Genomic DNA, 1,153,433 nt, shown 5'->3' with positions numbered 1-1,153,433 from the left:
AGCAATTGCCCACTCCCGTCTCTTCCTACGCTTCACTTCCATCTCAAGGACATAGAACAAAGCTTCAGCTTCCAATTTAGTTCCCAGTGTGCAAATAAAGCCCAGCCACAGAGAGGGAGTTATTACTATCCTGGATTTATTGCTTCCTTGCCCAGCAGACTTAACACACCACACAGAGAGCCAGGTAGCCCTGGCCACATGCTACCTCTCCTCATGATTCATTGCTCCCTGTCTGCCCTCAGGACAGACCAGGCCTTCAGGTTAATCAACCTCAAGTGTGATTACCCTGCACATCTGCTCAATGTTGTATTGTCCCTGTGGTTGGAAATAAGTGACTTTAGGAGTCTGTTGTGGAACAGTTCTGTGCATGAGCCAGTAAGATCAAAGTATACAATTTCCACAATCATTTTTCTAAAACCCTTGTGGCTTAGTCTTTTGGAATTCAGAATGTTTCTGATTTGATAAAGAAAATATGGTGCATGGGTCATATACTACTTAATATCCCCTGCAAGTCTGAGACAACACCCTATTATCCAGCACATTATTATCTTACCAGCAAAACATGTGACTACTCACATGAAATAAGGCAAATGAAGACTATGAAGACTTTTAAGTAATATCAGACCAGATATTGTTCCCAAATGATTACCAAAAAAACTTTCAGTTTTCCAAGCTTTCTAGATTTTAGACATGTATTGTAGACAATAGCTAATATGTAATGCATTGGGTACCAACTGCAGAACCTGGCTATTTATCTAAGATTGGCCAGTCACCTGCTGAGGTTGTTGCATTGGGAACACTGTGAATTGGGGATTTTGATCAGAGGTCTCCACTCATTACTGCTTTTCTCTTAAGTCTGGGAAGTGCAGGCACCCATTCTTATGTGGTCTGTTGCCTAATCAAGGTGCTGAGCCTGGCTGAGATTACACAAGGTTTCTTTGACTTTTAATGTGAAAGGATAATTTGTTGAGATATTAATTTGTATTTTTCTCTCAGCATTTTCCCCAATCCCCCAGATCCTCTATGTTTCTTTGCCTCTGGATAGGCAACCTCCTTTACTGACATTTGTTTCCCAAAAGGCTGAAATCCTTGAGGAGATGACATTAGGAAGAAATGGAGAGAAGTGGATGATTTTGAGGAGTGAGAGACAGAAAGAGAGAAAGTGGATTTTCTAAAGACTTGGAAGTATTTGGAGGTCAGCAGGCTCCACAGGGAGTGGGGACCTAAGGCTGAATGGGAAAGGTGGCAGAACTTGGGTGGGAGGTTGACTGCATGGTCACTGTTGTGGACTGAAAGTTTGTACCCGCCCCCCAAACCCACATGTTCAAGCCCTAGCCCCCAGTGTGATGGTATTTGGAGGTAGAGCCTTTGGGAGCTGATCAGGTTTAGATGAGGTCATGAGAGTGAGGCCCCAAGATGAGACTGGTGTCCTTAGAAGAAGAAAGACCAGAGCCTGCCCTCTCTCTCTCTCTCTCTCTCTCTCTTTCATGTGAGGACACAGCAAGAAGGCAGCTATCTGTAAGCCAAGAGGAGGGTCCAAATCTTCCAAGCTTGATCTTGGAATTTTCATCCTCCAGAACTCTGAGAAATAAATTTTTGTTCTTTACCTACCCGGTCTATGGTATTTTGTTATAGCAGCCCAAGATAAGACGGTCACCACCTAGCATTCTGATTTTGATCAGAGGTCAAAAATATTCACATGCCCAAGAAGTAGAAGAGCTTTTCAAAGGTCTAGCAAGGATAATATGAATATTAATAGTAACCAAGGTGGACTGAAGATGGGAAGTGCCACTCATAATATTTTGTAAGTTCCCTGGAGTACTTCATAAGATTAGGGTGGGGTTAGGGGGGTTCCAGTATGATTGAGATTGAGCTTTCTGTCAACCTGGTCATGGACCAAACTCATACTAAATTAGATTTTTTAAAATAAAGTAAGGTAAATATTTTGTATATATGAGGGTGTAGATTCATATTTGCCATCATTAATTTTCCAATAACTCTCTCTCTCTCTCTCTCTCTTTATTTCTTGGCTGCTGTTTTAGATATATTGCTATCTCACTCCTGATACCTACGGTTTGATTTATATTTTTTATGCCTTATATTTTACATTTTTCACTTCTCCATATTTCTTCCTTTCCCAACCATTTTATTCTCCTCTTTTCTTGATGAGGAAGAATCTCCTCTCAGAAAATTCTAGGATGACCCAGTAGGACAAAAAGAGAGGTAGGACATGGGGTAAAGGTGAGAGCCTGAGTGTGGCTCCATATAACTCAAAACAAACCATTCAATTACATTTGTTTCTACCTGAGACCCTTGACCCGTCTGTGTCCCCTTGGCTTGGGCTGGAATGTTGGAGCAGGAACTAGATGCGGGAGTGGGAATGCTTTGAACACTTAGTAGATCTATGTTCTCTGCTGCTGGGCTGACAGCAAATAGCAGTATAAATACGTACAAAGTGCCTTGAACAAAGTCTTCCATAACTGCGATTATACTCCATGACTGGGACCATTCAATAGTGTTATGTCTTTGAGAAAAAAACAGGTGAAAGATGAACCTCAGTAATCATATGAGAGTGTTTAGGATTTAGGAAGGGCTTCCCAAGATGTCGTAGTATGTCCCATATAAAGAAGCCACCAGTAGATGCTTCAGATATCATTCCATCGTTGTCTGGCTGGAAGGTGTTGTGAAAGAGGAGCAACACCTGGTTGAGGGCTTCCCTGATTGGACATACATCCAGCTTCATATCAGGCCTTTTCGCATCCTGCTTCCCCAACCCCTAGGTCGTCCTGCAAGCGGCCCTGAGGATTTCCCTGGTGTTGCTCCCAAGCGACTGCAGGTGGGACCAAATAGTTAAAAGTTTTCATACATGTACTATATGTTTTTAGAGTGATAAGCTCACAGTTCCTTAAAAGCCTTGCTTATTTTTTAAGATTTATTGCTAGGAACTTATTGTTGTTTTGGCAAATAATTTTTTAAATTACATTTTATACTGTTTATTACTAGTGTGTAAAAATGTTATTGACTTTCATCCTTTGTGCTATCGATGTTGTGAAATATTCCTGAGCATTTCTTTAAGGTGAAGATCTTTGCCAATGTCACTTTCTCTGGGACATCTTTTTTTTTTTTTTTTTCATTACAACCACTTTCCTTATTTATGTCAATGCCTTCACCTTCACAAAGTTCCTCTGTTGTATGTCAAGAGTTTCTTGAATGGTGGCATTGTCAACATACCCACAGCTATTTCTTATATAACTCCATTCATAGTGATTCAAATTTCCCTCCCAATGCTATCACTTTTCATTTCCTTGCTGCACTTTCATCTTTGGTGACCAATTCCCTCTTCTGAGTATTCATTTTTGTAAAATGTCATGTCATGTGGGTTGGGTTATCACTGAGAGACAAGAAGGCAGCACAACTACATACTTTGCTGTCTGTATATGAACTTAGTAACAAATGCACAGTGACAAATTACAGACAGACTTTGAAAGTAGTGATGTGACTGGTCACTGATCATGATGCTCATCTGTTCTTTATACACTGATTTGATATATACCCTCTCCTGGAGAGAAAATGAAAACACTGATTTGAAAAGATACATGCACCCCATTGTTCATAGCATTATTATTTACAACAGCCAAGAAATGGAAGCAAACCGTGTCCATCAACAGATGAATGGATAAGAACATGTGTATACACACACACACACACACACACACACACACACACACACACAATGGAATATTACTCAGCCATAAAAATGAATGAAATTTTGCCATTTGCAAAAATATGGATAGACCTGTAGGATATTATGCTTAGGGAAACAAGTCAGATAAAGACAAATACTGTATGTTATCACTTATATGTGGGAACCTAAAAAAATGAAACTAGTGAATATAACAAAAAAGAAAGAGACTTACAGATATAGAGAACAAACTAGTGATTACTGTGGGTAGAGGGAAGCAGGAAGAGACAAGATGGGATAGGGGATTAAGAGGTATAAACTATTATGTATACAATATATAAGCTACAAGGTTATATTTTATAGCACAGGGAATATAGCCAATATTTTATAATAACTATTAATGGAGTATAATCTATAAAAATTTTGAATCACTATGCTGTTCACCTGAAACTAATATAATATTGTAAGTTAACTATACCTCAATAAAAAATAAAATAAAAAATTGATTATGCTTGTGTGCATGTGTGTGTGCATGTGTAATCAAAAAATTCCACGTGGAGAGCATAAATGACAGAATTAAGGAGACATTTTCACTTTATACACTTCCTAAGCTTTCAGATGTACATTTTTTTTTTTATTATATAATACACATTTGTGGATTTTCTGCTGTTTTGAACTCTTCTTTTTGTTCTTCTCTCTGCCTGCATTCTGAAAACTATCAAGGTGTGGCTATAGAAGCTGAGTTAATTTTGTTTGTTTGTTTGTTGTTGGTACGCGGGCCTCTCACTGTTGTGGACAGGCTCCAGACGCGCAGGCTCAGCGGCCATGGCTCACTGGCCCAGCCGCTCCGCGGCATGTGGGACCTTCCCTGACCGGGGCACGAACCCGTGTCCCCTGCATCGGCAGGCAGACTCCCAACCACTGCGCCACCAGGGAAGCCCTCAGATGTACATGTTATTTTTCCTTTTGGAAAGAAGTTAAGATGTGATTTATAGAAAGCAATATATTTAAAGAACAACATATGTTGAAGTCTAAAGTTAATAAGTTAACTTTACTCCCCTCTGAAAAAGGTCTTTGGAACACTTAGATTCCTGTCAACTCCATGCCACCTTGCATGCCATTCTTGTCCCATGTTTTAGTTGTCTTTTTCTAATACCCTTAAATTAGACATTATTACTATTACTATTATCATCATTATTTTTTTGCAGACAATGTTTTAGATTCAGCTATGTTTACCATTTTCTTTCCTCACCATTGCTCCTTGCATTTTCAGACCTTTCTTCTGATATAATTTTCCTTCTTTTTGAAGTACAGCTTTTATGTGTAATTTAAATATAGATCCATTGGTGACAAACTCTCTAAGTGTCTACTTATCAAGAGAAATTTATTATTTTCTCATTCGTGAAAGAAGGTTTTCTTGGCACACAATTTGAGATAGATATTTTCTCTCAGCTCTCAGAAATATTCTTCCTCTCCTAGTATTCATTGTTGAGTAGGAAGTCTGCTGTCAGTCTATTTGTGATTTCTTGTTAGACTTTTCTCTCTGGCTGTTTTTATGATCTTTTGTTTGTTTTTGCTTTTCCACAGCGTGGTAAAGTAGATAATGGTGAATTTTGCAGTATCACGTGGTAAGAAATAGCCTTTACTGGGGGGACACTCACAAGCCAAGGATACCAAGCAAGGACCTGAGTGTCTCAATTCTTCTTCCACCCCATAGAGATCTACATCTCTGTGGGCTCTGTGGGGGTGAAGAGACACCCCCTTCATCCCCTCTCCTTTTTTTATTGAGCAAGCATGAGAATAATCTCAGTGGGACAAACACAGATGACTTAGTTTCCAGGAAGTGATGATGCAGGTATCAGCTATTTAGAGAGAGTTTTCTGGGAAACTCAGCTATCCAGCACCTTGGAGGTCTTGGGGTCAATAAGAAGGTGCAGCACCTTCTTTGGGGATTGGAGGTAGCTCCTGACCCAAACTAGTTTATTGTCCAGGCAACAAAGAGACTTCTGGAGTCTCAGAAGTCTCAGTCTCTGATGATTCAGTTGCTGTAGCATAATTCCAGTTGCTAACCTCTGGTCTCCTACATATCTGACACAGGAAGAAAGAGAGAGCAGTCATTTGCCACTCACTCCCACCTTACAGCCCTTCAGTTTCGGGGTGGGATGTGTCTCTAAGTTCAATCAGTCAGGGTTTCTCATCCCTCCTGAGGAGCAAGGTACAATAGATTCCATGTCCTATTGTTGGAGTCCGACATTCTCAGGGAATCCAGGAGTTATTATGCTGACTCCAAGGGCGACATCTAGAGGCAGAGGCGAGTAGCTGCAGAGCTAGCTGAAGCCATTGGTATCTGAATCGTCCTTCCAGCCATCCTCTGTGGCCCTCTTTCCCTGGTAACCAGGGTTTCTGCCAGGGCAGAGTGGCCAAGGGCAGAGACTGCTCGCTTAATGTCCGACCCACTCTTGCCCATTTCGGACTGCATTCTGGTTAGACTTGGCCCTCCACTGTAAAAGCCGTCAGCACGGCAATGTGTTGAACTCTCATGGTTTAGCAAAAAATCCACAAACTAAGTGTGGTAAGTGGAGTGCTACCTGCCCCCTTACCCTCAGCATCAGCAACCCCAGGGGTCGGGGTGGGAGGGCATAGATGACCAAGCCCCACCCTCATCCTCCTCTAGTCCTAACAGTCCGAACCAGCAAGGTGATCCTCTGGCTCTGGACTGGCCTGGATTTGCAGGGCGGCCCTAGAGCCGGGTGGGTGGTTGGGTAGAGGCGTGGGTTGGTCACCCTCACCTTCTTTGACTGGGAGGCTGTGCATTTGGATGGCAAGTTCAAAGGTCCTGATCCCTAGAGGGAATCAAATTTCCCATCCCCAGGGCCTTCTACCTCATTGTCTTCTTCAAGGCTTTCTTCCTTCTTTGCTGACCTTCTAGGAGGGCTTCTTTCCCTAAAAACTGCTCTATTTTTTTCTCTTTCCCATTTACCCAGCCCCAGGGCAACTTGTTTTTCTATCAGTCTTCTAGCTTTCTTCCCTACCCTACAGCTGCAGCTGCCTGCAAATACCTGCCCAGAGCCAGAAACACACCCTTCCTTGACAATCCAGCCGCTCAAATGAGGGATTTTCCTAAATTGGCATGCTGACTCCAGATGGTGCAGCCTCAGGCTCGGAGAATGTGCCTTGGCTTCCCGCATACTGTTCAAGAATGGGGAGGGCATGCCTGCTGCCTCCTATTCGGTCAGTGCAGCAATTTATCCTGCAGCAGCAGGCCCTAGGATTGGTAGATCTTCACCCTTGGAGACTCTGTCCGTAGGTGCTTTTCTCTAGAGAGGATGTTCATTTCCTTTTGCCCAGAATCAGGTGGCATTACTAGCTTGTGACCACCCACCCCTTTCCAGTCTCCCTGGTTTAATTCAGAAATCCTAAGTTTAGCTAATTGGAGCAAATTACTGGAAGGCAATTTGGTAAATAATCTGTAGATATTTTGACTGTGTTACTGATCCCCAAGGGGTCGGTGACCCCTCAATGGATTCTTTGCCTGGAGTCACAAATGCCAATCAAATGAAACCAGGTTCGGTATAGCACAGCAGTAACTTTATTCATTGATTAAGTAATGGTGAAGGGAGAACTTGTGCTCTAAAAACACCTTCTCCTGGGACGGAAGGGAGTAAGGGAATTTTAAGGGAGGAAGATGTCATAAGGACTCTAGGAAAGGGGTAGACATTTCCAGGAGCAGCTGGGGCATTTGCAGTCCTACATGCTTCTTTGCACACACTTCTTAAGGCCTAGCAGAGTACAGATCCCCCCGTTGAGCAGATATGTTAGCATAGTAATGAAGCATAGGTAACCTTTAGCCACACCTAGGTCTCCTTCGTGCAAGCACTTTCCTGTGGTCAAGTCAGAGCCAGTTCAGGGTGGTTGACCATGCCTAGCTCTTAAAGCACAGCTGCAAAACGTCTCTGTCAAATACCAGGTGCTTTTGTAACAAACACAGAAAAATCAAGGCAAGGATCAGCTCTCAGGGGCTGGTATGGGTGACAACCTAATAATTCCAACTCTAGGATTTTAACATAGGGAAATATGTGAATGCATGTCAAGATGTATATACAAAGGTATTCATAAAAATTTTTATAAAAGCAAAAATTGGGAAAATTTTAAGGTTCATTTGGTGATTGGCTAAATTATGGTGCACCCATACAATTGAATTCTGTGTAGCAGCTACATGTAGCTATTTAAATTTACAGTGCAGATCTTCAGTTATTGAAATGAAAAAAAAAATCTTTGCAGTATTTTGTAAGGAAAAACGTAGTCTACAGAGCAGCATATATGATATGATACATGCTGTGTGTTTTTCATTTGACCTCCGGAGCATTTGCCACTGCTGATTATTCTCTTTTGTGAACCCTTCTTAGTTTCATGACATCTCTTTCCTCACTCCTAATTTTCCTGTGCTCTCTCTGGCTGCCTTCTCAATCTGTTAATCTGTTCTGTTTGCTCACTTCTGAATGTAGATATTTTTTAGACATACATGTTCCCCTTCTTTAGTCTTATTTTATCCATGCTCCTTGAATGACTTCACTTAATACGTGAATTTAACTGCCATTTAGATGTTAATGACTCTCAAATCTGAGTGTTTAGCTCAAGTGGTTTTCTAAACTCCAGAACCATTTAGCTAACTGCGCGTGACCATTTGGTTGTCTTTCAGGCTCCTCAAACTCTGCCTGCCCAGAACAGAACTCATCTTCTCTCTCCTCCCCAAACCCCTTCCCCCAGTATTTCTCACCTCAGTGATGGCCACGACCTGCATCCTGACAGGCATTGTTGTCTTTTCCCTCTCTTTAACCAAACAAACCTGTCAATTCTACCATCTGAATAGCTCTCTAATCTGTATTTCTCTTCATATCCTTTTCCTGATGTTGGATTATCTAACTTCATCACAGGATCACGACACTAGCAGAGTATGGGGTCCCAGGGAGCCCTCAGAAACTCCCACCTTGCCAGCCAAGACTCTTGGGTATTTGTCATTTAAGAATTCTACCCTCATCTGAGAAAAAGATGAACTTGATGAATGGACACCAAAAGACAAAGATCTGCCCTGTCCTGTTCCCAAGAAACAATTGATATGTTACTGCAAGGGTAAGATATTAAAATATTAGATGCTCTTCAAAATCTTATCTTTCTCAGCCATGGGAATTTTTACATACTTGTTACTTTGTAATATTTTTAGTAAATTTTTAGTAAACAATAGAGGAAGCCCACCTTTCAGTGCTCCAAATTAAGAAAGGAAAAGTTGTACTCAGACATTCTCACTGTCAATCATCTCAGACATAAAAGAGAGAGGCACTTCATTTGAATACACCTGCCTCAACCCAGGGAATCAGTGACCAGATCAGGTCCAGAGTTTAACTGTAAACGGGCATCATTTTATCAGCTATTTCTGTGACAGGAGAGGCATTCATTAATAAAACTATGAGACAGTTCCAAGAGAGAAATCTCACGAGTAGAGAACTGAGAAACCAGTGTGTAGATAATACATGGTTATTATTTAAAGAAAATGTTAAAGAGAAATGAAAAAAGCCTTTTTTAAATAAAGAACTCTTTGATTTCTGTCACAATGTCCTGAGTCTTTCAAACTAGGTAATTAATTTACATCCTGACAAGTAGGAGGAAGTCTCCCTTGATATTTGACCAATAATTTCTCTAAAACACCTGAATTTTATTATTTTTTTTTTTTGTGGTATGCGGGCCTCTCACTGTTGTGGCCTCTCCCGTTGCGGAGCACAGGCTCTGGACACGCAGGCTCAGCGGCCATGGCTCACGGGCCCAGCCGCTCCGCGGCACGTGGGATCTTCCCGGACCGGGGCACAAACCCGTGTCCCCTGCATCGGCAGGCGGACTCTCAACCACTGTGCCACCAGGGAAGCCCTGGAATATTTTTTAAAAGGAAAAAAATTAGAAAAAATATTTGATATATCAAAAAAAGATTATATTCAACATAAGACAATATCAGAACATAACTGAATTTCCTTGCAAATATTTTTATGGTTTAATATAGCTTTTCTTTGAAGTACACAGGGGGAAACTTGAAAACATCACAACTTTTGCAAGATTTGAATCTTTATCTGACCCTGCTTCTGCCATTCCCTATTTAAATTTCACAAAAACTCTAAGCCAGTTTATTAAATCAGAGATTTAAAAGGTCTCTGTGTTTCCAATCTTGCCTGTTTAAGGTTCTCAATACTGCTGCCACTGTGATCTTTCCAAGATGCAAAGATCCATGCTCAAAATCCTTCAATAGTTCCCTATGATCGTCAAGATTATGTCTAAACTCCATGTTATGGCATACATGACCTTTTATACCCAGGACACTCTTACCTCTTCAAATTATTTTTATGTGCTCCCCTAGCCTTCCTCCTCCATTTCCTTCTCTCTACCTTGTACACAACACTCTGGCTCTGCTGAAACATCTGTGGCTTTTCTAATGTTTTCATGCTCTTTCTAGCACTGGACCTTTACACGTTCTTCTAATCCACCTGGCTAACTCCTACTTATATTTCAGCATTTATATCATGTCATTTTCTCTAGGAAGACTTCCATGATGTGCATTTTTGATGCTATGTCCTAATCACAGCATTTTTGTGTGAGTGGCCCAAGCCCCAATATCCACAGACCCATGCAGTGGGTTTTGTTACATGAAAGGGAACCCTGAGCTTGGGGAACCTGGATCTTTTATAATGAGTAGTAAACATGCCTGCACTTTACTCCTGAGAGAGATATTATCTTTATCATACTGGACAGAAAGCTTGGCTGCCCCTTTGCGCCAGAGAGAGACACTATATCTTCCAAAGCTGTTTACTGGCTAAACATCCTGGAGGAGATAGTCCTGAAAAAAGGGCAGTCAGTGTCTTGCTCATAAGACATGCAGAAATTTGAGAGACACATGGAGGAGTGACTCCCAACAATATTTTGAAGATACAGCCAAGATTTATGATGGATTTGTGAGGTATTAAGAAAAAAGAAAAATAAATATGACTTCAAAATTGTTGGCCTAAGCAACCAAAAAAATGTAATGCCGATTTACTGAGATGGAACAACTGTGGGAGCAGCAGGGAAAGATAAATGTGGTTTTGGTCAGGCTAATTAATCAACAAGATAATTACAGTCATAATGATATTTATTGGGTATGTTCCATGTGCTTGGCACTGTGTTAAACACATCACATGCATTTAATTGATAAATACTAGCTGAGCACCTTATACATGCTAGTCATTATTCTAGGAGCTGGAGATATCACCGTATTGAACAAAGACAGCAATATCTCTGCCTTACATTGTGGTGCTTGCATTGTAATGAAGGACAGTCAGGCTGTTGGGGAAATTCAGTATGAGTGGGGAATCAACTCATCCTGGAGATACAGAGATGTCAACCTTGTAAGGTAGGTTTTATTTCCCCCCACTTTACAGATGAGAGAAAAAAAGGCTTAGAAAAATAATATGCCTAAGGTCACAGTTAACAAGTGTTGGAGCCAAGATGCTAACTCAAGTCTGTTTAACTCTAGAGCCTATGCTTCATTATTTGCCTTGTGAATAAGAATATAATCATGAATATTCACTAGTAAAAGTGAATATAATGTCTTTTCAGAAGTGTTAAATTAACCTATCCAATAAATTTTCCTCAGAAATGCAATATTGAAAGTTTTAAAAAAAGTAATGTAAAAATAACGGATCTGGCTATTGCAGTGGAAAAGTAACTGAATTGCTTTTTCAATTTAATATTGATTTAATTTCACACTGATATTGGATTTTCTTATATTTCATGACATCAATTACTTTTGAATATAGTTTCATTACATATCCTTATTACTTTCTTTCTCCTTTGTGGCATAATTTTTCAAATTATGTCATTGAAATGAATTTGAGTAAATGTGAATTTCAAAATATTGGTCCTGTTCAGTGGAACATTAAAAAAGACTTCTAATATATGTTAGTAGCTCTCAGAGAGTATGAAGCACTGAAAACTGTGGTCCTGTAATGAAAGCCCAACACTTAAAAAGAGGTACTTTTTGACCATTTATCAAAGAAAAAGTTTTGCGAAATATATTCCCTGGGGCTATATACAGTGAAATTCTCAATAATGTGACAGGAACCATAAGAAACATTATATTTTAGGCTAAATGTAATATAAAGAAGAGGGAAAAAATTGTGGAGAAGGGGTTATTACTAACACATTTATTCAACTACTCATTTATTCATTTTGTAAGTATTTATATTAATATTGTTATTTAATAAGATGGCATTTGTAGCACGCAGTAACCTAATTATTGTGTTGGCCAAAAAGATCGTCCGGTTTTTCCATAAGATGGCTCTACTTGAGCTTAGTTGTCTTTAACTTCATTCAAAACAATTTTCTTAGATTGTATTGTGACAGCTGTCATGTGACAGTGTGCATTTTAAAAAAACTTATCAAAATTGGTGAATTTTCGTGTAGCCATTTTTATTTATTTTTTTGTGTGTAGCCATTTTAATATTGAAGATGGAAGAAAAAAGCAACATTTTTGGCATATTATGATTATTTTAAGAAAGGTAAAAACGCAACTGAAACGCAAAAAAAAGAGTTGTGCAGTGTACGGAGAAGGAAAAGAGTTGTACAGTGTACGGAGAAGGTGCTATGACTGATCGAATGTGTCAGAAGTGGTTTGCGAAGTTTCTTGCTGGAGATTTCTTGCTGGACGATGCTCCATGGTCTGGTAGACCACTTGAAGTTGATAGCCATCAAACTGAGACATTAATTGAGAACAATCAACGTTGTACCACGTGGGAGATAACTGACGTACTCAAAGTATCCAAATGAAGTACTGAAAATCATTTGCACCAGCTTGGTTATTATGTTAATTGCTTTGATGTTTGGGTTCCACATAAGTTAAGAGAAAAAAACCTTCTTGACGGTATTTCTGCATGCGATTCTCTACTTAAAAGTGATGAAAACGTTTTTTTTTTTTTTTTTTAAATTGTGATGGGCCATGAAAAGTAGATACTGTACAGTAATGTGGAACGGGAGAGAATGTGGGGCAAGTTAAATGAACCACCACCAACCACACCAAAGGCCAGTCTTCCAAAGAAGGTGGTGTTGTATATATGGCGAGATTGGAAGGGAGTTCTCTATTAAGAGGTCCTTCCGGAAAACCAAACAATTGAGCAAAGTACTGCTCCCAGTGTGACGAACTGAAAGCAGCACTTGAAAAAAAGCGTCCGGAGTTAGTCAACAGAAAAAGCATAATCTTCCATCAGTATAACGCAAGACCACATGTTTCTTTGATGACCAGGCAAAAACTCTTATAGCTTTGCTGGGAAGTTCTGATTCATCCTCCATATTCACCAGACAATGGATTCGGATTTCCATTTATTTTGGTCTTTACAAAATTCTCTTAATTGAAAAACTTTCAATTCCCTGGAAGACTGTAAAAGGCACCTGGAACAGTTCTTTGCTCAAAAAGATAAAAAGTTTTGGGAAGGGACTTCCCTGGTGGCACAGTGGTTAGGAATCCACCTGCCAGTGCAGTGGACACAGGTTCGAGCCCTTGTCCAGGAAGATCCCACATGCTGCGGAGCAGCTAAGCCCGTGTGCCACAACTACTGAGCCTGCATGCCACGACTACTGAAGCCCGTGTACCTAGAGCCCGTGCTCCGCAACAAAGAGAAGCCACTGCAATGAGAAGCCTGTGAACCGCAATGAAGAGTAGCCCCTGCTCGCTGCAACTAGAAAGCCCATGCGCAGCAATGAAGACCCAATGCAGCTAAAAATTAATTAATTAATTAATTTAAAGAAAAACGTTTTGGGAAGATGGAATTATGAAGTTGCCTGAAAACTGGCAGAAGGTAGTGGAACAAAACCATGAATACGTTGTTCAATAAAGTTCTTGGTGAAAATGAAAAATGTGTCTTTTTACTTAAAACCCAAAGGAACTTTTTGGCCAAATCAATACATCTTCACTGCCTGTCTTCCCTGCTAGATTCCAATTTTCACAAGGATGGGTACACTGTCTCTTTTGGTCACACTTCATTCCCCCAGAACTCTGGCATGATAGGTCCTCAATAAATGCTAGACTAATGAATGAAGGAATTAATAAATGAATCTGGGTATTTTCATCCAATTGGTGCCTGAAAAACCATAGGCACAAATATTCATAATACAAGATTGAGAGTTTTAGGGGCTATAACAAGTGTAAATGATAAATCCTGTGAGACTTGAGAGATTAGAAAATTTTGTTGAGAAAATTGGGGGAGTTTCATAGCATTGGGGCTTGCACTTAAGATAGGCAGATGTGTTAGATTTGGTTTCCTAGAAAACGCAGCCTAAGTCAATGATGAAAGTGCTTTCAGATGGAAGGTTCAAACCAAGGGCAGAAAGAGTGAGTTAAAAGGAAAATGAGATGAGAGAACATACATGAGCTTGGATTTTAAAAATAACTAGTTGAGTTCCACTATACTATCTAGACTGTAAAATTATGGAAAGAGCATAATATATGGAAAGACCCTAACAACAAAAAAAGCAGGATAAACCAAAAAAATAATTTTTCTGTAACCCATCGGAGAGCTAAGATCATAGGGAAACCAAGTAGCCTGGCAACAGGAAAGACAGGCTCCTCTAAGGAGAGATGGGATGGGAGCCCTGACTCACCTGTGGCAAAATAGGAGGTGAGGGTAAGATACGTGTCATACAAGCAGGCAAAAACATTCAGCTAAAATTTTAAATAATTTGTTAAAGGCTGACTGTGACTAACGTAGAGCCACAGACACAAGGGGAGTTCACACTCACTCACAGGCTCATCTCCACAGACCCCTACTGGATGCCCACCAGGAAGATGGGGGGCAGAGCAGAGAAAGCCTCCCTTGGAGGTGCAAGTCTAGAGGAAAGGAAGTGGCCACCTCTCCTTTGGGAAATGAACTTTGAGAAATGGTGGGCATTAGGAACTGAAAAAAAGCACTGCCTGGACCCTTGTTCTGTATAAAACAAAAGTTTTAAGCCTTTGGAAGAAAGGCAGCAAACGCTGTCACCTTCACGGTGCATGTGAAAAGCTAAAACTACAGCTGGAGAAGAATGAAAGGAAAACCCCTCTACTCCTAGAAATGGAGCAGGAAATACTCTCCCACACAAGATTCCCCAAAGACACACCACAGAGTTTAGCTGCTATGGGGAGGAGGACAGTTTTATTGAGAAAAAAACCACTCCTGAGGTTCATGGCCCACCTAAGCCTGAAGCAGAAACGGACAACAGAGGATACTCCACCATCCTCCAGGCAGACAAGCAAGTACCAAGTCACAAAAAGCAGCATTCTGTCTCTGGGGGAGAGGCAAGAATGTGTAGAGAGACCATCTCGGAATTGCAGGTGCACAGGAAGGAGCTGCAGATCTCTGTGGAGCCTCTTTTATTAGAGCACTAAGCCCAAAAGGAGGGCTCCACCCTCATGCCCTAAGCATCTCCCAAAGGCCCCACCTCCTAACACCATCACATTGAGCATTCGGATTTCAACACATGAATTTGGTGATGGGGTGTGGGCAGGGGGACACAAACATTCAGACCATAGAACTAAATTTATTAGCATAAAGTTTGTCGATAGTATTCTCTTTGTAATTTTAGCTGTATATTTATTTATGAAAACTTTCCCACTTATTATTAATTTGTACCTCTGGTATGTTAACTTTTTTCAAAACCAAACTTTTGGCTTTATTGATTCTCCCTATTTGATATTTGTTGCCTATTTTATAAGTTTTGTTTTTATCCTTATTTCTCCTTCTTCCTACACTTTTTGTTTATTCTTAAGTCTTACTAGTTAAGTTGAATTCAGCATTAATTTCCAGCTTTTAAGCCTCCATTTCCCTCTTAGTACAGCTTTCACTGCATTCTACAAGTTTTGACATGTGCTATTTTTGTTATCACTCAGTATTAAATATTTTTAAAAATATATTTCTTTAACTTTATTTAAAAGCATGTTTTTGAATTCTCAAACCTATGAATTTTTTATCTTTTAAGTACTGACATCTATTTTGATTGCATTATAATGAGAAATATGATTTTTATGATACCAATCCTTTAAAATTTGTTTAGACTTGTTTTATACCCGTGTACATGGTGGTCAACTTAAGTAAATGTTCTGCATGTGCTTAGAAAGGTGTCTGTGTGGTAAATCAAGCCTGTTAATTATGTTTTTTTTCAAATCTCCTATATCCTTATAATTTTTGTCTTCTTAACCTGACAGTAATTTACAGAGACTCTGTTGAAATCTCCTGCTGTAGTAGTGGATTTGTCAACTCTTCCTTGAATTTCCACCATTTTTTGCATTTTATATTTTGGTGTAATTTTAATAGCGTTGTTCCATAATTTTGATGCAATAAAAAAGTTATTATACTTCAGAGTATATTGTATTATGGCCCTCACTCTTGATGAAAGAGAGAAGTATCCATTTTAGTCACGTAATATCCCTGGGTTGTTTCCAAACATGATTACTATGGAAACTAATCAATACGAGTACAGTAGTCCGTCAGAATTCATGGGATTAGTTCCACAGATGCTCAAGTCTCTTATATAAAATGGCATGGTATTTGCATATAACCGATGCACGTCCCATATATTTTGAATTACCTCTAGATTACTTATAATATCTAATACAATGTAAACGCTGTGTAAATAGCTGCCAGAGACTGGAAAAGTCAAGTTTTGCTTTTTGGAGATTTCTGAAATTTTTTTTTTTGTTGAATATTTTCAATCTGAGCTTGGTTGAATACACGGATGTGGAACCTGCAGATCCAGAGGGCCAAATCTACTAATCACTGGAGTACATATAAATTTTTATCCTAGCAAAAAGATCAGAATGAACGCTCATGTAATAGGTAGGGTTAGTTTTCTTTTGCTGCTGTAACAAATCACCACACACTTAGTCGCTTAAAACAACACAAACTTATTTTCTTAGAGTTCTGAAGGTCAGAAGTCTGAAATGAGTCTCACTCATTTCGAGGTTTCAGCAGGGCTGCATTCCTTTCTGCAAGCTCTGGGGAAGAATCCATTTCTTTCCCTTTTCCAGCTTCTAGAGGCTGCCTGCATTCCTTGGTTCCCGTCCCCATTCCTCTCACTTCTAAGCCAGCAAGGTCAGACCAAGTCTCACACTGCCATCTCTCTGGTTCTTCTTCTGCCTCTCTCTTTCACTAGAAATGATGCCTGTAATTGCACTGGGCCCACCTAGATAAGTACTGTCTAATCTCCCCATCTCACAGTCAGCTGATAACCTCCTCCCATCTGCAACCTAATTCCCCTTTGCCATGTAATCTAACATATTCACACGTCCTGGAATTAGGGCATGGCTATCTTCGGGAAGCCATTATTCTGCCTATCACAGGTGGTAAATGGAGGGAGCAGGAAAGGTGGACATCATGCTTAGATTGAATTAGAGTTAAGGTTAGAGAAGGTACATACAATAACACAGCAATCTGCCCAAGTATGACATTGCTTTCAGATCTACTTCATGTTTTCTCCTAATATGAATATGTGAACATAGGTAATTATTATTTAATCAGTAGTTATATGTTATTAAAATATGTTTACTTTAGAAAAAAGTCAATATTTGGTTTATTTTCAGATAGTACCCTAAACAATGTCCTCATCCACCTGGGGGGACTTTCACAAATGTCTAACATGGTACTGAGGATATACTATCCAATTTCTAAAGACCACGCTGGTCCTTCACATTCAAACTTCCTTAAGAGTAAATGTCCAAAAGACCTAAAGTTAACTTCATTTCAGAGTAAACTGCCTGGATTTTAACCCAATTTATTTATATGCCTATTTATTTTTTGCACAACAACCATTTCATTCTTTCTTTTGGGTTTAGGGTAGTCTTCAATGTGGCTAAAACTACAATAATCAGACCGCTGAATAAGGGTGGGATGCCATATTTAAAGACACAGAAAACAATCATCATTGCAACTAAAACTAGAACTTTTGGGGGTTTTTTTGGTGTTTTAATTTTTCAGTAGTTTTTCCTTAGTAATTCATTTCATTAACCAAATGTGGTTAAACATGTACTCTGTATCAGAGCTCGTGCTAGTCATTTGGGATAAATGAAGTCATTAATTAATTCAATAAATATTTATTGAGCGCCTACTACGCACCAGGAACTTTTTTTGATAGAGCTCCTGACAGGCCTTACATTTTAGTGTGAGAGACTGACAATAACAAGTAAAATATGTAGATGATAAGTACTGTGAATAAGTATTGTGAATCAAAATAAAGAAAAAAAGGGGAATGGGGGACAGCACAGACTTAAGTGGTCAAAGAAGGCTCCTTTAGTAAGGTGACATTTGAGCAGAGATTAAAGGAGATCAGGAGTGAGCCATGCGAATTAAGATTGAGAAAAGGATTTCAGGAGGAATAGCAAGAGCAGAGTCACAAGAAGCTGGAGCATGCCCAGCACAGTCCAGAGAATGCAAGGAGGCCAGTGTGGCTGAAAGAGAGCAAGCTTAAGGAGGAGAAGCAAAACATGAGGTGAGCAAAGTAAAGGGTGAGGTGGGGAGCAGGTTTTATGGGGTCTTGTACATTGTGAGGATCTGGCTGGCAGGGGAAATGAGAAGGATTTGAGCAGGGGGATGAACCGGAATTACTTTCATAGAATTAGATTAATTGGCTATAATAAAATTTTCTTGAAAATTTCCATCTATATTTGGGTTTACCGCTAGTTTATCTGATGCCATGACTAAGTTCCACAACCATTATTAAAGATTTTCTTTCTGTTTGATTACTTTTTAAACAATTTATATTTTATTAGTCCTGGAATGCCAGTACATCACAATGTAAACCAGACTTTCAAAATGGCATTGAAAAACAATTAACTTGAAAGCCCATTTTATCACCGAGTATTTTAGGATTAAAGCTTCTATGTTTGTTTAGTAAACAAATCATTAAGTTAAAAACTACAGAATAAGTAACCAAAGATTAAAAGAGCACAGAGGTATTGTTAAAAAAATTAAAAATAAAGATAGTAAAGTTAGCTTCATTAGGTTACTTTTTTTGGCTCATAAACACTTATAAACAAGTTATTTGAGCTTTGTTATAAAAAATAAATTTTCCTGTTGTTTCATGTTATTTGCTTAATGTTTTAACTTTAAAAGATTAAAATTATGGTTAAAGACCCTTTTAACATACAAAAACTATACTTTTTGCTCCTTATGTTTCATATTGATAGACTTGGCAATTTTCAGGACTCTTTAAAACATCCCTCGTGCATAACTATTGGTGATGCATGGCTTGTGATGTGTTCACTTTTTCTTTTCTGTAGGAAACTGTTCCCACATTATTTTCTCATACTCCTTAAACTAGCGCTATATGTATTACCCAAATTTTTGTTTTATAAAACTAATTCCGATAAGTGGAAAACCTAGTGAAACAATCTACTTGTGATTGTAGGTTCTCCTGATTTTTTCCATCAACTAAAACTTGAGTTCTAATACAACTGGTCCCAAACTACAGCTATTAAATATGCTGTAAAGGATTTCAGTGAGCTTTTTACTATTGGAATATTTTTTGAAGACACATTCTTTCTGTGGAAAAAATAATTTACAGTACTTGAGCACCAACTTTCATCTACTACTATTACATTTTTTAAAGGATTATTTGCAGGTTTAATGTGTAACAAACATGTATTCTCTGTGTGTAATCTTATCCAGAGGACTGGCTCAACTACCTATGTGGTGATAACTTCTGTATCTCCTTCTCTAGGCCACTCTCTTTGGGAGCTTAAGATTCTATTTCCACTGGACCTATCTGGTTATCCTGTAGACACTTCAAATTTAATGTGAGAAACTCACCTTGGTCCTAAAGATAAAACTAAATCCTGTATAGATATCACCAAATCTATAAGCCTGCTCCTATTTTTGATTTTATTACTGGCAAAGCCGAAAATCAGCTAAATCAGAAACCTAAACGTTACTCTCAGAGACTTCCCCCTCCATCTCATTTAAGCAGCCACTGATTTCTATTAAATGTACTTCTAAATCTCTCTCAGATTCAGCTTCTTCCCAGTATGATGTAGTAGAAAGATTTAGGACTTTGGAGTGAAGCAAACCTAGGTTCAAGTATACACTACTTGTAAGATAAATTTCAGCTACTTTTTCTATTTGCAAATCTATTATACTGCAAAGTTTAAATGGGATAATGTATCTATCACAGTGCCTGCCACATTATGTTTAATAAACCTTAATTGCCATTCCCTGTCACCTTGTTTCCCATTGATTTAGTTTAGGACATTATCATTTATTGTTTAGAACTTTGCAATAGTTTTTTTAACGAGTCAAATTGATTCTATTTTCCATGCTGTAGCCAAAAGGAACTTCCTAAAAGTCAAGTCTTGTCATTTGCTTGCCTAAAATTCTTCATTGGCTCCCTGTGGCCTATACAAGGTCCAATCCTCTTAACATAACATACACTTGCCTCAGCCTGACCTCCTGCCACTCTAGGTTTATTCTTAAAAATTACTTGCCAGTCCCTGGCATATGATTGCCTACTTGTCCTTTTTATGTCTTTAGCTTGTCTTTTTGTTCTCCCCCGTTGCGAAGCACAGGCAGGGGGACTCTCAACCACTGCGCCAGCAGGGAAGCCCTGAACCCTTATTCTTAAGTCTCAGCATCCCAGTTCCCTCCTCTGAGAAACTTCCCTACACCTGTCCAGGCAGTAAGGCACTTCCTCTCAGGTCAATAATTACTTACTGACTGCTTATTAGGTATGTACCAGCCAGTATAGTATACACTGAAAATGGAGCTGTGAAGAAGACAAGGTTTCCCGCCCTCACAAAGCAGCTAGAGACAGAGACTAACATTTAGATAATTTACTTATAATTTTGTTGAATGCTATAAAAATACAGTGTTATGGGAATGTATAACCCCGTCTTGAGAGGGTGGTCAAGGGCTAGCTTCCCTTAGGAAGAAACACTAAAAGATTTGATGGATGGTGCCATTGTACCCTTTATAATTCTTTCTTACTTAGGCAATTGCAGTTGAATTGCTTTCAATATATAATTTTGACTAGCGGATAAGTTATAGGAGACCACGATTACCAAAAGATCCTTTTGGCTATCACAAATACAAGATTCTGATATCCATGACTTAAATCTATGTACATCAGGCACTAAGTATATAATCTTTTATCCCTAGCAATAACCCAGCTATTACTATCTCTCTTTTATAGATAAAGAAGTTAAAGTTCAAAATGAATGTTTCAATGATTCTTCCAAGGTCTCTCTGTTGAGTCAATGGCCCCAACCCAGCAGCTTCAGGATCCCAAACCCTATTTTCACCATACATTTCTGTCTAGTCCTATATCTGTTTATTTCCAGAATCTTCTAGCGTCTGGTTTCTAGCACGCGTTCCGCGAAAAAATGAACGGAAAGCCTTATGCTAAAGGTAGCATTATTTTTCACTCTTGTTGCCCTCAGAAACTGACACTAGAACTTCCTCCCATGAGGAGGGAGAGGCATTTCCAGATCTGTTTTCAGGCTTGGAGTAAGACTAGTAATTCCAAGTTGTTTGCTCGACTCCATCAGTCTTTTCTTTGCACCGGACGCCAATTTTCCACATCCTCCTCAGGAAAAAAACCCGCAGCTTTTGAGAATATTGGTTATCTGAGCCCGCTTTCCTCAGGTCCCTGTAAAGAGGCGGGCCTCGGCTCCACGACCGCCTCCCCCTCCTGGGTGGGGCTACACGACAAAGCTCCCCAGCACTCACGGTTTCTAAATTTGGGGCCTTTAGGCGGGAAAGCCGAACCCACAGGTTCTCGACTTAGTGGAGCCCACAGGGCCCCCTTAGCCCCTTCAAGCGCTTTCTCTGTTCGCCCATCCCTGCATCCCCCTCTCGACCTTTGGGTGGCAAAGGCCGCAGCCCGAGACGCCCAACCCCCACAAAGCGGGCTCCAGAAAGCCCTCTACGCCGCTCAGAGCCCTACCGCTTCAGGCTGTGGAAGACTAGGGCGGGTCCGACGCTCCTCTTGCGCACTGACGTCACGCGGACGCACGGCCACGCTGGCTCCTCCCACAAGCCCGAGAGTCCGGTTTCCGGCGGGAGCGCGGAGACCCGAGCGTGGGTGGGGCTGTGTCTGGGAACGCGGAGCGGGCCGCTGGCTGCTCTGTGCTTTGGTACCCGCCAGCATGCCTCACCTGGAAAACACGGTGCTTTGTCGCGAGTCCCAAGTGTCCACCTTGCAGTCCCTGTTTGGAGAGGTATTGTAGTCCAGATATCTTTTCTCTTCCAAATCCCGGAGGCAAACAATTCCGTGGTCTTGCGACATGTTCCAATTTTTAAATTTTCGTTCTGATTGAGGGGCCGTAGACCGTCTTTTGCGTTGAAGTAGGGGGTGTTATAGGTCTCTCCCACTCCTCACCCAAAGTAATTTGTGAGCGGTCTCTTAAACTGCACGGGAAGGACCGGCCTGCACTAGGGCTCGTTGGCCCAGGACGTGATATTTTACGCACGCCACGGTTTTGAGAGGGTGTTAGTCCAGAGCAACTCGAAGTTGCTTCTTACCCCAGCTGAACAGGATTTTATACAACAGATGTGTTTGCCCAGTGTTACTTACTCCAAAGTGAGTCCCCACGTTTCACTGAGGTAGTGTAAGTCTTGTGTGGGTGGGTAGTTGTCAAGACCTGTGAGGGCCAACGCGGTGCTTCAGGTTTAAAACTTCAGCGGCTTTTCCAGCGTTGTTAAAGCACAGAAGAGGTCTAGTCTAGGCTTCTTGACTATCAGGTGATGCCTAAGAGAAGAGGTTAAATGTTTCCTCTGGATGAACACTGCTGCGGAGTCCTTTCCATAGGAGGTAGCATTCATCAATTCCATACTTAATCTGTTTTTTTTTTTTTTAAACATCTTTATTGGGGTATAATTGCCTTAATCTGTTTTTGATTGTATTCTGGTGGCCTTTAGTGAGCCTTTTGCTTCAGACTCATTAATTAGACTTGGAATTGATCACACTTGGATTTCATCTGTAAGGAGAGTAAATGAGAGTTTAGGGTCACACTCACGTTCTTCCCTCACACCTCTGGTTTGCTTTCATAAGTACTGCTTTCATCCAACTACCTGGGTGGCAGTCTGGGGTGGCCTGTGAAGTATTAGTGGAAAAGTACCACCCTCCTTCTAAAAGGGCACATTAGTTAGGGAACTAAGGTCAGGGACTGCACCCTCAGTCAGTATTCTAGTTATAACGCTTTTTTTTTAATATCAGATTTTTTTTTTTTTAAAGGCATTGGGTCTTTTTTTTTTTTTAACTTTATTTATTTTTGGCTGCGTTGGGTCTTCGTTGCTGTGCGCGGGCTTTCTCTAGTTGCGGCGAGCGGGGGCTACTCTTCGTTACCGTGAGGGGCTTCTCATTGCGGTGGCTTCTCTTGTTGCAGAGCAGGGGCTCTAGGTGCGTGGGCTTCAGTAGCTGTGGCACGAGGGCTCTAGAGCGCAGGCTCAGTAGTTGTGGCACACGGGCCACTTAGTTGCTCCGCAGCATGTGGGATCTTCCTGGACCAGGGCTTGAACCCGTGTCCCCTGCATTGGCAGGCGGATTCTAAACCACTGCACCACCAGGGAAGCCCAGTTATAATGCTTTTAATTGTAGTTATCAATATTATCACTGAAACATTTTCTTAGTTGTACCTTATGCATTCCTTCCCTGGAGTAGACAAACCCAGATCACTACAAACAGAAGTGGTCCTCCTGAAAATGAATGTTGGCAAATAGAGATGAGTGATATCAATTTGGTGTAAATCACAGGAAGAAGTCATATTTAACAATTTTAATAGCACTTTTCTGTAAGGTGCTGTGCATGTAGGAGATACAAAGATCTATAAAAAACTGGTTCATATTTCTTAGCAGATTCGTTTATGTATTCAGCAAATAAATATTTAGTAAGCACCTTCTCTGTTCCAGGCACTGTGCCCGATCCTGGCTTATTACAGTTTATGTTAGGTTTATGAAGGTGAAAGGTTAAATAACAGTGCAAGAGTTCAATACAGTTCTAGTTAACAGTAGAAAAGATGATGTAAGGTGGAATATTATTAAGCACCAAATAATGGATGCAGATAAGTGTGGTGGGATTCCAGGAAAGGAGAGTTTTAGTGTAGCTTGGAAAAGTGTCCTGAAGGGTATCTTGTGCTTCTCTTTCAAGGTGAAATATAGTATTGTATTAGCAGAGATGCTCAGCAAGCATGCGTTTAATTCTTGTTACAGAATTTTTGAGCTAGTTAATTTACAAGAGTGTTATGTATAAACTTAAGAAAAGAATCCCTGTATGAAACATCCATTTTTAATCTGTTGGGCTGCTCTTGCTATAGGCATTTGCCATTAGAAAGTATTTTCCTGTATAAATTTGAGTTCCTGATTTGTCTTGCTAAAAGGAAATTTGTAACTTGGTGGCTAGAATGTAATAAATGTTTATGACTACAGTTGGCCTTTGAACAATGTGGGAATTGGGGGTGCTGACGCCCTGTGGAGTTGAAAATCAGTGTGTAACTTTTGACTCACCCCAAACTTAACTGCTAATAGCCTTACCGATAAACAGTCAATTAACACATATTTTGTATATGTATTATATTCTGTATTCTTATAATAAAGTAAGCTAGAGGAAACGAAATGTTATTAAGAAAATCATAAGGAAGAGAACTAATTTATAGTACTATACTGTATTTATCAATACTGTTAGTTTACATTGTTTATAAGATGAATCGTCTGTCAATATCTACATCAGTATTGTCTTAATAATACAAAACACTGGGCTTGTTATACGTATTACTAACTAGACGTTAAAAATGAAAAGAATGTGAAAAAAATTCATATCTATTTACAAGTATAATGATTCATACATTGATAACAAAGAAGCAGTGATATGATTGCTTTATGGTAGCCTTCTGTTATGGATAGAATTCCTTCATGGTAGCCTACCTATATACTAATGAATGAACCCTTATAAAGTTTCATGGTGTGCAGTATTCCAGTCATATTCATAATACAGTATTGTAAACACATGGTTACATTTTTTGAAAAATCACTTACCTGTGATGATAGGCTAATACACAGTTTCTCCAATTATAGGAAGGAAGAAGGGGTAGGAAGAAGGGAGGAAGGGAGAGGGAGAGAAAGAGGGGAGAGGCTGGGAGGCCCAGACATACCATATGGTATGTATGGTAATGTAATCCTTTGGGAGCAAAGTTATAAAACAGAAAACTAACACATTATTAATTTTATATTAAATATCATTCACCTTATGCCTTTGTAAGGGTATACTATTATCTACATATATTTTACGCTTCATGGCATACTTAATTTTTCCTATGTGTTTAGGCAAAGTGGTTCATCTGTGAGTTTTTTCAAATTGTTGCAGATCTCCAGAATTGTTTCGAATATGTTTATTGAAAAAAATCCATGTATAGATGAACTCAAGCAGTTCAAAACCTGTGCTGTTCAAGCGTCAACTGTACTATTGTAGTGGTAGATGATGATCATAGAGACTCTACTTTTTCATGGAAATTGCATCATCCAATTTTCTTATAATTATTTTTTAAGTGTATGTGAATTCCTCCAAAGCAGGTTTTATCTCTAACTGATTTTTGTACTCTTTAGTGCATTATGGTTTTCAGCATTTAGCAGCTGTCTAATTAATGTTCATTGAATGAATGAAACATATTTGTAGTATTGACCAGACCAATATAGGGGTGTTTGACAATTTTTACTTTTCTCTAGGCTGCTGACTCATAATGTACTTCAGGAGAATCTTGGGAATATGTATTTTGAAATATATGCTGTGTAGATTTGATCATTGAAAACAATGATGAAATGTACACATTTAGGCCAAGGTAAATGTAGTAAGCATAATTCAGAAGTATCCTGTAAGTTTTCCTTAGAACAGAGGACTCTTGAAATTCTTTCTAGTCCTGTGTTTACATATGCTTAGTTTAAAAGCTTTAGAATGTAGACTGAAGTTGCAGCCTGTGGGCTTAGATTCTATAAAAAAGGGTTAAGAAAAAAATGAAGTATGGTCAAAATCATTCTTGAAAAATCTGTTAAATCTCTCAAATTTGAAAATACAAACATTTGTATATATAAACCTGTATAATAATAAAAAGGGTTGAATATATATATGTATAGTAATATATATAATAGATAGGCCAAATGTGATTTTCCAGAAATTTTGAGAAAGAGTAGAGTTGAATTCAAGTAGGTTTGAGGTATAATGATGAATCCACTAAATGCTCACTGTTGAAATCATTTGGATTGAATAATTTACTTTATCATGGAAAAGTTTGTCACAAATTGATGAATGTTTATTTTCTGTTTTGTATGTGCAGACTGATATTTGTCTTTTCTCTGGTAGAGACATCATTTCAGCTTTCCATCCATTTTTATTTATGGACATACTGCCAGTGGAAAGACCTATGTAACACAAACTTTGTTGAAAACTTTAGAGGTAAGAATATCCCAAACTCAGTGTTAATTGATTTTTATTCATAGACTCCTAGAAATAGAAGGGATCTGGGAGATATTTAGTTTACCTTTCTCTGAAGGAATATCTTCTACATAAAACATTTCTGACCAACTTTTTGTTGAAGACCTTCAAAGACTAAGCTTCAGAAGGCATTGTTAAATAACTTGAGCCTTGATGTTAGAATGTACTTTTTAAGTTGAGCCAAATTACTCTCTCTGACTTTCATTGGATGATAATATTTGGGGGAAAACACACATAATAATACATTCTTTAAAAATACTAAAATCTGTTTCTTCTCCATTATTGTACATATTTGAAATATTGGTAGTGGTAAGTCTGAATCTCCACAAGTACAAAACTAAATATGTCACCTTTACCCTGCCCTTTTTCCCATATTGCCTCTAACAGTGAATTTCACCATTCACACAGTTGTCTAAACTTGTTCTTTACTCTTTCTTTATCCTCACTCTTAGTAAATTGAACAGTAAACACATCCTGTTGATTCTGTATCATTAATGTCTTGACTCCATGTAGCTTGAATCATAGCCATTGCTGCTACTTGAGTTTCATTTACCATTATTTCTTTCATTTATTTCCACAACAGTTTCCTAAGTGCAGCCTGTTCTCCACCCTGCAGGTAGTCCATGAAAATCTTAAATCAGATCTTTAGGAAAAGGTTCGGGTGTTTTGCCTGATATATAAGACCCTTCATGAGCTGAGTTCAGTTTATCTTTCTTAACGTAATGCCTAAGAATTTGAGATAGAGTCTGGCAGACTCATGTTCTTCTTCTGGGTTCACCCCGTAGTGCTTTTGCATCTGAAAAGTAGGGCTAATAGTGACAACATTTGACATTGTGAGAATCCAATGAGTTAATACATGAAAAGTGCTTACCACAATACTTAGTATATAGTAAGCACTCAATAAAGTTTAGCTGCTATTGTTCGTGATTATTGCCACACCCTCTTTCATATCCTAAGCCAGGGATGGGCAAACTTTTTCTTATGGGCCAGATAGTAAATATTTTAGGCTTGCGGGCCAGGTACTTTATATTACAACCACTCAACTCCTCCTTAGTGTGGAAGCAGCCATGGACAGTATCTGTCTAAATGGGCATGGCTGTATATATCAAAACAGATTGCTAACCCAAAGGCTGTAGTTTGCTACCCCCGGTCCTAACTCTAGCTCAGAGTATGTGTGTCATACTGAACTATTTTACAGTTCTTGCTGTCTCTTACCTTCAACCCTTGGCACATACTGCTTGGAATGGCTTTCTTGTACTCATTCACTCCAACTCTTCTACCCTATTATTTGGCAAATGCTTATTTATTTTGCTATGTTTTCTTGTGTTTACACTTTGGGTAGCCTTTTTTGACTCTCTAGGCGGTGTTAGATGTCCCTCTGTTGTACAGCCTCAGCACTCTGTGCTTAATCCTGTCATAATATTTATCCCTTTCAGCTGTGATAAATGTTTGTGTTTCCCTGGCTTGAAACTGTTTCTTGAGATTATTCCCAGCACAGTTCTTGGCATATATCAACTTAGGGATTTTAGCCTTTGATCCTGAAGTTTGCCTGTGCATTTTAAAATACAGATGCCTGAGGTTCATACCAGGCTTCAGAACCTGAGTGTACAAGGTCCTTGCTCAGGCATTTGCGTTTGGAACTCCCTGCATGAAGTGTCCAAAAATATCTATATTGAATAAAAGCATGAAAACTGAATATGGAAGTTCCATATTTAAGGGCTGTATTTCATTTTTTAATGTATCTTGATTTTTGTTGCTGCTTAAACATTGTAATGATGATTATCACCACTTTTGGTATAGGTACACAAAGAGACATTTAGAGTATGCTGCCATTAAAGGTCATGGATAGCACACAGGTAGCAGTAAACAAGACAGTCTTAACAGAGCTATTGTGGACTGTAGTTCATAAAGGAGTGGGGGGAAAGGAGGTCAGAAAATGCTGGTGAAATTGTGCCTAAGTAACTATAATGTAGCCTTAGTTACACTGCTACTCTGAGAAAGAAAAGCCTCTTTATTGGGTGAGATTTATAGAATGTCGCTAAAAATAGTTATAGGTTCCATTATTTGTGCCAGATGCCACACGCTCTCTTCCTCTGAGTGATGAGTACTGCTTTTGTGATTTCATTTTGAGAACAGACTATATTTATAAATCTTTTTTTTCCTTGTTACTTCTGGAATTACCTCCATTTTGTTCTCTAAATGAAGAGCTAGTTCTAAGTCCTTATAGGGGGATTACTCTGTTTTTAACTCTTAAAAATGTTTTTTTGGTTTAGGTGTGTCCATGATTAAAAATATTATTTTAAAATTATAAGTAAGAAATTCCCACTAAGAATTTTAACATTCACATGTTCTTGGGTTTCTTTGTAAGAATTCTTTAGTGGGAAATACAGGTTTGCTTTCAATCCCTGTAGGAAACATGAAAACTCAAATAATTAAAGTGTGTTTAATGGAGGGACTATAATATTTTACAAAGGTTGAAGAAATGTTAAGGGAACCAATAAGGGATGGTGATGTGCTGAGAGTCTTTACCTCTCTCAGACCTGAATGGAACAGGAAGGAGCTGTAATCAGGCCCCAGCAAGAGGTGTAGCCTTTGATGAGAGGCTGCCCAACTCGAGCTGTTGCCTTTGGTAGAAGATGCAGCCACTGTCAAGCTGTGGGATGGGGGTGGGAGTCAAGGGAATGAATATTCACCTTCTTTCTCTTACCACTTTGCTTCTGTCTCCTGGTTCTTCCCTTTGGCTGAATCCAGCAAGAGCTAGAAAATGAGTCTGGGCGATGCAGTCTGTAGTGGTCAGCCTCCTGGGGCACAGAGCAGTTTGGAGAATGGTGGGGTATAGATTTAGAAGGGCAAATGGTGGATATCCAGCAGAGCCCTTGTTGTGGATATGTGTTTTCTATTTACACTTTTTTGGTTTTTGTTTTCAGCTTCCACATGTCTTTGTGAATTGTGTTGAATGCTTTACCTTGAGGCTGCTTTTGGAACAAATTTTAAACAAACTGAATCATCTTAGTTCTTCAGAGGGTGAATGTTCTACTCAAATAACCTGTGAAACATTTAATGACTTCGTTCGCTTATTTAAACAAATAACCAAAGCTGAAAGTCTCAAGGATCAGACTGTGTATATTGTAAGTGTCATCTCTTATTTGAAAACTGATTTATTAGATCAATTTCCATATTTTTCTTTTGAGACTTATGTACAGTGCCTTGTACAAGGTGCTTATGCAACATAAAAATGTTTTAGATATATTTCTTTTTTTAATTGAGGTATAGTTTTTTAATTGAGGTATGTATAGTTGATGTACAACATTAGATAAATTTCAGGTGTACAGCATAGTGATTCACAATTTTTAAAGGTTATACTCCGTTTATAGCTTTTATAAAATATTGGCTATATTCTCTGTGCTGTACAATGTATCCTTGTAGCTCATTTATTTTATAGGTAGTAGTTTGTACCTCTTAGTCCCCTACCCTTATGTTGCCCCTCCTTCCTTCCCTCTCCCCACTGCTGACCACTAGTTCTCTTATCTATGAGTCTGTAGATGTAGTTCTTATCTAAAGGGAGCTTCAGTTTAGTAGAAAAGCTATGACGTACTCACATATGACTACATATAGAATGTGATTAGTAATAACCATGATATGCAAAGCACTTATTCAGGCATATCTGGTACGGCTTCATAAGGTGGTAACATTTGAGATAGATCCAAAGGAATGATTCGGGTATCATTAGGAAGAAACTGAAAAAGAGGAATTTCCTGTGGAGGGAATTAGGCAAAGGCATACAGATGGGAATGGAGGCCAGGGAATGCCAAATAGTCTGGTCTTAGTGGGTTTAAAGTATGAAGGAAGAGAAAGAAGAGTAGAAAGGTGGGTGGGGGTAGATCAGGGAGTGTCTTGAAAACCATACTAACGAGCTTTATTTCATTTCTTAGGCAGCGAGAGGCAAGGACGTAGTGAAGACTAGAGCAACAAACATGCTTTAGGAAGACTGCTATGAAGGCATGTGAATTTGAGGGGATTGAAAGACATAGGCTAGATGGCTCTTGTAACTGTTTCCATTAGAGGAAATTTGGGCCTGGACTAGAGTTGGGGCAGAAGATGCAGAAAAGAACAAATGGAAGAGAGAGCAAAGGTCAAACTTGTCAATTATATATGGGGCAGGTCTGGGAAAGATGAATTGTTTGATTTTAGGTTGGCTAAGTTTAAGTTTTAGTTGTTACATCAATGTGAAAATAACTAGCAGACAACTGAAAATATATAACGTGTTTTACATTAGTGAGATTTTATAACACCTTAACCTTATTTTAAAAAATGATTATCTCTGGAATTGAAATTAAAATTTAATATAATACCTTCTCATAATGGCTAAGTTTATACTCACTGAAGGGACCACATCTTATGCATTCTTGCGTCTCCTTAAATGTATAAAACAGTTCCTTCCACATTTTAATTTTGTTCATTTATTTATGCAAATATTTACTGAGTACTTCTTATGTGCCAGGCACTATTTTAGATACTGGAGATGGAACAGAGACAAAATAGTGTCTGTCCACTTGTGGCTAATTCCTCTAATTGAGGAAGATAGGTAGTAAGCAAGTTAATATGTAGTATGTCAGATGTGGTACATTAGAGTAAGGGAGAATCCCCTGGGCGGGGGAGGCTAGTTATTTCTAAGTGGGGAAGGCAGAGAAGATCTCACTGAGATGATGATAACCGAGCTGAAACCTGAAGGAAGCGAGGGGCAAGTCATGAAAATATCTGAAAAAAGAGTATTCCAAGCAAAGAGATTTACATGAGCATACAGAGGAGACTGGAGCATGCCTGTGTATTCAAAGAATATGAAGGAGGCCATTTTGGCTGGAATATAGTTTAAGTAAGGGGGAGAGGGGTAATGTTGAGAATCAAATGAAGGGTACAGGTACATTTGATTCTTCATTTGAGAATCAGACGAAGAGTACAAGAGTACACTAGTGCAGGCTAGTGTTATGGGTTGATTTGTTTCCTCCAAAAATTCGTATGTTGAAATTCTAACCCCTACTACCTCAGAATATGACCTTATTTGTAAATGGGGTTGTTGCAGTTCTAATTAGTTAAGTTGAGGTCATACTAGAGTAGATTGGGCCCCTCATCCAATATGACTGATGTCCTAATAAAAAGAAGAAATTTAGAGACAGACACGCACATAGAGAAAATGCCACATGAAGATTGGAGTTATGCTGCCACAAGGCAGGGGATTACCAGGAGCTAGGAGAGGGACCTGATACAGGTCCTTCTCTGGAACCTTCATGGGAAGCATGGCCCTGCCAATAACTTGATCTTGGACTTTTAGCTTCCAGAACTGTGAGATAATAAATTTCTGTTGGTTAAGCCACCCTGTTTGTGGTACTTTGTTATGGTAGCCCTAGGAAACTAATACAACTAGTTATGAAGCATTTGTATTAATCTAGGCAAACAACATGTTGGCTTAGACCGGGGTAGTAGCAATGGATATGGTAAGATATGGACTGGATATATTTTGAAGGTAGGGTTGACAGAATTTTCTGATAGAGTGAGTGTGGAGGAGGAGAGAAAGAAAGAAGTCAAGCATGACTCAAAAAAAGTTTTTGTGCGCTTGAGGGGATAAGGTTGTCATTATCTGAGTGGAGAAAACTGCAGCAGGTGGGGTCTTGCTGGGGGAGAAGGAGTGATGAGGAATTTGGTTTGGGGCATGTTAAGTCCAAGTAGAGATGTTGAGTTGGCACTTGGATGCTTGAGTCTGAGATCAAGTGAGGTCCAACGTGGAGATACCATTTTGGACTTCTGAGCATACAGTAGTAGTACTTAAAGCTGTGAGACAGGATTAAGTCACCGAGAGAGTAAGTGAGTTAGAAAAGAGGTGAGGCCAGTGACCGAGTATTCTGGTGCTCCAGTGTTTAGGGGATGAAGAAATGAGGAGACAAGGGCTTCCCTGGTGGCGCAGTGGTTGAGAGTCCGCCTGCCGATACAGGGGACACGGGTTCGTACCCCGGTCTGGGAGGATCCCAACATGCCGCGGAGAGGCTGGGCCCGTGAGCCATGGCCGCTGAGCCTGCGCGTCCGGAGCCTGTGCTCCGCGGCGGGAGAGGCCACAGCAGTGAGAGGTCCGCGTACCGCGAAACAAAAACAAAAACAAAAAAAGAAATGAGGAGACAAGAAATCAGTGATGTACTGATGTCCTCTATAAAGAAAACTTGGAGAGTGCATAGTCCTGGAAGTTTCTCTAAGCTGCCCCTTTCCTGGTCCTTTGGCTAGAGAAAGTAAGGTTTTGGTTGGGGCTCTTGTGGTCTGTGCTGCTTGGCCTTCCTGTGTTGCCGGCTTCTTCAGCTCGACAAATGGGATATGTGAGGCAAAAAGACAACTTAGACAATTCCCCCTCTGAAGTGAGTTGTCATTCTTCTGGTCCTGAGGTCCCTAGCTGGTCTGCCTCCTTCTTTCCACCTTTCAGAGCCCCATTTGTTTTATATGTAATACTCAAGATTCTTAGTTTTACTTAGGAGGAAGAGGAAAAAGTGCATCTACTCCATCTTAGAAGCAAAAGTCTAATTTTTTTTTCTTAAGAGCAAGTACATAATGAAGAATTAATAACTACTAGTATAGTTTGGCACTGTTACCTTGATTTATGCTAAGATGACTCTAGTTTAACCCACCATTGCTTTTGCACCATTAGTGCAAATGTCACCATGATGAGAAAGGCATATAAATTTTTAGTATTATTATGAAAATAGTTTTGACCTCACCAACTTCCTAAAGAGTATCAGAAACAGCACACCCCCCTGCCCTCACCTCACAGGGGGCCACAGACTACACTTGAGAAACCAGTGATGTAGGAAATAAGTTGATCTTTCACTGGGTAGCATAGGCAACAAGATCACTGGTGGAGAGGGATTTAAGGAAATGAGTCTACCATATCAGAAGGAGGTCATTTATGTGGATTTTGAAATATCCAAAACTACAGGAGTTATATTAGAGATGTGATAGTCAGAAGCTATAATATTTAAAGACCAAGGAGGAAAGACCCCAGAGTGTTGGATGATTCCAACAAGTAGAGTTTCAAAGTTGTGTCTTTAGGGAAGAGGGAGAATCAATATTCTGCAAAGAGCCATGAGGAATAAGTAGGACCCAACTCACTTTTCAGGCCCAATGGATCAAAGTAGGCATTCAGTAAGTTATTTGTTAGATGACTAAACATTAGGGTGGAAAAGTTTGCAGGTGTTTAGCATAGAACATTATTTAGAGTAAATTGTAGAACGTTCAGCTAGCTAATATATGAATTGGTAAGTTTCAGCACTTGGGAAATAATGCAGAAAGATATCTGAGAATGTTTTCTAGTCAGTAAACAAGCTTACAAATCAAGTCTATTAGAATATCTTCAGGTAAATTATTTTTAAAATGTTTGAACTGAATTAAAATTTTAACTTCTTTGAATATTAGTTATTTGATAATTGCTCTTTTTTTAACATGTTTATTGGGGTATAATTGCTTTACAATGGTGTGTTAGTTTCTGCTGTATAACAAAGTGAATTAGCAAAAATATGGAACGCTTCACGAATTTGCGTGTCACCCTTGCACAGGGGCCATGCTTATCTTCTCTGTATCGTTCCAGTTTTAGCATATGTGCTGCTGAAGCGGGCACTGATAATTGCTTTTGAAGAAGGATCATTTATTAAAATACCATAAAACCATTAATTACAGTTGGTTAATTGTATCCAGTCAGAAGAATGAACTATTAACTTATTGCTTCAACTTTGTGTTTTGCATTAAAATGGGCATACAAATGGGCCAGTTTATTTGAATTAATCTGTGTCATGTATTAGAGAGTTTTAAAATGGAAATTGATGGGAAAATTGCAATTGAGAATACATAGTGGAGAAACTAATTTGTATCTTTTTAGTGGTAAATAATTTTAGCTTTATTTTGTCTAAATGAATTAGGAATGAAATATCTTAAGTTGATTACTCTCATACATTGTTTCAAGCTATCTATTAATCAATAAAACATAAAAAACAATTTGGACTATTCAGGGAAATAATATGTTCCCTGCATTTTAATTTTATTCCTAATTTAAATGATTATAATTTGCAACATAATCCCAGTAGCATTATCATAACACTGAACAAAAATTTAATCTTTCTTGGGGCTTCCCTGGTGGCGCAGTGGTTGAGAGTCCACCTGCTGATGCAGGGGACGCGGGTTCCTGCCCCAGTCCGGGAAGACCCCACATGCCACGGAGCGGCTGGGCCCATGAGCCATGGCCGCTGAGCCTGCGCGTCCGGAGCCTGTACTTTGCAACGGGAGAGGCCACAACAGTGAGAGGCCCGCGTACCGCAAAAAAAAAAAAAAATTTAATCTTAACATGATCGGTTTTCTAGTTAAACAGGGTTTAGTATCGAGTTACAAAGTTCAAGCAAGAAAAGTTTTATATGATGAAATTCAGAATTTTCTTCTATCTCTCAGGTCAGAAAGCTTTGTAATTATTGGTACGTGGTAGACATTTATCTTTTACTAAATATAATTAAAAATGCACATAGTTTTATTTCTTGTATACCTATAAGAAAAGGTCCTTAGAGCATCTTCATTCATTATCTTTTTGATGGTATATCTTTAAAACAAACCTATTTTAGTATAACTGTGACCCATTCTCTAAAATCTGGGTTGAAACATGTTGTTAGTAGTTCATTTTTTAACTTATTTGACCTATTTGAAATGTCTTCCACAAATGTAAATACTGTTTAAAAAATTAATTCATAAGTTCCATTTTTTTTAACATGGGAAGTTCAGATAATTTTGCATTATATTATGTAAATGTTTTGCTAAAGGGCTTTTAAAATCAATTTTGACACTGCTTTTTTTTTTTCATAAGGTTCTTGATAAAGCAGAGTATCTAAGAGATATGGAAGCATATCTTTTACCTGGATTTCTTAGGTTACAAGAATTGGTAAGTGATGAATGAATTCTTTTCCCCTATGGCCTAATCAGTAGAACTGTGTTGTCACATTTTTTCATTTTGCCAATTTGATAGGTGAGAAATAATCTCTTAATATAAAGTTGATATGCATTTCTCTATTACATGTGAAGTTGAGGATTTTTTCAAAGTTAAAACAATTTGTGATTTAATAAGACTTATTCTTCAACTATTTTAGCTTTTATTTTTGATTGTGAAGTGGCTAACACTGCTTTCTATTAAAAGATTTTAGGTGTTTGCTAGAGTAAATTGTGGGGATGGGCTAGACTTTGAACTGTCTGCATGAATTTTAAAATTTTCATTTCAGTAATCTAAAAAAAGAATGATAGGTCTGTTCTGGATCATCTGATGTTCTGTCTCATAGCTGCTCAGTTTTTGGAACGAGCTTTGTGTTTCAACTTAAAATTGTGTTGGCACTGAATAACACTAATTCTACTGTGATTGTCATGGCCTAATGAGAAAAGAACAGGGAGAGACTTACTATGTATATGTCAGGTGAAAGCCAAATAGTAATATGATGGCAACAACAGGCAGTAGTTTGTAGTGGTTTGAATAAAGGAAATTGGTGAGAGAATTCAATTTTTACCAATACTAGTTGCTATAGGAATGCTAAACTCAAAAGGACTGTGGCTGTTTCCTGTTAGTACCATATTCATGAAGTGAGCAAAGATTTAGTTTAGGCAAAACAGTAATGTTCATCATATTCAAATAATGTCAATTTAAATTTTACTGGTTTTATAGTTTTATATTTAACTTATAAATAAAAATATTTGGTTTTATGACTTTATAAGTACCTTGAGCATAAATAGTTTATACTTACTTAGTTTTATGTCTGTATTATTTAAGTATTAAGGAACATTATAATAAAAATTAAGTGAATATTTGGGGAGACAGTGCCTAGAGCATTTCCACCTTTGAAAAGTTAAGTATATTACTCAAATTGGAGAAACTGCTAGAAGTTCTCAACTGATTGCCACTGAAATCATTGTGTGCCTAAGGCTGACTCCTAAAATCCTTTTAGTAATAGTCTTGAGGGGCAGATGTGGAGAGGACAAGAGAAGAGTAAGTGTAGCTGTTGGTGACTTATCGTGGAAGTTTCCTCATGCAGTCTAGCCTTTCCCAGATGGATTAACTCTTGGCATTTTACTACTGACATCAGGGACCCATCCTCATTGAGTAAAGGTCTCTTTCTCTCTTTTAATTTATTTTTTGTTGTGTTTGTTTGCATAAATCCGTCCACTGTTTCCCATTGTTTTGCTCAAGGACTCCCTCTCTGGTAGCCAGAGTGCATTCTTGCTGTCCTCTCGCCCTTCCAGTAAAACTTACCCCACTGTTTTTATCTTGTCACAGTACTTAGACCTTTGATCATGCATCCTGTCACAGTACGTAGGCCTTTCACTTTTTTTTAGTTTTAATTATGGAAGTTATTTGAAGAAAATGAAAAGATTCATAGTAAGCTCAACTCCATCAGAAAAGAAAATTGTTGTTTTGATGTTTCTGAAAGCATACTTGATTTTTAAATGTGTATTTCATTTAAGAGAAATATAGCAAAAGCTTTTCACATTTTTTTATATTAAATACTTAGACTAAAATGAAGTTTAAATTATGATAGGTATCACTGTGCACTGAAAGTACTTCCAGATGAGAACATTACCCAACTTAAAATAGTTTTATTTATTTATTTTGTAATATATATATGTTAATTTATTATTAATATACTTTTTTTTGTTTTTTTGCTGTGTTGGGTCTTTGTGGCTGCGTGTGGGCTTTCTCTAATTGTGGCGAGCGGGGGCTACTCTTCGTTGCGGTGTGCGTGCTTCTCACTGTGGTGGCTTCTCTTGTTGCGGAGCATGGGCTCTAGCTGCGTGGGCTTCAGTAGTTGCAGCACACGGGCTCATTAGTTGTGTGTGGGCTCAGTAGTTATGGCTCACAGGCTCTAGAGTGCAGGCTCAGTATTTGTGGCACACAGGCTTAGTTTGCTCAGTGGCATGTGGGATCTTCATGGACCAGGGATCGAACCGTATCCTCTGCAGGTGGATTCTTAACCACTCAGCCACCAGGGAAGTCCTTAAAATCCTTTTAGACTGATAAATGCCTCTATTTTTTTTAACCTCTCAATATTTTTTTTTTAACAGACTTTATAAAATTCTTTTGGGTAATCATATTTTAAAGCAAAATCAACTCAATGCTTTGTAATCAAGATTGTGTTTAGAGCATATTTTTTTATCCTATGGAAATGAATTGAAGGATTCTTAAAATTAATAAGACAAAAGCATTTGAAAGTAAAAATCTTTTCCTTTCTTTCGTAAAGATGCTACATTTTCTGTGGAGTTATTAATTTATTGAACTCAGCTATCTTTGTTAGCCAGAAGTATATTTCTCTAAATAATGAAAGTTGGAATATAAGGTTACACATAAATTAGAAATCAATAAATAGTAAATCACCATCAAAGTATAGTGTAATTTATATATGAGACTGGGTCCTAAGAATAGTTATAGAACAAAACAAATATGTCTTGTTTTGTCAACTTGGGAGAGGTCCAAAAGAACATGGGAATATTAAAATTTGTGTTGAAAATGCCAGGTGTCTATAGATAAATTCTAGCATTAGAATTAGCATTTGTGGCCACTCTGTAGAAGGATAACATACACATTGAGCTTGTTCTCTTAATGTTATTTTTGGAATACTAATTATAATTTCTACATATATTTCAAAAGTTTTCTGTTTACTTAACATTGGTATTTTGGATACTCACACTTGTTTGTGTTTTTAATGTATACTCAACATCTTGAATATACATTAAAATATGCAACTGATATTTTCTTTTCTCTGGGTACTATAGCCATTTTAATAATGAGAGATGTTAAGTTTTGTCTTTTTTGGTTTATTGATGTAAAGCATGTGATTTCTTTGAAAATTCCCATAAAAAGTTCTTGTCTTAATCGTTCAAGCAGATGTGTTTCTTAATTTCTATAAAATTAGTCGTTGTGTGACTGTCCTAGTATTCATGGGTAACTGAATTGTTGATTAACCTAAAAGTTTTATGGAAATTCTAAGTAATTATGTTTGAAAATTTGCATACAAGGATGAACTCCTTGATTGGGTTTTCTAAATATGGCTTATTAGTATGCAAATAATTTGTTATATGTTGGAACTTTGCTGGATTTCTTTTGAAAGAAAAATTCAAATGGAATTACTGTTCTGATTAAGATTTTTTAATGCAAAGTTACTTTTATTTATCTCTCTTTTACAGACTGACAGAAATGTGACTGTTATCTTTCTCAGCGAGATTGTTTGGGAAAAGTTTCGTCCAAATACTGGATGCTTTGAGCCATTTGTCTTGTATTTTCCTGATTATAGCATAGGTAAATTTGAAAACATTGTTTTGATAAATGATATTCAGTAAAATAGTTTTTTTTGTTTGAAAGATTAAGCTAGCATGTTCAAATGGGAATACTTGGATGTTTTAATCTATTATGGTTTGCTGCCAATCTTAAATAAAATATTTATATTTCTGCACTTATAGAGGTTCTTGTATAATTAATGTTTTTTTGAAAGAGCAGTTCTCACATATTTGTAAATAAAGGTGTATTTTCACATTTTTTTAGTCACTACAGTAAGATGTATATATAAGTGGGATTGTTACATCCATACAAGTGAGATGTTTAGATTGGCAAAGCACATTAAAATTGTACTGAAATCTTTATATACCATGTACTTGAGTTAAGTACTATGTGGAATGTATCTTTTGATTTTATAAATCTCATTTTTCATTACTGTAACTCTTACAGTAGCAACTGTGCTAGCCCTTGTGTTTCTTATTTTTGGTTTGTGTTTAATCTTAAATTTCATAGATCCTAATAATTTTTATCTTTGGACGAATACAATAGTTTTTTTGTTGCTGAGTAGCTTTGTAGATTAATACTGTGCTGTTACTGTGCAAATATGATAGTTCAGATTCAAAGATCATAACTGAAGCATAAGATGGTTAGAGGCTATGAAAATATAACATTCCTTGACCTTGGCCTTGAAACACTATCCCTGTGAACTGATCAGCTACAAACATTCATTATTAAGATTAACACTTTTTTGCCTGTTTTCACAAGAACAGCGATCAGGTAACACCTCCTGCCTTTGATAATTGAGATAACAAAAAGGAAACCAAAATAGATGAAGGGAACCCTTAAATTTTTAATAGCTCCTCTTATACGAAAAATCACAAGGAGAAGAGAAAAGGGTAGGAAGAAAATGAATAAATCAAAGGATTTCATAAAAAGAATTTCTTTGTACTTCTGTTGTGACCATTAGATGTTAAAGTTTTTCATGACCCATTTTAGTGAAAAATTATTAAAAAATGCTGGTATTCAGGTGAAGTTGAAATTAAAGTATGCTATAATGAATTGTAGAATTTGATTAAATTTTATAAAAAATAAGGATACAAAGCTGCAGAGATGGAGAGAATTTGAGGACATAATTAAATAAAGTGACCTTGCTAATTTTAGAAAGTGTAAGCTAATAGATTTTTTTAAAAATAAATTTATTTATTTATTTTTGGCTGTGTTTTCTTTGTTGCTGGGCGCGGGCTTTCTCTAGTTGCGGCGAGTGGGGGCTACTCTTTGTTGTAGTGCGCAGGCTTCAGTAGTTGTGGCATGCAGGCTTAGTAGTTGTGCCTCATGGCTTTAGAGCGCAGGCTCAGAAGACGTGGTGCACTGGCTTTGTTGCTCCGTAGCATGTGGGATGTTCCCCGACCAGGGCTTGAACCCATGTCCCCTGCATTGGCAGGCAGATTCTTAACCACTGAGCCACCAGGGAAGCCCTAAGCTAATAGATTTTTGAAAAGTGTATAATGTGGAGCCAAGTTCATCTGATTATTAAATTTTAGAGCCTTTAACATATTAGGTTTTTTAAAAAATAATTCAGAAGCATCATAATCATACAAAAAAACGTTCAAAAAGGAAGCATTAATTGATAAGCCAAATTATAGTCAGAATAAGTAAGCATGGAACCAGGGCAAAAGGATAATCTTAGTGTCTAAGTCATCCAATCATAACTTGGTACATATGTCATCTGTAGAAATATGGTATCTGATGTTCAGGACACCCTTTCCTCTTAGCAGTATCACTAGGGCCCTAATTTGGATTTCTTGTTTTCTCTCTCCCACACGTAGACTGCTCATCTTTTGGTAATGCTTTGTTTTTTTTTGTTTTTTTTTCTTCAGGTGGATTATAGTGCAGTTGATCAGGTTTTTGGTTTAGTTATTGAATCAATCAGAATAAGTTAAGTTATTCGCTAGTTAACAATCTGAAAATCTCAATGACTTATAATTTCCCACCTCACAACCTTTGTGCTATTTTTGTCCTACATTTAACATATACATTTATTATAAACCTTATAATATATTACTATTTGGGCTTTACAGAAATAAAAAGGCAAGGTGGAAGATATCTTTTATTGTTTATCCTGCTGGAGATTTGTTGAGCCTTTTGGATATGTGAGTGTATAGTTTTAACTTTGGAAAAGTTTCAGCCATTATTTCTAAAAATATTTTATCTGTGTCCTGTTGTTCTCCCCGACTCTGCTCCCCACACCTTTTTCTGGGACCACGTTACATGAATGTTAGACCTCGTGATATTGTCCTGCTGAATCTCTTATTTATTTATTTAAATTTTACATCATTTTTTGTCCTCAGTGTTTTACTTGGGATAGCTTTTGTTTCTGTGTCTTCAAGTTCAGTGACCTTTTTATCTACAAGTGTCTAATTTGCAGTTAATCCAACCCAGTGGAATTTTCATTACCAATCTCATGATGCTTTTGTTTTCCGTTATATTCTTGAGCATGTGAGCATGTTTATATTAGTTGTTTTAATGTTCTTGTCTACTAATTCTACTACCTCTTTCATTGTGGGGATGTTTCTATTGACTGATTTTTCTCTATTATGGGTATCCATTATACTTTCACATGTGTTTAGTAATTTTTGATTGAATGAGAGGTATTAAATTTTTTATTGCATGTTGGACTTCTTTTCTAGTTAAGCATTTAAATCACTTGAAGATACATGTGACCCTTTTGAGATTATTTTTAAGCTCTTTTGGAGAGAGGGTCTAGAGTAGCCTTTATTCCAGGGCTAATTTTAGCCCTACTTCTAAGATATAGTCCTTTTGGGTTCTCTGCTGAATGCCCCATGTATTTAGTATAGTTTCTCCATTCTTACTGGTGGCAAAATGAACAGTTTATAGCCCTGTCTGCACTCTGGAAATTGTTTGACTTAACAGCTCTCCAGTAATTGTTTTTTCCCCGGAAGTTGTTCTTGCTTGTCCTTTTGAGGTTTTACTCTATGCATATGAGTACTGGTATTCAGCTAAGAACCAAGGGCAACATCTAGGCAGATTTCTGGGGCTCTTTCTCTGCATAGCTTCCTTTTCTCATGTATTCTACCCTGCCCATTCTAGCTACCTTAGCTCTCTCTTCTCTGATCTCTGTCTTATCAACTCACTGAGATTAATGGGCTCCTTTTGGAATTCTCCTGTACCACAGTTCTAAAATTACCTCTAGTTAGAAAGCCTGGCTGATGGTAAGACTCACCTCATTTCACTTTTCTCATGTATCACAGTCCTTTGTTGCCTGTTGTTTGATGTCTGAAAATAATTGTTTTCTATATTTTGTCCAGTTTTTAGTTATTTATAGGAGAGTATTTCTGGACCCTCTTACTCCCTCATGACTGGCAACAGAAGTCCCTCTCCATGTTAGAAATGGTTCTTGGTGTGTTAGACCGTATTTTGATAGTGAAATTTTAATACAGCAGGGGACCCATCAAGTGCTTTCTCCTTCCCTTTATTTATGACCTGCTAGTACACTGCTTTCAGCTTTCTGTTAGAGATGGGATTTTTAGTAAATTTGACTGTTAGAGCTGGTATGGCTTCCTTAATGTTGAGTTGTACTCTGAGAATTTGTCTGTAGCCTGTATAACTAAGCAGCTGTTCTACTTTTGTTGCAACCCAGTGAGAGTTCTAATTCTTAGAAGACTGTAGTCAGAACTGAAGTGGGCCAGTGGTCATATATAATCAACTCTCTTAGGAGGTACTGAGTGTCACCTGGAAGGGATATCCAGAAGAGAGTCAGGAGGAGCTTAGGAGTGCAGTCTAAGCTGGAGACTTAACTGGTTTCCAGGTTTCCTCATCCGTGCATTTAGAGACCACCTTTTTGCCTATGTATGTTTGTCTGTCTGACCATTGATCCCTTTCTTCCTTGCCTCCCTCCCTTCTTTCTTTCATCTATCCAGTTATTTGTCAGCTTTTATTGGATTGGCCAAAAAGTTCTTTTGGGGTTTTCTGGGTTTTTCTGTAACATGTTATGGAAAAACGTAAACAAACTTTTTGGCCAATACAATATATAAATATCTTTATCTCTAAGTTTTAAGGCACCTTTAGAAATTTTTAGTGTATCAAATATTTGTTTTAAAAAGCTTAGTAACATTAAATTTAAAACTCCTGTTACATGTAAAAATACATAGACTCCAAAGTCAAGTTTTGGACTTTGTGTATTTTTTTTCAGTGGTTGTGATATTAAAATACAGATCTAGTAACAGTCTCTATCTGAAATTCCTTCAGGATAGCATTCTAGGCATGAGAATAGGCTTTGAAATGTTTTTTGGGCCTTTGTTTGTTTATTTGTTTTTTTGGTTTTGGCCAACTGCCCTGTTTAAAAGATCCCATTAATATAGCTATTTCTAAATTTCTGTATATTAGTATCTGTTGATAGGCCATATATATTGTTATGTACCTATATCTAACTGACTGTGAGGAATAAGACAGTAGTTAAAATGAAGGCTGATGGTAAATGGGAGAGCTGTCCATGGTAAAAATACTCACTTAAAGGGATTCTTAGACAAAGGAAATTGACATGATCAGAATATCCCATGAGAATTTTCACTTGTAAGTATTGTGAAAGTCTTGAATCCTATGGAACTGGGCTTAAAGTACTAGTCATGTTCAAAGAGCTCTTAACTGAGAAGTCTAAAAGAGACCATTGCATCAAGAAGTCAGAGGGAATTGCAATAAGGAATGAGTGAATGACTGATTTATGTGCTATAACCGGGAAATTTTGAATAATAGGTGGTTTCTTTTTAGTTTTAGCTGTGCTTCTACATATATTTCTAGCAGGATAAAATATAAGTTAGGACTCTAAACATGTGATACTGTATAAGGAGTTTAAGGTAGAAGAGAAATAAAGATACCAAAGTTGTAGGAAGAAAACACATTTTATAAAAAAGGGAATGACATAGTAAAGATGAAGATTTTCATTAAAAAAATCATGAGTTCTTTCCATTTTACAAAAAATGAGCATTTTCCACTTTGGTGGTAGTTTATGTAGTACCGCTTATTTTTATCTAGTTGATTTACTTAATTGTTAGAAAAATAAGTGGAATCCATACTATTTTTTTGCCCTTGATATTGATGTTGCCTGTTATAAGGTTCTTGTGATTTTCTTTAGATGTCATTGCTTCGTATTTGTCTTAAGTAAAATTTAGTAATTTTTCTTAGAATGTTAGGTTCATAATTCTTTTACCTCAGTTTCAAAACTTGTGTTACTTTTGCATTCTAATCTTGTAACTGTTTCATTGTTCCTGATAATTGCTGAGCCTGTGTATTTATTGTTTAAACCTTTGTTATAAAATGCTAGAAGATATAACTAGGGTGATGGGTCAGTCATTTCTGTTCATTTGTGTCCTGTGAACAGGTAACCTTCAAAAGATTCTGTCCCATGATCATCCTCCAGAGTATTCGGCTGATTTCTACGCTGCCTACATTAACATTCTTCTTGGAGTTTTCTATACCGTCTGTCGAGATTTGAAGGAGCTCCGGCATCTGGTCCGTGCTCATTTTGCTTAAAAAAAATGTTCATCTTTTAATATTTTTCCATGAAGAAAGGGTGTGAGATAGGCTAGAAGCTGAAAATTTATTCTGGAAATTTGGATATGGCCTTTGGGAGCAAATACACCCTAAGAATATAGAAGTCAGTGGGTTAGTACAAACTTTGACCTGATCAGAGACCTTTGTCTTTTTAGTTGTTTCTTTTCATACATCGTTAGGAGTGTTTTTTTAATTTCCTCCTCTCTCTTTTCTCTAATTGCAGAAAATGTTGAACTTTATTAAAATTAAAATGAAGATTAACAGAAAGGTGGTGTGAAAACTTAAGCAATTTTATATCTTTTTGTTAATTTTTTGTTAACAGATTGTTTCAGGTTAATGTATGTATTGATAGTGGTCTGGAATCTAGATGAATTTGAATATGGTCAGAAGCTTTATATAGGTGTTTCATTAGCCACTGACCTTGAGTTAGGAATCTATATAAAGGATTACTTTGAATATTTATATAAAAGATTACTTTAAAAAGTTTTTAAGGGCTTCGCTGGTGGCGCAGTGGCTGAGAGTCCGCCTGCCGATGCAGGGTACACGGGTTCGTGCCCCGGTCCGGGAAGATCCCACATGCCGCGGAGCGGCTGGGCCCACGAGCCATGGCCGCTGAGCCTGCACTTCCGGAGCCTGTGCTCCGCAACGGGAGAGGCTACAGCAGTGAGAGGCCCGCATACCGCAAAAAAAAAAAAAAAAAAAAAAGTTAAAAACATTAGAATAGCTGTTTATACTTCATAGGCAGTTTGGAAAATAATTGTATTTACTTTAATTTTCATATTTAATTTAATTTTTACCTTTCTACTTTAGTTGTGGTGATCTGAAAAGGAGGAGGCAAGAATATCTGGTTTCACTTTTAGAACCTTTTATTAATACTTAAGGTCTTATCTCCATGTAAGAGAAAATGGTAATATATCTAAGGCTAGAAAACAGTTGCTTTCAAAGGAACAGATTCTATATCTCTTGGTACATTTTCTTTGCTTTGCTCTTTTCTTTGCTCTGAAAAGTATTACTTAGAGGGATTCAGTGTGTATTTGAGATAGAATGTAGGAGAAAATGACCATTTAAAATTGTGTTCTGGGGCTTTCCTGGTGGCGCAGTGGTTGAGAGTCCGCCTGCCGATGCAGGGGACACGGGTTTGTGCCCCGGTCCGGGATGATCCCACATGCCGTGGAGTGGCTGGGCCCATGAGCCATGGCCACTGAGCCTGCGCGTCCGGAGCCTGTGCTCCGCAGCGGGAGAGGCCACGGCAGTGAGAGGCCTGCATACTGCAAAAAAAAAATTGTGTTCACATTTAGTATGTTGTGGAACTTTTAAACTTTAGGCCTCTTCTGATTTAGTTGTACGTTTCAAGCATCTTCTGAGTAGGGAAAAAAACAGAAGACAAGCTGTTCTAGTTCAAGCTCATCACTAACATCTCTCTGGAAGTTGTATGTCTGAGACTCCTGGTGCCCAAGGGAAATGACAACAGGGGGGCTTACAGAGAGGAGCGAGGATCAGTGCATGGTCTCAGTGTGAGATGGAGTCAGGAGCAAATACTCATCCTTTGTCCTTCCTGGGAAATAACTTGTAGCTTCTACTCCTTAGCACTGATGTCCTTGAAACCTGGTGGGAATCTGTGCTGGCAGCCATTTCAAAGTAGATTATAAAGTACAAGAAGGAGGAATTATTTAGAGAAACTATTAGTAGGAAAAGAAAATGTGAAATTTAAACATGGTTTTTATAAAGTCCTTTGGGTTTCACTGAGGAATGATTTTATTTAGGGACGAGGTTACAGCTTTTTATGTTGTTACATCATATTCATAAACTTGAAGCTTGAAGTATGGTTTAAGTCTTTACTACTACTAGTAATACTAATAAATATAAGAAGTGATCTTTAAGCATTGGAGAAAAAATAGTATAGTGTTCTATTTTTCTGAGTATGTAGAACACAGGATAATAAATATATGTTGTCCTTTTTCCTTCAGATGGATATTATTATTTGTTTTAAAGTTTGTAAGTGGCATATTTCTTAAGAGTTTAATAAATCATCTGCAGAATATTCTTTTTAGGCATCTTTTCTATGTATGTGCTTTTTTTAATATAATAAATTTATTTATTTATTTTTGGCTGCGTTGGGTCTTCGTTGCTGCACGCAGGCTTTCTCTAGTTGTGGCGAGCAGGGGCTACTCTTTATTGCGGTGCACGGGCTTCTCATTGCGGTGGCTTCTCTTGTTGCAGAGCGCAGGCTCTAGGCGCGTGGGCTCAGTAGTGGCTCGCAGGGTCTAGAGTGCAGGCTCAGTAGTTGTGGCACACAGGCTTAGTTGCTCCGTGGCACGTGGGATCTTCCCAGACCAGGGCTCGAAGCTGTGTCCCCTGCATTGGCAGGCAGATTCTTAATCACTGTGCCACCAGGGAAGCCCCTATGTATGTGCTTTTAAATTTGCTTTGGGAATTGTTATATTTCTTTATATTTAGAAGCTGATACATTAGGCAGGATTTAGCCAGTTAAGGAATATTTTACATATTGTTTTACTGTTGTTATTGATAATTGTGGTTTTATTGTTGTAGTAATAAACTATAATAACATTTTACTTGAGCCAATTATATTGAAATAAAATTGCCTGAATTCTAATAAAATTTTTACTTGAAAAATAATTAATTGTGGTAGATAAGTGCTTTTTTCTTTTTTTTCCTTGTTTATAGGCAGTACTTAATTTTCCTAAATATTGTGAACCTGTTGTTAAAGGAGAAGGTAACTATAATTTTACTATAATAATATTTCTTTTGAAAAAAGTTTCTGTAATTTTAAATTATTGAAATTTTCTCTCTTTGGAGTAGCAAGTGAACGTGATACTCGCAAACTCTGGAGAAATATTGAACCTCATTTGAAAAAAGCCATGCAAACTGTTTATCTCAGGGAAATATCAAGGTAATTTTCTATTTAGTATATGTGTTTTTTCTATATTTGGGATATTCACTAAAATGTACATGTTTTCCTTTACCTTCTTCACATTGGGCAAAAACTCTTGTGCTTTGAATCATTTCTTATTATTTTGGGAAGGACAATTTTTAGCCAGTATGTTACACAAGGCATATTTCTAATAATTGCTAATTTTTTAAAATCTGGAAAGCTACAGGAAAATCAGTTTCAGCTTTGTTTTTTATATTTATGTTAGATATTTGAATGGTATAATAAAAAATTGATTATTAAAGAAACGTATAAGTCAAGTCATAAATCTACATTTGTCTGTTATTAGACTTTCATAGTAATGAAGCTGCTTAGGAGACATGGTTGCACAGACATAGAGTAGTGAGAACATAGTTCTGATTTCCAGCTTAGCCGTTTTCTGCCTATGAGGTCTTAGCAATTCACCTAAAACCTCTAGACCTCGGATCCCTCTTCTAACAGTCCTTAAAAGATTTCAGTAATATATGTGAAGATGATTTGTGAATAATAAAGTGCCTTATAGGTGTTAGGTTTAGCCTACATTACAAAGCAACATAGGAAGTTTAAAAACATCAACGCTTTTGTCTTTTTTCACTTTCTAACCAATTTTGTTATTTTTCTTTCATGAATACCTTATTCTATACTTTGTGCTTGATTTAATTAGCTGATTATAAGAATATAATAGTTTCTAAATAAGTAGAAACATTACAAAGATATTATTATTCCTCTTTTTAATAATTAATGACAATGTTTGGAAGTCACAGAATAGAAAAGCTTGTGATCTGATCTTTTAAAGGTAGAAAAATTTGGATGCTTGTTAAAGTGACTCTTACATAGTAATAGAAGGACTTCCAGTTTCCCATAGGATAGTGTTGGCCACCTAAATCAAGTTCTCTCCACAAGGTCAGTATTTGCTTTCCTTACTGACCCTCCACAAGGTCAGTAAGGAAAGCAAATAAAATCACTCATAACCCTTGCCTGCAATATGACTAGGAGTCTACAGAGCTGACTGTAAACTTCAGTTTATATGTAAATAGTGAAATAAATAACTGAAGCCAGCAAAGCCAACGCTGGGGCTTATGCTGAAGTGAAAAGTTAAGCAAAGACTATAAGGAAAAGAGGAGAGGACAGTGGCGACAGGGGATGGGGTCGACTTGTAGTGATGAAATACAAATGAATCACCTCCAGAAAGAGAGTCCAACCCTGAGTGGGATAATACTGAGAACAAGTGAGACCCGAAGGATTAGAGCACTGGCTACTGAAGAATCAAAAGGAAGTGTTTCAAGAGTATGTAGACAAGAATTAACAAGGCAGATTTGGGAAAGTACTGTTTTTGAGGGGAGATGGAGAGGTGATTTGGAAGGACATGGCATCTGGAGGCTTGGTGGTGAAGAATGAAGCAAGGGATGGAAATTAAGGCAAAAATATGTCACTTACAAAGGAAAGTGAATCTAATAAAGCAAGACAACAAGTGAGCAACATTTTCAAGAAACTTGAGAGAGGATGTGTAAGCCAAGGAATTTTATATCTAGCCAACCTATCATGCAGGTATCGTGGCTATAGAAAAACAGTTTTAAACATGTGAGAACTCAGGGAACACTATACTCATAAACACTTCCTGAAGAGTCTGCTAGTGACAGTGCTGGTGCAATGGAGATGACTGGGGAGACTTGAGCAAAAGGAATGATGAGCACCAAATTTGATTAATTTTAGCTCAAAACGAAAAGATGGGAATGAGGGTAGAAGAATACTATGTATATGTTACATACTTTGACAGGATTGGGAATAACACAGTTACAAAGTTAAAAAATGGGAAAAGAAGAGAAAGAGAAAGGGCAAAGTAGAATAAACTCATTGTTTGCTGTACAGGTAAAAGAGGGTGTCAGAATAATTTAGAACCTAAAACTATTAAAAAAAAGTACTCAAAGAAGTCTCACACCCCATTATTCCTTTCATTCCTTTCTTAAGCACATATATAATTTCTGATTTGTACTCATTTTCTTTTACAAGGATGCATATATAATGTAACATCTTTATATATGCAATTAATATATAATCTTTAGTATGTTTCTTTCACAAAAAGGTATAGAACACAGAAATAAGCATTGCTAATTTGACCTCCTGCCTTACCGAGGCATTCTGAAAACTTTTTCTTTAATGGGGTACACCCATTTATATTTATTGATAGGAAATATATATGTTTTATTAACTGTTGTATTAATTTGCAGAATTTCCTATGTGGTTATTTTCTTTGTCTTTTTGAAAAAAAATTTTGGTATTTAGGGCAGTTTGCATTTTTGTTCCTTTATAATAATAGCATATATAATGCCCTTAGTTACCTTTTTGTCACACTGTGACATAAAGGACCAGTGAGACTCTCCAATAGTGTAGCAGAGAAATGGCATTCTAAGCCTGGTGATACCTCCTGGTCCATTTGAAGTTTCTTCACAGTAAATGACTCAGCTGTTTTCCCTGCTACCCCTAACCTCCATTCACCTGTATATAATAAAATTTTTACTAAATTAAAGAACAATAATCATCACATATTTCATATTTTCTAATTGAGATTAAATAATTGGGGTAAGCAGGGCTTCCCTGGTGGTGCAGTGGTTGAGAGTCCGCCTGCCAATGCAGGGGATGCGGGTTCCTGCCGCGGTCCGGCAAGATCCCACATGCCACAGAGCGGCTGGGCCCGTGAGCCATGGCCGCTGAGCCTGTGCTTCTGGAGCTTGTGCTCCGCAACGGGAGAGGCCACAACAGTGAGAGGCCTGCGTACCAAAAAAATAAATAAATAAATAAAATTGGGATAAGCAGAATGAAGAAAAGGAGAATAAAGCTATAGAAGGTTAGATGCTCACTCAGTAAACTGTTTTTGGGAATATATGTTGGTTTTACAGCTTTTATAAGCAATTTGGACAGATTATGAAAAAGTCTCCAACCTTGTTCCCTGGTAGTGGAACTAAGAGCTGAATCCTTGTAGAATGCCTGCAGAGTTTGTGTTATTGACTGGCTGGGTGTCCTTGGGCAACTTAACCTGTGGGCCTCAGTTTTCTGATGCAATGATACTTTAAGAAATTGTTACGGAGTTTAGAAATGGTGTATAACAATTGTATTTAATATGATAACTGGAATATTGGGAGTTTTATTGTATGGTAGGTGATGTTATTTATTTGTTGGTGCTTTTTGATAGCTTTATAATTATCAGAGGAAGAGAGATTTTAAAAAATTCAACATTTGGGCATTGATATATAAGTTTATATTGTTCTAATATACACTAAATGATTTTGTAGAGGTACCAACATGTATATGTTATTTGTCTTATTTATGAAGAAATTAAATGTATTTTGTTAAATAAAAAAGTTTTAGTTTTTCTACGGCTTTGTTTTAAGTACAGTACATTGATTTTATATGTTTTCAATCCATCATTCCTCTTTCATTTTTTTTTCAGTTCCCAGTGGGAAAAGCTACAGAAAGATGACACAGATCCAGGACAACTGAAAGGTATCAAAGGAAGTGTTGAGACAATTACCAGAGACACTTCTTTAATTGGTTACTAATAATCAGGATATTAAGTTAACACTAAAGATAACATCAGTCAGTAGTGTTATAAAAGATAATTTGCAAGCTACCATGATTTTTTTTTTTCCTGCACCACGCAGCTTGCAGGATCTTAGTTCCCCGACCAGGGATTGAACCTGGGCCCCAGTAGTGAAAGCATCAAGTTCTAACCACTGGACCACCAGGGAATTCCCTACCATGATATTTTAATTAATGATTTTCTTTTAAGCAACACACCAATGTAATAGGAAGAAATGAAGTTTGAATACCAGTTTCTACATGTTGGGTTATATCATGTGAAAACCAAGCAGTTTATATTTCTTTAAATGCTTGTGTTAAAACAATCAATTGTATACCTAATGTTATCTCAGTATATATGTATTTCATGAGTTATGTAATAAAATTCAATTTTATGTTAATGTAGTTTGGGGGATGCATTTCATTTGGTTATATTTTGGAAGTTTTGTGCTTTTGTTTTCTTTAAAGAAACTTACTTTGGGTTTATCCCAACAGAACTACAGTTGACCCTTGAACAACACAGATTTGAATTGCATGGGTCCACTTATACACGGATTTTTTTTCAATAAATGTATTGGAAAATGTTTTGGAGATACACAACAATTTGAAAAAACTGGCAGACGAACTGCATAGCCTAGAAATATCAGAAAAATTAAGAAAAAGTTAGGTATGCCATGAATGCATAATATATATGTAGGTATACGTATAACATACAAAATATGTGTTAATTGACTGTTATCAGTAGGCTTCCAGTCAACAGTAGGCTATTACTAGTTACGTTTTTTGGGAGTCAAAAGTTATATGCAGATTTTCTACTGTGGAGGAGAGGGGTGTCTGTGCCCCTAACATTCCCCCACCCCGTATGGGTCAACTTTACTTTTACTTTAAAAAAAAGTAAAGCAACTATCTAAAATACTCTTATATAAAAGTTGGGTCACTAGCCAGTTAGTTGGGTCAGTGGGGGAAGTGGTATGAAATGAAGTGGTATTGAGATTCCATTTCGGTTTTTATTTTTATTTATTTATTTTTAAAGATTTATTGATTGTTTATTTTATTTATTTTTGGCAGTGCCAGGAATTAGTTGTGGAATGCGGGATCTTCATTGAGGCATGTGGGATCTTTCAGCGTGCGGGCTCCTCTCTAGTTGTGGCACTTGGGTTTTCTCTCTCTAGTTGTGGCGCTTGGGTTCCAGAGTGCATGGGCTCTGTAGTTTGTGGCACACTCTCTAGTTGAGGCGCGCAAGCTCAGTAGTTGTGGTGCGCAGGCTAGTTGCCCTGCGGTATGTGGGATCTTAGTTCCCTGACCAGGGATCGAACCTGTTTCCCCTGCATTGTAAGGTGGATTCTTCACCACTGGACCACTAGGGAAGTCCCTGTTTTGGTTTTTAAATGCTTGAAGTACCATACAAGTGATTTTCAGTTGTGTGTTGTAATGGAAAGAAATAGATACTAGAGTTTAAAAAAAATCTGCAGTAATTTGCTCTGCTGCCTGTGTGGCCTTGAGCCCAACTCAGTGTCTTTATCTAAAATGGAAAGAATATCTACTTTTAAGTTACTGCAGAGATTCAGAGATGCTTAAGGAAAGCACCTAGCACATTGTGTAATCATTATGTAAGCACCTTACACATACTAGATATTTCAGTAAATATCAGATTCCTTTTTCCCTTCCCATAAAAATCATTGCTGCTTGACTGACTCTGTTGTTTTATTTATCCATTCATTCAGTTATTTGTACAAGGTACTGTAGGGATACAAAAAAACATTAGACTTGGCTCCTTCAGTGAACACTGTAGCTTAGTAAGAAATATCACTTATGTTTAATTAATTCTTTATATAAGGTATAAATTTATATGGATCGTAAGTAAGATACACGAAGTAGGAATTCACAGTAGAGACAAATTTTCTCTTTTGGTGTGGTAGGGGAGCATCAGGGAAGGTTTAATGGAGAGTGTGGCTTTGAAGGGCAGGACTTTAGAAGAGGCGGAGCCAAACAAAAATAACAGAATGAGCAGAGCATATCATTAACGATAATGTTTTCCCCACCACCGTCATTATCATGGCACTTTAAGCTCAGGGCACTTTAAAATCTTTTGACTAGAGGGTACCATATGGAAGTCAAAAGATAAGTGAAAAAAGGTAAGAGATACTTAAAATCTAATGGTAGCCCGTTAAATACCTTCATAAAAGTATTTTGTTGTCTAGGTCTCTCGGCATATACTCACGTGGAACTTCCATATTACTCTAAGTTTATTCTCATTGCTGCATACCTCGCTTCTTATAATCCAGCAAGAACTGACAAAAGGTTTTTTCTTAAGGTAATCATTATTTCTTTTTCACTTTATTTTTGCAGATCTAGGGAATATTTTGAAATTCCTCAACACCTGTAAATTTGTAAGGGATAGAGATTAGAATAAGAGATTGCTGAATATGTATTTAGGACTCATTCTTTAAAGATTTTGTTTGTTTATTTTCCTTTAATCATTTATTCTTTATTTCTCACTTTACCTTTGCCAGTCAACAGTGTTATTTGAGAACTTTCTTTAGGATATTGGGGGTAAGTGAGTGCCACTTTTGGGGTGGGGACAGTCTTGGAGCAGACAGGCTAAAAAAGAGGGGTGGTATTAGTGTCTAGTAAGCATGATATGATAAACAACTTGCAGGGAAGTGTTGAGGAAAGAAGGCTTCATGGAGGGGGTAGCATTGCTTGCTGAATTTTGAAAGACAAGTTAGTCTGAAAATGACAGCAAAAAACAATATTCCTGAAATGAATGTTGATAAGAAAATTTAGAGGCCCTCAGAACTTCATCCATCAATGGAGCATTCCTCACACTTAAACTTCCCAAAAGGGTTTCTTTAGGATGCGTGAGCCATTACCTCAATCACCTTCCACCTAAGCAAAGACCAACTCTCCTCCAGAGTGAACTCGGGTGCTCTGTGTGGTGTTCTCCCTATAACACTCACTCTCTTACCAAGGCATTATGTCAAGTGGGTGAAAATTATCCTTGCAACCAGATATATTTTGCTACACATCCTGAGCAAGTCCAATTACAAGCTGATTAATAAAAAAAATTCAAACTTAACTTTTCTGTTTCCAGAACTTAGCTGTTTTTCCTAACTCCCCAAGCTTTTGTTTACATTGGTTTCTCCATCTAGAATTCCTTCCTCTCCAATCTCTACATGCTTAAATTCCACCTGTTCTTTTTTTTTCCCCCTTTAATCATTTATTTTTGACTTCTCACTTTAAGATCACAGCCTGAATGGGTGAAGTAGGTAGTTTCACAGAAGAAGAGTTCAGATATACCTTACTTAGGTAATAATTCTACATTTAAAAAAATTTAACTAAGGTTTTGTTAAAAATATGAGAGATGGGAATGATTTTAAGGGTAGTAACTCCTTTATTGTTCTGAAGCTCCTACTATAGTATCATGTACTCCATACATCATTATCCAGAACATTCAGGAGGCTCTCTGCATGTATATTAGTTGGAGAAATCTCATTTTAGAATTTTCTTCTTGAAAGCAAATAATATGCTGTTTGATTTATTATTAAATATAATACATTTTTGTCTGTTTATTTTTTGCCTATCTCTACCACTAGTCTTTGGTTTCAAGAGGGCAAGGACTGCATCTATATTTTTTCCCTACTATTGAATCCCAAGTGCTTAACTAAATGCTCTCAATTTTATGTGAATTGACAGCCTGCCTTACAGAATGAATTGAAAACCCGTTTATCTTTGGAAGTTTTGTTTTTATAGAAATAAATGTGCTGTAATAAATCAATATAAGTTCTTTTAGGAAATATCACTTTTATTTTGAGACCTCTTTCTTTACATGCACAAGTAATCCTGTATACGATCAAAATTGATTTAAAAAGCCTAAAATATGTTGGTATTTTAAGGTGATGTTTTAGGTGATAAATAGAATAAAATAAAAAAGCCTAAGATACATAAGTTACTCTTACGTGTGTCATGTTTTAAACAAATTATGCTTTCTGGTTTTGTGGAATACTATCTTTCATCTTAAAAATTATTTTGCTTGATTGCAGCATCATGGGAAAATCAAGAAAACCAACTTTCTAAAGAAACACGAAAAGGTATTTATGTTGTAATTTCTTTAATGGGAAAAACTTACAAATTTAGAATATTATAGGAAGTTGATAAATGCATAATTGTATGCATTTACATAGTCATTTGGATGTAAGAAGTTACTTGTATTGATATAGTACCATCATAATGCTGTAGTAGTGTTTTGTTATGTTGGATACAGTGATTGGGGAGGCACAATTCAGGTGAGCTGGTTCTAGAGATAAAAGGGAGTTCACAAAATTTTTCTAGTGAATTAATAGATGAAAAAGGTCACCCTGGAATTTTTAATTAAATATAGCTTAATTTCCTCCTTTCCCCTTTGAAACACCACAAAGATGGCATTGAAGAAATTAAAAAGGTTAAACTAATAAGGACTAAGCAGATGAGAGATCTATAAAATTGGAATTGACTAGTAGATAGATATGTCGGTGACTAAGCACATCAGAGAAGGCGAAAACGTAACCCCCAAAAGAAGCTGATTTGACCCAAGGAATCTGGAAAAGCTTAGGAATTAGAAACACTAAGCAACTTTGAAGGTAGGGGTGTGGGGCAAGTTGAAATTTCCAAAAGGAGCATTTAGACTGTTCAGCTCTCTTGTACATCTTAACCACTGCGGTTTCTCCTGGCAGAAGATAGAGAAGTTAGAACTGTAAACTTTGCACTATAGAAGCTGTGAGTTTTGTTTCTCACTCTCATTGTTAAAAGCAGTTTTGCTCAGTATATGCTTCTGAATTGAGGACATTGTTTTACTGTCTTCTGGCTTTATTACTGCTAAAAAAAAAACTGCTGTGAGTCTTATTCCTGTGTTATTCCTCTGTTTTCTCTGGCTGCTTTCAAGTTCTCTTCTCCTTTTACTTTAGTCTTCTTACAGTTTCTCTGTAGTGTATCTGGGATTGAATTTCTTTTTACTTGGCATTAGTTTTGCTTCCTAAATTTGAATAATGATGCCTTTATTTAATTCTGGTAAATTCTCAGTCATTAACTTTTCAAATATTGCCTCTCCTCCATTCTCTCTGACATGTTTTCCTGAGACGCTGGTTAGGCTTATGATAGACCTTTTCACTCTACCATCTGTGTTTTTTAAGTCTTTATATTCTCCATTCCCTTTCATCTCTGTGTGATGTATTCTGGGTAATTTCTTCAGTTCTCTGTTCTTATTTTCTCTTCACCTTTGTCTGATCTGCTATTTACATCAATTTTGTAATTTCAGTAATGTTATGTGTAATCTTCAGAAATTTTACTGGTTCATTTCAAGTCTATCTGATCACTTTAATATTTTTCCCTAGTCATATTTTTCTTTAACATAAAAAAACCTATTTAATATTCTGTGTCTTATATTTCAGTGTTAGAAGTCCTTGTTAGTCTAATTCCATGTTTTCTATTTTTGCTGATTTGGGCACATAATGTCCTGTTTCCTGAACATTTTATTATTTTTAATTGTTGGCTGAACTTAATCTTTGAATTTTTGAGGCCTGAGATGTGTTCCTTTGAAAGGTTTTACGCGTACTTCTCTGCAAGCACTTGTGAACACTGGTAACCTGGGATCATTTGAAATTCAGTTCTCAGCCTGGGAACTTGCAGACCACAAAGCTATTGTGAATTCTGCCCCCACATCAGTATTAGCTCTGGCTTCTAGTTAAAAGTCTCAGGGAAGCCTTTTTTTCTCCCATTCACACAGAGCTAGAGTTTGGCAGGCAGATTTCCTCACCAAATCCATTTGCTTGGCATGGAAAGACTTTTCTAGTATGCCCTTTCACTGAGACATCTCTGATTAGGCTCTCCACTATAGGCAGATCATTGATTTTGTACCCTCTTTCGTATGTATGTAGCTGCTTTGGGTCATAAAGGATGGGTAGGAGGAGAGAGTACTTCTGGCTGAGGTAGGGAGGGAAGGATGTATAGTAGGGCTTGCATTTTGAGTGGGCACTCAGGAATGGTGAGGATTAGATATGCAAAGATGGGAGGAGAAGACATTTTAGTTGAGGAAATGATTTGAGCCAAGAAACAGAGGTAAGATAGTATAGGGTATATACAAGAAATAATGAAATTGGCTGGAGTGTATGGTGAGTTTCAGAGAAAAATCAATTGAGGCCAAACTGTCAGGGAATTTCCTTACTCACCAGTTAAGGTAAGAAAGCCCATCTCTTCACCTCTGTTATCTTGGCACTTGGTGGTAATTGGTGGGTGTTTATTGCACAGATGAATAAATTGAATGAATGAAAGAAGGAAACCAAAGAATGAACATAAAGCTAAAAATTTTAGGCCTTATTCTTTAGACAGAGAAAACTAAGAATGTTGTAGAGGGAGATATATTAGTGCTGATCAGTGAGGACTGTGAAAGAGCTGGCACGTTAGACCATCCTTGTGGAATGAGTGGATTTGTACAAGTCTAGGAAGACAGTCTTGACAGAGGGAACCATATGAACAAAGACACTGTGAAGTTGTCTTTAGTCCTAGGTGAGCTCTAGTTCTTCTGATGTTATTCTTATAGATTTGACTTTTATGTTAGCCTCTTTTGTTTTTGGTTCATGTCATTTTAAAATCTGAGCTTAGTTACTAAAATCTGTGTACGCTTAGGTAGTTTCTTTGTATTTTTGTTCCCTCTCTTTTTGAAATCTTATTGAATGCTTACTCTATGCCATGCACTCTGCTAGATGCTATGGACGTAGTGGAGAACAAAATAACCATTGTCTCTGCTCTCATGAAGCTCTCAATTAGGGCATCAACCATTAAAAGCAAACCACAAGAATAATAATCATAACAGTTGTTTTAAATCTGTTATGTATCTTCAGTTGATAATTCTTTTTCTCTGTATATCCTCAGTTGACACTCATTTTTTAAGATTTTGCTTTTCAGTTCACCTAATGCATGTATGTGATACCAGATTATCTGCCACTTAGTTTATGTGAAAAAGCGCATTTTTCCTCTCCTCACTCATAGTCCCATTCCCCACAATTAAACTTCTTTTAATTGTTCCTAGTTTTAGTTTTTCTGGTATAAATATCTATAACTCTAAGTTTATTTTCCCATCTCTGTTTTTCTTGGTTTGGCTTGATACCAGTTTTCATTCCATTTTATCTCATTTATTTGGTTTCTTTTTTCGCTTATTTCTTCCATTCGTACAGACTTTCATTCTGTCTAATAAGCTATAGCGAATCTAGTGAGGTATTTCTCACACTTTGGCTTTCTCTCTAGGTGGGAAGCCAGTTTGCATTTATAGCATACAGAATCAGTTCTGTGAAGAAGATAAATGTCATATGCCCTCCATGGCACTAGAACACTTTAATTTTAAATTGGAGATGTGTTTTCTAATCACAAAATAAAAAGTGAAAATCAGAAAAGTGTCAGCAGCATTTCACAGTGTGATTCTCAGCCTGAATTGCCCCCCACTTTATTCCCAACACTTCAGGAATTTGGTAATTTTTACTAACCTCAATTCACTTCTAAGTGTTAATGAGGACAGGGACACCAGTTCCATTTAGATAGCTCAACATTTACCTTTATTTTTTTCTTTCTTCCCTCTAATACAATTTCCTTCATTATCCTTTCATACATTCATTTATTTAACTAACAATCCCAAGTGCTAGGGATGAAAAAGGTAAATAAAACGTCTCCTGTTTTCAAGGCATTTGTGTAGAAAAGAAAATACATATAAACAAGTATATCATGATGATGATAATAAAAGCTGTTGAGCAGTATAAGCCAAACATTGTTAAGCTCCACATATGATCTTACTTAATTCTCACAATGACCTAATAAATGTAGTTGCTGTCATTGTCCTTATTTTCTAGATGAGGAAACTGAATATTAAAGAGAAATTTAGTAACTTGCCCAAGAATACATAGTTAATGTGGTAGAACCAGCATCCAATTCCAGGACTTCTGAATCCAAAGCCTACCATGATGTTTAACCACTGTTCTTAAACTCATACACCTGATAATGATTAGTATCTAGGATTTTTTTTTTTTTTGCGGTACGCGGGCCTCTCACTGCTGTGGCCTCTCCCATTGCGGAGCACAGACTCCGGACGCGCAGGCTCAACGGCCATGGCTCACGGACCCAGCCGCTCCGCGGCACACGGGATCCTCCCGGACCGGGGCACGAACCCGTGTCCCCCGCACCGGCAGGCAGACTCTCAACCACTGCGCCACCAGGGAAGCCCCTATCTAGGATTTTTAAAGCTCATACAAACTAATAAGAAGAAGGCAAAAATTCAGTAGATAAATGGATAAACGATACAAAAAGGATCTGGAAATGTCTAACAAATGTAACATGATTATCACCCTCATTCACTAATGAGAGAAATGCAACTTTAAACAGCACTGAGGTATTATTTTACACTCTAAGGTTGGCAAAACTAAAAAAATGTCTGATGATTCCAAGTGTTGGTGATAATGTGGAAGAATAAGAGGCTGCGTGTTCTGCAGGTTGGTCATACCTAATAAAGTTAATATGTGAACGTACTTTACATTGATCAGGATAGGCTGGACAGTGGTGTAGTGAAAAACCAACTCCCTAACCCTCAGTGGCTTAACATAAAAGTTGTATTGCTCATATGTATATATATATATTGCTCACGACACAGTTGGATATGAGTTATGTGGGCCTTTTTTATGGTGGTATAGTGATGTCAAGTGAAACATGGTGGCCTCTTAAGTTGTCACCAAAGGTAAAGAAGACTAAAGGATCCAGTGGTTTGAAAGGCCAGGTTTGGTAGTAGCTCACATCGCTGCCACCCATATTCCGTTGGCCAGAACTCAATCGGATGGCGTCCATCTAACTGCAGGAGAGACTGAGACATGTAGTCTTCCTATGTGCCCAAGAAGAAGCAGTGTTGATGAACACATAGCATTCTCTGCCCCCTCCTTTAATCGAGCATTCCCACAGAGAAGTTTGCATTCCCACAGAGAAGTTCACACGTGTGCAAGGAGAAATGTACACAATTGGCCATCACAGTATTCTTTGTGATGAATTATGGGGATTAATTTTTTAGGGTAGACTGATTTGTCATGAAATGGAATTCTGTAGGGTAATTTAAAAATGGACTAGAGCTACATGTATCAAAATGAATAAATCTCAAAAACAATGTTGAAGGAAAAAAGCAGTTTGGTAGAGTGCTATGTCCAAAATGATATCATTTATTTGAGATATTAGATTATGCAGACAACGCTGTATATTGTTTATGGACACATATATAGCAGTAGTAGTTCAAAAATTGTCATGAAAATGATAAAAACACCAGATTCTGGATGGTGGTTCCTTCTAGGGAGGGAAGGGGAGAGTGGTATGTGGGAAGGATGCAAGGGGGCTTCAGTTTGTAATGTGATCTAATGCTTTTTTTGTACAAATTGCATAATGTTTGGATGTGATAAAATTGGGTGGTTGCATTGGTATTTATGAATCTCTTTTCTAAATGTTTGAAGTATTTAATAAGAAAAGCATATAAACTTTGAGACTTGGAAAATGATTTCTAAACTGTGTTTTAGATATAAATAGCTGAGGTAAATACTTCATTTTGTAATTCTGAGTAGGTTTTTTTTTTACTTACAGTCATTCTTTTAAAGAAATAGTTATTCCCATGCTTGTAAATAAAGCTTCTCATTTTATTTGCCCTTGCTCATATAGAGTACTTAAATTATTACATTGCTACTAAAATTATCTAATAGAATTATCTAATTATCTATAGACCCTTGAGCACTGCAGTTTTCTAATGACAAGTAATTGTACCATTGACTTTGTAGACAAGTATGAACATTTTACAATCTTAAAAATTTTTAATAAATTTTACATTGTTTCTGACTGACAGCTTATTCACATACTATGAAACACTGCATTCATTTTCTAAGCTAGTATTTACTGTAACTGATCTTTTTAGAACTATTAATGTTGAACAAATACATTTTTCAGGCAGTGGCACAAAGAGGAATGGTGAGGAGTTAGTAGTAAGTTCTAGTCTAGGGGTTAGGGCCTAGACCCTTGTTTTGGTTGTACACTGTCTTGACAAATGACTTGGCTAAGTCACTTAACATCCGGTTACAACAGCAAAATAGGGGTGATGTTCGGGCCTAGACTGGGTAACTTGTGAGTCCTTTAATATTTGTTGATGTAAATCAGAACATCTTGAAGAAAATGTTGAAAGATAAATCATGATCATATCAGGTAAACTTTTAGAGATTGCAAGTTAGATTTATTAGCCTATTTGGGGAACTATATACAATGTAAGTATGTTGTTATTGGAATTTATAGTACAGAAAGTGAGTGTTCTGCTGTAAGAAGAAAATCCATGATCTTTTTTTCTTATAGACAAGCAATCATCTCCTCGGACCAAAACCGTTTCCACTAGACAGATTATTAGCAATATTATATAGTATTGTGGATAGCAGAGTTGCTCCAACAGCAAATATCTTCTCCCAGGTAATGTTAATGATCTGTTATTATGTATCATCTTTACCTTTATGGAATTCTTCAGGTAATCTGATCAGTAGAGTTCCAGGCATTTAGATTTTTGGTCAGCATATGTTACTAATTTAACTACATAATGAACAACGTCCTTGGTAAGTAATTGAAATTGCAAATATACAATTTTCAAGGGTGTTACTGAATTGCATATATTTAAAGGTATAATTTGATGACAGAAACAACTTGTTGTTTCTGGTCTTTTTCTTTTCTCAATACAGGAATTTTTAAATGATTATAATTATCTTGCTGATTAAATAAAAAAGTGGCTTCATGATTAAATTGATGAATTATAATATAGAAATATGAAAAAATTTAGAAATGTATTTATAAGAAAATAATCCATAATATTCTTATTCCTCATATATATACTTTGCAGGTTGACAGTATGCATTTTTTTTTTTTTTTTTTTTTGCGGTACACGGGCCTCTCACTGTTGTGGCCTCTGCTGTTGCGGGGCACAGGCTCCGGATGCGCAGGCTCAGCGGCCATGGCCCACAGGCCCAGCCGCTCTGCGGCATCTTCCCAGACCGGGGCACGAACCCGTGTCCCCTGCATCGGCAGGCAGACTCTCAACCACTGTGCCACCAGGGAAGCCCGACAGTATGCATTTTTTAAAACATGATGTATTTTCCAAATTGATTAAGTTCTTAAAATTTTCACTAGATGGCAGCAGTAGCATAAAAATAGGAAATAAGACATTTATAAAGTAGCTAAGGTTCTTTTTTTAGGTGACATTTAAGAAAAACCTATTTGTTAAAAATGCAGTTACAGTAGATTTCTTAAATGGTCCAGAAAAACAGCACTTAGCACATGGTATGAATGGATAGAAGAAAAACCAAATGATGTAACTAGTATTTATTGAAAAACAGTCACCTCAGATGTTTCAGTGAGCATTTTATTTTATGTATATGTTTTTAGGTTGAAAAACATGTAAATAATAGCATTTACATTTTAATTCACTTCAAATAAATTTGGTTCCTGAATGGATATTAGACTTTGTAATCTAATGCGTGATAGTAACTTTTGATTCTTCATTTAAAGAAGTCTTTGGGGACCAAAAATAGCTATGTTCTCAGTGTGCTCGACATTAAAGTTAGATAATTTTTATATAAGTCAACTTTATAGAAAATTGTGTCTACGTTTATTACATTTTTGAAGAAGGGTAGTCTAGTGAGTTATTAGGTTATGTAAATAACTAGCTAGATGAGTAGGTGGATGGTAGCCCTAATGCTGATAGTTTTAAAAATCTAATTCAGTTTTAATCTATTACAGGGATTTTTTTTGCCGTGTGTGTGTGTGTATGCATGTGTATATACATATTCAGATGCTTTTGTCTGAAATTAATTTTTAGTCAAACTACATTTTGTTAGTAGCTTTCTACATATAACATGTGAGGTTTTTGTTTTGTTTTTGCTGTTGCAATAACTGAAATAGACATCAGGTATTATGATCTTTATTGTAAGGAATTGAGCCTCAGAGAGATTGATTTTCCCACTATGACAAAATGAGTAAATCTTTGAGAATTAAAGCCTAGGGAAGTGAAGGAGACAGTGCTTCTAAACAGAGCAGAAAGGTGTTTGTATCACATGTGATTAATATTTCTTGGGTGCCCAAAAATTATGTTTGTGGGAGACACAAAGAAGGATAATAAATGTGCATTTCTTTCTTCCAGAGAGCTTATAATTTATTCTGGGAGGGGGATAAAAAAACATGTACATAGAAGTAATATTGTAAGGCTGTAAGTGAATGCTAGATAGTGCTGCTGAGAAGTTTAGAGTAGAAAGATCACTTTTGGATTGGACAAGAGGAGAGAACTTGAAGGTATCACCGGAAAGGTGAAAAATGGGGCCAGGCTATAGAGAATCAGGAGGATTTTTTTCTTTAAATGTTTCTAATTTATATACGACATGTTTGTTGTACAAAAATGAGTAAATAAAAAAGGAAAAATAATAGTAAAATTAGCTGACATCTTGTTTCCAATGGATAGAATTTATAGAGCTCTAAGAGGGAGGATAATATGACCAAAGGTGTGGGACTAGGAAAAAAAGCAAGACACAGTTGTGAAGTGTCACACCAGATTAGTTGAAAGTAACCGGGGTTATACTGTAGCAGTAGTAGCAGTCATTGTAGTTCTGATGTAGTACTAATACTGCCACCACCACACGTCACACCTTACATATGGTACCTAACATTGGTAGAGCATTTCCTAGCAGCAGGTCTAGGTTTATAGGGATGGACAATCAAAAATAATGATAGGCTGCTGATTTAGAGATCTACTAGCTACTCTGAGGCTTTGATTATAGATGAACAATGTCACCAGTCTTTGTTTTCAATAATGCCTATAATGTAATTAAACAATTTAGCCCCAAATGTATCTTAATTTTTAATGAAGCTAAATTCTTTTCAGCGTTAACAACCTCAGTCTTTTTATTCTTTATCTGTTCTAACTAGCAGTAATCAAAATAAATTTTGTGTATTTAAAACACTGCTTTAAATGAACTTACGTTTATTTGATGAGAAATCATGTAGGACTTGATCTCAGTGATTTCATTTGGGACACAGAGGTGGGGCCGGGGGGCGGTACAAAGGGATAGTTACAGTCATCCCTCCATATTCGTAGGTTCTGCATCCACAGATTCAACCAACCACAGATTGAAAATATTCAGGAAAAAAAAAAATCCAGAAAGTTCAAAAAAGCAAAACTTGAATTTGCCTCACTGGCAACTATTTACATAGAATTTACAACTATTTACATTGTAGTAGGTAGTATAGGTAATGTAGAGAAGGTTTAAGTGTATGGGAGGATGTGCATAGGTTATGTGCAAATACTATGCTGTTTTATATAAGGGACTTGAGCATCCTCAGGTTTTGGTATGGAGGCGTGGTGGGTGGTATCCTGGAACCAATCTCCAGCAGTTACTGAGGGGTGACTGTATAACTAGCCCTAGGAAGTTTACCTTTACTTTTGTTTGGTCAGTAGAGTACCAAAGAAAATCAGATAACATATACCATGTTTAAAAACAAAATGTGGCAGAAATTGCATCCAAAAGAAAGGTATTTATCCCACGTGCCTTATATTTTTTCTTCCCATTATCTCTTAGAGACGTTTTCTATTTTTCTCCTTTTATTTATCCATCAAAACTGTACTCTTGCCCATAGGAATGACAATTTGTATTTAACCTGTACACACTTAATTTTTTAAGTGCAAAACAAGAATATGACCACATTTGTATTGGAAGTACTTGATATGAACACTAGATGGCAATATTGTTGCATTCTAGCTTTAAAACGAGCAGGAAAACCTAGCTTTACTTGTTAATATTGTCTTTGATATTTAGAGAGAGCTGTTTGTTAATTTAACACATTAGTTTATTTGCAAAACAAATTTGCCTGAAGATATTTAATGTTATGTGCGCACGCTCACACTTTTACACTTTCATGAAAATGTAAATAAAATTGGTAAGGAATTGTTTTGCATGAATATCTTCCACCTGGAACCAAATTGCTTTTTATTGGTTATAATATGTCTATATAAGATGGTAAAGTATTATTTTTCTATTCATTTTGTCTAACTGCAACTGTTTTAAGGATTTGCTTTACAGTAATGTGTTATTTTATAGCTTCATTTACCAGTTACATAATTATGTATAATTTTTCACATATAGTAAATTGATTAAATGTGGTATATACATTCAAAATCCTTTTGAAGTTCCAAAAAAAAATTATAAAAAAAAAAATCCTTTTGAAGCAAAAGTTTATTTCCATCACATTCATTTAAATCTGTTTAAATCTATTCTGTCATGAAGTTATAAAAATAGTAGCTTAAGGAATCTCTAATATTATTAAAAGTCCAATTGAGAATAATAGTCAAATTCATAATAGTTGAGTAATAGTAGTGTATTGTAGTTGGCATTCTTCTCAATTTCTTTATTCTTTACTAAATTTTAGATAAAATTCTACTCATTAACTTTTTAGTCTCATAAAAAAGTAAAGGAATAATAGCACATTTAACATTTTACAATAGGTTAATGCTCAAATTTATTGAACTGAAATATAGTTTTTAAATTCTTCTTAGACCTTTAAGATAATTTCATCTTATCCAAATCCTTATACAATTTTACATTCATGATCATGGGTCATTTAAAAAAATTTATTCAAATAAAAAAATGTAGCCTTTCTATATATACCTAAACTTCATGAATGATGAATCATTAATTCTGGTGTTTTCATTCTTTCTTCTGTCAGCATGAATAGAATGTAAATAGAATACCATTTATTTATAAGTGGTAGAATATAAATAGAATACCATTTATTTATAAGCAAGAAATGGTAATTTGTGTAGGTATTACCTTCAAAAGTTAGTTATGAGATACATTTCTGAAGACCATTTATTATCTTTAAAAGATATTGAATTGCCTTTTTTCAAAAGTATATTAAAACCAGGTTATGCTTTTCATTTATCTTTTTTTGTCTTGAAGAAAAATGATAAATTGTTTGGAAACTTTTGAATTGTTTATTTCATTGTTTTGATATTTCTGTATCTTCTCTTACTCAACCTGGCCTACCCCCTCCATACTCTTGTAGTTAGGTGAAGGCAGTAGGAGAACAGTTCTTTAAGATTGTCAGATATATCATTTATTTTAAAATAGTGGGACTTCCCTGGTAGCGCAGTGGTTAAGAATCCGCCTGCCAATGCAGGGGACATGGGTTCAAGCCCCGGTCCGGGAGGATCCCACATGCCGCGGAGCAACTAAGCCCATGCACCTAGAGACCGTGCTCCGCAATGAGAAACCACCGCAATGAGAAGCCCACATACCGCAACGAAGAGTAGCCCCCACTCGCTGCAACTAGAGAAAGCCCGCGCATAGTAACGAAGACCCAACGCAGCCATAAATAAATAAAAATAAAATAAAATGAAATATTAAGCCATATTGCTGTATATTTTCCCAGAGGATAAAATTGCTGAAGAGTTTATTTCTGAAATTATTGGTACAGGTTTCTAAAGTGACTTTTAAAAGGAAAATTATCTTTAAAAAGTTAAGGACATTCAATTACACATATACTTATATCACATATTATTGATTTTATTTGATCAGTTAGCATTTTGAGAAATTACTTTTGAAGGTAATTCACTGTAATTCTACAGTTTGGGAGGTTTAAAATAAGAAGTTCTTTTTTATTAATTGTAAGAAACAGTGCACTCTGAATTAATTTCAAGAAACAAGTGAAAAATGAGAAAAGGAGCATAGTTCTTTAGTTCTGTGTACCAAATCGACAAGTTGTATTTTTCAGTAATTTTTAATTTCTGAATCGTTTCCTATTTAGTTGTGCATAATTTAATAAGAAAAAAATTTAAGTTAAAATATCCTTTTAAATTTATTTTCAAGAGTATAAATAAGCATTATGGAGCTAAGTGTAGTAATATATATATATTTTCAAAAATACACATTTCCATTTTCTTTTGAACTCACAGCATGATACTATATATTAGAATATATTTGGACTTACGTTTGTTATATCAGTTTAATTTTTTAGTCATAAATCAACTTGATCTTTTCCCACAAGTGTTGCATTAATTGTAATAGCATTTAATTAACCTTATGCTTTTTGCTCTTTTAAGTGTTGGTTTATGGTAAGGATATATTTAATTATTTTGGGTTTTTAAAATAATTTTGTTTGTTTGGCTGGTTGTGTTGGGTCTTTGTTACTGCACGCAGGCTTTCTCTAGTTGCAGCGAGCAGAGGCTACTCTTCATTGTGGTGCGCGGGCTTCTCATTGCGGTGGCTTCTCGTTGCGGAGCATGGGCCCTAGAGTGTGCGGGCTTTAGTAGTTGTGGCTCGCGGGCTCTAGAGTACAGGCTCAGTAGTTGTGGCACATGGGCTTAGCTTCTCCGCAGCATGTGGGATCTTCCCAGACCAGGGCTTGAACCTGTGTCCCCTGCATTGGCAGGTAGATTCTTAACCACTGCGCCACCAGGGAAGCCCTACTTTGGTATTTTTGAAATGAATTTATCATTAATCAGAAAGCAAAATGATTTAGTTATTTTACGTGTGGAAGTTTTTGAAGTAGACGCTTAATCTCTAGTTTACTATAGCTGTAGGAAGATGTTTTTGCTATAAATTTTAGGGCAGGTTACATTTATATATTCAACCAAAAACAGATTTGGCATTTTTCTTCAGCTATAGGTAGATGTATAGAAAGAACATTTATATAATTTTCAGTTTTTTTTTTAAGGTGAAGGGATTTTGTCTGTATTTATATAATTAAAAGTGTTTAAATGTAATTTAATTCAAGCTTCAAATTCACAGTCAGTATTGATCTTTTTTCCCATAGCTGGAATTAAAGTTTTCTTTGCTTAAAATTTCATTTAACAGATGTTTATTAAGGGCCTATTATGTTCCATGCTCTGTGTTATGTAAAGAGAATACAAAAGTCAAGAAAATGCAGTTCTTGCCCTCAAGGACCTTATGGTCAGTCTGTGGCTTCCTCTGCCCTTCATTAGTATTGTGTGCAACTTCCAGATTATACAAGAGTTAAAAAAAAAAAAAAAAATTCGTGCTAAAGGAACTAATACCTAAATACTTGAAGTGAAAACTAATACTTAAATTTGTAAAGTGAATATATAAAAATAGGATTTTTCACTTCAGTAGTCCATGATATTTGATAATATAGATATTTAAATGTCTTCTTCCAAGTAAAATAACAAACCTACTTGTTGAAATTTTCATTCTGACATTCCTTGAACTTAGTGTTATGGAGCACAATTGTTTGATGCCTATGTCATAACTAAATTTGGTTAATAATTAAATTATGACATTGGTATCAAACAATCAGTTAAAACTTGAAACTTAAGTTACGGACAATAAGTAGTGTATTATGCATAGGATATTATATAAACTAAGTGGCTTTTCTTAAAGTTACATGGCTACATTTCAGATACCTTATGATTAAAAGTTATTATGTCACTCTTTTATATGCAGTATTTCAAACTACTTTTGTAGATTTTTAACCAAAAGCACTTTAACCAAATAAACTCATTTTATAGACTTATAAAACATCTTTATCTTAAAAAATTTGTTTGTGTATTATATAAACTATAGTTGTTTGATTTATATTTTTTAAAAGGTAATTATATTTATCAAATGATAATCACGGAACTTCAGAAATCATAGTTGATGAAATACTATCCTTTGCATATATCACTTAGATAAGAATTTGAACCTTGTAAACATGAAACGTAATATCCTAAAATCTAGCTATATAAGATATTCATACGAAGTGATTTAAGTATGAGAATTAGTTTATAGATAATGAAGTTGGTGAACAAAAGGGGCAGTTTTCCTGAAAACAAATTCCCTGGTTACCAGAGTATTAGAAAATGTGAAAAGTTCTTCTTTTGCAATTTTTCTGTGTTTCATTTGACTTGTAGCAGCATTCCAATGTCTCTATAATATACAACTGAAATGCTTGATGCCTTTAAGGTAAATTATGTAAATCACAGGAAATATCCGAAATGCTAACATTTTCTAATAATCTTACTATGTTTTTTTCTTAACGACAACTGAAATTGTGAGGCATTCCATTCCATAGATAGTGCAAGAGCCTTACTTAATGCCTACTTTGCTGATGAATAGGTCAGCAGGGGTGCTGTTTGATAGAGGCGGGCTCTTCTCTAGCAGGGAAGAACCTTACCATCGTGATGCTCTGTCTCCACTGGTGCAGTAAATTAGATTCTGAAATCTCCTACTACCCTTGGTGTGGATGTATTACCATTCTGCCTCTCAGACCACTCTGTAGTAGGTGTCTATTTCAGGAGACTTTTTAAAAACCGTTTTGTCGTGCTTCATATTTGGAAAGAGTAAAGTTGAACTAAGATTTTCACCAGCTGCACTATTGTTGTAAGGAATACTAAGTATAACCAAGGGTAATAAAAAGCACAACTATATTTTACTCTGTTGCCCAGGGATAAAATCTTTCTCATTTTCATTTGTAAAAGGACAGTGTTTACCCCTACCTTTCTCCTGTCTTCCCTAAATCTGGTGTTAAATTTCTTCAGTGTAACCACTTTGCCTTTGTGAATGTATTAGCCCAGCAGTAGACATGTTTACTGAACTCTAGAGAAATGGAACCATTGCTTAAGGGTGACATGTAAAATACTGCCTAAGGGGTAGATATACTGCATAAATTATGCTTTCAACTGTTGAATAAAATAATATCTTGGAACCTTTTGTAGGCAATATTTTATGACTACCTTTCTAATAAATATACCAAATGTATACCCTTTTCACAATTTTGGGGGAAAAATACTGAACACCAATAAATTTTATTTGACTTTGCAAATATTTTGCTGAAAGCACACACAAAAAAGTTTATATGGGTATGTGCTTATACATGACTATCCAAGTAAATCTGTTAGTACAGAGACTATATAGGCAAATGCATACCTTAGAGCTTTATGACTGGATTGTTTTAATGAGGATAGGAGTTTTGATAAGAACAATTTAGGAGTTAAATGATTTGGAAAAAATCTACATTATGGAAATGTGTGCTACATTTTAAAATACTCTGTAAAAAGTTGATTAAAAGACATGTTGATGCTTAAGGGGGTTTCCAATGAGAAATTGTCCTGATTCCTTGTCAGCTCACAACTAATCTGAGTCTTTTGGAGGATATTGGCCTCATCTGCCCATAGTAGACATTTTTCATGAGCTGGTGCTACACCAAGTCCTTGTCCTTTCCCCTAGATGAGAAATTATGGTCCTTGTTCCCAAGTCACCTCTGGAACCTAAGGTGTTCTCTCACCTTGGCCACTGAATAGTGGTGGAGAGCTGAATTTCCAATAATTAGGAATAAGAAGGGGAACTAGGTTTATCTGGGAGTGTCTTGTGTATTCCCTTGGCTTCAAATGCTATGTGTATGCTGATAACTTTTTAATATTTATTTACTGATTTATTTTTTTGGTCGTGTTGGGTCTTAGTTGTGGCACACAGAATCTTTCGTTGCGGTACCCGGGCTCTTTGTTGCGGTGTGTGGGCTTCTCTCTAGTTGTGGCACACTGGCTCCAGAGCGTGCGGGCTCAGTAGTTGCGGTGCGCGGGCATGTGGGATCTTAGTTCCTCGACCAGGGATCGAACCGGCTTTCCCTGCATTTCAAGACCAATTCTTAACCACTGCACCACCAGGGAAATCCTTTGCTGATAACTTTTGAATTCTGAATTTCTAGTCCTTTTTCTCTATCTCTGGACCCAGACTGCCAACAGAACAATCAGACCTGAATGTGCCATGTTTATCAACACCTGATATATCCAAAACCAAAGTATTCCCTAAACCTTTTCCTGTGATTTTTTGCATCCTTACCTAAGTTTCAAAATTTGTCATTTACTTGTTCATCCTTTACTAAGCACATACTTCGTGGCGTGCACAATGTTAGGTACTAGAAAAACAAAGATAATACAGTTTCTAGTTTTCAGTTTAGTTAAATGGGAAAATTGTCTCTGAACTCTCTTTTGTTTTCCCTTCACTTAGTTGTTCAACAAGCCCAGTCTGTTTTTCTTCCTAAACACAAATGTCTCAAACTTATTCCTATCTTCCCACCTCCACTGCCATTGCCTTAAATCCACAGCTTCATTACTTCTTAGTTAGACCATTGCAACACTGTCCTAACTGGTCTCCCTGACACTGACATCTTCAAATTCATTTTGCATACAGTCATCAGCAAAAATCTTAAAAAATAAATATGATTTTATTTTTCTGCTTACGCTTTTTTAGTGAGTTGCGTTATCTACAGAACCAAGTCTACATTTCATAGCATTTCTTGTGAGGCCCTTCAGAGACTAGCACTGTTTTCTGCCACTGTCTTTATTCATCTTGTACACCATTCACAGTAAGGTGCTTTCCTCACTGAAAGCACACCCGTTTTCCTTGTTGTGTTGTTACATGTGCCGTCCTCCCCACTGTTGAACTGTCTTTTACGTTTCGTGGTCCACCCCCCAAATGCCATTTCTCAGTGAATTCACATTTTGCCTCCCTTCCTATTAGTCATTACCTTTTCTAAAGTCAGGTAATTGGATTTATCCATATCACTAGTATAGCACTTATATTGTGTTATTGCCATTGTATTATATGTTTGTCTCACCTGATACCCTGAATTCTTTGAGGGCACAGACTTTGTCTTCATTTTTGTGTCTCTTGCACTGTGCCTTGAACATGGGATTCACTCATTGAATGAATGACTTCCCATTCTTCTAAGCATGAAGTTAAGGTCTTCCTGGATACTAAAGATCTGCAGTCATCTGTATGCTAAAAAGTTCCAGAGGTTAGAGGTACTATCTTTAGTTCCTCTAGGTATAAAAATTCATATCACTTTTTGTTTATCTGAGTGTTTTGAAGAGTAACAGTCCGTTCGTTCCCTGCCCTTTTTTTTTTAATACAAATTCACGGTGATGCTTTTTTAAAATAAATTTATTTACTTATTTATTTTTGGCTGCATTAGGTCTTCGTTGCTGCACGCAGGCTTTCTCTAGTTGTGGCGAGCGGGGTCTGCTCTTCGTTGCGGTGTGCGTGTTTCACATTGTGGTGGCTTTTCGTTGCAGAGCATGGCTCTAGGTGCATGGGCTTCAGTAGTTGTGGCATGCGGGCTCAGTAGTTGTGGCTTACGGGCTTAGTTGCTCCACGGCATGTGGGATCTTCTCAGACCAGGGCTTGAACTGTGTCCCCTGCATTGGCAGGTGGTTTCTTAACCAATGCACCACTGGGGAAGCCCCACTGTGATGATTTTTAAGTTGAATTACTTTAAAATAAGTTAAAATAAAAGAGAGTATTTCCCTCCCTTCTGTTGCTGCACTCACCACCTCTCCTTTGTATGCATAAAAATGTCGGTTGAACTCTTCTTGATATATGCTATATGTTCATGAATTATCACATTGCCTGAAATCAGATCAAATGTGTTGCTTGTTGGGTTGGGTGGACCTCATACACTGACATGTTTTTTTATTTAAATAATTTAATGTTTCAGATTGTAAAGCTCTTCCAAAACAAGCAGGATAGGATATTTCACAAATCAGTTGACATATATACTAACCTATGAAAGTATAAAAATAATGAGCATGTTAAAATTTAATTACAGTTGTAAATTGATTTCCTTTTGTTGGCAGAAAGAACATAGTTTATTAGCCCAGGAACAGGTTCACACTGTTTTAACATCAAGCACTTCCAGCTGAAGCTTGTTAGTGACTGCCTCTCGGATTAAGAAAAAAAATCCTCCCTGTGGTACATGAACTCCTATTGTTAAGACATAAATAATCAGCTCATCCCCTAGATGGATGAGAACAAAGAACATAATAGTACACAGAGCAAAGATTAACTAAGCAAGTATTGTAGAACCCCATTAAAGATGTAAATTTTAAAACATTTTACGTTTAAGGAGGTTTTTAGCTTTTATTTTTCTTTGTGAATGCCTCAGTCATGACATAGGTGCTAGAAAAAAATAAATATTTTGGCTTTTGAATTAGGTAGACTGATTATTTTAAGCTAAAGTAAAATAAAATCCTTTAATTAGTGTCAATATGTTACATTTATATGTTTATGTATGTATATGTGTGTGTGTGTGTGTGTGTGTGTGTGTGTATAAAGACTACGGAAATACTATTCTCTTTGATAGTAAGATGCTTCAGATTTTTAGTTTTGTTTGTTGATTTTAAACCAAGGAGTAAAAACCAGAATTTATATTTTGAGGAGAAACATCAATGGAAACATGGCTAAAACTTAGAGGTAAAGAGACTGACTTTTTGTACAACTTTCGTTTTAAACTTTATTCTGTATTTCCTAGCACAAAATCTAAACCCTCACTTTGAAAAAAAAAACCCATTTTCTAGGCTAATTTTTTGTCAGTTGAATTTCATTCATTTGAATTTGAGCTTGATACAATAGACAACAAAAACAGCTGTGGAAAACAGTGTATACTTCCCTAAAGTCTGAAAATTATTGGCGAAGGAATATGTCTTCACAGGTAATAGAAACCAAGAAGAGGAGTAATAATTTCCCCACAGAAATTTAAATTTACTTAGGTAATTAAAATGGTATTTCTTGACAATTATTCCAGTGTTTCAGGAAAGACCTTTTCATATCTTTGCTTTAACATTTTTAATGTGTATGCTAACTTTTAATTTATTCAACTATTATATATTTTGTATGATTTATAGTCATGAATTTTTTTGGTAAATTATCTTTAATCCACAAATGTATAGGAAGTTTTGCTTTGGGATACCATTTTCAGTGTTGTCTAATAATTTCAGATTTTAAGAAATTGTGCTTTTTCCTCCACCTTAATTTATCTTTTAAAAATTAAACCTTAAAAACAGTAATTTTATGTCTAATATAATATGCAGTTTGACTTATGAAAAGTTTAAATGTCATAAGGTTAATAAATTCCACATTAATATTACTTTGGTAATATCAAACCTCTCATATCTGATAATTTTGTTCACAGGATTGTTGATTGTTAATTCTTAAGGCTATTACCTGTATCCCTGGGGCAGGACATTTGCCTTTGTTGAGATACTTCTTTATCCTTTTTGCTACAATTTCATTTAAGTTTTTTCCTCTGTTTTATCTGCAGTGCCTTTGCTGCTGGGTTTCTAACCTCCAGCAGACTCACAGTATCCCCTTTCATTGTGAAATGCTTTCAGAGTTTCTTTTTACTCACTTTTCCTTATTGGTGCCTTCTTCTGTAATGCTTTCCTTAGTCTGTCTCAATAAGATGATCTCTTCCCTATATTCTGCATCTCCCTTTGGGGTAGTGTAAGGAGTATAAGCTTTGAATTCAGATGGTATTCAAATCCAGTGTAACTCTTACCACTATTAGCTCAGTGATCTTGAATATTTACTAACCTCTCTGAAGATGTTTCCTTTTCTCGAAAAAGAGCCTAACTCATGGCTGTGCTGTTGTGAGGACTGAAGGAATCAAAGTGCCTAGTACACATTGTAAAGCAATTATACTCCAATAAAGATGTTAAAAAAATAAAATAAAGTGCCTAGTACAACACCTGTATCTATAGCCTGTAGATACAGATCTGTCGATGTCTATATCTAATCTGTAGAACCTGGACTCAATAACAGGTTCCACTCCCTATACTACTAATTACCCATGGTCACTGATATTCAGTAGAACTGACCATTCAGGAGTGAATGCCAGTTACATATGCGTCATTCTCAGGAACTTTGAAGAGCAGTAGAAGAAAAGATAAAAGCACTGACTGGGATCTTTACTACAGTAGTCATAGTCTTGGCAGACCACCTTCTAATATTCATGAGCACCCAAAATGAAGCATTATTTTGGCTAAGCATTTTTAATATGTTAAATATTCTTAGGATTAAGTACTTAATTTAAAGTGTGTCACGACTCTAAAATGTTTTCTAGTAAACCTCTTGCATGGTATATATGTTATATTCTTTTTCATTGGGACTTTTGGATTAATAATTTGAAACATCTGCTAACATGTCCAACATATTAATTTGTTAGGGGTGACTGACTAGGGGCTGATAATGCCAGTCATCCTTTTATGATGTCTGTTTTCTCATCTGTGAAATGAGGCATTGATCTCCAAGGATTCCAGTCCTGATGGGCTAGCTCATAATTTTATTTCATAATAATTTTTATAGTGGAACACTTTAGTATTTAATAAGTTTTGAAGTGCATTTGGTTGCTGTAGCCTCCAAACAAACAAAAACAAAACTTTCACCATTGAAAAAAATAGAAATAAAAGGTAGAATTTGGGGAAATGTAGAACACTGAGGTTGGGATTTATATAATAGCAGTTTTGCTGTAATCCTTCTATGCTTTAGAGGAGGTGATAAGTTGTACTAGCCACAGGTTTGGAGCAACATTGTGGTATTTTTATGGACTCACAGCATGAAACCAGCAGCTACAAATCCTCCTTGTGGCTGAACCACAAGTCACAACTAATTATCTGGCTTTCAGTGGGAAAATCTGTAATCTATGAACTTTAAAAAACCCATATAGCCTCACCCCAGTGACCTATCAATATTGAAATAATATTCTCAAACTTGCCCACTTTGAGCAATATTTTATCAAATAGTTTCTTTAAAATCCCTGTAAATAAAGGTCAAAAAATGTTTTTATTTCTATGAGTAGGTTTAAGTATCTACTTCACAGGTCCTTAAATATTTTGAGATAAAATGCCTTCTGGCAGTTGATAAGGTCTTTCTCAAAGCCCTCTATATTTTGTGTATTTTAACAGTGTTATTTTTTAATTAAGAAAGTTTTTTGAGTTGCTGTAGATGCATGTGCAGTTGAAAGAAATAATAAGAGCTCTTTCTTGCTGCATGCCCTTCACCCAGTTTCACAGCCAGGAAATGGCCATTGATGCGATCTACTGATCTTAATCAAATTTTCCACTTCTACACGTATTCATTTTTGTGTATGTCTGCATGTTTGGTTATTTGAAATTTTATTCTGTGTGTAGGTCTGTGTATCTCTCTCCACAGTCGATATATCAGTTCTACCATCACAAGGACCCCTCCTTTTATAATGACACCCACCTCTCTCTTGCCTGTTCCCCTAATCCCTGGCAACCACTAATCACCTCTAAAAATTTTGTCATTTCAAGAGTTTGTATAAATGGAATCATACAGTATGTAACATTTGAGATTGGCTTTTTTTTCACTCACCGTAATTAATTCCTTTGAGAGTCATCCAAATTGTTGCATGTACCAATAGTTCATTCTTTTTTTACTGCTGAGTTGTATTCCATGATATGGAATATACAGTTTGTTTAACCATTCACCCATTGAAGGGTATCTGGGTTCTTTGCAGTTTTTGGCTATCACAAATAAAACTACTATGAATGTCCATATACAGGTTTTTGTGTGAACATGCCCAAAGGGTGCAATTTCTGGGTAATACGGTAATTGCAATGTTTAGTTCTGTAAGTGGTATCAGTGTTTTACTACTTCCAATGAAATACGATAACCTTACTTACGTTTAGGTTATTTTAACTTTCCCACTTTTTAAATATCATTGTCTTGATTATCAGATGGTGTCAGTTTTTAATCAAAGATGATTTAGAAAACTCATGAGGCGATAGTCTCCTTTATCCATACTTCTGCTCTTTCCGTTGTTCTTTATTCTGTCTTGATGTTTAAGGTGCCTTCTTTTATTATTTCCCTTTTGTTTAAAGAACTCCATTTAGCCATGCTTCAAAGGTAGGTCTCCTAGTGACAGATTCTTTAGTTTTCCCTTATTTGAGAATGTCTTTATTTCCACTTCATTCACGAGGGATAGTTTTGCCAGATACACAACGTACAACTGCCAGCCTTTGGGCAGGACTCCTGTTCAGTCCAAGAGAGAAATAAGCCTACCTGGGTAGCTTTCTATTCTGGATTGGGTGTCAGGAGATGCTGAGCCTGGGTCACCTTGTGCTGTTGGGTGGGGATTCTTCAGACTTCCTGCCTCTACATTATTCCTCCATTCCTGGGTCCTTAAGCAGTCTGCCTTCCTCTTTCCACCTTTCAGAGTCCTTTGGTTGCTATTTAGGTTATTTCCAGGGTTTATAGTTGCACTTAGCAGGGAAGAACCGTAAATATGAATCTGTGCCATGTTATCTGGACCAGAAGTCCTCCTGTATTTTTTTTTTGATATATTTTCTTCTGGCTAGGCTTGTTGTTAGTATTTGTTTATGAAATATGTTTTAGAGTTATTTTAGCTCAGTTGGATGAAAAGCTTTCTGTAAATTGGTCAGTGCTAAAAAAGATTTCAAATATATTTTGCCATTATTTAGAGAGCTTTGCCCCAACAAAGATTAAATCTTTCTCTAAGACATCAATTTTATAGCCTGCAAAATATTCCAGTTAATTCTTATTTGCTGGAACTAAATCGCTTCCTTCATTTGGGGTCTTAACAACAGTAGTGACTCTTGTGTGTCGTTTTTGTTACTAAATCCTCGGCTGCTGCAGCAGATGAGAAAGACTCTGATTCCACCTCTATCTTATGTTTGCACACACTCACATACAAAACTGAGTCTGGTCCTGAGTACCCTTACTGTCTACAGACTTTGCCATAATCCTACTGACCATATCAAAATATTTAGACATTAATGCCAGCCTGCAGATGTGACCTCGTCATTTTGTCGTGAACATTTAATGTTGGGCAAGGAAGTAAATCAGTATTTTCCATGATGCTATTCATCTTTGAATGCACAGTACCTAGACCAAGTCCTCAAGAGTTTCATGGCTCTGCAGTGGGAAATAAAAATTAGATAATTTTAAGGATTCAATAATGGAGAGGAAGGTGGGTATTCTGGTACTTACACATGTATAGAAATAATTTTCCAAAAGTTTCATATATTTTTTCCAGAATTTTTCATCTAGGCATAAATTAATATGTTTGAGATTCAAAATGTTGAACCCATAAGTTAATCTTTGTATTTGATTTTTTCAGTTTTACTCCACATTATTTTCATAAACTGGCAAAGTACTTTTAAGTTGTTGGTATTTGTACACTGCTTTATGTAACATTCTCCTAAATTATGTATTTGTATGTTAGTTTTGTTCATATGGTAAGTTCAAGGAGTAAAAGATCTCTGAGGGCTTCCTTGGTGGCGCAGTGGTTGGGAGTCCGCCTGCCGATTTGGGGGACTCGGGTTCGTGCCCCGGTCCGGGAGGATCCCGCGTGCCGCGGAGCAGCTGGGCCCGTGAGCCATGGCCGTTGGGCCTGCGCGTCCGGAGCCTGTGCTGCGCAACGGGAGAGGCCACAACAGTGAGAGGCCCACATACCGCAAAAAAAAAAAAAATCTCTGAAATTAGTGTTTTTTAATGTGAAAAATAACATTACAGTTTGTTTTCACTTTGGTTTAGATTTTTTGTGTATAAGCTTCTCCTAAATCAGACCCTACCCTCCCACCCCCCAACAAATTGAGCAGTCATCTTACTAATATTTTGGTAATGCTTTTTGACTGCTACATCTTAAAGTGGTACTATATCCTTTGTGTAATTTATGTGATTCATTTATCATGGAATCTTGGTAGAACTGAAAGTGATTCAAGGGACTGTCTGTTTCAACTTAATTGCCTTTGGTAATTTGCTGTAACTAATATGGTAAAAGTAATAAGACAGATATCTGAAAATATTCTTTAAATTCTAACTTAACTAGATTAATGGTTTTGTGTTTATGAAGAAAATGGAAGAAGAGTAAATATAGCATACAGTTTGGATTAAAGAATTGAATTAAATATGTGAGAGTATTTGAATCACAGGAAAGTAGAAGTTATAAGAAATAGTATAAGGAAATGCCAGTGGGAAAGTAAAATGTAAGTAATGTCTTCTATATTAAAAGAAAAAGAACTACTAAAGAAATCTATTTTTAATAATAAAGGGAGATTAATCTGTGAGTTTCAAATGTCTATTACTAACCTACTTTAGCAAATGAATTCCTGGTAGAAAGATAGAAAGGAATGAAGTTAATGAGTATATTTTGTCATAGGAGACGATGTCACCTCTTTTCTATGTAGCCTCCCATTCATTAAACTTTCAGACCTACTTTCTCATCATGATCCCTACCTGTTTCTAAACTGGGAAGGAAAATGAGTTTGTCCTGACTTGCAGCAGTACTCAGTTTCCCCCAAAGATTCCATTATTCCTTGGCTGTTCATCCTGTTCTGTGTCTCATCCCTTCATAGTAAAGGTCTCAAGCCACTCAGCTTGTGAGAGATAGGAGCTCAGGGCCTCCATTCTGTCATTACTCAGTGAGCCCTTCTTTAAATCTCTTTTTAATTCTCTTTTGTCTGCATGAAGACACCTTCATCATTTTTCTTTCTCTTTAGTTTGCTTCATGTATCTCATTTTGTCCTTTGACTTTTAACCTTCCCATATTCTTCTGTTTTAGATGTATCTATCCTAAACAGTATATAGTTGGATTTATTTTTTCAGTCGCTTAATCTTTGCCTTTTATTTGCAAAAGTTAGTTAACTTTTAATATAATTACTAATGTAATTTTGTTTATATCTATTATCTTGTTATATACTTTATATTTGTCTTACCTATTTTTGTTTCTTCTTTCTTTTGGATTTTTCTAGTTCAGGTTTCCCCTTCTAATTTAGAAGTACATACACTTGTTTCTATTCTCTTAGTTGTTACTATACTATTATAACATTCATACTTATCAAAGTCAAAATTTAGTGAGTACTTTTATTCTCTCAGATACCATAGGACCTTGGACATTCTAACTTCATTTTGTCCACTCCCAATTTATGTATTACTGGTATTGTGCACTTTAATCCTATTTTTAAACCCATAATATAGTATTGTTATCACCTAAACAGGCAAATTAATCTAGATTTACCATCACATTTACCAGTTTCTTTGTTCTTCATTCCTTCTTGCACTTCAGACCTTCCAACTTGGATTCCTTTACTTTTCACCTGGAGGCAATTTTAGGAATTTGAGTGAATAGGGATCTTTTGATAGCAAACCTTTGGTTGTTCTTAGTTTGGAAATGTGCCTTTTATTTCATTCTCAGTCTTAAACGATTGTTTTTTCTGGCCATACGGTTCTGAGTTAACAGTTACTTTCTTCAGTATGTTGAAAATACACCGCTATTTTATGTCTGTCGTCGTCGTTCTTTTTTTGTTTGTTTTTTTTAGAGAATACTTTATTAGTTTCTGTAATCAAACCGATGTAGGTAAGACCTTACATATTTAATACAGTGCATTACCCCTGTACAAATGGAAAATCATGTTTAACATTTCTAGACCAGTATGGCTGTTGATTTCTGTACCATGCCAACCCAACACGGTACAACTGGGATACTTCTCCAAAGTTGACAGCACAGCTAAAGTTTCCAGAAATTCAAATTATATATATATGTAGACAGATTTATTTATTTATATAAAAAGACCAATAGCAGTATGTTATGCATCAATAGCAGCAACAGCTTTTCCAGGTTCTGCAGGCATCTGAACAAAATTAGAGACATCCAGCACACTTCATTAAAAAAAAAAAAAAACCTGAGAAAACAGCAAATTCTGTTACTGTTTTGGTACCTGGCACCATTTTTTTTTTTTAAATTAGCTTCTCAATTATCTGTCATCGTTGTTCTTAAAACAGCTGTCAGTCCAGTTGCCATTCCTGTGAAGATAATCTGTTTTTCCTTTTCTAGCTACTTTTAAGAACTTTTTATCTTTGGTGTTCTGTACTTTCACTATGATGTGTCTAGGTATGGATTTCTTTTGATTTCTCCTTGTTTATATTTATTTGGTCCTTTAATTCTGTGATTTGGTGTTTTTTATCTTTTTGAATGAATTTTCATCCATTGTCTTTTCAGATATTACTTCTGCCCTTTTCTTTCCATCTCTGTTTTCCTTCTTGATCTTTGATTAGGAATATGTTAGATCTTCTCACTTTGTCTTTTCTATTTTTTAACCTCTTTCATATTTTCTCTTTTAACCTCTTTAGTTTGCATTCTGTATCATTTCTTCAGAACTATCCTCATATTCCTTAATTTTCTCTACATCTGGGTCTAATCTGCCATTATAACTTTTAATTTGTTATATTTTTCATACAGGTTTTATTGGTCAACTCATTTTTTTAATCTACATCATTTCCTGGTGAAATTGACACATTGAGTGTTTCTCCAAAGTAATTTATATATGTGCACATTACTTTTCTTGACCTGTTCAGAAGTATTTTTTTAATTAAAATATAGTTGGTTTATAATATTATGTTAGTTTCAGGTGTAGAACATGGTGATTTAATATTTTGGGGTGTTATACTCCATTTAAAGTTATTATAAAATATTGGCTATATTCCTTGTGCTGTACAATATATCCTGTAGTTTATTTTTTATTTATTTTATACATAGTAGTTTTTACCTTTTAATTCCCTACTCTTGTCCCTCCCCTCTTCTCTCTCCCCCCACAGGTAACCAATAGTTTGTTGTCAATATTTATAAATCTCATAAAGATATTTTAAATCTGCAGATAGTTTTATTTTTTATTTTCTAAACAAGCATGGCTCATTATTCAGAAAGCTATAGGATATATATATGTGTGAAACTGTTCTCAGATAAAATATAGTGAGTTTTCAGTAAATTAATGGGCTGTTAGAAAAGAAACCTATTCATTAAATTTGAAATTAAAAAATAGTGCTAATACATGGTAATAATATAAATAGTAGCTCATATTATTGAATACTAACTGTGTTACAGGCACTGTGTTAAGTTGCTTTACAGATGACCTCATTTAATGAGCACAATACTATTTCAGACATTTTTCTTTTTTTTTTTTTGCGGTACGCGGGCCTGCCACCACTGCGGCCCCTCCTGCCGCAGAGCACAGGCTCCGGACGCGCAGGCCCAGTGCCCACGGCCCACGGGGCCAGCCGCTCCGCGGCACGTGGGATCCTCCCTGACCGAGACACAAGCCCGCGTTCCCGCATCGGCAGGCGGACTCTCAACCACTGCACCACCAGGGAAGCCTTATTTCACAAATTTTTAACAGCCAACTTAATTTTCTGTTTCATTTAACTGAACTCCTAAACTAGGTAAATGGGAGCACATTTATAAAAATGCTGAGTAACTTGACATGTTTTTACCTTTTCATCAACTTTACTCATATGTGCATATAAAACATTACTAAGAAAATCATTAACAGAATGACAGCTGGACAACTACACCTCCACAGTACTTACAGCACATACCAGATTTCCAAGTTAATGGGTAAGGATCCCTTGGTCCTGTTGGCTGGAGGCACACTGACAGGTCTGTTCTCTTGAACACTCCCTTTTTTACAGATCATCCTCATTCTTTTAACACATTCTTTATTCAGGCAAGATTATAATACAACTTATTAGAAGTTAGCTCTCAGCTATGATCGCATTTTAGTCATGCTTTTCATAAGTTTTGGAATTGTAGTTAGGAGACCTAAATCCTAGTCAAGTAAGTTTCTATCATTATCTAGTCATTATCACTTTGGACAAGTCACTGAACATCTCAGTTTCTACATTGGTTAAATTAATTATCTGAATCTAGCAATTTTTTTAATGCTGAGGTTGGCAAACTTTTTCAGTAAAAGGCCCACATAGTCAATATTTTAGGCTTTGCAGTCCAAGAGACAAAATGGAGGATAGGATATAAGTGTGTGTATAAATAAGAGAAAACTCTTGTCTCACTCCACCTTGTTTGCCTATGATGGGTCGTCCCATTTTGTGGGCATGTTTTTCACTCATTTGCCATCAGCTGAAGACATTCTTGGGACAAAGAGGGAAGGGGCTTGGCAGGCAGGACAGGCAGAGTGACCACTGTGGTCAGTTTCACTCTTTGCCACAGTGGCATTCGTGTCCCTGTGCCCTCTTCTTTCCCCCTGAAGAATCCAGCTTTCTCATCAAATTTCAAAGGATTGGTAGTATACAGACCATATTCTGTGATATCCCCCCCTTAAAAAAAAATCAAAAAAATACTAGAGGAACTTTATGAGTTGAAAATTAAAGAAGAATTCTAAAATAGCTTGGGGGCTGAAGAAAAAATTAAAATGGAAATTAGAGTATAAAACTATTTCCAAGGTAATAGAGTAAAACAATAGAATGAAAAAATATTATAATTCATACCTTTTTTCTATCTTTTTCAAGTGTTTTCTCGAATGTCTACATCTCAGTGGGGATTAATTTTTTTTTTTTGGCTGCACCCCACGGCATGTGTGACATTAGTTCCCCCACCCGGGATCAAACCCACACCCCCTGCGTTGGAAGTACAGAGTCTTAACCACTGGACCACCAGGGAAGTCCTCAAAATATTATAATTCAGTTCAATAAAAGGCAAAGGAGGGCTTCCCTGTTGGCGCAGTGGTTGAGAGTCCGCCTGCCGATGCAGGGGACACGGGTTTGTGCCCCGGTCTGGGAAGATCCCACATGCCGCGGAGCGGCTGGGTCCGTGAGCCATGGCCGCTGAGCCTGCGCGTCTGGAGCCTGTGCTCCGCAACGGGAGAGGCCACAGCAGTGAGAGGCCCGCATACCGCAAAAAAAAAAAAAGTCAAGAAAGGAATAAGACACATAGAAGGAGAAACAGAAAGCTTGACATAATGGTAGAAATAAAATTTTAGAATATCTTTACAGTGAAAGCAAATGGAGTATATAGTCCAGCCAAAAGGACTGTTGTTAGACTGACTATAAAAAGAAAATCACACTACATGTTTATGTGAGCACTATCTAAAGTTAAGAAAATACAAAACCTGAAAGTAAAATGATGAAAAGTACATAGGAAAAAAGATAAGCACCTAAAAGAATGCTGATATAGGTATATTAACACTAGAAAAAAACACACTTTAAGGCAAATCCATTACTTTTGAAAAAGACCATTAGATAATAATGAAAAGATTTAATTTGTCAGCAAAACATAATTTTAAATTTATGCATCAAATAACAGATTCAAAAATATAAAGCAAAAACTAACAATTATAAAGAGAAAAAGACAAACTTCTTATAAGGGGAGAATTTTAGTACCTCTCTCAAGTAGATAAAAAATGTTTATAAGATTTCAACAACACAAACAAGCTTGATCTAATATATATATGTAGAATGGAGAGTGTAACATTAAGCTTCAAAATACATGTTCTTTTCAACACATAGAACATCTATAAAAAGTGTTTCGGGACTTCCCTGGTGGCGCAGTTGTTAAGAATCCGCCTGCCAGTGCAGGGGACGTTGGTTCAAGCCCTGGTCCGAGAAGATCCCACATGCCGCGGAGCAACCGCACCACAACTACTGAGCCTTGGCTCTAGAGCACACGAACCATGACTACGGAAGCCCGCATGCCTAGAGCCCGTGCTCCGAGAAGCCACTGCAATGAGAAGCCTGCTCATCGCAATGAAGAGTAGCCCCCGCTCGCAGCAACTAGAGAAAGCCTGTGCACAGCAACAAAGACCCAGTGCAGCAAAAAATAAATAAATTTACTTAAAAAAAAGTTTCAAGACATTTTTGTCTTAAAAGACAAAAATGTAATTTGTAATTTGTAATATTAGAAATTAAAGTCTTAGCCTTTTGAATGCAGAGCTTCATATTTCGACCTATTGATACAAAATGTTTTTCTAATTGAAAAAATATTTTATATTTGCTAAATGTATTTTATATACATAAAATACTGTGGTAATCTATCCATGTGTTCATTTAAAAAAATTGTTTATAAAGTAATGACAGCTGACTGAACACTGCATAACAGTTTTCCCTGTGAAATTGTAATGGGAGGGAGTTCCCTGGTGGTCTAGTGGTTAGGATTTGGTGCTTTCACTAACGTGCCTGGGTTCGATCCCTGGTCAGGGAACAGATCTTGCAAGCTGTGTGGCGCAGCCAAAATAATAAAAATAATAAAATTTAAAAATTGTAATGGGAAACATAGTGGAGTCTTTGCAGCATAATATGGTGAGCAAGGACTCTAGGTTTGAATTCTTGTTAAGCCACCTCCAGTTCTGGGATCTGAGGAAAGTTACTTAACGTCTCTAAGGCTCGTTTATAAAATGAGTATGATAGTGTCCACCTTGTAGGGTCAAGAGGAATAAATGAGATGCTGTGTATAGGTACTTGGTACGAAGCAAATCACTACTACTATTACTGTTTTTATTACTCAGAATGTTTACTGCATCTCAAGGTATTGATCTCAAGTTAAGTGAGCATTTTTTTATTCCTAAGACACATGATTAGGTATTACGGATACTGTAACTCTTATCCCTTATATTGCCACAGGCAGTTACAGGTCACCAAGTCTCCAGATCTTCTTGCCATTGCTGGCTTCTTTTTTTGGTTGGCCTGCAGGAGATGAGAATAAAAAATTGGGAGAAGAGAATGGGCTACTTAAAGAATTTCAGCTCTTGGGTCAGCTTTCTTTCTTGGATTTCAGAGCATTTAACACTTTTGTTGGCCTTATGCATGTGAAGTTATTTTGATTTTGACCTATCAAGATACACTTTTGCTTTTGCCAATATTAATCCACCCGGTGTTTTCCTGACTACCTAGTTGGTGATCAGTTTTAAAAGAAGACTAAGTCCAGGTCTGAAGGATGTATTTCTTACCTAACCAGATACCCAACTCTGAAAAAGGCCCACTTTCACATTTTAACTGCTCAGTTCTCAAGGGAGTACAGATTTGCTATTCTGAGCTATTTAGATAGAAACTTCATAAATTTTTTATGGAGAGAAGGAATGTCCTTTGTTTATAGTTTTTAAAGGTTAGCAGTCATGTGTGTGTCATTAAATGAAATAAATTTGTCTCTAGTGGAGTCCTTAAAGGTTGATCATTGGTTTAACTAAGACTTTAAGCATATGTACAAATTTGTATATATAGATTTCAAAGTAGTCATATTCTTTGCAGATGTCCTTGTGAATTCAGTTATATATCTTTATCAAAGTATAAAATGTTTCAGAAACAAGGGCATCATGTAATCTGATTAAACCATTTTCTCATAAAAATGCTTTCTTTTTTTTAGATTACCTCTTTAGTGACTCTTCAGCTATTAACCCTGGTTGGCCATGATGATCAGCTTGATGGACCAAAATACAAATGCACAGTATCTCTGGACTTCATCAGAGCTATTGCTAGGTAAGTGTAGAATAATTGTTAACTTAAATGTCTTGAATTATGTAAATGATATACTAAATATAAAAATTAATCTTCTTTCTAATGTAATGTCATTAGTCATTTAAGCAAGAAAAGGTCATTTTAGTGCCAAGAATGCATAAGTTTCACTGTAGAATGAACCCTCTCATTAAATTTACAAATGACATAAAATTGGGAGAATTAGCTAACATGTTATATGGCAAAAAATCAAGATTCTGAGAGACCTTAACAGACTGGAATAATGGTCACATAGTAGGTAGGATTTAATGGGCAGTTGACTACAAAAACCTAGTATGTACTGTAGTGTATACAGAAGTCAAAATACAATTACACGTGAAACTTATATAATGTTAAAAACCATTGTTACCTCAATTAAAAAAACAAAAAAAACAAAAAAACCTCATAGGTACTAAAACAAGATGGAAGAGACCTGGCTTAAGTTCTAAGTATTTTAGATGACTGCAGGGTTTTAACAGTCTTGGTGTCTTGTTCAAGGGATATAATAGGTCTACTATGTGTTGCCATAGGCAGATCAAATGTGGTATGCTGTGCTGTGCTTGGAGTTTTAAAAGGGGGCATTAATGAATGGGTACATGCTGAGGGGGCAGGAGGAGAGTAGTAGAATGAGGAACCATGTCACATCTGTGAGTGAGGGGCAAGGTGTGAGAGAAAAGGCTTAGGAAGGATATGGTAACCACCTCAGAGGCTGTCATGTGCAAAATGGATGAAACTAATTCTCGATAATTCTAGAGCATTAGAAATTCAAGGGAGGAAAGTATGTCTGTCAAAATGAAAGCTATCTAAAAATGCAACGAGTTTCCTCATGAAGAGGTGTACTTGCTGTTAGGCAAAATGTTCCAGCCATTATGGTTGCAACTGGATAACAGTTTGTCAAGACTTGTAGTAGAAGAGGTAGTGTGTGGGTAGCCTGGTAGGTGGAATAAGACAGGCCATAATGCAGTGTCTTCCCAACCTTTTTGAATATGATGATTCCATTTTAAAATCCTTTTAAAATTAATCATGGAAGTATTTTTGTATATTTCAAAATTAATAATATATAGGCATGGAACATTATTCAGCCTAAAACCAGTGCTTGACATAGGTATGGATTTGCAGATCTCCTCTAATGAATTTTACAGTTTCTTAAAGTTTCTGAAGTCCACAGCTTGGCAGCCTCTGCCCCGAAGTCTCTTCTGAATTAAAAGTTCTGTGATACTGTGAAGCAGGTATTGAGACATTTTGATGACATGTAGACTCTGAAACTTGAAATGAGGGTTTTGAAATGTGTTGTTATGATAAAACTGGGCAAACTTTTACACTGAGGAAATTGAGCAGAAACTTTTTTGGAATGCATTCCACATGACCATAAAGCAGGAACTTTCTGTTTCTAAATAATGGTATTTAAAACTCTGTATCTTAAGAGCCTCTGTCAAAGGCATAACTTTTGAATGCTGAATGTTTACTTCAGGGATTTTGTCATGACTGTGTATGTGTTGAGTTCTGCCCCATCATAATCACGTACAGGACAGGTTTGTGAGTGCCCCATATGATGAATATGCAGTGAACCGAACTGAACTGTGTGTTGCTTAATCCACAGCATCATTGATATTAAACACTTCCAGAGAAGTGCACTTCCATTTACAACCTCAGAAGGGAGCAGGAATTGTAGACCTGGAATTTTGCCGTAGAACTTGGGAACTCTAACTTGCTTTGTTACATGTGTTTACTCTTTCTTACTTTCCATGGGCAGTGTCCAAAGAACAGTCACCTCCCTCTTTCCACATCTGCCCTCATCCACCTTCTCATCCCAGTGATGTTTTTGTACTTCTTTTCTGATGATTTAACCTGCCATTTTTTCCCTCCCTCCCCCATCCTTCTATCTTTCCCTAATATTCTTTGTCACTGCCTTAATGAAAACCTGATTCTTACCTGGAGATACTTTCCCTAGAGTTATCTCTACTGGTAGCTTCTTACTTTCTCAAACCCCAGTCCCTCAGGGTTGGATGCTCTTTAAGTGCTATCCTTTTTTCTTGTTGCCATTTCTAGATTGTTACTTTCCCCCAATTTCTTGTGAAAATGTGGGTTTCTTTGAGACTCTTGCAATCTGGCTCTATTTTCCTCTTCTCCTTATGACTGATTATCTTCTACCAGCCTCCCAGCCGTTCCACCTCATGTACTGAACAGTAGAGCATGTAGTTCATAGGTTTCTTTTCAACCTAGATTCTTGACTCTATTCAAACCACAAGTCCTAATGTCTGTATTCACTCTGTTCAGTATTCACTGTTTCACAGAGCTAAATCGAGACTATCAGTTGAGAACTTCTTCAGCTACCTACATTGGTGCCCATCTTCTGTCTTTCCTTTATCAGTAGGTTAGGATCCTCTTACTGTCTAAGGTGGATTCTTCCACTTCTGCTCTGAATTCCATCTCCTCCCTTTCACCAGAACCTTTTGCAGTCCTCAGACTATCTGTTCTGTTCTTTCAGGCACCCAACACGGTTGACCTCTCTCTCTCTCTGTCTCTCAGAACTCTCTTCCCCTAGAGCCCATGATTCCAGTCTTCTGGTTTTCATATTTATTCTTTGGCTGTTTCTTCTAAAGCTCATTTGCCAGTGTATTCCTATCCACCTGACCTTTAAATGTAGCTGGTCCTTGAGGCTTGGCTCTTTTTTCTTTTCATATTATATTTTTTCCTAGGTAATTTTAGCTTTACCCCTGCTTCAACAACTATCTATGCACTAATCTTACTCCCCAGTTTTTAAAGGCCAGACCTTTTTTCTAATATTCTTGACCTTTATTGGATGTTTCCCACGTATATCAATGTATTTACAAAACTGAACTCAGCAATTCCTACCTCTGCTTCTGCCTGCCAACAAAAAAGGAGTGATGCAGCTTTCCTCCAGTGTTCCCTGGTTCAGTGACTAGCACTTCAGTCTGCCATGTTGCACAGGCCTGAAACCTGGGAGTTATTTTTGACATTTCTCACTCCCACACTCGCAATATCCAAGCATTAGTCCTTTTGAGCCTGTTGGGTCCCTCCTATTGTATCTCAAATTCATTCACTTTTGTCATTTGTTCTATTAGCCCTCTAGACCAGGCCACCATCATCTCTTCTCTGGTAGCTTCCTAATTGGTCTTCTGTCTACTCTTATTCCCTTATAATTTGTTGTCCACACTATTGCCAGAATGATCTTATAAAAATTTAATATCACCTTCCTACTTAAAAGTCTTTAATATCAATAGTTTCCCATAACTCTTAGGATAAAAGACAGAATGTTTAAAAGAGCCGGCGAGGCCCCAGTGACCTGGCCCTGGCCTTTATGCCCAGCCATACCTGCCATGCACATCTTCTCCCCTAGGTATTTGCACTTTAACCGCTCTGGCTGTTTTCAGTTCTTCATATAACACTATTCATTGCATATGCAGCACTTCCCAACTCCTCCTCTCCTTTATCTAGCTAACTGCTGCGTAACCTTTAGATTTCAGTTTAAATGTCTCTTCCTTGAAGAAGCCATCTCAAACATACAATGACCTCCCATCGCTCACGCCTGCACACACACACTATAAACAGTTATACAGGTCCCCATATCTTCTGAGACTTATCATTATTTTACGTAAGTAATTAATGCAGTAATTAGAACTTCCTCCCTACAGTATAAGTCCATGAAACTCAGAGCAGAGACTGTCAGTCATTGCCTTACTCAAACCCAGCACAAGACTTTAAACTCAATATATACCAAATGTCCAAAGTATTGCATGTTTTTTAAAAATCATGATTAGTAGTAAAACTTCAGATGAAAGGAAACAATTGTGGACTTGACTCTGGGGCCGGCAAGAAGAAGGGAGCTACTAAGGAGACAGAGTTTCATTCCAAATTGAGGTTTGGTGGAGATCAGAGATCCCGAGGATAGTTAGCAAAGATGAAGTAGGTAGCCCTAGTTCCAGACACCCGTGGCAGAGAATGAACAATTAGATCACAGGATACAACCTAAATATCCAAAGTAAGGGAATGGATCAGTAATTTATTATATATTCTTACAAAAAAAACATTGTGCGGTTATTTAAAATCATAATTTTGAAGGATAAAAACACAGGAAAACACTCAGGATACAAGCTTAAGTGGATAAAACAGTTATATAAAAAGTTGTGTATTATACAAGAAAGGTAGAAAAACCTAAGGCAAGGGAGTAATGGTCAAAATTGTCAGTTGCTGCCAAGAAATCAGGCCGAGTGTATCTGATTTAATGGTAAAGCAGTCACATGTAACTTTATCAAGAACACTTTCAGGGATAAAGTGAGGTAGAAGTCAGGTTATAGGGCATTGAAGTAGTATTTATAAGAAAGTTGATGCAGTAAATAGGATGCTTTTTATTCACTTAAGATTTATTGTGTTGTCCATTATAATCCCTATGCTAGGCTTTGGGGATATAGCAAGAAGTATAACAGATTTGTATCCTATCCTCATGTGCCTACATTATAGAATATTTTTGCTATAAAGAGGAAGAGAGGATTGTTACCTACTAACCAGATTGTGGGGTTGTGAGCATAAAGATTTGAGCATATTTAAATGCTGATAGGAAAGAACTCGTAGAGAAGGAGAGTTAATGATACAAAAGAGAGCTATTAATTTAAAGCACAAAGTCCTTGAAAAGGTGTAGAACATGGGATTTAGAAATATTGGTTAAAGAAATAGGCTTAGATGAGAGAGGGGAATCCCTTTGCATTATAACAAGAGGAAAAGGTGGATTCAGATGGAGCTGAATTGGGAGATTTGGTGGCAAGAAGTTGAAGAAGGTCTGATCTGATGTTTTCTATTTTGCCTGTAAAGGAGGAGGCAATATTGAGACTAAGGACAGAAGTACTAGCAGTTTGAGAGGAATATGGATATTTGAAATAGCTGCTGTGGGGAATGGGAGAAAGTGCTGACAAGGAAAGCAACTTGATGCTAGTGTTGAGGGCCCGGTTGAGGTTCCTGACCTTGAATTTACAGTGGCAGCAATCTGTGAAACTTGTGATCTTCTCCAACAGCATTCCATATGCCAGGTACTGGGACAGCAAAGGGCTGTAATTGAAATCACATAGGATTGGGGTTTTGCCAGGTGAATTCAGTGGATGCTAGCAGATGAATGCTTGAAGTGACAAACCATGGAGTCTAAGCTAGGAAGGGAAGGAAGGAAGTAAAGCTAGTAGAGGGCTAATAGTTCAGTGCCTGGCACGTAATACTCTAATTATTTGTAGATCAGGAGAAAGCGAAGAGAGGTTTGTAAACTAGTTGTCTCCACTGGAGGTAAGAGAGAGGGATAGTGTGCAGTGAAGTCACTAAAGCTGAGGTAGATCTTGGAATAGAGAGGAAGACTGAACGGGGTGCTGCATTATTAGCTGACTAAGAGGTGGTGACGGGGATAAAGGGTGGTTAGTGGAATGGTCTGAGACTCAGAGGAGCAGAGCTTTTTGCACAGGGACACCGAGCCCACCTGCCAGGACTGCCTGGGCTGCAGTAGAGTCTAACCTCACTGGAAAGATCTGAAGAAGAGGCTTGGTCCTTCAGGGGGAGCCAACTTTCAGTTAAGCCTGGAAGAGGAAGAAAACCATTCATTCATGGAAGAGGTAGAGGACATAGAGAATGTTCTTGACCAAGGAACAGTGGAAAGATTTGGACAGAGAAGCATTAGGAGGCTGGTTCCAGAAAGGAGCACAGAATATGGAGGTAGAGTATGGGAGAGGACAGATGACAAGAAGTGTATTAAATATTGTCCCTGGGTGGTTCTTAATGTTGACGGTAGTTAAAGTTTCTAATTTTTTCCCTCCACAGTCAGTGGGTAGACGCTACAAAATAACTTAAGATTGCAGCTTAAAGTTGTATGATTGCAAATTGTCTGAAGAACCAAGCTAAAAATGAAAAACTCAAACTGCCTACAAAAGTAAAAGGAAATAAAATAGTATCCCATGAGAAAAAAGTACTTCAATGTAGTAAAAGCATCAACAAAGTGAAATAAAAGGATAAAGGCAAAATTAAATCCTTAGATATATGCCATGTAATTAACTTGTATTAAAGTATTCTAAATTCTGGTTTAAGAATTACTCCTAGGCAGAGTGCCACCAACATTATTTTTGTTTATCCTATTTCTTTTTAGATGCTTACTTTAGAAAATAATTATTTGTGTTCTATGAGAGAGAGAATCTCCTGTAGTATTTAAAAACTATCTTTGGAATGTGTGATTTAAGTTTTGATGTTGCCCTGTGGTTATTCTATCAAATTCTGCTGTGTCTTAAAATAATATATGTGGGGATCAGTTGGGTAAGTCACCTGTTTATACTGGGGGATGGAAGGATGATAGAGAAAGGTAGTCATACATCTTGGGCAGTAAATGTTTCTTAGAGGAGTGATCTTACATATTCTTTTCACAATTAATTTAGTTTTTTTAAAAGTCCAAAAATCTTAACTATGATTCAGTTTACTTGAGTACTTCCCAGTGGCAAAGCAGAGAAATGGAATGTAGTGAACCTTTAAATGCTTAGTGTTTTTAAGTGTTTTTAGTGTAAATTGCTTAGTATTTTTAAGTCAGTCCATTCATTCTAAAAAGAAAAATTTATTGCATAAATTATGCTGCAGTGTTAAATAGATTATTAGATAAGATGGAGGAGTCCTACCACTAACAAATCACAGAGTTTTCATTTGTTTATGTTCTAGTACTAGTCCATTATACAAACATTTCTCTGTAGCTATCACAACATAGTTGCAATTCTCTTTTCTCCTTACCTCTCTTAATATTGTAGTTATGGCTTCATATTGATCATTTTATATGGCTTTGTAATAGTCTATCACATAATGCCTTCTGGTCCCATAGTGTTGGAATTTTAATTGTTTTCATCTTAGCTTCTTCTAAACTTTTTCTTTTCCACTCAATGCAAAAAAAAAGAAAAAAAGAAAATCCAAAAGACAATAAAACTTACTTAACACTAAGTTCACTTTACCTTGTCACTTTAGGTTTATAACCTTAAGACCCAAAATCATTGTGGGGAAATGTGCCTGGAGAGAGATACAAATTCAACCTTCCTTTTTACCTCTGATTAAAAATAGCCTACTATGTCTGTTTCCTTCTAAAATCCTCTAAAAAAGATCTTTTCAACCAATCATGAAAAATCTTTTCATGATTTTTAAAAAAATGATTTGTTAGTGGTACCTTGTTACTAGTAAATTTGGTGGGGCTCTAGAGTTGAATGAAAGAAAAGGACATAAAAATAAACAGCTTTATGATATAATAACCATACCTTTTGTGTCTTTATGCCTGAGATAAGTTTTTATTTTAGTAACTATATTTAGTTGTTTTATTACTGCTAATGATAACAGAATTGTTTTGACAGTGTTTTTATACAATTTGGAAAGTTTTAGTGTTCTTTAAAGAGACACTATTGTAATGAAACAATTAAAGTACTCTTCATTCCATCATTAGGTACCACAATAGCCATAGCATCTCATTTGAGCTATTTTAAAATGTGTTTTCATAAGCAGTATCTATAGTTCCCCATTCCAGATTTTTAAAAATATTTGATATGTCAGTCATTTGCTTAGAAACTTTTTTAGAAAGTGTATTACAAAATGATAGACAAAAACACTAATTGATGATGGTTTAATAAATAAGAGCATGCAATTAGTGCATCTTTAAAGGCTGTTCTCACATGGATGATTATTTTTGTAGAACTGAATACTTTAATGCTTTAATTTTATACTTATTGCTAGATCATTATATCTAATTATTTTGACCATTTATTCAAATAATAAACCTCCAAGTCTGAATATTTATAGTGAAGAATGAGTTTAGAGAAAGGAAAATAATTATATGTCTCTGTCTCCTGCTATTTTATTCTGCCTGCCATCAGAGTACAAAAATATACATTCACATCGTCTGTTTGTTGTATCGTATTCTTGTATCATACAGATTTAGTTACAATACACACACAGGTCAGCCAGTGTTAAAAGACTGAAAAGAATGAAAACTACAAATGAGGACAGATGAGCTATGCATTATGTAATGATAAAACAGGTGTTTTGGAAGATAAACAATGTTCAAAAGCAAAGAAGATTTAAATACTTCTGCATCTCTAATTACTTTATTCTGGTTATTAGACAAAAAGCAAATAGCTTTCAGATGAAATCCAAACTTTCTGTAGTATAACTGAAATACAGAATGTTGGATAATTCTAACTTCGTTTCCTTTTTTTAGAAAAGCAAACTTTATGCGTTGGGGAAAAAAAACTTTTTAAAGAAACTCTGTTCCTAGTGACATTTAAAAAAAATAATGTCAATTCTATCATGATGCTTTTGACAGTATCTTAGGATTGGTTAGCAATAGTTGTGAGCTATTTTGCGTGTGATTCTCTGAATCATACATACAAAGCTGAGCAGTCTGGGCGGTGAGGATGCTAACATACTGTCTGTTTTTGTTTATAGGACGGTGAACTTTGACATAATAAAATACTTGTATGATTTCTTGTGAAAACAAGCTTCAAAGCCATATGGACACTGTGACAATGACTAAGCCAAGCTGTGTTCATCCAACTACTCAGTTGGCCAGGGAGAGGAGTTCTTTGGCTCTATTGGATTTGTCCAGACAGGTGCTGGCCCAGCATGGAATCTGATGAAAATACTCTGATTGGTCTGGGTGAATGTGAGCAGAAGACTATTTACCAGGGACCCTGGAGTATTTGGAAGGAACGTGTTAATTATAAACAGCAGGGTTTGAGCACAATCTGTTCTTCTCTTAATGATGTTATCTTAACACTGAAATTGCCCGAAACCCATTTACTTAGGACTACATTTTACTCTGTGAACTATCCCCTGCACTTTGAATGTGCCAGCAGCCCTTGTATATAAGCCCAGTCTTTTCACTTCCTCTCCACAGGAGCCTCTGCAGTTGCTTGCCAAAGCAGATTTTCCTAAGGCCACCACTTTAAAAAATCATAGTTGCAAAATAGAATAAGTAGAAGTTTTTTGTTTTTTTTTAAGATCCAAGTTTGCATATGCTTATCTTTCACCCTGATTTTCTCAAAAGGCAAGGTAGTTTGATCAGATATAGGGCAGCTTTCCACCTCTAAGCCTACTTGAGAACTGCAGTATGCTTAGGTGAGGTTTATCTGGTCACTTTTGCAATTAACTACCCAACATAGCTTTTTAATCTGCATGATGGTTTTCTTTCCTTCTTTTAATCATTGGCCTTTAATAGTTCCACAATAAAATTTTTTCCTGTTATATCAGTTATGAACCTTGGGTCTGATTTTCTTGTCTATTCATATTTTTTAAGACATTTTCTGTTAGCATGTAAATGCTTGAAAATTATTTTGAGCAGCTTTAAAGTGCTTAATTATGGAGCCTAGTTTAAATTTCAGTTGCATTTTATTCTTTCATTCTCTTTTTGAAGAAAAATTCTCACAATAGGCACCCCCAAATAGGAAGCCTTTTAATGTAGTGACTGACACTTTCTGGATCAAAGAAAACGAGTAGTTGTCTACTTGCATTTATTTAGAGGTACTGAGTAGGGGGAGAAGGAATGAAATTCCTTTTTGTCTGCCTACACAAGATAGCATGGAGCACCCTCACCCTGTGTCTCTTGTCCCATGGAAGATGGTGAAATTTTGTGTACCACAGATGTTTGTAGAAGCCAGGACCAGGGAAAGCCATGTGCATTGCAAATTCAGGCTTAGGCTTACTGCACGTAGAAATCTGTGTATCATTCAAGTAGAAGGCAGTTTGAGTAGCTGATTCAAGGAAGAGCAATGCACTTCGGGGATTTTCAGCCCCTCGTAGTTTGCTATAAAGTGGCAGGTCTGCTGTGCAGCTTTCTTGGATAGCCTGGGACCAGTCTGCCTTTTGAGGGAAGAACTCTGGAATATGAAGGGGGACAGAGATTGTCAAATAGGGAACTGGGGAAGACAGAAAGGAGGCAACGTTTCCTGTATGTGACTCTCGCTGCCTTCTCACTGCTGGCCACCTGTCCCCGGCCCAGCACCTTGCTTATCTTGTACTGCCCCACACTGTGCCACCAGCCCTACGTATGGCTTCCCTGCAAAACACCTTGTAACCAGATTTTCCCTGCCTCTGACTGGGCCATGAGAACTTTATGTTTTGTAATTTACTTACTAATGGCTTGCTAAATGACTCACTAACTAACTTGATTAATTTATTTAAACGAAGACTAACAGAGCTTAATGTGGATATTAGCATTTTAACAAGGGTTATCTGCAAATGAAATTTCTAATTGGAAGATATAAGTCACCAATTAGAGGAGGGAATCTAATGATGAGAATGATGCTGGCTGGTGGGCCAGATATTTCTGTTAAAAGAGGAGGTGTCTAAATTATATTAAGCATCTATTCTACCTAGATCTAAAAATGATTTAGGTGGTAGAAGAACAAAGTTACCAGGCTGTGGGATTTTAGATTTTTTTATACATGGTTGATCCTGCATTTTAAAAATGTCTTCTTTCCATTACCATGACTCAGATATACATAGTAAGGAGGAGACCTTATTCCCCCTCTTATTTTCAAGTCAGTTTCAATCCCTGAATCAGTCTTCATTGCTGAAACAGTTCCTTTTCAGTAACTCTGGAAGGGATTCTGATCCAACAAGTCTCTTTTCATTAAGCCCTAAAAAGTCAAAAAGGGGTCAAGTCTCTAGGGCAGCAGTTAAGAGCTGAGGCTCTTGAGTCAGACTACCTTTGTCAAATACCAGCTGTATCTCTAGGAGCTGTGTGATGTTAGATAAATTATTGAATCTCTCTGTGCCTCTTTTGTTTTCTCACCTATACAATGGAAAGTAAAACTTCCCTCATGCAGCTGTTTAGAGAATTAATAAATAAGTTGATATATTTAAGGTGGTAGATCTCAACTGTAGGGAGTTTTGCCCACCAGAGAATGTTTAGCAATTTCTGGAGACATTTTTGGTTATCACAACTGGTTGTGAGGTACGGGAGGGTAGAGACCTAGGATGCTCCTAACCATCCTAAATGCATGTCCCACAACAGAATTATCTGGTTCAAAGTATCAGTAGTGCCACGTTTCAGAAACTCCGATCTAAGTAAGGTACTTGACACTTCGTAAGTGCTCAATAAATGTTAGCTATTATTATTATCATGAAATATTTGTGACCTCGAAAGGAGTTAAGTGACAGAATGTGACAACATTCCAACTAAATAGAGAAGAGGTACTCTTATCTATTCCTATCTAGGAAACTTCTTGTTAAAATTTTTTGAATTATTCAAATGGATGCAATACCTTGGATTCTTACTTTTAGAACTGAAGGATTTTCTCCTGGGTTCTAATTCACATGTAGGTTTCATTGCTTATTTTTCAGGATCTTGTTGAATAGTCAAAAGCATGAACTGAGAATGATCAATCAGAGAGCAGGTGACTGAGGAGTTACAGTGTTTGCCCTCAAGGTGTGATGGCTGTACAATTAGTGGTATACCTCCGACGGATTTAGTTAACCAACAACTGTTTAATGTAATTAAGGTGGTCTGGAGCAAGGAAAGCTCAGCATAAGAAGAAGCCTCCTTTGTTACTCCAAGGTATGCCCTACTCTGCTTGTACTATGCAAAGAAAAGAAAAGTAATGGACCAAGTCCAGGAATAATGCATCCCTTATCGCATTAAGTACTCAGTCTCTAAAATAGTAGATGAAATGCCACAGCTGCCCATGTATGTGACCAGGGCTGTAGTAGCATCCTCTGCTTTTGCCTGAAGTCTCACACTATTGAGTACCATAGTTGCATCTTACGCCTTTTTCCATGAGCAGAGACTTAGATTGGAGGTAATTAACCAGAGGTTGATATTATTCAGCTTCATCCCCTACATTTTGAAAGCTTCATCTCCTACAAAGTGTGACTGTATCATATGTAAAATAGTTTAGATAATTTTGTATGTAATTTCAGTCTGCTGACACAATTTGCTTTCAGAAATGCTTGGTAGAGCTCAAAGAAATCTTTCCTATCAAGATACCAACGTTTCACTCAAATTTGCTGTTAAATGCCCTCAGTGCATAGTTAGTGTTCATTTTCCAGCAGTGACACATTCATGAAGCACAGTTTGAGAAGTAGAAATTTGGTAGAGCAGAGAAAATTATAATCAATTCATTCATTTAACTGCATGTTGATGCACAATAATGATGGGATTTTAGGAGGCATTCAGCTGTTTGAGTAAATAGTGGTAGCTCTGGCATGAGAAAAGAGTGGACTTTAGAGGCAGTAGAGATTCGCTTGGGGTTTTGGATAAACCATAATCAGTTTCATTGGTCTTTGAGGAAGTTGAGAGTCCCATTTAATGGGAGTTCCCATAAAATTATTCGGTATTCATCAAAAAAAATACTAAGTACCATCTATGTGTCAGGCATTGTGTTGGGTGTAGGAGTAGGAGATACAGCAGTGGACAAAGGAGACAGATTTCTGTCCTGGACGACAGGTGCTATCAGCATTGGGAGAGCCGTTCCTCGAAATAGGAAATCCTGAGGGAACGACTAGGTCTGTGGGATGAAGAGGATCATGAGTTCAGTTTTGAACGTGTGCCATTGAGGTGCTTATCCAAGTGGAGTGTCAAGTGTGTAGCTGGATCTAGTTAGAGATCAGAGTTACTGCCAAGCATTAATGTAGGGGTCACCAGAATAGAGGTGAAAACTGTTCTTGACATAGTGAGGGAGAAACCATCTTGAAATGAATTGAGAAGGTGGTCATAACTATTGCTAATCAACTCACCACAGACCTGCAGGTTAATTTTATTTTTTCAAATAAGAGTTCTCCACTATTCATATAAACCCCATCCCTTTCAGTATAAGAAGTGGCAATAAGAGACCTGGGCCAAGTCCCATTTAGTATTTGGTCCCAAAAGGAAAAACCAGACCCACTTAGCATCTTAGTTCTGTGGAGAATGTTAGATCCAAACACATGATTTTATCACTTTGGACCAACTTTCATAATAATAGAGGCATTGCACTGGCTTATGTGTACCCTAGAATTTCTGAAACCACTTTAGGTTCACTTTCTCTGGGAAGGAACATTCAGCCATCCTAGTTCATGGGATTCATCCAGCTGGAAATGAAGAGATCCTTAGAGGAACAGAGATGAACTAACCCTGTAAGCATCCATGAGAAAGGATGCTGAAATAGAAACCCCTGCTGTTTTCTACATCAATCTTTCTTTTTTTAATTGAAAAATATTGATAACTAAAGCCTAGTCATCGAGAGGATGGGAAGACATGGGAAAGAGCCACATGGCTTGAGGAAGGATAAAACAGGCAGCTGCTACAAATGCCTGTGAGTGTAAAACCATAATAATTAAGCTGAAGTGATCTACAGAGAAAAATAAGTAGATCTAAAAAATCGATTTTTTAAAATTGTGATATTGTAAGTGAAGGTTATGTGGGAGAAATAAAACATTTACCAATAAAAAGAAATTTTCTTACATTACTAGACTAGGAGAGCTAACTCCCCAGCTTAGGTAAGAATAAAACTTTGGAAATGTTGAACAGAAGAGGACACTGCCCACAGCTCCCTGCAGCCTGGGCAGGTCGCCTGATTTCTTTATGATAAAAGTTCTGGGTTAAACTGTAAAAAAAAACCCAGGGGCTTCCCTGGTGGCGCAGTGGTTGAGAGTCCGCCTGCCGATGCAGGGGACACAGGTTCGTGCCCCGGTCCGGGAAGATCCCGCATGCCGCAGAGCGGCTGAGCCCGTGAGCCATGGCCGCTGAGCCTGCGTGTCCGGAGCCTGTGCTCCGCAACGGGAGAGGCCACAGCAGTGAGAGGCCCGCATACCGCAAAAAAAAAAAAAAAAAAAAAAAAAAAAAAAAAAAAAAAAAAAAAAACCCAGAATGTGAGAAGACCCCCACCCCTGTTTAAAGAGAAAACAATTTAGAATTTTTTTTTATAATGCTATTATACATAATTTAAAAGTCTGTTTTTAATTATTATAAAAGGAACACATGTTTACTGTGGAAATTTGGGGCAATCATGAAGAAGTAAAAATCACCAGTTAACAGCATTCAGAGATAGCCTCTGTAAGTAAAAGTTTTGGTATATTTACTTTAGTTACTATATTGTTCTGGTAGTTTAAAGAAAAGGGGTAATTGTGTCTTTTATATTGAGAAAGAAAGGACAGATCAGGTGAAGATTAATGATTCTCATAGCAGCCTTGTGCAACATGACTGGTAGGACTTAAGTTTGGTATTTCATCAAAAATGTTTAGAGTGACAACGGTTTTGTTTTTTTTTGTAAATTACTTACATCCAAGTATATAAAGATGTGAAACCACATCAACATAATGAAAAGCAGTATATTTCAAAGCTATAACATCAAAAACCGATTCTCAAATATGTGTGGCCAATATGTCTCTTTCAGTAGAATTGCTTATTTAAAATGCTTGTCATCATAATAAAATGGGAGAAAGAACAAAAGAAGCACCAAAGTGAGGGGAGAGAGACAAAAGTTGAAGTATGGAAGGAGGAGGGCAGTGAAGTAGATGCTAATTTGTGGAAATAGAAATCAGAAATGGTGTGGAAACAGGACGTTCCGTTATCTATATCTGGATGACAAAGCAAAAACAGCAATCATTTATTTTGATCATGAATCTGCAGTTTGAGCAGAGCTTGGCTCAAAGTGGTATCCCTTGGGGCAACTTGAGACTGGAGTTGAGTCACATGAAAGCTGGTTTCCTCACCCTTGTCTGGAGGCTGACACTGGCTAATGGCTCCTACCTGGAATACCTACACATGGTCTTTCATGTGTTCTCTGCACTTCACGGAATGGTGACGAGGTTCCGAAAGTCATCATGCCAAGAGAAACTAGCAGATGCTGCATGGCCTTTTCTAATCAAGCCTCAGAAGTTTCATAGCATCACTTTTGCAGTATTGTGATTAAGGCAGTGATTAAGTCCTCCTTTTATTTAAAGGAAAGGGAATTATTATACCCACCTCTTGATAAAAGGAGTGTCACAGAATTTGCAAGCATGCTTTAAATCACCACACAGAGCATAATAGGCTGAAAATAAAAACATGGAATGCAGATGGAATATATTTTATGCCCTTTAAAAATTTGAGTTAGTGTGACAGACTGTTTCTTATACACATACCCTCATCAAACATCTTTTCTCCATTCCTCCAAAGCACAGGAGTTCTGGCTGCAAGGGGGCCAATATGGTTGGAATACAGGACGCAAAGACAACCTTGGTAGGATATGGGATCAGAGAGGTGATGGGTGCCAGGTCATGTGTAGCCTTGCAGGGCATTGAAGGACTTTGGTTCTTTCTTAATAGGTTGTAAATATTTTATTGCATTTGCATATTTTAACTGTTTCTTTCTAAAAAAATTTTATTGGAGTATAGTTGATCTACAATGTTGTGTTAGTTTCTGCTGTACAACAATGTGTATCAGTTATACATACAAGCGACTGACAAAGGATTAATCTCCAAAATATACAAACAACTCATTCAGCTCAATATGAAAAAAAACAACCCAGTCAAAAAATGGGCAGAGGGGCTTCCCTGGTGGCGCAGTGGTTGAGAGTCCGCCTGCTGATGCAGGGGACATGGGTTCGTGTCCTGGTCCGGGAGAATCCCACATGCCGCGGAGCGGCTAGGCCAATGAGCCATGGCCGCTCAGCCTGCGCGTATGGAGCCTGTACTCTGCAATGGGAGAGGCCACAACAGTGAGAGGCCCGCCTACCACAAAAAAAAAAAAAAAAAAATGGGCAGAGGATCTAAATAAACATTTCTCCAAAGACATACAGATGGCCAAAAAGCACATGAAAAGTTGCTCAACATTACTAATTATTAGAGAAATCCAAATCAAAATTACAATGAGGTATCACCTCACACCAGTCAGAGTGTCCATCATCAAAAAGTCTCCAAACAATACATGCTGGAGAGGGTGTGGAGAAAAGGGAACCCTCCTATTACTGTTGGTGGAAATGTAAATTGATACAGCCACTATGGAGAATAGTATGGAGGTTCCTTAAAAAACTAAAAATAGGCCTACCATATGATCCTGCAATCCTCCTGGGCATATATTTGAGTACTTATATGTGAAATCTAAAAAAATGGTACAAATGAACTTATTTACAAAATAGAAATAGAGTCACAGATGTAGAAAACAGACTTATGGTTACCAGGGGGGAAAGTGGGGGTGGGAGGAGGGATAAACTGAGAGGCTGGGATTGACAGATACAGACTACTATATATAAAATAGATAACAAATAAGGACCTACTGTATAGCACAGTATTATCTACTGTAATACACAGCTCTTATCATTACTCTATAATGACCTATATGGGAAAAAGAATCTAAAATAGAGTGGATATAGGACCATGGTTCTTATTCTTTGTGAGATGGGGAGAGTTTTGAGCAGAGGAGTCACATGATCTGGTTTAGATTTTTTTGAAAAGGATTACTGGAACCTATATTGAGAATAGAGTGGAAGCAAGAAAAGTAGAAGGCTATTAAAAAATCTAAGTGAGAGATAATGGTGGCTCAGATCAGGGTGTTAACAGTGGAGGTGGTGACATGTTGCCAGATTTAGGATATAATTTAAAAGAAATGTCTGCATGATTTGCTGATTAATTGGGTGTCAGTTTTGAAAGAAAGAGTCAAGAATGATTCCAGGGTTTTTAACGTGAACATGTGGAAATGTGTAGGGGAGATAAGATCAGGAGTTCATGTGTGGACATGGTAAGTTGGAGATTTCTGTTAGGTATCAAATTGGAAATGTCAAGGAGGCAGTTAGGTAAATCTGGAGTTCAGGGTGGAAACACAGGTTGGAGATAAAAATTCAGGGGTTGTCAGTATCTAAATGGGAATGTGTAAAGGAAATGTGTACATGAAGGAATTATGGCCAGCTCTTCTGAGTCAGAAAACTACCTTCCCACTGAGCTCCTGCCTAGGAGCGTTCAGAGCCCCTCTAGAAGGTAAACCCCCCTCCCTGGGGAGTTGTTTCTAAACTGTAAGGAATCTTCAGTTACTTGTTTCCATAGGAAGAAGGGATTCATGATAAAAGTGAAATTTTCTTTTTTTATATACTGAAATTGCAAATACTAAATTACTAACTTTAATACTAAAATTTCAAAAAATCTTTGCAACATTAAAAAGAAAAATGACAGGAATGGAGTGAGTGGGTCATAGATTTAGATATAGCAATTTATGTGATGCCCAGCCATGACAAAATGACCTGTAAATACTGAGTTCACAGATTATGTTAATTAATTTCCAAAATCCATTCTTTTAGAGCTGTTCTTACTACTAGGAATTTGCATTCTTTCCATTTCAGAAGTAAAAATTAATTAAAAGATAATATGCTGGGCTTCCCTGGTGGCACAGTGGTTAAGAGTCCGCCTGCCAATGCAGGGGATGCGGGTTCGTGCCCTGGTCCGGGAAGATCCCACATGCTGCGCAGTGGCTGGGCCCGTGAGCCATGGCCGCTGAGCCTGCGCATCCGGAGCCTGTGCTCCACAACGGGAGAGGCCACAACAGTGAGAGGCCTGCGTACCGCAGAAAGAAAAAAAAAAAAAAAAAATGCTGAATTTCATCATTAAAATAAAGGTTCCTTCTAAGTATATCTAAGTGTGTGATATTTGGTAGCTTTTCTTTTATTTTCTTGGAAATATCCATCTATCTTGTGTTGTGGTTTTTTTACCCTAATCATGATAAGTCCACCACTGAATCATGCTCAGTAGAGGACATGTTTGGAGTTGTGGCTCCAGATGCTGGATTGGTTTGCACTGACTCTCTTTTAATCCCCATCATAAACAATTCATTAGTAAGAAAGTTGTAGGAGGCAGAACAGAGTAAAACTGACAGGCCTACCTAATGATTAAAACTATAAATATGGGTCCATCGTTACATTACAATAAATAAGAGCTACCTGAGTAAGGAAGATGAGGATAAAAGCTCAAGGGATTACTGGACACATATTGCCATTTGAGGTGGACATTTGTTTTTCTTTTCCTCTTTCACTTTTCACTGTTAAAACTATGTGATTGTAAAGGTGATAATTACCATGTGAACATTTATGTGCTTGACACTGTAATAGACAACTCATATATGTTATCTCTAATACTTATATAGTGTGTATGAAAAAATGTATTCACTCAACGGCTGACACTAGAATGCCTCTTAGGGGAGAAATTTGAGGAGTAGACGATGAGAAAGCTGTGAAGTGGCAGATGAGACCCTGATAGTCCTTGGAAGAAGTGGCTAAAGGAACAGAAGGAAATCTGTCTACTGCTCGGGAAAGATCAGCAAAATTGATACCTCTGTTCAAGCTAATCAAGAAAAAGAGAACACACACATTACCGTGTGATAGAATGTAATCACTGAAAGATAATATTCTGAATGCCCGTGAATTTGATTATTTAAACGAACTGGACAAATTCCTTGTAAAACACAGCCAACCAAAACTTATTCAAGAAGAAATAGATAACCTGAATAGCCATATTCTTCATTAAAGAATTCTAATAGTTATTTAAAGGATAAATAATACTTATTCTACACAAACTCAGAAAATAGAAGAGGAGTACTTTTTGACTTATTTTACAAGGCCAGAGTTACCCTGATACCAAAACCAGACAAAGATAGGACAAGAAAACTTGCAGACCAATATCCTTCATTAAGACAGACACAGAAATCCTCAGCAAATTATTACTGAATCAAAGCCAGCAACTGTATAAAAGTATCAATAATAATACATTATGACCAAGTGGAGTTTTCTCAGGATTGTGATTTAGCACTCAGAAATCAACCAATATAATTCACCATGTCAATAGACTAAAGAAGAAAACCACACGATTAATTTAATGCAGAAAATCATTTGACAAGATCCACTTATGATTTAAAAAAAGACCTCTATGCAAATGAGGAATTAAAGAGAACTCTCATTGATAGGGCAGTGATGGCCACTGAGCAGAGGAGAAGTTGTGGCTCACACCTGCCTCTGGCCTTAGCCCCTCTATCTCCAGTACTGCCTCCTACCAAGGTGATAGCTGCCTGCACATCCTGGGGAAAGATGCGACTTGTGTTCACATCAGATCCAGCTTCTCCCGCAGAGTAACTGGGCACACGCAGACTGCATAGGGTCACTCCCACACAAGGACACTCCTTCAAGACTGCAGTAGGTAACTGTTTCACCTAATTTCATGGAGACAGAGAAAGTTAAACAAAATGAGAAGGCAGAGGAATTTGTTTCAATTGACAGAGCAAGAGAAAACCCCTGAAAAAACAACTAGTGAAACAAATGAACAATTTACCAGATAAAGAGTTCATTAGTAATAATGCTAAAGAAATTAGGGAGAATAGATGAACACAGTGAGAATTTTAACAAGGAACTAGAAAATATAAAAAAGAAACAGCTGAAGAATACAATAACTAACATGAAAAACACATTAGAAGGAATTAATGGCACATTAGATGGTACAGAAGTGTGTGAGTCATCTGGAAAATAGAATAATGGAATTCAGAACAGAAAAAATGAAAAACAGGAAAAATGAGAACAGTTGAAGGGATCTCTGGGCAACATCAAGCATACTAACATTTGCATCATTGGGGTCCCAGAAGGGAAAGAGAGAGGAAGGGGTTGAATATATATTTGATGAATTTATGGCTGAAAGCTTCCCAAACCTAAAGAAGGGAACATATCTAGGTACAGGAAACACAGAGGGTCCCAAACAAAATGAACCCAGACTCAAACCAAGACATATAATTAAAATGGCGAAAGTTAAAAATAAAGGGAGAATTCTAAAGGCAGCAAGAGAAAAGTAAAGAGTCTCCATAAAGCTATCAGCTGATTTCTCTGCAGAACCCTTGAAGGTCAGAAGGGAGTGACATGATATATTCAAAGTCCTGAAAGGGAAAAACCTAAGATGCTCTACCCAGCAAGATCATCATTTAGAATTAAAAGAGAGATAAGGAACTTCATAGATAAGCAAGAACTAAAATAGTTCATCAATACAAAACCTACGCTAAAAGAAATGTTAAAGGGTCTTCTCTAAGTGGAAAAGAAGTAAGAATCTACAGGAAAGGGAAAATCCCACTTAGGCAAATATATGATAAGGACTGTGGATCAACCACCTCAATAAGGCAGTATGGAGATTAAAAGACAAAAAATTACAAAAGCAACTACAATTAAACAGTTAAGGACTAAAAATAAAGATGTATAATATGACATCAAAACCACAAGGTGTAAGGGAGGGAGTAAAAAATGTAGATCTTTTAGAATGTGTTTGAACTTAAATATTTGATTACCAGTTTAAAACAAGTAAATACAGAATAACGTATGAATCCCATGGTAACCACAATGGAAAACTAAAAAGAAGGGAACACAGGCATACTACTAAAGAAAATCATCAAACCACAAGGAAAGGAACAAAAAGAAGAAATGAAAAGAGAAGAACTACAAAAGCAACCAGAAAACAAGTAATAAAATGGCAGTAAGTACACACCTATCGATAATTACTTTAAATGTCAATGAACTAAATGCTCCAACCAAAAGACATAGGATGGCTGATTGGATTAAAAAAATAAATAAGACCCATCTATAATATATGTCACCTACAAGAGCCTGGTGTCAGAGCTAAAGACACAGAGTGAAAGGGGACGGAAAAAGATACTTCATGTAAACAGAAATGACAAGAAAGCAGGGGTAGCAAAGTCATATCAGATTAAAGTATACTTTAAAACAAACGTTATAATGAAAGAAAAAGAAGGGCATTATATAATGATAAAGGGATTAATACAAGAGAAGGATATTATACTCATTGACATATATGTTCCTAATACAGGAGCACCTAAATATATAAAGCAAATACTAACAGACATAAAGTGAGATACTGATAATAATACAGTAACAGTGGGGGACTTTAACACCCCACTGATATCAGTGGACGGATCACATACATAGGCAGAAAATTAATAAGGCAACAGTGCTCTTAAATGACACAATAGCCCAGTTAGACTTAATAGATATCTACAGGGCATTCCATCTAAAAACATCAGAATAGACATCTTTTTAAATGCACATGTATGTTCTCCAGGATAGATCACATGCTAAGCCACAAAACAAGTCTCAACAAATTTAAGAGGATAAAAATTATATCAAGCATTTTTATGACTACAGTGGTATGAAACTAGAAATCAATTACAGAAAGAAAAAAGGGAAAAGAACAAAAACCTGGAGACTAAACATGCTACTTTGAAATAAATGGGTCAATGCAGATATCAAAGAAGTCAGAATATACCTTGAGACAAATGAAAATGGAACTAAAACTCTCCAAAACCCATTGCATGTAGCAAAAGCAGTTCTAAGAGGGAAATTTATAGTGATACAAGCCTTCCTCAAGAAATAAGAAAAGTCTGAAATGAACAACCTAACCCATAACCTAAAGGAATTAGAAAAAGGACAGATAAAGCCCAAAGTCAGCAAAAGGAAGGAAGTAATAAAGATCAGAAAGGAAAGAAATACAATAGAGACGAAAAAAAAAAGAAAATGGAAAAGATCAGTGAAACCAAAGTCTGGCTTTTCTAAAAGGTAAAATTGATAAACGTTCAGCCAGGCTCACCAATAAGAAAAGAGAGAGGACCCAAATAAGAAATTAAAGTGGAGCAATAACAACCAATACTACAGAGATGAAAAAGAATCATAAGAGCATACTACAAGTAGTTGTATGCCAACAAGTTGGACAACCTAGAAGAAATGGACAAATTTCTAGAAACATAACAACCTACCAGGACTGAATCAATTAAAAACAGACGATTTGAACAGACCAAATTTGTAATTTAAAAACAAAAACTCACAGCAAACAAAAGTCCAAGATCAGCCACCTTCACAGGAGAATTCTACCAAACATAACGGAGAACTAATACCTTTCCTCCTCAAACTATGCTAAAAAATTGAAAAGGATTGGACAATCCTAAATTCATACTATGAGGTCACCATTACCCTGATACCAAAACCAGACTAAGACACTACAATTCCAGTCCTAGGCGATATGCTCAAAACTTCTGAGTGTATTTGCCCACCAAAAGATGTGTATAAGAATGTTCATAGTGGCTTTATTCATAATAGTCAAAACTGAAAATGACCAAATATTTATCAATGGAAAGAATTTAAAAATTGTATGTTCTTAGAACCCAGAACAGCATGGATAAATCTCATAGCCATTATGTTGAGTGAAATAAACCAGAAACAGAAAAAACTAATTCATGGTCATCTGAATAGTGGTTACCTCCAAATGTGGTGATTATTGTGTTGTTAACTGAAAGAGGATATGATAGAACTTTCTGGAGTGATGGAAATATTCTGTATCTTTTCTTTCTTTTTTTTTTTTTTGCGGTACGCGGGCCTCTCACTGTTGTGGCCTCTCCCGTTGCAGAGCACAGGCTCCGCAGGCTCAGCGGCCATGGCTCACAGGCCCAGAAGCTCCGCGGCATGTGGGATCCTCCCAGACCAGGGCACGAACCCGTGTCCCCTGCATCGGCAGGCAGACTCTCAACCACTGTGCCACCAGGGAAGTCCCAATATTCTGTATCTTGATCCAGGTGGTGGTGGTTACACTGGTGTATAGAAAAATTCAATTGAGCTGTACACTACAGAGTTATGCAGTTTATGCACTTCACTATTATGTTTTTATTTTTACCTCAAAAAGAAAAAAAAACCCCTCAAATCTACCAATGATTCTTTGTTCTAGACCATAAATAATCTCTGAGTCAAAGAGTATCACTGGCTCAGTGGTAAAAATAATAGAACAGAATAAAATAAAGTAGAAGTGAAAAAATTTAATATAAAAGCAAAAATTAAAAAGAGGGAAAAGAAAACGCTAGGTTTAAATTTGCCACTTCTAAAAACCCTGCTATATTTTCAGTAAATCTGCAGGGAGGTACGTGAGGAAACCAAAGCTTTGGAGGGATTAAGAGGGATTTCCAAGGCACGGCTAATCAAGATGCAGAGCCACATTTCAAACCCAAGCCATAGTGTACCATTATACCATGGCTACAATTTTAGTGAGGCTAGGTTGGTCAGTGTATCTTCAATACTGTGTTCTCTAGCAACTGCATATGTCACAGGTTGTATCCTTGAGATAAATCTTGAAATCCTAGTTAATGGGACTGCAGACACCACAGCCATCAATTTCAGGGTCTCTTAGTTTATCTTTGCCAAATGCAGAGTCAGCACATTTGCATTACATTGTATTCTAAGGGGCCTCAAAATGTTTGTGGTGAGGAGCTAGTCTGTTTCTCATTTGAAGCTTTGCTCTTGATTACTCTCCCAGAGGGGGAGTACCATCCAGAAAGTTCATGTACGGGGAGGGGGTGAGCTTGCTGACAGGTTTAAGCCAGGCATGTCTTCTTTCCCGTTGGAAATACTTAGGTCATGGTGAGCGGCCTCTGCTGAAGCTTGTGACCCCACAGTCAATCTCAGCTAGGTTTTCAATAAGTCATGAGCAGCCAGTGGGGACCCTGTGGGGTTCAGTTGTCATGAGAATCTGACTGTTTGAAATGCTGAGAGTGAAAGGAAGAAAATGTGTTGAGCATAATTTACTACTTTAAAAATCTATGACTTAGGACTTCCCTGGTGGCGCAGTGGTTAAGAATCCGTGGGCCAATGCAGGGGACATGGGTTCGAGCCCTGGTCCGGGAAGATCCCACATGCTGTGGAGCAACTAAGCCTGTGCGCCACACCTACTGAGCCTGCGCTCTAGAGCCCGCGTGCCATAACTACTGAAGCCCGCGCGCCTAGAGCCCATGTTTCACAACAAGAGAAGCCACCACAATGAAGAGTAGCCTCTGCTCGCCACAACTAGAGAAAGGCCCTGCACAGCAATGAAGACCCAACACAGCCAAAAAAAAAAAAAAAATCTATGACTTGTAATGTTGAGACGATGTAATGGATTTATTAAGAACACAGCAAGGGTTTGAAAATTATTTCTTAAACGTCCTAGCCTTGTAGCTGTAGATTCACAAACTTAATAAGAAAAATTGTTGTCTATTTAAAAAAAAAAAATCTGAAATAAAGCCTTTCCCAAACTAGTTATTATAAATTAATACATCAAAAGTATATTGATTAAAATATTAATCCCATAGAAGGGCAATTCAGTAGCAGCGTACTGAAGGTTGAGGAGTGCTCAGTGGAGTCTGGGGCTTAGGTTAGGACTCGTGTGTGAACTAGGTTTGTAAATGTTCTCTTGGGGTTAATGGTGCATTCATGACATTTGATAATTATTCTGGTTACAAATCAGTGTCAGCAGTAAAATTAAATTATAAATGGACAGAAAAATATTACAGGTGGAAAATAACTGATACAAACAAATAACAACCAAATTCACATTAATAAAAAAAAACAAAACAAAGATGGGAACATCCATCACAGAGTGTTTCTCCAACTGGCAGAGTCACTTAAAAGGATCATCCAGCCACATCCTTGATGAATTCAGACATGTCACTTATAGACAGTATCTTAATAACCAGGTCTACTGAATATGTATGTGTTGAATGCAAGAAGACCCGGGAAACTGTAATGCCAAAATATATGCTGGGTAATGGAGAGCAGGTAATTGACTTTATCATCACATAGGGGGACAGTAGCTGTCCAAGTAGGTTATGCTTGGGGCTGGAGTGTGGGGCTCTGTATGGAGGACATGTAATTATTCCTGCTGATCCCGTTCCTTCAGAATTTTCCTCTACCTGTTCCCACATTAGGAGAATCGGTGACTATCTTTCTGGCTTATTGTTTGATGAAGGATTTTTTAAATGAGGATGCTTACTTAACAGTTGTTTATGTCCACAGAAGCCTAAATGAGATATAGAATTAAGGTAACCAGTTTCGAGTGAGGAACTTGTTTGAAAAATCAGGATAATATATCCAGCCTTGTTAGGTGACAAGGCCAGAAAACCATTTGACTTTATTAAATGATTTAGGGCCTTGTCATCTATTACTTTGTATTGTTCAAGACTATTCTACCGCTGTCAGGCACTTGTAAGTTGCTGAGCATCTCTGGAGAAATTCCAAGCTAGAGGTAGATTTGGGAGTCATCAGTTTCTGGGTGGCAGCTGAAGTCCTGACCATGGATCAAACCCTGCGGAGAGGAATAGTGAAAAGAAAAGGAAGGCCCAAGTAAACACCAGAGAAATTTGGGTCATGGATGCCAATGAAGAGAATGTCCACTGGAAAGAATATAAGCTGTCAAATCACAAAGACTAGAAAGGGGTAAAAGGCAGATTACAGTGGCTTGAAGGGTGCATCCCAGAGAAGAGACCCCACTAGTGTGCCTTTCTGAGTTGCCCATGAGTGCTGGTTCTAGATAGTTCTTTTTTTTTGTTTTTTTTTTGCGGTATGCGGGCCTCTCACTGCTGTGGCCTCTCCCGTTGTGGAGCACAGGCTCCGGACGCGCAGGCTCAGCGGCCATGGCTCACAGGCCCAGCCACTCCGCGGCACGTGGGATCCTCCCGGACCGGTGCACGAACCCGTGTCCCCTGCATCGGCAGGCGGACTCTCAACCACTGCGCCACCAGGGAAGCCCCCAGATAGTTCTTTGATACTAGGCAATACACCTGGTAGTGGCTTCATCCACTCAACATAGGTGTACAGTGTCCACTACGAGCCAGGTAACATGCTTAGCCTGGAGATGCAGCAGCAAATAAGACAGACTCGGACCCTGCACGCACAGGCGTTTGCTCCAGCAGGAAGGAGGGCGACTGGACAGGCAATGCCAGTAGATTGTGATGGGGGTCAGGGAATTCTGGGAGCACGTCAAGTCAATGAGAGCCTCCTTAACCTGCACACAGCACTGTCAGGATACCAGCTCCTCTGCAGGAAGCTGCCTGCTCCCTGATACCCCAAAGGCCAGGTCCCACCTCTGCCCAGACTCAGGGCACACAGTTTGGAAACATTTCTGGGTTTATCAATGTATTAAGTGAAAACTATTCATTCTCAAGTGTAGGCTTTCCTTAAATAGGGCCTTCCTCTGTGAGCAAGCCTTGGTCTCGGTGGTGGTAGGGTGGGAGGTGTCTCTACCCCTTTGGAGACACTCAGAAGGACCTAGGAGGTTGGGCGAGCAGTGGGCATGCCTCGTTGCTGAGAGGACAATGGTGTAGTTCAAAGTAGTAGTCCTTGAAGTTGCCCTGGAGCTCACATGCCCTGGAGGGAGAGCCCTCTGATAGCTGAAGAGCAGATGGGATGTATTAGTTTCCTATCACTGCTGTTAACAACTACAACTTTAGCTGCTTAAAACAGCACAGTTCTATTGTCTTACAGTTTTGGAGGTAAGAAGTCCGTGGGTTTCACTGGGCTGAAATTCACCTGTTGGCAGACCTGAGTTCGTCTGGAGGCTCTAGGGGAGAATCTGCTTCTTTGACTTTTCCAGGCTTTAGAAGCTCTCTGCATTCCTTGCTTTGGTACCATCCTTCATCTTCAAAGCCAACAGCATAGCTTCTTCAAATCCCTCTCTGAATCTGACCTCCTCTTCTGTCATCACATTTCCTTCTCTGCCTCTCCTGCCTCCCCCTTTCCTTTCCCTGTGAACCCTTCTGAATACAGTGGGCCCACCCAGATAATCCAGGATAATCTCCCCATCTCCAGATCCTTAAATCAGTTATATCTGCAAAGTCCCTTTTGCCATGTAAGGCAGCATATTAACAGGTGTTGGTGAATAGGGTGTGGACACCTTTGAGGGGGCTGTTAATACACCTAGCACCTGAGGACTCTTTGCTAAGGGGAAAAGTAGCTAAATTCCCATTCACAGCTGTTCATCAAGCACCCACTTTGGCTAGGCACCCTACAGAGGGGGACGGGACCAGGATGCACACACCACGTTATGACCAAGGAAAGGGTCAAAGGGTTCAGGAGAGGGGAGGGTCACATCCACTTGGGGAGTGAGGGGAGGCCTTTTTCTACCTGGTTGGGGTAAATGCTGTGATAGAGGCACACAGAGTGAAGGAGTTGGAAGGTGATTCATCCAACTGGATGAACTAAAGACAGTCCATTGTGTGGTGACAGCATACAGGGGGAGGCGGTGGCATGTAGCCCGGACACTGCAGACCTGGTAAGATTTTAAGGCGAGGAAACAGCTGAGCAAAGTCTGGAAACAAGGAATGCTTTCTTCTTCAGGAAGAGTGAAGGAGGGTCCAGTCGGCAAGGAAGCTCACCTAACTGGAGTCGCACCACCCAGTTCACAGCAACTGTAGGGAGATAACTGCCCCCTGATTTGAGCATGCTGTATCATTACATTAAAGGCTGCCCACCCCCTTCCTCAGGTTAAGCTGTTCTCTTGCATCATTCTGCTTCCTGTCTTGGCCCCTTTCTCCCATTCTCAGTCCTCACTGTGCTATAGCTTTGTCTTCTAAACCTCAGGTTCGTAGAACACTTTAGTCCCTCAGGTGATTTCGCTTACAGGTCAGACATTCATTTGGGGGATGGGCTCAGCTCACTGCTAGCCCATGTTTGGTAAGAGGTGTTGGGTATCAGGCCCCATTATTTTTTACTTAATTAGCCCTTACGTAAGTGACAGTGCAGTGGTCCAAGTCCAACTCTTTCAAGGAGTTAGGTTTTCAAATGTGGTTATATCCACAGAATAAAAAATAAATGATCATGAAAGTAAGGTGGGGAGGGATGACTACAAAAGAAATAACTGGTTTTCAGGAATCTATATCATCTGTAACTGTTCTGTCCAACGTGGCAACCACTAACCACATGTGCCTATTTAAATTTAAGTAATTGATAAAAGTAAAAATTCAGTTGCACAGCCACATTTAAAACTCTCAGTAGCCACCTGTGGGTAGCAACCATGTTATTGGACAGGGCACATATAGGGCATTTTCATCATTATATAAAGTTCTGTGGGACAGCACTGGTCTGTATCCATGCTCAAAACCCCCAACACCTTCTCGCAAAACCCAAAGCCTCTGTCATGGACTATCACAGTGGTTTCCAAGGAGATGATACTGTCTACTGGGGGGCTTATGGGAAGTATGTGGAGGTGCTACTGGCATTTAGTGAGTGGGGCAGGAATGCCAGACATTGTACGATGCTCAGAATAGTTTCCCACAATGCAAAAGTGTCCTGCATCCAGGAAGACCTTTGAAAGTCCTGAAATCTATTAATTATGACTCAAGCCTAGATCCTAAGTCCCTTTTACACATAAACACAAACTAATTTTTACAGGCTTTTGCTACACTTCTAATTATCCAAGAATGCAACCTCAGGGAATGTTTGTACTTTGCTTTGTTCAGAACTCTTCAAGAGTACTTGCCATTTCAGAAAATCTCTATACGGCAACACGATGCTCTTGAGTCGCCAGCACACTGGTATCAGTCCATTGTCAGATGCACCGTGATTTGATATCCAGGTGCAAGGATCCTATTAACTCATTATAGTTTCTGGTATGGCTGGGAAAGAATTATTTTACTGTAGGCCTTCTACTTCTTCCTGGAGTTGGGGCATTATATTAATTTTAAAAAATTATTAGTGAAGGCTATATTATCTACAGGTTTTTATTACAAGAGAGTAAAAGGGCCATTTGAAGACATTTGTTATATGAAAGAGGCCTTTGTCTCGTAGACTTACAAACCCTCATGGGGCTCTGCACGTGATGGGCCTCTGGCTAACACTCTCACCTAACCTTCAGCCACTTTGGACTTGGCACCCTCTGCTCCCACCACACCGGCCTCTTGCTCTTTCTCAAGCCCAGCAAACAGGCTCCTGCCTCAGTCCTTTGCACTTGCTGCCCCGATGGCCTGGAACTTTTTCCTTAGTGGTCTCAGTCCCTCCCTTACTTAAGTCTCAGCTCCAACATCAGAGAGGCCTTCCCTGACCCTGTTGTGTGCAATGGCACCTCCACTTCATTCATCATCCACCCATCCTGTATCTGATGGTTCATTCACTGTCTGCCCCCGGCTCACTCATGGCAGCAGGGACTTTGTCGTGTTCACCACTATACCCAGCACCGTGTTGATGCTCAATATTCCCCTTGAAGGGAGGAAAGAAACTCGAATTCCTCAAGCAAAGTATTCAGGGCATTGAGAACTTATATAGCTTGAATGGATATTAGGATTTTTTGTAATTGAAGTGTAGTTGATTTGCAATATTATATTAGTTTCAGAATTTTGTTTTAAGGTGGGGAAACCATTTTCTAGAAATCTGAAATGTGTAAAAAATGACGACTTGTATCATTACTAACTTTCTTCTTTGTTAGACTAAACAACCCAATTTTTCAAGTTGCTTGTTCTCCTTGGAATTTATCTCCAGTGATGCTGCAAAAAAAGCTTCGAGTTTTGATATGCTGGATCTCAGGAACAGTTTGACGGTTTTCTTACTGCTTATAACCTGCAGTTCCCTACAGAGGCCTCCTCTGCACTGCCGTCTCTGCCAGGCAGTTGCCACGGCATTAATTAAACTAGCAGAATAAAGGCATTGCATGTCATGTTCTGTGTTGAATGCCTTCATGTTATGGATGTATCTCCATGGAGAAATCTGGTACATAAACTGAAAACAAATGCCTGGTAAGTTTACAGAAGCTCAGTCAGGGTATTGTTAAGGGAAGAAATTGCTGCACATTGTTGCATGTGTCAGATTTTTTAAATGTCTAGAAAAATATGAGTTTACTACCTTTTTTATTTTCCGAATTATATTTCAACTTCATCCCCCAAAACACTTTTTCAGCAGTTTTAAAATGGTCACATCTCTTTAATAGATACAATTCTTAGTGTTACTGTATCCAGGCAATAGACTATTAACTGCTGTAAAATAAGGATTATATTGCCCCACTACATTCATAAATATGGATAAAATTTTTGATTTATTTTTAGATGTTCTCAAGTACCATATATACAAACTGTATTAAACATATTGCATTTTAAGGAGTATGTTTTTAGTAAAAGTGAGCATAATCAACTATAAAATCAACTGAAAATGGTGGCCTTGCTGTTCCCCAACAGAAGAATAAAAGACTTCGGAAAGATAAGGCTTTATCAGTACGTTCCAAAGATCAGCTCACTAGGCTTCTGTTAAACTAGAATGTGCAAGGATTCTATAGGAGGCTTCTGGAGGCCTTCCTTGGAGGGAGATTGTGGACAAAGTTAGCAAAACACATAAGCCAACCTTGTTAACCTGAGGGTGCAAGGGGAAAGGCATGCTGAGAGCCTCAGGAGGGCAGGAGAGCAGAGTGAACTCTGAAGCAGAGTCTATCTAGTCCGGTGCTTCTCAAAGCATGTTTCTCCAACTGTCCTTACTTGCCAACCATGGTGTAAGAATAGAAATTAAGAATAGGTGGTCAGGGCTTCCCTGGTGGCGCAGTGGTTGAGAGTCCGCCTGCCGACGCAGGGGACGCGGGTTCGTGCCCCGGTCCGGGAAGATCCCACATGCCGCGGAGCGGCTGGGCCCGTGGGCCATGGCCATTGAGCCTGCGCGTCCGCAGCCTGTGCTCCGCAACGGGAGAGACCACAACAGTGAGAGGCCCGCGTACCGCAAAAAAAAAAAAAAAAAAAAAAAAGAATAGGTGGTCAGGGGACTTCCCTGGTGGTGCAGTGGTTAAGAATCCACCTGCCAATGCAGGGGACACGGGTTCGAGCCCTGATCCAGGAAGATCCCACATGCCGCGGAGCAACTAAGCCCATGAGCCACAACTACTGAGCCTGCACTCTAGAGCCCGTGTGCCACAACTACTGAAGCCCACATGCCACAACTGTTGAAGCCCACGTGCCACAACTACTGAAGCCCGTGCACCTAGAACCCATGCTCTGCAACAAGAGAAGCCATTGCAAGGAGAAGCCTGCCCACCGCAGCGAAGAGTAGCCCCTTCTCACCACAACTAGAGAAAGCCCGCATGCAGCAATGAAGACCCAAAGAAGACCCAACACAGCCAAAAATAAAAAAAATTTTTAAAAAAAGAATAGATGCTCAGGATTTTGATAATTATATTTCCATTGAACATAATAGTAGTACATTATATTTTATTATTAACTTAATTCTTAAATTTCTATTTTTACTTTTCTTGTAATACTTTTTACTGTAATGTTTAAAAGTATTGGTCTACTGCAGATTGTATTTTTTTCTCTTAAAAAAAATGGTCCCCAGAAGTAGACTCACAGACACAGAAAACAAACTTATGGTTACCAAAGGGGAAAGGCAGAGGAGGGATAAATTAGGAGTTTGGGATTAAAATATGCACACTACTATATATAAAATAGATAACCAACAAGGACCTACTGTATAGCACAGGGAACTCTACTCAATATCCTGTAATAATCTGTAATGGAAAAGAATCTAAAAAAGAACATATATAAAACTGAATCACCTTGCTGTATACCTGAAACTAGCACAACATGATAAATCAACTATATTTCAATAAAATTTTTTAATTAAAAAAATTAAAAGGGTCCCTCACTGCAGATAATTTTAGATCCAGCGGTTGAAATCAAATTGAACTGTGTAAATTAATCCATTGCCAAGAAGTGCACTCTTAGCAGAACTTCATTTAGAGCATAGAAATACAGATTGTTCTCAGTTTTTGTATTCGATGCATAATTCCTGAAAAGTTTGAGGTGTCAGATGGGAGAGGTCAGATTATTTCTAAGGTATGTGCCTACCCTGGTTATGTGATTAATTGTTCATTTAACAAACATGTATTGTTAAATGTTCCAGGTGCTTAGAATAGTGAATAAAATAACAAAAATAGAGTTTACATTCTGGTGGAAGGAGAAGGATAAACTATAAATATAATAAGCAAGCAAATTACACAAATGTAAAACAGTAAATCAGTGATAGAAATGCAAGTTAGGAGTGCCAGGGTTGGGGGTGTGTGTGTATGTGTGACCATTTAGAATACTGTGGTAAGGGTAAGCCTCATTGAGAAGGTGACGTTTGAGTAAAAGTTTGAAGATGATGAGGGGTTAGTCATGTCGCTTTATGGGGGAAGAATGGTCCAGGCTGAGGGAAGTGCTAGTGCAAAGACCCTGGGCTAGGGTAGCTGGGAGGATGGGTGAGGGAGCAGCAAGGAGGCCAGTGTACTAGAGCAGGGTGCTCCAGGGGAGGTGATTGGAGAGGAAGCTGGAGAGGGAATGGCAACCTGGATCTCTGGGGCAACTTTGGCTTTTACTCTGAGTGAAATAGGAAACTACAGAGCATAGGGCCAGGAGTGTAGGGGTGGCAGGCTTTAAAAGGGCCATTCAGTCCACTGTGTTTAGAATGGAGTGTGATGGGAGATCAGTTAGGAGGCTGTTCCCGGTGAGAGATGATAATGACTTGGTCTAGGGTGGTAGCAAGAGAGGTGGTGAGAAGTCGGTAGAGTCTAGTTATATACTTTTACGGTGGAGCTAACAAGATTTCCTGAGCTATGGGGATGTAGCATATAAGAGAAAAAAGGAATCAGTTGTCTTGGTCTCATATCTTTTTTTCTACCATTATAACTTCAGAAATGTGCTTCCTCAGAGAAACTTTTCTCTTTATTGTGTGTAAAAACTACACTGAAGAGCCATGAATTCAAACACTGGATTGTGGCCTCCTTCGGGATGGACCTGTATCTTTTCCCATCTCTGAGTCTATCATGAGACATGATTCCAGGTATAATACAGGCTCTTAATAAGTGTTTTATGGTATAAAAATATTATACTTTTATTTACACAGAAGATACATGTGTGTAATTCTCCCATACTTTCCTTGAGACAATAACAAATAATCCCAGCAAGCTATCATACCATATCATCTATTAAATATGTATATCAGTGTCTATATGCCATTGATTCTTATTTGGTGGATTTTACCTCCCAATGGCAGTTTAAGCGGTTTAAGCTGCTCTATGGGTTAAATGATTATTTCCAAGTTTTACTGGAATTCCCAGCTCAAAGAAGCACAAGAAGATAATTCTTCAGGAGTACCTCTTGTGATTCAGGATCTGGACTCTGGTGACAGCTCACCAAGGCCGGAAGATCCTCACGCACATACTCTCTGCTGTAGAGGTAAGGGAATGGTAGACATTTGGCATTTTGTAAGATTTGTTCAACGGAAATGCAAACCGAAGAGCTACATTTTTGGAGTTTCAGCCATGCCCCTTTTGAAATCTAACTTCAATCGGACCTGAAATCTAGCCCCTTCAAAAACTCTGGCTTTTAGCCTAGGGCCCTGACATCAGCATCCTCTGGTTTTAAAAACAGAATCCCATCCAGAAGAGGTAAAGACACAACTCTCTGGAGGAGCTGTGCCAGACCTCACACCAGGCCCTCCACATGCATAATCCAGCTGACTGCAGCCTTTCACCTTTGAGGCCTGCGTTACCATCCCAAACCACAGACTGGAGAACAGGCTTTGAGTTTAAGCAACTTGCCTAACGTCACCCAGCTAGTTGATGCAGCCAGGATTTAACTCAGATGGTTTGATCCAAAGCCCTTTTAATGTCCACCATCCCACTACTCTGCCTCAACACCATATAACACTTGCCAAATGATAGTCACATTCCTTCCTCTGACATTCCTTCCTCCAACATCCCCTTGTGGAAAACCCTGTGTAAAGAGAGACCAGGGTATCTCTTCCAATTTCTATAGTTTACCAACCCTGGACATTCATCTTGTCTGGATTGAACTTCAGCCAGTTCATTTTTAGCCAAGTTTCCAATTTAGGCTGCCAGTGGGCAAAATACAAAAACCAACCTGTCAGAATCAGTTGAAAAAGAAATACAGGCTGGGGATTCTTGGCATAATGATGAAGCAGGAGGTCCAGGTCCCTTGCTGGTGTTTTAAATGGTCTCCTACTGACACAGAACAGGCAACATCCCTCTGGCAGGAGACACAAGGGCAGCAACCCCTCAGTGGACGCGCGATCCCCACAAACCACCTTTTGGGTTTTCGGAGAGAAGGATGGATTTGCTGGAGCCAAAATGAAACAAGACTAACTGTGCCATCTCAGCACCTGAAATTGAATAGTGCTTGGTGATGGTACAAGGAGCACAATAAATATTAAATCAGCCAAACTGAATTTGATTGACCACGGGAGTCAAAGCGGGAAACCAAAAAGAATTGATTGAAATGGTTCTGCTCATCCCTCTGTTCACCCTCCACCTACATCCATCCTTCCCTCTATCTGTGCCTTCCACCTGCTCAGTCCTCAGCTGCCAGCAGTGCTGTGGACACACTAACCCTGAGGAAGCCTATGTGGGAAGGTGAGGGGGCAGGACCTGTGGGCCTCAAGAGTGCTGAGGCTCCAGTCTTTTGTCTCCGCTCAGCCTGGAAGCAAGGGTAAAGTCAGGAGAGAAAGATCCAGGGCAGATGTGGGTGAAGATCCTCCAGATTCTGATGGGAGGGAGACCAAGAAAGAGGGAAGGAGGAGAGTTGAGAGGAGGTGAAAGTTAAGGAGGCCAGGGAGTGGAAAAACTAGGAAAGGGAGGAGGGATGGAATGAACTAAAAAGGCAGGACCCTACCCAGAAACCACCAGGGAGGCCCTCAGATTAACTTGCCCAAATACCACTACTGTGCCGTCCTACTCTGTCTTCCAGTCCCTAGATAATTTTAAAATTTAAAATCGGTATCAAGATAGATGTCTGAGAAGTCTTTCTAATCTACCTACTGAGCCCCGGTGGGACTGAAGCCCACCTGCCTGGAGCCCCGCTGTCTTCCTTCAGAGACCCACTGGCAGTTACCCGCCTCCATCTGTGTGCAGGTCTGTCTTCCCCCATTCCCCAAAACGGAAAGGCTGTCAAGGGCAAGGACTGTCTCTAATAGGTCTTTTTAATTTTTTTAAATTAAATTTAATTTTTTTATACAGCAGCTTCTTATTATCTATTTTATACTTACTAGTGCATATATATGTCAATCCCAATCTCCCAATTCATCCCACCACCACAAATAGGTCTTTATAGTCCCTGCCCTTAATATGATTCCTGCCTCATGGCAGGGACTTAATAAATAAAAAACCTAAGTACCATAAAACCAGATCATTGGGCAGACACAGACTATATCCTGTGTGACTGCATGTATAGAAACATCCAAAACAGGCAAAACTAATCTGGGGACAGGAGTCAGGATTATTTTTGAGTAAGGGTAGTAATGGGAGGTGGTGTGAGGGGGCCTTTTAGGAGTGATGATATTCTATCACTTGAGCTGGGTAGTACTTTTTTTTAATATTATAAATCTGCTTTATTTAGCAATCATAGCGGCAAAGAGCAGAGGAAACATCACAGGGATGCAGACCCTGTACATCACAGAACTAGCCATTTGTGCTTTCATGATCACTGCAAGGGAGGACTCAGCGCCTGCATGATGGGGAATTCCTAGGCCAGTGGAAAGCAAGGGGTAGTTGCCCCGTTGTGGCGTAGGACCCAGGCAGTGACCTTCTGATAGTGAGCAATGGAAGCTCAGGTGGAATAGGTGTTGGCAGAGAGGAGATGAGGGCTCTCAGCAACTTCAGTTCTAACTCAAGGAGTAAAAGAAGTAGGAAGCAGGAGAGAAGAAGGAACTGGAGGAGAGGGCAATGCAGCTGAGAGGGGGCCTGAGACATTGTGGAACCAAGGCAAAGGCAGGGCTTCAGTGCTTATAGCTCTTCCTGCTGGAGGAGGAGTCGGGGGGTGTATTTGATGGTGGAACTGCTGCCCCCGGCGGAACTGAGGCCACTTCCCATGGCAAGCTGAGTAGTACTTTTTTTGTGTTTCCATTGTGAAACTTAATAAGCTGTTCATTTATGATTTGTGCACTTTTCTCTATGTATATGTATGCTTCGATAAAAAGTTTACTAAAATTAAAAAAGAAAAAAGAATTAGCTACTCCAGACAGAGAATCTATCAAAAGAAATTGAGGTGGGTGAGAGATTTCTAATTATACATGGAGCTGCTTCTCCTTTCTTCTGCTGAGTATGAATTAAAATAGCTTGCAAATTATGTGACAAGCCTCACTAGCACTTCCTAAACATAATTACTCAGTAGCGTGTCTTATTTCACTGCTGATCAATCACTGATCCTTAACAGGTCAACAAAAAGAAATGCATCCATATGTATGTGCAAAGCACAATCTAATTAAGGACCTCTGTAGTCCCATGTTCTATATTACTGATTCCCAAAAATGTTGTTTCACTGGAGGTGAACAAGAAGGCTTTTCTGCATCAGTAAGGTTTCAGACACTGAAAAGTGAATTGTGCCTCTGATTAATTGACTTTAATAATAATACTTTTATTTATATAGAGACTTTGCCAAGGCATTCGGGGAGCTGTAAAGCAACCCATAATCCATGATTAAAGCATTACACAAGCAATATATAACATGCCTCCCTCCTAGAGTAAAACAAAGGGAAGAGATGGATGGGGCTGAGATATGAAGGTGCAGGAGAGGGAACGGGCTGTAGATTCAGTGTGGAAAGGGTGATAGATGCTTCATTAGGGAAAGAGGGGAGTTTTCCTGGGATTGGCGAAGGAGTGTAATTTAATAGAGTTGCATTGCAATAGTGGCCTACGGGGAGTCAGTCCGGGCCTGCAGAGATGTGTGCACTTCCTCCACTCCAAGCCTGATGGAGAGAGCACAGATAATCATCACATCTTTCCTGTCAGCTACATCCTATCTATGAGCAAAGTTTTTCATAATGATCCAAACAGCAGAAGTTAAGGGAAAACATATAAATTATTCCTCAGTTCTTGACATTGGCAAAAGATCTAGGTAATTTTCTTTTTATCAGCTCTTAGTGAAGTCCTGGGAAATATAAACATATGTGCAAGTGACTGTGAAGGTGCCCAAGTGTGAAAGTTCTGAGAGAACAACAGCAGGAACTGAGAATTAGGTGTGATCAGCTGGGGCTTCCTTCCTCTGCACACCCGTCCCCAGTCCCACCTGCACGCCTTTCCCATGCCTGTGCCCTGCCTGCCCCAACCTCCATCTGGCCACATGACGTCTCTCCTCACTGTAGCCCCTTGCTTGATCTTTTCAGTTTTTTACTTTCTTTTATTGTGATTTGCAACCAATGCATGGACATTATTTTAAAATGTGCAAAGCATAGAAAGAGGTAAAGAAGTAGAAAAAAATTATGCCTCGTCCAACCACCCAAAAGGAACTGCTTTTGAGATTTTCTAAAATATTAAATATTGCATTAATGTGTATGTGACATATTTATGAGAATAACATCTCCATGGATATGTACCAAAGTGTTGTCGGTGGTTATTCTAGGTGGTGGAATGATGGTTGATTCTCACTTTTATCTTTATACCTTTATATAATATTGGGGAAAAAATATATATGTAGGTATCTGTTAGTTAAAATCAGGGAAAAACAATAATATAAAAAGAGTCAAGCAGGTTATTTCTCTGTTGAGCTTTGTCACCTGATATTAAATGTTATCTAGTCCATTTTTTTTAGATGGAATGATATAAAATATGACTTCCATAAAGATGAGATGGCAGATGCTGAAACAACATTTTTGGACAGAAAGTTGGTGGTCTAGTTCTACTCCACTCTAGGTTACAAGTTTAATTTGTATTTACTTTGGTCATATGAGTAATAAGAGAGTCACTGAAGGAAAAGTACAAATAATTAACAATAACCACAAGTGATGAGATGGAAGATTAACAGTGACACAGCCCCACTAGCAAGGAGATATGTGCAGTTAAACAGAAAGGCCAAGATCACTAAAGGGAATTTTTCGTTAGCCAGGGCTGGGGCAGGGAATTCCCTATGGCTAAATTAATTCCACCTAGTCCCTGGGTAAATCAAATCAAATCTTTATCTGATGCTGCGTAGATACAGTGGCTAATATCTACCCAATAGACAACGACGTTGTCTGTAATGAAGTAAAAAAGTTTTAAACCCCTCTTGTTTTGTGTTGTTCTTATCTAGGTTGGCTATGTAGTCATGTGCCTTTGTTTGATGAAAGCTGAAAAGATGTTCCGGCAGGGAGGAAGGGGAGCCAGAGTTTACTGGGAATCCTTGGGCAATGAGTGATTGATTAGTGGGTGAGGAGTCAAGTGAGAGCTAGTGCCCTGGATTGAATAAAAGAGCTTCCATTATTCAGAGAATGCTAGAGAAGGATGGAGAGAGACTGCATGGAAGGCTGCCATGTGTCGGAGAAAAAAGCAACTTTATGGAAAAGAAAGCAGACATTAGGGCAAAGGAGGCGACCGTATTCTACCTACTGAGCAAAAAATTTGACAGTAGGAAGGACAGAGGATAAAAAATTAGTCTAGAGGGAGGCAGATTGTAGAATATTATATGTGTTTTGCTTTCGTGGGACTATTTCTCCTTCAATGTTTGCCCTTCTCTTGATTGCTGATTACATAATCACCAATTTTATAGATTTTTATGTTCAAGATGATAGATTCTTTTTAAAGTCTGCGACTGATGCTACATGATTGCTTAGTCTTATCTCTTGGCATGTTTGTATTTGCCTGCAGTATGTGGCATCTGAGACTATTACAGAAGAAAGAAAACAGGGAAGAATAGAAGCCATCTCTGTTACTCAGAGTGGGGTAGCAGCTGAGTCAAAGCTGGGATTATCAGGTAACAAACTGAGGTTCGATTCTTGGATTACTTTGATGTGATAAGACTGTCTTTCTCTAAACAGTGTTTATCAAACTGAAGGTTGGGGTCCCTTACTGAATTGTGAAATCAGTTGGGTGGATTACTCAGCAATTTTACAAAATTAAAGAAATAGAACAGAAAATATCAGAATGCATTGCATGTAGTAAGGGCAAGTATTGTTTCATAAAACTTCTGTTGCACGCACACACATGTACACACATACACATACTCCTGTGTGTACTGATTTGCAATGTAAAATGTATTTTTTTATATGTGTCAGAGTAAAAAAATAATTTCAAAGCTACTTTCATAGAGTACATTCTTTAATAGTACCAAATTACAAGTTAAAAATATGGAAGCATTATAATCCCAATTCTTTGGAAAATTATACTTTATTGCAGTAATTTTCTACAAGGATTTTGAAGCAAGGAGAGCCCAGGCTTGAGTTGTTTCAAACCACACTAAGCAAAGACATTCTCAGAAACTGCACCCAACTGGCAGGTTAAACCTTTCAGTAAAACTAGTGAGGGTGAATGTATCTTTGTGTGAGTGGGTATTTGACTTAACACATCACCTTTTGAAGCCCAAACACATTGAATCTACATATGTTCAACTTTTGGTAATTTAGGATAATACATGGAGGCTAGTGGATCAGAGAATTAAAAATACTAGGTAAGGGGCTTCCTTGGTGGCCTAGTGGTTGAGAGTCCGCCTGCCGATGCAGGGGACACGGGTTCGATGCTCTGGTCCGGGAAGATCCCACATGCCGTGGAGCGGCTGGGCCTGTGAGCCATGGCCGCTGAGCCTGCGCGTCCGGAGCCTGTGCTCCGCAACGGGAGAGGCCGCAACAGTGAGAGGCCCGCGTACCGCAGAAAAAAAAAAATACTAGGTAAGAAAAATATCACTTGTATTTGCTTTGGAATATGCTACTTGAGTTTTCTTATTAGATTTACCTGACTATGTACATTTCCTGTTTAGTTGTATTAAGATGAATTTCCTTCTCTGAACAGACTTTCTGACAGAAGGTAGGTAACTCAGAAGCAAACTGAGTGATTGAAAATTGCCACTTTGACATTAAAATTTGCCTCATATAATCCATGAAGAAGCTATCTGATATGAAATTTTGCAGCTGGCAAAATTCACAGTTATGACATATATATTTGAGTATTATTTCTTCTATTACATAGTATTTGACATAGAAAAAAATTAATTTGTCTAATCAAGCTTAAGTCCTATTGAAGATGAATTTGTCTTAGAAGTATCAAAACATTTTTATTATTAGGAAATTTTACACCTAAGTCTGTCTTGTTGTATAGTCAGTGGAGGGTGAATAGCATCCTACCTTGATATTCATGTGCACACCCACCTGAATTGATCCATACACTCCCCAGCCAGGTCCTTGCTACTTTTCCAGGATGTAACTCAAGAGCTTGGTGTAGAATGGGTCATCAGTGACCTGGATGTAAGAAAATAAATTATTTAAGCAATAATGTATTTTAATTTTATTTTAACATACTTTAAAAAATCAATACCTGGGCTTCCCTGGTGGCGCAGTGGTTGAGAGTCCGCCTGCCGATGCAGGGGACACGGGTTTGTGCCTCGGTCTGGGGAGATCCCACATGCCGCGGAGCGGCTGGGCCCGTGAGCCATGGCCGCTGAGCCTGCGCATCCGGAGTCTGTGCTCCGCAACGGGAGAGGCCACAGCAGTGAGAGGCCCGCGTACTGCAAAAAAAAAAAAAAAAAAAATCAATACCTGAAATTCCCCCCAAAAGGAAGCACTCAGTGAAGAGAAGGTGGGGTAAGTGATGAGGAGGCATTGAGGAAGATAAAGAGCAGTGAAAAAATCAATTGCACGAGTTTGGCACCAAACTCGTAAGGGGAAGCATTTTTAAATCTTCTTCTTTGACAGTATTGCTAACTGAACTCCTAGGCAATCAGTCTTCTATGAAGTAGCATTTTAAGAGCTTATACCAACAGATTGAAATGTGGTGGTTGCTTTTTGAATTTTCATTCTCTGAAAATTCATCTTTCAATCTGTTCCTCACTTAGTTGTTTGGAGTTATGTAGTACTCTCTTTAATAATTAGCAATCAGATTTCTTCAAAAGAAAAAAAATCCCTTGCAAAATTATCTTTTTTTTAAAAAGAGTTGCTGATTAAAGAGCACTAGTTCTTGGTAAGAGTGCTGTAGATTACTCGGCAGCACACATCTTTATTCATGAACACTCTTTGAAATTCAGTTTTGCATGTATTTAATGTAATTTTTTTTCAAAATGAATGAAGTTATTTAAAAATGAGAATAAATACCCTGCATTTAGTCCTTTGAAACAATTAAAATAGTCAAAAGTGATTGTCCTTAAAAAGCCTCTTTGCTTAGAAAAGCGTATTGGCTATCACTTTCTTTGTAAGTTTTAAAAATACTAAACACAATCTGTATCAAAACCATAGCTGTCTTTTTTGCAGAAATTGACAAGCTGATATTAAAATTCATATGGAAATGCAGGGAACCCAGAATAGCCAAAACAATCTTGAGAAAGAAGAGCAAAGTTGGAGGACACACGCAACAATTTCAAAACTTACTACAAAGCTACAATAGTCAAGACTAGCATAAAATTAGCATATGTTTAGACATATAGAGCAATGGAACAGAATTGAGAGTCCAAAAACAACCCATACATTTATGGTCACCTAATTTTTGACAAGGGTGAAAGAGAATTCAATGGGGAAGAATAGTCTTTTCAACAACTAATGCTAGGACACCTGGATATCCATGTACAAAAAAATGAAGTCATATCCCTACTTCACACCATATACAAATTTTAATTCAAAATTAATCATAGACCTAAATGTAAGAGCAAAAACTATGAAACTCTTAGAAGAAAACTTAGAGGTAAATCATTGTGACCTTGGATTAGGCAATTGTTTCTTAGAAATGGCACCAAAAAACAAGTAACAAAAGACAAAATAGATTGAACATCATCAAGGATGAGAACTTTTGTGCTTGAAAGGATAGCATCAAGAAAGTGAAAGTTCAACCACAGAATGGGAGAAAATATTTGCCGATCATATATCTGATAAAAGTTTGATATCCAGAATAAACATTTATAACTCAACAACAAAAGACAACCTAATTTTAAAATGAGCAAAGAATTTGAATAGATAGTGTTCCTAGAATCTATTTAAGTGGTCAATAATTACGTGAAAAGGTTCTCAGCATCATTGTTATTAGGTAAATGTACATCAAAACCACAATGAGATACCATTTCACACATGTTAGGATGGCTATGATAAAAAAGATGGACAGTCATAAGTGTTGATGAAGATGTGGAGAAACTGGAACCCTCATGTATTACAAGTGGGTATGTGAAATGGTTCAGCTGCTTTGGAAACTGGAAGTTTCTGAAAATATTAAATTTAGAGTTACCATATGTCCCAACAATTACATTCCTAGATATAGACTCAAAGGAACTGAAAGCATATGTCCACAGAAAAAATTTGTACATTAATGTTCATAGCAACATTATTCATAAAAGCCGAAAAGTAGAACCAAATGTCCAGTCAACTGACGAATGGATAAACAAGATGTACATCCTCACAATGGAGTTTTATTTTTCAGCTATGAATTATTAAGCTATGAAAAGAAATGGAGTGCTGATACATTCTACAACATGGATGAACCTTAAAATCATTGTGCTAAGTGAAAGAAGCCAGACATATAGGCCACATATTGTATGGTTCTACTCGTATGAAATGTCCAGAATAGGCAAATCCATAGAAACAGAAAGATGAATAGTTGGCATGGCTGGAGGGAGGAGAGAAAGAAGAGTGACTGCTAATGGGTAAGGGATTTCCCTGAGGGGATGAAAATATTCTAGAATTGGATAGTGGTAATGGTATATAATAATACCACTAAAAAGTACACTTTGAAATGGTTAATTTTATGGTATGTGAATTATATCTTAATAAAAAAACAAAAAATACTTTTTATGGGACAACTGAGGAAATTTAGACATGGTCTAAATATTAGACAATATTAGGGAAGAATTTCTAATTTTCTTAGGGTGAAAATGATATGGCTATAAAAGAAGAATATCATTATTTTAAATTGACAAATTCTGAAATATTTAAGGATAAAATTTATGATGTTTGCAACTTATTTTCATATGGTTCAACAAGAGAGAAATATTTTTATATATGTATAAATAAAGCAAAGTTAGCAAAACAATGGTTCAGTCTAAGTGGGGGGCATCTGAATATATACTCTACTCTTTTTCAACTTTACTTGAAATTTTTCGTGAAATAAAGTTGGGAAAAGGAGAAAAAAGAGTTCCTTAAAGTTTTATCATTTGTCACGTAGTAAATACTTTGTGGGTTGGTTTTTAGAAGCAAGAGATAATTTATAAAATGCTATACAGAATTTAGTGATTTCTGTTTTAAAACTCTGCATCTTTAGAGATTGGAATGTCTGTCACCACTCAGTTATGACAAATGCAAAATCCATTATTTTATGATAAGTCAATTGTTAACCGTCATTATTTTATTTTATAAATTTAAGACATGCTTTACTTTCCTATTAAAATTCTTTTTAGAAAAGTTTCAGGGCTGCTCAGGATTAGATGATAATAGCAAGCAACAATTATTTTGATGGCAAACTTTATTTTCCAAGCTGCGGGGAAAAATTTTTATTAGGACAGTCTTCAGAGAGTAAAAACAGAAACGTTAGACTTAGCTAGAAATTCACAGCATGAGATTCTTGAGAGAAACAGCACATAAATGAGTAGTAGACATTTTGTAACTAGGATTGATGAGCTGACTGAACCTGGAACTAGGAAAAGTAGAGACAGCGTAGGCAAAATATTGTATAGACAAATCCCACTTAAGACTGATAAAGCAGGGACTTCCCTGGTGGTGCAGTGGTTAAGAATCTGCCTGCCAATGCCAGGGAACACGGGTTTGAGCCCTGGTCCGGGAAGATCCCACATGCCGCAGAGCAACTAAGCCCGTGCGCCACAACTACTGAGCCTGTGCTCTAGAGCACGCAAGCCACAACTACTGGCCCCAAGCACCACAACTATTGAAGCCCAAGTGCCTAGAGCCCGTGCTCCGCAACAAGAGAAGCCACTGCAATGAGAAGCCCATGCACTGCAACGAAGAGTAGCCCCCGCTGTCTGCAATTAGAGAAAGCCCACACACAGCAACAAAGACCCAACGCAGCCAAAAATAAATTAATTAATTTTAAAAAAGTTATTAAAAAAAAAAAGACTGATAAAGCAGCCCTCTTGGTGCTCAGGACCTGGGGGCCTTGTTATCCTGCACCCTCTCACCCTGCCAGGCCATCTACCCATGACAGCCTTCTTCTGACCTTCCAACAACAAAGCTTTCTGCTCTAGACGGTTGCCTTGGACCTCTGTGGACACACTTATTGGTAAGACAGAGACAAGTTTTCAACCAAAGAGTTCTATCTCTTTCAAGAAGTAAGAAAGGCCTTACAGAGCAACATCTACAGCACCTGAATATGGAAACCTTTACTCCTTCATCCATTTACCCTCTCACTGTCAGGCTTTGCATATATGTGCCATCAGAGCTAGAATGCCATTGATCCTGTTCACCTCTCTATGCCACCTGACATAAGGCAAGTGGGGTTAATACTGATTGAATAAATAAGTATTATCGAGTGCCAACTATGTACCATACTCTATATGTCAGGTACTGGGGTTACTAGGATGAAGAAGACATGATCCTAGCACTTGAGGAACTTTCAAACTCTTAAGAGAAACAGCCATAAACAGATTATTATAATATTGCAAGTACAATGGAAGGGATACATATGAGGTATTATGAGGTTACAGAGGTAGGTAGACTTAGGAAAACCTTGCATAGCTGCAATCCATAGTTACATTAGTAGTTTTAGTGACAGTGGGGGGCTTGTTTCATTGAAGAACTGCCTCTATTCGAACAGTGTAATTGAAACCCAGAGGCCCGTGTAACCAATGTCTACTCTCATTTGTACATATTGGGCAGTTATTAAGAAATAAAAACACCTGGGAATGACCTCTTCCCTGATGCCTCATGTCTGACGTTGCCTTTTGGTGAGGCTCGGAGCTTTTCTGCAGGAAGTGCTCTCTGATCAGTCTTGCTCAGATCCAACTTTCACTTACATACTCTTTGCCTTTGTTCTATCAATTTGAAGTAACAGACATGTTGCTTTGAATTGCTGTTCCTTGTTTTGTGTGTCTATATGATTTTTCTTACTGGATTTTCAAAGAACGAGGGCAACCAGTCCTTCTATTTCTATTTAATTCCATTCTTCTTCCTTCACCACCTTCAAGTAGAACTTTGCCCAGAGCAGTTACTTCATTATGGCTGCTCAAACGTGTTGGCTTATGATCTAACTGGTTGTTACCAAGTAAAACACAATGTCATCAGGGGCTCCCTTTCCCTCTTCACTTGACTTGAGGCCTACCGTGATTTCCTCTTTATGGAAGAATTCTTCCCAATTACTCCTGTGGGGTGGCCAGGCCCCTCCGATTCCCCTTTGGTTCAGTGACTGAGTGACTCAGTGAGACACTGACCAGTCAGACATGGCAGTGCAAGACAGGAGTTGGACAACACTGGGTGTGTTCTAAGCTCCTGTCCCTCATCGCTCCTTCCAGAGGTACATTCTTATTCTTTATTTCCATTTCTAAAACATACAGCATAGAATCTGCAACTCATTCCCAATAAGATAATAAAGAATTGAAAATATTTTAAATGTCTCCTCTCCTTAGATTAATTGCAATTCAATAACCTATCAAAATGTGAAACTAAGGAGTGAAACTCCAACCATGAAATTTCAGATATTATACTGCAAGAGAAACAAGTATTTTCTGGCCATCTTGGTTTCCTCACCCATCTCATAACCTTTCTTAAATCGAAAGCCATCACGCTCCTTAGGGGTCACTAGTTCACATCTAATGTTGGCACAGGTTGTTGCCTTCTTGGTGACAACTTGATGTTTATGTGAAATGACGTGGTAATTTCATTTCCTGTTCCTTGTACAGGATGCCCAATGCACAAACTCCATCTAACAGATTTCCACCAATATTTAGCACTCTGTAGGAAACCAGACACCAGGGAGTGAATAGCCTGAAGGAAAAAGCCTCTCTCCCTTGAGTACTTCCTTTAACAAAAAGTTGACTCGCCCTTCATTCTTCTGCAGGGAGGGCTAAGAGGAAGGGGTGGAAAACTTAATTTGCAACTTTCCAACCTCTGCTGGGAATAAATTCGATAAGCATTGGGATTCACCAGAATCTGATTTGCTAATCTTGAGAAAGTCGTTTATATGTTTAACATGAATTTAGAGATACTCTTGCAAGGAGAACCAGGCAGCACAAGTGTTGTCCCTTTGATTTACAGCTTCAATAGTGAGACTCAATGTATTTCAGATGATGCGATCGTATTCTATCAATATCGTGTGAACTCTGTGTAGATCATTTACTGACTTTCCTGATAATAAAACATCAGAATATGAACATTTCTTACTTCGGGAGCATAACAGAGAGACAGACACTGTATGTGGCTCTGTAGCTGTATAAGCCAAAATACTGATAGCAATCATCCCTAAAAACTGGGGCCACTGTAAAAGTTAATTTGGATTCAGGTAATAGAAGTATTTAAAGTCAGAGAACTGAAATCATAGGTTAGAAGTACCACATGTCATGAATAGTTTTTGAAAGGTTCTATATGAGATACTGATTTAAAAAAAAAAAACCCATATCTCAGAATAGTTATTTAATAACAGTAACATGGACACTAATTCTTATGTTAATTTCTTCCAAATGATAATAATGCTCTACATACCTATAGTGTTTTACTCTATATAAGGCAACATGTCACAATGGTTAAGAATATTGACGTTGCCAATTACTAGCTGTGTGACCTTGGATAAGTTTCTTAGCCTTTCTGTGTCTCAGTTTTTTCATAGGTAAAATGGGAATAAGGGAATAAGCCTACCTCCTAAGATTGTTGAGGGCTGTGTTAAGACACTTACAGCACTTAAAACGGTGCTGTACTTACAGAGTAAGCCCTCCATAAATGTTAGCTCTTAGTACTATTTTCTTTTTCATAATCTACGTTCATTTGTTAGTCACAATAAGCTTTGCAGTGTTAAAGTATGTTAGTGTGGTAGCCAGTGACAGAATTAGCTTAGGAAGAGAGGCAACTTACTTTGACTCAAGGGACCCAAGGAAGGGTTGGACACCCAAAATTGTGGGAAGGTCTTCCATCTCACTAATTTGTTCTTTGACTATAATCATTCTGCTGTTAAACCCATTTATTGTATTATTCTCCATCACAATATGTTCAATTACCTATTTTTCATAACTGCTTTCCTCTGCTTCATGTTTCTAATATTTCTCCTTATATCTCTGAATTTTTTTTTTTTTTTTTTTGCGGTATGTGGGCCTCTCACTGTTGTGGCCTCTCCCGTTGCTCTCCGGACGCGCAGGCTCAGCGGCCATGGCTCACAGGCACAGCCGCTCCGCGGCATGTGGGATCTTCCCAGACCGGGGCACAAACCCACGTCCCCCTGCATCGGCAGGCGGACTCTCAACCACTGCGCCACCAGGGAAACCCATATCTCTGAATTTTATTCATTTAAAATCTTTGTTACATTAATTCTGCTTTTTTGGTGCAAGTTTTTCAGTATTTGTTTTCATTGTATAGTGTTTGTCCTTGTAAGATATCTCATTATTTGTTCCTTGGGATCATCAGCTAATTTTGTGTTCTGGAGGTCTTCCATTCATCCCTCCAGATCCACTCACCATCTTTTCCCACCCTGCTCAGTATCCCTTAAGGCTGACCTACACAGACAACATCAACAGGTTCCCTTGCCCTCTGGCTTCCTATTGGGTTCAGCCACTGGGAAGAACCATCAGGAGAATGGTGGGAGGGGAGAATGTGAGGTCAAGTGTATTTATTCTCTCACTTTGCTCCCTATGGTGTTGGCTGTGTCCTTGACTGAAGATCAGAATCCCAACTTTCTCCTTGTGATTCTAATACCTCTTAACTCCTTTCAGGTCTGGTGCTAGCAGTATACGCTGCCTACATAACTATAAATAGTTTAATATTAAAGTTTTCTCAAATTATCAGGTTGAATATGCCACCATTTTCCGCTGGAACCCTGGCTTATATATTCAGCTAGTGGTGTCTACCTGGAGAGAAGGGCAAAAGCTTATTAGACCCTGGCTAGCATTTCCTCAAGTTAGAAGATGGTGAGTTCTATCCCAAATGGTTTTGGGGAAATGACCCGTGGTGAAGAGACCCTCGTGCTGAAATCCAGGATTAAGTCACCCTTGCATCATCCTTTCTACCCTGGGAGTTTAGTCCCTCTTCCCAGGAACTTCTTTTACCCAGGGATGCCATTGCTAAAGCTGTTGAGGGTGCTTTGAGGAAGAGCAGGTTGCTCAGGTGCTTGCCAGCTCATCTGCCCTGAGACCTGATATTCTTTATCTCTGCAGCTTCCAGAGCTTCTAAGATATTATCTTAAGGGCTCTAGGATTATGGCAGAGAAGGCAATGATCTCTGCTCAGGGAATGTTGGGAAGAGAAAAGACACAACTAGAAAATTCCCTGCCAGCCTATCCCCATTTGGGACTTTAGAGCATGCCTCATCATCTACCCCACCCTAGACCTAACCACCTTCTATTTCTCAAGCGTTTCTTATAGTTTTTATTTTGTTTTGTTTTGTTTTTTAGAGGTTTAGAGCCAGCTCTGAGCTCTTCTTCAGCTTCTCTTGAGTGTGGTTTGGGGAAGGGAATCATTGGTGGATTCCTTGGACCTGTAATTGAACAGGGGTGCTCAAACAGATACTTATGTTTTGTTAGCATTGACATTTTGATTCATTAGGGCAATAATTATTTGCCCAAGGAAGCCTCTCAACTGCTATTGATTCATACGTAGGCTGATAATAAATAAGGTCAACCTTCAGAGGTCACCCAATCCATCTCCCTAGGAAAATCTGCACCCAACACGCTCACAGAGGACAGATAGAAAATCTCTGCCCAAGTGCAGGAAGGTCTGGCCCTACCTTCTATGTTTATTGTACTAACACTGTCCTGAATATTATAGTGGATGTTCTGATGTATCACCCAGGCCCCCATCAGAAATGAAGGTTTGTTACCCCAGCTGCTGAGTGTGCTGTCTGCCCTTCGGGGGGATTGCCTTAGCTGAAGAGATAAGAGGAGATATTACGATGAGAAGGTGCTGCTGCTGCTAAGCATAAGAGAGGAATCAGAGAACTACTAAAGTTTCTACCTTTGAGTAGCTCACAGTCTTGTTAGGAAGACAACTCATAAATAAAAAGAAGTATAATTGAGAATACAAAACAGTAGGTGATAAACCACAACAGCGAGCCAGGCAACAACTACAGTAATTTTGGAATTTGGAGGAATATGCATGAGGTCCTTTTGGACAAGGACCTGGTTATGGAAGAGTCTGTATATAGGAGGGATTTGTAAAGAGTCTTGAGGCTGGATGAAATTAGCTAGGGTATATTGCAAATATGGTTGATCTAGAGATTTCTTAACTATCAGATAGTGTCTATCCTGTTTCAAATAAATTGATATGTATTGAGAGAATTCATCACCACAATAACCATGAAAACAGTCAAACAATGGCTGAATTTTTCCCAAAAAAATGCCTACTCATGAGACAGGTACTGTTATTGTTCCCAACTCCCCAATAAGAAAGTAAGGCGCAGGATGGGTAAGTGACTTGCTCAAGATTACACAGCTAGTAGGTGGTTGTGTTGGGATTCAAGTCCAAGTAGTTTGAGCCAAAGCATGCATTTTCCTACCATGTTTCCAAGGCTTTCCTCTGAGACACCAAAAGATGAGACTTGGATTGAAACTGTTTATGAAGTGATAGTTATGGATAAGCTACTATGGCTCTGGGAAGAGGAGCTTGTTTATCATTTTTCATCTTTTTTGCAAAAGCAATTTTTGCAGCAGCTCAAGTTATATCACGAGTAAATGAAACAGGTGCTCCTTAGACTTCCAGGCCGGTGTGTCTCTCACTTTTTTTGCAGTTGCTGTAAGAGGTGAAGAAGATGAACAATCCTAAACGTTCATTATAGAAACCTGCATACCATTTCTATTCATGTGGAGTCAATTAACCTAAGTTTCTTTAAACTGAGTTTTATGAAACAGGCAAATGTTTTAGGGTGTGGAAGGGCAAAGGAGAGGAAGGTGGTGTATCTTTAAAAAAACCACAAAGAACGGACACAGAAATAATAGAAAATTATCCCCTGCCCTTTCCTTTTATGGCAGTCTCTGATGCACATATGCACGGACTGCCTTATTGTTTTTAGTGAAAGTTAATAAAAGAGGCTTTGTTTTGGAGATGGGACAATACCTTACCTGATGGCTGAACTATTTTGAGTTCAGCCTTTATGGCTTTATTGAACAGAGAATGTGTGGTACTGTGGGATGTCTGCACAGAACGCAGCCAGTCTGCACGGGACAAATGGGCTTTTATAAACAAGGGGAGAGCTATGCATTGATTCAAGAGATTCCTGAAATTGCTGATTCCTTTTAATGACTCTTCTTTGATAAAGTGTCTGCTGCCGTTCACCTGCAGGTAAACATGGGATCAAAGTTCTGATTCCCCCAGGATTAATCATTTTCTTCTTTATCTGTATCAAAGTTCTTTGATATGGCAAAACTTCCTTTTTCAGTTGAACTTAACTGTATGTTTAGATTTCAATCAATAATAGTAAATATTGACTTGAGAGGTCATTGCTTACTTGAAGGAAAAGGGTTATCATTAGAAAAATTCCCATTTGCCAATTTTTTACTCTACTTCTTTCCATAAAAGAGGTCAACTTAAAAATCTTATTAATCTGAGAAAAGAAAGTTTGCTCAAAATTCCTTCACCGTTTCACTTTAATTCAAAATATTGGGGGAATTTTTCTGATTCTACATGGATTTTGTAGCACAGTATTTACAAGCGCAGTTTGAAATCTCAAACACTTGAGCTGACTTGTGGTTGTACTAACATTGGGCAAGATAGCAACCTCATAAAAGGAGATCATGACAAGACCTACGTTTTATGGTGGTTTTGAAATTCAAAGGATATAATCAATATAAGGGATTTAGTTCAGTACCTGGCACATAAGTGCTCAATAAATATTAGCTATTAATGCTATTGTAATATTTAAAAACATAAGTGTATTCAAGTTATGGTGTGTGTGTTTGCATAATCTAAAAACGGCTACACATTACAGAATCCCTATGTAAGTGAACTCAGCGATTTTCTTAAAAGACCAATACAGGGCTTCCCTGGTGGCGCAGTGGTTGAGAGTCAGCCTGCTGACGTAGGGGACACAGGTTCGTGCCCCGGTCCGGGAGGATCCCACATGCCGCGGAGCGCCTAGGCCTGTGAGCCATGGCCGCTGAGCTTGCGCGTCCGGAACCTGTGCTCCGCAACGGGAGAGGCCACAACAGTGAGAAGCCCACGTACCGCAAAAAAAAAAAAAAAGATCGATACATTTTATTTATTTATTTATTAACATCTTTATTGAAGTATAGTTGCTTTACAATGTGTTAGTTTCTGCTGTATAACAAAGTGAATCAGCTATATGTATACATATATCCCCATATCCCCACCCTCTTGCGTCTCCCTCTCACTCTCCCTATCCCACCCCTCTAGGTGGTCACAGAGAACCGAGTTGATCTCCCTGTGCTATGCGTCTGCTTCCCACTGGCTATCTATTTTACATTTGGTAGTGTACATATGTCAATGCTACTCTCTGACTTTGCTCCAGCTTACCCTTGCCCCTCCCCGTGTCCTCAAGTCCATTCTCTACGTCTGGGTCTTTATTCCTGTCCTGCCCCTAGGTTCATCAGAACCATTTTTTTTTTTAGATTCCATATATATGTTAGCATATGGTATTTGTTTTTCTCTTTCTGACTTACTTCACTCTGTATGACAGAGTCTAGATCCATCCACCGCACTACAAATAACTCAATTTTGTTTCTTTTTATGGCTGAGTAATATTCCAATGTATATATGTGCCACATCTTCTTTATCCATTCATCTGTCAATAGATACTAAGGTTGGTTCCATGTCCTGGCTATTGTAAATAGTGCTGCAATGAACATTGTGGTACATGACTCTTTCTGAATTATGGTTTTCTCAGGGTATATTTCCAGTTGTGGGATTGCTGGGTCATATATGATAGTTCTGTTTTTAGTTTTTTAAGGAACCTCCATACTGTACTCCATGGTGGTTGTATCAATTTACATTCCCACCAACAGTACAAGAGGGTTCCCTTTTCTCCACACCCTTTCCAGCATTTATTGTTTGTAGATTTTTTTTTTTTTTTTGCGGTACGCAGGCCTCTCACCGTGTGGCCTCTCCTGTTGTGGAGCACAGGCTCCAGATGCACAGGCTCAGCGGCCACGGCTCATGGGCCCAGCCGCTCCGCAGCATGCGGGATCTTCCCGGACCGGGGCACAAACCTGCGTCCCCTGCAGCGGCAGGCGGACTCTCAACCACTGCGCCACCAGGGAAGCCCTGTTTGTAGATTTTTTGACGATGGCCATTCTGACCAATGTGAGATGATACCTTATTGTAATTTTGATTTGCATTTCTCTAATGATTACAGGTGTTGAGCATCCTTTCATGTGTTTGTTGGTGATCTGTATATCTTCTTTGGAGGAATGTCTGTTTAGGTCTTCTGCCCATTTTTAGATTGTGTTGCTTGTTTTTTTTGCTATTGAGCTGCATCAGCTGCTTGTATATTTTTTGAAATTAGTCCTTTGTCAGTTGCTTCGTTTGCAAATATCTTCTCCCGTTCTGCGGGTTGTCTTTTCGTCTTGCTTATGGTTTCCTTTGCTGTGCAAAAGCTTTTAAGTTTCATTAGATTCCATTTGTTCATTTTTGTTTTTATTTCCATTTCTCTAGGAGGTGGGTCAAAAAGGATCTTGCTATGATTTATGTCATAGAGTGTTCTGCCTATGTTTTCCTCTAAGAGTTTTATAGTGTCTGGCCATACATTTAGGTCTTTAAACCATTTTGAGTTTATTTTTGTGTATGGTGTTAAGGAGTGTTCTAATTTCATTCTTTTACATGTAGCTGTCCAGTTTTCCCAGGACCACTTATTGAAGAGGCTATCTTTTCTCCACTGTATATTCTTGCCTCCTTTATCAAAAATAAGCTGACCATATGTGTGTGGGTTTATCTCTGGGCTTTCTATCCTTTGATCTATATTTCTGTTTTTGTGCCAGTACCATACTGTCTTGATTACTTGAGCTTTGTAATATAGTCTGAAGTCAGGGAGCCTGATTCTTCCAGCTCCGCTTTTCTTTCTCACGATTGCGCTGGCTGTTTGGGGTCTTTTGTGTTTCCATATAAATTGTGAAATTTTTTGTTCTAGTTCTGTGAAAAAAAATGCCATTGGTAGCTTGATAGGGATGACACTGAATCTGTAGATTGCTTTGGGTAGCAGAGTCATTTTCACAATGTTGATTCTTCCAATCCAAGGACATGGTATATCTCTCCATCTGGTTGTATCATCTTTAATTTCTTTCATCAGTGTCCTATAGTTTTCTGCATACAGGTCTTTTGTCTCCTAAGGTAGGTTTATTGCTAGGTATTTTATTCTTTTTGTTGCAATGGTAAATGGGAGTGTTTCCTTAATTTCTCTCAGATTTTTCATCATTAGTGTATAAGAATGCTACAGATTTCTGTGCATTAATTTTTTTATCCTGCTACTTTACCAAATTCATTGATTAGCTCTAGTAGTTTTCTGGTAGCATTTTTAGGATTCTCTATGTATAGTATCATGTCATCTGCAAACAGTGACAGCTTTACTTCTTCTTTTCTGATTTTGATTCCTTTTATTTCTTTTTCTTCTCTGATTGCTGTGGCTAAAACTTCCAAAACTATGTTGAATAACAGTGGTGAGAATGGGCAACCTTTTCTTGTTCCTGATCTTAGAGGAAATGCTTTCAGTTTTTCACCATTGAGAACGATGTTGGCTGTGGGCTTGTCATATATGGCCTTTATTATGTTGACGTAGGTTCCCTCTATGCCTACTTTCTGGAGAATTTTTATCAGAAATAAGTGTTGAATTTTATAGAAAGCTTTTTCTGCATGTATTGAGATTATCATATGATTTTTATCCTTCAGTTTATTAATATGGTGTATCACATTGATTGATTTGCATATGTTGAAGAATCCTTGCATTCATGAGATAAACCCCACTTGATCATGGTGTATGATAAAAGATCAATACATTTTAAAAATCCTTGAACAGAGATGTCATTTGTAAAGGGATATCCAACCTGATTTAAAAAAATTAAACATACACGCCAACCAAGCTTGATTCTATACTTTAAAATGGTGAATATATTTTCACTTCAGAATTCAAATTCATAGAATCAGAATGCCCAGTAGAGTTAAAATAACATACATATATAAATACCTACTAATTGAAATGATAATATATGCTAATTTTTAAATGCAACTAGTGTGTGTAAATGTGACCGTCAGTATTTCAAATAAGGAACCGTAGGCCTGTCAGTTAGTGACAATGGCCTTCTTCTCATCATAGACAGCTTGGGAACTACATTGTAGAATCACTTTTATATACTTTTTTCAAAATGCAGATACCAGGGTCTCACCTTGAATCAGAATTTCCAGGAGTGGAATCCAAATATTTGCACTTCTATTACTGTGGTCCTGCTGTAAATAACTAGAAAACTGGGGGAAATATATGAAACTGTGGTTTTTAGACATTAGATAACAGGCCGTTGCAAGACTCTTATCCATGGAAGGAGACAAACAAATGAGGTGAACCCTTCAATTGCCCCAGCTTCCCTGGAAGCTGTTTCCAGGGAGAACCCTAACTAACAGAGCCTGAAGGTTTCATTGTGGGTTCTGGCAGGCTAAAATGGCATGGGATTTGTGGAGCAGAGTATCACAGAGGAGGAAGTTGTAAAGAGAAATCTCCAGAGATTAGCAGAGGGTTCCCTGACATCTCTGGCTAGGTACCAACTTATACATGTGTAATATATATGTATATACACACACAGAATATATGTATATATATTTGGGGGGAGGGTGACATTTTGCTCTGACATTATGTTTGTGAAGTTCATCCATGATGTGTGGCAGTTGCACCTTAATTGTCATTGCTCCATGTTCTTTGTTATTATATGATTAAAATACATGGTATGTATCATATGATGGCTCATAGGACTTTGGTTTTTATGGTTCTTTCATTCTTAGCTCTTACAGATAATGGTGCTGTGAATATTCTCATATGTGTCTTTTGGCTCATATAAGCAAGCATTTTTCTTCAGTGTAAGCCTAGGAGAGGACTAGTTGGGTCATAAGATATGTATACATGTAATGTACATTTTCGCAGAATGATTGCACCAATTTCACTCCCCAGAGGGCATGAGAGTTCTAGTTGCTCCATAGTCTCACCAACACTGGATATTGTCTGTCTTTGTAATTTTAGCCATTCTGGTGGGTACGTAGTGTTATTTCATTGGGGTTTTGATTTGCATATTTCTCTGTTTAGTAATAAAATTGAGCACCTTTTCATATGCTTATTGGCCATCTGATTTTCTTTCTGTAGGATTATCTATGTTTTTCTTGTAGATTTATAGAAATTATTTTTACGTATTCTGGATTCAAGTCCCTTGTCTGTTATATGATTTTCAAACATCCTCTCCCACAAAGTAGAAGAGGTTTGCCTTTCACTCTCTTATTGGTTCCTTTTACTTTAGGAACAGGAGTTTCTAAATTTAATTTATTCTGATTTATTTATCTTTTCTTCTATGGCTAGTGCTTTTTGTGTTCCATTTAGGAAATCTTTACCAATCTCACTTCATGAAGAAATACTCCTGTGTTTTTGTTTAGAGGTTTTTCCTGTCATGATCATGGGAATAGTCAAATTTTATTTTCTGCATTTTATTTTCAGTTTTCTCTTTGATGTGGGTGTCCAATTGCCCCAGCACCATTTGCTGCAAGACCATCTTCTCCCTTCTTCTCTGCTGTGCCCCCTTTTACATAAGTCAAGTGTCATATGTGGGTGGGTCTTTTGCTGGATTTTTTTCCTCTTTTTTTCTCTTCCAGTTCTCTACTAGTCTATCCTTGTGCCAGTATCACCATCTCAATTGTAACAGCTTTAGAACAAGTCTTGATATTCAATAGTGTGCCTCCTCCCAACTCTGAAGAAAAAGTTCTTCAAAAGTATCTCAGCTATTATTAGCTCTCCCTGTTTTCATATAGATTTTAGAACCAGTTGGTCAATTTCTACCTTTTCTTTCTTCCAGTTTTGAGATTTAATTGACATACAGCACTGTTTGAGTTTAAGGTGTACAGCATAATGATTTGACTAGTATACATCATGAAATGATTACCACAATAAACTTAATGAACATCCATCATCTCATAGAGATACAATATAAAAGAAAAAGAAAACAATTTTTTTTCCTTGTGATGAGAACTTGTAGGATTTACTCTCTGAACAACTTTCATACATAACATACAGGAGTGTTAATTATATTTATTATGTTGTACATCACATCCCTAGTACTTATTTGTCTTATAACTGGGAGTTTGTACATTTTGATTGCTTTCATCCAATTCCCCCTCCTCCCTCTCCATTTCCATATAGATTTTAGAACCAGTTGGACAGTTTCTACCTTTTGGTGTCAGTTTTAATGTGTTCTTGGAATTTTTTCATTTTACCTAAAATTGCAAATCTCTCATCATAATCCTGATATCCTCATATTATCTTTTTATTGTCAGAAGGACCAGTAATAATATCCCTTTTTCATTTCTATTATTGGTTATTTTTGCCTTCTCTCTTTTTTCATGGATTAGTCATGCCAAGGTATTGTCAATGTCCATAGTCTTTCCAAAGAATAATGTTTTGGCTTTGTTAATTTCTTTTATATTTATTTTCTTTTAAAATAATTTCTGCTTTTATAATTTCCCTGCTTCTACTTACTTTAGGTTTCATTTAATTTTATTTTTGCAACTTCTTGAGATGAGTACTTAAATCACTGATTTTAAGACCCTTTGCTTGTCTAATATGTATGTTGACATTTATATATTTTACTGGAAGCACTGCTTTCATTTCATCACACAAACCTTACTATGTTCAATTTTCATTATCATTCAGGTCAAGTATTTTCTAATTTCCATTTTGATTACTTCTGGGTAACATGAACTATTTAGAAGTATATTGTTGAAGTTCCAAACATATGGGAATTTTCTAGTTTTCTTCATTGGTAGTGTTATTTATGGATATCTAACTTATTTCTAGTGTAGTCAGAGAATATACTCTCTAATTTTAATCTTCAGAAATTTGTTAGAGTAGCTGATGAACTAGCATATGTCCAATTTAGATAAGTGGTGCTGCAGTTGTTGGGCATACTCTTCTATGTATGACAGTTGTGCCAAGTGTATTAATCATCAAGTTCTTAATATCAGCTACTATTAATATGAGGATTTACCAGCTAAAGTGTCTCTTTCATTCTTTTTATTTCTCTGCTGAAATTCTCTGTTTTGTTCTTTTAGTTCTTTGAACATATTATTTTGAAGTTCATGTCTGATAACTCCATCAGGCAAAATAATAAATATCTACCATGTGTTTTATTATCTTGGCTTTTGGTTAAGTACTGTCTTCTCAAATGCCGAAATATTTTTGATTGGGTGCGAGACACTGTATAAAAAAAAAAAATGGAGAGGAAGATGAAGTTCTAGATAATGTTATCTTCCTTCAGTGAGAATTTTCTTTTACTTTTGGAATCTGGTCTTGAGCTTGGGCCTCCAGATCACCTTATAACCAGAAATTGAAATGTTTAGAAGTTGGATGTCAGTATCTGGCAGGGCTGTACTTCCAGTGTATATCCCTTTGGGGTCCCAACTCACCTCTATAAATAGATTCCTGCTCTATAGAAAGCCTTGAGCTTCAGTTTTTGCCGCCTAGACCTATGTCTGCTTAAAGTTCTGCTCAGCTTCTCATTTACTGCTTGTAAGAATGCCATGTCTCTTGAAAGGATAGTGGCACCAAATGCCAGACTCACCTCTTTTGACTTCCTCCCTCTCCCTAAGATGTTTCCCCACACATTTTTACTGCCTTGGTGTGTATGTGTGTGTATGTGTTCCAGCTTTCCTAGTTCTCAGTGGGAAGTTTGGTCCAAACAACTAATTTTTAATGGCTAAAAAGTAGAACCTCTAGCCCAGAGAATTTTAAGCTAACAGAGCAATCTCATCTCATCTTATGTGTTAATTGGTTTATAAACACAGACCTATGTCTAGAATTCTCCCGGCAGATTTGTGAGCTTAAAAAAAAAAAGATTGATTGTTGCTTTAACTAAGTTTTAGAGTGGCTTGCTATACAACTGTGGATAAATGATGCATATTTTGGTACTCGTAGTTGATTTTGGTACTGCTGCCATAGGAAAACCCCAAAACATATCATCAGCTTTGGCATCTCATGGTTCATGGTAGCTGGAGGGGATACAAGGAGCATGTTAGTAAAAACCTAAAGGAGCTTGAAAAAAGTGTTAGCGGAAGTCTAAAACCCTCCAAGGAAACTTTCAGTAAGAGCTAAAGGAAAGAGTAAACATAACTAGAAGCTGGAGAAGAGCTTCTTCATGCTTCACGAAGAGCATGGATGGTTCTGCTTGGGTTTTTAGCTTCCTATGGTGAAATGGGAGAGGAGAGGTGAACCAAAAATGACTGTGGCAGGGAGAATTCTAAGACAGACCCCCATGATCTCCACCTCCTGGTGTGGCAGCCGTGATTAGGTTATATTATATGGCAGAAGGAATTTCAGAGATGTGATTAGAGTTCCTAATCAGCTAACTCTGAGTTAATCAACGGAAGATTATCCTAGTGGGATTAACCTAACCAGGTGAGCCCCTAAAAGGGAGTGGTCCCTTTCTGTGAAGAGATTTGAAGTGTGAGAAGGCTCTGGAAGGGCCACAGAGTAAGGACATGACAGTGTCCTCTAGGAGCTGAAAGCAGGAAGAAATAGAGACCTCAGTTACACCGTTCAAGGAAATGATTCTGCCATCACCTCAAGGAGCTTGCCCGCAGATCTTTCTCTAGATAACAGCTGCCTGATTTTAGCCATGTGAGACCCTGAGCGGAGGACCCAGCTAAAATATGCTCTGAGATAATAAATCTGTGTTGTTTTAAGCTACTAAGTTTGTGATAATTTGTTGCACAGAAATAAAAAAACTAATACAGCAATTGTTCAATTTCAAGGAAAATTGGAATAAATATAAAGAAGCCAGGCCTTTTTATATTTGAACATAAAAGATGTCTTTTCTCGATCTGTTAATATGGCATACCACTCTCCAATTAGGAAACGGCTTCCAGGCAAAGACCAAATCTAGGATGGGCCATTAGGATCCTTTTATAAAACCTCAGAAGATGTAAGATGGCACCTCAGAGACTCTTTCAAATAGGCAAAAAAATTTTTCTAAAGATCTTAAAGCACGCCTTACAGACTCTTGTTATGCAATGGGGCTTTTTAGAATCTTAAGGGATTGTCACACAGCAGCTTCATAAGGACTCTAAGGTAGAAGAGAGCTTATCTTAAAGAGATTTGAGGTTGTGGCTTTCTTAAAAGGACTGAATTCATGGAGAGCTCACAGAATATTTAAGAGAACTGTTCTGATGGAAGCACCATAAGCTTAAACTAAGAACCAAAAACAACAGAAAATCATTCCCAAGGAGCGGAACTGGGCTTCCATAAGAAATTAACACGTGCCTGCCCGCTTTCCAGAATTACTGTGGACCAGTGACTATTGCATGCCTCTATTTCCCCACTTTTCCAGCTTTAGTCTTTGAATCAACTTCCTGCCTTCTGGTCCTGTCTCCATGATGGTGGCAGAACAAAGCCAGAGCAGCTTATATCTTGCCTTGAAGCCCATGGTCTCTGAAGGATCCATGCAGCTGTGAGGGTAAGCAACTTTTGACACAAGCTTAGATCCATTTTATGGCTCAGGTGCACTTGAGCGGCCACAGACCTCTCCAAAGAGCCAGGTTGTGGAGAAGGGGACTGACGAGCTGGCGCCTCATTTTTTTACCTTCAGAATTCCCCATCCTTCTCATCATTAAGCACATATGTGAGAGCAAGAGTACGTGTGCAAGTGTGTATGTATGCCTGTGTTCAAGTGTGTTTGGGTGTCTTTCCAAGATGACCTTCAAGCAACTCTCCTCTAACCTCTCCTCCCCAAACTGATACGTGCCCTTCTCTCTAATAGAAAAACGTCCTTTGCCCCTTTGTAACCAAATTCATACCCCTATTTTAAAAGAAAAAAAAAAGAAACAGATATCTCTAGCTATTTTGTCAAACAGGGGGCATATAAGAAAGGGAGGGGCTTCCCTGGTGGCGCAGTGGTTGAGAGTCCGCTTGCCGATGCAGGGGACACGGGTTCGTGTCCCGGTCAGGGAAGATCCCGCATGCCGTGGAGCAGCTGGGCCTGTGAGCCATGGCCGCTGAGCCTGTGCGTCCGGAGCCTCTGCTCCACCACGGGAGAGGCCACAACAGTGAGAGGCCGGCGTACCGCAAAAAAAAAAAAAAAAAAAAAAAAAAAAAAAAGAAAGGGAGATGCTCATATCAGCTGTTGCCCAGGATCTATTTTACTAATTATTCCCTCAGTATATCATCTCCATGGGCCAGTCACTTAGTGACAACCCCTGAACATCCCAAACGTGGCCGTTGAACTCCCAGGCTGTCCTCATTAGCGTAGGTCCAGCCTCTGCACAGACGCAGAGAAAAAGCAAGCAAGCAAAAAAAAAAAAAAAATCCGTCCCTCAGGCACATTTCTCTCAGAGACTCTTTGTGAAATAAAACATGGGCTGACTGAATTGCATAATTCTCCCTCCGACAACCCCACCAGACAGTGTGGACTTTCTTAAAGTGAAAAAGCTGAAGAAAAGAGTTGTCTAAAATGGGCCACATGTGTTTTTTCCTTTCCTGAGGGAAAACCTGTTCGACTTTGGGTTTCACCACTCATAAATTATCAAGTTATTTCTCACTTATGGCATAAATATCAGTCTGGTTGGAATATGCACCTGCATGTCAGCTGAGACTGAACAGGTCTAAATTTGCAAAACATTAAATCAATAAGCATGTGTGAATAGGTAAACAGCATGATATCCTTAACTTAATAATGCCACGGCATTGCTGTTAATCATCTGTTTTGCCACTTCTGAAGTTTTTTTTCCTTCTAATTTTATAGTGTTGCTAGAAGCCTAGATGAGTGAGGTCCTTCTATCAGAAGAAGAAAACAATGCACCTCAAAATAGGAAATGAGAAATATTCCCAAGGAGATGAAACCATGATAATATCCAAAGTGCTGCAGCCATTGCAAGATGCTGTATTCATAAGGAAGAAATAATAACTACAGTGCATTTTCCTTATTGTTTAAGGAGAAACCCCAGAACAAACAGGGTTACCGGATGTCTCTCGGGAAAACACCAGTCTTCCAGATGGCAAATGGAGGAAGATGTAGGAACAAATGAATAAAAATAGCATTTCTTCTCCCTCCTCTGTTCTAGGGCTCCCCCAAAACATGTCTCTAAACCCACAAGAACAGACTGACAATCTCCTTACATTAAAAAATATCCTTCTGTAGAGAAGTACCCATCCCCACCATGGGCTCTACTTTTATGTTACTAAACAAATGCCATTACAGGCTTGATTGGTGTATTGAACTACATTACTTACCAATGCCCAGAACTTTTCCAAGGATAATGTACTAGAGGGAACCACTAGCAGATGAGAGATTTCATCTGGTGGAAGATATTAATGACAACTACAAATTGGTGGGAACTATGGTCCTAAACAGTTCTGTGGAAACGCAAAGAAGGACAATAGTGTGGGAAGAACTGAGCTCCCAAGCAAAAGCCAGAGGGACTCTAAACTTGGAGTTGGCAGGGGCAGATGTGGGAGTGAGAAGGGAGCTGGAAAATATGGCATTAACTGGGATTCTATGTAAATACATAGAGCAGACTTGCCTCTCTTCATTCACCTGATCAGTATACAGACCACCTCTCAACCACTTATCCTAGTTGTATTGATGACTTCTACTCCCGCTCTACCACCATTAACACACATAAAGAGAGCTCCTAGGCAGCTTTTCTACTCAGGGGTGAAAATGAGCAAGAAAATATGCTAACATTTGCAACAGGAGAAAATCCGTATCTGCTACCTAAAAAAGAAGAATCTAGTCCATGTTTACATGTGGGTGGACAATGAATCACATGAAGAAATCCAGAATCATGAAATCAAAAGTTCAAGATAAAGAGGATATCTGATCCCCAATAAATGCGAGATAATTTAGGAAAGAGAATGGAAAAAGAAAAGTAAAACTGAAGTTATATTTTCAAAGAGATTCAAAATGTATTTTAAAGAGTACGTGTATTTTTTAAAGTCACGAAATACCTCTCAAGGGTTCATAAAAAATTAATAACAAGGTTGTCTCTAGGGCTGGGAACTGGATGAGAGAGATCTTGTCACCATGTGTTTTTTTTTTTTTTTTTTTTTTTTTTTTGCGGTACGCGGGCCTCTCACCGCTGCGGCCTCTCCCGTTGCGGAGCACAGGCTCCGGACGCGCAGGCTCAGCGGCCACGGCTCACGGGCCCAGCCGCTCCGCGGCATGTGGGATTTTCCCGGACCGGGGCGCGAACCCGCGTCCCCTGCATCGGCAGGCGGACTCTCAACCACTGCACCACCAGGGAAGCCCCACCATGCGTTTTTTAACATATTGAGTTTTGTCGCAGGAGCAAGTGTTACTATGTAAATTAATAAAATATAATAGATCCATAAATTAGAACAAAGTACTATAGAAAAGGAGCAATCAGAGTACATGAAGGCCCTCTTGGAAAGTAAAGACGTTATTGATGAAATAATAGAAGAGTTGGGATAAAAGAGTAAATATACAGAGAGATGGCAAATCCCACAAGTATGAGGTTCATGAAAGGAAAAAAAAGAGATATTATCAAAGAAATAATAGAAGACAATTTCTCAGAGCTAAAAGGACATGAATCTTTGGATTGAAATTATCTTTTTCCTAATTCTTCTCTTCTGTTTTAAAAGACATCTATAAAACTATAATTATAAAGCTATAATTATAAAACTATAATTATAAAACTATGTTTATGGGCTCACACATGTAAAGATGTAATTTGTATGATAATAATAGACCGAGGGAGGAAAAAAGGGGTATATGTATATATTGGGGAAAAGGTTTTATATAATATTGAAATTAAGTTAGTATTAATCTGAACTAAATTATTTTAAATTAAGAGTGAATTTACTCACGAAATTCTGAGAAGGATGAATGAAAAAAAGACCCATAAATAAACATACCATTGTGAAACTTCAGAACTTCAAGGATAGATAAAAGATCTTAAATACTTCCATGGAAGAAAAAGAAGTCATTATATAAAGGAATAAAAATCAAACTGGCATGAAGCAATGCCTTCAAAATTCTGAGAAAAATAATTTTCAAGCTAGAATTCTACAACCCAGTCAAATTATCAATTAACAGTGATAGTAACATAAAGACAATTTTAGATCTACAAAGCGTCAGAAATTTTACATATAAAATATTCCTTCTAAAGAATTTTCTTCTGACAAAATAAGATAAAAAGTAATTCAAAAGGAGTTGTAGGATGCAAGAAATGGTGGCACTAATTCGGGTGCACAATAAAAAGAAATCCCAGGAGAAGAATTCTGTAGCAGGCCAGGAAAGCAATTGACCCAAATTAGAAGAGCAAGTCAGGGGGCTCCTACTAGATTGTATTTAAGTGGTAGCCAAAAGGGAACAGTGGTAGCATTACCTATAGCAGAGAAAATACCATCAACATCTTCTTTTCCTCTGATTGACTCACCTGACAAAACGGTGCAGGTTAAACTCCACTCTCTGCCTAGGCTGTGTCTGCACATCAGCAGCTGTTCATGACTGGGGACACAACTGCAGCTGGGATGACTGGTCTCTAAGTACTGGACCCCAAATCTCACAGGTACCCTCAGCACCAACTACCAGTGCTGTTATAGTTAATTTCCAGTCCCTCTCTCCCATCTGACTATTTTACACTATATTCTTAGCCCCCAAACCTCATACAGCTGTTTCCCGTTTCTAACTCTTAGCTGATAACTACATTATTGATTTATTGATACAGTAGACATATTGGTCTATATGATTCTTTTCCTCATGACTGCAATTGATTAGATCAGTGTGGACACCTCCCTGACATGCACACACATATAAAACCCCATGCGGTCTGGAGAAGCAGAGAAAGAGAAAGGCAAGCAAGTTGAGGGTTGTCAAGATAAGAGGTGGAGTGAAGCCAGCTGGACTCACATTTCCTGTTTCCTGTTCCCTTTTAAGGTCCAATAGCTTTTCTGTCCTGAGTTCAATGGAATATTGTTGTATCTTCACGTAAAAACTCCATTCCCTCCCCACCCCTCTTTCTAGCTTGAGTTGGTGTCAGTTGACTAATACAGAGAATCTGAATACTTTATGGCCCATTTGGGACTTTGAAACTGTCTTCTAGACAAATCCCCTTAGTTCGGATGGTGAATTTTTGTCTTGGGTTGACATACAACTCCCCCCCATGCCAAGTCCTGAACTGTGAGATAAAGGAGTCAAGCAAATGAAGATAAAGGTATTGGGTTTATTGCTGATTAATGTTGAGTTGGAGGATGTAACTTAGGTGTGTAACCAGAGAGAATTTCCTAATGCTGAACCCCAGAATTTGACCAACTTATCCATCCATCGCAGGTAGCACAAGAAAACAGTGACCTCCCCTTGCAGGGGCAGAGCCTTTGCCACTAACTTACCTTGTGGCACATTTTCTCTGCAACCAGACAAACTCCAAGAGAAAAGAGGGGAAGGAGGGACTAAGCTGCAGAGCCACAGTCCCGGCTCCTAAAGTCAGATAAGCAGATAAAAAATCCCTCCTTTCCTGGGGATGAAGAAGGGGTCAGAGATTCCAGGTGTGCTTTGCAATGGATGTCTCTCCACAAAGACGGAAACCAATGGAGCGGGAAATACTTAGTCACATGTGTTCCCTCCCCCTCCAGCCTAGTTGTGTCCTCCACGCACACAGAGTCAGGAATCCCCTTTTGTCTACTCTAATGCAGCAGTAAGGCTGTCATCAAGGAAGAAAAGAAGACACACAAAAATTCAGCAAATAATGGGAAAACATTTTGAGACATTTTTTAAAATAGAGATTTCTCCATCTGGAGTAGGTTTAGGAAGTTGACATATATTTTTGACCAAGACATCTTAGTCATATTTCATGGAGTATGATTTCCTTTGATGAGTTACTGGCAGTATTCTTACTTACACGACAGTCTTTTACAACCCTTACATAAGCTACATTTGGGTCGCCAAATGTAGCTTATGGCCAAGGTCTTCTTCCAAAAAGTTGCTTCATTGTGCTTCACTCATTGTGGCTAAGGTAATGTGACAGATGCCTTCTGGAATAACAATGAGATTTCTCCATAAAAGTCATTCTTTATGGGCAGATAGCTCAGGATGGCAGCTTGTTAAAAGTTTGGGTGCCTCTGCCCTTCTTGTTTGGCCACCCCCTCCATACTGCTTTTGAAAGCAGACGGTTAATATGATGGTCCCAGCCCAAAAAGATGGATCAAGGAAGTATTTGACATTAAAGCTCTTGCAGGGGAGATGGCGTACCGTAGTTTGGAAGCCCCTGCGACATGTAGCCCAGGGTATTGGAATTAGATGTTGTTCTTCAAGCCTACTAATATTACTGGAATAACTGGGCAGAATCTTTATTTTACATATCTCACAATGTAATTAAGGTGTAGGTTGATCTTTAGGAAAAAGTACCCAAAGAACCTTGTGATCAGCATAATTTTTAAAGGCAATACCATAGAACTAGAATAGTTGCAAGGACTCTTTAACTCCTTTGATAAGAGAAAAACTTCTTTCTTGATTTATGCCCAATTTGGCAGTGAAAATAAGATTTGTTCTTAGTGGTGAGAATTCTCAATGCCATCTATTTGTGGCTGTATTATTCAGAGTAATTAACTGCAACAGACAGCTTTGAAATCTCAGGGGTTTAACACAATAAAAGTTTGTCACTCTCATCACAGCCTAGTGTTGGCCAGGGAGATCTCCATCTTCTGTGACACCTGTGCATGTTCTTCAAGGTTGCCCCCACTGGGGAAGAGAGTGATGGAGAAGGCATACCAGCTCCTACATGCCTCTGCCTGGAAGGGACACATACAGAGCCCACTGGTCAATTTAATCATATGGCCCTAACCTAATTGCAAAGGGGGTTGGGAAATACCTAATGAAAGTGTAGGCTGATCTTTATTTTTTTAGGTGTTTTCTTTTTTTTAATTTTTGAATTTTATACAGCAGGTCCTTATTAGTCATCAGTTTTGTACACATCAGTGTATACATCTCAATCCCAATCGCCCAATTCATCACACCACCACCCTCACTCCCCCGCCGCTTTCCCCCATTGGTGTCCATACGTTTGTTCTCTACATCTGTGTCTCAATTTCTGCCTTGCAAACCGGTTCATCTGTACCATTTTCCTAGGTTCCACATGTATGCATTAATATACGATATTTGTTTCCTCCTTCTGACTTACTTCACTCTGTATGACAATCTCTAGTTCCATCCACGTCTCAACAAATGACCCAATTTCGTTCCTTTTTATGGCTGAGTAATATTCCATTGTATATATGTACTACATCTTCTTTATCCTTTCGTCTGTCGATGGGCATTTAGGTTGCTTCCATGACCTGCCTATTGTAAATAGTGCTGCAATGAACATTGAGGTGCATGTGTCTTTTTGAATTATGGTTTTCTCTGGGTATATGCCCAGTAGTGGGATTGCTGGATCATATGGTAATTCTATTTTTAGTTTTTTAAGGAAACTCCATACTGCTCTCCATAGTGGCTGTATCAATTTACATTCCCACCAACAGTGCAAGAAGGTTCCCTTTTCTCCACACCCTCTCCAGCATTTGTTGTAGATTTTCTGATTATGCCCATTCTAACTGGTGTGAGGTGATACCTCATTGTAGTTTTGATTTGCATTTCTCTAATAATTAGTGATGTTGAGCGGCTTTTCATGTGCTTCTTGGCCATCTGTATGTCTTCTTTGGAGAAATGTCTATTTAGGTCTTCTGCCCATTTTTGGATTGGGTTGTTTGTTTTTTAATATTGAAATGCATGAGCTGTTTATATATTTTGGAGATTAATCCTTTGTCCATTGATTCGTTTGCAAATATTTTCTCCCATTCTGCGGGTTGTCTTTTCGTCTTGTTTATGGTTTCCTTTGCTGTGCAAAAGCTTTGAAGTTTCATTAGGTCCCATTTGTTTATTTTTGTTTTTATTTCCATTACTCTAGAAGGTGGATTAAAAAAGATCTTGCTGTGATTTATGTCAAAGGATGTTCTTCCTATGTTTTCCTCTAAGAGTTTTATAGTGTCTGGTCCTACGTTTAGGTCTCTAATCCATTTTGAGTTTATTTTTGTGTATGGTGTTAGGGAGTGTTCTAACTTCATTCTTTTACATGTAGCTGTCCAGTTTTCCCAGCACCACTTATTGAAGAGACTGTCTTTTCTCCATTGTATATCTTTGCCTCCTTTGTCATAGATTAGTTGACCATAGGTGCATGGGTTTATCTCTGGGCTTTCTATCTTGTTCCATTGATCTATGTTTCTCTTTTTGTGCCAGTTTTAATTAATTAATTTGTTTGTTTGTTTGTTTTGGCTGCGCCAGGTCTTAGTTGTGACATGCAGGATCTTTTAGTTGCAGCACGCAGACTTCTTAGTTGCGACATGCATGTGGCATCTAGTTCTCTGACCAGGGATCATACCCAGGGCCCCTGCATTCGGAGTGTGGAGTCTTACCCACTGGACCACCAGGGAAGTCCCTAGGCTGATCTTTAGAAAAGAGTATCCCAAGAACTCTATACCCAGCATAATTTTTAAAGGCACTACCATAGAGAGAGCACATGGGTATTTGGTAAGCATGGTCTCCGTCGCTGTAGTTAAGTGCAGCTCTCAGGCCATCTTTCAAATCAGTGGTGGTTGATTTTAGCAAGGCAGTCCTACCGCATTCAGAATTTACATTTTATATCCTTAAATCTATAAGCAGAGTAGGTATTGGCATGTCTAACTTAATCCTCAGATATTGTGGAGCATATATATATATATATATATATATATATATATATATATATATATATATATATATATTTCCCTTTGCTAAACCTGTTAGTAAAAGCTTATTTTCATGGATAGGATATTTATTTGTAATAAGTCCTTTAATTTCTGAGACTCACTGGATAGCTGTCTTATATCAGTTTTGCTTTAGTCAAAAGGGGTTGAGGGCTTCCCTGGTGGCACAGTGGTTAAGAATCTGCCTGATAATGTAGGGGACATGGGTTCAAGCCCTGGTCCAGAAAGATCCTACATGCTGCGGAGTGGCTAAGCCCGTGCACCACAACTACTGAGCCTGCGCTCTGGAACCATGTGTCACAGCTACTGAAGCCCGCGTGCCTAGAGTCCGTGCTCCGCAACAAGCCTGCGCACCGCAGCGAGGAGTAACCCCCACTCGATGCAACTAAAGAAAGCCTGCCTGTAGCAATGAGGACCCAGCGCACCCCAAAATAAATAAATAAATAAATATTTTTAAAAATTTAAGAAAAGGGGGGTTGGAGGCCATGGATAATGCCTCTTAAAAGATGATCCTGCAAGATTATCCAAGAAATCTTTAAGATTCCTGGGTGGAGATAGATGGTGCCGCTCAGCAGTAAAAGATCACCAGGCCGTTGATCTTATATGTGGACCATAAATCTCCAGACAATGACTGATGGTGCTTGTGAACATTCCCCCACAAATTCATCACATGTGTTTGTCATAATGCAGCCAGAGAAACGAGTGCCCCTATTATGGTAATTGTGAATTACACAGGCAATGGAAGCACAGTACACTTGACCGAGTCACAGGGTTTGATTTGCTTTAAAGTAGAAGTGAGACTGTCAACATAAGAGTCCCAAGAAGTGGCTTGACATCAGATTGTTCAATTTGTTTTAGTCCTTATGTTTGAAGTTGGATTCATTTGCTTACCAGTAGTATCTGAAGGTGGATGTATACTGAGGGTTGTTTTTCAATATTTTTAGGAAAGAATCTCCTCTCTGTTGCTATAAAAGACTTTGAGTTTGTTAAAAGTAAAGAGCAACAATAAATGAGCAGGCCTTCATTCAGCAAGACTGTTCATAATTGTTCTAGAAATACTCTAGTCACCCCATCTTTGTTTTCTAAGAAACTCCAAGGGACCAAAATACTAGCAGTGAGCCACTCTACTATATATATATATATATATATATATATATATATATATATATATAAACACATAGCTTGAGTGACTTTTATTGCATTTTATATATGTTGTAGATAATTAAGTACAGTATTTTGAATCTTTTTGTTAAATGTTTTAATGGAAAAAAGCTGATGATTTCATGCTGGGTTAGTTGAAGAGGGTTAGGGTACCATTAAATTCACATAGATTTTCTGCAGGTCTAGGAATTGCTAATGTTTGACTTTGCCCATTACCTTCAGGGTTATCCTAGTTCATCACAAGTTCTAGCATAATGTGTCTTCTCATGAAGTCTATGCAAATGCTGCCTCTGAGGATGCAAACAAGGATAAGGATGTGTAGATATTTAAGAAGTGGTTTAGATAGAAGATAGCCATTTTGACTTGTTCTCTCCATTATTCTTTGTTAATGAGTGTAACTTGAAGGAGGTGAGGTTAGCCACAAATAACTGACAAAGCAAGACGTTTTACATGTATAATTTGTTACTTGTAAGGGAGGATAATACAGTGGTAAAAACATGTTGGCTTGGAATCAAATTTCCTGTGTTCAAATTCCATCTCAGCCACCTACTAGCTATAAGATTTTGCATCTCAGAGCCTCAGTTTCTTCATCTGTAAAAAGATGAAAATAATATTATCTACCTTACAGTGTCATTATGGATAGTGATATTGTGTTCGTAAAGAATTTAGCATAATTTAGTAATTAAAATTAATGTTTTTGCACGTGCTAACATGAGAGAGCTTACCCACGTGCTGTCCAAGGTCCTGAGGTGAGCTCTGAATCATGATTGTTATGATACAAGTGTAGAGTACATACAGTCTATCAAGTAGATGGCCTCCCATTCAGCAAGGCTATATCTATGTAGGGCACCATTTTGACTAAATTGAAGGGGGACCACTGATAAACTACTTCACATAAACTGTATGATGGGATTCAGTGCCACCAAATCAACTAGCCATTTAAGAAAACAGCTGTTTTGACTTGATTTGTCCCTCCCTTCAATGAATTATCTTATTGACCAATTAATATCTCTGTGGACCACTTTAATTTCAAAAATAAAATACATATGCAAATTTATTCATTATATGGGTTTGGTATATGAAAGGAAATTCATTATGAGAATCTGTTTAACCTTGTAGGTATCCAACCAACATGTTATATTCATTTATTAACTTATTAACTTATGATTGGAATATAATGTCCAATGGGTTGGTAAGCTGTCATCTATTAAACTGTACTCTATAATCAAATGTCTTCCTGACCTCATATTTTATATTATAGAACTTATGTTTTACTTCTTGTCTCCCTCTCTTATGAGAGAATAGTTGCTGCATAAGGGCAAGGTAGAGTCTTGTTTGCTTACCCCTATTCCTAGAGCCTGAAACTGTGCATGGCATATAAAAAACATGCTAACAATTTAGATAACCTAAATGAAATGGACAATCTCCTAGAAAGATAAATTACTGAGATTGACTCAAGAATAAATAGAAAATCTGAGGGAATCTACGGCAAGTGAAGAGACTGAATTAGTAATTTTAAAACTTCCCACCAGGAAACTCCCAGGCCCAGATGGCTTCATTGGTCAGTTCTACCAAATGTTTGAAGAAGAATTAATACCGATCCTTCACACACTTCCTACAAATAGAAGAGGGGGCACACTTCCTAACTTATTCTGTGAGGTCAGTATTGTCCTGATAGATAAATTACATGAATATCACAAGAAAACTACAGACCAATATCTCTTATGAGTATATATATACATATATACATATATATATGAGGATTTTGCATGTATATATGTAAAACACTAGCAAACTAAATCCATATAAAAAGATAATACAACATGACCAAGTGATATCTATCCCAGGAATGCAAGCTGGTTCAACGTACAAAAATCAATTAATATAATATACCATATTATAAAATAAAGGACAAAAACCACATGATCATTTCAACAGATGCAGAAAAAATTTTTGACAAATTCCACCACCTTTTCACGATAAACACACACACACCCACACACAATAGAAAGGAACTTCCTCAACCTGATGAAAATCATCTACGAAAAACCCACAGCTAACATCATACTTAATGGTGAAAGGCTGAAAGCTTTCCACAGTCCGCAGAATGGGAGAAAATACTTGCAAATCATATATCTGATAAGAGACTTGTATCCAGATTATATAAAGACAAATAATCCAATTAAAAAATGGGCAAAGGATATAAATAGACATTTCACCTAAGAAAATAGGCAAATGGCCAACAAACACTTAAAATGATGCTCAACATCATTAGATGTAAGGGAAATGCACATCAAAATCACAATAAGATAGTACTATGAACCAATTAGGATGTCTGTAGTCTAAACGATGGACAGTAAAAAGGTAAAATTGGAATACTCACATATTGCTGTTAAGAATGTAAAATAGTGCAACAGTTTGGCAGTTTCTCAAAGTATAAAGTTAACATATGACCTAGCATTTCTGCTCCTGGCTATATACCCAAGAGAATTGAAAAGATATGTCTTGTACACAAATGTTCATAGCAGCAGTATTCATAACAGCCAAAAAGTGGAAACAAATGCCCATCAATGGATGGATGGATAAACAAAATGTGTTATATCCACACAATGAAATATTATTCAGTCATAAAAAAGAATGAAGTACTGATCCATGCTACCACATGGATGAACCTTGAAACTATTATGCTAAGGAAAGAAGCCAGTAACAAAAGGCACATGTTGTATGATTCCATTATATAAAATGTCCAGAATATCCATAGAAACAGAAAGTATATTATAGTTGCAAGGGCTGGGGGTGGGGATAATAGGGAGTTACTGTTAGTGGGTACAGGGTTTCTTTTTGGGTGATGAAAATATTCTGAAATTAAATAATGGTGATGTTGCAGAACTCTGTGAATATACTAAACAGCCCTGAATCGTGCATTTTAAAATGGTGAAATGCATGATATTTGAATTACATTTCAATAAAGCTGTTTTTAAACCTATGAATGAAAAAGCACAGTTAATAGCCAAAAATACTTTATAAGGAATTCCATTCCTTACCTGCCTCTTACAAGGAAAGCTGAAAGGAATACAAATATATAGTTCTCTATCCATTGCCCTTGCTCTTTACATCTGCTCTGCCACCTTTTCCTTTGAACTTTGCAAAAAAAAAAAAAAAGTGTTCTTACTTTCTCTTACCACCTCACTTCTCTCTAAGCCCTTCATTGTGTAAATAAAGTTAGCATCTCTGACAGTGAGAAATAACTCATCCTCTTCACAAGACTGAAGGGGATGAGGAATAACCTGGAAGTTACAGGATATTTTTGGTAGACTAGGGGAAGAAGGAAATCTGCACATACTCTCACACAGAAACTTCTATTCTGTCCCATATGTGTTTGTATATGTAGAAAAAGGACATAACATACATTTAATGTTGCAATAAAGCAAATTGTTTTGTAGTCAATGATGCACATTAAGGTAGGGATTCCTAAAGTGATATAATATTGTAGGAAGAATTATCTTTTCTCTTTATCCATCCCCCTATTTATGCCATCATGGCACCTGGTTCTTTCTAGTGCTTGGAGGGGGAATAGAAAGGAGCGATTTGTAATGTAACCGAAGGGAAGGAGACAGACACTAATGCATCATGCTGCATGCAGGAGATATCCTAAAGGGAATTATCCTTTGGGATGTGAGTTTTTTCGGGTTTTTTTTGAATGTTTGCTAGGTGTTTTCACTCTTAGACCAGTTCAATTTGATATCTCTTCCTTCTTTCTATTCACTCAAAGGATTTGAAGCTCACTTTCTCCCCTAGGGCGTTAGAGACTCTTGACGGTAGATAGAGTGACTACAACCATCAGCAGAAGCAGAACATAAGATGAGGTCTGTCGTTTGGGGGTGATACTTTTGAGGGAGACAAGAGAAGGCCCAGGGAGAGGGCCCCAGGGGAACACTTTCTGATAACTGAGGTCATCAGGAGAACCTGAGAGTCTAGTAAGGCCCTGTGTCTAAAAGTAGAAATCAGAGACAACACGAATAGGTGAAGAAAGTCAGTCATAAACCTTTGCCACCCAAGGGCCTTAGGTGGGTTGGAATACTATATTACTTAACTGTGGTTGAAGGAGTATGTAGGTCACTTTTACCATCACTCCCAGGTTACCTGCCAGCTCTTTGACTCCTCCAGTCTGAGGGGCAGGAGGTGAAGAGAGCCACGAGTAGGACCACCCAACAGTCTCTTCCCTGATAAAGGACCTACTTTCTTGGTTTCAATAATATAAATTCACATCAGGGGGAAATTTAAATTTTCCTCTTTTGATTTTGCGTTGTACAGATCATGGTTACACACATATAGTACCCACATATCAGGGGATCAGTTGTATGGGTTGCCTTGTCAGATGATTCTCGATTGCATTAGTAAACAAATACATCTGAGGTGACAATGAAGTGATTTAAAATTAGGGGAAGAGAAAGGAATTGAATTCATAATTAATACCTTAACCAATCGGAAAAAGAAAAATATTCAGTAATTTTATAAAAATGACTAAATGCCAACTCTACTTGATAAGCATCCCAGAGAAACCTGCAAAAGCTAGGAGTCCTTGAATCTGGCATGGTCCACTCCTCCTAATAGAATAAATCTCCAGAGATTTGTTGCAGCCATCTAGTGGAAATTGTGTGCTAATGAGACCCGCAATGAAAGAGATCTAAATTCCGGTCCAAATCAATAAATAAAACCGCTGCCCTCACACCTCAGAATTTGCAAAATTTTTCATTCTCGAATTATTAAAGTGTGTCTAATCACCAAACTCACACCTATTTTTATGAGGTGGGCAACATGACTCTTGTGCCAAATAATTTAGCATTATGGGCAGGGGCTGGGTTTCTTCCACTATTATTGTTTCAATGCCCAGGAAAATGCTTTGTTTGAAGCATGTTGCAAGACAAATACATCTTTTGAGTGTCAGATTTCATATGCCTGCATCTTCTCCTAGTCCCTTACCTGTCATTATATGAAACTTTTATGACTACTTGCAGACAATGGCCAGAAACACAAAGGGAAGAAAAAGAGCATAGTTCAGTAAATAACAAATCAGCAGTTTAAGCTCGGCTGAGGAATTCAGCTCCCAGGCCCCAGACTGCTGAAGAGGCTGGATTCAGGTGTAGTTGACACTGGTGAGTCATAGAGAGGAGCCTTAAGCACCCTTGTGTCCTATTGTTAGTGGAGTTAACCTTGCTTCAACTACTAACCAAATCAAAGAATGTCACATCCATTGCTTAATTTGCTTGCCTCTGTTTCTTGACCTGCAAAATGAATCTACCAACACTGCACTCTCCTTTGATACACAGTATTGCTGTAAAATATTGCTAATAAAAAGATTAGAAAAGCAGATGACACTTATAAATTAAATAAATATAGATTAAATAAAGATGACACACTGCAGGCATAAAGAGGAGAACTTTGATTTCTGCATAACGATAATAGCCTACATTTATGGAGGGTTTTACTATGTGCCAGGAATTATTCTAAATACTTTACTTATTTAACCACTTATTTAATCCTTTTAGAAACCCCATGAGTTCAGTATTTCATCTATAACATGCAGAGAATAATAATTCTACTTTGTAAAATTGTTGGAACAATTCCAGGCATATTTCTTCATAATAAATGTCAGCTGTTATTATTTGGCTCACAATCTACTCTTTTTCACTCCTTGAAAATTCAGGCATTTGCTTTTCTCCAGTTTTCAGGCACTTTTGCCCTTATCCGTGACATCACAGAAGTCACACAGATTCTTTTAAACTTTTAGAGCTTGAAAGAATGGATGCATTTAACACAACAGGGCAAGCTCACTTGGTGTCTCTTCTCCTCTTCCATCTTTCCATTCCCTTTTGCTGAGGGTTATGCCATATTTACCTTGATAATAGTCTTTTTTTTTTTCACTTTTGCCTGGTAATTATATTGTAATCTCTTTTAAATTGAAGTATGGTTATGTACAATATTATATAATTTACAGGTGTACAATTTAGTGATCCACAATTTTTAAGGGTTATACTCTATTTATAGTTATTAGCAAATATTGGCTATATTCCCTGTGTTGTACAATGCATCCTTGTAGCTTATTTTATACACAATAGTTTGTACCTCTTAATCTCCTCCCCCCCATCTTGCCTCTCTCCTCTTTCCTCTCGCCATTGGTAACCAGTAGTTTGTTCTCTATGTCTGTGAGTCTGCTTCTTTTTTGTTTTATTCACTAGCTTGTAGCATTTTTCAGATTCCACATATAAGTGATACCATGCAGCAGCGGTACCCAGCCCCTGTCTGTGGCCTGTTAGGAACCGGGCCACACAGCAGGAGGTGAGTGGCGGACGAGTGAGCAAAGCTTCATGTGCCGCTCCCCATCGCTTGCATTACCACCTGAACCATCGCCCACCTCCCCAGTCAGTGGAAAAATTGTCTTCCATGAAACCAGTCCCTGGTGCCAAAAAGGTTGGGGGCTTCTGTCATACAGTATTTGTCTTTCTCTCTCTGACTTATTTCACTTAGCATAATACCTGTCAAGTCCATCCATGTTGTTGCAAATGGCAAAATTTTATTCTTTTTTATGGCTGAGTAATATTCCATTGTACATATACACCACATCTTCTTTATCCATTCATCTGTTGATGGACACGTAGGTTGCTTCCGTACCATGGCAATTGTAAATAATGCTGCTATGAACATTAGGGTGCATGTATCTTTTCGAATTAGTTTTTTGGTTTTTTTGGATGCATACCAGGAATGGAATTGCTGGGTCATATGGTAGTTATATTTTTAGTTTTTTGAGAAAACTCCACACTGTTTTTCACAGTGGCTGCACCAATTCATATTCCCACCAACAGTGTATGAGGGTTGATGTTTGAATTGTACATTTAAATTTACAGAGTAATTTTAAATGTGTTCTCTCCATACTGCAGAGTGGTCCTTGGAGTTGAGCTTTGGGGTAGTCTTTAGGCTTGTGTCCTAGCTCAGCATCTACTGCATGTGTAATTTGAAGTGATTCACCAACCTCAGCCCAAATTTCCTCAGGTGTAACATGAAATTAATAAAAGTACATACCTTCTGGATTCATTTTTAACTGATATAATACATGCAAAGGGTTTAGCATAGTCCCTAGCACAATAGAAAGTACACATGGTAAATGTTAGTGGAGATTCTTATTTGTAGTGATAATAGTGGTTGACTTTCCAACATCTGTACCACCCCATAGGGTTAGTCTGAGCTAGTCATAGTTATACACTTACCCTTACTGTAACTGACTGTATCTTTATTAACAGAAAAAGGGACACTATTCAATAATTTTATAAAAATGCCTAAATGCCAACTCTACTTGACAAATGCCCCAGGGATACTTAGGATGCTAAGGTTCCATGAATCTGGCAAAGTCTACTCTTCTTAACAGAATAAATCTCCAGAGATCTGCTGAAGACATCTAGTGTGTATTGTGTCAATAAGACCCTCAATTGGCATGTCACCCAATTCTAGACGTAAGACAAGAGGGGAAGTCTGCTGGGGAGTTTCTGGGAGACTACCAAAAAAGAGCTGCAAGAAAGAGCTGGTGCCTCTTCTTCCTTTGGATATTGTCAAGCCTGGATGTGATAATGGGGACAGCTGGAGCCATCTTGCTGCCAGCCGGAAGATGAAGGTAGTGCGCAAAGGAGGGCACAGGGAGCTGGAACCCTAAGGTGCTGAGCTTGGAGATGCCCTACCTCTGAGCTCCTAATTAGGTTTTCTTACTGCTTAAACTGTTCTGCATGGGGGTTTTCTCTCCCTTGCAGCCAAAAGCACTTTCTGGTATAAAATGTTGATAATAATACTAATCAGCAGCTACATATGAGAAAGACGGATGAGGTTTTGTATTTCTCTATAACAAACTTTCAAAGAGGTTCTACAAGTGAATTATTTAATTGAAGTATTCACAAAAGAGATAATCCAGTCCTTATAACCCATTCAAAGCTACCATATTCTAAGTTTATGTGGGGCAAATTGGTTTTCAGAATTTCTTGTGCTTTATATTTCAGCTGGATGTGCTGGAGGATGAGGTAGGAAAATACTGTGCTCCATGAGGTGTGGCTTGTAACTACTCTTGCCATCTTATGATAAAACTGGGGTTTTATAGTCACAGAACTCTACACACTAATGATAAAGTAATGATTTTCAATCATCCCCTCGGTCTATTTTATTATCACTGATTTCTTATTTTCATTTAAACATTGGCTTTTAATGGTAGATTGTCAAATAACCGATATTTTTTTTTTTTTTTTTTTGCGTTACACGGGCCTCTCACTGTCGTGGCCTCTCCCGTTGCAGAGCACAGGCTCCGGACGCGCAGGCTCAGCGGCCATGGCTCACGGGCCCAGCTGCTCCGCGGCATGTGGGATCTTCCCGGACCGGGGCACGAACCCGTGTCCCCTGCATCGGCAGGCGGACTCTCAACCACTGAGCCACCAGGGAAGCCCCTAACCAACGTATTTTTATCAAGTAATCTGTCTCTGTTCTGAGAACATTTTATCGACATGACCTGTGTTTGATCTTATGCTTAAACTGATTTTTTTCTCATCATCTGACAGCCAACATTCCTTAGATCACACAGTCTTTCACTCTTTGTAGCCAGTACTGAGAGTTTCTCTGCCTATTATGATCATCCCTTGCCTAACAGTGTTGCTCCTCAAACTTTGGGGTGGTGCAAAATCTCCTTGAGGGCTTGTTAAAACAGGTTGCTGGCAAACTTTATGTCTGGAACGGGGCACAAGAACTTGGCTCCACTCTCTTGTCCACAGTCCGACACCCTCCCCTCTGGTTAATTTTCCCTCTTTCTTCTCAGCCTATTTTGTATTTTCCTCTCTGTTCTTTTTCTCTCTTTATCTTTTCTCTCACTCTTTTCCTGTATTTCTTTAGTTATCTGCACATAGGGTGGCAAGGTGAGAGTACAGGTGCTCACCGCCACAAGCAAGCTTCAGGTCTTTTTCAAGGTAAAGTGCTATATTTATTGTAGTAAAATCGTGTATTTCTTAACTAGTGCACAGCTATAAAACTGTGCTACCATTTTTATTAGCTTTCTCTCTTTTTAAAAATATGCCACTGAAAAGTTTTTGTGTATTATATCTCAATGCATAGATTGGTGATTTTTAGGAACACATGCATCATGTTATAGCAGGACTGACTATAATATCAATAACTGTCTCTTTCGTAAAGCTAATTATTAAGTGAGTGAATATGTACAAAACACTTAGGATAACACTTGGCTATAGTGAGTGGTAAATTAGCAGTGGCTGTTTTTGCTCTAACAAAGAGATTGAAGTAGACACTATTCTCCGAAGACCTTCCAGCTCCAGGATTTTGTGCATGCTAGAGTTTAGGCTCCCTCATTATACATATGAGATGGGAGACTTGAGACCTGCTCGGGATCAGACAACTAGTTAATGAGGAGATGAGAAAGCACTGTTATCCAGTACCTTCTCTCCAAACCAGTGACCCACAGACTGAAGGCAATAATAGCTGAAAACTAGTTGAAAAATCATTAAGCATCCTGAAATTTCTAAAATACATATGAAAGTTTCCCGGGTATGGTAAACTGTGTCAGATGGAAGGAACTGGAAGGCTCTTAGCAGTTCGGGCTATGTAGAAAGTTCTAGCTAGAAGGCAGTTGCGTAGCCTGTTCAAAATTTACTCTGAGTTGGAAGCTCCTTTCCATCTTGTGGACTGAAATGAGAAAGGCATCCAAGGGTAACATCCAGTCATTGGCAGATGAACACCTAAGGGACAAATGGAAATTTATTTTTCTCTCCCGCATCACATTATTATTATCTTTTCTATAACAATTCCCTTAACCCTCAATATTCAGAATACTTATGTCAATAGGTGAAGGTTTTCTCCTTACTGCTTATGGTATGCAGTGCATGCATAGCTAAGGAATATGTTTGCCTTTGTGATGACATAGCCTCAAGAGCCACTGTGACCTAAACTCACCCCAAACTCTTTTTAATCCCTCATTTTGTATTGGACCAAGAGTAAAACAATAGCATGTGGACCCTCCATACACTGTAACCATCATTTGACACTTGGGTTATCATCCACTCTGTAAATGGTGTTGAGTTTTCATCTCATTGCATACTTCCTAGCTTGCCAGCTCTAGAAGGACACATGATTTTTAAAGATGGCTTCATGGGAATGGTAATCATTTTATCTCCTCTTCAGGGGAAGATGAGCCAATAAAAATAAGAGCAGCCTGCTAAATTTGTGTTTTTATTTTCCAGGCTGGATTATATATAAAATAATAGCAAACTGTTTTTTAAAAATATATTTATTTATTTGGTTGTGCCAGGCCTCAACTGAGGCAGGCGGGCTCCTTAGTTGCGGCAGGTGGGCTCCTTAGTTGTGGCATAAGAACTCAGTTGCAGCATGCATGTGGGATCTAGTTCCCCAACCAGGGATCAAACCTGGGCCCCCTGCACTGGGAGCTCAGAGTCTTAACCACTGCGCCACCAGGGAAGTCCCACAAACTGTTTTTGTTTTTAATTAATTAATTAATTAATTTTTGGCTGCATTAGGTCTTTGCTGCTGCACGCAGGCTTTCTTTAGTTGCATCGAGCGGGGGCTACTCTTCCTTGTGGTGCGCGGGCTTCTCATTGTGGTGACTTCTCTTGTTGCAGAGCACAGGCTCTAGGCATGTGGGCTTCAGTAGTTGCAGCACGCTGGCTCAGTAGTTGTGGTGCACGGGCTTAGTTGCTCCGTGGCATGTGGGATCGTTTCGGACCAAGGCTTGAACCCGAGTCCCCTGCATTGGCAGGCGTATTCTTAACCAGTGCACCACCAGGGAAGCCCCCAAACTGTTTTTGTAGAGCAGTGGTTCTCAAAGTGTGATCCACAGACCTTGGAGTCCTCAAGACCTTTTCAGAGATCTGCAAGGTCAAAACTAGTTTTAAAAAAATACTAAGATGTTCTTTGCCTTTTTTTGCAATGTTGATATTTGCTTTGATAATGCAAAAGCAAGCTGCTAGTACCTGAGCCTAAACCAAGGCAATAGTACCAAATTGCACAAGTACTTATCCTTCACCATTAAGCACTTGCAGTTAAACAAATGAACAAACAGTCTCAGTTAAGAACATCCCTGATGAAGCAATAAAAATCATTAATTGTATGCTCTTTCAATCTTTGAGAACATGTCTTTTTAACTTGTGTGACAAAACAGAAAGAGCTCATAAAGCACTAAAGTCCAACGATTGTCTCAAGGTAAAGCAATAGTGCAATCGTTTGATTTGTGAGCTGAACTAGCCACTTTTTTCATGGAACACAAATTTAATGTGAAAGAACAACTGGCATGTAAAATATGGCTTTTTAGACTTTGCAAAAATGAACCGAGTAAACCTTGGTTCAAGGTTCTAACTTTAGATATTTATTGCCAATGATAAAATTCTAGTTTCCAAGTGATAATTAGGATTCTGGAACATTCATATCTGCCACTGTAAGCTTGACAGCTTCTCAATACTTAATGACTTTTCTGACAATATTGGTGGTGATATTAGTGAATATGAATTTTTTAAAATATGTGTAATAAAATATGTCAAAATGTGGAAGATCTGCATAACTCTGTGAAACAATTTTTTCCAAATGTTATTTTCCAAATAATATATAATGTTATAAAATCCAGAATACGTAAAAGGATTTTCAAAATACAAGTGAGAGCAGTGGATTTTAATGTGAGAGAGTATGAAAAGTTCACCGATGGGGTTTCAGATTCCACATTGCAACCAACCCTTAAGGAACTTCCACCTGTTGAGTTTTGCTATAGTATCAAAGAAGAATATGCACAATTATATATAAAGGTTACTAAACTAGTCTATCCTTTTCTATCTAAGTATCTGTATGAGGCCAGATTTTCTTCATATACTTCAACCCAAAGCAACATATGGCAGGAGAATGAATGGACAAGCTGATAGGAGAATCCAGCTGCTTTCTATCTAAGCCAGTCTTAAAGATTTGCAAAAATGTAAAACTCTGCCACTCTTCCCACTAATTTTTATTTTATTTTGGAAAATATAGTTATTTTTCATAACCAATGTGCTTGTTAACATGTAATGGAATTATTATTTTTAAATGAATTTATATGTAAATATTTTTTAAACATCTCCATTCAGATTTCTAGTACAATACATGTTGATAGATTTGACTTACAAAAACAAAAGCTTTGGGGGAGTCTCAGTATTTTTAAAAAGTTTAAGTCGTTCCTGACATCAGAGTTTGAGACTCACTGTCTTAGAGATTTGAACTGGATTTAAAGATACAGGTTTTGAAGTGTGGTCTGTGAACGACCAGCCTTAGGATTATTAAAAATAATATGTATGACAATGGATATTCCTTGAGCTCTTTCCCAGATTCCTGAAATGGACTCTTGCAGCATGGGAATGGGAAAATTTCCACGTCTGAAAAAATTTTCAGTCATTCTGTTGCACACACAGGACCCTGCACTGGTCAAAGGTTTTGGACTCCATGTCTGGATTGGCTACAACTTATTAAATGACCTTGGGTAATTCTGTTAGCTTCTTGGAACCTCTGTTTTTGACATAGTAAGTTGGACACATGGGCTCACCATAATAAAAGCTTATTTAGAGAGCCTCAGATAAAAGGATTTAAAAACAACCCACATGTTGACATTTCTTAAATTACATGTGTTAAAATAAATGACTAAAGTAGAGTATCCTTGACTTTGAAAAATAATTTTTAATGTAGTCTTTTAAAAGACTTTTAAATGTAGTCTGCTGATCTATTATCCATCAATTTAAAAAGCTTACAGTGGACATTCTTGTCATTAGTGTGTGTTAGCTGGCTCCTTAACCCAGAGTGCATTCCCAAAAACCAATACCTGAAATGAGAGAGGAAAACAAAAACATAAAAAAGATAAATGTAGACTACCAAAAAAAATAAATAACAGCTATAAAACTCAGATGTAAAATGAATCTGAGGTGCCAAGGGGCCCTGAAAAATGAAAGCTTTTTTAAAATGAGAGATGATCCTCCCTCCCTGGGGGCTGCATAAGAAAAGAGATGTACAGTCCCTTTAATGTTCTGCTAAGCCCCAAAGTCCAAAGCTCCATTCCCTCAAACCCCCTGAAGGCAAGGGCTGGCTCAGAGTTTGTAAAGCACACTTGGAAGCAGTCCTTCAAAAGCTTTAAAAGTTAAAAGCAAAAACTTTAAACAATCTGTTGCTCAGACAAATATCCTTTCAAGGAGGTGCAGATCTGGGCAGCCTATGTCCTCTCTGCCCTTCTCAGGAAATGGAGGGGCAGTCACTTCTGTTTCCTTCCCGTAACAGATCGAAGCCATCCAGTAACTCCTGATAGAGACTCACCAAACATCTTTCCTTTGTGCTCCACACGCTGGTGTATGATTTCAGGGCAAGGTATATTTTCTGAAATTTGTAGCCCCTTGATTTCCTACTCTGTTGACGTGGAATGTGTTTAATATTAATGGTTCACAGAGCTCAGCAACACTCCCAACAATTCTGTGAGGCAGGAACTATTATTATCTCTACTGATACATGAGGAAACTGAGGCATGGAGAGGTGAAGTAACTTCCTGAACACCACCAGCTAGTAAGTAGGTACATCAGATTCACTCCTATGATTGTATGACTCCCGACTTGAGCTCTGAACAGCTGGTCTATTGTATTTCCTTACCCAAAGAACTAAGAGCAGAATAACCACCCTCAGGGCGGGGGTGGAGAGTGGGAGGAGTCCCTCAGTCAAGCCTTTAAAGCCCAATAACAAATCTTCAGAGAACCATTTTAATATTTAATAAAATCCCCAGATTCTATTAAAAATTTCCCCCGAATTAAACTTGATTGTTTTAATGTCTAGTTGAATTTGTTGCCCAGTTCATTTGTGAATGGTAGAAAAGCTGCCAATCTCAGGACCATGGCAGCCAAAGGTTTCTGATATGCAATCCCCCCTTTATATTTTTCTGTTGTCCATTGGTCAGGATTCAGGGCAAGATAGGGATTTTGTAGTATGGCCTGGACCTGCATGCAAACAACGTGGACCTTTGACTAATTTTACATTTATTTTTGGTTCCCCAGCACCATAGTAAGTAGCTCTTGCAGACAATGTGGACAACATACTTTCTTGCACTGGATCTGAGAAGAATGGAGGATTGAAACAGGATGTGCATCTGAGGGGATCACATTTTTAGAATCCATCGTAGAAACTGTTGCTGGATGCTCTAGAATTATGGCCGTTCTGATTTTTTCTATTTCCTCCTACCTTCCCAACCTCCAAGCTGAGACTGAAGCAATAGTTTTTAGCTACCCCCATTATTCTTTTTCTTTGTGTCCGCCCGTTCTTCCCCCAATGGGATCTTTCTTTATATCTTATACTTTTAACACTGACATTGGTTTTTAGTCCAAAACTTACTCATTTGGGAGTTACACGATCATTGACTTGAGTTGTACAGAGTGGATATACTGCAAAAATCTAAAAAAATAGTCAGCTTCTTTGCTCAAGGGAATGTCAACAGATAAGGGAAAGGGGAAAAAAACAACTCTGATATTCTAGAAAGCATGTATTAGTTTCTCGGATCTTTTTTCACTTTTTATTATTATTACACTTCAGTACAGTGGAAAGAAGGAATCTTCTGAGGGTTGCCAGTCTGAATTTATAGCACAATTGGACTACAGAACATGTCTTTTACTTGCTCTCAGATCTTCAGAGTAAATTATCTAGGTTTAACTCATTGACATGGCTAAGGTGTAGAACAGCACGGTGTCTAAACTATTTGCACAGTTGTAACTTTATTTAATAAAATAAATAATATTTATAAGGTGTTTTTTCATTCATCACTATGTTTGTCTTCACAGCAGTGCTGTTCAGCAGGCATCACTGATAACGCTCAGAGTGTTAAAGTACTTGTTTGGAGTCATGTAGCAAAAAAGCAGAGGAGCCAGGAGCTCTTTCCTTTCCAATAGTACTAATTTAAAATGTTACATTTGCATTTAACAAACATGCTGTCATTCCACAAGCACTTACCATGCACATCTTAAATGACTAAAGAGGTTTTCTTAAAAGGCAAATAACAGAACCTCTGCCATGAAATTCCCTATTGAGAAAAACAAACCTGTAAACCAACCTTAGCTGTAACATATGCCATCAAAAGAGGATATGAGATTAAACTGTGAGTTGAATGTGCACTTAAAGTTGACAAGGAGAGCTTGCTAATTCATGGAGTGCTATACTGTAATGTAAATATTCACCCTCTAGTTTGTTTTCTTTGTCAGTTGACCTTAAACAATACTCGGTTTGTTTAAACTCTAAACGTTAGACTAAGATAATTTAGATTTTTAAATATCTTTCTTATACCATTAATGTATACAAGAAAAAGGGAGATTCGACTCAATTCTTTTCCAGATTAGAACAAATTTTAAGTGGGTTGGGTACTAAGTACATGTTAAGAAACTTTGAATTTAGCTGTGTCCCTAAGGGAGAGAGATCTGTGCGATATAACCCATGGGGCTACATAACAATATCCTTCAAATGTTACTTGGCCCAATCACTATCCTTGATAGCAGTGACAATCAACTCCTGACATTTTGTCTTCTATATTTTGGTTGGAAGCAGAATCATTTGACCAACTAAACAAGCATGGAACCTGGAGTTACTTTAGTTACTGTGCCTCACAGATTTGTGTGAGTAACCTGTACATTATTTCATCTAAATCTACATAATCAAGAATTTCATTCACGCCCTGTCCGCTAGCTGCCACGCTCCTCTTTTAGATTATTGGGGTACCGTCTCCCAGATCTTCCTCTGAGAGCCTGTGGTCAATTCTGAATGCTAAGATTCAGAGACAGCATTAGGCAGTGGGGAAGCGCGGGATTTGGAGTAAACAGATTTGACTAAAATTCTTCTGCCAATTACTAGCTGTGTGATCTTAATTTACTTAACATCTTTGATCCTCAGTTTTCTCACCCATAGAAAGAAGATGATAATGATAAAACTTTGCTGGGTTCTTGTGAGGATTAAATAAATAAATACATTAAGCACCCAACAGAGTGTCTGGCACATTTTAGGCAATGAACAAATACTAGTTTTATTTCTGTGTCCTCCATTAGGTTTCTCATTACCCAGTAATTCAGAATCTGATGTGAGTTATCAGTGAACTAGTCCCATGGTCCTTACTTTTTTCCTCCCATCCACTACTATCTTCCCAAATAGTCACTACCCTGCTCAGCATTCTTTCTTTGTCCGCTGTAGCTTGCTTATCGGGAAAACCTTCCCCCTCTATCTTGCCCTTCATTCATCTCCAGCTCAGAGTTCAACTCATCCAAGAGGTCTTCCTGATTAAATCAGAAGTTTACATGTTTGTTAGCTTATCTTTGTAACATTTTTAACATTTGAGTTTAATGTTAATCATGCTGCTTTGTATAGAATACCTACATAGAAGTATCTTTTGCCTGTTCACTCATTCTATAGCATATAGCAGGCAAACGGTTGGTAGCAAAAATATGTTAATCAAATGCATAAACTGTTCTTACTAACAGTTTTCTGCGAGTGAAGTCAGAGGTGCAGAGAGGCCGTATAATGCGATACTGATAAAAGGAACAAGTCATTATTCCTATGCATTCAACTCCAAGCAGCTGTGATTTTCACTGATGAAAATACCAGTTATGATTTACTGATAGCAAGTGATATTTGACTCTTAAAAACACCTCTCCAGGAGAAGTGTCCCTCACTACAGCATGGTAGAAATCCATTGAGAAGTGAGCCACTACTGCCCCCTATAGTCTATCCAAGGTATATCAGGGCACCATGCTAAATGTTTTGCCTTGACATTCTTAGGAAAAGGTTTTATTGCTAGCAGATCAGTTGTCTACCTAGCTTCGTATCCCCGCTTCCCCCTTCAAAGTGGAACTCTGATTTTATGCAGGCATCCACAAAATGCAACCCATGTGACTTAAGGGAATGTGACCCAGCCCGGCCCCTAGATGGGCTTTAACTAGTGTAAAGCAATTGTGGTGATCTAATGTCTCTTACCTGAATTGGTTAAGTAACCTGGCTTAAGCAATCAGCTCGTGGCATTCTTTTGGTAATGAGACCTATGTTGGGCCAAGTCGGACTGAAAGGAAGTACTCTTATTGCATAATTGAGGGAGAAACTCTCATTTGCTCTCTGCTGGATATGAATGAGGAATCATGTACCCTTATTACTACTGGCGCCCATGCTCTGATCCCTGGGGAAACCTGTTGTAAGAAGTCCACACTGTGGAAGGCAAAGCAGTAAGATGGAAAGAATATGGGGCCCAGACTTCTTTCAGCTTCTAAATCAGCTAACCCTCAAGCCCTACTACACTGGACTTCTTATTATGTGAGATAATACATTTTATAATTGTTTAAGTCTGTTTGAAAGTATCCTGTTAACAGTACTGAAAATGGAAACAAATGAAATAATAATCAATCTTTAAGGTTTTGTTGATCTCCAAGCTTAATGACATTGTATAAATATACATTCTTGGATGGCACACTTCCAAAGAATATTCTCTCAGCCCATCTGTGAATAGAGATAGATTGTGCCTTTTCAGGTTCAGTTTCTATTGGCCTTTTTAGCTTTCTATACAAGAGCTTCTTAAATACAGCCTATGGGTCTGTATTCAACCAGCAACATATGATTTACGCATTCAGGTATTTGACATCTCTGAGTTCATTGCCATAAACTTTTTTCCCCAAACCTGGCTTCCCTCTATTTAAAAATATATCCTCAAATCAAACCAGAACATCATGGTTATTTTTATTGAGTTTCCCATTAGTGTGATGTCATCACTCTAACTTCAAGATCCTTATCTTCTTTTTGTAGAAGTGCCAAAAGCATTATTATTTTAATTCCATACTGCCCTCTTTATATTGTCCCTCCCACGAGAAATAACTGTCTAGTATGAAAATTAGTAATACATGAGCAATTTGTTTATTTTTAAAATTAGGAACATGGTCAAATATGTTTCTACAAAAACGGTGTTTCCCAAAAGAGGGAACTTGAGAGTTATTTACAAGAATACTTAAATATCGTGTTTTTATTTAAATGACATTCTAGGAAAAAAATTAATATAAGCATATTTTGGATCATTTGTATCTTATAAGTGAAAACTGCCCCCAATAGAGTTGATGCCAAGTGGTAGTTCTTTTTTTTTTTTAATTAATTAATTTTTATTTTTGGCTGCGTTGGGTCTTTGTTGCTGCACGCAGGCTTTCTCTAGTTGTGGTGAACGGGGGCTACTCTTCGTTGTGGTGCGCGGGCTTCTCGTTACGGTGGCTTCTCTTGTTGCAGAGCACGGGCTCTAGGCGCGCGGGCTTCAGTAGTTGTGGCACGTGGGCTCTAGAGAGCTGGCTCCGTAGCTGTGGCGCACGGGCTTAGTTGCTCTGCGGCATGTGGGGTCCTCCCAGACCAGGGCTCGAACCCGTGTCTCCTGCGTTGGCAGGCGGATTCTTAACCCCTGCACCACCGGGGAAGCCCCAAGTGGTAGTTCTTGAATAGTTGCCAGGAATGTTAAAAGAACGCTGGTGTGCTTGACACATTGAGGATGTTTTCTCACCAAAGGAAGGCCAAACAGTATCGCAACAGACCATATGAACTAGGTTTCTCAGTAGTCTAATTAGAGAAAAATGGAGGGAGAATTGAGTCATCAACTTGTAGCATGCCAAACGTAAATGAACTTTCACCTTAGCACTCAGTTCCATATTACTGTTACAAGCAGGATTCAGTTTCAAAGAACATTTATCATATAAAATTAAAGTTGTCAGCTGGCTTATTTTTGTAGCTCTGTTTATATTTAATCAAATTTGTTTCATATGGATGAATATATAAAAACTATAAGCCCATAGCATTTTTAACTTGTTTAAGTACACATTTAGTAACATCTCACTTTATCCCTTACTAGGTATGGGATAGAATACCTATACCTAGGTATTTTTAATCTTGGGCAAGATTAAAAAACTTCTTTGTTCCTTGGTTTCCTGATCTATAAAAAAGGGGTAATAGTATTATTTACTTTACTAGATTTTATGAGAATTAAATGATTTAATATATATAATGAATTCAGAATTGTACCTGAAATTATAGTCAGCACTCTGAGTTAGATCTACTCTGTTACTGTATTTTTACTACTATTACAAATAAAATAATTTAAGCCAATGCTGAAGGTTCATTAGGACTTTTCCCTTTCATAAGAATATGCTAGAGTTTGATGTCTTCCTTTTCTCAGTCACTGCTAGAGAGTTTAGCACCAAATCTGTGGCCCATGAATAGCAAGAGTGATGTTATTATAACATGTTTTCTTTGGCCTTATTTCTGGTTCCATTAATGCTCCCATCCATATTTTCCTTTCTCCTTTGCTCAGACTTTTAATTTATGAGGTCTTGTTGCACTTTATGTGTCTTTTAAAGCTATCTTAAGTCTGTTTGGAACTGAAGGTGTGGTACATAAAAATCAATAAAAATGCATATTCACTTTTAGACTGTGTGAAAGTAGGGCATTTAATAGACAATAAGGCTCACTGGGACATATTACCACATACAGGAAGGATCTCAGAACTCATTTCCTGGAGTGTGAGATATTTTCTCAGGAGTAGGAGTATAATATAATTGACCACAATTATCTTCTGTCTGTTGTGTGAATGTTGCAGGTGTTTATTCCATTTCTGTAAAAAAAACTTATGTAGTGTATTTTTTTCATATTTTTAACTCTTTCACAATGATTACATGTAGGAGTGCAATGTTTGTCTATATTTTATTTAGATTTCTAAATTTTTGATGATTATTTCTCCTGAGAAGGAAATATAGGTATTCATGGTGAAAATGCTATGATTCAGTTCCAGAAGAACAGAGTATTATTTGTGATGACAGTTATATAATTTCCCTTTCCTGATCTTTCTGCTCCATTTTCTGGGCCAGATTTCAACCTCAAACATTTTAAAGTGAGATAAATGAATATCCTGTAAGAGATTTTTAGCTGCCTATTCGAATTTGTTAAGTGAGATGTGAAATAGCAATTCATCAGGTGTTGAAATTTGCTACTTATAGTCCTTGGGAAAAAAATACCTATCAGTGTATCAAGAAGTATTTTGCTTTTAAAGCAATTATCACTTTGTGTTGGGGACTGAGATGAGAGAGAGAAAGGAAATGATAACTTTACTTAAAAATGTCATCCATATCACAAGGACCATTATTCTCCAATTAAAATTCTCTACTCAACCCGACATTCAACTCTCATTTTACTTATTTTTTTTTTCTTCAGTGGTATTTATTTGATGTGTAATTTATTAAGACAATGTAAAGAGGAAAATTGAACTTGAGGACTTACAAGTAATAAATAACTTTTAAGTGTTTCTTTGTGCTTCCCCACATCCAACCAGTTCAGATATTATAGCATGACTTATAAAAGTAATTGATTTTTTTCTTTTATTAGTTATTGTAATTTCTGCCTGTTGGACTTACCCAGGAATAACAGCAGAATATTTATTCTCTCAGTATTGCCATCTATTCTTTGTATGATCAACATCTACCTCCTGCTGGTCACATAAAGTTAGCTACAGATGGCTTTTCACAGTGTTCTTGTAAAATGCAATCACCAACTTTAGGTTTCCTTGAGACATGTAAACAAAAAATAATTTTGATACATAAGGATTTCTGGTTCTTTCCAATCTGTTAACCGAGCTGGTACAAAAATGACGTGGTGGGGTGATATGAATAGTGTTAATGGTTGTATGTAATATGTTTACCAACCTCTTTTCTCCACATTTCATGGATTATTATTCTAATACTAAATGTTCCCCTCCCAGCCTCCTTGGAATCCTGACAGCAAAGCTTTTACGTTCAAGAATACTTGAAAGGAGTTGTGAGTAGGTAGACCAAGTTAATGGGTCTGTATGGTATGTTTTGATGAGTTCTTCTCCTATTGGTGCTGGTGATCTATTTGAAATAGACTTATCCTTCCTAGATAAAAAGTTCTGAGTCATCCATTAAAATTTAAATATTCCTTTAAGGGTTACATTAAGCTACTTTCAATCACTGGAATTAGTTTATCATATTTTTAAAAATGAATACATGCTCCTTGTTCAAAAAACAAATTCAAACAGTACAAAAGGGAACAAACAGAAAAGTTTCTTTCCCTTATTCATACTCAAATTTCACTTTTGGGTATCTTCCAGAAATTTTCTTTGCGTATGTATTTAGTTTCTAATTAAATTTTTTCAAGTGGGACAATCCATATATTTAAAAGATAATACTGTTTTCCTTTATACCCACCTCTTTTATTTTACTCCCAGGGGAAACATAATAACAGCCTTTCTCAATGCCCAGATAAAAGCAAATACCTTATAATGTCTGATTTTTTTTTTCTTTTTTTTTTGTCTGATTTTTAAAAATAAGAAGATACTCTTTACATTATTTGGCAGTTGTCTTCTCACATAACATTACTTGGACATTCCTAAAAAATAACAAATATAAATCTTACTTTTTTCTTTAAACAGCTACACAAAATTACTTAGAATGGATATACCATAACTAATTGCAACTATAATGTTATAATAAGTATTTTTATAGAGTAGTCTTACATTCTTATTTTTAAAAAATTTTTATTGCTTATAGTTGATTTACAATGTTGTGTTAGTTTCAGGTGTACAGCAAAGTGGTTCAGTTATACATACATGTATATCTTTTTTTTTTTTCAGATCCTTTTCCCTTATAGGTTATTACAAAATATTGAGTATAGTTTCCTGTGCTCTACAGTAGGTCCTTGTCGGTTAACTATTTTATATATAGTAGTGTATATATGTTAATCCCAAACTCCTAATTTATCCCTCACCGCCCCCCCCACCCTTTGCTAACCATAAGTTTGTTTTCTACGTCTGTGGTTCTATTTCTGTTTTGTATATAAGTTCATTTGTATCTCTTTTTTTTTAGATTCCACATATAAGTGATATCACATGATATTTGTCTCTCTCTGTCTGGCTTACTTCACTTAGTATGATCATCTCTAGGTCCATCCATGTTGCTGCAAATGGCATTATTTCATACATTTTTATGGCTGAGTAATACTCCATTATATAAATATACCACATTTTCTTTATCCATTTATCTGTTGATGTACATTTAGGTTGCCTCCATGTCTTGGCTATTGAAATAGGGCTGCAGTGAACATAGGGGTGCATGTATCTTTTCGAATTATGGTTTTCTTCAGATATCTGCCCCAAAGTGGGATTGCTGGATTGTATAGTAGCTGTATTTTTAGTTTTTTAAGGAACCTCCATACTCTTTTCCATAGTGGCTGCACCATATACATTCACATCAGCAATGTAGGAGGGTTCCTTTTCTCCACACCCTCCCCAGCATTTATTATTTGTAGACTTTTTGATCTTGGCCATTCTGACCAGTGTGAAGTGATACCTCATTGTAGTTTTGATTTGCATTTCTTTAATAATTAATGATAAATAAATAAATAATATTTTATTTCTGTATATAGAATGAGATAGGGAAATAAGTTTGAATTTTTTTCCTAGCTGACTAGCCTACTGTATTTGCACTATATATATTAAATAAGCTCTACTTTCTCTTATGAATGGAATGCTACTTTTGTCGTTTATCATTTATCTATACTTTGTGGTTTTTCTTTTACTCATTATTTTATTACAGAAGCATTATATTACATTTAATATCTGACAAGGCAAGTCCCATATCACAGTTCTCTTTTTCAGAGTCTTCTTAGCTATTCTTGGATGCTTTCAGTTGACCTTTAAAATGTTACTCAGCTCTAAAATATCTATATTTGAATTGAATTAAATTTACATATTAATTTTGGAAATATAAGATTTTATGATGTTAAAACTCATCATTCAGGATCAGGGTATATCATTCAGTTTGTTCAGGTCTTGATTTATGTTCTTTAGTACAGTTTTATATTTTTCTTCATGTATATTTTGTCATAATTAATGATCTCATAAATGAGGTCTGTGTCTGTTATTTTATGTTATGTTATTCTATTGGTTATTGCCAGTTTAAAGAGAAACTAAGTGCTTTTGTATATTACCTCAAATCCATTCATTTTTTTATACTATTAACTTACTAAATTGGTTTCTTGGAGTTTCTATGTCTATAACCACATCCTTCAAAAAATAATATTTAAATTTTCCAATATTTATATGAATTTTTTTTCTTATCTAATACATTAGCTCTAAAATTATGTTTAATTATGTTGATGTGGATATTATGCACTGTCCCTGATTTTAATAGAAATGGCTTTAGCATTAGAAATGGCTTTAGCATTTTACTGTTTAGTTTGATGTTGGCTTTTGGTTTGTGTCAGTCTCTATCATATTTCCTTCTACTTATTTTTTATTTGGAGGTTTTTAAAATTAGGAATGGATGGTAAATTTTGATAATTCTCATTTTAGTATACTATTGTTACATTCATAACAATATTCATTTTTATACTGAATAATCTTGAAAGAATATTGAGCTATCCTTGCATGCCTAGAATAAACTCAAATTGTTGCTCATTTCATTTAATGCTAGATTAGATTAATAATATTTTACTTAGATTTTTTTCATCTATGTTCCTAAGCAAAACTGATTTATAAGTTTCTGGTTTGTACTCTCCACTGGGTTTTGTGAATAAGACATTGCTATCTGCATAAAATGGAGATTCATGCATTTTTCTATGAGCTAAAGTACATTAAGTGACATGAATCATTAGTTTTTTAAGACTAAATATATCTGTATAACTACCTGGGTCTGTAGCTTTTCTTAAAGATATATTTTTAGTTATTTTTTATGATTGCTGCTCTGTTTAGTTTTTCATTCTTTTTTTAGGCTAACTTTGGTTATTTATATCTTGCTGGAAAATTACCACATCCCCCCCTCTATTTTCAATTTTATTTCCATAGGGTTACACAGATTTCCCCCACAGTTTCCATAATCCTTCCATATCAGTGCTTAAATCTCTATTTTTCAGTATTTTTTAAAAATTGGGTTTATTTATTTTTTTTTTCTTAAAGAACCTACGTTTTTTTCAGATTGCTTTTCAAAGAAGAGTTAATTGAAGTGGAAAAAGTAGGACACAGGCACACAGGCAGAGAGGAGAGTAAGTCCAGAGAAAGGCCTGTGGTGGGAAGGGGGTAGGTGGTTCTCATCTCAATCTCACAATTTTTGTCTATAATTAGTACTTTAGGCATTAGATAAAGCCAATGCTTTCTAGCTATCAGATTGTCAGTAGTAGATTGGCACGGTGCTGAGATGGCAACTCGAATAGTTTAGAAGCTGCTGCCTGCTTTTCTATGTTGAGGAAGATACTGAAACCATGTTTCCATCAGTAGATTTAGTTATTAGATTTAAGTCCAAGTTAATTTACTAGCTATGCTTGGCACGTTGTAGGCAGTCAACCAATAATTGTTGGAATGAGTGAATCTCTGTTGAGTACTCTTAAACTCACCGAGCCTCATCATCTGCATCTAGAGAATGGAATGGTAATACCAACCTCATAGGTTCAGTTTGAGGGCTAAATAAAATGAGTGCTTGTGTCTGCAAATGTTTTCTCAATCATAGAATGTTATGAAAATATTAAATTTATGGCCTGATACTATAGTACCAATGTTAGTAAAACTATGCTGTTGGATCGCTAAGTCATCTACTAAACACTTATTGTGTTTTTATTTCCCTGACCTTTGTTTAATAATTTAACATTCAGTAATAAGCAACTTAGAAATAATACTTTAACATTAAAGAATAAGCAACTTAGAAAATACAATTCAGCAGCAATGGACAGCTCGCTGGAATTTGGGTGATCATATAGCGTTTGCCTGGTACGTGGTAAGCTGTGACCTCAGGGCTTTCTCCATCTCTGAACTTCAGCTTATATATAAATATATATTTAAATTGAGTAATTAGGTCAAACAGTATATTTGACCATAAAAAACACATGTTGCTTTAACATATTCTGCTCTCACATGAGGTCTTAAAATTTCATCTGCCAGGATAATTAGGAAAATTATTCTGATTATTGAATCTTTGAAATGTGATTTTCTCCTTCCCTAACTTCAGATTTCCTTGTTTTGTATCTAATTTGGCTATGGAAAAAAATACCCAAAAAACACATCATTTTGGCTTCAAGCTCTCCAAAGAATACTGACCTTCAGATGCCTAAAGTGACTGTAACAAAATAAAAGCCTCCAAGAAAATAAAATCATGCCCAGTTTTATCAGTAGTAAATACTGGGAGGTACAGTCACTAAGCCAGAGCCTTCAAAGTCTTTGAGGATTTACATGTGATTTCCTCTCTTAGAGAATCTGTCTCACATGCTCACTTTAAATCTCAGTGAACCAGTTGCTTTATATAGAGATCAGGACAATAGTTGTCCCGATCGAGACCAGTCATATACATCAAATATTACCAAAACTCAAATGTGGTGGATAAAAGAAGCTCCATCCTACCTTTAGATGTTATAGCTTAGTCTAGGCTCCGTTTATCTAGGAGCAGGGAACACAGTTGTACTGAAGGTCATTTTGAGGTCAACATTATTTTTCAAACAATAACACTTGTCACAGACCTCTATTAAGTTGGCAGTTGTTGTCATTTTCCCCTCTTTTTTTCTTTTCCTTTGACCTGGAAATCCCAGGGCAGGCCATTGATGACCTTTATCAGGCCACCCTATAGTTAAAACCATGGCTCATTCTGAAATTCGGAAAAAGAGAGTTCAATGATTAACAGAGGCAGGAAGAAGAGCTGTGGGGAAGCCCATCACTGAGTTCCCAGAAAGTGCTGCTTGTTGACACGCAAAGTTTAGGGCTTTAGTGTCAGCACGCAAAGCTGCTTGATCCCAATAACTCACCAGCCTGTGTCACCCTGTACATGGATCACCTTGTCCATCCAGGTCAGAGAACATGGATCTCTTAAACAGAGGGGCATGTGGTGTCCTCCCTGTGGGGCATCTGCTCTCTGGACCTTCTGACCAGGAAGCTTTTCTGACCTCACCTCATGTGGAACCTCTGAACTGCTCATTCTTGGAGAAAATCCTCTCTCAGGCATTCTAAATGACTCTTGGAAGAACCAATTCTCACCCAGTGGAGGAGCTTCTGCAAAATAAGGCAGGGCAGCTAGACTATATTTTCACGAAAGTAAAGGAGAGTTAGGAAATCAACCCTTATATTGTATATAATACATTATGGTCGATCTAAAACATGGATAACTCTGGGAGTATTTCAGCATAATACCTGAGAACTATGCATTATAAGAGCATAAAATGTAGTCTTTTGCCAGCTTTCTCAGCCTGTGACACCCCAAAGATGTAAAATTAATCATACTGCACAGAAAAAGGTTATAAGTTGTTGAATACCTTTGACTTGAATGCTACCCTTACTGAAAAGAACGAGCAGCTAGTGGTTTACATTATTGTGATTATTGTGTGTACCTTAAGTTCTAAACTCTTATAAAGTGAAAGGAGATTTTTGTCATCATCGGTATTTCAAAAACAGTTCAGATAAAGACTATCTAGAATAAATATTTACAACTGAATTTTAAAACTTGTAAGCCCACCTTGCAGGCAGTAGTTTGGTGAACCAACGAGGAGTTCTTCCAGAAAGGAGGAACAATATCTTATTGAGAGTCTCTTATTAACAATGTCATTAAAATTCTTATTAAAGAATATAATATGAGCAAAGCCATTAACAAAATCTGTCTTAAAACTGAGAAATCTAACTTTAAGCGTTACAGAACCCATCACCATTAAGGCATGGTTGCACACATTTGCTGCTCATGCGTCCCATGCCAGTGCAAAATAATAATAATGCTAATGATTTTAGAGCCTTCAATTTGGCCAAACTGTCATATATATAATTCATGAAGTGCTAAAATAATATTTAAAAAGTAACCATAACTACCATTTCTTTTAAATGAGCATAGAACTTAGAGTTAGTAGGCTTATTAAATTGGGTAAGAAGTATATTATTGGATTTCTGTTTGTGGGTTCTCATAAAAACAAACAAACAAAGAAACAAAAAACCTCACAAGTCCTCTAGAATAATCAGAACCAAGAGGCTAGAAGTTCTTGCAAAAGGACTGGGGGTTTTGTTAGAGATAATTGGTTATGATCCCCAAATCTAATGCTATGGTCACACTATTTGGACAATTCAGTTAGTTACAAAATTAGCTGAACTTGAGCACCTTTAGTTTTGGGTCCAGGTTCATTTACTTATCTTAATACTGAAGCTACAGCATTGGTCTTGTTAAAAATACCTTGCCTCAAATTTAATGTAAAATGTGTGATATTTAACACTTCCTGTATGAAGTATATAAATGATAGAGAATTTGGCCAAGGTAAGGCTTTAAAAATTATTATTACTTTTCATGTTAGTGTCTGCAGCTTCAACAGCAACTTTGTCAAACCGTGTTTTAATAGTGACCGGTTTTATAACTCTTTATAACTCTTAAAATGTTAAGATTTTCAATTATAAGGCAAGTTTGTCAATGGCCTTTCTCTCATTAAATCCTCTAATATCAATGAACAATGAAACGTCCATTGAATTATTAGGAAATAAAATATATTAGACTGAATTGTATAATGCTGAGAAGTTTGTCTCCAACAAAATTGTTAGACCTTCTCTGGCTTTGAGCAATATCCACATTATAGTCATTAACTGAAAAATAAAGACAAAAATATGCCATTGTGTCCACTATGTGAAAAATAAAATCTCGTAATATCATAGGCATGGAAGTTGCTTATCATTTCACATTTAGTGCTTTGTTTGAAACTGACCCATGACCCATTTGAGATCAAAGTTCATGCACTTGGCAAGTAATGGTGGCATTATTGTGTGTGTTTCTCTGACATGTGAAGTGCACAAAAAATGAATTCATAGAGATAAATTGTTTGGCATGAACAAGTCCCCTTGAATCCTTTAAGATTTTCTCAAATTCAAATGAGGATAAAGCATTAGAGAAATAAATTATTAAAGGTAGCTAGTTTTATTCTTTTTTTTCCCCCTACCAAAAGGCTTGGGATTCCTAGTCCTTCAATATTTTTATTCTTTTCAGAGTGAGTTTCACGGTCCAAGACCATGAGACTTAACAGAACTTTAGCAGTGGAATAGTACTATATTTCAGCGATGTAATATGTCAAATAGGCTTTTAGGCTTAAACCCGAACTATGATTTAGTATATTTGGGGTAGGGTGCTAGGAGAGGGAGATAAATTCAGACTTGGAATGGAATGTTCACTGTAATCTGCACAAAGCCAAACTTACTTCTGTGCACATCTGTGTGCCATGCATAGGCCAGGCCGGCGGGGAGGACCTCTGATACTTTACAGTATAGACTTGAAAGGGAGGTGTACCCCTGGAACAAGAGAAGCCACTTAGTTGTATAGGATTCCTACCTCCTCCTCTCCAAGGGGGGGAATGAGTCAAGGAGGGATGGACGGCGTTTCCCGTCTCTCTTCAGCACCATCTTCCAAACCGAGATAGAATTTCTTAGACAGCTTCTGAGTGGTGGCTCTTTGAGAGAAAACTAAGAGAGGGGGAAGGGCTGTCTGTTCAGGCAGATATTCAGAGTTCAAAGTTTGTTGTTGGGGTCAGCATGGCTAGGAAGGGCACTGTTTTTGGAATCCTAAGCCCTTGGTTTAACTCACAGCTCTGTTACCACAAGTCGCTGGTCTTGGTTAATCAAGTTCTGTTGGAGCAAAGCCGTGTCCATTGGTCGCGTATTGCCTATGGCTGCTCTCACAATATGACTATATTGCTGAGTAGTTGCAAAAGAAACCGTATAGCTTGAAAAGCCAAAAATATTTACCATCTGGCCCTTTACACTAAAGTTTGCTGACCCCTGATAGAGACCAAGTGTTAGGGCAGCAAACTGATTAAACTAATTGACACTAAGATGCAGATGACTAATATCTCTTCCATAACCACCCCCAGGAATATTAACCTATTAAAAATGTTTTAAAGACATAATTAATGGCAATTACATGAATAAAATCTCGGTGGGTACTTGACAGATACATTTTAGTAGGTACACTTCTCAAGGCCTACCAGGAAGTGCCTACATCTTTACTTATTTGCTCATTTCTGTTTACTCTGCTTGTGTTGCCCTTTCCACTCCCACTGCTTGGACTTGGGTAATTTCTACTTGTCCTTAAGACTTAGCCCAAGTCTCCCCTAAGACATTTATTCCCCACTGAAGCATTCCCAACACCTGTGATCCTTTTCCATTATTTTTCTTGCTGAACCTCAATTCTAAAAACCACAATGAAAATTATTCATTTTATCAAACTATTTATCACACTATATTATAATTACTTGCCTGTATGTTTCCTCCATTAAACAACAAACTCCTTGAGAGCTTAGACTGTCTCTCTTCACTCTTATATCCCCAGGACTTAGCATGTTACTTGGCATACAGTACGTGAACAATACTTAATGAATCTGTATTTATTAATCTCCCTCAGTTTAACCCCTGAAAAGCAAAATTCTGGCTACCTGTCTCCTTGGGAGGAATATTTATACGTAGAGAATCTCCTTAGAAAATTTCCTTGAATACTGTGAAAAGAAATTGGGTAGATATTATCTATAATTGTATCCTCTCTGTTGAGAAAACTTACTTTATGAGCACCGCTAATAGCTGTTGAATTCTAAGATAATGTTTTTTTTGTGGTGAAAGTTTCCAGCAAGGTCATGTGCTCAGAAAATATGCCTTATAGATTACAAGCCTAGGTGTGTCAAGGTTTTCTATATTGATATATAGAAAACACTGTTATTATTATTAAATTTTATGGAACATGAGACTCCTGGTCTCTATTTTACAATGGTCCAGATTTTTCTTGATCAAGTTGAAATTTACCTTACCACGAATGCTGCTCCTGAAAACCGGGATTGATCAGCTCTTGTCATTAAGCAGAAGAATCCATTCAGACATATTGTCAGACATGCTGTAGTTACTAGAGAAATATGTGACACCAGAATGAACCTCCGCTGCCCAACAATGGAAGGCATTTCGGTTGATGCAGCGGACATATGTTGTTTGTTCTGCTTAGCTTTCACTTTCCCTTCTTTTGGTACATTTTCTTTTGGGGACACACCCCTTCCTCTCTCACAGTGTGTGTGGTTTGGCGGGCCTGACTCTACCCACTCTGCTGACAGGGACCATCGGCATTTCCATCACAGTGACTGTTCAGGGACTGGCACACAACCCTAAGCCAATCCATGAGACGCAATCCTGTAATGATAAAGTATGTCTGAACTTGCCACAGGCTACCATGTTGACAGGGTCTGCCTGAGAGTGATACCTCTGCAGGAAAGAACAGAGCCGAGAGACAAAGAGTGAACGGAGTCCTGGTAGCGTTACTTAAAATGTGCGCAGAGCCAGAACTTCCTTTGGATGTTTTCGTTTTCTCAACCAGTAATAGCTTTTTCTGGATTAAACTAATTTGAGTTGGGGTCTGCATTGCTTACAATCAAAAGGTTCTATCAGCTCTAATCAACAAATAATAGTGTAATGAAATTTAAATGTTATCTGGAAAAGATGTCTTGGGAAAGTCCTAGGAGCTCAAATAATAGAAAATATAAAGAGAAAGAATATTAAACATAACTAAAAGCATTTTGAAGCCAGTTTCAAAAATTAAACAAATTCTTAACTGGGAATGATAGGTGAGAAAAAAGTTATTGTATTTTCACTTTCCATTTTTGAATTTCACAATTTTGAATATAGCAAAGTATTTTAGTCATATGTGGGGCATTAATATTTTGAATATTATAATTGATATTTAAGTAAAGGCTTTAATTTTTCTTCAATTACATGTTTTTAAAAGTTAATTCATTCTTTTAAAAATTGATTACGAAATATCTCATACATATGGAAATACACTGGAAACATAAAATGTAAACATATAAAATAATATAACCAGCACCTATGTACCTGTCACCCTAAGAAATATATCATTGCAAGTTGAAGCCCCCTTTTTCCCTCCCTGGAGAAATCCCTCTCTTTCCGTCCTAGAGGTAATTACTATTCTGAATTTGTTGTCATTCCCATGCATTCCTTCATGCTTTACCATATATGTATGAATGCCCAAACAACAAATAGTGTTATTTAGCAGGTAACTAAGCTTTACTTAAGTGGTACAATATATATTTTCTACAGCTACTTTTTAAATTAGACACTATATTTATGAGATTCATTCATGTTGAAATAAGTATCTCTCCTTTATTCATTTTCACTACAGTATAATATTGTATTTCAAGTTTTTAATAGGTTAAGGACACAGTAGGGGGTGGAAGAAATCTATGAAATAGAATTTTCACCAACCTATAACTGAAGTTTAGCATTCCTTCAATTATAAAGCAGGCAACCAACCATAGTAATATGTGACTAGATCACCATTAGAAATCACAGATATTTCCATATCACATTTATGCTTAATATAGAGACCTTGAAATATAGAGTAAGGCCATTAATTATTTTTTTTAAATGCTTAACACTTTAAATTTGCATTGATATTTTCTTTACAAAGTGTTTTAATAACTAATACATATCCAGTAATCTCATGGGGAGGTATTTTCCCCACTTTACAGAGGAAGGTATTGGAGCTAAAGTGCTTGTGTGATTTATCGAGACACCCAAAGTGTGTATTTCATACACAAAGACATACACTGTATGTATACACACAGTGAGACAATCTATGTATTGCGTTTAGGCTAGGCATACCTGGTCTTACTTTCCATTCTATCTTTTTTTTTTTTCCAGTTCGTAGTCACCTGAGTTTCTTGCTTTTATTGTTTTTAGCGTCTAATATATAGTGTCAATTTTTTATTTTTTAAATTAAAGAAAATTTATTTTTTCAACATCTTCATTGGAGTATAATTGCCTCACAGTGTTGTGCTAGATTCCGCTGCACAGCAAAATGAATCACTGTATGCATACATATATCCCCATATCCCCTCCCTCTTGCATCTCCCTCCCACCCTCCCTATCCCACCCTTTTAGGTGGTCACAAAGCACCGAGCAGTTCACCCTGTGCTATGCATCTCCTTCCCACTAGCTATTTTATATTTGGTAGTGTGTATATGCCAATGCTACTCTCTCACTTCGTCCCAGCTTACCCTTCCCCCTCCCTTTGTCCTCAAGTCCATTCCCTACGACCATATCTTTATTCCTGTCCTGCCCCTATGTTCAGCATAACCTTTTTTTTTTTTTTTTAGATTCCATATATATGTGTTAGCATATGGTATTTGTTTTTCTCTTTCTGACTTACTTCACTGTATGACAGACTATAGGTCCATCCACCTCACTACAAAGACCTCAATTTTGTTTCTTTATATGGCTGAATACTTTTCCATTGTATATATGTGCCACATCTTCTTTATCCATTCATCTGTTGATGGACACTTAGGTTGGTTCCATGTCCTGGCTATTGTAAATAGTGCTGCAATGAACATTGTGGTACATGACTCTTTTTGAATTATGGTTTTCTCAGGGTATATGTGCAGTAGTGGGATTGCTGGGTTGTATGGTAGTTCTATTTTTAGTTTTTTAAGGAACCTCCATACTGTTCTCCATAGTGGCTGTATCAATTTATATTCCCACCAACAGTGCAAGAGGATTCCCTTTTCTCCACACCCTCTCCAGCATTTACTGTTTGCAGATTTTTTAATGATGGCCATTCTGACTGGTGTGAGGTGACACCTCATGGTAGTTTTGATTTGCATTTCTCTAATGATTACTGATGTTGAGCATCCTTTCATGTGTTGGCAATCTGTATATCTTCTTTAGAGAAATGTCTATTTAGGTCTTTTGTCCATTTTTGGATTGGGTTGTTTGTTTTTTTGATACTGAGCTGCATGAGCTGCTTGTAAATTTTGGAGATTAATCCTTTGTCAGTTGCTTCATTTGCAAATATTTTCTCCCATTCTGAGGGTTGTCTTTTCATCTTGTTTATGGTTTCCTTTGCTGTGCAAAAGCTTTTAAGTTTCATTAGGTCCAGTTTGTTTATTTTTGTTTTTATTTCCATTTCTCTAGGAGGTGGGTCGAAAAGGATCTTGCTGTGATTTATGTCATAGAGTGTTCTATGTTTTCCTCTAGGACTTTTACTGTCTGGCCTTACATTTAGGTCTTTAATCCATTTTGAGTTTATTTTTGTGTATGGTGTTAGGAAGTATTCTAATTTCATTTTACATGTAGCTGCCCAGTTTTCCCAGCACCACTTATTGAAGAGGCTGTCTTTTCTCCATTGTACATTTTTGCCTCCTTTATCAAAGATAAAGTGACCATATGTGCATGGGCTTATCTATGGGCTTTCTATCCTGTTCCATTGATCTATATTTCTGTTTTTGTGCCAGTACCGTAGTGTCTTAATTACTGTAGCTTTGTAGTATAGTCTGAAGTCAGGGAGCCTGATTCCTCCAGCTCTGTTTTTCTTTCTCAAGATTGCTTTGTCTATTTGGGGTCTTTTGTGTTTCCATAAAAATTGTGAAATTTTTTGTTCTAGTTCTGTGAAAAATGCCATTGGTAGCTTGATAGGGATGGCACTGAATCTGTAGATTGCTTTGGGTAGTATAGTCATTTTCACAATGTTGATTCTTCCAATCCAAGAACATGGTATATCTCTCCATCTGTTTGTATCATCTTTAATTTCTTTCAACAGTGTCTTATAGTTTTACACGTATAGGTTTTTTGTCACCTTAGGCAGGTTTATTCCTAGGTATTTTATTCTTTTTGTTGCAGTGGTAAATGGGGGTGTTTCCATAGTTTCTCTTTCAGATTTTTCATCATTAGTGTATAGGAATGCAAGAGATTTCTGTGCATTAATTTTGTATCCTGCTACTTTACCAAATTCATTGATTAGCTCTAGTAGTTTTCTGGTAGCATCTTTAGGATTCTCTATGTATAGTATCAGGTCATTTGCTAACAGTGACAGTTGTACTTCCTCTTTTCTGATTTGGATTCCTTTTATTTCTTTTTCTTCTCTGATTGCTGTGGCTAAACCTTCCAAAACTGTGTTGAATAATAGTGGTGAGTGTGGGCAACCTTGTCTTGTTCCTGTTCTTAGAGGAAATGGTTTCAGTTTTCACCATTGAGAATGATGTTGGCTGTGGGTTTGTCATATATGGCCTTTATTATACTGAGGTAGGTTCCCTCTATGCCTACTTTCTGGAGAGTTTTTATCATAAATGGGTGTTGGATTTTGTCAAAAGCTTTTTCTGCATCTATTGAGATGATCATATGGTTTTTATTCTTCAATTTGTTAATATGGTGTATCACGTTGATTGACTTGCGTATATTGAAGAATCCTTGCATTCCTGGGATAAACCCCACTTGCTCATGGTGTATGATCCTTTTAATGTGCTGCTGGATTCTGTTTGCTAGTATTTTGTTGAGGATTTTTGCATCTATGTTCATCAGTGATATTGGCCTGTAGTTTTCTTTTTCTTTTTTTGTGACATCTTTGTCTGCTTTTGGCATCAGCATGATGGTGACCTCATAGAATGAGTTTGGGAGTTTTCCTCCCGCTACTATGTTTTGGAAGAGTTGGAGAATGGTAAGTGTTAGCTCTTCTCTAAATGTTTGAAATAATTCACCTGTGAAAGCCATCTGCTCCTGGGCTTTTGTTTGTTGAAAGATTTGTTTTGTTTTGTGGTACACGGGCCTCTCACTGTTGTGGCCTCTCCTGTTGCGGAGCTCTGGCTCCGGACGCACAGGCTCAGTGGCCATGGCTCACGGGCCTAGCTGCTCCATGGCATGTGGGATCTTCCTGGACCAGAGCACAAACCCATGTCCCCTGCATCGGCAGGCGGACTCCCAACCACTGTGCCACCAGGGAAGCCCTGTTGAAAGAGTTTTAATCACAGTTTCATTTTAGTACTTGTGATTGGTTTGTTTATATTTTCTATTTCTTCCTGGTTTAGTCTCAGAAGGTTTTGCTTTTCTAAGAATTTGTCCATTTCTTCCAGGTTGTCCATTTTATTGGCATATAGTGGATTGTAGTAATCTCTCATGATCCACTGTATTTCTGCAGCGTCAATTGTTACTTCTCCTTTTTCATTTCTAATTGTTGTTTTGAGTCTTCTCCCTTTCTCTCTTAATGAGTCTTGCTAATGGTTTATTAATTTTGTTTATCTTCTCAAAGAAACAGCTTTTACTTTTATTGATCTTTGCTATTGTTTCCTTCATTTCTTTATCATTAAATTCTGATCTGATCTTTATGATTTCTTTTCTTCTGCTAACTTTGGGGTTTTTTGTTCTTCTTTCTCTAATTGCTTTAGGTGTAAGGTTAGGTTGTTTATTTGAGATGTTTCTTCTTTCTTGAGGTAGGATTGTATAGCTATAAACTTCCCTCTTAGAACTGCTTTTGCTGCATCCCATAGGTTTTGGATCATCATGTTTTCATTGTCATTTGTTTCTAGGTATTTTTTGGTTTCCTCTTAGATTTCTTCAGTGATCTCTTGATTATTTAGTAGCATATTGTTTAGCCTCCATGTGTTTGTATTTTTTACAATTGTTTTCCCTGTAATTGACATCTAGTCTCCTAGCGTTGTGGTCAGAAAAGATACTTGATACGATTTCAATTTTCTTAAATTTACTAAGGCTTGATTTGTGACCCAAGATATGATCTATCCTGGAGAATGTTCCATGAGCACTTGAGAAGAAAGTGTATTCTGTTGTTTTTGGATGGAATGTCCTATAAATATCAATTAAGTCCATATTATATAATGTGTCATTTAAAGCTTCTGCTTCCTTATTTATTTTCTTTTTGGATGATCTGACCATTGGTGTAAGTGGGGCGTTAAGGTCCCCTACTATTATTGTGTTACTGTCGATTTCCCCTTTTATGGCTGTTAGCATTTGCCTTATATATTGAGGTACTTGTATATTGGGTGCATAAATATTTACAATTGCTATATCTTCTTCTTGGATTGATGTCTTGATCACTATGTAGTATCCTTCTTTGTCTCTTGTAATAGTCTATTTTAAAGTCTATTTTGTCTGATAGGAGCATTGCTACTCCAGCTTTCTTTTGATTTTCATTTGTGTGTAATATCTTTTTCCATCCCCTCACTTTCAGTCTGTATGTGTCCCTAGGTCTGAAATGAGTCTCTTGTAGACAGCATATATATGGGTCTTGTTTTTATATCCATTCAGCCAGTCTGTGTCTTTTGGCTGGAGCATTTAATCCATTTACATTCAAGGTAATTATCGATATGTATCTTCCTATTACCACTTTCTAAATTGTTTTGGGTTTGTTTTTGTAGGTCTTTTCCCTCTTTTGTGTTTCCTGCCTAGAGAAGTTCCTTCATCATTTGTTGTAAAGCTGGTTTGGTGGTGTTGAATTCTCTTAGCTTTTGCTTGTCTGTAAAGCTTTTGATTTCTCTGTTGAATCTGAATGAGATTCTTGCCGGGTAGAGTAATCTTGGTTGTAGGTTCTTCCCTTTATCACTTTAAGTATATTATGCCACTCCCTTCTGGCCTGTAGAGTTTCTGCTGAGAAATCAGCTGTTAACCTTATGGGAGTTCCCTTCTATGTTTTTTGTCATTTTTCCCTTGCTGCTTTCAATAATTTTTCTTTGTCTTTAATTTTTGCCAATTTGATTACTATGTGTCTCGGCGTGTTTCTCCTTGGTTTTATCCTGTATGGGACTCTCTGTGCTTCCTGGACTTGACTGACTATTTCCTTTCCCATGTTTGGGAAGTTTTCCAGTGTAATCTCTTCAAATATTTCTCAGACCCTTTCTTTTTCTCTTCTTCTTCTGGGATCCCTATAATTCAAATGTTGGTGTGTTTAATGTTTTCCCAGAGGTCTCTGAGACTGTCCCCAATTCTTTTCATTGTTTTTTCTTTATTCTGCTCCCTGGCATTTATTCCAACTATTTTATCTTCCAGCTCACCTATCTGTTCTTCTGCCTCAGTTATTCTGCTATTGATTCCTTCTAGAGTATTTTTAATTTCAGTTATTGTGTTGTTCATCACTGTTTGTTTGCTCTTTAGTTCTTCTAGATCCTTGTTAAATGGTTCTTGTATTTTCTCCATTCTGTTTCTGAGATTTGGATCATCTTTACTCTCATTACTCTGAATTCTTTTTCAGGTAGGTTGCCTATTTCATCTTCATTTATTTGGTCTTGTAGGTTTTTACCTTGCTCCTATGTCTATAACATTTTTTTTTTGTCGTTTCTTTTTTTTTGATGTCTGGGGCTGTATTTCTGTCTTATTTGTTGTTTGGCCTGAGGCATCCAGCATTGGAGTTTGCAGGCAGTTAGATACAGCCAGGTCTTGGTGCTGAGATTAGGACTTCCTGGAGGCCTCACTTCAATTAATATTCCATGGGGTCTGAGGTTCTCTGTTAGTCCAGCACTTTGGACTCAGAACTCCCACCACAGGAGCTCGGGCCCTACCTCCGGCCTGGGAACCAAGATCCTGCAAGCTGTGTGGCATGGTAAAAAAGAAAGAAAGAAAGAAAAAAGGAGCAGTACATTATCAAAGAATAAAAAATAAATTAAATTATAAAGATATAAAAATATATTAGGAAAAATAAGAATATAATGGAAACAATTGCAACAAGGTAAAGTAAAACTACAACAGAAAAAGAAAAAAAAAAAAAAGGAGACATGTGGGCAGAACAAGCCAAAAGGAGCAGAACAGTAACAAAGTATAAAGAATAAAATAAAATTAGAAAAATAAAAGGTTTATCAGGAAAGATAAAAATATCAATGAATCAACAACAAAGAATCAACAAGGTAAAAGAGAACCCCAATCTAAAAGAGGAAAAAAGAGGGCTTCCCTCGTTGCGCAGTGGTTGGGAGTCCGCCTGCCGATGCAGGGGACACGGGTTCATGCCCCAGTCCAGGAAAATCCCACGTGCCGCGGAGCCGCTGGGTCCGTGAGCCATGGCCGCTGAGCCTGTGCGCCCGGAGCCTGTGCTCTGCAACGGGAGAGGCCACAGCAGTGAGAGGCCTGCGTACCGCAAAAAAAAAAAGAGGAAAAAAGAAAAAAAAAAAGCTTTGGCTATGGGGGGGCAGACTTTAGGCGGGGGTGGAACTTAGGTAGGGGTGGGGTCTAGGGTGGGGCGGGACCTAGGCGGGTGGGGGGCGATGTTCAGCTATGGGGTGGGGCCTCTTCTTAAGACCTGGTTGCTGGGGGTTCCTCCCATCCCCTTATGTGTCTGTGGTCCCCCACCGGTGCTTGGTAGGTGCCCTAGTTTGCAGAGACATGAATTCTGCATTCTCCTAGTCCGCCATCTTGACTCTACCCTCAGGCCATTATTTATTTATTTATTTATTTATTTATTTTGCGGTACGCGGGCCTCTCACTATTGTGGCCTCTCCCATTGCAGAGCACAGGCTCCAGACGCGCAGGCTCAGCGGCCATGGCTCACAGGCCTAGCCGCTTCGCGGCATGTGGGATTTTCCCAGACCAGGGCACGAACCCGTTTCCCCTGCATCAGCAGCTGGACTCTCAACCACTGCCCCACCAGGGAAGCCCAGGCCATTAATTTTTGACACTGGTAGTTGCTTATCTTGCTGCTATATGTAATTATTTAATGGGCTAATAAAAATACATATATTAGTATAACTTTTTTAGTATGCTGATAATAACCATATTTCAATATAATTTGTTTCTTTATAAACCTACATATTATGTTTAAAGGCATTAAATTTTTGAAAAGATTTTTCTAAGAAGAGGTCCGTAGGTTTCATCAAACTGCCAAAGACGTCCTTTGCACAAACAAGGTTAAGAACATTTGCTCCCAAGCAATTCTACTCCTAGGCATCTACTCAGGAGATAGGAAAATGTATGTCCATACAAAGACTTGTACATTAATGTTCAGAGCAGCATTGTTCATAATAGCCAAAGAGTGAATGGATCTATCCATACATTAGAGTAATACTTTAGAATAAAAAGAACTAAGTGCTGATACAGGCTACAACATGGATGACCTTCAAAATCAATGTGCTAAGTAAAGGAAGCCAGATCTAAAAGACTACAAATTTTATGATTTCATTTATACAAAATTTACAGAAAAGGCAAATCTATATATACAAAGTAAATTAGTGGTTTCTTGGAGCTGGGGGTGAAGAAGATGGGATTAACTGCAAATGGGCATGAGGGATCTTTCTTGACATAATGGAAATGTTTTAAAATTGGATCATGATGATGTTGTACAACTCTGTAGATTTACTAAAAATCATTGAACTGTACATTTAAAATGGATAGCATTTATGGTATTTAAATTAAACCTCAGTGAAGCTGTTAAAGAAAAGCAAAGACCTTTGCTCCATTGTATGATCAGATCATTTATTTATTATTCTATTAATGGATATTTAGGTGTTTTCCATTTTTTGGTTTTGCTATTAGTATCAATATTGCTATGAGCATTCTTATTTATTTATTTTTATTTTTGGCTGCGTTGGGTCTTTCTTTAGTTGCCTTGCGCGGGCTTTCTCTAGTTGCGGTGAGTGGGGGCTATTCCTTGTTGCGGTGCAGGGGCTTCTCATTGCGGTGGCTTCTCTCTTTGTGGAGCACTGGCTCTAGGCATGTGGGCTTCAGTAGTTGCAGCACGAGGGCTCAGTAGTTGAGGCACATGGGCCCTAGAGTGCATGCGCTTCAGTAGTTGCGGCACGTGGGTTTAGTTGCTCCGCAGCATGTGGGATCTTCCCAGACCAGGGATCAAAACCGTGTCTCCTGCACTGTCAGGCAGATTTTTAACCACTGTGCCACCAGGGAAGTCCCCTATGCATCTTTATCTGTTGTAATTCTTTGAAGCCTGACTTAAAGGAATGGGGTTTTTTCTTCCTAGAGGCAAATTCAAATTTATTTCTTCTAGGGCCTGGAAGCAGTTTCAACCCAGGACCACCTTAAAATTAATTTTGGCTTGAGGTTTTTGAAATAAAACCATGTATGAATTTGGGCCACAAACTCTTGAGAACCAGACTGTGTTTTCACATTTTGGTGAGAGAATTCCCCTGACATCACTACTCTCCACTAAGACTGAGACAAATGAGGAAATTTTTTTCTAGTTCACCTTACCGTTGAGGGTCTAGTTATTTGAGGATGGGTCATAGCTTTATGCATGAACTTCCTGTCACAGTGCTTCACAAACTATCTGTGAGCCATCACAGGCAGGTACTTTTTTTTTTTTTTAATAAAATATAATCAAAATTAGTTACAAGAAAAATGGAATATTGCTTGGATGTTACTGCACTATAAAATCCCTAGAAAAGTTTCCAAACACTCTCAATTTCTGTACACACATCTCAACATGGACTGGCAACAGAAAATTTGTAGACCGATCTGCAAACCCCACTTTGAGTAGCACTGTCTTATCATTCTTCCCACCTTGGGCAGGCCCTAAGCTTTATCTCCTGTTTCCACACCTCATTTGGCCATCAAAATGGAAGTTCAATGTTTGTTGAAATGGGAGATGTCACAGAGTCCTGGGTGGGTTGGATACTCATTAGCTTATCTCTGGATTCTTGCTTTCACTTCATTTTCACCTCTAAAGATTTCTCTATATATCTCACTAGTTTGGCAATGTGTCAAAAGAGGTTCCCCCATGATCCAACACTCCCTTTCCTAACTGAAATGTATGCATATGTTTACCAGTAGACAGGCACAAGAGTATTTTTAACCACATTTTTCATAGTTGCCAAAATCTGAAAATAGCCAACCGTTCCATTAACGATAAATACATTGTGATAGCCCTCCCCCCATATGCTATGTAGTAATAAGAACGAACAAACTATTGATACATGCAACAATGTGGATGATTCTTACAAACAGGATGCTGAGCCAAAGAAGCCAGATATAAAATCGTATGTATTGTATAATCCCATTTAGGTAAAGTTTTAAAACATGCAACACTAACCATCCTGAAGGCATATTACGTCCCTGCCTAAAATCCCTTCCATGCCTTGGGGAAGACTGATGGCTCAGACTCATAGGCCCTCCTGCTCTTGTTCTCTGAATGCAGCTCACTTGCCATGTTCCACTTGTGAAAATGCGTTGAGCTCTACATTTAAGATTTGTTCACTTTTTCCTGCATATGTTATACTTCATTAAAAATTTACTTAATAAAAATATTTAAAAATATATAAATATACTAATATATAATGTATATAAATTAATAAATAAAAATATTTTAAAAATAGTTTATTGCTCAGCAACAGTCACCAAGCTTCAAAAGACTGAAAGCTGGGCATCATTCATCTTCAGCCCTTCTCTCTCCCCCCAGCCCTATCCAGTCAGTAACCCAGTCTATCACCGAGTCCTGTAGTTGTCTTGTAAATACTTCCCAGTTCCATCCTCTTCTCTCCATCACCTCTCCAGAACACCATCTCTCACCTGAGCTCCTTGCACCACGTTTCTAATCCTCTCGCTGCATCTACTTTTACTGCTCTCCAGTCCATTCACCCCTCTGGAACCAAGATGACCTTAAAAACAAACAAACAAACCATGACCAGGGAATGTCCCTGCTCAAAATCCCTTGCATGCCTCACCATTGTTTTCAGGAAAAAGACCAAAATCCTCAGTATGGTTGACAAGGCCCTGCCCAGTCTGGCCACTGTCCATGCTAGGGCAAGACCAGTCTCCCTGGATAATCTTTACTCCATCTGCACTGACGTTCTTTCAGGACTTGAATCTGCCACCTTCCTTTTCACATAGGCGTCTTCTTCCATGTAGGTGCTCTGGCCCGAAATGTTTTTCCCTCCTTCTCCCCACTACTTTTTACCAAAGTATCTACTCGGAGATCTTAGCTTTGACCTCTTTTTCAGTTAAGCCTCCACTGTTCTCTTTTTTCTTGCCATCTTAATTTTTAATTTAGTTTAATTTCAATTTCAATAGCTACTTGTTGTTAGGGCCTATATAACGATCTAGTTATAGAGGAACTAATTTAGGTTGGGGGGAGAGGCAGGTCAGGAAAGGGCAAGGGCAAAAACATGTAAATTGAGACTTGGAGGATGAATTGATAGCATCCAAGTGAGGAGTGAGGTGGGTGAGGGGAAAGCTGCAGGAGTGTGGTCAGGGCACAAGGAATGCGAGGGACATTCCTGAGTGAGGAAACAGCATGTGCAAATCCCTGGAAGTGGAGAAGTTTTAAAAAAGGGATTTTTTAGTGTTGAATTGTTTTCTCTTTTAGAAATTTTATGGTATAATGCTTTTTTATTGACCCATGATTTAATTATTTAGTATTTTAATTTGGGGTACATTAAGTAACTTGTTCTGGCAAGACATGCATATCAGAGCCAATCCTCAAATAACCCACCTTTCCAAGTGGTTTCATTCCCTAAAAACTTAGTTAACTGTTTTTTGTTTTGATTTTGTTTTTGTTTTTTAACTTAAGAGCCTCAGTGTCTTCAGATTGTACATCTTATGGGTAGTAGGTTTTATAAGCTTACTAACTGCTATCTAAAGAAGTGTTTTCTTTCATCTGAACTTTTATTACCATTTTGGAGCCTATAGAGTTGACTGATCTCACCATCTCCATATGTATATACTTTTTTGATTTTATGTACTTTTTATTTGACTTTTACATAGTAAATAAGAGTAGAGATTCACTTTCTCATACACACCAAAACATTTGATACTTTGACTCAAAAAATCAGTGAAGGCAGACAGTGAATGAATGCTTACAACTTTAAAATGTAATTTAACAGCTTTTTTGTGTTTCATTTAGAGTCATCATCTTCCAATGATTTGAAAGTTGTGGATCTCATAGTATATAATTTAATTTCCATTGTGTTAAGATTATTCAAATGTTGGTCAGTAATTTCTACTTATCAGCAAGAAATGAATTTATAGTCTGGATGCTTAAATGTAATTTTTTTGTAGACTAATTGCTTCTCCAAAGCTCTTCTAATTAAAAAGGGATCTTACCCCATTTTAAACTCCCTTTCCCACAGATTCACTCATTTTCACCCTGACATCACCTTCTATTTTTTTGCAGATTTTTTGGGATGTAAACCAAATTTTCTTAAAGAGTATGTCTCTATTTTTCCATTAGTTCAAAGGTTTGTAGATTTTGTGGACCAGACAAACATTCCTCAAGGTGTTTATTATGGCTCACTAAACAGAAGTAAGATCTAAGGGTTAGCACACGAGCTAGGAACTGGAAGTTTTGAATTGTAACCCAGTTTGCCATGTTATTGTGGGACTTAAAGTGAACTTTTCACTAGGAAGATGCTGTTCCCCATGTTCAAGGTGATTCTATATCCATGTTGTGTAATTTTCGTTCATTTTATTTATTTATTTATTTATTTAAATTTATTATTATTTTTTTTTGCGATACTTGGGCCTCTCACTGTTGTGGCCTCTCCCGTTGCGGAGCAACAGGCTCCGGATGCGCAGGCTCAGCGGCCATGGTTCATGAGACCAGCCGCTCCGCGGCATGTGGGATCTTCCCGGACCGGGGCACGAACCTGTGTCCCCTGCATTGGCAGGTGGACTCTCAACCACTGCGCCACCGGGGAAGCCCTCCTTCATTTTAAAAAAGATTATTGGGCTTCCCCGGTGGCACAGTGGTTTAGAACCCGCCTGCCAACGCAGGGGACACAGGTTTGAGCCCTGGTCGAGGAAAATCCCACATGCCACAGAGCAACTAAGCCCATGCGCCACAACTACTGAGCCTGCGCTCTAGAGCCCACGAACCACAACTAATGAGCCCGTGTGCCTAGAGCCCGCGCTCTGCAACAAGAGAAGCTACTGCAATGAGATGCCTGCGCACCACAACGAAAAGCAGCCCCAGCTCGCTGCAACTAGAGAAAGCCCACGCACAGCAACAAAGACCCAATGCAACCAAAAATAAATAATAAATAAATAAATTAATTTTTTAAAATATAAAAGATTAAAAAGTATTAATAATAATTAGTTGAACTGGATTCCCTAAAGAAGGTATCAGAGATGTGTGAACTTGGGCTTCTATTACTGTAAGGGCACAGGTACACATGCTAGTCCAAAGGACTGCTAAGTGGAGTGTACAAGCATTTACCCTCTTCTTAAGCAGCTCAACACCACTCAGGGCATTATTTAAACAGTCTCTATGCCTGTTAATGAACAACCACAGGGCTGTAGTCACAGATTCGAGCCTGCGTAGTTCAGAGTATAAAAGTCACCCAAATGCACAGAGCGAAGTCATGCTGTAAAAGTTAAGAAAGCACAAAAAAGGGGAAGATTGGAAAATAAACTTGGTCACATAAATTGAATGTCAAGAAAGCCATGGTGAGAGATTCACAAGAGAATATTTCTTGCAGAGTGAAAAGAGGGGGACTTCCTGGGAACTCGGGACCTTCTGGGAATTAAGTGCAATTGTGACCTGGACCAAGTATCAGTGCTTTACTACTTTACTTTACGGTTTATTTAAAGCAGCGACCTTGGGATCAAGCATGGCCAGATTTGATCCCAGGCTCCTCTTCTTATGGAGTGCCCTTGACAAATTATTTAACTTGTATCCATCTCAACTTTATCTTCTAAAAAATGAGGATAATTATACCTACTTCACAGGCCAATGTAAGAATTAAATGAGGTAATCCAACATTGGTTAAAGAATCATTCTCATCCCATCCCTCTAACAGCAACAAGAGGCATTCATTCCTTACAGCGGTTTGCCATGGTTAAGTGCAGGGACTCTAAAATAAGACAAGGTCACAGCTCTCTCACAATTACAGCTGTGTGACCTTGGACATGTTACTTGACCTCTCTGTGCTTCAGTTTCTTCATATGTAAAATGTACTATTAACAGTAATTTCCCCATAGGGTTATGAGGATTAAAGGAGTTAATATATGTAAAGCACTTAGGACAGTACTTGGCATATAGTAAACATTTTTAAAGTGTTAGCTAAAAATGTTCAATAGTTTTGGATTCTTTCTAGAAGTGATTCATTTTGACTTAGGATTTAGTCACATAACGGGACAGGAAGAGGTGGTAACAGCCTTGCCAGCTGCGGGCGAGTGCTTTGTAATTGAGGCAGCATCGCCTGCCTGCGGGGGAAAAGGTGGTGGTGGCGGCTTTCCCTAGTCTAGCTTAGGGTTGCCCTGGATGGTTGCAAGGCAGGTCCCGGTGAGAGCCTTTGTAGCCAGCAGCCAGGCTGCCTCGCATCCAGCCTTTGTTACTGACTGTTTCCTCCTTTGTGAAATGGGGATCACATTTGCCTCTCCGGGTGTTGTGAGGATTAAATGAGGTGACTTACCTATGGCCCAAAGCCTGCACCAGCACAGAGCTGCAGCGGTAACGATTGTTACATCAAATATATACAACAGTTGAGCCCTGGCGGATTTTGAAGGAAGGGAAACCAGAAGGCAGCTAGAAGTGGCCCTTCTACCTGTCTGAACTCGGCCTGGGTAAGAGGAAAACAACCAGTCTCTTCCTTTTGCAACGAAGTGACTACAGAGGTCTCCCCTTGGAAAGACTCCCCTTGTCTTTTCGCACTCCCCCCGTCCCCCTCCCCCGCCCCATCCCCCCAATGTAGGCAAAGACACCATCCCTTCCAATTTTATAATCTACTCATTTCTGTACGTGCGGGTTTATCTGGACTTGGTGGCAAGCCAAGGGTGGGTGGGGAGAGGCATTAAAACCTGGCAACCCCGCTCCCCCATCTCCGGATGCCGCAGGGCTCCTGCCAGCCGTCCTCGGTTAGAAACGTGCTTTTTATTTCTCCCCGCAGCCTCCTGTGCAGCAGCTCATTACCACCCACTTCAATCACCGCTGCCAGCATCTCTCCAGACGTTTTCCCCTCCCCCCATTTCAGGGACATTGGTCGTAGCTGACATTTAAAGGAAATAAACACCGATTTAAAAAATTACAACCATCTCCGCCTGAAGAACCCAGCAGCAATGAATAATAGAACAGTCCAGCGAAGAGCGCCTGTCGGGGCTCAGCTCCGCCTGCCCTTCCCGCCACACAATTCCCCACACCCGAGCAGCACAAATCACCGTTTCCAGGCACCACTGGAGGCTGCCAGTTCTACTTTCGCTTAATCTCATTTTAAATCCGGCTACAGATGAGGCTCGGTCGCTGCGGCGAGGAGCCGGGCGGGGGCCAGCGGGAGAGGCTCGAGGCCTGGGTGGGAAAGAAGTTCAGGGGCCCCTCGCGTTTCGGGGCCGCGGGCGGATCCCCGGAACAAGTGCGGGCCGCCGGGGGCTCCGAGGCGGGCGAGCCCCAAGGGGCGCGGGGCGCAGCCGGCGCAGACAAAGAAGCCGGCGCCCGCTCCAGTCCCCACCGCCCCTCTACTTCCCCCTCGTCTCCTCTCAGGAAAAAGGAGGGAAATCTGAGGGGCAAAAGGGACTGTCCTCTCCTTTTGCTCCTCCGGACAGCTGGGCGGGAGGGTCTCCTTCTCTCTCTTTCTCTCTCTCTGAGGCGTTTAAGTCCCTCCCTGCAGATTCGCGTACCTCGTGGCCCCGAGCCCCCTCCCCCAACCCGACCGACTCGCATCCCTCATCTGCCCTTCAGTGTGAGAACTGGGCTCAGACGCCGGGCCTCGCGGAGGCGTGCGCCCTGCGCAGCGCGAGGTGCGGCGAGCGAGCCCGAGTGGGCGGGGGCCGGGCGGGCGCGCGCCGCGCGGCGCGGAGGGGCGGGGGAGCGGCCGGGGCACGTGTGGCGGCGGCGGGGGCGATTCCGCGCCCCGGGCTTTAAGAAGGTGTGGAGTGGGCCGGGCGCTTTCCCAGGCCTGGCGGAGGGGCGTCGCGCACAGGCGGCGGCGGCGGCGGCTGGGCGGCGCACCGCGGCGCCGGCCGACGCGCTCTCGGCGTCCGCAGCCCGGCCCCGCGCTCCCGCGGCCCAAAGAAACTTTGGGAGCTGCCGTCTCCCGCGGAACTTCTCGGCGGGGCTCCGCGCCCGAGCCCTCTCTGCTCCCTCTGCCGCCTTCTCGCCGTCTCTCCACGCGGCTCCTTCGTCCCGGCGCCTCCAAAACTGAATGAGAGAGCGGCGCTCGGGGTGCGCGGCGGCGGCAGCGGCGTTATGGAGCGCAGTGGCTGGGCGCCGCGGACTTTCCTCCTGGCGCTGATGCTGGGAGCGACGCTGAGGGTGCGCGCCGCGGTGGGCTATTACCCCCGCTTTTCTCCCTTCTTTTTCCTGTGCACCCACCACGGGGAGCTGGAAGGAGATGGGGAGCAGGGCGAGGTGCTCATTTCCCTGCACATTGCGGGCCACCCCACCTACTACGTACCGGGACAAGAATACCATGGTAGGTACCACAGCATCTCCGCGCTCGCCGCCCAGCGCAGCTTTGTGTCCCTTTCCTTCTTCCAAGGGGCCGTTTAACCAAGAACCGTGACAACCCTTACCTCAACATTACCTCTGAGGAGGGAGAGAAAACAAAGTTAGCGGGGGATAGAGTCGCGAGTTGGGATTTATTCCCCCCTCGCTCCCCGCCCCCGCACTCCACACACTCCCCTCACGCGTCTCCCCGTGAGGAGCCGGTTCTGGTGAGAAACGCCAGAGAATTCTTGAGGTCTTTCCTCCTCCCTCGTGGTTCTGGCAGCTGACACTTGAATGAAAACGCGCATCTTGTTTCCTTAACCCGAGTGCTTGGATTCCAGACCTTTGTCCTGCTCCGGGTTCCCCCTGAAGGGCATCCGGGGGTTGCTGGGCTTTGCGGACCAGCTGATGACAGATTGACGCGCCCCGGCCCGCGGCCGCCCCGCGCCGTCGCCCGCCGGCCCGCCGCAAAGTTCTCGCTGCTCCCCAGCCAGGGGTCCCTCTTGTTTCCTTCAGTGTCAGACAAGCCTCCTGACGGGAAGCGGCTGCTTCCAGCACTCAGTTCTTTTAAAAGTGGCTTTTAAAATGTCTGGAAATGGTGCTTTTTTCTGCGTCCTCTCTTACTTGTAACCTGCTAGTTGTTTTTAGAATGATCTCTGTGATGTTTCTTAATAACTATGTCTTTAATCTTAACAGCTTTAATTTCCAGGTAGGGACTGGAAGTTCCTTATAATTTAAAGGTACCTTTTAAAAAAGAATCATTCTGGAGTCCTTCATCAAAATGAAACATGAACGAAGAAGGACAGTTTAGCTGCAAGCAAGAGAATTTTCTGTAGTGCGTGCGTTTTTGATATTTGAAGCTAGTAAATCGAGTATGTGGGAAAATAAGATATTGTCTATTACTTCCGCTGGAACTCCTGAATATTTCACTTCTATGGAGCTTTTGAGTGGTGACAGGCACTGTTTAATTAGAATTTCAAGGCAAAAATACTGATACCCAACTATTGTCTAGTGATTTCCTATTATAGTTTCCATCTCTTGTAGGCTAACAGTTGTTGGTATAGCAGGAGATGATCCACGGAGCAGCTGGCATTTCAGATAAACATGGATATAAAAATGATAAGAATCCTTAAACTTTCTATTTAAAAAGCCCTTCATATCTGCTTTAAAATGTTTAGCCTAAATAAATGCTTTCTAGAGATTGAAAGTAGTGCTTTTACAACTTTCTTGTGGCATGGTGTCAGCCTTGTCTGTAGAGCAGGAGTCTAATTCGGTTGGAATTTTAGACTTTGGAATATTAAATTTCTGCAACTAGTCCCTTCTTTTAAAATGCTTATTGTATTCTCTTTCCAAGAATGGTCTGGTGTTTTTCTGAGTTCATGAGAATCTTTTGAGAAGGACCAGCCAATATGATGGCAACCCAGACCTCACCCAAAGACTGATTGATTGAGCTTGTCACTTAGTGTGACCTTTAGTAGAGGTGCTTGCCCGTTATTAGCTCTAAGTGAGAGTGGTAGGTGAGTCAAGGCTGGGCTAAAAGGTGTGATTGTCAGGTTGTGATGGAAGACCTGTGATAACACGTAGCCTTTTTTTTTTTTTTTTCCTGTTTTCCATATCCTTTGTAAGGAGCCAGCATAGATAACTTAAAAATACCAAAATATGACATAGCCTTTGCTTTTGCCATAAAGCTAGCAAGTATAAGTCAGCCTAAGACTGACCATAATCACATCCTAAGTCAGAAAAGGAAAGAATGATAGAGAGTAAGAATACAGTGTAATACTTCAAGTTGCGTATTGTGTGGCAAAGTCTCACTTTCTACCTCTTCTATCACCAGAAAAGGTAGAGAAATTTTATTATGTAAGTTTAAGAAGATCGAATTATTATTATAAACTTTGAGAATGGTTATTGTAAGATTTTAAATTCCTGTTACCTGTTTGGTCAAATATTTAAAATTTGAAACTGGCTGTAGCTATAGGCCTTCAGTAAGAGTTTTTCCTTGTAAAATTTTCTACAGGTAGAAGAAATGTTTAAAAATGAAATGGTGCTTACATGTGTCTCCTTTTCTTTTAGACTTTTGGAAATTAATGTTACAAATTAATTATGTAACATCTATTTAAGAATTGAACCGTTGATAGGAAAACTTAACCTAATATACTTTGGTAGTTAGCTCATTTTATAGGAGACCAAAGTAGGAGGTTATTCAGCCAAAATTTTTTAAAACCAAGAAATATGTAAAATATTAGGTTGAGACTTTATTTGTAATCATCCGAATCTCTAAAATGTAACACTTATGTTAGGAAAACTCAGTCTTATCTATGATTTACACTGAAGTCAGCATTTGAGGGAATGGTTTTTGTGTGCAGCTAATGGCTGTTAACTTTTTTACCTAAAGGAATGCATTGAGATGTACAGTGGTACCTAACACAGAACATGATTGTAGACCAGGCTGTGTCCGCTGCCCTCTGAGACTTGTGTTGTGAGACAGAATATGAAATGGAGAGGCAAATATCAGAGTTCAATATCATGGGTCTCTGTATGTGTCATATTTATTTAGAGATTTTTGTTGAAAATCTTTTGGAAAAAAAAAGCAACGAAAATATAATACAAAAGAATTTGAAATTTGTGTGTCTACAGAATTGTCAGATATTTCCAGTGTTAAGTAGTCTATCCATCTGTTTGCAGTTTTGGCAACTCAGTAAACAGTGCATGGTTACTTTTGCTAGTTCTCGTCACTCGTTCACTTGGTACCTCTGTTGTCATCTTCCTATAGCTTTTAAAATCTGTTGTCTGTGACTTTCTTGAGATGACATCGTTGGTCACAATGAACTATGGTGTCTTTGCATGATGAGTACAATGCAGTTTAGAAGCTCAGCAATAAGGTTATATATATATATATGTATATATATATCATGTTGAATTAGAAAAGTCTCAGGGTCAGAACATTTTTTTCCTAGAATTTCCCTCTTTTGCACAAATCCCAAAATATGGTCACTTTCCATAACATGATTTCCAGGCCCTGTTTTTTTTTTTTTTTTTGTGGGGGGGCAAGAAAGTTGCAAATGATGGGAAAATAGGAAATGGAAACCCAGATGGTCCAGTCAGGTAGCCCTTTCTCTTTCCCAGCCACACCTGGCTGTTCACTGCTCCTTCTCCTAAGGACTGGGGCAGTATTGTGAAACATGCAAAGGTCGAGTTGATGTCTGCACCGTTCCTTTCCCCTGATAATCGCTCTTCCTCACCCCAACTCCTCAGGCTTTTGTTTAAAACTCCTCCCCCAACCAATTTGTAGTGACTGTGACTTGTCAATGTTATATTCTCCCACAATCTTAATTACAACTATGGAAAGATGTTTTTCCCTTTTTGTTTAAAAGAATTTTGGCATCACTGAGCAGGCAGATAATATATTTTGAGATAGAAAGACTTTTAGGTAACCCTGAAATCCTGTAATGAGGACCTACCTACTCACAAGATGGGCTTTATTCAGTCACCATCAAAAAGGAGAGGTCAGACATAAGAGAAAACATGATCTGTGAAAGCCAAGCATAAGTAAATGAGTCTGTGGAAAGTGCTTGAGCTTTGGTGAGACAATTTATCTGAATTTCTAAAAAGACGAGAATCCCCATTATTAAGGTGGCAGAAGGTGGGGGAAATGTTCCATTACAGTGAAAAATATGCTCTAAAATATTGATTGAGAGAAAAAAAATTGTCTTAAGCGGAATTGAATTGTTAATAAAGCATGGTGCTTTAAAAAGGGGATTTGATTGTATTTTGTAAATCCAGTATCACTATTGGTAGTCCTTTTGTGCTACATTTTCATTCTATTATTTATTTAATCCTATTGTGGGGTGGGTGGGGAAATCAATTTCAACTGTTGAAACAGAATGTTTACCTAAAAAAGATATAATCAGGATAAAGTATTTATGGTATTTTGTTGTAAGAATTGCCACTATTCCTTATTATACATACACGTGTTCTGGAATCAACTGGTTGCTAATTAAAAATCACTGTTCAAAGGCAGTTGCAATATAATGACTTTTCAAGTACAAGACATTATTTTTGGTAATATACTCTAGATTAAATTCCTTTCAAAGGAATGATTTTTTAAAAAAATTTGAATTAAAGTTATCTGCTATTGCTAAGGTAACTAACTGGCCCTGTTGATCGGGTGAGTGGATATTTGTTTTTTATATGTCTCTGATTCTGGAATCAGCATATTTAAACTCAGAATCATTTGTCGAATGCAGTTTATAAGTGAACTGCACCTGTGTCCTGCTTGCATATGACTTTGAAAATTGAACATTTAAAGCATTTTTCTCTACTTGTCTTATATTTCATTTCACTCTCTACAATTTATTTCAAACATATTTTACTAATGTGGTTCAGATCATTTCTTAAATCATATAAATATTTCTTTAATATATATTCGCTGTGTGAATTTCAATTCCAGTCATACACTAAAAAAATCAGGTCCTTAGAATCATAATTGGAAACATCTAATTTAGGCAGGTATTCTTACTTCAGTCACAGCAGTACATTACTAGAAATTATTTAATTAGAATATTTTCCTCCAATTTTTATGAATCTTTATTTTAAACTATTATTTTTAATTTCATTAAAAATGTTAAAGAGTGGGCTTCCCTGGTGGTGCAGTGGGTGAGAGTCCGCCTGCCGATGCAGGGAACACGGGTTCGTGCCCCGGTCCGGGAAGATCCCACATGCTGCAGAGCGGCTGGGCCCGTGAGCCATGGCCGCTGAGCATGCGCGTCCAGAGCCTGTGCTCCGCAACGGGAGAGGCCACAACAGTGAGAGGCCCGGGTACAGCCAAAAGAAAAAAAAAAAATGTTAAAGAGTAAAATAAGAAAGTTGTATCATTTTAATCATACAAGTATGTTTTTTACAGAACCATCTTATTCTAATAAATTTGTCTTTTCATCTTTAAAAGTGAGTGATAGAATTTTCACAAGATTTTAAAGTCAATACTATTGACTTTCAAATTTTTTCATAAATTAGTTTCATTCAAAAGACAATATCTAAAACCTATCTTTGATTTATTTTTTTCCCTCTCTGGAATTGGTCAACTCTATAGATGATCTGGGAGCCTTACATTTTCAGTTATTTAGGGTATGTTGCATATTAAGCCATAATTGTTCCTCCGATGACTTCAAATGACACTTTGACAGTTATTATGTCTTTAAACTTCACAAAGTTGTTGATACATATATATATATATATATTTTTTTTTTTTTGCGGTACGCGGGCCTCTCACTGTTGTGGCCTCTCCCGTTGCAGAGCACAGGCTCCGGACGCGCAGGCTCAGCGGCCATGGCTCACGGGCCCAGCCGCTCTGCGGCATGCGGGATCTTCCCGGACCGGGGCACGAACCCGTGTCCCCTGCATCGGCAGGCGGACTCTCAACCACTGCGCCACCAGGGAAGCCCCAATACATATATATTTGAAATATATTTCAGATAGCCTTTACATTAGAGAAGCATAAATTGAGCTACTGGTGCTTTTTGAACATTGGCATTTTAAAAAAAATCTTGTATATATTCTCACACAAAAATATAAAGTTCTTCCTTTTTTTTTTTAAAGTTCTTCCTTTTTTAAAAAGTTCTTTATGCCGTATGGAAATAGAAAAAAATGGATAGCCCTGCACTCAGTGCATTTGGTTAGAATGGACATGTTCACGTAGGGCTTTAAACTATGTCTGGGTAATGACATAACATACATATGAAAAGGAAAATTCATTTATCTAAATATTTTGGCTTCAAGAATAATTTGGGTGATTAATCCACCTCACCCCTACCCCACCGATTTTAGAGTTACTTATATTGAATAAAATAACCAAACTGTATAATTTCAATCTTATCAGCCTTAAACAAAGAAGTATTAAAAACACATTTTCAGAACTTGGAATTGAATTTTCAGATATGAAGATTTCATAATGACTGTTCAAACACAAGAATGGTGTGTTTAAAAAAATATTCTTGGCTCTCAGGAAATTCCACATGAGGTAATCTCACTTAGGTGTCAGTTGTGTAGCTTAGAGAGTAATTTTCCCCACAGTCACCTGCCATGCCAATCTCATTGAAGGCAGAGCTTCTGAAGGGTTGAATGCTGTGCCTACAGGATAACCAATTATTTTAGAGAAACACGTGTGCTTCTCTAAAAGTACACACATTTTTTCCTTCTTTATTCGATTTCTGTAGGAGCTAAGTGTAGCAACTGGATTTGGGGGTGTGCAGAAGGGTCACTACACATGTACAGATGTTGATTTGTGGCTTAAGGCAGCTCTAATCATTCAAGGAAACAAAGCTAAGGTAATTTGAATGCCACAAAGAGATAGTTATAGGAACTCTGAGGTTCTGAAGTAAACATTGAAAACTCAGGTTATCTTTTAATGCTAATTTAGCTTTCCTTAGAAACATAAAACTTTGTTTGGAAAGCAAAATAAATTAAATTTTATTGATTAAAGGATTCCTTGAAACTATAGAAGAACTCATGAGTGTTTCGAATAGCCCTGGTTATTGATGTACGCTGGTGCCCACATACCAAGTTACGTGAAGAAGGAGTGATAATAGTTTACCATTAAGTGCTACCCTTACCTCAGAATCGTCTCTCTCTGCCTTTCCTGCTCTGCCCCTCTCTCCTTACACCTGTATCTCACCTTCTTTCTCCCATGACCCCTCTCTTCCTCCTAAATTTTCTCATTTTCCTTCTTCTTTTGCTCCTTTCCTCCATGTCACAGGGCCTTGTCTTCCCTCTCCTCTTCCTTCCTCTTTTCTGCTTAACAACTTGATTCCTTTGCTCCTTCAGTTCTTTCTCTTTTTCTTTCTTCTCTTCAGATTTCCTATCACCAGCTCTACCCCTTTTTTTCCCTTGAAAAATATTGGTGTATATATATGTATATATTATATAAACAGTATATATTGTACTGATTGGATGTTTACAATAATAAAAGTGGGTGAGTAGGCATTTGTATTTCTCTCAAAAAATTAATGTTATCTTTCTGTGACATGCATGTGCCCTTTTTAAAAATCATGGGTTAGTTATTCCTGGTGGGAAAGTAGGCTCTTCCTATACTGTAAAATCTCTTAGAAGAACTTTCAAGCCAGTAGCTGTTTAATTCTGAGTTAGCTACTTACTGCAAGCTATGGGGTCAAACTGCAGAATCAGAAGTCTGTGCATGGAAGCACATATATACACCATGAGGGAGAGTTGTAGAATTTAGAAAAATGCACACTGAATTAGCTTGAATCTAAAAGGCAGCTCAATTTTGAGATGTCTTGAATGCTTGAGTGCATAGAGACTCTTCTAGTAAATGCATGAGGGCTGTCTCTGTCATCACCACAGTCACCTCAAGTTATCTCCTTTACTTGCTGGTCTCTTTGCCAAGACTTGTAACAGTTGCATAGCTATGAAATAGTGATGCCACCTTTTTAGGTAGCTGGCACTTAACAGACAGGTCGAAAAGGGGGTGGGGGCACTTGGTATGAACACTAGATTGGGAGTCAAGAAGGGAGGTGTGTTGCTCTGGGTTATGTTCCACAGTCTTTCTTCAATAAGACCTATTTTACTGTTTTGTACCTGTGAACTCTAATGTCTATTCCAGCTCAAAAATTCAAAGATTCCTTGGCTGAGAGCTCAGACTTATACTAAAAAGAAAGTCTAGGGAGGCACAGTGATGTATTGCGAAGAGTTCAAGCTTTGGCTGCAGAGAGACCCATGCTTATATCCTTTCTCTGCCACTTATTAGTTGTGTGCTTTCAGCAAGTTACCTACCCTCTCCTAGCCTCAGTTTCCTCGTTTCTAATGTAGAAATAAGAGTATCCATATTTGGGGGTTGCAATTATTAAATAAGGTAATGCATATATTAGATAGTAGTTATTATCATCTGGTACAGTCACCCAGCATTAGATAAGGATATTTGAAGCATTGGATATACAGATAGGAGCTCTTTACCCGTGCCTGTTCATTTTGTGCCTTGTCAACATGTGGCCCATTTCAAGGGAAATTCCAAACTGAGTATATTAAGGAGGGTCACAAAAGTAAAAAAAAAAGTCACCTTGTCACCAAATATGTATGGTCAGAAAGTGTTTCCCAGACAAAATAGATATGACCTGCCTAGAATTAAACAGTTGAGGAGTGTAGTTCTAGTCTAACCAAAACTTTTATTAACTTAGCCAGTTCCGAAGTCAGACCTTCCTGTTCCTAAATTGAGTATGTTTCCTTAGTTGATGGCCATGATAACAACCAAACTTTGTGTATTTAGGTGGTAGTCTAGGAAAGATGCCAAGATAAGTAAATAACATCAGTTTAATGTATTTTGTTAAATCCTACAATATATGTGTCTACAACCCCATGTAAAATAATTTTAAAATACAAAACTGTTTCAACAATACTAGAAATGAGAGAAATTGATTTCGATAGTGAACCCATAGTTCACCCCTCAGGGGCTGACTGAGGAAACTTAAATCCACACATGGTTAGGTGGTGAAGTAGAAGGCTAGTTCATTTACAATAAAACATATCCTTGTCAGGATAAAGGCATTGGCTGATCAGTGTATTCTGTCCACTGTATCAAAGTTTATATGGGTGGGCAAATGACTATTCGTAGGCTGTTTGGCAGCCTGGAGTTAGATCATCTCAGTGGCAGATTCCAGCACCTAGGAAAGCTTCTCCATCCAATCCAAGTCAGCGGGGCTGGTTGGCATTTTCCCTAGATTGTACTGGAGGAACACTGTCCTCTTTCCAGATTCTATAATGCCTCATTATGTGGCATGCATTGCTTGTTGTCTACCCAGTGATTACTAAAACGCCCTTTCTTACTAACTGATTTTGAGAACAACTATGTGTCTAGTTAAAAATGCTTACCTCCAAGGCTCCCCTGCCATGTAATTTAGTGAGATGCAGTGGAAGTCTACCGGGTAGGGTCTTTAGAAAGATTTTTTTTGTTTTAATTAATAAAGATGATTTTTTTTTTTTTTTTTTTTTTTTTTTTTTTTTTTTTTTTTGGTGGTACGCGGGCCTCTCACCGCTGTGGCCCCTCCCGCTGCGGAGCACAGGCTCCGGACGCGCAGGCCCAGTGGCCATGGCTCACGGGGCCAGCAGCTCCGCGGCATGTGGGACCCTCCCGGACCGGGGCACGAACCCGCGTCCCCCGCATCAGCAGGCGGACTCCCAACCACTGCGCCACCAGGGAAGCCCAATAAAGATGATTTTTAAAAGGACTCAGCAAATACTTTTTGCTCTGCCCTTACCTATTTCTTCCAGGCAGGGTGTGGTACAACCATCTTGTGACCTTGAGGATAATGGTCCCATGCTAAGGATCATGGACCAGGAGTTCTGAAGGAGCCTGGGTCTTTATTTATACCTTTGAGCGGCTGTATCAGCCCTGGAATACCTCTTCTGGACTTCTCATATCATAAGAAAAATCAGTCAGGTTCTTGTTATTTGCAGCTGAGTGCAATCCTAATCATTTCTTCTGAACACACAAATGACTCAGTTTACATTCTCTTTTAGGTCAGTCACAATTCTTGTATCAAGCTCTGAACTGCTCTGGTTCTCCCATAGAATTGCTTTTGGTCACCTTGATGGAACTAGGATACTTTCTAAGACACTTTTGATAATATATTTTCAGAATATCCTTCAAGATGTGCTACTTATGCAGGTGGCAAAAATAGTGCATTTTATATTAACTTTAGTAATGTTTTGAGAAGGTAATCTGTGCCTGACCTCCAATTTCTGGAGTTTCTTATAACTGACAATTTATGCTAGTGAGTTTGTTTATAAGTTGTGTTTCCTGTCAGTCCTATCTCTCTAAAATGCAGTATCACCATATGTAAATCCTGTTGACACTTAAAATACTTAGATGTGTGACATGGTTGTGAATGTGAGCTCTGCCCCAACCTTAACCTTGTTTGTTATGTCTGGCTCAGCCTCTAGGACCAAATCCAATAATGTCATTTCTTTTGCTTGCTGCATATCGACAGAGGAAACAGGCATCTCAGCCTTACCTTCAGGAACATGTAATCTTTTTGTTTAGGCCACCTTTGTTATGAATGTTGAAATATCCTATGATCATGGTTCCAGATCTTTTCTTACTTCCTTTTCTCATGTAAACACTTCCTGCATCCTCATCCTGCAAAAAAATGTTATAGGTCCAATGATGGTGATGGAGGAATATAAGAAAATTAGTTGGTTTTAGGCATTTTTAGAAAAGTGGGTTTATATTCCCATTCCAAGCACTGATACTATCAACAATTTTTTTAAAAGGGTAACTCAAGAACTTAGGCATAAATTAATAACAACAACATTAACAATAGCAAACTCTAATAGCACTTATTATGTGTCAGGTACTGATCTATATGCTTTACATATATTGATTCATGTAATTCTCACAACAACCTCATGAGGTAGGTAGTATTATCCTCCTTTTGTTTGTGGATGTAGAAACTAAGTCACAGAAAGGTATTTTGCCCAAGATCATAAAGCTGTCATGCAGGAGTGCTCTCAGTCTGTATTGCTCCAGAATCCATACTTTTTTTTTTTTTTTGATATACGCGGGCCTCTCACTGTTGTGGCCTCTCCCGTTGCGGAGCACAGGCTCCAGATGCGCAGGCTCAGCGGCCATGGCTCATGGGCCCAGCCGCTCCGCGGCATGGGGGATCTTCCCGGACCGGGGCATGAACCCATGTCCCCTGCATCGGCAGGCGGACTCTCAACCACCACGCCACCAGGGAAGCCCCAGAATCCATACTTTTAACTGGTATGCATTTCTTTTTAGAAATGACAATTATTTCAAGAAAGGAATAGTAATAAGAAATAACAAAAGACATCTGAAGAAAGAGAAAATAAGGAAAAGTAAAAGCTAATTTCGTCATTTAAAATAAAGATTGCAAAATCAAACCAGAAGGATGATATCCATGCCAAACGAGGCCAGAATTGTACAGTCCTAAATATTTCTTGACTAGACATCACCTTCCAGATGAAGCACAAAGCAAAGATATCATTTAGTATACTGTTGACCTAAAGGAGTTAACATGCTCTCAAAGTATCACCGCAAATACAAATATAAGAAAGTGATTTGCAAATTTTGCTCAAATTTGTTTTTAACATTTTGATGAATGTAATTTTAATGACGATTTTCAAGTAAATAGGAAATTTCTTCTTCGACTCACTAATAGAGCTTGAGAAGGACATGAATACAAGGGGAGAACTATAATTTAAGCAGAGAGACATTTAAAAAGATTTTCATTGACGTTCATCTATTTGTAATGTATTTCTTTCTTTAGGAAATTCCTGTGAGTGTTATCTGTTGGCAGGTAGAGCCTGTGAAATTGAGTGATGGGGTACATGGTGAAACTCCTGGTGACAAGCCAGATCATCCTGCAGTGTCTGACCTCGCTCATCAGAGGTCTGTTCTCACAGTGATAGTGACACCAGTGGGATAACGTTTGTTTTGTACTCGCCTTTGTAGGGTTATTTTTCATACGTGGATCAGACTTATAAAAATCACTTTCTGTTGAGCTTATTTGAATGAGAAGAAAAGGGCTAAGCATCCTCTCCTGCCCTTGTTCCCAAATTAATTCACCTCCTGCCAAGGAGGGCGAAGGTCAGCCATAGGTTTTCTGGCAACCAGGTGAGGTGGCAACGTGAATTACATTAGTAATACCAGTGTTTCCTGATTTGTCACCGTTATAGTTTATCCCAGAGTTTGACATCAGATCTGAACTGAGAGCCACTGACCCCTGGTGGAAGCTAAAACAGACCCCTGGTGGAAGCTAAAACAGAGGGTGGAGGACAGATTCAGGATAGGAGCTTCCTGTATGGAACTCATGGAGATTCTCAGAGGGCCTGAAGGAGGCCCATGCTTTCACTAGGAGAGAAAAATTTGCTTCATTGGACATTAACAAAAGGACAGTAGCCTTTAAAAGCTATTATCAAAAACTGTAGAGAAGGTCCACGTAGAGATCATTTCTATCCTCAGGCGGGACACACCAGGTCATCTCTCCCTTTAGCATTTGCCTGTGAGCTGTGCCTAGCTGTAGCTCTAATGGCAAATCTGTGAGCCTCCAGGGTGGTGTAGGAAACCAAGAGGCTGCTTACGGGGTGATCTGAATTGATGCAGGTATTAAACTATTGAGACTGTTTCTCTCAAATGAGTGCTTTATTTCAGCCTTTTAACAGAAACTGTGAGGCAGACACTTCAATCCCAAATAAATTGTGAAATATTTTAAACATATAGAAAACTACAATAAATTAAAATACAAAATTGGTATCACTAATGAGTACCCAAGGGATACCTATCTGTATTCATTGAAGTAAAATGAAGATGCTCTGGAGATCAAGTGCTTCACAGTTGTTAAAATAATACTCATTGATTTGACCCGCATTGCTGAATGATTTTTGCACGGCTTAGAAGAGTTTGTCCTGTCCCAGCTATGCCAGTGGTTCCTATGTGTTTCTAAAACATAATGAAAAACACGGAGTCTCTGCAAACATAAAAGAGTAGGATATCTTGAGTGAGGTACATGCTTGATAGTCATTCTGTAGAAAAAACTGGTACCAAAAAGAGTCTATTACTTTGATTAGTTAAAGACAAATAAGTATTTCCAGTGAATAAAAAGAATGTTTCTCCTTAGAAAGATTTGTCAGGAAAAGAAAGATTTACAACCAGAATTTAGGATGGTTATTGGAATATTACCAAATAAAACAATTTCTTAAGCTTTTATTTTGCTTATGATAGCCTCTAAACCTTTATTTTTACTTACGTTGAGAAATGGACCCACTTAAAAATTTATGCGTTTTATTGTGAGCTACCACAGAGCTGTACAGTTTGGAGAGTGGCAGGTGTGCCAGGGTACCCTGGCTGCCAGCCACAGAAACCGGTTCTGGCTAACTTGGGCTAAAGGGATTCATTAATAGGAGGTGGGTTAACTTGCAGAATGGAAGGAAAATCCAAACATTAGATTTAGAAATGATGATAGTGTATCAAGGAGCAGGGAGTGGTCAACTGCTAAAGGAATCGTGGTGGTAAGAACCATGATTTTCTGACTTTTTTAAACTTTCTGGCTTTTTTTCTGATTTTCAGCTTTTCTGGCCCCAAAGTTTGGATGAATCCTTTCCAACTCCTTTCCTTTCTTGTGTCGCTGAATTCTAATTCCTGGGACCACAAGTCTCATTGGCCGACCTGGGGTATGGCCATCCCATGAGATGGATGTTGAGGTCAGAGGGTTATCTCTCTCTGAAGGAAAATTGAGGTGTTGTTACCCCAAAGAAGGGAGAGTAGGTGTAAGGCAGGCAGAAACAACAGATGAGTGCCACAATATTCACGATATACGTGTAAGGAAAAAAAGGTATGAAATGACCTCTGGGATAGCAAGGTATTGACAACACAGGCCATGTGGAGAAGCAGTGCTCTCTGGGGTACTATAGCGCCCTTCATCAGATGTGAAGATTTTAGTGATGTTTTGGGGAGCGAGGGGCAGAGGACAGAATTATCTTTTTGTTATGCGTGTAGATCCAACCTAACAGTGACTTATCATGCTCTTGTGTTTTTGTGAAAGTGTCTGATTCTCTTTTCAAAGCTGCACAGATTGCCTATCCTTGTACAAGACACCCATATTCACTGCGATGTGTATACTTTTCTCTTTACCTCAAACACCGAGGGATCTTAACGTTCAGTGACCTGCAAGGGAATATCAAAGGTAAATTAGTGAGTACATGTCTCTGCATTCACGCATCACTGTAGACAAACCATCCCGATATTCACTAGGAAGATGTCAAAATGCTTCTCTCAGTCCTCCTTTGCTCTTTCTTCTTCTCCTCCTTGACTCTGTGGTGTCAGGGCACCCAGGGCTCTGTCCTTTCTCCTTTTCTCTTTTACATCTGCCCTATCTCCCTAGGGATGCCATCCATTCTGATGCCTTAAGTGCCAGTCTACATGTTGGTGACTCTCTCACAACTCCTTGAACTCCTATGTCTTACTCTCCACTCGGCATCTCCACTTGGATGTCTATTGGCATCTCAAACTTAATATACCCACAAATGAGCTTCTTGTTTCCCTCACCCTGCCACCCCCAAAGTAGCTCCTACTCGAGTCTCCTCAACTCCATTATTGCCAACTGAGTCCTTACCGTTGTTCAGTCCCCAGACCTTCTTTCCCTAGCATCCCACATCCGATCCATCCCTAAGTCCGGCTGGCTTTACATTAAAACACACCCAGAATCTGCCATTGCCACCACCCTCTCTCACGTGGATTACAGCAGGCTCCTGATCACTTCTCCTTCTTCAGTGCTTGTCACCTTCATTCTAGTCCTAACACAGCAGCTGGAGTGATTTGGTTAAAACCAACCCTCTGCCTCATACCTAGGACAACCATCTAATCCACCAAGTTGCCCGGAGAAACTCTGGTCTGCCTCTGTTTTCCCAAAAATATTGCCTGAATTTGAACAATAAAATCTTCTGTAATTCTATCCGTCCTTTATGTTGCTCCCCTTCTCCTTAAGAAGAAGAGAAAGTACTTGGTGTGGCCTTTAAGGCCCCATAGCACCTGCCTCCTCTGTTACTTTTCTGACCTTATATCTTACTACTTTCCTCTTACTCTTCCACTGAAATCATGAGGGCCTCTTTTTTGTTCTTCAAACACATGTGGGGCTCAGTCCCATCTCAGAACCTTTGCACTTTCTGTTCCCCTTTTTAGCATGCTGTTCCCCAGATAGCCCCATGCTCCCTCCCTTCCTGATTCAGGTGTGTCTTCAGATGTCCCCTTTTCAATGAGTTCTTCCCTGTCCACACTCTTAAAGCTTTGTCCTCTCTTCTCCCCAGTATTCTGTATCCCCATGGACTGCTTTGTTTTCCTTCATAGGTGTTATCATCATCTATATATTTTACTCTTTACCTTGTTTGCTTTCTGTGACCATCAGCATAATGCCTTTAAGTTCCACAAGGCAGGGATTTTTGTCTGTTTTGTTTGCTGTTCTATTTCCAGTGCCTAGGATAGTGTGTGGCACATAGCAGGCACTTAATTAAACATTTTGACTTAATGAATCAATGAGCAAAAATAGCACTTGAGAATCCTGTCTCATCTCAGTTATATTTAAAATTGTTATGTGAAAGTGATATTCCAAAATCATTAAAGCAATCAGGAAGATAATTTATAAAGATATGTTTGTGAGTACAATTTGGCCTTTTGAATCCATGATAACAATTTTTAAAAAAATCTAAAAACTGTGTTTCTACTTTCCCACCCTCCAAACTTACAAAATTCTCATGACTTTTGTGAGACTGTGCAACTTTATTTATAGTCTGTTGGATTGGCTTTGCTTTAACTATATGTTAGCATATCCAGAAAAGTTCTCATAGCAATTAGTGACTCGAATTATTAATAGAAACTATAATAGACTTGAAGCTCTTATTCCCAGAAGCTCCTCTGTGCTGTACCATAAATAAATTTGAAGCAATTTTGATGAATGGGTATATAGTTTGCATTTAAATTTTCATCTGAATGGGAATAAATAATGGGAAGAACAGAGACCGAAATAGCTTGGCTCTGCACTCAACAGATATGTACCAACGTTAGAGAAAACACATAAAAAAAGGAAACAAAAGATTTCTCTTAAAAGATTTCATCTTTTAAGAGAAATGTATTTGGGCAGTGATGAATATATGAAGGGAGCAGCAGCTGAGAATTCTGGCTTTTCATTACATTTTATTTACTGATACCTTGTAAGTTGACAGCATCAGAGTTTCCGTACTTATGGATTTCAACATGAACGTTTCCAGGAGTTGTGAGAACTGCTCCTCTTATAGATAAGATTGAAAATTCTTTTCCCCACTCTGTTTCTAAGATACATGGATACTTTAATTTATAAGCCTTTGAAATCAGAGGAGACTTAGCTCTTAGGGATTTGTGGTGGCAGACAGCACACAAGCTGGGTTGGTTTCTGGACTTTGCATTTTCAAGCTATGTGGCCTTGAGCAAGTGACCTCACCTCTCTGTGTCTCGGTTTTCCCTTCTGAAAAATAGCAGTGATGATAGTACCTGGCTCATGGGTTTGTTATGAAACTTTAATGAGACAGTGCTTATAAAGAGCAACACAGTGCCTGGCACAGAAAATAATGTTAGGTATTATTATTGTCACACACTTGCTGATATTTTTTTCCTGTGAGTAAATAGATCTATATTTACAAAAAAAGGATTTATAATCTTTTTTCTCTTAACATTATGTGCTCATTTTATTGATATTTTTCAAAAAAATATAATTTTAAGAGCTGCATAATACTCTATTGAATGGCTATAGCATAATTTATAAATTTATAAATGTTTGACATTTTTGTCATTTACATTTTGTTTTCAGTGTTATAAACACTATAGTGAATATCTTTATACATCTTTCCAAATGTGGCAAAATTCTTTCCCTCAGGTTGTCATGAATTTTTATATGTGGATTATGTTAGTAAATTTATGAAAACAGGTGTATTTTTGTTTCTTTTGTTCTCTCATACTACTTTTGTGCTTGGGGAGTCTTTATCTACTTAAAGATGAGATAAATATTTACATAAATATTTTCCCTATCTTATTTAAAATTGTGGATTATCATAACTCCATGCATTGTTAGTACATTGATCTCATTTGTTTATGTTTCTTTTCTTGTGGAGCAAGTGGCTCCCCTAGAACCACAAAGGCACTCTGTTGATACAGTAACCTTCTGCCATTACCTGCTTTGTCTTAGCCACTATTCAAAATGCTCTTGAAAAAGCTGTCCCATGTACCATATGGATTGAATTATTGCTACTGACTGCAGTGGTTGAGTGCAAATGCCAGATGCCTTTACTTAAGCCTTCAGGGGACATTTGCTTTTTTCAGCAGAGTTTAGTTCACTCTCCTGCATAGAATTCTTTTTGGGATTCTAGTATTCTCAGTTGTGAGCCACCACTGGATCAGAGAAGTTGCTGACATCATGAATTTACTCTTTTGCTGATGGTACCTTTTTTGAGTGCCACTAATAAAGCACTTCTATCTAACCTTGTACCACATATATATTATCTTATGCCTACATACATTAGCAGTGTGTGAAGCAGCTACCTTTTTTATCCAAGAAAATATTAATAAACCAGAAAGTGAACACATATGAAATGCAAAGTGTGTAGGTTTCTTGTTCTTTCTAATTTAGTTCTCAAGCTACTCCTGTTACTCTCAAACTTCATTTTACCCCTTTTCTGTAAGCCTCTGTCTGACAGTGATGCTGCGTCTCATCATGGCCTTTTCTTTTCCTAAATCTAGTGGTGTCAAACATCAGGAGTCTTCAACGGCTGACTGCCCCCTCTATTCTAAACAGAAGTCAGGTGTCTGATGCCAGCAGTTGTGACATGGGATCTGCCCATACCTCACCTGCATTTCAATCCTGTCAGTGTGTTTCAGTGGGATAGTACTCTACCTCTTTGCCCTGTAATTCTAGGGATTACTCAGTGGGAAAATTTAGAAAGTTTAGTGTGTGAGGCAATGAAATCCTCTTTGATATGGTCCTGAGGACTGAGCCCTTCCAGTGTGAGAGAGGAAACTAACCTCTCAATCGAATCTCTTACTTGTAAGCAATCATGTGTTTTGTCTGGGTATGTACATCCAGACACAAATGGGATCAAATTATACCTAGCAGTCGGCTTTTTTTCACTCAGCTTGTGTTTTCAGTATTATGCAATAAATGCAGAGCTTCATCTTTGTTTGGTGGCTATATAGTGTTGTACGGATGTACACAAATACAAAGTTGACTATTCTACAACATGGGTTTGAACTGCCTGGGTCCACTTACGTGTGGAGTTTTTTCAGTAAATACGTACTGCAGTACCACATGTTCTGAGGCTGGTTGAATCTGTGGATGCAGAACCATGGATATAGCAGACCAACTATAAAGTTTTACGTGGATTTTCGACTGAGTGGAGAGTCTGTGCCCCTAACCCCTTGTGGTTCAAGGGTCAGCTGTACTTAATTCCGCCCCCCTTTTTTTGAATTTCTAAAAAAATCTTGTTTGTACCAGCCTTTAAAAAAGTCAAAATACAGTTAGCACTAGAATTGAGATTTTATGCCACTTTGATAAATTAAGGGGGAAAAAAGAACGATAAGTACGGATAAGATTATGGATTTCAATATGGTCATCAAACTCTAGGAAACTTACTAAGTTGTTAGTACCTAGAAATTCTATGAACACACATAGTTTCTAAGAAACACATATCATTCCTCAGGTAGAGGTGCCCTCATTTCATTCCCATATTATAGAGCTTCTTTTCTTCACTTGTATAAACATTTAGGTTAGATGAAATGATGACAGAAATCAGTAACAAGTAACAAACAGTGGGTAGCACTACATATATTGCATATAAAATGTTAGGAGACAACATGAGCAAAATTATGTCCTAAAACATATAGAAATTTAATGTAAAACCCCACTGGAAAATCCCATGGCTCTGTTGATAACACAAGGATCAATGCCCTACTATATATTAAATAAATAACCAATAAGGACCTATTGTATAGCACAGGGAACTCTACTGAGTACTCTGTAAGGGCCTATATGGGAAAAGAATCTTAAAAAGTGTGGATATATGTATATGTATAACTGATTCTCTTTGCTGTACACCTGAAACTAACACAACATTGTAAATCAGCTCTACTCCAATAAAAATTATATAATTAATTAGCTAAAAAAAGAATCAGTGCCCTCTGATGAGTGCACTGTGGACAAACGGGAGATAGGACTGACCTCCTTTCACCTAAAATTATACAAACCTGTCCTGTTTAACTTAGCATAGAGACTTATTTTTCATATTTTTATTCATGACTACTGTCCAAACGCAAATAATCTGCATTCTACTTTGTCCATACATCCTCAGTCCAGTGCCCACTCATTGCAAATCTAAGACTTTGCCTGCTCTAGTTCCCCAGGCAACAGCCTGAGAACTTACCAAAAAAAAAAAAAGAATTTCTCTCAAAATCTTTTCTTTTCACAACTGTATTATCCAAATTCTCCACTGTAAGATGGCAGACCTAGATTCTTTTTTTTTAAATTACTTTTTAAATTATGGTAAAATATACATAACATTTAACATTTTTAACAGTTTTAAGTGTACAGTTTAGTGGCTTTAAGTACGTTCACATGGTTGTGCAACCATCACTACCATCCAACTCCAGAATATTTTTTCATCTTTCAAAACTGAAACTCTGTACCCATTAAACAGTAATCCCCCATTCCACCCCACACCATCCCTAGTCTCTGGCAAATGCTATTCTACTTTCTGTCTCTAGGAATGTGACTACTCTAGGTACCTCATATAAATGGAATTACATGGTATTTGTCTTTCTGTGCCTGGCTTATTTCACTTAGCATGTCTTTAAGTTCCATCTGTTTTCTAGCATATGTCAGGATTTCCTTCCTTTTTTTTTTCATTTCTTTAGCTTTTTAATGACAATATAGAATGGAGAAGTTAGCATAGGTGTACAACTCTCTGCATATTCATAAAATGAACAGTGTATTTCACATCTAGATCAAGAAACAAAACATTGCCAGGAACACAGAAGTTCCTCTCATGTTTCTTTTCCAGGTGCAACTCCCTCAAAGGTAGCCACTGTTCCTGATTTCTTTTTTTTTGTTTTATTCAAATAGAAAGTCACAAAAATTATAATCATCCTCATCAATTCACTCACTCCCATGTAATTAATTTTTTTTTCATCTTTTGTTAGCACTTTTATGAATTCATCAGTTTTCCATTAGAGTTCTGAAAATGCTTATTCATTCAGTTCAGCAGTATAGTCAGTTACCAGAAACCTGTACTTGTCAGTCTTTTTCATGAATTCCTTGAAGATGAAACCCTTTCATAGGAACATTTTTACAAAAGCATCAGAGTACACCCAGAACTGTCTGTAAATGATGAAAGGCTTAAAAATGACCATGGTTAAAGATTGGATGAAAGTTCACAATAATGCAATTGACAAGGAAATTTAGTTATTTCTGAGATACACATTTTAAAGTAATAGCTAGAATTATAACATAACATTATACCAGAAAATATAAGATTTTTAGAAATTTCATATAATGGTCTGAAACATTTATAACATATTTCCATACAAATAACCCAAAGAAAGTTTAGTATTAGTTGTTTCCTTTGTTTGTTTTTTTATACTGCAGGTTCTTATTAGTCATCAGTTTTATACACATCAGTGTATACATGTCAATCCCAATTGCCCAATTCATCCCATCACCATCCCCACCCCACCGCAGTTTTCCCCCTTTGGTGTCCATACGTTTGTTCTCTACATCTGTGTCTCAACTTCTGCCCTGCAAACTGGTTCATCTGTACCATTTTTCTAGGTTCCACATACATGCGTTAATATACGATATTTGTTTTTCTCTTTCTTACTTACTTCATTCTGTATGATAGTCTCTAGATCCATCCACGTCTCAACAAATGACTCAATTTCGTTCCTTTTTATGGCTGAGTAATATTCCATTGTATATATGTACCACATCTTCTTTATCCATTCGTTTGTTGATGGGCATTTAGGTTGCTTCCATGTCCTGGCTATTGTAAATTGTGCTGCAATGAACATTGGGGTGCATGTGTCTTTCTGAATTATGGTTTTCTCAGGGTATATGCCCAGTAGTGGGATTGCCGGGTCATATGGTAATTCTATTTTTAGTTTTTTAAGGAACCTCCATACTGTTCTCCATAGTGGCTGTATCAATTTACATTCCCACCAACAGTGCAGGTGCGTTACCTTTCCTCCACACCCTCTCCAGCATTTGTTGTTTGTAGATTTTCTGATGATGCCCATTCTAACTGGTGTGAGGTGATACCTCATTGTAGTTTTGACTTGCATTTCTCTAATAATTAGTGATGTTGAGGAGCTTTTCATGTGCTTCTTGGCCACCTGTATGTCTTCTTTGGAGAAATGTCTGTTTAGGTCTTCTGCCCATTTTGGTTTGGGTTGTTTGTTTCTTTAATATTGAAATGCATGAGCTGTTTATATATTTTGGAGATTAATCCTTTGTCCATTGATACTGTTTGCAAATATTTTCTCCCATTCTGAGGGTTGCCTTTTCATCTTGTTTATGGTTTCCTTTGCTGTGCAAAAGCTTTGAAGTTTCATTAGGTCCCATTTGTTTATTTTTGTTTTTATTTCCATTACTCTAGGAGGTGGATCAAAAAAGATCTTGCTGTGATTTATGTCAGAGAGTGTTCTTCCTATGTTTTCCTCTAAGAGTTTTATAGTGTCCGGTCTTACGTTTAGGTCTCGAATCCATTTTGAGTTTATTTTTGTGTATGGTGTTAGGGAGTGTTCTAATTTCATTCTTTTACATGTAGCTGTCCAGTTTTCCCAGCGCCACTTATTGAAGAGACTGTCTTTTCTCCATTGTATATCTTTGCCTCCTTTGTCATAGATTAATTGACCATAGGTGCATAGGTTTATCTCTGGGCTTTCTATCTTGTTCCATTGATCTATGTTTCTGCTTTTGTGCCAGTACCATATTGTATTGATTTCTGTAGCTTTGTAGTATAGTCTGAAGTCAGGGAGTCTGGTTCCTCCAGCTCTGTTTTTTTCCCTCAAGACTGCTTTGGCTATTCGGGGTCTTTTGTGTCTCTACCTCCATACAAATGTTAAGGTGATTTGTCCTAGTTCCATAAAAAATGCCATTGGTAATTTGATAAGGATTGCATTGAATCTGTAGATTGCTTTGGGTAGTATAGTCATTTTCACAATATTGATTCTTGCAATCCAAGAACGTGGTATATCTCTCCATCTGTTGGTATCATCTTTAATTTCTTTCGTCAGTGTCTTGGAGTTTTCTGCATACAGGTCTTTTCTCTCCCTTGGTAGGTTTATTCCTAAGTATTTTATTCTTTTTGTTGCAATGGTAAATGGGAGTGTTTCCATAATTTCTCTTTCAGATTTTTCATCATTAGTGTATAGGAATACAAGAGATTTCTGTGCATTAATTTTGTATCCTGCAACTTTACCACATTCATTGATTAGATCTAGTAGTTTTCTGGTGGCAATTTTAGGATTCTCTGTGTATAATATCATGTCATCAGCAAACAGTGACAGTTTTACTTCTTCTTTTCCAATTTGTATTCCTTTTATTTCTTTTTCTTCTCTGATTGCCATGGCTAGGACTTCCAAAACTATGTTGAATAATAGTGGTGAGAGTGGACATCCTTGTCTTGTTCCTGATCTTAGAGGAAATGCTTTCAGTTTTTCACCATTGAGAATGATGTTTTCTTTGGGTTTGTCATATATGGCCTTTATTATGTTGAGGTAGGTTCCCTCTGTGCCCACTTAATGGAGAGTTTTTATCATAAATGGGTGTTGAATTTTGTCAAAAGCTTTTTCTGCATCTATTGAGATGATCATATGGTTTTTATTCTTCAGTTAGTTAATATGGTATATCACATTGATTGATTTGCATATATTGAAGAATCCTTGCATCCCTGGGATAAATCCCACTTGATCATGGTGTATGAACCTTTTAATGTGTTGTTGGATTCTGTTTGCTAGTATTTTGTTGAGGATTTTTGCATCTATATTCATCAGTGATATTGATCTGTAATTTTCTTTTCTTGTAGTATATTTGTCTGGTTTTGGTATCAGGGTGATGGTGGCCTCATAGAATGAGTTTGGGAGTGTTCCTTCCTCTGCAATTTTTTGGAAGAGTTTGAGAAGGATGGGTGTTAGCTCTTCTCTAAATGTTTGATAGAATTCACCTGTGAAGGCATTTGGTCCTGTACTTTTGTTTGTTGGAAGATTTTAAATCATAGTTTCAATTTTATTACTTGTGATTGGTCTATTCATATTTTCTGTTTCTTCATGGTTCAGTCTTGGAAGGTTATACCTTTCTAAGAATTTGTCCATTTCTTCCAGGTTGTCCATTTTATTGGCACAGCGTTGCTTGTAGTAGTCTCTTAGGATGCTTTGTATTTCTGCGATGTCTGTTGTAACTTCTCCTTTTTCATTTCTAATTTTATTGATTTGAGTCCTCTCCCTCTTTTTCTTGATGAGTCTGGCTAATGGTTTATCAAGTTTTTTTACCTTCTTAAAGAACCAGCTTTTAGTTTTATTGATCTTAGCTATTGTTTTCTTTGTTTCCATTTCATTTATTTCTGCTCTGATCTTTATCTTTATGATTTCTTTCCTTCTGCTAACTTTGGGTTTTCTTTGTTCTTCTTTCTCTAGTCCTTTAGGTGTAAGTTTAGATTGTTTACTTGAGATTTTTCTTGTGTCTTGAGGTAGGCTTGTATTGCTATAAACTTCCCTCTTAGAACTGCTTTTGCTGCATCCCATAGGTTTTGGATCATTGTGTTTTCATTGTCATTTGTTTCTAGGTATTTTTTGATTTCCTCTTTGATTTCTTCAGTGATCTCTTGGTTATTTAGTAACGTATTGTTTAGCCTCCATATGTTTGTGTTTTTTACATTGTTTTCCCTGTAATTCATTTCTAATCTCATAGCGTTATGGTCCCAAAAGATACTTGATATGATTTCAATTTTCTTAAATGTACTGAGGCTTGATTTGTGACCCAAGATGTGATCTATCTGGGAGAATGTTCTGTGCGCACTTGAGAAGAAAGTGTAATCCGCTGGTTTTGGATGCAATATCCTATAAATATCAATTAAATCTATCTGGTCTATTGGGTCATTTAAAGCTTCTTTTTCCTTATTTATTTTCATTTTGGATGATCTGTGCATTGGTGTAAGTGAGGTGTTAAAGTCCCCCGCTATTGTGTTACTGTCGATTTCTTCTTTTATAGCTGTTAGCAGTTGCCTTATGTATTGAGGTGCTCCTATGTTGGGTGCATATATATTTATAATTGTTATATCTTCTTCTTGGATTGATCCCTTGATCATTATGTAGTGTCCTTCCTTGTCTCTTGTAACATTCTTTATTTTAAAGTCTATTTCATCTGATATGAGTATTGCTACTCCAGCTTTCCTTTGATTTCCATTTGCATGGAATATCTTTTTCCATCCTCTCACTTTCAGTCTGTATATGTCCCTAGGTCTGAAGTGGGTCTCTTGTAGACAGCATATATATGGGTCTTGTATTTGTATCCATTCAGCAAGCCTGTGTCTTTTGGTTGAAGCATTTAATCTATTCACGTTTAAGGTAATTGTTGATATGTATGTTCCTATGATCATTTTCTTAATTGTTTTGGGTTTGTTTTTGTAGGTCCTTTTCTTCTCTTGTGTTTCCCACTTAGAGAAGTTCATTTAGCATTTGTTGTAGAGCTGGTTTGGTGGTGCTGAATTCTCTTAGCTTTTGCTTGTCTATAAAGCTTTTGATTTCTCCATCGAATCTGAATGAGGTCTCTGCTGGGTAGAGTAATCTTGGTTGTAAGTTCTTCCCTTTCATCACTGTAAGTATATCATGCCACTCCCTTCTGGCTTGTAGAGTTTCTGCTGAGAAATCAGCTGTTAACCTTATGGGAGTTCCCTTGTTTGTTATTTGTTGTTTTTCCCTTGCTGCTTTCAATAATTTTTCTTTGTCTTTAATTTTTGCCAATTTGATTACTATGTATCTCGGTGTGTTTCTCCTTGGGTTTCTCCTGTGTGGGACTCTGCACTTCCTGTACATGTGTGGCTATTTCCTTTCCCATGCTAGGGAAGTTTTCGACTATAATCTCTTCAAATATTTTCTCTGGTCCTTTCTCTCTCTCTTCTCCTTCTGGGACCCCTATAATGCGAATGTTGTTGCATTTAATGTTGTCCCAGAGGTCTCTTAGGCTGTCTTCATTTCTTTTCATTCTTTTGTCTTTATTCTCTTCCACAGCAGTGAATTCCACCATTCTGTCTTGCAGGTCACTTATCCGTTCTTCTGCCTCAGTTTTTCTGCTATTGACTCCTTCTAGTGTAGTTTTCATTTCAGTTGTCATATTGTTCATCTCTGTTTGTTCGTTCTTTAATTCTTCTAGGTCTTTGTTAAACATTTCTTGCATCTTCTCGATCTTTGCCGCCATTGTTTTTTCTGAGGTCCTGGATCATCTTCACTATCATTATTTTTTTTTGCGGTACGCGGACCTTCCACTGCTGCGGCCCCTCCTGCCGCGGAGCACAGGCTCCGGACGCACAGGCCCAGTGGTCATGGCTCACGGGCCCAGCCGCTCCGTGGCATGTGGGATCCTCCCGGACCAGGGCACGAACCCGTGTATCGGCAGGCGGACTCCAAACCACTGCACCACCAGGGAAGCGCCCCGCTATCATTATTTTGATTTTTTTTTCTGGAAGGTTGCATATCTCCTTTTCATTTAGTTGTTTTTCTGGGGTTTTATCTTGTTCCTTCATCTGGTATATAGCCCTCTCCCTTTTCATCTTGTCTATCTTTCTGTGAATGTGGTTTTTGTCCACAGGCTGCAGGATTGTAGTTCTTCTTGCTTCTGGTGGATGAGGCTATCTAAGAGGCTTGATGGGAGGGACTGGTGGTGGGCAGAGCTGACTGTTGCTCTGGTGGGCAAAGCTCAGGAAAACTTTAATCCACTTGACTGTTGATGGGTGGGGCTGGGTTCTGTCCCTGTTGGTTGTTTGGCCTGAGGCAACCCAACACTGGAGCCTACCTGGGCTCTTTGGTGGGGCTAATGACAGACTGTGGAAGGGCTCACGCCAAGGAGTACTTCCCAGAACTTCTGCTGCCAGTGTCCTTGTCCCCACAGTGAGCCACAGCCCCCTGCCCCGCCTCTGCAGGTGACCCTCCAACACTAGCAGGTAGGTCTGGTTCAGTCTCCCCTGGGGTCACTGCTCCTTCCCCTGGGTCCCGATGCACACACTACTTTGTGTGTGCCCGCCAAGAGTGGAGTCTCTGTTTCCCCCACTCCTGTTGAAGTCCTGCAATCAATTCCCACTAGGCTTCAAAGTCTGATTCTCTAGGAATTCCTCCTCCCGTTGCCAGACCCCCAGGTTTGGATACCTGATGTGGGGCCCAGAACCTTCACTCCAGTGCATGGACTTCTTTGGTATAAGTGTTCTCCAGTCTGTGAGTCACCCACCCACCAGTTATGGGATTTGATTTTACTGTGATTGCGCCCCTCCTACCGTCTCATTGTGGCTTCTCTTTTGTCTTTGGATGTGGGGTATCTTTTTTGGTGAATTCCAATGTCTTCTTGTCAATGATTGTCCAGCAGCTAGTTGTGATTCTGGTGTTTTTGCAAGAGGGAGTGAGAGCACGTCCTTCTACTCTGCCATCTTGGTTCCTCTTCCAGACCTAGATTCTTTGTCTTACTTCCTCATCTGATACTCTCCAAACTCTGGAACGCCACACTCCGGAGGCCCCCCTTTCCACGTGCTGCCTCTCCCCTTCTGCCCAGGTTCTAAGCAGAGGCCCACTCCATGCTTGAACTTCACCCCGCCTAGGCCCTGCCCCCTTAATTTCCTTTAATATTCAAGTTTGGGATAATAAATACAACATTCAAAGAGCGTTTTTTTCATTCATGTTTATCATTCACTGATGTCAACAAGTACTTTCACAGTATAAGTAACTAGAACTGAAATTTCCAGTTCAAAATTTATTAATAACACGAAAATACTGATACCTACTGTCAAATTGTCCTCCAAAAAGATGATATTAGTTTACACTTTGTACAGCAGTCTGTCCACATGCACAGACTAATGCTGGGTGCTATAATTCTTTTTAGTCTGACAAACCTATATGTTTGAAAAGTAGTATTTTAAAATTATTTTATCTTTACTTCTTTGATTATTAGAGAGGTCAAATACTTTTTTTTATGTCTCATTACTGATTTGTATGTGTGATCCTTTGTGTGTATCTGTTAGATCCTTTACTCATTTTTCTTTTTTTTTTTTTTTTTTTGCGGTATGCGGGCCTCTCACTGTTGTGGCCTCTCCTGTTGCAGAGCGCAGGCTCAGCGGCCATGGATCATGGGCCCAGCCGCTCTGTGGCATGTGGGATCTTCCCGGACCGGGGCACGAACCTGCGTCCCCTGCATCTGCAGGCGGACTCTCAACCACTGCGCCACCAGGGAAGCCCTCATTTTTTTTTTTAAAGTTCCCCCTTTTCATATTTATTTGAAGAAATTTTTATGGACGTTAGTAATCCTTTGTAATAAATGTTACACGTATTTTTTGCCCAGTTTGTCCTTTATCTGTTAATTTTTTTTTTTTTCGGTACGCGGGCCTCTCACTGTTGTGGCCTCCCCCGTTGCGGAGCACAGGCTCCGGACGCGCAGGCTCAGCAGCCATGGCTTATGGGCCCAGCCGCTCCGTGGCATGTGGGATCTTCCCGGACCGGAGCATGAACCCGTGTCCCCTGCATCGGCAGGCGGACTCTCAACAACTGCACCACCAGGGAAGCCCTATCTGTTAATTTTTGTGTAGTCAAGCCAATTCGTTGTTTTCTGTTTTCAGAGAGAGAATGACAGTATGTTAGTAGTGTGGTCTCTGGAATCAGACATGCCTGGATTCTAGTCCTGGCTCTGCTACCTTTTTTTTTTTTTTACAGTTGATTCTCGTTATATGTGATAGTTATATCTATCACATCTTTGGGAACAGTGAATTAAATACTAAACCGTGGTTCCTAGAGGAAATATAGAGCTGGGTTCCTGTGAGCCTGTGGTCACATTTTCATAACTGATCAATACATAGCCTTTTATGTGTTTTTTATGTGTGTTTCTGTTTAAAGATACCGTATTGAATATACATTATTGACTCATTAACATAGAACTCATGGCCAGCAGCACTATATAATCCATGCATAAACGTATTTTCTCTGTAAGGCACATCACAGCTTTCTTCCTCTTAAGAGCACTAGACAGAATTCCAGCACTATGTTTGGGGGCCATGTCAAGCAGCAAAATCACCAGAAAGAGCACAGGAATGTGAAAATGTGGCTAAATAGATCTTGAAAAGGATACTTGTTTACAGTATGAAAGCTGAAATAAGAAGACAGAGACTTGCCTTGTTTGACCTCAGCTTGGGCTGTCTGTGTTGGGTGACTCAAAGTTTTTGCCACTCTGCTTCTGAATGACTGTGAAAGTGCCTTGACTATTGTTTTCGGAGTTACAAATACATTTTAGAGAGTAGATGAATTAACAAATATGGAATCTGTGGATAATGAAGATCGGCTGTATACACTGTCGTGAAAGTTACTTAACGTCTCTAAGACCCCTTTCTTTATATCTAAAAGGAAGACTTACATAGAGACATAACAATATTGAGATGATGGATGTTTGGTATATAATAAGCTGGTGAACGTTACCTGCTATTGTTGTTGTATGATTTCTGCCTTCAGTGTCATGCATATAAAAAGCTTCCTGAACCCTCAGATTACAAAAACGTTCTTAAATTCTTTCTCCTAGTAGCTTAGTTTTTACATTAAACTCTCAAATCAGTTGGAATTCATTCATGTCTGGGAAGAATGATACTGATTTAATTTTTTCCTATGTGTTCTGCCATTTTCCCCACTACCATTTGTTGAATAGAACATTTTTCTCCCACTAAGTCTTAAGTATTTTATTCTATAGTACAAGTGATCTTTTACAGTACATCTTTTTTTTTGCCGTACGTGGGCCTCTCACTGTTGTGGCCTCTCCCATTGCGGAGCACAGGCTCCGGACACGCAGGCTCAGCGGCCATGGCTCATGGGCCTAGCCGCTTCACGGCATGTGGGATCTTCCCGGACCAGGGCACGAACCCGTGTCCCCTGCATCGGCAGGCGGACTCTCAACCACTGCACCACCAGGGAAGCCCTACAGTACATCTTTTAATCGACCATTTCTAGTATATAGGAATGTTATTGATTTTTATATATTTTGTATGTAGGCATCTTATTGAACTCTGTGAAAGTTTTTACAGATTTTTGGGGGGTCGATTTTCTTCCATTTTTAGGAAGCATTTTTAAAGATTTGAACATGAATAAGACAGGATGAAGGAAAAAGGCAGATTGCATGCAAACCAGAAAGGTGTCACAACAACTTAATTTTCCATCTTGCTGAAAAAAAATTTATTTCCAACAGGTCGTTGGGGCATAAATAGAACACTGAAATTTTAGAATACTTGAATTGGAGGGGTTTCAAAACCCCAGCTTATTCATCTTAGAAGCATCTCTTTTGTGAGTGCAAACGCCTCCATTTTATGGGTGGGAGAACAGGGATGGTAGGAATACTCACATATATGAGCAAAAACAACATCAGAGTTAATTGAACTCTTATTACCATGTGCTGGGCTTTTCTTTAACCCCTTTATGGAATTACCTCGTTTATTCATAGGAGAATCATATGGGGTAGGTACTGGTATTCTCAATTTAAGATTGGGATAATGGAGGTACAGAGAGGTATTGAAACCTATAAAATGTCAAACTAAATTGGTCATCTTATTTTCCATCGTTCTGAAATTTTAGTTGAATTTGGTATGACTGGCTTTTTATATTTCAATTAAACCATGACAATTCATGTCAAATTCTTTTAAATGTTATGAGGTTTTATCCTTAATTCTTCTTTTAAGCAGCATATAAAAGTTTGACATGTAGTATTTTTGGTTGATCATCTCCAACTCTTCTAACTGGCTCTTAATAGTCTAGTGCCTCTTTATCTGCAAATGAATTATATAAATAGTTTAGTGAAAAGAATTACTAGATGGTTAGATTATATGCGAACAAGGAAGCAATAATATCCTTTGCCTTGTTGTATCTTTGACTGACGAGATTTAGTTTCTTCTCCTTTACATTTACTTACCTTTCTAAATTTATTTCATACTCTTAATTTCCTTTTTTCTCTCTCCTCTCTTCTTTACATTATATATTTAATTTTTAAAACAATTCCCCACCTTTTCCTTGTTTTTTGGTTTTTTTTTGCTGTACGCGGGCCTCTCACTGTTGCGGCCTCTCCCATTACGGAGCACAGGCTCCAGATGTGCAGGCTCAGCGGCCATGGCTCATGGGCCCAGCCGCTCCACAGCATGTGGGATCTTCCCGGACCGGGGCACGAACCCGCGTCCCCTGCATCAGCAGGCGGACTCTCAACTACTGCGCCACCAGGGAAACCCTTCCTTGTTTTTCATCTTAATAAAGTGCACAGTTTGGAATTGGCTACATTAGGAGTGATGACACTGCAGCTGCAGAGACTTCATTCAAATCATTTTAGAGCAATGATCCCATCTAATCTTAGAGGGACTAAATAATTGTGCAGGGAAAGGGGTTTTGGTGGCTCTGTTGACACTAGTTTTCTGCTGGGACATCTGAGAGTGGGGCCAGCCACTCATTACTGTCGCATAGTGGATTCCTCTGCTTCTCCTCAGTTATTTCTCACAGAGTACCAACTAGTCCTTAGTAGTGAGTGCTGGTACCTGAGACCTAGATGTCAAACCAATGGACATATATACACTACAGAACGTAAAATAGATAGCTAGTGGGAAGCACCCGCATAGCACAAGGAGATCAGCTCGGTGCTTTGTGACCACCTAGAGGGGTGGGATAGGGAGGGCGGGAGGGAGGGAGATGCAAGAGGGAGGAGATATGAGGATATATGTATATGTATAACTGATTCACTTTGTTTTAAAGCAGAAACTAACACACCATTGTAAAGCAATTATATTCCAATAAAGATGTTTAAAAAAAAGGCAATCAGTGCACTGCCACCTAGATATAACACATGTTAATATTTGCCACATATGCTTAGATTTTTAAAAGAAATAAAACAACAGAGATGTAAAAAACTTCTTTTTTCCTCAACCAATGCTACTCTCACCCACAACCCACCTGACTGGCCTAGGGATAGCCAGTGTACTGAAGTGGGCTTGTATCCACAAGGTTATATTGATAATAAAAAAAGAGATAATGTCTATGAAAACCCCTAACCTAGAGAACCTGTGTCGTGAATTTCATTAAGCCTTTGTTTATTCATTGGGGATTAAAATATTGTCTTTACTTACCTGAGAGGGTGGCAGATCATTATGTGGAAATGTTTTGTAATTTGTAAAGTGGTACAGAAATGTAGGGCAATGTTGCTGTCGTTATTATTGTCATCATCATCATCATCTAGTTTTAGGGTCTGCCTTATGATTGCCACTGGTTATGGAGAAAGAGCTGGGTGGGAAGAGAGGGTAAAGCAAAGACAGAGGAAAGAGAAGGAGCAGAGAGAGACAGACATAACAGAAAAGAATGGGGAGGAAAAAAAAAAGGACTCAAGCAGAAGGCTTTGGAGAGAGGGAGAAAATATCCTACGTAAGACAGACGCAGTGTCACTCAGTCTCTTCATATCGTCTTATTGTTCCCACCACTGGCTGACTTCTGCCTCCTGTTCCCTGTTTCTGTCTCTAACCTACCTGAGAAAGCTGGACTCTTTTTTTTTTGCGGTACGCGGGCCTCTCACTGTTGTGGCCTCTCCCGTTGCGGAGCACGGGAACCCGCGTCCCCTGCATCGGCAGGCGGACTCTCAACCACTGCTCCACCAGGGAAGCCCAAAGCTGGACTCTTTTCTTAGCCTCACCCCACTGTCTTCACTGGTTTAGGGTATTATGTCCTTAGGAATTTTATATTATTGCTGGTTTTGCTTCATTTTCATGGCCACATTCAGAAGTTTTTCTATCAGCTGAAGTAATTATAATAGTTTTCCTTATTATAAAAATACAGTTATATGGGCTTCCCTGGTGGCGCAGTGGTTGAGAGTCCGCCTGCCGATGCAGGGGACACGGGTTTGTGCCCCGGTCCGGGAAGATCCCACATGCCGCAGAGCGGCTGGGCCCGTGAGCCATGGCCGCTGAGCCTGCGCATCTGGAGCCTGTGCTCCGTAACGGGAGAGGCCATAATAGTGAGAGGCCCGCATACCGCACACACACAAAAACAAACAAACAAAAAAATACAGTTATAAATTTTTACTCTAATTTACTTTTTTATCCTTTCTGGTTAGATTATCATTTCAAAGTGTATTCTGTGACATTCAGCCTAATTCTTAGTTGTACTGTTATGTTTTGGTAGTGGCAGACTCATGAATTCATTAGTCCATCTATCTAGTGCACACACACACACATACACACACACACACACACACTTATGATGACTTCTGAATGGAGTATCCGAAGACATCTGCCGTGAAATGTCTTTTGGGAGGTGTCCTCTCTTCTCTCTTGTGTTTCTGTGAACACTTTGTGTTCTCCAGAGCTAAAACCTCGTAGTGGTGGGGTGCCTCAGGGCAGTGACTTTGTGGCAGACCACCTGTCTGTGGCACAGAGCTGTGAGTAGAGGCACACCACACTTGGTGGTGGTTGGAAAGGCATAGGAATGAAGAGAGGGAGGCAGCAGGGAAAGATGGGAATGGTAATGGGACAGGAGAAAGTCGAGAGTCTGGTAAGTTGTAAAGGGGTGTTTGTGTGTGTGTTGAGAGGAATGTATGGGAGGGAGTTTAGGGGATAAGGGCCATTATGAGGAGTGGAGGGAGCCAGTATGTAGTTTGGGTTGGATGTTTAGCTGAAGGATAGTGGTGGGCACTGAGGAGGATAAGAATTCATAAAGGGGAGTAGGGAAGTAGCTTTTGTTACAGGTGTTTTGTTTATTACAGGATATTGCTTTCTATAACTAGCTGTAGATAAGTGAATGTATTAGAGATTAAATAAAAGAATCCAGAAATGAAAAATGAAAGAAAGGGAGGGAGAAGGAGAGGGAGGGAGGGAGGAAGGGAGGTTTTTCAGAAAGAAGAGAGAGAACTTAGGGAAGGTCTCCCCCCGCAACTCCCGATTAAATGTTTTCAAATAAGACTTACTTTTCTTTTTTTAATTGAGGTGTAGTTGATTTATAATATCTTATTAATTTCAGGTGTACAACATAGTGATTCAAAATTTTTATAGATTATACTCCATTTAAAGTTATTATAAAATATTGGCTATATTCTCTGTGTTGCACTATATTTCCTTGTAGCTTATTTATTTTATACACAGTAGTTTGTACTTCTATCTCCTATCCCTGTCTTGCCCCTCCCCCTTCCCTCTCCCAACTGTTAACCACTAATTTGTTCTCTGTATCTGTTTTTTTTTGTTATATTCACTAGTTTATTATACTTTTTAGAATCCATACGAGTGATATCGTACAGTATTTGTCTTTCTCTGTCTGACTCATTTCACTTAACATAATACCCTCCAGGTCCATGCATGCTGTTGCAAAATGGCAAAATTTCATTCTTTTTTATGGCTGAGTAACATTCCATTGTATATATGTATCACATCTTCTTTATCCATTCATCTGTTGATGGATAGTTAGGTTGCTTCCATATCTTGGCAATTGTAAATAATGCTGCTGTGAACATGGGGGTGTATGTGTCTTTTCAAATCAGTGTTTTTGTTTTCCTAGGAGTGGAATTGCTGGGTCACATGGTAGTTCTATTTTTACTTTTTTGAAAGATCTCCATATTGTTTCCCACAGTGGCTGCACCAATTTACATTCCTACCAGCAGTGTACAAGGGTTTCCTTTTCTTCATGTTCTCACCAACGTTTGTGGTCTTGTTGATGTTAGCCATTCTGACAGGTGTGAGGTGATAGCTCATTGTGGTTTTGATTTGCATTTCTCTGATGATTAGTGACATTGAGTATCGTGTCTTGTGCCTGTTGGCCATCTGCATGTCTTCTTTGGAAAAAATGTCTATTCAGATCTTCTGCCCATTTTTAAATTGGGTCGTTTGTTTTTTTCATAACGAGTTGTATGAGATGTTTACATATTTTGGGTATTAACCCCTTATCTATCATATCATATGCAAATATTTCCTCCCATTCAGTAGGTTGTCTTTTCATTTTGTCAATGGTTTTCTTTGCTGTGCATAAGCTTTTAAATTTACTTAGGTCCCATTTGTTTATTTTTGCTTTTGTTTCCTTTGCTTTAGGAGGTGGATCCAAAAGAATGTTGCTACGATTTATGTCAAAGAATTTAAAATAAGAACTTTACTTTTATTTTGTTGTGGTGAAAAGAGAGATGGAAAGACCCTTCCAGTTAGAAAGACATGTTTGGGGGGGACTCAGAATTTAAATGCTACCGTTATTAAAAAGTAGCTAATATTTACTTCATGCTTATTACTTATAGACACTTTGTTAAGTACTTTATATACATTGTCTCATTTAATTTTCACAACTCTTTGAAATGATACTCTTATGTCCATTTTACACATGGAGAGGCTGAGGCATGAAGAACATAGAGCTATTAAGTGGTAGAGCAGACCTCAAACCCAGGTGAATGATTTCTAGAGCTTGGACTCACAATCCTGAATTATTTTTGATGTGTATGTCTCAAAGCAAAGTTAAAAAAAAACAAACCCTGGAAACTAGTTCAGCAGCATCTTCTGTTTGTGTTTGCTTTGCTCTTGTGCTTACAAGACTACACCATTTTCCACTATGCATGAGTGAATTACCTGGCACCTGGTAAATGTATTACCCAATCAGCTAGATTTTCTTCTCTGTTTTGTTGGTCTCATCTTGCCCATTTTATTGTTTATTAGCTTCCACAAGCATATAAATGATAGAAAACATGGTGGGTAGGGACCTAAATTCATCAGTTTGTGATTTCTAGGCCTCAGTTTAGTTGCTCCACAGGTAAGGGAAAAATAGATCAAAATATTTTTTGAGATAGCTATTGCCAACTGTAAATTTTAAAGATGACTTTTCAGTTTCTCAACATTTAAAGTATATTGAAAAAATTCAGTTTGGGAAAAAAATGAGTTGGTTCTTCTTCAGGACCTGGAACAGTTGTAGAACATCTTTCTTATTAGTTCTGTATTCTCTCAAAATTATCATGCTTATCTTAGTTAGAGAACACAAGAGTCTATAATCAGACATATTTTCTATCTTGTACTTCCTGCACAAGCAGCATTTTAAATTCCACTGTTCATTTGCACTTTGCTGACCAAATATGTAGTCCACATTCACGCTTAAAGAAATTCATCTTCCCTAACAATTTACATATCCCTCTTGTGTTCACTTAGCTCCAAAATACCAGCTATCCATAAAAACTTGCCCAAGCTTGTTAGTGATTTCTGAAGAGTAAAGTGAGCCTGTATTTGAGGAAGGCACCTTAAAGCAGTGTTCTTTATTAGTTACATTGGCTCTACCATTTCTAATCTTCGGGAAACAACTTACAGTACTTTTTTCTATATATATACACAAGGATTTTGGGGGCCAGATCAGAGTGTTAACTTTGCTTATTCATAGGAATCTTCACAGTAAACACACACATGCACATATACTGGCATAGACATTCTCATGCACAAATATAAGTGAAGATATATAGGCACATTTAATATATGCTTTAGTTTTTTCTTAGCAGTTGGTCACTCTGGTCCTGCTTTGGGAACCAGTTTTATTTAGAGAAGATTTTACTGTTTCATTCATTGATTTATTCATTTATTCATCTAATACACCACAAACTTACTAACCTTATGGAGGTTATAGCCAAGATGGGAGAGTCAGAAAATAAGAAGATATGGAAAAATATAGATGAGGAAAATAAAGCTAAGGAGAAGAAAAGGCAGGGAAGGGGGCTAGGGAACCTTTGAAGGTAGGGGTGGGGAGGAAGGCTTTCCCTGAGAAGCTGACTTTTGAGTGAAGATTTGAAGGAGATGAGGGCATGAGCTCTGCAGCTGTCTAGAGGAAGAGCTTTTCAGGCAGAAACGACAGTAAGGACATAGCCTGCCTCTGTATTTGAGTCACAGCAAGGGTAGATAGTGTGTCTGGGGAGTGGATAGTAGAGGGAGGTTAGTAAAATGGGGAAAGGACAGAGCTGATACTATAGAGTTTCATGGGCTTTCGTAAGGACTTGAATGTATGGAGACCTTTTGGAGGGTTTTGAGCCAAGGAGCAATACCATCTAATTACTTTCTTTCAAAAGGATCATTCTGAGCTGCTGGGCTGCTGAATTGAAATTGAACTGCAGAGGGGCATGAATGGAAGCAGGGACCAGTTTGGAGGCTATTGTAACGATATAGTTGTTAAATGATGATGAGTTGGACCAGAGTAGTACTGTAGTTTAATTTGTTGAGGATAACTTGTGTGTGGGGGGAGAGAGATAGAGAGAGAGACTTCAGGATGGCCTGAAGAGTAGTGGCTTGAGCAACTCAGGGAATGGAGTTGTCGTTTATTGAGATGGGGAAGACTTCAGGAAGAGGAGGTTTGGGCATCGTATTCGGAGTTCAGTTTAGGATACGTTTCGTTTGGAACTACTGTCCACACGTGAGGATTTCTAGTAGGCAGTAGGATGCAAAAGTGGAATTCAGGGAAGGGATCTGGGCTGGGAATATAAATATTGGTGCCATCTGCAAGTAAATGGGATCATAAGGTGTGAGTGTGGTTAGAAGAAGTCCATAGGAGTTCTCTGTAAGTAATGCAGGAAGGAGAGGAGCAGCACGTGATTTAATGGAAAAATAACTGGGCTGATGTTTGGAGGTTTGTGAACTCTGAACACATCTTTGAATCAGACTCAACTTTCTTGTCTTTAGAATGGGGAAGTAAATAGGCTCGGATATCCCTTTCTTGGACTAGATATCTCTAGGGCTCTGGTTATTTCTAAAATACAAAGTCTACTGTTCCTGATTTTTTTCAGTTTTCAGTTTGGCAGTGGAGAAGCTCAGATACTTTAGCTTTGATTCGGTAGGATTATCTTGAGAGCCACTGCATAGTGAGTCCCTTGTGTATGTCTAATCACAGACACTATTTCTGACCCTAGTCTTTCATTTGTCCAAACATAATATCTGACCCAAAGTACACACACACTCACCCACACAGACACACATTCTGATAATCTCTATCAGTTTGATCTTTCATACCTCCCCACTTAGATGAACGCACACACACACACACACACACACACACACACACATATATACACACTCACACACACAGATATTCAATGAAATATCAAACTCACTGAGACGTTCACAACAGTGGAGATTTTCCCACTATGTGATCTTTGCTGGGAGGGGGGGATGGTTGGGTGGCTGAGAGAACAGGGAATGGTAGGAAACTACCCGTGAAGCTGCTCCATTCATGTTGGACAGAAGCATTCTGTGGTATGTGAACTTTCTTTAAACTTGCAGAAAATCAGTCACAAATCAGACTTTACCTTTTATTTTAGGAGTCTCAGCCCATGGATCTTACTATCTCTCCTCGAAATAGTGGAAGTCGTGTACCAAATCTACACAAGGTTTTGAAAGTTTCTGGAACAGTGACTGACACCGGGTCCCATTTGTGACAGGACTGATGCCCTCGATAAATTGCCAGTGAAAAGTGACTTATTCTTAGGGGAGGGGAATATTCATTGACTTCTTAATCGTGGACACTGCTGGGTGCTTCATGTGCATTATCTTGATTTAGTTAATCCTTATATGAACATAATGCAGTAGATACTATTCTATCCATTGTGTCGGTGAGGACCTGGGGCACAAATAGCTTAAATTGCTTGCCTTGGGCTACATCAGTAGGGCCAGTAAATTTAGGAGTTAGGCATCATACAGCCCTCTGGGGCCTCCCAGACACACATTGTATAATAACGGTGTGTAGGTCAGGAGAGCCAAACTTAGGAGTGGTGGGGTCTTCCTAGGAGAGTCTGAAGGGGTCCAAGTCTGTGTTGGTACTTGACCAGTGTGTGTGTCTAGTGTTTCCAATACTCGGGGGACAGCTGGGCTATATGTTGTTATCCTTCAGACTATTACTGATGATTGTCAAATCTACATTAAGGTACGTATTTTGCCTTCAGGTGGATTTTCTGCAGATTTAATGTATTTCCCCTCTGTCACGCAAACATTCAGGAATGACTGTGAAATCTAAAAAGACCCATCTGGAAATATTCAAAGACATATAAAACTAATACAGATGCATTCAGGAGAGGAAGGGACCCTGTAGGGGAGTACAAAGGGCCTGGGATAAAAGTGGGATGAACAGGCATCACACCAAGGCCCTGCTCTGTGTGTGTGTGTGTGTGTGTTTATGTGTGTTGTGTGTGCATATTTTCATACTTGTGTGCACTAGCACAGCGGTCCCCAAACTTTTTGGTATCAGGGACCGGTTTTGTGGAAGACGATATTTCCATGGACTGGTGGGGGGTGATTTCGGGATGATTCAAGCACATTACGTTTATTGTGCAGTTTATTTCTATTATTATTACATTGTAATATATAATGAAATAATTATACAACTCACCATAATGCTGACAGGAGGTGGAGCTCAGGCGGTAATGAGAGCGATGGGAAGTGGCTGTAAATACAGATGAAGCTTCGCTCGCTAGCCTGCCGCTCACCTCCTGCTGTGTGGTCCGGTTCCTGACAGGCCACGGACCGGTACCAGTCGGTGGCCTGGGGGTTGGGGACCCCTGCACTAGCATGCAACCAGGGTGAGTGATTTGACTTCCTTGGGTCTTGCTACACAAAAGGGCAAAAGAGTTCGGGTAATCTCTACTTTCCCTATATTGCAAGATTCCTAGGGAGGTTAAATTAGACGTGTGACAGTATTTTATGATGTGTTACACACATGTAAAGGACTGTTATTATGGTTGAATCAACCTTCTTAGAATTAGATAACTTTTTATTATGGTTAAAAACCAAGGACTCATTCTCTTAGTTTTAATCCCTGAGATAATTTTTGTAACTCCATTCACTTTTGTTCAGCAAACTGTATATAAAAAGAAGAATTTGTTTTCCTAAATGTATTAATTGTCTACTGGAGTGCTGAGAAAAGTTTGAAAAAATATTATTTCACTTGAGACAGATTCAGTGTAGAACGCTTTTTTTTTTTTTTTTTTAACTCAAGGGAACTGAATTCCAGAGATATTTCCAATGAGAATGGCTTGACGAAGCCAAGGCAAACAGCCCAGTGCCCCTCCAGTTATACCTCAGCAACATGAGTCATTTATCCTCTCCTGCACACTGCCAGTTATCTTTCCTGCTTTATGGCAAATTTCTCAGTCTCCTGTTACCTGTGTTCATGCTTCTGCTTCCAGCTCCAGATACGAAGTGTTAATTTTCTGTCTGGCTTAGAGAATCCCAAGACACCAAGAACATCCATTCATCTCCTCCCCTATGTTTTTCTTTCCATGTTCGTCTTTGTCATTTCTAAGCACAAGTTGTAAAGTTGCCAGGAGAGTTCTCTTTTAACATTCCAGTGATCCCATTCTTCTTTCTTTTGGTTCAGTCCAAACAGTTCTTGCCCTCTACAGTTTCATCCTTAGCATCTAGCTCCTTTTCAAGTCTACATTGAAATTTTAGCACCGCTAAGCCTTCTTAAATCTTTACTAATGACCCCTTTTGGGAGAAGATGTACACACGGTGTTTTAGTCTAACACACTTTCCTATCTTCTCCTTGTTAACCAAGCTTCTATCCAAAGATTATAATATATCAGTATGATTCCTAATTAAAAGTTTTGAAAACTAGCCCAAAGGAGAGATTTTTCTCATAAGATTGTTATTATACCCAAAAATCATTCTGTATGGATATACTTTTATGTCTTGCTGATTAAAACTCACAGTTTTTGTCAAACTTCTTAAATTGTGTTTGGCCTTATCCTGGCCTTTCCTTTCTTTTGCAGGAGGTTGATTCAGCAACACTGTGACCTTGTTTTTCTTACTGAACTCTTCTAACGTTAAAATCAGTTTTACCATGGTCTCCTGTCTTTCAGGAAATCTATTCATTTCAGGTAGTGGCTCTTCTAGATACAAGGTAGACTTATGACTAACAGCAATGTAGTAAGTAGAACTGACAGTGCAACTGGATGTTTTAATGTGCCTGAGGGACCACCAGGGATATAGAACCTTACTGTCTGTGTAGAATGTAGTTATAGCAATAGGTAGAGGGTGAATTAACCTGGCAAAACCCTGATGCTATTCCAAACATATTAAATGTTGGATAAAATATGACAGAAAAAAGTTTAAACTACATAGTTGAGCTCTAAAGCAAACTAGGGGATATCTTCAGGTGCCAGAAACAAGAAAGGACCCGTAGACACAGTAGTTAGAAAGAACAGAAGATACTGTAGGCCACAAGGTTATCTGGACCTAACACATGCCTTAGGTGCTGAGATTTTTAGCTCTGAGTCAACGTCTCTAACCACAAAAGAAAGATCGACCTGAGCTTTCAGTATAAGGCCCAAAGCTGGGATGTGGTTTTCCTGTTCCACATGAGTACCAGAAAATCTCTGCCCACCCTTTAGATTTGACATGTGACGTGGAAGTGAGCATGTTATCCTGGTTCTTGGGGGAGAAAAGAGGTTGCCTGAGCGGAAACAGAAGCGAAAGCCTGCCGTACATGTAGGTAGGGGCCTGAATCTCTACCAGTTGCAGGAACCTGAGCCAAGAATGTAGCAACAACACTATCCTACATCTAACAGGAGTTCCAGAAGGAGAGAGTGCAGCAAATGAGGCAGATGCAATATTCAGAGGGATAATGGCAGAGAGTTTTCTAAAATTGGAGAAAGTTTTGAGTCCTCAGGTTGAAAGTACACACTGAATATCACTGAGTAGGATTACTTTGGAAGGTATAGAATCATAAGGAATTACCAAGTCATATCTATTCCTCTGCTGGTGGAGAAAATAACCTTAAGTTCAAGCAGAAAGACATTTGATTATTTTTACTCAGTTTTAATTTCTAGAGAAAGGAATTCAGTAACTGTTCATGGTAATATATTAATATATTTCATAAGAATGCCAGAGAGTCATACGAGATTTTGAGCTGGAAAACATTTTGTATGTCATTGAATCTACTTCTGTTTTATGTTTATTAAATCATTCGAGGTCCAGAAAAATTGGTTGGATTACTCAAGGTATCATAGCTATGCAAAGATAGGACTGGAACCCAGTTAAGATTGAATCAAATAATATGCTATTCAAAAAATAAAACTGCTGATACCTTTAAGGTCTGAACACCAGGCCACAGCTGCTGGCTGGCATCCTTTCCTGTGTTTGATGAGCAGAATGATCTGCCATTAGCTAAAACCTCTTTTATAAAAGATAGCCTTTAGCTTTTTCTTCAGCTAAAAGAGCTTTTTTTTTTTTTCCTCCTCAATCTTGCTGATTTTGTTTTCTGAGGCTCTTGAAATTACTGTCCTTAAAAAAAAATCAGCTTAAATATACGTGACAACACTTTTGTCTGTGTGCTTTTGAAATAATGATGATTTAGCCTACACCCAGATTAATAACTCCTTGTCATTTCTGTTATAGTTTACCAGAAAATAAAAATTGGTTCTTGCCTATCCAGATTTTACCACTTTGATAATCTAATTATAAAATCTGTTTATGCAATATTGATTTTAAGTCTAATTGTTCATTTTATATAGTCCATGCCAGAACTTGGTCTCAAGAGTATGTAGGAATTCTAGTATCTCATGTGTGTTTTGTTCTGTATCAGTTCACACTTTAATTCAGATTGCCTATAGTTGGAAAATGATTGTTGGTAGATTGTCACAAAGGACATATGAAGAACTTCCTTTTTTCCCAATAAAGGAAAGTGGGAGTAAATAAATCACGCATGCTCACATGTACACACACCTACACACACACTTGTTCACAAACACACATACACACTCACATCATTCTCTTCCAAAGTGTTTGGTTAGTGCCTATCCTTGCCATAGTATCCTTGGCAACTGTATGTAACAATTAGAAGAGATAAGAGTAGGATATAAATTAAATAAAGCTAGTGGGTTTTGATCATTTATTTTTACCAAAACAAATTCACTGTAGCTGCTAGTTGAGACTACATTCCCATTAGATATTTAGATCGATATATTTAATATTTTTATATAAAATTCTCTGTGTGTGTATGTATGTTTCCCCCAAGCAATGCCTCAAAAATATCTGCACTGCCAAAACATGCAAGAGCACATTCAAACTGCTTTTAGTGAAATGGTGGAGAAAACTATCCGTTGCTAGTTATTGAATCTCATTGTCTAAGTTGCCCTGAGCCCTGTTGATGCTTTCTGGCAAAGTGCAATAAACTATGCATGTGGATTCAAAACCACACAAAAAATGATAACCCTCCAAATCATTATTGTGAGCTTTAGGTAGGGCAATATTTTAACTTTTTCAATAAACTGCTTGCAATAATGTGAGTTTAGGATACTTTCAAGTTTGTCTTTATTTGGGAGCTTTTTCTTGCACTGACTTTTTCCCCTATGGTGCTGATCTTGGAGCATCTCCCTTTGAAGTCAGCAGGAATCTTGGAACTTGGCTCATCACACAGAATGAGAAAGAGGAAGGGAGAAACCAGGCTTTGCTGATTGGTCTCCACCAGAAGGCCCACTGGGAAGTGGATGTAGTGAAGGCTGTGACATCATAGAGGGGTGTGACTTCATCTAACCAAGGGTTTGCAGGGAAGACACCTTAAACTAAGGCCAGAGCCCGTTTCCATGTTAAAATACCATTTTCCCAGTTACTGAGAGTGAAATTTTTTTAAAGGCAAAAAGGTATTTTATCAGACTGTTTCTTTCATTCTTCTGTGTAATTGTCAGAGACACTATGATATTGCTCATCATCTTTACTTTTCAATAATATGACTTTTAAAACATTTCCTGAACTTTTGAATGCAAACAGCTGTGTATGCTTTTTTAGTACATATCTCCCTAAGCTTTATATAGAAATGATACTAGTTCCTCATGTTTCCATTTATGCATTTGGAGTCATCTCTAGTGACATTATTTCAAGACCCCAGAGACTTTCTTATAGTGTTGAGTTTACATCAGAAGAGAGGGAGAAAGTGAGAGGTACAGAGACACAGAGAATGTGTTTAAAGAAAGATTTATAGAAATATATCAGGAGAAATATTCATTTTAGTTGGAAACTGGAAAAGGGCTGAGAACGAGTTGTTAACTCATGATAATTGTTTAAGTACCAAAGCAGTAAAATTTTAAATAAATATAAGTAATTTTAAAATTTAAGTAAATTTATTCTATTTTAAAATTTATTTAAAAATTTTAACTAAAGTAATTTTATTTTAAAATTTATTTTAAAATGAGTATTATACAGTGTGTTTGCAAAGTCAAGAATCATAGGGAAACTAGTGTACCAGTAGGTAGAGGGAATGGGGAAAGGGCAATATAGGGGAATGGATTAAGAGGTACAAACTATGTATAAAATAAATATGTTACAAGGATTAATGTACAGCACAGGGAATATAGCCAATATTTTATAATAATAATAACTATAAATGATGTATAACCTTTAAAAATTGTGAATTGGGCTCCCCCGATTGTGCAGTGGTTAAGAATCCACCTGCCAATGCAGGGGACATGGGTTCGAGCCCTGGTCCAGGAAGACCCCACATGCTGCAGAGCAACTAGACCCATGTGCCACAGCTACTGAGCCTGTGCTCTAGAGCCCGTGAGCCACAACTACTGAAGTCTGTGCTCCTAGAGGCTGTGCTCTGCAACAAGAGAAGCCACTGCAATGAGAAGCCCACGCAACCACAACAAAGCATAGCCCCTGCTCACCACAACTACAGAAAGCCCGCACGTAGCAGCGAAGACCCAATGCAGCCAAAGATAAATAAAATAAATAAGTTAAAAAAAATTGTGAATCACCATGTTGTACACCTGAAACTTATATAATATTGTTCATCAACTATACCTCAGTAAAAAATGAAAAGCAAAACAAACTAAAATTCAGACATTAAAAAAAGAATTGTAGGGAGTTGTATATAATTAACATACTTTAAAAAATCTGTTTCTTATATTTCCTGACTTTGCAAATAGACTGTAGGATGAAGTGAAGAATCAGACTTGAGGTTCTCACTACTTCTTGTACTCAACCCTTTAACTGCCTTAAAATTCATAAAATAATTAAAATCAAAGCAAAACAGAACAACAACAAAACCACTGTTTTAAACAAGCCCAGAAAAAACAATAAATAGTAATAATACCAAATCTAAATTATTTTCTTTCAGATTAACTTGACAATTGTTACAATGAAAGGATGTTTCACTAGCCAGATTGGAACTGGTGTCTGAACGTGTGCATGTAAGTGCATTAGATTTTGAAATTTAGGGGCTCAAAAGTCAAAAAGGGCCTAGAATACAGATGCTTATGAGAGCTAAATCACATAAACACACCCCAGAGGAGATAATGAGCATGTTTTCATGGTAAGGAGTGTTGGAGGATTTGATGAGGAAAGTTCAGGCTAAGTACTCAAGTGAAGGAAATGTCTCCTTAGAGCAGGCTGCTGTAGAAAAATTGAGATGAACCTAACTCCCACCCTGCCAAGTCTGTCTTATTAGGACTGTGGTTTGGCAATATGTGCAGTATTCAAAGTAGTGATTATATAATGATAAGGCAGTTACAAGATTTAAATTAAAGAACATAGTACTTTATTTCCCCTCAAAAATACCACGTTTACTCTAGGATATTATTCCTCCCCCTCAAAAATACCATGTTTACTCTCTGTGATATTATTCCTCCCTCTTTATTTCATTTATATATAATCCAAAGGCAGTGTATTGAAATAGATGTTATTTGCTTACAGTTAAAGGTACTTGACTTTTAATAGTTGGTAAGCTGACAAAGGTGCAGGTGGTGTTAGATTTTTAATAAATTTGATTGCTGGTTGACTTGGGATAGGACTGGGAAACCCACTGGTTAAAAAAAATCAGCTGCAATTATAGTGACAGAGCGTTGGAGATTCTTTGTTTGCAGAACATCAACATTTCAATATTATTTACCCAAATTGTATTTTCAATAATATTTAGCAGCCTCTTTAATACAGAAACAGGAATAGATCATCATGGCAGTATACAGTGCAGGAAACGAAATGTTTTCATGATAACTGTCCTTTAAGAGCCAAAAGCATTTATCAAGAGTTTTTAAGTAAAAAAAAAAAAAAAGATTAACAATTTTTTTTTGGTGGTAGAAGGCACTAGGAAATATCTTCAAATAGCTAGATGAAGCAGAGGTTAAAATCATTTAGTAATATTTGACTGAAATGTTTGACATTTACTTTAAAAGCTTATATGTTCGCATAAATATGGGGCAAACGCTCAAGAGCCTCTTTAAAAAAACATATCTAGATTCATTGTTCTACATGCCTTTTTTTGGATAACTAAATTCATATTGCTAAATTTTCTCATGTCTTAGTTTATCATGAATAATTTATCATGACTTAATTTATTAGTAGTTTTACTTTTCCATACATTTCTTGAAATTTTATTTTAGAATATGGTATGTATTATAGGATCTTAGTAAACTATACTGTTAATTGTAAATCTGACTATGTCTTGAAAACATTATTTTCTTTAAAACGTGTGAGCTGAAAGCTTGATATAACTCACTTTGCTTAGCATTTTGATACAGAAGTATAAATGTAGCCCACAGAATGTCTGCATCTGTGGCTAAATGTTAGATACAGAGTATGTGAGAGACGCAAAGAAAATATTCTTTTCAAATTTATATTTTAAAAATAACACTAATTTGTCCACTAATAATGGAAGGAATGGGTGTAATCTAGAATATCTCTGGCCTTCCTCACATATGAATAGGCTAGTCCCAGATTTGACCTTTGAAATACGATCTTGGGGAAATTACTTTTCACTCAGTGGAGATTTCTTAATTGTAAATAATGCTCCTGTTTTGGATTTTTCATACACAGGCATTTTGAGAATTAAAGCTTATTAAACTAACTAAAATGAATGTATTAATACATTCCAACTTATGCAAACTCGACATGAAATGCCCAAATTATTTTAAAAAAATCAGTTGATATAGAATGAAGTTAAATATATATGCACACACATTATATAAAGAAGTGTGTGTATATATATATGTATACCATATACATACCCATATATATATAAGTGTATATATATGGGTATGTATATTCCTCAAGTATTTCTTTACATAGAAGACTCCTTAGAATACTGAGAATGTGATTCCAGTCACAAAAATGTAGTTTTAGTGTAAGGCATCCAAACAAAATAATGCAGATATTATAAGTTTTAAAGTGTTTCAAATGTTTTAATGAATATTCTTTTTTCTTAAATTAATTTATTTTTGGCTGTGTTGGGTCTTCGTTGCGGTGCGCAGGCTTCTCATTGCGGTGGCTTCTCTTGTTGCAGAGCACGGGCTCTAGCCGTGTGGGCTTCAGTAGTTGTGGCTCTCGGGCTCTAGAGTGCAGGCTCAGTAGTTGTGGTGCACGGGCTTAGTTGCTCTGCAGCATGTGGGATCTTCCCAGACCAGGGCTCGAACCCGTGTCCCCAGCATTGTCAGGCGAATTCTTAACCACTGCACCACCAGGGAAGTCCATTATTGAATATGCTTATTGCATTAATGATTATAATGGTCATGGGCATCAACAGTGCTAGGCATTAGTGTACTTGTAGATATACTTATTAATGCATTTGAGTATCTGTTCTAAATTTGCTTTACTCAGTGAAAAGTAGTGTTATTCATCTGGTGAAAATGGCCGTATTTTATACTTTGTTCTTTGCTGTAGTTAGCTTTGCTATAGATATATAGACAGAAATTAAATAGTTTATTTTGGAAAAGAATGAAGACAATGCCATGGTAAAAATCTATATCAGTGTGGAAAACAGGATTTCAGAGGAACAAGTGCCATAGCAATTGTAACTCTCCCCACTAACATGACACTGTAAGAGTAATATTTAATATATAATATATGCTGAGATCTCATGTTAAGGTAGGCACTAGAGTCAAATTGCAGCTTCACTGGGAAATTGACTTTTTATATTTTATGAATGAAATATTTCTGTTGTAGTACACAATATTTTGCTTATGTCACTGTGTTTGTTTTCTAGATCTGCTGTAACAAAGTAACATAAACTAGGTGACTTAAAACAATAGGTATATATTGTCTCACAGTTCTGGAGGCTAAAAGTCTGAAATCCCCAGGGTGGGATTGGTTCCTTCTGAGGGCTGTGAGGGAAGAATCTGTTCCAGTCCTCTCTCCTTGCCTTGTTCACGGCTGTCTTCTACATGTGTTTCCTCACACTGTGCGCCCTCTCTGCATGTCTGGTTCTGTTTCCAAATTTCCTCTCTTTGTAAGGACACCAGTCATCGTGAATCAGGGTCCACACTCATGACCTCACTTCAGATTGATTACCTCTGTAAAGACTGTGTCTCTGAATAAGGATGCAGTATGAGGTTCTGGGAGTTAGGACTTCAATATATGAACTGGGCAGGGGCGGCAGGGAGGCAGGTACGCAGTTTCACCCGTAACAGTCACCATTGTTTTGTTTTTGATGCACAAAGAGGCTTGTCTGATAGGGTTAAAGGAACTGACTGTGTTGTAAGATATAGTGAGTTACAGTTACTGTCCTTGAAATTTCTGAGTGATAGAGTATATATAAGAATAAAAACTTCATGGCTGTTACCTTGAGTTTTTCAATGCCGACATTACTTTTAAGATGGCTGAGAGGACTTGGAATGAATGAATTCATTTTGGGGATTATTATTCTATTGCCACAGCTAGTGTTTAGAAGATTTGCTAGACTAACATGGCAAGCACGAATACTTCGTATTATCTAAAATGCTTTTAGCATACCACTTACATTTGTCTAGGGGAGTTCATGAAAGCCAGATTTTTAGTAAGCTTCTACAAATAATTCATCATGGATGAAAGGCAGTCACATCCCATAAGTACTTACCGTTGCTTACCACGAGTGTTTTTGTTGTCATTATTATCTCTTTGCATCTGAGGTACATGTGTTGAGAATTTCATCAAAAGCTTAATGCACTACAACCATGCTTTTCTTTAATGTACTATGGATTCCATAACCAGAATTCTCAGATATTATATATCAACTCTATTGTTATTCAGTTGTAAGACATAATAAAGTATAATAATTTCAAGAGACTGTAGAAGCACTAGCATTAAATATTAAATATTTAAATGAGGAAGCACTGATTAATTCATAATATTCTGAGCAGCTTATGAATGTTTAATACCCATATCTTGCCTTGATTGGATATTATTTAACTGAAACCATGGTCACTCTAGGACAGTTTAGTCACCATTTTTATTTGCAGGCCCAGTTTACAAAATAATTCATTTTATTTTAGGTAAATATTATTTTGAACTTCTCACCATTTTTTTTTTGTTTGCTGTTTCACAAGCTAGAGCAGAATGAAAAATTAAAGGTTAACAGTATCTTTTAAACATTTTAAGCCTAATTATCTTTAAAAGTAATAGTTGAGGGCTTCCCTGGTGGCACAGTGGTTGAGAGTCCGCCTGCCGATGCAGGGGACACGGGTTCGTGCACTGATCCGGGAAGATCCCGCATGCCGCGGAGCGGCTGGGCCCGTGAGCCATGGCTGCTGGGCCTGCGCATCCAGAACCTGTGCTCCGCAACGGGAGGGGCCATGGCGGTGAGAGGCCCGCGTACCACAAAAAAAAAAAAAAAAAGAAAGAAAGAAAAAAGTAATAGTTGAGGTTAAGTTTGCATAGTCTTAATAATGTGAAAGTATTGTAGTGATAACTTTACCTTGATTTTAATTTTTAGTTGCTCTTTTATGCATTTATCAGATACTATTCAGCAGCTATTATATGCTCAACACTGGGATAACAGTCAGCAATAAGATACTGTCATGGCTTCATGAAGCCCATGGTCTGTTGTGGAATAGAGATTAAACAAATAACTACTCAAACAATTTAATTACAGTGTGGTAAGTGCTAAGCTGGAGGAGTGTGAGTTTTTGTGGGAATATTTAATGGAGCTTGCAACCTTGTCAGAGACAATTAGGGAAACTTCCTTGAGGAAAAGCAGCTATGATATGACTTGCAGGCAGAGCAACCATTGGCTCAGGGAAAGGCTGCAAGAGAGAGCATTTTGGAGAGAAGGTATCAGGTTTGAAGTCCGAAGTGATATTATGTATGAGAACTTGTTTTCTCTATAGATTAGGACTAGCTGTTGGGAAATGTCTGAGAGGTCTGTAGTTGTGTAACCTCAATTTGTGATGATGGATTATGAGTATTTATGATCAAGACTGATCCTTGTAAAGTAATACAATTATAGGATCTCTTAGGCAGGGTTGGCGGTGGGGAAGAACTTTCTCACATCAGTCAGCTCTGCCCTGTGTACTTCCCCTGGTCAGCCATTTGAGAGCTCCCCAGCACCCTGGGAGCTCCTCATATTTGAGTGTAGTGCAGAGATCCTTGCTATTTGCAGCTCGTCTTCTCTTTCTGTGAGTGTGCTTAACTCCTAACAGAATTCTTGCGCTTCTATTTTAGGGGTGAACTGGAGGCACTGCCAGCCACCATAGGCACTACAGGGGGATCCATAGGTTTTTGAAAAAATATCTGGGGGCTGGGAATTTCGACTTCTCAGGAAGTAACCATGGAGGACTCTCCTTCCATTGCCTTTAATAAAAAGGTTATAGGGCCCTATTATTCCAAACTGAAACAAGCATGGGGCCATTTCCAGCACCCAAAGCTTGGCTAGTGTCAAGGTCTTTAGTGTTTGTTTGCTCATACCAGAGTCTGCAAACCCCAGGGGTGAGTGGCTAAAGGTCCTCACTTATGGCTACCTTGCCACATTGAAAGCCCACTCAGCGCATTACCTGCATGCGCATGAGAACCTGCAAATCTGCACCACTCAGGGATTCATTTTCAAGAGACTGAGCCCTAGGTGTATCACATCTGACTTCCTTAAGTCCTCACTCGAAAGATGGTCATTAAAGTGCCCTCCCTTTCCTTCTCAGCCCTGAGTAGCACCACCACAAGTGAGAATTCAGGGGACTCCTTGATGGTCACGATGTAATCCAAGTAGAGTGTTAATTCCTGACTTAAATCAACCCTTAATTGAATTGGACTTGGTTGTTTCTGGGCTCCGAGTCTTGGTGTGCCACCCCTTGGCAGATGACTCGCTGCAGTATTTATCCTTGAGCGAACCTGGGGTCAGAGCACGCCTCCCAGCCTATGCTCAGCGAAGTTATAGATGTGACCTAAGACTCCTAGTCACTGTCCACCTGCTGTCCACCACACTTTTGTAATTCTTAGCAGAAAAATCAGAGTTTTTACTAAGAATTATAAATTAATTTACTAATAAGAATTGCCATTAATTAGTACTAAAACCACAAGGTCACTGGCCTGCCTTAGCACAGTTTACCTCCAGTCTCTTGCAGTAAGAGTTCCTCTACAGATGAACTGGTTTGCAGGGCAGAAATAGAGACACAGAGGTAGAGAACAAACGTATGGACACCAAGGGGGGAAAGCGGCGGTGGGGGGGATGGTGGTGGTGTGATGAATTGGGAGAGTGGGATTGACATGTATACACTAATATGTATAAAATGGATAATAAGAACCTGCTGTATAAAAAAATAAATAAAATTCAAAAAAAGTTTATTTATGAAGATAAAAAAAAAGAGTTTCTCAAGTGTCTGGAGGCAGTTGGTCTGTCTCAGGAGTTCCAACGCCTGCTTGATCACAGAAGCATCCAATCCCCAGGGTCTGGACTTGGCTAGTATGTGGCACTGAAGACTTAAACTAGTCTGTCTGGGTCCAACAGTATCTTGCCATCTAGAAAAGATTCTGAATTTTAAGGAAACCATTGTTTATGGAAATAGGGGGGTTAGTAATTTCCAATTTATCACTTCTGAAAGGAACTTTTTAAGACTTCCTTAGTTTTTGGTACTCACACAGCACTTAATGCTACAGCTGGTATAATTAGTCTTAAGGACTAACTATATTCTCCCAAAATGTGCACTTGAGTACTGACTAGCCTCAGAAGATCTCATTGAATTTCCATTGTTGTGCCACTAAACATCATGGCTTCCCCTTCGTGAAATCTCATGCACAAAGCTTTGCATGGTTATGTGAGCAAGCTGGTGTTGAGGAAGGAAATGGGTTTCTGGCTCAGGGCACCTTTCACAGTTTTAATCCAAGTTGTGTTCAGTGTCCCATCTTATCTCCCATTTGGTACCCACCCTTCTAACATCCATCATGACCAAGGTTAAACCTGCCTTCTTTCTAGCAGAGAGAAGCCTTTCTCTTTTGAAAGGGGAAAATTAGGATTTCAGTGATAGGATTCTTTTGATCTCATCACATATTATTTATTGTATTCTATTTAGGAGAAAGTCATTGTCATAAATAAATCATATTAAGTGTTCAGTTATCACTAGCCAAATCTGTAAAGTGTGTTGACCTAAAACAAATAGACTGCAAGTTATTTCTCCAGCAAAAATGGGTTTATTTGGGATGAGCAGAGAATTGCAATTTGGGGTCTGCAACCGCGGCAAGCCTTGTGCAAGTCCCCAGCAAAAATGGAGAGGAAGGTTCCTTCGGAGAGGGGAAAAGGAGGTTGGGAGGGCTGTCCTAAGCAGAGTCCATGGCTTTTCTTTGGCAGAATTATTGCCAGGAAGAACAGGCGTCTTTCCTCTTCTTCTTGGGTTCTGCTGTGATCGCAGAACATGAGAGCTCCCCCTTCTGGTCTCCTGACTCTATTTAATTGGGGTTTCTGTTTATTAATATTTTATAAGTATACCAAAAAATGTAAATTTGTTTGATTCTCAAAACAACTGTAGTTGTCATTTCTATTAATTACGAGACAAAGCAATGGTTCTTCAACTTTATCACTTTTAGGAATCATTTGGAGTACCTATTAAACATGCAGATTCCCCAGGTCTTCCTCCCTGCCACCCACTTAGTGCTTAGAAATTCTGTTTTCTTGGCTCTTTGATAAGGGTTGAAAATCTGCATTACTTCCATAGCCCCTAGGTGATTTCCAGATAGGTTGTATTCTATAGAGAAAATTTTGAGAATCACTGGGTTAACAAATGTGTTCCTTAATAAGATACTAATTTAGTTTTTGCTTTTTAGAATAGACATATGCTTAGAATGTTTGTGTAAGTTACATGTAGTAAATCAAATTGTATTTTAAGCCTTAACTATGCTATTTAAGCCAGATACTCTCTCTCTATAGTTATATTTTTAAATTATGATGTGCACACATCACTTTACTTAAAGCGATACTCCGGCTTGGCAAGTTCTCTCTCTTTGTCCTATTGGCCTAGTGTTCTATGAATGCTTGAAACAATCGGTAGCATCATCAGTAAATTCACAGCTTGGTTTGTAATTTTTTAGTTTTAAGATGGTTATGAGCTCTTTGGTTATCAGAGAAATAGTGGACAAATGTCCTTTGGTTAAATGTTATAATTGTACATAAAGTCACCCTTCAGTATCTGATTGATTCCCCTCCCCACCCCCAGTGGATTCCAAAATCTGCAAATGCTGAAGTCCCTTTATAAAATGGCATAGTTTAGTGGGCCCTCTGTACATTCCTGGAACAAAATGTTGACAGTGTTGATTTCTGGGTAATGGTATTTCAGGTGACTTAATTAAAAATTTTATTTATTTATTTTGGCTACACCAGGTCTTATTTGTGGCATGCGGGATCTTTTAGTTGCAGGATACAGGCTTCTTAGTTGCGGCATGCATGCAGGATCTAGTTCCCCAACCAGGGATCGAACCCAGGCCCCCTGCATTGGGAGTGCAGTCTTACCCACTGGACCACGAGGGAAGTGCCTCAGGTGACTTAATATTTTTAAAAACATTTTTTTAAATTCCAAAAGTTTGAATGAGTAGGCATTACCTTATTAATTAGAAAAAAGTATAATTTAGTTTTAATAAGTGGAAAATAATTTTCATCTGGCTAGGTAAGGTTGGAGATAGAGACTAAAAATAATAAATGGAATTAAAAAAAATAAAATGGAAAGGCATTCCAGATAAGAGAAGAAATCATTTAACTCTAGATGGCGTTTTTACTTGTGAGTTTGCCTAAAGGAGGAAAAAGCCAATCAATCCCCTTTAAAAGGAAAGAAACAGCTTGAATTCTTCCATGCCCTTTGGACAATCTTGACAACATGTATTTGTCTTAATAAGTTCCAGAGTATCTAAAAGTGTTTTAGTTTACCATTTAGAGGAAACACAGGAGGGTCTGAGATTTATGGTCAGAGTAAATCCAGTAGAAATTTCAGTGTGTCTTTCTCTTTTTCAGCTGTATGAGAACTCTCCCAAGGTGACAGTTTCGAAGGCCGATCTCTTGTGAGGGGATAGTTTTGACCTGATGGTATGGGGGCAGGAGGGGAAGGAGAGGCGACCAAGGGAGTAGTGTTTCCCAGAGAGGAAGATTTGGGCCTTGAATGTTTATTGAGTAGAAGCTAACTTTAATTCATTCTTGACCTTTGGAAAAAGAGGTTACTATTAATTTAGCAATGAAGTTTCCTAGCTAGGATTGAATCCAAAGTGTCCATCAAAGTGTAGATAATAGATAAGAGCTTTACAAAGGAAGGAAACATTACCCACAGCTGATATCCTGTAAGATTACTTTATTAACAAAATCAGCTCTGGAAATTTTTGGTTTCAGATATCTCTTCTCTAAGCCCATTATCTAATCTATCCCCCAGACACCCATCACCAAGTGAATCTGGAGACAAATTAAAGCAATTTGGTTATCCTTAAGGTTTAAGATTTGGTTATCTCATCAGGGATCAGATGAGAGTTTATGCCTCAGGGTACTCCCAGTCTTAGCCCTAGAACTTTATGGGGTGCTGTAAGGAATGAGAGGTTGGGGGATCCACATCAGGAGATGAGTGTGGGAATGATAGCAGCTGCTGGTAAGCAGTGATAACTGTGGAGCAGGGGCTGGTAACGGTAGCATAGTATCCTCTCCAAATCTGAGTTTTTAGTGATTGCTTTCAATAACCTCCTTCTCAGTAAGAATTCAAGTCCTGTTCAATGGTAGTTCTAAAGGTTCGATAATGATTCTCACAGTTTTGAATGCACAACATATACCATATAGTTTTCTAAAAAAATCATATAAATTATTTAATTGCTATAGCTCCTTTTTGCTTTCTAGATAGGCCTTCTTCCAACCCCAGTAAATTACCAAGGCAAATACTGAGATTAAAAATTTTTTTTTAAATTTCCTTCCATTTTTTTGGCTGGCATTTGTATAAAACATAATAAATCAACACTTAATGAATATTTTAATGATGTATATCATGCCTCCCAAAAAATTAAGGAATAGCATAAATGTATAGCTTATTGAGTTTTCACAAACTGAACACACCTGTATAACTTTCGCCCAGATCAGCAAGCAGAGCCTTTATAAATATACTTTTAAACAGATTGGGATCCTGCTGTTATATCTAGAGATTGCCATCCTGCTTTTTCCACTTAACATTTTATTGCCAAGTATTTCCCATGTTACTACATATTCCTCAAAAACAAGCTTTTTAATGGCTGCATGACAGATCTTCAGGTGGGTGTACAATAATTTATATAACCATTCTTTGAATATTGGACATTTATGCTGTTTCAGTTTTTCATTATTATGAATAGCATTGTAGGTGATAGTATTGAACATAAATCTCTGACTGCATCTTTGATTATTTCCTTAGGATACATTTCTAGATGTGTAATTGCTAGATCAAAGAGCATGAATGTTTTAAAGCTCTTGATACACATTGACAAATAACTCCACAGAATGGTTATACCAGTCCACCAGAGTTTATTGAGTGCCCACATTCCAATATTGGGTGTTTTCTTCATCTGTGTGTGTGTGTGTATCTTTGCCTTCTTGGTAGACAGAAATTGATATCTGACCACTGTTTAGGTTTTCTTTGTTTATTAACAAGGTTAATGTTTTCATGTGTTTATTGGACGTGGTAATTTATTTTTTAATTTATTTTATATAGAAATTAAAATTACAAAATTACTCCTTATTTATTTTTTTCAAATTTCTTTGGGACATTAAAGCTTATAAAACTTAAGGATAATGTGTTTTTTAGCTCATAAAAATTTGGGAAAGTGATGATATAAGTTTTCTTTTTATTAGCACTTTTTCAAAGCATCCATATAACTCTTTTAGAGAAAAATCTGTGTCCATTCCTGAAATTTAAGGAGGATTGTAAGTAAATTGGAATCAAAATTATACATATCAAAGGCTTTATAGTTGGCTTTTTCAGCCTTTAAAGATACCTTTGATTTTGTTTGTTACCATATCTGGGAGACATAAAGTTTTTATAATTTCAGGAACTAGGGATTTTCTAAAGTAGCTTTTGCATGAATGCAGTGGAGTTTTAATAAAATAAGAAAGAATCCATTCACAAAAGTGAGAGTCAGTGGGGGTGAGGTGGAAGGTCTGTTTCTCATTGCCAAATGTTTCTTCATTTGCCTCTGGTTCTATTCTGAGCCTTGTTACTGAGCAGAGGCTATGGGGACCGACAGATTGTGCTGTGTTTTATGTAACATGGACAAATAACCTGCGGCTCCAAGCCTGTTAGGATGAGGTCATTTTAACATGTGCGTCTTAATCCCTGTGCTAGAATTCTGATCTCCAGGTGTTATAAGCCTTAAGCCATTCTTTCCTCTTTTGGAAATAATTTGGCATAATACTTTTTGTATCTCTGAGTACCTGGATATTAAATTTGAGCTTTACCTGTTGTTTATTCTTTGCTCTACATTTTGATGTAAACCAAATTCAATTTTTCTCATTATATCATAAAGATTTCCTGTATAATAAGGGCCTAAATGATTTTTTACAGTTGGAAGGGACTTGAGAGATCATATAATCTTTTGGGTTCTCAAACCCGTGTTCCAGGGCCAGCAGTACCTATGTGAAGTTATCAGGGTTAGGATGAAAGGCAGTGATGGTTACTGTGCAAACTAGAGGGTATAGGCCCCACCTAAAGGCACCAGGTTCAAAAGTTTATTCAAACACTGCTGTGCCAACAAAACATATCCATGGCCACATTTGGCCTGCAGGTGTCCAGTTTGTAGTCTCTCTAGAATCTTCTTATTTTAAAAATAGGGACTTCCCTGGTGGTCCAGTGGTTAAGACTTCGCCTTCCAGTGCAGGGGGTGCGGGTTCGATCCCTGGTCGGGAGCTAAGATCCCACGTGCCTCGCGGCCAAAAAAACAACATAAAACAGAAGCAGTATTGTAACAAATTCAATAAAGACTTTAAAAATGGTCCACATCAAAAAAATCTTAAAAAAAAAAAAAATGAATTGGTCTTCCTAGTGAAGTTAGTGTGAGCAGGGATTAGAGACCAGGTTTTCTGACTTCCAATTAATTGACTAATTAAATATCTCTTCAGTGCTCACTTCCACCAGACATTTTCATACGTTTATTTATTATGTACATGTCATTTCCTTACAAAACCAGATTTGAGGTTAAAGACAATGGATACACAATTAACATATCTGCAAGGAGGATAAAATAAAGATGAAAAAGATATTGAAAACCACAGGGGAGAAAGGGAATAATTAGAACAATTATCTTAAAAATATTAGAAAAAGCCTGAGATGGAACATGGTAGCTAATTTTTTTAAAGGGCAAAAATGGAACATAAGATTGTAAGTATCCTCTGCTGACCTTTGATGACTTTCATTGGTTGACAGATAACCATGGAAATAGTTCAGAGCAAGAATATAGTTGTAAACTGAATGAACATAGGGAAAATTCAGGAAGATTTATCTGCTAAGTTTGCAGAAGAAATAGAATTTTACCCTTTAGAGGCTATGTGTATGTGTGTGTAAGAAGTTTCCCAGTAAAGGGAGCAGCAGCAGGCACGCTGATACTGTGATGGGAGGAAGGGAAATTAAGTGTGGTTAGAACAGACAGGGAAGGGATATATTGTTCTCAAGATGAGGCTTAGCATTTAAAGCCAGGATTTGTAGACCATTGCTTATGGTATTTTTCCTGTATCCAATGAAAAAAAGAAGCTAAAGAGAAGTTTTAAACTGGGGGTATGAGTGGGTCCCATGATCACATCTACCTTTTGAAGAGACCCCTCTGGCTGCTGTGTAGGGAGGTGAGCTAGAGTGAATGCTGAAAGAGCAGTTAAGAAGTGGTTGAAGCAATAAATGTGAGCATGATAGAAACTTGGAATAGGGAGGTAATAGAGAGATGACCAGAGCTGAGATATGGACAGACTTCAGAGACATCGAAGAGAGAAAATTGGCAGTATTGGAACTGGGTGTGTGGGGAGCCAAGAGAGAGATAGAGATGTTAAAAATGATTCCAGTCCTTGTATTTTGCATCTGGTTGTACGGCTGTACCTTTCAGGAATGTGGGTAACACTGAGAAAGGATCAAATTGGAGATGGCAGAATGGAGAGATTTTTGTGCTTCCTGAGATCAGGGGCTCAGTCTCATTCAGTGAAGTCCCTCAGCTCCAGAACAGTGCCTGGCACATAGTAGGTCCTCACTAAATATTTGTTACATAAATCAATTATGCATTCGGTTTTGGACAGGTTGAGTTTGAATGTCTTTGAGACATTCAAGTGGTGATGCCAAGTAGCTGTCTGGACTTAGGGGGATCTCCTGGAGCTTAGACGAGGAAGGCTTGGATCCACTGATGTGTAGATGATAGAAGATGCTGATGTTGCCAGGGCATAGGAGATAGAATAAGAATTGGAGAGGGCTTAGGACAGAACCTTAAAGTATATTCCTTTAGAGGTTGGGAACAGTTGGCCAAAAAAGTATGAGAAGAAATTTCCAGTTAAGCAGGAGAAAAACAACAAATGAGGCTCAGAGAGACAGAAGGAAGAAAAGGTGGGGTGGTACAGCGGAGTCAAGTAAGATGGGAACTGGAAATGCCATTGGATTTAGCAACATGGAGGTCAGTAGCTACTTTAGTGAGAGCTGTTCTAGTGGAGTATATGAGGTGGAAGCTAGATTGCAGTTAATTGAAGAGTGAATAGGAAGTGAAGGAAGAGAGGCAGTAGTTTAGAGGCAAAAGATGAGGACATTTGATCACTTATAAAATATGGTTATAGGGCTTCCCTGGTGACGCAGTGGTTGAGAGTCCGCCTGCCGATGCAGGGGACACGGGTTCGTGCCCCGGTCCGGGAAGATCCCACATGCCGCAGAGCAGCTGGGCCCGTGAGCCATGGCCGCTGAGCCTGCGCGTCCGGAGCCTGTGCTCCACAGCGGGAGAGGCCTGCGTACCGCCAAAAAAAAAAAAAAAAAAAAAAAATGGTTATAGACCAACTAAAAACCCAGGAACTAGGGAAACTAGAATATACTTTAACATAAATACTTAGGAGAGAGAGAAATTTCATTCACTTATAACCAAACATTTACTGAGCACTCTTTTTTGTTAGGCTGGAGAAATAAACGAGTCATGCTGATGGCTTTTCTCTTCTTGTGTAGCCATTGTGATTGGAGATGCGTATAGCCCTGCATTTCAGCCACTGGTGGTTATGTGTTAAAAGCAAATAGGTGAAAATGCTGTTCTGTATGGGATCCCTCCCAGGATGGTTGCCTCTTCAGAGATTGTGCTTCTCCTTAGGTGCAGGTGTGGTGAACATTCTTCTCATTACCATCCTGAAATCCCTTTATGTCTGAGTTTAGCGGGAGTCCCAAGTTAGTGAAGTGCCTTCTGCTGCTGCCAGCTATTCTGACCCCAGAGCCAGTGAATAAGTGCTGCCACCGCCACCAGGTGGAATAGTAGGAGCACGCATGTGCTGCCAGTCAGCATGGTTGCCTAGCAACAGGAGGAGAGGCTGATGTCTGTCAGTGTGTGGGCACAATATTATATATTCCAGCTCCAGGTGCTTGATGGACGCACTGATTACACGTACCCTCCACATCACCTTTGGAAGTTGTGATTCTGAGCTGGGAAGCTGAATTTGGAAGAGAAAGAGGAATATAGGATATGATCATCTGGCTACATAGATAAGTATTGAAAAACAGGATTTGGGTTTCTGCCTATGGTTAAGCTACGAGAATAATGGGCTCCTGGCAAAGGATAAAGTATATCTAATGGAGACAAGAAATAATGTGTCTAGCAGGTGTGTGATTTTCATTGAATATGAGGAAGTGGGAGACAAATGCTTACATAAATCTGAAAAGCAAACAAAAAAACCCAAAGATAGATTTTACAATTTTAACCAGGTGTGAAGTAGAAAGAACCACAGTGGAAAAGATACACAGAGTGAACATGAAATTTTAATACTAGACAACAGTTTATTTCCTAGCTATATTGAGATTTGGAAGTGTCCTGCAAGGTGGATCCCTTTGTGATCACCAACTATCCTGAAGGGTTTGGGACAAATTCTACAATGTGATTGATGGTTTGGATTAATAAATAGGCATTACTGAGAAAGCCTAAAGGAAAAAGAGCCACAGGTAGAAAGTTTGTGCTGTCTCTCATCATCCCAAGAAGATGTAGGCAGGGACCAGGGTCTGTATTTCAGTGGAGGAATCCTCCCCTCCCTTGTGGTTTTCCCTTTTTATAGAACAAGAGAGTAAAAAAGCAATCTTGCCAATGGCGGAATAATCAGTCTGCTTGAGGCCAGGCAGTCAGAAACCAGAGTTGTCTGGAAGGTTACCTGTCCAGCCTCTGAAATCATTGGGGTTCATGGAGTATTGTAGCTTTCAATGGGGGAGGAAGTCCCCCATCCTATGGGAATCTGGGCTTGAGTGCAGCCTGTCCTGCTGAGGAGAGGAGGACCCATCTCCAGCTAGCTCCCAGGCCACCTGGAGTTTTAAACACTTCTGCTCATTGCCCTACAGGTAGAATAAAATGCATGGTTGGAATACAGTATAGAAAGGGTATATTTTGTTCAAAAAGAACAGACTGCAAGTGAGACTTTAGTGCCCTCGCAAACCATCCCCTCACAAATGCCGTGTGTTACATTCTCAGGAATTCTGTGAGCCAGGTGTTAAGCACAGTGATTATTAAAAATTAAATTTTGTAGAATTATCAATATGTAAATAATACGAAAAACAATAGTAATATATACTCAGATCTCATCACTTCCTAATTGCTTTACTACATTTTATTATTGTTTATGTCTCTTGCATCTCTATGGGGAAAATACCCAATGGTGGAGTAATGGTGTGCTGCTGTTTCCCTTCCCAATTCAGTGCTCAGTGAGGTAGCAGCTGGTACCTTGACATCAGCCGTGGTGGGAGTTTGTAATATTTATAATAAAACACCAGGGTCTTTTTGCCCCAGAGAAGCAGTTGTCACACATTTAGCAGCACACCACTGTCCATATCCTTAAACCTTGCTATTTCCTTGTGCTCCAGCATGCTTCTAACTGCAAAATCTGCATCTCTGAGCCAGAGGACTTTTTCTGGAAGGTCACTTCGCTCCTGCCCATGTGCACTGCAGGCAGGAACAGACTCCCCCAGGAGCAGCCCTTCCAGTGAATGACAGGAATTGGTGTATAAGTACCCCAGCTCCCTTCACCCTCAAGGGGGATAATGTTGAGGCAAGTATTGGATACAATTTCCCAAAGTTTTCCCACAGGATTAAGTTTCAGTTGTCCACAATGATAGCTTATTCCATATGTGCTTTCTGTTGGCTGCCCTCCCTTCCCTGTATCACTTCTTTTCACTTCTGTCCCTCTACCTTGCCTCAGGGACCACTTCTGAGAGAGTTGTGTATAAGGGAGGGGAGTAGTGCTGTGTGGAAGGTGGAAGCATATTGGAGAACTTTGGGGTAGGATCAGGGGAAGAAGCAGAGGTGTAGTATCCTGTGAGAATCAACAGTAAAGCATCCAGATGGCAGACATGGGTGGTGATGTTCTCATAGCTGGCAGAAAAGCAAGATAGAGTAGTCATGGGGGACTTCAACTGTATTCACCTAATTCTAGTTCAAATTTTTACTTAAAGCAGAGCATTTTTACTTAAAAAACACTTGCTCTTAATCTACTAGGGATTGTGCTCAGTAGTATGGGGATGTGATGAATCACTGCCACTAGTTCCAAGAAGCTTATAACCTATCAAGGGATATCAGATGTATACACATAAATATTTCAAGGTAGAAGGTGGCAAGCTTCACATAGCTGAGAGTGACTGCAGCTCTCAGGAGGGAGAATGAAGGCTTGAATGGATGCAGAATGTGGTATTGTGATTTTTAAAAATTTTGTTTTTTATTAAGGTAACATTGGTTTGCACATTATATGTTTCACGTGTATGACATTATATTTCTATTTCTGTATACACCACAGCGTGCTCACCACCAAAAATTTAGTTTCCATCTGTCACCATACAGTTGGTCCCCTTTATCCATTTGTACGCCCACACACTCCTTCCCCTCTGGTGGCTGCTACTCTGTTCTTTGTATCTATGTGTTTGTTTTTATTTGGTTTATTTTTGTTCATTTATTTTGTTTTTTTGTTTGTTTTTATCTTCTACACATGAATGAAATCATATTTGTCCTTCTCTATCTGATTTATTGCACTTAACATAATACCCTCAAGGTCCATCCATGATCTCATCTTTTTATGGTTTAATAGATATTCCGTATATATATCTTTATCCATTCATTTGTTCATAGGCAGTTAGATTGTTTCCATATCTTGGCTATTGTAAATAATGCCATGATGAATATAGGGCTGCATATATCTCTTTCGGTTAGTGTTTTTGTTTTCTTTGGATAAATACACAGAAGTGGGATAACTGGATCATATGGCAGTTCTATTCTTAATATTTGGGGAGTCTGCATACTGTTTTCCATAGTGACTGCACCAATTTATTTTCCCGGCAATGGTGCGTAGAGGTTGCCTTTTCTCTACATCCTGGCCAACACTTGTTATTTTTTGCCTTTATGATAATAGCCATTCTATTAGGCAGGAGATGTTATTGTGATTTATAATAAGAAATATATATTTGTTCATCATCCCCATTTCTGACACACAGCTACTAAAATTCTTGGAATTTCCTAAATGATGAGAGCCATAAGTGTGTCTTTTGTTATTACAGTGAGGTGACTTTGGAAGGCACCTAAGGATGCGGACAGGTTGCCAGTGGAGCCAACAACGTAATTAGGGGGTGAAACTTTCAGTCTCCCTTCCACCCCCCAGCACCTCCAGGGAGGGGAAAGGGGCTGAAAATTGAGTTCAATCACATATGGCCAATGATTTCATTAATCATACCTATATATGGAGCCTCCATAAAAAACCCAAAAGGATGGGGTTTGGAGAGCTTTCAGGTTGGTGAACATGTGGAGATTTGGGGAGAGTGGGACACTTGGAGAGCATGGGAGCTCCATGTCCCTTCCACAGACTTCATTCTCAGCATCTCTTCCATCGGGCTGTTGATTCGTATCCTTTAATATCTTTTGTAATATACCAGCAGTCTATCAATAGTTAGTAAAATGTTTCCTTGAGTTCTGTGAGCCTCTCTAGCAAATTAATCAAACCCAAGGAGGGGGGTTGTGGGCACCTTGGATGTATAATGCCTGGATAAGTGCTTTGGTCAGAAGCAGAGGTGACAGCCTGGACCCGTGATTGGCATCTGAAGTGGGAGGCAGTCTTGTGGGACTGAGCCCTTAACCTGTGGAATCTAATGCTGTCTTTGGGTATACAGGTCAGAATTGAGTTGAACTGTAGGGTACCCAGTTGGTGTGGTGTCGGAGAATTGCTTGGTGGCATGAGAAAATCCCCACACACATTGGAACTGGTGATCAGAATTGTAGGAGCATCCTTAAGCAGGGACATTTAGATGAGGCCTTGAGGAACTGGAGGGATTTCAGCAGGGAGAGATGGAGAGGACAGGAGTTGTGGGTGAAGAGAATGGTGAGAACAAAGGCCTGAAACTGGGAAAGCAATCCTTGTGTTCACATTCTTGGAAATACAGAGGTATCCAGGAGGCTGGAGTTGTAGGAAAGCCTGGAGACGCAGTTTATAGGCAGGTTGTGGTTGCCTGGATGGAATTCTGGTGAATTCTTGGTATACCTCCTAATACAATAAGTGTTCAAGATGCAGAGAAACTGTTTAAGGAGTCTGATCCTTTGGGCACAGACTCCAAAAGGGAATTTTATAAGACCCAAGAGGGACAGGGGTCTCTAAACTGTTGATTCTGATGATAAATTATAACTTGTTATAATGAGGAATAAAAGGGAGACAGCCTGATCAGCTCAGATTTCAAAAAGCATTGAAAAAAGTCAAAAGAGAGATACACACAAGGACGCATACCCTGAAGAGTGCTTTTGGGAAGTCCAAGGCTGCAGTGAACTGAAGCTTGGAGAAAAGTGATGTGTGTTAGAGAGGCGTTGATGGTATTATGGGCTGAATAGTGTCCCCCTCCAAATTAATATGTTGAAATCCTAATTCCCAGCACCTCAGAATGAGACTGTATTTGGAGAAAGGTCTTTAAAAAGGTTATTAACTTAAAATGAGGTCTTCTGTGTGGGACCTACTCCAATATGACTGATGTCATTATCAGAAGAGGAAGTTTGGACACAGACATATGTGTGCACAGGAGGACACAGTGAGAAGGTGGCCATCTGCAAGCCAAGGAGAGGGACCAGAAGAGACAAAACCTGCTGACAGCTTGATCTTGGACTTCCAGGCTTCCAGAACTGTGAGGAAATGCATGTCTGTTGTTTAACCCGCCCAGTCTGTGCTACTTTGTATGGCAGGAATAAGCATTGGGATGGCCCTTGGCATGGGGCAGATGATATAGTCAGTATTCATTTTTTGCAGGTTCCATATCTGCAACTTTGCCTAGTTGCCAAGATATATTTGTAATCCCCCAAATCCATGCTTGGAGCACTTTTGCAGTCATTTGCAGACATTCTCGGAGCTGCCAGGCTTGCATTTTCCCAGCTGAGAGTGAATGCTCTGTCATCTTGTTTCAGCCCTCATACTGTAAACGAGTGTCCTTTTTACAGTCTATTTAGTGCCATCTTTTGTATTTTTGTGCTTTTTCTTGGCAATTTTGCTGTTTAAAATGGTTCCCAAGTGGTAGTACCAAAGTGCTGGAAGTTGTGATGTAGGGAAAATACGTGTGTTAGGTAAGTTTCACTCAGGTATGAGTCCTAGTGTGTTGGCCCTAAGTTAAATGTTAACGAGTCAATAATACCTATTAAATAAGGTTGTCTTTAAACAGAAGCATACATAAAACAAGGTTATGTAATTTTGAGTTGATGAAAATGTTGTGACCTGAGGCTCAAAGAAACCTAACCCTGTCTGTCCCCTGGGAGCAGTGGCTCAGTATTTGCTAATTCAGTGTTTGTGGTGTCTTTCTAGAACATAAATTACAAGAATGAACTGTATGATGTTGGAAAATGGTGGGAAAGTCTAGCTATCCAAATTATGTTTTCACCTTTTCCACCGAGAAGTTTATTCCAAATGAAAAATGTAGAACCCACATACCTTTAGAGAAGAGTTGAAGCTCAAGGTAGATAAAGAGGCAGTGAGATCACCTAACACTGGACATGGGCTCAATTCTCCAGCTGTGGTACCGAAAAATGTACACATGTGGCTCCTGAGCCACTATTTCTCTGTCTCATGGATAACAGAAGTACTGTGACTCCTTCTGATGGTAGGGATTCCAGCAACCATAGACCTTTAACCTCATGTTACTCCATTAGTAAATTCTAGAAATTCTAATGACTTACTAGCAATCAGAAAACAGAGGGTGCACCATAGTACCCAGAAAGGGTTTCCTACAAGATACACTTACTTAACCTTCCCTACCTTCTCCCCCCTTATTTTTGTTGGTATTGAATTCATAACCTCTGTAGCATTGGGTAAATAAATGTTCTCTAAAGGTATACCTGCCAAATTCAGGAAATAGTTAGCTTCTTTTCTTTGTTACTAATTCAGTCAGGACATACAGTGGGGTCTCCATTTGCCACATAGGTCGCCACAGGCTCTGACATTGCTTTTTAGTCCTCACCACTAATCTACTGCCTTGGCCGCTAATCCTTATTCTGGATTTGTTTCTATCCTTATCAGTGAGAGAAACGTCACTGGCACCCATGAGATCTAAGAACAGGTGTCCCATTACATCCTCATTTTGTTAAACATCATTTGCACTAGGAGGAAACTGCAGTATAATAAAAGGCAAAGTAACTTTTTAGTGTAGTGGAATTCTTAATGTAGTTTCAGTTCAATTCAATTATAATTTTTAGTCCTATGGATAGCCTTCACTGGAGATTCTATTCTAATCTGGAACTTTTCATATCACTGTAATTGGTCTATTTTAGGACCACCTACACAGGATTTACCTGGGTTGGACACTTGTTAAACATGCTAATTCCTGGGCTTTATATCAATCCTACAGAATCAGAATCCCTGGGGGAGTCAAGAGGGGGAAGGAAGGAGACCCAGGAATCTGAATTTTAGCAAACTTCTCAGGTGATTGAAAGTTTTAGTTAATAAAGTAAAATAATCTTTGGGAGAATTTAGTTTGGCTCATGGTTCTACCAGATGCTCAATTATTTGACTAAAAAGTAGTAATTTTATTAGTTAGCACTTGTAGAATATGGGTCCATCCGTGTTGAATAGATATTGTAACTGATATTTTGAATTCTGTTTGGAATTCTATCTTAGATAAGCCTTTCTGTATACAAATACTTGCCAACAAGATGTACAAGTTTATAAAAATGTATCTATATGCAAGCTTGTCTTTCATCCAACTCTAGTTTTTTATGGCAAGTCTGTAACTTAAGAATTTAGATCAATTTTCTCAAGAAAAACACCCCAACAGATCAAAAACAAGTATGCGCTAAGGCTAGATTAAGATTTTCTTAGAAATCCTACATCAGAAAATAAGGAATACCACAGGTGCAAAACACATTTAGTCCTTTGCAGACTCCACTCATTTAAACAATTTTTACATAACTAATCACTTAACTTTTTCCTGTATTCCTAAGCCTTAAGGCGTTTCTTAATAATTATTCACACCTGAAATTTTTCTTTATCTTCATCTTTGGAAAAACTGTCTTATGGTTGTATTGAAAATGCAAATTTATACTAAAGTACAAGAGATTTTATTATTTTAAGAAGGATTTTAAAACTCACGATACTAAATGCCACGTTGTAAAATATAAAGTGTGACATTTTCCATTTTACACATAAGAGAAATATTATATGTAATTACAATTTGATGTTATATAAATTAGTTATGTATTTATTCCTTTTATAATTTATCAAAGAACTATCAGATACCATCTATCAATGTAAATGTCATTTAAATTATTTTCTTATTTAGTTATTATTCTTATCTAAAATTCTTAGAAAAGCATTTAGTTGTAGCTTATTAGAAGAGAAACTTGCTGTGCCTGTACATGAACATTTCTCTTTCACATCATTTACCTAACATTATTTTGTGAATTTCAATGCTAGCAGTTTTGGATTTTATGATTTGGATTTTGAAATATGGAATAAAGATTATTCTGCAGACAGACAAGAACAATTATTCAAATGTTTTTATAAACATATAAGATGGTTCATATTATATTAAGTAGTAGCACTTTATAAATATTTGTTTAATGAATGAATGAGTTGGGCAAGACACACACACACGCACATACACACATATACACACATACACACTAGGTCTGACTATAAATGAGAGTTTTCTATTTGTCCTAAGTTAATTGTAGAGTTTTAGAGTTTATTTTTTCCATATGTGTGTCATATGTGTAATAAACTCAGTATGTATTTAAATGGATGCTTTGATGTTAGCACAGTTGCTTGTAATTAGCTAAGTGAATTGAAATGAACGTACAGAAGTGCCAAACGAGAGTACTATGGAAATGCCCTTAAAAAATATGCAGTAATTTTACAGCTACGTTTAGTTTAACTATGCCTATTAGGAGTTCTATTAATTATTGGTTATTAATGTTGATTTTGTCAGTTTACAAGCATAAGAGATGTATGATACATCTCTGTCACATAACATATAAAGATACATTACACATGAGTACCATGTTGAAAATTTGTAATATATTATCAATATGTTGAGTTGCAAATAAAAATATATATTTATGTTTTGGACACCTTGGGGGCACTAATAGGAGTCACTCTGTAATTTGTTACATGAGTTCAAATTTTCTTTAGTTACGCTCAATCAAAACCACATTTTGGAGGAATTGGGGGGGACTTCATGATAAAAAGAAAAAAAAATCCAAGATAGAGTAATAAAAACAAAATAACTACAGGGCTTTTTAATTGTGTAAAGGCTTTAAACACCTGATTATATTGGAAAAAAAATTACACATGTGTTTATTCCCTAAGCATCTGTGCATTTTATTATAACATATTTACCTGTATATGTGCTTAGGAGAATTACTAGGCTTACTTTTTCCAGCCTGGAAAAACTAATTAACATCCATATGTCAAAGAAAAAATTTCTTAGAACTTCTTTGAGAAGGTTGGGGATAATAAGTCCCCCAAAATGCTTTCTTTTAAGGTTAATCTTTGCTTAAATTTTAAAAAGTTACGGTGAGTTATAGACAAGGTAGTCTTTCTTTTAAAAAACAAAGAACAAAAGGATAAAAATTGCTGAAAATCTGAACACCACTTTCCTATTCACATCACTTTAATAATTTATTGAGTGCAGGGCCAACAATATGAAATTTTCATGTATAAGTATCATCCAGCCTCATATAAAAGTAATACATGAAAAATAAGGGCAAAGATAAATCACAAATACCAGTAATTCTTGGCAACAGTTCTCTAAATTATAATAATAAAGTGCTAGTTATAAAGAAAAAAATAAGTATTTTTGGTTCTAGAAGCTGAAGATTTTTATCATTATTTGTAGGAATTTTTAAAACTTCAGAATTACATTATGAAAGGCAAAAATGGATGACAAAAAGAAATCATTACTGCTTTAACTTCAATTGGGACTAAAAGTAGGGTAAATCAATGTAAAATTATGTTTTTCTTCTTTATATTCAAGATCACTAATTAAGAATTTGTGTTTAGCATAGATTGAACAGTTTTAAAGAGGTTTCAAAAATACTGTTCAGGACCTCATCTCAGGTGTTTATTCTGACCTAGGTCTCCAAGTCTCGGGAAGGGTTTTCACCTAAATAAGATATGTGAGATTCTACCCCGATTGTTAGTGTTTTCAGAAATGCTCAGTGGGGGGCGGTCGTGGGGGTGGGGGGTGGTGAGAGAGAGAGAGAGAGGAGACAGAGACACAGAGACGGCGAGAGACAGAGGAAGAGAGAGAGAGAGAGAGAGGAGACAGAGAGACAGAAACGGGGAGAGACAGAGGAAGGGAGAGAGAGAGAGAGAGAGAGGAGACAGAGAGACAGAGATGGGGAGAGACAGAGGAGGAGAGAGAGAGAGAGAGGAGACAGAGAGACAGAGGAGAAGAGAGAGAGAGAGAGGAGACAGAGAGACAGAGATGGGGAGAGACAGAGGAAGAGAGAGAGAGAGGAGACAGAGAGACAGATACGGGGAGAGACAGAGGAAGAGAGAGAGAGAGAGAGAGAGAGAGAGAGAGAGGAGACAGAGACAGATATGGGGAGAGACAGAGGAAGAGAGAGACAGACAGCCCTGGGGCATAAAGGAGAGAGAAAGGCAATGTGGAGGGATGGAGAAACAAAAGATTTACATTCACCAAATGCTGTCATTTAAACTTACTTCCAAAGGGCTTAATTTTAAAATAATAAATTCACAAACACATTTGACTACATCCGTTTTATCTCCTAGGAAGAATTTAAAAGAGGGAAAAACCTCAGTGGCTCTCCTTTTATTACTGGTGGTGCGGGAAGATAAGACTTAGAGACTACATGTGGTTCAGCTGAATCTCTGAGTCTGTAATAAATATATCATAATAGTCTTCCACAGAGATGCTGGATCCCTCTTCCAGCTAGCAAAGAGCATTTTTACAGACCCTCGAAAGTGTTTTAGTACATCATTAAATTTTGCATATAATGGGTTCCCTGCACCTGTCACAATTCCCAGATCATACTCACTTTTTCGTCTCCTTTCAGATGGAGACAAAGGTGGGAGGGCATTTGCCAGGGCGTGCTCCCCCTGTTTTCAGAGGTGGGCTGATCCAGGGCTCTTTGACCTTTTTATTGTGATCTTTAGCTTAGTCCTCCATCACCCTGCATTTATTTAGTCCTCTGGGGAGGCCATTCTTTCTGCCTCCTTTGTCCCCCAAGGAACAGTACAAAGCCATATAAAATGAAAAAAAGGAGTAATAATAATTTTTTTTTTAAACGGCTGTGATGATTGGTACAGCAGATGTCAGGTTAAATGCATTCCATAGATCAGCCTGCTGAGCATACTCCCAGGACTATACCCATGCACCTGGGGCTTGGGAGTACCACCGTAGCAGTGCCTTCCAAGAGAAGGTCAAGCCCCTGCCACTGTGTCAGCTCTTCCAGGAGATGAATGCAGTGTGTCCAGGATAAAAGGAGCATGGCTTCCATTTCTTAGAGCCACCTTTTACATGCCATGTAAGGTGCGGTTCTTAACCCACCCCCACTTTGTTTAAGCTTTCTCATGGGTAAAAGGGTATATTAATAGTAATTATTTCTTAGGGATATTGAAATGATCAAATAAGTTAATTCTTATAAGACTTACAACAGTACCTGGCATACAGTGCTCAAATATTGTTTAGCTGTGATGATGAGGATGATGATGATGAGGATGGAGGTGACTTAAATCTGAGCGTAAAATGCTCTTAGAGATGCTCTAGGTCAGCCATCTAGTAGAGACTTAGGGAAGCAGGAAAGGGTGAGTGAGGTTCATTTAGCATTGCTTCTCTAGAGACTGACACTAGGTGGGCAGCCATATCCTTCCTCATCATACCTCTTTTGAGTAGCTGTTAGAGCACATAGGTAAGGCATGGGTGATCTCTCTCTACCCCTCACAAAGGGCTAACTGGAGTCTATTTGTTTGTGGTCTCATTATTTAAGATCTGTGTGTTTAGTTCACTGCTACTGGTTCATGCACTCCCTCAGTGAATCCTGACCTCCAGTCATTTCTTTTACATACTTACTGGGATTTTTTTCCTCAGCTATTGTTGGTTTGGGGATGTTATTGAAATGGCTGGCTTAACATTTGAAAACCACATAAAACCAAGTCATAATGGAATTAATATATGTAATGAGAAGTAGTTCGAGGATTGTGTTCTTATAGAGATTTTGAATGTAAATTATAATGTATTTTTAGATGGTCTCTATTTGGTACCAGGGCTAGTGGCACTTTAACTAAGGAAGAGTCAGTAGTTGAACACACCTTGTTGATGAAATTTTGTGGCAAATAAACTCAGTTGATTTCATTTTTAGAGTACTATGTTTGTTCCTCAGGCTCTTTAATCTGTTCTGTATTCAAAGGCAAATGAGTTTCTGTTCATAAGGCAAAATGTGGCAACATTTTTTTTTAATATTGACAGCATTAGTTCTGGTGCTTTTCATTTTCAAAATATATAAAAATAAGAAATGGAAACTCTTTGCAGTAGGTGCATCATCACTAATACTTAATTTCAACATTTTTGCAAGTTGCTGTCCTCCTATGTTTGTCGTCTTGAAAAAGATGGAAACATCATTTCAATTATTATAAAATATGTTTCTTTTCTGCGCATATTAAAGGTCTTTTGTATAAAGTAGTAATGGAATATGCTTGAAGTGATGAAAATTTAATTGCCCATAGAGTATTTGTAAGCCAGAAGCTTTAGGATGAAATGCAAACAGCATTAAATGTCTAAATTTATCTTCTTCCAGACTTTCATCTTACAGTGATTTTCTGGAAGAATGGTATTAGGGTCTTGTTGGGAACAGTTAATAGAAGCTGTAATAGATAATAACTGACTCTGTAATTAGTCATTTCAAGACAGAGGTACTCTTTGAGCCACTGATAAGAATTGAATTGTAAGGCTACATCATGTTTTCATTGAGCTGTCACAACCCAGCAATCCATATTCATAGACTCCCAGTGCTAAGCTCATTGCCAATTTAACACAGATGTGGGAGAGATATGTACAACCTCCTCAGCCTTTTGATCCCTTCTTATTTTTTATTTGAGGAAATAGCAGAGTAGCTTCACAGTGAGGATAAGGGTGTCTTAGTGACAAAATTATCAGATTAATTTGGTATGTACATAAAATATGTATATATATATACACATATATATATTCACACACAAAGTACATATATGCAAAAGAATCACTCTTACGGTTAAATGTAAAATTCAACAAAAATTTTCCTAGATATTTCTGATTTTTGAGCACTACAGTAAAAATACTGCATTAATTTTTATTTTTGTTTCCATTCAGGAGAAACCTCTATTTTCACTTTCCTTAATGAATAACACTGGTCCCTTTTTTCAGTAGAAGAGAGAGAGATTTTACACTTTTAGTTACATTGGCTATACTATATTCTCAGTGATATTTTATTTTTATGTTATTTTATGTTGTAACAAATATTTCTGTATGGTTGAATTTCTAAAAATTATTTATTTAAATTTTTATACAATTTTTAAAGGTTACTTTCCATTTACAGTTATTATAAAATATCGGCTATATTTTCCTGTTGTATAATACATCCTTGAGCCTAACTTACACCCAGTAGTTTGTACCTTCCACCCCCCCATCCCTATATTGCCCCTCCCCCTCCCCCACTGGTAACCACCAGTTTGTTCTGTATATCTGTGAGTCTGCTTCTTTTATGTTATATTTACTAGTTTGTTGTATTTTTTTAGATTCCACATATAAGTGATATCATACAGTATTTATCTTTCTCTGTCTGACTTATTTCACTTAGCATAATGCCCTCTAAGTCCATCTATGTTGCTGCAAATGGCAAAATTTCATTCTTTTTTATGGCTGAGTAGTATTCCATTGTATATATATACCACAGCTTCTTTATCCATTCATCTGTCAGTGGTCACTTAGGTTGTCTCCATGTCTTGACAATTATAAATAATGCTGCTAGGAGCATTAGGGTGCATGTATCTTTTCAAATAAGTATTTTTGTTTCTTTTGGATATTGTATGGTTGAATTTAACAAGCTTTGATTGAGTTCTTCCTGTGGGCCAGGCTCTGTGGAAGGTGGAATGTGTCAAGTATTCCATATTTTTGAGAGCTATGGGGTCATGGAGGGGAGAGAGGGAGCTTTCCCTAAGAGGTCAGAAGAGACTTCATGAGAGAGATGGCATTTGAGCCTGCACCTGAGGAATGGGTAGGATTTTTAACAAAAGAAAACAAGGGAAGTCATTCTAGGTGAAGGTACCCTTTAAAGAAAGGCAAGGAGGGCTTCCCTGGTGGTGCGGTGGTTAAGAATCCACCTGCCAATGCAGGGGACACGGGATCGAGCCCTGGTCCGGGAAGATCCCAAATGACACGGAGCAACTAAGCCCGTGCGCCACAACTACTTAGCCTGTGCTTTAGAGCCCGCGAGCCACAACTACTGAGCCTGCGTGCCACAACTGCTGAAGCCCGCGCGCCTAGAGCCTGTGCTCTGCAACAAGAGAAGCCACCGCAACGAGAAGCCCGTGCACCACAACAAAGAGTAGCCTCTACTTGCCGCAACTAGAGAAAGCCCGTGCGCAGCAACAAAGACCCAACACAGCCAGAAAGGAAGGAAGGAAGGGAGGAAGGGAGGGAGGGAGGGAGGGAGGAAGAGAGGGAGGGAGGGAGGAAGGGAGGGAGGGAGGGAGGAAGGAAGGAAGGAGATAGGGAAGTAAAGAACATGTTCTAGTTTAAATGGATCAAAGGGTGTTTTCAGCTGAAATGGGGAAAATTGACTGGAGAGACTGGTTATGGCCACAACCTGAAGGACTTTGAAATCACACTGAATATAAGATTGTAATCTGTGAATGATAGGAAGCTAGAGATGTTTGTTGAACAAGGGAATTATGTGATCTGATAAGACACATTTGCTTTCTGATAATAGGTAATAATATACTTGCTTTATTTCTTCCCTAAAATGTACTGATAGGTTCAAAATACTACTTGCAATCCATAATATATATATTGCTTTTTTTCTCTATAATTAAAGTAGCTAGTTCTCCATACAGCAGTTTAATGCGAAAATATAAAAGATAGAAAAATTGACTCTAAGGAAAAAAAAAGTCTTCTGGGGAAGAATTTTATAAATTTACCATGAAAATTTGTAAAACCATGAAAAGAAGTAGATCATAAGGCAGACTGAATTCTTTAAGTAAGTGTTTACCTATTTAAAGTCATTACATTATTATTTGATGATTTTTACATAAACCGTTGCTGTCTGAAATGGGTAACTGGTGGCTCCAATACCACGGTGGCAATAAATTTGCATAAAATAACTAGAGTTGTTAGGATATCAGATAGAGTTTATAAACATTTTGTCAATAGGGAACTAGTTCCAAATATCTCTTTTTGCTTTTCTATTTAATAAAACCCAAATTACAGTGTTAACACAGCTCTTGGCTCATAGAAGGTATACAGTTTTTAAAGTCTGAATGTATTAGATACTTTGCAGTGCATTTTTGTTTTTTTGTTTTGTTTTGTTTTGTTTTTTGTGGTATGTGGGCCTCTCACTGTTGTGGCCTCTCTTGGTGCGGAGCATAGGCTCCAGACGCTCAGGCTCAACGGCCATGGCTTACGGGCCCAGCCACTCTGCAGCATGTGGGATCTTCCCGGACCGGGGAATGAACCCGTGTCCCCTGCTTCGGCAGGCGGACTCTCAACCACTGCGCCACCAGGGAAGCCCTTGCAGTGCATTTTTATTGTTTGGGTTAGTTTGCTCATCCTAAGTGCATTTATAAGTGTATTTATACTAAGCTCCTTTCTTTCCCTCAACTTTTTAATATGAAATTTTCCTGAAACAAAGGGGACTAGCACAACAATCATCTGTATACCCCTTACCTAGGTTCAGCAATTATTCATATAATACATTTCTTTTTAAGTGAATTGCTAAAATATTATTTGTTCCCTACTTAGCGTATTAGTTAGAACATTTGGCTGATAATCTTGGAAAGAAAATGAAGGGTTTGCTTATCAACTGGGCTAGTTAAATATCAGTTAGATACAGGTATTCCTAACAGTTATTTATCTTAAAGGCAGTTCAAATATAAATATTTTGTGCAATTGTTCTCCATGCTAATGTACCCAAGTATACATATTTTAACTATAACTTGTATTTACAAAAAGGTAGTTTCATATACAAATATTTTTAAAGGGAACGTTTTTAAATGACATTAGCTTTGGAACATTTTAAATTATGCTGTTGAGACTATACCATTCTGAATCAGGGTATCAGAAACTTACAAAAATCGCTGTAATCTGAATTAGTACTATGTATTTTACATTCTGCAATTAGTATATCTATTTTGTCTACCACATATGCAATCCTATGATTCATGTATAGTTTATTTAAAATAGTAGACAACAGGTATCTATATTTAATCAACTCGAGCCACATATTATAACCATGAAAATTGTAAGTTTTCTTTCTAGTTCATATGCATATTAAAATAATTTTACTTTCAGAAATGTGAGCTTCAATTTTATTTTCTGTCAGTAGCCATATTAGTGCTGTGTATAGTAAACTTTTCCTTTAATTTGTCATACATCACTCTTCCACTTTCAAGAAGTTTATTCCAGTTGCTTGGATGGCAGCAGTTGGTGGATGCAAGTGATGAGCTAAGAGTAGAGAAGCTAAAATAGTGCTTGAAGGGTGAGTCCCAGTGGAGTTAGAAGGAGGGAAGTCAAGATTCAGCATGTAGGTAGAGTAAGAGTCAGTGCAGGTTGGAGATCCTATGACGCTTGGTAGAAAGGAATCAGGAAAATCTCGGAAGGTAAGATGAAGGAAGAGGCCCCAAAGGAAAATTGAATTCTGCAGAAGCTAATGATGCAGAATTACACAGGTAAGGACAGCTTCAGAGCACCACACTGAGCAGCCTCGATGTTGGAAACAATTATTTGTTTCTGTGGAGTTTTGTGTATGTGCGTGTTTTTAGGAAACCCTGACAGACTAACCGGGGCCACAGGTAGAGATAAGAGGAAACATTTGATGAAAGGGAGAGAATAGGGCAGAGAGAAGGAAGTCCCTCACATTGTTTCAAAGTCAAAGTGCCTTGGTGTAAAGTTTTTGTTGTCTTACTCAGATTGCTCAGGGATTTGCTCCAGTGCCCTCGTCGAAATAAACATGGGCTGCAGACATTCTGACGTTTCCTACAAGCTAGCAGGGAATCAAAACTATGTCAGGTGTTTCTTAAATACAGAAATTAGACCGATTATCTTCTTGAGGAAAAGGGACCTGGTGCCCAGAAGATATCTCTTTAATTCCGTAAGAGTCTGAGCAACATTTCCTCTTTCTTGAAAACAGAGGCCAATTACCAACCAGTTCACGTATGGATTATGCATTACATCTGTTTAGAGGAGGAAAGGGAATGCTTGCTCCACAGTGTCAAGAGTTGAGCCTTTTTCCAAAGGCAAATCTCATTTTTTCCCTAAAAAGTAAATTCCCAACTCCAGCAGGCAGAAAAATAGATGATAATCAATTCATTTTTAACGGGGAACTCTTTCTTTAGATGATGTCTATAAACATACAGTATCTGAGAACGTATGTATACTGAAGTTGGTTTGCCATTTTAACAAATGTCTTTGGCTGGTCTCTGAGTCAGTTTCTGTCTGCATTGATCTGTCTTGCACTCTGGAAAATGTTTTAAACATAGAAATAGCCAACTTTTCTCTGTTCTTTTTTTTTTCCCATGTGGCTTCTCCAAGTGGGATTCATCGACTGACAAAGTCTGGGTTTCACAACATACTTTTCCTCTAGAAACAAGTTGAAGATAAGACAACCTGGCTTCACTTTTCTATGAATGAGCTATTCATGAATAAATATTTCCATGCATATTTATCGAACACCCAAAAGTGTCAGGAATTGTTTCAGGTACTTGAGATATATTACTGAAAGAAACGCTCAGGATACCTGCTTTGATGGAGTTTACATTCTACAGAATGAGACTGACAATAAACATAATCAACAAAAAATACTTTAAGTAAATATATCAGTATAATATATCAGTGTTAGAAGGTGATAATTATAGAAAAAAAGTGGAGGTGGGGAAGTTAGAACAAAGTATGGGGCATTGGAAATGTGGATATTGCAGAGACCGGGGACTGGGGGGCTGTTTGTGATTTTAAATACTGTGGTTAAGGCAGGCCTCATTGAGAGGGTGACATCTGAGTTGACTTGAAAGAGGTGAGGGAATTGACCCTTCACATATCTGCAGAAAGAGAGTCCCAGGCAGAGAGGAAAGAGCTAGTGCAAAGGCTTGGCATATCTGAATAACAGCAAGGAGGCTAGTGTGCCTGGAGTGGGGTGAGTCAGGAGGAAAGCAGAAGGTCATGGGAACAGAGATGGCACGGAGGCAGATCACATAGGACCTTGTTGGCCACTGTAAAGACTTTGAGAGCATTGGAGAGTTGTAAGCAGGGGAGTGACATGATTGGATGTCTAAAAAGAATTCCTCTGACTCTTACACTGAGATTAGGCTGTAGAGAGAGGATAGAACCAGGAAGACCAGATTGATGTCTAATGCAACAACGGGAGAGATGATGGTAGCTCAGAGCAGTGTGGTAAGTGGTCAGATTCTGGATATGATCAGAAGGCAGAGCCGGCAGGATTTACTGATGGACTGCATTCAGGGTATGGGAGAAGGTGATTCCAAAATTGACTTAGAGGTTTTTGGCCTGAGTAACAGGAACAGCGGTGCTGCCATCAGCAGAGTTGCGGAAGGCTGCAGGAGACGCAGGTTTGCAGGGTGGGGTGGGTGTTCACTTTTGGTCGTGTTGAAGTTGAGACGTCTCGTGGACATCTAAGCGGGGGTGTGGAGCAGAAGCTTGATATATATCTGGAGTATATTTATAAAGAGGTCTGGACTGGAGATAGAAATTTGAGAGTAGTCAGCTTATGGAAGGTATTTAAAGCCAAGAGTCTCTAAGAGTAGTAAGTGTTTTTCTTACAAATTTCTTTTTTTTTCCCAAGTCATTTAATGTTTAGAAACGATTTCTCGCATATTTAAGCCCACCTACCCTTGAGGTTACCAAATAATAGGTACTTATATCACTACTAGGAATAGAACCAAGCAGAGAGAAAACCTTGCTCAATCTGACATAGTAAATTAATAATATTGGGAATGAAGTCCAGTTCTCTCATTCATGGGCTGTTTTCACTAGACCTTGCTGCTTCAGCACCCAAGAATCTAAGTAAAGAAGAGAACTGATCTGAAGCAGGCTCCTCTTACAGTGTGTGGAAGAGTTAAGATAGAATTTGCTTCATCCTCTGGGTCTGGAGAGGCACTGGGTGGTAGGTGAGAGGGGAGGTCTGGAAAGGATTAACAGTCTGGTTGGATATTTAAGGGGCATAGTAGACCTTGGCCATGCTCAGTTTCCAAATGAGTCACAGGCCACCCAGATAGCTTACTAGATGTACATCTCTAAGCTATTGAAACTTCCCTAGATATGTACAAGCCACCAATAAATTGAATTTATCAATTGTCACGGTAGACATGGCAGGGCTTATGTTTTGCTGAGAGGGACATAGCTGTCTGAGGCCAGAGCTGAATAGCTGAGTAGAAGAAAGATTGAGAGCTGCCATGCATGGTTCTTTTCTTTCTCAGCCACTTCTCCGAGAGTATTTAGCGTCTGTTTTAAATTAGCATTGAACAGATGCTTGAAGAGTATCTTTTGGAAAGACAGTTAAACTAATAACAAGCTGGGGATGCTCATTTATCTTGGGCCCATTTGAGATCACAGCTCAGACTTGAGTGTACTGTGGTTGGAAATGAAGTAGTGGGTGGGAAGAGTACGTGGAGAATCCTGGCAGGCAGTAGGACTCAGATGTGGGTAGTCCAATGATTGGACATACCCAGGCATCTGGCGAGGGACATGCCAGGAGGTCTGTACAGGACCCCAGTTCTCAGGAAGGGAGGAGCAAAGCAGGGCTTCCAGGTCTGAAGAAGGGCGGGGAAAGGTAACTGACTTTTATTGATTCATTACTATGTGCATGATAGTGTGTTAAGGATCTAGATACATTGATAGATAATATGTATTTGTCTTTGTTTCTTACAGTAGACCTGATAGTATTATGATTCCCTTTTGTATATGGGGAGTCCATGACTAACGCTAAGGTCACACCCTGGACAAAGGTAGAAAGAGGTGAGACTCAAATTCAGTTTTGCCTCAGTCCCAAACACATAAACACTTACATTTTTCAGAATCTTGGAAATAGGAACCAGAGTAGAAGCATAAAGGAATGCAGAGGAGTCCACAGGGGCTGCATTTGTGCATTAACGTGGGATTGGTGCGATCTTGCTGGAGTAGAGTGGAGTGGATTGAGAGGAAGTAGGTAAAAGCGAGGTCCCGTGGGTCCACTGTAAGACTGCAGGTTGGGTCTGATTTGCTGTGAAGGACAATCTGAGACACAGCACTTGAGTTCAGTGGTTAGTGTAGGCAACTTAACAGGAAGTAACCTAATTCTAAACCTCCTGGATGGGGCACAGAAGCAGTTTAAGCACTTTTTACCTCACTGAACCAAAGAATGAAGGCAGCAATACAACCAACTGTGGGAATCTGGGGTAAGCAAAACAGGGGGCCGACGATTAGGGTGTTATTCTACAGATGAGGAACTTTAGACTCTGAGAGGTGAAGTGGTTTTGCTGGAGAACAGGGAGCAGTAGATGAGGGCCCAGTACCACATCTTATCCCTTATCTGGCCTAGGGCTTCACCCACGGTGCCATAGGTGACACCTCCTGGCTGCCTTTGGCCCTCTTCCTCGCTAGTAACAGTGATATTGACTCCTGTAGCTTTCATTTTGCTTTTCAAATACTCATAATGCATGTGAATAATGTGGGAAGGAGGTTATTAAACAAAAATTTAGCCACGGCCACTTTGCCACTTTGGGATTTGGTGGCGGGTGGTAGGCATAGGGCAGGGAGAAAATGGGAGACAAGCCAGGTAAACAGCATCAAAAAGGTTTAGATGTTATCACACGGTCCTGGACAAAGTTCGTAATTGCTCTGTGTCACAGATTCCTCACTTGTATCCTGAGAATGATAACAGTACCCCCTTTATAGAGATGTTTTGTTAATGAAATGAGATAATACATGTAAACTACTTATCTCAGTGCCCTGCTGAATGGTTTTCATGTGGTTTATGTGCCAGCACTCAAAATACTAGCTATTATCTTATTAAAGGATACGGAGATGATTTATTCCAACATCCAATGCCATTTTGGGGGTAGCATGATGTCAGGCTGTTCTGTTGATATGTGTGTCTTATTTATGTTTTATAATATGGATGTTTCAAACCATTCCACTCTACTCACTGGATTTCCTGGGGTTTAATTTAAACATTCTCATCACAGTTAATGTCACTCTGGTCATTCTCCTTATTGCCAGCAAGCATTTATGACAGGCTTGTACTGTGTACTACCAAAATAATATTACCTTCTCCTGGCTGCTTCCTACAAATGCCTTCATCTTGATGTAATAAAGGCAATGGAGGAGAAAAAATTATTATGTCAAGGAGGAAATTATGATCAACTTTTAGGGTGGTGAGCAAGATACAATTTTTTAATAAGCCAAACCTGAGTAGTGTACAAGATACACTTAATTTGACCCTTTTTTCCCCAGGAACATCCTGATTTTCTGGTTGTAAAACCATTTGGACTCCACTTGTAGACTTTGTTCTAAAACTTAAAGCATGTAGTGGTCTTCTTTTCCTGTTCTCAAAGGGAGAAGGGCTGACTGTCTTCATGCAAATTAGTCCGCTTTTGTTGAAAGACTCCGGGGGACTCATCTATGAAACATAGAGTAACAATAAGAAATGCAGTGCAGCTTACTATTCTGCTTTCAGCTGATGTAAGATTGTTTCCCACAGTATCGAATATTAAAAAAAATAAGAGTGTTTCATCACAGTGCCAAAACTCCAGCAATGCCTTTGACTGCCTTCAGGGGTGGTGATGGAGGTGGAGAAACTGACTATTCAGTACTACATTATTTTCCAATGATTTTGCACATAGCTAGGGAAAATGTAAATGAATGCAGAAAGGTGGGACTGATGTACTAAATTTAGGACCAGCAATTACAGACATTGGAGTTCTGAGCTTTTGTTTTTTTCTTTTTCTTCCTCTGTAATTTCTAATATAAAGAAAATACTAAGTAGGGATAGTATAAAAATAATTTGTTAATTATGAGTAAAGATTGTTTTGACAATGTCTAACACTTCAGAAATGTATCTCATTATTCTGACTGTATTAATTAAGGTTTCTTTTTTCCCCCTGTATTTCAGTGACAATTTCAACAAGCACCTTCTTTGATGGCTTACTGGTGACAGGACTATACACATCTACAAGTGTTCAGGCTTCACAGAGCATCAGAGGGTCCAGTGCTTTTGGATTTGGTAAGCTATCCTGACATAAGAAACCCATGACTGTCTACATTTTATACAGTTACAGGTCTTATTTTTTGAAATATCTGTTTTAAAAGTATTTGACATTTATTATTTCAGAAAAAATAATCTGAAGTGATATTTGTGTGTTTGCTTGAAGTTAGGTGAATTGAAATAAATCATGTAAATATGCAACCAGCCATGAGCTTGGTGTTAACGTCTTTCTATCCCTCTCTCCGTGTACTACTGCTATTACACTTGGTCCTATGGGGTTTGAGTAGATTCCTGTGTTCTGTCATTTAGGTTGCTGATACTGGAATTCATTCTGATGCCCATGCATCTATTCAGTAGCCTGTTTTTATAAAGAGTTCTTAAAATCCTGAATAGATGAAAAGTGTCACATTGTTTGGCAAGTAAGCATCGCACACAGTGGAAGATAGCAATAATTGTTGAAATGATTACATTCTGTGAGTATTCATAAAATAACGTGATTTAATATTTGAAATACTTATATGGAGTCTTTGTCCTTAAACCAGAGACCTGGAGGGTTACTTAAGTGGAGAGGCAGAAGGCTACATGATGGTCACTGATCACAGAGGATTCTCGATTTGGAAATCTATAGTTTACCCATAATTCGATAAACATGCTGAGCTGAAATTAAGTAGACCCTTTACAGCATCAAAAATGCAAATTTAACATATCAATTTATATAAGACATGAAATCACTGATCCTACTCTAAGATTAGAAAACTGCACAAGACTTCCTCCATTGATGTGAGAAAGACAAAATTGCATTATCTAAAGCAGCCACATGTTCAACGTTTTATTTTTTTCTGGGATGCTTATTAAATAAATAAATTTTACCTACTTTTGATATATGAAAGAACATCTCGTCTATGTTGAGTCCCAGCAGAGCTCTGCCCAGATGACTCACTGCTTGATGTCAGAGCAATAATATTGAGGCTGCATTGTTACCCTGCTGGCCCAAGATGAGGTTCACAGCCTCAGGGCTTAAAGGAACCTAGAAGTCATTTAATAATCCTGTTAAAATTATTTGACATTGAGGATTTGCCCCATTTTAGATACCAAATAAGCTTTTATAATCTGTTGGTAAGTACTTGTAAGGTCTAATCCTTAAGAAAAAAAATTTAAGTCTAAAAATTCCACTCTTTTAGCCTCACCCTTTCTGTGCTCTGTAGAAGTGAAAGGTCAGCTTACAATCATATATATAATATGTGTACATAAATATATAACATACTACGTGTTACGTTACAATAGGATTTCCAAGTAGGGTTACCAGATTTAACAAATAAAAATGTACAAGACATTGGTTACATTTAAATTTTAGATAAAAACGTTTTTAGGATAAGTATGCAGTATTTGACATAAGATGTCCTGGGTTCTACCTTAACCCAATTAAATCAAAACCTCTGGGAGCCGGGCTTGGCATTGGCTCCCAGGTGATTCTAATGTTTACCCAGAGTTGAGAACCACTGTACTGGATCAGTCCAGGGTCCAGCATCTTCAGCATCCCTGGGAACTTGTAAATATAGAGTTCCTGGCCTTGCTCCAGACTCAGAGAATCAGATACTCTGGGGGGCTGAGATGCAGGGATCACTTTTTTAATAAGGACTCCAGGTGATTTTGATACACTAAATTTTAAGAACCATTCATCTACATTAGTTAAATGGGAGAGACATTATTTAAATAACCATGTAAATATGTAATAGTAAATCTTGCTAGGGGCTAGGCAGGAAATGTACTGAGTGCTGGGAAAGGGCGTGACAGAGAAAGGAGATCTAGTCTGGAGTAAAATGACATGTAGTTTGGAAAGGCTTTCCTGGGGCAGTGGTATTGAGCTGAGATGTGAAGGATGAGTAGGAATTAGTTCCCTAAAGGTCTGTGGAATGTGGGACACAGCATACCTGAAGAAGAGAACAGTAGATGCAAAGGCCTCAGGGTGGGAAGAGGCTGGCTGTGTTCTAGGAATGGAAAGAAAACCTTGGAGTGGCTGACCTGGAACCAAGAGGGCAAGAGATAAGGCTGGAGAGGACACCAGGGCCAGATCGTTCAAGATCTTAAGCAGAGAGTGCCATTGAGGGTTTCGGGCTGAGGAGATCACTCTGGTGTCAGTGTGGAGAACAAACTGTCGGGTCCAGCAGTGGATGCAGAAAGACTGTTCTGTGGTTAAAGGTCTGATGTGACAAGGCACGGAAGGAGTTCAGGTGCAGACTGGCATCAGCCAAGCCTGGACCGGAAGGAACATATTAGGGGGGGATAAGAGTGTGGGCCGTGCAGTCAGGCAGACCTGCTTTCAGATCCATACCCCGACCTTCGTTAGTCATGTGCCTCAGCCACGTTGCTTAACTTCTCTAAGCTTAAGTTCCTCATTTATGAAATGCTGATGACAATGGCAAAATACTCAGTAAAACTAGGTGTTCCGAAATTATAAATCTTGATACCTGAAGCAGCTGCTGCTGAAGTCTGAGCTGAAACCTGAAGTCTCATTCCAGGACTTGCATATACTTCCTTTGGTGGGGGTGAGGAGGAAGCACACATACACAAACAGGTCTCAGGTGGAATTTTTCTGAAGTTTTTAGACCCAGATGATTTGAGAGGACTTGGCTGCATGAAGTAACCATCGTTTACCAAGTTGGAGCCTTTAAATGAGAAAAATCATTAAATGTCATTTGTAGTATATTATAAACACATTTTGAAAGAACATATAAAAGGCATGTATCATATTGCCTCAGATTTTAGCTAGTAACCAAACAAAAAACTAACACTTGAAAATTGTTAGAAATGATTTAAAGACATTTTCTTTAAGGGTTTTAGGCTTTAAGACATTTTCTGTTGTGACTTTGAAAGCTGTAAAAAGGCAGTTTCACTTGAATTAGAATGTATTTTGATTAGCTTAAATTGCATGTAGTCTTCCCATGACCACCAGCCCTAGGATAGAGAGTCTGAAGAGGCTTCTGAACTTGAAGCTCATTGATGGTAGTTTGACCTCCATAATCAAATTCTCAGGTCTCCCACTGGTCACTTGGCATTTTTTTTTTAAACATCTTTATTGGAGTATAATTGCTTTACAATGTTGTGTTAGTTTCTGCTGTATAACAAAGTGAATCAGCTATATGTATACATATATATATCCCCATATCTCCTCCCCATATCTCTTCCCTCTTGCGTCTCCCTCCCACCCTCCCTACCCCACCCCTCTAGGTGGTCACAAGGCACCGAGCTGAGCTGATCTCCCTGTGCAGTGCAGCTGCTTCCCACTAGCTATCTATTTTACATTTGGTAATGTCAGTGGTACTCTCTCACTTCGTCCCAGCTTACCTTCCCATTCCCTGTGTCCTCAAGTCCATTCTCTACATCTACGTTTTTATTCCTGTCCTGCCCCTAGGTTCTTCAGAACCATTTTTTTTCTTTTAGATTCCATATATATGTGTTAACATACGGTATTTGTTTTTCTCTTTCTGACTTACTTCACTCTGTATGACAGTCTCTAGGTCCATCCACCTCACTGCAAATAACTCAATTTTGTTTCTTTTTATGGCTGAGTAATATTCCATTGTATATATGTGCCACATCTTCTTTATCCATTCATCTGTCGATGGACACTTAGGTTGCTTCCATGTCCTGGCTATTGTAAATAGAGCTGCAGTGAACATTGTGGTACATGACTCTTTTTTGAATTATGGTTTTCACAGGTTATATGCCCAGTAGTGGGATTGCTGGGTCGTATGGTAGTTCTATTTTTAGTTTTTTAAGGAACCTCCATACTCTTCTCCATAGTGGCTGTATCAGTTTACATTCCCACCAGCAGTGCAAGAGGGTTCCCTTTTCTCCACACCCTCTGCAGCATTTATTGTTTGTAGATTTTCTGATGATGGCCATTCTGACTGGTGTGAAGTGATACCTCATTGTAGTTATAATTTATATTTCTCTAATGATTAGTGATGTTGAGCATCCTTTCATGTGTTTGTTGGCAATCTGTATATCTTCTTTGGAGAAATGTCTATTTAGATTTTCTGCCCATTTTTGGATTGGGTTGTTTATTTTTTTGATATTGAGCTGCATGAGCTACTTGTATATTTTGGAGATTAATCCTTTGTCAGTTGCTTCGTTTGCAAATATTTTCTCCCATTCTGAGAGCTGTCTTTTCGTCTTGTTTATGGTTTCCTTTGCTGTGCAAAAGTTTTTAAATTTCACTAGGTCCCATTTATTTATTTTTGTTTTCATTTCCATTTCTCTAGGAGGTGGGTCAGAAAGGATCTTGCTGTGATGCATGTCATAGAGTATTCTGCCTATGTTTTTCTCTAAAAGTTTTATAGTGTCTGGCCTTACATTTAGGTGTTTAATCCATCTTGAGTTTATTAAACTCTGAAGAACCTAGGGACAGGACAGGAATAAAAACGCAGTTGAAGAGAATGGACTTGAGGACACAGGGAAGGGGAACGGTAAAATGGGACGAAGTGAGAGAGTGGCATGGACATATATACACTACCAAATGTAAAACAGATAGCTAGTGGGAAGCAGCCACATAGCACAGGGAGATCAGCTCGGTGTTTTGTGTCCACCTAGAGGGGTGGGATAGGGAGGGAGGGAGGGAGATGTAAGAGGGAGGAGATATGGGGCTATATGTTTATGTATAGCTGATTCACTTTGTTATACAGCAGAAACTAACATACCATTGTAAAGCAATTATACTCCAATAAAGATGTAAAAGAATATATATACCTGAATATTGTTAAACAGTTAATCTTCATAAATAATAGAATAGAAAGCAGAAGATTAAATGTCTTTGTAGGTAAATGGTCATATTTGGAAACAAAAGCACATTAAGTTTTTGGGTATTTAAGTTTAATATATTCTTTATAATTTAAATAAAATAGAAAAAATTCAATTTGAGTAGGGTATAGGTGAGAAAGTAGAGGAAAAGTCTGATAGAAGACATAGAAAATGTAACAGTTTGCATTTGACATATGACAAAGAATTCAGGGCTATTTCCCAGTTCCTAAATCTAAAAAGGATCACTAAAAAGAATCACTTACTAGAGTAATGGGCATGATGAATAAAACTGTTGGATTCATTAATCGACAGATTGCTAGAGAAAATGTTGAGGGACATGAGATTTGGGCCAAGTGGAGGAGTTAGTGGAGAAAGGCAGCTCAGTGCAGGGGCCATGACGTGACCTCTGGAGTGAGGCAGCTCCAGCTGTATGCCCGGCCCTGTTTCTTCCTACCTTGGACCACATACTTTCCTTCCCTGAGCTTCAGTGTCTGCATTTGTAAAATGAGGTTGATAAGAAAGGCCAGTTCACAAAGTTGTTAGGTGGGTTAAGTGAGATTATCTATTCAACTGCCTTGTATATATGCTCAAAATAGGTGTTTTTTTTTAAACACTCAGAAAGAAGTGAGAATTCTTTCTTTGAAATAGGAAACAGAATGACAAGATGCTTCAAGTGGCAGAAGATATGAAAGTGGGAGGTGACATTAATTTGGAGTGGAGGAAATACACCCAATTTTTAAAAATAATTAATTAATCGGCTGCATTGGGTCTTCGTTGCTGCGCGGGCTTTCTCTAGTTGCGGCGAGTGGGGGCTACTCTTCGTTGCGGTGCGTGGGCTTCTCATTGCGGTGGCTTCTCTTGTTGTGGAGCATGGGCTGTAGGCGCACAGGCTTAGTTGCAGCACAGGGGCTCAGTAGTTGCAGCATGCAGGTTCAGTAGTTGTGGCTCGTGGGCTCTAGAGCGCAGGCTCAGTAGTTGTGGCACAAGGGCTTAAGTTGCTCCGCGGCATGTGGGATCTTCCCAGACCAGAGATCAAACCCGTGTCCCCTGCATTGGCAGGCGGATTCTTAACCACTGTGCCACCAAGGAAGTCCTGCACCCAATTTCTGACCCATAGAACTTGGAGCTGAAATGTACGTTGGGTAGAGCCTGGCTCAGCCCCTGCCCCAATGTATAGGTAAGGAGACAAGGCTTAGGAAGGGCAAGTGGTGACTCTGCAAGAGAGAGAGTGTAGGTGTGAAGACTAAAACCAGGTGTTCTGACATCATATACAGTCTCAGATACTTTTTTAAAAAATATAATTCACATACTATAAATTTACCATTTGAAGTGTACTTTTCAATGATTTCTAGTATATTCACAAGGTTGTGCAATGAACACCACTATCCAATTCCAGAACATTTCATCACCTCCAAAGGAAACCCCATCCCTGTTAGCAGCCACTCCATATTCCTTCCTCCCCTTAGTCTCTGACAACTACTGATCTACTTTCTGTCTCTATGGACTTGCCTGTTTTAGACATTTCAAGTAGACAGAATCATATAATATGTGGCCCTTTGTGTCTGGCTTCTTTTACTTAGCATGATGTTTTCAGAGTTCATCCATGTTGTAGCATATATCAGTACTTCATTCCTTTTTATGGCTAGATCATATTCCATTGTATGGGTATACTACAGTTTTAAGTGATATACTATATTTGGTAGTGTCCAGATTCTTAAAAGGAGGTAGGCCTGTGCAAATTGGAAAAGTTCAAGGAGGATGCAAACTGAAGTACCACCAGAATCCTTAAATAACTCATCAGCAGCTCTAACAGCTCTGAAGATGCAAATAGCTTCACCTTTTCTATGGTTCAGACCAGAAAATAGTTAGAAATCAAAATAAATTACTCCTTTGCCCTCCTTTCTCCCATTAAGGGAGATAGGCCACTGTGGCATGTTTTTATCCTATCCCTTTGGCCTCAGTTTAAACCACGGGATACACAAGCTAAGCTGAGTCATTCAAATTTACTAGTACAGGAATTTGGAATTAAGACTCCTCAGTCACAGTTCAGCAGTTCATGAGCTGGATCAAGGCACATGTAAATATTTGGGAGCCCTGTGCAGCCCTCCTCCACAGTGGCTCAGAGGAAGGTCGTGCAGAGAGAGGAGAAGAGAGAGACAGAACACTGCCTGGGGTATCGGAGCTTTGCAGGCTCTTATTTTAGGCTTTCTTCCCACCAGGCTCAGATATTCTTGGGCTCTAAGAAACAATTAAAAATAGTTAACATTTATCAAGCACTTGCTATGTGCCAGGTGTGTTGCAAGTATTAACTCTTTTGATCCTAACAAAAATCCTACTATAATTATGCTCATCTTGTTGGTAAAGAACCTAAGGTACAGAGAGGGCAGGTAACTTGTCCAGGGTCACACACAGGGAGTTGCAAAGCCATAATCCAAACCCGGGTCTATAGCCTGTCATTAAACTCCACTTACAGACCAAGCCAGCTTGAGTTGGTTTCTATTACAACCAAAAAAACCTTGACTAAAAAAAGGCCCTCTCTGCTTTAGCCCTGAGTGTCCCTAACCCCCATCTCTTCCCAGCCTCCTTCTATTCCTTTCCAGTCACCTAATCTCACCATACACACACACACACACACCTGTGTAGCAATCATAGTAACCCACACAGTTTTAAAATCCCAGCTGCTTTAGACCTTGTTTATACTGCTTTGAATTCCTTCTGGCTCTGTCTGCTGGGCAAGCATCCTGCCATCTTTTAGGGCCTCTGTCCTGACTCACCTCCTCTCTGTTCCTCCCTGGTCCCCACCTCATGGAACTCTCTGCTCCTTCCTCCATGCTACACTCTGCGAGCTTTACCAGACATCTCTAACAATCTACTGAATTTACTTGTTTAAAAAACCTTTATACCTCTTTGAGGACAAGAGATGGTCTTGTTGTTACCTTCACTCTCATGGCATATAACAAGTGCTCAGTAAATATTTATTGAATGAATAAACCAAGAAAAATCTTTGAGGCTTCATCGGGTATTTTACTGTTTACTAGCATTGACATTAGTAAATGCATGTATGTGCACAAGTGGACAGGTATGGATAAGAGGGAGAGAATATTATTGTCTTTAAGTTTGAGTGTATTTCTGAATGTGTATATGTATATATAAGTCTATACATCTGGACAGACATTTAAGACTAAAGGAACAAATGTATATTGTATCATCAGAGATCGTGGAGAAATTTATTATCCTGCCTACTACTTTTTTCCTTTCTCTCCTGGAAGTGGCAGGCACCAGTGCCTTCAGATAGAAGAGTGATTGATTAAGTGCCTTCTATAGGATCAAGAGAGTAGAAAGAATGTCAAGAGATCATCCAGTTCATCTTCATATCATAGGGCAAGTCAATGTCTGAATGATATGTGACAGCTAAGTTCTAATTTTATCTCTTAGATCTTTACAAAAAATGGTGATTCTATAATTTCTTGGGAATATAGTCTAAGAGTACATCAAGTGAGATGATTAAGGAAGGTTTTCTGGTATATATGTGTAATCCTTTGCATAACTTTAACACTTTTTTTTACATAATTGAAAATGGTAGATGTTAGTTTAAAAGTTATTAAGTCACTTGTTTTCTTTCCTTTAGGCAAACGGCAAACAAATGACAACAAAAAACCAAACAAACAAAAAACCTAAAAGAAACCCAACACTTGACCTATGATTCAATCCATTTCATAGCTCCTGAATAATTTACTTGTCTATTTTCTCTGGACAGTCCACAGATTCTAGGTAGAGGAATTCAGCCCTGATAAGATATGTGCCCAGAAACCATTGCAGTTACTTTAAAAATGTATCCCTAAAGAAGAGGAGTTCTTGTAGCTCCATTCTCTTTCTTATTCTTACTCAAATCCATGTGCTCAGGAACAGAGTAAACTGGCTGCTCATAAACAAGAACATCAGTAAAGTCACATTTTTAGAGCAGATTCTAATAGAAGTTGCCACTATGCTGTATAAGTTATGAATTTCGAATTGTTCTGTTATAATTTTGCCTGTTAGTGTTAAAAAATTATTGGCAAAGAGACTCCTCCGCCTTGGCAAGTGTAACCTAATTTTTGTTACTAAAGAAGATATTTGCTTTGAAGACTGAGCACCTAACGAAAAGGATAGAGCACTGGTCATTAGTACTCTAGGTCATGGGGTACTTTCTCATATGCCCAAGTTTTTAAGAATAATTCTGGAAAATAAGTTTCTGTAAATGAGGTCTTACCCCTCACTAGATAAAAGCAGAATCGGAAATACTTTTCTCTCTTTTTCTTAAACAATAAGTTTTAAAACCACTTAGGAATCCTGCATCTTTGCTAATAAGAGATAACTATTTTCTGTAAGAGTGAGGCTTTTCACAGTATGCTGTCCACTTTAACTGGAGAGAAGATTGAGTATATGCTTAAGGGAATAAACTTTAAAACAACTGGTCTAGTGGTCATTTTGCTTGTAATGTAGTTTCCTCTTCAGGTTTTCCAGTCCTGTTTTGAGGTATCCAGGTAATGATAAATGAGTTTATGTTTCATGTTCACAGTAATTGGTTTATAAATACTCGTGAGTAAGGTTGGCCTCTTCTTTCCTGGCAGTTAAATTTGAGAACAACTTAAAATTTTACGGTGTTCTTACTTCCTAGAAATAATTCTGATAATTATCTTTGAAGTATTAAAAAACGTGAAAGTAAATTCTTGGCATTGCTTAGAAAATAGTTCTGGGTACAACATGTGAATCTGAAAACAGATGTAGGAGTCCAATAAAGGCACTTCACCAAATGCCAGTTCTGTTTTCACTCTTGTCTTCTGTTGTGGTTTGTATTCAACCCTCTGATGCTGAGTTTTGCATGTAGCCTCGTAGACATGTAGGCTGCTCTCTGAAGCAAGCACACAACAAATTACTGTTTTCAGGACTCTAAATGTCTGAATGGAAAGATACTTGATAGTGTGGGAGTTGCCATTTTGGAAAACAGAATAGCAAAAATTGTTAATATTTTGGTAAAAGTCCAGACTGAGCTCTCCTCCTGCTTTTCTTCCTATGTGTTTTCATACATCAGAACCATGTTGTTGTTATTATCTAGTTAATTATGTTATTTCTGGTTCTCTTTCAGAAAGTTCCGCTCCACATGAACTCTAGTAAATAGCAAGTTAAAAGTAAAATAAATGGAGCTATCAGACATCAGGCTCTGGAAGGATGTTTTATTTATCCTTAATTGTTTTCTTTTTAAAATAATTATTTGCATTATGAGATGATTCTTTTTTAACCTGACTTTTAACCTCAATGATCCAATAGCATTTCTAACAATAATAATAAAAATGGAGAGAAATCTGTTACTAATAAAAGAATTCAGTTGGGATTTGGCTTTCTGCTTCTGGAGAATGGGACAAATGACCAGCTCTAGAATAATGATGAGGTTGATGAAGTCTATCCCTTAAGCCCCTAGCCTTCCCCTCCGTTTTCTCTTTCTTGCTGTTTTTCTCTTTTTAACAAGGAGATGATAGCCACATCTTAGAATGAATTTTAAAATATTGTGTTAATAGCAGGTTTTCCCACACTGTTTCTTGAAAACATTAGTGTCTCATGGTATGTTAATAGGTCTTATGTGGATAAAGAGTAAAAAAGCTTGGAATATGGCTGGTTAAAGAAAGTTACAGTACTTCTTAAAATCTTTAATATGCTTTTGTTTGTTTTTTATTTTTGAGCTATAATTCACATAATATAAAACTTTCCATTTAAGAGTGTACACTTCAGTGATTCTTAGTATATTCACTGTGTTCTGCAGCCATCACCACTAACTTGAAAACATTTCCATCACCCCAGAAAGAACCCTATACCCATTAGCAGTCAGTCCCAAATCCCCCCTCCTCCTATCCCCTGGCAACCACTAATCTAATTCCTGTCTCTATAGCTTTGCCTGTTCTGGACATTTTATGTAAATGAAATAATGATATGTGTGACCTTTTGTTACTAGCTTCTTTTACTTAACATGTTTTCAAGTTCATCCATATTGAACCATATTAAAGGATGAAGTACTTCATTCTTATTTATGGCTAGATAATAGTTCATTGTATGGATATTCCATATTTTATTTATTCATTTATCTGTTGGACATTTGGATTGTTTCCATTTTTGGCACTTTTGGCTATTATGAATAACACTCCTATAAACATTCATATAAAGTTTCTTGTATGAACATATATTTTAAATTCTTTTAAAATTCCACTTAGGAGTGGAACTGTTGGGTCATATGGTAATTCTATGTTTAATTTTTTAAGGAGCTGCTAAACTGTTTTCCATAGCAACTGCACCATTTTACAGGCCCATTAGCAATATATGAGGTCTCAATTTCTCTATATCTTTGACAATGCTTATTTTCTTTTTTCTTTTTAGAGTCGATATGAAGTGGTATCTCATTGTGGTTTGATTTTTTATTTCCCTAATGACTAATGATGTTAAACATCTTTTCACGTGTTTATTGGTCATTTATATATTTTGGAAAAAATGTCTGTTCAAGGCCTTGACCCATTTTAAGAATTGGATTATCAATATTTTTATTATCACATCGTTAAGTCTAATGAACTTTTTCACACTGTGAATTTTCAAGAACAGCATATAATAAGTTTACTTTAAAAAAGTTATGTTAGCATGGAGTTCTTTTTTTCCCAAAGGATATCTGTTCACATCTTTCAGAGCTAGTTTTGCATGGGACAGTTTGGGAAGCACTGTTTTAAAGAATAGAGCGTCGTGACTAAGTGGGTTTTTTAAATCCCTGGACTGTAAGGATGGCATAATCTTAGAACATCTAATGTGTTTCCTTTCTGCTTTCTAATTGTCTGAAAGCTAAGAACTGCTTGTGTAATAAAAATGCTAATTTTTAAAGATTAAAAAATGAACAAACATTTTGCCCTAATGGTAAAGGCAACCAAAAGAAAACAAACAACAAACTCATACCATTTGCAAAAGAAGAAAGACAGGCGTCCAATAAATGTGAGCAAAATATTCAACTCATTTCTAATAAAAATGCATTATTAAGGGCTTCCCTGGTGGTCCAGTGGTTAAGACTCCATGCTTCCAATGCAGGGGGCATGGGTTCTATCCCTGGTTGGGGCACTAAGATCCCAAATGCCGCCCAGCACGGCTGAAAATAAATAGAGTATACAGTAAATAAATAAATAAAAATAGAGCATACCTTTAAAAATACATTATTAAAGCAATTCTGAGGTATATTTCTTAATTTGGCAAAGATGTTTAAACTCACATATATTTAATTTTGACACCAATGCTGGAAAGTAGCTATTTATTGTTGATGTTGGTGTATACTGGGTTAGTGGCAATATGTAAACAGAACCATTAAAATGCTCATATACTTTGACATAGTTCTTTTAGTTTGGGGAAATCTATTATAAATTTTAAAAAACCAGAAATGTAGACAAAGTTTGATGTATATGATTGTTCACTGAAACACTATTTGATAGAAAAAATTTGAAAGTAGTTTAAATGCCCAATAACATGGGAATGATGAAATATGTTAGTGTTAATGGGAATAATATGCTACCATTAAAATTCTATTTTTGTAAAATGTTTAATGGCATGAGAAAATGGTTACAGGATAACTGAAATGACTATATATATATCTGTATGTATACATATATATTTGTATGTGGATTATATATACACATACATACACACACACACAGTTTGAGTGTTCACCTTGCTTCCTCCGATACTTAACACATCTACACGTGCCTATGAAAGAAACTATAGAAACCCTATTGTTTGACATTATCAGTACAGGTATTAAGTCAGTTAAAAGAAATTGGTTAGATATGTTTATTGTTTATTTTCTATGAATGACAAAACAACATAGTTTGTTAAAAGGCAGTCAGTCCCATGCAGAGGGCATGGACTAGGGAGAGGATGAATTGCAGTACTTGTGTGGCTTTTGATAGTAAATACGACGGTCATGTAATAAATTTGCCAATTTTTTTTTTGCGGTACGCGGGCCTCTCACTGTTGTGGCCTCTCCCGTTGCAGAGCACAGGCTCCGGACACACAGGCTCAGCGGCCATGGCTCACGGTCCCAGCCGCTCTGCGGCATGTGGGATCTTCTCGGATCGGGGCACGAACCCATGTCCCCTGCATCGGCAGGCGGACTCTCAACCACTGCGCCTCCAGGGAAGCCCAAATTTGCCTATTTTAAGATGTCAACTAAGGGCTGTTCTTTAAATATGAGTCCACTGATTGGAGTTTCACTGATTTTTGTTTGTTAAGGCATTGTTTTTTTACATAAACCATATTTCCAGTTTTAGTTTCTTTAAAATGGAGCAAGAACATAAACAGAATTGTGAAGTCTGAGTGCAGAATTCTAAATATTCATGATTTTTGTTTTGCGATCTTTGTTTTGGTACCTTTTCCACCATAATTTGAAAGCAGCATTTCTTTAGTTTCTTTTTATCAAGTCTGTCCGAAGCATTCAAAAATTAGTTTGTATAGAAACAACAGAGTTCTCTCTTAAGGGTATTCATTTTTCATTAGTTTACGTAGCATTTAATGAAATTAGGATAATAACAGGTTCAAATGTAATAAACAGATTTGGGGGCACACACTAGATAAGTACAAATACAAGAACACACCATCCTACACTGTTGGTGGGAATGTTAGTTGGTGCAGCCACTAGGAAGAAGAGTATGGAGGTTCCTCAAAAAAATAAAGCTATCATATGATCCAGCAGTCCCAGTGCTGGGTATATATCTGGAGAAAACTCTAATTCAAAAAGATACATGTGGGCTTCCCTGGTGGCGCAGTGGTTGAGAGTCCGCCTGCCGATGCAGGGGACACGGGTTTGTGCCCCGGTCCGGGAAGATCCCACATGCTGTGGAATGGCTGGGCCCATGAGCCATGGTCACTGAGCCTGCGCGTCTGGAGCCTGTGCTCCGCAATGGGAGAGGCCACAACAGTGAGAGGCCCACGTACCACACACACACACAAAAAAAGATACATGCACCTTTATGTTCATAGCAGCACTATTTACGATAGCCAAGATATGGAAACAACCTAAATGTCCATCAACAGATGAATGGATAAAGAAGATGTGGCATGTATATACAATGGAATATTACTCAGCCATAAAAAAGAATGAAATAATGCAATTTGCAGCAACATGGATGGACCTAGAGATTATCATACTAAGTGAAGTTGGACAGAGAAAAACAAATATCTTATAACTTATATGTGGAATCTAAAAAGATGATACAAATGAACTTATTTACAAAACAAATAGACTCATAGACATAGAAAACAAACTTATGGTTACCAAAGGGGAAAGGGTTGCTGGGGGGATGGGGAGGGGGGAGAATACACCAGATAAGCACATTGGTGGAAGCACAAAAATCAAACAGAAAAGCGGAGGTACCTACTCCCCCATGTGCAAATCTGATGTGACCAAATCAATTGGTGAAAGACATGCTATCACAGTTATATTTACATGTTTTTATAATATGTGTAGGTACTCATCTAATGAAACGATATTGTTTCAAAAATTAATTTAATAGGGATTTGATTGAAGTGATCTCAATCTACTTTTAACATTTTATTATGAAAAATTTCACACATACATCAAAGTTGAAAGAATTTTACAGTGAGTATCCACTACCTGGGTAAAGTTTATATACAATGAAGTGCACAAATCTTAAGTATACATGAGAAGAGATTTGATAAACGTACACATCTGTGTAACCCAAACTCTTATCAAAATATAGACCTTAATCCCATAAAGTTCCCTCTCCTTCATTAACTTTTACTCCCATTTCCCAGAGGCAACCATCATTTCGATTTTATTCCACCACGATACATGCATTTTGCCTGGTCTAGAACTGTTATAAATGCTGTCATTCAGTATGTACTCTTTTGTATAAGGCTTCTTTCACTAGACATAATATTTGTGAGAATTATTCATGTTGTGTCTATCAGTAGCTTATTCTTTTTTATTGCTGAGTAGTATTCCTTTGTTTTTTGTTCTTTTATTATAAGACACCTGGTCGTTGTTTTTTAAAAAATTATTTATTTATTTACTTGGTTGCGTTGGGTCTTAGTTGTGGCACGCAGGATCTTTCGTTGCGGCGTGGAGGCTCTTCGTTGGTGCCCCAGGGCTCTTAGTTGCCCCGCAGCATGTGGGATCTTACTTCCCCGACCAGGGATTGAACCCACGTCCCCTGCATTGGAAGGCGGATTCTTAACCACTGGGCTGCCAGGGAAGTCCTGACACCTGGTTGTTACGCGTACAGCTTTTGGTTGTTGTGCATACAGCAGCATATGGATATACCTGTACAAGTCTTTTTGTGAATATATGGTTTCATTTTTATTGGGTAAATAGTTAGTAGTGTATGGCTCTTGTTTTATAAGAAGCTGCCAGACCTTCTCCAGAATGGCTCTACCTTTTTTACACTCTCACTAAATTAGTAGTAGAGTTGCAGTTGCTCTGCATCTTCACCTATATTAAGCGTTGTCAGTGCTTTTTTAGTTTTAGCCATTTTTTGTAGGTGTATGGTGGTTGTAGTTTTAATTTGCGTTTTCTAGCTGACTACTGATGTTGAGCACTTTCTCATGGGCTTGTTGGCCACGTTTGTCAAGTTCAAGTCTTATGCTCATTTAAAAAAATTGAGTTGTTTTTTATTATTGAGTTATAGGAGTTTTAATACATCCTGGGGTACCATTCCTTTATCAGAGGTATGTTTTGTGAATGTATTTTCCCATTTGTGGCTTGCCTGTTATCTTCTCAATGGTATCTTATGACGAGTAGAAATTTAAAATTTTGATGAACTCTGATTTGTTGATTTTTTCTTTTATGATTATTGCTTTCTGTGTCTTGTCTAGGGACCTATTGCCTGCCTTAATGCAAATCTAACCTTTTAAAATGTGTGTTCTAGATGATGGAGCCTAAAAGTAGATGTTTTATCATCATAACCTTTGGGTGAGTAGAGAGCAGATACCAGAATTCATGTAGAATCTGTCTAAAAGTTTCTCTTGTAACTGTTGCCTGCTTGTATTTTTTAAAAAAATCAGGACACTTTCCATTATGTGGCAGCATTTTTTTTTTTTTTTTTTTGCGGTGCGTGGGCCTCTCACTGTTGTGGCCTCTCTTGTTGCGGAGCACAGGCTCTGGATGCGCAGGCTCGGCGGCCATGGCTCACGGACCCAGCCGCTCCGTGGCATGTGGGATCTTCCCAGACCAGGGCACGAACCTGTGTCCCCTGCATCGGCAGGCAGACTCTCAACCACTGTGCCACCAGGGAAGCCCATGTGGCGGCATTTTTATACTTAAAAGTTTTCCATTCATGTGTGTAGCCTTCTGATTTTAATATGCCACTTTATAAACAATTGAAATTGCTTCAGACTACTGGATTACACTGTGATAAGCCAAATGGGCTTCAGGACACTCCCTTCACACCAGAGACACATGCCAGAAACCAAACAGATGGTAAACTAGGCAGAAATGACCCTTGGCATTCTCATTAGAGCAGTTGGGGGAATTTTAATGGGCCCCTGTTTGCCTGGTCCTGTATCTAATACCCTTTGAACTGCCACTTTTTTTTCTTGTTACAAGTCAACAACCACCATGTATATTTTAATAGGGATTATCAAACACAATTTGCCCAGAAGCTGTACAGCCCTCTAATGCTAATTAGCCAAGTTTAAATAATTACTGAGTTCTGGGATAATTGGAAAGAAACACTGTTTTTCTTGCCAGTGCATAATTACTAATTAACAGGAAGATAAAATATCTGTGTAGCAGTCATGTCTAGAAGAATCTGTTAACAGTTAATTAACTGATGAGTTGGTGCCAAGTCAAGGTTGGTCAAGAAAGTTTACAGATGAACTTCTCTTGTAAAATAAATAAATAAATATACACAGTATGTAAAGATTACATCGTTGAGACAGAGCAGAGCATGAGTGGAGTTAAAACTGTGAGTTTGGCTTAGCGTTACGGTGCTTAAAGTGGACTGTCATTACATTAAAGAATTAGTTTCTTTGGTTCTAAATATTAAAAACACCAACTGCTGGTTGCTATTCTGCTGCGAACACATAAGATTTGAAGCTTTATTAATGTGCTTTTCTCTTGACCCTAATAATTGCATGGGCTTTCTCAGCCTTTAAATATCCTCATGAAATTGGGCCACAGCTTCCTCTGTGTTTTTCGGCTTATTAGAGTTAGAATTTGAGTGCATGAAATGGTTAGCTGGAGATTCACCAAGAAGAAAATAAAAACTTGACTCCCAATTTTCTTTGTTTTTGTTAACGCAGAAGTTACCATTGTGTTACTCTTCAAAAGAATTAAAAAATGCATAGATTAAACCGTTTTTTAAAAGTTAATATTTTTATTAAATAGTATCATGCTTTTAAATATATTTTAAGTTTTTTCGTTTAGACTAGTGAATGAGTGGTTAGTGCCAAGTATATAATACACACTGCTTAAGATTTAAGTGTTCTTTTTTTTGCGGTACACGGGCCTCTCACTGTCGTGGCCTCTCCCGTTGCGGAGCACAGGCTCCGGACGCGCAGGCTCAGCGGCCATGGCTCACGGGCCCAGCCGCTCCGCGGCATGTGGGATCTTCCCGGGCCGGGGCACGAACCCGTGTCCCCTGCATCGGCAGGCAGACTCTCAACCACTGCGCCACCAGGGAAGCCCGAGATTTAAGTGTTAACAAACAAACTCCATTTGTTTAGGGAGTCTTTTAATCACTGGTCAAAAACTAAAAATTAATGATTTATGAATGCATATATTTTATTAAATTTTTTTCAAAATCTTTACTGCAGTGAAGAATGTAGTGTATATAAAAAATATTTTAGAACTTAGAAGTTCTATAAATAATAAAGTGTTGAATTGTTCAAAAGATGATAGAACACTTGGTAAAACTATGGTTTTATAGATTATGGTGGAAGTAAAGAATATTTTTGCTAATTTCTTCTGAAATAAATGAAAGTGAATAAAGAAAACTTGGTAGTAGGAACATTTTAATCCTTGTACACACACTTACATTTAACACTGAAAGTTCTGAAAGTGTTATTGAAATAGGAATTTTAATGTTATGGAGTATTCCCTTATATTTAGAACTCAGCCGTACTAAAAGTAGTCTGTCTTCAGAGAAGGAAGGAAGGAGAATCAGTGACTGTTTTACTTTTTTTGATTTGTCTTCTCTTCTGATGATGGGGAATCACTTAACCAATTTACTTATCAATTATACATATTCTCATAACTTAATGATCTTCAGCCTTGGGATATGTAATATTCTTTAGTTAATGTTTCAACACATCATGACAAAGGTACACATTGTTTCATGATTTTTGTTTGTTCGTTTATTTGTTTTTTGAGCGTATATTTGTGTGTCCTTGGCTGCAAAGTAAAAAGTATATTCTCTGCTGGGTTGTGGTATTTTAGAAGTTTGAAAAGCACTCACTGCTTTTCAAACACTGTGGTTTCCAACACTGTGGTTGCTTAAGTCTGTGTGCATTTGTGTTCAGATATTTATATACATTAGATCTTTGGCGTATAAGATTTAACATTTGTAGTTTCGATGACTAGTAAGCCTCCTCAGAGAAGAAGACCGTGTAATAACATGTTATTCATCTAAAGCACAAATTTGAATGATACACATTTCAAGACTTGGTGAGTAGCCACTCCGTATTCATATTTCAATGCAGTTTTGTGTTTCTCTGATTGTTCTCATTCAGTATGGCAGGAATAAGAACTTTTATTCCTTTGTGAAAATTGCCCTACAAAGGAGGTCAGCTGTTTGACCTAGAGATGAACATGAGGAGAAAGAGAAGAGTCTCAGCCTGGATGCTCATGTTCTTGGGGTCCTTTATGGGCCCCACTTGAGGCTCTGCATCCTATAGGGGTATGTATCTGCGGGGTCTGGCTCATCTCTAGCTGCATGCTGGCATCCTTATATTCCATCCTCAAATGGAGTCACCTGCGAACACAGCTTTTGGGAGCAGGAAGGGGAAATCTTCATTTCTTTCTTTACGCCCTGTGCATTGTCTTTCTCTCCTCTGCCCATGCACTTGGGCTGTGCAGAGGGATCCTTCTGGCCTCTCTTCAAGGCTCTTTCTACATTGTCAGACTAGGAAACCTTCCCCAGAGTCATTCTTCTCTTTGGAAACTCCAATATTGGACTCAGAACTAAAGACCCTTTTGGCTAAGACATCAGCTTTCCTGTTATACATGTAACATATAGATTAATGATTGATTGCAGGTATATTCTGAACTATATTATTTCCTGTAGACATAGAGGAATTTTCTAAATTGATCTTAGTTTCTGAATGGTAGTATGAGTCTGTATTAAAAAAGGCAGTATTATGCTGGCAAGACATAGTGATTTTCATTTTAAACTAGGCACTAATTTATATGCTAGGGCATGAAAAAAATAAGCAAAGTGAATTACAGTTTTGAAGGGATGCACTGGTCTTTTGAACTGCAGTCATTTTTTAAAAAACAGGGTATGTGATTGAACCTAAATTTTTAAAAAATGGTTTGGTCCAAGAAATTTAAATCTTAAATTACCTTGTGAATAATTGAAACAATAATACAGTTCTTATGTAGATAGGAAAAAAGGACTATCTCAGAGATGGATATGTTGACACTCCTCTTCCCCACCCTGAGTTTCTGCATGATACGAATCCCTGGGGATTCGACAGGATTCTGGGGCAGAGAGGAGGGACAGTGGAGGGAGAGCACGATATTTAACCACTGGTGGAAGGATTACACCAGGCTTATGAGAGGCATGATGACTTTTATTGGTACTCCTTACTTTTCCTTTTGTTTTCTTTTTTCTCCCATTTCAAATTTCTGCCCTGTCCCACATCTTTTTTTAACTCCTATTTTTAGTCCCTCTTGAGTGCTTTATTTTCTCTCCCTCTGCTTCTAGGTGGCTACTCATTTGTTTTTTATTTACTTTTTTATTGAGGTGTAATTGACATAACACTACTAGCTGCAGATGTACAACATGATGATTTGATATTTATATGTATTGTAAAATGATCACCACAGTAAGTTTAGTTAATATCTGTCACCATACATAGTTACACAATTATTTTTCTTGTGGTGAGGACTTCTAAGATCACTCTCTTAGCAACTTTCAAATACACAATACAGTATTATTAACTGTAGTCACCATGCTCTAACTTAAATCCCATGACTTATTTATTTTATAGCTCGAACTTTGTACCTTTTGACTCCCTTCACCCATTTTGCCCCATTTTTTTAATGAAATAGCCAATAGTCTTTATTTTGCACTTCCCCACCCCCCATCCCTCTCCAGAAAGCACTAATGGGTAGATTTGTGCATTTGAAAATATAGTATAAAGTCTTTAGGATGATCTCAAATTAATTGAACAAAAAACATGTATCTCAACATAGATGCTTTGTTTCTCTGTAGGGATGGAAAGGTTTTGGCTTCTAGAACAAGGAGGGCAATGAAATACTGCACTCTCGATAGGTTGACTATATTTCCCCAGACTTGCAATTTAACATTCATGGCAGAAATGCTCATTTCTCTGACTCCTGCCTCCCTGCCTCTGGTAACCACTGATCTATTCTCTGCATCTATGAGCTTGGTTTGTTTGTTAGATTTCATATGTAAATGAGATCATGCAGTATTTGTCTTTCTCTGTCTGACTCATTTCACTTAGTGTAATGCCCTCAAGGTCCTTCTATGTTGCTGCAAATGGCAAGATTTCGTTCTTTTTTTATGGATGAATAACATATATTTATATGTATATATATGTATTTATGGCTAAATAATAATAACTATATCTATATGATATGTATCACGTCTTCTGTATTCATTCATTCATCGATGGACACTTAGGTTGTTGCCATATCTTGGCTATTGTGAATGATGCTGTAATGAACATAGGGTTGTACATATCTTTTCAAGTTAGTGTTTTCATTTTCCATACCCAGAAGTGGAATTTCTAGATCATACAGTTGTTCTGTTCTTAATTTTTTGAGGAACGTCTTCACTGTTTTCCATCGTGGCTGCCCCAATTTACATCCCCACAGCAGTGTACAAGGGTTTCCTTTTCTCTACATCCTCGCCAATACTTTTTCTTTCTCGTCTTTTTGATGATAGCCATTCTGACAGGTGTGAGGTGACAGCTCATTGTGATTTTGATTTGCATTTCCCTGATGATTAGTCATGTTGAGCATCTTTTCATGTACCTGTTGGCCATCTATATGTCTTCTTTGTAAAAATGTCTATTCAGATCCTCTGCCCATTTTTAAATCAGATCGGGTTTTTTTCTTTGTTTTTGCTATTGAGTTGTATAAGTTCTTTATATATTTTTTGGTATTAACTCCTTACCACATTTGCAAATATTTTCTCCCATTCAGTGGGTTGCCTTTTCATTTTGTTGATGGTTTCCTTTTAGTCCCCCTTTTCAGTGCTTTTACTTATTTTCTCTGCTTCTGCTTCTGAGTGGTTGCTCATTTCTTTCAATTCTCTGTTCCTTTTTATCCTTCCTTTAGTCTTGTATTTCTCTTCTTTCCTCCCTGCCCCCACTTTTCTTCCTCTCTTCAGTATCTTTTATGTTGGCATGAGCTCACATTCCACTCTTGTCCCCTCATCCCTTCCCTCATTATGTAAGCAGCATTTACTCACTTGGATTGTCCAGAGTGGTAGTATTTAGGTTCCTGGCTTTTTTTTCATAATCAAGCAGAGCGTGGCCCATATTTACAGCATGTCAGGAGCAGAGCAGTTTATGAAGGCACATCAAGAAGAATGCAGAGAAATGGCAGCCCTAGGTGAAAGGCTGAAATTGTGAGACCTTGTCAGGTGATTGGTCATAATGTGGAAAAAAAAGTATACTTTAAATTACATTTTATTTTATTTATTTATTTTTGTGGTACGGGGGCCTCTCACTGTCGTGGCCGCTCCCATTGCGGAGCACAGGCTCTGGATGAGCAGGCTCAGCGACCATGGCTCACAGGCCCAGCCGTTCTGTGGCATGTGGGATCTTCCCGGACCGGGGCACGAACCCGTGTCCCCTGCATCGGCAGGCAGACTCTCAACCATTGCGCCACCAGGGAAGCCCAAATTACATTTTAAAATAACAAATATATTATAAAAGTATATTTTAAAGTATATTTAAAACTATTGAATAAGGTTTTATGCTCCTTGTTCATAATTTTTCTTTCAAATATTTGAGATACCTTATGAATTCCAAAGTACAAAATATCACAAATGTGTTAGTCCTTTATAATTTTTAAAGACTTCAAAACAAACCTGAGCAGAGTTGGTTGTGATCTTATAAAGAGTTACCCCAGTTCCCTAATACACATCTAGAAAATGAATCTTCACGTGGCTGTGGTGAAAACTGAGTGTAATTATAGAGAAAAACTACCTAGTATATAACATGTACTCTCAATGATTGTTTTCCCATCTCTGCTTTCACCCTTTAAATTTGCTAATGAATCACTAGGTTCTGTCATATATACCTGCAAAATATTAGTGGCTTAAAACTAGAGAATTGGGCTTCCCTGGTGGCGCAGTGGTTGAGAGTCCGCCTGCCGATGCAGGGGACGCGGGTTCGTGCCCCGGTGTGGGAGGATCCCACATGCCATGGCAGTGGCTGGGCCCGTGGGCCATGGCCGCTGAGCCTGCGCGTCCGGAGCCTGTGCTCCGCAGCGGGAGGGGCCACGGCAGTGAGAGGCCCACGTATCGCAAAAAAAAAAAAAAAAAAAAAAAAAAAAAAAAAAAAAAAAAAAAAAAAAAAACTAGAGAATTTATTTCCTAACTTGTGTATCAGTCCATGGTGGGTGTTTCTGGTCAATATGGAGGGTTTGCTCCACAGACTCATTCAGACCTGAATGACTGACAGAGGCTCTGTTATCTTCTTAAGGCTTCTAAGGTTACCTTGGGCATCAGTTGCCAGCTGATGGAAGAGAGAAAGCAGAGTAAAAAAGGTACAGTTACTTAACTGCCTTGACCCAGGGATGATACATCACTTCTACTCACATTCCCTGAGTGAAAGCTAGTCATATGGCTTCACCTGGATACGATGAGGTTGGGAGGAGGCATACTGGAAGACGTAGTTCTAGATGGGGCAGCTGCTTCTCAGCAACAATTCTGTCCTGTGTCGGGGGGGAGCATGACTCTTGGTGGACAGTGAGATGCTTCTTACCGTTTACTCCACTGCACTATATTCTTCCTTCCTCTCGTTCACTCTGTTCCCCTGGATTGAAGCAAGGGAAGCTAAGGTGCTGGTGAGAGAGTGTCCAGGGTTCAGATGATGTGATGCACAGTGGGTCTGAACTGGTTGAGAAAGCAGCTGAGACCTGGAGGGTCCTAAACATGGGCATTAGCAAGAGAAGTAAAGGAATCAGAGGGCTTGATGAGGTTGTAAAGGCTAGTAGGTATTTGTTGAATAAATGACTAATGAATAAACAACAGGGTAGGGGTAAAGTAGTAAGAACGGGAAGAAGAGGAGCATTTGGTCAGAGTTGGGATGTAAAGAGCTAATACTTCACAAGTAGAATAATTTCAGGTGAGGAAAAGGTCCACTGTATCCTTTGAAGTACTGCTGCCACGGAGTGACTGGCGTTGAGTTCGCTGTAGAGCTGGGAGGAAAGGCTGTAAGATGTAGTGCTAGAGGGAAGACTACTGAGCCTGATGCAAAGTCACTGGACACCCATTGCAGTTAAGTCTCCTGCCTCACCAGCACCATTACGTACTACATATAGCACAATGAGATGAGAATCACCATCCCAATCAGCACATTTGTAGGATATGCTACAATTTACAAACCAGTATCAGGTACGTAATCCCACTAACATAAGCTGGAAAGTGTTTCAACTGAACACAGTGTTGTTTTCAAGATGCAAGGGCACTTCTTATTCTAACTCAGGCAGAGTGGCTAAGGAAGACTTTTTAGAGCCACATGAAGGATGGCCCAGTTAGATCAGTGGTTAATTTCTTCTCAAGCAAATAAAGACTTTGATGGAATTTCACTTTCAGTTGCTACTATCCATTTCTTGATTCGGAGAGAGAATGGGACTCAAGGATCATACCATTTTCTGTAGTGTTTAGTTCTCTCTTTAGGGAGCTTGATTGCTTAAATACCAGAAGGGTCTTGGTTTCCCCATAATAGAGTCTCAAAGTGTGGATCCCAAGGACAGTCCTCTACAGGTTGATAGACATATTGTGCTAAAGCTACAATGAGATGAAATGACAGAGTCTCATTTAACTAGAAAGAAAAATGATTAAAAAACAGTTCTGAGTGCCATCCACTGTACCCAAGCAGATCCAAGACATGGGTACAGCTGCAGTGCACAAAAGACATGGGGAGAGGAAAACCAGAGGCACAGGGGCCAGCAGAGTGCCCAAACTATTGCCAGAAGTGCCATGGAAGGGACTGGTGTAAAATCAAGGAAACAGAAGAGAATTGAAGGGTACATCAACAAAAAGGTTATAGAATTGAAGATAGAATTGAATTGTGGTAACTTCTTGTCCAGAGCTTAGAGAAGCCCACCCTAAAAGTGCCAGCTAAGTCAGTGTTAGAAAGGTCACGTTTTTTGCTGGCACAAACTCTGTGCGGTCCTACCTACTTGGAGAAGGCTGGGAAAATGTTTCTTATGCCAGGCCGTTAGACAAGGATTTGGGGGTTAGTGCATCTAATAGTGCCTCATTCCTCTCCAACGAGGAAGCACTTGAGTCTTTGTAGATAGCTGCAGAAAACGTACCCATCTGAAAGAACCTTCACCAATTTTTAGAAAGTCATCCCCATTTGTTGTCTGTGTCTGCCTGCCTGCCTCTCTCTGTCTGTCTTCCTCTCTCTTTCTTTATCTCTTAATCTGTCTTCATGAGGTGGAGAGAATAAGATAACTCCTGGAAAGATGTACTGACTTTGGGGGGAGCCTCTGACTCCATTTAAGCCTGATCCTGTCAGTAAAGACTGAAGAATGAGAAAAGCAAAAAGGGCCTCCTTCACCAGGCCTTTCTTCACTAAACCCTCTTGATGTTCAGAAATATAAAATTTTATATGGCTTTTCATACTTTCTATGAGTTGTGCACTTTAGCTCTTAAGTTACATGTTCGATTCTTGGCAGCATTCTCAAAAGAGAAATAAGGGTGATGGCCCTCAGTCCTCTGTCATTAGTGCTCTCCTTGGGTGGAATCGGCTACCTTCTCGCTAGCAGCATTCCCATGTAGCTCAACAGCGGCCAGCAAAGCTAATCACCTCCTAAAGGTGTGAGGTCAGAAAGCAAGAGTGTTTTACTTACTTACATGACATGAAGTATAGATTGTTTTCACCTTCTAATGCAGACTGGGATCTTCATGCTTAGAATAGTTAAACGATGGTATAAACTGTCTTTCTACTCCAGACATTATCACCCTCGATAAATATAAGCTTGTGTAATTGGCTGTTTTGGCCTCTGCCTTTTGTCTCTTGTCATAATCAGGGCTGGGTGACAGGGGATCAGAAGAAGGAACTGCAACTCATGGGTCCTCGGCACGCGGTCACGGCTTGCGGGTCGGTGGCCAGCAGGCCAAATGAGAACATCAGGAGTCCCTGGGGGTCTGAGAACCAGAAAGCCAGAATGATAAGTGTGGGTCAGTAAGAGTCACTAGAGACATAAGACAAGTGGCTGGAAACTGGGGAACAGAGCTTCTGTGAACAGTGGCTGAGCAGTCTGTACTTTACCCAAAGCCTCTTGCTAAGTAGGGCTGAAATCTGGCTTCTGTTGTGCTTGCCAAGTTTTTGTGCTTTGGTGCAGGACCTAGTCTTCCAGGAAAAAGCACCTGTGGATTATCGTGCTGTGGGGCTATGGGGCTTCATACATCTGGAGGGGATATCGGTCTACTTTCTGCAGAGGCCAAGAGTAGGGTAGCAATGGCTTTGCTAGAGAATCTTCTTACTATACTTTCAGACCTTTTTTGTTTTCCTACAGTAAATCTCCAGAACTTATTTATTTTGTATAACTGAAACTTTGACCAACATCTCCCATTTACACCTTTCCCAGCCCCTGACAAGTATCATTCTACCCCCACTTCTATGTATTTGAGTTTTAGCTTTCATATACAAGTGAGATCATGCAGTATTTGTCTTTCTGTCTCTGGCTTATTTCACCTAGCACAATGTCCTCCCAGTCTATCCATGTTGTCAAAATGACAGGGTTTCCTTCTTCTTCTTTTTTTTTCCCCTCCAAATCTGGAACTTTTATTTTTTAATATTTTTATTGGAGTATAATTGCTTTACAATGTTGTGTTAGTTTCTGATGTATAACTCCTTCTTTTTTAAAAGCTGAATAATATTACATTGTATGAAGAAGTGTTCAACATTACTAATCATTAGGGAAATGCAATTCAAAACTGAGTTATCACCTCATGCTTGTTAGTATGGCTATCATTAAAAAGAAAAAAAAGGGTCTTCCCTGGTGGCACAGTGGTTGAGAGTCCGCCTGCCGATGCAGGGGACACGGGTTCATGCCCCGGCCCGGGAATATCCCACATGCCGCGGAGCAGCTAGGTCTGTGAGCCATGGCCGCTGAGCCTGCACATCCGGAGCCTGTGCTCTGCAACGGGAGAGGCCACATACCGCAAAAAAAAAAAGAAAAGAAAAAGAAAAAGGAGAACAAATTGTTGGTGAGGATGTAGAGAAAAGGGAACCGTTATACACTGTTGGTGGGAATATAAATTGGTGCAGCCACTATGGAAAATAGTATGGAGGATTCTCAAAAAATTGAAAATAGTGTTACCATTTGATACAGCAGTCTCACTTCTGGGTAGATATCCAAAGAAATCGAGATCTGGATCTCAAAGAGATATCTGCACTCCCATGTTCACTGTAGCATTATTCACAATAGTCAAGATATGAAAGCAACGTAAATTTCCATCAATGGATGGATGGATAAAGAAAATGAGGCCATCTCTTTAGCATGAGGTTAAATAAGTGGTCGCTAGAAAATTTAAGTGATTAAGTGGGATTGGGCAATGCCAAATATTATCAACGTAGTAATATCAAGGAAATGTAAACCCTAAAGCAGTTTCTGCTTCAACTTTTGGGATTCTCTATGGCTTTCAACGGCCAGCCGCGGAGATCCTGTTCTAAGGCCCCATCTGTGATAAGAGGCTATTGAAAATCCCCAGTGAGGTGGGAAGAGCCACAGCAGTTCCTTGTGATTCCTCTCTAGGTCTCTCTATACCCTCACTCCATAAATACTTGTTTGATTCCAGGTTCTCAGGTTATATATTTTTTTTCTTGGATGAGCTGGTATAGGAGAGCTCAGAAATCAGTTTCGGAGACCAGGGGATTTTATTTAAGGGAAAGAAGATTTGTTTGAGATTTCTTCGGGACAGACCAGAGGGTAAGCTTAGAACTCTCATCATGTCCTGGGATATCTGGAAGCAATAGAGAACCCCTCCAGGGTAGGATAAGGCAATGAAAATGCTGGAGGACTGAGAGTAGTTACTATTTTACTACTAGCTTCTGGAACAAAAGGAGCACAGTTGATCCATACCACTGAAAGTTTTCTCCAGAATTCTGTGGGCTAGTTCAACCCTAGTTATTGTGCCATATTATGTCTATGTATAAGGCGAGAAATGACTATATTCTTCCTAGAACTCTTCTGAGACTGTCAAAGGCAAGGGTAAGGAAATGGAAGATCTTTCCCAATTCTGGTGCTTCTTCATTATATCCAACCACTCATCTTCCTTTCCGCCAGTGACACCCATGTACACACCAAAACACTTTAATTAGAGCAAAGACACAGCACCTCTTCTGCATATGACATTCTGTGAATGTCTTCTTGTCTAGACTGTGTTGATCTCGTCTGACCACAGAAAGCTCTTAATCATACAACATCCAACTCTTAGTTCACCATCCCTTCCTCCCATCCTGACTGCCACAACAAGAGTAGACCACAAAGCATAATTATGCTACACCCTCCACTTATTTTTCTTTTGACTTTTTGTTGCATAGGAGATGTAGCTCTCTCTTAGCACTTTGGCTCTCCCTTAGGTAATTTCCCTTCTAGTTGTCAATATTTGAGTTAATATTCTCCCATCCATGCAAGCTTCCAGCTCTCTTGCAACTCAGCTTTTGGTTTGTTCTTGCACACTGTATCAGGATCAGACTCCTCCGTTCTCCATTTTAGGTGCAATGGCTAGGCAGTTTTCTTCTGTTCACCTAGATGCACCTAAGACCTGTCATAGGGGATTCAGCTAATCCTCACTTCTGTGTAACTATTCACCATTCAATACCAATATTCTTATAAACTGTGAGGTTGTCTGGGGTGCCAAATTTTGAAGTTAGAAGAGGAAGTGGATTCTGAGTTCCACCAACTCTTCAGCGGCTACCTTGTATCATGACTAATATGCTTTATCTTTGGCAATTAAATCATTGCCAGAACCCAGGGGTGGGAACAATCAGAGGTTGCAGAGTAACTATTCTGTTAATGAATAAAGATTCCTTAATAGAAATCTGTACATAAACAACATTTGCATGAAGCAGAAAATCACCTAGTACTGGTCCTCACATTGTCCTTTTTATTGTTTTGTCTTTATTTGTATATTGTTTTGCTACATAGTTTATTCCAATTCTTAATTTCTCCTTGCTCACTTTATATTGTCACTAGATTGCTAGTAATTTGTTCAAGGGTGGCAGCTGCCTAGTATAAACTCCATAGCACCTAATATGAAGACAGATATCTTGTGGGTATAGAATTGTCACTGGTGATGAGATACATCCTTACAATGACAGGGAAATGTGACATTTCATTAGGGAGTGGTAAGTTTAGGTGACCTGAATTGTTATCACAATTGTTAGTCCATAAACAGCTATCCTTATTTCATAGCTGTTTCCTAGATAAGGTTATAACATTTTAGGATTTGCTTAATTAGAATTACTTTTTTTGCTGTTCTGAATATCAAAATGACTTTTATGTTCCCACAAAACAAATAATTCACCATAGCTTAAAAATCAAGATGTGAATTAATTTGTACATGAAAGATAATCCCTTGATTGAGAAAGGCTAATTGGGGTTAGCGTCTGTTAGTACAGACTCAGGAAATAGCTTTGATAGATTTTAGCATATGGATAAATCCCTTCTCCAAACTTCCCATGATGAAGAATATCCTTCAGTTGGTATCTTTTAAAGAATTTAATGCATAAATAAAAAATCTTATCAGGCATAAAATGTTTGTCCATTTCCTCTTGATATGGATAATGAATTCCCTATCCTATTAACAGAGGCTGTGTATACCAAAGAGCTGGGCTTCCAACGTTTTGTTTTCTTTCCTTTTGTCTATTGATTTAATTTTGGTTTTTAAGACTAACAAAAACCAAGTTTAAATTGCTTCCTCACTGCAAACATCATCTATCACCTCACCTATTCTTATAGCACTGCTCATGAATAAAACTCATTAAATAATAGGCTTTAATATTGAGTCACTTCACGGAAATTATTTTTAAGATCTATTTACTTTCACCCTTGCAAATAATGTAATTTGTTTTTGCAAGAGCAGATGGCTATTGAAATAATCACCATTTCTTCCTAAAAACAAATGACCTAATTAGCTTTACATTAAATGTTTAGCTTATGAAAGACCTTTATGTTGGACACACCTGTGACTTGGAAATGCAACTATAAGGCTCTCCATGCATTTTACTATTTTATTGTATTTTTTGGTACATATTCAGCAATGTTCAATACTTTACAGGTTATATTAGAGAAGAATAAAATATTGTCCATATGATCTGGTTGGGGGGAGCACACATGTTACATTAGGTCACACTAATCAAGTGCCACCTTGTGAGGTAACCATTGTTTTTCAGTTTTATTGAGAAATAATTGACATACATCACTGTGTTAAGTTTGAGACATATAGCATGATGGTTTGACTTAACGTGTATTGTGAAATGATTACCATAATAGGTTCAGCTAACATCCATCTTCTCATATAGATACAATACAAAGAAATGAAAGAAGAAAAGAATAAAGGGAAAAAAAAATTTCGCCTTGTGATGTGCACTTTTAGGAGTTACTCCCTTAAAAGCTCTCCTGTATATCATAAACAGTGTGAGCTATAGTCATCATGTTGTACATTGCATACCTAATACTTATTTATCTTATAACTGGAAGTTTAACCATCTTCCTCCAATTTCTCCTCCTCCCAGTCCCCACCTCTGATAACCAGAAGTCTGTTCTCTTTTTCTACAAGGGTTTTTGGGGTTTTTTGTTTGTTTGTTTTAGTTGTCATTGTTGTTATGTTTAACATTCCACATATAAGTGAGAGAGGTGGGATGATGAGAGTCAGAACTAGGCTGGGACAGAAGGATTTTAAAGAAAGGGATGAATTTTTATTTATTATTTATTTATTTTATTTTATTTTATTTCATTTTTTTTGCGGTACGCGGGCCTCTCACTGTTGTGGCCTCTCCCGTTGCGGAGCACAGGCTCCGGACGTGCAAGCTCAGCGGCCATGGCTCACGGGCCCAGCCGCTCCGCGGCATGTGGGATCTTCCCGGACCGGGGCACAAACCCGTGTCCCCTGCTTTGGCAGGCAGACTCTCAACCACTGCACCACCAGGGAAGCCCTTGGGATGAATTTTTTAAAAGTAGCCAAACCAAACTGGTGGGAACTAGAGACTGGAGATACTGGTGAGGAGATGACGGTAGAAGTCAAAGGTAACTTTTATATTTAGAGAATGAACAATTATTTTAATACAGCCAGAATGATCAAATAGGTTTGGAGGGTTTGTAAAAGTTCAGTTTGAGGTAACACAGGAGGACATACCCGAGTGGACCTATGTAGTAAGGACTAGAAAAAGTGAGACTGTAGCTGTAGAAGCAGATCAGAGCTAGAGCTTTAGTTGGGAGGGTCCTCCATGGGTATGAATTTAAGTAGCATTAGTTTTTTTTTTCATTTATCTTTCCCTCTCCCCATTTTGTTGTGCTTCCGTTCAAAGAAACATTTAATTAAAACAAAGGAAAAATACTAAATTTAAGGACTTTTGATTGATGGACTGGCTGACTGGTTAGTTAGTTGGTTGATTGGTTCATTCATTCATTCATGGGACCTTCATGAATCAGGGAATGTATTGGTTTGAAGACAATCAACAAGATATGATTCTGCATTTGAGGAGCTTTTAATTTAGTGGGTTGGGAGTGTTTTGTTTATCTATTGCTGCCTAAGAAACCACCCAAAACTTAGTTGCTTAAATAATAACCATCATTTATTTGTTAATGATTCTGTAATTTGGGTAGGGCTTAATGGGGAAATTTGTCTCTATTCTATGACACATCTCTTTAGGATGGAACATCCAAACTGACTTTTTCACTCACAAATCTGGTGCCTTAGCTGGGATGGCTGGAGCACAAGGTGATGCTTGAACCAACAAGCAACCTTGAAGGACAAAGGACAAGGGAAGGGAAGAGAAAGAAACATTTTTAAAAAAGAAGAAATAATATATGGAAGACTGAGAAATAGTATATAATATGAGGCATTCAGGGAGCTTCTAGTAGATCAATAGCATGAAGAGGTCAGAAGAAGGGGGCCAGAAATAAGAGTATGTGGTTAATTGTAGGAACTGAGGCTACAGAAGTAAGGAGGGATAGATTACAGAGGATCATGTTTGTTGAATGAGAAAGAGTCCAAAGCAGAGAATGTTGATGGTGCCAATTGTTAAGGGTCTATTAAGGAGGAGAAATTTATAGGATATCAGAAGGAGCAAGTAAAGGAAGGAAACAAAACCAAGAGAGAGGGTTATCACAGAAATCAAAGGAGGGAGTTTTCAAAAGGACAGCATGACCAAAAAGATCGAGTGGTCTCAGGAGGTCGAAGAAGCTGAGGAATGAGAAGTGTCTGTTAGATTTAGCAATGAGAACTGGTAGTTGGTGACCTCAGACCACTTTTAGTAGAAGCAGAAGCCAAATTACAATAGATTGAGCACTTAATCGGAAGTAAGGAAATGAGAAGGAGGAGAAAAGAACAGTAGTAGAGGGAGTTGGGGATGGAGAGAATTGGAAGCTCAGAGAAATTAGGCAGTTTCTTCCAGGTCACACAGCTAGGAAGGGAAGGAGAAGGGATTTGAACCTAGATCTCACTTTCTAGAGCTCATACTCTTAACTGTTGTGCTCCTAACCACTATGTAAGATGATGGTGATGACAACGATTATAGTGATAATGATGGTAGGGGGAGGATTCTTCCTCTGAATTTTGACTACTGAAATGGACATTGTATATATGCAGCTTATAATTATTGGTGTCTTAATTTTCTTACATTTGAAATAGTAGCTTTATAGTGGTAATGATTCATGCTCTACATCACAACTGAGCTAAAAATAAAAGAATAGGTAAAAATAGCTTTAAAAAGATGTGAAGTATTTGCATGTATAAAATTCTAAATCTGTGTTTTAAATCGGTTTTCAGGTTCTAAATAAAAGTTACTTATAAATTGCACCTAGGATGTGTAAGCTTTTCTACCTAGATGTGCTATGCCACCTTTCTGCTTGTGATGGTGGATGTTAAAATTGCCTACTCGTTAAATCAGCCATCTGTTTATAGTCTGGAAGTAACAAAGATGAAGAACAGGTGGGCTACTGTTGGGAAGAAATATATTATTATAGTTTTTTATTTCCGAAAAGGGTGAATGTCTTACTTAAATACACTATTGTATTAAACTACAGCTTGTGGAAAATGCTTAGAAGCAGTTTTTATGATATTTTGATAAACATTTCAATGATATGTAGGTGGGAAAAATGGCTCAAGGGAAAGGAAATTAATGAAGTCTGGGAAGGAGCCAGCTGTGTGATAACATGTATGGAGGATCAGTTTTTAGAAAAGCATTTTTATTTTTCCTCTCAGTGTCTTCAGTTGTCAAATATTAAAATTAGAAATATGTCCAAGACAAAATTGGCCCATGGGAAAAACAGCAGTCAAGGTTATCAAAACATTAGAAAACACTGCATTACCCCACCCACCCCATCACACATGTGAGAAACTGCAAAAAGATGAAAATGCATATGCTGCCAGCTGGGCCATCTGTTCTAGCTAGTGTTGGCCTGGTCAGTATTGGGAAAGGAGACACCTGTCGGAGAAATTCACGTGTTACATGAAGTATAGTCGTTGGTGTTTTGGCAAGTCATTCTCTTCCCTTTGAATCAAAATGAAACATGTTTTAACATCAGAGGTCTGCATACGGTGCACCATCCTTCCAAAGGAATAGGGAGGTATGGTTTGGTTCCCTCACTGTGGTGGCCAGTCCCATAGCACTTAATGCAAATATCAGAACATGAAAAACCAAGAGATGTTCTCCCTTCCCCCTCCTTGTTAACTCCAGTTATCTCTGCTTGACCTGACCTGTAAAAGTGAAGAGGAAGGAATGGTAGCAAGCTTACTGAAGGTAGCTAAGTGCTTTGCATGTATGAGCTCAACTACTCATATTTAAAATGCTTTGGAAAAGATATAATCTGTGTGAAAATTAAAGCTAGGAGTATTTGAGTGACTTGCCCAAAATCAGACAGACAATGAGCTGAGCATAGACTCAGGGTGTCGCTAACTGCAGAGCTCAGTCTCTTAACCATAAAGTTATACTCCTTTGCATGTCTGAAGAGGATATGGTTGATGATATTTTGCAAATGGCTTGAAATTCAAGATAGCTTAGACATGTCTATTTTCTTTTGCCTTGCTGAGCATTGGGGTCTCAGCTTGAGGCTCGTTTTGTTAGTAAAAGCCTGAGTTATGGCTTGACTTCAAGTCCAGTGTTTGAAAATTGACCAATAATAGAGTCAAACCCTGACCATCTGCCCACTTGTAGGGAAAGAGGTAAATAATAGAAAATGAATCTGGGTTTAATCTGTAATCAGAAGCATATATCTGGTGGAGACAAACATTTGGAAAGATTTTTTTTTAATTAAAGTATGATTGATGTATAATATTATATAAGTTATAGGTGTACAATATAGTGATTAACAATTTTTAAAGGTTATACTTCATTTATAGTTATTAGAAAGTATTGGCTATATATATTTTTTATTATTTTTGGCTGCGTTGGGTCCTCGTTGCTGTGCATGGGCTTTCTCTAGTTGTGGTGAGCAGGGCCTACTCTTTGTTTTGGTGCGTGGGCTTCTCACTGCGGTGGCTTCTCTTGTTGCAGAGCACAGGCTCTAGGTGCGCGGGCTCAGTAGTTGCGACACGCAGGCCCTAGAGTGCGTGGGTTTCAGTAGTTGTGGTGCGTGGGCTCAGTAGTTGTGGCTCGCAGGCTCTAGAGCACAGGCTCAGTAGTGTGTGGCACATGGGCTTAGTTGCTCCACGGCATGTGGTATTTTCCCAGACCAGGGCTCGAACCTGTGTCCCCTGCATTGGCAGGCGGATTCTTAACCACTGCGCCACCAGGGAAGCCCCTGGCTATATTTTTGAAAGGGCTTTGTGAATCTACCTTACTTGAAGACAAGAAAATAAGTTCAGTATTATTTCTTTATTGAATTCTAGTATTTGAATATCCCACTCCCATACTGGGCACAAATGATTCTGCAGTTTTGATGATCTGTTAGAGCTAAAATTTTTTTTTTTTTTTTTTTTTTGCGGTACGCGGGTCTCTCACTGTTGTGGCCTCTCCCGTTGCGGAGCACAGGCTCCGGATGCGCAGGCTCAGCAGCCGTGGCTCACGGGCCCAGCCTCTCCGCGGCATGTGGGATCTTCCCGGACCGGGGCACGAGCCCATGTCCCCTGCATTGGCAGGTAGACTCACAACCACTGCGCCACCAGGGAAGCCCTAGAGCTAAAATTTTTGAAGCAGGAAATTTTGTCATGCGTTCCCATCAGTGTGCCAGACACTGCAGTTGGAGGAGCTCCATTCACCCACCTCTAGGATGCCCTCAGGTGGAAGTCTCTAGTGACCTCTACCTACTCTTGTCTTCAGAGTAGGCAGAGGCATCTCTGTCACGTTACTGCATGAGTCATTTCTCATGAATGGAGCAGCTTCAAGGTGTATGTACTTGAAAGTTGAGAGAAGAGGGAGGCAAACACCAACAATTGATAAACATTCAACAATTTGATAAATGTTTACCAAAGTTGACAGCAGAGAAACAGTGTTGAATAAGTCACAATCCTAATCTGAGGGTAAACTGGCTGTGCAGAGTTGCAAAGGTCAGAGAGCATGTAAATGTTAAGGGAGCATGTAAAAGGGGCAAAGCTTCTTCTTAGCTAGACAGGAAGGCTGCTTAACTGTGTGTGTGAAATTGAGGGATCAGGAAGGAGGGGGATATTCTAGGCTGTGGCATAGGCTGATTCTGGAGGCAGGAGAGAACATTATGGGCCATATCAGGGAGTCTGGATTTGAGGATGTTTTATCAAGGAAGTCACATGACCAATTTGCGTTTTAGAAAGATCACTCTGGACACAGGATATGGAGGTTATTTTGAGAAGGACAGGAATGGAGGAGAGACGTTCTTGGCAGTAACCCATGGGGGAAGTAATGGGGGCTAAGCCACAGTGATGACTGAGGGAACAGAGAGAAGAGCATCTATAGGAGATTTTAGAGAAATAGAATCCACAGGTTAGGAAGATGGAGCTGAGGGTAAGTGATGGGTCAAAGCTAATGCTCAGGTTTCTGACCTGGGTAGGAGGTGACGGTCTTTATTCAAACAATCAAGGACGATGAGTTGAGTCAAACAGTGTTGGGATATTCAAATGAAAGTGTCCAATATGCAGTAATAGTGAACTCAGGGAAGGTTTTTGGCTCAAGATATAAATTGGGAATGAGCTATTTTCCATAGGTGGCAATTGAAACCATAGGAGTGATTGAGATCGCCCTGGGAGGGGGAAGGGAAAAGAGAAGAGTGGATTAAATTCTGAGAAATACTGATACTTATGGGAGGGGCAGAGAGAAGTTTGCAAAATACCCAGGGAAGAGACAGGTGAGAGGTAGGAGAGACAGAGTGGTTGGGTATCCCACAAGCCAAAGGAAGAGAGCATTTCCAGAAGCAGAGAGGAAGTCAGCAGGTCAAACCTGTGGAGAAGTCAAATGAAATAAAGCCTGAGAAAGGGTTTAGCGGTACAGAGATGTCAATGACCTTGAGTTAGACTTTCTGTGTCTAGAAACTTCCCAAGTGCTAAAGCAGTAAGTAAAGGTAGCTAATTTTGTGGTTTCTATTTTATTTTATTTTTTTAAATTTTATTTTATTTTTTTAAATTTTATTTATTTTTTTGGCTACATTGGGTCTTTGTTGCTGCACGCGGGCTTTCTCTAGTTGTAGAGAGTGGGGGCTACTCTTTGTTGCGGTGTGCAGGCTTCTTATTGCGGTGGCTTCTCTTGTTGCAGAACACGGGCTCTAGAGCGCAGGCTCAGTAGTTGTGGCATGTGGGCTTAGTTGCTCCACGGCATGTGGGATCTTCCTGGACCAGGGATCGAACCCGTGTCCCCTGCATTGGCAGGTGGATTCTTAACCACTGCGCCACCAGAGAAACCTTGTAATTTCTATTTTGAAGCCTGAATCTTTTTTTTTTTTAACCAAGGAGTCTTTTTAAATAGCCAAAATTTTAGCATATGATTTGATTTTCTTTTCATATTTTGAATCAGAATTTTTTTTCAGATAACATTAAGTATCACATGGTATGCTTCTGAAGAGTGCACTTTGTTAAACTTTTTAAATAGAGATTAGTTCACACAGTGAAAGTAAAATCAACCAGGCATCAGGTTTTATCCTTTTAATGCTCAGCATAATTATAATATAAAGTATTACTAATGTCAAGAAAAGGTACAAAACCAATAAGAACTTAATAATAGTAATAACTTAAATACCATTTTGTACTTCTGTATACATTTAAGCATGAATAAAAGCTTATAATCAAATATTTTTGGAAGGATAGGAGGTAACTGGGAGTAGGGAAAATAGTCATTTAAAACCTTTGTGTTCAGAGCTTTCAGCGGTATAGTAAATCCCAAAGTTAATACTCCACATCTTTATCCTGTGTGGGCTTGCCCTTACATAGAACCTTTCATAGGTATATGTATATAGGAGGTGAAGCAAACATATATTTAGAGGAATAAAAAAAGATATATCCTAACATTTCATGTTAGATGAATCCCTAATGAAATGCCTTTTTTTCCCAGTCTTCGTATACAAGTTAACTCTAAAAAAGTATCAGTAATGGCCAATTGTTAAAGAAAGTGAGAGACAGAAACTAGAATCAGTAGTCCCTTAGGAGTACATAATCAAACAAAGGAATAGCTATACTGCAACAAGAACATCATGGTTACTGTGGGAATTCATGTTTTTGTGTTCTCTTTAGAATGCTTCTTCAAGTATGCTTGCTAGAAAGTGGCTTGTATGTGATGGTGCGTAGACTCTTGGGGGTTGCCTCTCACATGTACTTAAAATATGAATTATGCCCTAAGTCTCTTGGATCTCTTCAGAATCATCTTACTCCAAGGAAATTTCATTTAGAAGGACCTGAGGTGCTTTCCAACCATCAGTTATAAAAGAGAGATTCAGGGTTTTGAGTTTTAACTGGTTGCAATTTTTGACATTTCCAGACTATGCCTGGAAAAAATTTCTAAGTCTTGTGTGTATTTTTTTTTTGCTGTAGTCGTTTAAGAAGTTAAGTCACAGGTTTATATCCACTTTGTAGTTTTAACAAGGCATTGTAAGTTTGCTTAGATTGCAATTAATATCTACCACTTTTTTGGCATGGTAGCACATTAAAACTCTTTTAATTATAGAACCAACCTGTGTTTAATATTTGGACAATATTTCAAAATGTGGTCTTCTAAGACAGTTGAAATTTCTGTTAATATGTTCGGGCTTCCCTGGTGGCGCAGTGGTTGAGAGTCCGCCTGCCGATGCAGGGGACGCGGGTTCGTGCCCCGATCCAGGAAGACCCCACATGCCGCGGGGCGGCTAGGCCCATGAGCCATGGCCACTGAGCCTGCGCGTCTGGAGCCTGTACTCCGCAACGGGAGAGGCCACGACGGTGAGAGACCTGCATACTGCAAAAAAAAAAAAAAGTTCATATATTGTTGCAGTGTCAGTAATAAATGGTTGAGTTAGCATTATATCTCATTGTTTTAATTTCTAATACTGGTAAAAATGGATACATTATTTCTAGCATAGGCTCTATTACTTAAAGCCTCTTGTTACTGCCCTATCTTGGGATGTAGAAATATTGAAATATACAAATGAAGAAGCCAGACTATAAAGCTAGGGATCACCCTCCCTTCCAAAGAGGAACAGATATTATTATAGAGACATAGCGGTCACTAAAATGTTGTTTTGCTCTTCTGTCTTCCTCTTCTCAATTCTAGTCTTTTCTTACTTCATACCACAGTTAAGAAAAAAAGCAGTCAATAGAAATCAATCCTGAGATTGCCAAGCTGTTGGATTTAGCAAAGACTTTAAAGCAGCTATTATAAAAATGTACAAAGAAGTAGTGGAAAATATGTTTAAAGCATTAAATGAAAACATGGTCTTAGTGAATTTAACATAGAATCTTGACAGAGAAGTATAAATTGTAATAAAAGAGCCAAATGGAAATTCTAGAGCTGAAAAATACCACTGAAATGAAAAATTCATTGGTTCAGCTTAACAGCTTATTAGATAAACAGAAGAAGGTGTTAGTGAATCTGAAGACAAAAATAGAAATTAGTCAATTGGCACATCAAATAGGACAAAGTTTGAAGAAAAACTTCAGGGCCCTGTGGGCCAATGGTCTAAAATATGAATAATAGGATTTCCAGAGGAAGAGAGTGAGAGTTGGGCATAAAAATATTTGAAGATATAATTGCCAAACATTCCCCAAATTTGATGAAAAACATTAATTTACAGATTCAAAAAGCTCAACAAATTGCAAGTGATGTAAATACAAAGAAATTAATATGTAAGCACACTGGTCAAACAACTAAAAACCAAGGATGAAAAGAAAACCTTTAAAGCAGCCAGAGAAAAAAGATACCTGCCATAAGTAAGAGTGACTGCTTTCTTTTTTTTTTTTTTTTTTTTTTTTTTTTTTGGTACGCGGGCCTCTCACTGTTGTGGCCTCTCCCGTTGCGGAGCACAGGCTCAGCGGCCACGGCTCACGGGCCCAGCCGCTCCGCGGCATGTGGGATCTTCCCAGACCGGGGCACGAACCCGCGTCCCCTGCATCGGCAGGCGGACTCTCAACCACTGCGCCACCAGGGAAGCCCGACTGCTTTCTTTTTATCAGAAATAATGGAAGCCAGGAGACTTGAATCGCATCATTAAAGTGAGGAAAGGAAAAAAGAAACCTGTCAGCCCAGAATTCTATATACAATATAGATATCCTCAAAATAAATTCTAAAAAGATATTCTCAGATAAGTGTCAGCTAAACTAATTCATTGTCATCAGATCTGCACTGCAGGAGATTCTAAAAGACACTGTTCCAGTTAAGAGGAAATAATAGTAGGTGGAAACCTGGATCTGTATGAAATAAAGAAGGTGTAAAGAACAAAACTGAAAATGATGTAAAAGTGGGTGAATATAAAATACAGTAGATTTTTTCTCCTTGTAATATCCTAAAATAAAAGAAAGAAGAAAAACTAATTACATTAAAATGTGAGGTTTCAAATGCTTATTTATTATACCACTTCACACCTGACCCTTTACACATCCTTTTTCACATTTTTTGGCTTCTTCACATCTTTAAACTTCACATTCCACACCTCACAAAATTTGTAAGGTTATTACTTTCCCCTGAACAAAAGGGACAAATGAAAAAGTGATAGACTTAAACCTAACTGTATCAATAATTACATTAAATATAGATAGACTAAACACTCTAATTAAAAGGCAGAGATTGTTAGACTGGATATAAAAATTAAGATCCACATATATCCTGTTGCAAGAGGTACAGTTTAAGTAGAAAAATATGAGCAGATTGAAAGTAAAGGATGGAAAAAATATACTATGCAAACAGCACATATAAAACACTAGTGTGGGGCTTCCCTGGTGGCGCAGTGGTTGAGAGTCTGCCTGCCGATGCAGGGGACACGGGTTCGTGCCCCGGTCTGGGAAGATCCCACATGCCGCAGAGCGGCTGGGCCCATGAGCCATGGTTGCTGAGCCTGCGCATCCGGAGCCTGTGCTCCGCAACGGGAGAGGCCACAACAGTGAGAGGCCCGCATACTGCAAAAAAAAAAACAAAAAAACCACTAGTGTGGTTATGTTAATATGAGACAAAATATCAAGACAAAGATTATTACAAAAGATAAATAGGAACATTTAATGAGGATAAAAGGTGCAATTCAGTAATAAGTTGTAATTATCTTAAATATGTATATATACACCATTTAACAGAGTCTCAAAATTCATAAAACTGCAAAACCTAAGGGAGAAATAGTCAAATCCAAAATCATAGTGGGAGATTTTAAGTCTGAGTTCCATAACATACCAGGCAAAAAGGGAAACATAATTGTTAACTAGTTCTGTCTGGATACTGGAGGGTGATCTGGATGAACATACTTTCTCTGGTACTGACTTCTGGGAGGGATTTTATGATATAGATACTTAACTAAGGACACTTTCATATGGATTAAGGTTCTGAAATGATATAGAAATAATCTTCAAATGCATTTCCTTGTTTAACATTTTCTATAAAATAAAATTTAATAAAATACCTTTAATCAATTGCCTTGTGGAGGTAGGTTTAGAAAACATTATTTTGCTTTTTAAGTTTATTTTAACCCAGAAATAGGGTTTAGGATGCCTAAAGATATTAACATGGCCCTTATAAGCTTTCTTTAAATTCAGATGATTTAGCTTGGTCAGCCAGAGGCTGAATTTTCAAATTGGTTCCTGATATCCTATTTTCTGATTAAAAAGAGATCTGCGTGTTTTAGGTTACAGGGATGCAGGTGGCATAATGCAGATTTTCATTATGAAAATTCAGGCACTCTCTTTGTATCTGTATCCATATGGAACACCATCCCACTTATGTATGGAGGTGACCTTAGGGGTGCCTTTCGGTAGGGCCAAATTTTTTTCTTAAAATAGTGCTTTGAATCTTGTCAAGCACTTGGACAGAGCGGAAGAGCACTTGGCGCCAGGAGGAAAAAAGGCATTGAAGAGAGAGGTGGGAGGATGCAGTGGATGAATTTGGCTGACTTCACAGCGTTGCCTGGAGTCTGCTCTGGTTTGGATTATGAATTAGGCAGTTTGCGATTGGTACACATTGTTTTATCACACAAAGAAAATTGGTAGATTTTTTTCCCCTTGCTATTCTGTAAAATGAAATCAATAGTATATCTACTTGCATAGTTACTAAACATTATAGCCTCCCGCAGTCAAGAGGAAATTAAATTTCAAGATGACATAGAGGAAAATATGCCAAGTCAGGAACAGCGCCAAAGATTCTTTATTAAATAACATATTCAAATGTAAGAATTCTGAGCCAAGAATTAATTTAGATATTTCAGTGGAATAAATATTGATTTTCTCCTAGGAAATATTTTTAGATATTCTCTGTTAAATTGTATTTTTTTTTTTTTTGTTTAAGTGTGATAGCTGCATAGAAAGCTCAGCCACTTTGATATAGCACATTTTAAATGGTTTGTAATATATGTTCCAAAACAAAAAAGTAACATAGAATCTTCTGTGACTTTATATTTTCATGCCCGAAGGACAACAAACTTGTATGTGAGTTTTTGTTGTTTTTTTTTCAGTAAGGCAATATAATGAACTATTCTTTCTCTTAAGAATTGACCTTGTGGGGTACTGTTATCAAACTGGGAAATATGAATGGTCTGGTTTATCGAGTTTCTCTTTTAAATGAAGGTACTTCCTCATGCACACAGTGCAACAATAAGAGTACATAAATAATGTTTATTTTGTGACAAGATCCACACAGAAATGCTTAGTTAAATTGCTTCAAGTAAATATTAACTGTCACTTACCTACCTGTTGCAGAACTTATGTAATATTTAACATGTATTCAGGTACAGTTGTGTGGTTGAAGCAGTCTAATTTCAGTGTTAACTAGTTCTCATTTTTGGTTGGGGTTATTTAATTTTAAAATACAACTATATGTATCACCTTGTTTTGTTTAATAGGTGAAATTTGTTGACATATTAAGCTAGTAATTAGGGATAGATAATAATTCCTTCTCTAATTAATTAATGAACAAAAACAATCTAGTTCTATGTCCCTCATGTGTGTGTATGTCAGGGGATGGGGGAGGCTATGTGTATGTCATAGGGGGCAGAGAAGATGATCCACTGGATGATGTGAAGAAAATATTAGAACTTCTGTTTTTATACTGTTAGTTTTGTCATTGTCCTATCCTTTTACAATTTCTAATTTTGTGTATTTTATAATGTGTAAAATATAATAGTGCAGTAATAAGTGTATATATTTTATAAAATAAAGACCCAGTACTGTGGTACATGTTCCAAAAGTATTTTACTGGTAGGAATGCCTGATTAAATTCAATTACAGCACTTCTCTTTTTGACTTAAAATATGAAAGTAAGAGAAAAATAACTACTTTGTAATATCTACTTTGGTTATCTAATTGATTTACTGGGGTCTAAATGATTTCAGGGGTACAATCGCAAATATCTAGTTTTTAAAAATATAATAAATGGCACATTTAATAAATTGGGTTACCAAAGCTACATCCATTCCTAAAAAGAAGCAAGCCCAAACCTGCTATCAAACATGCCCTATAGTGGGTCTTTCAAATAAACCTTGATTCGATGGGAGAACGAGGAAGACAAAGCAAATCTGTTTTGATATGTTTTTGCCAACTTTAATCATGGTTTGTTTTTTTTTTTAAGTTGTTGTGCTCTTTCACGTAGGATGAAATAGTACTCACTGCTTGCTTCTAGTAATAGACTGAGAAGTTTATCACATTTCCAGGATCAATTCCAAGACAGCAGCTGATATTTTTAAATAACAATAATTCTTGCATTTGTTATGGCTGTTCTGTTTACAAAATATTCTACCTGGCATTTTTTTCCATTTGATCCATATAACATACTATAAGTAAAATATCGGTAATATTAACCCCTTTTCCAGGTAAAGAAACTAATATGGAGAGGTTGGGCAAATTGACTAATGTTCCATGGCTTTCAAACATCAGATGTGGGTACTAAATCAAGGTGTCTTGACTGCAAGTTCAGGGATTTCCACACTCTACCTTTGAAAATAAACATTTTTCATTAACTTTTTTCAGGATATCATACACCTAAGAGCCTGGAATAACACTAACTAGCCTTGTGACCTTGGGTTAGTCACTTAGAGTGGAGTAGTGTCATATATATGTTTGTTATGAGAATTCTACTATAGTTGAGAGAGACAGAAGGAAGAATAAAAATAAATGGTGCAAGTGATTCTACCTATCTTCCCATCCAAACAGCATATACCTCTGAGGGAAGGCAAAATATGAGATGTCAATCTGCTGTTGCTTCAGTTTGCCTGAGTTCTTCATGGCTTCAGTAGTGTGAACATACCCCGGGCTCAGTGTAACTTTATTGTTTAAGGATGCATGTATTTTGCAAAACATATCACATTCATGTAAGCCAACTACCACATTCAGTGCTCAGCCAACAAAACAGTGATATCTTCCAATGCTGAGCAACTTAGGGGACTTTTAAAGGGAAAATATTGATTATAAGTGATGTTACCTTATGTGAAATGTAAGATGTGACTCCACTGTACTGTCTTGGAGTGGAATGTCCTCATTGAAGAATGGAGCTTTTACCAGTCTCAAAGGAGATTCAGCTGAAGAAATGTACAGAAAAGCACCTTGAAAAAAATCACTCTATAGATATAGGATATATAAATATTGAATGTTTTATTTAGTCTAATCCCACTGAGCAGTCTGCCACCCTCTGTATTCCACCCTCTAGATGCCCCCACTTTAAGCCCCATTCTGTAGCTTTTTCAAAAAATCTTCAAAACTCTAAGAGTCAGTGTCCCATGAAAAGAGAACACTAATGTGAGGCCATTAAAAGGATTCCCCCTGTTACAGGGGTGTGTGATTTTCAGAATAACAGTCTGGGCCTCTGAGTCCTGGGTTCTAACCCCAGACTTCTCACTCATGATCTCTGTGTCCTTAGACATATCACTTTACCTGCCGGAGCCCAAGTTTCCTCATCTGTAAAAGGAGAGGATTAAATCAGATGCTTCCAGGGCCACTTCTGGCTCTAACATTCTGATTCTTTCACATGGTACATGGTGTCACAGTTGTCTTTTCAGTAGAGACTGTAATGATCATTATTATTCCTTTTGCTTTTATGCTTTGTGTCTTTTCTTCTTAGAGTCATAAGCATCTTAATACCTTCATTCAAAATGACACACCTTGGGACTTCCCTGGTGGTCCAGTGGTTAAGACTCCCACTTCCACTGCAGGGGGCACGGGTTCAATTGGGGAGCTAAGATTCTGCACGCCCTGCAGCGTGCCCCCCCACCCCCACCAAATGACACACTTCTTTTTCATAGTTGCCAAACTGTTCATTATAGGTGGCCCACATTACTGCTTATTCTTTTTAGTCTCTTTTGCTGGGCTTTATTATTTAAATAGCAGATGGCCGAGTTCTTAAATCTTTTCTTCCTTTTACCCTTTCTGTGTTTGGCCTGTTTCAGCTCTTCAGGTCCCTAGCCTGTTGGACATTCTCACTCACCAGTAAGTGTTGATGTGAACTTGAATAGATGTTCACTCAAATATGTGGCTCTCCCTAAGTAAATCTTTACATTCCTCAATTGGGGGAAAGGGACGTGCCCATTATCTGATTTGCTGCCTGTTTTGGATCAGATAAACATTTTTACCATCTTTTAGACCATCTGCTCCTTGCCTCCTATCTGCTGGAAGAGAGCATCCTGGATGCCTAAGGCTGCCCAAGGCTTAGATTTCTGTTCCTTCTCCACTTTATGTTTCACTACTGCTGACCTTTCTGCCTTTCAGTCATATACCCTTCATCCTTGGTCCCTTATCTAGGAATCATCACATGTTTCACTTTAGATGAAGAGTTCATAAAGCAAAACTTTAATCCTTTATTTCACTAGGAATATAGTGAGGACCTGTCATGTTCCATGCTCCAAACATGGGAACCATAAGTTAGGGCACCTGAAAGGTGGAAACATAAAAGAGGAATGGGAAAAAAAAGAGAAAGAGGCATGGGAGTGAAAGAGACAGAGAGACGGGCCAGCCTGGGGGAGGAAAGAGAGATTGAGAGATGAGGTAGGTAGATAGAAAGATAGATGGATGGATGATAGATAAAGGCATAAATGGAGACCAGTACCACAGTAGGATGACTGATACAATAACTAAAATTAATTTCCAGTTATCATTGCCTTTCATCTTCCTGAAGTCTATGTATCAGCCATAATCAAGTAGAAATACTCAGTGCTGCAATATTTCATATTTACTGACAGCCAAGCATTTTCACATTCATACACCAAAAGATCACCATTCTGGAGGGGACCTTCAAGATGACGGAGGAGTAAGACGTGGAGATAACCTTCCTCCCCACAGATACATCAAAAATATATCTACATGTGGAACAACTCCTACAGAAAACCTACTGAACGCTGGCAGAAGACCTCAGACCTCCCAAAAGGCAAGAAACTCCCCATGTACCTGGGTAGGGCAAAAGAAAAAAGAATAAACAGAGACAAAAGGATAGGGATGGGACCTGCACCTCTGGGAGGGAGCTGTGAAGGAGGAAAAGTTTCCACACACTAGGAAGCCCCTTCACTGGCAGAGATGGGGCATGGGCGGGGTGGGGGGGGGAGCTTCGGAGCCACGGAGGAGAGCACAGCCACAGGGGTGCAGAGGGCAAAGCGGAGAGATTCCCACACAGAGGATTGGTGCTGACCAGCACTCACCAGCCAGAGAGGCTTGTCTGCTCATCTGCTCACCTGCTGGGGCAGATGGGGGCTGGGAGCTGAGGCTCAGGCTTCCGAGGTCAGATCCCAGGGAGATGACTGGGGTTGGCTGCGTGAACACAGCCTGCGTGAACTAGCCTGTGGGGCTAGTGCACCACAGCTAGCCAGGAGGGAGTCCGGGAAAAATTCTGGACCTGCCTGAGAGGCAAGAGACCATTGTTTCAGGGTGTGTGAGGAGAGGGGATTCCTTCCCTGTCTGCCCACAGAAGGCAGAGCACTGCCTAAACAAGCTCAAGAGACGGGTGTGAGCCGTGGCTATCAGCTCAGACCCCAGAGATGGGCATGAAATGCTAATGGTGCTGCTGCAGCCACCAAGAATCCTGTGTGCAAGCACAGGTCACTATGCACACACGCCCGGGAGCCTGTGCAGCCCGCCACTGCCAGGGCCTCGTGATCCAGGGACAAGTTCTCCGGGAGAACACACGGTGCGCCTTAGGCTATTGCAATGTCATACTGGCCTCTGCTGCCACAGGCTTGCCCCAGATTCCAGCTATAACTACCATACCCCTTCCTCCCCGCTGTACGAGTGAGCCAGAGTCCCCTAATCAGCTGCTGCGTTAACCCAATCCTGTCTGGGAGGGAACAGATGCCTGAAGGCAACTAACATGCAGAGGCGGGGCCAAATCCAAAGCTGAACCTCAGGAGCTGTTCGAACAAAGAAGAGAAAGGGAAATCTCTCCCAGCAGCCTCAGGAGCAGCAGATTAAATCTCCCCAATCAACTTGATGTACTCTGCATCTGTGGAAAACCTGAATAGACAACGAATCATCCCAAAATTGAGGTGGTGGAAGTTGGGAGCAACTGTAGACTTGGGGTTTGCTATCTGCGACTGATTTGTTTATGATTTTTATGTTTATCTTAGTATACATTTTAGCGCTTGTTATCATTGGTGGATTTGTTATTGGTTTGGTTGCTCTCTTCTTTCTTTCCTTATTATTAAAAAAATATTTTTTTATTTTAATAATTTTTTAAAATTTACTTATTTATTTATTTATTTATTTATTTTCTTTCTTATTATCTCCCTTTTCTTCTGAGCCGTGTGGCTGACAGGGTCTTGGTGCTCTGGCCTGGTGTCAGGCCCGAGTCTCTGAGGTGGGAGGGCCGAGTTCAGGATATGGGACCACCAAAGACCTCCCAGCCCCACATAATATCAATCGGCAAGAGCTCTTCCAGAGATCTCCATCTCAATGCTAAGACCCAGCTCCACTCAACAGCCAGCAAGTTACAGTGCTGGAGGTCCCATGCCGAGCAACTGGCAAGACAGGAACACAACCCCACCCATTAGCAGGCTTATGATTTTAGGCTGCCTAAAATCATAAGAAGTTCACAGACACCCCAAAGCATACCACCAGACATGGCCCTACCTACCAGAAAGACAAGATCCAGCCCCACCCACCAGAACAAAGGCACCAGTCCCCTCCACCAGGAAGCCTACACAAGCCACTGGACCAACCTCACCCACCGGAGGCAGACACCAAAAACAACGGGAACTATGAACCTGCAGCCTGTGAAAAGGAGACCCCAAATACAGTAAGTTAAGTAAAATGAGAAGACACAGAAATATGCAGATGAAGCAGCAAAGTAAAAACCTGCCAGACCAAACAAATGAAGAGGAAATAGGCAGTCTACCTGAAAGAGAATTCAGCGTAATGATAGTAAGGATGATCCAAAATCTTGGAAATAGAATGGAGAAAATACAAGAAATGTTTAACAAGGACCTAGAAGAACTAAAGAGTAAACAAACAATGATGAACAACACAATAAATGAAATTTAAAATTCTCTAGAAGAAATCAGTAGCAGAATAACTGAGGCAGAAGAACGGATAAGTGACCTGGAAGATAAAATAGTGGACATAACTGCTGCAGAACATAATAAAGAAAAAGAATGCAAAGAATTGAGGACAGTCTCAGAGACCTCTGGGACAACATTAAATGCACCAACATTCAGATTATAGGGGTCCCAGAAGAAGAAGAGGAAAACAAAGGGTCTGCAGAAATGTTTGAAGAGGTTATAGTTGAAAACTTCCCTAACATGGGGAAGGAAGTAGTCAAGTCCAGGAAGCACAGAGAGTCCCATAGAGGATAAATCCAAGGAGAAACACGCCAAAGCACATATTAATCAAACTATCAAAAATTAAATACAAAGAAAAAATATTAAAAGCAACAAGGGAAAAGCAAGAAATACAAGGGAATCCCATAAGATTAGCAGCCAGTCTTTCAGCAGAAACTCTGCAAGCCAGAAGGGAGTGGCAGGACATATTTAAAGTGATGAAAGGGAAAAACCTACAACCAAGATTACTCTACCCAGTAAAGATCTCATTCAGATTTGACGGAGAAATTAAAACCTTTACAGACAAGCAAAAGCTAAGAGAATTCAACACCACCAACCAGGTTTACAGCAAATGCTAAAGGAACTTCTCTAGGCAGGAAACACAAGAGAAGGAAAAGACCTACAATAACAAACCCAAAATAATTAAGAAAATGGTAATACGAACATACATATTGATAACTACCTTAAATGTAAATGAATTAAGTGCTCCAATCAAAAGACATAGACTGGCTGAATGGATACAAAAAAGAGAGCCATACGTATATATGCTGTCTACAAGAGACCTTCAGACCTAGGGACACACACAGACTGAAAGTGAGGGGATGGAAAAAGATATTCCATGCAAATGGAAATCAAAAGAAAACCGGAGTAGCAATTCTCATATCAGCCAAAATAGACTTTAAATGAAGACTATTACAAGAGACAAAGAAGGACACTACATAATGATCAAGGGATCAATCCAAGAATATATAACAGTTGTAAATATTTATGCACCCAACATAGGAGCACCTCAATACATAAGCAAATGCTAACAGCCATAAAAGGGGAAATCGACAGTAACACAATAAGAGTAGGGACTCTAACACCCCACTTTCACCACTTTCAATGGACAGACCATTCAAAATGGTAATAAATAAGGAAACACAAGCTTTAAATGATACATTAAATAAGGTGGATTTAATTGATATTTATAGGATGTTCCATCCAAAAACAGCAGAATGCACTTTCTTCCCAAGTGCTCATGGAATATTCTCCAGGATAGATCATATCTTGGGTCACAAGTCAAGCCTTGGTAAATTTCAGAAAATTGAAGTCGTATCAAGTATCTTTTCCGACCACAATGCTATGAGACTAGATATCAATTACAGGGAAAAATACTGTAAATAATACAAACACAGGGTGGCTAAGCAGTACACTACTGAATAACCAAGAGATCACTGAAGAAATCAAAGAGGAAATTAAAAAATACCTAGAAACAAATGACAATGAAAACATGAAGACCCAAAATCTATGGGAGGCAGCAAAAGCAGTTCTAAGAGGGAAGTTTATAGCAATACAATCCTACCTCAAGAAACAAGAAATATCTCAACTAAACAACCTAATCTTACACCTAAAGCAATTAGAGTAAGAAGAACAAAAAAACCCAAAGTTAGCAGAAGGAAAGAAATCATGAAGATCAGATCAGAAATAAATGAAAAAGGAGTGAAGGAAACAATAGCAAACATCAATAAAACTAAAAGCTGGTTCTTTGAGAAGTTCAACAAAATTGATAAACCATTAGCCACACTCATCAAGAAAAAAAGGGAGAAGACTCAAATCAACAGAATTAGAAATGTAAAAGGAGAAGTAACAACTGCCACTGCAGAAATACAAATGATCATGAGAGATTACTACAAGCAACTCCATGCCAATGAAATGGACAATCTGGAAGACATGGACAAATTCTTAGAAAAGCACAACCTTCTGAGACTGAACCAGGAAGAAATAGAAATTATAAACAGACCAATCACAAGTACTGAAATGAAACTGTGATTAAAATCTTCCAACAAACAAAAGCCCAGGACTAGATGACTTCACAGGCCAATTCTAACAAACATTTAGAGAAGAGCTAACACCCATCCTTCTCAAATTCTTCCAAAATATAGCAGAGGGAGGAACACTCCCAAACTCATTCTATGAGACCACCATCACCCTGATACCAAAACCAGACAAACATGTCACAAAAAAAAAAAACTAGAGGCCAATATAACTGATGAACATAGATGCAAAAATCCTCAGCAAAATACTAGCAAATAGAATCCAACAGCACATACATACACCATGGATCATACACCATGATTAAGTGAGGTTTATCCCAGGAATGCAAGGAATGCAAGGATTCTTCAATATATGCAAATCAATCAATGTGATAAACCGTATTAATAAACTGAAGGATATAAACCATATATGGTCATCTCAATAGATGCAGAAAAAGCTTTCAACAAAATTCAGTACCCATTTATGATAAAAACTCTCCAGAAAGTAGGCATAGAGGGGACTTACCTCAACATAATACAGGCCATATATGAAAAACCCACAACCATCATCATTCTCAGTGGTGAAAAACTGAAACCATTTCCTGTAAGATTAGGAACAAGACAAGGTTGCTCACTCTCACCCGTATTATTCAACATAGGTTTGGAAGTTTTAGCCACATCAATCAGAGAAGAAAAATAAATAAAAGGAATCTAAATCAGAAAAGAAGATGTAAAACTGTCACCGTTTGCAGATGACATGATACTATACATAGAGAATCCTAAAGATGCTACCAGAAAACTACTAGAGCTAATCAATGAATTTGGTAAAGTAGCAGGATACAGAATTAATGCACAGATATCACTTGCATTTCTATGCACTAATGATAAAAAATCTGAAAGAGAAATTAAGGAAAACCCCCATTTACCATTGCAATAAAAAGAATAAAATACCTAGGAATAAACTTACCAAAGGAGAAAAAAGACCTGTATGCAGAAAACTATAAGACACTGATGAAAGAAATCAAAGACGATACAAACAGATGGAGAGACGCACCATGTTCTTGGATTGGAAGAGTCAACATTGTGAAAATTACTATACCCAAAGCAATCTACAGATTCAGTGCAATCCCTATCAAACTACCAATGACATTTTTCACAGAAAGAACAAAAAATTTCACAGTTTATGGAAACACAAAAGACCCCAAATAGCCAAAGCAATCTTGAGGAAGAAAAAGGGAACTGGAGGAATCAGGCTCCCTAACTTCAGACTATACTACAGAGCTACAGTAATCAAGACAGTATGGTACTGGCACAAAAATAGAAATATAGATCAATGGAACAGGATAGAAAGCCCAGAGATAAACCCACACACATATGGTCACCTTATCTTTGATAAAGGAGGCAAGAATATACAATGGAGAAAAGACAGCCTCTTCAATAAGTGGTGCTGGGAAACTGGACAACTAAATGTAAAAGAATGAAATTAGAACAATCCCTAACACTGTATACAAAAATAGTCTCAAAATGGATGAAAGACCTAAATGTAAGGCCAGACACTATCAAACTCTTAGAGAAAAACATAGAACACTCTATGACGTAAATCACAGCAAGATCCTTTTTGACTCACCTCCGAGAGAAATGGAAATAAAAACAAAAATAAATAAATGGGACCGAATTAAACTTAAAAGCTTTTGCACAGCAAAGGAAACCATATACAAGATGAAAAGACAACCCTCAGAATGGAAAAAAATATTTGCAAATGAAGCAACTGACAAAGGATTAATCTCCAAAATTTACAAGTACCTCATGCAGTTCAATATCAGAAAACCAAAAAACCGAATCCAAAAATGGGCAGAAGACCTAAATAGACATTTCTCCAAAGAAGATATACAGATTGCCAACGAACACATGAAAGGATGCTCAACATCACTAATCATTAGAGTAATGCAAATCAAAACTACAATGAGGTATCATGTCACACCAGTCAGAATGGCCATCATCAAAAAGTCTACAAACAGTAAATGCTGGAGAGGGTGTGGAAAAAGGGAACCCTCTTGCACTGTTGGTAGGAATGTAAATTGATACAGTCACTATGGATAACAGTATGGAAGTTCCTTGAAAATCTAAAAATAGAACTACCATATGACTCAGCAATCCCACTACTGATGAAAGTGTATACTGGTCATATATCCTGAGAAAACCATAATTCAAAAAGAGTCATGTACCACAATGTTCATTAGAGCACTATTTACAATATCCAGGATATGGAAGCAACCTAGGTGTCCATCGATAGATGAATGGATAAAGAATATGTGGCACATATATACAATGGAATATTACTCAGCCATAAAAAGAAATGAAACTGAGTTATTTGTAGTGAGGTGGATGGACCTAGAGTCTGTCATACAGAGTGAAGTACGTCAGAAAGAGGAAAACAAATGCACTGATGCATATATGTGGAATCTAAAAAAAAAAACAATTGTACTGATGAACCTAGTTGCAGGGCAGGAATAAAGAGGTAGCCATAGAAGATGGACTTGAGGACATGGGGTGGGAGGGCGAAGCTTGGGCGAAGTGGAAGAGTAGCATTGACATATATACACTACCAAACAAAATATAGCTAGTGGGAAGATCCTGCATTGCACAGGGAGATCGTTTGGTGCTTTGTGACCACTTAGAGGTGTGGGATAAGGAGGGTGGGAGAGAGACGCAAGAGGGAGGGGATATGGGGATATATGTATACATGTAGCTGATTCACTTTGTTGTACAGCAAAAACTAACACAACATCGTAAAGCAATTATACTCCAGTAAAGATGTTAAAAAAAAACCCAAAAAGATCACCTTTTTGTACTACCCGAAAAATCTTAGGTTTTCCTTTTTTAGTGAGAAAATTTGTACTTGTTATATTCCATTTTGCTTCTTGGACTTCCTGTGTCTTGGTCTTATCTAAGAGAGTTTAGAGTTATAATCAGAGGGAGCTAAACCTGAGGGGTAGCTACTGAGTTAATTTATGAGTCCCCTACTGGCAAAATCTGACTTTATTTTTGCATATGTGATATTGTGATTTATAATAAGAAATACATATTTGTTCTTGACTTAGTTGCTGGCACAGAGCTCCTAAAACCCTTGGAATTTCCTGTGATAAGAGCCATTTAAATGTCTTTTGTTATGTTAATAAGGTGATTTTTAGAAAGGCCTTTGGTAACCTAAGGATGGGGCTTGTTTGTCAGCAGAGGTGACCATGTGATTAGAAGGTTGGCACTTTCAGTAAACCTTCCCACCCCTCAACCTCCCAAGAGGGGAGAGGAGCTGGAGGTTGAATCATCACAAATGGCAAATGATTTAATCAGTCGTGACTGTGTAATGAATTCTTCATAAAAAACCCAAAAGGACAGGGCTCAGAGAGCTTCCAGGTGGAAATTTGGCACATCTGGAGAGGGCCTGGGAGCTCTGTGCCCCTTCCTTGTACCTTACCCAATGCGTCTCTTTCATCTGGTTGTTGCTGAGTTATATCCTTTCACAATAAACTGGTGATTTAGTAAGTAACATGTTTCTCTGAGTTTTGTGAACCGCCCTAGCAAATAACTCAAACCTTAGGAGGGGGTCTTGGTAACCTCTGATTTGTAGCCAGTTACTGAGAAGTACAGGTAACAACCTGGACTTGAGACCAGTGTCTGAAGTCCAAGGAGGGGTTCTTGGAACCTCCAATCTGTAGCTGATTTTGTTCCAGAAGCATAGGTGATAAGCATAGGCAATTGGCATGTGACCTAATGAGACTCTTATCACTTCAGAGACTCCTTCAACAGGTTTTTCCTCATTACATGTTTTCCAGCATCTAAACATTCAGTTCTCAGTACTATCACAGGACCCATAAAGCAGTGTGATCCCATTCACTGACTTACTCCATATAATAATTGGCTTGCTACACATTATAATTAAAATAAAAACTTAAATACCTTAATCCCTTAGGGAACATAGGAAAGAAGTGTTGAAGTATTTGCCTCACAGATTTCATAATCTGATGAATATTAAATGTTTTGAGGGGAGTGTAAAGTTATTTCAGTGTTTTTTTTGTTCTTATTATTTTTTAGTCTTGTCATAATTAATTACCTTCTGCTGTTGATAGAAACATCTGGGGAAATATAAATATTTCCATTTATAGTTATGATATAATGAACAGCATATGTCCAATTCAGTTTATCATGGCTTGGCTTGCATCTTTAAAGCCAATAAAGTAAGTAATTGCACTAATGCCTTTAGAGGATATAGTTTAATGGTTTACTTATATTGCTTTGACATTTTGTTCATGGGGATTTGAGGAATGTTAATTGTTGTCATTGTGCACATTTAAAAAAAATTGAAGTGGTCTCAGTGTCTTAACATTGGATATCTTATCTTCGCTCTGTAATCTTTTCTCAGTGAGCTGAAAGCAAGTCAGACAAATCCTAAAACCTCTGTCGCTATGTTTTGTGCTCCATTTATTCAATTTTGGGAAGCTTGCTATAGATCTGACACAGAAACAAAATCAAGATTAGGACTCTAGGTTTTGTGAAAAAAAGTTCAGTTGCCATAAAGTTATTTTACGAGGGGAAATCAAATAAAATTGTATACATTGTGCACCATGTTAAAAATTCAATTAACATTATACTTACATTATATATAATCCAGTATTTGTAAGACTAAATATGAAACCTTTAAAGGTACCAAAAGTGCAGAGCATCATCATGGTGAAATTGGAGTGGCCATTTTTTGAGTAGCATTAGTGTCAGGGTTTTTTGCACACACTCAGAAGGTACACAAAACATGCATTTTTTTCTCACTAAAACTAATCTGATAATTTCTATAGTCTTCTCTACTTTTTTCTATCCTTTCAACTGGCCAGTTTTTTTCCACCCTTCAGCTTTTTTTAAATTGAAGTATAGTTGCTGTACAATATTATATAACTTACAGGTGTGTAATATAGTGATTCACAATTTGTGAAGGTAATTCTCCATTTATAGTTATTATAAAATATTGGCTACATTGCCTGTGTTGTAAAATATATCCTTGTAGCTTATTTTATACCTAATAGTTTGTACCTCTTAATTCCCTACCCCTCTATTGCCCCTCCCCTCTATCCACTCCCCTCTTTTTACCCTTCAGTTTTAAAGCTAAAAGGATCAAATTTTTGCTACAATCTCTGACTGCACCACAAATTTTTGCTGCAATCTCAATGACTGCCCCACAGTTGTGAAGACTTGAAAATATAGAATTGAGGTCTTTTATCACCAGTCTTCTATTTTCTTTGGCAAGCCTGGGCTCAGGTCTTCATTATGTGTAATAAAACATACAAGGATTTTTTTTCCTAGGGGGCTAGTAATCATTTCTAAGGCCAGTTGGACATAATAGGATCAGTTAATTAGTAAATAAAATTTAAGTCACATCGTCAACATTTGCTATAATGAAGAATAAAAGCTTTGGGAGCACCATTGCTACATTGTTGGAGTGTCTCTGTGTTTGTGTAATAAAGCAATGGGTAATCAAGGTGATGCAATAAAGATATCCAGTAAGGGATACACTAATGACAGTGCTGGTTCAGGTCAGAAAGGAAAGGCTTTTGTGAATAGTCTAAGTTTAATCAAATACTTTATGTTTTCATGACGTTTAGGCTCTGTAACTATATAATTACAACTACAAAAAACCACAATGCTCCCATTACCTCTTATTTCTACATACTTCTAACTCCTAGACCCCACTATAAGCCATCAAAGTATTTGGCTTGAATACTCAAATTTTATAGTATTATACTTAAGAATGCAATTATCATGTCAAAGGTGAACAGTGTACTGAATTATAGTAGCTAACGTTTGTTGAGTACTGTGTGCCAGGTACCATTCCAAGAGCTATGCTTATAGTAACTCATTTAATTCTCTCAGTAATTCTAAAAATTAGTTATTATTCCATTACCATTTTATAGGTGAGGAAATGGAGGCCTAGAGATTTTAAGTTGACGAAGATCACACAGCTATTAAATGGCAGAGACAGGATTTGAACCTAGTTTGCCTAGTGCTGACCCTGTTGTACTTAACCGTTACACTATACTGCATCCCATAGAGAATATTTTAAAATGAAGTAGACATGTTATACGTATTTTAAGTGCCACAGTTGCTGTAGCTGCTGGTAGCTATGGTAGCTGCTGGTACCATAGAAGTGGATTTGAAGATTTCCAAAGAGACTGCTGAAGAGAGTAGTTGCATAAAACATTACTAGGTCGTAAATGAGGTAGAAATATTAGTGAAGTCATGGCTAGAGATAAATGTCGAAATTCAACCAAAAACTTCTGCAAATCCTTAAAGATGTGGCTTCCCTCCCACCCCTTCCCTGGTGACCTGTTTTCCTGGAGCAGAACAACTGATTAGCATATTTTATTTCTGCTGTTAATGCCAAGCCCATTTGCCACCACCGGCTTTGTCTGATTGGCGGCATTTCGTGCAGTGCTTGGAGGTTCTCTATGGAGCTCTTAGACGTCAGCTGTAAATCATCTGCTCAGCCTCCCTGACTGCAAGCTCCAAACCTCCCACCTGGTGCACTGGTCACAGGCATCCACGCACTCTCCATATGTGGACAGAATTATGCTTAGCCTTGGGCGGAGGTGGGGGTGGGACACTGCAAATTAGAAGCCCTCTGAGCAGGCCCTTACGTGGGCAAATCCTGTTCCTTGTAATTGGAATTGTGTTTGTAAATCCCTATACCCCCAGGTGAGACTATTACACCCCTGTAATTTGCATGGAAAGGAAAAAAACAGTCTGCTTAAAAGAGGCCAAATAAACTTCCTCTAAAAACTGGACTGTGTGGGTGGGCTTTTTGCAACCACACTCTTTCATGAAATGCAATCTCAGTCTTTCATAGAGAACTTCTCATTGCTTCAAAAAAAAATTCCTAAAGTCTACATTCAATGATAGCTTAGTTAGTCATATTTCCAGTCTTTAGAAAGAGATCTTGATGTCACCTCTTGTGACATCTTTATAAAGAATCATATTGTCATGTAAGCCGAAACTCTGCCTGGCTCTCATCAATAACATGTTGGGTGGGGTGGCAGTATTGGGGGGGGGGTAGTGTAATTAATTGTGTTGACAAGTAAACTTAGGATAGTTTTTACTAATAACTTTTGCTAGGTACAGATGACTTCTTCCTGTCTGAAGGTCTTTAATTAAATGTTTGATTATCATTATACTGTAACTGTTTATATGTTATTTTAGAGTTTATGTTAGCCAGTGATTTTCAATATTAAAAAAAAATTGTATGGATGACAATGGGTTACCTCTCTGTAAAGATACATATTAATTTCAAAAAGTCACGTGGACTCCTGCATGCAGTTTCCAATTGCAAATCTAGAACTTTTTTCTAGACTTTTTTGTCAATATATTTGTTTTTTGATGTAAATTATCTCTCCCCCTCCTGCTGCCCATGCTTCTAAGTAATACCCCTCATTATTTTATGTGATGTTACATTCTATTATACTTTGCATTTTAGGCAAGTCTGAATTGTAAAATCAATCAATATTTAGAAAATGAGTTATTCTTATATGGTAGCATCTTAATAAAGCATTGCCTCAATACCTAACCCTGAGTCACAGAACACTAATCGCAAACATATATCTCTGAGTGAGAGCACTGCAGTTCCTCATGACCCTCTACATTTATTTGAGTTGTGTTATGAAGTCCTAATTGTAAGAAGATACAGAGACACAGGGAGAATGCCATGTGACAGTGGAGGATTGGAATGATGTACCTATAGATCAAGGAACTCCTGGACCCACCAGAAGCTAAGAAAGAGGCATCAGCAAAATTTCCCTGACAGCCTTCAGAAAGAAACAACCTGCTGACACCTTGATTTTGGACTTCTTGCCTCCCAAACTGTGAGACAATAAATTCCTGTCGTTTTAAGCCACCCAGCTTATGATACTTTGTTACAGCAGCCCCAGTACACTAATACCAGGCATAAAGCAATGAATTCAAATAAAAACCTTTCTCTTAACACCAGAATTCCAACCCTTCTCATGCCTTGCTGGATCTCTTGCAGTAATTTTCCAGGCACTGTCCTTTATGCTGTTTGGTTTGTACCCATCCACTTTACACACCACTACCATTTTAATATTTCCTTCTGCATATACAAAATTCCAGTAATCACTCTTCATTGTGCCTGCAGCAGTGCAAATTTTTAAGTGAGGCATTCAAGGGCCTTCCTTTCTGACCTCCACTGCCTTTCCAGCCCTCCCCCTCCCCCGCCTTGTGCCTGCTATGCACGGCACTGTATTCCAGCCACTCCCACTTCTCCTTGTTCTCTCAGTGTGACCAGCACCTTTCCACTTCAAGCATGCTGTTCCTTTCGCAACAAGCCCCCCTCCAGAATTATACTTCCCTTTCAAAACCAAGCTGAAAGGCTGCTGTCATTGTTTATTGATTCTGTCCCCAAAGCATTTGCTATCCCTTTGGGCTCACAAAATAATGATCCTTAGAGTAATTTGCTTTGTATTACCAATATCTGTGCATGAGTCTTCCATTGTGTTAAGTCCTCAAGGAATCTTTAACTTTTGTTGGCAGAAATCTGGTATCTTCAGGGTAGATCATAATTCCATAACAGACCAATCAGAAACACATTCTGCTGATTTCAGGCTTCTGGTATGCTCCCCTGACGTGTTCGCCTTACATTCCCTTGAAAAATACAGCAATGGGCTCAAATCACAGCCTTTTCTGTCCTTATTCCCATCACTATTTGTATCTCCTTACCAACCAAAGGATAATAAGTTAAGAATCTGATGATTCCCTGATGTCAGAAAGTCACAAGAGAGACAGTTATTCACACTAAATCTCTTAATTTCCTCCCTGACCTAGTGAAGGCTCTAAACCAAGCATAGCAAAATTTTTCTTTTAATTGGACTCCTCTATTAGTAAAATTTTTGAACATGAATGTATAATTATTTTCCTATTTATTTACTTTTAATTTCTAAATTCTATACATATACTCCTGTACTTACCTACTTTGTATATTATAGAACATACACATTTGTTGTTAAAATATAAAAATTCTAATATTTCCTTCCCAACTATGAATAGAGGTATACAAATGGATTCTTTTAAAAAATGTTTAGGTGATTGCCTTTTCAGTTAGAAACTGTAGATAGATAATTCCTAACCTAAAATTAAATTTCTTTCTCTTGAAGAATACAAACTGGAAATGATGTAAACTTTACCAGCAATATAAGACTTATGGTTACAAGTTCACATTAAAGATTATATATTTTACATAAAGCCTAAAAGAAGCCATACAATGGAAACATAATCATTCAAACTGAAGCTTGGAATGCTATAATTTGTACGTAAGGAAGAAACTTCGAAGGCTTCAAGTAGGCATGATTTATTAAAAATAAATGAAAACTACAGGGGAGAAAAAATTTAAATTTACCTTTAGCCAATAACTTGCTTTGTTAAGAACCTTTTTGGTGAACCTTCAAGTGAGTGTATATTCAAGTAATCCCAGCATCATTTTTTTTAGTCAAACCAACATGCTTTGCTTAAATTTGAGTTAATAGATTATAATAAATTTTAAAATAGCTGTGTTTTGTCTCTTTTTCTTTTCCTAATATGTTTTATTTTTAAATACATCTTTACTGGAGTATAATTGCTTCACAATGCTGTTGTACAACAAAGGGAATCAGCCATATGCATACATATATCCCCATATCCCCTCCCGCTTAATCCTCCCTCCCACCCTCTCTATCCCACCCCTTTAGGTCATCACAAAGCACAGAGCTGATCTCCCTGTGCTGTGCTGCTGCTTCCCATAGCTATCTATTTTACATTTGGTAGTGTATATATGTTGATGCTTCTCTCACTTCGCCCCAGCTTCCCCCTCCCCCTTCCCGTGTCCTCAAGTCCATTCTCTATGTCTGCGTCTTTATTCCTGCTCTATTTTTCCACTATGTTCATGAGTACCATTTTTTATTAGATTCCATAAATATGTGTTAGCACACGGCATTTGCTTTTCTCTGACTTCACTCTGTATGACACACTCTAGGTCCATCCACCTCACTACAAATAACTCAGTTTCGTTTCTTTTTATGCCTGAGTAATATTCCATTGTATATATGTGCCACATCTTCTTTATCCATTTATCTGTCGATGGACACTTAGGTTGCTTCCATGTCCTGGCTATTGTAAATAGTGCTGTAATGAACATTGTGGTACATGACTTTTTTTGAATTATGGTTTTCTCAGGGTATATGCCCAGTAGTGGGATTGCTGAGTCATATGGTAGTTCTATTTTTAGTTTTTTAAGAACTCCATACTGTTCTGCATAGTGGTTGTATCAATTTACATTCCCACCAACAGTGCAGGAGGGTTCCCTTTTCACCACACCCTCTCCAGCATTTATTGTTTGTAGATTTTTTGATGATGGCCATTCTGACCAGTGTGAGGTGATACCTCACTGTAGTTGTGATTTGCATTTCTGTAATAATTAGTGATGTTGAGCAACTTTTCATGTGCCTCTTGGCGATCTGTATGTCTTCTTTGGTAAAATGTCTCTTTAGGTCTTTTGCCCATTTTTTAACTGGGTTGTTTGTTTTTTTGATGTTGAGCTCCATGAGCTGTTTGTATATTTTGGAGATTAATCCTTTTTCCGTTGTTTCATTTGCAAATATTTTCTCCCATTCTGAGGGTTGTCTTTTCATCTTGTTTATGGTTTCCTTTGCTGTGCAAAAGCTTTTATGTTTCATTAGGTCCCATTTGTTTATTTTTGTTTTTATTTTCATTACTCTAGGAGGTGGGTCAAAAAATACCTTGCTGTAGTTTATGTCAAAGAGTATTTTTCCTATGTTTTCCTCTAAGAGTTTTATAGTGTCTAATCTTACATTTAGGTCTTTAATCCATTTGGAGTTTATTTTTGTGTATGGTGTTAGAGAGTGTTCTAATTTCATTCTTTACATGTAGCTGTCCAGTTTTCCCAGCACCACTTATTGAAGAGGCTGTCTTTTCTCCATTCTGTGTTCTTGCCTCCTTTGTCATAAATTAGGTGACCATATTCCATTCTTTCTAACCTGTACCACTGATCTATATTTCTGTTTTTGTGTCAGTACCATACTGTCTTGATTACTGTAGCTTTGTAGTGTAGTTTGAAGTCAGGGAGTATGTTTCCTCCAGCTTGTAGTAGTCTGTTAAAACCCTTTGTATTTCTGCAGCATCAGTTGTAATCTCTCCTTTTTCATTTATAATTTTATTGATTTGTGTCCTCCCTTTTTTTCTTGATGAGTCTGGCTAAGGGTTTATCAATTTTGTTTATCTTCTCAAAGAACCAACTTTTAGTTTTATTGATCTTTGCTATTGTTTTCTTCGTTTCTATTTCATTTATTTGTGCTCTGAACTTTTGATTTCTTTCATTCCACTGACTTTGGGTTTTCTTTGTTCTTCTTTCTCTAATTGCTTTAGGTGTATAGTTACATTGTTTATTTGAGATTTTTCTTGTTTCTTGAGGTGAGATTGAATTGCCATAAGCTTCCCTCTTAGAACTGCTTTTGCTGCATCCCATAGGTTTTGAGTCCTCGTGTTTTCGTTGTCATTTGTTTCTATGTATGTTTTTGATTTCTTCTTTGATTTCTTCAGTGATCTCTTGGTTATTTAGTAGCACACTGTTTAGCCTCCATGTATTTGTGTTTTTTACAGTTTTTTTCCTGTAATTGATTTCCAGTCTCATAGCGTTGTGGTCAGAGAAGATGCTTGATATGATTTCAGTTTTCTTAAATTTTCCAAGGCTTGATTTGTGACCCAATTTGTGACCCAAGATGTGCTCCGTCCTGGAGAATGTTCCATGTGCCCTTGAGAAGAAAGTGTATTTTGCCACTTTTGGGTGGAATGTTCTATAAATGTCAATTAAATCTGTCTGTTCTGTTGTGTCATTTAAAGCCTGTGTTTCCTTATTTATTTTCTGTTTGGATGATCTGTCCACTGGTGTAAGTGGGGCATTAAAGTCCCCTACTATTATGTGTTACTGTTGATTTCCTCTTTCATGGTCGTTAGCATTTGCCTTATGTATTGAGGTGCTCCTGTGTTGAGTACATAAACATTTATAATTGTTATATCTTCTTCTTGGATTGATCTCTTGATCATTAGGTAGTGTCCTTCCTTATCTCTTGTAACATTCTTTATTTTAAAGTCTATTTTATCTGTACAAGTATTACTACTCCAGCTTTCTTTTGGTTTCCATTTGCATGGAATATCTTTTTCCATCACTCCACTTTCAGGCTGTATGTGTCCCTAGGTCTGAAGTGGGTCTCTTGTATACAGCATATAGATGGGTCTTGTTTATGTATCCATTCATCCCAGTCTGTGTCTTTTGGTTGGGGCATTTAATCCATTTACATTCAAGGTAATTATCGATATGTATGGCCCTATTACCATTTTCTTAATTGTTTTGGGTTTGTTTTTGTGGGTCTCTTTCTCCTCTTGTGTTTCCCGCCTAGAGAAGTTTCTGTAGCATTTGTTGTAAACCTGGTTTAGTGGTGCTGAATTCTCTTAGCTTTTGCTTGTCTGAACAGCTTTTGACTTCTCCATCAAATCTGAATGAGATTCTTACTGGGTAGAGTAATCTTGGTTGTAGGTTTTTCTCTTTCATCACTTTAAGTATATCCTGCCACTCACTTCTGGCCTGCAGAGTTTGTGCTGAAAAATCAGCTGATAACCTTATGGGGATTCCTTTGTATGTTATTTTTTTACTTTTGCCTTGCTGCTTTTAATATTTTTTCTTTGAATTTAATTTTTGTTAGTTTGATTAATATGTGTCTTGGTGTGTTTCTCCTAGGGTTTATCATGTATGGGGCTCTCTGTACTTCCTGGACTTGAGTGACTCTTTTCTTTCCCTTGTTAGGGAAGTTTTCCACTATAATCTCTTCAAATATTTTTTCAGACCCTTTCTTTTCCTCTTCTCCTTCTGGGACCCCTATAATTCGAATGTTGGTGTGTTTAGTGTTGTCCCAGAGATCTCTGAGATTGTCTTCAATTCTTTTTATTCTTTTTTCTTTATTCTGCTCCTCGGCAGTTATTTCCACCATTCTGTCTTCCAGCTCACTTATCCGTTCTTCTGCCTCAGTTATTCTGTTACTGATTCCTTCCAGTGTATTTTTCATTTCAGTTATTGTTCATCTCTGTTTGTTTGTTCTTTAGTTCTTCTAGATCTTTGTTAAACATTTCTTGTATTTTCTCAATCTGTGCCTGCATTCTATTTCCGAGATTTTGGATCATCTTTACTATCATTACTCTGAATTTTTTCAGGTAGATTGTCTATTTCCTCTTCATTTATTTTGTCTTCTAGGTTTTTGCCTTGCTCCTTCATTTGTGAGATTTTTTTTTGCCATCTCATTGTTTTTTGTTTTTCTTTTTGATGGGTGGGATTGTGTTCCTGTCTTACTGGTTGTTTGGCCTGAGGTTTCCAACACTGGAGTTTGTAGGCTGTTGGGTAGAGCTGGGTCTTGGTCCTGAGATGAGGTCCTCCAGGAGACCTCACTCCAATGAATATTCCCTGGGGTCTGAGGTTCTCTGTTAGTCCAGTGGTTCAGACTCAGAGCTCCCACTGCAGGAGCTTTGGCCTGACCCCTGGCTCGTGAACCAAGATCCCGCAAACGGTTCTCTTTGGGGTTCCTCCCATCTCCCTGGGCATCAAGGTCCCCCACCAGCATCCAGCAGGTGCCCTAGTTGTGAGGAGACCCTGAACTCTGTGTCTTCCCATGCTGCCATCTTGACTCTGCCCCCTCCTAATATGTTTTAAATATGAAAGGAATTTTTAAATTTCTAAGACTACTTTGCAGTCATTTAACCTTGAGGAATATGAAACACTCATTTTTCTGATAGAATATTCAAATTATTGCCTCAGTGGAGTATGAATTTTAACAAAATTTAAATGAAAGCAGTATACATCATATTTGAAAACAATTTCCTTGTGATCTGTCTTTAAAAATTTATTGATATTTATTTTATCTGATTTGGAATCAGTAGAATTGAAAACATGATGAAATATATATCATGAATTCATTCATTAAGTGACGGTGCTTTCTTACAGCACATAAACTGCCACTATGATGTATATAGATAAAGTGCTTACCATAATTATAATGTTTTACATGTGTAAGCTGTAATTTTTTTATATTGTACGATTTAATATTTTTTAACTTATTAGTTAATTCTGTAAGAAAACAAAGCCTGAAGTTACTGAATGAAATGTCTTTACCAGAAAAATATATCTTTGTTCTGTAAGTTTCTAGGGACATGGATAGAAATTTAGGGCCCCTAACAAGAAGTTTTAATGATGTAGAAGAAGCCAACATTTATGTAGTATTTATTATGGGCTAGGTATTGTTCTATACAGTTACATGCGTTAACTATGTAACCTGATGAGATGGGTAATATTGTTTGTTTTCCATATTTCACGTGTAAGGAAACTGAGGCACAGGGGGTTTACATAATTTAACAAGGACATAGCTAGTATACGGCAGAACTGGGACGTGAACCCAGGCAGTTTGGTTCTAGAGTCCTTTCTCTTGACTACTGCTATACAGCTTACATTCATCACAGTTTTCCTTTGACTGCTGTAAAGTAAACAGATTATTGTTCTTTTTGACAGTAGGAAATACTATGGAGAAGAGGAAAGCAGACTTAGAAGTCTGCTCATTTAGCAAACAATTATTGACTGATGCTGTGCAAAATCAATGTAAGACCAAACCACTTTTCTCAAGTAACTTAAAATTTAATAAAGGAAATAGAATTAAATGAAGTGTGATAAGAATTATATTAAAAGGATGAATTAATCAGGGAAATTCAGTTTTGCTTTGGTAACAAATTAACCCCCAAGTTGCAGCTTATCTCAATAGTCTGATAGGAGTTGAAGACTCTTCAGGGTAGTTGTCCTCCATGCAGGGACTCAGCAATCTAAGGTATTTCCATATTGTGGCTATACTATCACAGTGTGTGGCTTCCACTGCTATCAAGGCAAGGGAATAAAGGAAGCTAGAGGACTCACAGTCTCTGCTCTGTGCTTCAAGTAGGAAATAGTACACTTCACTTCTGTTCATATCCCATTGGTCAAAATTATTCACATGGGCCCTTGAACTGCAAAGAGGCTAGAAATTGTGTGTGAGTATATGGCTACCTGGTGCACACCAAATGCCCTGACCAAAAAGGTATGTACAGTTAACTGGAGCAGAAGAGAGTTGGACAAGAGTTAGTTAGGATTCTATGGAAAGTTGACTAGAAAGTAGCAGAAAAAGTCATGAAGTCATGATAGAGGCTGGTGAAGGTAACAGAAACATAAAGGTTCTGGGCATTGTATGGGAAGAAGCTGTAGGCAGAGTCTCTCCAGTACCACGGAGAGCTCCTACCATTTAAATTACTGTAATACCATATGATGTCAATTGCAATGCCTTTATGCAGCAACAGTTCATTCCATTAACATTTATTATGTGCGTATGATAAATTTTTATAGATAAAATAATTTATAATATAACTAACTTATCTAATTGGGAAGACATATAACTCTCTGTAATGCAATGAGTACTTCAATAACAGAACGGTTCTCTGGGTATTATGAGAACATGCAAATGTTCCTAACATTAACCTTGGATACAGGAGGAATTGTACAGGAAAATTTCGTGGAGGAGATGGTTTATGATCTTGTGTGTATTAAGTGAAAAGTAATGGTCTAGCCAAGCCAGAGGAAGAAAGGGCACTTTAGGTCAAGGGTCAGCAAACTTTTTCTATAAATGACCAGATAGTTAGCATTTTAGGCTTTTCAGGTTATAACGGTAGATCCTCCCTTTTGCATGTTTTTAATTTTTTTTTACAACTTTTCAAAATGTAAAACTATTCTTAGTTCAGTGGTTGTACAAAAACAGGCCATAGTCCAGATTTGACCAGTGGGTCATAGTTTGCTGACCCCTGGTCTAGGCAGAAAGAACAGGAGCAAAGCCAGAGATAAGTACATACAACTATATCAGTTTGGTTTTGTAGAGTATGAAGTTTGAGTAAGGGTCATGATAGATGAGCCCAGTTAGATAGAGGACAGAATTTCATGTTGAAGTACTTAGGACTAATTTTGTCAAGTTTGGATTGCACTGAAGGATTTAAATCAGTAGAATGATAAAATCAGATTTGCATTTTAGAAAGATACCTGTACTGAGAATTAACCTGAGGAGGCAAAACTGAATACAGAGACCAGTTTGGGAGCTATTGGCACTGGTCAAAAAAAGAGATAATGAAAGTCTGAAATAAAGCCATGGTGGGAAGGGTAGGCAAGAGGGGACACAGTTGAAAAAATTTTGAGGTAACATCAGAAAGAGTTGATGATTGATTGGAGTGACTCCAAGACTAGGTAGGTAGTGTACTTTAGCTGAGATAATAAATATTATGCTGGCTCATTGATGTTCCTCCTTTAGCAGGAACTCTGTCATTTATTCCAGATTTACACCTCTGGAGTCAGAAACCAGAGGCACATCTTCTCTCCTTGTGTGACTTTTGGGGAAATCTATTAGGCTGTGCAGGAAGGGTATGGGGAGCTTTTGCTCCTGTCCATCAAACAGATTGACTGCTATGAGCAGTACTTTTCCTGTGACAGAAAGCCCGTTCAAGGTCAAGGGTAAAGAACTCAATGTAGAGGTTCATGGAAATAGTCCTAAAAGCTGTGGTCTTTTAAGACTATCAGTTATTTTAGCTATTTTTGGATCAAGAAATCCAGAACTTTATAGACTTTGAAATTGCCCTCTGAAGTAGACATAAGCCATCTATGATTGGCCACCATTTCTATACAGTTTCCCATATTGTTAGTACCACCGTCCCCAAATAGAATTTTCATACTTCCTTTCTAGGGTGAAGGCATGCAACTTAGTTTCCACCTACTAGACCAACGCTCATGAGACTTGAATGCAATATGAAGTGAGGACCAAGTGTGGGGAAATCTAGATTCAGTCAAGTGCAGCAGTGAAAAGGAGGGGAGTATAGTTCTGGACACATAGCCAGCATGGTGCAGTTAGTTTGGAAAGGCTGGGGGCAGACAACGTGTAGAGATTATCTACCACCAAGCAACTTTTAAGAGGGGAGGCAGAGTATGCAGTGTTAGGAGGAAAGGCAGCAGAGATATGCTTTGAAACAGTGGATCAGAGAGCTTCAGTTAAATACAGTGTAGACTTTACATAGCTCTTTGGCAAGGATGCTGCTCTGTCAAACTCAGTGGCCACATAGACCTAAGTGTAACTGGATGGCTTTGCCCCTTAGGGGAGCACTTTTGACCTAAAGATGTCTCACTCACGTCTGTACCTAACTCAAGGATGTGTCTAGCAAGAGGACAAAGGTTATCCAAAAACTGATAAGAAATTGACATCTTTGGAGAGAGAGGGTTGGAATGTGGGGTGGGGGGAGGACAGCACCTGAGTTTGTTCCTAGAGCAGGGGCCCTCTTCATGCTCACTCTCAGATGGTTTGCATTTCATCACTGGATTTGGATTTAGGTTGGATCGACACAGGGGTCTGTCCCAGAATTGAGGTACTGCCTCTTATGGACACAAGGAGAGAGGAATCCAGTGGACAGTGTAAGATAGAAGATGGATCTGTGTTCCAGTGCTGTTCACTAGCTCTGTTATCAACACTTGTTTAAGTGTTGGAAAGTCACTTAAATCCACCGGTTCTTGATAATTCTCATTTATCTCTGAAGTGGGAATGATAGTAACAGCTAACACACATAGTGCTAACTATGTGCATATATTCATCTAATCTTCAGAGCCACCCCATTATTATCATCTCCATTTTCCTGGAGAGGAAAGTGAGGAACAGTGTTTCAGTAACCTGCCCCAAATTCCACAATTCCTTGGTAGTGGAGCAAAGATCTGAACCCAGGCAGACTGCCTCCAGGGTCTGTGCTCTCAACCTTTCCCCTCTATTCCCTCTATAATAGTAGTAAGGTAATAACATGGGGAAAACACCTGGCACAGAGAGGGCATTTGATAAACAGTAGTGCCAGAAGAGGGATGAAGAGGGAAGGCAAAAGCAAGAATTCTCACCTTTGTAACTGCATGAGTGAGGACAGAGTCAGGTTGACTTAGAATAAGTTCTTTGTGTGTAACCAACAAGACGTATGGGAATAGCATGGATCCTCATACATTTCTAATGTATACCCATAGACATACAATTCCAGAAAGATTTTTAAAAGGTTTTCGTACTTTTTTCCTTCTAGACCTAAATCTGAAACCAAATGCCTTCAAATCAATGTTTTAAAAGTTAAATATACCCAGTGCATATGTGTGAGTGTGGGTGCCCATACTTTTCATTAACTTGTATCACTACTTGAAAGCTATTATTTTCATATCCATTTTCATCAGGCTGGTACTTCACAGATAAGCTGCAATAAGTATGTTTTCAGGAAGTTCGGTGATTACTTTTCAGCATATAAAATCATGTTTAGCTTTGTTGAAATATTTGTGTACATTGACCTAGCAAAGAAGGCAAATAATAGACAAGTCAAATTCTGCAAGTAAACAGTTATTCATATTTGAATCAAATGAAAAGATTAAAGAATGACATAAAGGAACTCCATAATTCACTTTCTCTCTTCACTTAAAATATAAAACTAACTTTCCAGACTACATTTTCAGAACAGTCTACTTTTTATTAACTCATGTAAGCCTTTAGATATCCCTTTGAAACAAAGAGAAAATGATGAAAATAAAAGGAAACAGAAATCATCTTAAATATTTGTCTGTTCTTACACTTTTTATACAGACATGTTATAAATTTAATAAACTTCCTGACAAAATCTTCTGCCATACTTTCTGAAAGTGTTTGAAACAATAAAATATTTAAGATTTCATAATTTTTATATATGAAGGTTACATATATCACAAACCAAAAATCTATAATCTTAATGTACTTTCCCTTTATTTCGTGATATCCCATCCACAGATGTCTTAGTTCTTGAATCACATGAAAAAACCAGGACATGCTTCTACCCACTTTAACCCTAACTATGGCAAATTACAAACTGAACCGATTTGAGTGATCCACATCTTTAATCTATAAAATATAGAATAAACCCAACATGAATGTGTAATTTTCCTAGTACATTGGTTATTTTTGGTAATAACATCTTCAGGGTGTTCCTTGGAAGCAAATAGCCTACATTTTTATGAGGATGTGTACATTTTATTTTCAAAATGGGGGAATCATAGAAATTCTAGTTAAAGTTCTGAAGACTCAAGGTATGCACATTAAAAGCATAGAAGAGTATTCCTGAGGGAAAATGGAGTTCATACAAGGTTTAGTCACAAACTTAAAATAACTGAAGACTTGTCAAGGAAAATGACATCCCGGAAGGCACAGAAATGAGTATCACTGTCTTAAAAGGATCATGGAAGCAACTTTAGAACAATTAAAGACATCGTGAGCCTAATCTTGCAGAAGTATAATGTGGATAAAAGAAACTCTGGCATAGATTCCTATTCTTTAACCACAACTTTGATTAAGAAGGCAGGTGGTAGATAATTTTAAATTAGATATCCAATGGTTTGAAGAATTTAATGAATTTAAAACACTCATACTTTGTCAACGGAAGAGTTATATTAAAAAGTTACCTTGGTTATTTCTTGGTACAGAAATTATAGTTAGATTGTCAATATTCCTATTTTTCAAATGTGTGTACACAATATTCAAAAGGAAAATGTGTCTGTAACATAAATGCTTTAAAATCTATCAGGACAGTTATCAGTCTCATAGAACCTCACAGATTGAAGGATACCCTTTACTTCTTCATCCAAAGTTAGACAAAGAGAGCCATTCTTCTTGAAGTGCTTTCTTTCTCTCATAGTCCAGTTCTCTTGGAAAAGAATCGCTTCTTTTTCGGGGGAAGAAATTCCACAGAAAAAAATTTTTGTATGAAAGTTTACACATAGCCACAACAATGAAAATAAAATCTTTATTATAGCTACACTACACACATATATATTTTACATGTATATATCTCCCTGAGATACACAGTGTAATTAAATTCTTTTATCATAGATCTGATTTTCCCTTTTTCAAGTAATATTAAAACTCAATATATATATCCTATTATCCAGCATGCAGCAAGGGAAAGCACCATCGTAAATTTAAATTCATTATCAAATTCAAATTAAAGTTATCCAAGAATAGGTTTCCAAATCACATATATTAGATGGCATATGTCTTTCATGACACAGAAGCCATTAAGGAGATCACTGTGGCAGATGCAGTAAATTGTGTTTCACAGAACACTGGAAGCTGATGCTGACTGCTCTCCTCCTTGTTCTCATTTTATATGCGTACCTCTGCTTATTATGTCTGCCTTTGTGAGCTGTCCTCCCATTTTTCTTCTGTTCATTTAAATTGTACCCAGAGAGCTAAGGCACTGAAAGGAGTCTTAGAGATCATGGACCAGCAGTTTATAGATGTTGGAATTGAAGCTTGAGAGGGAGCAACCTGACCAAGGTCATGCAGCGGCGGGTGACAGAGCTGAGGGTACGACCTCGTGCTTATACTCTCCTGCCTCATGTACATAAAAACAAATATGGGAAATCTTAGTTTTTCCCTCAAAACTCAATTCCAGTCTCCCTCTTCAACAAAGTCATTTTTTTCTTTTTCTATTATAGTTTACTATAAGATATTGAATATAGTTCCCTATACAGTAGGGCCTTGTTGTCTACAGTGCCATTTCTGACTGTGCAGCAAGGATGCTTGTTTGAATCCAGGCTATACTGCCCTTGCTGTTTAACTGTAAGTGAGTATTTATCTTCATCATATTAGTTTCCTCATGGGTAAAATAGAGAAAATAACAGCTCCTACTGCATAGGATTGTTAAGAGCCTTAAACAAGTAAATATTCATGAAACGCTTAGAATAGTGTCAGGCCATAGTAAGTGCTCAATAAACATTAGTTGTCATTATTATAATTGTCCACAGTAATCACTCTTTCTCTCCTCTTTTGTATTTTTCGCAAATACCACCCAGTTAGCACTTACTTATTTTCTAGTTGTTCTCTTTATAATGTTAGTTTATTCCAGTTTTCTCATCCCAGCTGAAGTCATTTCAAGGTAGGGACAATGTTCTGTATTTCTTCTGTGTACCTCCATAGGGCCTAACCCAGTGTTTGATGCAACATAGGGATTCTGTAAATACTGTTTTTTTCTGGTGGTTCACTCAGAATGTCTGGGAACCAGTATTTATTCAGTCTCTTTAGGTGATGCTTCTGTGTAGCCGAGTTGGAGAACTCTGTGCTAGACGGTTGGATTGCAAGAATGTCATCCTGTAGGTTATTTACCCAGGGTAGGGCATGAGGCAATCGCAACTCTATAGCTACCTTATAAAATTCTGTCAAGTAATATGCAGTTTAGACATGACTCACTTTCTAAGAGGAGCTTTGAGGAGTGAGGAGATATTTGAACATGAATTCTGTTACCAAGACTCTGAGACCCTGAAACGTTATTTTGTTTGATTCATTTCCATTCCCACATGATTGTGGCTGGAACTTTTGCTTTCATTTTTGGCCGGGCTGACTCCTGCATATGTATCATTTTCCATACACTGGATCCCTGCTTTATGCCTGACCAGAGGGGAGTGGCAATTCCTGAGTCAAGGCTACTGAGTCTCCTTCAGCACTCTGTGATTTCCTTGGGAGTCTGGAGTCTGTCATCCTCTCTAACCTTGTGGTTTCTCTGGCTTGATGACTTTCATCCTTTTGTCTCAAGATACAGCTTTAAAAATACATACATACATATATATATATATATATATGTGTGTATATATACATACTTGAGAAAAGTAACATCATTAGGATATGTCAAAATATAGACTTGTTCTTCTATTTCTTTGGCCAGTATGACCTATTCTGAACAACTTGCTATTCTAGAAGATTCTATTTCATTAGTTGATGTAACGTGTATAATTTACATTGTCTTTTATTTTTATAGTTAAATTATTCTTGTATTTATTTAGAAAATATTTCTTGAGTATCTGTGATGTGCCAGACATTATGATAGTCGCTTGAAATATAAAGATTAAAGACCTAGTCCCTCATAGACTCCCTGGAGAGCTGGTCCAGGGTATGATGGAGCAATGTGTGAACTGCTGTGATGACATGTAGGCAGGGCACCTATCCAAATACAGGGGCACTGTACCAGATGCTGTCATATGTATTGAGTCATTTAATTCTCACAATAACTTTAGGATGGAGTGGACATGTGTCTTCATTTTAAAGACAGGGAAACTGGATCTCAGAGAGAGTAAGCCATTTGCCCAAGTTCACAAAGCCAACAAATTAATTTTTTATTTAACTGCCCACTCCTGGCAATGTTTCTTTTTATTAATAAACTTTATTTTTAGAGCAGTTTTAGGCCACAGCAAAATTGAGTAAAATGTTTTTCCGTATACCACCCACCCCATCCCCAACCTCCCAGGCATCCTGCACCATAGTGATATCTTTGTTACAGCAAATGAACCTACACTGACACATCATTGTCACTCAGAGTCCATACTTTACATTAGGTTTCATTCTTGGTGTTGTGTATTCACCACTGCAATATTATAAAGAATAGTTTCACTGACCTACAAATCCTCTGTGCTCTGCCTATTCATACCTCCCTCCTTCCCTCCTAACCCCGGCAACCACTGTCTCCATAATTTTACCTTTTCTAGAATGTCACATAGTTGGAATCATACAGCATGTAGTTCTTTCATATTGGTTTCTTTCATTTAGTACTATACACTTATTTATTCATGTCTTTTCATGGCTTGATAGCTCATTTCCTTTTAACTCTGAAAAATATTCTATTGTTTGGATGTACCAGTTTATCCATTCACTTAATAAAGGATATCTTGGTTGTTTCCAAGTTTTGACAGTTATGAATAAAACGGCTATATACATCCATATGCAGGGTTTTGAGTGGAGATAAATTTTCAGTTTATTTGAGTGAATACCAGGGAGTGTGATTTCTGGATTATGTGGTAAGAATATGTTTATTTTTGTAAAAAAACACCAAACTGTCTTCCAAAATGGCTATACCATTTTGCATTCTCACCAGCAATGAATAAGTTACTGTAGTTCCACATCCTTACCAGTGTTTGGAATTGTCAGTGTTTTGGACTTTGGTTGAATATTAGGTGTGTAGAGGCATTTCATTGTTTTAATTTGCAATTCTCTAATGACATATGATGTTGAACATCTTTTTGTATGCTTATTTGCCATCTATATATCTTTTTTGGTGAGATCTTTTGCCTATTTACAAAAATCAAGTTATTCATTTTCTTAGTGTTGAGTTATCTATTAATATTTTATATCTGAGGTAAACATAAGAGAATCACCTTATTAAAAAAGAGAAAAAGCATCTCCTGATAGCTCAGCTGCGAGCTGACTTGGTACTCAGCTAGGCCATGATGTTCTCGTGTTGAACATGAGCAGTTTCATAGGTCATCCACTCTGAGACAGTTGTGGTTTGAGACAAAAACAAGATCACCTTGTAATCATGCCTGAACACAGACAAAAGCAAGAACATGGTGCAAACCACAAAAATGACCAATATCCCCTCTCCATGCTAACGTGACTGCCGCTGCTTTTTTATCGATCTCAGCTTTAGCCCTACTCCATTCCTCATGTCTCATAGATAAAAATTAAGATACTCAGTGATAAATTTGCTCCCAGAAGCAAAACCACCTTTACCTGGAGCCTCCCCAACAAGACTGAGGGGGTCCCCAGGATGCAGGACTTTCAGTACTACAATCGGGAAATTCCTGGGCCAGCTTGATCACCCTGCTCTCTAAAATAACCTAACACAAGCCCAAATATTTTAACAAGCTCCTCCTAACGTCCTCATACTGAGATACCTCCAAGTTCCCAATAGTATTTGGTCTCCATTGCTGCAATCACTTCCAATAAATCCAACCTTGTTATACCGTGTTCCTGGTGGTATTTGTTGATGGGCAAAGACCAGTCAACAAAATCAAAATGAAGCAAATACTATAGCAATAAATTAGTGGATTGCTCCTTAACAATAATGTTTTAAACGATTCATTTCCTTCTGACAATAGGAAGTAAAAAATTGCATAACTTACGGGGAAGCCAAACAGCATGTTGAATCTTAACATAAAAGAAAAATGTCCAGAAAATATTATTATGCCATCATAAGGACTGTGTTTTATTGTTTTTATAACAACTTCCCTTCCTTTCTGTTTGTCAGGGATCATGTCTGACCACCAGTTTGGTAACCAGTTTATGTGCAGTGTGGTGGCCTCTCATGTGAGTCATCTGCCCACTACCAACCTCAGCTTCGTCTGGATTGCTCCACCTGCTGGCACAGGCTGTGTGAATTTCATGTAAGTACCCAAAATGTCTGTGACTGGTACAGAAGGCAAATGTGTTATCAAACCAAACTTGGGTCCACTCGCCTGCACGCAGTAAAGCCAATCTGTGGACACCAGCTTGTGGTGAAGGGAAGTACAGTGTTTATATCAGGGCACCAAACAAGGAGTCCAGGCAGCTAGTGCTCAAAAGACCTGAACTCCCCAGTGTCTTTCAGGGAGAGGTTTTTTAAAGACAGGGTGAGGGAGAGGGTTGTGGGGTATGTGATCAGCTCATGGACATTCTTCTGATTGGTTGATGGCGAGGTAATCAGGAGTCGATATTATCAACCTCTGGTTCCAGCTGGTGTGGGGTCAAGGTGTTTGTGGGCAGCATACTGTTAACCACCTGGTGGGGGTTTCAGTACTTACACAGCAGCTCAGAGGACATGGCTCAGAATATTATCTGTAGCCCTTGAGGAGGAACTAAAGGTCCTTGACTAAACTATTATAATTTTGTCTTGCTTGGCTGTTTGCCTTTGTTTCCATATTTTTTTACTTCTCTGATTAAATTTATGCTTTGGCACTCAGGGAAGGCCTAGGAGGCTAAAGTTTTTCTACAAGTAAGAGACAGGTGTAGCACATGGGGTAGTCTGTCCTGGGAAGGCCCCATAGGGTCCTGCTAGGTTACAAATATACCTCTCATGAGGTTACATATACAGTCACTATTTAAATGTATTATTTTAACAGATTTAATGTTAATTAAAACCTCTCATTTTGGTGTCAAAAGAGGCCAAAACTGTAAAAAAAAAAAGTAATTTTAGCAGTTTATTTTTGCGTATTTATTTATACCTCAGGAGATCTAAATTGGATTTTAGCTGATTAAAATACACAATAAGATAAAAGTATGTGAAGAAATCAAGGCAATAGGAAAATGATATTCAGAAAATAAGATGAAAACAGGTACAAAAAAATGCTATGAGGCTCCATACATGGTTTAGAAGAAGACCACAGATAAGAGATTTAGCTTTTAGCTTTCTAGCCACTAGTGCCAAGAGGAAAATGTGATCAGTTAGCTGATTCATGGTGGTAAGAAGTCAGAACTCTATAGAAACCTACTGAATCTCTCCTTTGCTTTCATTAAGAGGAAACAGGGAACTGTAGTGAGCAATGTCCCAACAGCATCCTTAGATAAACTCTGAACTACAGTTCAAAGTCTGTGACTTGTGACATCTCTCAATATAGATTGTTCCCCTACCCTTGCCTTACAATCACTGCTCCTCATCTTTCTTCGTCGTCTCTTTTTTCCCTCATAGCCCTTTGTTCACTTCTAACACATGATATACTTCATTTATTTAATTATGTATGTTATTTATTGTGTGATTGTTCCTGCTGAAATGCAAGTTCCTTGAAGGCAAGAATGCATTTCTATTTTGTTCACTGATTTGCCCCAGTTGTCTAGTACAGTCTCTGCACACACAGTAAGCATTTACTAAATATTTCTTGAATGGACGAGTAGGCCAATGGAACAAGGTCAAAGGCAGTCAGGTGAAACAGAGCTGGAATTCATCTTGAATAGTGTTCTATTCCAACCTTCTATTCAGACAACAAAATCCCATAAACCTGCATATTCCAAAATTTACCGCTACCTTTTCTTCTCCCTTAATAATACACAGTTGAATGTCAAGGGTTTATATCACGTCACTGATTATATACTCTCTCTGCCTATCCTCTGGGTCAGGGGTCCCCAACCCCCCCGCAGTCCGCAGACTGATAGCGGCCTGTTAGGAACCAGTCCGCACAGCAGGAAGTGAGCAGCGGGTGAGGAGCGAAGCTTTCTCTGCTGCTCCCCATCACTCCCCATCACTTGCATACTGCCTGAACCATCTCCCCCCACCCCCCCGTGTCTTCCATGAAACCGGTCCCTGGTGCTAAGACGGTTGGGGACCACTGCTCTGGGTTACTCAGGCTGGGTTACTCATCCCACCCAGGTGGTTGACATTTAATCCCATCATTTTCTCCCTCTGAAAGTTTTTCACACTTGAACACTTTCCTTCCAGTACCTCTTGCTAAGATGATTGCAGTAGCTTCCTAACTGGTCTGTTCACCTCCAGCCTATTTCCCATCCAGTCCATCTTGCACATTGTTGTCCAGTTAATCTTTCTAAGGCACAAGTGCTCAAAACTTGGATATCCTAAGACTTCCTTCTAAAGGCCAGCCCTTGGGCATTGGTTTCAAGGTTCTTCCAAATCTTGCTGTTGATCATCTTCTCTCGTCTCCCATAGCCTGCACCTCCTGATGGGCACAAATTGGCAGTACTTCCCACAATTCCCTATACATTCCATGACTTCCTCTCTTTCGCCATGCTTTTCCCTTAGCCTAGAACGTTTTATTCTCTCAAATTCAATTGTTAAATTCCTATTCTTTCTTCAAGCTGGCATTCTTTTTATTTATTTATTTTCATCTTTATTGGAGTATAATTGCTTTACAATGGTGTGTTAGTTTCTGCTTTATAACAAAGTGAATCAGTTATACATATACATATGTTCCCATATCTCTTCCCTCTTGCGTCTCCCTCCCTCCCACCCTCCCTATCCCACCCCTCCACGTGGTCACAAAGCACCGAGCTGATCTCCCTGTGCTATGTGGCTGCTTCCCAGTAGCTATCTACCTTATGTTTGGTAGTGTATATATGTCCATGCCTCTCTCTCCAAGCTGGCATTCTTAAAAAAATCTTCTGTAAAGCTTCTAAGACATCAGCAACAGAAGTGATGTGTATTGTCACATTTTGCTTGTAACTCTATTATAATGCTGGCTATATTTTACTCTATATTTATTTGAGTTAATTTCTTGCCTTTTCTATTAGATTAGATTGGATAAGGGCAAATTCTTATTTCTTCGTGATTCCTCCACAGTTGGTTCAAGGAATTATACATAGAATTCACAGAAAATGCCCTTTGAATTCTGTATCCTGGGAGGGTGGGGGTTATTGGTTCTAGGACCTCCCATGTATGCTCAAGTCCTGTATGTGAAATGGCATGGTACAGCAGACCCTCTGTATCTGTGGTTTCTTCATCCAGAGATTCAACCCACCATGTAAGCAAAATCCGGGGATATGGAGGGCCAGCTGTATCTGATGTACAATGTTGTCTTTTTCTTTAGTTTAATAGTAAGCTCTGACTCTCTCTTTTGGCATGCTTTATCTTACTCATGTTGGCACTTGTTAGGGTAATTTAAATTCTTGCCATGCATAACTTCTTCATTTAAAACAAGAATTACTTTTTTGAAAGAACACAAATTAAATCTATGCCAGCAATACAGAACTGCCTATGTCCAAATAGATATAGTTACTCATTTAACCTGTTTTAAAATGATATTTGATGGCTTATGGCCTCACTGTTGCTGGGATATCAAATTGTATTCTCTTCTGATAAATAATGTAGGTATTTTTTTGGGGGTGCCCTCAAAATACATGGTATGGGCCAAGTGAATCTGAGACTTAATTTTCCCACCCATTATATAAGGTTAGTAATAATTTCCTGAAAAGGGTTGTTATGAGCATGGAGAGTCCTGGATCTAGTCCTCAGCTTTGCAGGAAGTCCAGAGTCTGCAGAGGTGATCAGCCTCAAATCAGGGACTCCCCAAACCAAAAACAAAATTGGAAGGTGCTGATAAATAACCAAGGAAATGGACGTTGGTTCAAGATGGCGGAGTAGAAGGACATGCTCTCACTCCCTCTTTCAAAAACACTGGAATCACAACTAACTGCTGAATAGTCATTGACAGGAAGACACTGGAAATCACTGAAAAAGATACCCCACATGCAAAGACAAAGGAGAAGCCGCAATGAGACAGTAGGAGGGTTGCTATCACAATAAAATCAAATCCCATAACTGCTGGGTGGGTGACTAACAAACTGGAGAACACTTATACCACAGAAGTCCACCTGCTGGTGTGAAGGTTCTGAGTCACACATCAGGCTTCCCAACCTGGGGGTCCGGCAACGGGAGGAGGAATTCCTAGAGAATCAGATTTTGAAGGCTAACGGGATTTGATTGCAGGACTTCAACAAGACTGGAGGAAACAGAGACTCCACTCTTGGAGGGCACACATGAAGTAGTGTGCACATCAGGACCCAGGGGAAGGAGCAGTGACCCCATAGGAGGCTGAACCAGACCTACCTGCTAGTGTTGGAGGGTCTCCTGCAGAGGCGGAGGGCAGCTGTGGCTCACCAAGGGACAAGGACACTGGCAGCAAAAGTTCTGGGAAGTACTTCTTGGTGTGAGCCCCCCCCAGAGTCCACCACTAGCTCCACCAAAGAGCCTGGGTAGGTTCCAGTGTTGGGTCACCTCAGGCCAAACAACCAACGGAGGGGGGGGAACCCAGCCCCACCCATCATGAGACAAGCAGATTAAAGTTCTACTGAGCTCTGTCCAGCAGAGCAACAGCCAGCTCTACCCACCACCAGTCCCTCCCATCAGGAAACTTGCACAAGTCTCTTAGACAGCCTCATCCACCAGAGGGCAGAAAGTAGAAGCAAGAAGAACTACAATCCTGCAGCCTGTGGAACAAAAACTACATTCACAGAAAGATAGACAACATGAAAAGGCAGAGGGCTATGTACCAGATGAAGGAAGAAGATAAAACCCCAGAAAAACAACTAAATGAAGTGGAGATATGCAATCTTCCAGAAAAAGAATTCAGAATAATGATAGTGAAGATGATCCAGGACCTCGCGAAAAAAATGGAGGCAAAGATCGAGAAGATGCAAGAAATGTTTAACAAAGATCTAGAAGAATTAAAGAACAAACAGAGATGAACAAAACAATAACTGAAATGAAAACTACACTAGAAGGAATCAGTAGCAGAATAACTGAGGCAGAAGAACAGATAAGTGACCTGGAAGACAGAATGGTGGAATTCACTGCTGGGGAACAGAATAAAGAAAAAAGAATGAAAAGAAATGAAGACAGCCTAAGAAACCTCTGGGAAAACATTAAATGCAAAAACATTCACATTATAGGGGTCCCAGAAGGAGAAGAGAGAGTAAAAGGACCTGAGAAAATATTTGAAGAGATTATAGTCGAAAACTTCCCTAGCATGGGAAAGGAAATAGCCACCCACGTCCAGGAAGTGCAGAGAGTCCCACACAGGATAAACCCAAGGAGAAACACTCCGAGATACATAGTAATCAAGTTGGCAAAAATGAAAGATAAAGAAAAATTATTGGAAGCAGCAAGGGACAAACAACAAATAACAAGGGAACTCCCATAAGATTAAGAGCTGATTTCTCAGCAGAAACTCTACAAGCCAGAAGGGAGTGGCATGATATACTTACAGTGATGAAAGGGAAGAACCTACAACCAAGATTACTCTACCCAGCAGAGACCTCATTCAGATTCGATGGAGAAATCAAAAGCTAAGAGAATTCAGCACCACCAAACCAGCTCTACAATAAATGCTAAAGGAACTTCCCTAAGTGGGAAACACAAGAGAAGAAAAGGACCTACAAAAACAAACCCAAAACAATTAAGAAAATGGTCATAGGAACGTACATATAGATAATTACCTTAAACGTGAATGGATTAAATGCTACAACCAAAAGACACAGGCTTGCTGAATGGATACAAAAACAAGACCCATATATATGATGCCTACAAGAGACCCACTTCAGACCTAGGGACATATACAGACTGAAAGTGAGGGGATGGAAAAAGATATTCCGTGCAAATAGAAATCAAAAGAAAGCTGGAGTAGCAATACTCATGTCAGATAAAATAGACTTTAAAATAAAGAATGTTACAAGAGACAAGGAAGGACACTACATAATGATCAAGGGATCAATCCAAGAAGAAGATATAACAATTATAAATATATATGCACGCAACGTAGGAGCACTTCAATACATAAGGCAACTGCTAACAGCTATAAAAGAGGAAATAAGCAATAACACGATAATAGTAGGGGACTTTAACACCTCACTTACACCAATGGACTGATCATCCAAAATGAAAATAAATAAGGAAACACAAGCTTTAAATGACACAATAGACCAGATAGATTTAGTTGATATTTATATGACATTCCATTCAAAAACAGCAGATTACACTTTCTTCTCAAGTGCACACGGAACATTCTCCAAGATAGATCACATATTGGGTCACAAATCAAGCCTCAGTAAATTAAAGAATATTGAAATCATATCAAGCATCTTTTCTGACCAAAACACTATGAGATTAGAAATGAATTACAGGGAAAAAAATGTAAAAAAACACAAACACATGGAGGCTAAACAATACATTACTAAATAACCAAGAGATCACTGAAGAAATCAAAGAGGAAATCAAAAAATACCTAGAGACAAATGACAATGAAAACATGACGATCCAAAACCTATGGGATGCAGCAAAAGCAGTTATAAGAGGGAAGTTCATAGCTATACAAGCCTACGTGAAGAAAAAAGAAAAATCTAAAATAATCTAACGTTACACCTAAAGGAACTAGAGAAAGAAGAACAAACAAATCCCAAAGTTAGCAGAAGGAAAGAAATCATAAAGATCAGAGCAGAAATAAATGAAATAGAAACAGAGAAAACAATAGCAAAGATCAATAAAACTAAAAGCTGGTTCTTTGAGAAGATAAACAAAATTGATAAACCATTAGCCAGAGTCAAGAAGAAAGAGGGCCAGGACTCAAATCAATAAAATTAGAAACGAAAAAGGAGAAGTTACAACAGACATCGCAGAAATACAAAGCATCCTAAGAGACTACTACAAGCAACACTATGCCAATAAAATGGACAACCTGGAAGAAATGGACAAATTCTTAGAAAGGTATAACCTTCCAAGACTGAACCAGGAAGAAATAGAATATATGAACAGACCAATCACAAGTAATGAAATTGAAACTGTGATTAAAAATCTTCCAACAACGAAAGTCCAGGACCAGATGGCTTCACAGGTGAGTTCTATCAAACATTTAGAGAAGAGCTAACACCCATCCTTCTCAAACTCTTCCAAAAAATTGCAGAGGGAGGAACACTCCCAAACTCATTCTATGAGGCCACCATCACCCTGATACCAAAACCAGACAAAGATACTACAAAAAAAGAAAATTACAGACCACTATCACTGATGAATATAGATGCAGAAATCCTCAACAAAATACTAGCAAACAGAGTCCAGCAACACATTAAAAGGATCATACACCATGATCAAGTGGAATTTATCCCAGAGATGCAAGGATTCTTCAATATACACAAATCAATCAATGTGATACCTCATATTAACAAATTGAAGAATAAAAACCATATGATTATCTCAATAGATGCAGAAAAAGCTTTTGACAAAATTCGACACCCATTTATGATAAACACTCCAGGAAGTGGACTTAGAAGGAATCTACTTCAACATAATAAAGGCCATATATGACAAACCCACAGCAAACATCATTGTCAATGGTGAAAAACTGAAAGCATTTCCTCTAAGATCAGGAACAAGATGAGGATGTCCACTCTTACCACTGTTATTCAACATAGTCTTGGAAATCCTAGCCATGGCAATCAGAGAAAAAAAAGAAATAAAAGGAATACAAATTGGAAAAGAAGAAGTAAAGCTGTCACTGTTTGCAGGTGATATGATACTATACATAGAGAATCCTGAAGATGCCACCAGAAAACTACTAGAGCTAATCAATGAATTTGGTAAAGTTGCAGGATACAAAATTAATGCACAGAAATCTCTTGCATTCCTATACACTAATGATGAAAAATCTGAAAGAGAAATTATGGAAGCACTCCCATTTACCATTGCAACAAAAAGAATAAAATACCTAGGAATAAACCTACCTAGGGAGACAAAAGACCTGTATGCAGAAAACTCTAAGACACTGATGAAAGAAATTAAAGATGATACCAGCAGACAGAGAGATCTGCCATGTTCTTGGATTGGAAGAATCAATATTGTGAAAATGACTATACTACCCAAAGCAATCTACAGATTCAGTGCAATCCCTATCAAATTGCCAATGGCATTTTTCAGAGAACTAGAACAAAGAATCTTACAATTTGTATGGAGACACAAAAGACCCTGAATCTCCAAAGCAGTCTTGAGGGAAAAAAACAGTGCTGGAGGAATCAGACTCCCTGACTTCAGACTATACTACAAAACTACAGTAATCAAGACAATATGGTACTGGCACAAAAACAGAAATATATATGGAACAGTATAGAAAGCCCAGAGATAAATGCACGCACCTATGGTCAACTAATCTATGACAAAGGAGGCAAGTATATACAATGGAGAAAAGCCAGTCTTTCAATAATTGGTGCTGGGAAAACTGGACAGCTACTTGTAAAAGAATGAAATTAGAACACCCCTAACACCATACACAAAAATAAACTCCAAATGGATTAGAGACCTAAATGTAAGACCAGACAGTGTAAAACTCTTAGAGGAAAACATAGGAAGAACACACTGACATAAATCACAGCAAGGTATTTTTTGACCCACCTCCTAGAGTAATGGAAATAAAAACAAAAATAAATGGGACCTAATGAAGCTCAAAGCTTTTGCACAGCAAAGGAAACCATAAACAAGACGAAAAGACCACCCTCAGAATGGGAGAAAATATTTGCAAATTAATCAACGGATGAAGGATTAATCTCCAAAATATATAAACAGCTCATGCAGCTCAATATTAAAAAAACAAACAACCCCATCCAAAAATGGGCAGAAGACCTAAATAGACATTTCACCACAGAAGACATACAGGTGGCCAAGAAGCACATGAAAAGCTGCTCAACATCACTAATTATTAGAGAAATGCAAATCAAAACTACCATGAAGTATCACCTCATACCAGTTGGAATGGGCATCATCAGAGAATCTACAAACAACAAATGCTGGAGACAGTGTGGAGAAAAGGGAACCCTCTTGCACTGTTGGTGGGAATGTAAATTGATACAGCCACTATGGAGAACAGTATGGAGGTTCCTTAAAGAACTAAAAATAGAATGACCATATGACCCAGCAATCCCACTACTGGACATATACCCTGAGAAAACCATAATTCAAAAAGACACATGCACCCCAATGTTCATTGCAGCACTATTTACAATAGCCAGGTCATGGAAGCAACCTAAATGCCCATCGACAGATGAATGGATAAAGAAGAAGTGGTACATATATACAATGGAATATTACTCAGCCATGGAAAGGAATGAAGTTGAGTCATTTGTAGTGACGTGGATGGATCTAGAGAGTATCATACAGAGTGAAGTAAGTCAGAAAGAGAAAAACAAATATCGTGTATTAACGCATATATGTTGAACCTAGAAAATGGTACAGGTGAACGGGTTTGCAGAGCAGAAATTGAGGTACAGATGTAAAGAAAAAACGTATGGGCACCAAAGGGGGAAAGCGGCAGGGGTGGGGGTCGTGGTGTGATGAATTGGGAGATTGGGGTTGACATGTATACACTGATGTGTATAAAATGGATGACTAATAAGAAAATAAATAAACATAAAATAAAAGAGCAGAGAAGTACATTGCTAAATACTTAGAAAGGTTTGTCATATAGTTTCTTACCTATAAAAGATAAATGGATCTTGAAAATGACAAATATTGGTTTTTTTTCTTGATATGTCTGATTTGTGCTCCTCCAAATCAACTGGTTTTAAGTGCTCAAAATCCCAGTGCTTTTATATCTGTTAATGCTTCTTTTTTTTTAATACATTAATATATTAAAAAACATAACCAAGGTACTGGAAAGGTATTTCCTTAGTGTTTTTATCCACACATTCTCTGACAATAATTAGCCGGGGAATTTGCCAAAATACAAATTCCCTGTCCCAGAGAATCATATTCTCCAGAAGAGGGGGTCTGGGGATCTATATTTTAAACTCACACTGCAGGTGATTCTTACCAGAGAAGTCTGAGAAACATTGTAGTTTAATACATTGTCATTCTGATATTGATTTATGGTAGGAGGAGAAATATATATTTTTAGCTCCCAGGTTTTTTTTAAAAAAATATCTGTCATCTAGGGTATCCTCTTTTTGGTATCAGTAATATTGGAAACCAAATTATAATCAGAAGTGACTTGGCAAGCATAATGTAGGTATTTTAAGTCAGCCCCAGTGTTTTATTAGCAGTTGGTAAAAAAAATACAGTTTGGTTAGAAGTAATTTTTACTGATTACAAAGAAGTTTAGACACCCTCCCTTGTATTTCATAATAAAATTTTGATGATGCAATTTGCACTTTTTAGCATTCTTAATAAATGTTTGAGTCTCTGCTTATTGTAAACCATGACTATGTTGAATCTTACATAGAGTAGCTGCTTCCTATGTGGGCAAGATGTTTTTGTTGATCTCTTTTCCTAATTAGTTTGTGAGAGAGTACAGGAAAACTGATGATTGAACGTGGACCACTGAACAATTCATTTGAAATTTTCTGAACTAAAGTCTTGCAAATTCTTACCTTTGTTTCTTACTACAGTATTTATTATGTGTTCAGTAGAGGTATATGTAAGAATTAATATCTATAATTAGTATGTGCCCAGTAGTACTTGAAGAGGATTGCTAATGTTCAACATTAATGTAAACATTTCACAAAGATAAAATAAAACAACCACCTATGGCATTTGAATATAAATATACTCTGATTCTCTCTTTTCTGACTAACTTCCAAAACTAAAGCTTTTACTTTTTAAGGTAGGGAGAATTACTTTTTAGAAATTAAACTTCAACCAGAGTTATATGCTTTTGTAATGTATTTTGTATGAGGTTTTCATATCATTAGTTAATTCATATCATTATTTAATTTTTCACGTGTGTGTTTTCTTTTTTAACTGGGTTTGAAATCCCCCAAGGTCAGGGACTGTGTTAGGTATTTTTATATATCTAATAGTTCTTAATACTGAACTATAGATAATAGAAAGTCCTCAATAAATATTTTTTCTTGCTTTATTTTTATTTATTGAAGTATAGTTGATTTACAACATCGTGTTAGTTTCAGGTGTACAGCACAGTGATTCAGATATATATATACATACATACGTATATACATATTACATATATATTCCTTTTCAGATTCTTTTCCATTATAGGTTATTACAAAATATTGAGTATAGTCAATAAATATTTCTTAATAACTAATGACATATTCATTGATTCTAAAATACAGAAGTTTCTTTTACATTTTGGTATGTCTAAAGTTGCATCTTACATTTGATGGCATCTTACAATTATAATTTGCAGTATGTATTTTACTTTTTTATTTATATATTTATTTATTTTTGTCTGCATGCGGGCTTTCTCTAGTTGTGGAGAGCGGGGGCTACTCTTCGTTTGGTGCACGGGCTTCTCATTGCAGTGGTTTCTCTTGTTGTGGAGCATGGACTCTACAGGTGAGCAGACAAGCCTTCGGGCTGGTGAGTGCCGGTCGGCACCGATCCTCTGTGTGGGAATCTCTCCACTTTGCCCTCTGCACCTCTGTTGCTGCACTCTCCTCCATGGCTCCGAAGCTTCCCTCCCGCCCAGCCCCTGTCTCCAGCAGTGAAGGGACCTCCTAGTGTGTGGAAACCTTTCCTCCTTCACAGCTCCCTCCCAGAGGTGTAGGTCCCATCCCTATTCTTTTGTCTCTCTTTTTTCTTTTTTCTTTTGCCCTACCCAGGTTTGTGGGGAGTTTCTTGGCTTTTGAGAAGTCTGAGGTCTTCTGCCAGCGTTCAGTAGGGGTTCTGTAGGAGTTGTTCCACATGTAGATGTATTTCTGATGTATTTGTGGGGAGGAAGCTGATCTCCACATCTTACTCCTCTGCCATCTTGAAGGTCTTCCCTGGACTGTCTTTTTACTGCCTTTCTCATTAAAAATAAGTGAGAGACACAGAGAAGAGGATGGCCTGAGGATAAAGTTGCTGGTTGTACTGGTACAGATATATCAAATGGATCAAATAGTAACTGAAGTTATGTTGTCATTAGTTTTTTGACACCAGTTGATGACATTTACATTTTAAGTGATAAGTTCATCCAGAGATCTGCTTAGTATGCAGATCTTATGACAGTAAGTTTGTATTTACTTTTGTATTTGATTAGTCTTTAATGATTAGTAAGCTTAATTATCTGAAGTTTTTGGATGTAAGTTAAAAAAAAAATTCCCAAGGGTCAGGAGGTGGTACAGAGAGAAAAGAGGGAAGAGGAAGGAGAAGAAGAGGGTGGAGGGGATGAGGAGGAGGAGGAGAAAAGGTAGGGATGGAGGGAAGAAAGGATAGAAGGAAGTTTCCAGGGCCTCTAACCCAAAAAGTTAGTGAGAAACTAACAAGGAAAGAAGGCTAGGGCTTCCCTGGTGGTGCAGTGGTTGAGAGTCCGCCTGCCGATGCAGGGGACACGGGTTCGTGCCCCGGTCCGGGAAGATCCCACATGCCGCGGAGCAGCTAGGCCCGTGAACCATGGCCGCTGAGCCTGCGCGTCTGGAGCCTGTGCTCCACAACGGTAGAGGCCACAACAGTGAGAGGCCTGCGTACCGCAAAAAAAAAAGAAAAAAAAAAGGCTATAAAATAACAACTGCAAAATTCATTAATATTTTTGAAAATATACAACATACCAGTCACTGTTCTAAGTAGTTGACATCTTTTAACCCATTTTATTCTCACAGTAATTCTATGAAGTGCTATTATTTTCTCAGTTTACAGATGAGTAAATCAAAGTGCAGAGATGTTATATAACTTGCCTAACATAACTCACCTAGCGATTGACACAGCCTGGATTTAGAAGACAGTCCAGTTTCAAGCAGGTGATTTTTGCCACTTTACTACATTTGCCTCTAAAATCATCACCTATTTTATAGGATAAAATACCCATGATATTGGTATGATGAAAATTAGAGTTTTTAATGGGGTATCAGAATTTCTCAAACTTTTTAACGTGACAACATGTGTTTCCTATCCTCATTTTGAAATCTATCTCTGTATGAGATATTATAATATTATCTAACTCATTCAAATATCCTAAGGCACTGATTTAAACTTCTGAAATGTGGAGAACACAGTAGACTCATATGTCAAACATAGGCCTGATCTTGATATGTATGATGTAGGTTCATTCTTTGGGTCCTGATTATACCCATCCCTTGTCACAAGGGGATTGCATATAGGGAGAGAATGTGTGAATTAAAGGCAAAATTGAATACTGTTAGATTTAAGTTAAACTGATTGGACAGATGCTAGGATAATATTAGAATAAAAATGGAACAAAAAAGAAGATCAGATTTGTGCCTAAATTAATGCTGATTTAACCTTAAGTGAACTCCCTCACAACTGAGAACCGAATGAAGCAAGCAATGTTCTATTTAAGATACTGAAGCAACAACAAAGAATTGAACTCAGGGCAGCAAAGAGGTATACAGGTGGACCATATTTGAACATTTGATATTTTAAAGGAAGATCCTCCTAGAGAGGCTTTAAAAGTACACTAACAAGAAGACAAAAAATCATTTTAGAGGATTGAAGACACTGGTACTTTCTGAACACTGAACAGGCTCAAAGTAATACTGAGGCAGAGATTTGAAATGCTGCCTTGAGTATATCTCTGATGCCTTTAATTTTTTTTTTTTTTTTTTTTTTATGCTTTACGCGGGCCTCTCACTGTTGTGGCCTCTCCCGTTGCGGAGGACAGGCTCCGGACGCGCAGGCTCAGCGGCCATGGCTCACGGGCCCAGCCGCTCCGCGGCATGTGGGATCCTCCCAGACCGGGGCACGAACCCGTGTCCCCTGCATCGGCAGGCGGACTCTCAACCACTGCGCCACCAGGGAAGCCCGTGCCTTTAATTTTTGATGAGAGCCATTCTAGTCTTTCTGGATGATTCCCATGAAAGATAGCGTGGTTGCCCATTTATTCCCATCAATCAGAAGAAAACATTGGAGATACTTGCCTTGTTACTTAAACATTTAAAATAAGATCAGGAACCTCCCCATGGGTGCATTTATGGGGAGTGCATTCATGCCTATAGATAAGGATGCTAACAGTTGATACACAGAAATGTTATTTTACTTTGTAGGTTTTGCATAGCTTACTGCAAAGATAAATTACTTCTCATGGAAGGCTGAAATGATCGTATCCACACTGTTTGATAAAACCAGCTATGCTCTTTTACAAAGGAGGAATTTCATCTATCTCCTAAGTCACAAGTGTGTTGATTTTTTCTGATGGTCCAGTTTTGTTTTTTTAAACAGACATTCCCCAACTTGAGACAATGATTTCAGTGATGCTCAAAAACATACCTTTGAATGACAGGATAAAAAAAAAATTATCTACCCTTAAAAGTGAGTGGCTAGAAGCCTGATAGTTCTCATTTCCCCATAGGCCTGTTTTTCATCAAAGTTAAATAGCCAGTTAGGCTTGGACAAGGAGATAATCTAAGTTCAGGGACTAATGTGTGTTCTTATTTATCAGCATTTTGGTAAATGAGGTCAAGATGCTTCCTGGGGATTTAATCCTTAATTTTAGGGAGTATGGTAAAATGTTGAGATAAAATATATCCATTAATCACCAGGAAGGTGTGAAGAAATTATTTTTGTTATATTAATTATACAACATATTTTTTAAAAATTTAAAGATATTAAAAAAGTAGAACCATTTCCTTCATTTTTTCCTGTCTCCTCTCTCCCTTCCTGTGTCTCCTTCTTGTAAAAAGCCTCTGTGTAAATGGCACTGGGTATATTAGGGAAATCTGGAATCTCACTATGACGCTTTTCTTTGCATCAAAACCTTAAGACCAACAGAGAAGTAGAACTGCTTTATAGTGAGAAAAGTGTCTACTTCAGTAATGAAGTATTTTTAACTAGGGCCCAAAGATGGACCTGCATCTATGGAATTCTGTCCCACAGTAAATATTAGTAGTTGTTAGTGATTTTTTTTGTTTCTTTTCTTTTTATATAGAAATAGTAGTTTTTCCTAATGTTAAGTCTAGAAACAGAACGAAACAAAACTATGTGGCAAACCCATCCTTCCCTTCATCCCTTCCATTCCTGTAATGGAATCATACCTTGTGGAGGGTACTTAAGTAAATGGACTGAGGTTTGGAATCCATGAGATGCTTCCTATTACAAGGCCTTGTGGTTTAGATGGGATTACAACTCCACTTGGCACTTCTTACTTGAAAACACATGGAACACTTGTGAAAGCAGAAAGATTAAAATCAGTAAATCTAAAAGCTTTACATATTACAATTATTAGGAGTTCTCAATATCTGACAGAAATTTCCTAAATGAGATATGGGCAGAGATTTGAGTTATTTCTCTATTAGTAGAATTTGATGGAACCAGTTTTAGAAGCTCCAAATGTGAAATTATTTCCTTTTCTTTAAACTGCCTACACAGTCAAAAGTAGTGATGACAAAAATGTCTGGGAAACAGGTAAATAAGCTTTTCTCATGGCAACAACAACTCCACAGTTTGCCAATATAGTTCGTCACTTGGATAATACATACCAGCAAAAGCATTTTAATTCTGCTTTTAGTAAAATCTCTGAATATTAAGACATTATTACAAATATGAAATAAAATTTTGATTGCTTCTTCCAGATAAGAATTTTTTAAAGAACTTATCTTGTCCTCTGTGACTTATCTGAATATACATTATATGTATATTTATATACAGATGTATATTTGTGTATATATATACACGTGGCTATATGTGTATGTATATACATATGTATATACATACACATATGTGCATATACACACACACATATTCTAAAATTTGTTTAAAATTGTACTTTCTAACGTGGTAGCTATATGTGGCTACTTAAATTTAAATTAATTAAAGTCAAATAAAACTAAAAATACATTTCTTCACTTGCACTAGCCACATTTCAAGTTATTAGCCACATATGTTTAGTGACTATTGTATTGGACAGCACAGATCTAGCACATTTCCATCATTATAGAAAGTGCTAGCATCTCACACCAGTCAGAATGGCCATCATCAAAACATCTACAAACAGTAAATGTTGGGGAGGGTATGGAGAAAAGGGAACCCTCTTGCACTGTTGGTGGGAATGTAAATTGATACAGCCACTATGGAGGACAGTATGGAGGTTCCTTAAAAAACTAAAAACAGAACTACCATATGACCCAGCAATCCCACTACTGGGCATATACCCTGAGAAAACCATAATTCAAAAAGAGTCATGTACCAAAATGTTCATTGCAGCTCTATTTACAATAGCCAGGACATGGAAGCAACCTAAGTGTCCATCAACAGATGAATGGATAAAGAAGATGTGAAACATGTATACAATGGAATATTACTCAGCCATAAAAAGGAACGAAACTGAGTTCTTTGTAGTGAGGTGCATGGACCTAGAGACTGTCATACAGAGTGAAGTAAGTCAGAAAGAGAAAAACAAATACCATATGCTAACACATATATATGGAATCTAAAAAAAAAAAAAAAGAAAAAAAAATGGTCAGAAGAACCTAGGGGCAAGAAGGGAATAAAGATGCAGACCTACTAGAGAATGGACTTGATATGGGGCGTGGGAAGGGTAAGCTGGGACAAAGTGAGACAGTGGCATAGACATATATACACTACCAAACGTAAAATAGATGGCTGGTGGGAAGCAGCCGCATAGCACAGGGAGATCAGCTTGGTGCTTTGTGACCACCTAGAGGGGTGGGATAGGGAGGGTGGGAGGGAGGGAGATGCAAGAGGGAAGAGATATGGGGACATATGTATATGTATGACTGATTTACTTTGTTATAAAGCAGAAACTAACACACCATTGTAAAGCAATTATACTCCAATAAAGATGTTAAAAAAATAAAAAAAAATAAAAAAAATAAAAAAAAAATAAGGAAGTGCTAGTGCGCAGCACTGATTTAGAGGATCAAATGAATTATTTTTTCCTCTAATGTTATCTTAACATTTACAGAATGTAACCATGTACTTCAAAGGACATACAGAAGGAGTAAAGTAAAGCTAAGATTTTGCAGTTGTCCTATGAACTTGAATTATCATAACTGCTAACCTGGGCAAGTAGGGCAGTTATATGTAAAAAGCTAGTTACCAAACTGTTCATTTTAATTTTGTTTGTCAGTGCAGCAATTTCTATGGTCCTTAACTTTGTGGGCAATGGTAGGCGAAGTGTGACAGGTGAGGATTCCCTCTGGCTACCTTCCCATACAGAGCTCAGGCCTCAGAGCTACTCTTTGGCTGCCCTGGGCTCTCTCTGCCCCCACCCCTGGGCCTCAGCTCCTGCTCTGACCTTGCCAACCCACCACTCCCCCCATCCGCTGCCATAATGTTTTAAGTTCTGAGCCTTTTCCATTATGCCCTTATGCCATGAAAATCTACCACCATGTACCTAATATTTAAAATTAACTGGTCTGGAAGGCTAATCATCATTAATAGGAAAATGAGTGACAATGAAATTTGGAATACTGTTTGATGATGATGAAGATGATGATGATAGTGATAGTAGTAGTAAAAATAGCAACTTCCATTTAGTGAGTACCTGTGTACCAGGCAGGCTACTAAATTCCTCTCCTCTCCTAGAATCATTACTGAAGGAAGAACCTGAAGAGCTCAGAGACAGGTTTGTTTTGATCCAAAACATGTCCTTTTAACTACCATTCTGTATTACCACTCTATGTCACTTTTAAAGTAGTAATTATGGAAGACAGTATAGCAACCTGGGAGATGCTTAGAATATTAAATGACAAAAGCATAAAAAAGTTATTTTTACAACTTCAGGCACATTAAAATTATGTTTGCAGAGGACTTTTGGCATCATGGAACCCTGAGCTGGCATGGCAAAAACTCTTTCCGCTGAAATCACACAGAAATTTTGGATAAAATGAGTAAACATTTAAAATATATTTAAAAAACTGGTTTGAAAGAAAAAGAAAGCACACAATTCTGGGAAAAAAGGGAGCTATCAGAGTTGGATCAGGAAGTGGCAGCCCACATTGTGGTGGCCTATGGGTATTTTAAACCTGAATATAGGTCCCAAGTCTAGAGTTTTAACCTGAGTGGGGCCTGTAGCTATTGCCATGAGATGGGAGAGGAGAGGGAGCAGGAACTGGGCCTATTACATGAAGCCTAGAGTATCACAATATTATCCAACTCTATCTGGGAAAACAGCAAAGAAGCTTGTCATTTGACTGGAACCTTTGGTAAAAATAAGTCACTTATGGGAAACAAAAACTCTCAGCTTGGGAGGAGTCTAATTTTACATTTTTGTCCTGGTACAGACCACCAGGTTAATAAATTAGCATCTAATAGAAGTTTTAGGAAGGGAAAATAGAAAGAATGAAGACTAACATATTTCAAGAGATCATGGAGGAGAATTTTCTAGATTTAAGGAAGACATGAAACTTTTTAATCTAGTCAAGATAAATAAAATAAATTAGCAATGATATGGATCATAGTGAACCTTCAGGATGTCAAAGAGAAAATCTCAAAGACAACTGAAAAGAGAAAGCAGATAACCTGTAAATTTAGTCTGGCAGTGGTTTTCTCATCAGCAGCTAGAGACATCAGATGACAGTGGAACAGTATCTTCGAAGTGAGGATGGAAAATAATTATCTTCCCAGAATTCTGTACCTTCCCAGAATTCTGTACCTTGATAAATTATCAGTTATCAAGTGTGAAAACAAAATAAAGACATTTTCAAAGAAATAAGGTTTAATTGTTTTTACTACATAGACATCATTTTAAAGCAAGTTTTAAAAGAATGTGCTTTAGTAAAAAGAAAAACTCAGAAGGTGTAGGATGCATGAAATTATGTTGTAACCCAATAATAAATAATCATTGGTAAGCATGTTAGAAATTCTAAATGAACACTGAATATACAAATAAATATATATATATATAATATAAAGCAATAACTATTTTAGGATAGAATTTAAAGGCAAAGAATAAACAAAATACTAAGCAACATCAGTGTATAAGGGAAATCAGTATTAACATTTTCTAAGATCCTCCAGTTATTCTGGAAGACTGTAGCTTAGTTAAGGATGATTGTTAGAAACATAAATGTATAGAACAGAAATAAGTGTAACTTCCAAAATAGGGGATGGGATGGGGAAAGGATTAAATAAAACTTAATCCACCAGAAGAAAGGAGAAAAGGCAAATATAAAAAGCATCGGAATGTGAAATGTAATATAAGATAACATAAGCATGTAGGTTTATATATGTGTGTGTATGTGTGTATATACACACATACACATACATATATACTTACAATAAATGTAAACAGATTAAATTCACCAACTAAAATGCTGTGACTCTCAGAAGGCAATTTCAAAAATCCAACAATATACTTCTTCCAAGAGACAAACCTAAACATAATGGCACAGAAGCATTAAAAGGAAAGAGAAGGAAAAGGACATACCAGGAAAATATTAACCAAAAGAAAGTTGGTTTTTGAAGTATAGTTGATTTACAGGTGTTACTATATTAATATCAGACAAAGCAAGCAAAAGTTAATAATACTAGGGACAAAGTAATTACCTAAAAAACAAAATAACATGCATATACACAGAGCTGAAAGAAACATGTAAAATTGAAAATTGGCTTTGAGGTGGCAGAATACTGAGTACATATTTTCTAATATTTCACTTGCAAGTAGTATTATAGAATTATTTGAGCAAAAAAATTCTTTAAAAATTATTTGTTGGATGGTTGAATGAATGCATGAATACATGAATGAAAAAATGCCTTAATGCACAAAGGTACCAGAAGATCATGTTAGAAAATTAGGGTTTATACTATGTTATTTAAACTTGCAGGCACGCACTGGTGGCATCTGGCTTTATGTTATGACATTTTATTTATTTATTTATTTTCATAGTTTCTTTTTTTTTCTTTTTTTTTAACATCTTTAATGGAGTATAATTGCTTCATAATGTTGTGTTAGTTTCTGCTGTATAACAAAGTGAATCAGCTATACATATACATATATCCCCATATCCCTTCCCTCTTGCATCTCCCTCCCACCCTCCCTATCCCACCCCTCTAGGTGGTCACAAAGCACCAAGCTGATCTCCCTGTGCTGTGTGGCTGCCTCCCACTAGTTACTTTACATTTGGGAGTGTATATATGTTCATGCCACTCTCTCACTTCATCCCAGCTTACCCTTTCCCCTCCCCATGTCCTCAAGTCCATTCTCTACATCTGCATCTTTATTCCTGTCCTACCCCTAGGTTCTTCAGAACCATTTTTCTTTTTTTTTAGAATCCATATATATGTGTTAGCATACGGCATTTGTTTTTCTCTTTCTGACTTACTTCACTCTGTATGACAGACTCTAGGTCCATCCACCTCACTACAAATAACTCAATTTCATTTCTTTTTATGGCTGAGTAATATTCCATTGTATATATGTGCCACATCTTCTTTACCCATTCATCTGTCAATGGACACTTAGGTTGCTTCCATGTCCTGGCTATTGTAAATAGTGCTGCAATGAACATTGTGGTACATGACTAAAAATAGAACTACCATGCGACCTAGCAATCCCACTACTGGGCATATACCCTGGTATGACATTTTAATTTGAAAGGCCCAAGTCTACATGAAACTTTGCTGTTAAAATTTTTTTAAAAAAGAAAAAAGCAGTTTGAGGAAATAAAAATATTTAAACCACATATTTTCTGGAGTTCTAAGATCACCTTTTTAAAAATTGAATCAGTTCGTATTGAGAAGTTGTCATGTTTAACACTGAGAAATAAATATTAAACCAAATTATTTCCATCTCCGTTTAGCACCTCACAATATTGAGATCAGGTTTTGCTTACCCACATTGACAAGTCGTAAGCTGGAAACAAAAATGTGTTAGTCAAATCTCCACCATTTGTCTCCACTACCGGTATTTATAGAAGAGATTATGAATAATACGAACATATTAGTTATCTGGGCTGACATGTATTTCAAAGAGCAGTGCCCTAAAATATTATATGGAAGATAAACAGTAGAAATGCTTCTAATTAAAAATGTACATTGTAGTTGCAAAGGAGATAAGATGGTTGGTCCCTTAATCAACCCCTGGTTTTAACTTAAGCAAATATATTGAAAGTATGGCTGTAAAGCTAAGCTACATAAGCCTTTCTTCTAAATCTGCCTGCAGGCATTAATGCTCAGATATGAGATGGCATCCTTATTTGCTAAGTGCAAAGATGGTTACAAAAGAGCTTTCCTCACTTTGAGGATAAAAGCTAAAGTATTCTTTAATTTTGGTTACTGCCTGGCTCATCTCAGAACCATAATAGTTATTTGGCTTAAAACCAAAAAGTAGCAACACAGTGCTTACATGTCTGTGGATCAAAATTAGATGAAAAATTGCTGTTTCTCATCTCCAAAGCTATTTGCTGCACATTTTATAGCCCTCAAGATGGCTTTTGTAATATGTGATAACAGAGCCAACTGCAGCATCTGCCTGGAAAGAGATTACTTTAATTATGGACTCAATGTCCTATTTTCTGCAAGTGATCCCCAGAGACAGGCTTCCTGATGGAGGAGAGGTGCAAGGATGCACATTAAAGCTTACACCTCAACCATGAAGAGGTGGATAAAGTGAGACAAGGACACCCATAAACCACCTTCATTTTCCTAGTCTGTGATGTGATGGAAGAGTCTATAGTGATAGGTTTTTAATTATTCCAGCATCTGCTCTTATGGACGTCTGATGGTATGGGCAAGATGAGCTTATAAAAGAGCAAAACCTTTGAAAACTCTGTACAGGAAGCAGACTATATTAAAAAGGTTAGGTAAAACATCGTCCTCTTCAAAGTTTTTCTTCCAAATTGAAAAATATAGGTGCTTTATCAGTAACTTGCTATAATATTATTAGAAAGTGAGCTAAGTGGTTTTCTTGTCAATCGCAGTTCTCGGTAACACATCAAGTGCCTCATTACTAAGAATTCATTTGCCATTCAGTGTAATAGAGCTGCTTATAATGAATTTCATTTAGAATCAATGTATATGTCTTGTGTATTTCCATGGAAGTTCTTTATAATTTAACATTGATTTAACATTATGAATGGACACTTAAAGCAAATTGTTACCTCATTCCTTTAATTACAGAATTAGATTCCTTGATGAATAGTTTTTTAGAGAATGAGTGTGTGTTTTTTTCTTTTTAAAAGCATAATACATACTCATAGGATATTTGGGATTTCATCTGATTTCTCAAAAAGCATATTTTGTATTTTCAAAAAGATGGGAGATTATAGAAGAGTAACCATGGGAACTAATTTTAAACTTCAAAAGAGGAATTTAAGGGATTTGGCTTGGAATCATTTTGTGTGGGGGAGGGAAAAATGGAACAGAAAAATGTACCTAGAATCATGTTAGGTGAAAACATAAAGTCTTTTAAATATTATACCATCCATGACATTCATTAGTTTTTGGTGTTAAAGTTAAATGCTATTACTATTTTTATACTTTGATAAAGAATCTAAGTAAATATATCTCAGGGCATTTTAAATGGTAACATTTAACTCTAAAAATTAAAATAAAATATTTGATATTTTTCAGACTTTCTAGTTGGTAATAAATGCCACAGTAGAGAAATTTTTAAAAATATGTTGAAATGGATAGTTTTACAAGGATCTTTATATTGTATATCTTATAGATGAACAACTGAATCTATGTTATCTATATGTCATCAGAATTTATAAGTTGAATGGGTTTAGTGTCTGCTTCTGTTTAAAGATCTTGGATACAGGGAATTAAAGCAATATTTATGGACTTACAGGAAAATAGAAATCTATTAGAAGAAACTGAGAATATAAATAACTGTAGTAAATCATCAATGCAAGGGAAATAACTCCTGATTTTAAAATATTTTGCCATTGAAACATAGGTTTTAAAATTTTTGTACAATGGATCTTAGGTATGTTGTGCAATCAGGTATCCCATACAAATAAATAGCAAGGGGAGATTTCTCAACAGCTCACTTGGAGCATGAGATGACCTCTTTGAAGATCAAAGGGAATCAGAGTTTTCTCTCAAGGAGTATTTATTCTGTAATTTCAACTCCATATTGCCCTTTGGTAACTTCAAATCGGACTTTAAAAAATAGATATATTTTTTAATCCAAGCGTTATACTTGGAATATATGCTTTTTTCCTTCCAATTGTTTGTTTCAGACACTGTTTTTTGTAAAAATGTCAAGTTAATTTTTTTTGGCTTTCTGTATTTTATGTTTGAGTGAGAATGCAAAAATGCCTTGATTTGGACTTACAATTTAAAAGAATGACAGTAAATAAATATATGCTGCAGACAGGCTTTGTTTTTCTTAAACTTGACAATAAAAACGACTTCTTTTTAAATGTTTTTAAATAATTTTATTTTATAATTGTGAAAGCAATGCTCATGTAGTGAAGAAAGCATTTAAAACTACAGCTAGGTGAATACCTATGTTTGTATACACACATACCTGCACCTTGACACTTGTGCCCCTGCATGCGTGCGTGCGTGTGCACACACATGCACACACACACACACACACATATGCATGCTCCTACTACCTCACAAATAAGAATACTAAGTATATTGGGGTATATTTTTCTAGATTTATATATGTGTTCAATTTTATTTTTTATAAAATTGAGGTTCTGTCATACATTCTATTTTCTAATCTAGTTTCATTTTTAAGTGTGAAAGCGTCACAATAACAGTATTTGGCCAAGAAGTATGAATTACTGGTAAATCAAATGGTTCAGTTAATAAAACTGTAGTAAATACAGTAATGATACTCATACACTTAAATTTTCATAGATAACTTACTTTTCATTTGATGTATCAAGTCAAACTCATGACTTTACTTAAAATCTAAGGAAAATTACATTTTAAAGACATCCACCCAGCTGCGTGTCTTAGAAACTTCAACACGTATGCAAAGATTTATTTTGTTTACCTGGAAAGAGTAAAACTTTTGTATGTTATCATGAAATGTGTAAAAGTTTACAAGGTCGTATATTAACAAAAATATGATGATATGGCTGAGTTGAATTTCTCGAATAAATATTTGAAAATGGAAAATAATTCCATTGCAAAACCAAGTCAGAAATAGCTCTGTAATAATATTTGTCTGCATTACTGCAAATTCAGTCACTTTCATGAACAAATCTTTTCAGTATATAAAGTTGCTTGCACGACAGTTGGGCAGCTGAAAGTTGACAATGAAAAATCCTACAATTTCTTTCTCATTTTCCTCCATCCCTAATTGCCTTTTCAACTGGCCATTCCTCTGGATAATTAAAGATGTGTAAGTTATCTTGGATAAAGCTACCTTTTTAGAAACATTGCCAAGAAGTTGTATTATTGATAAGAGGAGAGTTTTCTTAGCATGGAAAAACTTCAAGTTCTAAGACTAGCTAGAAAGACCTAAACTCTCATTTTAAAGGTGAGGAAACTGAGGCCCAGAGAGGTTATTAATTCAGTGTCACCAAGCTAGATGATGGCAGTCTTCAGTAGAACCCAAGGCTTCTGCTTCCTTCCCTCTTCACCACACCATGCTGATCTTTCAGCTCATTGGTCCTCTGGTCCCTCAGAGGGCATTGCAGGCTGAACTCCACCCTTCTGCTCTCCATCTTTCCTTCCTTCACATATTAACAATGCAGCAAAGACAGTGAGGAGTTACACTTAAACCCAATACTGATCCCTGATTACTGATGAAAATGGGGATATTTTATTTGGATTTATTAATCTACATAGACTGTGATTTATATCCTGCATTTTCTGGGACAGGCTCAGTTTCATGTAACTGTATTATTTCCAATAAGGTCAGTTGTTAAATATATAGCACTAACTCATAAATGTATAGAATTTAATCTTCATTTGTTTAAATGTCAATCAGAATAAACTTCCAAATCAGAAGAAAATCTTTTGTCAGATTATGCAGCTTTATTTTTATTTAAGAATACATGATTCCCTAGGTGTCTCTCTGTGTGCCATTCTCTATGCTAGGCCCTTCACCTCATTCTTCTTATTTAATCTTCATAGCACTCTTATGAAATAAGCAGTATTATTATCCCCATTTTATGGATGAGGAATCAGAGACTTGGGGTACTTAAATAGCTTTCTCATTACACAGCTAGTTTATATAGCTAGTAAGAGGCAGGATTGCAACTCAGGTTTAGCTTGGGCTATTATGGGCCCTTAACTGATGCTTTTCCAATGACCACACAAAGTTGATCATTACTATATGTAAATGCAGAACAAACAAACAAGAAAAAAAACCCTCTTTAAAATATTACAGTTTGGAGTCCACTTATATGGTAATGGTTAATAAATTATTAAGAAGTATTATTTTGTGTGTTTAGGTAAACCACTATTTGGAGAAAAAAGAGAAAAGAAAAAATTTAAATACCAGAAAAGACATGGTCTTCTGATTCATTGAAGGAGTCAAAACTGGTAGAAAAATAGAGAAAAAAAGATGAGAAAAATACAGGGAAAGGAGATCTTCAATCTTCCTCCTTTCCTCAAAGACCTTCTTCCTGATACATTACTACTTTTCCAAGTGTCAGATTTTCTTGCTATGCTCATGGCATAAGCTTCATTTTTCTGGGCTTATCTGGAAATTTTGCTTATGTGGAAAATCCAATTTTCCAACTATGTCTAAATAATGGAGCATTTTGTATACATGTATATACTGGCTTTTAAAAATACTATGTATCCTCCCTTTAAAAAAAGTAAAGACAAAAGTAATCAGATTGACTTGTTAAAGTTCTGATGTCATTGGCGTCTCTGCTTCAGTTTCCTTATCTGGAGACAAAGTTACTTCTATTTAGCATTTTCCTAATTCATTTAGGGAAAATCATAAAGATTCAGTGTATGCCTCCTTGATATTCCTGGGTGTCAGTAACCGTAAAGACATGAAGTCTGTAGTCTACAGTCTGTTGTCTGTAGTCTGTTATCTTTTCTCAGTTCCCATGCAGTTTTACTTCAAACTGACAAGGATATGGATGTTACCACATAACAGTAAACAAAACAACTGGTCAGAGGATCATAGAGGATAATTGGCTGTGTGTGTAGCAAGAGAACAGGTTCCCAGTGACCTTCCGGGGAGACTAATGTCACATCTATATTAACATCCTCATTATTGACCTGAAACAAGAGAAAATGTTAAGTTAATTAAATTCTCAGATGATGCTAAATGGATAAGTGTTTGTAACTAAATACCAGTGAGAAGACAAAATTCAAATGGTCCCTAGAGAATGTTAAGAGATAGTCAGGAAATAACAACAATATTGAAACTGAAAAATGCAAGCAGATGTATCTAGGGAGGAAGTCATTTAAAAACTGATATTAGATAAGTTAGAATTAGAATACAATGGTGATAAAAGATCGCCTTAAGGTGATTTTACGCAGAAAATTAGATATCAGCTTGAAATGCAATATAGTTAAAATGCTACTGTATCTAGGACCCTTGTATTCAGATTCTGTATAAAGGATCAGATTAACAGTCTTTGCTGATGAGACCTCATTTAGAGTTCCTTGATTACGGATTACAAAGCAATAAGAAAAAGGAAAGATTAGTCTTTGTTATATGTATGCAAGCCCAAGAAAATCCAGCGCTAGGCAGCTACAAACTACAAAAAAAGGCTTCTTTTCCTTCAAAATATGTCCCTTACCTGTCTGCAGTAGTGCATGAGATTCTCATCTTTAGATCCACCACTTTCAGTTAGGCTTCTATTCTAACTGTTCCCATTAAATTGTACACTCATTACCTGGAAAGAATAAATCTGGAAATGAATTTGTTTGAAAGACTCTTTAGCAGTCAAGTGGCAGAGGCAGGAGTCTGAGTAGAGGAGGCAGGCAGACAATTGTGTGGCCCTGGGGTCTGCACAAAGGTCGGAAGGGCCGAGTGCGGCCAGATGGTGTCCCCTTGGGCAGCTTGAGAGCCTGTTTCTAGAGGGCTAGGGAGAAAGAGCAGCTGGAGAGCTCTCATGAGGTGGGAGCTGGTGGGTGAGGAAGAGGTTAGTGAAAGTCACTTGAACTCGAACATTTTCTGACTCACCTAAGAAAGCAAAGTGGTAAAGAGCTACCTATTTTCTGCTGGTCCTCTAGAGGCAACAAGGCAAACCATTTGAATAACTAGCCTCATTCTTACCAGTTTATTATTTACAGAAATGCTATTAGCTCATTCAGGGGCTTTATGGCAGAACCATTATATCACTCACGGGATAGATTCATAATTTGGGGCACTAAAAAAAGTTCCATTGGATTTTAATACCTGAAATGTGTTTCACTCTGGATGAAAGAAATTTTGGGGTTGATTTTTTTTTTTTTTTTAATTCTGTGTTATATCTGCTAAGGGAAATTCACAGTGAATTAATTCTGCTCAATGAATTTTTGCTCTTATAAAATTGTTTTAATGCCAAACATTGCCTGTTCCAAATATTGTACCAGAGACATTTATTTACAGCCTGGTACATATGTAGTTTGAGCTTCTTAGCATAACTTACAGTGAATTAATGACTTGTTATTTATTGCTCAGCCACTCTTCAGGAGTGATTTATAGGGCCGTGCTATGCACTGGCGGTTACTTTTCAGTCTCTGTGCTGGCTGTCTCATCAATATCATTAAATGAATTCACAGTGACAGAGCTCTGCTACTGTAGTTTTTGATATGAGGGATAACTGAACATAAATCAGGACTTATGTTTAATTCATAAGATGTACCAATCTCTCATGTAGGCATGAGTTAGGTTAGAGGGTGTCACAAATGTATTTTACAGTACTTCTTGTGATTAAATCCAGGCTTTTCCATATGACTCTATGCACCAGGTAAAAATAATAGGTTGCTCTACACTATGCCATTTTTCAGATAAATGCAATTTATTTTGATTTAGGTATGACTGGTTTCTATTGTTGCCCCACCAGTGGGATATGGTTTAGAAAGTAACACTAAGAGAAGTATAACGAAAAAACAGTTGCTCTGAGTTTGTAATTCATGTATATTCTTTATTTAAGTAGTTCAATGTGAATTAATAACTACAGTTTATTTTTTAATCTTTTTTTGCACAAGTTTTTAAAAAAATGGAACATTCATGCTGTGTCAAAATAGTTTTTATTTTAAGCCTTAAAATTTCTTTTCAGTAATAATTTTAAAAATAACTAACTATGGGAGGATAGGCCTGTTTATCTTTCCTTGTTAGTCCAGCCCAAGAAAAGGAAAATATTACAGTTTACTGCAAGGAAAGTCAGTCCCTTGCTTGTTTGGAAGCAAACTGTACAGAAAATAGAAATCAAGATATGTCAGTTTCCTAAAAAAAAAAGAAAAAGAGGGTGACAAAAGTGAACTCTCCTAGTGTCAGGAGAATTTTACTGGCATTGTTGTTATCCTTGCTACAGTGCCCGATATTTATTCTTTGAACCAAACACTGTGAGTGCACTGTAATCCATGCAGAAGACATGATTTTTTTCTCCCAAAGAGTAGGGTAATCTGACTCCAGCTGTGCTGCGACAGGGCGCTGGGATAATCGCGAGACTGCCAGGTTGTCGAGCCTCATCACTGGCCCGCTGTGGAGCCCTGTAATCAGCTCTGCTGACTGTCACAAAGAAAGAATGTGATATGTTCCTGCCAAAGAAAATAATTCCAACATATGCAAGAAACTGACACAAATGTCTTCCCCTCCTTCCTTTCATTCCAGTTGATTAGACCTAGCTTGAGGTCGTGATGATTTTAAGATCCACTTATTTGGGCCTTGCTCTGAAAAGAAGATGGATGAGCTATTGCTTTCAAGGCCCCACTGACAAAAGAATGAGAGGAAATGACTGTTACTTAGTAGTGTAATAAGTAATTGATTTCATAACGCTTGGGGCAAAGGGCAGAGTAAATGCACCCAGGAGAGCAGAGGAGGCCTCAGGCATGTCAGCAGAAGGGAAGGAAAGTAGGAGAAATCGGGAATAGGGTGCCTCAGAGGGGAAAATTACTAAAGAAGGGGGATTGGTAACAGCAGGATAATCGAGGTAGTTCCTTCTTGTATGAACAGTGAGATTAAGGATTTATTAAAAGTAGCGAATTTCTGTAAACAGTATCTGCCGGAATTTGTATCATTTAGAAGTAGGTTTTACTACACATAAGAGAAAACCTGACTTGTTTTGCAAGTCTGTTTTTGCTTACCGAGGAAGTCATTAATGTCACATATTTCCTGATGTTTGTGTTTCTGCTGTCTGAGGTCACAACAGGGATCCTCTTTTAGCTGATTCTTTAGAATTTTCCTCCATATCTCTACATAGCATGCTTATTTGGCCAATTCTTGGTTTTCCAGTTTTAAGCATTATCTCTTGACTCTCTACACTGGGAGACTGGATTGTGATTTTGGTTGGACCAATAGTAATGGTCTATAGTATTGATTATGTAAAGACCGTTCACAGCTGAGTCATATACTGTACTGTAATTTCTTTTCCTTTCCAGCTTAAGTTTTCCCCAGAATTAATATCCTTGCTTTTTTATTTGCTTTCTTTTCTGAGTATGTATTTCTTCCCTAGTTGTGAAACCTTCTCTCAACACAATCAAACCCATTAGGTTTTCCATTAGTTTAAACTTCTAAAAGAAATCTCCTGGAGCCTTCTGGCCTGTTCTAATCTGGACTGGCCACTCCCTAGGCTGGCTGCACAGCCAATACCCTGGAATCTCCTCTTTCTCTCTCTTGCTTTGCTTCTCTGGTTTCCTTTATTTTACATATTCCTCTTTCTTGATATACTCCCTGCAAGCCCTCCTCCACTTTTGTCACTGTGGTTTTGCTGTTTGGAAGAGAGCATCCTCTGGTAATTTCTTGAGTAGAAAAAACAAAGTTTTGAGACTTTGTTGGTCTGAAAATGTCTTAATCCTACCTCTTGATTGATAGGTTGATTGTGTATAGAATTGTGAATTGGAAATATTTCCCTCAGAATTGGAAGGCAATACTTCAGTACCTTCTAGCCCCCAGTATAGCTTGAGAAGACTAAGGCCATTCTGAATCTTGATGCTTTCTTGAAAAATTGTTTTTCTTTATAAAGTTGTGTGACTTCTAGGGTTTGTGGAATTTCATGATGATATAGATTGTTATGGTTCTGTTTTTATTCATTTGTACTAGAACCTCACTGGGCTCTTCTGTCTGCAAATTCTTGCTCTTCAGGTCTAGGAAATTCTGCTAAATTATGTCACTGAGGATTTGTCCCATTCCCATCCCCATCCCCATATTCTCTACTCTCTTTCTGGTATGCCTCTACCTGACATTTGACATTTTGGACAAATGGTCTAGTTTTCTTTACTTTTTGCTCTTATTTTCAATCTTTTTTTGTCTTTTTGCTCTACCTTCTGAGTGAGTTCCTCAGCTTTATCTTCCAAATCTTTTATTGGCCTTTCAGCTCTGCTATAATATTAAAAAAAAATTTTTTTTTTCTTTTGTGGTACACGGGCCTCTCACCGTTGTGGCCGCTCCTGTTGCGGAGCACAGGCTCCGGACGCGCAGGCTCAGCGGCCATGGCTCACGGGCCCAGCTGCTCCGCGGCATGTGGGATCTTCGCGGACCGGGGCATGAACCTGTGTCCCCTGCATCGGCAGGCGGACTCTCAACCACTGCGCCACCAGGGAAGCCCCAATATTTCAAATTTTTAATACATTTTTCCTTTTGAATCTTTCCATTTTTTATAGAAATATTTTAACTGCACCATTTTTTCCTCTGTGGGTATGTGTAATCTATTTTCTTTATTTTTTTTCTACCTGTTTGTTTGCTCTCTCTTTCATAATGGGGAATTTCCTCAAAAAGCCCTGTGATCTTTGGCTAAAGGACCCTATAAAATCACCCAGAATTTCTGTGGGGGAAGTGAGGAGGGGTAAGGGTGGTAGTGAGAGAGGTTGGTGGTAGTTGTTTTCACTGTAGGTTTATCTGGCTTAGCTAATTCCCTGAGAGTCTCAGACTTTAGTATCTTTAGATTTTTCTTTCAGGTAAGTCAGAGTTTCCAAAAAGGATGTTCCAGTCTCTTGAGGGAGGGTATACACCTGGTCTGCAGCATTATGGGAGCCAAGAAGGGAAAAAAAGCTGCGGGTCTCACTTAGTAGTAAACTTTTGTTTATTCCTATTTGCAGCATGGTGCTCTGGCCTCAAAGGTGCCTAGGGTTTCTGTAGAGTAAACCTCCAGTCTTCTGCTGGTATGATGAGGGCCTGTCACTGAGCTATGTAGAACTGAGGAGAGGTGCTCTTAAAAGAAGCTTCTTAAACAGGACTTCAACGAAGAGTTTCTAACTTCAGAAGGCATCTAGTGCTACTAATTTCTGAGTCTCTTTCAGCCTACTCCACTGCTGGCTTCGGATTCAGTGTTTTAGTGTGTGCCAGGTTAGTTGCAACTCATCCATCAGCTTTCCAGTTTCCCAAATTTTGATGCTGTTGTCACCTCTCCTGTCTTTTTGGCTCTCTGGGTTTATGCCTTTGTCTAAAATCTTGTACTGTGTTTTAGTGAGGTTTCAGTAAGGAGTGGAAGTTGATGTTTGCATTCAATCCACCATCTTTAAAACCTGACGACTTCTCAGTTACCAGTTAAAACTAAGCTCAGCTATCACCTCCCAGTGTCCCCATTCAGATTAAAAGTCCTTGTTTTGTGCTGCCCTTGCACTTACCTCATTCCGCTATAATTGTCATTTCATGTGTCTCTCTCCATTAGTCTGTGAGGTCTTTCACTTGAAAGCTGCCTACTGTTTGTCTATCTCTAGCACTTGCTGGAGCCTGTAACACAGATGCCAGGAAATACTTATTAACTGAATGGATGAGCATGGATCTTAGAATACTAAGGAAGAGATACTTTTCCTGACTTAAATCTATCCTGAAGAGATTATACTGACTCTTAAGGCTTTGGTTGCAGTGGTACTTGATTTTTAAGGCCAAGAAAAAGACAAACTGATTTTTGTGTTTTTTAAAAAAGAGATTATTTTTAGGAATCTCTTGATGGTTACTCAATTCACGGTTTGTTTTTCTTCTTTTTTTAGAATGTGAAAGAGGCAAATTATATTTTATGGCTGTCATTAAGAAAGTACTTACAGGGAGCTCTATTCTCTCTTGATACCAAGGATAATAACTTTAACCAGTGGGCTTAACTGAAGTCCCCTTTTCCTTCTCTCCAGTAACTATAGATACACTGGTTATCTAGCACTTACCTCAGATGTTAGCAAAATGTTTGGTTCTTTCTCTATTTTTAAAACATATTGTAGTATTATGACCTCATTCGAAAAACTAGCATGACTTTATTTAAATTTCTCGAAAAATACATACTATATTTTCTTTATCAATAAGTAGGGCATTTTTTTCAAGATGGGTAAAATTTCCCTGAAGATATATACTCTTGATTTTTCCTTATTCAGCAACTCAGAATCCATATGTTCTCTTCCACATATTTTTTCTTTTGAGCTGAAAAATAAAAAGTTTTATTAACTGTAGTGAGTCAGTGTTCATCCCCATGGAGTATCTGATAAGAAAAACACTTGGGAAAACATTCCATGTCCCTTCCAGCTCCTCCTTGCTTATCCAGCATTTTTCTAGACACCTCTGTGACCATATCCGCATGTCCCTTAAGTAAAAAAACCAACCATTTTGGCTTATTCTTCATTATAAAAGTCGCTGTGTGACCAATTAAAGCACATTTTGATAAAAGAGCCTGTGACCTAGGAAAATGCGAACAATCTTCACACCCCCAAGATTAAGCCGTCATCAGACCAATGGCTACTAGAAGAACCCTTAGATTAGACCTAGAGATTATCATATTAAATGAAGTAAGTCAGACAGGGAAAGACAACTATCATATGATCACTTATATATGGAATCTTAAAAAATGATACAAATGAACTTATTTACAGAGCAGAAATAGACTCACAGACATGGAAAACAAACTTTGGTTACCAAAGGGGATGGGAGGGGAGATAAATTAAGAGTTTGGGATTAACATATACACACTACTATATGTAAAATAGATAAACAACAAGGACCTACTGTATAGCACAGGGAACTATATTCTTTATCTTGTAATAACCTGTAGTGAAAAAGAATAAATAAATAAATAAATATGTATACACACACACACACACACACACACATACACACATATATATCTGAATCACTTTGCTGTATACCTGAAACTAACACAACATTGTAAATTAACTATACTTTAATTTTTTAAAAATTGTTAAAAAAAATCCAAATTGCTGGAAGTTAGCTGGCATATTCAGAAGTACTTGGGGGGTGGACCCACTCTTTCCTCTGACACACACCATGGTACATTGTTTTAAATACTTAGACCAGAGGAGTAGAACATTGAAAATGGAGGTAGCGTTCAAATATTGATGACTATTTTACAAATTTGAAAGTTGATAGCACATATGCCTTTTGTATGTTTTTATGCATGTGTGCCCACAGTTATGTATCCATGTGCCATGCACACTCATGTATCTAGAGTTGGAAAAAACATTGATTCTTGGGGATTTAGATTTTACTTTTCTACATGTATTGAGTCTTCTACTGCTTACAAAACACTTTCATATCGTTTGCCTTATTTGACATCCATCTCAACCTGTGAAATAGGCAGGCCAGCTATTGCTCCCATTTTACAGATGAAGGCTGGTGCTTGGACAAGTTATACTACTTGCCCAGATTCACTCGCCCAGACTATTAGCTACAAAACTAAGAGCAAAGTCTAGTTTTTTTTCCCTTAGACCTTGAATTACTCCTTGACTCTGAGGTATTATTTTACTCAACCTTAAATTCTTTCATGAAAGCCAAGTCCCTGCTAGACCACTGGATCAGCAACACTTGCTCTTTCATCCATGACCATTTGTTCACTCCCCCAAATTAAAACTATCTTGGCTGGATGTGACTTTCATAAAAGAATGGAGAGAAAATGCGTTATGCAAAGCCACTCGGCACTGAGTAACTTGGGATGCTGTTTTCTAACTTGTTTTGGCAACTAATATTTAAGATTTAGGAGTTTCATTTGTTAGCAAGAAATAACCTATCACTAGTTTCTGCATTATTTCTTAGTGATGTCATGTATTAGTTCATTAGATCTGTCTAAAAGATTTGCTTCTTATTTCTTGTAAATAATTCGTGGATGCCCAGACATCGCAGAATCAGGGTTGGTATTACTACGCATTATTTATGACCATATTCTTTAAATATATTCTAACCTGGAAATTGTGTGTAGATTTCACATTTGCATAGCTAATATATGCATTGTCGCTGCCACACAGTAAGAAATGCTTACCTGACAGGCTGTGACCTGCATAGTGTATCAGGCATTACTCCTAATTTGTCAGAGATTCAGAGCATAAATTATGGGATTCTTTTCAGACGACTATTTAGTGACATTCTATTTGAAATAGGAAAGCTGTGTAGCAACTTCTGATGAAATTTGAGATTTTGCCTCATTAATATTTTGCCTCCATTATCAATCATGATGGTTGAGTTAGACATAATTTAGAATTATTCTTATATGTCCTTGAAATAACCTTTCTCTTAACCCCCAAACGGAATCAAGTTTTGCAAACTGTCAGTAAACAGACACAAGTCTCAAAAATAAAGACATGAACATTTAAAAAATATTCCAACAGTAGGAAATTTTTTCCCATACAAGAAGGGGAAATAAATGGGTGTGATAGACTCTGTCTCCCTTGGCAGGAGTGAAGGTAAAGCTAATTACGTGATGGAGGGCTTTTTTCTGATTACACATCATTTGAAGATCTTAAACACAGAATTCAAAGATTCTCAATGGTTTTCATATAGTCTTGAGATATTTTTGGGTGAGGTTTCCCCCCGTATAAAAGTTTCCACCTTTTAAAATAGCTAATGAACCCCAATATCTAAAGCATTTCCCATAACTGCATCTGTTGCTAGGAGAGGAGCAGAAGAAAAAAATGACAGCATCCTAAGATCTATAATCTTGCCTGTTCCTATTGTCCTGGAAATGTAAGAGTCAAAGTTGTCGTCAAGTCTCATAATGATCTTCACCCATTATAATTTGCAGAAGTTCCTGTAAAATTGTACATGTCTCTAAGTTCCTTCTAGCCTTAGAAGCTAGATATCGAGCTGCAATCTCGAAGCAATTTAACAAGGTTTGTGTATCTATCCCCCATAGAATGTAGCATAAAGCCTTACATCTAGAAGGTGCCAAAGAATAAATATTTTTGGAATCAACTATTGGAGCACTAGGCAAAGTCATGGAGTTCTCATGATTTTTCAATTATCGTCACTCCTGTCAGGTGTCTTTTATTATCCCATAGTGTTAATCACCTCAACGTATAAGAGTTTATTATATGAGGAGAGAACACTAAGTATATTAAAGACACCTAGCATATGAAGAGGCATTAAGTGAAGGCAATGAATGGAATAAGTAAAGAGTTAGGATGTATTTAAAAGTGCTAGATATATTAATAGGTGTTTTAATCATTATCATTGGTATGAACAAAAGACAAATACCTTTAGTGAAATAGCAGGTGAAAAAGCAGCAACTGGGAATGTGTTTATAAAGTGTGAGTTTGAGTAGGAATAAAGATGGAGTATTTTAGTACTATAATCATAAATCTGGAAAGGGTTTTAGGAAAAAAGTGAGCTTTTTTGACCCACAAGAGAGACTCAAAACTTTGGTGTTCATATATCTGTGTGGATGATTCCATTTTGACCCAAATTTAAACTCACTTGGAAACTGGGCCTGGGAATGTTCTTCCTACATATTGATTGGAAATATGAAAATAACTCATTATAGGATATATTACCATGTGAAACAAATGCTGTTGGTTTACTTCATTTTAAAAAGTGCCAGCATTCCTAAAATAGCTTTATCGTGACCATGGTTACTTTGGAGGCTTTATTTTTGTTCAGTAAAACAAGCATTGCAGGAATTCTTGTATCTACACTTTATATGAAAGGTACACTTTTTCAAAATCCCTGCTTGGATATTTCAGATGTAGTTATATACCTATTCCTGAAGCTAATCCAAGCGTTTGAATGGAACTGGCACTCTGATTTCCTAAGAAGACTTGCAATTATGTCGGTACTTAGAAGCTTAGTTTATTTTCCTAGGGATTTAATGCACAGTGCTAATATTATCCTTTGCTACTAAACAAAATGCTTCTCAAATTTTTACATTTGGGCATCTTAAATTTATGTGACTTTTATAGCACTTGTATATTTAAATTAATTTAAATTCTGGTGAACCTTGGTCTAAGACTAAATCCAATATGTGAAAATCCAAGTTTATAGAAAAAGACCAATTAGAGGATTGTGATTTATTTTACAATAGTAATCCTTTAACTAGCAGTCTTCCTTTGTGCTCTTAATATTTGAACACCCTCATATACGTGTTAAGGAATGTATGCATAGCATCATGTAAGGCAAATATCAATGTTACTTCTGTTTATTTGATCATATCTCATTGTATTTTTTTACTGAAAATGATAATTTTTTACACATGATCATTTTTGTTTCTTTTTTCTCTCTAAAAAGTTTTTTCAAGAACCTGTGACTAAATTTTGAGTGGAATAAATTATTTCTTTTATTTTTTTCTCCCTGAATTTGTGAAAGTTATTGATCTCTCATGTTGCTCTTGCCTTTGTTTTCTTACTTAATTTCATGCATGAGCAACTTTTCCCTCTAAATAGTAAACCCTGACCAAGAAGAAACTTGATTTTTATTTATTTTGTTTCTCATCCATTCAGTAATTCATCAGATGTTTATTGACCATCTGCTATGTGCCATAGATTATGCCAAGCCCTAGAAGTATACGACTGAACAAACAAAATTGGTCCCTGCCATAGAATTTGCATTATTATTGTTGTCGTTGTTGTTGTTATATTAAATCATAATTAGTGTAGCTAACAATTAACCACAACTCTGTGAGGTAGGTACTGTTATTGGTGAGGCACAGAGAAATTGTCATTTATTCATGTGATTTACCCCAATAAGTACTGAAATCAGATTTAAATCAGGCATTCAGTTCTCTTGACCACTCTACTATACGTCCCACAGATAAAATAATTATAGTTGTGACAGATGCCACAAAGGAGGAGCGAAAGCTATAATGAGCAGCTATAACAAGGAATTTGATTTAGTCGGGGAGGTAATGAAGGCCTCTTCTGAAGAAGGTGTTAAAGGTGAGGCCTCCGGAATGACAAGGATTGAGCCTGTCGAAGAGAATTCCCCAAAGGTAATTGCATAGCACATGCCAACGTCCTGAGGTAGGAAATGGTTAGGTGGTTAGAGGAACTAAAAGCAGACCTTAGGCCATAAATGTGATAGGTAATAAAGGAATATTGATAGAGCAGCATGTACTCCAGAAACAGTGGTCTCTCCCCACAGAGGCACAATTTGTTCAACAATATAACTTTGCCATAGTTCTAATTATAGTTGCTTTATATATAATCAGATATATTCATTTAAAATGCATACTATTGATAGACAATGCGTGATTTAAAAGTAGAAATATCATCAGCTATGTCATTCCCCAAGTGTTTCCCGTTCAAGATTGAAGAAACCTGGAGGTACAAAGTATTTAAATCTATAAACCATTTACTTAAGATGGATAATTCTGACACTGTTTATTATTAATAGTAAGGTTGTAGCCCCGTGGATGTTTTTATTGCTCTTATAAATTGCAACTCTGTACTAGGTGTGGTGGTTACAGCAACCCATGAGATGTGGAAAGCAAGTAGAAAGGATGGGTCTGACACCAAAGCTCAAGACACTGACTCTATGGCAGAGACTAGCCAGAGGTTCTACGTCAGGCAGGGGACAGCACAGACCAAGGGACACTAACGTTGGAGTTTCCCTTAATTGGAGCCCAATGACAAATCTGGGCAGCCAACCCTGGGAACCTAGAGAAATGATGGTTTGCATCTGGAACTCTAGCTGTGGAGACTATGATGTAAACTTCTTGAGGGCACAAAACGTCTTTTGTTCATTGCTTTATCCCTGGTGCCTGGAGTAGTGCCTGACATTATAACCAGGAGGTCTTAGCATGTGCCTAGGTGGAAGTCTGAAGTCCACTGAGTCAGTGTGGAAGGGAGAGGAGGAGGGATGTTCCTGTGAGGAAAGGGTCCCAGATGTGCCTGACAGTGAAGGAGATATAGAGAACAACATGAGTTCCCAAGAATCAGGGCTGTTCCCTGAGACCCTACTTCTGAAACAATGTCCTTTGTCCTGCCTAACTCCAGGACTGGTTTTAAGAACAGGGATGAAATAGACCTTATGGGTGTCAGGGATGACTACATACTCATGGGGATCTTCTCATTTCGTCTCCACCAAAAGATAGCTAGGTTCTATTATTGCTCCTATTTTATAAATGAGTAAATTGAGGTATGGGGAGGTTATTTAATTTGCCCAAGATTAAGTCTATTGAGTGGTAGCTAAGATTTGAACCCAAATTTGAGTCCAAAGCTCAGGCACTTAATCACAACACTTTGCTGCTTCTTAAAGGACTTCTCTGCTTTCAAGTAGCTGTCAAAACAAAGACTGTAGCTACTAAGGGCATCACAGGGAGGATTTGCTATGCCCAGTAGCAGAGTTCCTTCTGAATTGGTTCTGCAGAGTCAGTGAGTGGTGCTGTCCAGGGCTGGGCAATCAGAGATGTCTTCACACAGGACTCCCAGGAGTGAGGAGCTGGAAAGGCTGAGGGAGCAAAATGGTGGCTGACCCAGGGCACAAATCACAGAGCATGTAGAATCCACACACAAAGATTTTAATCCATGACTTATTACCATAATTAATGATTTGTTGTTTTCTCTCAAATGAAAATTAGTTTGTCAGATGTAGTAATCGAGGACGCTAATTACACATAGCTGCACGGGGGCCTGCCCCAGGCAAAATTGAATGTCTTTGCAAAGCTTTGATTTGTTTCCTCCTTTCTTGGCAGCGTTTCCTTCCTTTCACAATTCCTTTATGTATCCTCACATGCCCAGGATTTTTATGCTGCCCTTATCTTTTCCTTCCAGAAGAAAATTTATATAATAAATGAGTTCATAATACAGTTGGTTTGTAATTTAATAAATTACACTGCCTGGAAATTTTTATATTTACAAGAGATCTTACCAAATATGATGTGGTATCCTGGATTGGATTCTTATGGGGCGGGAGGAGGACATTATCAGAAAAACTGGTTAAATCTGAATGCTAATTTCTAAGTATTGACAAATGTACCAGGATTATGTGAGGAGTTAGCATTTAGGGAAAGTTGAGTGAAGAGTGTATGGGAACTCTTTTGTACTATGTTGGCCACTTGTCCATAAGTCTAAAATAATCCCCATATAAAACATTTAAAGTAGAGGGACCTTATAGAGGGATCAATTACTATTCAAAGGAATAAATCTCTATTTAAGAATTTCAGGCATGCAGGTCATATCATATAGGTATGTAAGGATGCCCCTACAGCTGTGTACCCATTTGCTTTCTACAGACCCTTCGCTTATTGAACCATTGAATGTTTCTATTTTGTACATTTTGGATGCTATGACTTGTATCCAGTGTAAGAGGATTGATTCTGTTCTTCTCACTGCAATAAATGATGCTAAAAGACAAAAACCAAGCTGAGAATTAAAGTTGCAAAACAAGAAGCACACAGCCATTTTTTTCCTCTTCAGGGAAGGGTGATTGATTCCAGAAATCTGAATTAAGCAAACACTAATTGATGTGCTGGGAGATGAATAGTTTAGAAAAACCAAGGTCACTAAATTGCCACTGTTTTAAAATATCAGAAGGAAAACAAATTCACTTGGGCTTTCAAATACTCATATAGGGTTTGTTCTTTGTATAATGGCAACATGGAAATCAGTAGTCTTTATATGACCTAATTTAAAGGGGTAAGTGCTTGAGTACATAACGCTCAGTTCAGTCTTCCAAAAGAATTTACTGTGTATGACTCCAGGGACATTAAAATTAGATAAAGAGTTTAAAAACATGATTTCCCTCTTGGAAAAGGTAGCCTGACTAGTTGGCGCTGTGTCAGATGAGAGACAATGGAAGCTTGTTCTATTATTTGTACAAATTGACTGGTTTGGCAGTTGCTACAGCAATGAGCCATAATGAACTATAGAAAAATGAAAATGTGATTTCTTCAGCGTTATACAAAAATGGAATATTCACAGGAAGGCAGAGAATGACATTATAAGAACCCAAGCTGTGTCAAAATGGTCTTCCTTGTTGCTACTTTACCCAGAATGTAATTCAAATAGTGGGCAAAATTATGATGGGCCATCATTTTTGTGCTATTAGTCAGGGGGCAGTGCCTTGTAATTCCAGAGGAATTTTAATATATTCATTTTCCATGACTTACTTTTCACTTTTGACTATACTGGCTCTGCCTTTGTTTGCAGTGAAGGCTTTCTTTTAGCTTAAGTTCCTGAAATTGGATGATTTGTTCATGTCTTCCTAGCAAAGGGAGGAAAAATATGCTGACTCACGTAATTCCACTGTAAAATACCTGATTTTCTGATTAATTTACTCAATTTCCTTTGCTCTGTTAGGGAATCCCTGGCCTTTGTGGTATGTTCTTGACTTTGAACTTTAATGTTTATGCCTTATATTTTCATGAACTCTTTTATCCACACTGGGTTTTCTCTAACAACATTGTGTTCAATTCCAGGAAAGGGCTTTTAAACAAAAACACTACCCACTACAACTTCTCCAACCCCAAGGGCTGTGTTAATCAAAGAGTAAAGTCACAGAAAATGTGAGTCAGACAGAATAATTTTCCTAGAACTGAGACTTAGTTTGAGCCAGCAAGGACCATTTATACAGACGTCTACTGCAGAATGTGTGTCGGATCTTACTTTTCTCTTTTGCCCAGAGCAATGGAGGAAACCAGTTATGACTTCCGCAGAAATTGACTTCAATAGAAAATTCTATTTGGCATTAGGGGATATTATATATAATTAAACTTCTAGACGTAAGCCAAATCTGAAATATTTTTCTTTGTATAAATGTCAAAATGGATGATATTCAATGTGGTAAACAGAAGGTTCAGTGTGAATCTTATAATTTTGATATGGGCTGAGTTCTTACAAACCTATACACCAGTGATTCTCAACTGGGGCAATTTTGTCTATGCTCCCAGGGGACACTTGACAATGTCTGAAGACTTTTTTTTTGTCATACCTGGCATCTAGTAGTTAGAGACCAGGGATGCTACTAAATATTCTACCATGCACAGCCCGCTACAGCAAAGAATTGTCTAGCTCAAATGTCAGTAGTGCTGACATTGAGAAATCCTGCCTATACACCAGCTTGTGAATGACTATACTGGAGACAACTCTAAAAATACAGCATTTCATACAGTTTTAGGTTAATAGGGGAATCCCTCTTCACTGAAAAATTACTCTTTCTGGCTAATGTTGTGAGTGAAATATACATGTGATTCCCATAAACCAAAGACATTGAAAAATGGAGGGGAAATGAGGGGCAGTGTCCTGCCGGGATCAGCAGGATACATTTTAATCCTTACTAAAGGGTCTTTGGTTGGAGAAAGATGGAATAAAATAATTTGCTGTTAGTGATGGCTGTTACCACAGTGCAAGATGTTACTAAGAGGGAGAGCGAAACATTTCTGACTCATAAGGAAAAATGTACAGCAGTGTAACTGTTCAGACCAGTAGTTTTAAAGCCTGGCTACAAGTAGAATCACCTGTGCCTGAGCCCTCTGCCCAGAGGTTCTGAATAAATTTTTTTGAAAATTTTTATTTTATATTGTGGTATAGTTGATTTACAATGTTGTGTTAGTTTCAGGTATATAGCAGAGTGATTCAGTTATACATATATTACATGAATCTATTCTTTCTCAAATTCTTTTCTCATTTAGGTTATTACAGAATATTGAGTAGAGTTTCTTGTGCTATACAGTAGGTCCTTGTTGGTTATCTATCTTATTTTTAAATTTTTGGATGGGACCTGGTAATCTGTATATTTTTAAATTTATTTATTTATTTGGCTGTGTTGGGTCTTCATTTCTGTGCGAGGGCTTTCTCTAGTTGCGGCGAGCGGGGCCACTGTTCATCGCGATGCGCGGGCCTCTCACTGTCGTGGCCTCTCTTGTTGCGGAGCACAGGCTCCAGATGCGCAGGCTCAGTAGTTGTGGCTCACGGGCCCAGTTGCTCCGCGGCATGTGGGATCTTCCCAGACCAGGGCTCGAACCCGTGTCCCCTGCATTGGCAGGCAGATTCTCAACCACTGCGCCACCAGGGGAGCCTTGTATATTGTTAAAGCTTCCGATTTCTGAAAGCACTAATCTAGATGGTTTAGAATCAGCCTTTTAAACACCCTTAAAATAAAAAAAAAATGATCTGTCTAGCAAGATTTCATTTGTCCTACCCATGATGACCACTACCATTCTTACTGTCCATTCCCATCTCCCTTTCCCCTTGCTTGCCCTAAAAATGCACCTGCCTGAGTCTTACACTTGGCAGTGATTTTATATTTCTCACTGGGGCCACTGACTGTTTCTGATTAGGCTAGTGAATGGTTATTGTTAGATTTGTGCTGAAATTTGTGCTATTCCAAAATCAGACTCACTAGTAACAGAACTGTTGACATCACCAGGAATCCCACTTGCACACTCCACCCAGCAACCCAGCAGTACTGGAATTTACTTGAAACACTTAGGAGATTCAGTCCAAATATGGTTCTTTATTGACCTAAAGGAGTGTATTTCTAGGTGAGAAGGGCACAGAAAAAAATCAGTCTTCATCCAGACAACATCCTAAGCATTCATTGTGCTTACTTCAATAGTATAGTTCTTTTTTTTTTTAATGGTACACATGACTGCTTTTGAATGTACTTGTAAGAGTTGTAGTTGTAGTTGCCTGAATCGGGCCAAAGGGCTTTGCTGTAAGTATGCTAGACAATTAAGGGGACTTTCAGTTAATCATGACATCAATAATTTAATGTGTTTTTCTTTCATCTAAATGTGTACTGAGGCAGGTAAGAGAAGCACTACTTATACATTGGAAGAGAAAAATTATTCTCTCCCTGGGCTCAAAGTTGCATATAATATGCAGAAATTAAACTTTGGTTTAATTGAAATTTGGTTGCAGTTTGAGGCTTTATAGTTTCCTTGGGCCACCTATTGTATTCTTTTTAATGAAGCATTGAAGGATGGCAGCATTAAAAAAAATACTAATTTACCTCTGTTCTCTGGTTGTTTCAAGCAACAAAACACTTCGTTTTGTCCATTAAAACATCATTCTCAAGAAAACAGAAGTAACCCCAAACCGCTCATGATTGTCCTTAATAATGATTATATGCCTATCTATTATTAGCTTGTCTACCTTCTAGAATATATTTCAATTTTATTTTTTAATAAGAGCTTCATTGAGATATAATTTACATACCATAAAATTCATCCCTTTAAAGTATACAATTAAGTGGCTTTAGTATATTCTCAGAGTTGTGCAATCATCATCAAAAATTTCAGAACATTTTCATCACCCCAGAAAGACACCATGCATCCACAGCAGTCATTCCCCATCTCCCCATCCCCTGGAAACCACTAATCTACTTCCTGTCTCTATGGATATGCCTGCCTATCCTGGATATTTCATATAAATAGAATCATACAACATCTAGCTTTTTGTGGCTGGCTTTTTAAACTTACCACATTTTCAGGGTTCACCCTTGAAAGTTTCATGTTATAGCAACAGTACTTCATCCCTATTTATGGCTCAATGATATTCTGTCGTATGTATATACCATGTTTTATTTAGCCATCCACCTGTTGGTGGTCATTTAGGTTGTTTCCCCTTTGACATATTGTGAATAATGTTCCTAGGAACATTTGTGTACATATTTTTGTGTGAACACATGTTTTCGATTCTCTTGGGTATACATTTACAAATGGAATTGCTGTGTCATCCAGTAAATCAATATTTAACATTTTGAGGAAATGACAAACTGTTTTCCAAAATGGCTACAGCACTTTATATTCTCACCAGCATACATGAGGTTTCAATTTCTCCACATCTTCATTAACACGTATTGTTGTCTGTCTTTCTTATTTTAACCATCCTACTGTAGGTCTAGGGTAACCCAATTTGGGTTTTTTTTTTCCCTAATGGAGAATGGTATTGAGCATCTTTTCATGTGCTTATTGGCTATTTGGATGTCTTCTTTGGATAAATGTTTATTCAAATCCTTTGCCCATTTTAAAATTGGTTTATTTCTCTTTTACTATTTTAAGAGTTCTGTATATATACTGGATACAAGTCTCTGATCAGAAACAGGATTCGTGAATATTTTCTCCCATTCTGTAGGTTGTCTTTTTACTTTCTTGTTGGTATCTTTTGTTGCACAAAATTTTTAATTTTGATGAAGTCCAATTTATTTATTTTCTTTTTTGCTTGCACTTTCCATGTTGTATTTTAAAAAGCATTGCCAAATACAAGGTCATGAAAGATTTACCTCTATGCTCTCTTTTAAGAGTTTTATAGTTTTAGCTATTACATTTAAGTCTGTATTCCATTTTGAGTTAATTTCTTTAATATGGTGTGAGGTAGGGGTCCAACTTCATTCTCTTACAAGTCGATATCCAGTTGACTGAACACCATTTGTTGAGAAGACCTCTTTCCTCATTGAATTGTCCTGGCTCCTTTGTCAAAAATCAATTAACCATAATGTGAAAGTTTATTTCTGGACTCTCAGTTCTACTCCACTGATCAGCTTGCAAAATTTTTAGAAAACACCAAGTTGGAATTTTGATAGATATTGTGTTGAATCTGTAGATTCTTTTGGTTATTTTTGCCATCTTAACAATATTAAGTCTTCTGATCAATGACCATGGGATTTCTTTGCATTTATTTAGATCTTCTTTGGTTTTTTCCAACAATGTTTTGTATCTTGTCATGTGTAAGACTTGCACTTACTTTGCTAAATTTCTTCCTAAGTATTCTGGGTTTTTTGATGCTCCTGTACATGGAATTGTTTTTTTAATTTTACTTTCAGGTTACTCATTAAGCATGCATAGAAAAACAACTTATTTTTGTATATTGGCCTTTTATTCTGCAACCTTGCTGGACTTATTTATTAATTCTAATAATTTTCTTGTGGATTCCTTAGGATTTTCTGTACACAAGATTATGTCATTCACAATGACATTACTTCTTCTTTTTCAATCTGGATCCCTTGTATTTCGTTTTCTTGCCTGATTATCCAGGCTAGAACCTCCATTACAGTGTTGAATAAAAGTGGTAAGAACAGAATTCTTGTCTTGTTCATAATTTTAGAGGGTAGACTTTCATTTTTTCCAATAAGTATGACATTACCTCTTAGTTTTCACAGATGACATTTATCAGGTTGAAGATGTTCCCTTGTATTCCTAGTTTGTTGGATGATTTTTTTTTTTTAAAGAAGATGTTGGGGGTAGGAGTTTATTAATTAATATATTTATTTTTGCTGTGTTGGGTCTTCATTTCTGTGTGAGGGCTTTCTCTAATTGTGGCAGGTGGGGTCCATTCTTCATCGTGGTGCATGGGCCTCTCACTATCATGGCCTCTCTTGTTGCAGAGCACAGGCTCCAGACGTGCAGGCTCAGTAGTTGTGGCTCACTGGCCTAGTTACTCCACGACATGTGGGATCCTCCCAGACCAGGGTTCGAACCCATGTCCCCTGCATTAGCAGGCAGATTCTCAACTACTGTGCCACCAGGGAAGCCCTGTTGGATGATTTTTATCATCAAAAGATGTTAGAAGTTGTCAGGTTATCTTACTGCATCTATTGAGATGATCATTCATTTTTTGGTCCTTTTTCTATTAATGTGGTGTATTATACTGAATGATTTTTGTATATTGAACCAACCTTGCATTCCTGGGTTAAATCTGGCTTGGTCTTAGTGTATAATCCTTTTAATATGTTGCTGGATTCCAATCTGCTAGTATTTTGTTGACAGTTTTTGTGTCCATATTCATAAGTAATATTTGTGTAGTTTGTACTTATTGTGATGTATTTGTCTAGTTTTGGTACACTGGCCTTGAAGAATGTTTTGAAAAGTATTCCTTCCTAATCTATTTTTTGGAAGAGTTTGTAAAGGATTGGTGTTAATTATTCTTTAAACATTTTATAGAATTCACCAGTGAAGCCATCTGGACCTGGGATTTTCTTTGTGGGAATTTTTGATTACCAATTCAGTTGTTTACTTGTTATAGGTCTATTCAGATTTTCAATTAATCTTGAGTCAGTTTCAGTACTTTATGTCTTTCTAGGAGTTTGCCATTTCATCTTGGTTATCTAGTTTGTTGATATTAATTATTCATAGTGTTTTCTTATAATTCTTTTATTTCTGTAGTCAATAGTAGTGTCCCCTCTTTCATTATTGATTTTAGTAAATTGTTTTCTGTCTCTCTCTTTTTCGTGATTAGTATAGCTAAAGGTTTGTCAATTTTGTTGTTCTTTTCAATGAACCAACTTTTGGTTTCATTGATTTTTTCTATTGTTTTTCTATTCTATTTTTCATTCATTTTTTGCTCTAATCTTCATTATTTTCTTCCTTCTGCTTGCTTTGATACTAATTTCTTTCTTTCTTTTTTTTTTTATTACATTGGGTCTTGGTTGCTGCGTGTGGGCTTCTCATCGCAGGGGCTTCTCTTGTTGCGGAGCGCAGGCTCTAGGCACGTGGGCTTCAGTAGTTATGGTTCACAGGCTCAGTAGTTGTGGCTCACAGGCTCTAGAGAGCAGGCTCAGTAGTTGTGGTGCATGGGCTTAGTTGCTCCATGGCATGTGGGATCTTCCCAGACCACGGTTTGAACCTGTGTCCCCTGCATTGGCAGGCGGATTCTTAATCACTGTGCTGCCAGGGAAGCCCCTAATTTCTTTTTAAATGAAATGTTATTTTGACAAAAAAAGTTTTAAGTATTATATAATAGGAAAAGGCTCATAATAAAAAGGAAGAATTTCCTTCTCTACTCCTCCTGGTAGTGCTCCCAGAGTAAGTCACTGTAATCATTTTTTGCTGCTCCTTCTGGTATTTGTATCTATATTTTTAAATATTATACTTAAATCAAGTTACTTCACATTGTGGTAGATGAAGATATACATCTTTTACATCATTACCCCCCAAACACACAACTTTTATCCCCCACATCCTCTCAGTATAAATGTATCACATAGTTCATAAAATCAATCATCAGTGTTTCAATCAATAATTATATAAATATTATTCTCTGCAGAACCAAGTGGTATATTATAATTTTTTTTCTTTCTTGAACAACTTTTCATTTTTCCTAGATCAATGATTTTTTCTCTTTCTTAATTTACTCTGTCATTTTTTCTGGATCACTTTCTCAATTTCTTCCTGAGAAGGTATACATGGGAGGTACAATGTTTGATTCCTTATTTTTGATGACAGATTGGCTAGAAATAGAATTGCAGATTAAAAGTAATATTCTCTGAAAATTTTGAAAGCTTCTAGTGCTGTAATTGAGTGCATGAAAATGATGCAATTCTTCTCTTATTTTGAAAGTTCTTTTATTTCCTTTTTCTGGAAGCTTTCAGGATCCTCTTTTTAGCCTTGTTGGTTTTCAGTTTCTTGATAATGTGTATAAAGTAAAAGAAATAGGTGGCAGTCCAATTCTTCATGCCAGACGTTTCTCTCCATCTTCCTCTTTTCAGCCCCCTATATTGTACCTTATGTCTAAATTCCAGACACTCTCTGATACAATATTTCTAGAGAAGAAGACTCAGATTTATTAAATTTTCCTCAAAGTAATTCCTTTTCACCCACATAAATACTCAACCGACAAGTCTGTATTCTCAGACTGCCATAGGAATTATTCCCTATAATTATCTGAATCAACTGATATTTAACAACTAGAAATAAGCATAATCTGTGGATTTGAAATTTTCACTGTGCATTTCCTCTTCATGATTATAATTATGGCTAATAGAAGAATTATCTATTTCTGATCAAGTCAGAAATCATGAGAAAACATTATTCCCAAGTCCCTGATTAGTCTATCCATGTAATTGAGTTTAGTGTGGAAATTATTTAGTGTGGAAAATTGTCAAAGGCTTTCACATCAATGGAACTGTATAGATATTTCAGAAAATAACTCTGATATATGCTGAAAACACAATATAGAAAAGGTTCCATAATAAATAGGTTGATCAAAGATTATTCAATAAAATATGCAAAGACATTTTAAAATAAATAGAAAAAAAATTAAATCCCCACTGAATGGCTGAATACTAAAATAAATTCCAGATGAGTAGAAAGAATTCCCAAAAGAAGATGGATGCAAGCATCTGTTTAACTGAGTTTAGAATGGTAAAGAGCTTCTAAGCATGAAAACGCTAGAAAAAATTAGATGGCAATAGATTGAAAGATTTGATTACACAAAATTTTTAAACTTTTAAAAATTAAAAAAATCATAAAGACAGTAAAAGACTAACTATAAACTGCATAAAAATATTGGCAACAAATATAGCATGGAATTAATAGCCTTAACATTTAAAGAGCTCTTGTAAATCAATTAGAAAAACATTAAAACCCAGAGAAGGGACTTCCCTGGCAGTCCAGTGGGTAAGAATCCACGCTTCCATTGCAGGTGGTGCAGGTTCAATCCCTGGTCAGGGAACTAGGATTCCACATGCCATGTGGTGTGGCCAGAAAATTAAACAAAACAATACAAAAACAAAACCCATAGCAAAATTAGCAAGGACGTGAATATATAATTACCAAAGCTGAAAAATGTAACCAACAAACATGCAAAGTATCCTCACTAATAATCAGTGGGATGGAAATTAAAAGTAGCATGACAGCTTTGAAATGAAAACTGATAGACTGATAATGCTCATTGCCATCAGAGGTACTGTGGGATGGGTGCTCTCTAGGACACTGATGGGGACATGTACCTTTCCTTAAATGCTATTTGGAATTATGGCTTTCATGTTTATGCCCTTAATTTAGTTTCCCAGTCTTGGAAATCCATCTTAAAATGCAAGGTATGCTAAAAATGTCATACTCAGAGAAACAGTAGAATGGTGGTTACGAGGGGTTTGGGGAGTAGGGGAAATGGGGAAATATTTGTCAAGGTATACAAACTTCCAGTTACAAAATTAACAAGTTCTGGGGGTCTTTGTATAGCATGGCAACTATAGCTAACAATACCGTATCATATACTTGAATGTTGCCAAGAGAGTAGATCTTAAATGTCCTCACCATAAAAAAGAAATGATAATTATGGACAGGATGCATGTGTTAGCTAATGCACTAATGGTAATCATTTTGCGATATATAAATGTATCAAATTAATACCTTTCACATTCTTAAACTTATACAATGTTACATGTCAATTATATCTCAGTAAAATGAGAGGTAAAAATAAAAGATATGATCAAAGCTTATTTTATTATTTAAAATATTAAAAAACAGAAACAAAATTCCAACAATAGTATAATAAATAAATTATGATATAGCCATACAGTGGAATATTATTTAGCCTATCAACATCTTGTTCTAAAAATATTTAATGATATAGGAACTATTTATAATAAATATTAAGTATAAAGGAATAGAAATCTACTTTTTAGGCAATTAATTTTCTAAAAATCTTTGTATTCATAAACTAATTTTTAAAACTAGAAGACTGTATATAGTTTACTGAAATGTTAATAGTGATTATCTCTCCTAGGCATGAATATGAGTAATTTTATTTTCACATTAATACTTTCCTGTATTTTAAAATTTTCATAATACACAGAAATTATTTTTAGAACAGAAAAAAATACTGTTGCCTATGATAGAGGCTTGCCTTATAACTTGTTTCCTCCAAAGTAACCATTGTATGTAATTTGGCAGGATTTTACAAGAATATTAGTATTATATCAATACACCAATATTGTTCTAATTCATTATGATTAATTAACTAGGTTAGAAATCCTGTGCTTCATTAGAGCTTTCATCAGCTTTCTCACAGCCATAAAACATTTTAGAGTTTACAGCCCTTTTATTTTTTTTGGAGGATAAGGAGGTGACTTTTCCTATGGGCTATATGTTTCATAATTCTTTTTCAATTTTGTGCCAGTATTTTCCAAAATGACAGAATGTCATCATCATAATTCCTCACATTTTTTACAGTCTTTCCATGGAGTTGATTTCTTCTGATTTTCACCACAGCCCTGAACAAGAAGTAGTGCAAGTTTTTAAATCCTCTCTCAAAAAATAAACATTCGTTTAGGGTCAACATAAACCATTGAGTTGTGGTGCTGACCCACATCTTCTGATTCCAGATCTACTGTTTGAACTTTAGAAATTATCCAGTCCAGTCAGTTTATTTCATAGGTTAAAGAAATGAGACACACAGAAGCTAAGTGATACAGCCTAATTCATGTAGATAATGAGCGCCAGACCTAGGACAATCTCCTCTTCTGTATCTGCAACTAGTACTTTTTCTATCTGTCCCTTCGGAGATGATACCTAAATACTTAGCATGAATGTTTCAACAAATATACAGACTCCTTAATTCACTATCCAATGAATTTAAAAATTCCAATTTTTACTAAGGTTTTCTTAGAATTGGTTTACTATTTTACCAGTTTAGTCCTTGCATTGCCTAAGGATGCCTCTGAAGCAAGTTGACACAGGCTTACTTAGGTAAAAGGTGTTTAAAGCAGCAAAACCACTCAAACTCTTTTCTTTGATGAGTTTTAGTGATTTTAAAAGGTGGTATGAAAAGCATTTTTATTTTGAAGTTTTAGAAGGCATTTCTGGATTACAGGTGATTTAAGAATACTCTGGGAGATGTTACATCATGAAAACATGTTGCAATAGTAAAACAAATACATTAGCCTATTTACTTTTATTGCTCTTGCTGTTAACTAATTTCTGGGATAAATCTTGCTTATAATAATGTTTATCTTGATGATCTATTATTATCACCTAACCATCTTTCTCTAAGTGTTTCTTATGCATAATTTATGGTTACTTATTAAAGCATTTTAACATTGTATAGTAATCATAATGCAAACTAATAATTCATGTATTCCATGAACATTTACTGCGTGGCTACCATATGTCAAGCACTGAACACAATATAAAGAAAATAAATAGACAAAAATTCCTGTGGCTAGTGTACACGTAGCCTACTATAGAAGACACAATTCAAATTAACTCAAAAGATTTTTGCTGAGCACCTATCATATGTCAACAGGGCCAGACTAAGAAATGTGAGCACCTAAAGCAGGCTGTTACCTTAGCACCTCATCAAATTCATAATCCTTAAGGGTTTGTGAATAATTATTTAGTGGAGGCAGACAGAACATGATCTTTTTATTAACAAAAGTTGTATGTCTTTTCTTGTTGTACTTGTGGTTTTCTGAGCCAGAACAATTCTTGATTAAACTTGATTAAACTTGATTAAGCTATTTAGAATTTAGACAATAAAAAGTCATTCATTTTGGTGTACAGCACTCCTCCATTCAGTTTTTAAAAAGTGGCATGTGAGTTGGGAGCTTTGGAAGATGTTTGGCACCTGGGTATAATCCTTTTTGCTACATGAATCAGTCCTATCAGCCTTCCCTTACTTTAAAATTCTGTGATCAATCCTGAGAAGTTTGGCATCTCTGCTTCTTTTAATAGTTGTTGAGAGCAATCCTTTTGCACACTGACAAGACAAAACATAGTTTTGCCTGCTCAGAGGTTATCTTCCCTCCCTAAATCCACTTTGCTGTTGATTTACAAAGCAAACAAAGGATAAAACTCTGCCAGTGATAAATGTTTGCTTCTCTTTAGTGTTATATATCCTGCAACTATCAGTGCTTTTTCACCAAAATGATTATTCTTTATTTCAATGCAGTATCACATAGCAGTGTTATTGAAAATAATTTAAGTGAAAATAAGGGTTTCAATTACATTTGGTTGAGTGCATACAACACCATAGATGAACATAACTGCCAGATGAACATAGACCATTTATATTTTGCCAAATTCCCACATAGGCAGGCAGTGGTGGTCATGTCACAACCCACATCTCTTCTGGGAAGCTGATGAATTTCTTCTGATGTGTATAGTAAGATGCTCCCAGATATCAGAAACATAAAATTGTTGTGGAAAAGTTATCAAAAGAAGGAAAGGAGTTAGGATTTTAGGCCTGGTCTCATGCCGGACTATCTCAATTCAAACTCCTAAGTTTATCAGTTGGGTTTTCATTCCTGAAATCTCTTTTCACACACTAAAAATATCAAAATTGTGTATAGAAATAACATACAAACACATACCTTTAAAATTACTATGTATAAAAGCAAAGCATCTAAAATCTATATTGTAAATATCCTTTAGGAGAATTTTTTGTCATGGGCTAAATCTAATGTTAGTTGTAGAGAAAATGGCTTTTTTCTTGTAAGCCCAGACTTTTCTTCCCTTTTTCTTTTTCCCTTTTCTTGTTTTTCCTTTTCCTTTCTCTTTCTCTTCTTTCCCCCCTCCTTCCTTCCTTCCTTTCTTTTTTTTTTTTTTTCCCAAGGAACTTCAAACTACATTTAAAGTGGGAGAATTCCCATTATTGATTCAATATGCAGAACGCTTCTGAAAGTCTTTGAATGATAAATGTTGGATAAGGAAGATCCTTCATGGAATCTTTTTTAGTTATGCCTTGCTCACTTTTTTTTGCGGTACGCGGGCCTCTCACTGTTGTGGCCTCTCCCGTTGTGGAGCACAGGCTCCAGACGCGCAGGCTCAGTGGCCATGGCTCACGGGCCCAGCCGCTCTGCGGCATATGGGATCTTCCCAGACCAGGGCACAAACCCGTGTCCCCTGCATCGGCAGGCGGACTCTCAACCACTGCGCCACCAGGAAAGCCTTGCCTTGCTCACTTTCTAATGGAAGTTAAACTCCTATTATATATAACAATCTTTCTTTTCTATGGTTTCCTGTTAAATTTTCTGGAAAAATATTTCATTTTTATATATCAGTGCTAGTACTCCATCCCAGAAATCTGACTATAGACCAACTACTTCTCTCCTTGAATAGATAAAAGCATCCTTTGTAGCACTGAAAGTTCCTTATTTAATGTTTTAATTAAGCATGTTGTTAAAATTTCAAAGACAGACAATGCCTTTGACCAAATTCTTGCCAGGTTCAGAGATATGTGGATTCATAGCACCTTATCATGTACTCAGGCAATCAATTCCTTTTTAATCTGATTAATTTTCCATAGTATTAACCTTTTACTGTGGATTGTAGAGGCTTACTCTTGGTGGATCTGGAAGGCATCAACGTTGATTTTGTGTTAGTTGAGGTTGTTAGGTAGTCATGAATACGAATTTGCTACTTACCATGTTGTTTCAATTTATGATAAGAATGACTGTGATAAAAGAGGGCTGGGCTGCAAGTCAGATCCCCTTAAATTAGGAAGCTTCTATGTCAGAGCTGAGAAAATAGGCTGTGCTATCCTTGGAGAAGGTGTCTAATGCTACCTGAGAGATCTAAGAAGGTTTTGTAAGGGGAAGAGATTCCTGGATAAATTTTAGAGTATGAATAAAAGATTTTTGGCAAGAGACTTTGACGCACAGGGGACAGGACATAAAAAATTTGGCGGGCATGAAATAAATCGTGCATTCTAGAACCCATGAAGACTACTCTGTGGCTCAATTGCAGGGTGCAGTGGGAGGTGAGGCTGGATACACAGGCAGGGACCAGAACCTGAAGAACCTTTTAGGCCATTCTAAGGAATTTGACAGACTCCTTTAAGTGTTGGAGAGCTGCAGAAGGATTTCTAGCCATCTTAGAAAGAAAACTGGCACTATGTGAAAGCTGCATTGGCATGGGGGTGAATCTGGAGGGAGATTCCAATCGAGAGAGTGTTGCAGCTTATCAGATGACAAATTATCAAGTCCTGAATTAAAACATGGCTGTGGAGATGGAGAAAAAGGGTACACTGGAGAGTAAGTAAATAAAATGGACAGAATTTACTGATGAATGAGGAGGTTAAGTCTGTGACTCACTTTTTTGACTTGAATGACTAGGATAAAGTTTATATTTTTACATGAGTTAGGGGATATAGCTGCAGTAGTTATAGTATATACATGCAAAACCCATTTATACACACACACATATATTAAATTTCACATTAAAATAAAAATATAACTGTTTAAAAAACAAGCTCTCATGAGGTGATGCAAGCTTGCTGTAGCACACCATTACCTGTGCCACGTGATTTTGGGAAGCACTTCTCTCAATAGAGGCTGCAGCTAGCATGTGTGTGTGTGTGTGTGTGTGTGTGTGTGTACATGCTCATATGTGCTCATTTAATCTTGAATCATGGAATCATAGAGGTTTAGAATTTATAGGAATTTTGAAGATCATCTGTTACTATTTTTTTAAACAAATCAGGAAATTAATCAGGAGAGGTTAAGTTACCTCCCAAAGTAATAGAACTAGCTGGTTTTATTTTGATTAACACGCTACATCTTGTGGTACACGGGCGTCTCACTGTTGTGGCCTCTCCCATTGCGGAGCACCGGCTCCAGACGCGCAGGCTCAGCAGCCATGGCTCACGGGCCCAGCCGCTCCACAGCATGTGGGATTTTCCCGGACTGGGGCATGAACCTACCTCCCCTGCATCGGCAGACGGACTCCCAACCACTGCGCCACCAGGGAAGCCCAACACGCTACCTCTTAATTTGAGTAGTTAGCTCTGCTGAGTCTCTTGAAAGGGATTAACCATTATGGTTGCCATTAACCATTAACTTACTAGCCCTATTTGAATTATTTTATTTATATGTTCTTTGTTTTACTGATGAAAATTATACCTTGATCAGAAAATATCATAAATTCATATATTTGGTGATTTTTAAGAACATGGAGACTGTGATTATTGGATAAGCACATAAAAACATTAAGGCTGAAATTTGTGTTTGGAGGGAGAGAAAGTATTTATACATTTAACAGAAGGAAAATGCTATGACTTAGGAATAAAAGATGTAATTATAAAAACAAAGAGCCCAGTAAAAGCTTTGAAAAGCAAAAGCGTTATGAAAACATCCACTTTTTTTTATCATTTTGCAATGGCCTTGACGTGGTTTGAGAGTTTAATATAAAAATAATTTCTCCCTGAAGTTATTCATTACTCCTTTTTACATGTTTTAAATAATTTGGTATTTTTTTCTTGTTTTAATAATGGTCAAGCTAAATCCTCAACCTAATTAGAAGGTACAGTAATTTGCTTATGAAAAGGGGTCAAGAATCTTTGTAAGTGAATTGATTCCTTTGAAGATCAAATTGACCAAACTTGGACCTGCTCTCTCTTTTCCCATGTTTCACATATTTATTGACGTTTCCTGGAGGGTAGTTGGCACAGGCACGCTGATATTACACTAGATTAACGTCATGTTGCTGACAGATGAATGCCTTTACAATTGTCAATGGACGAGACACAGGAACATATCAGACCACATTAGTAAATCAGGGAGAAAAGTGGGAAAGTCACCCACCACTGGAGATGTAAAGCACATCGTCCTAGGTTTAAAAATGATTCTTTAGATTAATCTGTGAGCAAATTGATTGATGAAGTAACGAAACAGTACACTTGGGTAGGCATTGTAGCAACTACATTTAAACCCCTTTTTAGTCCTGTTTTGGAAACTGGATGGCAATATTGCACAATTGTGAGCTGAAAAAATATAGTTTTGATTCCCTTATATGTTCAAATCATTATAACAGGTGCCTTGGTGGGAGATAATTTTAATTATTCCTTCTGGAATTTTACTATTCCAGAAGCTTGAAATCCGTTTAGGTAGAGAGACTTTAAGTATCAGAAGAGTGAATATTATTGTCTTTAAATAACTGTTATTATTAACCCTATCCTCATATAGAGAATCTGAAGCCTCAGGTGAATAAAGAGGTACGAAGACAGCTTGTTAGCGGCAGCTCACTGTGGTCATGTACTGGTCTTTCTGATTCCAGGAACTGTGAGCTTCAGCTTTGTGCCTCATTACAATACATACTTATTGTTAAATGGCTTGGGCAAACAGTTGCTCTAGGAGTTCAGTAAAAACTAGAATATGGCGTGTTCTTTTAAATTCAGGCTATTTCAAGCTCTGAATATGGTGATCATAATGAACTTTCTTCATTTGGCAGAATCTGTGGAGCTTTTCAAATGATAGATCATAACAGCCCCCCTAACTTTTAAAATTATTTATTTAATAGGGATTCTTGTTGGCAAACTTGCTCTAGAAACCTATGCATCTCCCAAGAAGATAAGTACTTATTAGAAGCTTATTTAAGAAATTTGGTCTACTCCCCAGGATAGTGAACAATGAGGATAGCTTCTGAACTCTTCTAAAAAATTACTGGTAATTATGGAAAATTAAGTACAAGGTAGTACCAACATAGTTACTAGCACCACAAATTTGATAGACGTCCTCCTAAAAGAGAGCTATAAATTAATTGCATAATATAATTCTGAAAACAAATAAGGCCTGTCACCATATATCATAGCTGTATCTTATTATAACAAAAGAAAAATATATTATGGGTTAAAAATTGGAGGACATGACCTCTAGGGACTTTTGACTCTGAGTTACTGAGACTTTAGCAATTTTTGAATACATAAATATATTTTTATATTTATATTTAAATGTATATATTTATGTTTATATTTAAACTATATATTTACATATTATATTTAAATATATATTTATATTTCTGTAGAATATTTGAAGTAAGTACTGTGCTTCTGTAAGTAAACCACCATGAATTATTTCATAGCTCTAAATGTGTTCAAAGTAGACTTGCCATTATTGACATGTCACACCCTGGGGCATGTACAGCAGACACATTCATGGGTAAAAGCAATGGTACTTATGTTCTTGGTGGTCACCTGGGCTTCTGCTCTTTCTTCCCCCAAAGATAAGATGCTAATAAGCAGACCCTTAAAATCACTAACCATGCACCTACTGTAGGGTTGGGCATTTTTATATTAAACTGTGATCTGAGGGATTTAAAGGTTTGTAAAGAAGGTGATGTACATGATGATTATCTGTCAACACGTGTGTGTGTGTGTGTGTCCTGTGTATCCTTCCAGGGTTTTCGCAGCAATGTTGATGAGGTTAGCATCCAGCGCTCTTATATTTGGTGGAGAAAAGGAGCGATGCAAGGGATGTGGGGGCTGATAGAGGAAATGTGATAGAGTTGAAAGGGAACTGCAATGAGCTGACTAGAAGCCCAAGGACTCAGAACACTGTAGGAGAAGCAATCAAGAGAAATGTACTGAAAAGTTGGAGTCGAGAGCACAGTCTCAAGGAGGCATGAATTTAAAGATCAGGCCTGGAAAGCAGGCTCTCCCTCTGAAAAGACATCACAAGCTACCATCCCACCTTTGAACCAGATCAATGACAATTTAATGTTAACAGTTAAAAGTGAGGACTCTGCACTCAGACTGCCTGGGTTTGAATCCTGGCCTAGCACCAGTTACATGACATTAGTCAAATCAAACAATAGATCTGTGTCCCAGGAAAATGAAGGTAATAGTATCTACCTAGTAGGGTTGTTGTCAAGATTAATTGAGTTAATTTATGTAGAGCCCTTACAACAGTGCCTAGCAGGGGGTCAATTTCAATTCATAATATGTGTTATAATAGTAATAACCATATATGCATGGTTTATATATATACATGACACATATGTGTGTGTGTGTGTGTGTGTGTGTATATATATGCCTTATATATACCTCTACCAGTCACATTATTATTATTATTACTACTTTTATTTTTCCCAAGCAAAAGACTTCAGAGAATGGCATTGAGCACATAGTATGCTTCTTTTTTTTTTTTTTAACATCTTTATTGGGGTATAGTTGCTTTACAATGGTGTGTGTGTTTCTGCTTTATAACAAAGTGAATCAGTTATACATATACATATGTTCCCATATCTCTTCCCTCTTGCGTCTCCCTCCCTCCCACCCTCCCTATCCCACCCCTCCTGGCAGTCACAAAGCACCGAGCTGATCTCCCTGTGCTATGCGGCTGCTTCCCACTAGCTATCTACCTTACGTTTGGTAGTGTATATATGTCCATGCCTCTCTCTTGCTTTGTCACAGCTCACCCTTCCCCCTCCCCATATCCTCAAGTCCGTTCTCTAGTAGGTCTGTGTCTTTATTCCTGTCTTACTCCTAGGTTCTTCATGACATTTTTTTTTCTTAAATTCCATATATATGTGTTAGCATACGGTGTTTGTCTTTCTCTTTCTGAGAGCACATAGTATGCTTCTCAATCCAGTTCTGAACTGCTGAGCCCTTTCTTCAAACAACATTAAATACTTAGAACAAGTATTAGAACCAGGTGCTCTGGTTGAATTAATGGTGCCTGAAGCATTCCCTGCTGCCCATCCCTCTGACTCCCATGGAGACCCCTGGGTACCACTATGGAGCACATTTTGAAAACTGCTGATGTGGTGGGAAGAATCCAAGGCTTGGCATCAAGACCTGGAATCAGGTTCCATCTGCCATTAACAGGCTGTGTGACCTTCAGCAGGTGTTCCCTGGTCCTCTGTTTCCTGACCCATACACTGTAAAGAGTTAGACTAGTTCAACGGTTTTCAAACTTTTCCACTTCAAACTCCCAAGTGTTCCAGAGAAGTGCACCAGGACCTTTTGGAGAGTGGGTGGTAGGGAGCATGCTGGGTGAGGAGAGGGAATCCAGCAACTTCCAACAGGGCTCCCCTGTTCATATATCGGAGTTCTGTAATATTTGTTTGAAGAATGAGTACCACTGCTAAAGAAATTTTGACTAGATGATAAAAGTTTCTTCAGTTTCAGTTGTTCTCTAGTTCTCAGAAATTCACTCATTGAACCACAGTAGAAGAAGTAAAAGCATGAATGAAATTCTAAATCTGAAGAAACTGAGTAATAGGGGAAGTAGTATGGACGATTCACAAGGTGCTATGCAGTGACCCATATATATCAGTATCTCTGATAGCCAGGGAAAAAGCAAAACCTCTGTGACATGAATTTTATTTGGATACTTTGGTTTTTTTGTGTTCATGGGAGCATACACTGGCACAATGATAATAAGTTTGTGGACCACCGAGAAATATTACTGTAGGAATAGTATATACTTAAAATCTGAAGACAACTAAAATGAACAATTATTTAAACATTGTATGTTGCAGGGCTTTTCTTGGTGGTTAGTGATTTCAGAAAATATATCCCTTGCAAAGTAAATGTCAAATTAAAATTATACATCTATGATTGCCGTGTTGCTATCAGAAGTATATGTGAGCTCGGAAGCTCTTGACTTAGGCTTCCCTGGTGGTGCAGTGGTTGAGAGTCCGCCTGCCGATGCAGGGGACGCGGGTTCGTGCTCCGGTCCAGGAAGATCCCACATGCCGCGGAGCGGCTGGGCCCGTGCATGAGCCATGGCCACTGAGCCTGGGCCCGTGAGCACAGGCCGCTGAGCCTGTGCTCCGCAACGGGAGACGCCACAACAGTGAGAGGCCCGCGTACCGTAAAAAAAAAAAAAAGAAAAAGCTCTTGACTTGATTGAGATTTGAATAATGAAACATATTTAGGTAAATCAAGTTTCCATGTTCTCTTTGGAAATAAATCTTGTAACTGATGAGTCTGTGGGTCATGTTTATGGCTTAGATTGGCCCTAAATTTAGTCCCTCTCATGTTCACCTTGCTAAAAGCAATGGAAAACCTATAAACATATGTGAATATATAGGGAGAGTGGTAGCATCTGTTTATCTGTAATTTCAATAATGATTAATATGCAACAACAAGGGCTGATTACCCTTATAAACTTCACATATAGTGTGAGTTGACGGCTGCCCAGTGATTTTTCTCTTCAATTATATTTCCGTTCCACCATTCAAAACTCTCACTACTGTGTCATTGTGTGTGTGTGTGTGTGTGTGTGTGTGTGTGTGTATGTGTGTTAATGTATAATATTTTCAGTTTCACAGCTGAAATATGTTAGCTTGGAGCAACGTCACCCATTAACACTTCATCATGGCTTAGTCTATCAGACTACTTCCAGAGACTCAAGTCCTGGGAGACTGACACTTGTAACAATTCAGTGGGGGATAGAAATCAGAAAGGTATGCAGCATGGAGGAGGAGCGTGCATCCACCTGGAGACCAGAGTGGGGATGTGGGCAACCATGAGGTCCTGTTGGGCTGGACAAAGGGCAAGATGTTGACTGAGGGGTGCACATATGGAGGGGAATTGCAGAGGCCAAAAGTTGCCTTTTGTGACTTAGCCCAGTGCTTTGTACATAATCCATCTTCAGTAAGTGATGGCTGAATCAAATTATTTTTGTCCTAGGCTGGTTTTGGCTAGAACTAAACTTGAGATTTAATGTTAATATATTTTAGTTATTAAAAAGATTTTGTATGGCTTATTTTCTGAAATCAAATTTTTTAAAGAGGCATGATTTCCTGTTTTAAATTCATTTAAATAATACCTTTTGTGCCGGAAAAGAATCTTTTTTAAGGAAAAACACTTCAAATATAAAGCATAAATAATTCTTCCTTTAATAAGACAGTTCCTATTATAACCATTGAATAACACATCTGCTGCAAGGATGTTATTTTTTTCACCAGTCCATGTGCACAGCTCTGATTAGAGGAAGTAAAAGATACACATCTCCTTCAAGTGGTGAATTAGACCCAGTGGGGAAAAGGTATATTTTATTATGACAGACTTTGTAATTATGAAAGCTCCAAATAGGCCTCTTTAAAAAAAAAAACTTTAAAAATATAATTCTCCGTCTCAAATCTGTTATGGTGTTATGGTGACTGTTGATTTCAGAAAAATATACATTAAGAGCATCTTCCTCCAGTGTTAATATCATTATTGCACCACAAAACATTTTATATCAAGGTCTCCTGAAGAATAAATTTTAATAAACATCCTTTCCATACTTTTTCTTCTACCCAAGATTTGCTCACATCTGCAGTTTTCAGAATAAGCCCACAAATGTTACAGTATCTTTACAAAATAAAACCAATCAGAAGATAATTCTCAACCCAGGTGACTTGTTTAAGCCTTGACTCTATTGCTCATTTTTATCTCTGTTCAGAGGCACTTTTTAAAAAAAAAAAAAAATCATATCCACATAACATTTAAAAATGAGGTTTTAGGGCTTCCCTGGTGGCGCAGTGGTTGAGAGTCCGCCTGCCGATGCAGGGGACACGGGTTTGTGACCCGGTCCAGGAAGATCCCACATGCCGCGGAGCGGCTGGGCCCGTGACCCATGGCCGCTGAGCCTGCGCGTCCGGAGCCTGTGCTCCGCAATGGGAGAGGCCACAAACAGTGAGAGGCCCGCGTACCGCAAAAAAAAAAAAAAAAAAGAGGTTTTAAAAAAGTTTTAAAAATACATTGTTATCACCAAACATATTACAAGATTTGTATTTACCTTTTTCTGTTCATTTTCAGGGCTACAGCAACACACAAAGGCCAGATTATCTTCAAAGATGCTTTAGCCCAGCAATTGTGTGAACAAGGAGGTAAGAATCGTCTTTGACTTCTTCGTATTGGTTGTGTCAAAATTATTCATGGTAGGTCCTATGTACTGAGTAAGCATTTCATGACTATTACTTGGTCATGACACTTTAGAAATGGAATTATTGACCCCTTAATATCTCTAATAATTATTTAGTTACTACTTATTGATAAAGATCTGTAGAGTTCTGAAGATACTAAGTGTGAGTGAAATAAACCAGAGAAAATTTATATTCTTTTCATAGTTTGTTTTTCTAATGATTTATATTTAGTTGTCCTGGAAATATAAATCTTACTAATTTTAGAATTTTACAGAAACACATCTGCGTAATTTACCACTTAAATTTCTTGTTAACTTTGTCGAAAATATTTGTTTATAGCTTTTAATATTTGAGTGTGTTATAGGTGATTGTGTGTGTAGTATCTATATGCTTGTTTCAACTGTGTGCGCTATTAATTTCAGATGCAACATCATTTTAGATGTGTTAAGTGTACATTAAGTAGTCACATTAAGCTTTGTGACTGCCTCATACACATCCAGACTCTCACCCATGCCAAAGTCTCATAGATGCACATATGGGAATGTATGCACAGGCACACAATGAAAAAAATGTCATCCCATTTTCACCATTATCATAGGCATATTATCAATTTTTGTTTACAGAGTTCTATTTTGGAGGAAACTTGTTAACTTAAGAATTACATTATTGAATGTAAAGGAAATTTCTACTAATTATCTCTCTGCTAAGGAGACTCTAATGGGTTTAAGACAGAAATTAGGAAAATTATGTGGATTTTTGAAAGGCTTCAGAAAGTACCATTTATTATTTATAGTCATATATATCATCAATATGGCTTTATCTAAGTAATGAGACACTTGATGACCATTACTGGCAAACTTCTGATTGTTTACCTAATAACTCTTGAATCAGAAAACCCCATTCTAATTCTAGTTTCACATATATTATCAGTGTTCTTAGTTTATTTGAACAGATTTGTATTCTGTGACTTTTGAGAATGCAAAAGTGTGATAGCCTTTGTGTAGGCTCAAGAAATCTACCACAATGTAAATCTTTTTCCAGACTATAAAAATGTTCACGTTACTGAAGATATAGAACACCATATAGCAGTGAACATTAATATCCTGAAAACTGCATAGTGTCAGGAAAAGACATGTCTAATTTTACTGACATTTATCATTGCCTAAAAGCTGATTTCTTTTAAGCTTTGAATTTTTGAGTCTCTTCTGTTGTAAATGAATTGTTGGGATTGGGTTCATTTGAAATGAAAAGAAAAAACCAAGAAAAATCAGTGGGAAAAAATTCTCAACCAGTGAGGGAAAAAAGTACCTTACATAATAGTAATGTTACACATGACCATGATTTACATGATGGTAGACTGGGATGTTATTAAAAATTCTATTCAGCCCAGGACCAGAGGAAAACATTGAGCTTTTTCAGCAGCACCTAATCAATTGAAATCATATCAATCCATCCAAGATAGGGTGGAAAGGATGCTAACAAGATTGATTGCTTCCTGCTGTCGGGAATAGTAAGGGAAATAATTGGTGCTATAAAACATATATTTATTTTGGCCCTCTCCACTTTTAATTAAAACATCAATTATCTCCTCAAATAAAATAACATAAATTTAACATGTAATAATATCCTATGCATTGGATGAGGAATATCTAATATAAGTATTAAAGAGAGTAAAATGACAGTCTCTATATATCTACCACAGGACAATGCCTTTCAGTCACAACGTACTTGGTAGGTTTGTTGATTTTAATTAAATTAAGGAATTTAAACAAAAATTTTGCTTGTGGAACTTGAGGATAGCTATTATTACAAGATGATTGCTGGCTAAGCATATTATCTATTTTTTTAATTGAAGTATAGTTGATTTACTATGTTGTGTTAATTTCTGCTGTACAGCAAAGTGATTCAGTTATACATATATATACATACTTTTTTATATTCTTTTCCATTATGGTTTATCCCAGGATATTGAATACAGTTCCCTGTGCTATACAATAGGACTTTGTTGTTTATTCATCCTATATATAATAGTTTGCATCTAAGCATATTAAAAAAGTAAAAGAATCAGAAAACATACTAATGATGTCTTAGATGGCATGTAATCTTGATCCCCTTCCTTAAAAGGCATTCAGTGAAGGATTTTATTCTGCAAACATGTATCCAGCACCTGCAAGCCCCTGTCCTAGTGCACAGTGCTAAATATGGATATAAAAGTAAAAACAGCCATTTCCTGTTCTTGAAGGCTGGGATCACAGAGGTGGCTAGATTCGCCTGGGGTGGTTAGGAAAGACATCCTGAGGATCAAGTCCTGAAGGGTCAGCCGCAGTTTAAGAAAAAATAGGAGAGAAGGTTCCATCTCTCTTATCCTTCCCATTGCTACTGACCCACTTTAGATGAGGACCCATCCCCTCCTTGGGGAATTGCTTACTAGCCTCTTCCCTAGTTTCCCTGCTCCCACTTTCTCTGTGCTCTATACAGAGCTACTAATGTGGAAATAGGATTCTATCATTTCCCTGCTTCAAACCCTTCAATATCTCAATTAGAGGCAACAGTTTATCTTCAGAGTAGAATCCCTACTGCTATACGAGGAAAATCCTTTACAATCTGGCCTCAGTTTTCCTCCCCTGCCTCATTTCTTGTCATCCTTTCTTTTCTCCTTAAAATTCCTGGCATGCATGTCACTTGATCACCAGTGTTATTGGTACTCTATACTCTCCCTGTCTTCTTTGCCTGATCGACCCTTTTTCATCTTCTTGTCTTCTTCGTCTAGCTCAGGCTTTCAGACCCTGCTTTGGTATTACCTCCTCCTGAAAAAAAAAGTCTCTGATCCCCCTTACAGTCCTCCTCTATCTGGTCTTGGCGACTCTCGTGCATGGTGACATAACTCTGAAGGCGCAGGAATAATGCAAATGGAAACACTGTTAGCACTACTATGTGCCAGACTGCACCCTCAGCACTCCACAAACATGGACTCGTTTAAGCTTTACTGCAGCCCCCTGAACTATTATTATCTGCACTTGACAGATGAGGAAACAAAGGCACAGTGAGAATAACTTAAGGTCACACAGCTAGAAATTGACCAAGCTGGGATTTTATCCCAGGCAGTTTGGCCAGTAGCCCACGGTATTAGCATTCATATTACATTGCCTTTCAAAGAAATCTCTTCCTTAAGCATGCATTCGTTCATTTGATAACTATTCATTGTGTGTTGTAATAAGAGCATTAACGCACATGCCTTGTCTGCTGTTCACTATAAGCTCCTTGAGGGTAGGGACTGTGCTCTTTATTGCTGAATCTCTAAAGCCTTCCACGATGTGCAGTGCATAGTGTGCACCCAATAAATGTTATTGAATGAATGAATAGTTGGAGTTCAGTGGTTGGATTTCAACATGTTGGCCTGAGGAAGCTGCTTTCCATCCCACAGGGCTCTCCAGCAGCCTGCTGAGTAGAGGCAGTTTGGAGACACATCAGGATGTAGATGCTGAGGAGGCAATGTACTCATCCAGGGAGTTCCCTGGAGAAGGGAGGAAGGGGCCCAGTGTGGAATGCTAGCCATTGCAGGGACGGAAGAGGGAACTCTGGGGGAAGGGGCAAGCTTCAGAAATAGGGGTACTAAGGAAGAATTTTCAACATGGGAGAGGCGTTCAAAAGGGACAGAGGCTTCCAAAAGAATGGTGAGGAGAACAAGAAAAATGCTATAGGAGTTTTCAATTAACAGGTCATTGGCAATTTATAAGTGAGGATGGTTTCAGGAGAGGCCAGACTACATGAGCATCTAAGCATATTAAAGCCTTACAGGTTGGAAAGCTCTTGCCCAGGGTTTGGAGTCAGACAGTCAAGGGAAGACAAATTGTTGTGAGTTGAGAAGTATTTAAAGTTGAGGCTTTGAAAAAATCTAAGATTAAAAGGAAGGAGAGGAAGTGCACCCCGAGTGGAAAGCAGGTTCAAGGGAAAGATGGGTTCGTTCTCTCTCTCGCTCTCTCTCTCTCTCTCTCACACACACACACACACACACACACACACACAAAGTATTTATAGACTTTCACTGCCTTGTAGACAAAGACCATCAGGCGCACACCTAGAGTTGAACAGATGGGGTTTAGTGCTCATTCCAGAATAGGAAAAGGTACATCGTTGGGAACTATGGTGTGGGTCAGTAAGTGGAAATTATAAAAGGAATCATTATGATATTTGGGCCTATATTTTGTAATTTGGGCTCAGGTTTAAGGAGGTGGGGCTTTGCTCTGGATTGGATGCTATTAGCAAGTGTGGGTATTCTATGGTTGGGGATCTCAATAAATCTTACCCATAGGGAGGGCAGAGCAGAGCCAGGCTAAGGCTGTAATTGATAAAGAAGCAGTAGTTACTCCTATCAGCCAGGAGAGAGGGATGCATGGTATATTGTGAGTTGGACAATGTTCTGGTTGTGCTTGCATTCAGATGTGATTATAAAGTGGTCCTTTGTCTGTCTTGACCCATCATGATAACAGAGTGGCTTTGTGTGAAGCTGATGTTCTGTGAAATTGTTTCTGTTCACTGGAAGAGCACCAAGGCCCAGCTGTGAGTGCCAGGCCAGCTCCTGGATGTCAGGAGCTGCTTTTCCTTTCTTGAGGCCTGAGGGGAGAATGATGCTAAGAGGCAGTCATTTCCTTTTGGATTTAGCCTTTACGAGGACTTTTGAATCATAGAGAGTTAGGTCTGGATCCAGGCTTTGTGTGACCATACTCTCCAGAATCCCTAGCACAAAGTACAAGCTCAGTAAATGATAAAGGGAAGGCATCTTGCTGGAGCAAAATTTTATTCAAGGTCAGCCAGGAGGAAATAAAAAGACTAAGTAGATCAGTGTGGTGAGATTATGGACATTTAATTTTTTTCTTTGAACTTATCTGTATTTTCTAATATTTTTTTTACAGTGAGCTTGTATTATTTGGGTTATAATATATGTTTCCCCAAAACACAACAAATATAAGGTTATACTTATGATGAAGGAGGGACAACTCTGCTGAAGCAGGTGGAATAAATCACTTCTAAGAACTGAAGGAAAATTCTGAATTACAACTCCCATGTCTCCTCCTGTGTGAGGTCTTGCCTGTCTCCCTTAACGTAATTGGTCTATGTTGTTATAATTATTTGTTTAAATACTCATGCCCACCCCATCACCCCGACTTGAAGCTTCTTGAGCCCAGCAACCATGACTTAATTTTTTGTTTTTCTTAACATCTAACAATGCTTGGCATAAAACAGACACTCTAAATGTTTGCTGAATATCTCCTTAAACATTATACATCTGAAAAATCTCTGTCTTTCTTGAAAAAATCTTCTTTAACCCTGAACTTTTGCTGCGGAACACCATGAGGCAGTGTGGCTGTCACCAAAGCAGTGTTCTCTACACTGACCTCGGGTTGAAAAATGATGAATCATTGCGTTAAGAAATCTGAAAACTATTCACAGATTTCCATCTAAACACTAATGAGGCCCCTGAATGCTCTTGGGACATAAATCAGGTTTGGGGATTTTATGTCTTCACCTTGAATCCTGAGCTCCTAAGTAATTATAAACACATATACAGCTGAATTCTGCTGACGAGGTAGTACAGACGAGGAAACAGAGTTTTCTCATGTGCAGTCTGGTGTGGGGTAGGCGGGTGCCAGGTTGTATACTCCCAATTGTTTTGAAAGCGGAAGATGCTTAGGTTCATTCACCAGCAGTAGAGAATAAAGAAGTGAATTCATTTAACATTCAGTACTCAACAAAGGATTTTTGAATGCCTGCCCTGGGCCAGGCTAAGCTAGATCTTGGGATATGGTAGTGAACAGAGCAAAGATCCCTGCTTTACTAGAGCCTACATTGTAGTGGAGAAGATAGACAATTAATATGAGATATAATAAATGAGTAAATGTGATACCATGTTAGAAGGTGGCAAGTGCTGTAGGGAAAAAAAAGACCTCAGAATAGGGCAGGGTAAAATTACACAGTTGGGTAGAAGGGGGAAAGGCAGTTTGCAATTTTAAATAGGGTGGCAGGTAAGTCAGGCAGGCCTCAGTGGGAAGTAACATAGCAAAGACCAAGAAGGTATCTGTGGGATTGCCCAAAATGTCATTAGGTGACTTTAAAGACAGATGTGGTAGTGGGTTTTTTTGTTTTTGTTTTTATTTTTTTTAACATCTTTATTGGAGTATAATTGCTTTACAATGGTGTGTTAGTTTCTGCTTTATAACAAAGTGAATCAGTTATACATATACATATGTCCCCATATCTCTTCCCTCTTGCATCTCCCTCCCACCTTCCCTATCCCACCCCTCCAGGCAGTCACAAAGCACCGAGCTGATCTCCCTGTGCTATGCGGCTGCTTCCCACTAGCTATCTATTTCACGTCTGCTAGTGTATATATGTCCATGCCACTCTCTCACTTTGTCCCAGCTTACCCTTCCCCCTCCCAGTATCCTCAAGTCCATTCTCTAGTAGGTCTGCATCTTTATTCCCATCTTGCCCCTAGGTTCTTCGTGACCATTTTTTTTTTTTGTGGTAGTGTTTTGTGAACTACTCTTAGAGGTGATCAAAGCAAAGGATTGAGGCAATTTCAGAATTGACTGAAAACCTGAAAGGAACTAGAAGAAGTCAGTCTTTTGCAAGAAGTATTATTGTCAAACAGTCTAGAAAGAGCTGCAGACCTAATCCATATTCCTCAGAATCATGTAAACAGAGTTTCTGCTGAAAATGTTAATGTATGTGGTATGTATAGACAGAGGATGAGGAATAATATTTGAACGTATGCTCTTGATCCTAGCTCTGTAGCTTCCTTATGTGTAGATTAGCAACAAAGCCAGGAAGGTTAACTTGACAAAACTGTACACCACTTACGAGTGGCGGGATTAGAATCCAAATCTCTGGCTGGACTCACAGCCCAAGGTGGGTTCCATTTTACCAAATAGATTCTTAAATTTAAAAAATCCAACATTAAAAAGCCTTAGGAATTACAACTTCAATAAACAAGATCACCACTGCTGCCTTAATTCCCTGAACACCCAGGAGAGAACACACACTTTTGAGCCCTTGTAAGACAAAGGTGGCAAGTGTCAAGCAGATGTGAGTGTATCGAGCGTGGCTGCTGGTGCCACAGTGTGCACAGATCACGGTAGAGGCACAGGCAGGAGTGGACGTATACTCATTGGCCTGTGAACTGCTTGGCATAACCTCTTCAAACACACACATCTAGTAGGTCTGCGTCTTTATTCCTGTCCTGCCCCTAGGTTCTTCAGAACCAGTTTTTTTTTTTTTTTTAGATTCCATATATATGTGTTAGCATATGGTATTTGTTTTCCTCTTTCTGACTTACTTCACTCTGTATGACAGTCTCTAGGTCCATCCACCTCACTACAAATAACTCAATTTCGTTTCTTTTTATGGCTGAGTAATATTCCATTGTATATATGTGCCACATCTTCTTTATCCATTCATCTGTCAGTGGACACTTAGGTTGCTTCCATGTCCTGGCTATTGTAAATAGAGCTGCAGTGAACATTGTGGTACATGACTCTTTCTGAATTATGGTTTTCTCAGGGTATATGCCCAGTAGTGGGATTGCTGGGCCGTATGGTAGTTCTATTTTTAGTTTTTTAAGGAACCTCCATACTGTTCTCCATAGTGGCTGTATCAATTTACATTCCCACCAACAGTGCAAGAGGGTTCCCTTTTCACCACACCCTCTCCAGCATTTACTGTTTGTAGATTTTTTTTTTTTTTTTTTGTTCTGTACGTGGGCCTCTCACTGCTGTGCCTCTCCCGTTGCGGAGCACGGGCTCCGGACGCGCAGGCCCAGCGGCCATGGCTCACAGGCCCAGCCGCTCCACGGCACGGGGGATCCTCCCGGACCGGGGCACGAACCCGCGTCCCCTGCATCGGCAGGTGAACTCTCAGCCACTGCGCCACCAGGGAAGCCCTGTTTGTAGATTTTTTTGATAATGGCCATTCTGACTGGTGTGAGGTGATACCTCACTGTAGTTTTGATTTGCATTTCTCTAATGATTAATGATGTTGAGCATCCTTTCATGTGTTTGTTGGCAATCTGTATATCTTCTTTGGAGAAATGTCTGTTTAGGTCTTCTGGCCATTTTTGGATTGGGTTGTTTGTTTTTTTTGATATTGAGCTGAATGAGCTGCTTGTAAAGTTTGGAGATTAATCCTTTTTCAGTTTCTTCATTTGCAAATATTTTCTCCCATTCTGAGGGTTGTCTTTTCATCTTGTTTATGGTTCCCTGTGCTGTGCAAAAGCTTTTAAGTTTCATTAGGTCCCATTTGTTTATTTTTGTTTTTATTTCTATTTCTCTAGGAGGTGGGTCAAAAAGGATCTTGCTGTGATTTATGTCCTAGAGTGTTCTGCCTTTGTTTTCCACTAAGAATTTTATAGTATCTGGCCTTACCTTTAGGTCTTTAATCCATTTGGAGTTTATTTTTGTGTATGGTGTTAGGGAGTGTTCTAATTTCATTCTTTTACATTCTTAGCTGTCCAGTAAGAATGCCTTTTAATGTGACGAGATGGATATGTTAATTAGCTTGATAGTGGTAATTATTTCACAATGTATATGTATACACATCAAAGCATCCAGTTGAATACCTTAAATGTATACAATTTTTATTTTTCAGTTATATCTCAGTAAATCTGATGAAAAATAAAGAATACCTTTTATACCCAAATATTGTATAAATTGTAGGTCACATCTACCAGAAACTTCCCTTGGCTATCCTTGAATGCTTAGTAACTTGTATTACTAAATGTCTTTCCAGTATCCTGAAATGTAAATTTTTTATTAATTCAGACTAAAGAAGTCAAAATTGACTAAGCATCAGAGTTGGGTTTTACCATATCCACTTTAACTGATGAAGTGAAAAATAATGAATGATGTGTTTCACTTGAATGTTCCCATTCATAAAACTTTTACTAGCTAAAGACATCTGTTTTGGGACTTCCCTGGTGACACGGTGGTTAAGAATCCACCTGCCAATGCAGGGGACATGGGTTTGATCCCTGGTCCGAGAAGATTCCACATGCCGTGGAGCAGCTAAGCCCGTGTGCCACAACTACTGAACCTGCACCCTAGAGCCCGTGAGCCACAACTGCTGAGCCCACGTGCCACAGCTACTGAAGCCTGCACGCCTAGAGTCCGTGCTCCACAACAGGAGAAGCCACCGCAATGAGAAGCCCGTGTACCACAACGAAGAGTAGCCCCGGCTCACCACAACTGGAGAAAGCCCACGCACAGCAACGGAGACCCAATGCAGCCAAAAATTAAAAAAAAAAAAAAAAAAAAAAAAAGACATCTGTTTCCCTGTGGCTATTTTGTCAGTGTAGCAGTTGCAACTGCTATTCCTGACATCCTATTTTTTGTAATTTACAAACAGAGAGCTGAATTAGGATGCTCTGGTAAAATCATTCAGGAATCCCTAGTCTTGCTTCAGGGTCTCACAAACTACCCAACAGGGGAAGGAACTGAAGCCCTCCTGGGGCAGTGGTGGGCAAAAAGTGTCCCTAAGTGATCTTGACAACAGACAAGATTAAGGGGAAGAGCTGACTCATAGGGCCACAGTAAAATTCCTTGCTAATGGCTCTAGGTGGGTCTGACTGCTTTTTTAATTTCCTAAAGAATAGTATTTTGGGCTGGTGCTGTTTACTCTAAGATGATTGAACACAGATTTAAACAGGCTTCTTTTCAGCTCTCAGGGCTCTATACATTCCCCCTTGACAGCTTTATCTAGTCCAGAGTCAAAACACCAAGATTTATGCCTGACAAGAATTTGACATTGACTTCTTTTGGATGCCCATAGAAGTACACTTTCTACTCAAGCTGGTGTGTAATCTGCTGGATTCCCCCCCATTCTGGAGGAAAAGCCTAGGTTTGCATCTGTATAATTACTTGGGGGAGAGCAAAGCTGTTGTAAACACACATAAATTACAACTTTACTTTGGCTCTTGTGCAGTATTATTTCATGCAACCAATTAATCCAACCGTAGTTTTACATTGAAAGTTCAGTTGTTTAATGTAATAATTAATACAGATTTTCATAATCATGTTTGTAAGAGTTGGGATTCATTACTATTAACACATATTATGCTGTGTCCCCTATGGGTATATGTGGAACATTATACCAGATGCATGGGAATGTGTGGCAATATAAGGCAGTTTCACATCCTGTTCATAAATAGTTTATATATTGGTCCAAACCTAAAAGAGAAAGTCCAAAATACATTCACAGGAAAAACATAAACTCAGTGGAATGGCATTCCCCCCATCTCCTCTGAGGTCTTGGTCAACAGTTTCGCCCTCTCTTTCCCATATCGTCAGCTTCTTCCTCTTCACCATCCCCTCCTCCTCAGGGTTTAAACATGCCAAAGCCACTGCAACTTTGAGCAGGAACGCTGTCTTTGACTGTGAGTACTCCTCTGGCCATCATTCTCCCTCACACTCCAGCTTCTTGAGAGAGTCATGTGTGTTCTCAGGCTTCACTCCTAACCCCACCATCTGACCTCTACTGCCAGTAATCTATGGAAACAGTCATCCTCCAGGTCATCAGTAACCCAGCAGGTGCCAACCAATCCAAAGGACTCTGGTCCTCACCCTACCTGACTTCCCTACTCCTTCTCAGTTTCCTTAATGAGTTCCTGAGCTTCATATGGATACAGTCTGGGATTGGCAGTGATTCTGTCCTGCAGCTTCTTTTCGACTTTTTATATTGTCCCTGGTGATCTCACTCACACCTGTGATTTTCATCTCCTGAGCTCTGTCCATTTGCTTCATGCTTACTGAGTCAGTAATGCAAAGTGGTTGAGAGAGTAGAGTTTGGAGCTATATGCCCCTGGGTTCCAATTTCTTTTATTTTTTAAATTAATTTATTTATTTTTGGCTGCATTGGGCCTTAGTTGCTGCACGCGGGCTTTCTTTAGTTGAGGTGCGCAGGCTTCTTATTGCGGTGTCTTGTCTTTGTTGCAGAGCATGGGCTCCAGGCATATGGGCTTCAGTAGTTGTGGCTCGCAGGCTCTAGAGCACAGGCTCAGTAGTTGTGGCGCACAGGCCCAGTTGCTCCGCAGCATGTGGGATCTTCCCGGACCAGGGCTTGAGCCCATGTCCCCTGCCTTGGCAGGTGGATTCTTAACCACTGCGCCACCAGGGAATTCTCCAATTTCTAATTTGATACTTTATAGCTATGTAATCTTTCAAAGTCTCAATTACCTAACTGTAAAATAGGGAAAAAAATAGTACCTACTTTTCTGGTCATCCCATCCCATTCCCAAGAGCCTGGCACAATATTCTATGCCCAGAAGAAACCTAGTGAACTTGTGAGGATTAAGTGCAATAATGATGTGCATAGCACTGTGGCTAGCACATAAATATTCTATAAATGTTAGCTATCATTATTATTACTGGGCACTGACATTTGGATTCCTTAGATTCCTTGAACTCAATATATTCTAAAATGAACTTGACATTTCCCCCAAACTGGTCCCCTTCATTGCAGTTATAGTCAGTGACATATTCGACCCAGTCAGTAAACAGAGATCTAGGTAATATTTCTTTCCTCATTCCTTTCTTTCTTCCCTGTCTACTCAGTATCTCTAAGACCAGTTTATTTTATCTTCTCAATATCTCCTAAACAAATGCTTTTATTTCTGCATCTACAGCCATATCTTTGGTTCAAGCTTTCCACACATCTATCAAAATGTTCTTCAACACAAACCTCATGTTTTTCCTCCCAGCCTCAAACCCTATAACTGCCTCCATTTGCCCAGTTTAACCTGCTTTCAAGGCCCTCCATGATCTGACCCTGCCTCTCTCTCCAACCTCATCGCATGTAGGCTCTCTCCATATTCCCCACCCTCACCTAATACCAAACTCTCTACTTCAGCCGTAAAAAGCACTGACTTCATCAAACATGCTGTCCTGTCCCCTATCTCTGTAGCTTGTATATATGCCAGTTTCTTTCCCTGGAATACACGCCACATTACCTCCGTCTCCATATTACTGATGAAGTTACACTCATCCTTAAAGATCCAGTTCAAATCTCTCCTCCTCCATCATATGTATTTTTAACCCTAATCCACCTTATACTTACAAATTGAAGTTAGTTTATCTTATTGCGTTGTCATGTGTTAACTTCTACATGTATTTCCTCCTGCCCTTTGAAACCCTTGATCAAGCAGATATTGGATCACTTTTACATTCCCAGAATCTGGCAGTGTCTGGCACTTAGTAGGTACTCAACTATTAGTTGAAGGAATGGATGAACCATATAGAGCAGGTATACCTATCACAAATTGTCTAATTACTATTGGGTTGGCCAAAAGCTTCGTTCTTTTTTTTCTGTAAGATGGCTCTGGTAGCACTTAGTTGTCTTTAACTTCATTCGAAACAATTCTGTTAGATTGTATGTGACAGCTGTCATATCAGCCTGCATTTTAAAAAAGACATCAAAATTGATGAATTTTTGTGTAGCCATTTTAATATTGAAGATGGAAGAAAACAACATTTTCAGCATATGATGCTTTATTATTTCAAGAAAGGTAAAAATGCAACTGAAACGCAAAAAAGGATTTGTGCAGTGTATGGAGAAGGTGCTGTGACTGATTGAACGTGTCAGAAGTGGTTTGCGAAGTTTCGTGCTGTAAATTTCTTTGTGGACAATGCTCCATGGTCGGGTAGACAAGTTGAAGTTGAGAGTGATCAAACTAAGACATTAATTGAGAACAGTCAACCTTATACCACGTGGGAGATAGCCTACATACTCAAAATATCCAAATCAAGCATTGAAAATCATTTGCACCAGCTTGGTTATGTTCATCACTTTGATGTTTGGGTTCCACATAAGTTAAGCGAAAAACACCTTCTTGACCATATTTCTGCTTGCGATTCTCTACTTACACGAACGAAAATGTTCCATTTTTAAAACAAATCGCGATGGGCGATGAAAAGTGGATACTGTACAATAATGTGGAACGGGAGAGATCGTGGGCCAAGTGAAATGAATTGCAACCAGCCACATCAAAGGCTGGTCGTCATCCAAAGAAGGTGATGTGGTGTGTATGGTGGGATTGGAAGGGAGTCCTCTATTATGAGCTCCTTCTGGAAAACCAGACGATTAATTCCAACAAGTACTGTTCTCAATTAGACCAAATGAAAGCAACACTCGACAAAAAGCATCCAGAATTAGTCAACAGAAAAGGCATCATCTTCCATCAGGATAACACAAGACTGCATGTTTCTTTGATGACAAGGCAAAAACTGTTACAGCTTGGCTGGGAAGTTCTGACTCATCCCCTGTAGTCACTAGACATTGCACCTTCTGATTTCCATTTATTTCAGTCTTTACAAAATTCTCTTAATGGAAAAAAATTTCAATTCCCTGGAAGACTGTAAAAGGCACCTGGAACAGTTCTTTGCTCAAAAAGATAAAAAGTTTTGGGACGATGGAATTATGAAGTTGCCTGAAAAATGACAGAAGGTAGTGGAACAAAATGGTGAATACGTTGTTCAATAAAGTTCTTGGGGAAAATGAAAAATGTGTCTTTTATTTTTACTTAAAAACTGAAGGTACTTTTTGGCCAACCCAATATTGTTTCTTTAATTGCCAGCCAACCTTCACCTCCTATATCCGCATAACTGTTTTTACAATCATACTTAAACATTATGCGCTCCTTTTGCTTTGATGGACTTTATTAGGAATAGCCCTATAAAATTCACAGTTGGATGGATGTTATTTTAAATGATGTTCATTGCACTGCTCAGTGTCCCCTTTGTAAGCAACCGCAGGAGAAGCTTCTCTTAAGTCTCTGCATCTGAAATAGCCACGCTTCTCCTAAGCAATATGTGTGCTTTTCATGTTTTCAACTCTTCAGTTTCTGTAACTTTAGAGCTTCAGAGCCAAAGTTAAAATGTCAGAGCATGCATCTTGCATATTTATCTCCACTGGATATATTTTTCCAACCCTGATTTGTTATCCTGTTTTCCCACGTTATTGTCTTGCTCGATTGCCTTTCTTTGTTAGCTGCCTTACATCTATTTTAGAATAAGGCGAATTGTACAGTTTATCCTTAAGTATATAAAGGAAAGTGAAAAGGTAAAATGAAGACGATAACATATGTACAAGTAACTAAGAGGGGAGGGAACAGAGGAGAGCATTAGAACATTAGAATTTTCTAGCAGCAATGGTTTTAGCAATAATATCTTATTGATGTTATCAGTAACTAACATTTTTGGAGCAGCTGTGTGCCAAACATTGTGCTAGGCATGGGGGTGCAGAGATATACAAATTGAAATCTCTACTCACAGGAACTCACAGTCTTATCAGCTCTAAATTACACTCTGGCCTTTAGGATTATGACTGAGAGAGAGAGGATACCCTTCCCCAATAGGGACCCATTCCCCAGCCCACAAGAAATAACTCTTTATAGATGAAGTTTCTTTGGCATGTGCCTCAAACTGCAGGTGGCTTAAATGGCTAGAAGTGTGTTTATTTCTCAGTCATAAACCAGTCTGGGGGTAGATGGTCCAGGGCTGGTGGAGTGGCTCTACTGTGTACAGAACATAGCTTCCATATCCAGGGGCCATGTCCTAGTAGCAGGAAGGTTAGAGGGCCAAGAATCATGCCCGTTCCTTTAAAGGGCATGACCCAGCTCTGAAAGTGACCCAGGTCACTTCTGCTCACCTCCCTGTGGGCAGAACTTGATTCCTTTGTCTCAGGAGCTGCAGGGGATACTGAGAAATATACCTCTAACTGGGGGCCACAGTCCAGTGAGAAAAAAGAAGGGGAGAATAGATATTGGTAGACCTCTAACAAATTTCTGCTAACATTAGTAACAAGGTTTCTTCTTAGTAGTAGTATTAATATTGCTGTTGTTGTTATTATTATTATTATTTGGTGATGATGATGATCCTAATGATTTTTCTTCCCACCTCTGAAAGCTATTTAAAGGCCAAATATGCTCAGGCTACAGGTCAATTTATAGCTGCACTTCCTCTCCTCTGCCCCATCTATGAACTTCATCTCTTCAAGTTCATCTTGAATATATCATCTCCATCTCTTCACAAACAATTCAGATGATATATTGTTTTACATTCTGATCTTTCACTTAAGATTTCATTCATAACTTAGGCAAAGTTTTGAAAAAATATATGAATATCTCCCCTAGAAAAGGTGAAGGCACGAGCATGGCAAGACAATGAGTCACAAGTTTCAGTGTTTAATATCTCATTATTGACAGCTCCTAGTAGAATAAGTCTTACCTGAAAGAGTGCTCTGTTCCCCCAGTTGTAGGTTATAAAGATATATTTTCATTTTGCACTTATTCCATATATTTTAGAATATGAGTGATGATAAGTTGTTATGAGACACAATTCAAATTGAGATGGGATATAGGAGAGGAAGGGAAGAGAAAAATGCTTTCTAATATTGCTGGTTCTGTGTATAATTTAGCTGTCTTTAAATATTAAGTAATCTTTTATACTGATCATAAGTATATTCCTGAACACAGGGAGAAGTATTCTCACTCTAAATTTATAACATTTTTGGAAGCTTAATTATCATACTTGAAGGTCAAATGGTACTTTATTGCAATAAAATACAAAGAGTAATAAAGAAATTATTCCTGGGGAGATGAAAGTCTAGGTTCATAGCTCATTAAATGGTAACTTCACAGACTGTGTCTAATTTGTCATATTTAGCTTTGGAAGTTTCATACATTTGAATTTCAAATTAGGTGAAGAGATACCTGAGGCAAAACTACCTAGGGCCTTTGAATTCTAAAATGATTCAGGAGCTATAGCTCCCATAACATAATACCTATATTTGTAAGAAATGCCTATCATCCGCCATATAGTGTTTGCCTGACTCAAAGGCTTTTTAAAAAAAATAATAATATTAACACAAAGCTCATTAACCATTCCCTCAATTTGTTTCCAGACATTCCTTTCTTTTTCTGCCCAGCATATTGAAATCTCCATCCTTTGCAGTGAATAATTTATTGAACAAATTGGCCAAAATATGTTTTGAAGTCACATTATTACTCAAAAGTTTCCTCCAAAATAAGGCATTTGAAAGAAAACCACTTTTGTCAAAAGAACAGCCTTTGGAGGAGTTAAACGCGACCCCATTCTTTTGCTTATTTTAGCTTGCTGTGACCTCAGGAGATGCTGGTGACCTCAACCTTTGAAAGAGCATGAACACAGAAATGCTTTATAAGAAATGAAGCTTTTCTTTACTTTCAACATGTAATTTGTCTCTTGGACAAATTGACTTGATGATAGGAAGAATTTCTGCTTCGATTTAATATTGAGAAACCATATAATGATCCATGTTTGTGATATTTTCTAAAAACATCCAAAGATTTAACCTGTTAGAATGTAATTAAGAAAAGGATGGCTGTGAGCTCTAAGGTCCAAATGAAATCAATTGCTTCCTGTTGAAGTTTATAGAAATTTTCTGATCTTTCACTGAATTTGACTATCTGCAAAGTTCAGCAAGTGCTCTGTTGCTAGTGTCATAAGGACAAATTATTAATTATAATCTGTGAGATTCTCCAAATAATTGGAGATAATAGAGAAAATATATTTAGTAAATGAAAGGCAGTATTGATGGAGTAACTCTATCTAGTGCCAAACAATAGATATTTAACATTAGTTGTGTTTAAAAGTTTGGAAAGGGATTGAATACTGGTTATTTTCATATTGTAGTGAAGGTCAGATTAATTTACAGTGAGTGGAAAATAATGAGCTTTTAAAAATATATCTCACCTTCCAAAAAAGTAAGCATGTTCCTTAGTAACTTCAACTCTTGCCAACTCTAGAACCAGCACCAGCACAAAGGTGTGTTAACATATGTGGGCTGAGTGCTTTTTTACAGTTACTCAACAAAGTGTCAGTACATGCTTTTTGTACTTGTACTCTAAACAGATAAATAATAGTCTTGTTTAAAGAGATCAGGAAGCATATTTTTCTTTGAAAACTTTGCTACCGAATTTACTTTTTTTCAGGTTAGACCTCCTCAATCTCTATGATGTGAATTGACTGTCTTGTTTGTAAGTGGGGTCTCTTTACAGTTGTTTCACATAATAATCATTCACATTCACTATTCCTGGCATAATTATCTTTATCAAATTTGCATTAGTATGAGTTCTTGTATTCATTCAAGGCAATTCCAGTCTTTTTCTTATAACTCATGGAGATTAATAAACCATTTCAAGAATAGCACAGCTAAGTAAAAGGGAAGCTCTCCAAGGAATATATTTTTCCAGAGAAATTTTACAGTATCTTCTGAAAATAATGATTCAGGTTTCTTTTATTTTCAATTGTATTAACTTATCAATTAAAAAGATCCATTCTTGTCTTCTTTACATAGCCCATGAAACGTTAGTGAAATTATATACCTAATATTCAGGTCATTTAATAATACCCTAGCATCTAGGAAAATGTTTGACTAAGCAAAGACCTAGAATATTCATTATTGATGTAAACCTTTGTATTTTACCAAAACAAATAACCTGGATACGTCCTACTACAGAATTTGGAGGACAAATAACTTTTTAAAAATTAATTAATTAATTAATTAAAATTTTTTTTGCCTGCGTTGGGTCTTCGTCACAGTGTGTGGGCTTTCTCTAGTTGCAGCAAGTGGGGGCTACTCTTTGTTGCGGAACACGGGCTCTAGGCACGCGGGCTTCAATAGTTGCAGCACGTGGGCTCAGTAGTTGTGGCTCACAGGCTCTAGGGTGCGCGGGCTTCAGTAGTTGTGGCGCGCAGGCTGAGTAGTTGTGGCACATGGGCTTAGTTGCTCCTCAGCATGTGTGATCTTCCCAGACCAGGGATCAAACCCGTGTCCCCTGCATTGGCAGGCGGATTCATAACCACTGCGCCACCAGGGAAGTCCCCAAATAACTTTTAAGTGGCTCCATCACAAACACTGAAAGGAATCTGGAAAAATAAATTGTTAGTGCACAGTTATGAGTGATTTTGACTCTTAAGAACATTTGTTACGTATCTAGTATGAAAGGACTGTATTATGTTTAAAACACTAAAAGTGGGCTTCCCTGGTGGCGCAGTGGTTGAGAGTCCGCCTGCCGATGCAGGGGACACGGGTTCATGCCCCAGTCCGGGAAGATCCCACATGCCGCAGAGCGGCTGGGCCCGTGAGCCATGGCCGCTGAGGCTGCACATCCGGAGCCTGTGCTCCGCAACGGGAGAGGCCACAACAGTAAGAGGCCCGCATACCTCAAAAAAAAAAACAAAAACATTAAAAGTTTCCCCATTTTTTTTCTTGTTTACCTGCTTTCAGGAGATACTTGACTAATGATATTACATAGATCCTCATTTTTTAATACTTTCCTGGGAAAATTGCTACCAATTTGTGTTGATAATTTTAAAGTTTTAAAGGTGTTTGGCTTTTTCAACTAAAACCAAGTCAGAGTATGCCATGCTTTCATTGCTAATGCTTTGCTGGAAACATGCTTTTAAAAAGCATGGAGGCTTTAGTGAGATTGCCATCATGATTCTTACATTCTGTTGGCTTGCTTTTACTTTATTTTTTTAAGCAAAATATAATCTTCATTTTAACTTGCCTGTTTAGCATTTCATATTATATCTGTGGTTTTGACTAAGTTGATTCATTTTGATGACATTGGCATACTCCTTAAGTTATCAAGATACAACTTAAGTTCAATTTCCAATTTAGTCCGGTTACTTGAAGTTGTCAAGCTTTACAAAGGACATAGTTTTTACATTTCTGTGGATTTCAGTGACATTAACTTTGTAGGTAAAGATTACAAAGATGTGCTAATATTTTGAATGAGATCTAGAGTTCTTTGAAACATGAATCTATTTACTCTTTATGTTATGTCGTCTGTTAACATAGATGTTGTCATCTTGCCTAGGATTAGTAAAAATAAATAGATATTCAGAATTATGAGTTGGATTTATTTATCCATTGCCAATACTCATGGAGCTCCTTGGAGTGATCAATGAAATCCAACTGCAAGATATGGTATCCCATGATCATTGTACTTTAATTCTAAAACACCACTGAAAGTTTCGCCTCTAACTGTTGCATTGTTTATGAGAGTTTACAAGTTATTGGTAGAAACTTCATATTAATCTGAATTGCCCCAACATTTATGGGAAGGTAAATGATTTCATAACTAATCAATGGTTTGTGTAAACCAAAATGAAATCCTGGTATTTTTCTCAGAAGTGAATTTTTTCTATAGTGTAGGATGTACAACTGATCGTTTTTGTGAATCTAGAAATACCCAGATTTGTTAACAGCTCGGTGTTAAAATAAAAAGTGAGTGCCTCACAGTGTAAAGTTCCGTCCAGCCTTTATATATAGTCTTATGGGTCTCACCAGTGAAGCTAAATCAGGACCATATTATGAAACTTCCCCTCAGTCACCTCTCTGGGTACAGAACCACTCCAAACTATCTTCCCCTCTCTCCAGTTCGATTCCCTCTGACAACTGCCAGGGCCCTCACTGCCAGTGCATCCTCCCTTGTGTCTATCTGTGGTCATCATCTGACCTGGTCTTCTTATCACAATGCAGAGACACCGGGAAGAAACCTTTACTTTTGTTAAAGGTGTGTTGTATCCTATTTTCTCCAAAGCCAAAGCCTACTTCTTTAGGAATATTTTTGTTGTCTCTCAGTCTTAGAAACTATGCAGCAACTTCCCACTAGCCATCCATTTTACATTTGGTAGTGTATATACGTCAGTGCTATGCTCTCAGTTCATCCCAGCTTCCCCTTCCCCATCCCTGTGCCCTCAAGTCTGTTCTCTACGTCTACGTCTTTATTCCTGCCCTGCCATTAGGTTCATCCGTACTGCTTTTTTTTTTTTTGGTGGTACGCGGGCCTCTCACTGTTGTGGCCTCTCCCGTTGCAGAGCACAGGCTCCGGACGTGCAGGCTCAGTGGCCATGGCTCACGGGCCCAGCCGCTCCGCGGCATGTGAGATCCTCCCGGACCAGGGCACAAGCCGTGTCCCCTGCATCGGCAGGCAGACTTTCAACCACTGCGCCACCAGGGAAGCCTTGGTCACCTTATCTTTGATAAAGGAGGCAAAAATATACAATGAAGAAAAGACAGCCTCTCCAATAAGTGGTGCTGGAAAAAATGGGCAGCTACATGTAAAAGAATGAAATTAGAACACACCCTAATACCATACACAAAAATAAACTAAAAATGGATTAAAGACCTAAATGTAAGGCCAGGCACTATAAAACTCTTAGAGGAAAACATAGGCAGAACACTCTCTGACATAAATCACAGCAAGGGATTTGACCCACCTCCTAGAGTAAGGGAAATAAAAACAAAAATAAACAAATGGGACCTAATGAAACTTAAAGGTTTTACACAGCAAGGGAAACCATAAAGAAGATGAAAAAACAACCCTCAGAATGGGAGAGAATCTTTGCAAATGAAGCAACTGACAAAGGATTAATCTCCAAAATATACAAGCAGCACATGCAGCTCAATATCACAACAACAGACAATCCAGTCCAAATATGGGCAGAAGACCTAAATAGACATTGCACCAAAGAAGACATACAGATGGCCAAGAGGCACATGAAAAGATGCTCCACATCACTAATTATTAGAGAAACACAAAACAAAACTACAATGAGGTGTCACCTCACACCAGTCAGAATGGCCATCATCAAAAAATCTACAAACAATATATGCTGGAGAGGGTGTGGAGGAAAGGGAACCCTCCTGTCGTGTTGGTGGGAATGTAAATTGATACAGTCACTATGGAGAACAGTATGGAGGTTCCTTAAAAAACTAAAAATACAACTACCATATGACCCAGCAAACCCACTACTGGGCATATGCCCTGAAAAAACCATAATTCAAAAGGAAACATGTACCACAATGTTCATTGCAGCACTATTTACAATAGCCAGGACATGGAAGCAACCTAAATGTCCATCAACAGATGACTGGATAAAGAAGATGTGGCACATATATATAATGGAATATTACTCAGCCATAAAAAGGAACAAAATTGAGTTATTTGTAGTGAGGTGGTGGATGGACCTATAGTTTATCATACAGAGTGAAGTAAGTCAGAAAGAGAGAAAAACAAATACCATATGCTAACGTATATATATGGAATTTTAAAAAGCAGTACAGGGCTTCCCTGGTGGCACAGTGGTTGAGAGTCTGCCTGCAGATGCGGACTTTCTCCATTTTCTTTATGATTTCTTCCCTTCTACTAATTTTAGGTTTTCTTTGTTCTTTTTTTCTAGTTGCTTTAGGCGTAACCTTAGGTTGTTTATTTGAGGTTTTTCTTGTTTCTTGAGGTGAGCTTGAATTGCTATGAAGTTCCCTCTTAGAACTGCTTTTGCTGCATCACATAGGTTTCAGTTTGTCATTTTATCATTGTCATTTGTTTCTAGGTATTTTTTGATTTCCTCTTTGATTTCTTCAGTGATCTCTTGGTTATTTTGCAGCACACTGTTTAGCCTCCATGTATTTGTGTTTTTTACTGTTTTTTCCCTGTAATTGATTTCTAATCTCATAGCGTTGTGGTCATAAAAGATGCTTGATACGATTTCAGTTTTCTTAAATTTTCCAAGGTTTGATTTTTGACCCAAAATGTGATCTATTCTGGAGAACGTTCCATGTGCACTTGAGAAGAAAGTGTATTCTTCGCTTTCAGGTGGAATGGCCTAAAAATATCAATTAAGTCTATCTGGTCTATTGTGTCATTTAAAGCTTGTGTTTCCTTATTTATTTTCTGTCTGGATGATCTGAATATTGGTGTAAGTGGGGTGTTAAAGTCCCCCACTATTATTGTGTTACTGTCGATTTCTCCTTTTATGGCTGTTAGCATTTGCTTTATGTATTGAGGTGCTTCTGTGTTGGCTACATAAATATTTACAATTGTTATGTTTTCTCTTGGATCAGTCCCTTGATCATTATGTAGTGTCCTTCCTTATCTCTTGTAACAGTCTTTATTTTAAAGTCTATTTTGTCTGATATTAGTATTGCTACTCCAGCTTTCTTGTTATTTCCATTTGCATGGAATATCTTTTTCCATCCCCTCACCTTCAGTCTGTATGTGTCCCTAGGTCTGAAATGGGTCTCTTGTAGACAGCATATATAAGGGTCTTATTTTTGTATCCATTCAGCCAGTCTGTGTCTTTTGGTTGGTGCATTTAATCCCTTTGCATTCAAGGTGATTATCAATATGTATGTTCCTATTATCATTTTCTTAATTGACTTAGGTTTGTTTTTGTGGGTCTTTTTCTTCTCTTTTGTTCCCTGCTTAGAGAAGTTCCTTTAGCATTTGTTGTAGAGCTGGTTTGGTGGTGCTGAATTCTCATAGTTTTTGCTTGTCTCATAGTTATAGCTTTTGATTTCTCCATCGAATCTGAATGAGATCCTTGCTGGGTAGAATAATCTTGGTTGTAGGTTTTTCCCTTTCATCACTTTAAATATGTCTTGCCACTCCCTTCTGGCTTGCAGAGTTTCTGCTGAAAAATCAGCTGTTAACTTTATGAGGATTAAGACAATGGTTTTTGAAGCTGGCTTTTTATCAGAATCAGCTGAGGAGGTTTTTAAAAATACAAATTCTGAGTTTCTGTTCTCAAAGATTCTGATTTAGAGGGTCATTTCTAAATGGCCCCTCCCTGATGATTAGATTGGAGGTGGTTCAGTGAAAAATGCCATGTGCCAAAATTTTGGAAAGGGAGATATCAATTTGGGTAGACTCCTTAAAGTACACTAAAACATAACATTCTCTTTATTGCATCCAGGCCTTAGTCACCAGAGTCATTTAAAGTCAAGTAGGTAATTTAATTGATGCCTCTGCAGACATTTTGTTACACTTATCTACCCGTTGTACTGACTAGAAAATATTTCTGATAATTGCCATAAATTTTATACTTAATTTAACTAACTTATTTCCCAGTTTTTTTCAAGTTACACATTTTACAAATATCAGTATTATTTCCTGCCCATCTTAACAATTTATCCCATGAATACAGAGACCCCCTTTGGTAAGGTAGTTAATATTGAACATGGTAAAATACTATGATATCCTAAGAAACACAGCAAACAAAAAGCATCCCTTTGGTCCAAGTCCCTTGTTAGGTGCTACAAAATCTCATTTCTTGTCTTTGCAGTGAACCTTCTTGGAAAAGTAGTTTGTACAGTAGTTGACAGAGTTATCACTGAGGCCAAATTCCCTGGGTTCATCTACACACCCTGCTTAACACTGTGCCTTGGTAACAGGATGTTCTCAGTAGATACCAGTGTTATTAGGATTATTTTGGCCTCTCCTTTAACCCTCTTCTCTCTTAAAACTCTCTCTTTTCCTTATATCCATAATGAAATGCAGTCCTTCCTGGTCTCCTTTGCTAGCTCCTGTTCTTCCAGTCCCTGAAATGCACATTTACCTCTTCATTTCACTCTTTTTTTTTTTTTTGCTCTCTCTGAGTAACATGCTGGTCTGCTTCCATGACTTCACCACCTCCTGCGTGATAATGCTTCCTTAACTGATGAACAGTACAGATCTCCCTCCTAGCTATTGCTTGGAACTGTCCAATAGAAGTATAATGTGAGCCACAGGTGTAATTTTAAATATTCTAGAAGCCACATTTAAAAAATGAAACCAAAAAAAAAGGTAAATTTAATAATGCAGTTTAATTCACACAGATTATATAAATACTAAGTATTTCAATATAATATAATCAATATAAAATTGAGATATTTTACAGTTTTGTACTAATTATCTGAAATCTGGTCTGTATTTTACACTTAAAGCACATTTTTAAATTGAAGTATAGTTGATTTACAATGTTGTATTAGTTTCTGGTGTACAACAGTGATTCGGTTCCATATATATATATACACACATATACAAATATATATACACACACATATATATATACACACACACATATATACACATACACACTCTTTTTCAGATTATTTTCCATTATAGGTTATTACAGGATACTGACTATAGTTCTCTGTGCTATACAGTAGGACCTTGTTGTTTATCTATTTTATATATGGTAGTGTTACAGCACATCTTAAGTATTGGAATACTTGGTCTGTATTAAGATCTTTTTAAAAATAAATAAATAAATTTATTTATTGATGGTTGTATTGGGTCCTAATTGCTGCGCGAGGGCTTTCTCTAGTTGCGGCGAGCAGGGGCTACTCTTGGTTGTCGTGTGCGGGCTTCTTATTGTGGTGGCTTCTCTTGTTGCAGAGCACGGCCTCTAGGCATGCGGGCTTCAGTAGTTGTGGCAAGTGGGCTCCGTAGTGTGGCTCACGGGCTCTAGAGCACGGGCTCAGTAGTTGTGGTGCACGGGCTTAGTTGCTCCACAGCATGTGGGATCTTCCTGGACCAGAGCTCGAACCCATGTCCCCTGCATTGGCAGGTGGATTCTTAACCACTGCACCACCAGGGGAGCCCTGTATTAAGATTTTGTAAATTTTACCTTTGAAAACTGGATTGACCTATCAAAGTATTCCATATCTACTTAAAGGTCTTCCAATAACTGAGTCGAATATAAAAAAATATTTTCCTTTAATATCCACACCCACCTTGACAAGATTTGTCCATCTTTTTTCAGAAGAGCTGATTTAACTTTGGTACAAAAACATGTCAGTTTGAAAACTATGTCTGTTCAAGTAAATTCATTTACTCTTGTGTCAGCCTAGTATTATTAACATGGGATTCACAGGGATATTACATAAGTTGAAAAGCAACTCCAAAATTATCAATATCAACGAGAAATTCTTCAAATATTTTTGGAGTTTTTTTGCAGACAATTTAGAAAATTGTCAATTGCAATTAAAATCTGCATATTGATCATATTAGGAAAATATGTAAAATCATTATTTATTTGTGTGTTGGAGGTTTCAATTTCAACATGAATTCTCTTAAGTTTTCAACTACCTTGCAAGTAAACTCTTGCTTTCCTTGAGGCTTCAAGTTCAGTTCACACATATGTAGTGTGATATTAGTGAGGGAACGTGCATCCGTGTGCCTTGTTTTTGTCATTGGTTATTGGATAATTGGCAATTATTCCTTTTGTTTCAAAAAAATCTTAGAGTTAACAGTTCAGTGAATCCTTGTAAAACTCCTCATAGCCAATAACCTTTGGCGTAAAGCACAAAATCATTAAATTTTTCTTCTGGGTTTTTCTTGATTTCTGTAAACTAGTGATGATTCAGAGCATTTGCATGTGTATTCTAACAACTGTATCTATGACACTTTCCACAGAATCTATTTCATACAGCTGAGCACAAGTATTTTCAATATATATAATATGTTGGTATGCAGCAGTAAGACAAACATCAGTCTCTAGTTTTTTTTTTTTTTTTTTTTTTTTTTTTTTTGCGGTATGCGGGCCTCTCACTGTTGTGGCCTCTCCCATTGCGGAGCACAGGCTCCGGATGCGCAGGCCCAGCGGCCATGGTTCACGGGCCCAGCCACTCCGTGGCATGCGGGATCCTCCCGGACCGGGGCACGAACCGGTATCCCCTGAGTCGGCAGGCGGACTCTCAACCACTGCGCCACCAGGGAAGCCCAGTCTCTAGTTTTAAAATGCTCTTAAGTCTGGATTTTTCATCTAACATAACTGAAGCACTGATCATCGTGATAGAAACTAATTTTTTAAATATCCAGCTGAAGTTCTTCTTTAATGAATGTAAAAGATTTTAAAATATCTGTCATGATTTCTAATTTTTAGATAGTGAATTGGCAATATTTCTTCATAGATATGGAAGTCCTTTGAGGAAAAAACATAACCAAAGTATTAATTGGCCAGTGTCCCTTATTTCCTAACTCTTATCAGAGCGCCCCTTTGTAAAATGCATATTTGAACATGCACTCCTTTGCTGATAAATGTTCAGGAGATCATCATGCTTCCATGGTAAAATCCAAATTCCTTAACATTCAATTCCATGATCTTGGCCTCCCAATCTTACCAACTTCACTTTTCCATCCCCTCCTCTTAAACTTCCTTCTAGTCTTGCTGAAATTGTTGTAGTTCTTGTGAAAGGCCATTCTCTTTTACCTCTCAATGCCATTTCACTTTCACTCCAGAAAGAAGCATATCTCCCCTCCTTTACCCCCACCTATCTTCCTCCTGCTAGTCTTTCAAAACTCAGCAGCCCCTCCTGACAACCCTCTTCTCCTGGGCAGCCTGGAATTAGTATCCCTTCCTTGTCCCCCTTTTCACCCCAGGACCTCTGAACACTCTCCCATAGCACTTATTACACTATATTGTAGTTGTCTCCACCAGATGGTAAGCTCTTTGAAGGCAAGGATGGTGCTTTTTGTCTCTATACCTCACACCCACAACAGCCCATGTCATGTAATGGGTGCTCACATCACATTTATATTGTGTGTTTCAAGGGATACCTGACTAACTTACATAATAAATAACTGCCCTGTATGTAAGGGGTTCTACTTTTCACTTTGACTTTTAAATATAATGAATAGTGAGTTGGCCGTCTTACTTTAGGATGTTAATTGGCATTTTCTTCTTACTCCTCTAAAAAGGTTCTATCTAGCCATTTAATTTGTTTAGTATGACTAAGTTTTGTAACTGTATTTGTGATTATTTATTAATGGATTTTGCTCTTGTTGCTAATCAATCATCTTTCCCTTTTTCTCTCTCGGTCCAGCTCCAACAGAGGCCAGTATGCACCCGCATCTAGGTAAGTGTTTGAGACCCCGATGTCACTGACCTTAGTACTAGATCTACTTGTTTCAGTCCTCTGCCATGTGAGCAGGTGAAACAGAGGTGAGGAAACTCTCTGCCCTCTCTGATTCGCTGATCATCACTGAAATCAGACTCAGGTCCAGATTATGCTTGAACCCGGGACCTCACCTTATGAGGTGATCCAGCTGCCCAGCTGGGGCTAATGGAGGGACTTTTGAACGTGTTAGTACATTTATCCTTGGGATCCTGTTGAGTGTGATCTTTTGACACAGTGTTCTAATGCTGAAATTTCCCCAGAGCCCCTACCCATCATAAATAGTAGAGCATGGAGGCAATGGGCAAGGAGCTATGAGTATGGAGGAGTTGAGATCTTTCAGGTCTGAGATATCTGCTCAAAGTAGTATTGGGTTGTAAAAAGAGAAATAATTTGGCCATTTCTTCAAAAATTAAAATGAGGTTGTTTAAATAACTAAATGCTTTTTTTAATGTCACCATGTAAAGTTGCCACCTCTCGTTTTTCTCATGATCTTTTCATTCTGCCGTGTACTTAGTGGGCCACAGTTCTTGAGGCAGGGTTGTATAGTGCTTAATAGCACAGATTTGAAGCCAAACCAACTGGATTTATCTCACTTTCACCACTTGCTAGCAACGTGATATTGGGCAGGTTATTTAACCTCTCTGTGCCTCAGTTTCCTCATCTATAAAATGGAAGTCATAATAGTACCTACCTCCTATTGTTGTTATGAGGATTAAATGAATTCATATTTGTAAAGTATATAGTCAATGATATAATAATGTTTGTAAAGAAATAAACACATGAACAAATAACCATAGATGCTTACCCATGCCTTTTAAAAAATATCTCTAGAAAGTAAATAATCTTTAAGAGTTAAATTTCTCATAGGTGACAGTGAAGACTTATTTTAAAAGCAGTTTCCTACACACACTATTTAATAAAAATGAAAAGAAGTCATCCTAGCTGGCTCCAGCTTTTTCAGATGTCTCTCACTGTGGGACTTGCAGATGGGTCAGTATTTGTCTCTTGGGCTTTCTCTTTCAACCTATAAACCCAATTAATTTATTTTTCTCTTTGGAAAATCTGCCTTGAGAAGCTCTACTTTTATGTAATACTACAGCTTAGGGCTCCTCTTCTTTGGCAGATGAACACAAGCACTTAGAAGCATGCCTTCTAGCAGCCAAGGCAGGCTGGTGACCCGCAGTGGCCCAGCTGAGCCTCGACCAGGTTGGGTATTTGAGAGAGCGGTACCCTGTAGGCATTTCAGGCACTGCATCTAATTGCTCAGAGGAGTCATTAAATCACTCCCACGCACAGAAGACATCACAGTGTTCTCTCCAGTGTAAATCCATATCCTCCCTGTTGTCAGGCCTAAGGCTTCGAGTCTGAACAGCCATTTCTCTCAATACATGCTGATTCACTGGCTTCCCGGACTTTGTTATTTGCTTACCTGCTGGCATACCCGGTATAAAGAGGGCGAGGATGGCTGCAGGTGGCAAAGAGAATTTGGAAGTGTGCTTCCTGATATTTGGAGGTGATTTTAATTACCCAGTGATTTCAGTGAATTATATTCAAGTGAGCCCCCAGAAAGGGTAAAATGTCACTTTTGAAAAAAATAAAAAATTTTGGTTATGTTTTATTAATCAGATCATATGATTTTAATTTTCCTGAAAAGCATGTGTAAACTAGTCCAAACAAATTTATACAGACCCAGAGAATTTATATTAGCTGAAACAAATTTCCCCAGCAAACCATGGGAATCAGATGAGGAGGTGTTTGAGCACTAAATTCATTTTTTACAACTCTAGTAGAAATAATTATCATTCCTCATACAACCTTAAAAATGAGCCTACTTACGTTGTAGTTGGTCATGAAATTGTTTTTACTTGTGAACCCTCTGTTCAGTGGAAATATCACATACTCTACAGTTTATGAAAACATTCTTTGCTTTTGGCATGACTCGAGTTCTTCTGTAGCTTAAAAATAAGTATTTAATACAATCTCAAGTGTAATGAGAATATATTTAAGACTATGGATGGTTCCCTGGCATTCTTCCTGACTTCTAACATGACTTTATTTGGGAGTTTTACTTATTCATGTAGATAATTTCTCCTGTGCAGCTCTAAGGGGGAAAAATGTTAACAATTTGAAACACATTAAGTAAAAAAATGAGTGAATATAGGGAATGAGAGAAAGCAAGCCAGGGCAAGAGGGATAGTAGGAAAGAGAAGAGGAAATGGGTTAGTAAATACCAGCAATGTTAGTTGACAATAAATAGTCACAATGTTCTGTTCCCTTCAATGCTCTAAAATGAGTTAGACACTGACCTTGTTCTGGGTGTGTCGAGCTATGAGGGGCAAGTCTTGGGTGACATCTCCTTGTAGGTTAGTGCTGACCTTGGTCTTCCCACCTCTGCAGCCTGGTGACACCTTGGTAGGGTTCTTTTTGGGGGCTCTGGTTTCCAGACTTCTAAACAACAGAGTTACTCTTTCACTTAGTAGTTTAGGGACAAAGCAAATACAATCATCTGCTCATTTAAAATCCAGTTTTAATTTAAAATACTGTTATTCCTCATAAATGCAGCATGTTGACTCTTTTGTGTAGCTAAATCTATTGTTTAGTATAATCCTTCTCTAAATTTTTGTTCTTCTTTTAGCTGAAATTCATAGCGACAGTATTATCCTACGAGATGACTTTGACTCTTACCACCAAAAGGAATTGAATCCAAACATATGGTAAGTTATACGAACATGCCTCACTTTGGTTTGTATAATGCAAAAAAATTTTTTTTAATTTAAAAAATGATTCTGACTGCTCCTTTGGAGTAGTTACGTAAAATGAAATTGCTCTTTAGCTCTAAGTTATCAGTGAGAATTGTTCAACTAGGGAACTGGGCTTACTGTCGCCTGTAGAATGTCTATTTCTTTTTTTTTTTTTTCCAGTTCAGCATGGTGATTTTATTTTATTTTTTTAACATGTTTATTGGAACATAATTGCTTTACAATGGTGTATTAGTTTCTGCTTTATAACAAAGTGTATCAGCTATACATATACATGTATCCCCATATCTCCTCCCTCTTGCGTCTCCCTCCCACCCTCCCTATCCCACCCCTCTAGGTGGTCACAAAGCACCTAGCTGAAGAATGTCTATTTCTTAACTTCTTTAAGAACTGAATCTAGGTGTCCTTCAAAGCCATGGGTGTGATCAGGTTTTTTTTTCAGTTGTACAAGTTCTTTACATAGAAAACATCATGCTTTACTATGTCTATTAATTGCATTTTGCCAAATGAAAGAAGGGAAATGATTTATCTGAAAATGACAGATGATTTGAGTCATACTTCCAAATAGCTTCTATGTTATTGCGTTACCTCATTTATACTCCAGTCTTTCCTTCCAAGACTGTTTAGGGGCAACTCCATGGGATTTTGGAGGGCAAAGAAATAATGAACCAAAATGCATTCATTAGAAACTTGTTGAACACATAAATGGATGCATGAATTTGTTGGCAGTTTGTTGTATTTTTGCTGATTTTGAAGAAATGCATCTATCCACCCAGACCTATAGTCTGCGTAATTTGAGGGAATATATGAATGTGGATTTTCTGTGGTGCTAACTGTTTTTGTGTACATGATTAAGAGTTCAAGATAAATTAGAAACTCTAATGTAATCAAGTTGCAACCAAAATCCAAGCAATACTCAAGACTAGAAAGAGAATAAAACCATTTCATCCTCAAATGTCAGAGTATGATATTCATTTGCTTTTCCTGATTTTCATTGTTTAACAAATATCAAGCAGTAATTATTTTATTTATATAGTACATTAAAAAGGGATGTGATTCCTTCTCTCAAATAGCTTATAGTTCTGTAGAGGAGACACTAAAAACATATTTTTAAAAAGCTTATAATCCAGGATAGAAATCCTTAAGTGTAATAGAGGATTACAAATAGCATACTGCAGTTCTGAAAAAGGAGGGATGACTCTGGTGAGAGTTTCTTGGAGAAAGTGGTCCTTGACCTGACAGTTGAAGATGAAATACAGATTTAGAGAGTGTTGGTGCTTAAATATAGACAGATATCGGGCTTCCCTGGTGGCACAGTGGTTGAGAGTCCGCCTGCCAATGCAGGGGACACGGGTTCGTGCCCCGGTCCGGGAAGATCCCACATGCTGCGGAGCGGCTGGGCCCGTGAGCCATGGCCGCTGAGCCTGCACGTCCGGAGCCTGTGCTCCGCAGCGGTGAGAGGCCCGCGTACTGCAAAAAAAAAAAAAAAAAAAAAAAAAATATAGACAGATAAACTTTTTATGTCTTTTCTAGAAAGAAATATAGATCTAGAGAATGTAAATACACAAAAAAATCAGACTAGACAGAGATATAAAGTCTTAAAATTGATATGCCATTTAAAGAAATAATTTATCAACAAAATTTCACTTCCCTCTGAACATATCCTAAATATAAATTTCCTAAAATAAATTGAAAATCTTTTTTAAGAAAAAGCCCAAAAAAAAAAAAAAAAGAACTTTCTAAGCACTAGTTTTACCCCAGAAAAATTCTCTAGTTCTCCTCACATTTGGCTTTTTTATATCCCATTAGTATAAATGTTATCAGATGATTTGTTTCTTTCAAGGCAAGTTCATTTCTGTCAAGCTAATTCATTTTCTTCAGTGAGTTTTCTTGACAAATACAAAATGTGACTTTTATGTGGTCCAAATTCTGCTGTTTTTAAAATCAATAAAACATGATTGATTTTGCTTCACCCATTTTCATGACTGATCTGATAGATGCTTTCTTGACTGAAGTTATGGATTTTATGTCCCTTTTACTTAAGCTATGGTTTTTCCTAATGTTTTAAAAAAACTTTTATTTACTTTAAAAAGCTACATACTTCTGTCTTCTATCAAATGTGCTTCAGAGTAATTTTACTTTATCTCTTATTGCCCACAATCTCCTTCATCTAGCCTCTTTAAGATTAAAAAAACAAAACAAACACAAACAAAAACCGTGAAGCTCTCATCGTTTGAGAGATGGCTTTGTTGAACAAAGGTGGCAGGGGTTTTGAGATCAGGCTGGTCTGGTTTGACTCGAGCTAACCACTTGCCAGCTGGGTATCTGAGAAAAGCAAAAAGCTTGCTTTACCACTCTGAGCTCCGTTTCCTTGTCAGTAAAAGTGAGCCAAATACTGTCGTAACAGCATTGTTTTAAAGTCTGATGAGCCTGAAAAGGTCTGGCACCTCACCTGGTGTATTGACGCTTCTCAGTACAAATCAGTTCCCTCCCCGCCTCTCTTACTCTCTCTCTCTCCTTCCCTGCCTTTCTGTCTTCTTCCCTCCCTCCCTCCCTCCCTTTTTCCCTTTCTTTCTTCCTCCTGTGGAATATCTGCACATTGGTCTACATGCCTCCCCTAAGCCCAGATATGACCCCAAATCATTATTATTAAAATACTCTTCAGCCAATTTATGTAAATGAGCCCCCAAGTCTTCCCTCATTGTATTTGGATGAAAAACAGACTTCAAATTAAATATATCTGTATTATATAATATATGGAATATATATTAATGACAATATAGCAGAGAGAAGGGGAAAATGAGGGTATTAGATGCTTAAGCCCCCTTAAAATAGACATAAGCTCCCTAAAGTTAGAAACAAATACAATCAAATATTCCAGCAAAATGTTTCCAATAAAGTAACAAAGTCCTATGTTGTTTCGGAATCTCATAAGCAGTTTTCACTCTCTTGACATCTCTGTTCTCTTGGTATACATATTGACATGTGACTTTTGTCCCCTATGATATTGTCTTTGATTTTTTTACCCCATGGAATTAGAAACCACTGGGCAGCTTTGTGGCAACTGAAAAGGAGAATCCTTGTTGACAACTTATAACTCTTTGCCACTACCACTCACCACCAGATAGAAAGAAGCATGAGGCCTGGTTTGCTGCTTTTGGACAAATTCCTGAGACTCAATAATCACTCAATAATTTGCTACAAGAGAAAAACATGCTTTTATGAGCATATTTCTTCCATGGAATTTGAAAAGCATCATATGCATTATTTAACTTGTAATTTTTAAGGATAAGCAAAGGGAGAAATCATGAAACTAAAGTTCCGTCTGTGCAGTGATGGGGAGAGAGATCAGTTTAAAAGTTAATCACTCACAGCTTATTTGCTTCCATTGACTTCATCTAATGAAATCAACTTTTTTTCCACTTCATTTCATGTACTTTTTTTTTTTTTTCTTTTGCGGTACGCGGGCTTCTCCCTGCTGTGGCCTCTCCGTGCTGTGGCCTCTCCTGTTGAGGAGCACAGGCTCCGGACGCGCAGGCTCAGCGGCTATGGCTCGCGGGCCCAGCCGCTTGGCGGCATGTGGGATCTTCCCGGACCGGGGCACGAACCTGTGTCCCCTGCGTCGGCAGGCGGACTCTCAACCACTGTGCCACCAGGGAAGCCCTCATGTAATTTTTGATATCCAAATTTCTTATCTTCTGTACAAATGACTGTACACAAAAAACAAGGAACATAAAATTATATTACTATTATTATGAATGAACGTAACAACCAAGTTATTATTCCAAGTGTATGACGGCAGTTGGAATAGAGCCAAGAAACTTTTTTACACCAACTCAGTATTGAATGTATTGTCTCTCTGCTTAGTTTAAATATTAGATTTGATTTAAAAATTAAATGTACTTGGTGAAAAGTTCAATAATATTAAAAAATAATAAAAATAAACCTTCCTACACTAGGTCTATATTCCCTCCCTCCAGAGGCATCAACTGTTACCAGTTTCTGCCAGTCCTTCCAGAAATTGTTTAGGCTTACGCAGGTGTCCCAGTTATGAATTCTGTCTACAAACTTGGGTATCAGAGAAATAAAACTTTATTTTTTTTATAATCCAACTTAATTTCTTTTCATTGTCCCCCTTTTACCAGTGGTGAAAACTTTAATTTCAGTCAACTTTGGCTTTCCCTCTCCCATTTTTCTGGTGTTGTAGCTAAGTTTCAGAGAGCTTATTAGTTCAAAAGCAAGGGGTAGGGTGGGGATGCACCTCTGGTCCCCCAGTCCTCTGTTCCTGCAGGTGCTCACTGAGTCTTCCCTATCTCATCCAGTTTTTGGTTACTGGTCCGCACAGGTAGCCTTTGCACCTGTCCTAACCACTCTTTCATGGCAATTGCTCTGTTTTGAGCCCGCTTGAGGGCATGAAAGCTTCTGCTGCTTCTGGGCCTGGACTGTAGGTGTCTTTGTGATGCTCTGATGTGCTCTCATGCCACTATGGTCCTTCTGCCTCTCTGAGATGTAGAGTATAGGATCCTTCAGCTCTTTGCCCCCAGATCCCTTTGGAGCTCTGCCAGAGAAGTGACCTTTATCTCCCATTCTCTCAGCCACTTCTGATTGCTTTGCTTGAATGAAAGATGAGAAGTAAAGTTACAAATGAAGACAACAGCAAAACCCCTTCATGGGAATATAGTGGCACCTTAGGCTTGATGAGAGTGAGGCTTCTCCACTTTAACTTTGCCCTGATGCTGGGCTGCACTCAGGTAGACCTCTGAACCACAATAGTAACTTCTTCTGTTCAAATGTGCCATTGAACCCAAGGGGGTGAGAGAGAGTGTGGATGAAGCAACACCGACTTATCAGCACTACTGACAATTCTCCATTATCAAGTGTGCTCAGTGTGACTACACTCCTGAAGGTGGAGGGGGATCAGTAGGGTCTTGTTCCTATAGAGACAGCCCTACAACCAAAAAGAAAAAAAGGTAGGAAGAAAAACCTCATATAACTAAATTTAGAAGGAAAGTAAGAACCTACATATACGCTCTATCTCAACATTTCACTTAAGCATTTACTACTTGTGTCTCAACTACATTTTTATAGTTTTTTGGGGGGTTTTTTTTGCGGTACGCGGGCCTCTCACTGTTGTGGGCTCTCCCGTTGCAGAGCACAGGCTCCAGACGCACAGGCTCAGCAGCCATGGCTCACGGGCCCAGCTGCTCCGCAGCATGTGGGACCCTCCCGGACCGGGGCACGAACCTGTGTCCCGTGCATTGGCAGGCGGACTCCCAACCACTGTGTCACCAGGGAAGCCCCCCATTTTTATAGTTTTTTAAAAATCTTTATTGAATTTGTTATAATATTGCCTTTGTTTTTTTCATGTTTTGGCTTTTTGGCCCCAAAGCATGTGGGATCTTAGCTCCCCGACCAGGGATTGAACCTGCACCCCTTGCATTGGAAGGCGAAATCCCAACCACTGGACTGTCAGGGAAGTCCCCATAGTTTCTTTTTATGTATTAACTATTTTAGTATGATATAAACACTGCCAGTATTCCACATGTATGGAGAGAAATCTTGATTTTTTTAATTAAAAAGAAATACACCTCTTAGCCCAAAACTGGGAACATCCCAGGTACCCAGAAACAGGAGAATGGATAAACAATGATACATCCATTCAGTGGCCTACTACTCAGCAATAAAAAGGAATGAATTATTGATAGTTGAAACAACATGGTTGGATTTTAAAAATATTATGTTGAATGAAAGAAGGCAGACCGAAAATAGTTCTTACTGTATGATTTCACTTATACGAAATCTATAATAGACAAAATTATCTAAAGTGCTAGAAATTAGATTAGTGATTGTTTCAGGGATGGGGAATTGACTGGGAAGGGGCATGAGGAAATTTCTGGGGTGATTAATACATTATATATAATCTTGAGGGAGCATGGGTTACATAGATGTACACCTTTGTCAAAACTTGAGATCCATATATTACACTGTGTGCAAATTTACCTCAATAAAAAATTTCAGGGCCTTCCCTGGTGACGCAGTGGTTAAGAATCCGCCTGCCAATGCAGGGGACACAGATTTGAACCCTGGTCCGGGAAGATCCCACATGCCTCGGAGCAACTAAGCCCGTGCGCCACAACTACAAAGCCTCACCCTAGAGCCCGTGAGCCACAACCACTGAGCCCATGCACCACAACTGCTGAAGCCCATGCCTAGAGCCCATGCTCCGCAACAAGAGAAGCCACTGCAATGAGAAGCCCACGCACCGCAACAAAGAGTAGCCCCCTCTTGCCCTGCAAGAAAGCCCACACACAGCAACGAAGACCCAGCACAGACAAAAAAATAAATTCTAAAAAATTTCAACAGTAATAAAAAAAACAGTGAGAAAAGTTAAGAAATAGGAGACATTTCTGATTCATAACTTGGGTTAAAAAGAGTTCAAAGAGAGGGAGAGAGAGAGTTAAAGGAACTAAAAAAGTGAATGAATTTTTAAAAACATTTAAAGTTTTCTTAAGAGGTGTCTTTACTCTCTAAGCACTTACAAAGTCTGGAAGGAATCTTCATTTTGCTTAACAGATTATCCCTTTAATGCTTGTTTCCTGAAGATCACAGAAGGCATCCAGAGCTATAATATCACTAGGCTCTGATGTTCTAGTGGGAAATGTTGGGACTGTTAGAAAACATGATGACAAATAGCAACTAGAAGACAACAGATGTTTCCCCTCCAGCACAATAATAATAGCAGAGATGTTCTATTCAGCAGAGATCAGGGAAGAACAAGAGTCACTCGTCAGAAGAAGCATCTTGGATGAATAAGTTGTGATGCCGACAGGGATATGAGAAATCAAGAAGAAAGACACAGATGAAGTTGTCTCAGATCCTATGGCAAATGAAGATGTCTGTCAATTGGCTTATCATACAGAAAGCCCCACAATTTACAGCTAAGGAAGCTAAAGCTGTGGCTGGCATTGCATAGGGTTGCTTGAATCAAGAAAAGACTAGGACATCTCCATTTTTATATGTAAAAGATCATACTACAGGACTAGAGAAATTGAGATCACAGACTCTGCTGCATGTAATATTTTCTTGAAAATACAAATTTATTGGAGAAATTATTCAGAAATGGAGCAAAAAGTTTGGTGACTTGGCTTATTAAAGTTTATTTGCTTTGACAAAAATAATTATCTGAATAAAGACTCTAAAAAGACTGAAATTTTAGTTCAGGGGTGAGTTATTCTGGCTGGAGCTTTATTTATTCAGTGATTAGTAGATTAGTTCATAAGAGAAAAGAAGTCAAGTGAAGAGTAAAACTACTTCAAAGTTCCTTAGTATCTTGGAGCCCCCATTGAGAACTACAGCAGAGGGGACTCCATTTAGTAGCCAAGTATGAGAACCACAATGTAAATGGAGTTTCCAGGTAATCAGAACAAAGTATTAATAAGTCTGATGAACAATGTCACTGGGGAAAAAACTGGATAAAAGTGCATCCACGGGCTTCCCTCATGGCGCAGTGGTTGAGAGTCTGCCTGCCGATGCAGAGGAAACTGGTTCGTGCCCCGGTCCGGGAAGATCCCACATGCCACGGAGCGGCTGTGCCCGTAAGCCATGGCCACTGAGCCTGCACGTCCGGAGCCTGTGCTCCGCAACGGGAGAGGCCACAACAGTGAGAGGCCCGCGTACTGCAAAAAAAAAAGTGCATCCACTTTGCTCAATGTCCACCAGGCCAATGGGCAGTAAGACTTGGAAGACAGTGTTGGGTGAAGGGGAACACGAACCACGGGCATCAAAGACTCCACATCACTGCTGAAGGACGTCCAAGGGACTTTTTTGTAATACTGATCACTTGGAAGACATATCACCGAATAGGCTTACCCATGTAACATGGAACATACACCTTACAAGTTTTCAAGACCAGGTGACTACGGGAGATCGTGAGTAGGTGAGAAAAGTCTGGCAAAATAAATATTTTATCGGATGACACACCTTTGCCAGAACTTCTGATATATCACTGTATTTTGGGGTTGTGGAATTATAATTTGATTTTTAGGGTTTAATGGTCCAATATTCTGATCTTACGTGCATCTTTTTCTACTTTTTCTCTCATCTTTTCCCTCTTGACCTCACCTTTTTCTGCTCTCTCTCACTCTCTCTTCTCTTTTTTTAATAACTTTTTTCTCTTATTATTAAACTCTCCTCTAACCTTGTCTCTTGCTTCCTCCCCCTCCTTCCTCTTACCATGATGTAATTGCTCTGGGGAAAACTTCATCTACAATAGAAAGGTTAACCAGGAGGTGTCCTACTAATAAAATAAGGTGTGAATCTGGAGGCTTATTATTTCCTTCTTTAATATCTGTTTTACATGACAGAAATAAGAACTCACTCAATGGAATTAAATGTCAAGTACATTTGAAACAAGTGAGAAAATATTTCCTCAAGCAGTATGTAGTGGAATTCAGCATAGTAGGAGGTCAGAATATTGCATGCAGTAGTAGGGTATAGAACAGTTATTTTTAATCCAAATAATATTTGCCATTATATTTGCTAGCAAAGGAAAGATCAAATGTTTAAACTCCCTGGTGAAATAAGAAGAGTTCTCTTACCTTCCTCAGTGAGAAGTAATGAGAAAGAATGAGCTATAAATGGAGTTTGTCATTTTCACATTTAGAGCATATGTTAGCTCCTTAGAAAAAAGGCATGACATTGTTGAAGGTGATATTATTCTCAGTCTTATAGAGTGAACTTTCCTTGCTGTTTTTCTAAAAATATTCCACATTTACAAAAAGAAGAGGATTTTACGAGGGGTTTTTTTTGTTTTGTTTTGTTTTGTTTGTTTTGCGGTACGTGGGCCTCTCACTGTTGTGGCCTCTCCCATTGTGGAGCACAGGCTCCGGACACGCAGGCTCAGCAGCCATGGCTCACGGGCCCAGCCGCTCCACGGCATGTGGGATCCTCCCGGACCGGGGCACGAACCCATGTCCTGTGCATCGGCAGGCGGACTCTCAACCACTGCGCCACCAGGGAAGCCCACGAGGGTTTTTTTTAAGCTTGATCTTTCACAATAGTCATGCCTTTCTACTATAAAACATTGTCTCTTGCTATAAAATATGGTCAAAAGTTGAGTGTTCTGCTTGTTGAGGTTTTTTTTTTTTTTTTAATTTTTATTGGAGTATATAGTTGATTCCTTGTTGAGGTTTGAGTGGAAATTACAAGGAGCTCCGACGTCTCCAGAAGTCAGCTGACTGCCCAGCTCCCACAGGGCTGGCAGGGTCCTATTTACTTTGGTGGATTCACCAGTCCCTGATCTGGCCTTGTTGTGCAGACCCACACATCAGATGGTGTCAGCACATGCAGTGTGAGCTGTAACTGGGGGAAGAGACTTGTTATCTTTGGGTCAGGAAATTATAAGAGATTTCTCTTTCCATTTTTTAATGTACTTTTTATAATCAGATCAAATATTAAAATTATTTTAATATCTCTGTTCAGAAATGCTAGTGAATAGACAGTTCCGACTCATAGAATACCAGACACTGAATCCTTCAGAGGCAATAAATTGTGGATAGATAATACGATGTCCTCAGTCTTGAGGACAAACGGCATGTATCTCAAATGAGAATTTGATGATAACTGATTGTCACTGAGTTTCCAGATGATTAACTTGTTTCAGCAGAGTAACTGACTAAAGGCTAAGTGATTTCACTCTGATCTAAAAAGAAGAATGAGTTGCGTAATGAGACTGCTCTTGAGAAAATAATATTTTAGTTATTTATTTATTGTTATCAGGATGATGTCACCACCAACCATTCATAAATCTGTGGTTGTGCGAAGGAGCCCAATTTTCTCATTAATCCTCCTCCTCTTTCCAGTGTCCTGAAAGTCCTGTGTGAGTCACTGCAGGACATGGGGACTGTGGGGCACTCCAGGGACATTTCACTCCAGCTTCCTCTGTGCCTCCTGAACAGGGGCTTTGGTGTGTTTTCCAGCCTATTAATTTTAAAGTCATGATTAAAAACAGAATTATACCTTCAGAAGTGTGCTCTCTATAACACAAATGCACATTGCATATAATTCCTAAACAGAAACAGCCACCTAAATGATAAAAAACAAAGACGGAGAATTGACACCAAGATAACAAGTTTCAAACTGCCAAGGAGCTTGTTAGAGTGAAAAACAAATCTTGGTTCAAAGCATTTCTTTTTCTTTTATGTTTCCAGTTGGACCCTAGATGTGCTGGTCAACAAGTACCTGCCTTCACCCTTACTGATTCCTTTATGGTTTTGTTTGTTTGTTTGTTTCCTTTATGTTTTTGTTAGTGAAAAAATGGTAGTGTGATAGTGTGTATATAAAATAGGGATGAATTATGTAAGGATGTACATAACCAAAGGAATATTGAATTTGATTATGTACTTTAGTCCAGTGAACTCATTCTGAACATTTTCTGTGAAGTCCATGACATTTCTCTTATTTTTGTACATTTTCATTAGCAAGGCAAAATCCCTTATCCTATAAATGAAAAAAGAACTTTTAAGAAAAGACATTGTAGCTCTTCCAGATAAACTCTGACAGTAAAAATGATGACAAACGTTTTTGAAATGCACGTGCGTTTTGTAGAATTAAAGTTCTTTTCTCTTCTTGGCTGCATTAGAGTGGAGTAGGAAGAATATTGGACAAGGAGTCAGGGAATCTAGCCTCTAGTCCTGTTCTGTCATTTGTGAAATGACAGGGGGTGATGAGACTCGGTGATACTTCAGATGCCCTCTAACTCGAATGACCAATGATCTGTGAACTGTAGTAATAGGTGAGATTCATGTGGTACCTAAGCATGTGATAAATAGGTTCAGAGAGGACTCAATGTATTCAGGCTTTGCCTGGTCTTCGGGGATAGCAAGCATTTCCCTTAAATTGTCTTTTAATCATACTGTTCATGGCAGATTATATTTTGAGGTGGGCGATTCGTATGATAGGCTGTGGTATTTGTCAGATTCTTATGTTCTGTTTTTCATATTGAGAAAAAGAAAAAGAGGGGGCAAGTTTTCTTAGATTAGAGAAATATTCGATATTACTTTTAAGCAGAGAAGCAATTCATTTCTAATCCTTAGCCTGGGAGGTCACATTCCTTTTAAGTTGAAAAATAAAAGTCTGTTTAACTGGGATTATTTAAAACTTCTTCTTCCCACCAATCTCTGAAGAATATATTACCTAACTTTACAGAGCCCATCATTTTCTTGAGAAAATTTGGTTGGGAGACCACAGTTTAAATGTTAGAAATAAATAGCACTTTTTTTTTGCTCCGAGCCTAAAGAAAATTGGACTGCTCATTATCCAGCAAATTGAACCCTTATTCTTAGGAACGACTCATAAGGGAAGAGTAGAATTTTAGACTACTAGTATTATTCGCAGAGAGCACCCGTTGGGGTTAGGTACCTAACCCTACTCAACCAAGTTAACTTGTTAGATGCAGGGGCATTCTGAGAAAGACATGAGGGAAGAACTCAGAGCACTTAGGCATTGCTGTAGATTCTGGGATGAGCCAAGAATTCCTGTTCTTGAAATTTGGATGCTTATTAACATGTGTAGGTTTTTAAAACTTACCTTGTTTTTCTGAAATGGATCACTATTTCCTTCTGGGAAGCCATGACTCCTAGTTGCCCTTTGTATTATTTGGCCTCCATCAGAGTCATTGTGTTCATCATGAATTTGTGATTTTTCGTTTCCTTTATGATGATGGCATTCATGTAAGTGGTTGTACAATGCTTAACTTTAACGGTAGAAAAAATATTAGGAAGGTCGTATTATAGACTCACTGTTAGAAGAGTCACCTTGATGGGCAGCACAAAAATATTAGGATTGTTAGGAACATGAACAGAAATGAACCCACTGCCAATAATCGTGGAAAAGTATGCAGGGATAGCCTCAGATTGATACACACTGAAGGGTCACGATGATAGTTGGAGCTTTCCAGAAACCAGACTAAGGATATAGTTGTTCCCCAGGGATCCATTCTTGGACCTCTACTTTTCTCACTTAGTATATCCTCCCCTCTTCCCCTGGCCCCCAATAATATGCACTCCTATGATTTCAGCCATATCTTAAATTGTCCTGTCAGTGCTGATCTCCTTTCCCTGAAGTTCAAATACATATAATCATTGTCAGCTGGTCATCTCCAGTTGTCAGCATAACCAGAAGAGCAGTCAGTTTCCAAGCCCTGTAATTCCCTAGAGTTGAGCTGTCCAGTATGGTAGCCACTAGTCACATGCAGCTATTAATCACCTGAACTGTGGTTAGTCTGAATTGAGATGTGCTGTAAGTGTAAATACACCCCATAATTTGAAGACTTTTTATAAAAAAAAAGAATGTAAGCTATATCATTAATAATTTTGTATAATTACATGTTAAAATATATACTGGGTTAAATAAAACATATTATTAAACTTAATTTCACCTATCCTTTTTTATTTTTACTGTACCATTAGAAAGTTGAAAATTACATATGTGGATCATATTATGTTTCTATTAAAAAGTGATACTCTTTTCTTCATCTCCACCTTATTTCAAGGCACTACTGTGTCCTACTTGTGTTATATCAACAGTCCAGTCTTTTCTACCGCTAATCCATTGTTTGTTAATTTTCCTAAAAGTTGGATCGTATCATGACTTTGGAAGCAGAATAGTGGGAGTTTGAACCCCAGTTCTATAATTTTCAATCTGTGTAACCTTGGACAATCATTTAATGTCTCTAAATCTCAGTTTTAGCATCCTCTAAATGTGGATAAAAATAAAGGCGGGATATATGAATTAATTGAGGCATTGTTTGTAGAGTTCCTAGTGCAGTATCTATCACTTGGTAAATGGCTCATGACACCTTCCATGAACTGGCTGCCACTTTCCAGCCCTATCCTTTGCCATCCTCTTCATGTACCAGTGTGGTACCAGGCACACTAACACACTGAAGTAGCAGTTTTACTTGTATCATAATCTCTGCATTCCTTGTGCCCTATGACACCATCACCTTTCTTCTTTGACTAACTCCTATTTCTCATTCAGGACCAGTTCTGCGACCACCTCCTTTGGAAGCTCTCCCTTACTTCCTTAGTCCAAGTTAGGTACCATCACAGCCAGCGCGTACTCCTGTTATAAGGAGTGAAGAGCTATGGAAAACGTGATGGGTGTTGGAATTAGCAAGTCCTGGGTCCAGATTGCCAGTCTGTCAACTTTACAGCTGTAGGATTCGAGCAAATGCTTAACTTCTTTGGAGCTCAGTTTTCTTATTAGTAAAACAAGGACACTGAAAACTATCTTATAGAGAAGTTGAAAGATTCAAATAGGCTTTAGAATATCTGGCACATAATAGGATGCAGTAAATAGCTATCATTGCGTTGGCACCCTATATTTTAATTGTGTGCTTGTTTCCCTGCCTTTCCTTCTGGAGTATAAACTCCTGGAAGAAAATAATACTGTTTTTATTTTGGTCTTTGTACCACTAAAGCTCATCATATTGCCTATAGGTTCTCAACATATGGTTGTTAACTGTAAGAATGAATTAATGAATGATAAATGAATAAATAACACCATTGGCATCTAAGAGTGGGTTGGATTTGACCACCCAGAGGGATGTGCTTTCAAAATAAATTATGTTGACAAACCCAGACATACTGTGAGAAATTCAAGCAAAGGACATTTAAAAGACCTTGACAAGAAGCTAACGGATTTGTTTCATCAATCCTTGATGAAGCCATTGTACCTCCAGGTAGCAACAACTTAGTAAATAATAGCTGGTAATTCTGAATCTTTAAGTTTCAACAGGGTACCAGTGCCTTTGTACTTTTATTTTAAGTTTCTGGAGCTATACAGCACAACAAAGAAAGGTCCAGAGGGGTCTTTGAGCCAAGTGGGGACAAAGCTTTATCTGATTGCCTTTTTCTTGTGTTTATTGTTTTTTTAACTCCTGTTATTCCACAAAATAGAAGTGGTTCTCCTAACACATCAAACATCTGTGGTCCATTCACTGGTTCCTGAGTGCCAGGCTGTAGGCTACCTATGCTAGAATAACCTTTAAACAATATACAGATACCTAGGCTGCACATGAATCCTATTTAATCAAAACTGTAGGTGATGGAGACTTGTAATACATGTATTTATACAGATACAGTTTTTCTGATATACAGTTGAGTTGGGGAGTGCTGATCAATATTTATGGATCGAATGATTGCTATGAGGATTCAAATATCAGACCTCGGACTTCACATCAACAATGATGCTTTTAGTTTAGAATCACTGGAGGAAAATGGCAGATAGTCATTGTGAGGGTTGAACAATCTTTTAATTTCTCTCTGTCAAAGCTTGTATTTCTTTTGAGCCCTTTCACAATGCCTTGGAGGCCAAATAATCCTCATCTATCAATAAGTAAGAAGCACACTATAAGTTGAGTGCTACTTCTCTGTACTTTTATCATAATCACACTCCTTGGGAAAAATTAATCAGTAGTTTTTTTGTTTTTGTTTTTGTTTTGTTTGGTACGCGGGCCTCTCACTGTTGTGGCCTCTCCCGTTGCGGAGCACAGGCTCCGGATGCACAGCCTCAGCGGCCATGGCTCATGGGCCCAGCCGCTCCGCGGCATGTGGGATCTTCCCGGACCGGGGCACGAACCCATGTCTCCTGCATCGGCAGGTGGACTCTCAACCACTGCGCCACCAGGGAAGCCCAATGTGTAGTTTTAAGAATAGAAAAACAGTAGTAAGAAGTTCATGTAGTAGGTTCCCTGTGGGGGAAAAAAACTAATATACCTGTTCTGGATGACAATGGTAGAAATCCATAATAATAATAATAGCTAACACTTATGCTAACGCTTACATCATGCTTGCTTTATTTGACGTATGCCAGGTTCTATTTGAAGTGCTTTAGATCTCAGGCCCTAATAATAGTTCTACTTATGAAGTTGCATTATATTTATTCACTCATCCAACAAATATTTATGGAATACAACATGCCAGGCATAAAATGGTGAACACGAGACATATTTGTTGCCTTTATGAAGCTACTACTGTGCCTCTTCTAATGTCAAGGACATGTTATTAGAATCTTGCTTCACAGTAATCAAGAGAAAATTTAAATCTCCTACTAAGATTTGAGGTACTACCTTTAAAAATTCCATATCAGAAGTTGTTCTCTGTTTATTCTTAAAAAAGCGAAGCTTCTTGACATTGTTGATCTCCTTTGTATAGGAACACAGCTCAAAATATTAGAATAATTTATTCCATGCAATACACATATAGGAAATACTTCGATTTTTTTGCCATGTTTTTACTTCCTTATTGTGCTTCTGCCTCTTGGCTTTATGGGCTACCTGGTATCTTTTCACACTTTTGTCTTCTTCCTATTTGAAAAGGGCTTCCTGCTCCCTTTTTTCTCTGAGATTAGCAAACAGCTAAAAGGGCCTGGTACAGTGATCTTCAAAAACAAAGGGCATGGTGCCCTTTCCATAATGTTTGGCACCTAGAATGTGAAAGTCTTTGAAAATGTCCTTTCTGCATGAAATACAGCTCTCATGTGCTTTGAGGTTCAGACTGAGGAAACATAATTCTTTCTTTGTACATGTCATGATTCTAGGTTGAAGTATCATGATGCAAATCATTGTCAATGTTATTGTAAATATGCAAAGTCAAATCCAGAATATTCATATTGTCAATTTATACTGAAGACATGAATATATTTAGTTTTGAGATTCTGTTCTAAGGTTTTATTAGCCACTTCACTTTATAATAATAAAGCAACTAATTGAATTATTTACAAGGTTAATATTAACTCAGTCTCCAAAATATGCTTGACTTAGAATTTGTGTTTATTTCATATTACTATGTGGATTAAGTACAATCTGATTGCATTATTTTTTACATAGTATATTTCATAGACATGCGGATCTATTTGAGGACAGTTATTTTAAACATTGACATTAATCATAACTCAAAAGAAAAAGGTTTAAAATTTGTAAAACACCTTTTGATTTCAGAGATATATGGTTTTAGTTCATTATATAAGTGTATATTACTTTGCTTATCTTTCATATTAGCAAAATACTTGTATTGGGCATAGTATATTATGTAACGATTGATAATAATACCAGTGGCCATTAAGTGCCTACTGTGAGATTGGTTCTGTACTCTGTGTTTTATATACACTCTCTCATTTAATCCTCATGATAATTATGTGATATTTAGGTCCATATTATTTTCCTCATTTTACAGATGAGAAAACTGAAACTTTGGGAGGTTAAGTAACTTGCCCACCATTACGAGTAACTGAAAGAATTGGGATTGAAGTTCAAATCTTTCTGTTTTTATGTTTCTTTAACATGTCACAGTACAAAATACCATTATCTTCCTTGAAATGTTGATTTCAACTGAATAACAACAACTATTACATCTTTCTTTACCTGAGTGATAAACCACATTGTGCTACTTAGTTCACAGCCTGAGGTTGTGTTCTGTGTTCCCACAGGGTTGAATGTAACAACTGTGAGACTGGAGAACAGTGTGGTGCAATTATGCATGGCAATGCTGTCACCTTCTGTGAGCCATATGGTCCAAGAGAATTGGTAAGTATGTGCTATTTATGTACATTATTCCAAATACATTGTCTTTACTGAACTTTTTGCCAACAAAAGGTTTTCCTACCCAATTCCAGTTCAGATGAAAATTTGCAGTATTATTTATGAGTCCTGTTGCAAATATCTCAAAATTAAGAGCAGTGATTTTATAATTTATTTTCAAATGTAAAAAATAAAGAATGCAGTAATAAAATTGGCAGCATCAATGGATCTCATTAAACATGGTGCATCATTGTGATTTTATGCCTTTTTAAAAATATGGGTATGACAGGCATGACATATATATATGACACACACACACATATATATATCATAGCTAAATAATTTGTGACTTTATAAGTTCTTGTATAAAGCTTTACTTTTATACTTCTTATTTTCTCCTTGCAAGCCAAAAATACTAGATGAGCAATTTTATCACATTATTTTTAAACTTTGTTTCCTAACCACCTAGGAACTTTAATGAATTTTTTTTAAATGACAGAGCACACTGAATAAACCAGTTTTTTAAAATTTTGGTTTATGCCAAATTGTTCAGTAGTAGGTTACTTTAATTTAGATGATTAGATTTTGCTTGCCAAAGGTAAGTCCTTGGATCATATGTAAAATGAAACATGAGCATTCTAAATTGAAAGCAATAAAACCACTAGCCATCAGCATGTGGCTAGTGAGCCTTTTGTTGTCACTTGGTACTTCTTTCTGGCACCAAGACTACCTTCATTTCACATTCTTGAAAAAGAATATAAAAGCAATTGTGTTATACTTCTAGCTCAATATCTTTGCATCTAATTTTCTTTTCGCAACATCTCTTTTGCTTTGCTTTTCTGCTTTTTGACTTGAGTTTCAATTCCTCTCCTTTTATGTCCCACATCTTCCTTATGATGGAGCTTTTAGTAACAAAGTTGTGTTTTTCACCCCTCCATCACACGTTATGTTTCCAATTCATTAATTTAAAAAGTGGCCAAAAGACTGGCTTCCACAGTAAAAAGGAGGAAAAAACCTTGCTAGGTAATTAAAATAAGATTTAGTTATCAAATTGTGAAAGTCAATTAGTTTTTATAACATGGTTCTTATTTTATGCTACTTGAATACTCCTTTCATGGCAATAGATAAATTTAATTTATTAAACATACAAGCTTCAGAACATTGATAAATTGAAGAGTTTTTAGTTGAAATTAGAACACAAACAGAATTAATTGGATGCAAATTAAAATAATAGGTGCTCATAATTCAACTCTTAACAAGATATTATAACATTCCTGCAGGCAAATGTGACTCTGTAGTGAAATTCTCCTTAAAAAAATAGATTTGTTAGTACATCTTAAATAATGTACCATGGCTGAATTAATTATCTATAAACCTTAAAACAAAATTAAATTTTTGTCATAGTTAATCAAGCTTAGAATAAATGCCTATTTTAGAATGTTCACCCATTCAGTAATATTTCTGGAAATGCTTAGTAAATTCTTTTTTGTTTCTGATTAATAAGAAATAAACATATCTAAGAATATAATACCAGAATTCATATTTCTGTAGCATAGAAACTGAAGTATCTAGTTTATTTGATCCCATGTAATATATTTAATCCTGAAGGTTTCACTGTATCCCAGTTTATTTAGCATTAGAGTTTATACACCCAGTGGGCTAGTTTTGAATTGTGTTATATAATTAATGTGAGATCAGCCTTTCAACTAAAAAGGAAAATATTCAAAATAATTTTCTTTATCCAAGAAAGGAAAAAACATATACAGATTTATATTTCGTCATAAGTATTTTCCTAGGATGAATTGTGTTGTAGACTCAAAGGGAATAGAATGAAGATACATTAACAAAGATAAGGATGACATCTACATTTTACACACTGGCAACTTCTAATTTCCAATAATTTTTATACCATATTGGCATCCCAGGAGCAGAAATATATATTGTACCCAAGTTGTGTTTACAAGAGAAAGATCAATCGAAAGAAAAGTGATGAATTCAGTGGTCAGTAAACATGCTGTTGCCCACTAAAATTCAAATATTTGCACGGCACTTCAAAACTGAATCCAGGGCTTCCCTGGTGGCGCAGTGGTTGAGAGTCCGCCTGCCGATGCAGGGGACACGGGTTCGTGCCCCGGTCTGGGAAGATCCCACATGCCGCGGCGCGGCTGGGCCTGTGAGCCATGGCCGCTGAGCCTGCGCGTCCGGAGCCTGTGCTCTGCAACGGGAGAGACCACAACAGTGAGAGGCCCACGTACCACAAAAAAAAAAAAAAAAAAAAACAAAACAAAAACTGAATCCAGTTAAAACAGTTGTGTGTGAGAACTGATGAAAGTTATCAGCCCCAAACATCACTTTTAAAAAAAATAATCTATAAAATTTTTCATAAATCCAATTCTTACTGAAGTTGTGAAACAAAGAACCACCGACCACAGGTAAAGAACCTTAGTAGGTTAATGCTTTATTTTTTAAAATGCCTAAAAGAGCATTTCCATTTTGTGAATTTAGTCAAATGGCTATTTCATTTCAATAAAACCCAGAGCCAGTGAGAGGTGGTACCCGCTTACACATGGGCACACCACGCATTTCAGTTTCCACTGCTGCTCTGCTCTGCAGCCCTCACACGTTTCACTACTTCAGGGAAGTCTCCATATTTCAGGGGGTGGCACCTAACTTGATTCATTTTGCTAGTCTGAAATGAAGGTAATGAGGAATTCATTTACCCACTCCTTTAAGAGAAAATGTGCTCTCTCAGAGCTTAAAACAAAAGTAGTCATGTTACTCTTCATTTTTTAAAAATAAAATATTTGCTCAATTATTCTCTCATATTTGGAAATGCATTTTAGTTACAAGGAGGAGTTTGGGCTAAAACAGGATTAAACTCAGTAAAAATTTGCAGCGAAGAAGCGTAGAATGAACAGCCTCAGCCTGCAGTGAATTATTCAGATTCATTTAGTCAGCATATTAATTTTCTATAATTTTCTATAATTTGGAGTTTATTTGATAATTTAAGAGCAGTGAGATTTGGTAGGGAAAAAGTTCTCTCTCAGACATTCATAGTCGCTGTAATATTTATCAAAATCTCTTTCAGAGGTCCTTTAGTTTTCAGAATGTCCCATGTAAAGACTTAATAACTTTGCAGACTAAAATCATATATTTGAACTCAAGAATAATAAATAATTTATAATACTCAAATGTGAATATAGGTGAATAGGTTTTATAGGCAATGCTCCATTGTTTTTTTTCTCTTCATCTTTCCTGTTCTTTCTTGTAGCTGACAATGTTACTAATAAACTAAATGGGTAAAGGTAAAAGAATGGGAGTCAACAGTCCTTAGCTTCCCCAGTGAGGAAAAAAGTGTGGAATCAATGACTAATCGAAGTCTAGGGTCACCCTCAGTTAGCACATGTAATTGAAATTTGGCACTATTTCAAGTGATTTACTGTTTGCTAGCAGAGGTCACGGCTGTGAAACTTGATCACCCAGGTGACACAAGCATCATTTATTACACCCCCAGCATAAGTATCAAAGACTCTCTGGTCTGTTTAATGCACTAGCAATAACAATAGCCGTGGTGCTTTTAACTTATATAATACCATACCATTGTTTCAAAGAACTCATATTCAGGAGTGTTTCATAACTCATCTGGGAATCTACTCAGTTACATAAAATGAGAGGGGAAAAGAGCATTCATTCAATTTTATGAAAAATTTTTAAAATTTCCATGTGCCTCTTTGGACTTTAAGATCAAAATTTCCAAGTGGAACACCCATGAGGATAAGAAGTTGAACTTACTTTAAAAGTTATGAGGGAAAAAAAAAACAGATTTCTTTTAACCTCGCAGGACATTTGGTTCTGTCTAAAACATCCGTGAGACATTTGGTTCATAAGACATTTGGTCCACACCAAAGGGTCCTTGAAGTTTGATCTATCCAAAACATCCATGAGCTTGTTTGGTCCACATCAAATTGCTTTGGACAGGACCAAATATCAAGGACTTTTTGTAGTGGACCAAATGTCTTTTGGGCATTTTGGACAGCACCAAATGTCTGCTAACCTTTTCTAAAGGAATCTTGAAAAGGAGCTAGTATTTTTGTTAGAGAAAATACTATTAGTGCATTTTTCCCTAATGACTCTGGTGAGAGGAAGGAAGTAGGAAACAGTTCCGAGCATGGTGGGCCAGCTTTCTCTTAAATATTCTGTGATAATGAGAGATTTAAATAAAGAATTTTACCTGACATCCTGACACCAGTGATTTTTGCTATGGTTAAAATCAATTAGGAGCTGATACCTATACTGATATCTAGACAACTTACAAAATGGGCTGTCTTGCCCTCCCCTCTACTACCTTTTCTGCTTCTTCATGAACTTTAAAGCCACATATTTAAAACACATGCTCAGTCATGTTTCCAAATTGTGCTGTAGAAATGGGAAGTGCAATTCAACTTTTTGATACTCACATCTCAGCTGAATTCTAGCACTTCAAGAGGCTGGCTCACTGTTTGTCCACGAATTCCCATGGTGATTCATGAAGTGGGTATCTCTTGACTCTTCTGCATTGTGGGCTCCATCACATGGGGGCTAACACAGTGCAGGGACAAGTCTAAGGATGTTATTTTGACATTTAAGAAGTCTACTTCTTCTGCCATGTTGAAAACACAGTTATACACTTTTTGTTTTATGAGGTGCAGTCATGGGAGGCATCCCATACCTTACTTTATGGGGTCAGAAACCCAACAAACGAGTCATTGAAAATGAGAACCTTACTTCCCATCTTACTTAAGCTGGTATGGGTCAAAGTCACTACTCCATAGAATGAATGAATGAATGAACAAAAGAATTAATTAATTAATTAATATATTTTAAAATTTTAATTTATTTAAAATTAAATAAGGTACCATTCCTTTTTTTAAAAGGGGGAAAACTATTTAGGCATTCTTCTTCATGAAACTAAGGGAAAATAATAAAAATGTGTTGCAAGAGTATTTCTAGGCCCATAATTTGATTACTTTTTGGGGAAGTAACAGTTTTATTGAGAAATAATCCTCATATTCTACAATTCATTCATTTAAAGTATACAGTTCAAGGTTTTTACTTTATTCACAAAATTATGCAGCCATTACCACAATCAATTTTACAACATTTTCATCTTCCCCCAAAGATATCCTGCACCTTCTACCTGTTGTAATTCTATTTATTTTTCAAAACGTTCTTACTCTTTTCATTTGCTCTTAATTTTGGTCCCAATTTTTGTTCGGTCACTTTTTATGGTATTCTCTTGGGCCCCAGGTCTGTTGATGAGGACAGAGGGGAGGTGGTGGGGTGAGTGGAGGGGACTGTGTTATGTGCCTGGTAAATTATACTAAAAAAGAGTTTTCGATAGGACCCTGAGAAATGTACCAGCAGTGCCTAAGTGAGGATCTCACAGAGAAATACATCTGTGTTCTGACATGTCGATAGAAGTAAGCTAACCGCTGGATAAACGTAACCTCTGTTTATGGTTCCTTTCTATCTTTTACACTCTCCCTCCTCCTGAATCTTCTGCTCTTTCTCCTCCTCTCTTTCTATCTTGTCTTATTTTGTTATATTCCTTTTTCTAGATTACCACAGGCCTTAATACAACAACAGCTTCTGTCCTCCAGTTTTCCATTGGTAAGTTTTTTAGCAGTTAAGCAATTTAACTTGGAAGTGTTTGTTTAATCATAGTGTATAAGCAGGATTATGGTGCCAAATACTTTTAGATTTAGAGGAGAGTAAGTCTTAACACTGCAGTAAATAATTTAAAACATTTTTGAAGTGAAATAAAAAAATTGTAAATGCTACATCCTGTTCTCACTTCTCTCTGGCAGCAAGTGGTATTTAAAAATAATCCAAATAATCTGAACCATCTTAAAGGTATTTACATGTGGATTTTGAATGTATTGGGTTTTTATATTATACAGAATTACCTTACTAGTAATGTTTTCCTCAGATTAAGATTGAAATCTGTTAAATTTCCTGCATTCTTACTGAATGGCAGTGAAAAAGATAATCATTGGTGGTTCAGAGAAACCAATTAAGGCTTCATGCTTGACAAAAATAATCTATGTTTAATTCAGACACAGATAATTTTTAAATGACTGTATCTGGCAGTATTTCTTTTAAGTGCCTTTGTATTAGAGCTAAAAATTTCTACCCAAAGCATTCAGTAAAATCAGGTATCTTTTGATCAAGTGTTTATAGTTTTGCTGTCTATTATATTATTTTCCATTTGAATTTTCAAAAGTGTATATTAATAAATAACACAAGTTTCCAAAGGGAATGTTCTAGGTAAAGAAAGATGTTGCCATCTAGATGGGGGCTAGTTTATTGGTCTTGGTCTCATAACATGGAAACTTCCTGGCCTCTCCCCATGACATGAGGACTGCTAGCAGCCATGCCTCTGAGACAGCATCCTCCACTTTCCACTGTCTTCACCCTCATATCTTTGGGCATCCCCCGTTAGCGAAAGGACTGTTTCTCTCACTAGCCTTCTAGTCCTAACTGCAAATCAGTGCTCTCACAGCCCACTGTGGTTGATTGTGCCTAAGAACAATTTTCTTCAAGTCATGTATTGTAGTTGTCACTTTTTCCTCAGGTTGCCTCCTTTCAGCTTCTGTAAGTAAAAATGTGAACCTGCCTGACTACGGTTTGGACTCTTCTTCTAACATTGATAGCATTACCTATAACAAATTACAAACTATTCAGAAGTCCATATGTGGTCATAAGAAAAGCATTGGCAAAAACAAAATAATGCGTTTTTTGGTAAAGACGATTTTCTTTGATCTCTTAACAAGTGTATCCTAAATTTTGATCTATTAACAAGTGTATCCTAAATTTTCTATAATGAGCGTGTAACACTTCTATAATCAGAAAAAAAGCTCATTTTTAAAAAATTGTGGTGCTACAAAAACATTTTTAAAACTCTAACGTGACGGGCTAGTGTAACTTAGAGGTTCTTAACCAGAACAAATGTGTTTAAATTCATTATGCTATTAATATAAAATATAAGCTAGATTTTTTATTTATCTGTATTCTGAGTATTTATTTGAATATTAACTTCAGATAATATCTTTGTGCAATTAAAGAACACAAGAGAATCCTCTTTAAAATATATGCCTCACAATTCTACTATATTTAAATTTTAGTCATGGTAGCAGAGATCCAGCACCAATTAAATTATCCTTCCTTAAAGGAAAAAAAAAATCTATTTTTGTAAATAGTAAAGAGTATACTGTGGAGCTGGCATAGATTCATTTCCTCACCTTTCAATAGCACCCTACCATCAACAATAGAGCTGATGAAAGAGGACCAAGAAGGTGTGTTTATCAGAGAATGTAAGGTTTGGTGCCTGAGACCCAAAACCCAGAGCAAGCACCATGCCCAAAGGCTTGAGACTAGACCCAAAAATGTGACTTAGCAAGAATCCTTGATTTCCCCACAAGCCAGAGGGCTGCAGCTCAGTGAGCCAGAGAGTTGCTTGTATTAATACAAAGCATGGATTTGAATACCAGGTTAGAAGACTGGAAGAGTAACTGAATCAGGGAGTTGCAAAAAGATGGATGGATGGATAGATAGATAGCTATGTCAAGTTTATAACTAAAAAATACACTTAGAAATCTTTTTTGAGTGGGAGGTTTAGAATAAAAAGTGAAATTTTAACATGTCATTGTTTGGGAATAAAACAAAATATTTAGTTAAATTATAATTTACTGCCTAGCGACTTCATTGGGGAATTTGCTTACTGCATTTTGAGAATAAAAATTCTTAGGAACTAAGAAGTATTAAAGTGGCTGAGAAACAATGTAGTGGCAAACCATTAGCTGTATGGTGTTGTATGGTAAATAGGCATAGCGGGCAGAACTTTCCAGAAATGGTTTTGTGTATCTCATGATGAATGCTTGGAGTAGTATTCTTCTATTTGTGTGTATGGTGTGAGGACTAGACTGGGGCACATACACAAATTCCAGAAACGTCATAATTGTGTATATTCATCCTGAGCTTTACAAGCCCCATAATAACCAAAGTAGCGATCGCAGCCAAGTAGCCAATGAACTTATATTCTCTTCAAAAATTATATTAAGTGTGTTATAAAAAAAAACACTGTGTATAGACAGTTCAACATTTATATTTATTTGTGCCTTGTGGAACTTTCCAAATCTATTCAAATAGTGTGGTTAAATATGGTCAGTCAGATTTAGAGTCACTCCTTAAGGAGTCCTCTGGGATGTGAAATGGTCATTGTATATCATGATGATTCAGATGTAATACAGACCATTTTCTAGGGGATTCTGTCATTATTTATGGCCTCAATGATAAGTATGTTCATAATTATGGCTATATAACCACAATTGAATAAATTATTGCCTTGATATTTTTATATTGCTCTTATAAACATTTTAATTTCATCACAAGCGTTATCCGAGATAGTCCATATAGAAATGTCTTGAATTACTAAGGAGTGTCTCAAATAAACTCCATCATGCCAATGTTTAGCACCAATGCTATCCCAACTCTTTCTAAATACACACACACACACATATAAATATACAGACTATCTTAACCCAATGAATTTTAAAGTTAAAGCATCCTGAAAACACAGTTCTGCAAGTTGAAATGTACCAGGTTATCAACAGCTAAATCATCTTGAAAGATGTCCTAAAATATTCTTAGAACAACTTTTCATTTTTCCATTCCAGTGAAAGATCTCATATCCATTTCTGTGCTGAGGCATCGATCTGCTACAATCCTCACTTGATTCATTAAATTCAAGTTGTGGAATTTATGGTTGTAAGCTTAGGGGCATTTACCCATTTCCTTTAGATTTCCTCTGAGACAGGAAGAAAAGTTTGAGAAGATGCCCTTGTAAACCACTATTTTACAGATGCCTCCAAACTCTGTTTTCCCAGGCAGGGATCTCGGTCCAAGGGAAGTGCTGGTAGTGCTTTGGATCCATTATTCACCTAACAAAATTTCACTATTTGTTGTCTTCTTAGGCTTTTCTGAGCCAATGTTAACTATGGAAAGACAAAAAAGTGAGAAAACAACATTTTTACAGTGTTTAGTGGTATGGTAGAAGGCTCTGGATGCATATGGAGCATGAAACGTCTAGAGAATTGCCAGACTGTTATAAACATAGATGGACGTGTGTACACATCCCTGTGGTGTTAGGTCCTGCAGAGTAGAGCAATTCAAGAAGGCTTCTTAGAGAGGAGAATCCCTGAAAGTCAACAGCATGAGTCAGTGGAAAGGACAAAGTTTTTCCAGTTGAGGAGGTAGAGTGACATAAGCAAGGCTGGGAACGTGAGTGCTCTCCTAGAGCAGGAGGACTGCCTGGGGTGGCTGTGAGAAATGTCACAACATTTGTGTCCATCTGAAGAGCTAATCTGCATCAGCTGGGAGTTTTAAGAAGGAAATAGAGGTCGGAAAAGGACCTCTTTCTCTCTTAAGCAATAAAGAAATATAATGAAATTAATTCTCAATGTGTGTGTGATCTTCCTTAAGAAAGATCAGTTGTGTTAAGAATGGTTTTGTCCCTTCCTTAATGTAAATCTGCATTGATTCACTCAACAAGAAATTGCCAAGTAATATGCTTGTTCAGTTTAGCCCAGCTCTTTTTTTCAGATTAATAGAATCCATTGGCTAAATGGGGATTGAAAGTAAAGCGTTTAAAAACATACATTATGAAGAACAGTTTGCTATGGGAAGTAAATCTGTCTTGTCCATCATGCTATTCTCAGCCCCTAGCCTAGGGACTCAAAATTAGTAGATGCTCATAAATATTTCTTGCCTGAATGACAAGTAACTATTACAGAGACATCTGTAATATTATGTAGCCAAGTGCTAAATTGGTATGATGCAGACATTTCACGCCAAGAAATTTGGGGGAGGTGATCTGAGGACCTCAGTCAATGGAAAAGATGACCCAGAAGGAAACAGAGAATCACCAGTAAACTATGCTTTTAGTGAAGTCAGTAGATGAAAATACATATCCATGTGTTTATCAGTTTGCTATTATTGAACTACCTAGAATCTTTTATTTGTTCATAATTTATAGAGTTAGTATCTTTTTTCTTTGGTTTTACTTATAAATATCCTAAAGATTTTGGGTTTTGTGGGTATGTGTGCGTGTGTTTTTTATTTATTTATTTTGGCTGCGCTGGGTCTTCGTTGAGGTACGTGGGCTTCTCTAGTCGTGGCGCACGGGCTCTAGAGTGCGCAGGCTCAGTAGTTGTGGTGCACACCCTTAGTTGCAGTATGTGGGATCTTAGTTCCCTGATCAGTAATCGAACCCGGGCCCCCTGCATTGGAAGCATGGAGTCTTAACCACTGGACCGCTAGGGAAGTCCTGTGTGGTTTTGTTTGTTTGTTTTCACTGCTTTTTTGTTTGTTTTTTATCACCTCAAGCAGCGGAAAGGCATTATATCATAAATGTTTTATATTTACAGATTAAGATATGAAAATGTTCTTAGGCCTGAATTATTCTCCTTTGTGCTGTACATGCTACCGAGTCTCTGAGATAAATGAGAGCTACTCATTTTGTATTTTGAAAAATAAAAACTAGAAAATTACAAAGTTAGAGGTATTCATTGCTGAATTGGAAGATTGCTTTGTAAAAGAAAAGAGATCTTTCTCAAATAGATGTAATGAATAAAATGCCACTTATAAGAGGTATTATATTGCATTTAGCATGAGGGAAGTTTTTCCCTCAAGCCTGATTCACAAACATCTTAATTACTTAGAACTTGATTCAGTAGAGAAACTGTCCCTCAACTCCTGGAACAGCTAATTCAGAAGGAGGAGAAATTGAGCCCTCATATCTTGGTAGGAATTGTTGTGAATATCCTGAGATATATTTCTAAATCAGACTCTCTTTTTTTTTAAGAGTCACTTTCCTTGGTAAGTAAGTAAGACCTTGGGGAATTTATTATGAAGTCATGAAAAACTCTTTTGAAAACACGGGAATCTCTGAGTATGAGGCTAAAAAAATCTCTGGTGACTTGAGCTCAAAACATACATAAATAAAAACAGAAGTTTAGAAAATTTTAATGGTAAAATTAGCTTAACACATGTGCTTTTAAGGTTAAATACATGTTTTATTTGAGTTTAAGATTCTTGGATATAAAAGATATTAAAATAAGATTTGTTTATTACTTGATTTTTAGATCTTCAGGAATCTATATTAACACAAAAATTGAAATATTTATATATGGAACACTTCTGGGTTATCTATTTAATAATTAAAGTTTGGAACTGATTTTAATTCAGGTTATCCTTCTTCTTCATCCTGGAGTTGACCTTTTTAGGGAATGTATATTTAAAAGACCAGTTTATATGAACTTTATATATTTTTCAAATCCACCTCACCCCAAGTTCTTAAGTCCTATCTTACGTAATAAAGGGGAATATTCTGAAATAGTGTAAGAAGCTACTAAGTATAAGGTTCTGGCAAAGATTGTTGAGATTAATTATGTCTTTGCATTATTGAAACTGATAACTAAAGAGTTGTCTTTACATGAATTAAAATACAGTTTGAAAGATACTGTACCCTTTCTCTTTTGAAATATTTATTTCATTGTCACTCATCTTGATGAGGCTTAAAAATAAATGTTAGTAATTCATTCATAAATATGTTTCACTAATATTTATTGAAGGCTGTTCTAGTAGAAGGGATAAAAGGGTGAACAATAGGATGAGAAGAAATTGATCATTGATATAGATTAAATGGTCTTTCCTCCATGAAAACTCATCTCATTGCCACATCCTCCTATCTCTGAATCCCTACTTCCTCTGTATTTATTTTGTGATGCCTACTTCACTCTGCATTGATTTATATACTCTGGCCATTCATGCACATCCACTTTCACCCTTTATAGCTTAAATGTTCCGTGAGGACTAAGGAGGGTACAAGGATCCCTCTTTGTATTTAGGGCAGAATTTTACTCACGACTAGAACTAAATAAATATGAACTGAATTGAATTCTATTCTTAGGTTAGGAAAGAGATTTAGTGAGGTTCCACGTTGGTGCTCAATACTAGACCCTTCTTGACTGCTGAGGCAAGGGGGCCTGCTGAATGAAATCCATGGGCAATATTAAAACCTGGTCTGAGCCAGCAGTTTTCCCTTTCTTATCAATCAAGGACTGTTGATCAAGGATTCTTTTATCACAGATCTTTAGGATGTGAATACATCCACTGTAGGGAAAGCAGAAACTGCCCAGCCTTCCAGGAGTTTATTATCAAATAGGTGGAGGTGGGGGAGGGGAAGTCCATGTGGGAGAAGAAACGGAGGGGTGCAGGCCACAGAGGAGGGTGAGAGGGAAGCCTGTTGGAAAGTCCAGGAAAGAGGGAGATCCAAAGGCAGGACTTTATCATTTGGGAGGGAGACTGACAAGAGCAGGTGTGGTACTGCCGCAGAGACTCAGCATCACAAGCAAGGTTAGAGCAATGGCTCCCTTCAGGGAGATAAGGCAGTGGCCATTCTAAGACCTTGAGACCAAGGTCAAAGCCCGAACTGCAACAAGGGTGGTAATGCTGAGTCTCCAGATTGCTGGGGGTGGAGAGGGACGTTATTTAGCACCTGCTGCCAAAGGTGGGGATCAGTCCTCCTAGAAAATGAGCCAAGCCTGAGCACCAGGGCTTGGTTTATGGCCTCCACCCCAGGGAAGGAGGGCTGCTCAGCAGGGAACCTGGCAAAGCCTGACACATTTTGCATTTGTCTTCCTTGTGTTTTTCTCAACATAAGATCTGATGAAACCTCTATGTTGTGGACTTGGGAGGGAACTTGCAAAGGGCTGGCCACCTGAAATTGGTTGGAAATGGCATGGCATTCCATAAACCAGGAGGGAATTGGTCTCTTTCTCTCTTATAGGAGTGGCAGGAAAAAGGAAAAAATACAAATATTTTGGAAGTGAGGGAATGGGGAATAGGAATGAAAGGGAGAAAGGTACAAAGGGGAGGAGGACAGCTGTTCATTTTATATCCTGTGGTCATTGTCCGTCTGCCGTAAACCGAAAGAAGTCACCTAATGAGGTTTGGGAATTTCAGCCAAGGAAGTGACTAAGGAGCAAAATATTAAGTACAATAAATCACATACTGTCACATTTATTCAGAAGGAAAGGCTTGCAGATCTAATAGCCTGTTTACTAATAAAGTCAGTCAAAACAAAAATTATTACTAGTAGCCTCATTTTAAAAATAAATATAAAGCATAAGGGGAAGAAGAGTTGCTTTTCAAACCTGGCTCTTTTTCTATATTTTATGAGAGAGGTTTTTTGAGTTTCATTCAAGGTAGCGTGTTTTTAGCCTATGTATAGCATAAATATAGAATATTTGTGAGGATTTTTTTACTGTTACTTTATCTGACCTCTCTTAATCCTTAATATCAATTTTTAGTAGATGCTTAAAATGGAAATTTTACTTTCATATAATGGTCCTTTTTGCAACACTATCCTTGAAATATATTTCTTCATTTAAAAATATGCTTAATTCCCCCCAAAGGTATTTTTTTGGTGGGCAAAACAGATTTATAGACATAAATTCTGGATTTTCATATTCAAATAATTGCTTAATTGATCTTTGGGGGCAGCTGAAGATTTTGGACATGTTGATTTCTCATGACATGACATGAGAAATCATGTCATGTCATCAAACCTCATTAGGTGACTTCTTTCGGTTTACGGCAGACGGACAATGACCACAGGATATAAAATGAACAGCTGTCCTCCTCCCCTTTGTACCTTTCTCCCTTTCATTCCTATTCCCCATTCCCTCACTTCCAAAATATTTGTATTTTTTCCTTTTTCCTGCCACTCCTATAAGAGAGAAAGAGACCAATTCCCTCCTGGTTTATGGAATGCCATGCCATTTCCAACCAATTTCAGGTGGCCAGCCCTTTGCAAGTTCCCTCCCAAGTCCACAACATAGAGGTTTCATCAGATCTTATGTTGAGAAAAACACAAGGAAGACAAATGCAAAATGTGTCAGGCTTTGCCAGGTTTGGACATGACAATTTCTATTAATAAAATAATGATTTATCTCAACTTCGGTCATCATATTTTACCAAAATTGAATTCACTTGCTCTTGACAGATCCAAGAGTAATTTGAGAATTTCCTCTTGTGTGGAATGGAACTATTCTTAATTAAAGTAATATCTGTGGGCTCCTTTCAGTCACAATTCCCATCCCTGTCATTTGGGACTGAGAAGCCCCAGGATGTGTCCCGCCTGGGCTGCCACAAAGCATTATCCGATACAGTAACCATTTTTTCCTTCCCTGCCTCTTACCCACAAATCAGACTGCTTCCCCTTTGGCTACAGTCTCTGAACTTCATCAAGGCATGGGCTGCTGTCTCTGTGAAGGCACAGGCCAGGCGAATTGAGCCTGTATTTTATGAGAGCCTGAAGCAGTGCTGCATGGCAGGATGTGTGGGCAGGGTTAGATGTGGGGACAGCAGCTACTAGAATGCCTCAGAGGAGCCGGGGAGACTGGTGCTCAGCCAAGAACAGTATCCAAGTACTCTGTGGATACCTGAGGTACATGAAGGTAATAAGTAACCAAAACAACTGGCTTCAAAGGGTAAACCAGGCAAGAAGCTAACTCACTGCTAAAGGACAAACTTGCTTACAGTTTTTACAAAATTTATAAACTAATGAAACAGATTTATACAGATGTGCCACATTACAAAATAGTATGAACAGGTACATAAAATCTTATCAAGTTTAGGTTCTTCTACTAGGAGAGGAATAAAACAAACATGAAAACTAAAAAATATATAAAACTGGTTATCCTGGAAATTACAGCATTATCTGCTTAAAACCGGCAGTCACAATTTAGGTCCCGTGCATTAGGTAGTACTTCTAGACTGGCCGTATTACAAAGATTTTGCTCTACTTATGGTAGGTTGTTTTGATGCCATGGGCTGAGAGAGCTAACGCCCTTAGGATTTTTCTGGAAGATTTAGTAATGAAGGAAATAAAAACCTAAGTATAGTATAATCATTGTTCTACATCATTGTTGTTACTGGAAAATAAACATGCACAGCTGCCTCCAGTGAAATATTTGAGAAGAAGTTTGTGCAACTATCAAAATATTGGTCATCTGTATAATAATGGTCCATGACTTGGCTTGTGGCAGAATTACTTAGAAGAAGAATTGCCCGGTGGCAAATAAGCTTTTACTGTGTTTCTCAGTGCTTGTGGATACAATGAGCCTTTTCTCCGTAGTGAGTAGTACTGTCCTTAAAAATCTCTCTGGGGGAAAAAAATATAGATAATTGCCAGAACTGCTTATTATACCAATATCTTCATGTTGCTCATCACATTTTTCACTATATAGAATGAGGCAAGTCCCTTTGTTGAATGCCTTAGCCTACAGTAACATGTAACATCCCTTGGGAGTGACAGTGTCTGGCTTTTAAAAGCTTCTCTAAAAGTTCCCCATTCATCTCTTTCTCTCTTTCCATTCACTACAACCTCTAGTTAATGGCCCTGTCCTCCATTTATCTACCTTGAAAAGATGAAAGGATGGGTTGAATCGGCTAAGATTTGCTCCAGTCCTAGCAGGGAGTTCTAAGTAGCCTGATTACATCGATTTCATCACTTTATGATCTTTCTATATCAAATGCTGTTGTTTCCATGCAGCTCTGGGCACCCTGCTTGTCTCTGAGGTCTGAGTTTTGAGGAATGGCAGCAGCAGCGCTTGGTTGCAAGAATCCTCAGCAGGGCTCTGTCCAGACACTCCTCGAGCCTTCAGTATTTATGGGTCCCGCTCCACTATCTAGAGGCATGATTTCTGGCAGTGCTTTTCCCCATCTATAAATTCTGCGAGATCACTTCTCTCCTTCTGTGGCCCTGTGCCACATTTAAAAAGGCAGCTTGTTTTTCAGGCAGAGCTTTGAGGAAAGAGCCTGCTCCCGGCAACCACTACCGAACCCCCAAGAGGCAGTAGCTCCTTCTATTGTTTCTGTTCTGATTTACTTTGAAAAGTCTGGGGCTTTGTGAAGAAGGGCATAACCAAATAAGAATAAAACTACCCTGGGCTTGGGAGACTAAAACCAATTGATTTATCCTTTTACTATAAAAGTAAAAAGAAATAAAGAAATAGAGAGGGCTACTGGAGACACAGGCTCACAATTCCTAATCTGTAATTCCATATTACAATACAAAAACTCTCAGAAAAACCACAAACCTTTTTTTTTAATAGTTATGCGATGGCAAAGCCTCCCATGACCTGAATTCATTTGGCAACCAGACCTGACTTGAAATGATTTAAGGCTATTTATAATCTTTATTTATACTACTTATGTGAATCTTCATGTATTTCACTGTAGAAATATTAATATGTTTCATTATAGGGTATTGCCTCAGACCTTGCTGGGGATGTTGCATAACATATGGTATATTTACCATGTTACCTTTCTGAAATCTGTAAATTAAGTAAATAAGTAAGTAATTTGGATCCTGAAGTTTATCTTACCTTAAGGGATTATGGACTTATATGACTGTTATTTTGAGAAAGGGAGTAACTCTTGAATTCTTAATAGAATAAATGATTAATATATCTATTTTTTAAGTAGTCTTGATTTTATACTAAATCAAGCTATTTTTTAAGTTGTTTATTTTTATGGTAACCACCCAAGAGAGATGAGAAGAAAGGAAGAAGTTTATTTGTGAATTTTGGGAATTTGCTGTCTCTGGGAAGTTCCCTAGCGTCTCCTCCAGACATGTACATTATGGTTAATGGGCTACTGCACAATGAACAGGTTTTCAGTGTGCTTAATATGGGCTTCATTGATTAGCACATAATTGGTACTTGTTCACGTGCTTGTGTATTCTTGGCATTATAAACCCTAACAGCCCTTTAAGAGCCTCTCGGCCAGCACTGCACGGAAACACTCCACTTAGTAAATCCTGGAAGGTACAGGTTCTCACTGGCTTTTGTTGAGCTCCTGAGGTTCACTCAGGTGGTCTCCAACACAGTCCAAAAATGAATGGCATGTTTCTTATGTAAGCAAACAATTACTTACAAGTCATTTCATCCATCCTAATCTAGTTGTAATGTGATAGTTTCCTTTTAAGAATATTTTAATTGAGCCAGATCTGCCTGAAGTAATAGAGAAGGAAAATAGTTTCAAGAATCATATCTTCTCATTCTCTTTTTATTGTTGTCCTGCATTACAATACATTTGTCACTGGAATGTGCCATGTTAAGCAAAGTGGAAAGTGAACCATGTAATCTAGACCTTGGTGCTCCCGTGTGAGTTAAGACATTGGTGAAATGTGCAGGAACACGCTTCAGGGCATGCTCTGTACAGGGGTGGGTCTAGGTTTTGTGGGTCCATGTTTGAACCTTACACAATTTGGGTGAGGGCTAGGTTGTCTTTAAGGAAAAGAATACAAAATTACACATTCAAAATTAGGTACAAATGTGAATATTTATTTAGAATGAGAAAAGAAATCACAACAAATTACAAATCTTTAGAAGTTGACAATACCACAAGCATCACAAAATCCAAAAATATAACATAACGTCTTTGTTAACTACCTGAAATACTCTTTTCTTACAACTTTTGGGTGCATATTCTTAAACTGCCTCTGCATATGACAATTCTATAATATTTTTATTTAGCGACTAGAAAAATAATTCTGCCTCTAGCTTGGTGGATCAGAGGTTTTTTTTTTCATTTATTTAACATCTTACCTTCACAATTCCTTACTGATATATCATGTATGTCTTTAGGATCATTAGCAAATTGTAAAAATCTCTGTCTTAATTTCTTTCATGCATGAACTACAAGACTGCAGGGCATTTTGACTTCTCTTGCACAGTGACCAATCTTAGCAACTCTGAATTGATGTCACTCACTGAACAGTTTATTACCACTGTTCTTGAGTCATGATGACATAGGTACTTCATCACAGTGGGTGGTAGGCATGTTCCTAGAAGCTCTTTCTACGCTGAGCATGACTGCACTATGGAATAGAAGTGACCTGCATAACTATGTAACTGTATCACACACACATAACATATCTCCAACTCAACTTCCCCTTAAATGGATCCCAAAAGCTGCCATAGCCACTCCAACACCACCTGGCATGAGGGTAACATGGTAAGGCAGTAGTCAAGAAAGGAGGCAGCAGTCTCAATTGGTTGCAAATGTTATAAAACATGGTCATGTGAACACATTGCTAGAGTTCCTCCCAGGGCCCTGGAAGGTGCTCATCCAAGTGCAGAGCCCTGAAGCTTAAGCTCCATGAGCTTCATGGTAAATCCACTTCTGTCTACCCTGTCCACTGTCTACACTAACATGTTAGAATTGAGCATTGTATTTATAGATGTTATACTGATAAAGATGTGTTTGCATTCTTATAATAAACTTATTGTCATTTTCACACTTCTTTCATGGCAAAGCCTCAACTTCCCTTCCAAATACAATCACATCCTATCACCTTCCCTTTATTTAATATTCTATTACTTTTGCCTATCTCAGTAGTCATATTTAGGAATCATGGAGATTTCCATACACTGCTCCACCTAGTATTCTGATTCCCTGTAAATAATAGTCATTAATGCAAAATAAGAAAAAAATTTTTTCAATGTAGATATTTTAAGCCATGTATTTTTTCATTGAGAATATTTCCATGTCTCTGTGACTCATTTTTGTTGATAAACAACTTTTGTTGTTGATATACACGGGGAAGGGAAAAGAACACTGGATTGAGAGTCGGGCCATATCGTCCTTTCTCTGCCAACTGGCCTTGTCGTGTAACTTTGGGGAAGTGGTGGAGCCTGTGTGAACACCTGACAACTTGTTTGTAAAGTGAGAGTGTACATCTTCATGATCTCTTAAATGTCTTCCCACTGTAGTCCTAAATCCTAGAACTGGGTGACAAGAGTGAACTATGAGTTAACCAGGAATACATGTTGTCTGAAAATATGGTTATGATGTTGTCTGTTTTAGTTCAGGGGGGCCCCCACAAGAAATATCACAGTAGTTGCCTTTGATACATTTATTCATCCAATTGTAGCTAATTTATACTTGTAGCCTGTTTTGCCATCAGAGAAAGATATTAAGTAGAGGAACAGAAAAGCAGCATCAGCCAAACCATGCAGTGTTGTTACCCTAACAATTCTCAGCATCAGAGAACAAATGTGCTGCCCCTCTAGCTTTCCCAGAAGAGTGACAGTCTCTGTGCTGGTGGACAGAGGCTATAAATCACCTCCATCTCCTTATCCTGCTGAAAAGAAATGCTACAAAAGAGCCAGTAACAACAGCAATAATAATAATGGTATCATTGCAGTTCCAAAAGACTTTCTTCCTAGAGTTTAAAGTGCTTCCTAAATTGCATTCATTCATTCATTCGTTCGTTCATTCAACAACTATTCACTGAGCTCCTATTCTGTGTGAAGTAGCTCTCAAGGCACTGGGGAGACAGGATTCACAAAACAAAATCTTTGCCCTGATAGGGCTGACATGCTGATGAATATCAAACAAATGAATGTCAGGGAATAATGAATGCAATGAAGAAAATTAATCAGGGGTCCTCAAATGAGGAGAAGCATTTTGTTGAAGGCAGCCAGGGGGCAGCCACTGAGGATGTAACCATTGATCAAAGGCTTGAGTTGTGTCGGAGAGGTAGCCCAGCAGAGGGAACGGCCAACGTAAGAGGCATGTGGACTGCTAACGGATCACCACACAGCTTATGTAAATGTCAGTTCTAAATGATATTTTACTTCTTAAGTGGGAAAGGCTATTCAAAGTGTATACATTTCCTAGTTTTTCCTGAATGACAGCCAAAGTCAAGGGAAGTGGGACTGAATCACGAGAAAATAACTAGGCTTCTGAGTACCTCAGAAATAAGAAATATTTTTAATAATTGGTTGACTCATTGATTGATTGATTGACTGTTAGATTGATCATCTGGGCCTGTCTCCCTATAAAAAAAGTGGAAAGTTACTTATCTATTGTTTTCTAAATTATACTAGGGATGATACTATTTAAATAGAACCCGGGGAGGGGGGTAAAAGTTGATACCAATTTTAGTTGCAATTTTAAATTGAATAAGTGGTTCAAAGATCAAACCGAGATTACAAAAAAATATTTCTTAGAATCATAGTGATGAGTCTCTCTAACAGTGAAAGGAAGCAACCTTTTAGAAATAAGCTTTACCATTCTTCTTATTTCTTTATTTTTAAATAAGAAGTACTAGGCACTGTTTTACATTTGTAAATATTCATTGTTCCCTTATAGTAAAATGATTATTTCAGAAACAGATTTACAAGATATTATGGAATGCATTATTTAGGATACAAATGTGGATTATAGTGTTATCTTAAATTTAATCCTGATTGTAATATTATATCAGGTTAATGCTTTCCACATAATTAAAATTTTCTGAGTTGGGAGGTGTTAGGATTTACTTCTTTGGAATACAACTATTCTTTAAAATCTCTTTTAAATGCCTTTCTATAGATTTTTAAAGCAAATGACAAAAAAATGTTCTTTACAATACCTTTTGTGTTTGTTCTGAGTGCCCAGATAGGAGGTTATCACACTGATCTGGGTGAGAGATGGCCTCAGGAGGTGGTGGTGAAGGTAAAATAAAGGCGTAGATTCAATAAATTTGCAGGAGGAGGGTGTGCAGATTTGGGTGACTGGCTACAGGAGCAGGGAAAGGAGGGGAATGGGCAGAGAACCTGCAGAGAAAGTGATGCCAGAGTAAACCTGATATTGAGGCTACAGGTGGTTCAGTCCTTTAGGTTTTACCAAAAAAGGACCATCTGGCTCAAGTCAGGAGCCTGAGTAGAAGCAGAAGCACAAAAGCCTGTCCCAACATGTTCTGACCATGTAAAAATGAAGCACTGTTTGTCGGGTTTTTTTAAAGTGTGCTTTATGCACCAGAAGGAGTATAGTGAAGTAGTTGAAGGCATGGGTTCTGGTCTACCCAATTCTGAATCCCATTTGGGTCTAGAGTAAATCGCTTAACCTCTCTTTGCCGCCGTGCCCTTACCTATAAAGTGGACATGCACAGAGTGTACCTCTCTGCTCATAGAAACCTTAATTGCTCTCTTGAGTTACTAGAATTTTTTTTTCTTTGTGGATACTACTAAAACTTAGATCAGATTTTCTGTTTTCTTTGGATGCTAGGAACTGCAAAATCAAACTTCCACTCTAGCAATTGTAAAGACCTTATAAAGTATATTTCATTATACTGATCCCAAAGGGCCTTCTTTTTCTTATCAAGTAGACAACTTTCTTCCCCTCTAACACATTTACAGTGATGCTAACAAACAGGTAGATTACTCACTTGGGTCTCAGTTTTCATCTCCAGGTTGAACTTACAGCGTTTCCATTAAAGAGCTGGAAAATAGCCCCAAACCAAAGAATCGATGGGGGGGAAAATGTGCCGTAAGTTCTTTGTTAAGCAGTAATTCAACTTAATATTTAGCCCATAAACAAATATTTGCTCCTTTTTCTGTGGTAAATGAATTTATGAAATGAAACAAAAATACTGAATCATACCTGAAACCTTTTTTTTTTTTTAAAGGAATTTTGCCTTTTTAAAAAAATATTTATTTATTTATTTATTTATGGCTGTGTTGGGTCTTCGTTTCTGTGCGAGGGCTTTCTCTAGTTGCGGCAACTGGGGGCCACTCCTCATTGCAGTGTGCGGGCCTCTCACTATCACGGCCTCTCATTGCAGAGCACAAGCTCCAGACACGCAGGCTCAGTAGTTGTGGCTCACGGGCCTAGTTGCTCCACTGTATGTGGGATCTTCCCAGACCAGGGCTCGAACCCGTGTCCCCTGCATTGGCGGGCAGACTCTGAACCACTGTGCCACCAGGGAAGCCCCTGAAATCTCTTAACGTGGACCAAGATTTGTTTTCTAGGCACTTTTAATGCGTTAACGCCTTAATCTTCACAACAGTTCTGTGAAGTGATTGCTATTATTATTCACATTTAACAAATGTAGAAACTCGACACAGGAAAGATAAGCGACTTGTCCAAGGTCATACAGCTAAAAAGTGTCAGAGCCCAGATTGCAAACCTGGCAGCCTGCCCCCACCATTCACTCTCCTAAGCCCTACACATACTTTCTCTCTGGAAGATAACTTATATCAGAGGGAATTTTACTCTAAAAACTGAAGTTTAAAAAATTATATAGAATTATCAGTAATACTAACAAGAATTGAATTTATTATCATATAGAATTCCTTCAGATGAGAAAGATTAAATAAGATCTATTTAAGGCTATGTGATGATAAGGTTATATGACGATAAGATGTACCTATCATCAAAGATTTTATAACATTACAATTTAGAGTAACATTTTTCTATAAGGTTACAATTTTATTAGGTTTCTTCCTAGACATAAAAGTGGGTTTTCTCCCTTAGAACAGTGTGTTAATCTAGTTAAATATTCAAACAGACACAAAATAAATCAACTTGAAAGGACTATATAATGTCTTACTATTAAGAAGACATTACATTTGGGCTTCCCTGGTGGCGCAGTGGTTGAGAGTCCACCTGCTGATGCAGAGGACACGGGTTCGTGTCCTGGTCCGGGAAGATCCCACACGCCGCGGAGCGGCTAGGCCCGTGAGCCATGGCCACTGAGCCTGCGCATCCGGAGCCTGTGCTCCGCAACGGGAGAGGCCACAACAGTGAAAGGCCCGCGTTCCGCAAAAAAAGAAGACATTACATTCGAGAAACTTTCTTTTTTTTTTTAATGCAGTAGAAAATGATTCCTGATGGAGAGGTCAGAACATGTGCCTTGGGGATGGTATTCTGTGTGGCTTTTGAGTACTTTGTATGACTTTGCAAATTGCTTATTTTTAATTATGCTGGGCCATTATGACTTTACTAATAAGTAAAATAATTCATCTGGCTATCATTATTCCTCACATTACTTTATCTGGCTGATGAAAATGTACCATAATTACTCATGTAATCTGTCTCTGATATTTTTTTTCTAAAAGCAGACTGGATTATGTAACCATCTAAGTCATCTAAGGGCAGTTTCTAATTAACATGGGGGAATTATTGCCCTGTTGACTATATAACAGTACCAAAGTTAATCTGTGGTAAGGATACATACAGCCCAGATATTCTACAGCACGGCTCTCAGATGCCTTTTCACTTTGACCCAACTCAGGCAAATCGAAAGTCCTTAAGTCCCATCGATCTACGGTTATAGTTCCCCTTTCTAGTATAAATATAATACAGTAAAAACAAAGAAATGGAGAAATTACAGCAAACTTATTTATGATCCAGCCAGAGTTTATTGAGCTTCTGTTGTGCACCACGCACTATTCTGGGTACCAAGGACACAGTAGTAAACAAGACAGACACGTTCCTCCTTCAGTGGAGCTTGCATTCTAACAGGAGATGAACAATGATCAAGTGAACAAGTAAATAAACAGGTAAATTTAGACAGTGGTAAGTACTATGAATAACTTAAAATGGAGTGATAAGATGGAGGATGATTGGACCCTGGGGGATGGAGGTGTTTACATTGAATGCGCAGGGAAGGCTTCTTTGAGGAGGTGATGTTTGCACAGAACCCCAAGAGAGAAGATGGACCCAGCCAAGGGGTGGTCTGTGGGGAAAGATATGAATGGAATGAGGAGAGAATAGAGTATGAGGAAATTGACATAATCAGTGTAGTTGTAGGCAGAGAGAAGGGGCATGGAAGCCCTGAGATGGAGTGTTCAGGGAGGAGAAAGAAAGTCCACAGTGTCTGGAACACAGTAAACGAGAAGAGTGGTACAAGGGAAGCTCTACGTCACGGAGGGAGCTCAACCTTTTATTCCTAGTGGGCTGAGAAGCCTTGAGAGGATGTTAAGCCAAGAATGAATGACATCATCACTAAAACAATTTAAAAGATTCCTCTGTTTTTGAAAGACCTCTTACTGCTGTGTGGAGAATGGATTATAGGAGGATAAAAAAGGGAGTAAGAAAACCACCAAGACATGACCCTGACTTGACTAAGGTGGTAGCAGTAGAGAGGAATAGAAGCTGAACAATATTTTGGAGTCAGAACTCCCAGGCTGATGGGTTGGAAGTGGGCAGTGAAGCAAAGGGAGGAACCGAAGATGACACCTAGTGCTTTGTTTGAGCATCTGGGGTGGTGTCATTTGAAATGAAAAGGGTATCCTAGATATTTGGGGGGTGGAAAACCAATAATTCTAATTTTGACTTAAAGAGTCTGAGTTGTCCATTAGAGATGGTGAGTAGCAGTTGGATCTATAAGTGTGGATCTCATGGAAAATATAATTCTGGGTATTATCTGTTATAGCTATTATTTAAAGCTTCATAGTAAAAGGAGGCAATGTAGATAAGAGAAGAGAAAGCTACCAAAACAATTTGAGATCAAGAAGGAAAAGGGCAACAAAAGAGACTGAGAGGCGGCAGTCAGTGAAGCAGGAGAAAAATCAAGAAGGTGGTAGAAGAAAGTATCCAAGAAAAAAGGAGGGATGCACTGTGACAAATCCTGCTGAGAAGTCAAGTAACCTGAATATGGGGAAATGATCTGTTGATTTGGCAACACGGACTCCCCAGACACCTAACCAAGAGCAGTTTCGGGGTGGAAGGGAAAGGGAATCGGAGGATGTGACAAAGTGGAGGCAATCACTGGACAGCCCTTCTGAGAAGTCTTGCTATAAAGGGAAACAAAAATAGGATTGGAAGGAACAGAAGTTAGGGGTGTGACATCAAAAAAAACTTTTTTAAGATGGGAGATGCTTTGTATGTTTCTATGATGTTTGTATGACAGTAGGAATGATCCAGGAAACTCATTGGCAGAAATTGGTGATACAAGAGAAAGAGGGGAAATCTTAAAGAACAAGAGAAGATGGGATCTAGACCACATGAGAAGGTTCACCATTGGTAAGAACAGAAACACTTCATCCAGTATAACAGGAGGAAGGCAGAAAACACTGGTGCAGTGGTTGAAAAGATGACGGCATTACTGTCTGGGTCTCTGTTTTTCTTAACTATACATGGTGCATTGTTAACCTAATAAAAAGGAACTTAGACATATGATTGTATGTTAAAATTCCAAAAATTTAAAAAATAACCCAGTATTTTTATACATAATTTGATAATGCAGAGCAAGTTATTAAAATAGCATAAATTCATAGGCACAAATTCAATAGCACAGATTCAGGACATCATCAATGAAAGGTAGTTTTGTTGCAAGATAGTTTCAAGGCATTATGTAGATATCTCCTTTCACAGAAGAGTAGAGATGGCTTGTAGTTATATTGCAGTGCATATATGTCTTAAGCCATAGGACAAACTGTAAGACAATAATAGGCCAGAAATGCTGCTGAAAAAAGTATCCATCATTATGTGCTGTGGGGTTGACTAAATAATCAATAATAATGTAAATGATGGTTACAGTAAATTCATGTAGGTTTATCTTTATCATTTATCAATTTATTTGTCAATTTAAAGTCAAGAATTGATAACCAAGACCAACTGGAAACAACATTCATGAGGTACCTTTAACACAAAATATCCTGTCCTCCCCCAAACTGGGGATATTGCAGTAATCCCGGTGTTTGTAACTCTACACTGGAGCCAGATATCCTAGACTGTTAGATGGGGGTCCTCAGTAAGTTCTAGAAGTTCATCAGTTTTATCTATGAGTATCAAACTTTAGGAACCCTTAATCACTTTGTAGGCTACTTGTATCCTTGATGTGGGTAAAAATGAAAATATATGGAATTTCCTCATTTGTCGCTAAGAACCAAAGAAAGAGTTTGAATTTTTAGACCTGTTTAAGTTCATCATGGTTCTCAGGCCATACTTTTATAACCATGGTTCTAAAGTATCTTCCCTCCTTCAGCAATTGTTTAAATCCTTGCAAAATTACTACTTTAGAGTGAAGGATTACAATTACATTGGAAGTGATCTGAAAGAGAGAAAATGGATCTGCAAGTGAGAGGATATTTTGCATTTTTCACTTGGGTTTGTCTTTCCTTTCTGGTGTTAAATATCAGCTTTGGCAATTAAACATCTTCGATTTAAGAGGGGAAAGAAAGAAGTACCTGTTGTAGGTGGCACCTGCTCATTATTGTCTCGTCACTGCATCAGAGGTGCTTTGAGGTATGTGATAGCTCTGCACCACCGGATCTGGGGGCAGGGAGTTGGGGGTGGCGTTAGGCATCTGGGCACGTGGACGTAAATTAACTCTTTCCCCCCTTTATCACAGACAGAGTCAAGCAACCGTTGTCAACCTGGGCAAGGGGAAATCTTATTCTGTTGACAGAAGTCTATGTGACAGTGGGGCTGCAATTCAGAAGGGCTTATGTGAAGAAGAAATTCACCCAGTCTATGTGGAACAGCTGTATTAGGAGTGGGCATGGAGAATCATTTATTCACTGGCTTGGTACCATTTGGGATGGTAGTTTGATGGGGAGTGCTCCCAGAGGGAGGCAGCTTTCCAAAGCCGACTGGTTCTCTTGGGTGGCGCTTCTTCCAGGAGGGGAAGTTCCCTTGGCATGGGCAGTACCTCTCCTCTGGCTGTCCATTTGTACCACACACTTCAGTCCTGGTCTTCTAATTGTCCACTCCTCTGTTGGGAGTCCCTGTGGCTTTTGAGCTATCTTTTCACATGGGAACCCTGGGCTAGTTCTGTTTTCCAGGGTACACATTTGATCTCTAGAAACTGTGCACCTTTATCTCACTGGGGTAGAAGTACTGCTTTCTCCTGAAGGGACTGAAAAATTGTTGAAGGATTATAAGCAGGGAGGTAACAATTCAGTTCACTTGTAGGAAGAGCACTGGCAAGAGTGGGGCTGGGTGAGGACATGTAAGGCTGAAGACAGGGAGACCAGCTAATCATTATTAAAAAGTTTTGGCAAGAGCTACTGAGAGTCCATTGACAATAGTGAGGCGGAGATGAGTTCAGAAGATATTAATAGTTGAGGTACAAAAGAGTTTAATGACTAAGGAAAAGTGAGTCACCGGCCAGGTACCTTTTTTGTTTTATGGGTGCATAGTAGACTTATTCTCGCAACACTGAGATGGTAACATAAGAAAATAGACAGGAAAGGGGTCATATTGGTCATCAGGGTCATATTTAGACACATTTTTATTTTCATGTTTATCAGCTTTCCTTCTCTTTTTTCAATTTGTAAATAATTTCCATTGAATTGCTTCTGTAAGGAACATTTTTTGGTTATCATTTGTTCTATCCTTTCCTTTTTTGGGATTCACCTTATACATTTGCTTTTAAGTACTTACGGTGTATAAAACACGAAGGAAGCACATAAATACCGTTTACATTCTTTAGGCTAGTTTGAACTGTCTTTTGAAAAGACAGATTGTCTGTCAGACCTCATATTTCTTGGTGTTGAAGTTTGTCTCACATAATCCTGGCTGTTTCCATTTCCGGCGCCACAGTTCAATATTTATTTTAAGCAGCTGCTTAAGAAAGGTGGAACTTAGCAATGATCAAAATGGCATAAAGTAGGTTTCTGTTTGAGCTCAGGGTTGCTGTGGAACTTTCCTTTCAGTAGCCTTCTCTCATGCGTTTTCATCTACATCTTAGCTGTGCAAATAAATCTAGGAAAACTGCTGTTTGGCCTTTTTAGCACACTGCCAGCTTTGACAATTGCACACTAACTGGTGTTGTACTAAACATCACTGAAATAAAATAAATGAGTTTGATTAAAGCTTGGAACTCCTGAGTACTACAAATGTAAAAACCAACAGATGCCATTTGCTGAAACCAGGACTCCTCTAGCAGATGGATGAGAGTTAAAAATAAATTGCGCTATTTCTTTTTATTTTGGTTCATTTGTTTTTAATATAGTATAAAAAACCCTGCTATTGAGTTACAATAAACTCCTGGCTTATGTTTCATGGCTGGTTTCGGAATCTATGAAGATCTTTGATATTACAGTCAAATTGTGCTTTCTTGTATGTATTCAATGAACATGTAAAAACAAATTCTTATCAGAGTTTTAAAACTTTCTTTGGTAATCATATCTCCAGTATTGAAAATAATAGTGAAAAACAATGACCGGATATCCACAATGGGACATAACGTCTCTCTTTTAAATCTTTAATGTTGGGCTGTAGTAGAATAATATCAATCATATCTCTAATAGCTCTCATTCATTTAGTACTTGAATTTACTTTACAGTATTTTAGTTTCTCACATACTGCCTCATCATTTAAATAACACACACACAGAAGAAGAATGCTATTTTTATTCTTCATACAGCTGAATGACTCACATGCCATTAAATGAAATCATTATTGATATTGACTTGTAAGATCCATATTAATCATTCTATAATATTTAGATATTTCTTGGCATAGAACTGAACGCTTGTATTGAAATTTAATTTAGAAGTTCATGTATTTCTAAAGAGACCTGAAATTCACCTTTTTTACCTTTTTTCAACTCTTAAAATTATTTATCAAATAATGTTTATCAGAACAGATTACAAGAAATTTTAGCATAGTTAGAAGAATGGGGAAATGATCAGATAACTATCTACGTGGTTAGAAAATTATCTAGCATATTTATCAGGAAGGATAATATGTAATTACACTGTATTAACTTTGAAATTTATTGTTATTGCTATTTACAGGTTCAGGTTCATGTCGCTTTAGTTATTCAGACCCTTGCATCATTGTGTCATACGCCAAGAATAATACTGTGGACTGGATTCAGCTTGAGAAAATTAGGTTTGTTATCATTTAAAGTATCTTCATAAATTTTGACATAGGTGGATTTCTGCTTCCCTGTTTACCTTCATTCTACCACTGGCTTTATTCCTCATGGTTAAAAGTACTCTGGTTGTTAATTATGTTGAATTACATTGATGCACATATTATTACCTGCTCTATTTGAACAAGGTATTGTTAAAAGTGTCATTTTCCATTCAATACTTACCACTGTCAGTAGTAGCTATAACAAACTATTTATTTTTGGTAAAAGTACATTTGAGGTAGTAACCTTTCTGATGGAATTCTCCCCAAAATAACATCACCACCCATCTCTTTAGGTGGCCTGGCTGTGGCCTGGTTTATAGGCCTAGGAATATATCAGATTACCACCTAAATTCCTTCCAGTCTGTGATGATAATGAGTTAATAGCCTTTTGGATCCAATCTCTAGTTCTGTCATTTTCCTTCTAACTTCCCTAAGGCCAGTTCTAAAATTCTATTATCATAATTGTGATGCGACTTGTAATCATTTATTACATCTTCTTTATTTTAAAAAAATCCCTTCGAAAAAAGAAAATTAGGTTGATGCTTAAAGAGGGAGAAGTTCATTCAGGTTGAAAATATTTGATTAAGTTTAGCAAAACTCAAACTATGGTAACTATTTCTGTGTAGTTTAAATCATAAAATAAAATTCAAAATGGGTGCTTAATTTCAGGTATGGTGAGGTATTTAAAGGAAAAAATACCTTGAAATTTTATTAAGTGGTTATTCTGATCAGTTTAGTTCTTAAATTAGCATGACTCACGTAGAACATTTTCCATCAGTTCTGTGACAGTTTTCTTTTTTCTCATGCTATTTTCCTTACCATTTTTCCATATTGAAAGAATTGTGATTTCTTTGGGAGAGAAGAATAAATATTAGGTTCTTAGTCTTTAATATTAAACCAATCTGTCCAAAGTTTCTAGTAGTATTTCAAATAAAAATAAAAGTCTCACACATTCAAGCTCTAGTCTAACCAAAAACTGAGAAAAATGCTTCTAACTCATGGATTTTAATAGATTGTCTCCCTCTGTGGCAGGATAAGATATTATTTATAGATACCTGGTACAAGCCAAGCTCTGACATGCTGTGCCACTTGCCAATTTTATAACAGAGCATTTTGCTCTTCCTTCTAATTTCTAGTAGTTACTATGAAAATGCATTCATATTAAATACTGATTTATATAAATGGCTTTAAGCAAAGCAGCATAAGTATTGGAAGTTTTACTCATGCCTCCATTTTTTCTCTAATAGTTATACACCATAGTTTAGATACATTGTAGTGCTGTTTCTTGCTGAAAAACAGCTACACGCTTTTGATATGGCAAATAGTGAGTGTACACATTTAATTACAAGATATAAAGATCACACTCAGTTGATTCCATTTGTTTTTCACTAAATGAGACTTTCAATTTTAGTCCAGGCACCAAACTATCATACTCATTTAATGCAAATTTACTATTAGTGATCAGAGTGGACATATTTTCAATCACTTCCTAAAACTAAAATGTAGCTTCTTCATTAAATTCTTTTTGAAGTTAAAAACATAGTCATCATTAAATATTTTAAAGGAAAGGGGAATTGATTACCCCCAAAGGTAAGGTACACCATTCATAACCTGCACAGACAATTCTGCGGATTTCTATGTGCTTCATTGGTGAGTGAAAATTATGGCTTTTCTCTAGTCCTTTCAAAACTGATTTATCGTAAGCCCTGGGTACTACTAGTTTGTATTTTAGTACTACTTTTAATCTTGGCTAAAGCCATCATTTTTACTGTAGCAGGTTTCTACTTTAGTAGAATAAAATGTCTGATAAAAATATTATATAGCAGGGCTTCCCTGGTGGCGCAGTGGTTGAGAGTCCGTCTGCCGATGCAGGGGACACGGGTTCGTGCCCCGGTCTGGGAAGATCCCACATGCCGCGGAGTGGCTGGGCCCGTGAGCCATGGCCGCTGAGCCTGCGCATCCGGAGCCTGTGCTCCGCAACGGGAGAGGCCACAACAGTGAGAGGACCACGTACCGCAAAAAAAAAAAATTAAAAAAAAAAAAATATATATATAGCAAAAGGACCTAGATGTAACAGATGTAATATAAAAATCATGTTAAATTATATCATGTTTTTAAAGACTGGTCTGCATGGAATTCTAAAGAATTCAAAATGAGAGCATTTAATTCTCATGGCAAATCTGACATTTTCAAAACAAAAATGTATCTGGTTACTATAAATAAAATAACTATTACATAAAGACTGATTATGAAACATATAGCATACAATGATCTCTAATAGATGCAAAATTTCAAAATAAGAATTAAAATTAAGATAATTTTATAGTTTTTCTCCTTTTCTTCTTCTCAGTATCATAAAAAATATATGGTTTTATTTATTATTTTTTTTAAAGAGCTTTTATTTATTTTATTTATTTATTTTGGCCTCACGGCATGCGGGATCTTAGTTCACCGACCAGGGATCGAACGTGTGCCCCCTGCAATGGAGGCACAGAGTCTTAACCAGTGGACCACCAGGGAAGTCCCAAGTATATGGTTTTAGATTGAGTGTCTACCATTCACAAAAAACTGTGCTGGATACACTTTGATTTTTTACAGGAGCCATGGCAGTTGTGTACCATTTTCTCTTTATCCCTTTACTGGCTTGCCTGAATATGCTTACTGCCTGCCTTGTGTTAAACGTAAAGCTCATTAAGACACTTAATATTTAAACTTTCATCACTCAATACGAACATCTTAATAATCAGCATGTATTAAAAGATTTAAGGGGTATGTGATTGTTAGTATTTAATCTGTAATGTGTACAATATTTTTAAGATAAGAAAACCACAGTCTTAATTAAGAAACAAAAAGGATCTCTAAGAAAAGTAAAGTGGACACTGTTGAACTTTATTGTGACACCAGTTCTCGTCTCTCCAGAGCCCCTTCCAATGTCAGCACAATAGTCCATATCCTCTACCTTCCTGAAGACGCCAAAGGGGAGACCGTCCAGTTTCAGTGGAAGCAGGAAAATCTCCGAGTAGGTGAAGTATATGAAGCCTGCTGGGCTTTAGATAACGTCTTGGTCATCAACTCAGCTCACAGACAAGTTGTTTTAGAAGATAATCTGGATCCAATAGACACGGGCAACTGGCTTTTCTTCCCAGGAGCTACAGTGAAGGTTTGATCTATCTTTTGTTCCTTCTCCTCTCCTCTAAAACCTAAAGCTCAGTAAACCAAATTGTACAAAGATAACAGTTTTACTAAAGCCACTATTAAAAGAACAGGTAATATTACTTTACCCTCCCTTGTAAGCATGGAAAATCATTCATTTATTTATCCCTTTAACAAGTATTTTTGAGAATCCATGGTGCCATGTACTGGACTGAACCTAGAGAATATAAACACAAAAAGGCAGATATGTCTCTTCCCTTCATTGGCTGTCAGTTTAGTGGGGGAGTTAGACATGTCAACATGCATGTGCAAAGTAGCATCATTGTTGATTTGCTGGGAAAGTTTAGAGTGCTGTGGAAATACAACATACAGTACCAAATCCAGACTTGAGGGATTAAGAAGACTATCCAAGATAATAGGGATACAAGCGGAGAATGAAGGGTAATTTCAAATTGGCCAGGAGGGAGGAATAGTGTTTCTAGAATCATAAATCACATACATAAAGGCTGGAAGGTGATAGCACAAAGCAGAGGCCTTGGACAATGTTCCAAATAGTTGTCTAACAGATTTTGAGTTGAGACTTGTGATAAAGTCTGAAGATATGGCCAGTGGTGAAACCTTAAAGCTCTTGAAAGCTGCTGTAGAGTTTGAACTTTATCCTGAAGTTGATAGGGAGTCGCTGAAGTACTCTGAATAAGAGTCAGATAATTAGATCTGAGTTTTGAAATATCCCTTCGAGGCTGGAGGACAGAATGGAAGGGAAAGAGTGCATACAGGAAAACGAAATAGAAGGCTGCAAACAGTAGTCCTATGGGTGATCACATTGACCAGAAGTAGGGGAGAGATGATGGGAAAATATGGATGGATTCAGAGATTTTTAGGAGGAAATGGAGAAGATTGGGGACTGACTGAGATGATGATGGAGTGGGAGGTGTCAAGGACAAGGTTTGGGCATCGTTGTTTCAACAACGATGCCATTTGTTGAAACAGGAAGAGGAACGGGATTACAGGAGCTGAATTCACCTTGGACATGTTGATTTTGATAATCCTGCAGGGGGCAGGCAAGAAGCAGCATCTGGTGGGAGGTTAGATGTATGGATCAGAAACTCAGAGGAAGATCCAAAATTGGCAATTATCAACCTTTTGAATGATAATTGAAATCATGAACTTGTCTGTCCAGAGAGTGTGTAGAGTAAGAAATTGTGCCTAGGCAATATTTAAAAATACCATTAGACCCTCAACTGGACTCTCTCAAGTTTCCAGTATATACAAATAAAGTACAGATGCAGATTGGAGAATTTTTTAAAATGTGACTCACTGGTACAAAAAAAATCTTGTGCTCCATGGAGGTGAGGTCACAGGAGGAGTCCCAAGCAGAATATAAAGATCTAAGATGCTCATCTCCTTTTAATAATTTATTTGAATTCTAGAAACATGGTTCAAAATGGTTCCAAATTATTTAGAAAACCTTCACCTTTTTAGGAAACTCCCCTGACACAATATCTTCTTGCTTAACAAATCAAACTGTAGACGTTTTGTTTTAAGCTGATGAAATTACACCAGTTGACTAGCATTAGGAACAGGCATCATCTTTGCTCAGCATGAGAAAACACCCAGGAAACCTTATGGAAATTTGTTTTGACAAAGACTCTAAAAATTTGGTTCCTTTAAAGAGAGTCCATGGTTGCCTTTCATATGGGTATGGAAAAGAACCTTTGTAAGGATATCCCATGTCATATCCCACTACTACTTGATTAAGAGAAGGATTTCTGTTGTCACTGTTCAACATTGGCAAGAAGAAACCCAGGAAACACATGGAGACCTCGGGGCCTGGGATTCACATCCTTTTCCCGTGATAATCATCAGTGATTATTTGGTCTCAGTTCCCATTACTATATAAATGTACTTTTTATGCCTTGTTTTGTAAGTCATCATTATACTAATCTAATTAGCTTTTTGGTGCCTTAATGCACTGTACTTTGGTACCATCCATGATAAAAATGCATGAAGTGTGGTTTTGCTTCATAGTAATGGTTACTTAAATTACAACTTTGTGTGGAGTATACTTTTGCTTTGTGGTCTCTCATCTTACTCATAAGCTTACTAATCACATGTTTGAGACATGCCTAGTTACCTAGGCCTACTAAGAAAAAAGTCATTGTAGTAATGATTTATACCAGGGTCTTTGGCTATCAAGTAGAAACTTTTCTCTGATGTTTCTTTTTTTCTTTTAATTAATTTATTTATTTGGCTGCATCGGGTCTTAGTTGCCCCATACAGGATCTTTCGTTGTGGCAGGAGGGCTCTTCATTGCAAAGTGCAGGTTTCTCTCTAGTTGTGGCGTGTGGGCTCAGTAGTTGTGGTACACGGGCTCTAGAGCGTGCAGGCTCAGTAGTTGTGGCGTGCAGGCTTAGTTGCCCCACGGCATGTGGGATCTTAGTTCCCCGACCAGGGATCGAACCCGCGTCCCCTGCATTGGAAGGTGGATTCTTAACCACTGGGCCACCAGGGAAGTCCCGCTGATATTTCTTTTTAAAATTTCAAATAAGTGCAATGATAAAATCTAAGAGTTTGTCATTTTAACTCATTTGCATGACCAACCTTTTGCTTTTTGGCTCAAACATTTAAGCATGAAAAATTGCTTTTGCCAAGTGATTTGGAGTTCTAGAAATAAAAATTGTTCATTTAAATTGTATGCAATTTCTCCACCAAATATTGTTCCTTTACTGGGTGGCCTCTGAGATGAAAACCGAATACAACCAATTAGAAGGCATATCTCGATGTTCCTATTGGTCATAGGACATGTTTTGAACATTGCTTTATTTTGGACTTTTTAGTTTTGAGGGTGTTTGTTTGTTCAACCTATATGTTATCTTTTCTATATTCATTAAAACTCTCCAAGATGTTTACATCTTAACTAAATCGAAGATCGAGTCTAACAGCAATCAAGAAAGTGTGCATCATTACAAAGTAGAGTTTATTCAAGGAAAATTGTCCAAGCACAGATAGGATATCCTTTGGTTAAATAATAATAGCTACTTTTTTTTTAATTGCTCTGAACGTGAACCATTTCCTCATTTACTTATTTATTTATTTGGCTGCTTTGGTCTTCATTGCTGCACGCGGGCTTTCTCTATTTGCGGCGAGCGGGGGCTACTCTTCGTTGCGGTGCGCGGGCTTCTCATTGCAGTGGCTTCTCTTGTTGCGAAGCATGGGCTCTAGGCATGCGGGCTTCAGTAGTTGAGGCTCGCGGGCTCTAGAGAGCAGGCTCAGTAGTTATGGCACAGGAGCTCAGTTGCTCCGCAGCATGTGGGATCTTCCCAGACCAGGGATCGAACCCGTGTCCCCTGCATTGGCAGGCAGATTCTTAACCACTGTGCCACCTGGGAAGTCTGAACAGCTACTTTTTATCGTTCACTTATTATTCTAGGGACTTGCTCTTCCAGATGTGTGTGTGAGATTATATATGTATAATCTCATATAGTTGATCTTTATAAACCTATAAAAATGTGCTCTATTAGCCCCATTTTACAGATGTGGAAAGTGGACATGGACGTGTTGAGTAACTTGTCCAGAATGCCCCTTTTCCAGTGGCAGAGCCAGGGTTCAAATACAGGAATCCGACTTCAGAACTCTTGCTCTCAGCTCCACATAACTTTGCTCTTACAAGTAGTAAATATAAACTGACATGCTCCCTATTGGTCCCGTGTTTCTTCCCATCATCTATTTGTTAATTTATTTGCCTATTTTCTTCACCATCATTCTCTGGCTATAGGCTGAAAGCTTCTTGTTTTTCTCGTGTTTCTTGATCTCGCTCCAGCTTTATTCCATTTGTACTATGTATTCCTTTCTCTGGGTGACAGATTTTGATACATCAGAATTTAGTAAGTTCAGGCCAGGCACTGGTTGCTTCCTTTTCTTCCACACTACAACAGCTGATATTATTTTCACAATCATAGTTACTGGTCCACCACTGCTGACCTAAAGTGAACTTAAGGAGAAAGGAGTATTAAAATATTTTCCATATGGAGGTAGGAGGCATTTGCAGTAACCTATAGGGAAGGTGAAATAGAGTGAGAACAGGGGGACACTAAAGAAAGAGAAATCAACAGTCTCATGGTAGCAGACTTCCTGTGACAAGGATGTTGGAGCCAAGGATCATACAAAGGGACGCCAGTGACAAAAAATGACATGGTCATTCCTTAAAAGAAATTACATCATGCATCCTCCATACTCAAGACCTTTGATGGCTTCCTGTGTAGGCCTAGAGGAGACAAGTCAAACTCCCTAGCATGTAATTCAAGGCGATTTCCAATCTCGGCCCAGCCTAACTTTTCATCCTCATCTCCTGCTTCCCTGTGTGCCAGCCTCACAAACACAACACAGAATTTCACACTCCCACCCCCTTAGACATGCTTTTCCACCTTTCTTTTTTCTATGCCTAGTCATTCCCCAGCATCCTTCAGGGCCCAGTTCAAATGTCATTGTCTGGGTGAAGTTTTGCATAGTTAACATCTGGCTCCTCTCTGTGCTGCTGTAACCATGAGGTTGAATAAGCAGGACTTGAGGTTGGAGACTGGCTACAAAAAAACATTTTTCTTCCTCGCTAGTGACCATTCACATTCACTCAGACAGCTTTTTTAATCTGTATCCTTTTTGCACAAACCTGAGGCAGGTCCCCAGACTACTGTTAGACCAAAAAAGCAATCAATCACTTTAGTCACCAGTCTCCATTCCATAATGAATACCACATAGTTCACCGTAATAATGCAAACTCCAAGCTTCGCCCATATCTTCTCCTCTCCTCCAGCTTAGGTCTGCTGAGTAGGGATAGAGATAGAGGTCAGCTCCTTCTCTCTCCTCGCTAACCGCCATGAGTTTTAGCCTCTGAACCATCCAGGGCTGGGTCAGGAGGCAGGAGAAGAATCAAGAGGCAGACACTGTAAGCTGGAATTATTGATCCCTTGGTCTGGCAAGTGATCAAAGCTGGCTCTCTCTTGGTTCTACCAAAAAGCTCTTTGGAAATGCCCCTACTTTTCACCAGAACTGGGAATTTCTCACCTGTAGCTCCCCAATGCATCTCTCAGGTCATGTCTACTTCCACTCCTAGCCACTGGGCCTCTGACTCATGACCTCAGCCTCTTTCTGCTAAGGGCTCCTTGCCCCTCCAGGAAGACCTTGGGGGCAGGATCTTAGACAAACCAGACTGCCTCTTGTGTGCATGGGCCCAATTCTAGTCTATGGTAAACATTCACCTTGAATCATCATTGGGAGAAGAGAAGTTAATTACTTTGAAGTGCAGCCCTCTTGTTACTTGCCGGGCAGCCCCAGGCACTAGTCTAAGCCTTTAGAGCATCCCTTCCAAGGGGTGTTCTTGAAGTCCTGAGCACCAGGCTTGAGGCAAGGGGAAGGTACCCTCCTCCCCTGACGAGGGCATGGGTGTGACCCACAGTTCACCAACACCCCTCTCTAAAGGAATCATGTCTCTGCTTTCCAGCTGCCTACATACTTCAGCTTCAGGCTTGTGTGCTTTCAATTTGAGTAAGTGGCTAAGCCATTTTACCGCCTCTTTTGCTAAGTCCTTATAGTTGGTCCATCACCTCTCTTTGGAATGTGGAGCAGTCGCTACCTATTTTCTTGGCACCTTAACCAAATCCAACACTAACCTAGTTCCATTTCAACATTCTGTTATGCCGTAAATATACATCTATGAGAGTGTTTACAACATTGCTTTGTGGTTATGTTTCTGTTTCCCTGTTTAGTGTGTTAGCTTCTTAAGCTCAGGAACTGTTTCTCCCATTCTTGAATCTCCAGTATTGGTACATGATACATTGTGCTAATTGAACGAATGAAAAGCTGAAAAAATATCAAGATCTAGTTTGTGGGGAAAGAAAATAAATTTTATATTCAGCGATGACATGCAGGCAGCTAAAAATATTGTGAATGGGACTGGATATAGCACAACTGTTAAGAAAATGGGCTTAACTGGGTTCAAATCTTGGTTTCACAGTTTATTAGCCATGTGGTTTTGGGCAAGTTATTTAACCTCTTGGTTCCTTGGCATCCTCACCTGTAACAGGGATAGTAATAGTATCCATCTCACGTTGTGATAATTAAATAAGAAGATACATGTAAAACCCTTAGAACAGTGCCTGGCATATATAAAGGACTAATAAGTATGTGTAAAACCCTTAGAACAGTGCCTGGCATATATAAAGGACTAATAAGTATGTGTCCTCTTCATTGAAAACTTTGAGAACAAATAAACTCTACAGGGAAGTGAATATGGAGGAAAATATGTAAAAGGCAGAGGATTGAGCTGATAGCTACAATGGGGGGAGACAACGATAGAAAAAATACAGAACTCACAAATTATGTCATCCTTATATGTCATTAAAGTAATATCAAAATCAAATGCAGTAAATTGATTAGGTTGGACACAAGTATTGCACGTAGGTGTAACTTTGGCAATCAAAATAAGAAATAGTTTCCACTGGAATTAAGTTGAAATGACATTTATGTAATTATAATATTAATAGTAGTTTTCTTGATTAACAACAAGTGATTTTTTAAGTGCTGCCATTCATAAAATAAGGTAATAGAGAGTAGTGAGTATGTAAAGTGTCCAGTTGATGTTGAAAATAATGTTTGAGGATGGCAGGTCAAATAGGAAATATAAAAATGAGTCACTGGCATTCATAGTACATATTTCTCCTTATCTTCTTGAGATTTTTTTTTCAATTTCTTTGGTACTATTTAATTCATTTCATCTGAGCCTGTCCTTGTTTATCTCAAGTAGGGAAGAAGGATAGAAGACCAAATGGAGTAATTAACTTAAGGAGTTATGTGATCTGGAGAACTGCAATTATAGGTCACCAGTTTAAATCTGCCCTGGGCTGGTAGAAGGCCATTACCATCTGTTGGCTCTTTAGTAATTAATAGGAAGTAGATGTCTAGCAGTATCGGCTTTTAATGTAGAACCCGACCTTATGTTTGTTGCACTTTTTTATTTGTATTGGTAAGCTGAAGAGGACTGTAAGAGGTTACAGAATTAATATGTTCTTCCTAGACAGCTGTCTGTGTTTCTCCTCCATTCTCTTTACAAGGTCATGGCCTTGCCTGACTCAGCTTCCAGTGTTTTTCCAGAGAACCTGCCCACTTGGAAGAAAAGGGGCACCACATTCTTACCGTGCTTCTAATTACCATCATAATTTTTTTATTTCCCATGAATCCCTAAGCAGGCCTCTGTTCACAACCAAATAGGTGGGGGTCTGAATGCCAATAAGTCTAGTACTGCAAGTCAGAAAGCTAGCCACAGCACCAGCCTCATTAGCAGTCTCCACAGCAGGTCCATTGTGGACTCAGCAAGGCAAGGAGCCTGAACCCACTTGACAGTGAAACACCTGCCTTCATTATTAGTTACGATGGTATTTCCTTCTTTTATAGAATATAGCATCCTTTTTTTAAATTACTTTTATATACAATTTCTAAACTAATCAAGAATTATTTGTGTCAGTTGTGTCTATTCTAAAGATACGGAGTATACTCTCTTAGTCCATTATTTGCAGTTGCTAGAATTGCTGTTGCTGCCACAGCTGTCATCCCCTGACAGCACTGCTCTCTATCAGATGGCTGTGGGTGTTTTGCCACATTTAATAGTGGAAGGCACGTTCTTCCTTCCTGAAATGGGGGAATGATTAATCTCAGGGCAACTTCTGGTGCTCCAACTCATTGCAGACGGTCTTGGTTTTGTCATCAAGGTTTAAGGGAAATGAATGTTTTGGCCCCTTCCATTTAAGACATATAGAATCAAGAATCAATGTTTCACCTTGGGTAGGCTTCTCATGTCCATCTCCATTGAGTAGTATGGATACTGGATAATAAATAATAATAACCATAATTATAAGTAGTAGTAGCAGCAGCAGCAGTAGTAATGGTGACATTTCATGAATCATCTGTAGGTGCCAGCACTATGAGGAAGGCCTTATCCTCCAAGTTTTATATCTGTGGTAGGGGAACATTGCATGTCTGTGAAGGCCCTGAGTACTTAGTGCTTAATTGTCCTTAGTCATTCTTGAAACATCTGGACAAATCCATCAAAGTCATCTCTTCCCAACTCCTCAAAAGCACATCCTGCAATCTGAAAATGTCCTTAATTTCAAGTTCAAAGAAAAACACTAAATGTAGGATTTTAAAGGGTCAGCCTGGAGCTGCTACAGCTACCTGCTTTCTGTAACTCACCCTTAGAGAGAAGAGCTGCAAAGGTCAGGAAAGTACTCAGAGGAGAACCCAGGAACAAATGATTTGGACAGAGCTATGAGCAGATTTTTTGGTTTTTGTTTTTTTCTGTTTTCTTCATCTTTTAATAGTACCCAATGAAGCAGAATTTCCAGATGGATCAGTATGCCATGGAGGTAAATATTGGTCAAGCAGCTGCTTCATTTTGTTTGTTTGTTCACTCCCATCTTTGGTGGCAGCCAAAATTTGTATTTTGAAAGCAGGAATCATCCACAACTCCTTGATATCTGCATGTGTGTGTGAGAGAGAGAGAAAGAGAGAGAGCATACTTTGCTCACTCACTGTTAATAAATGTTTATATCTGCTCAGCTAGCCTGGTTACCCTCAGCTTGCAAAGGCATAAATCACTGGCTTCTGTCAACTCTGGAATTGACTCACAGATTAAGTGCAGATCACTAGGAGATATGGGCTGTTCCTCGTATTTTTTTATTTTTAAGAAATCTTCCCACTCTGATTGCTGTGCCTGTATCTGCTAATCTTTTTCTATTTATTACCCTAGTTCATTGTATGGATAGAAAAGAATTCCAGATTACTCCTTTTACACTTTTATGTCAACTTGTGTTGAGAAGTAAATCAGTACTAAATGTCACAGATTCTGTTGTGAAGGTTTGTCCTTTAGAATAGGCTGTGCTCAGATGTATTTAAAAGAAATTTTCTTAAAAAGTAAATTATTAAATTTTGCAGGTGTGTGCCAAGGATTGGGAGTAACTAAGTATACAGAATTTAGAAGTATTTCTACTTGCAGTTAGACTGCTTCCTCTCTCCTCCATTTACTGTTGATAAATATCCAATGATAGTGTCAATTTTCCTAGTTGAACAAACACCAAAAGGCCCTAATGAAGACAACAGCCATCAGGTGAATCAACAACCCATTAAGGAGAAGAATTAAGTCAGAGCAAGAGAGTCTATTAATTTTCTTATAGCTCTTGTACATTATGCATTTGCCAAATTCCTTGTCCCAGTGGACACTAGGCAGATCTCCAGTCCTGAATAAAAATTGGAGCTTTCATTCTGGAATTCTGCTGTCACCTGTCTAATACTATTGTCACAAACTGTTGAATCATTAATGGAGAATAAAGATTATAATATCCAAATTATGAAAATATGTAAATTTATTTGCCTGAAAATGTAGTCTTAACACAAGTCAAGGCTAGTGAAAAAAGTCAAAGACAAATGGTGAAAGGGGTGATCACATTCAAAGCAGAATTTATTTTTAAATGTGCTTTTTGGGAATATAATCCCCTGGCAGAACAGTATCTGCCTACTATAATGCCTAACTTGTCTTCCATGAATTGGGCACCCCAGAAAAAGGTTTAAAAAATCCATTCAGTGATTTTCCTTTTTTAGAATGTAAGGACAAACAGGAGGAAATCAGATATGCTTTCCAGAAATGTGCTTTGCAAATCGCTGTACTGGAAACTATCTGGTCTGTAACATGAGGGATTTGAGTACTGGCTTTCTAATGAGGATAAACCTGAGCTCAGTAAGACTTGTGGCGAGACCATGTTCCCATGTCTTTTTCCATTAAGAATCGGAATGTTACCTATGATTTTCTGGCCAGATTCCAGCTTGGTTAATTGCATGCTGTCTCTGTAAATTCCCTTTGCTTGGGATGTTCTTCACTTTGGATTGCATTGCTCTTATTGTCATGTTTCCCCCAAGAGGTGGCTACGTGATATTGTAGAAAGAGCCAGAATATATTTTAAGCTAATAAGAGTACTTTGGGGATGAAGGGTTAAACGTAAGTAGTGTGCTTTTCACAATTTCCCCCCAATGCAGCCTATTTGTACAGTAATTAATGTGGAATAGCATTAGTGAAACATGGAATTGAGCCAAATCACCATGACAAGAGTGGCAGTAACACAGAAACAAATAATTTCGATAAATTCTACTAAAAATAACCAAACAAATCCCCAGAGCCTCCTTGACTATGCACCCTTTTCTTGTTTGTTTATGGTCTGAAGCTGACACGTTTAATCACTAATTAAGTTAATACGTTATTCAATGTGAAATTTATTTTATTCTGTCTGAACATCCAAAACATAGTAACATTACCCATCATCTTTGTACTTAGCACAGCACATAGCCCAATTATTTGCATAGCGGCACTCATTAAGGTAAGGTTTTTTAAATAAATGAATGAAGATAAGGGACGAAAGAAGGAAGGGAATTAGCATTTACTGATTTCCTAAGGTTCATCAGTCTTTAGAATAAGCATGTTACTTAACACTATCTCATCTAATCCTCACAATTGCCCCATTTCACAGATGAAAATATAGAGGCTCAGAGAGGTTAAGTGGCTTCTCCAAGATCAAACAGCTTTGATTTTCAAAGCCAACTACATTGTATTATAAAGCCCCAGCCCTTCTGTTCCTCAGTATCTTGCAGCCTCCCACATTGCGCCTGGCATTCTTGGCCTTAATTTGAGGAGGCCAGTCTGAAAACTTCAGATGCTCTGAAAGTTAAGTTGATCCCTACAGACAAGGTTAACAACTGCCCTATGGAATTTTACATTGTTATTCTTTCTCTAATTACTCCAATTCAAATCTGTCACTATTGCCATTTTAGAGTTGTCATAACTATTGCCAAATAATTACACACTTGTTACAAAATATACCATGAATTGAATCTTTATGAATCGTAGTACAAAGTGGTTCAAATGCTTAATGAATCCATAAAATAATGAGAAAGAAACACTTTTTAAGCTCCCTAAAATTTGCTCACTGTGGTTGAATCTATTGTGTTGACTAGAGAAAATGCACTTCAGCCCTCCTGCACCTGGACTGTGTTTATAGCCAAGTTTTCAGTTTTTTTAACTGGCATTAAATTACCTAGAAATTGAACGTGTGGAAAATGACAGAAATTCATTTTGCCTCATGAGAGAAATCATTCTCTTCCTATTTTTTTTATAAGCATGAAAGTCTGTACCATTAAATCCATTGAACCAGGATGTAGGAAATATATATATTTCTATATGATAATAGCTATAGCATGGTGAAAGGCTTAGGGAACACAATGATTTGTAGGGTGTAGATCAGTCCATTTCTAGTCACTCAGTCATACATACCAGTTTAATCCAGAAACTCCTATACCAATATATTTTATTTCCGACCAGTGGCTAATTTATGGCTCTGCCAACAATGCCATTTTAATTAATTTTATTCATCTTATTTCTCTTTCCTCTGCTCCTCATATCTCAACTGTTATGCGTTGCCTAGATTTTAATTTAAAAACCTCTCCTCTCTAAGGAGCAATCTGAAGTGGCAAAAATAATCACTTAAAATATTACAGTCATTAAAAAATTGGCTGTGGTGGAAGCTGTGCATTTTCAATTTTCCTACAAATGATGTTTTAGCTCCTTTTAAAGTGTGCTTTGTATCTGAATTGTCTGCCACCAGCCAGCTTGGCTATCAAAAATGGTCTTCCAGCTGGGTGGGCTGAGTGACAACTCCTTAATGGAGGAAATGGATGGCTCTCTGCTCATGTGGAGGGGAAGGCATACCAGGCAGATTTCATTCCATCTGCCACCAGCTCTCTGCAAGCTGGCATTGCCCAAATGCCCAATATACTCCTTCCAACTAAAAGGATATCGTCAAAACTAAATTGTAAGGCTACAGATGTCTGAAAGAATCATCAGGGCCATTAGACCCCAGGGAGATAATATTAAGAGGTGCCTCAGTGTTCATCTTTGATGAAAACCTAATTAAACTATGGTGAAGGCAATTGTAAGTACTTTTACAAGTACAGAGGTGAAATCATTAACATTTCCAGCAGCGTATAGGGAGCAGCCTTAGAAAAATGCTATCCTGAATTGTGGCCAAAGACTTGTTATATTGAGGAATTTTCACTGATGTTTCCTGTCAATGCTTTTCTGAATGGCAAATTCTTGTCAGTTACAGGGTGTTCTGCTTTTCAAGTAAAGGAAACCCATTTAACAGCAAAGTAGAAAAATATTTTTGATTGACAGATGGAAACAAATAAGGATGATATTTAAGTGATTTTAAAAACTGTCATTGGTCAATGCTAAAATAATGAAGTAAAAATAATAATTAACATCATCATTAATTTAATTAGGAAGGCTAGGGATAGAAAGAAATATATAGAGCCATCTGCAGAATTTATACCTTTATTTTACCAAAAATAAATTCTTAATTACCTGATATATACTCACCATAAGTCAGTCAAAAGCTAAGACTCACATGATAATATGTTCTGTTAATTGTGTTTTCCACTTAAGATAGCAGCTCATCCACATTCCAGATCAATTTTGTTCTTTTTCATGTTTGTGTAGTATTTCATCATGTGGCTCTACTGTAATTCATTTAAGTATCCTTATTTATGGAAATTTGTCCTCTTTTTTTTCTATAACAAGAAATGCTGTGGTAAACAGCCTTGTACATATATTTTCAAGCACTCATGCTATTTTTGTCTATAGCACAGATACCTAGAAGTGGAATTTCTGGGTACGGTTGCATTAAACACTAAAATTTTAAAATAGATACTGTGAAATTATTCAACCAAAATAATCCTGTCAATTTATATCCTAACCAATAGAGTCTTGTTTTCTTGTACCCTCACTTATGCTGGACGTTTCCGTTATTAAAACTGTCTCCAATTCAACAGTTAAAAAAAAAAAGCTAAGACTCAGGAAGTCACATGTTATTTGTAATCATTTACTCAAGAAAACCTGCTATATTTTTACCATACTCAAAATAAAGTAGCCCTGAATTCCAAAGTATTCTTCTTGTCATATTAAAGCTCACGTATCTCACAGTTAGACATTTAACTGTCTTACGAAGTTGTTTAGATTTTAATTGTCTCACAAATGACATGAGTTTGAATAGATGCTGAACAAAAACAGCTGGGTATTAAAATCACTGAGCAATTTTCTGAAATTCTTTCAGTTCACATTTTGTTTGGCTCTTTAACATAAATACATAGATATACAGTTCATCTGTAAGAAAAGTGGTGGCACACATCTTGCATTATTAAGTTTTCCTAAGGAAAATGTTTGGTAATCTGCCAAAGTTTGGAGAACTTTTAAAGTTCTAATTGATGGTTCGGTATGCCCTGAAAATGAATGAATGTTTGTAGTATTTTACCATATTGTATTGTGCAACATATTCTTTTACATTTTACTAAAGGTTTTAAGTTGATCTGAAGAATTTTAGTGACTAGTCTAATGAGAAACAATTTAAAATAGATTTAAATATTCTATTTCTCTATAACCTACTGCCAAGGGTATATATTGCAAAGGGAATATAATAGTGCATATTTAGAAATTCGTGGAAAAGTGCATATTTAGAAATAAAATAACAATTATTTTGTACCACTTAGAGATTTCAAAAAAATACTTCCACATAAGATATAATTTGTGCTTCTAACAGCGTCTCTAGGAAATAGATATTATTGGCCCCATTCCACAGCCTAAGAAACAGGCCTAGATGGGTTAAATGAGTTGTGCAAAACCATGTAGCCATTCAGTAGAGAAAATGCATCGGAACATGCCTTCTGATTCCAATCCCCAAACTCCTTGAGGATGGACAGTAACTGAGTTTTCATTCTTTGTCAAGAATGTTTTTGGTTTCCAGTATTTTGGGGTTTTTTCTAACCTTAATCACCTCAGCTCATGTAAGTGCTAAATTAATTGAATTGGGTTCTAGGGGAAAGTTCAAGCACCCCTACCCACACAGGTGGTGGATTTCCATTCAGAGGCAGAGATGTAATCTCAAACAAGCAGAGGCACAGGGGCTCTATCTCAATCTGAATGTAGTCAGGCATAAATTCTTAGTTTGGAGAGCATCTGGGAAACCAGTCCAATACTAAGACACTGAGCCCCCTGTGACCAATTCTAAAGTAGAATTAATGTAAAACTCTAACTAGCCTTGTAATTGACGCAGGAATCCTCAGAATGAGAACCCTGACTGGCCCCCTATCTTTCCCAGGATTCCTAAATATAAGGATTATACATAATCAACTTCTCGGTAGGCCCATTCCTGCTCAAATGGCTCAGTAATTCACCGGTTTTGCACAGACTATCCCCTATTTTATAGTCCCAATAGTACCCAGCTGGCTTATATTACCCTTACTCCAAACCTTGAAAACATCTGTTCTACTCATAATGGCTGAGGCAGAAATTATGTCCTGATCTCCTTAGCATGGTGGGGAGCAGAGCAAGCCATCCATTGTAGTGTGTGCACTCAGTGCATCTCCAGGCCCTGCTGCCCAGAAATTGGCAGCCCCATCCTGCTAAGAGACAGGGGGATTTGATTCACTTCACGCTGAGCTGTGGCTGTTCGCTTTGGGTCTGTCACAAACTTTCTTTAGCAATGTGTTGATGTACTAAGACTATGATGACGAAAACATTCAAAGAGCAATACTTTTCCCCCTCCACACCCAAAAGGGCATTGGGCCCATTTGGGAAGAGAGAATAGAGTGGAATATGAATCTTCCCCTAAACTCGACAGACAGGGTTAAGATGTTTCAGTGCAAGTCCAGCACTGACTGTTATAAACCACTGCCCTGTTTGTTTGAATTTAGACTTCGAGTATTGTCCTTTTACTGCCAATTGGTGAAGAACAGCTCCTTCCCTATAAAAATAAACTATGTAAAAAACTATACCATGCTGTCCTTCATGGAAACTTGGCAAAGACATCCTACTAGTTTTTAGATTTGCAATTATGAAAATTGGTTAACACTCAAAGTGAGTGTTCATTTTTCTCAGGTTTTCTTCATACTTGTTATGGTAAATATTACTTGTATTTCATACGCTGGCGCTAGCAGTTATAATGACAGAAAGGTATATTGATAGCTAATTTTTTTCTTCCAGTTTTATTGAAATATAATTGATATACAACACCATAGAAGTTTAAGGTGTACAGCATAATGATTTGACTAACATACATGAAATGATTAACAGTGTTTAGTGAACATCCATCATTTCATATAGATAAAATATTAAATATAAAAATATATTTTTGATAGCCAGTTTTTAATAGTTGTATAATTACAAATGATCTACTAAACTACCAAATGTATTTGGTAACAGCCAAATAACTAACAAAAAGATCCTTTAAAATATACTTAAGGAACTTCCTTGGTGGTCCAGTGGTGAAGAATCTGCCTTCCAATGCAGGGGACGCAGGTTCGATCCGTGGTTGGGGAACTAAGATCCCACATGCCGCGGGGCAACTAAGCCCATGCACCACACTACTGAGCCCGCATGCCTCAACTAGAGAGCCCAAGTGTCGCAAACTGCAGAGCCCACGTGCCCTAGAGCCTGGGCGCCACAACTGGAGAAGGGAAAAACTGCATGCCACAACTAGAGAGAAGCCCACGCACCGCAACGACGATCCTGTGTGCCGCAACTAAGACCCAACACAGCCAAACATAAATAATAAATAAATCTTAAAAAAAAATACTTCAATTTTTCTAAAACACGAACTCATTTTAATTTTGTAAAGTGAGTTTAACAGTATGGTATTCAGTTTCATAATGATGTGTTTCTTTACATAAATTTTCTATCTCAACTAAATTAAAATATGCATCAAATATGTTAATAATATAAATCTTGGAAGAGTAGCAAAGCATAGTTATGTATAACACAGTCTTAAAATATTAACAAACAATTCTGAGGTAAACAGAATCAAAATGGAAATAATTAAATTGATGTTTAGCCAGAAATGACCAAGATTTTATGTTAAGCAAGTCACTCTTTTCATTACACAAATATATCCTTTTAAATTGTAATATAGATTATTCTGTTTTCACATGTATAGATATTTCATATATGCCCTTTCCTTGGACAGTGACCTAATGTCATTTGCATCAGTGTCAGAGTCCTTATATTAATTCTAAATAAACATAGGCCATAGTTGTTCAGGATTCCAGAATGGGAAGATAACTGTGAAAACCACTATTTAGAGCTCGGTGGATTTATTATTAAGAAAGTAATCTTTGTTATTCTAGTTAGCATTCATTATCTTTACAGAGTGCATAGTAGTAGAGGATCCTTGGGTTTGTCATTGCTTGACAGTTTCTATTTACTGTTTTGTTTTTTGGGGGGTTTTGATAGATGTATTTAATGCAGAATAATTACCACAATAATGTTAGTTAACATATCCATCACTTCACGTAGTTACAACTTTTCGTTTTGTAGTGAAACTTCTAAAATCTATCGTCTAAATAAACTGGATCCTAGGGGGGTTTTTGGGGTTTTTTTTTTTTTTTTTTGCGGTACGCGGGCCTCTCACTGCTGCGGCCCCTACCATTGCGGAGCACAGGCTTCGGACGCGCAGGCCCAGCGGCCACGGCTCACGGGCCCAGCCACTCCGCGGCACGCGGGACCTTCCCGGACCGGGGCACGAACCCGCGCCCCCTGCATCGGCAGGCGGACCCCTAACCACTGCGCCACCAGGGAAGCCCTGAATCCTACTTTTGATCAATGTATCTGGGTTAAGGATCATATATAATGAGCTCAATTTAACATCCGTGAATAATCTGTACTCATTGTGGTGTGAAGAAGAGCCTCAGGCAGGTGAAGCCTGCCACACACTACGGTATTATCTAAGCTGATGGCAGGCCCAGTGGGTATGCCTTACGTCTTAGTGCTGTGAAATGACTCCCCCAAGATCATATGCTCCAATTCTCTTGAACTTCTGGAAGCTTCTGAAAGCTTTTTTACTCTTTCAGTATAGAAGTCTGATATCCCTCCCCATTGATTTTACCTGCCATAATTAGTTTAATAGTCATAAAACATTTCTTTGCACACATCACTGCTCTATTTTAGAACATCACTGCTGATGGCATATTGCAGAGATCTCTTAGATTACCATTTAAGATCCTTTACAGTCAGGCTCCAGTCTAATTCTCAAAATTATGCCTACTTATCACCTATGTAATTTATTCATATTTGTCATCTAACTTGGATTTTTCTCAGTCCTTTAAAGCCAATTGAAGACCTGCTCATACATGAAGCCTGCACATCTAGACCAGCCCTGGACACAGTGATTCCTACCTTCCTCCACTCATTAGCTTTCCATATGCTGCCTTTGATAAATATCAACTAGACTGTAATTTTTTAGAGCAAAGATTAGATATTATTATACTCTTATAAACCCCTTCCCTCCAGTACCTTCCTTAATGCTTACTACATCATGAGTTCTCCATAACAGATTAGTTAATTACCTGAAAGGCATAACCATATCATTCATTTATTCATGTATTGAATTACTCAACAAATATTTTTGAATTCCTACCATATGCCAAGCACTGTGCTAAAACCTGGAATACAGGGACATGACCCCTGCCCTGCAGAACTTACAGTCACTGGGCCCAACTGATACTCTCTGTCCAGTTATTTTTCTTCATTCCTATTTTAAGAGTATATAAAACATAAAAGAATGTTTGGTCTTTCATTTTTTAGCATTTCTCTATGTGTGACATTACCAAAAAATGATTAATGCAAAAACTTATCATATTTTTTAAAACTAAATACTCAGTTTACTCAGCTCCAGAGTTGGATCTTGCCTTTGACTATTCACTTTAAGCTGAAAAAATGTAGGTTAAAAAAAAAGCATCACGGGCTTCTCTGGTGGCACAGTGGTTGAGAGTCGGCCTGCCGATGCAGGGGACACGGGTTCGGGCCTTGGTCCGGGAGGATCCCACATGCCACGGAGCAGCTGGGCCCGTGAGCCATGGCCGCTGAGCCTGTGCGTCCGGAGCCTGTGCTCCACAACGGGAGAGGCCACAACAGTGAGAGGCCCATGTACGCAAAAAAAAAATAAATAAAAAAATAAAAGCATCACAAAAAATTATTTTTCTTTATTCTTTGTAAGCCTGGTGTTCTTTTGGAGAATAACAAAGTTTGTTGTTTATGAGCTCCTCCTTGGGGACATCATGCACTTCCTAGGTCTGGTCAGACACTTTTACTCAAAAGCTGGCTGAGAATATATGATCATATCAGGGATTACTTTGACCTTTTCTGTATTCCATGTTTTGATTAGCAAGCTATTCGGCTCATATCCCATTTATAGACAAATTGTGAAAGGCTTGAATGGCAAGCCAGAAATATATGGAATATTGAAAAGGTCAGTGTGATTTAGCCTGTATCCACAGTATTGAAAATATATGACACGTCATTATCACACTTAATTCCCACAACAAGGACTGTGGTAAAGATGGGAAATTATTCCAATTAAAATATTCTTGTTTCATACTGAAGGCTGAGGTGGCAAAGCTCAAATGGCCTCTTGACTCTTTTTTTGTGATAACTTAATAAGCTAGAGAGAAACTGTAATTGAATTAAACAAGACCAAAAAAAAAGAGGTAACAATTTCTTTTGATTTCGGAGTCCACCATAAAGGGAATAACATAATGAGTTTTCTAAAAACTCTAATTATACATGAGTAAGACAGATATAGCTACAAAACCAATTCAACAGACACCCCATGCTCTCTTTTTATCTACAGCATAGCTGTCAGTCAGATGGGAACTCCATTTATTTCCATGGAAATGAAGGCAGTGAGTTCAATTTTGCCACCACCCGGGATGTAGATCTTTCTACAGAGGATATTCAAGAGCAGTGGTCAGAAGAATTTGAGAGCCAGCCTACAGGGTAAGTAATTGTTATCTCCCATGCTGTGTATAGCACTTACATTTATTCCACTGGAAATATTTTAAATGCATCTTGTTAAATAGCAAAAGTATACTTAATACTGGTGATCCTTATCATAGACAAGCCAAAAGGGGTACACTTATGTTAAACATTCTTTATTAAGTAATCAACTGTTTTTATGCATACTAATTTTTGTGATTGCAAATACCTTTTAACTTCAGTTGAATCACTTATATCTCATCTTTGTTTCTTCAGCTTTTACTGGGAAAATGTGTTTTATTTTTCAATGCGTATAGAATATAAAATCTTTCCACTACTTTTATATTGAGACTTTCAGTTGTCTTCCTGGGGTCTGAGATTTATAGATGCTGTTACCTAATTTTCAGTGGAGTGTGGCTGTGATCTGTAAAAATTGATTTAGGGGGTAAAATTTAATCTTTGAGAAATTTTTTAAAATATTTTTAAATTTTTTAATTTTTGGCTGTGTTGGGTCTTAGTTGAGGTGTGTGGGCTTCTCTTAGTTGTGGTGTGCAGGCTCCAGAGCACGTGGGCTCTGTAGTTGTGGCACATGGGCTCTCTAGTTGTAGTGTGCAGGTTCTCTAGTTGTGGCATGTGGGCTTAGTTGCCCTGCAGCATGTGGGAATCTTAATTCCCTGACCAGGGATCAAACCTGCGTCCCCTGCATTGGAAGGGGGATTCTTAACCACTGGACCACCAGGGAAGTCCCTGAGAGATATTTAAAGAAAGAATATGGGGTTGAGGTTGAAACAATGAGGATGGTTTGGTGGTAGTATTTTCTGGCCATTCTGAACTATGTGACTTCTTCTGGGTCCAATGGCCCTAAGATATTTCCTATTAATTGAGTAGCACTTTCAGAAATTCAAGTTGAAAAAAATTAATAGGTTCAGAGAAACAAAATTCATAAGGTAGTATGAATTGGAAAGAAATTCTAGAAATTCTCTGGTTTGCACCTGGATTTTTTTTTTCAGTATACACTTGTAATCATAACACCAGGTCCTTACTGCTGTTTAGTGTATGTTTTCTAAGACTATGATGAAGATGAATGAAATTAACATAAAGTGTAATTTCATGATGGATATGAAATAGCAATAATTTACTGCTTAACTACGAGGAACTTTCCCAGAACACAACATTTGAGGTAGTCACATCCCTCTGATCTCAACAAATTCAATCAAAATTGGATGGGATTCTAAGTGTCAGAGGGGCGAGAAGGCCACTATTGATGACCTCTTGGGTTCCCCACTTCCTATGCATTGCCCAGAAGCTGCATTTGGACCCAATAAAAGGGAAATCTGACCAGCAGCCTAAGCCACTGCTACTGCTGCTTGACCTTCTGCTGCCACATCAGGGTCTCTCACTGTTGAAAGCTAGATTTCTACAGCAGCTGACCCAGCCCTGCTCTTCCCCACCTCAGGGAAGTCCAGCTGTGGGAAGCCTCTGAAGGAGACTGACACTTTGAGGGACCCCACCCCCTCAAGGGTGCACTATTGACCTTTCCAAGCCTAGCAGTGATGCTCAAGCCCTTCAGTCCACAGAACCTTCTCTTTCAAGGTTCCTGTCACTCTTGAAGTCCCATGTCCAGTGTGGCTGTGGTGTCTCCTTGAGGGACCAGCAACCATTGTTCCTCTTTCTTGTGTCCAGGATCTCCCCAGGAACCTGGCTGCTTTCATTTGTAGCTCTTGTACTACATAGGGCTCATTCCACTCCCCTCAGAGACCCATGGGCTTTGATGGGGTCTAGAACTTTGACAATGCATGCCAAGTCTTCTTTACCTACCTTCTAGAGATAAAAGATCCATCACCAGCTTTACATCACCATATCAGTTCTTTCTTTCTGACCCCTGATATAAAAGACCAATTCAAATCACTTTCCTGATGATGGAGCTTAACTGCCTATGAGAGGGTCCCAAATTTTGAAGCACCAGAGACTCGTGACCTCCAGTCCTTCACCTCTCCAAGCTAATACCACCTATGCAGCAGTTGTAGGTCATTTTCTTCAGTGAGACCTACATCCTCTAGGAACACAAATGATGCCACAGTGTTGTCCAGATACCCAGTCACCATCCCACTAAAGCAGAGAGAGAAACACAAGCCTCCAGTGGTACCATTCTGATACATGCGTAAACCCTTTCCTGTTATTTATGTAGCTAGCTGGCTAGCTAGTTACCAAGTTATCTCTTTCCTCGAAGTCCTAATGTCCTCTTATTCTTTTGGGAAGAGATACAATTTATTTTTACCTATGACCTTCATATCCACATATTCCCTCTCCTAGAATGCCCTCTTCTTTGTTTTAGCTTGCTGTATTATCAAAAATCATCTATAAAAGAACAAAAGAATGCTTACTGGATGGATTAATGGTCCATACAGCTCTCTGCTACTAACATTAGTGGAGACTTAGTACAAACACACACAAAAAACCTTTATGAATTAAGCCTAGAAAGGAATAGATTTGATATTAGAAGAAACCAAGCACATTTTAGAAAATTAATGTACTAATCCAGAAAAATAGCTGGCAAAAAATGTATTCCAATTAACAGATCAGACATTCTGCTATCTCAGAGCACTACTGATGTGAGAATTTGTGGCTAAACCAAAATATTCATCTCCCAAAACAAACAAAATAAACTAAAAGTATTTATGCTTAAAAAAAGAGCTAAATTCAACACAGATACAGAGGAACATCAGAGCAAATTCCATTCGCTCAGTGACTCAGGTGGTTTCTTTGGCCACTTCTCAGTACTGAGATATATCAGGTTTTGGTCACAGATAAGAGGCCGATACTTTCAGGCTGTGACATTGTCAGCAGATTTCTGTTCCAATAACGTAGAATAATGTGCTCAACAAAAGCACCTGTGCCACTCTAATTAGAACACAATTAATTCACCTTAATTCTAAAAGCAGCTTAATTATTCTAGCAACCACACCTTAGGTTTATTTGTAGCTTTTCCCCTAGGATATCAGACCACACCGCCCCTCTCAGAACTACCTCATTTGTGCTCTCATCTGGTGAACCATTTATCCACGTTGGCGTTATATTATTTAAAAAGGTATAAAAGGATAATGAGACTAGTGTTTTCTCTGTTTGGGGATGATGGTAAAATGCTGCTTTAATCCATAGCGTTGTATGTGAATGTGTGTGTGTGTGCCCCCTCTCCACATCCACGCATTCCCAAACGATGCTTTATTGATCTGAGAAAGAAAGCTGTTATAATAATTTATAATCAAAGCTCCAGGGAAAAAAATCCTGTCACAATCAAATTAACATGAAGCATTTTTACCTAGGGTACGAGCTGACAAAGAAACACAGATTAGGAACTTGGTAGTGAAATTCTTGTTGTGTTTTATCAGCCAGATTTACTGAATATTTGTCTCATTCCTCCCCTCAGCCATCACCACCCACAGAATTTATCATCAAAAGCTCACATGCTAAAATAGACATAAAACGTAGGTAAATCCCCACTCTATTCAAGAGTGACCAATTAAATTGATTGGATTGTAGCTTTGAGGTCACTTTCTTTTAAGACAGAAAAATTAAATTATTAATATGGATATAATATTTTCATCTCGTTTAACTATATTTTTCTCCCATAAGAATTATGAGAGAGGGCTTCTCTGGTGGCGCAGTGGTTGATAGTCCGCCTGACGATACAGGGGACAGGGGTTCGTGCCCCGGTCTGGGAAGATCCCACATGCCATGGAGCGGCTAGGCCCGTGAGCCACGGCTGCTAAGCCTGCGCGTTCAGAGCCTGTGCTCCGCCACGGGAGAGGCCACAGCAGTGAGAGGCCCGCGTACCAAAAAAAAAAAAAAAAAAAAAAAAAAAAAAGAATTATGAGAGAGAAAAAAGAATATGCAGTCCTCTCTAATAATAGCTTCAAAACATTTCATATGAATGGAAAAAAAAGCCAGTATCATTATGACTTTTTTGGAAACCACTTTCCAAATATTCCTGTTTTCTTTCCATTTGAGTCAAATTATTTGATCTCAGATCACAAGGATGCAAAAGCTGTTTGCCTTTTACATCATAAAGCTGTATGTTGATAGGCTTATTTTAAGTGGGATTTTAAAGTTTCTTTTCTTTTTCCTAAAGACACATCTGTTACTTCAGCAAGCGAGAAACTTAAATAGATACACTGTTAATTTATGTGAGCCTTTCTGAACTTTGGCTTAACCTCACAAACACATCATTTAGTTAGCAACTACCATATCTCACCCATCTGAGGCTGTCTTTGGGTGGGAGGGGGCTTTGAAGAAAAACACATTACTAGAATATGGAATTTGTATACTTGTCTTTCATCCCAAATGAAAACATTGTATGTTTTTAACTATTCAGATAACTTTTAAAAATATCTGTTTTTTTGCTGTCACCAAAGTATTCATGTTAGAGAAGCTCCACACATGTAATGAATATTAAACTATTTTTTTGAAGTGTAGTTGATTTACAATGTTGTATTAGGTTCAGGTGTACAGCAAAGTGATTCAGTTATACATATATATATATATATTCTTTTTTCAGATTCTTTTTTTTTTCTTTTTCTTTTTCCAGATTCTTTTCCATTATAGGTTATTACAAGATACTGAATATAGTTCCCTCTGCTACACAGTAGGACATTATTGTTTATCTATTCTATATATAGTATTTTTTTTAAGATTATTTTGATGTGGACCATTTTTAAAGTCTTTATTGAATTTGTTACAATATTGTTTCTGTTTTATGGTTTGGTTTTTTGGCCACAAGGCATGTGGGATCTTAGCTCCCCGACTAGGGATTGAACCCACACTCCCTGCACTGGCAGGCAAAGTCTCAACCACTGGACCACCAGGGAAGTCTCTATATATAGTATTTTGTAACTGCTAATCCCAAACTCCTAATTTATCCCTCCCCACCTTTCCCCTTTGGTAACGGTTTGTTTTCTATGTCTGTGAGTCTATTTCTGTTTTGTAAATAAGTTCATTTGTATCATTTTTTTAACTTTCACATATAAGTTATATCATATGACATTTGTCTATGACTTATTTCACATTATTATCATATGACATTTGTCTATGACTTATTTGTCTATTTGTCTATTATTTGTCTATTGTCTTATTTGTCTATTTGTCTATTATTTGTCTATTTGTCTATTATTTGTCTATTGTCTTATTTGTCTATTTGTTATCATTTGTCTATTATCACATTATCATATGACATTTGTCTATGACTTATTTCACATTATTAGTGTAATAATCTCTAGGTACATCCATGTTGCTGCAAATGGAATTATCTCATTTTTAATGGCTGTATAATTGAATATTAGACTATTGAATCAACACAGCATGCTCTAGTCTTCCCCACCTGCCCCAAATCCTTGGAAATTACAGAAAACAAGCAAATGAATCTATAATGACAACAGAGTGTGCCCTAATTGAGTCAGGAATTATGAAGTGTTGCACAAAAGAAGGAAAAAAAGTAGAGAGAGAAAGAGAGAGGAGAAAAGGATCTGATGGAAGGAGGAAACTATAACCCAAAACATATATTGAATGACACACTACAAAAGGGTCCTAGGTACTGGACACAGGAATCAGATGGGTCTCTGGAGTCCTGCTGTCGGGATTGCTAAGTAGGTGAGTCTTTGACTACACACTCTTCTGTGCAGGCATGTCTGACCCTAGGAACAGACAATGAATGTGGACACTTGGAATGGAGAAGCAGGGCAATGCCAGGAAACTGGAAACCTCCAGGACCCCTATGGTACCCCCCACCCAAGGGCACATCTGCTCCCATTGGTGGGCATTTTTACACCAAAACAAAGGAAGAATAGCAGATACAAATCTAAGCAAATGGTCTAGAATCATCAAATCTGAGGAAAATCCACTCCATTAAAAAAAATTCATCAAACTAGAGAACTAAGAGCTGAGAAAATAGAAGTAGCAGAATAAACAAATGGAGATTTTATAAGAAATATAATTGATACCCTCAGAGAGAGAAGAGAGCATACAGCAGTTGTGAAATTAAAACAGATTTTGTGAGGAAAAAATAGAGATGTGAGAAATGAAAATATATGATTGTTGAAACAAATTTAATGGATTTTTTCCCTCTGAATATGAGCATTAGCATAGCTGAAGAACAAATTAATGAGCTAGAAATTTGAGTCTTGAAATCTTTCCAAAACTTAGGGTTATTGGATGTAAGAAAAAGAAATGTAAAGTGTACAGGGGAGATTGGCACTTCTAACATTAGAAATAATAGGAATTCCAAAAGGAGGAAGGGTCAGAGGGAATATGTGGAATGAAATATTCAGAAATATAATTGAAGACAAGTTCCCAAGACTTAAAAAAGAAGAAGAAAGAAAAAGACATAGTTCCTATGAATGAAAATGTTTAGCAAGGTGGATGGAAAAATATCCAGTCCTAGACCATCAGGGAGAAACTTTAGAATGCAGAAAAAAGAGGAACTGCTAAAAGCTTCTAGATGAGATTCACTGTATGATACTTTCCTTAGTAACACTAAGCATAATTTTATAAAATGAGGCAGTTATCTTAATGTTATGAGAGAAAATTATTTGGAACATAACATTCCCCTCCAGTCAAATATCATTCAAGTATTGGGGAAAAATAAAAATTTTCAGACACACAGGGTTCAGAAAGTTTACTACTCCTGAATGCTCTCTGAAAGAATTACTAGAAGATGTATACCTGGAAATAAATCCAAGAGAAATATGATAGATTCAAGAAAGAGGAGTGAGCAAGGAAAAAAGTAAAGCTTGTAGTTCAGACTGAAAAAAGTATTGATTATTGAAAATTTTTAATAAAAAATTGGAATTAAAGCCCAGATGACCTCAATATGAGAGGTACAGAGGGAGACTGACAAGAAGAGAAGAAGAAGGGATTAAAATACTGCCAAAGTTCTTAACTTGCTTGGAGTGAGGATATAGATCTTGGATAACTCTTAATGTTAATAGAAACCTTTAAGGGTAAATATGTGTGCTAAAGAAAATAGATTAGACCAGAGGACAGACAGCAGAAGCAAGAAGAACTACAATCCTGCAGCCTGTGGAAAACAACCACATTCACAGAAAGATAGACAAGATGAAAAGGCAGAGGGCTATGTACCAGATGATAGAACAAGATAAAACCTCAGAAAAACAACTAAATGAAGTGGAGATAGGAAACCTTCCAGAAAAAGAATTCAGAGTAATGATAGTGAAGATAATCCAGGACCTTGGAAAAAGAATGGAGGCAAAGATGGAGAAGATGCAGGAATTAAAGAACAAACACCTAGAAGAATTAAAGAAGAAGCAAACACAGATGAACAATACAATAACTGAAATGAAAAATACACTGGAAGGAATCAATAGCAGAATAACTGAGGCAGAAGAACGGATAAGTGACCTGGAAGACAGAATGGTGCAATTCACTGCCATGGAACAGAATAAAGAAAAAAGAATGAAAAGAAATGAAGACAGCCTGAGAGACATCTGGGACATTAAATGCAACAGCATTCGCATTACAGGGGTCCCAGAGGAGAAGAGAGAGAGAAAGGACTGGAGAAAATATTTGAAGAGATAATAGTCAAAAACTTCCCTAACATGGGAAAGGAAATAGCCACCCAAGTCCAGGAAGCGCAGAGAGTCCCAGGCAGGATAAACCCAAGGGGAAACACACCGAGGCACATAGTAATCAAACTGACAAAATTAAAAACAAAGAAAAATTACTGAAAGCAACAAGGGAAAAATGACAAATAACATACAAGGAAACTCCCATAAGGTTAACAGCTGATTTCCCAGCAGAAACTCTACAAGCCAGAAGGGAGTGGCACGATATATTTAAAATGATGAAAGGGAAGAACCTACAAACAAGATTACTCTACCAGGCAAGGATCTCATTCAGATTTGACAGAGAAATCAAAAGCTTTACAGACAAGCAAAAGCTAACAAAATTCAGCACCACCAAACCAGCTCTACGACAAATGCTAAAGGAACTTCTCTAAGAGGGAGACAAGAGAAGAAAAGGACCTACAAAAACAAACCCATAACAATTAAGAAAATAGTAATAGGAACATACATATCGATAATTACCTTAAATGTGAATGGATTAAATGCTCCAACCCCAAAACACAGGCTTACTGAATAGATACAAAAACAAGACCATATATATATATATATATATATATATATATATATATATATATGCTGTCTACAAGAGACCCACTTCACACCTAGGGATGCATACAGACTGAAACCGAGGGGATGGAAAAAGATATTTCATGCAAATGGAACTCAAAAGAAAGCTGGAGTAGCAATACTCATATAAGATAAAAGAGACTTTAAAATAAAGAAGGTTACAAGAGACAAGGAAGGACACTACATAATGATCAAGGGATCAATCCAAGAAGAAGACATAACAATTATAAATATACATGCACCCATCATAGGAGCACCTCAATACATAAGGCAAATACGAACAGCTATAAAAGGAAATAGACAGTAACACAATAAAGGTGGGGGACTTTAACACCTCACTTACACCAAAGGACAAATCATCCAGACAGAAAACTAATAAGGAAACACAAGCTTTAAATGACACAATAGACCAGATAGATTTAACTGATGTTTATAGGACATTCCATCCGAAACCAGCAGATTACACTTTCTTCTCAAGTGCATATGGAACATTCTCCAGGATAGATCACATCTTGGGTCACAAATAAAGCTTCAGTAAATTTAAGAAAATTGGAATACCAAGCTTCTTTTCTGACCACAATGCTATGAGATTAGAAATCAGTTACAGGGGAAAAATGTAAAAAACACAAACACATGGAGGCTAAACAATACATTAGTAAATAACCAAGAGATCACTGAAGAAATCAAAGAGGAAATCAAAAAATACCTACAGACAGATTACAATGAAAACACGACAATGCAAAACCTATGGGATGCAGCAAAAGCAGTTCTAAGAGGGAAGTTGATAGCAATAGAAGCCTACGTTAAGAAACAAGAAACATCTCAAATAAACAATCTAACATCACACCTAAAGGAACTAGAGAAAGAAGAACAAACAAAACCCAAAGTTAGCAGAAGGAAAGAAATCATAAAGATCAGAGCAAAAATAAGTGAAATAGAAACAAAGAAAATAATAGCAGAGCTCAATAAAACTAAAAGCTGGTTCTTTGAGAAGATAAACAAAATTGATAAACCGTTAGCCAGGTCATCAAGAAAAAGATGGAGGGGACTCAAATCAATAAAATTAGAAATGAAAATGAGAAGTTACAACAGACACCGCAGAAATACAAAGCATTCTAAGAAACTACTATAAGGAACTCTAGCCAATAAAATGGACAACGTGGAAGAAACGGACAAATCTTTAGTAAGGTATACGCTTCCAAGACTGAAACAGGAAGAAATAGAAAATATGAACAGACCAGTCACAAGTAATGAAATTGAAACTGTGATTAAAATTCGTCCAACAAACAAAAGTCCAAGACCAGATGGCTTCACAGGTGAATTCTATCAAACATTTTAGAGAAGAGCTAACACTCACCCTTCTCAAACTCTTCCAAAAAAGTTGCAGAGGAAGGAACACTCCCAAACATTCTATGAAGCCACCATCACCCTGATACCAAAACCAGACAAAGATGCTATAAAAAAAGAAAATTACAGACCCCTATCACTGATGAATATAGATGCAGAAATCCTCAACAGAATACTAGCAAACAAAATCCAACAACACATTAAAAGGATCATACACTATGATCAAGTGGGATTTATCCCAGGGATGCAAGGATTCTTCAATATACACAAATCAATCAATGTGATACACCATATTAACAAATTGAAGAATAAAAACCATATGATCATCTCAATAGATGCAGAAAAAGCTTTTGACAAAATTCAACACCCATTTATGATAAAAATTCTCCAGAAAGTGGGCATAGGAGGAACCTACCTCAACATAATAAAGGCCATATGTGACAAACCCACAGCAAACATCATTCTCAATGGTGAAAAACTGAAAGCATTTCCTGTAAGGTCAGGAACAAGACAAGGATGTCCACTCTCACCACTATTATTCAACATAGTTTTGGAGGTCCTAGCCACGACAATCAGAGAAGACAAAGAAATAAAAGGAATACATACTGGAAAAGAAGAAGTAAAATTGTCACTGTTTGCAGATGACATGATACTATACATAGAGAATCGTAAAGATGCCACCAGAAAACTACTAGAGCTAATCAATGAATTTGGTAAAGTTTCAGGATACAAAATTAATGCACAGAAATCTCTTGCATTCCTATACACTAAAGATGAAAAACCTGAAAGAGAAATGAAGGAAACACTCCCATTTACCACTGCAACAAAAAGAATAAAATACCTAGGAATAAACCTACCAAGGGAGACAAAAGACCTCTACTCAGAAAAGTATAAGACACTGATGAAAGAAATCAAAGATGAAACAAACAGATGGAGAGATATACCATGTTCTTGGATTGGAATAATCAACATTGTGAAAATGACTATACTAGGCAGAGCAATGTCCCTATCAAATTACCAGTGGCATTTTTCACAGAACTAGAACAAAAAAATCTTAAAATTTGTATGGAGACACAAAAGACCCCGAATAGCCAAAGCAGTCTTGAGGGAAAAAAACGAAGGTGGAGGAATCAGACTCCCTGACATCAGGCTATACTGCAAAGCTACAGTAATCAAGACAATATGGTACTGGCACAGAAACAGAAATATGGATCAATGGAACAGGATAGAAAGCCCAGAGATAAACCCACGCATCTATGGTCAGCTAATCTGTGACAAAGGAGGCAAGGATATACAATGGAGAAAAGACAGTCTCTTCAATAAGTGGTGCTGGGAAAACTGGACAACTACATGTAAAAGAATGAAATTAAAACACTTCCTAACACCATACATAAAAATAAACTCAAAATGGATTAGAGACCTAAATGTAAGACCGGACACTATAAAACTCTTAGAGGAAAACATAGAAAGAACACTCTTTGACATAAATCACAGCAAATCTGTTTTGATCCACCTCCTAGAGTAATGGAAATAAAAACAAAAAAAAAAATAAATGGGACCTAATGAAACTTAAAACTTTTGCAAAACAAAGGAAACTATAAACAAGATGAAAAGATAACCCTCAGAATGGGAGAAAATATTTGCAAATGAATCAACGGAGAAAGGGTTAAACTCCAAATCATATAAACAGCTCTTGCAGCTCAATATTAAAAAAACAAGCAACCCAATCCAAAAATGGGCAGAAGACCTAAATAGACTTCTCTCCAAAGAAGACATACAGATGGCTATGAAGCACATGAAAAGCTGCTCAACATCACTAATTATTAGAGAAATGCAAATCAAAACTACAATGAGGTATGACCTCACACCAGTTAGAATGGGCATCATCAGAAAATCTACAAAGAACAAATGCTGGAGAGGGTGTGGAATAAAGGGAACCCTCTTACACTGTTGGTATGAATGTAAATTGGTACAGCCACTATGGAGAACAGTATGGAGGTTCCTTAAAAAAATAAAAATAGCATTACCATGTGACCCAGCAATCCCACTACTGTGCATATACCTAGAGACAACCATAATTCAAAAAGACACATGCACCCCAATGTTCTTTGCAGCACTATTTAGAATAGCCAGGTCATGGAAGCAACTAAATGCCCGTTGACAGATGCATGGATAAAGAAGATGTGGTACATGTATACAATGGAATATTACTCAGCCATAAAAAGGAATGAAATTGGGTCATTTGTAGAGACATGGATGGTATGACAGTAGAGACTGTCATACAGAGTGAAGTAAGTCAGAAAGAGAAAAACAAATATCATATTTTAACACATATATGTGGAACCTTGAAAAATGGTACAGATGAACTGGTTTGCAGGGCAGAAATAGAGACACAGATGTAGAGAACAAATGTATGGACACCAAGGGGGGAAAGTGTTTGTGTCATGAATTGGGAGATTGGGATTAACATATGTACACTAACATGTATAAAATGGATAACTAATAAGAACCTGCTGTATAAAAAAATAAGTTAAATAGAATATAAAAATTAAAAAAAAAAAGAAATTTGCAATTTATAGGCTACATAACTTCTAAAGCATTAGGTTAACATAAAACAAAGAGTACTTAGTCCAACAAATGCCAGGAAAGTGACAAAAAATAAACAATAAAAAACAGGGTAAATAGAAAACAGAAAACAATTTGGCAGGAACATATCAGTACACAATAAATTTGAGTGAGATACATTCATTTATTAAGTGAGGTTTTCACAGTAGGTTTTTTAAAAATCAGCTATATGTTTGCTATTTATGAGAGACTCAAACTAGAACAACACAAGAAGTTGAAAGTCAAAGACGAGAAACTAATATACCAGATAAATGCAGCAAAAGAAGCAAGGAGGCATATTAATTTCAGATATTCAAATCCGATAAAGTAGAATTCAGATTTAAGCATTTAAAGGGCTAAAAAGAAGTATTTTTGTGTGTGTGGCTTTTTTTTTTACATCTTTATTAGATTATTATTGCTTTACAATGTTGTGTTAGTTTCTGCTGTACAACACAGTGCATCAGCTGTCTGTATACCTATATCCCCTCCCTCTTGGGCCTCCCTTCCACCCTCCCCATCTCACCCCTCTAGGTCATCACAAAGCACCGAGGTGATTTCACTGTGCTATACAGCAGCTTCCCACTAACTATTTTACACATAGTAGTGTATATATGTCAGTGCTACTCTCTCAATTCGTCCCACCCTCCCCTTACCCCACTGTGTCCACAAGTCTGTTCTCTACATCTGTGTCAGTATTCCTGCCTTGCCACTAGGTTCATCAGTACCATTTTTCTAGATTCCATATACATGCATTAATATACGGTGTTTGTTTTTTTCTTTCTGACTTACTTCACTCTGTATGACAGACTCTATGTCCATCCACATCACCACAAATGACTCAATTTCCTATGCAACAGTATATGAAGAACACTTTGCACAATGCATGACATATAATAAGCAATCAGAAGACTTAAAAATTGGTTGTTATTCCAACTATGCTTACTATCGGTAACGGGATATGACCAAAGTGGTACTCAAAGAAAAATTATATTCATAGTAACTAATAAGATATGAAAGAAACACAAAGTTGAATAGTCCAGTGAAACCTACATTGGATTCTCTAAATAAACCAATGAAATGTCATTTTTAAAAAGACAGTATTAGTTAAAATGATAATTGGATATATTTTAAAACCACGGAAGTGCTAAAGTGGATCAGAGTAAACTTGTTGCAAGCTGTTAAAAGACTTCTTGGGCTTCCCTGGTGGCGCAGTGGTTGAGAGTCCGCCTGCCGCTGTGGGGGACACGGGTTCGTGCCCCAGTCCGGGAGGATCCCGCGTGCCGCGGAGCGGCTGGGCCCGTGGGCCGTGGCTGCTGGGCCTGCGCGTCCGGAGCCTGTTGCTCCGCAGCGGGGGAGGCCACAACAGTGGGAGGCCCGCGTACCGCAAAAAAAAAAAGACTTCTTACTTGTTCCGGTTTGCTTTTGATGTGGGTTCTAAAATTACTTTCTGTTTACACAGCTTGTTTTTCTGTTTTGAAACATAGTAAATTTTCAAATAATAAAAGAATAAGTTCATATGATTAGGTATGCTAAAATTGTTCTGGAATTCCTTCATAGAAATTTTAAACCCTTCTTTAATTTGCAGCATGTGTACATCTTTGTTTTGGCACTGCCATTCTTGAGTTCGTTAATAACCCCTTCCCCTCTCCAAACCAGCTGTCCATGTGAGCATCCAGAATACAGCAACTCACTCCCTCTTCAAGAGAGGACACTCTTTACTAAAGTCACAGAAAGAAGAGAGTGAAATCTGAATCCTCCCAAAGTGATTTAATTCCTCACAGCTTGGCATAACACTAGCCCGTGATAGGATTTTTCTGTAGAAGGCTTTAGAGGAGGCTGCTGGCACTGAAATGTTCAGATGCCCACTTCTTCAGCATGTTTCATTTTCTATAGTCTTTCCTCAGTAGTTCACCTGCTGCACACTGACCACAAGGCAGTCCTGAATATGTAGGAGTGTATACGAAGGAAAAGCAGAACTCTGACCCCTCACAAAACATAGCTCAGGGTTATCTAGAACATATTCAGGAGCATTAGGAAATTGAGAATTTATTCCTCAGCCCCATAAAGTATGCTAAGTAGTATAATTATTTAGCTTTGTATTTTGAAATATGACAATGACATAATGACTAGTTTGGCATATATGTAATAAAATATTATGTGACACATTTATAAAGAGTTAATAGTAACCTGGAAAATGTGTATATTACTAATGTAAATGAAAAAGGGCAAAATACAAAACCATCTGTATAATATTATCATGACCGCTTGGAAATATACATATAAAATATTAGAAATAAATATAGTAAAATATAAATTGTTCTTGTCTCTGGGGTAGTATGGTTATGGGTGATTTTTTTCTTCTACTCTTTCTATTTTCCAATAATGAGAATATTGCTATCATACTAGAAAACAAATAGATGGAATACCCAGAATTCTCCCACGTACCAGCAAGATGTACCAGAATTCTCCCACGTACCAGCAAAAGATGCCAGAGGACAAACAGGACTTATCAAATGGTCAGAGAGATTAGTCTCTGGACTGCTGACCTGACTATTTCCAGTTCTCTCCAACCTCCGGTCCTAACAATCCTGCTCTGCTACCGTCACACCCTATTAACTGCTTTATAAATTTGTTCTGAAGAAGCTCTTTCAAGAAATATATTTTAAAACAGCTCATGTAAGATTATAGAAAAAAATTTGAGCACAGATAATGTTTTCCTCAGGTCAGCCATGACTTAATCTCTGATAGGTGATTTATTATAAAGAGACCAAAATACAAGTATTAGTTATGTTTTTTAATGGCATTGCTTAGAAAAGAGGGTCAGTCCTGAAACTGACTCAAAATGCCTTTCTTAAATTTCAATGCTATCCACTGGAATAAAACCAAGGAAAAAGCAATATAAACTCAATAAAACAAATTTATATTGGCTTCCTTGTTCTGAGGAGATAGTTCCAAAGAATGTTACATATACCTTGAAAACCAAAACTGCATATAGACCAACAAAAACAATCTCCATTATAGCCCCTTCAATGTCAGTTGATGCTTTTATTAAAAATTGGCTTTAAAATTACATAGAACTCTTCAGAACAGTTTGAGCATCTTCTTGCTATTTTCTACAGTTCTTCCCTCTATCCTACCCAGAAGAATTATGTTACCTCTGGCATTTTATTTAAGCTTCTAATTCAGGGTAAGTGAATTTAAGATAGACTGACAGACTGAGTTAACACTGTATTAAGTGGGTCTTTTTTTTTTTTTACAGGCATGTTCATTACTATTAAAGTAAAACCCACTTGACCATTTAGATCACATAAGTAATAAATTTAAGCACCCCGATAGATTTGTAGCCAAAATCTTAAACTGTACAAAAAACCCACGGATAGAAAGTACAGTTTTTCTTTCAGCTAAGCATCCCCTTGCTTAAATTGTTTAAGCAATTACCCTTTGCATATTGTACTACAACATTGTCTAAGATTGCTGCTCTGCTAATTCTAGTGTGAAAAAAATAAAAATACTCATAATTTAGAAGTTCATTTGAATTGCCACTTTCGCTTATTTTAAAACAAAAATAGTACTACATTTTACAGGGGGAGAAAAGGAAACTAACACTTATTGAAACTGTAATACACCAGGCAGTACATCATTTTCTCTAAACATCCTCAGTCTAGGTCATATTTCTGTCTTATTGGTGAGAAAGCTGAGTGCTTTCTACCATTCTGAAGCCAATATTCTTTATTAATGTTATTCCAGCAAGAGTGTAAATAAATACAATGCATGTAATAAAAACCTAAAGCAAAATTGAATTTGAGTGAAATATAGGGGAACCGATTGAAGAAAAGAATTTTTGAAATGCACAGCATGCAGGAAAGCCTTCAAATAGAGCTTATCCTTTACCTTCACCTAAGCTGTCATGCTGGAGGAAAAACCTATAAATGCAGTGAAGGTGGAGAAGCCTTTAGTCAAAATGACCTCACAGGACTCATGCTAGAGATAAACCTCATGAATATAAAGGAATGTGGAGGGTCTTTTCCTATGGCACATCCCATATTAAATATCAGAGAATTCATCCCAAATAGAGAGAGACCTTATGGATATAATGAACTTATTCAACTTCAGAGAATATCTAGTAGATAAAAAAAACCTTATGAATTTGGTAAATGTAGGATCTTAATAGCCAGGCTCTATTCTATATCTTAGTTCAAACCTAAAGTCACCAACTTTAGGTGGTTTAATATGTTCTGGGAAATAAAATTTTAAAATTTTGGCTTCCCTGGTGGCGCAGTGGTTGAGAGTCCGCCTGTCAATGCATGGGACACGGGTTCGTGCCCTGGTCCGGGAGGATCCCACATGCTGCGGAGCGGCTGGGCCCGTGAGCCATGGCCGCTGAGCCTGCGCGTCCGGAGCCTGTGCTCCGCAGCGGAGAGGCCACAACAGTGAGAGGCCCGCGTACCGCAAAAAAATAAATAAATTTTCATAGATAATGTGAAATGTTCCACTACCCTTTAGAGCCTTTTATGCCAATATTTGTAGGGAAAAAAGTGATTAAAATGTAAGACCTCTATTGCCTATGTTCATATTCTTAGTAATTTCATCAACCTATGATGAGATCATTTAAGTTTTCATTCTGAATTATAAATTGAATACCTTTCTTTTTTCTGAAAATGATTTTCCTTTTGCAAAAAAAAAAATGTGTAAAGTAAAAACTAAAAGTCCTCCAATGCTAATCCCACTCCACACTGTTGAAATGTAGGCATATATTCTGGCATATATCATTCAGAAATTTTGCTGGCTATACAAAAAAAAAACACTAGAGTCACATTTCCCTTACTATACTCAACTTGATATTTTATTTTATTTTTTTATAAATTTATTTATTTTTGACTGCGTTGTATCTTCGTTGCTGCACACGGGCTTTCTCTAGTTGTGGCGAGCAGGGGCTACTCTTTGTTGCGGTGCACAGGCTTCTCATTGCGGTGGCTTCTCTTGCTGTGGAGCACAGGCTCTAGGCGCGCGGGCTTTGGTAGTTGTGGCTCGCGTGCTGTACTAAGCGTAGGCTCAGTAGTTGTGGTGCACGGGCTTAGTTGCTCCGCGGCATGTGGGATCTTCGCGGACCAGGGCTCGAACCTGTGTCCCCTGCATTGGCAGGTGGATTCTTAACCACTGCGCCACCAGGGAAGTCCCACAACTTGTTTTTTTAAAACTTAACAATATATTATGAATGTCTCTTCTGCCAGTAAATATATATCATTATTTCAGAAAGGCACCATACCAGTTTATCTAACTAAACCTCTATTGATAGACAAAGAATATTATAATAAAATTTTGTATACTTGTTAAAGTATTTCTGAAAGAGATATTTCTAAAAGAAAATTAGAGAATCAGGCATGTATGTGTACATATACTTATATATGTGTGTATGTAATTTCATTTTGATAGTTACTGCCAGATTGCCCTTCAAAGAATATGTGTCATTCTTTTTTTAAGCTTGTGAAGAAAATATTCTTAATTTCAGCTTTATTGAGATACAATTGACATATAAAGTTGTAAGATATTTAAAGTGTACATTGTGGTGATTTGATATACATACACATTGTAAAAGGAGTCCCTCCATCTAGTTAACATATCCATCACCTCACATATTTATCTGTTTTTGTTTGTTTGTTTGGGGGTTTTTTGGTGAGAACATTTAAGTTTTACTCTCTCATATCATTCTTTTTTAAAAATTTTTATTGGAGTATAGTTGACTTACAATGTTGTGTTAGTTTCAGGTGTACAGCAATGTGAATCGGTTATACGTATACTCTCATATCATTCTTAAAACTATTAAAGTATAAGCTAATGCAAACATAATTAATTTTATTCTCAAAGCATTCCAAAGCAGCTGATAGGGAGGATCATCAGCTTTCCAGCTAAGAAATGTCTTTAAATTATTTTTGCTTACAAAAAGAACTCTCTTTTTGACACAGAAAGTAGAAGGACATACTTTAAAATATAAATTAAATATTATTGTGACCTTTCTACCTCTAAGGAATGAAGTTGCCTGAAGGCATTTTATTGATTATTAAACTTTTTTTGTGTGTTCCAACTTCGCCCCACTCTATTATAAATAATAGATACCAATGTATTTATAATAAATAATGTAAGGGATCTTTTTTTAGAATTAGCCATCAAAGATAAATATAAATTGCTCTGTTGCAGAGAGTTCTCCCCTCTAGCAGACATTCCTTCAGATGCAGTTCACAAAGAACCACATTTCCTTGGAGGAAACATAATTTAAACCATAGAAAAGTAACATTCCTTTTCAGGGAAATTGTGGTGCCATCCAAGATATTGCCAAAACTATAGAGCTCTTTAAATACCACTGCTGGCCACAAAGATTTGGTCGTGCTATAATTTTACTTCATGTAATTATTATATTAAGAGAGAGTCAGAGACCATGACATTTTTGTAATTGGAAAAGACCATAACTTTGCAACCTTACAGAGAGGGATTCTGAAGTCCAGGCAGGTGAAAGGGCATCTCTGAGGTCCCTCAGTAGTTGATGCAGCTCTGGGATCCCCTCAAGGATACTTTGCCTCCAACTAAGCTCGAGCCAGTGTTTATACAAATTCACGAAGAATGAGCTTGTGCTACAAGAAGCTCCTACTGAATTTTTAATAAATGCAAGATAATTTATTTAAAGCAATGAGACTTCTACAAAATGATTTTCAGATTTCTCTCTGCTTTTTTCTCTTCAGAGCCAACTAAATCAAGCCTTTGATTTTAAATATTTGGGTTTCTAAAGAAAATAACCTCACTTTTATTATCTTCCAACCGTTACAGTGGGATAAATAAAGACTGGAGTAAAATTGAATATGTTGGACTTTAAAATAAAGATTAAAAAGAAATGTATAGCCCGGATCATATCTCATATAGCCCTCTCAGTGGTAGAAGTCAATGAAAATAATTTCTTTAGATTAATCTAAAAGAGTTAATCATTTACAACTAATGAGAGAAAAAGACTACTAATCTCATTTCTCACTTGAATAAAACGTTCTTTCAGTCCATGACAATCTGATCTTTTCCAATTTAATTTTTCATTTTAAAAATACCCTAAAGCAGATGGATGCCTAAAAGGAGTCATCATATGCATCATTTATAACCTTAACTTGCTTTATGGAGCAGTAGGCTGAGTGGCTTTATTGGGATAAATGGAGCAGGTGAAAGACCAATGAACCAGTGTGAAATTTTCTTGTATGAGTCGAGAGAGGTTCCTGATATTTACAGTGGTCCAGTACTATTAAGAGCTGCTTCTCCTTGAATAGCTGATTCACTTCATTGTACAGCAGAAACTAACACAACATTGTAAAGCAATTTTACTCCAATTAAAGAAAAAAGAAAAGAAATGATAAATCTGAAAGACTGTAACACAAGGAGAGTATCTGCAATAAAAAGTTTTTTGAAAGAAGAAAAGGAAAAAGAGCTGCTTCTCCTTGAATGATTGATAATAATTTTTTTTTTTTTTTGCGGTATGCGGGACTCTCACTCTTGTGGCCTCTCCCGTTGCAGAGCACAGGCTCCGGACACGCAGGCTGAGCGGCCATGGCTCATGGGCCCAGCCGCTCCACGGCATGTGGGATATTCCTGGACCGGGGCATGAACCCGTGTCCCCTGCATCGGCAGGCGGACTCTCAACCACTGCGCCACCAGGGAAGCCCGATAATAATCTTTTAAAAGACAAAAAATTAAGCATTTCCTAAACATCTTGGTCTCAACCAGTTCAACATAATTGTCCTGGCACAGTGTCCTCTTTAGAACTGTAACTACTAAAATAACAGTGAACTAAGAAACAGAAGATCTCAATTTAAAACCAAACAGGCAGTCAGCCTTAGGCAAGCCACTTACCTCTGTGTGTCCCAGTTTCCTCTGTCTGTAAGCAAGTTAGTTGTGTGAAAAGTGGTGGCCAAATTAGACATGAGCAGAGATAAATACTAAGGAGATATAAGAGTTTTTATATATTAGATATTTTTATTTTCCTACATATTCAAATACCTATTTGACAGTTTAAATCCCGTCCCCTTTTTGAAAACTTGCTAGATTCTTTCCAGCTTGTATGACTTTTCATCCTATGATTATTTTTTAATGTGAAAAACAGCATACAAGTATTTATGATACTATGGCACTATCTTTTATGATTTCCTTTTTCCTTAGTTCAAATTTGATTCCCCACCTCAACTGTAAGTGCTTTGAGAATAAAGGCTATCTTGTAGTAGACAAACTATACGTAGTATTGATTAAACTTATCCTCTACAGAAAAACTGTAATTGTGAATGGAATGTGTTTTAAACTTTGTTCATTACCCACGATCTGTAGTACCCCATCTTATTCTTTTTAATTTTTAAATTTTTTGCTGCATTGGGTCTTCACTAATGCTCAGGCTTTCTCTAGTTGTGGGAAGTGGGGGCAATTCTTCATTGCAGTGCGTGGGCCTCTCATTGCAGTGGCTTCTCTTGTTGCGAAGCATGGGCTCTAGGCATACGGACTTCAGTAGTTGTGGCACACAGGCTCAGTAGTTGAGGCTCGTGGGCTCTAGAGCACAGGCTCAGTAGTCGCGGTGCACAGGCTTAGTTGCTCTGCGGCATGTGGGATCTTCCTGGACCAGGGATCGAACCCATGTCCCCTGCATTGGCAGGCGGATTCTCAACCACAACACCACCAGGGAAGTGCCTGTAGTACCACATCTTTATTTCAGAATTATTCATTACTAAGTATATGTTCCTCATTAAAAATAAAATGTTATACGCTATAAAGTTGCGACTTACTATTTTAACTCTTAGTGATTGTCATTTTTTAAAGGTGGGACATCTTGGGAGCTGTCATTGGTACAGAATGTGGAACAATAGAATCAGGTTTATCAATGGTCTTCCTCAAAGATGGAGAGAGGAAAATATGCACTCCTTACCTGGACACAACTGGTTACGGGAACCTGAGGTTTTACTTTGTTATGGGTAGGTACATTTTGAACAAATTTTATTGACCTAGGGCAAATTCTAGATGAGCACCTATTCCTGAGGAAGTAAGATTGTTTGTTGTCTACAATATAAAATTAAAATTCATGAACTATGAGTTCTACTGGTTGAGCAAAAGTCTGTGGTGCTCACACCTGCCTCACACCAGCCTTGCTGGAACCATCCTGTGCAAGAGCTAGTCTTGTTCTTGCATGACTAGGCCTAAAGACAAAATGCCTTTAGACCTTCCTTCCACCTTTCCTGCAGTGGTTATAGCTGAAAAGACAACAAGAGAGAAGCTAAGAACAAAGTAACTCCTTTGTCTGAAGCCTCTAGCCTCCCCAAAATACAATTATCAAGGTGAATCATTTGTTTTCATGGATATCTCATCATTGCATAACTCTTTCTTTGTAGGAAGCTAAGAAAGAAACAGATTTATTATACTTTTTAATGCTTTAATACTATTCTGTACTTTCTAATATGTTGGTAAACACATAAAGGAAAAAAGTGCTTATAAGATGTTATTTTTCTTCAGATGACTGCAGAGCAAATAAATAGTTAAAAGTTTAGAAAAATACCCAAGGAGGAATTAGGGGGTTGAAATGGGTGTCCTCTGAAATTTATCATTTTCGTCAGCAAGAGCCACAGTTACATACTCTTTCACTGGATGTCATTCCAGAAATGTGAGTAGGTGTCACATGCCTTTTTGTTAAATGACTGGAAAAGCACAGGCAACACCTGGTAGTGAAACAGGAAATAAACACTGTCCACCTTTGACCTTACTAGCAAAGATGTCGATTCATCAGGACAAACAGACCTTCCAAGTCTAGGCTTCTGCAGTGCCTATTATTTTTCTCACATTCCTCACCTCCTACAGCTCAGAGTGGCAAAGCAAACTTCAGATTGTATCATGCTCTCAAATACATTGCCTGTGTGATGCTACCTCATTTCCAATAATGATCTGTTTGGTAACAGGGAAGTTGTGGATATAAAATATAATAATATAATCTTCCTGGCATAAGGATATCCTCACCTTAACTCTGAAATGAGTTGTATATTTAAAGACCCAGACCTCAATTCCTTTAAATAATTAGAACTCAAACTGGCTCTCATTTTATTAAGAGTGATTCCTGGGAAACTTTAAGAACTGCCGTCACCCCCTGGCAAATTGTAATAAACATTTAATATGGCTGTCTAATTTAAGTATTTTCCCTTTTTTTCATTTTTCACAAAATATATTTGAATTCTTCATTTTTTAGTAGTAAATTACGGTAAATCAAACCATTCGATGCCTTTATGTAAGAGATTGTCATCTCTATATGAGATTAAGTCATCTTTAATTCTTTCTAGAACAAAGCAGATTATTAATGAATCAATTAAAATTATATTGACTCTGAGGAAAACATTCACTTGAATAGACCCAAAGTACCTTATCCCAAATAAAAGCATCTCCATTCGATTAAAAAAATTAATGAGTTCCTATTGAATGTAGAGCACTGAGCTAGCATATATAGAGACTACAACTGGGGAAAATAATGATACCTAAATCACAGAGTTACTGATCAATGAGTTAATACATGCAAAGCCTTCAAAATGGTGTCTAATAAATACTTAAGACTCAATATATCTTTGGTTTTTTATGTATAAAAATTACTTAAGAGCCCTTGCCCACAAGTAACACTTAACTATAAAAGAGATTGCAGTTTGGCTGTAATGGAATGAAAATGTTATGGAAGTGCAGAGGAAACTCTGGGTATTGTAGTGGAGGGATTAGGGTAGAGTTTCACAAAGGAGATGGTATTTGAACTAGACTTGAAGGTTCAAACTAAGGCAGCATTTTGAGAAAAATCACAAGTAGAAAGGTATATGACATGTTTGGGGCTGGGTGATTTTCCCAGTATAGTTGAAAGGAAAGACATAAACTGGAACTAGAAAAGTGAACTGAAGCCAGAGTAGTGAGTGACTTTCTTTAACATCATACTGAGGAATTTGGATTCTCCTACTCTAGGCAACATGGAGCCCTCAGATGATTTCTGTCAGTTCTATAATATATTCTCATCTTTCTTTTAGAAAGATAATTCTGGCATAGTGTGAAGGAAAGACTGAAATAATCAGAAATTAGAGGATAGAAGACCAGGTAGGATAGGGTTGACGGATTTAGTGAGTGGTGGGGGAGACTTATTTAAATTTAAATTTCAGATAAACAGCGAATAATTTTTTGTATAAGTATTGGTCATGCAATGTATTTTAGCTGGCAACCCTAAATTAGGGAAGCTATTGCACTGGTCTAAGCAACAAAGGAAGTATGGCAATGATGGTGGCAATAATGTGCAGGAGGGGACAGAGATAGAATAACTGGAGAAGGAACCAACTGAAGTTCACACCCAACTGACTAGGGACTATGAGAATAGTCTTGAGAGGACACATTTCTCTCCTGGATGTTTGGAAGAATGGTGCCATTTCCCAAAATAGGAAATGTCAAAAATAAGTATGATCACAATAAAGATCAAGTGTGCAGTAGAGGATTTTGATACTAGATTTGTTGAGGTTGAGGGTTCTGAAAGGCCATATGAAGGCAGAAATTCTACTCAGGGGCTGAATCGGATTTGAAAGTTGTCAGCATACAGGTGATAACCGGAGCCACTAAAGTTGCTGTGTTCTCCCAAGCAGGGGACAGAGTAAGCAAAGGACATGAAAACACCTTAAGGAAAACCCTCACCTAAGTATAGGTAGAAGGAAAAGGAGTAGACAAAGGATGCTGAGAAAGGGCATAAGGAAATGCAGGAGGAGGGCGTGGTTCTATGCTAAAGAGGGAAAGGAAGAGAGTGGTTCAGGGATGGGATGACAGGGAGGTGATCAGCAGTGTAGGAAGGCCACAGAGACAGAGGTCAGAGGTCAACCAGGACAGGGCTGAGAGCCCACCTGTGACTCCCCATGGTGTGGTGCCTGGGAAGCCAAAGAGCATAGAGTTAAAAGAAATGGAGACGTGGCACTGACTGAGAACTGCTCTTTCAGGAAGTTCACCAGTAAACACAAGGAAAGAAATGGGGTCTGACCTTGAGGAGAAAGCAGAATCAGCAAAGGTGTTTTTAGAATAGGATATGGTAGGCTAGGCTAGGCTAGGCTAGGACAGGATGACAGTAGGATAAGGTAGGATAAGACTGGATTCTACAGAAGAGACTTCAAAACTTTGGTAGCTGATAGAAAAGAAAACAATATGGGAAGAGATTTAAGATATGATAGACAGTTTGTAAGTAACCCCTCACTAAGTATGGTGCCTTAGGAAAATCAGTGACTGATTGTTAATCTAGATCAGATCACACTCCTTTCTTCTTAGACACTGCCTACGTGTCTTTCCTGGTTTCATCCTTTGGTTCATATCAGTCTGCTGTGACTACCATTTTTGGAAAATTTGCTCAACTTTCAAAGTTTGGTTCAAGTTCTGTTTCCTTCATTCACACATTTTCATTTATACAACACAAATTATTTGAGGACTAGTATCCAGCACTGTTCTTAGAGCCAGAATGCAGTGAACATGACAAAAATAACGTAATATACATCATTCATTTGGGTTTTTTGGTTTGTTTTCTTTATTATTCCTTCAACAGATATTTACTTAGCATCTCCTATATACCCAGCCCTTTTAGCCTACACTTGTATCTCTTTTCTCTGAATTTTGACTGCAGTTATGGCAGCACAACACAGTTTACTGCTAATCATCATTCTTTCATGTATATTAGACATGTGTATTAGTTACTTGCTAAATTACAAACTTTTTGAGGTCAGGGCTTATCTCCCCTTTAGGCCCAATGTCCCGCACATAGTCAATAAAAAAAAAAATCACTTTCTTAATATAAATGAGTGTCTTAAATCTACTTAAAACAGGATTTAAAATACTTTAAAACTAACTGTCCATCTAGTTTCTATTGAAATTTTCTGTACCTTAATTGCTGTACAAAACGCCCTTTGAGTCATACCTTTCCACAATACATCAAAGTGAATGAAGCTGAAGAAGAATCCGTGTCTTTCTGTAGGAGCTGCTGTCACTGAAACTTCACAGAACTGATAAATTGCCCCAAGAGGGATCTTTCAGATAAAGTCTGTCATCATTTTAAAGTCTTGGCTCCTTTTGGACTTTCTTCTTCTGTCATTCTAGGCTGGATGAGCCTCCCATGTGGGTTTCTGTTCTCTCTGAAACTCAGGTGCAGTTCACGAACTGTTCTTGAGAGAGCAGAGAGGATTTACAGGGAACAAATTTTAATGAAATTAGAGAGAATTGTTGTTTCAGTTCCTATGTCTCTGGATGTGGTGCTTTAAACCCACACTGCCTGTGACCTTTCACCTTTTTTTGTTCTTTTTTGGTAAGTCTTTAATATGGGCTCAATAGTCAATTCTTAAAAGTTACATTTTAAAAAAGAGAATTTAATTTTCATGGAGGTCTTTCCCCCACCTCTCCCCCCCTTCCAGACTGTCATTTTGAATGGCTTTACTTGCTATATTTACTATAATCTTAAAGTATGTAATGAAATGCTAAAAATATGATATCAGTTGTCAAAATCGTGAGATTTTTCTCGACAGGTTGCTGCCATTGAACAATAAACATCTTTTAGGATGAGGTCTGCATTATCCCTATATCTGGCTTCTCTATTCTCAATTCAGATTACTTAACTCAGTAAATATTTATTATATGCCAAGTTACATATGTCTGACAGATGTAACATGCCAGATTTCACAAATACCACCATCCAAGTTACTTCTGTTATCATGGTCTTTCTTGTACTGGTCAGGTTCTAGCTTTCTTACCTAACATCACATTTCAGTAATTTCTCCCCAGGATCAGATCCCAGTTACCCAGATCGAGTTTAAGCCAGACACTTGCAATAATTGACACTTTATTTTTTTATACAGATGGTGAGTCTCAGGCTTTTTTTTTTTTTTTTGCGGTATGCGGCCCTCTCACTGTTGTGGCCTCTCCTGTTGCGGAGCACAGGCTCTGGATGCGCAGGCTCAGCGGCCATAGCTCACGGGCCTAGCTGCTCTGCAGCATGTGGGATCTTCCCAGTCCGGGGCACGTACCCGTGTCCGCTGCATCGGCAGGTGGAGCCTCGACCCCTGCGCCACCAGGGAAGCCCTCAGGCATTATTTATTGATTTTATTAGATAAACTCTTAAAGGGTAACTTTATTCTAGAGTTTTTGAGGTTGCTTTTTTGTCACCGTAGAGTATTAGCAACAAAAATTGCCTGTAGATAAAAATTAACATTAATGGTGGTTGATTTAAGAACTGGAAGAGGGTTTTTTTAAAAGATAATAATAAAAAGTTAATGTTATAAATTTTGGACCTTAGGGGTAGAATATTTGCCAGGAAATCCATGTACATATCACCACTCCTGCTATTATGTTTGGTGCTGTTATGAAGGATAATGGTGAGTGGGGAGAGGTTTCTGGTTAGACATGTAATCCTTTAAAATCCAGGTTAAGCTGACAATTGATAGAAGCCAGCAGTAATAAGGATTATTGGCCGAATGCGGTAGAATAGAGGGTCAAAGGCTGAGACATAACATCAACTCCTGGCTCTTCCACCAACTGGTTAAATTATCTTCAGTTTCAGGTACTTGCTCTGTTATTCAGTTGCATCATCAGGATGATCTTAACTACCTCTCAGTTCTAACTTTATATCATTTCATATGACTATAAAGTAGTGTGATAGGGAGTAAACTACTCTGTATAGCTTCCAAGAATCAAATGAAGTACCAAAAGTAAAAATGTAAAATGAGCGACATCTAAAATACAAATACCCCAATAAAGATGTTAAAAAAACATCTTTTTCCTAAGTACTAAAAAAAAAAAAATGCAAATACCTAATATGTGCTAAAATATTAAAGATACTACATACAACAGTTTAAGTAACACACTGCTTCAGAAATCCTTGATTCAGTGAGTCACCACAATTTTTTTAAAACCATAATCAATAGGTTCTGAACTTTGGCCATAAAGACCTCAAATATAAGGAAGTAATGGTTTATTAAAAAGCAGAGCACACTTCTTTAGTCAGAGTTAAGATATGGACAGGTAGTCACAGTTTGTTGCAGACTATTATTTGAGTAATCTCATTAAGTAAATAGTTTGGCCTTCACAAATGTCAAGTCTTTGATCTTTAGCATGGCCTATCTGAACTATCTTCATAAATTTTTCCTTTGGGTCTGGTTACCTTTGTTTAGGGTCATTCTTAAGTGACACCTGGGTTTCATAATTATTTTTTATCCTGAAATTTAACACTACGTTTTACATGTTAATGGATGCAAGTTGGTTCTAACACTTAAAATTTTTTGTGCAGGAGGGATTTGTGACCCTGGAGAGTCTCATGAAAATGATATCATCCTGTATGCAAAGACTGAAGGAAGAAAAGAGCACATTACACTGGATACCCTTTCCTATTCCTCATATAAGGTACCCATGCCAATCTGTGTCAGACGGCCCCACCCCAGTCCAGGTCAAAACCATGAAGACCATGCTAGATGCCGTGCTAGAGGATAAATCTCTCTTCTGGCAGCCAAGGAAGTTGCCACATTTCTTTAAAACAGTGACATGGACATTATTTTAGCGTTCACTTTTTTTTCCTGATATAAGCAAAAAGTGAGGTTTTATCAGGAAGAGTGAATTACAGCCCATTAGAGACAATAAGGAGGAGCCCAGTACTCTGACAATTATTCTCGTCCCTAAGAAAGCCCTAAAAGTGGCTCTAACTATGCAGCTTCACAGACTTAGCATCAGGCATAGTGACTATTAATTTAGCATTTGAGGTTCCTAGGCAGAAGACATTGTAAAAGTACAGATTGCTATTACCTTTGATTTTTTCTTTGATAATTTGAGCCAGAGATTGAGTCTTTTGAGCCAGAGATTTGCCCTTTGGATTTAGGACAGATGTTGGCTCTAGTTATTTGCAAACATCTTCAAAATTATGTGATGCTTATCACAAGGTATAAAATTATCCTTTTCTAATAGTAGATGTATTTGTGCTGAGAGTACACTCACACATTCATTACTAGTTAGCCTTCCCTCCACGTTGATGACACCTTCGGGACTTTAAAAAGCTTGAACACAGCCAGCCTCTAGCATCTCATAGCTTCAGTTAGGAAGACAGGAGATAAACATCAAGGCTAGAATAGGGAACAACCAAAGAAAGTATCCAATACACTCCACATGCTACGGTCACCCAAGTTATACCATTTGGGATTTCATAGTGGACCACTCTTCCAGCTGTGACTAGGTAGGGTTACACCCGCTCTGGTCAGCTGCATGCCTCAGACCAAATCAATACGTCAGTTATTGTGGATTAACTCTTTGCTCTGGCTGTTTCCACTTAGATTCCTATTTTCAGAATACCTAGTTTGGCAAAGAATTCATATTATACAATACACTTTAAAAGAAGACTGATGATGAAATGTCAAGTTGCTTTTATCTTGTGCTAAGGTACATAAAATGGATACATATGCTTTGATAACTTTTAAAGACCTTAAACCAGTTTATCTTCAGGTAGAGAGGGCCTGATCAGTCACACACAGGGAGTTCCGGGTGTCTGCAAAGGAGGAATTCTCAGTGACTAAAATGAGTGCCCCATGAGGACAGCATCTTCTACATGACATAACAAATGGAACATACAGAATATTGCTTGGTGCTTAATCAGTGGCAGTTATGTACATAGTAATTGCAAGATTGAATTTAGGAGAATTCACAGACTCCCGTAGGGAAGGTTATGAGTGATTTTGGTTTCCTTTGTTTTGAAGGTTCCATCTTTGGTTTCTGTAGTCATCAATCCTGAACTTCAGACTCCTGCTACCAGATTTTGTCTCAGACAAAAGAACCATCAAGGACATAATAGGAATGTCTGGGCCATAGATTTTTTCCACGTCTTACCTGTTCTCCCTTCTACAATGTCTCACATGATACAGTTTTCCATTAATCTGGGATGTGGAACACAGCAACCTGGGAACAGGTAGGAAGCCGCATTCTGTGCGCCTGTGGACAAATTAACGATGAACACGTGGACTTGGCTATTAAATCAGAGCAACTTCTCAGTAGCTTTTCAGCTGAATTTTTAATAAAATGTCCATTAACAAAATACACACTTTCCCTCAAAGGAAGAAAAAAGTTCTTCAATTAATATGTAGAGTATGATTAGATAGATTTTGATTAGAAATGGCTTTATGCTAAGAGCTTGGTCTTAGGTATCAGAGGTGTTTGGAGGAGCTGTGGCAGCCATCCATTCCGACAGATTGCTGAGAGAGCAGAAAAAACAACCAAAGAAAAGCTTGACCCCAGTTGGTTAGTGACCCCGTAATAACAGGCACAGAAATCAATTAGCACTTCAAGAGCTATGACTTCTCGGTTTCACTTGCTGAAGTGTTGCCCTTGTCCTTTCTAAGGATTTTGTCAGTCTGACATTCACAGGATGAAGCGGCAGTGTGAGACATGGTAATTGCCTTGCCATCTATCAGATTCAGGAGCACAAACTCAAGTTCCCATTCGCTGTCTTTAAAACATATTTTGTTTCTATAGCAGTAATTTAACTGCTTGCTTGCCTTTTGAAAGCTGGTCAGACTTCAGTAGAGCGGAAAACAATCACTTTGGAAACAGCATCTTAATTTGTACAGTAGTTCTACAGATGTTTAATGTACCTCGCCAGAGATGAGTCATTTCATTACATTTGTTATCTTTGCCCCTTTTTTGTTGTGCTTGGTCTGGTGTTATCAGTGTCAGCTTAGAGTTTTCTACCAACCATGGGCGTTCCTGGTCCCTGCTCCACACTGAATGTTTGCCTGAGATCTGTGCTGGGCCACACCTTCCCCACAGCACGATCTACTCCTCGGAAAACTACAGTGGGTGAGTGCATTCTAACATAGCAAGAGATCTGAATCCATGTTGCAGACTCAAAGTCGATGAGTAAGCCTGAGATTAGTGTTTTTGGCATAACAGGTAAGGAAGCTGCCTTCTCTTTTTCATCTGATTTAGTAGTGATCTCATTTTTAAAACAGTAACTTTGGTAAATCTGATGCAAGATCACAATTTGTAGAGTCATTCATTCTTTAGGTATTTGGCTTTTATATTTTGGATTACATAAACTTAAGTTCTATACGATGACCCTATAGTTACTGCCATAAGGCTTATTGCCAAAATACTTACTTAAGAAAAGATAGACAAGTGGAAGAAAGTCAAGCTTTGGAATTGAACCTGGGCTCAAATCCTGGTTCTGCCGGCTATTGATACTTGTGTAATGCTATTTACTCTAACTTTCCACGTAAATTAAGGACAATGATTGACCCCCTTAAGGACTGTTAAGAGAATTAAAGATGACTATGTAAAATACTTGCCACTTTACAGGATAAGCACTAGATAAATAGATCAACAAACTCCACAGGTGAATTTAAAGAGTTCATTACCAAACTTAAGTGCTATCTTAAGCATACAGAGACTAGAACTTCAAAAGCATGTAAAATAGATTCAAAAGATGTGAACATGGATGTGAAGCTGTTTTGTGCTAAGAAGCTCTTTTGTGCTAAATTTCTTGCAGGTGGAACCGAATAACGATTCCCCTTCCTAACGCAGCACTAACGCGGGATACCAGAATTTGCTGGAGACAAACGGGACCAATCCTTGGAAACATGTGGGCAATTGATAATGGTTAGTTTATGTCTGTCATAATCATATGTCATTGATGTAGCGTCTTCCTGTGCTTTTGTTCATCAGCACAGACTTAATCACCCTTCTTAGTCATGGTCTCACGATTCATTAAATGCCCTTTCTTCCCTTTCTCCTTTGCATTCCGTTAGAAGCCCAGGGATACACAATCAGAAAAAAAGACAGTGGAGTCAGCAATATTAGACTTATGTTTCAACATACATTATTTTAAAAGGCATAAAGTCGTGAAACTCAGACTTGCAGTTGATGACAAGGGATATCCTAACATTTTCCCTGAATGTTTTCTACAAAATTAACATACATACCATCCTGCATGGATTAAAATAAGACCCATTCTTCTCTTAGTAGCTACCACCACATCTGGAATGCTTCTCCTGTAGATGCAGACACCACACATCAGGAAACATCATCTCTAAAATGAGACTTCTGAAGTGAAACTGTTACCTCTTTTTCAGAAAATAGTATAAAAGGAAAATTCAGAAATACACAAAATATCCTATGTTATCTTTAATTTTTAAGTGAATTGTTGATAAACAATGTTGTTGCATTACATTAAAGCCAATATCACTTATGACAAGTGCACTGAGAAAAGATAATATTTAATCTATTGGAGTGCATGACCGTAAATTTCTTATATTTTTTATTAATAGCCAACTCTTTTAATAATTCTCATTACAGGCAGATTCATAGATTCCCTATTTTCAGAGAGTATATAAATCTGACTGAAGAGTTATACTACAGTGAAGTAGAGGGAAGGAAGGAAGGACAAAATATCAATACTTAGGCAAATTTAGTAGTATAGCCACTGACTTGTGTCCATTTTATAAAGCAGGAAAAGCCTACACTGTTGTTTCATGCTGATTTTCCATCTCTTAATAATATTTTTGTTATTTTTGAAAATATAAAAATTGATACATAATTCAAGAAGTTTTACATTCTTGAAACTCAGGAGTAACTTCAGGCAAGATAATTTGGTGATGAGCCAATGTAAATTTTTTAAACAATCTGTATTCGAAGAAGACCAATAAAAGACCCAGACTTCAAAGACCTTATGAGCTGTATGGATATAAACATATGGACACAAACATAGTGTATTTGCAAAAATGTCTAAGGATGAATTTGTTAAGATGGAATTTCTCCATTGGTAGACTACTTTGCATAGTATTTGAATTAATACACCTGTTAATTAGCTCTAGGGAATGAGTATGTGCCTCTGGTTTATGGGATATGGATGACATTTTCCTGCTGTCATACTTTTCAGTGGTCCTATAATGAACTTAGATTACTTTAAATAATCATAAAAGAAATTGGAAAGTCAGTAATGAAATAAAGCATATAAGGAAACTAAGAGCACAAATGAAGTCACATAAGCCTGTGAAAAGAATATCTAAATTTCCTAAAGAAGGCTAATAAAACATGATTCTAAGTCAGAAAGTCAGAAAGTCCTGAGTTCCCAACATCAAGCTTTGAGTAGAATGAGAAAAGATAAAAATACATGGAATAGGTATGGTTAGGAGTGTGGGTCGAATGCAGAACTAGAGGCAGAATCTCTTAAATTCTGACATTATTCTATACATGAGGCTTTCGCGGAAGCAGAACCTGCTCTCTGGTTTCTTTCAAAGGCAAGGGGAGGACACACTGTCACTCCCTCCCAAGGGAAATGTGTGTCAACTTGCCAAAGAACCCTTGAAGTCTCCTCCATTTCACTATGGAATTTCAGAATTATATCAAAGAAAAAAAACAGAAAAAAACAGATCAATATTGGAAATTATCCTGAAATTCTTAGCAAAATGGAAGATCCTAGAGCCCAATATGTTTATTACCACTTTTTAATTTTTAAAACTGGATTGCATCAATGATAATAGTGAAGAAAACTATCTTTTCCACACTCTTAGAAAAACAGAGCCTGTAAATTTACTCATACTGCAAATCCTAATGACTTCACCATTAGCAGGGGAAGATGACAACAAAATTCTTATTTCCAATTTTTTCATTGACTTGGAAAGTCTTATTCTACTGTTGAGTTTTTTTAATGATGGGGACTTTGTGATGTATGACATTGGTACACTATAGGGCAGCCCCGCAGAATGCAACGAACCGCTTACAGGACTTAGAGCAAATCCTACAACAGCCATAAAATCAAGAGGGCTGGGAAAACAATCCATACACTCTTCCATGTTAAAGAAGGATGAAGCCCCTTTCTGATTCCTCAGCACTCGGTGTCCAGTGGAGCCATCAAAGCAGGTGGGGCAGGAAGGTGGTGAAGGATACTTGACTCTAGTATGAGATGATGATCATAACCATATGGTGCCAGGTTCCAGGCATGAAACATTTAGTTTATTCTTTCCTCAAGGAATATTATCCCACTTTAAAGGATAGGGACACATAGGCTTAGACAGGATAAATCACTTATCCACAGTTTCCCATGTGAAGCCAAAATTTGAATCCAGGGTTTTTTGACACCTAAAACCAATACCTTTTGAACAACTGAGCCTGCTATCTAATCTCTTCCTAAACCAACAGTTTCCTTGAGAAAGAGTTTTTCCACTGGCCTGCTTTGCATCTCATTAGCTCTCATTTCCCTAACAGCTGCACCTGTTAACTGACTTCCAGGGATTAAATGCTTGTAGAAGCATAGACCACAGGAAAGTTTTTTTTAAAAATAAAATTGCTTAACTCTTTTGATGTGATTACAAGACAGAGGAGAAAATGATAATGAATAGTAAGTTTGTTTATGCCTGAAATTGAATACGGGAGGTCTCAGTAACCATTGCGTCTCTAATTCCTCATTGGTTTGTCCCACTTTCACACTATTTGGTATGTTACTGATTGTACTGATTATCAAAAGTTTAATATCTTTAAATGTATTTGAGTCTGAGTATCTCAGAACCTACCATTCGACAGTCAGGGGCCCTTTTCTCAGCATTCCCAAGGTTAGAATTTAGGTTTGTAAGATCATTATCAGTCAAGCCCACCATTTAAAAAAAGGTCTGCATTGTAGAGAAGACTTTATGCTCAATCATAGATTTTAACTCCCCACTTCAGGAAGGATGAATTAATGTTTAGAAATACATACAACAATCATCTGAAGTGGTATAGATTTTCCTCAGATGAAAATGAAATTATAGTTTTTTTAATTAAATTATAATCTATTTATTTTTTGATATATCAAATTGAGCCTTTCTAAATTCTTTATTTCCACCTGAAGAATATAAACTTTGTGGAGAGTTCAAAACAGAAGCACTAATATTCTGCCTGAAATCATGTTAGCTGAAGAGACTCCATTAAGGAACCCAAATCATGTGGCCCTACTTTCTCTGCTATGGAAGATTAAAATCTTGAAAGGATTATTTAAGTTAAAAGAGTTCTGTTAGATTTGTAACTAAGCACTTAGCTTGTCACGCAGCACTCTATATGTCATCTGGATTCCTGTGCACAACATACATACAAGGAATGAGATTTCATGGGTATTGCTTCACAAAATTGTTTCACATGCTGATGGTGTTCTTGGTCGTCTTTCCAGTGATTTTGCCATCTTTCACATGCTCTCTTTTGCCCTGCAGTTTATGTTGGTCCATCGTGTCTCAGATTCTGTTCTGGCAGAGGACAGTGCACTCGACATGGTTGCAAGTAAGCGGTTCTGAGTAATATCTATACTTCTCTTTTTTGATATGTGCTTTATATACGGAAACCATGGGTCATATTAGTTTGTTTTAATTTCCGTTTTAGGCTTTTAAGGTCTTTGCAAGACTAAAAGTAGCATACTCCAAATGGAATTTAAGTGTAATAGAATATTAAACGTATTTTGTAAGTGGAAGTTGCTTAATAAATAAATTTTCTGTTAGGCTAAATTGTGAACAGATGTAGCATACTTCATGTAAATTCGTGAACAAATTTGAATTCTTCATAGTTTGATGGCTGCCTTTTCCATCTGTAGTTTCTTCAATATGGTATTTCCCCATAAACTTGTTCTAGTGTTCATGAGTCATATTTTAATTCCTGGCATGCTTTGTAAATGAATTATAAAAATCAATAATGACCCATAGACCCAATGTTCAAGGAAACTGGAGTGGGCCAAATTAACAGATTTGATAAGAAAATTCATCATCTCTAAATGTAACTTCAAATCTTGCTTACTTTTGAAAATCTTTTGAGTCTTCAAAATGATATATAAAGAATTTTATATAATAATGATGTTGAATATGAAGTATGAAATTACACATAAACAGTTTAATATCCGGTCACCATCAGAGCATTGCATTATATTTATTTATAGCAAGAATAGATAGTCATTATGTCATTCACCTATAATATTTAATTATAAGATATCCTGAGAATTACTGAAACCACAGTCTTTTTTATACAGGTAAGTTTTCAACAATGGATCATCTAGTCTCTCTTCTTGTCCTCCAAACAAAAAAGAGTCATTAATTAGCCAGTTAAATAATTAATTAATGGAAAACTCATTTTAAAAAATCATAAAAGTGCTTTGAACCTGATCATTTAGAAATTATATATATGAGCCAAGACATTGGTCACCACTGAGATTAGAGTGTCGGGTTAACTTTGTTATTTAATTGAAGTATACTTGCTTTACAATATTGTGTTAGTTTCAGGTGTACATCATAGTGATTTAGTATTTTTGCAGGTTATATTTCTTTATAGGTTATATAGTTCCCTGTGCTATACAGTAAATCTTTGTTTTATCTATTTTATATATAGTAGTTTGTATCTGTTAATCCCCTACCCCTAATTTGTCTCTCTCCTCTCCCTCTCCCCTTCCATAACCACAAGTTTGTTTTCTGTGTCTGTGAATCTGTTTCTGTTTTGCTATATACATTAATTTGTATTATTTTTTAGATTCCACACATAAGTGATATCATATAGTATTTGTTTTTCTCTTTCTGACTTATTTCAAAAAGCATAATATTCTCTAGGTCCATCCACATTGCTGCAGATGGCAGCATTTCATTCTTCTTTATGGCTGAGTAATATTCCATTTTATATATTATATGTTCCACATCCTCTAATGTAAATCATCTGTAATGGGCACTTGGGTTGCTTCTGTATCTTGGCTATTATAAATAGTACTGCTATAAACATTGGGGTGCACGTATCTTTTCGAATTAGAGTTTTTGTTTTTTCCGGATATATACCCAGGAATGGAATTGTTGGATCATATGGTAGTTCTGTTTTTAGTTTTTTAAGGAACCTCCATACTCTTTTCCAAGTAGCTGCACCAATTTACATTCCCACCAAAAGTGTACAAGAATTCTCTTTTCTCCACATCCTCTCCAAAATTATTGATAAGTATGTACTTATTGCCATTTTATTTCTTGTTTTCCAGTTGTTTTTATAGTTCTTCTTTGTTCATTTCTTTTTCCTATTGTAGCTTGATGATTTTCTTTTGTAGTATGCTTGAATTTCTTTCTTTTTGATTTTTGTGTATCTCTTTTATATGTTTTATTTGTGGGTTCATATATGTTGACCCATAATTATATCTACTTGCTTTAAACTGATAAAACTGATAATTTAAGTTCAAATACATTCTAAAAAACCTACATTTTTTACTCTCCTCACCCACATTTTGTGTTTTGGCTGTCATTTTTTACATCTTCATGCTTATCCCTATACTGTTTATTGTAGTTATGGTTGCTTTTATAATTTTTCTGTTTTTTAATCTACATACTGGCTTATTTAAGTGATCTTCAGTCCTCACTATATATTTTCCTTTCCTATTGGGATTTTCCCTTTCCTATAGGTTCTTGCTTCTTTTTTCCATTTAGAGGAGACCCTTCAACATTTATTTTAGGGTAGGTTTAGTATTGCTGAATTCTTTTAGTTTTTGCTTCTCTGAGAAGTTCTTTGTCTCTCCTTCTGTTTAAAATGATAATCTGGCTGGGTAGAGTATCCTAGGTTGCAGATTCTCCCTTTCAGGACTTTGAATATACCATGCCATTCCCTTATGGCCTGAAAAGTTTCTGCAGAGAAATCAACCGATAGCCTTATAGGGTTTCCCTTGTGTATGACTGTTTTTCTCTTGCTGTCTTTAGAATTCTCTATCTTCAACTTTTGCCATTTTTATTATATGTCTTAGTGTGGGTCTCTTTGGGTTCATCTTGTTTGGGACCCTCTGTGCTTCCTGCACCTGAATGTGTTTCCTTCTTTAGGGTGGGGAAGTTTTCAGCCATAATTTCTTCAAGTACATTTTGATCCCCTTCTCTCTCTTCTCCTTCTGGAACCCATTATGCATATGTTGGCATGTTTTATATTATCCCATAGATCTCATATGTTGCTTTCATTTTTTTCATTTGTTTTTCTGTCTGCTGTTCTGATTAATTTCCATTATTCTGTCTTCCAGATCATTTATGCATTCTTCTGTATTATTTAGTTGGCTATTCATTGCTTCTAGAGTGTTTTTTATCTCAGAAATTGAATTATCTGTTTTTGATTGGGTCCTAGTTCCTTGTTAAGATGATCTGCGTTTATATTGATAGTCTTTCTTAATTCAGTTAGCATTTATATTACCAACTTTTTTTTTTAAATGCACAATGTGAGAGTTGTGATTTGACTTTTAAGAATTTTCTTGTCTTTTATAAATTTTTTTTGGCCATGCCACGTGGCACGTTGGGTCTTAGTTCCCTGACCAGGGATTGAATCCACGCCCTCTGCATTGGAAGGGCAGAGTCTTAACTACTGGGCAGCCAAGGAAGTTCCTATTACCAAATTTTTGAATCCATGTCTGGTAGACTAATTATCTCTGTTCCATTATTTTTTTCAGGGATTTTCTCTCTCTAGTTGCGGTGAGTGGGGTGGCCACTCTTCGTTGCAGTGCGCGGGCTTCTCATTGCGGTGGCTTCTCTTCTTGTGGAGCATAGGCTCTAGGTGTGCAGGTTTCAGTAGTTGTGGCACGCGGGCTCAGTAGTCGTGGCGCACGGGCTTAGTTGCTCCACAACATGTGGTATCATCCTGGACCAGGACTCGAACCTGTGTACCCTGCATTGGCAGGTGGATTCTTAACCACTGTGCCACCAGGGAAGCCTAAGGGGGTGTTTTTATGTGAGAGCATCCCCATGTAGACTGCATGTGCCCAGTGTCTTTGGTGTGAGGACTGGATTTGACGTGGATGCCAGCCACATCTTTCCTCAGGGTCTGCTGGCCACTATCACCTTGATAGGGGGTGTGGTTGATGCTGGAGGAGCTAGAGCCTGTGCAAGGTGTGAGGCAGGACTTCCTCTCTGCTTCATGAGTGTTAGAGCCATGTCAGGGGTGGGGTCTGCTCCACAGTTGCTGGAGGGGAAGACCTGAGGGTTGGGCTCCAGCTGGCTCTGTTCCCTTTAAGTGTACGTTATGCCTTCTCCTGGCACTGGGGCCTTTGCCCCAGTGGAGGAGAGTGCTGAAGTAAGTGAGGCTACTGCACTTACAGAAGTCTGATGTGCTGCTTGTGTAGGTATCTGCAGCTCTGCTCAGATGCAACCCAAGTTTGCATCCTTTGCCTGTTGTCATTTCCTAGGTCTAGTGCAAGGTTGTGGCATGGAGTGAGCAGAGCCAGAGAGTTTGCTCGGCTGGGACTGGGGGTCGGTGCTTGTGGTTGCAGGAATTGAAGCGGCTGAGCCGCCATCAGAGGTCTGGGTTGCTTCTGGGGTGTGTAAGCGCAACAATGGCCGCCGCCGCCCCACATGGACCACACCCCAAGCCCCCAAGCCTCCTCTTGGTCCCTAGATTGAGTTTTCTCCCAGGACCTGTCTTCCCCAGATGGAGCACCAAGCTGTGGCATGGAGTGGGCAGGGTTGGAGCATTTGCTTGTCTGGGAGCCAGTCGCAGGGGCTTCAGCAGCTGCACTGCCATCAGGGGTCTGTGCTGCTTTCATGGTGCTGCCAGAGTAAGCTGCACTGCCCCACCCAAACCCCAGGCACGCCAGGCTGCTCCTGTGCCCCATATCAAGTTTTCGCCCAGGACCTGGCAGCTCTAGATCCAATGCCAAGCTGTGATGTGGGCAGGGTTGGAGCATTTGTTCAGCCGGGAATGGGGGTCACAGTGTGTTGACCGTGGGGGCTGGAGGAGCTGTGTTGTCACCGGGGGTCTGGGCTGCCTCAGAAGCACTGTTTAGTAAGAAGCAGCAATGGCCGCTACCCTACCGAGACCACACCCCAGGCCATTTCTGCGTCCCTAGATGGAGTCTTTTCCCAGGTCCTGGTTGCCCTAGATCCCATGCCAAGCCATGTTGCAGAGTGAGCAGGACCGGACTGTTCACCTAGCCTGGATTGGGGAGCACGGCGAGGTAGCAGCCGCTGGTCCAGAGCTCGCTCTGCCCTGTCTGTTGGCAAGCCAGCACCCGTGAGTTCCTTGCGAGTGGAGTCTAGGCTTCTCCAGCCCTTCTGTCTGTCCCAGCTGTTCTCCCAGCAGCCAAGGGGGCTTGTCTCCTCCATGTAGGACCCCAGGACTGGGACGCCCAGTCTGTGGCTCACTTCCAAGGGTGAGGGTCCAACCATACAGTCCTTCCTTTCCTCTTAGACCCCTCCCAGAGGTACAGGTCCCAAACTGATGCCTTTTTTTCCCACCCTGCCTGGTTACATGGCCATCTTTCTTTGCAGCCTTGGCTGTATAGGAGTTCTTCTGCCGGTTTCCGGTTAGTTTTCCATGAGAATTGTTCCACATATAGGTGTATATATATCTTTTTTTCTTTGCGGTACGCGGGCCTCTCACTGTTGTGGCCTCTCTCGTTGCGGAGCACAGGCTCCGGACGCACAGCCTCAGCAGCCATGGCTCACGGGCCCAGCCGCTCCGCAGCATGTGGGATCTTCCCAGACCGGGGCACGAACCCGTGTCCCCTGCATCGGCAGGCGGACTCTCAACCACTGCGCCACCAGGGAAGCCCAAGGTGCAACCTTTTTGATAAAATGATGATAACTATAACCCCCCCCAAAGAATATCCAATACACATAAAATTTGGCGTTTGATTTCAGTACATTCACACTCTCCATGGACCCTCTGTGAGGCCAGCATAGATCCCAGTTTCTGCACTAGTGCTAAAGAAGTAGCCTTATGAGTTGTGCCATAATATCACTTCATTGGTACACTTGCTTTATAAAAGCTTATTTCACAGACTCACAGACATAGAAAACAAACTTATGGTTACCAAAGGGGAAAAGGGGTGGTAGAAGGATAAATTAGGAGTTTGGAATTAGCAGATGCACTCTACTATATATATAATAGATAAACAACAAGGACCTATTGTATAACACAGAGAAATATATTCAATATCTTGTAATAAACCATAATGAAAAAGAATATATGTATGTATAACTGAATCACTTTGCTGTACACCAGAAACTAACACAACATTATAAATCAACTGTACTTCAATAAAAAATTAAAAATAAATAAGTAAAAATAAAAGGCTTGCTTCAAATTTTAGAGTGTTTTGAATGCTTAGATGAGAACCCTGCCACCCACCCAAAAAGACACCAATTTAATTTTATAATGGGAAACATAGTAAATATAGTGAGAAAGAAATAGTGCAGTAAAAATAAAGAATTTGAAACTAATTCCTGATGAGCAAACTCCTTAAAATATAGAAAGTTTCTGATATTCAATTATTAAGTCATCTGTGATGAGTTTTCTCACTGACAGAAGACTCAGGGAGCTCCATATATATTCTAGTCAGCTAACATAAATACAGCACATCCTTACATGGCAGCAGGCAGGCTGGTGTGTGTGTGTGTGTGTGTGTGTGTGTGTGTGTGTGTGGTGTGTTTCTTGAAGCACCGCTAATGTGGAATTCCACTGAGAGACAACACAGTTCTGCTAAGGACATCTATCTAGGTCAAGGGTGTATACATTCCCTTTATAATGCCAATCTAGTTTCCAGTCTTTTCCAAATATTTCCAGTAATTACTGTCAAAAACAGAATGTGTATTTTTACATTTGTTCATAAAGGAAATTTATTCTAGATATCTTATAGAAGTATTTTATTTATGTTGTTTCTTTTACAAATTTAATGAACATCATTGTGAATAAAATTATATACATATAATATACCTTTTACAAAGATTTTAAGCTGGAAATGTGCACAAGCATAGATGCATTTGCAGATAAATTACTGGCATTGGTTGAAGGTGAGTGCTGAATTATTGTTTTAATCATAAGATTTTTTTTACAGCAGGACTGTGCAAAGGCTGTATTCTTTTGGGATATTTACAATTACTTCTCCCATGTCAAGTCTTCACATTCAGTATTCTCCAAAGACAAATGAGCTTTGATTACCATTCAATCCAGTCCTGGCCTCTGGACTTCCTCATCCTCAAAGTGGATAAAGGAATCCCTGAAAGGGCCAACAGTTTAAGATTTAATATCATGGTTTCTTTTTCAGGTGTGACCCTGGATTTTCTGGCCCAGCTTGTGAGATGGCATCCCAGACATTCCCAATGTTTATTTCTGAAAGCTTTGGCAGTTCCAGGCTCTCCTCTTACCATAATTTTTACTCTATCCGTGGTGCTGAAGTCAGCTTTGGCTGTGGTGTCTTGGCCAGTGGTAAGGCCCTGGTTTTCAACAAAGATGGGAGGCGTCAGCTAATTACGTCTTTCCTTGACAGCTCACAATCCAGGTGAGTTAAAGCAGGGTGGAATACATACAGAAACAAGATAACAATTGAATTCAGATCTATTAATTTTCACTTTTTTCTTTTTTACTAATATATATCTTCTGATTTTCAACCAGGATGAAGGAAGCTTATAGTTTATATAGAGTTGATTTGCCCTGGTTTTTAATAAATTAAAAGGCTCACTGATGACGTTAAGATACTAATGACTGACTAGATTCTTTAAAATATGAACTGTTAGCATCAAAACTGTTCTTAAGCCAAGGGCTAGTTAATTATTTATGTAGTTTTATTTACTTGACAGCTTGCAGAGGCTGATTAGATTTACTCTACATCTCTCCTTCCCCCAGTGCTTAATAAATAATGCAGCAAAAGAATGATTGGCGTTTTAACTGTATGTACACAAGTATGTAGTATACAAATATGTATAAACATACCGTTATATTTGTATAGTTATATCTGTCTACAAAACACATGCAGTGACCTCATCTTCTACATATATTCATACATCTCACAGTGAAATTACTTACATTTTATAGAAGAGGGATGAGTGGAAACCTACAGCTTTTGAGTAGTTTATTTAAATTTGTTCAAAATTCTTTAAAAGCCAAAATGAATGTTATGATTTAAAATGTTTATGCACACTAATTATAGACAATTCGTGTCTAGGTTTCTCCAGTTCACATTGAGGCTGGGGAGCAAGTCTGTTCTGAGCACATGCAAAGCCCCTGACCAGCCTGGTGAAGGTGTTTTATTGCATTATTCTTATGATAATGGGATAACTTGGAAACTCTTGAAGCATTATTCATATCTCAACTATCATGAGCCCAGGTATGTTGGAAAACACTTGGAAAAAATGGTAAGGGTGATATCTCCTTCCTGGGGAAATCATCATTCAAGTGGTGTAAGAGTCCAGATGCTTTTGCATTGAGAGATGGTGAGGACAAAGATTGATGCCTCTTGCAATGAAAAGCTAGAAAGCTGCATTCTTGTAATTCATTTGCCCTACTGACTTCTGGTAATTTGAAGAAATTTATTCTCATATTCTTAAATGTGCATCTAAGGGAAATATTTTGATACCTAGGAAAGAGAAAAATAACTAACACTACTTTCCTTGTTCAACTATAGTGCAAACTATTAGGTATGATTTTAATATGGTACTAAATTATAAATGCTGTTGATAAATCTTTTTAGCAATGTATGATAATATAATAAATTATATGAGATAATAACTCATAAAATCCGATAACCAATTTGCATGTAATATAATTAAGTAATGGGTATAAAGAAGTTTTTCTAGCATGTATAGAGTCCCTGGCAAAGATGGAGTTGAGAATGTATTTAAAGCCCTTTCTTCAGGCCACTTCTATTTTTCTTTGGCTTATATATTTCATAATATATAGTCACAATTGTGAGATTTAAGTTTTACTTGAAGTAGGGCCATCCTTTAGTTTGGGAGAGTGGTAATCAGCATTTGTGATACGATTTCGGAAGAGTCCAGAGAGTCCTCTCCTTTTCTAGAACACTTACTGACTTGCTCACTGAAATTCCTTCAAAATAGCAGGAGAAGAGGAGGATGGGAAAGTTAAAATAGGACTAGAGGAGGTATCACTGTGACTTACATTCACTTTCCGATATAAAGAGCTAATACAGTTTACCTTCCTGGGAGTACATACATGTTGATCATGGAAAGATATGAAAAAGAGTGAGGAGGGCTTCCCTGGTGGCTCAGTGGTTGAGAGTCCGCCTGCCGATGCAGGGCACACGGCTTCGTGCCCCGCCCGGGAAGATCCCATGTGCCGCTGAGCGGCTAGGCCTGTGAGCCATGGCCGCTTAGCCTGCGCGTCCGGAGCCTGTGCTCCGCAATGGGAGAGGCCACAACAGTGAGAGGCCCGCGTACCGCAAAAGAAAAAAAAAAAAGAGTGAGGACTTTGGGCATTGAAGTGTGCATTGGCACCATGGCAGAAGGACAGGGGCAATGATGATAGAGTTTATATACTTTAAAATTCTGCCTAGAGCTATCCCTTCATTTAAGTATTTGCAAATAGATGAGAACTTTTATTTTCATTAGAAGATGAAGTAGCATGTAACAGAGATAATAGTTAACAATTATTATGAGTGGTAAATACTATATGTTGTAAAATTTAAGAGAATGCACCAGATGTGTTGAGTCTTTTCCCTATAAGGGTAAATGTAAGACTAAACTCAACTTTCTCACTCAGTAGAGACATATGAATCCTAAAGAAACATTTCATAGGTTCTCCATAATAAGCATTAAAAGAAAATTAAGCAAAAATCAAGGTGATAATAAAAATGATGAAAGCATGAAGAAAATATCATTGTTCTAAGTTAAATTGGCCCAAAACACAGTTTTTTCTAACAAGGATGGACAGCTTCAAAATTCAGTAATCAATTTGTAGCATGAAATTTAATTAATCTTGGTTGATATGAAAAGAAATTATGCATTTAATGTACTATTGCAAAGGTACATTTAATCTTGTCTGCCATTTGACAGCAACATTTTTCTTCTAAGCAGAACCAAGGTGGCTTTTCAGCATTAGGTATGTGCACAGCTTGAAAGATTAAGATCAGAGGGGAGATTTTTTTAAAAGGAGAACGTGGTAGTGGAACCAAGAACACTTACATTTTATATATATTGCCTCTGTCCAAGAGACTCTTCCCTCCTCCCCCTCTCTCTTATAAATATTAATAAAAGGTGACATGGCAGAAGTAGAATTTGATATATTCTAGGCACTAAATTATGCTTTATATGAGAAATAGTACAAACCATGTAAACTCTCCATGAGACAGTTAATTATTGATGCCTTTAGCCATTTGCTGTGTTTTCTTCAGTATAAATTGCTGCCTGTAATTGCTGTGAATTCCATATTGTTCCTTTCTGCCATGGTTGTTCAAAAATGAAGTGTGATCCATAAATTAGATGTGATAGTTGGCTAACTACTGTTATTCCTAGCTGACTTCTAATAATTTCCTTACCTATAATTCACTCAGTAAGTGAAAGAACTCTATCTGCTTGATATTAATAAAAGTTGAAGTCTGTAAATATATCTAAGTTAATCTTTTAATTCTAACTGACTAGACTGCCTTGTGAACTAATTGGCATTCTTATTAATATAAAACTATATATTTTTGGTGAGGCAAATTATTCTAGATTTTTCTTAATTATAGGGCTTGGTTTCTTATTCTAAAATTATTGTGAAGTCTAATTATATTTTATTTTTGTCTTGATTATTATGTTTGATTACAGGAAATCCATGAGCTTAGTACCTATCCAAAAAAGGAAGCTTGAGACAGAAAGTTGACCTAAGTCCCTGGGTTCTCATCTAGGAATATTCTGGTCAAATGGCTCCATAGCCATTCTAACCAGCCACTGTAATATGCATAGAGTGGTAAAGCAGAGACTCCCACCCCACTCCAAGATATAACGTAGAGGTAAAGGATGCAGACTCTAGAGCCATGTTCCCTAGGTCCATAGCCTGGCATTGTCAGTTAAAAGCTGCTTAACCTAAAAGAAAATCTTTAACCTCTTTGTGCCTCTGTGTTTGAATCTCTGTCAGGGTATACTGATAATATGTACTTCATCTATGCAGCAAGAAGTTACTCTTTTTATATGCCAGACACTATTCTAGGTGCTAAGATACAATAGTGAAAAATAGAAAAAAGTCTCTGACTTTGCCATAAGGATATTATTATCCCAGTTTCACAGATGAAGATGCTAAGGCACATAGAAGTTAAATACCTTCACTGAAGCTTCAGAGTTATCAACCATGAGGTGACAAAGTGCATACTTTAACCCAAGAGTCTGACTACAGACTCACAGTCTTCACATCTCTGCTGGGGAAAATATTGGGCACTTCAGTTACTGTTCTCACACACATATGCACTTTATTTTCCTTTAAAGTTGCCCGAAAAATTCTACTTCTCAGTTGTTAATTTTTAATATTATATTTATTTTCATCAGAGAGAACAGTAACTGCTTTTAAAATTATTAATATTAAAAGAAAATTATAATTTTCTAATAACATAATGCTAATCAAATTAAATTATTAAATTAATGCATGATGTTTTCATTGTTGAGCCAGTTTGAATATAGTTTATTTTATTCTATATTTGATATGTAAACATAAATATTATTTAATTATTTAATAAATAAATATTTAGAAAATTAAAGTGAAAATTACTGAAATAATTAAGTATTTAATAAGTACTTTTCTTTTAATAAACTCACATTGGTTAAAAAAATTCAGCAGATCGTGGAAAGTACTTAAAAAAATCATAAACCTGTTATAGCTATGTCTTTTTAGTTTAAGAAATATTTTTTAATTTATATTTCTGTATTTGAACATTGATTTCTCATCATTTAAAAAGTATGTTTTCTCACATTACAAAAAGTCCTACCAATTTTTTACTGTTTATATAATCAATGGTGATAATCGTGTTATTCCACCCCATATTTTCATATGCAGATTATTTAAAGTAAAAATAGATATTACTTTTAATAACTTTCAGTATGCAAAAAATTACATTTTCAAGATGTGATTTAATGTTTCTTTGTGTAATAACTAAAGATGAACATAATACAAATATGAAAATCAATCTAATTTCTCAGTAAATCCAGCCTTAGACATTGAAGTTTTTAAATAATTTATTTCTAAGTTATCCAGCTAGTCACCTGTCTTAGGGAGTTTTTCTTTGCTCACTAGGAAGAAGATTCAGTCCCTTCAGTGTACGTTTACTGCAAACACCTCTACTGGTGTATAATTGTACACTGATGGAGATAAATGTTCCATTTGCTATTTGTTTCACATCGCACCTTGTGTACGGATTTGAGCAGCATGGTACTATGATTTATGGAGCTTTCAAGCAGATGTCATTGCAGTGGCAATTAATATATAGTTCCTGCTGCTGTGTACAATGATTGCTCCTGGAAATTAGATACTATTCTTAATTTTCTTCCCCATTTGTCAGATACAGGTTTACTGTCACAGCCACCATGACACAGCAAGTGACCTCGCACACTATGCTGAACTCATGGGAATGAGGAAGTGCCATGGTTCCAACCAGCCCAAAAGTATAATGTGTGTAACAAGCTGCCCAAGATCCTTTACCAGACTTAGGCAAATCCTGCCACATTGACAACTATGTTTTATTGAGTTAGCTTTTCTGAGAGCAGCTGAGTGCAAGCAAAGTCACAGTTTTAGATGTGTTGAGAAGACTTCGTTGGAGTCAGACAGGAAATTGGAAATCTCAAGAATGTTTGTCATAGTGGGAGAATTATTTTTTTCAAATATTATACTGTAGGAAGAAAAGATCCTGCTATAAATGTTTGTATTTTAAGATAATCAAAGTAATCTGAATTTTTACTTCTATTTTCTCCTTTAGAATAATCTCTGTAGAATTACCAGATGATGCAAGACAGTTTGGAATTCAGTTCAGATGGTGGCAACCATATCATTCTTCCCAGGGAGAGGATGTATGGGCTATTGATGAGATTATCATGACATCTGTACTTTTCAATAGCATTAGTCTTGACTTTACCAATCTTGTGGAGGTCACTCAATCTCTGGGATTCTACCTTGGAAATGTTCAGCCGTACTGTGGCCACGACTGGACCCTTTGGTAAGGATTTCATCTTTGTTCTTGTGGTTATTGTTACAATTTGCATTAAGGATTGAAACCCAAAGATGATCTTCCAGTCCATCCAGCACTTAGTCATTTGTTGACAAATATTAGCTGAACATGAACCATTTGAAAAGTCGCTGTTATGTCTATAAGTAAGTTACCTTGGGGAAGAAGACTAAAAACAAAACACTGATAGATTTAAATAAATATAAAATTTCACTATATTTATTCATCTCAAATTTTCATTTTCCCACCATTACATATAAAAACCCTCTTCAAGAAGTGTTAATAACTAAAGTGACTAACATATTCTCCCTTCATGGAGGTCCATCATGATCATAGTGAAAAGTGAAATCACTCTAATGACTATTTTAAAAAAATTTCTCATCACGTGTTTTATTTTCATGCTGTCTTACATAAAGTCCAAGAAGTTTCTCCAACCCAAAGATATTCTTTTTAGTCCATTTTATCAAGCAATATTGGACCAGTGACTTGTATGGTTAATGTCAGTGGGGTTTCAAGAGTGTGGGATTTCCTAGTCAAGATACCTTTCATTCTTAGATTTTTTTTCTCCCTATTGTCAGATGCAAACTTAATTATACATTAAGCAGTAAATAAATAACTTAAGACTATGATTAGTACTTCAAGAACATCAGTAGGATGACACAATAGTGATTACCTAGTTAGGAGGTGGCAACTTTAGATAGAGACGAGGAGGCTGTGTTTGGGTAGTTCAGAGAGTGGAAACAACACATTCCACTAACTGGAAAGTAAAAGAGCAGGAAGTTCCAGGCACATGAAGATCTGAAGGAAGAGCGTACAACTACAGGAAACTCTGTGGTGCAAAGACTCCCAAAGCATGAGTGACCATGACATGTTCAAAAACCAGGAAGAAGGCCAATGTTGCTGGAGCCCAGGTAATGAGGGAGTGAATGTCAGAAATGGAAACCAAGAGATATGCAGAAGCCAGATCAGATAGGACTTTCTAGGCATAGAGATCCTAGGTTAAGTCTCAGGTCTGTATAATTTCAAAACTCACAACCTTCACCACTGTGCAAACTGCCCCTCTTTGGGTTCCTTTAGAACTTTAAACATGATTGAGGAATAATTTTCTAAGAGTCTTTTACTTTCTATTGAGTCATGGTCAGACCAATTTAATTTCTCCAGATGAATCTTGCCAAAAGCTATTCACTGCAATTGTCTCCCTAGAACATATCATAAATGACCCATCAGTGACCTTATCATAATTAGAGGTAAATTTTGCACACCATTGCACATAAAATTACCTTTGATGGGAATTGTGCATGGACAGTCACATCTCACACACAGCAGGCTAAAATTCTAGCATCAAAATGACAGCTAATGGCATGGAAGTACAGCTGATCACTTTTGCTGCAAGCACTGTCAAACTAGATAGAATGAAATTTCTCTATGACAAAATATGAAAGGTTATATTGTGTGTTTTCTAGTTGATAGCCTCAGATGCTTATTTTTATGCATGCTGTTTCTTAGTCCTGGAGTCTTCAAAGAAAATAAAGGGGTGAAGCAAATAAGATACAAAGATGTAAAGCAAAATGAGATTTCTTGGAATTTTATGGTTCTGTAATTTTAAATTGACCTGAATTAACAATAATCCAAATTGGTCATATACCATAAACTATCCCCCAAGTTTGTGTAGCAGTTTTTCTTTCCAGCACTTTGAATACAACAAAGAATCATATCATGAATGCAAGTCCTGTAGAATGTTTATTTTTTTGTAAATAGTTAACATCTGCTCAGATAAACTCCAAAGTTGCTGAGCATTTTAATTTTAACACTTGGGTTGAATACATGATAACAGCAGTTTAATTTCTGTGCTTTGCAAAACCCTAAGAACAATATCCTTTCACACAAGTCTGATGAATATTCTTAACCCACCACTGCTTTAATTGGTGGAGATACATTTACTCTGTGAAAGTACAATCACAATAATTATAGAAAACCATAAGAAAATATAAATAATTGTACAATCCCCATGGGCACCTTGAGCAGCGCCACAGGAGTTTTATTAACAGCCACATGTGAGCAATCAAATTTGACTTCTCTGAAACGAAAAGGAGTTGTCTTGGTTATGAAACAACAGAGACTATACTCTGGTGGTGATAATGAGACTAGAGAAACACATTAACCGCTTTAATAAGGACATGAAAAATGCTCTCTGCTCATTAAAATGAAACAACATGGAAGATTTCAAACTGTTCCCATTTTCTTAGCCAATGAATCAGAATAAAACCCCATTTAATGACACCGTTTTCTCTCTGCTGCTGTTGAAGAATATATAGTCCAAGTTCCAAGTTCAGTGTGAACTCACTTTAGCGCTGTTTTTCAGAAACACTTATTACAATACTGAAATTCAAATGATGATATTGACCAACTATTTATCATATAACTACCTAGTCCTAAAAACAAAGGTTTTTTTAATGTAAAGCCTTTGGAGCATGTTATTAAGATAAAATTCTCTGAACATATTCAAATATGTGGCCTCTGCCGTTCAATGACCTGTTTTTCTCAAGGGAAATTGTGAAATGTCTACACGTTCTCTACAAATGACTGGTGTTAAATTAATTATTGTTGGCTTTTGCCAGCTGAGAGTTCATTTGGTTCTCATTTTCTAACTCATGGCTTTCCATGAGCATGGATTGTTGTTACTGAGAGTGTTCTCCAGGGAAAACTTGGACAATTGTTTTTTCATTAGAAGAACTACAGTCAATATGCTATAAATCACTTTACAGTATGTCATCTTAGAGCACATTTTTCCATGGGGAAATGAATTGCCTTTAATTATTTGTAGTACTTTCCTTTCTTCCATACATAGTATCTGAAATCAGAACCTGTCTGCTTTGTGTTCTAAAAATAGTCTTTAAAGCCTCTTCCATATATTTTAAGATCACTAAGGGAATTATTTTAATTGAGATTTATTAAAGATTATTTGACTAATACTATTAGTGATAATACCAAGGGACATTTACATTCCTCTGTCTTATCTAGTAGACTAGCTAAGTATACAGGTGGAAAGGACATTGCTGTCATATTATCTAGAGTTTTGGTTTCAAAATGTGTAAAACTATGAGGGTATGGTCATCATAGCATATTAGAATTGGCAGTTCGTTTTAGTAGAAGAGATAAAAGAGTTTTCCAGACAGGCAAAGGCTAAAGGAGTTCACCACTAGATGGGCTTTACAAGAAATATGATAAAGGACAGTCTTCAAGCTGAAACAGAAGGGCTCTAGTTAATAACAGGAACAGATATAAAAGTGTAAATCTCACTGCTAAAGGTAAATATGTAGTTAAATTCAAGATACTCTCATGTTGTAGTGGTAGTGAGTAAATCACTTATAAATCTAGTATGAAGGTTAAAAGACAAAAATAGTAAAAAAAAAAAGCTGTAACTATAATAATTTGTTAACAGATAGACAAGATAAAAAAGATGTAAATTATGACACGTAAAACATGAAACATTGTGGAGGGGGGTAAAAATGTAGAGCTTTAGTGTGCATTTGACTTAAGTTGTTATCAGTTTAAAATAGACTGTTACAAATGTAAGATGTTTTATATAAACCTCATGGTATCCACAAAGTAAAAACTCAGAGTAGATACACAAAAGATAAAGAGAGGCCTTCACTGGTGAATTTTACTAGACATTCTAAGAATTAATACCAGTTCTTCTCAAAGTCCTCCAAAAAGTATAGAAGAGAGAGGAATACTTCGAAACCCATTTTACAAGGCCAGCATTACTCTGACACCAAAACTAAGCAAGGGTGTCATGAGAAAAGAAAATTACAGACCAAGATTCCTGATGAACATAAATACAAAAATCCTCAGCAAAATACTAGCAAATCTAATTCAACAGCACATTAAAAGAATATATACCATGATAAAGTGGGATTTATTCCTGGGACACAAGGGTAATTCCACATGTGAAAATCAGTCAAGTGATACACCACATTAATAAAATGAAAGATAGAGAGAGATTGGTTCAAGATGGCTGAGTACAATGACGTGTGCTCACTCCCTCATGCGAGAGCACCGGAATCACAACTAACTGAACAGTAATCGACAGGAAGACACTGGAACTCACCAAAAAAGATACCCCACATCCAAAGACAAAGGAGAAGCCACAATGAGATGGTAGGAGGGGGTGCAATCACAATAATATCAAATCCCATAGCTGCTAGGTGGGTGACTCACAAACTGGAGAACACTTATACCACAGAAGACCACCCACTGGAGTGAAGGTTCTGAGTCACACATCAGGCTTCCCAACCTGGGGGTCCGGCAACAGGAGGAGGAATTCCTAGAGAATCAGACTTTGAAGGCTAACGGGATTTGATTGCAGGACTTTGACAAGACTGGGGGAAACAGAGACTCCACTCTTGGAGGGCACACACAAAGTAGTGTGTGCATCAGGATGCAGGGGAAGGAGCAGTGACCCCATAGGAGACTGAACCAGACCTACCTGCTAGTGTTGGAAAGTCTCCTGCCAAGGCAGGGGGTGGCTGTGTCTCACTGTGAGATCAAGGACACTGGCAGCAGAAGTTCTGGGAAGTACTCCTTGGCATGAGCCCTCCCAGAGTCCGCCATTAGCCCCACCAAATAGCCCAGGTAGGCTCCAGTGTTGGGTTGCCTCAGGCCAAGCAACCAACAGGGAAGCAACCCAGCCCCACCCATCAGCAGACAAGCGGATTAAAGTTTTACTGAGCTCTGCCCACCAGAGCAACAGCCAGCTCTACCCACCACCAGTCCCTCCCATCAGGAAACTTGCACAAGCCTCTTAGGTAGCCTCATCCACCAGAGAGCACACAGCAGAAGCAAGAAGAACTACAGTCCTGCAGCCTGTGGAACAAAACCCACATTCACAGAAAGATAGACAAGATGAAAAGGCAGAGGGCTATGTACCAGGTGAAGGAACAAAATAAAACCCCAGAATAACAACTAAATGAAGTGGAGATAGACAACCTTCCAGAAAAAGAATTCAGAATAATGATAGTGAAGATGATCCAGGACCTTGGAAAAAGAATGAAGGCAAAGATCGAGAAGATGCAAGAAATGTTTAACAAAGACCTAGAAGAATTAAAGAGCAAACAAACAGAGATGAACAATACAATAACTGAAATGAAAACTACACTAGAAGGAATCAATAGCAGAATAACTGAGGCAGAAGAACGGATAAGTGATCTGGAAGACAGAATGGTGGAATTCACTGCTGGGCAACAGAATAAAGAAAAAAGAATGCAAAGAAATGAAAACAGCCTAAGAGACCTCTTAAACACAACAACATTCGCATCATAGGGGTCCCAGAAGGAGAAGAGAGAGAGAAAGGACCAGAGAAAATATTTGAAGAGATTACTGTCAAAAACTTGCCTGACATGGGAAAGGAAATAGCCACCCAAGTCCAGGAAACACAGAGACTCCCATACAGGATAAATCCAAGGAGAAACACACCAAGACACATAGTAATCAATTTGGCAAAAACAAAAGAAAGAAAAATTTTAGAAACCAGAAAGGGAAAAATGATAAATAAAATACAAGGGAACTCCCATAGGGTTAACAGCTGATTTCTCAGCAGAAACTCTACAAGCCAGAAGGGAGGGCATGACATATTTAAAGTGCTGAAAGGGAAGAACCTACAACCAAGATTCCTCTACCCGGCAAGAATCTCATTCAGATTCAATGGAGAAATCAAAAGCTTTACAGACAAGCAAAAGCTAAGAGAATTCAACACCACTAAACCAGCTCTACAACAAATGCTATAGGAACTTCTCTAAGTGGGAAACACAAGAGAAGAAAAGGACCTACAAAAACAAACCCATAACAATTAAGAAAATGGTAATAGGAACATACATATCGATAATTACCTTAAACGTGAATGGATTAAACGCTCCAACCAAAGACACAGGCTTGCTGAATGGATACAAAAACAAGACCCATATATATGCTGTCTACAAGAGACCCACTTCAGACCTAGGGGCACATACAGACTGAAAGTGGATGGAAAAAGATATTCCATGCAAATGGAAATCAAAAGAAAGCTGGAGTAGCAATACTCATATCAGATGAAATAGACTTTAAAATAAAGAATGTTACAAGAGACAAGGAAGGAAACTGCATAATGATCAAAGGATCAATCCAAGAAGCAGATATAACAGTTATAAATATATATGCACCAACATAGGAGCAGCTCAGTACATAAAGCAACTGCTCACAGTTATAAAAGAGGAAATCAACAGTAACATAATAATAGTGGGAACTTTAACACCTCACTTAACCCAACAGACAGATCATCCAAACAGAAAATTAGTAAGGAAACACAGGCTTTAAGTGACACAATAGTCCAGATAGATTTAATTGATATTTATAGGATATTCCATCCAAAAACAGCAGATTACACTTTCTTCTCAAGTGCACATGGAACATTCTCCAGGATAGATCACCTCTTGGGTCACAAATCAAGCCTCAGTAAATTTAAGAAAATTGAAATCATATCAAGCATCTTTTCCAACCACAATGCTATGAGATTAGAAATCAATTACAGGGAAAAAAACTTTAAAAAAACACAAACACATGGAGGCTAAACAGTATGTTACTAAATAACCAAGAGGTCACTGAAGAAATCAAAGAGGAAATCAGAAAATACCTGGAGAGAAATGACAACGAAAACACGACGATCCAAAACCTACAGGATGCAACAAAAGCAGTTCTAAGAGGGAAGTTTATGGCAATACAAGCCTCCCTCAAGAAGCAAGAAACATCTCAAATAAACAATCTAACCTTACACCTAAAGGAACTAGAGAAAGAAGAACAAACAAAACCAAAGTTAGTAGAAGGAAAGAAATCATGAACATCAGAGCAGAAATAAATGAAATAGAAACAAAAACAATAGCAAAGATCAATAAAACTAGTAGCTGGTTCTTTGAGAAGATAAACAAAATTGATAAACCTTTAGTCAGACTCATCAAGAAAAAGATGGAGAGGAATCAATAAAATTAGAATTGAAAAAGAAGTTACAATGGACACCGCAGAAATGTGAAACATCCTAAGAGACTAATACAAGCAGCTCTATGCCAATAAAATAGAGAACCTAGAAGAAATGGACAAATTCTTAGAAAAGTATACCCTTCCAAGACTGAACCAGGAAGAACTAGAATATATGAACAGACGAATCACAAGTAATGAAATTGAAACTGTGATTAAAAATCTTACAACAAACAAAAGTCCAGGACCAGATAGCTTCACAGGTGTATTGTGTCAAACATTTAGAGAAGAGCTAACAGCCATCCTTCTCAAACTCTTCCAAAATATTGCAGAGGAAGGAACACTCCCAAACTCATTCTATGAGGCCACCATCACTCTGATACCAAAACCAGACAAAGATACTAGAAAAAAGAAAAATACAGACCAATATCTCTGATGGATACAGATGCAAAAATCCTCAACAAAATACTAACAAACAGAAACGAACAGCACATTAAAAGGATCATACACCATGATCAAGTGGAATTATTTGCAAGGATGAAAGGATTCTTCAATATATGCAAATCAATCAATGTGACACACCATATTAACAAATTGAAGAATAAAAACCATATGATCATCTCAATAGATGCAGAAAAATCTTTTGACAAAATTCAACACCCATTTATGATAAAAACTCTCCAGAAAGTGAGCATAGAGGGAACCTACCTCAACATAATAAAGGCCATATATGACATGGATTCACAGCAAACACCATTCTCAATGGTGAAAAACTGAAAGCATTTCCTCTAAGATCAGGAACAAGACAAGGATGTCCACTCTCGCCACTCTTATTCAACAGAGTTTTGGAAGTCCTAACCACGGCAATCAAGGAAGAAAAAGAAATTAAAGGAATACAAATTGGAAAAGAAGAAGTAAAACTATCACTGTTTGCAGATGACATGATACTATACATAGAGAATCATAAAGATGCCACCAGAAAACTACTAGAGCTAATCAATGAATTTGATAAAGTTGCAGGATACAAAATTAATGCATAGAAATCTCTTGTATTCCTATACACTAATGATGAAAAATCTGAAAGAGAAATGAAGGAAACACTCCCATTTACCATTGCAACAAAAAGAATAAAATACCTAGGAATAAACCTACCAAGGGAGACAAAAGACCTCTACTCAGAAAAGTATAAGACACTGATGAAAGAAATCAAAGATGACACAAACAGATGGAGAGATATACCCTGTTCTTGGATTGGAAGAATCAACATTGTGAAAATGACTATACTACCCAAACCAATCTACAGATTCAATGCAATCCCTATCAAATTACCAGTGGCATTTTTTACAGAACTAGAACATAAAATCTTAAAATTTGTGTTGAGACACAAAAGACCCCGAATAACCAAAGCAGTCTTGAGGGAAAAAAACGGAACTGGAGGAATAAGACTCCCTGGCTTCAGACTATACTACAAAGCTACAGTAATCAAGACAATATGGTACTGGCACAAAAACAGAAATATAGATCAATGGAACAAGATAGAAAGCCCAGAGATAAACCCACGCACCTATGGTCAACTAATCTATGACAAAGGAGGCAAGGATATACAATGGAGAAAAGACAGTCTCTTCAATAAGTGGTGCTGGGAAAACTGGACAGCTACATATGAAAGAATGAAATTAGAACACTCCCTAACACCATACACAAAAATAAACTAAAAATGGATTAGAGACCTAAATGTAGGACCAGACACAATAAAACTCTTAGAGGAAAACGTAGGAAGAACACTCTTTGACATAAATCACAGCAGATCTGTTTTGATCCACCTCCTAGAGTAATGGAAATAAAAACAAAAATAAACAAATGGGACCTAATGAAACTTAAAAGCTTTTGCAAAGCAAGGGAAACTATAAACAAAACGAAAAGGCAACCCTCAGAATGGGAGAAAATATTTGCAAATGAATCAACAAAGGATTAATTTCCAAAATATATAAACAGCTCATTCAGATCAATATTAGAAAAACAAACAACCCAATCAAAAAATGGGCAGAAGACCTAAATAGACATCTCTCCAAAGAAGACATACAGATGGCTACGAAGCACATGAAAAGCTGCTGAACATCACTAATTATTAGAGAAATGCAAATCAAAACTATGATGAGGTATCACCTCACACCAGTTAGAATGGGCATCATCGGAAAATCTACAAACAACAAATGCTGGAGAGGGTGTGGAGAAAAGGGAACCCTCTTGCACTGTTGGTGGGAATGTAAATTGATACAGCCACTGTGGAGAACAGTATGGAGGTTCCTTAAAAAACTAAATATAGAATTACCATATGATCCAGCAATCCCACTACTGGGTATATACCCAGAGAAAACCATAATTCAAAGAGACACATGCACCCCCAAAGTTCATTGCAGCACTATTTACAATAACCAGGTTATGGAAGCAACCTAAATGCCCATCGACAGATGAATGGATAAAGAAGATGTGGTACATATATACAATGGAATATTACTCAGCCATAAAAAGGAACAAAATTGGGTCATTTGTAGAGATGTGGATGGATCTAGAGAGTGTCATACAGAGTTAAGTAAGTCAGGAAGAGAAAAACAAATATTGTATATTAATGCATATATGTGGAACCTAGAAAAATGGTACAGATGAACCGGTTTGCAGGGCAGAAATAGAGACACAGATGTAGAGAATAAACGTATGTACACCAAGTGGGGAAAGTGGCAGGGGTAGTGGTGGTGGTTGGATGAAATGGGAAATGGGGAATGACATATATACACTAATATGTATAAAATAGATAACTAAAAAGAACCTGCTGTAGAAAAATAAATAAAATTAAAAAAATAAAAGATAAAAATTATATGATCATCTCAATAGATGCAGAAAAAGCATTTGACAAACTTCAAAATCTATTTATGATAAAAACTCTCAACATAGTACATATAAAGGGAACATACCTCAACATAATTAAGGCCATCTATGACAAGCCCACTCAATGATGAAAGGCTGAATGCATTTGCTCTAAGATCAGGAACAAGATAAGGATGCCCACTCTCACTACTTTTATTCAACATAGTCCTGAAAGTCCTAGCCAGAGCAATTAGGCAAGAAAGACAAAAGTCTCCAAACTAGAAAGGAAGAAGTAAAACAGTCTTTATTTGCAGATGATGTGATATTATATCATTATAGATAGGAAAACTAAAGACTCCACGGAAACTGCTAGAACTAGTAAACAGGTTCAGCAAAGTTGCAGGATACAAAATCAATACACAAAAAATCAATAGCATTTCTATATGTTTACAATGAACCACCAGAAAGAAAAAATAAGAAAACAATTCCATTTACAATTGCATCAGAAAGAATAAAATGCCTAGCAATAAGTTTGACCAAGGAAGTGAAAGATCTGTACACTGAAGACAGTAAGACGTTGATGAAAGAAATTGAAGAAGACACAGAAAAATGGAAATATAATCAGTGCTCCTGGATTGGAATGATTAATATTGTTATAATGTCCATACTACCCAAAGTAACCTACAGATTCAGTGCAATCCCTATCAAAATTCCAGTGGCATTTTTCACAAAAATAGAAGAAACAATCCGAATAGTTGTATAAAAACCACAAAAGACCCTCAAATAGGCAACACAATCTTGAGAAAGAAGAATAAAGCAGGAAGCATCATACTCCCTGGTTTCAAACTATATTACAAAGCTATAGTAATCAAAACAGTATGGTATTGGCATAAAAACAGACATGTAGATCAATAGAGAACAGAAAAGAGAGCCGAGAAATAAACAAATCCATATATGATCAATTAATTTTTGACAAAAGAGCCAAGAATATACAATAGGGAAAGGACTCCCTTCAATAAATGGTGTTTGGAAAACTGAACAGCCAAACACTAAAGAAAATAACTGGACTACACAAAACTACCCACAAAAATTTACTCAAAATGGATCAAAGACTTGAACATAAGACCTGAAGCCATAAAACTCCTAGAAGAAAACATAGGCAGTAAGCTCCTTTACATCAGTCTTGGCAATTATTTTTTTGCATTTGACACCAAAGCAAAGGCCATGAAAGCAAAAAATCACAAGTGGGACTATATTAAACTGAAAAGCTTATGCACAGCAAAGAAAACTGTCAACAAAATGGAAAGGGAACCTACAGTATGGGAGAAAATACTTACAAATCCTATATCTGATAAGGTGTTAATATCTAAAATATATAAAGAACTCAAACAACTCACTAGCCAAAAAAATCCGTAAACAATCTAATTTTAAAAATGGGCAGGGCTTCCCTGGTGGTCCAGTGGTTGAGAATCTGCCTGCCATTGCATGGCACACGGGTTCGAGCCCTGGTCTGGGAAGATCCCACATGCCACAGAGGAACTAGACCCGTGAGCCACAACTACTGAGCCTGTGCATCTGGAGCCTGTGCTCCACAACAAGAGAGGCTGCAATAGTGAGAGACCTGCACACCGCAATGAAGAGTGGCCCCCGCCTGCCGCAATTAGAGAAAGCCCTCACACAGGAACGAAGCCCCAACACAGCCAAAAATAAATTAATGAATTAATTATTTTAAAAAATGGGGGCTTCCCTGGTGGCGCAGTGGTTGAGAGTCCACCTGCCGATGCAGGGGACACGGGTTCATGCCCCGGCCCGGGAAGATCCCACGTGCCGCGGAGCAGCTAGGCCCGTGAGCCATGGCCGCTGAGCCTGCGTGTCCGGAGCCTGTGCTCCACAACGGGAGAGGCCACAACAGTGAGAGGCCTGCATACCACAAAAAAAAAAAAAAAAAAAAAAATGGGCAAAGGATCTAAATAGACATTTTACCAAAGAAGACGTACAGATGGCCAACAGGTACATGGAAAGATGCTCACCATCACTAATCATCAGGGAAATGCAAATCAAAACCACAATGAGATATCACCTCACACAAGTTAGAGTGGCTATTATCAAAAAAACAGGAAATAACAAGTATTGGCGAGGGTGTTGCGAAAGGGGATCCTTGTGCACTGTTGGTGGGAATGTAAATTGGTGCAGCCATTATGGAAAACTTTATGGAGGTTCCTCAAAAAATTAAAAATACAATCCAGCAATTCTGCTTCTGAGTATGTATCTGAAAGAAATGAAATCACTATCTTGAAAATATATTTGTTCCTCCCCCACCATGTTTGTGGCAGCATTATTTACAATAGCCAAGACACGGAGATAACAAGAGCATCCATCGATGTGTGAATGTATGATAAAGACAGTGTGATACATACAATGGAGTATTTTCATCCATAAAAAAGAAGGAAATTCTACCATTTGTGACAACATGGATGGACTTTGAAAAAATACAAACTCATAGATAGAGAGATTGGTGGTTGCCAGAGGTGGGGGGTGGAAGATGGGCAAAATGGGTGAAGTGAGTCAAAAGGCACAAACTTTTCACTTACAAGATTAATAAGTTCTGGGGATGTAATGTACAGCATTATGACTGTAAGTAACAGTACTGTATTTTATATTTGAAAGTTGCTAAGAGAGTAGATCTTAAAAGTTCTCATCACAAGAAAAAATTTTGTAACTGTGAGGTGATAGATGTTAGCTAAACTTATTACAGTGATCATTTTGCAGCATATACATATATCAGATCGTTGTGCTGTATGCCTAGTACAATGGCATATGGCAATTATATCTCAACAAAACTGGATTCAAAAAATATATGTTCATATCTCATGGGGCATCTATAAACATGCACAACAAAAAAGAATTTGTATATTTTATGAGAAGCAAGAGTTGCCTAGGGGAAAATCCCAGACTAAAAGGATCCTAAAAGCCTGTTTATCTCATAATACAAATTAAACACAATTCACTTGCAGTAAAAGGTAGGAAATAGTACTGTGGGTCTATGACCAATTGAAAAAAATCAATAATTTAGCATTATATAATAGTCATATAATAATATAGCAGAACTGAACAATGAGTGGAATGTGTTTTAAGCTGTACAAGAGGAGCTATAAAGTAGTTGTTAAGGTACTTCTAGATTATAAGAACCATCAAGAATCAACAGTAACGTGTAGTAATGGATAACACAAAAAGATTTCCTAACTGGCCTAGAAAAATCCCTTCAGAGCTCATGCTTGCACAAACCTGACATGCATTTGTGGGGACTGTCAAGCCCACAGGCAGATCTAACACACATTTAGCAAGCAGTGGGCGAAACACTTTTTAATGAGATCTACCTTTTCTTCTGCTACCTTTGGTTAATTTTTAAAAATAGGAATATGTATTTGCGGGGGTTAAGAGTCAAGAGTCTTTTCTACATGCAGATCTTTATTCCTTTGGACTGGTCTCATGAAAATAGTCAAGGAGGTTGCCTGATACTAATACAAGGAATGTGTCATTGGTAATCATTGACAAAGGAGAGGTTGGATTAGTGCCCTGCTGAAACTTTGGACAGCCTTGATCCCTTAGGTCACAAGAGAAACAAATTTATAACTATCTCTTTATAAAATGAATTTGCTTATAGAATAAAAATGATAGCCAAGTAAATATCTTTAGGATTTTTCTTTCATTGAACATCAGCCCATAATTTACATAGAAATTTTGTCAGCTTAAATTGTTTATTAGTAAGCCTAGAGTCTTCTTGGGATTATTTTTTACAAAAACTATTAGAATAATAAATCAACCCAAATTGTGCTGCTGAAGAAAGTCAGTTGGGGTGAACTGGCTCCCAAGAGCCACTTCAACTACCATTTCTCAGCAAGTGATTAGGAAGCTTAGCAAATAGATAAGGTAAATACATTGAGTGACAAACTGAAAAGTCACTATTATTTTCAACAACTATGAAGAAAGTATTTTCAGTACCCAGGGGAATCAATGCCTCTATAAAATTGGTAATATAATTGAATATACCCCCAAATAAATTTATAAATGACTTTCTAAAATAAATCCTATTTATTAGGCTTTTTCATCCTTTTACATGAAATTTTTCATTTGTTGATAGGCTAATTTATACATTCAACTGTTTATTGATTGCACTACAAGTGCTGTTTGTCCTGAAGGTATAGCACTTGGTACTAAAGATGAAGATAGAAAAGCCTTTTGTTTGTGGAGCTTATTTTCTAGAGGAGAAAATCAAAAGTGAGCAAGTAAACAAATTTGTAATAATATTCCAGATAGTGGTAATTGCTGTGAGGATAAAGGAATGGAATGTTAGATGACATAAGTGGAGAGTGAGACTATTTTAGGTAAAATGTTTAGGGAAACCTTCCTGGGAGTGTAGAGGCCAGAATATGAGAAAGAAACACTGATGTGAAAGTGTGCAAGGAAATCATTACAGGCAGAAACAGCAAGAGCAAAGGTCCTGAGGCAAGCAAGGAACTATTGATAGATTATGTTAGGGCCTTATAGAGCAACAGAGAGACTTTGGATTTTATTTTAAGTGTTATGGGAATCCAGTAAATAATTTGAAGCAAGGGAGTGATGTAATCATATTTTTAATATAATTGTAACTGCTGTGTGAGCATAGATGGTAATGGTAATAGGAGAAGCAGTAGAAGGAGCTAAGCTCAGAGGCCAGTAGTGTCATCCACATATGCTTGCGGTGTTGCAAGGAACAGGCTGATGGACCACTTGAAAATATATATTGGAGAACAGAGGCTTAGGACCTGCCAAAGGAATGAATAAAATGGCCATGTTCCCAGATTCATGTCCAAACGGTTGACTTTTGAGTCACTTATTTCTCCAAAGTTAGATTTTCCTAAAAATCTCCCTTTAGACTAAGTGGCTATGTGAGATTTCAGAAGTAGGAGAACGTACTACTAAACAAATTAATAACAGAAATCTGCCTTTCATGATCTAGATTCAAGGTATGTCTGGCTCGTTGAAAAAGAAATTTAATAGGCCGAGGTAGTTACTTTCTATGGACAGTGGTTCACAAAGCTTCGTGGTAGGCCTTGGGTGGCCTGACCTGGTCAGCCTCTCCTGCCTCCCTGCCTTTCACTCAATCCTGCCCAACCACATCGTTCTTCCTACTCTACCCCAATGAGCCAAGCTCTTTCCTCTCCCAGCACCTTTGCATTGCCTATGCCTCTTCCTAGGAAGTTCTTTCATTAGTCTCAGTGCCAGGCCTCCAAGTTTTCCAGATAACTGGAAGAAGTCCAGGGGCTTGGAAAATGAATATTGTTTCAAAAATATGATAAGAAAATTGCAAAACTAAAATTAATAAATTTAAATTAAATATCTACAAAACACAACATATGCCAACCCCATTAATTGCTAAATTTAAATATTCATGAAATTTGATGCTATTAGAAATAATTTTTTGGTCAGATTCCTGAGTATGTTGAGAAATCATAGGCAAATGTATATTCCATGCATTACCAGTAGCCAAGTAAAATTTAAAGGCAAAATTATAAAATCCACTTGAAGGTTTTTGCAACAAAAAATACATATGTAATGTGAGACACGGGTGCATTTTAATATGTTTGCCATGATGTGTGATGGAGTTCCCAAAATTAAAAGTGTCAAAGTCCTATGAAAGTCTTAAAATGGCCCTGCTTCAGTACTAACTAAGTTAGTACACGCTATACGGCTGCACATAGTTGGAAGGATAAAGAAAGAGAGAATTTCAAAGATTCCTCATGTATCTTTCTCTCTCACCTCACCTCTTCCCTCCAAGCTAAACATTTTCATTCAGGGCTCTCAGGCCTAACTACATGGGCCAGTGTGTTCCTTCCTGAAAGGAAGTGAGGTGCAAGAGGAAACAGGGAAGGGATGACAGAGACAACAGGATTGTGTTGAAAAGGCAAGCCCTAATTATAAGCAGTGTAAATATGGATTGGGTAAGTTCACTTCAACCAAAATTGGTTCTGGAGTTAGTATGGAAGAATAACAGGAGAAAGGAGGTTCTGGATAGCCAAAGATCTGAGATGAGGTGAAGTTATTAACAGAGGCTGGCAACAGCTAAACTTCTCTGATTCCTCTCCTCCTGCCAGAAGAGGAGGGAAGTCTTGTTGGGTCCCTGACAACTTCACTACTCACACACCCACAGGTTACTGGCAAGAGACTGGCAGGCATTATGAGAGTTGAGAGGAGCTATTTTCCCCTGGGTCCTTGACCTCCCCGCTCTCTGATAGTCTGTCCCCTTTCTGGCCCTCGGTCTCCCTCTCTCTCTCTGCTTCTCTTGGGGGCCGAAGCCCAGGCTGTGCTTCATGCTGACTCCCCCTCTGACTTTTAAGGGCAACGACTGTGGCAGACATTTCCCTTTTTCTGCCACAGTTTACTTCCAGCTGCTGAACAATTCCTAAAACTGCTGTGAGGTGGACAAAAAGAAGATTCAGCTGAGACTCGACAGAAATCTTTGAAAGCATTACCTCACCAAGAAATTTCTGTAAACTTTTTAAATTTCTATAAACGTTAAAACTAGATTTTTTTTTTTTAAGTTATTGGAATTAACTGCTGGCATGTAGGGTTTGGGAGAATTGAGCTAGTTTCACAGGAGACAAAGGTGGGTGACTGGGGTGCAGATGGACCTCCGGACTCCCAACAAAGGCGAGTCACCCACCAATCTCACGTAGCACCCATGTATGTGCGTGCAACCTGGTTATAAAGAGAGAACTGTGGTAACAGCCCCTGTGTACAACAGCCTGAATGTCTAACCTAGGTGACACATTTCCCCCCTATTCTATCACCCACACAGAAAGTGATCTGATCCTTGAGACAAAACTGCTACTAAGTGTCCAATATTTTGCTGAGTTTTGTTTGCCAAGAGGCTGCTTTCTGTAAAAGCTGAAGAAACAGCAGCCAAGCAGCTCAATTTAAGCGTCATATAGCTTAAAGTAAAATGTGAGTCCTGACTTGAAGAACCATGTGTAAATTTCCAAACTGAGAAAATGGAAATGACACTGAAGAAGCTAAAGAGTATAAACTATGTACTTTAAGTAGGAATGGTAACAATAAGCAAAATAAAGCAGATGCTAGGAACAAAAGTATAAAAGGAGCCTGAAATACATGCTGAAAAGCACATGTATTCCAAAATATCTTCTATTGCCAATTCAGCCTAACAAGATAAATATAGAGTGGTTTAGTCACTTAGAAATCCATAAGGATTTTTAAAACGAAGTATTGAGTAAATACATGACAAAATGCATTACATGTAGAAATTTCAAATTTGTTCAAAGCTATAGATTGAAGTAAGTGAAAAAGATTATCAGGGACTTCCCTGGTGGCACAGTGGTTAAGAATCTGCCTGCCAATGCAGGGGACACAAGTTTGAGCCCTGGTCTGGGAAGATCCCACATACAGTGGAGCAACTAAGCCTATGTGCCACAACTACTGAGCCTGTGTTCTAGAGCCCATGAGCCACAACTACTGAGCCCACAAGCCACAACTAGTGAAGCCCGCATGCCTAGAGCCCGTGCTCTGCAACAAAAGAAGCCACTGCAGTGAGAAGCCCACACACCGCAACGAAAGTAGACCCTGCTCAACTAGAGAAAGCCTGTGCATAGCAATGAAGACCCAACACAGCCAAACTTAAATAAATAAATTTATTTAAAAAAAAAAAGATAGTCATAAAATAAATTTGTATCTAGAAATTTCTTACATGGAGAATTACTCCAGTTGAGAAACTGGTGGAAAGAATGTAGTCAGGAAAACAAGGGGAAAGTTAATAAATCAGACTGTCATATGAATACAATATGTTAACCCCACATGTTTTACATACTCTTTCTCTAAATTCCTCATTGAAGTGATCGTGGCAATGTAACAGAGAAAATGCTGAACGATTTTTGGATTTTGAAACTTGAATGAGCTTCTGGAAGAAGTGGGATGTGGGAGGAAAGTTTGTTGATGAGAGTGGAGTGAGTGAAAGTTGCATGGGGGGCCCAGATGTAAATCTGGGTGGAATCCATAACCTGGGCCTCAGACGCCACTCGAGACCCCTGACACTGTGCTCCAGAGCAGAGAAGGGGAGCACCCAGCGCCCCACGTGACTCAGACCCAACGCCCAGCCCTCAGGTGACTCCGTGACAGGATGGCTGCCCAAGGATTCTAAGCGAGGGGGAGAAGGAAGGTAGCAGGAAGGAAAACAGACATCAAGAGCCCCGTGGCTGACAGGGTCTTGGTGCTCCAGCTGGGTGTGAGGCCTGAGCCTCTGAGGTGGGAGAGCCAAGTTCAGGACACTGGACGACCAGAGACCTCCAGGCCCCACGTAATATCAATCGGCAAAAGCTCTCCCAGAGACCCAGCTCCACCCAACAGCCAGCAAGCTCCAGTGCTAGACACCCCATGCCAAACAGCTAGCAAGACAGGAACACAACCCCACCCGTTAGGAGAGAGGCTGCCTAAAATCATAATAAGTCCACAGACACCCTAAAACACACCACCAGACGTGGTCCTGCCAACTAGAAAGACAAGATCCAGCCCCACCCACCACAGTACAGGCACCAGTCCCCTCCACCAGGAAGCCTACACAAGCCACTGAAACAGCCTTATCCACTGGGGGCAGACACCAAACACAACGGGAACTACGAACCTGCAACCTGGCAAAAGGAGACCCAAAACACAGTAAGTTAAACAAATGAGAAGACAGAGAAACACACAGCAGATGAAGAGGCAAGTTAAAACCCCACCAGACCAAACAAATGAAGAGGGAATAGGCGGTCTACCTGAAAAAGAATTCAGAGAAATGATAGTAAAGATGATCCAAAATCTTGGAAATAGAATGGAGAAAATACAAGAAACGTTTAACAAGGACCTAGAAGAAATAATGAGCAAACAAACTATGATGAACAACATGATAAATGAAATTAAAAATGAAATCAGTAGCAGAATAACTGAGGCAGAAGAACAGATAAATGAACTGGAAGATAAATAGTGGAAATAACTACCACAGAGCAGCATAAAGAAAAAAGAATGAAAAGAATTGAGGACAATCTCAGAGACCTCTATGACAACACTAAATGCACCAAGATACTCAAATTATAGGGGTCCAAGAAGAAGAGGAGAAAAAGAAAGGCTCTGAGAAAATATTTGACGAGATTATAGTTGAAAACTTCCCTAACATGGGGATAGAAATAAGCAAGTCCAGGAAGCGTAGAGAGTCCCATACAGGAAAATCCAAGGAGAAACACTCCAAGACACATGTTAATCAAACTATAAAAAATGGAATACAAACAAAAAATATTAAAAGCAGCAAGGGAAAAGCAACAAATAACATACAAGGGAATCCCCATAAGGTTAACAGCTGGTCTTTCAGCAGAAACTCTGCAGGCCAGAAAGGAGTGGCAGGACATATTTATAGTGATGAAAGGGAAAAACCTACAACCAAGATTACTCTACCTAGCAAGGATCTCATTCAGATTTGATGGAGAAATTAAAACCTTTACAGACAAGCAAAAGTTAAGAGAATTCAGCACCAGCAAACCAGCTTTACAATAAATGCTAAAGGAAGTTCTGTAGGCAGGAAAGACAAGAGAAAGAAAAGACCTACAATGACAAACGCAAAACAGTGAAAATGGTAATAGGAACATACATATCAATAATTACTTAAATGTAAATGGATTAAATGCTCCCACCAAAAGACATAGACTGGCTGAATGGATACAAAAACAAGACCCATATATATGCTGTCTACAGGAGACCAACTTCAGACCTAGGGACACATACAGACTGAAAGTGACAAGATGGAAAAAGATATTCCATGCAAATGGAAATCAAAAGAAAGCTGGAATAGCAACTTTCATATCAGACAAAATAGACTTTAAAATAAAGACTATTACAAGAGACAAAGAAGGACACTGCATAATGATCATGGGATCAATCCAAGAAGAAGATATAACAATTGTAAATATTTAGGCACCCAGTATAGGAGCACCTCAATACATAAGGCAAATGCTAACAGCCATAAAAGGGGAAATCAACAGTAACACGGTAATAGTAGGGGCCTTTAACACCCCACTTTCACCAATGAACAAATCATCCAAAATGAAAATAAATAAGGAAACACAAGCTTTAAAAGATACATTAAACAAGGTGGACTTAATATTTATAAGACATTCCATCCCCAAACAACAGAATACACTTTCTTCTTAAGTGCTCATGAAACATTCTCCAGGATAGATTGTATATTGGGTCACAAATCAAACCTTGGTAAATTTAAGAAAATTGAAATTGTATCAAGTATCTTTTCTGATGACAACACTATGAGACTAGATATCATTTACAGGAAAAAGTCTGTAAAAAATATAAACACATGGAGGCTAAACAATATGCTACTAAATAACCAAGAAATCACTGAAGATATCAAAGAGGAAATCAAAAAATACCTAGAAACAAATGACAAGAAAACACGACGGCCCAAGACCTATGGGATGCAGCAAAAGCAGTTCTAAGAGGAAAGTTGATAGCAATACAATCCTACCTCAAGAAACAAGAAAAATCTCAAATAAACAACCTAACCTTACACCTAAGCAGTTAGAGAAAGAAGAGCAAAAACCCCAAAGTTAGAAGTAGGAAAGAAATCATAAGCATCAGATCAGAAATAAATGAAAAAGAAATGAAGGAAATGATAGCAAAGATCAATAAAACTAAAAGCTGGTTCTTTGAGAAGATAAACAAAATGGATAAACCATTAGCCAGACTCATCAAGATTTTTCTTGAGTCTTTGAGAACCCTCAAATCAATAGAATTAGACATGAAAAAGAAGTAACAACTGACACTGCAGAAATACAAAGGATCATGAGAGATTACTACAAGCAACTATATGCCAATATATTGGGCAACCTGGAAGAAATGGACAAATTCTTAGAAAAGCACAACCTGCCAAGACTGAACCAGGAAGAAATAGAAAATATAAATAGACAAATCACAAGCACTGAAATTGAGACTGTAATTAAAAATCTTCCAACAAACAAAAGCCCAGGACCAGATGGCTTTACAAGTGAATTCTATCAAACATTAAGAGAAGAGCTAACACCTATCCTTCTCAAACTCTTCTAAAATATAGCAGAGGGAGGAACACTCCCAAACTCATTCTATGAGGCCACCATCACCCTGATACCAAAACCAGACAAGGATGTCACAAAGAAAGAAAACTACAGGGCAATATCACTGATGAACATTGATGCAAAAATCCTCAACAAAATACTAGCAAACAGAATCCAACAGCGCATTAAAAGGATCATACACTATGAACAAGTGGGGTTTATTCCAGGAATGCAAGGATTCTTCAATATCCACAAATCAATCAATGTCATAAACCATATACAAATTGAAGGAGAAAAAACATATTATCATCTCAATAGATGCAGAAAAAGCTTTCGACAAAATTCAACACCCATTTATGATAAAAACCCTCCAGAAAGTAAGTATAGAGGGAACTTACCTCAACATAATAAAGGCCAAATATGACAAACCCACAGCCAACATCGTTCTCAATGGTGAAAAACTGAAACCATTTCCTCTAAGATCAGGAACAGACAAGGTTGTCCACTCTCACCACGATTATTCAACATAGTTTTGGAAGTTTTAGCCACAGCAGTCAGAGAAGAAAAAGAAATAAATGGAATACAAATCGGGCAAGAAGTTAAGCTGTCATTGTTTGCAGATGACTTGATACTATACATAGAGAATCCTAAAGGTGCTACCAGAAAACTACTAGAGCTAATCAATGAGTCTTGTGAAGTAGCAGGATACAAAATTAATGCACAGAACTCTCTTGCATTCCTATACACTAATGATGAAAAATCTGAAAAAGAAATGAAGGAAACACTCCCATTTACCATTGCAGCAAAAAGAATAAAATACCTAGGAATAAACCTACCTAAGGAGACAAAAGACCTGTCTGCAGAAAACTATAAGACACTGATGAAAGAAATTAAAGATGATACAAACAGATGGAGATATATACCATGTTCTTGGATTGGAAGAGTCAACAATGTGAAAATGACTCTACTACCCAAAGTAATCTACAGATTCAGTGCAATCCCTATCAAACTACCAATGGCATTTTTCACAGAACTAGAACAAAAAATTTCACAATTTGTATGGAATCCCAAAATACTCCAAATAGCCACAGCAATCTTGAGAAAGAAAAACAGAGCTGGAGGAATCAGGCTCCCAGACTTCAGACTATACTGCAAAGCTACAGTAATCAAGGCAGTATGGTACTGGCACAAAAACAGAAATATAGATCAATGGAACAGGACAGAAAGCCCAGAGATAAACCCATGCACATATGGTCACCTTATTTTTGGTAAAGGAGGCAAGAATATACAACGGAGAAAAGACAGCCTCTTCAAAAAGTGGTGCTGGGAAAACTGGACAACTACATGTAAAGGAATGAAATTAGAACACTCCCTAGCATCATACAAAGAAATAAACTCAAAATGGATTAAAGACCTAAATGTAAGGCCAATCACTGTAAAACTCTTAGAGGAAAACATAGGCAGAACACTCTATGACATAAATCACAGCAAGATCCTTTTTGACCCACCTCCTAGAGGAATGGAATACAACCAAAAATAAACAAATGGGACCTAATGAATCTTAAAAGCTTTTGCACAGCAAAGGAACCCATAAACAAGATGAAAGGACAACCCTCAGAATGGGAGAAAATATTTGCAAATGAAGCAACTGAGAAAGGATTAATGTCCAAAATTTACAAGCAGCTCATGCAGCTCAGTATCAAAAAAACAACCCAATCCAAAAATGGGCAAAAGACCTAAATAGACATTTCTCCAAAGAAGATATACAGATTGCCAACAAACACATGAAGGGATGCTCTACATCACTAATTAGAGAAATGCAAATCAAGACTACCATGAGGTATCACCTCACACCAGTCAGAATGGCTATAACCAAAAAATCTACAAACAGCAAATGCTGGAGAGGGTGTGGATAAAGGGAACCCTCTTGCACTGTTGGTGGGAATGTAAATTGATACAGCCACTGTGGAAAATAGTATGGAGTTTCCTTAGAAAACTAAAACTAGAACTACCATAAGACCCAGCAGTCCCACTGCTGGGCATATACCCTGAGAAAACCATAATTCAAAAAGAGCCATGTACCAAAATGTTCATTGCAGCTCTATTTACAAAAGCCAGGACATGGAAGCAACCTAAGTGTCCATCGACAGATGAATGGATAAAGAAGATGTGGCACATATATGCAATGGAATGTTAGCCATAAAAAGAAACGAAATTGAGTTACTTGTAGTGAGGTGGATGGACCTAGTGACTGTCATACAGAGTGAAGTAAGTCAGAAAGAGAAAAGCAAATACCGTATGCTAACACGTATATATGGAATCTAAAAAAAAAAAAAGGTTCTGATGAACCTAGGGGCAGGACAGGAATAAAGATACAGACATAGAGAATGGACTTGAGGACATGGGGAGGGGGTAGGGTAAGCTGGGATGAAGTGAGAGAGTGGCATGGACATATATCCACTACCAAATGTAAAATAGATAGCTAGTGGGAAGTAGCCGCATAGCACAGGGAGATCAGCTCGGTGCTTTGTGCCCACCTAGAGGGGTGTGGTACGGAGGGTGGGAGGGAGACGCAAGAGGGAGGGGATATGGGGATATATGTTTACATACAGCTGATTTTCTTTGTTAAACAGCAGAAACTAACAATATTTTAAATAATTATACTCCAATAAATATGTTAATAAAAAATTGTTGGGTGGACCCTCACACCTGGCCCCACTAAACTCTTCAAGGCTGAAGCTGGGGCTAGAGACACAGGCAATGCCATGAGGGATAGATGTCCACAGGAATATGAAGAGTCAGGGGCCTCCACACCTTGAATACCACAGAATGGTGAGCATAATGTAAAACCCGTTAGAATCACAGAGGGAAAATTACAACAACCGTAATCCAGAATGTGATGTTAATATTTTGTTTGAGTCCTTGATGGATGAAGCAAACAAAAAATAGGTGAGGACCTAGAGAAATATATGAGAGGTAAATAACAAGGGTGGTTTAATCGATAAAGAAAAAAAATTGTACCCTACAAATAAAAAATACAAGTCCCTTTCATGTGTCCATTAGACATTTGCAAAAAATGATTATGAACTAGGCTCTGAGGCTAACTTAATAGATACCAATAAAGCATGACACCAAAAACCGGGCCTATTAAGGTCACATATTCCAGCACTTGAAATTTTTAAACTTGTTTTTGTGAACAGGGTGGGTGACCTCCCTGAAAACAAAACATGACAAGAAATTGGGAGCAAGGGGCTATTTGCAACATATATGACAGACTATTTCTCCCAAATATGTGAAGAACTTGTACACATAAGTAAGGAAAAGATAAATGCCAACTGTAAAAATGGGCAAAGTACATGAAAAGGCAACCCCAAGAAACTACAAATAGACAATGAATAGTTAACATAAATAGCATGTTAACTTCTCTAGTAATCAAATAAATGTAGATTAAAAGACTGCATAGAGTAGCTGAAATGAAAAATACTGTGCATGTTCAGTGTTGATATGTGGTGAGAATCAGCAGCTCCTTCCGTCATTGTTAATATTTTTTGGTAAGTGTAACTTTGTACAACCTTTTTGAAGGGCAACTTAGCAATAACTGCTAACTTTTAAATTTTGCTTTGACCAAGTAAGTCTGCTTCTAGGAATTTATCCTAAGAAAATAATTGGACAAGTACACAAAGATATACAAGGATACATATTATAGAAGCATTGTTTATAACCGTGAAAACTGGAAACAACCTCCAAAGATTTCCATAATTGGAGATTGGCTTTATTCATTAAAAATGACAGTGTCTTACCATATTTTTCGATCTGGAAAGACAGCAATGAAACAGTTTGTAGAAAGAAAAAAACAGGACTTTTACAATTTTATAATTTTTTTAAAAGAAAGAAAAGTTAGTATGTGTGTATATTTGTGTGTGTGTAAACATAAAGTCTGGAAGTACTTACACTAAAATGTTAGCAGTGGTCATCTCTAGGTAGAATTGTGAATTTTTAGTTTTTAAAAAAATGCTTCTATAATGTCAGATTTTTTTCCAATAAGTGTAAAACTTATATAATCCACTAAAATCATGGTTATTTCTGTTTTGAGACATAATATTATAGAAATAACAAATGAGTTTAAATGCCACCTTTAATTCCACAGTATCAGCAAGTTTTTCTGTCAACTCTAGTAAACATTTTTTGATGATTACAAGAACAACCCCTCCCCCCGAAAAAAGGATGATGGAGAGGCTTAAATTCATTCACATGTCCTTCTGCAAATTAATATAACTTCCGAATAGTATCGGACTAAAAACAGCTTTGTGTTGGTCTTCTGCTTCTCTGAAAATGAGTTCTGCAGAGCTGTTCTATTCCATGGGGTTCTTGAAAATGATAGAATACTGCTTAGATTTCTAAGAAATGTAAATATTGGTGCGTTGTCTTCTCTTGTGGCCCATGGGTAGTGACACTACAGCCACATTGTTTACTTACCAAACTATTCTGAAAGAGATGGATCAGTTGTCAAAAATGGCTCCGTCGCTAGGTGATTTGGCTGTTTTACATGAATTTGCTTTTAAAGAACTTGGTGGCCTGAGTATTCTCCTGTTTAGTTTAGTTAGATGTATCTGCCTTTCATATAAAAGAGCCTTTTTTCTGGAGATGGGAATGAGGCTCTAGGGAAACACAGAAAGCAATTTCTTTAAGTGAGGATAACCTCAAAACCTTGTCTGTGTTCATTACAGCATTTAAGTAACTGTGGTTTTGGAAAACTTGCCTTCTCTCCCATCAAGTCACCCCACTCATGTGCTCATTTTATTTAACATTCTTTACATGCCTTTGGTAGGCATGACATAGTGGAAAGGATATCAAAGTAGAAATCAGAAGACCTGGTTTTTAGCTTTTTAGTAACTGTGTGACCCTGGAGGCCAACAGCTCAACCTCCCAGTTTTCCTTCTCTGTAATACAATGTTGAGGATCCCTGATATCTCCCAAATGGTCTTGACTCAGAGGTCAAATGAAATAATCCAGCTGTTAGAAAACCACGATGTCGTGCGCTAACACCAGGTGCTTCTTGAGGTGCACAAGGCTCTGAGTGCTGTGAGGGATGTAGTGGTGAACAAGATGTGACCTCTCCCTGCAGAGAGGCTTCCAGCCTGGTCAGGACAATAGATCCTCAGCAGTAGCGGAGATTAAGCAAGGAAGGGGGAGGCGAAGGACCTATACTCTGGACTAAGATACGACTAAGGAGGCTTGAGTTACATTATGGTGTCGTCCACTTACCAGTGTCATAACAGAGAGCCTACTAGCCTTCTTAGGGGTGGAAATGAAAAGGCACAGGGAGGTAAGCTTGTCCTAATGGAAAGTGTTATCCCTATTCTCTCATTAAATCTTGTAATTAGATGCAGGACTTTTTTTTATTGTTCCTTTATTTTTGAGGCACTCTTGCAAATCAACATGAATAGAACTGAGCCTCCGATTCCCAAGGCATTCTGTCTCCGGAATATCTCCCCAAAATGCTGATGTGGACAATTTTTTTCTGTTTCTATGATTGCAACAGAGAAGTTCAGTTTCAGTTTTGCCTTTATAAATGTATCTTGACTTAGACAAGCAGCAAAGAGGAGCAGTTTTGTAAATTAAAGGATTGCAGTCTTTCAAGTTCTCTCCCCTAAAATTCCATCTGTGTATGAACATCAGAGTATTCAGGAGGAAAACGTAAGACCTAATATCACTTGGCTTTCAGCCAGTCTTGAATAAATCATAAACATTCGAGTGAACTTGTTCTATGAATGGTCAAGATTTAAGGCACAAAAAAAAGATTTTAAGGCACAGATGTCTGTAATCTTCTTGGGTTATTTTGCTTCAGATTAAGACATCAGGAGAGGTATCCTGCAATACCATGAAGTATGACAGGTGTATCAGAAATGCATTCAGGGCTTCCCTCGTGGCGCAGTGGCTGAGAGTCCTCCTGCCAATGCAGGGGACACGGGTTCGTGCCCCGGTCCGGGAAGATCCCACATGCCGCAGAGCGGCTGGGCCCGTGAGCCATGGCCGCTGGGCCTGCGCGTCCGGAGCCTGTGCTCCAGAACGGGAGAGGCCACAACAGTGAGAGGCCCACGTAGCGCAAAAAAAAAAAAAAAGAAAGAAAGAAATGCATTCAGCTCTGGGTTGTAACAAAAACAACCAGAAAAGACTGACCGTGGCATAAGCAAAAGTGAAGAGGCTTATTTGTCATTTGTGACAAGCAGTCCTAGGACTGGCAATCCAGGGCTGGTAAGCAGCTTAACAAGGGCATCAGGGACCCATGTTCTCTTCATCCTTCTACTCCACCATCTCAGCAAAGAGAGCTCCAACTGAATATTTTTGTTCATAGGCTGACTGCTGCCCCTTTAGGGAGGAAGGAAAACAGTAGGAGCAACAGGCAAAAGGACATGCCAGCCAACTCCATCTGTCTCTTTTTTAAAAGCTTATATTAAAGCTGAGTGAGTATACTCACCTAGCATCTTTCACTTACATCTCATTGGTGAGACTTATGATGGACTTGGGCAACCCCCAGACCAATCACTACAAGGTGACTGGGGAAGAGAGGGGCTGTGGATGGCAGCTGATCAGCCTACCCAACAATATCTGCCCACAATTACCAGTGGAACGAACATTCATGCTAAATAAGAATTTTATTGTCACTGTTTAACTGTCCTCATTTAGCCTCTTAACTTGTCCTTTTATACTTTTTGTCTTGTTTCTTTCTTGGTGTCTTGGCACCTTTAAAAGCCGTTATCATCAGGGTAGCTCACAGAGCACACACTTCTCAGGTTTGAATGCTTCCTCTTTCCAACCAAGTTCATGGTTAATTTGTTACTATGCAAAATTTGGGTGCAGGCACTATTTACAAAACGTAGCACTTCTTTCTGAATCTGTGTAGAATTGCCAGGACACTAAACCATCTCAGAAGGGAGGAATTTAAAAGGAGCTGATTGTGAAAATAATCTTAAATTATTTCAGAAATGCTGGGGTGGAGAGACAATGTACATGACACGAGTGAGAAAGTTTTAGTGCCTCTGTGTGGCCTGTAGACCGTTCAGCCCATGTGCTTCCATGCACTCTGTGGTTTTTTTACCAGATGCCCATGTACCTTTAAAGTAAAAAGTTAAATCAACCCTAGTTGGCTGCCTCTGATTGCCTTTCTCATAAAGCATATAACCCTTGAAGCAAAAAGCGGCATTCATTTCTCACAGGGAGAAGCATTTGGGATTTTTTTGCCTGTTTTAAAGACTGGAATTTATATAGGTGAGTTTGTGCCTATATAGCTTACTATTATTTTTGCTCTATGTTGATTTATTTTTTTAATATTGTTAAAAAATGCATCCTACAGCTTCATATTTTCTAGATCACATCCTGTGTGCCCTAACACATAGCAGCAATCATGGTTTTACATCTCTAACATCAGAGCATCATTGCATAGTAACAGAAAGTTAATGCTTTTTAAATTAAGTATAACTGAAAATTATTCAAAACTACAGTGTTAAAAAAAAAGAAAAGACAGTGTTTTCTTCTCCATCTTAGAGTAATAGAAGGACAAAGAGATAGTGTATTGGTTGAGAGGTTTTGGAGTCAGGCAAAGCTGATTTCTCATTGAGTCTGTACCATTTACTATCCCCATTTCCTTATTTGTTAACTAGAGGTAATTGTTCCTACTTCATAGAGTTATTGTAAGGATGTATTGTAATATGCGCATTGTGCTTAGCACTGTCTTAGGATATAGGCCTAACTCAGCAACTGGTGGGCATCTTTATAATAGCAACAAACAAGTTGTAGCACTGGATTTGTAAGCCTAGCAGTACTAAATAAGACTTTTCCCTTCGTTTATGAATGGTACACTAAAGCAGAGATTAGGGCTCTTACATTTTATTACTCTATTTGTTGTTCAAGTGTTTAAAACTTAGTTAAACAGTAATTAGTCATTGTGTGGAAAAAGCTTCTTAAATTTTATAGCCTTGAGCCCAAACCCATGATGATCTTCCATACAGGCAAAATTCCATCTTTAAATAACATCTTAGGGCTTCCCTGGTGACGCAGTGGTTGAGAGTCCGCCTGCCGACGCAGGGGACACGGGTTCGTGCCCCAGTCTGGGAGGATCCCACATGCCGTGGAGCGGCTGGGCCCGTGAGCCATGGCCGCTGAGCCTGCACGTCCGGAGCCTGTGCTCCGCAACGGGAGAGACCACAACAGTGAGAGGCCCGCATACCGCAAAAAAAAAAAAAATTAAAATAATAATAACATCTTAAACTCTGCAAGAAGCAAATCAGAGTAGTAGCTTCTTATTTTGCTGATTCAGCAAAGGGGAATTAAGAAAAAATATTAAGTGCCTCAAAGATTTCATGGAGTATTGCATTATCTCCTTTGTCAGCTAAGCCCCCTTACCATTGAACAGTGGTACTTGACCTGCTTCAGAATGGCAGTACCAAGTACTGTGACAGACAAGCCCCAGTGTGGTTGGCCCTGGGAATATTTACATTGACCCATATTAACTACAGTGAAGCATGTCCATATTTTAATCTCCTCTGGTAGGTTATAAATTCCTTGAGCACTTTTCTCTGAAAAAGTAATTGTGCGGGCCTTCAAGCAGTTTATAATCCCGTAGTACTCAATTGAGACAAGTAAAACATGGGAATTTTTGAGTTGAGGTACAACCATTAGAACTGCATTATCATGTTTTCAGTATTTAATGGCTGAGCATTAAAGACTATTTGGAAAATAAGAAAAATGAGAAGTTTTAAATTGTCCCATTTCCTACCATCAAACACAGCCCCTGCAAACATTCTGGTGAATTTCCTTCATTCATCATTTTGTGGATTTTTTTAAAACTTACTTTTTCACATACACGTTAATTTGATTACATAACCTTCATTAATATTTGAAATATGGACAATCTATCGTGACTATACCAATTTACTAAAGCATTCCATTTTCCCTACAGTTTGACATTTAAATGGTTGCCAATTACTACTATGAGTAAACCTACAATATTCATCGTATTTTATAAAATTATTTTTGAATTTAGGACTATTTCCTTAGGCTAGGTTCCAAGAAATGAGTCAAAGGGTTTATACTCATGAGCAGTATATGAGTGAGTACCCATTTTCAAATATATTTGACAACTGTAGGTATTAACTTAAAAGAAAATGTTGCTTCCTTGATAGGCAGATTGTTTCAAATTGCCTTTTTTAAGATTTTGTTTTTAAATAAATTTATTTATTTATTTTTGGCTTCATTGGGTCTTCGTTGCTGCACGCAGGCTTCCTCTAGTTGAGGTGAGCCGGGGCTACTCTTCGTCGTGGTGCGTGGGCTTCTCACTGCAGCGGCTTCTCTTGTTGCGGAGCACAGGCTCTAGGCGTGCGTGGGCTCAGTAGTTGTGGCTCGTGGGCTCTAGAGGGCAGGCTAAGTAGTTGTGGCGCACGGGCTTAGTTGCTCCGCAGCATGTGGGGTCCTCCCCAACCAGGGCTCGAACCATGTCTCCTACATTGGCAGGCGGATTCTTAACCACTGTGCTACCAGGAAAGCCTTCAAATTGCCTTTTTTAGATTAACTAAAATCCATTCTAGAGCTTGGCAAGGTTTAAATAAGTAAAATGAAACTATTTTGATGTATGATATGAAACAAAGAGCTTAATTTTTCCCTAATATATTGCTGTTTTTAATTTTCTGATTTCCACCTCTGTCTTTCAGTTTTACAGGAGATTCTAAACTTGCCTCAAGTATGCGCTATGTGGAAACACAATCAATGCAGATAGGAGCATCCTACATGATTCAGTTCAGCTTGGTGATGGGCTGTGGCCAGAAATACACTCCACACATGGACAACCAGGTGAAACTAGAGTATTCAACCAACCATGGCCTCACCTGGCACCTCGTACAAGAGGTAAGTCTATTTTTTCTAAAGTTTGTGATAGGTAGCCTTCACGTTTTAACACAGGAAGCAAAGAATTGCAGTTCTAAAAGTTTAGTTTTCGTTTAAAAGGAACAATGTTATTTGTAACAGAATTGACATCAAGTCAGCAATGGATTACAAGGATGCCACATTCTGCATTATCAGATACTAAAGAGCAATTGAAAATTTTTAAAAATGGGAATAACTTCAGGACTAGATATACTGGGATGGTGTTTTCAACATTATTTTCTCTAGCTCTCTTTTTCTATAAATGTCTCTTTCTTCTTTCTCTATAGCATGTCTTCATCTGTTCTTTTCTAAATCTCTTCACCTGCAGGTAGATCATATTAAGAATATGGTATCTCTTGTTTTAAAAAAGAAATACATAATTCCAGTTTCTTGGAATAAAATGTACTTCTTTATATATACATACTGGTGGTCTGATATTGCAACAAATGCATAAATACATAGTGAATAGGATAATTTTACCAAATGCCAATGTTATGCTAACAGGCCAAAAAATGGATCCTAATCCATTTTCTGTTTTTCCGTGTGAGAATTGGAAGACATTTAATTCCACTGTGGGATCTCATTTAAATTATTTCCCAAATATTTCAGCTTCACAGAAGGACAATTTATAGATTGCATTCATGTTGCAAATGGTTGAGGTTGTAACATTAGATTTCTCCAAGCTCTTTTTCACTTGAGTTGAGAGAGTAAACATATTGCCCTGGAGGAAACAGAAGCTGAATTGAATTTTTGCATGATTCTCTTTTAGGAATGCCTTCCAAGTATGCCGAGTTGTCAGGAATTTACATCAGCAAGTATTTACCATGCCAGTGAGTTCACACAGTGGAAAAGAGTCATAGTGCTTCTTCCCCAGAAAACTTGGTGAGAGATGACATCTTCAGATATGGCTGTCACTTTAACTTTTCTATCTCTTTTAGCATGACGAATATGAAGAAGAATTAAGCACAACGTGGCAAGATGCATTCTTTTTTTTCAGCATCAAAAGATCTTTCTTTTATTCCTAGGCTATTTGAAAAATAGAGCCAATGAAAGTTTGGTTTCCAAACTGTCCTGGCTTTTTCTCATCTCCCTTTTGCCTCAACTTTTCTTTTTTTGGGAAAATTCAATGAGCCAGTTCCTTTGGGTTTGACATATAAAAGAGAATGATAGAGGGCTTCCCTGGTGGCTCAGTGGTTGAGAGTCCGCCTGCGGATGCAGAGGACACGGGTTCGTGCCCCGGTCTGGGAAGATCCCACATGCCGTGGAGCGGCTGGGCCCGTGAGCCATAGCTGCTGAGCCTGTGCGTCTGGAGCCTGTGCTCCAGAACGGGAGAGGCCACAGCAGTGAGAGGCCCACGTAATGCAAAAAAAAAAAAAAAAAGAGAATGATGCAGGAATCTAAAAACTCTTATGTCAAGACAGTTTGGATTGCATGGCTGTTTTCTTGGTTCAAAGCCCTTCTTTTTCTTTTAAAAATTTAATATACACTCTTTTTCTCTATTCACATTCTTTCAGTAACAATGGAAATCATCCCCCAGGAAGCAGAAGCCTCAGTAACTAGGGAGAAAGTTAAACATTTGATAATATGAAAGAGAAAAGCACATTTTCCCCAAATGTTACATTGTTTCATGTTAGACTGAACACTCTGAGGCCTGTGTGAGGAATAGATTGTAGGATAAAGAGTGAAGACAGGGAGACCAGTTCCAGCGGGGAGGGGGGAGGTCCAGGCATTAGATGTTTAGGTGGCTTGGAGTATGATAGTAACAACATGGAAGGAGACATCTTTTATGAAATGCATTTTAATCAAATAGGGCTTGTTGATGGACCAGATTGGGGCTGAGGTAGAAATGGAAGAATCAAAAGCAGTTTCTAAAGTCTGGGTCTGGGAACATTGTTGGATGATAATACCATTGACTGAGATGGGAGGGATTGGAGGAGTGGATTTAGGGCAGAGAATTAAGAGACATAGTGCTTCTTAGGTTTTGTAATGTGAAGTTTGAGATACTTATCTACTCAAGCAGAAATGTCAAGAAGCCAATTGGACTTATGAACCTGGAGCTCAGAAAAGAGGTTTGGGTTGAAAAGTTAAATAGTATGAGTCCTGTTTAAACCCTGGGATAGGACGAGCTTGCCCAGGAAAGAACCTTTGACTAGAAATTAGAAGGGCTGAGTTCTCAGTATATCTCTACTGATTGACTACATGCTTTAGCCATTTAACCTCTTCAAACGTGACTCCTTATATGTATGATGAAGAGGTTGAACTAGACAATCTTAAAAGGTCCCTGGCAGTTCTGGAATTCTAAGATTCTGTGATTTGTGTAGCAGAAAAAGCATAAAAGAGACAAAAATTATATTTTTCTGTGGTATCTGCCTTCCAAGACCCCTTTTGTAAAAAAAATTACTAAATCAACCCTTCTCAGACTATTTTATGTAAGTTAGGCTGTACAAAAAAAAATTGGTTAGATAACTACCTAGAATTATTATTATACCTCCTTTAGTTGAAGATTGAATTACTACATTATAGAAGAATGTCTCCTTGATTATTTTTAAGGATTCATCATTATGTCGGTTGGAACAAAATGCTTGAAATTTGATTTCCACAGATTTTTTTATATCCAACTGTGAGCCATTTCCTGGATACTCTATTAATGCTTTGTATAACAAGTTGCTACTTTTTCTAACATCCTACTTTTTTATATCTACTGCTGGGAATATAATCAAGATTTTTATTTAATTTCAATGATATTCCAAGCATATCTATCAAGAGTATAAAAAGCGACACATCAAACATTGAAATACTGGTCATACTTGGTGCAAAGCTACTGAGCTTCTTTTATTTAATTTGCCCCCATTATTTTGCCATTATGTATATTACCCTCATTATGTAAAAAACACTGATTTTTATTCATTGACATGTGGGGTACAATTTCAAAATTATGATGACAAGATAATACTGATAGTGTATTTTAGAGATGTCCTTTTGTTCCCAGAAAAGTTTTAAATTATAATTCTTAATTAATATAGTTTAGGTAATATCCAAAAAGTATCGTCCTTTATCGCAAAAGCCTTTGCAGGTTATTTTACACTGAGATGGTATGTAGCATTATTATTTTCTTAGCTTAAAAGATAGGGCTTCCCTGGTAGCGCAGTGGTTGAGAGTCTGCCTGCCGATGCGGGGACACGGGTTCGTGCCCTGGTCCAGGAGGATCCCACATGCCGTGGAGCGGCTGGGCCCATGAGCCATGGTCGCTGGGCCTGCGCGTCTGGAGGCTGTGCTCCTCAACGGGAGAGGCCACAGCGGTGAGAGGCCCGCGTACCGCAAAAAAAGAAAAAGGAAAAAAAAAAAAAGTACCACGAGGTTGAAAGTTTTAGTATAGTAAGAAAAGGTCTGGTTCTTGTCAATGTTTATTCAGCACTTGAGAGGAAATATATTGATCCTTAAACTCTTTAGTTTTAACACAGAGCCTGTCATGTTGTAGGGGTGCTCATTAAATGTTGGGAAATTAAATAAATTTCAATTCAGTGTGCCTTGATGAACTAAAGAGATGTTTTATTACAAACCATCTCTTTTTACAAACTGAAAAAAAATCTACTAGATCATTCCTGACAATTTGCCTTTAAGTACATGTAGGTAAATAATTGAATTCTGTTTTTCGAGGTTTCCCTCAAAGCCCTGGGTAAAGAAAGTAAAAATATTTCTTAAAAACAAACCACCCGATAGGATATTTATTTTAACATTTCTACTGACTAATACGTAAACTAAACATTATTGCTATAGTATTTCAAAAAAATAGTGTTCAACTGGTTATTATCATTGTTTTCAGATCTGTAATGCTTTAAATCTCCGCTATAAAGATAAAGTACATTTATTCTCTTTGGCATTCTTGATAACTTTATTATATGCATTTCAAACTTTTGCAGATTGCATGTTTTTCCCAAGCATTGGGGCAAGGAAGTACAGTTTAGTGTGAAGCAATATTCCTTTTGGTGAATCTTTCTTCTGCTGTTTTGATTGTCCAGCGTATGCAACTATAAATTGAACGTAGACAAGCAAATTTGGTCTGCACTGTCAAAGATCTGTTAACTTTAGAAGATAATGCTAGATAGGACAACTTAGAGTGGAATACTGAACATGTATACACCTGCTCAAAGAAATTATTTTGTATGTGAACTGAACATTTGTTACCCAATGAAAATTAATTTTGTTTTTGTGAGAGACATTTACATAAGAACAGGGCCTAATGAGACCCAAACGGCTGTCAGTAGCTGACTTCATGAACAAATCAACACCTAATGACTGAATGAGTTTCAGGATATTTGGGTAAATGTAATTATAGTCACTCTGAAGGTAGAAAATACAATTTAGCCGGACTTCATTTACCTTGATTCCTCAGTTACCTAACTATCGAGAGATGACTCAGTGATATTTTATTTCAGTCTAGAAGTTTATAAGAGGAAAAAAATCAAATAAAGAAAAGACTGTCAAGTTTTGTTGCCTTTGAGAATCCATAGTTTGAATTTTAAATGTAGGTCAACTTCATTTCATGATCCACACAGCAGTAGTGCTATTTCCAGACTCAATCCAAAGTATACAAGATTTTCCTCCTAAGAATACTTAGTTTTGAGAGAGAGGCAGAGGCCGGGAGAAAGAGGAAGGGAGAGAGAGAAAGAGAAAATTGGCAAATTAAATATTTGTATTGAGGGCGATATTTAGCAGTGATGCAGCTGCAAATCAGTGAGATCACACCCTGTGTTCTCACATGTGACCAGCTGGAGATTGCTCACACAACTAATTTTTTTTTCTCACTAAAAACGAAGCCAATATTCAACCTCTTTTGCTTTCTCTTCTGTTAATTAACATCAGTACATGAAACTGTGGATTGTCACTTTAAATGGAATAATTCACTTTTTAAGCTTTTTATCTTAAGGAAATATCTTTTCAAGAGTTCATAGGTACATGTAAGGATTAATTTACTTATAAAAAGAATTTGGAGAGTGTTTACATGTGACTGTTTAGAAGCATAAATTGAGAAATCTAGGTCAGGTTCTGAAACCCTCCAACCCCATTTTAATGTCTGAAACATCAAAACTTCAAAATAATGTATGCCATGGGTTTCATGTAAGCATGTGACTCTAAAGAAAATAAACTATCACCTCGGTCAACAAACCACCAGAGCAATCATTACATTTTTGAGCTGGAAGGGATCTTAGAAATCAGATTGCCCAATCTATTTATTTGAGAGGTGAGGAACTAGAAGCCCCTGAAGTCTTAAATTTTCCAGTAAAGATCACACAGCTGATAAATTACAGAGCCAGGGTCCTGGGGGACGGGTCTCCTGATTCCTAGCACTTTCTTCACACTGTTACCTGCAGAAGTCAGAAACAGGCTGCCCTTTCCTGGCCTTGTCCCTCCACTCATCGGCTCATTTTTTAGCAGACTGTTTTTGTACACTTACTTTATTCTGTTCCTGTGCAAACTACTGAGACAAAAACATATCCCTGTCCCCAAAGGAGTTCACCGTCTAGATACGTGTGACCCTAGACTTGACTCAGATTGTAATCAATCTTAAAAGAAATATAGTCATCTCTCCTTTAAATGACAGTGGTGCATGCATCTTAATTTATTTGTATTCTGTGGGGCTCTAAGATAATGTACCTACTTTTATAGTAGGCTTTTCTAAAAAACATTTCTTAATGGGACTGTGAAAATTGTGATGGCTGTTAGATTACAAATATAAACTATTACCATAGAAGAGGTGCATCTGTCTCATCGTATGTATCATGAAGAACACTGATATCCCGCTAACCTGTGTCTAGTGGATGCATCTCAGTGATTCCTGGAATCATCCTACTAGGAATAAAAATGCAACCTATTAGCCACAGATCATTAGTAAAATAAACAGTAAAGTCTTAGTCTGGATTTTAACAGCCTGTTATGTACTTAGGGAGTATTCAATATGTGGGTAATTGATGCAGTAGACTTTAATGGATCATGCAGAGCCATTAAGATCAAGTGTATCTGTAGATAGTGTACTTGGGGAGGGTTTAATTAATGGAACTGAGCATGCACGTTAATTCTGCAAATTCTTTTTGTTTTCTTTTTTTTTTTTTTGCGCTTTGACCAGAAAGAACTAATCATGGATCCCTGAAAATTCTTAGAGGTGAAAAGTATGATGTGATTTTAAAAGAATTTTTTTATGGTAGTCAGTGAATGAAAACCTTCCTGCCATTGCTCTCAAAACATCCTCTTCTTCAGACTTTATATGTAGTGTAGATGAATCAGGGTCCCAAGTGTTTCTCTATGTGTAATGGACTGTTTTAAAGTTTTTATCTCCACTTAACATCAGTTTGTCCATGAAACCTAAGCAAGTTAATGTTTCAGAAATAAGAAGCAGGATTTAGCACCCAGATGTTCTTACTTGTAAAATAGTACATTGTAGCCCATCCCCTCAACCCCAAAACCATACCTCCAAACAAAACTTTTGTTTTATATTGAGAGTTAACTGGAAGTCTTCCAATAACTACTGATACGTTTATTTTAAGAAACTGCCTTACTCTGAGTTAAACACTGCACATTTTCATCTGTGAAAGAGACAGTTTCTTACAAATTTTTATTTTTAAAAAATATCGTTTTACTTCCTTTCTTTTCCGCGCGTCAAATCCCTGTGCAACAACAACAAAAATCTGATATTGTGTTTTTCTTTAAAATACAAATTTATTAATTAAATGTAGTCTCAAATAAATTAAGATTGAGGTATATACAAAATAGGCTTTCCTTCATGGTGGATGATTAGCAGCTAAATTCAAGTTCCAGAGAGTTCGTTCTCTGAAGGATTTTGAGCTCCACCGTTTCTTGTCTATACGGTCCCATGTCAGTTTAAATACTGTTTTCGTTACTGTGCCTTGTTTCTAGGTCCAGCGCCACCCGCTTCCGCTGGAGTCAGAGCTATTACACTGCCCAAGACGAGTGGGCGTTAGACAGCATTTACATTGGGCAGCAGTGCCCAAACATGTGCAGTGGGCACGGCTCTTGCGACCACGGCGTGTGCAGGTACGTGCGTCAGGAGGCCTGGTTGACTCTGCTTTTCCGGATGTGTGTTTATAGCCATACCACAGCAGCTGTCATCAGTTATAGGGATCACCTGATAAATAATGAGATCGCCAAAGGAAAACGATCCTCCTTTCTGTCTTTATTCTGATGTAAAAGATATTGTTGTATTTCAATAGGTATAAAGCCATAGATTGTAAACCTTAAAATGTAACCTCCTGGGTTTAAATTTCAGAGTTTATCAATTAGCCCCAAAGTCCTCTTTGTTAGTTAACAGAGCCTTGCTATTGCTTCCCCCTTCCTTCCCTTGATAGTCTTAAAGGTCTAGTCAAACAGCTGCTACACGCTTTCCTACAGCACTTCACCAGAAGCTCAAGGTTGTGTACCATGGGAGATGGTGATTATCGCTAATGAGGATGAGATAGGAACACACTTGAATACTTAAAGACTCTAAAAGAGACATAATCTAATCAGAAAGAGGAACTATAAAACCCGGCCACAATTAAATGTTGGGTGAGCAGAAAAACATTTATATGTGACCTTTTAAACCTACGGGAAGATCTCACAATCCTTCCCCTCCCCCCATCACACATGTGCACACACGCCTGTATCCTTCTTCGTTACTACTTGATGCCTCATCTCTCCTGTTACAGCACTATTTGTTTTAAGAATGGATTCTATCCCTTTTTCCGCCTTGTGCAAAACTGAAGGTTGCTACCACCATATTCAAAGATTGCACTGTAGAGAAAAGTCTAGTACAGATGCTAATACCTAACAAAAGTGAGATATAGGAAATGTTGCAGGTCAGATGGCTGTGGCATTCACACAGTAGTCCATCACTTGTTCACTCGGCCCTCCTCTCTCGTAGGTGTGACCAGGGATACCAAGGCACTGAGTGCCACCCAGAAGCTGCCCTTCCTTCCACGATCATGTCGGACTTTGAGAACCCAAATGCTTGGGAGTCTGACTGGCAAGAAGTTATTGGGGGAGAAATTGTAAAACCAGAAGAAGGGTGTGGAGTCATCTCTTCTGGATCATCTCTGTATTTCAGCAAGGTAGGACTAAGAGCCGGGAGTAAGTGATCAGGACAGTAGCTATTTCAATATTTGACTGATGTTGGAGCCGTCTGAACTCAGAAGGTACAAATAGGACACAGTTTTATTTTTCCCCACATTCCCTGCTTTTGACTGGACTTTGTCAAATTTCTATGCCTTAGCTCCATTTGGGAAATTCATAGTTTTATGCTTGTCTTTGCTTACTACAAATCCAGATAGGCCAGTTTAAAATTCCTGCCTTTCTTGGACCTGATTTAAAGCTCATTGCTTTCCTTTCCTCCAGTGCCAGCCAGGCTTGTGTCTTGGGGGGCTTTGAGTGGGGCAGGGTCTTGGCCCCTTCTCATACCAGGCTTTGGAGGGTGTATGAGCACGTGGGCCTGGGGGTGAGGACGTGAGTGGTGGTGGAGGTAGCGGAGCTTAGAAGTTAACAACAGCAACTCTGGAGCCAGACTGCCTGTTTCAGTCTGATTCTGCCACTTCCTAGCTGTGTGACTTGGAACAAATACCTTAACCTCTCTGTGACTTGGCTTCCTCATTTGTAAAAGAGTATCTGCCTCATTAGGGTTATTAATGAGTTAATAACTCAGGTTAAATGAGTTAGTACTTGTAAATCATGTAGAACGGTACCTAACATGTAGAAAACATTTCTAGAAATGTTTATTCAATTTGTCAATCCATTAATCCCAAGAATATGATTGGAGGAAGGAGGAATAAAGATGAGGGTAGGGGTGTGCAAAGCCATTCCTAGGGTACTGACCAGCTCTACATCAAGAGCAGACATCTCAGGTCCTATTTCAGCTCAGTTTGGTGGCTGCTGGTGGCATCGGCTGATGTGGGGCCGTCCTAGTCAACTTGGGCTACTATAACAAAATACCATAGAGTGGGTGGCTTCAACAGCAAATGTTTTTTTCTCACAGTTCTGCAAGCTGGAAAGTCCAAGATCGAGGCACTAGCAGATCCAATGTCTAGTGAGGGCCTGCTTCCACATTTGCAGGACGGCCATCTTTGCATTGTATCCTCACATGGTGGAGAGAGAGCAGAGGGAGAAAGCAGGCCTTCTCCTGTCTCTTCTTATAAGGGCACTCATCCCATCATGAGGACTCCACCTTCATCATTTAACTACCTGCCAAAGGCCTCACCTCCTAATACGATCCCTATAAGGGTTAGCCTTTCAACATATGAATTTGGGGGCACCTCATAACAGGGACTCTGAGTAGACGGTTTTCTTGCAGGGTTCAGCTTTCCCAGTGGAAGCAGACAGATCAGTACATACCAACTAGGGATTGAGGTGCCAGCCAGAATCCCTAAGTCTGATTCTCTTGGAATACTCCTAACCCGTGTTGCTTGGTGAGGGATGCGGCTGAGAGACCCACCTTCCTCTCTTCCCTTGCTACAGTCCAGACAGGATATTCTTTTCTTCCTGCCTCCTCCAGTTCATCTCTTCATATAGTTTTCGAAAGGACTGCAGAGGGGAGCAGGTCCAGCTCTCCAACCTGAGCAATGTGTTCAACCCTAATTATTGGCAGCTCTCTTTAGAATGTGGGGTGACCAGCACCACTTCTTTCCAGCAGGGACTATAGCCACCAATTCTAGGACAACTGAAAATGTCCCATTCCACGTCACATAGCAAGTACACAAAGGTGGGTGATATACCATAGGGCTGATGTGTTGCAGAACCTGTTTGGGCAGAAATCCAAAACAAGTTAATGTATGCAAATGCAGAAATAGGTACAGCTTTCGTTTTGAGGCAGGTGCAGAACAAAGAATCAGATAGAAAATGTAAACAAGATAGAAAATTTAAACAAGAAAATGTAAATAACAAAGTAAACAAGCTGGAAAATGACAGAAAATCAGGGACGGATTCCATTTAATGATATTTCTTATCCATTGACATCTAAGATCCCCATGTCATTATTCTTAGAGATAATAGTCAATAAGTGACCAATATTCATTGCATAGATCTGGGTACACTGTATAATCATGCAGAAATGAAAAGATTGTGTCTCCCATAACCATCAATTTTAAAACAAGATTATGAATCCTTAACCAATATTTACCCAAACACCCCAGTAAACATGTGTGCATACACACAGATATTTTAAACATATAAAGGTTACATATCAATATTTCTAACACTTAATTCAAGATTATGTCTGGAGTCAAGCTACCTGGCTTTATACCTGGGCTCCAAAACTAATTAATTGGTTCACCTTGCAGAGTTATAACATCTTTCTGTGTCACAGTTTTTTCGACTGTAAAGTAGGATGTTGAGAGTGAGTTGATGCAGGTAAAGAATAAAGGATAGTGTTGGGCATATAGAAATAGCCTATAAGTGTTAGCTATCATAATTACATTTTATGAAAATAAATTTCAAACTGGTATCATTGAATATTTCCATATGTATGCCCTGCCACTAACAAAATCAGCATTTCAAAAATAAAATCATTCTCTTCCTCTCCGAAACCAGCTTTCTCCCTAAATTTTTGTCAAAATATCTAAGGATCATATTTTTACTTTTTTCTCTTGTATCAGTCAGATCTGTTTTGAATTCTAAGTGAGAGAAACTAGCTTAAGCAAAAAAGAAGGAAAATTGGTTCTTGTAATCAAAACAGGGAGGGCTTAGATGAAACTTGATTCAGAGATACATGGAGCTGGAAACTCAAATGCCCACAGAGCTCTCTCCTTAAGAGGAGACTCTTTTCAGGTCAGCTGTCGTTGTGAGAGTGAAACCATGACCACAGAGCTCTATAAACAACTCCATAGGAAAATGTGGGAAAGGTTTCTGATTGGCCAGTCACATGTCTGGGGAATGTTGTAATATGATTGGCATGGCCAGAGTTATGTACTCACTCCTTTGGCAGAGAGGTGGGATACACAGTTTGGTACCTGCCACCAGCCAGCATAATTGAAGTAAAGAAGGGGTAATAACCCAAAGGAAGTGTTCCTTAGACCTTTGCAGACCACCCTAGATTAATTTCCCTAAAAACATGCTTCTGTCCTGTCACTCTTCCATCACCAGTGTTCAGGATAGTCTCCAATACTGCTGCCCTAACTACAGAACTTATTTTCTTTTTCCAAACATGAGTCCTCTGCTCCAAACAGGAAGCTCTCCTCATCATCCCAGATTTTGCCAATTTCCCTCTTTGCCTAGCCTCCACTGCTTTGCGTTATGCCTTCCACGGCCTCTCACATCCATATAAACCTTGCAGTGTTTTGCCCAAATCCTGCTGCTTCTGACTTCGAAAGCTTGGCCTCTGTATACTGGTGCCAAATCGAATCTCAGAGACAGAATTTTGGGTGAAGTAGAAAAGAATAGCTTTATTGCTTTGCCAGGCAAAGGGGGACACAGTGGGCTCCTGCCCTGAAAAACTGTTTCCCGCCCCAGGAGGATTTGGTGAGGAGTTTTATAGCAATAGTTCAAGGGTGGGGTTGCTGATAAGATTAGGGTGTGTGCAGGGCCTGCACTCTTTGTTGTTGTTGTTTTTTAGAAGATGTTGGGGGTAGGAGTTTATTAATTAATTTATTCATTTTTGCTCTGTTGGGTCTTCGTTTCTGTGCAAGGGCTTTCTCTAGTTGCGGCGAGCGGGGGCCACTCTTCATCGCAGTGCGTGGGCCTCTCACTATCACGGCCTCTCTTGTTGCAGAGCACAGGCTCCAGACGCGCAGGCTCAGTAGTTGTGCCTCACGGGCCTAGTTGCTCCGCGGCATGTGGGATCCTCCCAGACCAGGGCTCGAACCCGTGTCCCCCTGCATTAGCAGGCAGATTCTCAACCACTGCGCCACCAGGGAAGCCCCTTGCACTCTTTTAATCTCATCTCAGGTGATCTCTTGATAGGCTTCTCTGGCTCCTTTAATCTGGCCTCAGGTGGTCTTCTCTGGTATGAAGAATGCTGACATCTGCCACTTGTTGGGTTTTAGTTCTATAAAGAGCTCAAAAGATACTGTTAACGTGTATCCCTTGAGGCAGAACCACAGCCCTGCACCAAGGCTGCATTACTGTTTCTTGGCCATTCCTCCCTTGACTCTGCATACCCTCCCTTCCCTGATTGACAACTGTTTGAATCTGTCCTTTGGGACTCAAGGAAGGTCATAGAGGCTGGAGTCTATTCCCTACAAACAAGGAGTGGGGCACACGGAAAGGCTTTTGTGCCCAGAAGCCCCACAGGGTCCTGCTCGGTTTCACTTCCATGGGGCTTTCTGGGACTAGGGCAGAGTACACTGATCTTTCCTTTCTTTGACTGCACCTCTCACTGTGTTCCCTACATATATAGATCATATTTTTATTTTTATTCTCACAGTACCCAGCAAAATGCACAGTCTTACTGACTGAGCCATACTTCTAGATAAGATGTTCAACTCAGAAGGGCATGCCTTGCGTTAGGCATTTACATATCAATAAATACCCTTGAGACCGAATAGATTGGAGCATTCATCATTAATCATATGACCAAATGGGATTTAACAAGGAGTAGAACTTGCTCTGCAGCCCTAAGTTATTACTCTCCCTGCACGTACGTATCTGTGAACTCTCCTTTCAAGTTTGTTTTTATAACACGTGGTATTGAGCTTGGTATAACTGGCAACCGGTAATTATTTGCTGAAGAAAGAAATCAATGAATGGATGAAAGAAAATTGGAAAACAACAGAAAGTTATAAAGAAATGGTTATTTTCAAATAAATATAGTAGACTTTTATTCTACTGGCATTTTGATTAAAGAAGGTTTTAATGGAAGTCAAAAGGTAAAGTTTTTATAAAGCATTTTAGAGGTTTTGTTATAAAGGCTCTAGATTCTGTAGGCATTACCTTTAAATTCTGTATTATTTTATCTAAACACTGAAGACATTTTAACCTAGAATGCTGGGGGAAATTGGAGGGTATTTTCCACACTCTAGGAATGAGGAAGTCCTTAATCTATTACTCCCAACACATGTATACGCATATTACGTGTTTATATATATCTACACATATACATAAATACATTGATCATAGTATAGTAGAAAAACTGCAAACCGTGTGTTAACATCTGATTCTAAATTCTGACAAAATAGTTTGCCCTGAGCCATTTCCTTTTTCTCTCTTTTCCCCCTTTAAAACAATGTTCAGCATTTCAGGTCACCAAACAAAAGAAAATGACTTGTACTACTCTCTAGGAAAAAACATCTTCAGTGCCAAACCAAGCATTAGTATATTTTTCATTTTTAAAAAATCCCACAGGGCTTCCCTGGTGGTGCAGTGGTTGAGAGTCCACCTGCCGATGCAGGGGACACGGGTTCGTGCCCGGGTCCGGGAAGATCCCACATGCCGCGGAGCGGCTGGGCCCGTGAGCCATGGCCGCTGAGCCTGCGCATTGCTCCACAACGGGAGAGGCCACAGCAGGGAGAGGCCCGTGTACCGCAAAAAAAAAAAAAAAAAAAAAAAATCCCACAAAACACTCTCAAAATCTCTATAGAGCAACACCATAGTCTCCTGGAAGAACAATACTGTTCTGTGAATTTCACAATTGACCAATCATTCCAACCATTTAATTGTGATAGTTGGATATTTATCATTCTCCTCACCTTAGATCTTTATCGTTGAGAAGTTTGCTGGGTGGGAATTAACCAGCTAGGTTCTTCTCAGATTCATTCTTCCTGTACTGATCCTGAGGCACGAAAATTCTAGATCAGATTATAATAATCTCTGAGTTGTTTCCACTTAACACTATTTCAAATCAACAGCAAGAAAAATGAAAAGCACATCTAACACGTTGAAAATGCATATTTTAAGATTTCTTCTAATACATACATAAAATTGAGAGTTCCAAAAAATGAGTTTCTGTCTCAGGATTGACCTCAGTTCTCTTTTTGCTGGCACCCTTGTCTATTTTGGAATCTCTTAATTGGCTTTACATTTATCAGTAACAGTGTACTCCTATAATTATCCCCAAGTATTTCCCCTGTGACTTCTAATAACTGAAACCCTTTCTTAATTAACTTAGTGGATTAGAGTAGGGTTTAAATTATAAGTGTGAGGGGTGCTTTTCTCTATACTGTGTATTCTGTCTCAGGTTTTCTTCCCAAATATTAATTGAACTCCTCGGAAACTCTCTAAGACCACTCAGTGCAGTCCATGGATTAGCTTTGGCAGAATCAGTTTGGGTGAAAGAATCTTATCAGCAAACTTTTTTTCAATCCTGTTAGCAATGAAACGGTTTAGAGACAACAGAAATGTTGACAAACCTTGTCAATTTGTATCTCATACCTCACAACAGAACTGTGACAGGCAGGGGATGCACTAAGCAAAAGAAGCAAGTTGCTGGATTTGAGGAAGTTTTTAACATTTTTAAGACACAAAGAGACCATTTAATGGTTGCAAAAACTTATTTAATGATCCCTCCCACCCTCTCTATTTCCAAGAAATAGACTGACTGGGAGCCCGAGAGACTTCAGTACTCTCTTTTTGTCAAGAAGTTTGTGTCTTGCCTGTTTTACCTCAATTCCCAGGGAGGAGGAGAGCCGGGGCATATCTATTAAGAGATTGTCCCCTCAGGAAGAGATGCCGTGTGCTAGGCAAGTTATGTAACATATTATTTCATCTAATTGTCACAACATCTGTAAGGAAGGTATTATTACCCATGTTATAACTTTGAGGAAAATAAAAGCTCAGAAAGGTCACACAGCTAGTGAACAGCATGAATCATGGGCTGAGATTCAAACCCAGCTCCAGCTGATTTCAAAGTATGTATGTGGTCTTTCTTCTCCGTGACTCTGCCTGGAGGAGATTTCCAAAGCGAATGCTGGGAGTGTTTTCATTAAAATGAATTTTGCTTTATTATTAAAGACTTTTGAGTACCCTTTGGTGGAATTAGCAGTTCTCAAGGATCTCATAACCGAATCTGGGAGTCAGTGATGTAGAGACTAATAGAATGGATCCAGGAGCAGTTAAATGGCATAACCTGCTCCTCTCAACAATAAATGAGAATAAGATCATCTCCACATAGTGCTAGGATGCTCATATGAATTTGAAACGGAAACAACTAATTGCTCCCAGATAATTGAATCTGTGATTTTTCTGTTCTTCCGAAAGGCTGGAAAAAGACGGTTGGTGAGCTGGGATCTGGATACTTCCTGGGTGGACTTTGTCCAGTTCTACATACAGATCGGTGGAGAGAGTGCTGCATGCAACAAGCCCGACAGCAGAGAGGAGGGCATCCTTCTCCAGTACAGCAACAATGGGGGCATCCAGTGGCACCTGCTGGCAGAGATGTACTTCTCAGACTTCAGCAAACCCAGGTAACCAGCCCCAATCTCCTTCCAGTGCGATAATAATTATTATCTCCTTGATTATTATTAGGCCTTACCATACTAATATCTCTGTTTTGCATTTTACAACTGAACCTTATTTTATTGGAAAAAAATTATTGAAAAATATGTAGATCCAATTCTTACAAATTAAATATATTTTAGATATAATACTTACAATAGAGCTATTTTGTAGATTGAAGGTTCATATGTTCGTTGTTTTAAAACATTGAGCTATTTCAAGGTGACGTAACTCTCCATAATATAACACAATTAGATATGCAGACAGACCAACCCAAAGCATTTCTTCTAAGGCACACAGGGGGAGAGGTGGAAACCAGAGAAGAGGCAACTAGGTCTAACAAGAGTCATAACATCCAAGGAGAGAGTCAGGGATGGTGGGTGGGAGATGGAGCCTGGTGAGATTCCCCCCCATACAGTAGAAGGGGAATTGATAATGGGGCCAAACTGGTTTAAACAACAGTTTGAAACTATTCAAATTATTTTTTCCAAGTAATAACATTGTCCATCTGGAAATTACTGAGAATTCAGTAAAGCAACTAGAGTACTATATAGACAAACAAAAATTCACTAGCTTTTTCAAATTCCAGAGATATTCCATTTTTATTTAAGGGAGTTTTTCTTTAGGGGCTATTTCATCACGTTCTCAAAGAGTTCTATGACACTAAACTGGTTAAGAAATTCTGAATTGGAAGATATCAGAAGAAAGCCCCATGATGGCAAATACATAAATAAATATAAGTTTAAGAAACACTACTGAGAATCTCTGTAAAGGAAATGATAAAACTTCAAAACTTCCTTCAGAGATATAAAAGAAAACAAATAAATGGAAAATAATACAGCATCCCTGGATAGGAAAACTGAACATTGTGATATGAAGAAATCTCTTAATTTACATTTAATGCTATTCCAATCAAAATCTTAGTGGCATTTTTGGGGGGGGAGCTTTATATCTGGAAATATAAACTGGCAAAAATAGTTTAAACTTTTGACAAAATATAGAGGGATGCCCTGCACAATATTGAAACATATTGTATAAGCTACAGTATTAAAGTAGAATGATACCAGTGCACGGATAGAACAATCAAGCCAAATAGAGGACCCAGAAATTGACTCAGATATCTGTACAAACATATATAAACAAAGACACATCAACTATCCATGATAAAGAAATGGCTATTCAATCAAATGGTGTTAGAAAAAAATGGGTAGGCTCTTGGGGAAAAGTACCTATTTAGGTTATCACCTTACATCAGCAAAAACTGTTAAAGACTGGTTAAAGATTTAAACACTTAGGTTGCTATCTGATCTTGGAAAAAGACCTGAACTTTCTAAACATAAGTTCAACGCAAGAATTAACAAAGAAAAGGACTGCTTACACAGAAATATACTACATACAGATGTAAAGCTACATACACATGTAACACATATATTTCAAAGAAAAAAAAAGTGAAAAGAAGGAAAGCAAACTGAGAAAATATATGCAACAAATACGAGAAATAGAGGATCAGTCTTCCTATAAAGAGCTTATACAAATTATCAGGAAAAACACTAAGATCCCAACAGAAAAATGGGTAAAAGGAATGAGTAGATGTTACACAGCAGGGAAGACATATGTCTAATAAAATATGATTAATATCCAACCTCTGTGGCAATAAAAACGATACCATTTTTCAACAGTCAAATGGTCATTTTTTAATGACAACACCAAGTGCTCTCTCCACATGGAGCAGCAAGACAGGTCCTCTCATGTCATCCTGCAAACCATCATGACCCTCCCAGAAAGGAATTTGGAAAAATCCAGAGCCTTAAACGTGACCAGTTTATTTGACCTGGTAATTCCATTTCTAAGAATCTTCCCTAAATAAATAAACTGAGGTATACATAAAGCTTTATACATAAAGATTTTTCATCACAGAATTATTTATAATAAGGAAAAGTGAAATAAATACTAGCACATCTGTGTGATGAAAAATTATATAAATGGTAAAATGATCTTAAGAACTTATTTTATTGACATGAGAATGTGCTTATGATATAATGTTAAGTTTTAAACTGTAAGATACCGAATCATACATATATCTCACCTATGTAAAAGATTACATGCTTTAATGATATACATCAAATTGTTAACAGAGGCCAACCCCATGTGGTAGCTTATGGGTGATTTATGTTTCATTTTTAATGCTTATTTATGTTTTCCCCCAATAAGTAAGAACTGCCTTGAAAAAATTGTAATGCTATTTTAATGCAATAACATACAAAGGAACAGCTTTTTCTTAAGGGTTTCTTTAAAATATTATGGCCATTGTCATAGTAGTCAGAAGACACTGTTCAATGAATCAAACGCAGTTGAAATATTTGCCTCCGAAAGATACAATTACAAACGGAAAAACCAGGATCAGGACTAACCTTGCTTACAACTTTAAACCTCTTGTCTTATCTGTCTAAACTTAGAAACTTTACAAAAATACCAAGACATCAAACAAAACATAACTTTCTCTTGTTGCTACTCGTGTTATTTTAACAGCTGCTAAGAAAAACACAGCTTTTCCTTTCCCAACGCTAAATGATTTGCTTTTATGCAGATTTGTCTATCTGGAGCTGCCAGCTGCTGCCAAGACCCCTTGCACCCGTTTCCGCTGGTGGCAGCCTGTGTTCTCAGGGGAGGGCTATGACCAGTGGGCAGTCGATGACATCATCATTCTGTCCGAGAAGCAAAAACAAATCATCCCAGTTGTCAACCCAACTTTACCCCAGGTACTTCTCATTATGTCTGAACTCCAAGAAGACAGAGAATGGTAAAAGAGGATGGGATCAAATAACTACTCACTCCCCCAAAGATTTAGTGCTTGACACTTGAACATGTAGTTTAGTTTTCTGTGTTTGCACTTAACTTTTTTACCTCTCTATGCTACTAGTTCATAGATTATTTAGATGTTAAAAAAACAAAACAAGACTAGAAAGTTTTACCAAGTCATTAAATATGATTATTAGTGTGTTTATGAAATGATTAGATACACAGTGGCAAAATATATCCAGTTAAATAATCAGGAGAGAAAGTTCATGGCAGTTTAAAAAAAAAAAAAGTTAATTTAGAGAGTCTGCTGTATTTTCCTAGAAATACAAATAGTACATGGCCCTGCATGTCATGATCTGAAAACTCCTTTCTTGTTTTCAAAGCTACCAAATTGCCTTTCTGTGTTGTTTGTGTTGTTCCTATTAGAACTTTTATGAGAAGCCGGCTTTTGATTACCCTATGAATCAAATGAGTGTGTGGTTGATGTTGGCTAACGAAGGAATGGTTAAAAATGAAACTTTCTGCTCTGCCACCCCATCAGCCATGGTGTTTGGAAAATCAGATGGGGATCGATTTGCAGTAACTCGAGATTTGACGCTGAAGCCTGGATATGTGCTGCAGTTTAAGGTATTTATGCACAAACTTCTTGCAGGTTAAGGAGCAGCCATCTTCCAGATTTATAAATGAAATTCACAAAGAACACAAACTATTCATATTCTAGTAAAGTAGGGACTCATCTGAACAAAGTTGCCAACAATCTTAGAATGGCAAAGCTTTTTAGCTCTACCCATAAGGGAAACAGCTTGTCAGTTTTTAATGAGCCCCAGGAGCTGTGGCTATGTCATTGTATTTCTTTAAGGGCTCATGGAACTCTACCAGAATTAAAAAGAAAGATGACTTTGAGGATTTCAATCTGATTGTGACTTAATAAATCCCACACTTCTGAATGGTAATGGAAAAGTTATCCTTTTCAGCTTACTAGTGCTTTTTGGACTCATGAGTAATTTTATGTTTTTACTATGGGGTTTTCAAACAATTTCTCTTCCTTTGATTGAGTAAATTTTTACTTTAATTTTCATTGTTCTCTTAAAAGCTGCTTGTTTTCTGTGCTGTGATAACATGTCAATATGTATAACAAGTATTTACTTTGACAAGCTCCTTTTTTAGAACCCTAATCAAAATTTCATTGTGTTTATAATAAAATCCCATTGGTGAATTCTGGGGTCGAAAGTAATGCAGTTTCAATGAGCCAGCACAATTACATGGTCCTTACATAATGGCAGGATGCAGATGCTAAATAAGTTACAAATGGAATTATTAAAGAGATCAGATGTTTACAGGAAGCTCTTCAAATATAATTTCCAGAGGTCTGTAAACAAGTCAGTCATAAATAAGATGATTAGTGAAATGTTGTCCTTCTCTGTTTAGATTTTGATGCTAAATTGCCATGGAAAGAACACTAATAACAGTATATGACTCTATATTAATTTGTTGGTACTGCCTAAAATGGGAACAAAATTACAGCAATAGCAAATACATTGCCAGAATAATATGCTCTTTCTCATCTTGCACGTTTTCTATTTAATTAGTCACAAAATCATGATAGTGTGTAGGTGTTGAACTCTGCAAGGTGGTATTCTGAAGTTTAGAAATCTAAATAGAGAAAACATTATTAAATGTTTCAAGTACTTAAACAACCAGCAACAATGCATAATGCCTAAGAAAAGTCTCAATTCTCGAATCACACCAGCAGAAAACTGTTGATTTGTGGCTATCAGTTGATAATAGGTATGTAATATGAGTGATTTGGGGATTGATAATTAATGTATATTTGGGATCTGTAATAAGAACTTGGTGTTATTTTTACAAAAGGCACGGTGCTGGTAAAGTTTTTGTGACTGCCTGCCATGTGTCAACACTAAGCTCTAGGAACATAGAGATGAGAAATATAGCCCAAGCCCTTAAGGAGCTCAGAAACTAGCAAGTGAGCCAGAAAAGTGAACAGTTGCAATACAGTCGCTGGAGTACTGCAGTAGAGAGAGGCTCTGATACTATAGGAGTACCTGACATAGTTCCTGGCATATGGCAGGTGCTCCAAAATTATCTGTTAGTTGAATAAATGGATGGATGGATGGATAGATGGATGGATGAGTTGAAATTGGAAGTTTCTGGAAATACAGAGACTAAGCCAGCTGAAAAGTGGAGGGGGTGGGGGGATTCTAGCTAGAGGGAACAGAATGTGCAAATATGTGAAAATACATGAAAGTGCAAGTGAGAATGGAAATGTCAGAAATTTAAGGAGTTTGGAGTGTTTGCCACAGAAATAAGAGATAAGGTTTGTCCTAATGGGCTTTATATGATACTCTAAGTCTCTTGGATATTAACCCAAGAGCGATGAGTCATGGAAGATGTTTAATCCATTGAATGTAAAAATCAGACCTGTGTTTTAGAAAGATCATTCTGCTGACTTAACAGGAGGGGAAACTATCATCAACAAGTACATTCATTCATTTATTCAGCAAATATTTGTAAAGCATCTGCTATGTTCGGGCTCAGTTCTAGGCTATGAGAATAACTAGGAATAGAGAGTTTGACTAGGGTGGTGGAGGATAATTACTATTTTGTAAAAGGTTGTCAAGTTAGCCTCACTAATAAAAGTTTTAATCTGAGACCTGTGAAAAGTGAAGGAGGGAGTCATGCAGCGAGCACTCCAGGCACAGAGAACAAAAAGGACAAAAGCCTTGAAGTAGGAGTGTGCTTGGAAAAGTTCAAGAAACCAGAAGGATGCCACTGTGACTACAGCAAAGTGAGGAAGGGGAGACAGGTAGAAAAAAATAAGGTCAGACTTTGACTTCTGCTCTAAGTAAAATGGCTAGCAGAAAAGTGACATACTCTGACTTAGGCTTTTAAAGAATCACTCCGGTGACTGTGTTGCGAGTACACTGGCAGAGTCAAAGGCAGAGATAGAAAGACTGGCTGGGCAGCTATTGTGGTGATCCAAATAATAGATGATGGGAACTTGGACCTGTGGGATAGCAGAGGAGGCAGAGAGAAGGACTCAGATTGTCGGGCATATGTTGAGTAAAGTGAGGATGCTAGAGCAGTCATCAGTGTAAGAAATGAGGAGGCCAGATTAAGGCGTAGCCTGGGATTATAAGATAAATGGATGGGTCTGAAAGATGTTAAAGGTGTGTTGTCTACAGGTTTGGGTGACCTATTGGGTGATAGAATGGATTCTAGAATGACTCCCACACTTCTGCCTCCAGTCACTGAAATTGCAAATATAGGATTTAGGGATGCCTGTGGATTGCTGAAGGGCAGATGCACAGGAAGTAGTTATGTACATTGTGCAGAGAACCTGAGAGCGACCATATCTGGGAGAAATAGGGATTCAGAAGGAATCTGAAATTATGATTGTGAATGAGATTAGGAAGCATGTATGGAGTAAAAAGTTAAGAAAGCCAAGAACTGCATTCTAGAAGACATCAACGGTTAAGAGGCAGGTCAATTTAAAAAAAAAATCACGAAGATGTCACAGAACTGAAAGTTCCATCGACTTGCTTACTTTAGAAACAGTGGCAGTGATAGTAAGTCTAAGACAAAAAGCTAACTATGTGTGCCCAGTGTGAATGCTGTCACCACATGCCAACCGAAGACTGTGCTTACTAACCGGTAATATAATAAAAGGGTTTGTGTTACAAAAGGTAATCATGCATCTGAGAGGGTCAAGTCTTTATTTATTTTCTTGACATTTAACTATGTAAACTTGGAGAAATGAATCACAATAAAATTGCCATTAGCCACATTTTTAAATCCTTCTGAGAGACGCTTTCTAGCTCTGAGCATGGAATTAAGGAAAATATGGAGTCTTCCTGTTTTGAAAGACTGGCTCAAGCTACCTTATAGTCACAAAGATGAGCTGGTTGGCCCTCGAACTCTGACCCAATGTTATTTGCCTATGGGCCTACCTTTCCTGCGTCCTTTATTTTTTGGTCATGATTATGTTCTTTTGAGTTCTTCAGTTTTTTTTTATAAAATTTGACTATTCTTAGTTATAAAGTCTTATACAATAAAATTCTATGGTGGCACCAACCAACAAATGAAATAAGATATGAATAGATCATTTATATAAGATAGCATGTAATTAAATACCAGGAAAAGAGTTTGACATTTACAATTATCAAAAAATATAAACTAGGGGCTTCCCTGGTGGCACAGTGGTTGAGAGTCCTCCTGCCAATGCAGGGGACACGGGTTCGTGCCCTGGTCCGGGAAGATCCCACATGCCGCGGAGTGGCTAGGCCCATGAGCCATGGCCGCTGAGCCTGCGCGTCCAGAGCCTGTGCTCCACAACGGGAGAGGCCACAGCAGTGAGAGGCCCGTGTACCGCAAAAAAAGAAAAAAAAAAAAAAATATATATATATATATATATAAAGTAATACAATCATTTATATATTTATTAATTTAGAAAGAAACTGTCTAAACTTATAATAATATTGAGTGCTGTGTAAAACTGATTCATTTGAACCCAGGTGATTAAAAATGAACACATATAAATAGGAAATTCAAAGTGTTTCTGCATTTTGATTCAGTAATACTACTTCTAGGTATTGATATGCTTCTTTATAAAGTTAAGAAGAGAAAACAAGAATAAAAATGGTTGTGCTAGGGCATTGGGATTTAGGTTGCATGTTTTTACAATTTTTTTTGAATATTGTTAATCCTGTAATGACAGTCATCTACACAAGTACACAGAAGAGTAATAGTTTTATTTCTGGATTATGTTGCTTATTTGATGCTGTGACAAGAACTTAGCTCTTTCATCTAAGCTGAGAATGATTTCTTACTGAGCTTTTGTAAGAAACCAGAGTAAAATTGCTTGTTCCACTGAAAGCAGAGGACAGCTTCAGTAACCTTCATGTTCTGAAGAGGACAGCCCTTTATCGTCTGCTTCCCTCTGTTTATACCCTCTGTCTGGGAAAGCAAAAAAAAGCAGTTTCTTGGCTTCTTATCTTTTGTGCAAGACTCCAGTCCCATCTATGCTTCTCTCTTCCCTTCTATAATCTCAGGAAATCCACAAAATGGGCAACTGGTCCCGCTTTCTATTGAAAATCACCTATTGCTTGCCTATACAGAGATTTCCAGAACCTTTGAAAGGGTCTTGGTTGGAATTGAGCTGCCCGTGTTTTATCATCGTAAATTTAGTGCAAGCTCAGTAGAAAGAACCCTGATGGCTGTAGCACCTAATTTGTTAAATGATGACTTGAAACCAAAACCTTGTATAATTTTGTCTTTCCTTTTAACAGCTAAACATTGGGTGTGCCAATCAATTTAGCAGCGCTGCCCCAGTTCTTCTTCAGTACTCTCACGATGCTGGGATGTCCTGGTTTCTGGTGAAAGAAGGCTGTTACCCAGCTTCTGCAGGCAAAGGATGTGAAGGAAACTCCAGAGAACTGAGTGAGCCCACCCTGTATCACACAGGGGACTTTGAAGAATGGACGAGAATCACCATTGTTATTCCAAGGTCTCTTGCATCCAGGTAAAGTGACCATTCCTATTATGTGCCATAGTTGCCATTTCTGAGGAGCATATATTTATCTCAGTATCTTCATCTCATTTATCTCAATAACCTAAGAGAATTCATAAACTCTAGCTGTAAGGACTCTTGAGGAAATGATGCTCATACTTGTGAAAAAGTTCACTCACTCACTCATCCATTCATTCATTCAACAAATATTTATTGAGCCACCTTACCTGTGCCAAGTTCTGTTCTGGGCACTGGATTACAGCCCTGAACAAAAGATGTTTAAAAGCCAAGGGAGTTATAAGGCATTATCGTATCAGACTTTCACTATACAGAGATGTGTGATAATGTAATGCCTCTTTAAATAGACAATTTGAGATATCTTACAATATAAAAGATCCCTTTAAATGACCATTAAGATAAATAATTAAAACAATAGGGAAAAAGATTTAAAATCAATTGACAGAAGAATGAGATAAATGGATCAAGAACTTGAAGCAAATTAGTTTCAGTAATAGGGCAACAAATTTAACTCTTAGCTTCCTGGCAGCTAGGACATAGTGAGGGAGGTCAGGGGATAGGGTCATTTAGTTCTCATTGTTGGGTAAAAAGAAAGAAAATACATGTATTCTGATAATATATATCAGATATATATATCATATATTTCTACATTCAGTATTCTAGAATACCTTTATAGTACGTATATGTATCTTTGTGTCAGGTAGAGTAGGTAACATGAAAATCAGTGTTTTAAATCTATAATTTTTCAAAAGATGAAGCATTCTTCAAGTAGATACTTCTTAATTGAATCCTAGAACATAACATTCAGTTGTGACTCAGTCAAAGCATTTCTGTGCAGAGCTGAGATGGTATAAGAAGACTACTGGCACTGCTGGTGATGTAAATTAATATATGGTTGATATACTCATTAGTGCCATTCATCAATATTTCCAGCTTACTTCCTTCCTGAAATATGGTAGGATTATACTTTTTTCCCACACCCTTTAAAGTTTGGCATTGCCAGGACTTCCTTAGTGGCGCAGTAGTTAAGAATCCACCTGCCAATGCAGGGGACACGGGTTTGAGCCCTGGTCTGGGAAGATCCCACATGCCATGGAGCAACTAAGCCCACGAGCCACAACTGCTGAGCCTGTGTGCCGCAGCTACTGAAGCCTGTGCGCCTAGAGCCCATACTCCACAACAAGGGAAGCCACCGCGATGAGAAGCCCGCGCATCGCAACGCAGAGTAGCCGCTGCTCGCCGCAACTAGAGAAAAAGCTCGCGCACAGCAACGAAGACCCAGTGCAGCCAAAAATAAATAAATAAATAGATAAATAAATGAATACATTTATATAAAAAATAAAGTTTGGCATTGCCTAATGAAATGTGAGTGGAAATTAAACATATGACTTTCAGAGTTCATGTGCATTTTGCTATCTTCTCTGCTTCATGAAAGCCTCTTTTGAGATGAAGCTTACATCAGTCTGGGTCCTTGAGTGTCTACAATCAACAGACTTTCTTACAACCTATACTGGACATTATAGCATAAGCAAAAAATAAACTTTTGTTGGGGTAAGCCGCTGAGATTAGGGGCTGCGTGTTAGGCTGGCAACCTATCTCATCCTGACTGATAACAGTGATAAAAGCTAGAAAATCTGTAGGAGTGGCTTACTTCTAATGTTTGTAGAGACCATTCTGTCTATAATCTTTCACCTAATTGATGACCAAATTTGCATCTAGCTGGATATGCTGCTTGTGTTCATCTGCCTCCCTCAGTACTTAGATGTGCACACCTCCAAAAATTACACCTTAGACTTTGGTACACAGACTTCCCAAATGGGTAAGAAGTATGGTCAGGATGTATAAGTTTGTGTGGTAATCTACTAAACTTTGGAACACAATGTTTAAATGCCAGCTGTCCCAAGAAATGGTTTATCAGTCAGTGGATCCAAGTCAACTTATAAGTAATTTTTTTGTCTTTACATGCCAGTGTACTTTGTTATGTATCAGAGAGGGACTCTAATGATTTGATGTGTAGGTGGCAGAGTTGATGAGTTGACCTTCTTTAGTGAAATTTAATAATTTGACTTGCATTCTGCTTTAGTTAGGATACAGGCCCAGCTACTATAACAGAGAAACAAATACAAATGCTTAACAAGACTTAAACAAGTTAGAAATCCATTCTTTCTTGCATAATGGTCCACAGGTGAGGACTTCAGAGTTTACAGGGTGTCTCTGCCATTCTGAACACACAACTTCTATCTCTGGATCCAAGGCAGCTATTCCAGACCATGTCATCTCTTAACCCGTGGAAGGCAAAAAGATCAGGAATGCATAGATGCATTACTTTTTAAAAATCATCTTTATTCCTTTTTCATATTCCTCTGTACAGCCTAGGATAATATTTGTACAGTTACCTATTGCTATGCAACATCCGTCTCCAAAACTTAGTGGCTTAAGACAACAGTGGTTTATTATTTCTCATGGTTTTATGGAATTGGCTGGGTATTTCTTCTGCTGGTCTCTCCTAAGCTTTATAATGTAGCTGCATTCAATTGGTAGATTGATTAGTGTCTGGGATTAGTAGGACTTTTCTCTCTATAGTGGTCTTCTTCCCAGTATCCATCCCAGTATTCATAACAGTTTCCACAGTTAGGTGGTTCAAAGAGAACAAAAATAGAAGCTGCAGGACCCTGTCTTCTTTGCCACATCCTAGTGGTCAAAGCAAGTCACAAGGCCAGTCCAGATTCAGAGGGTGAGAAAGCAGACTCCCCGTTTTGATAAGAAGTGCAGGGAAGTCTTGTAGAAGAAGATTTAGTATGATCCACTGGGGGACATTATTGTAACAACCTACCATATTTTGTCCTAGCCCTAATGACTCACATGTCTCCCCCAAGCAGATGTACTCACTTTCCTCCCAAAACCCCCAAACGCTCATCTCATCACAGCATCAGGTACTAAGTCACTGATTTCATGATTTCTATCAAGTCAGAGTTCCCTGGATATGGCTTCTCTTGACCCATTGACCTATGACCTAAAGAAACAAGTTATCCACCCCACCCATTACCCAACATACAACAGTGAGACAATGACAAGATAAACACAATAGACACCCCAACTCAAAAAAAGAGAAAAGAATGGGAATCACATAGCAACCACTGGCTCATAGGGATTCTGAAAGCTAGCAAGATTGTTGTTACTAGGGTTCCCTCCTCCATGAGCAATGTCCAGCATAAGAAAGTTTTCTTGATTGAGATAATTCTGCTCCCTACGAGTGGCTCCCTAATCTGTTGTTCTTCTCAGCTGTTGGTTCTACCCTCTAGGCTTCATCCTCTGAGACATCTGTCCATAAGAACATATCTGTGTTTGCAGGTAAATAGCCCTTTCATCCTGCTTTCTGCCCATTTCAAGCTAGGTATGTAAAAGTACAGCCCTTGTAATTCTCTCCTCCACCACTGCCTGCCTCTTCCCCATGCTTTTCTGAAACTGTGGCCGAACCACATCTCTTCCAAATAGACAAGTGCAGCATGCCATGAAGCTGGAGTGCATCAAGGGCTGCATCTTTGCTGCAGTGACTAGGAGACCAGGATGCTGGAAGACATCACTGTGAAAGTAGCCAATAGAATCAGGAACCAAGGAACACACCTCTGGTGCAATACTCCAGAGCCAGATAATACAAAGTTGAATCTGAAACTGCAGTTTGTTTGACGCTGAGTGGAAACACCCGCTTGGTAAAGCCACATCTGAGAAATAAAAAAAGGTTGTCCTTAACATCACAGAGTGAGCCAAAATTTTGAGGCTCCCAATTTATCAATATTTTCTTGGACCTCAGCTTTTGGAAGAAGAAATCTTTTTCCTTAGCATCTGGCTTCGTGGTTCATTTGAATACCGTCCAGCTTGCTGGTAGATGGCATTTGTGATGGAGAGCTCTCTGCTACAGAATAGTAAATATGTTTCTACTTCAACCCAAGTAAACGAGCTGTTGTTGTTTCTTCTGCAATATGTTAAACTCAGATATCTCCAAATGCAGTGTTGGAAAGCTGAGAATTCTAAGTGTGAAAATTGTTAAAGTTTGGACCTATTTTGCCACAAGGCAACATACTTGTAATAGTTACTAAAACATTGCTCTTTGACGAATACTTCGAAGCTGATTTTCTCAAAGGAGCAGTTTGTGCTCATGTTAAGTCTCTTGGTTCTTGCCTACAGAGGAGAGACACTGGTGGTGGTAAATATGTGCTGGTACATCCCTCCTGACTGTCTCCCCAACCACACAGCATGCCCCTCAGCCTGCTCTAGGCTCCCTGTGCAGAATGCAAGCAGTCGATGTCTCTGGAAAGGGCTAGAAACACCGTTGCTTACTATGCTGCAGAATGTCTCCTCCACCACCACCTATCACAGGACAAGCAGGTGCACATGCACCTTCCTGGTTTGAGAGGCAGATGCAACACCCCTCTGAAGTGTGGTGGTGGGAGGGAGAGGGGTAGAAACTGGTTCTCCTGGTCACTCAGGCATCCTTTGAACAAAGGTGGCAGTTGGGGAAGAGAACAAAGAGAGAGAGAGTCTTACCTTTTATTTCTTCCTTATCTAGAACATGCAGGGCAAAGGGGAAGTTTTGTTCAACGATATGAATAGTCGAATTGCACTCTGGTTTATTTCTAGTTAAATTACATAAGATTAAATTCTGTCTTTTCCTCAATCATCACGTCCTATAACACCTTCCCAGAGCTTCCTGACTGTCAGGTCAAAGACCTCTAAGACCCATGCTCACCTGGCTCTATGTCCTTCTTAATGGTGATAGTTATCAGAGTTGCACGTGTACATTTCCTTGCGCAGGGGTTTGATTAAATGTGTCTTCTCATTCAACTGTGGGCATCATAAAGGTAGGAACCATGCAGGAATTCTGCTCCCCATCATGTGCCCAGCCCTGGCACCGCCTGGCATGTTATAGGCACTTGTAAATGCCGGTTGAATGAAGAATAAGGACCAGCAACAGGTGATTAGCTAATTGAAGACACCTCCCTTTCTAAAATATGTTTCCCAAAATAAATTCAGTGCTGCTCAGCAAGAAATCATTGTTCTGCATTCTGCTATGTCTCCTTGAAAAGATATGAATAGCACGTGTACACACACACATTAATAATATTAATCATTTTAAAGCTACATCTCGTCTATTTAAAAAAAAAAAAGATTAACTGTGTGGAATCTAGACATGCTATTAGCTAACTTTGGCCTACTTATTTCCTCCCTTCTTCCGATGGTCTATGATTATGTTTTTCTGTAAATTCCTTACTAGTTCTTCCTCTTCTTCAAGCAGCCCTAAGGTTGCTAAATTACTTCTGCTCATTTCCAAGGTTGTGCTCCTAAGAGAACAGAAAAGCAGTACGCATCAGGAACCAGGCATAACATGGAGAAATGGAGATAAAGGAAAGTTTGCTTATGTCATGATCAGTGAAATCTTTGTTGCTTTGATTTGTACCTTCCAACTAAAAGCCAGCTAACAAAGATTAAAAGAAGGAAAAGAGGTGCCATCTCTTGCCCTTTCACTCTGAAATATGGGCTTCCAGCTAGGACTCTCAGCTGTAATTCACCATGTCCTGGACACCCTATTAATCAAATGATTAGTCATTTTGGTTTTTTTTAATTTATTTATATATGGATGCCTTAATACTGAGCTCCTGAAGTCTTTTGCCTTCTCAAGTATCTAACAGCCTACTCTGTTTCTTGGGTCTATAGCAGCCTCAGAATCTACAAACAAGGGTGCCTCATCTCTCTGGCCAGACCAGACCTTGATTATTTTATTTTTATAATGAAAACTACAGGACCCCAAGAATCAGAGATGAGTCAAAGAGCTTTACTTACCCTTCACTCCCTATCGAATTACCAAAGCTTCTAGAATTCTACCTACCGTTGGGATTCTTCAACTTTCTGAATGCTTCTGGGGCTCAGTCTGAACTTGCTTCTTCCATGAAACAGAACAGTTGATAGAGAGATGCCCTCATCTTGCCCAGGTCAGAGAGCCTAGGTGAAGAAAAGAAACTATTCTTACCCCTTTTTTCACTTTCCATGTGGTGGAAATCATAGATCCATATTTCTCTGGGTTCTATTTATATTATAGAAACGTAAAAGAAAAGGCAAGTATGACTTCTAATTAAAGACGACTTCTATCAGGGAATTGGTATGTTTTCCTCTTTTATCATAGATATGCAGCTTATCTTTTGGAAGGGGCATAGAGGGCTTACCATTTTCTTACGAGCAATTGGCAAAAGATACTGTTCATCAATTCCATTTATTTCCTTTGAAAGGAAAAATATCTTCACAGGCTCAATAATGTCACAACTTTATTGGGAGCAATTTTCCCAATCATTCCCAAAAAGCCCATCATTTTTCTCTTTTCCTTTCTGTTTTTTGGTTTTGCTCTGTTTTTCTAATCTTCAATTCAATTGTCTTTTTGCCTTAAAAAATAAGACCAATATATTTTGAATTATTTCCAAAGTAAACAAAAGATGTGTTCACCTTCCTCTTGACACAATGAAGAATGTGTTAAGACTTGCATTAGTTAAAACCTAGAAAACAACATTGTGGTTACATTTGCAAATTTGCTAAAAGTAGGTAACTTAAAATAATGAAAAAAAGCCAGGGTTATGATTCAGTGTTGCCAAATTACCAAAGCTATTTGAAGAGCCAGAAAGAAATGCATTCTGATACTGCTGTATTATTTTCACAATAATAGAGGGGAAAAGGAACCTTTGTCTACAGTTATCTTTGACAATCTTCATTAATCTTTAAGCTTCTTTATTCTTGTTTACTAAGAGACTGAATTCATTCAAAAGTCTATAAATATTGGCAGCAAAATTAACTGGTATCCAGATAACCTAATCCATCTTCCCTCTTTAATGTTAGTAGAACTGAGAAGGAAGAGGTGTTTTCTTGGTATGAAATTATAGATGTGTGTGGATTTCCATATATTTGAAAAGAAAAGGGATGTGTTGAAGGGATTGGAAAGATTAGAAAGCAACTGGGACAAGTTTTGGTTTGGCAACCTCACAACTGTTGTGGGGAAAATAGGACTGGGCAATAGCCCAGGCCACTGGTGTTCCAGGGTTTTGAAGCACTGGGACCAGGTCCCTCTTTTGTTTGTTGGCAGTTACCAGTGTTCATTGGCAGCCCAGCTGGTTGCTAAGAGTTTATAGAATGAGCATCTTGGAGATTTGAAGGTAAGAAGAAGAGGCAACAGGTGGGAATAGAGCTGTCAGTACGAACTTGACTCTGTCCTCCTGGAATCATGAGAATGGCAAATAGCCAGAGTCCTCATTTGTCCTAACGAAGACCATTCTGTTTGATGGTTTCAAAGATTCCCAAAGAGCCTCTTAAAATGTACAAGCAAAAACCTATATAATATGTTTCTGGCCATCAGAATCTTCTTTATCTGATCTTCCTGATATTGAAACATTTGTGCTGAAGAAAAAAATCAAGAAGTTTTGAGAAAGATCTGAGAGAGACACCTTATGAAGGTTAAGTGACCAATCAAGTGAATGTGGCTTCCAAATAAATATTAAATCTCTCTTGAGTTTTTCTGAAACGTTCTGTATTTCAGTGCTTTGGTATGAGATACTGGTACAAGAAACACCTGTGCTGTTTTTCCCAACAGTAAGACCAGATTCCGATGGATCCAAGAGAGCAGCTCACAGAAGAATGTGCCTCCCTTTGGTTTGGATGGCGTGTACATATCAGAGCCTTGTCCCAGTTACTGCAGTGGCCATGGGGACTGCGTTTCAGGGGTGTGTTTCTGCGACCTGGGGTACACCGGTAAGGCTGCGGACATGTCTGATGATTTGTTTGTAAAATATTCGTCTCTAGTTACTATATTTCATGTTACTTCTTCCAAGGAAATAGATTCTGAGTTTATTCTTCTTTAAGTCCTAATTGTAGGAATTTGTAACCCAGGCAAATGAGGTGCTGATATATTTTGTAGTTTTGAACTGCCTAAGAAGGAAATGCATGACAACACAAATTTCATTCCTAAAGTATATTTATTTAATAGTAATAATAAAAATAATTAACGTCGCTTGAGTCCGTACTTTATGCCAGGCACTATAGTAGGTGTTTTTATTTCACCTCATTTAATTCTAGCAATAAATAACCCTATAGTGTAGTACGTTATTGTCCCTGTTTACACTTGAGGAAACTGAGACACAGAGAGGTATAGTAACTCTCCCAAGGTCACAAAGCTAGGAGCTGCTGGAGTTGGGCTTCAAACTCTGGCAGCCGAGCTCTTAACCACTTGGCTGCCTGTGCTCTTTACATTGCTTTTATACAAAATGTAATCGTGTACATTTAAAGTAAAAATCAACTTATGAAATGATAAACCCAAGACTGCCAAAAGAGAACTTTACAAGGGAAGTATTTTCTGACCACAGTCACCCTTGGATGTTGCTACAAGCAAAATAAAAAGGAAGCTGAGATTAAAGAGTAAAATTGGAGAAAATATTATAAGCTCCAAAATCTTTTTATAGAATTTTTCCTGGAGGGAACTTCAAAGGATCCTTCCCAGCTTTTCAGTGCTCTGCCCTTCATCTGGTGCGTGACCAAAGACAAACATATGTTGTTGCAGGCCTTCTGTAGAGAGTGCTGTCACTCGTGGTTTCAGGGTGTTTCTTTTAAATCTGGGATTAACTCCCCTTATTGATCCACTAATACAAAGAACAAATGAACCAATTTTGTTGTGGACAAAATCTATTTCTCAGTTTACACAAATCCTCTGAGTAACAAGAATCATGGAAACGTGTGGTTCCTGATGTCTCTCTGTTTAAAAATTTAAAATTATAGGAGCAGAATAGTGTTTTTGATGTTAGAAGTGATGGCTGTATTTCAGACAGTTGATTGGGAGATTCAAATTTTGATGTGGTTTCTTTCCCCTAACACCTGTGGCAATGCTTCTTTTGCCCATGCACTGAATGTACCTTCCAATGTCTCATGATTTTAACAAAACCTCTCTCCTGTGTATTTCTTTTCTCGGAAGCCACACAAGGAACCTGTGTGTCTGTTGTCCCTAACCACAGTGAGATGTTCGATAGGTTTGAGGGGAAGCTCAGCCCGTTGTGGTACAAGATAACCGGAGGCCAGATTGGAACGGGCTGTGGAACACTTAACGATGGCAAGTCTCTGTACTTCAGTGGCCCCGGAAAAAGGGAAGCAAGGACCATCCCTCTGGACACCAGGAATATCAGGTGAATAGTTAATTGGTATACTTCTCCATGAACATAGTACTTACCGTGCCAAGTGTTCTAACCTACAACACTCTGTTCTGTTATTGAGGGTTTACATAGTAATGTTTCTCTGTATAGATTCTGATATATAAAAATAAAGCATAACTTTATAATAAAATAGGCAGTTTCTGCAAAACTTATACTCCAATTCATTAATCAGCATACAGTCATCACCAAGGCTTGTGTGTCTAATATATGTCAGCTTGGTTTTTTAAAGTTCTGTGTTATTATGAAGACTATTTGGTATTAATTTTAATATATGCCAGGAGAAACAAAGAATTTTTTTCAACTTTAAATTCTGTATCCAAAAATGTCATGACCCCCATTTATCTAAGTTTATTTGTATTCACTTATTGAAAACTGTTCCAGAAATTTTAAATACCTACACTGACACCTACTGGTAAAATAAATAAATGCTTAGTTTTAAGGGCAAATGAAATAGTAGCGCACCTAAAATAAAACTGTGCGTTTTTATTTTTAGTCAAACTATTTTAGAATTGGAAGAAAGGAAACCAAAGAAATGTTTGAAACTTTTAGACCTTCTTCTCACTAAAATCTGGGGTTCTGTGTCATAGTTTTTCTGCCTTCAATCTCTTTCCCTTCCTTCTGAGTCCTTGTCACAGAGGTGTGCCTGCCATGTAGGTTGGTTTACTGTGGACTGAGGCATGGTTTACATCACACTGAGTGAGTGTCAGTTGTGAAAAATTAAACCATCTGAGTCTAAATCAGTAATACAGGTAACTGTCTGGCCCTAAACAAATACAGCATTCAACTTTTTTTTTTTTTTAACAATTTTTGTTGTTGTTGTTGGCTACATTGGGTCTTCGTTGCTGTGTGCAGGCTTTCTCTAGTTGTGGCGAGCAGGGGCTACTCTTCGTTGCGGTGCGCGGGCTTCTCACTGTGGTGGCTTCTCTTGTTGCGGAACACGGGCTGTATGCACACGGGCTTCAGTAGTAGCAGCACGCAGGCTCAGTAGTTGTGGCACGTGGGCCCTAGAGCACGCGGGCTTCAGTAGTTGCGGCGCGTGGGCTCAGTATTTGCGGCACCCGGGCTCTAGGGCGCGCGGGCTTCAGTAGTTGTGGCATGCGGGCTCAGTACTTGTGCCTCGCGGGCTGTAGAGCACAGGCTCGGTAGTTGTGGCTCACAGACTTAGTTGCTCCGCAGCATGTGGGATCTTCCTGGACCAGGGATTGAACCCGTGTCCCCTGCATTGGCAGGCAGATTCTTAACCACTGCACCACCAGGGAGGTCCCAGCATTCAACTTTTTAATGTTAGATTTTTCCTCTTGAGTTTGCAAGGATAGTATCTTCTCAATTTAAAGGAATTCCCATTTCAGTGATTTCATTAAATCATATGAGACTGTCACAATGAAGTGGAATTAAACTGTTTCCTTTTGTTTCAGTAATTATTCCAGAATAAAATTAATGGTCATATTAATTAACTTTTTCAAATGGTTACAGAATTAACTTACTATATAATCTTTGTAGTTTCTGTTTGTCATATGCCCTTCGAATTTAAAAGTAGTACCTAAGAATTATAGGAGTTTTACTTTTTAATGTGTCAAAATACAAAGGGCTAAATCTCTTCTGAGCTCATCTATTTGTAAGTAAACTGAAGTGTTTTGGGATTTTTTCCCCCAGACTCGTTCAGTTTTATATACAAATTGGAAGCAAAACTTCAGGGATTACCTGCATCAAACCACGAGCTAGAAATGAAGGTAAGCTGCTATATTTCCATAGAAATTACAGTTACTACTAGCAAATTAGTTCTTTCTCCTCCCAAAGTTTGGCCGGGATTTTGTAAACGGATACACTACCTTAAATCATTCCTTCTCTTCTCTTCTCCATCAGTGAGTGGGTAACTACATAGAGACTTGGTCTCTAAGATTCCTCATCCAGATCCTTAAGCCTGTAAACAGGGAAACCTGTTCCTTTATAACTTTACACGGGAGGAAACAAAATTGCAGAGACTTTTACATTCAGCACGGTTTAGGTCTAGGAATTTGTTTGCATAGGGTATTGCTGAAGGCGGATCATACTCTGCTTCCCGCCCGTAAGCATCCTGAGGGTACTAGAATCCTCTGGTGGAAGGAGAGTTCTTGTAGTAATAAACATGAACTTTTACTGAGTACCTACTATATGCAAGGCACTGTACCAAGTGTTTTATCTGTTAATGCATTTAATCCACCCCATACCTCTTTGCCATAGGTACTATTATTTGTCCTATTTTACACATGTAGAAGCTGAGGCACAGAGAGGTCAAGTAACTTACCCAAGATCATTCAGTCAGTAAGTAGATAAGCAGGGAGTCAAACCACTCATGCTGGCTCTAGAGCCTATGCCTTAACCACCATGCACACTGCCTCTCTCCTTGCCCAGAACTCTACTCTCTCTAGGCATCCATACCATCTTTTGCCTCCATGATTCAGTGCTGAAAGAAATTCATAAGGCTTGAAACATACATAGGTGGCCTTCAGTTGCTCTACAGATATGACGGGATTCCTTAAGGGACCCCGCATATGAGTTGGTTCCTGGTACAAAATCCATGAGCTTCTCAGATAGGTTTTCCTCCAAACATTGATCTCTTAAATAGTATATGAAGAATTTTGAAGCTTCTAAGTTTGTTATTCTCTCAGGCATGACTATGTAAAACATATTGGCTTAAACACTATAGTACCTGTTAGTCAATAGAGCTACCAATAGCTCTGTTCATCAATTCTAAATGTCCTTGGCCATATCATCAGTAACTGAAAGCTTCCATGACTTTTTCTAAGTATCTCAGTACTTTTAGTCTAGTAATTATCCAGATAATCTGTTGACTGAAGCAGCAGTCTAGAAACTTATATAGACTATTTTGCATTTCCTAATCTCTTGACAAACATTTATTAAGAATCTGCTCTAAGCTAGACACAGTTCTAGGTGGCACCGATACAGTGTCACTGAAAGACGGATGCATCAGTCATGATGAGCTAGGTTATGCTGCAGTAACAAACAACCCTCTAAATCTCTGTGGGTTAAAACAAAAAGGATTTGTCCTTTGTGCTGCATTTTCCTCATGGGTCATCTGAGGTCCTCATTCCAGCACCCAGGATAATGAAACAGCTGCTGGGGAGCTTCTGGATGTTGCCAGCCATGTGGCAGAAGGAAAGAGAGTGTGTGGTAAAGGGGACAAGACATGCAGACTACCACATGCCAGAATGGGAAGAACTAGTGGGGCAATGATGAGCATAGCAGACAGAAGCCCTGCCCTTAAGGGAACTTACATTCTAGTAAGAGTCAGAAAATCAACAGTAAAGAAAAGAAATAAGCAAGATGTTAGATTGATGGGCTAGACAGAAATAAATAAGCTGATGAGATGGAAGGTAAACTTATGCAGGGGGAGATGCAGATTTCGATAGAATGGTCTGGGAGGGGCCTCACTGAGGAAGTGACATTTAAATTGAAATCTAAAGGGTGAAAAGGAGCCAGCACAGGAGGAGCTCAGGGGAAGTTTTCCAGTCAGAAGAAACAGCAAAGGCCACGAGGTGGGAAAGAATTGTGGTATTGGAGGAACAGAAAGAGAGCCAGGTGGCCTGGGGCATGTGAAGGTCGAGGAGTGCTTGGGGGTGAGGGACAGGGGCCCAGTCAGGCGGGACCTTGCTGGTCGTGGTAGGGAGGTGGGGTCGGAATCCACTGTCGTCAGGGAAACCAGTTGGAGGCTTTTAGGTCAGGTAGTGATGTAACCTGATTTAAGTTTTTACAGGATCACCCTGCAGAAACAATATGTAGTTCAAAGCAAAGGAGTATTTCTAGAGCACATTCTCCGCCCACACAGAGACAGGAGCTTTGAGGCATGCAAAGGTAGCTGGGGTCCTGTCCCAAGACATTGCTTGCTGATTGGAGAGGTAGAGCACTTTAATGTTGTCCTTAACCCTTGTAATAAAATTATTATTTAAAAATAGTTTGTGGTTGGCACAGTGTAGCAACTGTGTGTATGTGCATATGTGCATGACTCTTCTGAAAATTACAAATCCGTACCCCTATTTGTATATGAGAAAAAAAGGCCAACTCTGGCCAGAGTACAGCGGGAAGCATCCACTTACTGACCTGAAGCTCTGCTCTATACTTAACCTCTGATGACACATGCTCTTGTCTGCCCTGTTGGGCTTATTCCCTTAGGATTCCTTTAAGAACACAACTTTTTCTCAACGACTCTGAGCCATTTTCTTGAACTCCCTGCTGCCTGTGTAATTTACATCCCCCAGGCATTTCTCAGTCTTTTATTGAAAACTGGTTGTTAAAATGTAAATCTGCCTAAATCCTTGAACAAATCTCTTCTAGTGATGAAAGTAACAATTTTTTACATACTCAAGCTGAAGCCTCAATTTACATATTTGGAATTAAAATCAAAATTAGGCTATTTTCAATAAGACTGGGAAGATTGTAGATGAAATTGTAATTGAAAAAGGGAAATGTTTTATGTTCCTTAAACACTCAGTAGATGAGCTAAGATGGCTTGGTTTATTCAGATGGACAGTGTTTAGATGACACAGCTAAAGAGGCTCAGCGATTGATATAAAATATGGATATTGCTGTTTCCCTGTCTTGCATTTCTCCATTCTTTCATACTTTTCTGCAAGGCACTTTATTGTCCTGCAAAATTGGGGCCCTCATCTCTGTAGATCTTGTGGCTGCCTGAAGGTATAAGTGACACTCCTGAAAAAGTTAATGAGGAGAAAAGCAGCAAGAAGAAACCAAACGGAGTATGGACCTCTTGAGCTGTGTTTCTCATATTCCTGTGTACATCTGAATCCTTTAGGAGGCTTTCAAATGCAGATTCTGATTCAGTAGGACTTGGGTGGTATGCTGCGTAACAAGTTATTCCAAAACTGAGTGGCCTAAAGCAACATCTGTTATCTTCTAGTTTCTGTGAGTCAGGAATTCAAGAGCAGCTTTGCTGGGTGGATCTGGCTCCAGACCTCTCATGAGGCTGTATGCAAGATAAAAGCCAAGACGGTGCAGTCATCTAAAGACTCAACCAGGGCTGGAGGATCTCTTTCCAAGATGCTCACTTACATGGCTATTGGCAAGAGGCCTGTTTCTTTCAGTGGACCTAGCCATAGGCTGCTTGAGTGTCCTTACTACCTGTCAGCTGACTTTCTTCAGAGAAAGACAACCATGAGAGAGCAGGGAAGAAAGTGCAAGCGCCTTTTATGGCCTACTCTCAGAAGTCACACATTGTCGCTTCTACGATATTCTATTAGAAGCAAGTTACTGAGTCCAGCCACACTCAAAAAGAGAATTAAGCTTCACTTTTGATGGCAGGAGTGTCAAAGAATTTGTGGACATGTAAAAACACCACAGGTAGAGCCAGTTCCCAGGTGATACAGGCACTGGTCCTTGGACCATACTTTGAGTAGAAGGTGCTAAAGGACCACCAGTGAGATTTTAGTCTGTGATGCTTCATTTCTTGGTACTATATCTGCTTTCTAAATAGGTCACCCAGATAACTATCTAAATTATTCATTTTCTCTCTCCCCTATGTTATTAAATATAAACCATATCAAACAAATTAATATCTACAAGAAAAACTATATTTTGAGAAAACATCGAGGGTTGGAGACTGGAGTTTTCTCAGATGCTCTTCACCTTGACTAGAATAAAAATGAGAAAGAGCCTAGCTTCAGTGTTCTTCATGATCTTTGGTGTGGTTCTCTCCCTTCTCCAGCACATGGGTCTCACCTCCACCCACTGAAGCTCCAACTGCGCATGTCTACACGCATACACAGCATACTGCCTCCCCAGAGAGTTCCTATTCTTTGAGCTGTTTTTATCCTCTCATCAAACACGATGATTTCTTCTATTTTAAATATGGTAGGATTAATTCTCCTGAGATTTCCAATTTTTTTGCATCTTAGTCATTATTATTTCTGGCATCACCCCTTGTCAGATGTGGTGACAGTAATTCCATGTAACATCAATTAACCTTAAAAGGCTTTCTTTTAGTTCTATATTTTATCATATTATTTCTTGAAACTTAATTTTGGTAAATTCTTTGCTGTGCAACATGACAGAGGGATTGAGATGTTCTGGTTAGTCAATAATGAGGAAACTAAAAAGTTATTGTTAAGAACCATGAATTATTGCAATTACAAAAAGATTAGAACATAATAAAATTAATATAACAAATGCAACTTTACTGAACGTAATTTCTGTGAATACTCAGAAAGCACTTCAATATCCCCAGTCATAATTATGAATATGCAGTGCCAGTCTTAGGAACAGTTATAGAATAGCAATCAGATAGATGCCAAGAAAGCCCTCTGCCCCCCCATCAAGTAAAATATATTTTTTTATTAATTGCTAATGATCATATATATATCCTGTTGATTCCTACCATTTCATCATTAGCAATTTTTTCCTTTGCATTCAACATTACCCTTTCCCTGTGTCCTCTTTTAAAATAAAAATTTTTCTGGGATAGGTAGCAGGAATAGCACACGAAGTATCTTAAACTTTAACATGCATTTCCCTAAATCACACCTGGTGACAGGCAGAGGGAGGTGGGGTAGAAGGGATAAGTGAAGGGGAAAGGTGACACAGAGAAAGAAAGGTAGAACTAGAAAGGTAGAAAGGTAGAACCATCGGATGGGAGTGAGTTCTTCTGCTTTACTGTTTAATAATTTGTCTTTATTCAGTCTTCAGTGACCAAGGTCTGACAAAGTGTGAAGTGCCAGTAAAAATTCTATTCTGCTTAATAGAATTTCAAATTGGGCTGTGCTTCCTATCTGGTACACTGTTGGCAAAGAGCACTTCTTGATTTTGTGCTGGGAGATTGAGATATTTTTTCTGAGTATATAATAATGATATGAGACTTTGTAAAGTTCAGGACAGAATCTAAAATTCAAATACGTAATCTGGAGTGGATTTTTATGTCTCCCTTACCAACCTACTCATCACTCATACAAAGCTGAGTGGTCTTTAAAAAGAGCTTATGTATTTTTTCCCCCCACTTCCTAGGAGTCAGTGCATTAGAAACTGTCAAGAAATTGATGAGCCTTCAGGTCTACTAATTCATTCCTTGGAAGTTAGATGAATGTGCCCTCATCCTATGAGATGCAATCTGAAGTTTCTCCTGCAGTCTTGCCATTTCAAATAATACTGTTCCTTGCCTTTTTTGCCTTCAGGAGAGCTGTCTAAGTAACTGGATTTATGTCTTTTAACTCAGGGCTTGTTGTTCAATATTCAAATGACAATGGGATACTCTGGCATTTGCTTCGAGAGTTGGACTTCATGTCATTTCTGGAACCACAGATCATTTCCATCGACCTTCCACGAGAGGCAAAGACACCTGCAACAGCTTTTCGATGGTGGCAACCGCAACATGGCAAGTTACTGCTCACCCCAAGTTTCCTGGTAGCATTTAGATCATCCAGTTAAAGCCGTGTTGTACTGTGTGTTTCTTAATTTGCTGTCAATTTCTAGATAATTTGATTTAAAGCCACAGTCATAAAGATATTCATATTGCTATATAATGAACCTTCTCTAACTGCCTTTATTCATCTGATTTCAGGGAAGCATTCAGCCCAGTGGGCCTTGGATGATGTCCTTATAGGAATGAATGACAGCTCTCAAACTGGGTTTCAAGACAAATTTGATGGCTCTTTAGATTTGCAAGCCAACTGGTATCGAATCCAAGGAGGTCAAGTCAATACTGACTGTCTCTCTATGGATACTGCTCTGATATTCACTGAAAACATAGGTATACATTTTCACCAGATAAAGGGAGAATATTTAATTAACTGGAGGATTAAATTAACTAAAACCCAAAAGCAGATTCTCTAATGCAAAACTGTGTGCATAACTGCCTGTACTGAGGGGGGCTCTTGGAAGTAAAGACCTGTGTTGTCCTTTAATGTAACTTGGTGAACCCAATAACAGTTTTTGCAGGAACTGTCTTTCATGGCATGCATAATATGACTAAGGTTTCTTAAAAGTGGGGCAAAAGTACCTATCTGAAAACATTCCCATGTTTCATAATTTGCAGAATTACAATTTTCAGACTCTCTATTAGCCTGTCTCAAGATGGTAAAGCTTTTCAAGTTAGCAGCCTTCCATATTTCTGAGTCTATGCTAACTAGATAAAAATAGTCAACGTGAGATGAAAAGCCAAAGCACATGTGAGACACTATAGATAAGCCATGATTTTTGTTTGCCGCTGAAAGCATGATGAGCAGAAACACCAAATAAGAAAAGAGCACAATTATGTGCTGCCATTAAACTTTTCCTTTTTTGTAGGAAAACCTCGTTATGCTGAGACCTGGGACTTTCATGTGTCAGCATCGACTTTCTTGCAGTTTGAAATGAGCATGGGCTGTAGTAAGCCCTTTAGCGACTCCCACGGTATACAGCTCCAGTATTCTCTGAACAATGGCAGGGACTGGCATCTTGTCACCGAAGAGTGTGTTCCTCCAACCATTGGCTGTCTGCACTACACAGAAAGTTCAGTTTACACCTCCGAGAGATTCCAGAATTGGAAGCGGATCACTGTCTACCTTCCACTCTCCACCATGTGAGAATTGTCATTTGGCTACATGTCAGAACTTCAGGTTTCTATCACCTAACTGGAAAATAATTATGATGCCACTTGGCAATTCTATTACTCTCTCATGATAATCATGCATGGAGTATACCGGGGGGGAAAGAAAAGTTCAAGGTGCTTGGGTAACAATTTTTAAATGTGGTTAAGAGTTCCGAGAGTTTCCCAAGGCTGAACTTTTCTGTTCTTCAGCAAGGTGAAGGCTGCCCACCAGATTCAGTTTTTAAACTGTTGTAAAAACAAATATCTACCCAATAACCAGACTGATACTTATCCACATGAAGCAGTTTGTGGAAGAGTATCCTTAGTTGTTTGGGTTTTTTTGTTTTTGTTTTTGTTTTTTTTGCGGTACGCGGGCCTCTCACCGTTGCGGCCTCTCCCGTTGCGGAGCACAGGCTCCGGACGCACGGGCTCAGCGGCCATGGCTCACGGGCCCAGCTGCTCCGCGGCATGTGGGATCTTCCCAGACCAGGGCACGAACCCGTGTCCCCTGCATCGGCAGGCGGACTCTCAACCACTGCGCCACCAGAGAAGCCCCTGTTTGGGTTTTTTTTAATCTCAGTACCAGAATAAGAGTAAAAGGTTCATTCTTTTGGGATGCTCATATCATTTTACATCTTTCTTTCCCTCCACAGTATTTCAGATCACATTCAGGTGTTATATTAGGGCTTACAGCAGGCTCCCACTTTTGTGGTTTAGGCATTTGCATGATTTGGGGATCTTTCTAGGAACCAATGTGTACTATGGTGGGTGGTAGAGATTGTACCCTCCTGGGGCTGCTCCCCGCACATCCCTGTATCTCCCTTCCACTGCTCTGCTCTGAATTGTAGGCAAATTGTCCTCTGTAAGCTGCATTGCCAGCTGCATGTGTTTGCTGGCTTCCTGATAGATTTAGAGAGTAGCAGATACTGGCAAGAAATTGGAGGGTGGAAATAAAGTTAAACCAGGGTGTTCCTTCCCCTCCCTTTCTATCTCAAGTGTATCTTGGCCAACTTCAGCAGCTCTAGCTCCCCCGAGATGTCCTTCCATGTGACACTGGCCCCTGGGCACTAACCTCATCTCCTCTTGTGTCCCTCCATCTTTGGACTTGTAGTGCTTCCTGACTTGTTAAACTCCGGTTTCCTCACTGCCCCCATGCTCTGCCATGAACTGTGCATCCAATTCCTTGTGTTAAATTCCCTCTGTGTTAAATATTTACAGTGGTTTCCATTTTCCTGGTTCAATTTGGATTCAGAGAGGCACAAACAAGTGGCAGGAAAAAAACAAACACAGGGCTTCCCTGGTGGCGCAGTGGTTGAGAGTCCGCCTGCCGATGCAGGGGACACTGGTTCGTGCCCCGGTCCAAGAAGATTCCACATGCCGTGGAGCTGCTGGGTCCGTGAGCCATGTCCGCTGAGCCTGCGCGTCAGGAGCCTGTGCTCCGCAACGGGAGAGGCCACAGCAGTGAGAGGCCCGCGAACCACAAAAAAAAAAAAAAAAAAAAAAAACACAGGAAATCAAAGCGTTTTAGTATATAACCCAAAATAGTTTCCTGTGGACCCCAGAGCTTTAAAGAGTGCTAACTTGTAGCTCATTTATTCACTTTATTTTTATTCAACAAACATTTATTGAATATCTATTACGTTTTAGGTCTCTGACACAAAATGAATAAGTTGATGCCAGGATCCAAATACATTATTTAGGGTAACAGGTATCTAAATAGTTATCTTATAAAATGATAGCAGAAGCAAAACCCAATGGTATTATTGAAACACAGGGAGATACTACCTAACTCAGTTTGGGGAGATCGGAGGGAGATTTCTGGAGGAACTGATGTCTGAGCTGAGTCTAAATAAGTGAGTAGAGCTTGTCTGAGTGAAAAGCGCTCGTTGGGGAGGAGGGGCATATGTGCTGTTGTAAACCGAAATAGAATCCCAGAGGCCAGAAGAAACAAGAGTTTATGGGGAAGTGCAAGGATTCCATGCTATCAGAGTATAATTGTGAGGCAATAGGGGAAGATGAGGCAAGGGCAGAGGGCAGACGATGAAGGGGCCGTGTATTTATTAGAGGTTTGGCCTTGACATTGCATGTGTTGGGGAACCATTTCAAGGGTGTTAAGCTGAGTGTTGATGTGACTAGATTTCTGTTTCAGAGCCACCATGCTGGCAGCTGTGTTGCATTGAAGGAGAACTTGTGTAGGGGAAACTATAGCACTTGAGATTTTACTGTTGAAATTCCACTTCAAGTCAGCTGTGTTCTACTTTCCAAATAACTAACACATTTCTACTGTGCAATCTGTTCCTAAATGAGAGACTGCTGTTTGGTAAGGCTGCACATATTTCTGGATAAAGTGGTCTTCTGACAGTATATTCCAAATAACAGATTGCAAATATAATAAAAAAACATGGGAGTACATCACATCATTCTAGTTTTCACCTTTAAGGGAGCCAGGCCCTCAGGAACCAAAATAGAGGCAGAGGTTGGATAGGGCTTCACATTTACTACCTCAGAAACCATTTAGGGAGCAGTAGAACAGAGACCTCATGGCAAGACCTTTGTAAGATTCCAACTTATACTCATGGTTATCATCCTCAGTCTCTTTCCCAGTACTGAAAAGTAGTAAAAGCCTGAAAGCAAAAACTAAGGTTCTGCATGTAGTTCAAACACAGAATAAATTGATAATTCAAAGTAACTCTCCCATCTCACATGTGTTCAGAGGCTCTTGTATGAAAGAAATATTTTTAAAGCATGTTTTCTACTCTCCTGTTTGTGGGTCAAGAGTAAACAACATCCATTACTTGGTATGAAAACGAAGTGTCTCAAATAAAGAGGGAACTGGAACCCAGAGAGGGCACTTTAAAGGGAAAAAATTAAAATAAATGTTTTTGTGCTTTGAAGGTTGCCATTCAAACCAAGTGTGGTTTGTTTTTTTTGGTCGTTTTCTTTTGTTTGTTTGTTTTTGTTTAGCTCTCCCAGGACCCGGTTCAGATGGATCCAAGCCAACTACACCATGGGGGCTGACTCCTGGGCTATTGATAACGTTGTGCTGGCCTCGGGGTGCCCTTGGATGTGCTCAGGACGAGGGATTTGTGATGCCGGACGCTGTGTGTAAGTTAATAAAACTGGCAGATTCTTTCTTTGTAATGCAGAGATAAAGATGGCTTCTTGATCTCACGACAGATAATTCCTTTTCTCCGCTCATTTTTTTCTTAGGTGTGACCGGGGCTTTGGTGGAACCTACTGTGTTCCTGTCGTTCCTCTGCCCTCGATTCTTAAAGATGATTTCAACGGGAACTTACATCCCGACCTTTGGCCTGAAGTATATGGTGCAGAGAGGGGGAATCTGAATGGTGAAACCATCAAATCTGGAACATCGCTCATTTTTAAAGGGGTCAGATAAGATTCTTCTTCACTACCACTGAATTCCCTACTTCACTCACTGCTCCACACACATGCATTTCTGTTCAGATGATGTATTATTTTATATATAGTTATTGTCTTCTAGGACATATGGTTTTAGAAGTCAGGATAGTGGTGGTTTGGGCAGAAGAAAATGAGGTATAAATTGGAAGAGAGAATTAGGGGCCATCTGGACTGCTGGTAATGTTCTGTTTCCTGAGTTGTATGGAAATTACATAGCTGTGTTACTTTGTGATAATTCCATCATAATTTGATACTTTCCTTTATGTAATTTATATTTCAGTAAAAAAGGTTCCTTAAGGAACATGAATATGCTCATGTCAACAACAACAAAAAATGTTTCCTCTTATATTCACTGCAGTCACTTTTTATGATCACTTAGGCATAAAATTTTTCCTTTGCTTTGGTAATCAGACCTTCTTTACTCTCTGCTGGAATTATATATGTAAAAATTATATGTATACTACTTCTAGAATGTAGCATTTTATGTGTAATTAAGTATCTAACTTAGAATATTTTTTAATTGATTTTACGGATGGTCTTTGCTTTTTCCTTTCACTTTCTTTCTTTTCCTCCTACCAATACAACCATTTGGTGACTTTAAGAAAACCAAACATTTAAGCCAAGTTAAATAACATTCTCAAACATCATTAGTGTATTTTTTGTATTTCAACCTAGATGTTGGTTAGAGGGTTGGTAAGCAACTGTGTGAAACAGTGCTGAGCTGGCACATCTTCATATGTGAATACATGCTACATCCTGTCTCACTCAGCTGGGGAAATCGGCTAATCTAGGTGTGCAAATGAAATCTTTAACAAAAATCTGCATGGGTTTCTGTACGTCCTTAATAATTAACACCTAACAGTTAGAAAATTAGACACCCTGGAACTTTTTCAATTATAGCTAATAGATGCTGACTATCGTCCTTGTTTGAATCCAGAATTCTTCTCAAGTTTTAGATGAGATAGAAAAAGCACTTTAAGGTTCAGAGAGATTTATAAGTCCCTGAGTGCTATAAGGGGCCAAAAAAAATTGAGGCAGGACATTTCGGGGTGGAATCTTCTGTTTTTTTGTGTGTATGTTTTTAAGTCTTGTCTGAGACTTTAGCTCTCATTACCACTATCTACTTGAAGCAGTTGACAAGACCAAAAAAGATAAAGTCCTGTGATTCAAATATCTTTACCTGATAAAATTTTAAGCAGTAGAATTAAACTGGTCTCTAGATCCTATAAACAAGGAAGACATATAGTCTTTTATATGTTCCCTGTAGCCATCCAAATGCAAGGGCAGCCAAGCATTATATGTGTTGGACATATTATCTATCAGCTCTGCAAGATGCAGAGAGGGCTCAGCGTGTGCCATTCAGTAGGTTGTAGTTTGACCTAGAAAGGCATTCTTTTGTGAAAAAGGAAATGATAGGCTCTTTTTAATGTTTATAGATTCAGGAGTGCTATCCACTATTAAAATAACTTCACTTTTAGCACAATGGATTACTGAATCTGGAAGAGGATGAGAAAAAAAACATCTGTATGAACTAGAATATATGCAGAAGCTGGGCATGACAGTTCCACTGGGCAATTATCAATATCAAGTGCTTAACTATAAACAAAATTTTAAATATGAAAGAAAGATACTTTCATAATTACAGATCATGCCAACTTTCAACAAAATTTCTCCTACAAGGGACTTCCCTTGGCCTTATAATGCAGGATCTGCCTTATAATGCAGGAGACACAGGTTCGATCCCTGGTCAGCGAACTAAGATCCCACATGCTGCAGGGCAACTAAGCCCGCGGGCCACAGCTACTGAGCTTGCGCACCTCAACTAGAACCCACGCACCACAACTACAGAGCCCACACACCCTGGAGCCTGCGCACCACAACTAGAGAAGAGAAAACCCGCACGCCACAGGTAGAGAGAAGCCCACACACCACAATGAAAGATCCCACCTGCCTCAACAAAGGTTGTGTGTGCCGCAACTAAGACCCGATGCAGCCAAAAATAAATAAAATAAATAAATTTTTAAAAAATTGCTCCTACAAGATACGCTATAAAATGGGTTCTTTTATGGCTGACTTATATTGACCTATGGCAACAATTTTATACTCACATTCCATAATCAAGGGGGAAGAATAATCATATTCCTTTATCTTGACGTTGTCAAGGGATATTTATGAACTGGATCTATTAACTACCCACCTCAAAGCTTTTTCACTGTATTGATAAGATGAAGAAGTGACCTTTCCCTGTAAGCTTAACCTCTACATGGCGCCAAGCTGTAAAAACATCCAAGGCCTTCTGTTTGTAAGTGTATGAGGCAGAGGGTAAGGACATAAAGACGTGCAGTGATCAAGCATCAGGGACTGAGCAGGGCAGTGAGTTATGATAAAAGAAAAATAAGACTGGAAATATAAGGCTTTTACACAGCAGCCTTTAATCCAGGAAGTTTGAATCTATGCTTTGTGAAGTTCAAGGATGGGTATAAATGCAGTTGCTTTTTCATTACCATATCAAATAATTCTCAAATTCTAAATTTAACATTAGCTGGATATCTTTCCCCAACCAAAAAATAATTTAATAAACAAAATAATGGTATCTTAAAGGGTGGAGGATAAGTTTCAGAATCTGACATATCTAAGTTCAAATCCTGCTATCCTCACGTTTGCAATCTTGGGTAAGTTACTGTCCCTCTCAGATTTTGTTTCCTTATCTGCAACAGGAAGATAATAATATATTTCCCTTAGGAGTGATAGGTGCTTCTTAAAGGAGTAAAGTGGTTCTTTTAGAACCCAGCATGTTGTAGGCACTCAATATATGGTTACTATTACAAAATCAGTCCTATTTTAAAATTTTCAGCTATTGAAGAATGTACTCTATAATGAATGTTAAGAAGAAGAGGAAGATTTGCTTTCTCTACCTAAGATTCCATTTGGTATTTGTTAGTTGATAATTAAGAAATCGATAGACAGTGTCCACTCAGTATCACACAGCCCCACACCACCAAAGAGCCACTTCATTCAGAGTCAGACCTGAGAAACCGGAAGGCCTGTTTGTACCTAGGACATCTGCATAGTGAAGTTCTGTTTTACTGGCTGTCACCGCAACCCTGTGTACACATGGAGAAAACAAGTTATGGAGCTGTCAATCCCAGGCAGCCAGAAATAATTAGCAGAAAAAATTACTAAAGCCAATATGATCACTTTCCGCCTTCCTTGGCTTCTCTGCATGAATGGTTCCAGCCCGGGCTTGGGGACTTGCTTAGTCATGCCTTATTTAACTTGACCAACTGGAGGGTGTTGTGTCAGCCTGAATGAGAGCTTCCCAGGGCCGTCACAGCACGCAAATGAGTAAGTTCCTAAGACTCTATGGAACCCTGAAAAAGTTACCTATTAGCTCCCAGCTTCCAGCAGGAGCACTTGGCACATTTTCCGTCTGTTTCCTCGTTATTCCTCTCACAACATGCTGTGATCAAAGGAGGCTGTTTTTTAAAAAGGCCTGTAGATATGTAATGCTGTCATTCTTGCACTGCTTTCTATAAGTCACAGCAAAGTGTGACTTGGAGTTGAGACAATGAAATATTGTTATTTAGGCATAGGGAATGAAAGCCATTGAAAGGGGAAATGATCAATTTTTCCTTCCAAACTGGACCAAATATTGCTTCTTGATCATTATGTATCATTTAGCTAATGTAAGTTAGATGTATAAAATCAAAGGAAAATAATTTTGCAAATGAAAGAAGATTGCCTAACATATGTGTTTTTGTTTACAGGAAGGACTAAGGATGCTCATTTCAAGAGATCTAGACTGTACCAATACAATGTATGTCCAGTTTTCACTTCGATTTATAGCAAAAGGTAAGCCATTTCTATGAGTATGAATTCACTATTTCCCTTCAAGCAAATTTCCCCATTTATAATTCCTCCTCCACAGAGAAGTAACAGATTTGAGGCCTATAAATTTTGTTATATGGGAGAGCTAACATAAATTTGAGTACATAGTGTTCACAAATGTTCTATAATATATATGCCTTTTAATATAAGGGTAAGATAACTACTTGTTTTATAATTTCATACAGATGTAGTAATCATACTAGTCCTGTGGTAGTTAAGTCTTTTTTCCACCACTTCTTTCTAGCCGTAAGAAATTTAAATTTAAAAAATTTAACTTATGGAAACTTGGGATTTTCTTTCACAGATGTGAACAGTGACCCAAAAGTCAACTCTGTCGTTCTGACCTTTCATATTAACTGACTAATTTTCTTGACAAATAATGCCATTTGGATATAATAAATTCTCAAGTAGATTTTCTGTGTATTCTGAGATTTAAATATTTGGCCCTTTGTAGAACTGTGATGCCTATAGAATCAAAAATTTTTGATGTAATATTTCCTAAATGAAATACAAAAAGATATGTGTTCATATTTAAGAAAAAGAGGGAGATACTATTCTGTGAAAATGCAAGATTTGGTATGTGTTTTGAGATCTATTTATACAGAAATCCCAACCCATCATCACTTTAAGTTGCCTCAGAAGCATTTGGACTCTAAGGTGTCTATGTGAATATAAGTCAGCTTATGCATCAATGCAAAAAAAAATAGTCTAAGATCATACCATCTCCCCATTTTTATAATGATGTGTTCATGCCTCTGTTACCTTCTTTCTAGGTACCCCAGAGAGGTCTCACTCTATTCTATTACAATTCTCCGCCAATGGGGGAATCACCTGGCACCTGATGGATGAATTTTACTTTCCTCAAATGACCAACATACTTTTCATTAATGTTCCCTTGCCATACACTGCCCAAACCAACGCTACAAGGTTCAGACTCTGGCAACCTTATAACAATGGTAAGGATGCACATGTTCTCCTATGATCACAACTGACTGCTGCACGTCAGCATGCTTGCTCCTAAGGTATGGAGGAAGTGTTTGTCAGCTGAGTGGCTTCGCTATCCACAGCACCTTTTACATGCTTCGTTTTTGAGGAGTCTCAAGGAATATTTAGCTTTATATATCTTTATCTTCATACTTGACTATGTATTATCTTCGGGCTTGACTCCTAAGTTCTCTTGATGTAAATACAGCTAAATCCTGTCACAGAGCAAAGGTTTTTAAAATTTAATCCAGCTTTACCATTAGGTATTCATCAGTTGTAACTACATTTTTTACTGAATTCATTTAGGAATACATAGTTCTTTTTTTTTTTAATGTTTTTGTTTTGGGGGGGTTTTTTTTTTGGCTGCCTCGGGTCTTAGTTGCGGCACGTGGGATCTTTCATTGTGGCGCGCTCTAATTGTGGCGTGCGGGTTTTCTCTCTCTAGTTGTGGCACGCGGGTTCCAGAGCACATGGGCTCTGTAGTTTGCGGCACATGGGATCTCTAGTTGAGGCACGCGAGCTCGGTAGTCGTGGCACATGGGCTTAGCTGCCCCGCGGCATGTGGGAACCTAGTTCCCCGACCAGGGATCGAACCCGTGTCCCCTGCATTGGAAGGTGGATTCTTTACCACTGGACCACCAGGGAAGTCCCCATAGTTCTTCTGAGTATGGCACTTCATTAGTGAGAGAGAACAGCATTACAGTAAAAGCCGTGACAAAGTGAGAGGAACTGACACAAAGCAGATAGTGCCTGAGATAAAATATTCTTATCACATACACTTGCCTCAGTGATAAGCTAACGTGAATGTATAATTTAACAGTATTTTCAAATGGTGGTTACAGAGAAGGATTTTACAAATTTATAATGTTTTGTTGCTTCCTGTAATTCTACTAACTACTGATTATAAAGGACCAGACTCTACCAAATTATGCATTTAATGGCCTAAGTAAGCACAGAGACATCATATTAAGCAGATTCTTTACAGAGGTAACACAGAAATGGATAAGAAAAATGTATTTCCATCTCTAAAATTTAACCTGAATATTTCCTTTATAACTAGTAAGTCAAAAAATAATTTTAATTTACCGTGAACAGAAAAAATAATCTTGTATAATCACTGAGGAAAAGTCCAAAAAAGAAATGCAACCTGGGCTTCCCTGGTGGCGCAGTGGTTGAGAGTCCGCCTGCTGATGCAGGGGACACGGGTTCGTGCCCCGGTCTGGGAAGATCCCACATGCCACAGAGCGGCTAGGCCCGTGAGCCATGGCGTCCAGAGCCTGTGCTCCGCAACGGGAGAGGCCACAACAGTGAGAGGCCCGCGTACCGCCAAAAAAAAAAAAAAGAAATGCAACCAGTTTCACAGTCCAGAGGACAGTTGTCTTCACGTTATGTTTGGAATGCTCACCAATTGTTCTTCATTGTTTTCACCAACTGCTTCCAAAATAAGAAAAGGGAAGAAAGCTACTAGGATTAGAACAGTGATAGGATTAGAGAGGGAGAGGCACATGTGACTTCATTTAAACCATCAGGTTGTTTCCACGGGCTCCTATTTACAGATCCTTTTTTATATTTTGTAAGAATTCTACTAAAAGTAGGAATCAGTGAAAAAGCATCCTTGAGGAATCTTGTTTCTGCTTGGTATGGTCTTATGACCTTGTTTCCAGTTAAATCCAAGCAATGCTTTACAAAAGCACTGAGCTCACCCTTCTTATCTGCTCAGTAATATCTTCCTTAAACACCCTGCCTAAGTCGCTGAGTCAAATTCTGACAGCCTAAGGAGTGATTTTCCTAGTTTTCTGTATGTTCCCACATATCTTCAACTAAACATACAAGTTTTGAAACGCTTTAAGGGGAAAATAAAGTATTATTTAACACAGAATATTTTCTTCTGTGTAGTTTTTAACACCTAAATAAAATTGTGCATCAAGCCAGTGTTATAATGGCCATGATCCTTCAGCCTGAAGGAAGCATGATTCTCAGTCATCGGTTGACTCTAAAAAGTCCTGAGTTACTCCATGAATAGACTAGTTAGTGTAACTCAGTACTAAATCCACAGGCTGACCACCCATCCTCACAGATTCCGGTATCTTACAGAGTCCCCTAAACCGTGAAAGCATAACTCAAAGCCCACTCTTGTGGTGGAGGGTCCGTAGCACCGCTGTGACGGGAAGGGCAGCAGACTCTTACCAGCCTTCTGAAATTAGTGAAGCTGCTCCATGCAATGTCAATTTAATAGCACTGAAAGCTTAATTTTTTCACACTTTAATCCGTGTAAACACACTTACATAGTTTGTGCTTAATCGGTTGTTACTGAGTACCTTCTGTCCTTTACTTTCTTCCAATGAGCAAAAATGTCCACCTGATTTTCACCATTGAAAAAACTTGCTTTATCCAAAAATGCCTTAGGTAAGAAAGAAGAAATCTGGATTGTTGATGACTTCATCATCGATGGAAATAATTTAAACAACCCTGTGATGCTTCTAGATACTTTTGACTTTGGGCCCAGAGAAGACAATTGGTTTTTCTACCCTGGTGGTAACATTGGTCTTTATTGCCCATATTCTTCCAAAGGAGCACCGTAAGTACTTAATTGAGAAGGTAAAAATAAAACCCCTGCTCTATACAGGTCACAATGATCTTTTGCCTAAATGGATTCCTTGTTGTTTTCTTGTATAACAGCGAGGAAGATTCAGCTATGGTGTTTGTTTCAAATGAAGTTGGTGAGCATTCCATTACTACTCGTGACCTGAATGTGAATGAGAACACCATCATACAATTTGAGGTACTTGATTTTGTTCTATTAGAAATGCTTTAAATTTTATCTTGAACAAAAGGTAGGAAAGAGGAGGAAAATCTCAGATGATTTCATGCATTATGACTTCCCATTTTTGTGCAAGGACAAAAAGAGATTTTACATCATAATTCACTTTTATTAGCAGAACCAATTGTTCTACTAAGGTTTATTTCTGAATTTTGGTCCTTTATTTATGACATAATCTCCTCACCTACTACAATGGGAAATTGTCAAAATAGATTATTTCAAACATTAAAAAAATGAAAAGGACCATACTATTCTAGTATTTTTTTTTTTTTTTTTTCTTTTTTTTTTTTTTGCGGTACGCGGGCCTCCCACTGCCGTGGCCCCTCCCGCTGCGGAGCACAGGCTCCGGACGCGCAGGCTCAGCGGCCATGGCTCACGGGCCCAGCCGCTCCGCAGCATGTGGGATCTTCCCGGACCGGGGCACGAACCCGTGTCCCCTGCATCGGCAGGCGGACTCTCAATCACTGCGCCACCAGGGAAGCCCTATTCTAGTATTATTATAGTCACAATTTTTATATATTATTTAGGATCCAGGTCAATGTAACTATACCATGCCAGCACGTTTATATAATATTTATCATGGTGTCATGAATTTTACAGATAAAATAATACTATACTGTTTCTTATAATTTCTGGGTATTTCATTAATATTCACAGACTCCTTATATTTTTCAAGACAGCAAACTAATAATGTATAAAAGAAAAACATTTATATATTTCAAAATCTTAGATAAAATCAGCAGAACCAAAGGTACATTGTGCTAGGGTTCAATAGTATTAACTTTTTTTTTTTTGGCCACGCCACATGGCATGAGGGATCTTAGTTCCCCAACCAGGGATAGAACCCATGCCCCCTGCAGTGGTAGCATGGAGTCCTAACCACTGGACTGCCAGGGAATTCCCATTAACTTTTTTTTTCTTTTTCTTGTTTAATTTAATTTTTATTTCTTATCGGAATAAATTTGATTACAATGTTGTGTTTGTTCTAGGTGTACAGAATCTGGTTCATTCATACGTATACATATATCTAATCAGGTTTAGACTCTTTCCCATGTTGGTCATTAACAGAGCGTTGAGTAGACCTCCCTTGGCATCCAGTAGGTCCTTCTTGATTATATATTTTATATGAATTATTAAATGCATGTTAACCCCAACATCCTAATTTTTCCATTCCTTTCACCTTTTTCTAAGTCTGTATGGGCGAAATATGTTCATGGGTATCACTTTTTAGATAACACTAATAAATGATATCATCGGATATTGTCTTTCTTTTTCTGACTGACTTTGTGTAGTATGATTACCTCTAGGCTCATCTGTGGTGCTGCAAATGGCATTGTTTCATCTTTTCCATGGCTAATATTCCATTGTGTACATGGACCACTTCTTCTTTGCCCATTCATCTGTAGATGGACATTTTGGTTGCATCCATGTCTGGCTATTGTAAATATCGCTGCAGTGCACGTTTGGGTGCCTGTGTCTTTCTGAATTCTGGTCTTCTCGGGTTATAGGCCCATTAGTGGTTCGGCAGGATCATATGGTAGCTCAATTGTTACCTTTTAAAGGCACCTTCATTCTGTTCTGATTAGTGGCTGTTACCAGTTTACATCCCAGCAACAGCATAGGAGGGTACCCATTCTCAGAAACCCATTCATCATTTATTGTTTGCAGACATTTTTTTCTGATGGCAATTTAGACTTGTGTGAGGTGATACCTTTTTGTAGTTTAAATTTGCATGTCTCTAATAATTCTTGATGTTGAACATTTTTTCATGTCTCACGCGGTTGTAGGTAGGAGGCCTCAGTTCCTTGCCACTTGGATCTCTCCTGAGGGCTGCTCGAGTGTCCTCATGACATGGCAGCTGGCTTTACCCAGGATGACTGATCCAGCCCGCGGTCCCCAGGACTGTCGCGGCTTCGGCTGCTGGGGCCCCTCCAGAGCCGGCAGCCTCAGTGAGGCCGCCCTCCCCTCAGGCTCCGGGGCAGTTCAGTGTCGGTGGAGGGAAGAGACCCCGAGCCAGGAGTTCCAGCTCTGTGGAAACGTGGGCTCCGTTCTGGGCACAAGGGGTGGGACCGCTGTGCCCCAAGGCCTTCTGGGAGGGCCCCATTAATTTTTTTTTTTTTTTTTTTTGTGGTACGCAGGCCTCTCACTGTTGTGGCCTCTCCCGTTGTGGAGCACAGGCTCCGGACGCACAGGCTCAGCGGCCATGGCTCACGGGCCCAGCCGCTCTGCAGCATGTGGGATCTTCCCGGACCGGGGCACGAACCCATGTCCCCTGCATCGGCAGGTGGACTCTCAACCACTGCGCCACCAGGGAAGCCCCCCATTAACATTTTTGTTGTTGTTGTTGTTGTTGTTGTTTTTGTTTTTGCGGTACGTGGGCCTGTCACTGCTGTGGCCTCTCCCGTCGCGGAGCACGGGCTCCGGACACGCAGGCTCAGCGGCCATGGCTTATGGGCCCAGCCGCTCCGCAGCATGTGGGATCCTCCTGGACCGGGGCATGAACCCGTGTCCCCTGCATCGGCAGGCAGACTCTCAGCCACTGTGCCACCAGGGAAGCCCCCACCCCCACCGCATTAACTTTTGAAGATACTTGTTTCATAGCTGAAACCTATACCAACCATTGGACAGTGCCTACTTTCATCAACAAAAATCTTGAATATTTGCTCTAGATTAACTGCATCCTCTAAATTAGAGTTGTTCCTTTCATCTTAAAGTCAGAGACCAAATGATGCCTTAGTGGAGAAATTATTCTCTATTTTAAGCTTTCTGTTATATTTTCTGATCTTATTTTAAGTTACTTATATAACCTTCTGTTATATTTTCTAACATTTATGCTTTAAATGTTAATAAAAAGTAATCCCTGTGGCCCTTTCAAGAGTTCTGTTATCAGAAGAATCTAGGTAGAGACAAATGCCTATAGCTGAAAAGTTTATCAAATGTCAATAGTTTACTCATCATAAGGTAAGAGGAGTAAGTTCAACAACAACAAATATTATATAAATATATCTGGTTGCTCTGACAGCAAGAAAATGTTGACCCCAATTGGAAGTGGGAAAATATTTTTCATAGAAAGAATCACATGCTTTATTTAAGTTTTAGTTTAATTCACTTGAAAGTATGAAAAAGGAATGGAGTAGTTATTTCCCTAATGGTTAAAAAGGTCTTTCTGAGAATATTCTCCCTGTGCCAGGGAAATAGTGACAATAATTATATTTTGTTCTGTTTTAAGACTGAAAACATACTGAAGATTCTCCATGTGCAGTACTTTGGGGATTATTTGAAGGTATCACAGGAAGGAAAGTAGAAGGTCTTCTTTCCATCCAGCAGTCTGAAAAAAAAAGCTAATGGTTAGAATTAGGGAAGCAGTCTTTTCATTACAATTTGCTTGGCTTGGCAGTGCAAGTGGGCTAAAGGTAAAATTTGGAATTCCATGCCAACCTCTGCCTTGTTCACTTCCTAGCTTTTTATGAAATGAGGGAAAGTAAATTTTTCATGAGGCCCTTTGAGGTTCTTTATGAAAAAGTGTTATTTAAAAGTAATATGCAGTATTACTCAGGCAAAACAGAATTTCATGGTGTTGAGTATTTCAGCAAGACAGTTCCCAGGAAAATGGACTCTCAAGAAAATAATGAAGTGGTGAATCATTTCAAGACTTGTTGCTCTGAGGTAATTTGTATCATTTTTTCTTCTTCACCAAGATCAATGTCGGATGCTCAACTGATAGCTCCTCTGCTGATCCGGTCAGACTGGAATTTTCCAGGGACTTTGGGGCGACCTGGCACCTGCTGCTCCCCCTCTGCTACCACAGCAGCAGCCATGTCAGCTCTTTGTGCTCCACGGAGCACCACCCGAGCAGCACCTACTACGCGGGGACCACCCAGGGCTGGAGGAGGGAGGTTGTGCACTTTGGGAAGCTGCACCTTTGCGGGTAAGGACCTGCTGCTTCGCACCATGTTCTTCTCATTTCACAGTTTTCTCTGTGATGTCATGGTTGCCTTGCCACTTTATCAGGGAAATTTTCACTTTACATTTCTTCCTCAGTTCTCCACTGAAAGTAGATCAGTGGATGTTTAAAACATAGGAAACTGACATACTACTAATTCATAGTTTGAAGATAGATTTAAAGGAGCACACCCTGGGCAGCACCCCATCCTGGGGTTCATATCCCCATGGGTCTTTATTAGATCAGTTAGGAAGCAACAGAAATATGGTTTCCCTAGTGTTATAATCCGTCTCCCTTCTGCCGCCTACCTCACAATATAAATGCAGTTAGAATTTTTACTTTTGAACATCTGCCTATGTCTTTCGTGCAAGGAGAGGGCACATATGGAGGATGGAAGCCCGTAGAATATTCCAGGTGTCTCATAAAAAAAAAATTTGTTAGCGCTCTTTCCCCAGGCATTTCTACTTTTTCAACCTTTCTCAGCATTCTTGTTACATATCTTTGACTCTTCTGTTGAAAAGCTATTTGGAGATAAAGGACTTCAATTCCAATAGAAATGAAAAGTATAGTTCAAAAAAATAAAACTAATAGTATAAGTGAACAAAGAGAGGAAGTCAGCAAAGCAGTCTGCCTCAGAATTTGTCTTTTCTCTCAGAATAAAAACTTAAGGGCATGCCAAAAAAAGAAGGAAGTACTAATATCATACTTTCAAGATGGAGATAGATTTACATTCCTGATGTGAAACTCAGCATAATTAGAAGTCTTGAGTCTTCAAGCAAAACTACTAACACCTAGTACGTTTCCAAAAGGGTGAAAGTGAATCTTCAAAAGTCTTCATTCTAGGGCTTCCCTGGTGGCACAGTGGTTGAGAGTCCGCCTGCCGATGCAGGGGACACGGGTTCGTGCCCCGGTCCGGGAAGATCCCACATTCCGTGGAGCGGCTAGGCCCGTGAGCCATGGCCACTGAGCCTGCGCGTCCGGGGCCTGTGCTCCGCAACGGGAGAGGCCACAGCAGTGAGAGGCCCGCATACCGCAAAAAAAAAAAAAAAAAAGTCTTCATTCTCTTTGAACATAAATCCATTCACTCCTCATCATATCATTAGCAAAACTTTTATAATTTGATTGCTAAATACTAATATTTTGTGTTATCAAGTAAGTAATTTATTAATTCTTACTATTATACCAGGATATTATTCTAATTATTCTATTAGAAAATCTAATTGTTTTTTAAAAACAAGCATTACTAAGCAAAACATCCTCAAGATTCTTTTCTTTTTTTTTTTTGCGGTATGCGGGCCTCTCACTGTTGTGGCCTCTTCCATTGCGGAGGACAGTCTCTAGAGCGCAGGCTCAGCAGCCATGGCTCACGGGCCCAGCCGCTCCGCGACATGTGGGATCTTCCCGGACTGGGGCACGAACCCGTGTCCCCTGCATCGGCAGGCGGACCCCCAACCACTGTGCCACCAGGGAAGCCCTTCTCCTCAAGATTCTTTAGAAGTGACAGCTGAGGAGGCAAGGAGAATCTCTGAAGACCAGGAATAAATAGAGCTGAAGACTCAGCCAGCACAACCGGAAAGCTGCTATTGGGGTGTTTGGGGGTGGGGTGTGAACTTGTCTATAGCAGAATTGAGCAGGGGGAAATAGCTTAGGAAAAATTTTTTATCCAAAATCAGTCGTGTTATTTAAGATCATATGTTGAGAGAAATATAAAGATGCTTACCGAAAAAGTGGAAGAACTTATTAGAAAAATACTGGGGAAGAGCATGGACTCCACTCAGGAAGTTTGGGGGCATCAGCAAAAGGAGTTCGTGATCCTCCTTTTTATCATGCTATGTTAACGTCAGTCAGCAAGCTCCAGCTCTCATTTTCTGGAACTCTTAATTCTACATTTCTAGAAAAGAAAATCTGAGCAAATCAGCTACAGCCAGAAGGCCAAGCGTTGCAACAGAAACATAAATGCCAAAAATCTGTGCTATGGGCAGTGCAGGCAGGGGAAAATGGCTGGATGAACAATCACTTCGGCTCCTTTGACCAATACCCATGATCATTATGGTACTGTGAAAAGCTCCAGGTTTCCTTTTTAGTGGACCGCTAATTTCTTCCAGTTGCTCAGCTGAGAATTAGATTAAATAGAAAACAACCCTAAAGATAGGGTGAAGGCCATGATTTTAGATTGTCTTAACAACTGAGACTTGCTTCCGCAAGTTCCCACATGAAAATAATCCGATTTAAAGGCATGTGATATACAGTCACTGCCAACCAGAGGTACTAAATGAAGCTACCCACCCCAGGACAATGCTCCAGGATCATGGAGCCTGCATCATTACCAGTTGGCTTTGTCCACCAGTCTGTGCTTACACATAAGGCATGGAGATGTAATCTGAACGAGAGAAATGCAGACAGCTGTACTTTCACCGACTGGTATATTGGGAGTCAGTTTAAAATATACCTCCTCTAATTATAAAGGTACAGAACTTAAACCATCATGTTATTTACATTTCCATGTGATTTTCATTTCTATGAAAGGAAAGTAAATCTGTTAAGGAGGCATGTCCACTCTCACAGTGGTGTAAACCTACCTTTCAAACTGCCTTCAACTGCTTCTGCAAAGAGAAGAATTTGCCTTAGAAGTGTTGTCTAGTCCTTGTTTCAGGAAAACAATTAGCACTCTTCTTAAGACCCACACAGGCATGAATTGCTGGAAGGCAAAAGTTAAATTTTCTCCAACTCAGTGAACCATTCCTTGGTTTGTATTCAGCATGGTACATAATAATGGCACAAGTGCTACATGCTAAAAAAAATATATTACCCATGTTTAAATTGCCTTTTTCTGTGCACTCACAGGACACTAGGTACCAAAAAACTATACTAAATGTTTCAGGTGCAGAAATGGCTGTTTCTTGCCTTTACATATAGTCAATTCACATTTGCAGCATAAGTATTGATCTTCCATCGAATTTTATTCACATCACCCTTGTGTCTTTTTCATTTAGAGTCTTTTTGTCTTTAAAACTTCCTAATTGCTTTTGCTTTATGCAGTTTCATAATGAGTCAACCAAAACCCCTATTTAATGAAGACACTGCTGTGTGCTTGAAATTTTAAGTTTACATTAAAAAAACAGATTCTTTTGGATACCACTGGCTTGGGAGAACAGATGCTGACATTCACCAGGGGGAGTGGCAGTGAGAAATTTTCAAAATAAGATTTCAGCAGACTGGGAACCACAGTGAAACCAGACCCTTCAGTCCATTCATCATAGTGCCTGCAGTTTCTGTGTCAAGACAGGTGAACAATAATAAATATCCAACCAAGGTGGTTCATTTTTATTCAGAACATTTGAATAAATAAGAAGTTCAAACAAAATCGAGGTAGGCTCTGTTCAAAGGAAAACTCCAGCCGTTTCCCTCAGCTCAGCAGGCTGAAAGTTCAACAGGTAGGAAGTGCTTCTTGCCAAGACTAAACTCTGACAAGTACTAGAAAATAAAAGTTAATTATGAACTGGCATTTTGGGGGCAGCTTAATATAGTTGGAGTCTTGATATAAACAATGAAATTAGGGTTAAAATTATATGTGGGAACTTGACTCCATCTACTGTACTATCTGCTAAACTTTAGAAGTGTAGTAAATGCTTCTAATACTGACTTCTAATTTGTTTCTCAAATAAAAAGAACTATTCTGAATTTGGTTTCTATATAATTGAAAATTGGACAGATTCACAGGGTACAAATATGAGCGCACATGCCATCTCTATATCTAGCTCCTCTGAAATAAAGTCTGTTTTCTTTGAACTGAGTTTTGTACATAATAAAATATACTCAACTATTTCTGGCCTGCTACCTAAATATGTAGGTTATTTCTAAGGAGCTAACTTATCGTCAGCAATGTGATAGGACAATCATCTTTCAAGTAAAAAGGAAAACTGTGTTTCATTTAAAAAGAAATTAAGAGGACTTCCCTGGTGGCGCGGTGGTTGAGAGTCCGCCTGCTGATGCAGGGGACACGGGTTCGTGCCCCGGTCCGGGAGGATCCCTCATGCCGCAGAGCGGCTGGGCCCGTGAGCTATGGCCACTGAGCCTGCGCGTCCAGAGCCTGTGCTCCACAACGGGAGAGGCCACAACAGTGAGAGGCCCGTGTACCGCAAAAAAAAAAAAAAAAGAAATTAAGAAATTAGAGACATTGAACTAAAAATAAATCTGACTCTGTCACTCCTCTCTTTAAAATAATCTTTTGGGACTTTCTGTTGCCAATAGGATAAAATCAAAAACACCCTAGTTTGGCTTTTAAGGCTTTCCATAACAAATGACATGCAAGAAACATTAATTGAGCATCTGCTATGTGTGAAACACTGTACTGGGCACCGTGAAAGAGTGCAAAAAAGAAAGAGGTATGAGCATTGGCCTCTAGGAGCTCATAGCCGATGAGGCAAATAGGTGTGCTTTTAAATACCTCCAGCTGTGATAACTATAATAATGGAAATTCCATCAGAATTATGGAAGAGAGAGAAATTAAAGGATGAGTTATTTACCATATGACCCAGCAAATCCACTATGATTCTACAAAAAAAAAATTGAAAACAGGTATTCAAACAAATACTTGTACACGAATATTCACAGAAGCACTATTCACAATAGCCAAAAGGTGGAAACAAAACAAATGTCCATCAATTGACGAATGGATAAATAAAGTTGATATCGCCATACAATTGAATATTATTCAGTCATAAAAAAGGATGAAATTCTGATACTTGCTACAACATGGATGAACCCTGAAAACATTATGATAAGTGACTAAAGCCAGACATTAAAACTCATATAGCATGTGATTCCATTTATATGGAATATCCCGAACAGGTAAATCCACAGAGACAGGAAGCAGATTAGTGGTTGCCAGGGGCTGGGTGTAGGGGAGAATACTTAATGGGCACAGGGTTTCCTTTGGGGTGATGAAAGTGTCTTGGAACTTGATAGAGGTGATAGCTGGCTAACACTGTGGAGGTACTAAACACCACCAAAATGTACACTTTAAATGGTTCATTATTACTTTTATACTTTGCGAATTTTACCTCCATTAAGAAAAGATTAGTTATGTAGCACATAGACAGTATTTAATGGAAAAATCCTTACCAAGAAAAGTCAATATTGAAAAAGGTGGAAGCTCAAGTGGAATTTTGACGTAGTGATAGGATTGGGAAAGGCTTATAGAAAGCAGGAACTTTACTGGCAAAATCCTGGAGTTTGAGGAATGGAGTTTATGGTCCTGAAATGTTGAACCATGTTTTGTACTTCTTGAGTGTGGTGCAGAGGTAGTAACTGCCCACTGCTCATTGATCAGATGTGCTTACTTACATTAATGTGTTGATTAGATTTTGAAGGGCTTGTATCTCTTTTCCAGATCTGTGCGTTTCAGATGGTACCAAGGATTTTATCCTGCTGGCTCTCAGCCAGTGACATGGGCCATTGATAATGTTTATATCGGTCCCCAATGTGAAGAGATGTGTAACGGACACGGGAGTTGTATCAATGGAACCAAGTGTATATGTGATCCTGGCTACTCAGGTCCAACCTGTAAAATAAGCACCAAAAATCCTGATTTTCTCAAGGATGATTTTGAAGGTAATTTCTTCATATAAAATCTATGTAGCTTAGTGAAAGAACGTATACATTAAGCACAATTTGTAATGTAGAAGTAATCATTAAGTTCTACTCTGATATTTCACTATTTATCATTACGTTTGGGACCACCCAAGCCTTCATTTAGTTCTGAATTTCACAGGGTTCCATTCTTGAAACAATGGTCAGTGAGAGTGGATAAGACTGTAATTGAGAAGAACTAAGGCTATTTTAGCCATTTTTTTCTATCACATGTAATTTCTGATCAATGATAATTTTGGAAATGCCTATAGAGGGTTAATCTTGGGTAGAAGGAGCAAGTTTCCAGAAATATAAATTCTTGTCATTGCTTTATCACCAACTCATTATGCAGCCTTTTGTCACTTTATGCACCTCAGTTATACCTAGAATCTAATGTCATTATGTATGAAGATATGTGACAAAGTAGAAAAATGTATGTGCTCTAATGATTGAAATTATTCACAGTTAATTGTATATCTATTGGGTATGCTTTCTGATAATACTGGAAAAACATTCTCACAAGAGAAAGTCTTAAATAAATGTAATAGCTATCTCTGTTAGGATAGTGAGATTAATAGATTTTTTCTGGGCTTCCCTGGTGGCACAGTGGTTGAGAGTCTGCCTGCCGATGCAGGGGACACGGGTTCATGCCCCAGTACGGGAGGATCCCATATGCCGCGGAGCAGCTAGGCCCGTGGGCCATGGCTGGTGAGCCTGCGCGTCCGGAGCCTGTGCTTCGTGACAGGAGAGGCCGCAACTGTGAGAGGCCCATGTAATGCAAAAAAAAAAAAAGATTTTTTCTTTTTCCCTAGTTGTCTGTAAATTTTTTATAATATATCTATGGTTTTAAGGTATATTTTAGAATTAGTTTTAGGTATATCAATACTATGGAATATTATTCAGCCATAAAAAGGAATGAAATACCAATACATACTATAATATAGATGAACCTTGAAAACATTATACTAAGAGAAAGAAGTCAGACACAAAAGGCCACATGTCATGATTCCATTTTTATGAAACACAAAATGGGCAAATCCATAGAGACAGAAAGATTAGTGGTTACCAGGGTCTGGGTGAGGGGGAAATGGGCAGTAACTGCTTAATGGGTACAAGGTTTTCTTTATGGTGATGAAAAAATTCTTGGAGCTAGTTAGCACAACACAACGTGGTTTTACAACATTGTGAATGTATTGAAAGCCATTGAATCATTAACTTTAAAATAGTAAAAAGGGCAAAATTTATGTCATATGCATTTTACCACAATCAAAAAAGTAAATTAGATCTAAGGTGAATATCTAAAGAGATTGGCAAGCTGGTTTTGAAAGACATTATTTAATAGGAAATATTAAATTATACTGAAATTTCTCCCATTAAATTTGTGTTTTTTTAAATATTATATAACACTGGCCTGATACTGTCCTCTCAGTAGCAAGGACACAGTAAAGAGGCTGGTGGAAAGGTCTCATTACTCTTTTTAAATTTTGGGCTGAACCACTCTGACTAGCCAGTGTCTTTTTTTGCAGTGCAGAGGAGCAGAAGGAGGGAACAATTTGGCTGGACCGTAGATACTCAGGAAAAGGCCTCCTCCTTCTGTCATGTGGACCCTTAAATCATACAGCCAAGGTTAAACAGTTCAGACAAGCTAAAATGTTGAAGAGACTTCTTATCCCCAAAATATATGACTTCAATATTCATGACTTCATATTTTAAAACTGCACAAAGCACTTACTAAATTCCTTTAAAAAAAATAATATGACTGTATTTGGGGTCATAGGTAAACCACATTTTCCACTTTTTTCAGGTCAGCTAGAATCTGATAGATTCTTATTAATGAGTGGTGGAAAGCCATCTCGGAAGTGTGGAATCCTTTCCAGTGGAAACAACCTCTTTTTCAATGAAGATGGCTTACGCATGTTGATGACACGAGATCTGGATTTATCGCATGCTAGGTAATCATTTTTAAATGCTGTTGAAGAGCCACCTGGTAATATAAAGTAGCAGAACATAATCAAATCAGAAAGAAACAGAGATCTCAAGGACAAGGCCTTCCATTGTAAATGCTGAGCTTCTCTCTTGTCAAAGACTCCATTAAGACACAATTTATATAATTTCCATTCTAAAACTGAGAGAGATTTGAACAATAACTGGATCAGAAATGAAACACAGCTAAACGGACAGAGGTTTATACCTGGTCTTCTACATGGTGGATGACCAGGAAATGACAACATTTAACTCACTTTAACTTCAAGAAAGTAATGTTACATCTTCTTTATCCACCTTCTACAGAATACATTTCATTAGCACTTGGACTATGTAGAATTTCTTTACCATTCTTAGGAGAAAGCTTAATTGAAATACAATACATGCACAAATTATTCACAGTTAATTTTATATCCATTAGCAATTTAAGAACATCTAAAGTGTAACCTTATTGTTTATAAGCGTTTCTTTCCAATGATTTGCTCATACATTCAAAGCACTCATTTTCTAAATTGAGCACAGTCACTCAGAAACAAACATTTTAAACTGGCTCAGAGGATTATGTCCTGTCAAGATGTGTATCCCTTGATCATTTGATGAGCCAAAAACTTAGCCAGTAAAATAGAAAATACAGTTTAACATGTATAAAATGGAACCCTGACCTATTTTTGCCAGTGAACAAAGAAATCGTGTTTCATCTTTTGAAACATTTCAGAGTATCTTAACATACACTGAAACATATTTATCCTCTTCTTCCTCCTAAATCTTTCATTTATTGAATTATAAATTTGATCATGCTTCATAGAGAATACAACTCTTATCTATGAGATAATAATTTTACAGTTATAGAAAGCAAGATTTTATTTATCTCCATCCTATTTTAATGCACGTAGTTTGTTTCTCGTTATTTAAGATTTATCATTGGCAGCTGAGTTCTCTAATTTAGAAATTATTAGATTTTTCCAAATAATTCTAACATGGTTTATCTACAAATTAATATAAACATTCTCCCAATACAAGTAGACAATGTGCTAAAAGTATTTCTCTGTAAGTGATTATTGTTTTTATAGATATAAACTTCACAAGGCACTAACCATGTATTTTTGTCATTAATCCAATGTTAAAAGCTCCATTATTTATCTCATCTCAGTCACATGCTGTATAAGATTTGCATATATTGACCTCCATATAAAATCCCAATTTTCTCAGGGTTATAAGGTAAATGAATGCCCAGTTAGTGGAGATGGGGGAGGGGAGGAACCCATGAAGAGTGCATGATTTTATATATGGAACTGCTAACTTTTATTGTAAGCCCCAATATATTTCATATGTTTGACATGCATCCATAATTGGGTATGTGTGTTGGGTTGCATGTGAAATTCATTCTGCATTACCAGCTAGCACAGCGGCCAGACCAGGCACCAGCAGCTTGCCTGCCAAAGATAACATGTGAGCTGGTTTTCATTGGCACCCCAGCTGGTTGCTGCCACTCTGTCCACCTCCCTGCCAGCTGGGAAGATTGCCACTGGCTGACTGCCACAGTTCTCGATGGCCAGTATCATCCATCCCAGACCCAGCAACAGTCAGAGCCTGGCACAGCCCACCACCACCACCACCACCCCACACTCATGCCCTCCTGCCCCTGGCGCAAAAGACAGAAAAGAGGCTCAGGTTCGACACACCCCTTGCAAAAGATGCCTGGCCTCTCACAGGGAGGTGCTACAACTGGTGAATTTAAATGTGTCTCACAAAACCAACAATATGAGATCTGGAAAACTACTGGTAGAACCAGGGAATGGATGATTTTGCCAATAAACAGCATAAACAACATTGATTACACTCTTCCAGTTTCAGGTACTAAGGACAAGGATACGAATTTATCTTGAATAGATAGCAATAGACACTCCCAAACTTGGACAGCCTTTGGACCCCTCCCATCTTCTTATAGAATAGCCAGAGGGTGCAGTGATTGCTCACTTCCCTCAGACTCTCCCCTCTGGAGGAGTGCCAAATATAAATATGGGTACAGAATACCCTTTTTCAGACTTCACATTTTATTAACTCCCTTTCACATTAAAAAGGGAAGTCAGGCTTTGAAACAATTGCTTCGGACTTCGTTAAATCATGATATTCGTTAAAGCTATGCATTCCCCCTATTATCCTGTGCACTTGTCTTTTGTTAATGGTGTGAATTTTCACTCAAGTAAAAGTCTACAGTAGATTTTACTCGCATCAGATTTGTGCAGTTCTTCATGAGACTGGGATGTGGTAAAGGTGTTCCAGACCCCAGGAGCCAACCTGTGCTTCTACAATATTCTCTCAATGGTGGCCTCTCGTGGAGTCTCCTTCAAGAGTTCCTTTTCAGCAACTCCAGCAATGTGGGCAGGTACATAGCCCTGGAGATACCTTTGAAAGCCCGTTCTGCTTCTACACGTCTCCGCTGGTGGCAACCATCTGAAAATGGGCACTTCTACAGTCCCTGGGTAATTGACCAGGTCAGTCCCTTCAGGATTAACTGTTACAATGTTGTCACTAGAGCTAAATATGGCTTTAGAAAGCAGTTAGTCCAACCCCTCGCTCAGTAGAGGAAGCCCAGTACCCACAGTTGGGTGACTTACCCAAGAGCACACGGCTAGATTAGATGTGGCATTTAGGTTCCTTTCATTCTCTATTCCTTCAACTGCCTGAGCCTATAAAAACAAACGACGCAACAGAAGGCCCAGGTTCTGCTCATAAGAGGATTCTGCCATATGGATAGAGGGACCTTATCAAGCGTGATACAAGGCTATAATTCTCTGAAAAAGAAAATGTGCAAATTAGCATTGGTGCCACATGCAGTAGTTGCCCAATCCTCTTTCCTAGCCTTTAAAGAAAAAATAAATAAATCTCCCTAACATCCTTATGGACAGTTCTAAAGGACCTTCATACATAATAATACGCATATCAAATAGAACTCAAAGAACCTGTTAACAGAAGGTAGAATCCATGCAAAGAATTGGAACTGAAATGCCTTAGGGTACAACTGTCCTTAAATAGAATTTTTTTTTTTTTTTTAAATAGAATTTTTACATGGAAAATAATGTAAGCCAAACATTGCGTTCCCAGCTTGGGTACGTGTAGTTTCCAAAGGCACAATTTGGCCCATGAAGGCTGTGAATGGTTTTGTCAGTCTTTCGATTTGTTTCTGTAGCTTTTTGCCAGGTGGGCAAACAGACCACAGAAACAGGAGCATGCTGAAAGGCCCTCTAACATTAAGCTTGCTGTATAACGCCAGTTCTGAGCGATCTGACAGATAAAAACAAACAAACAAAAAGAAATGAACTTTCTCCTATCTCGAAACCAAACTGAAAAGTTGTGTTTTAAAAAATATATTTCAGATTCTTATTGGAGGAAATATTTCTGGTAATACGGTCTTGGAGGATGATTTCACAACTCTGGACAGTAGGAAATGGCTGCTTCACCCCGGAGGCACCAAGATGCCTGTGTGTGGCTCTACTGGTGATGCCCTAGTCTTCATCGAAAAGGCCAGCACCCGTTATGTGGTCACCACAGACATTGCTGTGAATGAGGATTCATTCCTACAGATAGATTTTGCCGCCTCCTGCTCGGTCACAGACTCTTGTTATGGTAAGTATTCCCTTTCCAGGTAGAGGGACAGAGAAGTGTAAATGGGCATCCAAGGCTGCCTCTGTCAAAGGACTATACTACACCTCCAAGAAGTCTGTAAGTAAAACACAAGTGTGCTTTCGGTCAAAACCTAACTGCATTCTTGAAAATGCTGTATGTAAATTGAGTTTTAGACGTTTATTTTTTAAAACCTCAGAATGTGAGCTTATTTTTAAGCATATGTCCATGAAGACTTCTTTTATAAACAATAGCCCCCAATTTATCTCTGTTTATAAATCTAGATTTTTTAAGGATCATATTTACAGAATAAAGGGTTCTCGTCATATAGAGAATGTCAGAATAAGCGATAGGATTTACACATACATTTGTATTTACATGGGTTTTAATTCATAGGGCTTTAGATTAGTCCAGTTATTGTCTCCTTTCCATCTCCCAGGAATCATGAAATTTTGTTGTTCCTATTTTGTCTGATACTTTCTGCCACCGTGGGTCATAGCATATTCTAAATCACCGTGATTGTGACCAGTTTGCATCTTCTAGGTTATGCGTACCTTACACACGCGTGCGCGCGCACACACACACACACAGAGACACACACACACGAGCCTATCTTAGGAGCTATAAAAACTGACATCTCTGCATACTTGGACCCTTCACTGGAATTTGCAGATCTGTCAGGATTCTGGGGACCTTCGGGTCTTTCACCACCCAGTATCACTATTCTTCCAAGAGATCCAAACTAGAATGTTCACACTAGAATGTTTTAGATTCTTGCGGTCCAAAATCTGGAGAACTTGGTTACTTCCAAGGTCCTGCAAAATCCAGATTTTTCATATTTCCATTAGTCTGAATTTAATGGACAGATCTAAGAAGGAAGCCCAGAAGAACTCTTTCTACTTCAGACTCAATCAGTCAACACTGAACTAGTCAGTAAAGGTGGAACTTGGAAAGGTATAAGGTACACAGCCTGTCTTCACTAGGTACAGTCTAGTTGAGGGGATACTTCAGAAAGTGAGTCCAATAAATGACTAAATCCAGTGCTGTATGGAGTGGTACTAATGCAAAATGTAATGAGAGTTCAGCCGAGGAAGAGATAACCAATGGATGGCCAGTCCAAGAAGTTTGGGAAGATTTCACAAAGAAGCTAAGTCCCAAGTGGGCATTGATGGTTGGAGTGAATCTGAAGGGTGAATGGGGAAGAGAGGACACCCCAGGCTGGGCTGGCAGCATAAAGCGGGGATTCTCCTGGTCCATGGGTAAACCATGAGCAGACCAGCCTGAACAGATAATATCTGCATCCAACGGAGGAGAGTAGAGTGCTAATTTTGAAAATAGATAGGGACTTCAGGGTCCTAGACACCCACTCCTTCATTAGCATAGGAAGTCAGCTAGAGACCAGGGAGGTGAGTTATGACATGGTCAGCATGCAGCAGAACCAGGACTGAAACTCTGCCTTCATAAGCCCAGTCACATGTGCTTTCTTCTGTAGGCTGGGTAAACCTCTTGAAAAGATGGAACTGAATGAAAGAGGAAAGTGGCCAAGAAGAGTTGGCAGCAAATTAAGAAGGGCATTAAAAGGCAGGCACAGGAATTTGTGCTTGACAAGGTCATGAATAAGAGGGCACAGGGCTTCCCTGGTGGCGCAGTGGTTGAGAGTCTGCCTGCCGATGCAGGGAACACGGGTTCGTGCCCCGGTCCGGGAAGATCCCACATGCCGCGGAGCGTCTGGGCCCATGAGCCATGGCCGCTGAGCCTGCACGTCCGGAGCCTGTGCTCCGCAACAGGAGAGGCCACAACAGTGAGAGGCCCACGTACCACGAAAAAAAAAAAAAGAGGGCACAAGTGCAGGGGAGTGGCATGGTGGGTTTTAGGGAGATTAGCCCAGGAGCCAATGAAGGTGGGTAGAGAAGAATCCCAACAAAAAAGTGTCAGTGGTTGTCTCTGTAGGAAGTGATGAAAACCTGAATTACGTGGCATGAAGAGAAAGGGCATGGATAAAACTAGTATGAGACACTGCAAACCAAAAGGAAAGAAGCAGCAAACCTCAAAACCAGGTGACATGTTGAACATAGAGGGTAAAGAAGAAAGGAGTAAAATTTCTAAAATAATTTCTAAATTCTGAACCCAGAAAACTAGTGCAAAAGCATTGTCGCTGATAGCATTTGGTAGTTAAGAAGAGATGTTTATTTATGAGGGACAATGATGAATCTTTCTCTAGTTCGGTGAAAACAGTTTTAAGTGGTGGTATCCTTTAGTGCGGAGGGCTTGCAGTGTAGAAAGCAGGAACTTTGTCTGTACTGTGCATCACGGTATGCCAGCATCCAGGACAATGCCAGGCTGAATAAACATTTGCTGAATGAGTAAAATCAATTTTGAGATGTAAAATTGGGAGATTTGGGCACAGAGATAACAGTTGAAGCCCAAGGAAGATAGGTGTAGAATAGAAGGCCAGAAATGGAGTCTGGAAAGATGCCCATAGCTGGGCTAGTTAGCACAGAAGTCAGAGGGAGATAAGACAGGAGATTCAGAATAATGTCCTTTAAACGAAAGGAAAGTTTCAAGAACCAGGGAGTCATCAATAATGTCCAAGGCTGTAGGGAGGGCAAGAACAATGAAGACTGAGACAGGCCATTGTATTTAACTAGAAAAGACCACCAGGAAACTTAGGCCACCAGGACCAGTGAGTGGTCCCACGCTGGCTGCATGGGAGAATCCCCTGGGAAACTTAAAAGCTCCCAGCACCTTGGCCTGCCCCACAAGAGTGAAATCCCAATCTCTGCAGGTGGGACTTTGGCATCAGTAGTTTCTAAAGGTACCCAGGCGATTTCAGTGTGCAGCCAAGACTGAGAATCATGGTCTTAGGAAATTTCAGTCGGGAGGTATGGGCTGAAGTAGTTTACAAAGTCTTAAGAAGGGACCAGAGAGAGAAATATAAAACATAGCATATAGGTTGAATGTTTTGGAAGAAGAGAAAGGAAAGAAAGAAATCTCTTTCCATAAGACCCACAGCCTGACTTCCTGCTTTGGCACGAACTACATGGCCTTCAGCTCCCTCTTTATGCTTCTCTGATTTCCCAGTATATTCCATAACACAGCAAAGCAGGATATATAAGCAAAAGAGATTTGTCAATTTCTTTTTTTTTTTTTTTTTTTTTTTTGGCGGTACATAGGCCTCTCACTGTTGTGGCCTCTTCCATTGCGGAGCACAGGCTCCGGATGCACAGGCTCAGTGGCCATGGCTCACAGGCCCAGCCGCTCCACGGCATGTGGGATGTGGGATCTTTCCGGACCGGGGCACGAACCCATGTCCCCTGCATTGGCAGGCGGACTCTCAACCACTGCGCCACCAGGGAAGCCCGATTTGTCAATTTCTTAGGAGTTTCACTTATACCAGAGAAAGTTTGGCATAAGTTGGTCAGGATCCCTATAGAATGCTTAAATTTTGAGAAGGCTGCTCAATATTTTTAACTATTTAAAAAGTAGTCATTATAACATATGGTTATTATGTTCTGTATTTGTATGTTAACCTTTAAATAAACAGACAAAATATAGTTATTATAATACATAAATTATATCTAATTTATATAATGTATTTATACAATATATATCCTATAACTATTAGATTAAATAATAAATATATATAAATTATAACTATTATTATTATTGCTTTAACTGCATGTGAAGCAATAGATTTGTTAGAATTGTTCTGAAAATTTCACAATTAAAGAAGTGATTCAGGAAAATTTACTTTATGTTTCACTTGATCATATCCCCTTAACAGAAAAATTATTTTAATATGGAAAGTTAAAAATAATCACTAGTAATATACAGAGGAAAAAATAAAACCAGGAAATACATTTGGGGAAAATCAAATGATATTTGATTGAAATTAAAACATATGAAAACATAAGTAATTATGGTTCCTGGATCTGCAGATATGTATTTCTAACCAGAATAATGCTTCCTGTTTCAGCTATTGAGTTGGAATACTCAGTAGACCTTGGATTGTCATGGCACCCATTGGTAAGGGACTGTCTGCCTACCAATGTTGAATGCAATCGCTATCACCTGCAGCGGATCTTGGTGTCAGATACTTTCAACAAATGGACCAGAATTACTCTGCCTCTCCCACCTTACACCAGGTATGGATGTTTCTGCATGTAGTGAACCCGAATGTGATATAATTTGGCATGTCCAATTTCAGCACAGTAAGTTTAAATTAGTTACATGAGATTTTGTTACTTGTTGATGATATTGCTATACATGAATTATTAAAGCGACCTTAATACGTAAAAAAGAAACCAGTTTTTGTGGTGACATTGTCCTGTGTTTTCCCTAAATCCAGGCCTTTTCTGACTTTTAACTCTAAAATTTTTTTAAATGACATATGAAAGGAAACAGTGGCCAGCTCAGTGAGCTTCTCCAACTTAAGTCACTAGGCCAAGAACAAGTCTTAATGGATTTAAATGGAGTCTATTTTCTGTCAGTCAGACTATTGTAAATATAGCAGTGAGTGGTATCATATAAACGGATGTAGCATAAAAATGTGTATTAAAATTACTGTCTGCTTTTGAAATTTTATTTTGAACAGTATCTTGAGAATTATCACCTGGAATGTTCTTTTATGTGAGAAACAATTGTAAATGCTCCTTCATTGTGTCTTTAAGAAATGACAGTGTCTTAATAAAACTGCCTGGTAGATGCTGGTAGAGAAGTTAAGTCTAAACTATCTGTGTATTTGCGCTCCTGCTTGAGTAGAGCAGAGAACTCACCTTGCCTAGTGGGATAGTGTTACATGCCTCTCTCTCTTTTCACCATCTAAGTAGAAAATGGTAATCAGTTGCTGCCGTTAAGAAAGAAGCAAAGCCAGCAATGCCGTCTGTGGAACAGGAGTTATAGTTTGGGCTCATTATTTTTCTCTCACCTCCCCACAAATGAAGAATGAATAAATCTTCCTAGCAAATGATCGTAAAATTCAGCCATTCATCTAGGACTTAACTTCTCCTGGGATTATCATAAATGGGATGGGTTCACTTACTAACAGCCTAGGGCTCCTGTACAATTGCTGGCTCAGGGGTGCAAGACTATATCAACTGTCAGCAGAGTTGCCAAGTTTAAATGAGATACGTGAGATTTTGTTGCTCGTTAAAGGTATTGCCATGCATGAATTATTAAGGCGATCTTAATAAGTAAAATAGAAAAAAAAAACTCTATTAAGGTGGTAGTCTTTTAAGTCATTATGAATTCTGTGAATTATTACCCAGCCACATGGTAGCATTTTGCAAACAAACGACATTCTAAGATATACTCCTGCTCGTTATTATGCCCTTGAGTCTTTTACTCAAGAAAAATAATTAATCCTCATCTTTTAATCTATCTTTTGTCTCTTACACATACCCATAAAAATTTTGACCCTTTCAAATGATATTTTAAAAATTTGATGAGCATGCATTTCATCTTGTAATCATATTGAAAATATGCAGTTTGTTTATTATATTACCCTCAAAGTTCATGTTGTACAATGGTCTTAAAGGCAACACTGCTTTATAACAAGGCCCTTTGGGTAATTCAGAAAGAAACGAGCATGGCTGGAACCCAAGCCAGACCCCCTTCTAACTGTGCTTTGCCATGCGCCAAAGATCATTAGAACAATGTACCAGACTCAGAGCATTTTGCCTCAAACTCAAGATAGCTAATCTATACTATATCTGCTCTTTTATCCAGTTGCTTTTTAAATGCGGTGCTTCCTTATTCTGAGTTGAACTTACTGCCTCAACATCTGCAAAATACTGGGACATCAGTGTTGATGTCATCTGCCAGGACAGAATTGAGGGTTTTAGTTTGTAGTTCTTCACTATAAACAAACATGATGCTGACAACTTAAAGCTATGAGCTAAGTAGGAATTAGGAGTGACTGTGACAATGTGCCAATTGCAGTTTGTCCACCCACTTATCATGTGACCACAGAGCTAGGCTCCCAGTATTGTTGGCACAGTGGTGGAAACAGTCAACTGAGGTTGGGTGTCCACAAATTGACATCAAACCATTAACCAAACTGAAATGACTAGTAGTCATCAGTAGTGATTATTCATGCATTAAGCCGTTCATTAAACAAGTATTTTTTAAGTATTTCATTATTACCTAGGTCCGTGTGAGAGGCTGAACTTAGCCCCGCCTCAAGGAAATTTTTGTCTAGTGCGAGAAAGAGGTATTAACCAGAAATCACTAGTAATCAGAGAAGTAAATATGAAATTCAACTCTGATAAGTGATGGAGGATACTTGCATGGTGCTAAGAGATTATACATCATAGAGAGATTTGCCTTGGTCAAGAAGGTCAAGGAACACTTTCTTGAGAAAATAATTGTAGTGTGATGTGAAGGAAGGATACGAGTTAACTAGGAGAAGGGTAAGGGGAAGGGTGTTCCAGGTAAAGATAACACCCTGTAGTAGGAGGAAGCAGGCATATTTGAGATGCTGATAGAATGGGTCAGACACCAAGAGAGAAAGTGGAGTGAGGTGTAAGTGGTGTCAGACCATGGAGAGTCGGTCATACTAAAGATTTAGGGGTTTGTTGGACTTCCCTGGTGGTGCAGTGGTTAAGAATCCACCTGCCAATGCAGGGGGCATAGTTTCGACCCCAGGAAGATCCCACATGCCGTGGAGCAGCTAAGCCTGTGTGCCACAACTACTGAGCCTGCTCTCTAGAGCCCGTGAGGCACAAACAAAGGAAGCCTGCGCACCTAGAGCCCGTGCTCTGCAGCAAGAGAAGCCACTGCAATGAGAAGCCCGCGCACCACAACGAAGAGTAGACACCGCTCGCCACAACTAGAGAAAGCCCGTGTGCAGCAACGAAGATACAATACAGCCAAAAATCAATTAATTAATTTAAAAAAAAAATTTAGGGGTTTGTTATATGGATGCTGGAAGCCTGCTAAAATGCTTGGGGATGAGGAGACATGATCAGATTTGAATTCAGAAAAGCTTATTCTAACTGGAGAACAAATTGGGGAGGATAAGAGTAGATGTAAGGAGGCCCTTAAAGAGACAGTGACTGCTGGTAGCTTAGACTAAGATGTGGCAGACATGAAGAGAAGTGAAGAAGTTCAAGAGAAATGGAGGCAATAAAATTGAGCTTAATGATGAAATGCATGTGGGACAGTGAAGGAAGGGGCAATGTTGAAGATGACTCCCTGGTCTCTGAGTTGCAAAACTGAACGGATGCTGGTGCTTTTCATCAGGAAAGCACCAGTGAGACTAAATACAAGATACGTCACACTGTGCTCCAGACATTGCTCTGTTGAAACCTAAATAAATTGGGGTAGATAGAATCGTAGCCTCTAATCCTCCCCATTTACACTGGTGAAGTTAGATCTTCGTGAAAGAAAGAAAGAAAGAAAAGAAAAAGACCAGAAAGTATTGCAGTTTAGTGGAGGGCTCCCACTTTTCAGCCCTGTGAGCTTCTAAGCAAGTCATTTCACGTCCCTAAGCTTAAGTTTCCTTATCTGAAAAATGAAGATATTTTTTACCATATAAAAAGCTAATCAATGTGCCTGGAAGTGTTTGGGACATTGTAAACATTTACTGAAATGTAAGTCGTTTTTACTTTTATGAGTTAACTACATAATCACATTTGTTAACCATAGCTCAAGTGTATTACCAGACTTCAGTCAGACTAAGAAGTCGTCCTCAGTTAACTTAACAAGAGTGAGCCCATAGTAATGGTAGGACGCTATCTTAAGTTTCTGCCCTGGAGGAGGTTACAATCTGATTATGGGAAAATAAACAACTTAAAAATAATACATGCTGAGTAAAATTTAGAGCTTCACTGAGGAATGGGCTGGAAATGCTGTAGGTATTGAGAGATGGGAGACAGTGCTGAATGCCAGAGTTAGGGATTCGGGAAAAGATGGACCCTGGCCTCAAAGGATGGCTAGGACTTAGGTGGGTAAGGAAAAGAACATCCTAAATTAGGGGAACAACGTGAACAGGGCATGTGAGTCTGGGAGAAGCACAGAGGTTGCTGGTTAAAGAGGGAGCTCGTATCTGTAAGTTATGGGAAGTTGTTTGTTAGCAGAGTTGGGGTAATTTATAGTAAGCATTGAAGCAAGGCAAAGGGGTTTAGACTTGTAGGGAAAATGAACTATGGTGAGTTTTGAGCTGAGACTAATTCTTCCAAGAAAAAAAAATTGGGAGAAAAGAGAGACTCAAGTAGGAGAAAGACAAAGGCATTGTGATAATGACTGTACATAGTAACAAGGATCTGGGGTACAGCTAACATGAGGGGGATGAAGTAGATATTATAGGACATTTCAGAGAAAGAATTGATAAAACTGTCACTAACTTCTTCTCCCTTGCACACATCAGAAGATGACTTTAAAGTTTGAAGCCTGAGAAAGTGGTGAGAAGAAGAGAGGAGTGAGCTGAAGCTGATTCCAGGAGGGACAGTACAGCAGATTTAATCAAAAGATGCTGAATTAAATGTGATGGAAATATCCTTTTGACAGAGCTATGAAGACTGGAGCCCAGGGGAAGATAATAAACCTTGAAGGCGTGAACATAGAGGTCATAGGCAATGCTATAAAACTGCAGCAGCTCTCCAGAGGAGAGCATTTAAAAAGAAAGGATCCCTAAATTTAATAGCAGAATGAGTGGAAATAGCTATTAGAGGAACCAGGAGGATGCAGTCAAGGAGGAAGGAGAATCAGAATAAAGTGGTATCCAAAAGCCAAGTGAAAATAGAATATCAAGCAGGGATAGATCAAATCAGTGACAAATGCTACATAGAGTCAAGAAGAAGAAAGTTTCACAATAAATTTACTAGAGTTTTCAATAAGGAGATAGTCAATGACCTTCAAAAGAACAGTTTCAGTGAGATACTGGAAATAAATACAGCTTGTCTGGTGCCAGAGCCCATGGGCTTAACCACTGTATTAGTACTACATCTTTATTGCTTGCCTAAGAGATATGGTCCAAGAAGAAATAGAAAGGGAGGATGCCAGGCGTTCTTGAGAAAGGCTGAAAAAAATAGGAAGATGCCAAAATCAATTTCATAGCCCCTACTCTGAATATGCCTCCTTCTCCTCCTTTACTAACCCCAGACCTAAAAATAAAAGGTGACTCAAGTGGCATCGTTCTTGAAATGTCACCTGAGAACCAGAGTGAGTCAGTGGAAGGGCAGGTAACCCAAATCCACCAAGAAAGGTGGGGTGTGGGAGCTGCCACTGGAAGGCTCAGGTGTGACTTGGCTATTTAAAGTCACAGTTTGAAAATGATCCATTCTCTTCTACTGGCCCTAATGACCTGGCTGATACCACTGTCCTTAAAGATTAACTACTACACTTTGGAAGCCAGGTGGTTTTAGCCGCAGCACAGAAGCTATTCCATGTGTGCAGGAAGTTTAAAGGAATGGTGATAAGCTCAAGAAGGGGGAAAAAGATTGTGGAAGGACTGGAGTGATGGAATGGGGTTGGAGGAGTCTGTACCTTTTGGCAGGTAAACAAATTTAGAGTAGGAGGATATTTTTCAATGATATTCCCAACTACTGTAACTGCAAATAAAAGGTCTTATTCTAAGAAAACCAAATAATTAAACATAATATTTATTGGGTTAATCATGGAGAAATAGTCAAGGGAATTACAAGTTCTTTTATTTTTAGCCATTTATTTAATTAACAAAAGGAGAGAAAGAAAAACACATTCCAAAGTTAAAATGCTGGTGAATGACAGAAAATTCACACTGAATCACCAGCTTCTATGTTGTATAATGTTGTCTTTTTTTTTTAACATCTTTATTGGAGGATAATTGCTTTACAATGTTGTGTTAGCTTCTGCTGTATAACAAAGTGAATCAGCTATACATATACATATATCTCCATATACCCTCCCTCTTGCGTCTCCCTCCCACCCTCCCTATCCCACCCCTCTAGGTGGTCCCAAAGCACCGAGCTGATCTCCCTGTGCTATGCAGCTACATCCCACTAGCTATCTGTTTTACATTTGGTAGTGTATATATGTCCATGCCACTCTCTCACTTGGTCCCAGCTTACCCTTCCCCCTCCCTGTGTCCTCAAGTCCATTCTCTACATCTGTGTCTTTATTCCTGTCCTGCCCCTAGGTTTTTTTTTTTTTTATTCCGTATATATGTGTTAGCATACGGTATTTGTTTTCCTCTTTCTGACTTACTTCACTCTGTATGACAGATTCTAGGTCCATCCACCTCACTACAAATAACTCAATTTCGTTTCTTTTTATGGCTAACATTCCGTTGTATATATGTGCCACATCTTCTTTATCCATTCATCTGTCGATGGACACTTAGGTTGCTTCCATGTCCTGGCTATTGTAAATAGAGCTGCAATGAACATTGTGGTACATGACCCTTTTTTGAATTATGGTCTTCTCAGGGTATATGCCCAGTAGTGGGATTAATGGGTCATATGGTAGTTCTATTTTTAATTTTTTAAGGAACTTCCATACTGTTCTCCATAGTGGCTGTATCAATTTACATTCCCACCAACAGTGCAGGAGGGTTCCCTTTTCTCCACACGCTCTCCAGCATTTATTGTTTGTAGATTTTTTTGGTGATAGCCATTTTGACTGGTGTGAGATGATACCTCACTGTAGTTTTGAATTGCATTTCTCTAATGATTAATGATGTTGAGCATTCTTTCATGTGTTTGTTGGCAATCTGTATATCTTCTTTGGAGAAATGTCTATTTAGGTCTTCTGCCCATTTTTGGATTGGATTACTTCTTTTTTTGATATTGAGCTGCATGAGCTGCTTGTATATTTTGGAGATTAATCCTTTGTCAGTTGCTTCGTTTGCAAATATTCTCTCCCATTCTGAGGGTTGTCGTTTCATCTTGTTTATGGTTTCCTTTGCTGTGCAAAAGCTTTTAAGTTTCATTAGGTCCCATTAATTTATTTTTGTCTTTATTTCCATTTCTCAAGGAGGTGGGTCAAAAAGAATCTTGCTGTGATTTATGTCATTGAGTGTTCTTCCTATGTTTTCCTCTTATAGTTTTATAGTGTCTGGCCTTACATTTAAGTCTTTAATCCATTTTGAGTTTATTTTTGTGTATGGTGTTACGGAGTGTTCTAATTTCATTCTTTTACTTGTAGCTGTCCAGTTTTCCCAGCACCACTTATTGAAGAGGCTGTCTTTTCTCCATTGTATATTCTTGCCTCCTTTATCAAAAATAAGGTGACCATATGTGCATGGGTTTATCTCTGGGCTTTTTATCCTGTTTTTGTTTTATCCTATATTTCTGTTTTTGTGCCAGTACTATACTGTCTTGATTACTGTAGCTTTGTAGTATAGCCTGAACTCAGCCTGATTCCTCCAGCTCCACTTTTCTTTCTCAAGATCGCTTTGGCTATTTGGGGTCTTTTGTGTTTCCATACAAATTGTGAAATTTTTTTGTTCTAGTTCTGTGAAAAATGCCATTGCTAAAAAAAAAAAAAAAAAAAAAAAAAAATGCCATTGCTGTTTGATAGGGATTGCATTGAATCTGTAGATTGTTTTGGGTAGTATACTCATTTTCACAGTGTTGATTCTTCCCATCCAAGAACATGGTATATCTCTCCATCTGTTTGTATCGTCTTTAATTTCTTTCATCACTGTCTTACAGTTTTCTGCCTAGAGGTCTTTTGTCTCCTTTGGTAGGTTTATTCCTAGGTATTTTATTCTATTTGTTGCAGTGGTAAATGGGAGTGTTTCCTAAAGTTCTCTTTCAGATTTTTCATCATTAGTGTATAGGAATGCAAGAGATTTCTGTGCATTAATTTTGTATCCTGCTACTTTACCAAATTCATTGATTAGCTCTAGTAGTTTTCTGGTAGCATCTTTAGGATTTCTATGTATAGTATCATGTCATCTGTAAACAGTGACAGTTTTACTTCTTCTTTTCTGATTTGTATTCCTTTTTTGGGGGGGGTGTGGACCATGGTTTTTTGTTTGTTTTTTTATTTTTATTTTTTAACATCTTCATTGGAGTGTAATTGCTTTACAATGGTGTATTCCTTTTATTTCTTTTTCTTCTCTCATTGCTGTGACTAAAACTTCCAAAACTATGTTGAATAATAGCAGTGAGAGTGGGCAACCTTGTCTTGTTCCTGATCTTAGTGGAAATGGTTTCAGTTTTTCACCATTGAGAATGATGTTGGCTGTGGGTTTGTCATATATGGCCTGTATTGTGTTGAGGTAGTTTCCCTCTATGCCTACATTCTGGAGAGTTTTTATCATAAATGGGTGTTGAATTTTGTTAAAAGCTTTTTCTGCATCTATTGAGATGATCATATGGTTTTTATCCTTCAGTTTGCTTATATGGTTTATCACACTGATTGATTTGTATATTGAAGAATCCTTGCATTCCTGGGATAAACCCCAGTTGTCATGGTGTATGATCCTTTAAATGTGCTGCTAGATTCTGTTTGCTAGTATTTTGTTGAGGATTTTTACATCTATGTTCATCAGTGATATTGGCCTGTAGTTTTCTTTTTTTGTGACATCTTTGTCTGGTGTTGGTATCAGGGTGATGGTGGCCTTGTAGAATGAGTTTGGGAGTGTTCCTCCCTCTGCTATATTTTGGAAGAGTTTGAGAAGGATAGGTGTTAACTCTTCTCTAAATATTTGATCACATTCACCTGTAGAGCCAACTGGTCCTGGGCTTTTGTTTGTTGGAAGATTTTTAATCACAGTTTCAATTTAATTACTTATGATTGGTGTGTTCATATTTTCTATTTCTTCCTGGTTCCGTCTTGGAAGGTTGTGCTTTTCTAAGAATTTGTCCATTTCTTCCAGGTTGTCCATTTTATTGGCATATAGTTGCTTGTAGTAATCTCTCATGATCCTTTGTATTTCTGCAGTATCAGTTGTTAATTCTCCTTTTTCATTTCTATTTCTGTTGATTCGAGTCTTCTCCCTTTTTTTCTTGATGAGTCTGGCTTATAGTTTTATCCATTTTGTTTATCTTCTCAAAGAACCAGCTTTTAGTTTTATTGACCTTTGCTATTGTTTCCTTCATTTCTTTTTCATTTATTTCTGATCTGATCCTTATGCTTTCTTTCCTTCTGCTGACTTTGGGGTTTTTTGTTTGTTTCTCTAATTGCTTTAGGTGTAAGGTTAGGTTGTTTATTTGAGATTTTTCTTGTTTCTTGAGGTAGGATTGTATTGCTATAAACTTCCCTCTTAGAACTGCTTTTGCTGCATCCCATAGTTTTGGGGTCGTTGTGTTTTCATTGCCATTTGTTTCTAGGTATTTTTTTATTTCCTTTTTGAGTTCTTCAGTGATCTCTTGGTTATTTAGTAGTGTATTGTTTACCTCCATGTGTATTTTTTTTTTTTTACTGTATTTTTTCATTTTTTTTTTACTGTAATTGATATCTACTCTCATAGTGTTGTGGTCGGAAAAGATACTTGATACAATTTCAATTTTCTTAAATTTACTAAGGCTTGATTTGTGACCCAAGATATGATCTATCCTGGAGAATGTTCCATGAGCACTTAAGAAAGTTTATTCTGTTGTTTTGGGATGGAATGTCCTATAAATATCAATTAAGTCCATCTTGTTTAATGTATCATTTAAAGCTTGTGTTTCCTTATTTATTTTCATGATCTGTCCATTGGTGAAAGTAGGGTGTTGAAGTCTCCTACTATGATTGTGTTACTGTCAACTTCCCCTTTTATGGATGTTAGCATTTGTCTTATGTATTGAGGTGCTCCTATGTTGGGTGCATAAATATTTACAATTGTTATATTGTCTTCTGGGATTGATCCCTTGATCATTATGTAGTGTCCTTTGTCTCTTGTAATAGTCTTTATTTTAAAGTCTCTTTTGTCAGATATGAGAATTGCTACTCCAGATTTCTTTTGATTTCCATTTGCATGGAATATCTTTTTCCATCCCCTCACTTTCAGTCTGTATGTGTCCCTAGGTGTTAAGTGAGTCTCCTGTAAATAGCGTATATACAGGTCTTGTTTTTGTATCCATTCAGCCAGTCTTTGTCTTTTGGTTGGAGCATTTAAGCCATTTGCATTTAAGGTAGTTATCGACATGTATGTTCCTGTTACCATTTTCTTAATTGTCTTGGGTTTGTTTTTGTAGGTCTTTTCCTTCTCTTGTGTTTCCCGCCTACAGAAGTTCCTTTAGCATTTGTTGTAAAGCTAGTTTGGTGGTGCTGAAGTCTCTTAACTTTTGCTTGTCTCTAAAGGTTATAATTTCTCCATCAAATCTGAATGAGATTCTGGCTGGGTAGGGTAATCTTGTTGTAGGTTTTTCCCTTTCATCACTTTAAATATGTCATGCCACTCCTTTCTGGCTTGCAGAGTTTCTGCTGAAAGATCAGCTGTTAACCTTCTGGGGATTCCCGTATATGTTATTTGTTGCTTTTCCCTTGCTGCTTTTAATATTTTTCTTTGTATTTAATTTTTGATAGTTTGATTAATATGTGTCTTGGCGTATTTCTCCTTGGATTTTCCTGTATGGGACTCTCTACGCTTCCTGGACTTGCTTGACTATTTCCATTCATATGTTATGGAAGTTTTCCACTATAATCTCTTCAGTATTTTCTCAGACACTTTCTTTTTCTCTTCTCCTTCTGGGACCCCTATAATTTGAATATGTTGGTGCATTTAGTGTTGTCCCAGAGGTCTCTGAGACTGTCCTCAATTCTTTTCATTCTTTTTTGTTTATCCTGCTCTGCGGTAGTTATTTCCACTATTTTATCTTCCAGGTCACTTATCCATTCTTCTGCCTCAGTTATTCTGCTACTGATTTCATTTTTAATTTCATTTATTGTGTTGTTCATCATTGTTTGTTTGCTCCTTAGTTATTCTAGGTCCTTGTTAAATGTTTCTTGTATTTTCTCCATTCTGTTTCCAAGATTTTTGATCATCTTTACTACCATTACTCTGAATTCTTTTTCAGGTAGGCTGCCTATTTCCTCTTCATTTATTTGGTCTGGTGGGTTTTTACCTTGCTCCTTCATCTGCTGCGTGTTTCTCTGTCTTCTTATTTTGTTTAACTTACTGTGTTTGGGGTCTCCTTTTCACAGGCTGCAGGTTTGTAGTTCCCATTGTTCTTGGTGTCTGCCCCCAGTGGGTGAGGCTGCTTCAGTGTCTTGTGTATGCTTCCTGGTGGAGGGGACTGGTGTCTGTGTTCTGGTGGGTGGGGCTGGATCTTGTCTTTCTGGTGGGTAGGGTCACCTCATGCTAGGCAGTTCTGCCATCTCCCAACTGCTAGGAAGATCTCCCCCGCCTTTAACAGTCATCAAATCACTGCCCTCTCCACCACTGACCCCCAGCCCCTGCCCGACCACTCTCAAGACGTCTCCTATTTGATTCTTTCTAGCCACCTTTATTGCTGCCAATTAAACATTCTTTCAGTAAAGGTTTATGAAGCCCCATCTATAGGAGTCAGCAACAGTAAAATGGTAAGTAAGGAGAATAATCCAACAGAGGAAACTATGCATAAATAGGCACTTTTATTAAAACGTGATAAGAGCTTTAATAAAAGGTGATGGATTTGTCAGAATGGCCATCATCAAAAAATCTACAAATAATAAATGCTGGAGAGGATGTGGAGAAAAGGGAACCCTCCTACATTGTCAGTCGGAATATAAATTGGTGCAGCCCTATGGAGAACAGTATGGAGTTTCCTTAAAGAACTAGAAACAGAGCTACCATGTGATCTAGCAATCCCACTCCTGGGCATATATCTGGAAAAGACAAAAACTCTAATTCAAAAAGATATGTGCACCCTAATGTTCATAGCAGCACTGTTAAAATAGCCAAGGCATGGAAGCAACCTAAATGCTCATCGACACATGAATAGATGAAGAAGATGTGAGATATATATATATATATATATATATATATATATATATATATACACACACAATGGGATATTACTCAGTCATAAAGAAGAATGAAATAATGCCATTTGCAGCAACATGGATGGACCAGAAGATTATCATACTAAGTGAAATATGTCAGAAAGAGAAAGACAAATATCATATGGTATCACTTATATGTGGAATCTTAAAAAATGATACAAATGAACTTATTTACAAAACAGAAGTAAACTCACAGACATAGAAAACAAATTTATGGTTATCAAAGGGAAAGGGAGGGGGGAGAGATTAATTAGGAATTTGGGAGTAACAGATACACAGTACTATATATAAAATAGATTTTAAAAATTACCTACTGGGACTTCTCTGGTGGCTCAGTGGTTGAGAGTCCACCTCCTGATGCAGGGGACACGGGTTCATGCCCCGGTCCAGGAAGATCCCACATGCCGTGCAGCGGCTGGGCCTGTGAGCCATGGCCACTGGGCCTGCGCGTCTGGAGCCTGTGCTCCGCGACGGGAGAGGCCACAACAGTGAGAGGCCCGCGTACCGCAAAAAAAAAAAAAAAGTACCTACTGTATAGTACAGGAAACTGTAGTCAATATCTTATAATAAACTATAATGGGAAAGAACATGAAAAAGAACATATAAGATGTTACAGAAAAGCCCAAACGAATTTTTTTGCCAACCCTATATATATATATATAAAACTGAATATATGTATTTAAACTGAATCACTTTGCTGTACACGTGAAACATTGTATATCAACTATACTTCAATTAAAAATTTTTTAAACGTAATGGAGCATATATAAAATATTAGGGGAACAAGGAAATCTTATTACTTGCCCACTATCTATGCACACTGAAGATATAAAACAATATTCCTTGAAGGAATACAGAGATATTTCCTGCCCTTCAGAAACATATAATCTATAGGCCAGAATAAGTATGTAAGTGTTGACTTGTTATTAAAATCCAACTAATGATGTCCTGTGGGAAATACGATATTCCACTATGTTATTTATAAGATGTTGCTGCATGTACCAGGCATAGCTATTAATAAACTTAGTCATTAAAAATTAACTGGTGAGCAGAGCACTGAGTTACACAACCACAGCGGGGGCATCTTCATATTACTTACTCTGAGAATACCAGCTCACTGCACCTTAGAGCACCTACTAAGGGCTAGGTGCTGTACACTGAGTATATAATGTTAAACCAAAAGAGATTAACCCTCCTCCCTTACAACTTTTCTGAGGAAGAGACAGACATTTAAGAAATACATATGCAGGGCTTCCGGGTGGCGCAGTGGTTGAGAGTACGCCTGCCTTTGCAGGGGACACGGGTTCATGCCCCGGTCCCGGAGGATCCCACATGCCGCGGAGCGGCTGGGCCCGTGAGCCATGGCCGCTGAGCCTGCGCGTCTGGAGCCTGTGCTCCGCAACGGGAGAGGCCACAACAGTGAGAGGCCCGCATACCGCAAAAAAAAAAAAAAAAAGAAATACATATGCAAATAAATATATGACTAAAGTTGTGATAAATACTATGAAAGGAAAAGAACCATTTGCTATGGAAGAAATGTAGTTTTTAAAGGGATCTGAAAGAATATTTCTCTATGAAGACCTGACATTCCCTCTGAGACCTGAAGGACACACAGAGGTTAACCGGGCAGAAAGGAATAACATGTCAGCAGAAGGCAGGAAAGAGTTGGAGGAGCTTCAGGAGCTGAGAGGAGGAGCCGGGCTCCAGAAGGGAGGCTGAGGGACCAGAGAAGAGGGCTCAGCTCCGGCAGAGCCTTGTGGGCCAAGGAGGAGCTTGGGATTGAAGTTAAATGCAATAGCAAGTGACAGGAGGGTATTAGGTAGACGTTTCTCTGCTGAGACGAACAGATGGGAGCTGGCGAGCAAGACAGGTTATGGAGAAATGAGTGCATAGCTGCTCAGCAAACAGATATCAAACTGAACGATTTATTTTCAGAGTGAAGATTTGAGTTCTATTGTTTCTTTCCTATTTTCTAAACTTAATATAAATGTGTTCAGTTGGAAAATTTTAAATCCTTGCTGTTATTTGGTCTTTGGTCCTGCCTAAAACAGGTATCTTTCAGTCAAGTGGTTAGCATATCTCTTAATTAGAAAAGTATATAAATCCATAAAACAGGAGTTGCTTTGGCTAATTATTTCCTCCAAGGTCTTTGAATGTTCAAGCTCACTTGAGCCTCAGGCATTGTTTGGATTTTACTGCCATCTAGTGTCCCTAAACACATGTTTATTTGTCCTTATGAACAAGACTCTCCCCCAAGCTGTGCAAATGAGCAAATATATATTCTCCAGAATGGGAGAATCTCTGTTTGGGTTTTATTTACATTGCATTTAAATCAATATAAAATAAGTCTGGGAGTAACAGAGCTTACTATCCTTACTATCCTTACTAACAGAGTCTTACTATCCTCTCTCTTCTCTGTCCAATTATCTTATCTAGGGTTTCACTGATCCTTCTGATATACACCCCCAGTCTTCCTAAGGCTCTCATTGTGAGAATTCCTCATAAATGCTGACCAGTGTGCCTCCTGTACAAAAGTGTCTGGTCTTAGGGAGCGCTTAGGAGTTGAAATCCTCTCCCCGACTCAAATGCAGAGGGGTTATGGCTGCTCAAGGACAAACATCTTTTCCTAAAATGCAAATACAACTTGGCAGCAGCCCTCTTGTCCCTCCACAATGATTTCCACACAAAATTCAGGGCTCACTGGTCCCATGAGGCTACTGATTTTAGCATTAGTTTTAGTATCTGTTTTAGTCTGTTTTTACAAGGCTCAGAAAGCTCATTGGCCTAAAATATTGGGTTGGCCAAAACTTTCCTTCAGCTTTTAAGTAAAAACAAAAGACACATTTTTTAAATTTTCACCAAGAACTTTATTGAACAACATATTCACCGTTTTGTTCCACTACCTTCTTCTGCCACGCTGATACGACAGCTGTCCCAGTACATCTAACAAAATTGTTTCAAATGAAGTTAAAGACAGCTAAGCGGTACTAGAGCCATCTTATGGAAAGAAACGAATGAACTTTTCGGCCAACACAGTATATTCTCAAGCTATTGCAGTTCAGTTTGGTTTGGTTTTCTTAATCAAAGTTTGGCAAAGAATTAGCCGTAATGAATACGTTTTTCGGAACACAGGTGAGAATGTTCGTGCATTTGTGTAACACTCCTCCATGCACTTGTTCAAACATACCAGAACACGTTCTCTTGTCCACCACATCCTTCATTATAATTCTCTTTTTCTTCAAAGGTCCCAAGCCACTCGTTTCCGTTGGCATCAACCAGCTCCTTTTGACAAGCAGCAGACGTGGGCAATAGATAATGTCTATATCGGGGATGGCTGCACAGATATGTGCAGTGGCCATGGAAGGTGCATCCAAGGAAACTGTGTGTAAGTAGGTTTTTTTCTTCCTTTTACAGAAAGTTCCTGACTCACGTTCTGGCCAGGAAATTTTTCTGAAACTGGTTTTTTAATCACTTCCAAGCTGCTTTAGGTTATATTGATACATATTTCCTGAAATCTGACCTTGAGCTAACTATGGAGTTTATGGCTATCTTTGTTCTTGCTTAGAGAGTAGGAACTGAACAATATCTTGTAGGGAGAAGACTGAGTTATAATTGACTTGTTTTATTTTCTTCTGTTTCTGTGATACACCTGAGCCTTGAAAAAGACATTAGAAGAAGTTCAGGAGTTTAATATGTTCTGACTGAAAATAATACATCCTAAGTATTTTTCTCACTTAGGTCTGAATGTATGTAGTGATATGCCTTACTTGTGGTTTGAATGGTATTCCTGTGGTATTTGCATAAGGAAGTATATAAATGCCTGATCAATTTGCCAGGTGTATTTGATGGAGAGACCTACAGTTTTACTCAGAGAGCCTTAGTATCTTTGGAAGGATCTAAATAGAGAGAGAGAGAGAGAGAGAGTGTGTGTGTGTGTGTGTGTGTGTGTGTGTGTGTGTGTGTGTGTGAGTGTGTGTGTGTGTGTGTGTGTTGTGTACTACAGGGCTCTGTGCTTTATTTTCAAAGACTCTGCTGTTCGATGGGATACTATGAATGAAAATGCTGATAGAGAATTTAGTTCCTTCTCCACTAATCCCTGTACACCTGGGGAGTCTTTCCTTTGATTAATGATTCTAGCCCATATCCAGCATGACCTCTGAGATCCCGGAGCCTCCCAGTCCTATATTCATATTTCCTCCAACATTGAACAGGGAATTCACTTCTGTGGTCAAAGATGGCAGATACTATCCAAAGTACCCTCTGCTATTTGGAACGTGGCCTCTTGGATTCCTGATTGGCTCAAAGCCTCTATTAAAAAGACCAGTTTCATAAATTATTAGGACCAACCAGTTTACTTTGGTAGCTACAATTCCTTATCAGCCATCCAGAGCTGTGTCATGCAAGGACAGGGCTTTAGTAAATTCTTTCAAATTGCTTCTCTCTCCACCTGTAAGCCCAAGGCACTACTTTAGGAAAGCCTAGAGGCAGTTAATTCACAGCTTATTTCTAACCTAAAGCACTGTTAAGGAGAGCAGGTGAATTCCAGCAAGCTCTGTGAAGATAACTAACCTTTCATCATCTTGGACTAGGAAAAGGAGTTGGCTTCACTAATTTGAGAGAACACTTGCAGGGGCTTTGTTTGATGTTGACTTTTCTTTTCTCTTTCTCCACTCCCAGCTGTGACGAGCAGTGGGGTGGCCTGTACTGTGATGAGCCCCAGACCTCCCTTCCAACCCAACTCAAAGACAACTTCAATCGGGCCCCATCCAACCAGAACTGGCTGACTGTGAATGGAGGGAAATTAAGTACTGTGTGTGGAGCTGTGGCTTCGGGAATGGCTCTCCATTTCAGTGGGGTTAGTGTTTGGCTACTGTTTATTCATTTCTGCATCCTCTGAGTTCCCCCCCAAAAAGTCGAGTCTCTTTTGAAGTTTAATTGGCAAATCAAGATGCGGAGTTAGACACTCTAAATGCACAACGCTGATGTGAACTCACAACTTTCTACAAATCAGAAAATGCTAATTATTTTCAACACTTTCCTATCACAAATCAGCTGCGACAATTTAATTATTCAGGGTAGGGTCAGCACAGGCATATTTAAGTACACATTTTAAAAGGACTTAAACGAATTTCCACCCTGGGATAGAGAGCTTGCACGATGTGTGAAGGTCTTCCACCTGAATGATGCTCTAATTGAAAATTCCTGAGCTTGCAACAGATTTGGGATTTAGGGAGCCAAAAATCTGGAAAATGAGCTTCAGTTTCCTGAATTTATTAACAATAATTAATCCCTTATGTAAATTATCCAAGAAAGAGTAATTGTTAGTAATTACTAAACATGTGTATTTATAGCAGATTATTTTGTGAATGATAGCAGCAATGTTAGCAAATTGCTTTGAGAAACTTTATAGCCGTTATGCATTGCTGCCAAAGATGACTTGTTTAAAAGTAGGATTTCTCCAATACTATAATTAAATACCCTTTACAGGCCATTTAATTTTTAAAAATTACAAATTCACTATCAGTTCTTTACTGCCCTACCACGTCCTACCTTAGAGTTTACATTTGTGCCAATGAAATATACTAGTATTTTAGCCCAAGAGTAGCAAGAGGACATATATTATGTTGGATTTTTATAATCATCAACAGTGATTAAGAATTCAATGTTTCATAAAGAATGCTCAACATCATTAATCATTAGAGAAATGCAAATCAAAACTACAATGAGATATCATCTCACACCGGTCAGAATGGCCATCATCAAAACATCTAGAAACAATAAATGCTGGAGAGGGTGTGGAGAAAAGGGAACCCTCCTGCACTGTTGGTGGGAATGTAAATTGATACAGCCACTATGGAGAAGAGTATGGAGGTTCCTTAAAAAACTAAAAATAGAACTACCATACGACCCAGCAATCCCACTACTGGGCATATACCCTGAGAACACCATAATTCAAAAAGAGTCATGTACCAAAATGTTCATTGCAGCTCTATTTACAATAGCCCGGAGATGGAAACAACCTAAGTGTCCATCGACAGATGAATGGATAAAGAAGATGTGGCACATATATACAATGGAATATTACTCAGCCATAAAAAGAAACGAAATTGAATTATTTGTAGTGAGGTGGATGGACCTAGAGAGTCTGTCATACAGAGTGAAGTAAGTCAGAAAGAGAAAAACAAATACCGTATGCTAACACATATATATGGAATCTAAGAAAAAAAAAAGGTCATGAAGAACATAGGGGCAAGAGGGGAATAAAGACACAGACCTACTAGAGAATGGACTTGAGGATACGGGGAGGGGGAAGGGTAAGCTGGGACGAAGTGAGAGAGTGGCAGGGACATATATACACTACCAAATGTAAAATAGATAGCTAGTGGGAAGCAGCCACATAGCACAGGGAGATCAGCTCGGTGCTTAGTGACAGCCTAGAGGGGTGGGATAGAGAGGGAGGGAGGGAGGGAGATGCAACAGGGAAGAGATATGGGAACATATGTATATGTATAACTGATTCACTTTGTTATAAAGCAGAAACTAACACACCATTGTAAAGCATTTATACTCCAATAAAGATGTTAAAAAAAAAAAGAATGCAGTGTTCACAGTACTCCTCCTAGCTTAGATGGAACTGTAAGAGGCCTAGTTTTCTTCATAGGTTCAACTAAGAAATGACTATGTTAATGAATTAATATAGAAAACATTAAAATCAACTATAAAAGTTTAAAAAGCTTACAACTAATATTGCTAATTATAATTAAGTTGTATTACATTTTTGGACATCATTTTTAAGTTGCATATTAAAATAGTCATCTCAGTATACTATTTTGTTAATAGCTGATACCTTTTTAAAAGTCTAAAAGATACCTATAAATAGCTAGAAATAATTTAATAAAAATATAGAATAGTTATTTTAATTTCAGCTCTCGTATTGCTTAGACGAAAATAGAAGAGAATCTCTTTAGAGTACATTGCCCTTTGTAAGTAAATTCTAATACTGAAATTTCAAAGTTCAGCATATATTTGCTTTGTACCTACTGTATGCTAAAGGCCATTCTAGGAGTTAGTATAATAGGAGAGATAAGAAAATCATTATTGCAATACTGTGTGACTTGTATTGCAAAAGAAAGGATGGAAGCCAGAGAATACCTAGAACCTGTAATGACGATTCCTTATCACCGTGTTGTTGCATTCTGCTTCTTTTCCTTAGGGTTGCAGTCGGCTGTTGGTCACAGTGGATCTAAACCTCACTAATTCTGAGTTTATCCAATTTTACTTCATGTATGGATGCCTGATCACACCAAACAACCGTAACCAAGGTGTTCTCTTGGAATATTCTGTCAATGGAGGCATTACCTGGAACCTGCTAATGGAAATCTTCTATGACCAGTACAGTAAACCTGGGTTTGTCTTCTATTTTATCTCTTATAACTAGTTTGTTGAGCGAAGATGCTTAGTAAGGCCTGCCAGCAATCCATCACAGGGACCACAGGGGACCTGGACCACACTCACCAGTAGAGGATGCCTCTGAGACCAACACGAAGACAAGGTTTCTGAGCTAGATAAACAGCTGGTTTGGGGTTTTTATTTCACAAAAAACTAGTTTGTGAATCCGTAAATAAGATAAAATACACAATCACAATGCCAGTAATGAATAGATCCACTGTAAAAACTCATATAAATTAATGAATATATGATAATTAATTTCAACAGCATTTTGGGAAAGTGGAAACAGAAAAGTAATTTATTTGTTTGTTTATATAGTGTTCACTCCATTTTAGAGAATTGGGGGCTAGAAAATAAACACAAAATGTAAATATCCTTAAGAAGCCTAGAGTCTATTTTTAAATTCCTTATTGAAAAACCCTGAAGAAACACAATGTATGGGTCATTTTTAAGAATATACTCTTGAAGGGCAAAAAACAGTTGTGGCTGATTAGAAAAGTCCAAAGGTTGTTAAAAAGGAAAAGAGCGGGCTTCCCTGGTGGCGCAGTGGTTGGGAGTCCGCCTGCCGATGCAGAGGACGTGGGTTCGTGCCCCGGTCTGGGAGGATCCCACATGCCACGGAGCGGCTGGGCCCGTGAGCCATGGCCGCTGGGCCTGCGCGTCGGGAGCCTGTGCTCCGCAACGGGAGAGGCCACGGCAGTGAGAGGCCCGCGTAACACAAAAAAAAAAAAAAAAAAAAAAAAAAAAAAAGGAAAAGAGCATATTTATTAAAGTAGGAGGAGAATAGGGAAGAAGAAAGTGATATAGGAGAGAAAGGGAGAAGGAGAGAAGGTTGGAGGAGAGCAGAGCAGAGGGGAGGGGAGGAGAAAGGAGGGGAGGGGAGGAGTGATTGCAGCCCAGTCAAGAAACAGAATAAATAAAAGGAGAAACATAGATAATCTCAGTGCATGACAAACCAGGTACAAGCTAAAAATTATGTAAAATAAAAACAATCAAGAATCTTGTAAATGATAATTTAAATTCAACCTATCGGTCAAGAATATGTTCAGCTGTGAATTACAGAAAACGTAAAATAACTTAAAAGGTGTTTTTTCCTCTCTTATGTAAGTTAGATCCAGAAGGAAGTAACCCAGAGCTGCTACAGCGGCTCGACCAGGACCAGAGACCCAGGTTCCTTCTAACTGGTACTTCTGCCACACTCAACGCTTTGGTCTGAGAGGACCCACATTCCAGCCTGCAGGCAGGAGGATGGGGCAAGAGCAGTGTACTGTCTCTCTTTAAGGACTCTTCCTAACAGTTGTCCACACTTCCTTTCACATTCTAATAGCCAGAACTTAGTCACAGAGACACACCCGGATGCAAGGCAGTCTGGATGTGGTGTCTTTATTCTGGGTGATTATTCGCCTCGCTAAAAAGATAGGCTCCTAATATGAAGGGAGAATGGGGAATATGGCAATTAAGGAAATGCCAGCAGTCTCTGCCATAAGCAGAAGTTTTCAATACTGCACTTGCATTAAAGTTGGACACCAATAAAGGATTCCAGATAGAAACTAAGTGGTACACAGTGTAATAGTGCAAAAAAATGTGCTCACCTATTAGTAGGAGATAGTAGGCAAGGCAAGTAAACTGTTTATGGAGAAAGTTATAATGACTCTCACATATGAGTTCCTGAACACTTTAACAGCATAATATACAGGGAGAAGGAAGTTATGTTTCTGTAGGGTAAAAGCATAACTGTCTAATCCACTTTAGTTCTCTGAAGGAGAAACAAATTCACCAAGGCAGGAACAGTGGTCATAATTTATTTACACTTTTCAGCAGCCTTGGATAAATTTCCACTCCAAAGGATTTTAAAATGTGGTCAAGGATTTATCAGGATAGAGAAATGAAGATAAAAGATTGATGCTCTGGATAAAGAAGTGTGATTGTGTGTCCCTCCAGGAACGGATAGATTTCTGATGTTATTTAATACTTTTTAAAATGTTAATTAAACATGCCAATTCAAAGGAGAAAAACTATAGAAAGATCTTACAAGGTGAGCATACAAAAAAAGAGGGAAAGGAGGGGCACAGGTGAGCTTCAAAACTGAGATGCATGAGGAAATTAACTTTGGAAAAGATTATTTACCTAAAGACTCATGGTCTCCAAACTGCCAGTTACTACACAGCTGAGGGTCTGGGATTCACAGTCTACACTTCCCTTCCCTAAGACCAAGATCCACTGAGTTATCATGGCCCAAAGGGTGCACAAAATGATGGACATAATCAAAAAAAGTATTTAAGGGACTTCGCTGGTGGTCCAGTGGCTAAGACTCTGCACTCCCAATGCAGGGGGCCCAGGTTTGATCCCTGGTCAGGGAACTAGATCCCACATGCCACAACTAAGAGTCCACATGCCACAACTAAAGATCCTGCATGCCGTGACTATGACCCAGAGCAGCCAAATGAATAAAATAAATAAATAAATATTTTTTTAAAAGTATTTAAAATCCAAGTACTGGAAATCCAACTAATAACATCCTAGCCTTGAATGGATTTTGATTGCCCCTCATCTGGAATACTTCCTACTCTTCTGGTCATTATACTTCAAGGAAGACATCAAAGAGAGAAGAAGAAGGGAACATAAAATCAACAAGGAGATAGTATGTAGGCAAAACTAAAATAACAAAACCTCTTCCATGTGAAAGACAAAAACCCAGGGGTCATATTGAAGCCCTCTACTTAAGGGGACTTCCCAGGATGAACTGCAGTGCTAACACGCAGAGGCAGCCCTGGAATGTAAAGGGAGGTAGATTAGCATGGATAAAAAGATGAGACTTTATGAGAGAGTAAACCTCAGGAAATTATTTTCCCCAACAGACTTTATGAGTTGTGAATATCTTTTCGAAGGAGTTTGATATCTTCCTGAGGTTTAAATGCATCATTGTGATTAAGGGGTATTTCCCTTATTTGTAGCTGGTTAAGATTCATGTTGGAGGGTGGAGCCATGTGTTTCCATGTCTGTCTTTGGTGATTGAGTCAGGGGCAGCCTGCTGGGCTTGTTAGCCCATGGTTCTCACTCAGCATTTCTAAGTATAATGTTTTCAATAAAGCATAAAGTCAATGTCAAACCAGGCAACTGATGAAGTAATTACATATATCCTGGTACTCTCAGGCTGAGAACCCAAATGTCCTGCCACAATCTAGTGTCCAAATTCCAAGCAAATTTCTGGCACACATGGGAGTGGAATAAAATCAAGGTGGCAGGGGAAGGAAACAGATGAAACCAACCCCTGAGTGGCAGGAAAAAAGTCAGTATTGGCCTACCAAAGTGCATATACCCTATGCCTACCGATCTGGAGGGTCTCTAGGCCAGCATAAAACTGTAGGGTCCCTCTCAGTCCTGCCCAGGGACAGTTAGAGCAAGGGGGTAGTTCCAGAATGCTTGAATTTGTTCACATTCTGTTTCCCCAATTTAGTGATTTGTGAGACTTCGTAAAATTAAGACAATTTATCGTGGTTTTTAAAAACGATTTTAGCTAACGTCCTCTCCTCATCCTCCATGTGACATGTAATATCTTATCTCTGCTTGCACATCCCTTCCTCGCATGAGATATTTGACAAGACTTTCCCCCCCACCCCAACCATCATTTTCTTCAGATTCGTGAATATCCTTCTCCCCTCTGACGCTAAAGAGATTGCTACTCGTTTTCGCTGGTGGCAGCCGAGACACGATGGCCTGGACCAGAACGACTGGGCCATTGACAACGTCCTCATCTCAGGATCTGCCGACCAGAGGACCGTCATGCTGGACACATTCAGCAGCGCCCCAGTGCCCCAGCATGAGCGTTCACCCTCGGACGCTGGCCCTGTGGGAAGAATTGCTTTCGACATGTTTATGGAGGACAAAACTGCAGGTAAATTTTTCACTGATGCTAAATGAAAATCCATTTGGTCTTTTCCAAAAAGTGGAATGTGGAACCTTTTACAGACTCTCAAGTGGTACAGAAACAGTGAAAAGGGTGTCACCCTTTTGCTTCTCTCAACCTTCCTGGTTTACATTGTAACTAAATCTTTTCTTTCGGTCAAGCCAGCAAGTTTGTTTTAATAGTATTCAATAATTTTATTAATAGGGTAATTTTCTTTTTAAAAATTTTCATTTCTACGTTTCTTGTTTTTTATTTTGGTTAGAAAGCCAACATTTTTTGGACATTTGCTTTATTCTCCAAGGACAAGTGTTTTGTTTTGCTGCACGTCAGATGCGTTTGTGATGGTATTTCATGTTTTCAGAAGTGTCCAAGGTCATGCTTGTTAGTCTTCATTCCTGATAGGAGTATCACAGTGTCCCAGTGAACTGTCAAGGATCTCTCCATGCTGTTCTTATTTTTAACGACTTCTTTTCATTTCGTGACACTATTCTGGTCACCTTTTTTTAAGTGGTGTCGTATATTAAGGATATGGCTTTGTCACACCACATACTTGGTTATACTACATAAAACGTGGTATTTTCAGGTGAAGTAGTGATGTTTAATTACACATATCGTATCAACACTGCAAGTGCTATCAAACAGATATACTGTACCACTATAGATTCATCAGACAGTGGGACTGTGCCATATCCAACTCTGCACTAGCCTCTTGCATAGAAAGGACAATCTGATTGTATTTTACAATAATAAGACTGATAAGAACCTTCTGGAGGAATGAAATCTATGCTGAAGACAGTTGAAATGTGAGGAATTTTAATAACTTAAAATATTTAATTATTAATTATTAGTGTTTTATTTTAAAAGCAACACATGTTCAAAGTATGAAATTAAGAAAATACAGAAAATCATGAAGATGAAAATGAAAATCACCCAGAGGATAACCATCATCAATATTTTGATATTTTTCTTAGAGTCTTTTTTTCTATACCTCTATATAATCGTATTTTTTTTGCTGTACGTGGGCCTCTCACTGTTGTGGCCTCTCCCGTTGCGGAGCACAGGCTCCAGACATGCAGGCTTAGCGGCTCTGCGGCATGTGGGATCCTCCCAGACCGGGGCACGAACCCGTGTCCCCTGCATCGGCAGGCGGACTCTCAACCACTGCGCCACCAGGGAAGCCCTATAATCGTATTTTTAACAAAATTATAATCTTAAATTATACATATTTGTAGCCTGCTTTTTTCATTTAGAATTAAATCCTATTAAATCCTTACCATTTCCTCTTGTCCTTAAGTATCTTTGAAAATATAATTTTAATAGCTGTATAATATTCCGTTATAATTTTTATCATTTAAACATTGAATATTTAGATTAATTATTCTTATTAATTTATTTATTAGTATTTCACATGTCACAGTGGTATAACTGCAGATATTTAATAAAAATCACCCTTTTAAATAGAAAAAGCTTAAAATGTTCTTCACCACTACCAAGTAGTCTTACTCTTTCAAGAAGGTTATTGAGAAGACTTACATAGATCTGATTCAGAACTTTGCTAAAGTACTCATTTATTTTTCCCTATGTAATGGTTTACATAAGTGAGTTTATGATCAGTGAATAATTTTAGTACAACTTCTGTACGAATAAAAGCAAATACGTATTTTTCAAGTACCTAAAATAGTGATTTTTACTTTAGACTAATTCTTGATGTACAATTAAGCTCCTGCTTGTCTTGCAAAGACGGTGCTCCTAGAAAGTGTAATATCTACTTATATAAGTAGTTTATTATATTATGGAAGAGATTGGTGTTAGCTGATTAATGTAAGCCCTTTTTCATCAGGATTGCAGAGTTCTAGCATAAAATAAAATATGTACCCCAGAATAAACTCAGGGTATTCTTACTGGAATTCAAATTTCTGTGCCTTTTGATTCTTGAATCAAATGTAACTCCAAATCCCATGGAATGAAAACTTAACAGATAATGACATTGTGGTAGCCATTTGAGTCCTGGAGATAAACTGCTTGTTCTACAGACATATGTTATGCTCAGACAAAATCAAAAAGACACAACACTAGTGAAGGCTCAATTCCAGTTAAATTGTTTGGTCTCTTCTCTGACTCTTCTGAGGCCAGCCAACTCTGTGATTTGCACAGTAACCCAAGCCTCCAGTTGCACCCATTCATCTTCACTGTGAATGCTGGAGCTAACCAGGAAACTGCCAGGGAAACGTTGGACCTATGAAATCAAAGTGTATCATGAATTAGATGAGATTTACAGATATGTTTCATTTCTAACCTTTCTGGGATAAAATCATTATGTTCAAACACCTCTTCTGGGCTTCCTTGGTGGTGCAGTGGTTGGGAATCCGCCTGCCAATGCAGGGGACACGGGTTCGTGCCCTGGTCTGGGAGGACCCCACATGCCGCGGAGCAACTAAGCCCGTGCACCACGGCTGCTGAGCCCGCGTGCCACAACTGCTGCAGCCCGCGTGCCTAGAGCCTGTGCTCTGTGGCAGGGGAAGCCACTGCAATGAGAGGCCCGTGCACCGCAACGGAGAGTAGCCCCCGCTCGCCGCAACTAGAGAAAGCCCGCGCCCAGCAGCGAAGACCCAACACAGCCAAAAATAAATTAATTAAATAAGTAAATTTATTTTAAAAAAAAAACAAACCACCTCGTCCGAAAGGGAAAGGGAATTTTGACGGACACGAATGTGTGCTCACGCACACACGTGTGTGTGTGTGTGTGTGTTTGAGAGAGAGGGACAATAGGATTATTCTACACTGATCAGATCATAGCCTTGCTGCTTAAATTTTCCTTAGACTCCTAGAAGCTTTTTTTAAAAAATCACTTTATTGAGGTATAATTGATGTACAAAAAGCTTTAGATATTTAATGTATACAATTTGATGAGTTTGGAGATAAGTGTTCACCCATGAAACTGTCACCACAATAAAGGCCATAATTTATCAATCACCTCCAAAAGTTTCCTCCTGCCCCTCCCCTTTTTTAATATTGATTTTTCTGTTATGGTAAGAGCACTTAACATTAAGATCTCTCTTAGCAAATTTTTAAGTATGAAATGCAGAATTGTTAACTGTAGGCCCCATGTTGTACAGTAGATCTCTTGAACTTATTCAGCCTTGCATTACTGAAACTTTGTGCCCTTTGACTGACAAGTCCCCATTTCCCCCTTCCACTATTCTACTCTCTGGTTCTATGAGTTTTACTATTACAATTTTTTTAATTGCCCAGAAGGTACTACCAAAATTTGAGTAGAAATAGCTAACTCACTTGGCTATCATGTTACTAAAAATCTTCCTCTATCATGTTACTAAAAATCTTCCTCTTTCTTTAGATTCTGCCTAAAAAGTTAAACACCTGTCAGAAAAAAGAAATGGGTATACATTTTCCTCTGCGTTTCATCTGTAACACATACAATATACTCTTTCTTTCTAAATGTAGACTTAGCTAGTATTGGATACTTGATATATCTCAATCTCTCAGTATCCATGTTCCTAAAACGATGTGCTTACATTAGTGTTTTGTCTATGGATGGTATGTAATAAGAGAGATTTCTACTTAACATAATTCTAGATGTTTCCTAAAGTGAAAATTTGTTTCAAAGTATTTTTGTCATAAATCTGTCATAAAATTTTTGTTCTTCTTTTTTTAAGTAAATGAGCACTGGCTATTTCATGATGATTGTACAGTAGAAAGATTCTGTGACTCCCCTGATGGTGTCATGATTTGTGGTAGTCACGATGGAAGAGAAGTGTATGCAGTGACCCATGACCTGACCCCCACTGAAGGCTGGATCATGCAATTCAAGGTGAAAATGTGATGACCTCAATTACATAAATAGCCATACACCAGCAATATAAAAATGAAAAAAATTGTGGAGACAACGATCATACAATACTTTATTGACTTAATACATACTTTGAAAAATGAAATTTAATATTAAGATAATATATCAATACATCCCAACTATATATAACTTAATGTTTAAAAGTATTTTATTTTTGAACTATTTCAAGATGAAACTTACATAAGAGTAAATGTGTTTCTGTCTGGGATTAAATACTGATAGAGCAAAATATTGATAAATAAAATGTAGGATACTGATTTCAATTCCCTGAGTCTAAATCATTATATGATTTAGGCAATTTTCTTCCTTTAAGAGAAGATTAAAGCTATTGCGGTTATACCTACTTTTTTTTATATACCTACTTTCTTTACAAAAGCATTTCAGTGTTTCTGGAGAAAGAAAATTATAGAAAACAAAGGCATGATTAGCATTAATGCCAACATCAATTTTGGCCAAGATTTTCTTTCAATCAATTTATTCTGTCTACCTCAATCCCACTGTATTAGCAACAAATGTTGCATTATGACTATCTCCATCAACAAATGGTTAGGGTTGAAAGTACCTTCTGTAATTACTTCATTGCATCTTACTTGTTGTTAAAAGTGATTTATTGAGAGTCATAACTTGTATAACAAAACAGTCAAGTTGGTAAAGCTGTTAGTAATCCTTCTTGGTCAGCATTCTGCCAAACAGAAGTGCCAGCCCATTAGCACAACAAACAACAATTTGTAAGAGTAGGCCCAGGCATACCAAGGCAATCAGCCAGCCATGGCAGAAGCGCAGATTTCAGCTTCTCTCCAAACTCCCTGCACAATATATGTGGCACTTTCTATAGTTTGTCACCTTGGACAATCATGTCAACTCCGCCGTCTATCAGCAGAGCAAGTAATGAACCTGAAAATACAGGACAGATGTGGTTGTCTGTCAGTGATCAGCAACTTTCTTGCTACCAAGTCTTTAGAGCAGAAACATGTAATATGGTTTTAATACCTTAATAATCTTGCATTTCCGTTTGTTAGATCTCTGTTGGATGTAAAGTATCTGAAAAAGTCACCCAGAATCAAATTCACGTGCAGTACTCTACTGACTTCGGCGTGAGCTGGAGTTATCTGGTCCCTCAGTGCTTACCTGCAGACCCAAAATGCTCTGGAAGTGTTTCTCAGCCATCTGTATTCTTTCCAACTAAAGGATGGAAAAGGATCACCTACCCACTTCCTGAAAGTTTAGTTGGAAAGTAAGTAGAAAATTAAAATAAAGCCTAGTTCCAAGCACTAGAAATAGGTTTAGGGACACTGTGGTCAGCCTGAAAGTATTGTGTAATTGTGGATGAAATGCTCTCTTCCTCCCTAACTCTAAAGGTTCTCTAACTGGTGACCTCCATGATGAGCTAATTTAAGGAGACCTCAAATCGTAATCCTCAGACTTGTCAAGATAGGCCTTGACAGGCCCTTCTGTTTTCCATACCTCAGTGTCTGAAAATGGGGACAGAGCAATAGTGATGGCCTTGGAGCCAGTTGAAAACACATATGCTACCTTATGCACCTTGTAAATTGTGGTCCACTGTACATCATACGCTTTCCACATTACTGCCTTGTCAATCCATGATAGAGCCAAGAACAAAACCTAACTCATCATGCTATTTGTACAAATCCTAACTCTTAATGCTATTTGTACAAATGCAGTTTGTAGGTAGGTTTCATTTTTTTCTTATCAAAGCATTATGTTCTGCACCTGCAGTGAAAAGTAATTAGCCTGGAGCAGTAGTGAGCCAAGATGATTGAACTGTTTTTTGAAAAGTATGTGGGTAAGTTAATTTAGGCAATTACAAAAAATTTCCAAAGATGCCACATGCTGCAACTAAGACCGGGTGCAGCCAAATAAATAAATATTTTTTTTAAAATTTCCCTTCAACTATAAAGTTAGGAGGAAAGATACATTAATGAAGATGACAGGTATACTTCTACCATATGAATCACAGTTTCTGGCTAAATGAAGAACCTTCTTGTAAAACAGAGTTAGGATATAGGACCAGAACATATAGATCCTTTGAATAAGGTGCTTACACATGGCAAAAAAAAAAAAAGTCCCTTAGAGATCATTTATTACATGACCACTCACAGTTTTCTGCTACAAATCTAAAGGGCTTAGTCAATTAACATGCTAGAAAACAATCAGGATACTTTCAGCTGCAGGTAACAGAAAACTCCATTCAAATTCAAATTAAATTTGGCTCAGTTGAAGATGAAATGTATTATATCTATAATGAAAAATAACCCAAAGATAAGTGGACTCTAGGATTGGTTGATTGACAAGCTCAACAGTGTCTTCAAGGACATTGTTATTTCTTACTCTTACTCTTCGCTCCACTGTCCACACATGGATGTCACACTCAGTCTTCAGGCTGGTTCTCCTCGTGAACATAGATGACTTCCAGAAAGCTGGAGCAGTGTATCCTTACCTGTGTCCAATGAGAGAGAGAGAGAGAGAGAGTCGCTTTTCTTTCTAACAGAGCTGGAGCAAGTGCCTCCTTGCATCCCATTGGTACAAATTAGTTCAAGAATGCCCGTTCCTGACTCCGTCAATAGTGAGGGGCATTATATTACAGTGATTATCTCATATGACTCATCTGTGCTGAAATGGATGCTGGGGAGCCACCACAACCTCATTTCCTCGTTTCCCCCTCCTGTCTTTACTCTGTTTTTTATAATGAGGTATAATTTACACTCAGTAAAATGAACACATTTTAATTGTTCCTCACAGTGAGTTCTTCCCATTGTATAACCCACGTAACCACCACATGAAACAAGATACAGAACATTCACATCGTCCCAGAATGTTCCCTCATGCACTGTGAACTCTTTCCACCAAAATAGGGTGGCATATTTTAATATAAGGTTAATTATGAGGCTTGTATTTTCCCCAGAAGACAGAGAAGAGCAATGATGAAATTGAAATCTCAGGGAAATTTTCCTTTAATATATAACCCTTTCAGAATTGTTTTCTAATTAGCACAGTTACTCTGAGAATATTCATTATCTTTGAGGAATTCAGAAGTTGCTGTTTCCCAGCCACCTGAGGGCCGTGTGTATGCTGACAAGGCTCTGTCAAAGGATTGATTCACCTTCTGTACAATTTCAGGAATACGATTAATGAATCGAAATTGTGTCACAGCCACTGGACTCCAGTTCATAAGCCACCTGATTTATGATAGTTACGGAGTTGCATTTTTAAATGTTCCTTTTGCTTGAGATAGAGATTCCACTGTGGTTTTGGTGGGGTTTTTTTTACAAGTTTACTCACGTATTTTAAAATGTAAATTGAACTGGCTTTAAACTTCCATTTCTAGAAAGATAGTGGTACTCTGAAGACATCTTTTATTAACCCATTTCATCTTGTCAGAATGATTTAAATGTTTTTTCTCTTGACTACTGAATATACACGCAGGAAAATAGACCTGAGTAAAGTTAACTTTTGTTCTTCACTCCTTTGCTCTTGTGTTGCCAATAGTCCTGTAAGGTTTAGGTTCTATCAGAAGCACTCAGATACTCAGTGGGCAATTGACAATTTCTACCTGGGCCCTGAATGCTTGGACAACTGCAGAGGCCATGGGGACTGCTTAAAGGAACAGTGCATCTGTGATCCGGGATACTCTGGGCCAAATTGCTACTTGACTCACACTCTGAAGGTAATGTTAAAGCCCCTGAAGGAAGCATGTACTCTCATTGCGGACCGTGCATCAAGAACCAACTTAAGAGTGAGACTAGGGGCTTCCCTGGTGGCGCAGTGGCTGAGAGTCCGCCTGCCGATGCAGGAGACACGGGTTCGTGCCCCGGTCCGGGAAGATCCCACATGCCGGAGCGGCTGGGCCCGTGAGCCATGGCCACTGAGCCTGCGCGTCCGGAGCCTGTGCTCCGCAACGGGAGAGGCCACAACAGTGAGAGGCCCGCGTACCGCAAAAATAAAAAAATTAAAAAAAAAAAAAAAAGTGAGGCTAATAATTTATAACCACATTCTTTGGGGCCCCCAGTCAATAAATCCTTTGTATGGAAACTTTAAAAATACGTATTAGGTTTAAGGGTTCTGGATTCCTAAATCAATCTCCAAGGTCGGGGGCACGTACTACCAGGGAGAACAAGATAATCAGGGAATATTGGGGGGAAAGTGCTAAAACTGTTTTATTTTATCTTACTCCTTTAAATTTTCAATTTTTGTTCATGTTTCATAGAAACAAAATAAAGTACAAAAGTATTTTTATATAATATATAAATAAGTAAGTATATTTTGAGAGTACATGCGTAAGTAACGTTTTACCAGTAGGAGTATTACTATACTCAACTTTACAATTGTTTTATTTTAAGATTCTAGATTTTAAATTCCAATTATTAAACATTATTTAAGCAGTTTAAATGATCTTCAATATGTGATGGAAAAGAATACTATGGATGTATCCTGTTGGGTTTCTTTTAATATCTTTTGGAAAAGCATTTGAAATCAGCTCTAATTCTTTTCAAGTCCAAGATGTAATTCTGTATTGTCTTAACTATTCCATAATTATTCTTTAAAATTGTTATTTTTAAATACATGCCACTTAATTTTTTCCAGACTTTCCTGAAGGAACGCTTTGACAGTGAAGAAATCAAGCCTGATTTATGGATGTCCTTGGAAGGTGGAAGTACTTGTACTGAGTGTGGGATTCTTGCAGAGGACACTGCACTCTATTTTGGGGGATCCACAGTGAGACAAGCTATTACCCAAGATTTAGATCTCAGAGGGGCAAAGTAAGTCAATTTTTTGTTATTTTTGTCACAACTTAGTAAGTTGGCCCCCGAACCAGAACGCGTGTGGAAGAAGCTGTTATCCAGGACTTGAGTAGACAGTTTGTTCTAATTAACTGTTCTGACGGATAATATGTGCTTGCGTTCAGATTCCTGCAATACTGGGGGCGCATCGGTAGTGAGAATAACATGACCTCCTGCCATCGGCCCATCTGCCGGAAGGAAGGCGTGCTGTTGGACTACTCTACCGATGGAGGCACGTTTTGGGGGTGAAAGCCACGCCCTGGAGCAGATTGCCACATTCCATCCAGTGCCCCTCAGCAAAGTCCCTGCAAAGCTTTGCTGACCTGGCAGTGCAAATAGTGAAAGCCACAAAGAGAAAGCTACAGACCTTGGTTGCATTACACGTTCTATATACGTGTGACTTCTGTGTTATACAAAATCTACCCAAAAAGGGACAAGAGAGAAATCACATTAAAAAAAATAAACTCCAAACTTTATGAATAAAGAAAATAATCACGATGCTTAGCTGAAGCTTGATTATAAATGATACAATTAAGAAATAAATTTTTGCTTGGTCTTCCAAGTAAAAGATAATTTTAAAAACATTTTAAAGTGTTTTAAAAAGCTTTTATGTGAACAAGCATGTAATAAATGCTATAGAAGAGCTACAAGAAAACGTCATTAGTTGTGAAAAAAGATAGTCAGTTCGTGAGTCTGTCACACTTTTAACAAGATTCTGTTTCATTATTCTGAAGTAGCTGAAACCAGGCCAGTAGTACCATGAGGTCTTTAGAAAATCAGCTTTAGCAGATAGGTATCATTCTTAATAACTGGCAGATAAATAGATGACCCTGAAGTATTTTAGGGTATTCAAAAAGTGTTTTCTTAAGTAACGTAAACATTCCACCTACTCTCTTATCAGTTGATGACAGAAGCTTCATATTCGTCCAACAAATCACAAATTGCATAGAATTATAATAGCTATATTTAAAAATACTAGGAGTTCTTGTCCAGAAACATGCAAAACATGGGTGTTTCTCATTATTTATGAGAAATAATGCATATAGGAATCAAGAACAAAATTTTAGAAGCAGAAAGTATATAATTTTTACTTAAGTGTTTCTATTTGTGGCCAAGTATTTCTGAATACCCTTTTTCCCCATATATCATCAGCCTCATTTTGAAGCAATATGTATAAGTGGGGAACACTTACATTAAAGTCAGTGAAATCAGTTCTCATTATCTGGCTGAAGATTTCTTTGGGAAATTTACGGTAACTGCAGTATACTGGTGGTTTGTGGTGTTTTTTCCAGATATGTTACTTTTTTGGTGTATTTGCGTTATAGGAATTACTTGGACTTTGCTCCATGAGATGGATTATCAGAAATACATTTCTGTCAGACACGACTACATCCTTCTTCCTGAGGATGCTCTCACCAACACAACTCGACTTCGCTGGTGGCAGCCTTTTGTGATCAGCAATGGACTTGTGGTCTCCGGGGTAGAGCGTGCTCAGTGGGCACTAGACAACATTTTGATTGGCGGAGCAGAAATCAATCCCAGTCAACTGGTTGACACTTTTGATGATGGTAAGAAACAAGACATTGAACAATCTTTTCTGTGAGTCTTTTGTCTGCTTATGTCTTTACATGAGTTACTATATGAAAAGCCTTTAGATGAGTTCCTAGCACATATTTACTGATCAACGAATGTTAGCTATTATTTTGCACAATAGTTTATACATCTTCAAGGTTGGCTGCTTGTTGAAATGTCAACTAAGAATTTATGTTGAAATGTCAACTAAGACTTTAATAAATCTCATTAAAGACAAAATGTCTCGCTCTAAGTATAATTTGAAATTTCAGTAGCCCAAAATAATTTCTGTTTCTTTAGGAACTTCTGTGCAGAGATACACATTGTATTGGTTTGAAAGTATACCAGGAAAAATTTTGCAGTGGGGAAAGTTACCGGTCTAGCAATTACATTTTAAAAGTTGAGTAATCATTGTTCTAGCATTTAATAATCTTTTCTAGATGTGATTTCTCATCTTGGATTTGTATATTATACCAATTAAATAAAATAAAAGTCAATCTTAAAGAGTAAGCAAAGAGCTAGAGCATAGACATTCAAGTAGTTCAACTCTAAACCAATTAATTCAAGAGAATAACATGCCATATTGCTTCCAATTTACCTTAACAGAAGGCACTTCCCATGAAGAAAACTGGAGTTTTTACCCTAATGCAGTGAGGACAGCAGGATTCTGTGGCAATCCATCCTTCCACCTCTACTGGCCAAATAAAAAGAAGGACAAGACTCACAATGCACTCTCCTCCAGAGAACTCATTATACAGCCAGGATACATGATGCAGTTTAAAGTAAGGGGAAGCGGCTCTTCCAGGGTCTGCATTACATTGGGGGGAGGGGGTATAGAGAGAATACTTATTTGAACAACTCCAAGGAAATGATTGATCTCATTCATTAAAAGAGACTTTATCAACAAGAGAAGTTATCTTTCACAAAGACCTTTATCTTGTAGGATTATTTGAACACAGGTTAAAATCTAAGTATATTGGGACATAGCAAGAAATGTAACTGTATTGTATCTCAGATTGTAATCTTGAGTTCACGTTTCCAAACTTGGAAATAAAAAGCTCAAACAGGCACATCTGCCTATTAGTTTCTTTGTCTCTGTCCCTTTCTGTCTGTCTCTCTCCTCCATTTCTCTAACACTTTCTCTTTATGCCTATTTCATACATCAAGCCACTTTGCTTCTTTTTTTCTTTTTTTTTTTTTTGCGGTACGCTGGCCTCTCACTGTTGTGGCCTCTCCCGTTGCGGAGCACAGGCTCCGGACGCGCAGGCTCAGCGGCCATGGCTCACGGGCCCAGCCACTCCACGGCATGTGGGATCTTCCCGGACCGGGGCACGAACCCGTGTCCCCTGCATCGGCAGGCAGACTCTCAACCCCTGCGCCACCAGGGAAGCCCCACTTTGCTTCTTTATCTATCCTTTTTCATTATGTCTTTCCATTTTTCTTTTGTCTCTGACTTCCAGAAACGAACCTGTACATTAGCCCAATTGGAACTTCCCAAATCCTCAAATATTTGAAAAGGACTCTCAGTTCTTATAATTGCATATTTTATTCATATAGAAGAATGGAAGGGAAGGCATAGGAGGTAATTAATAGACAATTAGAGAGAAAGATAAAGCAATATCAATTAATGTCTTTCTCACTGAAGAGCACACTAAAAAGGGGCATTACAGAAATGCAGTTTATTACTAGATCATTTTAAAGAGACAGATCAGTTCTAATACCCTTATTTAAAAAGATGTGCAGGGCTTCCCTGGTGGCGCAGTGGTTGAGAGTCTGCCTGCCGGTGCAGGGGACGCGGGTTCGTGCCCCGGTCTGGGAAGATTCCCACATGCCATGGAGCGGTTGAGCCTGTGAGCCATGGCCGCTGAGCCTGCACGTCCGGAGCCTGTGCTCCGCAACGGGAGAGGCCACAACAGTGAGAGGCCCGCGTACCGCAAAAAAAAAAAAAAAAAAAGATGTGCTATAATCACAATTAATAGTAAGAATCCTTATCAGTATAATAAAAGTGTATTCACAGCTGGGAGAAGGGGAAAATGAAGACTTATTATGTGTAGGGTTTCAGTTTTGCAAGATGAAAAATTCCTAGAGATATGATGAAAAAACAAACAAACAAATTTTCTGGTTTCCTCAGCTCTGTATTAAACTCTCCTTCAGAGACTGTAGGGTGAGGCAAGCCCCCCAAATGCTACCACTCCCTCAGGACTTTCTTTAACTTAGTGATATGAAGGATGCTCAAGGGCATGTCCAGTGTTACACCACCCCTAATTCCAAGCCACGTCCCTTAAGGCTTTCCCTCTACCAGGCTCACATCAGAGCATTTTTTGATTAAGTTGGTTGGAACCTCCTCTTTTGCTGCCTCTATCAACCCAGAACTGAAGAGACTGAAATTTTCTCTAGCCAAGTCAATTTGTTCCTTAAAAAAAAAAAAACTTGTCCCCAGAAATTTAATGATTAAAGGGTCACTAAATCTGCATTTTTACAGTCACCATAGAATGGTTACGGGTATATGTGTGGCTGAGTTGCTTTGCTGTGTGCCTGAAACAACATTGTTAATCGGCTACACTCCAATATAAAATAAAAAGTTTAAAAAATTAAAAAATAAAGTCACCCTAAACTTTCTAAACACCATATCCATAACAGCTTTCAGCTTTCACCCATTCCTCATTTTTCCTTTTCTTTGTACTATTTGGCACTCTTTTCCTTGTCTTCTCCAGCTCGTGAAATTCTCTTTGCTATTGGCTTCTGGGTTCTCTGCTGCTTCTCCTCTTACCTTCTTGATATCCACATCTGTCTCCTTTTTGGTTCCTCTTCTTCCCTCAACCTGGTAAATATCAGCATTTCTTCGTACTTCTCCCTGGCTTTCTTCTCTCTTCACAGACATTCTCACCTTTGGAAACTTCACTCATCCTCTGGCTTCAAATATCACATCTTTAAGAGCAACTCCCAAATCTGCATATCCAACCTTGACTGGCCCATCAACAGTCAATTCAGTACTTTTAATAGCCTGTGTACATTTCTACACCTTTGTCTTAATGGCACCTCAACTCAACATGTCTAACAGTGAACTTCATATCTTCCTGCCCCATGCCCACTTCTCTTTCTGATTTTCGTATTTCTCTTGATGGTACTGCCTGTCACCTATTCACTGGCTCTAAATTTTAATTTAGTCTTTGACTTTTCACTTTTCACATCCAATCAGTTACTACATCCTTTTAATTCTAATTCCCAGTGTTCCTGGCACCCATCCCATCTCCTCTGTTTGCACTATTACCACCTTTATTCTGGCCCTAATTAAATGAGTAGGCCATTGAGTAGTCCTTTCCTTTCTAATCTCTCTCCTTTCCCACCAGTCTTCAACAGCACAGTTAGATTGATTCTTACAAAGCACAGCTTTGACCCCATCATTCCACTGCTCATTAACCCTTAATGACTCCCCACTGCCTACCAAATTAAGATCAAACACCTTTGACTACAACTCATGGTCTGTCAAACTCAACCAATCTTTCCAACCTCCTCCACCAATATTCCACATACTCTACACTTAGACCAAAACACACCACACGCTGCACTCCAGACATGCCACAGTGCTTTCCCACCCAAATGTCTTTCTCCCGTCTCTGCCTCTCAGACTCTTCCCATTCTTCAGGGACAGTTCACATACACTCTACCTGATGAATTCTTTTCTATTTTTTTAATTGAAATATATTTGACATATAGCATTGTGTAAATTTAGGGTATACAACATGTTGATTTGATACATTTATATATTGGAATATGATTGCCACAATAGTGATAATTAGCACCTCTATCACGTCACACAATTATCTTTTCTTTTTGTAGTTGGAATAATTTAGATCTCCCACTTCTGATGAACTATTTTGTAACCTACTTAATAAGATTCAATCTCTCCTTCCTGTGAAGCACCACAGCATTTTAATTGTATGTGTTCTGGTTTCCATTTCCACTATTGGAATATACTTTGTATTCTATCTCTGAAACCAGGGTTGTTTTATGAATAAGCGTATAGTCTAAAGTTATTAGCATTAACCTTCCCTACTATCAGCGCTGAAATAGGACTTATTGATTGAGTAGATGATTAGAACTCAAATTTGAATCACCAAATTTTTCTAACATTTATGCATTATTGATGATTCAAGCATTTAATTGCACATAATATGAATGCTTTTATTCACATGGAAATGGAAAAAGACTAGGAATAAATATTAAGTAATTAAAAATTGCTATTTTTAATTTCAAATAAAAATTTAATGGTAGCATCAATGAAGATAGGATATCAATGAAAATGTTTTGAACCAATGATACTTTGTTTCCTTCCTTTAATTCTCCAAATACTGCTTTCCTTTTGACCAATTTATCTTCCCCAAATTTATGATTAATATGTTATACTAATTAAGTAAATAGAAATAGTATTTTTTTAAACTTAATTCTCGTCTCCTTGCAAAATGGCATGACTTAAACAAAGGTCCAAAGAATGTATTCTTAGTGTCCTGGCAGGCTGCTCTTTAAAAGCTTCTCTGAATACTTCTTGATTACTTTTCAGAGTCATAATGAACAGAGATGGGATTTCTAATTAATGAGAGGTATTATTTAATCTAGCCTGACACATATCAATTGTTTGCTTGTTTTAGATTGTGGTGGGTTGTGAAGCTACTTCTTGTGGTGACCTTCATTCCGTAATGTTGGAGTACACTAAGGATGCAAGGTTTGTGAAACAATGTTTTACATTTCCTCCAAACAAGAATACACAATTCAAATGTTTGTCTGTTTTTAAGGCAGCTGCTTACAGGGGAGCATTCTTATGTATTAAAAGTGGCAGTTCCTGTGTATACATGTAAAAATTTCATTTGTATAAAATTCACACACGTATCTTATTTTCAAATTTTTCCTGCAAACCAAGAAAAATCAATGTTATATTACACGGCAGCCAACAAACTTTACATTGTAAGTTAAGTGAGACACTAAGTTTGTCCTCAAAGTAGAACCCTCTTTTATTCACGTTGCTTGTTCTCAGCCAACCCTAATAAAAATATGGATCAATGAAAGGTCTGAACATGCTTTAGCTACAGTCACACCTCCTAAAGCATAGTAGCAGTACCAAGCATCAGTCTGACAGAGGAAGGTTGCCTTGTTGGTGCTGGCAGGCCTGCCTCTCACCACCACTTTGAAAAATGAATTATAGTGAGAAAGTTTGGGTAGATAGAGAACTTTGTCAGTCGACTCCAGGTGTAGTTCTTGTAACAATATCAGTGGGAGGAAGTCACTAGAATGCCACTCTGTTCCTGCCATCATTTTATTCTGTCATCTGTGAGTATATTAATGTGCCTGGAAAGAGTTAGGATCTATCTCATACGAGATAGTTTTCAATTTTTCTTTTTATTATCTGTAATTATAAATATATATAGGAAATAGGAAAGTTACATTAAAATGTCTTAATTTAACCCAGCCCTAAAGCATTCCCTTGACATAAGACATGTCATGTATTTCTCTGAAGAGCTGTCTAATGCAGCCTTTTTGGTTTCTGCAGGTCCGACTCCTGGCAGCTCGTTCAGACCCAATGCCTTCCTTCCTCTTCAAACAGCATTGGCTGCTCCCCCTTCCAGTTCCATGAAGCCACCATCTACAATGCTGTCAACAGCTCCAGCTGGAAGAGAATCACCATCCAGCTGCCTGACCATGTCTCCTCCAGGTAGGTTGCATACTAAGGTCAACTTGGTGGAATCACCTGCCTGTCTCGGCAGAGCACATACAATGAGGCGAGAGCAACTGATAAAATGAGGCTAGACTTTTAGTTGCAGCCCTAGTACCCTTACCCCTCATCTCCCCCTCCTCTCACCAACCCACGCCCCTAAATGGCAATTGCATGTCCCAAGAAGAAATAGGATCTTGTTTGTAAATGATTCATACACGTCAGATTTTCTTTTGATTAAATACCACAGCATACACCAAACTCAATCACAGGCCCAGAGTCACAAATGCCCAGAGACTTGGACTTGGCACCGTATCTGCCCCGGTGTTCTGTGCCCCCAAAGGCTGTGCTGCTCCTCCCAGAATCAGTGCCCTCTGGGTTATGCCAGGCTGGTTGGGTTACGCAAAGCTGCAGGGTAAATATAATGGAGCACAGTCTTCCTAGAGCAGCATTTATTTTCCTCAAAGATTTGAAAATGATACACCACTACAGGAAAAATAGGTTTATTACGGAACAGAATAGGAAATTCACGTAAAATTTTCAGGGCTTTTGGGGTATATACTCCTAGAATGTGAGGGGTACACATTCACTCACCTCCACCAATTGGATGCTTCGGGGAGAAGTTTGGGAAGCCCTTTTCTTAGAAATAGCCCCCATTCCCAGAGGCTGGATGCTGGACGTAGCCATGGAAAATAACAGCCTCTTGAATCCCTTCTGCTCTCTGTGGGACTTTCAGTGCAACCCAGTTTCGCTGGATCCAGAAGGGCGAAGAAACGGAGAAGCAGAGCTGGGCAATTGACCACGTGTACATTGGAGAGGCTTGCCCCAAGCTCTGCAGTGGGCACGGGTACTGCACCACCGGCGCCATCTGCATCTGCGATGAAAGTTTCCAAGGTCAGAATCCCATTTTGTCGTTCTTGACACAGGAGACCGTGGAGTTCTCATCTCAACATGTGTGCAAAGGCTGCTAGGAAATGGATAGAAACTCTGGCCTGAGGGATTTGAGATAGATGATATACTCTTTGATCACATAGATATTTACCTCTGGAATGAATTACCAAGGTTAATTTTATGCTGTGTTCCTTGAATTTTTAAAAATGCAGATTTTATCCTCCCAGGATATTCTATAGTACCTCACGTTCTCCAACTTCTGTATAACTCCCTGCTCCAACCCCTACCTTTCACACTTGACTTCCACTCTGGACCTCTCTTCTGCCTGGCCTGGCTGCCTGTCCCTAGATACTGGACCAATATTCCTTCTCCCTGGACCGGGAAAGGAGCAGCCACTGTCCTCCCAAGATGGAGCCGACAATTCAAGATGTTCTGTTTCCCAGGTCACTCTGTCACATATGAAAAAACCTTCATGACTCAGAAAAACATACTTTCACTGCTTGAATTTCCAGAGGCTAACTGTGTATTTGGGGCAGAGTATTCAGTCAACTCCTAACAGGAGATTGCTGTGTCAGCCTGTTTGAAGGCCTGCAGCCCTGCTTTCTTTTGATGCAATGTTTCTCATAGGTTTCAGCCTCTATGTTACAAAGTTCACTCTATCCAATTACCATTATACCCTTGGAGCCTAATAGCAATGCACAGTAAATCTTTTCTGAGTGAATCCTTCCACTGCCTCATCCTTTACCATTTACACAGTATCCACCAATACATTCAGCAGAGTCATTTAGTATTTATGATATTCCCCATAAATTAGCTATGGTTAATATCATCATTCCCACTTTACAGGTAAAGAATCTGAGGCTCAGGGAGGTTAAGTGACTTGCCTAAGGTCACATAGCAAGTACATGTCAGTAAGAAGACCAGAACTCAAGTTGTCCTTTCCAGTCAGCCTTGCTGTCTCTCAGAGCTGAGTTATCCAAAGAGGACCAAATTATATAGCTTCCCCAAGGGTACAATGGAAGAACCCATAGATTTGAATTGAGTAGAATCCATTTAGATTTCTTGGTGGATGCTACTTCCTTGCCTCCAAGTGAAATGAGTATGGTAAATGTAGACCGCTGCACATCTCTGAGGTTAGAAATTACTTAGCTGCCAACTTTTTCCCCTGGTCTCATTACCGCTGAGACCAACTGGGTCTGTTTGTATATTAGCTGGAGAGTTTGAACTTTAGGCAAAGGAACAAATCAAGTGTCTCACAAGGAGTCCTAGGTGTCTGGAATGTGCCCTCTTCTCTGATCCAACAGAGCTATGACCTTTTGATTTTGAACTATTGTACACGTTGAGAAAAGTTGTGCTGTTGCAATTAAGGAGAAATGTGAAGACATACACATTAGCTAAAGTAGCACCTTCCTTAAATGCCCATATTTCAGATCTGTGGTCTCTGAGAGACACTTCCAGTTTTTTATTCATGTATTTATCCCAGCTTCATGATGGAATATTTTATATGTGCTCAATATTGTGCTAGGTGCTGGGATCCAACAATGAACAAAATATAGACTCTGCTGTCAGGAATCATCATATATAAGAGCTAGAAGGAGAACAAGAACATGACTTATTTTCTGCTACAAAATCACACTAGGGGACCAGAAATTAGGTTGTCTCTAATGCCGGGGTGAGATCACCCTCTGGAGATATGTCATTGGTAAACATACAGGCCCAGCCAGATGCTGTAGTTTTTTAACAATGGGCTTATACAAGAAATAAGCACATTAGCACCTACATATTTTAGTAAACATTGACTCAAAGATAATGGTATTTTTCAGCAACACAAGTCAACTGAAATAAAAGAGAAACATGTACTTCTGGGAGTCTGTATCTGCTTGGTATTTTGTCATTCTTACAATAAATCTGAAATTGAATGCTTGTTCTTAATCTTTGATGATTCTGCTTGTTTCAGCTAATTTTTGCAACTCTTCCTTTCCCTTTAGGAGATGATTGCTCTGTTTTCAGTCATGATCTTCCCAGTTACATTAAAGATAATTTTGAGTCCGCAAGAGTCACTGAGGCAAACTGGGAGACTATTCAAGGTGGAGTGATAGGAAGTGGCTGTGGGCAGCTGGCACCCTATGCCCATGGAGACTCACTCTATTTTAACGGCTGTCAAATAAGGCAAGCTGCCACCAAACCTCTGGATCTCACTCGAGCAAGGTAATACAACTCCCAGGTTGTAGTCCAGACATAGAATCAGTCACAAGCGCCTCATTGTCTGCTGTTAGCCATGATCATGAACTTCATGGCACAGGTGTCACTAAGCAGTGGAAACCTAAATATCATCTGAATTTGGTATGAAAAAGCATTATATGTTTTCACAACTCAGAATTATGCTTTGCTTAAATTTAGTGTAGAATTACCTTGTATCTCTTCACACACACTGGCTGAGTGTTGGTAACATAGGCATAAGCCTGGAGAAATGGCCAAATATAAGAAATGGATAAGTGTATCACATCAACATGTTGAACACCGTGAACTTATACAATGTTAGAGGCCAGTTGTATCTCAATAAAGTTGACAAGAATAAATAATTGGTTATGAATAATCTATATAGATAATTTAATATGGAACATATGCAAGCATGTAAATATAAATGTGAATGTGAAGAAGATTCGTAGTAATGCAAACATACATATTCCTGTATTTAGCATATGTAGCTATAAAAGGAAGTGGAGGACCGATGGCTGGATGGCTGGGAACTTTAAAAGTTCACATGCTTTATGAGCTGCACGGTAATGCAGAATAGAGAGGACAGAGAAAAAGAGACCCAAGAGGGTTCCTTCCCCACCTGCCCTTCCCAGCTCTACCACCTTAGCCAGAGCAAAAATAGCTTATTGTCTGTGTAATTCAAGAAGAGATTCCAAGGCTTTATAAAGGTTGCAAAGTACTAGACTCCTCACTGAATGCTGAAAAGTGCGTGAGTATTTTTGAGAATTAAATGTTGGGTTAGTGGGAATGTAGATGTTTGCTTGAAGCTTAATATTAGTAACGTATTTTCAGAGGCAGAAAGGCAGGTTGGGGGGCCTTCGATATGATAAACAATAAAAATATTAAAAAATTAATTCCTGTAGAGTAACCATATAACTAACCATAGATCCCAGAAGTTGTTGTGTCCGCCCATCCCCAATTTTTTTCCTACCAAAAAAGATGTACATCATCTAGATCAACCTGATGTCTTCCTTGACCCCATATATAGCTACAACTAGCCACTTAGTTAATGACTGCACACCATGTCATGCAAGTAACTGCTTTAAATTGATTAATGCATTGAAATAATGCATTTACCAGTTTAAGTCAGGCTCTTTATTTGACCACCTGTTAATCACTAGGAATCTTACGAGGATAGATTTCCTATGTTTAAAAGCTGTATCTTTTAAGGGCAAGGATGCCTGTGAAAAACAAAAGGACACGTCAAACACGATAGCAGATATTGTCCAGAGCCTGTGTGTCTAACTCAGTTTTCCCTCTGCTCTGATCTCCAGACATCCTTTCCTAAAATAAACGTGATGATTTATCCGTGTCCAGATTCTGTCCAGCTTGAAGCTATTTGTAAAAAGCATGTAGCATAAATACTGTGGTTTTATTTCTTGTCCTCTCCATGTCCTCAGCTGCCTATTTGGCCCATATCACTTTGCAGAGAACAGAAGGTGTTTCAGGAGAAATACTCTAACAAGGTTTCTAATATCATAAGAAGAAAAAAGATCTTTGAAAGTCAAGATTTTCACTGTGTAGAGCACCAGCCTTCTGGGCTTATTTTTCATATGTATGATGTAAAAGATAAGTTCAATAAATTTTGTTATTTATGTGACTTAGTCATAAGACTGGATGCTTCTATTTTTACTATATTATGAACGTGAAAATTATGGACTTTAGGAACGAGAAAGATAAAAAAAGTAGAACGTATAACTCCTTGAATACTCCTGACTTTTGTTTACACATGGTTTCCCCTGTGTTTGTTCAGCAAAATCATGTTTGTTTTGCAAATTGGGAGTACGTCGCAGACAGACAGCTGCAACAGCGACCTGAGTGGCCCCCACTCCGTGGACAAGGCCGTGCTGCTGCAGTACAGCGTCAACAACGGGATCACCTGGCACGTCATCGCGCAGCACCAGCCGAAGGACTTCACACAGGCTCAGAGGGTGTCCTACAACGTCCCCCTGTAAGCGGTCAGAGAGCAAAAGCATGGTGTCACACATGATCCTAACAATAAACAGTGTTTGGTGAAGTTACTGAACCAACGCCGCAAAAGTAGGTGGTGGCAGAACCAAGACTAATCCAGATCTCCAGAGTTGTGTTACCGTTTTCTATTATGACAACAGGCACAACTGGGAGCCAGGATAAGGTCGAGAGGGAAGAGAGAAAAGCAATTAAATTCAAGGGTGCGTTGTGCATATTTCCCTCCCAGTAACCACTGTTTCTAGTCGTTTAGGAAACAACATTTTTAATCTTCTGCTGGGTACACCGGTTTAAAAATTTGCTGAGGATAGGCAGCTTAGTCAGTTTTGCCTGGCATGGTACCCCAGCGTCTAGTACGGTGCCCATCACATAGAAGGCACGTCACATTTGTTGACTAAAGATGTGACTCTTCCAGGTACTAGTGGAGCAAGGGGAAGAAGGGAGAGAGATGTAGAAGGATTGCAAATCCTTGAGTAGCCAATAAAACTTGATGCTGCCACTATGACCTGAGCAAATCTAAATTCCATACCCAAAGTTATGTTGATTAAGATTAGACTATTGTAGTTGAAGTCTGGAAGTCACCTACCAGAAGGTTCTCTGTGTTCTAGTGTTTAATCTCTCTGTCCTTCTATCTGTGACCCAGGGAGGCACGGATGAAAGGAGTTTTATTGCGCTGGTGGCAGCCACGCCACAATGGAACAGGTCATGATCAATGGGCTTTGGACCATGTGGAGGTCGTCCTGTGAGTATCTGATACATAGCATCTCGTGTCCATTTCAGAAAGGTTTGAAATTTCTTTGATATGGCATGCTCCTTAATTCAGTAAGAACTGTCCCTGATGAGAAACCCCCATGGAACCACTTTGGCTTATACTCTTCCACAATTGCAAACTACAGCTCTAGTCAACAGTGAAATAACAAAGCCCCAAATATAATTTAATATAACTTAGAAAACTTCAATAAGCAAAGGTTTATTTAAGGGTTTGACAATATTACTTAAATTGGATCGAACAGAAGTCTCCAGGTAAATGGGAAACAATGCCTACTACCAGATCTGAGTTGCCTTATAAAATGGAATGACACCCTGAAAAGAAAAAGGATCTGTACTGGTCTATGTATCACTAGGACATGTGCCCAATTACAAACACCAAACACCTGTCCTAGCAACAGATGCCTGGGGCATTCTTCCATTTAATGACATGGTCAAAACTAGAAGAAAGAATTTGTGGTTTCAGATGCCTCGTGACCAATCCCAGCGCCTAAGAAGTCAAGGGCGTTCCCCATGGTTTCTCCCATAGAATAAAGTTGTCAGCGCTCTCACCTAACTGGGTTGACTGTTCCACAGTGAGATGACTTGCTTTTTCTCTAACAATCTAGTTCCTGTAGAACTGGAATGCTTATGTCTCGACGGGTTCGGACTGATGGCTCCAAGTGGTTGGCAAGGAGAGGCGAATCTTCTCGGTAGATAGGTTCAAATGTTCATTCTGTTTACCAGATCGAAAACGAAATCAGTCCCTTGGCTGATTTCAGTCATTTTGAAAGCAAATTTAAGTGATTAATTGGTAGGAAACCTACCAGATTTGTTTTCTTTCAATCATAGCCATGAGCTGAATCTTGAGTTAGCCCTCGTCTTAGTTTTCACTGAGGCACCTGCTTGCATGGCATCCATGTCAATCCCCAAATCCAAGAGCAACCCGGTTCCTACACAAGCTCCCACTGTGCGCTCTGCTGCTTTGGACAACTTGCTGGGCTCTGCCTCCATAAGATAAAGTTGAAGTTTAAAGTAACAGTCCAGACTCACTTGAACCTATATTATGAGGCTGATGTTTTACTTAGATTTTGATTTCCTCAGACTGCATTATTCCAGGAGAATAGACTAACCTGGGCTCTAAAACGAATGATGTATGGTGAGTTCAGAGAGAGAGAGATCCAGACAGACCAAAACCCAACCCTCTAGCCATTATGCTCTGGCTACTTTCCTTTCAGAGCAGCGCTTCTCAATCTGATTGAACATCAGGATCACTTAGGAGCTTTTGGAAGCATCAATGAGTGTCCCAATGTCCATGCCCATACCTACGGGTTAGTTGCTTTAAATTGATCTTCAGTGAGACCTGAGCATTGGTCTTTTTTAAAAGCACCTCAGTTCATTCTAATAAACTGGTTGAGAATCAAATTTAGAGTCAATAACCAGTTTTTATCTTTCAAGTCTCTTGCCAAGACAGTTTACATTAATGGGGCTTCCTGTGCCTGACAAAGCATTACCAACTTTTATGGAAGGTTCAAAGCTTGACAGTCCTCAATAGAAGGCAGGATGCTAATACTGACCTTGGGTAGATACGACAGTTGTTAACATGTCATGTGTTTGAAAGGATATTTCTTATCCCCCCATCCAACCAAGCAATTGCAGTTATCCATTTTGGATTTCAAAGGCATATTATCACCACAGTTCCCTCCCGTGTACTAAGATTAAAGAGTAGGTGGGGTCAGAAGTACAAATATACTCCCTGGTGTAAAATAACCCCTTTACAATTTGGGAGCAGAACAGAGTTGACCTGCTGCCTCAGAGGTTCTCACCACCCAGCTCCCCAGGGAACCTTCTGGCATACCTGCTGTTGGTATTAATTTTTATAAGCAGTAACCAGAATCATGATATTATTACAAGAATCAAGGTCAGATTATATAAGATACCAGAAACCTAGCATTTCTGGTATTTTTCTGGAGCAATAATCTGTATTTATAAAGACTTCACTTTTATTCCATCTCCAGAATTTTAAGACTTCGAAGAATTTAGGCACCTGTCTGCTCTTATTCTGCAATGATTGTTTCAAAGTCTCAGGGCACTAAAACATTTCAAATGAGAAAAGAGCATTGCCACACATGCAGAGTATTGCATGACTTGAGTTTTATTCAGTCTTCTTTTGGTGAATAATTTTAAATTATAACTTTACATGTGTAACCGTAAAATTTTATATATTTATATAAATATGTGTGTGTATATATATAATATGTTAAAATTTGTTAAAACTAAAGGAGTCACTTTGTTTTCCTTCTTTTTTGGAAAGAAGAAATACTTCATAAAGCTGAGTTCAATCAATGAGTTGTTTAAAAAATACGGTACAAAGAAATTATATTTTCAGAACTATGTTTTTGATGTTTTGCTCTTGTCTTAGGATTTAATATTTCTATGCCACTGTATTCTTTCAAACTGCTTATTTTCAGAAGAGTCGCAAAAAGTTTTAAGGCATTTGCTAGTTAATATTCCCTTAGTAGCTCTACAAAACAGTTACTTTAATTTATTCATTTGATGAGCTTAAAAATGAAGTTCCAGATAATTCAGAAAAATAAAATATAATAATTTTTCCAAGTGTCTTGCAACCAAGTAAAGCACAAAGAAGCCAGCCAAGGTTCATGTCACAATTCACAAATATTACTAATTATAACTTTGCTGCAGTAGATGTATATTTAGAAATGGAGAGGTGGAATACTCCCATAAAACCCTATTAAATTCAAAATATCCTCCTAATTAACTATACTTTTGTATAATAACACTTAGTTATAGGAACTAATAATGTTAACTCCTTAAGTGTGGAGGGAACAGGAGGCTGAGGTGCATATCTCAAGAGATACAAGCCCTGCCTAATTGAAGGCCACAGATAGGGCAACTAATATGTTTTTTGCAACCAATGGTTGGGGGTATACATTTTTAGAACACATTTTCTTTTCTGAGTAAAGATTGGCCCTAATCTAGCTTTATTACCATAGTTCAGCTTTTGTGCATGTGCACTAAGGAAACATGCTAAAAACTCCTAGAAAGAAAAACTGTGGTCACGCATGGTATCTTGAGTCTAACCTCAGTACTGCCCATATGAACCAAGAAGATACATGAGTTTGATAAGAAAAAAATGTAGCACTTTTGAAAATATTTCAGAGTTTAGGAGTGCATCCTAAATGAGCAAGGTAGAGAATATATTTTTAATTTAATGGTTTAATTCTAAAATACTCCATCCAGAAGGATTTGAGTTTCATAAATATGGATATACAGAATAAGCCCCACACCATAAAGATAAAAACCACAGTTTTAGCATTTAACGAGCGAAGTCATTTATGCCTTATGCTTGTTTGAGAGTGTAATCTCCCCACTCTGATGATGTTTTTCAATAAAACCTGCACATGAAAAGCACTTCATGATGATAAGCCCTTGCTAATCTGCGACAGAACAGATGAACTGAATTGACAGATCACTTTTTTCCAGCCTCACTAGCTTACAAAAAGTCCTCATCCGTAAAGTCTGAGTGACGCAGCTTAACAGTCATTGACAATCAAGCATCAGAAACCTAATTTCTCTGAATTCATTGGCTAGTGTAGAATATTTGTTTTTCAGTAAATGTTTTTGAATACATTTGGGCAGATCCCTCACAAGATCCATGCTGGTGGGGTTCTTCTTAGGATAAAAGGGAATCCTTTGTCTTATTGCTGGGCACTCATCCTTCTACCCTAAGAATCTCCCTCACCCAACTATGCATTTCATTCACACATCACATTTCCTGTGTACGTGTCTAAGTCACAACCTGTCATGTGTACAATGAAGCGGGCCAATTTTTGCATGTGTACCTTGAAAGCAAATTGCTCAGTAAAGAGTCAGCCTTTGTGAATTGATTTACTAAAAAGTGAATTATTACCACATTTGCTGAGAATTGGAAATGAATATGCTGCTAACTATGGTCTTAAAGGCATTTATCAGATTTTATAATATGAGTTCCATCATGGCCATTCCCTCATGTATTCATTATCAAGATACTGTCACATTTTTGGCACAAATGATTTATGGAGAACAGCATATTACATTTGTTGCAAAGCATATTTATCCTTTATTAAATTTGATTGTGTTGTTTGATATAGAGGACTTACGTATTTTTAAGAGCCCATTCCTTAATATATTCAGGAATAAGTATGTTCTAAATAATTGAAAAATCAAATAATAAAATTAATGGTAGTTATTAAACTATTACTTTCATATTTATACTTTATATGCAACATTTATGCCAAATGTAGTACTATAACTACATGTACCTTGACATACGGTTATGAGCAAATATTGCATGTTGCATTACATAGAAAAGTTAAATATATGTATATATTAGGTATAGAAGAATAAGAAATAACTTCTTTAATTTTTATTTTCAAAAGAGATGAAAAATCCTATATCGCATCTAAACCTGATCAGACTTTTATGACTAATCACAGTGCTGCATGTGTTGAAAGGCATTTTTTAACTTGTGTTATATTTCATTATTTGCTGTCATTGGTTTTCCACTAGAGTAAGGTAAGTCTTCTTACTAATTCTGGGGAACTGTTTACTAATAGTTTCATCAGTGTTACCTACGTTAACTGAGAAGTTTTGTAGAAGACCTTTGCAACTGAAAAAAAACCTGTGAAAACAAAGTTATATGTGATACTGAAATATACTGGAACACTTGAAACCTATATCATGTAAACTCGGAGTTCGGCCAAATTGTGGTAATTTTCTGATGTATACAATACGGGGCACAAGAGCATAGATCAGAGTGCCAATCAGCATTCCTTCATTTGAATGTTTGACTCTGTGCCTGGGATTTTGTTAGGTGCTCTTGAAATGTTAACAGTTTATAAGTGTGTTATGAGGGGAAAGTGAAAATAGAAATGTGTGGAAAAGAGCTAGGGGCTCTGATTAAATGCAGTGTCTTTCAAAAGATCTCTTGTGCTGGACATGAGTGAGGATGCCTAGACTTCTTAATTCTATTCTAAGTTAATAAACGAACAGGCAAAAGGGAATGGGTTTATTCATAATATTTGTGAGTTCTAGATGATATCCTTAGGTAAGATTGGCCTTTTTAAGTATATATTTACGTTTGCTCTCTAATAGAGATACTTTAAAACTTAGGAAAGAAGGTAAAATGTTAACCATTTATTAAACATCTGCATATTCTACTAGAAGCTTTCATTTAATCCTTACAATTCCCCAAGGTACACAATATCAGATATTATTCCTATCCCCAGTCAGCAGGGAAAAGAAAAATGAAACCTTCTACATTTGTGAGATATATGAGCCCACACTTACCTACATGTAGCCCTCCTGAAAACACATGGCCTTGAAAGTAAAATGTACTTTCTTTTTTATATGCAGCGCAGTTTCATTGATTAGTTTCAGTGGCAGCTTCCCATTCTACTCTCATCAGTATTCCTCTGAAAGATAATGGCGGTCACTGGATTCTTATTTTTGCATTGGTATAAAATATTATTTATTGTATCATTTTGTTTTGATGAAAAATAAATTACCGAACAGTAAAAATGCCTAAATTTCTGTGAGTTCAAATTACTTCTGCCAAGTCTCTATCTTCCCCATTTCCTTTACAATCAATTAAAAATCAGTCAAATGTTTTCATAATAATAACCTAAGATAGTGGCTCCAGTGAAGAAGAGCAGTTCGAGAGAACAGTCACTAGTTCTTGAAAAAACTTGCAATATCCCTATTTCCTGTGCAGAAACAGGGAAGCATTTTATTATTCCATATGCTGTCTAAAGTCCCCAAATTCCCTCAGTGATAATGGAAATTTAAGTTAGCATTTCCAAGAAGTCATCGTTCTCCCTTCCTTCAGTGACTTAACTCATAATGGGAGTTTATAAATGGACCTAGTTCTATTCAGAATCAAAGCAAATTGATAAGTACTGTAGTTGATATACCTTGGGATAAATATTACCTGCTTTCACTGGAATTATAATAAAAATACTTTCCCCTATAATCACAGTGAAGAAATAAATCCTTAAAATTCCACCACGCCTTAATTATTTTGGTTATAAGTTTATCTATAACTATACATGTATCAAAACCAAAATTAGGCTCTCAGATCTGCTTCACAAAAGAAGATAATAAGCATGAGATCTTTAAACTTGTTTAACATTCCCCTAATGCCCAATCCTATAACTTAGACATTTTAGAAGCCACAACAAGTTTAATAACCATGTCAGTTTATTAAATGGTCCTCGAAGCAGGCAGCACTTCGGTATAGCTTCCCATGGTGCTTGATTTTCAAAAGCTTATGAACTGGAAAAGTCTGCTTTGTTAGGTTCCAACTTAACTGTCTCCAGAGATATTTATGCTTTACATAACAAAATTACTAGTTAGTTTCAAGTGTGATTTGAAAATGTGGCCATTTCTAATGTGACTACAAAACACTAGACATCTATAGCAAATGCTGAGTGCATGTCAACATTCGCAGAGATCCAAAGATATGCTACTGATACGAAAATGTATTCAAGATTAAAGGGTATCCAATGAATCAAAATGCCTCCTAAAGTAGAAGTCAGCTTCCAAGCTGGACTGATCGATTATCAAGGTATTAAAAGATCTGCAACCTGTTAATATTTATTTTCTCACATACAAAAATGAAGAATTTAAATCAGTCCATAGTAAGTAAATAGTTATATGGAGAAGTTGCTTTACAGCCATTAAACATGCACATCAACTTTTGTTCAAATTAAATGTTCCTTTGTTCCCGGATATTGAGGGCACTTTCATGTCCATCTCGGTCACATTAAGGTAACTAAATATCTTGAGTGTTCTGAGTTTATCTTTTTTCCATGTAAGATATTTTAACCATTTAAAATTCTCTTTGCGTACCTTATATCTTTAAATGTGTTTTCAACAGAATATTTTCATTGCTTTAACTTTGCAATTATTCCTTATAGTTAAAGAGTAATGATTTACAACAGGAATCCAATCAGTAAGTCACCATAAGTTCAACAAACATGCCTTGACCCCCCAGGGGTCAGGCAGGAGGCTCAGTGCTATGATGTGGGGCTGGAGGGAGTGGGGCCCATCCACGACACCCACCGCAGTTTAGTCATGGGGAGCCAAGATGTGAACACAAATCATCTCCACGCAAAGCAGAAAATGAGCAGTATGAGGGTTCACAGGAGGGGGGGAAATCCCTACTGCAGAGGGTGAGCAAGAAAGAAAATGTGATACTTGAAAAATAAGTAGAAATTTGAGGAAGCTGTGTTGGGGATTGTCCAATAAGGCAGATGGAAGGGGCTCAAGGTGAGTTTGAATAGAGATGACTGTGTGAGGTGTAGCGGATGAAAGGACTTGAAAAACAGAGTAAGGTGAAACATGTGGAGGACTTGAAATAGCTGGCGAAGTTGACTTACAAGGATTATGAATGGTTTTTTTTTGTTTGTTTGTTTTAACAAGATAAAGCCAGCATTTGAGGGAAAGTTTGCTGAAAGTGATGTGCAAAATTAATTGTACGTATGTGTGGGAAGATACACACACACACATACATACAATTACACATTCGGTGATACTTTCTTAGTATTTCATAGTATCTTTTCAGTGGTGTTTCTTTCATAAGGAGAGAGAATGTGGAGGCTAGCTTAGGGGGCCACTGTAATAGCTCAGGGAAATTCAGGGAAAGGGCCACAAGATGTCCTAGGATGCTGGCAGGAAGACAGCTAGTGCCAGTCCCAATCTTCTGTGACCAAAGAGGTGAGAGGATTCTTTCTCCTGACACTTGATTAGTTCAATACATTAGGTCGTTGTCCGTTTTTTGTAACTAGACTTTACATAGGCAGCAACTAGTACTTATAGCAGCTAATGAATAATGGATACATTCATTTCCTTCTTCAACTATGACATTGAAACGGGTCAACTTGGTTGATACAGGGGAGCAAGGAGGATAGTCAAGCTACCTGAAGATGAAACCTGATTTTTTTCTTTTTCTCTACAGTGTCTTCAGAGTATATTTTGTTTCCATTCTATAGTTTCTAGTTAGCATTTTTATAGTATAGAAATCCAGGGTGAAAAGTTATTAGCACTTTATTTTCCAAAATATATATCAATGTGATGTCTTCTTTTTATCAAGTTTTCAGCACAGATACTATTGCTTTTTGATTAAACATATCTGATGAAGTTCACTTTATGCATTTTCCTTTGAGAGATTTTATTGTAAATCTTCTTTTCGAATGATCAAACATCTAGAAAATCCTATTTTAAAGGTTTCTGTATGTTACAAGTGTTAGTATAATATCCTAGGTAAAACAATATCATTTTACACCTTGCCTGGTCTGTTGATCACTAATAACTCAGAAGAATACACTGCTCGGTGCAAAATTATCCATTCCCACCTCTTCACCGTGACTCAAGTTCATGTCATATTGACTGACCTTCATGGTGATAGCACATCACATGACATTATCCTGCTCCATACGCATTTTATGTTCCCATAAAATTAAGGAGGAAAAGACTTTAGGACCAGACAGTATTCAAGAGACTCAGTGAATTTGGAAAATACTAAGAGGCTCACACTTAAAAACCACACTTCAGTGCTACATAGAGACATGTTGTCACTCCAGTCCATGTGTGAAAGGAGTCTGATTCTTGTCAGTGACCTTATGGATAATGATCCTTTTTAAATTACATTTTCCATACCAGAACTTTAACAGCTGTCTCTACCAGTATCGTGCATATTCCTACAGGCTCCTAAAATCCATTTTCAGTATTTTTATCAGCTTCACGTAGAGTATGTATGCATGAACGTGTATGTACACACATGGGGGGAATATATACACACATATTTACATCTATACATTGAATTACACTTTCTTAGTATTTTATGATCTTTTTTTAGTGGGGTGTCTCCTTCATAAGGCCATGTATATAGAATATGACCCAAGCTGCTTATTGTTTGAGGAAGGCAGTGGAATCCGACCTTCTGAGAAAAACACTTACTTCCTTATTTTGCCCCTGAGACTGCATAAAATAGGAAGGTCAAGCTGATTCAGATAACAAGTTTGTTTTCCCTTTGTTTGTTTCTGCTTTTTAAGCTTTAAATGAAAATGTTTGCTGAAAGAATCAAATTATGCTTTCTACTTGTTAAAGGTGTATTTAAATAAGGTAATGGGTACAGCACACACTTTGTCTCAAATGAACTCCATCCAAGTAAATGTTTTCAGAAAGAGTTCAAGAATAAAATTAAAGATCCAAAGAGTTTCAGTTTACTTTTGCAATGAATCGAGAATTTACCATTTTTTCTGGTTCGGACCTCACTCATGAAAAGAAGGGGATTTCTTCAAGGCCAAAGGCAGTGAATTCAGGTGTCAGCCTTTAGTTCTTCTGTCCTGGGGTGGTAATGTCAGCATGACCTATTAACCCTGAAAATTTTCAAATAAGTATCAGGGTAACTTAGGACCTAGACTAAGGTCCTACATTGTGCTTTCAATGATGGGACTTACACGCTCTTTCTCCTTTCCCTCCCCTGCCTCTATCCTTTCTGATTTTAACAGCACTCGCAAACAAAATTACATGATGAATTTTTCACGACAACATGGGCTCAGGCACTTCTACAACAGAAGACGAAGGTCACTTAGACGATACCCATGAGGAATCAAAAAGTTTATTTTTCCTTCCAACTTGTGATGTATTGTTTTCCATTCTTTTAAATCTTGTACTGCATCTGATATCAGGAAATTTCTGTGAAGGACTTGGTGATTAACTGAAAGCCCTTCTCAAGACTGAGTATACACCACTTTCCCACACTGTGAACTAATGACAAGTGACTTATTTTCTCTTAAGTAAATGTCTTCATGTTGATGTGTCTGTGCAAATTGTGATCTGTGGTAATATCAGTTACAGTGGCAGTATTGAAAATAAGAAATAGTTTAACAGAAAAAGAAGTTTAAGCACAAAAGTTTAAGAGATCTTATGTTTAAAATGGCATTTAGTACAGTATTTAACATTCTTGGTCACAAAGCTATTTAAGTGGACTGTATTTCAGCTATGTATCATGTTTTATATGATTAAATTATCATTGTTTGTCCTTTATGTATTCTCTTCTACAATATAACAACACATGGACACTGTAGTTACTTATGTTGCAATATTTTGCTGCTGAATTTCAGGCTACTTATATTCTGCAGAAAATTCATTGAAATACCTACTCAAGAAGATAGTTGTAAAGATATGGTATCTCCTTTAATACACCCCTTGAAATGTATGTTGGCTTAGCATTGTTTTGTGGATAAGAAAGATGCCTGACCTTGAAATATTTTCTAATTAAAACTTGTGGATGAAGACCCTGTCTCCCACAAAGGAATTCCCATTTCCTTGTCTAAAGATTCTTTTAAAGTGTTCTGTGGCTGATTTACTAACAGTAACTGCCATTTTGTGTCTGTGGTAACAGAGTGATTTGTAAAACAGTGGATGTTTTCATTGTGTTCTCTTTGTGGATTGTTTTTCCTGCGGGTCATATTCATACCTTTCTGATGACGTTGTACCAACACCAGCAACATTATAATGGCCCGGTAGCCCTGAACTCTCTATTAACTTAACAAAAAGGTTGCACTCTAGGGTGAACCATGCTAAAAGCCCATGCTTAAATAAAAATTATGTTCAAAAGCCATTTGAAGTTCATTTGTCTTTATTTACTGTTAATTAAATTTTCTGTAGGATTTGTAAGCCTGGTCAGGTTTGGAAAGAACAGTGTCAAATATATTTACTGTTTTTTATTTTGTTCCATCATTGATAATAGCAGTTATGAAGCCACACTCTCAATGTTGCCATTTTTCTCTTACTCAGTTTTTTTCTACTATTCACTCTGTAATTACACTAAGAAAAGCCAGTAGAGAATTTCGAAAATTATTTAACTCCTGAAAATTTTTTTAGCTGCTGACATAAATCCTAGCTCATAATAAGTACTCATGCATTCATTCAGCAAATATCTACTGAGTGCTTGCTATTTGACAGGCACTGTGCTAAGTGCTGAGGATAAAAATGCTGATTGAAACATTTTCCCTGCTTGTTTTTAACATCTACAAAAAAATAAATATGTTGATATTGTTGAATTTGTTGGCTTTCCAGAGGGCTAAAAAAATATACCCAGGTAATAAAGGGCTGAGTGGCAGTAGTATCTCTCATTGGATGATCTCCAATGAGATTCGAGATTATTGGATTTCCCATTGAAACGATAAGGGATGATCTCACTGAGAAGTTTAGTTAAATTTTATTTTGAGTCTGGTATCAAATCCATTGTAAATCATCGCCTTGGAGATACAAGGCCTTCTTTTTTCTACCTAATATATGACATATGGTATAATTCGGTGCATATGTGGCCCATAAATATTTCTAAATATTGTATCTTAATTGTTGACTCTTCGTTCACAAATTATCTGCTGCTGGTTCACCATTTGGTGGTATTTTTGTTTCATTTTTTTCATTGGTACAAGGGGTTGAATTTTTCCCAAAGCCTCATCTTTCCAAGTAACTTATATGTGCCATAGAACTACCCCCTGCCTACGGCTGAGATATTTTCAGTGCTCCCATCCACGTGTCTCGCCATCAGAACAGGATTTGAACTCCCCACCAATTCATCTCCTCGAAATTTTAATAGCATAAGTTGGGACTACTCACATCTATTGGTTTATTTAATTTGAAAACACAGTTAAAGTAGGAATTCAAGTATTGTTGGCTCAACTGACTTATCTTGCTAAAGGAAACAAAGTTTAGTAACTGATAAAAAGTATTTGTATGGCCAAGTTTCCATGGTTTCTACACTGTTGTCTCTTATTCACTGTACATTTTAATGTAAACTACACTCATATCTAATTTAAATATATTCAATATCACACGTATTTTACCTTTTACCTAAGAAATAACACCTGTATTACTTTAAAAATTCCCCAAACTGAGGTTGTCACTAGCACGCTCTTCCTTATGTTCCAAGGTTAAAGAAAGAATTAGAGGGGATCACTTAAAACATGTACCCATTCATTTTAATGTTTTCCAGTTGATATTTTTGACAGCAAATTGTATATGTCAGCAAGACCCCAGTTGCTAGGACATCAAGAATACTGCAAATAAGAAAATACGGTTAATACAAATCTTTGTAGAGAGTAGTATAGTATTAGTAACATTGAATATGTTACAATATCAGTAAAAATTGTTTTTGTGTATACAGCATGACGAAGCTACTTCTGGGTATTTACCATAGTAAAACTCTCACATGTATACACAAAGAGATTTGTGCAAGAATGTTCACAGCAGCATTATTTGTACTTGGCAAATAATGGGAAGCAATCCAAGTGTACATCAACAAGAGGATGGATAAATTGTAATTTATTTGCATAATAGAACATTGTTTGGTGGTGAAAATGGATAAACTTAGAGTATACCTATTAACGATAACGAAAGTTGCAAAATTATAAATGTAGTATGATGCCATTTATCAAATATTAAAACTTGCAAATACTGTATATTGCTTATGAATACATGCATACATTGCAAAACTACAAAAGCATGTATGGGAGTGATACATACAAATGCATGATGGTAGTCACCTCGGGTGAGGAAATAAGATCAGAGTGGGGGATGTGGAAGACATTGTATCTAAAATACTTTATTTCTTTTTTAAAAGTCAAAAGATAACATAATGTTAAGACCTGAATGAGTTGTGTGCATACAAATGGGCTTGTCATATTTCTGTTCTCATGTGAGGATCTAAATATTACAGCAAGAAAAAAAAAAGAATAGGGAATTCCCTGGCGGTCCAGCGGTTAGGACTCGGCGCTCACATTACTGGGGGCCTGGTTTCAACATCCCGCAGGCTGCGTGACACGGCCAAAAAAAAGAAAAGAATAAATAGGCTTTGTCAGGCAGATTCAATGGGGAAATATATTCTAGCAGTAGAGCAGCGTGTGCAAAAATGCAAAGACGGGAAGCAGCTTGGCTCCTTGGGGGAGTCAAAGCTCATTTGTATTTGAGGAGGGGTGCCAGGGAGCAGCCTGGAGAGACGTCAGGGTCCAGGGTTGCTGGGGGCCTTAGGAGGGAGGGAAGGGGAGTACTTTCTCAAACTAACAAAATTCAGCTTTACCCAGGAGGCACCGGGATAAGTCCACTCTGAGCAGAGTGCGGAGAGGGGTTGGAGTTAAGAAAAGAAGCTGGGAGACTGGAATTAACAGGTAGATTTGGGACAACAGCTGAGGAATAATTTTAAGTTGTCTGATAAGAATGTTGCTAGGATTCATACTTCTCTAGAGAAACTACAAACTGTTTCACATACAAAATATAGTAGTAAATACAAAAAGTGACTGTGTTTATTTATTGTGCAGAAGGAAAAGAAAAAAAATAGCTGTTACTGAAAGAATCCCAGTTCAGAGGTAAGAGGAGCTTGTCCTCATAACTGTATCTTCTATTTAGTCCTTTGGGTGCTTATTATAAATGAATTTTCACAGTATTTTTTAAACCCAACATGGATGGAAATGGATGCTGTCTTTATAGACACAGAAGACCATGCAATGACAATGGGAAAGTCTGCCTCTCTCCAGCGGCCTTATTACCTTATTCCAGCCCCTGGTTCCAGTGTCCAGAAACCATGCCAATACAGCAGAGAAAGAAAAGTTAAGTCTGGAAACGTGACTTTTATGGAGAGAATACTGGTTGAATAATATATGGATACACATGTGAATAATAAAAAAGGCACAGAAACTGTGTGTAAGAAATATTGCCTCAGTAAATCTAGAGACAGTAAACTAACAGCAAAATTATTATAAGAATCCCTTAATGTTACTATCCATGGAAAACAGACATACTATGATAAGTCAGGCACTTGTCACCACCTCTGCAATCACCGTAACAAAAACTAAACAACTCCCTTAAACACTGAAGAAACCCAGGCATTCCTAATTTTAATGTAATTTCTTTCATGTTCATAGTTCAGGTGATTCGAAGTTGATTATTTGGTCTTCCTCTAAATTTCCTAACTGTAATAAAATATAACTATAAAATGTTGGAAACTACATAAATATCCAAACATACATGAGTGTTTGAACACAGTGTGGTACATATACACAATGGAGTATTATGTAACTGTAAAAAAGAATGAGGATAATCTCTGTGAAGTGATATGGAGTGATTTCCATAGATATTGGGACGTGAAAAAAGCTAAGCACAAAAGAGCATTTACAGTCACTCTTTAAGAAAGAAGAGGAAACAACACATAGTTATACCTTCTTAGCTTTATGGAGAGAAACCAGGAAGAATAAGACAGAAAACCATGAAGTTGGTTACTCCCGGGGGGGGGGGGGGGGGGGGGGGGGGGGGGGGCGGGGATTGGGTGGCATGAGTGGAACAAAGGAGGGAAGACATTTCTCTGACTATTAACATTTGTATAGCTTTCACTTTGGAGGTCAATGTTAATCTACAAGTTCAAAAATTAAATCAAACCACCAAACTGAAAGTAAACTCATCTCTAAACTAGAAACAATAGCACTAACTCACAAAGTTGTTGTGATATAAGTTAATACAGGTAAGGTGCTCAGAACAATGCCAAGCACATGTGCCAAGCACTGAATAAGTGTTACTCAGTATTACTATTACAATTGTTATTATATTAGGTACCTGAGCACTACATCCAAAAATAGTTTATAATCCACCTGTCTACAGTGTTGCTACTCAGTATTTGGTCCTCCAGTCGGCCCACCAGCCCCACCTAGGAGCTTGTTAGAACATATCTCAGGCCCAACCCAGACCGACTGAATCAGAATCTGCATTTTTAACAAGATCCCCAGGTGATTCCCATGTACATTATAGTTTAAGTACTGGGCTGCAGGACCTGTGTGTGACAAGGTAATCTCCTAAGATGGCAAAGACCAGTGTCAAATGGGCGACAATAGAAATTCATGTCACAGGAATCCCATTCCTTCTCAGTATCTCACTCTTAGGATTTATTCAGCGATGATCAAAGCCTGAAGAAAAGCAAAGTTGGTTTTACACACAGGCCGAGATACCAGTAACTTCCTCATCACAGGACTCTTAGGCTGGTGTGGTGCTCTTGACGAGAGTGCCCTCCTATGGAGTAGAGAGGAAATTTCCAGCTCTCCCGTCCCGCGCTGCGAAGGTGATACCCGGCCTCTGCTCAGACGCCACTGGGTCTCCAAGCGCGCTTTTCAGCTTTAAGACCCGCTGCCAAATAGCTAGCTCATCATGTGTCACAACAGTATGCACTCTGGAAACGCACAAAAGCAGAAAGAAAAAAAAAATGACCCTAATGAACCAACCATAATCCTTGCTAAGACAAAGCCAGAGGAAAATTTTTACATTGAAATCATTTCTACCCCTCACCTTCTTGGATTCGTGCACTCTGGCCACGGTGCTCTCTTTTACCCTAGGTGTTAAAAACAAAACAGGCTCTTCCCTTCCCTCTTTGCTTCTTCTTTTATCCCTTCCTTCTTTCCCGTCTCCATTTCCCCTCCATTTACATTCCTTTCTCCTAAATCGCATATTATGTTGCATTACTTAATAAAAAACAAAAGCTGATTTGTAAATTCTAACTCGAATGCCTGGGAAAGAATCTGTCGCGCATGTTTGCAGGTAGTGTTCATCCGAGGCAATTCGTCAAAGCTTTAAAAAACAAAACAGGGCTTCCCTGGTGGCGCAGTGGTTGAGAGTCCGCCTGCCGATGCAGGGGACACGGGTTCGTGCCCCGGTCCGGGAAGATCCCACGTGCCGCGGAGCGGCTGGGCCCGTGAGCCATGGCCGCTGAGGCTGCGCGTCCGGAGCCTGTGCTCCGCAACGGGAGAGGCCACAACAGTGAGAGGCCCGCGTACCCCAAAAACAAAACAAAACAACTGCACTGTCAATTCAGTATTGTCATTATTCCTGTGTCAACGTGAGTCTCCATAATGAGTGTATTTTGAAATATCTGTTAGGGTATTTTCATTAAAAAAAAAAAATGACGGTAAGCAATGAAATGTTTCCCGCTTGAATACTCCCGCTTCTCTATTCTGTTTGCTGCACGAATCCCATCTTGAGGAGTCCGTGGGCCGCGGGAGACGAGCGTGGGTGTGGCTCGCGCAGCACTGCTGGGCTGGACGCGCGGGGTGTGGCTTTCCTTCCACCTTAGAAGTTCGAGAGGAGGCTCTGAGTCGCAGGGGTCGCGCGGCGCGGCGGGGGGCGGGGCGGGGCGGGCTCGGGTTACGGGTCGCGCCGGGCGCTGCGCCTCCACTGCCGGTCTAGGGAGCAGTGGCGCGGCGTCGAGGCGGCAGCGGCTCCGGAGCGCGGCGGGGCGGCGCCTCCGCCCAGGGCAGCGCCGGGCAGCGCCGGGCAGCGCCGGCCGGTGAGTGCGCGCGGGCCGGGGCCGGGTTGGGAGCGGCCGCGACGCGCGCGGAGCGCCCCCCGCCTGGTCCGCGGGGGCCCACGGGGCTCGCTGCGTCGCCGCCTCTCCCGGCGTCTTTAGCTCCGCTCTGTGTCTCGGGCTCTCTACCTCTCCGAAAACCCCTTTCCTAAAACGAATTCAACATTTGACGTGCCCACTCCTTGGCCGTCTCTCACCCCTGACAGGATAAAGTCTGAAAAAGCGCCTTCCTTTGCCAACCCGCCTCCCCCCACGAGGCCGCGACCGCACAGCTTCTTTACCAGACGTTTGCGTCTTCCCTGGCCGTGTGCGCCCCTGTGGTTCTAACGCAACCCTCTGTTCTTTACAGTTTTGTTTTCGTAGCCTCTCAGGCGCCCAGAACCCTCCGCCTTAACCCGCTGTGCGTAGCCTCAGGCCGCGTGTACCCCAGCCTCGGTGCTGCCCTTCGTCTTCTCCCTGGAGCCCAGCGCCGCCCCCGGCCAAGCCGGGAGCCGGGATGCGCTCGCCGCTTGGACGGTTCTGGTTCCCCAGGGGAGCTGTGGTTCGGAGACTGGGCTGCTCCCCGCTTCCTCCCAGCGCCCGGGGGACGTTTGAACCTCGGGTCTCCGGCCTCTCCCTGAGCGGAGGGCTTGCTGAGAGCCTTCCTGCCCTAGAATTTGGTAGTGGTGGCCTCCCGCCTAAGACAAGTCTCCGGCCTAAGCAGTGGGCGCTCTATCGTAATAGCCGCCCTGATATGATGGCCTTTGAAAGCCCTGACTTGTAAAACAGTCGATCAGGCAATAAGTTCGCTTGCATTGACTGCCTAGCCGGGGCGCACTCTGGGCCAGACCCACGATGAAGCAGGATGGAAACACAGGCTGTGAGGCGGGTGGGGAGATTCTTTTCCTCCCGGTGATGAGGACTGTGTATCAATGTGGGGTCTAAAACTTTCAAAACCTGAATGGAAACACAACAAAAATGGCAATTTCGGGGTGGAGGGTGGACTGATTCATCTTTTTCTTATCTGAGAACTGGGAATCTCTGGTGTTATATAAATGTATCATTTAAGGTGAGCTTGGAAATGGTGAGGAATTTGAAGCATGCAATAGGATGCATAAGCCTTTCTGAAGTGAAATTTGAAATAGGTTTTTGCCAGGCAATCCTTCTAATTATTTCTGTAGTGTTTCTTTGTTTCTGAAGACTTTCAGGCAGGGGACGGGAGGCAGGAGAGAGAAATTCAAGCCAATGTGCATTAGAAAGAAACGGGGAAGAATTCCTAGGTAAGGTTGCTATGGCTGATATCTTAAGTGCACTGCTGGAAAGCATTCTAGCCTGTTAAGTAACACCTGAAGCCCCAATTCTGTTACGTAGCATTTCTTTCTTTCTTTTTTTTTTTTCTCTTTAACTACTCTGAAACTATACAGAGTTACACGTTCCTCATTAATTTATGAGTGATACCAAAAGAATTGACTCAATCCAACAAGAATTTGAGCACCTTTCCTGTATGAGGTGCTTTGCTAAGAGCTGCAGAAGAATGGAAGATGGTGGAACTTTGTAATTAAAACAACAACAACAACAACAGTGGACTGATTTGTAAGGTGTAGATGCAGGTGTGCACTGCCTGGTCAATTTGAAATCAAAAACAGTTGGGCTTCTCTTCATGCTAAATGCCATGTGTAGCCCCTGATAACTTAATCATTTGGCAATGTTATCGTGCCATTGCAGGTGGTCTGCATTTTAGTAATTCCAAAGTAAAAGGTTTTCTAAGTAATACAACTAAATAAGAAAGTACGTTTTCCTTAGCCTTTGCATTACCATTAAGTTAATGAAGTCAAAATCAACAAGAAAAATTAGATGTTGATTTTCCTTTCCTTTGGTTTCAAACTAGTGAAATCCTACACGAAAGAAGACAGAGTCAGCATGAATAAATTTAATTTCTGGTGCTTTCCAAACTGTCTTATCTAAGTCCATTCTTTTGGAAGATAGATCCAGTTTCATGAAATCTTTCAAGCCTTCTTTTGAAAATAGTTCCAGAGACCAACTTCATAAAACCTTTAACTGTAGATACCAGAAGCCATCAACATCATCATCAGCTTCCCAATTTTACCCTTGAAAACAGTTGCATTCTAGGGGACTCTTGGGGAGGGGACAGGCCTTTTTTAAAATCTGGCCAAAGCTAGGGACTTGATCCCTAGAAAAAATGCACACTCATTTAGAATGTTGTGTATCTTTTGGAGGATTCATGGTATCTTGCTTAAGAACGGGGGCAGTGGGACTTCCCTGGTGGCACAGTGGTTAAGAATCTGCCTGCCTATGTAGGGGACACAGGTTCGAGCCCTGGTCCGGGAAGATCCCACATGCTGTGGAGCAACTAAGCCCGTGAGCCACAACTACTGAGCCTGCGCGCTAGAGCCCACGAGCCACAACTACTGAAGCCTGTGCGCCTAGAGCCCATGCTCTGCACCAAGAGAAGCCACCTCAGTGAGAAGCCCACGCACAGCAGCAAGGACCCAGCACAGCCAAAAATAATAAATAAATAGATTTATTAAAAAAACAAAAAACAGGAGCAGTAAATAAGTCAAAAGGTAGGTAGATGGAGGAAAATGGAAATGAAGCAAGGATGTGGGTAAATCCACAGACTGTAGATACATTTTAATTTACTTCAAATGGAATAAATACCTGGCCTTTTGAGTAAGTGTTCTGTGAATGGGAAGTAATAATTGTATTAGTTGTAAAAGACTGAAGACAAATCAGTCCTATTAATTTTTTAGTTGCTCAAGATCAGCTTTTATCTTGAACATCATGAATCTCGTTTTTCAATTTTTCTTGTTCTTCTCAAGGAAAGTGTTTCTTAGATGATTTTTCTCTTAGCACTGATGCCTCATTCAGAACCGTTTATCACCTGCCAACTTTTCTAATATGGGAATGGTTGAGTTCAAAATTTGAACTTACTGTCACACAACACATAACAGTAGTTCACCTTTGGGAAGGAGATAGATATATAATTACCATATTCAGTGTGAACCACTGTGATAGCAGTGGTTGTGTCTTGGAGAGAGTTGGTTAGTATTAGGAATGAGTGGACAGCATTAAGAATATTTTGGACATAAATTCTTTTAAAAAGAAACAGTAACCAGTGGATTAACTTTCCTTCTTCTATCCCCAGGGCCAAGGAGCAAGCTCTCCCATCTCCAGCTCTCAGCTTCACAGATCAAGATTTCACTGAGCTGCACTAGACCTCCCATCTGGGGACCCTGCCCCCTGCTCTGTGTGCTGCACGTTGGATCTGGGTAAGTAGAGGCCCCTGGAACTAGTAAAATGGGAGAGTGAGTCATAGGTAATGATGAATTTTACCTGGACTACAAGATTCCTTAATATTTCCAGAAGCCTAAATCATGTAGCACTATTTGGAAGAAAATGGTAAGAAAGAGAATGCCAGAACCATCACGGTTTACTGTCTCCTTTTAACTTGGATCAGGACCAACCTAACTGATCCTTAGATATGAACCAGTTTTAACTTATCTTTGAGTGACAACTAGGTAACTGGTCACAACCCTAGAATGTCATTGATAGACATTAACTGGATTACTAAATTAATGGAGATCATGGTTTTAATCCAAGTTCTCTCCTTAACTAGGTATGTGATCTTGGTTAAGTAACAAATCAATTAAATTATTTGGACCTTAATTTTTCTATGTATAAAATGTGTGTCATGGGATCAGTGGTTCTCAACTACTGTGTAGTTTCATGCATTTGATGGAACTGGAGAGTTTATTTAAAATATGTGTATACACTGGGTCAGAGATTCTGATTTAATTGGTCTGGGGCAGGCCCAGATATCTCTGTTTTTTACAAGTCCCCCCACACCCCCAGGAAACACTAATGTCCAGCCAAGATTGAGAATCACTGGGTTAAATAAACGCTAAGAACTGATTCTAAGGTTGTGTAACCTAAAAGCAGTAAAATCTGCTTTCATGCGTAGCTTGGCCCGGCATTACGTCCACTCCATGGTAACCAAGCCTAAACATGCCTTTCTAAGAAGCAGTCCAAATCAAGCAATTTAAATTTATTCAGGGAAGATGCTGTGCCTTCTTGTGGTTTCAATATTCCCACAATGCTTTGCGAGTTCTCGGCACCTCGTTCGTTTTGATGGACTGAATTAGGTGTAACTCTGCCCATCTAAAATGATTAGCTGTTCCTGAAGGTCCCCAGAGACGATTATCTCTCTTCTCTCGGTATCCATGCCAGTGTTTACTAGCCTATTGAAAGTTTCTGCTAGAGGTGATCTGTGACTTTCTGGGGTTGGGGAGAAGGTGTCAGCAAGGGATAAGGATGATCACATCGATCGTTGCTGAAATGTGAGCTTCTGTGTCCAAACTGAGATAAAAAAATGATCCTCACACCTTCTCAAGTAGTTGTAGACTATCGAGTTACCAGAACTGAGATAAGAGCACATTGTGTACTTTCATCAGTTGTTGGGACCTAATCTTGTTGCCATTACATTGTAAATTCTGTACACGTTCACACTTTGAAAATTATTCTTCAGTTTAGAGTTATTAAAGTGTAATCCGTGAAATTTATTTCTCTTTATCCTACCCTTTTTTTCCTCCCACTGCCCTTCGTATCCCAAAACACTTAGAAGAAGAAAAAAAACTGTGTATGTGTGACTGTCAGATCAGTAAAGGGAAATGGACCTAAGTTGACAAAACATGGAAAGGCATTAAGAAGGAAACGTAAAACAAGGCTAAGGAGGCTCATGGATTGCAAGGAGCTACACTTAATTTCTTTTCTCTCTGCTATTGGTCTTAGAGCTGCTACACATTTATTCTCAAGTTTTCTAAACTTTAGGCAAATCGGATCCCACCTGCTGTGTGTTGGTAGATGTGGGCTTGTGGCCCACGATTCCTACGTGTCCCCTGCATCTTCCATACACAGTGCGTCGAGTGGTATCTTCATGGGTGAATTGGCAGCCTGGACATACTTGGTCTAATTCAGCATTGACCAATCCCAGAGCCTGACTTAATCCTAAATAATGTCTTAGGTTGGGGAATATTTTCTTCTGGAGTGGAAAGCTACTGGCTCTGGGGTTCTTTACTTTTGTGTCTGAGAGCTGCCCTTACCTGGAGTCAAAAATGTGATGGAGAACCACAGATTCAGCTCAGCCCCGCACTCTCCATCCTCCTAGAGCTGGCTGCACTCAGAAAAAATTCTAAGATTCGATTCGTTTTATATGTTTATTGCTGATCATTGTTCCCAAAGATTTAGTGGTATTGGGCACAGGCTGTTTTGTTATTTCACAATTTATTCTTTACGTCTTAAAATGAATTAAGATAGGAGCAAATGTGCTAGAAAAGATGGTTTTATCATCATAACTTTAAATCTAATGAAAAACTTAATTCTTGCTAAACTCAAACACCCAATTATGTGTTTATATATAAGCATTTGTCCTCCCACAAATCTAATTTTTGAAGCTAGTAAGTATAATCAGGGTTGGTCTGGTTCTTAGGTTTTGGTTTCAATTATCATTAGTTTGCTTTTTAATCTTTACTTCCTCAAGGTAATTAGAAATGATAACATCTTCTTAACTTGTCCCTGTTTTCTTGAACACTTTTAACAACAGTCTCCAAAGCTAGCAGGGTATTTTGTTTCTTCCTTCCTTCCTTGATTCACTTATCCATTCAACAAGTGTCTAATGAATTTCTGCTTTGCACCTGTCCTCCTATAGCTGTCATTTTTGCGAAGGCAGGAGGGGAGACAGAAAATAAAGAAGTAAAATACTTTGTGAGTTAGATGGTGATATATGCCGTGGAGAAAAAGAAAGCTGGGAGGAAGGCAGTGGAGGAGTTGGTTGGGCAATATTTAAAATAAGGTGGCCTGAGAAGGTGACCCTGAGACTAGACCCGAAGATGATAAAAAAAAAAGAAAGAAAGAAAAGAAAAGATAAGAATAGGTTATGGAGCTTTCTGGGAGTGGAGCTTTCTAGCCAACACAGTGGCCCTGAGGCAGGTGTGGGCCTGGCACATACACAAAACAGCAAGGAGGTCCGAGTGGCTGGAGCAGAGTGATGAGGGGGGAAGTGGAAGGAAATGAAATCAACAAAGGAAGGGGTGGCTGTGTGATGGAGTCTGGGAGGGTGGGGAAGATCTTGTAGGGCCTTTTCCGTGCGATGCTGCTACGGTGAAATGAAGGTGCGGCTTCTTACTGGTTAGCCAAAACAACGGAAGCCCCGTGATCTCTGTTTCTAGTTTGTTACCCCCTCTGGATGTTAACCAGTTTTTGTTTCCTCATCAAATCAGGCGATACCGATATTTCCCCTTGTGGTTTCTTTATCCCCAAGGTTGGCTCTGGAGTGGGATTCAGTCTTCCCATCTTTGCTTTCTTGATGCCCTGAAGATTAGGCTTGCTCTTCCTTTTTAAAGAATGTGCCACTGGTCAATAAGAAACAAAAATGGTCAGTACCAAAACCAACAGTCATGAGAGAAATTAATAAACTTATACAGTGTATATCCTTGGTTTATACTGTAGTCCAGACACAAAGTGGTTGCATTGCTAGTGAATAGAACGTAGCCTGTGTGATTTGTTGGGTCCGCATATTGTTTTATAAAAATTTGTGTTGTTTTCCAACATTTAAAAATTAAGGGCTTCCCTGGTGGCGCAGTGGTTGAGAGTCCGCCTGCCGATGCAGGGGACACGGGTTCGTGCCCCGGTCCGGGAAGATCCCACATGCCGCGGAGCGGCTGGGCCCGTGAGCCATGGCCGCTGAGCCTGCGCGTCCGGAGCCTGTCCTCCGCAACGGGAGAGGCCACAACAGTGAGAGGCCCGCGTAACGCATAAAAAAAAAAAAAAAAATTAAGAAAGTTTTCATTAAAATACAGTTTCAAGTTCTCTTTGAAAATTGAATGTTCTATTTATATGAAGTTCTAGAATAAGCAAAACTAATCTATGACGATGGAAATCAGAACTGAGGCTCCCTGACATGGGGGTGTGGCAGGGATTGACTAGGTAGGGCCACTAGGAGAAATTCTGGATGATGAAAAGGTTCTGTGCATAGTAGTCTGAAATGCATGATAAAACACATTAAACCAAACACTGGTCTGTGCAGTTCATTATATGTCAGTCGAACCTCAATATGAAGAAAGTTTAAAATGGAAGCCAACATTCAGTGAGAGCTGACTAGCAGTGACCACTGCGGACTTGGCATGTGCTCTTGAGATTGGCACAGATTCACCTGGTTCACTTCAATCATTGTCATTACCTACCTGGCCCCTGTAGGTGGTATTGGTGTGTGATTCCTGCAGTAGTGGTTTTGGTTTCAATTATCAGTGGAGAACAAATCTGAAAGGGCCTGATAATGCGTCACTGGCAGTGGAGAAATTATTACCTGCCTCCTCGGGTTGTATGTGAAGCATGTAACAAAAACATAAACCTGGTAGCTTGGGTCCATCCACCTCTCAATTAGTGGTATTCTCAAATCTGGGATTCTCAGAGGTCTCTGAACATAAATCTCACCTTTCCTCTCAAATGCAAGGGTCGCCTATGTTTGCAGACTCCTCCTCTGAAAGTATAACAGAAAGTACCTTTCAATCCTATTATCAGCACTTAAAACTTACTTTTATTATGTTTGTTATGAAAATAATAGGGTCTACTGTGGAAATCCTAGAAAGTACAGGCAAGAAGAAAATAAAATTACCCACAATTCCAGACATAACCTCTGTTTACTGTTTTGTGGTAAATGCTTTCACATTTTTCTCCATACATCTATATATACTTTATATTGAAAATACGTTTACTATGTAAAATTTAGCACACAATCACCCAATTTGCAAAATGAAAAAAAATAAGTAAAAATGAAAGATGACAGACTAAGGACAGGCATTTGCCTTCCCTTTGTCCTATAACTCTTTTTAAATGGCTGTAACATTATACAAATAGTAGGAAGAACTCTGAAGAGAATGGGATAGCGAAATGTTTGCAGGCAAGTTGCTGATGAAACGGAACCAAGATTTGGATCACCACCAGGATCAGGAAGGACCACCAGGGGAGGGAGAGTGACCCTCTAGAAAGAAGCTCTGAGCATGAAGTCAGCAAGGACAGAGAGCAGGCATAAGCAGGGGGGCCTGAAAGCAGAGAGACTGGGCGTTTGGCATTGAAGAGTAAACCCATTTTGTTTCTGGCATTTGAAAAGAGAGGTGCCCCTAGCCGGAAGGCCAGCTCTTGCCTCCTCATCCTGAAGTCAAGCTACACAGCATTGTAAATCAACTATACTTCAATTAAAAAAATAAAACTCTAAGGACTATCATAAAAGAAAGAAAATAGCTTTAAAAAAATGTGAGTACCCTCAGTGATTAAAAAGATATTGTTTCCATACAACAAAAACACAATTCTATAAAGAAAAAGTATAATCAAAAAACAGGCGAAAAAGGATCTTGAAAATTTTAAAAATAATTACTAAAATAAAAATTAGTTTATTAGAGCAGCTGAAAGATAAAGTTTAAGAAATCTCCTGGAATGTACAATGAAATGTCAAAGAGATGGAGAATATATATGCTAGAAAAGATAAGAAACATAGAGAAATAGTCCATTAAATCCACTTTCAGCCTATTGGGGCTCTAGAAAGAGAAAACAAAATGGAAGGGAAGAAGTTGACCAAAAAAATACTAGGAGAAGATTTCCTGTAGTTGAGGAAAAGCATGAGATAAAAATGATCCATCAAATGAATGGAAAAATATCTATATAGAGATATAATCATTATAAAATTTCAGAGTCAAGGATACAGAGAGGTTCCTAAAACTTTCTGAAAGAGAAAATAAAGTCACTCAAGATTGATGTAAAGCTTCTCATCACTGAACTGGATACTAAACTACAGTGGAGCAATGCCTTCAGAATTATGAGGGAAAATGATTTTGAACTTAAAATTCTGTTGCCAGTAAAATTATTAAGTGTGAGAGTAAAATGACCTTTTCAGATCTTCAAAGACTCAGGCAATTTACTTGCAAGTACCCTTTCTGAAACAGTTACCTAAGGATATGCTCTAGCAAAAAGAGAGTAAAAAGTAAGAAGGAGGGGGCTTCCCTGGTGGCGCAGTGGTTGAGAGTCCGCCTGCCGATGCAGGGGACACAGGTTCGTGACCCGGTCCGGAAAGATCCCACATGCCGCGGAGCGGCTAGGCCCGTGAGCCATGGCCGCTGAGCCTGCACGTCCGGAGCCTGTGCTCCGCAGCGGGAGAGGCCACAACAGTGAGAGACCCGCGTACCGCAAAAAAAAAAAAAAAAGTAAGAAGGAGGAACATGTGAAATAAGAGTGTTACTCCCCAAATGCAATCCTAGGCTGGCAGCTTTGTACCAGGCTTAGAAAGAAATTGATACAAATTAAAACAAGTAGTCAGTAAACTCCAAGAAAAATGACTTTAAGAAGAACTAAGTAATTTCTGTTCAACAGATAGAACCAGTAATGAACTATATTCACAGAGTTATAATAACAGGACATCTAGCAACCTGGAGAACTAAACTGAGTCATACAGACCTCCCTTCAGTACAAACATACAAAAATAAAGAATAAAACACAATGACATGTTTAAATAAGTAGTTAACTTTAAAATAAAGACTGCCAGAAGAATGCAGGAAATGGTTTAAGAGAGCACTAAGTGCAAGCTTATACTTAGCACAACCATAGCAGTTTCTCTGGGGGATACAGATCCTGGGATGTGGGGATGGGATCATGCCATTTAAATCTGGAAAGAAGACATGACCTCAGGCCCAAGGAGACAGGGAACCTCTTCTCACCTCCCTCCCATTTAATATGAGCTCACAATTTTAAAAACCTACAAACCACCATAAGGGAGTGTCAGCAAACAAAACAAATAGAAGAATCAGATCCCAAAGAATTGAAAATAATAAAAATATGTGAAAAAAATCATAAGTGTGTTAAAAATTATTAAAGGAGTGGGCTCCCCTGGTGGCGCAGTGGTTGGGAGTCCGCCTGCCAGTGCAGGGGACACGGGTTCGTGCCCCGGTCCAGGAGGATCCCACATGCCGCGCAGCGGCTGAGCCCGTGAGCCATGGCCACTGAGCCTGCGCATCCGGAGCCTGTGCTCCACAACAGGAGAGGCCACAGCAGTGAGAGGCCCGCATACTGGGGGAAAAAAAAAATTATTAAAGGGGTAAAAAGAATAGAAAAAAGGAAAAAAATAGTGCACAAAAAAGCATATTTCAAAAAGAAGATAAACGAAAAATATAGGCTGTTTTTAAAAATTAATGTACTAACTAAACAACATATTAGAGCCAAAGGTAGATTAGTGAACTAGAAGCCAAATCTGAGAAAATTGCCTAGAATCAACGCATTGAGGTTAAAAGATGGAAAATGTCAGAGGTTAAAAGACACAGTGGTATAATGAGAAGCTCCAACAAATGTCTAATAGAAATTCCAGAAGGAAAGAATAGAGAGAATGACCTAGCCTATATTGGTTATATAGGTCAACAAATTAAAAGGTAATACAGGGACTTCCCTGGTGGTGCAGTGGTTAAGAATCCCCCTGGCAATGCAGGGGACGTGGCTTTGATCCCTGGTCCGGGAAGATCCCACGTGCCATGGAGCAACTAAGCCCGTGTACCACAACTACTGAGCCTGCGTGCCACAAGTACTGAAGCCCACGTGCTTAGAGCTGGTGCTCCGCAACAAAAGAAGCCGCCGCAATGAGAAGCGCCCCCTCACCACAGCTAGAGAAAGCCTGCATGCAGCCACGAAGACCCAATGCAGCCAAAAATGAATAAATTTTTCTTTTTAAGTAATACAATCTAGCAAAAAATTGCAGGCAATGTAGAGACTTAAATATTCATTTTTCATGGTAAGCATTCATAAATGTCTAATTTCGATAAATCAAAAGATAGACTCAGCCATGAAAAGAAGCGAAATTGAATTATTTGTAGTGAGGTGGACGCACCTAGAGTCTGTCATACAGAGTGAAGTAAGTCCGAAAGAGAAAAGTACTGTATGCTAACACATATGTGGAATCTAAAAAAAAAATGGTTCTGGAGAACCTAGGGGCAGGACAGGAATAAAGACACAGACGTAGAGAATGGACTTGAGGACACGGGGAGGGGGAAGCGTAAGCTGGGACCAAGTAAGAGAGTGGCATGGCCATATATACACTACCAAATGTGAAATAGATAGCTAGTGGGAAGCAGCTGCATAGCACAGGGAGATCAGCTTGGTGCTTTGTGACCACCTAGAGGGGTGGGATAGGGAGGGTGACGCAAGAGGCAGGGGATATGGGGATATATGTATACATATAGCTGACTCACTTTGTTATACAGCAGAAACTAACACACCATTGTAAAGCAATTTTACTCCAAAAAAGATGTTAAAAAATATATAGCCATATAATTATATTACTTAGAGCAGTAGTTCTCAATTCTAGAGGAGATTTGGAAATGTATCATAGTGGCTGGAGGGCACTACTAGCATTTATTTAGTATCGGAGATGAAAATGCAAAGTGCACAGCACAGTTCCACACAAGTCCCACCCAAAATACTAATAGCACTCTTTTTGAAAATGCTGATTTAGAGTTAAAAATAAGCCCACAAGAAGAACTAAAAACAAAAACTGGTTTTAAGAAAATGGTCGCTTCAGTGAATACAGCTGGAGTTGGGGAAAAGAGGGATGGAAAACTGTTTATTTTTGTGATTAGCCCTTCCATAATACTTGTATTTTTATCATGTCTGTATTATTTTGACTAAAGTTATTATTTTAGAAAAAGAAATGACTGGTAAGCCAGTAGTTCTTTCATTTTCACTTAAACTAGAGAACTCTTTCTTATTAAAATATCTGTCATTCAAACTTAAGCACCAATATGAATTACTGAGCTTTTTGTCCCAAAGAAGATTCTGGAGGCATATCTTCTGACTATTAATGATCTTTCATGTGTTCCTAGTTGGAAAATAAATCTTGCAATTTATCAACTTAAGGAGTCACAGAAAATCAGTGCTGGAAGGGATTCAGTATCTTTAGTGGAATTGAATAATTTTTCCATGGTATGGTGGTTTTTATAAATTTATTTATTCATTTATTTTTGGCTGCGTCGGGTCTTCGTTGCTGCCCACAGGCTTTCTCTAGTTGTGGAGAGCGGGGGCTACTCTTTGTTGTGGTGTGCAGGCTTCTCGTTGTGGTGGCTTCTCTTGTCGTGGAGCACAGGCTCTAGGTGCGCGCGGGCTCAGCAGTTGTGGCCCGCAGGCTCTAGAGGGAAGACTCAGTAGTTGTAGCACACGGGCTTAGTTGCTTCGCAGCATGTGGGATCTTCCCAGACCAGGGCTCAAACCCGTGTCCCCTGCATTGGCAGGTGGATTCTTAACCACTGTGCCACCAGGGAAGTCCCTGGTATGGTGGTTTTGATCAGTAGTTCTGTATAGGACAAAGGAGGATGGGAATATATTCAAATAGCTAGAGCATATGGCTTCAAATTTGAATGTGTAGCCTGCCTTTTATGGTCCTATAAGACCTCATCCTATTCGACTTCTCCAGTTTCATTTCCTATAACTACCTAAAACAAAGTTGTTACCAGTGCTTTTGGTATTCTGTGAATAGGTCCTATTAATTTTTACCTTTCACTTCTGTGTGCAGAGTCACACACCTTCACTTTTTGCCTCAAGAGCTACTTCTAGTGCAGTATCCTCTCTGAAACCTTGCTTGACCTCTAATCTTGCTTCTAATTTGGTTAAGACCACCATGCTTCCTAAGCAACAAATCACAAGTGACAACATATGCCTATAATTAATATAATTTCGATAAAAGTAGATAAACATTTTGATACGATTAATCTGATGCACAGTTAATGAGACAGCATAGCACAAGAGCATGGTTTCTGCAGTGAGCAGACCTAAATTCCAATCCCAGCTGTTATTACTCCTGAAAAATGTGGGTAATTCTTACCTTCCATAGATACTGTGATTCTTCGATGGCAGAGTGTCAATAAATGTTATACTATAATGACTAATTGTTGTGTATAGACAAGAAGCTCACGTAAATGTGAATCATTCATAATATTTTTTAAGTCAATTTTAAGTTTTTATGTACTCACTTTGTAAGTTACCCACTACTTAAAATGAGCATTAACGTTGTTTAAATATGAACTATATTTTATTACCATTACACACATAAAGTCAGATCGAAAAACAAAATCTCACTTGTGATAGCAGAAAATTAGAAGTAGCCTAAGTGTCTAATAATAAGGAAGGTGGTTAACTAAATCATGGTACATATATATTATAAAATATTATAAAATCATTAAAAAATATCTTCTGAAGTTGTTTATTTTTTTAAATTTTATTCTTTACTTTTTGCTGCATTGGGTCCTTGTTGCTGTGTGCAGACTTTCTTTAGCTGCGGTGAGTGAGAGCTACTCTTTGTTGTGGTGTACGGGTTTCTCATTGAGGTGGCTTCTCTTATTGCAGAGCACAGGGTCTAGGCACGTGGGCTTCAGTAGTTGTGGCGCAGGGGCTTAGTTAGTTGCTCCACGGCATGTGGGATCTTCCCAGACCAGGAATCGAACCTGTGTCCCCTGCATTGGCAGGCAGATTCTCAGCCACTGCACCACTAGGGAAGCCCCTGAAGTTGTTTATTGACATGGCAAAATGTTTATGATATAATGTTAAGTAAAAAAAAATTTTAATGCAAAACTATTAAGACTATTTCAGCCAAGTAAATATACATTACATGCAAACATATTTATTTGCAATATACATTTACTATGTATCATTTATGCATGAGAAAAATGGAAAATTTCCAAATTTTCACAGTGCTTATATATTACTTTTATAAAAAGAAGGAAAAAAGTAACATGATTTTTATATCAAAGGCCCTTGATCTGATTTCCTAAGTGTTGTATTTCCTCACCAGTGATCTCTTGCCCCCATCCCCAGAACCTCCTATGTTCCCCTGTATGTTCCATTATCTCATATGCCCCTAGCCACCTGTAAGACATCCTTAAAAGGATATAGATTGCTGCAAAGACATTAGATGACAAGTTCCCTGAGGGCATGTACCATAGTTTATTAATCTGTAAGCATAGTCAACTTGCATGTTTCAACCAAACATATAAGTAGAGATTAAGTAGGTTTGTATTGGAACGAATGAATAAATGGAGACCCAAGGCCTCGAGAAATGGAGCAGGTGAAAGGAAATAAATGTGAGGTTTGTCTAAAAGGTAATAGTAATTATAAATAATAAATATTGAGTGCCTTATTCTAAGCGCTTCATAATTCTTACATGAAGCCTCAATGTAGCACTACTAGTACTGGCCAAGCAGATTGAGGAACATCCACGTAACAGCACAGTATGCAGCTGTTTAAAAACACAAGAAAGAGGAAACTTTTTTGTACTGATATGGAAAGATCACCAAGATATAGTAAGTGAAAAAAGCAAGGTGTAGAATGGGGTTAAGTCATGCTACCGTTTATAAGAAGAAGACCATATACCCATATCTGCTTATGTAGAAAATATCTCTGGAAAGACACACAGGAAACTGACACCGTGATTGCCTCCCAGCCACGGAATGGCAGTGTAACTTCACTTTAATTCTTTTTGCACATGAATTTTTGAGCCTTGTGAATATGTCAGTGATTCAAAAAGACAATTAAATGAAAACAAAGGAAAACCATTATCCCCACTTACAAATGAGCAACCCGAGGTTGAAGGAAATTAGGTACCCTCTCCACAGTAGTAATGGTCACACTTATTGAGCACTTACTGTGTGCCAGGCCCCGTGTAAGTACTTTAGAAACATTTTCTTATTTATTTTCACAGATATATAACGAGGTTTTATCTGAGTGGTATAGCTGAAGAATCGGAAGGAAACATATAATTTATTTTTCCAATCCAGGACATTCTGGAAGTAAGAATTACTCTGGGACAGCAAGCATAAGCCAGGACTTATGGTCACCCTATTTAGAGAGGTCAGGTAACTTGCTAGATGTCCTAGCAAGAGGGCAGTACCAGGACCGGAACTTAGATCTGTGTGATTTCACAGCCTATGCTCCAAACTTCCACTTATAGATAAACAAATGAAGGCTTGCAAAAAACACATATCAAGTGCCAGTTCCAGTCTACAAACACAGTCTCTCCGAACCCAAAGCCTACCATACGGTGTTGCCTCTCTGGATACTAATCTAAGAATCCTTTGGCTGAGGAGGTAGGTGGTCTCCTCCTCGGGGGAGGTGGATAATTATAAAAGAAGAGGGAAAGGATGGGAAGAGCCCCAGGCTACATCCTCCAGCAACCTTGGCCCCCAACACTCAAAAACACTCCGGGAGCATTCAGTCCGCAAGCTGCATGCCACTATGTGCTAGGTGTTCAGACAGTGGCCCTCCCCTCGTGGAGCTTACAATCTACATTCAGGACCAGTTTGCATGGATTTTGCATGGCCTTTCTACATATTGGGCCTCTTTAATTAATCAGTGGTTGTTAATAAGGAAAAGCAGGGAATTTATCTTGGTTATGCTAAAAGTCCCAGAAGTGTAGAAAAGAGGAAGCAGCTTTTTCAAATTGCTTTCAGGGAAAGGCTGGTAATGTCATAGGTGAACGAAAAATTATTTCTGGACTGTAATTCTTTTCTGGACTATAGTCTTACTCTGTGAGCTTTGAAAAATAGAGACTCCAGAATTACTAAATCGGAATTTCTAGAGGGCCTGGAAATCTGTGGTTTTTGACGCTCTCCATTGTGATTCCAATGTGCTTCCAAGTATGGGGACTCCTGGTCTAGTTGATCCTGTCCTAACAGTATAGAATAGCTCAGATGATTGAGAGGCAGAACTAGGGCCAGACCCTGCCCCCAACCTCCAGTTTGGAGCATCTTCCACAAAAGCATAGTGACTCTTCATAATTGTCAAGCAATGAATTCTTGCCTTTAGTTTGAAGTTTAAAATGTTGCTGCTGTTATAAATAAAAATGTAGTTTTACATTTTTATTTATAAATATCTGAGCCTTTTATATTTGATGACTATTTTGAATGGGAAACAAGGTTTGCATTCTGAGAATATTTTTGGATAAGTCAAGTGAGTGAAGATGAGCTCCTTTTCTCACAAAGTGAGGGAGTTAAATTGTATGATTTCCAAGATTACTTTCAGATCTAGAAATCTATGTTGAAAGGTGTTCTAAACTGTTTTTAAATCCCTTCTTTCATAGCTATGGAAAGCAGGGCTTGAATGTCTAGATCAATTTGCTTTTCTGTTATTAGTATTTTCGATGGAGGGCCTGCCAGAAGACTTGTCCCTTTGGGCCATCTGAGAGGTGACTTTTCTCATGTGAGGGTTTATGTACTTAGTCTTACAACTTGGTGATTTATAATTGCAATCAGCACACTTGAAGCTCATTATCTGTCAGATAAGCGTCTGGTCATTTGATCTCCTGCATTGGTCCCTTGGTTACTTTGCCTCTCTTCTTCTGATGAGGTGGTTATTGATAGCCTTCAAGGCTTTAATTATTTAATCATTGTGGTGAACATAAAAAGTTCCCCAATAGGACAGCCTTTCATTATAACATCCTCTTCTCCTTTACTCTTCTCAGCAGTCCTTTTCTTTCCCAGTTGAGACATCTTTGAACTGCCAAATATCTTAAGGAGGACATAGATTGTAGGCAGGGTCCTAAAACCTCAAAAATTTGAGAATCCCGTCTTTTCTCTGTCTCTTCCTGACCTACAGAGAGTTATTGTTGCAAGGTTTAGCAAAGAAAAATATAATACTCAGTTAAAGTTGGGATAAACAATAAATTTTTAATATAAGTATGCCCCATGCAAAATTTGGAACATACTTATACTAACCAACTATTTGTTGCTTATCTGACATTCAAATTTAATTGGACATCCTATATTTTATTTGGCAACACTGCAGAGAGTGCATACCCTAAGGCTTTCCTAAGTCCATCTAATGTTTTGGGGTCTAAATTCCTTTAATATTTGATCCTAATTTAAACCTTGAATGGAATGTTTGTAACAACTAAGACCTCAGTTTTATTCAGCATTTGCATGAAGTGTAGTGGATATTGCACTGCCCACCTACACGCAACTCCCTTTTGTTATGAGAATATACAAATAGAAATAAGACTTTGCTGGAGAAACCTGAGCTAGATAATTCTCTCTTTTGTAAGTTTTTATTAAATATTTCAAAGATACACATAAGCAAAGACAGTAATATAATGCATTGCACACAATTTATTTACACCCTATTCAGTTTTCTTCTTTTTGTTTGGTTGGTTGGGTAGGTAAATGTGAGTGTGTATACTGCCAGCCCCTAAGTCAGTGGTTTTGAACCTTGGCTGTGCATTTGAATCACTTGGAGAGCTTTTAAACTCTCAATCCCTGCCTGCCTCCCAGACCAATTAAATCAGAATCCCTGGCAGTAGAGTCAGGTGATTCCAGTGTGCAGCCAGGGCTGAGAACCAGTGCCCTGAATGAAAATGGCAAATGCAAAGAAACATTTTTTTACTGGTAAATCATGTCCTTATATTTCATATTCCTCTTCAAAACTTATTTCATGGATTTTTCAGTAAGCATATTACATTATAGCATATTATATGTATTGTATTATAGCATAGCATATGTTATAAAGTTTACTTTAAAAAAAAACTCATCTGGCTTTAATCATGTCACTGATTCATTATTAATTTTGGAAAAGCCTATAATTGGTTTTTGTTTTCAGATATTTCTTTGTGATTTTCCTGTCTTTTTCATATGTATTTCTCTCTCTTAGGTTATAAAACAGTGGTTTTTTTCACTTTATCTGCTCATTAGAATCATCTTAGGATGCTCTAAAAAACGATGCCTGGGCCACACCTCCCCGAGGCCCTGCTCGGAGGCTCTGTGCTAATTGGTCTGGTGCAGAGCCCAGGCATTGCTGTTTCTCAAAAGCACCTGAGGAGATGCCGTGTTTAGGCAGAGTTGAAAGCCAGTATTTCTAAATATGTTAAATTCCTACCTAGCTGATCATCTGAATCTTGCTGGAGAAATTTAAAACTTACATATAATTGCCCTGCTTAATGAGGTAGAAATTATTTCCAGGTTTTGTGAGGGGGAGAAATGAGAAGATGATAAATGGCCTTCCGAGTAACAGGTGTAAATGAGGAATTCCTGTTGGGGGTGGCCAAAGGACTTTTGAGAATAAAGAGAAGGATCTCTAATATTTTAGAAATATTTTATTTCTTCTGCTACATTTCAGCCTAACCTATTATGTTACTCTGAAAACTTCAAAGAAGGTTGCCACTCAGGTACAGGGATGTGTGCTCACACCTACTCAGAGTAAGTGCCCACTGTCCGGGCCCCACCTATGGGACCCTAATTCAGGAGGTTCAGAGTGGGGCCAGACACCAGTCCTTTAAAACCTTCCCCAGGTGGTGAGAGGGTAGTTTTGGTCGCTACTGCCTTCTACAATAACACATCCCTAGACGTGGTCATCACATTTCATCCCATCGACAACTGGGCAAATTCATGTGGAGTAACAGTAAAATCAGTGGTAAAAGTAGGTTTTTGCAACAGGGATTCTTATTAAACCTCCCTCAGATCTACCTGGTCTTTTTCTCTTTGAGTGGCTATATCAAGAAAGAAGTTATCTTTCTAAAGTAGGACAGAAGACAACCAAGGAGGAGGTGTCCAGAAGCATAAATAATTAAAGTAAAATGTCAGAGCAGACTTAATCCTCTGTAATATGAAGTAACAGAGAGGGGGCGTGGCATACACTATCGACAACACGATGCACCAGTCCAAAGACTGTGTACGTTCATCAGTAAGACAAGGACTGAACTGGGTCCTGGGAATTCAGGGTATGGTATTGCCTCAAGGACTTTGCAATCTAGAAGAGGAGACCAATAATTATACAGTGGGAAGAAACAGAAAATTATACGAAGCAGCGAGTATAGACCGACATCACGGGGGATTACAGGTGAGAGGGGACTCAGGAAAGCAAAGGACAAAACCTGGCTTTTGAAAGATACAGTGATTAGGGTGTGGAGAAAGTGGAAGGAGAGTGAGGGGAAAGAAACAATTTCTTGTCAGAGTGAATGGAACTCTGGGCATGGGCACAGAGGCTTACAGCAGCATGGGAGGTTGCCTGACTTGCATATGGTTCTGTGATGCTGTTGCGTGACGTTCTGGAGGAGTTGGGGGCAGGGGGAGGGCAGAGTGGTGGTGTTGCTGTGTTTCAGACCCCACCCGCATACCTCAGCCCAGTCATTTTTGGATATTATGATGAGTTCCTGGAATAATAAAAAGTTAGATGAAAAGCCAACCCGCCTTGCTAACTGTAAAACAAAAGATGTACACTCTTACTTTGTCAGATTCTACTGCAGAATCCTCTTTCTCCAGGCTTATCTTTTCATATCATCCGTCCTGATACTTAGTTGCGTTTGCTGCTCGAATTCCCTTTTATTCTAGACTTTAAAATTTTCAGCCTCCTTAGACTTAGGCATTTATTTTGCGTGATGTTTCCTGGTTGAAAACATGAACGTAATTTCAATTTGAATGTTAAGATTTCACCATAAGGGAATCGGATTGACCAGCGTCAATAATCCCCCGCCTTCACCCAGTCACCACACAGGCACCTAACCATTAACCCACGCTAACCCCCAACTCCTCTGCCTTTAACTTCCTTCAGTTAGGACTGATGGCTTTAGTTGTTGTTGTGCGCTTAATTTTTATTATAAAATATATCATTCAGGGCTTCCCTGGTGGCGCACTGGTTGAGAGTCTGCCTGCCGACGCAGGAGACACGGGTTCGTGCCCCGGTCCGGGAAGATCCCACATGCCGTGGAGCGGCTGGGCCTGTGAGCCATGGCCACTGGGCCTGCGTGTCCGGAGCCTGTGCTCTGCAACGGGAGAGGCCACAACAGTGAGGCCCGCGTACCGCAAAAATAAATAAATAAATAAATAATAATAAAAAGTAAAATATATCATTCAAATTTACAGACAGAGTCGTGTATTAAACACCAGTGTACTTACCACATGACTTAGTCAAATCTTAACATTTTGCTCTTTTTGTGCCAGTTCATTTTTTACAAAGTGAACATTGCAGATTCGGTTAGTTGAAGCTCCCTATCTCTTCCGAGTCTCGTTCCCCTTTTCTCCAGAGGTAACAACATCCTGATCTTAGTGTTTGTCATTGACATGCATGCTTTTATACATTTACTACATATATGTGTGTACACAAACAACCTACATTATTGCTTGGTAAGGTTTTTAAACTTTGTTTAAATAATTGCATCCTTGAAGTACCCACCTGTGCCTTGCATCTTTATTGAAAATTACGTTTTTGAGATTTATTGATGATGACATACAGATTTAGTTCATTTTTTTAAATTACTGCATAGCGTTCAATTTATGACTATACAAAAATTTATGTTTTATTGCATATAGGTAGACATTTGGGTTTTTTTCCAACTTTTCACTGTCATAAAGCTGCAATTAACATCCTTGTACACATTCCCATGTGCAGAAACATACTGGGTTTTTATTCCTTAATCATTTCTTTTACTCATATGAGTAGTATTCATTATGTAGATAGGTAGGTAGGTAGATAGATAGATATAAATATAGACATATCAGTCATCCTAATAGTCTTACACATGACAACACAATAAACTTTAAAATGATTATAACATTGCACTGATGTTTTCAACTTGTAGCTCTTGTGGAGACATAAGCCTCAGCTCTGAACCATAGAATAATTTAAGGAGTAACCAAATGTGAATACAGAATTGGAAAGGAGGCTTTTGTACCTTCAAGAAACCTAGGGTCAATTTAAGCACTGATCTTGCTCCTTTTTCTTTTTCTTTGATGTGTAAATGGTTAGAGTCAGCCTGATTCCCTGTTCCCTTAATATTGACTTGGTGTCAACTTGCTGCAGTATTTAGCCACTGAAGTTAGCACAATCCTTTGTTTAAAGTATGCACACTACCCCCTCGTTGCCCTGGGAGAGACAACGTGTTTTTTACTGACTTTGCTTTCCTTTCATTTATTAGTGCCTACTCTGTCCAGATCACTAGGTTAGATGCTCTGGGTGTCCAAAGATGAAGAGGTCCTCAGAAAAACTTGCAATAATACCGCCAAGAAGAGATGCATCGGGACGGTCATCAGTAGGATTTTGGCATCTGACAGAGTTTTTATTTTCTCCCTTAGTGAAACTCAGGAAATGCTCGTCTCCTGCTATTGATGAATAATTTCAGAGTACTATGGATCATGTTGAAGAAAGTGAAATCCTTGCAGCAACCCAGCGGTACTATGTGGAAAGACCTATCTTTAGTCATCCGGTCCTCCAGGAAAGACTGCACAAGAAGGACAAGATTTCGGAATCCATTGGGGATAAGCTGAAACAGGCATTCACGTATGTTGTTTCAACTTATTTCCTTTAATCTGTCATTCACTTATGAGAGAAGCAAGGTCAGATGTATAAAGAGAATCTGGCAATGTGGAGGAAAAAACAAATGGTGAGCACTCGTGATTTGCAGAGCTGTCCACACAGTTCATTCAGTGGTAGATATTTGATGGAACACAAGCTTCATTACATATTTCACCATATTTATTAAATTCCTTCTATGCTTTATGTCTGTATAAAGGTTTATATAAACAACCCACTTTGCAATTCTCCACCCACCTACATAATATCCACCTCTTCCATTTGTCTCTCAGGAATGTTCCAACCCCTCTTTTTCCCACTTGACTTCTACTCCATGTGGCAACACCCTAAATCTATGCATTTAAGTCCCCAGCCTAAGCTATCAAGGACACTCAGTGTCTTAGGACACTTACCATTCCCAGGCCAGCAACATGGCTATGTAATACATGTGTGCCTGACATGTGTACCTGATTGCACACCTGATTTTGCAAACCATCTGATTGCTGCCTCCTGAACCCTTGAGACCACAGCTTCATATAAGCTTCACAGTGACCCTGTGCTCTAGGTGTGACATCACGAGAGGTTGAAGGTATGTGCACTGGAGTCAGACTGTCTGAGTTTTGATCCCAGTCCCAGCCGCCCACCAGCTGTGCACTTGAGTTTCCTGCTTTGTAAAATGGGAATAGTAATTAGGGCTTACATCATCGAGTTCCTGGGGTTAAAACCTATTAATATATGCAGAGCGCAAGGCACATGGCAAGCACTATATAAATGCAGCTGTGATTAATATCTCAATTTTCTAAACCAGGAGACTGCTATGAAATCTGGTTTGTTTCACTCAAATTCAGTGCTCTTGCCATAGTTGCCTGACATTTTACTTCCCGTATCTTCCTGCGTCTAATTACCAGATACTCTTAACCACTAAAGGCACTGTATAAAATACCATGCATGCTGCAGTAATGCATTATCCTTTTAACTGGAATAAGTTGCTTCCTCATCACCAGGAGGACTTGAGGCTGTCATAGTGGTGATGGAACTCATCTGTCCATACTCTTACTAACTGATGTCTTTGATTATAGGCATAGACTGGCAAAAGGACTGGCTGAGGTCCAGAATATAGTCTGTGTATCAAAGTTAATTTAACCATCCAGGGATTAAATGCAAAGCCTTGGTTTTTTCAGCATGGTGTTCACCTAACCAAGATAACCAGACATAGACTTAGCTACAGTGCTCCCGTGACAAATGGTGTTTTGAGTTTACCTAATCAGAGACATATTCGTAAAGCTCATAATACCTGTGAAAATTTCCTTCATTTTATAAGGAAAGGGAAAACTAAGTGGGTAGATGCTGGTCATTGGTTCCACATCCAAGAGTTAACTCAATCAGTAAATAATTCCCCTACTTCACTTTACACCAACACAGGAAGCACATTAAGGGTTTCACCTGTTGAAATAATAGCTTCTGGGATATCTCAACTATTTTGAAGCTAATGTTTTCTTTCATGGTCAGTTGTAGAGCATTAGAGTGGAGACAATTCAGATGTTCCTATTTTTTTTTTTTTTTTTTTTTTTGCGTTACACGGGCCTCTCACTGTTGTGGCCTCTCCCGTTGTGGAGCACAGGCTCTGGACGCACAGGCTCAGCGGCCATGGCTCACGGGCCCAGCCGCTCCGCAGCGTGTGGGATCTTCCCAGACCGTGGCACGAACCCACATCCCCTGCATCGTCAGGCGGACCCACAACCACTGAGCCACCAGGGAAGCCCAGATGTTCCTATTTTTTAAAAATAATAATAATAATAAGCAGCTCTTCTTGTCTCTGACCTCTGCAGAGTAGAAGAGTCATCCTTGGCACCAGTTTTGAATTCTTCCTTACTGCTCCAAGATATGAGGAAGGGAAAATGCCTTGGTGTGAATTCTACAGAAATGGTCCTCATTTTATCTATTTCTTTGTCCTCCAGATGTACCCCTAAGAAAATACGAAATATCATTTACATGTTCCTCCCCATAACCAAGTGGTTGCCTGCATACAGATTCAAGGAGTATGTGTTGGGTGACATAGTCTCAGGCATAAGCACAGGTGTGCTGCAGCTTCCTCAAGGTCAGTAGAATATATTTCTTTCTTTCTGTCCTTCGCTACCATCTCCTCAAACAGTTGCTTGACCATTTTTCTGTTTAATTTCATCGTGATTGGAAATTCACAGTTTTTATCATTATAGTTCTAGTAACCTTCACCTGTTTAAAGGAATTCTCCAGAAATAAGCCTTTTAAATAACCTTTTAAAAGCCCCGGAGATATTAGTTGTAGAATGTGTAGAATGTGGTTTTACAGACCAGTACATGTAGGAGCTGGCCGGGCATTGCCTTTCTCTCGCCAAGTTAATCAGTCACTCCATGAGCATGTTGTTGAGGTTGTCCTTTTTTGTTGTTGTTTTTTTGTTGTAAATTTTATTGAAGTATAGTTGATTTACAATGTTGTGTTTCTTTCAGGGGTTGTCCTTGTTCAGGTTCTTGACTTATAAGTCCATATTCTTACTACAAGGGACCATGATATACTGAATTCTTGTGCCTTTGTGTGATTTTATATGTGATATAAGAATTCACTCATTGATTATTCATCTATTCACACACATTTATCAAGTATCTGCCTGGCCGTCCCCATCTTCATGGAACTAACTATCCAGTCAGGGAAAGAAACATGAAGCACGTAACAGCACGCATCAGTTTTTAATTGCAAATGATGGTAAACACTGTGAAGGAAGATACAGGGCACTCTGACATGGTGATACTAGGGGGACCTAATTTAAGTAGGTAAGTCACAAAAACCTCTTTAAGAAGATGAGATTGAAGTGAGACCTGAAGGACAAGTAGCAGGGAGGTAAAGAATGAGAAGAAGTGCACTTCAGGAAGAAGTGATAGCATGTGTGAAGGCATTTAGCAGGAAGAGAATTGGGTGTTGGAAGAATTATGAGAGAGGCAGGGTGCTAGGAGTGTGGGGAGTGAGGGGCTGGAGCCTGGCAAGGCGAGCAGTGGCAGGTGTGCACAGCCTTGACGGGCCCCTTTGGATTTCGTTCTGAGCGCGGTAAAAGCTGTCAGCGTGCTTTTTTCAGTTGGGTATTTCTGGTAAGAGATCACTGAGACTGTCGTGTGGGGAATGGACTTGGCTGGCGAGAAGTCACCAGGATGAATGTAGGGAGAACAATTAGAGGTGACAGTGACTCAATGTGGTCAAAAGGTGATAATGGCTTGAACAGCCTCTAGGTAAGCTGGCAGAAAATCTGTTCCCTTCTCCAGTTGCCCAAAAACTAATTGCTGAACAATCGATTTGTAAAAAAAATATATATATTTTTCCCAGTGATCAGTTAGCTGAGTTTTTAATTTTCCAAGTGACTGAGTTATCGAATCTATTAAATCTGTTAAACAAAAGCCTTAAATCAGGTTTAGGACCATTCTCCACAACAATTTTGGCACCAACACCCCAAGGATAGAGAAAGGGGTGTATTTAAAGGCAGAGGTGAGGGCAGGGGGAGGAGCAGACAGAGGCTCGGCATCTGGAGTGGGAAATAGGAGCTAGACCGACATTCAGTCAAGTTGGACTGACAGAGCCACAGGAAATGGCTGTAGTGAACGCATGTAAATGAATACGTCAAAGAAATCCTCAGAATTTAGCCTAGTTGGGTTTTCACTGAAGTGCCATTCCACAACTTTTTTTTGGACCTGTAGGCATTATGTAAACATCTACCCATTGAACTGTGAGCTCACAAAGGCTCTTCCTTGCCCTGTTCAGCTCCAAAGAGCCTGCAAGAACTTACAGCACAAGGCAGATGGTCACCTGTACCCAGAGAAAAGAGCTATAGTGACAAAGAATATTCTCAGAATTGAAATACATGAGTTTTCAGACTGAGAGCAACCATCGGGTACCCATCAGAATTCATGAAAAATTAACTTAAAACAAGACACACCATTGTAAAATATCAGAATACCAGGAATAAATAGAAGATCCCAAAACTTTCTAGAAAGGAAAAAAGTCACATAACCATGAAATCATAACCTAGAGGAATCTGAAAAAATAGGCATTACAGAAGGTCAACAGTTTATATCTACAACGATAAACCAAGAAGTAACAATGTGAACAGGTTATGTAGAACGGGTTTCTCAGCCTGTACCATGTACACTGTTGGGGGGGGGGGGCATCCTGTGCATTGCAGGTTGGGTAGCAGCATCCCTGGCTTCTACCCACTAGATGCAGCAGCAGCCCCACTCCCAGGCTTGGTAATAAAAAATGTCTCCAGACATTGCCAGATATCCCCTGGGGGTGGGCAGAATCCTCTCATGTAGGAACTGCTGATTTAGAAAAATGGAGATAAATGGTAGAAAAACAGCTGAAAGAGTTAGAAGTGAGTGCTTCTGGGGAGTGGAACCTAGAGTAAGGCAGAAGAGTGCTGGCTTTTCCTCCCAGCCTCCCTAGTACTGCTTGGCTTTTTATACTATGGACGTGCATTTCTTTGCTAGAAATAAAAAATATTTTTAAATGCAACATTAAACTTACCATATTGTTACATATGAAATAGGGATGCTTTCCCAACTCTTCTTTTGCTAAAATGTTCTTATCCACAATATAACAATGCATTACATGAACTTTCTAGTTATTCCAGACACTTGGTGAGGCCCCAAAGCTGAGAACAAAGGGTGTTTATTGCTTACACGCTCTAAAGAGGGATTCCAGGCCATCCATGCAAAACGATGAGTGAATGACACACATGCTCTCTCCTTAGTGCATCACTCCAACAGGATGTAAGGGGACAAGAAGACTGATACTAGATTTGGAATGAGAATTTTTGAGAGAAAGGTGAAAAAAGCCCTATGCATTTCCCCTCCACCTAAAGTTAAGGAAGGAAGGAAGGACTGCAAGAGAATCACTTGGAGCACTGGACATGTGTCCCCTGGAGTTTGTGGGCACTATTGCCTAATTCTTGCAAAAAAAATAAATCTACAGGTGAAAGGGTGTGAACTGCCTATGACAGCAAAATGAAGAGGACCCCTCCTGTGGGCATGGCCTGCACTTGCACAGTTTACTGGGGTAAAGCATCAGATAACTGGGCACCCTGGGAGGTAACCTGGCTTGGCTCATTTGAAAGGCACCTGCCCAGAAGTCTGCCTACAGGATGAGCAGCTGCCAGCAGAAAGAACCTGGAGGAGGTGTAAGAACTGGAACCTGTAAGGGGCCTAGGTCGTTGGGGGCGGCATTACATCGGCCAGGGAATAGTACAGTGGGCGTTCCTCACTGCAAATGGGTCTCCAGAGAACCCTGAAAACACCCCATTGGAGAAACAGCTGGCATTTGGGCATCAACACCAGATTACAACTGCACCAGTCAAGTAAGACTTTCTGCCGTTATGTAATTTGGGAAAGAATAAAGTAGAAAAAAATCCACCCCTGGCAAAGAGGAGATGACAAGGAAAACTGTCTCAGCCTGGACTCTCTGAACACAAATATAGGATTCCATGTAAGAGTGGGATGGAAGGGTGGGTATGTTAAAACACATCTGCTTAAATTAACATGATTTTCACTTGTTCATCATAGATAAAGAACCAAGAGAAAAACACACATAGCCCTCTGTTTTCTAATGAGCTCCCCGTTTCTGTTTGGTTTTTTATCCCACAGGTTTAGCCTTTGCAATGTTGGCAGCTGTGCCTCCGGTGTTTGGCCTGTACTCTTCATTTTACCCCGTTATCATGTATTGTTTTTTTGGAACCTCCAGACACATATCCATAGGTAAACCTTACAGTTGATATTTTAGTACCTTTCCTTTTGAATTTCCAAGCTTTGCAGTGTGCCAAAGAAACAGCATGTTTGTTATTAGGACATCTGCTTAGTAACAACTTTTGTTACTGTATACCCAGTAAGTGCTTTTAAAGAATACACTCCCCCTCAAGATTTCTAGAACTAACAGCTTTCTCATAATCTGGGCATAATAGAAAAAGACAATTTTCTTGTGTAAAAAGAGCAGTTGTGGGCTTCCCTGGTGGCGCAGTGGTTGAGAGTCCGCCTGCCGATGCAGGGGACACGGGTTCGTGCCCCGGTGTGGGAGGATCCCACATGCCGCGGAGCGGCTGGGCCCGTGAGCCATGGCCACTGAGCCTGCGCGTCCGGAGCCTGTTGCTCCGCAACGGGAGAGGCCACAACAGTGAGAGGCCCGCGTACCGCAAAAAAAAAAAAAAAAAAAAAAAAAAAAAAAAAAAAAAAAGAGCAGTTGTTGAAATCTGTGAAATAAGTGCTTGAGTTCATAATACAATTTGCCTGCATCTCTTTTTTTTCCTCTGTTTTATTAGTGATACTGCAAGTTCCTAATTACTATGCATATAATGCATTTTCATCTTATTTTAGGCACTGAATTGTACTTGGTTTCTCTTTAGTGTATTTAGGATCAGATTTATATGGATTTCATATAGTGTTGATGCTGCCTGAGGCTGCCACCAGCCAACACACCCAAGGTCTCAGCTGTCCGTTGCTGGGTAACACATACCCCCCCCCCCCCAAGTTTAGCAGCTAAAAACAACCACCATTTGATTATCTCTCACAGTTCCTGTGGGTCAGGATTTGGGAAGGGCTCATCTGGGCAGTTTAGGCTCAGCGTCTCTCAAGCAGTTAAGAGTCAGGTGGGAGCTAGAGCCAGAGCAGCTACAGGAAGGCTGGACTCCCCCTCCCTCTCTTCTTACCTCCCGCCCTCGCCCTCTCTCCATGTGGTCCTGACTGGGGCTTTCTTGCCTGTAGGGCTGCAGCACAAGCGAGCAGTACAGCTCTCAGGTGGAAGCCGCATCACCTGTTGTTACCTGGCCGCAGCAGTCACGCAGTATCACTTCTGCTGCATTCTTTTGATTACTATCATGTCACAAGTCCACCCAGATTCAAGGAGAGAGGAATTAGACCACCTCTTCATGGGGAAATGTCAGGGTTCTAGAAGAGTGTGTGGGATGGAAGATTTTGTCACAGTGCAGTGTTATTTCAAGGAGGATTTATTGACCTCACCTGTGTCTCCTGGGGTACTGGAAACAACCACATCAGACACACTGAACATAATTTCCCTGATTAATGCTTCCTTATTTCAGGTCCATTTGCAGTTATTAGCCTGATGATAGGCGGCGTGGCTGTTCGATTAGTACCAGATGATATAGTCATTCCAGGAGGAGTAAACGCAACCAACAGTACGGAGGCAAGAGATGCTTTGAGAGTGAAAGTCGCCATGTCTGTGACCTTACTTACAGGAATCATTCAGGTAAGACTCACAGATGTGGAAATGGGCTCTCATTTGCTCATTTAATAAATATTTGTTGAGCACACTTGGCTGGTCTGCATGGTGGATAGGGTCAACCAGCAAAACTCCAGAGCTCAGGGTTCATAGCTCAGGAACACCAGTCCCACTGCATGCCTTACTTAAATTGATACTGAATAGGAAGTAGCTAGCTTCAGTTGGATACTGTAGAGATTCCAAAAGCAAGACTAGTTTGAAGCTTGGGATGGGTTAGTAATGGGAAGAGGGCCTGGAAGGAGCAGGAAGTGACATGACTAAGCCTACCCCCACTTCTGAGGGACAGAGAGAGTACGGGGGTGCCCATTGCTCCGTGGGGCTCCAGGCCCTTCCAAACCTTCCGTTGTTTTATGCATAACCAGTGATTGATTTATTAGCTACTTACTTGCTGCAGGTGCAAGTTTGTAGTGTTAGGAAATGGTCCAGAAAGAACTTTTTAATGTTTTCTGTTGGTTTTAACTTCCTGACCTATCATGTGATTTATTTGTTTCTTTGTCATTAAAAAAAAAAAAGTTTTGCCTAGGTGTCTGTAGGTTTGGATTTGTGGCCATATATCTCACGGAGCCCCTGGTCCGTGGGTTTACCACTGCGGCAGCTGTGCATGTCTTCACCTCCATGTTAAAATACCTGTTTGGAGTTAAAACAAAGCGGTACAGTGGGATCTTTTCAGTGGTGTATGTAAGTAAGCAACTTCCTGACTTAACTGGTACTTGTTTTCCCTTCTTTATTTTTCCCCCTTCTCTTCAGTATCTCTTTTACCTGCAAGGCTCACTTTTCTTATTTCCAAGAATTTCAATAAAGTGGAGAAGATTTAGTTATTCTAAGGCTTTTCTGAGAAGAGCACTACAAGGAAAAGTAAACCTTAAAGTCTCATTTCTTTAATATATGATACTATCTACCTCACAAGGAATTTTTTGGTTAGGTCTTTTTAAAATATTTATTTATTCGGCTGTGCTGGGTCTTAGTTGCGGCATGCAGGATCTAGTTCCTTGACCAGGGATCCAACCCGGGCCCCCTGCATTGGGAGCACGGAGTCTTAACCACTGGACCACCAGGGAAGTCCCTGGTTAGGTCTTTATTTGGTTATTTCACCTTGACTCTAGTTAGCTAAAGAAACAGCTTTTTTCTTAAGACAAATTAGATTATCTTTGGGAACTAGCAAATAATTTAAAGGCATTATGGGATAATAGATCTCTCTCAAAAACTGCTTACTCAAGCAGGCAAAAAAATAAGTCTGTAAAGGATCTATTGTGTAACTATCACAATTAACCAGTTTAATAAAATAGACATAGATCCCTCTACCCAACTCAGAGAAAATATAAATTATTTGCAAGCACGTAGGTAACAATGGTAATAACTGATCACGTTGAGAGTGGTCACGTAAAACTGATCACAAATTCTAAAACTGCAGTGTTGTTTCACATGGTGCAGTAGATTAGCAATCAATAACTAAATATAGCTTTAAAACCCCCATACATTTGGAAACCAAAAACATATTTTTAAATAACCCATGGATAAAGAGGAAGTTATGAAAATTATTAAAACCAAATGACAGTGTAAGTACTACATACCAGAACTGAGATGCTGCTAAAGCTATCCTTGGAATGAGAGATCTGTAGCCTTTGGAGGTATTGATGTGTCAGACACTGTGTTAGGCAGAGCAGTGAGTTTATGGTCCAATGGGAAGACAAATAGTAAACTGCTAATCACATAAATATGTAATTAAGTACAAATTGTGTTAAGTGCTATGAAGAAAAAATCAGGCTGCTCTGAAAGTTGACTAGAGAGAGCTTTAGATTAGCGGTCTAGGAAAGTCGCTTTGAGGAAGTAACAGTTAAATTGAGTCCTTCATTGATTAGAATGGAGTCCAGCTGTGGGAGCATTCCCTAAATAACTAAATTATTCGTTTCCTGTAATAGCTGGTAACATGCTTCTTACTCTGAGAGTTCTCAAAATGCCTTGTCACAAAGGAAATAGAACAGACAAGCATATAGAGAATGCCTCCTAGGCATTGATAGGAAAAGTGTGTAGCCTGGCTCGGTGGTAACCTACTTTTCCAGGGTCCAGATAAGTACTGACTGCATTTGGGGTGCCGAGACTGCAGCCTTAGGTGAAAATTAAGCGGCTTTCTTCTCTAACTTTCCTGGGCTTCTTTCCAAGCTTCAGCCACTCTCTTCCCTTCAAAGCTCACCTGATTCGTCTTTCATCTGCTAACAGTGATTTCTCTCCCTCTTTCAGCTCCTAAAAGCTTTTGTATGTATTTACCTATGGATTTTTTTTGCTGATATTACCCCTAATCCTTTCCTAATGCTCAGGACTCAGCTTCAGGGTTACTTTTCTGAATTTTACAATTCTACATTGAGATGTTAGCGTAGCAAAGAACACTGTAATATAAGATTGTCAGGTAAGGATTACAACTACCAAGTTGTATGACTGGGTAAAATGACTCCTAATTGGTGAAAGCTGCAGAGAGAGAGACTTCAGCCTGAGAACCTTTAGCTAGAAATGTCCGCTAATGGGATGGCTGGTGTGAATTAGAGCACTAGACTGTCTCTGTCTATTCAGGGGCTCTTGCTTGATGTAACATCCAGTGTTCACTGTGTTACAGAGTACAGTTGCTGTGTTGCAGAATGTTAAAAACCTCAACGTGTGTTCCCTAGGCGTTGGGCTGATGGTGCTTGTTTGCTGCTGGGTGGCAAGGAGTTAATGAGAGATTTAAAGAGAAATTGCCAGCGCCCATCCCCTTAGAGTTTCTTTGCGGTAAGTCAGCTTTCCAGCAGCATACGCCTACCTATTTCTGTGCGGGGTTTAGAAGTGGACCCGGGAGGAGGAGACTTGACCTCTTTCCTCTCACTTCTGCCAAGAGAAGGTTGGAATTTGTCAAGGGGAACTTTTACAAGTACACTGACAGAAAAAGAAAAGCATTACGCAGAGTCATGGATGATTTTTAAAATATAGCTGACGTCTGTCCCATAAAAATGTGAATGTAAATTATCTTTGAGTGAAATTATGGAGATTTTTCTTTTTCAAAGTTTTTATTGTCTAATTGTTTATAATGAACATATAACTTTAATAACCTGAGAAAAGTAAGCTGTTTCCATTCTGAAAAGAGCAAATGACAAAGGTTCCCAAACTTTCTTGGTTCCTGGCACTCCTAGGCCAAAAGAAATGCCTAAGTAATAGTTCCATTTACTAAGTAGTAAGGTCCAAACAACTTCATACATATTTATGTCTAACAACTTAAGAGCTGTTTGTAAAAATAATGCACATAAAATATATTTTATGACATTCTTAAATCACCACAGTAATTTATTAATGAATGCGTGTGGCGGCTGGTGGGCACTTCACAATCCCTCAAACCTGGGAATCAGATGGACACCACTACCATCATTTCCTGTTCACTTTGATTTTTGCATGGTACCTGCTTTTTTATCACAGTGACCACTGAATGCCCAGCTTTGCAAACATGTGGTGTGACTGAAAGGAATGTAGTAGGAACTAATATCGAAACTGTGAACTACCTCAAACTAGAAGTTTGCATGGTGTCTGACACGTGTCACTGTTTTCCTTGAAAGTCATGTCCCACAGTGTCCTGGTGAGTTCTCCTTGGGAGCCTGGAGCACTTTGGTGTATGTTTTTTTTTTTGTTTTTTTAACATCTTTATTGGAGTATAATTGCTTTACAATGGTGTGTTAGTTTCTGCTTTATAACAAAGTGAATCAGTTATACATATACATATGTTCCCATATCTCTTCCCTCTTGCGTCTGGTGTATAGTTTGGGAGCCACAAGGAGAAGAAATAAAAAGTATAGGTGTCTGATCCAGAGCTAGCTAAAAGTTCCAACCACTGGCTCGTATAGCTCACAAAGAAGCCAGGCCCTTTGACGCTTTTCCTTGCTTTCATCTTGTCTATACCCGAATTGGACTGTCTCTCACTGTTTTAAGACCTGTTCTCTCATTGGGGTTGGGCCCAGAGTTCCTGTTTCCTCTTGGAGAACAGCAAGAGGTTCTCAGCTGCTTCGCATGGCAGTGGAGAAAGGCAAGCCCTAATCATGAAGTAAATGATGAAGACTGACTTTCCTGGCTTGGGATCCTACTTTTGTCCACTTTCCAGATTCCCTTTAAAGGTTCCTTCATGTTTTCCAGGGCAATGGTTCTCCAGAATTCTATCATTATAATTGTGGTTGAACCTGTTTTTTGTTTTTTGGGTTTTTTTTTTTAACTTCTTATCTGTATGCTCCTCAGAGCAAGGGAGAGGGAAGCTGTACTGGAAGACTTGGGACAGAATCTTCATGACTCTCTTTAAACATACAGTTCCTTTCTTATCATAAAATTGTTTGGGGTTCTGCATTCTGTTTCACAATGCATCTGTTTGTGTTGGTAGGAAAGCTTTGGTTTCAATTTATTTATCACTGCATAAAGGTGATGCTCCAGGAACTTGAGCCATGTGTATCCTGTGGATTTGAATTTTCTGGGCACTCCCCCAGTTTGCGATGCACAACGGATGTAATTAAGGGTGACAGACATTGCAACCAACAAAGAAGGGGCATTTCATCATAGCGGCCGGAAGCAGCCACGCCCTTGGTCTCTCGGACTGCTGTGTCTGATAACGAGCTTACCTTCTTCTTGGTTCCCTGCAGCAGCCCCCTGTGGTGGGGGTCTGGCTCCCTTCCCTGGCCAGCCCTATGCCTTCGCACCTGGATAACCCACTCAGAAAGTTCTACAAGCAGTGGTTCTTTGGGATGAAGAAAGTTGCTGTCTCTCCTTCCGTTATTTTTCTCTTCTTGTAGCTCACTAAGGCTCGTACTTTACACACAGACTGAATCTGTGCCCCGACAATCCAGGCAACCTTATGTACAAGGACACTCCGTGATGGGCGGTTTCACCCTGACCCTGACTTGGCAACAGACATGGGAGAAGATAGCCATGGGGTGCTGGTGGAGGCCTCTAACCACCTTGGTGCTGCTGTCCTGGAAACAAGAGTCCATAGGAAGATTGTGCAGTAGATCCAAACCTACATGTTATAATGATACACTGTCACTGTACCACCCTCACAATACATATTTCATGTCCTTTATTTGTGCCACCTTGGCCAGAGCCTCATTTTCCCTGCCCCAAAGGCAAAGCCAACTCCTGAAAGGTTTTATGGTTTCTTTGTTTGTAGCCAACTAGCCAAATGCCTCAGGATGGAACAGAACAAAGTAAAGAGAAAAGAATTCCAGGCCACAAGGAGACTGTAGAGTCCATTTTAATTTTGTGGAGAAGGGTCATTAGGAGAAGTTAGAATTGCTGGAAGCTAACTATAATTCTTTTTTTAAAAAACCGAGAAAGTGAGAATAGATTTGGCTTGGCTAACAAGTTCTTTGAAGCTTATTTTTGTGGTGTTTGAATGTTCATTTCTAAAGGTACGTTTGGTTTTGTGTCTGTTTCAGGTGGTTATGGGAACTGGCATTTCAGCTGGGTTTAGCCTGCATGAATCGTACAATGTGGATGTCGTTGGGACACTTCCTCTGGGGTAGGAAAATAGTTTCAAGTAACCGTGTGACTTGAATAATCAAGGGATCTATTATTGCTTCTAACTCCTGCTTTAGTATTACAATGAACAATCTTTTTTTTTTTCCTACATATCAAATAGCTGAGGGTTTGGGGGGGTTTGAGTTTGGTTTTTTTGGCTGTGTGTGTGTGGGGGGGTGGCTTATTGTGGTTAAGAAAAAAATAACATAAAACTTAACCATTTTAACCATTCATAAGTGTACAGTCCAGTAGCGTTAAGCGTATTCACGTTGTGAAACAGATCTCCAGAACTTTTTCATCTTGCAAATCTGAAACTATACCATTAAACAATAACTCTCCATTCTCCTTTCCCTCCATCCCCTACTTTCTCTCTATGAATCCGAGTACTCTAGTACTCCGAGTACTCTAGTACTCTTGCCTTCTCTGTGACTGGCTTATTTCATTTAGCATAATACCAACGTTCATCCATGTTGTAGCGTGTGACAGGATTTCCCTCCTCTTTAAAGCAGAATAAAATTCCACCTTATGTATATACCACATTTTGTCTATGCATTCATCTGTTGGTGGACATTTGGGTTGCTTCCACCTCTTAGCTATTGTGAATAACCCTGCTTTCAGTTCTTTTGGATATATACATAGACGTGGGACTGCTGGATGATATGGTAGTCTGCTTTAACTTTTTGAGGAACCTCCATAATGTTTTTGAAAGTGGTTGCACCATTTTACAGTCCTACCAACAAATGGTATGTGGGTTTTCGTTTTGTTCTGTTTCCTATTCAGCATTTATCGGTTTTTTAGATCTCTTCCTGGGTGGCTTTGGAGCTAAAAGCAAAACGGCCTAAATCTAGCCTGCCACTTAGTAGCTTTGTGACCTTGGGCAAGTCACTTATCCTCTCAAAGCCTCAGTTTCCTCCTCTGCTAGGTAAGCATGGTAATTGACGACTATCTCAAGAGCAGTTGTGAGAGTTACAGGAGAAAATGTGTCTAAAGCAGCCAGTGTAGCATTTGGCATGCACAGCGCACGTTCAAGACATGTTAATTGAAAGTTCTGTGGCTCATTATTTCAATCAGGTTTCTAGTTTTAAATCATATATTACTTCTTTGCTTCATCTGTTTTTCTTGTACCTAATTCTACATTTTAAAATTTTTACTATTATTTTTATATTTGAAGGAGAGAGAGTGACTGCGAGCCTCTCCTGGTCTCACTCTGTCCCTCTCTGATACTCTGGCTATCTCTGTACTGCTCTGCGTGTCTCTGTCTTTCTGTTCCTGGTACTGTCTCTTTCTTGCCACTCTGTTCTCTCTTTCCAAAAGAAGAGTTAGACATTTGCCCAGATGCTGGACATTGACAGGACCTGGTATATTCCATCAGGCCTTGCCCCTGGAACCACCTAAGAATCTCCAGGGAAGCACAGGCAGCAGGAGTTGCTTTTTAAGCCAAAGTTCAGAAGCCTGCATTCAACTTCAGCGAACTGCTGTCATAAACGTGTTACTTATGATTCAATGTAAAGGTATAACACAGTGATAACCCTTGTTTTTCTATTTGCACTTATAATTTTTTAGGTACTTTTATACCCACCATGTCAGTTGATGCTCACAATTACACTGTTGATATATGTTATCTTCATTTAGCAGAGAAGAAAGTTCATTTATTCCTATTTATTCAGCGTATGTTTATTGAGTGCCTGTTATGTGCCAGGGACACAGCAGTTAAAAACAAAAGTGAACATGCAAGCATAAAAGCCTTTGGTCTCATGGAACTTATATTCTACTAGGAGAGATAGACAATACATCAATAGTGAGACATGCTATGAAGACAAGGGAAGCCAGGTAAGAGATAGGAGGGGCTGGGGTTGCTGTTTTAGGTAGGGTATCAAGGAAGGTGACATTTGAGAGACGTGAGTGAAGTTTGGTATGTCCCAGCCTGGACCCAGAACTCAATCTTCTGATACCCAGTTGTGTGATCTTTCCATTACCTCACACCTGGCTCACTAACATAATTCGTCATGTGATAAACATGTGTCTTTGGATCCAGTAGATAACCCTATTCAATAACTAATCACAAATAGTCTACATGTGAATTTTCACGCTTAGATTTCTCCTTTTAAAAATTCACATGCCACCATCATTCCTACCTAATACCTTCCTTTCCCTATTGCATTATACCCAAATATGTTGCTTTCCCTCTACGTATGAGAGCTAAACTTTTTTTTGTTAATAAATTTATTTATTTAATTTATTTATTTTTGGCTGTGTTGGGTCTTCGTTGCTGCACACAGGCTTTCTCTAGTTGCGGCGAGCGGGGGCTACTTCTGCATTGCAGTGCACGGGCTACTCGTTGCAGTGGCTTCTCTTGTTGCGGAGCACGGGCTTCAGTAGTTGTGGCACGCAGGCTCTAGGAGAGCTAAACATTTTTTTAAAAACTAAGAACATTTTACCTTTTTGAAACTTGGCTTCCCAGAAACCTTATCTTTCTGGAACTTTGCCCAAAACCAGGCAGGCAACCAATAATGCCTCCCTGACTTCCTATCTGTATACAGTCATACTGCTTCAGTGATCTGTGAGTCTCACTGCCGAAGAACAGTGGCTTATAACAACGTCCGTTTATCTGCTCGCAGTTTGTCAGTGTAGGTGGGGCTCAGCTGAGTGGTTGTCTCCCTTGGGGTCTCTCAGGCAGCTGCAGACTCTGAAGGGGTGACCAGGGCTGGAGGATCCAAGAAGGCCTCGCTCACATGTCTGACAGCTCAGCTGCAGTGGCTGGAACAGCTGAGGGCTGGCTGGCATCTTCTCTCCATACGGGTCTCCAGCAGGGTAGCCAGGTTCTTCAGGTGTCAGCTCAGGGCAACAGGACAGAAAAGCAGAAGCTGCCAGGCTGCTTACAACGCTCATGCAACATCACTCCCACCACATTCTGTTGGCCAAAGCAAATCACGAGGCCAGCCCAGATTCAACCAGAGGGGAAACAGACCACATCTAGATAGGGGAGCAGCACACAGAAATATGCGAGGAATTGGTGGTGGTATTTGGAAACAAACTACCACACTTATCTGCACACACACACACACACACACACACACACACACACACACCCCGTAAATATATAATACAGTGTCCAGACAGTGACAGCTGACTGTTAGAGATCCCACTCACGGCAATATATCATGTTCCTTGGTTTACTTCTCTTCACTCATTGCAGCATACATTCTTTTCTCGTATTCTTATTCCTTAGACCCAAACCTGCTGCCAGGCCTTCTCTCCTAGTTAGTGTTTATGTAGCAAAGTGCAAGGAAAAGACAGTGAGTTCTATAGGCAGACCCCCTGCGTCTGATTCCCTGCTCCCTCTTCAGCAGATTACTTAACATCTGCAAGCATCCATTTATTCATGTATAAATTGGGGTAATAATGGCACCCATCTAAAAGGATTGTTGTGAGGGCAAATGAGATGACATATATCAAGCATGTAGCACATAATCTAGGCTTAACATATGTTAGGTTCCTTTGCTCCCCTCCCTTTCCCTTACCTCAGAACCTGAGACAGCCCCTTTGTCACTGTGATATGACACAGTATGAGAAATAGTGTGGAGAGACGGGTTCTTTGTGGTTTTTGTTGTACTAAATAGATGAGCTGTTTGACCTCGGACAAGTTACTTGACCTCACTATGCCTCATTTTCCTCATCTGTAAAATGGGGATTATAATGGTACCTAGCTCACAGTGCTGTTGGAGATAGATAAACACAGAACCTGGTACAAGAGGAAGCACCTAATGAACGACTGTGACAGTAATAATATTTTACATCAATTAATTGATATTGTTATTTAGCCCAGTGCCTTGAATTGGAGCAGGTGCCTTTGAAAACCTCTCTTACCCCTTCCCCCGTACCATTCTGGGGAACACCTATTCTGTTCTTTTAGGACAAAGGTTCCAAACTATAAGAATGGACCACAAAAATTAGGTTCCCCATTGGGGAGCTCCAGGAGCCACGCTTTTGGCCCCTCCAGATTCCTAAGATTCCCAGATGTGACCCAAGGAGTATAATCTGCTGCTGCTCATTTCCCACGTTAGACACTCACCTAAAGGGATCCAGGGAAGAAGCAGGGTCCTTACATCAAACAGCAAGGGAGAGCAGTGAGTACCTAGTGTTGCCTGGACAGTAGTAATTCTCTGATATGATAGCCCCTGTCCACCTCCCTCCTCACCTCAGTTTTTGGTTCGAATGTCTTGTGGCATCTGAGCGCTTCGCTGACCCTCTCCTCTACCTGCTCTGAGTCTTACTTACACCTGCCATACGGGCTGCCGTGAGGTATGAGGTTACTCCTTTTCTAAATAAAACGGCATTTGATCTCTGCTGATAACCCATTCAGGTAGAAAGCCGGCACTCTGGGGTTGGGGCCTGGAAAGAACTTGTGTGTCAAAGAGGGCCCTGCTTTTTGCCAAACAAGTACCCAAGTGTTGATCACCTCATCTGCAGATAATGCCCCCCTACAATGCTCCCCTCTAGCTGCATGTTTTTTTCCAGTGGTCACAATGCCCAGGTTAAAGTCAGCTTCACCTTTCAGGCTGCTACCTCCGGCCAATCCAGACACCAGCCTCTTCCACCTTGTGTACGTGGATGCCATTGCCATAGCCATCGTTGGATTTTCAGTGACCATCTCAATGGCCAAGACCTTGGCAAATAAGCATGGCTACCAGGTTGATGGCAATCAGGTAAAAATCATTAATTTCCTGTGGATGTTTCCTGGTGGCACAGTCATCTTGCTCTACTGTAGGAGACAAATAAACTGGATTTCTCCACCTTGGTAGAAAAAAAATTACTTTGGTGATGGATGTATTTGAGGCATGTGTTTATTCAACACTACAGTTTTTTCGTGGTTTGTGTGCCTTAAATCATCAGAACACTGAGGTACAGACTCCTACCTCACCTCCTCAGTAGGTGCAATCTCCACTCTGAGGTTGACAGTTTGCCATACTCCTCTAGGCGCTGTCCCTATTTTTAAAGCTCACAGCCTGAGAATCTAATGTTTTTCCAGAACCATTTTTACTCTACAGGAAAGCCTTCTCTTTGTTCACTGAACTTTGAGTTTATGATTCATCACTTAAACCCCACAATACATTCTTTGCTGCCTTCTTTTATAAGATAGCTACAGATAAAGTATTTAATCTGAATACCATGAGCCATTATTTGTTTCTAAGATAAATACCCAGTGTGTATTTATCTTAGAAATTCACACTGTGCATTTTTAAGAGGAGACTAGACGCTCCATATTCATACGAGACACAGTAATCCATCTAGGAAACCCGGAAGTTGCCCTGAGATCAGGACTCACTCACTGGTCCCAAGAGGACACTGGCATGGGTTCCTTGATGAGCAAGAGCCCAGGCATTTAAAAGATGCCAGCAGTCCTATTCACCAATAACTTTCTCTTAAACGACAAAAATATTTTGTCCGTTTTGCTGCAGTTTTCTTTAAAAACAAAAGCATTATTTGTGTAGAGTGTGTTTGGGAAAGAGGGGGCTAGGTGGTGAGCCCAACATTTATCTCCAACACAATAAAAATTCAAGGTGTTTTTCTTGAATTAATTCAAGAAATTAATGCATTAATTCCTGTTTTGAACTCATGTTAAACAAATTCTTGTATCTGGAAAGAGAATGAAGAGACAGCCTGTGCTGCTGAAAATGTGCATTAAATGGGCCATCATGCCTGGCTTCCTGAAAAATAACTGATCTCTTTTGTGCTTTGCTTCCACGTGGAAAAGGAGCTCATTGCCCTGGGACTGTGCAATTCCACTGGCTCACTCTTCCAGACTTTTGCAATTTCATGCTCCTTGTCTCGAAGCCTTGTCCAGGAGGGAACTGGAGGGAAGACACAGGTGCGTATGCAACTGGCCTCCAAGGTCTGGTGATTTGGGTGATAAACTTTAATCTGTTGATTGTATTCTGCCTGAAGATCCATGCTCCAGTGAGCTGTGTATGAATCAGAGAAAGGCATGATTGGTTGAAGCAAATCACAAGGAACTGAATCTACAGGAAAGGGGTATATTCGCCAGTCAAATCGAAAAATTAAACAACACTCCCTGCTACCAGTAAACCTCAAAGTTCAGACATAGGATGTTGTCATGAAAGCCTGAGAGTGAGTATGGGCAGGATGCCAGCACCATCCAATAGACCTTTCTGCTGTGATGGAAATGTTTGATATTTGTACTGTCTAGTGTGGCAGCCACTAGCCACATGTAGCTCTTGAGCACTTGAAATGTAGCTAGTGCAACCAAGACCTGAATTTTTAATTTTATTTGATTTTACTTTTTAAGATGTAAATAGCCACATGTGGCTAGTGACTACCACTTTGGATGGTAAAAGTCTTATCTGAACTCTTCTGGCCCCTGTGAGTCTGGGGTCAGCACCATACATCTCCTTTCCCCCACCCCTGGCACGGGCATTTCATTCAGGGTATTTAAATATTTCAGCTTCTGGTTTAAAGGCTATATGAGGAACCAAAACCTCAGAAAGGGAGTGGGAATGAGTTACAGGTTTATGTCATGGTATGGATGACTTATATGAAGCCATATCTTACCACAGTGATTATCAAAAGACTAAGACCAACCGATGCCCCGCCTCTTACTCAGGTCTCCTAAAAGCCCCTTCCACGTGTCTTCTCTCATTCAGCTTGCAGGTTGTTTGGCCTCATTAATGATTCTGCTGGTCATATTAGCCACTGGATTCCTCTTTGAATCATTACCCCAGGTATGTAGCTTAGACTTGGTGTGAGGTTTTCTCATGTATAGAGACTTTGCTATTTTATTTGTTTATATTTTTGTGGCTGTCTCATGGGTTTTTACTGTAACCCTAGTGAGGTGGTATGAGAAAGGGCCAAGGCTAGGTTCAATATCCTGTTCCGCAGCCTGCCAGCAACGGGGACCTAGGGAAAGCCATCTCAGCATCTTTGATTCTCAGTTTCTTTATCTGCAAAGTGGAGGTTTTGGCTTGGCTAATCTCCAAGGTCCTTCTCTCTTTGATCTTCTATGACCTTATACTCCCATTAAAAATTTGAGGTGGCCTACACTCATAAAACGTTTAGTTACTGGAACATTTAATCTAGTAGAGCTCAGGAATGCTATAGCATGGAGAAAATCATAATGCAGGAAGACCATGGGTAAGATAAGTCCTTGAGTACAGTTTAATTCTGAACCTCTTGACCACCATGCAGGTTTGCTACTAGGATATAAGCCTGGTTTTCAAGTCCCATTTTAGCTAACCAAGTCCTGAAAATCCAGGTGTTCTTGTCTCCACATGTACCATCACTGCCCTGTAGTAAGGGAGTGGGGAAAGGACGGTGGGAGGGCAGCCGCAGGACAGTGAAGGGCCAGCAGAGGGGGTCTCTGGACACAAGAGGAGAGGCACACATGAATGTGCTGTGTTTCAGGCTGTGCTGTCGGCCATTGTGATCGTCAACCTGAAAGGAATGTTTATGCAATTCTCAGATCTCCCCTTTTTCTGGAGAACCAGCAAGATAGAGCTGGTAAGTAACAAAGGTGATTGCTAGGTGAATATGTCATAGCAACAAATGTATTGTTGCTGATAAAAATGTGAGAAAGAGGGCTTCCCTGGTGGCGCAGTGGTTGAGAGTCTGCCTGCCAATGCAGGGGACACGGGTTCAAGCCCTGGTCTGGGAAGATCCCACGTGCCACGGAGCAGCTGGGCCCGTGAGCTACAAATACTGAGCTCTGCGCGTCTGGAGCCTGTGCTCCGCAGCAAGAGAGGCCGCGACAGTGAGAGGCCCGCGCACCGCGATGAAGAGTGGCCCCCGCTTGCCACAACTAGAGAAAGCCCTCGCACAGAAACGAAGACCCAACACAGCCAAAAATAAATAAATGAATAAATAAATTTATAAAAAAAAAATAAAAAAAAAATAAAAAAAAAAAAAATGTGAGAAAGATAAGTTACTGTGGCCAGTTATTATATGCAGTATCCAGTTAGGCAACAAGGCTAGGTACTCTGTGTGTGTGTGTGTGTGTGTGTGTGTGTGTGTGTGTGTGAGAGTGAGTGACTCTTAGGAAATTTTTCACAAGATTCTACCTGAAGCTTTCTGTCTTTTGTTTAGACCATCTGGCTTACCACTTTTGTTTCCTCCTTGTTCCTGGGATTGGACTATGGCTTGATTACTGCTGTGATCATCGCACTGATGACTGTGATTTACAGAACACAGAGGTGAGTGCACAGATTGGCATGGGTGTGCGTCCTGCCTGAGACTGCAACAGTGAGTTTAAATGTAGATCAAAGCTCGATCTGGTCAAAGTAAGCTCTTTGGTTACTTCTGGTCAGCATGAAATGGCACTGAGGACTCATGGGGCTTGTTGACTAAATAAACTGCCAAATGAAAAACTCAGTATGATTGTGCCAGATGCTCTACTCTTATCACAGTTTATAATTCCATCAGTGGTTTTCTTAAAAGAGCCTAGTTTGTCTCATGGTTCCTGCCATTCTGGCCCCTGTGGCACCCTGGCTTATTTACCCTCTTGTGAGGGTAAATGAACTGTGTGTTCTTGCAGTCTGCTTTGGCACCGGGTGCTGACATAGGTTTTGATAACATGGAGCAGACGCTGACACCAAGTTATCCAATGTGGGGCTTCAGCTGTTCCTTCCTCCACCCTGAAATATTATCACCTGTCATCTCTTCTCCTAGTACGAAGCTGAGTCCAATGGGGAAGGTATAAAATAACTTTAAAAAAATACTCTGTTCATGATAAATAAATAAATCACTATAAAGAAAAAAAGAAAGGAAACATTATGTTTTCAAATAGTCTGACTTTGGAGTCAGACAACCTTAGGTTCAAGTCCTGGCTGCACACTCTATATAAGCTCTGTGATTTTATGTGACCTGTTGGAGCCTCCGTCTCTGCCTCTATAAAATGAGACTATTACTTGCTGCCTCAAAGAGTCACAGTAAGGTTCAAATGAGAATAATGCACATGAAGAGCCTAGCACAGTGCCTGACACATCCTATGCATGCAACAAATTTAACACGGGAGGAATGAAAATGAGGTTAGTCTGTTTTTGCCTGTAGTTGCAAATCACACGATAGTTCTTAAAGTTTTGATTGTGGTATATTGAAGGGCTGCTAGATGGAAATGATGGGATGCTTCCCACTCTACAGCGTAGGAAATGAGCATTTTCCTCTTTAGAAACGACATAGAGGGAAATGTAAACATGTGGAATCTAAACTCAAAAGTTACACTGTTTTTAATAACAAACTCTACCCTGTCACCCACTTTTATGTTTTTGTTTGTTTGGTTTTGGTTTTTGGGGTTTTTTTTTTGTGGTACGCAGGCCTCTCACTGTTGTGGCCTCTCCTATTGCGGAGCACAGGCTCCGGACGCGCAGGCTCAGCGGCCATGGCTCACGGGCCCAGCCGCTCCGCGGCATGTGGGATCTTCCCGGACCGGGGCACAAACCCGTGTCCCCTGCATCGGCAGGCAGACTCTCAACCACCGCACCACCAGGGAAGCCCTCCCCCCCGTTTTTATACGAGCATTATTAGTGCATGCAAGAGTTCTTTATCTCAGAGCTTTAGTGAACATCATGGTTTAAAAATATCTATATCCTTTAACAAGCCATGGTATAGAATTGGAGATTTTTTTTTCACTTTTTGGTGTTTTTTTTTTTTACCCAAATAATAGTTTATGATTTCTTATCATAAATTTTAAAGTTAGGCAGGTTGTTTTTTAAATGCTCTGCTTATTTTTCTCCCCCAAATAATTAACTAAAGTTCATTTTTTTTTTTTTTTTTTTTTTTTTTTTTTTGCGTTACACGGGCCTCTCAATGTTGTGGCCTCTTCCGTTGCGGAGCACAGGCTCCGGACGCGCAGGCTCAGCGGCCATGGCTCACGGGCCTAGCCGCTCCGCGGCATGTGGGATCCTCCCGGACCGGGGCACGAACCCGTGTCCCCTGCATCGGCAGGCGGACTCTCAACCACTGCGCCACCAGGGAAGCCCTAAAGTTCATTTTTAATGTTCTGTCCCTGTTGGTGATTGTGCTGGGTCTTTGTAGGTTAGAGTTTAGGGAGCCAGTACCAAGGCTACATGTTTATTTTCAGCTGCTTCTTTCTCTGTAATTAGGGCATGCTGTCCAGAGAGGGCTAGTGCTTCACTGGCTTTGCTTGTCTTCCAAACACCCAGATTCCCTCAAAGCCCACATGGTCAAGGGACAATCAGTTCATCAACAAATAGTTCCTTATGCCTCCTCCATGCAGGCGCTGTGGGTGATGCTATAAATGTGACAGAAATTCAATTTTTGCCCCCAAGCGGGGGCAAAACATATTAAAATAATTATAATCTTATAATCTTAATTGGACAGTTTTTTTGGAGGGACTACTGGGTTCCCAGGGAGATACTAGACTCTAGGGATATTGCAGTAAATAAAACATAGTCCTTCCCTTCAAAAAGGCTGCACTCTTCCAAGTATGACAGATACGTAATGATAATGATGGTGCTAATCATGGTAATGAAGTAGTGGTGGCACTAAATTACTGTAATTAGTTATGTGCCTGGCTGTGTGCGAAGATCCACGCTTTATGTCATTCATCCTTCCAGCCCAAATGACTGTTAGCATCCCCGTTTCACAGATGGGGAAACTGAGGCCTAGGTCGATTGAGTAACTTCGATCACACGGCAACTGGTAGGCAATGATTCAAATACGAGTTTTTGTGAATCCAGAGGCTAACTCTTAATCAGCATTTTATAATCCATCTTCAAGAAATTGGAATACACAGTTGTAAGTGCTTCAGTTAAGTGTAAGCAAGGTACAAGTGATAAGAGATGGCCAAATAAAACCCCATCAGAGTTCATAAAGAGAGACTTTCTTGCTCCTGGGGTGATTAGGGAAGAAACAGGGAGTATTTAGACCTGAGGAAGTGGGATTCCAGAGCACTCCAACTGGTCAGGAAGGCCTTTTCCTCATCTGCCTGTTGAAATCCACGTAAGTTTAGACCCCGCTCACCCAGCCAGAGAGATCCCAGCTCCCCTGTGTGCCCACGGCAGCATTGTGGTCCTCCAGCACCTCACAAGTCTCCCAGTTACTTGTGTACTTGTGTGGTCCCCGTGTCCACCCCTCACTCACCTCCGCCCGCTGGCACTAGACTGCAACATGTGGACAACGTTTCGAGTCTCGTATGGAAGGTTTTCTCATAATTGGGAACTCAACTGAGAACCTTGCCTCTCATCTCCAGTGTCAGTCGTTGGTGTTATATTTGTCCACAGATGTCACTAGACTGTGAGCACCTTGGTTGTGTACACGAGGTTCCTAGAGCCCAGTACCAGCATATAGTGTGTGTTCTCTGAATGCTTGTTGAAGGAATCCACCTAGAAAAACCCCTGACATTTCTGCTGTAGATTCTGACTCACAAAGCACTTGCACATATGCGCTGAGAACACCAGAGCGTAGTAACGAGACCATGGAATGTCCATACAAGACCTTGAGCCATATTCTGACTCTGCCAAGCTCTCTGACCTTGAACAGCTCACCTAACCCCACTGGACTTCAATTTCTCTTCCACATGACGGCAGAAATAAGCCCAGTAGGATTTTTCATGGGCTATAATAAGGTAATATCAGGTGCTTAAGAAGTAGTACCTGTCATCATTTCAGTATCTAATTTGAGCCAGACTGTCCTATAAAAAGAATTCGGAATTTGTGCTTTTAAAAAATAATGTTTAAAATCTATTCACACCAGCCTTCAGAAAACTTTCTATGCTGATTTGAGATTTTTTTCTCCCCACACCTTCTGTTGACTAACCCCCCGCCCACTGCTCCATGAGTCAGAGACTCTTATTAGAGACAAAATGAAAATCCCCTCTCCTGCTTTAGAATTAAAACAGGAAGATAATTCTATCTACCCAGTAACATGAGATCGAGTTACACATGTCCCTGGCATGGTTTGAACTCTGCACAATTCATTTTTGCCCCCATCTTTAGATGCCTGAGTCTTTTGTCTTGATCTGGTTGTGTGTGTGCTATCTGGATGGTATGTACAGGTTGTGTGTGTAGTGTTATGTAGTGGGTATGTACGTGGTGTGCGTATGTGCTGTGTGTGGGGGCTCTGTGTGTTGTGAGGTGTATGTGTTGTGTGTGTATATAGCGTACGTCTTGGGGATGTGTGTGGGGTGTGTTAGCCTTGGAATGGCACTGGGAATGTGAATATATGTGGAGCCCTTCCGAAGAGGCACCATAAAAGGATCAAGTATCCCTGAAGTCACTAGCAAATCCAACGTGCAGAACCTCGTGTTTCCGTCAAGTCCTGCGCATCAGCACGTTGGTATTTTAACACGCTCCTTCTCTGTCTTCAGTCCGAGCTACATAGTCCTTGGGCAGCTTCCTGACACTGATGTGTACATTGACATAGACGCGTATGAGGAGGTAGGACCTTTTTCTATCATTTTAAATGGTTGTAAGCATGTGATGTGACTGGCCAACTAGATATTATTTTTACTTAGGACAAAGAGTGGGGTGGAGAGCAGGGAGGTGTGGTGGTCAAAGCGAAAAGCCTGAACTTCAGTGTACTATCTGGATTCAGTTTTACAGTTTATACTACACATCAGTTACACAACCTCCTAATATTTATTTTTCCTCCTTTTTTAATGAGGATAAATATATATTCTTGGACTTAAAGTATATGTTTACAAAATACTGAGGCTGTTTGCCAGGGTGGTCTGTATGGGCGTGATTTCCTTCTGATGAATTTAAACTGGTGGTAAAATACTAGTATTAGCAGTGTAGAATGTAGGTGGTGGGGCTATGGAATTTTCCCGCTTCATTTATTTTCCTGCTTCATTTTTTTTTTTTTTTTTTTTTAAATATTTATTTATTTATTTATGGCTATGTTGGGTCTTCGATTCTGTGCGTGGGCTTTCTCTAGTTGCAGGGAGCGGGAGCCGCTCTTCATCGCGGTGCGTGGGCCTCTCACTGTCGCGGCCTCTCTTGTTGTGGAGCACAAGCTCCAGATGCGCAGGCTCAGTAGTTGTGGCTCACGGGCCTAGCCGCTCCGCGGCACGCGGGATCTTCCCAGACCAGGACCCGAACCCGTGTCCCCTGCATCGGCAGGCAGACTCTCAACCACTGCGCCACCAGGGAAGCCCCATTTTTTTAATATATAAATATTTCTATTCTATTTTATTTATTTTTGGCCACATTGGGTCTTTGTTGGCAGTGCACGGGCTTCTCATTGTGGTAGCGTCTTGTTGCGGAGCACGGGCTCTAGGCTCATGGGCTTCAGTAGTTGTGGCTCACGGGTTCTAGAGCGCAGGCTCAGTAGTTGCGGTGCACGGGCTTAGTTGCTCTGCGGCATGTGGGATCTTCCCGGACCGAGACCCCAACCCATGTCCCCTGCATTGGCAGGCGGATTCTTAACCACTGCACCACCAGGGAAGCCCTCCTGCTTCTTTTTTTTTTTTTTTTTTTTTTTGTAGTACGCGGGCCTCTCACTGTTGTGGCCTCTCCCGCCGCCGAGCACAGGCTCCGGACGCGCAGGCTCAGCGGCCATGCCTCATGGGCCCAGCCGCTCTGCGGCATATGGGATCTTCCCGGACCGGGGCACGAACCCGTGTCCCCTGCATCGGCAGGCGGACTCTCCACCACTGCACCACCAGGGAAGCCCCATGAGGCTTCTTGATAAAATTTTCACTTGGGTCCATTTCACTCCTGCCTACGTTCTGTGAATCAACCAGTATCAGCCTCTGTTCATTTTATTTGGCTGCTTGTCACAGTCTGAGTGGCAGCTTCGCCTTTCCTACCCACTTCTTTTTTTTTTAATATTTCAGTTTCTTCTTTGTACTTTATGGTAAAAATGAAACAAAGAAAGACTTTTAAAAGAAATGAAAAGGTGTGCAATTTTTAAAGGCGTTCTGCTCAGCACGCAGTCCTCCAGAGCATGAGTAGGTCAGCTAGAGTGACCAATTATTTTATTTAAACACTGTCAGAGGTCCACTTAGCAACTTCTGTATTAATTTTCAAGTTAGAAGCGGGAGACCAATTGCTGTTTCGATTCTGAAAATATTTCCATATATTAAATTCACTAACATTTTATTTCCTCAGGTGAAAGAAGTTCCTGGAATAAAAAATATTCCAAATAAATGCCCCAATTTATTATGCAAATAGTGACTTATATAGCAGTGCATTAAAAAGAAAGGTGAGTCACAAGAAAACTAAGGTGATTATTTCTGAGGAGGGAAATCTGAGGATTGATAGGCATGGGGGGGTCACTTAAATGTCTTGGTATACCTTTTATACTACTTGTTTTTCTCTGCCTCTATTTTTTTAATTGTGGTATAATATACATAACTTAAAATTTATCTTTTTTGTTTTATTTCTCTTACATAACTTAAAAATTTATCATTTTAACCATTTGGAACTATACAAGTCAGTGGATGGAATTAAGTACATTCGCATTGTTGTGTAACCAACACCGCTATTCATTCTCTTTTATCATATGCATGTATTACCTTTTCAAAAATATATTTTTTTAAAGAAGCGAAAAACTAATTTTAAGTTTCTTATTCTTGGGTTCCTTTGATCATGATTAGGACTCCACCCCACACTCTCCAGCAAGGAGGAAAACCTTCCAGTCAATCCACAGAGTCTCTGAGAGATCTAAGTTTGAAAAATACTACTTTAAAATTCTCTTTTATATTTAGCTTCTGGTTGTCTTGAATCAAGACCAAGAATAAGAAAAGTTACTACTGTTCTTTTAACGAGGGATAACCCAGTTCAGGGCATCTGAGGGAAAGGTAGAGCAAGGGTTACGGTGATAATTTGGCATAGAAAACAGTCAGATGGAGAGATTTGAAGATTAATTGCTTTGGGTGGGTTCCTGGGAGCCAAGAAGTTATTTTTGCATATATTGCCCTTCTGTAAAGACTGGAGTGAACCCAGCCTTCATAATGGGAGCAAGAAGAAAGGCCATGAAGAAGTATGCTAAGGAAGTTGGAAATGCCAACATGGCCAATGCAACCGTCGTCAAAGTGGTGAGTGATCCCTTCATTGTAACTTTCCCTTGTCTCTTGATCTGCAGTGCCCCCCACCTTTATTCATGATTGAAGGTTTTTTTTGTTTGTTTTTGTTTGTTTGTTTTTTGCGGTACGCGGGCCTCTCGCTGTTGTGGCCTCTCCCGTTGCGGAGCACAGGCTCCGGACGCACAGGCCCAGCGGCCATGGCTCACGGGCCCAGCCGCTCCGCGGCATGTGGGATCTTCCCGGACCGGTGCACGAACCCGTGTCCCCCTGCATGGGCAGGGCGGACTCCCAACCACTGCGCCACCAGGGAAGCCCCATGACTGAAGTTTTAACACAGCATCAAGTCCCTAAAGTAGGAAAGCTTAGAAACAAGCTAAGTATCCTTTGTATATTAAAGATACATGGTAAGGTCAGTTATGAGAATTGCTTCTGAAATAAGTAGTGATAGAGCCCAGGAAAACATGGTTTTGAAAATAGAAATCACACAGTACCCTTAATAAATGTTTACCGTTTATTACGTTGTCAGAGATTCATTCAGCTGATAGTAAAAAAAAAAAACCTCAAGACTGGTTTTTGTCTGTGGTCTGTGGTCTGTCATGTTGAAGTTAATGGGACTATTTTAGAAGTTAGGGAAAGATGTATATGATGACTAAAGAGAGTGGATTTCATTGGACAAAAGAAAAAGAGGAGGAAGAAAAAAAGAAACAGCTAAAACTGAATATTGTGTATATATCCTTTTTTGTCATATTACAGGGCTAGGATATAGCAAATATTTTGGAAATGGTCTGGTATAGTCAGAAACTTGAGCATATGAGGACTAATTTTTCCCTCATAAATCTTTCTCAGAACCGAAATATGAGTTGTTCATAGCACTCTGGTTTGGTTTGATTTTTAACACAGGATGCAGAAGTAGATGGAGAAGATGGCACCAAGCCTGAGGAAGAGGAGGATGAAATAAAATATCCCCCAATAGTCACCAAGAGCACACTTCCTGAGGAACTGCAAAGATTTATGCCCCCAGGGGATAACGTGCACACCATCATTCTGGATTTTACGCAAGTCAATTTTATGGATTCCGTTGGTGTAAAAACTCTGGCAGGGGTAAGCATCATCTTTAACAAGTCTTTTAGTATCTCTGTGCCCAGTATCACCATCATTAAAATCAGAGAATTGAACTAGGGTCCTTTTTCAACTCTCAGAATTTTGTTGTTGTTTTTGTTTTTCAACTTTTGATTGTGGAATATATTGAAAATATACAAAATAAAGAGCAGAGTGTAATGAACCCCCATGTAACTATCACTCAGATTCAACTATTATCAGTTCATGGTCAATTTTGTTTCATTTATCCCCACGCCCATTTTCCCCTTCTCTTATTTTGAAGCACATCCCACTCATCATATAATCTGTAAATATTACAGTATATACCTCTTCGAGAAGATTCTTTTAAAAACCATTACCATAATACCTTTATTACACTTGAATAAAATTTGACAAGAATTCTTTGATGTTCCAAATTATCACTGTTGATATAAAAATCAAACAAAATACAGATTTTTAAATGATTAGTTCAAAATGCATAATTATTGAAGTGGAGTAGCTCAAGTGAATGAACCAGAGCATCTTATATCACTAAATACGTATTGGTAGAAAGAAACTTGCACCTCACAGAGTCAAGAGAAATTAAACTTTATTTCAACATTATTACAGATTGTAAAAGAATATGGAGATGTCGGCATTTATGTGTATTTAGCAGGATGCAGTGGTGAGTACACTTTTAGAATGGGAGAAGTTTTAACATTTTGGTTTTGTTTCTGTTTTTTAAATAACTGCATTTGGAAGTATTTTCCCTTAATTTTAGTTTTAGGTGAAAATGAAAATTATTCTGAAAATCTAAAGCTAGCTTTGAAAGTTGCCACTTACAGCACTCACATCCCTGGGTTACTTGGTGGTAGGCCTCCTGCACGGGAGTTGGAGGAAAGGAGCTAATAAACCATTGTTCAGGGCTGGTATATTTTTTTAGTAATTATTTATGTAATGGCTGCCATAAACATAGTTATATAAAATCATTTAGGTTTTTCCAGACAATGCCTGCTCTTTTTGTTTTAATATAAATTTTGGCTAAAACAGTGCTTGAAAATGAAATTCACATAAAGGCATCACTTTTCACCTACCGAAATAGCAAAAATTGAAAATGTTTGACAGCAGGCTCTGTAGGCTCACTGGGGGACAACAGGAACCCTCAGACATTGCTGGTGGGAGTGCAAACTGGAGCAGCCTCTGTGGAGGGCAGACAGGCATTTTCTTTCAAAATTACAAATGCATTTACCTTTAACCCAGCAAATCCAACAGTATGCTACACACATTCAAAGTAAGACATGTACGTGGTTAATGATCGTAGTACTGTCTCTAAGAACAAAACACTAGAAAATATTTAGTTGTCAAAAGGGACCAGTTAAATAAACTAGGGTACATTTACACCATAGAATAATACCATGTATGGTAAAAAATAATTTTTATTATATCATTTTAATATTTAAGCTATATGAAAGTGTTACTTTTTTAATGTTTAAGACTGACACCCAGAGTGTGGACTAATTTTCTTCTTTTTTATTTATTGTTTACTGATTTATTTTATTTATTCTTGGCTGCATCAGGTCTTAGTTGCAGGATCTTTCATTGCAGCACAACAGGCTTCTCTCTAGTTGTGGCGCGCAGGCTCCAGGGCACGTGGGCTCCGTAGTTTGTGGCACCCGGGCTCTCTAGCTGAGGCGCGCCAGCTCAGTAGTTCTGGTGGGTGGGCTTAGTTGCCCCACGGCATGTGGGATCTTAGTTCCCCGACCAGGGATTGAACCACGTCCCCTGTATTGGAAGGTGGAGTCTTTACCACTGGACCACCAGGGAAGTCCCTGGGCTAATTTTCCCTTCTTCTTTTATAGCACAAGTCGTGAGTGACCTCACTCGAAATCAATTCTTTGAAAATCCTGCCTTACTGGATCTGCTGTTCCACAGCATTCACGATGCAGTCTTAGGCAGCCAAGTTCGAGAGGCACTTGCCGAACAGGAGGCCACGGCTGCTCCTCCCCAGGAGGACTCTGAGCCCAACGCCACTCCGGAAGCTTAGACGAGGAGCTCAGCCTGCGATGGGGTATGAGCTTCTCGTGAAATTACTAACCTACACACTTTAAATAGTAGACACTAAATGTTTTTTTCCTAAGGGTAAATACTACTAGTAGGTAAATACTAGTAAATACAAGGCTTGATTTGGAGGGTGAATGACGCATAGCAAGATGTATCTTACTTGTATTTTTTTAATTGACTATTTCAAAGATATTATTAGCCTCTTGCCTGTCTTTATTGTGTAGTGACATTTCTGTTACTCTTTAGTATTATCTTTGTGAACTTAAAGAATTTATTTAAGTACTTTATCCACAAATCAGATACCCTGTCACCAGATGGGTAGTAGTTCTTTGCTTTTGTACTTGTTGATCTACAGACTTTCTGGAATCAGTTATCTCACAGAGGAGGCAAACCCACAATTTTCTAGAAGTTCTTCTTTTAAAATAACCATTTATTGTTACAGAAGCAATGTAGGTACATTGCAGAAAATTAGAAAATATAGACAAGCAAAAATAAGGAAAACATTACATTACCAGCAAAGATTATTGCTAACACCTTAATGCATGTCCTTCCAGATCTTTTTCTATCCATATATATTTACATCTTTTAACCAAAATAAGATCATACTCTACATAGTGTTCTGTGACCTGTTCTTTTCAGTCATCCATCTTTGCTTTCTCATTCTAGAACATGTTTACCTCAGACCATATTCAAACTTCCCCAATTGTCTCCACAGTTGTAGTTGGTTTATCCAAACTAGTATTCATTCTGTGACCTTACACTACAAATGGTCATGTCCCCCTAAGTCCCATAACTGTGTCTTAATCTAGCACTGTCCCTTTTTTGATGACATTGACTTGTTAAAGGGAGTTGGGGCAGTTGTCCTGTAGAATCCCATCTTGTGAGTGTGTCCACTCGCTTTTTCAAGGTGTTATTTAGTTTGTCCCTTTATTTCCTGAACTACCTATGATCTAGAAGTTATGTCTAACTAAAGGCTTCATGAATTTGAATAAAACATTTCTTGCTAGATGAGATACATGCATAGATGAGGCACGTGCTTCAAATCGCATCACAACAGAAAACAAGTAATATCTAGTTGACCTACCATTAATGATGCTAAAATAAATCACTTGGATTAATATGACAACCAATCCCCCAATTATATTTTCTCCTTTGTGACTAGTGAGTTATCTGTATGTGTTCCTTTGGCATTGAATGAATGCCCAGTTCTCCATTAGCCTTCACCCAGAGGTTTTAACGTCTAGTGTTAATCCGTGCCTAAAGCAGCAATTTATTAAGGTGTGTGAATTTTCTTTTCCAGTTCTTTCATTTCTTCTGCATTTATCAATTGGTGTTTCCGTGTAAAATACAGCTTTCCCTCAACTTGAATTATTTAGTCATCCTTAAATATAGTTCTTACTGGAAGGGCAGGTTAAATTATTTTTTTTCCATTTGGTTATCAACTTCAAAGTAAGGAGTTGGTTTAATAGATGGTGACGAATTAGGTTCTTTTTCCTTTTTCCTATAATTATACACTCATGAATTGTTGTAGTTTTAATGTGTTTCAGTGCATTATAGTTATTCTTTTTGGTGTTCAAATTGTCACACCTGTGGCCAGTAGGAGGCCCTAGAAGTTTTGTTGTTGTTGCTAAAACTGATTTACCACATATTTTAGAAAACTGACTCCTGGGTATAATTTAATACCTTCCTTCTAAATCCACAGAGTTAGTTAATTCTTCATCAAACTCAGTTTTAAGCCGATGAGTGAGTAAAATGCTGTTTGAAGCATTTTCTCTACAGTTGTTCAAAAGGAGTAGGGAGACCTTTAAGCCAGTTTGTCATCAGAAGTTCCTGCTCCTGTAATTCTAACCACCTGCTCACTCCAAATCACAGCACAAGTATTAGCCAACCTGCCTAAAGCCTCATCTGCTAAGATTTCCTGCTAATAGTTGTTGTTGTTTTTGTTTTTGTTTTACATGTTTCCTTATTGACTCCTTGTTTTAGTTTTCATGAAGAAAACACTTCCAGGGGAAAAGTGCATCAGGAAAGAAGTAGGTTAGCATGGGTCTAGTCCAAACCAAACCCTCTGGCTTGTTTGCTTTAAGTCTTATCGAGTTTCTCAGTGACTTTACTAATTTAATTCAGAGTAGACCCCCGCCCCTTTCTAATCAATACTTTATCTAGATCTAGAGTGAAATTAGATTTGCAGTCAGTCATTTCCTTTGCAATCATCAGATACATCTGCATTCTGATACAGACTGCCTTCTGAAAGAGCATGTAGTTATAGGACCTCAGCTTGTACTAGAAACTTTTATAAAAGGGCTTGTATCGTTTCAGCCATTAAAGTAGAACTTAAGGATTTTAAACAATATTATAAAATATTTTATTGCGTAATCTTTAGCACCAGTCTTCAATAAATGCTTTACACACAGCAGATATTCAAGTCCTGGTTATTGATAGATTGAAAGCAGTATACAAAGAAAGTACTTGTCTGTAGCTTACAAATCTGTATTTAACTTTGCTGTCCTTTAATTTTTAACCTATTTTGAATAGAATTCTACCATGTACATAAAAAGCATTTAAGTCTTACTGAGGGGTAATATGTTTTTGTTTTGGCATGCCTCTGATATCATAAGAATGTATTTCAAAATGTATTCTATCTATATGTAAATATTTTGGGATGTTTTACTTAGAGTTATTTCATACGGTGGGAAATTTCCTGAATCCTTTTACTTACAATCAAGTTTTGTCTCTACCTCCTTCTTTCCGGACCTTAAAATCTGCTAGTATATACCTTTCTATGTTTTTCAGCCCTGGTTCAAATTCAGATTCTTACTGCCCTATCCAAAAGGGCATAATCCACACTGATGTATTATAGGGACTAGACTAGCCTCATTTTATGGAAATATGGGAAAGCCCTATTTCCAGGAAGGCCCCATATAGTGATGTTGTCTTTCTCAAATCCTGTGCAACATGACCATGGTTGTTCTCCGTCTCATGACCGGATGGAATATGTTTGCAAACAGTTTTGAACCAGGGCCCAGGAAATTCCTCATTCAGGTCATAGACGCTGACTGTACCATCATATGGCAGCTGAGAGGGATCCCAAGGCCAATCTCACCTGCAGTGGGACTCAGAGAAACAGTGAAGGGTATGAATCCTCTGCAGGCTCTGGGAGAAGCATTTTGTAGTTTTCAGGTAACATCTAAAATATCCATGTGGTTTGATCCTGTATCCTTACCCGTTTCACAGAGAAAGGAGGTGTCTGCCTCCCAAGGTACATGTAGAGAAAATGAGACTGCCCTCCAGTGTGTGGAGAGGGTAGCAAACCCAGAGAATCTGCCCCAGAGTGGGTGGGTGTGTTGTCCTGTTTGGGGAGTGGGGGGCGAGGGGGTACCCTTGTGTGGGGCTGAGGGAAGGAAGTGTATGTGGTGAAGACGACTTTATTGTGTCTGCCCCTTTAATTAATTCAAATTCTAAAATCAAACACAAGTTCCTTGGTATGAGCCTGTATGCTTTAGTGAGTGCAGAAATGCTTTTGGTCCTTTTTTTCAGCAATGCTTTTAGGATTCAGTGTGTAGATCTTGATAACATGGTTTGAGTGCTGATAAAAGTTGGTTTGAGGACTGATAAAAGTGTTATCTAATTCTCCAAACATATAGCTAACCAAAATGTGTGCGGTGGTTTTGAAACCCCTCAAATCCCAGCAGCAAAACGTTCAAAAGCCAGGACTGCACCAGGTAACCTGCCTGCTTAACTGACTTGGATTTAAACAAGTTTGAGCGTCTCAAAAACCCACTTTGCCTTTAAAAAAGGCTTACCAGGGTTTTCATTGTACTGGTGTATAGCATTTCAGCTTTATGTAACAGATGAACCTGAGCTTTGTGAAAATTAAATTTTATAAATCTAATCACATTTTTAAAATGTTTTTTAAAAGTTTTTTTTAAAGGATCGCTACAGTATTTTTCTGAAGTCATAAACCCTTTGTATTGATTTATCAGCACGCTAATATGTGTAAACGTGTATGTCTGTACACACACATATACACGTGTTTATGCACACATACATATTTTAGGTGGAGGGAGTTACCAGTGAATGTGTATATTTTCTTTTTAAATGGGGTACAAACATGCTAATCTAGATAGCATTGATGCTATCTGCATACATATGCCTGGGTAGAAACACCCAGATTTTTCAGATAATTCATTGTGCATTGATTTGATGTGTGGCCAGTTAGATTTTCATCATGAAACAGAGATGTCAAGATTATTCACAGCCTATGACACGTTAGGCCTGAGTGAGCACCACATAACCAACTTGAGTTGTCTCACGTTGGTGCATCCGATGTATGTGGCAATATGAACAAGTGGTAAGACTGAAGGAGTATGTTCTAAATGCTTACGTTGATCAAAACAGCACAAAAACATACATCTTTAGTCATTCACTTATCAGCATAACCTGGAAATGGTTCGCTTTCATACCTCATGAAAGACTAGGGCAGGATTAGAAAAAAAATTTTCTCATCAAGTTCACAAAAATGAAGAGAAAGAAAGGATGTTGGTTGGATTTTATGAGTGAACAGCTTTATTCTGCTTTAAAACTTTCATATTTTAAATATTTCAGTGCAACACAGCATTTTCTATGTTGTCAGCTTTTTCTTTTGTGAGTTAAAATGTATCCATCTCTCACTATTTTGCATTACTTGTGAATACTGAACTACAATAAAAATATTCTTTATTGTGTTTGGGTCTCAGTGTTTGGCAGGGGCCTGGAAGGGGTAATTGTGGAAGAGGGGAGGGAATTTGGTGGTGGCTGTACAAGAAATCATTTTAAAGAGCTTTGTTTAAGATTCTAATAAAAACTTTTATTTTAGAAGTACCTCACTATAGACCCGAAGTCTAACGGGAGCTTTACTGAAATTTTAAACCATTAAATTATAATGGTTTAATAAACCATTAATTTATAAAATGAAAATAAGTACTTTTCTGTATAAAGCCAATTCCGGATTTTCTAAATGAGATTATTATATGTGTATGTTTTTCTTTTTGCTTTACTACTTCGCTAGTCATTAAAATCAACAATTCTTCTTGATTAATTTGAAATCAACTCAAATGGCAAAGCAAAACACATTACATCAGATGCTTCCTACACTTTAAACATAGTTTAGCCAAAGCTGCTTTATTCAACGTTGTAGGAAAAAACCTGTCGAAACACATGTGATCATGTGCCTGGATGGGCCATTGTGATGAGGGCAGAAGAGCATAATGGATGGGGACATCGGCGATGGAGCTGTCAAACTTGGACTTGAATCCCAGCTCTGCTACAAGGAAACGAGGTAGGAAAATTCTGCATCTGTTAAATCCACGTCACTGGGCAGATGGGAAGATAAAATGAGATAATATATGTACAGCACTCAACCAGCATATGCCTAGAACATATGTGGTCAAAGCAAGCACTTCACAATTTGGAACCTTTAAAAATGGTAGCAAGTCAAAAAACAGCTTTTCTGCCTAACAGCATTAGATATCACCCTTTATTGTACCACAGAGAAACGACATCTGAAAAAAAAGCATACAATTTTGAAAACCACTTATTTTGTGTGTGAAATGGTTATTAAGAAGTCTGTATAAGGTTAGGATTCCAATGAAAAGTGTTTTCACGAACACCTCCAGGGCTCAGTTGTATGTCATATAGCGCGGAGTAGCACTGAATTTGGCATAGGACTTGATGACCTTATTTACAGCTTCCAAGAAATCCTTCTCAGTAGCAATTTTTCGCCGTGCTCGGATGGCAAACATACCAGCTTCTGTGCAGACGCTTCTGATCTCAGCACCTTTCAAACAAAAAGAACAGGCTTAATTAAAGCAGCCCAAATAGACAGACCAGCAAATAGAAGCAAGACCTTTCTACCTACCAGTGCTATTTGGACACAGTCGTGCTAACAATTCAAATCTGATATCTCTTTCAACACTCATTGAACGGGCATGAATCTTAAAAATGTGAGTCCGACCCTAAAAATAGGGGAATTGACAAATATTAAACTGGAAAACAGCACAGGAAGAAAAAATTTAAAGAATCCCTTTTCTACCGTGAAATGATGTTCCCACCTCTAGATCAGGTAAGCTAAACTCAATCTTCCTGTCCAGTCTCCCGGGCCTCATCAGCGCGGGGTCCAGAGTGTCAGGTCTGTTTGTGGCCATCAGAACTTTAATGTTGCCTCGAGGATCAAACCCATCCAGCTGATTGATCAGTTCCAACATGGTCCTCTGCACTTCATTGTCACCCCCAGCACCATCGTCAAAACGAGCCCCTGAGAAGACAGGAGGAAAGACACTTTTCACATCTACTCAGAGCAGCACTCTGCGCAGTAAGTCTCAGCTCAGATCACACCCTCCAGCCCAAGGGAACCTCTCAGTTTTAAGCAAATCCTGTAAGAACAGCCTGATTTACACAAAACTAACGAGAAAAGGACTCATCATAGGTTGATTTAACATAGGTTCCTTTAAAGTATTTTTTTAAATCCTCTTTAAGGATTTTGGTTTAAGTCACTGAAGAACACCTCCATTCAACACAGTATACACCTGGACTAGGCAAAAGAATACATGCAAAATTAGCACTACAGTGGTATTTGAGTATATGTAAGAAAATGCCATACTCTTCTAAATTTCTCAAAACTGTCCTTAAAACTATGGCTAAATCCATAATACAGTAGAACTGTAACAGCTTACTATCACACTGATTTGGATATATTAGAATACTCTAGGTTAATGTCAATACTCTTCTTCATTTCAACCAAAATAGCACAAGAAGAGGCCTCCATCATATACATTTTTTCATTTTAAAATTGTATAAATACATACTGTTGTATTAATGCATTATGTACATTATAAAATACAAAAAACAGAAATTTTAAAAATGAGATTAAAATTAAATATGAAGGAAAGTACCAGTATTTTCTTCCTTCACCCTAATACTGTTTTATACAAAATCCGTTTTGGAAGCCACAGTTTCAGAGCATCCTGACATCATAAGGCTTATTCCAATGATACTACAAAAATGACTTCAGGGTCACAACACGGCATCTACAGACTGTGGTCAAATTATGGCCCTTGAACACTACCTACAGAATGTCCAAAGCCCACAACATCCATCCAGTCTAAAAGCAAGCCTTTAGGTATCCTAACCACAGTCCCCAAACAGTGTTACAGCATCCACTATATTTTTTAAGACTTTTCTTGTCACTGAGTTCATTAAATAACAACTGTCTGGTATCTGCAGCTAATAGGAACTATTACTCTTATAGACTGTAACAATAGCCAAGGCCTATAGAACAGTATACAGTTTTCAAAGTCAATCACATTTATGACTGACTTCAAACCTCTCAAAAACCCATGAAATAAACAAGGCTGGAATTATCATTTCTTTTATAAGAGGAGCAAACTGGGGCTCAGAGGTAGTTAAAATAACCTGTCTAGATTGCACAGCTAATACTGTATTTCATCAAATCTATGAAGCCAATAATGTTATTTTACGTACACTTTATGAAAAACTACCACCAATTAAATTATGCCCCAGTGCTTTCTGATCCGATTAAGTGAAGCTGTATCCCAAGTTAGGAATTGCTAAAGTGAAAATATGTGCCCTAGGAAAGAAACTGGGAAAGTTCAAAGATAAAGACTTTGAGAAATACCAATGCTATATATATAATGCTTCATCTTTCCTTTATGGTGTGGCCCTAAAGTTTATTAGATCCGTGACTTTGATGTGCTAAAGCTCATAAAAGAGTTGGAATTTAAAATTCTGTACAAGATTAATGTATCAGGGGAACTTTACACATACTACTACAGAATTCTCATGAAACCCAGTTGTAAAGTTCTCTGAGATACCATTCATACCTCCGATGGCATCAATTTCATCAAAGAAGATAAGGCAGGCTTTCTTTGTTCTGGCCATTTCAAAGAGCTCTCGAACCATTCGAGCCCCCTGATGAAAAAAAGTGTGAATTCAGAGTTGGTTTTAAAATCTTTTAAAATATAATAAGTTATACTGCAAACTTTTTAATATTCCTAACAGTATTCTCAACCATTATTACCTAAAGCTTTTTCAGAAAGACTGAAGTTTGTTACCTATTCCATCAAATTAATCTTATTAGCTTTAAAACAATATTAAGTAATTTCATGATTCTGTACCTATTAAATAGCCAATAACTTTAAGACCTGAAGAGGTCAAATTAACATGATTAAATAAAATAAAGGCACCATTTCAATCAATAAAACTTGAGGAAATAAAAGCATTTGATCCATCACTTGGCATTTCTGATCAATGAATTTGATTTGTAAGTTTTGATAACGGAATAAAAGTATCTCAACTCACGCAGATCCCTGTTCTAATTCTCATTGTAAGTATACTAATCATTAATGTTTCAGATATAATATATTCAGCCCTAGACTTACTCTCTAATGAAAAACACGTGTGTGTGTGTACATACATGTGTGTACATACACCCACACACATACACATAGACAATCTCTGTTCTCTTTCTCAGAACAACATAAAACACTGCCCCTGAAGTGAACACACTTTCGAATGCATTCACTGGGCATTACTGGGTTATTGATCTTACAAACCAAATCTGTAGAAAATGTCACCCTTCTGAGTAGGGAGCATACTGATTGATTAAAAATGTTCAGCAGTTTATTTCCAAATGACCGCACGGGAATGCTGGTGGCTTCTGGGCTTCTGACCTACTAATTACAATCCATCAATCAAAAAATTTCAGGTCTCTCTCAATCTTCAATGTGGAATTCCCATTTTAATTTCATCTATGCTTTATAAATCTTTCATAGAGCTACATATTCTTTGATTATTATCAATTTACTTTACCTCACCGACGTACTTCTGTACAAGTTCAGATCCAATAACTCGAATGAAGCAAGCATCGGTCCTATTAGCAACTGCCCGAGCACAGAGTGTCTTGCCTGTACCCGGTGGACCAAAGAGCAGCACACCCTTAGGAGGCTCGATGCCAAGGTTAACAAACCTCTCTGGCTGTGATGGAGACATGATTTTTACACTTATCAATTCTCTATAATAAAAACAAGACTACTTCTACATCAATATATTTAAACCAAAATTATTCAGTCCACAATTTATATACTTAATCTAAATAAGAATTTACTTATGAATAAGACATAAGATCTAAACTAGACTCATTAATACATAAGGCTGAATGGCTTTTAAAGGTATTTCTATTATCCAGGGTTAACAAAACACTTTTTTTCCCTAATTTTAAAAAATTACAGTGTTTAAAGAAGTATTGTCTCATATTTAATATTCTAGTTTTTTCCATTATCCCCCCAGGCTTAATTTGATTCAGTTAAAGCCCATTTCTTCTTGATAGCGTTAAAACACATTGTTTCTTCTACAACAACCTATTCTAAAGGTTACGCCTCAACCTCCCTTGTCACTCTAAATAGCAGATTCTTCTTTTTTTGAATAGGCTTGACGACTCAATCCTTTTACTTTCTCTTCTGGAACTTACCAGTTCTCCACACCTTTACCCTCTACCCCATCAAAAATTTTCATTTAGGAAAACATAAAATTTTAAAACTAATATATAGGCATAATTTTAGTGCACAGTACACAAAAGGCTCTCACACCTTTGTACAAAGAAATTTAAAAGGCAACAGACTCAACCACTTACATGAAGTAGTGGGGTTTCAACTACTTCTCGAAGTTTCTCAATTTGTTCCTTACAGCCACCCACATCACTATATGTAACATCAGGTTTTTCCTCCACCTAAGAGAGGGATGAAAATGTACAACATAGAGCCACACGCTTTTGCATACTAATCCAAGTGTTCTATCCAGTAGAGCAGACCCAATACCCTAAAAGAAAAATCAGATTTACAGCAAGTAAGAATTTTAATAAAAATGGAATATACTGCCCAGTGTCCTAGACCCACTTGCTATGACACTAAGTGAGAGACAAACTACTAAAATAAAGACCGATAAAGACTTTCTCATCTGAAAAATTGTTTTAAAAATTTTGGCAACTCTTCAATACATACCCACATATTAATATTTTATTAGTTAAAAAGTTTCAACTTTTTTTGAGATGGATGCAATTAGTCATGCCATTCCTTTTCCCTCTCGTGGTTTCTTACCTGCATCATGGTAACTGTTGGGTCAATCTTAGGAGGCAGTGGAATGTGAATCTGATACTTATTTCTGTCCACACTAAGGAAGTAAAAAAGAGCCTCACCAATACATTCAAAAAATTTACTGAGTGAATTATCATGTGTTCTATATACATTATTTACATTAACTCACTTAATCCTCATAACCATCCTAGAGCAAGTGCTTCCTCCTCCTATACCATGTTACCTTAAATAGACTGGCAAACTCAACTCTACAATTTTGTACTTAGTTTGATCATGACATTTGAGGCCATAAAAGGCCAAGTGGGGGTGGGGAGGTCAGGAAACAGATGCAGCAGCAGCAAGGCTGTCCAACTGCAGCCCTCTCCTAGGTTACCCCGGTATTCCATGGCACCCAGTTCACCCATTCAAAGGCAAGCCAAGGGTGTGAATGTGACATGGCATCTTCAATGAAAGACGAGTATTTACTGCAAATAGAAATCTTACCCAACTCTCATCCCTTCTTCAATGTCAGTAGGTGCAACCTGATCACTGAGGTCCACCACAAACTTGGCAAACTGCTTCACATTGATAATGTACTTCGGGTCCTCCGAATCAGCATTGATTATCTTTGTGCATCTAACATGGCAAAAGGCTTGATTAGAGTAAGGAACCTGAACCATTAATAATGAATTCAAGTAACTAGATTCTCCCCTAGGTATGCAGTACACGAATAAGCAGGTGTAAACTAGAACTGCAGAAACTGGGCCACTGTTAAGGATCCTTCTCTACAGAATATGCTCAATCCCAAGGGTCTGCTCAACTTTAGCCAAGCCATAAAAATTTCAAAAGATACATTCCCCTGGAAAATTAAACCCAAATATTTCATCATTAAGAAGTTCTCTTTACCAAGGGGGAAAAGTGGCGGGGAGGCGGGATGGTGGTGTGATGAATTGGGAGACTGGGATTGACATGTATACACTAATATGTATAAAATAGATAACTAATAAGAACCTGCTGTATAAAAAAAACAAAAACAAATGCTCAACTACAAAAAAAAAGTTCTTTCTTGATTTTCATAACTATATGGCTTTATTAGTAATACTCCTCTATATCTTCAGGTATTCTCCTTTTTATTTTTCCTATAAAAAGACAGTCATCTTGTCTTACGTCAAGTAATAAATATGTTCATTCTTTCCTGAGTTTATACTTCAAATCAATTATTACTGTTGCTGTTTTTCACTTAAATATATTCTTTTCCTGTGGGTTGTGGTGAAGGCGAATCTGAAACCCCACATACATCACAGTAGGAGGTAGTCTACTGCCTATTTTCTATGCTATCTTCCTACAGAAGAAACCCAAAAACAAAAAACAGAACTCATATTGGAAAGAGCTTATATCATAAGCTGTAGCAACAAATACAGGGAAATACAAAATAGTCTCTGGCGTGTGCATATAGGTAGAGCTAAGAGTAAGGTAAAGAATTCTTTGTCCTTGCAGCATAAATTGTGGACAGGATTCCATTTTCTGTTATTGGAAAAGGTCTACCAGGGAAGTAGAATTTTATATATAGAAAGTATCTATCACGACTTTATCTGACAGACCCTGCCAACAGTGTTGCACAGATAGGGATTTTTTTAATTCTCAGCTGAAAAAGTATATATACAGGGACCTCAACTTGCAGAACTTTAAATAAGGACCTTTGAAAACCTGCTCATCCTTAAAAGCAAAGAGAACACTGGCAAAAACATTGAAAATCAACATTTTCAGAACTCAAACTATAGGTTTGTAACAATCCAAAGAATGTTTATTCAAAAAAAGAGAAAAGGGCTGAATCCTGGTAAGAACAGCGAGCATTTTGCGTTTAAATTCGCCTTCATCCCATAGCCCTCTCCCCAGCTCTGCACAAGACTTGAAAGCCAACGGCCTCACAGCCGTGGTAGATGTGAAAACAAGCAGCCTTCCTGGGGGAAGGCAGGGACAAAGAACTGGAGCTCCCCAAAAGCCCAACCCCAGAGAACTATTTGACCTGTCTGGCAGCTAGCTGAAAAGCTCCATTCTCAGGACTTGCTTTTATTTGACCAGACTCAGAGCTCACTGTCTACACACCCCCTGCCCACAGGACATTTACTGGAAACAATCGGTGGCAATTGTTTAACATCAACTGTCTGAGATGGCATTTACCAGTTGGGGCTAACGAGGCTGACCAAAAACACTTCAAAGAAAAAAACAGCAAGGAACAGCAACAGTAACAAATCCTGGGGATAGGGGAAATCTGAGTTCCAGAACTGACGTTATTTAAAATGTCCAGTTTCTATCAAAAAATTATGAGACACAAAAAGAAATAAAATATGGCCCATACATAGGGAAAAAAGTCCATAGAAACTGTCCTTGAGAAAGCCTAGACATTGGTCTTACTAAACAAAAACTTTCATCAGTGTCATAAATATTTTTTTTAAAAACCAAAGGAAACCATGTCTAAAGAATTAATGGGAGGTATGAGAACAATGTCTCACCAGAGAGTATCAACGAAGAGAGAAATTAGACTGGAATATAATTACGCTATTAAAAAAAAAAAAGATGTTCTGATACAAGCTACAACATGTATGAAGCTTAAAACACTACGCTAAGCTAAAGAAGCCAGAAAAAGGTCATGCCTTGTATGATTACATTTATATGAAATGTCCAGGATAGGCAAATCCATAGAGACAGGAAGTAGATGAGTGGTTGCCAGGGGCCAGTGAGAGAGGGGAACAGGGACAGTTAATAGGTACGGGGTTTCTTTTGGAGGTGATGAAAATATTCTGGAGAGTAAAACAAAGTGTCAAGAAATGCTGGGGCAAGGGGTAGGGTGGTGGTAACTTCACTGAAAATGAGAGTGTGGAGGTGAGAGGGGAAGGGTGATTAAACATAAGTGAACCTGCCACTGACATTCCCTAGCCCTCTATCTCCACTGTTCTTCCAAAATATTGGAGATTGGAGACAACATGAGACTGAAGACAACTTCTCTGGGAAGAGTGACCATCCAAATGAAAGATCTAAAGACACTGACCCTGAAGGCTCCCCAACTAAACATTCAACCGTATAAGCTACAGTGAAGCCTAAGATAGACATGCCTCACTATTGAATCTAGAGCTTCTATCAGCTTTTTGGTCTCCCACTAAACAAAAGCACAAAGTAAGATTACCAGACATCTAACATAAAAGACAGACACCAAGCAAGCAAAGAGGAAAAAAGCATCTTAGAGGAAACAGAAACCTTCCAGTTATCCTTAACTTCCTTAGACGTTGACAGCATATTACAACCATGATATGAGAACAGGACAACACAACATATACACTGAAAGAAAGAAAAGCTCTTGGAAATTAAAAACTTAAGTGAGAGGGAAAAAAAATCAATACATAGACTCAAAGTTAAGAAAATCTAACAAAAAGACAAAATGAGAAAAGCAGGAGAGAAAGATTAGCATTTCCAGGAGGTCCAATATTCCTGTAACACAAGTCCAGAACAGAGGACCAAGAAAATGGAAAGAAACTATTTACAAATAAATAGCTTCAAGAAAATGTGCACACTGAAGGACATGAGAGCGCAGCACCACTGCTGAAAACACACCAACACCAAGGCACGAAGCCATGGAATTTCAGAACACTGAGAACAAGGGAAGAGCCTACAACTTTCAGAGGAAGAAAAGGTCACATACATAGGACTGGGAATCGGAATGGCTTCAGACTAACACCACCGGGAGGCAGAGGACAATGTAACGATGCCTTCAAAATTCTGAAGGAGAAGAATTTTCTATCAGCCAAGATATTTCCAGACATACGTGGTCTCATATGGTACCTCCCAAATGACCCTTTCAGGAAGCTACCAGAGAATACAGGCCACCGAGTGAGGGTGTAAATAAATCAGAAAGAGAAACTCGTGATACACGAGCAACAGGAGAGTCAAAGGGAACCTCCAGGGTACGAAGTCACAGGATGCTCGTGATTCAGCAGGCGTGCAGGCAACCAGTCCAGACTGAAGCAGGTCAGAAAGCGCTGGGAAAGGCTTGCTCAGGAAGATGAACCTGAGAGAATACGTGATGCAGCTGCTGCACCTGAGGTACACGTGAGAAAACCTGACGGACCTAAGGCATCTGAAGAATAACTGAGATGACCGCGAAAAACCGGGGGCGGGGCGGGAGGGTTGAGTTAGTAATATACATAGACAACAAGGCAAATGAAAAAACGAGACAGTTAGGGCAAGGAAAACAAAGTGGTAGAAGAAAGGAAAAGTAATCACAGTTTACCAATGGCTCTTTGTGAATAGGGTTTACTTAGCCATAATTATGAAAACACTAAATGCGGATCTAACCAAAATTTTAATATAATTACATTATGAGGCCATAAGGATGGGAAGGGCATGTCTTTGGGACGAAGGTAGAGGAAACAAAGCAAAACAAAATCCTCATCTTTCATGGTGGGAAAACCAATAAGCACCACCTGAAACTAAAAAATCAAGAAGTGAGCTACAATATACAAAACTTGACGCTATCCATTAGAAATAGAAAGGCAGAAACCAAAATAACCACCTAAAAGTTTTGAAAATAGGTGCCTCTAGTAAAGAGGAATTAGGAGAAACTGTTGTCATAGAACTATTTAACTCTTTAAAACCATGATAAAACTAAAAAGCAAATAAATGAAAGCATGGAAAGACAGAAAAAGGAAAGGAGGATAAGATGAAAGAAAAATAACCTGTAACTGTATTAAAGAGGCAAAATTAAAACAAAACTTTCAATAATGAGAATAAAACACAGGAGAACATGTTTATAATCTTGGACTGGGCTAGGCCTTTCTAAGCAACATTAAAACCCAAAAGGTATAATGAAAAAGCTAATATATTTTATTTACCTCCTAAAAAGTTAAAACAGTACAACAAAAAGTACTGAGAAGTTAAAAGTCAAGTGAGAGACTGAGAAAAAATATTTGTAACATATTTAAGAAAAGATTAACATGTACAATATATGAAGCATTCCTAAAAATTAACAAGAAACAATCCAATGGAACAAAACATGAATGGTCAAAAAACTACAAATGTTTAATAAGTATAAGAAGTAGCTATCATATTACTAATCAGCATGACACAAATTAAAGTGAATTGTTTTTTTTTAATTTTTTTGCCCAAATGGCAGAAGTTTAAAAATCAATAATCACATATCTTACATTGATCAGGCAAATACGCATTTCCCTCAAAACCTTTGGGTAAGAATGTAGACTGGCCAAACCACTTTTTTTGGGTTTGCCATTTGGTAAATGCCTCTGTCCCCATAATTCCACTTCTAGTAAGCTATACTATAGAAATGTATGCACATATGTAGAGAAATATTTAACATGCGTGTTCAGTCCAGCACTGTTATCATAACAGAAATTGCAAACAACCTAAACACCTATAGAATATTATGTAATTTTTAAAAAACAAGAGAAACAAGAAATTGAAAAGGTACATCTGGGCTTCCCTGGTGGCGCAGTGGTTAAAAATCCGCCTGCCAATGCAGGGGACATGGGTTTAAGCCCTGGTCTGGGAAGATCCCACATGCTGAGGAGCAACTAAGCCCGTGTGCCACAACTACTGAGCCTGCGCTCTAAAGCCCGCGTGCCACAACTACTGAAGCCCATGTGCTGCAACTACTGAAGCCCGTGCGCCTAGAGCCCGTGCTCCACAACAAGAGAAGCCACCGCAGTGAGAAGCCCGCGTGCCGCATCGAAGAGTAGCTCCCACTCACCACAACTAGAGAAAGCCCGCACACAGCAATGAAGACCCAGCGCAGCCAAAAATAAATTTAAAAAAAAGGTACATCTATAACAAAGACAATGAAAGATTTCTAAAATATGTAGTTATATCTAAAAAGAAAACAGGATGTTTCTTTGTATGTAAATATATACGTGAAAACGCACTGGAGGATTAAGAGGACCAAATTATTTTCAGTAGTTAGATGGGAAGGAAGGTTTTCATATTTTGTTCTGTATCTTCCTGTATCATTTGAATCTTTTATATGATTACATCTTCACCTATTTCTTAAATAATTGTTTAAAGTATAAAGTTTTAACCCCAGATACTTTTCGAGAAAGCTGAATTTACTTGGAATATGGCATAAAAATTCTTTACGAACTATTATTACATTATACCCAAGGCTTGAAAAAGTACCTGAAAGTACAGATAAAAATAAATTTCCACAGAGCACACTATGCGTACCTCGCAACCTGCAAAGGCTGTTCACTCTGGAGGGTTTGCTTATCCGCAGCCAAATCCCACAGTGCTGGTGGGGCCAGGCCAGTGTCAGACTCTTTAATACCTACGTAAAGAAAGATTACAAAATTCACTGGACTGTAATGCAAGCTTTCTCACCCCAGCACCACTACCATTCTGGACTGAATAATTTGCTGTGGGGGGCATCCTGTGCATTCCAGGATGGTTAGGAGCGTCCCCGGCCTCTAGCCACTAATCACTAGCACCACCTCCCCTTTAAGTTGGGAGAATCAAGAATGAGTTTAGATGCTGCCGAATGTCCTAGGGGGATGACCCCAGTTGAAAACCACGGCCCTAAAGTAGTCACAGGCCAAAAATGTGATGTGATGTCATATTTGACTTTTTTTTGTGCAAGTCAAATACTAACAATATAAAACTTCACCACTCAAGTTCCCAAAAAGAAAAGTTTCCGACTACTAGGCCATAGCCCACTTACTTCAAGCAGTACCATGTGAGATCATATTTTTATTCAAGAAGAAATTCTGACTTGTTTATTATAGTCAACTGAACTTGGCTTTGACCAACAGAAACAATACTTGCTTAAAGGATGATGTTTCTTAATTGCTTAAGCATTAAACTTTCTTGTAAAAGGAAATGAAAAGAGATTATTAAATGAGATCCAATTTCTTAACAGATAGGAAGGATAATTTTTTAAAGTCTGTGATTCATGGAAGAGTGACATTGGTATTTCAGCTCCTTTGATATAATCAAACCATTACCCATAAAGAGGGGAAACAGAAATAAAAAATATACATACCCGTGAGCTCATTAATTTTCTTGAGAAGTTGTTGAATGTCATCTTCAACCTGTTTGATTTGCCTAGAGTAAGTGCTCTGGCCCTAGGAGTTAAAGTCAGTTTAATTAGAATATCAGGATACCAACAATGTATTAAACTATAAACAAAAACTTTTACACTTGTAATAGCTATTATTGTCCTAAAGCTTGTGAAATGAGAGTAGAGAGAGGGAATCTATCATTTTCAGAACTATTCCTGAACCAATATATTCCCCTAAACAGGCAGCAAACCATTATGCAAGGTAACAAATGAAAATCATGACTAAAATTATCTAAAATTCAAGTCCATTTCTATGCATTAAAACGTACCATTTCAGATCTAATTCATTTTCATACGTTTTAAATATAGTAAATATTTCTAAATATAGTAAATTATTTCAAATATCTTTCAATATAGTACCGCACTTTAATTACAAATAGTACAGAGATAATGTATAAGCTTGGACACACTGAGTATTTACTCTTTGATCTATTCTAAATAGAAACTGTAGGTAGATAACTTTTTATCAGTGAAGATTAAACAGCTGGACAGTCTCTTCCAACTATTCTGGAAGGCCAATACCAACAAGAGTCCTTATTTCAACACAAAACATCTATATTTTGTAGACACTGAAAGGACTTACATAAGTTTTCAGCAAGGCAATATCCCCCTCATCCAGAGCTAAAGGAAAAAAGATAATACATGAATTCAAACAAAAGAAACTAGAGCTTACAATTCTTTTCTGTTCAATTCAGATCGCATTGAGTGAGAAAAACTGTGAAAAGTTGTAATGATATAAACACAACCATCAGATAGTTCCTGGACTCAAGGAACTTTTATCTAACTGGGTGAAGGCAGATTTTAAAAAGTACATAACATAGCTTCAAAGTGATATGACATAACAAGAACACGGAGCCCAAAGAACAGACTTTGAGATTCAAAACGACCTCAGCACGAGTCCCAGCAAGATCATGCATTTGCTAAGTAACCCTGGAAAAACCATTTAAGTTCTCTGAGCATCAGTCTTCTCACCTGGAAAATTGTTAGCCTCAATGTTGCTCTAAAGATCAAGTAAGACATGGATGAAGAAGCGCAGAAAATGCTACACACATTAGTCATAACTGTATCCAAGGGATACATTTGTTAATATATTTATACAATTATAACTTACCCAGAGAAATACCCAGATGAAATGTTACATCTCTGTGACTGAATTTTACACTAGGTGACTGAGTACCTCTTTCAAGGGAAAAGAGTGAGATGAAAGTGGAGAGGAAATGCTCCTTCTCTGAGGGGTGGGTGGATATTAAGAAGAAAGGGTGCTAGGAGAGGTTGAAGTTGTTTAGGAAGGAAAGACAACAAAAATTCACCATAAGAATGTTTTAAAATAGCCTATAAGGAACAAAAGAAAACAGCATAAAGATGAGGCTTTTACAAAAGGGGCTACTGGGAAGAAATCAAGAACGAACGTGCTGCGGGGAAAGGGTCAAGTGGTATAGTCTCTAAGGAGAGTAACCCAGCAGTGTCTATAAAAATTACAACTTCATTTCTAAAATTTACCCTACAGCTTGTGTTTGTGCATGTAGTAAAGAGTTATATTAACAAGGTTATTCATTCGTATAATGTCCATCAATAATGATTATTACTGAACACCCAATCATTTGGGATACTATACAGACCACACTGACTCTACATAATGATATGAACTTATATCATATCATTAAAATTTTTTAAAAAGCAAGATGTACAGCATGTTATATTTATGTAAAAAAAAAGGAATATACAAACAAACTTGCTTGAATGTACACAGAAAATGCCTAGAAAGATGAGGCAAAACGGCAACATCAGTTGCCTCCGTGGATAAGAGGTGGCCGGGGTCAAGGATGAGACACTTTTCCATTTATCTTTTCCGCTTTCGTGTTTTGAATCATGTGAATGAATTATCTAGTCAAAGGAATGTTTTTTAAAAAAGAAAATTATGTCTCAGGATCCTGGCTATACAGTGATAACAACAGCAAGCTGTCATTTGAGGGGGAGGAGGGACAGCAAAGAGGGTCCAGGCGACCAAGCACCGCCACGCGGGGAACTTTTCAAGGCCTGCAAGGCCAAGCGGGGCGCGTGACTCCTTCAAGACCTGAGAGCTGAATGTGAATAAAAATTTCGATCAGCGAGAGATGAACACAGGACGCGGGGCTGGTAGAGGGGAGACGGAGAGGACAGGCCGGTCAACCCGTCTGCAGCACCAGACTCAAATCGCTAGCGGCACAAAAGCGACAGAGCGCCGAGCAGGAATCCAACCCCCCCCATCCCGGACCCCGGGCCAAGATGGTCCTGCCCCGGCCCGGAGCTCCTGCCTACGTCAACTGACCTCGGATGGGCTTGTCTTCTTTCTCATCTTCTTTGGTTTTCCGCTGATCTGCACCGAGGTAATCCGGCATTTTAGGAGATCCAAGAACCTCAGCTTGCTGGGTGATTACACAGCACCTTCCTCGCTTCCGGTGGCGCTCCTGCCTTTCCCTTCCTCACCGGAAATAAGGCCGGCTTCGCGGGCCCTTTTGCCCCAGAAACGGGCGGAAGAACGCCACGGAGGACAGGCCCTGCGGCGGGAGAGCAGCGAAGGGGAGTGAGAAGGTTTCGCTGTTAGGAGGGAACGTCGCTCTCCCTTAGCCCCTCACCGTGGCGAGTTCCCAGAGCAACAGATTGCAAGATCAACTCAGGCTCAGGTCGCTGAGTTTAAATCCTGCTTTAGTCATTTAAACTCTGTACCCTTGGGTAACTTCTTTAATCTCTGTGCTTTAATTTTCCCCTTGACCTCACAGCATTGTGGATGCATTAAATAACAGTGTTTGTAAAGTACCTGGCTTATTCGATACGCAATGAGTAGTGACTAGATTTATACATAGAGTGAAGGTAAATAGAAGTTGTTCACTAATTTGACACTAACAAGGGATGAGGAGGTAAATGGTTTCCATGTTTGACCCTGCTGCCAAAGAATGGTACCATCTTCAGATACAGGAGAGCCAGAGAAGAGAGCAGGTTTTGAAAGAAATGAATTCGGGAGACGAGGAATGGAAGAGAGCAGTTAGACAATTGTAGAAGTTAGAAATGAAAAAAAAAAAAAAAAAAAGCCTGACCTTTCTGTACCCAGTCAGCAGTGAAAAGGCAACCTACAGAATGAGACAAAATATTTGTAAGTCATATATCTGATAAGGGGCTAATATCCAGAATATATAAAAACTAAAACGGGAATTCCCTGGCGGTCCAGAGGTTAGAACTCAGAGCTTTCACTGCAGGGGCCCAGGTTCAATCCCTGGATGGGGAGCTAAGATCCCACAAGCCTGTGGAGCCGCCAAGAAAGAAAGAACTAAAACTCAATAACAAAACACAACCCAATTTTTTAACTGGACAATGTACTTGAATGGACATCTGTCCCAAGAAGTTATACAAATGGTCAAGAAGCACATGGAAAGACGCTCAGCTTCACTAGGCCCTGGGGAAATGCACATCAAAACCATGAAATACCACCTCATACTTGTTAGAATGGCTATTATCAAAAAAAAAAAAAAAAGTGTTGGTGAGGACGTGGAGAAAATGGAAACCTTGTGCACTGCTGGTGGAAATGTAAAACGATGCAACCACTGTGGAAAACAGTATGGCAGTACCTCAAAAAATTAAAAATAGAATTATCAAATAACCCAGCAATTCCAGTTCTGGGTATATACACACAAGAATTGAAAGCAGGGTCTCAAAGAGAAATTTGTACCTCATATGTTCATATGTTCATAGCAACATTATTCACTATGGCCAAAAGGTGGAAGCAACCACCTATGAATGGATAAATAAAATGTACATACAATGGAATATTATTCAGCCTTAAAAACAAGAATTCTGGCACACACTGCAATTGTGAAGACATTATGCTAAGGGAATAAGTCAGTGACAAGAAGACAAATAGTGTATGATTCCACTTATATGAGGTACCTATAGTAGTCAAATTCACAGAGATAGAAAGTTGAATGATGGTTGCTAGGGACTGAGGGGCGGTGGAAATGGGGAGTTTAACGCATATAAGAGTTTCAGTTTTGCAAGATGAAAAGAGTTCTGGATATTGGTTGCACAACAGAGTGAATGTACTTAGCACCACTGAACTGCACAGTTTCAAGTGGTTACGATGAGAATTTTATGTTATGAGTATTTTACCACAATTAAAAAAAAATAACCTTCATGCTCTTAGAGCTTATGGTGAGAATAATTGGGATAGGTGTGAGAAAAGATTAAGAAAGTGGAGTCAGGTTACCTTGACCCTTAGAGCTTGTTTTAACAGTGGCTACAGGTCAGGAAGAGTTTTAGGGTGAGATAATTAGTTTAGTGTTTGAAATGTCAGTTTTGAAGTAACAGTTTTGTCATGCGGCAGATACACAGGCCAATTCAATGTATTTAACAGTGAAAATATAATTCCTAGATAATAATTTACTAATTTCTGGGTCTCTTTGCAGAAGAGTGGCACATCAGTTCTTCTCTTTTGCACAACCTATTCCAGATAACTCTGTGTGGGGTGGAGGGTGGGAGGTGGAGTCTGTGAATTTCCACCCACTGATTTCTTTTTGCTAATTCTTGCATTTGACCTCAGTCCTAGAAGGAATCATACAGGAGAAGTATAATTAATTTTATTAAACAATTAAACAATAGAGTCCTGTAATTGGGAATATCTTGAAAGAAAACTTCATGCTGCTAGAGCAGGGTAAAATGATTGCTGGCCTTGGATTAGAATCTAATACTACAGAGGGGTTTCTTCTGCAAATGATATGGGTATTAAATGCGATAGCCCAGGTAAATTAGTAATAGCACAAACATTAGCTCCTATTAATATTTAGGTAAACACAAACGCATTACAGGTTTATGTACAGAATTCTCTATGAATGTATAGACTGTTACTGTCAATACTAATTCATACACATCTCACTTTCTATTTATACAAGTACAGCTACTACTAAAATCAACGGTTCAGTTCAAACTAATAAAGTAGTAGTTAACTTAAAAAGGAAAAGAAGGGCTTCCCTGGTGGCGCAGTGGTTGAGAGTCCTCCTGCCGATGCAGGGGACACGGGTTCCTGCCCCGGTCCGGGAAGATCCCTCATGCCATGGCCCGTGAGCCATGGCCGCTGAGCCTGCGCGTCCGGAGCCTGTGCCCCGCAACGGGAGAGGCCACAACAGTGAGAGGCCCGCGTACCGAAAAAAAAAAAAAAAAGGAAAAGAACATAGTAAGAGCTGCTATAGAAAATCATGTCCTACGTATTCCATATTCTACCTGGACGAGGCAAATAATCCTTTTTACCAGGGAACTGATAAACCTAGGAACCTTTCATTCGTGAATCTTGGTCCCCACCCGGATCCGAGTCAGTAGGACCTAGACAGCCGCATACGTTGGCGGGGGTGGGATTGGCCTACGCACCACGAAAGATTCATCCCGGAAGTAGTTATTGGTCGTCTCCATGCGCCGGTTCCTGGACATCGTAGAGCCAAGGCGCGAGGCTCGGACGGGGAGGTAGAGCTGGCGGGACTCTAAGAGCCCTCCGCCTGGGACGGGAACTGCTGCGCCCGCGGGGCTGGCTCCGGCGTCATCATGCTGCTCCTGCCAAGCGCTGCGGAAGGCCGGGGCACCGCCATCAGCCATGCTCTGACCTCTGGTACGTGCCCACTCAACCCCTGCTCAGTCTAGCCTCAGCAGCCCCTGCTTCGGGCCTCCACCTTGGCGACCCCGAAACCTCTCTACCCTTGCCGCTGGCAAGTAGCTTATAGAGTGTGGGGCCGTGACAAGTGTCTTTTTGCTCCCTGCTATACAGAAGTCCTTCCCCAGACTGGAAGGAAGGAGGAAGGGGGGCGTCTTCCTTCTGCCCCCGCAGTTTCTTCCTTGTCTCGCGGCTGCTGACTCATAGATTGGGCGGAGGAGTTCGGGACCGAACCCTCCAGTACCCTAAAAAGGTTCTCATAAGCATCTTGCCTACGGCAGGAGACTGCCCACAGCGAGCACCCCACGTGCCGGGGGCCCTACAAAGCCTTACAGCTGGAGCTCAAACACCTCTCTCCCCTTTTACGTTTGCTCCGGCTTCGTTTTTTAAATGTCCCGACTCAGACAGTGCTCCTCATATTCAATATGAAAACACCACTGTGTATGCTGGTGGTAAGACCCGTGTAGACAGACTTTTAAAGGCAGTCATTAAGTGAAACTTGTTCTGTGGAAGTCAACTATCTTCAGTTTTAAAAAAAAGGGGGGGGGTGAAATTTGTCGTGCTGCTGTAGGTTCTTAGATTTATAGCCCAGGACAGTCATGGTATTGTAAACTTAAAGGGTCTCTAATTTCAGTGATTTCATTGATTACCATAGCCACGTATACAGACGCTTGTATGTGATATTGGACATATCTCACGGCACGTGTTGTGTTCCTGCTTACAGAAGTTTCTGTGTAATCTCACAAGTAGAGGGAAAGGCTTGAAAGGTCATGTTCTTGAAAGTCACACCCACACTACACAGGTAGTACTTCTTGAATAGTGTTTTTGAATGCTCTCCTGTGAATGGTAGAAGAAATCTTAATTTCCCAACACAAAACATGAAAAGTCAGCTATTTTTACAAAATTGTGGCCATTAGGTACAAGGGAAGACTTAAATCTGAGTTTTTACCAGACAGTAAAGCTTTTTGCTTTCATTTGAAATATGAAATTAAAATTAAGATGTTCACTTTTTTCCTGACCCAAACTACCTTTTTTGAATTGTTAATGTACACATATATAGTGACTTACCCCACTTTCCAGGAATAATGATAAAGACTTACATTTATTTAACAGTTTGTGACTTTCAAAGTGCTTTTATCATTTGTCATTCAATCCTTCCAAGGAACCAGATAAGATAGGTATTGTTCCCATTTTACAGTTGAAGGCATCGTTGACTCATTTCATATAGCTACTAATTGTCAAACCTGCACTGAAATCCAGAGCTTCTGATTTCAGATTCAAAGCTGTTCCACTAGCAGTTTCATTAGTAAATTCCTGTTAGCTGCTTGAAAATTGTCTTTCAGAAAAAATCATTGCTAGTGGATTCTTAAAATTTTTGAAAGCTATCTAAATTCAGGTATTAATAATTAAGATATTTTGAGTTATTTTTAGATTTTTGTTGATGAGGCTGGCTCTTGACAGTTTATAATTATTTATCGCTTTATTACAAGTCTAAAAGGAAAGCAGTTTGCAACATCTCTCCCTTTTCCTCATCTTCCTTTCATATCCCCAGAAAAGTATTGATTTATTGTTGACATTGCCCAATGTCTTGTTTTGTCAGATAACTGGAAGAGGTTGATTGACTCTCTCTCTGTAAATACTAGGAAATGATTATTTATTGCTAACCCTCATGTTAACTGGATTACTGCAGTTATTTTCTCAGTTGATGGTTTTAAAATTATATTCTGATGCTGTCACTGTTTTGATCTTATTTATTGCCTTGGAACAGATTTATTCCATGTAATACATTGAAGCCTCTCTTAACGCTTTCAATCACAGCCTCAACACTCTGTCAAGTTGAACCTGTGGGAAGATGGTTTGAAGCTTTTGTTAAGAGGAGAAACAGAAATGCTTCTGCCTCTTTTCAGGAACTGGAGGATAAGAAAGAATTATCAGAGGAATCAGAAGATGAAGAATTGCAGTTAGAAGAGTTTCCCATGCTGAAAACACTTGATCCCAAAGACTGGAAGGTACTTAATATCTGAATCTTGTTCGGTCAGATGGCAGTTTTCCATTATTAAGCCATGTTTTAAGATGCTTCAACAAAATAATCATGATTGAGCACCTGTTTATTGTTAAGCCCTGAGTGGGACAGCAGTAGCCCTAGGATACTATCTCTGATGGAGAAATCCAGAAAAAGCCATGTCTGAGTTGGTCTTAAAAGGTTAAGTGACAGTTTATGAAACAAGAAGGGAAAAAAGGTGTTACGGGCAGAAGGAATAGATATGCAAAGACACAAAGGAGTAAAAGAATATGCACTGCCTCTTCAGGGATTGGTGAAGGATAGAGTAGCATATTGAGGGGTGGCAGTGAGAAATTAGACTGAAAACAGAGTCTAGATGAAACTCTGTTGTGTCCTTTTCATGCCATGCCAAGGAAGGAATTTATATTTTATTTTGGGGGCAGTAAGAAGTCATCAAAAGTTTCTGAGCTAATTTTAGAAAAGTAGTTCTCCTGGCAGTACAGAAACTTGCTTGAAAGGGGAGGGCAGGACCAGAGGGGAAGGGAACAGTTTGCCTTTATGGGGCTAGTGCCGTAATCCAAGCCTGCGAATGAGTGCTTGATGCTTGAACTAAATTGGTAGCCAAGTTTTGAGGACAAAGGGACGGATTTGCTTTTTGGGGAGGTAGACTTGACAGGTCTTGGAGACCTGGGCTGTGCCGCCCAAGAGAAGGGAACATATAGGGAAGACCCGTGATCATCCCAGCTTGAGTCACCTGCTAGACTGTGGTGTCAGTCACCAGCACAGGGTTGCAGGAAAAGGAAGTTTGTGGGGAGCGTCGTGTCTCTGCATCTGGAGCTCAGGAGTCCACACTAGAATGAACTGGGGAGTTGCGAGCATTTACAGGGCACCTACCGTCTTCTAGCCCTGGCATGGGTCACGTCACCTTGGACCAAAGTATATAGAGAGAAAGAAGCCCGAGGACTGAGCTTGGCAGGGCTTCGAAAAGCCAGTCAAAATGGCTGAAAAACGCTACTGGAAGATGGGAGGAAAACAGTGGATTCACAGAAACTAAAGGAAAATAACGTTTCAAGAAAAGAGTCAGCTGTGCTACCACTGAGATTTGAAGTCAAGTGAAGGCAGCTGGGTCATCTTGTGTTTGACAGCTGGAAATTGATACTGAAGAGAGCAGCTTCATAGCCCCTGGGGTGAGAATGGACAGAGCAGAACTAGATTGGAGTGGTTTGAAAATGAATGCTAGAGGGGGTAAAAACGTTCTGTGGATGGCTTTTTCAAGAAGTTTAATTTTGATGGGCAGCAAAGAAATGGAAGTGGGGTCATGGGAGGGTCTTAAAGATGAGAGATAACAGAGCTTCTTCGTACAATGAACAAAATAATCCAGTTGAAATTTAGAAGACAATTGAAAGATGCTAGCATTTGAGAGACATAGAGAAGGTGGTTCAGAACCAGGAGGGATGGAGTAATTTGTCTCGGTAGGATAGGCTTTCTCAATGGTGAGGGAAAGGGAAAGATGCATGGGTGCAGGTAAGATGGAAGAAAGATGCTGGAATTTGAGTAGGATAATTTAAATTTTTTCATTAAGCAGGAGGCAAGGCCATTGATGAGAGGGTGGAGCAGGGTCTGTGAGGTTTAAGGAAAGACTAGAGGACTGAAGTATGTAATACGTAATAATAGTCTTAGGGAGTGGAAAAACAAACCAATTGGAACAAAGTGTGAGTGCCAGACATAATAAAGGAGCACATCCTTAGGGAGTTTGCAGTCCTGAATTTAAAGGAAAACCAATCAACCCTATTTGACTTTTTTCTCCTGTGTTTTATGCCCTCAAGCCCTCTTTCTCCCCACTCATTCTCCAATACTAGATGCACCCTTTGGGTAAGGAGCCTTCACTCAGGTGCTACCTCAATCTCTTAGATTTGTAAGGATGTTAACCAAAGCAGAAATGAAAGCAGGTGCTTCCTATCCAGAGAAGCCTCATCCCCAGTTTCTCTAAATTTCCATCCAGCCTTCTTTGCTCCACGGCTCCTGTCCTGTCATTGCCACTGGCCCAACCTACTGGGACTACTGTAATGCTCCCCTCAGTTCTGAAATCTTCCTGGCTGTACCTTGATTTAAGGACGGCCATAGCATATTAATATGTATTAAGAGAAATACAAGACCAAGAGTTCTTTGGTCAAGTTTTGGGAAATGCTGGGCTATATAGGTTTCCGTCTGCTTGTTTTTGTTTCTGTTTTTTTTTTTGTGTGTGTGTTTTTTTTTTGTTGTTGTTGTTGTTTTTTTTAATTGCAGGACTTCTCAGAGCCTTTGTTTGGCTTCTGTGCATACAAATTATTAAGAAGCCTGTATACAATGGTCCACATTTCCCAAACTTCCATGACCTCAGAACCCGTTATTTTTTTTTTTAATTTTTATTCATTTTTTTACTTATTTTTTGGTTGCATTGGGTCTTCGTTGCTGCGCATGGGCTTTCTCTAGTTGCAGCAAGCTGGGGCTACTCTCCATTGCGGTGCATGGGCTTCTCATTGCGGTGGCTTCTCTTCTTGAGGAGCACGGGCTCTAGGTGTGTGGGCTTCAGTAGTTGTGGCACACAGGCTCAGTAGTTGTGGCTCATGGGCTCTAGAGCACAGGCTCAGTAGTTGTGGCTCACAGGCTTAGTTGCTCCGTAGCATGTGGGATCTCCTTGGGCCAGGGCTGGAACCCATGTGTCCTGGAATGGCAGGCGGATTCTTAATCACTGCACCACCAGGGAAGTCCCAGAACCCATTTTATATGGAACATCTCACTAGACTTCTGTTATGAGAGTCTCACTTTGGGAAACTGTTTTAGGGTACCAACACAAGGAATACGATATATGGCTTCATTTCCAACTTGACTCCCATTTTGTGTCTTTATCAGAACCAAGATCATTATGCAGTACTTGGACTCGGCCATGTAAGATACAAAGCTACACAGAGACAGATTAAAGCAGCTCGTAAGTACTTAGTTATTTTGAAATAATCAAATATCTGGTATAGGAAATGTTATCCTCTTGAAAAGATATGCAAGATCATAGTCTATAGCCATAACTCTAGATTTAACATGTGTTCTATTGTATAATGATGTGCAACCACAGTCTCTTACCTTCAAAACCAGAAAAATGCAGTCTCATGAATGGACTTTCTCATTAGAAACAAGAAATCAGGGTGTGTGTGTGTGTGTTTGTGACAGGATAAAGAACACTTTTCCAATAACAAGCTTTTAAAAAATAATATTTCACCTCCCGTTGGAAGTATGGCCAGCTGTACTTAGTGGAAGTTGCCTTGTTACTTAGATTTTTCAATATTCTTTTGTGATCTTAGGTCACATCTTTGTTGATAGCACCCTGCCTCTTTTGCGGAAGAAAGAGTTATCTGATGTTTCATTGTTCTTTTCATTGACAAGGTTAAAAATTGGGGCGGGGGGACGGGGGCAGGAATTGTTGGCAACCCAGTCTTTGTAGGCCTTATGAAACACCATCCCCTTAGTGCTCTGAACTGTCGAACTGTCCTGTCCTTTGCAGTCCTGTGGACGTAATTCCTTACACACCATTCGGTTCACCTGATTAGTAAAGTTTCATGAAAGAAGTGAAGGTGATGAGTTTTCTGTTTTGTCTTAGGACAGAGTTCTGCCCTCTAGTCTAGAGAATGGATATTGAGGTCAGAGGAGGTAAGATTGTGGCCATATGGAAAAGGAGGAGGGAATCAGGGACAGAGAAAGTCTTGCACTTGGAGGAAGATGACTGAATGAGACCTACTTCACGCTGAAAAATGCTAGTTGAGCCTTAGTAGATAAACTCAAAATTTTCTCATTAATGCTTGTATTTAGGAAAGTCACAGGAAATACTTTTTAACAAGGTGAAGGAATTGATGAGATTATTTTAGACCTATTATTGGATTTCTTTAAAAGCTGGCATGATTTTAGATTAAGCATATGTTAGAGTGTATGAATAGTCATTGCAATATACATAAATGCCAGGAAAATTCATTTGCCCTGGAAAAGTATTTGCAAAGTCTTACTGTATGAAAGAATAGCATACAGATACCAAATATTTCTTGACACATATAATTTGTGAAAGAACCAGAAGGGATTGAGAGCTAGGAAAGCAGTTGGTGTTTTAAGGTGAAGGAATTGTTTCTTTCTCTAAAGATAAAAAATATATAATAATTGTAAAAGAAACATCCATTTGCTTCTGTTAAGTCTGTTTGTTTTATTGGGATAATAGAGATTTTGTGTGTGTGTGTGTGTGTGTGTGTGTGTGTTACACGGGCCTCTCACTGTTGTGGCCTCTCCCATTGTGGAGCACAGACTCCGGACGCGCAGGCTCAGCGGCCATGGCTTACGGGCCCAGCCGCTCCGCGGCATGTGGGATCTTCCCAGACTGGGGCATGAACCCGTGTCCCCTGCGTCGGCAGGCGGACTCTCAACCACTGCGCCACCAGGGAAGCCCAGAGATTAATTTTTGAATATTCTGTTGCCAGAAGTTTTGCACCCTGACTGTACAGATTACTAACGTTATGTGGGTTTGCGATTCACTCTCTGCCACCTTGCTGAGTATTCTCAGTATTTATTCAGAAGCAGACTGTTGTTCTCTTTCCTCTGTCACTGTAAAATAGACAGTTGCTACTTATTGCTCTCTGAAATCTTGTCCAAAAGTAAAAATACAAAGTTATTCTTTGCAAATTTATAATCATTAGCACAGACAAACCTAATAATAATGTAAGACTGATGACAGTTGAGATCCTTCTAGTTCTTGAATCCTATCACAAACACACACATAAAGGAGGTTGCTGGGGGTTTTTTACATTTAATTTATTTAATTAATTTATTTTTTTAATTGAAGTATAGTTGATGTACAATATCATATAAGTTCCAGGTGTACAATACAGCAATTCACAATTTTTAAAGGTTATACTCCGTTTATAGTTACTATAAAATATTGGTTGTATTCCCTGTGTTGTACAATATATCCTTACAGCTTATTTTATACATAATAGTTTGTAAAAAGTTTTAATTTTGTTTATTGATATTTTGAATTGCTATAATGAAAATTAGGGATTCAATTACGTGTGGATAAAGTAAGTGGTCTTTTCTTCCTTTTCTGCATTATCTGAAAAGAATACACTAGAAAAGTTGAATGATGGGCTAAGAGAAAGTACTTGAGTACTAACAGTGGTATTTCAATGTTTTTCTTGAAGGAATATTGCCACACTGGCATATGATGCATGTAGGTTTGCTATTCTTTACATGGAAGTAAAATCTTTGATTTGAACTTTCTAAATTTAATCATTTTAGCTTAAAATACTTCCCATGTTTTAAACTGAAAACTGTTTCATATTATGCTTCTTAAAAATTTGAAATCAGAGACTTTTTGTAATAATCTAATGGAAGAGAATCAGAAAAAATATATATATATATAACTGAATCACTTTGCTGTACACCTGAAACTAACACAGTATTGTAAATCAGCTATAATATTTTAAAAAATCATAGAGACTTTTTATAATAATAGAAATATGAATGTACAATAAAAGCCCATTTGCTAATGTACCCTCAAAACATCCCAGAAACTTATCTTTGGTGGGGAAGGGCGGAGAGGTAGGTCTTTGAAATTTCAGTAAATATACACAACAGCTGTTCTTCGGCCTCCATTGCCTTATTTTTAATATTGGGTGACATCTTTTGCCTCTCCCAACCCCACCCCTGGAACAGAATATAGGAGAATCTCAGGATGCCCTACTGTACATGAATGACTAGAGGTGATTAGGTGGAAAAGTCAATGAAGAAAAAAACATTGTGGCATAAGAGGAGACTATCCGACAAAAAACTGAGACATCATCTGTCTCAGACTTTATAATCAGGTTCAAAAGAAAACTTAATTGGTGCATGTTGTCAGTGAGATATGAAGACACTGCCTTGGGGGTGGGGGGTGGGGAGCAGCATAGGCACTGCAGAAAGAGACTAGCGAGAAAAAAGTAGAATTGCCTGGAAACTAAAAACAGGAGAGCAGCATTTAGAATTGGAAAGGCTGACGTACAATTAGAAAACAAAGTAAAGCAGAGGACAGCCTTGAGGAATGTTCCCAAGATTCAGAAGGAAAGAATAAAGAGATGTCAGATTTCCCTAAAGAAGAGGTCAGAATGAATGTAACAGAGACAGTAATTGCAAATAAAGAAAAGTTGCCTGAATTATTATAAAAAGATACGACTTGAGATTGAGAATGTTTGTAGGCATGTGACTTAGGTTTTACTCCTCAGCATTTCAGAGGAGAACCGATGTGAGTTAGGCCGAGCTGAACAGCATCTGTTTTGACAGCAGGGGTGGAAGAGCAGCGCCTTGAGAAGCTATAGCTTTCCCCAAGCACTGGCCATGGGAGGAGCCTGTGCTCTGTTCCTGCAGTGCCCAACAGTGGTGGGGTCATCACACCACTGAACTGTCTGGTATGGTGTGATTATTGTTCCTGGCTACTTAGCTTCCAAGCCTGATAGTCAGACTCTCAGTTCCTGTGAGCCGCCTAATAACCTTTAAATAAATTCCATTCCTGCTCAAACCAGCTAGAAGGTGAAAATGTCTTCTCTTGAGTGTTAGTGGAGAAATTGATAATAAACTTGACTATAAGAAAAATCTTGGAGCTCAAAAAAACCAAAAGTGTATTTGTCACAGTTTCTGAACCCTTGCAGTATATGTAGAAACAACTAAATATGCCCATAAAAAGATTTGTACAAAAATATTCATAGCAGCCTTATTCACGATATCCAAAAACTGGAAACCACCCAGATGTTCACCAACAGGATGATGGATACGCAAACTGCTGTATACAATAGGATAGTACTCAGCAGTTTTCAGAAAATTACTAATGTACACAAGGTGGTGAATCTCGAAACATTATGTCAGATACAAAGACATACTGTATGATTCCATTTATATGAACTTCAAGAACATGCGAACATAATCTGTGGTGACAGAAATCAGAAAGAGGTTGCCCCAGATGGTAGGGGGTAGGAGTTGACTGGAAAAGGGGTACAGGGGAACTCTGAGTGATGGAAATAGTCTGTATTCTTTTGGGTGGTAGTTAAGCGAGTATATACAGTCAACTTATTGAACCAAATACTTAAAATCTGAACATTTTATTCTATGTAAGTTTTCTCTCAATTTAATAAAATAGATCTGATTAAACAAACCAAAAAAAATCACTTGGGAAATGAAATATACTCTTTTGCACCTAGACAGAAATAAAAATTGTATTGATAGATTCTTTTCATGAAAGTAAGATCATTGCCTGTCAAAACATATGGGATGGCAGCTAGAGCCGTACCATCAATAAGTTCATTGCCTTCAACTATTGTGTTACGTTTTTTGTTTGTTTTTGGCCACGCTGTGTGGCATGTGGGATCTTAGTTCCCCAACCAGGAATCAAACCCGGGCCCCCTGTGGTGGAAGCGTGGAGTTTGAACCACTGGACTGCCAGGGAAGTCCTATGTTACTTTTTTAAAGGAGGGAAAAAATAAAATGGGCATTCAATTCACATGTTTAAAAGAATAATACTAAGGAGGATGGAGGGACAAAATAGATAAAACAATATCTTACAGTGGATTTGTGAGAAGAAAAAACAAATAGTGAAATACAGAAAGGATGAAAACAATTACAGAAGATATTTTTAACTGAGACCACTATTAAATGCAGTGAATTTGAAAATTTGATAAAATTGGCTTTTTTGGAATTGAAGAAATTTAAAGAGTTACCAAGAATTATCTCCTAAAAAATGTTTTAGGCCTAGGTGATTTCTTAGATGAATTCTTTTCAGATGCCTAAGGAATTGAACATTCTCATGCTGAATGTAAACTGTTTTTGGAACAATTCATTTTGTGACATTAATGTAATCCTAGTATGAAAACCTGGCATTGAAAGGCAAAATTATGGAGACACTAAAAAGTTCATGGTTGCCAGGGGTTGGGGGCGTTGAGGAGGGATGAACAGGTAGAACACAGAGGATTTTTAGGGCAGTGAAACTACTTTATATATTATGATGCATACATGTCATTATACATTTATCCAAACCCACAGAATATATACCACCAAGAGTGAAAACTGTGGCCTTTGGGTGATTATGATGTGTCAGTGTAGGTTCATCAATTGTTAACAAACAGCGGGAATTCCCTGGTGGTCCAGTGGTTAGGACTCAGCGCTTTCACTGCTGGGGCCTGGGTTCCATCCCTGGTCAGGGAACTAAGATCCCACAAGGCACGTGGTGCAGCCAAATTAAAAAAAAAAAAAAAAAAAACTAGATGAAAAAAAATTGTAGCAAGTGTACTGCTCTTGTGGGGGATGTTGATGAGGCAGGGCAGGGAGGGGAGGCTGTGCATGTATGGGCGCAGAGGGTATATGGATCTCTTAATCATCCTCTTAATGTTTCTGTGAACCTAAAACTACTCTAATTAATTTTTAAAACCTGGCAAAAAGAGCTTTTTTAAAAAAACTACAAATATCACTCATGAATATAATACCAAAAAAAAAAAAAGCACCCAGTTAAAATAATAGCAAATTAGGGCTTCCCCGGTGGCGCAGTGGTTAAGAATCTGCCTGCCAACGCAGGGGACACGGGTTCAGTCCCTGGCCTGGGAAGATCCCACGTGCCGCAGAGCAACTAAGCCCGTGCGCCACAACTACTGAGCCTGCGCTGTAGAGCCCACAAGCCACAACTACTGAACCCGCGTGCCTAGAGCCCGTGTTCCACAGCAAGAGAAGCCACCGCAATGAGAAGCCTGCACACTGCTCACCACAACCAGAGAAAAGCCCGTGTGCAGCAACAAAGACCCAACACAGCCAAAAATATAAATAAATAAAACAAAATTAATTAATTTTAAAAAATAGCAAATTGAATTCAACAGTATATTAAAGAATAATGCCCATGAACAAGGTTTCTCTTAGGAAATATGTCAGTGTGATGTCCTAAGAAGAATGTGAAAGTACATATAGTACAATTTAATATCCACTCCTTTTTGGTAAATACAACTTTGAAAGGAAATGCAGTTAGTTCCCTACTTAGATAAGTATTTCACACTCACTGCCAACAAACTTTTAACTGTGTGACATTAGTGATATTCCCATAAAAACCCATGGGGGAAACTTAACTGCCCCTTACTTTTATGCTATTTGGGAGTTTGGGTCAGAGAATTAACGATATTAAAGGAGAGAGAACTATTAGAAGGAAAGAAAGAAATATATTATTTGTAGGTTATATAGGATCTACCTAAAAACTGAAAGACCTGAGTCAGGTAGCCAGATGCAAGAAAAATACACAAAAATAATACACAGTTTTTGGAAGTTACCATCAAATTAGAAAGCTATAGTCATTTTAAAGATAATCCTGGGACAGGAATAGGTAACCAGAAACAGACCCTGGTAAAATTTACTGTGATAAAGGAGGCGTCACAAATTAGTAGAGAAGAGAGGATTATTAGATGGTATTAGGACTTTGAAAAAAAAAATAAGCTTTTCAATTCCGACCGTAGAAAATATTAAAATAGAAACATATATCTCAAACTTTTGCAGAATGAAAGACCTACATTTATAAGTACTGGAATAAAATTATAAAGGAAATGATCAGTAAATACAAATTTAAAAATAATGTTTTTTGACAACAAGAATAATCACAGCAGTTGTGGAAAGCATTAGCATCAAACATGATTGACTAGGAGAGGCAGCATACAAGCACAGGCTTAGGAGTCAAGCTGCTTGGACTGGAGCCCAGCTTGGCCAGGACTTTGGACAGGTTGCATAGAGGTTAAATGGTTATTTCACCTCTCTGTGCCTCATTTTCCTCATCTGTAAAAGGGAGAAACTAATAGTACTTTCCTCAGCGGGTTACTGAGAAGATCAACTGATAAAAATAGTGCTGGCGGGCTGCCCTGGTGGTGCAGTAGTTGAGAGTCCGCCTGCCGATGCAGGGGACACAGGTTTGTGCCCTGGTCCGGGAAGATCCCACGTGCCGCAGAGCGGCTGGGCCCGTGAGCCATGGCCGCTGAGCCTGCGCGTCCGGAGCCTGTGCTCCGCAATAGGAGAGGCCACAACAGTGAGAGGCCCGCGTACCGCAAAAAAAAAAAAATGCTGGCACATATTAAATGCTCAGTAGATGTTGACAGCCAGCCATTAGTCATTGTAAAGTGACTCACACAAACTAAGAAGAAAAAACTGAGACAGCCTCTCTTTCCTCCATAAATGAAGGATGAAGGGTAGAAATAAAGAACAGCAAAAAATTGGTTGAGCACCAGTGATAATCATGTTTTAAATAATTGGGTCCAGTGTTGAGGTTGTGGTGAAAAGGATGTTCCCATAGGGGTGTGCAGTGGTATGACTTTTAGAACAGGACTTGTTCCTACATTTTCAGTCACTAATTCACTTCTCTGAGTATATCCTAAGAAGAAAGAGTCCTAAATATGGAAAAATACTTCTCTACAAAATGATTCAAATTGACTAACCTACAGTAGTGAAGAATTGGAAACAATCTAAATATCCAGTAGTAGAGAAACAGTTACATAAGTTATGGTAAATCTACTTGAAATACTGTATTAAGTAGTCATTAAAATTTTTTGAAGAGTTTGCAACAGCGTGGAAAATGGAACTGCTGTAATGTTAAGCTGAAAAAAATCACAACTTAAATTGGTATATATAAAATGATTATAGCTACATTTTTGAAAGCATATGCTTAAGGGGGAAAAAGTCTGTGTGGAAATACACCAAAATATGAACGGCACTTGTCTTTGGGTGCTGGCACTTCGGCCAGTTCTTAAAATAATTATTTCAATTTCTCTGTAATTTCTGTTTAATAAGCCTATATTTTACTGTAGGAGAAAATATTTTTTAAACTAATACTATGCTATTAGAAATGGCTCTATTTAGCTCATCTTTATTTTTAGCTTTGATGCCTAAAAGGACAAATTATCTAAATCTGACTTATTTTATAGATAAAGCAATGGTCTTAAAACATCACCCAGACAAACGGAAAGCAGCTGGTGAACCAATAAAAGAAGGAGATAATGACTACTTCACTTGCATAACTAAAGGTAAGAAAACGCTTTAGAGTCAGAAATTTCCGTTAGTGAAGATTATGTATTAATTGCTGGGATTAGGTGTCCTATGCGTATTGTACTTCATTTATACCATAACATTTTAAAACATCTTTAGTTAATATCTGGTTATTTCTGGTAATCTCCCCCAGAGCCTCACCGCACAGAGTGAGGCTCTCCTACCCAGCAGCATCAGCAACCCTGGTAGCTTGTCAGAACTGCAGCAGCTCAGGCTCTGCCCCAGAACTCCTGAATTGGAGTCTGCATTTTAACAAGATTCTCCAGGCGGTTCTTTTGAGAAGCGCATCCTAGAGTTAATTCTTATACCTATTATGTTTAATAATGAGAATACTAAGATCTTTTCCCATTTCAGACACTTTGCGGGGCTAAACTGTTCCTCAGACGTTTTGCTTATTTAAATGAAGAAGTTGATTCTGTCCTAGTAAGGGACCCCCCCCCCAGCCATCAGTGGATATTTAAATAGCCATATCCTCATTAAGCAAATTAATAGAGGGAGCCACCATACCTAAATATTTCCTTAAATGTAATTTTAGTTTGATGCTAATTTTTAAAAAATTGTATACACACCTTTCAAACTTATTCTTTGTTGGCCCACTCATACGTAGTGCTCAGGATGTCAAAGATCTTTGATCTTTCATAACCTTGGGATCTAACAGTCTTCCAGCTATTTCTTTTTCCTCAGAGTCATGCTTTCCTAAGGGTTGAGTGTTTCTGGACTTACATGGTTTGCCAAGTATGCTATTATAATGAAATTGCCCCTATTTTAAAAGCCGGTCGATGACTCCACTGATGAAATTTGATAAATAAACATCAGGATTGTTAAAAAAAAAAAAAGCGGTTGAGTGTTTATTGTTTTGTCCTTTGCCTTCCAGAAGAGGTACTTAAAGAAGTTCTTAAGTCCCATTGTGCTAGAGCTATTACCTAAATCCTCCCTTCCCCACAAGCACACAAAATTTTTAAATATGAAAAATAACTTTTTTTAAGAAAAAAATGTAGCATTGTGGTGATGTGACCTTATGATTTTTTTCCTCAGCTTATGAAATGTTATCTGATCCAGTGAAAAGACGAGCATTTAACAGTGTAGATCCTACTTTTGATAACTCAGTTCCTTCTAAAAGTGAAGCAAAGGACAATTTCTTTGAAGTGTTTTCCCCAGTGTTTGAAAGGAATTCCAGGTGCGTTAAGGCATCCCCTTGTGATCATAATGCTCTATTGGCTGGCTTTTTTTTTTTTTTTTTTTTTTTTAGAAAAATGAGCTTTAATTGAACTGAATGCAGAGGCTGGTTGTGCTATGATGCTCTGTTGGTTGGCTTCTTGTAGTTCCAAGTTTCTGGTTTTTTCCTCTAGTAATAGCTAGTAATAGTTTTGTGTTTGTCCTTCTCGTCCTCTACAATATTGAGCGCCTCTGGTGAACTTACTATACTAATTTATTTTGCTCTCTAAATGGAAGTTCTTCCTTTCCTTAGTGAAATTACAACTCATGGGATGTTTTTCTTTTAAATTTCCTTTGGGGGAACGATGGTTGACTTTATGTAGTGTGATGCTGATACTTAAGTGACAGTAATTTCCCATTCTTTCCTTCCCCTTTGTTAATGGGTACACTGCTGCATTTGGCCCATTATCATTTAGGAAAGCTTTTGTTCTATTTTTGAGCGTCTGATTATCATAAGGTTCTCTGACAAAGGATGATTTATATTTAAGATTAAAGCATATGTAATTTATTTCATTAAAATCAGTTTTTAAGTAGTGTGAACCAATAATCTACATTTTTTGGTTCCATCTGCATTGGAAGGTTTCCTGAGAGTGCATCTTAGTTGCGTATTGGAATCAGTTGGAGAGCCTGAACAGTTCCTGCTGCCTGGGTTCCACCTGGAGAAATTGTGATTTTAATTTAATTGGTTTGGAATGCCTGTAGGTTTTTTTTAATGCTTCCAGGTGATTCTAATGGGCAGCTAAGTTTGAGAAGCACTTTGATTAGCAGTTTGATGCAGACTAATTATTTCCTCCACCCTTTCTCCTCACATTTGTTTTGTAACAGTGCTGAAGGTGGTTTTAAATATATATATATATATATATAGTGTATTATATTTTTTTGTGGGATGGTTTCACAGAGTGGAAAAACACAGGTCAATAGCAAACTCAGGGTCCTTTTAGAGATGGTGGGTGAAGTGCTGAACCTACAAGTCTGACTCTTAGTGGGAAAGTGGTGGCGATAAGGGGGTGGAAATCTATTCCATTTGTGATTATTCACATTTTTTAAAAGGCAAGGCCTACCGGTCACTTCCGTACTGCCTGTTTAGGGGCAGGACTAAGTGAGCTTGACAAGTGGGGTTAGAGCCTGTTTTTCCTGGCCAGCTTGGCAGCTGCTACAACCCTGTAATTTACAGAACTGAAGATAACCTGAGGGTTAGAACACTGTTCCATTGGTTTCTCCCTCTCACACCCCCTCTCCCCTTGCCCTCCCTTTTATTGCACCTGCATTTTTCAGCACTGCACTGCTGATTTCCCAGTTCCATCTCTTAGTCGTGGAGGACATAGGGGAGGGATATTGTAGGGGATTAGTAAAAACTGTTGTTGTTTTTAATAAATCAGCTTGTTGAACTTTTTGTACAAAATGTTTTGAGTTTTTCTTTTTTTCAATATTTCAGATGGTCAAATAAAAAAAATGTCCCTAAACTTGGTGATATGAATTCATCATTTGAAGATGTAGATGCATTTTATTCTTTCTGGTGAGTGACTACACTGTTTCTCCCATGCTTTCATTTTTTAAGAAGGTAAGTATTCAATAAGTGCTCGACTGACTTCTGTAAATTAATTGAGGGATGGGAAAATTGCAGAACCTTCAATGAACAAAAGCACTGTGTTTAGAAATCAAAAAGGTTTTCACAGAATGCTGTATTCTCTCCTATGTAATATTTAGGCTTTTATGATTATTTTTTCAGTCTATTTATCAGATTTCTAGATACCAAGCACACTGTAGCAGTAAAAAATGAAAAATAAGGAGTTATTTGAATCATTAAAAATAATTTTTCATTTAGCTATTTCTTTCAGTACTTGAATATGTGATGAAGACGATGTTGCCTCTATAACTAATTCATTAATTTTTAATGCGCAGTATTCATTTTCCATTTTTATATTATGTGTGCTGTATTTTCTCATTAAGTATCTGGTAAATATGAAAACACAAAGTCACTGTAAGACAAAAATGACAAAATTTAGCTCTACAAACCAGATAAAGTAACCACTACTAGGTTCTCTTAAAACTTGACAGACTAGTGGCGGTGAAGGCAGGGAAAACTTTATCAAGTCCCAGGCAAGAGAGAAACCTAATATTCAGAAGAGATAGCAGGGAGCTGGGATTTTGTTTTAGGGGTGATGAGTATTTTAGACTTTCATACCAAATACAATGTCATTTTAAAAAGAAGAAGAAAAAGACTCGGGTATAGTGCTAGTTCAGTATCAAAAGAGAGGGGAGGGATCTATTAAAACAAACTCATCCACTTATCATTAAAGTTTCTTAAAATTATATGCACCTAACTTAATTTTAAAAGGAAGATTTTTTTTCATTTGTTTTGGCTTGATTTTATTTTATTTCTGTTTATATTAGGTATAATTTTGATTCTTGGAGAGAATTCTCTTATTTAGATGAAGAAGAAAAAGAAAAAGCAGAATGGTATGTATGTAAATCATTAATAAAGGAAGATATTTGTTTGGTTCTTTGGTATTTGTGATGATGTAAAAATGTACCACATATATTTTCTTTTGCATTTTCTCTGTGTATCCGTTTTAAATGAGTTTTTTTGATATTTTGAGATCCTATCTCACAAGTTAAGCTTGATAGTGCCAGATCGATAGTTGGTTATGAAACTTAAGAAATTGCCAAGGAATGTAACTGTCAATAAAGCTCAAGTCAGCAAATTCTTTTTCTTCCGGTTGCTTAACCAGTTTTATTTTCATTTTCCCTATATGCGTAGGGAAATTATTTTGACATGAATGTTCCCAAAAAATTAACCAAAAATAATAGTAAGTACTATTACCCTTTAATGTTAATAATGACATAGCATTTTAACCTTTCAAGACATTACTTGCATTGTAGCTAAATTATAAAGTATTACATTTTCCTGTCATACCATCCATAAGCAATCGTTTATTTCCAATATTTCCTATTTTATAGTCGTGATGAAAGGAGATGGATTGAAAAGCAGAACAGAGCAACAAGGGCCCAAAGGAAAAAAGAAGAAATGAACAGAATAAGAACATTAGTTGGTAAGGATAATTGATGTTTTTTTTAAAGTTCTTTAATTAAATGTTAGAAATTCAAAAGATTAACTTTTTTTCTGGTAGATAATGCATATAGCTGTGATCCAAGGATAAAAAAATTTAAGGAAGAAGAAAAAGCCAAGAAAGAAGCAGAAAAGAAAGCAAAAGCAGAGGCAAAACGGAAGGAGCAAGAAGCTAAAGAGAAGGTAAGATGATATTTGACAAAGTTGGATTTTAAATGTTCATAAAATCTTCAATCTTCAGATCTATTTTTAAATACTGTAATCTAGCAGTAGAGAATTAGGTGCTACTCTGAAAGAATCATGACATTTGGCACAGTTGATAGAACGATCTTCCTTACCAGCAAATTCTTATTGAGCAAAAACATAATGTCATGTAAATTTCTTAATACTACACTCACTTCTAATATGTCCTTTTTACATTTCTAATAAATTTTTATAGAACTTTACCATCTGCTTTTCCTTCAGTCTTTGATAAGTTGATGTTTACCTTTGTGTAATTTAAGTTATTAAAAATTGTATTTTTTGAATAAGATTATGGAGCATTTTGGAATTCTAATTTTCTTATTAAATGATTTTATTTTCCATTATTAAAGCAAAGACAAGCTGAATTAGAAGCTGCTCGGTTAGCAAAGGAAAAAGAAGAAGAGGAAGTTAGACAACAAGCGTTATTGGCAAAGAAGGAAAAAGATATCCAGAAAAAAGCCATTAAGAAGGAAAGACAAAAACTTCGAAACTCATGCAAGGTACGTCAGACTGTGATTGAACAAGCACTACATACAAGTAAATCAAATTGCTGATTAAGCTTAAAAATATTTCTATACTATGGAAATATAAACTACTGTACACATTTTATCTCAGAATATAAACGTTTTTAAATTCACTTTTTAAAAATTTCACACATGCATATTCAGTATGCAACTCTGATAGGGTTGGTTGTTTTTTTCTTTTTTAACATAACCATCTTGCCACTTTCAAACCTAAAAAAAAAGTTGTTTATTATTCTAATACTTGTTCCATATTCACACTTTCTTGATTATCTCAATGTCTTTTTATCTAAATAAGATCAAAGATTTCAGCTGTGTGTCTCCTGGTTGTGTCTGTTGCAGGTCCCCTACCATCACCATCTCTCCCCCTTCCCCTGGTTGGAGAAATTGGATCGTTTGTTCTGAAAATGTGCCACAAATTGGTTTTGACTGGTTACTTCCTTAATGGTGTAAAATCAATGTTTATCAAAGAAAAAGTTCTTTAAGAAGTTAAACTTGGGTTGTTTTTAAGGATCTAAAAGCTTTCATTTTTATCTAAATAAAGGGATATCATTCAGTTGAGTACTGGTAGTTTGTGTTCAGGTACAGTTTTTACTAAAAAATATTGACTAAAAAACCCCAAAAGTTTTCAAATATAGTTTTGTCCAAGAGATGGTCTTACTTTTTAAACTGGTAAAGTTAGAGGCCAGTATTGTTCCATATCAAGTAGCATCAAATGAATAAATTAATGAAATTCCAAGCTATAGTAGAGATTGCCACACAGTATACTACACCATTGTAGTTAAATTCAGCAAGTATGTAAATGTTTACTGTGTATAGAAGACTCTTTCATGTGACTGTCCAGAGGCTCTAGACACTAGTATATGTATTCTAATATATGCCATCCTAAATCTTCAGTTAATGAAATTAACCTGCCCCATTTAGCAGGCTTTGAAAGACATTTAATAAAAATACAAGCACAGGATGTCTCTTCAAGCTTTTGGTAAGTAAGAGGAAAATCTAAATAGAAAAAAATGAAAGATTTTCCTCAGATTTCACCTAGAAAATTATACTGAGAAGAATGCAGGATATCATAGTTGTTGAGAGCATGGACTCAGATTTAAAGTAATTTTCCACTTCCCATGTCCTAGCTCTGGTCCTCAGAAGGTTCCCTCAACCCATTTATGTCTCAATTTCCTCACCTATACAGTAACTGAAATAATACCTAGAAATAGAGTTGTGAAGATTAAATGAGATCATTCACATGTAGCACTTGTTAGATTTGGCATAATGAGAACTGAATCAACAACTTGAAAAGGTCAGTTAGAAAATAGAAAACTTGAATAGTTCTTAGAGATGGTGCCTAAATGAGGGTTAAAGTTCTGCCCTTTGGTAACTTATTATAGCTCCTTTCCTGCATGAGTTCATTTATTCATTCATCAAATATGTGATGAGCACTTAACTATGTGTCAAGCAGTTATAATTGATGTTGATACTATGACGACACCGTCTTTGCCTTCAAGAATCTGCTGGTTAACGATGGAGAATGACAAGAAAACAGGCCAGTGAAACACTTTAAGATGGGTACTAGGACAAGAAGGTACCGAACAGGTGGTCAAGGAAGGCTTTCTGGATCTAGTGGGATTCAGCCAGGTGAAGCAGTGTGTGTATGGGATTAGAGATAAGAGAGATCAGGGAGCATTGAGAGAGTGTAGAGATCCAGGAAAGTGAGGTTTAATGAGCCAGAGGAAGGAAGGGCCAGGTCTTGAAGAGCATTGTATATCCTGCTAGCTTAAAAGTGACTCTGATCCTGAGTCACTTATGCTCAGGATGCTGTGAGAACACTAGAGGCAGAGACATATTGAGTCTTTTGCATAATCCAGGTGAGAGCATGGGCCTTGAACTAAAAGAGATGGTGGGAACAGAAGAAGGTAGATTAAATGAACCAACATTTAGGAGGTAAGATTGGCTGTTGCCTGTTGGGTATTGATTTTATGTTGGAGGTGGAAGAGGAGTAAGGGTTAATACATGTCCTGGTTTCTTGCGTGGAATACTGGATGGGTGATGGCATTATTCAGTGAAACCGAAAACAGAGGAAGAGGAAAAGGCAGGGAAGAATGATTTCAGTTTAGGGCATGTTGAGTGCATTGAGATACTCAGATGAAGATACTCAGTAGGTGACTTAACTTTGATGTAAAGTCTGGAGTTGAGTGGGAGTCGTCTACATCTCAATGGCAAGTAGTGGAGATCCCCCTAGGGGGGAGAGTATAGAGCAAGGAGGGCGGAGATGGGACACTGGCAAACACCAATACTTAAGGCACTGACAGAAGAAGTGGAGCCTGAGGAGGAGTGACCCAAGCAGGTAGGAAGAAAATCAGTGAGGCTTTTGGAAGCCGAGGGAAGTGTCACAGTAAAAGAAGCATTGGAACCTTAGCGCCAGATTGCATCGATTAAGGAAGCAAGGAAAAGTGAGGAATGAGAGATGGGTCAGCAGCAGCTGAAAGCAGCATGAGAAGTATTGATACTTGCCAATTCTTGTTCACCCAGGCACATCACAATATTCCATTCTAAGCATAATCTCTAGTTATATCAGGTTTTGCTGAACTTCCTGTTTCTTAACACACTGTCTTTTTTACAGTTTGGCACACAGTAAATAGAACAGGCAGCCTAACAAAGGGATTTTAATTTGTCATTATATAGAATTTCTTGATTCTTCAGTGGTTCTCTGAGGATTCATTGTCTTATATCATCCAGAGGCCTTCTGCACCATCACCTTGCTTCTGTTTTGCACCTCCATCCATTTAGTAATGCCTCCTTATTGCCAGCTGGCCAGGGAAAGCCTTGCATGGTGCCCGGGGAATGTGCTTGTCGGTGGCCAGGAGGCCATACAGTCAACCTAAGAACCTCTCAAGGACTTCATGCTTGGTAGTTGTTTACGGATGTACTCTTGAGTGCCAGTAGAGATGATGAAAATGTTTGTGTTCATACTTCTAGACCTGGAATCACTTTTCTGACAATGAGGCAGAACGTGTTAAAATGATGGAGGAAGTGGAAAAACTTTGTGATCGGCTTGAACTAGCGAGGTATAACTGTAGAGCTGCTGTTAAAGTCTTCTTTTGGGCTTAGGATAAAATTTCATCCCCTTTTTTCCTTTAAGTTTACAGTGCTTGAATGAAACACTCACATCGTCTACAAAAGAAGTAGGAAAGGCTGCTCTGGAAAAACAGGTAATAGAAAAACATATCACTTCTACCTGTATTTAGCATTTAATTCTGCTTTAGTATTGCTTTCACCTCAGTGTTTCTCCACCTAACATGTAAGTTACTATAGGGGCAAAGAGTGTCTCATTTCTCTTTGGGTTGACTTAAATTGGATTTAAGTGTGTGTAGTTGTTACCATATATAGTTGTTTGATTTGTGGTTATCTAGCACATTAATCATAGATTTTTCAGAATCACTGTTAGAAAAAAATCATTGTGTTGACTATTCCTTGAGCATTTTTGTTGGATAATAACATTTAGAACCAAGAGATTTTTATTCTGTCTAGTCTACACCTTTTATTTTACAGATGAGGAAACAGGCCCAGAAATTCAATTCAGTGCAACAAGTGTTAGTACCTACCATATATAGCCCCGTGCCTAGGTGATTTGGAGAAAAGCCTAATGCTGTTGCTGCCACAAAGGAGTTCAGGAACAGTTATGCTCAAGAGAAAAGGCCTAAGGACCAAAAGATGGAAGGCCCCCAGTAAATGGTGTAGGTTAGAGAGGAAGTGCCAACACCAGGTTAGAGTGGTCAGGGAGGCTTAGTGAAGGGTTTGAGCCAGTTTTGAAGGACGACAGTGTTAAATGAAGGTCAGGGGAGCAGTGTAAAATACAGGTAGGAGTAGAAAGTTAGGGGAAGAAGCAGCAGGAGTTTAAGTTAAGAAGAGTAGAGCCAAATTAAGCAGGTTTTGAATACCAAGATGACCAGTTTCCATTACCACAGATCTTTGAGTAGCACAGGGTTAACATTGTGCTATTAATCTGGCATTTGTAGACAAGAGGCGTTGGATGAGTGTGACTAGTGTAAGAATCTCACTGGAAGGACTTGGACTGTGAGTGATAATGGGAATCACTGAAATCTTTGGGACTTGGTGACTGGTTCTAAGGGATTGAAGTGGGGAAATGAGTCAGAGATGACTCCAAGATAGCAACTGACAGAGCAACATCATCAAGTAAAGATTTTTTTTTTCCCTTGTGCATGTTTGAAGGTACACTGGAAGTGACAGTGTAAAAGGTAGAACTTCAAGATAAACCAAAGGCCACTTTGCTGTACTTTTACCTTTTTGTAGAGAGTAAATGACATTATCTGCAAAAGAGTGGGTATGAGCTTTGAAATGGCCTTGTGGGTGAATAACCCAATGACTATAGACTTGTAGTGTCCAAGGCAAATAGAGATATGATAGGAATACAGGGTAGGTCAGGCCGAGGCTGGTTCTTGTTCCTCAAGCAGAGATATGCAGCCTGGAAGCCAGAGTGAAAAGGCTGATTGTGGTTTTGGGGCTGGCCTGGGGGGTGGTGTAGGGTCCCTGCCTGGATGATGCTGAGGGTCGAGAACCACAAGCCAGCAAGGGAGTGTAGAGTAGTAAGATGTTTTAAGTCCCTGACTTACCTATGATATTTGTGTAGATAGAAGAAATAAATGAGCAAATTAGAAAAGAGAAAGAGGAAGCTGAGGCTCGTATGCGACAGGCATCTAAGAATGCAGAGAAATCAACTGGCGGAGGTGGAAATGGCAGTAAACACTGGTCAGAAGATGATCTGCAATTACTAATTAAAGCTGTGAATCTCTTCCCTGCTGGAACAAATTCAAGGTACTGGTTCTAATGAAACTTCTCTTCAACACATACTGGAGCCTAGGGATAATGTAGACACCCAAATAGCAGCACATTACAGCAAACTTCCAGAGATGTGCTTGGATCTGGACACTAAGTTCTGTGCAAAGTGTGAAAAGCATTTTGAACCTGCTAGTCTTAGCAGCTTATACCAACACACGTATGTATATCCATACATACAGCAGGATGCTTCATCAATTTCTCAGGAAATTAAGGATCATAAGACATAAACCTTGACTCTCATGTTGGCTTAGTCCATTGTGGTTTAGGTAGGCACTAGGTTTTGTGCTCCATAGTTTCTCTTTCAGTCTTAATCCTTCTTTGTTGCTTCCGACCTCAAACTGGAGCTCACTGCAGAGTCTGAGCTGAGAACTCAAAGAAACCTTAGAGATCCAGCCTCCCTTATTCTGTATATAAGGAAACTAAGGTTCTCTTTTCAGAATGATCTGTCTCCTTAAGTATGTGTCCAAATGGCAGTATACACAAATGTGTGCTTTTATTTCTGTTGATTTTTACACAGAATCAGTAAGGTTTTGTACAAACTTGAAACCAAGATTATCCACAGTTGATTTAAACATATGAAAAGCAAAAAACATAGTTCAGGCAATAGTAATAATTAGACCACCAATTTAGAGCTAATTCTTTAGATGTTACAGCTAACCCCTCTGCATTAAAAATGTGGGATCATTCTGGGTTTTGTTTGGGGTTTTTCGTTATTTTTGTATCGGTTGCTCTAGATGGGAAGTTATTGCTAATTACATGAACATACATTCTTCTTCTGGAGTCAAGAGAACCGCCAAAGATGTTATTGGCAAAGCAAAGAGTCTTCAAAAACTTGGTGAGTTAGTTTTGCCAAATCAATTTTTTTGCTACCTTGAATACATATTTTAAAAATAATCTACGCAATTTAATGAAAGACTAAATGAGATGATCTGTATTAAAGTTTTTTCCCCTTTTCAGACCCTCATCAAAAAGATGACATAAACAGAAAGGCTTTTGATAAGTTTAAAAAAGAACATGGTGTGGTGTGTCAAGCAGACAATGCAACACCTTCAGAACGATTTGAAGGTAATGAAATTTTATTTTTCTATGGGTAGAAAATGCTAACCATGTATCTGTGAGAGTATACAAGATCTACGGTCTACATTCAGAGTGAATGGAATAGAAAGCATTTAGCAGACTGAAAGGTATAAAGCAGATGTTTTCAGGACAGTTTTACATTAGCACCATTGAGAATTACAGTTCTTCCATTTCATATGCCATGAGGGGGAGGGGTTCTGTTTGTTTTGTTCACCAGATTTTACAAATCAGTATTAAAGGACATTGGGACAATTGAAATTTGAATAAGGTCTGTAGACTAGATAATTTTTTATCAAGGTTGATTTCCTGATTTTGAAAAATACACCATATATAAGGAAAGGTCCTTGTTTTTAAGGGAAGACAGGAGTAAAGGGGCAGCATGCCTGCAACTTACGTGGCTCAGAACAAGTTAGTTATACAGACACAATTTGTTGTGCTGACATGTCTTGGGTGTTCTAGTTAATTTGATTACTTTGGACCAGTATGTTTCAAATGCAAATTGTGACTCAGAGGTGGGTCATGAAATCAGTTTAATGGGTCATGAATAGAAAATATCAGAGAGCATTACACCTATTACGTAAGTGGGTATTTGTGAAACTTCTGTTCATGTGTATAAGTGTCTGAGATGTGACATTTTTTTCCTTACTGTGAGTTGCTGACAAAACTTTGAAAAAGTTCTCTTTCACTACATGCATTTGTGAGCCACCAGTCCTTTTCTCCCTAAACTAAGCTAATCTTGGATATGCTTTCCAGATCACAGTGCCAAATGTATGTTTGGGAATTAACTGACAGCCTTGACTCCTCATGATGACCTGTCCCTGTCTTAACAGTCCCACTTTTCCTGTATTCTTGGTCTGGTTCATTATCCCAAAATTTCAATTTGAAAATACTAGGAGAAACTTACAATGTTCTATAAAGAGGAAAAAATCATTCTGCGTTTGCAAGTTGCATTTGCAAAATTGAGTGACTTGTCTAGGCTGGGCATTATTTTGGCTCCTTTCAGAAAGATAAGTAACAAAGTAGAAATTTCAGAACACTTGGAAGGCACTTCTAAAGGAGGTAATTCTCTTGCCCCTTACGCCATCCACAAAAATCAGACACATTCAGATATTACTGCATTATTCTCAGCCCTTTCTTGTGGGACTAGTTTCCGTGCTGGAGGCAGACACTGATGGTTGTGCTTTCTGGCAGGTGGGTGACCCTGTGAGGGCGGGAGTGATATGGTACTTGGGCCTGACTCCTTTACCTCTTTTTATGGATTTAATGGGCAGGTCCCTCTCTCTTCAACTGCTCCAGTAAACAGCAAGCTGGCCACATTTTTTGGAATAGTGATTTCTCATAGGAATTTTATATGTTTCATTCATTTTGGTATTAGGAAGTCCCTGGATCATAACAGCAGATAATAAGCAGCAGATAATAATTATATGTCAGTTCCATCTTTTTTCCAAGAGAGAGGAAATGAATTAAATCTGTGGTGTTAAATGGGGCTTCAAACTAATAAAAGGAAATTCCACTAAGGGGTTCCTGGAATTTAAAAGCTGATTTCAAAAAAAGCTTCAGTCTTTAATCTGTCTTCAAATACAAGTTCTCTGCCTTGTTCTAAGATGTGTTGTTTTTCAACTTGTTCACTGTGTCTGTGAGTATGTTTTTAATTGGGAAATAACTTAGATTTCTAGGCTTTACTTTGTATCTGATCTCACAGGTTACAATTTCAAGAGGTAGTCTCACTGCTGGTAGGATAGGTGCCACTATGTTTTCACTGCGTGATCTGAAATAACTAAGCTGTCAGTAATCCATTAACTTAGAATAACCAAATCATTTTAACCATTTTCACATTTTCATTTTTCTATAGAAGTGGGATGTATACTTCTTGCATCTTAGGAAGGAATATATTTGTTTCTGATACATGTATGAGGTGTTCTATCAAACATAAAGGTCTGGTTTAGTAGAGATGCACAGCGTAGGCTCCACAAGATTTTAGTGGACGTGGTGACAGTGACACACTGGAAGTGGAATCTAATCTCACCTTGGCTCTACAGCATTGAAACCATGGGAGCTTGGAGCTTGGCTTAGCTTTGTTAAACTTGTTTCTTCCAGTGTAAAATGAGAATGGTTTCCAGGCTCTCATCGAGCTAAAAGTTTTTAAGTAGGAGGCAGCTCTTTTCCCTATGCTATAAGGAACTAGATTTATAAGAAATCTTAAATGACTTGTGATTGTGGTTTCGAACCCAGCAGTCCAACTGTGTATGTTAAATCTGATTTTTTTTAAAAAAAGTCTGGTGAATATAAGATTAGATTGTGATAGACCAGAAATACAAAGCATATTGTGCTCTAAAGTCTCATATTTTTCTGGGATGTGAGCTATCTGAAGTTTTTTCCCTAATTAATACCTAGAGGTATATATGTGTGTCTAATTTGGTCTGTTCAAGATTACACATCACAGATTCAAATGGGCTCTTACCAAGATGTGTACCAAAAGACTCATCTGGGAAGGTGTTCCAGGACAGTTTTCTATCAATTAGGATAAAATTTTCCAAACAAAATTTTTTCTTAAACAGGTCCATGCACAGATTTCACCCCTTGGACAACAGAAGAACAGAAGCTTTTGGAACAAGCTTTGAAAACGTACCCAGTAAATACACCTGAAAGATGGGAAAAAATAGCAGAAGCAGTGCCTGGCAGGACAAAGAAGGACTGCATGAAACGATATAAGGTTGTAGATCTTTAGTGTGTAGATTCCATTATCAATCATTTAAATTATGTTTTTGTGCTTATTCAATACCACAGTAGTCGTGGGGCCAATATTAGAAATAACCAACCTTAGAAACTTTCTATCTAGCTCTGACAGTTACTAAAAAAAAATCAACTTTTTCAGTATAGATTTACCCCAGTTTGGATGTTTTACATACGTATACCAAACACTAGAAATGTCTGCAAATTCTGACAACTTCTCGGTGTAAGTAACATCTTTTTCCCTTCCTAGGAACTTGTCGAAATGGTAAAAGCAAAGAAAGCTGCTCAAGAGCAAGTGCTGAATGCCAGTAGAGGCAAGAAATGACTTATGACAATCTTTGTTGTGTGTGCATTTTTATAATAAAACTGAAAATACTGTACAAAATTTTATTCTTAAAACTATACTTAAAGTGTGTTGTTCCAGTATAATTTCTCAGAGCTCAGAGATCTACCATTCATTGTGGTGGTCTTATTCTTTCAAAGTCTGAGATAGTATTTCATTCATATTTACCAGTATAGATGTTCATTTTTTTTCTTTAGGACTTGCAGGTCTCAGTTTTATAAATATATATGTTCAAAATATGTTTATTAGGAGCATTTTAATCATGAAGCCAGCACATGTTACTGCAAATCTGGTTAAAATCTGGTAGCTGCTCAATGGGACCTAAGGATTAAAAGAAAGGACAGTTACAACTAAAGAGAAGGAAAGTCCTTAGCCAACTTTCTGCATAGGAGAAAAGGAGCCAGGCTTACCAACAGCAGCAACAGCTGGACTCTTATCATAAATATATTTGGTACACACTTCTCGAATTATCTCAGCATTTACAGCCTGAAAAATTGAAGACACAAGCATTCAGAGCTTTTTGTAGTAGTGAAGACATTCTATACCTGGGACATTTTAGAGCTAAAGCAAGATTTATGATGTGTATCTCCAGGTGTTGTAACAAGCATCATTTTACACAAGACCCAATAGTATCTAAGGACTACTTACATCAATTCTTGCTTCAAGCTCAGGGATGGGAATTCTTCGATTATAGCATAACATCTGCCTACCAATGTCTTCACAGATGGGAGTGGAACCTGTTTTAAAGAAAAGGGAAAACTAAGTACTGGAACGTAAGTCAACCATGTGAAAATAGGACTTATGTCTTTAATTCTTTTACCATCAAGTTGCAGCAACATGTTTGTTTTCAGAAGATTCTTGGCTCGTGCAACTTCACTTTCAGTGACACTTGTACAGAGTCGCATCCTAAAAACCATTTGGAAAAATCAAATGTCAAAGTAGTTTGAAAATGTTATGCATTTCATGAGTTAACGACCTAAAAGAAAGGATGCTATATTCTATGTATTACACCACAATGTACAAGTGATTATGATTTCAATTTAGTAAAAAGTTGAAATTACTAATGATCCCAACAGTTAAGCAAAAGTTAAAATATTACTGATTATTTTCCTGGTAATGTTAATTTCTCAAAAATGATATGGTTAGCAGAGATTCAATACAATATAAAAATAGGCTGACCGCATTTTGAGAAATGCTACAGTCATTTTGAAAATTCATGAATCCCCATCTGATAGGATCTGACTTGTTAGGGGATAGATAGGTCAGTGGGTCATTGGTTTCTCAAAAGAATCCAGTTGAGTCTAACTTAAACCTAATAATTAATGATTACACTCCAACTAGACTTAGAGAGATGTAAGCCATTTAAGAATGGTGGAGGAAAGGGACCAGAGCTAAATAAAAGTTTTCCAAGAAGCTTTGGGCCCTTCTGCCTGTCTCAAGGTACTAGTTTTGACTAAAACACTACATTTTTCTTTTAGCAATGGCAACTTCAGGTTCATTTTCATAACACAGCCTTTCCAAGCCAGATAACTTTTAGAAATATTTCCTAGAATTCTAGTTGGCATTTAAACATTTTTAACTTTTAAGATATTCTTTCTGAAGTAATCTGCTTAATGATTAAGAATTTTCTATAGTATAAATCAGCTTCACATGAAACTTAGAAGAAACATCTCTGATCTTTAAAAACACAGCAGTAACTGCTACTACTTAAGTCTTGTTCTCTTAATAAAATGCTAATAACATCACCATAAAAAATTAATCGGCATCAACAGTGTAAAAAGAAACTAGTCTAAAGTGGGAATTCTAAGCATGATTTAAATTTTTTCTCACCATTCTTTCTGAACAACATGTAGCATGTCTGCAACAGTGGCTGGTTCACAAACCATATAGATTCCCCATAATCCTGTATCTGTGTAGGAAGTGTTGAAAGACTGGAAGCTATGGCAGAGGTTGCCATGACAGGTGACCTGGGCCAGCTTGCTAGATAAATTCTGTAAGGGAAAAAAAACTGTCCAAGAGAACTGTAGGTATACGTGTCCAAATTACCAGAAAGAAAAATGAGATGTGAAAATCGTGACTGCCTTAAAAGGCTGAGTTTCTCAGTTTTATCCAGCAGTATCTCAATAATAAAGCTAAAATTCACTGAAACTAAGAATTCTAGTAATCTCACCAGCCCAATGCATCATCCCCAGAGAAATTCATAATGTTAAAGCAGTGAATCCTTGTAATTAATTTAGTAGCTGCACCCACTTCTAAAATAATACATATTGATGGACCTAGAGATTATCATACTAAGTGAAGTCAGTGATATCACTTACATGTGGAATCTAAAAAAAGAAAAAAGATACAAATGAACTTATTTACAAAACAGAAACAGACTCACAGACTTTGAAAACAAACTCATGGTTACCAAAGGGGAAACGTGGTTGGGGGAGGGATAAATTAGGAGTTTGGGATTAACATATACACACTACTGTGTATAAAATAACCAACAAGGAACCTACTGTATAGAACAGGGAACTCTACTCAATATTCTGTAATAACCTAAATGGGAAAAGAATTTGAAAAAGAATGGATATATATGTGTATATATAACTGAATCACTTAGCTGTACATATGAAACTAACACAACATTGTAAATCAACTATACTCCAATATAAAATAAAAACTAAAATTAAAAAAAGGGAAAAATCCAATCAGGCCAAAATTAAAATTAAAAATGGACTGACCTCACAGGTTGTAGTTCAGGTATGTTTACAGGGTCCCTTGGTCAATCCAGCCCAGTATTCCACTTCTAGCAGTGATTGATGTGAGATATGGTTATGACTTCTAATTCTGTGTTCCAGCTTTGTTTAATAATCATTTATAACCATATCAACCAAAAAATTGAATAACCCATGCCAATATGCTTTGCCAACAAAAACAAAAATTTAAAATAAAAATTAGCTATTATCAACCAAATTTGTAGAGCTTTGGGCTGTTTGCTTTAAAAATTGAAATTATATTGCATGTGAAGCCTAAGATACTTATATGAAATGTATTTTCTCAAAATCTTTGAGTATAAATATATACACTTTGTATTTTGAAGTAATTTCAGACTACAGACTAGTAACATAAACAGTACAAAGAATTTCCTTTATCCAATTCCTTAACACCTGTTATTTACCATCGTTTTTGCTTTATCATGTTCTCTGTAACGTATTTTTCAACTGTTTGAGAGTACAGTGCAGATATCCTTTTTACCCCTGAATACTTTTTAATGTGCACTTCTGAAAAACAAGGAAATTTACCTCAGTACAATTATTAAAATTAGGATATTAACACTGATATATTACTATTAACAAATCCTTCCATCCTTATTCAAAATTTGCCAATATGGCAAAAGAAAAAAATTGTTTTTTTTCTGGCCCAGGATGCAATCCAGGATCAGTTTATATTTTAAGTCAAAATTCATGCTACGGGGGCTTCCCTGGTGGCGCAGTGGTTGAGAGTCCGCCTGCCGATGCAGGGGACACGGGTTCGTGCCCCGGTCCGGGAAGATCCCACATGCCGCGGAGCGGCTGGGCCCGTGAGCCATGGCCGCTGAGCCTGCGCGTCCGGAGCCTGTCCTCCGCAACGGGAGAGGCCACAACAGTGAGAGGCCCGCGTAACGCATAAAAAAAAAAAAAAAAAAAAAAAATTCATACTACGAAGTTTCATCTTCTCATTTATTATGGAAATTTACTTTTAAAATCACTTACCATTCCTCCTCCAAAAGAGCGATCCCAGTTGCCAATCAGTGTGTTTGCAACCATGAGACAGATTGTATCTGGATGTGCCCAACCAACAGCTTCAACAGCTATTGCAAGATGTGCCAAAGGCATCTTGTCATCCCTCACTCGAATCTAGTTAGGATAAGGGATACAAAGCTCTAGTTAAGATTACCACTATATAACATGCTTAACAAGAAACAAACTCACCAGCTCCATTAACTGCAAAGTTAGAATGCTCACCATGACACTCCTTTGTTTTTTAAACAATTAGGCCTCATTACACTGTATAGTCTAGAAGAATTTCACCAAAAGATCTCCACTTGAAATAATCCAGACACAGCCACCAGATAATTACCTGGTCAAAAAGCGATGCATTATTTCACTGGTAGAAATAATCTTTTGTCAGTCTGAATTTTTCTGACTCTCTAAATTTAAGCTAATCTTGACGTAACAGGCTTATTTTTGTACTGCCAATGCTACAGTCTTATGCAATTGCCAGCATCAGGCTTCTTTCTGGATACAACTATATGAGCATCATCCCTAATGTGGCAAACTAAGCTTCTAATGAGGCTTAAAGATACAGCTGACATGTAGCAGGTTCTCTACAAGTGCTGGCTTTAACAGCTACACCCCAGAAATGTACTGTGGGCAGAACTTAGCCAAGAATAAACCTGATTAAAAGTCAAAATTTGGGGTGTTTTTAAAATAAAAGATTAACTTTTATGCCCTACAATAGGAAAATGGGCATAGTATCAAAGAAAAAGCACAAAAAGCCCAAATTATATTTTCCTTAAAACCTTACTTCCTTAGGAAAGAAAAATAGGTGGGTTAAATATATGGAACAGGAAAGAATATAAACAACTGAGTCCATCCTCAGCTGGACTCCTTTGGCTTCTTCCATTTTACTGTTAGAAACAGGCACATTTGCTACACACATTCATAAATACAACACAAGAAACCCAAAGGGTTAAACACTAGCTTAGGAGGCTTGCCCTACCTCACTTCCTGTGAATTTGCAGGGAGGCAGAGCTGGTATTTCTCCTTTGTGTGTGGACAAAGAGTCACCAAAATGAAACTTTGCTAACTCAAGCAGTTCATCATGGGAAACCCCTAAATTGAAGGAAAATATGTTATATATCCAGTAGCAGTGCAATGTAAAGCACACAACGAACCGCCAATACTTCTGTTTACAATAAGCTCAAGGTGGTATAATGTGATACAGGTTACACATGGACTACTTGCTCTGACTAAAAGCCTTTTTAAGAGTAAGCTCACAGAGCACACTCTTTCCCTGGTTATAAGGCTTGGGGCTGCACAGCTTTCTCATTCTGAAGAACCATCACAGTTTTCATAACATACCAATGGATTCACAGATAAGGATAATAAGATAGCTTGAAAATACCATTTTCCCTACAGAATCATGTTATATTAAATAATTAAAACTCTTAGAGTGCAAACTAGCAAGGAAAAGTCACCTTTCAATAAATTTTTTAAAGTAGAAAAGAATAACTGTCATTTAAAGAAAGCTGGATACAAGATACGCTTCATTCTCTGCACTCTGCTATCAAAATACAGGAACAAAATAACCTCATACAAATTTCTGAATAAATTCATAGCTATTCAAACACTCACTACTTGCCATCCAAAACTTAAGAGTTACTTAGATTCTATATCCCTTATTTTCCAAACTTGGGATCCAAACAGATTCAGTCAGTGAAAGATTCCTAAACTTACAAGACAAATTTAAACGTGGGTAAGTGCCTTAAAAAATATCACCGCAAGATTTTTTTTTTTTTTTTTTTTTTAAGATTTTTTTTTTTTAATGAAACATTCTATTAAAACATAAAAGCACAACTTACACCCATATTTTCCAAACAAATCTCTGGTATAAAACAAGACAGTGAATGATTACACACGTTTTCACAATCACTATGTAGGAGAGCCGCCTTAGATATCAATCCAGAGGGTGACAAAACAATAGGAAGACCCTGGTGATATAAGGATGACAAGCAGAGAGTGCAGAACCATGAACATGCACACAGTTCTCAGCACTTAACAACCACCTCCACTGTTTTACTACCTTCACCTATAGCCCTCCTGGTTGGATGTCCCAGATATTCAGCACCTGCCCCAGCTTACCTCTATCCAAAAGGCAGGGGAGCCGATAAATTTTATTTTTTTAATCAAGCTAGCTCTGGCCTATTACGCTGAAGTTAAGATGCCACTGTTGATAAGAAATATCATCACTTATGTACCAATAAGACAAAATGCTAATTAATCTAGGATAGGCCATTAATTAATTGTAAGATACCCCAACTCTGATGATGTCAAAATGAACCAATGAACTATGATAAAACCCACTGCATCCATATGCCACGAACAATGGCAGAGACATCCCTGACAGCTTAGCTGCTGAGGCCCCATCCAACCAATAGTGTTTCCCTTTCCAAGGCAGTTTCAATTGTTGAACCCCAGCCATTTTAGAAACAATGTTACTAACTCAAAATAACTTCAGAGCACACTTATCTGCCACACAAAGGCAACATGTTTTAAGATATTTAACCCTCATTTTCATCTTCTCCATTATTCCCAAGTAATGAGCCTAAAGTCTATCCAGGGCAACTAGAATTTTAATTTATTGTCATTTCTAAAGAGAGAAAAATTTACACAAAAGAACATTCCATGTATCTTCACTCTGTCCTAAAAAGAAAGAAAACACAAAACTGGAAACCAGTAAAATGTACAATTTGCGTAAATTCAGACTACCAGGAAATTTAGCAAAATCTAATGTGAATTTTCTTTCATTCACTGGCTTCAAACATGTTCTCACAAGGAAGCCTTGTCCTGATGCCACTTGCATGTTCAGATTCCCATTAAATATTCCTCCTAATCCCCTATATACTTCCCCTTTTCAGTAACTAGCAGATCTTACTGAAAGAACAAACAAATCAAAGAATGAATAAACAACGTAACATGCTCATTCCACGCCTGACCAAGGATGAAGCTGGTTCTCAAGAAGTAATTTAAAATCTCGAGAGTCCCAAACCGTAGAACACCATCTTCCAAGTCTCATTATCTCCCAGTTCACTCATTTGCCCTTTTCTTACAAGGAAATTCCATTATGTGTGCACACTTATATATTGGAGGGTCACTACATTTTCCCACTGAAAAACTCTATTGGGCTTCCCTGGTGGCCAGTGGTTAAGAATCCGCCTGCCAACGCAGGGGACACAGGTTTGCGCCCTGGTCCGGGAAGATCCCATATGCTGAAGAGCAACTAAGCCCGTGCGCCACAACTACTGAGCCGGCGCTCTGGAGCCCACGAGCCACAACTACTGAGCCCGCGTGCCTAGAGCCCATGCTCCGCAACAAGAGAAGCCACCGCAATGAGAAACCCGTACACTGCAACAAAGAGTGGCCCCCACTCGCCGCAACGAGAGGAAGCCCAGGTGCAGCAACGATGACCCAACACAGCCAAAAATAAATAAAAATTAAAAGAAAAAAAAAAGAAAAACTCTACTAAAGAGAAGACAGAGGAAAAGTCTGGTTCCAGGGCTCCATACTGCCCTTACCCAGCACATTTAACAATCTGCTCTCTAAATAAAAACTCTGAAGACATCTGCCAATAGGATCAAACTGATAAGTACATCACTTTGTGTTTAAAACAGTCACAGAAACTTAAACTAACCTCCAGCAGCAGCAAGTACTATTCTCGGCCCCTTATAATGTGTGGTTATATAATCCACTAGGTCCTTACGATTTATAGACCTGTAAGTGGAGTAAGAAAAGCAATATTAAAAGGAAATTTAAAAGCACAGATACTCACATAATATACCTGAAATTAAATTGGACCTTAAAGGTATTCTAAGTTAAATGCAGTCAGAAATAGGATATATGCAACAAGTATCAAAGTATATATCAAAAAAAAAAAAAAAGATTTAATACCATCACTTGTTTATTCCAGAAGTAGCTACAAATCCAGACACCTGGGAGTTAGGTGGGGCTAAAGTGTAGCTTAAGTACAATTTCATTCAGATTATTGGGGGTAAAAAATTACTTTTTGAAACATACTTTTTGAATGTGAATGTTAATTTTCACAATTCAAATTTTTTCTCAAAAAAAAAAAATCTGAGAATTATACCTACTTGATATTTTCAGTTGGTCCCAAAATTGTCCGTCCAAGTGCAGTATTTTGATAAGCTGTGGCATGAAGATAATCAAAAACAACTTCTTGTAAATTGGTTTCAACTTCCTGCATCTCTCTGAGGATTACTCCACGTTCACGTTCAATCTCTGCTTCTCCCAATGTGCTGTTTTGTATTATATCAGCAAGAATTTCTACAGCTTATTGAAAATAAAACACAAGAAGAAACACTAAAACCTTAAATTTTCACTGTTTAAAATCTATTAAATTAGCATCAGAAACAATGATAGTGACCATCACTCAATACTGACTAAATGATTAAACTGAGAAGAAATAAATGTTTCTATAATTTGATATACCTAGAAGGACTAAATTAAAATGAGAAATGCAATCCCCTGTGGTACAGATGAACTTGAAGAAGACTAAATTTGCCAGAAGTCCCCACAACACTTGTAAAATGACTGCCTTACAACCACTTCAGAATGGTCATGGAAATCTGCATATAACTGTATATTGTTCTCTGTGACAATGGTAAGGAGAAAATTATCTATCTACTCAGAGCACACAGGTACACACAGAGACCGACATCACCCAAATAGTTACTACCCAAGATCCCACAGCAACGAGGCTACTATATTAAGAAGCCAAGAACCATCGTAATCTAATATATATCCCCAATGAACCACTTACAGAATTAGTGCCCTCTCAAATATCCTTCCCCACTTAAATCCAGTTATTGGTCAATGTTGGTTAGATTCTGGTCAATGCTGGTTAGATTCTGACCATTAATTAGTAAAGTCACTGATAAATGATGATCCAACAGAGCTGTAGCTGTTAACATTTGAAAAAAAGGATAGGTACCCAAAAAGAGAGAACATGACTATCAAAGTATTAAAAGTGACCCTTGGAAAAACTGGTAAAACCCTCAAGTATTTATACAAAAATGACCCTAATTTGCAAAAAGCCACAAGTGAACTAAAGGATTTATCATGCTATTAAGCAATTTTATCAGAAAAAGTACATACTTCTCCAAAAAAGGAAAACCTAAACTATCCTTGAAGAATTAGTATATAGTTGCAATCACAATCTAAATTTTAGTCAATATAAAACAAATTTATAAACTTTAGTTTCATTTTGTTACTCTGCTGTAAATTTCTGTTCCTTGTTTTAAGTTCACTTTAAGGTGACTTGTCTCAGAAGCAATAATGTTCAAATACCAAGGACCTCCTGTAATTAATTACCTCTACAGACTACCCAACATGACAAAACAGACTGCTAGAATAGGCTGAGACCGAGGTCCTGGGCAAAAAGAAAAAATTATCTGTAAAACCATCTCTCTAACACAATGCTGTAAATCAACTATGCTCCAATAAAATTTAAAAACAAAAACAAACAAAAAAAACCTATCTGTCCAGACAAGAGAAATAAAGGCCCAGGTGGGTAAGGAAGAGCCCAAAGACAGATGGGAGGACAAGGGATCCTGTGTGAAGAACCCCCCTTTATGTGGAAGTAGTAGTCTAGATTGGTACCTTCTAAAGTGAGGATTCATATTTCCCAATATTTATGTTTTACTCAGAATCTTCTCTCTTTCTAATGTATATGTAATACTGTATATATTAGTACAGCAGTACATGTATTTAATTTATACATATACCTATATTGAGGATATATGTTCAAGTCTCTTACTGATAAGAATGGATGATCATAAAAGTTTGAAGACCACTTATCTAAGCATCTAATTATTACCTCACACACCAGGTTTCACCCAACTGAGAGTATAAAAGCCTCAAGCAAATTCCCAAAGTGGGATCTGCTTCAGAGAGCACTTCCACTTTGGATTCCTCAAAGAGCGCCTCTCTTTTCCATTTCCACTCCCACTAAAAGGGACTCTGTCCTTCCCAGCCAGAAGCCAGAAAGAAAAAAAAAGGTCTTCTAAATTCTCTCTTCCTTTCTCTAGTCCTCTTTTTTGCTTTCTTTGCTGTTCTCTGTGTAAATAAAGGAGAGAAACAGGCTAGAATCAACAGTCCTTTAAAGTAGCCTGGCCTAGCCCTTTGTTCTTAGTGCCTAACTAGTCCTGGGGCAAAAACTATTTCTACGGAAATCATTAAGAATCTAACCAATGTTTTTTGCAATTCAAACTAACACACCCTCCACTGTTTTCATTTTCATTGGTTTTAATGCACAAGTTAGGCTACCATGTTATGAAAATTTTACTTTATTTATTTGCAGGTGGTAGGTGTTTTGTTTTGTTGTTTTGACAAAGCAACCTGACACAGTGAATCTGAGTGAGAAGACAGGCATCTGAGTCCACAGTAAGCCACTAAGTTATGTGATCCGGGGAAAGTCACAGTCTGGGCTGCGCCTCAATTTCCACAACTGCACAGTGGAGACACTTATCTGATTACTGTGCTGATCAAATGAGTGATATATACACAAATTACATATATACAAAGGTACTTGTGTAAAGTGGCATTCAAACATTATTAATGAAAGCCTATTAGGAATCCAAAATTTCAAAGTAATGAAATTAACTACAACTATACAAGGACCTTAAAGATTAATAGTCTCACCAATTAGCACTAAAACTGCTACACTTTTTCATTAATTCTCCCATTGGGAAAATGTTTTGTGTAGTAACTTTCCCTTAAGATATCCAAAACACTCTACAACATGGTAACTACAAAAAATAGTTATGCTGTCAGAATAATTATTTTACTTCTACAAAATAAAAATAAAATCTATTTTATTTTATTGCTATGAAAACAATTATCAATAATCTTTTAAGTGAACACTTGCTTATTCTGCTTCAGTTTTTGTAACAAAAAAGGAATAAAATAATTGCTCCTAGTCAGAGCAATTAGGCAAGAAAAAGAAATCAAAGGCATCCAAATTGGAAAGGAAGAAGTAAAACTATCACTATTTGCAGATGACATGATATTACATATAAAAAACACTAAAGACTCCATCAAATAAACTGTTAGGACTAATAAACGAATTCAGTGACGCTGTAGGATACAAAGTCAATAAGCAAAAATCTGTTGTGTTCCTATACACTATCAGCAAGAGAAAATAAGAAGTAATCCCATTTACAATTGCATCAAAAGGAATAAAATACTTAGGAATAAATTTAATCGAGGAAAACTACAAGACATTAATGAAAGAAACTGAAGACAACACAAGGAAATGGAAAGATAGTCCATGCTCATGGATTAGAATAATTAATGTTGTTAAAATGTCCAAGCTACCAAAAGCAATATACAGACTCAATGCAATCCCTATCAAAATTCCAATGGCGGGCTTCCCTGGTGGCACAGTGGTTGAGTCCGCTTGCTGATGCAGGGGACACAGGTTTGTGCCCCGGTCCGGGAAGATCCCACATGCCGCGGAGTGGCTAGGCCCATGAGCCATGGCCGCTGAGCCTGCGCGTCCGGAGCCTGTGCTCCGCAACAGGAGAGGCCACAACAGTGAGAGGCCCGCGTACCGCAAAAAAAAAAAAAAAAAAAATTCAATGGCATTTTTCACAGAAATATAATTAACAATCCTAAAATTTGTATGGAACCACAAAAGACCCCAAATAGCCAAAGCAATCTTGAGAAAGAAGAACAAAGCTGAAAGCATCATGCTCCCTGATTTCAAACATTACAAAGAACAGTAATCACATCAGTATGGTACATAAAACCAGGTACTGAATCAGTGGAACACAACAGAGAGCCCAGAATAAACCCAAGCATATATGGTCAATTAATTTACAACAGAGATCCAAAAATATACAACAAAGAAAGGATAGTCTCTTCAATAAATGGTGTGGGAAAATCGGCCACATGGAAAAGAATGAAATTGGACACCTATTATACACAAAAATTAACTCAAAATTAATTAAAGGCTTGAACAGAAGGCCTGAAACCATAAAACTGCTAGAAGAAAACTGAGGAAGTAGTAAGCTCCTTGACATAAGTCTTGGTGATGATTTTTTGAACCTGACATCAAAAGCAAAAATGAACAAGTAGAACTACATCAAACTAAAAAGCTTCTGCACATCAACAAAATGAAAATGCAACCTCCTGAATGGAAGACGATATTTGCAAATCATATATCTGATAAGGGGTGAATATACAAAATATATGAAGAACCCATAGAAACCAACAGGAAGAAAACAAACAATCAGATTAAAAGATGGGCAGAAGATCTAAATAAACATTTTTCCAAAGACACACAGATGGCCAACAGGTACATGAAAAGATTCTCAACATCATTAATCATCAGGAAAGTGCAAATCAAAATGACAATGAGATATCACCCCATAACTGTCAGAATGGCTACTATCAAAAAGACTACAGACAAGGGTTAGCAAGGATGTGGAGAAGAGGAAACCCTTTTACACTGTTGGTGGGAATGTAAACTGGTGCAGCCATGATAGAAAACAACATGGAATTTCCTTAAAAAATTAAAAATAGAACTACCATACAATCCAGCAATTCCACCTCTGCACATTTATCCAAAGAAAACAAAAACACTAACTTGAAAAGACCTACCTCCATGTTCATTGCGTTATGTACAACAGCCAAGATATGGAAACAACCTAGGTGTTCATCAATGAGTGAATGGGTAAAGAAGTTGTGATACACAAATACACACTCACATACAAAGAGGAGTATTATTACTCAGCCCTAAAAAAGAATGAAATCTTGCCACTTGCAATGGCATGGATGAACTTCAATGGCATTATGCTAAGCAAAAAAGTCAGACAGAGAAATAACAAATATCATATGATCTCTCTTATATGTGGGGAAAACAAAGTCGAAAACAAAAAAACACCCAAGCTCATAGATACAGAGAACAGACTGATCATTGTTGGGGCAGGGGGTGGGGGATCAGTGATCTGTATTGGGTTTTTGTTTTTTTTTTTTAGTTTAAATAAATTGAATTTTGAAAAAAATTAATGGAAAGGACAGTAAGAAAGAAGTGCACTCCAGGATGAGGAACCAGAATGTGCAAATGCAGTAAAGAAGCAAGGAAGTTTTGTTCAAAAACAAAGCCCAGCAGTCAGTAGATAGAAAATCTGTTCTGACTTGTAGAAATAAAATATTCAGATAACAGGATAGAGAAAAAACAAAACAAAAAGTAGGCAGTAAAAGTAAACAAATAATAAAACAATTAAAAATAGTTCACTACACAGGTATGGCTCTGGAGGAAGTAATATTTGAATCAAGTGTTAGGGCCTGGTTTGCACAAGTCCTGCAGCCTACAAATATTTTTATCGTTTCTCATATTTGGAGGAAAAAATAAAAACAGGTGGCCCCTCACCCAAAGTTTGGTTCATTTTTTTCATTTTCTTTCTCAACAAACATAATGTAAACAGCACTAAATCATTTCTGAATTCCTGTGGAAATTACATATCTGCAGTATAAATAATAACAATACCTCTTGGCAAATCTTTAGAGAATGCTTTGGCATAATATACAGTCTGCTCCCTGGAGGTATAGGCATTGAGATGAGCACCCATGTTTTCAATCTCAAGTTCCAGATCTAACTGGGATCTCTTTTTGGTGCCCTGAAATAAAAGAGGGAAAAAAAAATTATGACCTCTTCCTTTATCCCTCATCTGTTCTAAACACTTCAGACAATGAATATGAGGACATAAGCCTATGTAAGGACCAAATTTGGTTTCTAAAGTACATCAGGCTTCAGAAATAGTGGCGTACGTTCAAATGACCCTTACATCCCAAGAGAAAATCCTTGTTTCGCTCTACAGAGCAATTATCAGTAATTATTTCAGGTAATTATCCTGAAAAAAAGATTTTAAAAATAAAAGTAAAACATGCTATACTATTATAGTTCTCCTTACCTGAGAATGAGATTTTGTGTTTACTGCCTCTTAAAGAAAATGCATTAAAAAAAAAAGTCTTACAACTTGCCTTGAAAGCCATATGCTCCAGAAAGTGAGCTGTTCCATTATTCTTCTCATTTTCATATCTACTTCCAGCATCAATCCAGAGCCCAACCTTAATGCAATCAAGTAAGAATTAAATAAGACAACATCTTCTTTCTTTTGAGGGGACGGGGTAGGGGTAGGGGGCAGTCTTCTTCCTTTTTCTGACAAATGCTTTCCAGCCTTAACATTAAAGTCTTCTTGAGTGGACTGACAGTAAGGTCCTATGAACTGAGATTTAAAAATTTTGGTCATCAGGCTACTGCTGGGTGCCACAAATACCTACTTGCCAGCTTTACTGAGGACCCAGATTCTTAGCCCAATGTGTTACTACAGTCAATTAACAAGTATAGTGTAAAGAACATCAGAGACTGTCAGAAAATCTAGGTTCAAATCCTGGTTCTGTCATGTATTAGCTGTGTGACCTTGGACAAAACCATTTAACTTCTCTGATCTTGTTTTTCAACTGTAAAATGGATATGATGATCCCTGCTACAAAGAACTATTTTAAAGATCAAATAAGACAATATATGTAAAAACATTTGGCACAGAGTAGTCCAGCAAATATATCTCTCTCATTATTATCAACACTACATGACACAACAGGCTACAAGAACCAGATGTAGACACTCGTGTGGTATGGAAGTATCACAGGAAGAGATTCACAAGTGACAGTCACTTGTTGGTAAAATAATTGCTGCTACTTTCAACCACCTGCCAACCAACTGAAAAGCTTAAATTAAAATCAACAGTTTGCTCTCTCGCCTAATGAGGGGTCAAACTAAATCACTTACTGTGCATGTTGAGAGCCCAGAGTCTTCAGAGGCCACTCTGAGTCCATTCTCCAAACAGGTTACGTGCGTTTCAGGGACATTCAGAACAACTTGTGTAGCAGCCTGTGTACTTCTCAATCTGTTTCCTCCAAAATATAGTGACTGGTTGGGGGTGGAGGGAGGAAGCAAAACATATCACTATTCTAATATGAAATGTTGATTAGAAAACCAAATCTATCCTAAAGAGACTCTATAAAGTACTCTTTCCTCCTTAACTTTTATTCCACTGAGACCCACCCCTTGGCTGTCCTATGTTGAGAACATTCCTCAACCAACCACTTTCCTAAAGCCAGCAACAAGTCTACATATGCCCTTTCCTTACGGCAAATAAACGGTTATGATAATTATCCTGAAAGAAACTACTTTTATTTCAATACTTCTCCTAGAAATGTTTAATATTCACCATAGAGGGCAGAAGCGGGGGTGGGTGAATGGGGGAAGCCAAGAAAGGGAGCGAAAAATATAAAAATACCTATACACAACGTAGAAATCCTTAAGGTTTCCACCGTTTAAGAAAAGCAGTTTTTAAAAAGCCAGAAAAAGAGAAGGCAGGAAGAAGGGCAGGTGCTCAAGATACACTCTGGCTGACTAACTTGTTGGCTATGGACTATTCGCCCGACCCAGCTTTTCTTTTCCTCTAGACAAAGCTAGTCTTGCACGAGAAATATACATATACAGACAAACTTTTCCTTTAGCTACCCCTTGGTTCGCAGGAAGCAGAGTTGATGATGAAGACGCTCAGTTTTAAGAAAAAAGAGAACTCGGGGAGGGCGGGGTGGGGTCCTCACTTTTTAATTTCCCCCAATGGCAACCACTGCGATTTTAGTGATCAACACGCACTCTTTATAATGACTCCCGAGTGACTAGGGCAGGGGGTCGGTAAACCAGGGTCATGCCACACGTCACTGGCGGGTCACGCGCTGCGGGGTACCAAAGCCAGACCAGCGCCGGCGGGAGGCAGGCGTCCCCGGCCGCCTGATGCCCCACGGGTCCCGGCTGGGAAGGCCCCACCCGCCGTTGGGGTGGTGTGTGGATCCGACGCCCGCGGCCCGGCCGGGCGCCCGAGACTCAGGCTCGCCGCGCGGAGTTCTGCGGGAGAGGCCCGGCCTAGCCTGGTCCCGGCGCCACCCAAACAAGTGGAGGGAAGCTCACCCGCCCGGCAGCACCTCCGGTCAGGAGCCTCTCGGTGAAACCGCAGAGCCTCCGCCGCACCGCGGGTAACACCACCGCTCGTAACACCACCGCTCGGGCCGCCGCCGCCATCATCTTCCCTCGGGTCTGTGCGAAGGATGTGCTTCCGGGATCGTGACCTGAGGTCCCAGACGAGAGGGCGGGCCCCACCAAGTGGCCATGATGGGGATGACACTCCTCTAAGCAGTCGTGGAAGGAATGGACCTGGACGTGGTGCGAGCAGTCTAATAACGCGAATTAAGGAGTCTGTAGAAGCCCCTGTATCAGCAGTTACTTCAATCGCCTATGACGTGCAAGGCACAAAAGTAGAAGAATGAAAGGTAACCTGGTACAACATATTATCCTATTGGTGGCCGAAATTGATTGGAAAAAGGGGAATATGATCCATAACTCATTGTCCTTAGAGGAAGCCTCTAGTGGGAGAGAGAGGCGCCGTGAGGGGAGGGAAGAAAGTATCAGTGTTGACCCCTACTCACTTTTCAACACTTTACAGTCTGGCTCATTCCACTCCATAGAAATTGCTCTTGGTGAAACCACTAATTGCTGAAAGATGGACACTTTATAGACCTTCTGGTACTGTCCTCTTGGCTGAGTTTGACATGGTAAATCTCTGTGAAATTGTCTTTCCTCATTGCACCTTAAGAGCTCCTCCTGCTTCTCCTAGTCCCTTCTTCACCTTCTTGGACAGCTCTTTATTCACAGATCTCAGTGAAACTAAACATCGCAAGCACTGTTCTAAGTGTGCTATTCAATATGCTCATTTTACAGATGCAGAAACTGGGGTAAATAACTTCCCTGAGGTCAGTACACTAATAACAGGCAGTGTGGCTCCAAAGCCTTTGCACTTAAGCAGCACACCATTTTGCCCTGAAAGTTGCTGTTCCCCAGGGTTCTGGACCTGGGACTGGGCCTCTTCTACTGCACACTCTCCCTGATGGTTTCCACTTTCACCTGAGGCCTTTCCTGTCTACCCAACCAGGCCTCTCTCTTGAGCTCCAGGCCCCCTTAACCACTCAGTGACTAGACAACTACACTTGAGTATCCCATTGGCACCTCAATATCAACTTGTCCAAAATGCGTTTCACTGTCTTGCCCAGGAGTCTATTCCTGTATATTCAATGCAAAACAGCAAATGTTATCTCCATTCAGCAGACATCCAAACCAGAAACCCAGTTTCATCCTCAGCTCCTCCCTTTTTCCCCACTCTCAACATCCAATTGATACACCCCTTTCCTGCCTCTTGAATCTACTCCAGCCCCACTGTCATAGTTTTTGGCCCAAGGGATCTTTTTTTTTTTGCTGTACGCGGGCCTCTCACTGCTGTGGCCTGTCCCGTTGCGGAGCACAGGCTCCAGATGCACAGGCTCAGCGGCCATGGCTCACAGGCCCAGCTGCTCCGCGGCATGTGGGATCCTCCCGGACCGGGGCACGAACCCGTGTCCCCTGCATCGGCAGGCAGACTCTCAACCACTGCGTCACCAGGGAAGCCCAAGGGATCTTTTTAGAATGCAACTTTTAGTATGATAGTACCCTTATGAAGAACCCCCCAGTAATTTCCCTTGGTCAGGATAAAGTGAAGCCTCCTTAGTATGGAAGATAGGTCCCTCCATGAGCTGACTCCTACTTATCTTTCCAGACTCATCTCTCTCCACATCTCCCTTCTGCTATGAACCACAGGTTCAGCCCACAGGATCTATTATATAATAAGGACAACCAAGGTTATCCTTTCATGTTTCTAAAACACATGTGTGTTAACATTAATAAAGAAATACAAACATCATACATATATACAAAAATATTTAGGTATAATCACAGGAAGCACCTGGGAAATTTTAGCACATCTTAATTCAAACTTATTTTAACACGTCAGGGAAAATGACAGAATAAAACCCTTGAAAATCCTCCCTTCTTTTAATAAAATAAATGAGAAAACTGGTTTTTAAAATGGCCAGAATCTGGGACTTCCCTGGCGGTCCAGCGGTTAAGACTCCATGCTTCCACTGCAAGGGGCATGGGTTCGATCCCAGGTCAGGGAATGAAGATCCCACGTACCATGTGGCGTGGCCAAAATAAAAATGGCCAGAATCAACATTTTCAAAACTCTGGAAATGAAACAAGCGTTGCAGTAATCTGGGGAGTTCTTCCCCCCTGCCAATAAAAACACCTAAACTGCAATAAACAAAGGGAGCTTTATAGTGTTTAAACTTATAGTGTTTAACTCTATCCTTAACCCCTTCCTCCTAACTCCATGGTAGCCTTGAAAACCAGGATTCCACAACCAAGATGAAAATCGGCAGCCACCAGAGGGGGCAAAATTGGGCTGGAGTTCCTTCAAGGCCTCAAATCCAGAGAATTGGAATTATTTGACCTGTCTCATGCTTCCCTGGATGATCTCACTTGCAAGTTTGCCTTTATTTAACCTGACTCAAAGCAAAAAGCCTTTTTCTGGGGATGTTTGTCAAAAATATTTAGAGGCGGTTATCTAACTTTGGGTGGCTGCCTGGAGGTAGTAGATAAGAGTAAGGGCAAACAATAGGCAAACCAAGAAGCTTAAAAGGAAAAGCTAGGGCCTGAGCTGTCTATACAGGATACCTTGTTTTATTGCGCTTTGCTTTTTTGTGCTTCACAGATATTCTGTCTTTTACAAATTGAAGTTTTGTGGCAACCCTATTGGAACCATTTTCCCAACAGCATTTGCTCACTCCGTGTCTCTGTGTCACATTTTGGTAATTCTGACAGTATTCCAAACTTTTTTCATTATTATTATATTTGTTATGATGATCTGTGATGTCAGTGATCTTGAATGTTACTAAGGGCCACATGATGGGTAGCAATTTTTAGCAAGAGATAACTTTTAAATTAAGGTCTGTACATTGTTTTATTAGACATAATGCTACTGCACACTTAATAGACTATAGTATAGTATAAATGTAACTTTTATATGCAGTGAGAAACTGAAAAATTCATGCAACTCACTTTATTGTAATATTCACTTTATTGTGGTGGTCTGGAACTGAACCTGTGATATATCTGAGGTATACCTATAGAGACTTTGAAAAGCCCAGACGTATTCCTGGGAATCTGGAAGGCCATGCACATGTATATGGCTGTGTGTGCATACCCAGGGCTGTACACATGCCCAGGAAAGACAGGAGAAGGCCCTAAACCCTCCCACAGCACTGATCTTGAGGCTCTGTGCAAGCAGGAAGTGAAGGCTAAGGCACAGTTGTCAACTGTCTGGCCAAGTGTTGAAGGTATACCATACGCAGAGCTCCTCAACAACAGCTGAGAAGTTCATTGGTTCTAGGCACTTCTGGAAGTATCTGTATAATCATTAGCTGACCATTAAGCTAGTTGAGCAGAGACTTCAGTGGTAACACATGACGTTAAGGAATTTACTTAGAAAAGTCACTAAACAAACAAAAGCAAACAGCAACAACAAAGTCTGGGAGGGGGTGGAATCTGATATTCAGAATTGACACATTATATTATTTTAAATGTCCAGTTCTTAACAAAAAAATTACAAGACATTCAAAGAACTAAGAAAATATGCTCATGCACAGGAAAAAAAATCAATAGAAAATGTCCTTGAGGAAGCCAAGACATTGGACTTAAAAGACAAACACTTTTTAAAATAAGCTGTTTTTAAAATGTTCACAAAACTGAAGGAAACAATGTCTAAAAAACTAAAGGAAGGTATGAGAATTATGTCTCATCAAATACAGGGTATCAATAAAGGGATAGTAATTATTTTTAAATCAAAATCCTGGAATTAAAAAGTACAATAAATGAAATGAAAAATTCACTGAGAGGGCTCAACAGCAGGTATGAACAGGTAGAAGAAAGAACCGGAAGATGTGAAGATAGATCAACTGAGATTAACAGTCTGTGGGTTTGAAAGAAAAAAGAATGAAGGAAAATGAACAGAGCCTCAGAATCCTATGGGATACCTTCAAGCATTCCAACATACACATGATGGGAGTTCCAGAAGGAAGGGACAGAGAGATAGGGAGAGAAAGGATCTTTGAGGAAGTAATGATCCAAAACACCCAAATTTGACGAAAAACATTAATCTACATGTCTAAACATCTGAACAAATTCCAAGTAGAATAAACTCAAAGAGATCCACACCAAGACATCATCATAATAAAACTACAGAAAGAGAAAATCTTAAAAGCAGCAAGAGAAAAGCAGTTTGTCACATACACTTGATTCAATAAGGTTAATAGCTAATTTTTCATCAGAAACCATGGAGGACAAAAGGCACTGAGATAACAGATTCGAAGTCCTGAAAGGAAAAGACTGTCAGTCAAGAATTCTATATCTAGTAAAATGATCCTTCAAAAATGAAGAAAAGGGCTTCCCTGGTAGCGCAGTGGTTGAGAGTCTGCCTGCCGATGCAGGGGACACGGGTTCGTGCCTCGGTCCGGGAAGATCCCACATGCCGCGGAGCAGCTAGGCCCGTGAGCCATGGCCGCTGAGCCTGCGTGTCCGGAGCCTGTGCTCCGCAACGGGAGAGGCCACAGCAGTGAGAGGCCCACGTACTGCAAAAAAACAAAAAAAACAAACAAACAAAACCATAGCGCTATTATTTTCTTGAATTGAATGTTGCTTTGGAGAAGTCTGAGGCTAACCATATCTTTTTTTACCACTTTTAAATATGGCTTGCTTTGTCTGTTTGAAAACCTAAAAAATTATTTTATTCTTGAAGTCTAATAACTAAGGATATATATTAATATTGTGTAGCTTTGTGTTCAGTGATTTTTTTGGTGGGCGGTGGGCGTGCCACATGGCTTGCGGGATCTTAGTTCCCCTGACCAGGGATTGAACCCAGGACCTCCGCAGTGAAAGCACGTAGTCCTAACCACCGGGCTGCAAGGGAATTCCCGTGTGTTCAGTGATTTTTGTCATAATTTCAGGGAACACGATATATTCTTTCAATCTGCAGATTCACTTCTTCCTTCATTTAGGAAAATTCTCTTTGATTACATCATCTGACATGCCACTCAGTGGATTCTTTATTGGGGATAACAGTTATCTTTATGCTGAATTACAATAATTTATCTGTCTTCCACATTTATTAACATCTCTCTAGGCTCTTGAAGCTTTGTCATTTTCATCTGCGTCTTTTGTGATTATCTCAAACCGGAAATAGGCCCACACACATCTGCCCAATTAATTTTTGGCAAAGATGCAAAAGTAGTGCAGTGGTCGAAGGATACCTTTTCCCACAAATGGTACTGGAGCAATTGGATATTCCTAGAGTCCCCTGCCCCCTGCCCCTCAATGAACCTCAGCCTAAACCTCACACCTTATACAAAAATTAACTCAAAATGAGTCATAGACTTAAATGTAAAACTATAAAATTTTAGAAAAACACATAACATAAAATCTTTGGGATGTAGGGCTAGTTGAAGAATTTTTAGACTTGATATCAAAAGCATAACCCATAAAAGGAAAAACTGCTAAACAAGACTTCATCAAAATTAAAAACTTTTGCTCAATGAAAGATACTATTAGAGAGTAAAAGACAAGCTACAGACTGGGAGAAAATGTTTGCAAGCCACACATCTAATAAATGAGTTGTGTTTAGAATATGTAAATATGCTCAAAACAGTAAAGAATAAACAATCCAATCAGAAAATGGGCAAAAGACAGGAACAGACATTTCACTGAAGAGGAAATACAGATGACAAATAAGCACATGAAAAGATATTCAACATCATTAGCCATTAAAGAGACACAAGTTAAAACCACGAGATATCAGGCTTCCCTTGTGGTGCAGTGGTTAAGAATCTGCCTGCCAAAGCAGGGGACACGGGTTCAAGTCCTGGTCCGAAAAGATCCCACATGCCACGGAGCAACTAAGCCCATGTGCCACAACTACTGAGCCTGTGCTCTAGAGCCCGTGAGCCACACACAACCACTGAAGCCCGCACGCCTAGAGCCCGTGCTCTGAAACAAGAGAAGCCACTGCAATGAGAAGCCCACGCACTGCAATGAAGAGTAGCCCTCGCTCACTGCAACTAGAGAAAGCCCATGCACAGCAATGAAGACTCAACACAGCCAAAAATAAAATTAAAAATAAATTAATTAATTTTAAAAAAACACGAGATATCAAAAATACTAATAATACCATATGCTGGTGAGGATGCAGAGAAAACAGGATCTCTCATGCATTGTTGGTGGGAATCTAAAATTTCAGAGTGGTACAGTCACTCTGAAAAATAGTCTGGCAGGTTGTTTTTTGTTTGTTTGTTTGTTTAATTAATTAATTTATTTTTGGATCCATTGGGTCATCGTTGCTGTGCATGGGCTTTCTCCAGTTTCGGCGAGCAGGGGCCACTCTTCATTGCAGTGTGTGGGCTTCTCATTGCGGTGGCTTCTCCTGTTGCGGAGCACGGGCTCTAGGTGTGTGGGCTTCAGTAGTTGTGGCGAGTGGGCTGTAGAGCACAGGCTCAGTAGTTGTGGAGCACAGGCTTAGTTGCTCCGTAGCATGTGGGATCTTCCTGGACCAGGGATCAAACCCATGTCCCCTGCATTGGCAGGCAGATTCTTAACCACTGTGCCAAGAGGAAAATCCCTAGTCTGGCAGGTTTTTAAAAAACTAAAATTAAATATGTGCTTACTATACAACCCAGTGATTGTACTCTTGGGCATTTATCCCAGAGAGATGAAAACATCTGCATGAATATTAGTAACAACTTTATTCATGATGGCCCCAAACTGGAAACAATCCCAATGTCTTTCAATAGGTAAATGGTTAAACCAACTGTGGTACATCCATACTATGGACTATTACTCAGCACTAAAAAGGAATGAACTCTTGATAAGTGCAATACAGATGACCTCAAGAGAATTACGCCAATCTTAAAAGGTTATATCCTATATGATCTCATTTATAAAGCATTCTTGAAACGACACAGTTATAGAGATGGAGAGGAGATTAGTGATTGCCAGGGGTTCAGGCAGGGAGGGGAGAAGGACAGGGAGAAGAAGAGGTGAGTATGGCTGTGAAAGGGTAGCATGAGAGATCCCAGAGGTGATGAAACTGTTCTCTATCTTGAAATGGTGATGGTTACGTGAATCTACACACGTGAAAACATTTTATAGAATTAAGTATACACAAATGAATGCATGTAAAACTGGTGAAATAAGGAGGTCAGTTAATTACATCAATGTCAATTTCCAGGGTGTGATATTGTATTGCAGTTATGAAAGATGTTACCATTGGACAGATAGACGAAGGGTACGTGAGATCTCTGTATTATTTCTTACAACTGCATGTGAATCTACAACTATCTCAAAATAAAAAGTTGAATTAAGGGGAAAAAAATGAGGTTACATTTCCAAAAGAAAATTTGTATTGTGCGCCAGGAACCGTGTGGGAAGGGTACTGCTTCTATCTACTGATCATCATGTATCACAATCACCCGTTCAAACGCACACACGCACAGATGTATTAGTCACAGAGGTTCTTACAAATGGACATAGGAAAGGAAATTTAGAATTGTTCCTCTGGGCATAACTAATAAGGTAATAAAGGGAACTGCAAATGAATTGGAGCAAAAAATCTTTGCATGTTTCATAAAGCTTTCCTGATCCAGCCTTTTGTACAATGGCCCCCTAATGAGGAAGGAGCGATTAGTGTGCCATGAGATGTGTAATGTGGCAGTTTGAGCAGCTCCCTGAGTCTGGCTGTGGTGCTGGCAGTCTTTGTGCCCAGTCTGGACTCACTGAAGTGCTTTGGCTTTATTTCCTTTTGTTTCTTGCTTCTTAATGGAGGTTACACTGAGTGGGAAGGAAGTCCCGAGTTGAATGTATAATCACCATGGGAACAGAGGCCACAATCAGTCCCTGGGAATGTAGCTCATGGCCCCCACATCACTATTGTCAAAGTCCTTCTTATGCACTTTTCTATGTTTTGAATGCTTCTGAGTTTGAGTGAATGCCTGTGTGTATAATACTTATAGGTTACCTGGTTTATCCTTGAGGGCAGAGGCAGAAGAAAATGCAGGGCACTTTATACAAACAACTTCACATTCCTCAAACTTCTGGTTTGTGTTTATTAGCTAGGAATCAACTGTAATCAAGTGTAGTAGAGGAAAAGTAATTTCTGAAAAATCTGAACTCCCACTTACCTCCATTCAGGCCACCATTTCTCTTCTATAGGAGACTAAGTCCAGCATTTATGATGCTAGCAAAATGTGACTTTCTGTCTTCCTCACCTTCATTTCCTCCTGGTCTAGATGACCCCAAATTGTGATGATCTTTGCTCACCCAGGGGTCTTTCTGGGACTCTTCAATCATGAATTGCCTCCTCATCTTGTTCTTCTCCATTGATTCTCCACTCAGTGCTCCTTGACTCACGCTGGATTGATATGTACCGAAAGTTTCTGCCCCTGGGCTCTATGCACTCCACAGACAGTCCTTCCTAGAGACTGTCTTTCCTGTAGTGAAGACCTACAGTGCCTTCTAGACAAATATTCTGCTCTAAATGACTCCAGGGGTTACCTTTAGGATAGACTTAAACTTGCTAAATCTTCACGAGAAGACTCCAACAGGCTTGGTAGAGAGGGCTGAAGAAGACAAAATCTAGGATCTAATTTAATGTGCGGAAAGCTTCTATAAAGATCTCAAAACAAATTTGCAAGAGTATGAAATCACCTGAGTCACAAGATGCTATTCTTCAGACACGGGTGTAAGATTCTTCCAGAAGTAAGAATTGAACCTATTTTCAACATTTGCTCAGTTATCTCGTATCTGAGAAAAGAATAGGCAATTCAGAAACTATAGGGATGACGATCTGCCAATTCAGTACTTTAGATTTCCAGGGAGAGAAGCTAGTCACGTCAGTTGGTTATCTATCTACCTGGATCTCCTGTATGCATCCCTCTCTTCTTAACCCTGGCTGATTTTACCAAATTTGTATAGAGATTGCTAATCCTGAAGTAGAATTTAATGATAAAGGTATTTTTTAAAATTCCTACCAAATCCATAAACTGGCATCAAACTCTTTTCTATTGCTCTCTTTTTAGTTTAGTGTGCAGTGGGCAGAATTTTAAGATGACCCCCAGTGACCCGTGTCCTCATATAACCCTCTCCCCATGGAAACTCATTCCTGTAATTAGGTTACATTATATGGCAAAGGTGAAGGGATTTTTTCAGATGGAATTAAAGCACCTAATCAGCTGAGTTTAATTAGCCCTGGGGGGACTTCACCTAATCAGGTGAGCCCTTTAAAAGGGTGGAGAGGAAAGCCATTCCTCTGCTGGCCTTGAAGGAGTAAGATGTCGGCAGTTCTACAGCCGCAAGGAAATGAATTCTTCCAACAGCCATGTGTACTTGGAAGAGGACCCCAAGCCCCAGATGAGACCCCAGCTCTGACTGACATGTTGGTTGTAGTCTTGTGAGACCCTGGAGCAGAGAACACAGGTAAGCCATGCTCGGCCTCGTAACCCATGGACCCTGTGAGATAATAGATAGATGTTGTTCTAAGCCCCTAAATTTGTGTCAACTTGTTGTGCCGCTGTAGAAAGCTCATACACAATTTAATCCCTAGATGTTTGGTTAGCTGTTGCAGAGTGGCTGTTTCGTTACCTTGCTTTATTGTCAGTCTCTTTCAGTACGCCGTATCAGCTAACAGGGGAAGGCAGGGAAAAAAACGCCCCTTAACATCAGGCTCTGAGCCTGTGTTTTGCATACTATAGACAAAAGAGGGGAAATAGTATAAATATAAATTCTTATTTTGATCTTCCATCGAGATATAAAACTTTCCCCATTGCAGACAATTCATTACCAAATTCTGTTGGTTCTACGTTCAAAATATATCCTGAGTCCATTTTTTCCTTTCAATCCCCATTCCACCCTAGTGGAAACCACCATCCCTCATAGCCCAGATGAGTATAAACCAGCCTCCTATCGAGTTTCCCAACATCTTCCCTTTCCCTCTTCTCACTCTTTCCTGACCAGTCCAAGGAGCTATGAAAATACTGGGGGGGAGGACTATGTCTCTTCCCCACTTAAAGCCTTTCAATGGTTTTTCATTGTTCTTAGGATAAAATCCAAAATGACTCGGGTTCTCCCCAAAATAATCTTGATCCGCTTTCCTCTACAGTACAATTCTCCAGCCCTGGTGATCTTTTTGTTTTTCATTAGGCACATGTCATCTCTTGAGCCTGGAATACACTTTCTTGGCTAATTCTCACTCATCCTTCAAGTCTTAGCTCAAAACTCACTTTAGAGAAGCCTCCCCAGACGCTCTGTAGCAGATGCTATTGAAGCCCCGCCTCATCGCCTGTACCCAGGTAGTGAACGTTCCTTAGCCACTACAGGTGTGGCTGCTGCTAACTGCTCACACCTGCACCTTTCTATAGAGAATTGCCTTTGGCTGATGGGAGCTGCCTGGATGAAAGATGCCTAGGAGGTTATTCTCCCCGAAGAGGGCGGCCTTAACCAATTATTAAGTGATATGGGGGTAAAACAGCTCAGTCCTCTTGCCTCTGAGACAAATTTGGTTCTGAAAGGAAGCTTCAGAGCTCCTGGTAGGGTCAGGCTGAGGCTAGAGTTCTCCTGAAACCCATCTTTACCCAGATTCCCCCCACCGCCCCTCCTCACTCTGCTGCTGTCAGTCCCTTAGAGGCCTCTCCAGAAAGCACTCTCTGAATGAATCATTTGCACAAGTGTCCCCACTTCAGGTTCTACTTCTAGAGAACTTGCCCCAAGATGCTCGCAATAGAAATGACATTCGTTACTGTCTCACATGTACCTCCTCTTTTCCTTCACTGCACTTTTCACAAAGAGCGATTTTATATTTGTTTGTGGGTTGAGTAATTTCACCTGCTTCCCTGTTAGCCATGATCTCTGTGAGGGTGGAGACCATGCCTGTTTCACCTACCTCTCCATCCCCAGCAGTAGCACCATGTCCAGTACCATGGGGGAGCTCATAAGTTGTTGAATAGCTGAATGAATGTGTGACTGTGGTGTCTGTCTTCAAGATGATTGTAGCTGGCAGTGGATATAATGCATACATTGTACCTTAGACCACGCCTTGGAAGTTCTGTGGTGCTCCTTTATGTGCTTCTAAGTGGAAGCACTGAGAAAACTAGGCTTCATTCATTTACATTCTTGCCTCTTGAGGAGGAGGGTGGTGGGGGAAGAAAATAGAATGGCAAGTGGTGGTGTTTCTTTATTCACACGAGAGAGACGAGAAAACTGAGGTTCAAGGGGATTAGGCCACTTGCCAAGGCACAACATGAATCAAAGTCTGAACTGGGAACCTAATCTAGGGATTTCTGACTCTAAAACGCATGCTTTCCTCCTCCTAGGTTTTCCTCCTTTCTCAACCTACTAACTTATTAAATTATCTTGGAGCAAATATAAGTAAAAGTTTAAATACATGGACTTCTTTGAGTTAATGTCAAAACTAGATATAAATCTTAAAATACTGTTAGTCTTATAAACTACCATTAGTCAATATGTGATATTGTATTGAACACCTATAATGTGTTAAACTTTGATCTCACCATGACTAAAAAGGGAAATTGATTGGAGATGATTTTTAAAAATTAAAGTACAGTTGATTTACAGTATTGTGTTGGTTTCAGGTTTACAGCAAAAGTGATTCAGTTATGTATATATATTTCAGATTCTTTTCCATTATAGGTTATTACAAGATATTGAATATAGGTCCCTGTCCTATATGGTAAATCCTTGTTGTTCATCTGTTTTATGTGTAGCAGTGTGTGTCTGTTAACCCTATACTCCTAATTATCCCTCCCCATCCCTTTCCCTTTTGGTAACCATAAGTTTGTTTTTTATGTCTGTGAGTCTGTTTCTGTTTTGTATACAGATTCATTTGTGTTACTTTTTAGATTCCACATATAAGTGATGTTACATGTAAGTGATTATCATATGTTTGTCTTTATCTGACTCACTTCCCTTAGTGTGATATTCTCTAGGTCCATCCATATTGCTGCAAATGGCCATATTTCATTCCTTTTTGTGGCTGAGTAATATTACATTGTATATATATGCCACATCGTCTTTGTAATTCAAGCTGATTTTGTTTTTGGATTTCTTGCTGGCCTAGTTGTTCTAGGGTCACCTGATGGAATAAAGTGTACCTGTGTTTCAGGGACTGGAACAATAGCTTCTGTATCTGCAGTTTCACCTCCCTCAAAGCCATCCTTAACCCCAGAGTTTACAATGACTCTTTTTTCTTTTTTATTGAAGTAGAGTTGATTTACAGTGCTGTGCCAATCTCTGCTGTACAGCAAAGCCACTCAGGTGTACACATGTATATGTTCTTTTTTTTACATTCTTTTCCACTATGGTTAATCCCAGGAGATTGGATATAGTTCCCTATGCTATACAGTAGGACCTTGTTGTTTATCCATTCTAAATGTAAGTTTGCAACCCCAAACTCTCAGTCCATCCCTCTTGCTCCCTGCCTCCCCCTTGGCAACCACAAGTCTGTTCTCTATGTCTATGAGTCTGTTTCTGTTTTGTAGATAGGTTCGTTTGTGCCATATTTTAGTTTCATATCATTTAGGTATCATATGGTATCTGTCTTTGTCTCTCTGACTTCACTTAGTATGATAATCTCTAGGTCCATCCATGTTGCTGCAAATGGCATTATTTCGTTCCTTTTTGTGGCTGGGTAATATTCCATTGTAGATATGTACCCCATCTTCTTAATCCATCTGTCGATGGACATTTAGGTTGTTTCCATGTTTTGGCTATTGTGAATAGTACTGCTATGAACATAGGGGTGCGTGTATCTTTTTGAATTACAGTTTTGTCCAGGTGTGTATGCCCAGGAGTGGGATTGCTGGATCATATGGTAATTCTATTTTTAGTTTTCTGAGAAACCTCCATACTGTTTTCCATAGTGGCTGCACCAACTTAAAAAACAAATGGGACCTAATCAAACTTACAAGCTTTTGCACAGCAAAGGAAACAATAAACAAAATGAAAAGACAAGCTACGGAATGGGAGAAAATATTTGCAAGGGATGGGACTGACAAGGGATTAATCTCCAAAATATACAAACAGCTCATGCATCTCAATATCAAAAAAACGAACAACCCAATCCAAAAACGGGCAGAAGACCTTAATAGACATTTCTCCAAAGTAGACATTCAGCTGGCCAGTAGGCACATGAAAAGATGCTCGACATCACTAATTGTCAGAGAAATGCAAATCAAAACTACAATGAGGTATCGCCTCACACCGGTCAGAATGGCCATCATTAAAAAGTCCACAAATAAATGCTGGAGAGGGTGTGGAGGAAAGGGAACCCTCCTGCACTGTTGGTGGGAGTGTAAGTTGGTGCAATGACTCTTCGTTTTCAGGATGAAATCCAAACTTTATAGCAGGGTCCACAAGGCTCCCACAGTCTGGCCCTGCTCGCTGTCCTGTCCCCTCTGCTGTCACTTGCCACTGCAGCTTTTGGCTCAGTCATGCACAGCTTCTCTCACGTTTCCTCTGTGCTCTTGCTTAAACCATCTCAGCTGCCTCAGCGCCTTCTGCTCCTGCCGGTCTCTGCCTTCTCTCAGTGTTCCGTTCAGGCGTCACCTTCTCTAGGAGGCCTGGCTTGACCCCATCCCCACCCCCAGACCAGCCTATAGATCCCTCCTGTGGGTGCCATACACCCTGTGCAGTTACCATTTTATGTTGACTTAAAAATTTTTACTTTTCCTTATTTTTTTAAATTGATAATATATTCACATGGTTCAAAATTCAAAAGGCTCAAGAAAGTAAACAATATGCCTTTTTACCCCGTCCGGGAAGATCCCACGTGCCCGCGGAGTGGCTGGGCCCGTGAGCCATGGCCGCTGAGCCTGCGTGTCCGGAGCCTGTGCTCTGCAATGGGAGAGGCCACAACAGTGAGAGGCCCGCGTACCGCAAAAAAAAAAAAAAAAAAAAAAAGGTAAATATACAATTATATAGGATTCTGTTGAATTGAATTTAGAGATGCTTTAGGCATCTCCAAATTTACCTGCTTTTAGCAGGGCTTGGCATGTGGTAGGCGTGCAGTTAAAGTTAGCTAGACTCAAGTTATTGTGTAAGGACTAAGCTGATCTCCACATGCTTTGCTGCCTGCACGTGTCTGAGGATCACTAGACCTATGGGCCTCTAAGGGGCTTGTTGGGTTAGTCTCTGCTCTGCCCCTTCATCCATTCTGTCGGTCTCTACCCTGATCTCTGTACCCAAGCGGGAGCTGAGCCTTACAGACATCATCATCTAGGCTCCCCGCCTTTGGCTTCCCTTGGGGTTCATCCAGTAGGAGGCACTGCCAGGGGATGCAGAGCGGGAAATGGAGGTCCTTCCTCCTGCTGCTTCCCTGCCTCAGCATTTCAGTTCCAGCAGTGGTTCTGTCTTCCTCTGGGTGGGACTGCAGCTGTCTCCCTCCACAGTTCCAACTCTCCCAGCACTCGTGACACTGTCTTCTGCCCTTGCCCTTTTCGGTCAAAGTAGTAACAACCCCACTGTTAGTCCTGGGTGGTTCTGATCTTGGGTGGCTTGGCCTGCAGCGGCTTGAAGCAGGATTTCGGTTCCCAGCCAGAGATTGAAGTCAGGCCATGGCAGTGAGAGCGCTGAATCTTAGCCACTAGACCACCAGGGACCAGTGACCAGTGACCAGGCCCCTGGCCCTTTGGCTTTGTAGAAATGAATTCCCACAAGGACAGAAAGTAGTGAATCAAGTAAAGTGCTTATTAGGAGGAAAAAGAGTACGTGTGAATGGGCACACACGGGCAGGCTCAGAGAGAAGGTCGTGCCCTCGTGGTAGTTTGAATCACTTCTATGGGGCATTTCTTCCAGGTTTCCTCTGGCCAATCATCTTGCTTTGCCTGGTTCTGAGTCTGTATTTGGTTTATCTCAGGACCCTCCCGTGTGTGTGTGTGTGTGTGTGTGTGTGTGTGTGTGTGTGTGTGTGTGTGTGTGTGTGTCGCGCACATCTCTTAGCCAAGATGGATTCTAGTAAAGAGATATATGGGTAGGTTGACATCCCTTCCTTTGAGGTGACGCCCCCTCCCTTTTGACCTCTGAGGAGCCTTTCTGCACATGTGTCCTTGACCTCGAGAATGAGAAACATTTGGTCTCTTATCTGGGCGGGGCTCAGCTTCTCCTCCTCTTCATCTTGGTGTATCTGCCCTCAGGGGACAAACTCCAGCTGCTCAGCCTGGGGCCCATATATCCCTCAGTTTCTCATCCCGTTTTGGATCCCTTAACCTTGCCACATCCCTGTAAATCATCTTGCCATTAAATTATCTTCAGTTAAACCCTTTGCATGGAATTCTGTTTTCTAATAGGAGCTTCACTGATTTAGGATCTCTTCTGAATCTGAAATTCTAAGCCTTGATAGTTTCTCAACTGATTTTTGAGCTATAACAAAATATAACAAAAGCTGGCTAAACGGGGGGGGGGGTGTCAAACCGTAACTGATTGTCCAACGCTTTATAACAATAGTAATAAAGTGGTGTTGAGAAGATGAAGCACCTAAAAATCCCCTTTGTTCTACTGTGACTACTTTGCCAGCATCAGCATTTATGATTCAGCCAGCAATATATAATGAAAATACAGAGTTTAAAGAGTATTTCAATGGCTTCTGCCTAGAGGTTCTTTTCACTCATTGAAGCAGCAGATAGGAACTGAAAAAACAGACCAAGCAAATAAGACCAGAAAGATTTTATGTGAATTAAGCAGTATTCTGCTTTATACATTTCTTATAATGTATATAGTGTTTTCAGTGTGAGCATTTCTTAAATAGCTGTTCATTAGTGGGCTGTAAATTGCATTTTTTATATCTATAGGTTGTCCTCCAACCAATTAAGTTGAAAATAGCTTTTTTTTCCCCCATGATTAATAGCTGAGCAATAGCCTGAAGAGCCTTCAGGGCACTGAGATTGATTCTTTGTACTTTTGAATTGTAAGGAATCTGCTTAAGTGAAACATAATGGCTGCAGATTTCAATGTTCCTTATTAGCAAAGCTAAGGCTTTTGAAATGGGTGATTTAGGATTTTCCTTCAGGAAGGATCATGCTGCAATGTCTACACACAGTTTTTGCTTCTAGACATTAGCTACCAAGAACTTTAAAAGTCACACAAAAAGTAGGTCTGTTTTTAATTGTCTCAGATCAAGCTGCTTCTAAGATAGCAGGACCTTTCTCAGCCATTAAAAAGACAGTTTTGAATAATTCATGAAATCCTTTCTCCACCTTGAAAATAAAATGAGGAGAATGACAAATAAAATGACTTATTTGAAGCAAATAAATGGAAATTTCTTTGGGAAAACATATGCTATATGTATGCACATGTATACAGATAAATACATGCATATACAGGAAACCGAGTCCCCCTTAAATCAAGTTCCCATGCTGAGTTTATGATTAACCTCTCTATTCAAAATGTTATTGTTTCTTTTTTTCCTCTCACTGTTGTGGCCTCTCCCGTTGCGGAGCACAGGCTCCGGACGCGCAGGCTCAGCGGCCACGGCTCATGGGCCCAGGCGCTCCGCGGCATGTGGGATCTTCCCGGAACGCGGCACGAACCCGTATCCCCTGCATCTTCAGGCGGGCTCTCAACCACTGTGCCACCACGGAAGCCCGTTACTCTGTTTCTTGTCCTGCCCCTGTTCCCTTCAGGATTGAGGAATATCAAAGAAGGGGGCGCGGGATTAAAACTGAGCAGAATGTTGTAGAGCCCTCCCGGGTACAAAAGGCCCTCCCTGTCCCCCGTTTCTTGCTTGTAGAAAAAGGTTTTAGTCTCTTAGGCCTTCCCTTAGTTCCAAAGAGCAGGCTCAAGCAGTTACTAATTAGGGAAGTGAGGGAATGCAGAAACAAAGCAGTTAAACAAGAAAAGTAATGGCAATGGTTCAGTGATAAAACAGAGTCCTCGTTCCTCCTCAAGGGTATACAGAACAATCTGACAGAAATCTCTGAGTTGTTCTGCAGGAACTAAGAGCCCCACTTCATCCAGGTGGAGGATGGTGACTACGTACTAACCACAAGCACTTAGACCCCAGGTTGGCTGGAACCAGAGGCTGATGGTTAAGATTTCTGAAACATCACCCTGTTACCTCACCACCAACCAATCAGAAGAAAGTCATGCCCCCTTCAGCCCTCACTCCAAATGTTGCCTTTAAAAAACCTTCCCTGAAAGCCATCAAGGAGTTCGAATCTTTCAAACATGAGCGGCCCGTATTCTGTTTTGGTCCCCTGCACATAAATGCTGTGCTTTCCTTCACCACAACCTTGCATGAGTAAATCGGCTTTGCTGCACAGGGGGTGAGCAGACCCAAGTTTGGTTTGGTAACATATGTACACACAGGGAAGGTGGATGCTTTCTCATCTACAACTCTACCTGGAGACTTTTCTTTAAAGCCAGTATCATGTAGGACTAAATTTAACATGTTTATTTTGTTTTCAGACAGCTTGCTTCTGCTTATCTCACATCAAATCTTACATATTTTTCTTTAAAATTTTCATTTAGAATATCATTGATGTACTAATAATATAATGCCTTTAACCAGGTGGGGACATTGCATTTATGCATCGTATTAATGTACTCCTCTCTGGTTGACTAGAGATATGACATTATCTTCAAGCATATGCCGACGTTAAGGTTTTAAACCGCATAATGGTCATTTGGTCGTCTTTCTGCATTTGTGTTTGGGGTCCCATAACCCTTTAGTATGCTGAGCTTTTGTAACTGAGCAAAAGGGCTCATGTGCCCATGGCACAGAAGGCTAAACTCTGACAGCAGGAGTTTGCAGCCAAATAGGATTTATTGCAGGGTGCCAAGCAACAGAGTGGGAAACAAGCCTCATATCCATTCCAACTTGGTCTTTGAGCTAGGGGTTCTTTTATAGGGGTAGAACAAAGCCTGGAATTAATCTTTGTCTTGTGACCTATCTGTGACATTTCTTAATTGTAGTTTTGGGAGTCGGCATGTCTCTGGTTTATGAGCCTCTGGCCAGGTGGTCCACAGCTCCAGGGTCTGTTAGCTCATCTCGCCCTGGAGGAACAATCTGAGTTTGTACATTAATGATGATATCTATAATACCATGTATTATAGATATTATTAGTACGTAAATTGCTGTTGTCTATAACGTCATTATAGCCATCTGACTCTGCTTGATTAGTGTTCAATTAGCACAGGATTGAGATCAGAGGGGACATAAACTTTTAGATTTAGAGAGATTAACCATAAACTTGGTAAGGGAACTTGGTTTTAATTTATTAGGTGCATATGACTAACTTATTGCCAGTAGATGGGGTAATATGGTTGTGTTTCTATGGAGCACTAGGCCCAGTTATTATTGTATATAAAAGTGATATTATTGTATATACAAATAATGATTACTCAGTTTATATGGGAGTTAAGTTTCCCATGAAAACTTTTAGTCCTTAAAATAACCTGGTGATCAGTTAATATGATCACCTTACGGATGAGAAAATTGAGGCTCTGAGACGCTAAGGTCACACAGCTTCTAAGAAATAGAGGTGAGATGCTGAAAAGAACCTAAAGCTCTGACCTAATTCTATGCTTCATGGCCTCCACTCTTCTAAGGCTTTACTTCAGACATCTAAGAAATTTCCCAGAACAACCGCAGCCTTGAATTTTATGGTACTGAAGGCATGAGTTCATTTAATATCGATGAAATGAAAATCATATTTTAAGGCAAGACAAGAAAAATTTAAACATAAAAGTTTTCTCTGCCCATTTGGGCCTCCTCCTGCCCCTCTGGTGTGCATCGTGTATCTGCATTATGCATTAACCAGACCTCCCCCAGGGCAGAAATACCTGCTCAACCATGACGATCTATTTTTCTTCTGGTGCCAGCCATGTAACTCCTTAGGAGATAACATTACTTATGACCTTATTAATGTTACTAGCTATATTACTTGTTTTCTGCCTATTTTGCAAGATTGTTGTTTCTTGCATTACCAAATGTATGACCAGCTTCTTATTAAAAATAATGATGACTAAGTGATTTGAAATGATTGACCAAATGTATAGTTCTGTCAGATCGATAATTATAATAGTGTAACTCTAGATATGGGAAGAAGCGCCAAGAGGAAACTATTTCCTGGACCATGACAGACTAGTAAGACAGGTGGTCCAGAGGCTTTTCGCTACAGGTAATAGGGCCTAGTGCAGTAATAGCACAACGAAATCCTCGCCTGACCTGAGAATGAGTGTTCCTAGCACCGTGCGACAAACTGGTCATGAAATGGGTCTGAAACCTAGGTTGAAATTAAGACTGAAAGAGGGGGTATTGTAAAATAAAGAGCATAGCCCACCATCCAGTTCTCCAAGGATCCAGTCATTAGCCACTGTAGTTGCTGACCTACCATACACCCTGAAAGGAATTCAGGGCAAAGATCAGGATGAAGCGTTTTGGGCTCTGGGAGAACTGGCAGATTGGCCCTCAAATAGTTAAATATTTTCAGGAGAGAATTTTAAGAACACAGTTTCTTGCATCTTCCCATACTTACCTGTTCGGAACAGTCCTCAGAGCTTTCTGGAAGACTATCTCCTGGGTTACAATCTTCAGGTTGGCTCAAATAAAATTTTCTGTTTCTTTCTTACATTGACTATTAATTTTTTGGTCAATAATATATTGAAGAAAAACTTGTTCAGGGAGATTCTCCATAAGATCTCTTTCCTGTTCTCCTTTAGAAGACCAATATAGAAATGGAGATAGTCTTTACTAGCACAGCAAAATTTAGTGGGGCTTGGCATACTGGTCCTTAAACAAAAACAGTTGTATCATTTGAGTCACTAACACCATTTTCAATAACATCTAAGTGGTCTTTATTAAGTAGTAGATTACACACTTACTATCTTCCTTCCTTGAGTTATCTTAATAATCTATATGAGAATCCTTTGAGAAAGATATCATCGGCCTTGTTTTAGAGATGAATGCACACCAACGTACCAACCAGGTAAAAGAAAAGATAGTCTTTCTGGGTGAGTCCCCAAAGTGAGCATCTGCAGAACTGAGTTTTGGAGGGCAAGAGAAATTTCAAGATAGCAAGCAGTCAGGACTCCAGAAGAAAGAACTGGAATAGCTTTTCTAAGAATACTGGTTGCAACCAGCAGCAAAGTGCCCTGATGGTGAAATAGTCAGTTTTTGTCTGTGACTTAATTGTACTGTCTGAACTAAATTGTACTTCCTGAATTCAACCAATCAGCAAGGCCATTAGATCATGGACCATTGTGCATTTGGCTTTAAAACCCTGTATCACCTCTGTTCCTTGAGGCTCCATCCCACAGAGCTGAATCCCTTCCTGTTGGATTAATTTTCTGCTCACTATTGGACAGTAAAATCAGGTTAGTGTTCACTCTGTATCAGACTGTTTTTTCTTAATGTTATATAAATTAATGTTATCACTTCAATTACACAGTATTTCAGATAACAACTTAATATAAAAATAGGAAGTAAACTTTTCAGTACATATTTGTTTAGTCATTCATTTACTAACTTTTTGGGTGCCTACTCTGTGCCAGGCACCATGCTAGACCTTGGGGATCTATTGGTGACATGGAGCCTGTTCTCACAGAGTTCACACTCTAGTCAGGGAGACAGATACCCAATAAACGGTCAAATGCACCAATTTAAAACTGGGATTGTGACATGCTAAGAAGGAGAGGTGGCCAGTGCCATAAGTACTCAATGGATGGGAATCTGGCCTATTCAGGGAGGTCAGGAAAATCTCCTCTGAGGTATCGTCCTCTGAGCTGAGGAAGGAGAAGCAGTATTATGGACGGTGATGCAGGCAGAGGGCGCAGTAGGGGCTACTGGGAGGGAGAGAACCTGGGAGTCTTAGGCACCTAGGGAAGCCTGTGAATGCTTTTGGTAGTGAGGTTTGCAGGGTCTGGTGAACCAGGTAAGGAGCTTGTCTTCATTCTAAGAGGTAGCAGGCCAAATTTGTGTTGTACAAGGAAACGCTAGCTGCTGTGGAAAATCGATTGAAGCATGCCAGAGTGGATGCTGGTAGACCAGGGAGAGAACCATTGCAGTAGTCCATGGAAGAGTAATCTAGTCCAGAAGAGGCTAATTTTAAACTGTAGTCAGGCACTGCTGTTTTCCTCTCTTTTTAAAAAAATTTATTTATTTAATTTTGGCTGCACTGGGTCTTCGTTGCTGTGCACGGGCTTTCTCTAGTTGCAGCGAGCAGGGGCTACTCTTCGTTGTGGTGCGGGGCTTCTCATTGCGGAGGCTTCTCTTGTTGCAGAGCAGGGGCTCTAGGTGCACGGGCTTCAGTAGTTGTGGCTCGTGGGCTCTAGAGCGCAGGCTCAGTAGTTGTGGCACACGGGCTTAGCTGCTCCGCGGCACGTGGGATCTTCCTGGACGAGGGCTTGAACCTGTGTCCCCTGCATTGGCAGATGGTTTCTTAACCACTGGGCCACCAGGGAAGCTCCTGTTTTCCTTACTTTATTTCCCTCTTCATTCAGACTTTTCCCCTTAGTCACTGATGCTCAATATAATTGATCAAATGCAATATGAAATAAAATAATTGACAAAAGGTTAGTTTTTATGCTATCATTTTGCTTGTGAGAGAAAATGTTAAAGTTTGGAGCAGCGCCATATAAAAGACCTAATAAATGTTATTGATATTGATGCATTGTTTAATATCTCTCTTCTTGAATCACAAGATACAACTTCTGGTGAATTTTGAAAATTGTTTCTTGAAGTGTAACATGTTAAAGGTGTCCTCTGAGTCCATTTGGATTATGAGTAGCTTCTGTTTTCTTTGTATAGTGTGTTGGGTAAGAACACACACTCCAGACAGGCTGCCTGGTTTGAATACACTTTTATTTCACCAGCTTACCTTTCAGGGCTGTTGAAAGGATTAAATAGGTTAATACATATTAAAGCACTTAGTACAGAAGCTGGCACATAAGGGCTCAGTAAGTGATGGTCTTTACTGTTATTATTTTTCCCCCAAACGTTATTTCCTAATAAACACATAACATTATATGCAAACTGAATTTTTAAACTACAAGTATGATAGCATAAAAATGTTAGCAGTATTTATCTCTAGATGCTGGAATGAATAGTGATTTTTATCTCCATCTTTGTACTTCACTGTATTTTTCTCAGTTTCTAAAGTGAACATGCATTATTTTATATAAAATGCTATTTTTATTTGCTTTCTTTATAACTTAGATTATTGCCAACAGGCAGGTAGAAGCATTAGAAAAAAAATTCCTCATGACAACACACAGTGCTTGAAATTTGCCCAGATGCCTCGTCAGAAATAAAGGTGACCGAGCCCAGTGACTTGCTGGTCCGAGTTGGCCACACCTAGGAGACAATGTTGACAAAGTAGTACCAGCTACACCTGCTTATTAATACTTTCTAGCTCCCAAATACACTCAACAACCAACTGACAGCTGTGTTTTTTAAGAAGTGGCGATAGAAATTACAACACTAATCTACTATCTAAACTAAAACTCTGTCCCCAGTGAACATTAATGCTAAGAGCAGCCGAACTCTCCAGCTCTTTAATATATGATCATTTCAGATTCATTTAAAACTCCACAGAGGCGGTGACCTGCCTGCCTCCCCAGAGTACTTCAATCCTGATATTTGCAGTCTTCCTGACCATTTACAAGGTCAAAAGGTCAAAGACTTAACCAGATTTTACACACCTCAGTGTGCCCCTCGGTTTAGGGTACAGGTTAGGGTATGAAAACGGGTTAGGGTTACGGTACGTGTTAGGGTACGGGTTAGTGTTACTGTAAGGGTTAGGATTAGGGTACGGGTTAGGGTTAGGATTAGGGTACGGGTTAGGGTTAGGTTTAGGGAACGGGTACGGTTTAGGGTACAGGTTAAGGTATGACAATGGGTTAGTGTTAGTGTATGGGTTAGGGTAAGGGTTAGGGTTAGAGAACGGGTACGGTTTAGGGTACAGGTTAGGGTAAGAAAAAGGATTAGGGTTAGGGTACATGATAGGGTACAGGTTAGTGTTAGTGTATGGGTTAGGATTAGGATATGGATTAGGGTAAGGGTTAGGGTTAGGCAACGGGTACGGTTTAGGGTACACGTTAGGGTACGACAACGGGTTAGGGTTAAAGTTGAAGGCTTCAGTATGATGGTTCTACTATCTTGATCCGTCTACCACTATGAATAGGCAGGAGAGACGAACAGCATCCCGGAATCAGCGTTGGGATTCCTGATAGTTGGCTTGGGACAGGTATTCAGAGAACAGGTACTAGGAGAAAGGTGTAGTCCAGAAGGTAGGACGTATTACCCAAGCCAGATGAAGGGAGATCGAACTCCCAGGAACTGGAATCCCCCAACAGGTGAGGGGCAACGCCTTCGGAAGGACAGAACAGGTAATGATACTTGGAACTCCAAGCAGTGGAATCGGGGAGGCTTGTTAGCTGGTGGTAGGACCGCATTGCTGGACTGGCCTTGGGAGCGAGACTGTTATCCTCGATCCTCCTGGTAGAGGAAGGATTATGAGAGTTGGGAGGTTTGACAAGAGGGTCCCAAGGACAGGGACCTGGCACTGGACAGAGCACCAAGAGTCAGGCCTGTGGGAACAGGGCAGAGGTCCAGATCTCAAAGCAGAAGCAGGAGGATAAGAAAATCAACGGCCAAGATGGTTGGACTTTGCAGTCAGGATTAGCCTACACACCGGCCTGGAGCTGAGCCCCCCAGTGGGGAGTGGGAGCTGGAGTGGGTGTGAGGTGGCATCACACTGTGGGCGGAGCAGGAATTATGTAGTTGGGGACTAGATGGGACTGATATTCATAAGAACAGCAACTGCTCGCTGGGCACCTGCTATGTGTCAGACACTGTGCTAGGACTTTGCACATGTACTTTGCATGTACTTTCACTAACCTCAAAACACCCCTGCGAGGTAGGTGTAATTATCTCTTTGATAAATGAGGAAACTGCTGCCCAGAGGATAAGTGATAGCCCAAGGTCATAGAGTTAAGAAAAGACGATCTGAGATCTGAGTCCAAACCCACGATCTTTCTACTCCATGAACATATTTACTCCGCACTGTGTCTGAGCACAGTTTACTCCAGTTTTTTGTTCTTAGGGGCAACATCATATATGCAACCTATGATTAACGTTAAAACAGTAAAATTTATATTTGTGGAAAAGCAAGGTCAAGCATGGAGCTGGTAGTATCAATAACATATATTTGTAATTCCATATTGTAGTAACAGTGAACTCTGTCATTACCTTAAGAAAACATGAACATTGCTGGTAGTAGCTTCAGCATTCTTGCTGGCCATTTTGCTAATTCTGGAAACCCTAAAAATTAACATCAGCTGGTAGCTATTAGAACCCTTTTTATACAAAATTAGAGTAGTTTTTTTTTTTTTTGGCCGTGCCATGCGGCTTGTGGGAACTTAGTTCGCCTACCGGGGATTGAACCCTTGCCCCCTACAGTGGAAGCAGGAGTCTTAATCATGGGAACGCTGGGGAAGTCCCAAAATTAGAGTAGTTTTTGTTTTTGTGGGTTTGTTTGTTTGTTTGGCTGTGTTGGGTCTTCGTTGCTGCGCTCAGGCTTTCTCTAGTTGCAGCAAGCGGGGGCTACTCTTCGTTGCGGTGCGCGGGCTTCTCATTGCGGTGGCTTCTCTTGTTGCGGAGCATGGGCTCTAGGCACGCAGGCTTCAGTCGTTGTGGCACGTGGGCTCAGGAGTTGTGGCGCACGGGCTTAGTTGCTCCGCGGCACGTGGGATCTTCCCGAGCCAGGGCTCGAACCCATGTCCGTTGCACTGGCAGGCAGATTCTTAACCACTGCGCCACCAGGGAAGCCCCTAGAGTAGTTTTTAAAAGAGTGTATGTTGAAGGAAATTGCCAGTAGGAACAGGAAGCCTGGTGAGATTTGAGGACATGGGCTTCTGAGAGCACGTCGAGACACAGTCCCCTACCCCCTCTTCTGTAGCAAAACTAGCAATATCACTGCCTACTCCACTAATTAAATAGCACACAGATGAGAGGTGAATGCATCTTTATCATTTCAAATTCTAGTATCTCAGTTTTAAAATTGAATGACTACCTCACCAGGACCATATTTCAGAGTCACTAGAGGAAAGGAAGCAGGGAGGGGTCAGAGTGAGCAGGGTATTAAGATGCCCAGGCACAAACCTGTGGTCCCACAAAACCAGATTTACTGACCATGCGAGGTGAGGGAGAGCACTAAAGAGAGGGAGGAGGGAAGCGTTTTGTAAGTCTGAGGTTCCTTCTGAAGGATTCTGAGGGGGGCGTAAGGGAAGCAAGAAATAGCTCTGTATTAGATGCTGTTTCTGCTGTGAGTTTAAGAGAAGAAGTAAACCAGGTGGTGCGCGCTGCCATGAATGGAGGGCTATTTAGCAATTAGGAATCCCCAGTGAGATATGGAAATAATAAGATGGGTTGGGACACACTTGGAAGGAAAGAAGCAGCCATTCAAAGAGGAGGGATGGGCATTTTACAGCTGCCATAAGACTGGTGGGGAGCAGTGCTTCCTGTTAACTCTGCAGCTGGCTCTGTGTTCATCCTCCCAGCCTGAATGACAGCAGGGCTGCTTTTTTCCCCCCCTCCTTTTTTCTTTTTCAGTTTGAGCTGATTTTTTTTCATGTTTTAGCTCCCGACAGGTTTTCACTCTTTCAGTGGGGGGGGGGGGGGGGGGGGGGGGGGGGGAGAGCATGGGGAGGAAAGTTGAGCGATCCCCTTGGTCATTCAGCCCACCCTCCTGTACTGTGATCTGGACCTTGGTTTCGGATTTTTCCATTATCGCTGATGGCTGGGACCTTCAGATGCTCTCTTAAGCAATGTTCATATCATAACCTGGATGAGAACATTGAAAAGCACGCTTATAAAGTCATAAGCGGGGACTTCCCTGGTGGCACAGTGGTTAAGAATCCGCCTACCAGTGCAGGGGACATGGGTTCGAGCCCTGGTCCAGGAAGATCCCACATGCCACAGAGCAACTAAGCCCGTCAGCCACAACTACTGAACCTGTGTGCCACAACTACTGAAGCCCACGCACCTAGAGCCCGTGCCCCACAACAAGAGAAGCCACCGCAGTGAGAAGCCTGCGCACTGCAACGAAGAGTAGCTCCCACTTGCCGCGACTAGAGAAAGCCTGCACGCAGCAATGAAGACCCAACACAGCCAAAAATAAATAAATAAATTTATTTTTAAAAAAAAGTCATAAGTGACAGAAAGATGGAGGGACAGGAATTTCTGGATGAGCGGACTGAACAACATATGAAATGCTAAGTGCCTGCCAGGGCCAGACACCTTGAATAAGACATCTCCAGGCAGTACCTTCTGGTGGTGCCACGTTCGGATCTTGTTCAAACCAGATAGTGCTTCCCACCCACAACACACATTCCGTAGTGAAAACTCCTAAGTGGCTCCTAAATGATCTGGCCTCTGCCTGCCTTTCCAATTTTATCTTCTGCCTCTCTTCCCCTTACGCCCCGTAGTTCGACCACACTGGCCTTCTTTCTGTTCCTGGACACCAACCTCATTCCCATACTCAGACCTTTGCTAGACTTCTCTGGAATGTGTGAGAATACGCTTACAGAGATTTTTGACAAGAGTAACTCTTCATCATTTAAGTCTTAGCTTAAATTTTATCTTTTCAAAGAGGTCTTCCCTGTCAACTCTCTCTAATCCCTTCCCCCAGCCCAGTCTCTCTCATTACCTCTTCTATGTATATATATATAATGGCACTTACCACTAAATTTTGGTCAAATTACTGTCTGTCTTTTTATGGGTGCTCCCTGAGAGCAGGGACTTGGTGTATACCACCAGCCACTATGACAACAGTTGGCACACAGTAGGTGACCAATTAATATCTGTTGAATGAACACATTTTTGTCAGGTGACTTCATTGTGTCGGCCACATCTGAGTGGGCTAATTGCAATTCTAGCGAAAATCCTCGGTTAAGCTAGTCACAACAGAGCAGTGGCCTGTGAGTGGTCCGCATGAGAAATCTGCCCCACAGATTGTGTGGTGACTATCAGACCCCATCAGATTCACGTTAAGGGCATTTCGAATCCAAGATACAGAGGGAAGCCAGTAGAAATCAGCAGCAGCAAAGGGGGCAGTAGAAGCAAAGTGAATAAAAAAGCAGAGAGAGAGAAACAAAGACAGATTTGGGGCCTCCAAAATAGTGTCACTAGCATTTGGATTGCTCAGGTTACCAAAGATGTTTTGAGCCAGGAGAGTTACTGCTGTGTCGTAAATGATAAACATTTGTCTGGTTGTCCAAGAGGCCTTTTTCTTATACCTTTCAGTAAAAACCGATCCCCTTAGTCACGTTTTTGCCACATGAAAGGATATTTGACAGAGACCAAACTGTAACCTAAGATGATAGGCTCAATAGGCTGGGGTGATGGGCCTAATGCAATACATTAAGGTTTCATAGGTATAGACTTAAAAGCTCTCCATTTATGTTCAAAGAATCAACCATACAAATAGGAGATTAGTGGAAGATATAAGTAATCCGCAACCTAAAAACAATCTTTTTGCAAACGGCAAGTTCAGTTTTATTAAAAACAGTGTGATGATTTTTTAAATTTTATTTTTTATAGAGCAGGTAATAACAGTGTGATGATTTTTTAAAAATTAATTCCATCTTAGGCAACTTTTATAAAACTATAGGGTTCCATCCTGGAGAAGGGATCTTCCCTCTCCATGCTGCATATCCACACTGCCTGGAATATGGTATTCAGCTCTGGGTACCTGCTTCATGAGGAATTCTGTAGGAGCCCCCAAGCTGAGTCTATGTGAGCTCACCACTGGAAGTCAGACTGGCATGGGTTGTCTGGCTGGTTGATGGACAAATGAACCTCTTGAGAGAACAGAACCAAAAGGAAGAGTCAGGCAGCTAACCTTGGTCCGGTTGCAAAGCCTTACGTGTTGCAAGGAGTGGTCTGGGCTTAAGTTTTGTCACTTGAATTTAGCTCCTGATTCAGGCAATGCCTCCCCTTCAAATTCATACCTGATTCCTATGGAGAAGGATTGGGAGTAAAGCAATTAAACAGCAATTTCATAAAATCTTCAAGACTTGGGGGCCTTTGGGGTCTAAGCAACACATCCTTGGTACTTGCGAAAGATAATCAAATCATATGGGAATAGGAGTGGTCTTCCCCCTTTGCCACAGAAATATGATTTTCTTGGGGTCTGGTGCACCACTAATAGTACTGAAAGCAACAGAATGTCTGGCACAGGCCCAAGCTGCAGGCAGAGGGGCTGCAAGCAGAGTGAGCTGGACCAGGAAGGGCAGCTGATCACACTGAGAGCACAAGGGCTCTTTGGGAACTCAGAGAAATAGCCAAAACACTTCCCAAAGGGAGCTACAGCTGTGATCTCTGTCTGACGTATCCCAATATGAAAAAGGATCTGGAAACACTGAAAAGTGAGTAACAATTGAAAGAAATTTTAGCTTGGGAAAGAGAAGACATGGAGGAATTTGACAGATGTCTTTCATTGTTGGGGAGCAATTGGGAAATGGGAAGAAAAAGGAGCATAATTGTAGAGCGCCTTTTTTTTTTTTTTTTTTTTTTTGCGGTATGCGGGCCTCTCACTGTTGTGGCCTCTCCCGTTGCGGAGCACAGGCTCCGGACGCACAGGCCCAGCAGCCATGGCTCACGGGCCCAGCCGCTCTGCGGCATGTGGGATCTTCCTGGACCGGGGCATGAACCCGTGTCCCCTGCATCGACAGGCAGACTCTCAACCACTGCGCCACCAGGGAAGCCCTAAAGTGCCTATTCTTTATTCATCTTCTCAAAACTGTGCCAATGCTTCCACATTTCTTACCTCATTTGATTTCCGTAGTTGTCATTCCTCCCATATTTACAAGTGAGAAAAATGAAGCTTGGAAAGTTTTAAACAATGTGCCTGAAGTGATGTAGCCAATAGGTGGTTGAGCTGGGATTAGGCCATAAATCCAGTGGTGTGCTGGTAAATGTTTAACTATTGGCTCTTTGGGGGAAAAGAAGCCTTGTTTTGTAGTGTGTGCTGACTTCTGTGGTGTAAATTCTCCCATCAGCGTTGACTTCAAGCTACCAACATAATGCCATTAAACACAGTATTGGGAAGAGATGCACACAAACAGCTCTTCCAAGCCGTATGAGCCAGTACAGTACACCACCTTATTTCCACACTCTCTCCATCCTATATGCTTCTTCCCAGGTTATATCTTAGTCTCCATGAAGCAGAGGTTGCTATAGCTACTGACTGGAAATTCAAAAATAGACTGTCCTGAGGTGGTTGGCTTTCAACCCTAACTGAGAGACTGCTGGGTACAGGGTTGTAAGAGGAGATTCAAATATCATCGAGGTTTGTCAGGATTTCCAAGCCTTGATGCACATCAGAATCACCTGGACAACTCGTTAACATAGATTATGGAGAGTATAGCATACAGGTTAAAAGTGCAGATCTGGAGCCAGACAGCTTATGTTCAAGTCTGGCTGAGCCCCTGAATGGCTAGGCGACCTTGGGCAAGTTCCTTAACCTCTCTGTGCCTCAGTTTCATTGTTGATAGATGGTGATGACGATAATAGTATTTACCTCACAGCGTTGTTAAGCAAGTTAAATGAGTAAATGCTTGTAAAATGCTTAAAACAGTGCATGGAACATAGTAAACACTGTTAGTGTTAGTTGTTATTACCAAAACCTCTCCTGGGTGAGGCCTATCTGTTTATATTTGAAACATACTTTCCCAGTGATCTTAATGCAATCAGCTGTTCTTATCCATAGACATCTGGGAAACCACTGAAGTCTATGATTCTTGCTCTTTGGGAGTTGGGTAGCTTGTAGACCAACCCAAGAGTGAATCTCAGACTGTCCTTGCAAATCAGGGACATTCCATGAATCCTAAGCTCACTACGGTTGTGTTGGACATCCTCTCAGAAGTCCTTATCCTTCCACAGAAGAACTAGGTTGTAGGATACAATACAGATCTTGTTTTTATTTTATTTTTTAAAGGAATAAATAAAACCTAATCCACAGTCAAAGTTTCACCTTAATGATGGCACAGAACATGACAGGCAGGGGCTGTAGGTTAATCTGAATTTCTAAAAAGCATTGTAATTTCCACTAATGTCCCCCTCAGTGTTCATTTACATGTACATCATAAACCTATATTTCATTTCCGGCCTGGATCCATGTAGGCAGTCCTTAGGGCTCTAGCTTTGCTCTCGCTGACTTCAAGAACTAAAACAAAGAGGAGATCCATGAAGATGGAGGAGAAGAGGGCGTGGATTTCACCTCCCTCCACGAACAAGTCAAAAATACATCTACGTGTGGAACAGTTCTCACTGAAAACTAACTAGAAACAGAAGGACCCCCATACAACCAAGGCTGTAAGAAGATCCACACATAATCGGGTAGGAAGGGAAGAACAGCAATTGTGTCAGGATCCATGCCCCTGGGAGGGGACTCAGAAAAAAAGGGAGATTGCACAGGCAGACACCTGCCCTGGGGTGTGAGTGGTGAGAGCCGCAGATTGGATGCACTGGTCCTGGGGTCCTACGAAGGGGAGATGAGCCCCTTTGGCTGGTTGGAGGACTGCCGAGACTAACAGGGTCTGTGGGAAGCCTCGACTCCACGCATGAGGAGTGTGCTTGCTGGCTTGCCCTCGAGGCAGGGTGGAGAGAAGTCTGCTCTAATGGCCCCCAGGTTTCTGTGACCTGCTCACTCCACGCCACAGCACAGCACTGGATCTGGGGTGGCCACAACCAGGGAGAAGACTTGATCATGGGACACAGATGTGACCCAGACCCAGGGCAGAGCGTAGGTGGGGCAGTGGTGGCTCTCGTTAGCGCTAACTCAAGCCGTGCATCAGAAGCAGCCCAAATCTCTGATGGCAATCGCTCGACCATAGCTCACACACTGCTGAGAGTCCATGTGGGCCCCACCTGCCCTAATAATGAACCATCAGAAGAAGTTTTTTTAAAATCCTGTTTAAAATCATATCAAAAAGTAAAATACCTAAGAATAAATTTAGCGAAGGAGGTGAAAGACCTATACTCTGAAAACTATAAAACACTAATGAAGGAAAGTGAACATGATACAAAGAAGTAAAAAGATGTCCCACGCTTTTGTACTGGAAGAATCAAAATTGTTAAAATGACCATACTACCCAAAGCAGTCTACAGATTTAAGTCAATTCCTATCAGAATACCTGTGACATTTTTCACAGAACTAGAATGAATAATCCTAAAATTCATATGGAACCACAAAAGACCCAGAATTGCCAAAGCAATTTTGAAAAAAAAGAACAGAGCTGGGGCAATAACACTGCCTGGCCTCAGACTACTACAGAGCTACAGTAATCAAAACAGCATGGTACTGGCACAAAACCAGACACATGGATCAATGGAACAGAATAGAGCCCAGAAGTAAACCCCTATGCCTATGGTCAATTAATCTATGAAAAAGGTGGCCAGAATATACTATGGAGAAAAGATAATCTTTTCAATAAGTGGTGCTGGGAAAACTGGACAACTACATGTAAAACAGTGAGGTTAGAACATTTCCTCTCACCATATACAAAAATAAACTCTAAATGGATTAAAGACCTCAATGTAAGACCTGAAACTGTAAAATTCCTAGAAGAGAACATAGGCAGAGGACTCTCTCACATAAATCACAGCAATAGTTTTTTTGATCTGTCTCCTAAGACAAAAGAAATAAAAGGAAAAAGAAACAAATGGGACCTAATTAAATTGAAAAGCTTTTGCACAACAAAGGAAACCATCGATAAAATGAAAAGACAACCTTTGGAGTGGGAGAAAATATTTGCAAATGATACAACCAATAAGGGGTTAATATCCAAAATACATAAACAGTTCATACAACTCAATATCAAAAAACAACCCAATCAAGAAATGGGCAGAAGACCTGAATAGACATTTTTCCAAAGAAGACATACAGATGGCTAACAGGCACATGAAAAGTTGCTCAATATCACTAATTATTAGAGAAATGCAAATCAAATCCAGAATGAGATATCACCTTGCATCTGTCAGAATGGCCATCATCAGAAAGACCACAAATTACAAATGTTGTTGAAGATGTGGAGAAAAGGAAACCCTTGTACACTGTTGGTGGGAATATAAATTGGTGCAGCCACTATGGAAAACAGTTTGGAGTTTCCTCAAAAAACTGAAAAATAGAACTACCATATGACCCAGCAAGTCCCTTCCTGGGTATATATCTGGAAAAATGAAAATACTAATTTGAAGAGATACATGCACCTCAGTGTTCATAACAGCACTGTTTACAATAGCCAAGATGTAGAAGCAATCCAAGTGTCCATCAAAAGATGAATGGACAAAGATGTGGTATATATATATATATATACATTGTGTGTGTGTATATACACATACAATGAAATACTAAGCCATAAAAAAAGAATAAAATTGTCCCATTTGTATCAATGTGGGTGGACCTAGAGAATATCCTGTTGGCAAAATAAGTCAGACAGAAAGGGAAATACTACATGGTATCACTTATATGTGGAATCTACAAACAAAACAAATGAATGTATATAGCAAAACAGAAACAGACTCACAGACAGAAAACAAACTAGGAGATACCAGTGGGGACGGGAGGGGGGAGGAGCAAGATAGGGGTATGGGATTGATAAAACTACTATGTATAAAGTAGGTAAGTAACAAGGATGTATCTTACAACACAGGAGATTATAGCCATTATTTTCTAATAACTTTTAATGGAGTGCAATCTGTAAAAATACTGAATCACTATGCTGTATACCTAAAACTAATATACTATTATAAATTAACTATTTTTTTAAGAAGAATTGAAACAGAAGAGGAACTCTCCAACAGACACAGGCCTGGGTCTTGCATCCACATCTTACTAGCTTTGTGCCCTCAGGAAAGTTAACTAGCCTCTCAAAATCTTAGCTTTGTCCTCTATAAAAACAGTATAATAATGCTTACTGCCTGAGTTTGTTATGAGGATTAAATAAGATTTGTAAAGCCCTTAGCATAGTGTCTGGTACATGAAAAAGGTACAGAAAGTGGTGCCTTTAAATAATAAGCTGAATCTCAAATGTAAAATTCTAAAATGACACAAGTATATGGAATGAAACAGCAAAGGAACATACAGAGATGACTACATCATAAAGAGAGAGGCAATGAGGCTTCCCTGGTGGCGCAGTGATTGAGAGTCCGCCTGCCGATGCAGGGGATGCAAGTTCGTGCCCTGGTCCAGGAGGATCCCACATGCCGCGGAGTGGCTGGGCCCGTGAGCCATGGCCGCTGAGCCTGCGCGTCCGGAGCCTGTGCTCCGCAACGGGAGAGGCCACAACGGTGAGAGGCCTGCGTACCGCAAAAGAGAGAGAGATGCATGATCAAGGACACATTGTAAATTATCATCAGTCTATATATTGTGAAAAGACTTCATAGGTTTTCTAAGGTGTGTGGAAATGATAACCTCATTTCCACTTTAAGGAGATTTTCTGAGTACGTTTGTCCTTTGTACTTTGTATCAAGAAGATGGAAGACATATCCAGATTACTCAAGGAGTAGGGAGAGGGTATTTCTTACGCCTAAGAAAGAACACTGAATGTAGACGGTTTTATGAGTTGTTACTCAGAATGGTCTCTAAGGCCAGAATTGTTAACTAGCTACCATAAAATTCTAAAGTTGTAGCCTCTGCCTAAGGGCACACAAGGAGGCAAAGCTGACAAATCATACATGGCTGCCTGCCATCTGTCCCAGTTAAGAGCTTCTAATCAGCAGAATGCTGTGCAAGGTAGCTCACACTGACAACTCCACTTAAAAACTGACTTTGAGGCAAGGTCAAGAGAGATGCTAGATTGAATGTACAATGAGTATCTGAGGACAGCCTTGAACTAAATCATCGCACACATCAGACTCAGCTTTTTCTCCAAGGCTCTGGAAGTCTTGCAGAAACATAAATTTCCTGTCCTCTTGTACTTCTTTTCCATCCCTCCCCACATCCCACTCCTGCCCAGTCCCAAGTAGGCTCTGCAGAATTCAGGGAATCATCATTCATTTATTCAGTCCACAGACACAATAGGAGTGTCTGCTGTGTGCCAAGCATAGGAGTAGGTGCTAGAGGTATACATATGGATCAGGCAGAGTGTCTGCATATGAGTAGCCCACATTCTGGTTTGGGAAACAGAAATGGAAACAAAGAGTCATACTATAATTTGCTACCTGCTTTAATAGTTCTCTGACAGCACCAAGGCGGAGATGATCATTCTGCTTTTGAGAAGGTGGGAGAGCTCCTCAAAGGTGGTGATTCTTGATTTGAGGGATGAGCCTGAGTGCTCAGGGGTGAAGCCAGGGAAGATAAATTCTTTTTTTTTAAATAAATTTATTTTATTTTATTTATTTTGGGCTATGTTGGGTCTTCGTTGCAGTGCACATGTTTCTCATTGTGGTGGCTTCTCTTGTTGCAGAGCACGGGCTCTAGGCAAACGGGCTTCAGTAGTTGTGGCACACAGGCTCAGTAGTTGTGGCACACAGGCTTTGTTGCTCCGCGGCATGTGGGATCTTCCTGGACCAGGGATCGAACCCGTGTCCCTTGTATTGACAGGCGGATTCTTAACCACTGTACCACCAGGGAAGTCCCAGGGAAGATAATTTTAAGCAGAAGAAGAAATGTGTGCAAAAGCTCGGATGTGTGTGTGTGTGTGGTTGACATGCAGGCTTCGTGGTGGACAGGGAGGCTGGAAAGGTTGGCTGGAGAGCGATTGTAACAGCAGTAACACGTGAATGTGAAATTCAAAGGGAAACCATATTTTGCTACAGCTCTGAATTTTAGAATTGGAAGGGATCTTAGTGATTGTGCGGGTTAACCTCACAGAGGCTCAGGGTGCTTAATGACATGTTCATGGCAGGACCAGAAGCAATCTGTCGGGAGGGGAAAAAATTTCCCACTTCCCCTTTTAGTTCTTTTGGCTGGTTGAATAATTAAAATGACATAAGACAGATTAACAGGAGGAAAAAAAAGAAATTTAATTATGAACATACAGGGAATCCACAGAAAATTCCAAAGAACCAAGTAAAATGAGGTATATATGTCATCCTGGACCAAGGAGAAGGGAGTAGGGGTCTGGGACTTCAAAAGTAAAGAAGTAAATTCATAGGAAGAATGAAGAGAGCAAATGTTTAGTATCAATAAATAAATGTTTGCTGGGCGAAACCAACAATGGGACACAAAGGGGAATTTTAATAGACTTTGCTAGGTTCCTCCCTTGTCTACCACACCTAGTTCATATTATACTATAGATACCTCTGGTGATAGTTCTTTCCTGGAATAGGTCCTCTATCTAAATTCTTTTAGGCAGTTAAGTGAGAGCTGCAAAGAAAAACTTCCCGAGTCTTCTGTTCCTTCCTCATGCCAAGAGACACATTTTGGTTTGGTAAATTTTGCTTCCCTACCAATATCTCCCAACACTAGGACTTCTGTTCCTTTCTCTGAATCTTCCAACCATGACTCCTAGCACCAACCTGGAAATTTGATCCTCTAAATCCTGGAAATTGGTTCTCTCAGAGCTCAACCTGGAAGTTACAGTATAGAGTTTAGACCTATGTGTCTACTCATGAGTGTTATGCTAATGGACAAATATTTATACATATATATATATATATATATATAGTTATCACAGTTCAAAGACTGCTTAAAGGAGAATGTGTTGGTTTTCCATTGCTACTGTAACAAAGTACCTTAAATTTGGTGATTTGGGGCTTCCCTGGTGGCACAGTGGTTGAGAGTCCGCCTGCCGATGCAGGGTACACGGGTTCGTGCCCCGGTCCGGGAAGATCCCACATGCCCCGGAGCGGCTGGGCCTGTGAGCCATGGCTGCTGAGCCTGCGCGTCCTGAGCCTGTGCTCCGCAATGGGAGAGGCCACAACAGTGAGAGGCCCGCGTACCGCAAAAAAAAAAAAAAAAAAAGGAAAAAAAAATTTGGTGATTTATACCCATATATATATTTTCTTTCAGTTCTGGAGGCCAAAAGCCAAAATCATTTTCACTGGGCTAAATTCAGTGTGTCAGCAAGGCTGGTTTCTTCTAGAGGCTGCCCACCTTCCTTGGCTGTGACTGCATCACACCAATCCCTGCTGCTGTTGCCACATTGCCTTCTTTTTTCTTTCTTTTTAAAATTAATTAATTTATTTTTGGCTGCGTTGGGTCTGTTGCTGTGCGTAGGCTTTCTCTAGTTGCGGCAAACAGGGGCCTACTCTTTGCTGCAGTATGCAGGCTTCTAATCATTGCGGTGGCTTCTCATGTTGTGGAGCACGGGCTCTAGGTGCGTGGGCTTCAGTAGTTGTGGCACAAAGGCTCAGTAGTTGTGGTGCATGGCCTTAGTTGCTCCATGGCATGTGGGCTCTTCCCAGATTCTAGGCACGTGGGCTTCAGTAGTTGTAGTGCGTGGGCTCAGTAGTTGTGGCTCACGGTCTGTAGAGCACAGGCCCTGTAGTTGTGGTGCACAGGCTTAGCTGCTCCGCAGCATGTGGGATCTTCCCGGACCACGGATCGAACCCGTGTCCCCTGCATTGACAGGCGGATTCTTAACCACTGCACCACCGGGGAAGTGCCTTGCCTTCTTCTCTCTTTGACCTTCTACCCTCCCTCTTCTAAGGACCCTTGTGATTACATTTAGGGCCCACCTGGATAATCCAGGCTAATCTCCCCATCTTAAGATCCTTGATGACGTGTAAGTCTGTTTTGCCACACAGGTAACATTCACAGATTCTGGGGCTTAGGAAGTGAATATTTTCTGGGGAAGAGAGGATTCTGCAGTTTACCACAGAGAGCAGTATTCTTTGTTCTTGAATTGGAAGCAGATGACACACACCTCTTTGTGGCTGGAGATTTGGGAATTTAGGGGTAGATGGGAAGGACTGGGACAAGTAACCCTCATTAGTTGCTCAGCCTCTAGACAATCAGATACCAGAGGGGTTTGGGGGGAAGAAGGCCAGAAGAAGTCTTTTCTCTCCCTGCGCATAATACATGCCATCCAAGTTGAATTAACATTGTGCTGGAAATGTGGTTGGCAATTTAAAAAGGGTTAAGGGACTCCTGAAAATTTTTTCACTGAATCACTGATGGTAGAGCCACATGACTAGCTGAGTAAACTTTTTTACAGATGGGGGAGGTTCATAGTTTTTGATTCTGGATTGGCTGTGTGTACAGTTCGGGACATGCTGAAGACTGTTCTGAGTCTTTTACCCTTAGACCCAGGTAAAAAGCCCTGTGCTTGAGAGCCCACTCTGGCCTCCTTTGGCTGCACCTCTCCTCGGGTGTGCCACAGGGACCTGTCTAAATGCTCTCCAGGTACACAGGAATTTGGAGTCCTGCCAAAATGCTCCCAAGCGTGCTTCCAGGGTGTGCACGAACCTCTTCCCCATGTCCACCCTCCCAAGGTCAGGCAGCACAGTGCTGTATGCACCCCAAGGCCCATGGGTGGCCAAGGGGTGGCTCTTCGGGGAATGGAAGGAACTTAGATATGGGGAAGGGTTCATATGGGTAAGCTCCAGGCCATCACGGTACAGAGCAAAGCTCTGGAGCTGGTATCACGGACCAAAGGCCAGCTCTCCTAGACGGATGGCCAGGGTCTGGTGGAGAACTCTGGGGAGGCTGAGAGCTCCAAAGAACCTGGGCTTCCTTGTCTTTATGAAGGTGTATTTTGTCAGGGTAGGAGGATCAAATATGTTTTACTTAACCATGTGTCAGCTTGATTTATGGCTTTTAAATAATTAGATATGTAGAATATGTCCCTTGTTAATACGCTTGCCTTGGGCTCTGTATATGCTAGTGGCAGGTCTGGCCAGAGCTACACTCACTGCTATCAATAGCAGTGCCTAAATCAGAGGTACTGCACACATTGCACAAAGCAGTGCAATGAAAGCATCATAATGTGAAGGAATCAAGTCAAGTTTCTTTGGGCAGCAAACTGAATGTAAAAAGAAGTTCAATTAATCCAACAAGTCATTAGGAAAGAATGTATCTTAGGGCCCAACCTTCGTAAGATAGACTATTTCGTTAGCTAGGGTGAAGAGGATAAATAAGACTTAATGCCTTCAACATTAACAGTCAGTTTTTGATGTTTAGATTTTGGAAAATGTTTGATTCTATATTCTAAGCCTTTTGTTGTAACTGTGTAGTTCAGCTGCATGGGAACCCAAAATAACATTAGCAAAAAAGTACGAGGGGCTTCCCTGGTGGCACAGTGGTTGGGAGTCCGCCTGCCGATGCAGGGGACACGGGTTCGTGCCCTGGTCCGGGAAGATCCCACATGCCGTGGAGCGGCTGGGCCCGTGAGTCATGGCCGCTGAGCCTGCGGGTCCGGAGCCTGTGCTCCGTGACGGGAGAGGCCACAGCAGTGGGAGGCCCGCGTACCGCATAAAAAAAAAAAAAAAAAAAAAAAAAAAGTACGAGAACAAAGAATGAGTGATATTTCACAATCAGTGTGCCCAGAAGAAGACTTCCCTCAAGTCATATTCTTTGAACCACTTAGGTGTAGGAGGGCTCCTCTCTCATTGGAGAAAACCATGGCGGGTCTTCCCATATTCTTCTGGTTGATTTGTCAGTGGATTCCTCCTGACAGTCTAATAAGAATTAAAAATTGAAGTCTATATTCAATACAAGCAGTGTTTTTAAAGTTAAAACTGGTGTTTTAAAAGTTAAATGAAGAATAAACTCAAATATAAAAGTTCAAAAAACCCCTGGAAATCTAATAATTTTTCTGAATCACAAAATACATATGTATTGGTGACTTCGGTTTCCTCTTTCACTTTTCCTTTTTAAATGCATCTAAAGTTTCATAATTAAAAATAGTTTAACACAGAGGTCAGCAAACTTGGTAAAAGGTCAGATAGTAAATATTTTAGGCTTTGTGGGTCATATGTCTCTGTTGCAACAACTCAGCTCTGCCCCCTGTAGTGCAAAAGTAGTCAGGTGATATGTAAATGAGTTAATGTGGCTTTATGTCAATAAAACTTTTTTATGAACCCTGAAATTTGAACCTTATGTAATTTTCAGGTATTGCAAAATATTATTTTTGATTTTGATTTTTTTTCCCCCAACATGTAAAACTGTAAAAAAGTCATTCTTAGCTCACAGGCCATACAAAAACAGGTGGCAAAAAAAAAAAAAAAAAAAACAGGTGGCAACCTAAAACTATAAAACTACTGAAGAAAACAGAAGAAAAACATGACATTTGACTTGGCAATGATTTCTTAGATATGAGAGTAAAAGCACAGAAAACAAAAGTAAGAATAGACAAATGGGTCTATATCAAACAAACTTCAGTGCATCAAGGACACAGCTAATGGAGTGAAAAGGCAGCCTATGGAATGGAAGAAAATATTTGCAAATCATACCCAGAATATATAAAGAATCATATAACTCAACAACAAAAAATCCAATAACTCAATTTAAAAATGGGCAAAGGACTTCAATAGACACTTCTCTAAAGATGATATATAAATGGCCAACAAGTATACAAAAAGATGTTCAAGATTCCTAATCATCAGAGAAATACAAATCAAAATCACAATGAGATATCACCTCATACCCATTAGGATGGCTAATATCTAGAAAACAGAAAATGACAAGTGTTGATGAGGATATGGAGACATTGAAACACTTGTTTGGTGTTGGTTGAATTGTAAAATGATGTAGCCACTATGGAAAGTATTAAAAATTTAATAAATGCAAACCTCAATTACATAGAGTTGGGAGACCAGAAGGGAGAGCTCTCTCACCTTGCGATGATAGTAGAGCCCAACAGGAAGAAGAAAGACTACTTTCTACTTTCCTGACAAGGATTCAGCCAATGAGAAGTCATGGACTCTCTGTTTACTGAGCCCTCCCAACTTCCTTTCCTCCTCTATAAAAGTGTGCTCTTTCCCTTGCTATACGGAGACTTGCACATGGCTCACCATGGTTGCAGACCCTGAACTGCAGTTCTCTGCTGATACCAAGTCCATCTTTGCTGGAGAAATATCTGGCAGTCTATTTGTTTCAGATCAATAAAGCAGTATTGAGGTTCCTCAAAAAAGAGAATTGCCATATGATCTAGTAATCCCACCTCTGGGTATATGGTGAAAAAATGGGAGGCAGGGTCTTGAAGAGAGATTTGCACACGCATGTTCATAGCAGCACCATTCACAGTAGTTAAGAGGTGGAAGCAACCCAAATGTCCATTGATGGATGAATGGATAAATAAAATGTGGCAAATGGAATATTATTCAGCCTTAAAGGAAGAAAATCTTGTCACGTGCTGCAATACAACATGGATGAAACTTGAGAAGATTACGCTAAGAGAAATAAGTCAGTCACAAAAAAACCAAATACTGGATAATTCCATTTGGATGAGGTATTTAAATAGTCAAATCCACATAAACAGAAAATAGAATGGTGGTTACCAAGGCCAGGGGGTAGGGGAAGAAGAGGTATTGTTTAATGGGTATAGAGTTTTAGATTTGCAAGATGAAAAAATTCTGGAGATCTGTTTCCCAACAATGTGAATATACTTAATGCTACTGAACTGTACATTGAAAATTTACCACCTTAACCATTTTTATGTTATGTGTTTTTTTACCCCAATACAAGAAGTAAAAAAGTATCACTATAATATACATGTTGAGGACTTTATATTCTGAAAAAAAAAAATAGTTTGAATCAAAAACAAAACAAACCAGGGGGCAGGCGAGATTTGGCCCTCAGGTCAAATTTTCCTGACCATTGGCCTAATGTAATCCAACTCCCCCTGTAATCAGCATGCTGTCTTCACATATCTTCCCCCAAAATCTTGAGTCACCAAATGTTACAACTGCAAGTGGCAGTTGTAGGAGTGGGGTAGGAGTGGGGGCCTGGTGAGGTGGGACGGGTATTTTCCAAGGTCGAAGAGGTAGTTCATGGCAGAGCACTGATTTAGAAGTTAGCTGCCTTATTGCTTTTCGGAGTTATCTATAGATTGTTAATGATCATGCAAATAAATTTTGATTTAACTGGAGGTGAACTCAGTAGTTAACTGAATTCCACAGGTGCTGCTATAAATACACATTGAATTAAAGCCCTCTAGTAAGTAGTCACGCTGTGCTCTAGTCCTCTGTGCCTTTAGGCCTGGAGCTGGGAGAGGAAAGGACAGTACTGATGGCAGAACTCACTTTACAGATGAGCTGTTGTGCTAAAATTGGTTTATATGTGGTTTCCCAGAAGTAATTTAACTAACATTTTGTGAAGTATTTAAAATAAGCTCATTTGGGACTTCCCTGGCAGTCCAGTGGTTGGAATTTCACCTTCCAATGCAGGGGTTGTGGTTCGATGCCTGATTGGGGAGCTGGGATCCCACATGCCTCGCAGCCAAAAAAAAAAGAAAAACCCAAAACATAAAACAGAATCAATGTTGTAACAAATTCAATTAAGACTTTAAAAAATGGTCCACATCGAAAAACTCTTAAAAAATAAATTAAATAAAATAAGCTCATTTAATACTAGTCTCCAGAAACGTTACCTTGGCCACCAGCCACTTTAAGGGAACTGTGTAAATTTGCCCCTCTTCTTTACAGCATTAATTAACATTTAAAAACGAAGTAATGTTAAAACAAATTCAACTGAGTAAATTTTAAAGATCTTACAGGCTTTTTTCAATGATACATGAATTGGGCAGCATCTCATTTAGCAGATAGAAGCTCCAAGGAGTTGTACAAAATGAAAGACCTTTACAGGCAGAAGGGAGTGGACCAGGAAGTTATAATAGCAGAAAGTGGATTGGTTGTGACAGGTCACTTTCCTTTAGGGGATGGCATGGGCCTATCAGGCCAATTAACTAGTGCTGACCAGGTGATTCCTGATTGACTGATTTAAGATTCCTATTCTGGGAGAGGGTGACATTCTGAGTCTCCATTTGGTGATGTGGAGCTTAGCATAAGTGACTCCATTTTAGGCCTGTTGTTTTAACAGTGACAGTTTAAAAGACAAACAGTTATATGCTGAATGCTTGACTTCCTAGGGGTGGCGTAAGAAGGAAGGACAAATAAAACCCAGTTCAGCAGGTCAGGATCTAAAATTAAACCATGAGTGAAAGGCACAGTGTTCATTCTGCTCTGTACTGTGAAGCAGGGCAAGCTAGAGGTTTTACCTGGAGTGATAGAAATTGTTTTACTAAACAGCTTTTCATTGTCTAGAAAAATTAAGCTTTGGAAGTCAAGTAGAAATTACAACACAATCCATAAAGTTTATGTAGTAAACTACATAAAAGTTTATGTTTAGAAAGCATAAACATTAATTAATACAGCTTCAATTATAATCTCTGTTGTACTAAAAGGTTACTATTCATTCCTCCTAGACTTTCCTGGTCTACATAAATGTGCTTATCAAAAGCACCTGGTCTCAGTGAGAAACAAGCTGTAAACATTTGTCTCCATTTATCTGTAAGTTTGTAGAGAAGAGTTATCAAGCGAACGTTTCAGATTGCTTCTTAAACAACATAATAAGCAAATGCATGAGCCTAGGCAGTTAATAAGCCTAGTTCAGAAAAAAAAAGGCTATAAAAGTCATTCTTGGGACAATCACACAAACTTGAAACTGGACTGAACATTAAATGGTATCAGGGAATTGTTTCCTTAGGTGTGCTAACGGTATTGTGATTGAGGCGAATGTCCTTTCTTTATAAGAGGCAGGCTGAAATATTTAGGGGTGATTGATTTTGTTGTCTGCAATTTATTCAAACGGTGTAACAAAAAGGCATCTCTATTTTCTGTATGTTTGAAAATCATCATAAAGAATTGGGGTGAGGGGAACAGAGGGCATCTTTTTAAAGTTCCTTAACCAAGAGCACTGTGAAGACCTCCTAAGCTAACAGTAGCTTCAATTTACGGTTTGGGTTTGTAGCGCTGTGTCTTTTTTTTCCTGTTGCACCTGAAATACCGCTGAGTAAGTGCAGTCTCAGCCCAGCCCAAGAGCAAGCAGCTCTTAATCACACTTCAGTGAATAAGATTCAGCAACAGCTGCAAGCTACCCTGAGGGGGTGAAAGTCCATACCTGGCATAATCTTCTTTACATTCCTACGCTATTACACTGGCGCGGTCACTTTCAAATTGCAAAAGTTTGGTTTGCATTTTCCACCAGTCGTATCTGCCCAGACAGAGGGCATTTCTTTCTGGCCCGTGGACACACCCCCGTGGACTCTTATAGAGGAATCTCTTTGCCCAGAAACCCATTGTTGAATTCCATTTCCATCTGTCTATACTTAAATTACTTATTGAAACAGTAAATTTCATCCTGTAGTTCAAAAAGGAAAACCTGGGAAAAGCTGGGAATCATAATTTGGTGCTCTGTTGTCATCATCCTGAGATTTTTTTAAAACAAATTTAGATGAGAACTGTGTATACCAGGAAGCTGTGACATCTTTTTAATAATGAGCACAGACCGTGACAAGGCAATGCTTGCCATGAATATTCAATACCTACTGTACAGACTTCAAATTAGTTTGGTTTCTTCGCTACGAGGCTCGTAGCACCATAGGTTGTAAGTATCCTGCTACCAGGTGCTGGTCTACTATGATCACGCAGGCTACGAGAGGCCCCCAAGATCCCATTTAATTTTAGCAATTAGAGCGGGTGTTCTAGAAGCTGTTCACGCGATCTGAAATTTAGCTTCTGGGTCTAGGACAGGACAGCAAATTCGGTGTCAGGAGGGCTTGCGCAGAGTGCGAGAGAGGCATGGGCCCGGCCAGGAAGGGCAAAACGTGCCGCAGCGCCTCCTGTAACCAACAAGGCCTCGGCGCCGGGGCCTGGGAGGGGTGGGCGGCCATCTTGGTAAAGGCCTGAGCGGCGGCCGGCGCCGGGCTGACGCTGGCGGGGCTGCCAGATTCGAAGGACACAATGAGTGACCGGGCAACGTGGAGCGGAATCTAGCTCGGCCAGGGCCCCGCGCGGCGTTGGGGCGCCCAGTGGGCCTCGGATGCGGCGCCGGCTCGCCCCCAGGATGGTGAGGCGGCGAGCGCTGAGGCGCTGCCTGCAGTTGTTAACGCCTTCGGCGGAGCCAGCGCTGCGGAGCCGGGGGCGGAGGAACCCGGGCGCCGGCCACCGTCGCCCCTTCCGCTGCGCTGGGGCGCTGTGTCCGGGGGCGCTGTGGCCCGTGGCCGAACAGCAGCAGCAGAGGCGGCGGCGCCGCGCGCGCCTGACCGACCATCGCGTCAGGTGAGCCCACGCTCCGTGCCCGCTTCCCTGCCTCCCTGCCCACCCCCCCGCCTAGCGCCCGCCTCCCTGCCCCCCCTCCCCTCCAGCGCCTTTTCTTCGCCCGGCTCCGCTTGCTTCCTCTCGGTCTCTGGGTGGAACGGTCCGCACTCCCCAGCTTGGGGCTGCTTGGACTCTTCCGGGAGTAGAGCGGAATGTGGGTGGGTCCCTGCTCCCGAGCCCTGCCTCATCCCGGAGATGCTGCACTTGTGAGTGGCAGGGATTCGTTTGAATTTCTGCACCTCACGAGGTGCGGAGCCCGCATCTCTGAGGCTGCCTGGATGAAGAGCCACATGATTTTTTTCATTTGGGAGAGTAGCCGTCTCTGGGATTTGTTATAAGTCCAGTCTCCTCTGCAAATCACGAGGTTGCATCTTCACCGATTGGAATACATGTGGGTGTATTTTTTGGTTGTATGTAAATGAGTGGGTGGACAAATTCCTTGGAGCAATTTATTTCTGCTTCACCTGTAGTATTTATTTCTAAAAATCCGTTCCACCAGGTTTCTCCCGTTTTATCTTGAAAACTAACCATGGAATGGAAATGAAGAGCGAAAGATTGGAGCAAGGTGCGGCGAGGTGGTGGAAGCCGGCGCTTTCTTGAGTTTTCTGTTCGGTGGTCGTTTGTTTCTCAAATTGAATATTATTGCAGGCTTTTCAGACCAGGTATTCAGATAGTTTTTTTATTTTTCAGCTGTAATCCTGGTAGTTGAGATAAATACGCTTATACAGGCTCCTGAGTCTGAGATGCATCACATCTCAGTTGAACCTGGAAAATATTGAGTATGAGAAAAGTTAACCTTCAAAAAGTAGCTAGGTTTTCGGCCTTGTCTTTACTGCAGTTGTTCTATATATGTTGTAATATGACTCACCTGGTTTACTTTGGCTAATTAGCATCAAGTGTTTGCTATTTGATAATTCTAATTAAGTTATTGAGAAAGTCATTCCTGAGATACAGCTCTCTGGAAATTAAGAAATAATTTCCATCTTTGTTAAGAATGGATATCTAGCAGTTCCATTTCTATTTTCAGTTTCACTGGTTTTGATTTAGCCGCAGACGTCGATATCATTTAGAAAGAAGTTATGTAATCTTTAAAAAGATTACCTATTTCCCACAGTAGTCTGATTTTGTTGCAAGAAAATTTAGATCTGCTGGAGAAGAAATTTAGGGCCTGTTTAAAATGTAAGAGAGATATTGATTTCAATTCAAACTGTTTTAAGTTAACTGAAGATACTGTCGCAATTTTCAGATTTTATTTCATTACATTCTGCAGGCTTTCCTGCTGCAAGAATTTCATGTCTCCAAGGGATGAAAATAGTGTATTTCTCATACTCTTATTTTCCTTCACAATTTCAAATTATATTGTACAGATTTCATATTGCAAAATTTAATTTTTAAATTAGTCAATTACAACTGACTGATATTTTAATATAAGCATTCTGTCATCGGGTTTGGGTTTTGGTTATGCTTTAGATGATACAGTCATCCTGTATGAAAAGGGTATTATGTTACTTTGAGTATTAGTGAGCTTGGGAAATTGGGGAAAATTTTAAGAACATGTTGTCCGTGTTTGACAAAGTACTTATTTGCCTTTAATTTTGTTGTTTTATTCTGCTTTTTCATTGTAGTGGTAGATAGCTGTAGTTATGTTACCGGGTTGGCGTGGGTAGTGTCAAAATAGCTTCAACCGAGGAGGTCACCGGAAGACCCGGACCAGCAATCTCGGTCCTTGTGATAGCATGCAAAGAATTGCAGACTACCACTTAGGGCTTAAGCACAAAGCAGAGTTTTATTAAAGCATAATTACACTCTCAGAGGGAGAGCGGGCTGTTTCTAAGAAGTGAAGCCAGGAGCTCCTGTGCAGGCTTAAGGGTGTTTATAAGGAGCGCTCTGCGAGGAGGCGGGGCGCAATCGTGGGTGAGTGACAGGAGGTCATTATTTGATTGACAGCCCCGAGCTAGGTAACAAGTTCCTTATTGCGCATGCCCTTACCCTTGATTCGCTAAGAAGAGCCCAAGGGGAATGGCAAAACCACCTGCAGATTTTATTATAATGATGGTATAATGAGTTTGGTTTACTCTATCTAGGTTACACGCCTGTCTAGTCTGGGCACGCACAGCCCGGGGAAGTCCCCTTGTGTTACTGTGCTCCCTCTTTATCAGGATAAATTGCTCGCCACACGACCATAGTTTTCCCTTTCTGGGTGGAGTCAGGGGAGGGTCGTCAGATGGTCGGGGTGTAATTCCACTAGTCCCCTCTTTTCGCCACTGTCACCTCCTTGCTGCTAATGTCTAACTACCTAACAGATATAGTGGGTTTTTCCATTCCATTCTGCTCTTTTTTTGTAAATTAGAATATGGCTGCAGCTGAAGGACTGTGTTGATCTGGGCATTTTAGATTGAAATGCATACAAATAAAAAATGTTTTCGTTGAAGTATTACTAGGGAAATGGATTGAGCACATAATTAATGGTTAACGAGCACCTTTATCCTGAAGGCCTGTGAGGGCATATGTAAAACTGGCATTAAAAAATCACCCATGTGATTTCCAGCATGAGAGTCAAGTAATGTGCTATTCTAACTGCTAGAATACCGAAAAATTCTACCTATCTATATCTATAGTGCTTTCATTGACTTGTCTTGAATTTAATAAGCATTTATTGTGTATTTAAATTTTTTTAATACTTTATTTTTAACATCTTTATTGGAGTATAATTGCTTTACAATGGTTTGTTAGTTTCTACCTTATAACAAAGTAAATATTTTATTAACAGACTTTTCTGACAGATTATGTATGAACTCATATATCCCCAGGGGCAGTCTTGTTATGTCAGAGATAGTCTTTTGCCAACTCAGCTGGTTAAATAATGTATTATAACTTTATAATTTACAAAGCTCTTTCAAGTATTCTTGTATATATTTATATTTACTTTGGTTTTAGAGACGTACAATATGTGAGATTATTAATGCCCTTCCACCTATGAGGGAAACAGGAAACTGAGAGCCTGGGAGATTTTAGTAATTTACCCAGGGTTCCTTAGCACAATAGCCCTGGTCTTTGGCCCAATACGTGTATACACAGCTGCTGCTTATTAGAAAGGGGGTGGTACCAACTGAAGCCAAGGTAATAGTGGTTGGGATCAGCAAACTTTGGTCAGCATCACAGCCATAGTTGCAGCCCTAAACCTGTTGGGTGTGAATGGTAAGTACCATTGGCTATGGGGGCACAGGGCTGACATCTAGATGGATCAGCATAAATTCAGAAATGATTGAAAATCAACTCAGTATACGCCTGCTACCTAGAACAATTCACCTTTCCCCTCGGGGGCAGTAGATTTTCCTGTTTATCTAATTTGAGGGCCTTCCCAGATTTAAGGGACAGTAAAAAATGCCTGTAGACTTGTGTGCTCCTCTGTAATCTCTCTCAGTTATAAGAATGAAATGGTCAGAATATAGAAAAACCAAGCTTCCTCATTGTTCTGGCACCCCTTAAAATGGGCAGACACTTGATTTGCTTACAAAAGATCCTGTTGCTAGGAAAACTGGATGACAGCAATAATTTGTTTTGAAAGTTGTTTTCTGTATTTTGAAGGTCTTTCAAACTACAAAGATGTTCGTTTTCTTTTCAAGTTACTGTGTTCATTCCTTTGGCTTCTTTAGAGAGTTAATGCAAAGTACTACTATCTGTATTGTGCTATTCTGTGGTTGAAGTAACTAATGATGGTTTAAAGAATTTCTGAGCTCGCAGTTCTTTTTTAAACTTGAGGCTAGTTTATCTGTTTATGAGCTAACCTAAGTGAAATACCCACCATGAGGTGAAATGTATCATTTATCTCCCCATGCTGACCACATGCTCTGTTGGTTCTAAGTGTTTCTAGGCATAATTCAGGTGAGAATATGGGTAATCAGCAGTCCAGGCTCCATCACCAGACAGAGCTGGACCCTTGGAGTGCCATGTACCTCTCTGCCCTGACTTGCTTCTCCTGTAAAAGAAAGGGGTCACAGTATGATGACTTGGGTCATGGAGTGTTCAAGTTAGAAAGGACCTTCGTATGCGGCTGGTCCAACCCCTTAACTTACAGATTTCCTGTTTCTACTTTTTTTTTTTTTTTTTGGCTGCGTTGGGTCTTTGCTGCTGTGCACAGGCTTTCTCTAGTTGCGGCGAGCGGGAGCTACTCTTCATTGTGGTGCGCGGGCTTCTCATTGCGGTGGCTTCTCGTTGCGGAGTACGGGCTCTAGGGCGCGCTGGCTTCAGTAGTTGTGGCTTGTGGGCTCTAGAGCACAGGCTCAGTAGTTGTGGGACAGGGGCTTAGTTGCTCTGCTGCATGTGGGATCTTCCCGGACGAGGGCTCGAACCTGTGTCCCCTGCACTGGCAGGCAGATTCTTAACTACTGTGCCACTAGGGAAGTCTCTCGTATTTCTACTCTTGGAAGAGTTTTTAGCCTCTCATGATGCCACAGAAGTGAAACGTCAAAATTAAATGTTTCCACCATTTCACAGAGATGAGGTACAGATCTTCCTGACTTACGATGGGGTTACATCTTCATAAACATGACTGAAGTTGAAAATATCATAATTTGAAAATGCATTTAATACACCTAATCTATCGGACATCATAGCTTAGCCTACTTTAAACATGCTCTGAACACTTACATTAGTCTACAGTCTGACACAAAGCCTGTTTTATAGGAAAGTGTTGTATATCCCATGTACTTTATTGAATACTATAGTAAAAGTGAAAAACAGAGTGGTTGTAAGTGTATGGGTTGTTTACCCTGGTGATTGCTAGCCAGCGACCCCAGTCACCCACTGGGAGCTGTGACTTGCTGCCTCTGCCCAACAAGGGAAGAGAGTATCTTTTGGTCCACATATTACTAGCCCGGGAAAAGATCGAAATTCACAGTTTGAAGTAGTGTTTCTACTGAATGCGTATCGCTTTTGCACCATTGTAAAGTCAAAAAATCATAAGTTGGACCATTGTAAGTCGGGGACCGTTCGTACTTTAAAATTCTTACTTGAGGGCTTCCCTGGTGGCGCAGTGGTTGGGAGTCCGCCTGCCGATGCAGGGGACGCGGGTTCGTGCCCCGGCCTGGGAGGATTCCACTTGCCGCGGAGCGGCTGGGCCCGTGAGCCATGGCCGCTGGGCCTGCGCGTCCGGAGCCTGTGCTCCGCGGCGGGAGAGGCCAAAACAGTGAGAGGCCCGCGTACCACAAAAAAAAAAAAAAAAAAATTCTTACTTGAAAGTCCATTCCTTTCTTATTCTTTCCTCATCTAGTGTGTCAATTTCATATGTAGACAAACTGTCCATCGTGTGTAAATGTATGCGTGCCTTTCGGAGCCCATGTTTTAACTGGGTGAATGTGAATGCTGGAGCGCGTATCGAATATCATCACAGAAGAATTTGACATAAACGTCTGATGTTCTCGGCAACATTCTCTCAGTTAAGCATGATTATGTAGAGCTTTATAATTTCTTTTTGCTTAGCTGCCCAAATATCTTAAAATCATACTTTATAATAAAGCTCATCTCCAATTTAGTATACACTGCCCACATTTTAATACATTTTGTTGAAGGCATTACTATGCATATATATGGTACCCTGAGGCTGCAGAGTGATCAGTCTTTCAGGTTTTCCCAGAACTGAGGGCATTCCCAGGATATAGGACTTTCAGTGCTAAAACTGGGAAAGCCCCGAGGTGTTGATCCTCTTACCTGAAAGTGTCTCTTCATTGGACTTGTAATTTTAAACGAAAATAATTTAGCAATTAAATACGATAGTTACATCATTTGAAATCGCCGTGTGATATTAAAAGGGCAATTATAGGGCTTCCCTGGTGGCGCAGTGGTTAAGAATCCACCTGCCAATGCAGGGGACACAGGTTCAAGCCCTGGTCTGGGAAGATCCCACATGCCCCGGAGCAACTAAGCCTGTGCGCCACAACTACTGCGCCTGACTCTAGAAGCCCACGAGCCACAACTACTGAATGCCGCGCGCCTAGAGCCTGTGCTCTGCAACAAGAGAAGCCACTGCGATGAGAAGCCCACGCACCGCAATGAAGAGCAGCCCCCGCTCGCCGCAACGAAGACCCAACACAGCCAAAATAAATAAATAAATAAATAAGTACATTTATAAAAAGAAAAATAAGGGAACTGGTATTTATTGAGTGTCTACTAAGTGCTTTTTACTTTGAGAGGGGATAAAAGAGACATTGGAGAATAAAGACATTGTTGAAAGCAAGAAAGGCTAGCCTTGTCACTGAGACCATACTGTTGGCTGTATGCAACTAACTTTAGAACCTAGGTATCTGTTTAAGATAAATTTATTGGATTTTCTGTGCATATTGAACATGATTAGTGGAAAGAGCATGGATTTTGGAGTCTGATCAACTTGGGTTGGATTTCCAGGTCCAACTGTTACCAGCTTTTTGACTTCAGGTAAACTATTAACCTCTGTGAACCTCTGGTATGTCACGTGTGACGTGAGGATAATATCTATCTACCTTGAGGGAATGTTGTGAGGATTAAATGAGAATGAATGTGTATAAAATGTCTGACACATATAAGTGCTCAATAAACGATATACTTACAGTAGTCATGTGTGCTGCTCTGTGTACCCATGTTTGGATTAGGAAGGCTCTGTTTTTGGATAGTTACTTTGTGTGTTTTTATAGCGTCCCTAAACTTCCAAGTTATGGTCATTGTTTCAGTTAGGATTAGTTTGGGGAGGTCCAGAGTCGCGAGGTCCAGGCTTGGTACGTGACCTGTCTGAAGTCCTAGTCGTCTATGCCATTCCTACAAGTGGCCATGATACTCATGGCTCAAAATGGCTCCAGGCAGCAGGACGCAGGAAGAATCCAGAATGCCTCCCTTTCCTATATAAGAGTTCTGCTTCGATTGCATCGGCCATCCCTAGCTGGAAGGTGTGGAAATGTAGTCATTAACTGGTGCATAGCTACCCTAAGTAAAACTGGTGTTCTGTTACTGAGGAGAAAAGGGGGATTAGATTTCATGCTAGGCGTCTTCTGGTCTCTACCACTTTGTCACCACTTTACCACCATAGAATTCAACTACTGAAGTATTCCCTAAGATTTTTCAATTTTTATCTCCATAATTAGTAGACTTAGAGGGAATGCCCTTTGTTGAATTTTGTCTCATTGTCCTTTGGTTACTTTTGCTTCTCCTGTAATTTTTTTCCCAGCAGATTCTCTCAGAAACAATTAACTCTGTCTCAGTGAAGAGTGATTAGGATTTAAGCTCCTGTTCATTTATTCAGTCAGTAAATAGTTATTGAGCACTCATGATGTACAGGCTGCTGTGGGTTATTATAGACAATGTCAGTTATTACTGAGTGTGGTTCCTTTTTTTTTGGTTTGGCTTATAGTTGGCATATAGTTGCTTGCAGTAGTCTCTTATGATTCTTTGTATTTCTGTAGTGTCCATTGTAACTTCTCCTTTTTCACTTCTTTTTCTTTTTTGGCTGCACCATGCAGCATGCGGGATCTTAGTTCCCTGATCAGGGATTGAACCCGTGCCCCCTGCATTGGGAGCATGGAGTCTTAACCACTGGACCACCAGGGAAGTCCCTCCTTTTTCATTTCTAATTTTATTGATTTGAGCCCTCTCCCTTTTTTTCTTGGTGAGTCTGGCTAAAGGTTTATCTATTTTGTTTATCTTTTCAAAGAACCAGCTTCAAATTCTTTTTTCTGTTCTTTTATTTGTCTCTATTTTATTTATTTCTGCTCTGATCTTTATGATTTCTTTCCTTCTGCTAACTTTGGGTTTTATTCTTCTTTCTCTAGTTGCTTTAGGTGTAAGGTTAGGTTATTTGAGATTTTTCTTGTTTCCTGAGGTAAGACTGTATTGCTATAACTTCCCTCTTAGAACTGCTTTTGCTATGTCGCATAGGTTTTGAATCATCATGTTTTCACTGTCATTTGTCTCTAGGTAGGTATTTTTTGATTTCCTCAGTGATCCATTGGTTGTTTAGTAACAACGTGTTACTAAACGTGTTATTGGTTAGCCTCCACGTGTTTTTTTAGTTTTCTTTCTTTGTGATTAGTTTCTAATCTCATAGCGTTGTGGTCAGAGAAGATGCTTGATATGATTTCAATTTTCTTAGATTTACTGAGGCTCACTTTGTGGCCCAGCATGGGATCAGTCCTGGAGAATGGTCCATGTGCACTCAAGAATGTGTATTCTGCTGCATTTGGATGGAATGTTCTATAAGTATCAATTAAGTCCATTGGTCGACAGTGTCATTTAAGCCCTCTGATTCCTTATTGCTTTTCTGTCTGGATGATCTGGATGGTATTTCTTCTTGCTTCTGGCGTCTGCCCCCTGGTGGGTGAAGTTGGTCCAGGGTCTTGTGCAGGCTTCCTGGTGGGAGAGACTGGTACCTGCCTGCTGGTGGGTGGAGCTGGGTCTTGTCTCTCTGGGGGGCAGGGCCGTGTCAAGGGGTGTGTTTATAGGCGGCTGTGGGGTCAGGACGACCTTAAGCAGCCTGTCTGCTGATGGGTGGGGCTGTGTTCCCACCCTATTGGTTGTTTGGCCTGAGGCGTCCCAGCGCTGGATCCTGCAGGCTGTTGCTGGGGCCGGGTCTCTGTGCCAAAATGGCGACCTCCACGGGAGCCCATGCTGTTGAATACTTCCTGGGGCCTCCGTCACCAGTGTCCTTGCCCTCACAGTGAGCCACAGCCGACCCCGTCTCCCCAGGATACCCTCCAAGACCCGCAGGTAGGTCTGGCCCAGGCTTCTATGGACTCACTGCTTTGCCCTGGGTCCCAGTGCACATGAAACCATGTGTGCACCCTTGAAGAGTAGAGTCTCTGTTTCCCCCGGGACTGTGTGGTTCCTGCACTCAAGCCCCACTGGCCTTCAAAGCCAGATGCTCTGGGGGCTCCTCCTGCCAATGCCAGACCCCCAGGCTGGGGAGCCCGACATGGGGCTTAGAGCTCTCTCTTCTTTTGAAGACCCTCTGTGATATAGTAATTTTCCAGTTTGTGGGTTGCCCACCTGGCGGGTATGGGATTTGATTATATTGTGAAAGCACCCCTCCTATCGTCTTGTTGTGGCTTCTTCTTTGTCTTGGGGTGTAGAATATCTTTTTTTGTAGGTTCGAGTCTTTTTGTCAGTGGTGGTTCAGCAGTTAGTTGTGATTTTGCTGTTTTCGTGAGAGGAGATGAGCTCAAGTCCTTCTGCTCCGCCATCTTGTCTCCTGCCTATGAATTAACAATTTTATATTTGCTCTCCTATCTTTAGTAAAGAAGGGTCGTTTTAATACACTGCTAGATTACATAGCTAATGAAACTATTTCAGTTCATTGAAATGTCTGCACAGGGCTTTGCAGGTTAAAATTAAACTGTCCTCCCCTCCCTTCGCATGCAGTACAGATTTCCCTTGAGAATGGTGTTAACCCCACAGGCATTTAGGAGACTGATGGGAGGGCAGATATGTCCCAAGCATGGGAAGTACACTGGATAATAAATAAGAGAGAATGTTCTGTGGGAGTTACGTGCACAACATGCATCGGCAAAGAAAATACTGCTTTGTTTTTCCGTGAATTTCATTTTTAACTCAGTTTATTGACTGAACCAGTTTTGCTAAAAAGCTAAAGGAAAGCAAAGCAAACATAAACTTAATATATAGTACCTAGGAGCACACTATAAAATGGTGTATTTCATCAGTTTTAAGACATTCCGGTTTTAACACCGTCCATGTCAGGATGAATCATACAGTGCATGACTAATTAGAGTTGATAACATTTTAACTTAGTGGCACATAAAGTAACTGCCTTACAAGTTCATGGTGTCTTAAATTGGATGAAAATCAGTATAACGTAAAGATCTTCATCAAGTTTTGAACCTCCTTTTTTTTTTTTTTTTTTTTTTTTTTTGCGGTACGCGGGCCTCTCACTGCTGTGGCCTCTCCCGTTGCGGAGCACAGGCTCCGGACGCGCAGGCTCAGCGGCCATGGCTCACGGGCCCAGCCGCTCCGCGGCATGTGGGATCTTCCCGAACCGGGGCACGAACCCGTGTTCCCTGCATTGGCAGGCGGACTCTCAACAACTGCGCCACCAGCGAAGCCCTGAACCTCCTTTTGAAACACAGTTTGTTGATAGTGTACATGTACTCATGAGTATGCCCCTCCCCTCGCGCTTAGTGTTGGCCTGAAGTCAAGGCAGCATTTTCATTTAACGTTGTTAACTTTGGAGACAGACATATAACAAGAAATAATTGGGAAATCTGCCACATTTAAATAAGGAAACTCCAGCCTTGATATGTTAAGCTAGACATGTTTTCTGAATCTGCAAAGCTGAAAGCTAGTTAACGTAGCAGGATCCAGTCTTCCTTAGTTCTAGTTTTCCTGTCATTTTACCTTTGGTATTTAAGGATGACCTTTGTGAGATTATTGCTGTATCCACTACGGAGTGACCAGAAGAGTGATGTTTGATGCGGAGTCTTCTCATGACCCAGCCCTCAGGCGGGCTTGGTACGTCTCCAGGAGCTGATGCTCCCTTGGTCACGGGACCACCTGTTGACAGAGCCCATCATTGTGCACATTCACCAGCCAGAGTTCTAGTACTTTTCCTCCAAAAGAATGAGTCCGGGTTGTCACAGTTTAGGTTATGTCTTTCTGGTTCCTTCCCATCATCTCACACTTAGTGCATAGTGTGAAATGGTGCATCATAGTGCCAGCATTTTGTGTTGTTTCGAACAAATTTTGTGGTCATACATAATCCTGTATCGATGTCCATATGGCTACTCCCTCCTCCCACCCCAAGGATACTTTAAAAAATCATGTTCAAAAGCCCTGTGATGATGGCAAGGTGGCCCTGAGGCGGGAGCATGATGCATTTGAAGAAATAGACGAAGGGCCTGTGTTTGGAACAGAGGAGAGTGTGGGCGGGGCCAGAAATACACACCCTCATGGACCATCTTACTGACCTTTGCCCTCATTCTGAGAGTAAAGGGCATCCTCTGGGGTTCCCCCCCTCTTTTTTTTTAAAAGTCAGATTTGCCTGTAAAAAGCTCACTCCTGAAGTCTGGATTTTGTGTGTGTTGCAGCTGGGGTATCCACCTTGACTCTCACAAGCCTCTCTTGCTTCTTATGTCCCACGTACACTAGACAACTAGATGTTGTCTGAAAACCCTGCATTGACTTTTTTGTGTGGTTTTGAATCAGAGTGCCCTTTTCTTTTTTCCCCCTTATTTCTTGATTGTTTAAACAATGAGCCAATACTTTATTATATATTTGGTAGAATTATTACATATGTGTGTTTATATGTATATGAATATTTATGTCTGTGTGTAACGAATGCAAACACTCACAAACTGTTTATCATCACAAGAGGTGGCGTGAGGTCAGCTCTGCCATCGGACATTATCTTGTCCAGAAGTGACTTAAACTCTCTAAACCTGTGTATTTTCATCTGTTAAGTGAACTAAGGTTTAAATGGCTGATCTTGTGTTTCTGCCCTTTGTAAAGGCCTCGGCCTGTAATTATGACCCAGGTAAAGCCATTCTGTAAGAGGAACTGAGGTAACTCTCCCAGATCCATTGCTTTCTAATAAAATTTAAAGAATTTAGATGGTTTAGGGAAAAAAGAATTAGCCCTTGGGTGAGTGGCAAGCATTTTATGTACATTATTATGTCCTTGAATCCTTTGAAACCCCACTTGAGATAAGTAGATATTTTATAGATGAGACAATTGAGGACTAGAAAGGTTAAGTCATTTGCCCAAGACATAAAACTGGTTAGACTGCCTTAGCTGTCAGGCTGTCCCACTAACAGCTGTGCCTGAGCAGCAGTGGGTGCTTCAGCTTCCGTGAGCTGTGGTTTCTTAACACCTGTTTTTCTCCAGATCATAGACTATTTACTCCAGAAAGTTTTGGGGGGAAAAAAGTTCTGGTTGAGTGTATGTGTATGTGTACCTCATCCTGGGGTTTGAGTTATTTCCCTTTCTTCCTGGGTAATATTTCTATTTAAACAGCACTGTAGTCAAAAAATAATACTTGTTTCTCTGTTATTGTGCTTATTTTTCTTGGGGTTATAAAGAGTATTGTGTATACACAATACACTTAAACTAAACAGAAAGCAAACGTTTGTTTAACAGAATAGGAAAGAGATGAAATTCATGGAAGAAGAATGTATATTCTTACTGCACTGTTTCTCACTTTCATGTGTCTGGAATCCTGTATAGTTCAAAAGCAAGGATTTCAGTGCCTTGAGTTAAGTGGTGTACGTGGGCGTAGGAGCAGTAAAGAAAAGGGCAGCTGCAACCCCTCACGTTTGTTGAGCTGATGTATATGATGCATGTGACTATGTGCATACATGTATGTTACATTTGCTATATACATTTTACATACATGTTCTAAGTGCTTTACTTGCATATGCTTTTTCAGTCCTCTCTCAATAACCCTTTGGAGGCAGGTAGTATTATCTCCATTTTACAGATGAAGAAATCAAGGCACAGAGAGGATAGGACACTTGCCTAAGGTTACAGAGCTAGGTTACATGTGCAGTTCTACATCTGAGTTAATTCAAATTTGTATTGTTAACCACTTAAATACATTATTGAAATGTTTCTCAACTAATGTGTATCTCCTTCCTGGGGATTTGGACTCATTGTACTTTTTGGGGAGCATTAGTAACAGATTGTCTACAAAGTAAAAATAACTAGGCCTAATGGGGTTATATGTAAGTCATTTGAATTACTGAAGTATCTTGGAGGAGCTAAGACGATCCTTCTTATTATGTTAACAATAATACTTTAAAATGAAGGTATAAAAGTATTACAGATTCATGAAGGTGCTTTTTTCTACAGAATGTCATTGAAATGGAAAATTTTCATGTTTAAATGCTGGCTAGTAGAGTAGATTTGTTTTGAATTATAGCACATAAGGAATTTTTTTGTTTGTTTGTTTTGTGGTACGCGGGCCTACTCACTGTTGTGGTCTCTCCCGTTGAGGAGTACAGGCTCCAGACGCGCAGGCTCAGCGGCCATGGCTCACGGGCCCAGCCGCTCTGCGGCATGTGGAATCTTCCCAGACCGGGGCACGAACCCGTGTCCCCTGCCTCGGCAGGCGGACTCTCAACCACTGCGCCACCAGGGAAGCCCCACATAAGGAATTTTTTAAAGGTTTGGCAGTAATAAGTAAAGCAAACACCTTTTCTATTTAGCAAGCAGTAATACTGGATTCTAAAATTGTATTTTGCAGGAAGAAAGTTTGAGCCTAATAGAGACATTGTTATAAGTTTGAGGAAATTTTTATTGGTTAAGAAATAATACTATGTGTATGTTTTAATGTCTGTATGTTAAACTCAGTATATTCCCCCTCCCCCTTTTTTTAGCTCTTCAGGAAAGGACATGGATGAAAATGAAAGCAACCAGTCCCTGAGGACAATTTGCCAATATCCTAAAGAAGCAGTAAGAAAGCGCCAAAATTCACAGAATTCTGGAGGAAGTGATTCTTCTAGGTTTTCCAGGAAGAGTTTCAAACTGGATTACAGACTAGAAGAAGATGTAACTAAATCAAAGAAAGGAAAGGATGGGAGATTTGTTAACCCTTGGCCAACATGGAAAAATCCCTCTATTCCAAATGTTCTCAGATGGCTGATGATGGAAAAAGATCACAGCAGCGTTCCATGCTCCAAAGAGGTAGCATTTGGCTTTCTGAGTGCTGCGCATTTGCTCTTAATATATGTATTACTTAACGTTGCTGTGAATTGTATTATGACACTCCAGTTAGCTAATTGAGCCCTTTTGTATGGTAAGGTTCTGGGGAGATGACATGAATAAGGTGCCTTCGAGTTCACAGTTGAGCAGCAGAGTACATGTGTGAATAACCAGCTCTGATCTGGTGGCAACTAGAAGTAGGAACGGATGTCTTAAAAATATAGGAAAGGACGCAATTAATTCTGACTCGTGGGATTGGAAATGGCTTTACAGAGGAGATGATATTTGAGCTGGGCCTAGAAAGATAAAAACTATTTGGCAGTGGTTTTCCAGGTGGATGATGGGCGTGGGGAAGGTCACAGAGGAGAGAAAGTGCATGGCATGTTCTAGAAAATAGTAACCTGTGTTTTGGAATATGAATTATAAGGGTTAAGCCTGGAGCGCTTGGCTCTTCATCCTTGGAAAAAGCTGCTAAAGTTATAAAAGAAATTGTCAGATAACCTTCCACTCCTTTAAAAATTGGGAATAGGTTACTGGGCTTTCAATATGCTAGTTATACTTAGGATGAGACTATTAACCTTTGGCCTATGGTTTATGAGATGAGTGAGATTTAACTCAGCAGGGAGTCGGTGGCTCCCAATGGCAGTAGCTGTTTTCCTCCTTTCTTAGTTTCTTGCCCCTCTACACCTCCTACCCCGCTTGGCCTCTCTTTTCCAACAACCCCTGTCCTGCCAGGCCTTGTGGGGAACTGAGAGATGAGGAACTAGTAGACATTGGAAGTGGGTGGGATGAAAAGAGTGGAGGTATCCCTGAAGCGTTGATCTGCAGTAAGGCAGGAGGCTGGGGAGTGGGTCGGTGGTGGTGGTGTTAGATCGTTTACCTTAGTAAATGTGTCCATTTTTCTTTAAAGGATGTGAGATTTAAAAAAACCCAAAAAACCCATATTGTCACTTTGATGCTAAAGAATGTTCATAGTATTAATCCTAGTTAACAGAATTGAGTAACATGAATAATATTTTCTCAGCACTGTTTAAGAATGAGTCAGGATATTAATAGATAAAACCTTAGTGTATGTTTCAACTTTGTGGATGGGAGGGACAAGAAAATTTTATGTCTTCTGGAGAACCTGGTATGAAGAGAAACATGGAGTCAAGCTGTGAGAAGAAGGGTTTAGGGTAGGAGGCCAAGATGGGTAGGTTACCTGTTTGGTAAAAATTCCTTCCTGGTTTTTGGGCCATAGTTTCTAAAAATACAGTAGTAGTAATGGTGTCTTTAGTTTTCTTTCATTTCAAACAGGAAAGTGAGTGACTACATGAAGGCGGAAATACATCTCTGAACTCTGATGATTTGGAGATATTGAAGAAACTGGGTTCAATTTCTGAGAACTCACCAGGCCAGTTGTTCTTAAACTCCACTATTCTAGGTGCTAGAGAGAGAGCCATGAAAAAGCAGAAAGACAAGGGCTTCCCTGGTGGCGCAGTGGTTGAGAGTCCGCCTGCCGATGCAGGGGACGCAGGTTCGTGCCCCAGTCCAGGAGCAGCTGGGCCCATGAGCCATGGCCGCTGAGCCTGCATGTCTGGAGCCTGTGCTCCGCAACGGGAGAGGCCACAACAGTGAGAGGCCCGTGTACCGCAAAAAAAAAAAAAAAAGCAGAAAGACAGCCGGGCTTCGTTGGGCCTTCGGTTTAATGGAAGAGAGACAATAAACAGATAAGAAAATGATGTGGGATACTGAAAGATGATTTGTGCTTTGAGGAATAATGAGGCAGAAAAAGGAAATTGGGGGGTGGGAGCTGAATTCTTTAATGAAGTGTAAGCTTTCTTTTTATTTTTTTAAAGTCAGGAGTTCTTTGTTTTTCTTTTTATTTTAATTTTTATTTATATTGGAGTATAGTTGATATACAGTGTGGTATTAGTTTCAGATGTACAGCTAAGTGATTCAGTTGTACATACACATGTATCTATTCTTTTTCAAATTCTTTTCCCATTTAGGGTATTACCTAAATAATGAGTACAGTTCTCTGTGCTAAACAGAAGGTCCTTGTTGATTATCTGTTTTGTATACTAGTGGGTATATGTTAATTGTGAACTCCTAATTGATCCCTACCAGCCATGTTTCCACCCACCCCCGGCAACCATAAGTTGGCGTTCAAAGTCTGTGAGTATATTTCTGTTTTGCAAATAAGTTCATTTGTATCATTTTCACCTTAGACTCTACCTTCGAGCTATATCAGATGACATTTGTCTTTCTGTGTCTGGCTACTTCACTTGATGTGATCATTGCCGGGTCCAGCCAGTTGCTGCAAATGGTGTTGTTTCATTCTTTTTTATGGCTAATATTACCTTGTATATATGTACCACATCTTTATGCATTTGTCTGCTGGTGGACAATTTCGTGGCTTCCACAACTTGGCTATTGAAAATAGCCCTGCAGTGAACGTTGGGATGCATTTGTCTTTCCAAAGTACGGTTTTCTCTGGATATATGCCCAGGAGTGGGATTGCTGGATCATATGGTAGATTTATTTTAGTTTTTTAAGGAACCTTCATACCGATCTGCATAGTGGCTGTTACCAGTTTACGTTCCCACCAACAGCATAGGAGCGTTCCTTTTCTGTACTCACTCTCGAGGATTTGCTGTTTGTTGACTTTTTAATGATGGCCACTGTAACTGGTACGAGGTAATACCTCCTTGTAGTTTTGATGTGCTATGATAATGAGTGATGTTAAGTATCTTTTCATGTGCTTTAAAAAACAAAACAAAACAAGAAAAAACCTCGTGAGTAAAATTTACCTCCTGAAATGGGCTTATTGAAAGTCGCTCTGTTTTCAATTCTCTTTCCGATCACCTACCACACTACATTTCTAGAGGCCATTGTTCATTTAAGCCTCATAGGCCTTGTGAATGTGAAGTGCCCATAAGCACTGGTTTCTTTTTGTTTTTACTTTAACATCTTTATTGGGGTATAATTGCTTTACAATGGTGTGTTAGTTTCTCCTTTATAACAAAGTGAATTAGTTATACATATACATATGTTCCCATATCTCTTCCCTCTTGCGTCTCCCTCCCTCCCACCCTCCCTACCCCACCCCTCTAGGTGGTCACAAAGCATGGAGCTGATCTCCCTGTGCTATGCGGCTGCTTCCCACTAGCTATCTACCTTACGTTTGGTAGTGTATATATGTCCATGCCTCTCTCTCGCTTTGTCACAGCTCACCCTTCCCCCTCCCCATATCCTCAAGTCCGTTCTCCAGTAGGTCTGTGTCTTTATTCCTGTCTTACCCCTAGGTTCTTCATGACATTTTTTTTCCTTAAATTCCATATATATGTGTTAGCATATGGTATTTGTCTTTCTCTTTCTGACTTATTTCACTCTGTATGACAGACTCTAGGTCTATCCACCTCACTACAAATAACTCAATTTCGTTTCTTTTTATGGCAGAATAATATTCCATTGTATATATGTGCCACATCTTCTTTATGCATTCATCCGATGATGGGCACTTAGGTTGTTTCTATCTCTGGGCTATTGTGAGTAGAGCTGCAATGAACATTTTGGTACATGACTCTTTTTGAATTATGGTTTTCTCAGGGTATATGCCCAGTAGTGGGATCGCTGGGTCATATGGTAGTTCTATTTGTACTTTTTTAAGGAACCTCCATACTGTTCTCTACAGTGACTGAACCAATTCACATTCCCACCAGCAGTGCTCATTGTAGCTTTGATTTGCATTTCTCTAATGATTAATGATGTTGAGCATTCTTTCATGTGTTTGTTGGCATTCTGTATATCTTCTTTGGAGAAATGTCTATTTAGATCTTCTGCCCATTTTTGGATTGGGTTGTTTGTTTTTTTATTATTGAGCTGCATGAGCTGCTTGTAAATTTTGGAAATTAATCCTTTGTCAGTTGCTTCATTTGCAAATATTTTATCCCATTCTGAGGGTTGTCTTTTGGTCTTGTTTATGGTTTCCTTTGCTGTGCAAAAGCTTTGAAGTTTCGTTAGGTCCCATTTGTTTATTTTTGTTTTTATTTCCATTTCTCTAGGAGGTGGGTCAGAAATGATCTTGCTGTGATTTATGTCATAGAGTGTTCTGCCTATGTTTTCCTCTAAGAGTTTGATAGTTTCTGGCCTTACGTTTAGGTCTTTAATCCATTTTGAGCTTATTTTTGTGTATGGTGTTAGGGAGTGATCAAATCTCATACTTTTACATGTAGCTGTCCAGTTTTCCCAGCACCCCTTATTGAAGAGGCTGTCCTTTCTCCACTGTACATTCCTGCCTCCTTTATCAAAGATGAGGTGACCATATGTAAGCACTGGTTTTAGAGTTGTCATTCCAGGAAACAAGGCAGCAGCATTTCTGGTTGCCCAACTCTGGTTACTCGGGCAATGAGAGGCTTAGGGAAAGTCCTGCTGCTGCGTTTTAAATGATTGGAATGTGCCAGAACAGACAACCAAGGACTTGTGTCTCAATACTTCCACCCCCTTCCCTTTCCCCCTGGGACAAATCCCAATCCCTGCCAAAGCGCTGTGCTGAGGGTGCTGACATCCGTAGGTGGGGTGAGTCTGCGGAAGGAGGCTGGAGGTGGGAACCCCAGCACCAGGAGACATGGGGACCAGGTGACTTTTCAGAGCTCTTCCGGCCCAGAGGGTCCACCATCCTTTGGCTGCACTAGGCTTGGCCTTACTGTCAGAGGTCCATCGTGGATCTGGAGATTGTGGTCCATCCCGAAGGGATCAGGCACTGCAGGTCCAAGGAGAGCTCATTTGCTGGCATATCCTTCCCAGCTCCCTAACCCCCATGACATCCAGCCTTTGGAAACCAAGGCTGCTGGGGCTCCAGGGATGTGAAGCTCTCTGGGTCCCAAGGCCCGAGGAGAATGTTGTAGGAATTTCGTTTTTGCTTTTGTTTCCTAATTTAACATTTAGTTTATATTGGAGTATAGTGGCTTTACAATGTTGTGTTTGTTTTAGCTTTAAGCAGCTTGATTCAGGTAAACAGAGACACATAGCTACTCTTTTTCGGACCCTTCCTGTATAAGTTCTTTCAGATTGTTGAGTAGCGTTCCCTGTGTTAGACAGTAGATACTTGTTGATGATCTATTTTATGGATATTAGTATGCAGGTGTTAATCCCAACCTCCTAAGGTATCCCTCCAGCCCCACCTTTCCCCTTTGGTAACCATATGTTCGTTTTCTAAGTCCGCGACTGTTTCTGTTTTGTAAATTTGGTTATTTGTATCAATTTTTAGATCTCACCTGTAGGTGATATATGCTATTTGTCTTTTTCTGTCTGGCCTATTTCACTTAGTATTGTCACCTTCAGGTCCATCAATGTTGCTGCAAAGGCATTATTTCACTCTTTTTATGGGTGATAACCTTTTTTTTTTTTTTTTTTGCGGTAGGCGGGCCTCTCACTGTTGTGGCCTCTCCCGCTGCGGAGCACAGGCTCCAGACGCGCAGGCTCAGCGGCCATGGCTCACGGGCCCAGCTGCTCTGCGGCATGTGGGATCTTCCCGGACTGGGGCACGAACCCACATCCCCTGCATCGGCAGGCGGACTCTCAACCACTGCACCACCAGGGAAGCCCAGAGTAATAACCTTTTTATGTTCCACATCTTTTTTATCCAGTCCTCTGTCAGTGGATATTTTGGTTGCTTCCATTTCGTTGCTATGTTAAATAGTGGTGCAATGAATTTTGTAGTGTATGTGTCTTTTCAAATATGTTTTTTCCAGATATACACCTAGTAGTGGGATTGCTGGATCATGTGGTCCCTCAAATTTAATATTTTATGGAACCTCTATATTGTTCTCCATAGTGGCTGTTACTGGGGTACATTTGCACAACAGCCTAGGAGGATTTCCTTTTCTCCACGCTCTCTTTAGCATGTATTGCTTATTGACCTTGGATGATGGTCATTTTGCCTGGTAGTATGTGATACCTCATTGTAGTTTTGATTTTCATGTCTGTAATAATTAGGGATTTAACATCTTTTCATGTGATTTTTGTTCATCTCTATGTGTTCTTTGGAGATTGTCAAATTTAGATCTTCTTCCCGTTTTTTTTTTTTGTGTGTGTGTGGTACACGGGCCTCTCACTGTCGTGGCCTCTCCTGTTGCGGAGCACAGGCTCCGGACACGCAGGCTCAGCGGCCAGGGCTCATGGGCCCAGCCGCTCTGTGGCATGTGGGATCTTCTTGGACCGGGGCACGAACCCGTGTCCTGTGCATTGGCAGGTGGACTCTCAACCACTGCGCCACCAGGGAAGCCCCTTCCCCTGTTTTTGACTGGGTTGTTTATTTGTTTGATTTATAGCTTCATGAGCTCTTTGTATAATTTGGAGATTAATCCTTTGTTCATACTTCATTTGCAAATATTTCTTCCATTCTGTGGATTGTCTTTTTGTTCATGATTTACTTTGCTATGCAAAAGCTTTTAACTTTTATTATATCCCCCTTTTTATTTTGTGTTTATTTTCATTACTCTAGGTGGTGGATCCAGAAAGATACTGCTCTGATTTTTGTCAAACAATTCTGCCTGTGTTTTTGTCTAAGAGTGCCTGTTCTCACATTTAGGTCTTTAATCTATTTTGAGTTCTTTTTTCTTTTTTTTTTTGTGGTACGCGGGCCTCTCACTGTTGTGGCCTATCCCGCTGCGGAGCACAGGCTCCGGATGCGCAGGCTTAGCGGCCATGGCTCACAGGCCCAGCCGCTCCACAGCATGTGGGATCCTCCCGGACCAGGGCATGAACCTGCGTCCCCTGCAACGGCAGGTGGACTCTCAACCACTGCACCACCAGGGAAGCCCCTTGAGTTCTTTTTTATGTATGGTATTAGAGAATGTTCTTGTTTTACTCTTTTACATGTAGTTTTCCAGTTTTCCCAGCACCACTTATTGAAGTGACTGTCTTTTCTCCATTGTATAGTCTTGCCTCCTTTGGTAGATTAATTGGTGCGTGAGTTCACTTCTGGTTTTTCTCTTCTATTTATTTATGTTTCTGTTTTTGTGCTAGTACCATACTTTTTTGATGACTGTCACTTTGTAGTATAGTCTGAAGTCAGGGAGTCTGATTCATCCATCTCCGTTTTTCTTTCTAAGGATTGGTTTTTGTATTCTTGGTCTTTTTTGTTTCCATACAAATTAAAAAAAAATTTTTGTTCAAGTTCTGTGAAAAATGCCATTGGCAATTTGATTGTGATTGCATTGAATCTGTAGATTGTCTTTGGTATTATAGTGATTTTGACACTACTGATGGTTCTAATCCAACAACATGGTATATTTTTCCATCTGTTTATGTCATTTTTGATTTCTTTCATCAACATCTTATAGTTTTTAGGGTACAGGTCTTTAGCCTCCTTAGGTTGGTTTATTCCTAGGTAGTTTATTCTTTTTGATGCGATGGTAAATGTGATCATTTCTTTAATTTGTCTTTCTGATCTTTCATTTTTAGTATTAGTAATGCAAGAAATTTCTGTGTATTAATTTTGTATCCTGCAGTTTACTGAATTCATAGATGAGCTCTAGTAGTTTTCTGGTAGCATCTTTAGGATTTCCTATATATGATATCATGTCATCTGCAAACAGTGGCAGTCGTATTTCTTCTTTTCCAGTTTGGATTCCTTTTATTTCTTTTTCTTTTCTGATTGCCGTTGTTAGGACTTCCAAAACTATGTTGGATAAAAGTGGCAAGAGTGGATATCCTTGTCTTTTTCCTGATCTTGGGGGAAATGCTTTCAGCTTTTACTGTTGAGAATGCTGTTAGCTGTGTGTTTGTCATATGTGGCCTTTATTATGTTTAGGTAGTTCCCTCTATGACCACTTTCTGGAGAGTTTTTATCATAAATGGGTGTTGAATTTTGTCAAACGTTTTCTGCATCTATTCAGATGATCATATGGTTTTTATTCTTCAGTTTGTTTATGTGGTGTATCACAGTGATTGATTTGCAGATACTGAAGATCCTTGCATCCCTGGGATAAATACCACTTGATCATATTGAATGATGTTTTTAATGGATTGTTAGATTCAGTTTGATAGTATTTTGTTGAGGATTTTTGCAACTATGTTTTTCAGTGATATTGGCCTGTAATTTTCTATTTTGTAGTATAGTTTTCTGGTTTTGGTATCAGGGTGATTGTGGCTTATGAGTGGTTCTTAAACTCCACTGTTGTAGGTGCAAGAGATACAGCCATGAACAAGGCAGAAAGGAAACCTGGCCTCCTTGGAAGTTAGGTTTATTGGAAGAGAGACAATAGTCAAGTAAATGATGTGGAATATTGAAAGATGATTAGTGCTTTGAGGAATAATAAGGCAGAAAAGGAAGGAAAAGGAATGATAAGGCAGAAAAGGAAGATGATTAGTGCTTTGAGGAATAATAAGGCAGAAAAGGGTGAGAACTGCATTCTTTAATGAAGTGTAAGCTTTTTTTTTTTCTTATGGCACTTGATACTTCATTGTTAGGTTGTCCTCCAAAAATATGGCATCAGTTTACACTCCCCCCAAAAGTATGAGAGAGGATCTATTTTTCTCTACTCCTAACCAACAATTAGCTTTGTCATTAAAATAAAAAAGACCTTTGCTGATGAACGGTGAAAGATGATGACACTTTAATTTACATTTCTTTTTTACTTCTAATCAGGCTAAACCATTTTTAAGTTACTTAGGCTTTTGCGGTCTTATTTTGTGAATTATCTTCTAGTATTCTTGGACCTTTCTTCCATTGAAGTGTTACTTTTTTTCCTTACAGATATATAGGAATTTATTTATGTTTAACTACTTTAATCCTTTCTCATAGATGTTGCAAAGTTTTGTTTCCAGCTCATCATGTTCTTTTTTTGAGGGGGTAGGGGGACTTTTTTTAACACAGAAAAGTTTTTAATATTTATGCAAATATGCCAATATTTTATTATTTTTTCCTTTGCCTAAAAAGGCTATTTCTGCTAGCTATCAGATACGTCATCACCTGTATTTTGGTGTTTTTTTTCACTTTTCAAAATTAATTATTTAATCCATATGGAATCTAGTTTGGTACATATAGGGTGCTTTACATATCTATGTACGTCTTAGACAACCAGCTCAGATATAAACACCATTTATTAAATTCCAACACTGTTTATTAAATCATCTTCTATTTCCTCTTTGATTTGAAATTCCAACCTTATATTCAATATTCATGTACTTGTATATATGCCAGTATACCTGTTTTGGAATATCCTGTTCCAATGAGCTATCTTTTCTGGCAACAAGATCACACTGTTCTAATGTTTATAAATTTAATATTTGATTTAATATCTGTGCTCATTTTCATTTAGGTTTAAAAAAACCTTCTGGCTCTTCCTTCCTATTCTTCAGATGAAATTTATAAATATTTTTTTTATTTCAAAAAAATTTTTTTTGTTATTTTGATTGAAATTGAGCTAAATTTTTTTTTTTTTTTTTGAGCTAAATTTTTGAATAAATATTCCGGGAGAAATATTTCTGCAAAAGCGATTTTTTATCGAGGTATATGATAAGTCTTTCTACGTATTCTTTTTTTTTAAATGACTAGTCTAGAAATCATAATAATTCAGTATACTGATAAATTCTTAAGTTCGGTTTCTTTTTTTTTTTTTTTAACATCTTTATTGAAGTATAATTGCTTTACAATGGTGTGTTAGTTTCTGCTTCACAACAAAATGAATCAGTTATATATATACATATGTTCCCATATCTCTTCCCGCTTGCGTTTCCCTCCCTCCCACCGTCCCTATCCCACCCCTCCAGGTGGTCACAAAGCACCGAGCTAATCTCCCTGTGCTATGCGGCTGCTTCCCACTAGCTATCTACCTTACGTTTGGTAGTGTATATATGTCCATGCCTCTCTCTTGCTTTGTCACAGCTTACCCTTCCCGCTCCCCATATCCTCAAGTCCATTCTCTAGTAGGTCTGTGTCTTTAATCCTGTTTTACCCCTAGGTTCTTCATGACATTTTTTTTTTTCTTAAATTCCAGATATATGTGTTAGCATACGGTGTTTGTCTTTCTCTTTCTGACTTACTTCACTCTGTATGACAGACTCTAGGTCTATCCACGTCATTACAAATAGTTCAATTTAGTTTCTTTTTATGGCTGATATATATACAATATTCCATTGTATATATGTGCCACATCTTCTTTATCCATTCATCCGATGATGGACACTTAGGTTGTTTCCATCTCTGGGCTATTGTAAATAGAGCTGCAATGAACATTGTGGTACATGACTCTTTTTGAATTACGGTTTTCTCAGGGTATATGCCCAGTAGTGGCATTGCTGGGTCATATGGTAGTTCTATTTGTACTTTTTAAAGGAACCTCCATACTGTTCTCCACAGTGGCTGTATCAATTTACATTCCCACCAACAGTGCAAGAGGGTTCCCTTTTCTCCACACCCTCTCCAGCATTTATTGTTTCTAGATTTTTTGATGATGGCCATTCTGACTGGTGTGAGATGATATCTCATTGTAGCTTTGATTTGCATTTCTCTAATGATTAGTGATGTTGAGCATCCTTTCATGTGTTTGTTGGCAGTCTGTATATCTTCTTTGGAGAAATGTCTATTTAGGTCTTCTGCCCATTTTTGGATTGGGTTGTTTGTTTTTTTGTTATTAAGCTGCATGAGCTGCTTGTAAATTTTGGAGATTAATCCTTTGTCAGTTGCTTCATTTGCAAATATTTTATCCCATTCTGAGGGTTGTCTTTTGGTCTTGTTTATGGTTTCCTTTGCTGTGCAAAAGCTTTGAAGTTTCGTTAGGTCCCATTTGTTTATTTTTGTTTTTATTTCCATTTCTCTAGGAGGTGAGTCAAAAAGGACCTTGCTGTGATTTATGTCATAGAGTGTCCTGCCTATGTTTTCCTCTAAGAGTTTGATAATTTCTGGCCTTACATTTAGGTCTTTAATCCATTTTGAGCTTATTTTTGTGTATGGTGTTAGGGAGTGATCAAATCTCATACTTTTACATGTAGCCGTCCAGTTTTCCCAGCACCTCTTATTGAAGAGGCTGTCCTTTCTCCACTGTACATTCCTGCCTCCTTTATCAAAGATAAGGTGACCATATGTGCGTGGGTTTATCTCTGGGCTTTCTATCCTGTTCCATTGATCTATCTTTCTGTTTTTGTGCCAGTACCATACTGTCTTGATTACTGTAGCTTTGTAGTATAGTCTGAAGTCAGGGAGCCTCATTCCTCCAGCTCCGTTTTTCGTTCTCAAGATTGCTTTGGCTCTTCGGGGTCTTTTGTGTTTCCATACAAATTGTGAAATTTTTGGTTCTAGTTCTGTGAAAATTGCCAGTGGTAGTTGGATAGGGATTGCATTGAATCTGTAGATTGCTTTGGGTAGTAGAGTCATTGTCACAATGTTGATTCTTCCAATCCAAGAACACGGTATATCTCTCCATTTATTTGTATCATCTTTAATTTCTTTCATCAATGTCTTATAATTTTCTGCATACAGGTCTTTTGTCTCCTTAGGTAGGTTTATTCCTAGATATTTTATTCTTTTTGTTGCAGTGGTAAATGGGAGTGTTTTCTTGATTTCACTTTCAGATTTTTCATCATTAGTGTACAGGAATGCCAGAGATTTCTGTGCATTAATTTTGTATCCTGCTACTTTACCAGATTCATTGATTAGCTCTAGTAGTTTTCTGGTAGCATCTTTAGGCTTCTCTATGTATAGTATCATGTCATCTGCAAACAGTGACAGCTTTACTTCTTCTTTTCCGATTTGGATTCTTTTTATTTCCTTTTCTTCTCTGCTGTGGCTAAAACTTCCAAAACTATGTTGAATAAGAGTGGTGAGAGTGGGCAACCTTGTCCTGTTCCTGATCTTAGTGGAAATGCTTTCAGTTTTTCACCATTGAGGATGATGTTTGCTGTGGGTTTGTCATATATGGCCTTTATTATGTTGAGGAAGGTTCCCTCTATGCCTACTTTCTGCAGGGTTTTTATCATAAATGGGTGTTGAATTTTGTCGAAAGCTTTCTCTGCATCTATTGAGATGATCATATGGTTTTTCTCCTTCAGTTTGTTAATATGGTGTATCACGTTGATTGATTTGCATATATTGAAGAATCCTTGCATTCCTGGGATAAACCCCACTTGCTCATGGTGTATGATCCGTTTAATGTGCTGTTGGATTCTGTTTGCTAGTATTTTGTTGAGGAATTTTGCATCTATGTTCATCAGTGATATTGGCCTGTAGTTTTCTTTCTTTGTGACATCCTTGTCTGGTTTTGGTATCAGGGTGATGGTGGCCTCATAGAATGAGTTTGGGAGTGTTCCTTCTTCTGTGATTTTTTGGAAGAGTTTGAGAAGGATGGGTGTTAGCTCTTCTCTAAATGTTTGATAGAATTCCCCTGTGAAGCCATCTGGTCCTGGGCTTTTGTTTGTTGGAAGATTTTTAATCACAGTTTCAATTTCGGTGCTTGTGATTGGTCTGTTCATATTTTCTTTTTCTTCCTGATTCAGTCTTGGCAGGTTGTGCCTTTCTAAGAATTTGTCCATTTCTTCCCGGTTGTCCATTTTATTGGCATAGAGTTGCTTGTAGTAATCGCTCATGATCCTTTGTATTTCTGCAGTGTCAGTTGTTACTTCTCCTTTTTCATTTCTAATTCTATTCATTTGAGTCTTCTCCCTCTTTCTTGATGAGTCTAGCTAATGGTTCATCATTTTGTTTATCTTCTCAGAGTACCAGCTTTTAGTTTTATTGATCTTTGCTATTGTTTCCTTCATTTCTTTTTCATTTATTTCTGATCTGATTTTTATGATTTCTTTCCTTCTGCTAACTTTGGGGGATTTTTGTTCTTTTTTCTCTAATTGCTTTAGGTGCAAGGTTAGGTTGCTTATTTGAGATGTTTCCTGTTTCTTGAGGTAGGATTGTATTGCTATAAACTTCCCTCTTAGAACTGCTTTTGCTGCATCCCATAGATTTTGGGTCGTCGTGTCTCCATTGTCATTTGTTTCTAGGTATTTTTTGATTTCCTCTTTGATTTCTTCAGTGATCACTTGGTTATTAAGTAGTGTATTGTTTAGCCTCCATGTGTTTGTATTTTTTACAGATCTTTTCCTGTAATTGATATCTAGTCTCATAGCGCTGTGGTCGGAAAAGATACTTGATACAGTTTCAATTTTCTTAAATTTACCAAGGCTTGATTTGTGACCCAAGATATGATCTATCCTGGAGAATGTTCCATGAGCACTATAAAAAAATGTGTATTCTGTTTTTTTTGGATGGAATGTCCTATAAATATTAATTAAGTCCATCTTGTTTAATGTATCATTTAAAGCTTGGGTTTCCTTATTTATTTTCATTTTGGATGATCTGTCCATTGGTGAAAGTGGGGTGTTAAAGTCCCCTACTATGAATGTGTTACTGTCAATTTACCCTTTTATGGTTGTTAGTATTTGCCTTATGTATTGAGGTGCTCCTATGTTGGGTGCATAAATATTTACAATTGTTATATCTTCTTCTTTGATTGATCCCTTGATCATTCTGTAGTGTCCTTCTTTGTCTCTTGTAATAGTCTTTATTTTAAAGTCTATTTTGTCTGATATGAGAATTGCTACTCCAGCTTTCTTTTGGTTTCCATTTGCATGGAATATCTTTTTCCATCCCCTTACTTTCAGTCTGTATGTGTCTCTAGGTCTGAAGTGGGTCTCTTGTAGACAGCAGATATATGGGTCTTGTTTTTGTATCCATTCAGCCAATCTGTGTCTTTTGGTGGGAGCATTTAGTCCATTTACATTTAAGGTAATTATTGATATGTATGTTCCTATTCCCATTTTATTAATTGTTTTGGTTCGTTATTAAGCTTTTTTTTTTAAGGCAGTTTTTTTTTAGAAAATGTCAAAAAGAAGGCTATGAATGCATTTAAACAGATGTGGCATCATGTAAGAGAGAAGACTCATTTGTCTTAATCCAATTTTTATTTTCTTATCATTTACCTACATCTTGTTTCTCCTTGTTTCCAATAAAAGCCTAGAACTAACTAGATTAAATGCATGTTGACTTCTTTTATTTTCATAGATAACTATAAGTCCATACTTTATCCCTTTAAGTTGCCCAGATTATTAATTTTTAAGAACTGCTAAGTGTGATAGAGTTATTCATTTAAAAAAATTTAAAGACTATGTAAAGAATACTTACTTCAGATCGTTAGGCCAGTTCAGAATTTAATCAAATTTCTCGAAATTATTTTAATTAGATATTGGGACGCTAGAGTTTAATAATACAGATCTTCAAATTATTGTTTTGGAAGAAGAGGATAATATGATATATGTAGGGTTATGATGACTATATAATGGAATTTACATCATTGTAGTATGTTATGTTTAGGTATATGAATATGAAAGTGTTCTGGAAAAAACATGTGATTAAAGTATAAAATAATAGAACAGCTCTAAACAAAGTGAAAATGGGTTATTAGCAGAGCTACACAAGTGCATTGCCTGGTTAGACAACAGTACTTCGTTCCTGATATTTGCCTTTTCTGGGTCATTGGAGCAGTGGGTCTGCTCACAGGCTTCAAGTGGTTCGTGTGCTTTGTGCTCTTGCAGTGGCTCAGTGACCTTCTCTGATTGTTAGTGTTGATGATAGTCTCCAACAGTTAGGAGAAAGGAGGTTGGAGAACTTCAAAGAGGGAGAGAGGCAGGCACCTCCGAGTTTCATTAGTGGAAGGAGGCCGTCCTTATCAGTTACTGCTGTAGAAGTGAGAGGGACAGTCATATTGGAGTAGGAGAGAGACACGGGACTGAGGCTGCACAGCATGGCCTAGTAGAAAAAGTGGGACACCAGGAGTCTGGGAACCAGGCTCAGGCTCAGGAATCCTGTCCATCAAGGAACTCTTTTTTTGGCGGGGGGTGGAGGGGAGGGATCTATGAAGTTAGGATAAGAGAGTTTCGGTGACGAGGATTGTTTTGAGATTCACGTGACACATGAAAGTACTTTGAAAATCTCACGCATTCTTTAAATGTATGATATTGAAGAATAGGATGCCCTTTGAAAAAATGATACGTACCAGTTATTTTATATTTGTACTGTAGTAGGCCAGCAGGTTGCTTTTTTATTTTTATCGAGGGAAAAAAATGCATGTATACAGGTTTTTTTAAAAAAATCATATTACCGACGGGCTTATAAGACAAATACCAGTCCCCTAACCAGCCTCTGCCACCCAGGCCCCTTTATTTCCTTTGGAGTTTGTCTTCATATTTTTCTTTTTGTTGTGGTATGAACACTTAACATGAGATCTACCCTCTTAAATTTGTCAGTGTACAATGCATTATTGTTGCCTGCAGGGACCATGTTGTACAGCAGATCCCTGGAGCTTCTGCATCTTGCTTAAGTGAAGCTGTGTGCCCACTGGTAGTAACTCCCCACGTTCCTCTCCCCCCCAGCCCTGGCAACCACCATTCCACTCTTCGGTTCTATGAGTTTGACTATTTTAGATACCTCAGATATGTGGAATCACGCAGTGCTTGTTTTTCTGTGGTCCTTCACATTACTATCAGATGTAACTCACTCTGTATCCCTCCCCATCTCTCCCGTGCTTCTACTTGAGCTTTCCCCTTACTATTTACATTATTGTGACTATGTCAGTATTTTTCATTGAGGAACCAAGTAATATAGTATGGCCGTGTCTCCTGTCTCACATACTTTTCCCTCTGAGGTTAATGATCCCTCCTTTTTCGTCTGTTGAACTTTCTATGTATTTATGACTGATCATTTCCCTCCTTCCCATGGCTTCTCAGGACCATCTTCCCGAGGGGAAGACCTTCAGGAGGTTTTCAGCACCAGGCTCCAATCTGGGCTGATGCCCTCCAGGCTCTCTGTGGCTTCCTTCTGGGCTCTCCTTCACCGCCCTCCTGGGCCCCTTTCCCTCCTCACTGTGGCCCTGTTTCCTGCGTCCCACCTCTTCCCCCTCTTGGATATTTTCTCCTTTTGGTGGAGCGCACTCTTAACGAGCTTCCTGAGAGGGGGTACACGGGACGACAGTTTTTTGAGACCTTGCTTGTCTAAAATGTCTTTATTCTCACTCTTTATTCTAAATTGAATTATAGTTGGTTTACAATGCTGTGCCAATCTCTGCTGTACAGCAGTGACTCACTTATACACAAAGAGACATTCTTTTTTTATATTCTTTTCCATTATGATTTATCACATGATACTGAATATAGTTCCCTGTGCTCTACAGTAGGACCTTGTTGTTTATCCATCCTGTATATAATAGTTTACATCTGCTAACCCCAAACTCCCAGTCCTTCACTCCCCTGCCCCCTACCCTTTGGTAACCACAGGTCTGTTCTCTATGTATGTGAGTCTGTTTCTGTCTTGTAGATAGGTTCATTTGTGCCATATTTTAGATTCCACATATAAGGGATATCATATGGTATTTGTCTTTCTCTTTCTGACTTGCTTCACTTAGTATGATAATCTCTGGTTGCATCCATGATGCTGCACATGGCATTATTTTGTTCTTTTTTAAGGCTGAGTTTATTCTCATTGTTGATTGATAGTGTGGGTAATGGAATTTTAGTTTGGAAACAGTTTTCTCTCAGAATTTGAAAGCATTACCTCCATGACCTTCTTTTTAGTATTGCTTTTAGAGAAGTTCAGTGCCATTTCTTGATCCTTTGTGTGGGACCTTGATTTCCTCTGTGGAAACTCTGAGGATCATCTCTTTGGCACCAATGTTCTGAAGTTTCACCAGGATGTGTGGTTCTTTACTTATCATGCTTGATGCCTGGTGGGCCCTTTAGATGTAAATATCTGTTGCCTTCAGTTCTAGGAAATTTTCTTGTCTATTTCCTTGAAAATTTCCTCCCCTCCATCTTTTCCTTGTAAAACAACTACTGATTATATTTTGGATCTCCTAGATCAACCCTCTGTAACTTTATTTCCCCTGTATTTCATTTCTTTTTATTTTTTTGTTTTGCTTTCTGACAGGTTTCCTCAAGAATTTGTTTCATTTTTAAATCAGTATGTGTTTCACTTTTTTATGTGATGGGTGAAAATGTCATAATATGAAATTTAAAAAAAGAGTAGAAAATATGAATATCCTATGATCTTAACCATGCATAAAAATAGAACTGCATAAAAATAGCATAATGTTTAACAGTGGTTGTAATCTCTGCACATGGATATAATGGATGGCTACTCTTCTTATCTTTATGTTATATTTTCCAAATATTTTATAAAGCACATTTTCTTTTATAATCAAGGAGGAGTTTAAAAATATTAAGCCATTTTGATGCATCTTGTACTCCTAATACGGATAGTGTGGCAAAAATATACATTAGCATTCATATTTAATTGAATTGGTGGTATTTTGGTAAAATCAATCTCTATTCAGTGTTCACCTATATCGTCAAAATAAATATGAAAAAGAAATATTTTTAATTTAAATCTTAATTATGAGTTGCACAGTACAGATATTAAAGTTTCCTAAAACAGCACAAAGATACTTTCAGTTGGAAGAAAAGGATTAACTCAAGTCCTCTTTAAAAGTGATTTTTTTTTAGAAAATATGGTTTGAACAGATTTTTGTCAAATCTTTATCTCATTCATGTACAGAAACATATACTTAATAAGTATATTAACAAGAATGTGGGTTTCATTGTTTTGAAGTTAACATTATCTATGCCATGGAAAGAGTTATGGTTTAATGAAGAGAGAGGGTCTTGAGAGTCAGAAGGCCTTGATTCCACTCCTGATTGGACACTTGTTGTATGACCTTGGCAAGTATCTTAGTGACCCTCTGCCTTGGTCTGGTTTTCTGTGAAATGGCAGTAACATCTGCTTCACAGAGTTAGATGACAATGTAGTTAAAGCATCTGGCAGAGTAGTGGTTGAATAAATGTTGGGATTTTTCCCTTTCCCCAAGAAAAGTGAAACATTAACTAGTGTACAGGTTAATAACAGTCTTGAGGATTTTCCCATTTGTAGCTTTAAAAAAGGAGGACCAACCAAGAAAAATCTTGATCTAGTAAAGAAAAATGCCAAGTGGGTGCTTGATTTCTGTAAATAAACAAGAATTTCCCCATTCTACGTACTTTTTCAAACTCTGATTAGGATAAAAAGTAAAAAACTATTTTTTTCTTTTTGGAATCTCAGTTGTAGGCACTATTTCTTTGAGTTTCATGGGCCAGTAGTGTTAGAGATCAAATTCTTTAAAATAAGCTACTCTTTTGCGACGGATGGGATTAGAAACAATATAGCATGAGGAAAGGACCTTGAAGAAAAGTGTGACTGCTTAATTCAGATCTCTTGTCAGACGTTTTACCTTTTTTAAAAAACAGCTTTGTTGAGATATAATTCCCGTATTATACAATTGACCTGGTTAAAGTGTACAATGTGACAGTTTTTTGGTACATTCAGAGTTGTGCAACCGTCACTACAATCTAATATGTTTTTATTATCCCAAAAAGAAACCCTGTGTCCTGAGTCATCACCCCCCAGTTCTCCAGCCCCTGGAAATCACTAACCTATTTTCTGTCTATGGATTTGCCTATTCTGGAAACTTCATATAAATACGACCGCACAGTGTATGATCCTTTGTGATGGGCTTCTTTCCACACTTTACCTGTTAGTACTGCGTTTGGAGAACAAGTTGAGGCTGCCAGAGATGCTCAAGGTTTTGTTTCCTCTCAGCTGTCAGTGGATAATGCCAGATATTAAACTTTAAAATGACTTTTAAACTTACAGCAAAAAAAATGCAACAATTTTCAGGGAGTTTTGTTTCAGATGTTTTGATGCACTGTTTAAACATGATGCTACTTAAATTTTTTTATAGTTTTATTAACACAATAGAAGCTCCACGTATTCAAAAAGTAAAATCTGGCGAGTTTGGATATCTGTATAAACCTGCAAAATGATCACCATGATCAAGAAAATGAACATATCTGTCATCTCTAAAAGTGTCCTTGTGTCCACAGTAATCCACATCTGATTCTCCCCCACCTGAATCCCAGGCTGTTATGGACTCACCCTGGAGATATTGCGGGTTCAGTTCCAGACCACTGCAAGAAAGCCAGTCATACCAATTTTTTGGTTTCTCAGTGCATATGAAAGTTATGTTTGCCTAATTAAAAATACTTTATTGCTAAAACATGCTAACCATCATCTGACAATGCAAGGTTGCCACAAACCTTCAATTTGTAAAAAAACAAACAAAACAAAACAAAAAAACACTGCAGTATCTGTGAAGTGCAATAAATAACAAGGTTATGTCTGTACCTTTTTTTTTTTTTTTTTTTTTTTTTTCTGGTACGTGGGTCTCTCACGGTTGTGGCCTCTCCCACTGTGGAGCCAGGCTCCGGATGCACAGGCTCAGCGGCCATGGCTCACGGGCTTAGCCGCTCCGCAGCATGTGGGATCTTCCCGGACTGGGGCACGAACCCGTGCCCCCTGCATCGGCAGGCGGACTCTCAACCACTGTGCCACCAGGGAAGCCCTGTACTTGTGTTTTTTAAAAATATGTATTAAATGAGAATACTTGGGAGTAAGGTGGCGTGAGGCAGAATGTGTGGAGGCAGGCGGCGTGCCCTCGTGTGAATGCTGTAACTTCTGTTTTTTTGTCTGTAAAATGGGGAGAGTTAATAACACCTACCTCCGGCATTGGGGTATTAAATGAAAAAAATTTTATGAAGCAGTTAGCCCAGTTTCTAGCACACGGTAAGCACTCCATGCATGTATTTTGTGTTATACGAAAGTACTCGATACATTAGATAGTGCTGCGTCATCATCGTCACGTGCCTCGTGTGAAGCCTAACGCATGCTAGGGACTCAGCTGATACGCATTCCCTCTCCTTTCTTCCATAATTCTTGATAAGCACACCGTATGGCATTTGTTCACCAACCCTAACTACCAGCTTTGAGAACCGAGTTGAAAAATTCATTCACTCGTCCATTCAACAAGTTTTATCGTGCGTGTATATATCGTGCGTGTATTAGTCATTGAAGCAGGCACTGTGAATGATTCCAAGTTGAATAAGACACGGGCTGCATCCTGTGTACAGTTAACCAGGGTAAAGAGCAGAACATCCATGGTGTGCAAACAGGTGGCGTGGGAGTGGAGAGGGAGAGTGAGCAGTGCCGGCTGTGGAGACTCAGGGGCGGCTCCGTGAAGGGCGTGCGATTTGATTAAGATCTTGAAGGGGTGAGAGAGAGAAGGAAGAGGGTCAGTGTCGTGCCGGGCTCCTGAGCTCAGGCTGGGAGCGAGGTGCAGTCCCAGTGTTGGGGGGAATACAGAGCCGTGTGCAGGAAATGAGTGAAACAGCTGGAAAGGAGGAGCGGCCGTCCACCACCAGGCTTACCACTGGGTTAAGGAGGTAAGACGTGCTTTGTCAAGCAGTACAGAACCAGTGACGATTTTTCAGCAGGGGAGAGAGTTACGCCATCAGAAAAGTGTTTGAGGTGGCTCTAGTGTGTGGAATAAGTTGAAGGAAGATGGCTGAGCCATCAGGAGGACTTGAACATGCCTGGATGTTACTTAGGATCTTAACAACTCTTAACTATGAGTAAGGCAACAAGTAAATATGTAAGGGATCGATAGGGGTGGTGCCTGATTGCTTGTCGGGGTTGGGGTGTGCTTCCTTCTTCTTTTGCATTACTTACAGAGGGCTTACTGTGTGCCAGCCTCTCCTAATTCAGCCCCCAGTAATGACATGTAGGTGCAATTATTATACCCATTTTTCAGATGAGGAAACTAAGGCTTAGGCTGGCTAAGAGCTATCTTGTCATTCTCCACCTTCTGGGCCCATTTCCTGTTTGGACCAGCTCAGTGACCTCTCGGCAGTTTCCCTTCACCTGCATCTCCCCCATCTGCCCTTTGCTGTCTCCTTTGTCCAGCTCTTTGTCTCTCCTGGCAGCTCTTGTGACACACCCCAGGTCATCATTTAAACTTGAAAAGTGGTTTCTCTAAACGTGAATTGGGTCATGTCTTTTTTTTTTCTTTTCTTATCGATGCTTCCTCACTGTCTGGGTGAAGCGTGGGATTCAAGGCTTTTTACTGGGTTCTGATCCTATAAGATTTCAGTTTGTCTTCTGCCCCCTGAACGCCACATTCCTACTTGTCTCTGTGCCTTTGCTTGGGCATTTTCTCCACCTGAAATGCCCTTCCCCCTTTTCTCTGCATCAGGAACTTCTCACCATTCTTCAGGAACGCACACAAGTTACTGTGTCTGTAATGCCTTCCGCAGCTGGGCTCTTCATTCCTTCTTACTGGGCTACAGCATGCCTTGTATTTTATTTATTCAGTACGATGCCTTTTAAAAAACTGATTTGCAGCAGCTTGTAAAAAGACATGTAGCAGTAAAAAACGAGATGGATAAACATACAAGAGCAAATCGACAATTAGGGTAGAAAAATAAAGCCAAGAAAGGTTAGCATAGAAATCTGTTCCATTGTTGCCTGCGATGTGCCCTGCCCTGTTCCCTTCTGCATATGGGCTGGAGGAGTCTTCAGCTTTTACTCTGAACTTCCTGTCAAAGCAAAAGTCAAAGCAGGATTGTCAGTTTTCCCAATGGTAGTCAAAGGAGTAAAGCCAGTTGCTCTGCAGAAGAGCTTTTCCTGTTACAGGGAATCGAGAGCAGTGTTTCTGGGGTGTGTGTGGGAAGGTGGGGTTGGTGTGCGCTGGTACCCAGTCATCAAGACAGCCAGCCCCACGGTACATGCTCGGCAAGTTTCACAAGGAAGAGACCTCCATGCAGCTGTATGGCCTAACACCAAAGCACAGTTTATGAAAGTTTTATAAAAGCCAGGACTGTGATGCTAGAACACAGCTTCTTGTTGGTCCAGCTTAATCCAAGGATAAAATGAAGAATAATAAAGAAAGGAATAATGCTTAACACATTATGTTGTAGTTATTGTTTCACACCTGTTTGCCCCCAAAAGCGATCATCTTCTCATGGGCAGGGACCGTGTTCTGCGTTGGTTTGATCAGTGGTAGAAAACCTCAGAGGTAAGCGGTGAGGAGAACCATCTATGCCCCTGACTTTCCCAGCAGCCATCACAGCACTCTGCTCTGAATTCTGTGTACTCAGGAAGTCAGGTTCACGTGAGATCCACGATCTACACATATGTGGTCAAAAGTTTTCTTTACTATTTCTAGGGGCTGACCTCCTGAGGCAGTTTTCAGTAGCGAATGCACCAGCTGAGTAAACAGCAGTAGCAAAGGGACTGCATCTCGGTTGGTCTACTTCTGGCGCTTACAGAAGAGAGCCTTTAAAAATATTTCATAAAGTCAGCAGTACTCCAAGTTTTAAGTTTAATTTTCCCTTTGTTGGTTGCATTTGGGAGTAACATCTTACATCACTATATAGTGATTATTGAGTCAGATTCAGAAAGAAGTATGCACTTTCAAGAAAAAAGCAAAAATAACAAATTTATTGAATGACTTCAATAAGGTCAAAAATGTATTTATGATGACACATAATAACTTTTTTTTTAATAGCTGCTTTTCCTTCTTTCTTCATATATGTAGGAGCTTGATAAAGAACTCCCAGTGCTTAAGCCGTATTTTATCGATGAACCTGAAGAAGCTGGAGTGAAGGAAGCTGGCTTAAGAGTCACGTGGCTGGGACACGCGACAGTGATGGTGGAAATGGATGAGCTCATCTTGCTCACGGATCCTGTCTTTAGCGCCCGGGCCTCCCCGTCGCAGCGCGTGGGTCCCAAGCGGTTCCGGCGTCCCCCTTGCACCGTCGGTGAACTGCCCCAGATAGACGCGGTCCTCATCAGCCACAACCACTACGACCACCTGGACTACAGTTCTGTCACTGCTCTGAACGAGCGATTTGGTAACGAGCTGAGGTGGTTTGTGCCTTTGGGGCTCCTGGACTGGATGCAGAAATGTGGCTGTGAGAATGTGATCGAGCTGGACTGGTGGGAGGAGAACTGTGTCCCCGGACACGATAAGGTGACGTTTGTGTTCACACCTTCCCAGCACTGGTGTAAAAGGACTCTGACAGATGACAACAGGGTTCTCTGGGGCAGCTGGTCTGTCTTGGGGCCTTGGAACCGCTTTTTTTTCGCAGGAGACACTGGTTATTGCTCTGCTTTTGAAGAGATAGGAAAAAGATTTGGACCTTTTGACCTCGCAGCTATTCCCATTGGAGCGTATGAACCAAGGTATGTAGGTGTCTAAAGCAAGCATTCCTGCTACATGATAAATTAACTGGACTCTGAGTAATCTGTGGTTTTAATGGTGGACTTTGTTATACATTGGGTGGGGGGTTGGTGGGCCAGAGTCAGTTAAAATTTTTCTTTGAATTTTAAAGTGCTTTAATTACAGTGATATCAGTTAAATAATTGTAGTTACTGAAATTATACTACCAAGAAAAAAGGACGACGGTTTAAAGAATTACTCTGCCTAGCCCGAAGTTCATGTACTATTCCGACTAAAGTTAAACCTGTCGGCCAGTACTCAAACCTGACTCTTGGTCTTTCTTTCACGTGGAGGATACTCTCCGTGAGTGGAATGCACCCATGCCCTGTCCTGTGTTTAGTGGAGAAAAAGGGCTTGGCCTATAGCATCAGTCCCTTGTGACGGTCTTATTGCAGGCAGCACTGAGGTTAGTCTGCTAAAGACATTGCTGCACTACTTACACTTGCCCTGCAACCTCTCTGTACTGATTGCCTGTCTTCAGGGCACAGAGCAGATAAAGGTCACACGAGCATTTGAGACCCAGGAGACCCATCCACTGCCTGTGTTTTCCTTAATACTGCCTATTTAAGGAAAAAGTGATTTTCAAGAATTCAGTTAGATTTCAGTCAACTCTGGTTGATATGTACAAGTTAAGAGAAAATAAACACTAAAAGTAGCAAAGTAGGGGCTAATTTAAAAAATGTTTTATTTTCTGAAGTGCATGTACAGACTCATACGGAATGGTACGTAGGATGGCATTTTATTTAGGTGATCCTACAAACAACACTGATACATAGATGAATTGAGCAAATCTGATCATTGGTTTCCATCAGATTGTTATACTTTTCATTAACTTTTTAAGTTCACCAAAACCGTTTCATTGCTAAGTATATTAATGGTTATTTCTCCCTTTTTTTCTAGTTTCTTCATTTAAGGGACTAGATATTTTTACCTTACTAAAAAATGATTATAAGCCAATAGTAGTGCTTGAATTTCACTTTTCCACATAACTCTAATTCTGAATTCTAATGAAACCTCTTAAAACATCAGTCAGCCTGTTTACAAATCAATTTTATATGGTATTGATCCTTATTCAATATATGTTCTTAGTATATTAGAATACTTCTTGTACTTGTGAAAATAAAATTTTCATATGTAGAAATATACAGACTTGTCATATACAGGTGATGATAAAATATGTACAGCCAAAGTACACAAATGCACTCACATAATTCCCCCTTGCTTCTTGCACTGCAGCTGTCTTGTCACTAAGATGGGAGAAGGATGGGGAGGACAGTATTTGCTCTAAAGAATTAAATTGGTAGTAGCCTCTACTCTGTATTCCAGTTCTCTAGTCAGTTCTAAAGTTTTATTTTTATTTTTAGTTTTTTTGGCCATGCTGCATGGCACGTGGGATCTTAGTTCCCTGACTGGGGATCGAACCCATGCTCTGTGCATTGGAAGCCTGGAGTCTTAACCACTGGACCACCAGGGAAGCCCCAGTACTAAAGTTTTAGAAATGTTGTTATCAACAAAACTTCAGAGTAGTCTATAAATGTAAGATGATCACACCCAAAACGATTTTCAATAATCTGCTTAGAATGTTTTCACCCTTACTTTTGGGATCTCCTGTCATCGGGCATTCTATCCAAGTCGGTTAGGATTTTGACTTTTTATTTTAATTTGTATACCAGAGTAAACACATTTTAAATGTATTTCAGACATGAAAAGGAATATGTCTATCCCTTTGATTTGAAGTAGGAGTTTTAAAAAAATCAATAGAGAGAAACAGCCAAAACTGTTTTCATCTTGCCCTGAATTCTAAGTGTCAGGAGATAAAGCAGTACAAGTGCTTCTCTAATCTCTTGTTGAGAACACAGTGGCTTTGTTTTGGGGCTCCCATCAGGCCCGGCAACTCCTAACAGTAAATAACAACCCTTGTGCTGTGCAGATGGATGAACTTTTCCATGACGTGTTCTACAAAGTGCAGCAGCCCCTCTGCTCAATCCAGATCCCGTAATCTTCACTGCAGTGTTCATTGCCAGTAGCAGACCCAGGATATAAATAATGTGAAGACACTGTTGTTTTACCTCTTCTAAACTGCTGGCTGGGGGGGCTTCCCTGGTGGCACAGTGGTTAAGGATCCGCCTGCCAATGCAGGGGACACGGGTTTGAGCCCTGGTCCAGGAAGATCCCACATGCCGCGTAGCAACTAAGCCCGTGCACCACAACTACTGAGCCTGTGCTCTAGAGCCCGCGAGCCACAACTACTGAAGCCTACGTGCCACAGCTACTGAAGTCCACGCGCCTAGAGCCTGCGCTCTGCAACAAGAAGCCACCACAATGAAGCCTGCGCACTGCAACGAAGAGCAGCCCCTGCTCGATGCAGCTAGAGAAAGCCGGTGGGCAGCAACAAAGACCCAACACAGCCAAAAATAAATAAATAAATTTATAAAAATAACTGCGCGCTGGGCAAGCAAAGGATTTGCCTGTATGTAGTACATTTTACTTTTGTATCAGAAATAATTCTCCTGAAAGTGTTGGCTTTGTCAACTCCCTACTCTTTCGGAAGAATTCTATGAAGTAGCTGCTGTACTTCATGCTTTGAATAAATTTTGTCTTGTTTAATCCTCACAATAACCTTGTGAAGTGGGCATAGTTTCTATTTCACGGACCAGGAATGGCAGCTGGAGAAACTGAAGCAGCTCCAAAGGCATTCCCAGGAATTGGTAGAGCTGGGATTCACGCCCAGGCCCCCTGCCTCCAGAGCCGTCTCTTCCCAGGCATGAGGCAGCCTTTCACATTGCTAAACTCTATTTAGTCTCCCTGATGTACCCTTTCTTCTTGCCAAACCAAACACCTCATTCATCAGTTGTATGGTATTTAAATAAAATCCTTGAATAGAAACTGGATTTTTTTTGCTCCTGATCTTACAAATTATACACTAATTTTTGTTTCCTTTTCACTTTAGCACGTTAAAAAAAAATTGTTTCAGCAAGGTTATTTGCAACTGGAGTTTTGATTTCTAGTTCTTTACCCATTATTCCGTTTCTTTCATTCATACCAGGATTGCAAAATATCTGCTTTTTAAAGTAATAAGATATCTTCAGAATAAATCATCAGTAAAATAAAAATACATGTGAAACAAAATCCTACTATTCAAAGGGAAGTTTTGCTTGAGACTTATCTACTGTTATAGCAGTTTGTACAAGAAAGATTTTTATTTTTTTCCAGCAGAAAAGTGGACTGAAGGGAGATGGTTTTGCCTACTGTGATTTACTCCTGTGCAGAATGTTAAAGGTTGATTACATGAAGCAGTAATTAGAATTTATTGTATACTTAAAAGCCCAGATTTAATAAATTACTGTGTTTTATCAGGTGGTTTATGAAGTACCAGCATGTAGACCCAGAAGAGGCTGTAAAGATTCACATTGATGTGCAGACAAAGAGATCTGTGGCAATTCACTGGGGAACTTTCGCCTTAGCGAATGAGGTGAGTGTGATTGTGGTAACAGTAACTCGTGACGTGTCTGACCGATGATAGGACTGATCACTGTACCCTGCAGTGTGTTCGGAAACCAAACTAGAATCAGAACCTGCGTGGTCATCAAGTGACTTAGGGTGGTAAATCATATTAATTAGTAAAACGATATTTATGTACAGTGGGGAAAAAATCCTCAGTGCATGTTGTTCTTTTGGCTTATTTCTATAGTTAATGAAGCATGTGTTTATATAACCAAAAATGTGCGCAGCCTTAGTAAATGAACCATCATGTCATCCCTCTCACAGGAGGCTTTTGTTCTGGCAGAAGATACGAGACATGCACATAATTACTCAGTGTTGTAAAGTGGGACAGATAAAGTGGTCTCAGAGTCAGGGACTGTTACGAATTGCAGGGATCAGGGAGAGCTTTGTAGAAGAGTTGACATTTGAACTTGGCTGTGAAAAGGCAAGGAGGAAGGCATTTCAAGAGGAGGAAAGTGTGGGATTGGAGGCAGCAAGCATGGGGAATAGTGAGAAATCGGTTCAGCCAGAGTATGGATGATAGGGCAATGGGGGAAGTGAGGCTGGACAGCTTGGAAGTTTTCAGAAGTACGTTATTCATCCAGTAAACACTGACTTGGTGTCTGCTGTGTGCCAGGCATTGGGATAAAAGGTGGTTTTATTCCTAGACTAGTACAGAAGAGCTTATTTTTCCTTAAGGTAGCTGAACCCTGGAGCTCTGCTACTAGCCAGGGTTGTGGGATCAAACAGAAGCTTAGCAAAAAGCATTCTCTCCTTTCCTCTATCCAGGGCCTGCCCTAAGCAAAATTTAGAAGCAGATGACTGAACTTGGCTTCTGTTTTGCTCTGTGTGGCATCTTCCACATTCCACGGCCTCTCTGCAGGAGCCCTGTGCTTTCATGCTGATTTAAGCACTCCCTCTCTGTCCTATTTCTGGCCTGCCCTCTCCCTAGTTGCATCTTATTCCAGAATTAATACACTGCCTGCCCCCTGCCGACTCCCCCCCCCCCCCCGTCAGAATTCCCATTCCACAATGCTGTGGCCCTGAGCCACACTGTTGGGGGACAGAATGGAATCAATAAATGAATGTCCACGGGCATGGGAAGGGTGAAGGAGAATATGACGTGTGTGTGTTTCTGTGTCTGTGTATTTGGAGAAGGGGGAATTTGATACTGGTTTCCATTGGTTTACCACTATTATTTAGAAGCAGTGTCTTATTCCGTGTGTGTGTATGTGTGTTCCATATGTATATAGGTAAATTTAGATATATGTATATGTTCTATATATAACATATTTCAGCAACTTAGATGAAGTAATAGTATTTTATTAAACCTTGCAAGGAGAAGAATCAAAGATGACTCCTAAATTTTTAACTTGAGTAATTGGGAAGGTGGCTATGTTCTTTACAGAGATGGGAAGATGAGAGAAAACCTCAGTCTTCAAGAGTTATTGTGTTATGCAGCCTTAAGAATTAGTTTTAAATCTAAACTTCATCTTTATTTCTTAATGAAATATAAAACACACTCTCATTTAGTCTTTTTTTTTTTTTTTTTTTTTTTTTTTGGTATGTGGGCCTCTCACTGCTGTGGCCTCTCCCGTTGCGGAGCACAGGCTCCGGACGCACAGGCCCAGCAGCCATGGCTCACGGGCCCAGCCGCTCCACGGCATGTGGGATCTTCCCGGACTGGGGCACGAACCCGCGTCCCCTGCATCAGCAGGTGGACTCTCAACCACTGCGCCACCAGGGGAGCCCTCATTTAGTCTTTTTGACATTAGTTGCATAAATTGAGAACTGCGAGTTTGCTAAATAAATTATAAAGTACATGGAATTTTGGGGGAGGATGTTTAGCCTATGCTTTGCAAACAGTTTTAAATGATTTGCATGTAAATAGTTGTAATAACTGCTTACTATAATATAAGCAGTAAGGATGTATTGACTTGGCGACACTTTAAAATTGTACATACGGCAACATCTGATTCATCTAAGGAATGATGAGTGAATTTCCTAAATGATGTATTTAAGCACTTCAACTTAACCGACTAGTTTTGGTAGAAACAAACTGTAGGCACTACATAACATATGTTAACTTCTTAAATGACCAGGGTCTTTATTTTGAGTCTCTTCTGTTGGAGTAGATCATAAAACAGTGACCCCTTTGAAACGGAATGTATGAGCTGTCTGGGGCTGGTTGCCTGGCCCTTAATGGGTCCACCCTGCTGGGAGCTTCTGCTTTCACCACTTACTCTTTTTCTTTTCCCACATCTTTATTGGAGTATAATTGCTTTACAGTGTTGTGTTAGTTTCTGCTGCACAGGTATATGCATACCTATATCCCCTCGCCATCCCACCCCCCTAGGTGGTCACAAAGCACCGAGCTGATCTCCCTGTGCTATGCGGCTGCTTCCCACTAGCTGTCTATTTTACACATGGTGTAGTGTATGTATGTCAATGCTTCTCTCTCAATTCGTCCCACCCTTCCCTTCCCCCACTGTGTCCACAAGTCCGTTCTCTACGTCTGCGTCTTTAGTCCTGCCCCACCACTAGGTTCATCAGTACCATTTTTCTAGTTTACATATATATGCATTAATACATGGTATTTGTTTTTTTTTGTGACTTACTTTACTCTGTATGACAGACTCCAGGGCCATCCACATCACTACAAATGACTCAGTTTTGTTCCTTTTTATGGCTGAGTAATATTCCATGTTATATATGTGTAACCTACTACCTTGCTGTATACATATTGTTTGGTCCCATGGCTATTGGGCATTTTTACCTTCCCTGCAGGATTAATGTGCTTGTACTAAGAGATAGCTATCAGTCACTCAGCTTTCTTGCCTACTTCTAGAGCTCCCTTCTAGATGGTTGAAGCAGCCAAGAATTGACCTACGAAGAAACTCAGAAAGATACTGCAACATCAAAATCCATACTAAACTATAGCTTATAACTAAAGTTACAGTCTAGGAAAGACATTATTAGTGTAGGGCAATTGTGTAAGTGTATTGTTGGCCAAGACTTGTAGAGAGCGCACAGGGAAGAAAAAATTTAACAGAAAATTATTTTTCATTGGGAAAGAATTTCATCATTTTGAAATCTCTTAAAAACAATTTTGCAAGGGAAGCTTCTTGACTTAGGCTATTATTTACAGTCAAATCTCATGGGGGATATATTAGCAATCTCCTATATGCATAAAAAAGACTAAAAGTGGATTCCTGTTGTCAACTAACCCATTAATAAGTGGCTCTCTCTAGGAATACGGGGTAACTAATGCACAGTTAACCTCAGTTACTCCATATTCAGTGGGAAGGCATCCCTGACCCTCTATAAACGTAGCCATAAACCTAGAAGTGAGCAAGTGGGGAGAAAAGACCCACGTGTGGCCAGTAACTGTTAGCAATGTGTACATCTGAAGCCACAGGAGACTTGCCTGGTTTTCCTAGTACATCACTGGCTGGCCCTTCCTACTCTCTGCTGCTAGTTCCTCGTCAGCAGGCAGTGCCTTAGGACTCAATCCAGGGGCCCCATTTCTTCTCTAGCTGGTTACTCCCTTGGGCATCTCATTAGTCTTACGGCTTTAAACACCATCTACCCACTGTACCTCTCTAGCCCACGTTTCCCCCTACAATCCATGTTTATGTATCCAGTTGCCTACCTGACTTCTCCACTTGGATGCCCATCAGGTACCCAAAACTTCAGTCTAAAACCAAACTTCCTGATCTCTCAAAATCATTTCTCTTGATCTCAGTAAATGGCAACACCCTCCTTCCAGTTCCTCAGGCCAAACCCTTTACTCTCTTTCTCTCATATCCTCACCCCAGCTTTTCCCTCTTTCTCTCATATCCTCCCCCCAGCTTTTCCCCACACGCAGTCAGCTCATCCTTTAGATTGTATTTAGACTTTGAGTACCTCTTACCGCCGTCACTGATGCCACACTGCCCCTTACAGTCTGTTCTCAATGCTGCAGAGGGCAGCGGCCTTTATCCCTTAGATCAGATTGTGACCCTCCTGTGCCAGAAGGACCTGCAGCTTTCCATCACACTCCCCGTCAAAGCCACAGCCCTCATAGCTGCCTACAAAGCCTGGTGCAGTCTGCTCCCTCAGGTCTTTGTTCAAGTTGCCATCTCCAAGGGGACTTCTTAGATGGTTGTATTTAAAATTAAACCTCCACCGCCGACACTTACCAACTATGTTCTATCCAGAACATGTCATCCACTCAGATACTGTTTTCTTTATTCATTTCTTATCTGTCTCTGTATTGGGATGAAAGCTCTAGGAAGGCAAGCGTTTTTATTAGTTCACTGACCTGGCCGCTCTCTGGGTGCTCACCAGCCATTGCTGCATGGAGGGTAGAAGCAGACTTACCACCAGCGATCAGAGTAGAGACTGTTTGATTTTTATTTCTGCTTTAATTTTAACATTTTATAGCTTTTCTAATTGAAATTGGGGAAAAAACCCTTTGTGTAATACGTGTTTTTTTCCTTTATTCGCTGTAAAAATAGCTACTATATACACTGTAAATATTTAGCTCAAAAGAGAAATAACTGGTGAAATGATTTCTTTTATACCTTTTGCTTTCTTTAACTATAACACATGTTCAAGTGGTTTCAGTTTATTTGGTAAACATTTGAGTATGTTGAAACATTCTTCAACAGTGTGCTGTCTTTATGTTTTTTTGAGTTATGAAAAGGTGAGGAAACAAAAGGTAACTCCACCTGTTAAATCTCTTTTCCTCAGGCCCCTCTTCAATCCATAGACTACAGAATCAGTATTTGGTTGGGGTTTGGGGATGACAACCCTTCTTCAGCCAAAAATATTTTCTCTAGCGTTTGCTTGTACACACATACTCTTCCTTATAATCTAAGTTTCTCTGTTCTCCCAAACTATTGGTAACACTTAATTCTTTAGCATTGATTCCATTTAGACTGGGATTTCATATAGGGAAATAGTGATCAGAGTTCATGCAGTCTAATAATGCTCAATCTAAGTTGGCCAAATTTGACATGCATGGTGTTAACAGATTGATAAATATGACATTTCTATTGGCTTAATGATTCTATATTAGAAAGTATGATTGACTCATTTGCTAATGCTTCAGTGAAAAGGAAGAGCATTACTTTAAGTAGGCTGTGTCGGTTATTTTAGTTTGAACTCTTGTTTGACATATCCCCCCAAATATATGTATGCTTAATCTTTTTCCATTTTTGTTTCTCTCTGCCCTTTGCCAGCATTACTTAGAACCTCCAGTGAAACTGAGTGAGGCTCTAGAAAGATATGGACTTAAGACTGAAGATTTTTTTGTCTTGAAGCATGGAGAGTCAAGATACCTTAATACTGATGATGACAACTTTGAGTAAATATGAGCACAGGAGCTTTTAATGAAAAAGGCATCATCGGATATAAATCTAAAAAGACTAAGAAATTCATGAATATTACGATTTTTTACATTTGGAAACAACTTCTGCAGGTTTGTGTTCTATGTTGTAACCTGCTTCCTAATATGACTGCCAGTTCTTATAAACAGAGAAGAGTTCAGAGGTGGGTCATTTAAATAATGAAGGCTAATGTGGATTTTCGGTCATGTCTCAGTGACATAAACATTGCAATGGATTTTTTTACTAAAGCATTCTACTTTAGTGGTAGAGTTTTGAGATTATGAAAAACTGATTTTAAAAACTCATTTCTGTTTTTCTATTCTTAGGGGCCTTCTGCATGGTAAGTCAGGGCTGTCTACCTACCTAGATTTTCTCACAGGCCTGCACATAGAAACATATTTCTTACAGTCATGTTAGAGCAAATGGTGACATTGATTCCCCACATGGTTATATGCCAAATGTTAAGAGATTTGTTTTTTTAAACATAGGAGTTTGGGCTGAGTTACCATTTTTTTTAAAGAGAGGAATAATATACTCTGTGGCATACCTACAATCCCCAAATCAAAAGCCCTCTGAGCTGGGCAGAGGAAGGGGAAGTGTGGTTATGAGAACATGATTTGTGAAATGTTTTATTTTTAATCTAAAAGTCAGACCTGCTCAGCACAAATATAGCTGCAAGGAAATAATTTACAAAGATAAATGCAGATATTAAATGTTAATAGACCATACACTTTGAGTTAAATTTTATTCTTTCCATATTCCATCCTCTCTCTCTCTCTCTCTCTATATATATATATATATACTCATTATTTTTTCTGGTTTCTTAGCTCAAACCCCAGTATGTCAGTGAGCTTTATAAATATTTTCTGTTTTACATGATTCTCTTATATTTTTATATTACACGATCCTTAAGCACGGTTCTACTTATATTAAGCCAGTGTGGAATATTAGTGGTTAAAAAAAAAGACAGTGATTCTGGGAGTCCACTGCCCTGAGTTTTAGTCCTAGACAGGCTCTACACGCACTCCATTACTCTGAACCTTCCTAAATGAGAGAGCTGATTAGAGGCCCACTCTGTCTTCCCAATCCAGCCTCAGTGAAATGAACTTTATTCACACAAAATAATCAAAATAGGTTTCCTACACCAAATGCTACCCAGGTAGTGCCCTGTAATTTATTTCCACGTATATATATGCATGTTAGCCACTTAATCTGACTTTTAATCCTGCTTCTGCCTTGGATTCTCTGTCACCTCAGCTCAGTGTGCCTCAGTGTCCTCACGTGCAGCAAGAGGATGATTTTCACCTACCTCCCAAAACTGTGAAGAATAAATAAGTCTTTTTTTTAAAAAAACACTTGGAAAATGTAAGGGAGAAAATGATATCTTCAGATATCACTGCCTAATACAGATAGGTAGATTTGAAAGTGGAAAATAAGCTAATAATGCTTTTGATAATATATATTCAAGCATATAAGGACACTAAACATTGAGGACTAACAACTTTGTCTCCCACATTTTGTAAATTTGGAGAATAATAGCCAAGATAAATGTAAATAATATTTATCAAAATTTAGCATTTTTATCTACAAAGATGCAAATCTGTCAGGGGGAAATGTATATGTAATATAAGTGAATATATGATTCGTGGGCACTAAAGCACAAAAAATTTCCCTGTAAACTTTCAGGAAGAAACAAACAAACCACTTTTTCACTCCAAAGGAACATTTAGCAAACAGATGGGAATCAAGACGTTTGGCTTATGGTGGATTAGCTTTGGCATAGGTTGCCCTAATACTAGCCAGAGTTCTGTGGTTACCTTCCTTGCTGTTGCACGCCAGACGGAAAATTCATCTCTTACCTCTGCTCTATGAAGCAAGCCAAGCGCATCTTGCTTAATTATTTCTTCTCCTTGAGTGGCCTTAATGTTAACTCTGTATTCACATGTACTGTTTAACTGAGGGGTCCCCAGGCACTTTAAATTATGTTCTAAGTTCCACTGAATTGGGCCTGCCTCATTTTCTAGGCTTCCTCCAAGCTGTAAGTTTTATGTCCATTTGCATTCTTTCCACTTTGACGTTTTTGTTCATTAGGAAGTACACTGAGCTTCATCTCTCCTATCCACATTTTGAAGGGTTTTACGTACAAAGCAAAAACAAATTTTGAAAAGACGAATCCACTCTGTTCCCTCCATTCAGTCTAATACATGTCATAATACCTTTTCATTGTCTCATCCTCTAAGTTGATTTCATTTTCCTCTTTGATTAGCCAGCATCCATACCAACATGTATGATTTTATTGAAATCCCTTTCTCCCGTGATAACTGAAGAACACTTTGAAACTCACTGCCCAAGAGGGTGGGACCATCAATTAGGAGAAAGCCCACCTAAAAAAGGTAAGATGTGCCATGACCTACATAGGTAAAGATCGAACTGTGCACTTTCCCTGTGGAATTCTTTCTAGATGACTCCCCGCTTTTCTCTAGCATTTCGACATTTCAAACTCAATGCTCTGATCTCCAGGAAACGTTATTTGTTCAAACTAATAATAGAGGAAAAGAAGAGAGGGTGTTTTAGAATCCAGTGCTGCTACCGCACATTGAAATCAAATCTTCGTTTTAATGTGTACATTTTGAATATATATTTTCAGTAAACAAGGAGGAAGATTAAGCAAAATTGTTATAAAGAAATGTGCCTTTCAGGGAGTTAATACTTATGTTTGCATCACTTGATTAAATGATCCTTAGCCTTCATAATGTACATTATTACTGCTGTAGCTAATTTAGAATTTTCATATTTCTACTGTAAAAATACGTCTCCCAAGTTTCAGTTCTGTATCAAGATAACCCTGATATAAAGCACATTTTTCTGTTTGAGGATTTGTGACTTCCTATGGAAATTTATGTATTTACAAATGAAATTTAAAGTACTCTTCTCTTAAAGCTTTGCCTTAAATACAAGACTAGGAAAGCTTCTGCTTACAAATTGATTTACTTAATAACTAAGCATGGTGGTGGTTATGAACTTGAATATTACAAAACCTGGAGGGGAGAACCTGGCTGAATTCAAATATATCAATCAATAAATTGTTAGAGTAGCTTATGGGATACAAATACTATTAAAAATAACTGCTGAGAATTTTTCATAATTTTAATCATGTAAAATATGGGTGAAAATTAATGAATAAAACTTCTTTCAATTAAGGGGAGAAAATCCTGTGACATTTTTCTTCTTTATTTAAAAAAATTACGAAATTTATGCCCAGAGTAAAAAATTCAAACACTAGAAGGTGTACATAGAAAAGTCATTTCCTCACTCCCTAATCCTATTCTCAGGAGTGTGGCTTTCATTCTAGATATATATACCAAAATGCCTATATATGAAAGAAGTGTTCTGTCCATATATAAGCATAAATTTTTTGATTAAAAAAAAACCCACAAATGGGGTCATATTTTTCTACAACATGTATTTTGAAAAACAGCCATATTTCATGGATGTCTTTCCACATCAGCACATTCAGACTTGCTTCATTCTGAGAACTATATAACTGATTTAACCAATTGCCTTTGGTTGGATTTTGATTGATCCCAGTATGTTATACACATCAAACTGAATGGGAGTGGGTGAGTACTAGGAAACATTTCTAACAGTTTACATAGACTAGAATAGATTCTAATGATTAGAACAGACCTGAAAGAGTGGCAGGTGGCCTTGGGAGTATGGGATCGATCTCGGGTCCTTCCTAGGGCGCTTATGAAACATACTGCTGCTGTCCCAGATGCATAACTGCAAATCACTGCCAACAGTGGAAGGGTAGCTTACACATAAAAAGGTCACTGTCACTCCGTGTAGAGGATAACCGAAGTAGCTTAGCAAAAAGCAAAATAAAAACAAAATGGTTTCAGAACAAGCTCTTATTTTGGTATCAATAAAATGGTCCAAGACCAGGGCAAGTTGTAGCTGTGTTAATGATGGAAGGTGATATTTACTGTTTGTTTAAATTCAAGCAGTTGAAAGAATCCCTTTGTAAGGAAGGTGAAAAATGAGAAGTTTATGTGTAGTATTTCTAGACTGCATTACTCTTTGGAAAAATATGACCAGCCAGTTAGAATTTTGGTATCATTGTTACCTTTTCCTTCACATCTGCATCATGGTGATAAACTAAAGCTCTCATTTTCTGGGCACATTCTTCTCCATATAACAGGTAAAATAGTGAACCTTCAGTGAAAGTTGGCTGAATAGCTAAACGGCCTTCCTTTTCGAGGCAGGTAGTTATATTCTGAAACAGTGTGAGAACTCGAAGAAGAATCTCCTTTGCTACATGGCCATCATAAAGGGAAAGGAATGATGAATCCACCTGAAGTAGGAAACAATGAAGATTAAAAAATATACGAAAACATTTTCCATGTGTATGTTCACATTTTAAAGCTGTAGTAAATGCATTAAAAAAATCTTGTCATAGAAAACTATCCCTAAGACTGCGTAACGTAAATGTGTAAAATCTTAGGCACTCCTATGTCATATACTAATGGAAAAAAGGTTTTGTGTTTTAGCTAAAAAATACTATTTCCTTGGAATCCTAGAATGCAGTCATTTGGAAAAAACACCCATTTCCTCTTTAAGATCCATCATATACAGTCATCATGGAAACTCATTAATTCACCAAACACAGTGTGCAGGGCATAGGGCTGAGCAGATGAATATGACAAGGTCCCTTTTCTATAGGACTTGAGGTCCATTCTACCACAGCACTAACCTATGCTTCCTTCAAAATACCACAGCTTTTAACTGCTCCTTTCTTACATATTTTGTCTCCTCTCCCTAGACTGTAAGCTCACGAGGACAAGCACCAGGTAATGCTGTACTCACTGGTGTATCCTGGCACTCAGCCTGGCATCAGGCACATACTGCGGCCTCCATAAATACTAGTGTGTCAGTGGATACTAAGATACACTGAACATAAGCAGGTCAAATATAAAACATGTGATGATATATAAGTACCCCAAAAAATATAATTCATTATTGCTAGGGAGAACTTTTCAAAATGAGTTTTAAAAGTAAAATACGTTCATTACAGAAATTTTAGGAAATTCGTATCAGCAAAAAGAACCAAAAAAGAAACCCACCTCTAATATTGCTCCTCAGAGATAATCCCTGTTAATATTTGAGGTAAGTCCTTTCCTTCCAGATCTGTCTGTCCAAATCTATATATTTGTATGGACAAAACAAATATGTAAGCTACTGAACTTACTTTGGCACCAAGGAGTCCATCTGTCATGGCTGGATTTTCCGACAAATTCAAAAGCAATTTTAAAACTTGAACCTGAAATAAGAACATTGGTTTATTTCAGACTAGCAAGCGTGGGTTTTTCTCTCCCTGGCATGCTGTCCCCCAACCAAGTCCACATTTTAAAGTCCTGCCTATTCTTCAACGTCTGACTCAAATTTTCTCCATTCCATGAAGCTTTCTCAATTCCTCTTATTTAAAACCTTAGTTTTCCAATTATACTGATAGGGAGACAGGAAGAAAATGAACATTTTAGCTACCCACCCCTGGTGCACAGAAATACCTAACACAGAGTAAGTTTAACATGTGTTACATAAATAATCTTTATTACGCTTACTGTTAAGTGAAATATCTTTAGAACAAAAAAACGAATCTCTCAAACCGGTTCCTACTTCAAGTATGAAAATTTGGGGATAGTTTGGTTGTGAAGACTAACAATATGGTGCTTTATACTAGGTTTCTGTGATTCTTGGAGCTTATCGTTTCTATGTGAAAAACTGTACAATCATTTAACTACGCAGTGACATAAATAAGCAAATGTTATCTTATAGCTGACTGGCCAAAATATCAGAACTCATCACTTATAACTGAAAAGTCAGTAATGAAAACATTCAAAAAAAATGAATCCACCTGCCAATGTGGGGGACACGGGTTCGAGCCCTGGTCCGAGAAGATCCCACATGCCGCCGAGCAATTAAGCCCGTGCGCCGCAACTACTGAGCCTGCGCTCTAGAGCCCACGCTCTGCAACAAGAGAAGCCACCGTGATGAGAAGCCCACGCACCGCAACGACGCGTAACCCCGGCTCGCCGCAACTAGAGAAAGTCCGCGTGCAGCAATGAAGACCCAACGCAGCCAAAAAAAAAATGCAAGTCATGTAAAAGTATACTTTCTACAAGATACTTGAAATTGCAGAAAGTGAGGAGCAGGGAGAGCAGACTGAAATCAGGAAAAAGTGACAAATGTGCCCTCCATTACTCCCTGGAAGAGACCCGGATATTATTATATAAACCTTTTTCGAATTACAAAGGCATTATGTGTTTACTATAGAACATTGTTTTTTACAGAAAAGCAGAAAGGAAAAGGAAATTCACTCACATTTCCATGACTAGAGATGATATTAAGTTTGGTATTTTCTCATATACATATCCTAATACACATTCCTTTGATCACACTGTACATATTAATTTGTTAAGTAGAAAGATGACTTTCCCTACTTTTACTGTTTTTATCATTTAAAACTTTTAAATAAAATTAATACATGTTCATGATAAATTTCAAAGAGTGCAGGAGGGTTCTGCACAGCAAAAGAAACCATAAAAACGATGAGACAACCTACAGGATGGGCGAAGATACTTGCAAATGATGTGACCAACAGGGGTTAATTTCCAAAATATACAAAGAGCTCATGAAGCTCAATATAAAAAAACAAACAACCCAATCAAACAATGAGAAGACCTAAATAAACATTTCTCCAAAGCAGACATACATGTGGCCAAGAGGAACAAAAAAGATGCTCAACATCACTTATTTCTAGAGAAATGCAAATAAAAAGTAAAATGAGGCATCATGTCCCATCAGTCAGAATGTCCATCATCTTTAAATCTACAAACAGTAAACACTGGAGAGCACATGGAGAAAAAGGAACCCTCTTACACTATCAGTGGGAATGTAAATTGGTAACAGGCACTATATATTAATGCATATAGTTAGAATCTAGAAAATGGTACACATTAACGTATTTGCAGGGCAGGAATAGAGATGCAGACGTAGAGAAAGAACATGTGGACACGGGGTGGGGGAAGCGGAGGGTGGGATGAATTGGGAGATCAGTACCGACATATACCACCACGCATGAAATAGAGAGCTAGCAGGTACCTGCTATAAAACAGGAAGTTAACCTCGGTGCTCTGACACGACCTAGATGGGTGGAATGGGCGGATGGGAGGGAGGACCAAAAGGGAGGGGATATAGGTATACATATAGCTGATTCACTTCACTGTACAGCAGAAACTAACGCAATATTGTAAAGCAATTATACTCCAATAGAAAAAAAAAAAGCACGAGGGGGTATCAAGGGGTACCAGTCAGAATGGTCATCATCCAAAAGTCTACAAACAATAAATACTGGAGAGGGCATGGAGAAAAGAGAACCCTCCTACACTGTCAGTGGGAATGTAAATTGGTGACTGCCGCTATGGAGAAGAGTAGGGAGGTTCCTTAAGAAACCAAAAACAGCTGCCATATGATCTGGCAATCCCACTCCTAGGCGTATATCCGGAGAAAACCATAATTCAAAAAGACACATACACCCCAACCTTCCTTGCGGGGCTACTTCCACTAGCCCAGACATGGAAGCAACTAAAATGTCCATCGACAGGTGGATGGATAAAGAAGATGTGGCACATATATAAGGAAATATTACTCAGCCTTAAAAAAATGAAATAATGCCATTTGTAGCAACGTGAATGGACCTAGATATGATCATACTAAGTGAAGTCAATCAGACAGAGAAAGACAAACATGATATCGCTTGTATGTGGAATCTAAAAAAAAAAAATGATACAAATGAACTAATTTACAAAACAGAAACAGACAGTCTTCAAAAACAAACAGGGTGACCACCGGGGAACAGTGTTGGGAGGGATAAATTAGGAGTTTTGGTTTAACATATAAACACTATTTAAAATAGATAACCATGAAGGACTTACTCTATAGCTCGGGTAACTACTCAATATTTTGTATTTATCTAAATGGGAAAAGAATTTGAAAAATAATATGTATATGTATACCTGAATCACTGTGCTGTACACCTGAAACTAACACAACATTGTAACTCAATACTCCAATATAAAATAAAAAGTATAAAGATAGATAGAAATCAGCCGCCCGCTTTTAGACTCGTGACCTGGGTTTACGTCTTGTGTGTTAAAGGTGAAAATATATATATATAAAGTTAGAGTACAACTACAGATTAAACAGTTAACGTATGATTTTGTTTTGAAACCACCGTCTGTCCTACTGAACCGTAACTTTTTCTTGTGTCACATATGCCATCTGGTGGTGGCTCTAAGACATTTCTTTTAAGCCATTTCTTACTTTTGTTCTCATGGCAGATGTAGCAAACACAAGGTTTATTTAAATTCACCTTCTACTATTCGTATTTAGTTATGAATCAGTGTTGAACCCAAGAGGTTATTATAGTAGAGTGAGATCACGTATTAAAAATAAAGATTTAAAAAATTCATGTTGGTGGTTTTTTACTAAGAAAATATCTAAAATGGATACATTTTTCCACTTACAAATGGATCATTATTCAAAAGTTCATTTGCAAGTTGCAACTTTAAACTCATTTTTTTTAAAAGACTTTTTTGAGGTGGACCATTTTTTAAGTCTTTATTGAATTTGTTACAATATTTCTTCTGTTTTATGTTTTGGATTTTTGGCCAAGCGGCCCCGACCAGGGATCGAACCCGCACCCCCTGCATTGGAAGGCGAAGTCTTAACCACTGGACTGCCAGGGAAGTCCCTAAAGTCATTGTTTAATGGAGAAACAACTGGTGGTTAGCCTCCCAGACAGACGAAAAAAGCAAATTTTCTATCCCAGATATACCTGCTAGGCAATGTAGTGGAAAAACAAAACCAACCAAAAATGAACATAGTATTGTGGTGTGAGTCACTCTCAAAATGTCATAAAATATAAACCATCTCTGAGACAGATATATATACAGCCCCAAGGCCAGAGGTACTTGGCTCTGAACACAACGTGCCTCTGAGGTTTTGGGCAAAGTAGCTGCAGAGAGAAACAGAAGAGTTTCCAACAGCTCCAATGCCATGGGGTAGAGAGAATGCAGTTTCTATGGGGTCAAGGGCTGGAAGTTACCTTGTTCCCCTGGCGAGAGGGGTGTTCACAGGTGTGTGCATTTGGAAATTGCCTATGGATGGAGCATTATTCCTAAAATATTGCTGATACGATTATTACATTTAATTTTGAATGCCTTCGGGTACATCTTGGACCAGATCTAAGTAAATCTGGCTACCTGAAATGTGGAAAGCCCATATAAAAACATCTCAGAACAAATTTTAAAAGGACTATAGTAAGGCTCTGCTGTAATCACAATTTGATAACCTCAGACGTAACTTCAGTGAACTTGATTATCTGGAGTTTGGCTTCACATTTAGTCCCTCTAACATGCTCATGCATTTTTTTCAACTGTGCCAGAGAACACAGACCAATACAGTAAAACACTGATGAACAACTGACTCAACTAACTAGAGCCTTTGATTACTCTACCTTCTGTTTTTATGGTATTTCTTGAAAAGTGGTGCTTGGTACGAATGCACACCAATATGAGGGGTTTACTCAAGCAGTTTTCACAGGGTGTCCCAGTTAATTCAGCTCCAACTCTGTTGCCTCCTACATCTATTGATACATAACAGGTCTTAACTTATACTGAGAAGTATAAGTTTCAGAAAGATTTTACAACACACAATGGTCGAATCAAAAAAAAAGTTCTGTTAACCCTGAGGTAAGCAAAAAACTCAATTACCCAGCACTGTCACTCAAAGACTTCTTTGAATCACAATGGTCCTGTATCTGGTGTGGGTGAAGCTAGCTATTTCACTTCAGTAAAAGGTAAACTGATTTTCAGAAAACCAAATGAATACCCATCTATTGATAAGTGAAATAACAGATTATTTTCACAAGTTAACTTTGAAATTCAATATTAGGGTATAAAAATAATATACTTTCTCGCGCCCATGTAAGGGTTTTTAGTAAACTTTGAACTTTCTTTCTTGAGGAGTATCAACTTAAGACGGGTGACTTGTAAACTGAATTCCAATCTTAATAAACTGGATGCAAGAGCTGTTTGTACTGCAAGTAATGACCAACCACTTCCTTCATACCTTGGTGCTTCCATTTCCCGTGAGCAGCAAGTGGAACAGGTCTGTAATGTAACTGCTAAGCATGTGCTGGTGGTCATTGGTCACTGTCATGTTTGTTAACAACCTCAGTCCGGCCAGCTGCACAGCGGAGTTCAGGGGGCCGGAGAAGACATCCTCACAGACTTGACTGACGTACACCTGAAGGCGGGGAAAAAGTGAGCGTCTTAGGATCTCCAAAATTTTGCTATTGAACCGTAACTTTTCTGCACAGCAGAACAGGGTGATTGTTCAGGATGAGACTTGCTCCTTAGGAAAGATGGTATTTGTATCCAGCCCTCAAACTTGGGTGACTTTTTTTTTTAAGCTGCCCTTGTTAATGGGAGGCATGGAGCATTTTACAGATATACCTCACTTCAGCCCTGAGACAACTCTAATGAGGCATTGTTATTATGGCCATTTTACTGACAAGGACTTTAAACTCTTCCAGGAGCTTGGACCCCCTGCCCAATGTAACGAGCTGGTGGAGCAGTGTCCAACCCCAGAGACCATGCTCCCAACACCAGTGGGGGGCCTCCCAACCCAGTCTGCCTTTCTGTGTCTGGGCACACTTGGATGAGGAAGAAGACCTGTAGGGCCATTTTGTACCATGGTTAAGTACCTGAACAGTAGGATCTAGGGGTGATATCATGTTAGAAGTAAAGAATGGGGGAGACACAAAGTCAAATAGAACTTTTCTTTAGAGTTCTTTCCTTCAAAAGTAAGCAGAAGGCTTCCCTGGTGGCGCAGTGGTTAAGAATCCGCCTGCCAATGCAAGGGACACGGGTTCAAGCCCTGGTCCAAGAAGATCCCACATGCTGCGGAGCAACTAAGCCTGTGCGCCACAACTACTGAGCCTGCGCTCTAGAGCCCACGCACCACAACTACTGAGCGCACGTGCCACAACTATTGAAGTCCGCGCACCTAGAGCCCGTGCTCCGCAACAAGAGAAGCCTCAACAATGAGAAGCCCGCGCACTGCAACGAAGTGTAGCCCCCGCTCACAGCAACTAGAGAAAAAAGCCTGCGCACAGCAACTAAGACCCAACACAGCCAAAAATAAATTTAATTAAAAAAAAATTAAGCAGAGGCAAACTCTATTTGGCCCAAGGTTCTTATTTACCGAGGTATATGTATATGAACTACTCCTTCATAATATTGTAAACCGCCACTGGCAAAAAGTAATGCAATGCCAGTAGTACTCCTATTTCACACATGACAGATCTAAACTAAACCCAGGGTGATGGAAATTTTTCTGAAACTCTATTTTCTATGTTTGGCCATGATCTCTCCAGCTTGGAAAAATTATGTCTCACAAATAATTGGTATTCACCTAAGTCTGAACTCCACCAAACATTCTAATTGGTAAGAAAAATTCCCTTACATAAAATGCTAAGGAATTACCAACTGTCCCATAAGCCAGTATTAACTTTTAAAAATATCCAAATGTATTCATGTTACCTAATGGCAGTAAAGCAAAGAGAGATTACAATTTTAATCTGGTTTCAAGATCTAAATGATATTTACAAGTCAATTTGGCTGTCCTCGGGCACCATTTCATTATACATCCATCCTTTAAAAAAAATGGCATTTCCTTAGAATCATTATAAATCATGTATTTTCACAGGATGCTCATGTCTTTCAAAGCATTTCCTAAAATGTGCTGAGCATTTACATCCTTGTTAGCTCTGAATCTTTTCTCCATTTCAGGTCTAGCAACAAGATTACCAAATGGGCCAGCTCAGTTATTCCTGGAGCCGTGCCCACCTCACTTGTTCCTCCTTTCTCTTGTGATTCCCTGCTTCCCCAACTCTGCCCGTAGAAAGCTTAGACAGTCTTAAGAGCCATCTTGGGCTCTACCTTTTACAGAAACTTCTGAATGAAATCTCTCCTTTCTGTGTATTCTACGATATTTTACTTGTATTTTTCCTTAAAGTATTTCATCATGTTCTGCCTTGAATTACAACTATCTGTGGACTTGCCTCATCCCTCCTTCTAGCTTTCTTAAAACAAGAGCTAATCACGTTCATTTCTAAACTCTGTTAACACAGAGCAGGAGCTCAATAAATGTTGAATTAACATAATTTCCTCATTTATTGTGTCTTCCTGCTGATGTTATCTGACTTTGGCCTGGTTCCTTTACCACACTTGGATTAAACTGAACCCCCAATTCAGAAGTCCACTGCACTTTTTTTTTTTTTTTTTTTTTTAATGTTGGGGTTAGGAGTTTATTAATTTATTTAATTTATTTTTGCTGTGTTGGGTCTTCGTTTCTGTGCAAGGGCTTTCTCCAGTTATGGCAAGCGGGGGCCACTCTTCATCACGGTGCGCAGGCCTCTCACCATCGCGGCCTCTCTTGTTGCGGAGCACAGGCTCCAGACGCGCAGGCTCAGTAGTTGTGGCTCACGGGCCTAGTTGCTCCGTGGCATGTGGGATCTTCCCAGACCAGGGCTCGAACCCGTGTCCCCTGCATTAGCAGGCAGACTCTCAACCACTGCGCCACCCGGGAAGCCCCACTGCACTTCTTATTGGCTGGTTCAGGTCCCTCCTTCCTCTGACTTAAGTCTCCATAAAAATGAGCAGAGGGCCTGAACAGACATGTTTCCAAAGACATACAAATGGTCAATAGGTTCACGAAAAGATGTTCAACGTCACTAATCACCAGGGAAATGCGAATCAAAACCGTGAGATATCACCTCACACCTAGTAGAGTGGTTATCAAAAAGACAAGAAGTGGGCTTCCCTGGTGGCGCAGTGGTTGAGAGTCCGCCTGCCGATGCGGGGGACGTGGGTTCGTGCCCCGGTCCGGGAGGGTCCCACGTGCCGCGGAGCGGCTGGGCCCGTGAGCCGTGGCCGCTGGGCCTGCGCGTCCGGGGCCTGTGCTCCGCAACGGGAGAGGCCACGACAGTGAGAGGCCCGCGTACCGAAAAAAATTAAAAAAAAAAAAAAAAAAGACAAGAAGTAACAAGTGCTGGCAAGGATGTAGAGAAAAAGGAACCCTTGTGTACTGTTGGTGGTTGGTGCAGCCACTATGGAAACCAGTATGGATATTCTTCAAAAAATTAAAAATAGAACTACCATATGATCCAGTAATCCCACTTCTGGGTATATATCCAAAGAAAACAAGATCACTATCTCAAAGCGACATCTGCACCCCCACGTTCACTGCAGCGTTAGTCACAATAGCCAAGACATAGAAATAACCTAAGTGTCATTCAATGGACAAATGGATAAAGGAAATGTGGTGTGTATATACAATGGAATACTATTCACTATAAAAAAGAAGGAAATCCTGCTATTTGTGAAAAATGGATGGACCTTGAGGGCATTATGTTAAGTGAAATAAGTCTGACAGAGAAGACAAACAATGAATGATCTTATTTACATGTGAGATCTGAAAAAGCCAAACTCACAGAAACAGAGAGGAGAATGTTCAGGTGAAGGAAACGGGGAGATGTGATCAAAGCAGACAAAGTTATCAGGTGAATAAGTTGTGGAGTCAGATGTACAGCAAGGTGACTATAGTTAACAATACTATATTGTATACTTGCACGTTGCTAAGAGAGTAGATCTCAAATGTTCTCACCACACACACACACGCATGCACAGGTAATTATGAGGTGATGGAGGTGTTTGCCGATGCTATACAGTAGCAGTCATCATTTTGCAATATATATGTGTATCAAATCATCATGTTGTATACCTTAAACTTATACAATATTTATGTCAATTATATCTCAATAAAGCTGGAAAAAAATAAAAATAATTCTTGGCTATAAAGTTATAAAGTATGGCCTACTAAAATTTCATTACTTACCTTTTTGTTATTTTTCTCTTTCATTTACAGAAATCTTTACCTTTTGTGATTTCAGATAACTTACCTTTATCTTTATTTGATTTTCAACATTCACACTCAGGTTATTCAGTGCATTTAAAGCTTTCTCTTTAATACTCTGGTTGGGATTGTTGATTTTGCTTCCAATGATTGGAATACCACCCAATTCACGAATCGTGACCTAAGAGGGAAAAAACAGGACCATGACTTCAAAATGCACCCCCCTTCATTATATTCTTTGCATCTACAAATACAAATAAAAACTAATGACTCTTTGGAAATACTGTTCCCATATACAACCTCTAATTCCTATTTTTTATAAAAGTTTACTACCCATAATTTTATAGGTAAAGAAAGCAACTGAAAATAAATTATTAATATATGTAATATTTAAACTATAGCATGGAGATATACAATGAAGATTTATATCTACTACAAGAGCTACTACAATGATCTCAAAGCAATTTACAAACAAAATTATTTTACTTTGAAATAAGTTATATCTCTATTACAGGCCAATTTGGAAATGCATTAAGATTTAGAACACTACAGTACTGTTTTGCTAAAATGAATACTTTGGAACACTAATCCCTCAAGATTTTAGTAGATGCTCCATTAAAAAAAGGGAGCTTTCATGGATAAGTAACTTTGAGAAACTCTGGGTATAACAAGACTAAACACGTCTCTTTATTTTGACGCAATCCTATGTTCGTGTGCATTGGAATCTCCGAGAGGGGAGTATTGAATATAGTACTTCTATAAACTTTATCCATAAAGATCATTTTTCAGTTGGGGGAGAGGAAGAAAACTTATTAACATCTTGAAGTATTAAAGTTCCACAGTTTGGAAATGGTGCCCAAATTTTCAGAGGAAAAATAATCTGGAGATTTCTCACAATCAAATGCAACACTAAATACTATGTGCCTTTGTCCCAACGTTGAAAGAGACATAAACTTTCACTCCTCACAAGAAAAATAAGCTGAAAATGACTCCTGTCAGGCCAAAACATGCCATTCTATCAGAAAAAGAGATAAAGAAGTCTTCCCTCTGCAATTCCAGGTTCTTTCAAAGAATGTGTGGTTACTAGAAAACAGCCCTTTTAAAAAAAAACAAAAAAAAACGGTACTGTTAAAGCAGATGAAGGCATTATAATTGATGACGAGGGACACCAACTCCCATTACTGAAGAAAGTACTTGTTCACCAGTGGCTTCTGACCCCCTCACTCTGACTACAGTTTGTTTCAGAGGAATATAAAACTATGGCATCGGAAATAACCCCAATACAGGCATGCTAATAAGCTAGTCACCATCTGTTGTTTCCGTCTGCCTGGCACCCCTCTTTCTATTGGGGCAGACACAACACCTCCTCTATCCTATATAGTCCCTGGTGGGACTGCTGGTCAATTGTGTTCACACCCATCCCTGTTGTTTTTGGCTGCAGGATGCACATGTGAGCCAGGCCTTGCTAATCACGGTCCAGGGTGCTTTGGCCCAACAATCAATCCATAGGGTTGGCACTTATCCTAGCAGAGCAACTCCACCTTTCAGATCATAAGCTACAATGATGAAGGCTTGAGAGGCCAGTGGCTTTCTTTCCATCCCTGTGAAGAAAACCTCTTTGTGGCCAGAGAGACAGAGATCAAAACACAAAAAGAAGCAGGGGTAAGCAGCCAAAAGACAGAGAAAGAGAAGGTCTGATAATTTTTTCTGTAACCCTGAACTATATTCACACTTGTGCCTGAAACCAATGATACCCTTGGATGTCCAAGTTAACTGAGCTCAATATTTTCCCTTTTTGGTTTGAAATAATTTAAGTTGGGTTCTATCATTTACAACTGAAATGTGAGTAACAGACAAATATTCCTTGTATCTCCCTATAAATCTCTAGAGCTTTAGAGTAAACCTTGACAATGATGGATAAATACGGACTAAAATGAAGTATAAATTCAAAACTGTGCATGCATGACAATGTCAAGAAAGGGCATTAGCTGAAAATAATGACAAAAACTGTTTTACTTTTCTCCATGGGTAGTTGGGGGAGGAAGCAGAGGCCATTTACACTGGTCCGTGGTTGTCAGCGTGTGGTCTAGGGAGCACCTGCATCAGAACCATCCTCATAAGCCCTGTGTACAATGTAAACCATGTCCTTAAATGTCAGATGCTTTTGTTGCTCTACTGCAGCACTGCTGAACTTTAAATAATTAAAAAGGCCACGCAATGCTAAGTGTTGATTAGATACACTTATTACAAATGGGATGCCAGTGACCAACTTCATAAGGATCTTGATCTAGAATCCTATTACTACTCGTATTACTATTAGGCTGTGCTTTTCAGAAGTAAACAAACGTTATTCTGTAGGTATCCATAGCCATACTATATAGATGAAAAAATTGAGGCTCTGGGAGGTTAAGTAACTTATCAGGGTCACAATCGGTGCTGGTGTGTGAGAATAGGAGGAACGTGTTTGCAGAGACTAGGGTACTCACTTGGTTGACTGAAAAGGCTGCATTGTTACCCAGAGTGACCAAAGCTCTTTCGATAATGACAGGATCCTCAGTAGACTCAAGCAGGTAAAGGAGTTTCTGAAGTTGTTCAGCATTTAAGATATCATCATATGAGCCATTGGTTAAGTCTTCTGCATAAGAATAAAGTTATTAAAGTTCATTTAAAATCAATATGAGACAGATTTTTTTTACGAACAATACTGAATGCATATTCTGATGCCAGGCACAGTTTTAAGCACTTCAAATGCCTTATCTCATTTAATCTTCAAGTGACCCTTGGCAGAGGATACTATTATAATTCTCAATTTACAGACAGAATACTGAGGCTTATAAACGTTAAGAAATTAGCCAATGGTTACTTTTCTCTTTTAGTAAGGCACTGCATGCCAACAGCATTTCTCTTTTATTAAGGCACTGCATGCCAACAGCATTTTCTGTTTCTTCTTTCTAAATATCAGGTACACCCATCCAGTGGAACACTTCCCTACAGACATAGATTATTAAGAAACGGAATTTACATGAGGGAGAACTGTTCTGATCACAGTTTTAAGAGTGCCTCAGGCTGGAGCAAAAGCTATGGGAGTGGCCCAATCATGCTGCTCGTGGGGCGCTTTTGTTTGGTTTTTATGAGCAAGGCATGATGACCGAGACGCAAGAACAGCAGTCCACCTGGGGGTGATGACAAAAGTTGTTGTTCTGAGGAATAGGTCAAGTAGTCAAATGCTGGATCTGCTCAGGAACATTTAAAATTTATAGCTCTAACCTTTAAAAAAAAAAATCCTCTTTATAGAAATCACCACAGGAAAAACAGAAACCATTTGTATAATGCTATAATTGTGTAACATAGAACATGATTCTCTCCAAATTAAACTATGAGAATAGGTCAGACAGTGCAAGTAGCCACAGTACATTGCCCAGGGTGGGGCTGAGGGGGCAGTTTATAACAAGAGGTGCTGTATGATGTCACAGCTGTGCTTTTGTTTTTAAAAATGTCTCTCAAATTATTAAAAGTTATCTTTGGATGCTGGGATTATGAATGACTTATTTTCTACCCCTGTGCTCATGAGTACTTTCTGATTTTTTTTACAGTAAACATGTGTCACTTTATTAAAATAACTGAGTATATTGCTTAAAGAGGAAACACAGACAAATATGAGGTAAACAGACAAGTTTAGATTATGGGAGCCAATAAGTGATACGATGTCCTGAAGAAGCCAAACAAGAAATCAATTATTAGGAAAATCTAAAAGCCAAAAAGCCAGCAGATTCTCACTCCCATGTCTTATAATCAGAACCTCTGTATCATGCTTTTACGCCTGAATCCACTACCTGCCTCATTAACACCTTATAAGGGCTTCCCTGGTGGCGCAGTGGTTGAGAGTCCGCCTGCCGATGCAGGGGACGCGGGTTCGTGCCCCGGTCTGGGAGGATCCCACATGCCGCGGAGCGGCTGGGCCCGTGAGCCATGGCCGCTGAGCCTGCGCGTCCGGAGCCTGTCCTCCGCAACGGGAGAGGCCACAGCGGTGAGAGGCCCGCGTAACGCATAAAAAAAAAAAAAAAAAAAAAAAAAAAAAAAAAAAAAAAAAAACACCTTATAAAAGTATTTCACCCAAAGGATACTTGAAAAGGTAAGTGAAACAATGACAAAAACACAGATTTTTAAAATGGAAAGATTTTTGGGGGGTTCATCCAAACCTCTTATTTTACACACAAAGAAACTGAGACCAGGATCATTTAAGGATTTGCCTAATGTCACAAAGGAGTTAGTAGCAGAGACCAGAGAAATGAAAATACAAAGCTGCAGACAACCACTTAACCTCTTTTGGGTCTCAGTCTTCTCACATGTAAAATAAGGTTGGTCAAACACTATAACTGGTCCCAAAAGTTCCTGTACAGCCCTGAAGTTGTGTAATTTTATACATATACACATGACAGAAATAGGATAAATTTAACTCATTCATACTTCCAAAACATTTCAAAATCCTATAACTTCCTTATACATTTTCCCACAGTCATTGAAAAGTTTCATAGGTACATAAATTATTTATAAATAGCCAAACAAAAATTTACAGGGAAAAGTGTTAAATCATATATTTTTCACTTGAAGGAAGGAAGTGCAATGTGGTTAAAAGTAAAAGTAAGTTAAAAGTAAGCCAAGGTTAAGTTTGGTTCAAATTCCAGCTAAGCTATTTACCAGCTGAGAGACTTAACCTCTCCAAGACTCAGTTTCTTCATGTATTACATGGGAGTTAATAATGCCTACCTTAAAGCATTTTTATGTCTTTGGATATATACCCAAGAGTGGAATTGCTGGATCATGTGGTAGTCCCATTTTTAGTTTTATGAGGAATGTCCATACTGTTTTCCACAGTTGCTGCACCAATTTACATTCCCACCAACAGTGTATAATGATTCCCTTTCCTCCACATCCTCACCAACACTTGTTATTTGTGGTCTTTTTGATGACAGCATTCTGACAGGTGTGAGGTGATATCTCACTGTGGCTTTGATTGGCATTTCTCTGATCATTAGCAACGCTGAGCATCTTTTCATGTCCCTGTTGCCCATCTACATGTCTTCTTAGGAAAAATATCTGTTCAGGTCTTCTGCCCATTTTCTAACCAGGTTCTTTTTTTGGTATTGTGTTGTATAAGGTGTTTATATATTTTGGATATTAAGTAACCCCTTGTTGGTTGCATCATTTGCAAATATTTTCACCCATTCAGTAGGTTTTTTGTTTTGCAAATGATTCCTTTGTTGTGCAAAAGCTTTTCAGTTTAATTAGGTCCTATTTGTTTATTTTTACTTTTGTTTCCTTTGCCTTAGGAGACAGGTTCAAAAAAATATTGCTATGATTTATGTCAAAGAGTGTTCTGCCTATGTTTTCTTCCAGTAGTTTTATACTTTCCAGTCTTACATGTAGGTCTTTGTTCCATTTTGAGTTTATTTTTGCATATGGTATGAGAAAATGTTCTAATTTCATGCTTTTAAGTGTAGCTGTCCAGTTTTCCAAGCACCACTGATTAAAAAGACTAGCTTTTCCCCACTGTATATTCTTGCCTCCTTTGATGTAGATTAATTGACCATAAGTTCTTGCTTTATTTCTGAACTATCTATTCTGTTCCATTGATCTATGTGTCTGTTTCTGTGCCAGTACCATACTGTTTTGATAAATGTAGCTTTGCGGTATAGTCTGAAGTCCAAGAGCCTGATTCCTCCAGCTTTATTCTTCTTTCTCGAGATTGTTTTCACTATTTGGGGTGTTTTGTGCTTCCATAAATATTTTTAAATTATTTATTCTAGTTTTTGAAAAAATGTCATCGGTATTTTGATAGGGATTGCATTGAATCTGTAGATTGCCTTGGAGAATATGGTCATTTTAACAATATGAATTCTTCCAATCAACGCACAACATATATATCTTTCCATCTATTTGCATCATCTTCAATTTCTTTCATCAGTGTCTTAAAGTTTTCTAGGTATAGGTCTTCTAACTCCTTACGCAGATTTATACTTAGGTATTTTATGCTTTTTGATGTGATGGAAAATGGGATTGTTTCCTTAATTTCTCTTTACAATAGTTCGTTATTAGTGTATAGATATACAACCTATTTCTGTACAGTAATTTTGCATCTTGCAACTTTTCCAAATTCATTGATGAGCTTTTTGGTGGTGTCTTTGAGATTTTCTATGTATAGTATCATGTCATTTGCAAACAGTGACAGTCCTACTTTTTCCTTTCAAATTTGGATTCCTTTTTCTTGTCTGATTGCTGTGGCTAGGACGTCCAATACTATGTTGAATAAAAGTGGCAAGAGTGGGCATCCTTATCTTGTTCCTGATCTTAGAGGAAAATGCTTTTTACCACTGAATATCATGTTAGCTATGGGCTTCTCATATACCACCTTTATTATGCTGAGGTATGTTCCATCTATACCAACTTGGTTGAGGGTTTTGTTAAAAAAAAAAAAGAAGGATGCTGAATTTGTCAAAACAGTTTTGCATCAGTTGAGATGATCATATGATTTTTATTCTACAATTCATTAATGTGGTATATCACACTGACTCATTTGCAGACATTGAACCATTCTTGCATCCTTGGAATTAATCCCAATTGATCATGGTGTATGATCTTTTGATTGTACTGTTAAATTCAGTTTGCTAATATTTTGTTGAGGACTTTTGTATCTATGTTCAATGATACTGGCCTGCAATTTTCTTTTCTGTGTGATATCTTTGTCTTGTTTTGGCATCAGGGTGATGCTGGCCTCATAGAATGAGTTCAGAAGCATTCCTTCCTCTGCAACTTTTTGGAATAGTTTGAGAAGGACACGTGTTAACATTTCTCTAAATGTTTGGTAGAATTTACCTGTGAAGACAGTCTGGTCCTGGACTTTTGTTTGTTGGGAGTTTTAAAAACTATTTATTCAATTTCATTACTGGTAATTGGTCTGTTCATGTTTCCTATTTCTTACTGGTTCAGTCTTGGGAGATTTTACATTTCTAGGAATTTGTCCATTTCTTCTAGGTTTTCCATTTTATTGGCATATAGCTGTTCATAGTAGTCTTTTATAATCCTTTCTATTTCTGTGGTGTTGGTCCTAAACTCTTTTTCATTTCTGATTTTATTGATTTGGGCCCTCTCTTTTTGTTTTTATGAGTCTGGCTAAAGGTTTATCAATTTTATCTTACCAAAGAACTAGCTCTCAGTTTCACTGATATTTTCTATTTTTTTAATGAGTCTATTTCATTTATTTCTGCTCTGATCTTTATAATTTCTTTCCTTCTGCTAAGTTTGGGTTTTGTTTGGTCTTCTTTTTCTAGTTCCTTTAAGTGTAAGGTTAGGTTATTTGAGAATTTTCTTGTTTCCTGAGGCTGGCCTGTATCGCATAAAATGCCATCTTAAAACTGCTTTTCCTGGGCTTCCCTGGTGGCGCAGTGGTTGAGAGTCCGCCTGCTGATGCAGGGGACATGGGTTCGTGCCCTGGTCTGGGAAGATCCCACATGCCGCAGAGCGGCTAGGCCTGTGAGCCATGGCCACTGAGCCTGCGTGTCCGGAGACTGTGCTCCACAACGGGAGAGGCCACAACAGTGAGAGGCCCGCGTACCACACAAAAAATAAATAAATAAATAAAACAACAAAAAACCCTGCTTTTCCTGCATCCCATCGATTCTGGATCTTTGTGTTTCTGTTTTCATTTGTCTCCAGTATTTTTTACTTTCTTCTTTGATTTCTTCAGTGATCTACTGGTTGTTCAACAGCATATTTTTTAGCCTCCAAGTATTTGGTTTTTGCAGTTTTTTCCTTGTAGTTAATTTCTAGTCTCATACTATTGTGGTTGGAAAAGATGGTTGATATAACTTCAATTTTCTTAAATTTACTGAGGCTTTTTTTTGTGGCCTAGCATGTGATCTACCCCGAAAAATGGTCCATGTGCACTTGAAAAGAATGTGTATTCTGCTGCTTTTGGATGGAATGTTTTATGTATATCTAATAGTTCTATCTGGTATAATGTGTCATTTAAAGCTGTTTCCTTATTCATTCTCTGTCTGTATGATCTGTCCATTGATGTAAGTGATGTGTTAAAGTCCCAAACTATTATTGTGTTACTATCGATTTCTCCCTTTATGTCTCTTAATATCTGCTATGTACTTACGTGCTCCTATGATGGGTGCACATATGTTTAAAATTCTTACATCCTCTTCTTGATTCTATTTCTGGTCTGTAGTTACCATGACTCATATACAGCAATATATATATATATATATATATATATATATATATATATATATACACACACACACACACACACACACACATATGTATATATGTGATTGTTTTAAGTTGCTGATCTCTTCATTTCAAACACATTTTAACAACCCTGCATTTTTACTCCCCGCACGCCCACGACTACTGTTTTTGACATCATATTTTACATCTTTTTGTTTTGTGTATCTCTTTACTTATTGTGGATATAGACGATTTCACTACTTTTGTCTTTACCCTTCCTACTAGCTTGGCATGCAGTTGATTTACTACCTTTACTGTATATTTACCTTTACTAATGACATTTTTCCTTTTGTAATTTTCACGTTTCTAGTTGTGCCTTTTTCCTTTCCACTTAAAGTCATTTTAACAATTCTTGTAGAGGTGATGGGAGACAAGATGGCAGAGTAGAAGGACTTGAGCTCACCTTCTCTTACAAAAACACCAAAAACACAACTAACTGCCGAATAACCATGTTTTTTGTACAAGTCGACAAAAAAAAGACTTGAACCTACCAAAGATATTCTGCACCAAAAAACAAAGAAGAAGCCACAACAAGACAGTAGGAGGAGCGCTTCTGTGATATAATCAAATCCCATACCTGCCAAGTGGGTGACCCACAAACTGAAAAATAATTATATCACAGAGGTTCTCCCACAGGAATTAAGAGTTCTGAGCCCCACATGAGGCTCCCCAGCCTGAGGGTCTGGAATTGGGAGTAGGAGACTTCAGAGCATTTGGCTTTGAGAATCAGCGAGGCTTGAGTATGGGACTCCACAGGACTGGGGGAAACAGAGACTCCACTCTTAGAGGGTGCACACAAGGTTTCATGTGCACTGGGACCCAGGGTAAAGCAGTGAGTCCAAAGAAGCCTGGACCAGACCCACCTGCAGATCTCAGAGGGACTCCTGGGGAGGTAGGGGTTGGCTGTGGCCCAATACAGGGGCAACGTCACTGGTGGCGGAGGCCCCTAGGAAATACTCCTCAGTGTGAGCTCTCCTGGAGGTCACCATTTTGGCACTGAGACCTGGCCCCACCCAACAGCCTGCAGACTCCAGTGCTGGGATGCCTCAGGCCAAACAACCAACAGGGTGGGAATACAGCCCGACCCATCAGCAGACAGGCTGCATAAAGTTGTCTTGAGCCCAGAGCCACTTCTAGACATGCCACTTGACATGGCACTGTCCACCAGAAGGACAAGACCCAGCTCCACTCACCAGTGGGCAGACATGAGTCCCTCTCACAAGGAAGCCTGCACAAGCTCCCGGACCAACCTCACCCACCAGAGGGCAGACATCAAAAGCAAGAAGAACTACAATCCTGCAGCCTGCAGAACAGAGCCTACAAACCCAGAAAGTTAGAAAAAAATGAGATGGCAGAGAAATATGTTCCAGACGATGGAATAAGATAAAACCCCAGAAAAACAACTAATTGATGTGGATATAGGCAATCTGCCTGAAAAATAATTCAGAACAATGATAGTAAAGATGATCCAAGATCTCAGAAAAACAATGGAGGCACAGACTGAGAAGATACAAGAAATGTTAAACAAAGAGTTAGAAGATTTAAAGAACAAAGATGGGGCTTCCCTGGTGGCGCAGTGGTTGAGAATACGCCTGCCGATGCAGGGGACACAGGTTTGTGCCCTGGTCCGGGAAGATCCCACATGCAACGGAGTGGCTGGGCCCGTAAGCCATGGCTGCTGAGGCTGCATGTCCAGAGCCTGTGCTCCACAACGTGAGAGGCCCGCGTACCGCAAAAAAAAAAAAAAAAAAAGAACAGAGATGAACAATACAATAACTGAAATGAAAAATACAATAGAAGGAATCAGTAGCAGAATAAATGGCACAAAAGAATGAATAAGTGAGCTGGAAGACAGACTGGTGGAAATCACTGCTGCAGAACAGGACAAAGAAAAAACAAAAGAAACGAGGACAGTCTAAGAGACTTCTGGAACAACATTAAAGGCACCAACATTCACGTTATAGGGGTCCCAGAAAGAGAAGAGAGAAAGGACCTGAGAAAATATTTGAAGAGATAGTAACTGAAAATTTCCCTAACATGGGAAGGGAAACACTCAAGTCCAGGAAGTGCAAAGAGTCCCATACAGGATAAACCCAAGGAGGAACAGGCTGAGACACATACTAAACAAACTGACAAAAATTAAAGACAAAGAGAAAACATGAAGAGCAGTAAGAGAAAAGCAAAAAATAACATACAAGGGAATCCCCGTAAGGTTATCAGCTGATTTTCTGGCAGAAACTCTGCAGGCCAGAAGGAAGTGGCACAATGTATTTTAAATGATGAAAGGAAAAACCTACAACCAAGAATACTCTACCCAGCAAGACTTTCATTCAGATTTGACAGAGAAATCAAAAAGCTTTACAGACAAGCAAAAGTTAAGGGAATTCAGCATCACCAAACCAGCGTTACAACAGATGCTAAAGGAACTTCTCTAGGCAAAAAAGAAAAGTGAAAAAGGAGAAGTTACAACAGACACCGCAGAAATACAAAGCATCCTAAGAGACTACTACAAGCAACTCTATGCCAATAAAATGGACAACCTGGAAGAAATGGACAAATTCTTAGAAAGTTATAACCTTCCAAGACTGAACCAGGAAGAAATAGAAAATATGAACAAATCAATCACAAGTAATGAAGTTGAAACTGTGATTTAAAACCTTCCAACAAACAAAAGTCCAGAACCAGATGGTTTCACAGGTGAATTCTATCAAAGATTTAGAGAAGAGCTAACACCCATCCTTCTCAAACTCTTCCAAAAAATCACAGAAGAAGGAACACTCCCAAACTCATTCTATGAGGCCAACATCACCCTGATACCAAAACCAGACAAAGATACAACAAAAAAAGAAAATTACAGACCAATATCACTGGTGAATATACGTGCAAAAATCCTCAACAAAATACTAGCAAACAGAATCCAACAGCACATTAAAAGAATCATACACCACGATCAAGTGGGATTTATCCCAACGATGCAAGGATTCTTCAATATACGCAAATCAATCAATGTGATACACCATATTAACTAACTGAAGAATAAAACCCATATGATCATCTCAATAGATGCAGAAAAAGCTTTTGACAAAATTCAACACCCATTTATGATAAAAACTCTCCAGAAAGTGGGCATAGAGGGAACCTACCTCAACATAATAAAGGCCATATATGACAAACCCACAGCAAACATCATTCTCAATGGTGAAAAACTAAAAGCATTTCCTCGAAGATCAGGAACGAGACAAGGATGTCCACTCTCACCACTATTATTCAACATAGTTTTGGAAGTCCTAGCCACGGCAATCAGAGAAGAAAAAGACATAAAAGGAATACAAATTGGAAAAGAAGAAGTAAAACTGTCACTGTTTGCAGATGACATGATACTATACATAGAGAATCCTAAAAATGCCACCAGAAAACTACTAGAGCTAATCAATGAATCTGGTAAAGTTGCAGGATACAAAATTAATGCACAGAAATCTCTTGCATTCCTATACACTAATGATGAAAAATGATGAAAGAGAAATTATGGAAACACTCCCATTCACCACTGCAACAAAAAGAATAAAATACCTAGGAATAAACCTACCTAGGGAGACAAAAGACCTGTATGCAGAAAACTATAAGACACTGACGAAAGAAATTAAAGATGTTACCAACAGATGGAGAGATATACCATGTCCTTGAAGAATCAATATTGTGAAAATGACTCTACTACCCAAAGCAATCTACAGATTCAATGCAATCCCTATCAAATTACCAATGGCATTTTTTACGGAACTAGAAAAAATCATCTTAAAATCTGTATGGAGACACAAAAGACCCCAAATAGCCAAAGCAGTCTTGAGGCAAAAAAACAGAGCTGGAGGAATCAGACTCCCTGATTTCAGACTATACTACAAAGCTACAGTAATCAAGACAATATGGTACTGGCACAAAAACAGAAACATAGATCAATGGAATAAGATAGAAAGCCCAGAGATAAACCCACGCACCTATGGTCAACTAATCTATGACAAAGGAGGCAAAGATATACAATGGAGAAAAGAGTCTCTTCAGTAAGTGGTGCTGGGAAAACTGGACAGCTACATGTAAAAGAATGAAATTAGAACATTCCCTAACACCATACACAAAAATAAACTCAAAATGGATTTAAGACCTAAATGTAAGACCAGATGCTACAAAACTCTCAGAGGAAAACACAGGAAGAACACTCTTTGACATAAATCACAGCAAGATCTTTTTTGATCCACCTCCTAGAGTAATGGAAATAAAAACAAAAATAAACAAATGGGACCTAATGAAACTTCAAAGCTTTTGCACAGCAAAGGAAACCATAAACAAGACAAAAAGACAACCCTCAGAATGGGAGAAAATATTTGCAAACAAATCAATGGACAAAGGATTCATCTCCAAAATATATAAACAGCTCATGCGGCTCAATATTAAAAAAACAAACAACCCAATCCAAAAATGGGCAGAAGACCTAAATAGACATTTTTCCAAGGAAGACATACAGGTGGCCAAGAAGCACATGTAAAGCTGCTCAACATCACTAATTATTAGAGAAATGCAAATCAAGCCTACAATGAGGTATCACTTCACACCAGTCAGAATGGGCATCATCAGAAAATCTACAAATAACAAATGCTGGAGAGGGTGTGGAGAAAAGGGAACCCTCTTGCACTGTTGGTGGGAATGTAAATTGATACAGCCACTATGGAGAACAGTATGGAGGTTCCTTAAAAAACTAAAAATAGAATTACCATATGATCCAGCAATCCCACTACTGGGCATATACCCAGAGCAAACCATAATCCAGAAAGACACATGCACCCCAATGTTCACTGCAGCACTATTTACAATAGCCAGGTCATGGAAGCAACCTAAATGCCCATCGACAGACAAATGGATAAAGAAGTTGTGGTACATATATACAGTGGAATATTACTCAGCCATAAACAGGAACGAAACTGAGTCATTTGTTGAGACGTGGACGGATCCAGCGAATGTCATACAGAGTTAAGTAAGTCAGAAAGAGAAAAACAAATATCGTATATTAACGTATGTATGTGGAAACCTAGAAAAGTGGTGCCGATGAGCCAGTTTTCAGGGCAGAAGTTGAGACACAGATGTAGAGAACAGACATGTGGACACCAAGGGGGGAAAACCATGGTGGGGTGGGGACGGTGGTGTGCTGAATTGGGCGATTGGGTTTGACATGTATACACTGATGTGTATAAAATTGATGACTAATAAGAACCTGCAGTATAAAAAAACAAAACAACTAAACTTTCTTTGGGTTATTTTTATGGAAATATGTTAATATAAATGTTTCAGACATTACATGAAATTTCTAAAAATCTTGTATGTTCTGGTATTATAAGTCATAATTCTAGTTATTACTTTAAAATGTATATCTCAGAAATAACTAAATTTCCTTGTCAACTGCATTATTATGAACTTTCATCAAATCTTTAACCATAGTCATTTTTAAGTCTTTTGTCATTTACAGACAGTTCTGGGTGTACTCTGATGCTTTTGCAAATATGTTCCTATAAAAGGGTTTCACCTTCAAGGAATTCATGGAAAAGACAAGTACAGGTTTCTGGTAACTGACTATACTGCTGAACTGAATGAATAAGCATTTTCAGAACTCTAATGGAAAACTGATGAACTCATAAAAGTGCTAACAAAAGATCAAGATGAAAAAAATTAATTACACGGGACTGAGTGAACTGATGAGGATGATTATAATTTTTGTGACCTTCTGTTTGAATAAAAAAAAAAATCCCACAAGGACTCAGAGGCAAAAAATATACATACAAATCAATTTTCACTGCAAAGTAAAGGAGCTATTACAGTGAAGGATTACTGGAGTGAATGTCAATATTATGACATAGTGTGAGTGTGTTTCATGTTTGGTAATTGCAATCATTGTTGCTTTTGTTGTGGTCATCCATTTACAATGCTTGGTGTCAGTCTATCTCTTGTAAAAATAAAATACTGTGTGTGTGTGTGTGTGTGTGAAAAACAAAACAAAACAAAATAATAAAATATTTAAAAAAAAACAACAGAATACTCTACCCAGCAAGGCTCTCGTTCGGATTTGACAGAGAAATCAAAAAGGTTTACAGACAAGCAAAAGTTAAGGGAATTCAGCATCACCAAACCAGCTTTTACAACAAATGATAAAGGAACTTCTCTAGGTGAAAAAGAAAAGCCCAAAACTAAAAACAAGAAAATTATGAATGGGTAAAGCTCACTGGTAAAGGCAAACATACAGTAAAGTTAGGAAATCATTCACACACAAATATCAAAACCATCAACTGTGAGGAGAGTAGAAATGCAGGACATTGGAAATGTATCTGAGATTAAGAGACCAGCAACTCAAAACTATCAAAACTATCTTGTTTATATATATATGTACTGCTATATCAAAACCTCATGGATGGTAACTGCAAACCAAAAATCCACAACAGAAACTCACATGCTTCCTGATTTCAAACTATATTATAGTAATCAAAACAGTATGGTATCGGCACAAAGACAGACACACAGATGAGTGGACTAGAACAGAGAGCCCAGAAATAAACCCACACATATATGATCAATTAATTTATGACAAAGGAGCCAGGACTATAAAATAGGGAAAGAAGAGTCTCATCAATAAATGGTGTTGGAAAAACTGGACAGCTACACGCCAAAGAATCAAACCAGTTCATCTGTACCATTCTTCTACAGATGAACCAGTCTGCAAGGCAGAAATAAAGACACAGATGTAGAGAACAAACGTATGGACACCAAGGGGGGAAAGCAGTGGGTGGTGGTGGGATGAATTGGGAGATTGGGATTGACATATATACACTAATATGTATAAAATAGGTAACTAATAAGAACCTGCTGTATAAAAAATAAAATAAAATTCACACACAGAAAAGAAGGAAACTGAACCACTATCTCACACAATACACAAAAATCAACTCATAAAGGATTAAAGTCTTAAATATAAGACCTGAAACCTAGGGGCTTCCCTGGTGGCTCAGTGGTTAAGAATCTGACTGCCAATGCAGGGGACACGGGTTCGAGCCCTGGTCCAGGAAGATCACACATGCCGCGGAGCAACTAAGCCCATGCGCCACAACTACTAAGCCTGCACTCTAGAGCCCGTGGGCCACAACTACTGAAGCCCCTGCGCCTAGAGCCCATGCTCCGCAACGAGAAGCCACCGCAGTGAGAAGCCCACACACCCCACTTGGCACAACTAGAGAAAAGCCCACATGCAGCAACGAAGACCCAAAAGCAGCCAATAAATAAACAAATAATAAATTCTTTAAAAAAAGACCTGAAACCTAAAACTCCTAAAAAAAAATAGATGGTAAGCTCCTTGACATGGGTGTTGACAATGATTTTTTGGATTTGACCAAAAGCAAAAGCAACAAAAGCAAAATAAACAAGTGGAACTACATGAAAAAATCTTCTGTACAGCAAAGGAAGCCATCAACAAAATAAAAAGGCAACCCATGAAATGGGAGAAAGTATTTGTAAATCATTTATCTGATAAATGGTTACTATCTAAAATATTTTTAAAAACTCAAGCAACTCAATAGGAAAAAAAAAAAAGAAACCATCTAATTATAAAATGGGCAGAGGCTCTGAATGGACCTTTCCCCAAAGACATTCAAATGGCCAACAAGTACATGAAAAGGGGCTCAACATCACTAATCTTCAGGGAAATGCAAACCAAAACCACAATTAGCTATCACCTCACACCTGTTAGAATGGCTATCCTCAAAAAGACAATAGATAACAAGTGTTGGTTAGGATGTAGAGAAAAGGGAACCCTTGTGCACTGTTGGTGGGGATTCCAATCACTATGGAAAATACGGAAGTTCCTCAAAAAATTAAAAATAGAACTACCAGGGACTTCCCGGCGGTCTAGTGATTTAAGACTTCACCTTCCAATGCAGGGGGTACAGGTTCAATCCCTGGTCAGGGAGCTAAGATCCCACAGGCCTTGTGGACAAAAAAACCAAAACATAAAACAGAAGCAATATTGTAACAATTCAATAAAGACTTTAAAAATGGTCCACATCAAAAAAAAACTTAAAAAAAATTCTAGAAAAACAGAACTACCGCATGATCTAGCAATTCTACTTCGTGATTCCACGAAATCACCACCTTGAAAAGATACTTGCACCGCCATGTTCACTGCAGCATTATTTACAATAGCCAAGACATGGAAACAACCTAAGTGTCAATCGATGGATGAATGTATAAATAAAACGTGATCACACACACACACACACACACACACACACACACACTCACACTCACACATACATACAATGGAATGTTATTCAGCCATAAAAAAGAAGGAAATTCTGCCATTTGTGACAACATGGATGGATCCTGAGGGCATGATGTCCAGAGAAATAAGTCAGACAATGAAAGACAAATACACAATGATCTCACTTTTATGTGGAATCTAAAAACTCAACTCATAGCAACAGAGTGTCATGGTGGTTGCCAGGGGCTGGGGGCTGAAGGAAATGGGAAGATCTGGGTCAAAGGGTACAAACTTTCAGTTATAAGGGCAATGAGTACTAGGAGTGTAAAGTACAGCTTGGTGACTATAGTTAACAATACTGTATTGTATACTTGAAAGTTGCTAAGACAGTAGACCTTAAAAGTTCTCATCACAAGAAAACTTGTGGTGATGGATGTCAACTAAACTTACTATGGTGATCATTTTGCAATATATACAAATGTCAAACCATTATGGTTGTACACCTAAAACTAATACAGTGTTTATCTCAATTAAAAAAAAAATAGATCACCCTCCAAAACATAAGCGTGATGCTGACAAAATGGGTATTTCTTGAGTCTTCTTCAAAGAAAAAAGTGTAGCTTCAGGTAGTGGCTGTGAGCAACGTATTTTGTAAGCTGCCTGGCCAAGGTACTGGTGATTTGCGGGGCGGCGGGGGGTAGTAAGACTTTGTCAGTGTTCATCATGTTGAGTAAGTATAAGTGAGAAGGTATCTGAGTTCGGGTCACCTGACTACTTATACAGAAATATCTATGACACAAAGACAACAAAGTAGGCTTTGGAAGTAAGGGTAAGTCCAAATCTGTTTTAAAATGAATTTTTTTCCCCTTGTGCCAAAAGGGAAAGAAGCCTTTCACCCACTCCCTTTTCTGAGAACATTTCCTTGAGCAAACTAGTAATTGTAAATCCTTTGTCTGTCCCTTTGATATAAATATACATCTTTTTAAAAGCTAAGTAAGCCTCTTGCCGGTTTAAAACCCAAGAAAATCTTTCTTAGCGTCTTTGGTGTCGTCTGAAGTGTAAACAACATGGAAGATGGAGTTCCCATCTCCTTGTCTCTGGGTGAGTCAGAGCTCGGTTCTTGGCTCTGTGTTGTAACTATGTGGTTATCATAGATACTGAGAAGTCTTATTTTTCTTCTACATAACGGCTATTAGCTAACACAAATACCACCCCAACTACCTGTGAATTTAGAATGAACTATGTGTAGCAAATGGCTCTGTCAAGTCCTCTTAAGGACAAATTACTCTTTATCTTGAGGGCATGTACTTAATATGAAATAGGCTATAGGTTATATCTGGCTGGATACATAAAGGGGTGAGAATTCTGTCTTTGCAATCCCATTAGCAGATTGCCTGTGATGGGCGTAGCAATCTGGTTTAATGCTTATTCTCTAATAAAGCTATTTAGTTCTTTCCTACATTTGTAGAGAGGAATTTCTTGGTTGGCAGGAGATTTTATTTTTAATTATTTCTGTAACAGCTTCCATGGCCTGAAATACCCCCCAGAACATTCAACAAGTTGTTAGAATCCTGAATGCATCAATCAATTTTTGGACCGAAACCTAACCATGCACTTGTCCGCCAGGAGGGTGTCCTCCATGCAGACAACTGTTCTAATTTGATATACATAGCTATATCTGTATCTCCAGGATCTCTCGCATACTTTGCATGCATATATATATATATATATATATATATAGACCACGGCGACTTCAAAGTACCTCCCCTCAGAACTGCCCCTCTGGCGTCCCTTCTTCCAGGCTACCTGCACGCAGAATTTCATCTATCGCCCCAGAATCCCCCTGGTAACACAAAGGCCGGGAGCAAGCTTTAACGTTGAGAGGCAATCAACACGCTTTTGAGAAACAGTCCTCCGCTGTGACGCCAGACTCAGACAAGAAAGTCTGGGCAATTTTTCATCCCGGAATTTTGAACAAAGAAATGGAGGCGGGGAACCAGCTCTGAACCCTACACTCACCCAATCAAGTGGAAGACCCGTCTTTTGCACCTGGGCTTCCCGAATTTGCCCTTCTCATCTGCCTCCCTCCCTGCCTGGGCTCCTTATTTACTCCCAGCACTGGAAAGCCACGAGCACCTGTGGCGTCTTCAACCCCCACTCTGGGAAAGCCACAGTCCCAGTCCCCGCTCACCTGCTAGGCACCCCGTGGCCTCACCTGCAGAGCGCGAGGGGCGCAGCCGTAGCCCGGGGACGCCTCGCCGCCGGCCCCGCGTCAGCCTGTAGAAGCAGTAGCAGGCGCCGGCCGCTAGGACCAGGCCCGCCGCCACCCAGCCCACATCCCGGGCGCCGCCCATGCTGCCGCTGGGGCCACGCGCAGCGCTGGGCCTGGCGCAGGACGGTCCGAAGCCAGAGGGTGCTGCCGCCGTCCGGGTTCTAGCCGGCGGAGAAAGGAAATGGGCGACTGAGCTCCGCCTCTCGGAAACCGCCCTGTCGGCCCGGACGCGTCCCGGCGGCTTCCTCGAGTCTGGGCGGGGCGCGGGTGAAGGAGAGCGAGACTTGTTGAAGAGCTGCAAGGACTGAACGCCCCAAGAGCACACACCAGGGACCGCCCCCGGGCCGGCCCGAGGTTCACCTCCCTCCCGGCAGTCCTCAGCACCAGGGTGGGCGCTCGGGGCAACGCAGCGCCTAGCCCCTCCCCTCCACGCAGCGTGGTTGCCGGGGCAACGCCGAGACGCGCTAGCCCCTAGCCAGGCGCGGCTCCTGCTGCGCGGGGCTTGAAGAGCAGGCTGGAAGGAAGCGCAGAGTTTCAGCAGGGCCTCTGGTCATGGCCTCGCTGCGCCTTGCCAGCCCCAGGCTGAGGAACTACTTCAAGGAGAAATACATTCCTCAGGTCTGCGAGGTACTGGAGCCAAGTGGCGCCGGAGTTAGAAGAGAAAGGAATTGGAAGAGATTTCCCAGAGGAGGGACTGGGGTTTGGTGGAGAGAGGGAGTGGAGGTTCAGAGGAGCGAAAAGGAAAGGATGAAGTCACATTTGGGCAGGTCGGCGGTCTGGGCTGAACATACCGATCAGAGTTGAAGACAGAGGGGTGACAGTGGCTGAAAGGGGGGAATGGGTGACATCTCCCAGAGAGAAGGAACAAAGGGCCTCGGGACAGAAACCCCAAACTCCAACTTTTAAGTTTTGGACAAGAGGAGCCTGAAGACTAGAGGAGTGAGAATGAAGTGCTGTGGAGACAGAGAAGGAAAAGCAGGAGAGTGTGGCTTTAAAAGCAGGAGAGTGTGGCTTTATGAAGAGAGTGGGCAATAGTGTCACCTAAGATAAGGACCTGAAAAGGTGTAGTGGATTTGACCCAAGGTGAGTTTGGGTTTTCAGTAGAGCGATGAAGGCTCTATGAAAATAGATTTAAGTTGGCTGAGGAATGGAAGCTGAGACCTTTAGGTGGAAGGTAGTTAGCCCTTTGTGAAGGAAAGGACCGCACGACCAGGACTTAAACACGGGAGGAAGGACTGTCCTCACCCACCCACCTTGTAACAGGAGGGAAGGAGGACAAGAGGTGGATAGGTTTTGTAGGTTTGGGGATAGGAAGTCAAGAACGTTCTCTTCTGGTGACTTCCATTTTCTCTGCTAATATTAGGTGAAATATTTGCCAAGAATGAGTATGTTTGGGTGGGGATGGAGGGTGCAGAAGAGGTTTTGAGTAGTTAAGTTATGCGGAGAAGGAGGGAGAGTTAGAAGTCTAGGGAAAGGAAAGAGAAGGAGAGCCAGGCAGTGTTGAGAGCCCAGCTTGGGGTAATAACTCTCCTACACAGGTGGGAGGGCAATTCAGTATAGCTCCTCCTTTTTGGATGGTAATTTAGAAATATGTATTAAAATGTTAAATATGAATACCCTTTGACCAAGCATTTCCACTTCTGAGGATCCACTTTAGAGATATATTTGCACATGTAACCAGAAGGATGTACAAGTATTTTCATTATAACATTGTTCATAGTGAAAATGGTTATTACCTAAGTGTAAGTAAGGGAATGGGATATTATGTAGAATAAAATATACCTGTACCTTTTGAGAAGAAGGGCTCTCCGTGACATATTAAATTTTAAAAAGAAAAGAAAAAAATGCAAATTGCTTAACAAAGTGTGTACTACAATCTAGCTACCTATCTGATTTCATATATGTATGTATACGTGTATATATGTATGTTTATATGTATATATATGTACATGCATATATATATCTATTTAAGACAATAATACATGCATAGAACATATGGCAAACTTAACAGCAATGTTTTGGGGAATGGTTTTAGGAAAGAACTCTCATCTTTTACTCCATATATATCTGTATTGTTTTAATTTTTTTAAGATGAGTTTCATTCATGTTCATGTTTACTGTACAATTATATTTGAAAATGGTAGAGAGCATGGTACTCATCTTCCCAGTTATATGATTTTCTCAAGCAGCACTCAGTAAATCAGATGCAGGTACACAAATAAGAGTTGACTTCATCCAGGATAGGAGTTTGCCAGACATATATAATGGAAGGGCAATGGTGAGGGAGCTAAGCTTTTGAGAGTGCCTGAAGTGATGGGCAAGGACTCTAAGGACTGGGTGGGAAATGAGAACAAGACATAATACTGATATGTGGGTAGAAAGTAGAAGTTTGTAAGAAGGGAATGAAGAGGGGTAGAGGGAGTAATTGAGTGAGGGAGCTGGAAAATAGGAGATGGGGGTCAGAAAGTGGAATGTTTGTATAGTTCTCTGTCAGTATCTTCATCTTTTTGTTTTATTAGACCTTTTTCTTGGTCAGATATATTAACACATGACTTCCGGGCTTCCCTGGTGGCGCAGTGGTTGAGAATCTGCCTGCCAATGCAGGGAACACGGGTTCGAGCCCTGGTCTGGGAAGATCCCACATGCTGTGGAGCAACTGGACCTGTGAGACACAACTACTGAGCCTGCGCGTCTGGAGCCTGTGCTCCGCAAGAAGAGAGGCCGCGATAGCGAGAGGCCCGCGCACCGCGATGAAGAGTGGCCCCCGCTCGCCGCAACTAGAGAAAGCCCTCGCACAGAAACGAAGACCCAATACAGCCATAAATAAATAAAAGTAACACATGACTTCATAGTGCAAAATTCCAAACTTAAAAAAAGGAAATGGACTTGGTTTCCAAGGGGAGAACCTGAAAAATCTGTGGATCATCAATTTTCCCTCTTTGAAACCATTTTTGTACTATCATATCAATACAAGTAGGCCTGGAGGGGTGAAACTATCCTGGGGAGAAAGAGCCTCCTCAAAGGACCTAATACAGTTGTCCCTCAGTATCCTCAGGGTTGGTTCCAGGACCTGCCATGGATACTAAAATCTGTGCATGCTCAAGGACCTTGCATAAAATGGCATAGTATTTGCATACATACATCCCACTGTATAAATCACCTCTAAATAAATCATCTCTAGATCACTTATAGCACCTAATCCAATGTAAATGCTATGTAAATAGTTGCCTGCACACAGTGAAGTCTTTTGCTTTTTGAAACAATGGAATTTTTTCCCAAACATTTTGGATCCACATTTGGTTGAATCCATGAATGAAGAACCTGCAGATACAGAGGGCTATTTAAGATTCAGGATAAAGCCATTCTGAGTGATGACTCAGTCCAAGTTGACCATGGAGCAGGTAGCACAACTGGACTCAAGTTGAGGGTCAGGGAACATCAGGGAAGTAGTAACCTCTCCTTGCCTTGCTCTCCACTTGCCATAACACTACATGGCTGCGAGAGGCATCCCTGGTTCCTCCTCTGGATGAGAGCACCTCTTCCTCACCAGCCTACCATACTGTTTTGCCCCTAGAGAAAAGAGGCCCTTAGAAGTGCTCCCCATTGCCTAAGACGATATTCTTCCGAGGAGTCCTTCACTCACCTCTGCTACCACGTTACCAGCAGGTGCAAGAGAGCCTCACACACCCACCTTAACCTGGTTACCTGCTTCCCCTAAGAGACTATCAGGCTGAATCCCATTGTGTCTCATATCCCTGTACATCTATTCGCCTGACCCAATTTTCCATGCCTAGCACTCTTCTAAAACCCATCTTCGGCAAGTTTTGGAATACATCATCTTTCATCACAGATTTCTATGTATATTTAACCTCTTCTGAACTCCACCTACCTGTCCTGAATAAAACCTGGCTGTCTACTTAGGATATCATTTCCCTGCCAACTTTTGAATAGAGGCTGATTTTTTTTTTTTCCAATCCTGCTTAATTCACTGGGCTTACTGAATCTGTTGATTGATATTTTTCATCTGTTTTAGAAAATTCTTGGTCATTTTCAGATTCTGCTTCTACCTAATTCTCTCTTCTCCCTCTGGGACTCCGATCATAAATATGTTAGCTTTTTTTTTTTTTTAACTTAGCCCTACATGCCTATGCCTCTTTGGCTCTCTTCTGTTTTTTCCCCATTCTCTTTTCTGTGCTTAAGTTTGGATATTTTTCATTGATTGTCTTCACGTTTACAGATTCTGTTTTATGCTGAGTCTCGTCTACTGTTAAATACATCAAATGAATCAAATGAGTTCTTAATTTCAGATGGTATATTTTTCAGTTCTAGAATGTCCATTTGATTTTTTTATACATTCCAATTAATATTCTGCATCTTTTCATCCATTTTGTCTATCATATCCTGTTTTCTTTAACAGGTTAGTTATTATTAATTTAAAAGCATTGTCTGTTAATATGAATAACTTTGAATTAAATTATTAGAATTTAGTTATTAGAATAGAATAAATGTTTTTTTTTTTTTTTTTTTTTTTTTTTTTTGCGGTACGCGGGCCTCTCACTGCTGTGGCCTCTCCCGTTGCAGAGCACAGGCTCCGGACGCGCAGGCTCAGCGGCCATGGCTCACGGGCCCAGCCGCTCTGTGGCATGTGGGATCTTCCCAGACCGGGGCACGAACCCGTGTCCCCTGCATCGGCAGGCGGACTCTCAACCACTGCGCCACCAGGGAAGCCCCTGAATAAATGTTCTTTACTCAACTTACTGGTGTGATTTCTGTCTCCTGGCTGGACGCTGACTGATACAGAAGGCTTAAGTGGAATGCAACACGGGGGACTTTCTGGGGAGTTGGAAAATGACTGAGGTGTAGGTGTATCCATTGTCAGAATTATACAGCTAGGATTTGTGTTGAATTCATGTAAACTTTACCTAAAAAAATTATAATTGAGAACAGGTGGAAAAATGGGTGAATATATAGATAATACAAAGATCACAGAATGGTGATAATTGTTGAAACTGGGTGATGGGCACATAGGGGTTCATTATACTATTGTTTACTTTATATACTTTTGAAGTTTTCCATAATAAAAAGTTAAAATAAATGATAGTCATGGCTGCTCATAACGTATGTAGCTAGGGATGGATGAAATGACAGGCTTGATTTGGCTGTGCAGTCATTTTCTGTTAGCTTGCTGTATCAATTATTCATTTCTGTGTAACACAACTGCAAAACTTCATGGCCTAAAACAACATGACTCACTTAGTTTACTCAAAAATCTGAAATTCTTGCAAGGTTTTTTAGGGAGAGCTTGTCTCTGCTCCATGTGGTACCATCCAGGGTGGATCAGCAGAGGGTTAAAGATCCACTTTTAAGATGGTTCACTCACATGCCTGGCAAGTTGGTGTCAGATGTTGGCTGGGAGTACAGTTAGGTCTGTGAACCAGGAGGCTTGGTTCCTCCATATGGGCCTCTCCATGGGCTGCTTGGACTTCCTCACAGTATGGTGGCTGAGTTCTAAGTGCAGGTGTCCCCAGAGAGAACTAGGTAGAAGTTATATCACCATTTATGACCTAGGCTTGGAAGTCAACATAACATTATTTTCACCTGTATTCAAGAGGAGGGAACATATACCCCACTTCTTGATGGGAAGTGTATCAAAGTCACATTGCAAAAAGAGCTCATGGGATGGGATATATTGTTACGGCCATTTAAGGAAATACAATCAGCTATATACCTGGCTTGTTCATTCAAGGGGAATCTGGGATCAAGTTGGATCTCAAAGTATTATCTGAACGAATAAGATGTGGATTACAACACTATCACCCAGTAAGTGGGTCTCAATTCTTCTATAAATATCCCTTCTTTCTTTTCTATGTTCCCCAGGAGCAGATGTATACTGGACATTAACAAGTTGCCTACACAACATCTACTTCCCTCTTCCTAATATTTCTTACACTCTTATTCCATAAACTACCTCTTCCCCATATAGCCCATATGCTTCAGGGAAACTGACTATCCCTAACTCTGGGGTTGGACCCTGATTGGCTTATGACAACCAGCACATTCAAGTGCCCTGGGCACAATGTTTGTGACTATGACGGGTGGTGGTGAGGATCATGGGAGAGGACAAGATGTGACCTAAACCAGTTTAGATCAGGTTGCTTGGTTGGAATGCTGGGACAGAGATATAGCATCTCTGGATGTTTGTGGGGAAGCATGTAGCCCTGGGAGCCATTGCCAATTCTCCTGTGTCCACAAGGAAAGATGGTTTTAGGGTAAGTGGATTCTGAGGAAGGTAGAGTCGGGAAATGGAAAGAAATCAGGCCTCTAGTGACATCAGTTAGTCACTGGGTTAAATTCATCCAAAGCATGATCTACCTTTAGAATTTCTAGTGTAGGAGCCAATAAATGCCATGTTTAGTTGAGGTTTATTACTTGAACCCTAAAGTGTGTGAAGCAATACAAGGGGATCATCTATTATTACGAGATTGCCTAGGTTTGATTCTTGGCTTTGCCAATTACTAATTGTGTGACTTTGAGCAAGTTTCTAAATCTCTCTGCCTCAGTTTTCTGTGTAGTGAGATTCCAGATGGATGAGAGACAGGCCTTTAGTTTCTAGAGTAGGAGAAAGCAACTGTGAATGGGAAGAACGGGAAAAGAAAATCACAAAATGTGTCCTGAGGCAAATCAGGTTCAGGAAAGAATACATGGGAAAGGTGAGGATCTGGAAATGGAGTCCTTTATACTATTCACTCTCACATATCCCTTGGAAAGCCTTTGTGGGCTTCTAGAGGTTTGCACACCAGCTTAAAATCTGCTGGATTTTATGTTCAATTCAAGTTAGGTTTTTTTTTTTTTAACAACAGATTAGGCTCTGGACACCAGCCAGCCTTTTTTTCTTGGAGGGGATGGCAAGAGTGGTCAGCTAAGAAGGGTACATTTGACCACTTCGTCAGCAAGCATTTGCCAGGCATCTACCATGTGCTAGTAGAAAACAGCTTCAACCATTTGCAGCTATGACTCTGAAGCTGTCTCTAGCTCAAACTTCCTCCTGAGTGCTCTGTGCGTTATCCCTTTGGGTGTCCGACAGACACATTAAAGAAGTGAAAAGAAGTAGGCGAAGTTAATTTTAACAATAGATTTTCTACAAACCAATCTATCCAGGCTATAATCATTTCAACATGGACTCAATATAAAATCATATTAAGTCTTCAAAATTGAGTGTGTATTTTACACTTGCAGCACATCTCAGTTTGGACTAGCCACATTTGAAGTGCTCAATAGCCACATGAAATTAGTTGCTGCCATATTAGTGCAGGTCTGGAATGCATTAACATATTTAATAAGCCAGAGAAAATTACCTTTGACCCAGATATGATCGTGTCTTTGAGAAGGTTGTTGTTTTCACAGGCACCAAGCTTCTGGAACTTCAGGAAGTGTCTGAGTGGCACAGGGAGGGTGGAGCGGCTGTCTAGTCAGGTTGGTCACCTGCAATCAGTGTCACACATGGGACAGTTGTTCTCACATGCACCGAAATAAATTGATACCTATTTTCAAATCTTCAGGAATCACAGTGATTAGTTTCATATTGCGAAAAATGCACAAAGTGATATGAACATGCTATAGACTGAACGTTTATGTCTCCCCAAAATTCATATGTTAAAACCCAATCTCCAATGTGATGGTATTAGAAGGTGGGGCCTTTGGGAGGTGATTAGGTCACGAGGGTGGAGCCATCATGGACAGGGTTAGAATACTTATAATGAAGACTCCAGAGAGCTCCATTGCTCCTTTCATCATGTAAGGGCACTGTAAGAAGATGGCCATCTATGAACCAGGAAGTGGTGCTCACCAGACACAGAATCTTCCTGCACTTCGATCTTGGACTTCCCAGTCTCTAGAACTGTGAGAAATAAGTTTCTGTTGTTTATTAGTCCCCCAGTCTATGGTGTTCTGTGATAGGAGTCCAAACGGACCAAGACAGAGAGTAAGTCATGGACTAACTGCTGCCATGGCTTGTCTCAAACCACAAAACCCTTTAAACCCTTAGCTGAGAAAGACTCCAGGGGGAGACTTCGGGAGACGTGAGTAGAGATTCAACAAGTGGCCCTGCTATCTTTCTGAATTTTACCATCCCTTTGAGATTCTCTCTTTGGTTACTGTTATATCTTGCATCCTTATCTAAATAAAGCCTGTCCCCAAAAATGACATATCAAATGTATAGAAAATCATAGATGACTAGTATCTTGGTTGGCTTGGACTGCTATAATAAAATACCATAGACTGGGTGGCTTAAATAACAAAAATTTATTTTCTCAGTTCTGGAGGCTACAAGTCTAAGATCAGGGTGCCAGCATGGCTGAGTTCTGTTGATGGCTCCCTTCCTAGCTTGCAGATGGCTGCCTTCTCACTGTGTCCTCACTTGGCAGAGAAAGAAAGAGAGCAAGCTGTCTGGTGTCTCTTTATATGAGGGTGCTAATCCCAACGTGAGGATCCTACCCTCATGACCTCATCTAAACCTAATTATCTCCCAAAGGCCCCATCTCCAAATACCATCACATTGGGGAATAGAGTTTCAAAATATGAATTTTTAAAAAATAAATTTATTTAGTTATTTTTGGCTGCATTTGGTCTTCGTTGCTGCATGCGGGCTTTCTCTAGTTGCAGCAAACGGGGGCTACTCTTTGTTGCAGGGCGTGGGCTTCTCATTGCAGTGGCTTCTCTTGTTGTGGAGCGCGGGCTTCAGTAGTTGTGGCTCATGGGCTAAGTAGTTGTGGCTCACGGGCTTTAGAGCACAGGCTCAGTTGCTCCATGGCATGTGGGATCTTCCCAGACCAGGGCTTGAACCCGTGTCCCCTGCACTGGCAGGTGGATTCTTAACCACTGAGCCACGAGGGAAGCCCCTCAATGTATGAATTTTGCAGGGACACGGTTCAGTCTATAGCAGCTAGTAAATGTAAGAAAACTAATTTAACTGCACCGAAAAAATGAAATGTAGATGAAAATGAATTATTTTCATCAAATCAACAAATATAAAAATGTTTTAATTCTCAGTGTTGGCAAGGTGAATGGGACACTCCCATTGGCTATCAATGAAAGTATAAACTGATAATATCTTTTTAGAAAAGCAATTTTGAGAAATGTATGAAGATCTTCAAAATACACATTTTGATTCTATTTCTAAGGAAATAGAGGTGAAGATATGTACATTTCATCATTAGTAGTGATAATATGTATATCATATAATTTTTAATAAAGGGAAAAGTTAAAAGCACCTAAATGCCCAGCCATTTATAAATTGTAAACATTTATGGTATAATTTTATGCAATAGGTTATCAACCAACCTCAATACATGATGTTTTGAAGAATTTTTGGTGGCATGGAAAAATGTTCGCAATGTAATAACTAGCCAGGAATAAAAAAAGGTACATGTAGGTACTTCCCTGGTGGCACAGTGGTTAAGAATCCTCCTGCCAAAGCAGGGGACACGGGTTCGAACGCTCGTCCAGGAAGATCCTACATGCCGCGGAGCAACTAAGCCCGTGTGCCACAACTACTGAGCCTGCGCTCTAGAGCCCACGAGCCACAACTACTGAGCCCGCATGCTGCAGCTACTGAAGCTGGCGTGCCTAGAGCCCATGCTCTACAACAAAGAGAAGCCACTGTAATGAGAAGCCCGTGCACTGCGATGAAGAGTAGCCCCCGCTCACCACACCTAGAGAAAGCCCGCACACAGCAGTGAAGACCCAACGCAGCCAAAAATAAAATAAATAAATTTATTTTTTAAAAAAACTGTAGTATGATCCTAATTTTAATTTTGTAAAAATATATGTATTGAGGAAAGACTGAAATTAAAATTTTTATTATAGGCTATTTCTGGTTGTCAGGATGATGGTTGCTTTTTATTTTCTTTGTATTTTTTTTCAACTTTCCAAATTACATAGAACATATATATTTTTATAATCAGAAAAAGTTCATATATTTAAACAAAATAATGAAAACAGGCTTACGTGTAGGGAAAAATGCCTCCTTTTTTGCTTTCCCATACTATTATCAAGTGAAATTTATTGATGGAGAAATAGAAAAAAAACATACAAAGAAAGCATAGGAAGCATAAAAACACTCATTGCTGGCAAGTGCTGGTTTCTCATCCTAGGAAACCAGTTGGCTGGCCAGTTTGCAGGCCTGTGTCTGGTCTCGCTGGGACGAGAGCCCTTTTCCTCTGGCTGCTGTGCCAGCTGAGGTCTCCTGGACACCCTCTTTCCTAGATGGGTCAGCCTCTTTTCCTGCTTACGATGGCACTTTCATAAAATTTTCTCACTCTGCTTTCACGTAGGCCTGTGTGTGACTAATTGCATACTGATAGATTTCCAAAGTTTTTTTTTCTTTTTTAGCAGAATCCCAGGGTTCTAAGGACGCCTATGGGGGATGCTCTAGAGGTTAAGAAAGGATCTAGATTATATTTGGGGATTCCCATGAGTTTGGGGTTTATTTTAAGATTCTTTTTTCTGATTTAAAAAACAAAATTTGAAACCACTGTGATCAGTTCCAGGAAATAATCTCTTCCTTCATGGTTCATGTCCTCCATGTTGCAGCAAGTGAGTGGACCTCATAGACCATCAGCACCTAGCACAGTGTCATGCAACCTAGGTGTATTATTTATACAACAGATATAAACATAGAGACATTTTTTTAGACCTTGGAGTCAAGTATTGTTTTAAACTTTAATTTTAGATTTGAAAAAAAAAAGTGAACTAAATGATCAAAGACTTAGGAATTTGGGCAATAAAATATTTACTTTCTATATATTATTCTAAGATTTGGCAAAAGTATATTTCAGAAATTCAAAGTTTTTAAAAAAACTATCTACATGTAGACACTGAGAGCCTGCGCCTCGATACAGTTGTGGGGAAACTGAATATTGCCTTCTAATTCTTCACTCTCATTATATTCATTGTTTCTCTCTCTGAGAACTCTGAAATACTCATCCCACCACTGTTGGAATCTCCTTTCTTTGAGATATTCCTTCCAAAATACACTTGTATTTTAAAAGCTTTCACTAAGCTAGGAGTCCATACAATGAAGCCCTACTGGTAGAATATCAAACAGTAGGTTATCAGAAGTATTTAGAAATCTGTTTCTCTCTCAATTTTCTACATACTAGGCAGAAGTCAGCACACTGTCTACAAGCAAGGCCTGCCCCATAGGGACCAAAGATGGGCAAGATATTAAGGGTATAATATCTACAAAACTCTTTAGCCCCTACATATAAAGATTGCATCTGCGAGTGAGAAAGTGTTAGCTCAGGTTTCGGTTTAACAACTAGGAAAGATTAAAGGAGTTTGCAAAACTAGATCTGCCCAGCAGAGGGCATGTTTAAGTTACAAACCATGATCTTTATGCAAAGTTTTCTATTTTTAGAAATTAATAGATAAATACATGTTTTTAAAAATTCTTATGCAGTTTTTATGCTTTGTGTTTCTTTCATGATTAAGTTTCCAATCTGTATTTTAAAAAAACGTATTTATTTCTAAATCACATAGACTCTACTATCAGAAGTTTTTTTAGAGACTAATAGCTGCAAATACTTGCCAGAGATGCAAGAATCAGGAATTACTAAATATATGAGCAAGAGACCATAAGCTTATGTAGATGAGAAGGAACTGGTCACACTAACTCATTTTGCTGGACCCTGGGACTAGAAGGTTGTGGCTTCCCCTGAGGGCAGTTATGTTTGCTGTGTTCCCTTAGCCCAGCCAGCCAGTTCATAGATGCAGTTCCAGAGGAAAGCCCATGGTACACTTAAACAACCCAAAGGCATATGACAACCCAAAGGCTTATTATTTCTTCAGTAACAATTCACCTACTCATCTAGGGATTACATGGCTGGTGACCACCTCCCTGTTGGGCCAGGCACAATCCCACAGGTATTAGGATCCTGCTTTTACTGTCTTGCTCTCACCTCACAGAGACCTTGTCTCCTCTCCTGTCCAGTCTGCCTTAAAACCCCTCAAGTTCTGGCCTTGGGGGCATCTTCCTGTCCCTGGGGTCCCTCCTTAATGGCTAAATCCAGTTGATCCCTTTCGATAATCTTCAATATGTCTTTAGTTATAGAGTTTCTAAAATAAAAATTTGGCACCCTCTATTTAAATGTTGACAAGACACAGAACCCCCTTTATTTACAAATTTTTAACTTACTAACTTCCATAGGAAAACATTAAGACACTCCTAGAACTACAGCATGCCAACACCATCTCTGCTACAGATGGGGATGGTGAGCACTTCTGAGATGGCACTTTGGACTTGTTTTGGGGGTTGGAGGGTAGGGAGGTTGAAGGGACTTTGGACAATGTTTAGAAACTTAAGCCTCTTCCTAAGTAAAGGGGTTTCTGTAACTATATGGTGCTGACATTGCAATTTTAAAAGCAATCTCATCTGGAAAAAAAACAAGGTGTAAACTATATGTTGATTACCGTCTACTTGAAAGAAGAATGTGTATGGGGGTTGGCATATGAATAAAATATTTTGGAAGAGATAACGTGAAAAAAAACCTCTCAAGTTCTGGAGAAAGATACATGTGCACACAATTTTGTTTGAGTGCATGGTATGAGCCAGGGGGGAGTCCTAGGTTTGTAGTTTAAAAACATGCTGGCTCTGTGAATCACTTGGCCCTTCTCTGCCTCATCTGTGAAATCCAGAAGCAAGAATATACCCTCTAAAAGTCAAGGTCAACCCTAGAGGGATCTTGGAAACACACTGAGGTGCGACTCTCTGTTGTATGGCCATCTGTGACCTTGGCCATGTGATTGATCTTGCAGGGGTTTGATCATGAGTGACCTATTGTGTCTAGAGGAGGATCCAGTCCTGGGTCCTGGTATGGAATTCTGACGTCGTCACAGTGACCCTGCCTGCTTCTCTTTTACATTTATCCTCCATTCCAGCCAAACTGGTCTGTGCCTCTGAGGCTTTGTTCTTGCCAAGAGGAAGACCCTTGCCCTCTCCTTACCAGTTGAAAGTTTCTCCAACTGCTGAGGACCCCACAAGCATTTGGTAATCACTTTATCTCTGCCCTCATGAAGCAATTATCTTCTATATTGCTATTTAGGCCCTTAGCATTTTTCCTATGTTTATCTGAGTGTCTAAAAAGATAAACAAGACTTGCTCTCTCAAGTGTCTTATATCTACCCATAGTTCTAATATACAGTTCCTACCCTGCTATTTATATTTAAACTATTGTTCTCTCAACTTCTCTCTCCTAACCATTTCTGTCTCCTAACCAAGACCAAACGCATTGGTCTTAATCTCTTCCAATAGACTTGGTATAAAGTCTCTCTTTCTCTGTCATTACACTGGCCTTTGAATGGTACAAGGGAATATTTTAAAATTTATTTTCTCTTTGTCCAAGTCTTTTCCTGTAATGGAAGTGATAATTAGCAGTGGAATGGTTTAAAAAATGATGATGGCTTGCTATCATTATCTATAGAGTACTTATTTTGTGCTAGAAAACAATTCAAAGTACTTTACATATATTAATTCATTTAATTATCATGATAGCCCTATGATATATATACCTTTATTATCCCATGTATGGTTAAGGAAACAGAAGCACGAGAGAAGTAGCTTGTCAGAGGTTACATACCAGAAAATTACAGATCCAGGAGTTAAACCCAGAGGACTCCATTCACTGCATTATCTTGCTTCTTGTAAGATGGGTAGTACTGAAAAGGAGCAGAAACAACCGTCTTGGATAAACCCTTCTTTGTCCTCAGTACCCAGACATTTTTCAGAATATTTGAGAAATATTCTGGACTGAGATTAGGGAGGCAGAGGCAAAGAAAGCGGAGGATTGCACAATTGTTTTGTGAATTTACAAGACTGAGAAAGCCAAGTAAGTCATGGTCTTTTTTTTGTCCTTGACCATGTAAGTTTTTACTAAGAAGGCTAGCAATAATAAAGCCCTACTCATCGTTTTTTGAGAGTCAAACATTCATTTTGCAGGCATGTTTGCATATTTTGTCTCTCCTTATAAAGACCAAGGTAACGGTTTTATAGCAGAAAAAAAAAAATCTATTGATTCACTAACTATGCTTTCATATTTGCATGGAGCTATGCACTGTTCACACATTAAGATGTGAAACCCCAGGATATTTTATTTTGCCCAGTGGGAAACTACGAACAGTGAGATTTGTTATGCAAAAAGTGAATATTTGAACTATGCTAGTTCCATATGACTTTATTAGAATTCCATAGACTTACCCTTTAACTTGATTTGATTTCTGCGGGATAACTTTTCAGGAAAAGTAGTTTTCTGATCTGTGGAGCTTGGAAATATAAAGAAATAAGCAACTTCTCATATTCATTTATCAGATCCCAATTTTCTCAATAATTTACTTTAAAGCTGAATTCCAGTAAGGCTTCAGTGTGATAGGAATCAACTGGGGAGCCAATCAAAATGCAGGTTCCTAGACCTCATCCTCTGAGACCAATTCACTCCCCAGGTTATTCTGCTGCAGATGTCCTCTGGGTACCAGACTAGGATCAAGGGGAGAATGTGGAGAAGGGAGTAGAGAAACTCAGTACTTTAGTGATCGAGGCACAGAAGGGCTAGAAAGCAGATGGGCTTTTCATCAGGGCTATTTAGGGAGCTGTCTGAAGTCTAGCCTCCAGGGAATAGACAACTTCAGCCCTTAGGTAATAGAAGACTATTCAAATCCAGCTTGACAACTTTGGTGAGAACACTGATCTCCCGTATCACTATATTCTTTAGGTCTGGGGGAGAAGGAAATTAGTCTGCAGATGGCTGAGTGCTCACTGTAAGCAGCTGGGGCGGGGCTACATCGGAGGCAGAGCTGGGAAGGGAGAGACATCGAGGTCTTACCCTTTGGCCATAGGGGCTAGGTTCCCAGCCCGCAGGTTGCACACTAAGTGGGGCGGGGGGACATGGAGCTACAGCAAATGGGAAAATGTGTTGTGCAGGTTCAGTCAGGAGAATTATGCTCTTATGTGGAGGAACACTATGAGAACTGCTTAGAGTCTAAAACCCAGGACCCCCAGGCCTGGATCTGTTGACACTTGGCTCATGGAGGTAGGTGGGAAGAACTCTGCATGACTCAGAGGTGGAATTATTTTGTTCATGAGAGAGAGGAGTAGGAAAAAAGCCAGCAAGAGGAGGCCCTATGTGGAGGAAGGGCCAAAGAGAGAGCCTCACCCGCTATACACACATACACATCCCCACACCTGTACCAGGAGACCCACCAGTGAACCAAAGAGAAATGTCTAAGCACTCCAGGTGGTTTCTGTGGGATGTGTGCTGTAACTCTTTTTCTCTCTCTCAAATGGAGAGGTATTCAAAATATGACTCACCAATACATTTTTTTTTTTTTTGGTTTGTTTTTTTGCGGTACGCGGGCCTCTCCTGTTACAGAGCACAGGCTCCGGACGCGCAGGCTCAGCGGCCATGGCTCACGGGCCTAGCCGCTCCGCGGCATGTGGGATCTTCCCAGACCGGGGCACGAACCCGTGTCCCCTGCATTGGCAGGCGGACTCTCAACCACTGCGGCACCTGGGAAGCCCCACCAATACATTTTTAAAATTTATTTTATTTACTTATTTTTGGCTGCATTGGGTCTTTGTTGCTGTGTGCGGAACATATATATATATATGTATATATATACATATATACATATATATATACATATATATATATATATATATATATATATATGGAGCGTCCTTTCCCTCCACCCCTTAAAATCACTGATTCAATTTCCATTATATATATATAATGGAAAATAACTCAGCCATAAGAAAAGAATGAAATAATGCCATCTGCAGCAACATGATGGACCTAGAGATTATATTACTAAGTGAAGTAAGCCAGAAAGAGAAAGACAAATACCATATGATATCACTTATATGTGGAATCTAAAATATGATACAAATGAACTTATTTACAAAACAGAAACAGACACAGAAAACAAACTTATGGTTACCAAAGGGAAAAGGAGGAGGGAGAAAAGATAAATTAGGAGTTTGGGATTAGCAGATACAAACTAGTATATATAAAAAAGATAAACAACAAGGTCCTAATGTATAGCACAGGGAATTATATTCAATATCCTATAATAAACCATAATGAAAAAGAATATATCTATATCTATATCTGAATCACTTTTCTGTACACCAGAAACTAACACAACATTGTAAATCAACTATACTTCAATAAAAAAGGAGTTCCTCATATTTAAAAATGGTAGAAACCATTGATCTAAGGTAATCACAACTATTTCTTCAATTGGACTGTCCCTTCCTGGACCAGGGATCTAACCCGTGACCCCTCACATAATGCAACAACTCGCCATTTACAATGGAATTTTTTTTAAGAGTAAAGGTAAACTGCATGTTGCTCTGGTTATTTGGTAACATTGAATAAACACAGAGGGATATCTATAAAGCACATTTAGTTTAGAAACTGTCACATTATTTGACTTTGTCTGACAGAAAGTCTCTTGCTTAGTAAGAACATGCAAACCCAGAAACACTGATTCCATTTCATTTTCCCAGGCTCTGTTATGTGGTCTACTTGTTACATGTCCTGAGGATCCCCTGAGGTATTTAGAGAAAATGATCACTGCTGTAATGGAAAATGGTCTTGAAAGTCTTCTCTGGTAAGTATTGTTTTGATTTATGGTAGGGAGATATTTTATTTTGAAGGTAAAACACTCCTTGTATACTATCAAAAAAGGTCTTGCTGATGAATGTTTCCAATCTTAAGATTGTCAAAGAATCCCTCCATAGGCTTATATATATATATATATATATATATATATATATATATATATATAAAATCATCATGATTGTTTATTGAGCTAGGACATTTAGTTACCCCAAGTAGTTTTCAGTCTGTTATTATTATTTTTTTATATAAATTTATTTATTTATGGCTGTGTTGGGTCTTCGTTGCTGCACGCGGGCTTTCTCTAGTTGCGGAGAGCGGTGGGTATTCTTCCTTGCGGTGCGTGGGTTTCTCATTGCGGTGGCTTCTCTTGTTGCTGAGCACAGGCTGTAGGTATGCGGGCTTCAGTAGTTGTGGCTCGCGGGCTCTACAGTGCAGGCTCAGTAGTTGTGGCGCATGGGCTTAGCTGCTCCGCGGCATGTGGGATCTTCCTGCACCAGGGATCTAACCCGTGACCCCTGCATTGGCAGGCGGATTCTTAACCACTGCGCCACCAGGGAAGTTCCCCTCCATAGGCTTTTAAGTCCCCCAAACTTCAACAGGAACAATTTCTCCACTGGTTCTTAAGTTAGAAACATAGCACAGTCTTATCAACAACATGTGCCCATAGGGCAGTTTATTTCAAGTTGAAGATGAGGACAGGATGAGGATGCTTCTTGGGGAGCACAGCAGAATCCTGAGGGGGAGTGGTTTGAAAAAGCCCTCCAGGTGATTCTGACATGCCTTTCCCAAGGGGAAGTGTTTTTCCTTCCCTTCCCTTCCCCTCCACCCATTAAAATCACTGATTTAATTATGGAACTAATTACTATGAAATGAAATTAATTTTTGACTGCATTTTATGATTTTATTAAAGGGATATGTGCATTGATCCATCAATGAAACCCAAAATTCGGAGACTGTTGGAAACTTACGTGGAACAACTTTTTGGACTGGATGATCAGCTGGTAAGTATTATTAACCAAACACTCTACACTATACATCTTAAGTTTGGACGGAAGCTCTCAAAAAGATTTTAGATTTCATGAGAGGTGTGAGGTCACACTAGTTTTGAACTTGGGGCCACTCAGAAACGTGAAAGAACATCACATACACATATACAAACATCCCCCCCCCACACACACACATATGCACAAAGCCACACTCATAGAAACCTCCCCAAATTTCCAAGAAGCATTTGGACAGGCAGTTATTCTTTCTCTTTCTGACAAAATCTCTCTACTAAATCTCCCCCTTTCTCCTTCTCCTCCTCTCTTGTATCTTTATAATGACAAAAATAGCATTATGGAAAGCTTTAAAGGAGGATATTTTCTTTCCGTTCTAATCTACTTCCTCTGTTTTCCACGCCCCCTCCATTCTCTCTGCCATCTGCCTGGGAATTATGCTCACAAAGATATGGCCGAAACATTAATGAGACCTAACTTAAAAACCAGACCAAGTTAATGAAAGGAACAACCAGCTCCAACAACTGGTTTTGATCCTGTAAAGAGGGGAAGGAAGTAATTCAGAATATGGAGACTTTCAGAACAAAGACTGTGCACCTGAGAGAAGCTAAAATAGCAAAAGGCATGTGGGGAGAGAAAGGGCAACACGAATTAGACGTGTGTGGGACCATGTGTCATACCTCTAGATCCCAGGCTGGTGTCTCAGTGAGCACAGGCAGGGCTAGTTGCTGGTGACGTCAGGCACTGAAAAGTAGAATCAAAGCCATGGTCACGGTGGGTGCTGAGAGCCAGGAACAATGTGAAGCATCATTTAGAAGGATGGGTGGAGAGTAACACCAGATCCTAATCAGTGATCTACAACAGAGAGACAGAAATAGAGGGATGGGATATTTCTGCCAAGCCTGGGATGATTCAGAGGCACCAATACACTGGGAAGAACCCATATGTTTGATCATAGTTGATCTGCATCATGGTGTGTGGGTGTCTTAAAGACTTTATCAACCACAGAATTTTGATCCACTATGGAGTGCAGATATCCACAAACTGTGTTCTTGGAGGTGTTTGGGGGCAACCTCAGGAGCTGGGGAGAGAAGACCCAGGGGATGGGATTCTTGGTCCTCTCCTCCCCACCCCTTATCCTCTAGAACAGTACTGCACTGAGTAAAATGTCACATGAAAAAACGCTTGAAAACCATTGCTATAAGATACTAAAATTATTAAAAACCACTGATCTAGAGGGGTAAATATTATTAATATTTTGAAAATGACCTTATAAAACACAATCAGATTGTGTCCAATGTCTAGCTAGAAGCCTATAGAGAATCTTTACAAGTTTGCACAGAATTCTGAGACACTGTAGCTACTTCAAATCTAAAGTTTTATTTGAAAAGGAATTCATAGAGCTATTTCATGACATTAAAAGCACAAAATATTGGAAGCTGATCCAGATTTAGAAAGGAGTATGACAATTCACCAAGGCATAGAAAGGCTGCCCACTTCATAAGTTAGAAAAAACAGAAAATAGATATGACTTTGCAAACTGTAAATCTCTAGGTGCCTAGGATTGCTTAGAGGGCTCAACCTAGGCTGGATAGACAATTCATTTCTCTTTCACCCTCAGAGAAAAACGAAGGTTTTTTTTTCCCCCACAAAGACATAAAACACTTTAATCCTCAATGTTTCTAATATTTTAAATTACAGTATACTAAATAAACATAGCTTTGCTCCCCCCCCATTTTTCTTTCCTATAGTTATAACTGCCGGTCAGAGTTTTTAATGGTTTGATAAAATATTTTACAGATCACAAACAATTGTAATTTTCCCCATGGATTATTAAGATTGCTTTGCATGGTTTCAGCGTGCAGTCATTTTTATGGCCTCACGCTATGAAGTCCTCCACAGCAAGGACATGTCTATTTATAAATATGTATTTGTTTCTATTTGTGCAAACAGAGAAGACTGAATACAAGAAACTGTAAGCCAAACAGTTACAAAAAAAAAAAAGAGAGAGAAACTGCTCTCATGACAGTAGACAGAAAGACAGTTTAACTGTGTGTTCCAAGATTAAAGAATCAACCATTGTAAGGAGGAAACTAAATTCACAGACTTGATTCTCATTTCTTAGGAAATGAAATCTCCAGGTGGGCCTACTAATTACAAGAAGAAAAGGCATCTGTAACATTAAAAACATCTTTTTATTACAGAAGAATTTAAATATGACTCAAAAGTAGAGAGAATATATAATGATCCCTCTTCATTCAGCTTAAACAATAATCAACATTTTGCCAATCTTGTTAATTATTCTCCCCTCCCCCGTTTTGCTGGAGTATTAGAAAGTAAATCCCAGGAATTGTATTACTTTACCAATAAATACTTCAGTGTGCATCTTTAACAAATGGTGTTTTTAGAGAACATAGCACAGTGCAATTGTCTATGAAATGTAATGAAATGAGCAATAATTCCTGAATATCATCTAGTGATGATTACATTCAGATATATATAGACTCCATATTCAGTCCATATTTGGGTTTTCCAAATTGCCTCGAAAATGCCTTTTCACATATGGCTCTGTTAAGTTGAAATCCATACAGGGTCCGCACATTACACTTGGTTTGTTATGTATCTAATGTCTCTTGTCATCTGCAATATTTCTCCTTTCTTCTTCTTCTTCTTTTTTTTTTTTTTTTTTTTGCTGTACGAGGGCCTCTCACAGTTGTGGCCTCTCCCGTTGCGGAGCACAGGCTCCGGACGCGCAGGCTCAGCGGCCATGGCTCACGGGCTCAGCCACTCCGCGGCATGTGGGATTCTCCCGGACCCGGGCACGAACCCGTGTGCCCTGCATCGGCAGGCAGACTCTCAACCACTGCGCCACCAGGGAAGCCCTCTCCTTTCTTCTTTTTTCCCACGCCACTTATTTATTGAAGAAAACAGAACATCTGTCATGTAAAATGTCCCACATTCTCATTTCCTCTAGAATCCTTTCATTTGTTCTGTTTCTTGTATTTCCTGCAAGTTTGCAGTTAGATCTACAAACTCGATATTCAGGTTCTTTTTTCCTTCTTTTTCTCTGATGACAAGAATAATGCAGAGGAGATGTTGGTTTCCTTCTAATGCATCGCATCAGGAGGCACCCATGGTCTGCCTGACATTAACTAATTGCTTATTAGTTTCATCCTACAACACCTACAACACCCATATGATGGTTTTGAAATAACAAGACCACTAACCAAAGAACTATGGAAAGCTGTTTAAGAAAATTATGCAATTCTTTTTGCTTTTAAGCAAAAATACCCGGTATTTTCATTAAAATAATACTTTTTTGTGTGTCGATGGTCATCTTTTTTTTTCTTTGATATAATTATGCTTTTTCAATTATTTGTAACATTACATGACAGCAAAAATCAAAACAATAAATGAGGAGTTCGCAGAGAAGTATTGCTCCCTTTCCTGCCTCTTTATCTACTCTATTCCATCCCTTTCTCTAGGTAACCAATTTTAGTAGCTTTTAGTTTATCTCTCCATTGTTTTTTTTTTTTAAGTATGAGCAAATACATGTATTCCCCTCCCCCTTGACTTCCTACACAGAAGTAGCAGACTACATATAGCCTTCTGCTTCTTGCTTTTCTCACTCAATATGTCCTAGAGATCACTCCCTTATACGACTTTTAAAATGATGCTATCAGAGAGAGCACTGAGTAACAAAACTCTAAAATCTAAATGAAAGATGTGGACTTAAAAAGTCTTACTGATATAACAACCAAAGCTTAACTATGAAAATGAAACTTAACTTTATGAACCCAGGAGCTGGGGTTTTAATAATTTGGGAGAAGCAGACAGATCTTGTGCCCTAAACAAGATAACCACATCCTATATCCTTGCTGGTTTGCAAAAGCACTCTTTTGAGATGGAGATTGTTTCCTGAGGAGGAATCAAAATAAGTGTTACTGTAATCTGGAAGGAATAAAAATAATGAAGTATAGAAATAGTGAAGATACAAACTAGATTCATACTGTTTACTGTAGGATAAGTTTAAATGTAAAATAAGTAATAATAGCTAATGATATAGCATTTATGTATGTGTGTCTGCTGTGTATGGCATTTAAGAGTTCTAAGGAACATCTTTGTAAGTTTTTAATTTAGTTTAAGTTGTTTCAGGGACTTTACCTAATGAAAGTTGCAATAAACATTTACATGTGTAAGAAAAATAGATTTTTCCAAGTTGTACTGAATTAACTATGTGTTTATTAAACAGAGCTCTAAAATACAAATAGCAGTGAGTGTTTCCCTCCATGCACAAACGCTCCTTGAATATTAAATGGTCTGTCAATAATTTGCAGAAGGTCAAAAAATAAGAAAACTACTCAGCATGAAAAAGCCAATACTTATGTCAGCCCATGGTACTGTATGTTAGACTGTGCTCACTTCTGCATTAAAGACATGGTTTCTTTTTACTATTGTTTTTATTACTATTAGTTTTTATAGCCTATGAAAAATAAACAATTCAGAGTTGGGAGGGATTTAAATTAATGCATTCAACACATATTAATAAACTCTTAGTCTGTTCAGGATGCTATAATGAAAATATCATAGACTGGTGGTTACAAACAAGGGGAATTTATTTCTCACAGTTCTGGAGGCTGGGAAGTCCAAGATCAAGGTGCTGGCCGATTTGATGTCTTGAGAGCCTGCTTCCTGGTTCATAAACTGCCATCTTCTTGCTATGCTCTTACATGGCAGAAGGGGAAATGGAACTCTCTGGGGTCTCTTTTTGTTTATTTATTTATTTTATTTTTGGCTGCGTTGGGGCTTAGTTGCTGCATGTGGGCTTTCTCTAGTTGCGGTGGACAGGGGCTACTCTTCATTGCGGTGCGTGGGCTTCTCCTTTCCGTGGCTTCTCTTGTTGCGGAACATGGGCTCTAGGCACGTGGGCTTCAGTAGTTGTGGTGCATGGGCTCAGTAGTTGTGGTGCACAGGCTCTAGAGCACAAGAGGCTCAGCAGTAGTGGCACATGAGCTTAATTGCTCCATGGCATGTGGGATCTTCCCAGACCAGGGCTCGAACCTGTGTCCCCTGAATTGGCAGGCAGATTCTTAACCACTGAGCCACCAGGGAAGCCCATCTGGGGTCTCTTTTTTAAAGGCACTAATCTCATTCATGAGAGCTCCACCCTCACGACCTAATCACCTCCAAAAGGTCCCACCTCCAAATACCATCACACTGGGGATTAGGTTTCAGCAGATGAATTACAGGGAACACAGACATTCAATCTATAGCAAACTCCATACTATTTTGCTAGCATTATTCTAGAATGATACTATATGGGATATTAATAAAGCTCATGAATGAAATAAAGGCATGGTGCTTTAAAATATGGTAAGATGTGTTAAGACAATTAATATATAATTTCTTATTTCAAGGATTAACTGAGCAAAAAGAGGAATTGCCCACCAGAAGAAAAATTATGTTATAATATGCCAGAAACCAAAAATTATATTCTGAAGTTAATGATTAACTTATACTATACTAGGTACATCAAGTATTATAGAAGTAAAACCTTTTTTCTATAGGTATTATTTAAATACATCCATTTTCTCATATATAATAAAGTGAGTAACTTACAAAGTTAAAAATTAATGGGGGGATTTCCTTGGTGGTACAGTGGTTAAGAATCCGCCTGCCAATACAGGAGACATGGGTTTGATCCCTGGTCCAGGAAGATCCCACATGCTGTGGAGCAACTAAGCCCGTGCACCACAACTACTGAGCCTGTGCTCTAGAGCCCATGAGCCACAGCTACTGAGTTCACACACCTAGAGCCTGTGCTCTGCAACAAGAGAAGCCACTGCAATGAGAAGCCCACGCACTGCAACGAAGAATAGCCCCCGCTCTCCGCAACTAGAGAAAATGCTCAGCAACGAAGACCCATCACAGCCAAAAAAGAAAAGTAATGGGACCAATTACTACTGACATTAAAGAGCCATAAATTCGGTACCTGTTTGTAAGTTAGCATTAATGATTTGTAATGGTATTTCATTATCTTTTCATTTATTACAAAATTTCCCCAGGTCTCACCATCCTGGGATAGTAACAGTGTTGATAGGAGTATCCCAAATTTCACTGCTTCTAGCCCCTATCTTCGTAACACAGGAAGTTGGTTTCTCCTTAAAATTCCAACCAATTGCTTCTGGGAATCTCAAACCTGTCCTGTGTGAATTCAAGAAATTCAAGTGTCTCTGTCCCAAACCTGTGAAGCCATCTGAAGGTGGAGGCTTAGTGCTGCCGCTGTTGCCTTCCTAAGAGCTTTGTGAGGTGGAGTAAAGATACCTATATTATGTTAACCTACTGTTAATATAATACTATCTTTACTCTTTAAAGAAGGTACAGACGATTTCAGCAATCCTCAGTGAGCCATTCCCACATTAATGTGTGTTATTGTGAATAACTGCAAGTGATATCTTCATCTCTTTCAGCATATTCCACAGTTTAGACTTTTAATTTATATAGTTTTCCTATTCCTGCTTGGCAAGTGAGGTATTCTTGTATTTTTTTTAACAGAGAATCTCATTTTCTACTCTTTTTTTGTTTTTTTTTTTTTTGAGTTTGGGCTCATCCCCTAATTTTATTTATTTATTTTTATTTTTATTTAAAAATTTTTATTGGAGTATAGTTGATTTACAATGTTGTGTTAGTTTCAGGTGTACAGCAAAGTGGATTAGTTATACATATACATATATCTGCTCTTTTTTAGATTCTTTTCCCATATAGGCCATTACAGAGTATTGAGTAGAGTTCTCTGTGCTGTACAGTAGGTCCTTATTAGTTATCTATTTTATATATAGTAGTGTGTATATGTCAATTCCAATCTCCCAATTTATCCCTCCCTCATTTTCTACCCTTGAGAAGGCAAAATCATTCAGCTTAATAGTGACCAGCCAACCCACAACTATCAATATTTCCTATCAATATACTTGATAATAATAATGCCATAGTAACTTACCTGAAAATGCTTTAAAGTAAGTGCAATATAATGGGAAAATTTTAAGCTGTGATTTTAACTGTAAAAAAAATGGGTAATAGGCATACACAATAAAATTCCAGAATATATAAATGGTATATAGTTCTTCTAGTCTGTTCCTGTCTCCCTACTGCCTTATTCTACTTCCCAAATGCAACCATCCCTCTCATTCTCTTGTACATCTTCCAGAGGTAGCCTGTGCATTCCATTTATTTCTAATGCTTTTTATTTCATTTCTTTCTTTATTTTAGGTGACTCCAGAATTAATGATAAAAGCATGTACTTTTTATACTGGACGTTTACTGAAGACCCACTTTTAGTAAGAACATGATTTTTACACACTATTTCTTCCTCTTTGTGTTCTTATTCTTGACATTCTCCAGGTGAAGAACAGCTCACTTTTGGCCAGTTGTGCTGATTTTACCTGTTTAATCTTATTTTTAAATTAATTAATTAATGTGTTTATTTTTGGCTGCATTGGGTCTTTGTTGCTGCCGGCGGGCTTTCTCTAGTTGCAGCGAGCGGGGGCTACTCTTCATTGCGGTGCATGTGCTTCTCATTGCGGTGACTTCTCTTGTGGTGGAGCACTGGCTCTAGGTGCGGGGGCTCAGTAACTGTGGTGCATGGGCTTAGTTGCTCCACGGCATGTGGGATCTTCCTGGACCAGGGCTTGAACCCGTGTCTCCCTGCATTGGCAGGTGGATTCTTAACCACTGTGCCACCACGGAAGTCCCTACCTATTTAATCTTGTTTCCACCATTTTGTATTATATAGTTCTTTAATATTTAATTGGTTTTTACTTACTTAAAAGATGTTCTTTACTTCTTTGAGGTGTCACTTTTTTTTAAAAATAGAACTTCAAAATTGAAAGTATAGGTCCACAATCCGCTTATCTGAAGCCCTTGGAGACAACATGTTTTGGAATCTAGATTTCCTTTCTAAGAAAAATTTTTAGAAAGGAAATCTCTGCACATACTGTGTACTGTATAACATGTTCAGTGGTGTCTGGGATGGCACGTTGGAACCAAACATATCTGAACGTATTAGTATTTCAACAGTAAAACATATATGTATATTCTTACTAAGAAAAATGAAGAAAGACTATGAACAGCTATGTGTCAGATTCAGAGAGGTTTTGATGCAAAATTAGTTTAGGTCAGGTCTAGCTTTGCCCTTAAATAGGTTTTGAAAAAAATAAACTTTTAGATTTCAGAGCCTTCTGGGCTTTCAAAATGTAGACAAGAGAAGTGCAAGCTTAAAGGAAATGCAAGGACTGGCTGTAAATAAAACAATAAAAATAACAATTTCTTTCATGCTGTGGTTTTTGAGGAGGTAAAGGAAGCCCAGTGTATTTCTTCTTCTCTCTCTCAATTTATTTACTAATGTATTGCCATAACATCAAAATATTATGTTTCTGTATTTTCTGCTTACAGCACATGGAGAAAGATAGCAATACCTCCTACAAATGAAGATGACCTTCTGGCTGAAAAAATGGAAAAATCAATAGAATATGACAATTTCAGACTTAAAAAATGTGTATTTCATCACTGGTACTCTTATGTGAAAGGTCGAAAAGAACGACTTAAAGGTAAATCCTTACATAGTAACAATTGGTTTTTTGTTTTCATGTATCCAAAGTTTCAACAAACTTAACAGTTAAACATAATTTGTACTAAAGATTTTTTTATTATTTTTATGTCTAGAGGATTGTCATGAAATGTAAAGCCACTAATTTAAAATATTTAATGAGATATGTCTCAAAGGGTTTTAGTGTAATAGAAAACAGCATATTTAAAATAAAATTCTGTATGTATTTGTGTGATATATATATATATACAAGTTTCAATATAAATAGGGATCTATTATTAACTTTTTTATATAACAGAGAGCTGGTATAGATATAGATAGATTGATAGATATCAAAACTGACTATTTTTGTAGAGAGCTCTTCATTCTTTATAGATATTTCATTTAATGAATACCTGAGAAAACTTAAAGAAAAATAAGTTTAAGTTTTACTTAAACCCTTGATAGTTGTAATGAGTGGACAGTGCATGTATGTGCTCTTAGGAGCAAGAATAGAGATTTTATCCAGCTCACTAGATACTGATTTGTTTATGGCTGCTGCAAATCAGAGAATCATTTCCTCTTGATTGGCTCCTGTTGGTACCTCAGAGTGGACCCTCTGATGGTTTTAACATAAGGGTAGTGGGTCTCTATTTCTGAGAGGAAACAATTATCTAAGAGTGGTGTCTCCAAGGCCTGCCTTAATCATCCTCCTTTCCAGCCTGGCCCCTATGTTTGAGCTTTGGACCCCTGGTTTTAAAAAAAAAAAAAAAAAAAAAAAAAAAAAAATATATATATATATATATATATGGAACAATCTATTTAATCATAGGGTATTTAACTAAATCAGAATACTACCTCATGATTGTATTTCTACGAATAAATTTGGAAGTTCTGGTTTTATAAAGAACAGATTTGTTAAAAAAGAAATGATATATATCATTGCATCTATTATATCTTAATTTATAAGGGCAAAGGTGATGTTTACAGGTTAATAAAGTCTCAGGAGTACTATCTACTGCTGTCAAAAGTAATTTCATATGTAACTAAAATAAAAAACTATCAGATGCAACATTGGTTCATATTATAAACATGATAGAACATTAAACACTTTGTTTTTTGAGAGCAGCTTTAACTATATACAGTAATCTAATGCACTTTCTTCAGATACACTACTGCGAGTACAACAGATGTTCTACTGCTACAAGCTGATAATTATCCTAACTAAATGGAGGGATAAAGCAAGACATAAGTATAAAGAGAGAGAAGATGAGCTGGTATGGCATATTGGAAACAATTTTTTAGAAACTGAATTTTGCTGTTACATTGATGTTGCCTCAGATAATAATGCTGTGTGGAAAACACTAAAGTCCTGAATATTATATACTTTTAATGGGGTCCTTGTTCTTTTAACTTAGTAATTTAAATGTCACCTCAGCTACCCAAAATATTGCCTAAAAAATTTTGTTGTTTCATTTGAACTATGAACATCAAGGAAAAATCTTTTTAACATTTTGTTTAAATTTATTGATAAAGACACCAAGATTTTTTGTTTAAGCAAGTGTTTAGGTGGATATAGATGTCTAAAGTGGAAGAGAAACTGTTTGATATGATTATAACAGAGAAATAAATGATAAAGACTAAATTTATTCTTTTCCAGATAAGATTAAATTGCTATTTATTCTTTTCAACATTCAATTTAATAAATTATAATCTTAATACTAAATTATTTTTTAAACTACTAAATTGCTAAATTTAAAGGATCATTCTTAACTGGGACACCCATTAGGAATTAAATCAATCAAAACAGAGGATCCAAGCAAACTCCTCCAAACTTAGAAGTATCTCTAGTTTGCTTTAGCTATCAGTACAGTATATTATCATTTAATGTTTTAAAATATTCATAGTAACTAGTAGGAACAGACATAGAAACATGCTGGAATTTTTTGTAGTTACATTATTTAGTAGGTAACGTTTTATTAATATTCTTTGAAATACAAAGTTGGGATAAATAGGAAAGAGAAAAATAGGAAGAAATTAACCCCCCTGTTTTATGGTTGCCCTGTGGAGGGGAAGATCAATGCCTCTCACCCCAGATTGTTTCAGATACTGACACTGACGATACTACGTATGTACCAAGAGAGTAAGAAAAGATTTATTACTCACATAATGTTTGAAACAGTGCTAGAGTCTGCGGAGGAGACTGAGACGCACAAAGCATTGATCATTCTTACTCTCTAGAAGTTTACCATCCCCTGGTATTGAACTGGTGTTCTTACCGGATGTCCTCTAGCACCTGCCTTTTGTGGACTACATTTTCAACGTTGCCAGTTAAACGGTTGTACTTTGGGTACCACTGTTTTAGTCTGGTCATTCTGTGTTTTCCACCACTTCTTGTACTAAGCTAATGTTTTGACCTGGCCCCTAGCCTGGTCATTAATTGTCTAATGGTGAAAAGGTAACTGTGCATGACCAGGCTGCCCCTTTTACATCCCCTTAAACTGAACATCCCTAAGAGCAGGCAGTATTGTTCTCTTAATCATCCCCATACACTGAGCACAATGTTTTGTAGTAGTTGATATATATTAATATATATGATAATAATATCCTCAACATAGATATGTATTAAGTAGTTAAAGAAAATGTTTTCTTTTAGCTATGTGATATCTTGGCCTAACAATATTACTAGGCCAGTATTCACTAGGGTGGAGTAAGGATGGCAGGTGTCTGCTGGGAGGAGAGGCAGGGAACACTTCTACGTGCTAGCTCTCCAATGTGTGCTCTTCCTTAGGCTCTAATATATATGCATATATTACATCAAAATTGTGTGTGTGTGTGTGTGCTTGTATGGGTACAACATTTATTTACCCTTTGGGTGTTTTCTTGATTATGCAGTTTTAAGGAATGTATTGAAAGTTAAAATGGGGACTTCCTGTAATGATAGATTAGGCAATTCTCCAAATTCTTTCTTCTGACTCTCTCTTTTTTTAAAAATATTTATTTATTTATTTATTTTTAATTTATTTTTTTCATTTTGGCTACACCATGTGGCTTGTGGGATCTTAGTTCCCCGACCAGGGACTGAACCCAGGCTCTGGGCAGTGAGAGCACAGAGTCCTAAGCAGTGGACCGCCGGGGAATTCCCCTAACTCTCCTTCTATAGCTCCATGCTAACCCTCACCCTTCCATGCCCCACATACCAGTTCTGGCATTACCAGAACCTTGACTCTCTGGGATTCAGCTTCCTCATCTCTAAAAGAGAAGGCTGGACCACATCTTCAAGGTGACTGCCTATACCAATGTTGTATGACAACTGGTGCAAATGATCTATAATGGTGATTCTGAGACTACACATTATTACACATGCTCTGGACAATGATAATTTATATAATGACAATGATGATAATAAATAATGTTTAATTGGTGCTATGATTGTATCAAGCATTGTGTTTTACATGTATCATCTCATTTAATCCTTACAAGAGTTCCATGGAATTTGTAAATTATTTTCATGGCAGATGTTAAAGCATGAACTTCAATTTAAAAAATGGAGAAGCAAGATAAAACTCAGAGTAAATTCTAAAGAAGAATACATTTCTCCTGAACAAAATGTGTCTGAAGTCTTTCTTGTAGGTGAGATTCCTGAATTTGATGTTTCACAGTTACCCAAAAGAACAGTATTACAGGTTCGTATGAATTCATATCTTAACTAGTTATTTTCACAATGTTTGTTTAAAGAGTGGTTTTATGAACCTTGCATGAATGATGGAAGCCATATTTTGAAGAAAAATATTTTTTACAACTAGCTTTGGGCTATTTCATTTTTTGGAAGTCATCAATTTGGATGGCTGTAAATTGTTATAACAATCAAAAATGGAGAAATTAAAGCTATAGTAAATAAGAATGAAAGGAATGTCTTTCCTTCCTTCCTCCTTCAAGCATATATTGTCATGTAAGGTACAACAGATTTTAGATAACCCAATGTTTAGCTTTTAATCTCTAATCCCTAATCTTTTAATCTTAACGTTATATCTACACTCTAGAATATAAATGGGGCTTGTCATATTGCACCTTTCAGTTAGTTAAAATATTTATGCCTATCATCTTTCTTCCATAGATCATGAGTTCATAACAACAAGAATCTTGTATCTATAGCTTACAACTCATTGAAATGATCTCTGAAATATAAGCCATAATTCCAACTACTGGTTATATTCTTTCCTATTTTGATAAATAAGCAATTTCTACTTTGTGGGACTACCTGATAAATGGTGGAAGAGTTGTAAAATATCATCTTATTCTGGTTGATGGCAGATTTATGTTATAAAATTCCATGTATTAAATCCATCCTTCTAAATGTAGAGACTTGAGCTCAAGTTATTTTGGGAAACAAAATATCTATACCTATATTTATATCTAATCTTGCACTTTATATATGGCATAGAGTTAGGATGAGGACATTTTTGTCCACTGTTTCCTCTTTATAAATTGCCTGTTCATCTCTTGCTTGTTTTTAAATTGGAATTCTTATAATTTTCTTACCGTTCATAATAGCTCTTTATATACTGGTAATATTCACCCTTTTCCTGGAATGTATTTGAGATGTTTTCCCCTACACTTGATGCTTGCTTTCAATTTTGCCCGTGGAGTCTTCTGATGAGAGAAATTTTAAAGCTTTAAGTAACAGAGTCTATTACTGTTGCCCTAATTATTTCTCTTTTTGTGTCATATTAATGTCATTCTTAGCTATTTTTCTAAGCCATATCACACTCCTTCCTACACTTATGCAGCTGCTTTTTGTCTTTGAACTCCAACGTTTTGACTGCTGTTTCTTTATTTACATTGTAAGCAGCTGCATTTTTAATTTACTGCACATTATGCCTTAGAATAATTTTTTATCCCTTTACATATGATGTAAGAACCTAACAAGAGTATGCTTTCACTTCCCCCCTCCTGTGCTTCATGCTATTATTGCCATGCATTTTATTTCTATGTATTTATAAACCCTACATTAGAATTTATTTTTGCTTTAAACAGTCAATTATGTTTTATTCAGCATGTATTTTTCATTTTTAGCAATCTCAAACAGAAAAGTTGCAAGGACAACACAAAGAACTTTTTTTCCTGAACGAGTTGGGAGTAAGTTGCTGACACGATGCCCTATCACCCCTAAATATTATTGGTGTATTTACTATAAACAAGGGCATCCTCTTACAGTCAGCCATCAAAACCCTCGGACCTAATTTGGGTATCCCCAATTATCCCAATAATGTAAAAGGATGCAGTGCAGAATCACACAGAACAGTTGATTATCATGGCCCTTCCTCTCCTTTAGTCTGCCTTTCTTTAATTTTCATTCGCTTGACATGAAGATCAGGCCAGGTTTACTGTAGAAGATCTCTTAATTTGAGCTTGTTTTATGTTTCCTCAAGAATAGACTCAGGTTCTGCATATTTCCTGGAAATACCACAGACATGCTGTGCTCTTCTCACTGCATCCTATCAGTGGCACAGGATTTGGATCTGCCCAGGATTGGTGATTTCACGGCGGCTGCTTGTTGAAAGTGGTGTCTGCTAGGCTTCTCCACTATTCAGCTGCCCCCTTTGTAATGGATGTGCATTTCGTGGGTAGGTACTTTACAATTATATAAATATACCCATTCCTTATCAAACTTTTAGTTTATTTATATCAGTATGGACTCATGGTTTTCTATTTTATTCAATGGGTTATAATCCATTACTATCACTATTTATTTTGGTGCTCAAATTGTTCCAGATTCAGTGGGAGTCCTTTCAGGTTGCCTTCTCTGTCCCTTTGATGTGTAACTATCACCCTCTGAGCACTTCCTTACTTTATAGCACAGCATGATGTCCCAGGCTCCTCTTGTACTTTCTGTGCTCCACCCTGGATAGGTCATTTCTCTAGGACTCTGAATCCTTTTTCATGGAGAATTGTACATAGGAACCAAGATTTGAACTCTATCTGTGTTCATCACCATTGAAGTGTTGCTTCTCCCATGCCTTCTCAGTAGACAGAACTAGAGACTGTAAGTAGGAACACACATATACATATTTCCCCCCATATCTATGTACCTCTATATACCTAAAAAACCTAAACTAAACCTAAACTGTATGTGGATACTTCCAGGTCCAATTTAGCACCACAGGGCTCATACTAGTCTTCTCCCTTTACATATCTGCAATGTCCTTCTCCAACAGTGAGAATCCCAGCTCTCATTATTCATGTATTTACTTATTTGATCACTCTCCCTGTGTGGAAGCAGTCACACACGTGGCTGCCACTGTTCCCTCCCTGTGTGGATACCTTCCTCATCCTGCTCAGGCTTTGACATCCCTTGCCATGCAGAGGCCCTCCTCATACTGCTTGGGCTCTGACATTCTATGCCAGTTGCTTTTCCTCCTACGTAGTTGCCTTTCTAACTTTGCTTGGGCTAACATGCCCTGCACTGAGTACCTTCCTATGTAGATGCCCTCCTTACCCTACTTAGGCTCTGACGCTCCATGCATGGGCTGCCCCTCTTTGCGGATGCCCACCTTATACTGAGTAGGCTCTGTCACCACATGCCACCCTCCTCCCCCAATAGAGCCACTCTCCACATCCCACTTAGCTCCTGGTATGTTATACAGGGTTTCGCTTCCTCGGTTCCCCCTCCTTGTCCTGCTCAGGTTCTGACATCCCACAGTGGCTGCCCCCTCCTTAGGGACTTCCTCCTCATTCCTTGCAGACTTCAACATCTTACATTATACTTCTATGTGGACGAATGCCCTTCTCAGTCTGCTTGTTCTCTGACTGTCTGTGCTGGGCAGATGTCCTCTTCTTGGGCTCCATTTACTTTGGACTCCAGTATCCCACAGTGAGCCATGCTTCCTCTTTTGTCTTCCTTTTTCCGCTGGGGCTCTGATATTCTACTCTGGGACATTCCTCCTTGGGGACACCCTCCTCACCTGTTTTGTGCAAGGAAGGCTGCTCCACTGAGTGGATGCTCCCCTTTATGTACCCTAGTTCTGATGCCCTGTTCTGGGCCAACAGAGCGCCCTCTGTGCCCCTTACCCTGGCATGGATGCCTGCTTTGCTTGGACCAATCTAATGGCTTTAAGACTGAATTGTATTGAAAGAAGAAAGCGAAAGGGTAGTGGAAGGGATTCATTATCTTTTTTTTTAATATAAATTTATTTTATTTTATTTTTGTCTGGGTTGTGTCTTCCTTGCTGTGCGCGGGCTTTCTCTAGCTGCAGAGAGTGGGGGCTACTCTTTGTTGCGGTGCGCGGGCTTCTCATTGTGGTGGCTTCTCTTGTTGCGGAGCATGGGCTCTAGGCAAGCAGGCTTCAGTAGTTGTGGCTCGTGGGCTCTAGAGCGCAGGCTCAGTAGTTGTGGCGCGTGGGCTTAGTTGCTTCACGGCATGTGGGATCTTCCTGGACCAGGGCTCGACCCCGTGTTCCCTGCATTGGCAGGTGGATTCTTAACCACTGAGCCACCAGGGAAGCCCAGGATTCATTATCTTTTAAAGAAATTTAAAACTCAGAAAAAAGTATTTTCTATTTTTCCACAAATAGGTTGATTCTGGTCTTCTTTCTTTTGGTTTAGATTTGAGTTTTCATCTGGAACTATTTTCCTTCAGTATGAAGAACCTCCTTTAACATTTCTTGAAGCACATGTCTGTCTGTTGGTGCTTAATTTTCTCAACTTGTATTTCTCTGAAAAAGTCTTTATTTTTACTCTGTTTCTGAGAGAGATTTTCTCTAGACATTGACTTCTAGACTGACAGGTTTTTAAAAATTTCATTCATTCCATTTAAAAGATGTCATTCCATTGTCTCCTGGAATGCATTATTTTAAATGAGAAATCAGTGGAATATTTTTTTCTTCCTTTGTATGTATGTGTCTTCTTCTTTCTTGTTGCTTTGAAGATTTTTCTTTTTATTACTGAATCTTTAACAATCTGATTTTGATATGCCTTGTAGTTTTCTTTGTGTTTATCCTTCTTGGAATTCATTGAAATCTTGGATATACATGTTTATATTTTTCAGCAAATTTGGAAAGTTTTCAGCCATTATTTCTTCAGATATTTTTCTGTCTTCTTCCTCTTTCTGGAACAACGATTACACATATATTAAACAACTTAATATTGTCCCACATTTCATTGAGTTCCTGTTCATTTTTTAAGCCTTTTTTTTTCTTTCTGTGCTTCATTATGAATAGTGTTTATTGCCATGTCTTCAAGTTCAGCACAGTAAATATGCAACTGTCTTTAAAAAGCCATTAACTTCTGTTTAATTACTCACCAAAACTGGCAAAAAAAAAAAGGCACCAACAATTTGCATAATAGATAGCCTGCAACATACTGCTGAATTTTGTAAGTAGGATGAACTTAGCATATTTTAAAATTCTTACTAGCTTTTGTAAACCTCCTTTTTCTTCAACTGCCTTAAAAGGGGATAAAAAGGCATGTAGCCAATTCTGAGTTTAGAAACATCTCAGAAAGGTGCAGAGAGGAAGGGCACAATAAATGATAACTTCCTCATAATGTACAGCAAGAAAATCATTGGTCATTAGTGGCATTTGCCTAGTTTTATAGTAGGGATTTTTTTGTTTTTATTGACTGCCTCCTTCCAAAATAATTAAACAGTATTTGTTTAGGGAAAAAAAACAGTGTCTAATCTGCTATTAAGCCATTCCAGTGAATTTTTTCACTATAGATGTTGTGTTCATCTCTAGAAGTTTTATGTGGTTCATTTAAAAAATCTCCACTTCTCTCTCATTTTTCTTTGAAATCCTTGAGAATTTTTATAATAGCTGTTTTAAAAAACTTGTTTAGGGCTTCCCTGGTGGTGCAGTGGTTGAGAGTCCACCTGCCGATGCAGGGGTCACGGGTTCGTGCCCCGGTCTGGGAAGAACCCGCATGCCGCGGAGCGGCTGGGCCCATGAGCCATGGCTGCTGAGCCTGTGCGTCCGAATAAAGCCTTTACAACTCAATAATAAGACAACCCGATTTTTTAAAATGAGAAGAAATTTGAACAGACTTTTCATCAAAGATTTATGAATAGCAAATAAGCACATGAAAAGATTCTCAATAAAATTAGTCATCAAGAAAATGCAAATTAAAGCTGCAATGAGACACCACTACATATCCATTAAAAAAAAAAAAAAAAAAAACTTGTTTACTAGTTTTATTATCCCTGTAATTTCTCTGTGTGTTTACATTCTAAATTTTTCTCTTGGTTATGTGTTGTGTCAGATTTTCCTTCTTTACAGATATATTAATTTTTTAATTATATGCTGGATGTTTAGTAAGTTACATTGTTGAGTATATTATGTTGTTATTTTTAAGAAGTGTTGAACTGGTTTTTGTAGTCAGTTAACTTACTTGAAGATAAGCTTCATCTTTTCTCAGCTTATACTTAAGTATTCTGTGGCATGTCTGTACTCTGATTTGTCACAATTTGTAAATTTTCCAATCCCGTACGAACTATAGTAGTTGTTCTGCTTACAAATTCTCCACAGATGTTTTGTCCCCAGTAGTCACTTTTTTGTTCAGCCTCATGGAGTGTCCCCTGCACACACATTGTTTAAAATGCAAAAATGCAAGGATCCCTATGCAGACTTCTCAAGCTATCTTTTCTGTGTAACTCCCACTTTTCCAGTACTTTGCCGATAAATTCCAGCAACCTCAACATCCTTGAATCCCACTGGGGTTCTATCTCCTTGGCTTAGTGAGACTGCCTGGCACTCTTTCTCTCACAAGCAGCCAAAAAATGTCTCCATGCAGAAAGCCTGGGCTATCATAAGTCTCATCTCATTTATTTTCCTTCTTTCACAGATCCGAATATTGTGATGACTGTTGTCCAACGTCTGAAAGCAGTTGTTTCACATATTTTGTCCGTTTCTCTAGTTATATATGGTGGGAAGGATAGTTTCGTACCATTACCTTATCATGGCTGGAAGTAGAAGACTGCTGATGGTTTTCCTGAGTGGTATTTAACTTCAGTCGCTCCAAACAATGCCTGTCTATCCTTCTATGGGTCTCTTCCTTCCATTTCTTACAGAGACTGTTTAAGCTCTTATTTATGGACTAAATGTTTGTGTCCTCCCCTCCCCATTCCTGTGCTGAAGCCCTAACTTCCAATGTGACTGTATTTGGAGATAGGGCCTGTGAAGAGATGATTAGGATTAAATCATGAGGTTGGGGTCCTAATCCAATAGGGTGGTTGCCTGTATAAGAAGAGGCAGAGACACCAGCGCTCTCTCTCCGCCATGTGAGTACACAGCAAGAAGGCAGAAAAGAGAAAACTCCCACCAGGAACCAAACTGGACACAATCTTGATCTTGGACTTCCCACCATCCAAAACTATGAGAAATACACTTCTGTTGTTTAAGCCACCTAATCTATGGTATTTTGTTATGGTACCCTGAGCAGACTATTACCACTCTTCAATTTTTCATGCTAAATCCCCCACTTCACTGCCCTTCACCTTCACTTTCCATCCTTCTTCACTGAGAAAATACATGCCATCAGGTAGGAACTCCTTCAGCTTACTTCCTGACCCCTTTCCTCAATCCTGTTCTCCTGATCTCTGTACCCTCTTTTCAAATGTACCATCCATACCCATCTTTGCTTCCTTTTCTGTTCTAAGGGCATTTTGCCTATATAATGTAGAATATTTATATTAGATGTTTTTCTCTAATTTCTGCCATGGGTAGTGATGAAGGCTATTTTCAGGCCATTATTAATATCAGTTTTGAGTCAATGAGGAGTAGTCGACAGAAAGTTGCATAATGAACTTCAAATACAAGATAGTTTCTCAACATGGTTTTGTTGCCTGTTAATCAAGGCACTCAACGGTATACACATACTAGATTATTCCTGGATGTCTAGGAGTATGTCTTATTCATATTATATTCCCTGATTTACAAGCATACAGAATATTTTAAAATATTTATCAAGTGAATGAATATGTCATTTAAGAAATTATACTGTGCTGCTCCAATTCAAGGTTAAGAAAGATGGTGCAGATCTAGAATAAAAACATCAAAGTTTTCCTCAGGCTGTTTCTTGTGCGTGTGACAGTCAAATCTCTAAACAATTATTGATGAATAGACATAAAAGGTAAGCTTTCAATAACTGAAAAATAATCCTAGGGCTGATTGAAACAGAAGAGAAAAGGGGTAAGTTTCTGAAAGATCTTTAGGTCTCAAGAACACAGCACCTTTCTTTTTATGGGCCTCCATACAGATGACTTAAGGAGAGCATAAAAACATTTAAGTGCCTAGTCTCAGAAGCTGACTGGATGCAAACACTTCAGTGTGCTTCAAAGTAGCTATTTTATGCACAACATTCGGGGTCTAGTAATTCTCTAAGGTATCAGCTTATACTGCCTTCACCTACCAATACAGGAAAACCTGACTGATAGTGGGGCTTAAAGAAATAAGGGCTTATTTTTTTCCTATAACACAAAGTCCAGAGGAAGGCAATCCAGGGCTGGTCCTCCATGATGCCAATAAAAGTGGAAATTTTCTATCTTTTCACTCCACAGTCCTTAGTATCCTCTTGCTTATTGTCTCGTGGTTCCAATACGGCTACTCCTCTTCCAGCCTCATATTCATTCACCAGGCCACGAGAAGGGGGAAAATCACAGTGGTAGAAGGCAAATGGTTCTCTACCTTTCTTTATTAGGAAAGCCAAAGTCTCCCCAAGACCCCACAGTCAAGAATTTCAGTGATGTGCTTTAGGTTAGAACTTTGTCACTAGGCCAGGTCTAACTGCAAGATTGCTATGGGCAGGAGGGGACTTTGAGTGGGGGATTGGGTGAGATAATTGGGCAATCAGCCTCACCGAAGGTGGATTTGAACTGCCAGTCATCAGATAGTATTTAAAAGGGCATTCCTCCTTGTCAGAAAAAAATGTTGGTTTCAGTGAAAAGCAAAATAACAATTACAACAGATAAGAAACAAGAAGATGTTTAAGAAGTCAATACATAGTTGCTGCAGAGGAACTCTGGTTTAATACTCTTCTGTCTTCCAGTTCAGAGAAACTAAAAATGCCAACTAATAAAGAACCACAGAACCCAGAGCCAGTAAACCACTTTATAATGTGATCCGGGCCCTAACAGAAACTTGTACATGGAAACTTCAACAGTTATGATGAGCTATGAACTTGCATCCTTTCTCATAAGAAGTCTTTTGGTTTGATAATATGATTAAAAGTCCAGGCATAGGGCTCAGGAGAACTAGGTTCATATCTTGCCCTAGCTACTCACTAGCAATACGACCTTGGGCAGTTTCAACCCTGTTGGCCCTTGATTTTTAAGACTTCCGCATTCTCATTACCCGGACAAAACTCTAAACTTACAGAGATGAGTTTATGTTGAATTAATTGACGTTTGGATTCACTTTGGAAAAATCTCATATCAGGATATGGGAAACATGTAGAATTACTGGGGATTTTGCTCAGGACAATGAAAATCATTGCCAGTTTTTGCATTTTAAATATTTCTTTATGATATCACGTCATGGGTTATGATCAGCCTTCCTGTCCCTCCTTCCACCCTAATTCTCACCCCCACCTCTTTGTGGAATGATACTGAGCCCTTTTGGGATCAGATTTATAGAGTCTGTCAGAGTGCTCAAACCATAGCATGATCTAGAAAAGAACATAGAGATTTTTGTGCTGAGCTATTACCTTTCTCAGGAGGGACAGCTGAGGATCTGAGAAATTAAATGACATCCCCAGACAACTACAAAACTGAGATCAGAATCTGGTTTTCCTGACTACTTGGGTAAAATTATAGCCTCTATATCACTCTGGTTTTTCCTCTTGGAGAATTCTAAAGAAACAGAATAAGAATATATACACACACATATATATGTAATTATATTGATATATGTAAAATAATCATTTATAATATGTGTACATATGAGTAAAATAATTGTGAAACAAAAACCAATAATTAAGAACTATTATATTCAAAATAGATAGCTAGTGGGAAGCAGCTACATAGCACAGGGAGATCAGCTGGGTTCTTTGCGACCACCTAGAGGGGTGGGATAGGGAGGGTGGGAGGGAGACGCAAGAGGGAAGAGATATGGGGATATATGTATACATATAGCTGATTCACTTTGTATAAAGCAGAAACTAACAAACCATTGTAAAGCAATTATACTCCAAAAAAGATGTTAAAAAAAAAAAAGAACTATTATATTCAATACATCTGTCCGGTTGTACTACCCTTAAAAAAATACAAGAGTAACTTTTAAAAATTACTCAATCATGACATGACACTAAAGCACAGAATTATCTTTGGAGATAGTCTCAAATTTTTCCCAATCAAATAAATTGTCAAAAATATCCATTAAAATGTACAGGTAATAAAAGAGTGAGTTTATATAATACTATAAAATTGGAAATTAATGATTCTAACACTCCTGTCTTAAACAGTTGGGTTTATTAAGCTTATTAATGCAATAGATTTGCAGAATTAATTTTTTAAATCATAGTTTTAAAATGGCATTTAATTTGGTGACTTCTCTGGTCAGTGAATTCTCAGGGACTTAAGAAACAAAACATAAAAATGTAATGTGAGCTGGATCTAAACTTTAAAGTTTTTGGAAGTGTTAGTTTTCAAAATGGAGATTTGTATATTTAGACTGCCTAATGTTTTGAAGGAATAATTGAAAACAGCAATCAGTTTCAATTATTGCGATACAATTTGAACCTAACTTGGAAAACTGTAGTCTTGCTTTTTGGGTTCAGTTGCATCAACTCATGAAAACAAGTCAGGTTCTGTTTCACTATCATTTTCCTTAGTATCATTTACCCATTACGAAAGGCTGCTTTGTTAGATGGTAGAGCTCATACACCATCCGTCAAACTCAGAGCTAGTTGGGAGGTTTGGCAAAGATCATTTTCCATGAAAATGCAGCTTTTTTTTTTTTTGTATGTGTGTAGTTTGACAAGCAATACAGAGAAAACCCTTATGTTGATGAATTTGGAAAGTCTAAATAATCTAGTCAAGTGATGCAGTTGTCCTAAAATGAAAAAGTGCTTGATTAGTTTAATAATATAAGTAGTATCTTAGGGCTGTCTTTCATTTTAAACAACTGTAACTTTTTGTTTGTTTGTAAAAGATAATAGTGTGTGGACTTGCAAAGACTTGTAAAATCACCTTCAGATTTTATAGTGTTGATGACTCATCTCACTTGGGGAAAAAAGTCCCTGGAAAAACGTTAAAACTTGTACCATGTTGCAGGAGAGAAACCAGATGGTTCAGGCCAGTTAGATTAAATTACTTGGAATTCTAAAACAAAAGAGTAGTCTCAATGACTTTTTGAGTTTATGTTTTGATAACCTCAGAGGTCAGTCTGACCTCAATTCACTAAAGCAGAGTGGTTCCAAGTTTCTTAGGCATGTACTGTATGAACTTCAGATAAGGGAGCTTCCAAAACCACACTGCTCCATCAAAGAACTATGTGTGTGTTGGCTCAATCTGTGGTGTGGGTGAAAAAGCAGATGAAGCCCAACATCTAAAAATTGCTTTAGGATCAGTTTATTTTGGATATAAGATTGCTGTGCCCATAGACCTGGCTTTCATCACTTCAGCCCTAATCAGTAACACTACCTAAGTTAAGAAGTTTACAAATGATTTTGAAATAAAGTTTTCATGACTTTTAAATTGTAGAAGATGCTACATTAATTTTAGCAGGAACCACCCTTGCAAAATGATACATTATTTGTAAGATGAAAAACTACAGCACAGAAAGAGGCAGCTACATGGAAACTGAGAGTGTGCTCTGGAGTCTAGATAGCTGATTCCGTCACTAGCTGCATGACCTTGGGCATCTTGCTTAATTTTTTGTTTCTAAGCTGTCTCATTTGTAATGAAAGGATAATAATAATATCTCCTGCACTTGCTATTGTGAGGACTAAATGAGTTAATACACACAAAGTGCTTAGAACAATGCCCAGCACACGTAATTTCTAAGTAGAAGTTACTATTTTTAATATATTGAATTTAGATGGCTGAATGACAGGAAGCCACTGAAGAGAAAGTCAGGAAGACTGGATTCTACACGCAGCCCTGCTGGCTCTGTCAGCTTGCTGACCTCCCACAGGGCATCTACCTTCTCTTACCCTCAGTTTAAAGACTTTGAAAATTCCCAGCAAAAAGTATGTATGTATTCGGAGTTTCTTCTGTAAAATGAGGGTGGGCTAGATAGCTTCTAGGATCACTTCCAGCTTTAAACACCTATGGCTCTTGGATGAAAACAAGCATTCCAGTAGAGGAAAATGTAAGAAGTGAATGCAGAAAATCCTACAGAGGGCTTTGCCCGTGCTCATATCCCATAGGGAACTCTTCTCCATCTGTTGTTAGTTTGACTAGGTCTCTGTTTACGTCTCAGAATGTTCCCCACTGGAAAGACCTCTCCTGATTACTCAATCTAAAATCAATCCTTGCTCTAAGGCCTGTTCTCTTCCTTCATAGCACTTCTCATTGTACATAACTATTATTTTTTAATAGTGTTCTTGTTTTTTTTGTTTTTGTTTTTTTTTTTGCAGTACGTGGGCCTCTCACTGCCGTGGCCTCTCCCATTGCGGAGCACAGGCTCCGGACGCACAGGCTCAGTGACCATGGCTCATGGGCCGAGCTGCTCCCCGGCATGTGGGATCTTCCCGGACCGGGGCACGAACCCGTGTCCCCTGCATCGGCAGGTGGACTCTCAACCGCTGCGCCACCAGGGAAGCCCAGTGTTCTTGTTTTTTTTGTCTGTCTCTCCCACTAAATTGTATGCTTTTGGGGTTTTGGAATTACATCTGTTTTGATTACTTCTGTTGACCTAAAACAAATATACTATCAGGCAATTCTCCAGCAAAGATGTGTTTATCCAGGAGCAGAAGAGAATTGCCATTGGAGGTCTGTAACCATTATGAGTCATGCACAAGTCCCCCAATGGCAAGGGAAGAAGAGTGCTTTTATAAGAAGGAAAAGGAAGTTGGGAGGGCTAAGTAAACAAAGATCCCATGGCTTCTCACTGCCTGAGTCTTTGCCACGGAAAGAAGAGGAGTTCTTCCTGTTGCGCTCTGCTATCCTTGCAGGTGTAAGAGCTCTCCTTTCTGGTCTCCCAAATCTATTTAATTGAAGTTTCTGTTTATTGATTTTTTACATTTCTTTATCCTCAGCACCTAAGAGGTTGGCAAAAGCAGGTGCTCCATAAAGATTTTATTTTATTTATTTAATAACTATGTTGAATGCCTGCAATGTACAAGGCTTTGTTTTAGGTATTGGGGAACTAGTGGTGGATTAGACAAATACCTTGCTCTCAAGGGGCTTATATTTTAGGGTGAAGAATCAGATAGCAAACAAGGAAACATACACAAGGACATGTCATATAGAATTAAATGCTAAGAAGAAAATATATCAGGGTAAAAGATGAACACCTTTACTAAAAGGAACAACAAAAGCAAAGGTGGGGATGTAAATTGTTGCAGCCACTATGAAAAACATCGAAGTTCCTCAAAATATTAAAAACAGAACTACCATATGATTCAGCAATTCCACTTCTGGGTATTTATCTGAAGGGAACAAAAACACTAACTCAAAAAGATGTCCCATGTTCACTGCAGCATTATTTACAATTAGCCAAGACATGGAAACAACCTGAGTATCCATCGACAGATGAATGGATAAAAGAAAATGTGATATATCTATAGATCTAGATATATCTATATATCTATATCTATATATAAAGACCCAACCCTTAGTTGGGTCTTCCAGCATCTATTCTTTTTTTTTTTTTTTTAATAAATTTATTTATTTATTTATTTTTGGCTGCATTGTGTCCTCATTGCCGCGCGCAGGCCCTCTCTAGTTGCGGTGAGCGGGGGCCACTCTTCATTGTAGTGTGAGGGGCTTCTCATTGTGGTGGCTTCTCTTGTTGCGTAGCACAGGCTTTAGGAGCATGGGCTTCAGTAGTTGTGGCTCATGGGCTCCAGAGTGCAGGCTCAGCAGTTGTGGCACATGGGCTCAGTTGCTCCATGGCATGTGGGATCCTACCAGACCAGGGCTCGAACCCATGTTCCCTGCATCAGCAGGCGGATTCTTAACCACTGCGCCACCAGGAAAGTCCCTCCAGCATCTATTCTTGACCTTGACCTTCCAACTCATTCTTCATTTGCCCACCAGAGATGTCTTTCTAAAGTCACATTTATTCATGTTACTTTCCCACTTAAAATCTCTCCTTGACTCCCCATCGGCTCTAACATTGCCCACAAAGCCCTTTCTGTCCCCCTCATTACCTTTCAGCTTCATTCTCCACCATTTCTCCACAGGAATCTTTGGCTCTAGCTATACTGAGTTACCTAGTCTACTACTCAAGTATAAGACATTCTCTCCAGCCATTATGCCCTTTCTGTATAGGGTCCCCTTCTCTTCTTTGACTGGCTCACTCCTGTCTAGGCACAGCTCAGATGTCATCTTTTCCAGAAAGGCTACCTTTGATCTTCTGTCCTCTCCTTTAGTCTTGATTAGTTACTCTTCAAATGTGTTCCCAGAGCCCCTGAAGCATTTCTTACTGTCTGTTATAACTGTCTATTTTCTGTTTTCCTCTTGGACTGTAAGTGCCTTGAGGACAGGGACAGTGGCTTACATGCTTTGAATTCATAACCCCTAGATGCTCAATAAATGTTGGTTGAATAAATGAATGGGAAATGATTTTTCCCCTTTCAGCCCCACCGCCACAAACTTGGTCTCATTCCCAGGAATTTCTTAATCATCAAATCCAATAGCTTATGCTCACTTCTTCCCTGTTCTTTGAGTAGCATTTGATTATGCTTCTTTTTTGAAATGCTCTTTTTTTTGGAGGGGGGTGGTTCTATGGCATGACACGTCCTAGTCGTTTTCTCTGGGAATTATTTCTTGGTCCTCATGTTAGGTTTCTTGCTCTTCCCTCTCCCCCAGCTTCCTCACAGCACCTGTGGATATTGACCTTGGCCCCTTCTCTTTTCTCCATACTCTCACTAGATCTTGGCGATCACAGATTTTCAAACAGCACTTGGTTATGTCAGTATGGATTTGCAATCATGATAGGGATGTTTACAACTTCCCTACCATTTGGGAACTTTAACCTTTTAAATCTCAATGAATATGAGGCCAGTTGTACTTTTGATGTGCTGCAATGTTGGGAGAGTGAACTGGTGTGGGGGGAAGAGAAATTTAATTTTAGATTCATTGAATTTGAAATGTCAACTGGATACTAAGTTAGAAGATCCTAGAAGTATCTGAGAAGTCATTAAGTCACAGAATCCTACATTTAGAACACCTTCTGAGTTATATGGTCTAACATTTCCCCCAGGACGGCATTCCTCAGAGATATTCTTAGAGTCTTAGGGGACAATATAATAATACCCTCTTCTTTGTCTGAGTTTGGAAACAGTTGGGAAGTAGACTGCTGGAGAGCTAGATATTATCTCATACAGATGGTAGGAAACCATGGCTTAAGACATTGATTGACCAAGGTGACTTGCTAGTACTTTACACCTGGATCAGACAGACTTACCCTCAGTCACTGCACAGCCTGGACTACCGCACCCCTCCCTCAGGCTGCTGAGGGCAGCCAGGATGCATGCATTTGCTTTTGAGTCAGGGCAGAGTGGACCGGGAGCTGAACTGTAGGCCTGGTTATTTCTCCAAAATTCGCCAGTCAGGTAACATCCCTCCTCTTCTCCTGGGGAGATGGGAGGGGTGGAGACAGAGCCCTGGAGTGTTACTGAAGTGCTTTCGGATGGGGATGTGAGGCCAAGAAAATGAAGCATCTCCAGTAATAGTAATGTGTATCCAGCCTCTGGTCTAACGCTTTCTGTGCTTGAGAGGCTGTTGACTTTGGGGTGCATTCTGTTCCCTTTTGGGGAGGAGTAGATATGTAATTAGCAAGTTGTTTCTCATATCAAAGCAGAGAAAGCAGCTTCCCAAGCGCCCTTTGTCCCTAGTTCTTTCTGCTGCATCCACAAGGAATAAGAACAAATTTGTCAATTATAAAACATAGCTATGATTTTATTTTCTAGTACTTATGTGGTTACAAATTCCCAGTTGAGTCAACTGTTTATTCTTCTCTCACAGTTTCTAGTCTCAACTCTTCCCCCCTCCACTCCTGCTACTATCTTGGTTGCCATTTTCTGAGAATTCTCTATTTGTAGGTCCCTCTTAGAGTGGTATGGACCATGTTTTCTCCCCACCCTGAATGGGCCCAACTTTCTAAATACAGGGGAGCTCTCCAGGTAATCGGTGGCCTGGATGGCTCTGTACTTTTATACTCAGCTCCCTCCTTATCCTGGTCCTGAGGTTTCCCTTCAAGTAGCAGTGTGAGAGAAAACGACACTAGACAATGTGAATATTCACTCATGTGACTTACTACTCAACACTGAGTCAGATGAGAATCAGTGGGAGTAGCAGCACCCAGGGTGGGTCTTTGCACCCAGGTTCAAGTTAATCCTTTTATATGGAAAGCTCTGTCTCCCAGATAGAGATACCCAGGTCATTTAAGGCTCTGACCAGTTATGGTTTTATTCAGAGCTTGAGGATTTCCTCATAATGCTGTTTGCATCATGAAGGCATCCTTTGCCAGAGTGATAGGGTGTGGAGAGTGCACCATGCTGAGATCCTCAACCCCATGGGGTCTGATCCACACTGTGTTTCTGGCTGCTGTTCCTTCTGTGGTTAAAAAATATAAATCACTCCATATTCCTGCCTCTGCCCCTTCGTTTTGTCTTTCTAATTTCCATATGACATGGCTTATCAGTTTGGTTTTCCCTGAGCCTTCTAATTTATCTTCTATTTTCACTACCTAATTTTTTTTAAATTTAATTTTATTTATTTTTTATACAGCAAGTTCTTACTGGTTATCTATTTTATACATATTAGTGTATGCATGTCAATCCCAATCTCCCAATTCATCACACCACCACCAACCCCCCACCACGTTCCCCCTGCTGTCCATACGTTTGTTGTCTACATTTGTGTCTCTATATCTGCCCTGCAAACCAGTTCATCTGTACCATTTTTCCAGGTTCCACATATAAACGTTAATACATGACATTTGTTTTTCTCTTTCACTACCTAATCTTGATGCCTGCCTGCTTTTCTTCTCCTATGCAATGGCTGTCTCCTCCAATCAGTACTTCACACTCAACAGTGCCAACGTTAGAGGAAATATTCCAAGCGTGATTTGCATCCTGTGCAAGTATCACCTCCCTTAAAATGGACATTCCTGAAACCCATCTTTGCTCCCACTTTTCCACTGAAGTTGTGCTAGCTAGACTCTCCACTGACCTTCAACAGCTGATGAAAATGTTATGACTTTATTGACCTTTCTGTGACCTGACATGGATGACAACTTCTTTAGCATTAAACCTCTCTGTAAATGCAAATCAAAACTACAGGGCTTCCCTGGTGGCGCAGTGGTTGAGAGTCCGCCTGCCAATGCAGGGGACACTGGTTCATGCCCCAGACCGGGAGGACCCCGCGTGCCACAGAGTGGCTGGTCCCGTGAGCCATGGCCACTGGGCCTGTGCATCCGGAGCCTGTGCTCCGCAGTGGGAGAGGCCGCGGCGGTGAGGGGCCCGCGTACCGCAAAAAAAAAAATTCTACAAATAACAAATGCTGGAGAGGGTGTGGAGAAAAGGGAACCCTCCCACACTGTTGGTGGGAATGTAAGATGGTGCAGCCACTATGGAGAACAGTATGGAGGTTCCCCAGAAAACTAAAAACAGAATTACCATATGATCCAGCAGTCCCTCCTAGGCATATATGCAGACAAAACTGTAATTCAAACAGATACATGCACCCCTATGTTCATAGCAGCACTATTCACAATAGCCAGGACATGGAAACAACCTAAATGTCCATCAACAGATGAACGGATAAAGAAGATGTGGTACATATATATATATAGTGGAATACTACTCAACCATAAAAAAGAATGAAATAATGCCATTTACAGCAACATGGATGCAACTAGAGATTGTCAACTAAGTAAAGTGAGTCAGAAAGAGAAAGACAAACACCATATGATATCAGTTATATGTGGAATCTAAATGATACAAATGAACCTATCTATGAAACAGAAACAGAATCATGGACAAAGAGAACAGACTTGTGGTTGCCAAGGGGCAGGAGGGTGTGGGAGGGATGGAGTGGGAGGTTGGGGTTAGCAGATGTAAGCTTTTATGTATAGAATGGATAAACAACATGGTCCTATTGTATAGGACAGAGAACTATATTCAATATCCTATGATAAACCATAATGGAAATGAATATTAAAAATGTATATATAAATGAATCATTTTGCTGTACAGCAGAAATTAACAGAACATTATAACTCAACTATACTTCAATTTAAAAATTATTGAAGAAAAATCTCTCTTTAAACTCAGCCTCAGTGACAACACTCCCTCCTGGTTTTCTGTCCACCTCTCTGAACATTCATTTTAAGATTCCTCTAGAGATAATGTGTTCCTATTCACTTCTTATATGATAGTATTTGTAAAGGCTACATCACTGCTTCTTTGATCTTCTCATTCCATCCTCAATCTCTGGGTGATTTCAAATACATGCTTTAGGTTATATGCTGTTTACTCCTGACTTTCAAATCTATATATCTCCAGCCAGCTTTCTCTTCTGAGACCCAGGCCACTATCAGCAATACCTGCTGAGCACCTCTTTCTGAATGTTCCACAGAATCTCCCCCTAGCTTGTCTAACTTAAAAACATCACCTCCCTACTGCCCTTGGGGGACTTCTCCCCACCCCTCCATATTCCTGGCCTTTCTTGGTAAACAGCATCATCACTTGTCACCCAAATCTTAACTGTGAGGGTCATCCTAAACTTCCCCTTTTATTTTTATTCTCCACATCCAATTAGTGATTAGCAAATGGTACCCATTCAAGATGTTTTTCCACGTAAGAATAAAAATATAAAATGGGATTCACATTTTTTTCAAATTTTGCCATATAATGGGTCTCATTTTTATTGCACTATTTTAAATCCACAGAATTCATATTTGTATAAAATGCAACCATACCACACTAAGAACTATGTTAGGGTTTTTACCACAAGTTATTTCATGTAATTCTCCTAAAAGCTTTGTGAATTTGGCATTATTTTTTCTTTTTTGCAAAAAAATTAAATGATGCTTGGAAAGTAGGTTAAATCGCAGTGGTATGGTTGGGATTGGTCTGAGTCTGTCTGACTGAACAAGTACTTTAAACTTTGTAGAGTGTGAATTATACTCCCTAATATTTGGATGAAAATAAATGTCATATTTATTTATTTCCCTATGTCAGGTCCATCTGCTACATGTCTCCACCCATTTGGCAGCCAGTAAAGTCAATCTCAATCATGAAATGTAATCCTAATCCCCCTTGGCCCCTGCTCCTTGGTTGTGCAAGAGTCTTACAGGTCTCTTAGAGCCCAAGAACCCAAGAGGAGCATTGGACTTGAGCCCACTAAGTCCAGTGCTGGTCACCACACCTGTGCTTCCTAAGTTGATTCAGTCCCTTGAAGGCAGGAGGCTCCACAGTTTCTGAACCAAGCTTGGGCACAGGGATTTTTACCATGGCGTTCAAGGCAGGCTTTTTTTTTTTTTTTTTTTTTTTTTTTTGCGGTATGCGGGCCTCTCACTGTTGTGGCCTCTCCCGTTGCGGAGCACAGGCTCCGGACGCGCAGGCTCAGCGGCCATGGCTCACGGGCCCAGCCGCTCCGCGGCATGTGGGATCCTCCCAGACCGGGGCACGAACCCGTGTCCCCTGCATTGGCAGGCGGACTCTCAACCACTGCGCCACCAGGGAAGCCCAAGGCAGGCTTTTTAGTGGTCAGTTGCTGTGGCCTTCAGAGGGCTCCCATTAGGGGGCCTGTCACCTCTTAGGAGGGTTGGCATGGGAATGCAGCACAGATGTCTGCCATAAGCTCCCATTCTTTCCCTAAGTGGTGAAATCAGGAATTGAGATAGGGTATGTTTGAATCTAAGTCTTGTTTTTTCATCTACTACATCATAATGCCTATCCTTGAACTTGTGTTGAACAAAAATGCTGAGGTCTTTTTTGTCTGAACTGCTGGCCAGCAGTTTTACCTTATGTCACTGCTATTCTCAACCTAAACACAGCAGTTCCTGTTATTCCTATTCAAGTTCATCTTGTTGATTTTGGTTCTAATTCCAATATTCAGTGAATTAGCTATGTCGTACAGCCTGTGGAATTCACTGCTTTTATAAACATGATGCTTACAGTCTTATCAATGGTGAAAAAATGTTGAACAAAAATCCTGTCTACTCTTCCTTTCTGGGGCTCATTCTGCTGCCCTGAGCTGTTAAGATGCCTCTCTGGCTTTGCTTTTTTTTTTTTTTTTTTTTTTTAGCGGTACGCGGGCCTCTCACCGTTGTGGCCTCTCCCGTTGCGGAGCACAGGCTCCGGACACGCAGGCTCAGCGGCCATGGCTCATGAGCGCAGCCGCTCTGCGGCATATGGGATCTTCCCGGACGGGGGCACGAACCCGTGTCCCCTGGATCGGTAGGCGGACTCTCAACCACTGCGCCACCAGGGAAGCCCGCTTTTTTGTGTTTTTAAAATCAGTTTTCTATCCATATTTTCCCCCTTCCCATAAGACCCTGTATTGTATGGAAAGTGGGCGTGGTTTATATGCTGGTGGGACACTTAACCAGGATCACGACCACCAGGGTGTTGCTAGCTCTGGGTGGAGTGAGGGGAAGACTGTTCCATAGCTGATTGTGGTAGAGAATGGTCTTCAGAGGATTTGGCCAAACAGCCACAGCCAGGCCAGGTAGTGAGCATGAAAGAATTCCCATCTGGTGAGAGTCCTGCAGGTGCGGAGAACACAGGGATCCGGGTATGGCAGCTGTCAACATGTGGTGACCATGGCAACAGGCAAGTGATGAGGGACAGGTGGTCAGGCAGACACTGAGGGTCTGTATACAGAGCTAAGGGACCAGAACAAGCAATGGAGGACCCCAATTCAGGTGAGGGTTGCCAGAGTTAGCAAGTAAAAATACAGGATGCCCAATTAAATTTAAATTTCAGGTAAAGTTTTCCTTTTCTTTGCAGTATAACTTTGTCCTGTACAATATGTGGCATATACTTATACTAAAAATTTATTAGTTGTTTATGTAAATTCAAATTTAATTGGGCATCCTGTATTTTATGTAGCAAGCCTAGTCCAGGTAGAACTGGAAAATGGTGTAGAGTTAGGTCCCTCTATCTTTAGACTAGGATAACAATGGACACATAACAGGGGTCTTCTAAGAATTAAAATGAAATGCCTAGCACAGAAGAAGTGCACGATAAATGTAAATGTCCTTTCCACCTTCACACAAGCTTCTTTCCCTTCTTATTGAAAGTCTAGCATTAAAATTTTGATTAGGTAGTTGTCATAAATAAAATATCATATAAGCCGTAAGAATGAACAAACTCTTTGAGGGAGAGAATTTTTAAAAATTTGCTGGTGCCAAAGGGTGAGCCTTGGGAAATACCCATGATTTAAGAAAAGGCAGGGAAGCCAATTGGGGACTGTTATGGTTAATTTTATGTGTCAACTTGAATGGGCCATGGGGTGCCCAGATATTTGGCTAATCCTTATTTCTGGGTGTGTCTGTGAGGATGTTTTTGGATGAGATTAACATTTGAATTAGTACACTGAGTAAAGCAGATGGCCCTCCCCAGTGTGCGTGGGTATCATCCAAGCCATTGAAGGCTGAATAGCCAGCTTGCCAACTGCAGATCTTGGACTTCTCAGCTTCCATAATTGTGGGAGCCAATTACTTATTGTGTGTGTGTGTGTGTGTGTGTGTGTGTGCGCGCATACATATGTATATATCCTATTGTTTCCCTAGACTAACAGAAAAATGGAGAGAGCAGAGAACCAGGGTGGAGAATCAGGGAAAAACCAGGATAATGCGGCATCTTGGAAGCTGTGAGAATAGAGAATTTACAGTAAAAAAACAAAAATGAGGTTCACAGTAAATGGTTAATGTCACTGTCTTTCTGGAGATAAAAGAAGGTCCTAAAGAAAAAAGTTCTTGACTTTAGTTTCTAAAAGGGTAATATTTGTTAAATCTGATTAATGGATATGTGCTTATTATTAATTTCTTTCTTCCTCTAGATGCTTAAATGTTTCATAATATTTTACTTTGCTTTGATCTGAATTTCCCAAACTTATTTGGTCACACAATTATTTTTTCCTACCAAATATTTTTTAATATTTTAAGTAACACTTGTGGAAATATTGGTCTATATGTCCCTGGGATCTAACTCTTGAATGTCAGGCTATAACCACCAAACCGTAGCTCAGACCCATATGGAACTTATATCCAAAACAATATTTTGACTTTTAATGGCATTTGGGAATCATAGTAGAATGTTTTTTAGGATACTGTCTTCTAGAGAGCATATGTCTCCTTTGAGAATAAGTTTAAGTTAGGGAGAAATAGAAGAAAGATACAGAGTGAAAAACTCACATTAATTTTTTATTTTTCCTTAAGATTCTATATACATGAGAAGAAGCTCACAGTTAAGTTTATAGAATATCTACCACTTTATACATCAGAAATACTGCATTAAAAACAAAAATAACTTCTCTAGAATGTCCTACTTTGGGTAAGCAGAACAAGATAGTTGCTACGAATGGTCCAGGAATTGAAATAATATTTAAATCTTTTAAAGATTAAATAGAACATGCAATTTAGCCATGGAAGCAGATTAATTGTTAAGTCTTCTACTCTTGGGAGTTCTATTTCTAATGGGATATGGTTAAATTTTCCTCTGTTTGGAAGGGAAAGTGTTGTTATATTTTTTGACATTAGATGTTGTGCAAAAAGGAATGGTTAGTTTAAACAGGGAACAGAAAACTCTTGACCTCGTACTGGCAAAGTTCCATTTTGATTTTGGATGAGGAGAATGACTTCATTAAACAATTGAGGTTTACTTTCGAACAAATTTTTTCTTCAAGTAAATGGGTGTTTGCAGAATTTTGACACAAATAATCTCTTAGGAGAATTTGTCAGCAAAATGATGAAAGTCTTTTCATACTGTCAAGTAGTTTATGATTGGAAAATGTCTAATAATTATGAGGCTTTGGAAAAATATTCAAAATAGAGGTTATATGGTGAGGATTAAAATTTATGCTGAAAGGTGTTTTATGACTCATTCTATTCTAGGCAGGTGGCAGTCAGGTGAGAACAGTATAACATTCTAGAATGGGGTAAAGTTTCAGTGGAAATTGTGTAGGGAAATGAATCCTAAATGTAGAAAATCAAAGTATGAATCTGAGCTCTGGATAACTGTGTGTTATGGACTGAATGGTTGTGCCCCTACCAACTTCATACGTTGAAGTATTAACTCCCAATGAGATGGTTACGAAGTAGGATCTTGGGGAGATAATTAGGTTTAGAAGAGGTCATGAGGGTAGATCCCCCATAATGCGATTGCTGCCCTTAGAAGAAGAGGAAGAGACACCAGAGCTTCCTTTCTTTACCATGTGAGGACACAACAAGGCGGCAGTTGTCTACAAGCCAGGAAAAAAGCCCTTACCAAGAACCAAATCTGCAAGTACTTTGATATTGGACTTCCCAGCCTCCAGAACTGTGAGAAATAAATGTCTGTTGTTCAAGCCACTCAGTCTACGGTATTTTGTTATAGTAGCCTGAGCTGACTGAGACATTGTGTAATCTACAGCATGTAATTTAATCTCTTTGATCTTCAGTTTCCTGATTTGTATAATGGGGATAAAGCTGATGTGAACTATAATGTTTGTGAATGAGCCTACCAATACTAAACATGACTAAACCACTACTAAACAATCCCACTAGTAGACAGTCAATGGTAGAATGGACCCAAGAGGTTTACTCTGACATTTAAAAGCACTTACGCCTAAGCTGCCTAATGATGACCCCGATTACTAGTGAATGTTTAAATATATTCACATTCTAACAGAACTCTATTTTTAATCTCTGGGAATTGTGAAAACTGGCCCTTTTGAGGCAAAGCAGTGTTGGCAAAAAAGATCTTTGGGGATTTTTCATTTCTTGCCCCTAAATTTGGCTCTATTTGTTCTGATGAAATGAGTGTTTCAGGACACAGGTTGCCCTCAGGACAGGGGTGACAAGAAACAAATAGGGTTAAGAATTTGGCTTGCCCCAAGGGATCTTGCCATAGCTCTTTTAGGTTAAGTTCCAGAAGAGCCACCAAGCTGGGCCCCATCTTGGGAGTGCTGAGGATGGGGATGGTCTACAGCAAGGGTGGCAGACTGTGGCCTATGGGACAAACCTGCCCACCACCACCTATTTTTGTATGAATTTCTAACTAAAAATAGTTTTTACATTTTCAGATGTAAAATAAAAAAGACCATTCATCTTTTGGTGATTTGTTGTTCAGTGAGTTGAGGACATTTCCTCTTGGCCCACAAGGTCAAAATATTTACTTTTTGGCCCTTTTTAGAAAATGTTTGCTGACCCCTGGTCTAGCAATAACCTAGAAATACTATAGGTTAGTGAGTAAGACCCAGGAAATCAAAGAGGTGGTAAAAGCGTCCTGAAGCCAAGGGTGTTTGCTCCCTACTTTGACGATCTGTTGGGTGGTGGACTGGCAAGATGTTTGCTGCTTAATAGTCAATCCCTCCCCTCTTTCTTGTTAACAGAACCTTGATTTGGTTCAAGAGTCCACTCTTCATGAGCTTCAGTGATTTTCCTGCTCCTAGCCTCCCCTATTTATCTAGTTGTGTATAATCAAAAACCACGATTTTCCACCAATACCCAATTCCAGTGTAACACCACAGGGTTCATTCTAGTTTCCTTCCTTTCCACACTCATAACTACCTTCTCCTAGAGGGAGAAACCCGGCTCCCAATTTCCTAGCCTTTTAACTTACTTGATCTATCCACCTCTTCCCCATATGTACCAATCTCCTACTGTCACGGCCACCTTTCCTGTGCAAGTACCACCCTCCTTACACTCCTCTGGTTCTGACACTCCACACAGGCCAGTCCCTCATCTCAAGAATCGATGTGCGGGCTTCCCTGGTGGCACAGTGCTTGCGAGTCCGCCTGCCGATGCAGGGGACGCGGGTTCGTGCCCCGGTCCGGGAAGATCCCACATGCCGTGGAGCAGCTGGGCCCGTGAGCCATGGCCGCTGAGCCTGTGTGTCCGGAGCCTGTGCTCCGCAACGGGAGAGGCCACAGCAGTGAGAGGCCCGTGTACCGCAAAAAAAATAAAAATAAAAAAGAATCGATGTGCTTCTCACACCACCAAGCTCCAAGCTCCATCTCCCCTCCATCCCCCCCAGGGTGACCACCTGCCTTATCTCTCCTGGGGTCCCCACTGCTTGACTAGATCACTTTCCTGTGCACCTGGGCTCTAAGCCTTGTGCCAGGCCAGCTTCCTCATGCTGTTGGTGCCCCACCTCTGACACCATGCCCTCACCCCTCACCTCTGCCTCACTTGGATGCCCGCCTCCCCCACTGAAGCTCAAATATCTGCACTGGGTAGCCCTCCTAAGTGGACGCCCTCCTCTGGGAGTGGCTATTACTCACATTCCACTCAGATGCCTACTGTGTTAGTCCCACCTAATAGGTTTAGAAAGAGGAAGAGTTTGGGTTTTCACATCCCTCCATCATTCTTTTATTCCTGGGCAGAGGACCAGGCCTGCCTGAAGGTTGTGATATAGGCTTTGACACATTATGTGTAATGGACCAAAACTGAACCTTTAATTTTTATTATATCTTATTTCCATCAAGAGAAAGGATCTTTTCCATTTCTCCAGCTTTGAGGTATGGTCTCTTGGTTTAGAACTAACAGACTCACCTACTCAGTCATTGGATAGAGGTACCAGTGAGTGGTACCTGACTTAGCTTAGTGGAAACCAGCCTTTCACAGGCATGTTTTCCTCATTTCTACTTTTTCTCTTTTATAAACCTCGAGAAATACAGATATCTTGACCTGAAGGGAATCCCTCTTCAGCTTTACCAAGCAACGTGAATATATAGGCCTTGCAGAATGATTTGGCCAGCATGCACCTAACAGCATTTTGTAAACCGAGTGCTACACAGTTGCTCAGGAGGCTTTGCTACAGTTATTTGATGGTGCACACTGTCGCATAATTCTGTGATGCATAAATTGTGTCTGATTTAGAAGATTTATACTGTAACATTTTTCCCCTCCAGGGCCAATGGTGTCTGGACTTATTTTTGTTTGGTTTCCACTGTGCTCACAGCAAGAACTCCCACAAGAAATGCATTACTATCCAGGCAATCTAACAAATAAGTAGGGAGTGCTGGTGTTACTAGAGAATAGATTTAACTCTCATGAAGTTCTTTTTTTTTTACGAGCTGGCTTGTCTTGGAAAACAAGGAATTACAAAATCTTAGAATAACAGAACTTTCGTCTAGGAGGAACTTAAAGTTCATCTCTTCCAACAGGCTCCTCTACCCAAGTAACTCCTCGGTAACACACTCAATGTTCTATCATAGTCAGTGAGCAGACATCCTTCCTAGTCAGCCCACTTCACTTGAGCTCTTCCTTGATCCTTCTCCCTGCTCTTATGTGGAACACATGTGCTGATATGTGTTCCAATACCAATCAAACACCACAGAGGGTTAGAGAATATATTTAATTCTCACCATGACCATTATACCTTCTTTTCTTTTGGCACTTGCTTGCTTGGGAGAGCAGAGAATTACAAAATCCTAAAATCATAGAGTGTTTGTGCTAGAAGGGACTAGCCTAGAGGACTTTCCTTACATAAAGGTGAAACCTGTCAGCTATTGATTTCCTCCCAGGGATCCTAGTTCTATCATTTGAGGTCAAAATGAAAATATCTGTTGTACACCTGGTGCTTCAGCTTACTGTCAGCATTTCATAGTCTCCCCACCCCAGGAACCATTCCTGGTCTCTTGCAAGTGTCATTCATTACCACATGAGTCAGGAGGAGTGAGGAGTGGGCATTAAGTGTGAAAGGTCTCAGACTCTAGGTAGACTTTTCTTCCAGCTGCTGCCATATTCCTTAGCTGGGATCATATACCACCAGCACCTGTTTTGACTGCTTAGGGGCAGAGCAGGCTTCCTTGAACTTGTGAATTCTTTTTCTTTTGTTCTCCCCCTACTAGGGGTGCAAGGTTCTTCTCTCCTATTTTGTCTTCTTTGTTACATGCCTCCAATTCCCTTGTGATATGGGCTTTCATTTCTCTAGCTCGCCTCACTATGTTTTCACGACCACTAGATGTTCTTTCTTCTCCTAAAGATCCCACTCCACCTGGCACATAGTGGGTACTGACTGATACATATTAAATAGGAAGACTGAATAGCCTCACACTTGATACTTATATATAGTTTCATGGTATTAAGTTTTCTTAAAACTTTGCTTTTTATTCTCTGTCACATCTTGTCAGTTTTTTTTGCTGTTGTTGTTAGAATTCCGTGCATAGAATAACCACACAGTAATTTTCTATGGAATTGAATTAGAAATCCACACTTACCTGCCCTGATATTCTTCCCAGGTTTCCATGTTGGCAACAGCCCCTGTTCCTTGTGGAGTTATTTTCCATTTTTCCAAGTATAAACGCATATGAATGTTTTAGAACTCTCAATATATGTTGCACAACAATGGCATGACTCCCTAGGAGAAAGTGTAAGTTTATGGTAATTGCACTTAAATTCTTTACAAAAATTTATTCCACACTGAGATGTGGAAAACCTGCCTCTTAAATATTTCTGGGTAATGTTCTATAGAATTAGTGAGGTATGATTGTCATAGAGCAGGTGCTTAACAATAAGTGTTAAATGAACTAGTGAATAAATTAATACCACATATCGGAAATGGCATTATATGGTCTTTTTCTATTAGCCCCTTGCTTTTCTACTAGGTAGACAAGAATGCAGGAATGCCTTTCATATAAAAGTCTGTCTCCATTTATGCAAGAATTTGTACCTGGATGATGGGTACAATCCAGTTAGAAATGGACTTTCTTTTGGTTATAAATAATATTCTGTTAGATTTCTCATTTAAAAGTAATTTAATTACATGATATGGGAAAAATCAACCTTTTAAACTTAACATTAAAGATCACACAATGGCAATACAATTAGAAGTCTAGTTTTAACTATCTGGCCATGAATCACAACAGGAATCATAAAATTTTCAGTATGGAAGAGGCTTTGGGAGATTTGCTCATTAAAGACCCTCATTTTGCAGATGTGGAAATGGACTCAGGGAAGTTAGGTAATTGAAATGAGTAGTATTGGTCCAAAATTCAAAATCGCTCCAAAATTGTTTGAAAATAGATGTAATTAGCTAAGATAACATCACACTGGATTAGGGTGGGTCTTAAATCTAATGACTGGTTTCTTCATAAAAGAAAGGAGAGGGAGATTCAGATACACAGAAACACACAGGAGGGAAGAAGGCCATGTGAAAAAGATTGGAGTGATGTAGCTATGAGCCAAGGAATGCCAAGGAATGCCAGCAAACAGCAGAAGCTAGTAAGAGGCAAGGAGGGAGCCACCTCTAGAGCCTTCAGAGGGATCACGGCCCTGCCAACACTGTCATTTCAGACTTGTACCCTTTTCTGTTGTTTTAAGCCACACAGTTTGTGATAATTTGTTACAGCAGCCTTGGGAAACTAAGACAGTAACCTTCCAAGGAGTAGCAGTGACTCTGGAATAAAGGCTCAATCCACTCTGAGCAGTGGCATGTCCATTTCCTTGTGTGTTGAGGAGACTCAGAGGTGCTCTCTTCAGTGACTTTATGTCTTCATTAGTTCTATTACAGTTTGCTACCCTTAGGGCTTTGCTTTCTGGCCCCCTCTTACTCCAAGTTGTTCTTACCCAACTCTTACACAAGTCACTTGTTCTCACATTGCTTAGAATCTCAGAAATTTGGCCCTACACTTTTACTGCTATTTTGTGCTGCTACTTCTCTTTTCTAGGTTGCTTTTACCCCTGGGCATAAACCCTGCCTATTATAATACTTCCTCAAGTATAGTATATGTGCAAAACTGTACAGGTACACTTTTCAGGCCATCTGATTGACCATAATACCTTTCCAGTACTTCTAGGCCATTTCAATGACTGACAATTTGTGGCACATTTTCCCCTTTGCAGCACATACAGACAAAAGGTAGAGTTTTTACTTTCTGATAAAGTCATTTGATGCACAGAAGTTTTAAACTTTGATGAATCCTAACTTATTTTTTCCTTTATTGCTCATGCTTTTGTTGTCATATCTAAGAGTCCATTGCCAAGCCCAAGGTCATGGAGATTTACCCCTATTTTCTCTTCTAAGAGTTTTACAGATTTTAGCCTTATATTTAGGTTATTGATCCATTTTGAGTAAATCTTGTGTATGATGTGAGGTAGGAGGTCCAAAATTTATTCTTCTGCATTTTGATATCCAGTTGTCCCAGCACTGTTTATTGAAGAGACTGCTCCTGCCACACTGAATGTTCTTGGCATCCTTGCAAAAATCAATTGACCATAGATGTATTGGTTTATTTATTTATTTTTTTTGCGGTACACGGGCCTCTCACTGTTGTGGCCTCTCCCATTGTGGAGCACAGGCTCCAGATGCGCAGGCTCAGAGGCCATGGTTCACGGGCCCAGCCTCTCCGTGGCATGGGGGATCTTCCTGGACCGGGGCACAAACCCGTGTCCTCTGCATCAGCAGGTGGACTCTCAACCACTGCGCCACCAGAGAAGCCCTGGTTTATTTTTATACCTTAATTCTATTACAACAGTATATTTACCTATCCTTATGCCAGTACCATGCAGTTTCGATTACTGTAGCTTTGTAATAAGTTTCAAAATTGGGAAGTGTGTCTCCTTTAAATTTGCTTTTCTTTTCCAAAATTGTTTTAGCTACTTGGGGCCCCTTGCAATTCCATATGAATTTGAGGATTGGTTTTTCTGTGTTTCTGGGGAAAAAAGGACCACTGGCATTTTGATAGGGATTATACTGAATTTGTAGATCACTTTCGGTAGTATTGACATCTTAATATTATTCGTGTTAGTATTACCTATTCCTTGGATATTTGATAGAACAGTCTTGTAAACTCTTTGAGCCTGTGGGTTTGTTTGTTTGTTTTTGGTGTTTATTCATAGGCAGATTTCAAAGTCTGATTAAATTTCTTTTATTGTTACTGTTGTTATGTCTTCCAATCTATTAACTTGGGATATTTTTCCATTTATTTAGGTCTTCTTTAATTTCTTTCAGTAAAGAAAGAAATTTCAGTGTACTAGTCTTCCACCTCCTTAAATTTATTCCTGGGTACTTTATTCAAAAGTGAGGTTTTTAAAATAAAATACTTTAGGCATGCAAAGAAATATAATATAATGAACACCTGTGTAATCACTACTCAGTTTAAGAAATAAAACTTAACAAATACAATTAAAGCCGCTCTAACTGCATTTCTCCCCCTCCCTCAGAAGTAACTGCTCTCTTACACACCATACACAAAAATAAACTCAAAATGGATTAAAGACCTAAATGTAAGGCCAGACACTATAAAACTCTTAGAGGAAAACATAGGCAAAACACTCTATGACACAAATCACACCACGATCCTTCTTGACCCACCTCCTAGAGCAATGGAAACAAAAATAAACAAATGGGGCCTACTGAAACTTAAAAGCTTTTGCACAGCAAAGGAAACCATAAACAAGACAAAAAGACAACCCTCAGAATGGGAGAAAATATTTGCAAATGAAGCAACTGACAAAGGATTAATCTCTAAAATATACAAGCAGCAGCAGCTCATGCAGCTCCATATCAGAAAAACAAATAACCCAATCCAAAAATGGGCAGAAGACATAAATAGACATTTCTCCAAAGAAGATATACAGATTGTCAACAAACACATGAAAGGATGCTCAACATCACTAATCATTAGAGAAATGCAAATCAAAACTACAAAGAGGTATCACCTCACAATGGTCAGAATGGCCATCATCAAAAAATCTACCAACAGTAAATGCTGGAGAGGGTGTGGAGAAAAGGGAACTCTCTTGCACTATTGGTGGGAATGTAAATTGATACAGCCACTATGGAGAAGAGTATGGAGGTTCCTTAAAAAGCTAAAAATAGAACTACCATATGACCCAGCAATCCCACTACTGGGCATACATCCTGAGAAGATCATAATTCAAAAAGAGTCATGTACCACAATGTTCACTGCAGCTCTATTTACAATAGCCAGGACATGGAAGCAACCTAAGTGTCCATCGACAGAAGAATGCATAAAGAAGATGTGGCACATATATACAATGGAATATTACTCAGTCATAAAAAGAAATGAAGTTGAGTTATTTGTAGTGAGGTGGATGGACCTAGAGTCTGTCATACAGAGTAAGTCAGAAAGAGAAAAACAAATACTGCATGCTAACACATATATATGGAATCTAAAAAAAAAAAAAAAAAAGGTTCTGGTAAGCTGGGATGAAGTGAGAGAGTGGCATGGACATATATACACTACCAAATGTAAAATAGCTAGTGGGAAGCAGCCACATAGCACAGGGAGATCAGCTCGGTGCTTTGTGAACACCTAGAGTGGTGGGATGGGGGGGTGGGAGGAAGACACAAGAGGGAGGAGATATGGGGATATATGTATATGTATAGCTGACTCACTCTGTGATACAGCAGAAACGAACACAACATTGTAAAGCAATTATACTCCAATAAAGATCTTAAAAAAAAATTAACTGCTCTCTTAAATTTAGTGTTTATTATTTCCTTACATAGTTTGATAGGCAGAATAATAGTCCCCTGTGCTACCTGCCCCCCACCCCCACCCCAATCCTCAGAACCTGTGAATACATGGCAAGAGTCTTTGCAGACTCAAGTTAAAGATCTTGAGATGGTGAGATTATCCTTGTTTGTCTGGGTGGAGCCAATGTAATCACAAGGGTCCTTATAAGTAAAAGAGGGAGGTAGGACTCCTTGTAAATATATCTCTCCAAGGGCCAGATAAGCACCAGTGTCTCTAGCTTTTATGATCTATAGATGTCTCCCAGGTCCTGCGACACATATCTCCTTGAATGTAAATTATTAGGGATCTTCCTGACATCTTGGGAGCTTGACCTAGGGAAGGAACTAGGCCAGATTATACACATTTGACCTTCTTGGGGAGACAAGAGAAGTTTTATTATCCTTTTAGATCAGAGAAATTAACTAGACAGAAAGCTACAGATCTAATCTCCATAGTATGTGGAAAGTAAAATGTTTATAGAGGAAGTGAAGACAAAACATTACCTTTTTATCATATAGATTTCTGTCTCCAGAGGCTAGAGCTTTTTCCTCAGGAGCACTGAGGAATTCACGAAAGATTTTTATTTCCTCACACTGATTTATCAACAATTGAGAGTTCTGATACAACCTTTCATGATGATTGTGGATTTGTCAATTTCTCCTTTGTATCTTTGCAGCTCTACTACTGGATACTTTCATTTAGAATTGTTATATATCTTTAGTAAATTATTTGTATTGTTTTCTTTAATTATAATGTAGTGACCCTCTTTATCAGACAATTTTTTAAAATCCACCTAAAATACAATACTGAACAAGATGAACACAACTAAAAGGAAATTTGATAGCTATATTGATATCAGAGGGGAAAACTTTAAAGCAAAAGCATTATTAGGGATAATCTTTGTCTTCCAAGCAGTGAATTTTGTTAAATTTATTATTGCTAGATATACTTAGATTCATTTTTATCATCTTATTTTATACTATTTATTCTCTTTTATGTACTTGTTTTGTCCTTTCCTGCCTTTATTTATTGAATTTTAAAAGCTACCGCCTTGTCCCCATTTTCATGTGTTAGAAGATATTCATTCTATTTCCATTATTTCGGTGGCTTCTCTTAAATATTTTTGACATGTGCATTTACCTTAATAAAGCCTAAAGTAAATTAATAGCTATACTTTCTTCCTGACTCATTAATGGAATTTAGAACATTTTAACTCTGATTACTTTCTCCAGTCTTAGAGTATGAATATATTCTAGCGGTTTTGTCCCTTGTTTTTTGTACTCCCACGTGTCATCATCCTTATATGTTTTTATAAGGTTGCTGGGTTTACCCTTACGCTTATTAAATTTCTTTGCCCATCATTACTATTTCATCTCACTCCTTTCCTGTGATTTCAATGTCCTTTAGAAGTTGTTTTGTGATGGGTGTATTAGAGACAAACTCTCTCAGTCTTTGTCGTAGAGTGTCTTTACTTAATACTCATCCTTGAGTTGTAATTTACTTGCATGTGGTATCTGAGATTGGTAAGTATTTTCTGCTGACTATGCTTTCTGCGACTGCTAAGTGACATTCTTTTGTAGGTAATCTGTCTCCGGTTGCATTTAAGGTTTTCCTTTGCTTATGGCCTTTTGCAATTTCATTACAAACCCATGGTATCTTGATTATCCTGTTTGGGATTTCTTGTGCTTCTTAAATCTGAGAATTGTTGCTTTTCATCAGTTCTAAAGCATTTTTGTCTGTAATATTTTTGAGTTTTTGTGTTTTTTTTTGGTGGTACGCAGGCCTCTCACTGTTGTGGCCTCTCCCGTTGCGGAGCACAGGCTCTGGATGCGCAGGCTCAGCGGCCATGGCTCACGGGCCCAGCCGCTCCGCGGCATGTGGGACCTTCCTGGACCGGGGCACGAACCTGTGTCCCCTGCATCGGCAGGTGGACTCTCAACCACTGCGCCACCAGGGAAGCCCTATTTTTGAGTTTTGCTTTGATTCCATTTGCTCTGTTCCTTCCTTCTGGAAATTCTATAAAGATATATAGAATATTGGACCTTTTTATGTTATATAATGTGTCTCTTAACCTCCTTTATATTTTCCATCTCTTTATCTCTGTGCTTTATCCTGTGTAATTTCATTATACATAATCCAGTTTGCTATTCCTTGTATTAGCTGGGTTTCTTCTGCTATTTAACTCATCTGTTGAGTTTTTAGTTTCAATCATTATGTTTTTAATTGCCATGAATTGTATTTGGTTTCTTTATAAATCTGCCCAGTCCTTTTTCAACAACAGCTTTTCTCAAGAATTTTTTTGTCTTCATCACCTTAATGTTTTCAGGATTACTGACAATTTTATTCATGAAGTTATTGTTTTTCTGTTGTTTACTCTTGTTGGATTTTTTTTCCTTCCTGTGTTTTGTAATTTTTACTGAGAGCTCATTTTGTTGTGGCTTAATCTGTACAAATTCTACAAGGCCAGGTTTGAGGGTGTGTTTCTTTAGAGAGAGGGTATTTATTTCTGCCAAATGCCCCATATTTACTACCAAGTTGGAAACTCTTTTCATGTTAATGTATCAAATACAATTACAAAGGTAATAAATTCAAGTTAGATCCCACAAATAATAAAATTCAAATTCCAATGCACACAATAAGTGGTCTTTGGTTACAAATTCTTTGGGAAATTTTTTTGATCCCAGGCTAGGTACTTCAGTTTTTCTCTTGTCAATAGCAGTTTTTTATTTTGTTTTTACATCTCTTTTTTATAATCCTGGATTTCTCTGTCTCTCTCCCTTTCTCTGTCTCCTTCTCTTTCTCTCTCTGACTCAGTTATGACCTCCAGCTTTGTATAAGCCTGGTAACTTTTTCTGTCCCTGCATGGCCAGTAAAATCTGAACCTATTTGTTATGAAAAGCAGCAACCACCTCCACTGTTCTTTCTTCCCAAGCAACTATGGCATGGATATCTTATTGTGTGTCTGGGTTTACAAAGACTGGGGCTCTGGATATTTTCCTTACTTTCTTGAAAACTCAATTATTTTTTAAAAACAAATGTTTGTTTTAGAGAGTAGAAAACTGATTATTAGAGGTCATGGGGTAGGGGAAATAGGGAGTTTGGAAAAAGGATATCAACTTTCAGCTGTAAGATGAATAAGGTCTGAGAATCTAAAGTAATACATAGAGATAAATAATCTAATACACTTTAGATTAAAAGTAATCTAAAGTCATCTAAATAATGACTATGGTTGATAACACTGTGTTGTATAATTGAAATTTGCTAACAGAGTAGAACTTAAATGTTCTCATAAAAATAAATAAAGATAAGTATGTGAGATGTTGGATACGTTTAATTTAACTAGATGGGGGAATCCTTTTACAATGTATACATAAATCAACTCACTATGATGTACACTTTAAATATCTTATAATTTTATGTCAATATACCTCAATAAAGCTGAAATTTTAAAAAATTTAAAAAGGAAATATTTTTAAAAACGTTTGTTTTAGCATTTACTGATGTTTTGTATCAAGAGGATTTCCAGATTTTCTAGTCTACCATTTTTCTAGAAATAGAAGCCAAAGTGGGTTTATTGATCTTTCCCAGGAATCCTATAACTTTAAAAAGACTCCAGTTCAGAAAATAATTATTGAATGCCTTCTATGTAGTACCAGCTATTATTTAGGAAAATTGTTCACTTTCTAACAGAATACCACTTTAATTCAGAAAATAAAATAAATCTACCTATCTTCCTCACCATCCTTCTGCAACTATCAATTTGATCACATTATATCAAAGGCAGCATCAGATAAGTTCTAGAACTCTAGATAAAATTCCTACCTTCAGATAAAATTCAAGCACATAAACCCCTGCTACCACAATATACAGATTACATTACCATTAACACACACACACACACACACACACACACACACACACACACTCACACAAAATGGTAAATTGAAGAGTTAGATCAAAATTCAAAATCGTGAATGTTTTTCTTTGTGTTTAGATTTTCTCCTACCTCAGTTTAAGAGATGTGGTAATATGTGGTCAAGTTAATCGCTCCTGGTTGTTGATGACACAAATGAGCTCATTGTGGAATGGTGTAAGTAGACACGACCTGAAGTTATGTCTTTATTCTAGTTCTCAAAGGAGAATAGACTGCTATAAAGCCACCTGTAATGGGGAATACCTTCTTCCCTGCTCCACAACATGGGGCCACAAAAAGTAGGTGCGTTTGTTTCTCTTTTGTCCAGGCACAAGCCTGAAGGACAAGATAAAAAAATGTTATTTGAAGAAATTCAATATGAGTATTTTCTAATTTAACTAGTAGAAATAAATTGAATATTATTTTTTGGATTGAAACAAAGCTCCATTATAACTGAGTTAGGCTTAACATTGCCTTACTCAAGGAGCTCCAGAGATATATTGAGAAAATGCAAGCAAGGCGCTTACTGTAGAGCCTGGCATGTAGGCAGCACTCAGTAAATATTAGCTATTATTGTTGGTTCAAAAAATACAACAAAGCAGCACAAAATATGGAGTAAAGGAAAAAAAATTACTGAGCATGAAATAGGGCTAAAATATACATGTACGCAAAGCTTGTTTGATAATTCTTAGTGTATTTGCATGCACATGTACACACACACTCAGGAATTTTCTAATGCGGACTCCTAGGCTCATGCCTCTGTATTGTTCTTGTCATTGCACTATTTTTATACTATTCTCATAAACTAGAACAAGCTTATATTTTTCATTCCAAAGAGACATTGGGTGGTAGGTCTTAGCCAACAACAGAAAATAAGCATGTGATATCCCTGATGACCTTTCTTTTCTTTCTCTTGGATGATTGCTTTAATCTTAACAACTGTGATCATTTATGCCATCAACAAATGTTGGAGTAGTAACATTTTCCTTGTTGCCTAAGTCCAGTAAATAGCTGGCTTCACCACCCCTTCTTAATTGCTATTGATTGGAGGACAAATGATATCATGTGCTCAGACTGATCTATGAATAGGTGGTCAGGGCCATTCTGCAGAAACTTTGACAAAGAAACTAAGAGGAGTTGACAAGGTACAGGGAATCTAGGCTCCATAAGTCAACTGAGAATCTTTACATCTCATCAGAACACCATCCCATTCTTGGCTATACTGCTCTACTCTCATCTTATGCAGCAATGGCAATAAGAAAATGTGCTTCTGTCTTAGTTAACCCCTCTTAGCTACCAAATTTAGTATTCCTGTCTTAGATGTATTTTTAGTTCAAGGCAGTGATTCTTAAGCTTTAGAATGCATTAGAATCATCTGAAGGGATTGTTAAGACGATTGATGGTTGCCACCCCCAGAGTTTCTCACTTAGTAGGTCTGGGGTGGGGCTTGAGAATTTGCATTTCCAGCAAGTTTCTGGATGATGCTGATGCTGCTGGTCCCAGGACCACACTAAGAACCACTGATTTAAAGGAATAAATCTCTTACTTATGTGACAGATTAGGTGTTACTTTTTCCTTTGGAAAACCCATAAAGAAGAAAAATAAATAAATCCAAATGATCTGGAAGAGAAAGAACATGTACAATATTAAAATCAGGACAAATCTTGCAGAAAAATGGCAGAAAAAGCCAGCACTTCTGCCAAGACTTCATTGGGTAAAGATGAAGAAAATATGAGCATATGGCAGTGGAGAACAAAGCCAGGATTGGAAGTTAAGCTGCTTTATGTTCAGCAAATTTCTCTTTCCTCAATTATGTGTTGTCCTTCATTTGCAGTTATTTTTTCCTTTATTTGTGAGTGCGCAAATGTGGCGCAACTATAACAAACATTTTAGCACAAAGAATAGTTTTGTTCAGAAGGTAATGAGAAAGTGAATGTTCATATACTTAATCTTTTAGCTGAAAGATAGTATTAATACTATGTTGTTATCAACTATACTTCAATTTAAAAAATACTATGTTATTGTTTATCAACCAGCCCTGGCCATTCGGAGCTCACTAAACCTCTGTGCTCTTCAATTTTACATATAATCAGCAAGGTACACTCAGGTCATCTTTCCTTTTCTCTAGAACTACCCACTCCAAATTATGAGTTATGAAAAGGCCATTATAGACCACACACTCTAAACTGTCTTTCCTATAGTCAAGGACTCAATGTATAGCTTATGCTCATGAAAAAAGAAGCAGGCACACGTTAATGATGAACCCAGGAGAGTTCACTGACATTGAAGAAGGGGGAAGCCTTGCGGCTCACCTGGAATTACAGGGGGGCATCCAGGCCACTCTAAGACAGTTGACTCTGTTGAGGGGTGGATGTGAGACCCCTGCCCTCCCAGCTGTCAACCTGGACTGGACATTTAGAATCTGTTTTTAATTAAACCTAGGAATGACCATGAAAAAAAATCTATTTGCAATTAAACCTGGGAATGACCACAAAAAACCCAACCCCCCCCCCAAAAAAATGAGTGGTGAGATGAAGAAATTTTAGTTCTTTGATGCTTTAAAAATATTTTTAAAGTTTTACATGCAAAAGATCTCTCTCATTTCTTAATGTTTTTGTTTATCCTTTTTAGATTGATTTTTCCGCAGTAAAAAATATAATCACAGATAAACACATAGTGTCTACTTTGCAAAGGTGGCGTCTAAATGTGCTGTGCTTGAATTTTCGTGGTTGTGTTCTCCGATTGAAAACTTTGAGATCAGTAAGTATGTTCATTACAACTGTTTGTCTTGCTTTCCTGTATTTTAAAATGGAAAATTCAATTACCGCCTTAGGCCATAAGAATGCCTATTAAAACTATTTAAAAGTCCTATAATATAGCCAGCTCTTGCTGGAGTGTATGCCCTGGGAGTTGGTCCTTTGGTCATTCTTATTGACTTATTTTTTTTTTTTTGTCTAACATTTTTCTATCTATATGTCATTAGTTTATCCACTAATAAAATACAATATAAGAACTTCTCATTAAAGAAATTCTAACAATAGACAGTAGAAGCAGATCTACCTTCATCTCCCTCAAACCCATTCACTTACCCCATGGTACTCAACATTATCAGTCTTTCTGTTTTTCTAAAATACATTTATGTATTTGTGATTAAAAATACACAATTTTAATTTTTAACATTAAAGGGATCATACTGTCTTATATTTTCTATTATGTCTTGGAAATCTTTTCATGTCAGTACATATAGAACTACAAAGTTATTTTCCCATACTATGGCTATACTGTAACTTATTTAACTTTCTTCCTATTGATGGACATTGAGGTTATTTCCAGTTTTTTCAAGCTGTTTTGTGAAGTCTGTATTTAATTGTCTTAGTTCAGGCTGCTATAATAAAGTTCCATTTTGGTTGGGTGGCTTATAAACCACAAAAACTTATTTCTCATAGCTCTAGAGGCTGGAAGTCCAAGATCAGGGTGCCAACGTGGTTGGGCTCTAGTGAGGGCCTTGTTCTGGGTCGTGGACTCTTGTCTTCTCCCTGTATCCTCACATGGTAGAGAGCAGGAGAGAGCACTCTCTGGAATCCCTTGTGTAAGGGCACTAATCCTATTCATGAGAGTTCCACCTTAATTACATCCCAAAGGCCCCACCTCCTAATACCATCACATTGGGGGTTAGGATTCCAACATGTGAATTTTGGGGGGACATATGGGTTAACACATTGCATTAACCCATATGTCCTTTGAGGTACATTTTTAAGTTTCCATATGTATTTCTGGAAATGAGAGAAAAAATAGATTTCAAAAAGTACACATCCATGTTGACTTCAGATAAGAAAGAATGCCATAAACACATATAAATATCAACATGGATGAGTCTAAAGATATTAATGGACAAAAGCAAGTTGCAGAATGATATACATAATCTAATACCATTTGTATACAACTTTTCAATGTGTAAAATCATACCATACACTTTATATTTGGAAATAATTTCAATACTATATATTCAAGGGCACTTGTACATACACACACACACAGTAAAATATAAAAAGCATGCATTGGAATCAAAAGCCTCAAATGCAAGATAGTGGTTACCTCTAAGGTGGAGAGGGTTGAATGAAATGGGGAAGAGGTTCACAAGGGGTTTCAACTGTTATCTGTAATATTTTTTTAATTGAAAAAAGAAAAAACACAAAATGGAATAATTCTAATTGGTTATTGCTGGTGCTGAAGAAAGCAGTAGCTTTATATATGATGTTATTTTACCTGATCACGTATTAAACTATCTTCTTGGTTTTAAGTTTGTTAGTTGAATCTTTTAGGTTTTCTAGGTAGACTGTCATGTCATCTGGAAATACTAAGTTTTATTTCCATTCATTCCTATTCTTGTATCTTTTACTTCTTTTTTCAGTAGCAAGGATATGCAGCCATCTTGTCTCGTTCTTGAGTCCTTTTCTCATATTTTTAATGAGAATGGTGTTAATATTATTATATCTTTTAATTTCTGGGACACACGCTTCATAAAGATATAATGCTGCTCCATCTTTTACAGCAGCCATCTTATGCATGTTCCTCATCCAATCTGGTCATGTCTGCCTTTGGATTTTTAGGAACTATTAATTTCTGATCCACCAAGACCATGCCTTTTGGTTTTCCAAGGATATTATAGATTAAAAATCATTTATTTCTTGTAATTTGGGTAGGAGAGGAAAACTGAAACGTGCTTAGTCTGCCATCTTAAACCAATTTGTTACTTTTTTCTTCTTTTGCTCTCTCTCCTTGTGATTTGATGACTATCTTTAGTGTTTTGTTTGGATTTTTTTTCTCTTTTTGTGTGTATCTATTATAAATTTTTGGTTTGTACTTACCATTAGGTGTATATACAGCAATCTTTATACATATTTGATTATTTTAAGTTCCTAATCTCTTAAGTTTGAATGCATTTTAACAACCCTGCATTTTTACTCCCTCCAAGTTTGTCTTTGACATCATAGTTTACATCTTTCGTTTTGTGCATCTCTTAACTACTCATTGTTGATATAGATTATTTTACTACTTTTGTCTTTTAAACTTCCTACTAGCTTTATAAGTGGTTAATGTGCTATCCTTACTGTATATTTGCCTTTACCGATGAGATTTTCTTCCTTTTGTAATTTTCATATTTCTAGTTGTGGCCTTTTCTTTTCCACTTAGTGAAGTCCCTTTAACATTTCTTGTAAACCCAGTTTCTTTCAGCTTTTGCTTGTCTATAAAACTCTTGATCTTTTCTTTGAATCTGAATGATAGCCTTGAGTAGATTATTCTTTTTCCCTTTATCATTTAAAAAATATCACGCCACTCCCTTCTGGTGTGCAGAGTTTCTGCTAAAAAGGCAGCTGATGGTCTTATAGGAGTTCCCTTGTTACACTGTTGACTGATACATATTACATCTCCCCAGCATTCACCAACACTCCACCTCCTGCAGAAAGAAGCCCCAACATCTCACAGAATTTAGACAAGTAGATTCTCATTACTGAATTGCTTCTATTTGCTAGAGCGGAGACTTGTTCAGATTTCTCAGAAACAGACGTTAATTGATCCAGGGCGTAAACTCCAGAGGAGGGGATGGTTAGTAAATGAATAATCTGAACTGTTTAATGTTAAATATCTTTCCCAAATAATCAAGAATTAGGTCAGAGTTGACTCAGGCTTAGGACTCAGGAGAACTCAGCTTGTAGTAAATCTTATTTACTTCAGACAAATCAAAGAATCTTAGAACTAGATGAAAAAAAAAAACACTTGGGTATTTGGATAAAAACTCAAGTGATATTTAAACATATGTGTTCAAATATGTAGATCTCAGGATTTTATTATTTTTGACTACCATAAAATATACTTTAAAAAAAATCTCTTGAATTTCATCACCTACTGAACAGAAGGAAGTTGCAAAGGCAAGTTATTAATCAATCAAGTATGAAGTTGGCAGAAAGGGTGGATATATGTATATGTATAACTGATTCACTTTGCTGTACAGCAGAAACTAACATAACATTATAAATCAACTATATTCCAATAAAAATTAATTAAAAAAGAAATTAGCAGAAGAGGAGGTATATAATTATTAATTCCATCACTGATCAACTATGCTTCCCTGAAAAAATATAAACTCTGATACAAAAAAAGAGCAAATTTTAAGCTTTTTAAAATGTATTTAAATTTTAGCCCTGGGAGATATTAGCAATTCTAAATGACTTACTTTTGGATGGTCTGGATCAATTTCTATCATGATGTGTTCCAGAGCTTTATTTTCAAATAGCTCCCTGGGAATGATCCTGAATATAAAAATAAACCAATAAAATTCCCAGCTAGCCTCCAAAAATTAAATCAGAGAGTAACTTGGGCCCTTTCTCTGAATCAGATTTAATGCCCTTATTTCTTTCCAGAACCCTCACATTCCCACTGTGTGCCTCTGTCTTCCACTGAGGTCCCACCTGGCATTCTCCACCATCAAATCTTGGATGTTTTATTTAATATTCCACTCTGAGTGCTCATCAACAATAAGTGAATTTATTACATCTCTCTGGTAACACTTCAAACTTAACAGCTACCTTCAATACCTCATGTTGAACAATGTGAGAATTTGCATTGAGAACCAGTATTTCTAAGTCTCCACCCTGACCCAAACCATTGATAAAATGCGCATAGTGGTTAGAACCTTACAATCCAGTGTCATTTCCTGAACCACCAGCTCCAGCAATAGTTCCAGCTTCCCACTCTCTTGGTTTCCTATACATATTAATAGAATTAACTGACATGACCCAAAGATTATCACCTGCCCTCATAAGTGTTTCAGGAGAAAAAGCACATACTATTCTTTTAGTGTCTGTTTCTGGAAGTTCTGATGTGAGGCAGCCATGACTAAAGGTAACATTTAAAGTGCTCTGTATCCTTGCACAGTAGAAAGGACTTAGGCGGACCTGAATCCAGGCTCTGCCACCTGCCAGCTAACCTGCCAAGTTACCTACATACTAAGCCTTGGTTTCCTCATCTAGAAAAGGCAGATAATATTATGTACCTCAGAGGGATCTTGTGAGAATTAGAAATAGAATACGTGAAGCTCTTAGCACAGTGTCTGGCCTCTAATAGGTGTTTAAGAAATGTTCAAGGGAATTCCCTGGAGGACCAGTGGTTAGGACTTGGTGCTTTCATTGCTGTGGCCTGGGTTCAATCCCTGGTTGGGGAACTAAGATCCTGCAAGCCGCGTGGTGCAGCCAAAAAAAAAAGAAATGCTTAATACTATTTGTTATTTACCACGTTCTATACTTCGGAAATTTGTACAAGTATCAGATAAGACCAGTTGTTAAACTTTGTATGAATACCTTGATATAAGAAATGGAAATATATTCAACTCAGTGAAAAGAAAATCTGCATAAAAAGGAAAAAGTGGTATTTCTAATGATATGTACATATTTCTTTGCATTTTATTTTTCTAATAGTACAGTACTATCAAAATACAAACTGATGGGGTCAGTCTTCAGACACTTCCTCTCTTTCTGGTTATTGTTTCTCCAGGTGAGTTAATTTTAACCTGCAACGCAAATCATGGGGCTTCTCTTGGGTACCACCTCTGCCCTCAGTTGCTTCTGATATCACTTCCCTTTTTGTTTGCTTCTTTTTCATCCCAAATCCTGACCCTGAATCCTAATTTCATCCTGTTTTATGTTCCTTGACCTATTAGCTTAGCAGGAAGGGCTCTCAGATCCTTCCCACTGACAGGTGGCTTCCTAGTCTGAACTCTGTTAAAAAACCAGTGCTGTTTCCACATTTACTAGTGTTTATACCTGTTCAGAGCTCATGTTCACATCATCTACAATTGCTTCTGAGAGTCCCATCTTCTGAGCCGTCTCTAATATAATTCTCAAATTCTTGGCTTATTGCCTGTGGCAATTCTCCTTCAGGTCTAGCTTGACAGTTTTTTGCAAGGATCAGTGAAAGGTGGTTGAGAATTTGGGTTTACCAGGACCTCATTTTGGAGTGCACAGGAATCAGAAATGGAAATTTATTCAATGCACAAGCTGACTTACTGAAAAAAAAAAAAAAGTTTGGGGGCAGAGGGGAGAGAATTACATTTTATTATTACTAAGCATTTGTATCTCTTCATTTTGATCATCTTTAGGTATGTGCAAGCAGCTCTTGAAAAGCATATAAAAATGAACCACGTTTTTTTAATTTTCAAAAAGCAGTAAAAAGATTTATACAGAACATTATGACCTCCTAACGCCATCATTAGGACCCAACTCCTGCAGGTTACCAGTGTGGAGTCACCATCAAAAGCTGTTCTGCAAACAGGCAGGCAAGCAGCATGAGAGTATCCCCTTGATTACTATACTGTGACAACAATAATAATAATTAAGGGAACCTTCCTTTAGCTGGGTAACCTCGCCTAAACAGGTAAAACAGTTAATCAAAATCTAAACATGCGGTTTTCCAACACCAGTTTAGCAAATACAAAATTAGCTGCAACCAGAACAATTTCTAAGTTATCCCACAATAGTGATTCTTACACTTTGTTTCTTTGCTGTGTGATCCTTATGTATTTTTTCCCATTCATCATCTTCTGTATCCTGGTCAAATGTTTCAGGGTATGCTGGTAATTTGTCTTTGGGGCATTCTTCATAGTAACTCCGAACATATTTTCCCACAAACCACCCTTTGTATTCTTTGGGCATTTTGCACTCCAGCCCATTATAGTGCACGTTGTAGTGATGCATTAACCAGTAGTAGAGGTAGTGGATGTTGTAGTCACATCTCCAAGGGTTATCTCTGAGCCACAAGAGTTTCAAAAAATACAAGTCTTCTAATACTCCATAGTCAAAGTTTTGCAGACTGTTGTTTGATAAATCTAACTCTTCTAAATGTGTGAGTCCTAAAAAAGCAGCTAGAAACAGAAAATATTTATTAAACCAATTGGGTAATTGGGTTAAGTGCACTGTATATTATAAGGACAAATTTAAATTAAAAATAAGAGAGTTAATTCTCTCTACTGAAAATAAAGGAAAAGATTTCCCTCCCCGCCTTTTTCTCAGCGTTCTTACTTTAGAAAACTTGCAAGTACTTTCTCTTCTCTTTGAAATGTGTATATATCCTTTAGAAGACTAAAGAGGCCTTTTTCAGCTTTATGAGGATCGTCCTTCTTAAGAACCTGGGAGCCATCTCTTTGAAATGGAAACATCAAGGCAGAGAACACCTGTCTCCCAGTTTCTGTGGGGGGGTAGGAGCCTTCTTCCAAGTCACAAAATTACCTCTTGTCATAAAGATAGAAGTTTGTTTTCCTCTTGATAAAGCCAATTAGCTAACACAGATGCCAACTCACTTGCGAGTAAGGTTAGAATGAACAATGTTTGACAAACGGTGCTGTCAAGTCTTCTTACTTAAGAACTAGCTATTATTTATCCTGAAAACACGTATGTATTAGGTTGTATCTGCTTGGCTATACAGAGGGTGAGATTTCTTTCTGTCTCTGCAATCTCTTAGCAGATTGCCTGTGATGTACATCACATTCTGGTTTAATGCTTATTCAATAATAAAAGAATCTTCTTTCTCTTTATCATTGTGGAGAGGATTTCTGTGTTGGGTGAGGACTTCGGTTTTAATTATATTTCCCTAACAGTATACGTGTCTAAATGCAAAATTCTGAAATATGTTTTTACTCAGACAAAGCTTTCCCCTTGATTAAATTGACTAGAATACAATATTTTATTTGAAAAATCAGTTTTAAGTTAGCTTTGTAAAAATGTACTTTGTGCTCATGTGCATTTTTTAATACTCACTGGAAAGATGCCACAAAAAAGGCATGAATTAGGAAAATATCTCAAATGTAAGACATAAGTGCATAAGAAATGAGAAACGTGTTTGGGGGTGATTTGACAGCTCTCTGGGATATAACTCTGAAAATGCCTAGAAAATAGCCGTTTCCCAGTCTCCTTCCCAGGGGGAAGGAATTATATTCTTGTATTGTCCAAAACCAAAAAAAATTTTATCAACATTTTTAAGACATCTGGTTGTATTTTGGCAAGCTATGGTAGCTATCAGCTTTGAATCCATATGTATTTAATTTTGCTGGAGGGTGGATAATTAAAACAAATAGCAAACACATAACACAAAATAATACAACAGAAAGCTTTTTTTTCCCCTCTGAGAGTAAAGAAATCTAAACCTAAATTATCACTACTTCAGTTGATGTAAACTGACCAGCTACTCTAGAATTTACAGGTCAATGCTGATTTCAAATATTTTGTTTGTTTCAAACATTTTCTCATTGCTCTTTTAAAATACTCTCCTCAGAGCATACAGTGCCCTTATTTTGAAAAATTAATTAATTTGAAAAATATGCTCTCAAACTAATACCATTAACTATTTTCATATCATTTGTTCTCAGACAAAACCGTTAATTCCCCCTAAAAGAAGTCTATTTTGGTGCAAAGCAATGACTTGGGTCATTGGGAGAGGGGAGCAGGTGGCTGGGGAGGAGCAAAAGGTCAGCCCTTGCAATGATAGTTCTGAAGACACTGCATTTTAAAAAATTTGCAAACATTTTGTGAGTTAATGATCTCACAATTTTCTTTTTCTTTCTTTTTTTTTTTTTTTTTTTTTTTTTTTTTAGCGGGATGCGGGCCTCTCACTGTTGTGGCCTCTCCTGTTGCGGGGCACAGGCTCCGGACGCGCAGGCTCAGCGGCCATGGCTCACGGGCCCAGCTGCTCCGCGGCATGTGGGATCTTCCAGGACCAGTGCACGAACGCGTGTCCCCTGCATTGGCAGGCGGACTCTCAAACACTGCGCTACCAGGGAAGACCTCTTTTCTTTTTTTAAAAAAAAATTATTTATTTATTTTTGCTTCCGTTGGGTCTTTGTTGCTGCATGCGGGCGAGCGGCGGGGGGGCGGCGGAGGATTAGACACTTGCCCAGGGACCTGAGACAGGCATGCTTGTCTTGCAGTTCTTTGGTTCTCATTCAGCAAAAGAGGATCTCCACCTCCAGATTCTTCACCCTGTGGCCTGGCTTTGTGGAGACCGGCTACCAGTGACTGACCTGCACACTAATACAATGATCGCTTCGTTTGGGAGAAGAGTATCTCTATAGTATTCTTATTCAATGTAAAATGAAAATTGCTTTTGATCTCAAAATTTGAAGATACTCCCAAGTTTACACTATCTGTACAGGCTAAGGTATGAGTGTAGCATATTGCTGTTCCTTTCAAAGTTTTTAAAAATTATGATTTCTTAATATTTACAAATGTTATTAATACTAAAATATGCCTTGGTAGCTCTAGAATATTCATTTTCACTTTTTACTTCTACAATGTTAAAATCCTAATGTTCTGTTAATGGTATTAAATTACCTTTAAGAAAACAAGAAACAATTGTACTCAAAATGTTTATGACATTAACATTGCACTATTAATAGTAGTAATACACATTTTTAAAGACAGAGCTTTTCAAATTATGAACGCACTGCGAAGGCACAAATATTATGTACGTTACAAATCTGATCAACATTGCAGTAATTCTCAGTTCTTTCTAGAACTCAGTGAGTTAACTTACCATGCTCATTTTTGTCAGAGGCTTTGCTTAGCAAATGGAGAAGAGATTTGAAGGATGGAAAAGAGAATTCATCTTGATTTAGGATTACATAAAATCCCTCTGGCTCTAGTTTGAGCACATTTTATCTTAATTTATGAGCACACTAGATCTTTTTTTTTTAATTTTTTATTGCGGTACGCGGGCCTCTCACTGTTGTGGCCTCTCCCGCTGCGGAGCACAGATTCCGGATGCACAGGCTCAGCGGCCATGGCTCACGGGCCCAGCCGCTTCGCAGCATGTGGGATCTTCCCGGACCGGGACACAACCCACGTCCCCTGCATCGGCAGGCGGACTCTCAACCACTGCGCCACCAGGGAAGCCCTAGATCTTAATTTTATGAGCTTGATTTATTCTGCTTAGCAGATTGTTTCAAATTTACTTTAAACAAGTTAAAGTCTTACTTTAAATAAGTTTGGACTTAATGAAAAGCAAAGAAAATGCCAGATCTGAATTTCCTTTTAAAAATCACGACATGTTTAGCATATTACTGACCACTGGCCACATACCCTATATATATATTTTTTGGCTGCTTTGGGTCTTCATTGCTGCGTGCGGGTTTTCTTTAGTTGTGGTGAGCCGGGGCTACTCTTTGCTGCGGTACGTGGGCTTCTCATTGTGGTGCCTTCTCTTGTGGAGGAGCATGGGCTTTAGGTGCGCAGGCTTCAGTAGTTGTGGTGTATGGGCTCTAGAGCGCAGGCTCAGTAGCTGTGGTTCAGGGGCTTAGCTGCTCCGTGGCACGTGGGATCTTCCTGGACCAGGGCTTGAACCCGTGTCCCCTGCATTGTCAGGTGGATTCTTAACCACTGTGCCCCAGGGAAGCCCTAGCCATATACTCTTATTTTTAAAATATATTCTACAAAACACTTCTTTTATTTGGACCAACTGAATAATTGTTGCTTATTACATACTTCATAAAGCAACAGTTTGGCAAATATTTCTGAGGGCCAAGCAAGCTCTACTATAAGCATCATGTTTCATTTAAATTCAAACTTCTTACTAGTTTTTTAAAAACTAAATTGTATTTACTATAAATGTTGCCATAATAAAAAAACAGAACACCTGTCACCTGTTTAAAGGGCTATTCTGTGGAACTTACCGGGATCTATGAATTGAATGCCGTTGCTGCTGAGGTTTAATTTCTTTAGCTCATGAGCATCTTCAAACTCCTTGGGTCGAAGCTGGTTGATTTTGTTGTGTGACAAGTCAAGTTTAACAATGTCTGGAGGGATGTTGTTTGGAACTTTCTTCAACTCTGGAAAAAATAAAAATGTTCAGGTTATCAAGCTCTCCTCTTGCCCCCATTTGCTCTATCACTCTTATCCCTGTGTGACTGAAGAGTCAGCTCTTGAAGGGAAAAAGGATATCCCATCTAAAGCCGAAGAACATTACTATATGAACAAGCCTTAGAATATGCTAAATTCCACCAAAGCCCAGCGAACCAAGTGCATCACACTTAGAGGAGCAGATATCACTCCTTGCTGAACTGTTCTGAGAAACTTCCTAGAGGCGGCAAGAAATCAAGAGCAGGACAGCAGGCAGTGCAGCTCAGCTGGCTGGGCATCAGGCGGTGGGTGGGGCTCAAGCCTGGCCACCTGTTAGAATCACCTGGGACGCTCTTAAAAACAGAAAGCTGAAACAAAATGAAACCCACAAATCAAACCACTCTTCCTGCCTCCCCTCCCATTCCCTTCTCACTCCTCTAAGAACTTTCAGTATTAATTATTGCCTCTTTGTTGCATCTTCCTTTTATCCCTCTCCTCAGACTCCTTCTGTTAACAAGCACAGATCTTGCCATCCTAAAAAAGAAACAAAAAGCCCTCCACCCTGATGACCCTCAGGCTGTTACCTCATTTCTCCTTTCCTTGGATGCTAAAATTGGAGAAAGAATAGTCCTCATTTGCTCCCCCTGCTTCCTCATCACCCACTTATTCCCTGAATCCTTGTGACTTAATTTATACTCCACCACTCCTCCCTGACTCTTCCCAAGGTACTGAAGTAATTGGACTCCTCAGGAGAAACAGTAATAATAGTGCTGCTACTACTACTACTGAGTCAACAATGACTACTACCACAAAAAAGCCTCTGGAAGAGGAGCCCAGTTATTTTTCATAGGTTAATAGGAAATCAAGGTTCACCTAATTTATCTCTTACTATTTATATTTGTCTTTAAATCATGCTTTAAAATACTATAAAGTGTGTTTATTTTATATTTTAGCGTAATACTTGCCCTTTCTTTTAATCTTTAGCAAAATATTCTGAAAAGGTTTTATTCAATTTTAAGTAGGGCAAGTGAAGCCTGTGAAGAGAAACCTGTTCAGACAAAAGAAAATTAGAAGCAACAAATAAAATGTCCAGATTAGTTCACACCTGAGAAACAGCATGACCCAAAGACTTTCTGAGTAAGTAGAAATTCCTTGAACTAGGTACAGTAAGTTTATGAAAGGTGGTATCCATTTATCCATAATTCCCTTTTTGCTATAGAATAACTGACTTACTGATAATGTTTTCCAAATATTTTTTAAAAACCCCTTCTGGTATATATGATTTCTTAACTCATAGTATGTTTACTTTCATAAATCTTATATCCCCCCTTCTTTTAACAGCTCAGAATCCATGGTTAATGGGATGGTATTGGTAGTTCCTTCTTTGGTATCCTTATTACTGTTAAATTTGCTTTTTCTTCTTGATGGGATCTTGGTATCTTAGTACCTATGTACAAGAACTTTTTCTAGGTGCCCTAACAAGTATTATGTGACAAGAACCCTATGAGCTAAGTACATTATCCCCATTTTACAGATGAAGAAACTGAGGCACAACTTGCCCATAGTCACACTCTAGGATTTTTTTTTTTTTTTTTTTAACACTCAGGCTCAGCGGGTATAAAGGGAAGCAGCTGACAATTTTGCTGCTGTATCTCTGCCTTGAGTGTTTGGGGTTGTTTTTTGTTTTTTAACATCTTTATTGGAGTATAATTGCTTTACAATGGTGTGTTAGTTTCTGCTTTATAACAAAGTGAATCAGTTATACATATACATATGTTCCCATATCTCTTCCCTCTTGCATCTCCCTCCCTCCCACCCTCCCTATCCCACCCCTCTAGGTGGTCACAAAGCATGGAGCTGATCTCCCTGTGCTATGCAGCTGCTTCCCACTAGCTATCTATTTTACGTTTGGTACACACTCTAGGAGTTAAACACAGACATGCTAGCCCCCAAAACTATGCTTCTAACCACTATGCTCTGCTGCCTATTCATGGTACCTTTCTGCTTCACTTACGCTGTTCCATCTGCTTAGAATCCTCAAGCTTGTCATGTAGGGTTAAGTGGGGATTGGGGAGCAACTGGGGTGGGGGTCAATATATTGGAATGGCCATAAGACCTTTCTGGCTCTGTATTTAAAATGACATCTCCCTGCTTTCAAGTAGGCAACAACAGCAATGATAATACCATTTCCTGCTTTTTCTCAATGGCAGTTATCAGCATCAGGCACAGGGTACATCTTACTGATTTTTTTCATTTTTGCACCCTCCTTGCCATGGAAGCTTCCTGAGGGAAGTTTAGAACAGTGCCTAATATATCATAAATAAATAAGTGGTATGTGGCAGCCAGCTTCTAAAATATCATCCAACAATCTCCTCTACTGATATTCATGCCCTTGTATAAACTCTTCCCCTTAAGTATGGGCTGAACCTAGTGACTTGCTTCTAATAATAGAATGCAGCAAATATGATAGGAGCTCACTTCCATAATTAGGTTATAAGAAATTGTGACTTTTGTCTGGCTAGCAGACTCTCTTTTGCTGGCTTTGATGAAGCAAGTTGCCATTTTGGAGAGGCTCACATGGCAAGTAATTAAGGTTGGCCTCTGGCCAACAACCAGCAAGAACTCTGGCCCTCAGTCCAACAGTCCTTGAGGAACTGAATCCTGCCAGCAGTCATATGAGCTTGGAAGAGGATATTTTTCCAGTTGAGTCTTCAGGTGAAACCACATCTTATTGCAACCTTGTGAGAGATCCTGAAGTAGAGGACTCAGCTAACCCATATCTGGTTTCCTGACCTACAGAAACGGTGAGATAATAAAGTGTGTTGTTTTAAGCCACAGAGTTTTGGGGTAGTTTCTTAGGCAGCAACAAAGTTATCTAACTAACATATGGGAAATAATGAGCTCATTAAACGTGTTGAGTTTAATGATTCAGGAATATTGAGCCCTCTTGTAATAAAAATGCTTTGAAAATTTGGATTGATTTTATTTCCATCCTCCGATAAGACATTGTTTTGTTTGACCTAGAGTTGTGTCTGCCAACATATAGAAAGGTGAAAGATTTTAAGACTTGAACTTATTATAATGTTGCAACGCTGAGGTAATCCTCCCTTTAGGACCGGCAAGACCCTGACTGGAGAGCTATATTCTCTCTTGGGCACTACATGTAAACAAGGAGATGGATATCCCAGGAAAAAGTGAAAACCACAGAGACACTTGAGGACAGGCAGAAGAAATAATTTCTTGACATTTAGCATTTGGAATAATTATTGAGAATGGCTGTGGCATTTTCTTAGAAGATTTTTAAAAGAGGAATAGAGCTTTATTTCAAAATACCCAGGATCCCACCTCTCCTCTCTTCCTTCACTGCTACTACATTGGTCCAAGCCACCATCACCTCTTGTCTGGATTATCCCAATATTGTCCTAAGCCCAGGTGATCATGTTAAAACATGTGAGATCCTGTCATTTTACCAGATGGCTTGCCATCCTCCAGATGGCAGAACCCTTTCATTGCTTCCCATCTCACTATGAATAAAAGCCCAAGTCCTCACCAAGGCCCTACAAAGCCATAAAGGGCTGTAGGTCTTCCTTGCCACCAGAGTTAGTATCTCCTAGGTCCTGGAAAACAGCCTATTTATCAGTACTTGCTTGCTGAACCCACATCTGCTGGGCTGGACATGAGGGTGAATGATAAGCAACCACTGTAGGACATGAGGGTGAGTCCCAAGCGACCATTGTAGGACAAGCTAAAGTGGGTTAACCACAAATAAATGGGTAGAAAAAAATGTTTATGAGAACACCCTGAAACCCAGCTTAAGCAATGTGGCAGACCTGTGGAAGAGGAATATGAACTGCAGAACCAACTTTGGCATTGTTACCAGCAGACCTGAATAAAAACAGGATCCACAAGTAATACCAGGAAATGCAAACCAAAGCCTTTACTAGTAGGCTTAGAAAAACATGGAAAAATCTTATTTGTTGTATTGATGAGTAAAAACAGTTCTTTAGTTTTTAACCTTAAACTTGAATGAGAAATGCAAATGTTGATATGAAGTATGTTTGTCTTTGATAAAGATTACACAAAAAGAAATTTCCCCAGACCAGAAGTCAAATTTGGTCAATGTCCCCATTTCTAGACCAGGCACCACACGGTTATTTGCTGCTATCTGAGATTTTTGGTAAACCTTCAACGAATATCATATTTACTTGATTATCACCCCTGGCAAGCATTGCCTCTCCCCCAACCAAACCTTGCTGATTTTGAGGAGGAAATTGGGAAATTTTTTTCCACGTAATTTCTCATTTAGTAGGCTACCCTGATTGTCAGCAATGTCAGAACTACTCTTAAGGCTTGGTAGTGGTAGGTAAAGAGATATAAATGGCCCTATGTATTGCAAATAAAAGGTTCTTAATTATTGTTCAAACTAATGGTGAAATTATCTTCAGAGGCAGCTGGGAGCAATTTATGGTCATAATTCTCCACAGCCCTAATCTTAGAAGTAAAATAAATCCTTAAAATGGTAAATTATTCTGGTAAATGTGAAGCTAAAAAGCAGTTTTAAAACTCTCTCATGTATTTTTGGCAAATCCATCCATCTCAATATGGCATAAACATGGCTTTCAACTAATCTCACATTTATTCCCTTTGAAAGACTAAGTTTTGTTGGCAAAGTGCCTGTCACCCAGTGAATAAAGCTATTGTTTCTTTTTCTTGCTGTCAGATGTTTAAGGCAAAAATAGTGATCTTTGAGGTCTATGTGGTCAAAATGGCATGTATTAGGTACCCTACACACACCATCTGACTCATCATCTGTCAGCTGGGAAAGGCACAACTAATTCCCGAGTTAAGGGAATCTGTATTCGGGTTCCTTGAGTGTGATCATGTACATGATGAATTGTACAGAGCCTAAGAGGAGGGTTCAATACTGGAAGGAAGCACCCAGAAGGCTTTTATAAATTCTTCTTGGTTAATAGGCATACCCAGAATCTTGAAGGAAGAGAGGACAGTGCATGGTGGCCAATGGCTTGGGAACTGCTTAGGGATTGCCTATGTGATCTTCAAAGGGCAACCTAACTTCTCTACTCCTCAACTTCTTCCTTCCTAAAATGAGGATAATACTAGTATTTCTTTTAAGGTTGTGAAGAGTAAATGACAATGCATGAAACTGCTATGTCTTAGGCACACAGAGCATTTAGATGGCAGCTCTCATTAATATCACTGCTAGTTCCACTCTTGATGGCGTGTTTTAGGCTTCTTTAGATCCTACATAGTGTCCAACATGTGAGCACAATCAAAAGTATTACTACCCTCTGGCAGGCAGTTAGAGATGAACACTGCTGAACATTTATTCTCAGTATTTGACATTTATTATCTAGTTATAGAATGGGGTAAGGAAAACTACAATGGATAAAATTCAGTGTCATACTTGAGTTCCAGCCATGATTTTTAACTTCTATATATTTTTATGTTTAAAAGTTGCTTAAATTACTGCTCTGTAAGAGCAAAGAAAGCAGCTCAATTATTATCATCAATCTAAAGAACATGGCCCTGTGCCAGGCAGTACCAAAGGGAATTTAATAGAGAAGACCTTTGACTTTAAACTTATGGGAATCAACAATATATCAAAAAATGAAAAGTAAATTATCAGCTGAATCAATAGACTGATATCAACCATAGTGAGAGTGATTTATATTGATGATATTAAAAGACACAACTACCCTTCATTTTATAATCTAAAAAGTATAGGCTCTGATTTACGTCGTCACTAACAAGTGGAGGACCTTGAGTTGTCCTTTAGTGTTAGTATATATGTACTAACTGTGCATGTCATATAAACTTTATTTATACTGTTTTCCAGTAAATCATGTGTTTTTAAAGCAAGAAGAATGAATTTATGGGGCATGTCTGGAAGGTTGTGTTTAGACAACAACAGTAACTTGAGGAAGGAGAGCAATAAAAAATATATTTGTATTTTTATAAGTTGATTTTTGCCAAGAAAAAAGAGAAGAATATCATGGAAAAAAAGACAAAGGCAGAAATAGGCTCACTGGAGAGGGGATGGCCAGAGTAGAAAAGCAGTAAAAAAGAAAGTTATTTCCTACTAGGTTATCTTTTCTTAAATTACAGTGTGGTATAGCTGTAGAAATCTTCAATTTTGTGTTAATAGCATTTTTCTCAGATAATTAATGAGCTTAACTCTACTATTTTCTCTTTGTCACCTGATGCAGCAAGTACAAATTAACTTTAGCTTGAGGATAGAACCTTAGCGATATCAAGTAGGTTTTCTAACTCAAGTCTAGGAATAGTAGCTTTGTATTAGTTTTTAAAATATATAATTCAAGTTTTTAAGCATCACAAAGGAAATCCTAGTAAAACATGCTCTTTGTCATGAAGCACCAAGTACTCACCGTTAACCGTGTTAGGGAAATTCCACCCAACCTGGCTACAGAGAAACTTCACGTACTGACTTCTCTGCAATTCTTTAATGCTTTCTTTGTTCCAGCTGCTTGTTTGAACATGGTTAGATTAATTATGGATGCCAGCAGGCTCAGGTGGACCAAGTTTCAAATCTTAGTTTTGCTGCTTACCTAATGAGACCTTGAGCAACTGACTGAACCTCCCTTAGCCTCATTTTCCTCAACTGTAGATGGGGATACTATCATTACTACCTTGTTAGCAGCTGTAGACAGCATGTGTGTGGAATACCTGGAGCATAGTAGGTTCTCAATTAATGAGCACTTTCTCTCAAACTCAGAGGATCCCGTAACGGCATCTCCCAGGTTATGATACTGTAATTGCTCTACTCTAGCATCAACGATATATAATTCACAGTGTCACAGTAAGCAAACCTTTTGGTGTCATGTAGTCGTGGTGTGATCTAACCAGGTGTCACCTTCCACAGTCAGAGAGAGGCAGCAAGTCTTGAGCAAGACTTCGCTGATAAATGAACAAATTTATTCCTGCTTCTTCAAATCCACAGATTCCTGCCTATGGTCTCCTTGAGAGGAGCCAGTCTCCATGTTCCTCTTAACCTTTCCTTTCTGTTCTTAAAACAAACCCTCCTAAAATAACTGGAAGGAATGATACCATGCTCTTTATGACCCTAATTCAATGACATCTGGCTTTAACTTAATATTACATATAAATTATTAACCCATGACAGAAATGAAACAGACACTCAAATGCCTTGTTGTCCTAGGATAGATTAGCGGTGCCCAGACTACACTTTGAGAATGTCTTCACTAACACGTCAAGAGCCTTACTGAAATCTCCCATCTGTTTTCTTATTTCATGTATTTGTCCTGTATGCACAAATCCCGCACACTACTAGCCCAAGATTGTGTGCGATGTAAAAGCAAGTAATGATTTGCAGAAAGTAATATTCTAGAAAGCTATTCTTAGTCTCATAGTTCTTGGATTAATACTTTCAACTTAGTTTTTTTTCAATATTCTTAGGTTTTATTTTGGATAATTTGGGAACAATTAAGATACAGGATGTTAGCAAGCGTTTTTGAAAACCTTGAGACTAAATTATAAGAACTACAGACATGCCATCACTACAGCCCACTTGGCTTCCTTCTCCTGGTGTTCTCACCTGTCCTGCTCTGCACATGGTTTTCCTTGAGGTTATTATCTCCCCACAGATGCATACCATGTTTTGGATTTAATTGGTGTAAATCAGGTTATACGGAAAAAATTGGCACTTGATTTCATACCCACTGGTTTACCTACATCAGTTAAATTACATTGGATTTAAAATTAAAGAAATTTCTTACAGCCACAGCTTGCGATGAGCAAATAAGAGTAGGACCCAAATGGCTGCCCCTCCTGAGCATACCTCCTACCCCCTCCTCTAATGTTCCCCAAATCACTAACCATCTTGAGCTCGGAGTAAATTCCATTGTCATTGGGGAAAGATTTCTGGTGGAAATGCTCCCAAAATTCTAAGTCATGGTGGGATGCAGAGATTCCTAAGATTCAGAAAGCATTTTTAATCATCCATGAAAACGAAAAAGTAAGAAACTTACAAACCTTTTCTTTTGCAGTCCAGTGTTCGTATGGGAAACACGTAGTTGTGGCAAAGAGAAGAGTCCACCTCAGGCTTGATGACTGGGGGTTTCCCTGACACTTGGGGTTTTGGATCCAAATGTTCCTTTTCTTCTTCATTACACAACTGCTCAGATTTTATCTGCCTCAGTTTTTTATTTTTTAGTCCTTGTGGGCTTTCACACTTGGCGTAGTTCCCCAAATTCCGGTTCCTTGGAATCTGCAACATTGAAATAAGCGTTTCCATCTCACAAGTACAATGCCAGGGATTGTCATAGAGACGCAGGTAGCTCAGGAGAGGTGTGTAAATGAACACTTCCTCTGTTAAGACTTTGATCTGGTTGTGCTGCAGTAAGAGAGTGGTAAGTTTATTTAAACCAAAGAAAGTCTCACTCTCAATTTTGGAGATCTCATTCTGTTGTAAATCCAAGCTTTTCAGCTTTTTAAACTTGGAAAACATGTTGTTCTTCAGTACGCGGATTTTGTTTCTTGCTAATAGCATGTGCAGCAAATCCTGAGGCCAGCCGGGCAGCACATAAACTAGTTTTCTCTCTTGACAATCTAAGTATTTCTCGTGAAGATATGTGTACACTTCACAGGGGAGGCCTGGAGCATAGCGTTTGACCAGGCTGGAGCCCTTCCGGCTCCCACCAGCCCGGCTGTGATTCACTCCGTTTCTCGAACCCCCAGGGCTTCCTTTGCGTTCAGCGGCTTTACAAAAGAAGAGCAGGATTAAGATGGTTACCACGCGCATCCTGACATCCAGCTGGCCCCAATTACTTGGTGTGACAGATGGAACAATGACAGTATTCCTTTGAAATCCACGTTTGGGTAATCTTAACTAATGCAGTTCAGGAACAATGAGGCCCAGCTGAGGTACGGTGGAGTCCCTAGATTGCAGGAGGAAAAAATATTTAGAGACCATTGTGAGCAACGCAATTGACAAATAATAGCAAGTTTTCAAGTTACTTTTATTTTTAAGCAAAGGCATTCCGTTAATAAAGGCACATGCAGAAGAGTGGTGTAGAAGGCTCCACACCCTCCTACTTGCCTGGTTTGGTGGCTAAATGTTTGGGCCCTGAGTGTGAATCAAGGCTCTTCTACTTGCTGAACTGTGTGACCTCAGGCTAATTATTTAACCTCATCTTCAGCATCTGTAAAGTGGGACTGAGGATACCTCTAGTATTGCTGGGAAGATGAAACAGGCTCATGGGCATCAAACACTTCGCAGTGCCTGATCCAGGGGAAGTACTCCACATTGTTAGGACTTAGCATTATGAAAACTGAAACTGGATTCAAGAAATTAAAGGGATTCTCCTTACAGCTTTGAGATGTGCAAATCAGAGTAGGACTCCAATGAATGTCCTCCTGAGCTTATTTTTTTCTTTCCTTTACTGTCTCCCAATCACCAATCATGTTGAAGGTGGGCTCCAGAAATACTCAGGGTAAACTGCAACTGTCCTTGTCATTTCCTGCACATCTTGGCTTAAATGTCACCTTCTCAGCAACACCTTCTCTAATTGCTCTATTTAAAAGTAGTACCCCTTCCCACTCGCTGGTCGCCCTCTACTCCGTTTCTGGTTTTATTTCTCTCCAGGGCACGTATCACCATCTGTCAAAATAGATATTTTGCTTCTTTGTTTATTGTCCTTCTCCCCCAACTAGGATGTAAACTTCATAAGGGCAGGAATTTTTCTCTATTTTGTTCACTGCTGTATTTCCAGCACCTGTAGAGTTTCTAGCACATAGCAGGTTCTTGATAAATATTTGAATTGCATGAATTCAGGTAACCACTCTATAAAAATATTAATAATCTCATAAATTTAGTTATTATATTTTTTGGTATCTATTCTTCCCTTAAGTATTACTGATGACTTCCAAGAGCTGCACATTTTTTTTAACATCTTTATTGGAGTATAATTGCTTTACAATGGTGTGTTAGTTTCTGCTTTATAACAAAGTCAATCAGCTATACATATACATCTATCCCCATATCTTCTCCCTCTTGCGTCTCCCTCCCACCCTCCCTATCCTACCCCTCTAGATGGTCAGAGCACCGAGCTGATCTCCCTGTGCTATGCGGCTGCTTCCCACTAGCTATCTATTTTACATTTGGTAGTGTGTATATGTCCATGACACTCTCTCACTTCGTCCCAGCTCACCCTTCCCCCTCCCTGTGTTGTCCTCAAGTCCATTCTCTACGTCTGTGTCTTTATTCCTGTCCTGCCCTTAGGTGCTTCAGAACTTTTTTTTTTAGATTCCATATATATGTGTTAGCATATGCTATTTGTTTTTCTCTTTCAGACTTCACTCTGTATGACAGACTCTAGGTCCATCCACCTCACTACAAATAAGTCAATTTCATTTCTTTTTATGGCTGAGTAATATTCCATTGTATATATGTGCCACATCTTCTCTATCCATTCATCTGTCGATGGACACTTAGGTTACTTCCATGTCCTGGCTATTGTAAATAGAGCTGCAATGAACATTGTGGTACATGACTCTTTTTGAATTATGGTTTTCTCAGGGTATATGCACAGTAGTGGGATTGCTGGGTCATATGGTAGTTCTATTTGTACTTTTTTAAGGAACCTCCATACTGTTCTCCATAGTGGCTGTATCAATTTACATTCCCACCAACAGTGCAAGAGGGTTCCCTTTTCTCCACACCCTCTCCAGCATTTATTGTTTGTAGATTTTTTGATGATGGCCATTCTGACCATTGTGAGGTGATACCTCATTGTAGTTTTGATTTGCATTTCCCTAATGATAAATGATGTTGAGCATCCTTTCATGTGTTTGTTGGCAGTCTGTATACCTTCTTTGGAGAAATGTCTATTTAGGTCTTCTGCCCATTTTTGGATTGGGTTGTTTATTTTTTTGATATGGAGCTGCATAAGCTGCTGCTGCTTGTAAATTTTGGAGATTAATCCTTTGTCAGTTGCTTCGTTTGCAAATATTTTCTCCCATTCTGAGGGTTGTCTTTTTGTCTTGTTTATGGTTTCCTTTGCTGTCAAGAGCTGTACAGTTTTAAGAATTGTTTTCATCTTTAAAATTCTGAAATTGGTTTTGGTTTGTACTTATTACTTAGGACATAGCCCATTCTTGGCAGAGACAGAAATATTCAAAATGGATTTATAATTAATAACATTTCTGTTGTTATTGTCGTGGGGCTCTTTGGTTATAACTGGCAGATGTGTTTCCTATTCATTGTAGCAGTGTGAATGCCAGGATCACCCCCTTACCTGGAGTTTTCCTGCTTGTACAGGTCTCCTCCATCTAGAATGCCTTTCCCCTTCTTTGCCCCAAGCATTCCTCCCATTCACTGTTTTGTGTCCCCTCCCCTCACTGCTTCTCTTCTGTCTCAGATTTGGAGTTTTACTTACTGTTAGTCTAGACCCAGAGAGCTGATTGTATAACACAAGCCTTGTTTCCCCTGCCAGATCACAAGCTGTGCAGGTGTCTCTGGTTCCAGAACTAATCAGGTACTTGACCTTTCTGACTCTCCACATCTCAATCTGCAACTCATTGTAAACTGTATATAAATCTAACCTAAAATAGAAATATTTTGTTAATTACTATGCATGATGAATTATTCATGACATTCATGCTTAATTATTTGTGGGGAGGAAGTGTGCTGATGTTTGCAACTTACTTTAAAATGCATAAAAAATTAAGATGGATTGAGGGACAGAGAGATGGATGTACAGGTGGATATGTGATAAAGCAAATATAGTAAAATATAAATTGTAGAATATGGGTGGGTGATGGGTACATTCACTGTACAATTCTTTACTTCTCTCAACTTTTTTGTACGTTTGAATGTTAAAAGGTAACAAAACCCCCCAAATTAACAAAAATATCATGCCACAAAAAAGCAGACTGGTTTTCTTCAAGTGCTTCAAAGCTGAAAGCTCTAAGTATATACAGTTTCTTCCCAAAATAGTTTTCTCTTTCCCCCTTCCTTCTTTAATCCTCAAACAATAATAAACATGTGTATACTTTTTAATTTTAAAGCCAAAATAAATCATTTTTTCCAGGGAAAGGAAACCATATACTTGGGACAAGTTATTTGCCAGGGTTTTTGTTTGTTTTCTGATGAATACACAGCAGTGAATGTAGGATGGAAAAACTTTAAAGATTTGTAATATGGTGTTTAATAATGTGTAACTTGTTTGATTTAGGCCTCTGTAGAAACTTGCAAGAGCTGAATGTCTCTGACTGTCCAACACTCACGGTGAGTATAAGAAGCTTATTTTACTGTTGTTTATATAGATTCAGACTTGCTCCACTGGAGTACTAATACACAGAGATTCTGCCAAAATACATGCCTGTGTGCTCATTTAGGATTAAATATGGAGAAAAGCAAACTATGTTAAACACTGGCAAGAAATTTTATCCAACTTATGTAATGCTCTTATTATTCCTGTAGATATGTCCAAGGTTGGAGTCTCTGGAAAGTGGAAACTATTCAACAACTAGACAAAAATGAACTATATTTCTGTTTAAGGCCATGTGTGCATGAGACAGAAAAAATTGGGCCCCAACAGAGACAATAGGCTCAATTTATAAGTCTTCATGGCTATCAGCTGTGGCACCAAAGAAGATGGAAATGAACATGTAACTCTAGCCAACTCCTTCCTGGTCCCTGTCTCCAGGCTTTCCTCTACTTCCAATCTGTCTTACACCCTGTGGACACAGAATATTCCTTCTTAGAGGCAGATGTGACCACTTTACTACCATCTGCCATCATTTAGACACACACTTATCATCTACACTATTGGATAGAGTCAAAGCTCTTTAACATTACTGTACCTTGGAGACCCTCGGTCATCTTGTCTCTGCCTCCCTTTCCAGCCTCATCTTCTCATAAATCCTACATGCACATTAAGTTTCAGCAGCCACAAGCTGCTATGCTTTCTTTCCTGCATGCACCAAGCTCCTCTTGCTGTTTTGCCTTTGCTCCAGCTGTGCTCTTTGCTTGGAGATAGGAGGGAAAAGAATGAACAGCCTGATTGCTTCCCCCTCCTCATTAAGCACCAGCTCCAGGATGAAGTCCATGCACAGGTGAAAAGACTTTGTGAATTGGCTCTTCCTTGCTACCTACCCAGCCTCCTCATTAACAGTTCTTTCTTTCAGATTTCTACTGGATTTCATTCTTTCTGTGGATATTTTTAGCACCTACTATGTTAAAGATATATTTATCTTTATATATAAAGATATATAGGGAACTTATATGTTATAAAATAGAGGTTCTATAGGGAATTTAAGATGAATTTTCAGTTTTGGCCCTCAGGGAGCTTTAGTTCTCACTTGGATAAAAGATCATATTCTTTAATTTGGCTTTCTAATAGGAAAGTCAAAATAATTCCATCTGGGCTTCCCTGGTGGCGCAGTGGTTGAGAGTCCACCTGCCGATGCAGGGGACACGGGTTTGCGCCCCGGTCTGGGAAGATCCCACATGCCGCGGAGCGGCTGGGACTGTGAGCCATGGCCGCCGAGCCTGCGCGTCTGGAGCCTGTGCTCCACAACAGGAGAGGCTACAACAGTGAGAGGCCCGCGTACCGCCAAAAAAAACCAATTCCATCTGTGTTGAATTTGTGAACATCAAAGTGTTTTCCAGTTTTAGAGTTTAATAATGTACAGGGCTGATAACTTTATCTAGCTACATTTTACTGTTGTCTTTCCCTTTGAGACAAAGACTGAGAGACAGGCTTACATTTAAGGAGTTGAGTAACATTCATTCAAAAAGCTTTGATTTCTAAGAAGCTTGCCTTATGAATATATTACATCCGGAAAGATTCTGAGTGCATCATAGACAAATTCATGGACCATCCTGCAATGTAGACACTGAAACAATTTTTGCATTTATGTGCTCAAACATTTGGGGATTGAAATTTGAGCTCTTTTAAATATTGAGAACAAAATTCCTTTGAACTTCCTCCTCATCTCAAAGGGAAAATCAGATTATTCTATGTTACATAATGCCTACTTCATCTTCCTCTTGCTGGCTCCCATATATTTTCATCTGTGTGGCCACCTCTCTAGGGTGTAAACCAGCTTTCTATCTTCCTCCTTGTCCCATTTCATTTGCATTTTTGCCGGCGTCTTCCACCAGGTGCACAATCACTTTGATGGTTGATTGGCACCATGAACATTTTTGAAGATAGATTCTTTCTATTGAACTATAATGCCACACATTATGTTTGTTCTCTCCATTCCTGTTGGGAAAAAGTGTACTGTATACTCTTTAATCTGTACATGTATATCCAAATCCTACATTTTGGTGGTGGAGTGTCTAGAAAAATTGCTGGTATCTTGAATGCAGTGGCAAGAGTACAGTGTTTATTGAAAGCCCTGCACTTGTTCTCATGCGTCATTGGCACACAGAACCTTTTGACAACAGAACCTTTTTTTACAACTTAAAAAAAAAAATCTTGTGTTCTCTTTAAGGTGTGGTTTGCTTCCCCTGTAAATCAACCAATTCTTATCCCATGTGCGAGATGCTCTGACCTACAGGATTTTGTTATTTTAATATTCATGATTCCAGGAAGCAGCTAGGGACAGAATGTTAGGCATTGATGATCCTGCTGAAAGTAAACCTTTGCCATCCTTAGTGGTGTTCGGGGAAGCCATATTGACCATGCAGAATTCTTCCCCGAACCTCATCTCCTAGCCTAGTGCCAGTTTACCTCTTCCTGCAAAGGCCTATTCTTCGAGGACAACGTACCACAAATATTTGAAACTAGCAGACTTCTTCAGTGTTCCTGGGGAGACTCATAAATCATTAAATAAATACAAACCCGCTGCTACTCATTCTAGAACATTTTGTAAATAGTTACCAATACAAGAAGCAGCACCATTGCAATCAAAGCTTGAAACACATCTGTCTTGCAAATGTCAATTTAGGGCTCATGCTTGAAATCACTCTGTGTTTTTCTCATGTTGCAGTCATACTGTGTATGTGTGTGTGTGTGTGTATATATATTACTAGGAGAGACTGTTGTCTGGATTTCAGCTCTCTGGGAGAGGGTTCCCTGAATCTTTGATATTCTCCCCTGCAGTACCCCCTGCATTGAATTTCATGTCCAACACGTATGCAGCCTATATTTTACTTCAGGACATCTCAAACTTAACGTAAATTTGGTGCAAGGCTGTTTAGCTGTTTTAATATCTTCAGTAACAGAATCACAGAAACTTAATCACACACACACACCTCTGTATAAATATACATGCGTAAATATGGACCCTTTTTTTTTTTTTTTTTTTTTTGCGGTACGCGGGCCTCTCACTGTTGTGGCCTCTCCCGTTGTGGAGCACAGGCTCCCGACGCGCAGGCTCAGCGGCTATGGCTGACGGGCCCAGCTGCTCCGCGGCATTGGGATCTTCCCAGACCGGGGCACGAACCCGTGTCCCCTGCATCGGCAGGCGGACTCTCAACCACTGCGCCACCAGGGAAGCCCTGGACTCACTTTTTAATGAAGTCCAGTTGAAAGAGTTTCATCCTGTCTTTCAGAATGATTTTAGTAAATTTAAAAATGGATCCATTTTTAATCATTTTCATGTATCTAACGAGTCAGGAGTGTTTGACACTTTGACACGAGCTCAAAGGGTTGAACTGGCAAGGGTTCAGATTTTAATGAAGTGTCATTGTGATGCAATGGGACTTTATTTCCAAAGAAAGGGAACGGGAGGGAGTAATGAACCTTCAAGCAAAGCCATCACCTTCTACTTAATTTGATTTATAAATGATAACAGAGACTATGAAGAGACCAAGACTCGAATATACTTTTTTGGAGTAGGGAGTGAGATAATAGAGAGATAATAGGGAAATAGCAAAGCCTGTTAGACTTTGATAAGATTCTTCCCTGTGTTTTTATGCACAATGAATCAATGAGATACATCTCTGAGAGCTGTCCTGGAGTCCTGTATCTCAATCTATCTAACACAACTATCACCAACAGGACAATGCGACTCCTGCCGAGGTAATACTTGTGTTATCTGTATTACACTGAAACTAGTTTTGCTCCTCTAGGCTCTGACTTGCTCTAGTATTCCCCAAAGGCAGTGATCCTTTTACTAACACCCCACCACCTTGGTACCCCTATTCTGATAACAGGACTGCTTTCAAGTCCCCAGGTTAGTGCCTAACCTCTCCCTCCTTAGCCTTGCCTTGGCCGGTATTTGGGGGTCACTCTTGTAGCAGTTTGCCCAGTAGGTTGAGTTAGGCTCTGCCTATCTCTTTCTGGTCCTCATTCCTGGGCTTTGGAGCCTGGCCCATCAATCCCAGTCCAGTGTTTGGACTTCTCTACAACAGAACCCCAATATCCTGCCTCCTTAGACCCTGAGCACTGCAGAGCCAGGTTCCCTGTTGTCATGCTCTGGTTACCTATTGGGACCCCCCCCCCCCAATCACCTCCAGGAAACCTGCGTTTTTTTGATCTATGGACTGTTGACAAGCCAGCACTTCTTTGGAGAAGAAGGGAAAGGAGAATATAAGACATCACTAAGAGTTGACAGAATATTCAATTTTATCAAAAATTTACGTCATTCAATTATTCTTTATTTTCACCAAGGAAAAGACTAATCAGGAAGAGTATATGCTCATATTGGGAGAGATTCAAAACAGTTTTCAAACTACTGTGAAAGAATGAACCATTTTTGAGAATGTAACTTTTTTGAGATCCTTCGGAAAATAACAGTGAGGCATTTAGAGAAGCTTAAACAGAGAAAATTATAGGTGGGAATTCTCCTTATCTTTTCTCTCTAACCATTTTCTGGAAATATGCAAGACTAAAAAAAGGTGGTAACATATTTGCTTTATCTCATTAATTGACTTTCCATATTCTAGTCAGTCAAATCTATCAAACATTTCCTTTGAAATTTCTCATGAGTCTGTAAAAAAATAGAGGGTTTTCCTCCTTCCAGGCATTTGATATACATTTATTTTTTTTCTTGTATGATTTGTTTTTATTTAAACTTATAATCAACCTAGAATTAATTGTGGTAGATAAATGAAGCAGTGATCTAACAGGTTCATCAAACTATGACTTGTGCAGCCCAAAGCCTGTTTTTGTGCAGTCCATGAGCTAAGAATATTTTTTTTTCACATCAAGAGCTGTTAAACCCTTGGGGATAGTGGGGCAGGGGAGGGGGAGAGATAAATTACAAGTTTGGGATTAACATATACACACTACTATATACAAAACAGATGAACAACAAGGACCTACTGTATAGCACAGGGAACCCTATTCAATATCTTGTGATAACCTATAATGGAAAAGAATCTGAAAAAGAATATATATATGTATACTTGTATGTATAACTGAATCACTTTGCTGTACACCGAAACTAACACATTGTAAATTAACTATACTTCAGTAATTTAAAAAAAAGAGTTGTTAAATAACTAACCAGTTATTCCAGCATCATCTATTGAATAAAACTTTTCTCAAGTGATGTGTGATACCTCTTTATATATCTAAAATTTTTATATAGGTAGTACATACAAAAAACTCATCACCTTCTAATGTTTTTGTACATGTTACTATTATCTATGTTCTAGAGGTTATGATCATTGTATCTGTATGGTTAAAATATTACAGCACTGTGCATCTCTTCCCAACTCCATGTTCAGTGACCTCTCTCACTGGTAGCTTAGAACCAGCCAAAATGGGAGTGTTCTGTACCATGAAAAATGCCATACAATACAAATTAGGGTTTGATTTAATTTTTTGTTGATTGTTTAGACTGGAGAAGACAAGATAGCAGATTAAAAGTGTGTCATGTCTGCAACCTACAGAATGGGAGAAAATATTTGCAAATGATGTGACTGACAAGGGCTTAGTTTCCAAGATATACAAACAGCTCATACAAGTCAACAACAAAAAAACAAACAACCCAATCCCCAAACGGGCAGAAGACCTAAATACACATTTCTCCAAAGAAGAAATACAGATGGCCAATAGGCACATGAAAAGATGCTCAACATCGCTAATTATTACAGAAATGCAAATCAAAACTACAATAAGGGCTTCCCTGGTGGCGCAGTGGTTGAGAAACTGCCTGCCAATGCAGGGGACACAGGTTCGAGCCCTGGTCTTGGAAGATCCCACATGCCGCGGAGCAACTAGGTCCGTGAGCCACAACTACTGAGCCTGCGCGTTTGGAGCTTGTGCTACACAAAAAGAGAGGCCGCGACAGTGAGAGGCCCGTGCACCGCGATGAAGAGTGGCCCCCGCTTACCACAGCTGGAGAAAGCCCACGCACAGAAATGAAGACCTAACACAGCCAAAAATAAATAAGTAAAAAGGCAACTATCAGAAGTCAACAATTTAAAAAAACTACAATGAGGTATCACCTCACACCAGTCAGAATGGTCATCATTAAAAAGTCTACAAATAACAAACGCTGGAGAGGGTGTGGAGAGAAGGGAACCCTCCTACACTGCTGGTGAGAATGTAAGTTGGTGCAGTCACTGTGGAAAACATTATGGAGGTTCCTCAGAAAACTAAAAACAGAATTACCATATGATCCAACAATCCCATTCCTGGGCATATATTCAGAGAAAACTATAATTCAAAAAATACATGACATGCATCACTATTTCATAGCAGCACTATTCACAATAGCCAAGACATGGAAACAACCTAAACGTCCATTGACAGATGAATGGTTGAAGATACATAATACAATGGAATACTACTCAGCCAAAAAAGAGAATGAAATAAAGCCATTTGCAGCAACATGGATGCAACTAGAGATTGTCATACTAAGTGAAGTCAGTCAGAAAAAGAAAGACAAATACCATATGATAACACTTATATGTGGAATCTAAAATATGACACAAATGAACCTATCTATGAAACAGAAACGGAATCATGGACATAGAGAACAGACTTGTGGTTACCAAGGGGGCAGGGGGTTGGGGGAGGGATGGAGTGGGAGGTTGGGGTTAGCAGATGTAAGCTTTTATGTATAGAATGGATAAGCAACAAGGTCCTACTGTATAGCACAGAGAACTATATTCAATATCCTATGATAAACCATAATAGAAAATAATATTAACAAAGAATGTATATATATGTATAACTGAATCACTTTGCTGTACAGCAGAAATTAACACAACATTGTAAATCAACTATACTTCAATAAAAAATATTGAAAAAAAGTATGTTATATCTGTAGCTACAACATTATGATTAGCACAAAAAAGTTGAGGAAATACCTTTTCAGTACTTGAAAACTGTCACATCATTGATGGATGAGTGAAATCTGGACATAAATCTTTGTGGTTTTACTTTTGTCTTAACCATTAATATAAATAAAAATATTCATATTGGAATTATACCCATTCCTCAAGCTTTTGAACTTTATTTTTTGGTTAAAAAAAAGAAATACATCAGAGTGAACAATTTTATTTTTCCTTTATGTGCACATAGGAGAAGACAAAAGTACTAGCTATATTTATGAGTTTGGCAAAAGTCAATGAATGAAAACATTGTTTGAGAATCAACTGACTATATGAAATTAGCAATAAACAGTATTGTGTATGTTATTATTTGTAAGTTGTGTGCTGTACATCTTTTATATATGTAAAATAGTTAATGTAAAATAGTAAGGATGTGGGCTTCCCTGGTCACGCAGTGGTTAAGAATCCGCCTGCCAATGCAAGGGACATGGGTTCGAGCCCTGGTCCGGGAATATCCCACATGCCGTGGAGCAACTAAGCCCGTGAGCCACAACTACTGAGCCTGTGTTCTAGAGCCCACAAGCCACAACTACTGAGCCCACGTGCTACAACCACTGAAGCTTGCGCACCTACAGTCTGTGCTCTGCAACAAGAGAAGCCACTGCAATAAGCCTGTGCACCGCAGCGAAGACCCAACGCAGCCAAAAATAAATAAAATTAAAAAATGTATTTAAGAAAATAGTAAGATGTACAAATTTACAGTAAACATATATACATTTATATGCATACATGTTTTTGAAGACCCAGCTGTAAGATATTTACCAGCATGTCAATAATTAAAGTTAAATAAGTTGGGAACTAATCCATATTTTTATAATATTTAGTCTCCCTATCAGGAACATAGTATACTTCTAAAATTTTTCTTTCAAATGTTCTTAAATGTCTCAAAATTTTGTTTTATTCATATGGATAGTCTGTGGTGTCTTTTTCATTGCCATTGTGAATAGTATCCTTTCTGATTATGATTTCTCATTATATTTTCTAAATGGTTACTTTTGGACTTGGGCATGATGTACATGTATCTTTTTAAACTTTTCATTTGTATGATTTGATTTCTTTCCTTTTAAAATAAAAAATAGAGCTATGAAATTACTTCTAAAGAAGAACTTAGGCAAAGCTTATAAGATTTGATAAATATTGTTCTCATTTTCTAAACAAACTGTTGTATATTTGATTATATGTTGATTACCGCTTTGACCTAATAATTATTTAGAAGAGGATTTTTGGTTTCAAACTGTTGAAGTTTCTTAATTAAGCTTATGTTTTTAATTCTAGTTTTTTACACTGTGGTCAAGAAATGTGGACTGAATTATTTCTACTTTTTGAAATTTATTGAGATTTCTTGGTGGACTAGTTTATATACTCAATTTCAGTAAATCATCCATGAATGTTTAAAACAAACGAGTTTCTTTCAGAGAACATTTCTAGGTGTATATGCACATATATGTATAAATTCTCGATATGTCATAGATAAGCGATATATTAGTTGCCTATTATGATAAGGCTTCTATTAATTTATTTTTGTTATTTTACACGTAAAGATTAATAAGTAGTATGTTTCATTATAGATTGTAGCAGTTGTTCACATAAAATTATATCTTTTATCCTGGTTGATATTTCTTTGCCTTAAATTCTTTTTAATCTGTTATTTATACAGTCACGTTTGGTTTCTTTTGTGGTTTTGTGGAATAACTTTATGTATACCCATATTTTTAACCTTTGTGTTGCTGTATTTTAGGTTTATCTTTTACATGCAGCACATAGCTAACTTCTATTTTTAAAAATTTCAATCTCTGCCTTTTTAAGAGGGAAGTTTAAAAGACTAATATTTCTTGTCAAAACTGAGTGTTTGGTCTTATTTTTATCATCTTGCTTTATGTTTTAGATTTTTAAATTTCTTACGTTACTGCACTGTACTCATCTTCTCTGCCTTTTGCTATAAAAGTGTTATTTCTATAATCTGAATGCATTTCAAAGACATATGCATATTCTATTGTGTATTCTAACTAGTGGATATTTGTATGTTTTTTAAAAACATGCTTTAACATGCATTTATCTAATTATCAAAGTCACGATGAAACAGTAACTTTGGCTCCCCCTGTGTTAGGCAAGAGATCTGATACACTTTAATTCTCCCTTGAACTTGATGTTCTTCTACTTCCACTCACCTATATGTAAATACCTATTAATTGTGATTTTTGTTAATCATTTAACTTTCCTTTTAATGTTGATTTTTGGTGTTTGAACTCAACATTGTAATCATATTTATAATGATTATGCAGTCCTAACTCTAGTTTTATCATTCATCGATGGTCCATTTGTTCCACAATTTCCTCATTCTTTAATTTTGATTTTGATTCACCCTATGATGACTGGAAATATAGTTTTAAAAACTCTTTATCTGGCAAGATGTGCAAGTATTAGATTTTCAGTCATTACTTTCTGAAGATGACTTTCTGTTATCTTGAAGGATGAACAACAAATTCTCTTGGTGTATGGTTCTTGAATCATGTCCCTTACTCTATCCTTAAAACCCTACAAATGTTGCTCCATAATCTTTACTATTTCAAGTTAAAGAGAAGTCTAAAGCCAGCCTGATTTTTCTCTTCCTTTGTTGGTAACCTATTTTTTCCTGCCAAGATGCTGGCATGAACTTCCTTTTCTCTGAGAAATTAAAAACATCTTCCAAACTTAACTGTGTTCTTTCAATTAACTTTTCCTGGAACATAGTAAACCTTTTGAACATTAAAACTTAGATTTTTCTCAGCCAAGGAAGGTGTTTTTCTCTTCCTTCCTTCTTTTTTTTAAAAATAAATTTATTTATTTATTTATTTACTTTTGGCTGTGTTGAGTCTTCATTGCTATGCCCAGGCTTCCTCTAGTTGTGGCGAGCGGGGGCTACTCGTCGTCGTGGTGCGCGGGCTTCTCATTGTGGTGGCTTCTCTTGTTGCAGAGCACAGGCTCTAGGTGCGTGGGCTTCAGTAGTTGTGGCACATGGGCTCAGTAGTTGTGGCTCACAGCCTTAGTTGCTCCACAGCATGTGGGATCTTCCTGGACCACAGCTCGAACCCGTGTCCCCTGAATTGGCAGGCGGATTCTTAACCACTGCGCCACCAGGGAAGCCCTCTTTTTTTTTCTATTAATTAAACTAAAGTCTTTATACAAATTTCATCAAGTTTTCTACTCATGTCCTTTTATTTTTGCTCTAGGATCCAATGTAGGGTTCCATATTGCATTCAGTTGTCATTTCTCCTTAGTCTCCTCAAATCTGTGCCAGTCGTCAGTAGTTCCTTGTATTTCATGACCTCGACACTTGAAGAATACGGTTTAGTTATTTATCTTATATAATGTCCCTCAATTTGGGTTTATCTGATGGATATTTTTCTTTTTAAATGCTTCTATTCCATTTGTTCAGGTTTTATCTTAAGAAACCCCTTTTACTTTTAGATCGATTTTTATTCTTGTCCTTCAAAGCTGTCATCTTCTCTCTCATCATTTTTATTTCTGTATACATTTTCTCAGCATACTGCATTCTCTATATCAGTAGTTCTGAAAGTGTGTTCCAAGGACAGCAGTGTCCCGATAAATGTTTAATAACTGGCTGGGGTAGGGAGTAAAGGTATTTTTTTGCCGTACGCTGGCCTCTCACTCTCGTGGCCTCTCCCGTTGTGCAGCACAGGCTCCGGATGCGGAGGCTCAGCGGCCATGGCTCACGGGCTCAGCTGCTCCGCGGCACGTGGGATCTTCCCGGACCGGGGCACGAACCCGCATCCCCTGCATTGGCAGGCGGACTCTCAACCACTGCGCCACCAGGGAAGCCCTAAAGGTGTGTTTTGATTTGTAGGATTTATTGATTTCTGTGATATAAATAATTCCATCATGGCCAATTTTAAGCTACCAACATGATGCCACTGAATGTGGAATTGGGAAGAGATGCTAACAATTGGTTCTCATGGGCTGGTACAAGCCAGCTCCAGAAGCACCACTGTGGAGGGCCCCTGACCGTTTCAGGAATTCTGTAGGATTCTTTGTCCTGCAATACAGAACATCACTCAGTATTTTTCTTTAGACATTTCATATTAAGATATATATGTGATGAATATATGTGCATGTATGAATGTGTGTTTATATATAGAAAGAGAATATATGTGCATGTGTGTATGTATGTATGTGTGTATGTATCTATAGATAGAAAGAGAGTGGGGGGGTGAAGAGGGAAGAGAGAGAGAAATATATATTTAAAAATCCATAAATCCATATGTGAAAATCTGAACTCGCAAAGTAGATGATTTGGGAGTAGCATATATCACAGTACAAATTATTTTTTTAACTTAAAACATCTCTTCCAACCATAGTTTGAGATAAACTTTTCTCCTAGGAAATTTAAAATAACACTACATCTCTGCATAATTTTTTAAGGACATTTATTTTACAAATGAAGCTATACCTTTAGTGGGCAACAGATAGAAAAATAGGACCCAAAATGAGAATTCTGTTTTGATTTTAACTTCTAGTTCTTGCTATTGAGACAACACTTAGGATAAAACTAATTAATATTGATGTTTTTCGCCATATGAAAAAAATGTACATTGACTTTCTTATCTATAATAAAAATACATTTCATAATGATTCTCTATTTTTGCTCTGCTTTCCATTGTTTCAAACATGCTTGGGTATGCAAAAGCATTTGTTAAGCGGTAAATAACCAGAGATGTGTTATTTGTTGCTGTTCTCATTGTCTCTCGTGTCTTTAGTATTTCTTTCCAAAGAAAAATGTAATTTGTTTGCCTTTCTTAGCAACAGTGATTTGCCAGTTTTTTATTTCAATATTTTTCCTCACTTCTTTGGGGACTTGCTCAGTTTTCTAAAGTTGAAAATGAGGGCTGCCCACAGCTCATGCCCATTCCAAAACATTTTTTGCTTTTAAATATTTCCTGAATTAAACCCTCTCCATTTATTCCCATTGCCACAATCTAGGTGGCACTCTCAGCACCTCATTTGGTGCAGCATCCTGATGGTTCACTCTTGGTCTCTCTTCCCTTCAATATGCTCTGCCTTATGCTGCGAGACATATCATCCTGAACTTAGTCTTATCACGTCTTTGACATCCTTAAGGTCTAGACTCTTCCCTTACTGTCCAAAAACATTATGTTGATAATACAACATTATATAAAGCAACTATACTCCAATAAAAAAAACATTATGCTGACAAAGGGGCCATAGATCCATAGGTATCTATTAAGAACTCCTCGCTCAATTCTCATTTTTGGTATTTGTTAACTGACACATGCACTTAAAGAAATTGAACAATAGGCTTGGACCAGATTTGAATATGCATGCTTTCATAAGTAACAGTTTCATTATTATATCTAAAGAAAGACTGACTGATATACAGAGCTTAGAAATAGGTTAGGAAGAACAGTCTTCAAATGAGTGGGCAACACATGGGAGGAACAGAAACTACACCAGAGGCTATCAATCTCGCTAGAGTTGACAGATTACATATGGTATTACCACCATAACCAAAATGAGGGTATAGATGGCATATGAGGCCCCGCAAACTCTTAGTATCAGTTGTATGCACCACTCTTGTCAGGTGAGTACTTATTCCATTCAATGGAAGGAAGACAGTACAAACTTCATAAGAATAATTCATATGTAATTATTATTTGAGGTAGTAGTAGCAACAATAACAATATATATATATTTAAAGGTTCTACCATATCCCTGCTAATATTTATCATCAAAGATCACCCTCATTATAATACTATTACATCTATGTGCTTATGTAATTGTCACATCTCTAAGAGGAAAGAGCAGATAGGATTACATCCATGTTACAGACGAGTAAACTGAGGTTCAGGAAAGCTGGAGGCCCCACAGTTGGTGAGGGTTAAAAAAAAAAAAAGATAATGTTAAAATATCCACTTAACAGATGCGGAAACAATCTCTGAGAGGGCAGGAGAAGTTGCAGTAAGTGTCAGGACTGGGATTCAAATCCAATTTCATCAGATTCCAAACCCTTGTGTATTTTCCATTGTGTCATGCTGCCTGCCTCACTATTCCTTTCTCCAAATTAGAGAGCTAAAGGGTTGTTAGGAATGACAGCCCCCAAGAAAATTGTACTTACTCAGCTGAATCACAAGGGTATGCTTCAGGGAGAGGAAGATCGAGCATTTCCAAAGCTTTAGCAATGCTCTTAGTTAACTCAAGGGCCCCACGAGAAGGGACGTTCTTTGGGATGTTAGTGCTCCTTTCTCCTTCAGAACCCTGCCTACCCAGCCACTGGGGAATCCAGAAGGCTTCCCTCTCCGTTCTCCTGAATCTCATGGACACAGCCATTACCAGAGGGAAATGTGTGTTCTGAGTCAAATAATTTGCTATGGAATGTGAATCATATCATATAGTTGTGTTTTTTCAGATTTGGGAAATAAATCTGATTAATGGTCAAAGCTTGCATATCTAATTTCCCATTTATGTGAAGGTAAACTTTATTAGTCATTTGTGGGCTTTTGAGGGACAGAGAGTTTTCTTCCTACTTTTCATTCTTTTTGCTTTCTAATTTGCTGTTAAACCGTTACAGATCACAAACCAAAAGCACGTTTTTAATTCCACTGCAAGAGCAGGCAGTAGTGGGAATTCTTGCACTTTTATAAAATGCCAGGCTTTGGAGGGCTTTGAAAATCACCCAGAGTGTCCTCAAACCGTGAGCCCTTGCACAGCAGTACAGACTCGTCCTGAAGACCCTCTTTTTTTTCTGGAAGCTCTCATTTTGGTCATGGTGGTAATGCCATATTTAATCTGTTTCAACTCCAGTGAGATTGATAGCCTCTGACTGTAGTTTTTATTCCTCTCATATGTTGCCCACTTATTTGCAGACTGTTCTTAACCCATTTTTAAGCTCTGTATATCAATGTCTTTCTTTATCCATAATAATGAAACTGTTACATACAAAATCATGCACTGTTACAAAAAAAATCTATTTTTTTCAAGCCATTTGCTTACCATGTCCATTTTAAGAGCCTGTTATGTTCAACTTTCCCTCCTTTCTGCCCCAAATCCTAACTCTCATGTAACAGTTAATCGCCACTTAAATGTTTACAAAGCGTTTGTCCTCCTAGACATTTTGCATGTTATTTTGGTGCTCCAAAGATAAAACCTAAATGCAACAATAACACAAACTCTGAAACTGCTTTCAAACACTAACTTCCAAACAATAGGAATGCACAAACCTCCCCCACCCCCAAAGCTTTATCCCAATCAGCTTTCTTAAAAATCTAGACAAATCTTTAATTATTTTCATTTGAAATGTGATTATGCATTATCTGATATGCTACTGCAATCTCCTTTACTTAACAGGAAGAGTATTAACAGTAAAGTTCAACTCTTGAATATCTGTAAGGAGAAAAGATTAATTTACAGTTTTACTTCTCTTTGTCATAGTGGCTTAACAAAGATGTGAGAAAACAACGAAAGTATAATCACTTTCCTTCCTCTCTTCTCTCGCCCTGTCTTTTCAGGTACTTCCACAGTTTACAGAATCTTAGTTTGGCTTATTGCAGAAAGTTTACAGACAAAGGTTTACAGTACCTGAATTTGGGGAATGGATGCCACAAGCTCATCTATCTGGACCTTTCCGGCTGCACCCAGGTTTGTCTTTCAGCCTTCTCTTTCCTGCAGCAGGCGAAGAAGTCCTCCAGAGAAAGAGAACGGGCTATATCCAGCCCTCATGTTATACTAACGCTGTGCACAGACCGCAGCACACTTTTTGGAGGTTTTAAATTACATGGCCACAGCTGCTTAAATTTTCCCCAGGATCGCTACTATAGGCTCTTGGCTTCCTTCCACTGGAGTGCCACATCCACTAACAGGCAGAGTTCATTGGATGATGAAGCAGAACACGTCTGTGTGGATACTCTGAGCACAGTTATAATACCAGAGTCCAAATCTTGAAAACTTTTTAGAAAACAAAGAAAAACATTTTGTGGGGAGAATTTGCAAAGAACTTCCTGAAGAGTCAGTTTGCTCTCATGTGGGCCCTCAGAGAGTAAATAGTATTGGGTAAGATACTACAAGTGATAAATGCATGAAAGGAAATACACAAAGATTATGATTTTATTTATTTATTTTTATTTGTTTTTATTTTTGGCTGTGCTGGGTCTTCGTTGTTGTGCGCAGGCTTTCTCTAGTTGCGGTGAGTGGGGGCTACTCTTCGTTGTGGTGCGCGGGCTTCTCACTGCAGTGGCTTCTCTTGTTGCAGAGCACGGGCTCTAGGCGCATGGGCTTCAGTAGTTGTGGCGCACAGGCTTCAGTAGTTGTGGCACGCGGGCTCTAGAGTGCAGGCTCAGTAGTTGTGGCACACGGGCTTAGTTGCTCTGTGGCATGTGGGATCTTCCCGGGCCAGGGATCAAACCCATGTCCCCTGCACTGGCAGGCAGATTCTTAACCACGCCACCAGGGAAGCCCAAAGATTATGATTTTAAAAACTGCATTATATCCTTGGGCTAAATAACATGACGATTTGAGGTCTATATGGGGAAATATTTAAGTTTGAAGGAACAAGACTAAGGAAAACTGGGCAGAAAAGAGTGTGGAATTGTGGAGGGTAGGGCATGGCACTTTGGAAGCAGTTACTACCTCCTTGATAGTTTCTTCTGCTCTGTTTTGTTTGATTTCAGTCATGATTCTTTTAACTTTTCTTTCACCTCTCTGTGTATTTTATTGATATTTGTGTCACAGAATGTTCATCATTCTATGAGACTAATAACACAAATGAGAACTGTTACTATATGCCAGGCACCATGTTGACTGTCATACAGATCAAATTTACTGCTCATATAAATGCTGTGCAGTATGTATTTATCATGCCCATTTAGACATGAAAAGACCAAGGCTCCCAGGGCTGCACGGCTGGTGAAAGCACATGGTACTGGTACAGTTATAAGCAGGTAGATTCCCTGGAAGGAATACAGGGACAGAACAGATTTCTCCTCCAAGTTCTTGAATGGACAGAAATCTTACATAGCACTACTACTGGCATATCATGGTTTCCTGGTACACCACACAGTGAAGAGGATGTAAGGGAAAGGAGCGGGGGGACGTTAAGCTAGGGCTGAAATGGCTAGAAGTTGCATTTGTTTAACATCCAATTTACTGCGATATGGCTTGCTAAGCATCAACATCTACCATCACTCTGTGGCCAAGATGGCCTTAATGTTCCCTCCAGATGGACAAAACTTCAGACAGGCTTCTTCTTGACTCTGGACCCCTGACCTCCCTTTTCTTAGAGCGTTTACTTTAGAAAACTTGTGGCTGTACATTCTTTCTCTGCTCCCGTTGAGATGTAAAGCCCTTAAAAGGCTTCTTGCCAGTTTTACAACCCAGGAATGTTTTCCTCAAAGACCTGGGAGCCAGCCTTTAATATGTAATCATCAAGAGAGAGAGCATCAGTATCTCCCAGTCTCTGTGGGAGGATGGGAGCCTAACTTCCATATGGATGTCAGTTAGCAAACACAGAGGCCTAATCACAAAGGAAGAATACCTGCAAATTCAGAAATAACTCAATGTGCTTGACACATCTAACTGATCAATCTCTCCCCTAAAGATACATGCTCCAGTACTTTTTTTTTTTTTTTTTTTTTTTGCGGTACGCGGGCCTCTCACTGTTGTGGCCTCTCCTGTTGCGGAGCACAGGGTCCGGACACGCAGGCTCACCGGCCATGGCTCACGGGCCCAGCCGCTCCGCGGCACGTGGGATCCTCCCAGACCGGGGCACGAACCCGCGTCCCCTGCATTGGCAGGCGGACTCTCAACCACTGCGCCACCAGGGAAGCCCTCCAGTACTTTTTTTAAAATTAATTTTTATTGGAGTTTAGTTGATTTACAATGTTGTGTTCGTTTCTGCTGTCCAGCAAAGTGAATCAGTTATACATATAGATATATCTGCTCTTTTTTAGATCCTTTTCTCATATAGGCCATTACAGAGTACTGAGTAGGGTTCCCTGTACTATACAGTAGGTCCTTATTAGTTATCTATTTTACATACAGTCGTGCCTAGCTTACCTCAGTGCTTCCGAACCCTCTGCACAGTGTGACTTACCTCCTTGTTCTTCTCAGTTTCCACCAGGTAATTATTGTAGTAAAAACATACAACACATGCACAGACACACAAACACTCATACACATGTCCTAAGGTTAAATATTTTCAAACACACTAAAGTCAAAATGAGAGGTTTCAAATTGATGACCCTCTGGCTAGATATATATTCAAAACATATAGACACAGTCTGTCTTTAAATTTTGAGCCAACATTTGGAATTTTGGAGTTTTCAAATAAAAATCTAGACTTCAAGCTTTTCTTAAAAAACCAGAAGAACTAGCAAAATTGGGCCTGCTTTCCCACATGGCAACAAAAGGCTGGAGCTGAGTCAGCCTCACCCCCTTGAGATGGCGCCCTCTCCTCAGTATGCCGCCCTCTCCTCCACTCAGTAACGTCCACACATGCACTTACTCTGGAACTGCTACCACTTCAATGCATTGCCTGCCTGCCTCAGTAGGTATTTGAGTTTGGTCTGAATGTATTTCTAAAGAATAGATTTCTTTTCCTAACTGACCCTTAATTTGTAAGTCTCAAAACACAGTGACATTAGTATTTCACATCATTATGCAAAATGATGTTGTTTTTTTTTGTTCATCCGTCTTCCATTTGCATTTGTTCATTTAATAATTTAATTACTCGAGAGATTTAACCCTAGGTGTCAGGCACTGGAAATTGTACCATTTGAAACTTTATAAAAAATGGGCTCATTATGAACCACAGATATCTTAATAATGGCTGCTGCTGTAACTTCAGAGAATCAGTGAATCTTGGATGTCGCTGCTTCTGAGGGACTTATTAAGTCTTTTGAGGAGGCTCCATCTACCTCCCTAGCTCTGGGTGTGAGGATAGTTTCACCCTTCCAGACCTACTTGCATTGATATGACAGTATAAAATGGTTTCAAAGAAGGAAAGTTGACTATTCACAGGTTTTTCAGGCTCTTCCCTTGGAAAGTAAAATGTATTTTCTTCTTATGTTTGGAATTTTGCACTATGAAGTCGTGTGTTAGTATATCTGATCAAGGAAAAAGGCCCTAATAAAACAAAAAGTTGAGAATAGAAGCTTACAATGAAATGCTTTACACTGGTGTTTATTGAGTGCCTGCTGCATACTGGGCACCATGATGAGTCAAATAGCATCTCTGTCTTTTGGAAGCTATGGATTAACATAAATGAATTATGTCAAGGGCTAAATGTTAATGCAGTCACAGCTGCCCAAAAAAGGAAAGATGTATACAGTATTGTGAAAGAATTTGAATCCATATTTGTTAGAAAAAATAAATGAGTGGATGATGGAGAACTACAGAGAAAAGTGAAAATCAATTACATATGTTTTAGAAATATTCTGCATTCTTATGGGATTGGATAAACACTGTAGGGTGCACTAAGTAATATGACCGATTTCCTAATGAGTACCAGCACTTGCATGTTCCCCTGCATGTCATCATCTTTGATGGGGTTGAGGTGATGCCTCTGCCCAGTTTCTCCTCCTTGAAAAAGCCTCTGCTCACACGTGGCCTGAACTGGGATAGGGCTGCTCCAGCGAGCTCTCTCACTATCCTCTGCAAATTTCTACCCATATACTTGCCACTTTGAGTTTTCTTTTTTCACTTTAAAAAAACCTGCTTTTTTTCTTATTACATGCTAAATGCAGAAAAATACAAGAAAAAAAGGAGAAAAAGGGACTTCCCTGGTGGTGCAGTGGTTAAGAATCCACCTGCCATTGCAGGGGACACGGGTTCGAGCCCTTGTCCAGGAAGATCCCACATGCCGCGGAGCAACTAAGCCCATGCGCCACAACTACTGAGCCTGTGCTCTAGAGCCCGTGAGCCACAACTACTGAGCCCACATGCTACAACTACTGAAGCCTGCGTGCCTAGAGCCCGTGCTCTGCAACAAGAGAAGCCTGTGCACCACAACGAAGAGTGGCCCCTGCTCGCCCCAACTAGAGAAAGCCCGTGTGCAACAAAGACCCAACACAGCCAAAAATAAATAAGTAAATTAATTAATTAAAAAAAAAACAGGAGAAAAAAATTTAAATTACCTGAAAATTCATCACCAGAAATAATAAACACTACTAGAATTTCAGAGTCTTTATTCTATGCCTGTCTAGACTTTTTTAAACTGAAATGGATTATATAGTACACATATCTTTCATTTAATGTTTTATAAAGTGAATGTCTTTATTCCATTAAATATTTTTCCTGTAACTTACTTTTAATAGCTATATAGTATTTCATTGTATCAAAATACCAATATGTATTTAACCATTCATTATTGGCCTACAGTTCTTTTTTTTTGGCCTACCATTTTTTTTGCTATCATAAATAACCTGTGAGGAAAATTATTGTAGCCATATCTTTGCATATGTCTATGTAATTTTTTGGTACAAATTTTTAGAAGTGAAATGGCCAGAGGATATAGTTATTTTTAAGGCCATCCATACCCTACAAAGATTGTCAGTTTACACTTACCATAAATGTAAAATAGTTTGTTCTCTTCATAAATATATTATATATAAAAAATTTTGCCAATTTGACATTGAATATGATATTTTATATTTTCAATTTGTATTTCTTTGATTACCAGGCAAAGTTAAACCATACACAGGCACTTAATAAATATCTGTTGAATGACAGCATTCTTATCCCAACAGGCCGCCACTGTTAAAATATTTTTCAAATTAATTAAAAAATCTCTTTCAAACTGGGGAATATTGGAGATAATGTAAGTTAAGTGCCTGACACAGTTGGTGATAAAAAAAGAAAACCTATTAGTATATTTCTCTAAAAAAAGTTCTTCAGAGCCTGAGTGCAACATTTTCATTATAGTAGTTTCAGAAGAAAAAAAAATCTACATTCATTTAACAAAATGATTCTGGCTGAATCAGTTGAACAAATTTAATTTGTTTGCTTTTATATTTGCTACTTACTCAAAGTTATAAAATCTAACCTTATGCCATAAAATAATTTTTTAAAAACCATGTTTAAATACAATTTGGAAAGACTCTGGAGACAAAACGGTTTTATCACGTAAAGAAGGTACTCTTTCCTGTGCTCCTTTGTCATCTATAATCTGGGAGACATTTGACGACAATGAATGAATCCATCTTTTTCTGTGCTCTAATGAATGATGTGTGACCTAACTCATGGTAGACATTTGTCAGATATTTGTTGAATTTTTGGATTAATGTTTAGTTAAATAAGTGAAACTAATGAACCACTGTATGAGATGTTGGTAGTTTTCCTTTGCATCTCATACTCTGCTTCAAGGAACCACTCCTCTTCCTTCCCTTGTGGTTCTGGGGAGCTGTCAGTTGTGGCACCTTGAAAGCAACACACCACAGTAATTGGAAGCATTGGTTCTGGGGCACCTGCATTTTAATCTTGAGTTTGCTATTTGCTAGGTATGGGACTGGGGCAGGTTACCTAAGCTTTCTGTATACCTCACTTTCCTTATCTATGAGATGGGGAAAATACTAGTAACTTCCTAAGTGTGTCATGTGAATGAAATTATTTGATACATATAAGAGTCTTAGAATGATGGCTTCATATAGTAAATGCTTAGCCACCATTAGCTATTATTATTAGATTACTATTAGTATTTTCCAATGGCCGCTATCATTTGGCCCAGGCCTAGACATTCCTAAATTCCATGTGCAGTGGCTATGATTTTTCCAGGAAGAGCATGACCTTAGCAGAACTATTCAGAACTCTTTTAGGTGCTCAACGTTGGGAAAAATAAATTCAGTTTTTTCTGAGGTTGCAGGGCCTGGAATGTGTAAGTCTAGGCTGGTTTGTGGTTCTCTTGCTCAGGAACATGGAGGAAATTTGTCTGCAATGGGAAAGAATAAAGTCCTCACAAAGAAGCTGACCTTCAAGAGGGAGAGATGCTGTGTTTGAGAAGGAGAGATCGTATCTTTTTGCTTAGATGGACTTTCAGTTAAAGATACCACTAATTCCCTTTTTACCTACGCTAGTTTATGTTGGGTCATTGTGACTCAAGGAAGCTGACTGGTACAACTGTTGAGGATGTGATTCCTATTTAGCTTTTAGTTGGGGTATTGAATACTTTGATGGAAAGCCTTTCTCAAGGAAAAAACTAAGGCCCAAGAGAGGAAGTTGTGAAGGTTTCTCATAGCTCTTCACATGCTTGTATTCTACCATGTACCTGAATTTGTTGTTTTGAGCATGCCTGTGACTGACCACAAAGCAATCCTTAACACCCAAGAAACCTGATTAAATCTGCTTCCTGTTTTGCTGGCACCGACAGCTGGGACATACTGAGCAAAGGCATTCCCTAATGACTTTTTTGAGGGTAAGTATAATATATAGGAAAGTGCGCAAAGTGCTATATACATGTCCTTTGGTGAACACAGAATGTGTTTCTGTTGAGTATACACATAGGAATCAAATGGGCTGGGTGTGAAGTATGTGTATGTTTGGCTTTTGTTGATATCATCGTTAGTTTCCTAAATTGGCTGTGTCAATCCTAATGATTACGATTTAGAAAACTCATGAGGATGTGATTTCTGCAGGAAAGCTAATGCTGTGGCGCTACATACTTACTCCCTACATTTACCCAAATAATTTATTTTCATAGCAACACTATTGTTAGAGTGCAGTACGGGAGAGGTAGGAGAACAACATTCAAACCTAGAGTGGGCTTCTATGCTGATGAGTACTCTTCCCTTCTCAGAAATGAGCAGTAAGTATTTAAGTCATCTTATATTCACTTCCATAGCAAGCAGGTTTCATTAAACTTCCCTCTTTTCAACTATTTTAATCAAACATTTAGAATCCATCACTGGTGACTACTTTCACTAAAAGAAAATAAGAAGAGAGGTTTAAAAATATTGTGTGTTCTCTGCGGTATTTTTCAGGAGAGGAAAAGTACTCAAGGGAAGAAACATAACCAGGGATTTCTATTTTATTTCATACTAGATTTATTTTATTTTACTTATTTTGGAACTCAGGTACCAGGAACAGATTTAATCACACTCCTCAATTCATGGCACACTTTCATCATCATTCCAGGCAAGGCTGATCTCTTGTTTTATTTATTCCCTTTTATCTACATTTCCCACTCATGTTCCCCTTTCTCTACACAAGCAAACCCTCTAATTTGTTTTATGTGGTTCCATATACAAATATATTCTTAAAACTTTCATTTGAAAAGATACTTGTACCCCAATGATCACAGCAGCACTATTTAATAGTCAAGACACAGAAGCAACCCAAGTGCCCATCAACAGATGAGATATATATATATATATCTCACATTTTCTTAAGCCAATCATCTGTTGTGTGTATATATATATTTACACACATATATATCACATACACACAAATATATATACACACAAACATACACAAAGGAATATTACTCAGCCATAAAAAAGGAAATATTGTCATTTGCAGCGATGTGGATGGACCTAGAGAATATTATGCTTAGTGAAATAAGTCAGACAGTGAAAGACAAATCTATATGATATGACATATGATATGAATCTAAAAAATAATACGAACGAATGTATATACAAAAGAGAAACAGGGTCACAGACACAGAAAACAAATTTATGGTTACATAAGGGGAAGGGGAGGGGGAGGGACAAATTAGGAGTATGGGATTAACAGATACAAACTACTATACATAAAATAGATAAGCAACAAGGATTTACTGTATAGCACAGGGGATTATACCCAATACCTTATAATAACCTATAATGGAATATAATCTGCAAAAAAACTGAGTCACTATGCTGTATACCTGAAACTAACACAATATTGTAATTCAACTATACTTCAATTTAAAAAATGAGCAAAACATAAAAGTCTTTCTCTAGCAACAAAAAGGAATATATTAATATATATATATATATATATATATCAATGTATTCTTGCATTCTTATATTGTGGTTCTGTGTGTGGATTTTAATCCTCATAAATGATATTGTGCTATAGCTCTGGCTCTTTCTCTTATTTCTGACAATGTTTCTAAAGGTGCCTCAGTCACCTCTTCTCTCGAACCCCTTAATCTCTTAATCATAGAGAGCCCCAAGGTTCAGTTTTTGGTCTACTTTTCTTCTCATCACGCACTTGGTGATGTCACTTAGATCATGGCTTTAAATATCACCTACAACAACAAACACTCATATAAAAAAAAGAATCACGCAACAAACAAAAGGTTCTAGGTATCAGACACAACAATAGAAACTGGAAAAATGGTAAGACATGTTCCCTAATCTAAAGAAGATCAAAATACAGTGGAGGAGACAGACAGGCATAAAAATTATTTTACAATGTGGTAAGAGAGGAAGTATAAATGTGGTTAAAAGCACAGACTAAAACACCAAACAGACCCAGTTTGAAATCTTAGCTTTACCTATCACTTCTAGCTGTGTATTCTTAGGTCAAATAACCTCTCTAAGGCTCAGTTTCCACCTATGCTAAAGGGGATAATCATAGTACCTACCTGATGGGGTTCTAGCCATAAGTAAATAAGATAATGCACGTGAACCACTTAGTAGAGTGTCTGGAACAACTATTTTAAGTGCGATACCAGATGTACATATGTACATGAGGGTAAGGAGCCTTAAAGAGGGAATAATGAACATCCTGAGTGATCTGGAGGTTATCTGTTGAGTGGAACCTTGAGACATGAATAGGAATTCATGATTAAGAACAGGAAGGAAAGGAAAACAACATAGGAGTAAGGTGTACTCTGTAAAGAGAAAAGGCAGTAGTTAGTGTTCATGTGGGAAAATAACAGGAATGGTTGAAAGATTCTTAAGCATAGAAGTAAGGTCGGGTATTATGTCAAGATAGAGCTGAGCAAAACCTATAATATTTAGTAAGGTATGGGCAGTTTCATAGTTACAATAATCAAACACAAAGACCTGGGCTTCCCTGGTGGCGCAGTGGTTGAGAATCTGCCTGCCGGTGCAGGGGACGTGGGTTCGAGCCCTGGTCTGGGAAGATCCCACATTGCCGTGGAGCAACTAGCCCCATGAGCCACAATTACTGAGCCTGTGCGTCTGGAGCCTGTGCTCTGCAACAAGAGAGGCTGCGATAGTGAAAGGCCCGCGCACCGCGATGAGGAGTGGCCCCCACGTGCCGCAACTAGAGAAAGCCCTCGCACAGAAACAAAGACCCAACACAGCCATAAATAAATAAATAAATAAAATTAAAAAAAAAACAAAAAAAACACAAAGAACTTAGAGACCAGCAGTCCAATGCCAATTTTATATGACGAAGTGGGGTTTAAAAAATAAATCTGATTAGAAATGGAAAAAGCTAAAGGCAATTTTAAAGTCAACAAAAAATGAGAATTATTTGAATTATAATTGAGACCACTGCTCATTCTCAGGTCATGTGATTTGAGACTCAGGTAGTACAGGAAATTATGATCCAGTTTCCATCCTTTGTCTCTTCTGATCCAACAAAATATATCTTGTCATTAAAAATCTCAAATGATGGACTACCTTCCCTAAATCTGCCTTCTACACAGGGCGTCTATGAAGCCTGGAAACATAAGTAACATTTTACTTTTTTACAGATTGAAGATGTCTTTGACAATATTACGCATATTCGCCTATGTCTGGGTAAAGAGACACTTTCTAAACCTCTTTAGTTTTATTTTAACAATGAACTTTCATTAAGTAATTTTTTTTAATTACAAAAATAAGGAGAAAAAAATGTAATCTAAAGTGGCAGGGCCACACACTCCCTTCAAGTACTGAGCACTCACTCACCTTCACAAGGAGTTCGTTCAGTGAGCTCCTTCTCACTACTGTACACCGCTCCGGAGGCCTTCCCTTCTTGCCACAAGACATCTACAGAGAAAGGGAAGACCACTGGATCAGTAAGCAGGAGGCTTTGGGAAGACAGGTTCTAATAAAGAAGAAATAGGAAGAAACTCCTCTGTGTAAAAAAGAAAAAAAATGTTGGAGTGGAAACTCAAAGGCGTTCTTACATTAAATCAAGAAAAAGAACTCCAGTAAAGAGCTATCACAGGGCTTCCCTGGTGGCGCAGTGGTTGAGAGTCCACCTGCCGATGCAGGGGACGCGGGTTCGTGCCCCGGTCCGGGAAGATCCCACATGCCGCAGAACGGCTGGGCCCGTGAGCCATGGCCGCTGGGCCTGCGCGTCCGGAGCCTGTGCTCCGCAACGGAAGAGGCCACGGCAGTGAGAGGACCGTGTACCGCAAAAAAAAAAAAAAAAAAAAAGATCTATCACAGCAAAATAGAGATGAAAGACCAACAATTACCATCAACAACAGTGTGAAAAAGGTATTAACAGCATCTAGGTACAATAAAGATAGTCCAATAATAATGTCATCATCCTCAACTGCCTTCCAGCAGCAGAACAATTTTCCTTTATCTATACTCATTTTCTGTTCTCTGTATGGCTCAGGTTGACCTTTTTCGGCAGTGGCTTCCTTCTTCTCTGCCTTCCTAGCCAGTCAAAGGAAGTGTGTGAACTGCTATGAGCAGAGTTAGCAGAAAAGAGTAAGGCGAAGGTGTGGAATTTCAGTATACTATCACCAGAGCTGGAGTCAGGGAACTGAATCCCTGACTAGACAAACTGTGGTGAGAGATGAGCCATCAGCCTCCTGTCCTCAGGGACCCCTCCTTCAGACAAGCCTGGAAACCCATACAGAATTAGCCACCTGCTTCCAGCAACCTCTGCTGCAGCACTCAGCATCAGGAACACAGCCATCACTGGGAGAAGGCTCAGAGGACAGGTTCCTGACCAGAATGTAAGGTCTGACTTTCCACTTCCTGTCTGAGGTGCTCCCCCAGAGACACTCTACAATACCAACGAATCTGTTCATGTGGGTGTCTCGGGTCCTCTTATGACAACATGGCTGTGCCCTACTGAAAGTGGGTAGTGAGAATTCCAGAAGCACCCTAGCTGAAAACTGTTGCCACGGGCTCTACAAAGCCAAGATCTGCAGTTCCAATGAGAGCAGAAGACTGAGTAGTGAATATCCAGACAAACCCCTCATTCTCACGTGATCTGTCAGCTCTGGCTTGTGGTCAATTTGACCTTCCCTCTTTCTTTAGAGGACACTGGTCTGTGCCATGCATGTCTTCAGACCAGAGGTCACTAGCGTCTCAAAAGTAGGATATATGGTTTTATTTCCTGTTCTTTTACTGGGGCTACAGAGTATGGCAATGGACAGTGACTTAAAAGCGGAAGGGAAGGAAATATTCTGCAGTCAACCAGCCCTCATAATCATAGAAATCTTTAATATACAGGCCTCAGAGAATGCTAATCCTTGCTTTATATCATATATAAATTCTGGACTGTATCTAGTTTTGTACCATCTGATGTCAAAAATTCAACACATGTCAATTAGAAATTTTTAAATGTAATATGGTATCCTGGACTAGATCCTAGAACAGGAAAAAAGACATTATAGAAAAACTGGTGAAACAGGAATAGAATTTGTAGTTTAGTTAATAGCACTGTAACAATGTTAATTTTTTAGTTTTGACAAATGTACCATGGTTATTTTAGATGTTAGCATCAGGAGAAGCTGGGTAAGGGGTATGTGGGAAATCTCTGTATTACCTTTGAAAATTTTCTATAAATCTAAAATTATGCCAAAAAAACCCAACAACAAACACTCATATATGTATATATGTAAAATATATATAATGTATATATAAAATCATTACATATGTATATGCATAATATACACACAAATATATGCTCACATACGTATATACACATACATATATATGTAATGTATGCACACAGGAGTATGTTTATATATGCATATATACATGTGCATGTATATGTGTTTATAGGAGTATATATGTATACAGGAGTACTTATATATGTTATATATAGAGAGAAGTAATATATGTATATATGCATGTACATATATATACATATACACATATTATGTATACATACACAGACACATATATATGATAGATAATATATATCTTCAACCCAGAGTTCTCTCTCGAATTTTAGACTCATATCTTTTTAAAAATTTATTCATTTATTTTATTTATTTTTGGCTGCATCGGGTCTTAGTTGCAGCACGAGGGCTCTAGTTGAGGCACGCAAGCTCAGCAGTCGTGGCACGCAGGCTTAGTTGCCCCGCGGCACGTGGGATCTAACTTCCCTGACCAGGGATCAAACCTGCGTCCCCTGAATTGCAAGGCGGATTCTTTACCACTGGACCATGAGCGAAGTCCCTAGACTCTTAAAATCTTAAAAAAAAAAAAAAAATCCCTGCTCGAAAATGTTAACTCCTTGCTCCACCTTTGGCCTTTCCTATCTCAGTTAATGACAGCTCCATGTTTACAGCTGCTTAGGCCAAAAGTCTTGGAGTCATCTGTTACAGACTGAATTGTATCTGCTCCAAATTAATATGTTGAATTCCTAACCCCTGGTATCTTAGAATGTGACCTTGTTTGGAAATAAAGTCATTACAGATGTAATTAGTTAAGATGAGATCATTAGGGTGGGCCCTAATCCAATGTGACTGATGTCCTTACAAAAAGGGGAAATTTGGACACCAACACATGCATTTACATGGAAAGCGCCATGTAAACATGAAGATAGCCATCTACAAACGAATGACAGAGGCCTGAACCATATCCTTCCACCAACCCCGCTAACACTGTGATCTTGGACCTTTTGGCCTCCAGAACTGTTGGACAACAAATTTCTGTTGTTTAAGCCACCAGTTTGTGGTACTTAGTTACAGCAGACCTAGCCAACTAATACAATATTCTTGACTTTTCTCTCACACTCCACATGCACTCTGTCAGGAAGTCCAGTTGACTATTACTTCAGAATCTCTCCAGGATCTGACCACTCCTCACCATTTTCACAGTTACTACCCAAGTTCAGGTCACCATCATCTCTTGCCTGGATTATTGTGATAGCTTCCTAACTGGTCTCTGTGCTTTCACTTCAACCTCTAAGTTTCCTCTCAACACAGCAGCATCTAGAATGGTCTTTTGAAAACCCAAGTCAATGTTCTGCCTCAGTTCAAATACCTGGCAAGTCTTCCTATTTACTCAATAAAACAAAAGCCTTGGAAGGACCTTCAGGATCCCATATAATCTGCCTCCTTCCCTAATTGTCTCTCTGACATCACTTCCTACTACTCTTCCTCTTACCAACTCTGCTCCAGCCACACTGGCTTCCTTGATGTTCTTTCAACACACAAGCTCTTGCCTTCGGGTTTTTTGCACTGGCTGTTTTCCTTGCCGGGAACACTCTTTCTGCAGCTACCTGTATGGCTTTCTCAGCTCCTTTAAGTCTTTCTCACATACCCCCAAATGAATGAATAAGTGGATAAAAATGCATCAGCTAAAATGCTCCAAAGAGATCCATATTAGTTCCATGTTCATATCAGAGCTCTCTAACATATGATCTTGTTTCTTTCAGAATCTCAAAGAAGAAAATACGGGTAGGATTAAGAGTTTTAATGGAAAGGATAAGTCTATCTTACATGTACATGAGAAAGTGCCAATTAGGAGGGCAGTGATTCCTGGTTATGCTTTTCCTTTACCCTCTGCTCTGTTTGTGTGTAACTCCAAGGGTTCTCATGTTGATATTGCCTTTGGGTAGCCACTTTTCCTACAGATTCATGTATCTCCAATTGTGTTTAGCAGTGGGTTATAGCTAGGCATGGAATAATCACAGCTATGCTGGGAAGGATGGCTAGGCTGAAGCCAACCTCTGATTGAAACCCAAGTGCCCAGAAACCAGTAACTCTGAACATGGAGTGGGAAAAGGAGCCAGATGAAGAGTGGGGAGTTTGGGCCAAGGTGCAGATTTACATGTTCAGATTTAAGATTTAAGTTAAACCAGAGAGCAAGAGAGCTTACAACAGTTTCTGCCTCTCCGTTCCCGTGCTCTTCATTTCCAGCCTGAGTACTTCCATTAGGCTCACTTTTTGCCCTCTGACTAAACACCCTCATACTTTCCCTTTCTCCCATTCACCAGGTTAACTTTCACATACCTTTGAGGCTCTGCTCAATCACAGCGTTCTCTAGGAACCCCTTGCTGACCCCTCATTTCCCCTAACCCAAGTTGGGTTAAGATCCCTTTATTCCACTTCCACTAAGCATTCTCTATGTATTTGATGGTCTGCTTATTTGTCTGCTCTCTGCCCCACTGTGAGCTCCTTGATGGTCAGGATGGTGCCTTATTGATCTGTATCTGTATCCTCAGTGCATAATAAATACCTGGCACATAGTAGGACTTTGATCAATGTTTCATGAATGAATGAATGAAACTGCAGCCAGTTTCAGGGTATGGCTAGCCAGGTTCTTCAGGTGGAAGCTCAGGAGGCTTGTTAGGTATCTGAGAAGTTGGCAACTTGCTACAGCAAGGTCTGATGATCTTTTCTTGGTAAGAGTTGGGTCTGACATTTCTTTCAATTTACAGGGAGAAAAGAGCCTAGGAAACTACAAAATACTAAAGTGAAAGTATGTTTTCATCAATTATTTTTCAGTTACTACACAAGTCAACAGAAATGAAAAGGGACAGCATCCCAGAGATGTTCAAATGATTGGAATACTCAATATAGTAATAATGGTTTATCAGTAATTCCTGTACTATTAAATCTCTCTGGGAACCACGAATCCTAAAGGTACACTGTGTAAACTGCAAACTGGAAGATTCTAAGGTCATTTTAGTTCTCTCTAGGCTACATAAATTCCAACCTCCCCTTTCAGAGAGGCAAAGATCATGGAAGGTCTTACTTATTCACCCCTGGGGTTTGTGGTGGAGGTGGGAGAAAGCCACGGAGGCACATCCGGGGATGAATGTATTAGCCAAATGGAACAGAGACTGCATAAGCAGAGCAACCTCTCTCACTCTCTTTCTCATACAGCAGAAGGCAGTGGGATGGTGAAAGGAGCCCCAAACTGAAGTTAAGAGACTCAGGATCTAGTCCTTGCTATGCCACTAAGCACTTGTGCAAACCTGGACATTTACTTGCTTTTTCTGCTTCAGTTCTCTCTTCTGTAGAATGGCTAGGTTAGCTAGATGATCTCTGAGATCTTTTTCAGCTTTAGGATTTTGTGTTTCTGTATGATGACTAACCAAGATAACTAAAGAAGGAGTAAGACTGGGGGAAGAGAATGATGAATGGTATTTTGGAAAAGCTGAATTTGAGGTTCCTGTGATATACCTGGTTGTCAATGACAAGAACTAATTGAAAGTGGAAGTCTGGTCCTTGGAGCAGAGCTGGGAGTGGAGGTACAGATTTGGTAGTTTATCAGCAGGAGGTAAATGGAACAATAAAAGTTATGTGACCAGCTAAACCAGTTGTGAATAAACAGGTTATGTACCAAAATAACTTGGTAACAGCCAAATTCAAAATTATAATTCATTTAATATTTATTTGATTACATTTTTCCTTATTCTATATTTTAATGGATGGCAATAATAACTGCTACCATTTGTTGGGTATTGGCTACGAGCTATATGCTGAAGAAAGTGTTTTACATTTATTATCTCATTTAATATTTATAAATAACTACATGAGGTCAGTATCACTATTCCCATTTTTGAGATGTGGAAACTGAACACTGGTCTGTTGGTAAACATCTAACAACTGGATAGGAACACGCAAATCCCTGAGTTACAGTGGTTGTTGACTTCCATGGTGTAAAAACTCCCACCATGGCCTATTTCAAGCTAACAACAAGAGGTCACTGAACAGAGAGATAGGAAGAAATGTGCCTTATGTAATACTGTCACCATACAGATATAATAAACATACATATCTTCAAGAGCATAGATAATGGTAACATGGTAAAATAATTAGAAGGTCATGAGTTTGGGTATTCACTACACTTGTTAATATTGTTTATTTAATTTTAAGTTTATATGATTTAATCTTTTAACTAGCTGTGTTTAACAACTGGCTTCCATAGTTCCTAAAATTTTAACAGTCTGCTCTTGCAAGCTAGTATAAGCTGGCTCCACACACCACTGAAAATGATGCTAAGACAGAGTAAGTAACTTGCCTAAGGTCACATAGAAAATGTCCGGGTCAAGATTAGAACCTTGATCCACCTAATTCTGAAGACCAGGCTCTTAACCACTAGACTATCATCTGTAAAACTATAAAGTGCTATATACTGTGTATGGTAAAAAATTATTGCTGCATTTCGTATTTGAAAAAAATGTTATGTGGTCTTAAGTGTCATCAGTAAGGAGGGGTTCTAGTGGAAAAGCAGCCATGAATCAGAAAAGTCACAGTGCAATTTCTGCTTTTCTGGGTCAGTTCTTGTGCTTGAGTTTCCCTGTTAAAGGAATGCTTTGTGTCCTTTTTGAATCGCACTTCAACCCGCATTGGGAAAAATAAATAGAAGAATTTATTAACATCTTTTAACGTTTCTTGTAGACAGGACTCATGGAAATTTAAATGGTTGTTATTATTACTTTGAATATAACTTTATACTAGCCATACTGAAAATAAAATATAAAGAAATATAACAAACACCTATCGTTTAGCATCCATAGATTAATGCAATCTCTTTGTAGCCAAAATGTATAAGGATGTTTATTACATTAAGTAGTAAAAAAATAAAACATCTGGAAACAATTTTTAGATCTTGAAGAATCAGATGACAAAATGATGAGTCTCAGGGGACTAGTCATATTCACCTCTCTGGAGAAAAGGTTTGAAAAAAATTTTAATGCTTTCTGAAAAACCATACTTATTTTAGCTTCTCCTCTGCTCCCTATCATAGGAAATGACCTACACACAGAATTTCATGAACTGCTCATAAAACTCTACTTAGGTCTTTGGACCTGAGTGAAGCCCATAGTTAGGATTGTAGCTGTAAAGCCACCATCTAGCTCAATAAATCTAGACGAACCAAGTAGCTCTATGGATCATTGTGTTGTAAAAATAACGTATCATAGTTGTGATTCTCTTGGTTAAAAAAGAGATAGGGACTTCCCTGGTGGTCTGGTGGTTAATACTTCGCCTTCCAGTGTAGGGGGTGAGGATTTGATCCCTGGTCGGGGAGCTAAGATCCCACATGCCTCGCAGCCAAAAAAACTAAAACATAAAAAACAGAAGCAATATTGTAACAAATTCAATAAAGACTTTAAAAATGGTCCACATAAAAAAAATCTTAAAAAAAAGAAGGGGATAAAGCTCCATTATAATACAGGGGAAGCTATAAGTAATTTGGCCAGTGGGTGAGGAAGAGAACAACATAGTATACTCTAGAAAAGAATGGTAAAGTTTAGGAAGGGTCAGCCTGCTTCTGCAGATCGCAGCTCTGAGTCATTGCGCGGTGAGTACATGCTGAGTTGGCACGCATGCTTGCCTTCCTGGCATCCACAGGCTTTACTAATCTTGTGTTCTAGTTCCTTACTCACATTGGAAAATGAAACTTTTTTTCTTGTTTGGCTGTTCAGTGTTTTTAGATATATATGGCAATCTTTAACAAATGACTGTATTGACTATGCTCCACCCCCACACACACTTTGGAACTACAAATTTACATTCTACAAACAACTTATTTGACAACTACTTGGTCTATGAACAAGCGGTTGTTGCATCATACTTTGCGCTAAGCATGGTGCTGTACTGTAAAGGATATGATGGATAAGATGCTGTTCATTTTCCTTGGCAGGGATATTAGACATGTGCATAGATATTACATATGTGCATATAAGCAGAAGATGCAAAATGCAAAGTGAGGGCTCTGGTCATTGGTGCTCTGAGATATAAGACAAAGAGACAGCTCTATCTGAAGCTTCTTCCAGGGCTACCTGGGAGAAGTGCATTAGTGAACATAGAGGAGGGGGTGGCCATGAAGAATGTATAGACTGGAAAGTACAGCATCATCCAAAGAGAGAGATTGGCAGGGATAATAATTAGACCTCTCTTCCTGTCACCACAGAGGACACAATATTTGAAAGCCTGTCAAGCCCTGTTAACACAGATCCTGGGAAGTGTTCCTATTGAAGCTTGTGGCACATTTGAATGCAATAAAACATAATATTCCATAATGCTTTGGGAGAAATCTTTGTCTTTCTCTCCAACAATTCATTCTACTTGCTAAGCCACGCTTCTCTGAGGTCACCAAGAAGTCATGAAGGATATATGGATATGACTAAAGTCATCACATTACATGCTAGTCACTGGCTGCAGTGCTGGTTAAAATGAGAGAAACAGCTGGAAATGGTACAGGAACACAATGTGGGCCATGTCTACCTAAGATGGATATTTCTAGCTGTCATAGAGGGTCTGGCCCTATATATACCTCTTTTCTGTGCTGTTGAGCTAACTGATTCAAAGACACTGTTGTTAAGAAGTGGAAACTGGGAGCTTGGTAAGATGCTATCCTCACTGAGGTAAGTCTCTTCCTTCTTTTTACCACTTTGGAGTGGCTAGGAGGGATCTGAGCTAGACCTTGATGCACAGCACTCTGGTCTTCATTTTGTATGGTTCACTGATAGTTCATTTCCCACACAGACAGCTGTGTCCTGTTGTGCTGATGGGTTGAGACACACGAGGCAGATGGAGAGAATTTCCCTGTGATCACTAAGGTTTCTCTGCCCCCAATAGCAGCGGTAGCAGTCTGCTGGGACTTGAGACTGGAACACCACTGGTGTGGCCAACTTCCCCAAGTTCCTAAATCATTGGGAACTTAAACCAGAAAATAGCAGAGTGGCAGGGCTCCAGTTGGTGCCCAAATTGAAGCCCAAATCACCTCAAAACTAAACAACAAGATATTAGATCCCAAGTTTTGTAAGAATACTATACAGAAAATGCACAGATACCAGCTGTGGTGAAACCCGGTATTTGAACGTGGTAAAATATTTTGCTTTTTCCTCCTAGAGATGAATCTTTAATTTCAGGCTTATATCACCATTCTTTCAGTGAAGAGAAAGGACAACTAATAGTTGGTTACCCTAAAGGATTCTGGCAGGAATACTTGAGTCATGAAATATTAGCCAAGCAACTCTTTGGATATTCTAAAATAAACTGTGTAGAGAACTAAGCGTTTCATGCCAGGACAAAACTAAAAAGCTTTTCTCAGAGGTCTCCCTGACCCCCCTTTTCTGTATACAATCTTATTGGTTGATAGCACCCAGTTTTTGGCTGCATTGCAAGGAACCACTCAGCTGTGGCTGATTACTGCTCTCATTTTTTCTCCTTGTTCAGGAATCTTCTCATGAGCATGTTTCTGAGAAAGCAAGACAGAAAAAGTTTTTCGCTTGTTTTGGGGAAGCCATTATTGGAGAGGCTAGTGTTAGGGTAATAGACTAGAGCTGAGATAAAGGGGAGGAATTTAGAAGTGTTGTGAAAAACAACTGTTTCCATCCCTGGAGTTGTGAGTCACAATGGGAGAAATAGACTCTATCCTTGGCTCTGCGGTGGAGAGCGGCAGTCACGGCGTGACTCAGGAACATTCTTTCGTTCATTCAGCGCTTACGGAGCAGCCACTCTGTGTCTGACACTGTGTCTAGCACTGGGGATGCACAGTGAGGAATAGATAAGGAAGCTGTTCTCAAATCACACAATTTCTCTAAATACCTTTTCTTTATGTTTACAATGTGAGGGATGGACTAGAATGATCTTTCAAGGCCCTCTACCTCTAGTACTTGAACCTTTATTTTTCTGTGGGCTCACAATGTGCCCAGAAGAACAATAACAGGAAAACTGGTTCTCAAAGCACATGCCAGATATTGTGCTAACTAATCACTTTTATATACATTACTCTATTTGTTTTCTCAATAAACTCCTAAAATAAGTATTATTATATCCATTTTATAGATGAGAAAACATCTATAAAGCATCAGAGAGGTTGAGTTACCTTTTGTTGGAAGTGAGAAAGAGGCAGTGCCAGACTCAAACCCAGCTCTGCTGACTCCAAGCCCAGCATTCTTTCCCCCTCCTCTGTTCTCCAGATTTATAATGTTAATTCATCTCCCCTGGACTTTTCTCTGGGAATATTTATGGAAAACTTATTCAAGAATCCATGGCAGTACAATGTGAAATATGTAATTTTGCCTTATGGGTCTTCCATTAGTTTTCCTTCCCTCTTTACCTACTAAGGTTTCTTATTCATCCCAAGGGTGATCTTGCCACTTCATTTAAGCCCAGGGCTTCCACTGCTTTGCCTTTGCTTGTGCTTTACTTTCAGCTTGGAATCATTTTCAATCTTGTCTTCAGCCAAATTCTGTACTCTTTGCCTGACTTTGTCTTACTCCTAAATTTAATTTATTCATCCCCTAATAGTTATCCAACACAGTAAGAAATTTAAAAAAAGAGTATAAGATCATCTCCTTGGGGGAAATAAGATATGCACAGATTATAGGAAAGTTATAGGCTAAAATACTTATAGACCTGTAAGGGAAAGAGAAGGAAGGTAGCAGAATAGGGCTGGAGTCATTGGAACTTGAGGAATAGTTAAGCCTTGATTAGATGAAAAGAGAAAGGGGCAGGGAAAGGTTAACAAGATCAGACAAAGAGCAGAGAGGTCCGCTGAGTATTGAAGAAGTTGGATGTCTTTCTGGCTGGAGTGACTAGGTTTGAAGAACTATGGAAGCTGGAATGGAACATTTGAACTGGATGTTATTGTTGAAGAATGTTAATCAGAAGGAGTACTGGATTAAGAGTTTGCACACCTGTGTTCTTGCCTGATCAATTTGTAATCTGGAGAAAATTGATCAAGAGACCTGAGTCTCCATTTCCTTATCTCCTGGGTCTACCTCGGTCTATAGAAGTCCAACCTCCTTAGAATAGCCTGTCTCTTCTTCTACTGTTTCCACCTCCAGCCATTTTATAGTATGTCTTTATGTGTGAGGAGTCAGTTGTGAGCTAAGACCTTTCACAACATGGTATAATCACATGTACTCTGTGAGAACGCTCACAGTGCTGAAAAACATGAGTTCTCACAAAGGTACACAAGTTAAGTAATAAAAATTAAGCTATACAATTTAAATAATGAAATCAGGCTACACAAGTTAAATAATACTCATACACATGCATTAAAAATTGAATTTTTGATCGTGAGTTTGGGATTAGCAGATGCAAACTAGTATATATAGGATGGATAAACAAGGTCCTACTATATAGCACAGGGAACTATTATATTCAATATCCTGTGATAAACCATAATGGAAAAGAATATGAAAAAGAGTATATATATGTATGTATAACTGAATCACTTTGCTGTACAGCAGAAATTAACACAACATTGTAAATTAACTATACTTCAATAAAATATTAAAAAATGGAATTCTTACCCTACCAATTTCATAACTTAACTTTAAGACACTAAAGTTCCTTAATTAAATATTTAGAATTAAAACTTTAAGGCTAGAGAGTTTCTGTTTTAACCTGAAAATGTGAGGCAACAATAAGGTCTTAGGGCTTTCTTTTCAGTTGTGTATGATTCAGACAGTTAGTGGTGCCAGATAGGATGAATGGTCTCAAAGATGCTAATCTGGAAAAAAAATGTGGCCAGGCAATCTTAGATGATCAGCCAGGACAAAGCAGGCAAGAGCAAAAAGAGCATCAACCATGAGTCTTAGTAAAAGTCAATGTCCAAAGTCTTCAAGGAAGCTGTGATGTTAATTTTAGTGTGTCAACTTGAATGGGCCATGGGATGCCCAGTTTTTTTGATAAACATTTTTCTAGGTTTGTCTGTGAGGGTGTTTCTGGATGAGATCAATATTTAAGTCAGGAGACTAAGTAAAGCAGATTGCCCTCCCCAGTGTGGGGGTCTCATCCAATCTGTTGAGGGCCTGAATAGAACAAAAAGGCTGAGAAAGGGAAAATACACTCTCTTTGCCTGACTGTCTTCAAGCTAGAACACTGGTCTTTTCCTACCTTCAGACTTGGACTCAGACTGAAACAATACCTTCAGCTCATCTGGGTCTCCAGCTTACCAACTGCAGATCCTGGGACTTCTTAGTCTCTATTGTTGTATGAGCCAATTCCTTATAATAACTCTATGTATCTACGTATGTATGTATGTATGTTTCTATCTATCTATCCATCCATCCATCCATCCATCTCCTATTGGATCTCTTTCTCTGGGGAACCCTGACTAACACAGTAGCATTAGCATCTGGATCCAAAAGTGAAGGAACAAAGCAGCAGGTTTCTCTCAGAGTCTAGTGCCAAAAGGTGTTTTGTGTCCTTTTAAAGACACATGTACCCCAATGTTCACTGCAGCACTATTTACAATAGCCACGTCATGGAAGTAACCTAAATGTCCATCGACAGACAAATGGATAAAGAAGATGTGGTACATATATACAACAGAATATTACTCAGCCATAAAAGGGAACGAAATTGGGTCATTTGTAGAGACTTGGATGGATCTAGAGACTAATACAGAGTGAAGTAAGTCAGAAAGAAAAAAAAAACAAATATCCTATATTAACATATATATGTGGAACCTAGAAAAATGGTACAGATGAACCAGTTTGCAGGGCAGAAATTGAGACACAGATATAGAGAACAAACGTATGGACACCAAGGGGGGAAAGTGGCGGGGGCGATGGTGGTGGTGGTGTGATGAATTGGGAGATTGGGATTGACGTATGTATAAAATGGATAACTGATAAGAACCTGCTGTATAAAAAAATAAATTAAGTAAAATTCAAAAAAAAGAAAGGGGGTTCCCTGGTGGCGCAATGATTGAGAGTCCGCCTGCTGATGCAGGGGACACGGGTTCGTGCCCCAGTCCGGGAGGATCCCACATGCTGCGGAGCAACTAGGCCTGTGAGCCATGGCCGCTGAGCCTGCACGTCCAGAGCCTGTGCTCCGCGATGGGAGAGGCCACAACAGTGAGAGGCCCGCGTACTGCAAAAAAAAAAAAAAAGAAAAAGAAAGGTCTTTTGTGTCCTTTTAAGCGCAGTAATGCAAGCTGATCTTCTTAAGAGGTAGTGTAGTTTAATGACTACATTGGAACTAGACTGCCTGGATTCTTATCCTGGCTCCACTATTTATGAGCTAGATGACCTTGGACACATTACTTAACTGCTCTGGGCCTCATTTTTCTCATTTGTAAAAAAAAAAAAAAAATACCTCCCAATAGGTGGTTGTGAGGATTATATAGACCAGTATATGAAAATTGCCTAAAAGAGTACCTAGTACACAATAAGTGTTACTTAAATGGTAGTTATTATAAACCATCCTGGACTCATTGAGCTCACCGCAGTCTCTCACAGAACATTTTGGATCTTCTGATCAGCAACTTTTTCTTCCAGTCACTGACTAAGGAGTGGGAGGAAGAGGAATTCACAGATGTTTTCCTGAGCTTTACCAGGAAGTCTTTGAAATAATCTAACAAGATACTTTTAGGCCAAGTATCACCCAGTGTCGTGGCTTTTCAATAAGTTAAAAGGACCATGTCCTGGAGCAGAAGTTCTCAGTAGATGCTCACTTTCAGCTTACTTTAGGTATAGGTACTTACTTTAGGTACTTTAGGCAGCACTTTCTTTAGGTATGCGACTGTAAGCCTACTGTGTGAAGAAGAGGACTGAATTTCCTTCTTTCCTTTGATATAAATTGCTTTCTGATTACAGAAGAATTATACACTCATTATATAAAAATTTTAAAATATAAAAGAATATAAAAATAATCCATAATCATAGCATCCAAAGATAACAAACAATATTTTGAAATGTGTCTTTCTAGTTTTTTGTCCATTTGTCTGTGACACATACCTTTTTAATTTATTATTATTTATTTTGGCTGCACCATGTGGCATGTAGTTCCCTCACCAGGGATTGAACCCATGCCCCCTGCATTGGAAGTGTGGAGTCTTAACTACTGAACTGCCAGGGAAGTCCCAACACATACTTTTTTAAAACAAGATTAAGATCATAATATATACAACTGCTGTTCCTCGTTCTCACTGTCATGCTATTGTGAAGGTGACTCTGTGGGAGATTTCCCCCTGATGTTTGTTTCTGGATAGAGTATCAGTTTCCCATTACTGAATCAGTACATCATTTCCCATCCACGACCATTTGTTAGGAAATGGAGCCTAAATAACTGTTATTTTAAGGTAATTCATTCACAGGCGAAGATATTTGATCTTTTGATCAGTAATTACTTTGAATACTCTCTACCACTGCTGCTTCCATTAATGTGGATAATGATAGTTGAAAGAAAGAAATCAGTATACAAAGCTGTAGTAATCAAAAGAGTGTGGTACTGGCATACGGACAGACATATAGAATTGAGAGTCCAGAAATAAACCTATACTGTTATGGCCAATTGATTTTCAACACAGGTGCCAAGACCATTCAGTGGTGGAAAAAATATTCTCTTCAATAGCTGGTGCTGGACAACTAGATATATGCATGCAAAAAAATGAACTTGGATCCCTACCTCACACCATATATAAAAATCAACTGAAAAGGGAACAATGACCTAAATATAAGAGCTAAAATGATAAAACTTACAAGAAAATACTGAGAGTAAATCTACATGACCTTGGATGTGGCAATGGATTATTAGATATGACATCAAAAGCATATGCAACAGGGCTTCCCTGGTGGTGCAGTGGTTGAGAGTCCGCCTGCCGATGCAGGGGACACGGGTTTGTGCCCCGGTCTGGGAAGATCCCACGTGCCGCGGACGGCTGGGCCCGTGAGCCATGGGCGCTGAGCCTGCGCGTCTGGAGCCTGCTCCGCAACAGGAGAGGCCACAACGGGGAGAGGCCCACGTACCACAAAAAAAAAAAAAAAAAAAAAAAAAAAAAGCATATGCAACAAACTATAGAAATGACCCCTGAAAGCATAGTCTTGTACCACAATGTTCACTGTAGCTCTATTTACAATAGCCAGGACATGGAAGCAACCTAAGTGTCCACTGACAGATGAATGGATAAAGAAGATGTGGCACATATATAAATGGAATATTACTCAGCCATAAAAAGAAACGAAATTGAGTTATTTGTAGTGAGGTGGATGGACCTAGTGTCTGTCATAGAGAGTGAAGTAAGTCAGAAAGAGAAAAACAAATACCATATGCTAACACATATATACGGAATCCAAAAAAAAAAAAAAGGTCATGAAGAACCTAGGGGCAAGACGGGAATAAAGACGCAGACCTACTAGAGAATGGACTTGAGGACATGGGGAGGGGGAAGGGTAAGTTGGGACAAAGTGAGAGAGTGGTAGTGTATATATGGACATATATACACTACCAAATGTAAAACAGACAGCTAGTGGGAAGCAGTCGCCTAGCACAGGGAGATCAGCTCAGTGCTTTGTGACCAGCTAGAAGGGTGGGATAGGGAGGGTGGGAGGGAGGGAGACGTAACAGGGAAGAGATATGGGGATATATGTATATGTATAACTGATTCACTTCGTTACAAAGCAGAAACTAACACAGCATTGTAAAGCAATTATACTCCAATAAAAACGTTAAAAAAATAATAAAATAAATAAATATTCATTTTTTTAAAAAAAAGCATATGCAACAAAAGAAAAAACAGAGAAATGGACTTCATCAAAATTAACAACTGTGCATGTAAAGACATTATTAAAAAGTGAAAAGATAACCTAAAGAATGGGGAAAATATTCTTAAGTCATATACCTAAGGGTCTAGAATCCAGAATATATAAGGAACTCTTACAACTCAACAAAATGACAAATGACCCAACTGAAAATTAGTCAAAGGACTTGAGTAGACATTTCCCTAAAGAAGACATTCAAATGACTAATAAGCACATGAAAAGATGCTCAATCTCATTAGTCATTAGGGAGATGCAAATCAAAATCACAATGAGGTACCACCTCAAACTCATTAGGAAATTTTTTGCAAAAGGAAAATATGGAAAAATAAAAAATAAGTTCTGGCAACGATGTGGAGAAATTGGAACCCTTGTAGATTGCTGATGAGAATGTGAAATAGTACGGCCAGTGTAGAAAATATTTTGGTCGTTCCTTAAAAAGTTAAACATAGAATTGCCATGTGATCTGGCAATCTCACTCCTAAGTATATACCGAAAAGAATTTAAAACCGGTACTCAAACAAATAGATGTACACATATGTTCATAGCAGCACTATTCAAAATATACAAAATATCTATCAACAGATGAGTGGATAAACAAAATGTGGTATATCCATAAAACAGAACATTATTCAGCCATAAAAAATGAATAAGTACTGATATATACCACATTGTGGATGCACTTCAAAAACATTAAGGCAAGTGAAAGAAACTAGACACAAAAGACCACATACTGTATAATTCCACTTATATGAAATATTTAGAATGGGTAAATCCATAGAGACAGAAAACAGATTAGTGATTGCCAGGGGCTGGGAAAAGGTGAGTATGGGGAGCAACTGCTTAATAGGTAAAAGGTTTCTTTTTAGGGTGATAAAAATGTTTTGGAACTATGTAGAAGTTGTGGTTATACAAAATTATGAATGTTTAAATGACCTTTTAAGTGACTGATTTTATGTTATATGAATTTTACCTCAATAAAAAATAGAATAAGTTAACTAGACTAACTGTGATGATAATTTCACAAAACCTACATATAAAAATTAAAGAAATCGAGATTAGATTCTTTGTTTCCTTTTATGTCTGCAATATTTTATGGTTTCAATTTTAAAACACAGTAGCAAAATCATGACATAACTGGCTATTACTATCTTAGGGTTTTATTAGAGGTCATACTAATGGGTTCTCCCACATTTTCACCAACTCTGTACAATTCAGATTTCAGTCCAAGGCTTCAGGAACATTGCAAACAGCTGCAGTGGGATTAGGCATCTGACCATCAATGACACGCCAACTCTGACGGACAACTGTGTAAAAGTACATAGTTGGAAACTGTATTTTCTTTTCAGTCACATTTGGTTGGCACATTTTCTAGAGGCTTGAATTATTGAAAAATATGAATGGGTTTTTCATTTTAGTTTTTTTATATAAGAAAATCATTAGGAAATTTATACATACACATTTGAACATTTGAATCCTTAAATACCCTGAGAAACTGCGTTGCACAGTTAGGATATTTTTATTTCAATGATATTGTAGCTTAAGCATAAACTTTAAGTCTAATTCTACATGTCAAGCTTCTAAATGTAGTGATTCTTTTCAGCATTCCATTTTCTCATGTTTTCCCTTACTTTTTTTTTTTTTTTTTTTTTGCGGTATGCAGGCCTCTCACTGTTGTGGCCTCTCCCGTTGCAGAGCACAGGCTCCGGACGTACAGGCTCAGCGGCCATGGCTTACGGGCCTAGCCGCTCTGCGGCATGTGGGATCTTCCCGGACCAGGGCACGAACCCGTGTCCCCTGCATTGGCAGGCAGACTCTCAACCACTGCGCCACCAGGGAAGCCCTCCCTTACTTTTGTAACATCATTTAGTTGATTCCTATGCATTACTCAAATGTAAGTGTACTAAAATATATTGAAAAAACGTCCCATTTTCTTTGAAATTAGGACAATTTAATAGTTAATGTGTCTGTTTCTGAAAATATTGAGAGGAAGAAAATAACCTCATCACTTTCATAAGCTTGTTCTCTATACTCTGGTTAATCTTTTTTTTTTTTTCTTCTAAAGGCTTTAGTTGAAAAATGCCATCGAATTACATCAGTAGTTTTCATTGGTGCACCACATATTTCCGATTGTACTTTCAAAGCTCTTTCTACTTGTGACCTCAGAAAGATCCGATTTGAAGGTCTGTGATGTTAAAAAGTGGTTTAGCATTAATTTTACTTTTAATCTTGTGGCAATTCAAATACAGTACTTCTTTTTTAAAAAAAAAAAACAGGAAATAAAAGGATTACCGATGCATGCTTCAAATTTATAGACAAGAATTCTCCAAATATCAGTCACATTTACATGGTGGACTGCAATGGAATAACAGATGGTAGCCTCAAGTCACTCTCACCTTTGAAGCAGCTTACTGTGTTGAATCTGGCAAATTGTGTAAGGTAATGAGTCATTCAGTCAAGAAACACTGATTATCTAGAATATTCCAGACTTCCTCAAGATGCTCATTGGTTAGGAGAGTAAACATGAAAGTCAGGAGTCCAAGTGGAGGTAAATGCATAGTTCTGCGGTAAAACAAAGGAGGGGCACCCAACCCAGACTAGTTATGTAGGGGCATGGGGAGATTGTCAGGGAATGCTCAGGATATGTGGAATCACAGGCCCTTGTAAGATTAAATGAATTTGCTGGAACATTTATGGGCCACCTTTCCTAGTGATGGTTCTCACAGCTAGTTCAGTTAATAGGTCTTTTTCCCAAATGGACTTTCCAACTTGCTTATGAAGAACCAATCTTACTGAAGTGTTTCCTCTTGGGTACTAGTTAGATTTCTCCTCTGTGTGGGTTTGCTCACAGATGGACAAAGGGCAAGTTCTTACTGAAATCCTTTCTTTTTTTTTTTTTTCCGGTACGCAGGCCTCTCACTGTCGTGGCCTCTCCCATTGCGGAGCACAGGCTCCGGATGCGCAGGCTCAGCGGCCATGGCTCACGGGCCCAGCCGCTCCGCGGCATGTGGGATCTTCCCGGATCGGGGCACGAACCCTTGTCCCCTGCATCGGCAGGCGGACTCTCAACCACTGCGCCACCAGGGAAGCCCCTGAAATCCTTTCTTTAGCTGGGTTACAAATGGGCTTCTATCCCAGTATTCTCAGGTGGGCAAGGATCAAATTCTTGCTAAAATTTCTTCCCCGGTGGATAGCTCAGCCTCTTGCTTGTATAAATTTCTTATAATATTAAAGGGCCAGATGATAACAAAATAGCATTTGATCTACAATGAAATTGGTTAATATTTGGGAAAACATAAGACAAGTCAGAGTAATAAGCTAAGCTACACAAAATCTTAACTCATGTTCCCTATTATTAAAATGGGGAGGCACCATGGGTTGTGGAGGGGAGGTAAAGACAGGATTTGAAATGGGAAAAACCTGGATTACGAAATGAAGCCTCCAGTCAACAGCCAGCAAGGAACTGAGGCCTCCTGTCAACAGCCATGTGAGTGAACTTGGAAGCAGACCCTCCACCCTCAGTCAATCCGTTGGAAGATTAAAGTTCCAGCTGGCATCTTGGCTGCAAGCTCATGAGCAAGCTGGCACCATAATGCAAGCAGGATAACTGTGTGTGTGTGTGTGTGTGTGTGTGTGTGTGTGTGTGTGTGTGTGTGTAACAGCTAACCCTATCTGTATTAACATGTGAAATAAAATTGAATTGCATTCATATATTTCACTCAGGCTTCTGCAGGTTACCTAATTTTAAAAAGAAATGGAGGTTTTTCTGCATCCAGCAGTAGAGTTGACAAAACACTTCAAAGGACTCCTTGCTACAAACAATTTAGATCTTGGATGAAACATACTTTCAACACATTGCTGAGCCCACAAAGCATACGAGAAATATCCAATATCCAATATCATGATTCTTCACCACCTTCTCAATGAGTAGACTCTCTAAGATGAACAGTGAATACCAAGCAAACATAAAAGATAGAGCTGCTATGAGCATAAATGTTCATTTCAACATTGGCATTGAAACAATCAGTTTTAGCGAGACTCAAGATAGGGAAGCAGGATGAGACTTCTGCAGTGTCTGGACCTCTTCAAGGGAGACAAAGTGGTCTCAGGTAGATAGTACCTAGGCCCCTGGAAGAAGTTAGCTCAAAGCTTTTCTCAAGGAAAGCACCTTCTCTTTAGGCATCCAAAGTTCCCATAGGTTAAAGTCAAATAAATAGGTGCTCGCAATTAAAGACCATCAAATGTACAAAGATATGAGTCACCATGAAGCAAAATAAATTTGAACTTCCATAATTCATATATTAGAATTATCACAGAATATTAAGTAACTATGTATGAAATATTTGAAGAAATAAATAATGGAACCAGAAATATGAGCAAACAACAAAATGTGATAAAAATAACTAGATTTACTTGAAAAACTAACTTTTAGAAATAAAAAATATAGTTATTGAAATAAAGAAAATGAATTGCTAATCAGCAGATTACAACTCACTGAAGAAGAGAAGTACAAAGCTGGAAGATAACTGAAGAAATGACAGCAGAGTGAAAAAATAAAAAGAAAAATGTGATAGAGTATAACAAAAGATGGAGAAGGTTTAATATCAGCGTTTTAGATTAGATTTTTAAAATTCATCTATAAGGGATACACCTAAAACAGGAAGTTTGAGAGTCAAAGTATACATTTTTCTCAACCACATATCAATCCTTCAAAAAATGGACTATGTATGAAGTTTTAAAGCAAGTTCCCACAATTTTCATAGTACTGGTAACAAACTATATTCTCTAACTACAATGCAGTTAAATTAGGAATCAGTAATAATAAAAAGATAAATTTCAAAAACATGTATGATTTAAAAGTGAAAATTCCAGGGCAGCAGAATCACCTGAAGAGCTGAATGAAACTACATATGCCCAAGCCCTACCCCAGAGCTACTGAATCTGAATATCTAGGGATGGAACACTCGCTTATATATTTTTTAAAAAACAACATGGGTGCTTCTGATGCACAGCCAGGTTTGGGATTAACTGCATTAACCCATTAACTTGGACCATTACCTGAAAAGTCCTTTTCTATTGACTTTTATGCCTCCAGGATTACCATATAAATGTATATATATATCTATATATACACATCCATATATATATACACATACACATGTGTTAGTATATAAATGTCTGTTTTCAGGCTATCTTTTCTGTTCCATTCATTTATCTGTTTTCTGTCTAATCTTGCACAGTACTTTATCTGTAAAATGGGGAAAATAAAGAGTATATACTCAGGATTGTTGTGAGGATCAAATAAGTTAATTCATGTAATGTACTTAGAATAGTGTCTGGCACATAATAAGCACTCAAGAAATGTTACCCTTTATTACTATTACTGCTTTATAATATGTTTTAATATCTAATAGAATGAGACTCTCTTTATTAGTAGTCTTCTAAGTTATTAGATATTTTTGCCAGTTTATTCTTCCAAGTGAACTTTAGAATAATTTTGTCATATTTCAGAAAAAATCCTATTGAGATATTAATTGAAATTATGTTAAATATATAAATTTTGGGAAGATATATAGTTTCATAATACTTATCTGATTTTCTCTTTACCCAAGAATTATTTATTAAAAATGTATTCAGATATCCATGTAGTTTATATCTAATTATCATTGTTACTAATTTTTCATTTTATGACATCATGGTACAAAAACACAGCCTGCACAACTTCTGTCTTTTGGGATCTTTATTTAGGGGTAATGCTGGTGAAAAAGATGATGGTTATGTTGTTTATCATGTTGAATATATATGAATAGTCCATGGAACTTAAATTACATTAATTATATTAATGTTTGTCAAAAGCTAAGTCTAATACAAAATTGTATCTTATGTTCTTTTTGAATTTTTATTTTTCTTTCATTTTGTATTTATGCTATATTATATGTTGCATAAAAGTTCATGACTAAAATTACCAAATAAAAAAAAAAGAAGCCAGAAACCTTATAGGCTATCTGTTTTATTAATAATTAGGCCACCTAATTAAATGAACAGATGACTAGGAATACCATTTTTAGTAATATTTCTCCCATTACTATCATTTATATATTTTCTACTAAAATAAAAGCTATATAGTCAAATTTGGTTTACAAATGTTGGCAAAATACCAGATACAGATATCACCTATTTTGAAGCCAGACTGGCCTTGGATTTCTCTTCTGTAACAGAAAATATATTTATAATTGATCTTTTTATTAATATTGTTTATATTGTTATATAATATATATACATTTATATGTTTGGTATTTCTGTTGCAGAGGAGAAATCCAAGGCCAGTCTGATTTTTTAGGGTTTTTTTTTGGGGGGGGTTGTTGGTTTTTTTTGGCTGCACTGCACAGCATGTGGGATCTTAGTTCCCCAACCAGGGATCGAACCAGTGCCCCCTGCATTGGAAGCATGAAGTCTTAACCACCCTGATTTTTTTAAAAAATTATTTTATTGGGCTTCCTTGGTGGCAAAGTGGTTGAGAGTCCGTCTGCCGATGCAGGGGACACGGGTTTGTGCCCCAGTCCGGGAAGATCCCACATGCCGCGGAGTGGCTAGTCCCGTGAGCCATGGCTGCTGAGCCTGCGCGTCCGGAGCCTGTGCTCCGCAACGGGAGAGGCCACAACAGTGAGAGGCCCGCGTACCGCAAAAAAAAAAATTATTTTATTGAACTATAGTTGATTTACAATGTTGTGTTAATTTCTATGGATAGTCTGATTTTTTTTATCACACACACACACATATATATATTTTTAATTGTTACATCATTACACCATTTCACTGTATGCAATTTCATGGCAGTAAAGAATATGATCCCCAAATTCTATACCCAACCATATTATCTTCATTGGGGTGATACCTAATCAATGTAAAATTACCCTGTTAGTCTTAATATTTTTACTAGTATAGTATTCTAACTCTATGTAAAATTATCACCCCTGTGTTAATTTTATTTACCTTTACCTAATACCACTGCACAATTTTCTTTGTTTTTGTTGTCATCTTATTATAAATCTGTTTCTGGTTGACTATTTATAATTTAGAGAATCATTTATAAATGTGGACTTACATGGGAGGGGTGGGAGGGATGGCACTGACACATAGGTGTCTATGATTAAGGACAGTATGGGAAGACTGAGGTCAAGATCTTACAGCATCAGATTTTCTCTGCTTCAGAAAGAAAGGATCTTTAGGTAACTTATTAGGTTTCCAGTCCAGCTAAATTGACTTGTACTTAGTGGAAATTCCTCCAAGATTTTGACAGTAGTTTGACTGTTAGGCTTGGTTCTCCCTATCCTAAGTTTTTGTCTTTTTCTTTTGCAGGAGATTGCATCAGGCACTGTTTAACATGATCACATTTTAACCCCAGGGAAGAAACCTTATAGGCTATCTGTTTTATTAATAATTAGGCCACCTAATTAAATGAACAGATGACTAGGAATACCATTTTTAGTAATATTTCTCCCATTACTATCATTTATATATTTTCTATTAAAATAAAAGCTATATAATCAAATTTGGTTTACAAATGTTGGCAAAATACCAGATATAGATATCACCTATTTTGAAATGTATTGGGTATAGTAACTTATTTTAATAGTATTCTACATAGTTATACATAAAATCACATGTAGAGCTTTTCTTACTCTTTCCTACAGAATTGGTGGCATGGGACTAAAGCAGTTTCTTGATGGTCCTGCAAGCACAAAGATAAGAGAGCTAAATTGAAGTAACTGTATCCACCTGGGTGATGCCTCTATTGCAAAACTATCAGACAGGTATGATAAAACAATAATATTTTACATCATGTTATTAGTAATTGTATATTTGTTAATAGGACAGATCAGAGGTAGACTTTTGAAGCCATTTGGAAAACATCAGGGATGCCCAGAAGCTGGTCCAATATTCAGCGAAACGAAATAAGACATTGGAGTCATGGAATGAATTAATCTTTTGACTATATCTAAGACGTTTCTTATTAAATTTCAACTTGCAGAAAGTCTGAGATCAAATCACTCATGAAGTTATGAATAGCTATACCTGGGTGACTTCTCTGTACTTTTCAAGGATATCATCTCTATGTAAACCTTTACAGTGTTTCCCAAGGGATATTCTAGCTGGTGGGTTTATTCTTGATCCTGTTTACTTGTAAAAGGTCTTGTGTACACTAAGGGGTTAAGTACAATTCCTGTAACAAACTTGTAAAGATAAGTGAGAAATTTAACTTTGCACTTTTAGTGGTCATTCATCGTGGTATTTAGGAGTTGCTCCACGTGTAGATGTATTTCTGGTGTATCCCAAAGCTGCGAAAGAAGGCGGTCCCAATCGTGGTATTTACATGATAGTTTTTGTATGCATGTAATATATTTTTTCTTAATAGAAATTGCAATATGAAATGAAATCACAGAATGTTTTATACAATAATCCACCTCTCTTTCATTCAACTTTGTAATGTCAATTATTTCTACTTTTTTTTTTTCCTCGGATGTGCTGCCCACAGCATGTGGGATCTTAATTCCCGACCAGGGATCGAACCCACGCCCCCTGCAGTGGAAGCACGGAGTCCTAACCACTGGACGGCCAGGGAAGTCGCAATTATTTACACTTTTAAGCTTACTTTTATGACAAGAAAAGGAAAATCCTTGTTTCAATAGCATTTGCTTTCCCCAAGTAATTTTTAATATGAAGAAATTTCTACTGACAGTGTGATTAAAAGCTAAAATGAACTCTTCATGCTACTTTCTTTCAGCTGCTCTAATTTAAACTACTTGAGTTTATGAAATTGTGAACATCTAACTGACCTAGGAGTTGAATTTATTGTAAACATCTTTTCTTTGGTATCAGTAGATCTCTCTGGAACAGACATCTCTAATGAGGTAAAAACAATTCAATGACTTCTATTGCTTTCTGTAATATAATCATTTTCCATTGTGTAAACAATGGAGAGAACAACAATTATTTTTATTTCTTAGAATATTGGATTATAAAGGGCAAGTTTGGGAATATTGTTTCTGGAATAGCGATGGATGAAGTTATTTGTAAATCAATGGTCTTGTTTCTCTGCTTTAAAAATTGGCAAAACACAGTATTTTGAGGAAAGTCCTGACAGATCAGAGTTTTATGTGATAGATCTGAAATGTGTTTCAATTATAGACATTTGGTTATTGTGGAGATATATTTTGGATGGCTTAGGTATATTTTTCCTGTGGATTGTATATTCTATAAGACTACCTGAGTGCCTTGAGATCCAAGTCCTTAGTTCAAAACTGAAGTCTAGAAATGGCCTCTACAAATCTATGAGAGATACATTTTAAGAAACTCATTTCTTGCAAGCTGCTGTTGCTACTTGTCAGAGTTGAAACACAGGTCACACCTATCCTATCATTCCAGCACTGCCCCATTTACTAATCAAAATGAAGATAAACCCAGAGATCTGTCATGTTTCTGAAAGACTTTAATGGACTGTAGTTAGATAAGGAATGTACTGCCTTCTCTTAAAAATCAGAGCATTGGGAGGGATAGAAGAAGACAACAGAGGTGAGGATCTCTCCCCCATCTGCTTGCTAAATCCCTATTCATCCCTCAAGCTCATCAAATATCACCTGTCTCTGAGGCCTTCTCTGAGAAGTCCTACCTTACAGGCAAGTACAGGAACTTTTCTATGTACATCTCCAGCCACAGTGCATTCTTTAACATGACCTGTTTCTGTTTCTCACTGCATTACTGATACCTGTGTTATATGTCCATCCTTCCCTACATATTCAGTGGGCTCTTTTAAATAACTATGTCTGTTCATTGGTTCAGGTTCTTTCCTTTCTCTAAGAGTGAATTTAGATTCAGCCTCCATTCTGCTAGGTGGTCTGCTCTCCCCTTCCCTGGAGTGTTGTCTAAATGTAGTATGAGAGTGGGAGCTCAGGGCAGTTACATGTAGTCAACTCACGGTGGAATCAAGCCTGGTCTTCTCAATGCTGTCTTTTGTCCAAGGCGGAATCCAGTGAGATGTCTGAGGGTCCATTTGGTTTCCTTCCAGGTAAATTCCTGATGTGTCTTCCCTTTCCTGGCTCCAAGCCCCCCTTCAAGTCTTCAGGCTCCTTTGTCATAGGGGCCCTTGCTCTGAGCCCCTCTGGGTCATCCTGGGGCATGGGGACTCTGTAAGGCCTTCTTAGGTCCACAATCCCAGACATCCCCTGCAGACATTTTCCTGCCTAGGTGTATTTGCCTCAGACCCATGCCTCACCCTTCTCACTCTCCTGCAGAATGGCTGATTCATGTCAGTTAGGTTCCAGTTGGGTTTGGTGCTTGTGAGGCATTTGTGTACAATGGGAGGGTCCGAAGGAGGGAGAGGCCAGGGTTTTCCTCCAACTTTCCTTTCATTATTATCATCAGCTGCATGTCTTTTGTGATCTACTCCTTTTAGTCAGAACTGCTGTGGTTCTAGCTTCCCTCCTGACCTTGGACTCGGCTCTAATAAACACCATTGCTTCCCACTGTCCTTCCAGCATAGGTGCTGCTAAATCTCTAGATTTTGTCATTATTCCATTAGGCTCCTCAGTTCTCTAACACCTATGTCGACAATTCTCTTTCACAATTAAATTTCCTCAGTTTGAAATCAGAGTTGTTTTTATTTTCCTCATTAGACCTTAGCTGGTAAAATGATGAGTGTAGGAAAACTCTCCTGCATTGTTGCTTTGCACAGCCATACCAGGGAAAGGTAGAATGAGTTCTCATGTACTCTTAGACCCCCAAACCTATCAGGAGATAGAGTCCAACAGGGCCCTGTATCCCAGCACCTCATTCTTTTGCTTCCCTCCCGCTCTCCCTTCCCCTTTTCTTCCTCCACCCTCCCCTCCTTCCCCCCTTCTCTCTCCCTCCTTCTCCTCTCTCCTTTCTCTTCTCCTTCCCCCTCTGCTCCTCTCCCCTCTTCTCTTCTTTGCTCCCAGTCTCCTCTCTTGGCATAGATTCTTTGTCTAATCTGAGGGTGGAAGAAATGTTCCAACTGATTACATGGTTTTTAAAAATGTCATGTTCCAAGTCTTTCAGGGTTTAGAATTTAAAGCTTACAAGTCTAGGATGTTTTTCTCCTGTGTTGTTCTGTAAAAACCCTTCCCTGACACATATAAGTAGAAGGCCCGGCTCTTGTCTGAAGGGTCACAGGGTAACAAGAAGGATCAAAGCACATTATAAAGTACATCAAAATATAATTCCACCACAGCACGCATCACAAGCCTGAAGGATCTGGTGAACATTTGTTGAATGAACGAAGGTAGGCTTAGATGCTCTATCCTAGTTTTTAGCATTTGCGAAAAGCTCAGTTTTTATTTTCGAAGACCATATATTAAAATTTTTAACTGAGGAAAAGTTAAAAACTTAGGAATATAGCCTCAAGTCCCATTCACTGTTTTAATTTTCTTGTAAAGAATACACACAATCTGAAAGAGCACCTATGGAGAAGAAAGCTAGTTGTTTTCTGCCAAAAGACTGAAAAATATGTCTTCTGAAGGCTGTTGTTTTCTTTCTCCAAGTAAGTTAAATTGTGATCTAAAACTCAAATCATTGACAACATAGTGCTACAACCGCTGTGGAAGCTAACCTCAAACAGTCAAATTAAAATGAGTCAGCCCAGATGTCAACTCAGGCAGCTAAACACCAGCCTGGATTGTAGGTCTGATGAAGTGCAAATATGACTATAGACTTAACATTCAAGATTTAAACTCTGGAATGTTACAGATATTCACCAGAGATCAAATGTGACCACTTATGCCTTTGGGAAAAAAACAATTTATGTTTTCTAATAATTATGTTCACTCACAATTCTTTTCAATAGTAAGTTTTTAGTTACAATCACACTACTTACTTAGTTAACAAATATTTACTCTAATAACATTGGGCTTGGTGCTGGGGATACTGGGCTGAACAAAACAGACAGGGCCCCTCCTCCTAGCCCTTACATTCTAGTGGAAGACAGGTGTGAGACAAGTGGTTACAAAACACGATGGGTGTGGGAAACAAACAGATGGGAAACTTAACCTGGCTCAGAGAGTCAGAGAAGATCTTCTTTTACGAGAGAAGGAGACAGAGTATGTGGTGAGCCAAAGAAAAAGCTCGCACAAAGGTAGAGAGGTTGAAAGTATGGTCGCATCAAGGAAATCTGCACATTTAGGTATAGCTTGATTAGGAGGAGAGTGGTGAGAGATGATGTTTGAGAGGTAGGCGGGGGCCAGGTCATAAGGGGCCCAGATGCCACAGTGAGGAGTTTGTTCTCTGCCTTGTTGGCAATGGAAGGACATTCAGTATAGTCAATTAGACAGTAACACAGTCAGACTGACATTTTGAAAAGGTCCCTCTATCTGCTGGATAGACATGGGGATGATAGATGCACTAGTGACCAATTATAAAGCAGTAATCCAGGTGAAAAATTATGAGGGTCTATATTAGGGCTATAACGAGGGAGATGGTAGTAGGGCTGGCACAGCAGATTGAGGGACATTTAGAAGAAAGAATCAACGGGAGCTAGGGATAGAAGGAGTATGGGGGTAAGGAAGAGGGGGAGGGAATCAAGGATGATGCCAGATTTTTGGCTTGAGCATCTGTATAAATGGTGGTGTCCTTTACTGAGCTGTGTCCCTTCCATAGGGGGAGGAACAGGTTGGCTACAGGTTGGGAAAATAGGCATGTTTAGTTTGAGTCACCTGCAAGACAGCTTTATAGAGATGTATAAGCGCTCCGGAAATAAGCAGGGAAATCAGTGAAATTTACTCTTTGGAGGTAGAAAAGCTCTCTAGGGTTGCAGTGGGTGATGGGGCATTGTGTTCAGAAAATCATGGATACTTATGGGGAAGTTAATCAGCAAAGGCAAAACTATAGATATTTAGAAATCCAAAAAGATGTTTAATTGAGAGAGCTAATTTAAATGGGGGAAGCCAAGAAGAGAACACAGTTATTTCAAACTTTATACATTTTTTATAATTATTTTATTGTCTTCGGCCATTCTTTTTGTGGAGAATAGTGACTAATGTATTACATCATCCATGAATAAAAGTTGTTTAGGAAGTTATCTAATAAGCATATTTTATAGAAAAGGAAAAACATCAACTTTTCCAATATAAACAGGATAGGGTTTGTAAGTGAAGGAAATAGCTTATTAATGTGATGGTATTTTAAGCTATCTTTAAAATTCTTTAATTTTCTATAACTTTTTCTTAATGTCTAATTCAGTGGGATGTTATTTGTTCTCTACTTACCCCAGAGGAGTGTTTGAATATAAGGTTATATCTCCATGTATACAGGAAAATGTTTTCCACTCTAGTTAGGAGAATTATTATTTGCTGAAGACCACAGGATCCACAGTTAGGGCAGTTCAATCTGTTGCTTAAATTGTTTTAGTCACCACTATACTTGTTTAAAGGAAAATTGAGTCAGAGCAATGTTCCAGATAGTATGCTTAGACAGAGGCTTTAAGAAGACTCTTTCATTTGCCTGATTTTCAAAAGTTTTCACCATGAGTGCCTACTGTGTAGGCCATCTCCTGGAGTCCCCTCACTGGAATGTGAGATCCATGAGGCTGAGACTTTGTTTTGTTCACTGCTGTTTTCCCTGGGGGTAGTAGACACTCGATAAATACACACTGAATGAAGGAACAAATGCTGAACTCTAGGGCACCAAATGTGAGTAAGATCTGTTCCCTGCAGCCCAATTTGGAATGGTGTGACTAATTTAAATATGGTGTGGGTATAGTGGTAGAGGAAGCAGAGAAAAGGATCTATTAACTCAGTCTGTCTAACTCAGAAGCATGCAAATGCATGCTTGTTCAAGGAACTTTAGGTAGCTTAGTACTGCTAGAATATACTGTGAAAAGTAGATGTCACTGAGGGAATATCACGTTATCCCCAAGGAGCCTGGACTTGAATCAGTGGATGATGAAGTAGCATCTAGAAGGGGAGCCACAGTCAGAGTCAGCCTCCCATTTTAGATTTGGGTTATTCTCTGGGTGACAGACTGGAGGGGAGACCAGTGGGAGTTACTTCAGTAGTTAAAGAAAGAGATGAGGAGTTCTTGAACTACGTCATAGGACAGAAGTAGTATGGAAAGAACATATTCAAGACTACTTAGGTGGTAAAATTGAAAGAACTTGATGACTGATTAGATGTGGAAGATAAGAGCCTGGGGGTGAGGGGGAGCATAAGAATGATTCCAAAATCTGGCTTTGGGCGGATGGAAGTCCTACCTGAAAGAAACTTAGGTAGTGTAGGAAAAGTAACAGGTTTTGAGGGAAAGGTGATTTCAGTTTTATCAGACTGAGTTAGAGTGTGTGGGATATTAAGGCCAAAGGCTTGGGAGAGAGATCCTGAAGGAAGACTCAGATTTAGGAGTCATCAGCATGGAGGTGTGAATGTGGCCAAGATCCGGAGAGACAGTGTAGGGAGTAAGGAGAGATGTGCACCCAGGAAAAACACAATAGAACACCAATATTTAAAGAATGGGAAGAAGATGAATCCATGAAGGATACTAAAGATAGAAGATGAAAAATGTTGTAAGAGAATCAGGTGAGTGTAGTCATGTGTGGAATGTTGAGGGAATAACCAACAATGTCTAACAAAACAAAAATAAAATCGGAGAAAGACAAAAATTTGAAAGAACATTTACCATTAATTAAACAGATGCCTGCCAACTCCTCTGATATCATGTGCCTTCTCCTCTCATTCTCTTTCCTCCAGCCCCACTGCCACTTTCAAGCTCCTCAAACAAACCAAATTCTTTCCTACCTCAGGATCTTTATACATATTGTACTTTCTGCTTGGGATGCTCCTCCTCCCATTCTTGTGCTTGAGTAGGTAGATGCTAAGCAAGTAATCACTGATGTTCCTGACAATAGCTGTAGCATCTTGACATAGGCTGATAATGCCTTTTAAGATATTCTGGATGTAATTTTATAAATACTAAACATTAGGCATGCTATCTGTAATTATCAGAAAATCACACACTCACAAGCCTCTTAGCCTCATCCACCAGAGAGCAGACAGCAGAAGCAAGAACTACAATCCTGCAGCCTGTGGAACAAAAACCACATTCACAGGAAGACAGACAAGATGAAAAGGCAGAGGCCTATGTACCAGATGAAGGAACAAGATAAAACCCCAGAAAAACAACTAAATGAAGTGGAGATAGGCAACCCTCCCGAGAAAGAATTCAGAATAATGATAGTGAAGATGATCCAGGACCTTGGAAAAAGAATGGAGGCAAAGATCGAGAAGATGCAAGAAATGTTTAACAAAGACTTAGAATTAAAGAAAAAACACCTCGAGGATTTAAAGAAAAAACAAACAGAGATGAACAATACAATAACGGAAATAAAAAATACACTAGAAAGAATTAGTAGCAGAATAACTGAGGCAGAAGAACGGATAAGTGACCTGGAAGACAGAATGGTGGAATTCACTGCTGCGGAATAGAATAAAGAAAAAAGAATGAAAAGAAATGAAGACAGCCTAAGAGACCTCTGGGAAAACATTAAACGCAACAACATTTGCATTATATGCGTCCCAGAAGGAGAAGAGAGAGAGAAAGACCCGAGAAAATATTTCCCATGTTAGGGAAGTCGAAAACTTCCCTAACAGGGACAGGAAATAACCATCCAAGTCCAGGAAGTGCAGAGAGTCCAAGGCAGGATAAACCCAAGGAGAAACATGTCGAGACACACAGTAATCAATTTGGCAAAAATTAAAGACAAAGAAAAATTACTGAAAGCAGCAAGGGAAAAATGACAAATAGCATACAAGGGAACTCCCATAACATTAACAGCTGATTTCTCAGCAGCAACTCTACAAGCCAGAAAGGAATGGCATGACATATTTAAAGTGATGAAAGGGAAGAAGCTACAACCAAGATTACTCTACCTGGCAAGGATCTCATTCAGATTCCATGGAGAAATCAAAAGCAGTACAGGCAAGCTAAAGCTAAGAGAATTCAGCACCACCAAACCAGCTCTACAACAAATGCTAAAGGAACTTCTCTAAGTGGGAAATACAAGAGAAGAAAAGGACCTACAAAAACTAACCCCAAACAATTAAGAAAATGGGAATAGGAACATACATATCGATAATTACCTTAAATGTAAATGGTTTAAATGCTCCCATCAAAAGACACAGAATGGCTGAATGGATACAAAAACAAGACTCATACATATGCTGTCTACAAGAGACCCACTTCAGACCTAGGGACACATACAGACTGAAAGTGAGGAGATGGAAAAAGATATTCCATGCAAATGGAAATCAAAAGAAAGCTGGAGTAGCAATACTCATATGAGAAAAAATAGACTTTAAAATAAAGAATGTTACAAGAGACAAGGAAGGACACTACATAATGATCAAGGGATCAATCCAAGAAGGAGATATAACAATTATAAATATATATGCACCCAACATAGGAGCACCTCAATACATAAGGCAACTGCTAACAGCTATAAAAGAGGAAATCGACAGTAACACAGTAATAGTGGGGGACTTTAACACCTCATTTACACCAATGGACAGATCATCCAAAATGAAAATAAATAAGGAAACAGAAGCTTTAAATGACACAATAGACCAGATAGATTTAATTGATATTTATAGGACATTCCATCCCGAAACAGCAGATTACACTTTCTTCTCAAGTGCACATGGAACATTCTCCAAGAAAGATCACATCTTGGGTCACAAATCAAGCCACAGTAAATTTAAGAAAACTGAAATCATATCAAGCATCTTTTCTGACCACAACACTATGAGATTAAAAATCAATTACAGGGAAAAAAAACGTAAAAACATAAACACATGGAGGCTAAAAAGCACATTACTGAAAAACCAAGAGATCACTGAAGAAATCAAGGAGAAAATCAAAAAATACCTAGAGACAAATGACAATGAAAACACAACGATCCAAAACCTATGGGATGCAGCAAAAGCAGTTGTAAGAGGGAAGTTTATAGCAATACAAGCCTACTTCAAGAAACAACAAACTTCTCAAATAAACAATCTAACCTTACACCTAAAGGAGCTAGAGAAAGAGGAACAAACAAAACCCAAAGTTAGCAGAAATCATAAAGATCAGAGCATAAATAAATGAAATAGAAAAAAGAAAACAAGAGTAAAGATCAATAAAACTAAAAGCTGGTTCTTTGAGAAGATAAACAAAATTGATAAACCATTAGCCATACTCATCAAGAAAACGAGGGAGAGGACTCAAATCAATAAAATTAGAAATGAAAAAGGAGAAGTTACAACAGGCACCACAGAAATACAAAGCATCCTAAGAGACTACTACAAGCAACTCTATGCCAATAAAATGGACAACCTGGAAGAAATGGACAAATTCTTAGAAAGTTATAACCTTCCAAGACTGAACCAGGAAGAAATAGAAAATATGAACAGACCAATCACAAGTAATGAAATTGAAACTGTGATTTAAAATCTTCCAACAAACAGAAGTCCAGAACCAGATGGCTTCACAGGTGAATTCTATCAAACATTTAGAGAAGAGCTAACACCCATTCTTCTCAAACTCTTTCAGAAAATCGCAGAAGAAGGAACACTCCCAAACTCATTCTATGAGGCCACCATCACCCTGATACCAAAACCGGACAAAGATACTACAAAAAAAGAAAATTACAGACCAATATCACCCATGAATATAGATGCAAAAATCCTCAACAAAATACTAGCAAACAGAATCCAACAACACATGAAAAGGATCATACAACATGCAAGTGGGATTTGTCCCAGGGATGCAAGGATTCTTCAATATACACAAATCAATTAATGTGATACACCACATTAACAAACTGAAGAATAAAAACCAGATGATCATCTCGATAGATGCAGAAAAAGCTTCTGACAAAATTCAACACCCATTTATGATAAAAACTCTCCAGAAAGTTGGCATAGAGGGAACTTACCTCAACATAATAAAGGCCATATACAACAAACCCACAGCAAACATCATTCTCAATGGTGAAAATCTGAAACCATTTCTTCTAAGATTAGGAACAAGACAAGGATGTCCACTCTCACCACTATTTTTTTTTTTTTTTTTTTTTTTTTTATGGTACACGGGCCTCTCACTCTTGTGGCCTCTCCCGTTGCAGAGCACAGGCTCCGGACGCGCAGGCTCAGCGGCCATGGCTCACAGGCCCAGCCGCTCCACGGCATGTGGGATCCTCCCGGACCGGGGCACAAACCTGTGTCCCCTGCATTGGCAGGCAGACTCTCAACCACTGCGCCACCAGGGAAGCACTCACCACTATTATTCAACATAGTTTTGGAAGTCCTAGCCACAGCAACCAGAGAAGAAAAAGAAATAAAAGGAATACAAATTGGAAAAGAAGTAAAACTGTCACTGTTTGCAGATGACATGATACTATACATAGAGAATCCTAAAGATGCCACCAGAAAACTACTAGAGCTAATCAATGAATTTGGTAAAGTTGCAGGATACAAAATTAATGCACAGAAATCTCTTGAATTCCTATACACTAATGGTGCAAAATATGAAAGAGAAATTAAGGAAACACTCCCATTTACCACTGCAACAAAAAGAATAAAATACCAAGGAATAAACCTACCTAAGGAGACAAAAGACCTGTATGCAGAAAACTATAAGACACTGATGAAAGAAATTAAAGATGATACAAAGAGATGGAGAGATATACCATGTTCTTGGATTGGAAGAATCAATATTGTGAAAATGACTATACTACCCAAAGCAATCTACAGATTCAATGCAATCCCTATCAAGTTACCAATGGCATTTTTTACAGAACTAGAACAAAAAATCTTAAAATTTGTATGGAGACACAAAAGACCCCAAATAGCCAAAGCAGTTTTGAGGGAATAAAACGGAGCTGGAGGAATCAGACCCCCTGACTTCAGACTATACACAAAGCTACAGTAATCAAGACAATATGGTACTGACGCAAAAACAGAAATATAGATCAATGGAATAGGATAGAAAGCCCAGAGATAAACCCACGAACCTATGGTCAGCTAATCTCTGACAAAGGAGGCAAGGTTATACAATGGAGAAAAGACAGTCTCTTCAATAAGTGGTGCTGGGAAAACTGGACGGCTACATGTAAAAGAATGAAATTAGAACACTTCCTAACACCATACACAAAAATAAAGTCAAAATGGATTAGAGACCTATATGTAAGACCAACACTGTAAAATTCTTAGAGGAAAACATAGAAAGAACACTCTTTGATGTAAATCACACCAAGATCTTTTTTGATCCACCTCCTAGAGTGATGGAAATAAAAACAAAAATAAACAAATGGGACCTAATGAAACTTCAAAGCTTTTGCACAGCAAAGGAAACTACAAACAAGATGAAAAGACAACCCTCAGAATGGGAGAAAATATTTGCAAACGAATCAATGGACAAAGGATTAATCTCCAAAATATATAAACAGCTCATGCAGCTCAATATTAAAAAAACCAACAACCCAATCCAAAAATGGGCAGAAGACCTAAATAGACCTTTCTCCAAAGAAGATATACAGATGGCCAAGAGCAACATGTAAAGCTGCTCAACATGACTAATTATTAGAGAAATGCAAATCAAAACTACAGTGAGGTATCACCTCATACTAGTTAGAATGGGCATCAGAAAATCTACAAACAACAAATGCTGGAGAGGGTGTGGAGAAAAGGGAACTCTGTTGCACTGTTGGTGGGAATGTAAATTGATACAGCCACTATGGAGAACAGTATGGAGGTTCCTTGAAAAACTAAAAATAGAACTACTTATGACCCAGCAATCCCACTACTGGGCATATACCCAGAGAAAACCATAATTCAAAAGGACACATGCACCCCAATATTCACTGCAGCACTATTTACAATAGCCAGGTCATGGAAGCAACCTAAATGCCCATCGTCAGACAAATGGATAAAGAAGATGTGGTACTTATATACAGTGGAATATTACTCAGCCACAAAAAGGATTGAAACTGGGTCATTTGTAGAGACGTGGATGGATCTAGAGACTGTAATACAGAGTGAAGTAAGTCAGAAAGAGAAAAGCAAATATCGTATATTAAGACATATACGTGGAACCTAGTAAAATGGTACAGATGAACCAGTTTGCAGGGCAGAAATTGAGACACAGATATAGAGAACAAACATATGGACACCAAGGGGGGAAAGTGGTGGGGGTGATGGTGGTGGTGATGTGATGAATTGGGAGATTGGGATTGACATATATACAATAATATATATTAAATGGATAACTAATAAGAACCTGCTATATAAAAAAATAAATAAAATTAAAAAAAAATCACACTCTTAACCTAGGTCATTTCAAGGCAATATCAATAGGTTTTATTTTATTGATGCATTCTCTCTTTAAGAAAACACAAATCACATGGTGAGATTAATTACTCTAGATGGTTTTCTAAATAAGTAAGCGTTCTTTAGTTCCTAACATATTGTATCTTATCTCTGGCACATTACAGCGTAGTCTCTTAGAGGGGTGTTATGCTTTTAGATGGCCTCATTTGGGTAGCACCCAAATTATTTTCAAATTGAACTGCAAAACAAACAAAAAAACCCAGTAATCCTAATTGAATATTGGCGTGTGGTTTCCATCTTAATTTTAACTGTATATGTTATAAGGTCATTTAGTTTCAGATATTTCTAGCCAAAAAAAAAAAAGAAGCCAATGTGAGAACTTCAACAATATCTTCTATAACTGTCCCCTGCCTCCCCTCCAACCCTGCTGCCACTGCCATAGTTCAAGCACCATTTCTCCTTACTAACCTCTCTTGCCTTAAGTATCACTCTCCTCAAATCTGTTCTCCACTCTGCTGTGGTGTGATCTTGCACCATGCAAACCTGAGCCTTTCACTTCCTTGCTCAGACTTCTTCAGGAGCTCTACGCTGCTTTCAGCATAAAGTCTAAATAGTCTAGTGTGGAGGACCAAGCTCTTCCTGAGGTGGTTCCTGCCTACTTGTGCAGCCTCACTTCCAGATGACTCCCACCTTTCATCTTTGCTCCAGAGACACAGAACTGACTCTCCTACAGCTCCGCAAACATGTCATGCTCTCCTTGCCTTCCCATTGCTGTGAGTTAATCTCTCTGTCGGAAACAGCCTTTCTTCTTGTCCACCTAGTAAATTCTTGCTCATCCCTCAAGTTTCAGCTGTGTGAAGCTTTTCTGGAATTCCTGGGCAGGCTTAGGATCTACCTGCCTTGTGCTTCCGCTGTACTTTATAATGCCTCCAATAAAGCAATCAGCTCGATATATTTTAATATTTTTTTCCACGCCTGTCTCCTTACAAATTGTAAGTTTCTTGAGGGCAGAGGCTGGATCATCCTATCTTTGCGATGCCCAGCACTATGCTTAGTACATAGAGGCGTGTAAAATATTTGATCAGTGAGTCAGTGAGTGAGGGAATGAATGGATCTGGTACCGTTTCCTTCCTGTAAACCAAACACTTAGACTTTTAAAAATTCCACATTTTCTTAGCTGTGATCTGAGCTGGAGTGGGAGAGCTTACAGTTAGTTGCATGTCTTAATCTGATGATATGCTTTCAAGAGACCACCCATCTGCATGGAACACACATACAAATAAAGCCTGAGGTTTAGTGCAGCACAACCCCTAAAGGAGGAAGCACATGAAATCACTTGAGATTTAAGAAATAGAAAGAATGGGAGTTAAAAGAAAGCAGAATAACTCAGAGACAAATGGATTTGCCTTGGATTAAAAACAAAAAACACATTAGAAGTCTGCCCTACTGAACTTTTTCATATGAAGCTGGACCTCTCCTTAGTTCATTCCAGGCCCTTCTTCCCAGCCAGTGGCCTTATATGAGTCTGCTGGTCCCATCACTAGCAATAGTGGTTTTCCTCATAGAAGTTCCAGTCAATTTTCTCCTGTTTCCAGCAAAATGCCTACTAAAATCATTGCAAAAAGAAGTGACCAACCTGAGCTTGTCTTTTCCCTCAAGGAGAATATCTGGTTGATATAACTTTCCTCTCAACCTCCATCAGGTAGGAGGCAAGTAGAGTCAAGGTGACTTTTCTATTTCCAGGTAACAGAGATGCTTATTTTCCTTCCCTCCATAAACATATAGTGGACCAGTTTCTGTGTATTGACCAAAGCCTGCTTTCATTTAGCCTTGTAGGTTGGTAAATTAGGGTGGAAAGGTTGATACATTTTAAAAAGAAGTATGATACAAAATTCATACTAATAATCAAGTAAGTAGAAATAAATAAAAATAATTAAGAAGAAAAGGTAAATTATTTTTATAAAATTGTAATTGCTAACCAGAGTATAAAAGGGAAGATCACTTGTGAGGTTAAGATACATTTTCATGGACATTGTACAAGATAGCATTATCAATGATTTTAGAAAGAGGATGTGTTAATTGAGATAAAACATATTTCCAATAAAAGTTTTGTTCTTTACTCCTAAGAGAATGTGGTAGGCAACACCAAACAGAGCGAATCTTTCAGAAAGAAACATTATATAAATGTTAACACTGATTCACACAATTACAAAGGGAACTAGATTTCATCCAAGAATTCTGAGACTATGCCAGCAAGATAAGGGAAAACTGGGTCCATAAAAATAATTTTATAGACTACTCATTCATTCACAAATACTTATTCATTGTCAACTGTGTGTCAAACACTATGCAAGGTTATAGGAGTACTAAACTTACACAGTCCTGGTCTCAAGGTACAGCTTAGTGGTAAAACAACAACAAGAGTAACAACATTACATGGCTAAGAGTTACTAAAAGCATGAGTTCAGAGTGTGGCTTCACATCCTTACTGGTGTCACAACACTATGAGAGTTCAGGCAAGTTACTCTGTGCCTCCATTACCCTCTCTTTAAAACAATAATTATAATATTACTTTCCTCATAGTGTTGTGAGGATTTGTAAAGTGCTTAACATAAGTGTGTGGCACACGGTAAACATTCAATACATCTTAGCAATAATTTATTGGAATTATGTCATAATGAGGTATATTTGCTGTTATGGAGATATGTGCACTGCACTGCATCTTGGCAGCATGGATGAGTTGGAAAGTGAGTGCTTTTGTCTCTGTTGTCTCTGTGGAGGAGTGAAGAGATGCTCTTCAGCTTTTGAGGTGCAGCTAAGAGCTTCAGTAGGTGTTTGTGAGGTAAAGAAGAGAAGGGCATTCTCAATGAAGGAAGAAGCGGGGGGAAGGCATAGAGACATGACAGAGGGTTATATGTTGGGAGATCCACAGATGACTTTGTATTGGCATAGCATGGCCTGAGAAGATAGAGGATGTGGCAGGAGATGAGGATGGAGAAAGAGGAGGAGGGCAGAATGTGTATGGCCTCACAAAGCAATCCAGACTGTGCTATATGCAATGGGAGCCACTGAAGAACTCTGAGTAGGACTCATACAGATTTGTGTACACAGACATAATGGTAAGGGGGATCTATTTAAGAATGGGAAAGGTATTGCAATGACACTAGAAATAATGAGGTTTTGATCATGGTGGCAGATGAGGCATGCATAAGAGATTTTTAGGAGGTAGTATAGGTAGGGCGGGCTTGGTGATTGATTGGATATGGGGAGCAGTGGGGAGAGGAGTAGACACAGATAATATCCAGGTTTTTATCTGGTCAGTTGTGGATATGGTGGTACCATTAACCAGGAAAAGAATCCTAAGGATTAGGACTTGGACACAAGATGCTGAATTCCATTTCAACATGTTTCAATCCAGTACCAGGACACATCTCTCCTGACTAAGAGCTCACTTGGTCCTGGTTGACAAAAAAGACAGACACCCATTTGACTTCAGAATCTTCCCTTTTGTTTTGTTTTGTTTCTCAGTATGTTTGACAAGGAATCATAGGCATTCCATATATTACAATTTAAGCATTACTGAAAGCAGAAAATTTACACAAAGGATTTTCAACAACACCTTCTAACTGTATCCCCTCTATCACAACAACTTATATCCCATTTTACCCTCAAAAAAAAAAAAAAGCAGCAAGAAAGGAGGCTTCTTATGTTTGCTGTTAGGGACCTTTTGTTCTTTTCAGATTTCTCATGATCTACACCCCCAATAATTACATCAAAGTCCTCAGTCATCCTAGACTCCTGGGTACCTCATTCCATCTTATTTCATAGAATGTATTTTCCAACATCCTATATTCAAATATCCTAAATTGTATAGATTATATTTATAGATTTCTCAGAGAAATTTCCCCCTATATTTGTTTACCTTTGTAATTGTATTTTATGTGAATTTTCTGTTTATATTCTTTAGTCATTTATATATTGAGGGGTCTCAATATTCCTGCCAATTTGTATGAACTCCTTATAATAATGTAGTTATTAATCATTTGTCATATTTCCATATTTTCTCCATACTTTACAATGGCTTATGTCATGACTATGGAAGAGAGGTTTGTTTCAGTGTTTTAATATTGAAAGCCTACAAGCTACTGCTTATAAAGAGTATTCAAGAAAAAATGAATTAAAAGTTGGACAAACTACGCAATCTTATGTAATTTTATACAGATTTTTTCAAGAGACTTTCTTTAATCATATGCAGAACAGATTATAAAATTTATTTATGCTTATTTACTGTTCTGGTGTGCCTGTATTAAAGTGTTGACAGTTTCCAAACTGAAATATACCATAAACAAGGATGGTTTGTGGCCATCAGATAAACTACATTGTATTTTATTCTAAAGTTAGTATTCCATAATGCCTAGACCATCTTCCAGACTTTTTCTAAAAGCAGACTCTCAGAAGAAAAGCCATGTGCAAGTTGTAAAGACTAAATCTTTCAGATTGTGAAGCCGATTAACAAGGTTTCCTCAACAATATATAAAATTTGTTTTTTAATTATGACCAAATATTTAGTCTTATAATAGGGCAAAATACTGCTGTTTTTATTTTCCTCAGTGTGTTATCTTTTGCCAACGAACAACATAATTACACCAAGCAAAACAGTAACTCCATTTTGTAAATGCTCTTAACAGGAGTTTGGGAAAATTAAAAGACTGTTGCCTGTTAGAATGGCTATTACCAAAAAGATAAGAAATAACAAGTGTTTGTGAGAATGTGGAAAAATGGGACTGCTTGTGCACTGTTGGTAGGAATGTAAATTGGTATAGCCACTATGGAAAACAGTATGAGGGTTCCTCAAAAAATTAAAAATAGAACTATCATATGATCTAGTATTTCCAAAGGAAATGAAAACATTAATTTAGAAAGATATATGTAACTCCCCTGTTCACTGCAGCATTATTTACAATAGCCAAGACATGGGAACAACCAAAGTGTCCACTGATGGATGACTGGATAAAGAAAATGTGGTGTATATATATATTCAGCCATAAAAAAGAAGGAAATCTTGCCATTTGTGACAACATGGATGGACCTTGACGGCACAATGCCAAGTGAAAAAAGTCAGACACAGTGGGATAAATACTGTATGATCTCATTTATATGTGGAATCTAAAAACAAACAAACAAAAACCTCATAGACACAGAGAAGAGATTGGTAATTGGTGGAGGTGGGGTTGGGGGGTGTGGGCAAAATGGGTGAAGGGGGCTAAAAGGTACAAACTTCTAGTTATAAAATAAATAAGTCATGGGGTGTAAAGTACAGCATGGTGACTACAGTTAATAATAATGTATTGTATATCTGAAAGTTGCTAAGAGAGATCTTAGAAGTTCTCATCACTAGAAAAAAAATTGTAACTATATATGGTGACAGATGTTAAACAGACTTATTGTGATGGTCATTTCATGATATATACAAATACTGAATCACTATATGTACACCTAAAACTAATATAATGTTATATGTTAATTATATCTTAATAAAAAAGATTGTTAATAGGTAACACAACAAATTAACTGGGACAGCTAGTTGTTATGTCTAAAATAATCTTTTGTTCAAAGTACCTCTCAAACTATTCAGCAGGAAATAAGGGAAAGAATGATGGAAAAAAAGGTTTAAATAAATAACAGATTCTGTATTTAGAAGGAAGGATAGAATCAGAAAACTCAGCATTTTGCAACTTTCAGCAAAATAACAGATTTAGGCAAGGATCATCAATTAATGCTCAAATTATTGACTGAAACATTGTTGGGAAACAGGGAATTCATGTGGTCTCAAAGGATCACATCATGGATTATTTATTAAATAAACAGGAAAAATACAGTTCTAATGAAACTGCACCTAGGTAGCAGTTTTACAGAAAATGTTTACCTAGAATCTAATCATAAGGAACAGTCAGACAAATCCAGAATGTGGGACATTTTATGTAATGGCTGGCCTGGGATCTTGAAAGACAACATTTAAAGAAAAAAAAAGCTAAAGAGACATGCAACCAAATGCAACGTGTGAACTCTGAGGACTGGATAAAAAGCAAATTTGAATATTGACTCTATGTTATATAGTATGGTAGTACTGTTAATCTTCAGTATCATATTATATATACATAATCCTATATAGTTACATAGGAAAATGTCCTTATTCCTAGGAAGATGCATATAGAATATTCAGAGGTAAAGCATCAAGATAGCTGAAACTTATTTTCAAATGGTTCACACTACACATATGAATTTAAATATCAGTAAAACTATCACAGCAATTAAGCAAAATGTGGCAAAGTATTTATAATTGGTGAATTTAGGTAAAGGATATACAAGTGTTCATTATATACCATTCTTTGAACCTGGCTATAGATTTGAATATTTTCAAAATAAAGAGTTGGGGGAAGCATGTTTTATGTTTATGTTGGTGATATTCTAAGCCTGGAGTAGTATGACTCAGTCATATAGTAAGTACACACAGACACACATACCATTCCAACATTTGGTAACTCGTTCATTGCTGATGTCTATCTACATCAGCTAAACAATTCCAGATGTAAAATTGGGGGGAAGAAAGAATAGTTTTCAAAGGATTTGTTTGCTCCCAACTATCTGGTGTACATCTATCTGTTCCTGGCAGCATGTACTGTTCCCACCCACTACTCCCAGTGACCCCAATCTGAACTATTTTCCAAACAACTCACACTTTCCAAATGAAGCCTTTGTTCATGCTGCGTCCTCAGTCTGAAACACTGTTCCTTCCCTTTGTCAAAATCTTACCCAGACTTTAAGGCTTAATTCAGATTCTTCCTCTGTGAAAGTCTCTTCTAGACTGTCACCTATTCCTTCCAACTAAAAGCAATCACCCCCTGCCCTGTGATCTCTATACCTCTTTTGAAACACATCCTCATTCTTTTTGCATTATTGTTACTTATTCCCTAAAGAGGGAAAGTTTTGTTTAACATGTTGCATAGGATAAAATCCACATTCCAGAATAATGTACGAGGCTCTCATGGCTTGGTGCCTGCTTCCTTTTGAGTCTTAAGTCTTGACACTCCCTTCAATGGACCAGAGCTAATATAAGCCAATTTTTCACTAGGGACGCCTGGACCTCTAAGATCCAGGTCTCTCAATTCCATGGCCTATGAAGGAGCAAAGCGCTCCCCAGGATTCCTATGAATTCCTAGGGCTTCGCATTCTCATACAACCTGTAACGCTAGTGACTTCTCCAGGCTACCACACCATCTGCTTTCTTTTGCATTTTACCTGATTACAAAATTTAGCCCCTTCTAAATTTTGGGAAAATAAACCAGAACCTTTCCTGCAAAGCATTCGTGAGTTTGGCTGACTTTTGAGGGAGATGAAGGAGGATTTACATTTTCATGATGCTACAACTTCCCTGAAAATTTAAGTACCCACCTGCTCTTTGCCTCACTGAGGCCCACTCACTCCATCTGGTTGGCTCCTCTTTGCTTCTTTCTTTGTCTTGTCCTCCCACCTTCCTCTTTTTATCCCTCCCAGAAGTAAAAGCTTGGCACAGCCAACCCCCAGGACTTTCCCCCTCAAGCATTTAACAAGGTATTAAACAAAACAAAACAAAAACAAAACCCTGCAGTTTATTCCTTAACAGAAATTCTTAGATCAGCTTTTCAGATATTTAAAAAATCCATGTAAATCTAATCATGCCATGCTATATAGTTCCATATACATTCCATACTATTTCATACCTCAATGCTTTTGCACATTCTGTTCCTTCAGCCTGGAATGTCCTTCCCTTTGTAGCTTTCTTGGCAATTTACACTTCCCCACTCATGACCCTCCCCGCTCATGACTCTCCTCCATGCAGTCTTCTCTAATCCAAAGTAGTGCTCTCATCTTTCCTCTTTGGTTCAACCACTGTGTACAGTATTTACCTTCCACAGGGTTGTAATGATCTAGTGTACATGTCTGTCATTAATGCCAGACTATAGGATCCTTGACAGTAAACACTGCACCTCATTGACCTTTATACTCCCAGCTTCTATCCCAGAGCCTGAACAATATAATACATGCTAAATAAATACTTATCGAATGATGAATTAAGAATGAATGAATTTTACCTAGACCTGAGATGTAAGACTTTCTAAGGTGTAAAGAAAGACTGTAAAATGTTGGAACCATCACTTGCTTCACCTTCTAATTTGGAGCATTTATAAGCTTTACAATGCCAAGGCATCTTATTATCTGTCCTTTTAATTATAGCCATCCTAGTAGGTATGTAGTATTTAGTATCTCACTGTGGTTTTGATTTGTATTTACTTAATGGCTAATGATATTTAATTAATTAAATTTTGAGGCCATACATTTTAATGAACAACCATAGTGATGAAATGTGGCACTCCATTTTAATACTAATTAATATTTTAAAATAATTTTGAACAAAATGGTAAAGATATTATAGTCTGTTAAATGTCATATTTAACAAGTATACTTCATTACAGCTCATCTTTAAAAAATTCTAACATGGCTACATAGACATAAAAAAAAAGTGAAAACTTCAGAGAAACTATTCAGAGATAGTTTCATAAGACAAATTCCACATCGAATAATAAAACATATTTAGCTATTATCAAGTACAGGGCAAAGAGAAAAACTTTGCATCTCTTACTTGATATTTTTGTTCAAACAATTTAGTTTCTGTTGGGGTAGTATCTAAACTCCAATTCTTCTAACATGAATAAAACAGCATCCACATCTGGAACCCAGACCACGTGTGATGGCTTCACAGGGTTTGCCCATTCTTTGTTTTGAAATAAGGAGACAGAAAACATAATGTGCTCCTAGCAAAAGAATCCACATTTGCAATAAAATTAAAAGTATAAATGGAGTGATTTTATTTTTGTGTGGTATACAGGACTGTTAAATGAGATTAGAAATTGCAATTTAAACAGTGGCTTCAATGAAGCAGAACTTCAAGCACTTTTCTCCTTGATCTGGCTTTTGTTTTTGAAAAATGAAAGGGCCTAATATGTACATCAGTGAAAAAAGCGGGATATAATATTTGCAGGACCCATTTTCAATTACAATCCAAATGTGGTTTTTATGATCAATAAAATGTAAACCAGTCCTGCAAATAAAATGTAAAAAGGACAAATCATATACCATTTCTGGCATTTTCCCTGCCAGCCAGCTCTGGGACCATAGAATGAGGAAAATGGTCTAGGAAGCATATCTAACAGAAATAGAAAAGTAATATGATCCTGAATGCAAAACAGGAGGATGGCATCTATAATGCACATTAGTCAGTTCCTTATCTGAATGTTGTGCCAGTTTAGGGCAGGAAGGTACGGAGAAATGAGCCAGCAAAACCACACATAAAAAAATGAAGGGCTAAAAGTACAATCTGTATTTTTTTAAGATATTTCTTCTCCCTCCAAGCAGTTAAACATAATAAAATGAGCTAAAGATTTTCAGATGTTTAGGCTAGGCATAAAAAAGAATTTATTGATAAATAGATTCATTAGCCACATGAAGTGTCTTCAAAACAAAGCTGTAAGCTTAGGGGTCTTTAAGGTTTCTTTATATTGATTCGTATAACATTTACCTGGAAACAGAAGGCAAGATAAGAAGTTTCCTGCCTCTGGGATTTCTAACACTTTTTGTAAAACATTAGAGACAACCTGAAAATTTTATTTAACAATGCTGTCTAACCAAAGTGATTTTATGATTTGTTAAGTGTAAAGAAATAGAAGACAGGAGCTAAATTTTTTTAGTTTGCATAACTGTTATCTCATTGGAAATATACCTTCCATACTAAATTATAATCATCAAATAATCTTTATATTAAACATTTTTAGGGTTTGATGACACTTTCCAGGCATAAAAAATTAAAGGAACTTTATCTGAGTGTGATAAAATCACTGATATTGGAATTCAGGTAAGATAATTACAGTTCTTCATTAAAGAATTAAGAGTGAAAATTAAGCACAAATCAAATAATCTTTGTAGGTCACAACAGAAAAAAGAAGTGGATTGGAACTGTAACAATACATATGTGATCCTGGTTGAGCCAAGATTAACATCTGCCAATAGTCAGGTCTCCACAGCCCAAGGTGACTGAGAGGTTTGCTTTCCCATTTTTCTTGTCTACTCTCTCCCTTCCAGATGTCAGACTTACAGTATAACTAGGGATGGGTTGACATTTTACTTGTAGAATGATGAACTGCAATGTGGTAAAAGTCTCATATAATGGAAGTGTTCTGTAGATAATCTGTGTTATATCATCTAACCATAAAAATTGGGGGACTCTGAAAACATATACCAGGTACTTAACAATTAGGGACTTAAGTTACTCAAACATAGATGGTAGCATAGTTTACCAGGATGGAAAGCATGAGACAAGTAACTGGATAGGATAAATGATTATGTGCTCAAATGGTACTTTAAGAACTCATGAGAAGTACATTTCCTAGACCTGGTGTTGAGTGATATATAGGAAGTCATAAAGTAGCTATTGTGAGTAAGCCACATGTAATGTTTATCACAGCATTAAGCAACTCAATTTGCTGTTAAAAGAAGAAAAGTTGCAATCATATGTCACACATGTATTGAACCAGAGCAAAATCTGGTTACTTATTAGTAAAATAATGGAAGATAACATTCTTAAAGGGAACTAATAATCTAGGAATGAGGAAACTGTTAAATGCATCAGAAACTCCATTTAAAGTATCCTGAGAGTTCAAAACCCCAAGCATTTATGAAAATCTGGGGCTAAACTCAGAAAAAAATTTTTTTAAACAGAAACCGTTATTGAGATAAAAGGATTTATCTCACATGTGGAAAGATACTACAAATGATGGATGAAAAGTCCACCAGAGCATGGCAGACTTGAAGTTAAGCTCTCTTCCATGAATTTGAAATGGACTTTGCAAGTCCTAACATTACTAATAGAAGAGTGTTAAAATATTATATGAACTGGTGGGCTATAGAGAGGGACAGGCCAAACGGTGCTCTAGACTTTAGCATAGAATTCTAGTGTTCTGAAGCTCAAGGAATCTTAGAACCAGTTAAACCACTCTGTACTTTTATAAGTGAGGAAACTAAGGCCCAGAGGGCTTAAATGATTAGTCCAAAGTCCCATGCCATCTCAGCAAACTAATCTAACTCATCTAGTTTTACAGAAACGAAGAGTAGAAGTGGAGAACTGCTGTTCTAAATGGTTGATTGGCAACGTGACAGTGGGGAAAATTGTTTTCAAATGATTTTTGCTGTATTTCACTGCATCTGGACAATGTAATGGTACTTAAGAGGAAAATGTAACACCATTAGGGAGTCTCCTTTTAGAGGTATTAGTGTCAAGCAATGTCAATCTCCCCCAGTTTCAGACCCTGGTTCCAAAGGTTCTAGCAGGTTCCTAAGAAATCTACCTAGTAGTACATTCAATTGTATAAAGTAAAAAGAACAAACACTATCTTTCAAAACAAAGATCCCAGAGAGGACTAACAACTTGCATATAGGACAAGATTGTAACTACAATAACAAAAGGGGTTATAATGCATGTAACCCACTAGAAGAAAAAGCCAAGAGGTTCCTGTAAGGCTAAACCATGGTTTACCTACTGCAGTTCATTTAAGGATTAAACATGCATTTACATAAAACTTTATCCATGAATATGATCTAGTCAGGCTTTCAAAAGGTCTTTGACAAAGTGATAGAATAAAGTTTATTAAAATAAAACGGTTAAGTGTTAACATTTCTAATATTGGGTTATATTTCTTATATGGTGATCAGTCACATTTGATGAACAACTACAAATCATTCAGAAGTATTGAAACCTACCACGGTGATGACATACATGGCCTCTTAATATCCATCACTTATTAATTTTAAAATGCTTCTTTGGATGAGAGAGAGGGCTGACCAAAGTCTGAGGCTACATATCAGGAAGCCACTGCTTTCTGCCATTTATCTTTGAGTCTACAGGTTCCAGGCCTTTTTATTTTCATTCTTTGGAGCCTGAAAAATCATACTATTTTTAGGTGCTCTGAGATCTTAGATGAAAGCATTTACCCATATGCTAACTATATGATCATACAACTGAGTTTGGCCTAGCTCTAAAAAATGTAACCTTTTAAAAATTGGTATGTATTGATTTTCAGTGACCTAAAAGAAAATAAAACAGGGGGAATACAAGCACATGGAAATACAGAATAATTATTAGTTGCATAAGATCAGCTGTTCTATTCAAGTTCATGAAAAAAAATTTTTCTCTTTCTGATCATCCCTCTTTTTCTCCTCCCTGCTTTTGGAGTGTGTGTGTGTGTGTGTGTGTGTGTGCACTCGAGTGTTGTGGCATTTAACCTCCTTTTACCTCTTCCAAGGATCCAAGGTTCACACTTCTGGGCATGTAGTAATCCTTCTCCTCCTTCCCTCCTCCAGCCCAATTATTAAGTTGCAAAAGAGATGAAACAAAGAAGGGGGAGGAGAAAGTGACACATGAGTCAATTTCACAATTCCTTATCTGGATTTACAAGAGAGGGGGAAGAGAATAAACTAAGGTGGTTAAACTGAGATGTTTAGGTTATCCTAAATTTATCAGGAAATTTTTTCTTATTACTTTAGAAGGTAACTATAGGAGATTTTCTTTTTAGCTTAAAACATTGAAAACTACATAATGATTTAATGAGAAAAAGGAGGAGATGAGCATTTTTACCCTGATTTGGTTTTGCACAAATCATGAACATTACAGGAATAAAAAATTACCTCATTTTAGTTTTACTGGAAACCACAGCACATGCAGTTTGAGTGTCTGGAGCCTCAGATGTATTGACTTTTTAGAATCTGGTTTTAATTACTTTCCCCAACTTTAGTTTTGTTCTGAGAACTTTAGACATTCAACGATCATGTTAAACTAAAATTATTTGGTGCTCTTGAAAGACACATTTATTTTGGAAGCAATGTTTGATACAGTCATAATTGAGCATTTCTTAAGAAACCTTTTCCTTGAGCATTTTGCGAATTTAAATAACAGACTGTCAAGTTTGGCAAAAAATTGGTCTAACTGGGATGTTACAATACAAATAAGTTGGAAGCTCTGTCTTATTAAGTTGTTTGGATAGAACCAAAGGAATAAATAAAATTATTTACTCTAGTTGCTTTTTACATTCGCTTAATCTAGTTTTTATTTCTCACTCCCTTTTTTGGGGAATGAAGTATGCTATAAATACATTAATGCAATATCCATACATATGAATGTGCATATTTTTCTTTATGCAGGTATTTGAGAGTGAAAACCTTGGCGATTGACCAAAATTTTTTATTATTTCAGTTTTCATATGTTGAGGTAGTTGATTAAGATACAGCAATAGTAGCAGGATACAAAATTAATGCACAGAAATCTCTGGCATTCCTATATACTAATGATGAAAAATCTGAAAGTGAAATCAAGAAAACACTCCCATCTACCATTGCAACAAAAAGAATAAAATATCTAGGAATAAACCTACCTAAGGAGACAAAAGACCTGTATGCAGAAAATTATAAGACACTGATGAAAGAAATTAAAGATGATACAAATAGATGGAGAGATATACCATGTTCTTGGATGGGAAGAATCAACATTGTGAAAATGACTCTACTACCCAAAGCAATCTACAGATTCAATGCAATCCCTATCAAACTACCACTGGCATTTTTCACAGAACTAGAACAAAAAATTTCGCAATTTGTATGGAAACACAAAAGACCCCGAATAGCCAAAGCAATCTTGAGAACGAAAAAAGGAGCTGGAGGAATCAGGCTCCCTGACTTCAGACTATACTACAAAGCAACAGTAATCAAGACAGTATGGTACTGGCACAAAAACAGAAAGATAGATCAGTGGAACAGGATAGAAAGCCCGGAGATAAACCCACACACATATGGACACCTTATCTTTGATAAAGGAGGCAGGAATGTACAGTGGAGAAAGGACAGCCTCTTCAATAAATGGTGCTGGGAAAACTGGACAGGTACATGTAAAAGTATGAGATTAGATCACTCCCTAACACCATACACAAAAATAAGCTCAAAATGGATTAAAGACCTAAATGTAAGGCCAGAAACTATCAAACTCTTAGAAGAAAACATAGGAAGAACACTCTATGACATAAATCACAGCAAGATCCTTTCTGACCCACCTCCTAGAGTAATGGAAATAAAAACAAAAATAAACAAATGGGACCTAATGAAACTTCAAAGCTTTTGCACAGCAAAGGAAACCATAACCAAGACTAAAAGACAACCCTCAGAATGGGAGAAAACATTTGCAAATGAAGCAACTGACAAAGGATTAATCTCCAAAATTTATAAGCAGCTCATGCAGCTCAACAACAAAAAAACAAACAACCCCATCCAAAAATGGGCAGAAGACCTAAACAGACATTTCTCCAAAGAAGATATACAGAATGCCAACAAACACATGAAAGAATGCTCAACATCATTAATCATTAGAGAAATGCAAATCAAAACTACAATGAGATATCAACTCACACCAGTCAGAATGGCCATCATCAAAAAATCTATAAACAATAAATGCTGGAGAGGGTGTGGAGAAAAGGGGACACTCTTGCACTGCTGGTGGGAATGTGAATTGGTTCAGCCACTATGGAGAACAGTATGGAGGTTCCTTAAAAAACTACAAATAGAATTACCATATGACCCAGCAATCCCACTACTGGGCATATACCCTGAGAAAACCAAAATTCAAAAAGAGTCATGTACCAAAATGTTCATTGCAGCTCTATTTACAATAGCCAGGACATGGAAACAACCTAAGCGCCCATCATCGGATGAATGGATAAAGAAGATGTGGCACATATACACAATGGAATATTACTCAGCCTTAAAAAGAAATGAAATTGAGCTATTTGTAATGAGATGGATAGACCTAGAGTCTGTCATACAGAGTGAAGTAAGTCAGAAAGAAAAAGACAAATACCGTATGCTAACACATATATATGGAATTTAAGGGAAAAAAATGTCATGAAGAACCTAGGGGTAAGACAGGAATAAAGACGCAGACCTACTGGAGCACGGACTTGAGGATATGGGGAGGGGGAAGGGTGAGTTTTGACAGGGCGAGAGAGAGTCATGGACATATACACACTAACAAACGTAGTAAGGTAGATAGCTGGGGGGAAGCAGCCGCAAGGCACAGGGATATTAGCTCGGTGCTTTGTGACAGCCTGGAAGGGTGGGATGGGGAGAGTGGGAGGGAGGGAGACGCAAGAGGGAAGACATATGGGAACATATGTATATGTATAGCTGATTCACTTTGTTATAAAGCAGAAACTAACACACCATTGTAAAGTAATTATACCCCAATAAAGATGTTAAAAAAAAAAAAGGAACAGCAATAAAGAGGAGAAAATCAGGTTTAGTTATGTCTCACCACAAGGACTTACACATGTATGTAAACACTGAAAATATGCCTGTGTGTGTTTACATGTAAGTATGTATGTAAATGTATACCTATGTGTAGTGTATGTGTGCAAATTAAATATTTACAAGTTTCAGCATGTTAGATTACATATATTTACATGTAAATACATGTAAGTATATACCTAATTGTCTAGCACATGTGTGTAAATTAAATATATGTACACATCTTAGTGGTTGTTAGACTACATGAATATGTCAATGTGTGTGGATATTTATTATGCCCAAATTGTGTATACAGATGTTATAAGATTATTTATTTCTGGACTAACACCAAATAAATGATGGTCAATATTCAAGACAAATAAAATTAGTTTGTTAAAGAATTACCTTTTTGTTTATACTTTAACTTTAAAAATTAAATATCTATGTAAATGGCAAGGCTCTTTTTCCTACAGTAAGGAAATTCAGAATATGCTCTTAGAAGAAATAATTTTTCTTTTTACAAACAAAACATTTTATTGAAGTGCAGTTGAATTATAATGTTGTGTGAATTTCTGTTTCACAGCAAAATGACAGTGATAAATTTATATATACATTCTTTTTCTTTTAACATCCTTATTGGAGTTTAACTGCTTTACAACGTTGTGTTAGTTTCTCCTGTATAACAAAGTGAATAAGCTATACATATACATATATTCCCATAATCCCTCCCTCTTGCATTTCCTTCCCACCCTCCCTATGCCATCCCTCTAGGTGGTCACAAAGCACCGAGCTGATCTCCCTGTGCTATGTAGCTGCTTCCCACTAGCTACCTATTTTACACCGGGCAATGTTTATATGTCAGTGCTACTCTTTCACTTCGTCACATCTTACACTTCCTCCTCCGCTTGTCCTCAAGTCCATCCTCTATGTCTGTATCTTTATTCCTGTCCTGCCCCTAGGTTCTTCAGAACCATTTTTTTTTCTTTTTAGATTCCATATATATGTGTTAGCATATGATATTTGTTTCTCTCTTTCAGACTTACTTCACTCTGTATGACAGAATCTAGGTCCATCCACCTCACTAAAAATAACTCAATTTCATTTCATTTTATGGCTGAGTAATATCCCATTGTATATATGTGCCACATCTTCTTTACCCATTCTTCTGTCGATGGACACTTAGGTTACTTCCATGTCCTGGCTATTGTAAATAGTGCTGCAATGAACATTGTGGTACATGTCTCTTTTTGAATTATGGTTTTCTCAGGGTCCTTCCCAGTAGTGGGATTGCTGGGTCATAAGTAGTTCTATTTTTAGTTTTTCAAGGAACCTCCATATTGTTCTCCATAGTGGCTGTATCAATTTACATTCCCACCAACAGTGCAAGAGGGTTCCCTTTCCCCACACCCTCTCCAGCATTTAGTGTTTGTAGATTTTTTGATGACGGTCATTCTGACCGGTGTGAGGTGATACCTCATTGTAGTTTTGATTTGCATTTCTCTAATGATTAGTGATGTTGAGCATCCTTTCATGTGTTTGTTGGCAATCTGTATATCTTCTTTGGAGAAATGTCTATTTACATCTTCTGCCCATTTCTGGATTGGGTTGTTTTTTTTTGATATTGAGCTGCATGAGCTGCTTGTATATTTTGGAGATGAATCCTTTGTCAGTTGCTTCATTTGCAAATATTTTCTCCCATTCTGAGGGTTGTCTTTTCGTCTTGTTTATGGTTTCCTTTGCTGTGCAAAAGCTTTTAAGTTTCATTAGGTCCCATCTGTTTATTTCCATCTCTCTAGGAGGTGGGTCAAAAAGGATCTTGCTGTGATTTATGTCATAGAGTGTTCTGCCTATGTTTTCCTCTAAGAGTTTTATAGTGTCTGGCCTTACATTTAGGTTTTTAATCCATTTTGAGTTTATTTTTGTGTATGGTGTTAGGAAATGTTCTAGTTTCATCCTTTTACATGTAGCTGTCCAGTTTTCCCAGCACCACTTATTGAAGAGGCTGTCTTTTCTCCATTGTATATTCTTGCCTCCTTTATCAAAGATAAGGTGACCATATGTGCGTGGTTTTATCTCTGGGCTTTCTATCCTGTTACATTGATCTATCTTTCTGTTTTTGTGCCAGTAACATACTGTCTTGATTACTGTAGCTTTGAAGTATAGTCTGAAGTCAGGGAGCCTGATTCCTCCAGCTCCGTTTTTCTTTCTCAAGATCGATTTGGCTATTCAGGGTCTTTTGTATTTCCATACAAATTGTGAAATTTTTTTCTGTGAAAAATGCCATTGGTACTTTGACAGGGATTGCATTGAATCTGTAGATTACTTAGGGTAGTACAGTCATTTCCACAATGTTGATTCTTCCAATCCAAGAACATGGTATATCTCCCCGTCTGTCTGTATCACCTTTAATTTCTTTCATCAGAGTCTTATAGTTTTCTGCATACAGGTCTTTTGTCTCCTTAGGTAAGTTTATTCCTAGGTATTTTATTCTTTCTGTTGCAGTGGTAAATGGGAGTGTTTCCTTAATTTCTCTTTCAGATTTTTCATCATTAGTGTATAGGAATGCCAGAGATTTCTGTGAATTAATATTGTATCCTGCTACTTTACCAAATCCATTGATTAGCTCTAGTAGTTTTCTGGTAGCATCTTTAGGATTCTCCATGTATAGTATCATGTCATCTGCAAACTGTGACAGTTTTACTTCTTCTTTTCTGATTTAGATTCCTTTTATTTTTTTGTCTTCGCTGATTGCTGTGGCCAAAACTTCCAAAACTATGTTGAATATTAGTGGTGAGAGTGGGCAACCTTGTCTTGTTCCTGATTTTAGTGGAAATGGTTTCAGTTTTTCACCATTAAGAACGATGTTGGCTGTGGGTCTGTCATATATGTCCTTTATTATGTTGAGGTAAGTTCCCTCTATGCCTACTTTCTGGAGGGTTTTTTTTAATCATAAATGGTGTTGAATTTTGTTGAAAGCTTTTTCTGCATCTATTGAGATGATCATATGGGTTTTATCCTTCAATTTGTTAATATCGTGTATCACATTGATTTGTGTGTATTGAAGAATCCTTGCATCCCTGGGATAAACCCTACTTGATCACGGTGTACGATCCTTTTAATGTGCTGTTGGATTCTGTCTGATAGTATTTTGTTGAGGATTTTTGCATCTACGTTCATCAGTGATATTTGCCTGTAGTTTTCTCTCTTTGTGACATCTTTGTGTGGTTTTGGTATCAGGGTGATGGTGGCCTCATAGAATGAGTTTGGGAGTGTTCCTCCCTCTCCTATATTTTGGAAGAGTTTGAGAAGGACAGGTGTTAGCTCTTCTCTAAATGTTTGATAGAATTCACCTGTGAAGCCATCTGGCCCTGGGCTTTTGTTTGTTGGAAGATTTTTAATCACAGTTTCAATTTCAGTGCTTGTGATTGGTCTGTTTATATTTTCTATTTCTTCCTGGTTTAGTCTCAGAAGGTAGTGCTTTTCTAAGAATTTGTCCATTTCTTCCAGGTTGTCCATTTTATTGGCCTATAGTTGCTTGTAGTAATCTCTCATGATTCTTTGTATTTCTGCAGTGTCAGTTGTTACTTCTCCTTTTTCATTTCTAATTTTATTGATTTGAGTCTTCTCCAAGACCCAAGAAAAATCTTGATGAGTCTGGCTAATGGTTTATCAATTTTGTTTATCTTCTCAAAGAACCAGCTTTTGGTTTATTGATCTTTGCTATTGTTTCCTTCATTTCTTTTTCATTTATTGTTGATCTAATCTTTATGATTTCTTTCCATCTGCTAACTCTAGGGCTTTTTGGTTCTTCCTTCTCTAATTGCTTCAGGTGTAAGGTTTGGTTGTTTACATGAGATGTTTCTTGTTTTTTTTTTTTTTTTCGATACACGGGCCTCTCACTACTGTGGCCTCTCCCGTTGCAGAGCACAGGCTCCGGATGCGCAGGCTCAGTGGCCATGGCTCACGGGCCCAGCCACTCCGCGGTATGTGGGATCTTCCCGGACTGGAGCATGAACCCGTGTCCCCTGCATCGGCAGGCAGACTCTCAACCACTACGCCACCAGGGAAGCCCTGTTTCTTGTTTCTTGATGTAGGATTGTATTGCTATAAACTTCCTTCTTAGAACTTCTTTTGCTGCATCCCATAGGTTTTGGGTCGTCGTGTTTTCATTGTCATTGGTTTCTAGGTATTTTTTGATTTCCTCTTTGATTTCTTCAGTGATCTCTTGGTTATTTAGTAGTGTATTATTTAGCCTCCATATGTTTATTTTTTTTTCAGCTTTTTTTCCTGTAATTGATATCTAGTCTCATAATGTTGTGGTCAGAAAGGATATTTGAGATACTGTAGTTATGAATTCAGTTTATAAGTTAGAACTGTGGAAATTGTATTTCAGCCTTTGAAGCAGCACAAAATAGTCTTCATTATAGAAAATAGTTCTTGGTAGCACAAGATTTTTCTGTAATTATCCATAGGAAACCCCACCCCACCCCCAAACAGAAGTTGGTAGCAGGATTAATCAGAATGTAATGAGGCAAATAGTCAAGAGATGGTGTTATGAGTATGCACCATGAGGTGAGCTTTTTTGAGACTGGGAGCTGCCACCTGTCGAGGTGGTTTAAATCAGGATTTTGGCAGAAGCACATTATTGTGACAGTCAGTAAATGTTAGTGAAACTCAGTCTCTTCTACATACCCAACTTAGGAATGCAGTCATTAAGCCCCCATACTGTGACTCAGCTCATAAGATACAGAGAAGAAATTATTTAACTCACTAAGCGATTTGGAAGTTGTCTTCAAGATTGTTAACCCACAGCAAAATTGGTTGATACATGGGATGGAAGTCAAAATTGGTAATTTTTAATATTCTCTCCATTTTCACTATAAAAGATTAAGAATCTCAGTCTAACATTTTCTGAGAAAAGAAAATCAACAGCATTGATATATGTGTAATTCTGTAACACTGTAGCCAGAAGAGCATATAATAATCTTATCAGTAGGGGGGGAAATGGAATTTCATGAATGATTATGTTGAAAAATGTCTGCAGACTTAAGTACTTAATACAACTTACATGCCTCTAAAGGAAAATATGAATTATAAAGGAGGAAAAGTTCTGACTTATTTCTCAGATCTGCACTGATTTATGCCAAGCATAATGCCTTGGACTCATCTTTGTGCCTCAGATTTTCCATGAGTGAGAATGCTACCATGAATGTATCATAGACCTTGTAATCATTTTTATAAGTTATTCTTAATTTAAAACCTCTGAGAAAGTTTAACTTCAAAGAATATCAGAGCTTTAAAAAAAGGCTTAAAGCAGAAGTGATTCAAGCAGTCCAAGATATTGACAGATGCTACTGAAAAGGGTTTGCAGACACCAAGAGCCTTGAATCTCCCTTTGAAGCTTGTTTCATCTTTCAATAAACTATTCTTATTGTTTAAATATTCCTTCTTGCTTTACATTTTCTCCAGTTCCTTGAACTCTAACCATTCTCTAAGCAGAAAACAATGTTATCCTACCCCTTGCAACATAAGAATTCCTGTATTATTAAAATAATTCTTTATATCCTTGAAGATACCTATAAAGGGTTGAGCAAGCAACTAGTATTTATTGTGAACTTACTGTATTCTAAATATGATGCTTGTGAAAGGGGTATAAAAAGCTAGCAGGGTTCCAGACAGTACCTCTGAGAGACTTATTGCATTCTAATTGAAAAACTTGTTGAATCTGAGCTGAGCTTCAAGACCACCAGTTCCAATCCTTTAAAGCTAGATTTCCCTCTGCACCACACTAGTTGTGCCCTCTATGCTTGATTATCTCCAATGACAGGGACCTCAATATTTCCTGACAAACTGCTCCTTCCAATTTTTGACATCACTTAGTTGCTAGAGGAAACAAATCTCCATATAAATTTAGCCACAAAACAGGAATGAGTCAAGTACTATAAGTGCTGAATCAGTTGAAAAAGACAAGTTCTGTATGAGGTCAAAGGAAAGAGGAATCACTGTTGGTTGCTGTGGTCAGAAAAAGATGATTTAGGGTAAAATAACCAATATCTTTTAGTTTTCTCCAAAGTACAATACAAATGTGCATCTTTATTATTACTGGTATCATATGCAAATCCCAATAACAGTTAACATTTACTGAGTGCTTACTACAGGCCAAGCATGTTATACTGTCTCTCAAGTAACACTGTATATACAATTTTATAGCTAGCTAGAGAATCTACTTTGTTCTAGGAACTATATCAGGTACATATATTATTTCATATAATCTACACAACTAAACTTTGATATGGGTGTTATCATTTGCATTTTACCCGAAGAGACGTTGTGGCTCAGCGAGTTTCAGTAACCCATAGTGGCAGAGCAAGGCTTCTAAACCCACTATATCTGATGCCACTGTCCTAGTCTTATCTACTGTGCTAAACTGCCCCTCCAGGAAACTTTCCCTCTTCTATTAACTTACTAAAGAAAACAGGTGGCTGACTAGTTCTTTTCCAGTCTTCCTTTGGGCTAAAATAAGGGGAAATTGGCATACTCAATGGGAGGGAAGCCCACTGGTGGTTTTACCTCTGGAGTCATCCTAATGGCCATTACTGATCCAACAACCCAGGTCCTTCCCTCAGGTCTGAGAGGGAAATGTCTGATAGACATCCATTTTTACATATAAATAAGGAATGCCTTAATCCTCTAGGATTACTAAAATCTAATACTTGTAACTAAAAATGGTAAACTATCATATACCGAGGTCTCTAATTTAGTACTCTAAGAATTTGAGCTGCTTCACAATGAGGCTAAACTTGTAGAGTGATTGAGCACACGTTGATAGCTGTAATTCTTGTAATTTGGGGGATGGACTTTTCTTACTAGTATTAAGGTTATCTTGAATTGGTCATGGTTTCCAATTTCTACTCATCTTGACTTAAGATATTTTTGTTTCTTTCTTTCTTTTTTTTTTTTTTTTTTTTTTCGGTACGCGGGCTTCTCACTGCTGTGGCCTCTCCTGTTGCGGAGCACAGGATCCGGATGCGCAGGCTCAGTGGCCATGGCTCACAGGCCCAGCTGCTCCGCAGCATCTGGGATCTTCCCGGACCGGGGCACAAACCCGTGTCCCCTGCATCGGCAGGCGGACTGTCAACCACTGCGCCACCAGGGAAGCCTGACTTAAGATATTTTTACAGTTACTGTTAGTTTACTTCTGCGGATCATTTTGTTCTTGTATAACTGAACTATAAAATTTGACCATTATTTCCTCATGGATTCTTCTTATCATTCAGGTTTTTTGTTTGTTTTTTGTTTTTACTGAAAAGTAGGAATGAAAATTAAGAACTCCTGAGATAAAGGGAAGAATTTCCATGATTTCCAGACCTTTTTTAGCCCTAAAAATTTCAGATGAACATTTTGGCATTTCAGAATAATGCTGGAGGGTAGATATTTTCCCTAATTTGAAGGAGAGGACACTGAGGCTCAGAAAGATTGAGTGACTTGCTAAGGTTTCAAAGCTAATAAGGTGGTAGAATGAAATTAAAACTCAGGTCAGCCTGGTTCCAAAGACTGTGCTTTTTCCATTATATTATACTGTCAACCCCAGAGTGTTTGCCTTCCAATTCTCATCTCCAGATTTCTTTTCCTCCACTCATTGGACTGAATATAACTCTAATAATTACTAACCACATGGGTAAAATTCCATTAGCGCTAACCTCAGGAAAACCAAATTCTGTTAGCAGGAATTTGAATATTACTGAACTGTTAACTGGTGTGTGAGTATCTTTTGTTATAAAGAAATTCTGGACATAATGGCTTTTGTTTGCAACAAAATGTAACACACCTATATTTCAGAAACTGAAATGCGTATTAGGTAAATTGCTATGGGTAAGATGGCTATAGATGTACACAACATTTGAATAAAGACTAAGAAAAAGAAAAAGAAAAAGAAAAAAAACCTTTAACTTTGGAATCTCTTGCAGGCATTCTGCAAAGGCTCATTGATCTTGGAACATGGATGTCTCTTATTGCCCCCAGCTGTCAGATGAGATTATTAAAGCACTGGCCATTTATTGTATTAATCTCACATCTCTCAGCATTGCTGGCTGTCCAAAGGTATGTGCAGGAGTCAGCTCAGACATATCAGATTGAGGTATTGCCAAAGAACCCAGGCAGGGTAGCAATTAGCAGCTGGACTCACCAGAGAACTTGTTTTCTTTGCCATGTCTGTGGTATTCATTAGAGTTTTCTTCTTTCCCCAAATTGGAAATAGCTTTATGATTTCATTTGTGTCAAAGTAGAATCTGCAAGAAGTTAAAGACAACTCTTATACAAATATAAAAATGTGTCAAATATTTATTTAATTCAATGAGAGAACCAGCAAAATGGTAAAGTCAGTTCATAGAGCATTTGATCAAACTGGGTATTTACAGGAACTGAAGAAAGAATGTTGGAATATAATTGTTAGGTTAAATCCGAAATTGGTTAATGTCCTACAGGGTAATAAATCCATAACCTTGGAGTTATAGTTTCTACCAGACAGAAATAATTTGCATCTCTCCTGGGCAAAAATATAACAGAGTTTGGGCCCTAATCAGTACTAAACAGTATGTCAAACAAAAGCATAATTCCTTATAGAATTTCTCTATAATATATATATAATATAATATATAACAGTTGGACCTGTTAAAACAATGTTCCGGTAAGACACTGAAAGGATATGCAATCATCTTTTGTCTTATTTTCAAGTGTTGGATAATTTTTCTTGACATCTTTCTTTGAAAGGAATATATACTCATTGCAAAATCTTTGGACTACATATAAAAGTGTGAAGGACAAAGTAAAAATTCAAAGTCATACCACCAACCAGGACATAACCACTGCTGCATTTTATACTTATTCTTCTAGAATTCTTTTCTATGTACAGAGATTATAAATAGTTACAGGTTTGTGCTTTGTCTTGTTTTTTAAAGAACAGAATCATACTTTCTATAATACATTGTAACCTACTTTCTTTTCTCTTAATATACTATGCATATATCCCCATGTCAAGAAATAGAGATCTCTGGCTCTGGATTAATATGGCAGATTGAATATACACACATAATTTTGTTCCCTCTTGAAACCCTACCAAAACTGCAGAAGAAGGGTGAGGGGTCACTTTGATAGGGAAAACAGTAGAGGAGACAAGAGCAACGAAATTTTGGAAACTTGAAAGTAGATGGACGAATTTAGCATACCAGAGATAGCTTTGAATCCTAAGACAACATAGAGAAAGCTGGGGAAAAAGTGGATTTACACCATAATCTTCAAACTTGGCAATACTGTGTACCTCTGGAACTAGCTTAAGAGGGTGGCTAGAATAAGGAAGACTGGGTTAAAAGTTCTTGAGAAGTAGACAGATCTCTAGATCTCCTCCTCTACTCCATACCTCTGGGCAACTGCCCCTCCCCACTCTCACCAGATTTGAGATGTATTTCCTACAGCCAGATTTCTCAGCCTTGGCGTTACTGATATTTTGGACAAGATCATTCTTTGTAGTGGGGGATTGTTCTGTGTACTGTAGGATGTTTAACAGCATCCTTGCCCTCTATCCACTATATGTCAGTAGCACCTAGCCCCCCACACCTCCAGTCATAACAATAAAAAATGTCTCCAGATATTGCTAAATGTCCTCTGGGAGGCGGGGACTGAAATCTCTCTACTATCTGCTCTCCAGATAATAAAACAGAAGGTTGCTGAGCTGGGAGACTCACGTATAATTGAGAGCTTGGGTACAAAAATGAAAATGGGAATTAAGTGACTAAATGCTGAACGCAGAGACATTCAGCACTTTTCCAACAGAGCATTCAGAGTATGGGTGCCAGATCTCTGCCTCCAGGCAGCAGATTGGAAGCCTCTTTTCTGGGGACTCTGACTAGCCCAAGATGAAAGATTGAAAAATACTGACATACGTGGATTTTCCAACAAATAAGCCATCTAAACCATTGAAGTTTAATGTAGAGAAGGCCCATATCATGCACTCAGACCTTCCAATCAGCTTTTAGCTCTCCATTATTAATCATGAGCAGACATCAAGGACATAAGAGACTAAACTTAAGAGAAAAGCCTCTAAAGTGGAAGATAAAGACCAAACCAAATTAACAGGAAAAACTTAGAGGAAGTAAAATACTCAGAGGGAAGAAAACTAAAAAAAATCCTCAGAAATTGCAAGGTTATTAACAACCTTGTCCTCTTCTATTGTGCACACTGATGGGCTTCTGTTTACCAAAGCATCACCTGACATTTCAAGATGCCTTCATTCTAGCTAGTCTAAAAATCCAGCTTCTCAGTTGTTTAGTCTGGATGGTGAGTAGATTAAGAAAGTGATGCTAGGAACTCCTGATTCCTCCATCATTAACTGTGCCACAATAAGGAAAAGGAGGCAGTGGTGGGAAAGACATGGTGAATCAGGACATTAATCTGAAAAATTCACAGTAAAACTCTCTTTGTTCAATAGTGTACTTGTTTAGAACTAGGGAAACGAGATGCCTTTCCAGTCAACATCAACTGGTTCTAGAAGTGAGCTGGGTCAAGGAACTCAGGACACTAGCAGCACTGACCATGAACCCTCTGCAGCTTGAGCAGTCATAGCTCGCAGGGTCCTTGCTTCCACTGCACACGGACACATGGGTAACACATGGCTCACTGGGAACTGCCTTGGCTGTAAAGCAGGCACAGATGTCGACTGGGCTTTTAAGAGGCTCCACTAATAAGGGAGGAAGGTAGGAGAATGAGAAAAGGAAAGACTCCAATGAGAACAGGAATTGAGGCAGAGAATTTTTTGTTGTTGTTTCGTTTCACTTTGGTTTGTTTTTTGGTAAGGAAAAACTGAGAGTTCCTTCTATAAATCATGCGGTGGATATTGTCTTGCAGCCTAGAAACTAAGGAGGATATCACACAAGTAAGATATTATAAAATGAATCACTCTACACTGAAGATCTATGCTGAGAAAAAGGAAGGGGAGTAGTTATTTCAGAACCTCAATGTAAGGGAGGATTTAGCTTTACCATCTATGCAGGTGGAATGAGTATCCTGATTCAGAAGATGTAGTGACCTTAAGTTGGGCCAATGTGAACACTCCTCACAGCCTCAGAAATCATAAGGCTGTGGTCCTGTCTAATATATTTCAGTTCCATTGCTTCTGACGAGCCATGAAACACATTAGTGTCTGGCTCATCATTCTAGGCTAGGTTTCCCAAAAGCCCATGGGTCAATCTTGAATGGCCATCTTGTCCACCTCCTGGAAGGTCCCTTCAACCAGCTCGCCACCAAGGTCAGTGAGTAGTACTGTGACCTCATTCCACCCAGCACTAAAATGAGAATAACATAATCTCTGCTCAGTAGGACTGAGATCAAGACCATGTATCTGGGAGTTAAGAGCATGGCCAGTCATCTCCACTTCCAGTTTCCAGCTCCCATAAGTCCCCAAAACATCACCTCAGTCACCGAACATTTGGGATTCTGATCTACAGGAAATGTTGGGCTCCTTTTCAATTCCCCCGGTATCAATAAAACCTAGCACTCTGAGCTCTACCTATCCAGGATTTTTCCATCATCTCATTGTCTTTCCTTTTCTCTACAATTCTGAGGGTTAACCCCCACCCCCAGTGACATTAGATCTTCAGAGACCCACAAAGAATGGCAAAAATGTCTGAAGCATTTTTGTGAGAATCAGATGCAATGTTAAACCTTGGTTCTGAGCAAGTTCTGGAAACAGGGCATGCTTAGACAATTACATCTATTTTTCCAAACATAAAAAGTATACATTTCAAACTGAAGGGTTTTTCGGCATAATTCTCTCAATTTTATGTTAAAAACAAGAGCTTAGCCTCATGGCATGTTTTTTAGAATGTTCAAACATTTAAAATAAGAAATTAAATCCAGTTGGAAAAAAATTCCTTTGGGGAGAGTAATCTAGTTGATTTTGCAGCAAGTCCCAGTTCAGCTATAAATTCAAAGGCTAAACTTGAGTAAGTGAAGTAATCCAAGGAGTGGAGTTGAATTACCTCTGCAGAACATCTGGGCAAACTCTCAAGATACTGGAATCCTGAGCAGAAATTCTCAGAGTGAGATTCATGCAGTCTCTGTGGCTTCTACTCTTCTCTCCCCTGCTGCCTACAAACACCTGTCTTACCTACCTGTCCCTTTCCAGAACCAATTACTCCATACACAAGTCATCAGAGATGTCCAGATCCCTTCTCACAGCAATCTGATCCTATCTGCAGGTTAACTTCAGTGGATATATATATTTTATAGTTTTGTAACATGTGATATCATTAAACTTATGTTTCTCAAATTGATGATGCCTTACAGTGGATTTCAAGTTTAAAGTTAAATCCCATTACTGCAGCATTTCATAAACTGCTCATATTGGTGTGACAGGTATTACTAGGGAAATTTTGATGAAGTTTCCAATCCCAAACAGACAACTCTAAAATGAAAATAACAGCAAGATCACAAATTCTATTAGTGCCACTTGAAACAGACATCTTACTGTTCTGGAAACAGACTTAAATCACTAACTTGAGTTATATAGGCTCATCACGTGACAAGCTAGTTAAAGAGAATCTGCAATGGTTCTGATTCTATTTGTTATGGACTGAGTATTTATGTCCTTCCAAAATTCGTATGTTGAAACCCTCATCCCTGATGTGATAGTATTAGGAGGTGAGGCTTTGGGGGGCTAATTAGGTTTAGACCAAGGTCACAAGGGTAGAGCCCCCATGATGGAATTAGTGTCCTTAAAGAATAGGAAGAAACTAGAGCTCACTCTCTGCCATGTGAGGCTACAGCAAGAAGGTAGCCATCTGCAAACCAGGAAGAGGGCCCTCACCAGACACTGAACCTGTGGGTAACTTGATCTTGGACTCCTCAGCCTCTAGAACTGTGAGAAATAAATGTATGCTATTTAAACCATCTAGTCTGTGGTATTTTGTTATAGCAGCCCAAACTGACCAATACACTATTCTTCCCTGGGATGGATTTTGTTGGAATAATCAGAGTTACTTTGGCTGTGTGTTTAGATTACTGACTCAGCATTGGAGATGTTATCGGCAAAATGCCATTACCTGTACGTTTTGGATGTTTCCAGTTGTAACCTGCTTACTGACCAAATGCTTGTGAACCTTCAGATGGGCTGCAAACAACTCCGGATCCTAAAGATGCTATACTGCAGACTTATTTCCAAGTAAGTATGTACCTGAATATGAAAAACTTTGAGAACTACTTTCTGAGAAAATAGAATATGTCACCACAGCATTCATAATACATAGTGGTTTTCAGAGTTAGGAAGGCTTCATTTTATTTTTTACCTAATTGAAGCCAATATTTTGGGCTGAACCAAGGGAAGCTCCCTCTAAAATAGTCTTTGTGGCTTCACATTCCTTTCCCAGTAGCCCTTCTACTCTTAGTACTTCCCCTTCTTTGACCATGCAGATGCTCAAAGCCTTAACTCTGCTTCTCATAGAATAATCACTAGCTCTTCCTCTACTCCTCTCTCAAAATATTTGCATTCAGTTAATCTCCTCTAGGGGTTAAGAAACTAATCAGACTAAACTAGCTCACAATTATGGACAAATTATTAACAGTTATCCTAAGAGCCCCATCTCTCCCAAAGTTATTTGTTTGATAGTTGTTATTTAACTAAGATCTAGAGCTCAGAGTAAGGTATTCTGATGACTGCTACAGGCCAAATGCCTATTTACTCAATTTACAAAATGTTTCCAATGAAATAACAGTTGGGTAAATAAGCAATCTATAAAGGTAGAAGGTATTAGGTGTCCACCCTGTGAGTTTTTAGATAGAAAGCAGTTATTTGCTCCATTGTTCATTTTTTTTCCCTATTGACTGAAAGTAAAAATGTGCAAGTATTTTAACTGACCTCTTGAAGTAACCTGTGGAGTGTTCAAATGAGAATTCTTGACCAATCCCTGAAGGTCAGGTTCTTTTCTGACGGTTGGAAAAATGAATACTAAGAATTAATATTATCAAAGTACAAAGTACATAATGTGTTCTAAGCATGTAGATTTCACAGAAGAACTTTCTTAATTAAGCAGCCCTGGCATGAGCTGAACCATGAGATTTGGTCACTTGATGCCTGAGGAAGAAAATGATTTCTGATCTAAGGATGTGTGTGCTAAAATGAAATAAAAAACAAAACAAAAACAAAACTATTACTTGTAAAATAGGCACTCCCACTAGGCCCAGGCTTGCCAGGGAGGAGGGCAGCCAACTGAAGCTGGATCAGAAAAAAGGGAGCAGGTTCTTAAAAATTTTTGGAGAGGAGTAGAGACTCAGCCCTTCTTGATAGGTCTGGAGATGACTGACATGGATATTATTAACTTCATTTAAAGTGTATACCATGAAATGAGGTCCTACGAGTCCCTGCTGACCCTGTCATATCGTTAAACAGCCAACTTTGGGCAAGATGACAGTAAATGAATTAATATATTACACAAAGGAGTTTAGCTTCTAATCTTTTGACTTTATTTTGCCGATCATTATTTTGGGGAGGTAATATTATTGAATTTCTAAAACGTAGGATTTTAAGTAGAATGAATGAAGACTTTCTAGCCAGGGCCTCTCTGATCCTAAACATGGTGAACGTAATCATGGTATGGGATGTTAAAGTGTAATAAATATGGTGCTTGGTCAGGAAGACCCAAGATATCTAGTAATTTCCAATTCCTGCCTTTGACTACCCACTCCTCTTGCAAGGTCCTTAGATAAAAATACGCAAAGAAAATAAAACAAGTAGGATTTTACTACTAGGGTTTGGCCCCCAAAACTCAATGCAAAACTCGAGTTAACTAACTGAATCTATGGAAAATTCCTTTACCTAATCCAGGACAGCCAAAAGGCCTATTTTGTTTTCTACCACCAAGCCTGCCTGTCCCTATGAGCAAGAAGCAGACAGAGACTTGGCCCTAATACCTAGAAGGGAGCTGGCTTGTCTGCCCATCTCATTGTCTAAAGAGGCCAAACCACTGTACTCTCCCTTATAGCTCCACTCCTGCTAAGATCCAGCAAGAAAGAGGCCTAGAATTCTCTGATTCTATCCTTGTCTAGCAATGGAGAAGGGCTATCCCCGCAGCAGGGTGGCTAGACTAGTTAGGCTCCAGGAGCATCTGTTCTTGACATCCTGCTTCTAGGAGAGGATGCTGTTTGTCAGTCAAGCCCAAGATACTTGGGCTTCAAAACTGATTAGAGAAGTGGTAAGGCCTGGCCACATTCTGCTGTTTGGGGTCAGCTCTAGAGACTGTAGAGCATCTTCTTCTCCACTTAGATCCATGGGATTCTTGGGTGGAACTGGAAGTGCTGCAGAGAATGTGGACCCTTCAAGACACAAGCTCATGATGACATCTAATCCCTTACCTATGTTCACTCTAAAAAAGCACAGTTGTTTGCTCTTGCTCCCTAAACAGCAAGAGCTTTGTTTTGTCTGGGTGAAATGGAACATTTGGTAGTTAGGATATAGGAGATTTTTCTTGGGAAGAGGTTCAATGACTTTGAATCACAAAGCAATGTATTCCCACACATCTGATTCCATTTGGACATAAAAGTATACAATGCAGCCCTTAAAATCCAATTATAGCCCTCAGAAGAAACTGTTTTATATACAAATTCCCCCATACTCAATGGAATCTGAAAACACTGCACCAGCTTTACAAATCAAAGAGGTCTGTTCAGCCCACCCTATCTGAACTAGGGGAGTAGCAAACTTTTGGTCAATGAGCAAATTGGCTGAAGCGCTTCCAGCATGAGATATGCTGTTATTCTACAACCCCAGAGCCTGAAGGGATCCCAGGAAGTGATTCCAGAAGTCCCATGTGGAGACATAATAAAGGCTCCTTTAATTCAAGGAGAAATAAGTAATAACTGAGATTATAAATTTGATGGGAAAATCTAGCTGTCTACATTTGAAGCAGTTGTATTCAACTAACCTTTCAATTTATGGACCTCTGTGGGGAAAGCAAGACAGGCAATGGAGATGAAGAAAAGCATAGTGAAAAAGAGGGAGAAAGACCCAAACAATAGTCTCCACAACCCAGGAGGGTCTGAATCACAAAGAGGCAGAAGAGCCATTAAGTCTATAATTAGCAAAGAGCAAAGGGACCTTTCTGATGTTTTTGTGTCTGGAGTCGAAAACTTTAAACTTTAGAGAGATGAGTAGAGAAAGTCTAGGTGGTCTTCAGAGCCCCAAACAGCAGTACAGAGATTCCTTGAGGACCTTATTTAGCAGTTCCTGGCAGCATAAATTACTACCTAGGTACTCTAAGATCTGTGTTGTTAGGAAATAAATCTCAGAGTTCTCCTCTCTAGCTCACGGAAAGGTCTTTGTGGTAAGGCCCTTGTAATTTGGACCTACTGAATTTTATTATTAATATGAACAAATAATATTACTTAACAATTATCACTTGCCATGTATGTGCTAAATCTTATTTTATGTTTATTATCTAATCCTCACAAATACCCTATTACCATAAAAATGAATAAGGAAACTGGTATAACCAGCTTAAATAACACACCCAAAGTCATACAAATAAAAGACAGAGCCATACTTTGTACCTAGATCTTATCACTGTTATGCTGCTCTTTTATCTTTAGATTAGTGATTTTCAAGTTTTTTAAAGCTCTAACATTCAAGAGATTTGATCAATAAGGGGAGACAAGTACTGTTTGCCCAATTTACTTGCTGATGCATAAATAAGAGGCTGATTACAAGTAGTCTTTGATGTAGGCTCCAAATTCCCCTTTCTTTTAGCTTACTCAAGAAACTAGAAGGAAGTGTGAGGGCAAGTGATGTTATTACAGGGATAACCTTGAATCCCCTTTAATTTATAAAAAACAAAAATCACTTACAAACCTCAAAATATCATTATTATTAACCAGCTGATACTTTACAACTGTGTGGCATATCGTGTTTGAAAATCATTGTTCTATACTGATCCAAAGAAACCTCTCTCACCAGGTTAAATGTGTAATGACTAACCATTGCAGTAGATGGCTTCAATTCCCAAATCATTTCCTACAAGTTCTTGGAGTCACTCAGGCCTAAGTACCTGAGCAGAAGGTACTCAAAGGATCTCACATGCACTTGAAGAAACTTAGAACACACAGTGAGTCCTAAGTAGACATTTTCTTTTCAATATTTCCCAGCTCCCATCTATACTAGAGCATTAAGCTATTAAAAGAGAGGGAGTTTGAGACAAAGAGACAGACATGTTTCTGGCAGGAGCATTCAGTTTCTACATTTTCAAGTTTCCTGATACTTTTCAAAAATGCTTGTGTTTACATTATGCAAAAATAATATCCTACTTAGAGGACATAGAAAGATTATACAAGAAGTTTAAAACATAGGATCACACTTTTTTTTCTTTTGCGGTACGCAGGCCTCTCACTGTTGTGGCCTCTCCCGCTGCGGAGCACGGGCTCCGGACGCGCAGGCTCAGCGGCCATGGCTCACGGGCCCAGCCGCTCCGCGGCATGGGGGAGCTTCCCGGACCGGGGCACGAACCCGTGTCCCCTGCATCGGCAGGCGGACTCTCAACCACTGCACCACCAGGGAAGCCCAGGATCAAACTTTTAAAAAAAGATTAAAAAATTAACAGAATGTAAAATTTTATATATTTGACTATAAACTTATCATTTTCAAATTTCAGAATAAGTATTTCTCAAAAGAGAAGACACGTGTTTGCCAAGTTTTAATCCACAAGGATTGGTGGCTCAGAACTAGAAATTAGTATAACAATTGTTTTTATTCAAATTGTTTTTTAAACTTCTTTAAAGTTTTGCAAGTGCAAATGTATTAGCCAAACAGCAATGTGGTAAGAGACAGAATTGGCAATGCTTTGGTTGTCTCCCTGCTGAGTTTGCTTACAGTTATTTTAAAACACCTAAGATTTGATTCAAGTGAAACAGTATTTCAAACAACTGATGTACCTTAGCCTTTTTGATTTCATTACGCTACTAGAACTCATATAGCCATTGAGCACAAACTTAAGCCAAAGTATATAATATCAGCCTCCATATCAATGACTGTTTCCAAACTGCTGCAATTAATAACTCATCGTAATATACAGCAAAAACAGGCAAAGTAGCCCATATGTGGGCAAACATTACTCATTTCTGATCCTAGGGAAGCTGCCAATTACTCATTTCCTGTTTGGTACTGGTCTGAAGATTCAAAACAACTTTCTAGGAAAATCCTTCTATCTTGGCAATGACATTATTTTCAAGTTAGATATACTTTTTTTTTCTGATGCTGCAATATTGTGCTTTATAAGACATATACATTTGGTCATTCAGATGATCAAAATATATTTCTCATATATATTTGGAGAGTGGTATGCCTGGAGAGAGCACAGAAGCTCAGCATCCTTTCCCTATACCTTGCCCTATGCATCTCTGATACCTGGTTGTTCTTGAGTAATATCCTTTAATGAACCAGTGATCCAGCAAGTAAAATGTTTGTGTCCTGTGAGCAGCTCTAGCTGGTAGATCAGAAGCCCGGGTAACAACCTGGTATCTGAAGTGAAGGGGAACTGAGCCCTTAATTTGTGGAATCTAACGCGATTTCCAGGTAGATAGCATCAGAATTGAGTTGAATTATAGGACATCCAGCTGGTGTCTGAGAATTGCTTGGTGGTGTCGGGAATGCCCTCCTCCCACCATGTTGGAATTGGGGTACTGAACAACTTTTAGATGACTTCTTTGCTTCCTTCCTCCTAAGAGAGACAGTAACAATATTTTTAGTCATTTTGACCATGGAACACCTTTTGAGACTTCGATGAAAGTCACAAACCCTCCCCTCAAAAAACTACATAGTAGATAAAAAACTGCATGAATTTTCAGGGAGTTCATGGGCTTCCCTGAAGTTCATCCATGTATCCAACAGGGATCTGTGGACTCTAGGTTAAGAGCTCCTGCTCTGTTGCATGGCCAGCCTTCACAGGTTGGTTGGTTAGGATACTCCCTCATCAAAGAAACTGGACATATCAGGCAGAGTGCTCATTTAAGAATGCTATAGAGTGCCCTCAGTGTTCCTGCGCCATGGCCATGCAGTTTCCTTACCCATTTACTGTATCTGTTAATCTCTGAACTGGATGAACCAGAGAACTATTGAGCTACTTAAGCTTTGGGATCCTGATTATTAGCACAATTTACCCACACCCTCCCCATCAGGAAGGCAAGAGAGATGTGAAATGAATTCAAGTTGTGACAATGAGTTCTTTAATTCCAAATGTGATCTAGTTTGAAAATTCTGCACTAGTGATTACTTCTGCAACTAGCTAATGCACATCACTGTTATTACAGAGAAGCAGCTAAGAGAATGTCATCTATAGTTCAGCAGCAGGAATATAATGCTACTGACCCTCCACTTTGGTTTGGCTATGATTGCGAAGGCAAGCCTCTTCCAGAGCAACAAGATATAACACAACTTAAAGATTCAGAATTGATGGCGGAAGAGTCAACATACAGTAGTGAAGAGGAAGCAGTATGACCTTCAGCCTCAAGCAGGAAGAACAAAAAATGTAGAACTTGGCAACTTCATTTCGTCCAAGTATTTTTACTAGCTGGATCTTAACTGTGTAAACAAACAGCAAATCATCTCCAGATTCTTATTCCAGCTACAAATGTTTCTAAATACATCTATAAGTTCCTCTGTGTAATAATCATGATTTTAAAAAGCCAAATCAAGCACTGCTACTATGTAAATTTTCCACTTAAATTTACCTTAATCAAACCAATAGTTTTGATGAGATTATCAAATTTAAGGTTACAGTTGTACGAAACAATCCTGAGAAATGTGATGTTATTGACAAGGAATTTAGAAGCTTCTCTTTAGAAAAGAAAGCAGAAGGCTATATAAATCAGTAAGAGTTTGAGTAAGGGCAATGACTTCAAGGATCTATATATATTTTACATATAGTAGTCAGTACATGTTTATCCCAGACTCCTAATTTATCTCTCCCCCTACCACCTTTCCCCTTTGGTAACCATAAGTTTGCTTTCTATGTCTGTGGGTCTTGTTTTGTAAATAAGTTCATTTGTATCTTTTCTTTTTTTAGATTCCATGTATAAGAGATGTCATATGATATTTGTCCTTGTCTAGCTTACTTCACTTAATGTGATAATCTCTAGGTTCATTCTTGTTGCTGCAAATGGTATTACTTCATTATTTTTAAGACTAATATTCCACTTTACACACACACACACACACACACACACACACACACACACACCCCACATCTTCTTTCTCCATTCATCTGCTGATGGACACTTAGGTTGCTTCCATGTCTTGGTTATTGCAAATAGTGCTTCAATGAACATTGGGGTGCAAGTATCT

The 1,153,433-nt window shown here is 38.7% G+C and overlaps 10 protein-coding genes and 1 non-coding gene across 21 annotated transcripts; 6 read left to right on the top strand and 5 right to left on the bottom strand.

Annotated features, from left to right (window-relative positions):
• The first annotated feature begins 21,703 nt into the window (after window positions 1-21,703).
• Window positions 21,704-96,516, top strand: ORC5 (origin recognition complex subunit 5). 3 transcript variants are annotated; one of them, XM_032643764.1, is made up of 14 exons: window positions 21,704-21,932; window positions 26,063-26,155; window positions 29,122-29,322; window positions 35,073-35,147; window positions 38,429-38,540; window positions 43,912-44,042; window positions 46,770-46,818; window positions 46,905-46,995; window positions 50,462-50,514; window positions 52,791-52,903; window positions 54,633-54,680; window positions 60,976-61,086; window positions 85,612-85,724; window positions 94,194-96,516. In XM_032643764.1, the coding sequence occupies exons 1-14, from the start codon at window positions 21,861-21,863 to the stop codon at window positions 94,237-94,239; spliced, it is 1,308 nt and encodes a 435-aa protein (XP_032499655.1). In that variant the 5' UTR covers window positions 21,704-21,860; the 3' UTR covers window positions 94,240-96,516. The 3 variants fall into 3 exon arrangements, with proteins under 3 accessions (XP_032499655.1, XP_032499657.1, XP_032499656.1); XM_032643766.1 differs by lacking the exon at window positions 29,122-29,322 and having other exon boundaries at window positions 21,776-21,932; XM_032643765.1 differs by lacking the exon at window positions 60,976-61,086 and having other exon boundaries at window positions 21,776-21,932.
• LOC116759943 lies at window positions 33,739-33,845 on the bottom strand. The gene has a single exon (XR_004351604.1). It is a non-coding gene; the product is annotated as a U6 spliceosomal RNA (small nuclear RNA).
• A 104,815-nt stretch (window positions 96,517-201,331) lies between the features above and the next one.
• RELN (reelin) lies at window positions 201,332-719,774 on the top strand. Of its 2 annotated transcripts, XM_032643899.1 has the most exons (65): window positions 201,332-201,847; window positions 281,806-281,916; window positions 355,711-355,846; window positions 417,187-417,257; window positions 443,976-444,008; window positions 446,686-446,764; window positions 463,298-463,394; window positions 468,986-469,037; window positions 492,014-492,110; window positions 495,057-495,297; window positions 514,058-514,203; window positions 535,167-535,318; window positions 541,654-541,766; window positions 543,104-543,312; window positions 544,071-544,199; window positions 544,888-544,997; window positions 548,579-548,645; window positions 555,388-555,621; window positions 556,285-556,446; window positions 561,019-561,255; window positions 591,965-592,157; window positions 592,945-593,057; window positions 599,088-599,225; window positions 600,091-600,277; window positions 607,344-607,549; window positions 610,168-610,339; window positions 610,806-611,006; window positions 615,686-615,918; window positions 623,552-623,709; window positions 624,923-625,130; window positions 626,811-626,887; window positions 632,377-632,535; window positions 632,722-632,910; window positions 633,447-633,720; window positions 636,694-636,834; window positions 636,940-637,117; window positions 640,917-641,001; window positions 641,811-641,993; window positions 644,428-644,599; window positions 644,701-644,803; window positions 648,541-648,770; window positions 654,178-654,398; window positions 656,221-656,368; window positions 658,636-658,894; window positions 659,777-660,026; window positions 664,000-664,168; window positions 679,165-679,305; window positions 680,598-680,775; window positions 683,134-683,327; window positions 687,008-687,264; window positions 690,951-691,105; window positions 692,164-692,378; window positions 694,652-694,829; window positions 695,747-695,922; window positions 696,069-696,175; window positions 697,269-697,511; window positions 698,122-698,297; window positions 702,165-702,238; window positions 703,061-703,222; window positions 703,959-704,116; window positions 706,102-706,321; window positions 708,126-708,323; window positions 708,984-709,082; window positions 713,657-713,662; window positions 718,660-719,774. In XM_032643899.1, exons 1-65 carry the CDS (start codon window positions 201,622-201,624, stop codon window positions 718,754-718,756), a joined length of 10,383 nt encoding a protein of 3,460 aa, XP_032499790.1. In that variant the 5' UTR covers window positions 201,332-201,621; the 3' UTR covers window positions 718,757-719,774. The 2 variants fall into 2 exon arrangements, with proteins under 2 accessions (XP_032499790.1, XP_032499791.1); XM_032643900.1 differs by lacking the exon at window positions 713,657-713,662 and having other exon boundaries at window positions 201,487-201,847.
• Window positions 719,775-725,335: 5,561 nt separating this feature from the next.
• Window positions 725,336-781,142, top strand: SLC26A5 (solute carrier family 26 member 5). Its single transcript, XM_032644084.1, is given in 23 exon segments — window positions 725,336-725,483; window positions 728,647-728,770; window positions 746,633-746,837; window positions 748,808-748,947; window positions 752,510-752,620; window positions 753,955-754,121; window positions 754,668-754,832; window positions 756,763-756,832; window positions 756,835-756,855; window positions 756,858-756,907; window positions 759,581-759,669; window positions 764,227-764,374; window positions 765,424-765,537; window positions 766,331-766,408; window positions 767,088-767,183; window positions 767,766-767,872; window positions 772,006-772,075; window positions 773,750-773,770; window positions 773,772-773,843; window positions 774,571-774,678; window positions 775,567-775,767; window positions 776,374-776,428; window positions 777,603-781,142. Coding segments are annotated over 21 exon segments (2,220 nt in total). The 5' UTR covers window positions 725,336-725,483; window positions 728,647-728,770; window positions 746,633-746,685; the 3' UTR covers window positions 777,788-781,142.
• Window positions 781,143-782,344: 1,202 nt separating this feature from the next.
• PSMC2 (proteasome 26S subunit, ATPase 2) lies at window positions 782,345-800,158 on the bottom strand. Its single transcript, XM_032644083.1, has 13 exons — window positions 798,117-800,158; window positions 797,351-797,579; window positions 795,626-795,663; window positions 794,965-795,046; window positions 794,154-794,253; window positions 788,430-788,561; window positions 787,950-788,022; window positions 787,487-787,582; window positions 786,667-786,831; window positions 785,679-785,766; window positions 783,891-784,093; window positions 783,698-783,794; window positions 782,345-783,616 (listed from the first exon to the last, which is right to left on the bottom strand). The coding sequence occupies exons 2-13, from the start codon at window positions 797,418-797,420 to the stop codon at window positions 783,459-783,461; spliced, it is 1,302 nt and encodes a 433-aa protein (XP_032499974.1). The 5' UTR covers window positions 797,421-797,579; window positions 798,117-800,158; the 3' UTR covers window positions 782,345-783,458.
• A 214-nt stretch (window positions 800,159-800,372) lies between these two features.
• On the top strand, window positions 800,373-827,902 carry DNAJC2 (DnaJ heat shock protein family (Hsp40) member C2). 2 transcript variants are annotated; one of them, XM_032644081.1, is made up of 17 exons: window positions 800,373-800,668; window positions 802,618-802,719; window positions 805,605-805,680; window positions 813,689-813,787; window positions 814,845-814,986; window positions 816,460-816,540; window positions 817,419-817,484; window positions 817,986-818,077; window positions 818,156-818,277; window positions 818,688-818,837; window positions 821,832-821,920; window positions 821,995-822,064; window positions 823,504-823,688; window positions 824,447-824,547; window positions 824,670-824,777; window positions 827,348-827,502; window positions 827,773-827,902. In XM_032644081.1, exons 2-17 carry the CDS (start codon window positions 802,687-802,689, stop codon window positions 827,845-827,847), a joined length of 1,644 nt encoding a protein of 547 aa, XP_032499972.1. In that variant the 5' UTR covers window positions 800,373-800,668; window positions 802,618-802,686; the 3' UTR covers window positions 827,848-827,902. The 2 variants fall into 2 exon arrangements, with proteins under 2 accessions (XP_032499972.1, XP_032499971.1); XM_032644080.1 differs by having other exon boundaries at window positions 800,401-800,668; window positions 802,529-802,719.
• On the bottom strand, window positions 824,181-843,814 carry PMPCB (peptidase, mitochondrial processing subunit beta). Its single transcript, XM_032644082.1, has 13 exons — window positions 843,676-843,814; window positions 842,485-842,625; window positions 841,677-841,763; window positions 841,183-841,312; window positions 835,763-835,961; window positions 835,306-835,385; window positions 832,615-832,727; window positions 831,606-831,749; window positions 829,696-829,856; window positions 828,686-828,771; window positions 828,514-828,602; window positions 828,276-828,351; window positions 824,181-828,186 (listed from the first exon to the last, which is right to left on the bottom strand). Exons 1-13 carry the CDS (start codon window positions 843,787-843,789, stop codon window positions 828,122-828,124), a joined length of 1,485 nt encoding a protein of 494 aa, XP_032499973.1. The 5' UTR covers window positions 843,790-843,814; the 3' UTR covers window positions 824,181-828,121.
• A 43,536-nt stretch (window positions 843,815-887,350) lies between these two features.
• On the top strand, window positions 887,351-937,077 carry NAPEPLD (N-acyl phosphatidylethanolamine phospholipase D). 6 transcript variants are annotated; one of them, XM_032643003.1, is made up of 6 exons: window positions 887,782-887,908; window positions 888,447-888,512; window positions 901,294-901,600; window positions 924,109-924,755; window positions 928,150-928,264; window positions 933,501-937,077. In XM_032643003.1, the coding sequence occupies exons 3-6, from the start codon at window positions 901,310-901,312 to the stop codon at window positions 933,627-933,629; spliced, it is 1,182 nt and encodes a 393-aa protein (XP_032498894.1). In that variant the 5' UTR covers window positions 887,782-887,908; window positions 888,447-888,512; window positions 901,294-901,309; the 3' UTR covers window positions 933,630-937,077. The 6 variants fall into 6 exon arrangements, with proteins under 6 accessions (XP_032498891.1, XP_032498894.1, XP_032498892.1 ...); XM_032643001.1 differs by having other exon boundaries at window positions 888,447-888,609; XM_032643005.1 differs by lacking the exon at window positions 887,782-887,908 and adding an exon at window positions 888,099-888,338.
• ARMC10 (armadillo repeat containing 10) lies at window positions 936,244-966,950 on the bottom strand. The gene is made up of 6 exons (XM_032643006.1): window positions 966,485-966,950; window positions 950,174-950,322; window positions 947,734-947,868; window positions 943,839-944,015; window positions 938,896-938,967; window positions 936,244-938,001 (listed from the first exon to the last, which is right to left on the bottom strand). The coding sequence occupies exons 1-6, from the start codon at window positions 966,621-966,623 to the stop codon at window positions 937,750-937,752; spliced, it is 924 nt and encodes a 307-aa protein (XP_032498897.1). The 5' UTR covers window positions 966,624-966,950; the 3' UTR covers window positions 936,244-937,749.
• Window positions 966,951-967,093: 143 nt separating this feature from the next.
• On the top strand, window positions 967,094-1,152,587 carry FBXL13 (F-box and leucine rich repeat protein 13). Its single transcript, XM_032642583.1, is given in 23 exon segments — window positions 967,094-967,168; window positions 983,100-983,203; window positions 984,125-984,215; window positions 991,479-991,546; window positions 992,661-992,815; window positions 993,961-994,070; window positions 996,312-996,479; window positions 1,031,589-1,031,684; window positions 1,034,139-1,034,271; window positions 1,056,622-1,056,675; window positions 1,060,323-1,060,422; window positions 1,071,209-1,071,338; window positions 1,098,501-1,098,599; window positions 1,099,348-1,099,465; window positions 1,099,559-1,099,721; window positions 1,104,977-1,105,096; window positions 1,106,068-1,106,194; window positions 1,127,515-1,127,554; window positions 1,127,557-1,127,594; window positions 1,141,027-1,141,058; window positions 1,141,060-1,141,159; window positions 1,146,109-1,146,272; window positions 1,152,401-1,152,587. Coding segments are annotated over 23 exon segments (2,472 nt in total).
• Window positions 1,039,798-1,141,356, bottom strand: LRRC17 (leucine rich repeat containing 17). 2 transcript variants are annotated; one of them, XM_032643035.1, is made up of 5 exons: window positions 1,141,245-1,141,356; window positions 1,081,538-1,081,618; window positions 1,052,420-1,053,324; window positions 1,044,223-1,044,378; window positions 1,039,798-1,040,424 (listed from the first exon to the last, which is right to left on the bottom strand). In XM_032643035.1, exons 3-5 carry the CDS (start codon window positions 1,053,186-1,053,188, stop codon window positions 1,040,027-1,040,029), a joined length of 1,323 nt encoding a protein of 440 aa, XP_032498926.1. In that variant the 5' UTR covers window positions 1,053,189-1,053,324; window positions 1,081,538-1,081,618; window positions 1,141,245-1,141,356; the 3' UTR covers window positions 1,039,798-1,040,026. The 2 variants fall into 2 exon arrangements, with proteins under 2 accessions (XP_032498926.1, XP_032498927.1); XM_032643036.1 differs by lacking the exons at window positions 1,081,538-1,081,618; window positions 1,141,245-1,141,356 and adding an exon at window positions 1,071,279-1,071,496.
• Window positions 1,152,588-1,153,433: the final 846 nt, after the last annotated feature.

This window comes from Phocoena sinus, chromosome 9 (assembly GCF_008692025.1).
Source record: "Phocoena sinus isolate mPhoSin1 chromosome 9, mPhoSin1.pri, whole genome shotgun sequence".
NCBI classification, from domain to species: Eukaryota; Metazoa; Chordata; class Mammalia; order Artiodactyla; family Phocoenidae; genus Phocoena; species Phocoena sinus.
Note: the sequence above shows the minus strand (reverse complement) of the source record. Positions and strands in the feature narration are given on the sequence as shown.

What these genes read in the sequence shown, in the direction of transcription:
- ORC5 (XM_032643764.1), top strand. Translation starts at nt 21,861, where the DNA reads ATGCCTCACCTGGAAAACACGGTGCTTTGTCGCGAGTCCCAAGTGTCC. An exon ending in AGGATCAGACTGTGTATATT is followed by an intron (nt 29,323 to 35,072) that starts GTAAGTGTCATC and finishes TTTTTTCATAAG; the next exon opens with GTTCTTGATAAAGCAGAGTA. An exon ending in TTCTAAAGAAACACGAAAAG is followed by an intron (nt 54,681 to 60,975) that starts GTATTTATGTTG and finishes TTTTTCTTATAG; the next exon opens with ACAAGCAATCATCTCCTCGG.
- RELN (XM_032643899.1), top strand. Translation starts at nt 201,622, where the DNA reads ATGGAGCGCAGTGGCTGGGCGCCGCGGACTTTCCTCCTGGCGCTGATG. An exon ending in TCAGACTTCAGCAAACCCAG is followed by an intron (nt 607,550 to 610,167) that starts GTAACCAGCCCC and finishes GCTTTTATGCAG; the next exon opens with ATTTGTCTATCTGGAGCTGC. An exon ending in CCTGACCATGTCTCCTCCAG is followed by an intron (nt 703,223 to 703,958) that starts GTAGGTTGCATA and finishes TGGGACTTTCAG; the next exon opens with TGCAACCCAGTTTCGCTGGA.
- PSMC2 (XM_032644083.1), bottom strand. Translation starts at nt 797,420, where the DNA reads ATGCCGGATTACCTCGGTGCAGATCAGCGGAAAACCAAAGAAGATGAG. An exon ending in GAAAATTAATGAGCTCACGG is followed by an intron (nt 794,254 to 794,964) that starts GTATGTATATTT and finishes TTCTTTACGTAG; the next exon opens with GTATTAAAGAGTCTGACACT. An exon ending in TACAGAAGTACGTCGGTGAG is followed by an intron (nt 785,767 to 786,666) that starts GTAAAGTAAATT and finishes TTTTTTCATCAG; the next exon opens with GGGGCTCGAATGGTTCGAGA.
- DNAJC2 (XM_032644080.1), top strand. Translation starts at nt 800,605, where the DNA reads ATGCTGCTCCTGCCAAGCGCTGCGGAAGGCCGGGGCACCGCCATCAGC. An exon ending in CAGAATAAGAACATTAGTTG is followed by an intron (nt 818,078 to 818,155) that starts GTAAGGATAATT and finishes TTTTTCTGGTAG; the next exon opens with ATAATGCATATAGCTGTGAT. An exon ending in CCTGCTGGAACAAATTCAAG is followed by an intron (nt 823,689 to 824,446) that starts GTACTGGTTCTA and finishes CGGTTGCTCTAG; the next exon opens with ATGGGAAGTTATTGCTAATT.
- PMPCB (XM_032644082.1), bottom strand. Translation starts at nt 843,789, where the DNA reads ATGATGGCGGCGGCGGCCCGAGCGGTGGTGTTACGAGCGGTGGTGTTA. An exon ending in TGGAGCATATGGCTTTCAAG is followed by an intron (nt 841,313 to 841,676) that starts GCAAGTTGTAAG and finishes CTTTTATTTCAG; the next exon opens with GGCACCAAAAAGAGATCCCA. An exon ending in AGTACTTGCTGCTGCTGGAG is followed by an intron (nt 832,728 to 835,305) that starts GTTAGTTTAAGT and finishes CCTTCAATTTAG; the next exon opens with GGGTTTCCCATGATGAACTG.
- NAPEPLD (XM_032643000.1), top strand. Translation starts at nt 887,670, where the DNA reads ATGCGGCGCCGGCTCGCCCCCAGGATGGTGAGGCGGCGAGCGCTGAGG. An exon ending in CTGACCGACCATCGCGTCAG is followed by an intron (nt 887,909 to 901,293) that starts GTGAGCCCACGC and finishes CCCTTTTTTTAG; the next exon opens with CTCTTCAGGAAAGGACATGG. An exon ending in GCGTTCCATGCTCCAAAGAG is followed by an intron (nt 901,601 to 924,108) that starts GTAGCATTTGGC and finishes TCATATATGTAG; the next exon opens with GAGCTTGATAAAGAACTCCC.
- ARMC10 (XM_032643006.1), bottom strand. Translation starts at nt 966,623, where the DNA reads ATGGGCGGCGCCCGGGATGTGGGCTGGGTGGCGGCGGGCCTGGTCCTA. An exon ending in GCGCCCCTCGCGCTCTGCAG is followed by an intron (nt 950,323 to 966,484) that starts GTGAGGCCACGG and finishes ATTCTTATGCAG; the next exon opens with AAGACTTAACCAATGGCTCA. An exon ending in CGGGAAATGGAAGCACCAAG is followed by an intron (nt 938,968 to 943,838) that starts GTATGAAGGAAG and finishes TTCTTATTTCAG; the next exon opens with GTTCAAGTTTTAAAATTGCT.
- LRRC17 (XM_032643035.1), bottom strand. Translation starts at nt 1,053,188, where the DNA reads ATGCGCGTGGTAACCATCTTAATCCTGCTCTTCTTTTGTAAAGCCGCT. An exon ending in ACTGGACTGCAAAAGAAAAG is followed by an intron (nt 1,044,379 to 1,052,419) that starts GTTTGTAAGTTT and finishes TATTTTTTCCAG; the next exon opens with AGTTGAAGAAAGTTCCAAAC. An exon ending in CATTCAATTCATAGATCCCG is followed by an intron (nt 1,040,425 to 1,044,222) that starts GTAAGTTCCACA and finishes TTCTGTTTCTAG; the next exon opens with CTGCTTTTTTAGGACTCACA.